At 37.9% G+C, this 1,153,433-nt stretch overlaps 4 protein-coding genes, 2 long non-coding RNA genes, 2 other non-coding genes and 1 pseudogene across 14 annotated transcripts; 4 read left to right on the top strand and 5 right to left on the bottom strand.

The window, feature by feature from the left end:
• Positions 1-55,618: 55,618 nt before the first annotated feature.
• Positions 55,619-458,152, bottom strand: LOC133090130 (uncharacterized). 2 transcript variants are annotated; one of them, XR_009700783.1, is made up of 5 exons: positions 458,090-458,152; positions 402,695-402,836; positions 290,457-290,593; positions 137,837-138,000; positions 55,619-55,635 (listed from the first exon to the last, which is right to left on the bottom strand). It is a non-coding gene; the product is annotated as an uncharacterized LOC133090130 (long non-coding RNA). The 2 variants fall into 2 exon arrangements; XR_009700782.1 differs by lacking the exon at positions 55,619-55,635 and adding an exon at positions 103,435-103,664.
• On the bottom strand, positions 139,117-190,519 carry LOC133090131 (uncharacterized). The gene is made up of 3 exons (XR_009700784.1): positions 190,463-190,519; positions 187,569-187,619; positions 139,117-139,154 (listed from the first exon to the last, which is right to left on the bottom strand). It is a non-coding gene; the product is annotated as an uncharacterized LOC133090131 (long non-coding RNA).
• A 249-nt stretch (positions 458,153-458,401) lies between the features above and the next one.
• CCNG1 (cyclin G1) lies at positions 458,402-465,608 on the top strand. 4 transcript variants are annotated; one of them, XM_061188429.1, is made up of 8 exons: positions 458,402-458,618; positions 459,701-459,964; positions 461,975-462,228; positions 462,811-462,889; positions 462,970-463,068; positions 463,295-463,419; positions 463,469-463,489; positions 464,334-465,608. In XM_061188429.1, exons 2-8 carry the CDS (start codon positions 459,701-459,703, stop codon positions 464,398-464,400), a joined length of 909 nt encoding a protein of 302 aa, XP_061044412.1. In that variant the 5' UTR covers positions 458,402-458,618; the 3' UTR covers positions 464,401-465,608. The 4 variants fall into 4 exon arrangements, with proteins under 4 accessions (XP_061044412.1, XP_061044410.1, XP_061044408.1 ...); XM_061188427.1 differs by having other exon boundaries at positions 458,402-458,654; positions 463,295-463,489; XM_061188425.1 differs by having other exon boundaries at positions 463,295-463,489.
• Positions 465,609-471,038: 5,430 nt separating this feature from the next.
• Positions 471,039-477,478, bottom strand: NUDCD2 (NudC domain containing 2). 2 transcript variants are annotated; one of them, XM_061188431.1, is made up of 4 exons: positions 477,023-477,478; positions 474,416-474,464; positions 473,729-473,805; positions 471,039-471,524 (listed from the first exon to the last, which is right to left on the bottom strand). In XM_061188431.1, exons 1-4 carry the CDS (start codon positions 477,209-477,211, stop codon positions 471,441-471,443), a joined length of 399 nt encoding a protein of 132 aa, XP_061044414.1. In that variant the 5' UTR covers positions 477,212-477,478; the 3' UTR covers positions 471,039-471,440. The 2 variants fall into 2 exon arrangements, with proteins under 2 accessions (XP_061044414.1, XP_061044413.1); XM_061188430.1 differs by having other exon boundaries at positions 471,050-471,524; positions 473,729-473,880; positions 477,023-477,472.
• Positions 477,479-477,869: 391 nt separating this feature from the next.
• HMMR (hyaluronan mediated motility receptor) lies at positions 477,870-507,035 on the top strand. Its single transcript, XM_061188432.1, has 18 exons — positions 477,870-477,946; positions 481,191-481,289; positions 481,745-481,824; positions 484,096-484,143; positions 487,160-487,348; positions 488,381-488,467; positions 488,558-488,658; positions 490,582-490,656; positions 490,791-490,969; positions 491,440-491,588; positions 493,067-493,281; positions 496,806-496,922; positions 501,587-501,733; positions 501,980-502,132; positions 502,219-502,318; positions 503,633-503,809; positions 506,266-506,428; positions 506,992-507,035. The coding sequence occupies exons 1-18, from the start codon at positions 477,901-477,903 to the stop codon at positions 507,009-507,011; spliced, it is 2,145 nt and encodes a 714-aa protein (XP_061044415.1). The 5' UTR covers positions 477,870-477,900; the 3' UTR covers positions 507,012-507,035.
• Positions 507,036-525,863: 18,828 nt separating this feature from the next.
• Positions 525,864-542,998, top strand: MAT2B (methionine adenosyltransferase 2 non-catalytic beta subunit). 2 transcript variants are annotated; one of them, XM_061188434.1, is made up of 7 exons: positions 525,864-525,968; positions 533,673-533,867; positions 535,202-535,316; positions 535,502-535,654; positions 538,341-538,534; positions 541,446-541,559; positions 542,077-542,998. In XM_061188434.1, the coding sequence occupies exons 1-7, from the start codon at positions 525,939-525,941 to the stop codon at positions 542,245-542,247; spliced, it is 972 nt and encodes a 323-aa protein (XP_061044417.1). In that variant the 5' UTR covers positions 525,864-525,938; the 3' UTR covers positions 542,248-542,998. The 2 variants fall into 2 exon arrangements, with proteins under 2 accessions (XP_061044417.1, XP_061044416.1); XM_061188433.1 differs by lacking the exon at positions 525,864-525,968 and adding an exon at positions 528,221-528,380.
• An 8,799-nt stretch (positions 542,999-551,797) lies between these two features.
• Positions 551,798-554,243, bottom strand: LOC133090136 (afadin- and alpha-actinin-binding protein-like; annotated as a pseudogene).
• A 247,406-nt stretch (positions 554,244-801,649) lies between these two features.
• Positions 801,650-801,752, bottom strand: LOC133091591 (U6 spliceosomal RNA). The gene has a single exon (XR_009700928.1). It is a non-coding gene; the product is annotated as a U6 spliceosomal RNA (small nuclear RNA).
• Positions 801,753-1,132,717: 330,965 nt separating this feature from the next.
• On the top strand, positions 1,132,718-1,132,834 carry LOC133091642 (U5 spliceosomal RNA). The gene has a single exon (XR_009700968.1). It is a non-coding gene; the product is annotated as a U5 spliceosomal RNA (small nuclear RNA).
• The last annotated feature ends 20,599 nt before the right edge of the window (positions 1,132,835-1,153,433 follow it).

Here is a 1,153,433-nt window from a genome sequence, read left to right on the forward strand (position 1 = left end):
TGACATTTGCCGGATGGTGCCATTCTGTGGGTGATCTTTATCAGAGAGCAACCCTGTCAGTGTGGACCTTAAAGAATGGCCTGAGTCAGGAGGTGGAAGTGGTTGCCCTTTGAATTCAGACCCATCTCCTGCCATCCCTTTGTCCAGGTGTGTTCCAGTGCTGAATAAAGTGCTCCCCTCTGAAGCTGAGAATCCTCCGAAGCCTTATAATGACATCCTGCATCCTGACGCAAAACCACCTTAGCCTTTCCGAGCCTTAGCCCCTGGAAAACCTACTCAGCTAGCACTACTTGTCAATCAATTATGATTTTTTTTTAAAGAAAAAAAGCTTTAAAAAAAATTCACAGAAAACCTAGCGGACCATCACTGGCCTCTGGAATCTGGATCAATAGAAAAGCAAAAGCTTGAGCTTCAAATGTACCAACAATCTGAGTTATGGAAGCCGCCGTCAGTAACCGGTTGTGGAGCTTTGAGCAAGTGATGTAATCATTCTGGGTCTTGGTGTTATTCTGTATAAAATTGGGCTAATATCCAATTTTGGGTTGCCGTGATGACTAATGAATATAAGGGCTTATTTATGCATTGTACTTGGAAGTTTAATGCATTTATAATCCATATTATTTTACACATTGATTTGTTTCTGCCTAATACTATAAAAAATAGTAGCTACCTTTTACTAAGTACATACTGTGTACCAGGCACTTTCTTAAATGCTTTCTGAATATCAGTTTATTTAATGTTAACAAAAATATGTGAGGTATTTACCATTAATAGCCTCAGGGTTTTTTTAGATGAGAACACTGAAGCAGAGCTGCTTACTCAAGGTCACACAGATTACGAATGAGGGCAGTGAGATTTGAACCTAAGCAGTCAGACTTCAGAAGCCACATTCACACCCATCATGCTAGGGTACCAAGGATAAAAGAATGCAGTGTGACTAAGAAGCAGATAGACCTATGTATTGCACACCTCTTTTTTTAGGGGCAATATTAATACTTGAAAACGTTTCTATAAAATTGCAAGTGCATCCTTCCTCAGCTGGGGATGGGGAGAAAGCCGTGTTACAGGGAAGATGGGAGATGTGAGGCAAGGGTTTGTGGGAGATTAGCAGCAGGATGAATATTTTGACTAGCTAAAGACAACCTGACGGCTTTAAGGTGTAGCTGGAAGCATACTGAACTAGAAGCCAGGAGATCTATGTCCTCGTTTCAGCTCTGCCACTAACAAGCATCTAGCATTTCACTTCACGTAACCTATCACACTACCTTGGTGTCCTCATCTAAAATGAAGAGTTGGGTCTAACACTAGACCAAATTAATTTAGACAGATAGTCTCTAAAGATCATCTCAGTTCTAATTTAATTGTATTATTGTATTAAAATCCAAAAACACTATCTTTAGCCACAAAGACCACCAGCAATATCTTTTAATCTTAGAAACAGGATTTTTAATTAAATTTGTCATTAAGTTTAATGAATGCATGTTATACTATTTGATTCAAGAAAACTGGATAGATATAATTTTGACTGAGGAATTGAATACCCATGTGTCAGTGTGTGATGTGCCACTAGCTGTAGAACTCTTGGGCCAGCCCATACTTGACCGTAAAGCTCAATATCTTGACCAAAAGGGGTAATTTCCACATTCTTTTCCTGATATAACATTATTCATGGTCCAGTTTCAACCAAGTTAATAATCTCTTGGAAACGCGTTTGTTATATTGATTTTACCATTTATGAAAAGCACCTTATGTGAAGAAAAGGGAACCCTCCTGTACTGTTGGTGGGAATGTAAGTTGGTGCAGCCACTTTGGAAAACAGCAAGGAGGTCCCTCAAAAAACTAAAAATAGAGTTGCCATATGATCCAGCAATCCTACTCCTGGGCATATGTCTGTACAAAACCATAATTCAAAAAGATATATGCACCCCTATGTTCATAGCAGCACTATTCACAAAAGCCAAGACATGGAAACAACCTAAATGTCCATCAACAGATGAATGCATAAAGAAGATGTGGTACATTTATACAATGGAATACATAAAAAAGGACAAAATAATGCTACTTGCAGCAACATGGATGCAACTAGAGAGTATCATACTAAGTGAAGTCAAAAAGAGAAAGACAGATACCATATGATATCACTTACATGTGGAATCTAAAATATGACACAAATGAACCAAGCTATGAAACAGAAACAGACTCACAGACATAGATATCAGACTTGTGGTTGCCAAGGGGGAGGAGGAAGAGGAATAGGGGAGGGATGGAGTGGGAGCTTGGGGTTAGCAGATGCAAACTATTACATACAGAATGGATAAACAACAAGGTCCTACTGTATAGCACAGGGAACTATATTCAATATCCTGTGATAAACCATAATGGAAAAGCATATAAAAAGAATGTATATATATGTATATCTGAATCACTTTGCTATACAGCAGAAATTAACACAACATTGTAAATCAACTATACTTCAATTAAAAAAGAAAAGAAAAGCACCTTAAAAAAACATCCATTGTTTTCTGAAGAAACAAAGCTCCGAGGATTCTCAGCTGGTGACATTATGCAGCACAAATCTGCCACTGACAGACAGAAAGCCTCTGGTGTTGCTTCTTTTCTGAAGGCACACAGCTAAGTGGTGGCTGAAAGTTCCAGGAGTTAGCCTCCTGACTTTCTGATTTGTCTGGGTAGGAAACTTTCCACTACTAGTAATTAGTACCCTCTAGACATCTGTTTCCCTGGGGGGAAAAAAAAAATACATAAGCCACAGAAAGATTAAATCTAATTATTATGATTTCCATTTCTGGGGCAAGGCCTTTTCATAAATAATTATGTCTGAGTGCAACACTGGCAAATTTTAAGCACTGGCCCTATCATTCATAATAATAAGTAGATTTATAACCCCCAAACTCATTAGCTACAGAAGGCTAATTAGGACTTTAACCAAAAACACCACTACGTGAACTGCCCACTGAGGTAACCACAGTATCTTGGCTTTGAAAACACCCACTTCTTACCAAATGAACGCCACATCCAGACCCCAGGGTAAAAGTGAAGTAGTGACTACAACTCCAGGAAAGAGAGGTTTACAGCTCCTGAAGAAGTAACCCTCAGACAGAGGCAGGCTTCTGAATTCCTGAGGATGTATATACTTAAAACATGTGTGAATGGAAATCATGACAGAATAAAATACTAGAAAGAGCACTGGATAGGCATGAGAAAGACCTCAGGCCTAATTCTGGCTGAAATACTGCCCATTCTCTCAGCTTCATTTCCTCACATTTAATATGAGAATATTGAACTAAATACACTCTAAAGCCATTTCTAACCACCTAATACGATGGAAAGGAATTAAGGCAGAGGCACATTTTACATCCTGTTTCATAAGGTGTGTTTATGAATTTAATTTTATTTATTTTATACACACACTCCACTTACATGTGCCAGGCACTGTTCTAAACTTTTTACAGACATCATCTCATTTAATCATCACAGAAATGCCTTAAAATAGGGAGTATGCCTCTACCTTAAAGACAAGGCAACTGGACCATAGAGAAAGGTTAAATAATTGGTCCAAGGTCATCCAGCTAGTGGTTCTCAATCCATGTGCTACAGAGCGCTGGTGGGCCACAGGTTCTTCACGACCAAATGCTGATCAAGGTGGTAATTTGATTTAATTACAATTGATATGTACTTTTACTAAAATGTCTGTCAGAAAAAGTAGTTACTTGAGTGTCTTGTGTGATACGGAGATTTTTCATTTTTGAAAGATAACTATCAATATTTGAAATTATATTTTTGACATATTTTTTTGCTTTTTAATTTTCCACCTCTTGTCAGTAAGTATAAACTCCATGAAGAAAGAATTTTCTCTGTCTTTTACAGTATCTCCAGAACCTAGAATGAATAAATAAATGAATGAATGAGAATCTCTTTCCTCAGTGATTTAATAGATTATATTTGAAGAAACACATTATGAGGAAAAAAATTTGGAAATAATTACATAAATAACACTGCCAAAATACCTATGTTATGAAGTCATAAAGTTCAAGCCACATCTCTTTCAACAAAGAAATCTACATATATAAATTCTTATCAACCCTACCATAAATCTTCATTAATCAGAATTCAAATACTTTAACAACTTTTTATTACTTTAATAACATATGTTGTTTGCTATATTGCTTACTGTGTTTGACTACCCCATGTCATCTCTACCCCTAATCATTCCTCTAAGCTAATAATGATAAGCTCATCCCTTTTCCAATAATTGGCTCAAGAACAGGCTGGTCATATAATGCTCTTCATACATGAGTAGGAATCTGTTGGATGGGACTCTGAAATACCTCCTCTTTTTTACTGACTGCATAGAAAGATATACTGTATCTTCTTAACCTGTCTAGATGTGGTAGAACTGCTGCCACCATTTTGAAATGGGATTGTAGAACACAGAGATGGAAAGAAAAGGATCCTGGATGATATCATCGAGCCACTGAACAAACATCCCCTGCAAACTACCTTACCTCAGGCTTTCTAGTTATGATGGCAAGGAATTTCTTTCTTGATTAAAGCAGTTGTAGTTGAGTTTTTTCAACATGCAGCCAAATTTATTCAGACACCCCTACAAAAGAATATTCCTTTAATTACCCCTGCTATCCAGCGCACTCTTTCCTATGATAACAGGTAAGTTCAAAATACTGAAACAACTGGTGGCAAGAGAACTACTTCCCTATCCTAAGCTGTCCTCTGTAGCTTTCACTATTAACTTTCACTTCATGGAGGCATGAGTCTCCATCTGATATTTTCCCATCAAACACCAAGGAGTCTTGCTTCCTCTATTTTCATCAATCCAATGTTTGTAGATGGTCATTAAATCCTGATACTCTGAATTCTCTTTGACCAACTGATACAGCTCTGATCTTTACCACATCAATACTCTTCCACTCACTAATGATAGTGTTGGCATTTGATGTTTGGCTGATAGGATCCCAAATCTTATTTGTATATTGATTAAATATACTACAGTTGTTTCTTTGATGTTCTCAATATGTCTTGGTAGCCCTAAATTGGCCAAAATGGGAAATTAGAGGTGAAAAAGCAAGATGATATTACATAATTAGTTTGGAAAAAGGGAAAAGAGGTAAAAAAATTCTCTTTTTATTAAATAAGGAGCTTCTGCACTCATTATATTCATCACAAACCAAGCAATTTAGTCAAACTTAGCAATATGGCAGGAGCCAAACACTTCACTCCAAACTTCAAGGCTTTCAACTAATAGTAATTTTTCTCCTTATTTCCTCTTCATAAGAAACTTACTTTTGATTACATGTCAAAGCTGCTTCTGACTCTGCCAAGCCCACGTCCGTGCTAACTCTTGTTACCTCCTAACTATATCATTTAACATGCTTTTCTTTCCATCTAAAAAACATTCTTATCTCTGCACAAGCCCAGCATATATTCCTCTCTCCCAATCCAACTGATGACTAATAAGATAAAATGAAGGAATGTGAACAATACTGGAAACAATGAATATGTCCAACAAATGAGATTAGCTAGCTATGGAATATGTGTATTGTGAACTAATATGCAACTAGCAAAGGCATTCTGTACAAGAGTATATATAATAAATCGATATGTGGAAAAGAGAAGTGCAAACATCATAAATTCACCCACTGATAACATTTAATAGGCTCCTTCTGTGTGTCACCTATTTGTCATATGATGATGAACAAATTGCACACACTGCCCACCTTTCACAGGCTGATGAAAGTGACAAATATTAGTCAAATAATTACATGATATAAAGGACAGCTTACATGGACCTATTACTAAGTATAATAAGGATACTTGACTCAAATAAAGGTCCAAAGACTAAGCAGAGATTTGAAGCATGGCTTGAGGTTAACTTGGTAAAGACGGGATGGAAGAACATTCCAAGAGGAAGTAAGAACAGGAGAACAACGCCTTATGATAAAAAAAAGAGAGGATACACTGCAGAACACAAAATAGGGCCAGTAGAGTTGGAGAGCAAAAGGAGTGGAGTGAGCGATGTTACCTCACATGGATGTATGGATCATGATACTGCAAAAGCTAGGGGCCTTCTTCACACAGACTAAAATGTGTCAAATGCTTCCTGGAGCTGTACAGTACGCAACATAACACAACTACACACAGCAGCCTTGAGGCACAGTGTGATTGATGCAAGATGTTGCTAAAAAAAGTAAGACGTCGCAGGGTCTTAAATATATGATAGATTTATCTTCATCTGAAGTGTAAAGGGAAGCCACTGCATGGTTTAAGGATCAAATGTGCAGTTCACAAAGATCACTAGAGTGATGGAAAATAGTTTGGAGGGCAAAGAGTGGATGGGATTAGAGCAGTTCGAAGGTCACTGTAGCAGTGCAAGTGAAACGTGATGGTAAGGTGACCACTGACAGCCACAGCTGTAGTATAGCTGAAAATAACTCTCTAGATCTGGGAGATATTTTAGTAATAAAATCACCAGGATTGGGGTGGACTGGATATGAGGACAGAGGAAAAAGATTTTTAAAATGACTCCATGTCCTGCTTATATAACTAGAATCTACTAGTTGAAGGTGTTGCATTCACAGAGATGGGAAAGAACTGAAGAGGAGCATGCATGGGGCTGAGAGATTGTAGAGTGTCATCATATACTGTAGGACCCTATTTCTACAAAAGAACCAAGAACACATGCTCAGAGAGGGACAAGATTTTGAGGGAAGTAAAGCCAAATATTAACATTTAAATGTGCACAGTGATAACAGAGAGGACTACCACATCATCGTGTGAGCAATATATTTAAAATACTTTATAGTTTTTTTAAATGCTTTTTAAAAAACATGTCCCTGGTGGCGCAGTGGTTGAGAATCCGCCTGCCGATGCAGGGGACACGGGTTCAAGCCCTGGTCTGGGAGGATCCCACATGCCGCGGAGCAACTGGGCCCGTGAGCCACAACTACTGAGCCTGCGCGTCTGGGGCCTGTGCTCCGCAACAAGAGAGGCCGCGACAGTGAGAGGCCCACGCACCGCGATGAAGAGTGGCCCCCGCTCGCTGCAACTAGAGAAAGCCCTCGCACAGAAACGAAGACCCAACACAGCCAAAAATAAATAAATTTTTTTTAAAAATTAAAAATATATTTAAAAAAAAAACATGTCATTCCAGTCTTTGTGTTATACTCAGGCTATCAATTACTACTCTGTGACTTCCCCTCTGATAGTCGTGTACTCTGCTTTAGAAGAATTTATAAATTCTATACTTTCTCACGCTTTGCTGCATCACTGATGTCCTAGTGGGCTGCAAGCCCCTACAGGGGAGAAACTAGTTTCTTCTGGCTTCTTGCACTCACCCCACAGAGCCTAGTTCAGAGCTTGACATTCAGAAGCACCCCATGCATATTACAAATTGACTTTTTATCTACTTCCACAGTTACACTGGAAACATCAGTGAGGGACTGTTCAAGCTCCATGAAGGGAACAGCCAGTGCAGTTTAATTTAGCATATCATAAAGTACTCTGCAAAAACAAAAGAGGAAGAAATGAAGATTTGGCTGCGGAGAGGACAAGTTTATAATTTGTGATGTGCTCCCAACCAGAATTTACTCCCAGGAGGTATGGAATGGCATACAAACCAATAAATCACTATTCACTCACGGAGTCCTGCCCAGCTCAGAGCAGTCTGATAATCTACTGCCTTTCATTCAACTCCCCAGTATAACTTGGTAAATTAGCAATAAGGTCTGGCCTAAGTGCAGTTCACATGTAGTCAACTATAATAATGCATGTTATGCTTCATTTACACAATCCGTTACACCTATTTCCACTGGTTGATTTTACCTTTTATTATTGTTTCAATGTTATTTCAGGAGCTAAGATGAATTGATGCCTTAGCAAATTTATCCACTGGCTCATATACTTCCTGTGAAGGCCTCCTTGAACTTTTTTGAATTGATGAAGGACCAAAGGAAATAATCCCTACCTCCCAATATGCCACCTTACAGTAATCATTTTCACTATACACAACCCTATTAAAAATCCTCCAGGTGTTTTCATGATTTTAAAGCAAGATGAAAAAATAAAAATAAAACCAGAGGAAGAATTAGAGATTCTGGGTGCTTCAAAAACGTGTTCCAAGGTCAGTGGCGTAATACTAGCATTTTCCCTTCTCCTCAAACCTAAAATACTGGCTTCTGGGAAGCTCCAGGACTCTGACAGAAGTTAAGGCATGGCTTTTCCAAAAGATGGTTCTTTCTCATATTTTGTCCTGAGAAACTGGTAAACTTTTATTGCAGAAAAGGCATCTCCAGAAAAAAAAAAAATGCAATCAGATGTGCTGCTATTCATTTTCAGGAGACCACATAGAAGACTTATTCTTACATTTTTTGGTCTCACAATCCCTCTACATCCTTAAAAATTATTGAAGACCACTAAAGGCCTTTGTTTATGTGGATTTTATCTATTTATATTTAGCAGATTTCAAAACAAAAAGTGAGAAATTTAAAAATATTTGCTTAATTCATATAGCATGTTCACATGAAGAGCATATTTTTATAAAAATAATAACAAGTAATTTTAAAATAACTTAGTGGGAACTGTATCATTATTTCCCATTTTTGCAAAACTTATCAATGTCTGGCTTGATAGAAGACACCAGAGTTCTATTTTCCTCTGATATCAATCTGTTGTGATTTGTTGTGATGGTTGAAGTATGTGTAGGAAACTCAGCCTCTCACAGATAAGAGAGTTGGAAAAATGGTACCTCATGTGAAAAACAGCTAGCTCTGCCTGCAACTCAAACAACCACCATACTTCAGTAAACAGCAGAAGTGCTTTATGTGCACATCTGATTTTGTCACACAGAATGTTAAAAAGATGTGTACTCAGAGGTTGAGATTTTATAAATTATCTTTTTTTTGGTTCCTTACGGATGTAAACTGAACTTTGTTTTTTTAAGATTTTACTTTTTTAAGCAGTTTTAGGTTCACAGCATAATTAAGAGGAAGGTGACTCCATGACACATGCACAGGGCTCCCTACGCACCGCCACCATTATCAGCATCTTCCACCAGAGTGGCACTTTTATTACCATTGATGAACTACATTGATACATCATAATCAGTCAAAGTCCACAGTTTACCCTAGGATTTACTCTTGGTGTTAATCCATTTTGTGAGTATGGACCAATGAATGTATAATGATATGTATCCATCCTTATAGTATCATACAGAGTACTTTCACTGCCCTAAATATCCTCTGTGTCCCACCAATCATCCCTCCTCCCACAGTCAGGCCCTGGAAATCACCGATCTTTTTTACTATTTCCATAGTTTTGCATTTACGTTCCTGAGAGATACTGGTAATTTTCTTTTCTTATAATGTCTTTGCCTGATTTTGGTATTAGGTTAAAACGGGTCTCACAGAATGAGTTAAGAAGTATACCACCTGCTTCCATTCTCTGAACAATACTGTAGAGAATTGGTATAATTTTTTCCTTGAATGTTTACTAGAATTCACCAGTAAACCCATCTGAGCCCAGTGTTATTTTGGAAGGTTATTAATTATTGATTTAATTTATTTAATAGAGAGAGGCTTATTAAGTTTGTCTACTTTGTCTTGTGTGAGTTTTGGCAAATTGTGTTTTTCTAAGAATTGGTTCATTTCAGCTAGTCTATCAAAATGTGAGCAAAGAGTTGTTCATAGTATTCCTTTAATTATCCTTTTAATGTTCATAAGTTCTATAATGATGTTCCTCCTTTCATTTCTGTTTTAGTAATTTGTATCTGCTCTCTTTTTTCTTAGTTAGCCTGGCTAGAGGTTTATCATGTTATGGGTCTTTTTGAAGAACAAGCTTTTGGTTTCATTTATTTTCTCTATTGGTTTTCTGTTTTCAATTTCATTCATTTCTGTTGAAACATTTCTTTCTTGCTGCTTATTTTAGATTTAATTTGTCTTTCTACTTCTAGTTTCCTAAAGAAGAAAATTAGGTTATTGATTCTAGATTTTTCTTCTTTTATAATATATGTGTTCAATGTCATAAATTTCTCTCTCAGCACTGTTTTTACTACATCCCACAAATTTTGATAAGGTTTGTTTTCATTTTCATTTAGTTCAAAAATCTTTTTTCTTTGAGATTTCTTCTTTGAGACCCATGTGTTATTCAGAACTGTGTTGTTTACTCTCCATATATTTTAGAAATTTCCAGTTATCTTTCAGTCATTGACTACAAATTTGTTCCATTATAGTTTGAGAGCAGATACCCTCTGATTTCTATTCTTTTAAATTTATTAACGTGCGCCTTATGGCCCAGAATGTCATCTACCTTAATGAATAGTCCATATGAGTTTGAGTAGAATGTGTACTCTGCTGTTGTTGGACAAAGTAGTCTACAGATGTCAATTATATCCAGTTCATTGCTGGTGTAGTTAAGTTCAACTATGTCCTTTTTTTTTCCCACATATTTATTGGAGTATAAATGCTTCACAATATTGTGTTAGTTTCTGCTGTACAACAAAGTGAATCAGCTATATGTATACATATATCCCCATATCCCTCCTTCTTGAGCCTCCCTCCCACCCTCCCTATCCCATCCCTCTATGTCGTCACAAAGCACCAAGCTGATCTCCCTGTGCTATGCAGCAGCTTACCACTAGCCATCCATTTTACATTTGGTAGTATACATCAATGTTACTCTCTCACTTCATACCAGCTTCCCCATCCCCCCTGTGCCCTCAAGTCTGTTCTCTACGTCTGCATCTTTATTCCTGCCCTGCCACTAGGTTCATCAGTACTCCTTTTTTAAATTGCATATATATGCATTGGTATATAGTATTTGTTTTTCTCCTTCTGACTTCCTTCACTCTGTATGACAGATTCTAGGTCCTTCCACCTCACTACAAAAAACTCAATGTCATTCCTTTTTATGGTCGAGTAATATTGCATTGTATGTATGTGCCACATCTTCTTTATCCAGTCATCTGTTGATGGACATTTAGGTTGCTTCTATGTCCTGGCTATTGTAAATACTGCCGCAGTGAACATTGTGGTACATGTCTCGTTTTGAATTATGGTTCTCTCAGGGTATATGCCCAGTAGTGGGATTGCTGGGTCATATGGTAGTTATATTTTTAGTTTTTTAAACAACCTCCATATTGTTCTCCATAGTGGCTGTATCAACTTACATTCCCACCAACAGTGCAGGAGGGTTCCCTTTCTCCACACCCTCTCCAGCATTTATTGTTTGTAGAATTTTTGATGATGGCCATTCTGACCTGTGTGAGGTGATACCTCACTGTGGTCTTGATTTGCATCTTGCTAATGATTAGTGATGTTGAGCATCTTTTCATGCCTTTGTTGGCCATCTGTATGTCTTCTTTGGAGAAATGTCTATTCAGGTCTTCTGCTCATTTCTGGACGGGGTTGTTTGTTTTTGTGATATTGAGCTGCATGAGCTGCTTGTATATTTTGGAGATTAATCCTTTGTCAGTTGCTTCATTTTCAAATGTTTTCTCCAATTCTGAGGGTTGTCTTTTCATCTTGTTTATGGTTTCCTTTGCTGTGCAAAAGCTTTTAAGTTTCATTAGGTCCCATTTGTTTATTTTTGTTTTTATTTCCCTTTTTGAAGGTGGGTCAGAAAAGATCTTGCAGTGATTTATGTTATAGAGTGTTCTACCTATGTTTTCCTCTAAGAGTTTTACAGTGTCTGGCCTTACATTTAGGTCTTTAATCCATTTTGAGTTTACTTTTGTGTATGGTGTTAGGGTGTGTTCTAATTTCATTCTTTTACATGTAGCTGTCCATTTTTCCCAGTGCCACTTATTGAAGAGGCTGTCTTTTCTCCATTCTATATTCTTGCCTCCTTTATCAAAGGTAAGGTGACCATATGTGGGTGGGTTTATCTCTGGGCTTTCTATATTGTTCCATTGATCTATATTTCTGTTTTTGTGCCAGTACCATACTGTCTTGATTACTGTAGCTTTCTAGTATAGTTTGAAGTCAGGAAGCCTGATTCCTCCAGTTCTGTTTTTCTTTCTCAAGATTGCTTTGGCTATTTGGACTCTTTTGTGTTTCCACACAAATTGTAAAACTTCTTCTTCTAGTTCTGTGAAAAATGCCATTGGTAATTTGATAGGGATTGCACTGAACCTGTAAATTGCTTTGGGTAGTATAGTCATTTTCACAGTATTGATTCTTCCAATCCAGAAGCATGGTACATCTCTCCATCTGTTTATGTTATCTTTGATTTCTTTCATCAGTGTTTTATAGTTTTCTGAGTACAGGTCTTTTGTCTCCTTAGGTAGGTTTATTCCTAGGTATTTTATTCTCTTTGTTGCGATGGTAAATGGGACTGTTTCCTTAATTTCTTTCTGATATTTCGTTGTTATTGTATAGGAATGCAAGAGACTTCTGTGCATTAATTTTGTATCCTGCAACCTTACCAAATTCACTGATTAGTTCTAGTAGTTTTCTGGTGGCATCTTTAGGATTTTCTATGCATGGTGTTATGTCATCGGCAAACAGTGACAGTTTTACTTCTTCTTTTCCAATTTGTATTCCTTTTATTTTTTTTTCTTCTCTGATTGCTGTGGCTAGGACTTCCAATACTATGTTGAATAATAGTGATGAGAGTGGACATCCTTGTCTTGTTCCTAATCTTAGTGGAAATGTTTTCAGTTTTTCACCATCGAGAACGATGTTTGCTGCAGGTTTGTGATTTATGGCTTTTATTATGTTGAGGTATGTTCCCTCTATGACCACTTTCCGGAGAGTTTTTATCATAAATGGGTGTTGAGTTTTGTCAAAAGGTTTTTCTGCATATATTGAGATGATCATATGGTTTTTATACTTTAATTTGTTAATATGGTGTATCACATTGATTGTTTTGTGTATACTGAAGAACCCTTGCATCCCTGGGATAAATCTCACTTGATCATAGTGTATGATACTTTTAACGTGTTGTTGGATTCTGTTTGCTAGTATTTTGTTGACGATTTTTGCATCTATGTTCATCATTGATACTGGTCTATAATTTTCTTTTTTTGTGTGATATCATTGTCTGGTTCTGGTATCAGGGTGATGGTGGCCTCATAGAATGAGTTTGGGAGTGTTCCTCCCTCTGCAATTTTTTGGAAGAGTTTGAGAAGGACAGGTGTTGACTCTTCTCTAAATGTTTGATAGAATTCGCCTGTGAAGCCATCTGGTCTTTGACTTTTGTTTGTTGGAAGATTTTTAATTACAGTTTCAATTTCATTACTTGTGATTGGTCTGTTTATATTTTCTAATTCTTCCTGGTTCAATCTTGGAAGGTTGTACTTTTCCAAGAATTTGTCAGTTTCTTTCAGATTGTCCATTTTATTGGCATAGAGTTGCTTGTAGTAGTCTCTTACGATCTTTTGTATTTCTGCGGTGTTCATCATAATCTCCCCTTTTTCATTTCTAATTTTATTGAGTTGCATCCTCTCCCTTTTTTTCTTGATGAGTCTCGCTAAAGGTTTATCAATTTTGTTTATCTTCTCAAAGAACCAGGTTTTAGTTTTATTGATCTTTTGCTATTGTTTTGTTTCTATTTCATTTATTTCTTCTCTGATCTTTATGATTTCTTTCCATCTACTAATTTTGGGTTTTCTTTGTTCTCTTGGGTTTGTTATTGTAGGTCTTTTCCTTTTCTTGTGTTTCCTGCCTAGAGAAGTTCCTTTAGCATTTGTTGTAAAGCTGGTTTGGTGGTGCTGAATTCTCTTAGCTTTTGCTTGTCTGTAAAGGTTTTAATTTCTCTGTCGAATCTAAATGAGATCCTTGCTGGGTAATCTTGGTTGTAGGTTTTTCCCTTTCATCACTTTAAATGTGTCCTGCCACTCCCTTCTGGCTTGCAGAGCTTCTGCTGAAAAATCAGCTGTTAACCTTATGGAGATTCCCTTATATGTTATTTGTTGTTTTTCCCTTGCTGCTTTTAATATTTTTTCTTTGTATTTAACTTTTGATAATTTGATTAATATGTCTTTGCATGTTTTTCCTTGGATTTATCCTGTATGGGACTCTCTGTGCTTCCTGGACTTGATTGACTATTTCCTTCCCCATGTTAGGGAAGTTTTCAACTATAATCTCTTCAAATATTTTCTCAGACCCTTTCTTTTTCTCTTCTTCTTCTGGGACCCCTATAATTCGAATGTTGGTGCGTTTAATGTTGTCCCAGAGGTCTCTGAGACTGTCCTCAATTCTTTTCATTCTTTTTTCTTTATTCTGTCCTCTGGCAGTTATTTTCACCATTTTATCTTCCAACTCACTTATCCATTTTTCTGCCTCAGTTATTCTGCTATTGATTCCATCTAGAGTATTTTTAATTTCAGTTATTGTGTTGTTCATCACTATCTGTTTGCTCTTTAGTTCTTCTAGATCCTTGTTGAATGTTTCTTGTATTTTCTCTATTCTGTTTCCAAGATTTTGGATCATCTTCACTATCATTACTATGAATTCTTTTTCAAGTAGGTTGCCTATTTCGTCTTCATTTATTTGGCCTTGTAGGTTTTTACCTTGCTCCTTCGTCTGTAACATATTTTTTTGTTGTTTCATATTTTTTTTGATGGGTGGGGCTGTATTCCTGTCTTACTGGTTGTTTGGCCTGAGGCATCCAGCACTGGAGTTTGCAGGCAGTTGGAAAGAGCCAGGTCTTGGTGCTGAGATGAGGACCTCAGGGGTGCCTCACTCCGATTAATATTCCCTGGGATCTGAGGTTCTCTGTTAGTCCAGAGGTTTGGACTCAGACCTCCCACCACAGGAGCTCAGGCCTGACCTCAGGCCTGGGAACCAAGATCCCACAGGCCAAGCGGCGTGGCAAAAAAAAAAAAAGAAGGACCAATATAATTACAAAGAATAAAAAACAAAATAAAATTAGAAAGATAAAAAATATATTAGGAAAAATAAAAATATAATTGAAACAACTGCAGCAAGATAAAACCACAACAGAAAAAAAAAAAAAAAACGCTTGGCTATGGGGGGTGGAGTTTAGGCGGGGGTGGAGTTTAGGCGGATGTGGAACTTAGGCAGGGGCGGGGTTTAGGGTGCGGCAGGACCTAGGCGGGTTGGGGGTGACCTCAGAGTGTGGGGTGGGGCCTAGGCTTAGGACCCACACAGCTGGAAAAGGCCTTCGGGGTGGGGCCTAGGCATGATGACATTCAAGTGTGGGGCGGGGCCTCTTCTTAGGACCTGTGTGCAGAAGGGGAGAGGCAGCACATCGAAAGGAGGGTCTCTGGAGTGTGTAGTTCTGGAGTTTGGAGGTAAGGCCCTGGGTGAGGGTGTGTGGGTGGGGTTTAGGCCCAGCACAGTTGGGGGGGTCTCAGAGGGGGCCTCTGAGTGTAGAGGTAGTGCCCTGGGTGGGGGTGTAGCGGCAAGGCTTGGGTTCTGAGCAGCAGGAGGGAAGCTTGGAGGGCAGAGGATTAGGCCCGGGAGCCCAACAGGTTTCCTGGTGCCTAAGTGGATAGGGAAAGTCCTGGCCACGTTCCCTTCCGTTCCATCGCACCCCTCCCCCCATGGTCTCCCACAGGGTCTCCCTTGTCCCCTCTGGACCCCTAACCATGGGTGGGTCCCGCTGGATGTAGGAACTCCACCCCTCGCCCAGCCACCCCTGAGAGGTGCCGGTCCTGTAGGTCTGGACTTTACTTTTGTTCCCCCTTCCTTCCCTCCCACTCCCTCAGGACCCAGGCAGCTGGAGGGTGCCTCGGTGGGTAGAGGATCAAGCCCAGGATCTCATCAGGCTCCCAGGAGCCCAAGTGGGCAGGGGAAACCTAGCCACGCTCCCTTTTGATCCTCTGCCCTCCCAATGGTCCCCCAATTTACCCCTTCGGGCATGGGATCCTTTCCCCTCCCCACCAGCCACCCCTCAGGGGCACCAGTCCCGTCCCGCCTCCACTCCTCCTCCCCCTTCACTCTCCCCATGCCCCACATCCTACCCAGTTGCTGGGGTTCCTCCCGTCCCCTTAGGTGTCCCTGGTCACCCACCGATGCCTGGTAGGGGCCCTAGTTGTGCGGAGATGCGAATTCTGTGTCCTCCTAGTCTGCCACCTTGACTCCACCCTCCCAACTATGTCCTTAACTGATTTTCTACCTGCTGCATCTGTCCATTTCTGATAGAAGGGTGTTGAAGTCTCCAACTATGAAAGTGGATTCATCTATATATCCTTACAGTTCGACTAGTTTTTGCATCATGTAGTTTGATGCTCTGTTGTTAGGTTTATCTGCATTAAGGATGTTTATGTCTTCTTGGAGAGTTAAGTAAGCCCTTTATAATTATACAATGCCCTTCTTTATCCCTGATAATTTTCCTTGCTTTGAAGTCTTTTCCATCTGGAATTAATACAGGCAGACCTTGGAGATATTGCGGGTTCAGTGCCAGTCTACCACAATAAAGTGAGTCACATGAATTTTTTTGGTTTCCCAGTGCATATAAAAGTTATGTTTATACTCTACTGTACTCTATTAAGTGTGCAATAGCGTTATGACTTTAAAAAGTACATATCTTACTTTAAAAATACTTTATTGCTAAAAAAAATTGCTAACCGTTATCTGACAATGCAGTGTCACCACAATACTTCAATTTGTAAAAAACGCAATATCCGTGAGGTGCAATAAGGCAAACGACAATAAAATAATGTATACCTGTATAGCTACTCCTACTATCTTTCAATTAGTGTTGGGATTTTATATTTTTCTCCATCTATTTACTTTTAATATTTATGTACCTTTATATTTATAGTCTTGTGGATTTCTTGTAGACAATATACAGTTGGGTCTTATTTTTTGACCAACTGGTAATCTATCTTTTAATTAGTGCATTTAGACCATTGATGTTCAAAGTGACTACTGATATAGTTGGATTAACATCTACCATATTTGTTACTATTGTCTATTTGCTGTCCTTGTTCTTTGTTCTTATTTTTGTCTTTCACTCTTTTCCTGCCTTTTGTGGTTTTAATTGAACATTTTATATGATTCCATTTTCTCTCTTTCCTTAGCATACCAGTTATACTTTTTTTTCTTTGTTTTCCTTAAAGTTTGCCATATACATTTACAACTAGTCTAAATCCACTTTCAAATAACACTATACCATTTCACAGGTATATAATAACAAAATCATCCTAATTTCTCCCTCCTGTCCCTTATATCATTGCTGTCATTGTTTCTTTGCTCTGGCTTCTTTAGGGCTTTATCTTCGATTTTCTGTAGCTTGAGAATGATATGTCTATGTGTCATTTGTTTGTTTGTTTGTTTTCAGGGGTAGCATTTACATGCTTGATGTTCTCTGAGCTCCTGGATCTGTGGTTTGGTGTCTGACACTAATTTGGGGAATTTCTCAGTCATTATTGTTTCAAATATTTCTTCTGTTTATCTCTTTTTCTTCTTCTGGTATTCTCTTTACATAAATGTTACACCTTTTGTAGTTGTCCCACAGTATTTGAATATCCTGTTCTGTTTTTTTCAGTATTTGTTCTCTTTGCTTTTCAGTTTTCAAGGTTTCTAATGACATATCCTCAAGCTCAGAGATTCTTTCCTCAGCTGTGTCCAGACTATGAATAAACCCATCAAAGGCATTCTTTATTCATGTTATGATGTTTATGATCTCTAGCATTTCTTTTTGGTTCTTTCTTAAGACTTCCACCTCTCTGCTTACATTGCACATCTGTTCTTGCATGTTGTCTACTTTATCCATTAGAGACCTGAGCATATTAAGCATGGTTGTTTTAAATTCCTGGTCTAATAATTCCAACATCCCTGCCGTATCTGCTTGCTATCTCATCAAATTGTGGATTTTGCCTTTTAGTATACCTTGTAATTTTTTCTTCCTAGCTGGACCTAATGTACCAGGTAAAAGGAACTGCTGTATATAGGCCTTTAGTAATGTGGCAGTAAGGTGCTAGGGCAGGAAAAGAAATTGGTAATCCGATGATTAGGTGTCTTTTAGTGAGCCAGTGCCTCTGGACTGTTAACATCACAAGTGTTTCTCAGGGTTTTTTTTTTTTTTTTTTTTTTTGATCCCCTCTTAGGTGGGAAAGGACGGCTAGAGTGGCCTGGAATTTGATATTTCCTTTCTTTCATTGTGGAAAGCTTGAGGGGCTGGAGTTGGGTTTTCCCTTCCCCAGGTCAGTTAGGCCTTGTTAAGAAGAAGAGTGCTCTACATATCTCAAAATTATTCCTTTTCCCCTCCCCCTGCCCGAAACACAACTAGATTTTTTTTTTCTGATATTTACTAAGAACCTCTTAGAGCTCCCTGTGGTAACTCTCACAATATTCCAGGGCCCCTTTATGCCTGGGTTCCCCTGGAGTTTTAACTCTCAGAGTTGTCCACACTGAGCCTCCAGCAATTCATCAATTACAGTTCAGGTTTCCCTGCCCCAGTTCTACTTTCTGCTCTTGAGTCTCTGCTCCACTAAGCCATGACTCTTTGTATTTGCCTGTCTGTCTCTCCATCCTTGGGGCCAGCAGTTCGTTCTGTGTCCTCCCCTCTCTTAGAGATCCAAGAAGAGTTGTAGATGTCTTGGTTTGAGTTTTTTACTTGTTGTTAAGATGAGTAGTGACTTCCAAGCTCCTTATATGTGGAATCAGAAGTCTTTTTTTTTTAAACCATGAGTGCTTAGTAAAGAATATAACAACTGCTAGTACAATTTGCTGCCACTGAACTGATTTGTACTAAGGCACCAGCAATTTTACCTGTTATTGCTTTTTGTATAATTATGGCAAATTTCAAACACTAAAATAGCAAATAATGTGTTAGTATTACTATAAACATAGTTTTGACCCTGTGGATCCCTGAAGAAATCTCAGTATTCCCTAGGGGTCCTTGGATTCCACTTTGAGATCCACTGTCTTAGAATTTAGCACATATAAAAACTCTTTTGTATGCTGTATCAAAATTACATACAAAAGTGGAATGGTTAACGGTCTATATTTCTTTGGCTCTAAAATATGTCTTTGCTCAACAGCTTTCTTTTTCTCTAAGAACATAAATGACCCTCCAGGGCACCTACCTCTACCAGCACTAGTTACCTTTTGTTGTCACAGAAATGAAGCTAGAAGTAACCAACAAAATTGCCTAATCTGGGCTTTTACCCATGAGGAAACTGAGGCCAAGACAGGAAAATTCACTAGTGTAAGGCTGTTATTTTAAGTCCCCTGATTTCCAGCCAAATCGTGTTTTATTTTTGTATATATGGCTTTATTCAACCATTAAATTCTTCTCTCTTTATTACGTTTATTTTCTTCTTTCCCTCTCTGTTTTCCTTCTTTTAATCAGATGCACTCCTAATCATACCCAGTAATGTTTCTCATTTATGTTTTGCTAGTTCAAGCTAAAAGATCTTTAAAATATCGTCTCTGGGTGGTTTGACTACATTTAAAAGCTGTGCTATAGCCCAAAGCGATTAAAAATGGTTTAGTATAAATCTCTGTATGATAAAGTTTACGGAGAAAACAGAATGCATATAACTCCTAATTATCTTTGCATGAATTTGAAATCTTTCTGGAGGACAAAATATTGTTTAAACGTAAATAATTGCAGTGGAGAGGAAATAAGTTCACCCTGGAATGCTGTCTCTGAAGATAGCAGTTTACTCCACCCTTCAGTGGCTGTAACCTTGCCTAAATTAAATATAATGAGTAAGAAACTATTAAAAAGGAAAGCAGAAAGTGCAAGAGGAGAAAAATGCAATTGATATTTTCAGTCCTAAATTACAGGTTTACTAATCTAGCTGCACCATATTGCAGATGTTTCTTGATCCATTATGAGTGAACCTCAGCAAATTTCCTCCTACAGAGAATAAAATTGTTAACTTAACCCCCCAAAAATATGATGTGAGATGATATGAGCATCAAGCACTGGATAACAGCTTTGAAAATGTTCCCATCCAAAATCTGTGATGCCTTTAGCAATTAAAATGTGGTTAATAATTCTCATGTCAGTCATTTATGGGCTATTTAGGTCTTGTTAATTGAATTTAAAAGAGGACTTTTCATAGAGAGAGGACAGACTGGTTTTGAATATCTTCCCGAAATAAATAAAGAACCTTTCTATGTCCAGTGTATGGAACAAGCTAGTGGCCTGTTTAAAAATGAGGTGCCATGTTGCTTTTAAGATCTCAATATAATAATCTGAGTGCCAAGGGGTCTATTAGAAGTCAATATTGTAAAGCTGAATTCCCTTATGCAGCTTAAAAGGTAGGTTTTGTATACTTGTTTTTGAGAATTATACCTTAGCTCTTTCCAGGTTTTGTGTAATACAGATCTAAAGATGGCTCCAGCTTAACCAGCTGAGCATATCACCCAACAAACAGCTCTGGCTTACATTATAACAAGCAAACAAGGTGAGCTGCACACTTCTTGTCAATCTTTCAGTCTTTAATGGCTCAAATTTAGTGAGAACAGTGCTGTAGATTTCTGTTTGTTCTGTTAGAATGGCATGTTAACTAGGCATCCATGGCTGTAAGTTTAATATATTATCCTGTATTCAGATTTTAGTCATAACAAATTGTTTAAAATTAGAATGCATTTTTATATCATGTGATAAATTATAAGGGAGTATCTAAAATTTCAGCGTATTTCTAAAACATTGGCTCAAATACTTTTGCGACAGCTTCCTTTGAGCCAACAACTTTACAGACATTACATATCTAAGCTTAACATTATAAAATCTACAAGGAAAAACTGAAACAGTGAGTGTCTGCCCTGTGTGGCTCTCAGTATGTTAGTGTCACTTCAAGGTCCTAAAATCAAACCTGAAATCTTTTCCTCCTATGGGTATGGGCTGAATAGCTTTGAGTCAAATGTCAGAGGGACTCCTGATGATTAGTTCTTCCAAGCTAGTTTTATTTCATTCCTTTCTTAACTGTGTATGCAACAGAACACTAGCAGGTAATTACCAATGAGCTATGGTAAGATCAAGCAATGCCAAGTCTGATGTTTCTGTATGCAAAAACGATCACTCCAAATCCAATCCAAATCTGGCTGACCAGAACAAATGTGAATGTTTGCATATTCAGGTTTGCTGAGTACACACTGAGAACATCACCCTAGAAACATTATTATACTCTCAGCTATAAATTTGGAGTGAAATTAAAAGTGGAAAAGAGAAAACATGACAATTTACCTTTATTTTACAAAGAGTAAATCGTCTTTGGTTCAACTGTCACGCAAAGTGACAGAAGCCAGAGTATTTTGAGGTGAAACTGGCTCAAAGAAACAGAATACTGAAAGGAAGAAGAGGAGTTTAAATCTATGTTCCATGTTCTAGGTACCTTCCAGAATATCAAGAGACAGGGAATAATAAGAGCAGCCATTTTTACTGAGCATTTGCTCTAAGCATGATTCTGTCCTTCATGTGCCTGTTCATTTTATAGGGAAGGAAAAGAATATATACAAGAGACATAAGAATCCAATAATAAAAATCACTAGTGGCAAAATGCATTGTTTAACTCTACAATACTTCAAACTCAGACTTCACTTCCTGGGTTACTTAACAAAACTGTCATTCCATGAAGGTATCAGAATTTTTATTTATCTCTCTCTATATATATATTATGTATGTTTGATGTTAAATAAGTTTATATATCTAGATATATAGATAGATAAGTATATATAAAGACATACATACATATAAATATATGCATATTTATATAGCAATAAATTAATAGATATGCATACATATATTAATGTACATATGTGCATATAGAGATAGACAGAGACAGAAAGAGAGACAGAGCAAGGCAAATAGAAAACATTTTGTAAATCTTTAAACTCATCCCATAATTCCATTGCCTGAGTCAGGGGAAAAGAAACTGGGCCACAGCTCCTTTTCATTAAAATTGCATTTGAACTATTATATTTGGCCTAAATGTGATTATCCTCTTCTCTCAAATGAATTTGGTCCTTGTGAAAAAAATATGGATTGTCAGCACTGGATCACAACCTTGAGCCCATGCTGAGCACACTTTATCAAAAAAAAGTGTTAACTATGTCTGCAGGAATTTTAGAGATATAATATGCTTCCACAAATATAAAAATAAAATTTAGATGTTGTGACAATAGAACGGCATTAAGGAGGAGAGTGTGGAGATGTCTCTCTAACATCTAACATTGAGGTTCTTAATCATTAATGAATGTACACACACAAAAAATGGGGCCATAGGGAACCAGACTGACCAGAAGCCTCCTGTTTAGGCAAACCAAACCAGGCCCTAGTTATAAAAAAATTCTGTAAGTAAGGTTGTATAATGACACTTAAAAACAATTTGAAGTGAAATAAATTAGACAGAGAAAGACATACTGTATGATCTCACTTATATGTGAAATCTAAAAAAAGCAAACTCATAGAAACAGAGAACAGATTGGTGGTTGCCAAAGGCAGGGGGCTGGGGTATGTAATGTACAGCATGGTGACTATAATTAACAATACTGTATTGTATGTTAGAAAGTTGATAAAACAGTAAATCTTAAAAGTTTCTACCACAAGAAAAATAATTGCAACTATGTGAGCAATTTGAACACATATCAGTTTGATGGGAAATGACTAGAAATAAACTGGAACTCATTTAACTCTTTGAGCCTTGTAAGATTTAGAAAGCCCTTGAAATAAGAAGGAAAGACTATCTCTGACAGGTGTTTAGAGTAGAAGGACCATGAAGGCCCACATACATCTCACATCCACTAAGTCTCTCACTACTAAGTTGCATTCACAACCTCAGTGAGTCTAATATAATCATTCTGATCTTCTTCGGTGGTAAAGTAGATATATCAATCCCTGGATTAACTGGAATAATTTTAAACTAAAAATAACTACAGGTATAAAAGTAATTATATGTGTGGTGGTCAACTGTTCCATTGTAAGTACTTGTGGGGAGATTTTTGTTTCATTTTAACATATATTCAAATTTATCAGAAAATTGTAATACTTATAATTACATTTTAAATTAAAGCTATTTATATCCAATAATTAATATTTGATTTGATTTCAAAAAAATGCATAAGGGAAAAAACACATATCAAGATATCAAAAATCTCAAATTACCAATAGCATTTTTTACAGAACTAGAACAAAAAATCTTAAAATTTGTATGGAGACACAAAAGACCCCGAATAGCCAAAGCAGTCTTGAGGGAAAAAAACAAAGCTGGAGGAATCAGACTCCCTGACTTCAGACTATACTACAAAGCTATAGTAATCAAGACAATATGGTACTGGCATAAGAAGAGAAATATAGATCAATGGAACAGGACAGAAAGCCCAGAGATAAACCCATGCACCTATGGTCAACTAATCTATGACAAAGGAGGCAAGGATATACAATGGAGAAAAGACAGTCTCTTCAATAAATGGTACTGAGAAAACTGGACAGCTACATGTAAAAGAATGAAATTAGAACACTCCCTAACACCTAACAGTTTATACACAAAAATAAACTCAAAATGGATTAAAGACCTAAATGTAAGACCAGACACTATAAAACTCCTAGAGGAAACACAGGAAGAACACTCTTTGACATAAATCACAGCAAGATGTTTTTTGACCCACCTCTTAGAGTAATGGAAATAAAAATAAACAAATGGGACCTAATGAAACTTAAAAGCTTTTGCACAGCAAAGGAAACTATAAACAAGACAAAAAGACAACCCTCAGAATGGGAGAAAATATTTGCAAACGAAGCAACGGACAAAGGATTAATCTCCAAAATATATAAACAGCTCATGCAGCTCAATATTAAAAAAAAAAAAAAAAAACCAATCAAAAATTGGGCAGAAGACCTAAATAGACATTTATCCAAAGAAGACATACAGATGGCCAAGAGGCACATGAAAACCTGCTCAACATCACTAATTATTAGAGAAATGCAAATCAAAACTACAATGAGGTATCGCCTCACACCAGTTAGAATGGGCATCATCAGAAAATCTACAAACAACAAATGCTGGAGAGGGTGTGGAGAAAAGGGAACCCTCTTGCACTGTTGGTGGGAATGTAAATTGACACAGCCACTATGGAGAACATTATGGAGGTTCCTTAAAAAACTAAAAATAGAATTACCATATGACCCAGCAATCCCACTACTGTGCATATACCCAGAGAAAACCATAATTCAAAAAGACACATGCACCCCGATGTTCATTGCAGCACTACTTACAATAGTCAGGTCATGGAAGCAACCTAAATGCCCAGTGACAGACGAATGGATAAAGAAAATGTGGTACATATATACAATGGAATATTACTCAGCCACAAAAAGGAACGAAATTGGGTCATTTGTAGAGACATGGATGGACCTAGAGACTGTCATACAGAGTGAAGTAAGTCAGAAAGAGAAAAACAAATATCATATATTAACGCATATACGTGGAATCTAGAAAAATGGTACAGATGAACCGGTTTGCAAGGCAGAAACAGAGACACAGATGCAGAGAACAAACGTATGGACACCAAGGGAGGAAAGCAGGGGTGTTGGTGGTGGGATGAATTGGAAGATTGGGACTGACATATATACACTAATATGTATAAAACAGATAACTAATAAGAACCTGCTGTATAAATAAATAAATAAAATAAAATTTTTAAAAAAGATATCAAAAATCTGAAAGGGACAACATCCCAAGAGATTTTTCATTTTCTTTTGAAATGAGGTAAAAGGAGTCTTTTTCCAAAGTCTTACCTCATCGTTTGACAGCAATATCCAGAGATACCAATATAGCTTGATCAAGCTGAGCAATAAAGAGTATTCCCAGGTTTATGGAAAGAGGCATATTTGATGGACTCCTACTATATGAGTGCTTTAGACAAATAACATTGCATATAAAAGCAATACTAATTGAAACTTTTTTTTAAATAGTAAAACATTGGAAATGTAAAGAAGTAAAGTTCAATACAAATAATGACCTTACCTCCCACTTGAGACAATACTGTTATAATGGACATTTTTTAACACTGATTATAAACCAAGACCGATTTTTTTTAACACCTTAAGCTTGCTGAATTCGGGAAGATAAAATAAATTATACTTCAAACAAAAATTATTTGTGAAAACAGAAGAAATACTGACCCAAAATATTGATTTTTGAAAAGTTTAGATAATCTTCTAGTGACAAACTGTGGGCTATGTTAGAGATGTTTTCTATAAATTAACTTCAGAGAATTTTTCTATAATTTTGCCCTTGTGCCTGTCCTTGGGTGAAACAACAGACTGAAGGAACCATATATGTAACCCATTAAACTAATTTGTATTCACTTATTTACACAACAAATATTAGAGTACCAGCTATGTGTCAGGCATTTGAGGCTTCCTGCTGGGATTAAATAATACATGATGCATGGTTAAATATGCAGGAGTTACTATATTGTTTTAAAAGTTGAAATAATAGTTAATATTACACATTAAGTAGAGCACATCCTTGTAAGGGTGAAGAGTACAATATACAGTGAAGATGTAACTGTGGTTTACCTATGGGCAAACTACTATAGTAACACAACACTTAGGGTCAAAACATCTGGGTATGCAGAGACAAACAGGTACAAGTAGCAAGGTGTTTTAACACAGTCCTCATTCTTTATGTGAATAAAATAATCAAAAGTGACAGAAGAGAGCTGAATAAAAGAAAATTAATAAGAATTGTACTCTGGAAAAAAAAAAGTGCATTTTCTTTTCAAATATCCATGAAATAGTAATCAAATTTTGATCATATATTTGGCCACAAGGAAAAAATTAATTTTTTCAAAATGAAAAGCATACAAATGACATTCAATGACTATAATCTAATTTTAAAAAGCAATAGATACTTATTTACAAAACAGACTCACAGACACTGAAAACAAATTTAGGGTTACCAAAGGGAAAGGGTAGGGGGAGGGATAAATTAAGAGTTTGGGATTAACAGATACTATATATAAAATACATAAACAATAAGGACCTACTGTATAGCACAGGGAACTATACTCAATATCTTGTAATAACCTATAGTGGAAAAGAATCTGAAAAAGAATATATATATATACATATATATATATATATAAAACTGAATCACTTTGCTATACACCTGAAACTAACACAACATTGTAAATCAACCACAATTTTAAAAAGCAATAGAAATCAAAAGTAAAAACTATATCCAGACCCTCAGATATTTAAAAACTCTCTCCTAAACTTCTTTTGAAGCAAGAAGTAAATAATCTCAATGGCTAAAAAAAAAAAGAGAGATCAGTGAGAATTACCCTTTGTTCCACAATTCATGGGGGGTGATCAAAGAACACTCATTTGAAAGGATAAAATAGAATGAGGGCAATCACTGTTTTGTTTTGTGGTTGTTATCATCATTACTAAGGAGAGGGGCAGATAGTAAAACAGAACCAGCCAGCCAAACTGACAAAGGGACACAGAGAAGTGGTCTGAGAAGATCCTGGTCATTATGTTGTCATCATTTTAACAGTGATGAGAAGGTGTCCTCTGGGCTCAGTGCCTGGAATCAGATTCTTTTTCTCCCATGTTCTAGCTGAGTGATCACGGGCAAATTTGCCCATCTTTAAATTGGTAATAATAAATACTTTCACGAGGTTTTCACAAAGGATAAATAAGTTATTCAAGGCTAGAATAGTGCCCAGGACAAAGTAAATTCTCAATAAACATGAGCAAAATTCCAGTGAGGAGAATCGAAAAAATAGGAGGACAAAGGGTATCAAATACTACAAAAAGTCAAACGGCATAAGAGTTAAGAGGATATCACTGGATTTGACTAGCTGATTGCCACTTGAAATTACAAGAATGCAATTAGAGAAGAACAAGGGAAGTTAAAGATGATAGACTGCAGGAGCTTATTGTGTTCCCATGTAATGTTTTGGGGAAAAAATTGTCCAGGATGTCTAATAGGCATTTCTTAAAGATTAGTATATATGAATCATTTTGCAAAGCTATTTCAAGATGGGAAAAAAACAGATCATTCCACTGGCTTTCTCTCCTGTACCCTCTGTTGGCAACCTAAAGGCCCATGGGCATGACTCACTCAATCACAATCACGCCATAGTCTTTATTTAGTATAATCACTCCTTAATGTGTTTAACTATCTACTGAGCACCTATAACATATAACAGTGCCAGCCTTTATGTTAAAATTTAGAAATCAACACATATCAGTCTCAGAAGGTAAAACAGATCTGATTTTGAAGACGAACCAAAAATCCAAATGTTTATGTAAGATATACTGATTTTTACGTGTTGGCTCAAAAATACTGAGACCATACAAACCAACAAAATAGAAGGTTAAGTAGAGTTAATACTTGATCACTGTGACGATTTAGCTCTTTATTTTTATTTTTTGACAATTTAGTTCTTGTTATCCAGTCTCTCACTTATTCTCATTTTTAATCTCTTTCAGTGTTTCCTGTAAAATTCATGTCTTTTTTTTGAAAAAAAAAAAAAAGCCTCTAAAGTACAAGAGATTTAGAAATAAAGGAAGTCGGAGAAGAGTACTACCTGTCCCTAGGGCATTTATTTCATGTCCTTAGGTCATCCCATTTTATTTTCTTCTAGTTCTGAAAATACCATGCTGACCAGATTTCTGATTAAAGGTGGATTTGGACTGAGCAGAAATTTAGAGAACTATATATCAACTGACCAAAATCCTTTTCAGGAATGAAACTGAAGAAAGTACACTTTCCTTTTAGGTACAATTCTCATAGGAGTGAAAGTATTTCTTCAGTATTTAGCAATCCCCCTATCTCTTAATTCCAGGAAATCCATACAAGACTCTTTTATAATTATGTATCATAATTGAATAATTATTATATGCCAGGCATTAGGCTAAAGTGAATAATAGCATAAAAAAAGAACTATTAGCCATCCTATTTTCAAAAGAGAAATCAGGAACTCAAAGAAAATAAACAATTTACAATAGGTCACATAGCTATAACCAGAGGAGCTGAGATTAAAACCCATAATTATGTGATAATTCTGTAAGGACTAAAGAAGATAGCTAGGTTGCAAACAACAAAAGACTATGGAGTAAAGGACAAAAGGAGGAGAAAAGAGTAAAAGTAGCACACAGAAAGGGAGGCAGTGGCAATAATAGATATAAAGTCCCACAACCAATAGTCGGCCTTTACAGAATTCTACTTGGTATTTCATCCTGCACAGGAAACAGGAGATGAGCTTTTGGAGGGTGCCTCTTAATAAGAATGATCTCTAACCCGCCAAGGACAGCTGACAATAGAATCCAAAGAGATAGCTGAAAAATGTCTGATTGTTCCTGTGGGTTTTTTTTTTTTTTCTCACTCACTGAGTAGGAAAAAAAAAGGCAGACGGAAGAAAAAATAGGAAGATGTGTGCCACCTTTTCATCTTTGCTCCAAATGGGAGAGGGGGAGGGCTCATTCATACATCCATTGGTAACATCCGCATACTTCCAAAACAGTTCTGGGATTCTCTTTTTTGATGGAATTATAGCATTGTTATTTCTTTAATGAGGTTCATATCAGAAATCTTTGTCAGAGAAAAATTTAGACAATAGCCCAAATGTGCCACAGTGAAGGCTGGATGATTAGATAAGGAAATAAGCTACACTATCATTTATGAAAAAGGGATGAAAGGAGATGCTGACCATTTTTGTAATTAGATTTCTTCATATTTGGATGTAAAGGTATAATCTTTGGATCTTAAAACATAAAAAAATCAATTAATCAGATTATTTCCTTGGAAATAAATGAGATGCTGTGTAAATCAATACCAAAGTTACATAGAAGTCAGGAAATAAAAAGAACAGAGTGCTTCTCTACGGTTTTAATAAGCCATAGTTGGGATATCAATCCATCACTTGCCAAGGTTGTCTAGAATTCATATGAAAATGTTCATAATGAATGGAATCAGTTGAGGAAAGAAGTGTCTGATGTCCACAGTACAGCCTGCCAGGTCATTCTGAGAAGGGCAAAATGATTTAGCCAAGGATTTCCTATATTGCTGGAAAAAACTACATCACCAATCGTCACAGGCTTAATTGCAATTCTAATCTTTGGGCTATAGAATTCATCTGCTGCTGAGAAACTACTTTGCCATGTGTTTCTAAATCTTGTGACATTTAGCAGTGTTACAAAGATTGCCAAATTTATAATAAATACTGAACTTCAAAAGAAGAGGTATTTTTTAGTCATTTCTTAGGTGTACAAATGCTATACAGAAAAGAATTATGTACCTGACAACAATAATATGAGTAATGGAAATGGCTAACTAATTTGTTATTTCTTATTTACTTCAACATTGGTAATTTAGGAAAGATCATGTAGTCTTATACTTTTAAATCTAAATTTTTAATATATACTGTAGCCACGTGGGTGTATTACAGTCTGTCTGAGCACTGTAAACACGAATGTCTTTCAGGGTCCATACAGGTAAAGTCAAGGAGTAAAGTGAACCCAGTTGGAGAAAAACCACATGGCCATCTTGGTCTACATTTTTGTCATCAATCTTTTGACAGAGATACGGTGAAGATAAAAATTTATATACTATACAAATATGATGATGAATGGTAAATAATGTTCAATACTAGTGTCAGAGACAAGAGGGAAGCATTTGGACTTTGGCAAAGTGAAGACCCCATATCTCACCAAAGGTGTCAGCTATTCCCCAGTCCCATCTTACCACTGCCTTTGAGAATTTAGGTTCAGAGCTGTCCAATCTTTTGATTTTTTATATTTTTGAAAATGTTTCTAAAATATCACGCTAAGACAAACAAAATGCATCTGTGAACTATGTTTAAGTCTAAGTCTGAGGAAGGATAGAGCACAGATAAGACAAAAATCATGCAGTTGTATGTGAATTGGTAAAGTCTGGGCAACACTCCCACTATGGTTCTATTTAGATGTCTAGTTCATTCTCAAGTTCTTCTAGGTTGTGTGCTCAAGGGGGAGGGAGGGCAGGAATGAAGAGGGACATGTAGTCCAGGCTTCAGGAAGATGGGCAGAATGAAATTACTGCAATCAACTGTGTATACTGGGATCAACTGGGATCAAATTTGCTGTTAACTGGCTTTATGACACTGTCTGACTCATTTAACATCTCTGTGCCAGTTTTCTCCTCTTCTGAATCAATGAGAATTACATTAGATAATGTCTAAAATCTCTTCTACCCTGAAAAATCTAGAAGTAGGCAAACTATATCATAGCCTCTCAGTGACACCTAAGGAAGTTGTTAGTCATATTGTATCAAGCCTATAATTTATCTTTAAATCTTCTTTCATAATCCTTTTCACTGAGATAGTTTTCATTTTTAACAATTACCTTTATTTTTATACTTTTATGAGTTTAAAAAAATTCTAGGTGTGTGCCTTAGGAATAGGCAAACAGATTTCATCTCGTGTATCAGGTCTAATATTAAAGTAGCTTCCTGGATGACTGCATTCAAAAGGACTGTGGGAGTTCTAGAGGCAGCGCATAGTGTCATGCTTGATTAGCAATGTCTGCATAGGCGAGGGAGAATGATTTACAGTTTATATCAGAACTAGGTTTAGAAGTATTGATTCTGAATCCTAAGATCTCAAAATTACCTGAACCTTAGATTAAACATCCAAGATTCATGGCTACTTTTCTCTATATATGTCTTCAAGAACTTTAGAAATAAAATTTTTTAGCCAAAATATCAACCTCCCTCATTTATTTTTTTGGGGGGGGGGGTGGGGAGGGCATAGGGTGGTACCTTTTTTCTCAAATTATAAAATACATTATCAAAAACATCATTACTGTAAGTTTTATTTCAAAATCCTGGAAATTCGTAGGCAAAATATATAAAGTATATGTTGAATTAAAATTAAGCAAAATTAATTCTCCATATCTCAGTTGTATTCTCAGTTAAGTATTTTCTAGCAAATCAGGAACACAGTTTATCTTACTCTTCACAACTTAGTTAAATATCAAGGAGAAGAGTGGTATGAAATATACTAGGCCTGTCAAAATTTAGCCACATTTAAGATTCTTATCAGGTCTTTTACACAGGTACATGAAACATAGAATCCAATGTGCATCATCACTGCAAAAGGATTGAATGTTCCAGAAATGTCAGAATTTAAAATGAAAGTAAGATCTTGAAATACTTAAAGGAGGAAAGAGTCGTATTGCCCAGAAGTTTCAGCAGGGAGTTACAGCTAAACATTTATTCAAGAAATAAACAAGAAGAGATAACTCTTCCAAATGCCATGATCTCCAGAGATACTTTTTTGAATAAAGTTCCTAAATTTGTTCCATTAAAAAAATATATTTCTATTAATAGTATGATGAGATTTTATTGTCTCAAGTAGATTTTTAAAGTTCTGATTTTAAAATGTCCATATGTAGAATTTTTAAAAATAGTTTTATTATTTGTAGTGCTTACTATTAAGTAGAATAGAAAAGGACTACCTAATAGATGTCTTATCACTTCCTTGGTGAAGAAACAATAATAATTTGGAATTTATTCTATTAATTTTCAGTAGATAACTGTGTGCCAATTTAGGGCTTTAAGATTCTGAACAAAATTGTTCTCTAAGATTAAGCCTTATCTCCACAAGTAACCTTCATGAAGATACGGTTTCCTAAATTGAGGTAAATTCAAATTACCACTGGCTCTGAATTTCTGAATTAGTAAAGAATAAATTATCATGTAGTCATCTTACCACTCAAGTTCTTACTTATTAATAAATATATTTAAAAGAAAAGCAACAACTTTGGGGAAAAGGATAGCCACACTTTGAAAGGTCAGGTTCTCAAAAACACTTTCCTCACAAAGGTTGCTCAGATGAACATTTTATATCTCAATTAAATTTCTACCTGATCTTCAAAACCTGTCTCCTGTGTTTGCTTTTCTCCCAAGAGCCAGAGTCATGGCTTTTCCAATTACAGCCATGCTTGGAAATCCCTAAATCTCGAAATAAAACCTTTTCTGGATCCCATGGGAAGAATTTCTGTGTGGTTTGCACAACAACTTTAACTCTGACACAACAGTTAGGCTAAGAGAGCTGTCAATCCAGAGTCAAAGAAATCCATGTATTTTTCATGCTGCTAAAGAAAATCAGTCCAGCTATTCCGGGGGGAAAAAATCTTGTTTCATTTCTCATTCTGGGCAATTCCCCATTGAAAGTAACATGTCTTCTATCTTTGAGAATCTTCTCACTAAAATTCCAAACATTTTTCCAATTTTCCAAATTTCTCTAAATTGTCATATGGCCTGAAAAAAATTCAACCGCTAAAACTTATCCATGCTCTGAAGTATCAGTATGCTAAATTTATGCAGGTCTTTTATCACCACGAGGTAATTATTACATTCATTATGGAAAAACACCAAGAACAATACCATAGGATGATAGGATTAGTCTTAGCATTAAAAGGAATTGCATGCCCTGAAGCATGTCCTTAATTATTCAGAAGACCAAGTAATCATCTACATGGAATTTATCAATAATTAATATGCCTCCCTTAACGCACTTTAACTGAACTCCCCTTTCCATAGTGAATCATCCACATTCAACACCATAAAAGCTTAAAGTTTTAATGAACTTTGATGTGATATCAACAGCGAGAGCTCAGGCATGGGTCATTTTCTTCATTTACACTCTCCCTTTGGGTCCTCTCATCCAGTCTTAAATCTCTGAATACCAATTATGTGCTACTGTTGTCTCTAAAGTTTATTTCTCTAGCTTGGTGCTCTCCACTGTACTCCATAACCATTCATTCAACTGCTAATTTGATCTTTCCACTTGAATAGGCATCTAATGAACATTTTAAACTTCATGCTTCCAAAATTCAACTATTACCTCCAAAAGTCAAATAAACTCCTCTAACAATTTGTTTCTTCCATTGGGGTAAAAAAGGGCTACCATCTACTCTATGGCACAGATTTAAAAATCTACAAATTGTCCCAGATTCTTTGCCTTCCTTCATTCTCTCCATGCAATCCTCCAGCAAGCCCTGTTCGTTCTACGTGTAAAATATAACTCCAAAGTGCCTACTTCTCTCCACCTCCACTGCTACCATGCTTGTCCAAACCACCACCATCTCTTGCCCAGCAAACTGCAGTAGTCTCTGAAATAGATCACTGTCTTTATTCTTGCCCCTTCTCCAAACCATTTTGCAAGTAGTAGCCAGAGTAATCTTCTGAAACAGAGTATCATTGCGTGTCACTAGGCTGAACAAAACCCTATACTGACTTCACACTGCATTGAGAATAAAGTCCAAACTCTTTACCTAACAAGGCACTTATCATCTATCCCCTGCCTTATTCTTTGAATCCTCTTTTTTTTTTTTTTTTTTTTGTCATTCTCTCCCTTGAATACAAACTTTAAAAGAGCAGAGACTTTTCTGTCCAGTTTACCTTCAGCCCAGCCCTTAGAATAATGTGTGGTATATAGTAGACTCTGAACATATGTTTCTAAAAAGAATGACTCAGGTTTCCGAAATATGAATACAAATGTATGCATGAAATATGGGGAAGGGAGCAGTGTTGGTCACTGTGGTATTAAAATAAGATCATATAATACACATTTCTGTACCTTTTTTTCCTCATGAAACAATAATTTGAGGGATTTTTTTTTTTCTATTCAGACAATAATGCTTTAGTTTCTTTTTGTCAATCATGTATGATATTGCATTAAACAACTCAAACATTTTTTCAGCCATAACCCTATTAATGGACATTTATTTTTTTCACTTTTTGCCACTTTGAATAATGTTGCTATATCCTTGTACATATGTCCTTACATAAAGATACATTTATATGTATCAATCAATGAGATTGACTTCCAAAATCAAGAGAGTTGGGTCAAAATTATATATTTTTGAATTTAAATAAATATTACCAAGAACAAAAGCTGTAGCTTTTTACATTTCAACAGCAAGATATGAGACTATCCTTTTCCCACATCTATTCCATTACTAAGATTTTAAGAAGTTGTTCTTGTATATTTTTTAATTTTTCAATTTTGAATTTTGTTATATAATTTATCTACAATGTATTTATATGTATTTATAATACCAAAAATATTTTTGTTTTATACATTTAATTTTTTTTTACCTTTTTTCCTGTTGTTTTTCTTTAGTTTTGCATTTTTACCCTTGATTCAGAAGGTTTTTCCACCGTGAGATTATAGATATAGTCTCCTATATATCTTGTAACATTTTTATTGTCCAACTGTTTAAATTTAAAGTTTTAATCCATATAGACTACACTTTTAAATGCAGTTGGAGATGGAGGGTCCAATATCATTTTATTCTAGAGCTGTTTTGACAATATCATCACTATCCTATTCCCATAGTGAGTTAAGCTATCATTTATATCATATGGTAGTTTATCGTATGTATATCATATGTCTCCTTTCTCAAATATTCTGGGATATATTCTTGTCCACTAATTTATTTGCCTTTTCCACATACTACTACCACACTGAATTGGTTGCAGTGACTTTATATTATCCTCTCATTGTTCTTTGGGTATTTGCCAGCATTTATGGTTCCATATAAATTTTAAGATTATCTTATACCAGTAAAAATCCATGTGGTCCTCTAATAGGAATTGGATTTAATTTATGTAAATCTGGGGACAATTCATCTTTTCATAAGAAGCCTTCCCAGTTAAGAATATGATTTTAATGAAATAATGCCATTTGCAGCAACATGGATGGACCTAGAGATTATCATACTAAGTGAAGTATGTATCAGATGATATCGCTTATATGGGGAATCTAAAAAGATGATACAAATGAACTTATTTACAAAACAGAAACAGATTCACAGACTTAGAAGACAAACTTATGGTTACTAAAGGGGAAAGGTGGGTGGGAGATAAATTAGGAGTTTGGGATTAACATATACACACTACTATAAGTAAAACAGATAATCAACAAGGACCTACTGTATAGTACAGGGAACTCTACTCAATATTCTGTAATAACCTATGTGGGAAAAGAATCTGAAAAAGAATGGACGTATGTATATGTATAATTGAATTACTTTGCTGTACAACTGAAACTAACACAACATTGCAAATCAACTATACCCCAATATAAAATAAATATTAAATTTAAAAAAAGAATGATTTTCTTATCCATTCACTAAGATTTTGTTTTATGACTTTCAGAAAGATTTTCTCACATAAATCTTATGTAATTTTTTTCCTGAATTTATTACTAAGTACTTTTCAGTGTACTTTTGCTGTAGTTGATTATTTCCGGTACAGATTTACCTGTATTATTCTAAGTATTGCTGCAGTAGGAAAAAATGGGTTTATTTATGATATTGCTTCTCCCCATTCATAGTACCCAATTTTTGTTGAATTCTGGAAGTCTTAATATTTTTTCTTGGTTTCTTGCATTTTACAGAAATACAACACATCAGAAAAAAGACAGAATTTTATTCTAGTTTTTCCAATGTTTATGCAAGAGCTACTAACTTTTACGAACTTTTAAGTCAATGAATAATAATGTTGATAATAAACATGCCTATCTTGTTCTTATTAAATTCAAATAGTTTTATTTTTAACAGTATTAATTTAATGTTAAATTAAAACTCTACAAATTTTACCTTTTTAGAATTTCAAATATTTGAGAAATGTGAAAAATTATTCAATTCATTAAAACACCTCAAACCCACTATATAGTTCTCAACAACTACCATGATCTAACTGCAAATGTCTACATACTTTTGTCTTTGGAAAAGAGGTCTAGATCATATTTTATTAGTATATTTTTTGGATAAATTACTTATATATAGGAGTTGCATGTGAAGAAATAACGTTGTTGAATTTTGTCAGATACATTTCATACGTATTGATATAAATTGTCTACCTTAATGTGTTAATACAATGTACAATAATTATTTCTAGATATTAAAATAAACTTGCATTCCTTAAATAAACTCTACTTTATAACAGTCTATTATTCTTTGACACATTTCTGAACCATTTGCTAATATTTTATCAAGAATTCTGCTCAATATTTAGAATGAAAGTGGTCTCTAGTTTCATCTTTATACTAGATGTTTATGTATTTATAGTTATTAAAGCAATTTTCATTTTCACAAAATAAATTGGGAAACAATCCATCTTTATCTATGTCTTGGACTACTTTAAATGCCATTAGAATATTCTGATCTTTAAATCGAACCTAAACTCAGTGGTGAATCCATCAGGTCTTAATTACTGATCAACAGTAAATATCACTACACACTTATTAAACTGGCTGAAATTAAAAAGACTGACAGCATCAAATGTTGGCAAGGATGCGGAGAAATTGGAACTCTCATACACAACTGGAGGGAATGTAAAATGGGTCAACCTAGTCAAAATAATTTGATAGTTTCTGGAAAAGTGAAACGTGTCCACCATATAATCCAGATATTCCAATCCAATCCAAGAGAATTGAAAACATATTCATGCAAAGATAAGTATGCAGATGATCACAGCAGATTTATTTGTAACAGCCAAAAGCTGGAAACAAGCCATTGTCCATCACAAGATGAAAGGATAAACAAACTGTGATACAGGCATACAATGGAATACTACCTAGCAAAATAAAGGAATTAATTCCTGATACATGGAAAAGGATAAAGAAACTCAAAATAATTATGCAAATTTTAAAAAAACAGATGAAATGATTACACACTGTATTATTTCATTTATATAAAATATAGATAATGCAAACTAATCTATAGTTAAGGAAAGCGGATTAGTGGTTACCTGAGACAAGAGGGTCAGGGAGTGGGGAAGGGAGAGAGTACAGAGATGCACAAATAAACTTTCATTATCATTGCTGCAGTGATATTTTCATATATATATAGAACATTCTCAAACTGTGCTCTTTAAATATGTATAGTTTATCATATGTCAATTGTACATCAATAAAGCTGTTTAAAAATTCCTAAAGTTCCTTCCTGGTCTGTAAAGTCATAAAGGATGAGTAACTTGTAGAGACTAAGAGTTAGAGTGAGGCTCTCTGAATCCAGCCTCTTGTTATCCCAGTCTCATCTTTACATCCATGGGACTGTCAAACAGATGTCTGCCACAGGTGTCAAACAAAATCTTTATTGCTAAATCTTAAAAATTTCAATGATACATTATGAAATTAAAGGGCAAAACAAGATAAATAAAAATATTAGAGCATACATAATAAAAATATGAATCAATTGGCACTTACTATGTATCACTTAGTATGACAGTAATTATATGCACCTGTGCATATATATCCTTAAATAAACTCAATTAATAAAGAGAATTCATCAACACTCACTCCAAACAACCATACTTAATGATATCCTTAAGAATTAAAAGCCTGACTCTTGTCATTAGTTTTTAAAGCAGTGTCTATGAATTTGATTAATAAACTCTAGGTACTGATTACGCTATCTACTCGTGCATGCATTCGTCTACCAAAACTCACTGTAATTCAGAAACATCATTAACTCTAATGGTCATTGCTGAAAATGAGGGTGTTGCTAATATCATGGCCATCAGCATTAGCACATTAAAGACACTTTCTCACACTCTTCCCAGCTTTAGTGACTTAATTTTGTTTTGACAAAATGGGAAAGTATTTAATATGATCTTATTATGATGTATAGCAGCAGCATTTGAAATAGCAAAGGCAAACCCTTTATTCTCTGACAGGAATATATGAATAAGTTCCATAATTGTAGGACATAATGCAGCTATGGAAAAAATTATGTATATAAATATGAAAAGTTTCCAAGTTACATTGTTAAGTGAAAAAGGAAATTAGAGAATAATCCTATTTTAAAAGATGAACAAAATCCCTCTATAATGTACGTATAGCCTTATTTTAATACTAGAAAAAGTATGAAAAAGTGTTTACAAAACTGTCAACATCAGTTACCTTAAACTAGATTGCAAAAGCATGCGTAATTTTCTTCCTTATTATTATTACAAAGTATATATTTTATGTTTTAATTTTTATAAAATCTGTAAAGAAATATTATCTCTCAAATACACTTAAAATTTTGAAAGTCCCAGAAGAAGACCTCCCCTGAAAGTAAAAATATCTATATGACATTATTCATTCAAATTAATAAAGTTAGTTCAAGGAATTATCATATATTGAGAAGACATAGATATGTACTCTATTTCTTACAACACTGCAAAATAAGCATCATTATCTTCATTTTACAGGTGAGGAAATTAAGGTTCAAAGAGGATAAGTGTTATTCCCAAACATAGTGCATAATTACCAAGTAGCATTAGTTAATTCGCACTCAAGTCTGGCTCTAATCTTGAGCTTCTGACTCTACAATATTACTTTCATATACTTATAGCCTATTTTAAAACACAGAGCATTCTAACACTGCAAATATTATAAAGGACTGAATATTACAGAGCAGACACTCTGCCTTTAAGAAACATTGTATCTTGAGAGAGAGAAGAAACAGTCACTATATGAATAACATAGTATGCTCAGTGACCAAGTCGAAATGAAAGAAGCCACATCTATTTCATTCATCTCTGCTTATCTCCATGCCTTTCATACAGTGGATATTTAACAAACATTTGTTGAATAAATGATGTCTTTCATTGTGGAATATAAACGTATTAAAAAGTCTCAAAATATTCAAATGTGTTCTGCCCAAAGGGTATGCAGAGGCTGTGTCAATCCAACGTGGACAAAGCACAAACCATGAGGCATTTCTCTTCACTTAGAGCACTGATACCACTCCAGCAACACAACCTTATACGCCCTCTTTTGCCAACAAGAGAAGACACGAACAGGCTGGTTGGAGGGATATGCGTTGTCCATGGTCCTGAAACTTGAGCTCTCTGGGTAAAGCTCACTGGCGTTTTTAACTGTTTCTCATTTCAGACTCCCAGAAGCCACATGCCAATTTAATAAAGCTAATTGGCATTTAAAAACAGTTCTAAATACAGGTTATTAGGCCTGAAAATAGACTCCAATGAAAAAAATAAATTTACATGCGTCTCCAGGGGTCTTTCATTCTCCTTAAGACAACTGTGCCTTTTTTTCCAAACAGTAAGAGTTGGTATTAGATTACTCTCACAGGTCAGGTCACTTTCCATATGGCCTTCTCAGACTTTTATGGCCTTCCATGGATGATAGTTTCATGCTCCTAAGAAAATTATTTTAAAACTTCTTGGATTCCCAAGCAAGAGGCTCTGCTGACATTGCATCTAATTGACTATCTCAAACAGGGACTCAGAAAGACAATATAAAATGAGTTACCAATGGCTTCTTCAGTAGGCATGATCCTACACCTTTCATTTGGTTATTTTATGTGTCAAAAATGTGTATATACATATATATGTATACGTATACATGTACATTTGCTGCTAAGAAGCAGCAAATTTGGATATACCATAGGTCAATTGCCTCTTTGATTATCTGCTATCAGAATAATCAATATTTATAGTTTTAAACCTATTATATTTGAATTTACTCCCTCAACCTATGAATTTTGAATAAGAATTATATATAATGTACATAACTTGTTAATGTAAAATTGGGAAAGACTACATTCATTCATTCACTCATTCATTCAAATAAGTATTAAAAACCTATTATTTATAAAGCAATGTGCCAGGCACTGAATTTTTAAAACATTCCAACATCTAGCGATTGTTTAAATACAATTATTTAAAATATCAACTGAAGTAACCATGAGCAGTATTTTGATTACTGCATAACAATCTGAAAAATCCACGTTTATAGAAGATTTCAGTGTCTTGTTCAATATCTATTAAATACTAGAGTTCCTATTTTACTGGTTGAACGTACAACCAAATGTTTTTACTTTTCAAAATCATAAATAAAATTTGACAAATGTAAAAGGTCATTAGCTGCACTGAAATCCTTAAGACCTGCTATGAAATGTGCTCTCGATGGGATATTAACTTCAGAGACATCCATTTCAGTTGATTACCCTTGAACAAGACATAAATGTTACAGGACCACTGCTGCTAAAGATATGTCTTGCTTTTAAAAGAGTAAGGAATTAAATGAACTGGCTTTTCTTTTTCTTTGCTTTTCTGCAAAAAAAAGGCTATAAAGATACTTTACTTCCAATTTTACTTAAAAATAAAAACAAGATTCTTAAATAATTAGACTCTCTTTGTCTTAGAAATTCTTTCATAAATTTTTCTTAAGCAATAATTAAGAACTTGCACAGAGAGTTACTTACAGAAGTGTGCTTGAAACACTGTTTATAATAGTAAAATAATTGGGAAAAAACTATTCATTAGGAAAATATATTTTTATATAGTGCATATATCTGAGTCTCTGTACATATTTTATTTAATATATACTATATATATAATTCATTAATTACAACTGGGATAATTATGATATACTTATATATTTTACATTTATATCATTTATAACTTTCTGCAGCATGTCTTTACTGCATCTACAATGAGAAAAACATTGTTTGAACCAAATTTTTTAAAAATTCAAAAATTTGATACTGAAGTTTTGTAAATTTTAAGCATCAAGTATGTATTTTATTAATTAGTCCTTCTCCATTTTATGAGCCTCATGAAATGCAAAGTTAATCTCACTCACTTCCACAAATTTGTTTACTGGCTCCTGCCTTTACGCTTTCCCACCCCTCCTCAACATGCATGCCAACGATATTTTATATATACCCTTGAAAAAGTTACTTCTTTTCTCTGAATCTCAGTTGTTCTTTGTTGTAAAATAAAGGCGTTAGAGTAGCTTCTTTTTATACTTTAATATTTAGTATTCTTATGATATTCTAGGAAGCATCCCTAATGTAACCCTCGCAGCCTTGATTAGTTCAATATATAACTTCATTCCCATATAGATGAACTTAATTTTCCATTAATCGAACAAAGCATACTCACTAGGCATACATTTTCTCTCCTAATACAGCCTAAACTTCTTAAAGCTCAGCACTTGTAGTGCATATATACTGTTTTATCTCAACATCCCTCCTTTAGTCCATGTGATTTTCATGAAACTGTGAAGTCAGAGTGTTCATGTGACACAAGTCTGTCAATCATTATGCTCAAAGTCATAGGTGTAACTCTAGGAGAGCGTGGAAGAAGAGTTCTTATGATCTATATTTTTATTGGTAGATACTAAGTTGTAGCTGGACTTATCTGTCCACCTTTAAGAGTAAACATTTTGTTTTATTAAGAAATAAAATAAATGTTATGTGAAATAAAAGCATTAAGGCCAAAGTGAAGCTAGAGCTGCTGGCCATCATTTTCCCTGGCTACATAAAGAAAGACCATTTGAAAAGCACAGCATGTGACCAACATAGAAGGTATCAAAATTGAGAGATGGAGGAAGGAAAAGAAAAATGCTAATAACATTAGTTAAGCAGTTGGACTAAAATGCGAGATCAGCCCTACATCCTGGATTTCCCAGATATATGACACAATATATTTCCCTTCCTTATTTAAACTAGTCTTTGCTGGGTTTCTGGGTCCTGCAATGAAAAGAATTCTCGTGTATAAAGAGCAGGAATTATCCATTTATGTGTGTTTTGGTTTGGTTTTTTTCTATTTTAAAGCTTTCCCCATCACCTACAATAAATTCTATACTATGGTATTCTCTATATTTCCTGGCTTAAATACATAAGAAAATGTTTTCAACCATTTAAGTTTTATCTCCCTCCATAATGTCTTTTTCATAGTATTCAAAAGCTTCGGGAATAAATTCTAGAAACAAAGCAATACAGTAAGTCCCCTACATACGAAACGTCAAGTTGCGAACTTTCAAAGATGCGAACATGCGTTCCATCAGTGTCAGGCATAAGTGAAATTGCAGCTTGCCCTCTGTCTCCTATTGCTGACGATCCTTCAGCTCTACCATCTCCCACCTCCTCTCCCTCCTCCAGTCAGTAACTCTTCTTGCCTGTTCACTTGATGCCAGACCCTGTATGCCAGCTGTTGTACTGTACTACTGTACTTTTCAAGGTACCATACTGTAAGATTTAAAACGTTTTATTTTTGTATTTGTTTTCTTAATGTATTATTTATGTGAAAAGTATTATAAACTTATTACAGTACAGTACTATGTAGCCGATTCCATTAGTTGGGTACCTAGGCTAACTTTGTTGGACTTAACGAACAAATTGGACTTAACGAACGCGCTCCTGGAATGGAACTCGTTCATATGTAGGGGACTTACTGTATATCAATTTGTAATACGAAACTTACATTTCTACTTTGGTGTCAAAGGTCAGCAGATACTCTGCTCATGGTAAACTGACAACAAGCCACAGAGGAAGGAAAACTGTTCTTTTCTATAAAATTACTGTAAGATCAGAACTGGACATGCTGGGCATTGTTTCAAATCCTCTCTGTCTCATCTCTTAATCCAGTCATCGATACAGTCATGGCCCTTCACCTCCAAACTGGACTGGGACCCTCTCACTTCCTGCTCCAGTTTCTCTAATGTCCTAGGCTAGGATGCCTGCAGAAACTTGTTCCTCATTGCAGAAACATAATCAGAAAGTTCAGAATTCACTCCTGAGACTGCTAAGTCAGTTAATTTGATAGTAATCTCAAAACTATTATACTCACCATGCCTAACCATGCTGAGTTGACAGAAGGCTACTGGTATGGCCTTCTAAATATCTACTGGACGTGAACAGTCATTTCAAAAAACCATCTTACCATTTCTATAAATTGTTGATGGATTTTTTTCTTTTCCTGAATTGGCTGATGTGATCCTCTAGAAACAAGCCATTACCCAATGGCTCAACTTAGCCCCTGATACTTCAATTTTACTTTACATTTCTCTTCCTTCAAAGGTTGACTTGTAAAGAAATCAGTAATTAAAATATCACACAAATAAATGAATGTAATGTTGTGATAAGTCTTAGGAAGGAAAAATACAGAGTGCTTTAGGGGCTTAAGATAGGAGACATAGTTTAACCTACATACCCGGAAAAGATTCCCAGAGGAAATGTCATTCAAACAGACCAAAAGGATGAGATTAAGTTAACTAAGAGGATTTAGGACCAGCGGAAGGAGAGGCATGTGGGAAAATATGGACAAAGCTCTGTGGTTGGACTGAGCATGGAAAGTAGACATAGCTAAAGGAAGATCAGTGTGAATGGAGTGAAGAAAGTGAAGAAAGCCTGCACCATATGAGGTCCTGTAGACCTTGTTAAGGTTTTCATCTTTATTCTGAGAACAGAGGAAAACAATGAAAGGTTTTTAAGCAAAGTTTGGTGTGAGAAGACATAGGATTGTAGTAGTTGTTAAGTTATTTCGTTGGTCAAAGTCTACCTTCATTTTACCAAGACTTCACTTTATCAAGACTCTTAACCCCATGCAACTGTGAAGATAAATCTTTTCTTATTTTACTGGATGAACCAAGGAACAATTTCTTCTTAAATATCAAGGCACTTACATGCACAAAGATATCTAAACTTACATGTACTCACACACAATATTTCACACACAGATAATCTTAACTCTCATCTTTTAGCTCATTGTTTTTAAAATATGACAATATGTAACCACCTCTATGATTATCAAAATTTTCAAAAGTTTGCATCAACATTACCTATTTCACAGTCTTATGACAGAAAGCATGCATGGTTTAAGGCCTAAAATTAAAGTCCAATGTTATGTGCTACCTTGACATCTGGGAGAAACCAGGAGGGCTTCATCTGGCCTAACTCCAAGTTTCCCTCCCCATTCTGATCCTGTGGGTAAGGTCCCCTAGCTAAACAACCTTCCTTACCAAGGGAACCAGGCACAGCCCCTGCTTATCCCTAAGTAGCATATTTCAGTTTCCTGCCGTCCCATGAAATTATTCAAACATGCCAACCGCATCCTCCTGCTGGAACAAGAGGTCACCTCACCCTCTTGATGCTACAAATCTTGCTGCCCACAGCCCCTGGTTGTTCATTCTGTTCCTAAATACAACCCCTGCGTGGCCCTGCATGGCACAGTATCGTCCTTCCTATATATGTGACTAATTAACTGCTGTCAATCTCATCTGTCCAGTGTTGGGTGTCATGTGTTCAGCCATTGCCATAGCCCAATGGTGGAATCTCTCTGTCATAAACAAGGTGAATAGGAGATGATTAAAGAAGCATGTGAATAAAAAACACCAACATGTGAAAGTGTTGTGAAAGATATTAAGTACTTTACAAATATAAAATCAGACCTTTAAACTAAGCTAAACTCTTCATTTTTGGCTGTCAAATTGCCCTATGTTTATTTTACAGATGAAGAAACTGAGGCCATAGAAACAAAGTTGTTTTCCTAAGTTCATGCAATTACTAAGTTTTATGGTTAGATTTAAAACTTTTGGTCATCTGAATCCAAAGCTCATACTCTTCCTATTATGTCATATCGCAATCATTTGTCCCCGTTCAAATGTGAAGTATATACAATGAAAATAATTAATATTTCTACTTTAAGAAAAACATAAATAACAACCATGTGATTTTCTTTAAAATGATCATATTATACCCAGCACGTCCACCCATAAGCATAGGCAAACACCTCATAAAAAAGCTCTCAGGTATCTCTGGTTAATCCATTACTAATGTCCTTTGACACACACACACAGACATACTGACCACCACTGCCACCTCCATCACATATTCTTGCATTTAGTGTTAGCACTTCTAAAAGGAAGGAGAAATTCATCTTTGGTCAAGCAACACAACCATGGAGAATGTTCCATCATAATATTTCAACTGCCAAACAATACATTATATCACTACTGTTACAGTATTTAAATTTTCACATGGCACCATTTATTTGGTAACTTCTAACATGGCCCACTATCACAGAAAGATATCTGAAGGAATGCAGTATAGCCTAGTTCCTTGAGAAAGGGTCGACAAACAAACATGATCAGTGTTTACACTTCCCTCAGCTCTGAAATGTGCACAATAAACACAGATGATAGTATCCAGAACCCAGTGCTGAAAAAAACATCTTAGAGGAATAAAGAAGTGGTATGTTTCAACCTGTTAAAAAGATGATGATTTCATAAAATCTCTTAATGTCTTAACACAGAGTTTAAGATGTAGAAATTACTCAACATACAGTGCATGTTAGATATTAGGATTCAAAGGAAAATCTGATGCTGCCTTATGTAGTCTTCAAAGCACACTAAGTATTTTGCATGTTTAACGCTACATAATACTCATGCAATGAAACACTTGCAGCTATCTTCATATTGAATTTATTCTTAAATCAGTAAATGGATTTTCCCATATAAAGTTATTTACTTATGATTAGTCAGAAGTAACAACAAAATTTTCAAAACCCCAATCAGCAAACTAGAGATTTTCATTCTCAAAAGTCAGCTTAGCCTTCTCTCTATAAGAGGAAACACACACACAAACACACACACACACCCACACACACCGTGCTTAATATGTAATCTAGCTATGCTCTGTACATTTTACCATCCTAAATTTAATTTACTTTGCTCAGGAAAATTTCAGCAAGGAAAAGGACAGCTGTGGGACAGGGAGTAGGTATTCGATTTAAGTTTACAAGCATTTATTGAGTGTCTATTCTCTGCCAGGAACCTGTTACACTTTGAAGATAAATGGTAAATTAAATGCACAGACACAGTCCCTCTTACAGAGTTTGTGTGTGGCAAAAAAACACAGACTCTCCTACAACACTATTATTTTATTCTGCTCGTTTGTTCATAGGACTTACTTTTTATTTGTATTTATCTATTTGTCTGCTTATTTGTTTGTAATTTGGGTTCTCCAACATCAGCTGATACACCCATGAAGAAAGGACTCATGTCTACTTCATTCATCACTGTAAATCTTGCCCCTAATAGATGTCTGGCATGTTGGACAAGTAATAGACTATGTTTGGGGTCCCCATACCACCCTCAGTTTCAATGATTCACTAGAAGTACTCACAGAATTCAGAAAAGCTGTTATGTTCATGGTATGGTTTATTACAGCAAAAGGATACAGATTGATATCTGCAAAGGAAAAAGGCTCATATAGCAGAATTCAGCAGAGATTAGGCACAAGCTTCTGGTTGTCTCTCCCAGTGGAGTCATAAAGACAGCACTTAATTCTCCTAGCAATGATGTGTGACAACAGGCATTAAATATTGCCAACCAAGGAGCTCACCTAAGCCTGCTGTCCAGGGTTTATTATTGGAGGTCAATCACATAGGTAGGAAACACTGACAATGGTTACTCAGTGACCTCTCCTGCCCCTTTAGAGGTCAAGCTGACACAATACTGCTCAAGGCCACCCTGTGAATCTCATTGTTAGCATAAACTATCTGCTGTGCCCCAAGGCCTCAGGTGTACAAAGATACTCTTATCAGGCAGGATATTCCAAGGGCTTAAATGTTATCTCTCAGGAGCCAGTCAAGGGCTTTTTAGAGTGCTTTAAGAGTATATAGCAAAGGATTTAGCCTAATTTAGGGATAGGGAATGTCTCCCTGAGTATATGCAAGTTTAAACTGTGATCTAGAAGATAAACGGAATGTACCAAATTAAAAGATGGGGAATGTGAAAAGGGAGTTAAAAAGGAAGTGACAGTGGCAGGGATAGCCCACCAGAGTGAATAAGCAGCACGGAGAAAATCTGGAGACACATTTATCATTTTTAAATTACTCCACCCGATCTCTGTAAAAAACATACATCGATGTTTATAGGGAAGAGAAAACTCTCTGCATAAATTTCTTTTAGATGCATCATTTAAATTTTATACCAAGAACAAACAACCCCTTCCTCTGGCCTGTATAGTTTAGGCTCCAATCTTTCCTTAGTCTTCCTTGGTAGTTCACACACTTAAAAAAATATTTAGTGACATTTACAACGTACCAAGCATCATGCAGGACTCTGTCAATATAGCAGCTAATCTCAGTTCTTGACCTTAGTGAGGAATTTTATCTAAAATGAATTGGCACGGTTTTACATTGTGAGAGTGTAAAATAAAGGAAAAACTATAAACAGGAATAACAGGTGGAATAAAATTTGTATGATTTAGATTTGGGTGGCAAGGACATCCTCTCCAAGAAATCACATTTGAACTGAGATCTAAAAGACAGAGGAGTGAGCCAGGTAAAGCTTGAGCAGGATGGGGAACAGGGAATGAGTAGCAGTACCGGAAAAAATCACAGGCCCGTCTGAAGATTCCGAGTGGGAAATACCTTGATGTGCCAGGGAACAGAAAGCAAGCCAATATTTCTGGGGTGTTAATATATAGAAGGGAAACTGGTCCAAGGAACAGGTAAAGTGAAAAATAAGGGCCAAATGATGGAAGTCCTTCTGGCCTATCATAAGAGTATGCCTTTAGTTTGAAATGCAGGTACAGAGCAGAGTTCTAGAACCATTAATAGCCTGTTTGGGAAGGACAGCTAATGGCTAGTGGTTACGGCCAGCTCTGAGTCCCACTCGTGCCTAGATACGGCTGTTTCAAGTCCTTTAACACAACACACTCACATACACACGCACACACACACACACCAGACTTTGTGCTTTCAGACAAAGAGCAGACTAAAGAATATTGTACACTCCCCATTAGCTTTGGGACAGGGGGAGTCCTGAGTTTACGCAAGGTCATTCTTTGAGTCCAGAGCACCTGAACCAAAAGGATCAGGTCTCCAACCCTGGTAAATGTATAGGCTTACCTATGACTCCCCTCTGCAAGGCAAATTTTTCACCTCCTAGCCCTGCATTCACTGGTGTGTTGAGTCACCCAAATTAGGCCCAGAAAACAAATTTAATGGCCCTCAATACATATGTATGTATTGGAGACATTTAAAAACTGTAAAAGAAGTATTCCCTGTTCTTAAGTAGCTTGGAACATAGTAGGGAAGATAAGACATAGACAGAAATTTTCTCAAGTTCAAGCCATAAATCACAGAAGGGGGAAAACAATAAGATACAGAGGAGGAAAAAAAAAATGAGATCAGACATTATTTCTTGGAAGGAATATTTTAGCTGCACTTCAACTATGTAATAGCTTCAACAAAAAGAAACAGGTAAATGTATTAGAAAAATTTGCAAAAGCTCTTTGAATATATACATGGGAAGCTACATGGATTGGTTGATCTTAGCTTCTACTGGTGAAGGCCAAACTTCTGTTTCCCTCCACATGTTCTCAGAACAATTTGAAAGTTCCCCTTTCTGTCCGGGGACATATGCACAATACAATATACTTTGTCACTAAAGCATCTGAGCTATGGGTTTAGAGCAAAGTCAGGTGGGGTACTGAAAAATTCAAATCAGATAATGCCAAAAGTGATGGAAATGTTTTACATCGGCTGAGCTTTCAGCTATGATTTCAAGAAGCCCAAAGAAAAAACGTTTCATGGACCTCATCACAAGACAGGAAAATTTTACTGAGAGTTCTCTGAATAAAAAATTAACCAAGGATGGTGCTCAGGAGGTTCAAATTGCCGGTAGGTTAAGTCTCTGTGGTACTGCTTGTATCTTGCTATTAAATTTACCATAAACAAAACAGACGGGACAAGGCTTGAGTTCCTTGTCCTCAAAAAGCAAAGCCTTTCAAAATGACACTGTGACAGGTTAAATTCCGCATGCTCTATTTGAAGGAAAAATAAGAGAGGTCCCTAACAGAGGTAGGTTTGGCAACACTAAAGAAGCATTAAAAATTCAGTTCCTCTCATTTTTATTTGCAGCAGGATGAGAATTTCTCTCCCTGTCCCAAACTTCCTTGTTTTGCATCCTCCTCCACTCTCACCCCTCATTCAGTACTGTAAACAGAGAAGAGGGGCAAAGACGTCTTAGAACTCTAACACATTTATTTATTCATACATTTAACAAGTAAGTCCTGAGCACTTACTAAGTACTGATAATCCCATAATGAGCTAATAAGGTCCTGTCCACATAGCACATGTATTTTTATGGATCTTACATTCTAGATCTTTCATCAAAATTATTTTGTGAAAAATTCTTCATTATCCAAAGAAAGATGTGTTTGTCTTTGTGTTTCACCCTAGAGACTATTAAGAACCTACTCCTGCGACACACGGGGGGAAGGCCTGGAAGTACCTCCCCAATATGGAACTAAGACCCTCAGGGAGGTGGAAGAAAACAAAAGGACTAACACACTGAAAAAAGGTAGACTATCAGACAAAGAAGTGAACTCCATGGTGCCTAGTCAAGATGGACTGACAAATTATTTAATGGAAAAATCAAGAATTAGTATGTACCATTTTCTTTTGGGTAATGGATTATATCTATACCCTCTCACACATTATAACAATAACCACAGAGTTTACATTTGAAGAACTCATTTTTCTCCTTCCCCCTGACCCTTTCCTTGGAGGAAGGTCTTCACTGGGGCAGAGTAAAGGGATGTTTAATATTAGCAAGAGAAATTTTGTTTTTATGTAGATGCTCCAATCCAAAAGAATCTAAATCCTCCTCAACTGATACTCAGGATCCTGACCCCTCGGGGTAGAAAGTGGTTTCAAAGAAAGAACAAAGGGTTGGGGGGAGAATGAGGAAGAAAACAGAACACTCTGCCATGTACCCTTCTGTTCACGCTATGAAGTGGGCATTGCTTTGAGCCCTCAAAGAGATGGAGCCTCAGTCCCTGTCATGAAAGGTCCACACCTTGAGGGGGTGTATTGTACCTCACAGTCTGGTCCACAGGAGACAGCCATAAGGAAGACACAAGTTGCAAAAGGAGAGTTTGCCTCTGTTCTGCCCAAGGGAGAGAGCAAGCTTCATATAAACAGAGATGCAGGAAAAAAGGCATGGTGGTGGTAATACCAGTTCACACAAATGTACAGATCTAGAGGATCCCAGAGTATGTTAAAGGTAGAGCCAGCCCTCCAGTCTCCCTGCATTATAGAGTATCTGTAGAATTTTCTGGGAGTGAGACCAGAAGATATAATTGGATTTCAGGGTTTGGAAAAGTGTGTGAGAAAAGGAAGCCCATCAGAGAAGTTGGAACTCAATTCAGCAGGAAATGTGAAATCAACCCAAAGCTTGCTGTTTGAACAATGATGTCAGGATTAATAATTTGCCTGGAAAGGAGAATTTGCTATTTCTAAACTCACTGAGGTTGGGACAGGAGGACTTTAATTAGAGCCTAAGAAAAACTTAATAACTTTATATGCGTTATATGAGAAAGAGGAACTTTACACTCATTGTTCAGTTACTTCCTTTAGAACTAAATTGGAATGTGGTGGGAAAACATCACTATGGTAAGAAGGACAAGCTTCGGGACTTCCCTGGTGGCGCAGTGGTTAAGAATCCGCCTGCCAATGCAGGGGACATGAGTTCGAGCCCTGGTCTGGGAAGATCCCACATGCCGCAGAGCACCTAAGCCCGTGTGCCACGACTACTGAGCCTGCACTCTAGAACCCGTGAGCCACAACTACTGAGCCCACCTGCCACAACTACTGAGCCCACCTGCCACAACTACTGAAGCCTGTGCGCCTAGAGCCTGTGCACCACAACGAAGAGTAGCCCCTGCGCACCGCAACAAAGACCCAACACAGCCAAAATAAATGAATGAATGAATTAAAAAAAAAAAAACAAGGACAAGCTTCAAAGTATGCCATTAGTGTTTAATAGGAGTCTGATGCTATTTATCTGAGAATAAAATTTTCCCAAATGAGCTAATACCAAGTGTAGCATATCTTGAGCTGTACCATCATTAGATAAATCTAAATGATATAAGGAATTCCTAATATCCAACCCAGCAGGCCAATGAACTAACTCTTCCTTGAAACTGTATCAAGCTCACTAAGAACACACTCTTTGGAGTGAGATAGGATGACACTAGCTTTATCACCTTGGGCAAGCCACTTAACCTCTGGCTGCCAATGACGCAAGAGGGAGAGATATAGGGATATATGTATATGTATAGCTGATTCACTTTGTTATAAAGCAGAAACTAACACACCATTGTAAAGCAATTATACTCCAATAAAGATGTTAAGAAAAAAAAAGAAGGCAGTTAAATATTTACTAATCATTGGCTGTGGATCAGGTGTCATGCAAACTACTGGAGTATAATAGAGAAACAGGCAGATGTAACGCCTGGCTTCCTAGAGTTTATATTCACGTGGAGATTGTTCAAAATGGGAGTGAACAAACAATGCCAGTTTTGTAAAATGAAGATATTTTTACAAAACCTTTGTTATGCTTATGTTATATGTTATTGTGAAAATTATATAAAATAATGTATATAAATCCCTTCACTGGCCTAGTAATAAATACTGAATAAGGCTTAGTTATCATTAATATTATTAGTGACACTGTGGGCTTCAGGAAGTTGCATCTGTAAAAGCAATTTGCAAATGCAACTTTTGTGGAAGTCTAAAAAAGTCGAGAAAAAAATGATTTCAAAGCAAGCAGATTCTCAGTTTCTAACAGGATACATAAGCACAGTGAAACTGACACTGTGCAAAAAGTATATATATACTTTGTTATTTTCAAATGACACCTACTGTGGCAGACATCATTCCTTTTATCTAAGTGCTTTGCCATCCAATCACAGAATCAAGATCTAATCTAATGGTAACTGGTTACTTTGGACAAAGAAAAGCAAGAGGCAGGTTAATTGCATTTCACCGGAAAATTAAAATAACCTAGGGAGTAATTTATTCTAAAGACAAAGAATCCGGGGCTAGGAACATTTTCACCAACTACGAAAGACATCCATGGAATGGGGCTGTGTTAAAGAAAAGCCTAGTAAAATTCACAGGGTCCCTTTTCTCAAAGTTTGCAATCTGAAAAAAATATTAAATAAGATAGAGTGGGTAATTTTTTTCAACTATAAGTTTTCTAAAAATGGGAAAAACAGGTTAAGATTTAAAATGCAAAGACTTTACCAAACTGTGGTCTTCTAGTAGTCAAATCCTAAAGCTCACTCAGGATTCCCTGGTTCAGTGTCTGCTCACAGCAAGCTTTCAGGAATTACTTGTTGGATAAAGCAAATTTTCTGGCCTTGTAAATTCCACTCTGTGTTTTAATAATTCAATAGCAAAGCTGAAAATATTGCTTAGTCATTCCTTATGCAAAGGCCTTGCATGTTATACCACAGTTTTATTAATAAGCCAAGTATTTCAGCTTTCATGCTGACATGAAATTAGAATAAATTTAACTGTGCTATTTCCTCATACTCTTTCCTGTTCCTTACTAATCATTTTCCGTTATCAGCTGTTAACACGTGAACCATCACAAAACCCAGCCTAAGCCTCTACTGCAGTTCCCTATGTTCCATCATCAAATGGTGTTGAAAATAACTTGTTTTGATTTTCCAATGCTCTTAGGATCATAGGTGATTCCATATTAAAGAGGAGGACTATTGAAAAAATAGTGAGTTTGCTGAGTGATGTCACAAAAGGAATTGTCACAAAAGGAACTGAACAAGTGATTAGCTGCTAGAAGTTTTATAGAACTTAAAATAACAGTTCTAAGTACACGTTCTGCCAAATTATTTTCACACTGAATGTCTACCATGGTCTGAAACATTATCCAAGCCACCATCAGTATTAAACTGGACCACTGCAATAGCCTCTTACATGGCTTTCCTGCTTCCATTCCTGTTCCTACAAGTTCATCACTGAGTGGCCAGAGTTATGTAAAATTTAAATCAGATCATGCCGCTCCCTTGTGTAAACTGTTCCATTGCTTTCACTGCACTGGAAATTAATCCATATTCCAAACTATGATCTTCAAGGCCTTATACAGGGTTCTGGCCCCTGCAGACCTCTTGAATGCCAACTCATGCTAGGAACCTGGATTTTCTATTCTTTGGGTGCACCGGGTACCTCTCTTCTTTAGAGCCTTCGTATCTGCCTTTTCCTTTGACAGCATGTACTGCCCCAAGGTTTTTCTAATGAGCGGCTTCTTACTCAACTCAGTTCTCTGTCCCATCTTTGAAGAGGCCTACTGTCAACATCCAGTCTAAAGGAGCAGCTACTCCCGAATTCACTCTCAACTCCCTCTTACTTCAGTCACACGTTTATCACTGTCTAAAATATTGTCTTCAAGTATTTGCTTACCTATTGATTAGCCGTCTGTTCAACAAGCCCACCCCTAAGATTTTCAATGCCCACTGACATATGTTTAAACATTTAAAAGTTATAAATCAAGCTAAAGAAACCTGCTAAATAAAATATATTCTATGTTCCTACCTTTGATAAAAAGGTTTAGTAATGAAAGGCCAAGTTCAAATTTACCATGCTCAGACTGCTTGATGTACTATGCCAGAATATGCAGCCTGGGAGAGGGGGGCAAACCCTGGCTCATGGCCCAACCCCTTTCCCTTTCCACCCCTTGACATTGGCCCACTCAGAAAAAAAGCCTCATATTAACATACAAAACACACCAACCCATTCAGCCATGTCTCACCTACAGTTCCTCCTCCCAGACAAGTAACAAGGCCCTGGCCACTCCACAGACACAGAAGGGAGCACAACAGTGTCATACCAGAAGGGATTCGTGAAACAGCCTTGTGCACTCTCTAGAAGTCGGCTCAGGGTGGTTTGGGCAGGGAACTCAAGGTGCCCGTTACCTGGTTTATGATCTCAAAAGAGAGGCAAGTCAGCAGCTTCCCTTGGCCATTCGGACACCATGGCCCATATGGAGGGATGTGCTGGATAGGGCCAAAGTGTGATCCTCTTACATGTAAGGCCCAGGACAGGGCCCTGCTTGTATGAATTTCAGAGAGGTACTGCAGTCTAAACCCCACCCCTACCCCATCTATAATCAGAATGCAAGTTCCACAAGAACAGCTCTGTTTAGTGTTTTCATCACTAAACATTTCCAAGCACTTAGTATGTGCTTAATAAATATTTGTTGAATAAATAAATAGTTGGTACTTGAATGTTTATGGAAATGCATATAATGTTTTAACCTCAAAATATCTTTATGAGTGTCTAGATGAACTTAGCCCAAAACTTGAGTACAAGTGTGGGGGTCCGGGGGGCGGGTGGAGATGAGTTCAAGTTCACATACTGTTAGAACTAAAAATGAGGATTAAAAGGAGCCAGGTATTCAAGAGTAGAGACTCAGTTATTGCCACCCATCAGATTGCAATTATGTGGAATACATTTTTTAAAATACTAGACTTTACTTTTTAGAGCAGTTTTAGGTTCACAGCTAAATTGAGAGAGTATAAAATGTTTTACCCTTCAAGTAACACAGGAGAAAATGAGAAATTTAAGATCCACACTTCTTCACCAAAAATGATAGGGAACCGGGACCTAAATCATATCAAGGTTAGGAAGGCCAACAGGCTGACCCAGGGTCCTCCCTGGCAGGGGGTCCACTGTTCTTTGGAAAACTTAGAATCCAGAGACGCTAGAAACAACCTGAGATCTGCTGTTGGACCTCTCAGAGCCTACCAGATGGGTTCAACGGACTGGGTGAAAACTTTCCCTTAAATGTGATGGTCATCAAAGAATAAACATCTAGAAAACAGGGCTTCCCACCATCATCAAGTTTTTCTAATCAAGGAAAAGCTATTGGCTCCAACTCAAAGGGAAGAATGTCAGTAGTCTGATCATATGGCAAAAGAGCCATAGCAATAACAACGACAATCATCATGGCGAATGTATACTGAGTTTAGCTTTGCAAAGTCATGAACTTCTTGCCCTCTCCACTCCCCTTTCTCTCTAATCCAAGGTGCCATCAGCCCTCACCTGGTGGACAGCAGTCCCCTCCTCACTTAGGTCTTTGAGCATCCACACCTACCCTCCCCTATCTTCATGCTGTGACCACAATTCAAAATGCAAACATACTCATGTCAACACCACCAACACCTTATCCTTCTTAAAACCCTTCAGCAGTTTCTCAAAAATCTCAATTAAAAAAAAATCAGAATCTATAACATGGTCTAAAAGGCCCTATATGTTCTGACGCCTGCTACCGTCTCCAGCCTCATCACACATCACTCAACCCTCTTGTTCCCTGGGCTCCAGCCACACTGGCCTATACTCCGTTCCTCAGAAGCCTCCTGCTCCCTGCTGATTCCAGGGCCTTTGCACGTCTTACTCTCCATGTGATGAAACCTCTCCTCTCTCTCCCCATCTTCCCTTAGCTAATTTCTACTCATCTTTGAGATCTAACTCTAATGTCACCTTCTCAAGGAAGTTTCCCTGCTCTTCCAGACTCAGAAGATACCTCAGAGCTGTAATACTGTATTGCTTTATTTCATAGCACTTGTCACAGTTAAAATGTTACACATATTTGTGTAGTTATTTAATTCATAGCTGTCTGCTCAACTAAGCTCACAAACTCCCCAACTTACAGGATCCATGAAGGCAGAATGAGTGTGCCTTGGCTCACCCCTTTATTCCCAGAACTTAAAACCGTTCCTGGGCAAGTGACATCAGCAACATGGCTGAATAAAACATCCCTCGTTGTATCCTCCCCCATCAACAACAACAATTTGGCATCCATCCACAGACAAAAGTGCCTTTGGGGGAGCTGTGGGATCTAGCACCATACACCAAAGAACCCAGGAAGAGTCTCACTCACCCATACATTAGATAATAGGCATACAGACCTTGGTCCTGACTGTGGACACTGCAGGGTGTGTGAACTGGCTCCAGCCACTCTCAGCCATGGTCCAGGAGGCCCTGGAGAACACTGTCTTGGACAATCATGCAGATAAGAGAGTCCCTGCAGAAGTCCAAGTTTCCAAAAAAGAAGTTCCAGCACACTGTTGGAGAAAAAAAAATGAGTTTAGATGCATTGAAGAAGATTGGAGGGAAAGTTTCCCTTTACCCATGTCATGCCTCCCCCAGGGTGGCACAGCTCAGTGTGCCAAATGAGACCTGCTAGGCCCATGATTGCTCCCACAAGGAAAACCAAGAGCATGCAGGTGAGTATCCAGCTTCCCCAGCTATATGAGATGTTGCCATAATCCCATTTCTCTCTCGCCCCATCCAGGGTACTAAGTCATGAGCTGTATGAGTAGGGAAGGGAAAAAGCTGAGAGAGCTGCAGATAGGACTCTCAGACAGCTTTAAAGAGACATAGATCCTACCAACTACATCACAAACTACACCAAGAAGCCTGTCCATGAGACATTGGGGATGCCTCACCTACAGATACCCCCAATTAACCCATGGGCATCCTCGGTGCTCTGGGTGCCTTGCCAACACATATCCCCACCCTGCAGCTAGCTCTCTGTGCATGCTCCAGATGGTGGCAGAGCCAGTTTTGGAAGATGGCTAATGAGCACATGCAGAAAGCTGACCTGAATCTGTGAGCTAGAGACAGACCATAAATCTGAGCTTGAGTTTGGCCCTTGGGAAAGCAACAGGAAGGTTGTCAGCATTTGGCCTGGTGCTTTTTGGGGTGGAGAGAAACCATACACTCTTACAAATTCTGCCACAAGAGGGAACAAGAAGCATGGAGCAGGTATATCCATAGAAGGTCTGAGAAAGCCTCATATTTCCTTAGTAGGGCTGATGGAAGATATTTATTTCCCAAGGGCAGTTTAGTAAAGACAGGAGGAGGACATGACTAAACTGTAAATAAGACAGCAACAGAAGACTACAAGGAACATGAAAGAAATCAAGAAAATATGACCACCGAAAGATCAAAATAATCATCCAGTAACCAACCTCAAAGACATGGAGATAAGATATTGAAAATAACTGTTTGAAGGAAGATCACTAAGTTACAAGAAAACACAGAAAGACAATTCAACAAAATCAGGAAAACAATATGTGAACAAAATAAAAAGTTTAACAAAGAGACAGAAATCATAAAAAAGAACCAAACAATAATTCTGGAGCTGAAGAATACAATGAATAAAATAAAAAATGCAACAGACAGAATCAACAGCAGACTAGATCAAGCAGAAAAAATGATCTGTGAATTACAAGATAGGACAAGAGTTCTTCTCTAAGACATGTTATAATAAAACTGTCAAATATCAAAGACAAGGAGAGTTTCTTAAAAGTAGTAAGAGAAAAGAAGTTGCAATTTACAAGGGAACCCCCATTAGGCTATCAGTGGATTTCTCAGCAAAAACCATTTAAGCCAAGAGAGAGTGGGATAATATATTCAAAGTGCTAAAAGAAAAAACTGCCAAACAAGAATACTTTACCCAGCAAAGTTGTCCTTCAGAAATGAAGAAGAGATAAAGACTTTCTCAGACAAATAAAAACTGAAGGGAGTTCATCACAACTAGACCTGCCTTATGAGAAATACTGAAAGGAATTCTTCAAGATGAAATGAAGGGATGCTAACTAGTAACATGAAAACATATGAAAATATAAAACACGTCAATAAAGGCAAGTATGTAGTCAAATTCAGAATACTATTATACTGTGATATTGTGGTGTGTTAACCGCTTAATTCTAGCATAAAGGTTAAAGGATGATGGTATTCAAAGTAACTACAGTTACAATAATTTGTTACTGAACACACAATATAAAAAGAGGTGAATTATGGCATCAAAGACATAAATGGAAAGGAGGAATAAAAAGGTAGAGCTTTGTATGCAAAAAAGTTAATTTGTTATCAACATAAAGTAGATATTTATAAGAAGTTTAATGTAAGCCTCATGATAATCACACAACAAAAACCTACAGTAGATTCACAAAAGAAAAATAGAAGGGAATTAAAGCATATCACTATTAAAAATTATCAATTCACAAAGGAAAGCATCTGGAGAGAGAAAGGAAGACTGGAACTACAAAAAAGCCAGAAAACAATTAATAAGATGGCATTAGTCAGTCTTTATCTATAAATAATTAATCTTAATGTAAATGGATTAAGTTCTGCAAACAAAACGCAGAGTGGCTGGTTGATTTAAAAAACAAGACCCAACTATATGCTGCCTACAAAAGGCTCACTTCAGCTTTAAGGACACACTTAGGCTCAAAGTGAGGGAATAGAAAAAGATATTCCATGAAAGTGGAAACCAAAAGAGAGTAGGGATGGCTATACATGTTTCAGACAAAGTAGATTTTAAACCAAAAATTATAACTAGAGACAAAGAAGGTCATTATATAATGATAAAGAAGTCAATTCATCAAGAAGCTATAACAATCATAAATAATATATGTACCCAACATCCAAACACCTAAATATATTAGGCAAATACTAACAGATCTGAAGGGAGACATAGACAACAATACAATAATAGAGGACTTCAATACCCCACTTTCAAAAATGAATAGGAACAAAAAATCAAAAGGAAACTTTGGACTTGAACTATACTTTAGACCAAACGGACCTAACAGGCATATACAGAACACTCCATCAAACAGCAGCAGAGTACACATTCTTCTCAAGCACACATGGAACATATTCTTCAGGATACGTTATATGATAGGTAACAAAACAAGTCTTGGCCGATTTAAGAAGACCGAAATCATACTAAGTATGTTTTCCAACCATAATAATATAAAACTAAAAATCAATAACAAGAGGAAAGTTGGAAAATTCACAAACATGTGGAAATTAAACAACACACTTAACAACCAATGAATCAAAGAATAAAATCAAAAGGGAAATAAAAAAAAATATTGAAACAAATGAAAATGAAAACAAAACATACCAAAATATATGGGATGCTGCAAAAGCAGTGCTGAGAGAGAAGTTTTAGTAATAAACACCTACAAAAGAAGCAAGACAGATTTCAAGTAAACAAAATAACTTTATACCTCAAAGAACTAGAAAAAGAACAAATGAAACCCAAAGTTAGTAGAAGAAAGAAATAACAAAGATCAGAGCAAAAAGAAATGAAGTAGAGACTAAAAAGACAACAGAAAAGATCAGTGAAAATAACAGCTGGTTTTTTGAAAAGATAAAATTGACAAACCTTTAGCTAGATTCACCAAGAAAAAAAATGAAAAGACCCAAATAAAATCAGAAATGAAAGAAGAGACATCACAACTGATACCACAGAAATATAAAGAATCATAAGAGACTATACTATAAACAATTATACACCAACATATTTGGCAACCTAGAAGAAATGAACAAATTCCTAGAATTGTACAAACTACCATAACTGAATCATGAAGAAACAGAAAATATGAACAGCAAATAATGAGTAAGGATTAAATCAGTAACCAAAAATCTCCCAACAAAGAAAATTCCAGGATTGTTTCCCCAATAAATTCTACCAAATATTTAAATAAGAATTAATGCCAATTCTTCTCAAACTCTTCCAAAAAATTAAAGAGACGGCAACATTTCCAATCTCATTTTATTAGGCTAGCATTACTCGATACCAAAGCCAGGTAAGGATGCTACAAGAAGGAAAAAAAAGAAACTACAGGTCAATATCTCTGATTAATATAGATGCAAAAATTCTCAGCAAAATATGAGCAAACTGAATTCAACATCACATTAAATAGATCATACACCATGATCAAGTGGGATTGATTCCAGGGATGCAAGGATGGTTCAACATATGCAGATCAATAAATGTGATATACCACATTAATAGAAACAAAAACAAAAATCATATGGTCATTTCAATAGATGCAGAAAAAGCACTTGACAAAATTCAACCACCTTTCATGATAAAAACTCAGCAAAGTGGGTATAAAAGAAATGTACCTCAACATAATAAAGGGCACATATGACAAACTTAGAGCTGACATGACACTCAGAACCTTTTAGTTGAAAATTTTTACTCTCAGATGAGGAAAAAGACAAGGATGCCCACTCTCACCACTCTTATTCAGTATAAGACTAAAGTCTTCACCAGAGTGATCAAGCAAGAGAAAGAAATAAAAGGAAGGAAGAAGTAAAATGTTTGGTTGCCAATGACATATCATATAGTATATAAAATCCTAAAGACTCCACCAAAACCTGTTAAATAAATAATTGAGTAGAGTTGGAAGACAGAAATTCAACATACAGAAATGAGTTGTGTTTCTATGCATTAACAAAATATCTGAAAAATAAAGGAAACAATCCTATTCACAATAGCATCAAAAATAATAAAATACTTACGAATAAATTTAATCAAGAGTGTTACATCTGTGAGAATGGCTATTATCAAAAAGACAAGTAATAACAAGTATTAGATGGGGAAAAAGGGAACATTCATGCACTACTGGTGGGAATGTAAATTGGCACAGCCACTAAGAAAACCAGTTTGAAGGTTCTTCAAAATTTAAAAGAGAACTACCACATGATCCAGGCATTTCACTTCTGGGTATATATCCAAAGAATATGAAATCACTCTCTTGAAGACATATCTGCACTCCTATGTTCATTGCAGCATTACTACACAGCCAAGATATGGAAACAACCTAAGCATCCATCTATGGATGAATGGATAAAGAAGGGGTAGCGTATATATATATCTATAGATATATATATATATATATATATATATATATAAATAGATATATATATATAAAATGGAATACAATTCTGTCATAAGAAAGAAGGAGATCATGGCTTTGGGACAACTTGGATGGACCTTGAGGGCATTATGCTAAGTGAAATAAGTCAGACAGAGAAAGACAAATACTGTATGATATCACTTGTATGTGGAATCTAAAAAAGATAAACTCACAAAAACAGAGAGTAGAATGATGGCTGCCAGGGACTAGGGGGTGGGAGAAATGAAAGATGTTAGTCAAAAGACACAAATTTCCAGTTCTAAGATGAATATATTTTGGAATTTAATATGCAGTATGGTGATTATAGTTAGTAATACTGTATTATATACTGGAAATGTGCTGAGCAAGTAGATCTAAATATTCTCAACACAAAAATGAAATGGTAATTACGTGAGGTGATGAAGATGCTAACTGACCCTACTGTAAGTTGGGTTTTGCAATATATACGTTTTGCAATATATGAGTATCAAATCGTTACACTGTAAACCTTAAACTTACACAATGTTGTATGTAAATTATATCTCAATAAAGTTGGGGAAAAAAACATTCCTAGCACACATTTGGTGCTCCATAAATAGTTCTTGAATTAAGGGAACAGGTAGAATAAAGGAATAGTTCCTTGTGTGCAAAGAATTGTGTTCTGCATTATTCATGTTATAAATGAGGAAACTAAAGCTTAAGAAGTTGAGTAATTTCTCCAACACCATATATTCAATAAACTGATGCTGCAGCCAGGAATCAAGCCCCCATTTTCTGACTGAGAGCTTCTATATGCTCAAAAATACTATGTAATAATATGTCTGCAAAAATTTACTTCACCTCCCTCCCCATATCTAACTTTTCTTCCATATCATAACTTCATTTGGAGATAATGTTTCAGCAGAAATGAAAATATTCCTAAGTTATTCTAGCACTTATTTTCAAATAGCAATGTGAGGCCAGTCTTTCAAAAACATTCCCACTTTTTATGAAATGGAAAAGACGTTCAAAATGTATTTATTTACCACAGATAAATTGAAAAATAATGTCAGGTACCCATGGTGTTACACTAAATCATTCCATTTTCTTTCCTAAAGCAAATGGTATTATCAACCTCATGCCACACAAGCCTTATACTACCCTGCTCCATGGTATTGAATTAACCTTTACCTGACATTTCTAGGTAATCATTTTGGGAGCCATCCAATAAATCATTTAATAAAATGAAAATGCAATAACTTTGCAGAAAGAATGTGTGCTCATTTTAAGTACTCCTAAATGGAGGCAACTGCACTCAACAACAAAAATAGCTGTTTGCATCACCAAACATAAACGAGTGGATTGGCTTTCCACAAAGGCAGCCAGGAAGTATCTGGCCATGAACTAGAATAGGCTTCTTAATGACATCCTCAAACAAGGACAACTATGCCTGTGGGGTTTTCTTTCCTGCCCTCTTCCCCGTTTGTGGCCACTGAATTTTGCAACTGATCAAAAAAGCAGATTGCTTTTTGCAAGGACATTGCATCACTGTGTGGTATAAAAACTGGTAACTAAAACTCCTTACCATTTAGCTTAAGAGACCACTTGTCTTTTGGAGAGAGAAGCTGACATCTATTTTAAAATATGGAAATGGATGGAAAAGTCACCAAGAGAATTTTGGTTCTGCAAAAGGTCATTTTAATGACTTAGTTATGCCAATATAAAGAAGTGGGAGTTAGTTGTTACATTCTTGAGTACCTTAGCAAATCTTCATTCCTTCATATTCCATGTTGGTTTCTCAGAACGAATAGACTAGTATGCCTAAGGAGGCTAGAACCTGAAGGAGGGAAAGGAGTCATACCTGAAATCCTTATCTTTGAGATCTGATGTTTGGAAATTAGAGGAGTGGCCCAGAATAGCTTCAACCAAGGCCCAGTGGTAAGACAAGGAAATAAAATTTCTTTGAAAAATGAGGCTACTACAAGCTGGCAACTCTGCCTCAACTCAAGAGTCTGAGATTGTAGGAGAGGGTAGATGTAATAGGAAAAAATAGCTTATATAGCTGCTACTTCCTCTGAAACACTTCCTTTATTGAGTTCTCAGATAAAAAGATCTGCCATTTCACCTCATATGGGATCTTTGAACACTTACACAGCAAAGACCTTTCTGAGGATTTTAAATGATAATAATTGGCTTGAGAGAATAATGCAATCAATGTATCTAACAGTAAGTAAAAAAAAAAAAAGCACAGAATAGTGATCAATTAGGAGTTCCCCTTAACAACAATGAAATCAGGATAATTACTTTAAAAAGCACTGGCATTTGTTTACATTCCATAAAATAAGGAAGTTTTGCATCTCTGCGAAGTGTATACCTACAGATCAGTGGTTATCAAATAGGGGCAATTTTTTTTTTTAATTTATTTATTTATTTTTGGCTGTGTTGGGTCTTCGTTTCTGTGCGAGGGCTTTCTCTAGTTGCGGCGAGTGGGGGCCACTCTTCATTGCGGTGCGCGGGCCTCTCACTATCACGGCCTCTCTTGTTGCGGAGCACAGGCTCCAGTCGCGCAGGCTCAGTAGTTGTGGCTCACGGGCCCGGCTGCTCCGCGGCATGTGGGATCTTCCCAGACCAGGGCTCGAACCAGTGTCCCCTGCATTGGCAGGCAGATTCTCAATCACTGCGCCACCAGGGAAGCCCAAATAGGGGCAATTCTGCCCTCTCTCACAGAACACTGGAAATGCCTAGAGACATTTATGTTTGTCACAACAGGGTGCTGATATTGACCTCTAATGGATAGAGGCCAGGGATGCTTTGAAACATCCTACAATGCAGAGGCCAGTCTCCCATAATAAAGAATTGTCTATCCAAAATGTCAGTAGTACTGAGGTTGAGAAACCCTGATATAAATCAAAAAGAATCATCTTAAAATCACAAAAAAACATACTCAGATCTCATTACAAACTCCACAAAAGTCAATGAATATGAAAACTGACAAAAACTTTGAAATCTTTCCATTTTTCAGACACCTGATTAAGTTCTTCATCCCAGGAATACATTCATAAAGGCTACTGAAGAAAAACTCTTCAGTCATTCTTTCCAGTATAATTCTAAATCCACACTGACATTCTGGAGGTGTATCTAAGACAGGCTTTGAGAATTTTATCTATACTTAAATGGACAAGCCAAGTTACTGTACAGTACATTATTGGGCATTTTGTGTACTTGGCAATTTAGCAAAAGAAACTGAACAACCAAAACAAAATTTTAATAAAAAGCCAGTGCTGTAAAGTAATATCTAGAAGCAGCCTGAGGCCACCTAAAATGAGTTGTTCTTTGATTTCTAATGTAGTACTAGGAGTGTGAAGTCTGGTCAAACAGAAGAAATTTTGAGTCCCAGCTCCATTTTAACAAACTGTTCTATTATAGAATCCAGGTTCACATACCTCACCTAAAAATAATGATTGTACTTATCTCAGGGGGTAATTATGAAAGTTAAACTATATGGTGCTTATCAAAATATTTAGGACATTAACAGCCTGACACTCTACAAATGTAGGTAATAGTGACATGTTCCAAGCTAACCTAGGTAAGTGTCACAGGATGAAACTTGATTGAAAGAAGAGAATTTGGGGAATTTTCTCTATTGAAAGTGTCTCTTCTTTTGGAAAGTTTGACTTTCACTAAGACATCAATTTAAACCACTAAGATACTGAAAGACAGAGGAAAGCCTATGCATTACTTCATGCTGATTCTAAATCAGGGTATTTTGTTAATGTTGATATACAGTAAAAACTTTGTCACAAAGAATAGAGTAATAATTACACAGGATTTCCACAGTTTTACTATTATAGAACTTCAATTGTTGGATGACCAATTTAAGTATCTCAAGATCTCACCTAAAGAAATAAGTATAAAAATAAAAGATAATAAAGACATGAAAAGTGACATAGTTCTGTTGGAAATTACAAATTTATGCATTTAAACAAAACATAATAAAACAAAACAAAAATTAGCATAATTGTCAATTTAACATTAGCCACATATGATTTAGAGGTGAGTAACTGAATAAATTCTCAACTTCTCAATGAGAATTTCTTAGGGGACATACCTACCTCGTCTAATAGAGAACATACTACCTACTCAGTAATCCCAAGATACCTACCCCAGGGTACCTATCCATGCTATACCATTAATATCATTTGATTCATAACTCTTCCAGCTTGAAACCAACTTCATACTTTGTCCAGTTATACACCAATGGCCCAGTACATACACATAATTTATTGTTCCAAGTGGGTAGCTAAATCTATAGCCTTCAAATGATTTACACTTTCCTATGCCCAATCTATTACACATGTCATAATCTTGATATTAGAGATCTGATTTTGGCCTAGAATTTTGAGCCTCCTGGACACTAATAAAAGAACTAGACAGAAGCTATACAAGAAGGAAAGCAGCTTTATGATAGAGTTTGCCCAATACACCTTTTATGTTGCAATACTCCATTGTCAATAAACAAAAACTCACATGCTTTAAAAAGCAGTGCCTTTGTGTTATCTCAGTAAGCATGAAATTCTCCATAGATTCCCATCAAAAATCAAGGAATAACAACAGGAGTAAGAAAGTTATGAGAGGTAACACAAACTAACAAAGTGCCTGGAATATAGTAGGAAATCAATAATGTTAACTATATTTAATATTACTAAATGAACTCAAAATATCAACATTTAAATCCAATCATTTTCTAGAACCAGAATACAGAGAGCATAAAATAATTTACCCCACAAACTTTCGACCTCTATGCAAATATCTCCAAGAGACTTTTAAATTATTTCATTATGTGGGAATTTACTGTAGCAAATTGCTTGATATACTTGTTTAAATATAGGTTTAAATAAAAACATTAGTTGACAGCTGGAAAATTACACTATATGCAGAATAATTTTATTCTAATTATATGACTAGAGAGAATATGTGTTATTTTATCCACTGTTCATCTCTTTCTTTTGGAAGATTTCTCTCCCCGAGCCCATGTAATTTGGGGAACTGAGATTGAGAACCATTAGAATGGCATAAATATGAGCTTCATGGGGACCTTTGCCCCCAGTATGGAGAAAGTATGCCTGAGAAATACAGGGGGTATAGAAGAAATGGGATTCCAAATATAAAGAGATATAGTCATTACAGTTCCTGATCATTCCTAGCAAGGATTTTAATCTTAAGATTTTAGTCTTAAGACTAACGGGAAGCCATGAAGAGAATCAATCAGGAGACAAGCATGGTCATGTTAACACATGGCAAAGATAACTCTGACTACAGTGTGGGACACAGTTTGGATGGGAAATAGAGTGAGTGTGTGAAATCCATTTTAGAGGTTATTTTTGACATTCAGGCAGGAAATCAAGGCATCTTTTCATGTGAGTCTTCCCTGACCAATATCAAACCTGACAAAGAGTTTATCCCCAGCTACTATGTACTTTAATGGTATCTTTTTTTCCATCATATTTATCTCAATTTAAGATGTATAATTTGTATGCTATAGTTTTTTTTGTAATGCCTGCTCTTCACTAGACTTGCCCATGAGTGGCAGGGATTGCATCAGTTTTATTTACTTCTTTTAACTCCAGTACATAGAAGAGGGTTTAGTTCAGAATTTAGGCCCAATAAATATTTGTTGAATGACTGAATGAATGGCCAGCTGAATAAGAATTGACACTAACCTTCATTGATCTCAGAAATATGGTTTCAATAGAAATGCTATCTCTGGACACATGATAAATAGAGATGAAAATAAATACATGGCTGAACACTCATTTATATCAATAATTACACAACTACAAGCAGATTTTTTTCCCATGGCTGTCGGTAAAGGAGACTGCTTTTATCTTTCTTATGCTCAGCATTATACATTCCAACAAACAGAAAATTAGCAGAAGTTGTTGGAAATTGGAAGAGTGGAAAAGAGTTGGACAACGTATAGGGCAAATCCTTTGACTATTAAGTAAAAAAGTTACCGACAAACTAAATCTACATCGAGATCCTAAAGCAACATTTTCACTCACCCTCCAGTAAATTAGTTTGATAATATAGAAAAAGAGTTCCTTTAAGGTTACTATAGCTCTAACTGAATTTTCAGTCCCTTCCCCCTCACCACTGTAGGAAAGTGTACTGTTCATGGTGCTGAAACTACAAAGATGGATGACTAAACTTTCTGAAGGTCTAAACACAATCTCAGCTCTTCTTTTTGATGCATGACCACAGGACCATAAGTTTGTTGCTGGATTCATAATGAACCTCTCCCACTGGCTTAGTGAGATAAAACACATTCTAACTATTTACTTTCAGGTTCTGAAATCACATTGAGCACAAACCAGCAGAGAATCAAATCATGTTTTGACTGACTAATCTCTCAAGCAATACAGAGTCATACTTCAGAGAAGGTGATATTTTGCATGCACTGTTTAGATTTTCCATAATATGACCTTAATAAGTAATTTTGATTGTTTTACAAAATTTGAATCTGTTTAGATTTAAATAAGAAAGTATTTCATCTCTGTATTAGGAAATATATGCTATACTCCTACTGTATGTGTGTTTTTTTTAATAAATTTGGTTCTACATTAATGTGATGATTTCTTTTCACTTGTCTCCCTTGGATAATATGGTTTATTCTATATAAAGTCTCAAACGAAACTTGCAACATTACCTAACAAATGGGATGTATAGATTATAAATGCATTATGGGAAGGTATAGGAAGCCAAATTTGCTAAGTATATTACTTCTGTGTGCCCTATCTAGGTTCTAAAATGAGTTGGTTTCTGAAGCTGGAATCATTTCCAATTATTTCCAGTGGTTAACATTACTATTATTCACCATAATAGAATAATAATCTTAGCTTATTTTTTTGTTCAGCTGTTACTTAGCTACTTTCTTATTATAGAGCTCTAAATTCAGTTAACAAATGTCCTTTTGAGCTCTGGATGGAAATTATTTTGGCTGAGTTCCTTATATCAGGAAGATAAATAAGTACTTAAATGGATATGACTTGTGCCTTTGAGTAAATGTCCTGGGAAGATTATTGTCTTTTAATTAATCTGCTTTCTCAGAACAAATAGCTAATTTTTTTAATTTGCATGAAACTTGGGACATTGTATATATTGTGTCATGCTCAGTTTAGACCACAGTATGTCAGATTAAAATCATATTCCTGTAAGAAGAGAAAGAAGTGAGAATTACCCAATATTTCAATAAAGTCTTCACAACAACCTAGACAGAGTTTGGGAACAGATGTTGGAATTCTCTGAAGATAATACCCCAAACTTAACCACATTCTGTTCTTCGTGTCCATGCTCTATGACCACCTGATAGGGGAAATTAATTGATTTAAATAATGTCTTAGTACTTTAGGAACTCAATGAATTCTTTAGAACACAGTCAATTCTTTCTAATTTTCATCAATCTTCTTCGTAAAATCCTGTGTTCCTTTAATAAATATCTAATCTCTTTTTCTATTTTCTGCACTGTATTGAGGCATTTGCAAAAGAAAAATAAACACAACTTACATCTCTATAGTTCTCTATGGCTTGCAAAGGGTTATTTCACTACATTTCATTTAACCTGCATAATAATACAGTGAAGTAGCTCTCTGGAAAACAGACCCAAGGGAGGTTGCTACTCACCCAAGTTCATATAGACAATGACAGAATTGGGACTTGACCTGGGATTTCTGACTATAGGTCCAGTGTGTTTATAATTGTTGTAGACCATGATGTCTGACCTAAAGAATATATGATTAATTGAAAACAAAATGCAAACAAATATGGAAAAATTTAAGTACCACATTAAAGAGGCAAATCTAAATAATTTCAGGAATTTTTCTAAAAAATCTAAGAAAAAAAATTCTCTCAGAATTTTTACTGGGTTTTCCAGATGCTTTCATAAAGGAAAATCAAAGAAGCTTCTCTATGACTAAACTAACTAAAAATAATGTAAACCAGATGAGGTAGAAATAGTATCTTCCAATAGCAGTACACATTTAAAATATCATTCCCTAACTTTCCATGTAGATGGCAATTCTATAGAAATACTCCATGTTTTATTGTTTTATTCTTGATGATGCTTTGGAGTAATATAGGGTGAATTATTATTTGCTGCCATAGACATTGAAATGGAAACTGGAAGTTAAATTTCCTAAACATTTCCAAATGTGCAGATATTCCATATTTTGAAAGCAGTTCAACCAGTATTGGTCTACACTCTTTAGTTTTCTTTCTGATGTTAACATTTAATGAAAAAAATAATTCTGTAAAAATATGGGTCAGAAAAAATTATGTTGCACTTAATAATCCAATTAATTTGATATAATGAGGAAATGAAATCACTAGCTCATTTACTGCAGAGCATATGGTAAGTACTTTCCTACTTTTGGCCCACAGTCCACTAAAACTATTAAGAATTATAAAAACTGGACTGATATTATAGAAAGTTGTACATTGAATAATGCTGGTCCTTGCTGAGAAAGAAAGGGTGGAAAAAAAAAAACCCAGACATTGTTGCTGAGAGAGAAAAATAAAGCCCTTAGCGTGAAGGAACCTACATGTTATGTGACTTTTTAGTGACTCACAAAGAAATCAGAGCTAATAAGAAATTTTCTACGAAATGAGTGGGTTGGATAAGAAATCCATTCTAAAATTCATTTCAGCTCTTAAAAATGATGCTACTTTTCAAAAGTCTGATTCTTTTATTATAAGAAATATTCTGATCGCAAGTAGCAAAACACACTTCCAACTAGCTTGAGCTACGTAAATAAATAAGTTGATAAGGGGTGAGCCTAACTCAAAACTCAAAAATAGTTCAGAGAAAATACTGAGATTATAAATACAAGGGATGATGGTAGCCTCGACAAGTATTATCAGCAGAGACGGTTAGAAATGGAAAGGCACAAGAGAAATTTCTGATGGCAGAAACAACAGAACCTTTTGAATGACTGGATATTGAAGATGAGGATTAAAGAAATACCAAGGAAAGCTTGTTTTTGTTTTGTTGTTGTTTCATTTGTATTAACAATTGGATAGAAGAATTCAGGGCAGTTTGGGACATGTTAACTCTAAATACTTTTGCATAGCCTGGGGGAAAAAGTAATATATAAAGTAGTGATATAGTTAAATCCATCATTTTTCCCTTTAGGATTTTTCCTTCGTGAATCAAAAAATATATTCCACCCAATGTCACAAAGGTCCCTTATGTTTTCTTCTGTTGGTTTTACAATTTTATTTTTTACATTTAAATTTTTAATCCACAGAGTGTATAAGCTGAAGGGAGAGTCAGGTTATACAATTTCTAAAATGATTTTCCCACAGATGAAGGATAACTATGTGCCATGAACTGATGATGATCTCAATTCTGGGGACTTAAAAACAAAACAGAACAAAACAATTTTTTCAATAGAGGCATTAATAAATAATTATTAAAAATGGTATATTTACATTAGTAGGCTTAAACCATATCCCAGATAATTACACAATGGTGTTGAAAAACGCCATGGAGATTATCTAGTAGTTCTACCTCTGGAATGAAGACTCAGAAGCTCAAAAAAATTAGTTAGTTAATATAATACAACAATATGTAAGCAGAGCTGAGACCAGGACCCTCTTTTCCCAGTACCCAAATGAGTTTTTCTTGCCCTCTTCCATTTATTGATTCATCAGCTATTTACTCAGCATCTATTATATGCAAGGCATGTGTTAGGTCCTATAGAGATGTCAAAAGGTCGGTCCCCATGGCCAAGATTCTTAAAATGTACTGGCAATACAACAGTATACACAAAATCTATAATACACGAAGTCACATAAGGACCAAACAAGTGGTTAGATATAGCTTTTGAGTTCAAAAGAGAAAATAAGTCAAAGTTAGTATTTCTTTCCAGGCACTTTGCTGAATGCTTTACAGGTCTTCTCTCATTTAATCCTTAAAATGCAACTCTATAAGATAGTTATTATTAAACCCACTTTACAGATGAAGACATGCTGAGAGTTTTGGGTGATGTGCACAAGATAACATAGCTGTTAAATGTTCAAACCCAGGCAGTGACTCCAACTATTGTACCCCACTGTTCACCTACAGTAGTGGGAAGGATGACAAAATTTTGGAAAGAATTTGCCCTAGATCATAAAGTATACATAGTATTTCCAGTCATGAGAAAGAGAAGGAATATCATGGACCGAGAGAACATATTGCAGGCATCAGGAAAAACATGATACTGCAGAGCTGGCAAAGTCCATGAGTTCATGTAAAGCGGTATTAGAAAATTAAGACGGAAAGTTAGGAAGGGACCAAATAGTCAAAGAGTATGAGTACCAAGCTAAAGTGTTGGGCTTTATATTGTAGGCAGTGGGAGATATTAAAACTTTCTGAGCACAGGAGCAGCAGACACAAAACAGACTTTTACTAACATTAACCTGGCAGGAGTACGGAATTTAAAAAGAGAAAAAGAGCAGAAAGACCCAAAGAGGAATTGAAATATTTTGAAATCCAGGACAGCAGCCTACACTAGAAATAATAACCAGCCAGATTTGTTTACGGAGTCCTCACCACCAATAACAACACACCAGATTTGTTTCTTACCAGCTCTGAAAAAAGATGTCCTCACTTTCAATGTTTGTTTTTACTCACTGGCACCATTTTCAATTATAATTATGTTCAATAATGTTTTGAAAAATTGAAATGTTGATTCTTAATTACTCAAGGTTTTTTGGTTTTGCTATAGGATGAAATTATTGAAGATTGACTCTGGTTACCAAAGAGTCCCTAAGTAAAATAGAATAATTGGGATATCTATATAAAATCTGACCTAGATTGCATATGTTCCAAATGTTTCCTATTGTAAAGGACACCTCTTTATGCATAAATTGTTGAGAATTCAGCACATTACTTGTGAAAAAGGATATTATAATCAAGTGCCTGGTAGCCCAATTAAAAAAAAAACAAAACATTATTCTTACATAAGAATTCTTAATGTCAAGAATCTAAGAATCTGTGTCTTCTTTTTAACAAGGCAGAAAAGAATATGCAGTAAAAAGAAATGTTCTAAAACTGAGAGGACTACAAAAGATAAACCTTTCTAAAGAGTCTCCCCCTCTGTTCAGAGAAATAGAAGGCCTATTCTGAGCATTTCTCCCCAACTCTATTTTCAGTGACACTATATTAGAGGCTAGAAACTGGCCATGCTGGGAAAATATACACCATGGAAATCAGAAAATACTACAAATGTGGGCATCTTTTTTCAGAGAATTTATTTGCCAACAAATTTGCCTATTTGTTATCCCTAATCATATATGTTCCAAATATTTCCTATAGTTAAAAACCCCTACTCTTATAAAAATGTTTGAGGACTTGGAACTTGAAATAGAAATTTTAGAGAGACTTTTGAAATGAAAAATTTCGCATACTTTTGTTTTTTAAAGAACAGAAGTTTTCTAATATTTATAATTTTCCCTTTGTTATAGCATGGCTCAATAATGTTTTGCCACTAAGTATTTTCCTTAAATATAATAGTCTAGTTCAGTTGTTCTCAAATATTAAAGTGCATCAGAATCATACAGAGAAATTAAAACACAAATTCCTGGTTTGAGAATTTCTGATTCTGTGGATTTGAATTGGGGCTCGAGAATTAGCATTTCTAACAATCTAACAACTTCTAACAAGTTCCAGAGTGATGCCCATTTCCTGGTCAGGTACCACACTTTGAAAATTATTAGTCTAGTGTAGTACATTTTATTACCAACTAGAAAATTTACCATAAACAATTTTAAACATTTTAACTTTGACAAAAAATCTTCTGAAAGGGAAAGGTCTACACTCTTATTTCATAATGCTTACCAGACATAATTTAATGTTTCTTTAATAAAGGATCTCTCTGGATCCCTCTGGGTCATTAAGTCATTATTTGGACATCAGTTCTCATTCTTCAGAATCTTAGATAGAATAGATGATCAACATATATGCTATTGTGACCCCAGGATACAGTGTCTCTGAGAGTTTTCCTTGGTAATCTGTAGTTAAAATTATCATCAGACTGTTTTCCTATGATTTTCCTCCTTTCATAGGGGTAAAAACATTCTGCTATAATTGAGAGTTAAGATTATATTGTCTATATTTTTTAAGGCAACAGTAGCATTTAAAAAGTATAAAAATCCCACACATGTGAAAACTGACACCAAAAATGGCAGTATTTCAAAATCTAGCCTTGGTTGATCATTCTCTCTCAATCTCTCTTTCTCCACACACATACACACACACACCATTTCCAAATCTATTTCCATATTTATTATTGTCCCCTTAAGTTTGAGTAGCTATCTACCTTTCCTATAATTTAACTTTTCTTCCCCAAAGTAGAAATATCAGTATTTCCTTCTTAAGGATGTTGTGTGAACCAAGTAACTAATGATGGTTAATGTTAAGCAATATTACTGACAATGTTCAAATATTCAAAGATACACTGTAACAGAGAATCTTATTTTTAGTTGGAAACTGAAATACTTTGAAAAACAAATAGGGAAGATAAAATAGCTAGTAAAATGTCAAGGGACTCTTTTAAATTATATACCAAGAGTTGTATATTAAAGGGAGCATTATGCATACACCAAAGACTGTCTATTAGTTCATTTACTGACATATGCATTTGCTTGTTCCTTCATTAAACTAATATTTATTGAGTACCTACTATGTGTTAAGGACTATGCATTGGGGATACAATACTGAACGAAAACAGACATGGAGCCTGCCCTCATGGATCTTAGGGTCCACCAGGGCATAGAGATATGAATGAAATAGGCATGTTAATGGATGTATCATTCTAAATTCAAATAATTTATCCAAAGTGAAGAAACAAAATGTTATGAGCGCATATAATGAAAAATGACTGACCTACATTTGGAAGGCAAGGAAATAGTCCACAAGGAAATGACAGTCTTGTTCTGAGAGCTGGAGGATTAACAGGAATTAACTAGGCAAAAAGAGAACAGCGTTCCAGAGGGAGGAAGCATCACACAGGCAGGTCCCTGGGCTAAGTGAGAGGATGCTGGAGTGTTGGAGGACAGGAACGAAGACAGCTTAGGCCTGGTCGTGGGAACAGAGCGGAGCAAGAGACTGAGAGCGAGTGAGCACATAGGCTGGATAAATCATGGCAAGAACTCTACCATGGTAAGAATTTTAATGAACCTGAGAACACTAGAAAGGCATAGCTGGGTTACAAGAAGTGAGGAGACATGGACAGCTTTGTTTAAAAGATTGCTACTCTGGTTCCTTTGGATATATTGCATCAAATAAAATATATTATAAAATTAATTTCACTTTATTTTACTCTTTTAATGTGTCTACTAGAAAATTCAAAATTTTATATGTGGCTTTCACATTTCTCGTGCACAGTGCTATTCTAGAACTTTATTTTTCTCTACTGCTTTGAGCTAAGCATTGGAGAAAACCCAATTGGTGAGAAATCAGAATGCTCTTTCCTCTCAGATAAGCTTTCTGAATACTACTAAACACTTAGATATTGCATACTAAAGATGATGACCAAAAATGAAGATGTTAAAATGCATAACCTCAAGGAACCTAACAAATCTGTGATAAAAAGCAAGGAACCCTATTTATTAGAACTTATAAGTTCTAGGCAATACATTTAACTTTTTCATTATGACATTTATGAACTCATTGAATACCCAGTAATGATGTTTATACTAACATAGGAATACTCATATCAAACCTGATTCTTAAATTGTGACTCACACAATATGAACTCAGACACATAATTCATACCCCATACTCAGATGCTTAGCCCAAATCAGTAGAAAAAGTAAAGTTCTAGGACAGCACTCTCCATGAGAAATAGAATGAGAGCCACATATAAAATGTTTAAGTTTTCTAGTGGCCATATTAAAAGAATTTTTAAAAAGTGAAATTACTTTAATATGTTTTATTTAACCCAATATATCCCAAGTCTCACCACTCCAATGTGCAGTCAATATAAAATTATTAATGAGCTATTTTACGTTCCTTCTCTAGTACTGTCTTTGAAATCCAGTGTTTATTTTATTCTCAAAGCACATCTCAATTCAGAGTTTTCACATGCCAAGTGCTCAACAGCCAAAATGGCAGGTGGTTGCTGTAATGTACATCACAGTTCTAGAGGGAAGTGATTTTAGAATCTTGTTCTGACTCCATCACTAAACAAGGTAACCTTGAAAATGTCACTTAAACTGTAAGTTTCACTTTGTCATCTGTGAGATGGGCATAGTATCCATTGTATCTGCCTTGAGAAGTTATAAGAATAAAATATTAAATTTTAAAGTAATTCAATATGTATTTCACATTATAAGGAATGACTTTGATTTTACTTTACTTTCATGATTTTTATCCCTCCTAAATTAATAATAAACACATAAAGCACTCAAAAGGATCACTGTTACTGTAACTACTACTACTACTATTATTACTATTATTTGTACTGTGGTTTTAAAAATATACACTATGTGATGTTTAGTTTTCTCTAAGTGAAATTAGAACTCACACAAATGTCCCTTATGAATGGAGTCATTAGCCAATATTTCAAAAAGAACATTCACAGGAATTTCAATAAATTGGAAATACTTAATGATGCTAATGTGCAAATACTGGGCAGATGACTTGTTGATGGGTACCATATGCATTTCCATTACCAGAAAATTGGAAATAGCATAGATTATGAAGGAAATAATGAATAATAACACAGAATTTTAATTAATATTGAAATACTCTAAGTTTAAATCACGATGACATATAACAATGCTATGGCAGCAACTCCAGATTTCTATCTTTATATAACTGCTGAAAGGTAAGTGAAGTTGAATAAAGTGTTTGGCACTTAATTTTTTTAAGTATTTTAATGTTATCCATTTGATACAGAAGACTTTGACTGCTTAGTTGATTATATGCAGCATAGCAAAGCATAATAAATGGGGTTTGACTCCTTTCCTACAGCTCGAGTTTGTCATTGTAACTAGTATTCTGTGTGGTAAGGAGACTGGGTGTCCTGTCACTGATATTCTTGAACTCAGTTCCAAAATTCAAGTCCCTGTTACATACAAAGTGCTCTGCTAAGACGGATATAACACCTCACCACAATTTTTTAAATCTGTTACAAATGTCAAAGTCATCTGAAGAAAATTAAATTTTGCAATGATTCACTGTGCTTTGAAAAAAAAATGTTAATGCCTTTAAAATCCCCTCTGCGGTAGACTGATTGGTTGAATGTCCCCAATTATTTGCTTTTCTGTGCATCCATGCCTATTTTGCTACACGTCTTTGCAGTAATAATTACTAATGAGATTGAATCTATTCTCTCTTTTTATGTATTTTTTTATTGTGGTAAAATATACATAGCATAAAATCTACCATCATAACCATTTTTAAGTGTACAGTTCAAAGACATTAAGTACATTCACATTGTGCAATTATCACCACCATCCACCTCCAGAACTTCTTCATCTTCGCAAACTGAAATTCTGTACCCATTAAACACTAATTCCCCATGCCTCTCTATCTCCAGCCCCTGGCAACTACCACTCTATTTTGTCTATACAAATTTGATGATTCTAGGAACCTCATATATGTGGAATCTTATAATATTTGTCCTTTTATGACTTATTTCACTTAGATTAATATCATAAAAGTTCATCCATTTTATAGCATAGTCAAAATTTCCTTCCTTTTAAGATAGAATAATATTCCATTATGTGTGTGTGTATACCACATTTTGTGTATCCACTCATTTATCAGTGGACACTTGGCTTGCTTCCACTTTTGAGCTACTGTGAATAGTGTTGTTATGAACATGGGTATGAAAATATCTGTTTGGGGTCCTTTCTTCAATTCTTTTGGATACAGACCCAGATGTGGAATTTTACATTTAATCTTTTGAGGAATGACCATACCATTTTCCCCAGTGGATACACCATTTTACATTCCTGCCAGCTATGCGTACTTCCTTGCCAACACTTGTTATTTTCTTCCTTTCTGATTACAACGAAACTAATGAGTGTGAAATGGTATCTCATCGTGGTTTTGATTTGAATTTATTCCCTTACTCCTGAATCTGACTTTGGTACTAACTTTGGTCAATGGAATATTACCACAGCAACTCAATAATAAGCTTTAAAAAATGCTTATGCCTTGCTCTCTGCCAATAACATGGGAAGAACAAGCTCAGGCTTGCCTGTTGGAAGAGGGAATATGAGGAACAAAGATGAGTTGCTCAAGTCATCCCAGACAAGGCCATCCTAGATTAGGTAATAGGCAGCTGATCCTCAAACATGTGAGTGAGCCCAGCCAAGATGAGCAGAGCTACCTAGCTGACCTGCTCTGAGTGCAGAGACACAGTGAGCCCAGCTGACATCACCCAAGCATAGCCAAATCACCCAAACCCAGTTCAAATCAGAGAAACTCCACAGACTTGAGGCTAAATAAACTATTATCTTTACTTTATTTTGCAGCCATATCTATATATACATAATCTTTTGGGATAAACCAAAGAATAAATTATTGCATGAAACTCTATTGTTATATAATGAGTCAAGGTAGAAGTATCAGTGGTAAGAATGTACCAAAACAAAAGATCAATTAATTAAATGTTGCCAGAGTACAGTGGAGCAGACCATTAGAATTGGGATGGAAATACTGAATTTTGCTTTTTTTGAGAAAGTACATTTTCCTTTCTCCACCCATTCTTTCAAACCATGGCCAGTGTGTTTGGCTCCCGAAACCTCTTCCCAAGAATCCATAACTGAAAAAGCAAAGAATCAAGGGCATTGGTTTGTACCTATGGAAGACCCAGAAATTTATGAATCTAGGCATGACCATCTTTCTCATAGTTAGACATGAAAATCTCACTGGCTACACAATTTTCTTTTCACTTAACCCCACTCCCTGTGACCTATGGTCATCTTATTAGCCCTTCCTCTATTTTGTACCTGGCCTGTTACAGGCTTGTATGTTTCCTGCCTGACCTCTGTCAACATGTGAGTCATAACCCTGATCTGGAATTATGATTTCCTTTGGTTTCTTCTCATTGTGTTCCCTGGAAATGTAAATTTTCAGAAAACAGAAACAAAACATGCCTTGGATATTAGGAATGTTAAACTTGGTTTGCTATTGAAGATAACTTTATTTAACTATGGAAACTCAAATTCCAAGAACTTTAAACACAGTATTAGAAACAAGTATGCTTTTTCCCCGTTTGGTTTCTTTCTCTCCTACATTTTGGATGGTATTCTCACAGTTGTCATTATTATCATTATTTTCATTACTCATGAAATGAGCCATGTAGCATGCTCAAGTGGAAGCCAAGGAGCTTGGTGCCAATTTTTGTCCTGTGATCAATTTGAAATGGCTTGCTGTTTTGGTCCTGACTGAGAGAGACTAATAACATCTTAAAGTAAAATGCTATTGATTAATCTACTCTTAAAAAAAATCCCTATTCCCATAGAAATTTGTTATTTTTGATTCATCAGATCCTTTTATTTAGTTCTTTAGTCTAACAACATTATTTTTATAAATAGACACCCTTCCCCAGCAATGTCAGAGTATACAAATACCACAGGGATTTTATTAAATGCATTTAATTGAGATGGGCATGCCAAAGGAACACTTTGCTTCATAATAATAAAAAAAGCAAAAAGAACAAAATCTAGTCCCAATTTCCCTACAGAAATATCATTTCAAGGATAATTTTTCAGTGTTATAACTTATGTCATGAGAAATGCATCGAAACTATTCTTTGACATATAAGAAGTCATCTGATATATCTTTTCTTAATCTATGTAACAAGAATGTCTAACCTGGAGAACAACAGGCCATCAAGGAGACCACAGATTAAAGTCAGGCGGTCCACGGGGAGGGGGAAGGGTAAGCTGGGATGAAGTGAGACAGTGGCAATGACATATATACACTGCCAAATGTAAAATAGATAGCTAATGGGAAGCAGCCATATAGCACAGGGAGATCAGCTGGGTGCTTTACGACCACCTAGAGGGGTGAGATGGGGGGGTGGGAGGGAGACGCAAGAGGGAGGAGATATGGGGTCATATGTATATGTATCGCTGATTCACTTTGTTATACAGCAGAAACTAATGCAACAATGTAAAGCAATTATACTCCAATAAAGATGTTAAAAAAAAATTATATCCTTTGTTTCCCACTAACCTGTACCTGATTTAGCTTTTCCTTCAATCATGAGTGAAGGCAACAAATTCCAGTACTGTTAGCAGAATCTATGGTTCTATCAGGAAAAATCAAGATATTTTTGTATTACATTGCAGTTGTTGCAAATAGTTCAATATATCATTAATGTTCACCACTACTTCAAAATTATGGTAATAATTAGGTAATAATAAATCCTATTATTGTGTTGAAGAAGTATATATGTTACTATGTCACAAGTTTGTTTTTATTCTGTTTTGAGAATTGTATTTAAACATAATAGGTTTCCTTTAATCGTAGGTGTTCTATTTTTTACCTTTAATAACATAATTCAAAAAAGAGGTCCATAGGTTTTACCATGTGCCATAAGAGGTCCATGGTAGAAAATTGCTTAAGGACTTCTGCTTATCAGAAATATATTCTCTGGCGGAAAAGGCTTGTTGAACCTCTTAAGATAGCGAAAATAGCATCCATTTAGGAGAATGAAATTTGATGAGTCACTGACTGAAAACTTTGTGTGGGCAGCCCCAAGAAAAACTAAAATAAGCAATATCTGAGGCAGTCCTCCTGTCTCTGAGCTCGATGCCCTAATTCTGCCTGTGCCTAAGTTTACCCAGGACCCCCCTGGACAGCATGCCGTTTTCCCTCCTTTCTTGGAAGTTCTCAAATGTTGAGACTTTTATCAATATTCCATTAAAACTAGGTCCCTACTACAAATATAAAGTACTGACAGGTGTTTTAATGTTCAGTGCCTTATTGGAAAAAGATTTGCACTTTTACAGAAGCTTTATGGAGCCAGTCGCAACTGATTACAGAAAATTCTCAAATGTGAGGAAAAGAAAGAAGACACTGTTGACAATCAGGAGTCCATAAGCTCAAGCTTCTCTACTCACCTGTATTTCCAAAAACTCTAGAAAAGGTCAAGCTCACAAATTGGGCTACACATTAGAGCCAAATTCCCAGGTTTGAGTTAAACTAGGGATATGAATTCTACTCTTTTGCTAAATTAGAAAATAATAAAAATCACAATGTAAGTTTTTTTCTTCACACCTATGAGAGACCCTCTGAAAGCAAACAGGTTTGGACCAATATTCCAAAATCCAGATGTTTTCCAAAGCTCAACATATCTGTAGGTGTCTTCAACCTAGCTTAGTTTGTCCCATGTCATGCCCTCTTCTTAGATTTGAATATCTGAATTAACATATATTCGTTTCTAGTAAGACTAGCAGCATACGACATGAAATATCACAAGATAGCAAATGATTCAGCCAAGTTTTTTCTTCCTCTCTCTCTCTCTCTCCATTCCTCTATAATCTAGGGCACCCACTGGATCAGCAGAGGAACATTTTAAGACTTTAAATTTTAAGTTGAAATTGGATAGTTTTAAACAAAAATTGTATTCACATTTCTCTGCCAACCTCAAGGGAAATGTACTAACTGAAGATCACATTGAAAGGGAGGTGTATTCAGACACTTCCTGGGTTTTTATATTTAACTTCCTTTAGACTCAAAGCAAGAGCACAGGGAGCCCACCTCCATTTCGTAGTCTGTTAGCATGTTTCATAAAGGAGGGAAGAGATGACTGAACAGTTAGAATGTGTAGCAATTCTAATTATGCGGGATGCTGAATAAGATTAGCAACAATTGAAATGCTGACAAGCAGACAACATCCTCAGAAACAGAGTTAAGAAAAGTCTCGGCATCAGAGATTTAAGAGTGTAGGTCTGTTCCCAACTAGCTTATTATAACAGGAAAATTTAAATTTAGTACATAGTACAGAGCAAACCTGAAGATGGCTGGCTCTCTTTGGTCAGGAAATAGATCTTTAACCTTTTTTGAACTGAAAAACTTCAAGAGTAAAACAAACACCCCTGATGTATGAGGTTCACATATATTTGAATGCACTCAGCAATTAATAACTGCAATGTCATCTGTAGGAGGAATACAGCATTATTCCACTTGGTCACATCCAGAGCCCCTCTGCTTACAGGCCACATCACTGTCATGTTTTGCTTACACCTAGGATCAACATACCATAAAGAAGATGTGTTAGATAAGTATAAACATATTGACAGGTAAATGCAAGTATGGACAGTAATACCTTTGAAAAGTACAAGTTAATATGACTTACTTCTATGAGAAATATTTATTCACTTAATTTGGCCCTTTCATACAGTTTCTGTTCTTACCTTCCCCAAATATCATTTATCTGCCAAGTTGTATTTATTTAAAAGCTTCTGGACTATTTAAATGAAATTACACTTAAACTACTTGCAAGGGCAGAGGACAAGGCCTCAGATTTTGGCAGGATCTCTGACATTTGTTCAATTAACTCACTGATGATCTGAAAGTAAATCTGGTATTACAGGGAGTTACATAATGCCCATCTATGTGACAATCAGCTGAACTGTATTAGCTCTCTCTGAGAAGGCAGAGAGCCAAAGTCATGATGAAACGCAAGCCCCCACTTGGACACGGGGTGGGGATGGGGATTCAACAATTCAGAAAAAGTGCTGGGTTAGCTGAATCTGTAGGTCAAGCTCAGGGTCATGGCCAAGGATGCCTCCCTAAATTTTGTACCTTGGGTTCCTTGCTTGCTGCACCCAACCCTGATTTAAATAGTATCATTTCAACCACATTTGACATTAGGACGCATAGCATACAGGAAAGCAATATTTTCCTTAGTGTGGCTTATAGTACTGAATCAGAAGTACTTGCAAAACCTGGTAAAATTGAGGTTTTTTTTATACCAAATCCTTAATCTACTGAGAGAGATGTTCAGAGAATGAGGCCTGATAATTTTCATTTATAATCACTTGAGGAGATTCTGATGCATTCTAAAATAGATCCTCAAATGCAAAAGAATGAAACTGGACCCCTATCGTTCACGATGCACAAAAATCAACTCAAAATGCATTAGAAACATGAACATAAGACCTGAAACCATAAACATCCTGGAAGAAAATACATGGGGTAAAAGCCTTGACATTGGTCTTAGCGATGACTTTTGGGATTTGACAACAAAACCAAAGGCAACAAAAGCAAAAATCAACAAGTGAGACTACATCAAACTAAAAAAGCTTCTGCACAACAAAGGAAACCATCAACAAAATGAAAAGGCAACCTATGGAATGGGAGAAAATATTTGCAAATCATATAACTGGTAAGAAATAAATAAATCCAAAGTATATAAAGAATTCATATAATTCTAAAACAACAACAACAAAAAATGATTAAAAATGGGCAGAAGATCTGAATAAACATATTTCCAAAGAAGACATACAAATGTCCAGCAGGTACAGGAAAAGGTGCTCAACATCAGTAATCATCAGAGAAATGCAAATTTAAACCACAATATGATAACAGCTCACATCCTTTAGAATGGCTATTATCAAAAAGACAAGAAATAGGGTTTCCCTGGCAGCGCAGTGATTATGAATCCGCCTGCCAATACAGGAGACACAGGTTTGAGACCTGCTCCGGGAAGATCCCATATGCTGTGGAGCAACTAAGCCCCTGCGCCACAACTACTGAGTCTGCGCTCTAGAGACCACGAGCCACAACTACTGAAGCCCGCGCACCAAGAGCCCGTGCTCCGCAACAAGAGAAGCCACCACAATGAGAAGCCTGCGCACCGCAACGAAGAGTAGCCCCTGCTCACCGCAACTAGAAAAAGCCCGCACACAACAAGACCCAACACAGCCAAAAAAATAAAATAAATATGCCAAATAAATTTTTTTAAAAAAGACAAGAAATAACAAGTATTGGCAAGGATGTGGAGAAAAGGGAACCCTTGTGCACTCTTGATGGGAATATAATTGGTGCAGCCACTATGGACAATAATATGGAGGTTCCTCAAAAAATTAAAAATGGAACTACCACATGATCCAGCAATTTCACTTCTGGGAATTTATCCAAAGAAAATGAAAACAGGATATAAAAGAGATATCTGCACTCCCATGTTCATTACAGCATAATTCACAATAGCCAAGATATGGAATTAACCTAAATGTCTGTCAATGGATGAACAGATAAAGAGGTACACAGTGAAATACTATTCTGCCATGAGAAAGCAGGAAACCCTGCTGTTTGCAACAACTTGGATGAACTTTGAGGACATTATGCTAAATGAAATGTCAGACAGAGAAAGACAAATACTGTATGACCTCACTTGTATATGGCACATAAAAAAGCCAAACTCACAGAAACAGCGTAAACTGGTTGCCAAAGACCGGAAAGTAGAGGAAATAGGGAGAGGTTAGTAAAAGGGTACAGATTTTCAGCTATAAAACGAAGTCTGAGGATCTCATGTAAAACATGGTGACTAGAGTTGATAACACTGTGGTATATAATTGATATTTGCTAAGAGAATAGAACTTAAATATTCAAGGAAATAAGGAAAGAATGGGGGGGGAGAAGGAGGGAGGTCCTTCAAATACTTGCTATATAACCGAATGATTGACTGACTGAATAAACAGAAGGCAAGTGAAGACTTAGGTGCGGGCGGTTTGGGAGTTATCTTGTACTCTGGGCATTTTCCTTGAACTAAAAGAAACACAAGGCAGAAAGGAGAAAAATATTTGCATGTGGATTTACCCATTCACATAATTTACCACGTTGTTTTTCCTAAGAGAACATATTCTAACATCTTTAAATAATTTCATGTAGAAATATTAAATTTAGTCTGAAATATTATTTTGTACTCGATAATAGCAAATACTGCTATTTTCTCAGGTAAGTAAATTGAAAACAAGTGGCAATTCAATTTCTTAACTTTTGTGAACTTACATTTTTTAAATTTCTGGTCCCCAGTATTTTACTAGCCTGCTCACCCAGAATGCTATTAAATTAACAAAATATATGTTCTTAAAAAGTCAGACAGAGTACCTTAACAGAAATCATATATGCACTTAAAATGGGAGCACAAAATAGGATACAAGTTTTACACTATTCTTCAGAAAGCATAGGATTGTGATATTTCCCTCTAGGAGAAAAGGTTACCTTTGGAATCAAACTTTAGGTTGTTTACAGAAGAAATACTTCCGTTTAGGAAGCCGGAATAATGATAGGGATTGGCATTAGACTTTTGATTGTGGAAAACACCTATGATTGTATTTTACAGGTTGGCATATTGCTGCTGGGAAAGGAAGTTTTATGTTTTACAGTCTCGAATTCATTTTTGTTTTTTATATAATATACAACTCCTGTGGGTCCACCGAAGCCTTACTCAATAGATACTCTCTGTTATCCCATTTATTACAGCAATGATTATGATATGAAAACATATTTTGGTGCTAACAAAGCCATACTGTAGGCTTAATAGCTAAAGTGGCAGAGCAGAATGGCCCACCAAGGTACAGTTTCTAAGAAAATACTGCCACAGAATGTTCATCTAGGGAAAAAGAGATCGTTTCTCTGTGTTAGTTGAACATAGATTATAGTACTTTGGGGGACTACTGGATGGTGTTTTGGAATTTGGGGCTTCTATGAATGTGGCAAAATCTTTTTCTGTTTTCTAGGAACAAACACCTAGGTTAAAGTGCAGTACCCAGGGTAACAGATTCTGAGAAAAGGTGAATCATCAGTCTTTTTCACCCAGTCACTAGCTCCAGCTCCCAGTCTCATCAGCTTTGGCCCTTTTCCCATAGGTAGAATGAGAAGATAAATAAGGTTATCAACACCGAGACCAATGTGATAAAGAAACCGGAGAGTCAGACAGAGAAAGACAAATACTGTATGATATCACTTACACGTGGAATCTAAAAAATAATACAAATAAATGTATATGCAAAACAGAAACAGACTCACAGACATAGAAAACAAACCTGTGGTTACCAAAGGGAAGAGGGAAGCATGGAGGAACAAATTAGAGGCATGAGATTAACAGATACAAACCACTAGGTATAAAATAGATAAGCAACACGGATAGACTGTATAGCACAGGGAATTATCTTGTAATAACTTATAATGGAGTACAATCTGCAAATATACTGAATCACTATGCTGTACACCTGAAATTAACAAGCATAATAAATCTCAAGCAATGGAAGTATGAGTTTAACATACACAAGAAATAAGCAAGTAACAGGGATGTTAGGAAAATAGGTCTCTGATTCGTTTAGGGTATTTCTCTAGGTAGCCTTTTTAGTAAGGCTGAAGCATAGAACAATGTTTTCCAAAGTGGAGCCTTGGACCACCTGCACAAAATCACTTGGAGAACTTATTTAAAGTGATGTAGTCAGAAATCTGTTCCTCTCTGTCTCTCAAGTCTGCTTTCCTGTGTTGGCATCATCTTCAGGCAGGCTCTCTCCTGAGATATCACAGGCTGCTCCAAGATTCCTTGTTCTGCATAGGTAGCAAAACAGAAGCTCCTCTGCCCCAGCCTTTACTAGATTACATTCTATTGGCCTGACTCATGTCACATTGACGATTCCTGCACCAGTCATCATGGAAGGGGATGAAATATGTCCACGCCCGGGTTGTCTGCCTAACCATGGTGCCAAGATAGGAGGTCAGTCTCATCCAAATCTTAGACTGTGGTAGGGGAAGTTACTCCTCAAAATCAGGCTGCAGCTACTAAAAGATAGGAAACTAGATACTGGCCTGGCAGAAACAAGAAATGCCTTTTACAAGACAGGTTATATATTTTCATTCAGGTACTTTTTAGATATTAATTTATACATTTATTGGTACCATTCCTGTTCTAAGAAGGATTTAAGATCAAACATCCGCTATTTAAAAACCCACACGTGACGGAAAGAGATGAGTTCTCCACACTAGAGTCAACACTATTTTTACCTAGATATGAAGAAGTGAAGCCTATCTGCTTTGTTTTTTTAACCATTTTATTAAGGTATGATTAACATGTAAAAATCTCTACATATTTAATGTATACAAATCTATGAGTTTGGAGATAAGCATACATCCATGGAACCATCACCACCATCAAGGCCACAGACATATCCATCACCTCCCAAACTTTCTTCTCACTCCCTTTGTTACTATTAATATTGCTATTTTTATTTTCTGTGTCTGGTGAGAACACTTAACATAAGATCTACATGGGTAGTCCTGGAGGACATTGTGCTAAGTGAAAGAAGTTAGACACGAAGACAAATACTACATGATATTACTTACACTTGGAATCTAAAATAGTCAAACTCATAGAAGCAGACAATATAATGCTGGTTGTCAGGGGCTGAGGGGAAGGGAAATGAGGAGGTGATGCTCAAAGGTTACAAAGTTTCAGCCATGCAAAATAAGTTCTGGAGATCTACTATATAGAGCATAGTACCTATAGCTAACGGTACTGTATTGTATATTTAACATGTGCTACCAGAGTTGCTCATATGGTTACTGTAATAATCAAAGTAGAAGCTCCCTGGGGGCACTTTTAAAATTCTTAATTGTTTTTATAATTTCTGCCCTTGCTCTGCATTTCTTTGCCTCGTTTACTTCTACACCACACTAACTCTCATTTTTGCTCTCCGTAGTTTGGTCTTCCCACAATCTTCCCATGAGCTTAAAATGGTTTAGTTTGGAAAGCAGACCAAGAACATAAAACTATTAAAAGCATCACATGAATTTGGAATTGCATTCAGCTGCTAAAACAGGCCTCAAATAACAGTTGTTTGAGCAAGATACAGTTTTATTTTCTCAATATGGAAGCCCAGAAGAAGTAGCACAACCAGGGCTGATATGAAAGATGGACAATATTCTCATTGTCCTAAGCCTCTTCCATCTTACTGTCACATCGTCTTTAGCATGTGCCTTTCATTCTCAAGGTTGTCTCAATGAAAACAGAGAATATGCCACTGCAACCATAGTGTTCCCATAGAAGGCTGGAAGAAGGGAAAAGGGGGAAGGACAGACAGCATGCATCTTGTCACCAAGTTGCTCCCTTTACAAATTTTTTCCTGGACTCTCTACCAAATGACTCCTGCTTACACGTCAGTCATTTTTATCTGCCGGAAAGACTGGGCATTGCAGGACTTTGATTTTGTTTTTGTTTTTTGTTTCTTGAGCAGGGCACATTGCTTCCCTTCCCTATCTCCACAATTCATGGAAATGTTACTAATGAAGAAAAAGAAGATAAATATTAAACAATTTACAATCTTCAGCACAAGTGAGTATCCATTGGTTCTTGAGACTCTGCAAATTTAAACCTCAAACTCAAGAGCAACTCATTGTTTCTTTAAGAAACTCTCCCAGAAAAATCTTGATAACGCCTCCCACAAATTAAAATGAAAATCAATTTGATTTTAATTTCATCCAGTTTGATTAGACAATAAACATTAAGGAGTAATTTAATGAACAGGAGTGCTCATATTTTAGAAGATAATGGTATCATAAAGTAGAGCCACTACACTATAAATGGGCAATATGCATTCCCAATTTCTCCAGGGGGAAAGGTTTATTAGCCCAAATCCCAGACAGAGGTAACACCTTCTTGTTATTGGAAACTCGGTCATATAGTTCTCTGCTACCAGATAAGAAATCTAAGGAAGCCTTTCGTTTATACAACAACATGGGTAACTCAGTTCCCTAACCTGCTATTAATGTCACCTCATTGGATCCCAGGGCATATTCTTTACCTGAGCCCACGAAATTATGTTTGTGTTTTCTGGCCAAACAAAGGCAAAGGAACTTTTTATTAATTTGAGAGAACAGTAGAGCGTAAGAAAATACAGTGAAACAACCATTCCCTTGGCATAAACACCCATTTACTGAAGAACAAACTGTAGACCTAGTCATTTAATTCTAAGAATCCCTCTGGTCCAGATTGCTATATTCACTAATGCTTTCCAGACTTATCATAATTCTTCTACTTTTGCCTCCTTTGCAGCCTATTTTAGTTGGAAAGTTACTAACATCACCCATTTTTAATACTGTAAATGGGTTGTCCACTGAAATGATGTATGTCATTTTAAATACAGGAGAGAAGCAAAAGAGCTCTGCTAGGCAATGTATCCCTACTATTAATGCTGTGGCAATATGTTTTCATAATTTGTTTTGTTTTGTTTGTAGTTTACTGCTATACCAGCATCAATTCCTCGTTTGTTTTTTTGTTTGTTTGTTTTTGTCACAGGACCCTGATTTTTCTTTGAATATAAATTTAGTGGGAAAATAGATCAAGGCCCCCTCAACTCCTGGCCAAGGGTGGGCAGGACGCCAGATGCTCTCTTCCTGGAACTTGAATTTTAAGCAGAAAAACCCACAGATTAAAAAGTTCAAGTTCATTCATCCAAGAGAAGTACCCTATAAGGACCATCCATTTCTGCTCCCTGAATTTTCAGAGCACCTGTAGTCATTTATAAAGTTTACAATCTTTACACAATTGTTCAACAATTCTCTGAACTACTCTATATCCTTTCAACAAATATCTACTTTGCTTAGGCTTACCAGAGTTTATTTTATTTGCTTTCGACTAAAGAACCATAATTGACATGAAGAGCGAAGACCAAATGTGATAATAGCACAAGCCCCCAAAGTCCCTCTACATCCCTGAGTGCTGTGCTTCTAAAGCAAATGGGGGGCAGATAATCCTCCCCAATTCTTGAAAGAAAAATACAGGTTAACTCTACAGAAAAAAGTGCTACATAGTTCCAAAAGCTTGATTTATAACTCAGAGCTTCTGCAGTTCATGTCCATGTCTTGGCATACAGGTATTTTTAATGATTTAATTCTAGCTGTCTGATGCACTTAAGGAAATTTAAAGATTTGAACCAATATACCACTGTTTTTAAAGTACAATTTTATTACATTTTTAAGTAGAGGATTTAGTATTGGAAAGAATCAGATACTCTGACCTGAGCTACAGTAAGAAATAAGAGGGAAAAAAGATACTCAGTAGAAGGAACTTTGCTCCTAGAGCCCAACTAGCTTCAATCTTTACCACTCTTTATATTACATGCGGCACCTTTCAGAGAGACAGAAAAATAAGCCTTTTCCCTAAATGGTCCTTATCTTTGGTCTTCTTCCTAAATCAACTATAAATTACAATTACTGGGAAATTAAAAGTGGCATTAGTTGAAGGTTACTACCTTTGAATAGGCAGATCAGAAGTTCTTTCTTACTTAATCGATCAAAATGCTTGGGCAGTATTATCAAAGAATAAGAAGCCAGCCATGAAGAACAGAGAACAATATTTAGGGAAAAAATAGAATACTATGCACATAAATTTCTATTGTCTTCCTTTACTACACATCTCTTCTTCCAGCCTTCAATTTCATGCACTTATAGTAAGAATTTTTTTCTAGTTCATCTCTATAGAAAAAAATAAATTAAAAGCTCAAAATGTTCTTTACAGATGGCTACTTATCAAAGTTCTGAAGGGCTTTCAAAGCATCTAATAAGAAAACAAGTTGTCTTTGGTACATAAAGAAGTGCATAACGGTATTTGACAATAACAATTTACATTTTCCTTACTCAACTGCACACTCGATTACCCATATCCCAACATGAGATTGGTATTTCTTTCACCAAAGTTTAAAGCCTGAAAACAGGGTATAAAATGATAAATGAGGAATAAACTGCTTTCCTGTGGAAGAATTTTAGGGATGCTTAAAGGAAGAAATAAAGAAATAGAATCAATTTGAATTGTACTAGTGTGGGAAAATGATTGCTTTCTGTTTGCATTGTGGAAGTATAGCATTATGGTATATTTATGTTTTATTTATTTTTCAATTGTGAACTATTTTGTGCATAGAAAATAGCACCTATAATGCTTAAAGTTTGTTAGATGTATGGTTTAAATAATGATAAAAACAACACCTAGCACCCAGAACCCAGCTTAAGGAAGAGGCCCTTATGGGTATTTTGAAGATCTCTGGATGCTCCTCCCTGAACAGAGCCCCTCCATACCCCCTGAGAGCTAACAGCTGTACTAAATCTCTTTTAATCATCATTTGGTTTTCCTTAGACTTGCCCTACAAACAGACGTCCCTAGTTGAAAAGCTTGCTCATGCATGTTTTTAAGGTTTAGGTAGATCTTTCCACCACTTTTATTTATTGATTGATAACCATTGTTTTTAAAATCCATCTATGTTTCATTACTAAATAGTAAACCACTGTATGCACAAACCAAATTTGGTTATCTACTGTTTCTAATGATGGAAGTTGGACTGCTTCCTCTATTAAGAAAATAAGCTGTGATAAATACACATATCTTATCACTTAGAAATGTGTAAGAGTTTATCCAAGGTGTGAGCGTACAATACCTTATACAATTGCTGGTTCTTAAGGTACATGCATCTGCTTTTCTACTAGATAATACTAACGTTTCCCACGTGATTATACAGTTGACCCTTGAACAACAGGGGTCCACTTATACAGGGATTTTTTTTTAAATAAACATACTGGAAAATTTTTGGAGATTTGCAACAATTTGAAAAAACTCGCAGATGAACCTAGTAGTCTAGAAATATCGAAAAAATTAAGAAAAAGTTAGGTACGTCATAAATTCATAAATTGTATGTAGATACTAGTCTATTTTATCATTTACCACAATAAAATATACAGAAATCTATCATAAAAAGTTAAAATTTACCAAAACTGCACACAAACTGTACATGGGGCCATTTGCAGTCAAGAGAAATGTAAACAAACGTAAAGATGAAGGATTAAGTCATAACTGCATAAAATTAATGATAGTACATACCGTAGTCCTGTGATAATTTCATAGCCACTTCCTGTTACTACTGCGGGGAGCGCGAGTGCTGTGAGCCTCGGCTTCAAACGCCAGAGACGCCAATCATCCCCACCTGAGTAGCTGTGTCTCGCCAGTAAAATCTCATCTCGCGGGAACATGATCTCTCGCGGTTCTCGCGCTTTTTCCATCGTGTTTAGTGAAATACCTTAAACCTTGAATAACACCATGAGACCCATACAAAATGCCATTAGTGATGCTGGAAGTGCTCCCAAGAAGCAGAGAAAAGTCATGACATTATAGGAAAAATCTGAATTGCTTGCTATGTACCGTAAATTGAGGTCTGCAGCTGTTGTTGCCGGCATTTCAAGATAAGTGAATCCTGTGTAAGGACCATTGTAAAAAAAGAAAAGCAAATTCATGAAGCCATCCCTGCAGCTACACCAGCATGCACGAAAACCTTGCACTTTTTGCAAAATACCTTTTTATTTCATATTGACAATGCAGCTTTTATGTGGGTGCAGGATTGTTATAAGAAAGGATACCTGTAGACTCTAATAGGATTGGAGAATAAGTGAAGTCAATATATGACATCTTAAAGCAAAAGGAAGGTAAAGTATATAAAGCTGGAGAATTTAATTCCAGCAAAGGATTGGCACCATATAAAAAACTTTAGAGAAATTAGAAAGTCAGACAGAAATTACAGTGTATTTCCATAAAGTTTGCCAAGTGTGCCTGCCCCTCTTTTCTCCCCTCTCACCTCCCCCACTTCTTCTGCCTCTGCCACTCCTGAGTCAGCAAAACCAACCCTTCCTTCTCCTCCTTAGCCTACTAAACTGAAGGCGACAAAGAAGACCTTTATGATGATCCATTTCTACTTAATGTAGTAAATAATCATCATGTTGTACACAATAAACGTATCTGTTGTGTATGTGTGTGTGTCTTTGTGTGAAAATCTAATAACTATATGGAAAGAACTATTTGAGATGTTTTTGTGTCATCATCATCATCACCTAAGTATTCATCATTAGAACATCGTGTACAAGACAGTCTGGATATTAATCCTATGAGAGTCATAAGTATTACAAATACATCATAGTTTTTAGTTTGCATTTTCATGATTTACAGTCTTGATAAATGTAAGGTCTTACCTTTAATGTAAAGTTATTAATTTTCTGTATAATTTGACGGTTTGTGTCATGTTTAAGAATACAATACAGAATATGTTTCTCTAAAAATATATAATCACATCTTTTATAATTAATGTCACCAAGAATTGATGTTTGTGTGTGGGTCTGTAGAAGTGAAGCAGATTCAATTTCATATCTTTCCACATAAACAAACGTGTGTCCATTAACTTTTTTATTGCTAAGCCCACCTTTTTTCAAATCATCTGTACAGCACTTCTGTAATATAATGTTTTCATATATAAACATGAAATATTTGGATATATGGGTATAGTTCTAGGATTTCTAACATTCCATTGATTGATTTATCTATTAGCAAGAGTTTTTTTGCACCTGCTGTTGCTTCTACCTGGAAAGCATCTCCGGCAGGTCTTTTCTTGGCTTACTCTTTTCTCCATTTAGGTCTTTTTTCAAAGGGTACTTTTCTGACAATTTTAACGTAAAATAGTCCCCAATCTCTCATTTTTACCCCATCTCATATTGTATTCACTACATCCTTTACCACTGCTTTATATTTATACTTACTTGTCTGTTTACTGCCTGCATCTTCCATTAAAATGTAGAATCATGAGAACTGAGACCTTGTCTGTCTGGCTCATTTATGCATCTTCAGTGCCTTTGGAATACTTGGAAGATAGTAGGCATTTAATGAGATGTTTTTCAAGGAATAAATGAAGAAATAGGTATAAAGTTTGCTCTGTCACTTATGAGATGAGGAATCTTGGGCAAGTTACTTAATCATTCTAAATGGCACTTCTAAAATGTCAATATTATTTCCTTATTTGCAGGCTCAGGCTTAGGGATAATGTTTATAATGTGCCTACGATGGTGCCTGGCACACAGAAAGTGCTTTGTAAGTGCTATATACTATTATATACCATCCACTGAGAAGAAGAAACAAGATGCAACTTGCCATCAAGAAAACCACAAATATAAAGATACAAAATATCAAATGAGAATTCTGGACTCTGATTATTAAAAAATGAAAGATTTTTAGAGAGAACCCCCTTGAACTACTTTAAATAGAAGAGGGACTCCACTAGGAGATTACAGTGATATCTCATGGAGCACAAGACTGGAAATAGGGAACGCAAGGAATCCTCCTTCTCCCTCTCTCATTGCTGCTTCCCTCTGCAATTAATTTAATGACTTCTTCATTTCAACTAGCTTTCTGTTTTTTAGTTAATAGAGCAGCCCCAGGCTACTGAATTTATATGTTACATATTCAGCCAATCAAAAAGAGGTCAATCTTATTTTTTCAGTCCCAATTCCAAATTTTCATGGAAAGGATTGATTTGACTGCTTTGATTTATATACCTACCATTCAACAAATTGGTTGTGGTTAGAGAGGAAGGGTCATATTGTACAAATATAGCAGCTCCCTCTGACCCATGTGGGTGGAGAGAGCAATTACCTGCTCCCCAAAAGGAAGCAGACCTCAATAAGTTAAGGGGGCTGAGAGGATCATGGATAGGCATCCACTCTCACCATATTCTTTTGAATGTTAATAGTGTCCTTTAAGCATCAACTCACAGAAGAACCACAATCAAAGGCATAGTACAATGAAAAGACCACTACCCTGAAAGTTAAAAGACTTGGTTTCCAGTATCTAGTTAACCAGCTGGAAAAATTCAGAGAAGTCACTGTACAGTAAAAGGGTTAAATTAAACAGTATTACTTTTTATTGCTTTAAACGTTTATAATTCAATCCTTTCAATGATGGGCTAAATTCCAGGATATGTTGATGGCTATAAATAATACTTATTTTTCTCCAAAGTTAAAGGCAGATAGATATTGGGACTGACTTTCCTATCATGAAACTCTTATTTTACCTGACATACTGAATGGCTCCAAAAGGGCAAGGCACTGAGAAGGATATATTTTTCTTCCCTCATTTGACCTAACATTCCTCTGGAGGGGTCACTCCCATGGTGACAGCTTCTGGGAAATTTGACAGTACCATCACCAATTAAAGTGCCTCTTTTTCTTGACAGTCAGTACCTATTTTATTCTAGATGTGCAATTTGGCCTCTTTCTGTCATAAACCTTCTCTCCTGGATGGCAGTTTGAGGAAACAGACACCGCTACTTGATTTCTCTCATACCATGGGAAGTTTCAGCCCACTGAAATCTCATCCACATGGCACTAATTCGTTTTCCCTTTACAGCCCTCAAATTCAAAAGGCACTATCCACAGGTCCACAAAGCAAAAGACCAAGTAGATAATAGTTTGCAAATGATATAGACAGCAAAGCCATTAAGGTAAAAAGAATAAAATACTGTGTCAACAACTGTATTACAGTAATGTAGGCCAGATTCATACATGAAAAAGAATGGTTAGAGAAGCTAAGGCTTCTTTTTTCTGAGTAACCACCAGAACCAGGTATTAAGCTAAGATGTTTAAATAGGTTATCTCATTTAATCCTGTCATAAAATCTCCATTCTTAAAATGAGGAAAAGAAGGCTTGAAGAAGAGTTTCCCAAATTACACAGAAAAAAAAAAGTATTTTTTAGTGCAAGTTTCACAAACTCAAATGTTCATAGGAGCCAAGCAGGTAAGACAAATGATTAGGTGTGGCACTTGCATATTAAACAAGAAAAATTTTCTTTGCCTCTACAATTAAGAGTACAGCAACTTTCAAGTATACAATACAGTATTATTGACTATAATTTTAAATGTTCTCATCACAAAAAAAGAAAGGGTAATTATGTGACACAATGGAGGTGTTAGCTAATGCTATGGTGTTAAGCCTTCTGTAGGATATGTGTATCAAATCAACACATACATCTTAAACTTAGACAGTGTTATATATCAATTATATCTCAATACATCTGAAGGGAAAAAAAGAAAACACTGTCTCCTTTTCCTTGAAAATCCCCACCCTCTAGATCCATCCTTCATTTTTTTTAAATGATTTCATTTTTTTTAAAATTAATTAATTTATTTATTTATGGCTGTGTTGGGTCTTCGTTTCTGTGCGAGGGCTTTCTCTAGTTGCGGCAAGTGGGGGCCACTCTTCATCGCGGTGCGCGGGCCTCTCACTATCGCGGCCTCTCTTGTTGCGGAGCACAGGCTCCAGACGCGCAGGCTCAGTAGTTGTGGCGCACGGGCTTAAATGCTCCGCGGCATGTGGGATCTTCCCAGACCAAGGCTCAAACCCGTGTCCCCTGCATTGGCAGGCAGATTCTCAACCACTGCGCCACCAGGGAAGCCCCCATCCTTCATTTTTGAAGGTACATTTTCTCTATTATAAGAAAGGCAACAATGGGAAAGAAATGGTCACTGCTTATTGTCCCAGCTTTGCAGTCAGGACAACAATATAGAAGGACAGAAACTATGGCAAACTGTAGAGGTCATGTCTTGACTAAATGGAGGAGACAGAGTAACTCTCTAGTTGATAGTTCCCCTAGGATATAGACACATTTTTCAAGGGAAGATGCAAGTCTGGATTTTTACATGAAGTCCTCCAATTTTTAAATGCTGGCTCAAACAATTTAAAAATATAATACATAAGCCAAATAAAATACACCTGTGGATAAGTAAAAAAAAAAAATGAAGATTCTCAATAGTGCACACCTGGGTTTCAAACCTAACTATGCCACATAACAACTATGGCCTTAGCTTCTCTAATCCTCAGTTTTCTCATTTGTAAAATGGAGATTAAAAACAGTACCTGTAGGGGCTTCCCTGGTGGCACAGTCGTTGAGAATCTGCCTGCCAATGCGGGGCACACGGGATCGAGCCCTGGTCTGGGAAGATCCCACGTGCCACGGAGCAACTGGGCCCGTGAGCCACAATTACTGAGCCTGCACGTCTGGAGCCTGTGCTCCGCAACAAGAGAGGCTGCGATAGTGAGAGGCCCGCGCATCGCGATGAAGAGTGGCCCCTGCTCGCCGCAACTAGAGAAAGCCCTCGCACAGAAACGAAGACCCAACACAGCCATAAATAAATAAATAAACCCAAAAGTTAAAAAAAAAAAAAAGTACCTGTAAAAGAATCATTGAGAGGATTACATGAGATAAAAAAAAGCACTCAGTACACAGTAAATGGTCAATAAATGTTAGCTAATGTTTATGCTAAGTAAATGAGTCAGGATTTAAACTAAAGTTTACCTTCCTCCAAAGCTCATGTTTTTCACATTATATCACCGTTCATTTAACCAGCTGAGGATCCTTCACAGTGATTTAAGCACCTCTCCTAATTTTGTTCCATCCTGTAGTTGCTTTCCCCCCATATACCTGTGATTAATCCCCTGAACTTACTTTAGCTAGCACACTTAGAAAGCTAAACATTGGCTTTGGTCACCAATAAAAGAAATACCTAAAACGTTTAGGCTCAACTGTATCACAAAAGTTGTGTGTGCATGTGAATGTGTGTATGTATGTGTGTGTGTGTCCCATATCTCACTCTGCATGGCAAGATGTTTACATATTCCTAAAACCAGCCTATTTTGTGATCTCAAGATGGCTGCTAATACATGGGATACATGCTTCCTTATCCACATGTAGCAGGAAAAGAGAACATCTTTACTCCTGAATTCTCAGCAAACCCTGAATTTCACTTCTATTAGAACTAAGGCGACATGAGAATGGGATGGCAACCCCAGAACCAAAGCATACAATCAATGAAATGAACTGATCTGACTGGCTTAGTCTACCTAGGTTTTTGGCTTCACCACTAGATGCCCACAAGAGAAATTGGCAACTGTTTTAAAAAGGGATTGAGGAGAGGGTTATCACAGAAGATATCAACAAATGTCCACTAAACTGGTTTTGAAATTTTGTTTGTTTGGAGAATTGAAGGGTAAGTTTTATTACCAGGGGGTGTTGAGATAGTCATGGACTGCACCAGTTATGCTCAGTGATAATTTTACATTAAATAATGCCACACTTTAACACAAAACAAAGTGATACTTAGTATCACAAACTCTCACAGCTTAAAAACTAGAAGAAATCTTAGAGATCAGCTAATGCAACATATATATTTGATAGATAAATAAAAATGTTTCCTGAATAGTATAAATGTCATGCTTAACATCAAACTTAAAAGTTAATCGTAACTAGAATCCATATTTCTCTACTCATATTTATGTTTTCTTTGAGCAGCTTAGAAAAAAGATACAAAACAAAGCTCAATCCTTACAGAGAAAATTTAGATTGATAAAACATAAAGCAATTTTTAAACCAGACTTACATTCTCTAAGTACTTCTAAGAGAAGACAACTGATGGATCCCTGTTTGAGGGAAGAAATAGATAATAGTCTCTACATCTGCCTGGACACATGCTATGGTCCCACATAGCCATTCATCTGGCTTGATATATTTTCAAGTTCTCCAGCCTATAGTATATGAAAAGAGAAAGGAGAAGAAAAAATGGAGAAAGGGGATGAGAAGGAAAGAGAAGGGATGGGAAAGAAATAGCTTAATTACTAGAACTTGTATTTTGTCAAAGGCAAATCTTTTTCTAGGTTTTCAGATTTTTTAAAAAAAAATTTTATATTGTTCTCGGATTTTGTCTCTGCCATCATCAATAGCAGAATATTGCCAGAAGTGGTAAGCAAAGCAGTACTAATATAATGCCAATACCATACAATACCATACCATACCATGCCATATCATACCATACCATACAATGCAATGCAATACTATATATATATATACACATACATATACAAATATATACATATATATGCTTCACTTGATAGGGAAACCAAATCCATTATAAAATCTACATCTTTACAAGTTTTTTGTTTGTTTAGGGATAACAACAGTAGTATGATAAACCTGTGTTCTATACTCCTAACTTGAAAGTTAAAACATTGTGTTTTTATGGCTTTCAAAGATATTCCATAATTGAACCCTCTAAAAGTTAAAGAATCTGTGCACATCCAAAGCAAGAAGAAAAATGAGCAAAGATGTCATAATGATTTTTCCCAAAACATACATTTCTCAATCTCACTATTCTTCCTGGTATTTTTCTCACATAAAAAGTATGATTTATAGCCTAGACTTTTAATGGAACAACGATTCTAATGTTAAGATTAACTATAGTCTGGATGGAATTGCTGTGTCAAACAACAGAACACAGGTTGAAAAAAGCCAATTTGGGGTTTAAATTAAAAATTAAAGATTGAAAAAAAATTTTTTTTTATTTCTCTGGAAACAATAGCCTTCTTGGACTACGTGATTATCATTGTGTCCCTAATTCACTGGTAAATAAAGATATACAGAGTATATATGTGGCTGCACAGCAAATAATCTTTGAACTACTTTTACCATTAGTTCGACCAGTTTGTTGGATGTTATTCATCAATGTTTCACTTCAGGGAAAAAATACTTCGAGTAGTGTGAAAATTATTTCTTTAACAGATAGCACCAGATTTCTTTCTGTGGAGGGAACCAACTTTGTGTAGGAAATGCAATGATACAAAAGTGAGTTCGGGAAAAGTGAAAGTGGTGATGGGTTGGCAAAAGCAAGCACAACAGAAGAAGTATTTAAAATTCCGCACTGGAGAAAAAGAGATAAAGTATCCTCTTTTGCTTGCCTTTAATTACCTATTGTATACACAGAGAATCAAAAGTGCGGAAGGTGTGAGAACAAAGAAGAGAGAAGGAGGCACAAAGAGGATGAGGAAACACAACCAGGGAGCCTGGAGCTCAACTTCTGGAAATAGCTACAGGACTTCTAAAAACAGGCATGTCTTACCGTGAATTTTAAGTTATATGTGTTTCTTCAGGGTAAAACTCTCCATCTACTCAAAAATTCAGGAAAACCTGGACACAAACTCCTTAAATAAATGGTTTGGTGAAAAGTGAGGGGAAAGGCTAAATTCTCTGCTTCTTGGTTCATGTGGTGTGAAACAGAGACAGAGGCAGAATGGACAGACCATCCCCAAACTGACCTTATTCATCAGAAGATGATGACTTTATTCATCACTCATCTCAAGGACCTTAAATAGTATCTGGCATGTAGTAGGTGCTTAATAAATATTTGTTGGTTGAAGGAATGAATGCATGAATTAATTAATTAATTAACGGAGAATTTGAAAGGCAGCAGTGATTTTTGGGAACCATGCAAATCCTGGAGAGGTGGTCATACTGTTATATATGAAATAAAGTTTCAAGTAATCTTATCAAAATCTTACAGGTCAATAAAAGCCTGGTTAATATCTAGTTTACATCTAGGTTAACATCTAAGACTTTTAAAAACCATTGTTTCAAGAATAAATATGACCAAAAGGTTTTTGTTTTTTCTTTTTAATCTTAAAGTATCTACTTTTGCTTGCCTTTAATTACCTATTGTACAGAGACTCAAAAGGTTTTTAAAGTCACTACTAAAAATAAATGTCCAGAGCATAATTTACAACTACTGGAAGAAAAGCATCCTGAAATACAGCTTTATAGACACTCTAGTTAAACCAAAAACTCCATCAGGCTGATTTCAAAGTATTGAAGTGTTAAGCCTAACAAATTACCTTAAAACTTAGTGGCTTAAAAGAGCAAAAAATAAGCATCACCTCCCAGTTTCTATGGATTGAAATGTAAGAACTACTTAGCCCAGTGATCCTGGCTTGGAGTGTCACAGGAGGTTGCAGCCATGATGTTGGCCACGGCTCAGTTTTCTGAAGGTTTGAATAGGGCTGGAGGATTTCCTCCCAAGGTGGTTCATTCAAGTAGCTGGCAAGTCAGTACTGTTTCTTGGCAGAAGGACTCAGTTCCTCATTACAAGGATCTCTCCTTAGGGCTGCTTGAGTGTCCTCACAAGACAGCCAACTTCCACCAAAGCAAGTGATTCAAAAGAAAGACAGAAGCTTCAGTATCTTTTACAACCACCCTTGAAAATGACACACCATGACTTCCACCACATTTGATTCATTAAGGAAAGTCACCAAGTACAGCCCATAGTCAAGAGGAGGGAAATTAGGCTCCACCTTTTATAGACAGGCGTGTCAAAGGTTTGGGGGACACATTTTAAAACCACCACAATTACTGTGAGTCAAAATTTTTAAGTATTCTGTTAAAAAGCTATATTTTACATATATGTTGTACTTCAGTAATACAATGCAATTTAACAATTTAATGACTTTTTTTTTTTTTTGGCTCCGTTGGGTCTTTGTTGCTGTGCGCGGGCTTTCTCTAGTTGCGGTGAGCGGGGGCTACTCTTCGTTGCAGTGTGAGGGCTTCTCATTGCAGGGGCTTCTCTTGTTGCGGGGCATGGGTTCTGGGTACACAGGCTTCAGTAGTTGTAGCACATGGGCTTCAGAGCTCAGGCTCAGTAGTTGTGGCGCACAGGCTTAGTTGCTCTGCGGCATGTGGGATCTTCCCGGACCAGGGCTCGAACCCGTGTCCCCTGCATTGGCAGGCGAATTCTTAACCACTGTGCCACCAGGGAAGTCCCTTCACTGACTATTATTTTAACAATTAGAAATGCATTATTTAACAAATTAGAAGTAAAGTAGTCCATGAAGAATATTCCTTTACTGTGTCACACTGTTGAAGAATGTTGTTAAAATTGGATCTTAAATACAACTTCTTTAATGCCAAATCAGCAAGGTCTGCCAGGTTGATGAATTTTTATCCCATTTTTCCATCTTTACTCATTATTCCTAAAATTTTATTTAATTAAAACTTGGCCATCTCCAAATGAAACTGAAAATAGTTTTTAAAGACAGACGTCAGTGCTTTGCATTCTAACAAAGAACAACGTGTGTATAGTTTCATGCATGCATTCCCAGAAAATATGTAGGTATTTATAGGCACTGTAGTGTATCAGAATGAAATTGATAATTCATTAAAATCACTTTAAAGAGCTGCCCTTGGCCATTGGGTTTGAAGATGAACTTCTAGCTCACGACATTTCCTTTTGAAGGAATCGCTTTAAGAACACAAGTTATATTAACCTTAATGTACACCACAACAAGAAATAAAAAATGTCATAGTAAAAACATTCAGTTGAAGAATTGCTACCCTTAGGCAACACAGAGAATGTTACCACCAGGCTTTGTAAAACAATAAGTATTTGATATCTTTCAGGGACCACTACTAAAGTGTTTTTATGAATGAGGATATTAGATCTTAAGATTCCTATATTTGTGCTTTTGATTAATCACTTATTAATTTAAATAACAAAAAATCATGGAGATTGTTGACATACAAGAAAGAAAATTAGCATTAAATATTAGAGATCTTTCCTAAATAATGCATTGTTTGAATAACCAGACTTGCTTTAATTAATATTTTCCATTGCATGTTTATTCATAACAGACAGGGGAATAATTCATGTACAGACTATTGAACCAATTTTCTGCAAATGTTAGAGAAACAGTGGACACCTAAGTTGACCAGAAATGGAAAAACATGACTGCTAGCTGACAATGATCATATTTAACTCTGAAATTATGGGTCAAAATTGTAATGTTTACCTCCCTACTTCACTTAAAAACTTGTTGTGCTATTTTCCCACGTGTAATCCCCTCAAGGAACTTCTAATGTCATTGAGGAAATTAGACCAGTATACATAGAAGGATCCCAAAATCCCGTTTAAGGCAGTATATGAAGAAGTACTGGGTTTTAATGATTATGGTATCAGAGGTCACACAATTCCAACATTGAATGCACCTCTAATATATATATTAGTGTCCCTTTAGCTGAGACCCTATGAATAACATGATTCCTGTTAGAAATGGAAGTTATCCACAGATTTTTCAAAGGTTCTAAGGGCAATATAATTAGTAACAATAAAAGATATATAACCCATCAATAGTATAACATTTAACTGTTCATATACAAATTTTAATATTAACTAGTATCTCTTCCTCAAAGCAAGTCATACATAAGACTTACATTCCAAAAGAAGGACTCCATACGTACCTAGACCAAGCCAGAAACAAAAAATGAAAGTTTAATCTAGTGTTGTATTTGCAAGTTTTAATAACTGGAATCTTGAAGAAAGTAAATAATTCTGGGTTAACGTAAGTTTTCAGCATATTTTCCATTCATCACTGGGTAGAGTATAGTCAAATTTGATCTTTTGCACTGTAATTGACAGGCATTTTTAACTATATATTTAAGGTAACCACAGAAAATAATATCATCCAACACTGATCCATCATAATAATTCATGATTAGTATTTTCTCAAAAAAAGACATTGAGTTATATGCTCTTATAACCATATTAAATGCTTATTCATACTAATACAAAAAGAAAAACATAGTCACCTACTCGCACAATGATTTCTAAGTTTATAATAGCTAATGATCTTCCTAATACTAAGAAACCTACAAAACTCTAGAGTGACTCAGATGCTCCACTGCAGACTAAACATTCTCTAATAAAAACCAGAGCTGGGCAGTAGTTAAAAAAGCAAAAACAACTTTTACTCAGGACTATCGCAATAAGGTAAAAGTGACTCAGTACCAAACCTGGATTAATTGCAAATACAGGGCAAGTGGGAATATACAGCCAAGGAGTGGAAGGGGAGGGAGGGTAGTGGATGTAAAATTACTACGGGGAACATCAGGGATAAGGAGAATTTCACCTAAACTGACCTAACAGGGTTCTTTGCTGAAGATAGGCCAGGGTAATCAGGCATCATCTGGGGGATGATGAAGGATGAAGAACCTGATCAGATATAGAGGGTGATCAGATATTGAGGATGGGGGACTCTTGCTAAACTGACTTGGCAGGGTTCTTGCTAAAACTGGATTTTACAAGGAAGTATACAGGTGAGTCCAGGAGAAGGTTCAGGAGCCTAACTAAAGTTTGGTCAATCAAGCAAAGAATCTGTCAACATAAACATAGATGATTTTAGGATACATACTGTAGTGATGTACAATCACTGCATGATGATTTTCATAGCTAACATCTAGTTTCAAAAAGTTCTAAGTGTGAACACACTTATCAGTAGAGTTTAAAAGAAAAAACTACAGTCATCCTTCAGTATCCATGGGGGATTGGTTCCAGGATCCCCCGCAGATACCAAAATTGGATGGTGCTCGAGTCCCGCATATAAAATGGCATAGCATTTTCATACATAACCTACGCACATCTCCCATATACTTTAAATCATCTCTAAATTACTTATAATACCTATTGCAATGTAAATGCTATGTAAATAGTTGTAAATAAAATGTAAATGCTATGTAAATAGCTGCAGGCAGGGTGCAAACTCAAGTTTCGCTTTTGGAACTTTCTGGAATTTTTTAAAAATACATTTTTAATCCACAGTTGGTTGAATCCACAGATACAGAACCTGCAGATACAGAGGGCCAACTGTATTTTTTTTAATAATTGTGAGCACATGGAAGGTCATTCTAAACATACTTTCAAAGTTCAAAACTGTAAAGAAAGAGGCTGATAGATTTGAAAACATAAACATTTCAGAAATTTGAATAATAAAATGCCATTATCAATGTTTACAAAAGACACACTGGCCTCAGCACTAGTCCACTGATCCAATAAGAAGCCTCCACCTTAGAATTTCTTATATTCACTGTTGCCCCTACTAGGAACTCTGTTGCTCAGGTCTCCAGATGTCCTTATTTCTCTCACTTCCTTCAAATTTCTACTCAACTGTCAGTTTCTCAGTGGGGCCTTTCATGACCACTTTATATAAAATAAATGACACACCTCCCCAAAAGAAGCAGGTATTCTTATTCCCCCTTACCCTACTTTATTTTGTTCAGAGCATTAGTCCGCATCTGACATACTTTGTATTTAGTTGTTTGTTTATTTTCTGTCTCCATTCCCAAGCCAAATAAAAGCATGATCCATGAGGTTAAGGACTTTATTTTGCCACTGCCATATCCCCAGTAACTAGAATGGTTGCTGCTCTATAGTCTGTGCTCAATAGGTTTTCATTAAATGAATTCATAAAAGAAAAAAAGGATTTTAAAATATTGCTACATGCTGCCAGATTACCTTCCCAAAATGTTGCAGCAATCACCACTATTCTGCAATATGTAAGAATGACTGTAACTGCTTCCCCATACTTTCACCAACACTAGACATTATCAATCTATTATGTATTTATTTATTATCAAAAGGATAGGTGTAGCTTTTATCAAATGAATAGTCAAATCTAATTTATAGCCAGGAGTATATATTTTTGTTGATATATTCCTATGTAACACACTATACAGAATGCAAACAGAAACAATGCAGATAAAGTTTCAGAGTTAATATCCTCAATAGTTCATGCTCGTGCCTTTTAGCTCTAAGAATTAAAATGCAAATAAAATACATCTTCAGGGGAACCTGTGTAAGGCAGTAATCCCTCCATTTCAAGAAAGCATCTTTCAGCCAGCACCATCCTTCTGTGAAATAAGCGGTTTCTCTGGCAGGTCTGAAAGAAAGAATGAGAAAAATGAGAGGATCACTCATTATAACTGCCCTCCTGGAATCCTTTCAAGATATGCTTCCATGACGTAAAGAGAATTCAGAGGCTAAGAGGCACTCTACTAAGATTTACGGGAGGCTTTGGAATAGATCCACATGAAAGATAAATACAAATGTGCAAAAGAAAGCCGGATGTGGCAGTGGTAAAGACATTCCTCATGTGACATGGAAGACCCCAAGGAACAGTGATTCTGGGGATGCAAACTCAGCCTGTTGAATAGCTCTTGAGAATGACAGTTGTAAAAGAACATCAAGCAATTGGAAGACCTATGGGGAAATTGGCTTAGAATCGGAAACTAGATGTTCTGCATGATAAAGTTTCTAAGGCACAGGTTATCTTTAAAATGTGTCAGTGTTCAAAGATCACTGCCATACCCAATGTAGACATTACAAAGATGGGCCATTCTTTGGATACTTCTGAGTTAATACAAATAATAGCGTAAACCAAAATTAAAACAACATTCTGCCATTCTTTTCTTTTTAAGTTATTCTTTCCTCTCATATTTAATAGGATTTTAAAAAGTAAAATAGCTGTCTTTCCAAATTGCAAACTATAGATGTTCTATATAAATGCCAAGTAGTCAGGCTTACTTCTAATATTAGCCAAATTCCCCATTTGAGAGACAGAACTTAAGCTGTCATTAAAGCAAAAAAAAAAAAAAATTTAATTAAATACTGCCAGATTACAGAAGACTTGGATCATTTCAATGATGTTGCCAACAGATGGCAAATTCAGGGCAATGGAAGATAATGCCAAAATAATTACTTCTCATGCCAGGATCCAAGCTAAGAGTGTGCTCGCTGAGAAACAATGATTCTGCTCACTGCTGAGGAAAAAGACATACACACACAAATATTAGGAGAAAAATAATCAAATCTATAGAAATTAAGGCTGAGAACTAAGGTTAAAAATATTCTAGTAGAAGGAAAGGAAAAGGGGAAGGAATATTTTAAGTATGCCAATTAAGAATAAAATTATATTAAAATTATTCAATGGTAATAATGCTGACCTTTTTAAAGCAGTATATGTATAGTCCATGTCCTTTTACAAGTATGTTCTCATTCAACCCACAGGAACGCTATGAGCTTGATTTTATTATTATCCACATTTTACAGATAAGGAAACTGAGAGATAAAGAAGTTAAATAACCTTCCCAAGGTCACAACTTGTAAGTGGTAGAGCCAAGATTCATTGCTAGACATTCTGATTCCAGAGACCCTACCCTTGGACATCACACCACTATGTATCAGGTTAAATGTTCAATGTAAACACCCAAAAGGCAGTTTAACTTTCTGTTTGAAGGCAACCCAACTCTGTAAGCCTGGTTCACTATGACAGCATTGCTCTGCTCGCATAAAACTCAAAGGTTCATTGATTCAAACATTTAATTAGCACTACGTATAACACAAACATCACATCAGGCACTAGAGAGATGACAATTTATTTCCAGCTCAGAAACAGCTTATAGCCCAGCAGGAAATAATACAGATATGTAAACAAAAATAATCATAATGTGATACAGGAAGTGCCATCCTATGAGGTACATTTAAAATATAAAAAGTTACAGACTTACCAAAATACTATTGCATTTTTATCTCAGGCAGGGAGGGGGAAATGAGAAGAAAGAAAAGGATAAGAAAGAAATAACGGCTGAAAACTTCCCAAACCTGGGGAGAGATTTGTATATTCAAGTTCATGGAGCATATAGGTCATGCTAAAACTTCAATTCAAAATAATCTTCTCCAAGACACAGTATAAGAAAACTGCCTAAAATCAAAGTCAAAAAGAGAGTTGAAAAATCAAATTTCTTTCATACAAGGAAACCTCCATAACGTTATTAGCAGATTTCTCAGCAGAGACATTACAGACCAAGAAAGAGTGGGAAGATATATTCAAAGTGGTGAGAGAAAAAAAAACTGCCATCCCAAGAATACCCAGCGAAGTTATCCTTCAGAAATGAAGATGAGATAAAGAATTTCCTAAGACCTATCTTACAAGAAACACTGAAAGCAATTCTTGAGGATGAAATGAAAGGATACCAACTAGTAACAAGAAAACTTATGAAAATAAATAACACACTAGTGAAGGCAATATATAGTCAAATTCAGAATATGCTAATACTGTAATATGGTGGTATATTAACCACTTAAAGCTAATATAAAGGTTTAAGAACAAAAGTAATAAAAATAGCTATAGTTACAATAACTTATTAATGGATACACAATATAAAAAGATGTAAAGTGTAACATCAAAAATATAAAATGTGGAGGGGGAAATGAAACAGTAGAGTTTTCATATGCAATTGAAGTTTAGCTGTTATCAGCTTAAAACAGACTATTATTACTATAAGATATTTGAGGTAAGCCTCAGGGTAACCACAAAGCAAAAACCTCTAGTAAATACATGCAAGATAGAGAAAGAAATCAAAATGTACTGCCATGGAAAATAATTAATTTACAAAGGAAGACAGCAAGAGAGGAACAAAGGAATAAAGGAATTACAAAACAGCAAGAAAACAATTAATGAGATGGCAACAGTAAGTACTTACCTATCAATAATTACTTTAAATGTAAATGGATTAAATACTTCAATCAGAAGGCACAGTGGCTGAATGGAGACAAAATAAGACCCAACCATATGCTGCCCACAAGAGACTTACTTCAGCTTCAAGGACACACATAAGCTCAAAGTGAAGGGATGGAAAATGTTATCCCACACAAATGGATACCAAAAGAGAGTAGGGGTAGCTATACTTATAGCAGACAAAACTAATAGACTTCAAGTAAAAAATGGTAACAAGAGACAATGAAGGTCATTATATAATGATAAGGGGTCAATTCATTAAGATAATATAACAATTATAAGTATATATGCATCCAACATCAGAGCACTTAAATATATTAAGCAAATATTAACAGATCTGAAGGAGTAATAGACAATAATATAATAATAATAGTAGGTTACTTCAATATCCCACTTCAAAAATGGATAGATTAATCCAGACAGAAAATCAATAAGGAAATATTAAATTTGAACTATACTTTAGACAAAACAGGCCCAACAAATATATACAGACATTCCATCCAACAGCAGCAGAATACAGTTTTCTCAAACACACATGGCATATTATCCAGGATAGGTCACATGTTGGGTAACAAAACAAATATCAAAAAATTTAAAAAGATTAAAATTATACCAAATATATTTTCTGACCACAATGGAATAAAACTAGAAATCAATAACAGGGGGAAAATGGGAAAATTTATTAAAATGTGGAAATTAAACAAGATGCCACTGAACAACCAATGGGTTCGACCAAAGGGAAATCAAAAAATACCTTGAAATGGACAAAAATGAAAAAATAGACTAAAACTTATGGGATGCAGCAAAAGCAGTGCTAAGAGGGACGTTTATAGCAATAAATGCCTACATTAAGAAAAAAGAAAGATCTCAAACAACCTAACTTTACACCTGAAGAAACCAGATAAAGAAGAATAAACTAAGCTCAAAGGTAGAAGAAGGGAGGACATAAAAAAAGATCAGAACAAAAATAAATGAAATAGAGAATGAAAAACACAGAAATGATCAATGAAACTAAGAGCTGATTCTTTGAAAAAATAAACAAATTTGACAAACCTTTAGCTAGTCTCACCAAGAAAAAAATGAGTACTCAAACAAATAAAATTATAAATGAAAAAGGTAACAGTACAACTGATAAAACACAAAGGATCATAAGAGACTACTATGAATGATTATATGCCAACAAATTGGACAACCTAGAAGGAATTAATTAAATTTTTAGTAACAAACAACCTACTAACCCTGAACCATGAAGAAATAGAAAATCTGACAGATCAGTAACCAGTAAAGAGATTGAAGCAGTAATCAAAAACCTCCCAACAAGGAATATCCCAGGACCAGATGGTTTCCCAGATAAGTTCTACCAAACATTTAAATAAGAATGAATGCCAATCCTTCTCAAACTCTTCCAAAAAATTGAAGAGGAGGCAACATTTCCAATCTCAGTTTCTTAGGCTAGCATTACTTTATACCAAAGACAGATATGGATACTACAAGAAAAGAAAACTACAGGCCAATATCCCTAATGAATATAGATGCAAAAATTCTCAAAAAAATACTAGGTAACCAAATTCAACATCACATTAAAAGAATTTTAGGACTTCCATGCTGGCACATTGGTTAAGAATCTGCCTGCCAATGCAGGGGACACAGGTTCGAGCCCTGGCCCGGAAAGATCCCACATGCTGCAGAGCAACTAAGCCCATGCACCACAACTACTGAGCCTGCGCTCTAGAGCCCACAAGCCACAACTACTGAGCCCACGTGCCACAACTACCGAAGCCCATGCACCTAGAGCCCATGTTCCACAACAAGAGAAGCCACCTCAAAGAGAAGCCCATACACTGCAACAAAGAGTAGCCCCCGCTCTCCGCAACTAGAGAAAAGCCCACGTGCAGCAACGAAGACCCAATGCAGCCAAAAATAAATAAATAAATAAATTTATTAAAATAAAATAAATAAAAGAATTTTACACCATGATCAAGTGGGATTTATTCCTGAGATGAAAGGGTGCCTCAACATACAAAAATCAATAAATGTGATACACCACATTAATAAAATGAAAGATTAACATCATATGACGATCTCAATAGATGCGGAGAAAGCATCTGACAAAATTCAACATCATTTCATGATAAAAATTCTCAGGTATAGAAGGAATGTACCTCAACATAATAAAGGTCATTATATGATAAGCCCACAGCTAACATCATACTCAACAGGGAAAGGTTGAAAGCTTTTCCTCTAATATCAGGAGCAAGACAAGGATGCCTACTTTCACTACTCCTATTCAACATAGTACAGAAAGTCCTAGCCAGAGCAATTAGGCAAGAAAAAGAGTAAAAGGCAAAAGGCATCCAAATTGGAGAGGAAGAAATAAATTGTCTTAGTTTGCTAACGACATGATCTTGTATACAGAAAATGCTAAAGAAACTACCAAAAAAAACTGTTAGACCTGATAAACAAATTCAGTAAAGTTTCAGGATAGAAAATCAACATACAAAAATCAATTGCATTTGTATACACTAGCAATCAACTATCTGAAAAAAGATAAAGAAAACAATCCCATTTACAACAAAATCAAAAACAATGAAAAATACTTAGAAATAAATTTAACCAAGGAAGTGAAAGATCTATACACTGAAAACTATAATACATTCATGAAGAAATTAAAGAAGCCACAAATAAATAGAGAGAGATCCTGTTTTCATAGGTCAGAACTAATGTTGTTAAAATGTCCATACTACCCAAAGCAATCTACAGATTCAGTGCAATCCTTAACAAGTTTCCAATAGTATTTTTCATAGATATGGCAAAAACTACTCTAAAATTGTATGTAACCACAAAAGACCCTGTACAGCCAAAGCAATCGTGAGAAAAAACAAAGCTAGAGGCACGATACTTCCTGATTTCAAACTATATTATAAAGCTATAGTAATCAAAACAGTATGATACTGGCATAAAAATAGACACATAGACCAATGGAATAGAATCAAGGGTGCAGATTTAAACCCTTGCACGTGTGCTCATATAATTTTTGACAAGGGAGGCAAGAATACTCGATGGGGAAAGAATAGTCTCTTCGATAAATGATGTTGGAAAAAAATGGATAGTCACATGCAAGAGAATGAAACTGGACCCCTATATTATACCATTCACAAAAATGCAATGCATTAAAGACTTAAATGTAAGGTCTGAACTGGTAAAATTCCTGGTAGAAAATATAGCGAAATGCTCCTTGCCATAGGTCTTGGCAATGATATTTTTGGATGTGAAACTAAGAGCACAAGCAACAAAAGCAAAATCACCAAGTGGGATTATATCAAATTAAACAGCTTCTGCACAGCAAAAGAAACAATGAACAAAATGAAAAGGTAACCTATGGAATGGAGCACATGTATGCCAACCATATATTTGATAAGGGGTTAATATCCAAAATATATAAGGAACTCATACAACTCAATAGCAAAAAAAAAAAATCTGATTTTAAAATGGGCAGAGGACTTGAATAGACATATTTGCAAAGAAGATATACAAATAGCCAACAGGTACATGAAATAGTTGCTCAACATCATTAATCAACAGGGAAGTGCGAAACAAAACCACAATGAGATACTACCTCACACCTGATAAAATGACCATTATCAAAAAAGGCAAGAAATAGCAACTGTTGGCAAGGATGTAGAGAAAAAGGAGCCCTTGTGCACTGTTGGTGGGAATGTAAATTGGTGCAGCCACTATGGAAGACAGTATGGGGGTTCTTGAAAAAATTAAAAATAGAACTACCATATGATCCAGAAATTCCACTCCTGGGTATTTAACTGAAGAAAACAAAAGCACTAATTCAAAAAAATATATGCACCCTCATGTTTAGTGCAGCATTTTTTACAATAGCCAAGATATGAAAATAACCTAAGTGTCTATCAATGAATGAATGGATAAAGATGACATGATTATTATATATATACATATGTATATACATATACATATATATGTATATATGTATATATATGTATGTATATGTATACATATATGTATATGTATATACATGTGTATGTATATGTGTATGTGTATATGTATATGTATATGTATACATATATGTATATGTATATACATGTATATGTATATATGTATATGTGTATATGTATACATATATGTATATGTATGTATATGTATATGAATATATATGTATGTATATGTGTGTATGTATGTGTATGTATGTATATGTATATGTATATATGTATGTATATATATGTATGTATGTATATATACACATACACACACACACATACACACACACACACACACAATGGAATGCTATTCAGCCAGGAAAAAAAAATGAAATCTACCATTTGCAACAACATGGATGGAACTTAAGGGCATTGCGCTAAGTTAAATAAGTCAGATAGAGAAAGACAAATACCATGTGATCTTATTTAATATGTGAAATTTTAAAAAACAACAGACGAACAAACAAAAACTAGTTCATAGATACTTGCCAGAAGTGGGGGGTAGGAGATAGGTAAATGGGCAAAGGGGGTCAAAAGATATAAATTACCAGTTATAAAATAAATGTCATGGAGATGTAATGTACAGCATGAGGATTATAGTTAATAATACTGCGTTGCATATTTGAAAGTTGCTGAGAGTAGATCTTAAAAGTCTTGATCAAAAGAAAAACAATTGTAACTATGTACGGTGATGGTGATGGATGTTAACTAGACTTACTGTGGTGATCATTCTGCCATATATACAAGTATCAAATCATTATGCTTTATATCTGCAACTAATATAATGTTATACGTCAATTATAATTATAATACCTCAATTTTTTAAAAAGTATTCAAATATAAAATGCAGGTTATGGCAAAAGAAGAGGCAAAAAATATTTTTTACATAAGCAGTATTCTAGTTGATAACGTTTTTTTCCATAGGGGCTTAGATTAACAGTTCTAAACAGCTATATATGTATATTGGAATTGAACAATGAAGTAAATGGATGGTGGATGGTGGGAGCAGGTTTTTCACTATTTGAGAGGAAATTATAGACAAGCAAGGGGACAAGACTAGAATGATCCTTGTGGTAATGGATTAGAATGGGAGACATCAGTATAAACTCATGTTTAGCTTAATATAAATATAGATGGAAATGTATAGAAATACAGATATGTGTATATGCACAGGTTTGTATACTTACATATACTTCCTTGTTCTGTCAGCTGTGAGGCCTAAGAGAAACAACATGCCAGTAGCAGCTAACACACCTAAAGCCCAAAATTTGATTTCTAATACCATGCTCAATAAAAGAAACCAAAGCTACCTGGAGAAATGTCTGATTCTAGGACTTAGGAAGTAATTATTCAAGATGAGCATGGAATATCTTGTACAGAATAATTTTAAAAATAAGCCAAAATTGGTAAGGGTATGTCAAAATGGTACAGAAACCAACCGCAAGAGCTCCCAAAGGCCAAAGCTGGAACAATTTGAGCAACAAATAATAAAATTGTATTAGATTATAACCCAAAGTATAAAATAAATACTCATAAATCCATACTAATCTAAATAACTGATTGAATAAATAAACAGATGAGGGAAAATACAGAAATCTCAATCTGACCTGGAGAATATTCTGCAAAATGCTGAACAGTACTCCTCAAACTATCAAGGTCATCAAATACAAGGGAAGCCTAAGAAGCTGTCACAAACAAGAGGAGCCTAAGGAAACACGACATGTAAATGTAATGTGGTATCCTGGATGGGATCCTGGAACAGAAAAAAGACATTAGATGACAAAAACTAAAGAAATCTGAGTAAAATCTGGACTTTAGTTGGTAAGAATGTATCAATGCTGGTCCATCAGTTGGGTTAAATGTATCATACTAATGTATATATTAATAATAGGGGAAACCAAGTATGAGGTATTATAGGAACTCTCTGTACTATCTTCACAACTTTTGTGTAAGTCTAAAACTACTATAAAATGTAAAAGTTTATTAAATATAAATATCTATCATAAGAAATAAAAAGAATTTAAAGAATGTAAAAATCAAATTGAATATTTTTACATTTATGAGTTTCTAAAAAGAAAAACAGCATCCTATGAATATGTACCTCCAAGTATTACGTGGTTAAGTACCTTAAAAACTTATACACGGGAAAGATGGACATTTTTCTCAATATGTAAGAATATTACAAGAATAGAGCAACTTTTTAGCAAATTCCAAGAAGTAGGACTCCTGAAAAAAATAAAGGACTCAAGTAAAGAGTTACAGGACAAACCTGAAGTGGATAGAATTGGTATTATTAAAGAATAAGACTGTCTCCCTGAATGACTCTCTCTCGATTCCTAGGAAGGCTTGTTCTTCTTTTTCTAACCAAAACTTTCAAAAAGATGGGCTTGAAGTGAACTGCCAAAGACTGAATGGACAGTGGTCAATTGTCAAATCAATTGAACAAAAGAGGATCATAGACTCTCAGAGCTGGCAAAATCACCAGGGTCAAACCTTTATTTCTTACATGAGGAGGCTGAGATGCAGAGAGATGAGGTGCCTTGTCCTACAAAATATGTGCAGCTGGTGATTCAGGATGCTACAGCCGAATTCCCTCTATCTCCAGGGCCATGCTTCTCCCAGTGTATAACACCAGTGACAGTGAATGACTGCTACCTGTTACTTCTTATAGCCACTGCTTCCTCAGTACACTCATTCTCTCCCCTCTCTTGGGATAGACAAAGGTTTTTCTATCACAATCCACTTACTCACTGAGCATATACAGAGATTCAAATAGTTCTCTATGCAGTACCCCATGCATCCTCTACCCAGGATAAGAATTGACACAATTGATAACAGTAAACTTCTAGTCCATTCCTAAAAGACAAGAAACAGTACTAATATAAAGCAGCTATGCCCTAAGGTGACAAGTTAATACTGGAACTGGAGTGAACAGCCTCCTACCATAATAAACCCAGAAACTTCATTAAAGTAATGTTTGCTTATTAAACTGGAACCAATTAAAAGTAATCAACAAAAAAAGTGATCTATTTCTTCTACTATATTGATTTAATTTGGATGAGAATAAGCTATACCTCGAATTAATCACTTCAGTGGGAGTTGGTTAAAACAGTAAGGTTTTCCAGCCTATCAATTTTTAAACTAAAATGGAGAAAAACACAAAAGCAGTTCAGTTTAAATAAAAGTACTTTGAAGCTCTGAACTTCAAAATAATCAGATATTGAGCAGACATAGCTATTTTTCCAACTTAGATCCTAATTAGTTTTCTTCGGTCTGAGGCTGATATGCATCCAATAAACTTGCAAATTTAGCAATTATCTGTAAAAATCTTTTCCTTTAAATAACTTGAGAGTTGTCTCCTGGGACTAAACATATAAGCAACAGATAGAGAAATGTTTAAAAATGACAAATTTGCCTGACTAAAATATATTTAGAAACGTGAAAAATCTGTGCTTAAATAAGTTACCTCAAAATCGCATCACGTGACCATGCATTTCAAACTTATTAAACTTTTAAAATCTCAAAGGTGTAAGGAAAATGTCAGCAGTTCCTGGCAAGCAAGAGTAAACTTTATACTATGATAATGCTTCACAGACTGCAAAGTCTGAATTTCAGAGCAGAAAGAAATCTCAGCAACCACCTAAACGAAATTCTGTGTTTCACATTTGTTCATTATACTTACAGTCTGAGTTAACTCCCAGAAGGGACAAGGGTAGCTGGGATTAAAACCCCAGGGTACTGCCTGCTCACTCAGGGCTTGCCACCTCTTCCCATCATAACGTGCAGCCCTCTCAGTTTCCTCTCTTCAGAGCTGGGTGGCTGCCAGGCTTATACAACAAAGAAACCTGCACTCCCTCATCCTCATCTGTTTTCGTGGTTCCTCTTCACCCTAAAAGTCAAGACTATTTACTTTGGGATCTTTATTTCCTCATAGAGCACAAGACCTGACTGTTTGCTTTCTAGCTTAAAGCAATAGGTCTAAAATATAATACAACCTTTATTTTTTTCCTTCTAAAATAGGGTGACAGTAAGTAAAATATATCTTTCGGATCCAGGATGAGCAAAAGAGAAGTTATTAAAGTATATGTTAATTAAAGAATAATCATACTAAGTGGAGCTCCGCTCAGCGACCCAACATAGTTGGTTTTGTGGCAAAGAAACAGGCTCTGGAGTCAGACTTCCAGAGACCTTAAATCCTGCTTCTCTCACTGATTAACTGTGTGACTTTAAGCTCGATGCTCTTCTTACCACATCCTCATCAGTTTTATAGCTCAAAAAAAAAAAGGAAAGAAAATATCAATATACATATATTTATATATCTGAAATTATAAAAATATGTAATTATATATAAAATTATATATATAAGTCCCTGGATTACTGCCTCAATGCCTCTTTTTAAAATATCAAATAACACATTATTTCATTACTTTTTATCTTTCAGGGGTTATCTCTGCTATAGTAAATATGTGTCAGTCAGCCTATTATGTAATCCAGGGGCTACTTACACAAGTTCCTTAAAATTTCCAAGTCTCAGGTTTCCTCATGTATAATCCTTAAAGAATTAAAGGAGACAACAACTATTCTGCTATGCGTTAAATGTAGAGATTTAGCAGACTTTTCACCCTCTTCTAGGCTTCTCCCTTTATAACAGAGGCTAGAATCTTAGGAACTATATTTCTCAGACTCCTTTGCCAATGTGATTCTAGATATAGTTTAGTTTCTACAATTCGGGTGAGTTTTGGAAGACAGAGACAGCTACAGTACACTCCTCTTCCTTTGGTAGTGGCAGGTAATCATGTGACCTCTGGCAGACATAATGCTTCACAGTGGCCTCTGGATATTTCCCACCCCCATCCCTGCCCACACCTCAGCATTACCTGTCTTCATGCTACAAGTTGTCTGTCTTTTCCTAACATGGCAAAAGCAGCAACCTCTTGATCCTGTAAAAATCTAGAGCCAACAGAAAGTCAGTGACTTTTCCTGACCTTCACTCTTCAAGCCCATCCAATAATTTTGTAATCAACCAATCACCTGTATTAAATTCCTCTCTTCACAAAATACTTAGAATAATGTCTGTTTTCCTGACTGACCTGACTGATAAACCTATAAAGTATTCATCACAGTGCAGTGCCTAGCACACAGTAGGCACTCAATAAAGATAACTTGTAATGGTAATAGTAGTAATAGCCACAGCAAGAGGAGGAGTAGAGGCAGTAAACTAAATACCCACATTTTCAAACAAAACAAGGATAAAGTACCACGCAAATGAGGGGAAGTTCTGGATTACGGAAATCATAAGAGAAATGCTACCTTAGTTTTCAGAATTAGATGCAATAATTCAATTCAGGTGTCATGCTATTTTGTTGAACAATACATGGATTTGCAAGTATTGTTTGTGTGTTTTATATCCATGTGATTTGGAGGAATGATCTCTAGACAAGAAACCAGGAAATCCGGATTCAAATCTCACTCAGCCAATTTTTAAACTGTGATCTTGTAGAAGTCAGCTTTTGGTGCTTCAGTTTTCAAATCTGCAAAACTAAGTAGTCGAACCAAATGCTCAGTGAGGGCCTATTCAGCTGTTTAATGTTCTGCTTTTATAACTAAGTATGTGAAGGGCTTTAAGGTCCTTGAAGACTATTACCCAAAGTCATTTAAATATTCCCCTGAAATCAAATGTATGTGGTTAATTTTCCGAAGAAAGAAAGCTTTGCATATCAAAAGGTATTTTTCATTTTAATATAGCCTAGCTCCTGTCCCAATTATCACCAAATTTTTATTAATAAAGTAATGCTGTCTCACTTCAACCAATTTACCATCGAGAGAAGGGAGACAGACCTGAAAATTATCCATTCATTCCAGCTCCATCTCAGAGAGCAATTATACACTCGTCTTTTCAATCATCAAATCCAAACAAACAAGTAGCTCCTAGTAAAAAAAAAAAAAAAAGGAAAAAGTAGAGGAGAGATGAGAGAGATGCAGAGAAAGAGAGAGAGAGAGACAAAGAGACAGAGAGTCAGAAACAGAGATGAAAAGACAAGAGAGAATATGGAAACATTTTGAAAAGTACAAAGCACTCAATAAATGTGAATATAGGCAGCTTCAACCACCCACTGGAGAATTAGTTAACCAATCAATGAATTGTACTTCTTTATGTTGCTTGAAAGTTTAAATTACCTAAGGCAGTCCAGCAGACAGTGGTGAGAGCACGAGCTTTGAGTCTAGGCAGACACAACTGAATGCCAGATTCAGTAATCACCAGCTGTTTAACTGTAAACAATTTGACCTCCATGTGCCTCCGTTTCTCATTAGTAACATGAGAATAACAGTAATATCATAGGATTGTTGTGTGGATTAACTGACAAAATACATGTCTACACATGCACTTATCAAGGTATTTAGTATAGGGTAAATGCTCCATACCTGCTAGTTATTGGTAGAAATTGCCCCTCCCGCCTGAGTTGTTTCACTTCATGAACTATCCTTAGCTAACCCATTGGTGCCTTTTGCAGCAACATCATTATTCTAAGCCCAGCTCTGTAGGGCTAAATTGATTTCAGCGTACCCCATTTGGGACATGTGAAGATATGCTGAAAGGAAAAACCAGAACAAATTAGAAAGTAAATTAAACTTACTAAGTTGAAGCTGAAGTTGAATTATAAAGGAAAAGTATGATCTTTTTAAGTGATTAGGAATACTCTATTCAGTCACAACTCAATCTTTTAATCTGCTTTTATTTTCAGCAGATGCTTACCCATTCAGTCCTAATTAAATTATAAAAATGACTGTGCACCTGAAAAGACCAACACGTGTGCTGGCACTTCCACATGAGCATGACTGATCAGATAACCTTCAGTGACAGAGGATTTTGCAAAATCTAAAGGAAAGAGGGAAAAGATACAAATCCAAGGGGCCTCAGAAAAATATTTCTCAGTATACTAATAAACTAGTATCTTATCAGGCAGTTATTCTCAAAGTGTGGTCCATGGCCCTTTATGGGCTGTCACACACTTTACAGTGGGCCACGGACTTCTCCAATTCAGTGGCAATACCATTAACAAATTTTCCTTAGATGTAATATGTGCTATTAACTATTCTAGATGCTGAGGATACAGCAGTAAATAATATAGAACAAGCCCTTGCTCTCCTGGGCTTACTTTCTAGTGTCCAGAGACAGACACATAAAAATTAATAAGTAATATATATTCTGTGTCAGATGATGATAAGTGCTTTGGAGAATAATAAACAGTGAAGGTGCATAGAATTGCCATGGTGGGGAGCAAGTTTCAATCTTAAATAGAATAGTCAGGGAAAGGCTCACCAAGATGATAACATTTGAGTAAAGATCTCAGTGAGGTGAGTTGTAAGCTATTTGCATATTTGGGGAAAGAGAATTCCAGGCAGAGGGAAGAACAAGGCAAAGACACTAGGGTGAGGAAGTGCAAGGAAGCCAGTGTGGCCAATCTTTTTTCTAACTCCCTTTTTCACTCAATGCAGTAAGTGCACCATGGAATATTTTGACCTTCCCAAAACAACCTCCCCCAAATCAGGAAAGTCCTCAGATGCACTGCTGCAAGTTGAGCCCTGTACAGCGGAGACCTGGGCAAATTACTCAGAACAACATGATACAATTAAAAAAGAAGCATGTCCAATGAAGATTCATTTTGTGCTGGTATATGCTTCAAGGCACTTCCCTAACTTTATCTCATAAGAACTCCAAGGACTGAGCCACCATCTCCCTCCAGAGCCACCCTGATTTCTATATTTGGGTTACTTTCCTACACAGTTTGCCATGGACTGAGATACAGTTTTAAGACTTCTCCCCTTCCTTTCCCTGCCCCTTCTTTAGACAGATTCTTTAAAGGTTTTTCCCTGTGATTTTACCAATAACAACTCTAGGAAAAGCAAGGGGAATTAATAGCATAATAAACACAGGGATCCTACCAAGTTATAAGACAGGACACGGGGAGGGGGAAGGGTAAACTGGGACGAAGTGAGAGAGTGGCATGGACATATATACACTACCAAACGTAAAACAGATAGCTAGTGGGAAGCAGCCGCATAGCACAGGGAGATCAGCTCGGTGCTTTGTTACCACCTAGCGGGGTGGGATAGGGAGGGTGGGAGGGAGACGCAAGAGGGAGGAGATATGGGGATATACGTATATGTACAGCTGATTCACTTTGTTATAAAGCAGAAACTAACACACCATTGTAAAGCAATTTTACTCCAATAAAGATTTTCAAAAAAAAAAAAGAAGCATGTCCAAATGAATATCATATCACAGTCTCTTAACTCTGGAAAATACAAGCCCTGTGAATAAAAACTAAAGAATAGCAATCATGTAATAATGACATTCATTCAATAGTCAGCAAATATTTGGTAAGCATGAATTATGTTTCAGATATTATTATTAGGAATACAAATAAGTAGACCATTTCCTCTCATCCTGGGCTTGGACAGATAAAAGGGACACATTCACAGAATCATGTGATAAAACAATTCATGCACATGGAATCAATTTTCCATCCCACCAAGTGCCATCAGGAACATTCTGAAGACAATTTCCTTTGGAGTCTCACATTATAGCCACAGTAATCTCCATTTACAGACAATCCTGGGATTACCAACTTAACATTATTCACAAGTACTGGATAGCATGGGTTCTAAAAATAGATGTAAACAGATTAGATTCTGTGTTCCTAGCAGAGATAAATTTCACATAAAGCAAAGCAAGAAATAAAAAGGTACTCTGGAGAAAAAACTTTCCACTTACCCTTGGGCTGGACAACCCTTTGGTATTTTATGGATGCAGAAAATAGCACAGACAATTCCCCCTTGTCTTCTATTCCCATAGTGAACATCTGCTGCATTTGTCTTTCCACAGTCCCTTCTTTCCTTCTCTTAAAGAATCATTTCCTTTCCCACTCTGAGTCTGTTACTTTGATTATGACTCACAACTCCAGTGGTAAGCAAGTGACTGAGATTGAAACAGAGTATTTCCCGTGCCCTTGCAGGGCCAGCTTTACGGGCATGTGAGCTGTGAAGGTGTACAGGGCCCTGCACTTATAAGGGCCTCACACTGGGTTTAATGCTCTTCAGTCTCTGTTTCAAAGTGCTAATAATTTTCTCTTTGAATTTGTGTTTTGTAAATAAAGTCCAATGAGACAAAAGAATATACATGTGCGCAGAGAAAATACATACAATATGCACCATTCCTGGTCACTCCATTCACATATAAAATGTATATCACATTCTGGAGGCCCCGTGAATACAGCATTCCAGTCTGTATAGTTATGAAGATTCAAAGCAAACACTAACTAAGAATTTTTACCTAAAACTGAGTAATTGAGGCCCCTGAAAACCACACTTCCCACTTGAATCAGGCTTGCTTCAATGGAGAAAAAAGCAATGGCATTCTAAGAAACACAAATGACCAGAAAACCCAATTGTATTCATTTTTTACTGTTACTTTCCTGTATTAGGCAACCACTTATGCTGAAAATAATGACACAGAAGAAAAGAGAACTATGGGGTAACTCATAGTTCCTTTTCCTTTTGGTCCTTCCTTACTCAACAGTAATCTGAAAGATGGAGAGTGTTGATAGAATGAGCACATAACAAGAAGTGAAGTTAGTTTGATGAACCATCTCCACTGCTTTGGTAAGAACAAAATTCATGTGCATGGGCAGGCTATGAAACTTATACAATGTTATAAACCAATGTTATCTCGATTTTTTTTTAAGTTGCATTATATACTCCTACTTATGTCGCTTAAGATGAAATGGAATTAAGGTGTTCCACATCCTACCTGATCAAAATCCTCCCTCATCTTTACTCACAGTTTCCATCAGACAATGCTTCAAAGAGACAAACTCTACCAACCTCTGGTCTGAGTCTCTCAAGTCACAGGTATTCATCTCTGTGGTACAACAGGAAATATACACTTGGTCTTTGTCCCAGATTCCTGGCACAAAGCTCCTAGAAGCCTTAGGATCTCCAGAGTGATGTGTCTTTTGTGTGCTAGTGACATGACTGGTGCTGAGGGCCCCTAGATACCTTCAGGATGGGGGCTGATCACCAGAAAGACCAATCATGATTAGAAGGTTGGAACTTCCCATACCTTCCCCATCTCTGGGATAGGGAGAAAGGCTAGAATTTGAGCTAATCACCAATGGCCAACGATTTAATCAATCAAGTCTGTGTCAAGAGACTTCTGTAAAGTCCTTAAACTACAGGTTTCAGAGAGCTTCTTGGTTGTGGAATGCATCCAGTGCCGGGACAGTGGTGGTGCACCCCAATTCTACAGGGAAGAAGCTCCTGTACTCAGGACCCTTCCAGACCTCACTCTGTACACCTGTTCATGTGGATTGTTTTGATATGATTTCAAATCCACTTGATTATGACAAAAATGAAGTTGTTTTTAAGAGTAAAGTTGTTTCTAAGAATGAAGTTTTTGTCTTGATATAAAAGTAAAATTGTGTGTCAGGATGTCATTATCCACATCTGTGGTTTCCAATAAGCACTCAGAAGCTCAGCTCCTGAGGGGCCCTGCTGGGGCCTTATTAGTAAGAACATAGGGAGAAGCAACTATGGGGAGGAACATTTAGACTATAAATACAAAAGTTTATGAGCACTAACCGAGATCGTTCATCTAGGCAAGGCTAACCTTTGATGGTCTAAATTAGCTCTCCAAAGACCGTGGGGCACCAGCTCCCGCTGGAGTAAAGGCGACTCTTTTACTGGCAGTGCAGTAGCTGCAAGAAGAGGATCATCTTGCCCACCAGCATCAAGGCCATTGTTCCCTAGCAACGTGCTCTAGCAACAGGGGACCTTTGTTTCACTGGCAGCTGGATGTCAGCTCATGGTTGGTTAAGCCCACTCTCCCAAGAAGCAATTTGTAGAAAGGGTTCACCTCAACTAAATCTGAACTTTATTTCTTTCATCTCCCCTTGTCTGGAACAATAGTGTGATTAATCTGTCATTGGTTTGGAGTATGTTACATCTTTACTGGCTTATTAAGAGACATTATCCTGTATGCTGTTGGCTTGTGAAATTATTGCAATTCCCACAGTGAACCTGTGTTAAATAAACTATTGGCAAAAACAATCTCAGTCTCTGAGTATAATTTTCCTTAAAACAAAACATGACTGATCCTTTTAATATATTATAGTAAACCAGTGATAACAAATGGAGTGTCTTCCTGAGTTCTGTGATCCATTCTAGCAAATTATTGGACATGAGGAGGGGTTCATGGGAACCCTCAACTCATAGTCAGTTGGCCAGAAGGATGGGAGGCCCAGAACTTGCAATGGACATGTGAAATAAGAGGTAGTCTTGTAGCACTGAGCCTTTAACCTCTGGGGTCTGTGTTAACACAAGGTAGTTAGTGTCAGAATTGAATTGAATTGTAAGACACTCAGTTGGTGTCTGGAAAGTTGGAGAATTGGTTGGTGTGGGGAAAAAACCCCGAAACGTTTGGTGTCACAAATGTTGTGATTAGGAACAGATCAAAATCTTTTAGGCAAAATCAGCACTTGGATATAGAAAGTCTCATATTGTATTCCAAACTGTTTCGTATTCAATAAACAATAAATTCAATGAAGTTAAAGACATACCATTTAATTTTCTTCCATCTTTCCCTCTCTTCTACTCCTAGAACACAGAAAGCATCCAATAAACACTAGTTGAAAGTTTTAAACTAAGATTTAGTTATTATCAAAGTCTATTCCTTAAATATTTCTTCCACAGTTGTTGTTTAGATACTCTAATGTAAATGGCACCCACGGAAGGACAGAATACAACATGAACATTGCCTCTGGAGTTTTGCAATGCACTGGCCCTGTCTTAGCTTGAGTGTCTCCATAAACAATGATATGGGTGCAAGTAGTTTATTTAGAAGGTGATACCAGGAAGCACTTTGAAGGAACAGAAAAACGAGAGAGGGAAGGGAGGAAAAGTTAATACAGGGTTCACAAATAAGCAAGTTACTACTGTAGACAATTGGATATCAATCCTGCTAAAGATCCTCTGAGAGTCTTTGTGGAACACACACTAAGATTCCCATTCCTCACTGGGTTGAAAGTCACTCCAGGAACATTAACTCTCTAGCACTTCTGGCCTTCCCCTTGGTTGCCATACTCCTGCAGCCAGAGAAAGTCCTTGGGCAAAGAAGCACAGAAGGCTCTGGGCATATAAGGGATCTATGTGCAGTTGTCCTAGGGTATGCTGAGGTGACACAACTGACAGAATCTACTACAGATTCCGATATGGGTCCATGACATGCTGTTAGATTGCCAATACTTATCTACTATTTGTCTGCTATGTGCTAGGCATTGTTCTAGATGTAAAAGATACAAAGTTGAAAATGACAGATTAAAATCTCTCCCATTTTGAAACCTGTAGACTAGTGTAGTTAAAGGATATTAACTAAAATATTATATTGGGTTGGCCAAAAAGTTTGTTTGGGTAATGAATACATTGTTCAATAAAGTTCTTGGTGAAAATGAAAAATGTATCTTTTATTTTTACTTAAAACTGAACGAACTTTTTGGCCAATCCAATACAAATATATGGAGCATGTTTCCAGAAAATATATATATAAATGATGATTTGGTCTTACCTGGGAGATTGGTAATAAGCTTCATAGAAAAAGTGAGGTTGAGATGAGGAATGAAAGATAAATAAGAATGTACTAAGAAATACTTTCAGTGAATGAAAAAAAGGAAATATAGATGAAGTGTAGAGATAAAATGGGAAAACTAGCAGGAGGTAAGTCTGAAAAGGCAAGCAGGGGCTGGGTCATTCTGGGCCTTAAAGGCCATATTATAACCTGTAGTCCTTAAAATAAGATTGATGTTGTTCAAGGGTACAAATTTGCAACCAGTAGTAAATAAGCCATGGAGACCTAATGCACAGTGTAATAAATATAGACAATTATTATACTATAATTATATAATGTTAGAAATATCACAATAGCAATCATATTACAATATATATACATGTATCAAAGTAGCACATTGTATGCCTTAAATTTACACAATGTTATATGTTGAATTTATTCAATAAATAAATAAGATCAATAAAAATCCACTGAAAGGTTTCAAGAAAGGAGTATATCTGTGGCAAGAAAACTTTGTGTGTTTTGAAAAGACTACTATGCCTATCTTGTAGAGATTAGTTTAGAAAAGTGCAGGGTAGGTATAAGAAGTACCCTTGAGGCCATGTATAGCACACTGGAGCAAAAATGGTAGCTTGCACTAGACACAGAGCTAAAAAATAGATGAACTGATTTAAATTGGCAGGATTTGATGATGACTACGGGAGAGGGAGTATCCATGAAGATACTGCCCCTTCCACTTCTGGACCATAGAACATGTTAAAAAACAAACAAACAAACAAACAAACAAAATATATATATAGAGAGAGAGGGAGTTTTATAGAGTTATATTTGGATATATTTTAGATAAATATTAGATAAGGAGCAAATATAGATAAGGGAAGATTATTTCACTTTGGACATGCATTTGAGACATTCAAGTGGAGCTGCTCAGTAAACATTTGGAAAAGGAAGCCAATAGCTCACAGAAGGGTCTGGTGTGGATATGCAAACTGGAATAGTCACATATATTTGTTACCTGAGGCCCTGGCCATACTCGGGATTGCCTGGGGAGAGAAGTTAGTGTTAGAAGAGACCCATGAGGAACTTGATTTTCCATATATTAAACCTAATGTGTAACTGCAAAACAATTTCTCCTTTGAAAGTTTATGTCAATATTCATGTTATTTTGATATAAATAAATTGTCAAGACAGTAGCTTTTGGTGTTGCTTTTTTGCTTTGTTTTGTATTGTACATTGCCTTGATTTCTCAATCTCTTAGAGATAATTTTGCTTTTCTCTCAGACATTAATTTCCATCCAGACACAAACACACAAGTGGGTCTCACATTTTAAAAGCCTGTGATAAAGCTTAACACAGCTTGAACTATTATAAATAAGAAAACTATTCAACAGTGTTCTGAAATAGCTCTCTTTACCCTCTAAATTTTCTAAAATGCAGAGTTAATTACTTAGTGGGACATAATGGCAAGTAAAATTGAATGGAAAGAAGGCACAGAGTTGTCAATAGAATCCCAGAAATAAGACAACTGCTTACTTGTAGGTTGATAAAGCAAAGAGAAAAAACACCTCTTTCTAATTTTTTCAACAGAAACAGAACATACACATCAAATGAATAGTTTTTATCTTACATCTAACAATGCCATAAATATACAAAAAAGCATTTGATCTCCGGGATCTTGTAACCATACACCAACCAGAAAAACAGTAGCTAAATGATATTTACAGCACTGGAAACAAAGCCATATAAACTGGAACTTCAGGAAATTCTACTTATTTTAAAACTTACTTCAGTTTAGATTTTTCTCAAATGTTTGTTTAAGCCCCACACGCTAAAGGAAGAAAATAAATATATCCCCAAATCATAAACAGTTAATAGCAGTTCTGGCATTTGGATCACGGTGTGTCTTAGACCAGGACTCTCTTCCTCAAACCACACTTTTCATTTTTACCTCCCGTGAGTTCCTCTATTAAAATGAGTCTCTTCTCTATCATGTAGATTAATCCAAGGGTCATTATTCTAAATAAGCAAGAGAAGTGAAAGATGAAGCTTACATTTTAATATTACTGAGTCATCACCACCTGCCCATCAATGGATTGAAAAAGGAAACTAAGAAAAAATGGGCTCCCAGAGTTACATCCAAGGCTCCCAGAGTTACATCCAAGGCTCCCAGAGTTACATCCAAGTTACATCCATGAATCTCTTCGATAGGCGATATCAGCCTTTAGTTATTCAGGGTGACTTGACTTCAATCAAGACTGGGTGGAGAAGTGCCCAGCTGTGACTACCATTAACTGGCTCTTCCCCCTGCTTCTGGGACTATACCCATGAAATGTCAAGAATCAGACTCACTAAATTTTAGATTTTGGAAATACTACTAGACATGAATGAGGAAAATATAGTTTTTTAAATCTGACATATAAGTAAAATTAGATGTATAAATGGACTTGCCTCTAGCAAACCAAAACTTCACAGGAAACAGTTCCTATATGTGATTAGATTCTGTTCATTAGTTTCTCAAACATTTAAACAAATATAGAGGTGCCCCAAATGATAAACTCTAGCTTCTACCTCTCCTCTGACTTCCAGATTCATACCCACTCCATGTTGACTCTTCCACTAGGCTATTCTGCAGAATGCTCTAAAATTTGATTATGGATTGCTACCTTCTCCCTCCAAAGCTGTCCACCCTTTAGGTTTCCCTACGACATTAAACTGTGTTCAAGCTACCCAGCTGCTTAAGTCAGAAACATAAGAGTCATCCTACTCCTTTACATCTCACATAGAATTTATCAGCAGATCCTATTGCTGTCATATCTAAAATATGAACGGAATCCATACAGTAGTCTCCAACTCTGCTACCACTAGCACTGTCAAAATCACCATCAATCCTCTTCTACATAACTACCTTAGCCTCCTGTCTAATCTCCCTGCGTCTAAATTCATCCCCTACCCAAATTAATAGTAGCCATAGCAATATTAGAAAAACATAAACATGATTGTGTCATTTACCTGATTAAAACCCTTCATTATCTTCCAGATGAACTTCAAATTAAACCCCAACCCCTTTTCATGGTCAAAGGTGAATCCCTGCAGGCTGGGCTCTGCCTACTTCTCCCACCTACCCCACATCATCACTCACCATGTACTCACTGTCATGTACTCACTGTCACCCAGTCACAGGGCCATGTCAGGAGCTGGTCAAATACGCTGAGGTCTTTCCCACTTTGGGATTTTTGCACGTGCTGTCCCTTTCACTTGGAATTTTATTCTTTCTGCTTATCCTTTTTTGTTCCTTTTCATATTCTGGATTCAGCATAAATGACATCTTCTCAAAGAGTCCTTCCAGAGTCACTCAACTGGAAGAGAAAAATCCTCTCCCCACACCCTTATTCTCTACTCAGCAGCCTGGTCTTTGCTTTCTTCACAGTACTTGGGGCAACAGGTACTTAGTTGTTGATTGCCTTGTTTACTAGCTTATTTCTCATTTTCCCCATAACACTGTGAGCTCTGTGAGGGCTGGGCTTTGTTTTACTCACTAATTTACACCTAGCACCTGGAACATTGTAGATATATATTTGCTGAAAGAATGAATGATGCAGTGAAGTGATAAATGCTCCTCCTTGGAGAATCATGCATGCATCTTCAAACATCAGCCTGGCTGATTTTTGAAGGAAATCATCAAGAGGATGTGACCTCCAGTTGACCCTTGATCTGGACCCAGGGAATTGGAGGCTCCTCACCCCCTCCTGTGTCCTTGGAATGTATGTTTTGCCCACTCTTCCCAAGTGGGAACTGTTTTCAAGGACACAGCCTTATGAGAGCAATGTGTTGTTGAGACCATCTGGACGATATACGTGAATGAATCCCGTTAGGGCTTCTACATGAACTTAAGATTCTGGTGGGTGGGTGCGGAGGTCTCACTTTGCAGCTGCCCAAGACAAGCTTTGTATGTAAGTTCCCTTGCTCACTGAAACTGCCACCTACCAATCTGGAGTGGTCTGCCTCTTTCTCTGGTCTCTCCTTGCCCTCCATGTATGGGGGCCAGTTTGCAAATCACCACTAATAATCTACTGAATTCAGAACCTACTATCAGTAAATAAAGCAAAAACTGAAACCACAATCTGGCAGTTTTTTTCTGCAAAAGGATACTATTTCCTCTCTCATTTGAAATATGCTAACCATAGAGTATTCCATTGATGTCTCCAATTTCACAAGTCTTCAAAGATCTTGGATTTTATTTTTAACCTTTTTCCCAGTTTCAACTGAGTGTTTCAGTCAGCATTAATGGGTATGCCATGCTGATTTCAGAGAAGTGGAATGAAAATTTAAGACTTTTATTTCCAAAAACTCAATTATTTTGGATGTTATGAGAAACTGAAGGCTCAAACATTTCTAATCTTTTTTTTAAATAAATTTATTTATTTTATTTATTTATTTTGGGCTGTATTGGGTCTGTTGCTGTGCGCAGGCTTTCTCTAGTTGCGGTGAGCGGGGGCTACTCTTCGTTGTGGTGTGCGGGCTTCTCATTGTGGTGGCTTCTCCTGTTGCGGAGCACGGGCTCTAGGTGTGCAGGTTTCAATAGTTGTGGCACCCAGGCTCAGTAGTTGTGGCTCGCGGGCTCCAGAGTGCAGGCTCAGTAGTTGTAGCGCACGGGCTTAGTTGCTCCACAGCACGTGGGATCTTCCCGGACCAGGGTTTGAACCCATGTCCCCTGCACTGGCAGGCGGATTCTTAACCACTGCACCACCAGGGAAGCCCTGAAACATTTCTAATCTTAATAAGAAGTTCCCAAAAGAACTTTTTAATAAAAACAGTTGTTCCAAGAAGTGATGGTGTGTATACAAAAACACATACTCACATACCTATATACATACATAAGACAGGCATTTATATATATACACACAAGGTATTTATATAGTCAAATAAATATAGGAAATACTGAGTTAGACAAGGCTAAATAGGTCTTATAATTGTCAATTTCTCAGAGCCTTTAACATGCAAATATGATTATGAATTTCCAAAGTGGAATAAAGTACTCAGCATTTCCAATTTTATTTGACCCTCAAGTCCTTGTCATCTGCTCTCATCTTGTAGAAGCATTGTTCTACAGAGCAAAGTATAGAAAATGCTTTCCTAGAGAGAGTAATTAAAATTCTAATTCAAGAATTTTAAAATTGTTGGGACTTCCCTGGTAGTGCAGTGGTTAAGAATCCGCCTGTCAATGCAGGGGACATGGGTTCGAGCCCTGGTCCAGGAAGATCCCACATGCCGCGGAGCAACTAAGCCCATGCGTCACAACTACTGAGCCTGCGCTCCAGAGCCTGCAAGCCCCAACTACTGAGCCCATGTGCCGCAACTACTGAAGCCCGCGCACCTAGAGCCCATGCTCCGCAACAAGAGAAGCCACCACAATGAGAAGCCCGCGCACCACAACGAAGAGTAGCCCCCGTTTGCCACAACTAGAGAGAAAGCCGGTGCACAGCAATGAAGACTCAACACAGCCAAAATTACTTACTTACTTACTTACTTAATTAATTAATTAATTTAAAAAAAAGAATTTTAAAACTGTAGAACCAGAAGAAATCTCAAGAGATATCTCACTTGGTCTCCTAACCAGATGTCACAAACTCAAATGCAGGACTAAAGCACACTGAAAAGAATATATCCAACATAGAGGAGAAAGTAATGACTTAGCTTCAGCTTTAATGCAGAATCAATGTCCCAGATTATTTAATTTTCCAAAAGAAGCCAGAAACTCAGAGTTTGTATTAAAACTTTCCATTTTTAGATATTTGTAACTATTTCAAAATGATGTTTTTCAAACACTACACAGACTAAATAAAAATACCTGTAGGCCATATTTAATACACAATCCACCAGTTTTCAATCTGATTTAAACTACCTAGTATAGATATTTGTCTATTCCGTTTCTCAAAATTTGTATTTAGTGACTCACCTAATGCTGCTGCATTTGTAACCATCTTTGATTTACTTTCCTTTATGGTCCCCTGTGAATCCTCCAGTTTGGCAAATCTTTCAACTGGAAGGTATAAATAACATCAAAATGGTCAAAATTTCCTTTGCATATAACATTAAGAAAGGGCCAGGTAATGTGCTAGAGTAGATGTCCTCCAAGATAAGCTCCATTCCATTGAAAGATCCATTTACTGCCATACATTCTATAATGTTCTATTCTACTCAAATAGAGATATCTAAACTAACTCAATAAAGACTATTTCACTTAGAAAAATAACAAAAATTTTCAAAGGGAAACTTGTCTATAACTCCTGTAAATAATAACTTTAATATCATTAGGACCTAGGCATTTATCAGTTACAAAGTAGGTGAAGAAAAATGAGCAGCATAGATAAGAGCATAGGCTCTGGAGTCAAATAAGCCTGTGTTAGAATCGCAGCCCATTTCTTACTGGCCAGCTGATTTTTAACACGGCATCCTCCCAGACTCTTGGCATCTTTGTGTCCTAGGTTAAAATGAAGAAAATAATAGTACCTGCTTTAACAGGTTGCTGACAGTTCTAATTATATAACATGCTTAAAGTAATAAAGTTATAGCAATTGAAAAGAGATCAGTGGTTATCAGATTGTTTGGTTGGGATGTGTGACTATTATGGGATAACTTGAAGAAATTTCTTTGCAATGATGGAACTCCGTATCTTGATTGTGATAATGGTTACATGAATAGATGCATATGGTAAAATTTCATAAAACTGTATACCAAAAAATGCATGTAAAACCGATGTAATCTGAATATGGTCTGGATTCAAGTTAATAGTTTACTAATGTCAGTTTCCTGGTTTTGACAATGTACTATGGTTATGTAAGCAATTATACTGAGGGAAACTGGGTGATGGATACAGAAGAACTCGCTATATTATTTTACAACGTCTAATGAGTCAAACTATTTCAAAATTAAAAGTCTAAAGAAAAACAAAGGAAAAAAAGCTTGCTACGAGGATTGTATGTGAGAGTGTGCAAAGAACTTGGCACAACATCTGGCACATTTTAAATGCTCTCTAGATGGTAGATATCATTTTTTAATTATTAAGTCTAGTAATTGAAACTTAAGAATAATGAAAATGGAATATATACCACTGAGAAATGAGATAAAATTTATCAGTTATCTAAGGAGGTAACTCAAATTGAATTTTGAATATTAAGACCAATAAAAGGGCAAAAGATGAAGTGATAATAACTCATCAGCTTCAAACTCATTTCTCATTGCCCACCTACCAACATTTCAGTCACTTGACATTATACCCAGGAATCACTAACACATCACTGAAATTATGCAGTCCGTTAAAGGACTGCATAATTTACTGTAATGACACAATAAACTTTTCTATCTCTATGCACTTTCATACTAATGATGCTTTAAATACTTACAGCTTACTAATAGCTATAACACATTATAAATAGTTTATAACATAATCACCTGTTTTAATTAATAGTAAGGCTTAAGCAGTAGGGAAAACTTAATTGTGATAAATCTTTATAGACAAGTTAAACTGACTTTCTGGTCAGTATAATGTTCCCTCCTCTTGAAGTAAACTCCGAAAATAATTAGAATATTAACGTACATGAATCTTTACTTTCTTCTTTCCAGATGTACAGCTGCTTAAGAAATACAGTTTGATGTTCCAGTTTTTATGAAGAATTATGAAAGAATTATGAAAAACATGTTCTAATCACTCTTTAATTGATACATGTCTAAAATGATCTATAACCATACAAATATTCTGATTAAGGTATAATAAAAATAGCATGTGATTTGAGGTCAGATAGCATGGGCTGTTATTGATACCTTTATTCAACAGATTTTATTGAGTTCATACTATGTGCCAGTCATTTTTCTAGGCACTAGGCATACAGCAGGAAGCAAGACAAAGTCTCTACCCTTATGGGGCTTACATTCTAGTAGGGAAGACAGACAAACAAATGGCAAACAAACAGAATAGAGTATTTCCTGTTATAAAGAAGAATTACATAGATCCATAATAAAAAGTGGGGGGTGATGGAGAGAGGGGTGACTATAATATGTAGTGATTAGGGAAGGCTTCTTCAAGGAGAAAGCATTTGAACGCCAGAAATGAATGAAGATGAGGAAGTAAGCCATTTCAAGACCTAACAGAAGAGTATTCCCAGAAGAGGGAGCAGCCAGCACAAATGTTCTCAAGAGGGTCAGGCTTGGTGGGTCTAAGGGACAAGAGATAACCATTGTAACTAGACTAAATTAGCCATGCAGAAGATGAGGTAGGCAAGATAACAAGAGATAGGTTCATGGGATATGGATGTTACTGAGTGTGATCGGAAGCCTCTAGGAAGTTTGAGTAAGTGTGTGTGTCATCCTCTGACTTAGATTTTTTAAGTTCAAACTCACTGCTGGATGGGGAACTAACAGTAGGTGGGACGGAATGAACAGGGAGGCTTAGCTTAGCAACACTCTTCCCGGTGAGACGTGATGATGTCCCTTCTCAGCTCTGTGAACATGTTGCTTGGCCTCTCTGCCTTCAGCTCCCTCACCCACAGACTGTGAGCTCTAAGTGAGCTGTTTTTACATGTAACTTAAATTCTGCATGCAAAGTGAAACAAGCTTGGATGGCTGACCACAGATTCTGCATCTGAAATAAACATCAGGTTCCAGTTCTACCCTAGGCAAAACTAAGGGCTATCTCTCACAGAATTTATTTCATAGGTACTGTATACATTTTGGAAACGATCCCCAAATATAAAGAACAACATAAAACATCTGCAGCAAGTCTACCATGCAAGAATGATGATCCTGATTATGTTGCGTTTTTCCCCCACCTTTCCCCCATAACCTTTTTGGAAAACTGCTTTTTTCCTCAGAAGCATTTACTATACTTCAAATCATTAAATATTCTTCAAAAATATGAACTTTTGATTTATTTGCATAAGTCCCTACCATGGTACATTTTACCTGTTTCCAGGCCTACATAACTATAAATGACGCTATGATCAACATGCTAATATGTAAATCTTTGCATGCAGAGCTGGTCATTTCCCTAGTGTAAACTCTTAAAAGTAGAGTTTCTCAACAGTCAAAAACTATATGAAAATTTAATGCATTTAACATATGCTGCCAAATTTCCTGCCAGAAACTTATTCCAATTACCCTTTAGACAAGTGCCCAGTAATATTTTTGAGTCTTCTAGGGCTTTTTTTGAAATCTCTACAGTCCTCTTTATCACTAATCTTACAGGGCTTCTTGTATCTACTGCAATTTCTATCTCTGTCTGTTCCTCTTGGGAGTCCTTGCTCCAGACTTCTGCTGTTCATCCAGATCTAACCCCACATAAGTCTACACACTCAAAGCCTCCCAAGGTGGGTCGTAGCACACACTGTTGACTCCCTACATAACTGCCTTTTCACTGTTCTCCCTGGCTAATAGTGACATGCTCTTGTCTGGGTATCAGATTACCAGCAATGTACTTGAGGAAAGTAGGCTTCTCTTCCAACCCTGAGGGTGGAGGGTGAATATTTATTTTTCTCATCCATTGCTAGGGGATAAATCTCTTTTTTTTTTTCTAATTCCATTGCCTTTGCCACTAATTAGCAGCATGTGAACTATGTCTAGTGAATAAAGCATAAGGGGAGATATGCTGGGGGCTTCTGGAACAACAATCTATCATTCCAAGATAAAAGGAAAGAAGTAGTTCTCAAGCTGCCCTAGTTCTCTCCTGCTTCCTACTTTTGAACAGAAATGTGATACATGGACGTTTGGCAGCCATTCCACAGCCATTAGTTGTTTCAGGATGAAAAAAAAAAACAGGTCAAGGATAGTAGAGCAAAAGGATAGAAAGTGGCTGGCTTCTGGACATTACTCAGGCACTGAACAAATGTTGAAGACCATCTGTATTTAATAATTGACATTTATTGAAGTAAGGCTCTGACTGTTCCACAGAGACTGCGAGATAGAGGCTCTATCTTTTTTGATGGTTACTATTCAAAGGAATGGCTCCTAGGTTCTTAAGGAAGAATTTTTGGGTTGTAAAACTGGCAGGAGACTGGGAAAAGATTTGTATCTCTAAGGGGCTGAGAGAGATTTTATAGTTGCAAGTTTTCTAAAGTAAATACTCTAAGGAAAGGAATCTCAGGGGCCTATAGTCAGAAAGAAAACTGTCTATGTTTAGTGATGGTGAGAAGAACACTGAAGCCATCTTTGTCAGTGAACACGCTGCTTCTCCCTCAGAGTTACCCTAATCACTCCCCACTCCGAAAACCTGTGCTAAGGAATTAAGTGAGCCTCTTATGACCTTGCAGAAAATTCCTAAATTGGCCAGAGTTAGTTTCTGTCCTTTGCAACTAAAGCCCCTCTGATGAATCAAGATTGCATTCCTTACGTTTCTCTTTTTTGGAAATTAGGAAATGAATTACATTTTCCACTGAGAGTAAATTATAATAGATCAGATATAGAGCGGGAATAAAGGTACTGAGCTTGGAGACCTGAGATATGGATTCTAGTTTCAGTTTGGTTACTGTATGTTTGAGGTCTGATGCTCGTTTTTCTCAACCTGACAAATGAGAAGGTTGGACCAGATGGTCTTTGAGGTCCCTTCCAAATCTGACTTTCCAAAACTCTGTGATAATTTTGACCAGTTAAACAAATGCACCTTTAGAAATGTAAAACCAAGAGATCATTTCTTTATTCTCAGATTTTCATTAGCTGGAAAGAATAAAGATAACTATGCCAAAACTGTCCACGGTTTAGCAGAAGCAAAATCACAGTCAGAATTTCAAACAGCAGGTTTTGATTAGAAGGAGTTCAAAGCAGTCATAATTTACTTGCTCTTCAAAGAAGCTCTTAGCATAGACCTGCACAAATTACCAATATAAAGTGGTTGGCAGGTCCAAGGTAAAAGACAAGAACCATATTGAGTAGATAAAGAATTATCTCAGACACTGGATGATACTTTAGAACAGTAACTTGGGAAAGGAGGAATACAACAAACTGAGCGTCATAGAATAAGTTCATTTTTCCAGCAATCTGAAAGCAGCAATCCAGAGCAATGAAATAAAATCAGCACGTCTCACCACATGGGGCAGCTCAAGTTGTAGTCTCCACAAAAGGAGGATAAATGGAATGTGTCACAGGGGATTAGGTGTTTAAGGGAGTAGAAAGTTCTTATAACAGCTGCTACTTGTGATAGATTTCAAGAATGTTTTTGAAATGAGTAGATAAGGTACTGAAGTTCTTGCATTCTGCCTGGGCTCGATCCTTTGGGAAAGGGAGCAGTGTAAGAAACAAGCGCTGAAATTTGTTGCTGGAAAATGCTGATCATAATTTTAAATATAACGTTTGTCTCATTGGAATCGTAATTCATGCTCATTTTAGGAAAACTGCAAAAGAAATATATACAAAAAAAAATTAAGAAAACATATTTCCGTTACTCATCTAGACACAACTCTACTTCTTCATTTTCCCTGGAACAAAATCTCAGCTATTCCAACAGGGGAATTATTGCTTTCATTACTAGCCACATACCTAGAAGGAGTGTGTTCAAATTGGAGGACTAAAGAGAGGTGGGCTGTTGCCTTTCTATCTCTCTCCCTCTAACTAAAGATATAATTACATAGATATTACTTAAAGAGCCTAGGAATGTTGAGGGCATAACTTGGTTTGCCCAAGCTACGAGGTTAGGCTACCGGGAAACTACCTACTTCTACTAGTAAAACTAGCTTTCCTATAAGCCTGGCATCCCTTCTTGGGCAAAGACAGCAAAGGATTCCCATATATAAGGTTTCCCTCCAAAGAGAATTATCAAGATATAATTCCCTGCATTTAATCCCTTAGGTTCTCCTCCTACATGCCAGCATTACTGGGTCATGGTTCATGGCGAGTAATGCATATTCAAGTACAGATACTGCCTCTGTCAGCACCTACTACCTCTAAGCCCCACCCATTCAGGGAAGCAAGTGTTTTAGCACGTAGCTCCATACTTATCCTCCTGTTAACTGCATACCACTTGAAGAGGATTTAGAAACCCTGTATGGCTCCCAAATGCAGGATAGGTCATCTTTCTAGTCTGGATAATAGGGGAACAGACCACACTGAATGGCATGAAAATCTCTGTCAAAGGCACTAGTAAGGATTTCCATGGGGTGCTATAGCCTTAGCCAAAAAAACCACTGGACTTTTCATTTAAAGTCAGGTGTTATTCCCTTGGATAGAGGTAGAGCCAATCACTTACACATATTTTAAAAGCACTAATGACCAACCCAATACTTTAAACATTTAATTTTTCTCTACTGGGTGGGCAGTTCAAGCTGTGCAGCCAACACCAACTAGTTTTTGCATTACTTCAAGCAAAGGCAACAAAAGAAACAAAACTCATTACCTTTGAGCATTCAAACACTGACAATACACCACATAAATCATCACTTCAAAAGAACATGTTAACGATGACTTGACTTCCCCATACTAAGCAGCTAAGGAAGCATTACAAAGTATGTTGATTGGTTGGTTTTGCCAGGGGCAACCTATCCTTTTAAAGGGGTATCCAAGATATTGGAATTTGTCATTTACTGATACTATTTGTGCACAAGCTGTATGCTGGGACTAGATGTTGGAAAACATGGCATTCAGAAAGAAAGAGGGCTTGAGGTGGCTTTCTGCAGACTTCTGAGAAAAGGTCTCAGGATTCCCTTTCTTATTTCTCAATCCATCTGAGAAAGTTAGAAAAGAACCCTGAGGTGAAGTATGGAAATGAAAATAATTCTGAGGAATTTTCTAGAAATTTCCACAGTCCAAAAATTTCTTTCTCAAAATTTTAATGGAGCAGAAAGTTCTCCCAAAGTTCCATGAGTTAGCCTTTATTTGCCGGTCTTAAGCAACTTTGGATAAATGGTTAAAAATCTGAAAGAGATAAATATTGCCAATCAATGTAAACAACTGATGGCTGTTGACTGACGATTAAGTTGTGTCATTGATACTATAATGGCATATTACTCTGTGATGTAATATAGGTTGTAACAAGATGCAGCCACGGTAGCTAGGACCAGTGATGTACCAAATATGTGGGTGTTCCTAATTCTCTCAGTTGAAAATACAACCTGACGCAACCTTTCTAGGAACAATATAGGCCCTTTGTTTTGTCATCTCTATTTTAAAGAAAGGAAAGGACTATCATGAAGTAGATAAATTATGCTAAGAATCAAGTATAATCTCCTTATCCTCTTTTGGAAGATTCTACATGAACTGAACTTGCCTATCTCTCGAGTCTCTTATACTATGACCATAGCCTCAAAACTTAAGTCTCTTCTGACTTTGCTCACCTTCCTCTACAAGAAATTTTCTTCCTTCACCCAGTCATCACAGAGGTAACTCCTTCTTACTTGGGTTTCAGCTCAAATGTTAGCTTTTGAAATGTTCTTAACTGACCAATCTAAGGTAACTTTATACCCCAGATAAAGCTTTATGTTTTTCATGGTTCTTACTCCTATCTGAAATTATCTAGATTACTTGCTTATTGTCTTTTTGTCACTATAACAATATAGATTGGATTGGGGGTAGGAAACTTGTATATCATGTTTATTGTTAGATTCCTATTTTCTACAAGAATGTCTAGAATATTTGTTAAGGAATTACTGAATGCAGAGTATAGTGGTTTTCCAAGGAAGAAAAATTAAAGAAAGATGTTGTTTCTTCAGTATTGGTATGTGCCTCGTACTTGGAACATATCATCAACATTTTCTTAGAAGAGGATGCAAAAGACAATTTAATCAAATGCTGATCACTATAATGAAAAAGATGTTAAAGTACCTCCACTGTCTTTAGTGCATTATTGTTATTCACGTGGCATGAATAAAACCAAAGGCATATGTAGTAAAGTTTTACATTTTTCAGTGGGGGTTGTATATCTTTTTTGACAACTGGCTCCCAGCACTTAATTGAATGCTATACTGAGGTATGTTTTAGCATTTTTGTACTCATCTATTTCTAATCAAATTAAACCAAGTCTATACCTTATCAGCCAAATGCTACACTGACCCAAAGTTTAAATTCCTGCTGGAATCTCTCTGGGAAGGTGGTCTATGTTTCAGCATGGTTTTCAACTTCTCTTCAACATTAACCTGTTGTTCTTATTCCGAGATGTAACCCTTGGCCATTCCTACAAAAGACATGACCCTTTTTTCATACTAGGTCCAGTAATAAATTTGGGAGCTCCATCAAGCCTAGGAATGAGTTGTGCAAATAAATACCAGACTTTATGATTATCTTTTCGAAAACAATATTATCCTCCAACCTCCTAAAGAGCTTTCCTGGAAAATAATTTAAACATTGATAAATGAAATGATTAACCTAGTCCCACTAGGTTACTGCTAGCTTGTTTGGAATCTGGATGCTTTATTATTGCTTTCAGCCGATTTAATACCAACTGTCTATTTGTTGTCAATGTCAATGTCTTTAAAACTCTTTGACTGGGTCCCTAATGGAAAGACATTAGATGATAAGGCAAGTGATTTCTCTACCTTCCTTTTGGTGTCTGACATCATTAATGTGATTAATGAGGTGACCAGGGAACCAAAGTCACTTGTCACCATTAGATTGCTAATACAATAGCCAAAGCTCAAAGGTGAGGAAGGAATGAGAAAAAAGTCTTCTCTTATCTCTCTTCTCTACTTTATCAAGGAGACAAACAACCTACCTTGTGTGAACCTCTTTGTAATAGTAAACATTTTGTAATAGAAAATGCTAAGAAAATGAAAAACGTGTTTATTTGGTTCCAAATTATTTGTGATGACTGAAAAATAATTATTTTACCTTTAAAGATTACGAATCCATTCTAGATGATTGAATAATGACTATACAATAGAAATCGCTGGATCAGTGCCTTTAAAAAGGAGTAAGACGAAAGGTAGACTCACCAATGGAAGTGATTGGCTCATGTTGATATAAAGTCCAGCAGAAGCTCTTGCTTCAGGCACAGCTAACTCTGTCTTGCTTCTCCTGTCCCCCTCTTCCTCTCTTCACCATTTCTCCCTTCTCCCTCCATTTCTCTGCTATAATTTTCTCTGTTGTTTTCAAAATCCTGGAGAATAAAAGAGAGAGAGAGAGAGATTAAGACAGAGAACTTCTTTTCTCTCATTGTAGTAAAATCCCAAAATTGATACAAACCTGGCTTGGACTACTTACTCAGTCTTAGAGGATGAGAATATGTATATTGATGTGTTCATACGAGCCCAGACCTGGAGCAGGGGGAAGTACTTCACCCAAATGTGAAACATACAAGAGTGGGAAATTGTGATGCTTTTTTACACATAAAAGGAAAAATCAATCCTGAGCAACCAAACAATAAAAATAAACTATCTATCTACCATAAAAGGAACAAATGGTTTTTAAAGAGAAAGTGGGTTTGCATTTGGTCATACAAACTTTTTTCTGTAGAGTTATATGGACTGATGGGCATTCTCGTGCATGGCTGGTGGGAATGTAAACTTTAGAATTTTCCTGAAGAACAAATTGGAAACATTTTAAATATGAATAAACATCTTAAATTTAAATATACACCATTCTAGAAATTTATACTAAAGGAACAATAATAAATCATCACAAAAATGTGACTAAAGTGATGTTTCTCTCATTGTATATATGACGACAAAAAATTGGCAGCAACCTAAATGTCAAAAAATAGGGGAGATTAAAAAAAAGCATGGAAAGTACTATTTTAAAATTTATATGTTTGTCTGTTATTTATTTATTTATATAATCTGAAAAGATATATACCAAAAGACTAGGAATATCAGAATGGTTGAAATATGGGTGATTTTTCCTGCCTTCTTTTTGCTAATCTCTATTTACTAATTTTCCTCCAATGAGTATAAACATGTATTAACTGTATAATGTTTGTGTTCTGAGAAGAGAGCAGCTTGAACACAGATTCCTGATTCACTCTAAATACCTTTCATAAATAACACCATATTGGGATGGGAGGCTGGTGAGCAGGACATATAACACTTCAAAGGTGTCTTTAGGGACCAAGAATCGGCTGTAAACTATTCTCTTTCGTGATCCAAGCCAAGGGATCAGACCCAAGGGAAAGGGCTTATCTATGTTCGGGGTCTCCAATGATGACTCAGGTTTCTTTGTTTCTTGAAGGAAATCAGTTAAGCAGAAGCCTGGGCTTCTCTTCCATAAAGACTGCACCTGCCCATTTGCTGCATGTGGTCCTACTGACCCAGAGGCCTGGAAGAAATTACACAGAGGAGAAAAATGCCCTGTCCCTGAAGTGGGCAAAGGACTGCCACTTGTACCCCAATTTCACATGATAGTTTAAAATTAATTCCAGATGAAATAAGTTTTTAAATGCAAAATACATAATGGTTAAAACATTACAAGAAATTTAAGAAGAGTATTTGTATAACCTTGCATTATACAAGATTATCCTAGGCAAGATAGGAGACCTAAAAGCCTTATGTAATATTTCATTATGTAAAAATTAAACACCTTTCATGGCAAATATACCATAAGCAGAATTAAAGAGAAATGAGAAACTGAGGAAAATATTTTCAATGCCTATGTCAGATAAAGGGTTAATATTCCTTGTATTAAAAGATCTCCAGAAATAATTAAGAAAAAGGGAAGTAACTGAAGGAAAAATGGATGAAAAGGCAAAGACAGAAGAAGAAATTCTAATGGCCAATAAATACACAAAAATTCTCTTAACTTCTCTAGGGTTTAAAGGAATGCAAGTGAAAGTGACAAGATGTCATTTTTTCATTAATCTCATATAGAAATAATAATATAGTGAGAATAAAGCACTGATGAAAAAACAGGGATACATAACCTCTGATAGGAAATAATTTGTGAATTGCAATGACCTCTTGGATTGACCTATTAATCTCGATTTGGAAAACTATCCATTAGAAATAAAAACCCTGTGTTCTATGAACAAAGATGTCTATTGCAACTCTATTTTATAGTACCAGAATAAAAGAAAAAGTAAAGGGACACCAACAAGGGAAATGGTTGGATAAATCACAGTACATCTGCTCCATGCAACAGTCCATAGCTATCAAAATGACTAGGCCAATGACTCTCCAAGTGTGGCCCTTGGACCAGCAGCCTCAGCATCACCCAGGAACTTGATAGAAAAGCATGTTCTCTGGCCCCATGCTAGGCCTACTGAATTGGAATCTGTGAGGATGGGGCCCAGTAATCTGTGTCTTAAGTTATCCATGTGTTTCTGATACATGGTTAGATCTACATCACTTGTCTTGAGAAGTCTATTCATATTGTTAAATGAGAAAATTAAATTTCAGAGTAATATATATATATATATTTTTTAAACTTTGGATTATTTATTGATTGATTGATTGATTGATTGCTGCGCCGGGTCTTCCCTTCTGCGCGAGGGCCCTCTCCAGCTGCGGCAAGCGGGGGCCACTCTTCATCGCGGTGTGCGGGCCCCTCACTATCGCGGCCTCTCTTGTTGCGGAGCACAGGCTCCAGACACGCAGGCTCAGTAATTGTGGCTCACGGGCCCAGTCGCTCCGCGGCATGCGGGATCCTCCCAGGCAGGGCTCGAACCCGCGTCCCCCGCACTGGCAGGCAGACCCTCAACCACTGCGCCACCAGGGAAGCCCCAGAGTAATATATTTAATGTGATGCATTTTTATAAAAACAAACATCTAGAAAGCATACACTTTTTTGATATGTACTCATACTTTTGTATGTGAAAGCATAAAGTTGTGCCAATAACATTTTTTAAGGTAGGAAAGGAGTAGGGAAAGAGAAATAACCTCTCTCTTCATGTATCTTTGCTTCCTTTTGCACTGGAAACAGTGAGCATATATTACTTTCCTAATTAAAAAAAAAAAAAAAGACATTTAAATAATAAGTTGAAGAAAAAATGGTCATTGAGCCTAGATTTTCACCTGACCTAGATCAAATAGACTCTAAGCTATGTGGACATCAATTGGTTAGATCTTCCTTTCACCAAGCCTTAATTGGCCTTAAGACCTAGCTAGGGATGGCTCTGGCATAATCCTTTACTAAGCAAACTATTAAATAGGTAGGTGGCTCAGAGCAAGGATTCTTGGATTTTGCATGAAGGGGCTCAAAAGCACAATTTCTCTGGATTATTTTCTCCAAACTGCCTTTACAGTTAAAGTTAAGACCTATCCATTGGACCCTCTGAAAAGGTTACAGTCACTGTAAGTAAACTATATAGATGTCAACAGCTATAACACAAGTCTATGCACAGTTTACTGAATTTAAAAATTTTGTCGACTGGTAGTTTATTCCAATCCTTCTTTCCATTGTGTTTTAAATGTTAAGTGTGGAGAAACAATGGTTTCTTCTTTAAAGCCTTAATCATTGATTGAAATACCATTTTTAAAGTCAAATTAAGTTAAATGTTGAATTATTACATTTTTTGGCTAAGATTTTCCCTTCAAGGACAAAATATTCCAATGCTATCATTTGAGATTGGTTTTATCTATATCTGAAGTTTGTTAGAAAATACATGTGTTTGCAAAGCTCTAGCAAGTCATAAGTACATGATTGTAGGATCCAAAAGTTACATCCCAGGAAATCACAAAAGTTAACAACATGGGCCAGAATAATCATGGAGATTAGGTAAATTTAACTTGTGATGTTGACTTTTTCCTTTTAATTACTTAGCTCTTGAGTATAGTCAATAGTCTGATGAGCTCTGATTATGGAGAACTCAGCTAAAAATATACTGAATGAATAATCACCTGCAATGTGACATTTAAAATTCTACGATTTTAGTTCTCCTATCCACCCATTCTTCTTCCATGGGACAACTTTAGGGTTATAACTGAAATGAATCTCTAATGACTAATGCCCCAGTGATTTGATTTTTGCACATTGCTGGAAAATTAAGAAGAATGTTTACTTGCCCTTTAAAAACCTATATTCCACTGAAAGGAACCTAGATTTAAAATTCTCACAAGCCTGAAACAAATAATTTCATAACCTAATATGTTATGGTGGTCTAAATGAGAATTTTCCAACTCAGTCTCATAAAAAGAAGCCTTTTGCCACTAGACTTAAAAAAGATTAGACATACAATTTAATTAAGTTAACAAAGTCCACTGTAATTCCTTAGAAGTGAATCTCTTTTAATCTTCCAAGTTTATTGGCTTCATTACTGTTGCAAAGAATTTCTAACCCACGATTACATCTGTGCCTTTCTGCAGAGCCATTCAGCCTCCTGAGAAAAACCCAACTAATTTGATTACATGCTTTGGTTCTCAACAGATCCCAAATAGAGAAAATCCTTTCTGCCTTTTATCTAAAATGTTTGCTCTACATTAACATATTTCACCAGTATAAGTAAATAAGCTTTTTTTCCTTCAACCAAGTATTCGAGAACCTACTATGTGCCAGTGCTTGCCAAGCACTTCAAGTGCATAAGGAAAATCAAGACAAGGATTTGACATAAGTAGCTTACATTACAGTGAAGGTCTCTCTCTAAAAGGATTCCTTAAATATTTTTTGCTAACTCAATATTTATTACTTAATCAGATGCTTGACTTAACACCCATGCTATTTGCTACCCTATTAGTAACTGATTAATGCATTTTACTATTTTGCTCTAAATGTTTTACTACCCTCCAAGGGAAATATTTGGACATTTCCCTTCACTGAGGCCAGATTATCACTGGCACCCAACCAAGGAACAGACCCTATGTTCCTTCCAAAATTATTTGACTTTATTTCCATAACATAACACCCTTTCTTTTATCAAAAAGTGTTTGAAATGCTGACTGAGGAGAATATTTTTATTTAAATATTAGAAATTTGTACCTGCATAACTTAAAGCACCATACCTTACCCTGAAAGGATTTATACGTCGTGCTGAGTGTATCAGTTTTATTTGTGGTGTTAACGGAAGTTCAAATTGTTAAATTATACGCAGATAACATATTCATGGTTTGCATTAACAAGACAATAAGCAGACAGTTGAACAGATTCAGAAACTGTGCATGTTTAAAGCAATGAGCATTTTAAGTGTGAAGAGAAAAATAATGTAGTTTTAGTAAATAGTCTTTCCACTTTAAAGTCTCAACCATGGCCTTGGGATTTCTGTTCTCATTAAATCTTAGTTTTTTCTTAGTCCTAAAAAGACTTTTCAGTAGAAGGAGGAAGAAATCCAGTTTTGAAGAATTCATGTTACTGAAATCGCCATGGTCAGACTCTACAGGTGAGAGAATGTAGTCCCTCCTACAAAGTTCGTCCTGTTAACCAGAGGAAGGACAGAACCTTGGGGCTGAAGGAGTTCAGATTCACCACCCACAACTGATACTAAATTTCCCACGTTTGTAGTAGGTGATTATCCAAAAGATACTTCTATGCATTTGCAACAACAAACTTTTAAAAGTTTGATGCTATTCAGTAGGACTTTTCCTGGAAATTTTCTTTAACTAAAAAGTACTTTAAACTTCACACTAGAATTCTTAGAAGGGTGATTTATAGAACCCACACTGGGGTTTTCCATTAGAACTGTAACTAAAAATAAATAAATAAGAACTGCCATCTCCAACCAATGGTTAGGAATGAAGGTGCTGGATTTGATATCCTGGGTTTGATTTCCAGCTGTGTAATCTTGCACACATTACTTTCTCTAATCTTGCTAAGACTCAGATTCTTCACAGGTAAAATGAGGATAAAAGTAGTACCCATCACAAAAGGGTCTTTGTGAAGATTAAATGTAATAAGGTGTTTATCAGTACAATGCCCTGCACATAGTTCCTATTCTATAAATTCATGATTCAACAAATAAATATGTGCTACTCTTTGGTCATTTTCAATATTTTTACTCTCTATTATTTTCCTTAATAGACTTTAAGGGGTACTGATGTTACTGTTATTTTCAAAGAATCAGATTAGTATTTATTTATCTTCTCTAGAATTTTTTAAATTTTTGCCTTCTTTTTCACAAATAACATATTTTATTTCTATTTGTCTCTTCTTGCTTTTTCTTTTAAGTTTTTTTTTAATTTTTATTTATTTTTAGCTGTGTTGGGTCTTCGTTGCTGCGTGCAGGCTTTCTCTTGTTGCGGGAGATACTCTTCGCTGTGGTGTGCAGGCTTCTCATTGCAGTGGCTTCTCTTGCTGTGGAGCACAGGCTCTAGGCGCACGGGCTTCAGTAGTTGCAGCACGTGGGCCCAGTAGTTGTGACAAGTGGGCTCTAGGGTGCGTGGGCTTCAGTAGTTGTGGTGCGCGGGCTCAGAAGTTGTGGCTCAAGGGCTCTAGAGCACGGACTCAGTAGTTGTGGCGCACGGGCTTAGTTGCTCCGCGGCATGTGGGATCTTCCTGGAGCAGAGATCGAACCCGTGTCCCCTGCATTGGCAGGCGGATTCTCAACCACTGCGCCACCAGGGAAGTCCCTCTTCTTGCTCTATTTTTCTTTTTTCTAACTTCTTAATTCTTTTATTTTTTGCTTTCTCTCCTAAGGTAAGCATTAGGACTCTGATTACAACTTGTACTATAGCCTGTAGGTTTGTATGTGATGTGTCTCATTAAATTGCTTTCTAAAGAATTTGCAATATTCACTGTCTTCTCTTGGATTCGAGAATAATCTGGGAGTGAATTTCTTAGTTTCCATGTAGTTGAGATTCTTTTTGATCATCTGTTAATTTTTGGATTACTCTATTTGACAATACCTTTTAATTTAGAGTCATCTTTACAAAAAAGAGATTTCTGTCCTAACAGTTAGTTAAAACTTCATTATCATCTAAGGGAATTTGTTTTTATTTAGTAATTCTGATAGCCCTTTAAGAATTCCCAAGAAAAACTTCACAGTTTCTGTAGCCTCAATACTGAGAAGCATGCAACAATGAGTAAAAGCAAAAGAAAGTCCATATTTAAATGTCTGGGCATTCAATCTATTCTGCTTTATTATAAATCTTAAATATCTAGTAGGAATCAAGATGGAGAGAATTTAAAGTATTCCCACTTGCTTATACACTTTACTCTTCTCAGTTTTAATAAAAAGCCTTTATAATAGAAGCCAGTCCAGGGAATTTTCTGGAAGTAAAACTAATAAGAAGTCAAGCATCAAAGCACAGTGTTAAACATAAAATGAAGCCAACAGACTGGGTGCAAGGAGTACGTAGATGATGAAAGTCAAGCCTATGTTTAAAAAAATAATAAGTACACCATCTGAGCCATATGTATGATCCACCAAGATAAGGAAACCCTATCACTGTTGTATCTCCACCTCAAGGAGAAAAGAAACCCCAAGAACAAGTGGTTTAAATTCCAAGACATAGCCAACAACTCTAAATGCAGAGACTTCCACATTAGTTCTAGAAGTTTATAATCTAATCCTCAGTCCCAGGAAAACAAAACATTTTACCCTGGATCTAGAGTTCTCTCCAGTTTTATGCAGGGTTATAGAAAGAAAAGACTATTTCCACAGCTTTAGGCAAGTGGTTCTCGCTGACCCTTAGTTTCCTCATCTGCCGAATAGCTACCAGGTGGCAAGAGCCCTGATTATATCATCTGTATGTTTATTTTTAGCTCTAGCATTTTAAAATTCTACAGGCAGGTTAACATGTGTCTATTCTAAGCATTAAAAATGTATGAAGACATTCCAATCACAAATAGCAGGGCTATAATAGAACTTACTAAAATAGTTTTGATCAAATATACAACACCCTGAAGTATTACTTGATAAGACTAGTTTTGAACTAATCCTATCATTGATAAATTAAGTGTTCAGGTATGAAGATTAATCAGGTCAAGTTATTTCATGATGCAGAAATTTTATTTACCCAAAAGAATAAGAAGAAAGTAAACTTTTGAGTACTTTAAATGGGCTGAGAAATACGTGCTAAGCGTTTTACATGTGCCAAATACCTGGAAATCATGAAAATAAAAATTGTGGACTATCAGTCTAGAGCAGATGTTGCTGGTTCCCTGCCCATATCCCTCTGGTCTTGTTACTTCAGTTTGCTCCTGTACAAATACCAACGGCCAGAATCTGCATCTCTTTGCCCACGAGCCTTTGAAGACTTGGAAGGCTGCCACACCTTGCACCCAGCAGACCTGCGGTGGAGGGAACTAACACCTCTACCCCAGGGAGCAGTCTAAACCAAGGGCTGAATGGAGTTGCTTGGTAGATGCCCAGCTTGCTCACCCCACAGGCAGGGTGTGTGTTTTACACCATTTTTTCAGAACTTCCCAGAGGTGTTAAGATCTAGTTACCAATAGCAGTGGCTGCATTGATAGTTCTTCGCGCACTGGCTACCCCACCTTCCTTGTGTCTCTTCCCCACTCCCCTACTCATGTTTCCTGCACCTGCCAAGCTAACTACTTGCACTCAAGTCTTTCTGTTGTCTCAAGATCTGCTCCTGGGGGGACCCAAACTAAGACTGACTACCAGAAACAGATTGATCTCATTGTGCAAGTAAATCTTCAAGTCAGTTACGATTTTGTCCTTCACCACCCCACTTAAATATACAGTCATGCTCTTTGCCCCACATTAGGAACAAACTGGGCAGGAGTCTTGTATATGCAATCAAGAAAGCAATACCCACTTCCAAAAGAAAAACAAATACAGAGGTGAAACTTGATACCCACCCTGGGAGCAAAGAACATGACAGAAACCTTTTGCTCAAATGAAGATATTATAGGATGGGGGGACGGAAGGAAGAGGATTAGCTCTTTGATTACCATTTTCCCTACTCTCAGGAGAATTTTGATGATAAAGATTTAGACAAGCATATTTTAGCAGGGTAGACATGAGTTAAGGGTTCATTCTGCTGAACACTAGTTCTGAGTCTGAAAGCAAAATTGTGGCAGGGACACATCATGGATGTAACCTGTACCTAACACAGTAGCTGGAACATAGTAGGAGTTCACTATGTATCTGTAAATGTATAGTGAGAACCAGGATGGATCAGGCAAGCCTTAAAGACTAAGAAAGAGGAAGTTAATCCACTATAACTAGCTCAAGACTAGTTAGAAGGAAAACTAAAATGCCAGACCGTTTCAGCTCATCAAGTTAGGAAGGAAGCCTGCTTGATCAAAAACTCCACATGTAAAAAGAGTCATGTACCAAAATGTTCATTGCAGCTCTATTTACAATAGCCAGGACATGGAAGCAACCTAAGTGTCCATCATCGGATGAATGGATAAAGAAGATGTGGCACATATATACAATGGAATATTACTCAGCCATAAAAAGAAACGAAATGGAGTTATTTGTAGTGAGGTGGATGGAGTTAGAGTCTGTCATACAGAGTGAAGTAAGTCAGAAAGAGAAAAACAAATACAGTATGCTAACACATATATATGGAATCTAAGGGAAAAAAAAAAAAGGTCATGAAGAACCTAGTGGCAAGACGGGAACAAAGACACAGACCTACTAGAGAATGGACTTGAGGATATGGGGAGGGGGAAGGGTAAGATGTGACAAAGTGAGAGAGTGGCATGGACATACATATACTACCAAACGTAAAATAGTTAGCTAGTGGGAAGCAGCCGCAAAGCACAGGGAGATCAGCTCTGTGCTTTGTGACCGCCTGGAGGGGTGGGATAGGGAGGGTGGGAGGGAGGGAGATGCAAGAGGGAAGAGATATGGGGACATAGGTATATGTATAACTGATTCACTTTGTTATAAAGCAGAAACTAACACACCATTGTAAAGCAATTATACTCCAATAAAGATGTTAAAAAAAAAAAAAACTCCACATGTACTGTCTTTCAGGAGCTTGGAGATAATGATAGAAAGGACATTCTCCAAAAGGAAGAAAGGGAAACGTCCATCCCAATTATGTTTTCATTATAAAGTCCAAACCAAAGGCAAACTTAAAATGTTATATTCAGAATGACTAAAGAATTAATTACTGTTGTAATATCTCAGTTCTCATGTGTTAAAGTCAAAATTATACCTTCCCAAATGTCTATTTTCGTATCTCTGAATCACTCATGAACACACTGTAGGTTACAGGCATGCTACTTTTACCTGACCACTGTGGAGCCCTTCATATTAATAGACCTGATCTTAGGTAAAAATATTCTGATGGAGACAAAAGAAATTTAACATTTGACTGATCCTAGCCTTCTTACATCACCTCCAGTTATAGAGAATTTGTTCATTCTCTTTCTCTTCCTTCTTCTCTGCTCTCTTGAAAACCCGGTCCCCAGGATATTATCATCCTGAATTTGGAGAACAGGTATAGTGATATCTGATTGGAGGAATGAGGATGCTTCCAAACACAATGGACACATGGTTTGGGGCTTGGTAAGACAGGAAATAAAGGGAGAGAATGAAACATTCAGGGATACTATGGTAAATTAAAAAATGAGAGAGGAAGGGGGATTTTATAAAGCGTTGTTGAATTACAGAGCTGTGATTCAAATATAAACCACTAAAATACTTGTCTGGAAGTATAAGTTTAAAGTATAGTATGGTATAGTATAGTAGAGTATAGTTAAGTATAGTATAGTATTGTCTGAAATACTATAGCTTAAGCTGCCTCTAGGCTAAGCTGCCTCTAGGCTAAGCTGCCTCTCCTACCCTCTTTCTATCCTGAAACTATATACAATAATGTTGCTGGGTCCCCAGAGCACTAGCAGGACAGTTTTGAAATAATTTATTAGAAAAGCAAATCACCACAGAGGCATTAAACTATCATCTTTCCATCAACCACAATATCCTTCTGTCTTTAAAAACAGATGTTCAAAGAGTGAAAATGTGCCTATTTTATCTGGGAAAAAGTGGGAATTTTATTTCAACTTTCTGTGTATCATTAGGTTGCTGGAAATCATGGAAACCTAAATTACATATGCAACCACTTCATGCACTGAGACCTCTTGTAAGAAGAAAGCAGCAATATAATCAGTCAGCTCAAATCATCCTCAACATTAACAAGGTGGCTGTAGAGCCATTTTAAGAAATGACTTTCTGCTCCTATTAGTAGACTGATTATACTCTAGCTTTTGTTCCAGAAGCATATCACCAAACTAGTCTCCCAAAATGTGTATTAACAATGATACATTTTCCTTGCCAGTGTTTATATTTAAGTCAAAGTTTCTTTAGAAGAGAACAGGAATACAAAAAAATTTGAAGCCATGGCAGTTTGCATCTCTCCAGCAAAAGCAATCATCAAGGCAAATATTTATTGTTTGAGTTGTTGAACATAGATGTGTGGACAGAAGTTTAATGTCCATGCAATCTGTTTCCAGTGCATTAGCTATCACATTACAAATGACAAGATTCTTTCTTGTTTAAAATGTGTCCCACATGCTCAGAATCAATCTTGATCAACAGACTGTGGTATAATTTGGCAGTTCAGAGATGAGAAGATTATGGACCCATTTCAGTTAAAAAATAAGTTCAAAGAAGACAACTTGTATGCATGATGTATCTAAAAATGCTTCTGAAAGACATTTAGGAATCGAAGTCAACTCTGAACAGAGAGTCTTGGTCTATTTTGTCAAACAATATAATGTAGAAGAATTACTTACGGAGAAGCTACAGACAGCCTTCCGCTTTTTATACAACAAATTCCTGAAGTATATTCAAAAGCTGAATGTGAAAAAATAAAATGATCTGTGTGGAACCTTAGCTCCACTAATTACTAGTTAAAAGAATTTAAATTATTTAATGTCTCTAATTCATACATTTATACATTCAACACATATTTATTGTGTTCCTGTTACGTGTCAGACACTGCTCTAGGGTTTGAAAATACAGAAGTTAACAAAAGAAGCTACAATCTCTGCCTTCACACTTTGAAATGAGAGAGGCAAAACAGACTGACGACAAATATATATTAGAACATGATAATGTTAGAAAGAAAAATAAAATAAAAGAATGGGATACGAACCATTGGAGGGGTATTACATAGGTATTTAATAGATATTTTAGAGAGGGACAGGTAAGATGTCACCAAGAAGATGACCTTGATGATAACCTGAGGAAAGTGAGGGAACAAGTGTGGATATCCATGGAAAGAAACAGCATTTCATGAGTGGCAAGTGCAAAGGCCCTGAGGCAAGACTATGCCTGACAAGAAAAGATAGCAAAAGACAGCAAAAGCAGAGAGATGAAGGGTAGAGTGTCAGAAGAGGAAGTCAAGAAGTAAAGGGGGCTTCCCTGGTGGCGCAGTGGTTGAGAATCTGCCTGCTAACGCAGGGGACGCGGGTTCAAGCCCTGGTCTGGGAAGATCCCACATGCTGCGGAGCAACTAGGCCCGTGAGCCACAACTACTGAGCCTGCGCGTCTGGAGCCTGTGCTCCGCAACAAGAGAGGCCACAATAGTGAGAGGTCCGCGCACTGCGATGAAGAGTGGCCCCCGCTTGCCGCAACTAGAGAAAGCCCTCGCACAGAAACGAAGACCCAACATAGCCAAAAATAAATAAATAAATAAATAAATAAATAAATAAATAATTTAAAAAAAAAAAAAGAAGTAAAGGGGGTCAGAGCTGGGGAACAGACCTGTTAGTTCATAGCAAGGACCCTAGAGAGAATAAAAAGCTATTAGAGGATTTTGAGAAAAGAAATTATATCACCTGCCTTACATTTGACAGGAATAATAACAATTCTTCCTCATAAGTTTACTGTAAAAATTAAGATAGGTACTTCCCTGGTGGCACAGTGGTTAAGAATCCGCCTGCCAATGCAGGGGACATGGGTTCAAGCCCTGGTCCGGGAAGAGCCCACATGCCGTGGAGCAACAAAGCCCGTGTGCCACAACTACTGAGCCTGCACTCTAGAGCCCGCGAGCCACAACTACTGAGCCCACGAGCCACAACTACTGAGCCTGCATGCCACAACTACTGAAGCCTGTGCACCTAGAGCCCGTGCGCGGCGATGAGAAGCCCGCACACCACAACGAAGAGTAGGCCCTGCTAGCCACAACTACAGAAAGCCCGCGCTCACCAATGAAGACCCAATGCAACCAAAAAAAAAAGTCTCCTTTTTAAAAATAAAAATTAAAAATTAAAAAAAAAAGCCCTCTTCTCGAAAAATTTTTTAAAAAAATTAACTAAGATAATTGACATAAAATGCTTCCCACAGTACATAGCAAAAGGTAAACATAAAATGTTAGCTGCTATAATTATTTTTGTTATTCAGACAGGGATTAGGAAAACATAATAAAAAATGAAAGTCATTGCATGGGTTAGGCTTCTTATTTTTCGTTTTGTCTTTATCCTTAAAAAACTCAGAATAGGGCTTCCCTGGTGGCGCAGTGGTTGAGAATCTGCCTGCTAATGCAGGGGACGTGGGTTCGAGCCCTGGTCTGGGAAGATCCCACATGCCGCGGAGCAACTAGGCCCGTGAGCCACAACTACTGAGCCTGCGCGTCTGGAGCCTGTGCTCCGCAACAAGAGAGGCCACGATAGTGAGAGGCCCGCGCACCGCGATGAAGAGTGGCCCCTGCTTGCCACAACTAGAGAAAGCCCTCGCACAGAAACGAAGACCCAAGACAGCCAAATAAATAAATAAATAAAATAAAAAATAGTAAAAAACAAAACAAAACAAAAAAACCCTCAGAATAACAATCCAAGGAGGGAAAGAAGAATAATGAAGAGATGCTTTGGTTCAAAGATCAAGTGAAGATAACTTCTGATACATTTAAGTGCCTTTTTTAAAAAATGGAAGAAAAAACTTAAAGTACAAAAGAGAAGGATATTAAATTTTCCAGGTAAATCTCTCAATGCTCTAAGCACAGAAATAATTGGAGATCTATTTGAAGCAATTTGAATTGATGTTTCTTCCAACTTAGGGCCAGGAAAGAAGCATCAAAACTGTTTGGATGACTTTTGGCAAAGAGCTATACACAGTAAATAGAAAGGATTTATTGTAAATAGATTCCAAGAAAGCTACTAATAGGCCTCCCTGCTGGCTGAGCAAGATTACTGAAACAAAATAAAGCAAAGCAAAAGGTATTATTGCCTACTTAAGCAGTCTGGCATAAAAATTATTACAGTAGCTTGACTGGAGAAAAAATAAACAGATCATGCTTAAAACATCATGAGAGGCAAAGTACATTTTCTCTCTCCCAGTATCATGACAGGTGTACAATAGGCATAAATGATATAAATATTGGAGAAGGATTTATGATTTGAACTCCCAGAGAACCTTCAAAGTGCAGAATCTCATTTCACACACAGCCCAAGGAACAGTATATTGTTATCTTTCATTTTTATATCATTTTATGTATTTCATTCCTTTAAAAACATTTATTGATTACCTATTACGTGCAAGGAGCTGTGGAAAATAGAAAATTGTGCAACACATGGTCCTTGTCACCCAAGAAATCCACGTTATAGCAAAGGGACACAAGGCATAGTGTCTATTTCACTGAACATAAGACACCATCAATTGGAGTTAAATCAAAATAATAATTTTATAGGAAAAAAGAAAATCAATAAATATACATAGAGTTTTTAAGATAAACCCAATATCAGAAACATTAAAATTTGAAAGAAATACATACCTTAATATATAAAATCAGGTATATAAATATCTACACTAAGAGGAAGCGTAAGTGTCAAAGATGGTTTTTGAAATAACAGGATGTTATAGGCGCACAAAGGAAAAAGTATTACCACTGGGTCAGAGAGGTTAGCAAAATCCAGATGATGTTAACATTTCAGCTGGGCTTTAAAAAAAGCAATAGAAAGTCTATAATGGAAATGACGGGTTAAAAAAAAAAATGCATTCCAGGCAAGTAGAAATGGTGGGTAAGAAATGCATTCCAGGCAGATGAAATAGCACGTACAGAGTAAAAATTACTTTGCACAGAGGAGCAGCCATACTTTCAGATTGACTGAAGGAGGTTCATATTGGACCCAGTTGTAAGGGGTTTTAAATGCTAAATAAATGATTGTAAACACTGCCCTGTCAGAAACTAGGAAGCTTCAAAAGTAGACAACACACATTGTTTAGGAAGAATAACAAAACAAAAATCCACAGTGAACTGAAGGGAGGCTAGACTGCAGAGTGGAAGAGCAGTACGGAATCTTCCATAACACTCCAGGCAAGATATGCCAAACCAGACGAGCGAGGTGAAAAGGTGAGTTGAAGAGAGATGGATGTGTCTCTCCCTTTAGCGTGCTTTTACTCACATGCTCGTAATTAATCCATAATAATGTGACATCAAAAGAATTGTTCAGATTTTAAAGAGGAAGAAGCCAAGAGAGAAAATTTATGACTTTTTTAAATTTTTACTATATATCGTGTTGAGATAAACTGAGTCATACTAAAAATTTTAAGTTTATTTGAGCAAAAATCAATTGGAACCAGGCAGTGCCAAACCTTCAGTGGTTAAGAGGGCTCTGCTGAGAAGAACGGGGGGAGACGTGTCTAGAGAAAGTGCAGAGGCAGAGAAAGGAAAGCATAACTTGGCTATAGCTTAAAGCCTAGTTGGCTGTTTGTGATTGGTTGTCCTTAGTGTATTGATTTTGGAACCCTAAAGCATTTGCAGGCTTAGATTTTGGTTTGCTCACGTAGGCCACAGCATTAGCGCCTCCTCAGTCTAAGGGCCTCGTTGTTTAATTAATTTAACAGTAGATAGTGATGGAGTCTGCCCCAGAAAACCATTTGACCACCCCAGAGGGCAGATCTGCCATTCTCTTCTCAGCACATCACCTAACTTTCATAGGTTTCTGATCAGAAATTACAGAATGAATGCTTTAGGATGAATTGGATGTTTCAACTTGAAAGATAAAAGCACTGTGAACATACAGGGTGCAGCGCTTTGCTAAACAAAGATGGCTATACTGACTCAGCTGTTCATCCTCACGCAGTTGTTGACAATTTTCGTGGCAGTGACAGTTTGTAAAGGCATTATCTCTGTGCCCAGCCTGTGGCTATGTAATCAGAAAACTAAGACAGATGGCTGAGTGACATGGGATGAGAGGTGAATCAGAATTTTGGCTACTTCGTTAGCAAAATCGTGTTTAGGGTGATTTGGAATTCCACATTCCTATTTCAAATGATAAAATATTTCTGAAGGAGATTAGGCATGCACACATCATCAAAAGAAATTTCATTTAATGATGTTGGACAAATTACCAATCAAAATAGACTAACTTCCCCAAGCATCACTTGCATGAAGAACACTGGTTCTCAATTTGTAAATGATTTCTTAGATACTTGGTAGAGTTAAAAAATAAGGGTCTTATTTTGTGAAGTCTCTGACAACTCTATCAGAGTCACCTTGGGTGACCCATAATTCAGATTATAAATCAGGCGGAATGGAGTCAGGTTTGGAAATCTGTAGCAACCAGATTTGGAAAACACTGCTCCAGGGGACACTGTGACCAATAGATAGCTCACATTGAATCCATGAGAAGAAACTAGTTTTTCTCTCCACGCCATGATAACTTACATCTTCAAATTCATTCCAAGCCACATTCTTTTGCAAGCAACCAATTTCTATCTTTTGCGATAATTACATTAATATTGATACTAAGCACATATGAAAACCATGCATTCTTTTCTATCTGGCATCTTTCAAGATAATCCACGTCATGGTGTGTATAAGTAGTGCATTCCGTTTTATTGCCAACTATAATAAGAAGGTTGGGAAGGAGAAGCAAACCTGACCACAAGTGGGATTTTTCAATCATGAAAACTATTCTTAATTAGTAAATACTTACACATATGTACACACATATACATACACTTTCATATATATGCATCCTACGAAGGTCATCTATGGTTTCAAGATTATTCTATTTGTAGTTATACAGTTTGTGATGACAGTTTATTGGTGTGGGGCAACCTCTGTTTATATAATGTCCCCCAAAAGGTGTTTTGTTCAACAAAGAGAGGAACACAAAAGTCTCATTTTTGCCAAGTTCTTTGTAGGATGGACCTGTATAAATTCTAAAACAGTCATCAGGGAATGCGCTGAAAAAAAATATTCTAAAGCAAGTCTCCACAAACTTTTTCCGTAGAAAGCCAGATAGTTAATAGTTTAGGCTTTGTGAGCCATATGGTGTCTGTCGCAACTACTGAACTCTGCCAATGTAGCATGAAAGCAGCCACAGACCACAGGTAAAGGAACAAGCACATCTATGTTCCAATACAATTTTATTAATGAAAACAGGTAACTACCAACACCTATTAGAATGGCCAAAATCCAGCACACTGGCAACACCAACTTCTGACAAGGATGTGAAGCAATAAGAACTCTCATTCATTGTTGGTGGGAATGCAAAATGGTAGCCACTTTGGAAGATAGTTTGGTGGTTTCTTACAAAAGTAAACATACTCTTGCCACACATTCTAGCAATGATGCTCCTTGGAATTTACTCAAAGGAGTTGAAAATTTATGTGTTTTGTTCATTAGAATACTCACAGGGGATTTTTAGGGCAGTGGAACTAACTCTTCTCTATGATAGGTAATGGTGGATACATGACATTATGCATTTGGCAAAACTCATAGAATGTACAATGTAAAGAGTAAACCCTAATGTAAACTATGGACTTTAGTTAATACAAACGTATCAATATTGGTTACTCAATTTTAACAAATGTACCACACTAATGCAAGATGTTAATAATAGGGGAAACTGTGGGTGGGGTGAGAGCACACTTTCTGTTGGGAACTCTCTACTTTCTGTTCAATTTTTCTGTGAACCTAAAACTGCTCTAATAAAACAAAACAAAACAAAATAAAAACAGGCAATGAGCCAGATCTGACCTGTGGGCTCTAGTTTGCTGCCCTCTGTTCTAGAGAATGAAGACATCATCAGAGAATACTTGGAGTTCATAAAGTTGTCTTTGTGAATGTCACTGACTTCAAAGAAATTCATTCAATATTGCTTTCAGAATTTTGTTTAGAAAAGCATGATAACACTCCTGCCAATTACATTCATATTTTCATATTTTTATTTCCATAGCAAAAAGTTATCCATTATAATCATGAAACTGAACCCATGCACTTTTCTTACAAGCCAACAGTTAAGCAGATCCTTCTTGCTCCAGCATTGGGGGGACCTCCCACAACCCACAGAGCCCCTGTGTGGGGAACCTAGCACATCTTAATGTAACACAAGCAGTGCTCCAAATACAGGTGTCTTCAGGCTATGGCTTCATCTAGGCTGCTCAAAAAGATTAGATACTTTATTTCCCTCTTAAATAGTCTCATATTTTATACTTTAGAAAGTTTTATCTTCTAGAGTTTCCACCTGTCATGTTGCCATCAGTAGCACGGAAAACAACCCTAGCATTTTTTTAAAGAGTGCTATAAACTCAGTCTTATCTCCATGGTCACTTTACAGTAGCAATGTGTATTCCATTTTTAAAATACTAATCAAATTTTAGTTAAAATAGTAACATGTATTCTCAGTAACAATACTATAAATAATCTGTTTTGCACTTAATGTAACAGTAAAAACATATATTCAATGGTGTTATTATTATTTTAAATATTTAATTGTTTTTGTTTATGTTTCAAAATGCAGCAATAAAATTTACTTCAACTGCAATCACCAATGCAACTACAACTTTCCTTATAATTTGCCATAAATAATAAACAATGCAGTGTCTATAAATGCACAACAACCTTTCTTGGGAAAAGTTGGCTTTTGATTGCTGTAATTTTTGTGAGATTTGTCAAGATAGAATTTTAACTAACTTGGGGTCCACCTGCTGCTAAGTGATCTAGGAACGTGTAGAAGACTTGTTTTCTTTAGGACAACCTATAACTGCGCTGGGAATCGTAAAATGTATATTTCTGCTCATTTTTTGTTATTTTCAACAGAGTATACTCGTTAACAATGGGAAAGTAGCTGAACTTCAACCATTTAGTATAAGGATTAGGTTGATTAGCTTCTGAGGGTAGGATGGCTGAGTTGGAATGAAAGACTTGACTTCTCAGTATCTGCACACATAAGCTATTGCCACTCATAAAAGACTAACAACTTTCTGGGCTTCCCTGGTGGCGCAGTGGTGAAGAATCCGCCTGCCAATGCAGGGGACACGGGTTCGAGCCCTGGTCCGGGAAGATCCCACGTGCCGCGGAGCAACTAAGCCCGTGTGCCACAACTACTGAGCCTGCATGCTACAGCTACTGAAGCCCGTGCTCCGCAGCAAGAGAAGCCACCGCAATGAGAAGCCAGCACACCACAATGAAGAGTAGCTCCCGTTCATCACAACTAGAGAAAAGCCCGCGCGCAGCAATGAAGACCCAACGCAGCCAAAAATAAATAAATAAATAATTTTAAAAAAGACTAACAACTTTCTTTCCTGACCATGTCTGTAACTAGGTCAACAGCCATTTTGAAAAGAGACAGATATGTATATTGTGGAGAAGGAAAAGAGAGAATCCAGAAAAATCTCTTTTAAATAGAAGCAGCAGCATCTGAGTTATGAATTGAGTTATTTGTCAAGTGATCTCGTCTTGAGAAAGTATAAATAACCTTTAGAGAAGTGATAGAGACATCTACTACCAGCTATTGACCACATACCATGCTAGAACAGAAGTCAGTACATAAACAAAACAAGGTTAAATACATTAACAAGGACCCAGTGCCATATAACTGCAGTTTGCCCCAATCCTTCTCTCTCTCTTTTTTGTCTCCAAGTTTTATGTGTAGGAGGAAGGCAGGAGGGAATCAAAGCTTGCAAGGAGAATTTTGCCTTGTTATTTTGCTAATTTAATGTTCAGCATCTGGTCCATCTGCTGCTGTGCATGGGCTATGGTGATCTGACACTGATCATGGAATGCTGATTGAAAAATAATGAAGAGTCGACTTCAGATTGAAATTCTTTGCGGGTGAACTAACAACATTCAAGCTTACTAAGACCAGTCAATAACTAACCAAATTTTTGCTTTTGAGTTATTTTAACAGATGGCTGCTTTATCTTCTTTCATAAGCTCACAAACAGTGCTCATCTGCATTTTCTTTACATCTTAGAAAACAGTTGCTGTGGTTCTTCACTTTTATTCCCTTATGCATTTAAGTTGAATTTTTTATGTTGAAATTTTGGTCTGGGCTTTTCCACTTTATAGTGGCAAGGTTAGAATAAGTTAGTAATAATTAAGTGTGGGTCAGAGGCATATGTAATTTTCGACATATGCCTTGGAAACTCAAGTTGCCTTAGGAAAACACCCCACCCACTTCTTCAGCTGCAAAATGAGACATTCTGTGTTTGCCAGAGTCAGCATCTGCCTATATAAGACAATTTTTCAAAGTTAGAGAAAGTTTAAGGCAATAAGGTGACTTTTTCTAATAGTGACGGTGACTTTTTGTAACTACAAACAGATATTTAAGCAATTATGACAAAGTCACATCTCTGAGTGCTTACAGGGCAAAGTTTTCCAATGGCTCAAAGCAATATACACATCATCCTAAATCTAGAACTACTTGGTGAGTATCATAGTGGCACATTACAGCAACATGGAATTTATCCCAATTAGTTGAAACTTTTTCTCCTTTTGTCTAGCCTAATTTAGTTCTAGAAATACTTGAAAGAATATTTTTTATCTCATGGGTAGAGCTTTCCTTTAATCAAGGATAATAAGTGCTATATGAGGGAAATAGGAGTCTTGATCTGTTGGGAAGTAACATAAAGGCTTATATTGCGGAGATGTGGTCAATTAATTGCAATATTCATAAAAGTTCTCAAAACAATAAAAAGAAAATTGGTAGCAGGTCTGAAAATATCATAATTACCATCCCAAGATACAAGCAAACCAGTTTACACATAAGCTAGTTTGATAATTCTGCAGCCAATTAGTAACAATAAAACCAAAGTTACCTGAAGTACTCAGAGAACAGAGATTGTTCTTGTTACACTCTCCAAACAAAACAAAACCAAGCCTAGTATGGTAGATTGGTTACATTAATGGTCCCAAATAATGCCTCCCTACACTGTGGCCCTTAACTGTGTGGTCCTCTCCCACTCTGTCTCCCGCTGTGGCCAACTAACTTAACTTATTTTAGCCAGTGGGATACTAGCCCACATGCTGCAAGCAGAGACTTGAGGACATGTACGTTTCTGCTGTTCTCTGGTGTGACTGGGCTGGCTTACTCTTGGACCCTTACACTACCAGATGAACATTCCTAGGCTAGTCTGATGAAGAGATATGAGAGACATATGGACTAAACCCAAACTGTCCAAGCTAAAGTCATCCTAGTTAAGACAGCCCTCTGCTTACCTGCGAGCTGACCAGAGATGCATGAGCCAGCCCACTCAGATCAACCCAGCCTCTATCAATAAAACCAGCAGCCAACCCACAGACTTATGAGAAATAATAAATGTGTGTTTTAAACATCTTTGTTTTGAGGTGATTTATTACACAGTGTTATTATGGAAATAGATTATTGATACACCTTGTTACAGTCTGAAAATCTTTCTGAAAACTTATAAATCCACCTTTTTGCCTGAATCTGTTGACTTGCTAAACACAGTAATTTTCTCCATTTGTCTCTTTCCTTCAATAAATTGAAATTAAATGCCTCATTACGTACTGAAATGTCTCTCTGTTATTACCATTACTTGCATTTCCAGTGCAGTATACCAGTTATCTAAAATTACTATTCAACTTCCAGGTCAAATTTTTGCAGTTTTCCAATATGCCTTCTACCTAAAAGAAGTCTTAAGACTTGAAGGGACACTTCTAAAAGAGATTAGGCTTAATTAGAGTAAAAAATATCCTAAAGGTCTTTGAGGAAATAAATCAAAAAAACAAAAAACAAAAAACTTGGAGTATATGCAATTCCTTGCTGCTACATTTTTTTCTCTTTTTGAGTTTTAAATAAAGGTCAGCTTAATGACAACTAGAACCAATCTATTTATTTCTTGTCGTTATCAGTCAAAGTTCAGGTCATTTTAAAGGGACCCTCCACTCCTTGACAAGTTTTCCATACCTTTCCTAAGGACAGTACTGTCTCAACATTAGTATGATATGCTTATCATACGTCTTTGCACTGAGGGATTGGAAATCATCGATTTTTCTTTACAGAAAGGAAATCTAGGCCATTGAAGAGGCAAGGTCATTTGCTTTTTGCTCAGCCTCTCAGAATCTTGGTTTTTTCTTTTATCACAAATCAAATGAAGTTGTTGGGCACAGAAAGTTTTGAGCAATTTGATTGTCTTCAAATAACTATTTTTCCTCCATATTTCTGTGGGAATAGAGAATACAGAATCAGAAAACAGAAATGATTTGTTTTTATTGTAAATCCATCAACCCAAATAAAGGCATAGGTGTGGAAATTTAATGTGAGAAAGTTACAGGTTTTAAAGTTTTAAAATAAAGGTAAGATACTTTATTTCTAGTGGGTTTATAGCATGTGATGAGAGTGTAGGATATAAACAAAGAGATGTAAGATTGCCAAGCTAATGGCAACTTATTTATAATGATAAAACACGTTACTGAGAATGATAAAAACTGCTATATCTTCTTACTGTAAGTCAGACTCTCTGCTAAGTGCTTTCCAAACATTTAATTTAATGCTACAACAACCATATGATTCAATGGCAAATACAAGTAGTTGGCAGAGCCATTTCTCTCTCCCTTCTCTCATACTACCTTCTACTACTGTGGCTAGAAAAGTGAAATATTCAGTTTTCCTTGTAGTAAGAGATGGCCATGAGATAATGTTCTGTCCAAGTATATATAAGCAGAAGTTGGTTCAGGAGATTTCTGGGAAAACTTTTGTTTTCTTAATCAAAAGAGACAGTCATGAATGACATGACTTTTCCCCCTTTCTTCCTGCCTTGAATGCAGATTTGATGCCTAGAGCTGTGGCAGCCATCTTGTCACCACATGGAAAAGGCCTAGAGGATTACAGAGATGCCAACCCTGTTAATACTGAACCACTAAACCAATCCCAGGAGCCTCTACCTCCAGATTTCTCATCATGAAAGAGAAAATAAACCTCTACTTATTCAAGTCACTGTTAGGCAAGAGTTTCACTACTTCAACTTGTAAACATTCCTAATAGAAATTTCAGATCCCATGTTTGTTTCTTTGCTTGTTTTTGTTTTATGTTTTTCTTTTTGCCAATTTGTAGATTAGTTTAATTCACCTCCAGTAATGTTAAAGTCCAAAATAAATCCACACATTCAATTAAAAATTTATATCATATCTAAATATGAAACATATCAGGTAGGTTTTAATTTTGCCTTGTTTAATATTCAACAAATTGAAATTGGGCTGAGCATAGATATCCTAGTAACTTCAAGCATTAAAGCAATCTCTTAATTTTGAATACCCATTCATTCTAAAATATACACAAAATATGCAAAGAGGTGTTCATACTTAGCTAGAAACAAATAGAAGCTATGATGTCATAATTGAAAAATAACCTTAAGTAAATATCCTATACTATTAAAAGTATAGATTTTAAAATGTAAACAATTGAATAAAAAATTAAATATCCATGCAAAATACCCAATGCAGAAGATACACTTTATATTCATTCATCTGTTTTTCACACATATACCTAAGTCCTTATGTCTGGGAAGGTGTTTTGTATTTCTGTTTGTTATCAAATCCCATGTTCTTAAGCAAGCTCTGTACTGCCTCTCTCTGTACTCAATATTGAAGTAAACATTCTATCAGCAATCTCTCCAAAACTTCCCAACACCAATCTTATCCTAGATTCCAAGTGCATGTAAGGTGCTCGTTATAAACTGAAATCAATTGATTGCTGATTTTAGTATAATGATCACCAAGAGAAGCAGAATTTGTAGATGGAATAAGCAAAAGGTTTACTTTTTATTTGGCCATACGGTGGATATAAAATAACAGAGACCAAAACAGACATTAAAGTATAAAATGAATGACTTTCAGAGAGTGTATTTCCTGGGAGCAGGCCTTGCATTCATCCCTTTATCTCTGAGGAGGCAATAATCCTCAAACTACTCCTAATTTAGAGAACTTTGGAACTATTAGAATGACTCAGTGAGGAGTCTGAATTCTGAGGACAATGAAGTATAACTGCACACTCAGACTTTGGTATCATAGAAAGAGCTCAGGCTTTAAAGCCAGATGAACATTTACTAGTAAATCACACCTGGGGTGATTTACTTAGCATCTTTGAGCATTAGGGTCTCATCTATAACTCACAGAGAAGTTGCAGACTAAATATTCCATTTTTTAAAGTGTTGGTACAGACGATGGCATATATTAAATGTTCAATAAATGATGGTTATTTTTATTAGCTTATCATTTTGATATATTATCTTATTTTTAAGTATCGTTAGACAAAGCTAGAAAAAAAAAATCACAGTATGTTCAGCCAGTTTCACACTTACTCAAAATGAATTTCTGGCCTCAAAATTAAATCTTCTTTTATAACCTACAATCTTCAAGTATGAGGCAAGAAAACTGTGGTGAGAGCAGCCATCGATCATGACGCGATCCCTGACTGAGCTGAGTAAACACTGGGTAAACTCCAAGTTCAATGAGGATTGAGCGAAAATGAAATAAAACCACAGCAAGTACTGTTTGCTCCATCTGCCAAAAATGTGGAGAAAGTGCAAATGGGGTGTCCTGTTAGCCTTCTCTGTATTTGTTTAGTAAATGCGAGAGTGGTCAAGGAGCCCATGTACGTTTGGCAGCGTGGGTCACAAAATGTTAGCTATAAATAAAAAACAAGATCCGATACCCTCTTTTTATCCGTTCTTCCCTCAAGACTGTTCATTTAACAAGTATTTCAGCTCCTTCTGCTTGTTTGGCACTGAGGATACAAAGGTTAATGAGATACAGCTCCTGCCCCCGTGAGATCTCCCACTGTGGTTAGAATGAGAAATCTTTAAAATCTGACTGCTGGAGCAACCGTGATGAGCAGCCAGGTGAGTGCAGAATGAGAACGTGGAAGATAAAAGCTCTGCGGCTCAAGTTATTAATCGAAGTTATAACGTGAAAGGTCTCCCCCTCCCCTGCCTCCCTGATCAAGCGTCTCTATGTGAGTGCCAAACCTGGGAGACTGGAGCGAGGCAGAGAGGATGATGACCCAGGCTTGGATTGAACTAAGATTATGAAACCAGCCTGAGGAAAGACAAAGAACTATGGATAATGTGTCCCATCTAGCCTGACTCAGAAATTCCAAATGTCCACTCTGCCCAGCAGTCCAGGTGGGCAGCCTGCGAACCCAGCTCACGTCCCCATGAGGTGACCTTCTCCCAAGGAGGAATAGTGGCAATTGTGTCCTGGTGACACATCAGAAGCCTCCCTGGTTACCAAACCCAACCAGGTACACTTTGTCTATGGTCACTGTGCTCCCTACCACAGCTGAGTGAACAGAGATGGCGGAGTAGTGGTGAGACTGACATGCAAACAAGTAATTATAATACAATGTAACGTGGAAGTTCAGATGGGTGAGCAATGAACTCACCTCAGTCCTGGGATCAGATGCTCACAGAAAGCTCAGAAGACTTGTCACCTGCTGATACTTGGAGGAGGATATAGAAATTTCATGAAGATGGTGTGTGGAAGCGGGGAGTCAAGGAGAGAGCACGCATGCCAATGGAAGAGCAGGAGGTAAGAAAACGATTGAAGTGCTCTGGGAAAGATAAACAATTTGACATAACTGGAGTGCAATGCTCCGTGTGCGGGAGAGGTGAGGGCAGTGGGTGGTAGGGGTAGGAGCGAGGAGAGAAATGAGACAGAAAGTTAAACCCAGGTTGGGTATGGCTTTTTATGCATAAGTAAAGGGTCAGACAAACTATGTGCCCAAGCAGCTCAAATTTGCTCCCCAAAAGGGCATTTTTAAATTTCCTATAGATTACATAATCATTTTTACATAAAATTCCATATTTTTGTTCTTTCTTGAAAACTCAGATGTGGTGATAATCTCAGAGGTGAGGTGATCACGTGGCCCTCTTAGAGCCACGTGTGATCCAGTGGGCCACGGACCCTGCCCAGTGCATGTCACTTGCTTTGTTTCCTGCCAGAGCCTGGAAGTCATGTGGGTTTTTCACTCCTGCACTCAGTGATGGAAAGATAACAGAAGTGTTTTATAGGAATACTGATAAGATCACATTCATTATCTGCTCAACACTGTGAGCAAAAAAAGAAGGGATATCACAGAAACTCTACTAATGCCAGCATTTTAATAGTTTAAAACTCTTTCACTGTTGCCTACGCAATTTTCAATAGTATGTAAAATGGACCTCTGAAATACAACTATCTTACTACCAAATCCTTCTTTTTCTCTCCTTTTGTACAATAATTTTCAAATCATGGAGCCCATCCCCAGAAAGCCACAGAAGATAAATTATTTTATTGTGCTGAGTGCCTTAAACAATTCAAATCAAAACAAACTCTGAACTTAATATCACTCACTGATGATGTTCTAATGCACATTAAATATCTAGCATTGCTCCAATTGGTTATATAAAAGTTTATCCTAATTTGTAGTGTTTGCAAAGCCCTTCAGCATATGTGTTGCTGTGGTATGTGGCCTCAGTATGTAGTGATTTAGTTTCACTCCCAAGTCAGAGGAAAGTTGAGTTTAACAGTATCAGCATACTTCATTGCAGTGCACTGAATTAAAAACAAATTAATATTTTATCCTCAGGTAACTCTTAAAATCTACAAAGTCTTATTGAAAGAGATTTATTAAAAGAACTAGGAGTTTGGCTGGTTTAGTTTAGCTTTTTATTTATTTACTAATCAGAGCAATTTCGACATTCTCCAGGATGCATAGCTAAGATGCATAAAATGTAAAGCTTCTCAAGAAACTGAAGTTACAAAATCCTCTAAAGTAAAATATTGACCAATGAAGAATATGAAGATGTAGCTCATGCCAACACAACAAATGAACTCGAGGTGGGAAAAAAATGATTGACAAAGAGATAGATCTCTATTATTTACTGAACACCTTCTAATGTCAGGTACTATATTGGGCTTTTTACACATTATACATTTAAACCTTACAACAAATCTATGAGAAGTTTAAGTCCCCACTTTATAGGTGCAGAAGCTAAGGCTCAGAGAGGTTAAGTAACATGTGTAACATGTCACAGCTTCAAGAGGCACTCAGTTTTGAACCCAAGATTCCAAAGCTATGCTTTTCTCTTATATATATATATATGTGTATATACATATATGTATGTATATAACTATATTTGACTTACAGTATTATATTAGTTTCAGGTATACAACATAGTGATTCAATATTTTTATACATTATGAAAGGCTCACCATGGTGAGTCTAGTTACCATCTGTCACCGTACAAAGTTATTACAATATTATTGACTCTATTCTCTATGCTGTACATTACATTCTCATGATTTATTTTTTAACCGAAAGTTTGTAATTCTTAATCCCCTTCTCCTATTTAGCCCATCCTTCCCACCTCCCTCCTCTCTGGCAACCACTAGTTTGCTTCCTGTATCTATGAATCTGTTTCTGTTATGTTATATTTGTTCATTTGTTTTATTTTTTTAGAGTCCACAAATAAGTAAAATCATATGGTTTTTGTCTTTCTCTGTCTGACTTATTTCATTCAGCATAATACCCTCTAGGCCCATCCATGTTGTCATAAATGGCAAGATTTCATTTTTTTTATGTCTGAGTAATATTCCATTATATATACATGCCACATTTCTTTATCCATTCATCTACAGACAGACACTCAGGTTGCTTCCATACCTTTACGATTGTAAATAATGCTGCAACGAAACTTGGGGTGCATATATCTTCTCAAATTAGTGTTTTCAGATAAATACCCAGAAGTGGAATTGCTAGATCATATGGTAGTTCTAGTTTTAATTTTCTGAGGAACCTCCATACTCTTTTCCACAGTGGCTGCACCAATTTATATTCCAACCAATGGTGTACAAGGGTTCCCTTTTATCTACATCCTCAACAACACTTATTACTTGTCTTTTAGACAACACCCCTTCTGACAGGTGTGAGGTGATATCTCATTGTAGTTTGGATTTTCATTTCCCTAACGATTAGTGATATTAATCTATGACAAAGGAGGCAAGAATATACAATAGGGAAAAGACAGCCTCTTCAGTAAATGGTGTTGGGAAAACTGGACAGCTACATGCAAAAGAATGAAACTAGACCACTTTCGTATACCACGTATAAAAATAAACTCAAAATAAATTAAAGACTTAAATGTAAGACCTGAAACTATAAAATTCCTGGAAAGAAACATAGGGAGTACTCTCTTTGACATCAGTATTAACAATTTTTTTTTTTTGATCTGTTTCAAAAGGCACAGGGAACAAAAGCAAAAATAAACAAATGGGACTACATCAAACTAAAAAGCTCTTGCACAGTGAAGGAAACCATTAACAAAATGAAAAGGCAACCTACAGGATGGAGAAAGATATTTGTAAATCATATGTCCAATAAGGGGTTAATATCCAAAATATATTTTAAAAATTCATACAACTCAATATCAAAAAAACAAACAATCTGATTTTAAAATGGGCAAAGGACCCAAATAGACATTTTTCCAAAGAAGACATACAGATGGCCAAAGCTATGCTTTGAAAGGAAACTCAAAATGATCAGGAGTTATACTGAGTATTACCCAGTCCTGCTGAAGAACCACTGCCAATCTCAGCTCTATGGAGGATCTGAAGCTAGATGCACATATTAGGGAAGGGAGGCTTACAGGTGTCTCATATTTTTTCCTCTGTTAAGGGGTACTCCTGCAAAGGTTACACAAATACACACACACACACACACACACACACACACCAGCAGCATTATTATCATCAAACTGACAGCAGTCCTATATATCTAGAAAGTTATGAGAGGATGGGCCATTCCTCCCCCCAAAATAGTTAGGCCATCTTAAAGGAGATCAAATATTGGGTATCTGGACAGACACCGCCCCTGAAAGTGCATAGATAAATGTGCACTATCCTGCTATAAGGAACAGCAATAAACACACTCACAAGCTATCCATCATGGCTAACACTCTGAACTGAACTGGGCACCAGAGGCCACTGAAAAGAAATCCTTAAACCAAAGACCCCCTTTTACCTGTTTCTTTAATATTTCACTAGGTTTGAGGAAAAGCTGGCCAAACAACTCCACCAAAGTAGCAATAGTTCCATCCAGATATTTTTGTATGCAAAGAGCCAAAAAACTCCAGGGTAAGAATAATGAAGCTGCCAAACAAGATGGATGTAATGGCAGCATGAAGCAACAGGATAAGTGACTGAATTGCAGAATGAGGGCTACGCTGCTGAGGCCAGTAAACCAAAGGTGGCTTGTTGGGACTAAGCTCTAAACATTAAGATCAGGTCACATCAGAAAAACTCCAAGAAAGGCTTTGAAAGAGCAGATCCCTTTCTGATGGCTTCATTTCATTTATGAATTCACACAGTTACACACTCACTTTCAAATTTTGCTATCTGCCTAGTATGAAAAAACAGAAAGAGCAGGAAATAATATCCTCAAAAAAAAAAAGACAGGTAATAGCAGTTATCAGAACTTAAATGAAATCATTATTCTACTTGATGTCAACAACTGTGCTGTAAATGGGCACATTTCCAGAATCTTGACACTTATTTTATGTCCAGATTTCACAATTTTTCCCAGTTACAATAGCATTCGCAGGGAGCTCTTATCTTCCTGCCTATATATTGTCTTAGATCTTAAACTCTTAGAGGCAATGATATGTTTTACACTTACTTTTATGTAATCGGCTGCACTTTCTTTTAAATAATAACTCATTGCCTTTATAAAGCAGATTATATATTTCAATAGAGTTTTTCCATTATATCATTTTGTTTGACTCTCATTGCCTTGTGGGAATGAGCAGGATGGCATTATCCCAATTTTGCGGTTAAATTTTAAAAGAATAGTTTCTCAAGAACACACAACTATTCAGCCAGAGAGTTGAGGCAAGAACCTGAATCTTCTGATCTAAGGGTAAATGAACCCAATTTTCAGATCTATTTTTTTTTCCCAAGAAGGAAAAAGCAGCAATGATTTTCATGTAATCCTCTTAAGTGTACTCAGCCTAAATCATGTGTCAAACTCTGGGAACCCATGAGCAAAATCTTCAGAACTTGTTGGTTAGCCCAGATATTGTTATAAAGGGCAGTATAACAAAGTGCTTAGGCAGTTGGCAGAGATGTGAGTAAGCTATTTTCTTTGAGGAAGAAATTAATTTTGATTAGGTGTGTGTTGAAGTTTTAATTAATATGATGGCCTATTGAATAGCTTAAATATAAAATAAAGCAAATGTCATTGCTATGGACTGAATGTCTGTGTGCCCCCAAAATTCATATGTTGAAACCATAACCCCAACATGATGGTATTTGGATATGGGGTCTTTGGTAATTAGGAATATGGTAATAAGGTAATTAGAGTTAGATTAGGTTGTGAAGGTGGGACCTTCATGATGGGATCAATGGCTTTGTATCAATACAAAGAGGATGAGACATGAGAGCTCTCTCTTAGGGCATATACCCAGGAAGGCCATGTGAAGACATAAACAGGAAGAGGACCCTCACCAAGAAACTGACCATGTTAGCACCCTGATCTTGGATTTCTAGGCTCCAGAACTGTGAGAAATAAACTGTTTCTCAAATTTATTTTTGAGAAACAATTATTGTTTCTCAAATCTAAAATTGTTGTTTTAGCCACCCAGTCTATGATATTCTGTTATAGCAGCCCAAGCAGACTGAGACAGTCACACTATAAGGCAGGTGTCATGCATGGCCATAATAGACAAGCAGCTTAGCACCAATTCCTTACACCAAGTGGCCTCTGTTGTCATTTGAGATTGTGACCCTGCAACCCAAATAATGATTTGTCCTTAATTCTCCTGAAAGGTGCTACACTGAAAATCCTGTTCTTAGTAAGTTATAGCTCCTAAAATGCCACCACGTAAAGAACTTTACAAAACAGGTTAAAATATCTATCAACTGAATCAATCAAAAATTGTATAAGTAATATTGACTTGTTAAGTCCATTAGATGATTACCTCAGTGTTCCATTCACTGTTCAATAGGATGTTACATATTATTCTCCAAAATAAAAGCAAACACCTCAAAAAAAAATAAACCATCTTGGAAACACTGAGTGAGATATAATACCTAAACACACTGCTTACATAGTGAGAGTATTAGTATATTTCCAAGGGAAAAATATAAGAAGTATCTAAACATAATAAGCACAAGATTCAAGAATCCAAAGGGATGGACGAGTCAAAACATTTTTCTGTGCATTCTTTGAACCTCAACATGTACATAAATTAGTAAATGTCTAAATGAAGTGCCAGTGCAGTCATTCAACCACGAATAAGGCAAGGTGAATATGAAGTCAGTACAAATCACTGGGCCCTGCTGGGTAGAAAGAGGATGGGGTAAATCCCATGTCTGCCCTTCCTAGGGAGACATTTTTTTCCCACTGGGCCAAAATCAGGTCATAATTAAAGTATTCAACATTTATTCAAAAAATATTAACTGAACACTTACAATGTTCCAGGCATTGTCCTTGACACAAAGAATAGAGAAATGAACAAGACAGAGAAGGTCCTTGATCTAATAGAACTTGCAATCCATTGGGGGTAAATAGGTGAGAAAAATGTAAACAAATGAACAGGAATGTTTCTAGGGATGATACCTTTTTATGACAAGTTAATTTGACAGAGAATAGTCTGGCAAGGTATATGTAGATAGCCTGGTATTTGCCTGTATCTCTAACCTAAATTCTTATCTTCTTCCACTCCCTGCAGCTGCCTCAGCCTAACCTTTTCTGATGGCTGGAAGGCACCATAATTCGCTGTCCCAGGGCTATAATATGAGAAAATTTTAATGTCATTTAACACTTTACAGATTACATTCACATACATTGTCCCATTAAATCCTCACACCTTAGGAGATAAGCAGAGTAGATATTTATTATTTGGGGGATACCCTGCCTCATTTCCACCTTCCTAACCATACCCTATTTCCTTTTGGGGAGTTATCTGTCTCCCATCGTTTGTAGTCTGGGTAAGATTATAAATCCAGGTGTCTGTCTGCCACTAGAACCCAAATTGACTGGATTATTCTGCACTGTCCTAGTACACCAAGCAGTTGAACATATAACCTGAACCCTGTCAAAGTTTTCTGACAGAAATTTTACTATTTAGGGCAAAAATGGAAGAAGAAAAGATCGTTGATGTTATTCGCCCTGATAGTGTAACCTTAACTAGACTGTCCCTATTACCAGAAATTTCTGTAGTTCTTCCTTTCTAGCCTTCAGAAGAGGCTTTGTTTCAAGTCATCCTTCAACCTTCCCTTTGATTGCTGAACGCTAGGTAGACTTTCATTTAATGCCTTTTCCTTGAGTTACTCAAAGTTTCTATTGCTTGCAACCAAAGTCTTCCAACTAATAAATTAGATCATTATGCCCATTTTACCAATGAAGACTGAGACTGAGACGAGTTACCTGTCTAAAGTCATACCCTTAAACAGTACTAGACCTAGAATTTGAACCTACTTGTTCTTATTCCAAATGCAGTACTCATTTTGTGACACTTTGACTAATAAAATGTATCAGAAAACTATAAAGACTATAAAGACCATAAATTGAAAACATGCATTTACCTCTTCTTTCCCCTCTTCCATTAAATAAAAAAGAAAGTAAAGAAAATTTCTAAAATATAAACACAGAAGGATTAAAAATAAAGGGATGGTAAAATTCTAGAAACTGGAGAGTAGAAGCATGAATAGTATACACAAGAAAACTGAGTCCTAAGCCAAGAGTAAGAAAGCTGTGATGCAACCTGATTTCAACTACAAAATCCCTCAAAAGACACATATGTTGTCTGTGCATATTACTTCTAGAAGTGAATGTAAAAATAAGGCTAAAAATTAGAGAATAGGTATAAAATCTTTTTAGAAAGCTATTAAACTTCAGATTCCTCCCCAACCTAACAAAGAAAATGGAAGTTCATTTTATGGAAGGGTAAAATTGAGCTTCTGGATAGGTCATAATGAAAGGCAGGAATAAGGAAAACCAAAAGTTTTCATGGAAACACTAAAATGTAGAGCCACCTCCCCAGCTCAGCTTTCAGAATACTGGAAGCAATTATATCATCAAGACAGGAAACAGGATTCTTCATTGGGTGACACAACCAGCTGAAGAAACAAGATCTAAACTCACCAATACAACATATTCCCCCAATTAAATGGCCCAGATATATTACCCTATAATGAAGCCCACATTTAGCCAAACATCTGAGGAAAATTTCAAATATAAAATATATACAGCAAAACACATAAACTGAAAAAGGGCTAGTTGAAGGAAACAAAACTTTGCAGAGAACTAAACACTTTAAAAATAATTAATATCCTCAGAGAGATAAAAAGATATTGCATTCATGAAAAAAGAATAGAATGCTATTTTTAAAAAGAGCAATCAAAGATCAAGAAAGAACTCTTAGAAATAAAAAATACAGTAACAGAAGTGATGAAAGGCCCAGTAAAAAGTTGGACAGTAATACTGATGAAATCTCCCAAAGGCAGAAATTTGAGGAAAAAACATTTTTTAAAATTAGAAAATAAATTCATGAGCTCCAATATTCAAGAAATGAAAATTGAGAAAGAAGAATAAAGAAATGGAACAGAGCAATATATGAACAAAATAATTCAAGAAAAATTTCCAGAACTGAAAAATTTGAACCTCAAATTGAAAGAGCCAATCAGTTGTTCAGAAAAAAAAACTAAAGGAAAAAAATCAAGGCACACTTCTTTGAAATTTCAGAATACTAGAGAAAAAGAAAAGATACTAAAAGCATCCAGAGAGGGGACAAAAACAGGTTACTTAATTAACTTCATGTTTAAGATGGACTTCAGATTTCTCAAAATCAGTACCATAAAGCAAAAAGACAACACCTTCAAAATTCTAAGAGAAAGTTATTTCCAACCTAGAATTTTATTCCCAACTGAATTATCATCCATAGGTAGACTGGAGACATTTTTAGACATTCAAGATCTCCAAAAATATCCTACATACCATTTCTCAAAAAAATTACTAGAGGAGATACTCCCCCAAAACAAGAAAGTCATAGGATCCAGGACACAAGTGAGAGATAAAGGGAATCCCCTTGTCAAAGATGATAATGAAGAGAAATCTCCGGCTGACAGCTGTATAGCTGAACAGATTGAAGCAGGTCAGAGAGGTTCTGAGGGATATATTGTCAAGATGAAAAAAATAGAATACCTGATGCATTTGAACTGATTGAAAGGAGATTTAGATAAATGTAGAAGAAATGGTTAAATATATATTTATTTATTTATACATATGTATATATATACATTATATATATTTATACATATGTATATATACATTTTACATATATGTGTGTATATATACATTTTAATTTTAAAAAGGACAATTACCAATTAAAGGGGAAAAAAGGAAGTTATGCAACAAAGGAATAATGTTTGGAATATACCACATGGCTCCACTGAGCCTACAACTTACGTGATCATAGTAAATACAAAAGGTGAATATTCATCTATCCCAAATAATTATTTAACTATGTTCACTGAATGGGCAGTTATGTTTTTATGCTTGCCTGTGCTAGGAGGGGTGATGAAAGAGAGGTAAATTTTCCTCTACCAAAGTGAGAAGTAAATAGATGCTGGCTAAAATGTAAAAATCAAAGAGAAGTACCATAAACCATTGTTCAGAAATGTGGAGGTACTTTTCACAAGAGGCTGTTGAAAATAGTTGCCTCTGGAATGCAAAAAGTGGGCAGAAGAACCTGGGGACAGATATTCTTCCAAATAGCCTTGGAGAGCTGTATGAGTCTTTAAATTAGATCTTGAAAAAATTAAAACAACATTAATAAAAATTAAAATTAAATTAAAAACACCCAACTGGCTATCCTTTTCCACACTAAAGAAGCCACACATCTAACCTTTCCTTCATAGGTCAAGCTTTAGCTTAGTTAACCATGAAACCATATACACTTATTCTGGTGACAAATCAAGGATGCATTTTGCATGTGTGTGTGGGGGTGTGTGTGTGTGTGTCTGTTACTCTCATGGAAAATATTATCCTCCTGCAAGATTGTAGCTGGCAGAGATGAATGCCTGAAAAGGTTAGGAGAACCACTGACTTGATTGGAAGAGAGGACAGTTTGTTAAGAAACTGTCCCAAATCCACCACAGAAGAATGAAGCTAATTTCCAAAGACCCTGATGCAATTCTTTGTCCTGGCCCTACCCATCTTCTCTACATTGGTAGGCAAAAACCATGGAAGCAAAAACCTTTTCCTAATTTAATAGATGCTGAGAAACAAAGTTGACTAATGAAGGTGATCAGAACACCTAGGCAAACTGGATACTTACCAAACACTTGAATTTTCCAGATTAAAGAAAGAAGGTTACAGTTCCCTTCGTTAATGTTCCATTTAGAATCTCTGCATCTTCTTTGGAAGAGAGACCTTCCATCCTTACAGGGATACAACATTTTCTAGGGTTTTAAAGCTTCCTTTGAGCGGCTTAAAGTAGGGATATTTCACTATTGTCTTCATTTTTGAAACTCTATGCCACTGAGCATGGTGTTTTCCTTGAAGCGTTTAGCTAGACCAAAATCACTCTGAGATGTACACACAGGAGACACACCTGTCTCATGCCCCAAACACACACATGGCCATACAGCACAAAACCTAATTAATCTGGGGTATGTAGCCACATTAACAGATGTTTTAGTTGTGCCATTTTGCTTCTTCACTAGTTTTCTATTCTCCTTGGCAGTGACTCTCAGAGTTTAGTTGGCTTAAGTATCACCTGGGATGCTTTTTCAAAAATGCAGGACCTCAAGCCCCCAGTGATTTGGAGTCTTTACCTCTAGTGTTGAGTTTGTGAATCTGCTTTTTAACAAATCCCCCTCCATCCTATGATGCCATCACAATATTTATAACACACTAGCCTGTGGGATAAAATCAATCCCTTATCACAGCATACACAGTCCTCCTAATCTGGCCCTTGCCTACTTCTATAATCTATACTTCTTACATCCCAGAGTGAATGTCACTGCTCTAGTGGAACTTGCAAATTTCCATGCTATTTCATATATGCATGCCATATTTCACATTATTCCCTGGGATACATGTCTCTAGCCAATATTTATTATTTTATGTTCCCATCATCCTGGGCATAATCTTATCTCCTGGGAATAATAGGCTCTTAGGAGGGGGGTGGGGTATGCTTTTCATACCCACTCATTCATTCTAAACATGTTTCATAGGATCTGCTAACCATAGTATCCACTCCCCCAGCCACAGGGAAATAGGAGTAGGTATGTGAGACCAACAAAATATTTTCCCTGGGATTTTTCAAACTGGAAATTTTAAAAAGAGGTAGACCTTTACTAGTGAAAAAACGAAAAAAATGTGAAGGACAGGAGCTATGTAAAGACTTGTTCCTTGAAAATGGAGGAAAGCCGTCAAACAGAGTAAAGCTAACATTCACAAAGGAGCAGAGATAGTTAATAAATGTGAATTGACCAAAATACAATTTTGATACAGATGATAACTACTATACATTTTTAAGTTAAATATTCTGAAAGAATTATTACATGACTGGTAGACTGAGGACTGCATGGGCAAATTTTATTTAGGAAAAATGTATTTAATTCTAAGATTCATTTAGGACTTTAGTGTTGTTCACAGTTTACTTAAAAATGCCAATAATACCTTAATATGATAGCATATATTAATATGTAGTGAAGATAAATAATTTCTTATAAAGTGCCCTAAAATGACAGAAAATTATAACATTTTCTAGGTCATAGATCTTTTTGAGAAACTGATGAAAGTTAAAGATTCCCTTGGGGCAAAAAAAAAAAAAAGCACATTCACACAAATTTTTACAATTTCTAGAGAATCACAGATTCCCCTGAAGCCCATTCATGGACCTCTTAGAAATCCCTGGGCTCAATGAGGCTTGTTTTAGTTCTATTTCACACGTCTGCTACATGAGCCTACCTGTGTGCATAAAAATGGATAAAGTAAAGTGACATTTGTGAGAATTGAAATTTATTTAGTTTCCAGGTTGGAGATGGTAGACAATAAAATAAATGAGAGAGTTCCAAGTGGCAATTAGGGATCAAGAAAAACCTTAACCTAACCAATTTTAAAAACATCTTCCTTCTCTCTAGTTTTTATTTGGTTTAGTTTTTGCTTTCTTTGTTGCTGTTGGTGGAAGTGTTTGCTTGCTTATTTTTCTTATGATTCCTTAGTATATTTATTTCATCTAATGTAAAATGCAAATGCTTTTCTCATGATTTTTCTTCAGATTTCCTTGTGATCTCTGATGCAAAATATAGGTGCTTACTTGCCACATTCCAAGTACTTTGTCTTCATATCTATTGACTGTGAAAATGCGGCAGCACTTTGAAATATTAAATAGATAATTCAAGATTGAATAGAGTACAGATTTTACATATTGAATAGAGATTCTAAACTGTCTTTACAACCAGCATCTCATGAGACAATTTTTAGACTATTTCATAGTCTGACATTTAACAATACATTTTATATTTTTTTCTAATAACTACATGCCTGTTAATCTTCTTTATCTTATTATAGCAAATTACTTATGAGCAGGTTTCAGATCTCCTATTTCCCAGGTAATTTTCACAAAATATTTTGGTCAATATTATGAGTTGCATGTGACAGTGACAACTCATACTGCCTTAGGGAAAAAAAAGGAAGGGGAGTGCTATTGTCTTCAAAAACTGAGGAGGTCGATGATGATTCCTCCTTCTGGGACAGCTGGATCCAGGGTTTCAAACAATGATGTCAAGGATCACTCCTGTAGTTTGTACAGTATTTCTCTGTGTTAGCTTCATCATTTAATGGGTTCTTTCCATGTGGTGGCTCTCAGCACTTCCAGGCTTACATTGCCCTTGCATTCTCCTTCCCAATTATACATTCTTGCACATTTCTGGAATTCAGTGCCATGTACCCAACTTGACTAATGTACTCATCTCTGAACCAGTCTGGATGTAGGGATTGATTCTATACAAATTAAATGAGTTAAGAACTGAGAAGAGAGGGAGAGATCAATATGGCAGAATAGAAGGACATGGAGCTCTCCTCCTCCCACAAATACATCAAAAATACATCTACATGTGGAACAAGTCTCACAGAACACCTACTGAACGCTGGCAGAAGACCTTAGACAACCAAAACTGCAAGATCACCATATAACCAGGTAGGACGAAAGGGAGAAAAAGGAATCATGATGGGACCTTTGCCCCCTGGGAGAGAGCTGTGAAAGAGGAAAGGTTCCCTTACCCTGGGAACCCCCTTCACCAGCTGGGAGATCAGATAGGACAGAAAGGGAGCTTCAGAGGCTCAGAGAAGAGTGCAGCAGCTGGATTGTGGCAGGCAGAACAGAGAGAGACCAGCACAGCCTGTCCTGGCCACCTCACTGCACTCCCAAGCCCAAGAAATGCATCTGCTAGAGCACGTGTGGGCTGGGTACTGAAAACTGGACTTCAGAGGACAGACCTGGGGAGAGGACTGTGGTTGGCTGAGTGGAGATAGCCTGAAGGGGAGGGAGTGTGGGTCAACCCACAACCAGGGGTATATGCAGGACAGAACCTGGGTCCACCATAGAAGCCCTGTTGTTAACTCACATGCGAAGGGAGGAGTGGGGCCCCACCATAGCAGCCTCATTCTTCACATGCTCACAGAGGGCACGGCTCTGCCTCTACGAGCTCTGGGAGTGTGCAAGCGCCAGGGGTTGCCTGTACATGAAGGTGGGGCTGAAATTTGAGCCAATCTCAGGGGCTGAGCGACTTAGGAAGCAGGGCTGAAATCTGAGCACAGCAGCTCTGAGATCCACGGATTTACACTGCTGCCACCTGTGGCTACGTAAGCTCTGCACCTGAGGGACATCCAAGCCAATTACTGTTGCTCCCATGTCTGGGGAGGGTCTGGCATCAGTAGCTGCAGGCTTTGTGGGCACAGGCTCGCAGAGGCAGAGCCAGGGTCTGGGCTGATATCATAACTCCCACTGCGGGTCCAGGTACGTGACTACACATGACTACAGCAGGTCCCAGTGCTTGACTTCAGGGCACCTGCACTGGTGGCTTTCTGAGCACAGTGCCTGAGGGACACCTGGGCTGATTGCCAGCATTCCCATGGTTGAGGCAGGTCCAAGGGCAGTGCCAACAACAGTGTACTTTGTGAGCCCACACAATGGGTGACAGGTGATACCACACAGCACACTTCCTGGTGGACACCTCCTATGTCCTGACAGATGAATGGATAAATGTGGACAGATGTGGTACAAAGGAATACTATTTAGTCATAAAAAAGAATGAAATAATGCCATTTGCAGCAACATGGATGGACCTAGAGATTATCACACTAAGTGAAGTAAGGCAGTTAGAGAAAGACATACATCATATGATATCACTTATTTGTGGAATCTAAAAAAAAAATACAAATGAACTCATTTACAAAACAGAAACAGACTCGCAGACATAGAAAACAAATTTATGGTTACCAAAGGGGAAAGAGGGGAGGGGGAGGGATAAATTAGGAATTTTGGATTAATAGATACAAACTACTACATATAAAATAAACAACAAGTTCTGTGTAGCACAGGGAACTATACTCAATATCTTGTAATAAACCATAACAGAAAAGAATATTTTATATATATATATCTGAATCACTTTGCTGTTCACCAGAAACTAACCTACAACACTGTAAGTCAACTATACTTCAATATATTTATAAAAAAGAAGAAGAAGAACTGAGAAGAGATACTTCCCTTTCTCTTGGTAATATGCAGTCAATTTGGTTGCCATTGTTGAGAAAGAATTCATTATGTAAAAAATAATCATGTAATAAATAAAGTAGGGCCATTCCTATATCTGAGCTTATATATTATACAGCTTTTATAATATATATGGTGATTATTTTTCCATATCTGTCCTACCCACCCTCACCGCACAGTGAGCCCCTTGAGGGCAGTGATTTTCTCTTATCTTTTCATCCTTAATTCAGACCTTGGTATATAGTAGGTCTTAAATAATTACTTGTAAATAGAATTGAACCTAAAAATTCCTACAAGTCCATTATTCCTTCTAGGATGTAGAACTATGAAGCTCTTTATTCTGTTTTATGTAGCTGAAGTGCGTAAGATATATTGCCCTCTGAAACCTTTAGTCAAATGCCAGAAAAAAAGAGGCATTTGTAAAACAGGCTATGCAGTGTTTTTTAACTGGTAGAAGAGCTTAAAATCTCAAGGCAAGTACTGAGTAAATGTCTAACAAAACCTAACTGATACTACATCTTAAGTTCTTAGCAAGTGGTATAGAAAAAAGAAGCTGCAACATTTTTTGAGATATTGCATCAGAATTTTTGGTTCTGGGCTCCAAACCTTGCTGCATCAATCTACATTCTTTTTCTTTTTTTTTAAATTAATTAATTTATTTGTTTTATTTTTGGCTGCATTGGGTCTTTGTTGCTGCGCGCGGGCTTTCTCTAGTTGCAGTGAGCAGGGGCTACTCTTCGTTGTGATACGCGGGCTTCTCATTGTGGTGGCTTCTCTTGTTGCAGAGCACGGGCTCTAGGTGGGTGAGCTTCAGTAGCTGTGCCTGGAGGGCTCTAGAGCGCAGGCTCAGTAGTTGTGGCTTGTGGGCTCTAGAGCACAGGCTCAACAGTTGTGGCGCACAGGCTTAGTTTCTCCGTGGCATGTGGGATCTTCCCAGACCAAGGATGGAACCCATGTCCCCTGCCTTGGCAGGCGGATTCTTAACCACTGCGCAACCAGGGAAGTCCATCAATTTACATTCTGAAGGTTATCTTCAGAGCCAGAAGGGTGAGGAACAGAAAGGTTTAAAATAAAAAATTTCTCAGGATTACTATATCTAAAAATCCCTGTATTTTAAATTCTGCTTTCACCTTGATAATAGGACTCTGATTGTGGTAAGAAACAGCCTTAATTCTGTTTCCCTTGAAAGTGTACTTTTCCAGTGTGGGAGAATGCACTGAACTACTTTTAAAGTTATGTTCATGGATATTTCATAGATTGCATTGACTTGCGGGTCCTGAAAGGGTTAGCATTTCTCTCCTTTGGGATCCTGACTCAACTCCAGGACCAAAAATCAGCAAATGAAACTGCATCCTAGTTAGGAGCTTTGAACACCTCCCACTTGTTTCTAAAGGTGCCTCAGGGACTTATCCGGCCCAGATAAAATTCAGCAAACACTGAAGATGTGTGCTAAATTGCAGAGCAGGGAGAGGTTGACTAAAGTCAGATAATCTAACACCTGCCTGGAGAGTAAGGAAGAAGTGTTTATCCTGATCTAGGGGCAGAAAAGTGGGTGATAAGATGAGGTTGCAATACTGAGGAAGAGAAGGAACCTCAAGGTGAAGGGCACAGAGAGAAGGGGGAAGGTCATCAGTGGTCACTTTGTGTAAGGGTTCTTCTAATCAAACATTGCCAATTATTCCAAGTTACAAATCCAGAAAAGCTCCTGCTTTGGACAGAGTGAGTGCACCTGTTTAAAACATGCTCCAGCATTCTTAAACTGACAATGTTGGGAGTCCCTTGGGTAGAGTCCTGGGTCCTCTTTTCTTTCCCTTTTATAGTTCTTCTGCCCTTAGAAAACTTGTCCAGTCACATGACTTCAATTAATTTATATACCCTGATGACTCCAAATTTTTATCTTCTAAGCTCCACCTGCCTACCTAACATTTCAATGTGAATATCTCAGCCACCTAACTGTATCCCCTCTAATGCAGAACCCTTGATCATCCTGCAAAATCATCTTCACTTCAATTTTCCTTGACTTAGTAGATGATGCTAGTATCTACTTCCTTCTATTTTCCCTGACAACATCCAAGTTGAAGTAACTGTCATACTTTGTCTGGACAACTGTATCTGTCACCTGAAATGGTCTTCCTTTTGTCAGTCATCTGTGTCCTCCTACCATCCATTTCCCATACTGCTGCCACAGTGATTTCTTTTTTCTTTCAAGGAATGGTGTTTGATAGTGTCACATTCCTGAATAAAGGCTTTACATGGTTTACCTTTGCTCTTAGAATCTAATCTCAAATTCTTAGGAATGGTGTTTGATAGTGTCACATTCCTGAATAAAGGCTTTACATGGTTTACCTTTGCTCTTAGAATCTAATCTCAAATTCTTAGTGCAGCCTAAAGGTCCAGCACAACCTGGTCCCTTTCAATTAACACTTTTCCTCTCCTTTCTTAAACTCCAGATATACCAGTGCCTTAAATATGCAAAGACCCACCTAAGTACAGGGCCTTTGCAAACACTCTTTTTCCACCTTAACCCTCAAGCACCTTTACAGAGTAACTTCTACTCATCTCTTAAGACCTAATTTAAATGCCACTGCCTCTGGGAAGCCCTCTCCATGTCCTGGACCAGGATAAGTATGAGCTTAGTTTCCTTCTCCTTTTCCCGTACTGTAAATATAAGATTCTTTATACAATTTTTGTGTACAGGCATACCTCGTTTTATGGTACCTTGCTTTATTGAGCTTTGCAGATATTGCATTTTTTACAAATTGAAGGTTTGTGGCAACTCTGTGTTAAGCAAGTCTATTAGCGCCATTTTTCCAACAGCATTTGCTCACTTCACGTCTGTGTCACATTTTGGTAATTCTCCCTCTGTTTCAAACTTTTTCGTTAATATTATATTATACCATATTATATTATATTGTTATTATTATATTTGTTATGGTGATCTGTGATCAGTGATCTTTGATGTTACTCTTGTAACATCGACATTGTTTTGGATTGCCACGAACCTCACCCATATAAGACCATGAACTTAATAGATAAACGTTGTGTGTGTTCTGACAGCTCCACCAACCAGCCGTTCCCCCATCTCTCCCTCTCCTCAGGCCCCCCTATTCCCTGACACACAACAATATTGAAATTAGGCTAATTAATAACCCTACAATGGCCTCTAAGTGTTCAAGTGAAAGGAAGAGCCATACATCGCTCACTTTAAATCAAAAGCTAGAAATGATTAAGCTTATTGAGGAAGGCATGTCAAAAGCTGAGATAGGCTGAAAGCTGGTCCTCTTGTGCCAAACAGTTAGCTAAGTTGTGAATGCAAAGGAAATGTTCTTGAAGGAAGTTAAAGGTGCTACTCCCGTGAACACACAAATGATTTTTAAAAAGTGAAACAGATTTGTTGCCAATATGGAGAAAGTTTTAGTGGTCTGGAGAGAAGATCAAACCAACCACAACATTCCCCAAAGCCAAAGTCTAATCCAAAGCAAGGCCCTAACTCTCTTCAATTCTATGAAGGCTGAGAGGAGGTAGGAAGCTGCAGAAGAGAAGTCTGAAGGTAGCAGAGGTTGGTTCATGAGCTTTAAGCAAAGGAACCATCTGCACAACATAAAAGTACAAGGTGAAACAGCAAGTGCTGATGGTAGAAACCACAGCAAGTTATGCAGAAGATCTAGCTAAGATCATTAATAAAGGTAGCTACATTAAACAACAGATTTTCAATGTAGACGAAACAGCCTTATAGTAGAAGAAGATGCCATCTGGGACTTTCATAGCTAGAGGGGACAAGTCAATGCCTGGCTCCAAAGGTTGAAAGGGCAGGCTGACTCTCTTGCTAGGGGCTAATGCAGCTGGTGACTTTAAGTTGAAACCGATGCTCACTTACCATTCCAAAAATCCTAGGGCCCTTAAGAATTATGCTAAATCTATCCTGCCTATAAATGGAACAACAAAGCCTGGATGACTGCACACCTGTATACAACATGGTTTACTGAATATTTTCAGCCACTGTTGAGACCTGTTACTCAGAAAAAAAGATTCCTTTCAAATTATTACTGCTCATTGACAATGCACCTGGTCACCCAAGAGCTCTGATGGAGATGGACAAGATTAATGTTTTCATGCCTGCTAACATAACATCCACTCTGCAGCCTGTGGATCAAGGAGTAATCTCAAAGTTCAAGAATTTCAATGTTAAGAAATGCATTTCATGGGACTTCCCTGGCAGTCCAGTGGTTGAGACTTCACCTTCCAATGCAGGGGGTGCGGGTTCGATCCCTGGTCAGGGAGCTAAGATCCCACATGCCTCACAACACATGCCAAAAAACCAAAACATAAAACAGAAGCAATACTGTAACAAATTCAGTAAAGACTTTTAAAATTGTCCACATCAAAAAAATCTTAAAAAAAAAAGAAATGCATTTCATAAGGCTATAGCTGTCATACATAGTGATTCCTCAGATGGATGTGGGCAAAGTAAATTGAAAACCTTCTAGAAAGGATTCACCATTCTAGATGCCATTAAGAACATTCATGATTCATGGGAAGAGGTCAAAGTATCAACATTAGCAGGAGTTTGGAAGAAGTTGATTTCAACCCCCATGGATGACTTTGAGGGGTTCAAGACAGTGGAGAAAGTAACTACAGGTGTGGTGGAAACAGCAAGAGAACTAGAATTAGAAGTGGAGCCTGAAGATGTGACTGAATTGCTGCAATCTCATGATAAAACTTTAACAGATGAAGAGTTGCTTCTTATGGATGAACAAAGACAGTGGTTTCTTTAGATGGAATCTACTCCTGGTGAAGATACTCTGAAGATTGTTGAAATGACAACAGAGGATTTAGAACATTACATAAACTTAGCTGATAAAACAGTGGCAGGGTTTGAGAGGGCTGACTCCAATTTTGAAAGACGTTCTACTTCATGAAAGGAAGAGTCGATCGATGTGGCAAACTTCATTGTTGTCTTATTTTAAGAAACTGCCACAGCCATCCCACCCTGATCAGTCAGCAGCTATCAACATCTAGGCACAGATGATGGTTAGCATTTTGAAGCAATAAAGTATTTTTTAAATTAAGGTATGTACATTGTTTTATTAGACAATGGTATTGCACACTTAATAGACTACAGTATAGTGTAAACATAGCTTTTATTTGCATTGGAAAACCAAAAAATTTGTGTGACTTGTTTTACTGCAAAACTCGCTTTACTACAGTGGTCTGCAACTGATCCCACAGTATCTCCAAGGTATGCCTCTGCTGTGAGCTTCCTAATTAGTCTGTGAGCGTCAACAGAGGCAGAGGCAATGTTTGTAGTGTCACCTACTGAATGTTCAGCAGCTAGCAAACTACTTGGAATGTACTTTGTAGAGAAACAGTAAATACAGCATTTTTAGAAAACTCACTAATGAAGGAAGCAAGTATATTAAAAGATCAAGTAATGATGGCAGCCCTACTAGTTAAGGTTCTCCAGAGAAACAGAACCGATAGGATAGAGACAAAGGGAGATTTATTTTGAGGAATTGGCTCATGTGATGATAGAGGCTGGCAAGTCCCAAGATCTGTAGGGTGAACTGCAAGCTGGAGACCCAGGAGAGCTGATAGTTTAGTTCCAATCCAAGTCTGAAGGTCCAAGAACCAGGGAAGCCAATGCCCAAGTTCAAAATTCTTCCTTCCAGGCAGGAAGAATTCTCTCTTGCACAGGGAAAAGTCAGCCTTTTTGTTCTATTCAGGCCTTCAACTGATTAGATGAGGCCCACCCACATTATGAAGTGCAATCTTCTTTACTCAGTCTACTGATTTAAATGTTAATCTCACCCCAAAACATCCTCACAGCAACATCCAGTATTATGTTTGACCAAATATCTGGGCACCCTATAGACCAGTCAGGTTGGTACATAAAGTTATTGTATCAGCCAAATAATCCCATGGGTTTGGCTTTTTATTGGCCATTAAATGCCCTTATGTCTCCAAAATATTAATGTCAAAGCCAAAATCCTAACACACAAAGGGTTTTAGGAAAGTCAGTTTGTCTGACATGTTGCTGCACAACTCTGTTTACGATTTTCTTTTCCGAACTGCTGAGCTGCATTTTACTTCAAAAACATAAAAGCCAGAAAATGATAGTAGAACTAATCATGTTAGATGGTCCATGGGCTCTCCCTACATCCCCACCACCACCACAGATACATTCCCAACAACTAACACAAGTCTGTGTGTTTTTTCTGAAGTTCCAGAGACAACTAAAGTAAGTCACTGTAAAGAAAAAGAAATTTAGACATGGATACTCAATACAATTTTTTGCAGAGTCTAAGGGAAAGAATTTTAAATAAAAAGTTAGCTATTGAATATTTACAGGGATCCTCTTAAAGGATGATCCATAATCTCTATCTTTGTTTCTCTGTAAGTCCTTCCTCATCTTTCCATCCTCAAAGATGCAAATCCGTACCCTTATTTTGAAGAAATGCTCAGTCTTGTCATAGGGTCCATTGCCTTCCCCTATCCATGGCTCACAGTAAAACACAATTACACATTCTAGTAGATTTTCTGAAGAGTATTCCTTCTATAAAAAGGGGGCAAAGAGCTCCAGCAAAACACTGCACAGTGGAAGAGTTTTGACACTCCAAATCTTGTTGATCTCAGTGGCTTTTAATACATTGGGTTCTTTCATTAGTCAGCTCTCCAAATGTTATGCACTGAATGTTTGTGTTGTGGTTGCCAAGGGGGAAGGCAGGGGGGAGAGGGACGGACTGGGAGTTTGGGGTTGGTAGATGCAAACTATTACATTTAGAATGGATAAATGACAAGGTCTTACTGTATAGCACAGGGAACTATATCAAATCTCCTGTGATAAACCATAATAGAAAAGAATATTTAAAAAGAATGTACATATGTGTATAACTGAGTCACTTTGTTGTACAGCAGAAATTAGCACAACATTGTAAATCAACTATATTTCAATTAAAAAAAAAAAAATCACATGTTGAAATCCTATCCCCCAATGTGATGGTACTAGGTTTGGCCTTTGGGAGGGAATTAAGTAATGAGGGTGGAGTCTTCACGAATGGGATTAGTGCCTGTATAAAAAGACACAAGGGAGCTTGTTTTCTCTCTCTCTACTCTCTGCCATTGTGAGGATGCCATGTACTATGGTGGCACGCTGATCTTAGACTTCCAGCCTCCAGAACCGTGAGGAATATATTTCTGATAAGCCACCCAAGCTATGGTATTTGTTATCTCAGCCCAAATCGACTAGGACACCAAACATACAATATTTACTGTGTCCCTACTACATGCCAGGCCCTATTCATTTTGAAGGGTCCACCACCAATATAAGGTAAAGATATGCCCCTTCACACTTTCAACTATCAGAACACAGTATATATACACACACACATGCAAATACACTTCATGGAAAAACAATACTTTCCCAAATGTAAATTTCTCTGCAAAAGTTTCCCCTGCCCACAGTGCAGATAGCCTTTTACATTTCATTACAGGGCAAGTGGACTGAGTTCCTCTATATGCACTGTCTTGTTCATACCAAGTCAGGCTATACTTCTGCCTAAGAAACTAGCAGATAATGGCATGTATATGCAACATAAACATCTGACTCACATAACCACTCCTAGGTACAAATGACTTGAAAAACAAAATTGAAGTTATCATTTTTTTGTTTCTCCTCTTACCATTGTCCAAACTCCCCCTGCCCCCACTTCTGCACAACTGGTTTCAGTAGGCAGAAGGGGAACAGAAGGGGGTAAAAAAGATGGGCATTCCTTCCACTTATACAAATATATACCATGTATATATATGTATATAAATACACACATATACATATACATGTATTTACATAGTCAAACTTGATGTGTCTTAAAATAAAATGTAACATGTTGTCAGAGGAAAGCTCTTTCCCAAATGAAACTTTGTAAGATGGATTTTTAAAGTAGGATCATACTGCAGTCACTGGGTTCTTGAAAGGTGACCTTCACCCACAACTACATTAGTCAGCAATTCAATTTTCTCAGTATCTTAAAGAGGTGATAATAGCTGCAAATTGTCCTGACACATGCTACCAGCTGCTTCTTTAAAACAACAGTTACACAACTTGCTTTCTCTCAATTTGAATTTTTTTTTTTTAATGTTCTTCTTTAACAGTTGTTTTACATTTTCAAACTCAAGTTTGGAATTGAAAGTTGGGAACTCATATGTACAGGAAGATCCAACAGCCAGTCTCAACTAAGCATATTAAAGCCACTTTTACGGATACATAATTGCACCTTTTCTCAATCTCATTATTTTTTAGATAACTTGAAATGCTATCCTATTTGATCATGTTTATATCATTTGTCATTGCAATTTCACACTACATCTGAAATAACACCACATTTTTTCATAGAATGTTCACATCTCTCATTTCTCAAAAGCCTCACAACAACTGTGAATATGGTAGGTGGGGTGGGTAATATTAACCACAGTTCAGAGTAGGCGCAATAGAAGCTTAAAGAAATTAGAGTGTGAATATTCTCAACAACTCTGTCTTGAGTCCCCATTCTTCCATTACCCAAAAGAACTCTTGTACTATATAATTATAGATTCAACACAACTTTATGTGATAGCCTCATAAAATTCTAACTTTAATTCCTCCTGTTTATCTGAGCGCCGAGCTTGTGATTCCAAATGTCTCTTGTCCATTTCTTGTTGTATATTTGACCATAATTCAAACTGAACTGAACATCTCCTATGACCTTTTTCTCCTTCACTAATTCCTACTGCTAGCACCTCCATATCCCGCTCTGACTTAGAAACCTTCAGATTTTTAGGGATTCTCCCATCCCTTCCCACAAATAAAATTAGTGTGAGGTCATCCAACTCCTCCCCTGAGAAATCTTCAGTAACTCCCCATTTTCTACCACAATTAGCTAAAACTTCTCCCAGGTCCTTAGCATCCTTGAATAACAGGTTGAAATCATCTTCTCTACCAACTTCATTTTCAGTTGCTACCCATCCCTTGTCATGGTTCTAATCAAATTTGCATACGTGACTGCCTTGTGAAGATACTAGAATCATTCTTGAATGTCTACCTTTTATGTTTTTCTTTTTACCCAAAATACTTTCCACCAATGACTCAGTCATCACTATTCTTTCCTTGTATGGCTACTAAAATTAATGTCTATACCAAAATTTCAGCTATTCAACATTTTGGTATGATTTATTACTTGTTTTCTGAAATTTTTCCCTCTTTGAAATTCTTAAAGAAAATATGAAAATAGATAAGTTGAATTTTATATACCTTCCCAAGTACCCTGGCCCAGAGATTACACACACTCAAGCAATGTGGGTGGCGAGGGTAGTTCTGAACTAGAAATCTGCAAGCTTAGCCTACTAGCTTGTAGTGTGATTTTGGATAACTCATTTAACCTCCTGGATTGCAAGATCTCTATCTACAAATATAGGAATAGTAAAATAGGGGGAAAAAATCCCTCAAAACTCATTTCCTGCCCATCTTCATGATTCACCCACTGAATTATTCCCATCAGCATATAAATAGTGATATCACCATCACCCAGACCCCTCACTGCCTTCCACCAACCACTCCATTTTTCTGATGCCCTTTATGGCAAGGCTGCTCAAAAATGTTATTCCATTCTTTTTTTTTTCACTTTCATTTTTTCCTCAACCCATTCTAATCAGATACTTTGCTTTTTGCACACTAGTAAACGATGTTTGTTAAGGTAACAAATTATCTCCATTTTGCCAATCCAGTGATCAATTCTTAGTTCTCATTTGACTGAATCTATTAGCAGCATTTAAAATTACAGATCACTCTATCCTTTTTTGTTTGTTTGGGGTTTTTTTCTTCCAGTTTTATTGAGCTATAACTGATATACAGCACTGTATAAGTTTAAGGTGTACAGCATAATGATTTGACTTACATACATCATGAAATGGGTACCGCAGTAAGCTTAGTGAACATCCACCATCTCCTACAGATACAAAACAAAAGAAGTAAAAAAGAAATTTCCTTGTGATGAGAACTCAGTATTTACTCTCAACAATTTTCATATATAACATACAGCAATGTTAATTTTATTTATCATGTTGCACATTACATCCCTAGTACTTATTTACCTTATAACTGAAAGTTTGTATCTTTTGACCACTTTTATAGAATTCCCCCTCCCTGGCCCCTCGCCTCTTGTAACCACAAATCTGATCTCTTTTTCTATTATGCATTTTGTTTGTGTACTTGTTTTTGAAGTATAATTGACCTACAACATTATGTTAGTTCCTATTACACAACATAGTGACTCGATATTTTTGTACATTTCAAAATGATCGTCATGATAAGTCTAGTTACCATGTCACCATGCAAAGACATCACATAATTATTGACTATATTCCCCACACTGTACATTTCACACCAGTGACTCATTTATTTTGCAGCTAGAAGATTGTACCTCAATCTCCCTCACCTATATCTCTCTTGAGAGAGAAAAGTCCTTCTTGAAAAACATGCTTAGCCTGCCTTCTAGAATACCACACTACTCTGAGTTTTTCTCTTACCTCACCTTCTCCTACCTCTTACCTACCAAGGCTCTATCCTCAGCCCATTTCTCTTTTCAACATACATTAATTCACTAGACACACATTTAACTTTAATATCATCTACACATATACGCTCAAACCTATATCCATTTGTAACCTTTCATTTACACTCCAGATTCATATACACTGCTTATTAAAACATCACCACTTGGATGTCTAATAGGCATGTCACTTTTAACATGTCCAAGATAAAACCCTTTAACAAAACTTGCTCTCTTTAAAATCTCCAAGTTTTCTCTTCCCTTACACTTCCCCATCTCAGTAAGTGGCAATACCTCTCCTTCCATCAACAAGGTCAAAAGCATTGGAGACTTTCTTGACTTCTCTCTTTTCCCCAACCCACACATCTTACCTATTAGCAAATCCTATTGATTAAACTTCTGACACTTATCCTGATTTCATTCTCTTCTCACCACCTCCATCATCACAACCCTAGTAGAAGCAAGGACGCTACTGGCCTAAAATTGTCATTGTACAAAATTTTTAAAGGTACCCACTTGGGGCAGGAATATCATTGGATGAGAAAATGGGGCATCTGTGAGATTTAGAAAAAATATGCCCCTCCTGTGATCACATGGCTTGGCAACAGATGAACTTGGCAATGATTGGAAAAGGCTCTCCTTCCTCTAGGTGAAAACAACCCTTGCTAGGGCGCAAGGCTTGGAGAGCAGAGCTCTAGCTGTATTTCAGCCCCTACTTGATCGTCATCCTGCAAAACTGTGCTTAGCACCCCTGAGTCCAAGCCACCACCACCTCTCACCTAGAAAACTGCAATCACTTCCTGTTCACCTCCTCGCTTCAGTAGGTGTCCCACCACATCCAGTTCTCCTTAAAACTTCCAAAGTGCCATTTCTGAATTATAAAGCTCACAAGGACTCTCTCCTTGACCAGACTTGAGTCAGCTCCTCCCACCCCTCTTCTCCACTAGGCCCCAAACTTAGGCTCTGTCCTTGGCCTGCTAAGTCCAGTTTTAGCAAGAAACCTGCTGGATCAGTTCAGTGAGACCCTCCCACCCTCAATATCTAATCAAATTCCTCACCCCCCACCTTTGGTTCTGATGACCCTTGATATCTTACCACTCTGGCCAGCCTTCAGCAAGAATCCTGTCAAAGCAGTTTGGCCAGAACACCCTTTACCCCTGATGTTTCCTCTTAGGAATTTTCTATCTACTGACCCCCACGCCCAGCTCCTTGGCTACACATCCATACTTGTCCATATTGTTTCGGGATTTGAGCCCCATCTCTCTCCCCCACTGCAAAATCCCCCTTACAGAAGTCTCCTCTCGAATAAAGCCTTTCTTATCATCTTTAACAATTGTCAGGAAGAACTTTTCTTGAACAAAGTAGATATCAGCACACCCTGACTCAAAGATCGCCAATGACTTCCCAATCACACTCAGAATAAAATGCAAACTGCTTACCATGGCCAACAAGGCCTTGCATGATATCACTCTTCCTCTTTCTTTGCTTCATCTCTCTACATTTTCTGCCATATTCACTCCTGTCTAGCCATGCGGCTTTCTTGCTGTCTCTCCAGCCCACCAAGCTTATTCTGCCCTAGGTCTTTATAGCTGTTGCTTCTTCTACCTATAATCACCTTCTCTAAGACCTTTGCAAATATTGCTATCTCAATTTATCCCAGTCCTCTTCAAAAAGTTCCTTCCCGAGTGTCTTTTATCTAAAATAGCACACACACACAAACTTTCACTCTCTATCCCTTAGCCCACTTACTTGTTTTCATAGAATTTATTACAATATGATATTTTTTATACTCATTCATTTTTTTATTATTTGTTTTTCCTTCTAAGTTGTATAGTTGCTAAAGGGGAAAGTATCTATCCTATCACTATATCCTCCAATGTCTAGAACACAGACTGGCACTAGTGGATACTCAATACTTGTTGAATGAATGAATGATAATTACCGTGCTTATAAACCACCTTTACAACTGTTTATTGACATTGTTTTATTTAAATTGAACGTCTTTGTTACTTACATGGCTATATTTTCAATGAAAATTTTTTTCATTTAAATTAGAAAATGAAAATAACTAATTAGCAGTAGCATTTGACACATAGAAGGTAATCTGAAAATGGATATATTGAAAACAAAATAGTATTTATGGCATTTCAGTTAGCTATTATTCTAGTCAAAGACTCTGCATGTGGACCTTCCTCTGTTAAAAAAGATGACAAGGTATTGGAGAAGTGATAAGAACTCACCAGGACCAAACTGAGAGTTTCTCCTCCTGAGTAAATCAAAACAATCAAGAGAAAACTAAAAAAAAGAGAAAACCGTGTTTACTTATGAGATTCAAAGTAATTAAATGCCATGCCATTATACTACTTAAAATCATCACACATGTCATCAGTAGGCAACTTTTCACTAACTGGGATGCCCTGCACTAGGTAGTTAAGCCCTTCACACCTCTCACTCTGTGAGGAATAAAAGCAGCTTGCCCAGGGTCACACAACTGTTCAGGGTGTACTAATACTTGGAACCAGATTTTCTGATCCTGTCTCATGGCTCTGTCCACTAAATTAATCATCTCCCCCATTTGACATCAAAACTATAGTTGCCATCTTTCTATACACCTGTAACCTGGCTTTGGCCTTCCCTAAAGTGATCAAATATTCCCAAGTCTCTGGCCATGAATTGCACTCAAAGCTTACCCACAGGTTAAATCAAGGTCTAGGAGAATAACAAATTTTACAATCCTTAATGCAAAGTCAATTACACTGCTCTTTTTTTAACAGCTTACATCATCTGCATATGTGAAATGAAGTTGATGTGCAGTCGAAATGACAGAAACAGATGCTTCTGCCATCACTTACTATGAAACATAATTTTCCATGCTGGTGAACAGAAGGCACTCAGCTGCAGAGGCTATAGGTACAAAGGGTCTTACATTTTAGAATCTACTGAGTATAAAATGTCTCCAAACTTTTCCCCAAACACATGTTGTTTTGTTCATTGAATGCTGTACATTCCTATATTGGCTTAGGTTATAAACCCCACTGCTTAATGGTTGTCCACTGGTTGACAGTCTCACTCCTGCTTCTAAGATATAAATATCCAGATGGAAAACCTGAGCTTCTGACCACCATAAGCTTGATAAACACTCGTTCATTACAAATGGTTGTCATAGCAATAAGCAGAGTATTACAAAACCAAGATAGAATAATACGTTCACATAAAATTTAGATAACAAAATATCCAATCAACGATCTTTAAGGTAAAATTCTACATCTGCTATAGTATAATGGTGATTTAAATGCCCATATTCAGCAGGTTTTCCAGCCTTAATTTATTCATTACTCAACAGTCATTTGTTGTTAGGAAGCAACATAATGTGGTGAATAGGATAAGAAATTTGGTAATATATACTGCTGGGTTCGTATCCTGCTTCTCCCACTTACTGGTTCTATGGCCTCGGATTAGACACCTGGCTCTCCTGAGACTCTGTTTCCTCTTCTACTTTAGAAATGATTATACCTTTCAAGACTGTTGTAGAATTAAATTAAGTAACATGTGAGTCCAGTGTTTGACAGCTACTAGGCAACTAACAATCAACCCCTCTTCCTTCCCTCGAGGCAGCCTCTCCTACTATGTGTTGTTATATGTATAAACACAAAGATAGAGGGTAGAGTTGTTGACTCAAGAGTTCACAGTATAAAAAAATTCAAATTCTTTTCTACCTTATGGCCACACATAGGACTTCTCAGTCTAGGAAGCTGGACACAATTCTACTCTCCTCTGATATCTTGTTCCCTTGTCATATTCAGATCTTAATCTAAATGTCATCTCTGAAGAAGAGTCTACCCTGACTACCCCCTAACACATACAATGAGTCTTAATTCCAACATCCCATTTCTTTCTTTCATGGTTTTTATTACTATTTATATAATCATTATATGTGTGTGCGTGTGTGTATTTTCCTCCACTGCTCGATGTAAGAGGGCTGGGAACACATTTTTCTTATTACTGATACCCCTAGTTCCTTGTCTGATGCCTGGCACTTAGTAAACACTCAAAAATATTTGCCCAATAAGTGAATAAAGTGTTGAACAATAAAAACACATCTCTTTCACTTATGAAAATATTCTAAAGTAAAAACAAATATTAAACAACAAATTAAAAAATAATTGTCCAGCTATAATTGAGATAAGAATATAAAATAGGAAAAAGATGCTAAGGATATTCATTTTTGAATGAAGACATATCTATAATATAATTTGATGAGCACTATAATCAAGGAATGTTCAAAGTGCTTCACAAACAAAGATGATGGAAAGATTTGTTCTAACTAAACAGAGAAGGTAAACCTGAGATTTCATGGAGTAGCTGACATTCTGACCTAAGCTTTGAAGAATAAATATAATATGGTGAAAAGTGGAAAGGGTAAGAGAGTATTCCATGATAGAGGTCTCACAGTAAACAAACAACTTATAACAATATTTGTCAAAAGGTAGAAAGGAATGTTAAACAGGGTAAAAAGAGGAGAATAGATCAAAAGTAACTTAATAGGGACACCTTCAGGTTCAGCTCTGACATGTAAAGAGTTTGGCAGTCATCATTCCCATCCTTATAAAAAAAAAAAAAGTGGACATATGGACAAACTGAAAATAAATGACTTTTCTTGGACTATTCAAAGAACTGAGTTTGCAGAGTAAACCACCAGCCTGAAATCTCAAGAGATAGACTAATCTGGAGAGACAAAGTCAACGATCGGCTCTGTGCTATAAATTTAAATCATGTATGATTTCCTAGGGCTGCTGTAACAAATTACCACAAACTTGGTAGTTTAAAACAGGAGAAATTCATTCTCTTACAGTTCTGGAGGCTAAATGTCTAAAATCAAGGTGTGGATAGGGCTATCCTCCCTTTGAGAGCTCCAGGGAAGGATCTTTTCTTGCTCCATCCTTCTTTCTGGTGGTTGACAGCAAATCCTGACATTCCTTTGCTTGCAGCTGCATCATTCCAATTTTATCCTCTGTCTTAACATGGCTGCTTTTTCTCTGCATGTCTCTGTGTATTCCCTCTATGTGTTGCCTCTCTATGCAATATAGATAAGCTGAGATTATTTTCCAAATCATCAAGTTCTGGTTCCTTTTACTTAGCAATTCCTGCCTCAATTTATCTCTATTCTCTCACATTTTACTATAATCAGAAATCTCCCTCTCCTTTCTCTTATAAGGACATCAGTTATTGGATTTAAGGCCCATCCTAATCCAGTAAAACCTCAGCTGAACTTGATTACATCTGCAAAGACCCTATTTCCAAATAAGATCACTTTCACAGGTACTGGGGTTAGGACTTAAACCTATCTTTTTGGAGGGAAACAATTCAACCCACCACAGATTACCCTCTGGACCCCAAAATTCATATCTTTCCCATGTGCAAAATACATTTAACCTATCCCAACATCCCTGGAAGTCTCAATCCATTTCAGCCTTACATCTAAGTCCAAAATCTCATCTAAATATCATCAACTCAAAAAATCTCAAATCTCACCTAAATCATCTAAATTAGGTAGGGTTGAGACTCTGCCTATAATCCCTCCTGGGGCAAAATTCCTCTCCATCTGTGGCCATGTGAAACTAAAAATAAGTTATCTGCTTCCAAAATACAATAGTGGGACAGGCATAAGGTAGGCATTCCTATTCCAAAATAGAGAAATTGGAAAGAATAAAAGGTCATTGGTCCCAAGTCTAAAACCCAGGAGGGCAAATTCCATCAAGTTCCAAGGCCTGAAAACAATCTTCTGTGGCTCTATGCTTTGTCCCCTCTGCTCACTGCCAATTGCAAGGCCCCCTCCTCTGCTGCCCTTGCACTGGTATCCCTTCCCTCTCAGCTGATAGCTTTGTCATTTGAGTCATTCTTTTCTTTTCTTGAAGGACAGCACATGTTTGCAACTGAATAGCTTGATTGGCTCACTCCCTGCCTGTAGAATCCCAGAAGCCTGATAGTCTTCCATCATTTTATCCCATCTTTGTCCCTTCAATCCAAACTGGCAGTGTTTTAGGTGGCATAACATTCTCAAAACCTTTGTGGGTCTTCTGAGTATTTCAAGAAGATCCACATCATAGACATGAGAATCCTCCACAGGTCCTGCCTAGATAACTAAACCTCTATTCCTGGCTTCTGCTGAGATGGTTGCAATCAACCATTATGTGATCCATGAATCACATGCCTAATCTCACCAGCACAAGGTTGCCCAGCTACACACCTGGCACTCCCTCTAGAACATGTTTTAGCATCTCTTGCAATATAAATAGGCTGAGATTTCTCTAAATCACCAAGTTATGGTTTCTTTTTGCTTAATAATTCCCTCCTCAACTTATCTTTTTCCTCTCACATATTACTATAATCAGCAAGGTGAACAGGCCATGCCTTCAATACTTTGTGTAGAAATATCCTCAGCTAAAATACCCTAGTTCATTGCTTACAAGTTCTATTTTCCACCCAACAGTAGAACACAATTCAGCCAAGTTTCCTGCTACTTAATAACAAATATTACTTTTCCTCCAGTTTCCGATAACATTTTCCTTATTTCCATCTGAGAACTCAGTAGAAACACCTTTAACATCCATATTTCCATTAATAGTCTCTTCAAGGCAAGCTAGGATTTTTCTACCAGGTGCTTCAAAATTCTTCCACCCTCTCGCATTACCCATCCAAAGCCACTTCCGTATTTTTAGATATTTGTTACAGAAGCATTCCACTTGCTAGTACTAGATTCCTAGGGTTGCTGTAAAAAAATTATCACAAACTGGTAGCATAAAACAAAAGAAACTTATTCTATCACATTTCTGGAGGCTAGAAATCTAAGGTGCCAATTCAATGTATCAGCTGCGACATATTTCCTCAGAAAATTCTGGGTAAGATTTTTTCTCTTTCTCTTCCAACCTTCTAGTGGTTTAGTGGTTGCTGACAATCCTTGGCTTTTTTTTTTTCTTTCTTTCTTTCTTTTTTTTTTGGCTTGTAGTGACATCACTAAATTCGATTCAGCTTTCCAGCTGTCTTCCTTCTGGGTGTATCTGTGTGTCAGATCCACCTCTCCTTTCTTCTAAAAAGACAGCAGCCGAAAATATTTGAAGACATTATAGTTGAAAACTTCCCCAATATGGGAAAGGAAATAGTTAATCAAGACCAGGAAGCACAGAGAGCACCATACAGGATAAATCCAAGGAGAAACACACCAAGACACATATTAATCAAGCTATCAAAAATGAAATACAAAGAAAAAATATTAAAAGCAGGAAGGGAAAAACAACAAATAACATACAAGGGAATCCCAATAAGGTTAACAGCTGATCTTTCAGCAGAAACCCTGCAAGCCAGAAGGGAGTGATATTTAAAGTGATGAAAGGGGAAAACCTACAACCAAGATTACTCTACCCAGCAAGGATCTCATTCAGGTTTGACAGAGAAATTAAAACCTTTACAGATGAGCAAAAGCTAAGAGGATTCAGCACCACCAAACCAGTTTTACAACAAATGCTAAAGGAACTTCTCTAGGCAGGAAACAAAAGAGAAGGAAAACATCTACATTAACGAACCCAAAACAATTAAGAAAACGGTAAGAGGAACATGCATATCGATAATTACCTTAAATGTAAATGGATTAAATGCTCCAACCAAAAGACACAGACTGGCTGAATGGATACAAAAACAACACCTGTATATATGCTGTCTACAAGAGACCCACTTCAGACCTAGGGACACATACAGACTGAAAGTGAGGGGATGGAAAAAGATACTCCATGCAAATGGAAATCAAAAGAAAGCTGGAGTAGCAATTCTCATATAAGACAAAATACACTTTAAAACAAAGACTATTATAAGAGGCAAAGAAGGACACTACATAATGATCAAGGGATCAATCCAAGAAGAAGATATAACAATTGTAAATATTTATGCACCCAATACAGGAGTGCCTCAATGCATAAGGCAAATGCTAACAGCCATAAAAGGGGAAATCGACAGTAACACAATCATAGTAGGGGACTTTAACACCCCACTTACACCAATGGACAGATCATCCAAAATGAAAATAAATAAGGAAACACAAGCTTTAAGTGATACAGTAAACAAGATGGACTTAATTGATATTTATAGGACATTCCATCCAAAAACAACAGAATACACTTTCTTCTAAAGTGATCATGGAATATTCTCCATGATAGATCATATCTTGGGTCACAAATCAAGCTTTGGTAAATATAAGAAAATTGAAATTGTATCAAGTATCTTTTCCGACCACAACACTATGATACTGGATATCAATTACTGGAAAAAATCTGTAAGAAATACAAACACATGGAGGCTAAACAATATGCTACTAAATAAGCAAGAGATCACTGAAGAAATCAAAGAGGAAATCAAAAACAACCTAGAAACAAATGACAATGAACACACGATGACCCAAAACGTATGGGATGCAGCAAAAGCAGTTCTAAGAGGGAAGTTTGTAGCGATATAATCCTACCTCAAGAAAAAAGAAAAATCTCAAATAAACAACCTAACCTTACACCTAAATCAATTAGAGAAAGAAGAAGAACAACAAAAAACCCCCCAAAGTTAGCAGAAGGAAAGAAATCATAAAGATCAGATCAGAAACAAATGAAAAAGAAATGAAGGAAACAGTAGCAAAGATCAATAAAACTAAAAGCTGGTTCTTTGAGAAGATTAAAAAAAAATGATAAACCATTAGCCAGACTCATCAAGAAAAAAAGAGAGAAGACTCAAATCAATAGAATTACAAATGAAAAAGGAAAAGTAACAACTGACACTGCAGAAATACAAAGGATCATGAGAGATTACTACAAGCAACTATATACCAATAAAATGGACAACCTGGAAGAAATGGACATATTCTTAGAAAAGCACAACCTTCTGAGACTGAACCAGGAAGAAATAGAAAATATAAACAGACCAATCACAAGCACTGAAGTTGAGACTGTGATTTAAAATCTTCCAACAAACAAAACCCCAGGACCAGATGGCTTCACAGGCGAATTCTATCACACATTTAGAGAAGAGCTAACACCTATCCTTCTCAAACTCTTCCAAAATATAGCAGAGGGAGGAACGCTCCCAAACTCATTCAACAAGGCCACCATCACCCTGATACCAAAACCAGACAAAGAGGTCACAAAGAAAGAAAACTAGAGGTCAATATCACTGATGAACAGAGATGCAAAAATCCTCAACAAAATACTAGCAAACAGAATCCAACAGCACATTAAAAGGATCATACACCATGATCAAGTGGGGTTTATCCCAGGAATGCAAGGATTCTTCAATATATGCAAATCAATCAATGTGATATACCATATTAACAAACTGAAGGATAAAAACCATATGATCATCTCAATAGATGCAGAGAAAGCTTTCAACAAAATTCAACACCCATTTATGATAAAAACCCTCCAGAAAGTAGGCATAGAGGGAACTTACCTCAACATAATAAAGGCCATATATGACAAACCCACAGCCAACATCTTTCTCAATGGTGAAATACTGAAAGCATTTCCACTAAGATCAGGAACAAGACAAGGTTGAACACTCTCACCATTATATTCAACATAGTTTTGGAAGTTTTAGCCACAGCAATCAGAGAAGTAAAAGGAATAAAAGGAATCCAAATCAGAAAAGAAGAAGTAAAGCTGTCACTCTTTGCAGATGACATGATACTATACATAGAGAATCCTAAAGATGCTACCAAAAAACTACTAGAGCTAATCAATGAATTTGGTAAAGTAGCAGGATATAAAATTAATGCACAGAAATCTCTTGCATTCCTATACACTAATGATGAAAAATAGGAAAGAGAAATTAAGGAAACACTCCCATTTACCACTGCAACAAAAAGAATAAAATACCTAGGAATAAACCTACCTAAGGAGACAAAAGACCTGCATGCAGAAAACTATAAGACACTGATGAAAGAAATTAAAGATGAAACTAACAGATGGAGAGATATACCATGTTCTTGGATTGGAAGAATCAACATTGTGAAAATGACTCTACTACCCAAAGCAATATACAGATTCAATGCAGTCCCTATGAAACTATCAATGGCATTTTTCACAGAACTAGAACAAAAAATTTCACAATTTGTATGGAAACACAAAAGACCCTGAATAGCCAAAGCAATCTTGAGAAAGAAAAACGGAGCTGGAGGAATCAGGCGCCCGGCCTTCAGACTATACTACAAAGCTACAGTTTTCAAGACAGTATGGTACTGACACAAAAACAGAAATATAGATCAATGGAAGAGGATAGAAAGCCCAGCGATAAACCCACGCACATATGGTCACCTTATTTTTGATAAAGGATGCAAGAATATACAGTGGAGAAAAGACAGCCTCTTCAATAAGTGGTGCTGGGAAAACTGGACAGCTACATGTAAAAGTATGAAATTAGAACACTCCCTAACACCATACACAAAAATAAACTCAAAATGGATTAAAGACCTAAGTGTAAGGCCAGACACTATCAAACTCTTAGAGGAAAACATAGGCAGAACACTCTATGACATAAATCACAGCAAGATCCTTTTTGACCCACCTCCTAGAGAAATGGAAATAAAAACAAAAGTAAACAAATGGGACCTATTGAAACTTAAAAGCTTCTGCACAGCAAAGGAAACCATAAACAAGATGAAAAGATAGCCCTTAGAATGGGAGAAAATATTATCAAATGAAGCAACTGACAAAGGATTAATCTCCAAAATTTACAAGCAGCTCATGCAGCTTGATATCAAAAAAACAAACAACCCAATCCAAATATGGGAAGAAGACCTGAATAGACATTTCTCCAAAGAAGATATACAGATTGCCAATAAACACATGAAAGAATACTCAACATCACTAATCAATAGAGAAGTGCAAATCAAAACTAAAATGAGATATCACCTCACACCAGTCAGAATGGCCATCATCAAAAAATCTACAAACAATAAATGTTGGAGAGCATGTTGAGAAAAGGGAACCCTCTTGCACAGTTGGTGGGAATGTAAATTGATACAGCCACTATGGAGAACAGTATGGAGGTTCCTTAAAAAACTAAAAATAGAACTACCACACAACCCAGCAATCCTACTACTGGACATATACCCTGAGAAAACCATAATTCAAAAAGAGTCATATACCACAATGTTCATCGCAGCTCTATTTACAATAGCCAGGACATGGAAGCAACCTAAGTGTCCATCGACAGATGAATGGATAAGGAAGATGTGGCACATATATACAATGGAATATTACTCAGCCATAAAAAGAAACAAAATTGAGTTATTTGTATTGAAGTGGATGGACCTAGAGTATGTCGTACAGAGTGAAGTAAGTCAGAAAGTGAAAAACAAATACCGTATGCTAACACATATATATGGAATCTTAAAAAAAAAAAAAGGTTCTGAAGAACCTAGGGGCAGGACAGGAATAAAGACGCAAATGTAGAGAATGGACTTGAGGACATGGGGAGGGGAAATGGTAAGCTGGGATGAAGTGAGAGAGTGGCGTGGACTTATATATACTACCAAATGTAAAATAGATAGCTAGTGGGAAGCAGCCGCATAGCACAGGGAGATCAGCTCAGTGCTTTGTGACCACCTAGGGGGGTGGGATAGGGAGGGTGGGAGGGAGATGCAAGAGGGAGGAGATATGGGCATATATGTATATGTATAGCTGATTCACTTTGTTATAAAGCAGAAACTAACACATCATTGTAAAGCAATTATACTCCACTAAAGATGTTAAAAAATAAATGAATTAATTAAAAAAAAAAGACAGCAGCCATTGGATTTATAGCCTACTCTAATCCAGTATGATCTCATCCTAACTTGATTATATCTGTGAAGACCCTAATTCCAAACGTGGTCTTATTCACAACTACAGATGTTAGCAAGAACTGAGGTGAGCTAGAGAGAGCTGAGTTGCCAAGTTTTGGAGTAGCCAAGTAAAACAACAAGCCAGATGAAAGTAACAGTCGAGTTTTTAATCACTTACTGCCCCATAGTATAAGCAAGAGCCTAAACTAGAGAAAGCAATGACTTCCCCTCTGTTCTGTTTTCCCCATGGAATGGTTCTTGTGGAGAACCAAATGGATAAGCACAGACATAGGGAGGTTTCTCACTGCTGAGAGAGCCCCCAACCAAAAGCCCCTGCAGTTTTTTGGACCTGTGGGCCAGAGGGCGAGTGAGGGGAAAGGCTAGTAATGGAAAAGTACTGAGTACTGTCAGAGCAGAGAAAAAGTGTCTTCAAGGTACCCTCCCATGAGTAAGGAGGTTTTGGCAAGTGTTCCTGAGGAAAGCCCCAATACAAAAGCTTTTGAATGCAGGCTCCTAGGCTAGGAATGCAGATATCTGTAAAAGGATGGTCCTTGACTGCAGCTTCCTAAAGAGACTTCAGTTCATTGACTGTGTACCCCCAAGTCTGGTGTGGGGAGGTCAGATTTTCCTTGTGAGGCATGGCAGCTAAAGCCTTTGTAATTGTCTATGTTTGGGCCTGAAAAATCACATGCAGGTTTTTGACCAGGAGCTGGATTCCTCAAGGACTTGAGCATATCTTTTTGGAGGGGGCATAATTCAATCCACTACTAATGGTAATTTGGACATTGCTGGAGAGTGAGTGATCTAGTATGAGAGTAAGAAACTCCTGAGGCCGCAGTCTTAAGGCTTCACCTCCAGCAATCCCACCAGATGTTCACAGCGGAGATCTAAGAAAGATCCTCTCTTGGCTCTTGCAGGAAAGAGGAATATTAATCAACATGAAATACACCCCAAGTCTTCTTTATAACAAAGGCCTTCTCTCCAAAGAAAATTACTTTTCCAGACTCTTATCCTAGTTGGGGAAAGGGCATTCCTCCCATTCCAGCTCCCTGTAACCTTACTGTTTCACCTAAGGGGAAAAAAATTATAGTCAACATGGCTCAAGGCTTCAAGGAGATAAACTGGGAATGCTGTAGCCAAGGAAAAAGATAAGGGACAGTGAGGGTAAAATGTATACTACTGGAAAAACAAGTGTGAAGGTCATGGGACCAAGACAGGGAGTCACCAGAGGCTGAAATTTAATTAGAAGATTACAGAATGCTCCCCCTCCCCATACCTTACCACACCACCAAAGAGACTCCAGAATAATTACCTTGGATTACAACTGAAAGAGCTATAAGACAGACTCTCTCTGTGAAGGGATACTCAGGAAAGTTCAAAGTCAAGAGAGAAGACAAAAGCAAAGACCCAGAGGAATATGAAGTCTTTTGCACCTATAACTATAGCAATCATTAAATATAGCCCAAGTCCTAGGCAGGTTACTATAAATCCTCCCACCAAAGGCCCATTTACCTTTGGTTCTATTGCCTGATACCATAGCTATCACAAAATATTACAAGCATGCCTAAAGCTAGAAAAAAGAGTGAAGAGACAAAGCAATCATCTAAGCCAGACTCAAGTATGACACAGCAGGTGGAATTATCAGACAGAGAATTTATAATAACTATGATTAATACATTAACAGCTTAATGGAAAAATAGAGTACATGTAAGAAAAGATGGGTAATGTAAGCAGAGAGATGAAAACTCTAAGGAAGAATCAAAAGGAAATGCTAGAAATCAAAAACACAAGAGTGGAAATGAAGAATGCTTTTAATGGGCACATCAAAAGACTCAGCATAAAAAAAAAAAAAAAAAAAAAAGACTCAGCATAGCCAAGAAAAGAATTAGTGACCTTGAATATAGGTTGATATATAGTGCAAAGAGAGAAAAAAGAAGAAAAAAACAATAGAACATACAAGAACTAAGGGACAATTACAAAAGGTGTAACATACACATAATTGGAATACCAGAAGGAGAACAAAGACAACAAAGAAGAAGATATTTTTGAAATAATAATAACCAAGAATTTTCTAAAATTTATGACAGATACCAAACCACATATCCAGGAGGCTCAGAGAATAGGAAGCAGGATCAATACCAAAATAAAAACAAAACAAAACAAAAAATCCAAAAAACAAAAACAAAAATGACCAAAACATATAAAATCCACAGTTAGGTATTTCATATTCAAGCTACAGAAAAGCAGAGACAGAGAGAAATATCTTAAAAGAAGCCACAGGAGAAAAAATATCTCACCTCTAGAGGTAACAAGAATAGGAATGACAGCAGACGTCTCAACAGAAATCATGCAAGCAAGAAGAGAGTGAAAAGAAATATTTAAAGTGTTGGGAAAAAAGACACATAAAGGACTTGTATCCAAAATATACAAGGAATTATTAAAATTACCAATAAGAAACAACCCAAATTTTTAAAAAGCAAATGATCTGAACATACATCTCACCAAAGAAGATATGTAAGTACATAAGCATATGAAAAAATGCTCAACATCATTTGTCATTAGGAAAACACAAATTAAAACAATGAGGTACCACTACACACCCATTGGAATGGCCAAAATGCAAAAATCTGACAAAACCAGTTACAGCCAATAGGAACTCTCATTCATTGCTGATGGGAATGCAAAATGGTTAGCCACTTTGTAAGACAGCTTACAAATTTCTCATAAGGTTATACATAGCCAAACAATACAATCCAGCAATCACATTTCTAGGTATTTAAGCTACTGATTTGAAAACTTATGTCCTCACACCAAAACCAGCACATAAATGTATATAGCAACTTCATTCATTAACTGCCAATCTGGAAGCAATCAAGATGTCCTTCACAGGTGAATGAATCAGCAAACTGTACTTGTTATCTCACCCATACAATTTGAGCAATAATAAGGAATGAACTACCAAGACATAAAAAGATATGGATGGATCTTAAATGCATATTTCTAAGTGAAAGAAGCCAGTATGCATAGGATATGATTCCAACTATATGACATTCTAGAAAAGTCAAAACTGTAGAGACAGTAGGAAAAGGTGTGAACCTTAATGTATGCAAACTTTAAAAAATCATTTAGGAGGTCAGGGATCACAGGATGGAATACAGTATGTAACAAAAGAATCCAACAATATTGCAAATATATGAAACAACTTCACTGAAGAGGATTGGGGAGAAGATGCTGACTTAAGTAACTTTAGAAATGAGTGGAACTTGTAATGCTAACAGCAAAGGGAACCGTACATAAGCACAGTACTCCAGTTGATAAAGTATCGAAAGATTCCTACATGGGTATGAGCTAACAATTCTGAAATTATACTGTAATTGAAAAATTAAGTAAATAGATCATGGATGGTAGGAACCAGGTTGCTCACTGTTGGAATGGGAAGCTAAAGATAATCAAGGGGAGAAGACTAGAATAATCCACATGGTAATGGCTCAGAGTCAGAAATATCATATGAACTCATGTTTAGCTTAATAGAGATACAGATGGTTACAACATATAAATATTTATAGATATGTGTATACACACACATATATTTCCTTGGTCTATCAGCTGAGAGGGCCTAGAGCCCAGGGTATCTAGCGCCCAGATCTTGGTTTCCAACACCATTCTCCAATGACAGGAACCAGGGCCCTTTGGAGAAACGGCTGATCCTAGGAATATGGCAGGATATACACAAGATGAGCCTGGAGCACTTTGTAGTGCCAGAAAGCAAGTGTTAAAACACTCATACATACACACACACATACACACAATGATGCGGGTATGTCAATAGGAACAGGACCAACTGAAAGAGCTCCCACTGGTCAAAGCTGGAACAATTTGAGCAACAAAATAAAGTAATATTGGAGTACAACGCAAAGTATAAAATGCATATTCATCAATCCATACTGATATCAATAAAGGATTGAGTATGTAAATAAGGGAAAACAGACAAACCCGTTCAGAAGAATTCCAAAGAGGTTTGTAGACACTGCCCCCTCAAGGACATGGAGCACAAATCCCCACTCCTTAAGTACAGTCTGCTCATAGTGGCTTTTTCCCAAAGAGTAGAGTACAAAAAGAGGGAAAAAGAATAACTTTACAGTGGAGAAATCTGGCAAACATTGACTGCCAGGAGATCAAGGTAAACATCAACAGTGATAACTCGTATTGATAGTGTGTTCCCTTGATAGGATGTGATGAGAATCAAACTTTACCTCTGTGGTCTTCCTCCCAAGAACACAATGCTCCAGGCTAATCACGAGGAAAACAGACAAATCTCAATGGAGGGATTTCTACAAAGTACCTGACCAGTACTCCTTGAAACGGTTAAGTACATTACAAACAAGGAAAATCTGAGAAACTTTAACAGCCTGAGGAGACATGAATGACAACTAACGTGGTATCCTGTTTGGAAACCTGGAACAACAACAACCACAAAACACAATGAGTTAAAAATGAAGGAAATCTCTATGAGACTGTTTCTGTCTTGTAGATAGGTTCATTTGTGGTTGCCAAGGGGGAGGAGGGCGGGAGAGAGATGGACTGCAAGTTTGGGGTTGGTAGATGCAAACTATTACATTTAGAATGGATGCAACAAGGTCCTACTGTATAGCACAGGGAACTAGATTCAATGTCCCGTGATAAACCATAATGGAAAAGAAAATTTAAAAAGAATATCTATGTGTGTATAACTGAGTCACTTCGCTGTACAGCAGAGATTGGTACAACATTGTAAATTAACTATACTTCAATTAAAAAAAAGAAAAGAAAAGACTCCGCACTTCCACTGCAGGGGGCACAGGTTCTATCCCTGCTCGGGGAAGTAAGATCCCATGTGCCCCACAGCACAGCCAAATTAAAAAAAAAAAAAAAAATGAAGGAAATCTAAATAAAGTCTGGACTTTATTTAATAATAATGTATCAATAGTGATTCATGAATTATGACAAGTGCATGATTCTTATATAAGATATTAATAACAGGGAAAACTGAATGTGGGGTATATGGCAACTCGCTAAACTACCTTCACAATTTTGCTGTAAATCTGAAATTATCCTAAAGTTAAAAGTTTATCTCAAAAATCATTAATATTTTCAGTGGTCACTCATGAACAATATCCTCCATATACCACCACAACCCTCCCTCGACAACACTTCCCAATAGGTACAGAAGAAAAAGACTAGTAAAACTCATACATAGTGATGCCAAAGCAACTATTCCTCAAAACCACATTCTTATCTTCATTCTTTTACTCACAAAAATGTTCCACCATCCTCCTGAGAGCCAGAGAAAAGCTTTCTCTTGGCAAGAAAGGTGAAAGGGAGAGCAATGTTCACCAATTTACTTTAAAAATGTGACTCCTTTACTTCTATAAAGTCACCATTTTTGTTCTGACACTTTGGGTTACCCATCCACCAGGTATTATGCCCGTTTTCTTATTTTCCGGCACAGTCTGCTTTGCATTATAAAAGCTGAAAGCATCAGATTCTCACCTTCTCAGATACTTTTAAAAGTTCAGAGTTGGACATTGTGATACAATCCTGGGGAATTCTGTTTAGAGGCTTTGGGAATAGTTTGACTTCCAAATCAAAAGATATGTGAGGAGAAACTCCCCATATTTCCTCTTATATACATTTCATGGATGTACTTGTATGAAGACATGATGTCTGAAGCTACAGCAGCCATGTAGCAACCATGAAGGGATAACACTAACAGTGAAAATCAAACCACCAAGAATGGTGGTTCTCTAAAGGGTAGAAAAGCATCATCTTTCGACGGCATCAATGAGCTTCTAAACTTGCTAATCCTAAAATCTGCCCCATGTCCAGAATCCTTGTTAAATGGTTAATAAATATCCTTATGGCTTCAAATTATTTTATCTATATGTTGTTACTTAGAGAGGAGAGCCCTGTAACTGTTACACATCTAATTATACTGTTCCATAAATTTGCTCTTCCCCACACCAACTTATGTTTGTCTACCTGAACATTACCTATGTTATTCAAAGTACAATGAAATTTTCAACACCTGACAATCTCATTCCAAGAGAAGATAGCCCTGCTCTAGTTCATTAACCTTTACTATCTACAGCAGTCATTCAAACTGCTTGTTGCTCAAAAGAATTATCTGAGGAACTCGTTAACATTCAGCTTCCCAGACTCTACTTCAGACTTACTAAATCAGTCTCTGAAAGAAAGAAATCTGGAAATTTGCATTTTTAACAAGCTACTCAAATAATTGTGGTAATCCTCTAAATTTAGGAAGCACTGGTCCATACTGCACTGATACTTAGTTGATATGTTCATTATCTAACACGATAACCAGGTTTGTAAGCTTCTAGACAGCAGAAACTAAGCCTTAAGTCACATGTTTTAGTTTTTCTGGCATATTTTCTGCACTCTTCTGGGGTAGTATTACTCAAAGACATAGCCCAAGTCCATATAAGGTCTAGAGATTATTCTAGGTGAAGCATTATACATTATACAAAGTGGATGAATGTGATATGCTTATCTTACAGATATGGCCTGAAATCTAATCTCAAAGCAGTCATTAAGAAGTAGCAGGGGTGGAATGTCCTATAAATATCAATTAAATCTATCTGGTCTACTGTGTTATTTAAAGCTTGCGTTTCCTTATTTATTTTCTGTTTGGATGATCTGTCCATTGGTGTAAGTGGGGTGTTAAAGTCCCCTACTATTATTGTGTTACTGTCGATTTCCCCTTTTATGGTTGTTAGCATTTGCCTTATGTATTGAGGTGCTCCTATGTTGGGTGCATAAATATTTATAATTGTTATATCTTCTTCTTGGATTGATCCCTTGATCATTAATGCAGTGTCCTTCCTTATCTCTTGTAACAGTCTTTAATTTAAAGTCTATTTTATCTGATATGAATATTGCTACTCTAGCTTTCTTGTGATTTCCATTTGCATGGAATATCTTTTTCCATCCCTTCACTTTCAGTCTGTATGTGTCACTGGATCTGAAGTGGGTCTCTTGTAGACAGCATATACAAGGGTCTTGTTTTTGTATCCATTCAGCCACTTTGTGTCTTTTGGTCGGAGCATTTAATCCATTTACATTCAAGGTTATTATCTATATGGATGTTCCTATTACCATTTTCTTAATTGTTTTGGGTTTGTTTTTGTGGGTCTTTTTCTTCTCTTGTGTTTCCCGCCTAGAGAAGTTCCTTTAGCATTTGTTGTAGAGCTGGTTTGGTGGTGCTGAATTCTCTTAGCTTTTGCTTGTCTGTAAAGCTTTTGATTTCTCCGTTGAAGCTGAATGAGATTCTTGCTGGGTAGAGTAATCTTGGTTGTAGGTTTTTCTCTTTCATCACTTTAAGTATATCTTGCCACTCCCTTCTGGACTGCAGAGTTTCTGCTGAAAAATCAGCTGATAACGTTATGGGGATTCCTTTGTATGGATTTTTGCTTTTCCCTAGCTGCTTTTAATATTTTTCTTTGAATTTAATTTTTGATAGTTTGATTAATATGTGTCTTGGTGTGTTTCTCCTAGGGTTTTTGGGACTCTCTACACATCCTGGACTTGGGTGGCTATTTCCTTTCCCAAATTAGGGAAGTTTTCCACTATAAGCTCCTCAAATATTTTCTCAAACCCTTTCTCTTTCTCTTCTTCTTCTGGGACCCTTATAATTCAAATGCTGGTGCATTTAGTGTTGTCCCAGAGGTCTCTGAGATTGTTTTCGATTCTTTTCATTCTTTTTTCTTCTGCTCCTTGGCAGTTATTTCCACCATTCTGTCTCCCAGCTCACTTATTCGTTCTTCTGCCACAGTTATTCTGTTATTGATTCCTTCTAGTGTATTTTTCATTTCAGTTATTGTGTTATTCATCTCTGTTCGTTTGTTCTTTAGTTCTTCTAGATCTTTGTTAAACATTTCTTGTATTTCCTCAATCCGTGCCTGCATTTTATTGAGATTCTGGATCAACATTACTATCATTACTCTGAATTCTTTTTCAGGTAGCTTGCCTATTTCCTCTTCATTTATTTGGTCTTGTAGGTTTTTACCTTGCTCCTTCATCTGTGACTTATTTTTTGGTCTTCTCATTTATTTTCTTTTGATGGGTGGGATTGTGTTCCTGCCTTACTGGTTGTTTGGCCGGAGGCTTCCAGCCCTGGAGTTTGTAGGCTGTTGGGTAGAACCAGGTCTTGATGCCGAGATGAGGACCTCTGGGAGGCCTCACTCCAAAGAATATTCCCTGGGGTCTGAGGTTCTCTGTTAGTCCAGTGGTTCAGACTCAGGGCTCCCACCACAGGAGCTCAGGCCCAATCCCTGGCTCGTGAACCAAGATCCCACAAGCCACGCAGGGTGGCAAAAAGAAAGAAAAGAATGAAAAGGAAAAACAGCAGCAGAACAATAACAAAGAATAAAACATAAAATAACATTAGTGGGATTTCCCTGGAAGTCCAGTGGTTAGGACTTTGCCTTCCAGTGCATGGGTTGTGGGGGGGTGGGGGGGGAGCGTTCAATCCCTGGTCATAGAGCTGGGATCCCACATATCTTGCAGCCAAAAAACCAAAACATAAAATAAACAGAAGCAATATTGTAACAAATTCAATAACGACTTTAAAAATGGTCCACATCAAAAAAAAAAAATCTTAAAAAAAAGTAAATAAAATAAAATAAGATTAGAAAACTAGGAGATATGTTAGAAAAAATAAAAATATAAGTGAAACAACAACTGAAAGATAAAACAAAACCACAATAGCAAAACAGAGGGGAAAAAAAAGCCAGAAAATGCCTTGGCTGTGGGGGGTGGGGCTTAGGCAGGGGCGAGGTTTAGACAGGGGACGGGGCCTATGCTTAGGACCCACAGGGCTGGAAAAGGTCCTGTGGAGGTGGGGGGTGAAGCTTAGGCTCAGCAAAGCAGGAGGGGGCAGGACTGCCTCTGGCCTTGGAGGGTGGAGGACCAGGTCTGGGACCCCAGCAGGCTCCCTGGGCCCGAGTGGCAGGGGAAATGTTGGCAGAATACACTTTCTTCACAAGTGCACATGGAACATTCTCCATGATAGATCACATCTTGGGTCACAAATCAAGCCTTGGAAAATTTAAGAAAATTGAAATTGTATCAAGCATCTTCTCCAACCACAACACTATGAGATTAGAAATCACTTACAGGAAAAAAAACCCACAAATATATGGAGGCTAAACATTGCACTACTAAATAACCATGATATCACTGAAGAAATCAAAGAGGAAATCAAAAAATACATGGAAACAAATGACAATGAAAACATGATGACCAAAAACCTATGGGACACAGCAAAAGCAGTTCTAAGAGGGAAGTTATAGAAATTCAATCTCACCTCAAGAAACAAGAAAAATCTCAAATAAACAATCTAAACTTACACCTAAGCAACTAGAGAAAGAAGAACAAACAAAACCTAAAGTCAGTAGAAGGAAAGAAATCATAAATAGCAGAGCAGAAATAAATGAAATAGAAACGAAGAAAACAATAGTAAAGATCAATAAAACTAAAAGATGGTTCTTTGAGAAGGTGAACAAAATTGATAAATCTTTAGCCAGACTCATCAAAACAAAAAGGGAGAGGACGCAAATCAATAAAATCAGAAATGAAAAAGGAGAAATCACAACTGACACCGCAGAAATACAAAGGATTATAAAAGACTACTACAAACAACTATATGCCAGTAAAATGGACAACCTCAAAGAAATGGACAAATTCTTGGAAAGGTACAATTTTCCAAGACTGAACCAGGAAGAATTAGAAAATATAAACAGACCTATCACAAGTAATGAAATTGAACCTGTAATTAAAAATCTTCCGGGATTGGTTCAAGATGGCGGAGTAGAAGGACGTGTGCTCACTCCCTCTTGTGAGAGCACCGGAATCACAACTAACTGCTGAACAATCATCGACAGGAAGACAAAAAAATATCCCACATCCAAAGACAAAGGAGAAGCCACAATGAGACGATATGAGGGGCACAATCACAATAAAATCAAATCCCATAACTGCTGGGTGGATGACTCACAAACTGAAGAACACTTAAACCACAGAAGTCCACCGACTGGAGTGAAGGTTCTGAGCCCCACGTCAGGCTTCCCAATCTGGGGGTCCGGCAACGGGAGGAGGAATTCTTAGAGAATCAGACTTTGAAGGCTAGCGGGATTTGATTGCAGGACTCCGACAGGACTGGGGGAAACAGAGACTCCACTCTTGGAGGGCACACACAAAGTAGTGTGTGCATCGGGACCCAGGGGAAGGAGCAGTGACCCCAGGGAAGACTGAACCAGACCTACCTGCTGGTGTTGGAGGGTCTCCTGCAGAGGCGGGGGGTGGCTGTGGCTCACGGTGAGGACAAGGACACTGGCAACAGAAGTTCTGGGAAGTACTCCTTGGTGTGAGCCCTCCCAAAGTCTGCCATTAGCCCCACCAAAGAGCCGGGTAGGCTCCAGTGTTGGGTCACCTCAGGCCAAACAACCAACAGGGAGGGAATGCAGTGCCACCAATCAGCAGACAAGCGGATTAAAGTTTTACTGAGCTCTGCCCACCAGAGCAACACCGAGCTCTACCCACCACCAGTCCCTTCCATCAGGAAGCTTGCACAAGCCTCTTAGATAGCCTCATTACCAGAGGGCAGACAGCAGAAGCAAGAAGAACTACAATTCTGCAGCCTGTGGAACAAAAACCACATTCACAGAAAGATAGACAAGATGAAAAGGCAGAGGGCTATGTACCAGATGAAGGAACAAAATAAAACCCCAGAAAAACAACTAAATGAAGTGGAGATAGGCAACCTTCCAGAAAAAGAATTCAGAATAATGATAGTGAAGATGATCCAGGACCTCGGAAAAAGAATGGAGGCAAAGATCGAGAAGATGCAAGAAATGTTTAACAAAGACCTAGAAGAATTAAAGAACAAACAAACAGAGATGAACAATACAATAACTGAAATGAAAAATACACTAGAAGGAATCAGTAGCAGAATAACTGAGGCAGAAGAATGGAAAAGTGACCTGGAAGACAGAATGGTGGAATTCACTGCCATGGAACAGAATAAAGAAAAAAGAATGAAAAGAAATGAAAACAGCCTAAGAGACCTCTGGGACAACATTAAACACAACAACATTCGCATTATAGGGGTCCCAGAAGGAGAAGAGAGAGAGAAAGGACCCGAGAAAATATTTGAAGAGATTATAGATGAAAAGTTCCCTAACATGGGAAAGGAAATAGCCACCCAAGTACAGGAAGTGCAGAGAGTCCCAGGCAGGATAAACCCAAGGAGAAACACACCGAGACACATAGTAATCAAACTGACAAAAATTAAAGACAAAGAAAAATTATTGAAAGCAACAAGGGAAAAATGGCAAATAACATACAAGGGAACTCCCATAAGGTTAATAGCTGATTTCTCAGCAGAAACTCTACAAGCCAGAAGAGAGTGACATGATATATTTAAAGTGATGAAAGGGAAGAACCTACAACCACAATTACTCTACCCGGCAAGGATCTCATTCTGATTCAAAGGAGAAATCAAAAGCTTTACAGACAAGCAAAACCTAAGAGAATTCAGCACCACCAAACCAGCTCTACAACAAATGCTAAAGGAACTTCTCTAAGTAGGAAACACAAAAGAAGAAAAAAACCTACAAAAACAAACCCATAACAATTAAGAAAATGGTAATAGGAACATACATATTGATAATTACCTTAAATGAAAATGGATTAAATGCTCCAACCAAAAGACACAGGCTTGCTGAATGGATAAAAAAAACAAGACCCATATATATGCTGTCTACAAGAGACCCACTTCAGACCTAGGGACACATACAGACTGAAAGTGAAGGGATGGAAAAAGATATTCCATGTAAATGGAAATCAAAAGAAAGCTGGAGTAGCAATACTCATATCAGATAAAATAGACTTTAAAATAAAGAATGTTACAAGAGACAAGGAAGGAAACTACATAATGATTAACAGATCAATCCAAGAAGAAGATATAACAATTATAAATATATATGTACCCAACATAGGAGCACCTCAATACATAAGGCAACTGCTAACAGCTATAAGAGAGGAAATCGACAGTAACACAATAATAGTGGGGGACTTTAACACCTCACTTACACCAATGGACAGATCATCCAAACAGAAAATTAATAAGGAAACACAAGCTTTAAATGACACAATAGACCAGATAGATTTAATTGATATTTACAGGATATTCCATCCGAAAACCACAGATCACACTTTCTTCTCAAGTGCACCCAGAATATTCTCCAGGATAGATCCCATATTGGGACACAACTCAAGCCTCCGTAAATTTAAGAAAATTGGAAACATATCAAGCATCTTTTCTGACCACAACACTACGAGATTAGAAATCATTTACAGGAAAAAAAAATGTAACAAACACAAACACATGGAGGCTAAACAATATGTTACTAAATAACCAAGAGATCACTGAAGAAATCAAAGAGGAAATCAAAAAATACATAGAGACAAATTACAATGAAAACACGACAATCCAAAACCTATGGAATGCAGCAAAAGCAGTTCTAAGAGGGAAGTTTATAGCAATACAAGCCTACCTCAAGAAACAACAAAAATCTCAAATAAACAATCTAACCTTACACCTAAAGGAACCAGACAAAGAAGAACAAACAAAACCCAAAGTTAGAAGGAGGAAAGTAATCATAAAGATCAGATCAGAAATAAATGAAATAGAAACAAAGAAAACAATAGCAAAGATCAATAAAACTAAAAGCTGCTTCTTTGAGAAGATAAACAAAATTGATAAACCATTAGCCAGACACATCAAGAAAAAGAGGGAGAGGACTCAAATCAATAAAATTAGAACCGCAGAAATACAAAGCATCCTAAGAGACTACTACAAGCAACTCTATGCCAATAAATTGGACAACCTGGAAGAAATGGGCAAATTCTTAGAAAGGTATATAACCTTCCAAGACTGAACCAGGAAGAAATAGAAAATATGAACAGACCAATCACAAGTAATGAAGTTGAAACTATAATTTAAAAACTTCCAACAAACAAAAGTCCAGGACCAGATGGCTTCACAGATGAATTCTATCAAACATTTTGAAAAGAGCTAACACCCATCCTTCTCAAACTCTTCCAAAAAATTGCAAAGCAGGGAACATTCCCAAACTCATTCTATGAGGCCACCATCACCCTGACACCAAAAACAGACAAAGTAACTACAAAAAAAGAAAATTACAAACCAATATCACTGATGAATATAGATGCAAAAATCCTCAACAAAATACTAGCAAACAGAATCCAACAGCACATTAAAAGGATCATACACCAGGATCAAGTGGGATTTATCCCAGGGATGCAAGGATTCTTCAATATATGCAAAACAATCAATGTGATACACAATATTAACAAATTGAAGAATAAAAACATTTGATCATCTCAATAGATGCAGAAATAGCTTTTGAAAAAATTCAATGCCCCTTATGATAAAAACTATCCAAAAAGTGGGCACAGAGGGAACCTACCTCAACATAATGAAGGCCATATATGACAAATCCACAGCAAACACCATTCTCAATGGTGAAACACTGAAAGCATTTCCTCTAAGATCACGAACAAGACAAGGATGTCCACTCTTGCCACTATTATTCAACATAGTTTTGGAAGGCCTATCTATGGCAATCACAGAAGAAAAAGGAATAAAAGGAATACAAATTGGAAAAGAAGAAGTAAAACTGTCACTGTTTGCAGATGACGTGATACTATACATAGAGAATCCTAAAGATGCCACCAGAAAACTACTAGAGCTAATGAATGAATTTGGTAAAGTTGCAGGATACAGAATTAATGCACAGAAATCACTCGCATTCCTACACACTAATGACGAAAAATCTGAAAGAGACATTAAGGAAACACTTCCATTTACCACTCCAGCAAAAAGAATAAAATACCTTGGAATAAACCTATCTAAGGAAGCAAAAGGCCTGCACTCAGAAAACTACAAAACACTGATGAAAGAAATCAAAGACAACAAAAACAGATGGAGAGATATACCATGTTCTTGCATTGGAAGAATCAACATTGTGAAAGTGACTATACTACCCAAAACAATCTACAGATTCAATGCAATCCCTATCAAATAACCAATGGCATTCTTCACAGAATTAGAATAAAAAATTTTACAATTTGCATGGAAACACAAAAGCCCCCAAATAGCCAAAGAAATCTGGAGAAAGAAAAACGGAGGTGGAAGAAAGAATCAGACTCCCTGACTTCAAACTATACTACAAAGCTACAGTAATCAAGACAATATGGTACTGGCACAAAAAGAGATATATAGATCAATGGTACAGGATAGAAAGCCCAGAGATAAACCCATGCACATATGGTCACCTAATTTATGACAAAGGAGGCAAGAACATACAATGGAGAAAAGAATTCAATAAGTGGTGCTGGGAAAACTGGACAGCTACATGGAAAAGAACGAAATTAGAACACTACTTAACACCATACACAAAAATAAATTCAAAATGGATTAAAGACCTAAATATAAGACCAGACACTATAAAACTCTTAGAGGAAAACATAGGAAAAACACTGTTTGACATAAACCACAGCAAGATCTTTTTTGATCCACCTCCTAGAGTAATGAAAATAAAAACAAAAATACACAAATGGGACCTAATGAAACTCAAAAGCTTTTCCACAGCAAAGGAAACCATAAACAAGAAGAAAAAACAACCCTCAGAATGGGAGAAAATATTTGCAAACGAAGCAACAGACAAAGGATTAATCTCCAAAATATACAAACAGCTCATGGAGTTCAATATCAAAAAAATAAGCAACCAAAGTTAAAAAGTGGGTGGAAGACCTAAATAGATATTTCACCAAAGAAGATATACAGATGGCAAAGAGGCACATGAAAAGATGCTCAACTTCACTAATTATTACAGAAATGCAAATCAAAACTACAATAAGGTATCACCTCACACCAGCCAGAATGGCCATGATCAAAAAATCTACAAACAATAAATGCTGGAGAGGGTGTGGAGAAAAGGGAACACTCTTGCACTGTTGGTGGGAATGTAAATTGATACAGCCACTATGGAGAACAGTATGGAGGTTCCTTAAAAAACTAAAAATAGAACTACCATATGACCCAGCAATTTCACTACTGGGCATATACCCTGAGAAAACCATAATTCAAGGGACACATGTACCCCAATGTTCATTGCAGTGCTATTTACAGTAGCCGGAACATGGAAGCAACCTAAGTGTCCAACAACAGATGAATGGATAAAGAAGATGTGGTGCATATATACAAGGGAATATTACTCAGCCATAAAAAGGAACGAAATTTGGTCATTTGTAGAGATGTGGATGGACCTAGAGTCTGTCATACAGAGTGAAGTAAGCCAGAAAGAGAAAAACAAATATTGTATATTAAGCATATATGTGGAATCTAGAAAAATGGTACAGATGAACCTATTTGCAGGGTGGGAAAAGAGACATAGACGTAGAGAATGTACATGTGGACACAGGGGGGAAGGGGTGGGTGGGACAAATTGGGAGATTAGAATTGACATATATACACTACCATGCATAAAATAGCTAGTGGGAACATGCTATAAAGCACAGCAAGCTCAGCTTGGTACTCTGTGACAAGCTAGATGGGTGGGATGGGGGCGGAGGTCCAAGATGGAGGGGATATAGGTATACATATAGCTGATTCACTTCATTGTACAGCAGAAACTAACACAACATTGTAAAGCAATTATACTCCAATTTAAAAAAAAAGTTGCAAGGGTAAAATTATCTCTAGAAAACTAAATAAATAGAGAGCTCTATGAGAATCACTTTGTTATATCAGACATCTCAGAACTTATTTTTATATTTACCTTCTCTTTATTATACATAATGTTAATTTAGACAAAAATAATATGTAAAAAGAGTGGAGGTAGAACTCAAGTGGTTGAATGTTGAGGTACATTGCCCTGTGGGATTGTGGTAAATAGTCTTCATTTTATTAGCCATGACAGTAATCCCTTTAATTAACTAGAAAAAAAAATGAAAGGCAATCTACCTTTCAATTTGGTTTGGCGCCTTGCACCAAGTGTTGCACATAGTAAGAAATGCATTAGGAAAAAGGGAAATAAAATCACACATTTCACCCCTGAATAGTGAATCTCTAAAGTCATTCACACATTCAGTCCTTCAGTCATTCAACAAATACTCATTGAGCATTTGCTATGCAGCAAGCTCTGTCCAACCAGCCATGTGTATGCTACAATGACTGTGTAAAAAAAGCTTGAAATTTTCATTTTTAACAGGTTATCTGGATGAGTGTGATGAGCCTTCAGGTTTAGGAAGCACTGGTCTGTGTTACATGGATGCTTAGTTGTATATTCATTAACACTGCCCTCATGAAACATGTATTTTCCATGTGGGAGAAGTAGGCAACAGACAACTTAGCAAATAAATACATAGTCTGACAAATAATAAGTACTATAGAAAAATAAATCATGGTAGTACCAATTTCAGGCAGGTGGTGTTATTTTATATCCAGTAACCAAGGAAGTCCCATTTATAAGGTGGCACTTGAACAAGATCTGAAGAAAGGAAGTGAATGAGTCATGGGCTGTCTCGGGGAAGAGTTCCATGAAGAGAGATCAGGGAAGGCCCTGAAGCAGGAGCTTAAATGGAATGCTTAAGGAACAACAAAGAGGCCAGACAGGGAAGTTGAGCCACAGGGAGAGATGTAGGAAATGAGGTTATTGAAGTAGCGGAGGAGCTGATCTTGAAAGCCTATTTGACCATAAAAAGACGTGGAATTTATTCTGAATGAAATGGAAGGCCAGTTGATGATTTTGAGGAGAAGGGCATAATCTAACTTATGTTTTAGAAAAATTATTTTGCCTGCAATGTTGAGTATAGACCATAGGAAGAGCAAGTATGGAAGCAGGGAGACAAGTTAGATGAATAAGGCTGTAATGTGTGCAGAGAATTTGGGAGGTGATCATAATAAAAGTGGTAAGAAATGGATCAATTCTGTATGTATTTTGACAGTAGAGCCAACAGGATATCCTGAAAGATTAGGAGTGGGGCTTGCGAAAAATAGAGGAATGAAGGATTACTCTATGGTTTTTGTTTTTGTTCTTGGTTTTCTCATTTTTTATTTGTTTTTGCTGGGGTTTTTGGTTTTATTTTGGGGTTTCTGTTTGTTTGTTTGTTTGTTATTTTTGTCTGACAAACTGGAAAGAAGGAGTTTCCATTTATTAAAATAGGGAAGACTCTTAGAAGAGTAATACTGGGGAGAAATCAAAGTGCAGTTTGAGACATACAATACTACGTTTAATAAGTTTACAGTACATTGAAGTGGAAACAACAAGTAGGCATTTGAATCTATGCGTCTGGTGTTCAGGGAGGGGGTCAAGGTTGGATACAGAAATTTTGGAGTTGTTAATATTTAGAAGGTATTAAAGCCATGAGATCTGATGAAATCACAAAGTGAGGGAGTGTGGATAAAGAAAAGGGACACTCTAAGGATGTAGCCCTGAGGTGTCCCAAATAAGTTAGGGAGATGAGAAGGAACTACAGACTGAGAAAAAGTACCCAGTAAGGTAGAAGAAGAATCAAGAAAGAATGGTGTCCCCAAAGCTAAATTGAAAATTAGGGAGCGAGCACCTGTGTCAAATGATCTGAAAGGTTAAATAAGATACAAACTAGGGATTGGTCATTAGAAGAGCAAAAGGAAAGTCATTGACGACTTTGACAAGCACAACTTTGATGGAATGAGGGGAGAAATGCACAGAGAGAATGGGAGGAGAGAAATCGGTCACAGGTGATAGAGACAGTTTTTCTAGAAGTTTTGTTATAGAGGGGCTACAGAATGGGATGGGAGCTAGAGGAGGAAGTATACCCAAAAGTTTTTTTAGTGGATAATCATACCACTAGGCTGATAAAAATTTTAGTGGGAAAATTGATTTACAGGAGAGAGGAGAATTGCTAGACTGATATTTTTGAAAAAGCAAAAGAAAATGGGACCCTGTAGACCAGGGGAAGTGTTGGCCTTAAGTAGGAAAACAGATAGTTTTTCCATAGTAACAGAAGGGAAGGCAGGATAAGTGGATATAAATGCATACAGGCTCATACATGTGGTAGCATCAAACAGTATACCAATACCAGACCTCAAAAATCCTAAAACATTATTCTATGTTTCACTTGACAAGAAGAAAAGATGAGCCATTATTCTGTTTTCCACTGATAGAGGATTTTAATTGGGTCCAAGTTTTGAATGAACATAGTTTTACAGAGATGTTCTAATCAGCTGGAAAGAAAAAGTAGAAAATAGCAATATTCGGATATGTAATCAATCAAAACTATGTTGACTTCAAATGCTCCCTAATAATGAATGAAGGAGGGAGCAAAGTTTGAAAGTTTCTTTCACTTATGTATATTACTCTTTTTATTTTTAATGTTATCCATAATGACTAATAATTACAAAACTCAATAATGTATCATTTCCTTTTGACTACAGTTGGTCCTAGCTATAGGATGAGGTGATTGATTGTGGCCTGACTTAGTCAATGATGATATGTCTCTTTCAACTCTCCAATCGAATTTGACTTAGGAATCCCTGGATCATGGTAAATTTGATATTGAAATGATAATTTAAAAGCCTGTAGAAATATGTAATACACTAAAATTGTGCACACCTGGATGGGATCCAAAACATGATTAGCTTTTCCTGCTACCCAACATCAGGCCAAAGTCCCTGGAATGCCGAAGCATCCAGGGTCAGCCTTGATCAACATCCAAAATAAATCAATGATGTAGGAAAAGTTGAACAAGATTGGCCATTAAGCCCTTGAGAACAACTGAGGCTTGCATTTCTCATTCTGATGAGCTAACAAAAAAAAACCAGAATAATGAAACTACACAATCTTAAACTTTAAGCTGATTTTTCCATAGACCATAAGTATATGCAGCATCCTCTCAATATTCAATAGCTTAAGAATAGCACCTCTAAATGCAAAAACATCTCTGCTATATTTGAGAATATCTGGTATTTACATATGGAACCAGTAACTTTTCACATTTGATACAAAAATGATGGCTGGGGCAAGGCCTACAATTACTTTATTTCCATTAGTTGTTGGGAATCAGTCATTTTTCTGTTTCTGATGTAAGTGTTAAATCACTTTTCTTTCCAAATTAGGGACCCAGAGTCACCCTAAAAGCAGACCAATTCTTCTTTTAGGCAGTAGAAAATTAAATTGTTTAACTTCCAAATGTGGAAGGCTCTTATAAATCAAATCTAAACTTTACTCATCATATAGTTACCAATCCTTCACCATGGTTAAATGAGAATATAAAATACTTAGCTCTGAAAAGATATGTCATGATGTAATATGTAATATTGTCACCTTTCCGTACCTCACGTTCTGAGTCATTAATAAATACACAAATCTGCACAAAGTATATGTCATTGGAAAACCAAGCACAGGAAATACCTGAATGAAATGCAAGCACCTGACAATCAGGAGAGATGGTGTCTGGAAGGACAAGTTGAGCTTTTCAGGTGCTCTAACCTGCATGAATCATTAATACTTCTTCAAGTATTTAGGACACAATTTTTATTTTTCACTGAAGGCATCGTGAGAAGATTTACAATAGTTTTTCAGAGGTTATATTACCACTTCTATTTACCTAAATAAGACTATATCTTGTTTTATGTATGTGCTCACAACCACATTCTAATGCTAAAGACCAAATGCACAGTGCAGCAGGTTTTGTGACATCAACCATTTCATTTTTATTAATCCCCAAAGATATCAGAAAAGAATATTTTAGCACTTTTAAATACCTGTGTCATAAGGAACTACAGCAGAAATAACTGGAAATAGAATTATGCACACTATAACTAGCTGATATATAATTCCACGTGTCAAATACAATAATATAAATACATAAATGTTTCTAATCATAGTTTTCTACCTACTGAACCAAATCTAGCTTTTCTTCACTTTTTTCCTAACTAGAAATTTCATGGGTGAGTCAGAGCTCAAACCTAAAAGAAAGTGAGGAGGGAAATGTGTCAGGAAGTCTTTGAAAAAAGCTATACAAAAAAAAAAAAAAACAAACTAATTTTCTTATCTATATGAACAGAAAACAGTTCTGTCTCCATAATGTCATCTAATACTATAAATGCAAAGTTAATAGCATAAGTCAAAAGCCTTTCACTAATTCTAGAAGCACTTCTGGGTTCAGACCCCCTTTCTTCACTCTTTATGTCCTGTTTATGGTTGGGGAGTACATGGAGAGTACAGGATTCTCAGAACTGATCACGCATCAGAACCAGGCCTGCTTATCTGGAATCTGCCTTTCCCATCAGGAAGAGCCCAGTCCCATCAGGAGGAGCTCAGTCCCTGAGGATTATATGGCTTCGATTTCATTATTTATGATTAGTCTTCCTATTAAAACAACATTCAGAAAGCAGGATAAATGGAAATGCTTTTGAGTTTCCGTTTGCAGTATGACTACTTACAGAAGCTTATAACATCCAGGGTAGTGAGCCCCGGTGATTGTCCACATATGGCATGAAAGGTAGGAACTAGGTACTGTTTAGCATCTACCAAAATGTGAACATAATTTCTTCTGCTCTTGCTTTCTACTCTATGCTCCAAGAAGGCTATGGCCTTTAGATATTCAGTAGATGACAAATTTAATAATTCTGTAGACCCAAGGACACCCAGGCAGTATTTTTTATGAAAAAATATGACCATATTGTCCCCTGCATTAATCAGTAATGCATTGAAAACTGGTTTTTATAAATTCTAATGGCAACATAGTTTAGCGGGGAAAAGATGACAGTTATGATGGAAGATCTACAGCTTACTCTAAGCCACCAAATATTTATGATTGCAATCCTGTCATTTTTCAGGTTCCTTTGCTGGTATATGGGGATGGAATCTGATTACAAAACAAATGCTCTGGGGTTCTGATTGAGAGAATGCTGGATACAAGTTCACAGCATATGGTCAAAGGCAACATGCACTTTCCAGTCTATCACTATGACACTCATGCCCACAAGGCCACAGGGTATAAAGGCAATGACATCTGTGAGATAATAAGTTCACTGAAGATTGTCTTTGGGATTGAGTCAGGTCTGAAAGCAGAATTTAAACAACTGTGTATCCCAGCAGTCCCAGTTTTTTATAGCTTTTACTTGCACTTGCTTCAGCAGAAGCAGGGACCCACCTATCACCTTTCCATCCCACTCATAGTGGCTTCTTTGGAAACCAGACGGCACATCGAATTGGCTTATTCACTCTGAAAACACACACACACAAACACACACACACACACACACACACAAAGCGAGGCTACTTTTAATGATACAAGGTTTTTTTGTTTGTTTGTTTTCCTTGCTCATTGAGGTAAAGCTCAGTAATCTTTAAAAAATAAAAGATCTGTCAAGTACAAGGTCCAGTACAGTTCCTTCTCTGACAGCATTTTACTGTAGAAAGTCTCTAATTAACCTTCATTTAAACAAATCACTAGATTAAAAGACCTGTTCCATTCCCTCTGATAGGCTCACAAAACTAATATCCGTGGCATGATAAACTTATAGGCATTTTTCTAGCACTCTATCCAATTATGGGCCCACCAGTTGGGTTGTACTTTTACCAAGAGTGAACTGTGTTTCTTTGTTCCTACCCTGTTGAGACCAGTTGAACTTGTCAAGGTAATTAAAGCACTTAATAAACCGTTGTGTAAACCACGGAAATATGAATTCAAAAGAATGAAAGGTGTTTTTCTATCACAGCCAAGGTAAATGTTTTGAAAAGATGTTCTAAATAGGACCACTATCAAAAATTGCTATTAAGTTGTGTGAATGAGATGTGGGTGGTGATAAAAAAAAATCTAGATGGAGTCTGGAAGTAGGCAGCTTCACAATATTTTTAAATTCTGACTCTTTTTAAAGAAATGGAACCTGAAACAGGATATAAGTGAACAGCAACCTCACGGGTATAGCTTAGTCAAGAAAAAAGATAGAGAACTCCAATCAGTGAAGCTCCCCTCAAACAAAGGCCTCAGATTATATCAGTGAGATTGGCAAATGAATATATATTTAAATGTTTTACATTAAAACAAAATATTTAACTGTGTATGTTTCATTTTTTTATGATTCCCTCATTAAATGACTTTTTCAATTAACCCACCACCCATTGTTCTACTTGCTTTGCGTAAGAGGTCTGCTTCTATTTTTCTAATCTAACCACATTTCACTTTCTCCTGTTACTCACTCTACTTCCCCAAGGCAAACCCCTCAGAATAGTATTTATTAAAAATTCTCTCTACAGCATGACTAAAAATGCTGGCAAATAAAAAAATACAAGTCTTTGCATTCTTTGTGAGTAGTGATAAGGAATCCTATCAACCTGCATAAAGTAAGATTTCATTCTGGCTTCAATTTCCTTCTAGCCCTGTTATCATTCCATGACATTTTGCACTACCGGGGGAAGAGGCTGGCTAAATCATTGGTGCAGATGTAATTTATGGCAATTTAAACTGAGTCAAGAAGTTAATAACTTTGAAATAATGCATGCACCTCATACTGAGTTTAATCAGGGTTTATTAAAAGATGGGTTACATATGCCTTTTTGCCCTTCACGTATCCTCATGTAGAAACAAGTTTACCAGTAATTAAGCAAAAGCCCTCATAGTGCTCTTAATCTGAATTGTGAGCTTTTTGTAAAAATGACTTGTCAGAACGTAAACGGTTAAAAAAAGATTCCGCAGCTCACCTCCAGGGTGAGAAGCTTAGGCTGGTCACCTGTAGCAGCCATATAACCACCAAATAGTCAGTATTATATGGGATAAGGTTATCGCTGACAAGCCTTACAGCACTATTCAAGTCCTGTGAGAGCAAGTATGTGTTAGGAATTCTCAATTATGATTGTTTGGTTACAAGTATCAGAAACCCAACTGAAGCTGATTTAAGCAACAGCAGGAATATATTGTTACACTTAACCTGGAAGTTACAGGGGAGCGGACTGGCCTCAGACACAGATGGCTGAGGGGTTCAAACTACGCTGTCATGTCTCTTGCTCCCTCCCTAATCTCTGTTCCCCCAGATATCCCTCACTGTATAAGAGCAGGGATAAGGTATGCTGTTCTCTGAGCCTGTAAATTCAGCAAAAAGAGCACCCCTGGGTGTCTGTGTCAGCCTCTTGATTGCGCCATCCCTGTTTGGGTTACATGCTCATGCTTTGGGCAGGGAACCCAGGGCCAAATAATTAACCCTTTCAGGAGAGCGGGGTATGGAAAAAAAAGACAGTTCCCCCCAAAAACAGATGCAGAACAGACCAAAATATAAATTAAATAAAATAGCCGGCTCTTTCCAAGATGGCGGAAGAGTAAGACGCGGAGATCACCTTCCTCCCCACAAATACATCAGAAATACATCTACACGTGGAACTGCTCCTACAGAACACCCACTGAACGCTGGCAGAAGACGTCAGACCTCCCAAAAGGCAAGAAAATCCCCACGTACTTGGGTAGGGCAAAAGAAAAAAGAAATAACAGAGACAAAAGAATAGGGACGGGACCTGCACCAGTGGGAGGGAGCTGTGAAGGAGGAAAGGTTTCCACACACTAGGAAGCCCCTTCGTGGGCAGAGACTGCGGGTAGCAGAGGGTGGAAGCTTCGGAGCCACGGAGGAGAGCGCAGCCACATTGGTGCGGAGGGCAAAGCGGAGATTCCCGCACAGAGGAGCGGTGCCGACCAGCACTCACCAGCCCGAGAGGCTTGTCTGCTCAGCCGCCGGGGCGGGCGGGGCCTGGGAGCTGGGGCTCGGGCTTCGGTGCTAGCCGGGAGGGAGTCCGGGAAAAAGACTGCAGCTGCCAAAGAGGCAAGAGAATTTTTCTTGCCTCTTTGTTTCGCGGCGCGCAAGGAGAGGGGATTCAGAGCGCCGCCTAAACGAGCTCCAGAGACGGGCGCGAGCCGCGGCTATCAGCGCGGATCCCACAGCAACAGGGACGCAGAGGGAAAAACGGAGAGATTCCCGCACAGAGGCTCGGCGCCGAGCAGCACTCACCAGCCCGAGAGGCTTGTCTGCTCACCCACCGGGGCGGGCGGGGGCTGGGAGCTGAGGCGCGGGCTTCGGTCGGATACCAGGGAGAGGACTGGGGTTGGCTGCGTGAACACAGCCTGAAGGGTCTAGCGCACCGCAACTAGCCGGGAGGGTGCACGAGAAAAAGTCTGCAGCTGCCGAAGAGGCAGGAGACTTTTTCTTGCCTCTTTGTTTCGCGGCGTGCAAGGAGAGGGGATTCAGAGCGCCACTTAAACGAACTCCAGAGACGGGCGCGAGCCGCGGCTATCAGCGCGGACCCCAGAGACGGGCATGAGACGCTAAGGCTGCTGCTGCCGCCACCAAACAGCCTGTGGGCGAGCACAGGTCATTCTCCACACCGCCCCTCCCGGGAGCCTGTGCAGCCCGCCACGGCCAAGCTCCCGTAATCCGGGGACAACTTCCCCGGGAGAGCGCACGGCGCGCCTCAGGCTGCTGCAACGTCACGCCGGCTTCTGCCGCCGCAGGCTCGCCCCGCCTCCTCCGTACCGCTCCCTCCCCCCGGCCTGACTGAGCCAGAGCCCCCGAATCAGCTGCTCCTTTAACCCCGTTCTGTCTGGGCGGGGAACAGACGCCCTCAGGGGACCTACATGCAGAGGCGGGTCCAAATCCGAAGCTGAACCCCGGGAGCTGTAGGAACAAAGAAGAGAAAGGGAAATCTCTCCCAGCAGCCTCAGAAGCAGCGGATTAAAGCTCCACAAACAACTTGATGTGCCTGCATCTGTTGAATACCTGAATAGACAACGAATCATCCCAAATTTAGGAGATGGACTTTGGGAGCAGGATATATTAACTTTTCCCCTTTTCCTTTTTTTTGTGAGTGTAGATGTGTATGCTTCTGGGTGAGATTTTGTCTGTATAGCTTTGCTCTCACCCTTAGTCCTAGGGTTAGGTCCGTCCTTTTTTTTTTTTTTTTTTTTTTCCTAATAAATGTTTTTTTTAATAATTTTTTCCTTATTTTCTATTTTTAAAAAAATTTTTAATGAGTTTTTTCATATTTTTTATTTTAAAAAATTAAAAGATTTTTTTTCTTAATAAATTTTTTCTAAATAATTATTTTCTTATTTTTAGTATAAAAAAGTAATAAATCTATTTTTAAAAATTAAAAAAATTTTTTTTCTTAATAAATTTACTCTTAATAATTTTTTTTTCTTTTTTTTCTTATTTTTTATTATAATTGCTTTATTTTATTTTATTTTATCCTCTTTTTTTCTTTCTTTCCATTTTTTCTCCCTTTTATTCTGAGCCGTGTGGATGAAAGGCTCTTGGTGCTCCAGCCAGGCATCAGGGCTGTGCCTCTGAGGTGGGAGAGCCAACTTCAGGACACTGGTCCACAAGAGACCTCCCAGCTCCACGTAATACCAAACGGCGAAAATCTCTCACAGATCTCCATCTCAACATCAAGACCCAGCTTCACTCAACGACCAGCAAGCTACAGTGCTGGACACCCTATGCCAAACAACTAGCAAGAGAGGAACACAGCCCCATCCATTAACAGAGAGGCTGCCTAAAATCATAATAAGGCCACAGACACCCCAAAACACACCACCAGACGTGGACGAACCCACCAGAAAGACAACATCCAGCCTCATCCACCAGAACACAGGCACTAGTTCCCTCCACCAGGAAACCTACACAACCCACTGAACCAACCTTAGCCACTGGGGACAGATACCAAAAACAATGGGAAGTACGAACTTGCAGCCTGTGAAAAGGAGACCCCAAACACAGTAAGATAAGCAAAATGAGAAGACAGAAAAACACACAGCAGATGAAGGAGCAGGGTCAAAACACACCAGACCTAACAAATGAAGAGGAAATAGGTAGTCTACCTGAAAAAGAATTCAGAATAATGATAGTAAGGATGATCCAAAGTCTTGGAAATAGAATAGACAAAATGCAAGAAACATTTAACAAGGACGTAGAAGAACTAAAGAGGAACCAAGAAACGATGACAAGCACAATAAATGAAATTAAAAATACTCTAGATGGGATCAATAGCAGAATAACTGAGGCAGAAGAACGGATAAGTGACCTGGAAGATAAAATGGTGGAAATAACTACTGCAGACCAGAATAAAGAAAAAAGAATGAAAAGAACTGAGGACAGTCTCAGAGACCTCTGGGACAACATTAAATGCACCAACATTCGAATTATAGGGGTCCCAGAAGAAGAAGAGAAAAAGAAAGGGACTGAGAAAATATTTGAAGAGATTATAGTTGAAAACTTCCCTAATATGGGAAAGGAAATAGTTAATCAAGTCCTGGAAGCACAGAGAGTCCCATACAGGATAAATCCAAGGAGAAACACACCAAGACACATATTAATCAAACTATCAAAAATTAAATATAAAGAAAACATATTAAAAGCAGCAAGGGAAAAACAACAGATAACACACAAGGGCATCCCCATAAGGTTAACAGCTGATCTTTCAGCAGAAATGCTGCAAGCCAGAAGGGAGTGGCAGGATATACTTAAAGTGATGAAGGAGAAAAACCTACAACCAAGATTACTCTACCCAGCAAGGATCTCATTCAGATTTGATGGAGAAATTAAAACCTTTACAGACAAGCAAAAGCTGAGAGAGTTCAGCACCACCAAACCAGCTTTACAACAAATGCTAAAGGAACTTCTCTAGGCAAGAAACACAAGAGAAGGAAAACACCTACAATAACAAACCCAAAACATTTAAGAAAATGGGAATAGGAACATACATATCGATAATTACCTTAAATGTAAATGGATTAAATGCTCCCACCAAAAGACACAGACTGGCTGAATGGATACAAAAACAAGACCCATATATATGCTGTCTACAAGAGACCCACTTCAGACCTAGAGACACATACAGACTGAAAGTGAGGGGATGGAAAAAGATATTCCATGCAAATGGAAATCAAAAGAAAGCTGGAGTAGCAATTCTCATATCAGACAAAATAGACTTTAAAATAAAGACAATTACAAGAGACAAAGACGGACACTATATAATGATCAAGGGATCGATCCAAGAGGAAGGTATAACAATTGTAAATATTTATGCACCCAACATAGGAGCACCTCAATACATAAGGCAAATACTAACAGCCATAAAAGGGGAAATCGACAGTAACACAATCATAGTAGGGGACTTTAACACCCCACTTTCACCAATGGACAGATCATCCAAAATGAAAATAAATAAGGAAACACAAGCTTTAAATGATACATTAAACAAGATGGACTTAATGGATATTTATAGGACATTCCACCCAAAAACAACAGAATACACATTTTTCTCAAGTGCTCATGGAACATTCTCCAGGATAGATCATATCTTGGGTCACAAATCAAGCCTTGGTAAATTTAAAAAAATTGAAATCGTATCAAGTATCTTTTCCGACCACAACGCTATGAGACTAGATATCAATTACAGGAAAAGATCTGTAAAAAATACAAACACATGGAGGCTACACAATACACTACTTAATAACGAAGTGATCACTGAAGAAATCAAAGGGGAAATCAAAAAATACCTAGAAACAAATGACAATGGAGACACGACGATCCAAAACCTATGGGATGCAGCAAAAGCAGTTCTAAGAGGGAAGTTTATAGCAATACAAGCCTACATCAAGAAACAGGAAACATCTCGAATAAACAACCTAACCTTGCACCTAAAGCAATTAGAGAAAGAAGAACAAAAAAACCCCAAAGCTAGCAGAAGGAAAGAAATCATAAAGATCAGATCAGAAATAAATGAAAAAGAAATGAAGGAAACAATAGCAAAAATCAATGAAACTAAAAGCTGGTTCTTTGAGAAGATAAACAAAATTGATAAACCATTAGCCAGACTCATCAAGAGAAAAAAGGAGAAGACTCAAATTAATAGAATTAGAAATGAAAAAGAAGTAACCACTGACACTGCAGAAATACAAACGATCATAAGAGATTACTACAAGCAACTCTATGCTAATAAAATGGACAACCTGGAAGAAATGGACAGATTCTTAGAAATGCACAACCTGCCGAGACTGAACCAGGAAGAAATAGAAAATATGAACAGACCAATCACAAGCACTGAAATTGAAACTGTGATTAAAAATCTTCCAACACACAAAAGCCCAGGACCAGATGGCTTCACAGGCAAATTCTATCAAACATTTAGAGAAGAGCTAACACCTATCCTTCTCAAACTCTTCCAAAATATTGCAGAGGGAGGAACACTCCCCAACTCATTCTACGAGGCCACCATCACCCTGATACCAAAACCAGGCAAAGATGTCACAAAGAAAGAAAACTACAGGCCAATATCACTGATGAACATAGATGCAAAAATCCTCAACAAAATACTAGCAAACAGAATCCAACAGCACATTAAAAGGATCATACACCATGATCAAGTGGGGTTTATTCCAGGAATGCAAGGATTCTTCAATATACGCAAATCAATCAACGTGATACATCATATTAACAAATTGAAGGAGAAAAACCATATGATCATCTCAATAGATGCAGAGAAAGCTTTCGACAAAATTCAACACCCATTTATGATAAAAGTCCTGCAGAAAGTAGGCATAGAGGGAACTTTCCTCAACATAATAAAGGCCGTATATGACAAACCCACAGCCAACATTGTCCTCAATGGTGAAAAACTGAAACCATTTCCACTAAGATCAGAAACAAGACAAGGTTGCCCACTCTCACCACTATTATTCAACATAGTTTTGGAAGTGTTAGCCACAGCAATCAGAGACGAAAAAGAAATAAAAGGAATCCAAATCGGAAAAGAAGAAGTAAAGCTGTCACTGTTTGCAGATGACATGATACTATACATAGAGAATCCAAAAGATGCTACCAGAAAACTACTAAAGCTAATCAATGAATTTGGTAAAGTAGCAGGATACAAAATTAATGCACAGAAATCTCTTGCATTCCTGTATACTAATGATGAAAAATCTGAAAGTGAAATTAAGAAAACACTCCCGTTTACCATTGCAACAAAAAGAATAAAATACCTAGGAATAAACCTACCTAAGGAGACAAAAGACCTGTATGCAGAAAATTATAGGACACTGATGAAAGAAATTAAAGATGATACAAACAGATGGAGAGATATACCATGTTCTTGGATTGGAAGAATAAACATTGTGAAAATGACTCTGCTACCCAAAGCAATCTACAGATTCAATGCAATCCCTATCAAACTACCACTGGCATTTTTCACAGAACTAGAACAAAAAATTTCACAATTTGTATGGAAACACAAAAGACCCCGAATAGCCAAAGCAATCTTGAGAACGAAAAATGGAGCTGGAGGAATCAGGCTCCCTGACTTCAGACTATATTACAAAGCTACAGTAATCAAGACAGTTTGGTACTGGCACAAAAACAGAAATATAGATCAATGGAACAGGATAGAAAGCCCAGAGATAAGCCCACGCACATATGGTCACCTTATCTTTGATAAAGGAGGCAAGCATATACAGTGGAGAAAAGACAGCCTCTTCAATAAGTGGTGCTGGGAAAATTGGACAGGTACATGTAAAAGTATGAAATTAGAACACTCCCTAACACCATACACAAAAATAAACTCAAAATGGATTAAAGACCTAAGTGTAAGGCCAGACACTATCAAACTCTTAGAGGAAAACATAGGCAGAACACTGTATGACATAAGTCACAGCAAGATCCTTTTTGACCCAGGTCCTAGAGAAATGGAAATAAAAACACAAATAAACAAATGGGACCTAATGAAACTTAAAAGCTTTTGCACAGCAAAGGAAACCATAAACAAGACCAAAAGACAACCCTCAGAATGGGAGAAAATATTTGCAAATGAAGCAACGGACAAAGGATTAATCTCCAAGATTTACAAGCAGCTCATGCAGCTCAATAACAAAAAAACAAACAACCCAATCCAAAAATGGGCAGAAGACCTAAATAGACATTTCTCCAAAGAAGAGATACAGATTGCCAACAGACACATGAAAGAATGCTCAACATCATTAATCATTAGAGAAATGCAAATCAAAACTACAATGAGGTATCATCTCACACCGGTCAGAATGGCCATCATCAAAAAATCTAGAAACAATAAATGCTGGAGAGGGTGTGGAGAAAAGGGAACACTCTTGCACTGTTGGTGGGAATGTAAATTGATACAGCCACTATGGAGAACAGTATGGAGGTTCCTTAAAAAACTAAAAATAGAACTACCATATGACCCAGCAATCCCACTACTGGGCATATACCCTGAGAAAACCATAATTCAGAAAGAGTCATGTACCAAAATATTCATTGCAGCTCTGTTTACAATAGCCAGGACATGGAAGCAACCTAGGTGTCCATCATCGGATGAATGGATAAAGAAGATGTGGCACATATATACAATGGAATATTACTCAGCCATAAAAAGAAATGAAATGGAGGTGTTTGTAATGAGGTGGATGGAGTTAGAGTCTGTCATACAGAGTGAAGTAAGTCAGAAAGAGAAAAAGAAATACAGTATGCTAACACATATATATGGAATCTAAGGGAAAAAAAAAAGGTCATGAAGAACCTAGTGGCAAGATGGGAATAAAGACACAGACCTACTAGAGAATGGACTTGAGGATATGGGGAGGGGGAGGGGTGAGATGTGACAGGGTGAGAGAGTGTCATGGACATATATACACTACCAAATGTAAAATAGATAGCTAGTGGGAAGCAGCCGCATAGCACAGGGAGATCAGCTCGGTGCTTTGTGACCACCTAGAGGGGTGGGATAGGGAGGGTGGGAGGGAGGGAGATGCAAGAGGGAAGAGATATGGGAACATATGTATATGTATAACTGATTCACTTTGTTATAAAGCAGAAGCTAACACACCATTGTAAAGCAATTATACTTCAATAAAGATGTTTAAAAAATAAATAAATAAATAAAATAAAATAAAATAAAATAAAATAGCCAACATCCACAAGTATCCCTTAAAAGAGTCAATAGACAGGGAGGTAGGCAGAGAGGATTTATATGGGTAAGAAAAAGGATTAAAGCTTTGGAGCCAGAGTTCTGTCTTTGAAAACTGTTTATACCACCTACAAGCAGTGAGCCCCTAAGTCACTCATCTCTCTAAGCCTGTTTTCCCCCCAGCAAAGCAAGTCCTAGGTTGCAGAATTATTCCAAGAATTAGATGTCCTCTTTGTAAAGCACCTAGTGTGGGACCTGCCAGATAGTAGACATCCAGTAAAGGGTAGTTCTTATTATTTGGGTGAGGCAAGGGAACCGAGATTAATTCTAAATCTCAATCAAAAAGAAGCAGACAGTTGGAGAGATATGAAAAAATATAAATTTACTCTCTCTAACAGGGAGTAAATAAAATGACTATATTTGCTTTGAAATATTTGAAATAAAATTTAGCATAAACTTAGAAAATAGCAATTATATTTAAGTATCAAAGTATTGTTATACAGTGAAGTATTACAGTGACATTTACAAACCAAGCATGTTGCTCAGTGTGTAGTTGCAATAAATAAGTGGCAAATGTTTTCAGCCTCCATATTCACATTGATATTTAATACACACTGAATAATTAGCACAACTCAAGATGTGTTTCTCAAAGCAGAACTAGGAGAAGGCAGCAGCAAAGGCTTGTGGATGAGCAAGGAACAGAAGGCTAGAGTTTGAAATCCCATTTCTGGTTCTCACACTACCCTCTTCTGTGACCTTGACCGTCAGTCCATTAACTTCTCAATGCTCACCTCATCTGTGAAAGAAAAAGCTAGCGGGCTCTAATCACCTCTAAACGACAGTTTGTGCTTGAGAACACGCCATGACAAAGAAAGAGGATTTATTTCAATCCTCAGTTTCACCTCACCTCCCAGGACAATTTTATTAAATGAACAGTTAATTAATACACACCTATCCTTCTGATTAGTTGCACATCTATGTTAACTGGGTCTTAATATGCAAGACCAAATCTATTAAATAGGCATATTTTGTAGTTAATATAGGAATTCAAATCCACAGAATCACAAACCTATAGAGACAGAGGTAATCCTAGAATTGAACTAGTCCAACTCCTTCATTTTATAGATGAGGAGAATCAGAACCAGGTCCATGTCTTCCAGGCCTGAACTGTATTCTACCATTCCACTTAAGCAAGAGCTTTTAAAGGTTTGAAAGTTATTTTTAAGGCAGTGTTAGGTCTCTCAGATACAAAGAGTAAAACCGAGTCCTCTGCCAAGTTTATGACTAACCTGTCTCTCCAAAACCTTATTCCCTTTCTTTGCCAACACCTGTTCCCCTCAAGACTGAGAAGTAGCAAAGAAAAGGTGGGACTGACACCTAGCAGGACCCTGTGGGACCCTCCCAGACATGAAAGCCTTTCCGTGTCCCCTATTTCTTGTTTGTAGGAAAAAGGTTTCAGTCTCCTAGACCTTTCCTGAATTCCAAAGGGCAGATTCAAACAGTCACTAATTAGGGAAGTGAGGGAATGCAGAAAGCAACAATAGTGCAGAGATGGGGCCTGGCCCTGGCTCCTCCCCAAGGGATATACATAACAATCTGATACACATCTCTGAGTTCTTTTACAGGAACTAGGGCCCCCACCCAGGTGGAGGACGGTAACTCCAGGGTGAAAACTAGCACTGCTGGTTGGAACCAGAGGCTGATGACTGAGATACCTGGAACACCATCCTTTTACCTCACCACCTACCAATCAGAGGAAGGTCACACACCCTGCAGACCTTACCCCAAATTTTGCCTATAAAAGCTGTTCCCTGAAAACCACTTGGAAGTTCGGGTCTTTTGAGCATGAGCCACTCTGTTCTCCTTGCTTGGTCCTGCAATAAACCTTCCTCCACTCCAAACTCCAACGTTTCAGTTTGTTTGGCCTCACTGTGCATTGAACACGCAAACTTGGGTTCGACAACAAGAGGAGAAGACTATAAATAAGAAAAAATAAAGATGCAAGAGGCAGTACTGAACACAGATGGTCCAGATTGGGGTCTGAAACTGGTTGAAAAGATGTCCTTGAGATGGGACACTGGAGAAAGCCATTAACCATGGATATGAATGAAAGAGCAGAAATGAGAGCGCCTCATAGAATTTTAACTTAATAATCTTCACATCCCACAAGGACAGTGCATGACTATCTACAAAGTAAAGAATCAATGAAAATGTTCACTAACCAATGTAATATAAGGTTACTAAATTAGCAGTTGATAAGGAAAATGTTCAATAAAATGTCATCACACCATACAACTGTTTTGGGTAACTACAAGCAAATTCTAAGCAGAGAAGTGATTATTAGTAGGCGGTATGTGCCAATGCCTAGAAAATCAACAAATCCATTGTGTTTAATAATGGAAAAAAATTTTTAGTCTTAAATATACAACCTCTGTAACCTTATCTTTATGGCTCAGAGCACTGCTAAAAAGTGACTTGAGCAGGACTCTTGGAATTCTGGAGTAAGAAGCTCAACAGATCCTCTCCTCAAAAAGCATTGATAAAACTGAACAAAATTATCCAAAACTCTAACATTTCAGAATTTTGAAATGGGCCAAAGGTACAATTTCATTGGAAATGGACTGAAGGCATACAACAAATTGAGATATGTTTATTCAAGAAAAAAAATCCTAAATCTTAGGTCATAACTGTGGGAGTCCATGGGGTTTTAGCCTGGAATTGCTTCCAACCCCTTACCCAGCACCATCAGCTTCAAAGATCTACTAGGGTGGCGGCAAGCTCTGAAAACCAGGGTTATTGATTTAGATACTGATTGAGAGGGATATTGATTTGGAGGGATATTGTTGCCTGAGAGGGATATTGATTTGGAGAAAAAAGTCAGAAAAAGCCCATGCTCCTGGGAATTATCAAAAAGAGTAGCCACCTAGATGTTAACAGAATGGGGAAGACCAAAGTCACAGCTGGCCTGAGGAGATGATCCTGCTTGGGTCTAGTAATAAACTGGCAGACTAGCTAGAAATTTAACAGGGAGGTCCAGAGAATGAGACATACCTATTTGGCTTCAATAAGCAACTACATATCCCTGGCAGTCTGAGAAGGAACACATAAGGACAAGGTCATGAAAACCAAGCAGGACCTTGTGGGGTTCCTGGGCACAGTAGCCTTTCTGTCCTCTGTTTATTGTAGGAAACAGACTCTAGCCTCCAAGACCTTCCCTAAGTTCCAAAGGGCAGATCTGGCAGTTGTTTACCTGGGAAGGGAAAGGATGACAAGACAAAGGAGGGGCAGCCAAGAAACAGTAGTGCAGCCTTGGGGCAGGGTCCTGGTTCCACCTCAAGGGACACACATAACAATGTCTTTAAGCTCTTTAAGATGTCAATATTCTTCATATCAAAGAAAGACCACCTGAGGCTACATTAAAGGAACCAGAGAAGCTCATCAAGAAGATTAGCTGAGACCAGGTTAGAGGAGCACAGGCCCTGCACACACCCTTATCTTATCAGCAACCCCACCCTTGAATAGTTGCTATAAAACTCCTCATCAATCTGCCTGCTAATGCAGGGGACACGGGTTCGAGCCCTGGTCTGGGAAGATCCCACATGCCGCAGAGCAACTAGGCCCGTGAGCCACAACTACTGAGCCTGCGCGTCTGGAGCCTGTGCTCCGCAACAAGAGAGGCCACGACAGTGAGAGGCCTGCACACCGCGATGAAGAGTGGCCCCCACTTGCCACAACTAGAGAAAGCCCTTGCACAGAAACGAAGACCCAACACAGCCAAAAATAAATAAATAAATTAATTAATTAATTTAAAAAAACAACAACAACAACTCCTCATCAAATCCTCCCGTATTGAGACACATAGTTTTTCAGAGCAGGAGCCTGCTGTGTCCCTCTTTGCCTGGAAAAGCAAAAAAGCTATTCTTTTCTACTTCACTCAAAACTCTGTCTCCAAGATTCGATTCGGTACTGGTGCACAGAGGCTGAGCTTTCGGCATCGAATTTCTTTTCTACTTCACTCAAAAGTCTGTCTCTGAGATTCGATTTGGCACTGGTACACAGAGGCTAAGCTTTTGGCATCAGTCAGACAGGAGAGCAATCACACTCCCCTAGCTGAACATGAGGCCATGCACATGTGCAGAGGTGAAAGAGGGCTGAGCAGTAAATAAAAGTCAGGGAAACTGTAAACTGATGGAACTTTGCATGCACTCCCTAAACCACACATACATCCATTGGCAAAGGGTGGAAACGTTACCAACTTGAGATGTTTGAACATGAAGGAAATCAGAATATGTAACCCCCAAATAAGCTACTTTGGCACAAGGATTATTTTGAGCTGAAGGCATTTGAGAAGCAGATACAAGAAAAGATCCCTGCCTTCTCCCTCTTTGCTAAAAGCAGGACACAAATTTTCAAAGGTGTCTTTCCTCGCCTCTCTACCAGGAAAGACAAAAGTTAATCATTGGAGACAACTTCAGACCCTATTAGCCCAGTAGCCTTTAACTATTATACCATTAGTTTCCCATATATTTACTTCCCCATAGTTTGTTGCTCTTGAAGCCTATAATTGTTTTCCTTTGTCCTATCATTTCTTTACAAACTTATTGTTTCTTTGTTGGAGGTACTATATAAGCCTGAATTCTAAGCCAGATCTCTGAGTTACTCTTCCTTGAGTTATATATATACATATAAATAAACTTCTGTTCTTATTTTCTCTTGTTAATCTTTTATTACAGAACCCCAGCCAAGAAGTGAAGATGAACAGAGTAAAATTTTTTCCACCCCTGCAAACATAACCTTTGACCAAACATTGGCTGAACATCAAGTCATGCTGATTCAAGGGTGACCCCAAGTTAGCCAGATTTTTAAATAAATACAAAAATTAAGGAAAAACAACAAAAACAAAAACACTAAACAGAGACATCCGTGGCTACACATGAAGGGGGAGAGAGATAGACTCCAGAGAATTAGTCCAGGCAACTTACTTACAAAACAAACAAAATAGCAACAACAAAAAAAACTCAGAAGGGTAAAAATCAGAATCCAGAATTATATTTAAAATGCCCAGTTTCAACAACAAAAAATGAGATATGAAAAGAAATAGGAAAACTTGATTCCTACTGGGGGAAGAGAAAAATAGGCAATTAGACATGTTTCTGAGGGTTCCCAGATGTTGGACTTGGCAAAGACTACAAAACAACTATCATAAATATGTCCAAGGTACTAAAAGAACTATATTTAAAGAATTAAAGGAAGTTATTATGATAATGACATATTAGACAATTTCAATAGAAAGCATTTTTAATGAAAATTCTGGAGTTGAAAAGTACAATAATCAATTACTAAATCTGACTCTAGAAAAAAGATAAACAATATTCTTTCATTTACTCTCCCATAAAATTCCATGAGGCCAGTATTAGACACAACAAGAAAATAAATTACAGAACAACATCTCTCATGAACATAGATGTAAAAATTCCTCAACAAAATATTAGCAAGCCCAATCCAGTAATATATAATAATGATTAAACACCATGACCAAGTGGGATTTATCCCAGAAATATAAAGTTGGTTTACTAGCTAAAATCAATCAATCTAATGTTTACTGGACTAAAGAACAAAAATCACATGACCATGTCAATAAATGCAGAAAAGGCATCTGCCTAAAATTCAACATACTCATGATTTAAACTCTCCACCAAGTAGGAAAAGAAGAGAACCTTCTTCAGCTTGATAAAGAGCATTTAAGAAAATCTATGGTTAACATCAAACTAGATTTTGCCTTCCCCCTAAGTCTGAGAGCAAGGCAAGACTGTCACTGTCTGACCTGCTGTCACCACTTCTATTCAGCATTGTACTGGAGGTTCTAGCCAGTGCAATAAACTAGAATAATAATAACAACAATAATAATAATAACTGTTATAATACAATAATAATAGAAAGGAAGAAAGAAGTAAAAGTGTAAAAATTTCTTCATCAACAGACAATAAAATCTTGTAGAAAATCCTATGAAATCCACAAAAACACAGTTAGAACAAATAAACATGTCAGCAAGTTCACAGAATACAAGATTAATATTTAATAACATTGCATTTTATACATTAACAATGAGCAATCAGAAAAGGAAATTAAGAAAGAAATTCTTTCCACAATAGCATCAAAAAAGAATAAAATACTTAGGAATATCTTTAACAAAAGAAGTACAAGACTAGTATACTGAAAAATACAAAGCTTTGCCAAGAAAAATTAAAGATCTAAATAAACGGAGATACATCCTATATTAATGGATTGAAAGACTCAATAGTGTAAGATGGGAATTTTCCCAAAATTGATCTTTAGATTCAATGCAATCTCTATCAACATTCCAGCAGGATTTTGTGCAGAAATTAACAAGTTGACCCTAAAATTTATATGGAAAAGCAAAGGATCTAGAAGAGCCAAAACAATTTGAAAAACAGAAAGAAAGTGGGAAGACTTACTCTAGGTTCAAAACATTCAATCAAACTACAGCAATCTGGACTGTATACCACTGGCATAAGGACAGACATACAGATCAGTGGCACAGAAAAGAGAGTCCAGAAATAAACTCTTACACTTATAGGCAATGATTTTCAATAAAGGTATCAAGAATTAAGAAAGGATAATGCTGGGACAGTTGAATCTCAATAAGCAAAATTATGAATTTAGATCCTTTCCTCATATCATACTCAAATATCAACTCAAAATGGATGATAAATCTAAATGTAAGAGCTACAATTATAAAACTTGTACAAGAAAGCACAGGAGAAAATCACTGTGAATCAGTTTCAACAAAGTGTTCTTACATACAACACCAAAAGCATGATCCATTAAGGAAAAAAATTGGTTGATTGGATTTCATCAAAAGACACCATTAAGAAAAAAAATTTTTAAATACCAATTGGGAGAAAATATTCATATATCTAGTGAAGCTCTTATATCAAGACTATTTTTAAAAGAGAAAAAAATAAAACACTCTTACAACTCAGAAATGGAAATGCAAACAACCAATTAAAAAATAGACAAAAGGTTTGAACAGATATTTTATTAAAGAACACATACAAATAGCTAAAAATCACATGAAAATGTGCTCAATATTTTTAGTCATTAGAGAAATGCAAAGTAAAACCGCAATGAGATACCACTGTATACCGACTATAATGACTGTACTTCCAAACCAGATGATCACAAGTGTTGGCAAATATGTGGAGAAACTGGAACTCTCATGCATTGCTGATTAGAATGTAAAATAGTACAGCCACTTTGGAAAAGAGTTTCACAGGTTTTTTAAAAAGTTAAACCTGTTAAGTAAACTTAACATATGACACAACAATTTTATTCCCACCTAAGAGAAACAAAAACATATCCACACAAAGATTTATACACAAATGCTCACAGCAGTTTTATTCAAAAACCGGAAACAATTCAAATGCCTACCAACTAGAGAATGAATGAAGAAACTGTAGTATATCCACTCAGTAGAATGCTATTCAGCATTAAAAAGGAACTAACTACTGATCCATGCTACAATTTGCCAAAAACATTATACAAAAGATTAAAAAATTATATATTGTGTAAGTTCATTTAAGTGAAGTGTTCCAAGCAGGGAAACTGAAATAAATAGCAGATCAGTGGTCATCTGATGCAGAGGTGGAGCAGAAATTGACCACAAATAGAAATGCTGGATTTTTTGAGTTGATAGAAATGTTCTAAAATGGAATTATAATGATAATTGCACAACTCTATAAATTTACTAAGATCATTAAATTTTACATTTAATACAGGTGAATTTTAGAGTATGTGAATTTCGCTTCAATAAAGCTACTAAAGTAAGTGATAGATAGATAGATTTAAAAATTAAATGACTATGGACACCAAGGGAGGAAAGCAGGGGTGGGCAGGTGGGATGAATTGGGAGATTGGGATTGACATATATACACCAATATGTATAAAATAGATAACTAATAAGAACCTGTTGTATAAAAAAAAAATTAAGCGACTAGAAGTATATAATTCACACCACTTGCAAATAATATGCATTGAAATTACACATAGGAATCTAAAACAACTTTGGAATCTATCTTTCCTTGATATCCCTTACAGTAGGGGATGGTTCAATCAGTCCTCTGTCAATTTCAAATCATGACTTGGAAGAGATTAGGGAACTGAACTGAATAAAGGAGACAAGTGAGGCAAAACGTTTTAAAGACTAACTGAAAACCTAAATCACAGTGTATGACATAATAAGACGATCAAGATCATACATAGGTCACTGAGTACTAAGATTCATGTCACTCCATTTTAATAACATGTAAAGCAGATGATACATGGGTGAAACCATGAATGTTGGTATCTCTGAGTCCTAATGTTATCATTAAAAAAATCTGAGTGGGGCTTCCCTGGTGGCGCAGTGGTTAAGAATCTGCCTGCCAATGCAGGGGACACGGGTTCGAGCCCTGGTCTGGGAAGATCCCACATGCCGCGGAGCAACTCGGCCCGTGAACCACAACTACTGAGCCTGCGCGTCTGGAGCCTGTGCTCCGCAACGGGAGAGGCTGCGACAGTGAGAGGCCCGCGCACCGCGATGAAGAGGGGCCCTCACTCGCCGCAACTGGAGAAAGCCCTCGCACAGAAACGAAGACCCAACACAGCCAAAAAAAATTTTTTTTTAATTAAAAAAAAAAAATCTGAGTGATGGTTCTAAAAGTCATAAAACTTAAATATTCATACTTTGCATCTTTCACTCTTTCCTCACAAAGAAACTGATAAAAGGTGAGATTTTTGAAATCATTGTTTTCCCAGATAAAGTACTTCAGAAATTCTTTTCCCACATTTGCAATAATTTCTTATCTGAAGAAGACCAATAAGACTTTTCTTCTTCTTTCTAAGGACTAAATTAGGCTGAAGAAAGCATGTTTCTCCTATACCCTACATACATTCAAAGAAAATATGGATGTTTTTATTTATTGATATTTATTTATACTGGAGTTACAACCACAATATTATTATATTAGGCACTGAGGAGTCTGGAATGCTTGGACACTAAAATTTAATTGGCAGTGTTGTAGGCAACAGACTGTCAACAAGAGCAAGCACAGGGAGATCAGCTCGGTGCTTTGTGACCACCTAGAGGGGTGGGATAGGGAGGGTGGGAGGGAGGGAGATGCAAGAGGGAAGAGATATGGGAACATATGTATATGTATAACTGATTCACTTTGTTATAAAGCAGAAACTAACACACCATTGTAAAGCAATTATACTCCAATAAAGATGTTAAAAAAATAAATAAAAAAACAAAAAACAAAAAAACAAACATAAGTTGCTTGTGGAATGTATGTTGTTATAGAAACTGGAGTAAGGATGAGGAAAATAAGGAGACTGGAAAGCACTGTCATAATGGACAGAAGCTCATCTACAAACTCTGTATAAGACTTTTCTTCTTGGAGTTATGCGTAAAACCAGCCTGATCTATTGTTACCATCAAGTTCAAAATAAGTGTCCCAAGGTTCCAGGAGTCAGGCTGATCTCTGTATTTACCTTGCTTACCCAGGATTCTCGTGGAGCCTGAGTTACAGGGTGTGGGGAGGAGTATCATGGTATTTGTAACAAATTGACCTTATTTAACAACACTGAGGGATTACAAAGATCTTTAACACTAGAGTTTGATTCCTATTTTTATAAAGATGGAATCATCCTGTTTTTCAAAATTGAACTGGAAAGCAGTGGAAATTTTAATAGAGAAATCCTAAGTCACATTCAGTTTAAGACAGGAACAGGGCTGTGAGCAGAGACTAAACTTTTAAAATAACGCTACATATGGAATAAAAAAAAGAAAAAAGCCCTCCTGATGTGCTGTTCTACGTGTTAAGGGTACAGGGCTCAAAGTTGCATCATCAATGCTATAAACTGCCAGGAGCATGGGGTGAGTGTCTGTGGGGCATCTCTCATAAAAACCTCCTGTCTACTCTTATCACAAGTAAAGAGGTGCAAACCTCTTCTGTTGACTGAGTGCTCTTCTAGATGATATCCAGTCCATATATTCATGAAATGATTTACTTATTTTTTTCACTATATCAGATTACAGCTGATATTTTCATTTATCTGCTTTTTAGATGTTAACGTTGATGTTATTATTGCTTCCTCAAGTCATGAAGTTAGCCATCATTGAGAAGACATTAAGGTATTTGCATTTATTTCAATCTTTCTGGACACCTAGGAAAAATAATGTTCTAGTGTAAACAGCTTTGAGGTCAATAGACTTTAGAAGTCTGGGCTTTGTCACTAACCAGCTGTGAACACTGGGGCAATTTCCTTAATCTCTCTGAGCCTCTCTAGAGGGCTAAGAGACAGTTTAAAGAAACTGCATATATAAAGTATTTATGATAGAGCCTGAGAGGGTACATTCAATAAGACAAATAAGGGGACATTTTCATAGTTAAATCTGGGTGTTTGATCTTAGGAATTGCCTGGATCCTGCAACTCAGTTTATGTGTTATGGAAAAATTAAAGCTGTAGAAAACTGCATTACACTGAGAATCATCCAGATCTTAATGCTTCTTCTACTGAGGCAGGAGTGAGCAAATTATTGCCCAGAGGACAACCAATATACTACCTGTTTCTGCAAATAAAGTCTTATAAGAACACAGTATATCCAGTCATTTACATACCACCTGTGACTACTTTTATGCTGCAAAGGCAGAGTTAAATAGTTGTGACAGAAACTGTATGGCCTGTAAAGCCAAAAATATTTACTATCCAGTTTTCTGAAAAAGTTTACCTACCCTTCCTGATACTAGAGTATGCTATATAAGCACATACGGCAAAATCAGTATCAGAACCTATATAGTCTTGAAGATAATTTCAAGCTTAATCATTCAAACTTAATCTACTAGGAAAAGAAATAAACAAACTGCGGCTGTTAACTCTCTGACAAAAATTCCAGAAGAATATGCCATGATTATGATCCAGTGGAATTTCTTAGAAATCCTACATTCTGACTGGGGGGTAGGGAGGTGTTTGAATGTAAAATATAGCTTTCTTAACATATTTTCTAACTTAAATTATCAACACTCAGGTAATTTGCAGAAGAACAAGTTTATTCCTAAATAGACTAATTTCTTGAGTGACAGCTAGGTATCAAACAGTCCACAGAAGTGTTATCTCATGGGCACTGAGTCATTTTTCCTGTGTGTCTGTTTTTAAAGTTTAAATAATGAACACTGGTCAAGGGACAGAGACTAATGGAAAACGATATTCTGTCAGTCTTTCTTAGCCAGTATTCCATGACAGCATTAAGTCCTGATGGCCCAAGACACTCATCATATATAGTGAAGTAACTTATTTCCTATGCACCTAAAATGGTACTAGCATACTATCCTTGGGAGAATTGAGCTCAATCATTTTCTACATGCCTTAGTTTTCTCACAGAACACTGGTAGACAAAAGCTGGTAGATATAGGGTTGGGTGACTATGATTTAGTCACATTTTCTTGACAAGAGCTATGCATGCCCTACTCTCTGTCCTGAGATTTGACCATCAGGAAATGTCTATGGGATGTGAAATTAGAAATAAATAGACTAGAATGAGAAATTATAAAGAAACCACAGAATCATCCTAGTTCTGCAATTAAATAACTACTAATGGCGAGACTTTGATAAACTAAATGTAATAATGCTTGCTAAGGGCTTGCAATTTAATAGGGACTCAATAAATGATCATGGTTATTAGTTATTCCTGCTATTATATCCAATTCTCAAAATCTTCTAGCAGAAAGAACCACCTTCCTTTAAATGCACCGTACTATAATTGCTAACCAAAGTCTCAGTAAGCAAATGTCTAGAAGATGAAAATGGAGAAAGTACTTGAGCATATCTTTTAGATTTTCAGTAAGTTACTGAGTCAAATAATTCAAAGATGTAGGTGACTAAACAATCACTATTCTTACCATCCCTTAGAAGAAAAATAATGCAATTTTATAATGCCTGAATTTTTAAACACTGATTCAAATCTTAATAGAAGGACCAATATTTTATAATAACTATAAGTAGAGTATAACCTTTAAAAATTGTGATTCACTATATTGTACACATGTAACTTATATAATATTGTACACCAACTATTGTACATCAACTTTTTTTCAATAAAAAAAAAATTAGGAGGACCAGAGCATAGAGGCTTGTTGCTATATGAAAGAAGACTCTTCATCTTCAAGAAAATTTTACTGGTAATTAGAAAAATACAAATAAAATAACAATGAGAGACCATTTTCACACATTAGTTTGTAAAAAGTAAAAATAAATAATAAATATCCACTGTTACCAATGGTGTGGAGATAAATACTCTCACACTGATAGAAGTATAAATTGGCTCAGCCTTTTTAGAGGGTAATTTGGTATCTATTTATGTGCACATCTTTTCACTCAGTAATTCTACTTCTATGAATCTATGCTGCAGAATTCTGACATGTTCAAAGATACATGTTCATCCCTAGCTTTTATCTCCAGCCTTAATATTTCACCTTTACTGTAGATTCTTACATACAACTGCCTATTGGACATTTCTATCTGGATGAATGATAGCACTCTCACAATTTAACATTTCCAAATCCAACTTTTGAAAATACTCTTCCCCAAAAAGAAAAAAAGAAAAAAGAAAAAAAAAAACCAATGATACATGTTCAAAAATATTATTGTGTACTTTTTTGCAATTAAAAACGAACAAAAATTTCATCAATAGGAAAATGAATACATTATTTATGATTACACTATGCCATGGATGCAATACAACCATTTAAATCATGAAACAATTTCTATATACTGATTTGGAAAGTCATCCCAGATATACTGTTAATTGAAAAGAGATTTTAAAAAAGCAAATTCCAGAACAAGTTTCACAGCGTGATATTATTTATGTAAATATTATTTATGTCATTAGGGTGCATTTGTGCACATGTGTGTACATACATGATTCCAAACGCAAAGAAAAATATGTGGGAAGATATATATCAAACAGATGATAGGATTTTCTCTGGGAAAAGAGATGAGATTAGGAAAATGTGAGTAGGGAAGAGTTAGTTTTTACACTCTACTTACTAATTATTTTAAAGTTATTTAAAATTGTCATCAAGCATACACTACTTCTGTGATTAAAAGTATTTTGAATCATTACTAATAGATATGATATCTATTATTCCTATTTGGTTCAGATACAGACCTAGAAGCTTCATCTAATAATAAAGACTTCTATCAATAAATATTAGTCAGAAAAATCAGTGCTAATTTTCCAAAATAAAGAACAATAAATATTTTAGGATAACTATAAGGACAAAGAAATGGATAGCCTAATTTTAAATTCAACAAACATTCATTTTGTACTACCAATATGTCAATCACTGTGAGTTGCTTGGCATTGAAAGATTGTTAAAACAGATACAGTCCCTGGCCTCAAGGAGTTCTCCGTTTAGTGGAAGCATTTGACATATAGGCAGATTGCTTCAGTATCCTAGGATAAATGCAGTGATTGAAGATCAAAAGGCTATAAGAACAGTGAAGAGGAGTCCCAGAAAGGAAGTCTGGATGTTTACCCTTAGACTCTAAGGAATTAATCTCTAGGAACTGAGAATCTTATCCATCTAACTGCAAATAAGCCCAATTGAAAAACAGAAAACACTGAATAGGCCATGCCCTACTAACTCTTCAATACATTTTTTTTACTTAAGGAGTAGAGAATTAAAGATCCATATCAACACCATGTTACACTTTAGCTTACTACGAACAAATTAAAAGATTCGGGTTTACATCATTTATTTGTTGCTGAGCTCCCAACGATATAGTCATAGGGAATTATTCAGTCATTTATAGTTTACAAAGCACCTACATATACATCACTTCATTTCATCCTTACAATTTCTGTGTTAGATGTAGGAATTTTTCCCATTGCAAAGATTAGAGAAGGGAGGTTTACAGAGGTTATAATAGACTGTCCCTAGCCAGATGACATTCTGCAAAAAATGGGGCATTTTTCTTCATCTGGAGGAAGATTCTGGATTTGCAAATACACTATTTAGTAATTAGAGAAAATATAATAAAGTGTTCCTGTTTTATCCCAAATTAACAGCAGGACCTTTTCATGCCATGCTTATATGATTACAGTAATTATGACAGTAACAAGAATAAAACATACTGTAAGAAAAGGGGAAAATACCAGCCTAAACTTCCCTCAGAACTCCTAGAAATGCCCAAAATGGCACCTTATTTTTTTCAAATCTTAATTCCTTCCATCCAGTTGTTCCCTCCATCCAAAGCTCTTTTAGTAATTTAATTTTCCATTTCCATGACTTACTTCACTAAGTTACTACATCAACCATGTGACTTTCAGGAAATTAAACACAAAAGAGTTTATTTTAAAAAGGAAAGGTATAAGAATCACATAATGTAAATTGCAAGAATATGTTTGTTTCAGGTATGTCTTGATCCAAGGGCTCAAATAATGACATGAGGACCCAGATCTTTTCTTTCTCCTGGTTCTGCTCTCCTCAATGTTGGCATCAATCTCAGGGGGCAAAATAATTGCCAACAGTTCCAGACCACAGGCTTCCAGGTTCAAATCCAATAGGAAAAGTGCCCATACCTTTTTCTAAGCAACTTAAGAAAGTTTTGTTTTGCCTCATTGGCTTTGCCTCATTGACATACTTATTCCTAAACTTTGGCCAGAAAAAAGTGATCCTTTGAATGGTTAGGCATTAATCTCAAGTCAATCCCTTAAGCTGGGGGTGAGTCAATGTCATACAAAGCACACAGAATGAGAAGGAAAACGAAGTGTATCCCCACAGGAAAATCAGTATACAGTTGCCAGAAGAAAGCTTAATGGATTCTGAATGGCAGAAACAATAGTCATTCGTGACAGTTCCATATAGGTCTTATATTAAACCCCAAGCTCAATTTTGTATTAATTGAAGGCTGAGTGCTAGTTTTATGGCATAAAGCTACATAAGGAAGGGAAAAAAAGATGCTGTAGATCAGGTTCCCTGGGAAGCAGACTCTGAAATGGAGATCACATGCATGAATTTCACTGGGACGTGCATTCATCGACACTTGTGAATGGGTGAAGGAAGCAGTATTGAGAGGTGGAAAAAGAACTCTGAACAAGTTGGTCTTAGCCAGTGCCACAGGGAGCTCTGAAACTAGTATAGTCTTCAGAGTTGTCCTGAATTGTGGCAAGTAATTGGCTCCCCACATTGTCCAGTAATTGGATACAGGCTGTGCCGGGGGAGGGGACATAACCTTGGGTGACACAGCAGCCTTCCACTGAAGTCAGTTCCTGGGAGACACTCAGCTGTGCCCTCTCAGCAGATAACACTACCAAAAGTGCCTTGATACTGATGTAGGTGATCTAGGCAGCATACCACAACATACACGGGTTTGCCTCTTTGCTACTCAGATCCATTGGTAGTAAATAAGTTTACCTCATTTGGAAACACCTCCTCTAGCATTCTGATTGCTCTCTTTTCCTGGGAAAACTTGCAAGTAGAAAGTTAGTGGGATAAACTACAGCTCCTCCACCACTGCAACTATTCTCAGGGCCTCAACTGATATTCATCATCTCCTTCCTACGCTACCAATTTGAGATTCCCCTCCCCCACCCCCAAGCTAGCACATCTGCCAGTATAAGCCCCTTTTCATCATGCCTTTCTCAGGTCACTGCACTTGTCCACTTACGGTCAAAATCAGGCAGGGGAATACCAAGAGATGCCCAGTGGGTGTTTGTGTGGATCTGGGTGTGTTCATTACATAAAAGCAATCCTACTTCCTCCTAATGATGACAGTCAATTATCTTTGCCAGGGTGGTCCCACCTTACCCTGCTTTCTAGTTTCTTGGCACAAGGATATCAAAGTGACTGGATCCTTAGCCATAGATTAGAACTTAATGGAATGATTGCTGTGTCCCCTGGTGGATGGATTTCTCTCTGAGACCATAATCTCTAGACCCACAGAACCCAGAGTTAAAAGAACAAGAAAAAAAATTCCTTGAAAGGATCATTGGGAGTGATAGGAAGCAAGTCAACTCCTACCACCACTCCTTGGTTTCCAGACCTATGCAGTCAGCTTACTGGGGCCATCATATAATGGCTACTGACTAAGAAGGATTGTATCTGGTGTTCTGCGCCCTTAAAAAGCTGTTCATTCATCACTTACTCTGACAGGCCAGCATTTTTGGATGTTTTGGTATAGGATAGAACAGTGAATACCACAGTCAAGTATTCACAGTCGCACCTCCTTAACTATAAAGTGGGTCCCTTGGTCTGAAGCAATTTTATGTGGAATCCTATGTCCATGGATCAAACACTACTAAACCCTTGGATAGTGGAGCTAGCTGAAGCCCTGTGGGCAGGAAAGTCAAAACCATACCTAAAATGTATTCCAATCCCAGTCAACATTAATCTCTTTTCATTCACGGTGGAAGGGGTCCAATATAATCAACTTATTGTAATGACTACCAAATGGCTAGTTAGTCTTTTCAAGGAATGGTGGCATATCAAGGGTTCAGCATTGTCTCTGTTGCTGGCAGTTTAGGCATTAATCAGCAACAGCACAGCTGGATTAGCCTAGATGAGTTAAAGCTGTGGGCTCATGGATAGCCTCCATCCTTGCTACCACGGTTATTCCCAGAACTTGGGTGCTGATGATAGGCTGGTAGACATCTCCTGGTATAATCATTGTTATCTATTTAGTTATTTGGTGAAATTTTGTACAAATGCTCTCTGATAAGTATTAACATATAATGCAGAAGCTTTCACAAATGATGAAGTTAGAGACTAAATTTATACTCCCACCTGAAATGATTTTTAAAAACCCATAAAATATATGAAAGCACAGTTTCAGCATACTAGACATCAGGCAACAAAAGACAGTAATTCCCTTCAGTTGAGGAGATACAGCTGAGAGCCCATCATTAAGGTATGGAAAGAAACTGTCAATCCAAAATTACATACTCAGTGACAATATCTTTCAAAACTAAAGATGAAATAAAGGCCTTTTCACACACATAAAACCCAAAAGAATTTATCAACAGCAGAGCTGCACTCTAAAAAGTGGTAAAGGAAGTCTTTGAGCCAGTAGGAAAATGATACCAGATGGAAACATGGATCTACACAAAAGAATTAAGAATAGCAGAAATGGTAAACACATGGGTAAATATTTGTTTTATCCTTATTATTTAAATATAATTAAACCACTTGACTGTTTGAACAAAAAGAATACCAAAATATTGTGGGATGTATAACATATATACATATGTAAGTATGTATAAAACAAGGGCATAAAGCTGGAAGGAGAAAAATGGAAGGATACTACCATAAGGTACTTACACAATTTACACTATATATGAAGTGGTATAATACCACTTGAACGTAGATTGTAATACGTTAAACATGTACTTTAAATCCCAAATCAACCACTAAAATAACAAAAAGTTATAGCCAACAAAAGAGATGAAGTGGAATCATAAAAACTACAATTATGCCAAATGAAGGCATAAAAAGAGGAAAAGAAAAAAAAGAACAGTTAAGTCATATAGAAAATGAACAGCAAGAGGATAAACTTAAACCTACCCATATCAATAATCACATTAAGTGTAAATGTCTAGATAGAAAAATATATTCCATAAAAATGGAAACAAAAGGAAAGCTGGGGTAGAAATAGTTATATCAGATAAAATAAACTTTAAAACAATCTATAATAAAAGACAAAGAATGACATAATATAAATAAAGGGGTCAATCCAAGAAGAGGATATAACATTGGTAAATATATATGCACCTAGTTTAGGAGCACCTAAATATGTAAAGCAAACACTAACAGACATAAAGTGAGAAATTGACAGTAATACAAAAATAGTAGGGGACTCTAACACTCCACTTATACTGATGGATAGATCATTCAGATAGAAGATCAATAAGGCAACGGTGGTCTTAAATGACATACTGGAACAGATGAACTTAATAGATATCTACAGGATATTCCATTTAAAAACATTCTTTCCAAACGCACATGGAATTTTCTCCAGGATAGATCACATGCTAGGCCACAAAACAAGTCTTGGTAAATTTAAGAAGACTGAAATTATATCAAGCATCTTTTCCAACCACAATGGTATGAAACTTGAAATCAATTACTGGAAGAAAAATGAAAGACAAACATGTGAGGACCAAACAACTTACTACTAAAAAAACCAATGGGTCAACAAAGAAATCAAAGAGGAAATCAGAAAATATCTTGAGACAAATAAATATAAACACAAAACTTTCCAAAATCTATGGGACAGAGCAAAAGCAGTTCTGGGAAGATTATAGCAATATAGTCCTACCTCTAGAAACAAGAAAAATCTCAAACAAACATTTTTCATCTAAAGAAATGAAAAAAAGAAAACACAAAGCTCAAAGTCAGCAGAAGGCAGGAAATAATAAAGATCAGAGCAGAAATAAATAAAATAGAGACCAAAAAAATCAATATAACTAAGACTTGGTTTTTTGAAAAATAAAAAAAAATGATAAACCTTCAGCAAGGTTCATCAAGAAAAAAGAGAGGGGGTCCAAATAAAGTTAGAAATGAAAGAGAAGAAGTTACAACCAAAATATAATCATAAGAAAATACTACAAACAGTTATACACAAACAAATTAGACAACCTAGAAGAAATGAATAAATTCCCAGTAACATACAATCTTCCAAGATTTAATTAGGAAGAAGTAATCTGAACAGACTGACTACTAGTACTGAAATTGAATCAGTACTCAAAAATTCACAGCAAACAAAGTCCAGGATCTGAAAGCTTCACAAGGGAACTCTACCAAACATTTAAAGAAGAATTAATACCTATGCTTCTCAAACTATTTTCCAAAAAAATTGAAGAGGACAGAAGACTCCCAAATTCACTCTACAAGGCCAGCTTTACCTCATTAATGAAACCAGACAAAGACACAAGAAAGAAGGAAAGAAAGAAAGAAAGAAAGAAAGAAAGAAAGAAAGAAAGAAAGGAAGGAAGGAAGGAAGGAAGGAAGGAAGGAAGGAAGGAAGGAAGGAAGGAAGGAAGGAAGGAAGGAAGGAAGGAAGGAAGAAGAAAATTACAGGCCAATCTCCTGATGAACATATATGCAAAAATCCTCAACAAAAATTTAGCAAACTAAATTCAACAATACATGAAAAGAATCACATACCATGATGAAGTGGAATTTATTCCAGGAATGTAATGATGGTTCAATATCTGCAAATCAATCAATGTGATATACCACATTAACAAAACAAAGAATAAAAGTTACATGATCATCTCAGTAGATGCAGAAAATGCATTTGACAAAATTCAACATCTATTCATGATAAAAACTCTTAACAAAGTTGGTATAAAGAAACATACCTCAGCATAATAAAGGCCATTTATGACAAACCCACAGCTAACACCATACTAAACAATGAAAAGCTGAAAGCTTTTCCTCTAAGATCAGGAACAAACAAGGATGCTCACTCTCACCATCTCCATTTAACATAGTATTCAAAGTCCCAGCCACAGCAATCAGACCAGAAAAAGAAATAAAAGGCATTCAAATTGGAAGGAAGAAGTAGAACTATTTGCAGATGACATACCAGATAGATAGATAGATAGACAGATAGATAGATAGATAGATAACCCTAAAGACTCCACCAAAAGCTATTAGAACTAATAAATGATTTTGGTAAAGTTGCAAGATACAAGATTAGTATACAGAAATATCTTGCTTTATTATACACTAATTATGAACTATCAGAAAGAGAAATCAAGAAAACAAGATACCTAGGAATAAACTTAACCAAGGAGGTGAAAGACTTATACTCTGAAAACTATATGACATTGATGAAGGAAACTGAAGACAATACAAATAAATGGAAAGATATCTCGTGTTCATGGATTGGAAGATTTGATATTGTTAAAATGTCCATACTACCCAAAGCAATCTACATATTTAATGCGATTCCTATCAAAACACCCATGACAGTTTTCACAGAACTAGAAAAAGTAATCCTAAAATGTGTAAGGAACCCCAAATAGTCAAAGCAATCTTGAGAAAAAAATAGAACAAAGCTGGAAGCATCACCTTCTCTGACTTCAGACTACACTACAAAGCTACAGTAATCAAAACTGCATGGTACTGGCACAAAACAGATGCATAGATCAATGGAACAAAATAGAAAACCCAGAAATAAACCCACGCACCTATGGCCAATTAATCTATGACAAAAGAGACAAGAGTATACAATGCAGAAAATAGTCTCTTCAATAACTGGTGTTGGGAAAACTGGAAAGTTACATGTAAAACAACAAAACTAGAGCATTTTCTCACACCATATACAAAAATAAACTCAAAATAGATTAAAGACCTAAATGTAAGACCTAAAACCATATGTGGAGTCTAAAAAATAAAACAAATGAACGAATATTTTAAAAAGAAACAGACTCACAGATACAGAGAACAATCTAATTGTTACCAGTGGGAAAAGGGGTCGTGGGAGGGGCAATAAAGGTGAAGAGGATTAAGAGGTACAAACTACCACGTATAAAATAAATAAGCTACAAGTATGTGCTATACAGCACAGGGAATACAGCCAATATTTTATAATAACTTTATGTGAAGTATAATCTATAAAAATATCAAACGACTATGTTGTACACCTAAAACTATTAGAATTGTTTTCCTCTTTATGACTTAAATGATGAATGGAAGATGAAATAATTTTAAAAATTAGGGCTTCCCTGGTGGCACAGTGGTTAAGAATCCTCCTGCCAATGCAGGGGACACAGGTTCGAGCCCTGGTCTGGGAAGATCCCACATGCCGCGGAGCAACTAAGCCTGTGCGCCGCAACTACTGAGCCTGCTCTCTAGAGCCCACGAGCCACAACTACTGAAGCCCGCATGCCACAACTACTGAAGCCCATGCGCCTAGAGCCCGTGCTCCACAACAACAGAAGCCACCACAATGAGAAGCCTGTGCACTGCAACGAAGAATAGCCCCTGCTCACCGCAACTAGAGAAAGCCTGCAAGCAGCAACAAAGACCCAACGCAGCCAAAATTAATTAATTAATTACTTAATTTAAAAAATAAAATTAAATAAAAATTAAAATTAAAGGACTTTATGATGTTTCCATTAAAGAAATGTGAATGATGTAACATGCCAATAAGGCAAAGACTGGAAAATAAAAAAACAAGACCCAATATTACATGCTGCTTACAAGAAATGAACTCTAAATATATAAACACAAATAGGCTAAAATTAAATGGATGGAAAAAATATACTTTCCACAACTTTTTGATTAGATAACACTAATCAAAAGAAAGCTGTGTTGAGTATATTAACTTCAGCATCATCTTCAAGCACAGAGATTGTACTAGCATTTAATAGGATGTAGTGAGCCACTTCTGCAGGTCCAGAGGATTCAGAAAGATCTGAAGTTTCTATTTTCTCAGGTAATTTAACTTAAATGTCCCCATCCCAAGACTCAGCATCCTGCTCCTTCCCAACCAGGATCTTTACCTTGCATAGCAGAATTCCTGGCCTTGAGAATATTGCAGTTCTCTTAGGAAGCCCATTTTGATCCTGATATTCAGTGCTCTCATTTCTCTGACTTTGAGAGACAAGAATTTCTTTGTATCTTACTACTGAGGTCTTTTGACTTTCACACTTAAGTCAGTGATCAATCACATGCAGTCTTTCACTCTCTTCAAAGTACTTATGGCACCGAGCAAGAGATAATCAATTCCACAGACCTTACGATTACTACTTTCCCTAAACCTTTCAAATGTTTGTGATATTGAATCTTGTAGTATATTTCCTTCTATCAGCACCTGATCTTGATTCACCACCAAAGGATATTTGAATACTTGCACTGATACCACAGACTATATACACTCTGCCTACCATCGGTGATGTAATCCTTATTGCCAGCCAACTGGTAATCAGCACCAAAATCTCATTTTAGAATCTGCTTGTCATTTAGATTCTGCTGATTCCAACTGTCTTAAGTCAGGCTCACCAGGTAACAGACTCTGAGATTGAATTTACATTCAAGTAGTTTATTAGGAAATGCTTTCAAGATAAAATCCTATAGGAATGAAAAGAAGTATATAGGACTGAGTAGGAGAACTTCAACTGTGATGTAGTTGAAACAGACACTTCAGCTGCTCCCATGGGGACCTCTGAAGCTGAGATTTGCCAAATAGAAGCAAGAGAACCAAGCCCTTATTCCCCACATTGGTCAGTCTTTGGATGTGGGTGGTTCCTGAGGTGGGGCATAATCTTGGGCAAGAAGATTCTCCTTTGATGAAGGTAATGCCTTGGTAGGCACTCAGCTGTGAGCTGTCAATAGGTAGATTATGACAAGTTAAACATGTGTACTATAAATCTTAATTCAACTTCTAAAATGAGGCTGAGCAACTGGGTGCCTAGATGCTAAAGGTAGAGGGTGCTGGGGAGAATGGGGAAGGCAGGCTGAGAATTTAGGTAGCACACCATAGATCTACCATAAAAGACAATACTGAGTGAAAAGGGGTAAAAAACAGTTAATCTCATTCCTGTTTTTAGTTCTGTGAACTACATTATAAAAAAAAAGTACCACTACTGCTTCACCTTCTTGGGGGAGGGGCCGATGATAACAAGCAAACCCTTCAGTAGGAATTTTTGGCATCTTCCTAAAATAACCAGAAAGAATAGATCCCCCTTACTTACAGATGTCAAATGGTTACACACTTATTATAGACACATAATTCTTTTACTTCAGGTTGATCGATGGATGCATCAGTCTGTCATAGATGAAAGGGAAAAGGCCAAAGGATCAAAGAATCCAGCTGTTGTTACAGTGGAGGATTACTGGACTGAATGTCAATATTATGACATAGTATGAGTGTGTTTCGTGTTTGGTAATTGCCATCATTGCTGCTTTTGTTGTGGTCATCCATTTACAATGCTTGGTGTCAGTCTATTTATCTCTTGTAAAAATAAAATACAGTGTGTGTGTGTGTGTGTGTGTGTGTGAAAAAAAATAAAAAATAAGAAAATAAAGATAACAGCCTTTTTGAGATATAATTCACATACCATCTGTATTAGTCAGGGTTCCCTGGAGAAACAGAACGAATAGGATCTATATCTATATCTATATAAATATATATTTCTAAGTAAAATATAAAAAAGAGATTATAAGGAATTGGCTCCCATGATTATGGAGGCTAAGAAGTTCCACAATCTGCCATTTGTAAGCTGGAGGCACAAAAAAGTCAGTGGTGTAGTTCTAGTTCGAGTCCAAAGGTCTGAGAACCAAGTACACTAATGGTTTAAGTCCCAGGGCAAGAGAAGTTGGGCAGAGAGAGTTGTTCTCTTCAGGCCCTCAGTGGGTTGGGCGATGCCCACCCACACTGGGGAGGGCAATCTGCTTCACTCAGTCCACCAATTCAAATGCTAATCTCTTCCAGCAATACCCTCACAGATATGCCCAGAATAATGGTTAACCAAGATCTGGGTACCTTGTGTCCTCCAGTCAAGTTGACACATAAAATTAACAATCACACCATCAATTCACCTTTTTAAAGTATCCAGGTCAGTGGTTTCAGTACATTTACCAAGTTTTGCAACCATACCATTATCTAATTTCAGAATATTTCGTCATCCCACAAAGAAACCCCACACCCATTAACAGCCACTCCCCATTGCCCCCTTCCCCCAGCCCCTGGAAACCACTAATCTACTTTCTGTCTATAGAGATCTGTCAAATCTAGACATTTCATATAAATGGAATAATATAATATGTGGCCTTTAGTGACTGATTTCTTTTACTTAGCATGAAGTCTTTAAAGTTCATCCATGTTGTTGTATGTATCAATACTTCATTCCTTTTTATGGCTGAATGATATTGAATTGTACGGAATAACACATCTTGTTTATCCAATTTTCAGTTGATGGCCTTTCGGCAGTTTCCACTTTTTGCCCATTATGAATAATGCTGCTATGAACATTCACGCACACATTTTTGGATAGACATATGTTTTCAATTCTCTTGAAATTAGGAGTAGAATTGTTGAGAGTGGAATTGCTGGGTCATATGGTAACTCCATGTTTAACTTTTTGAAAAACTGCTACGCTGTTTTCCAAAGTGGCTGCACCATTTTCCCTACCAGCGACATATGAAGGTTCCAACTTCTTCACGTCTTGAATGCTTGTTATTATCCATCTTTTTGATTATGGCCATCCTGGTGGATGTGAGGTGATGTCTCATTGTGGTTTTTGATTTGCATTTCCCTGGTGACTGGTGATGCTGAGCATCTTTTTATGTGCTCACTGGTTATTTGTATGTCTTCTTTTGAAGGTAGACACACTTGAGAAATGTATATTCAAATCTTTCAATATCTGATTAAAAATCCAATTAAAAAAGAATCCAGCTGATACTCATTTTCAAATCAAACAAAACCATTTCCTAAGTGCTAATTTCTCTCAATTGTTAACATGGGTTCAACTCTTCTGTTTGATCCTCATTGAACCCATATTGTAGAATTGGCCTACTCAACCCAATACTAATTCAGTTGAATCAATTTTTAATGTGTATACAGAAAACATGTGTCTGTTTTTCTCCAAATAATTATCATGTGGAATAAGCATTTTTGAATCATACAATTTCTTTCTATCTCCATTTAACTCAAATCCCCTCATAATGAAGTTTTTCTCTTTTAGAGTTAATGTGAGTCAGACCTATCCAAAAGCAAGGAGCTGCCCCCAAACCAAATGTATCAGACAGTTTCATTTCCCTGACTAAAGCTAGCTTTAGGAGACTTCCCTGGTGGCACACTGCTTAAGAATCCGCCTGCCAATGCAGGGGACACAGGTTCGATCCCTGGTCGAGGAAGATCCCACATGCCACAGAGCAGCTAGGCCCGTGTGCCACAACTACTAAGCCTGCGCTCTAGAGCCCGCAAGCCACAACTACTGAGCCCGCATGCTGCAACTACTGAAGCCCATGCACCTAGAAGCCCATGCTCCGCAGCAAGAGAAGCCACTGCAATGAGAAGCCCGCGCACCGCAACAAAGAGTAGCCCCCGCTCGCCGCAACTAGAGAAAGCCTGCATGCAGCAACAAAGACTCAACACAGCCAAAAATAAATAAATAAATAAATAAATAAATAAATAAATAAATAAATAAATAAAAACTGGAAAAAAAGTTGTTGATTATTCAAACCTGTAGCTATTTTTAAAAAATAAAATAAAATAAAAACAGTAAACTGATTTTTAAAAAATAATTTAAAAATTTTTTAAAATAAAAGTGTTCTCCCAAAGTAACACTCTAACAATATTCAATTAAAATAAAATCTAGCTTTACTCCAGATTCTATTTCAAATATAACTCACCAAGAACTTACCCCATACGTTCTCCACATGGTACCTAACAAAGTCACAAGAAGCCAACCACACCGAACCATCACAGGTTCCACCTACACTTCCAAAGTAAGCTTTGACAAAATACATGCCATGAAATCCATATCATTTTACATTTTCAAAGAGCTTCAGAACAGAAAAAACACCTGCCTTTACATTCCAAACAGTCATTGCAGAACTCTGATGCATGGGTTACTAACACCAGAGTGATGAGATAACTGCATTTGTCGGCTCAGGCTGCCATAACAAAATACCATATCCTGGGTGGCTTAAACAACACAAATTTATTTCTCACAGTTCTCAAAAGTACAAGACCAAGGTGCCAGGCTATTCAGTTCCTAGTGAGGGGCCTCTTCCAGGCTTGCAAATGGCCACCTTCTTTCTATGTCCTCACAAGGTAAAGAGAGAGAGAATTTTGGTCTCTCTTCCTCTTCTTATATGTACACTAATCTCATGATGGGGACCCCACCCTCATGAAGTCTTCTAAACCTAATTACCTTCCAAAGGACCATCCAAATACCATCAACTGGGGTCAGGGTTTCAGCATATGAATTCTGGAGTAACAAATATTCAATCTATACCACTAACACACTCAAAGATTCATGATTATGTACTTTCTTGGTCATAATTTCAAGTCTATTTTCTGTACATTAAACAAATGCCTATGTTAGCTGCCTTTTATATAAGAATTAAAATTGGTCACAGAAGTACATTTTAACAATGACTTTTAAACACAGATTTCATAATAAGTAACTGGTTAGATAAACGCTTTTGTGATATGGTCTTGAATTTCATTTTGTATTTTAATTGAATATTTTATCAGCTAATCTAAACATTTTACATTAAATAGAAAGCTCATGCATTGAAAAACTATGGTTAATTGAATTGTCTGGTTAGTTAAATATTGAGGCAGAAGATCCTTTAATTCAACAATTTCTGAATACAAACATACACACAAACACACACTGTCTCTCTATATCAACCTATCTATAGCTAGCTATCCATATATATGCTGCATAATTTAATCTTTCTCAGTGCCTGAATGTCTTTCAAGGCTTTAAGAAGACTTTGACCAGCAATAATTACACCATAAATGCAGATGGTCAACATCAGGCTGGTTTGTACATATCAGAAAGTAGATTTGTATATTTTTCATTTTCTGAAAAAGAGACAAAGAAATAATTTAGAGTCCTTCATTAAATGTATGTAATACATATTGATAAAGAACCTGTGTAAGTCCAGCCAATTAGATGCTCCAGATTACCAAAAGAAACGCTGATCTGTTACCTAGAATGACAAAAGCTTACCACAAATATTCATAATATAATAAAGTAGAGGTGAATTTACTTGTAATGGCATAGTCATGCTGGCTTTCGTCTTCCCAGCTACAGAATATTCAGTAGGCTTTAATAATAACTGCAAGTAGTCGTTCGGTCTTGAAAGATACAACAACCTCGAACTAAAAGGCCTAAATCATCTGTCTTTGACCAGCATCTACACTTCCCAAAAGTGAGGATTTTATTGATGCCATTCAGTATGAAAAATTTGTATTAAACCCCCTTCCTATCTACTCACCCCTTATTCAGAGCTACCTATGAAGTGACAGATTCCCTTCATATTCATCCCATTTATAGTAATTCCTAGTCCCTGGCCCAATCATCTGTTTTAATCCAACAACTGGCTCCATCACCCTAACACAGCATTCTGCAAAGATGCCTGGGGCTGAGGTAGAAAAGTAAACAGCTAGGGTGCAGAAATAAGAATAGATGGAATCCAATTGGTCAGGTTTGCAGGTAATGAAAGTTAATTCACAGGAATCTACTTGACTGGGTTTCCTATGTATGAAGCCCTCAAGAATATCTTCTTCCCAAATCCTTTTCCCCTAAGTACACCAAACAAAACAAATATAAAGTCTTTCTTTTTACCAGATCATGAGTCCATCTTTTATGCAGCACTTAAATTTCTCACTATACAGCTGACAACTCTTCCACCCCAATTTCATTTAATTATCTTAGTCCCAGGAATCAGCATAATTCTAATTACTCTTAATCCTTTTTGGAGGCATATATCTATTAATCTTCAGTAATAACTTCACTTAGAAAAGTCTTTTTATTTTTCATATACCCTTAAGCTAATTCTGAAAATCACTGACTACTCACATATATGATTCTTGAGCTGGGTGCTTAAACAGTGGTCTTTGAACTCATTGAACAAAATAGAGAAATCATCAGTCCATATTCATGTCTGATCCTTTTCCCTACTCTGGGATAAACAATGGGCTTGTAATTTTTTTTATTGAAACTGACAGATGAAGGTTTTATGTTTCTTATGTCCCCAAAAGAATCACCTCCCCCAAAAAATATTGGTTAAAAGTTATAGTTGGTTAAAATTTTTTGTCAGTTTGATTTAACTTTAAACCTATAATATAAAAAATATTCTCACCCAAAGCAAGATAAAGTAAAATAGACAATTAAAGCATAGTCTTAGCTTTTTATGTACTCAACTTCAAATTTTTCATGCTTTTTGTAAAATTGCCATGCTGAGAACCTTTTTTCTCTGTTTAACATTCAGGACAAAGCAAAGTATATGTCTACAGACCTATTTGTCTAGAAATAAAAGTAATAAATGAGAGTCACATTTGAATAACAACAGTGGACTAGACATGAGAGAATAGAACAGGCCTAGGCAGCTTCAATTGTCCATCTTAAAATTACTTACTATTGTCGGGAATAATAGAACATCAAAAGGATAAATTCAAAACTCAAATTAATTCCTGTCCTCCCAGGAGAGACTAACTGCCTGATTCTGATCTAGCTTTCATGCATCGTACTCACTCAAAGTTACAATTTCAAGGGCTAGAGTGTCATTCCAATATGCAAAAGAGAGTTGGCATTGATGAGAGTTATATTTAGAAATCCTTCTACTGTGAGATAGAATATAACATTAAACTTGTGAATTTTAAGGTCATGACAAAGACATATTGACAAGCTAAAGTTTCAAAACTATGTAAATTAGCTACTTGGATAATCACAGGCTCTACACATCTTCTGCTCAAATTAAGAGACAAGCTTATTCATTCTTTCCACAATTAAGGATCTGTCAGAATAGGGCTATGCTATTTTCTGCTAACAAACAATCCCCAAATCTCACTGACTGACTTATAAAAGCCAAGGTCTATTTCACATCACATTGCTGCCACTGCAGGTTGTCTCACTCTGGGTGGCAGCTGATAGAGGAGCAACCATCTCAAATGTTGCTGGTCACGTTGACAATGGGAAAACATAGCTCTAGGGTGTGTTGTACCAGTGATTAACTGTTTCTGCCTAGAAATGACTCTCACTTCACTCAGAAGTTATTGATTAAAACAAGCCATAGCCATACTGAAACAGGAGGGAAGGGGACAGGGCACAACATTTAAAAGAATGACACAGTCATAAGACATGACAAAAACTGATTAGAACTAACTAGATCCAAGATGGCAGAAGATTCGAATTCCAGTGGACCTTGAGCCTCATTGTACGCTCATTGTAATACATCAGCACACTAAATGACACACCCACAGGAACCATGGCAGTTCCAAGGCCAACCATAAAAGGTCACAAAGTGGGCCATGGCCCAATTCTGGAAATCCCCACCCCTTCCCCAAAGTAGCTGGAATATTCCTCCCACTCATTAGCCTATAAAATTACCCATCCCTATAAAAACTGATAACCCCTGTATCCTGGTGCCTCTTCCGAGATGGCCCACACTCTGTCTGTGGAGTGGGTTTCTCTCTAAATAAATCCACTTCTTACCTATCACTTTGTCTCTCACTGAATTCTTTCTGTGATGAGACATCAAGAACCTGAGTTTCATTAAGTCCTGAGACCACGTGTGTGATCTCAATTAAAAGACCTTGGGTTCAAGTCCCAATTCGGCTTTAGGCCAGGTTTGAGTCCCAGCACATGGGTTCAAGTTCCAATCTGAGCTACATGGTTTCAGTACCAACCAACCATAATGGGGGCAGGGAAGTACAATCTCTCCAGGTACCTAAAGGAAAAGAAGATGACAGCCAGAGCAGCGATCACAACAACAAAAGTCCCTGCTCTCAGAAACTTATTAGTGAAAGGAGTCATACAAATACAAAATATACAAATGAATAGGGGAGATATGTACCCCCAATGGAATAAGTGATATGGAGGAGATAACCAATGATGTGGTAGAGAGTAATGTGAGGGGAGAGAGATGAATCAGAAGGTCCATTTTAGACAAGGTGGTCAGTTATAAGATAAAGTTGACAGTAGATACATTTTTATATCTTCCCTTTGTCCTTTCAGGTTCACTCTCCTTCCTCTTCTACCCTGCTCTGTGCCTTGAGAAGACATGGGAAGGGTAGCAAAATATGGCACCCCAAAATATGGTTGAAGGGGTTCAGGACATGCTACCCCAAGACATGAAATATGCCGCTTTGGTGTATTGATTATTCTGAGCTTATAGGCACTTGAAAAATAGCAAATGCAGGGAGAGGCTTTCTCTGAATTCCCTTTATCTGGCTAAAGACAGATCCTCCAAAGGGAACTCAATTGTCATAAACCCTCTACCCAGGAGTTTTATCAACCAGGGAAAATTGAGGCTTTTTTTTTTTTTTTCCATTCTTTTCCAGTTTATTTTCTGTTGGTGTTGAAATACCGATTTTGGGAAGGAGGGCCTCAGACAAGTTGTGTCATTAGTGTCACAGGAATTTGAATTAATTTGAATGTGATTTGAGTTGAAAAGTCTTTGGGTATCTTTAGGATAAGATAATGAAGGTCATGGTTTAAATATAGATATTTTGGATGGGGACATAATTGGGTTATTAGATACCTGGTAGAGAATTAGTCCCTGAGTCCAGGCACACAGGGTCAGAAGTGAGGGATCAAGAAGTAATAGATGAGGGGTTGCTAAGGGGAAGGAAAGAGAGTGGTGAATCTGGATAAATGAGAGTAGAAGGATGCAAAGAAAGGGTCCTCCTTGAGGATAAGCTCTTTAGTCGATCTCTGCTAAGATAAGGCCTTGTCCTCATGAAGTATTCAGAGTCATGACCTCAGGTGAAGATCTTTCTGGTTTCAGTTCCCTAGAGAAGAGGCAGTTTCTCAGACAGGAAATCTCATGTAAGGAGACGAGCCTTAGGCAGATAGTAGAATGGTGGCATGGTCAATTTTATGTGTCAACTTGACTGGGCCACGAGGTGCCCAGACATTTGGTCAAACATTATTCTGGGTGTGTTGGTGAGGATGTTTCTGAGTGGGATTAGAATTTGAATCAGCAGACTGAGCAAAGCAGAATGCTCTCTCTAATCTGAATGAGCCCTATCCAATCAACTGAACGCCTGAATAGAACATGAGCCCTATCCAATCAACTGAACGCCTGAATAGAACATGAGCCCTATCCAATCAACTGAACGCCTGAATAGAACATGAGCCCTATCCAATCAACTGAACGCCTGAATAGAACAAAGAGCCTGGCCCTTTCACAAGTAAGAGGGAATTCTTCCTGCCTGACTGTCTTGAGCTGGGACGTAGGTTCTTTCCTGCCTTCAGACTCAGACTGAAAGAAGACTGACTCTTATCACAGGAGAGGAGAGTAGCAGTAAACACCACACCCAGACAAAATTACTCACAAACTATCATACCTCCCATCTATTCTTCTAAGGGCCCATTCATCTTTCCTAAATACCATTAACCATCCTTTAAGGGGCCTACAATACCCCCACCTCCCCTTCCCCTGTTAAGATGGTATTTGTCTGTGGAGAACAGACTTGTGGTTGCCAAGTGGGCGAGGGGTGGGGGAGGGATGGATTGGGAGTTTGGGATTAGCAGATGCAAACTACTATATACAGCATGGATAAACAACAAGGTCCTACTGTATAGCACAGGGAACTATATTCAGTATCCTGTGATAAACCATAATGGAAAAGAATATTAAAAAAAAGAATGTCTATATGTGTATAACTGAGTCACTTTGTTGTACAGCAGACATTGGCACATTATAAATCAATTATACTTCAATTTTAAAAATTAAAAATTAAAAAAAAATTTTTAAGGGCTTCCCTGGTGGCGCAGTGGTTAAGAATCTGCCTGCCAATGCAGGGGACACAGGTTCGAGCTCTGGTACGGGAAGAGCCCACATGCCGTGAAATAACTAAGCCCGTGCACCACAACTACTAAGCCTGTGCTCTAGAGCCCATGAGCCACAACTGACGCCCGCATGCCTAGAGCCCGTGCTCTTCAACAAGAGAAGCCACCGCAATGAGAAGCCTGCACACTGCAACAAAGAGTAGCCCCCGCTCGTCACAACTAGAGAAAGCCCGCGCACAGCAACAAAGACACAACTCAGCCAAAAATAAAATAAAATAAAATATTTAAAAAATAAAAAATAGAGAGGAGCTTCAAGATGGCGGAGGAGTACGACGTGGAGATCACCTTCCCCCCCCCAAAATACTTCAGAAATACATCTACATGTGGAACAACTCCTACAGAACACCTACTGAACGCTGGCAGAAGACCTCAGACCTCCCAAAAGGCAAGAAACTCCCCACGTAACTGGGTAGGGCAAAAGAAAAAAGAAAAAACAGAGACAAAAGAATAGGGCTGGCACCTGCACCAGTAGGAGGGAGCTGTGAAGGAGGAAAGGTTTCCACACACTAGGAAGCCCCTTCGCGGGCGGAGACTGCGGGTGGCGGAGGGGGGCGCTTCGGAGCCACAGAGGAGAGCGCAGCCACAGGGGTGCAGAGGGCAAAGCGGAGAGATTCCCGCACAGAGGATCGGTGCCAACCAGCACTCACCAGCCTGAGAGGCTTGTCTGCTCACCCGCCAGGGCGGGCGGGGGCTGGGAGCTGAGGCTTGGGCTTCGGAGGTCGGATCCCAGGGAGAGGACTGGGGTTGGCTACATGAACACACCCTGAAGGGGCTAGTGCACCACAGCTAGCCAGGAGGGAGTCCGGGAAGAAGTCTGGACCTGCTGAAGAGGCAAGAGACTTCTTCTTCCCTCTTTGTTTCCTGGTGCGCGAAGAGAGGGGATTCAGAGCGCCGCCTAAACGAGCTCCAGAGACAGGCGTGAGCCGCAGCTACCAGCATGGACCACAGAGACAGGCATGAGATGCTAAGGCTGTTGCTGCAGCCACCAAGAAGCCTGTGTGCAAGCACAGGTCACTATCCACACCGCCCCTCCCGGGAGCCTGTGCAGCCCGCCACTGCCAGGCTCCCATGATCCAGGGACAACTTCCCCGGGAGAACACAAGGCGCGCCTCAGGCTGGTGCAATGTCATGCCGGCCTCTGCCGCCGCAGGCTCGCCCCGCATTCGTACCCCTCCCTCCCCCCGCCTGAGTGAGCCAGAGCCCCTGAATCAGCTGCTCCTTTAACCCCGTCCTGTCTGAGCGAAGAACAGACGCCCTCAGGTGACCTACACGCAGAGGCGGGGCCAAATCCAAAGCTGAACCCCGGGAGCTGTACGAACAAAGAAGAAAAAGGGAAATTTCTCCCAGCAGCCACAGGAGCAACGGATTAAATCTCCACAATCAACGTGATGTACCCTGCATCTGTGGAATACCTGAATAGACAATGAATCATCCCAAATTGAGGAGGTGGAGTTTGGGAGCAATGATATATATTTTTTTTCCTTTTTCTCTTTTTCTGAGTGTGTATGTTTATGCTTCTGTGTGTGATTTTGTCTGTATAGCTTTGCTTTTACCATTTGTCCTAGGGTACTGTCTGTCCGTTTTTTGTTTTTGTTTTCGTTTTTTTAGTATAGTTTTTAGCACTTGTTATCATAGGTGGATTCGTTTTTTGGTTTGGTTGCTCTCTTCTTTCCTTCTTTTTTTAAATTAATTTAAAAATTTTTTTAATTTTCAATAATTATTTTTAGTTTTTATCTTAATAACTATATTTTATTTTATTTTATTTTATTTTTCTTTCTTTCCTTCTTTTTTTCTCCCTTTTATTCTGAGCCACGTGGATGACAGGGTCTAGGTGCTCCAGCCGGGTGTCAGGCCTGTGCCTCTGAGGTGGGAGAGCCAAATTCAGGACATTGGTCCCCCAGAGACCTCCCAGCTCCACTAATATCAAACGGCGAAAATCTCCCAGAGATTTCCATCACAATGCCAAGACCCAGCTCCACTCAACGACCAGCAAGATACAGTGCTGGACACCCCATGCCAAACAACTAGCAAGACAGTAACACAACCCCACCCATTAGCAGAGACGCTGCCTAAAATCATAACAAGGTCACAGACACCCCAAAACACACTACCAGACGCAGACCTACCCACCAGAAAGACAAGATCTAGCCTCATCCACCAGAACACAGGCACGTCCCCTCCACCAGGAAGCCTACACAACCCACTGAACCAACCTTACCCACTAGGGGCAGACACCAAAAACAACGGGAACTATGAACCTGCAGCCTGCGAAAAGGAGACCCCAAAAACAGTAAGTAAAGCAAAATGAGAAGACAGAGAAACACACAGCAGATGAAGGAGCAAGGTAAAAACCCACCAGACCAAACAAATGAAGAGGAACTAGGCAGTCTATCTGAAAAAGGATTCAGAGTAATGATAGTAAAGGTGATCCAAAATCTTGGAAATAGAACACAGAAAATACAAGAAACGTTTAAGAAGGACCTAGAAGAACTAAAGAGCAAACAAACAATGATGAACAACACAATAAATGAAATTAAAAATTCTCTAGAAGGGATCAGTAGCAGAATAACAGAGGCAGAAGAAGGGATAAGTGATCTGGAAGATAAAATAGTAGAAATAACTACTGCAGAGCAGAATAAAGAAAAAAGAATGAAAAGAATGGAGGTCAGTCACAGAGACCTCTGAGACAACATTAAATGCACCAACATTCGAATTATAGGGGTCCCACAAGACGAAGAGAAAAAGAAAGGGACTGAGAAAATATTTGAAGAGATTATAGTTGAAAACTTCCCTAATATGGTAAAGGAAATAGTCAATCAAGTCCAGGAAGCACAGAGAGTCCCATACAAGATAAATCCAAGGAGAAACACGCCAAGACACATATTAATCAAACTATCAAAAATTAAATACAAAGAAAACATATTAAAAGCAGCAAGGGAAAAACAACAAATAACACACAAGGGAATCCCCATAAGGTTAACAGCTGATCTTTCAGCAGAAACTCTGCAAGCCAGAAGGGAATGGCAGGACATATTTAAAGTGATGAAAGGGAAAAACCTACAACCAAGATTACTCTACCCAGCAAGGATCTCATTCAGATTCGATGGAGAAACTAAAATCTTTTCAGACAAGCAAAAGCTAAGAGAATTCAGCAACACCAAACCAGCTTTACAACAAATGCTAAAGGAACTTCTCTAGCCAGGAAGCACAAGAGAAGGAAAAGACCTATAATAACAAACCCCAAAAAATTAAGAAAATGGGAATAGGAACATACATATTGATACTTACCTTAAATGTAAATGGATTACCTGCTTCAACCAAAAGACACAAACTGGCTGAATGGATACAAAAACAAGACCCATACATATGCTGTCTACAAGACACCCACTTCAGACCTAGGGACACATACAGACTGAAAGTGAGGGGATGGAAAAAGATATTCCATGCAAATGGAAATCAAAAGAAAGCTGGAGTAGCAATTCTCATATCAGACAAAATAGACTTTAAAATCAAGACTATTACAAGAGACAAAAAAGGACACAATATAATGATCAAAGGATTGATCCAAGAAGAAGATATAATAATTGTAAATATTTATGCACTGAACATAGGAGCACCTCAATACATAAGGCAACTGCTAACAGCCATAAAAGGAGAAATCAACAGTAACACAATCATAGTAGGGGACGTTAACACCCCACTTTCACCAATGGACAGATCATCCAAAATGAAAATAAATAAGAAAAAACAAGCTTTAAATGATACATTAAACAAGATGGACTTAATTGATATTTATAGTACATTCCATCCAAAAACAACACAATAGACATTCTTCTCAAGTGCTCCTGGAACATTCTCCAGGATAGATCATACCTTGGGTCACAAATCAAGCCTTGGTAAATTTAACAAAATTGAAATTGTATCAAGTATCTTTTCTGACCACAACCCTATGAGCCTAGATATCAATTACAGGAAAAAATCTGTAAGAAATACAAACACTTGGAGGCTAAACAATACACTACTTAATAACCAAGAGATCACTGAAGAATTCAAAGAGGAAATCAAAAAATACCTAGAAACAAATGACAATGAAAACACAAAGACCCAAAACCTATGGGATGCAGCAAAAGCAGTTCTAAGAGGGAAGTTTATAGCAATACAATCCTACCTTAAGAAACAAGAAACATCTCAAATGAACAATCTAACCTTACACCTAAAGCAATTAGAGAAAGAAGAACAAAAAAAACCCCGAAGTTAGCAGAAGGAAAGAAATCATAAAGATCAGAAGTAAATGAAACAGAAATGATGGAAAAGATAACAAAGATCAATAAAACTAAAAGATGGTTCTTGAAGAAGCTAAAAAAAATTGATAAACCATTAGCCAGACTCATCAAGAAAAAAAGGGAGAAGACTCAAATCAATAGAATTAGAAATGAAAAAGGAGAAGTAACAACTGACACTGCAGAAATACAAAGGACCATGAGAGATTACTACAAGCAACTATATGCCAAGAAAATGGACAACCTGGAAGAAATGGACAAATTCTTAGAAAAGCACAACCTTCCAAGACTGAACCAGGAAGAAATAGAAAATATAAACAGACCAGTCACAAGCAATGAAATTGAAACTATGATTAAAAATCTTCCAAAAAACAAAGCCCAGGACCAGATGGCTTCACAGGCGAATTCTACCAAACATTTACAGAAGAGCTAACACCTATCCTTCTCAAACTCTTCCAAAATAGAGCAGAGGGAGGAACACTCCCAAACTCATCCTACGAGGCCACCATCACCCTGATACCAAAACCAGACAAAGATGTCACAAAGAAAGAAAACTACAGGCCAATATCACTGATGAACAGAGATGCAAAAATCCTGATCAAAATACTAGCGAACAGAATCCAACAGCACATTAAAAGGATCATACACAATGATCAAGTGGGGTTTATTCCAGAAATGCAAGGATTCTTCAGTATACACGAATCAATCAATGTGATACACCATATTAACAAACTGAAGAATAAAAACCATATGCTCATCTCAATAGATGCAGAAAAAGCCTCCAACAAAATTCAACACCATTTATGATAAAAACCCTCCACAAAGTAGGCATAGAGGGAACTTACCTCAATGTAATAAAGGCCATATATGACAAACCCACAGCCAACATCGTCCTCAATGGTGAAAAACTGAAACCATTTTCACTAAGATCAGAAACAAGACAAGGTTGCCCACTCTCACCACTATTATTCCACATTATTTTGGAAGTTTTAGCCACAGCAATCAGAGAAGAAAAAGGAATAAAAGGAGTCTAAATCAGAAAAGAAGAAGTAAAGCTGTCACTGTTTGCAGATGACATGATACTATACATAGAGAATCCTAAAGATGCTACCAGAAGATTATTAGAGCTAATCAATGAATTTGGTAAAGTAGCAGGAAACAAAATTAATCCACAGAAATCTCTTGCATTCCTATACACTAATGATGAAAAACCAGAAAGAGAAATTAAGGAAACACTCCCATTTACCATTGCAACAAAAAGAAAAAAATACCTAGGAATAAACCTACCTAAGGAGACAAAAGACCTGTATGCAGAAAACTATAAGACATTGATGAAAGAAATTAAAGATGATACAAATAGATGGATAGCTATACCATGTTCTTGGATTGGAAGAATCAACATTGTGAAAATGACTATACTACCCAAAGCAATCTACAGATTCAATGCAATCCCTATCAAACTACCAATGACAGTTTTCACAGAACTAGAACAAAAAATTTCACAATTTGAATGGAAACACAAAAGACCCCAAATAGCCAAAGCAATCATGAGAAAGCACATCGTAGCAGGAGGAATCAGGCTCCCTGACTTCAGACAATACTACAAAGTTACAGTCATCAAGACAGTATGGTACTGGCACAAAAACAGAAATACAGATCAATGGACTAGGATAGATAGCCCAGAGATAAACCCACGCTCATATGGTTACCTAAACTTTGATAAACGAGGCAAGAACACACAATGGAGAAAAGACAGCCTCTTCAATAAGTGGTGCTGGGAAAACTGGACAGCTCCATGTAAAAGAATGAAATTAGAACACTCCCTAACACCATACACAAAAATAAACTCAAAATTGATTAAAGGCCTAAATGTAAGGCCAGACACTATCAAACTCTTAGAGGAAAACATAGGCAGAACACTCTATGACATAAATCACAGCAAGATCCTTTTTGACCCACCTCCTAGAGAAATGGAAATAAAAACAAAAATAAACAAATGGGACCTAATGAAACTTAAAAGCTTTTGCACACCAAAGGAAACCATAAACAAGATGAAAAGACAACCCTCAGAATGGGAGAAAATATTTGCAAATGAATCAACGGACAAAGGATTAATCTCCAAAATTTACAAGCAGCTCATGCAGCTCAATATCAAAAAAACAAACAACCCAATCCAAAAATGGGCAGAAGACCTAAATAGACATTTCTCCAAAGAACATATACAGATTGCCAACAGACACATGAAAGAATGTTCAACATCATTAATCATTAGAGAAATGAAAATCAAAACTACAATGAGATATCATCTCACACCGGTCAGAATGGCCATCCTCAAAAAAATCTACAAACAGTAAATGCTGGAGAAGGTGTGGAGAAAAGGGAACCCTCTTGCACTGTTGGTGGGAATGTACATTGATATAGCCACTATGGAGAACAGTATGGAGGTTCCTTAAAAAACTAAAAATAGAACTACCATATGACCCAGCGATCCCACTAGTGGGCATATACCCTGAGAAAACATAATTCAAAAAGACTCATGTACCATAATGTTCATTGCAGCTCTATTTACAATAGCCAGGACATGGAAGCAACCTAAGTGTCCATCGACAGATGAATGGATAAAGGAGATGTGGCATATATATACAATGGAATATTACTCAGCCATAAAAAGATACGAAATTGAGTTTTTTGTAGCGAGGTGGATGGACCTCAAGTCTGTCATACAGAGTGAAGTAAGTCAGAAAGAGAAAAACAAATACCGTATGCTAACACATATATATGAAATCTAAAAAAATTAAAAAAAATAAACTGGTCATGAAGAACCTAGGGGCAGGACGGGAATAAAGACACAGACCTACTAGAGAATGGACTTGAGGACACGGGGAGGGGGAAAGGTAAGCTGGGACAAATTGAGAGAGTGGCATGGACATATATACACTACCAAATGTAAAATAGATAGCTAGTGGGAAGCAACCGCATAGCACAGGGAGATCAGCTCGGTGCTTTGTGACCACCTAGAGGGGTGGGACAGGGAGGGTGGGAGGGAGGCTGACACAAGAGGGAAGAGATATGGGGATATATGTGTATGTATAGCTGATTCACTTTGTTATAAAGCAGAAACACACACATCATTTTAAAGCAATTATACTCCAATAAAGATGTTTAAAAAAAATAAAATAAAATAAAAAATAAATAAATAAATTTTTTAATTAAAAAAAATTTAAAAAGATGGTATTTGTCTGAATTCTAAGCCACCTCAGAGAGTTATTCATTTTTCCCTAGGTATCTCTCATGTATACATGAGGTATATGTGTTAATAAACTTCTGTTTGTTTTTCTCTTGTTAATCTGTCTTTTATTACAGAGGTCTAACTCAGAAGGGTAGAGAAAAAATCATCTTTTTTCCCCTACACATGTATGGACTTCATCAATGAAAATTCTTTTCCCTCTGGCTTCCAGTTAGGTTCCTCCGCTGAGAAGCACAAGGGTAAAATCAGAGGCAGGCAGAAGAGTGAAGCCCTCACATCTTTCCTGACGGGTTGCTGCTGGCTGGCTGCATTCCCCAACTATGGTTACAGCTCCTGCCAGGTAGCCGTCACCACATGCATTCTCTCTCTGCCCATAGTAGTGGCCAAACCCTCTTCAGTTACTTCAGGCCCAAGAGTGGTAACTCCCTAATGTTTCTAGCCACAGGGCACTGTAGTATCCAATGTGGCTTCCCTAACTGCTATAGACTGAATTGTGTCCCCACGAAAGTCATGAGAGGACACGATGAGAAGGCAGCCCTCTGCAAGCCAGAAAGAAAGCACTCATCACAACCCAACCATGCTGGCAACCTGACCTTGTTGCAGGAAGGAGGACCCCTTCCAGGGACTGAGAGTGGGCTCTTGTCTAACAATTGGAAATGAATTGTCCGAAGAGACACACGTGCTGACAAAGCAAGAGCCTTTATTGGGAAGGGGCACCCAGGTGGACAGCAGGAGGTAAGGGAACCCAGGAGAACTGCTCTGCCACGTGGCTCGCAGTCTCGGGTTTTATGGTGATGGGATTACTTTCCGGGTTGTCTCTCGCCAATCATTCTAACTCAGGGTCCTTCCTGGTGGTGCACGCATCACTCAGCCAAGATGGATTCCAGCGAGAAGGGTTCTGGGATGTTGGTAGGACATATGGACTGGTGTCTCCTCTCTCCTCTGCACCTTTCCCAAATTCTTCAGGTTGGTGGTGGCTTTTTAGTTCCGCATTACTTACCAGGACCTCGTATCACAATGTAACTCATGAAAATGGTTACTGTGGTGCCTGGCCAGGGTGGGAGGTTTCAGTCAGTGGTTCCCCTAACAACCTCAGACTTCCAGCCTGCAGAACTGTGAGAAAATAAATTTCTGTTGTGTAAACCATCCAGTCTATAGTATTTTGCTATGGCAGCCTGAGCAGTATTAGACACTAACCTATACTCTTACAATAATCCCTTTATTAAACTTTTCTCAAATTATCCCACACAAGTGTCTCTTTTCCTGCTGAGATCCTTACTAATGCAAAATATGTATTTTGAATTCTCATTTGTTTGCACCTATAATTTCTCTTCAACTTGTAATTTCCTATATACATGACAGCTTAACTACGACTTAGAAAATTAGAACAAACTTTTGTTTTAAAAGGTAAAATATTTAAGTAAGTATACCATTTATCTTTTATTTAAGTCACGATAGAGCAGAATCATTCAGAGAACAGGCCTAGAGGTTTAGGCAGACTTGGCATTCAATCCCATTTCTGTACCTGGTAGCAGAGTTACTTGGCCAAATTACTTCTCTAATGTTCACGTTCCTCATCTGTCGAATAAGAATCACAATCTGCTTTATAACCAATGTGGTTATCATAGGGTTGCAGTAATAGCCCAAAGTGAAACAGAGAAAGCTATTACTATTACTATTAATCATTATTATTATTATTCTCTTACCAAAAATCCTTTTGTGATATTACTATTTGGGGAAGCTTCTTGAAACTTGAGCATATCCATGGATACTAGTTCTCACAACCCTCGAAGACTTTGGGATTTTTACATCAAGGAGAATAGATTAGTACCCATATACAGGCTCCAAAGGCAACATGAACTAAGGCCAGGAGGCATCCTGCATTTTGCCTACAGAACATTCCCTTCAGAGGGGAAGTTAATCAATGCCTTATTACCTTTAATGAAGTTCTCATATTAAATGCAGGACACTTGATATAATTTAATTAATTACTTTTCTATGCTTAGAGGAAGCTGCTTGACAAATTATTTGTTCTGCCTGTATATTCTCTTTTTATCCTTTTTCTTGCCTGCTGCCACATCAGACATGGATATGACCTGTACAGAGAGCTGAAAAATACTCACAAGCATTAACCCCTACCTCAGCAACTGACATAAGACTTATTCACACATCACTTAATTTTTCTTTAATTACACAGAATTTTCTATGGCTCAGTCAATAAGCATCTTATAGGAAAGTCAAGCTAGGCTCTGAAGTCTGCACATATTATGAGCGTTTGCAATAGGAAAAAAGATTTCTCAGCAGGCAGATTAAATCATGAAAAGTCTGAAAACCAACCATTTATGCAACAAGGTTATGCAACAAGGAATGTTTAGCTTTCTAAATTCAAAGTTCAAAAATAATTTCTAATAAATTGCTACTTATACATGACCTTGAAAAATACCTAATCAACCCATACTTCCAAGATGAGAATATTAAGCAAATGAGATACATGACCTTGATCAAATCAAGTTCCTTAGCCTCTCTGATTTTTAGATTCCTCATTAAAATGGGGAAATAATAGAACATAGGGCAAGAGCTGCTGAGAGAATGACATGAAATAAGGCATGCAAACTGTAGTTCCTGTTACATAGGAAAGCACTCAGTAATTGTTAGATAGTCTATTATTAAGATATCTGATATCCATTCTAGCTCTAGTATATTATGACCCATTGCCATTTAGAAAATTTGACTCATCCTACAATAGAAAAGGGTTATTCCTATTACTATATGACTACCCTTTTAGTTTAAAGCTTTCTTATAAATATTTGTATCCCAAGAAAGATTTGACAGTTTTCAGTTTTCAAGGTTATCCCATGTGGGTGTGCCCATGAAGATCACTGGCTTATTAAATAACTTTGTACTGATAAGCAAAAAAGCTTTTTCTGATTTCTGGCTCATCACAGTCTAGAATATAATAAAACTAGGGTAAATTTTACCCTAAATAGCTTGAAGAAATAGGGAGACCAGGTTTTAAACATTAAATCTTAAGTAACTACTAACTTGCTCCAAGGATTCATTTACATAAACTGTAAAGTTTATAACTGTAAAAAAAGATAAAGTAAAAATGAACAAATAAACTAATAGAGAAGTTCTTATTCATGTTTGGAGGTTTTTGAGTTTTATGATAGGTATTTTTTTAATAACTCCAAAGTATATTTGTAAAAACATTTTTTAAATGGGGAGGGGGTATAATCCCAGAGAGCCTACCACATGAAGAAATGTTTCTGAAGTGCATTCATTCATGCCACACAGTTGGTTGCCCTTACTGGCCAAACTAGTCGAAAAGAAGGCATGTTCATGCAGTCAGACATTTCACAATCCAGTTTTTATTTCCCCAGTCAGGACCCAAAATGTAAGGAAATAAGCAAATGAAACTCTTGTCCTTTTAAATATTTTTCTATTTGGTTAATTTTCTTTGGAAAGAAGAGAGAAGTCTTAAGACAAAAATAACTATTTTTGCTCCAGAAATTAATTGTAGTTACATTAGCTTAAGGAATAAAGCCTATCATATAAAAATACAATTCAAGCAAAGTTGGCATGCTAGTCAAGAGAGTCCATTTCTACAGTGAAGTCTAAAGCTGGATGAAATGTGAGCTTTCCTACAGGATCAGAACAAAAAGGATTGAATATTGATTTCCTAGGATAAATGTTCACAAGACAAATTCTCAGTATCATGCCACGGGCAAATGCCTCATACCTTAAATCCATTCTCAACTGGAGTTAACAACCAGAGAATTAACAAACTGACTTCCTACCAAAGGCTGTGAAATAAAAGGGCTCAATATAGTGTCCTTTAAAACACTTTCAAAACCTCCTGAATGTGGACAGTTCCACAAGATGTCGTTCATAGACTCTTCAAAAGTCAATGTCATGGAAAACACAAACAAACAAACACACGCATCAAAAAAAGTTTAAGGACTTCCCTGGTGGTGCAGTGGTTAAGAATCTGCCTGTCAATGCAGGGGACACGGGTTCGATCCCTGGTCCGGAAGATCCCACATGCCGCAGAGCAACTAATCCTGTGCACCACAACTACTGAACCTGCGCTCTAGAGCCCATGAGCCACAGCTGCTGAGCCTGCGTGCCTTGAGCCTGTGCTCCACAAGAAGTCACTGCAATGAGAAACCTGTGCACCGCAACTAATAGTAGCCCCACTTGCTACAACTAGAGAAAGCCCAAGCCCGCACGCAGCAACGAAGACCCAGTGCAGCCAAAAATAAATAAATAAAATTTTTTAAAAGTTTAAATAAATAAAATGGGAGCGCACCTATTAAACGGCTAAAATTTATAAAAAGTTATTTTACAAAGTGTTGGCAAGGAGGAACTAGAATTTTCATACACTGCAGCTGAAAACATAAAATGGTACAACCACTATGAAAAACAGTTTTGCAATTTCTTCAAAGGTTAAACATAGAGGGACCTTCAAGATGGTGGAGGAGTAAGACGTGGAGATCACCTTCCTCCCCAAGCACACATCAAAAATACATCTACATGTGGAACAACTCCTACAGAACACCTACTGAACGCTGGCAGAAGACCTCAGACTTCCCAAAAGGCAAGAAACTCCCCCACGTACCTGGGTAGGGCAAAAGAAAAAAGAAAAAACAGAGACAAAGAATAGGGACGGGACCTGCACCTCTGGGAGGGAGCTGTGAAGGAGGAAAAGTTTCTACACACTAGGAAGCCCATTCACTGGTGGAGATGGGGCATGGGGTGGGGAAACTTCGGAGCCACTGAGGAGAGCACAGCAAGAGGGGTGCAGACGGCAAAGCAGAGAGATTCCCGCACAGAGGATCGGTGCTGACCAGCACTCACCAGCCCAAGAGGCTTGTCTGCTCACCCACTGGGGCCGGTGGGGGCTGGGAGCTGACGCTCTGGTTTCGGAGGTCAGATCCCAGGGAGAGGACTGGGGTTGGCTGTGTGAACACAGCCTGAAGGGACTAGTGCACCACAGCTAGCCAGGAGGGAGTCTGGGAAAAGGTCTGGATCTGCCTAAGAGGCAAGAGACCATTGTTTCAGGGTGCACGAGGAGGGAGGATTCCTTCCCTGTCTGCCCACAGAAGGCAGAGCGCCACCTAAATGAGCTCCAGAGACAGGTGCAAGCCGCGGCTATCAGCTCAGACCACAGAGATGGGCATGAAACACTAATGCTGCTGCTGTAGCCACCAAGATTCGTGTGTGCAAGCACAGGTCACTATCCACACCCCTGCCCTGGGAGCCTGTGCAGCCTGCCAATGCCAGGGTCCCATGATCCAGGGACAACTTACCCAGGAGAACACACGGCACGCCTCAGGCTGTTGCAACATCATGCCAGCCTCTGCCACTACAGACTCGCCCTGCATTCCAATTATAACTACCATATTCCTCCCTCCCCCAGGCATGAGTAAGCCAAAGCCCCCTAATCAGCCACTGCTTTAACACCCTCCTGTCTGAGTGGGGAACAGATGCCTGAGGGCGAGCTACATGCAGTGGTGGGGCCAAATCCAAAGCTGACCCCTGGGAGCTGTGGGAACAAAGAAGAGAAAGGGAAATTTCTCCCAGCAGCCTCAGGAGCAGCGGATTAAATCTCCACAATCAACTTGATGTACCCTGTATCTCTGGAATACCTGAATAGACAATGAATCATCCCAAAATTGAAGTGGTGGACTTTGGGAGCAACTGTAGACTTGGGGTTTACTGTCTGCGACTGACTTGTTTCTGATTTTTATGTTTATCTTAGTATAGATTTTCTGCTTGTTATCATTGGTGGATTTGTTTATTGGTTTGGTTGCTCTCTTTTTTTATCATTATTATTAATTTTTACTTTTTATTTTAATAATTTTACTTATTTATTTTCTTTCTTTTATTTCACCCTTTTCATCTGAGCCTTGTGGCTGACAGAGTCTTGGTGCCCTGGCCTGGTGTCAGGCCTGAGCCTCTGAGGTGGGAGAGCCGAGTTCAGGACATTGGACCACCAGAGACCTCCCGGCCCCACATAATATCAATCAATGAGAGCTCTCTCAGAGATCTCCATCTCAATGCTAAGACCCAGCTCCACCTAACTGCCAGCAAGCTCCAGTGCTGGATGCCCCATGCCAAACAACTACCAACACAGGTACACAACCCCACCCATTAGCAGACAGGCTGCCTAAAATCATACTAAGTTCACAGACGCACCAAAACACTCCACCAGACGTGGCCCTGCCCAAAGAAAGACAAGATCCAGCCACACCCAATTGCACACGGGCACCAGTTCCCTCCACCAGGAAGCCTACACAAGTCACTGAACCAACCTTACCCACGGGGGACAGACATCAAAAACAATAGGAAATACGAACCTACAGCCTGCAAAAAAGAGACCCCAAACACAGTAAGTTAAACAAAATGAGAAGACAGAGAAATATGTAGCAGATGAAGGAGCAAGGTAAAAACCCACCAGACCAAACAAATGAAGAGGAAACAGGCAGTCTACCTGAAAAAGAATTCAGAGTAATGATAGTAAAGATTATCCAAAATCTTGTAAATACAATGGGGAAAACACAAGAAACGTTTAACAAGGACCTAGAAGAACTAAAGAGCAAACAAACAGAGATGAACAACACAATAAATAAAATTAAAAATACTCTAGAATGAATCAATAGCAGAATAACTGAGGCAGAAGAACGGATAAGTGGCCTGGAAGATAAAATAGTGGAAATAGCTACTGCAGAGCAGAATTTAAAAAAAGACTGAAAAGAACTGAGGACAGTCTCAGAGACCTCTGGGACACCATTAAACGCACCAAAGTTTGAATTATAGGGGTCCCGGAAGAAGAAGAGAAAAACAAAGGGTCTGAGAAAATATTTGAAGAGATTATAGTTGAAAACTTCCCTAACATGGTAAAGGAAATAGTCAATCAAGTCCAGGAAGCACAGAGAGTCACATACAGGATAAATCAAAGGAGAAACACACCAAGACACATATTAATCAAACTATCACAAACTAAATATAAAGAAAAAAAATAAAAAGCAACAAGGGAAAAGTAACACATAACATACAAAGGAATCCCCACAAGCTTAACAGTGGATCTTTCAGCAGAAACTCTGCAAGCCAGAAGGGAGTGGCAGGATATACTTAAAGTGATGAAAGAGGAAAACCTACAACCAAGATTACTCTACCCAGTAAGGATCTCATTCAGATTCAATGGTGAAATTAAAACATTTGCAGACAAGCAAAAGCTAAGAGAATTCAGCACCACCAAACCAGCTTTACAACAAATGCTAAAGAAACTTCTCTAGGCAGGAAACACAAGAGAAGGAAAAGACCTACAATAACAAACCCAAAACTATTAAGAAAACGGTAATAGGAACATACATATCAATAATTACCTTAAATGAAAATGGATTAAATGCTCCAACCAAAAGACACAGTTGGCTGAATGGATACAAAACAAGACATGTACATATGCTGTCTACAAGAGACCCACTTCAGACCTAGGGACACATACAGACTGAAAGTGAGGGGATGGAAAAGGATATTCCATACAAGTGGAAATCAAAAGAAAGCTGCAGTAGCAATTCTCATATCAGACAAAACAGACTTTAAAATAAAGACTATTACAAGAGACAAAGAAGGACACTACATAATGATCAAGGGATCAATCCAAGAAGAAGATATAACAATTTTAAGTATTTATGCACCCAACATAGGAGCACCTCAATGCATAAGGCAAATGCTAACAGCCATAAAAGGGGAAATCGACAGTAACACAATCATACTGGGGGACTTTAACATCCCACTTTCACCAATGGACAGATCATCCAAAATGAAAATGAGTAAGGAAACACAAGCTTTAAATGATACATTAAATGAGATGGACTTAATTGATATTTATAGGACATTCCACCCCAAAACAACAGAATACACTTTCTTCTCAAGTGCTCATGGAACATTCTCCAGGATAGATCATATCTTGGGTCACAAATCAAGCCTTGGTAAATTTAAGAAAATTGAAATCATATCAAGTATCTTTTCCGACCACAACCCTATGAGACTAGATATCAATTACAGGAAAAAAATTGTAAAAAATAAAAACACATGGAGGCTAAACAATACACTACTAAATAACCAAGAGATCACTGAAGAAATCAAAGAAGAAATAAAAAAATACCTAGAAACAAATGACAATGAAAACACGATGGCCCAAAACCTACGGGATGAAGCAAAAGCAGTTCTAAGAGGGAAGTTTATAGTAATACAATCGTATTCAAGAAACAAGAATATCTCAAACAAACAAACCTTACACATAAAGCAATTAGAGAAAGAAGCACAAAAACCCCACAAAATTTAGCAAAAGAAAGAAATCATAAAGATCAGATCAGGAATAAATGAAAAAGAAATGAAGGAAACAATAGCAAAAATCAATAAAACTAAAAGCTGGTTCTTTGAGAAGATAAACAAATTTGATAAACCACTAGCCAGACTTATCAAGAAAAAAAGGGAGAAGACTCAAATCAATAGAATTAGAAATGAAAAAGGAGAAGTAACAACTGACACTGCAGAAATACAAAGGATCATGAGAGATTACTACAAGCAACTATATACCAACAAAAGGGACAACCTGGAAAAAATGGACATATTCTTAGAAAAGCACAACCTTCCAAGACTGAACCAGGAAGAAATAGAAAATATAAACAGACCAATCACAAGTAATGAAATTGAAACTGTGATTAAAAATCTTCCAAAAAACAAAAGCCCAAGACCAGATGGCTTCACAGGCGAATTCTATCAAACATTTAGAGAAGAGCTAACACCTATCCTTCTCAAACTCTTCCAAAATATAGCAGAGGGAGGAATACGCCCAAACTCATTCTATGAGGCCACCATCACCCTGACACCAAAACCAGACAAAGATGTCAAAAAAAAGAGAAAAGTACAGGCCAATACCTCTGACGAACATAGATGCAAAAATCCTCAACAAAATACTAGCAATCAGAATCCAACAGCACATTAAAAGGATCATACACCATGATCAAGTGGGGTTTATCCCAGGAATGCAAGGATTCTTCAATATACGCAAAACAAGCAATGTGATACACCATATTAACAAATTGAAGGATAAAAACCATATGATCATCTCAATAGATGCAGAAAAAGCTTTCAACAAAATTCAACACCCATTTATGATAAAAACTCTCCAGAAAGTAGGCATAGAGGGAGCTTACCTCAACACAATAAAGGCTACATATGACAAACCCACAGCCAACATCGTTCTCAATGGTGAAAAACTGAAACCATTTCCTCTAAGATCAGGAACAAGACAAGGTTACCCACTCTCACCACTACTACTCAAGATAGTTTTGGAAGATTTAGCCACAGCAATCAGAGAAGAAAAAGAAATAAAAGGAATCCAAAGCAGAAAAGAAGAAGTAAAGCTGTCACTGTTTGCTGATGACATACTATACATAGAGAATCTTAAAGATGCTACCAGAAAACTACTAGAGCTAATCAATGAATTTGGTAAAGTAGCAGGATACAAAATTAATGCACAGAAATCTCTTGCATTCCTATACACTAATGATGAAAAATCAGAAAGAGAAATTAAGGAAACAGTCCCTTTTACCATTGCAACAAAAAGAAAAAAATACCTAGGAATAAACCTACCTAGGAAGACAAAAGACCTGTATGTGGAAAACTATAAGACACTGCTGAAAGAAATTAAAGATGATACAAACAGATGGAGAGATATACCATGTTCTTGGATTGGAAGAATCAACATTGTGAAAATGACTATACTACCCAGAGCAATCTACAGATTCAATGCAATCCCTATCAAACTACCAATGGCACTTTTCACAGAAGTAGAACAAAAATTTCACAATTTGTATGGAAACACAAAAGACCCCAAGTGGCCAAAGCAATCTTGAGAAAAATAAACAGAGCTGGAGGAATCAGGCTCCCTGACTTCAGACTATACTACAAAGCTACAGTATTCAAGACAGTATGGTACTGGCACAAAAACAGAAATATAGATCAATGGAACAGGATAGAAAGCCCAGAGATAAACCCACGCATATATGGTCACCTAATTTATGACAAAGGAGGCAAGAACATACAGTGGAGAAAAGAGAGCCTCTTCAATAAGTGGTGCTGGGAAAACTGGACAGCCACATGTAAAAGAATGAAATTAGAACACTCCCTAGCACTATACACAAAAATAAACTCAAAATGGATTAAAGACCTAAATGTAAGGTCAGACACTATCAAACTCTTAGAGGAAAACATAGGCAGAACACTCTATGACATAAATCACAGCAATATCCTTTTTGACACACCTCCTAGAGAAATGGAAATAAAAACAAAAATAAACAAATGGGACCTAATGAAACTTAAAAGCTTTTCAAAGCAAAGGAAACCATAAACAAGACGAAAAGACAACCCTCAGAGTGGGAGAAAATATGTGCAAATGAAGCAACTGACAAAGGATTAATCTCCAAAATATCCAAGCAGCCCATGCAGCTCAATATCAAAAAACCCAATAACCCAATCCAAAAATGCACAGCAGACCTAAATAGACATTTCTCCAAAGAAGATATACAGATTTGCCAACAAACACATGAAAAGATGCTCAGCATCACTAATCATTAGAGAAATGCAAATCAAAACTACAATGAGGTATCACCTCACACAGGTCAGAATGGCCATCATCAAACAATCAACAAACAATAAATGCTGGAGAGGGTGAGGAGAAAAGGGAACCCTCTTGCACTGTTGGTGGGAATGTAAATTGATACAGCCACTATGGAGAACAGTATGGAGGTTCCTTAAAAAACTAAAGATAGAACTGCCATATGACCCAGCAATCCCACTACTGGGCATATACCCTGAGAAAACATAATTCAAAAAGAGTCATGTACCCCAGTGTTCATTGCAGCTCTACTTACAATAGCCAGGACATGGAAGCAACCTAAGTGTCCATCGACAGATGAATGGATAAAGAAGATGTGGCACATATATACAATGGAATATCACTCAGCCATAAAAAGAAACAAAATTGAGTTATTTGTAGTGAGGTGGATGGACCTAGAGTCTGTCATACAGAGTGAAGTAAGTCAGAAAGAGAAAAACAAATACCATATGCTAACACATATATATGGAATTTAAAAAAAAAAATGGTTCTGATGAACCTAGGGGCAGGACAGGAATAAAGACGCTACATAGATAATGGACTTGAGGACATGGGGAGGGGGAAGGGTCAAGCTGGGATGAAGTGAGAGAGTAGCATTTACATATATACACTACCAAATGTAAAACAGGTAGCTAGTGGGAAGCAGTTGCAGAGCACAGGGAGATCAGCTCGATGCTTTGTGACCACCTAGAGGGGAGGGATAGAAAGAGTGGGAGGGAGGGAGATGCAAGAGGGAGGGGATATGGGGTTATATGTATACATATTAGTGATTCACTTTGTTATACAGCAGAAACTAACACAACATTGTAAAGCAATTATACTCCAATAAAGATGTTAAATTAAAAAATTAAAAAAATAAAATGTTAAACATACACCTACTATATGATTCAGCCATTCCAATCCTAGAAATATACCCAAGACCAAAAAAGCATATGTCCTTACAAAGACTGGCACACAAATATTCCCAGCAGCTTCATTTGAAATAGCCAAAACATAGAAACAATCCAGGTGGCCATGAACAAGTAAATGGATAAACAACTTGCGATAGATAGACCCTTAAAACTGAATGCTATGCAGCAATGAAAGAATGAACTATTGATATATGTAAAAACATGGAGGAATTTCAAAATAATGATGCTGAAGGAAGGTAGTCAGACACAAAATGGTACATACTGGATGACTCCATTTATACGAAATGCTAGAAAACACACACCTATCTCTAGGGACAGAAAGATGAGTAGTTGCCTGGGGATGGGAAAGGGGGACAAAGAGGGGGATGGGAAAGATTAAAGAGGGGAATGAAGAAGTTTGAAGCGTGATGTATATGTTCCCTGTCTTGATTGTGGTGACAGTTTCACAGTGTAAATCTGTCTAAACTTATCAAACTGTACAGTTAATGTGTGTACTTTTAGGTCAATTATACCTCAATTTTTAAAAACTGGATTCCTTTAGAATAAAAAAGACTAAAAAGCCATTTCAATGTGTGACCATTCATTGGCCCCTTCTTTTAAAAATCATATAAGATAATTGTAGGACAACTGAGGAAATTTATCTATGGATTACATAGATATATGAAATTAGGGATTTTTTTCTTAGGTATAACAACAGTACTGTAGGGAAATTTTTTTTCTCTTAGAAGATTCACCCAAAAGAATTTAGGATGAAGAGTTGATTTCTACAGATTAAATAAAAGAAAAAATACTGAGAGAGAGAGAGAAAGAGAAGAAGTAAATGTGATATAATGTTAATTGTTGAATCTAGGTTGAGGTTATATAAATGCTCATTTGACTATTTTTTTTTAAATTTTTGTATTTTTGGAATTTTTCATAATAAAAGGATTAGTACACATTATTCTCTTTCATTTCACTCTTGTCTTCAGTCAGTAAGCAATAATACTAAGTAGGAGTATTTTTTAAATATCCTCCTATGTAGCAGAAAACTATAGTCATAAAATATTCAATCATTTAACTGGTAAAAATTTATTCTCTCCTTGAGCGGCTGAGATCACTCCACAGTGACATAAGCACAGGCTGTTAATGAAGCAACTAACAATAATAATGATCATAGCAGCGAACTACCATTGGCACTAACCATGTTCTACAATATTTACATGTATTTTAACTCTCTTACCGCTCTTAATATAATTCTCTTAACAATCTGATACTGTAGATATTATTATCATCATCCCTATTTTGCAGATGAGAAAACAATGCAAAGAAGATTAACCAGCTCACCTCGAGTTACACAGGGCAACTGGAGGAGTGGGTACTCAAGACCAGCAGTCTAAGCCTACAGCTTGTGCTGTCAAGTCTGAGGTCACAAATTCCAATGCCGCTGAAGTCCAAGCCAAGTGGGAATCACCAGGTAGGGGCTGTAACAAATTGGTGTGTGTGCTCCCTGCTTCTTGGCCGATATTGCCACATGGACTTTTGTAGCCTCATGTATTTTGTTTGGATTTTTCAAGAAAAGCCAGAAATACGGATTTTTAGGTGAAATGTCCTGGTTGCTTTTGTTTATTTGTTTACACTGGTGGCCTATTTCTTTTTTTAAAAACAGTGCTGCTAAGAAAGCAAAAATTTGAAAAGAATTAATGTGGCCCATAGCTGCCAGTTTGCAATCTATGGCAAATCAATTAAAGCCCCTTGGCGCTGCTGCATTAAGAAATAATTAAGAATTTCCAAAAAATTCCTTTCGAGGATCCACGATCCAAGCTGTTAGTTCACAAACCGTCCCTCATGCACGGAGGGCACAGAGAGACCAAAGAAAGAGGCAGATCACTCTGGATTGGTAGGTGGCTGTTAGAATAAGCAAGGGAACTTTCAGAGGAGGTTTGTCTTGAGGGTCTGCAAGGTGAGTAGATCTCCGCACCTGCCTGCCCAGATCTTAAAAGCTTTATATAGAAGCCTTAGTGGGATTCAGTCACGTACACTGTCCAGATGGTCTCAACAACACATTGCTCTCTCAAGGTTGCATCCTTGAAATGGCTCTGGCTGTGGGAACAGTGGGCAGAATGGACATTTCAAGGACGGGGCGGGAATGAGGATCCTGCAAATGCCTGGGTCCAGCTCACAGGTCAAGGAGTAGTCACATCCTCTCAATGACCTCCTCCAACACAAGCCAAGAGTTAAACTATCTACTTCCATCCACTGATCCTGTTCAATGATAATTCTGAAACTAGAAATCCTGTCATGCCAAAACACTGGATGGGTAACAGGTTTTGTGGAACGCACAGCAGTACACACAGAACCTAGGGTGTGCCTTAACTCTCCACAATTTCACCAAGTCCCTCCGTCTACAGTACACAGAGGGGACACAGAAGGGACAGCATTAACAAGAAAAGCCTTTTCTAATCTCTGCCCTTACACGACCCCACCTTATCCACTTTCCAGAAGGAAAGGCAGAAATGAAACAGATCAAAGTCTCTACTTTCTCTGCTCAGTGCCCTCAACAGACAACATAAATGTGCAGAACCATACCTTTATCCTGCCTTGTGCCTTTCCTATTCAGCACCCTGTGCAAGATCAGAGGTTTCTGGGAGCCTCACTGCCTACACGCTCTTTGCTCTGCTGTCAGTCTCATAGCACTCCTCTTTCTCCACCCACGACGGGGCTCAGCAACTCACCGATGAGCCTTCATTCAGAGCCAAAAAGAAAGGGAAAGGTGGGAGTAAAAGAACAGAACTCCTAGCATGAGTACCCCTGATATAAACCTCCATAAGCTAACCCTTTGGCATTGGCAACCCCACAGCAGTCAGTGCCAAGTAGAAATCAAGGTCATAATAACACAAATGTTTAAGCACTTACTGTGTACTAGATATTAAGTAAGGCACTCTCTGAACATCACCATCTGAGGGCCATTTCACAGATGGAGAAACTGAGTCAGAATGAATTTACCAGCCTCTGGTCAAGAGTTCACCTTTAGTAAATTCTACACCTAGGATTCAAATCCAGACCTCATGCCAGTGCCTGAGTTTCTTCCATAACCCTGTATCTCAAAGACCAAGGGTTTGTGGTGAAGAGGAGAGAAATGAGAATTAGAAAAAACTAAACTTTGAGAGCAAAGATTGATACCTCCCTATCCTCTGCCACAGCTCCCGGCCTGCTAAAAAGACTTGAGCTGTTTCTCACAGGCGTACCTAGTACCTCTGCATCAGAATCACCTAGGGAGATAATTTAAAATGCAGATTCCTGGGCCCTCCTCCAGCCCTAATAAATCTACATCTCTAAGGTAGGGACCAGCAATGTGCATTCTTAATTGCTCTTCCAAGGTGAATTTTAACCAGTTCTCCAGGTGAACCACTGGATTTGATGATTCAGAAAAGGAGCAAGGCAGAGTTTAAAAATCTTGAACAGAAATTTAAAGGCAAAAAAAAGACATTTTAAAGTCACAACACAGGAAGGAATTTTGCTGTCAGACTTATACAATTTTTAATTTTTTAAGAGAACAATTATTATCGGCAAACATCTGAAGGAAATCTGGTCCATTTATTTTACTTGTTTTGACGCCTGCAGATAATGACAAGCTGGAGGGAAAAACAGGTTTAAGGTTTGCAGCAATTAGCTAATTTGTGACTGATTATTTAAAATATAATACATGCAGCTCTGTGCTTCTCCAGAGGGGAGAGTTACAAATTACTATGGTTGTTGCTGCTGCTGCCACTGCTGGTATTATTGTTGTTTTTAAAAGATTGCAGCCTTCAGAGATGTTTGTGAATATTAATATTGTTTGAGGTTTGTCAGGTTGCCATAGCCACCTCGGTTCCCTTCTGCCAGCAGGACATAAAGCATTGGGAGTCAGAACTGCAAAGGAATCCACAGTGTAAATGCAACCTGGGAAGCCGCCTCTTTTCCTTCCCACATTTCCACACCTTGTTTGTTTTGATACATTGACCAAAACACACCTGCTTCCAGCCCGCTAGCCCTCTCATGCTTGTGTTCTCTCCAGCTCATTTACCCTCCCCCTCTCCCCTCCATTCCCCTAGTACCCCTTCACTGTGCTCTTTTAAACCCTTGGACACACATTCTCACTCAAACCCTTCTAGTAACACTTCCTCTACCTTCTCTCCTAAACTGAAACCTGGCTTTGCCCAGATAATGATACTACTGAACTCTCAAGTGTACACAGATCCTGGTGATGTCATCTTTCCTCCCCCACCCACCACTAATCCACCCCTAGTCCCATCATCCCAAAATCTCAGCGACTAGAAGTAGGTCATTATCAATCTCAGTATTTCTGCTTCCTCTGCTGATTCACCATTGCCATTCAAGGACTCCTCTCTCCTTTGAACCTCCTCTGTCTGACCATGCCACCCTTTTCTGATCTCCCTCTTTGTCTTCTAGCCTCTGGGGGACCTCCAAGCTTTCCTGTTGGCGCTGCCCCTCCCCCGCTGAGAGGCCACACATGGATTAGACCCCCAGCCACAGCCACTTGACCCCTTCTACTCCAAATCTGCGGCTTCAGCTCCATCTCGTGCTGATTTAAGTCCCACCTACAGGCCCAAAGCCAGCGCTTCCAGCACTGGGATAATTTTCCTACAACTTGACTGACATTCTCTTTGCAACTCCAAAGCATGGCAAGCAATAGGACGTGGTGCTTAGGAATACGGTGTCCGGATTAAACTCCACAGGTAAAGTCCTGGCTTTACCACTTACTACTTCCGTGGTTCAGCACAAGCTATTGAACTTTGCAGGCCTCAGCTTCCTCATCCATAAAATGATGACAATACTATCATCTATTTCATAGGGTTGTTATGAAGACTGAAAAGAAACCTCCTTAGTATAATTTAGTCTGTTTGAAGGTAAGAGAAAGCCCAACTCAGACTAGCATAAAAAACAAAAGTGTTTTATTGGCTCACTTTTCTCAAAGTCCAGAGGAAAGGTAGGCTTCAGGCTTGGATTGATTCAGTGGTTCAGCCATGGATCAAGGATCTAATTTCTTTCCCTCTGTTCTGTCTTCTAAGGTGTCAGATTCAGTTTAAGGCTGGTTCTCCCTCATGCTTATGAGAGGCTATCATTGGATTATAGGCTTCCTCATCCAAAACAAAGGAGTGAAGAAAATGATCACTTCGAAAAGCTCTCCCAGAATAGTAATGGAGAATTTTTCCAGACATTCTTAGAAAACCTCTCAGGTCCCATTGTCCAGTGTGAATAACAAGCCCATTCTGGAACCATTGCCTGGATCAGAGGAATTACTAATTGGCTCAGACCTGCTCAAATGGACCAATCACTGTAGCATAGGAGAGGGGATTACAAACCCTGGAAAATATTTATCTGCCTATAAACTGCACAGTAAGTATGAGATGGAGACGGAGAGGGGAATGGATGCTGGGGAAATGACTTAAGACCCACTGTGCACAGTCAACTCCTTAGTTAATGATGGGCAATTAGTAAACACTATGCTAATATTAGCACTTATTATTATGTCATTTTTACCTTTGATGACTACTTCTCATTCTTCTTTGTATTATCATTTATTATTTACATGATAGTCTCTCTATACTCTCCCATCCTCAAGCTTGTCAATACTTAAGGCAGTGTGCTTTCCTGAGTTTTTTTTACCCCTAACGTGGTTCACCCCAAACTCTGTACCTAGCAGAGTGAATAAAAAGAAGAGAGCTTCATGGGCTTCCCTGGTGGTGCAGTGGTTGACAGTCTGCCTGCCAATGCAGGGGACACGGGTTCGAGCCCTGGTCTGGGAAGATCCCACATGCCGCGGAGTGACTAGGCCCGTGAACCACAATTGCTGAGCCTGCGCGTCTGGAGCCTGTGCTCCGCAACAAGAGAGGCCGCGACAGTGAGATGCCCGCGCACTGCGATGAAGAGTGGCCCCCACTTGCCGCAACTAGAGAAAGCCCTAACACAGAAACGAAGACCCAACACAGCCATAAATAAATAAATAAATAATTTAAAAAAAAAAAAAGAAGAGAGCTTCAATAAATGCTGGTTGAATCATTAATCATTAGAGAAATGCAAATCAAAACTACAATGAGGTATCATCTCACACCGGTCAGAATGGCCATCATCAAAAAATCTAGAAACAATAAATGCTGGAGAGGGTGTGGAGAAAAGGGAACACTCTTGCACTGTTGGTGGGAATGTAAATTGATACAGCCACTATGGAGAACAGTATGGAGGTTCCTTAAAAAACTACAAATAGAACTACCATACGACCCAGCAATCCCACTACTGGGCATATACCCTGAGAAAACCATAATTCAGAAAGAGTCATGTACCAAAATATTCATTGCAGCTCTGTTTACAATAGCCAGGACATGGAAGCAACCTAGGTGTCCATCATCGGATGAATGGATAAAGAAGATGTGGCACATATATACAATGGAATATTACTCAGCCATAAAAAGAAATGAAATGGAGGTATTTGTAATGAGGTGGATGGAGTTAGAGTCTGTCATACAGAGTGAAGTAAGTCAGAAAGAGAAAAACAAATACAGTATGCTAACACATATATATGGAATCTAAGGGAAAAAAAAGGTCATGAAGAACCTAGTGGCAAGACGAGAATAAAGACACAGACCTACTAGAGAATGGACTTGAGGATATGGGGAGGGGGAGGGGTGAGATGTGACAGGGTGAGAGAGTGTCATGGACATATATACACTACCAAATGTAAAATAGATAGCTAGTGGGAAGCAGCCGCACAGCACAGGGAGATCAGCTCGGTGCTTTGTGACCACCTAGAGGGGTGGGATAGGGAGGGTGGGAGGGACGGAGATGCAAGAGGGAAGAGATATGGGAACATATGTATATGTATAACTGATTCACTTTGTTATAAAGCAGAAACTAACATACCATTGTAAAGCAATTATACTTCAATAAAGATGTTTAAAAAAAATAAAAAAAATAAAAAAAAAATGCTGGTTGAATACATGAATAGACTATAAAAATGGTTCTACCCAGTGACAAAGCCTCTCTGGCAGGAGTTAAAGATTATGCAATGTTCTCATGCCCTTCAGTAAAGAACAACTTAACACATTTTAAAAATATTCTTTCTTGTACAAAATAATATTACTAATCCCCCACTGATTACCCAGGCACAGACAGCGAATATGTCTTTGTTATTTTCTAACTGATCAGTGAAAGCTTATTCTTTAACACAATTACACACAATTTATTCTTTTTCAGTTTTCTTTCACAATAACTTTTGAAGTAGATGATTCCATTTGACCAGACTACATGCAGTACAAAGAATACTATGAGACACGTGATTTTTTTTTGGTCACTGTACCCTCATAATGAAAGCTAAGAAACCTTCAAATCGGTACATTTTAACTAAGAGCTATACTTCTCAAAACCACAAAATAACAGGAAAAACTCCCATATTACACAGTACGAAGTTATAAGATATTTATGTAGGAAAAGACTTCCCTGTTCAGATTATTCTTTAAAATGTCCCATTTTACATAAAATATACTTCAATTTTAAACCAACTTAGATATATGCCTTATTCTGCCTTGTTTTTTTTAGTAAATAACATCACTTCCAAAGAAGTTTATTTTAATGTTTTTAAAAACTAGGTAATATTAGCAATTCTATAATAAGGCAACTTACTAATGGGTAGCTGTAATTTTTAGATAGACATGGTAAATGGCTCAGTATGTGAGGTTTTTTTAAAAATTCTTTGTATTTCTTTTAAAGTCTGCAGGATTCCAGAATTTTATTACCTGAAAATTATCTGACTTTTAAAAAATACATTATTAAACTTGAAAACGTCTTTGAGAGAAGAAAAGTGTGTGGGAGACTATAAAACATACTGGCAGCCTGAGAGTAAAATGAGGGAAAATGTGGATTCCCTGTCTTTTAACTGAGAGGCTGTAGCAATGCAAAACCTTCACTTCTTGTCTGTGGAGACCATGCAGTGAATTTTAAGAGTGGAAATCTGATGAAAGGGTAAAACAAGAAATGTTTAGAGAATATAAACTAGTCAGACTATCTGAATTTCACAAAAAAGATAGTAATAAATTTAAAACTAATTATAGCACATGAGTCCAATCCGGGTAACACTACATATATAAAGCTATATTATACATTTGACATCTAATAATCCACGTGCACGACCTCTCACGTTTTTATTTCATGTGCCTCTTAAAATCGCCACCTTGGTTATCTCTAGCCTCAAGCTTTTCACCATCCAATACAAAGTACAGCCTCAGAAAATAATGAAACAACATGAAGGATAGTTAATGCAGTGGACAGTAGTACATCCCCGTAGAATTTGATGCCTGACGCAACTCCATGAAGTAGATATTGTTACCTGAGGCCAAGATGTTAAATAATTTTTCTCTATGCTTCTGAGTATTGGGAATCAGGTCCCAAAGCCCCTGACTGCATTGCAATGTGACATCTAACCAATAAGTCTCTTTCCCAAAGCAAAAATCCAGCAGAGAAAGTGTGCACCATTGATCTCATACATCCAACTACAAAGCCAAAATGCTGTGCAATGTAAGTTAGTCTATTACCTCTGTTGGATTTGGGGGATGAGTCACTTGGCTGAGGCTTCTGATGTTTCCTCAGTGATCAGCATGCTTGATGGAGCAGCCAAAGTTCATTCAAACCCGTACTCCCTGCAGTCTCCACTCTCGCTTTTCTGGCGACCCTAAGTATAGAAACAGTTTAGGATGCAACAAACATACTATAGAAAGAGCCCTAACCTCAGTCATGCTTACAAATGACCTCTTTGAGATGCACAATATCACTCAATATTTGAAAGAAAAAATTAAGAGAAAAATTAAATGCCTTTTTTGCCCATAAAATTTAAACAATATGAATTTTTTAAAATGTCTCACTTGTGGGTAGATAAATTGATGTACTCATGATGGATTTAAATTTTAAACATGCATACCTTTCGAGCCAGTAATTCCATTTCTATAAATGTATCCCTAGAAAAGTATTCAAAGATATATGCAAAAAATATTACAGTGTTGGGGCTTCCCTGGTGGCGCAGTGGTTAAGAATCCGCCTGCCAATGCAGGGGACACAGGTTCGAGCCCTGGTCGGGGAGGATCCTACATACCGCGGAGCAACCAAGCCCGTGCACCACAGCTGCTGAGCCTGCGCTCTAGAGCCCGTGAGCCACAACTACTGAGCCCGTGTGCCACAACTGCTGAAGCCTGCATGCCTGGAGCCCATGCTCTGCAGCAGGAGAGGCCCACCGCAATAAGAAGCCACACACCGTAGCGGAGCAACTAGATAAAGCCCGTGTGCAGCAGCGAGGACCCAACGCAGCCAAAGAAAAATATTAGTGTTGAATAAGAAAGTAGCTAAATTTATTATAGTAAATCCATGCAATGGAATACCATGAAGCCTCTAGAAAGAATGAGGTAAATCTATATATACTGATATGGAAAATATCTCAATTTTATTGCAGAGTGAGGAAAAGCAGTTTGATAACAAATCTTTAATATGATTTCTATTTGCACATTATGATCTTATTTGTGAAAAGGCTGTATATGTATTTTTTACCTTCCAGGTCAATGGTCTCCAAAATAGATGTTGATCTCACACCCCAGCAGTAAAGAAACTTTGAACAAGCATCCTCAACATATTTTTATATACTTATAAATCATATACATCACACCATTGTACTAATATATTAAAATATTAGCAAATATAAAAGTAGAAAATAAAATGGATGAAATTTAAAATACATAGAAAATCAAGCATCTAGTACTTTCTTCCCACACTCACCCAATGGGATACTGTTCCAAGTAACTCAAATAGCAGCTACCATGGTGTCTCATACACAATTATGAAATTTAATTTGTAATATCACATGAGTTATTATACCAATGAAAAAGTTTCAGGACAATGCTTTCTGTTGAAATGTCTCCTCAGATGGCCTAGAAGTATATAATTAAATTGAGAAAATAAATAATTCTTCTTCCAACTTGTTGGGGGGAGAGTGGATAATATTTAATGAGTCCTTTCTCAGTGCCAAGATTTAAAACATCTCATATTTAATGTTCCCAACAACTCTGTATGGTGGACCCTTTACAGATACAGAAAGAGGATTAAAGTGGTCCAAGATCAACTAGTTAGAAACTGGTAAGGGATAGTATCAGAATCTGGTTGGACTGATTTCAATATCTAAACACATACTCCTCTTTATTGCCTAGAAAAGAAAAACATTAGGGGTCAAAAATGTGTAAACATGGTTATAGAATCTGAGATCACAAAATACTGTAGAGTCAAAAAGATGAGAAGCAGTTTGAGAGTTGGGCCTTCTCTCCTATATCCCTGATTTCTATCGCTCTCTTTTTTTGTGTGTGTGTGTGGGATCTCAGTTCCCTGACCAGGGATTGAACCTGGGCCCTCGTCAGTGAGAGCATGGAGCCCTAAGCACTAGACTGCCAGGGAATTCCCTCTGTCACTCTCTTGCTACACAGAGTGACTCTTCTGTAGCTAAAGTGGAATAGGACCCTGCTGTATTAATCCCTGGGCACAGTAAACTCTAAGAATTTTGGTAGGAGAGGTTTAGGAAAAATTTTTTTCACAAATTTTTAAGTTATCTCTCTATATCCTATTACTTTCTTCAAATTGAAAATAAAACCCACATAGATTTTTTTTTTAACTTTAAATTGTGCATATCATTTATGTGAAAATTCTTCTTCAAAGAACTTACTCTGAGTCAGTGGTTTTCAATGGCGGAGAAATTCTGGCTCCTAGGGGACATTTGGCAATGTCTGCAGACTGTTTTGGCTGTCACAACGAGGAGTGGAGGTGCTACTGGCATCTAGTGGATAGAGGCCAGGGATGCTGCCCAGCATCCTAAAGTGCACAGGACAGTCCCCTACAACAACAACAAAAAGTTTCCTTCCCAAAATGTCAATAGTGCCAAGTTTGAGAAACTTTGCTCTAAGGAAATAATCAGTAATATGTCAAAGATGACTATCCAGATGTGTTCATTAGCACTGTTCGTGACAGTTTCATAATCTGAGACTCATTAAATTACAGTGCCTCCATTCACTGGAATGCTGTAGACATTAAAATGATGTGAAAGTTTTTAATAATATGAAGAAATGCTCATGATATTTGTCTTAAAATAATATATTTAGTATGATTAGAGCATTGTAAAAGTATACATATACTTGTGTATAGGCCTGGAAACTACTTTGAAAGAGTATCAACCAAAATATTTATACCATTTATTTTACCATTTATTTCTAAAGAGTGGTAGGGAATTCATACAAAAGATACCTCACAATTAATGTCATTAAAAATACCCATACCATTTATCATCCTGAGGAGAAGGACATTTGATATAAGCCATTATCTCAAAAGCTATACAAACTTCCTAAGTATATAAGGCTTTGTACCCTTTCTTTTCTGAATGTGTCATTGGAAGAGTTTCACTTCCTGACATCAAGTTCTTTAATGGTAGAAAAGAGGAGCGGCAGGTGTTTCTCACCAGGTGCCTCGTGATGGCAGCAGGCAGAGTTCACTGGGCATTTTTGTTCAGAGCCAAAATAGCACCTACTATTCTCATTCCTTCTCTTTAAAAGCCTTCATTGTTATTCTATGATTCAAAAGTAGAATTACTCGCTTCCACCCACACCAAAAACAGTACGGTCATGACACTCTGCAAATTCAATAAATGTTTCAAACATCATGAACACTCATCCCCAGTTGAGAATGTTTTATGAGTAAAAGGCATTATGATATTGTCTGCTATGCAGCCTTATAACTTCCATACTGGGGTTTAAACTGTTGATGTTGCTGATAAATTATCGTTATTTTAGTGACCAGTAGCCTCATGTGAAGAAGGAAGCAAAATGGCAACAAGTTCTCATAAATACCACAATGTTTATATCAATCAACAAAACTGATTAGTTTTGCTCACCAGTATAATTGAACTTCTAATCTAATTATGGATTGGAGAGAAAGGGAAGGTGGGGGTGGGGGTGGGGTGAAGTGGGGACAATTTGGCCATGCTACTTGACGTCAATATAATACAATTAGAAAATAAAAATTTTTATGGTATAGTAAAGGAAAAAAAAAAAAAAAAAAACTCCCATAAAAGAGATAGATCTCCTCTACAGAAGAATTCCAAATAATTTGAGTAGATATTGCCCCTCAAGGAGGTGGGACTTAACTCTCCATCCCTGAGTGTGAGCTATGCTTAGTGACTTGTTTCCAAAGAGTAAGAGTATGGAAGGATGAAAAAAGTAGCTTTACAGTGGTGATCCGGATAAGCACCACCTCCACCACGTGATCAAGATTAACATCACTAGTGATAAGTTATGCTGACGGTATACTCTCTTGATATGATATAATGAGAATGGCATTTCACTTCTGTGATCTTCCACAACCATATACTAATCATGAGGAAAAACTTCAAACAAACCCAAAATGAGAGACATTCTATAAAAAAGCTTGATTTCAAAACTGTTAAGGTCATCAAAAGACAAAAACAAACAAACAAACAAAACACAAGAACAGAAAGTCTGAGGAACTAGCATAGACCAAAGAAGGTTAAGGAGACATGTAATGTCTCCTGGATGATTCTGGAACAGAAAAAGGACAGTATGAAAAAACCATTAGAATTTGAATAAAGTATGGAGATTAGTTAATAGTAATGAACTAATGTTGGTTTCATTTGGTGGTAACAAATGTACCATAGTAATATAAGATGTAAATAATAGGAAAAACTCGGTGAAGGGTATTTGGGAACTCTCTGTAATATCTTTGCAACTTTTCTGTAAATCTAAAACTATTCTAAAATTAAAAGTTTATTTAAACAAAAAATAAATTTAAAAGTACCACAAAAATATCTGTCCTGTTAGAATTTTTTTTAAGTTATGGGTAAAAATGAACATTAAAACTGGAATTAATTAGATAATAAAAGAATAGTATGAACAATTTTATGCTAACAAATTTAATAACTGAGATGAAAGGAACAAATTTTCTGAAAATGACAACTTACCATGACTGAAACAAAAGAGAAAATATGAATACCCCTATTAAGTAATCAAATTCATTATTAAACACCATCCCAAACTCTAGGCCCAGATAGATGGGCCTAGATCAGTCTGTCACTGATGCAGTCTGTTGCACATTTAGGGGAAGAATAACACAAATCTCATGCTAACTCTATCATAAAATTAAAAAGGGGAAAACAATTCTTATTTTATGAAGCTGACATAATCTTAATAGCAAACCTGATAAAGATATGACAAAAAAGAAAAGCACAAATCAACATCTCTCAAAAATATGTACACAAGCATCATTTTTTTTGAAGTCAAATGTTTTAAGCAATACATAAAAAGAATAACACACCATTAGCAAGCAGGGTTATCTAAGGTATGCAAGGTTGGTTTAACATTTGAAAATCAATATACATAACTTACCATGTTCAGACTAAAAACAAAAATCCATATGATAATCTCAATAGATGAAGAATAAACATTTGACACAATGTAACACCCATTCATGATTAAAACCCTCAGTCAACTAGGAACAGAAAAGAACTCACTTCATCTGATACAGGGAATCTATGAAAAACCAATAACTGACATTACACTGTATGGTGAAATATTGGGCACTTTCTCACTAAACAAGAATAAGACAAAAATGCCAATCCTCACTACACCTATTGAATGGGGCTCCATCTATTGCAATAAGGCAAGTATTGGGTGGGCCAAAATGTTCGTTCTGTTTTTTCCATAAGATGGCTCTAGCAGCACTTAGTTGTTTTTAACTTCATTTGAAACAATTTTGTTAGATTGTATTGTGACAGCAGTCATATCAGCGTGCATTTAAAAAAAGACATCAAAATTGGTGAATTTTTGTGTAGCCATTTTAATATTGAAGATGGAAGAAAAAAAGGAACATTTTCAGTACCTTACGCCTTATTATTTCAAGAAAGGTCAAAACCAACTAAAACACACAAAAAGATTTGTGCAGTTTATGGAGAAGGTGCTGTGACTGATCGAACGTGTCAAAAGTGGTTTGCGAAGATTCGTGCTGGAGATTTGTCACTGGACGATGCTCCATGGTCAGGTAGGCCAGCTGAAGTTGATAGCCATCAAATCAAAACAATAATTGAGAACAATGAATGTTATGCCACGCTGGAGATAGCTGACATACTCAAAATATACAAATCAAGCATTGAAAATAAAGCACCAGCTTGGTTATGTGAATCGCTTTGATGTTTGGGTTCCATATAAGTTAAGCGAAAAAAACCTTCTTGACATATTTCCGCATAAGATTCTCTACTGAAATGTAATGAAAATGTTCCATTTTTAAAACAAATTGTAACGGGCGATGAAAAGTGGATACTGTACAACAACGTGGAACAGAAGAGATCCTGAGGCAAGCAAAATGAACCACCACCAACCACACTAAAGGCTGGTCTTCATCCAAAGAAGGTGATGTTGTGTATATGATGGGATTGTAAGGGAGTCTTCCATTATGATCTCCTGCCGTAAAACCAAACGATTAATTCCAACAAGTACTGCTCCCAATTAGACCAACTGAAAGCGGCACTCAACGAAAAGCATCCAGAATTAGTCGACAGAAAACACATAATCTTCCATCAGGATAACGCAAGACCGCATGTTTCCTTGATGACCTGGCAAAAACTGTTATAGCTTGGCTGGGAAGTTCTGATTCATCTGCCGTATTCACCACACATGGCACCTTCGGATTTCCAATTATTTCGGTCTTTACAAAATTCATTTAGTGGAAAAAATTTCAGTTCCCTGGAAGACTATAAAAGGCACCTGGAACAGTTCTTTGCTCAAAAAGATAAAAAGTTTTGGTAAGATGGAATTATGAAGTTGCCTGAAAAATGGCAGAAGGTAGTGGAACAAAAGGATGAATACGTTGTTCAATAAAGTTCTTGGTGGAAATGAAAAATGTGTCTTTTATTTTTACTTAAAAAAACCAAAGGCACCTTTTGGCCCACCCAATAAAAGAATTAAAAGGCATACTGATTAGAAAGGAAGAAGCAAAACTGTCTCTATTTGCAGCTGACATAATTGCTTACTTGGAAAATTTTAAGGAATCTATAAAATAGCTACTAAAGAGTAAATTTGAAAATTTTGCAGGGTATAAGAAAAATATACAAAAAAAACTTGCATTTTTACATATATGGCATTCAACAATTTAAAAAATGATTTTTAAAATTACATTTACAATAGCATCAAAAATAAATTTGGAATTAGAAAATTAGAAAATAATTAAGAGAGGGAGAGCTTAAAGATGGCGGAAGAGTAAGACGTGGACATCACCTTCCTCCCCACAAATACATCAGAAATACATCTACATGTGGAACTGCTCGTATAGAACACCTACTGAACGCTGGCAGAAGACCTCAGACCTCCCAAAAGGCAAGAAACTCCCCACGTACCTGGGTAAGGCAAAAGAAAAAAGAAAAAATAGAGACAAAAGAATAGGACGGGACCTGCACCAGTGGGAGGGAGCTGTGAAGGAGGAAAGGTTTCCACACACTAGGAAGCCCCTTCGCGGGCGGAGATTGCAGGTGGCAGAGGGGGGAAGCTTCGGAGCCACGGAGGAGAGTGCAGCCACAGGGGTGCGGAGGGCAAAGTGGAGAGATTCCCGCACAGAGGAGCGGTGCCGACCAGCACTCACCAGCCCGAGAGGCTTGTCTGCTCACCCACCGGGGCGGGTGGGGGCTGGGAGCTGAGGCTCCAGCTTCGGAGTTCGGATCCCAGGGAGAGGTCTGGGGTTGGCAGCGTGAACGCAGCCTGAAGGGGGCTAGTGCACCACAGCTAGCCAGGAGGGAGTCCGGGAAAAGTCTGGAGCTGCCGAACAAGCAAGAGACTTTTTCTTGCCTCTTTGTTACCTGTTGCACGAGGAGAGGGGATTCAGAGCGCCGCTTAAAGGAGCTCCAGAGACGGGCGCGAGCCGCAACTATTTGCGCGGACCCCAGAGACAGGCATGAGACGCTAAGGCTGCTGCTGCAGCCACCAAGAAGCCTGTGTGCAAGTACAGGTCACTATCCACACCGCCCCTCCCGGAGCCTGTGCAGCCCGCCATTGCCGGGGTCCCGTGATCCAGGGACAACTTCCGCTGGAGAACGCACGGCGCGCCTCAGGCTGCTGCAACGTTATGCCGGCCTCTGACGCCGCAGGCTCGCCCCGCATCCGTACCCCTCCCTCCCCCTGGCCTGAGTGAGCCAGAGCCCCCGAAGCAGCTGCTCCTTTAACCCCGTCCTGTCTGAGCGAAGAACAGAAGGCCTCAGGCGACCTACACGCACAGACGGGTCCAAATCCAAAGCTGAACCCCAGGAGTTGTGGGAACAAAGAAGAGAAGGGAAATCTCTCCCAGCAGCCTCAGAAGCAGCGGATAAAAGCTCCACCATCAACTTGATGTACCTGCATCTGTGGAATACGTGAATAGACAACGAATCATCCCAAATTGAGGAGGTGGACTTTGGGAGCAAAGATAAATTTTTTTACCCCCTTTTTCTCTTTTTGTGAGTGTGTATGTGTATGCTTCTGTGTGTGATTTTGCCTGTATAGCTTTGCTTTTACCATTTGTCCTAGGGTTCTGTCCATCCGTTCTTTGTTTTTTTTTGTTGTTGTTCCTTTTTAAAATTTTTTTCTTAATAATTATTTATTATTTTTATTTTAATAACTTTATCTTATTTTATTTTACTTAATTTTATTTTATTTTATTTTATCCTCTTTCTTTTTTTCTTTCTATTTTTTCTCCCTTTTATTCTGAGCCGTGTGGATGAAAGGCTCTTGGTGCTCCAGCCAGGCGTCAGGGCTGTGCCTCTGAGGTGGGAGAGCCAACTTCAGGACACTGGTCCACAAGAGACCTCCCAGCTCCACATAATACCAAATGGTGAAAATCTCCCAGAGATCTCCATCTCAATGCCAAGACCCAGCTTCACTCAACGACCAGCAAGTTACAGTGCTGGACACCCTAGGCCAAACAACTAGCAAGATGGGAACACAACCCCATCCATTAGCAGAGAGGCTGCCTAAAATCATAATAAGGCCACAGACACCCCAAAACACACCACCAGATGTGGACCTGCCCACCAGAAAGACAAGATCCAGCCTCATCCACCAGAACACAGGCACTAGTCCCCTCCACCAGGAAGCCTACACAATCCACTGAACCAACCTAAGCCACTGGGGACAGACAACAAAAACAATGGGAAGTACGAACTTGCAGCCTGTGAAAAGGAGACCCCAAATACAGTAAGTTAAGCAAAATGAGAAGACAGAAAAACACACAGCAGATGAAGGAGCAAGGTAAAAACCCACCAGACCTTACAAATGAAGAGGAAATAGGCAGTCTACCTGAAAAAGAATTCAGAATAATGAAAGTAAAGATGATCCAAAATCTGGAAATAGAATAGAGAAAATACAAGAAACGTTTAACAAGGACCTAGAAGAACTAAACAGCAAACAAACAATGATGAACAAAACAATAAATGAAATTAAAAATTCTCTAGAAGGGATCAATAGCAGAATAACTGAGGCAGAACGGACAAGTGACCTGGAAGATAAAGTAGTGGAAATAACTACTGCAGAGCAGAATAAAGAATGAAAAGAACTGAGGATGGTCTCAGAGACCTCTGGGACAACATTAAAAGCACCAACATTCGAATTATAGGGGTCCCAGAAGAAGAAGAGAAGAAGAAAGGGACTGAAAATATTTGAAGAGATTATAGTTGAAAACTTCCCTAATATGGGAAAGGAAATAGTTAATCAAGTCCAGGAAGCACAGAGATTCCCATACAGGATAAATCCAAGGAGAAACACACCAAGACACATATTAATCAAACTATCAAAAATTAAATACAAAGAAAACATATTAGAAGCAGCAAGGGAAAAACAACAAATAACACACAAGGGAATCCCCATAAGGTTAACAGCTGATCTTTCAGCAGAAACTCTGCAAGCCAGACGGGAGTGGCGGGACATATTTAAAGTGATGAAGGAGAAAAACCTACAACCAAGGTTACTCTATCCAGCAAGGATCTCATTCAGATTTGATGGAGAAATTAAAACCTTTACAGACAAGCAAGAGGTAAGAGAATTCAGCACCACGAAACCAGCTTTACAAAAAATGCTAAAGGAACTTCTCTAGGCAGGAAACACAAGAGAAGGAAAACATCTACATTAACAAACCCAAAACAATTAAGAAAATGGGAATAGGAACATACATATTGATAATTTCCTTAAATGTAAATGGACTAAATGCTCCAACCAAAAGACACAGACTGGCTGAATGGATGCAAAAACAAGACCCATATATATGCTGTCTACAAGAGACCCACTTCAGACCTAGGGACACATACAGACTGAAAGTGAGGGGATGGAAAAAGATATTCCATGCAAATGGATATCAAAAGAAAGCTGGAATAACAATTCTCATACCAGACAAAATAGACTTTAAAATAAAGACTATTACATGAGACAAAGAAGGACACTACATAATGATCAAGGGATTGATCCAAGAAGAAGATATAACAATTGTATATATTTATGCAACCAACATAGGAGCACCTCAATGCATAAGGCAAATACTGACAGCCATAAAAGGGGAAATCGACAGTAACACAATCATAGTAGGGGACTTTAACACCCCACTTTCACCAATGGACAGATCATCCAAAATGAAAATAAATAAGGAAACACAAGCTTTAAATGATACCTTAAACAAGATTGACTTAATTGATATTTATAGGACATTCCATCCAAAAACAACAGAATATACTTTCTTCTCAAGTGCTCATGGAACATTCTCCAGGAAAGATCATATCTTGGGTCACAAATCAAGCATTGGTAAATTTAAGAAAATTGAAATTGTATCAATTATCTTTTCCGACCACAACGCTATGAGACTAGATATCAATTACAGGAAAAAAACTGTAAAAAATACAAACACATGGAGGCTAAACAATACACTACTTAATAACAAGGAGATCACTGAGGAAATCAAAGAGGAAATCAAAAAATACCTAGAAACAAATGACAATGAAAACACGACGACCCAAAACCTATGGGATGCAGCAAAAGCAGTTCTAAGAGGGAAGTTTATAGCAATACAATCCTACCTTAAGAAACAAGAAACATCTCAAATGAACAACCTAACCTTACACCTAAAGCAATTAGAGAAAGAAGAACAAAAAAACCCCAAACTTAGCAGAAGGAAAGAAATCATAAAGATCAGATCAGAAACAAATGAAAAAGAAATGAAGGAAACGATAGCAAAGATCAAGAAAACTAAAATCTGGTTCTTTGAGAAGATAAACAAAATTGATAAACCATTAGCCAGACTCATCAAGAAAAAAAGGGAGAAGACTCAAATCAATAGAATTAGAAATGAAAAAGGGGAAGTAACAACTGACACTGCAGAAATACAAAGGATCATGAGAGATTACTACAAGCAACTCTATGCCAATAAAATGGACAACCTGGAAGAAATGGACAAAGTCTTAGAAATGCACAACCTTCCGAGACTGACCAGGAAGAAACAGAAAATATGAACAGACCAATCACAAGCACTGAAATTGAAACTGTGATTAAAAATCTTCCAACAAACAAAAGCCCAGGACCAGATGGCTTCACAGAAGAATTCTATCAAACATTTAGAGAAGAGCTAACACCTATCCTTCTCAAACTCTTCCAAAATAGAGCAGAGGGAGGAACACTCCCAAACTCTTTCTATGAGGCCACCATCACCCTGATACCAAAACCAGACAAAGAGGTCACAAAGAAAGAAAACTACAGGCCAATGTCACTGATGAACATAGATGCAAAAATCCTCAGCAAAATACTAGCAAACAGAATCCAACAGCACATTAAAAGGATCATACACCATGATCAAGTGGGGTTTATCCCAGGAATGCAAGGATTCTTCAATATATGCAAATCAATCAATGTGATACACCATATTAACAAATTGAAGGAGAAAAACCATATGATCATCTCAATAGATGCAGAAAAAGCTTTTGACAAAATTCAACACCAATTTATGATAAAAACCCTCCAGAAAGTAGGCATAGAGGGAACTTACCTCAACATAATAAAGACCATATATGACAAACCCACAGCCAACATCGTCCTCAATGGTGAAAAACTGAAATCATTTCCACTAAGATCAGGAACAAGACACGGATGCCCACTCTCACCACTACTATTCAAGATAGTTTTGGAAGATTTAGCCACAGCAATCAGAGAAGAAAAAGAAATAAAAGGAATCCAAATCGGAAAACAAGAAGTAAAGCTGTCACTGTTTGCAGATGACATGATACTATACATAGAGAATCCTAAAGATGCTACCAGAAAACTACTAGAGCTAATCAATGAATTTGGTAAAGTAGCAGGATACAAAATTAATGCACAGAAATCACTTGCATTCCTTTACACTAATGATGAAAAATCTGAAAGTGAAATTAAGAAAACACTCCCATTTACCATTGCAACAAAAAGAATAAAATATCTAGGAATAAACCTACCTAAGGAGACAAAAAGACCTGTATGCAGAAAATTATAAGACACTGATGAAAGAAATTAAAGATGATACAAATAGATGGAGAGATATACCATGTTCTTGGATTGGAAGAATCAACATTGTGAAAACGACTCTACTACCCAAAGCAATCTACAGATTCAATGCAATCCCTATCAAACTACCAATGGCATTTTTCACACAACTAGAACAAAAAATTTCACAATTTGTATGGAAACACAAAAGTCCCCGAATAGCCAAAGCAATCTTGAGAACGAAAAATGGAGCTGGAGGAATCAGGCTCCCTGACTGCAGACCATACTACAAAGCTACAGTAATCAAGACAGTATAGTACTGGCACAAAAACAGAAATAGAGATCAATGGAACAGGATAGAAAGCCCAGAGATAAACCCACGCACATATGGTCACCTTATCTTTGATAAAGGAGGCAAGCATATACAGTGGAGAAAAGACAGCCTCTTCAATAAGTGGTGCTGGGAAAACTGGACAGTTACATGTAAAAGTATGAAACTAGAACACTCCCTAACACCATACACAAAAATAAACTCAAAATGGATTAAAGACCTAAATGTAAGGCCAGACACTATCAAACTCTTAGAGGAAAACATAGGCAGAACACTCTATGACATAAATCACAGCAAGATCCTTTTTGAGCCACCTCCTAGAGAAATGGAAATAAAAACAAAAATAAACACATGGGACCTAATGAAACTTAAAAGCTTTTGCACAGCAAAGGAAACCATAAACAAGACCAAAAGGCAACCCTCAGAATGGGAGAAAATATTTGCAAATGAAGCAGCTGACAATGGATTAATCTCCAAAATTTACAAGCAGCTCATGCAGCTTGATATCAAAAAAACAAACAACCCAATCCAAATATGGGAAGAAGACCTAAATAGACATTTCTCCAAAGAAGATATACAGATTGCCAACAAACACATGAAAGGATGCTCAACATCATTAATCATTAGAGAAATGCAAATCAAAACTACAATGAGATATCATCTCACACTGGTCAGAACGGCCATCATCAAAAAATCTACAAACAATAAATGCTGGAGAGGGTGTGGAGAAAAGGGAACACTCTTGCACTGTTGGTGGGAATGTAAATTGATACAGCCACTATGGAGAACAGTATGGAGGTTCCTTAAAAAACTAAAAATAGAACTACCATACGACCCAGTAATCCACTACTGGGCGTACACACTGAGAAAACCATAATTCAAAAAGAGTGATGTACCAAAATGTTCATTGCAGCTCTATTTACAATAGCCAGGACACGGAAGCAACCTAAGTGTCCATCAACAGATGAATGAATAAAGAAGATGTGGCACATATATACAATGGAATATTACTCAGCCATAAAAGGAACAAAACTGAGTTATTTGTAGTGAGGTGGATGGACCTAGAGACTGTCATACAGAGTGAAGTAAGTCAGAAAGAGAAAAACAAATACTGTATGCTAACACATATATATGGAATCTAAAAAAAAAGAAAAGAAAAAAAAAAGAAAATGGTCAGAAGAACCTAGGGGCAAGATGGGAATAAAGATGCAGACCTACTAGAGAATGGACTTGAGGATATGGGGAGGGGGAAGGGTAAGCTGGGACAAAGTGAGAGAGTGGCATGGACATATATACACTACCAAACGTAAAATAGATAGCTAGTGGGAAGCAGCCGCATAGCACAGGGAGATCAGCTCGGTGATTTGTGACCACCTAGAGGGGTGGGATAGGGAGGGTTGGAGGGAGGGAGACGCAAGAGGGAAGAGATATGGAAACATATGTATATGTATAACTGATTCACTTTGTTATAAACAGAAACTAACACACCATTGTAAAGGAATTATAATCCAATAAAGATGTTCAAAAAAATAAAAATAAATTTTTTTTAAAAAGAAAATAATTAAAAATAATTTTAGCAGAGTAACATCAAAATGTGCAGACTAAAAAAATACAAAATATTGCTGAAGGAATTTTTTAAATGAAAATTACATATATATGTGTGTATATATATATGTATGTAATATATATGTTATATATATACACTGGCATAACTTACACAGTTATTTGATACTTAACAGAGGCACCAAAGCAAACTAATGGAGAACTGAAAATCTTTTCAATAAATGGTAATGGAACAACTGACTATCCATATGGGAAAAAATAAACCATGACCCCTACCTAATACCACACACAAAAATTAATTCAAGGTGTATCACAGACCCAAAGTAAAAGCTAAAACAATAAAACCTTTAGGGAACACATAGGAGAATATGTTCATGACTTTGGGTAGGCAAATGTTTCTTGGGCAAGTCATAGAAAGTAATAAGCATTAAAGTTTGATAAATTATAATTCATCAAAATTTTAAACTTAAGTTCATCAAAAGATGGCATTTAAAAAGTGAGCAAACAAGGCAGAATTATGTGCAAAACATATCTGATAAAGGGTGTTATCCAGATTATACAAAGAGCACCTCCAACTCAAGAATAAAGAGATAAATAACCTAAAAACTGAGCAGAAGTTTTAATCAGAAACTTCACAAAAGAAGATATACAAATGGCCAATTAATACATGAGAAGTTAATAGTAAAAACTGGAAATAGGCTGTGTCCATCAACAGGAGACTGGATAAACTGTGGCACATTCATTCAATAGAATACTATTCAGCAATAAAAAATGAATAAATTACTGAAACATGCAAAAACATGGATGAAGCTCAAAAACTTTATGCAGTGTGAAAGAAATCTTACACATAGGAACACCTATTTGATTTGATTCATATGAAATTCTAGAAAACGCAAAACAAATCTACGATGAAAAAAATCAGGACAGCAATTGCCTCTGGAGATGTGGGGCAGAGACTGAGTGGGACAGGACATGAGGGAAATTTCTGGGACCTTGGTAACATTCTGCATCCTAATAGGGGTTTGGACTACACAGCAATATGCATTTGTCAAAATTCAGCAAGTGTGTAGTTTACATTTCGTTGCGTATACTTTTTTTTATTAAAAATTTTTTTCTTCCATTTTTATTGAGATGCAATTGGCACACAGCACTGTGTAAGTTTAAGGTGTACAGCATGGTAATCTGACCTAAATACATCATGAAATGATGACCATAATAAGTTTAGTGGACATCCATCACCTCATATAGAATAGAAAAAATATTTTTTCCTTGTGATGAGAACTCCTAGAATTTACTCTAACAGCTTTCATATATAACGTCCAGCAGTGTTAATGATATTTATCACATTGTCCGTTACATCCCCAGTACTTATTTACCCTATAACTGGAAGTTTGTACCTTTTGATTGCCTTTATCCAATTGCCCCTTCCCTCACTCCCCCCCCTAGGAGCCATAAAACTGATCTCTTTTCCTATGAGTTTGTTTGTTTGTTTTTGAAATATAATTGACCTACAACACTACGTTAGTTCCTGGTACACAACATAGTGATTCAATTTATTTATATATAATTTTTAAATCCAACAAAATAATCTATAAATGAATACTGAACTCTAGTTAAAGATACATACGCATGAGGAAGCATGTAGGGGGAAATATACTGAACACTGCAATTTACTTTGAAATGTATCCAAAAGAATATAATGGCTTAATGCATAGATAGAGCAATGGGTACATGAACAGATACATGGTAAACAGTAGAATAAAAGGGTAATGGTAGAATCCAGGTGGTGGGTATATTGGTCTTTGCTCTAAAATTATTTCAAAATCGCTGAATGTTCATAATAAAATATTAGAAAAACCGAAATTAAGGACAATTTAGAAGTAAACTATGCTAAGTATAAAAAACTATAGAATAAGGTTAAATTTATGGTGATAATAGTTTGAAGTGATGATGCAGTCAACGAACTGTTACACTAGGAGAAAGTACTTGAGAAACTGGAGAAAGTACTTGAGAAACAGTTGTCCTTGAGAAAGTACATTGAAGTACACTGAGATAGAGGGTTGTATTCAAGGTCGTATGATGACATTGAGGTTACAGATGAGGTGTCACTTTTTAAGTGGTTCTGAGTGTGTCTATGGAACTAAAAGGCTGGTATAGTAAAGAAAAGGATCATTCATACTAAGTTCCAGGAATGAAGAAGCCAGATATTGAAGGGTGGCAACTGGATTTGCCAAGAATGACGATAGGCATTGAAGTTACAGGGAAGACCATGTGATGTGATAGGGACACTATGAGGAAAGGGATTATGTATCTCCAGAAGGAGCAGGTTTTGTTCAAGAAGGAGAGAGTCCTGGTCTAGAAGTACCAATAAAGCACAAGGAGGATGCCTACTCTAACATCTGCTCTTGAGGTACATGGAGCATGAGGGAAGAAAAAAATACAGCCTTTTTAAGAGAGTTGAACCCAGAGAAGACACCTATGTTTCAGTTACAATAAGAAGAGAACATGCAAGGAGAAGATGAAAAGCAGGACAGCTTACTGATCAGCACTGCAGGTCCCAGAAGACACAGGGGAGGCTCTGGGAGCCAGGAATGAGAGGCTGATCACACACAGGACAGTACACAGATGGAAAAAAAATGGGATTGATAATAAATGCTCAGGAAGATTATATTTTCTAGAAGTGACTGAGGTAAACAGCGATGTGTGGCATGATGAGTTTAATCCTCACAGGCTTTTGGGGGAAAGAATAATCAAGTCCAGTGCTGTGGACAGAAATGCTTCCAGGGGCTTCCCTGGTGGCGCAGTGGTTGAGAATCTGCCTGCTAATGCAGGGGACACGGGTTCGAGCCCTGGTCTGGGAAGATCCCACATGCCGCGGAGCAACTAGGCCCGTGAGCCACAACTACTGAGCCTGTGCGTCTGGAGCCTGTGCTCCGCAACAAGACAGACCACGATAGTGAGACCCCCGCGCACCGCGATGAAGAGTGGCCCCCGCTTGCCGCAGCTAGAGAAAGCCCTCGCACAGAAACGAAGACCCAACACAGCCAAAAATAAATAAATAAATTAATTAATTAAAAAAAAAAAAAAAGAAATGCTTCCAGAAAACAAGTCAAACCTCACTTCTCTCTTGAGCAGCATCTAGATGTACGGTTAGAATAAAGCCGAAGAAAGGAAAAGAATAGGATTCATCAGAAAAAAATATCAGAAATTATTAGAAAGTAAAACAAATTTTAAAGATGTAGACTGATTAAACAACAAAAAACAACAGTCTACATCTGTTTTTCAGATGTAGACTGAAGAACAACAACTGGTTCTTTGGAAAGATTAATAAAACAGACAAACTTCTGCAAAGCCTTATCAGGAAAAAATGAAGAAAAACTAAATAACCAATATTAGTCATGAAAAGGGGAACATAACTAGAAATACAAAGATATCTGGGGGTTTTGGAAAATTTCAAATGTGTACAGAAGTAGAAAAAATACACTAATGAATCTGGTATCCATTAGCCAGCTTCAGTAATTGCTAATTCCTGGCTAATTTTGTTTCATCTCTATCCCCTATCACTCCCCACAGCCTAGATGATTTCAAAGCAAATCTCAGACATCAGATGATTTCATCTGTAAATATTCAGTATGTATCACTAAAAGGTAGTAGCTTTTTAAAAAGACAGCCACTATATCATCATCGTGCTTTCAGTATTTATATTTCTGTTTTTACATTTCCCAGTCATCTTATAATATTTTAGTTTGTTTGAACCAGAATCCAAACAGTCTCTACATTGTTATTGGTTGATAGGTCTTTTCCGTTTCTTTTAATGCATGTTTCCCTTATCTTTTCCTTGTAATTTTTTTGTTGAGGAAACTGCCTTTTGTCCTATGGTTTACCCACAGCCTGGATTTTGTTGATTACATCCTGCAGTGTCATTTAGTATGTTTCTCTGTTCTCTTCATTGGCTGAAAACTGGCAGTCAGATCCAGAAACTCCATAAGATTCAGGTTCTATTATTTGATAAAACAACTTATTTTATAGGTGACATTGGGTACTTCCATCGGGATCCGATTCTCTGCTTTTGTGATATAACAGCCATTGATAATCATTGGCCACATCAATTAATTCACTGGGGATGAAAACTGGTGATATTCTATCATCAAAATAATGGTCAGAGAGTATTCTATATAGTTTCATACTGATAAATCAACAACTCAATAAAATAGACTGTTCTCTTGGAACACCTATTATGAAAATCGAGTCTTGAATCAGTAAGAAACTTTAACAGACTAATTACCATACAAGAAATTTAAAAGGTAATTAATGAAACATCCATGTTTTAGGGACTCATTTTCCCAAACCTTCAAGGATTCAGACCACAGAAAAAGATGAAAAACTTCACAGTTCATTTTATGAAGCAATAACCATTTTGATATGAAACCCAATAAGAGTATAATGAAAAGATAATTATAAACCAGTTTCATTGTGAAGATTAAAAAAAAATTATTAGGAAAATCAACCCAGCAATATAGTAAAATAATTTAAAATAATAACCAATTGGGATGGATCCAGAAACACAAGAGGTGGTTAAACATTAGAAAATTATTTACTTAAAAAAACGGATGTTCCTTCTCACTTCAATTATTGAACATCGTTCTGGCTATTTTAGTAGTGCAAACAAAACGTACAATTGTTTAAAGTTTGAAGATGATATGACTACATACCAGAAAAATCAAAGATTTCAACCTAAAAACTGTTACCAAAAAAGAAAATACAAATAAGTAGGCTGGAATAAAATTAATATACAAAAATTGATGGCTTTCACATTTGCAAACAATAACCACCTAGAAAGAATAATGGAATAAATGCTGTAAAATCAATAGCAATTAAAATAAAAAATATCTAAGAATAAACATACAAGAAATTCACAAGATTTAAATAAAGAAAAGTTTTAAATGCTCTTGACGGACTCTAAAAGGTGAACAAATAAAAGCATACCATATTCCTAGATAGGAAGATTACACATCATAGAAATGTTATTTCTCCTTAAATTAATCTATGAATGTAGGGTAATCTTAACTCCAAAATTTATATGGAACAATAAACAAGCAAGACTATCCAGGAAAAAAAAAATCTGAGGAAAAAAATCAGAGTATTGAAAGGGACTGGCCCGAAGAGGCATGAAAACATTATGAAGCCACAATAACTAAGCACTGTGGTAGCAGCACATGAAGAGATAATCAGTGGATTAGAACAGAAGTGCAAAAATGAACCCAAATGCATACAAAGATTTAGTATTATTAAAGAGCATCTTAAATCAGTAAGGAAAAGATAGCTTAGGCAATAAGGACAACTATTTAGCTGTTTGGAAAACTGGATCCCCCTTATACTTAGATAAACTCCCCAAAAGATGAAGGAATTTACAAAACATAAAAGTGTTAGAAGAAACCATTTGCAAATTCTTTTAGAATCTCAAATTGGGGAAGATATGTAAAACTATGACACAACATCTAAAGAAAAACTTGATAAAAAGACAAACTAGGCAAAGACAATTACAACTAATAATATAAAAAGCAAAAGGTTTTTCAAGTATGTGAAATATAGGAAAAGTCTGGTCAGAGCATTCAAGTGTCTCTTCTGTAACACCTTTGTCGAAACAATGTGCTAATTACTTTTGCCTTACTGATAGGTGAAAAATAATATTTCCATGTAACTTAAGTTCATGCTACATATTTTTAATTTAAATTATCTGTATTCATTTCAAGGAAAAAAGGCTACTTTCCACAGTTTCTGTTGCAGGCGTAAACAAAGTTTTGATTTCAGTGGAAATACCCCCAAAATTGAAGTTTAACTGAGCTGGGTCCAAATCTCACTCTGCACTTCATCAATATGTGTCTTTGCATAAATTACTTACTGTTACTGAGCTTGAGCATCTCTATCCATAAAGGAGTGCTAGTAATATCTACTGTGAACCCTGTGAGGGTTGTCGTTAAAAAGAAAATGAGACAACATTTGTGAAGTTCTGGGCACAGAGTAGGGATTTGACAGGTATTATCTTTTTTCGCTCCTTTCCTTGCCCTCACACCTAAAGAAGTTACATTTCTTCAAGCTGATCTGGATGGAGAACACTTTAAAAACACCTCAGAGTCACAGAATGTTCTAAGGGGAAAGGAGTGGAAGAAACAGCTAATAGGTCCCTTTCGTTTTACAAACGGTAAAACTGAGGCCCTTCAGGGATGTTTCCAGGAGAACATCCACGAAGATGTGAATGAATAATGACAGTTTCCTCCCATCCTCCAGAAATTATCAAAACCACAAGTCACTCCAAAAACCCCTAATTCCAAACCTCAATAGGGCTTTTGGCTGGTTTTACCATGTCCCATGAAATCCTATAAATCAGCCTCCTCCACAAACTATCCAAGGTGGCAATCCAAAAGTTAAAAAACAGTCACAATTTCTTTGCTAGCCTGTGTCTTTTCTAGAACTGCATAAACAAGTTTAGAAGAGTTAATGCTAAGAATGTCTCTTGGACACAGCACAAGGGCTCCACCTTCAGCTCTCAGACTGAAGAGGAATTCTTCAAAAATGCTGCTGAGTCCTCGAAAAGTAGATCTGAAATATAATGTTTTCTCATGAAATTTAAACCACACAACCTTTCACTTTTAAATATTTCAGTCCAGAATATTTATCTACTGTCCATAGGTGAAATGAAAGGTAAGAGTCTTACGATGTGCTATATTGATATTAAACAGACAAGATTTAAAATATATTACACTTTCCTTAAATTCTTCAGGATGCTTGTCTTGGTGTCATTTTCTTTACCGCTGCAGCAGAGTCTGATAAGATCTTTCATTCTAATTCTTCTACGTTTTCACTCCACTGGACTTATGGTCTTATAATAAAGTAAAAGGTTAATTCTTGCCCAGCAGTACTATCCATAAATCACCAACAGTTTTTGAATATCCCACTAAATATATGCCAGTTTTTGAAGGGAAATTTTATCTGGACAAAGGAAAGCAAAATTCAATTCTATGAAAGGGCATTACTTGGGCCTTGAAGATTGATATCTACCAATGGGTAATGGTAAGGAATATGTTTATTAAAAAAAAGCAAACTACCAAAAGATATCCCCATCATTCCACAGAATGAAACTCCCAAATCTAAATTGAATTCTAAAGTAGTTTATATAATTACATAACAGAGTGGACTAATCTTCCACCACATACTTTATGGTAATCTATTAAAGAAAGGTGACAAAGTGCCCGCTTCTTTACAAACTGTGGCATGTAGAAGGGATATTAGTCATTTTTCTACATTAAAAGGTATCACTAGATGCGGATTATACAAATACATACACAGACACTGAATCTTTCAAAATCCGATCATAAGAGTAAATTTGTTGCTAATTTCTCTCCATTTCTTTCTTCTTGCCTCAACTAAACACAGATTTCTGAGTGTCAGTGAAAGGAAGTCATAGACATTCAGGGTTATAGAACTGTGTCTAGGTAAGGAAAACTGGAAAATTAAACTTACGTGTTATACCCTGGAAAGTTTCTACATGCCTCCTAATGATGCCCAGAATTCTCATCTTTTTTGCCCTTAGGCTGTTTACAAGTCTGGAATCAGATGTTGCCACAGAGAAATGTGAGTTTTGTGTGTCCCAGAGACCCTGAAATGGGGTTACAGCACCACCAGGGCAAGGATTGAAACTAAGTTCAAACTTTTGTTTTTCAACACCAAAAAAGTTTCCAAATCTTAGGCGGTTCCAGGATGTAATGGTAAGAACTCTGGACTCTGAATCCAAAGTTTCCAAGTCCTTGGCCATACAAAATCTCCTTCGTAAGAGTGAACAGTTAAAATTTGTAGAGCAATTGATATGTGCCTAGATTCTTGGTAAATATTTTACATGTTTTTAATTTTCATAATGATCCAATGACTTAGTTTTCTTTTTTTTTCTTTTTCTTTAATTGAAGTGTAGTTGATGTACAATATTATACATTACAGGTGTACAATATAGTGATTCATAATTTTTAAAGGTTATGCTCCATTAGAGTTATTATAAAATATTGGCTATATTCCCTGTGTTGTACAATCTATCTTCATAGCTTATTTTATAGATAACACTTTGTACATTTCTTTTATCCTTTGTTCTATCATTAAGAAAACCAAGTTTGAAAGAAATTAAGCCCAGTCATGTAGATGGACTAAGCAAGCCCAAACTCTTACTCCCCATGCTCTATATACAAATCACCCACAATAACCCTGGATGTAGATGAGTATCCAATTATATTCATTAAATACATTTTAATAAATTTCTATTTGACAGACATTATGCCTGATGAAAATGAAGCACAGAAATGTTAAGGGGCTTGCCTAAGATCTCAGAGTAACTTCACAAATGCTAGGACTAGCGCTTGTGCACTGAATCTCAGTCCTGAAGAGTAAACACGATGATATGATGAAAGACTCCAGGCTCTGGAAGCAGACATGTCCACATTCAAATTGCAGATCCACCATACACTAGCTGTATAACCTAGTTGAAGTTACCCACTATTTCTTTTCAGTGATTTGGGAATAATAATAGTTTGCCAAACTGTTATAAGTATTGAAGCTACTATATAAAATGGGTCTAGTACAAAGTATATATGCAAGTACTATTACTTTTCATTCCATGGAAACTAAGATCTCTTAGGTCTTTTGCCCACAGTGAACAACTGTCCCAGGTCACCTCAAATGTTAGTGACCTTGGTTTTTCCACTTGCCCCAAACATGAGAAATTTAACATCCTAGATGAATGAGCCTGGAGCATGGTTGTCCACAAGGTCCCTTGCTGTAGCCTCTCCTCTTCTTCCTCATCTTCTTCTTCTCCCTCCTCCTTTCTCTCTCTCTCTCTCTCTCTCTCTCTCACACACACACACACACACACACACACACAGTGTCCCAAATGCAAGAAAAAACAGTAAGATTACATTGTTTCACTCAATGGAAGCAACAGAATAAATACAAACTCTACAGAAAGATGCCTGATTCAAGCGTTGCTATCTTTTTGAAGATAAAAAAATGCCTCCGAGACCTTCAAGATGGCGGAGGAGTAAGACGTGGAGATCACCTTCCTCCCCACAAATACTTCAGGAATACATCTACATGTGGAACAACTCCTACAGAACACCTACTGAATGCTGGCAGAAGACCTCAGACCTCCCGAAAGGCAAGAAAATCCCCACGAACCTGGGTAGGGTAAAAGAAAAAAGAAATAACACAGACAAAAGAATAGGGACGGGACCTGCACCAGTGGGAGGGAGCTGTGAAGGAGGAAAGGTTTCCACACATTAGGAAGCCCCTTCGCGGGCGGAGACGGAGGGTGGCAGGGTGGAAGCTTCGGAGCCACAGAGGAGAGCACAGCAACAGGGGTGCGGAGGGCAAAGCGGAGAGATTCCCGCACAGAGGAGCGGTGCCGAGCAGCACTCACCAGCCCGAGAGGCTTGTCTGCTCAGCCGCCGGGGCGGGCGGGGGCTGGGAGCTGAGGCTCGGGCTTCGGAGGTCAGACCCCAGGGAGAGGACTGGGGTCGGCGGCGTGAACACAGCCTGAAGGGGGCTAGTGCGCCACAGCTAGCCGGGAGGGAGGCCGGGAAAAGGTCTGGAACTGCCTAAGAGGCAAGAGACTTTTTCTTCCCTCTTTGTTTCCTGGTGCGCAAGGAGAGGGGATTCAGAGCGCCGCCTAAACGAGCTCCAGAGACAGGTGCGAGCCACGGCTATCAGCGTGGACCCCAGAGATGGGCATGAAACGCTAAGGCTGTTGCTGCAGCCACCAAGAAGCCTGTGTGCAAGCACAGGTCACTCTCCACACCTTCCCTCCCAGAAGCCTGTGCAGCCTGCCACTGCCAGGGTCCCGTGATCCAGGGACAGCTTCCCCGGGAGAACGCATGGCGCGCCTCAGGCTGGTGCAACGTCACGCTGGCCTCTGCTGCCGCAGGCTCGCCCCGCACTCTGTACCCCTCCCTCCCGCCGGCCTGAATGAGCCAGAGCCCCCGAATCAGCTGCTCCTTTAACCCCGTCCTGTCTGAGCAAAGAACAGACGCCCAACAGGCGACCTACACGGAGAGGTGGGGCCAAATCCAAAGCTGAACCCCAGAAGCTCTGCGAACAAAGAAGTGAAAAGGAAATCTCTCCCAGCAGCCTCAGGAGCAGCGGATTAAATCTCCACAATCAACTTGATGTACCCTGCATCTGTGGAATACCTGAATAGACAACAAATATCCCAAAATTTAGGTGGTGGGCTTTAGGAGCAACTGTAGATTTGGAGTTTGCTCCCTGCATCTAATTTGTTTCTGGTTTTATGTTTTTGTAGTTTACTATTTAGAGTTTATTATCATTGGTAGATTTGTTTATTGATTTGGTTGCTCTCTTCCTTTTTTTTTTTAATATAGATATATTTTTTTCCTTTTTCTATTCTTGTGAGAGTGTATGTGTATGCCTCTTTGCATGCTTCTTTGTATGATTTTGCCTGTATAGCTTTGCTTTTACCATTTCTCCCAGGGTTCTGTCTGTCCTTTTTTTTTTCTTTTATTACATCTTTTTTATTTTTAATAATTGTTTTATTTTTTATTTTAATAACTTTATTTTATTTATTTACTTTTCTTTCTTTCTTTCTTTTTTTCTCCCTTTTCATGTGACCCATGTGGCTGATGGGCTCTTGTGCTCCGGCCAAGTGTCAGGTCTCTGCCTCTGAGGTGGGAGAGCTGATGTCTGGACAATGTTCCACCAGACACCTCCCGGCTCCATGTAACATCAAACAGCGAAAACTCTCCCAGATATCACCATCTCAACACTAAGACCCAGCTCCACTCAACGACCAGCAAGCTACAGTGCTGGATACCCTATGCCAAACAACTGGCAAGACAGGAACACAACCCCACCCATTAGCACAGAGGCTGCCTAAAATCATAATAAGGTCACAGACACCCCAAAACAAACCAGCAGATGCGGTCCTGCCCACCAGAAAGACAAGATCCAGCCTCATCCACCAGAACACAGGTACTAGTCCCCTCCACCAGGAAGCCTACACAACCCACTGAACCAACCTTAGCCACTGGGGACAGACACCAAAAACAATGGGAACTACGAACCTGCAGACTGTGAAAAGGAGATACCAAACACAGTAAGTTAGGCATATGACAAGACAGAGAAACACACAGCAGATGAAGGAGCAAGTTAAAACCTACTAGACAAAACAAATGAAGAGGACATAGGCAGTCCACTAGAAAAAGAAATCAGAATAATGATAGTAAAGACGATCCAAAATCTTGGAAATACAATGGAGAAAATAAAATAAAATAAACGTTTAACAAGGAGCTAGAAGAACTAAAGAGCAAACAAACAGAGATGAACAACACAATAAATGAAATTTAAAATTCTCTAGAAGGGATCAATAGCAGAATAACTGAGGCAGAAGAACGGATAAGTGACCTGGAAGATAAAATAGTGGAAATAACTACTGCAGACCAGAATAAAGAAAAAAGAATGAAAAGAATTGACGACAGTCTCAGAGACCTCTGGGGCAACATTAAAGGCACCAACATTCGAATTATAGGGGGTTCCAGAAGAAGAAGAGAAAAGGAAAGGGACTGAGAAAATATTTGAAGAGATTATAGTTGAAAACTTCCCTAATATGGGAAAGGAAATGGTTAATCAAGTCCTGGAAGCACAGAGACTCCCATACAGGATAAATCAGGGAGAAACACGCCAAGACACATATTAATCAAACTATCAAAAATTAAATACAAAGAAAACATATTAAAAGCAGCAAGGGAAAAACAACAAATAACACACAAGGGAATCCCCATAAGGTTAACAGCTGATCTTTCAGCAGAAACTCTGCAAGCCAGAAGGGAATGGCAGGACATATTTAAAGTGATGAAGGAGAAAAACCTACAACCAAGATTACTCTACCCAGCAAGGATCTCATTCAGATTTGATGGAGAAATTAAAACCTTTACAGACAAGCAAAAGCTAAGAGAATTCAGCACCACCAAACCAGCTTTACAACAAATGCTAAAGGAACTTCTCTAGGCAGGAAACAAAAGAGAAGGAAAACACCTACAATAACAAACCCAAAACAATTAAGAAAATGGGAGCAGGAACATACATATGGATAATTACCTTAAATGTAAATGGATTAAACGCTCCACCAAAAGACATAGACGGGGTGAATGGATACAAAAACAAGACCCGTATATATGCTGTCTACAAGAGACCCACTTCAGACCTAGGGACACATACAGACTGAAAGTGAGGGGATGGAAAAAGATATTCCATGCAAATGGAAATCAAAAGAAAGCTGGAGTAGCAATTCTCATATCAGACAAAATAGACTTTAAAATCAAGACTATTACAAGAGACAAAGAAGGACACTACATAATGATCAAGGGATCAATCCAAGAGGAAGATATAACAATTGTAAATATTCATGCACCCAACATAGGAGCACGTCAATACATAAGGCAAATACTAACAGCCATAAAAGGGGAAATCAACAGTAACACAATCATAGTAGGGGACTTTAACACCTCACTTTCACCAATGGACAGATCATCCAAAATGAAAATAAGTAAGCAAACACAAGCTTTAAATGATACATTAAACAAGATGGACTTAATTGATATTTATAGGACATTCCATCCAAAAACAACAGAATACACTTTCTTCTCAAGTGCTCATGGAACATTCTCCAGGATAGATCACATCTTGGGTCACAAATCAAGCCTTGGTAAATTTAAGAAAATTGAAATCGTATCAAGTATCTTTTCAGACCAAAACGCTATGAAAATAGATATCAATTACAGGAAAATATCTGTAAAAAATACAAACACATGGAGGCTAAACAATATGCTACTTAATAACCAAGAGATCACTGAAGAAATCAAAGAGGATCAAAGAGGATATCAAAAAGTACCTAGAAACAAATGACAATGAAAACACAAAGACCCAAAACCTATGGGATGCAGCAAAAGCAGTTCTAAGAGGGAAGTTTATACCATTACAATCCTACTTTAAGAAACAAGAAACATCTCAAATAGACAACCTAACCTTACACCTAAAGCAATTAGAGAAGGAAGAACAAAAAAACCCCAAAGTTAGCAGAAGGAAAGAAATCATAAAGATCAGATCAGAAATAAATGAAAAGGAAATGAAGGAAACGATAGCAAAGATCAATAAAACTAAAAGCTGGTTCTTTGAGAAGATAAACAAAATTGATAAACCATTAGCCAGACTCATCAAGAAAAAAAGGGAGAAGACTCAAATCAATAGAATTAGAAATGAAAAAGGAGAAGTAACAACTGACACTGCAGAAACACAAAGGATCATGAGAGATTACTACAAGCAACTCTATGCCAATAAAATGGACAACCTGGAAGAAATGGACAAATTCTGAGAAATGCAGAACCTTCTGAGAACTGAACCAGGAAGAAATAGAAAATATGAACAGACCAATCACAAGCACTGAAATTGAAACTGTGATTAAAAATCTTCCAACAAACAAAAGCCCAGGACCAGATGGCTTCACAGGAGAATTCTATCAAACATTTAGAGAAGAGCTAACACCTATCCTTCTCAAACTCTTCCAAAATATAGCAGAGGGAGGAACACTCCCAAACTCATCCTACAAGGCCACCATCACCCTGATACCAAAACCAGACAAAGAGGTCACAAAGAAAGAAAACTAGAGGTCAATATCACTGATGAACAGAGATGCAAAAATCCTCAACAAAATACCAGCAAACAGAATCCAACAGCACATTAAAAGGATCATACACCATGATCAAGTGGGGTTTATCTCAGGAATTCAAGGATTCTTCAATATATGCAAATCAATCAATGTGATACACCATATTAACAAACTGAAGAACAAAACCCATATGATCATCTCAAAGATGCAGAAAAAGCTTTCGACCAAATTCAACACCCATTTATGATGAAAACCCTCCAGAAAGTAGGCATAGAGGGAACTTACCTCAACATAATAAAGGCCATATATGACAAACCCACAGCCACATCATCCTCAAAGGTGAAATACTGAAACAGTTTCCTCTAAGATCAAGAACAAGACAAGGTTGCCCACTCTCACCACTATTATTCAAGATAGTTTTGGAAGATTTAGCCACAGCAATCAGAGAAGAAAAAGAAATAAAAGGAATCCAAATTGGAAAAGAAGAAGTAAAGCTGTCACCATTTGCAGATGACATGACACCGTGCATAGAGAATCCTAAGGATGCTACCAGAAAACTACTAGAGCTAATCAATGAATTTGGTAAAGTACCAGGATACAAAATTAATGGACAGAAATCTCTTGCATTCCTATACACTAATGATGAAAAATCTGAAAGAGAAATTGGGGAAACACTCCCATTTACCACTGCAACAAAAAGAATAAAATATCTAGGAATAAACCTACCTAAGGAGACAAAAGACCTGTATACAGAAAATTATAAGACACTGATGAAAGACATTAAAGATGATACAAACAGATGGAGAGATATACCATGTCCTTGGATTGGAAGAATCAACATTGTGAAAATGACTCTACTACCCAAAGCGATCTACAGATTCAATGCAATCCCTATCAAGCTGCCACTGGCATTTTTCACAGAACTAGAACAAAAAATTTCACAATTTGTATGGAAACACAAAAGACCCCGAGTGGCCAAAGCAATCCTGAGAAAGTAAAACAGAGCTGGAGGAATCAGGCTCCTGGACATCTGACTATACTACAAAGCTACAGTAATGAAGACAGTACGGTACTGGCACAAAAACAGAAATATAGATCAATGGAACAGGATAGAAAGCCCGGAGATAAACCCACGCACCTATGGTCACATTATTTTTGATAAAGGAGGCAAGAATATACAATGGAGAAAGGACAGCCTCTTCAATGGGTGGTGCTGAGAAAACTGGACAGCTACATGTAAAAGAATGAATTAGAATACTCCCTAATACAATACACAAAAATAAACTCAAAATGGATTAAAGACCTAAATGTAAGGCCAGACACTATCAAACTCTTAGAGGAAAACATAGGCAGAACACTCTATGACATAAATCACAGCAAGATCCTTTTTGACCCACCTCCTAGAGAAATGGAAATAAAAACAAAAAAACACATGGGACCTAGTGAAACTTAAAAGCTTTTGCACAGCAGAGGAAAACATAAACAAGACGAAAAGACAACCCTCAGAATGGGAGAAAATATGTACAAATGAAGCAACTGACAAAGGATTAATCTCCGAAGTTTACAGGCAGCTCATGCAGCTCAATATCAAAAAAACAAACAACCCAATCCAAAAATGCGCAGAGGACCTAAATAGACATTTCACCAAAGAAGATATACAGATTGCCAACAAGCACATGAGGGGATGCTCAGCATCGCTAGTCATTGGAGAAGTGCAGGTCAGGGCTACAATGAGGTATCACCTCACGCCAGTCAGAATGGCCATCATCAAAAAATCTACAAACGATAAATGCTGGAGAGGGTGTGGAGAAAAGTGAACCCTCTTGCACTGTTGGTGGGAATGTAAATTGATACAGCCACTATGGAGAACGGTGTGGAGGTTCCTTAAAAAACGAGAATTGGAACTACCATACGACCCAGCAATCCCACTACTGGGCATATACCCTGAGAAAACCATAAATCAAAAAGAGTCATGTACCACGATGTTCATTGCAGCACTATTTACAATAGCCAGGACATGGAAGCAACCTAGGTGTCCATCGACAGATGAATGGATAAAGAAGATGTGGCACATATATATAATGGAATATTACTGAGCCATAAAAAGAAGCGAAACTGAGTTATTTGTAGTGAGGTGGATGGACCTAGAGTCTGTCATACAGAGTGAAGTGGGTCAGAAAGAGAAAAACAAAAACCATATGCTAACACATATATATGGAATCTAAAAAAATAAAAATAAAAATGGTTCTGAAGAACCTAAGGGCAGAACAGGAATAAAGACCCAGCCGTAGAGAATGGACTTGAGGACACGGGGAAGGGGAATGGTAAGCTGGGACGAAGTGAGAGAGTGGCATGGACATATATACACTACCAAATGTACAACAGATAGCTAGTGGGAAGCAGCTGCATAGCACAGGGAGATCAGCTCAGTGCTTTGTGACCACCTAGAGGGGTGGGATAGGGAGGGTGGGAGGGAGATACAAGAGGGAGGGGATATGGGGATATATGTATACGTATAGCTTATTCACTTTGTTATACAGCAGAAACTAACACACCATTGTAAAGTAATTATACTCCAATAAAGATGTTAAAAAAAAAAAAAAACCTCACAACAACAAATAATTACCCTTAGGCTAATTATTTCAATTTAAAAAAATGGAAAGTTATGATATTAATGCATTTTAAAGTTCTCTCCTCACTAGCTTCATGCCAGATTTGGGAAACAGCCATATCTATATAGGTCCTTTTATAAAATAAGAAAAAGATCCAGGAGTCAGTAGTAAGATTTTCATTACTGAGACAGTATAAAGGAAGGTCTATTTACCACCCTGAAATCCATCACCAAGACCATTCTTTAGCAGAAAAGCTCTGGATTACATTAAAAATTCATTTTCTTTCCACATCATGGCTCATCAAATTTTAGAGCAGGAAGAGACCATAGAGATTACCTAGCTATGCTAGAACCTGCCTAACTTTTGTCCTTTTGTCCCTCTTCTCTGAGAATTAACTCCCTCCAAATACTGGAGTGGACCTCTCAGTCGTGTTTGTAATAAATGATTCTTCCCTACCTGTTCACAGGCATAGATTTCCCTGAACCGACGTGGGAGAATCAGATTAGACTTGAACCTCAAACATGCTAATTAGCCTCTGGAATTAAACTAGAAGCTAGAGAAGCCATTTTTGATCATGTACATACCAACTCAGGGAAAGGAGTCCATAGTATTGGAAGAAAAAAAAAAGAAAAAGCAATTTAAGAAGAGAACATATGTGGAATGAAAGAGATATGGGAAAAGAGGAAAAAAAAAAGAAGAAAGTAACCTCCTCAGATCTTGACCATTTTCCAGTTCCAGGTATTAATATTTCATGAAAACAAACTCTACTTTCTGCCCTTGATTTCCATGCTAACTCATGATTCATTACGGTCACTTCTTTCACCCTTATAGTTTCTGTTTCTATCCACCAAATAATCCCTCACTAAAATAGTAGACCAATGCTATCTTCCAATGACATTTTACAGATCAGAGAGAGGCCCAGAAGGGCAATGTTCCTGCACATTGTCACACACATAATTGGCAGAACCAAATTCAGTTTTTCTGTTTACAACTCAAGTCCTCTTTCTACAACACTAATTTCCATTTAATTCCCTAAAATACTAATATAAAAAGTATGATTAAACCCAAATACCATATTTCATAAAACCTCAGATCCATCAACTGTATGAGACATCAAACATTACAAATTAAAATATGACATATTGCTAAGATGCCAATGATAGTAAGAGACATTCATATTTCATATATATTAACATGGAAATAAAATGCTCACTTGAGAAGTTGTGAAAATAGTAATATAAGGGATTAGGTGCAAGTATAAATGTATTAGTTGTGGCCCCTGTTTGGGAAGAACTGGCTTTAAGGTTTCAAGTAGGAAAATGAAAATTATGGAATTAATTCCTATTTTGAAACCCACTCATGTTGCCAACAGTGGAGAATCTTCAGGTCCAGAATGTTTCAAAGACGGATAGAAAAGGCACTTTCAAATCCTGTCTTGATTTCCAAATCCCCCATTTTGTTGATGTCAAAGTCCTAACACTGTGCTATGCACTGAAATAGGAGAAATTGAGATGGGAAGAGAATATGAGGAAAGAGAGAGAAAAAGTAGAAACCCCATGTCTAGCCCTCATGCGTTATTCTTTAATCAGTAATATTTATTACGTCCCCACTCTGGCTCAGGCACCACTTCAATAGTGGGCCTATAGCACAGAACAAGAGATGAAAAGTCAGTCTTAGAGCCAATATTGTAGTAGAGGAAACAGATGATAAATAACAAAATAAAATTAAAATGTCATAGAAAAATATTAAGTAGTATATGTGCTCAAGTAAAATAAAGCATAGTAAGGAGTCACTCCCTCCAGAAACATATAGTTTACAAATGAGTTTCACATGCATGAAATAATTTTGCAGATCCTTTGAGAAGCAGGTGATGAATAGGAGTTGTTTGGACCCTTAGTATACCAGAATTCAGAGATACTCTCCCAAAAGTTCCCTTTACCCTTAAACTTTGATCTACCAACCCCATCATTTCATGACTCTGCAAAAGTCTTGATTCAAAAATCTGGTACTTGGTAAGAAACAGCTGCTGAGGTTATCAACCTAGCAAGTAGGAATCAGTTGCACATAAACTCTACTCCTAATTTCTATGGGTACCCATGACCAGTCACTCTAGCATTTCTTGCTCTATAACTGAACCTTCAAACATTCGATAAGGCAAGCTTTTGCATATGCACCTATGCATTCACTGTCTCAAAATCAGTGTCGTTCTGGTCTACTTCATGTCACATGGTGCTTTCCTTACTGGTAATACCATCTCTTCCTAACTGGTTGTCCAGAAGGTTCTCTTCATTACCACTCAGAGCAACTTATGCAACTCTCAGGGCAGCAGCCTGAAGCTAAGTCACACCTCTGTCATCACACCACCTGCCCCAGGTTTAGCAAAGATTACTTAATTATCAATTATGGAGAAAACAAAAATTTAAACTTCTCAAAGAGACTGAAATCTCTTTCCAGAAGCATTTTAAAATTTTTTTTTCGATTTAAAAATATCACATTAACATTAATTAATTTCCAAAACCTCAAGCAACAGAGACAATGAAATAGCATTCATGTTCCCCTAATTTTCCAGTCTCCAAAGAAAATTACTCTTACCAGTTTGATGTGTATTCCTGTACAGTGATTCTGTGCATTGTTTACTAACACATATATAAACATAAATGGGATTTTTTTATATGTATAATCTTCTGTAACCCACTTGTTCACTCAAACATTAATTGGAGATACCTTTTTCAGTAAGTAAATACAGACGTTTTAATAGCTACATAGAAGTTAATTGTATGGGGATACTGTAATCCGTTAAACTATTGCCATATTGATGAGAGTTTAAATTCTTTCCAATTTTCACATATATAATGACGCTAGAAAGAACATTTACTGTATTTGCTTGCTTGATGTATTCCTGAAATTTTAACTTCTAGATAAAAGGAAATGTACATTTTACATTTATCAAGATAGCCATATGACTATGAAAATGACTGTACTAATGTGTACACCGCTGTCATTATAACAGATTGCCTATTGTCCCATACCTACACCCACACTGGTTATTATCAATCATTTTCATATTTAATTATCTGATCATTGAAAAACAATTATATCATTACAATGCTTCCCAAAAAATCATGGTATTCCTCACAAAAATTATTCCTTTTAAATTATAAAAAAATGTACCCTTACAAATAGCATATGTTCATGGTAGAAGATTTAGAAAATAAAGATTTACAGGAAAATAAAATATCAAGCGACTTCTGGTGCTGCTAAGATGGAGAAGCTGATAAAGGTTCTCTCTCCTACTGATTTACAACTAAAGATTCTGAATAGAATGCAAAATGCACCACCTGAGGACTCTGAAAAGAAAAAATAAATAGCTGGTAGATTGAGGACTAAAATCAGAATTTAAATAATTGTCTGCAAAGTGGGAGGCACCAGTCACGAGGAACTTCCTAACAGTAGAGAAAGCTAAAAGTCTGAAGAAAATATTTAAATCTTTCTGATCAGAGGTGCAGGGAAAAGAGAACCCTGGGATCCAGGGAGTATGGGGGAAATCTCAGAGGAGACAGCTGAAGGAGATTCCTCTAATTCTGTGTATGAAGTCACATACGTTCTGGACTTGTCTTCAAGGCGTGCACACACAGAACAGACCCAAAGAAAAGAGCAAGGGCTTCAAGAAGTGAACTACCATATAAACCTTTGCCCAAGTCCAAGACTAACCCCAAGAGGCACATGTGCCAGGCTGATCCAAAAAGCACAGCAAAGGTTTAAACTCCAATCTGACCTTGGAAACAACACCATCAGGAGTTCAGAACTTGTGATCTGAATGTAATGAGGTTTAACTGCCTGCTTAAACAAAAAAATAACACTCTGAGGAAGATTTAATAGGATCCAGAGTCTATCAACACAATATTCAAAACATCAAGGATACCATCCAAAATTATTCGACATACAAAGAACCAAAATTATCTGACCAATACTCAAGAGAATAGACAGCCAACAGATAACAAGACTGAGGTGACCAGATGTTGGAATTATCAAAGGCTTTTAAAGTAGCTATTATAACAATATTTCATGAGGCAAAGGTAAACACTATTGAAATTAAGAGAAAGATAAAAGTTCTCAGAAGCAAAATTAAAACTATAAAAAAAAAACCCAAATGATAATTTTAGAACTTAAAAATACAATAACTTAAGTTTTAAAAATTCATTGCAGGGGCTCAATAGCAGAATGGATGTGAAAGAGGAAAGAGCCAGGGAAATTAAAGATAGAGCAATAAAAAGTATGCAATCTAAAGAACAGAAAGAAAAAGATTGAAAAAAATAGAGACTCCAAACTGTAAGACAATATCAAAAGATCTCACATGTTATTAGAGTCCCAGAAAAAAGGAAAAAGAAATGGGTGTAGAAAAGTATCATTAAGAATCCTGTCATCCATAGTCAATATTTGATATAGACTCTTCTAGGCTTTTTTCCATTTCCATAAACACACACACATACACACAAACACAAATACACACACACACACTCTACATGGGATACTAGAGTACTTGCTGCTGATGAAATGTTTTTTTCCTTTAATAATACATTGTGAATGTTTGTATATTTCAATAAATGTACATCTGCATAATAATTTTTAATAGCTGGCTAATAGTTCATTAAATAATGGAGCCATAATTGTGTTATTCAGTAACTTGCCACTGCTTATTTAGTTTTTTCCCTCTTTTTTAACTATTATAAAAATTCTACACTTATCCTTATTGCTAAATCATTGTCACCTCCTCATTATTTTCTTCATTTATATTCCTAAAAATAAAATTCCTGCTTAAGAGGTATTCATTCAACCAATATTCAGTCAACAAATATTTATTGAGCGTTTAGTATAAAGTAGGCACTGCCAATATGTGGAAGTACTACTTTCTCTGAACCCTTGCCAATTCTAAACATAATCAACAACAGTTAGTCAATCCTGCATGACAAAGTTCAAAAATATGCATATCTTTAGCTTCAATGGCACAAGAAAATTTGGTCTCAAGGGGACACTGTTGGTGCAAGATCAAATCTACAAAAAGTTCTTTAAAAGTCAAGAATCAAACCCCTAAATATTAAAAATACAGGAAACACGTTGATACACTTTTTTGCATATTCTTTTTCTTAAATAATATGAAGCAGCTTCAAAATTGGCTCATGTCAGAGCTACCCATTTTGTCTCAATCAGCACACTGGTGATCCGTATACTTTAAGACAGCCTCAGCGTTGGATCAGTGTTACAATTATCTAACTGGCTGCAATTATTTCATCATTTCTGCCAAACAACCAAATTCTACAAATTTTAAGATTGCTTTCTAAAGGTTCTATAAAAGGGCATTGAAAATATCTTGTTGTTATTATTACTACCTAAAAGTTGATTCCCAAGAAGGTAATCCATTCTTCTGTATTTTTTAAGAACTAAACTGTATGAAGATAAAATGGTAGTGGGAGAAGAGCATGAAACATATTATTAATGTGTGATGTTACTATCCCTTAGTTGGGACAATAATGCTCAACTATTTTGGTGTCACTCCTTCCTTTGTGACCTCACTTTATCTTGAACATACCACTAGTACAGCACGTATTAAACAATTATCAGATGATATTCTTTGAAGTCTGTCTCTCCTAGTGTACACTGAACCCTATGAGGGCAGGAAATGAATCTTATTCATTTTTATATCCCCACCAGTTAACTCAGAAAATGCTCAGTATATGTATGCTAATTTTTTTTAACATATTTTGGTCTCCTCCCTCCCTGTAAATCCAGAAGATATTCCACTTAAAAATAAAATGAATTAAAACAATGTATGGTTGCCAGATAAAATACAGAACACCCAGTTAAATTTGGATTCAGAAAACATTTTTTTAGGAACAAGTATGTCCCAAATACTGCATGTTTATCTGAAATTCAAATTTAACTGGACGTCTCATATTTTTGTTCACTAAATCTGCCAGTTGAAATAACTGGAGATTTCCTAGAATATCACTCAGAGCACAGCAAAAGTTTCTCCCTGATCTAGGAAGTAATGGTTCCAAAAATCTCCACAATTGGAATGCAGGACTTTTCATCTCACATGGGGCTAGATAAGCCACCTTATCAGGAATGCTGTGTTCCTTAACAGTCTGGACAATGTCACTTCTAAGTCTCTACCTTTTTGCACATTATCACTGTGTCCCTGTGCTTTAGTTTCTGAGTCCTTTTTGCTAGCAAAATTAGAAAAGTTTTGTATTTGATTGATTCATCTCCACCAGTGAATCTCGTGGCTTTGAACCATCCATCTCTCCATGGCAGGTTCCCTACCTTGCTCTGGAACAAGACCCTGGTGGGTCCTCCCAGGGGAGATCCTTTGGGAAAGAGCTGTGTGAAGATCACAGAAGCTGCATTAGTGCACAGCCAGGCTTCATCTCAGAAGCTATTTTGTAAGCATGGATTTACTCCCCGCAGATAATTCTTGCTCAGTTACCTTCCCCAAATCCCCATCTGCTGCCAAGGTGAATGCAGCCTCTGACTCTGGCTGTTGATTCTTATTAATTCAGCCAATCAATGATCTTGTATCATAAAGTGTCTGTTTTTAATGTAACCTATTTGATGAGGCTGTATTAATTTAGGAGAAATATGTACTGGTATTCTGGCACGCACTTTTCCTAATTATCTTACAGCTCTCATTCAGCAGTGAAATTAGTCTCTGTTTATCACAGTTAATAGAAGCCCATAGCTCTTAGTTAAGTGATCTCCACCAGTCACCTGACCTTTTCTTGCTCTGAGCTGCATAAACATGATTGCACTATCTATGCAGTCCCTGGTGAATGCATAATTTGAGTGTGGCTGTGAATGTTTTAGCAAAATCTCCTGCTTCAGAGCAACAAGATGGCACTCTATTCTGGTACGTTTCTTTAAGTGGATGGTAACAAAATTGGAAAGACAAGGCTGTGAAAGGAAAAGTTACACAACAACAGGAGCGAGGTTAAGGAGACAGCTTCTGAGGATACACAGATTCTCCATCAAAAGCAGAAAAGGGCATAAAATTCTCCATGTCTTCACCCTAGTGCTCTTGAGCTCTACAATGCCTCTCCTACATTTTCAACCTTTCTCTTAAAAACTGTGTGGAGTGCCTAGTCAAGTTATTAATTTCTCCTCTACATTCCCATTCACTATATTCATTCATTCATTAAATAAGTACCTACTAGACACCAAACACTATGAAAGGTACTGGAGGTAAACCTGCAAATCAAACAGAAATAGTCCCTTCTCTCATGGAACTTCAGTCCAGTCAATGACACAGGCAAACAAGTTAATTAAAACCAATAATTATAAATTGTTAAAATGCTAGGAATAAAAAAATTTAAATTAAAAAAAATTTTTTTAAACAGGGTGCTCTGATAGAAAATGACCAGGAGGAACCAACTTTTGTAAAAGTATTCAGGGAATGGCTCTCTGAGGAGGTGATATAGGAGCTAAGACCTGAATGACCACAAGGAATCAGCCTTTCTTAGTACTAAGACAGAACAATCCAGCACAGGAACAGCAAATACAAAGGTCCTGGGGCAGGAATAAGCTTGGTATGTATCCCAGCTAGGCTAGAGTATCAGAAGAAGAGGAGAGAGGCTAAGAATATGACCCTTTACTAAGCCCTTCTGCCTTTGGAATCTGGGTTGTAAATGGCTGTCTGTCTGTCTCTTTCCACTTCTCTCAGTGGATAATAAACAACTTAAGGGCAGAAGTGATACAGTATTCATTTTTCATTACCCACAACTTCAAGTGTGACACCTTGTGTAAAATAGATGGCCAAGAAATGTTAGTTGAATTTACTTGTATTTATTTAAATGCACTATGAATTCCAATTCTATCTGTAAATAGAGAAAGCTACTTAGTTGCTGAAAAACTTGCTAATTATAACAGTTAATATTTATTGAACGGTTATTTACCAGACACTGTTCTAAGGTGCCTATACATATTCATTTCTTTAAGGCTTACAAAAACACGATGAGTAGATATTATGTTTGTTTCCATTTTAAAGATGAGAACCCGAACAGCAGATAGGTCAATAAATTAAAATTGAGAATATAGTAAGTGTCCAAGCCAGGATATGAATCTAGGCAGTCAGGCTCCACAGTATGTCCTTAATCATGATGTTAATGCTCCTAGTAGGCTAAATGTGTCTTGGAAAACTAATTAAGCCATTGAGATACATCAGTATTTAACACTCTGGGATTTAAGTCAGATGTATGACATGACACAGATGGAACATACTTATCCTGAATATGTATTTGAATATATTTGAATTATACCTTTTAATAAATTTCCATCTCTGCTTCCTTGGTTATAAGAAAGGATTATCTAGTCTTCCTTCAAATGGTTTGAGTGTTGCCATAGAAACTGCTTTTCCTTAGGTTTGCAAGGTGGCTCTCTAAGTAAGACACTCAGCTGTAGAAACAGTAGATCACTACAGTTCTATCCACAGTGGCAACACCAAGGATTGGCTTGGGGAAATCTTCAATTTTTCCCAATATTGTCTATCTTTTTCTCTCCCTCTTCCTCCAAACCAATTCAAATACAGAATCTAAATAAAATTAGTGTGCTTGCTATGGCAACATTATTTTATGACAACTCTCTAACTACCTCTTCTTCCAACAACCTGCTTGCTCTCCCTAAAATAATCTTAAATAAAGCTCTGGCATATCCACTGCCCGTTGGTGATAAGGAAGCACTATCTCTCAGAAGACTCCTATTCCTTGGTTATCAGCTTCTCTTAGGACTTTTTCCTAAGACATAGGAAAGTAGTGTCAGGGCCTTAGTTAGGGACTGTGTCAGTGCCTAAGAGTAGTGTCACGGCCTTAGTTAGGCACAGTGTCAGTGCCTGAGTTAGGAGTAGTGTGAGGGCCTTAGTTAGGGACAGTGTCAGGGCCTGACTTAGCAGTAGCATCGGTGCCTTCGTTAGGTATTGTATCAGCGCCTGAGTTAGGAGTAGTGTCAGGGCCTTAGTTAGGGACACTGACAGTGCCTGAGTTTGGAGTAGTGTCAGGGCCTTAGGGACAGTGTCACTGCCTGAGTTGGGAGTAGTAATAGGCCAAGGCAAATGGAAAACATACTAATGGTGTTCAGAAAAGCAGGAATGTAAAGTTTTCTGGAAAGAAATGAGAAGGAAGTACTGAAGTTTTGGCAAAGCAACTCACCTGTCCTTAGAAACCCACATCTTACTCATCTTCTTATCCACAGCATCTAGTATAGTTCCTAGTACCAGTTAAGTGCCCAATAAATGTTGCATTAATGTATGATGTCTCTGGTCCTTTGGGAGACAAATATATGAGGTACAGATGATAGGAAAGATACAGGCAATTCCTAAGGCTATTTCCCTGATGACTCTAGTCACAGCCATCTCTAAGTCCTTGTGCACAGATTGCCAGACTTGCCCAATCGACATCCAAGATTAGCTTTGCAATTACTTAGAAACGTTTTTATTTTGTAATCAAGCATGTTAGCCATGCACTGACATATTTTATTTATTTTTATTTAGGTTTATGTACTATCTCTCCAAGTGGATGTTAAGACACATGTGGAGCCATTTCCCTTCTCATTGTTCTTTTAACTTATCCTTTTTAATAACACAGTGCTGGCCACATTTTAGAGGCTCCATAATATTCAGTTAGTAGCTGATAAATACAGAGAGATGGAGAGCTTCCCGAGGGATCTTGTTCTTGCAGTAAATACCATTTTGTCATGCAAGCTGGGAAATTTCCACAGAAATCTTTCATTCACTCTTCACTCAAGAAACCTTGGAAAGGAAGGGGAGAGAGGGAAAAAGGATAGAAGAAAGAAAGAGAGAAAGAAATTGGAAGCAGTTTTCATATAGGAAGGAGGAAGTTGAATGGGACTGAAAGAACATGAGTTTGGAGTAAGACAATCTGAGATATAATAACACAAGACCTTGGGCAATAATTGAACTAGGTCTCTCTTTCCCTGAAACATGAATATTAATACCTTTCCCAGAAAATACAAATAATAATACGAATTTCAAAGAGGCAGAACTCTTTGACTTGCATGTGGGAGGAACACATCTAGCAGTAGCTAAAGCCTAGGAAGTAATACTGGGGGTGCTCATAGAATACAAGGAGCTAAGGAAGGGGGAAGGCATAGAGACCTCAGAGTCTTCTAAAGCTTGACAAATGTTGTAATCTAAAAACTATAGACTAAACATTTTAAGTTTAGATGGTTTCTATTATGATTTTCCACGCAGGGAGATGAGAGAGAGAAAGAAAAAAAAAACAAAACAAAAACATAGACCACATGTAGACAGCACATCTCTCTCAGCTCCATTGTAATCTGAAGTTACAAATGTTCTTATATACACGTTTATGTAAATCTAGGCTAGTTACCTCAGGAAGCCATTATATGTATGTCTCTTTCCAAGCCACCTTATCCTATGTTTAGAATTTTCTTATGATATAGGGTAGCCATGGGCAAGGCAACCTTGAGACACAAGGAATACTGAGTGGGCCTGAGTGAATCTTCCCTGATTTCTTGCTGACTTGGCCTGGGGCTGCTCTAGGGCCTCCTAGATGCTATCCTCAGACCCTGCTATGTGGCCCTCTCCACAATGTGGCAGTTTGCTTTTCCAAGGCCAGTAGGAGACTCTCTCTCATTCTTTGAATCTCTCTTCTCAGAAATATCAAGACCACTTCTCCTCCTCTATTTTGGCCTCTGCTCCCATACTAACTGCTTAAATAAGTTAAAAACGAGCCTTAAATCCAAACTGTGCAACAAAAGATCTGATTGGTTCAGTTATTTGTCTGTGGCCACATGAGGCAAAACTTTTCCATTCCACTCCTCACCACAGAAGACTATCACACAGAACATGGGTCCCCAACCCCCAGGCCGTGGATAGGAACCGGGCTGCACAGCAGGAGGTGAGCGATGGGCCCATGAAGCTTCATCTGCCGCTCCCCATCACTGGCATTACCACCTGAACCATCCCCAACGCCCCCGACGCCCCCCCACCCCGCAGTCCGTGAGAAAATTGTCTTCCACAAAACTGGTACCTGGGGCCAAAAAGGTTGGGGACTGCTGACATAGAACACAGGCCAGCTTTTGAATTGGTGACCTAGGATCAGGTGTTCATCTCGAGCCCAATTTCTAGTGCTCAGGTGGTAGGGTAATGGAGATTTAATGTTAAAGAAACCACCTTGGAAATGGATTGTGGCAGGCTTGGATTAATGTCTCCAACCAAAGGATAATTTCAGGTATGGCACTCAGTGTCTTTCTTAGTAGAGGGTTTTTTCATTCATTATTTCTTTTTAGCTTGATAGTCACAAAATTCTATCATGTGTATGGAGAAGGTATTCTATCCCTCATTTTAAAATAAGAAAACTTAACTCCAACAAAACAAAGTCATCCATCCAAAGTAACCCAAAAGATAGTGTGAAAGCCTGGACCATATTCTGTGACTCTGAATTATTCTTTTGCTCTTTTTACTACATTACATAATCATTGTGGTCCTCCATTGCCTTATATTTTTATTATTCTTTAAAACAAAAACAAATAAACCTAAACTCTTTTGTTCTCACCATCTCAAAGACAACAATGACCAGAGGAGATAAAGATATCAATAAAGGGGGAGAGACAGTTGCTGCCTGAAGGCTGGTAGAAGGTAAGACAATCTTATAATCAGATCATGCTCCAACTAGGATCAGTTGGTAGTGGATGCCTGTAGCTCCATGTCAAGAACTTTAAAAGCATGTCTGGTTTCTCCTGCATGAAGGGAAAGTCTCCTGATAGATTAGTAACGTCTGGGGAGGAGGAGAATATTTTGTGTTTGCTTAGTGATGTCTGCTATGTGCTCTGGAAATAACAGGGGAGAAAGAAAGAGATTATTTACCGTGCCAGGTCCTTATGTCAACATCAGCCATTTGAGATTATGGCACAAAATTTATTATTCTGGTGTTTCTAGTAAAATGAGGGGAAATAATCTTTGAGAGCTGATCTCTGTGGGGGCCTAAATTTATTGGAGGCTTCCTATAAATTCAAACGAAGTTAAAAAATGGAACTTTTCTTCTGAAGAGAAATTAAATTTAAAATTTAGGGATTGTAATCTTTGACAAACTATGGCTGGCTTTGGTTACAAGTACAAAACGAATAATGATAATGATGATGATGATGGTAATAAAGATGATAACAATAGGTCATAATGCCTAAATATAAACATTCTCTACAGAGAAGAAAGCTGATAAAGGAAAACTTACCTGAAAGATTTATACACAGACCTTCCAAAATATAAAGCATCTTTCAAACTTGTGAAAAAATAATATTCTGCAGCTGTTTTTCATCTCTAAAAGAGTACTGAAGAGCTATAGGAAAATTAGAACATCATTCAATTTCCATTTTTAATTGAAAAAAATTTTAACTAAGACATATAACTGTCCTTGCACAAAAATAACACTGCAGATGCAAAATTTTCTAGATTCTAAATTTATTTTCTGATTTCTAATTTGAGATGGTATTTGTTGTTATTGTTGTTTTTTCTTACTTTAAGGTTGTTTTTCACTATAGAGCATCATCCTAGAATATCTCTGCTTGGGGGGGAAAGTTAAGAGTCCATTTCAGATGATCAGTTTGAGAGTCATAGAAAACACAGGGAAGTGTAACCAGGGATTTAGAAGCCTTCACTGTACCCAGATCAGAGGGACGCTAGGAACAAGATAAGGTAGGAAAATTTGGGAAACCAGGCAGCAATGTTCTGAACATTCCATGGCAGAAAGCAAACCTGAAGGGCAACCAAATTACCCAAGGGCAACCAAATTACCTATGAGAGAACAAAACAAAACAAAAACAAATCAAATAGCACTGATTTTTATTTTCAGATAAAGTGCAATCTCATTGGAAAGCTATTTATCTCAAATAACAAAAATATAGAAAAATAAATTGACAATAAATCAAACTTGTTCATCTGGAAGAACTGCATGAGGACCAATTAAGAAAACTAACAGCCTATGTAAAAGACAATTTATACATAAAAATAAAAATATATAATATATATTTATATATTTTGGTTTTTATATAGGATGCTAGTAGGTTATATATAGAGAATACATACTTCTTAGTGTATATGTATATATATTACTTCTTAGTGTATGTGTATATATACATATATACACTAAGAAAAATTCTAAAATGTGTGTATGTATATATATTTGTAAGTATTCTAAGAAGACCTTCTGTAAAATAGAAGCAAAACTAAGCACAGTATTCATATGTCTTATTAAAAATGTGGGACATTTAAAATTGGGCTTGCCATTTCTGTGGCAAGAAAAGATATTTAGTCAATTTAAGATTGAAAAGAAAAATGGGCACTACATATATATATCAAATGGAAAGTAAAAGAGAAATGAAGTAAATGAATCCAGGAATTTCCAATGGAGCTCACTGGAAAAAAAAAAAAAGAGAGAGAAGCCAGATGAACAACAGACTCTAAGCACACACGTGATAACAAACATGCAATGATGTACAGACTCATAGCCTCTCTCCCAAAGTTAGGTCTGACTCTGCGTTGGGGTCGGGAAGGGTGGTCTGCAAGGCAAAATGTATGTCAGACAGGCCCAAGGCACACATTCTTGTGGATGCCTCTGCCTCGGGTCCCTTGCCTAGATCACGAGCCAGAGAGTCCCACCCTGCCTGGATCTCTCTGAACAGAACCTCTACTCAGACCCCTAATCCACTGGTTCTCATTCACCCAAGCACCCTAGGCTCCATGTTTAATCTCTGTAGATTCAGAGCACAGTATGTTTCTCTTTGCCTCAGCGGATTGTTCTGGTCTCTAGACATTATCCTTAGTTATTTAGAGTTACTATGCCAGCCTGATCCCCCCAGCCACTGGTTACCCTCTATAACTCACTTCCAGTCCCTTTGGCTCACAATCAATGAAATGCTACATGATACAGTAGAAGGAAGTTTCCAAGTCAGACAGACCTTGGTCCATGCCTGTTCCTTCACAAACTGCTGTGTGAGTCTCAGCAAGTTGCTTCACCTCTCTGAGTTTCAGTTTCACACTTGTAGAATTATTGTCTAGATTTACGATAACTTCTAAAACACAATTCACTGGCACATCACATACACTCAAAGTTATAGTAATTATTATTATCTGAATTCCAGGATTGACATTTCATTCCATTCTACTATTTTGTCATTTCTGATCCTCTGTGGAACTAAGCAAAAAAAACAAAACAAAACAAAACTCTTACTCTTCATTAATACATTCAGTCAAAAATTATTTTACTGGATGCCTACTAGGATATCAGCCTTTGTGGTAGACACTGGAGATGCAGCAAGGAGCAACAAAGAGATACAGATACAATGCCTGCCCTCATCAATCTTTTAGTGAAGTAAAAATATACATATATATCTCAAATTAATAATTACATATGCTCTTAACTGCTATGGTAATAAGTGCATGAAGAAAAAGTACTGTGGGCCTAACCTACTCTAGGAAAGGGGTAGGTCAGAGAAAATCCTAAGAAAAGATGTTTCAAACTGAGACCTAAACTATGAGTAAGATGAGTTATTCAAGCAAAGACAGCAGGAAGCATCTCAAGAGGACAGAACAATATGTGAGAAAGGCCAGGAAGTGGGAAAGGTTTGGCACATTCGAGGACCAGGAGACAGTGTGGCTGCAGAAGGAGCATGCTCAGGGGAAAAAGGATCACTGTTGAACATATAAAGAGCAAATGGGTTCAATTTGAACCATAGAAGGAGTGCAACAAGAAACTATTCCCAAGTCTTTGAATTACTCAGTGAGCCAATGAACAAGGGGGCACTGAATCTCTGAGACAGCATAGTAGCTAACAGGTTTCTTGCACAGGACTGAGCTGTAGGTGGTGATTGTCACAGCAATGTTGGGAAAACACTTGTGTCCCAGAGAACTCCTGCCTTGTAAATATGTCTCAACCTATTTTAGGGACACTTTAAGGTAGCAACTGACAACTAAATGATTGTTAAGGTAGCAACTGACAACTAAATGATTCTTAGCCAACACATGTCAGTCAACCTCATAATATTCCAGCCACAAAATCTTTTCCTCCTCTGTGCTGCCATAGAAACATGTCCCTAAACCTCTTTTTTAACAGTTCATTGACTGAAAGGTATGTTTCCATATAAACTGGAATGGTTTTATCTCCAGTGCCTAGAACAGTGGGACGCAAAGGCTCAATAAAAACTGTATTCAGACATTTTCTTCCATGCTTGGAATATCTTTCCCCTCCCACTTGCTTTTTTTGTGAATAACTTCTCCCTCAAATAAATAGATGGACTTTCCGTGTATTTCCTCTAAACTTCACTCATCACTATCACCTATCGACCTGCATTATAGTGGTCTCTTTCCTTCTCCCTATCCCATCAGATAGAAACCTCCAGGAAATGGTCCCATTTATTTTATTCACTATGCCCCAAAGACCAATAAAAGATGCTTAGTAAATACAGGTTGAATTAATTAATGTGTTGCATTCATGAAAAATGAACTTGCTCATGAGGCCAATTAGCCTCATGTTCATTTTATAAACAATGAGGTCTGTCCAGTCAGCAAATTCAGGGCAGCACCAGAATCACAACTCACCAAGCCTGAGTTATAACTGTGGAACTCGTCGCACTGAATTCGGCTAATTTCCTGTGGCAGACATTAAGGAAGAACTATTGGCATTTAGATTTTGTTTCTTTGTTTTATTTTGTTTTGTTCTATAGGGGGAAATGCTTTGGCATTAGTATCAGCCATTAAAAAAAAACAACAGAGAAGACATAAAAACAGAGTATCCTGAGTACCTAGGAAAAGGTAATCAAGCAAGAAAGTGAAGAAAACCAATTCATCACAAAAGAACAGAAAACAACAAGTTAATTCTAAGGCTCTCTGGGGGCTAAAAACAACACATGAATAAACGCTAGCTATGCCACAAAATATTCAACAACCATGGGCCTGAATTGTTCTTTTAACAGAAAGAATCAGGCCATTGATCGCAGCAGTGTTTGCCTCAACATACCACAAGCAAAATTCTCTGTGAGGGTCCGGGGTTGAGTAGGTTTGGGCTGAATGCCTCATCTTCCTCTACGATTAACACGTATGACAGTGAAGAAACTGGTTCCACCTGTTTAATCCAGTGCTTCCCAAATTTATTTAGCTTCAAAAAACTTTGTCCTACTCCCTTTAACACCAGTGAATACTTAGAGAAAGTAATGTTCCCCAAAACACCCTTTGGAAAATACTTGTGTATGCAGCAGGAGAGAGTGGATGAAAGGGAAAATCTGGAGGTGGGGGGGAGCTTAAAGATGGCAGAAGAGTAAGACGCGGAGATCACCTTCCTCCCCACAGATACATCAGAAATACATCTACATGTGGAACAACTCCTACAGAACACCTACTGAACGCTGGCAGAAGACCTCAGACCTCCCAAAAGGCAAGAAACTCCCCACGTACTTGGGTAGGGCAAAAGAAAAAAGAAATAACAGAGACAAAAGAATAGGGACGGGACCTGCACCAGTGGGAGGGAGCCGTGAAGGAGGAAAGGTCTCCACACACTAGGAAGCCCCTTCGCGGGCGGAGACTGCGGGTGGCAGAGGAGGGAAGCTTCAGAGCCACGGAGGAGAGCGCAGCCACAGGGGTGCAGAGGGCAAAGCGGAGATTCCCGCACAGAGGAGCGGTGCCGACCAGCACTCACCAGCCCGAGAGGCTTGTCTGCTCACCCACCGGGGCGGGCGGGGGCTGGGAGCTGAGGCTCGGGCTTCGGAGGTCGGATCGCAGGGAGAGGACTGGGGTTGGCAGCGTGAACACAGCCTGAAGGGGCAAGTGCACCACGGCTAGCCGGGAGGGAGTCTGGGAAAAGGTCTGGAGCTGCCGAAGAGGCAAGAGACTTTTTCTTGCCTCTTTGTTTCCTGGTGCGCGAGGAGAGGGGATTCAGAGCACAGCTTAAAGGAGCTCCAGAGACGGGCGCGAGCTGCGGCTATCAGCGCGGACCCCAGAGGCGGGCATGAGACGCTAAGGCTGCTGTTGCCACCGAGAAGCCTGTGTGTGAGCACAGGTCACTATCCACACCGCCCGTCCCGGGAGCCTGTGCAGCCTGCCACGGCCAGGGTCCCGTGATCCAGGGACAACTTCCCCGGGAGAACGCACGGCGCGCCTCAGGCTGGTGCAACGTCACGCTGGCCTCTGCTGCCGCAGGCTCGCCCCGCCTCCTCCGTACCCCTCCCTCCCCCCGGCCTGAGTGAGCCAGAGCCCCCGAAGCAGCTGCTCCTTTAACCCCGTCCTGTGTGAGCGAAGAACAGACACCCTCAGGCGACCTACATGCAGAGGCGGAGCCAAATCCAAAGCTGAACCCTGGGAGCTGTGCGAACAAAGAAGAGAAAGGGAAATCTCTCCCAGCAGCCTCGGAAGCAGCGGATTAAAGCTCCACAATCAACGTGATGTACCCTGCACCTGTGGAATACCTGAATAGACAACGAATCATCCCAAATTGAGGAGGTGGACTTTTGGAGCAACTATATATATATTATTTCCCTTTTTCTCTTTTTGTGAGTGTGTATGTGTATGCTTCTGTGTGTAATTTTGTCTCTATAGCTTTGCTTTTCTCATTTGTCCTGGGGTTCTGTCTGTTTCTTTTTCTTTTATTACTTAAAAAAATTTTTTTCTTAATAATTATTTTTTATTTTAATAACTTTATTTTATTTTACTTTATTTTATCTTCTTCTTTCTTTCTTTCTTTTTTTCTCCCTTTTATTCTGAGCTGTGTGGAGGACAGGCTCTTGGTGCTCCAACCAGGCATCAGGGCTGTGCCTCTGAGGCGGGAGAGCCAAGTTCAGGACACTGGTCCACAAGAGACCTCCCAGCTCCACGTAATAACAAACGGTGAAAATCTCCCAGAGATCTCCATCTCAACACCAAGACCCAGCTCCACTCAACGACCAGCAAGCTACAGTGCAGGACACCCTATGCCAAACAATTAGGAAGACGGGAACACGGCCCCATCCATTAGCACAGAGGCTGCCTAAAATCATAATAAGGCCACAGACACCCCAAAACACACCACCAGACGTGGACCTGCCCACCAGAATGACAAGATCCAGCCTCATCCACCAGAACACAGGCACTGGTCCCCTCCACCAGGAAGCCTACACAACCCACTAAACCAACCTTAGCCACTGGGGACAGACACCAAAAACAACTGAAACTACGAACCTGCAGCCTATAAAAAGAAGACCCTAAACACAGTAAGTCAGGCAAAATGAGAAGACAGAGAAACACACAGAAGATGAAGGAGCAAGGCAAAAACCCACCAGACCTAACAAATGAGGAGGAAATAGGCAGTCTACCTGTAAAAGAATTCACAATAATGATAGTAAACATGATCCCAATCTTGGAAGTAGAATGGAGAAAATACAAGAAACGTATAACAAGGATCTAGAAGAACTAAAGAGCAAAAAAACAGAGATGAACAACACAATAAATGAAATTTAAAATTCTCTAGAAGGGATCAACAGCAGAATAACTGAGGCAGAAGAACGGATAAGTGACCTGGAAAATGAAATAGTGGAAATAAATACTGCAGAGCAGAATAAAGAAAAAAAGAATGAAAAGAACTGACGACAGTCTCAGAGACCTCTGGAACAACATTAAATGCACCAACATTAGAATTATAGGGGGCCTAGAAGAAGAAGAGAAAAAGAAAGGGACTGAGAAAATATTTGAAGAGATTATAGTTGAAAACTTCCCTAATATGGGAAAGGAAGTAGTTAATCAAGTCCAGGAAGCACAGAGAGTCCCATACAGGATAAATCCAAGGAGAAACACGCCAAGACACATATTAATCAAACTATCAAAAATTAAATATTAAAAGCAGCAAGGGAAAAACAACAAGTAACACATAAGGGAATCCCCATAAGGTTAACAGCTGATCTTTCAGCAGAAACTCTGCAAGCCACAAGGGACTGGCAGGACATAGTTAAAGTGATGAAAGAGAAAAACCTACAACCAAGTGATGAAAGAGAAAAACCTACCCAGCAAGGATCTCATTCAGATTTGACGGAGAAATTAAAAGCTTTACAGACAAGCAAAAGCTAACAGAATTCAGCACCACCAAACCAGCTTTACAACAAATGCTAAAGGAACTTCTCTAGGCAGGAAATACAAGAGAAGGAAAAGACCTACAATAACAAACCCAAAACAATTAAGAAAATGGTAATAGGAACATACATATCGATAATTACCTTAAGCATAAATGGATTAAATGCTCCAACCAAAAGACATAGACTGGCTGAACAGATACAAAAACAAGACCCATATATATGCTGTCTACAGGAGACCCACTTCAGACCTAGGGAAACATACAGACTGAACGTAAGGGGAAGGAAAAAGATATTCCATGCAAATGGAAATCAAAAGAAAGCTGGAGTAGCAATTCTCATATCAGATGAAATAGACTTTAAAACAAAGACTATTACAAGAGACAAAGAAGGACACTACATAATGACCAAGGGATCAATCCAAGAGAAAGATATAACAATTGTAAATATTTATGCACCCAACATAGGATCACCTTAATACATAAGGCAAATACTAACAGCCATAAAAGGGGGAATCGACAGTAACACCATCATAGTAGGGGACTTTAACACCCCACTTTCACCAATAGACAGATCATCCAAAATGAAAATAAATAAGGAAACACAAGCTTTAAATGATACATTAAACAAGATGGACTTAATTGATATTTATAGGACATTCCATCCAAAAACAACAGAATACACTTTCTTCTCAAGTGCTCATGGAACATTCTCCAGTATAGATCACATCTTGAGTCACAAATCAAGCCTTGGTAAACTTAAGAAAATTGAAATTGTATCAAGTATCTTTTCCGACCACAGTGCTATGAGACTAGATATCAATTACAGGAAAAAATCTGTAAGAAATACAAATACATGGAGGCTAAACAACACACTACTTAATAACCAAGAGATCACTGAAGAAATCAAAGAGGAAATCAAAAAATACCTAGAAACAAATGACAATGAAAACACAATGACCCAAAACCTATGGGATGCAGCAAAAGCAGTTCTAAGAGGGAAGTTTATAGCTATACAAGCCTACCTTAAGAAACAAGAAACATCTCAAGTAAACAACCTAACCTTACACCTAAAGCAACTAGAGAAAGAAGAACAAAAAAACCCCAAAGTTAGCATAAGGAAAGAAATCATAAAGATCAGATCAAAAATAAATTTTAAAAAAATGAAGGAAATGATAGCAAAGATCAATAAAACTAAAAGCTGGTTCCTTGAGAAGATAAACAAAATTGATAAACCATTAGCCAGACTTATCAAGAAAAAAAACGGAGAGGACTCAAATCAATAGAATTAGAAATGAAAAAGGAGAAGTTACAAAAGACTGCAGAAATAAAAAGCATCCTAAGAGACTACTACAAGCAACTCTATGCCAATAAAATGGACAACCTGGAAGAAATGGACAAATTCTTAGAAAAGCACAAACTTCCGAGACTGAACCAGGAAGAAATAGAAAATATAAACAGACCAATCACAAGCACTGAAATTGAAACTGTGATTAAAAATCTTTCAACAAACAAAAGCCCAGGACCAGATGGCTTCACAGGAGAATTCTATCAAACGTTTAGAGAAGAGCTAACACCAATCCTTCTCAAACCTTTCCAAAATATAGCAGAGGGAGGAACACTCCCAACCTCATTATACGAGGCCACCATCACCCTGATACCAAACCAGACAAAGATGTCACAAAGAAGGTAAACTATAGGCCAATATCACTGATGAACAGAGATGCAAAAATCCTCAACAAAATACTAGCAAACAGAATCCAGCAGCACATTAAAAGTATCATACACCATGATCAAGTGGGGTTTATCCCAGGAATGCAAGGATTCTTCAATATATGCAAATCAATCAACGTGATACACCATATTAACAAATTGAGGGAGAAAAACCATATGATCATCTCAATAGATGCAGAGAAAGCTTTTGACAAAATTCAACACCCATTTATGATAAAAACCCTCCAGAAAGTAGGCATAGAGGGAACTTTCCTCAACATAGTAAAGGCCATATATGACAAACCCACAGCCAACATCATCCTCAATGGTGAAAAACTGAAACCATTTCCAGTAAGATCAGGAACAAGACAAGGTTATCCACTCTCACCACTATTATTCAACATAGTTTTGGAAGTTTTAGCCACAGCAATCAGAGAAGAAAAAGAAATAAATGAATCCAAATCTGAAAAGAAGAAGTAAAGCTGTCACTGTGTGCAGATGACATGATACTATACATAAAGAATCCTAAAGATGCTAGCAGAAAACTACTAGAGCTAATCAATGAATTTGGTAAAGTAGCAGGATACAAAATTAATGCACAGAAATCTCTTGCATTCCTATACACTAATGATGAAAAATCTGAAACAGAAATTAAGGAAACACTCCCATTTTCCACTGCAACAAAAATGATAAAATACCTCGGAATAAACCTACCTAAGGAGACAAAGAACCTATATACAGAAAATTATAAGACACTGATGAAAGAAATTAAAGATGATACAAACAGATGGATAGATATACCATGTTCTTGGATTGGAAGAATCAACATTGTGAAAATGAGTAAACCAACCAGAGCAATCTACAGATTCAATGCAATCCCTATCAAACTGCCACTGGCATTTGTCACAGAACTAGAACAAAAAATTTCACAACTTGTATGGAAACACAAAAGACCCTGAATAGCCAAAGCAATCTTGAGAAAGAAAAACGGAGCTGGAGGAATCAGGCGCCCTGATTTCAGACTATACTACAAAGCTACAGTAATCAAGACAGTATGGTACTGGCACAAAAACAGAAATATAGATCAATGGAACAGGATAGAAAGCCCAGAGATAAACCCACGCACATATGGTCACCTTATCTTTGATAAAGGAGGCAAGAATATACAGTGGAGAAAAGACAGCCTCTTCAATAAGTGGTGCTGGGAAAACTGGACAGATACATGTAAAAGAATGAAATTAGAACACTCCCTAACACCATACACAAAAATAAACTCAAAATGGATTAAAGACCTAAATGTAAGGCCAGACACCATCAAACTCTTAGAGGAAAACATAGGCAGAACACTCTATGACATTAATCACAGCAAGATCCTTTTTGACCCAGCTCCTAGAGAAATGGAAATAAAACAAAAATAAACACATGGGACCTAATGAAACTTAAAAGCTTTTTCACAGCAAAGGAAACCATAAACAAGATGAAAAGACAACACTCAGAATGGGAGAAAATATTTGCAAATGAAGCAACTGACAAAGGATTAATCTCCAAAACATACAAGCAGCTCGTGCAGCTCAATATCAAAAAAACCAACAACCCAATCCAAAAATGGGCAGAAGACCTAAATAGACATTTCTCCAAAGAACATATACGGACTGCCAACAAACACATGAAAGGATGCTCAACATCACTAATCACTGGAGAAATGCAAATCAAAACTACAATGAGATATCATCTCACACTGGTCAGAATGGCTGTCCTCAAAAAATCTACAAACAATAAATGCTGGAGAGGGTGTGGAGAAAAGGGAACACTCTTGCACTGTTGGTGGGAATGTAAATTGATACAGCCACTGTGGAGAACAGTATGGAGGTTCCTTAAAAAACTAAAAATAGAACTACCATACGACCCAGCAATCCCACTACTGGGCATATACCCTGAGAAAACCATAATTCAAAAACTGTCATGTACCAAAATGTTCATTGCAGCTCTATTTACAATAGCTGGGATATGGAAGCAACCTAAGTGCCCATCGACAGATGAATGGATAAAGAAGATGTGGCACATATATACAATGGAATATTACTCAGCCATAAAAAGGAATGAAACTGAGTTATTTGTAGTGAGGTGGATGGACCTAGAGACTGTCATACAGAGTGAAGTATGTCAGAAAGAGAAAAACAAATACCGTATGCTAACACATATATATGGAATCTAAAAAAAAAGAAAAGAAAATGGTCAGAAGAACCTAGGGGCAAGATGGGAAGTAGATGCAGACCTACTAGAGAATGGACCTGAGGATACAGGGAGGGGGAAAGGTAAGCTGGGACAAAGTGAGAGAGTGGCATGGACATATATACACTACCAAACGTAAAATAGATAGCTAGTGGGAAGCAGCTGCATAGCCCAGAGAGATCAGCTCGGTGCTTTGTGACCACTTAGAGAGGTGGGATAGGGAGTGTGGGAGGGAGGGAGATGCAAGAGGGAAGAGATATGGGGACATACGTATATGTATAACTGATTCACTTTGTTGTAAAGCAGAAACTGACACACCATTGTAAAGCAATTATACTCTAATAAAGATTTAAAAAAAAAATAAAGAGAGGGAAAATCTGTCCCAAGAGCGGATACATACTCATACGTCTCTAACCACATGTAAATGTAAAGCTTTTCTAAAGAGCACTCTCTCATTACTGCTTTCAGTTCTGCTACTCGAGATATCTCTGTGTATCCTAAAATCAAGACAAGTTAGACCATAAGGAGGACTGTGGGAGATGACTGTCCTCCCCACAAATGAAATAAAACTAGTTTGATATGAAATGAGAAATCCCAGTAGCTTTATAATACAGTTTCCATTGTCAATCACATCTCTTAATGGATGCATAGCCCCCAGCAACCTCCTAGTCCGTTTTTTGGATGCTTAGTACAAAATATGCTGAGAATTTCTTTTTCTCCCTTGCTGCTCTAACTCGGTATGGCATTGTCTATTTCAAACACATGTCTAAGGACATTTCTAGGAATTTAGAGGTAGGAGATACAGAAAGGCCCACAGGAAAAGTGACAGTCATCAAGTCCTCAAGACACGAGCTGTGCAGGTAGCAGGCAGTTTCTCATAATTGAGCTGCAACTTTAAAAAACTTTGTGTCATGGACTGAATATGTGTTCCCCCCAAAACTCATATGTTGAGCCCTAGCCCCCAGTGTGGTGGTATTAGGAAGTGGGGCCTTTGGGAGGTGGTTAGGATTAGATGAAATCATGAAAGGAACCCTCAGGAATTCACGAATGGGATTAGTGTGCTAATAAGAGTCACGAGAGAGCTTACTTCCACTCTGCTCTCTGTCACGTGAGGATACAAGGAGAAAAGGGCAGTCTGCAACCCAGAGGCAGGTCCTCACCAGAACCCAACCTAGCTTCCACCCTCATCTGGGACTTCCAGCCTCCAAAACTGTGAGAAATAATTTTCTGTTGTTCATAAACCATCTAGTCTATTGTATTTTTGTTATAGCAGCCTGAATAGACTTAGTAGCATGATCCAAAAATGTATTAATGTGAAAAAAATGATTTAAAAAGCATATCATTGTGAAATGAGTTTAGCATTTTCCGAGAAGTTTTAAATTTACAGAGAATCTGTAACAGAGGTGCTTTAAGTGGTAAGCTTTCTTGGGAATTTTGTCAAGGTGTGCTCAATATTTATTAAGCATTTTCAATATGACAAAATATATTAGAGATGCAAACATGCAGGGGGCTGCCCTATGGAAGTTCACAGAAATGGTGGAAATGAACCTGTATGTTAAATAATTGAAATACTGTGTAATACATCTTCTAATCAGATAAGATCACACAGATTAGCATGATGAGACGAAGTGATTAGCCAGGCTTAGAAGAGTAAGGGAAGGCTACATAACAGAGAAGATGCTGGAGTGAGGTGTTGGAGGATTAATAGAAGTGTGCTAGATGGACATGTCAGAGAGAGGCATTCTTAGGAAGTGAAATCACATAAGATACTTGAAACAGTCTGGTCAATTCAAGACACTGTGAGGCAATGAGTGTTGGAGGTTATCAAGAGGCTGGCAGGGGAGAGGCCGAAGCAAGGAAGTGACATGGGTCTGCCCACTCTCCCCTAGGATGTAATAACAACTTTAACCATTTTTAAGTTATTTCACATCTGTCAACCAAGACTATATTTTCTTCCTCATTTAAAAGATAAATTAAATGCCATAAGAAGAATTTAACTTCATAGAGTTTTTATAACAGTAAGCTATGACCAGAACTCAACTCTTTACCCTACAGTCCTTTCTACTGGACAACAGGAGCTTCTGAGTGAAACCAGAATTGATTTCTACCAAAAAAAAAAAAAAAATTAACTTTTCTGGCACAAAATGGCAAATGGCTGTTTGCAAGGAAGAACAAACTCCTTATCAACTCAGAGCAAGAAAGCAACAGGCCCAAAACTCCACACACCTTTCCTTCAAGCCGTGAACCCCTGTCCTGGTGTTCCAATCTGAGCTGATGGAGGCCCTCCTGCAATACCACTATGTCAGTCTCACAAAAGAGAGACAGTTGTCAGTGGATCCATTAAGCTTCTTTGGCTGCAAGCAAAATAAATAGAATTTGGTTATCTTAAGGCAGAAAGGAACTTATTTGAGAGACCTGGGACGGCTCACAGAAGTGAAGGAAAGCGAACATGACATAATTCTAAGAGGGCCCAGCTAGAGCACCTTCAGGAATCATAATGTACTACAAGAACTCTGGTCAGTCTCCTCCTGACACCCTCATCAAGATGGAAGAACTGCAACTATCTTTGGTCTTTCTCATTCCCCTTAAGATTCAAAATCCAGGGACAGAGGATCTGATCCCACTAGCTTGCATCCCTAGTCTACCCTTTAGCCAAGGGAAGGCAGGGCACCCAAATAAATACTGTATGATGAGGGAGAGAGAGTTTTCCTAAGCAAAATCAGGATGCTGATACCAACATAAGAGAGAGGAGACACTGAACCAACAAAATCAATCAAGGCCACCATAATCCTTTATCATTTTTCTGCAAATGCTATCACACATCTGGCAATTTATAAGTAGTCATCCCACTTAGTCACTGAAATCTACACCCTGTACCCACATAAATAGGATGAGGTGGAAGAGGTATTACAAGGGAGGGAGGCATGAGAGTAGAGAAGTTAAGAGCAAGATCCAGGGAGGCAAAACTATGGGATCAAGTCTCAGTTACACCATTTACTAGTGGTGAGAATTCAGCCACGTTTCTTAAATTCTCTGTGCCTCAGTTTTCTCAGCTATAAAAATGGGATGATAATATTAGAGCTATTGGCAGAAAATACGAGCTAAAGCATGTGACGCATTTAGTGCTATGCTGGCATCCTATAAGCACTCAGTAAACATTAGTTATTATCATTTCACTGTCTGGCACTGTGACATCTATAGATATTTTCCTCCCCCTTTTAAAAGTTCTTGTTTTGATTCTTGTTTTCTCTAGATCCTCTTATATACCATCACAATGTCACAATGTCGTAAGAAATTCAGGGTGAGAAGCATCTTTGTTTTTCTTTACCACCTTGTTTCTCTCCTACCTGAAAAGAATAGTCAAGACACCATTTACATTTCAAACTAACATTCTGTGGCAATTGTTCAGCATGGGCAGCATTCAAAATATACCTCCAGTGATTTTTTTTTCTGAGAGGTATACAACTAAGGTTAATAGAGGTGCCATTTTCAAAATACATCTGCCCTGAGCCACATAAAAGGATTATTTTAAGAGGGCACAGGGCATAGGACACACCCTGATATTAAAAGCCCTAGCAACTAAAATTAATTTTACAAGCTCCCACTCATAACAATTTTCATTGACTCTGATTTTTCTATCCAAATTACTTTTTTCCCCTTGTTCAGGGAGGTCTAAAAAAAAAATGAGTAGGAAGAAGAAAAATCCTTTCATTTGCAAACCATTGCAGACACCACCTGCACATTTTGAGCATTTAAAAGTAAATGACTTTGTCCTTTTGTTGTTCCTTTTTTCTCTGTTTTTCTCTGCCGAGTTGAGTGACAGCAGTATCAGTACAAAAATAAAATACATATTTCCCCTCATCAAGTCTCACTGCTTTTTAAATTACCTTGGATAGTCTTCATTTGTAAATACCCTATCTATGAGAACAGATGCCTTGAAATTTGCTAAAGAAAAGGGTAGCTTTCTCTGCTTTTTAATCAAAAAAACATATCTTCAACATAAGTAAAACAGAGGAAGATTTCTGATTTTTGAAAAACTTTATGGCCCTAAAATGCTTATTTTTTAACTTGTTCAAACTTTAAGATAGAGGATAAAGTTCAAAATTAGACTAGACAGTTTTTTGGTTTTGTTTCAATTACATTCCTGGGATAGACATTTGAAATAAACTTCAAGCTAACAAACTGTTGGTCAAAATATTCTCAGAACTATTTCAAAGTCCAAGATTATGTCTTTATTCTCTTAACAATTGTTTAAGAGTTTACCTCCATTAAATCATTCGAATTATTATTCAAAAGCAGCTACATATAGATCAATGGAACAGGATAGAAAGCCCAGAGATAAACCCACGCACATATGGTCACCTTATCTTTGATAAAGGAGGCAAGCATATCAGTGGAGAAAAGGCAGCCTCTTCAATAAGTGGTGCTGGGAAAATTGGACAGATACATGTAAAAGTATGAAATTAGAACACTCCCTGACACCATACACAAAAATAAACTCAAAATGGATTAAAGACCTAAGTGTAAGGCCAGACACTATCAAACTCTTAGAGGAAAACATAGGCAGAACACTCTATGACATAAATCACAGCAAGATCCTTTTTGACCCAGCTCCTAGAGAAATGGAAGTAAAAACACAAATAAACAAATGGGACCTAATGAAACTTAAAAGCTTTTGCACAGCAAAGGAAACCATAAACTAGATGAAAAGACAACCCTCAGAATGGGAGAAAATATTTGCAAATGAAGCAACTGACAAAGGATTAATCTCCAAGATTTACAAGCAGCCCATGCAGCTCAATATCAAAAAAACAAACAACCCAATCCAAAAATGGGCAGAAGACCTAAATAGACATTTCTCCAAAGAAGATATACAGATGGCCAACAGACACATGAAAGAATGCTCAACATCATTAATCATTAGAGAAATGCAAATCAAAACTACAATGAGATATCATCTCACACCGGTCAGATTGGCCATCATCAAAAAATCTAGAAACAATAAATGCTGGAGAGGGTGTGGAGAAAAGGGAACACTCGTGCACTGTTGGTGGGAATGTAAATTGATACAGCCACTATGGAGAACAGTATGGAGGTTCCTTAAAAAACTAAAAATAGAACTACCATACGACCCAGCAATCCCACTACTGGGCATATACCCTGAGAAAACCATAGTTCAAAAAGAGTCATGTACCAAAATGTTCATTGCAGCTCTATTTACAATAGCCGGGACATGGAAGCAACCTAAGTGTCCATCATCGGATGAATGGATAAAGAAGATGTGGCACATATATACAATGGAATATTACTCAGCCATAAAAAGAAATGAAATGGAGGTATTTGTAATGAGGTGGATGGAGTTAGAGTCTGTCATACAGAGTGAAGTAAGTCAGAAAGAGAAAAACAAATACAGTATGCTAACACATATATATGGAATCTAAGGGAAAAAAAGGCCATGAAGAACCTAGTGGCAAGACGGGAATAAAGACACAGACCTACTAGAGAATGGACTTGAGGATATGGGGAGGGGGAAGGGTGAGATGTGACAGGGTGAGAGAGTGTCATGGACATATATACACTACCAGATGTACAATAGATAGCTAGTGGGAAGCAGCCGCATAGCACAGGGAGATCAGCTCAGTGCTTTGTGACCACCTAGAGGGGTGGGATGGGGAGGGTGGGAGGGAGGGAGATGCAAGAGGGAAGAGATATGGGAACATATGTATATGTATAACTGATTCACTTTGTTATAAAGCAGAAACTAACACACTATTGTAAAGCAATTATACTTCAATAAAGATGTTTTTAAAAAAAAAAAAAAAGAAAGAAAAAAAAAAAAAAAGCAGCTACATGCTTTTGACTCTTAACCGGCTCTGGTGGCTTAGTATTTTAATGCATAATTTTGCTTTTAAAGTTCTTTAAATTGGCTTAATGCTATTTACATATTACATAATTCAAAGACTAACAAACCAAGATATTAGAGAAGGAATTTTTCAGTTCTATCATTTCTTAATTAAGACTGCAGTACTCACATAAGAGAGCTCTAGATAATCTAGATATCTCTAGAAATAGGCTAGTTGCCCCATCTTATAGGAAAAAGGAAACAAAAAGCTGACAAAATTTTAGATATCATAAGATGACATGAGGTCTTGCTTGGTTCCAATTTTGCCCCTATTCCCTAACCTTCTTCAATTAAGCTTATAATTTAAGAGATAGAGTAATGGAGAAGTTTAACAGGGTGTCTCTGATTGTAGATCCTCTTGATGTCTCACAAAAAAAAAATTCTCATAAATATTCACACATAATAACAATTTTTTAAAAAAGCTTAAAGTAAAGATGAACAAATATGTTATTTCCAAAATCTGGGAGGATTCCCACAATGCTATGGCTTATGAAACTGGACAAAGAAAAAAAATGCTTTAGTTCATCAGACAGAGCAACCCAGATAACAGAGAGGAAGAGATTTTATTCCTTTTCCACTCTGGTCTGATGCCTGAAAGACCCAGGATCTGGACAATAGGAAAAGAGGGTGGGCATTCAGCTACTAAAAGAGATGGACAGGACACTGCCTGTTTCTACCCTCTCCTTACTGGACCACTGGATTTCTGCTATTGGCCAGCATCCACCTGCCCCCTTTACAATTTCAGGAGAATTCCCCCTATTGTGGGTTGTATTCATTTCCTAGGACTCCAATAACAAATTAAAACAAACCACGTGGCTTAGAACAACAGAAATTTATTTTCTTACAGTTCTGGAGTCTGGAAGTCTGAAAACAAGGCATAGGCATAGGAAGAGGCTTACCTCTTCCTAGCTTCTAGTGGTTGCCCGCAACCCTTGATGTGACTTAGCTTGCAGCTACATCACTCCAATCTCTGCCTCTATTGTCACATGGTGTTTTCCCTGTGTAGCTGTGTCCAAATTTCCCTCGTCTCATAAGGACACCAGTCCTTGGATTAGGGGCCCACCCTAATCCATTACGGCCTCATGTTAACTGGATTACACCAGACCCTATTTCCAAATAAGGTCACCTTCACAAATTCTAAGGGTTAGGACTTGAACGTATCTTTTGAGGGGACACAATTCAACCTACAATGTGTGTATTTTGGTGTGAGGCAGTGCCCTGTGGCCCTGTACTGCAGAAGGAGTCAGACTGTCCCACTTTCCACCCAGGCACATGACCTGATGGATCTCAGCCCACTGGATGCTCCCAGCCCCTATATTAAAGTTTGACCAAGTGACACAAAGGTGAAAGACATTTAAATTTCATGCCCAAATGCAGCAGTGATGCCCATCTAGTAACCCAATAATTGTACAATTCTCTAATTTTTTCCAAAATATCAAATCCCTCTGGCTTATGCGACCCAGAATCAGTTTGTCATTTGGGAAGAACAACTCTCAAAAATATAAATAGGAGACATAGAAAGAAGAAAGGCACAGATATATCTCCCGTAGAAGGTGTAGTCTCTGCAAGAAAAGAATGTGGTCAAAGAAAAGCTAAGAAAGGAAGATCTTGAAAGAAGTACCTATTGAAGTATGTATATGGAATCAGTTCGAAATGTTCAGGTTCTAGGCAGTAGGGTTTAAGAATCCCTGTATTTTGGATTTTGGAATGAACACACACACACTACTATATATAGGATAGATAACCAATAAGGACCTACTGTATAGTACAGGGAACTCTACCCAATATTCTGTGATAACTTATATGAGAAAAGAATCTAAAAAAGAATGAATATATGTATATGTATAACTGAATTACTTTGCTGTACACCTGAAACTAACACAACATTGTAAATCAACTATACTCCAGTAAAATTAAAATATTAAAAACAAAATCCCTGTATTTAAATCTATAAAGCATTGGAAAGAGAGCTACTTTCTTATGGTTGATTTGACACAAGAATTTAACAAGCAGGGAAGAACCATGAGAAATGTACACAACCCTCTGCTGGTAAACATTGAATCTGGATAAGTATCTCCTGACTGGGGGATAGAGAGATAGACAGAGATGTGTCCTCAAAGAATGATGATATATGCAGAACATTAAGAAGAAAAATCACACTGAAGAATCATAAGACCATGACTCTGAAAGGGATCTACTAGTAGAAACAAAGGAAAAACATTATAAATGCTACAGCACTCCTCAATAGGATGCCAGAATATATAACCTGTGTAAAATAAGAGCAGAAAATCAAATGTAAAGTAGACTGAGAAGAAAAAAACAGCATAATGCTATGAAAACATAATGGAATGAAATAAATCAATAAAATTTAAATTTAAGATTTTAATAATTCATGGATTAAAGACTATGTATTAAAGAATAGAGTTGACAATATTGTGAAAATTGGGCATGGAGGTATGTTAGGTTTAGTTTGGTTTGGTTTGATTTTCCATCAAGACAAAGGTAAACACCTACCAGACTAAAAGGCAAAAGCAAAATACCAAGTAGAGTTGGCTCCTACTCCTAAATTCCACATTTATCATGCATCTCTTAACAGAGGTGTCTTCTACAATTAAAGTAAGAATCAAGTGAGGAAAAAAATTCCTTTGTTTCTTGAAACACTACAAACTGTATTATAAACTGACAATTGGTTTGCCATATTTATCTGATACTTTGAAAGAATAGCGTAGGGTTTTAGATCTAAATCTTTGAACAAGTCAGTTTGGAAAGATGAGCCTAACTGAACACGTATTTGAATGGAAATGGATAAACTAAACCTCAACATGCTGTGAAAAGATAGTATACAGTAAAGCCTCATAGAAACATCTTCTTAAACCGTTTCCTCCTAGTCTCAACCTGTTCTATAAAATAGAAGCTTTCGTCAAAATTTCAGCTTTCTCTAGGAAGAGCTGGATAAAAAAAGCTTCCACACTTCTCTTCACCCCTTATTGGATTCTCTCCACAGGAACAAAGGCTATAAATGGTTGGGGAGTTTGGTGACAGTCTGACATGCATACATTTACTTTCTTATACTGAAATTCTCAACTAAGGGTGATTTTGGCTGCCAGGGAAGATTTGGCAACATTTTGGCTGCCAAGGGAGATTTGGGAACATCTGGAGACATTTTTCATTTCCACGACATTGGATGGGGGTTGGGGGGGAGATACCACTTGCATCTGGTGGATCAAGGCCAGGGATGCTGCTAAGCACCCTACAACACACAGGACAGCCTCCTACAACAAAGAATCATCCAGCTCAAAATGTCCATGGTGCAGGGTTGCTGCACCAGATGGAGATCGCTGCTTCTTCGCGGTCCTGTCTCATGTTCTTCCTTCTTCTTGCCTATTTCTACTTCCCATCTCATGAAATGAGAAAATCAAGGAGGATCTACTTAAAATTTCCACCTTCACCTGGGTTGGTAAGCTGTATCTGCATGAGAACCAGGTGGCCCTGTTTGTTCATGAGGTACCAATATGGCTTTGTAAGTGGCAGTTTGAATCTCACAGAAGATGAGCAGGCAGATTGGCCACTATATTTGCTGTGATAGGATCACTCTAACAGAATATTTGATCAGCCAGTACCTCTTCTTCTAATCATGGGAAAGACTCAGAGAAAGATGGGTTTGGAGGGTGGGATCAAGATTTCTGTCAAGTGTGAGATACTTGTTAGATATCTAAATGCAAATGCCAAGGAGGCAATTGGACATATGAGTTTGGGACTCTGGGAGAGATGGAATTGGAGATGTAAATTTGGAAATTATCAGTGATAGTTATTTGAAACCATGTAACTGGGTGGATTCTTTAGGAAATCAGGATAGATTAAAAACAGAGGACTGAGAACTTAACATTCCAGTATATCAATATTCGGAGGTCAGAAAAAGGGAGAAGAATCAGCAAGAAAACTGAGAACCAGAGGCTGCACAAGTTAAGGAAGCTGTCTTCTGAGAGAAGAATGAGACAGACATTCAGAGAAAGGAAAGGACTGAAGGAACCCTTGAGAGATGGAGAAAAAGATCTCAGTTCTTGTCTAGATGGACATTAATTATTTTCCCTGTCCAACATCCAGCCCTAAATCTTAGTTTAGGTTCCCCAGAAGCAGAGCCCGAGAAGGAGTTATTTATTAAGGCTGTACTCTCAGGAAAAAGGGAGTGAGGGAAGAGTGATGGGAAGGGGGGAAAGCTAATCAAGGTTGTGTTCTCCCCTAGAACTTTGAAACATGACACGCATTATGAACTTATTCCCTCCTTGAGAAAAGAGGCAGCCCTTTGTGCCCTTGAATCAAACAGTCACAAGATGCAAGCTGCTGAAGAAAGGGGTGATTTACTTTCCGGATGAGCTGCTTCCTTTGGTGAAGGCAATTAACTGGAGAAGAGGGAAGCTCTGAGCTGTTAGCAGCCAACAGTCATAGCAGCTCAGGGATGGATGCCCCGACTTGGTAAATGGATCTGGGAGGAGCACCAACAAGCACCAACAGCACCTACTGCATTTCTTCTGTTAATAAACCTCATTGTTCCCTCAGGGAAGCACTCTTCCTTTACTCTCAGCTTGTTCTGGTGGGGTTGACTCTACTCTTCTCACCCCAACTCCAGTGATCAATAGACATGAGCGAGGCTTCCAACTAACAGGGTGGTAATTATGGGTTTAGCCACCAGCTCATGACCCAGTTTGAAATGGTGAGGGCCAGACCCAGAATTTTTGTAAGAACTCTTAGGAGAGGGAATATCTCTTCACTAGGGTTGCTAAGATCTGAGGATGTAAGGCGAAGTTGCAACTTTATCACCAGAAGGAAGGAGCCTACCTAAGAATGAAGCCAAATGAGACGAAAGCTCTGTTTAGGGACAGAGACAAACTCCTGACCTTGTCTGTGCACCTGGATACAAACATACTGATTCATCCATGCTTTTTAGGTTTGCGACACAATCCCTCTTTTGCTTTGGCCAGCCTGGGTTGAGTGTCTGTCTCTTCTACTCACCTGGAGGTCTAGCTATACTGCCTAAAACTGACTTCTCTGTGATTCCCCTCTATTATTTACAGTAAGTCCTCAAGCAAATTTGAATAGCTCTCTTTTCTTTGCAACCAAACATGCACTGACACATATAATATACACAGATTAACAGTTCAAAGATTATAATACAATTAAGTGAACAACCTCAAAATAGCACCAAACATACTTCGATCTTTCCTAGATGACTTAGAAGGCCCTTCAGAATAATCCAGTGCCTTTGGGTTATGTTTTCTAAGGTACCCTGAGGATTCTTTTAAACTCTAAACTCTAAACTTTAACCTGACTACTTAATTTAAGTGCTTTCCAGTCATTTCATTGTTTTTTGAATCTTCTTATGTTGTTTCTTACATTACAAATATCATTATATTTTCCATTTGGAATAAATATTAAAGGGAGAAAAACAGATTTTTACTGGCATTTTTCCAAACTAAAACAAAAAAACTATCCCTTGATCCACTGCTGTGTGAAAAGCCAATATTAGGACTAGAGATTGTGTTCTACTTTGGTTTTCTATGTTCTTTTGTCCGATTTAACTTATATAAAATGCTCTAAGAAATCAGTTATTTCTACTATAACTGTTATAAAATGCTAGTTAGAAGTCACTTATTTCCTCTCCTTAACCCATTGTTCACAAAACATTTATCCAAATTTTGCTAATATACACTGATCCAGCACAAATCTAGGGAGAAAATATATCACAACTGACCTTGTGGAAATCTGACAGTTTCATTTAAGCCCTTATTCATATCTGGGCATGTGTCCTTCTACATTATGGTTTCAACATACTGAGGTTGTTCTTTGACCACGAAATGGCCTTGTTCATTCATGCTGATTTCAACCCCGTGCAGTTATAGCAAAGGCTGAATACTGAGTCCCCTGCCCAAGCGTCCTCTCTCATACACGTTCATAGCTGTCTGACTAGGCATTAAGCTATTGCTGGAACCACACAAGTTTAACTTTTTAAAGAGAGATCAATGAGAGCAAATAGGTCATAAAGAATCTTAACAGATATTTAGTGCAAAATAATAATTAATAATAATAATATCATGCATCCAAATAAATGCTATGAATGCAATTAGAAAGACTATGCATGATGAGATAAAAAGGCTACTGGGAAAAATGTGATGATGGATAGATTTTTGTGCCTGTTTGTTTTTTATTAATATGACATCACTCAGTTACAAGTCCTTTTCTCTCTGCATTTTGTAGCCAGAGGACAACCTTCAGAAGAGATGAATTTTCTTTGATTCCACCTCCCCACAATCCTCTGAGCTCCTCTGGGAGCAATGTCAATTATACCATCGTCAATGCAAATGGCATTTTAAAGAGTTAGTACAGCAGGCAGAGAATGCTAATGCTGCTCAGAAGTGCCAATGTGCACTGCAGACTTTCCCCTAAAGTCTGCAGCCCATCACATACCTTTATTCATTCAGATCTAATCCTATCAACTGAGAGGACAAGCCACTGGCTTGCTCTCTGCCTTTGTCACTCAAACTTACCCATTAAAAACAATCCATTTTCTAAAGTCGGACAGTGTGGAAATCAGGTTTGCCAGCCAAAAGATAAACTCCTATATACAAAGAATGATAATGAGGAGCCTGCTGGCTTTCTTGCTTGATGGGTTATTCTTATTAAGATAAAATGCGTTTCAGAAGCGACTCAGAAACATGGAAATAAGCTAGTTCATAAAAAGTTATGGGAGCTTAGGCTTTCAAATTAAGGAAACAAATATGATGAACATGAACTCAAACTCAGTAGAAAAGTGTCATCACTAGAAAGTCCTTCTTCAATTGTGTTTTCTAATGTTACAGTATTATAAAGAAAAATCTTCCATTATCACAAGAATTTAGATGGCTTGATAATTGAATCATCTCTACTAAGCTTTTATGTAATGACTGCTTCATTTGTGGTAACAAATAAAGCCTATAAATAAATAATTACCTTACTTTGATGGAGCATCTATCATGTACAAGGCACTGTGCTAGGCATGGTAAAGGGCATAAGAAAGTGTAAGATGAACGACACAGGTCTTACCCAAAGAAATAATGTTGTATTAGAGAAAACAATAACCAGAATGCAAGAAAAGATATAAAGCTGCGGAATGTCATACAAAGCAAATGTGTGTATATAGCAATCCTATAGAAACTCAAAAAGCAATAAAGACATGGGAGTAGCCCATACCGGGTCTGATTAAGATCAGGTGATGGACCTTAAGTCTTAGGATATTTATTTTATTCTCTAGGCAGTGAAGATCTAAAGAATCTTTGAGCAGAGAGGTGACATGGTGAAGCATCAAAGGAAGATAATACTGTTAGTAGTATACGTATTAGACTAGAAAGAGAGTTTACCCACTGATGGTATATGAAATGATTTTAGGTGGTACCTGAACATGGAATTAAGTAATATTGAATTACACAGCGAAAAATATATTCTACTTTAATTTTCATTTTCAGAAGACTTGAAGGAGTTTTTGGTTTGGTACTAATATGACTTTAACAGCTCTATAACACTTTGTTAATATCCCTTTTAACAAAGAGAGAAAGCAACCACATCCACTTCAAATTCAATAAAATTGTTTCCATTCAATCTGCATTTACTTTTATATTTACCATCTATTTATGGCAAATGGCACTCTTTTCCTATTTATATAAATAAATAGAAATAATACTATAAAGCTTCCATTGCAAATAAAATAAAAATTAGTTAATTTAAGGGGAAATTAAGTATATAATAGTACATGTGTTATGCATATATAGCAAAAATCAAGAAATGGAATGCAACTGAGTTAAGTTTGGAAAACACAGACCTAGGCTTGGAGCCACTAAACATTTTCTTAAAGAAATACTTGTACATGTGCAAAAAAAGTTTGTTCCAATATGTTCACTACAGCCTTGTTATAATACAGAAAAACTGAAAAAAAACTAAATATTCCTAAATAGAGAAGAAGTTAAATAAAATATGGTACCACTATTTTAGATTACTTTGCAGCTGTTCAAAGAACAGGGAAGAACTATAATACATGTATTTATGTGGAAAGATCACCAAGTCTAAAAAAAAAAAGCAAACAAAACAACATAAAATCACGTGTTTGATACAATCCCAATTATTTTTTGAAATATGTAAGTAAGTGCATGTAAATGCACAGAAGAAGAACTGGAAAAATAATCGTGATAGTTAATATTGTTTAGCTCGGGGGAAGTGAATGTGGAATCCAAAGGTGGGGGTGGGGGGAAGATAGCCACATCTTCTTTAATTTATTGCTGGATTGTTTGAATTTAAATTCATGTATTTTTGAATTATTGTTGTAATTTTTAAAATACTTAAGAGAACAAGGGAGACCTTCAGGTAAATTTCCATTTATTTAACTCCCTCTCAAAACTACACTAAAACATCAGAAAAAAACTTTTTAAAGGGCACAAACCACAAGGACAAAGAAAAAAGGAACAACTGCAGCACAGTTTTGAAAGCTGGATGAGTGGGAAAGAATCTAAAGAAAGCTCAGTCCTAAACCATCAGTGGAAGAAGCCCGGAAGAAACCCAATATGCTTTGCAGAATCTACAAAGGCTCCAGAATTGGCAACATTAGGTCCTCTGGGAACGGATGTGGAAGTGAAATTAAAAACAAGAGGACAGTTGGAAAGACGGTTAAAGAAGTACTTGGAGAATTCCGAAATTCAGTTACATCCCTATCCCTTCCCTGTCCCATACACTCAGTCTGTGCATCATCTCTGCCCCAACAGGATAAAAGGGGCTTATCCTCTACAGGAAATAAGATAGGTTTACTCTCTAGATGGAGAGCAAAAGGCATAGATAATTAAGGGTGAAGATAATAGATGGAAAAGGAGGGATTCTCCATCAGGAGTTGCCTCAATGAAAGGGCCCACTGAGATCAAACTACAATGGAGCCCACAGTCCAGAAGCCCCACACATGCGCTCAGGAGCTTCCTGTCAGCTGTGTATTGCCCCAGTCTTAAAGGATCACCAACATCAGAAAAAAAGACTGAAACATGTAAGGTAGGGTTTGAAAGAAATAAAAGCAACTTGGAGGACGCAGTCTTTGCAAGGAGAATAAAACTTTAAACAAACTATCCTTGCTTTACTCAAAAGATAAGGCAAGCTATAATATATATGAAATAAGAACATGATACTATTAAAAGAAGAAGGAGGAGGAAAAGAAGTGGCAGGGGAGGAGGAGAGGGAGAAAGAAAAGAAAGAACAAAAAAAGAGCTACTGGGAAAAAAGAGTTCTGGGAAAAACAGAACATAGTACATATACATACATGTGTGTTTATATACAGGGGTGTGTGTGTGCATGTAACTCAACAGAATAGATAAAAGAAGAAGGTGAGGAAATCTCCCAGAAATTGAACAAGACTTCAGAGAATAGTGCCTGTATTTATTATATTCATGTGCTTTTTTTCCAGAGTGGTTTGCTCGTAGCTTAACACAGTATACCTCATTGGCCCATTTGCTTATCTTGATCTTTCAATTTCCCAGTTTCCTCTAACACTTACCGTTCCATTATCACCTCAAGGGCTAAGTTTTCTATAGAAAGTTCCAATTTGTATTTCCCATTTTGACTTCCAATCCAATTTCCCAATCTAAAAAAAAAAAAATGTTAGAATGTAAATCTCTCATTTCTCTGCTTTTGGCCCCAGGAGAGGGTGAAGTCAACTCTTGTAAAAAGAAGGGAAGAAAGAATTTAGTTTTTATTTGTTTATGTCAATTTCTCCCACTTGAATGTAAATTACATCTCATAATCATGGACTCTGTTTTGTTTTCTCACTGCTGGAATAGTGCCCAATGAAATATAAGAGGATGGAAAATACTTCTTGAATGAATGACTGAACAAATGAACAAACATATGTCAGGTGGATGTGTCTTTTAGAAGCACCATTGCAACTTGGGGAAAGAATGGATATAGTAACAAAGAAGCAGTGAGAAATAACTCTGACAACCACAGACTTTATCTCTTATGACACTTGTTTTGAAAAATCTCCAGCAAGTTATCTCTGCAATTAACCCCATTTCCCCAGCATAACTCTAATCAGACCATACTTGGAGGTACAATAGTCAATCTCTGTAATGACTCTCTTTATATACATATTGGTGACCTAGGGATTCCCATCTGTTATAGGATACCCTTAGGAAAATTCCCTATATGGGCCTATGAGCCCTCACTCTTGCCTCATGACAAGCATTTTTTTCTTCTTCTTGTTAGAAGCAGATGGTTTAACAGGCTGTGAGTTATTCTTTTTCACTTAATGTTTTCTTAATTTTAGCAAAGTAATGCATCCACGTGGCTTTCAAGCCACAATCAGATGGTGGGGTAGAGAGTGGGCCATTTGGTTGAGGAACACCCAACTGTCAGCATTTGTGGGTTCCTCCTGTTGGGGGTATAAGCCTGGCTATCAGTATTCTGAAAGCATTTCAGGAGAATAGGGACAGGGGAGCTCACCATTCAAGCTGCAGACATTCAACATCTCACTGTGATCCCCAGCTGTACAAACCTCTCCAGTGTGAACTTCCCATCTTCTACCAGGAGGGACAAGGAGCAGCTTCTAGGCTAAGAGGGCTAAGAGAGGTCATCTAGGGGTGTAAATGCTCGTGACACAAAAGTTTAAATGAATCCCCATTTTTCACTTCTTGCCATGCTCCCTTTTTAAAACCACCTGGTATCTCTAATTCCTACACCTTTCTAGATGCCGGGACATAATTTTCCTCTTCTCTCATTGGCTTCATCCACTGCAGGCTTTAGTTTCAGCTTTCCCAGGTTGGCTAATTCAGTGTCTACTATTCCATCTGCATTCCCTTCCCAAAATTTCCTGTGTTGTCCTCTTCTGTTTCACTCTTTTAAATAAGCACATATTTTTTATTCATTTTGGGGGACTTAGGAGGGTGTGAAAATAAATGCATGTGTTCAATCCTCTGTATTTAACTGGAAGCCCTTAGTCAATGTCCACAAGTCAATGCCTACGTGCACTTCTAAGAGATAAGCTGTATATCTGCATTGAAAAAAGAGAATGTATAATGTCTTTAAGTCTCCTGCTCAAGGACTCTTTCTTTAGAAATTGTGTCTTTGCTTTTTTCAAGATTTTATAAAACAATAGTGGGGGGGGGTTGGAGTCAAGATGGCGGACTAGGAGGACGTGGAATTCATGTCTCCTCACAACTAGGGCACCTACCAGGCACCGGTGGGGGACAGAGACACCTAAGGGGGTGGGAGGAACCCCCAGCAGCCAGGTAGGGTGTGGAGCATGGGGGGAGGAGAAGTGGAGGCAGGACAGGACAGGCAACCCTCAGGGGCGGCCAGGGGAAGGGAAGGGATCCCACTCTGGAAGGGGGAAATTGGGAAACCACCGGGAGGGCAGAGGATGAAAAGGGAGTGTGGCCAGGTTTCCCCTGCCCACTTGGACCCCCAGGAACCTGTTGAGATCCCAGGCCTGATGCTCTGCCCATGGAGGCCCCCTCCAGCTGCGCGGGTCCTGAGGGAGTGGGAGGGAGGGAAGGGGGAGCAAAAGTAAAGTCCGGACCTCCAGGACCAGCACCCCTGAGGGGTGGCTGGGGGAGGGAAGGTGTTCCTACACCCAGTGGGACCCACCCATGGTTATGAGTCAGGCGGCGACGGGGGAGACCCTGGGGGAGATGGTTGGGGAGGGGCATGAAGGAATGGAAGGGAACGGGGTCAGTGCTTTCCCTGTTCCACTTAGGCACCGGGGAGCCTGCTGGGCTCCTGGGCCTAATCCTCTGCCCTCGGAGCCTCCCTCCTGCCATACAAAGCCCAAGCCCCGCCCCTACACCCCCACCCAGGGCCCCACCTCTACACTCGGAGCCCCCACCCAATGCGCTGGGCCTAAACCCCACCCACACACCCTCACCCAGGGCCCTACCTCTAAACTCCAGAACTCCACACTCCAGAGGCCCTCCTTTCCACGTGCTGCCTCTCCACTTCCCTGAAGGTCCAAAGCAGAGGCCCCGCCCCAAGCTTGAACATCATCCCACCTAGGGCCCACCCCCAGGGCCTTTTCGGTCCTGAGCCTAGGCCCTGCCACACACTCAAAACTCATCTCCCCCCATGCCTAGGTCCCATCCACCCTAAACCCCTTCCCTGCCTAAGTCCCACCTCTCCATCCCCACCCTGCCCCACCTAAACCCGGCTCCCATAGCCAAGGCTTTTTTTTTCTTCTCTTTTCTTTTTTCCTCTTTTAGATGGGGGTTCTGTTTTACCTTGTTGATTCATTGTTGTTGATACTGTTATATTTTTATTTTTTCTAATAAATCTTTTATTTTTCTAATTTTATTTTATTCTTCATACTTTGTTAGTGATCTCTCCCTTTGACTTGTCCCCCCCCCTTCTTTTTTTTTTTTTTTTTCTGTTGCGGTTTTATTTTACCTTGTTGCAGTTGTTTCAATTATAGTTTTATTTTTCCTAATATGTTTTTTATCTTTCTAATTTTTTTTTTTATTCTTTGATATTGTACTGCTCCTTTTTTTCTTTCTTTCTCCTTTTCCTTTTTTTTTTTTTTTACCGCACCACAAAGCTTGCAGGACCTTGGTTCCTAGGCCAAAGGTCGGGCCCGAGCTCCTGTGGTGGGAGCTCTGAGTCCAAACTGCTGGATTAACAGAGAACCTCAGACCCCAGGGAATATCAATTGGAGTGAGGCCTCCTGGAGGTCCTCATCTCAGCACCAAGACACAGCTCTATCCAACTGCCTGAAAACTCCAGTGCTCGACGTCTCAGGCCAAACAACCAGTAAGACAGGAACACAGAACCATCCATCAAAAAACAAAAAAAATTAAACGACAAAAATATTTGTTACATATGAAGGAGCAAGGTAAAAAGCTATAAGACCAAATAAATGAAGATGAAATAGGCAACCTACCAGAAAAAGAATTCAGAGTAATGATAGTAAAGATGATCCAAAATCTCAGAAACAGACTGGAGAAAATACAACAAAACGTTTAACAAGGACCTAAAAGAACTAAAGAGCAAACAAACAATGATGAACAACACAATAAATGAAACTAAAAATTCTCTTGAAGGAATCAATAGCAGAATAACTGAGGCAGAAGAACGGATAAGTGACCTGGAAGATAAAATAGTGGAAATAACTGCTGCAGAGCAGAATAAAGAAAAAAGAATAAAAAGAATTGAGGACAGTCTCAGAGACCTCTGGGACAACATTAAATGCACCAACATTCGAATTACAGGGGTCCCAGAAGAAGAAGACAAAAAGAAAGAGACTGAGAAAATATTTGAAGGGATTATAGATGAAAACTTCCCTAACATGGGAGAGGAAATAGTTAAACAACTCCAGGAAGCACACAGAGTCCCATACAGGATAAATCCAAGGAGAAACATGGCAACACACATATTAATCAAACTATCAAAAATTAAATATGAAGAAAAAATATTAAAAGCAGCAGGGAAAAACAACAATAACATACAAGGGAATCCCCATAAGGTTAACAGCTGATCTTTCAGCGGAAACTCTGCAAGCCAGAAGGGAGTGGCAAGACATATTTAAAGCGATGAAAAGGAAAAAACTACTCCCAAGATTACTCTACCCAGCAAGGATCTCATTCAGATTCGACAGAGAAATTAAAACCTTTACAGAGAAGCAAAAGCTAAGAGAATTCAGCACCAACAAACCAGCTTTTCAACAAATGCTAAAGGAACTTCTCTAGGCAGGAAACACAAGAGAAGGAAAAGACCTACAATAACAAACCCAAAACAATTAAGAAAACGGTAATAGGAACATACATATTGATAATTACCTTAAATGTAAATGGATTAAATGCTCCAACCAAAAGCCATAGACTAGCTGAATGGATACAAAAACAAGACCCATATATATGCTGTCTACAAGAAGCCCACTTCAGACCTAGGGACACACACAGACTGAAAGTGACAGGATGCAAAAAGATATTCCATGCAAATGGAAATCAAAAGAAAGCTGGAGTAGCAATTCTCATATCAGACAAAATAGACTTTAAAATAAAGACTATTACAAGAGACAAAGAAGGACCCTACATAATGATCAAAGGATCGATCCAAGAAGAGGATATAACAATTGTAAATATTTATGCACTCAACATCGAGCACCTCAATACATAAGGCAAATGCTAACAGCCATGAAAGGGGAAATCGACAGTAACACAATCATAGTAGGGGACGTTAACACCCCACTTTCACCAATGGACAGATCATCCAAAATAAAAATAAATAAGGAAACACAAGCTTTAAATTACACATTAAACAAGACAGACTTAATTGATATTTATAGGACATTCCATCCAAAAACAACAGAATACACTTTCTTCTCAAGTGCTCATGAAACATTCTCCAGGATAGACCATATCTTGGGTCACATATCAAGCCTTGGTAAATGTAAGAAAATTGAAATCGTATCAAGTATCTTTTGCAACCACAATGATATGAGACTAGATATCAATTACAGGAAAATACCTGTAAAAAATACAAACACATGGAGGGTAAACAATACACTACTTAATAGCTAAGAGATCACTGAACAAATCAAAGAGGAAGTTTAAAAATATCTAGAAAAAATGACAATGAAAACACAACTACCCAAAGCCTATGTGAGGCAGCAAAAGCAGTTCTAAAAGGGAAGTTTATAGCAATGCAACCCTACCTGAAGTAACAAGAAACATCTCAAATAAACAAACATAACCTTACACCTAAAGCAATTAGAGAAAGAAGAACAAAAAAACCCCAAAGTTAGCAGAAGGAAAGAAATCATAAAGATCAGAGCAGAAATAAATGAAATAGAAACAAAGAAAACAATAGCAAAGATCAATAAAACTAAAAGCTGGTTCTTTGAGAAGATAAAAAAATTTATAAACCATTACCCAGACTCATCAAGAAATAAAGGGAGAACTCTCAACTCAATAGAATTAGAAATGCAAAAGGAGAAGTAACAACTGACACTGCAGAAATACAAAGGGTCATGAGAGATTATTACAAGCAACTCTATGCCAATAAAATGGACAACCTGGAAGAAATGGACAAATTCTTAGAAAAGCATGACCTTCCAAGACTGAACCAGGAAGAAATAGAAAATATAACAGACCAATCACAAGCACTGAAATTGAGACTGTGATTAAAAATCTTCCAACAAACAAAAGCCCAGGACCAGAGGGCGTCACAGGGGAATTCAATCAAACTTTTAAAGAAAAGCTAACACCTAGCCCTCTCAAACTCTTCCAAAATATAGCAGAGGGAGGAACACTCCCAAACTCATTCTACGAGGCCACCATCACCCTGATACCAAAACCAGACAAAGATGTCACAAAGAAAGAAAACTACAGGCCAATATCACTGACGAACATAGGTTAAAAAATCCTCAACAAAATACTAGCAAACAGAATCCAGCAACACATTAAAAGGACCATACACCATGATCAAGTGGGATTTATCCCAGGGATACAAGGATTCTTCAATATATGCAAATCAATCAATGTGATGCACCATATTAACAAATTGAAGAATAAAAACCATATGATCATCTCAATAGATGCATAAAAAGCTTTTGACAAAATTCAACACCCATTTATGATAAAAACTTTCCAGAAAGTGGGCATAGAGGGAACCTACATCAACATAATAAAGGCCATATATTACAAACCCACAGCAAACATCATTCTCAATGGTGAAAAACTGAAAGCATTTCCTCTAACATCAGGAACAAGACAAGGATGTCCACTCTCGCCACTATTATTCAACATAGTTTTGGAAGTCCTAGCCATGGCAATCAGAGAAGAATAAGAAATAAAAGGAATCCAAATTGGAAAACAAGAAGTAAAACTGTCACTGTTTACAGATGACATGATACTATACGTAGAGAATCCTAAAGATGCCCCCAGAAAACTACTAGAGCTAATCAATGAATTTGGTAAAGTTGCAGGATACAAAATTAATGCACAGAAATCTCTTGCATTCCTATACACTAATGATGAAAAATCTGAAAGAGAAATTAAGGAAACACTCCCATTTACCATTGCAACATAAAGAATAAAATACCTAGGAATAAACCTACCTAGTGAGACAAAAGACCTGTATGCAGAAAACTATAAGACATTGATGAAAGAAATTAAAAATGATACCAACAGATGGAGAGATATACCATGTTCTTGGATTGGAAGAATCAATATTGTGACAATGACTATACTACCAAAGCAATCTACAGATTCAATGCAATCCCTATCAAATTACCAATGGCATTTTTTACGGAACTAGAACAAATCATCTTAAAATTTGTATGGAGACACAAAAGACCCCGAATAGCCAAAGCAGTCTTGAGGGAAAAAAGCGGAGCTGGAGGAATCAGACTCCCTGACTTCAGACTACACTACAAAGCTACAGTAATCAAGACAATATGGTACTGGCACAAAAACAGAAACATAGATCAATGGAACAAGATAGAAAGCCCAGAGATAAACCCACCCACCTATGGTCAACTAATCTATGAAAAAGGAGGCAAGGATATACAATGGAGAAAAGACAGTCTCTTCAATAAGTGGTGCTGGGAAAACTGGACAGCTACATGTAAAAGAATGAAATTAGAACACTTCCTAACACCATACACAAAAATAAACTCAAAATGGATTAGAGACCTAAATGTAAGACCGGACACTATTAAACTCTTAGAGGAAAACATAGGAAGAACACTCTTTGATGTAAATCACAGCAAGATCTTTTTTGATCCACCTCCTAGAGTAATATGGAAATAAAAACAAAAATAAACAAATGGGACCTAATGAAACATAAAAGCTTTTGCACAGCAAAGGAAACCATAAATAAGACGAAAAGACAACCCTGAAAATGGGAGAAAATATTTGCAAACGAATCAACTGACAAAGGATTAATCTCCAAAATATATAAACAGCTCGTGCAGCTCAATATTAAAGAAACAAACAACCCAATCCAAAAATGGGCAGAAGACCTAAATAGACATTTCTCCAAAGAAGACATACAGATGGCCAAGAAGCACATGAAAAGCTGCTCAACATCACTAATTATTAGAGAAATGCCAATCAAAACTACAATGAGGTATCACCGCACACCAGTTAGAATGGGCATCATCAGAAAATCTACAAACAACAAATGCTGGAGAGGGTGTGGAGAAAAGGGAACCCTCTTGCACTGTTGTGGGAATGTAAATTGATACAGCCACTATGGAGAACAGTATGGAGGTTCCTTAAAAAAATAAAAATAGAATTACCATATGACCCAGCAATCCCACTACTGGGCATATACCCAGAGAAAACCATAATTCAAAAAGACACATGCACCCCAATGTTCATTGCAGCACTATTTCCAATAGCCAGGTCATGCAAGCAATCTAAATGCCCATCGACAGATGAATGGATAAAGAAGATGTGGTACATATATACAATGGACTATTAATCAGCCATAAAATGGAACAAAAATTGGGTCATTTGTTGAGACGTGGATGGATCTAGAGACTGTCATACCGAGTGAAGTAAGTCAGAAAGAGAGAAACAAATATCGTATATTAACACATATATGTGGAACCTAGAAAAATGGTACAGATGAACTGGTTTGCAGGGCAGAAATTGAGACTCAGATGTAGAGAACAAACGTATGGACACCAAGAGGGTAAAGTGGCAGGGTGGTGGGCGTGGTGGTGTGATGAATTGGGCGACTGGGATTGACATGTATACAGTGATGTGTATAAAATTGATGACTAATAAGAACCTGCTGTATAAAAAAATTAAAAAAAAAAGGGCAGTACACCTAAATAGACATTTCTCCAAAGAAGGTATACAGATTGCCAACAAACACATGAAAGGATGCTCAACATCACTAATCATTAGAGAAATGCAAATGAAAACTTCAATGAGGTATCACCTCACACCGGTCAGAATAGCCATCATCAAAAAATCTACAAACAACAAATGCTGGAGAGGGTGTGGAGAAAAGGGAACACTCTTGCACTGTTGGTGGGAATGTAAATTGGTACAGCCACTATGGAAGTCAGTATGGAGGTTCCTCAAAAAACTAAAAATAGAACTACCATATGACCCAGCAACCCCACTACTGGGCATATACCCTGAGAAAACCATAATTCAAAAAGAGTCATGTACTACAATGTTCATTGCAGCACTATTTACAATAGCCAGGACATGGAAGCAACCTAAGTGCCCATCGACAGATGAATGGATAAAGAAGATGTGGCACATAAATACAATGGAATATTAATTACTCAGCCATAAAAAGAAATGAAATTGAGTTATTTGTAGTGAGGTGGATGGACCTAGAGTCTGTCATACAGAGTAAAGTAAGTAGCATTGACATATATACACTACCAAATGTAAAATAGATAGCTAGTGGGAAGCAGCTGCAATGCACAGGGAGATCAGCTCGGTGCTTTGCCATCACCTAGAGGGGTGGGACAAGGAGGGCGGGAGGGAGACGCAAGAGGGAGGGGATATGGGGATATAAACATATATATATATATATATATAGCTGATTTACTTTGTTATACAGCAGAAACTAACACAACACTGTAAAGCAATTATACTCCAATAAAGATGTTAAAAACAAACAAACAAACAAACAAACAATAGTGATCCAAATAAGGAAAAAGAATGTCATGAGTGGTTGTCATCAAGGTCCATAATTTCTGCCATAAGGGAAATAACAAAGGAGAAATTCGCAGTCTTCCCTGGTGCCACAGTGCTTAAGAATCCGCCTGCCAATGTCGGGGACACAGGTTCAAGCCTTGGTCCGGGAAGATCCCGCATGCCACGGAGCAACTAAACCCAAGCGCCACAACTACAGAGCCTGTGCTCTAGAGCCCGCGAGCCACAACTACTGAAGCCCGCCAGCCTAGAGCCGTACTCCGCAACAAGAGAAGCCACCTCAGTGAGAAGCCCACGCACCACAGTGAAGAGTAGCCCCCACTCACCACAACTAGAGAAAGCCCGTGCGCAGCAATGAAGACCCAATGCAGCCAAAAATAAATAAATAAATTTATAAAAAAAAAAAGGAGAAATTCACTCCTCCACCTCTGTCTCTCTTTCCAAGAAGATGCCTTTGTCAAAATTTCACGAAATTGGTAGCAGTGCTAGAAATCCATCTCCATTTATTTGTCCATGTCCATTTTCTTTAAGCTACATCAGTTCTTCAGAAAGTTGAAGAATCCCAACTTCAGACAGGAATTAAATAGAGAATGAAATCCTCTGACCAGTGTCTGTCTCTTAGTATCCTGCAATTTGCGTTTCCTTTGGGATCAAAAAGGATCCAAGTAAGACCTTCTCCAGTGAAGCAGCAGTGCTGGCCCAAAATAAGGGGCAGGTTGGAGGGGCTTCCTGAATATTACTCCTGGTGCATTGATCTTGATCCTATCAGACGTCTTGGAGTCAGTTCATTGCTATGGTATACTATTGACAATACTGACCATCAAGTTTTGGTCCCTTCTTTCCACTTTATTTAGCAACCTTGTTCCTGGGTCTTCATCCTGATCCCTAATATCCCAGTTTTCCCATTTGTACCTCGATTTCCTGACTCACAGACCTTAAACTGCTTCTGAACGCTGATAAATCTGAGGCCTCCCACTGCCCCTACTACCAACACCATCAGCTCTATAGTACTAGGCTTATTCCCTCTCTTTTTTCTGATTCACACTTAAGAAGTGTTAACTGGCTGACAGCCACGTCTGTGACCACATCACACCTGGCTCAAAAGTCTCCCTAGATAAAACCCACTGTGTGGATTTCAGCCTATAAACAAAGCCATGCACGAAATATCTTAACCTAAAAATTACCCAGATGGGTGAAACCACTTCTTAACCAGCTATCTTTCCCATCATATTTACCTAAATATCACTCTGAGGTATTCCCTTTAGGCCGGTTCAATCCTATACACCCTTAAAGGGCTAGATCACATGTTACCCTTTCTAACAGTCTCACCTAACATTTTGGGTTTACTTTCATGTCTCTTTTTCCACTCCTCTCAGTTTTACATTTAACTCTATACTGCCTTGCATTGTTATTAACGGCTCCTGATTAAGTAAAGGACAAAAAGATGAGTCTGATGAGAGAGAAAATGATAGAGAGAAGAGAGAATGGTGAGTCAAGCTAAGAATTATACATACTCCGAAGCAACAAAACAGAGCAATTGCGACAAAAGTAATTATTAATATATATTACTACAGTGCTATAAGCTTGTTATAAAAGGGAAAAGCTTATATCATGCAGTTAAGTCATGACTCTATGATGATTCTTCCAGCTTAATTACCAACGCCTCCACCCACACACCTATAGTCTTCTCTCTATCTATAATGCTCTCTCTTGCCTCTCTAACAAAGGTGTTAGCTGTCTAATGATGTTCACAGAGAGAAGAAGAGGGGTATGGACAGGAGACTGAGTGTCACCTGAAATCTCTGAACAGAAGAAAGGAATCCAAGCACCTCCTTCCACTGCTCACAGGGACCCAGGATCATATCGGAAGGGCCACCAAGGAGAGGCTGGGTCTGTTCCAAGGGACAAACTAATTTAGTAATGAAGAGTATTCAGAGAAAGTCATGCTCAAAAGCCATGACTGAGAACCCTAAACACATTTTCATCACAAACTTATTGGAAAAATCACATAATATGGCAGAGAGAGTTTAAACTTTAGAATCAGAAAGACCTAAATTCAAATCCTAACAATCCACCCACTGGCGTATAATTTGAACAAGTTATTGAAAATCTCCGACCCTCTGTTTGCTCCTTGGCAAAATGAGGATAACAATACCTGTCTCATGGAGCGCTTATGAAGGATTGAGTTAATATATGCAAACTGTATGTTTACTCTATAAATATTAATAATGATGTCTCCAGATCAACTTAGAGAAAAGAAGAAATCAGGGGACTTTGTACCTGAAGTAAAAAATAATAATATCAACCAGTAAAATTTATTGTAAACTTACTATGTATCCTTCAAAGTTTGCAGTGCTGTGGAGTATTTTAAAATTATGGTTTTGCCATATTAATCAAATAATAAACTCCTGAGGGTCATGGACAAAACTATGAGCACTAGAAAAAGTAAAAAGGAGACATATATGTAGAAAGAGGACCAAGAAGAAGGGAATGAGAGCTGAGCCTTACAGAATGAGCAAATGAGAGACAGAGAAGGGAGGAGACAGCCATCCACAGAGGAAATTCAGAGTGTGTGTGTGTGTGTGTGTGTGTGTGTGTGTGGAGAGAAAGAGAGAGAAGGAGGAGGAGGAGAAGAAGGAGGAGAAGGAGGAGGGGGAGGGGGAAGGGGAGGAGAGAAGAGAGATAGAAGCATGCGTTGGATACCCAATGAGGGCCAGTACTGCACTCACTGCATTACATAGTAATCACAGTTAATCATCGGAACACATCTGCAAGTATTATCTCATTTTCTTTTTTTTTTAAATTTAATTTTATTTATTTTTTATACAGCAGGTTCTTATTAGTCATCCATTTTATACACATCAGTGTATACATGTCAATCCCAATCGCCCAATTCATCCCACCACCACCCCAACCCCCCGCCGCTTTCCCCCCTTGGTGACCATACGTTTGTTCTCTGCATCTGTGTCTCAATTTCTGCCCTGCAAACTGGTTCATCTGTACCATTTTTCTAGGTTCCACATATATGTGTTAATATACGATATTTGTTTTTCTCTTTTTGACTTACTTCACTCTGTATGACAGTCTCTAGATCCATCCACGTCTCAACAAATGACTCAATTTCGTTCCTTTTTATGGCTGAGAAATATACCACTGTATATATGTACCACATCTTCTTTATCCATTCATCTGTCGATGGGCATTTAGGTTGCTTCCATGACCTGGCTATTGTAAATAGTGCTGCAATGAACATTGGGGTGCATGTGTCTTTTTGAATTATGGTTTTCTCTGGGTATATGCCCAGTAGTGGGATTGCTGGGTCATATGATAATTCTATTTTTATTTTTTTAAGGAACCTCCATACTGTTCTCCATAGTGGCTATATCAATCTACATTCCCACCAACAGTGCAAGAGGGTTCCCTTTTCTCCACACCCTCTCCAGCATTTGTTGTTTGTAGATTTTCTGATGATGCCCATTCTAACTGGTGTGCAGTGATACCTCATTGTAGTTTTGATTGGCATTTCTCTAATAATTAGTGATGTTGAGCAGCTTTTCATGTGCTTCTTGGCCATCTGTATGTCTTCTTTGGCGAAATGACTATTTAGGTCTTCTGCCCATTTTTGGATTGGGTTGTTTGTTTCTTTAATATTGAGCAGCATGACCTGTTTATATATTTTGGAGATTAATCCTTTGTCAGTTGATTCATTTGCAAATATTTTCTCCCATTTTCAGGGTTGTCTTTTCGTCTTGTTTATGGTTTCCTTTGCTGTGCAAAAGCTTTTATGTTTCATTAGGTCCCATTTGTTTATTTTTGTTTTTATTTCCATTACTCTAGGAGGTGGATCAAAAAATATCTTGCTGTGATTTACGTCAAAGAGTGTTCTTCCTATGTTTTCCTCTAAGAGTTTAATAGTGTCCGGTCTTACATTTAGGTCTCTAATCCATTTTGAGTTTATTTTTGTGTATGGTGTTAGGAAGTGTTCTAATTTCATTCTTTTACATGTAGCTGTCCAGTTTTCCCAGCACCACTTATTGAAGAGACTGTCTTTTCTCCATTGTATATCCTTGCCTCCTTTGTCATAGATTAGTTGACCATAGGTGCGTGGGTTTATCTCTGGGCTTTCTATCTTGTTCCATTGATCTATGTTTCTGTTTTTGTGCCAGTACCATATTGTCTTGATTACTGTAGCTTTGTAGTATAATCTGAAGTCAGGGAGTCTGATTCCTCCAGCTCCGCTTTTTTCCCTCAAGCCTGCTTTGGCTATTCGGGGTCTTTTGTGTCTCCATACAAATTTTAAGATTTTTTGTTCTAAGTCTGTAAAAAATGCCCTTGGTAATTTGATAGGGATTGCATTGAATCTGTAGATTGCTTTGGGTAGTATAGTCATTTTCACAATATTGATTCTTCGAATCCAAGAACATGGTATATCTCTCCATCTGTTGGTATCAATTTTAATTTCTTTCCTCAGTGTCTTATAGTTTTCATTTTTAATTTTTTTCATCAGTGTCTTATAGTTTTCTGCATACAGGGCTTTTGTCTCCCTAGGTAGGTTTATTCCTAGGTATTTTATTCTTTTGGCTGTAATGGTAAATGGGAGTATTTCCTTAATTTCTCTTTCAGATTTTTCATCATTAGTGTATAGAAATGCAAGAGATTTCTGTGCATTAATTTTGTATCCTGCAACTTTACCAAATTCATTGATTAGCTCTAGTAGTTTTCTGGGTGCATCTTTAGGATTCTCTACGTATAGTATCATGTCATCTGCAAACAGTGACAGTTTTACTTCTTGTTTTCCAATTTGGGTTCCTTTTATTTCTTATTCTTCTCTGATTGCCGTGGCTAGGACTTCCAAAACTATGTTGAATAATAGTGGCGAGAGTGGACATCCTTGTCTTGTTCCTGATCTTAGAGGAAATGCTTTCAGTGTTTCACCATTGAGAATGATGTTTGCTGTGGGTTTGTCATATATGGCCTTTATTATGTGGAGGTAGGTTCCCTCTATGCCCGCTTTGTGGAGAGTTTTTATCATAAATGGGTGTTGGATTTTGTCAAAAGCTTTTTCTGCATCTATTGAGATGATCATATGGTTTTTATTCTTCAATTTGTTAATATGGTGCATCACATTGATTGATTTGTGTATATTGAAGAATCCTTGCATCCCTGGGATAAATCCCACTTGATCATGGTGTATGGTCCTTTTAATGTGTTGTTGTATTCTGTTTGCTAGTATTTTGTTGAGGATTTTTGCATCTATATTCATCAGTGATATTGGTCTGTAATTTTCTTTTTTTGTAGTATCTGTGTCTGGTTTTGGTATCAGGGTGATGATGGCCTCACAGAATGAGTTTGGGAGTGTTCCTTCCTCTGCAATTTTTTGGAAGAGTTTGAGAAGGATGGGTGTTAGCTCTTCTCTAAATGTTTGATAGAATTCACCTGTGAAGCCATCTGGTCCTGGACTTTTGTTTGTTGGAAGATTTTTAAGCACAGTTTCAATTTCATTACTTGTGATTGGTCTGTTCATATTTTCTATTTCTTCCGGGTTCAGTCTTGGGAGGATATACCTTTCTAAGAATTTGTCCATTTCTTCCAGGTTGTCCATTTTATTGGCATAGAGTTGCTTGTAGTAGTCTCTTAGGATGCTTTGTATTTCTGCAGTTTGTGTTGTAACTTCTCCTTTTTCATTTCCAATTTTATTGATTTGAGTCCTCTCCCTCTTTTTCTTGATGACTCTGGCTAATGGTTTATCAATTTTGTTTATCTTCTCAAAGAACCAGCTTTTAGTTTTACTGATCTTTGCTATTGTTTTCTTTGTTTCTATTTCATTTACTTCTGATCTGATCGTTATGATTTCTTTCCTTCTGCTAACTTTGGGTTTTGTTTGTTCTTCTTTCTCTAGTTCCTTTAGGTGTAAGGTTAGATTGTTTATTTGAGATTTTTCTTGTTTCTTGAGGTCAGCTTGTATAGCTATAAACTTCCCTCTTAGAACTGCTTTTGCTGCATCCCATACGTTTTGGATCGTCGTGTTTTCATTGTCATTTGGCTCTTGGTATTTTTTGATTTCCTCTTTGATTTCTTCAGTGATCTCTTGGTTATTTAGTAACGTATTGTTTAGCCTCCATGTGTTTGTGTTCTTTACGTTTTTTTCCCTGTAATTCATTTCTAATCTCATAGCGTTCTGGTCAGAAAAGATGATTGATATGATTTGAATTTTCTTAAATTTACTGAGGCTTGATTTGTGACCCAAGATGTGATGTATCCTGGAGAATGTTCCGTGTGCACTTGAGAAGAAAGTGTAATCTGCTGTTTTTGGATGGAATGTCCTATAAATATCAATTAAATCTATCTGGTCTATTGTGTCATTTAAAGCTTGTGTTTCCTTATTTATTTTCTGTTTGGATGATCTGTCCATTCGTGTAAGTGAGGTGTTAAAGTCCCCCACTATTATTGTGTCACTGTCGATTTCCTCTTTTATAGCTGTTAGCAGTTGCCTTATGTATTGAGGTGCTCCTATGTTGGGTGCATAAATATTTACAATTGTTATATCTTCTTCTTGGATTGATCCCTTGATCATTATGTAGTGTCCTTCCTTGTCTCTTGTAACATTCTTTATTTTAAAGTCTATTTTATCTGATATGAGTATAGCTACTCCAGCTTTCTTTTGATTTCCATTTGCATGGAATATCTTTTTCCATCCCCTCACTTTCAGTCTGTATGTGTCCCTAGGTCAGAAGTGGGTCTCTTGTAGACAGCATATATATTGGTCTTGTTTTTGTATCCATTCAGCAAGCCTGTGTCTTTTGGTTGGAACATTTAATCCATTCACGTGTAAGGTAATTTTCGATATGTATGTTCCTGTGACCATTTTCTTAATTGTTTTGGGTTTGTTTTTGTAGGTCCTTTTCTTCTCTTGTGTTTTCCACTTAGAGAAGTTCCTTTAGCATTTGTTGTAGAGCTGGTTTGGTGGTGCTGAATTCTCTCAGCTTTTGCTGCTCTGTAAAGTTTTTGATTTCTCCCTCAAATCTGAATGAGATCCTTGCTGGGTAGAGTAATCTTGGTTGTAGGTTTTTCCCTTTCATCACTTTAAATATATCATGCCACTCCCTTCTGGCTTGTAGAGTTTCTGCTGAGAAATCAGCTGTTAACCTTATGGGAGTTCCCTTGTATGTTATTTGTCACTTTTCCCTTGCTGCTTTCAATAATTTTTGTCTTTAATTTTGCCAGTTTGATTACCATGTGTCTCGGCCTGTTTCTCCTTGGGTTTATCCTTTATGGGACTTTCTGTGCTTCCTGGACTTGGGTGGCTATTTCCTTTCCCATGTTAGGGAAGTTTTCGACTATAATCTCTTCAAATATTTTCTCGGGTCCTTTCTCTCTCTCTTCTCCTTCTGGGACCCCTATAATGCAAATGTTGTTGCGTTTAATGTTGTTCCAGAGGTCTCTTTGGCTGTCTTCATTTCTCTACATTCTTTTTTCTTTATTCTGTTCTGCAGCCGTGAATTCCGCCATTCTGTCTTTCGGGTCACTTATCTGTTCTTCTGCCTCAGTTATTCTGCTATTCATTCCTTCTAGTGTATTTTTCATTTCAATTATTGTATTGTTCATCTCTGTTTGTTTGTTCTTTAATTCTTCTAGGTCTTTGTTAAACATTTCTTGCATCTTCTCGACTTTAGCCTCCATTCTTTTTCCGAGGTCCTGGATCATCTTCACTATCATTATTCTGAATTGTTTTTCTGGAAGGTTGCCTATCTCCATTTCATTTAGTTGTTTTTCTGGGGTTTTATCTTGTTCCTTCATCTGGTACATAGCCTTCTGCCTTTTCATCTTGTATATCTTTCTATGAATGTGGTTTTTGTTCCACAGGCTGCAGGACTGTAGTTCTTCTTGCTTCTGCTCTCTGCCCTCTGGTGGATGAGGCTATCTAAGAGGCTTGTGCAAGTTTCCCGATGGGAGGGACTGGTGGTGGGTAGAGCTGGCTGTTGCTCTGGTGGGCAGAGCTCAGTAAAACTTTAATCTGCTTGTCTGCTGATGGGTGGGGCTGGGTCCCCTCCCTGTTGGTTTTTTGGCCTGAGGTGACCCAACACTGGAGCCTACCCAGCTCTTTGGTGGGGCTAATGGCAGACTCTGGGAGGGCTCATGCCAAGGAGTACTTCCCAGAACTTCTGTTGCCAGTGTCCTTGTCCTCACAGTGAGATAGAGCCATCCCCCACCTCTCAGGAGACCCCCCAACACCAGCAGGTAGGTCTGGTTCAGTCTTCCCTGAGGTCACTGCTCCTTCCCTTGGGTCCCGATGCACACACTACTTTGTGTGTGCCCTCCAAGAGTGGAGTCTCTGTTTCCCCCAGTCCTGTCGGAGTCCTGCAATCAAATCCCGCTAGCCTTCAAAGTCTGATTCTCTAAGAATTCCTCCTCCCGTTGCCGGACCCCCAGATTGGGAAGCCTGACGTGGGGCTCAGACCCATCACTTCAGTGGGTGGACTCCTGGGGTATAAGTGTTCTCTAGTTTGTGAGTCACCCACCCAGCAGTTATGGGATTTGATTTTATTGTGATTGTGCCCCTCATATCGTCTCATTGTGGCTTCTCCTTTGTCTTTGGATGTGGATTTTTTTTTTGTCTTCTGTCGATGATTGTTCAGCAGTTAGTTGTGATTCTGGTGCTCTTGCAAGAGGGAGTGAGCACATGACCTTCTACTCCACCATCTTGAGGAGCTCTCTTATCTCCATTTTATAGATAAAGAAAGTGAGGTTATAGAGGTTAGAACACAGAGCTAACAGCGACAGAGGCAGGATTTGAACCCAGGTCTGCCCAACCCAGTACTTAGGCTTTTCCTAAGCATCATGATTGTCAAAGTCATGATAAACATGATCAGACTGGAGTGTGTTCTGCCTGTTGAGGAAGGAGTACATTTATGTTCAAAGGTCTCTGAATGTCCATTTTTGTGACAGAAGTCTAATTTTCTTGAATTCCAAGATTGAAGTAAACGTCCCACTTTCCTTAAAGCTCTTTTCCCCTTAGAGAAAACTTGCTTAGCAGATCCAGAAACCCCTGGAAAAACTACTATTCCCTTCATGTACTAAATTCCCTTCTCACCTACCTCTTAACCCCAGTAAATTCTGTTTATCACTCAGGGAGGAATTGATTTTCATTGGTATTCATTTGAAGTAGGGAAGGTCACAGCTTAGAACATTGGAAATGTATTGTCTAAAGAGCACAGTTTGTATCTTGCTTCCGAGAGATCTTTAAAGATGGCTTGGCTTAGCTGACTTTTCTTCCCCTCCTGCATCCAAGAAACATCCTCCAGGGAGAAAGTCGATTTCAAATCTTTACACTGCAGAGGCTCTGGGGCAGTCAGTTGCTGAATGCAGATCAGCCTGTTTCTTCTTTTTTGAGATAAATGGAATCTGGGAAGAGTTTTGAAAGAAAAGTTTTTAAGCAATCCTTAGGGCCTGGACTATGCTCTGATCAGACCAAGAAATAAGGTTCCAATCTAAAAGGCAGCATGTTCCAATCTGAAAGCCAAATGGACTCCAGCCTTGATCCCCACTGAATTTATTTTTATTTTCCAAATCCTCCCCAAACTTTGCATTTGATATGTAAACATTCTCAATTAGTCTAGCCATTAAGTAGTTCTCCTTTGCAAAAGCGCATCCATGACGGGAGGTTTGTCCTTAAAGTGGTGAGTAATAGGAATTAATTATTCTGCAGTTTCCTGAGAAAGAGCTCAGTAGAATCTGGAAGCATTTGAGGGTATTCTTAATTACTCAGATGCAGAATTATCAAAGCACACAGTGGCTCCATCTATCCCTTCCTAGTATCTCACTCTAATTTTCTTTTTCATAATGTAGATATTTTACATAAAATTGTCTGGAGAAAAACAGACTACACTTGAGGGAGCAAATGTTAGGCCAGCCTTTCTCTGCTGCGACTGGTGCTGGTGAAGGTCTTGAATATTCATGCAGAATACTTTGTAAAAATCACATGGAGTGAATATCACTTCTTTTTCCTTTCCCTCAACACTTTCCCACACTGACTCGAATAATTCAAAACTTTAGGCTGGGCACAAACCAGATTACATAATTTATAAGTTTCAGTTGCAACAAGTAGCCAAGTTTGAAGCTCACAGGAGGTCCTTTCTGAGTGAAGATTACTGGGGATGCAGGAAGCTCTCCTTGACCTGCAGCTCCACTTAGGTAGAGATGGAATGAAGACAATCCAGGAAGTTGACTACCAAGAGTTATAAACCAAAGACTCCAAAAGAAGACTAACCTTGGAAAAACAATGCTGTGTATTGACTCATATGCCAGGCCTACAGTAAAAGTTTTGCATTCATTCCCACATTTAACCCTTAGGACTCTATGAGAGGTGTCATTTTCAGCCACTTTTCATACATGAGGAAACTGAGGCATAGAGTGGTCACACGGTAAGTAAGTGGTGAAGCCAGGGTTTGCACCAGGCAGTCTGACCCTGAAACAGGAGGCAAGGGGGCAGGGCACAATCCCTAAAGAATGACAGAGCCCTGGAGGAAACGACAAAAACTGGTTAGAACCGATTAGGCCCAAGATGGCAGAAGATTCGCCTTCCAGTAGATCTTGAGCCTCATTATATGCTCATGGTAATTCATTAGCTAAATGACCCACCCACAGGCACTGTGACAGTTCTGAGGCCTACCGTAAAAGGTCAATTCTGGGCCCAATTCCTGGAAATCCAAGCCCCTTCTCCAAGACAGTCGGAATAATCCTCCAACTCATTAGCCTATGAAATTACATAGCCCATAAAAACTAACCACCCTAAATATGGGGATATATGTATATGTATAGCTGATTCACTTTGTTATAAAGCAGAAACTAACACACCATTGTAAAGCAAATATACTCCAATAAAGATGTTTTAAAAAAAAAAATTAACCGCCCCATATTTTGGGGCCTCTCACAGAGGAGGGTGTTTCTCCCAGGGCTGCTCTCACCTTCTGAGACGGACCGCATTCTGTCTATGGAATGTGTATCTCTCTAAATAAATCCACTTCTTACCTATCGCTTTGTGTCTCATTAAATTCTTTCTGCGCTGAGACATAAAGAACCTGAACTTCAGTAGGTCCGGAGACCAGGTGTGTCATCTTAATTAAAAGACAGTGGGTTCAAGTCCCAATCTGAGTTGTGCGGTTTCAACCCCAGAGACTGCATTTTTAGCCACTGTGCAATCCCATCTCTTTCAATTACTCCCCAGACTGTGAGCCCCATGAGGTCAAGGACTTGATCTATCTTGCTCACTTGTATACCTCCAAAATCCTAGAACAATGTCTGGCACACATACGTGGCTAATGAATGTCTAATTATTTAATTATATAATTAAATGATGAAAATATGAATAAAGTTCTCAATCTAGCTTGTTCCTTTGATCTTCAGATTTCTTGGGGACAGAAAACAGGACACTCCAGGCACATGAAAGATACAACCAGGTGTGTATATGTCAATCCCAATCTCCCAGTTATACACACTACTATATATAAAATAGACAACTGGTACTTCCCTGGTGGCGCAGTGGTTAAGAATCTGCCTGCCAAGGCAGGGGACATGGGTTTGATCCCTGGTCCGGGAAGATCCCACATGCCGCGGAGCAACTAAGCCCATGTGCCACAACTACTGAGCCTGTGCTCTAGAGCCCGTGAGCCACAACTACTGAAGCCCACGGTCCTAGAGCCCATGCTCCACAACAAGAGAAGCCACCGCAATGAGAAGCCCACACACCCCAACTAAGAGTAGTCTCTGCTCGCCGCAACTAAAGAAAGCCCGCGCGCAGCAACAAAGACCCAATGCAGCCAAAAGTAAATAAATAAAAAATAAATTATATTTTTTAAAAAAAAGTCGTACCTAACTTTTTTAGATCTTTCTAAACCAGGACCACCATCCTAGCAAGGTGTTCAGGCTTCAAAAATTGCAAATAACCCTGTTCTTTTTAATTGGATATTTCTTAGAGATTCCATGTTCATATTTGCTTTCTGCATATATTCAAGGGTATGAAATATCAATAGAACGTTTTTCAATTTATCTCAATATTTTTACACCTTGAACAAATTCAGATATTTTAAAAGAATCTGACAAATTCAAGGAATATGACATAAAAATGGTATTCCTATTTTAAACTCAAGCTGCTCAAGAGTTCAGCAGATACATTTCTTATGTCCAGCTGATGCAGTTTCTCATTGTGTTGCTGTTGAATTCTGGAGAGACCAAGATGTACCATGTGAGCCCATAAAAGGCATATCTGATACTGATACTTCCAGGATCCAGCACTTCTTGTCAGTATAGTTGAAGCAAGAACAATGAGTGTCTCTCATGCTGATGCTTAGCTTTTTAAATTCTCCTCAATTGCTTATTGCTGTCTAAATGGTGGTTCTTTGAATTTTCCTTTAGAAATGCACCATTTTCACTGTGCAATGAACCTAGGGTCTCCTGTCCTCTGCAAAGAATTAGGCGTGTTCCATCCACCATTTCATTCACTTACAAAAGGTAGGAACCAAGTGTAGGGCCAGTTAGAGTGGAGAAATTTGTTAATTGGGTATGGATGCTTTGTTCTTGGGTCACTTCCGCCTCTCCTGAACATTGCCTCCCCTTATATATGCAAGAAAAAAGGGTACTGGCCTTGATTCTGTAGACCTAGTTTCAAGCCCTGGCTTCTGTTACTCAGTACTGACTTGCTTTGAAACTTTGAGTAAGTAACTGATTATCTATTTCCTTATCAATAAAAATGGAGATAAAAGACCTATCCCACTGACTTGATAGAAGTCTTGGAAATGAAAATGAAAAGTCCTACAAAATTATCATGTTTTACGTGGTGAAACAAGCTGGTTTCATGCTGCTTAAAAGATATTTGCTGCCTCCTTCAGTGCCCTACGCCCCTCTCCTCTGTATCTTCTCCCCCACACAGACTGTCTTTGCCTTTTCCACCTTCCAAACAGCCTAGCCCAGACTGGCTTCCATCTCCACTGTTCCACTGAAACTGGTCAGACAAAGATCACCAATCACTTCCATGCTATAAAGATCTAGTGGACATTTTCAGTCAGCACCTTCCTAGACATCTCTCCATAACTGATCACTTCCTGGAAACACTCTTTTCTAAATTTAGGCTCTGTTCTTCCACTCTCCTAGTATTTCACCAGCCTATCTGACTCCTCAACCTCCTTTGCTAGCTCTTTCTGTCTGTTATATTAAAAGGTTTGGTTTTTTTTTTTTAATTTCTGAAATATTTTGTTTAAATAAGAAATTAGCAGAGATTTAGGTTTCTTTTGTTGGTGGTGGTGTACCTTCATACATGTAGAGGAAGAATGCTCCCCTTCTGGTTTAACAAAGAAAACTCACAAGTATTTAAAATTCTTTGAAAACAAAGATGTCAACTGAAATATTATTTTTTGGGCCACACATTCTTAAGCAAAACTAATGAGATTTACAGACATTTTAGAGGTTAAAGGTTATTTTCATAAAACCTATCAATATGTGAAGTCCCAGTGTCTTACAAGATGCTATTATTAAAAATGTCCATTGCAAAGAGAATTCTATGGTGCAAACAAAACAGAATCTGCAGCTACAAGAGAAGGTGGAAAATTTTCTCCTTGGGGCACCAAGATTTCTTGCACCAGCAATTACAGGTGGCTAGAGTTTGAAGGCTAATACTGGAATTCTGTTAGTTAGCTCAGTGAGCAAAAGAAGCATGACTGATAATATGGAACTTAAATTTGACGGGTAGAGGAGAGGGTAGAATAGGATTTTTAACAAATGTGAACATACACTGTTCACATTTGTTCACTGATGTTTTGCATTTCTTCGGGCCAGATTTGAAATATTTAAGTCCTTCTGTGCTCAGCCCCAGGCTCCAACTACTGTTCTTTCTCTACACCTCTTCTCACATGATTACATCTATTCTTGTGGTCTTAATTAACACCTCTTTGTAGGTGACTCCCAGATTATGTCTCTAACCTGACTTCCCTTTAGGCTCCTGACAGGTATTCTACAATTGCTTGCTTGGAATCTCCAATTAGAAGACTCACAAGCACCTCAGTATGATTAGATCCAAAACAGAACTCCTGGATTCTGCTCCCTATAACCTCTCCCTCCCCTCTGTCATTGACATTTAACTAAATGGCACCATTCTGCACCTACCCAGCCTTTCAAACCAGAAACCTACATCATCCTTGACTCTTCTCTTTTCTTCACACTCCTCTAAAGTTATCCCCTTTATCATCAATTCTTATCTATTCTACTTTTAACCTGTGTCTGGGTTCAATCAGCTTTTCTTCAGCTCCATTGCCACTACCCATGTCCAGGCCATGATCATCTCTTGTCTGGGCTATTCCAATCAACTTCAGTTGATCTCCTGCTTTTATCCTTGCCCCAATACAATCCATTTTCCCTACAACATCAGTGGGATCCTTTTAAAACCATAAATAAGAACATTTAAGTCTCTTGCCTAAATCCTTTCATTGGCTTTCCCTTATATTTACAAAATCATCCAAGCTCCTTAACGAGTCTCCAAGAGCTCACATGCTCTGGTGACTGCCTGTGTCTTTATTCGTTCTAACCTCATTTCACCCCCTCTCCCTCTCACTAACAACATTCCAGTCATACTAGCTTTTTTCGGGTCCTCTAACACGCCAAGTTCTTTCCCACCTCAAAACCAGTAAACACATTCATCCCACTACCTGGAACATCCTTCTATTCATCCTTTAAAAGACTAGCACCATTTTACTCTTCAAGGCTCAGCTCAACTGTCACCTCTTCAGAGAGGCTTCCCTGTTGTTTTCCCTTATGACAATGTATTTTAAATTTTATTAAGCATTTCTTTGTTTACTTGTCACTGTCTGACTCATCCACAAGACCGACACTGTGTGAAGACGTAGACCATAACTACTTGGTTCTTCATTGCACGCCAGCACTCAGCACTGGGCCTAGAACGGAGGAGGACTTCCCTAATCTGTTCATAAAAATCCTGTTTCCAAATGAATTTACAAATTTTAGGACGATATAAAGTAGAGAATACTCGTAAATATTTTTCCGAATTCTTCAATGGTAAAAAGAGAAAAATCTTCAACTAATTTCATGATTATGGTAATTCTTTAATACGGCAGGAGGAGGGCAGGGTGGGGCCTGTCCTGTCCATTGTAGGATGTTGTGCATAAGTTATAGCCTTTATCCATCAGATGCCAATAGCATGGCCCTACCTCACGTAGGACAACCCAAAGTGTCCCCAGATATTGCCAAATGTCCACTGGGGGGCGAAATCATACCTGATTGGGAACGACTGACCTGCATAATCAACATTTAATATGTCATTTTATCCCCCACAAAGATAAAAATAAAAAATAAAAATATTAAGTGAGGAAATTAATGCACGAAGAGCATAAGTGACCTGCTTAAGGCTGCATATAATTAGGAGTAGAAAGGGGAGCAAAATCCAGCAAACAAACCTCCCAATTAATGCTAAAGTAGGTTCCTGTTCATAAACACATGGTTGATCTGCTTTTCTGTATATGAATATATTCGTTTTGAAAGAAAACAGTAATCATATTCCCATCAGAGTTAATATTAATTAACATCAATTCACTGGAAAGACAGTCACACTGAACTTATAAAAATTCTTTGAGGCATGGAATTGTCTTTCCCAGTCTTCAAGAAGCCTTACATCAAATGCCTGGTTTCTAACTCTACAGACACATCAGTACAGCTTTTAAACAAAATTATTTTAAATAATAAATTTATATCTCATGGTTAGCTTTTCCCAGTAAAATCTCAGAATCACATAAGCATTCTAGATTTTAGCTGCTTTTTAACAATTCATACAATGTGCATCCTTATCTGACTTCAACGAAGGCTTAAAACATTCTGAATGTGAATTATTTTCTCATATTTCATGCATTAGCTTCTCTTATTTCTTAATCAGATTCATTTGTGTTCTGGACCAAGTACAGCTTTGGGTTGTCCTAGAGGTAAACCCAAAGTTGTGTTTATAAAATATTACATCATTATTAAATCTACATAAGCAGACTACAGAAGGCCCTCACCATAGAATAATATCTATTATTAATTGATTGACTGCTATGAGGCTGGTGCTGTAGTAAGTGCTTTACATACTTTATATCACTTAGGTTTTATAACAGCCCTTTGATATAGAGACTAATATACCATTTCACAGATGGGGCAAACAAAGAAATTAAGTAACTCACCTAAGCTACTATATAAAGTCAGTGGTGGAAATCCAGGTCCCTCTGATTCCAAACACCAACTTATTAACAACCAAATGATATGTCCTACTTGGTGGGGCTGAGAATCAACCAATATTGTTCATCTCTAATGGCCATTCTAGTCATGATACCTGGCCAATGGTTTTTCTTTAAAAACCTGAGGCTGAAGAGAAACCTCGGGAGAGACCTTCAAGATGGCGGAGGAATAAGACGCAGAGATCACCTTCCTCCCCACAAATACATCAGAAATACATCTACACGTGGAACTGCTCCTACAGAACACCCACTGAACGCTGGCAGAAAACGTCAGACCTCCCAAAAGGCAAGAAACTCCCCACATACCTGGGTAGGGCAAAAGAAAAAAGAAAAAAAAGAAAAAAAGAATAGAGACAGCACCTGCACCAGTGGGAGGGAGCTGTGAAGGAGGAAAGGTTTCCACACACTAGGAAGCCCCTTCGCGGGCGGAGACTGCGGGTGGCAGAGGGGGGAAGCTTCGGAGCCACGGAGGAGAGCGCAGCCACAGGGGTGCGGAGGGCAAAGTGGAGAGATTCCCGCACAGAGGAGCGGTGCCGACCAGCACTCACCAGCCCGAGAGGCTTGTCTGCTCAGCCGCCAGGGCGGGCGGGGGCTGTGGAGCTGAGGCTCGGGCTTCGGTCGGATCGCAGAGAGAGGACTGGGGTTGGCGGCGTGAACACAGCCTGAAGGGGCTAGCGCACCACAGCTAGCCGGGAGGGAGTCCGGGAAAAACTCTGCAGCTGCCGAAGAGGCAAGAGACTTTTTCTTGCCTCTTTGTTTCCTGGTGCGCGAGGAGAGGGGATTAAGAGCGCCGCCTAAATGAGCTCCAGAGACGGGCGCGAGCCGCGGCTATCAGCACAGACCCCAGAGACGGGCATGAGACGCTAAGGCTGCTGCTGCCGCCACCAAGAAGCCTGTGTGCGAGCACAGGTCACTCTCCACACCTCCCCTCCCGGGAGCCTGTGCAGCCCGCCACTGCCAAGGTCCCGTGATCCAGGGACAACTTCCCTGGGAGAATGCACGGTGCGCCTCAGGCTGGTGCAACGTCACGCCGGCCTCTGCCGCCGCAGGCTCGCCCCGCCTCCTCCGTACCCCTCCCTCCCCCCAGCCTGAGTGAGCCAGAGCTCCCGAAGCAGCTGCTCCTTTAACCCCGTCCTGTGTGAGCGAAGAACAGACACCCTCAGGCGACCTACATGCAGAGGCGGAGCCAAATCCAAAGCTGAACCCCGGGAGCTGTGCTAACAAAGAAGAGAAAGGGAAATTTCTCCCAGCAGCCTCAGAAGCAGCGGATTAAAGCTCCACAAAAAACTTGATGTACCTGCATCTGTAGAATACCTGAATAGACAACGAATCATCCCAAATTGAGGAGGTGGACTTTGGGAGCAACGATATATATTTTTCCCCTTTTTCTCTTTTTCTGAGTGTGTATGTTTATGCTTCTGTGTGTGATTTTGTCTGTATAGCTTTACTTTTACCATTTGTCCTACTGTTCTGTCTCTCCGTTTTATTTTGTTTCATTTTTAATTACATAAAGAAATTTTTTTTCTTAATAATTATTTTTATTTTTTATTTTAATAACTTTATTTTGTTTTATTTTACTTTATTTTATTTTATGTTCTTCTTTCTGCCTTTCTTTTTTTTCTCCCTTTTATTCTGAGCCATGTGGAGGACAAGCTCTTGGTGTTCCAGCCAGGTGTCAGGGCTGTGCCTCTGAGGTGGGAGAGCCAAGTACAGGACACTAGTCCACAAGAGACCTCCAAGCGCCACGTAATATCAAATGGTGAAAATCTCCCAGAGATCTCCATCTCAACAGCAAGACCCAGCTCCACTCAATGACCAGCAAGCTACAGTGCAGGACACCCTATGCCAAAAAAATAGCAAGACAGGAACACAACCCCATCCATTAGCACAGAGGCTGCCTAAAATCATAATAAGGCCACAGACACCCCAAAACACACCACCAGACGTGGACCTGCCCACCAGAAAGACAAGATCCAGCCTCATCCACCAAAACACAGGCACTAGTCCCCTCCACCATGAGGCCTACACAACCCACTGAACCAACCTTAGCCACTGGGGACAGACACCAAAAACAACTGAAACTATGAACCTGCAGCCTGCGAAAAGGAGACCCCAAACAAAGTAAGTTAAGCAAAATGAGAAGACAGAGAAAAACACAGCACATGAAGGAGCAAGGCAAAAACCCAACAGACCTAAAAAATGAAGAGGAAATAGGCAGTCTACCTTAAAAAGAATTCAGAATAATGATAGTAAAGATGATCCAAAATCTTGGAAATAGAATGGAGAAAATAAAAGAAACGTTTAACAAGGACCTAGAAGAACTAAAGAGAAAACAAACACAGATAGAACACCACAATAAATGAAATTAAAAATTCTCTAGAAGGGATCAATAGCAGAATAACTGAGGCAGAAGAACAGATAAGTGACCTGGAAGATAAAATAGTGGAAATAACTAGTGCAGAGCAGAATAAGGAAAAAAAAATGAAAAAAATTGAGGACAGCCTCAGAGACCTCTGGGACAACATTAAACGCACCAACATTCGAATTATAGGGGTCCCACAAGAAGAAGAGAAAAAGAAAGGGACTGACAAAATATTTGAAGAGATTATAGTTGAAAACTTCCCTAATATGGGAAAGGAAATAGTTAATCAAGTCCAGGAAGCAAAGAGATTCCCATACAGGATAAATCCAAGCAGAAACACGCCAAGACACATATTAATCAAACTATCAAAAATTAAATACAGAGAACAAATATTAAAAGCAGCAAGGGAAAAACAACAAGTAACACATAAGGGAATCCTCATAAGGTTAACAGCTGATCTTTCAGCAGAAACTCTGCAAGCCAGAAGGGAGGGGCAGGACATATTTACAGTGATGAAAGAGAAAAAGCTACAACCAAGATTACTCTACCCAGCAAGGATCTCATTCAGATTTGACGGAGAAATTAAAACCTTTACAGACAAGCAAAAGCTAAGAGAATTCAGCACCACCAAACCAGCTTTACAACAAATGGTAAAGGAACTTCTCTAGGCAGGAAACACAAGAGAAGGAAAAGACCTACAATAACAAACCCAAAACAATTAAGAAAATGGTAATAGGAACATACGTATCAATAATTGTCTTAAGTGTAAATGGATTAAATGCTCCAACCAAAAGACATAGACTGGCTGAATGGATACAAAAATGAGACCCGTATATATGCTGTCTACAAGACACCCACTTCAGACCTAGGGACACATACAGACTGAAAGTGAGGGGATGGAAAAAGATATTCTATCAAATGGAAATCAAAAGAAAGCTGGAGTAGCAATTATCATATCAGACAAAATAGACTTTAAAATAAAGACTATTACAAGAGACAAAGACAGACCCTACATAATGATGAAGGGATAGATCCAAGAAGAATATATAACAATTGTAAGTATTTATGCACCTAACATAGGAGCACCTCAATATATAAGGCAAATACTAACAGCCATAAAAGGGGAAATGGACAGTAACACAATCATAGTAGGACACTTTAGCACGCCACTTTCACCAATGGAGAGAACATCCAAAATGAAAATAAATAAGGAAACACAAGCTTTAAATGATACATTAAACAAGATGGACTTAATTGATATTTATTGGACATTCCATCCAAAAACAACAGAATATACATCCTTCTAAAGTGCTCATGGAATGTTCTCCAGGATAGATCATATCTTGGATCACAAATCAAGCCTTGGTAAATTTAAGAAAATTGAAATCGTATCAAGTATCTTTTCTGACCACAATGCTATGAGACTAGATATCAATTACAGGAAAAAATCTGTAAGACATACAAACACATGGAGGCTAAACAACACACTACCTAATTACCAAGAGATCACTGAAGAAATCAAAGAGGAAATCAAAAAATACCTAGAAACATATGACAATGAAAACACAACGACCCAAACCTATGGGATGCAGCAAAAGCAGTTCTAAGAGGGAAGTTTATAGCTATACAAGCGTACTTTAAGAAATAAGAAACATCTCAAATAAACAACCTAACCTTACAGCTAAAGCAATTAGAGAAATAATAACAAAAAACCCCAAAGTTAGCAGAAGGAAAGAAATCATAAAGATCAGATCAGAAATAAATGAAAAAGAAATGAAGGAAATGATAGCAAAGATCAATAAAACTAAAACCTCGTTCTTTGAGAAGATAAACAAAATTGATAAACCATTACTCAGTCTTATCAAGAAAAAAAGGGAGAAGACTCAAATCAATAGAAATGAAAAAAGAAAAGTAACAACTGACACTGCAGAAATACAAAGGATCATGAGAGATTACTACAAGCAACTCTATGCCAATAAAATGGACAACCTGGAAGAAATGGACAAATTCTTAGAAATGCAGAACCTTCCGAGACTGAACCAGGAAGGAATAGAAAATATGAACAGACCAATCACAAGCACTGAAATTGAAACTGTGATTAAAAACCTTCCAACAAACAAAACCCCAGGGCCAGATGGCTTCACAGGCGAATTCTATCAAACATTTAGAGAAGAGCTAACACCTATCCTTCTCAAACTCTTCCAAAATATAGCAGAGGGAGGAACACTCCCAAACTCATTCTACAAGGCCACCATCACTCTGATACCAAAACCACACAAAGATGTCACAAAGAAAGAAAACTACAGGCCAATATCACTGATGAACAGAGATGCAAAAATCCTCAACAAAATACTAGCAAACAGAATCCAGCAGCACATTAAAAGGATCATACACTATGATCAAGTGGGGTTTATCCCAGGAATGCAAGGATTCTTCAGTATACGCAAATCAATCAACGTGATAACTCCATATTAACAAATTGAAGGAGAAAAACCATATGATCATCTCAATAGATGCAGAGAAAGCTTTTGACAAAATTCAACACCCATTTATGATAAAAACCCTCCAGAAAGTAGGCATAGAGGGAACTTTCATCAACATAATAAAGGCCATATATGACAAACCCACAGCCAACATCATCCTCAATGGTGAAAAACTGAAACCATTTCCACTAAGATCAGGAACAAGACAAGGTTGCCCACTCCACTATTATTCAACATAGTTTTGGAAGTTTTAGCCACAGCAATCAGAGAAGAAAAAGAAAGAAAAGGAATCCAAATTGGAAAAGGAGAAGTAAAGCTGTCACTGTTTGCAGATGACATGATACTATACATAGAGAATCCTAAAGGTGCTACCAAAAAACTACTAGAGCTAATCAATGAATTTGGTAGAGTAGCAGGATACAAAATTAATGCACAGAAATCTCTTGCATTCCTATACACTAATGATGAAAAATCTGAAAGTGAAATTAAGAAAATACTCCCATTTACCATTGCAACAAAAAGAATAAAATATCTAGGAATAAACCTACCTAAGGAGACAAAAGACCTTTATGCAGAAAATTATAAGACACTGATGAAAGACATCAAAGATGATACAAACAGATGGAGAGATATACCCTGTTCTTGGATTGGAAGAATCAACATTGTGAAAACGACTCTACTACCCAAAGCAATCTACAGATTCAATGCAATCCCTATCAAACTACCAATGGCATTTTTCACAGAACTAGAACAAAAAATTTCACAGTTTGTATGGTAACACAAAAGACCCCGAGTGGCCAAAGCAATCTTGAGAAAGTAAAATGGAGCTGGAGGAATCAGGCTCCCTGACTTCAGACTATACTACAAAGCTACAGTAAACAATACAGTATGGTACTGGCACAGAAACAGAAATATAGATCAATGGAACAGGATAGAAAGCCCAGAGATAAACCCACGCACATGTGGTCACCTTATTTTTGATAAAGGAGGCAAGAATATACAGTGGAGAAAAGACAGCCTCTTCAATAAGTGGTGCTGGGAAATCTGGACAGCTACACGTAAAAGAATGAACTTAGAACACTCCCTAACACCATACACAAAAATAAACTCAAAATGGATTAAAGACCTAAATGTAAGGCCAGACACTATAAAACTCTTAGAGGAAAACATAGGCAGAACACTCTATGACATAAATCACAGCAAGATCCTTTTTGACCCACCTCCTAGAGAAATGGAAATAAAAACAAAAATAAACACATGGGACCTAATGAAACTCAAAAGCTTTTGCACAGCAAAGGAAACCATAAACAAGACGAGAAGACAACCCTCAGAATGGGAGAAAATATTTGCAAATGAAGCAACTGACAAAGGATTAATCTCCAAAATTTACAAGCAGCTCATGCAGCTCAATATCAAAAAAACAAACAACCCAATCCAAAAATGGGCAGAAGACCTAAATAGACATTTCTCCAAAGAAGATATACAGATTGCCAACAAACACATGAAAGAATGCTCAACATCATTAATCATTAGAGAAATGCAAATCAAAACTACAATGAGGTATCACCTCACACAGGTCAGAATGGCCATCATCAAAAAATCTACAAACAATAAATGCTGGAGAGGGTGTGGAGAAAAGGGAACCCTCTTGCACTTTTGGTGGGAATGTAAATTGATACAGCCACTATGGAGAACAGTATGGAAGTTCCTTAAAAAGCTAAAAATAGAACTACCATACGACCCAGCAATCCACTACTGGGTGTATACCCTGAGAAAACCGTAATTCAAAAAGAGTCATGTACCCCAATGTTCACTGCAGCTCTATTTACAATAGCCAGGACATGGAAGCAACCTAAGTGTCCATGACAGTTGAATGGGTGAAGAAGATGTGGCACATATATACAACGGAATATTACTCAGCCATAAAAAGAAACGAAATTGAGTTATTTGTAGTGAGGTGGATGGACCTAGAGTCTGTCATACAGAGTGAAGTAAGTCAGAAAGAGAAAAACAAATACCGTATGGTAACACATATATATGGAATCTAAAAAAAAAAAAAAAATGGTTTTGAAGAACCTAGGGGCAGGATGGGAATAAAGACGCAGACGTAGAGAATGGACTTGAGGACACAGGGAGGGGGAAGGGCAAGCTGGGACGAAGTGAGAGAGTGGCGTGGACATATATACACTACCAAATGTAAAATAGCTAGTGGGAAGCAGCCACATAGCACAGGGAGATCAGCTCGGTGCTTTGTGATCACCTAGAGGGGTGGGATAGGGAGGGTGGGAGGGAGATGCAAGAGGGAGGTGATATGGGGATATATGTATATGTATAGCTGACTCACTTTGTTATAAAGCTGAAACTAACACACCATTGTAAAGCAATTATACTCCAATAAAGATGTTAAGAAAAAAAAAGAGAGAAACCTCATCTCTCATCCTAGAGGAGCCACAAACTAGAGGTGCTCTGAGTCAAGAGGTGAGCTTGTATTGAGCCAGATATGACACCTAGGAAGTTGAGAAGGGATGCCTTCCACTCCTACTAGTCTTCCCAGAATTCAACCTTTAGTTTTTGGCCATGTGGGTTAGGGTGACCAATCATCCTAGGACCATCCAGGACCATGTGTGTTCCCAGGACCATCCCAGTTCTAGCCCTGAAAATCCTGCATCTGGGAAACCCTATCTATGGATGCGTTCCCTCTTTACCCTCTACCAAATCTCCCTGATGCCAGCTGCCTTTCTACATCTCTAAATGTTCATTTTTTTAAGAAACATCAAGACTTTACTATGTGGCAAGACTTTACTACAGTAAGACTATACCAGCTGTAAAGGATATCAAGGCAAAAAAAATCCAAATCTCCGAACAGGTACCACCTGCCTGCTGTATCATCCTTTCAAACTGATAGCCATCCTTTCAAACACCAGCCAGGACTAAGACCTACTACCTGCCATCATGCTCTGTAAATACCAGGTCCCATCTGCCCAGCTCTTCTTCCTCTAGCTGGTTGCTCTAATAACTGCCTTGTGTCCACCTGCTGTTCCCACATGGTCTGGTCTATTCACCCAGTGATTGAACTCCTAATCCCACCCTGACAAGTGGCTAAAAAGAAGCCACTTGTCTCACTAGCCTACCTAGCTGAGTGGGGAACTAGAAGTGGCTAAAAGCCTTATGCCTCAGGAGAGCTGTTGAGTCAATGATATGTTTTCTCAAGTTCTAGACCATAGATCCTCAAGTAGAACAACAGAAAAATGGTTATCAGGGGATCTCTGTTTTAAAATATAATTGGGAATTCTGGAAGTCTTGTTTTCTCATCCTCAGTACTTTCATTTCTCTGTCCCCTTAGGTCTATGCTTGTGCAATTTTTTCCTTGACTTGATGTAGCACTTGGACTGAATAGTAGGCCCTTGTAACTACTTCACATAACTGCTTTTCATAAAGAATATATTTCTGAATATATTGGTATCAGCTCAGCTACTTATTACCTCTGCTACTTTATGGATGTCACTTCATCTTTCAGGACCCCAGCTTATACAACATGAATGGGATGATAATATCCTAACAAAATAACTAACATATATTAAGATGAATATCATGGATACCTGTTGCTTTTGCCTATCCTATACACATCCCTTTACCTTCTGTGTAGTAACAGGACCTGTCTTACAAGTGAGAAAGTCATTACGAGTAGTCTGGAGTGAGTTTGTGTCACCATGATACACTTCTTCCCAGCATTTAACTCCCTTTTCTCACCAACACTACCTTGATATTCTTTATGGAATATGCATCTCCCCATTCTTAGTCATGTCCTAGCTGAATAAGTAAGCTACTTTTGGCTTAATGCAATTGACACATTCCATCCTCCAGGCCATAGGAGGAGGCATGTGACCCAATGCCAGCCATTAAGAGAGGGGATGGGGTTTCCCTGGTGGCACAGTGGTTAAGAATCTGCCTTTCAGGGCTTCCCTGGTGGTGCAGTGGTTGAGAATCTGCCTGCTAATGCAGGGGACACGGGTTCGAGGCCTGGTCTGGGAAGATCCCACATGCCGCGGAGCAGCTAGGCCCGTGAGCCACAACTACTGAGCCTGCGCGTCTGGAGCCTGTGCTCCGCAACAATAGAGGCCGCGATAGTGAAGAGGCCCGCGCACCGCGATGAAGAGCGGCCCCCGCTTGCCGCAACTAGAGAAAGCCGTCGCACAGAAACGAAGACCCAACACAACCAAAAATAAATATAAAAATAAATTAATTAATTAATTAAAAAAGATTACTTTAAAAAAAAAAAAGAATCTGCCTTTCAATGCAGGGGACACGGGTTCGATCCCTGGTCCGGGAAAATCCCACATGCCACGAAGCAACTAAGCCCGTGCGCCACAACTACTGAGCCTGCGCTCTAGAGCCCACAAGCCATAACTACTGAAGCCCGTGTGCCTAGAGCCGGTGCTCTGCAGCAAGAGAAGCCACTGCAATGAGAAGCCCACACACCGCAACGAAGAGTAGCCCCCGCTCGCCGCAACTAGAGAAAGCCCGCGCGCAGCAACGAAGACCCAATGCAGCCAAAAATAATAAATAAATAAAATAAATTTAAAAAAAAAAAGAGAGGGGATGAATGTCAGAAATTGTGTGGGAGCACTGAAAGAGTACTCTCAACCTGAATCACACGGTGTGAGAAATAAAATCATTTTGATTCCGTGAAGAGAGAACCTCCAGTTGCCAGGGCCATGTATGGAGCCCGATAATGAAATGAACAACACAGGATACAGTGAAGAGATGGGGAGAAATCTGATCCCTGACGACATTGTTTGTAGATTGAACCCCATCTGAAATCAAATCTGTATGAGCCATTAGATTTCCTTTATTGTTTCTAATAGTTTGAAATGAACTCTCTGTCTCTTGCAAACAAAAGACATTTGAACCAGCATGAGACCCAGGCCTGGCCAATTAGAGCACATCCATCCCACAGATTACAGTAATTAGGGTTCAAGGGTGCACAGAGAAGCCAAGGCAGGAGCTCCCCAGGAACGTTCAGCCAGTGCTCTTAGAGAGAGAGGAAATGTTTCTAGTAAAGAACCTATCTCACAAATGAGTCTCTCTTTATAATCACATTCTTTGAATTATGGAATCTAGCAGCGCCAAATCCAGGTCTAGCCTTGATTTTTAGTCATGTAAAACATATTTCTTTTGCTTAACAAACCTGAATTTCGTTTCTGCTACTTATAACCGAAAAGGTCTTGACTAGCCCCTTTATGCTAGATTCTTTGGTAACATTTTTATGTACATGAGAAACCATAATTATCCCCATTTCATAGATGAAGGAAGTGTGACTCAGAGAAGTTAAGTGAATTGTTCAAGGTCACACACCAGGTAACAGAGTTCCTGAAGTCAAAACTTTGTTGTTAATAATTGTGTTAAATGGTTTCCAGATGCTTTCATGAGGTTTTTCACAATTCTTGGATTCTGATTTAGCAGCTAAGCTCTATGTAACAAAATGGAATGGGGCAGTCTTGATGGATGACCTCACTGGCATGTCCTCAGAAAAGATTTCATCAAAGGTTTACTCTGCTAACTTCTCAACAAAACTCCTAGTACCTGTGGATTCTGCTTGTCACAGGCAAATTCAAGGAGTTCAGTATGACTCATTTCCCTACAAAACCAAGGGTGCCTCCCAGGTGGACGTTTATCGCCTGGTTTAAAGGAATGCATGATATTGGTACCTAAAAGCAGAGTCAGCAACATTTACATTCCACTGCTTATAAACAAAATAAAAAGCAGGCGGTTTAAGGTTGTCAAACGGCAGCATCTTCTAGTGTTTAATTGTTGTTGGTAGTGGTTCTATTGGTGCAGTAGTGCTAGTATCTTGAAAACAGACACTTAAATCCAAGCAGGAAGAATTCTATTAAGAAAACAATAAACAAACAAAAGCCAACCTCAATAAAACCACCTAAACATTAAGTCCCCACCCCATCCCATTCCATGGTACCTTATGAAATCATGCTCCATCAGTCTTTCCCTCCTTTTCAGATTAAAGAAAAACCCTAGTGGAGTGTGAGTTTGGTTGCACATTTTTCTTGTACTCTCCAGTTACTACTGCTCAGACACTAGACAGCATTTAGGGCTGCCCCTTATCAATTCAAAACTTTCAGATGGATTCATCTCTTCTGGCTCAAAGGAGAGAGTAAGGGTTTAGTATGAGCAATTAGACTCAGTCTTGACTCTCAGCCTCTGTAAATGGGTATATCTATAGAACTCTGTATTAGTGTATTCGTCCCCTATGGCTATCAGAACAAATTACCACACACTTAAAACAACAAAAATGTATTCTCTTACAGTTTGGAGGTCAGAAGTCAAAATGAGTTTTAAGAGACAAATATCAAGGTGTTGGGAAACCTGTTTCTTCTAGAGGCTCCAGGGGAGAATCTGCTCCTTGTCTCTTCCAGATTCTAAAGGCTGCAACATTCCTTGGCTCCTGGTGTCATCGCTCCAATATCTGCTCCATCGTCACATAGCCTTCTTCCACCTCTGATCTTCTTGCCTCCCTCTTATAAAGACCATGGTGATTACCTTTAGGATCCACAGGATAATCCAAGATAATCTTCCCATCTCAAGACCCTTAAATGAATCACATGTCCAAAATTTCTTTGCAACATTGGTGACATTCATGGGTTCTGGGGGCTAGGAGGTAAACATCTTTGGGGGACCATAATTCAGCCCACCATAATTTGGAAATGTGAATTACCACTGGACACTGGGATAGAGAGGCAAAATCTTATACAGGAATTTTTAAATAATCAGATGAACGAACCCCTAGGCAGCTTTCTAGACAGAGTGGAACAGGTGGATTAAAAACAACCAGGCACCATCCTTTGTAGAAATAGTCTAATTTACAACACGGTACAAGTAGCCTAGATCTAGGAAAGCCACATCCAAATTTTTTTTTAAAAAAGGTTGCCGATCTACCACTTACCAGCTCTGTGAGACCTTATATGAATTACTCAATCTCTCTAAACCTGTTGTACTCTCTGTGAAGTGGGGAATACTTACCCACCTCATAGTGCTGTTGTAAGTATAAAATTTTCATGTAAAACATCAGGTCAATGCAAGGAATGTAGCAAGTAACCTACAAATGTTAACTATTTGTATAATGTTAATGATAATGATAACAATAATCATTTCTGATTTTTAAACTTGTGAAATACTTGACTATATTGGCCAGGAAGGTTTGCAATTTCATAGGGTTTTTTTAAAGCAAGACTAGAAAACAATTTTTCTCAGAGAACGTCGTAATTTTTAGAAGCAAAGGGGATCATTTTTGCCTAAGGTCTGTCTCTAGCAAACAAGAAGAAAGTATTGATCCCCAACTTGTTATGCAACCCTGCCCGCGCACTTTATAGCAAAAGATTAAAAAGACTAAGATGTGTTCTTCATCCTCAGGAGCCTTACACTGTAGTTAATGTTGACAAGACTAACTTATCTAAAACACAGAGCAAAATAAGAGACAATATCAAGTTGAGTCTGAATTACACAGAATGGATTATAAATACAATAAAATCCCAGAAGAAAATCAGATTAGTATGGGAGAGAGTGGTCAGGCAAGAGAGCAGGCGTAAACTAGAACTTGAAGGGTGAGTAATATTTGGATAGCCAGGAAGAGGGCCTTGTGAGACATGGAAAATGGAAAGAACAGAGAAGCAAAGGCTAGGGGCCAAAGAGAGGTCAATCATTGTAGCCTGGCACCACGCCTATGAATGTTAAAGACTAATAATGTAAGGACGCAAGTGCTGGAAGTTAAAAAAGAAAGAAAGAAAGAAAGATATACGTGGCAGTCGTTAAGAGTAGGGACTTGGGAGTCAAAATATTTGGATTTTGATTCATGTCTTCACCACTTGCTAGCTTTGGGACCTTGGACAATTCCTGTAACTTCTCTGGTCCTCAACTTTCGCACCTATTTAACAAACTTGATAATATCTACCTCATAGTATTGCTTCAAAATTAAAGATAATGAATGTGAAATGTTAACACAATGCCCGGTATATATTAATCATTCAATCAGTGACATCTATAATAGCTGTAATAGTGACAGTAGTAGTAGAATAATCCTGCTTGACTGTAGAATCATAGATGTTCAAACATAGAACAAACTCCAGAGATTATTTTATCCGGGCCCCTCATTTAAGAGGGAAGATAACTGAAGTGTAGAGACATGAGATGACACTCAGCCTCTCATTGGCAAACTCAGAATCCACTATTCTTCCTTCCACACCTGTCAGATTCAGCATCCCTGTTCCGAAATAACTAGTGGTTGGTGCTCTTGAATATGCAAAATTAGTGCTGATTTAGGAACCCTTTTTGAAGGACTGCTGGGTGTTAGCTGCCTCCAGTCAGAGGGAGAATATGAGAATGCCAAATTCTACAAAGAGAAGTTTTCAACCCTCCAATAACCACTCCACCTAGAAGCTGAACAAGGACACTCTGGGCTTAAATTCATTTGCCTGGTCTTCCTCCAGTCAACCTTTTAACCGACCTTTGCTAGAAAACTTCCACTTCGGTCTCCTGGAGTTTAAACCAAGGCCATTAAACATCTCTCATATATGTTGGAGGGTTTTTTTTTTTAATGCTCTGGAATTTCTCAGCCCTGGAAATATATGTAAAAATAATTTCACAAAGCACTTGGTGTGATTTCTAACAAAATACATTCTCAAATGCAGATTCTTCAAAGAGTTGGTGCAGTTAGCCTTGAGCAAACCATGTTCTTATACTGTCCCCTTCTGGTTGATGGCCAAAAGGGACAGACTGTATGGTTTAAGAAACTAGCTCAATTTCATTTTAAATAAAATCCCTCTCTTTTGTAATCACCTTGCCCTAGCCTTGTTGATAGGCAGCTGTAGGTAATTTACTTGCTAGAAATAGTTATATCAGCTGAATAACTCATTCATGTTAAAGTGAAGACAGCTTTTGTGCTTTGGAAGAGCAGTAAGTAGGGAAAAAATTACTCAGCCGTCTTAGCATCAGGCAGGAGCACTGAAGCAGAGAAGAAACAGAACTTGCTTCTTGGTTGCTGAGAATGGGTGATATGAAATTTCTTCAGATGCCAAGTTTAGCCAAATCGCAGGAGGATTCCATTAAACATAAGGTAAGCAGCAGGAATATCCACCTGAGCTTTCTTTTTTGATGAGACAGAGGCAAGGAAAGGCCAATTTCTACCATAATGTGGCAAAATAGAGATTAATTTGAGGAATGAATCCTGGCCTCTGAATATCTTCCTGAAACATGAAAAAAAAGGCTTGAGAGAGGATTTAGGCAGGTATAATTCCTCTTATGCAGATACAGTCTGTTAGTTATAAGATAAGCTATGCCATAGTGACAAACAACCATAAAATCTCAGTGGCTTAATCCAAAAGAAAGTTTATTTCTCACTCACATAAAATCCACATGGCCAAGGCTCATTCTTATCACATTGTATAGTAATTGCCCATTTATTTACTTACCATAGCAGACTGCATGGACAGGCCACTCAAGATAGCTATTCCTCTTGCTCTCTGTACATTCCCTGCTCGACCTACACCTACTCACATGACTATCCAATCCTCTTTATTATAGGGCTTAATCAGTAACTCCCTACATGCTTGCCCCTTGCCCCAGCTTCTGGTTTCCCTGGTAACTGATAAGCCAAACTGACGTCAATTCCGCCTATAACTAGTAGCCTCCTTCTCACCCCACTTCCCCCGTCCCCAGTAGCGAAGACCGTTGCCATGTCCTGTCGACCAGCTGCTGTATACAGTGGGTTGTCACTCCAGGACTTTGCTTCAGACTTGTAAGATTCCCTATACAATAAACCACTGATGTCTCTGTCACTGTCTCTGGGCTCTTTCTTTAGTCTCTCGGCTGAGCAATTACAAGGCTTGCAGGCCCGCGGGATGCAGCCCAACAAGACCATGAACTATCTTCAGGGAGGAACTATGTCTATTCAGGTCTATGCTGTATCCCCAATACTTAGCACAATACCTGACATGTAGGTACTCAAGGAATATTTGTTGAATAATGAAAGAATGAAGGAAGAGATGAATGAATGAATCAAACTAAATACCTCTGGGCATCATTTCCAGGAGCTCTGACTTCTCTTTTCTCCCTCTCCATACTTTAGGTACAGACCTAAAGCAAATGCCCATTTTACATTGGGGTAGCATTACTGTGTTCCCCTAGGCCTCTGTCATGGTATCATGCCCATGTAATTGTGCGATCTCTTTTAAAGGTCTTCTTGGTGGGCCCTTGACACAATGGGGATGTGAGTCAACAAGGGTGGGAAGTAAATATTCTTAGCAACCAAGCTTTGTAACGCTTGTATTAAGGAGAGGGTGATGGGTAGAGCACACAGCCCACTGGAGCCCTTACAGATGGGCTGCTTGGGGAGCCATTTCACAAAATGGTGCCAGCACAAAGCACTAAAAATTAAAAAGGCAATGCAAGACCCAATGAGATCACAGGGAGAAAGAAAAGGGGGGAAATATCCTAGATAGGAGGAAGATAGGAGGAGAAAATGGCACCTTAAGACGTGATTCTCATCAAAACAAAACATATCCATACGTCTTACCAGCAGTGTAGAAGACCCCAGGAGATTCTTTCCTTTTGCTTTTCTCTTTTCTTTCTATAGAGTTTCACCATTTTTCACTGACCAAATACTAACTGAAGTAATACTGTGACCAACTATCTTGAATCCCCGTCCCTAAAGATCTTACCATTTCTACCTGTTTTTTAGCAAAGACCCTTTTAACCATTACACATTGATGGATACCAAGCTGGCAGCTTTGGCTCTCTAAGTTCCTCAATTCTTTATTTATTTATTGGAGAATTTATAGATTATTATTTTGCACCTAAGGCAAGATAGGGAGTGTGTTTGAAATCACAAAAGGTGCTGGGACATAAAATCTCTGAACCATAAATCTTGCAGTTTAACAAGAATTGCACCCAGGGGTACTGGGTCTGTCTGTATATGAGGTTTTGGAAAAAGATCCAGATCTATCGATCATAGCCCCATTCTTTGTACTTAGAGACTGAGGATCAACTTACAATTTGTGCTGAAACACAGAGCTATTAGCCCAAATTCCTTCCTCCTTCCTGGCCCCCCATGCGCCTGATAGTGTGTCTCCCAGAGAAGGTGCAGTTCCCCACCACCACCCTGTGGTTAGAGGGAGAACTGCACTGTCACCGGGGCTTATATTTGCCTGACCTTTTGCATACTCACATTAGGCAATGATGACTATTTCTGGACTGCAAAATACTAACTGAAGAACAGATAGATTATATAGTGTGCCTTCTAAGTGGCATGTTGCTATGGTTTCCCACTGAAAGAACAGAATTCTCACCATTAGGTTATCTGAAATCTGCAGGATTGCTCCAAAATGTTTCCGCAGAGCAATGGAATGTGCTTTGAACACAACTCCATCTGTATGATCAAATGCAGTCTCAGACTAGCAGGGAACACGATGTGTTTTTTGAAGAATGTCTTCATTGAATGCAGTAGGATTTGCAGGACACTTGTAAGGCTAAAACAGGCACTGACCTCTGTTGATAAGGCACCTTTCCTGTATTTATTAACTCTATCCCTTATGCCAAAAAGTTATTGAATATGAACCACCTAGGCATGCAAATGGGATGCTTTAAACTCTCCAAAAGCTTCCCACTGCTCTTAAGATAAAGTCCAAATCCTTTCTCATGGCCTGTGTTCCTTGTATGGTCAAACTCCGGACTACTTCTCTATCCTCACCTTACCCCACTCTTTCCCCCCAATTCACAATCTGCTACACTCACCTTTTTTTACATCCTTCAAAGCATCCTCTAAAACGCCAAGCTTTTCCCTGCAGTAGGGTCTATACACATGCTATTTCTCTTGCTTGGAATGCTTTTCCCCCATTCCTGGCCTGCCTTAATTCTTACAAATCCTCCAGTTCTCAAATTAATACCACATCCTGAGATACCCATCACCCCAATTTAAATTAAGTTCCCATTTATACTCTCTGACAGGACTCCGCACTATTTCACAGCACACATCAAAATTTGAAATTAATTGTATATTCCTGTGATTGTTTAATATATATCCCCTCCACTAAAATAAAGCCTTGAAGTCATGGATTATGTCTTTTTGGTCTGCTATATCCCCAGCACTTATTACAGAACTTGGCATATGGTAGGCATTCATATGCCTACTGAATCAGCCCACTGATTTCAATCCCCATTTACTGAGTAATTAGGAGGGAATTCAATGATCCATTGCATGAGTATTAAAACTGAGGAAAATGCAAAGAAGTCTTGCCCTCAAGTAGCCTATGAATACAGTAAGGGGAAATACAACAGGGGAGACAAATAGGCATAATAAATGAAACAGCAATTTATGTGGGATGTTTCTTGTCTCCTGGAACCCTAATGACAATCACAGACAATTAATGCCCATACATTGCACACCTCTGAAGGAATTGCTATCCAGTCCAGTAGGAGTCCTTAGGTCATCACATAACCCCACCCAGGATAAAAGAAGCCCAGAGATTCAATAAGGAAGAGAGAGCATACTTTGAAGGGTATTTGTGGAAACACAGCGCTCTGACACATACCCCCTCTCTCTCCTCAAGCTCCGTGAAGGGTCAGCAGGAGAATCCTTCAGGGAGATTGGGGGGAAATAAATCCAGAGTGTTGGGGTTGGAAGGGCAGGTGGGCACACAGAATGGTAGGTGAGCCAGAGCCATCTTGAGAGAACTCCTGCTTCACGACAAAGGGAACACCAGGAGCGCACTGCCAGTGGGCAGAAGTTAAGGGGATGTCAGTACCCTAAGAGGGCGGCACTTGTTCCTCATGGGGTATCCAAAGAGTCCTTACAAGCGGCCCATGGTAGGAAGAGCCAGCAGGTTACCCTTGTCATGAAAGAAAGCACCAGCAATCAAATTGACCAGCATCAGAGAAGTAACACTTCGCCCTTTCTCTGTAAGTTCAGCGCGTGCGTGCACGTGTGCACACACACACACACATCCACATACACTCGTGCACGCTCTGTGCTCAACTCTAGAAGAGCCATAAGCAGCAGAGTGGATGGAAGGACCAGGTGGAGCAAGCAGAACCAAAGAATGAACCATGTTGCCCTTTCCCAGTGGTAGACTAGGGATTCAGCGGTCAGGCCTGCAGGGAAGAGGTTGGTTAGACAGAAACCCTGACTTAGATGAGTGATTAACGTTTTGATTTGGGTTGCACACAAATTCATAATATCTGATAATGAGACTGTTCAAATACCTGAAAGTGTCTGAGATTTGGCAAACAAATCCTCTGAATTGGGGAAGGTGATCCAAAGAGTCTAGTTGAAGGCAGTGCTTGGAAAATAATGAAGCTGGTTCCTGATTGTACTTTCTCAAGTCCAGTCTGTCCAACAAACCATCTACATAAAACAAAAAACATTAAGTTCAATGAGAAGAGTAAAAATAAAGCACAATAAGATATCTGAGTTGTTGTAATTAGCTCAAACACTTCTCTGCTTAGAAAATAACTTACAACCAGTGTTCTAGGAATATTAGGAATAAAAGAATCATATTTGTACTATTACATATGCAAAATATACTCAAATTTTCCCTTCAGCAAAAATTATTCATGAAAAAGATAAATTTCTCATCAACTCCCAGGAAAATTGTGCATCCTGCAACTGTGGATAATTCAATAATTTCTGTGAATATAAAATGACACTATATCACATCTGAACACGTTGCCCTATGCAAAGAACTTCAATGACAAATGCCTCCCACTCATCACCACCCTAGGTGGTTGGTAGAGAAAATATCCTCCCATTTTACCAGCAAAGAATGTCATACCAAAACAGGGGTCTGCAAATTATGACCTGCCAGGTAAATTCATCCCACCACCTGTTTTGGTATGGCCCACGAGCTAAGAATGGTTTTTACATTTTTAATTCATTGAAAAAAATCAAAGAAGAATAATATATATTTCATAACACATGAAAATAATATGAAATTCATATTTCACTATTCATAAATAAAGTTTTATAGAAACATAGTCGATGCTCATTCATTTACATATTGCTTATAGCTGCTTCCACGCTACAGTAACAGAAATGAATAGTTGTGGCAGAGATTGTATGGCTGGCAACGCTTAAAATATTTACTATTTTCCCATTCAGATAAAAGTGTGCTGATCCCTGCTCTAAAAGGTTAAATGGCATCTAATTCCACATGCTTAGTTAGCTGCAAAAAAGTCATAAGACCGCTGATTCAGAACATAAATCATTTTGTCATATTTCCTATATAATAACAATAAATATTGGTAGTCTTTGTATATTTTTATTTTCCCCTTCTATTGGGCCGCAACATTTTTTTGGGAAATAAAATCTCATAAAACTCATAAAACTTGGAATGCCTTTCCCCCATTCTTGGCCTGCCTTACTTAACTCTTACAAATCCTCCAGGTCTCAGATTAAATATTGCCTCCTGAGATACCCATCAGCCCCTGACAGGACCCTCCACTTCCAGCTCATAGCATTCATCAATGGAGTGCTGTGAACTGGGCAGGACCTTAGCAATCATATAATCCAGGAGTCAGCAAACTTTCTGTAAAGGGACAAATACAGTTGTCCCTTGGTATCCATGGGGGATTGATTCCAGGAACCCCTGCAGTACCAAAATCTGCTTATGCTCAAGTCCCTTATATAAAATGGTGTAGTATTTGTATATAACCTACACACATCCTCCCAAATACTTTAAATCATCTCTAGATTATTTATAATACCTAATACAAGGTAAATGCTATGTAAATGGTTGCCAGTGTGCAGCAAATTCAAGTTTTGCTTTTTGGAACTTTCTGGAATTTTTTTAAAAAATATTTTCAATCTGTGGTTGGTTGAATTCATGAATGCAGAACCCATGGATATGAAGGGCTGACTACAGTAAACATTTTAGGCTTTTCAGGCCATACAGTCTCTATAGCAACTACTCAGTTCTGCCACTGTAGCAAAAAAGCAGCTATTACAGATAATACCTAAATGAATGGGTATGGCTGTATTCCAATAAAACTTTACTTACAAAAAAAAAGGAGCTGGCTGGATTTTGGCCAGTGAACTGTAGTTTGCCAACACCTGATATAGTCCGTACCCTCATCTTAGTGTCATTGGATTTCCCTCCACCCTGGAACTTATTACAGAACCTGACTTACAGCAGACATCTGATAAATTTTGATGAATAAATGAATAACAGCAAGCAAGGAGGAAAGAAGGGAAGAATGCAAGGAACACAAGCAAATGTACTCACAGTCCTTGTCTTGAAAGTATTCAAAATATAATTAAGGAGACAAGCTACATACAGGTGAAAATGCCTTGTATTACAAAGCAGGATGGTGAGTGACTTAAATACCAAGGACCATCTAAACTCAGAAGAAGACTTCATAGGTAAGGTCAGATTTGAGCTGCCTATTGACATTTGTTGCTTATTTGGATTTTTATTGTTGTTTTGGGGAGGGGAGGTTGGCATTAATCAAATTTGTACAAAGAAAATCATCACATGTGCAAAAACTCACTATTATAAAAACAAAACATAAATCTTTTTATAGAGTAAGAAATCCTTGAGAGATGCATATAATCATTACCTAATCATTTTTATGTTATTTTATTTTATTTATTTATTTTTGACCACACCGCACCACTTGTGGGATCTTAGTTCCCCAACCAGGGAAGGAACCTGGACCCTCGGCAGTGAAAGTGAGGAGTCCTAACCACTGGACCGCCAGGTCCTACCTAGTCATTTTAATTCTAAGATTTGAGTATGTTAGGTTTTCTTAAGACATGGAATATTTTTGTTTGAAGCAACAGAATCCCAAAGCAGTACTTCCCTTGGGCCAGTGGTTTTCAAATTTTAGGTGCCCAAGAATCATCTAGAGAGATTTTAGGTATGCAGATTGCTGAGCCCTACCTTAGATCTTCTGAACCAAAACCTCTAGGGTAGAACCAAAGGAATTTGAATCTTAAAACTTTCGCCCTCATGTAATTGCTCTGCAATTAGTCTGTGGAGGCTTTTGATGTCATGGAAATTGAACTTCTATAACTAACGGTAAAGATGTTATGACCTCACGGGAAAGACGGTTCAGTAGAGAGTAAATAAATGTCAGTATGTCAAACACTATTGTTTTCTTGCTAAATTTTTCCAAGTGTATATTTTTTCCAGTATCTTCCAGATGCTGATCACCTTACAAGATTTCAAGTTTTTAACTCAGAGAAAGATTGTGTTGTTTTATTTTGAAGCCATTTTTATAATCTTGAAAAATCAAACAGTTCCTTAAATATGCAGAATACCATGAATTCAGAGAGTCTCTTTATATTTGGTACCCCAAGTTGCTGACAAGGTCCACTAATGATCATTACCAATGAATTACCAATGAATGCCAGATACCAACAGGGGGCACAGTATTTAAGAACTTAAAATTTTCATTCTCCGTACTGTCTAGCAAAATGTTCCCTATCGAAAGACATTTTCAACCATCATGTTGGCAAGCCTTGATCACTGAACTGAACTATACTATTAATACGTATGCCTGGCCAGAAGCTCATGAACAAAAAACTCTTCCGTCTTCCTTCCTAAAAAGAACCAATTCTTCATGCTTTAATGTGAAAAGACTTGGAGCCATAATGATAAAAGCTAACTAACTGAGCATTTACTATGGACCAGACACCATAATAAGCACTTTAAATATCAGTACCCATTTGTTGTCATGACAGCCTGTGATGGAGGTTCCATTATCATCTTCATTTTACAGACGAGAAGACAGGGTTAACGTTCCCAGGTCACATTAAATAACAGAGATGAGATCTGGACTTGAGATCATCTGACTCCAAATCCTGTGCTACATGTTTTCACCAAAGTTATGAGATCCTGGTGAACTGGAATGAGCACCGGGCTGAGATCCAAGAGATAAACGTTCTTGCCTCAGCTGTGACATGAAGTAACTGGGGAGTTCTAACCGTGATATTTCCCCTCTTTGGGTTTCCAATTCCTCTTCTACAAAGAGTTGTAATTGGACTACTAGATGAATAATAAAATTGCTTCCAAGACTAATATACCATGATTTAAGAGCAGCCACTTTGCACAAAAAGAGGACCAGAAGGACAATGGGAGCCATCTGGATGTGAAAATGATGAATGGCAAAAGCTGTTGGAGGGGATAGTCTCAGATTAGCATTCGCTGCCACTGGGTCCACACACCACATTGCCAGTCTCCTGCAAATTGCCCGCAGCTGTGCTGATCTAGAGGCCATTTAGAGTGCAGAACCCTTAACAAATTGTTCAAGGTATTTAGTCTTGGGTTTCCCAGGAGCCCATCTAGCCCCATAAAATTAAATGTCTTGTGATTTGCCAACTTTGCTGTTAGAAGTGCAACAAAGTTTTCTACTGTTGTTGTTTGAACTCAATTATCACTTCGTTCTGGGTAGAAAGGATGCCTTTGCAAATTCTTTCTTGAGTAGCTGACTGTGGAGGATTTTCACATAAGTCAAAAAAGAATGAAAACCATCTAAAGAAACAACCTTTGTCGATGATGGGAGAAAAGCTACGGTATTCTCGTAATCTACGTGTCTGCTTCCAATTTATAGGGTCATGCTTCCATTACTCCTGCCCCCAATCCATAAATGCTCTTCCCAATGCTTCTACAGATTTTAGGAAATTATATTCTCATTATTACTACTTATTCTTATTTTGAGATCCTACAGAAGCCTTATTCTTACTCATTCTAGCTTCCTATAGCTATCTTTTTCTCTGTCCAATGTTAACTGAATATCTCCCTAAGTATGTCTCCCACAGGGTGGTGTTGGACATAACAACGGAGAGTTCCATCATGGCAGAGCAAACAGTTATAAATCTAACATTACACATCACCGTTCTTAAATTTCTCCAAGCCATCTTCACCACTGGAAATTCTGCAATGGCCATATTTTACCTTGCAGTCCTGGCCCCTTCATCATGTTGCTTGACCCTCTCCCCACCTCCCTGGTTCCTTAATCCCTTAAGATACTCTCTCAAAAATCACATTCCCATGATGTTTTTATGCAGAAAAAGTAGTTTTTGATACTGCCCTCTCCTTCCAGACGATGCCCAGAGCCTATTTATTCATACTAGCAAAGAACTCTGCCACTAGCATGATTTATCAAAAAAATAACTTGGAGTTCCATCTGCTGTTTCCCAATCTTAGTACAAATCTACTACTACTCGAATATAAGTGAGGGTCTATATGACCCAGTCTCACAACATTCAAAGAAAAAAAAAAGTAATTCTGATTCTGATTCTTCAAGTTATTTTTTAAAATAAACCTACTGCACCACATCTTAAAATTCTTCTCACATTTCTCTCCACCCCCAACTTTCATGGTAAGTGCCCAAAATTGTTCTCCCCATTCTTCATTCTTCATTTTCTAGGAAAAAAAATGTTTTAATTACCCAACATTCCTATGAATGTTGGGTAATTAAAACATTTACCCAAAAACAGAAACACTTCTGTTTTCTTGTTCCTCTCCTGAACTCTCTTTTGTACTAGCATTTGGGGCGGGCATTTTTGCACTTCGCAATACCTCTTAGCTCTTTTTGAAACAACTCCCTCCCCATCCCTGGTTCACTGACTGGTCTGATCAATAGGTAAAAGGAGAGGAGGTAGCGTGGGCAGGCACAAAACCTTCAGGTTCAGGTAAGGGGAAAGGAAAAAATGTGATACTCATACATCATGAATTTTTGCCCCTTTTACAAATAAATTAAAAATTTTGAACAAGACAACAAATGAATTGCAGCTGAATCGTGCAGTGACAATGGTCATGCCTGGAGTTCTTAGGACTTAAAAGAGATAACATGCCAGAAACAAATTAAAGTTCTTTTTGACATAGTAAAAGACTTGACTGAAAAGAGGTTTAACCTGAGAACTGTACCTGAAAAATGACAGCTGTGAATGGATTTGAATTCAACAACAGCTATTAAAGGGAACCAAAAACAACTATATGCTACAAATACAAAAGAATCTTTTGGACAGTGTATTTGTAGCTTTAGGCAATATTCAGGCAACAGAATAAAACAGGACTCAGTGTAATGAAATCCAGTCCAACTGAGTGTTGACAGCAGAATGCAAATCGAGAGAGCTGCAGAATCATTTAAGCTTCATCGATTGCAAACAACAGAAAAGATCCTAACTTAATCAAAATAGAATGTCATTATAAAAAAATGAAGGAATGCACAGAATGGAGTAAAAGGTGTAATTCTGGCCATCTCACTTCCCTGCCGGAAATGCTTAAGTGGATTTCTTTTAACTGTAATTAAGATCAAGACCAAACCATTAATAGTGCCTATACACCGCGCATGGCCCAGCCCTTCCTGCCTCTCCAGCAGTTTATTTCATCTCTCTCTCCCTTAATCTCTAAATGCTACTCACCCTGACCACCTCATGGTTTCTCTTTTACCATTGTTCTATAGCCACAGGGCCTCTGCACATATTCTTCCCTCTTAATAGATGCTTTTCCTCTTTCCACCCCTCCATCAACTAATTTTCTTGTACTCATCTTGCAGGCAAAAGCTCAAACTGCACTTCTCAGGTAAGAGATTTGGGGTTGGATACATATATGAAAATCCAAATAAAACAACAAACAAGATTGTTAACTCCAGCAGAAAAGCCTTTGTAAGAAAAGAAGAACAATTACTGTATACTTCATGACTAAGGCATGAATAATATTTACAGACAACAATCATATTGCCGAACACTGAACTCTCTAACCAAAATTATGATATAACTGTTTTAGGTGGGAGAGGGGTCAGGAGAGTGATTACATTTGTAAGGGGGGAGAACGATGGGGGGAGGGGGGAGAGGGAGCTAAATCTTTATCTTCCATAGCACAAAAGTTGCCATAAAAGTGCCTAAAACTGGAAAGTCAAGATAGAAAACAAAAGTCTGTTATTTAGAATTGTGAAGAGGTAACTGGAAGAGTTCGAAGTAGTTGTCTCTGGAGGATTGGGGCGAGGGCGAATCAGGAAATAGGGTTAAAAGATATAACTGCTGTCTTTAAAATAATTCTAGAGTAATTTTTTATTCTTAAAACCAGGTATATGTATAACTTTAATATTTAAATGACAGCATTTTTAAAAAGTAGTAAATGTGCTAATGGGAAACTAAAATATGCAAGATACAATGAAGACTGGAGTGAAGCTAATGCATGCTGTAAAAACTTGTGCATCTCCTAGAAATGGGCCAACAATTTGATTTTCACTAATAATGTATTTTTTGAAAGAACTTTTAGCCAAAAATCTTGTTCTCAGAAAAATATGTCTCTATGATTGCAGTTGGCACCTTGTGTCTAAAAAAAAGTCCTCCTTTAAAATTACTCATTGGTGCGTTTCGTGTTCGGTAATTGCAATCATTGTTGCTTTTGTTGTGGTCATCCATTTACAGTGCTTGGTGCCAGTTTATTTATCTCTTGTAAAAATAAAATACAGTGTGTGTGTGTGAAAAAAAAATTACTCATTGGTAAGCTACTGGTAGAGCTTCTAGAAGTGGTAGGTCTCTGGGAAAGGTTTATCTAGAATTCTCTAAAATGCATCATGACCACAAGTGACATTTTCTTCAAGATAAAAAATAATGTTTGATGGCCCATGTATGTTGTAAGGCAATTATTTCTGATATGAATAATAATAAGAAGGTCATGTTTTGTACCAGAGAATGCATAAGCTTGAGAATTAAGAGAACTAGCTTTGGATGTCCTGTCCAATATAGTGGTCATCAGCCACATGGGGTACTGAATGTCTGCAATGTTGCTAGTCTGAATTGAGACGTTCTGTATATGTGAATATCCGAGTGGCTACTAGGAAACTTAACATCATGTCTGTGGTTTGCACTGTATTTCTGTTGGACAATGCTGCTCTAGGCTTAGTGCTTTCATTTCATAGTGCTAGGGATGTTACTGCAAGTCACTTAAATTCATTGGGCTTCAGTTTTCTTACGTATAACATGGGGGGTTAGACAGAAGTCCTGTAAAGTCCCTTCTCAGAAATTTTATAAAGCTAGCATCCTAAAATATGATGGAGACTAATGGATTCTGGACTTGAAAAGTCAGCAGGTGGTTCCTTCCCATGGTCCACCCCCACCATGCTGTACTGTCCTCCCTGCCACCATCAACCTCATCCAGACATCTTTACCAAATGCTGCTTTCACCAGTCACCAATGCATGTCCTACGTGGAATGCTTTACAATTACTTCATCACATCTTAATTCCTACATGATGAAATCAGCATTATTACCCTGTTTCACATATGAAGAAAAAAATCTTGAAAAGGTTAGGTGACTTTGACAGGCATCAGAGCCAGGATCTGGAGGAGTCACAATACACATCCCTCTGATTCCAATACCTGATCTCTTCGTCAGTGTGCTCCGCTCCCCTTTACAGAAACCAAACGGGGGTTTTTTTGGAACCTAAATGATAAACCCAACTTTTTGAGTCAGTACGCCTCTCCTGCATTATTCTCCATCCCTGGATTCTCAGCACTTGAAAAAGATAGTTAATGAACAATATGTCATATAATATTCTGAACTTCCATGTCACTTGGTTTAAAATGAAGATCACTCTTTAAGGTATGCCTGTAAAACAATGTGAAGTGGTTGGGTTTTTAAGAATAAATATCACCAAAAAATTTCATATGACTATTGTCCCCTTCAGAAGAATTACTTTGAATACTTATTCCAACATCGTTGTCAACTCAAAAAAAATTAACCTCTCTTTTTAATCCTCAGAACTAATATATTCCTTTAAATGTCTGTGGCAGAAATTTTGTCTCTTCCTTTAGGTATTGTTTATGTTGTGCCAGAGAACAAGATATCAAAAGGCCAACCTGACTCAAGAGCCAATCTTGAAGAGATTCTTAGCAGCCTAAGATGGGACAATTTGAGTATCAAAAAGGAATAATAATAGTATCTGAAGAAAATATAGCAAATATTTGAAAAACAATACTGGAAAAGAAACCTCATTTTCATTACAGGAATTGGCTATATCACCAACCCATTACTTTAAAAACTGACAAATAAAGGGAATAAATTGAGTACTTAGCCCAACTTTCCTGTATGAGCTATATTTCAGCAAAGCCAATAGTTGCTGAGGAAAGTCTTTTACAGAACATTTCTAGCCAATAAGTGCAGAAAGTATAGTAAAATTAGAAAGTCACCATTCTGCAACCTCTAATAAAATAATGGATCAGGGCAATAATCATCATAGGTGCTAAGACCACTAGGTGAAATTTGATAAGGAACTTTATAAGGAAGAAATCAGGCTGACACCATCTGAAAATGGAACATCCAAAATTATGCCTCCTCATGTGATGCAACAAAAAGTACAAAGCACTTGCTTCAAAAAAAAAAAAAGAAAAGAAGAATAAAACAAAGAAACCCGGCTCTAATCAAGCCTCCAGTTCTAATTTCCCATGTACAAAAATAAGGAGGCTAGCAAAAAAGTTAAACACCAGAAGAAACCAATCAGCCACATTCAGAATCCAGCACATTCTTCAGGAAAATTAACTTGGTTTACTCAATAAACAATAGCATTTTTTAACAAGAAAAGGAGAGATCATTATAAATTAAAAGAGTTAAAAATATAAAAACCAAATGTGATGTGCACATTTTGTTTGGACCCTGATTCAAATAAACTAACTCTAAAAAACACTTTTGAAATAATCAAGGAAACTTGGACTGGGTATTAGATAATGTTAAGAAATTGTTAATTTTGCTAGGTATGGTAATGGCATTGATTTGTGTTTTTAAAAAAATGCCTTTATATGTCAGACATATATTATGCATATAATGTGCATAATAAACTAGTAACTCTAGTTAGATGACAGGATAGTTGGGATTTTCTTTAAAGGCTGAAATATACCAGCAAAAACACTATCACCATCACCAGTAGTAGTAGTAGTAGTAATAGTAGTAGTAGTAGTAGCAGTAGGGATGGGAAATAATATAAGACTGGGCTTCCCTGGTGGCACAGTGGTTAAGAATCCATCTGCCAGTGCAGGGGACACGGGTTTGAGCCCTGGTCCGGGAAGATCCCACATGCTGTAGAGCAACTAAGCCTGTGCACCACAACTACTGAGCCTGCGCTCTAGAGCCCATGAGCCACAACCACTGAGCCCACGTGCCACAACTACTGGAGCCCGTGCACGCAGAGCCTGTGCTCCACAACAAGAGAAGCCACCGCAATGAGAAGCCCGTGCACTGCAACGAAGAGTAGCCCCCGCTCGCCGCAACTAGAGAAAGCCCACACGCAGCAACGAAGACCCAACGCAGGCAAACATAAAAAATAAATAAATAAAATAAATCTAAAAAAAATAATAAGACTAACAAAATGTTTTATAATATGGAAACTGAATAATAGGTACACTAGGGTTCATTATATTTTTCTCTGTACTTCTGTATATGTTTGAAATTTTCCGTAACAAAAATAATTTAAGTCTCAAATAATTTGGAAGCAAGTTTCATAAGTGAGGTGTTGATTCAAATGTATTATTCCATTTTGGTTGAAAACTATGTTTGTCTCTACCACAATGAGTGGTTTTCTTGTGTGTTTCTGAAGGCAATTTCATAAGAGGATAACTGGGTTTTAATTATCATTCTGGGTGAACTTGAGCAACTTAGCCTCCACATAGCTTGCTTTCCTTATCAGTCAACTAAGAATGACTTGATCACCAAGGTCTTTTCCAGCACTATTCTAGAGCTGTTTCACTCTCTAATAGAATAATTGGATAAGAGAATGGCCTTTTTTTTTTTCTCATTTTTAATAATTTAATATTTATTTTCAAGGTAATTACTGTCACATAGGAATCATATTAAAAGTATAGTCCATTTTAGAAGATACATCGATCAACAAATATTTCTTGAACACTTACTACATGTTAGTCATTATTCTAGGTGCTGTTGATACAGTAGTAAGCAGAGTCCACGTCTGGAGGAGCTTATATTCTGGTAGCAGAATATGAATAATAAAAACAAAAACAAATAAATGACTTCAGGTACTGAGAAGTGCAGTGAGAAAGGATATAATAGTAGTATTTAGTAGAGAATGGCAAAGGCATCTTATCTTTTTTTTTTTTTAAACATCTTTATTGAAGTATAATTGCTTTACAATGGTGTGTTAGTTTCTGCTTTATAACAAAGTGAATCAGTTATACATATACATATGTTCCCATATCTCTTCCCTCTTGCATCTCCCTCCCTCCCACCCTCCCCATCCCACCCCTCTAGGTGGTCACAAAGCACCGAGCTGATCTCTCTGTGCTATGCGGCTGCTTCCCACTAGCTATCTATTTTACATTTGGTAGTGTATATATGTCCATGACACTCTCTCACCCTGTCACATCTCACCCCTCCCCCTCCCCATATCCTCAAGTCCATTCTCTAGTAGGTCTGTGTCTTTATTCCTGTCTTACCACTAGGTTCTTCATGACCTTTTTTTTTTTTTCCTTAGATTCCATATATATGTGTTAGCATACTGTATTTGTTTTTCTCTTTCTGACTTACTTCACCCTGTATGACAGACTCTAACTCCATCCACCTCATTACAAATACCTCCATTTCATTTCTTTTTATGGCTGAGTAATATTCCATTGTATATATGTGCCACATCTTCTTTATCCATTCATCTGATGATGGACACTTAGGTTGCTTCCATGTCCTGGCTATTGTAAATAGAGCTGCAATGAACATTTTGGTACATGACTCTTTTTGAACTATGGTTTTCTCAGGGTATATGCCCAGTAGTGGGATTGCTGGGTCGTATGGTAGTTCTATTTGTAGTTTTTTAAGGAACCTCCATACTGTTCTCCATAGTGGCTGTATCAATTTACATTCCCACCAACAGTGCAAGAGTGTTCCCTTTCCTCCACACCCTCTCCAGCATTTATTGTTTCTAGATTTTTTGATGATGGCTATTCTGACCGGTGTGAGATGATATCTCATTGTAGTTTTGATTTGCATTTCTCTAATGATTAATGATGTTGAGAAGAGAACGGCCTTTAATGCAATAATAATCATTTGATTTTATAAGTATTCATTTTTTAAAATGTTTTTTAAAACAGCTTCATTACCTGTAATGACTATATTTAATATTCGACCACAGTGATTATACAAGGTCAGAAATGTCCAAAGGCAACCAATTCTATGAACAATATCTTATGAGGAAACTGCTTTAATTTGTACTTTTCCACTAAGAGTGAACCCATAACCCCTAGAAATTCTTACCTGCTAATATTAATCCAATCATGATTGTCTACATGGCTCAGATCACCAGATAAGAGCTTAATTTACTACAATGAATGGACTGATTGCCCCATCACATAGCAAAGATTCTTCAAAATAGTAATCTGATTCTGCATAGATTAAAAGAAACATTTGGAGGTCTCATACTCTTCAGACGGTTTGTACTGATGATGCGTAGATGACCTTGTGGATCAAATATTACCAACTGAACCAGCCATTACACCCACACCTTCCAGAGACACAGAAGTGAAATGAGGCCAGCAGGATCATCCAGTGTGGGGTTTGGTTTTTTGTTTTTGATTCTGTTTTTGTTTTTTCGTTCTCAGTCCATTATTTTTTACAAAACTCCATTCTATACTCTTACTTCCTAGGAACATTTCCAGTTCAGGATCAAACAGATCACTCATTAAGAGTAATGCTTCCATACCTTTCTTTTGATAATTTTAATTTAATTCAATTGCTAAATTGCCACTGCATAATTTGATTCTTAAACTATTTTTATAAGGCAGAGAAGGGAGATTTTTCATATCCAATATTGTCCCTCTTAAGTTGATTTTTAAAACTCCAAGTTACAGCTTTTCAACAAGAGAGAAAACATAACTTACAATCAGTAAAATAATTCAATATTTATATCGGAACATGGTAGGTATAATTAGCTAATTAGGTTTAAACCTGAAATATTTGAGTGACGGCTACTTACCTTAAAAAATAAAATTGTTGGGGCTTCCCCGGTGGCGCAGTGGTTGAGAATCTGCCTGCCAATGCAGCGGACACGGGTTCGAGCCCTGGTCTGGGAAGATCCCACATGCCACAGAGCAACTAGGCCCGTGAGCCACAATTACTGAGCCTGCGCGTCTGGAGCCTGTGCTCCGCAACAAGAGAGGCCGCGATAGTGAGAGGCCCGCGCACCGCGATGAAGAGTGGCCCCCACTCGCCACAACTAGAGAAAGCCCTTGCACAGAAATGAAGACCCAACACAGCCAAAAATAAATAAATTAATTAATTAATTTAAAAAAATAGTTACCACGCTTTAAATAAATAAATAAAATTGTTTATTACTCAATATGAGTAATTGTTTTCTTTTTTTTTAAACATCTTTATTGAAGTATAATTGCTTTACAATGGTGTGTTAGTTTCTGCTTTATAACAAAGTGAATCAGTTATACATATACATATGTTCCCATATCTCTTCCCTCTTGCATCTCCCTCCCTCCCACCCTCCCTATCCCACCCCTCTAGGTGGTCACAAAGCACCGAGCTGATTTCTTAATTGCAAATAAAGAACCAACCTGTCAACAACTTTACTGTTAAAAGATGTCAGACTTGGAAGAAAGCAGAATTTAATGCTTCAGTTTGAAGATTTTAGAAATATCTTGCAGTGCCTTAGGAAGAAAGTAATCACACTCTTGGTTAGATTTAGAATTTTGAGAGAGTTTATACCATCACCTTTTGTTTCATTCTTCTAAGCCCTTTCAGGGTAAATTTCTCTATTGCTTCAGGAAAGGAGAGATCTGATGAATTTGAAACAAAGTATTGCCTTTGAATTCTTTCATTAATTCATAGTAGGCTACCAGATAATTCTGGGTTGAAATGTTTGAATTTCCCTTGAAATAAACTTCCAAGTACAAATTATCACTGTTTGCAAAAGCCCTGTGGGGCATCATTTGAATTATTTTGTACTTTCATTGCTAAACCAGAAAATATATATTTCAGCCTCCGCACTGCATACCTTCGAGCAGTACCATGGCATCCCAGTCCATATGAATGATGCCCCTTGGCTGTACAGCATGGTTGTGTACAGTTGCCTCTGGCAACTGCATGCTCAATTTCATAAAAATGCTCTACCAAGAGTAAAGTCTCAATAAATATTTGCTAATTAATTGGCAGTTTCTGTAGCAGCAGATTCAGGTGAATATTGGTGGGATATTAGAAGACTCCGATTCCAAAATTTCTTAATGATCAAGTAGTGTCTGTGAAAGTTTTTATTATATTAACCTCTCTTACTTGGGCTATATCTGTTGCAGGAAAGGAGGACCCCCTTCCAGGGCCCGAGAGTGGGCTCCTAACACTCGGAAACGAATTGTCCGAAGAGACACACGTGCTGACAAAGCAAGAGACTTTATTGGGAAGGGGCACCTGGGAGGAGAGCAGCAGGGCCCAGGAGAACTGCTCTGGCAAGTGGCTTGCAGTCTCGGGTTTTATGGTGATGGGGTTAGTTTCCGGCTTGTCTCTGGCCAATCACTCTGACTCAGGGTCCTTCCTGGTGGCGCACGCATCGCTCAGCCAAGATGGATTCCAGCAAGAAGGATTCTGGGAGGTTGGCAGGACATATGGACTGGCAGCTCCTCCATCCTTTTGACCTTTCCTAAATTCTTCCAGTTGGTGGTAGCTTGTTAGTTCTGCATTCCTTACCAGGACCTCCTGTTGTAAGATAACTCATGCAAGTGGTTACTATCGGGCCTGGGCGATATCGGCGGGCGGTTTCCGTCAGTGGTTCCCCTAATATATCCACACAGTGCAAAGTGAGTAAATATTTGGCAATCTTTGCATTCATTTGTTAGGGAGAAATAGAAAACTAGATTTGTAATTCAAACCAGCAGTGTGATAGTAGGCATTAACCAAGCAAATATAATGAATACCAAAATTCTGTTTTGCTCTTGGAGAAAGACCTAATCATTACGTCAACGTCCAACACAATATAATGTTTTCTATCCATAAGTGCCTTGTTCTTAACAAAATGCTGTCACAGGCATCTTATCTTTTCCTTCCCTTTTCAACAACTGTATGAAGTGGTATTATTATCCATATTATTATTATACATGGGATGAAACTGAGACTTGGAGAATTTAAATAGCTTAACCATGGCCACCGCAAGGGGTAGCACCAAAACTGAAATCCATGCCTTCTAACTCCAAAACTTGAGCACGTTCCACCACCAAGGTCAAGGTCAAGTTCTATTTCAATCATTCTTTAATTCTTCCAATTAGCTCTCTTATCGCTTGAATGTAAAACCATGATGAAAAGAGAATCAGGTTATTTGAAATAATTATGATGAAGAAAACTGCCAAAAACAAAGATAGGTAAGTCATTGATTTGCAGACTTTTGATTGTAGAGTTTATAAAATAAGTGGCATGGAACATGGAGCCCACAAGTTGCCCTTTCTCATTAAGAATCTTTTCCCTTTCAGAAATTGGCAACAGTGGGGGGCAGGGAGAGGTGGAATAGAACAGTAGAGCTGGAAGCATCCCTTGAAGCCCAGACTTACTCCAAAAATCTGGCTTCCAATCCAATTATGTGTCCTTGAATGTCTCTGAGCCTCAGTTTCTTCATCTATAAAATATATAGACTAATATACCCGTCCTCACAGTAGGTATCATAAGATTAAATGAGGTAGCATATGTAGGACATTAGTACATGACAATTGTTCAATATAATCGCATCAACCTGGATATTTCCCAAATGGTTAGGGATGTTATTTTAGGTATTTTTTTTACTACCTCTACACATACCACACCACGCAACATATTGAGGTAGATGCAATTGTATGCAACAATTATTATTTCAGGTAGTTTACACATAATGCAGCACAGTATCTCAAGACACAACCTGCTCAGTTTGATATGGCTGTTATTCATCCCCTCCTGTTTCGCTATTCTAAAACCTCCAGCTTCTCTGGTCCCTCCTAACCTCATCCATCCTTCTGCACCCACCTCTGAATCCCCCTCCAACCTTCCCTCCAGGGTCCCAACTCCCACGCTGCACTTTCCCTCGGCTCTGCCTTCCCTAAGGAGGGGCTGTAGGGGACAGGTTAGACACCAGTGAGCCTGAAGGAAGCATAGGGTGGTGGCCTGAGGTGCCAGCAGGGTGGGGTTGGTGAAAGAGGCTGAAGGAGGAAGCCCAGTGTGCTTTAATGTGGAGCAGACAGCTCTGCGGCCCCAAGAGTCCTCTTTCCTAAGCCCCTACTGGCAACCTTTTAATTTAGAACCCTCTTTAGTCTTAGATCCTCCTACTCTCTCCATCACTGGGCCCAAACTTCTTTTCCTAAAGAACTTCCAGAAAGCCCAGCTCTGTCTGCCCTCACCTGTTCTGGCAAACTCTTTCCAGCCTCCAACCCACTTCCCTCTGCCCTGGCCTTTCTAGGCTGTAGCTTATTCTCTCCTGGCCATTGTCTTCACTATCTTTCACACCTGCCTTTCATTCCTCATCTACAATATTTACCTCAGTTAAAAGGGAAAAAAAGAGCCTTATTTTAATGTTAGCTCAGTAAGAGTATAGATGTGAGGAGGCATCAACAACAACAACAAAAAAACCATGAAGAAGGATATACAGATAACGAAGTTTGAGGAACACTGAACATTACCTTTGGAAATGAGAAAACTGAAATGCAGTGATGTTACGTGAATTGCTCAAAATCACACAGCTGACTAGTGCCAGAGCCTGAGCTATCCTTAGCCTTTTTTGCAGTACGTCTCCCAAGGCAGAGTTGTATTCAGATTAGCTGTGGTTATTCAACACAAAGACATAGTATGCCTATTATGTAGAGGCCCAATTTTCCCACTTATTGGGATGTAGTTTAATGTCCCTTTGTTTAAAGATTCCCTGGCCTCTTCTATTCCCCTGTTTTCAATTACAATCTCAAATTGCAGAATAAATGTCTGTTAAGATTTGGGGAAAGAGATGTGGCTAGCAAAATATTATTACACAGGCCTATTAGTGTCTTTTGAGGGAAGATACACAGAAACACGCACACACACACACGCACACACATGACTCAAGAGAAGAACCTTGGTGACCGAGTCAAGAAAAATGGAAACTGCACCTTTTTCTTTTAATGAGGAAGAACTGAAATGAGAAGGATGTCATACTGGGGATCTTGAAAAATGTTTAGTGACAACATCCGAAGTTTTTATAAGGACCTCCAAATGCTACAATCACTCCACTATTAGAACTTAGCCAATTCTTTTTCTAGGAAAGAAAGTAAAGGTAATAAAGACCTATTACCTAATTCTGGACTAAGGCTGAGTCACTGTGTAAACAAACTTCAGTTACTGGCCTGCTTTCTCAAGGGTTAATCAGTTGCCTTGAGCAATGAATATGACGAGTCTTCCAGGCTTAGTCCAGCAGAATAGAACCACTCAGCATCATTTTGTGGAAGACTGAAGTACAAGTCAATGTCTTCGGGGTTTGCAGGCTCTCTTCTATTTTGGAATTCGATTTTTGCCCAACAAACCTGCAAAGATGAGCAACTAAGAGGGAAGGAGAATTGGTACAGTGCCTTGAAGACAAGAGATAAGGGACTGAGAGACCTGGATCCTTTTCATGGCCAAAACAAAACTCCAAAGTCCCTGGAAAAAGAAAACTTCCCAATACATTCACAGTGAGATGCAAAGGACTAATTTCACAGACTTTCCTTCCTTCTTTTTCAACAAAACTGCTCTTGGGAAAAAGCTGGGCCACTACTGATCCACTGCCTCCTCTCTCACTTATTAACTAATCTTAGACAAGTCAGGTAAGCTTTATGAGCCTCTCCTCACCTGTAAAATCAGATATAATATCACCTACTATTAGTGTGAGAATTAAATAACACACCTAAAGTATTTAGCAATATGCCTGGCATACAGCCCAATAAATGACAGTTATTATTTTTATTATGATGTATGGCAATGACAGTGTTGCTGCAAAATAGCTTAAAGATTACTCAAGCCACCTGACATGTGATGAGGGAGAAAGATAAAGGTAAAAAGTTAAAAAAAAAACAGACAACATTTCCCTTTCTTTAAGATTTTGCTAAAGAATGATTCCAGGTTTACAAACAGCTGGCAGTCAAGCACCAAGGATGTTTTCTTAATTTTTCTTTCAAAATCCAACCAGTCCTCATAAGAATAGACCCTATGTTGGCCTAAGTAAACTAGGGTTGTCAGATTTAGCAAATAAAAATGCTGGATGCCTATTTAAATTGGAATATCAGGTAAATAATGAAATTTTTTAGTATGAGTATTCCATGAGATATTTGAAATACCTTTACTCAAAAAGTATTTGTTGTATAGCTGAAATTCAAATTTAACCGGCCATCTTGTATTTTATCTGGGAACCCTAATAAACACCTGGGTTCCAGAAATCAGGAGAATCCAAATGGTGTACCTAGAGCAACCTTCAAACACAAGTGTAAGCCTGGGGGCTGATAGGATATTTAAAGGAAATGGAAAAGTGATATTTACCTTCACTAGCTTCAATGTGTTTCTATTCTTGAATACCAAAACACTTACCTTGTCCATTTTAGTTTTCCTATCTTAAAAGATAGAGGAATAAGAACCATAAGGCTCTTTGAAAGACAAAATAGAAACTGAATGTGAAAGTACTTTGTAAACTAGGTTTCGGGGACTTCCAGGTAAAAATGCTAGACTGAACACATCCTCCCTCCAGCAACCCTTCTAAAATAAGAGGCAAGGGATTTTTTTCAAGCATGAACCCAAAAGAAAAAGGAAAACAGGACCCGAAAGGACATAGAGGAGACAACAGCAGTGGCAACCCCTCCAAGGTGCAAGACTGGTGAGTGAAGCTGTCTTGGATCTTCTAGACCAGACCAGCTAAATACTATCAAGTGACCTCAGTCAACAACAGATGGAGAACAATCCCCCAGCTAAGTCCTATCCAAATCCTTGACCAAGAAAATGATGAGTTATAATAAAAGAGCCGTTAATTTGGGATGATTCATAACACAGCACTGGAATCCATAACAGAAGGCAGAATGGGATTGGTGTCATTAAGACATAGGGTGATATGAGACACAGGTAAGATCCACTTCTAAGCAAGCAAATTGGAGAAGAGTTCACCAGGGAGGTAGCATTTCAGCTGGTCTTAAAGGCTAAGTAGAAAACAAGAAGCATTTCATATAGTGTATAGCATAAACTTAAAGACCTTCCTCTCTTTCAGAGGGCTTTGAGAGCCCTAGATACAGTTTTAAGGTCCTCTCAAATTACGGGAAATGCAAACATGAAGTGAGAAGTAAAATCCCAGGTGATAATGGAAGAGTAACTCCATTAAAAATATCAGCTTCAATTCTAAAAAATAAGATTATGAAAAACATATTATTCCTAAAACCTTTCAAATACTGCTACCTGCAGAAAGTTTTCTTTGCCACTGAAAAGAGAGACCTGAATTTTTTTTAATTTTTTTATTTTATTTATTTTTATTTTTGGCTGTACTGGGTCTTTGTTGCTGCGCAGGCTTTCTCTAGTTGTGGCGAGCGGGGGCTACTCTTCGTTGCGGTACGCGGGCTTCTCATTGCGGTGGCTTCTCTTGTTGCAGAGCACAGGCTCTAGGTGCACAGGCTTCAGTAGTTGTGGTGCGTGGGCTTCAGTAGTTGTGGCATGCAAGCTCAGTAGTTGTGGCTCGTGGGCTCTAGAGCACAGGCTCAGTAGTTGTGGCGCACGGGCTTAGGTGCTCCGCGGCATGTGGGATCTTCCCAGAGCAGGGCTCGAATCCATGTCCCCTGCATTGGCAGGCGAATTCTTAACCACTACGCCACCAGGGAAGCCCCGAGACCTGAACTTTTAATACAAGTTTTATTGCTTTTTCTTTTTATGGACTGTCTTAGAAAAAGACTATTTCTGTTGCAACTGACAGAATGCCAATTGAAACCAACTTAAGCAATGGGACAACTTTATCGACTCAAGAAACTTAAAAGTTCACACATGAAACTGACCTTCTCTAAGAATTCAAATGATAATGTCATTCTCTCTTTCTCTCTGTGTCTATGTGTTGTCTAATTCTTTCCTATCATATGGAGGCTTCGGTCATAAGATGTTGAGCAGGCTATGATTTCAGATAAGACTAAGTCATCCCAGCTTGGTAAGCTCACAAAAAAATGAAAACTTTTTTTCCCAACCTTGCCTTAGTATTTAAAATCACAGGGAAGGTCTCTGATTGGCTGACTTGTTCACATGTCTTTGTCCAATCATTGTCCAATCATTGTCACCAGTTGATAGGGTAATATGACTGGCCAGTGACAAAAGTTCCTACAGAAGAAGGGGTAATAGTGCCATAAATCAGAAGAAGCAGGGTAGAAGTGTTGCTGGGCTGATAAAAATATATATATATATATGGCTAGTACATGGACGTAAGGACCGACTTTGTTTGAAGAATTACAATTTGAACAATGAACCCTCGTACTTTTCAGGGCAGCATAACTATTCATTCCTAATTCACTCTTTCCTCATCCCACCTCAGTCTAATCTGATTGACTGTAGACTTAAGAAATCATAATTAATTCCTTGAGGAATTAAACAACTTGCACATCACAAAGAAGTCAATGAATAAACCTAGAAACATAATTCACCTTTTCTGAATTCCTAAGATGTGCAGGAAAGAAACACACAAGCAGGGATACATACCTCTTGAGAATGCAAAATAAGAATATAGACAACAAAAATAATGTGAGGAGTGGATAAATTTTACACTCCTGCACAGCAGATTTTATTTCCAAACATCTCATTCCCTCTCAAAAACTGCAGTGCAGATTTTGCAAACATGATGGGTTACATAAGTAGGATTATGTACTCTTCATGCAAACTCTGAAGCCAGCTGTCCATCTGGTTCTATTTCCCAGATAGCAAAAAGGATTACTACACAGCTCCAACACAATGCTGAACAGATATTGATAAATTCTGACTCTCTCATTTCAAGTTAGGAAGAGGAAATATATACATTTGAAAAGCTTATCCAACCAGACTCGCTTAATGAAGGCAATGGCATGTTGATTATATAATTATGGTTTTATAATTATATATTCAGTGTGTTTATAAGGGATCCACACAATATATTAGAGCATTATGGGTTTAATTGTGTCCTCCAAAAATTCATATGTTGAAGTCATAGCCCACCCCATACTTCAGAATGTGACCGTATTCAGCGACAGGGTCTTTACAGAGATAATCAATTTAAAATGAGGTCATTAGCATATGACTGGTATCTTTATAAAAAGGGGAAATTTGAAGACAAACACTCACAGGGAAAATGCTATGTGAGGATAAAGGCAGCAAGCATGGTGATGCTTTTACAAGCCAAGGAACATCAAAGATTGCCAGAAAACTACCAGAAACAGGGGAAGACGCATGGAACAGATTCTCCTTCACAGCTGCAGAAGCAACCAACCTTGCTGTGAGATCTGTGAGACAATACATTTCTATTGCTGAAGCCACAGTTTGGGGTACTTTGTTACAGCAGCTGTAGGAAACTAATATTGGGTTGGCCAAAAAGTTCCTTCGGTTTTTAAGTAGAAATAAAAGACACATTTTTCATTTTGACCAAGAACTTTATTGAACAACGTATTCACCGTTTTGTTCCACTACCTTCTGCCATTTCTCAGGCAACTTCATAATTCCAACTTGCCAAAACTTTTTGTCTTTTTGAGCAAAGAACTGTTCCAGGTGCCTTTTACAGTCTTCCAGGGAATTGAATTTTTTTCCATTAAGAGAATTTTGTAAAGACCTAAATAAATGGAAATCCAAACGTGCAATGTCTGGTGAATACGGCAGATGAATCAGAACTTCCCAGTCAAGCTGTAACAGTTTTTGCCTGGTCATCAAAGAAACATGCGGTCTTGCGTTATCCTGATGGAAGATTATGCATTATCTGTTGACTAATTCCAGATGCTTTTCATCGAGTGCTGCTCTCAGTTGGTCTAATTGGGAGCAGTACTTGTTGGAATTAATCGTATGGTTTTCCAGAAGGAGCTCATAATAGGACTCCTTTCCAATCCCACCATATACACAACATCACCTTCTTTGGATGAAGACCGGCATTTGGTGTGATTGGTGGTGGTTCATTTTGCTTGCCCCACGATCTCTTCCATTCCACATTATTGTACAGCATCCACTTTTCATCACCCATCACAATTTGTTTTAAAAACGGAACGTTTTGGGGACTTCCCGCATGGTGCAGTGGATAAGACTCCATGCTCCCAATGCAGGGGGCCCGGGTTCGATCCCTGGTCGGGGAACTAGATCCCACATGCATGCCACAACTAAGAGTTCAAATGCCACAACCAAGGAACCCGTGTGCTGCAATACAGAGCCTGAGAGCCGAAACTAAGGAGCCAGTGAGCCGCAACTAAGGAGCCCTGGAGCTGCAACTAAGGAGCCCACCTGCCACAACTAAGACCAGCTGCAACCAAATAAATAAATAAACATTTTTTTAAAAAGAAAAGAAATAAATAAAAACGGAACGTTTTCATTATGTTTAAGTAGAGAATTGCATGTGGAAATACAGTCAAGAAGGTTTTTTCACTTATGTGGAACCCAAACGTCAAAGCAATTAACATAACCAAACTGGTGCAAATGATTTTCAACTCTTGATTTGGATATTTTGAGTTTGTCGGCTATCTCCCACATGATATAACATTGACTGTTCTCCATGAATGTCTCAATTTGATCACTATCAACTTCAGCTGGTCTACCCGACCACTGAGCAGTCTCCAGCATGAAATTTCACAAATGACTTTTGACACATTCGATTAGTCACAGTACCTTCTTCATACACTGCACAAATGTTTTTTTGTGTTTCAGTTGTGTTTTTTACTTTCTTGAAATAATAAAGCACAATATGCAGAAAATGTTGCTTTTTTTCTTCCATCTTCAATATTAAAATGGCTACACAAAAATTCACCAATTTTGATGTTTTTTTTTAAATGCACGCTGATATGACAGCTGTCACAATACAATCTAACAAAATTGTTTCGAATGAAGTTAAAGGCAACTAAGCGCTCACTACTGGAGCCACCTTATGGAGAAAAACCAAACCAACATTTTGGGCAACCGATCCATAAAGCAAGAAACATCATCACAAGAGTGGAAATGAAAGAAGGAATACATTACCTCTGAGAACTTTAAACTTTCATTGTTGCATTCACTCGAATGAAGAAAGGGTTTAGTCTATTCTTCTCAGACCAAACTACCTTCATAACCCAGGCCAAAATTTCTACTGTTTTATTCAGTAAAATCAGATTAATTGAAGCAAAATTAGGTTTCTTCCTACCGACTAAATAATCCAGGTAATGGTCTCAGCCCTCAACTTTGGTTGGTCATTATGTAGTAAACCTGATTTCAGGTAAAGGAGTTTAGATTACCTTTGACCAAAAAGACATAACACCTTAATCAGTCTCTATTCATTGGCCCACAGAGAAGAGACCATTAAAAGGCAGAGCTTTCCCTTTCTAACCTGCTAAGCAATTTAGTCCTAGTTTCAGTGTCTAATCTAGCTCTTCCTTTCAGTTCCATGTGGGTTCATGTTACTTCCTGTGCAAGTGGTGGGAGAGGGGCTGGAGGGAGGGATGAAGATAATACTGAAAATGCAAAACTAGCAATCCCAACCATCTGTGTCTATGTGTCAAGTGAAGGTCAAGACCCAGAACTGGCTGGGAAGATATCTAGGCTTCTCAACTTCCATTTCAGAAGCATTAGCCTCACACCCAGCCAAGAAAAGGAATCAGAGCTTTACTGAAGAGACTATAAATCTGATACCCCTGATCCCATGACTCCAACAAGTTTCTTTTATAGGCCTGTGTACAGTTTTGGCAGAACTATATGGCCCTTAGCATCCTATTCATTGGTCAATCTGAGCATGAAATTCAGTTGTTTCTCCAATAGGTAGCGAGAAAGCAGGATGCAGTGAAGGTAGTTATTAACTGGCCCTAAAGTAGCCTGGAAAGCCTGGGACTTGTTGTCATTTCAACCTCAGTTGAAAAGCACAGAAAGTAAAATGGGGTTAGGGTTACTGCATTGTTCAAGAAACAAGGGTTCTAGGAGAAGCATGTTGTCCTGTTCTTGCCTCCATTGTCTTTTGGTTAGAAAACGTGGCTATTTACCCAATTTCAGAAGCCCACTTAGGAATGCAAAGAGCATGGCAGGTGTGCCAACCTATACATTCAAAATGGCAAATGCCAAGTTGTTTTATGTAGGCAGATGGTGTGCATTTGGAAAAGGCTTTGAGGTACAGATGCTTTGAGCAGAAGTAAAACTGCAAAGCCTCAAGAAATCTCTACCATTTCTGCCCCTTTTACCCTCCCAAACCTGCCCAATCCCCCAAGATGACACTCCTTTCACTTTATTCTTGGTTGTTGCCTCTCTGCATGCCCCACCCCCTTATAACTTGACCTTTCACACTGCCTTTTGGTTTTGAAACTTGCTTCACTTAAATTGCTCTATTAATACCACACTCCCACCTCTACCTGGACTTCACCCCTATAACCAAAGATCATCTCTGTCTCATTCCTACATCCCAGCACCAGCTCACCAGCCTGATGATTCAAAGCCTTGGTTTGCTGTTGTTGTTATTTTTAACCTCCTCTATATCAAGAAAGATATGTGATTTTATCCCAAATGCCACTTCCTATTAATGGATAGAGCCTATTTCAGGTGCTGTGTTAAAAAGGATTCTGAGTCCTTATCCTAATTTAGTTGAAAGGATGCCTCAGCAATTAGCAATATCTGCCATAGTCACTAAGAGAGAAATGGAAAAATGCCTGCTATATGTTTGCCAACTGTCCTGTGTATCACTAAATCCTGTGCTTTGGTTTACTTATTTCTTCAAATACACACACACACACACACAATCATTTTAAAAGAACTATTTTAGTTACATCTTCTTGCATCTAGTAGTACAAGCCACGTGATCAAGGCAATTTTAACCACACGGTAGCAACCTGGTGTTGCAAGCCCGTTTAAAAATGGGATTGCAAATTTAACTCGTAAAAAGGTAATAGTGGAATTTCCCAGCAGCCCGTTGGTTAAGACCCCCACGCTTTCATTGCTGTGGGCATGGGTTCGATCCCTGGTCAGAGAACTAAGATCCCACAAGCCATGCAGTGCAGCCAAAAAAATAAATTAATTAAAATAAAATCATTCTTAATTTAAAAAACAAATAAATAATAAGAAATTTTTTAAAAGATGATAGTAACATTACAAATTATAAAACATGAGCCGTTACATGTTTTACATGTTACATTCACTTACATTTGTTAACCATATTGCCTCAAAAAGTCCTGAATAAAGAGAGCACAGAATGAGTCATTTTGACGGACTAGCAGGAAATAGAAGAAAGGTCTAAAGCATGGGGTAGGGTCTAAAATGTCAAGCCTACAGGAATGCTGAAAAAAAGGAAGGGACTTCTGAAAGAAAAAGGCACCAGAACCAAGTTGCCTTATTTCAGGGCTTTTGAGGGTAGATGCTAACTATAGAGAACGTCTCATGAATGAGATGGTATTAGACTCTGTTCCAAAATGAATAACCTTGAAACTGAAATCCACAGAAAGAAAAATCACATGAGTTAAAGCTTCCATAGTCTATCTTTAAACACAGTTTTTTTTGTGGGGGGGGTGGGGAGAAATCTATTTTAAACAAGCATTTAGAAAAGCATTATTTCCCTGGCATGATTATTATGTGCTTCATGTTGGCAGGAAGACTTCATTTCCAGTGATATTTTCCAATTGTTAAAATTAAAAAAAAAAAAAAAAAAACCCGCTGCTTTCTTTGCAATCCATAATTTTGTATTTTTAATTTCGATAACTCAAGTGTCTCTAAGCAGAAATAAGCTGCATATTCATGAGTCCTGATTTGCTGTAATCATTATTTCTGTCGCTCTCGTATCTATGAAGACTCCAAGTACTTGGTTCCTTGTTCTCAGGCAATTATATCAGATTGGCTTGGAGCTGACGGAGCTCGGAGACCCCGCTTTTTCCTTTTTCTCTTTGAAAGGCTCTGTTGCTCCAGCTGAGGTCAACTTTCCTTGCTCCCAAACGGGGCTGTTAATTAGTTGCCTCAACATTGGCAGGAGGGATAAAAGTCTATTTAATATGCTAACTAGAGAATTGTTAACTTTTCATCAATCCGCCTTTGGTCATAGACAGCAAAGGGGAAAAAAAGATATATTAAAATGAGCTGAGCTGAAAGTAAAGGAGGGCAAATAGACATCAACAATGTTTTGTGTACGTGAAAGATACGGATGCAGAAGTAAAAAAATGAAATAAAATGAGGATGGCCAAAGGGTAAAAAAAAAAAAAATACTAGGAACTAGAAAAACATCTAGAAATCATCTATATTCCTGTCTAAAACTTGGCTTCTCTTAGTGGAAATAGCCCAGGTTTGATGTTCAAAGAAATAGGAGTTTGAACGTCATAGCTGCTGCTTACCAGCTATCTGGTAATAGGGAAAGTTCCCTAATCTCTTGGCCTTACTTTCTTGGTCAGGAATGATACCTTCATCTACAGTGGGGTGATCATACTTCCTGCTAAAGGTTTGTTGGGAGACTTAAATGAGATGTATTGAAAGCATATAGTATCAAGTCTAGTACAAAGTATACACTCACAATAAATGTTACTGTCTTGCTTTGCCTGATTTCTCTTCTAGCTAAATAGCTATTCTGTTTTTAAAAGCCTAACAGCTCCCTTTAGCAACCATTCCAGGCTACAGCAAACATCTCATTTAGGAAGTTCTTCCTAAAAGATGATACCAGAAAAGATGTCCCTGGTCATCTACCCATTTGCCTACAATTGGGCTTTCTTTAGATACAGTGGAAAGAGCACAGATAAGAGTTCCAAATCTGGCTCCACCATTTTCTAGATATATGACCTTGGGTTCTCTAAACTTGTTTCCTCACCTGTACTTTTTAGATTTAAAAGAGATACACTGAATAAAGGGGCTTACCATGGTAGGTGGACAAAGTAGTAGATTACCAAATAGTATTTGTTGTTATGTCTCTTCTAGTTCTCCTACTTCCCCCAAGAAAATGCCAGCAGGAAGAAAGAGCACATTTGGGAAATGTGTCCTTCCTTTCTGCAATTATTGGGCAACAGTTACATGGTCACATCATTCAGTTCCAGAATCAGCTTGAATCAACAGCTAGATTCCACCCAAAACCTCCATTTTTCAGATGTTGTGTGTGAAGCCCAGAAAGTTAAAAGTCCCCATTGGAGGTCACGCAGCAGAGGAAGTCTGAGATTTTAAAGCCATGAGATCAAAATAATAGTATGTCTTAACCACTCAGCTTCTTGGAGTGACTCAAGTCTACATCTTAAAAAAAAATCTGACCCCACAGACCATTTTTTCTGCCTGTCAGCTGGTTTGTTTGTTTAGCATAAGCGAAATTTGAGATCTATATTACCAGCATACACAAAGCTATAGTATATTTATTTATTCATTGACTTAGAGAATGAATCTCTACCAGGGAAATAATAACATTTTCTATATAAATTCCTTGGGGGCAAGGACTCTGTCCCTAAAAGTACTTAGTAAAATGCCTCCTAATCAGTATTTGTTAAATAAATCATAAAGAACTATCTAATTGGGAGGGGGGCTCCCCTACTTTTCACTGGCTCCTTCCTTACCATGCCATTCGTGAAGGACAGAGGTGCACTTTCCACCACTGAACCTTTGCACCTGCTGTTCCTCTCCCTGTGATGCTCTTCCCCATCTCTTCAACTAGCTGGCTCATTCTCATCCTTCAGTTCTTGGCTTACATGCCACTTCTTCCCAGAAGACACCCCAGACCATCCTTTGTAAATTCCAGTGACTTACTATCTTACACTCCTGGTAGCTTCTTTAATTGTGTCCACCATTAACAGAATGACCTGATGGTGTGTTTCACATAAGCCAAATGGGAACACACTGCTTATCTGACTTGTTCTTTGCTATAAGCCTACAGCCTAGCATTGTGCCTGGCCAATAGAAAAGGCTCAACAAATAATCACTGGAAAAGTGAGCAAAAGAATGCAAAGCAGGAACCCAGAGTGAATTTCTGATCCAGTGTTAGGAATACATGAACCTGTTCCTACTTGTCTTTTGTTAGAGATAGAAAATGTGGACTTGGTGCTCTTGGTTTTCTTTCTTCATTATTTAAAACATTAATCAATTAATTAAATTCATTCCAGGGTGCAAGAGCACGTGTGGTGAGTTCTGAAGGCTTCACTCCCCAACCCAAGACTTCATCTTGATCCCAGGCGAGGCCCCTAAAATCAAGATTAGCAATTGCATTGGGGAGTTTCGTGTTTCTTTTGAAAATTAAGTCCTGCCTGCTGTTCAAGAGATCAGCACTTACACCTCAGTTTTTTCTTGTTTGGTTACAGAGAAAGAGCAGGTCAATTCCCCGCAGGATGATTAAAAGGGCATTTTTCCCCCTCTCTTAATCTTCCTATGTAAGTGAATCAGAGCTGACAGGCCATTACAGCAGTACAGTACCCAGCTGACAATACTGACTGAAAAGCAACTACCTTGCTTATTTTCTGTTGACTTAATGATGGGACAGGCACAAATGGAGCTTGCTGTCTTAGCTTTTAGTCCTTAATCCTGTAAGAGTGTTTAACCACGACCATATTGGTCATGTAGAAAGAGACAGCAAGCTAAAACTAAAAGCCTGCCCAGAATATTTTGAGACAATCACAAGGTCATTTCACTCTCACACTTACAGATTTCTCCTTCACATCATGTTAATGAATTATATGAGAATATAACTACAAATGCCTCATTAAAATAATTTTTGCTATATAAACATTCTTAAACATTTTACAAATTTTGCTTGTTAAATTATTTGGCTCTGTATAACACATTTAATTTTTATCAGCAATCATCACACATACTTAGGAATTCCTACCAGGTGAGCAAATTAATTTTTAAAGAGTTTTCAAATTGAATGAATTTTTATGACATACATTTAAGATTATTAAAATTGACAATATATTATATTTTGTGAACATCTGATTTAACATTTATTACATTATGACTTTTTAACTTTTTATGGCATTTTTGAGCCAATTCAAAGAATTTTTTTTTTCAGGTCTCAAACACAGCCCTTTAGAAGCCCACAGGCCCTAATCTCTTAGGGGATAAATTAGCCATACCTATGCCTCATCCATGCAAAATTCAGATTTAGAACTGATCAACTTTCAATAGATAATCATACCTCTAGAGTAAAATCACTGGTAGATTAACCTGAAATTGTGCACAAAAATAAAATAAATAAATAACATTTGATCTACAGGGTGGAAAAATGAATAAGTTCTTGACCCCCTTCAGAGAAAGACTTAATGGAAATGAGATGTTTTGGACAGACCTAAATACAGAACCTACCAAATAGTAGTTGCTAATAATATTTTTACTCATGTGAGTTTATATTATATAGAGTAGCCAGAAATAGCTCTAGTTATTCTGCCTAAACCAAATACCCATGCATTTTCATTTGGTGGTGGAAGAGACTACATTAAAATATCTTACCCTGGGGGCTTCCCTGGTGGCGCAGTGGTTGAGAATCTGCCTGCCAATGCAGGGGACACGGGTTCGAGCCCTGGTCTGGGAGGATCCCACATGCCGCGGAGCAACGGGGCCCGTGAGCCACAACTACTGAGCCTGCGCGTCTGGAGCCTGTGCTCCGCAACAAGAGAGGCCGTGACAGTGAGAGGCCCGCGCACCGCGATGAAGAGTGGCCCCCGCTCGCCACAACTAGAGGAAGCCCTTGCACAGAAACCAAGACCCAACACAGCCAAAAATTAATTAATTAATTACTTTTTTATAAAAAGACAGATGCTTGCTTTTAAAATATATATATATATATATTTTACCCTAAATTTATGTTTCTTTTATGTCCAACTATTTGGAAATTTCTGGTACCCTAGAAATGTTTGCAAGTTATTATAACCAGTTTCAAAGAGAATTCCCTGGTGGTCCAGTGGTTAGGATTCCACGCTTCTATTGCAGGGGGCACGGGTTCAATCCCTGGTTGGGGAACTAAGATCCCTCAAGCCACAGGCCACGGGCAAAAAATTAAAAAAACAACAACAACAACAAAGAAATAGTTTATACACTATACATTCTCTTATATACACAATGAAAGAGCTTCTAATCACCAATATTTTCTGAGAAAGTGTCTGTGGGGTGCAGTTGAGAACAAGAAATAATACAGGGCATGATCCATATTCTCATTCCCTAACAGTTCAGTGTTAACATTCAGTGTAATTTGAAACAACCTTTTTACATCACATTGGTGATTAGGTAATTTTCCTCTCCAGCTATCCAATTTTCCTGAAGCTCATCCCTTGAATTGAGTGCATTAATATTAAAGTTTGCAAAATAGCAACCTTGAAAAAAAGGTATGCTCTGACTTTCCCCCTTTCGGAAGTGACTTCACCAGTGGCTGCAGCCATCGGATGCTCAATCAGCTGAATAACAATGATGATAATTAATATTTATGGAGCACTTGTCATACGCCAACACTGTGCTGAGCACTTTACATACGTTACTTCATTTAATTTCTGCAGCAACTATGAGACAGATATTATTCTCTCCATTCTAGAGATGAGGGAACAGACACTCGAAAGGTTTAAGTAAACTACAAAAGTCCCATAGTTGACAAACAGTATAATCGGGATTCAAAGCCAAGCAGTCTGACCCAAGAGCTCACACTCTTACCTTCTTGGCTAGTTCTTTTCTTAAGTGGATAGTTTAATTCAACTATTTAACAGGCACAGGCAAAATTCTAGAAGATAATGGATTTTTTTTTTAACTAGACCAACCATCCTGACATTATGACGATAAAAACACTACAGCCTGAGCTCCCAAGAACTAAACTAATTGTTCAATATGATTTAATTCTTAGTGAATGCAGATGAAACCTTTCTGGATATGAGGTGGGAGTCCAGATAGCCTCATAACAATGGCACCAGCTTAAAAGATGTACTCTAAAAAAGCTACAGCTTTTAATCTTCAAAGTAAATATTGATTGACTTGGTGTTTTTTCTCTAACTTTTGAAAAAGCTTTAAAAAGAGAATAAAAGGGTGAGCTAAACTGAGAACATGATCAAAGAGGAGAGGATCAAGAAGAAAAGGAAAAAAAGATATCACCACTATTCTGTGTTTCTCAGCTCTAAATTTTTCCAGTAAACTAATCTACTCTGATATCTACTTGAATAACTCCACTTGACTTGGGTGATTTCTCAGGGAAACTGATAGGCATAGAACTGGGAATATCCTTTTTTCCACGCAAAAATCTGCATTGTCTTCTTGAAGACTTCTTTTGTGGTCGTTATTAAACACTAGCAAGGGATGCACGTAAAAGGTTCACTGGAATTCAGTGCAGCTCCTCATTTATACTCCGTCATAGTCCATTCGGGCTGCTATAACAAATCCCACAGACTGGCGCCTTATCAAAAACATAAATGTATTTCTCACAGTCCTGGAGGCTGGAAGTCCCAGATGAGGGCACCAGCATTGTTGGGTTCTGGCGAAGGCCCTCTTCCAGATTACAAACTGACATCTTCTCCTTGTGTCCTCACATGGTGGAAGGGGCAAGCTAGCTCTCTGGAGCCTCTTTTATAAGGGCATTAATTTCATTCATGAGAGCAGAACCACCATGTCCTAACCCCAAACACCCCACATCCTAATGTCATTATATTTCAACATGTAAATTTTGGGGGGACACAAACATTCAGACCATAGTACTTTCCTAGGTAGGTATAATCTCTCTCTCTCACTCTCTCTCTCTCTCTCTCTCTCATACACACACACACCCAAAATGACCTTTATTTACTTCACAACTACATACACACCTCAGAACATAAGAGCTTTATGATTCCAATATTTAGTCATTTCTAAATGCTCTCATCAAAGATTTATTGGGTATCTGCTGTGTCCCAGACACTCTGAATAACACCAAGTATACAAGATGAATAATCTATAGTTCCTACTGGATTTTAAAGGATCTTTAGTTGAGAAGACAAACATAAAAAAAAGAGCTACCTTTTTTGAGCATTTAGATGCCAAGCTAAGTGATTTCCATTTATTCTCTCGCTTGGTCATCACAAGAGCCTCATGATAAAAGTACTATTATTTTTTCCATATGCCAGTCAGGTAACTGAAGCTTAGATAAGCTCATAATTTACATAGGATCATAGTGACAGAACTACTGCTACTATAATTAGTAGGAATATACATATACGGTATTTACAATGTACCAAGAATTGTTCTAAGCATCTTACATAGATTAGCTTATTTACTCATCACCTTCCTTTAATCAATGAGGCAACAGCAGCAAAGAGATGTTAAATTCTCCAAAGTTACCCAACTACAAAGTGGTAGAGCCAGGAGTCAAACCCCAGCATTATAATACGAGTTGTTCTTAATAACTCACAGACTCAATCTGACCATCCCAAACCCACACTCATAATCACTATGACACTGGAAAACAACGTATGGTGTCCCCGATTATGACAGTATGTCAATCTTCCTGGTCAGAAAACTAATGAAAGAAGAGGAGTTAAGGATAATGGTTTATTTCAACAGGTTAAACTTCTTTCAGAATATTTTCTGGTCTCAATCTGAAAACTGTAGTCAGAAGCTATAAAATTAATCAGTGAAACAGGGCTCCATTAAAGTGCCACTACATGGCTCAGTTTGCCACCTGTTTTTCCTGTTTATAACAAAGAAGTGAGTAACTAATAGTCATTTACTGCATAAGAGTGCTTTCCAACTTTACATAGGAAAAACAAAGCTCCATGAGAGAAAAATTAGGTCCATCTTTACTCATCATTTTGTTTAAAAAACTGAGCACAGTGATTGGCATGTAGTAGTCACTCAATAAATTTTTATTGGATAAATGTTGAGGAAACCCATCTGAATAATCACTTAGGAGTATTTCCAGGGCTGGGACTAGGGAAAGGCAAGTGAGACACCCATTTGAGTGCAAAATTTAAGGGGGCATCGAAAAACCTTTTGGAACCTTTTGCCTCAGGCTCCGAGATTGATCAGCATGGCACTGATACTGGTCCTATCTTTATATAAATATTTGATATTTTCTTCATATGGATTATTTTGCATTTAGTTTCTGCCCTGATTACACACGTTCTGACTATACACAAACTCAATAAAGGCAATATAAGGCAAGAATATGAAGAAATGGCTCAGGCATGGATCCTATCTTCCTGAACTCACAGGGAAATAGATGATTTTATCTGTGTACTACTTTATAGTACAAAGCAGAAAGTGATACGTCATAAGAAAATCATGCTTATATTTCTATAAGCTTTGAAGCAAAAGAGTTAGAGTTCTAACGTCCAGTTGGAATAGGAGATTTTTTTATATCTAAATCCTGATTAAACCGATTTCTTTTCTATAATAAATCTAGAAAAGGCTAAATGCCATCCCTACAGATAAAACCAATGAAACTACTGATGTTGGAATATGGGGAACAGTTAATTTAAAGCCTTGTGCATGAGTCCCATCTTATAAAACTTGGGGTTGAATCTAGCTGTAATTTACTGAGATTTTTAAAAAATCTAACTGCAATCAACATTTTCTCAAGAATTAAGCAAGGGTGTTTTATTGGCAAGTTAAGCTAACCTGGGTTCCAAACTCAGTTCTACCTTTTGGCTGCATTGTCATGGGCTCATCACTAAACCTCTCGACCCTTAGTTTTCTCCAATGTAAAATGAGAGGTAATAATACTTATTTCATGGGGATGTTATGAGAATTAAATGAAACAATTCATGTAAAGTGCCTGGCGCATGGTAGTTATTGAGGCAGCGCCCCCAAGGGTTTAATTAAAGCTTTGGCTCTCTGCCTCTCAGTGAACAAAAAACTTTGAGTGTCATAATTAATGGAGGAAGTCCAAAAAAATAGAATGTCAAAACCATGCGCAGGATACAGATGAATGAGCTGGCATCCTTTCCAAACTCCTAAGCTGGAGTTTTTTCCTCCTAAATTTAGACTTTGCTGACTATTCGAAAAGTGACACGAGGCTGCCATCTCGTGGTTGAATGAATGAAAGCCAAACTCTTTGTATTTCAGAACCAGCTATGAATCCTTCCAAAAGTTACCCCTATTTTTAAAAACACTCCCTCGCCACACGACTTGATTGGCAGTAAAGTGCCAACTTCCTTAAGCACAGCAACAAAGCTACTGACACAAACCCCTTCTTTGAGTTCTCTCCAACTTGGTGCCCCACCTTCCGGCCAAGGTCTTGCTAGTCTTAGCCCTGTCCAGCCCGTCAAAACCTGCTGTCAGCCACCTACCACACTGGAAAGAATCTGACTCATTTACAGTGCTATTTTATTTTTAAAAATTCCTAATGCTGGGTCACTCCATGGGAGATTTGCATTTCAATTTTGATTTAGTTTGGATTTCGTTTTATTTTGCGTTTCATCTTATTCTGTTCAGTTAAGGACACAATTGCTTAGGCAGTGTCTCTGACACCTTGGTGTACATCAGAATCACCCTGAGGGCTCTATACATCACAGAATATTGGCCCCTACACTTTCTGGAAACATGGATTTCTAACGATTTCCCAGATGTTGTGATGTTGCTGGTCTGGGGACCACACTCTGGTCTCCAATTTCTACGACAGAATTTCATAACAGGATACAGCTGATGAAGGAGAGAATTTTTAAAGGAGCACCTCTGCAGACTGTTCCTGTGCTATCTCCTTTATTTCTGAAATCCATCCATCCTCTCCATCCCTGCTGCCATCTCTGTACTTGAGGTGACCACCGCCTCTCTCTTCCGTTCCTACAACAGCCTCTTTCAGTTTTGTCCGTCTCCAACAGATTCTCCGTACATAGACTGAAGCAGTCAAAAGTATGTCACCATCAAGCCCCATCAAAAGCTTCCAATGGACCTTAGGACCCAATTCAAACATCTTTTAAGACCCTTTATAATCTAGCCCCTGCTTCATGTCCAGCCCACTTCTGGCCAATTCTGCACCTCACTCACTGTGCTCTTTCTAGCCCAGTGGTTCTCAAAGTGTGGTCCCCAGACCAGCAGCATCAGCATTACCTGGGAGCTTGTTAGAAATGCAGATTTTCCAGCCTTCCCAGACCTACTGAATTAGAAACTCTTGGGAGTAAGGCCCAGCTACCTGTGCTTAACAAGCTTCCAGGTGATTCTGATGCAGCCGAAGTTTAAGAACCACTGCCTGGCCATCCTCAGCCATTTCTCAAGCATGCTACACCTTCCCTCTCACTGCCACCATTGTCACATGCCTGTCCCAGAACGCTCCAGCCCTACGCCTTCGCCATCATAACTCCTCGGTGTTCCTCAGGTCTCAGCATTCAGGTCGCTTCTTCCCAAATAATTTCCCTGCCCACCCGTCTAAGTTCTGGCTCATGTTAGGAACTTCACAGCATCCTGCACTTCATTCCGCACTCAAGCCATTACCAGAATACAAGTTGAGTGTTCACATGTTCCAGTCCCAGTCTGGGTACCAACTGCTTTATTATATGTACACTGTATCTCAAATGCCGAGGGCAGGGCCTGGCTCAGAACAGCTATTCAGTGTTTGTTGAATGAATGTATGAGTAAGCATCACATGAACAGTTGCCCTCTCCACTTGGCTCCATATCTAAGACATAAAACAGGTGAGTATGGCTTCCCTGGTGGCGCAGTGGTTAAGAATCCGCCTGCTAATGCAGGGGACACGGGTTCGAGCCCTGGTCCGGGAAGATCCCACATGCCACGGAGCAACTAAGCCTGTGCGCCACAAATACTGAGCCTACGCTCTAGAGCCAGCGAGCCACAACTACTGAAGCCCATGTGACTAGACCCCATGCTCTGCAACAAGAGAAGCCACCGCAATAAGCCCGCGCACCACAACGAAGAGTAGCCCCTGCTCGCCGCAACTAGAGAAAAGCCCGCGCGCAGCAACGAAGACCCAACGCAGCCAAAAATAAATTAAATAAATAAATAAATTTTTTTTAAAAACAGGTGAGTAAAATGTTTTCTAGTTCAGAGAAGGTATCGGGCCTTGGCAGGAGCTCACTGATTTCACAATGGATTGTGAGCAGCTCTGGTCTGAATAACATAATTGTGTTGTAAGTCAGCCTTAGAATGACAAAGTGACATGAGCAATGCTTTGTTTAAGTTCAACAAGCACACTGAGGTCTTACAATATGTCAGGCACTGTGCTAGGAACACCAAGTCTAAGGAGCTCCTAATCTCCCACGTGAAACAGGCACACAAACAATTAGAATAGTGCCACAGAATCACAGAGGAGGGGGAAACGGTGTGGACTGATTAGGAAAGACTTCAGTGAGAAAAGTGAGTTAGGCTGCTGTAGTGAGTTCAGCAACAGTCCCCAAAAGATATGTCCAAGTCCTAGTCCCCAGTATCTGTGACTGTGATAGAATTTGGAAAAAGGGTCTTTGCAGATGTAATTAAGTTACAGAGCTTGCAATCTTCCTGGATTTAGATTCAATGACTGGTGTCCATATAAAAGAGAGAAAAGGGAGATTTGAGAAGAGGAAAAATAAGGAGAAGGCCATGTGAAGATGGAGGCGGTGACCGGAGTGATAAGGCCAGGAAGGCCAAAGATTGCCAGCCACCCCCAGAGCCGGGAGAGAGGCATGGAACTGAATCCCCCTCAGAGCCTCCAGAAGGAACCAATCCTGCCAACACCTTGATTTTGGACTTCTGGCCTCCAGAACTGTGAAAGAAAAAATTTCTGTTGTTTTAAGACACCAAGTTTGCGATTTGTTATGGCAGCCTTAGGAAACCAATACAGCCTTGAAGGATGGGTTAAAAGTAAGCTGTTAGATAAAGAAAACAGAACAAAGGAAAGAAAAGAACAACATATAAGCTCATGAGGGTATCATGTGTTCCAAGGACAGGAAGAGATCTGATGAGGGAACACCAAGCGAAATACGTCAACTCGAAAGGTAGACGGCCGCCAGGTTGAGAGGGGCTGAGAACCTCATGCTGTGTTAGAAACTGGAGTCATACTGAGAGCTATTTGGATGTTGTTATGGCCATCAAACTCAGGAATAAGGGAATTATCTTAGCTATTATCCTTGCTCTTACCCAGATATAGAAAAGGAAAGGAACACTTTAGTACCAGCCAGAGCCTTGGACCCAATCTCCAGACAGAAATCTAATAATCAATTTGTACCATATGGAAGCTTTCCTTCTCCTAAGCCTCACACCAAAACAGACTCTGAGGCCAGCTCTCCCTCTGTCCCCTGCCCCCACCTCCAATGCTCTTTACCACCATGTTGCAGTAAAAGCAAACTGTTAAAAGGTAAACTGAGGCACATTAAATTTCTTTTTTTTCAAGAATTTACTTGAGCACACGTCCATTCAAATCAGGCAGCACCAAACCAGAAGTCGTTAGGAGCGCCCTGTTGACAGGAGCAGGGGGAGAGGTTTTTATAGAGAAGACATAGAAGCAAAACAAGGAAATCATTACCTTGGCTGTAACTGAAGTGATTGCCTTATTTGGGAAAGCCTAGTTGCTGTTTGTGATTGGTTGTTCATAAGTTCCATCTTCTTGGATTCAAGTGCATTGACTTTGACTTAGGGTTTGGTTTGCTTGCTTCCTTAAGCTGCCAAGGCATTGAAGCCACCCCAGTCTAATGGCCTTCTAATGTTTAATTACTTCAACAAAACCAAGACTGCACTCTGCAGCATCACTGGAAATGAAGCCAGTGAGTCCCAGAAAGATCATGTTTACCCCTCAGTGCCTGGCACTGAGGCCCCCTGAGCCATTGTTCTGGGACCAGCTTCAAAGTAGAAGAGAGAGGACATGTGAGAATGACCACACCCACTCCCCCACATGTCACTGCCCTTCTCAAACTCCACACAGGTTGCCTGTTGTAAATTTTACATTTATAAAAATACATATATACAGGGACTTCCCTGGCGGTCCAATGGTTAAGACTCCACGCTTCCAATGCAGGGGGCACAGGTCTGATCCTTGGTCAGGGAACTAAGATCCCACATGCCACAGTGCAGGGAAAAAAAAAAAAAAAAAATATATATATATATATATATATATATATATATATATATATATATATACATACATATATGTGTGTGTGTGTATATACATGCACATATACATATACATACATACATACACATATATACATATTTATAAAGCAAATGCAATTTGCATTAATAAAATTCTTTATTATTTCCTATTCATTGAAAGAACTTTTTTTCTTTTTACCTAACATCACAGTCACTTCATAACTAGCATGTACTGTGGTATCTATACAGTTGAATTCTAGGGTTTTGAACATGTTCAGCTGTTAGTAAGATACTCTCTGTCTCCTTTGACAGATCCTATAAACTAGTTAATTGTGAAATGTTGTTTGCTCATAGCATCTCTTCATAGGTAACTGTGCAAAATAAGCTGTTTCAAATGAAAACAAGATAGACAACTATATTTTTCAGCCACATAAGACCTCTTCAGTCTACTTACTTTGAAACGCATGATTTGCCTCAGCCGAGGTTAATTTCACTTTGGCAATGTTCTTAGCCTCCAGGCCAAATGCCCCCATCATCCTACCCTCAGAAATTCCACTCACACTACACCCAAGGTCCCAGAGCTTACCAGTCTGGGTTTGATCCATTTCCCAGACCAAGCTGTGGGGTATTCAGACATCCCTGATCCTCCTTCATCTGTGAGACCAGCCAGCAGAACACAGAAGCACTTGATCAGCACAAGACCTCAGAAGCAAGAGAAGTGGGTCCTCTCTGGGCCAGTTCCTAAAATTATAATGTAGAACCAAACTAAAATGGAGTCACTTATGTCAGGGACAAAATGGAGACGGTCAATGCAGGCACAGAAAGGGAAAAAAAAACACCTCACCTAACGGAAACTTACAACTCTTCTCAGAGATCAGCAGAGGATGCCACCTAATCCCCAAATGTCAAGTCTGTTCACACTATTTCTGGACTTCCTTGTTCCCGTGACCCAGCTACCCTGATCCAAATAAGGAAGAAGGCCACTAGGCAACCAGTCAGCTGGAAAAGCCAAATAACTAGTGCCACATTTACCCCCTAAAAATCCCTTAGTCTGTGAGCAACTCAGAACTCATTGCTCACGTAAGCCTTGAGTTTCCCAGCTTCAGGTTGAAACCCTTACAATAAATTCATCTTCCTGCTTTGTTCTATCCAGTACTCTGAGTTTGTTTTTTTGACAATAGCCTGGTCGCTGGTCCAATACAGGGAGAGCGCATGTGGTTGCTCCATACTGGTCTGTATCATCTAGATTCATCTTGCACTTACTCCTCTTCCAATTGCGCTGTTTACATTTCTTTCATTTCTACTTCCTCATCACTATAATGTCCCCCTGAAGTTCGGAACGTCTAGGGGCCAACATACTGAAATTTTCATAGCAATAAATAGTCTCCATAGTCATTGCAGTAAAAAAAAGATCAACTCTGTTTTTGGCCCCCAACAAGCCTTTGAAAACATCCTAGTTTCATATTAATTTATGTCAGGCCATAGTGAGTCAGTGGGACAATATTTCAAACATATATAGTATATGTGACACCTAATTCACCAACTCGAGTGTGTAAGAAATCTCACATTTATTTTTCTTTAGCCCAATTCCATCATTATTTCCTTCTTTAGAGTTACATGGAAATCTGGGGAGCTTACAAGTATTGTACTGAAGAAATCAACAAAATTCATCTCCTCTTCGGTCCACTGTGATTCCTGCCATTATCCTCATGTCTGATTTTGCAGGGCCCCTTGAAGTGGGCAGTTCCACTGCCACCATGTCGATAGAGCACAAGGGACTTCCCTCAGCCAGTAGTCCCAGAATTCAGCTTCCTGGGCCCACCAAGGGCAGTTCCTTCTGAGGTTTTGCCACTCTCTAGATGGGGGCTAGAGCTGCAGCCAAGGTTCCATCACATCATACTGCTGTTGTATCCTGGCCTCTTACCCTCTGGAAGTGGGGCAAGTTATTCCTTAATCATGCAGCTAAAATCCCTCTCATGCAATCTGATGTCTGACTTTACTGGATCTCTGTGCTGCCCTAGAAGGAATGGGCAAAAGTACCCACCTGCTTGCTACTTCTGTCTCTGTGAATTTTCTCCAGTGGATATTGCAGTCTCAGGTCTGATGTGTGTGCTCTCTGGTTATTTGCCTTTGTTTGGCCATCACACACCCTATGCCAGAAAACGAGACGATGAATCTCTAGAGTGAAAACCACTTCATTCTTTCATGTCGGTTTTTTATTATGATACGTCAAAGCCATGCAAAAGGATTGACAGCATTTTGGACTTCGTTTAAAGTGACGGTGTTGGATACATGTGTTTACTGCCACTCCTTTCTGACACCCACTGAAAAAACAGTAAAAGAAATGAAAACAGTGTAATTCCAAAATACAAAGAGAATGGGAGTGGAGACAATGAAGAAGTTAACATGTTTTTGAAAGATGAAAAGTAGTTAGCACAATGGTAACTGATTTACCAGAGCTGAGAAAGCATAAACCAGGACTGCAGGAAAGAGCTTCCCCCTCCCACCGTTCCTGCCGCCAAAAAAAGAAAACCTACTCAGTCAAAAAAAGAAAGAGAAGAAGGGAAAGTGGAGGGGAGGGGAGGGGAGAGGGAGAGAAGCACCACAGGAATTAAAGGCTCCAGGTATCTCAGAAGACAGAGTGAAATATTGGTGATCATTTGAAACTCTGTAAAAGGAGCAGTAAACCACCCATTTCCCCATCCCCATGTCACAGCCAGGTAATTGCTTCTCCCAGACCACCATGGACACTGCTGGGCTTATTCTCTAAAGACACTGAGGCAGAGAGATCTTGGGCTCTGGAACACGAGGCACTGAGGAAAGGGGGTGGGGCACCTTGCTGAAAACAAGTGGACTTCCCTACCTCACTCCCCAAACACTGTCAGCTGAACTTATTTTCTTTTAATTCTGCAGACAAACTATTAGAGGATCCCTTGGTGGAGAAAATGAATGCTCCCCAAGAAGCTCCATAGATAATAATTTTTGAAATAGTTTTGTGAAGATATCTCCCAGTTGTCTAATCACTAATATAGCAGAGGTCATTATACCCAATCACCTAGACAGAATTGACATTTTGGACCCTATAATTCTTTGTTGTGGGATCTGTCCTTTACTTTACAGGATGTTTTAGCAGCATCCCTGGACTCTAGCCAGTAAAAAGGCATAGATCTTCCCCAGTGGTAACAATCACAAACATCTCCAGATGTAGGCAAATGTCCCCTAGAGGGCAAAATCACGCCCAGATGAGAACCCCTGCCCTCCATTTTAAAAGTATGGTTGTAAATGCAAGAAAAAGTAGTTAAAATGTTAAGGGCTTTTATCTCTAATGAACAGAAGTGAGGGGTGGGAAGAAGTGGGGCAGGGATTTGAGTCACATCCATAGATACGAAAATAGCTGTTACTATTAGTGCTAAGAAGACATAAGGTGATAATTGCCAAATGCAGAAGACAAATGATGTCAAAAACTTAAAAGAGAAAAAGCTATTTTTCTTTTGAGAATTAGGAATATCTTCATTGAAGAAGCTGTGTTTGAAAACTATCTTAAAGGGCCATAACAATTGAGAAGGGAGGAGCTAAGAAGGTGGGAGACATTTCAGGCAGAGGAATTTATGTTTAGGTGAGATAGAATACAAAAGCCAGGGAGAACAGAATCAATGTTACTGGAGTAGTTATAGGGAAACAAGGGAAAGAGTTCAGTTTCTTCAGCTAGAGGCAGAGGGCTGCACTGTTAGATGCAGTGCATGTTATGTCATGTCAAACTCTAATATTCTAGCAATTGCTGTAACGCTCAAATATTTTAAGAGGGGGATGTCAACCCAGTGTTTGGGATTAGGAGGTGTCTGTGGGGTGCTAGTCTTGTAGGGAGAATGAATGTATTAATATCCAGGTTTTTAGGAAACTACCAAGAGGAAGAGCATTGATTTAGGATGTCCTCATTATCTGAGGATAAATAATAACAAGAAAATTACATTTACTTAAAAAGAGAATATCATTTCATAGCAAATAATGAGAAATTTTTTATAAGGATATTCATAATGAGAAGAAAAACCAAAGATTATGAAATAATTTTATCACACATTTAAAAATTAGTTTATAATTACAATTAAGTTCTAACACAACAAACAAAAAATGTATTAAGGGTAGACTTTGTTTTATTTTTGGCATGATTCTTTTGATAAAGTTGTCTGAGAGTAATAAGTCAGTCTTTCATATTCAATTTTCAGATTTTTTGCAAAATGTTCCAGAGCTTCATCAGTTTTCCCAAGGGCCTCTCCTTATCCTTTGATATTCAAATCATTCCCTTCTGAATCATCTATCCTGTCATCATCCTTTTTACAAGGTTTGCAATTTCATTTTGTAATCCATTTGTGTCCTGTTTACATTATATTCTGCTTGACAAAGACATTGACCTGATGGGTGGGCTAGACACAAGTGCTAATGAGTGAAAGAATCTTTGAGATGAGACTAATTTCATAAGTGTTTAGTTCATTAGTGAGTATGTTCATATTATAATCCACTACTGCAACTGTGGGATAACTTTCATAAGCACTTGTTTAACAAGAACTCCCTGTACCTACCACAATAGTCTTGAGCTTACATATGAAATAAAGGCTCTGTTGTCCAGGGAATGATAAAGGAGAGTTACTCAAATATTCTGGTTAACTGATAGCATTCGGGTTTACTTAACCTTTAAACCACAATTCAAGGGACTAAATAGGGAGGGACAACACCACCAGTAACAGCATGTGACCAAGAGAATGCAGCAACGGTGTCTTTCTTCTCAAATCAGAATAATACTAACTGTAGCAATTCAATATTCACTTAATGCTTAATTCCTGTGAGTGTCAAAATTTGGTACCAGTAAGTAGACTGAAGTTCACATAAAAATATCAAATATAGCTATTTGCAGAACTGTCTGTTTAGCAAGGTGACGAACAATAAAATTTGGAGTAGTTCTCCCCCACCCCAGTCATGAGTAACTTTCTCAACAGGCACACACTGACCATGGAAATAATCAAACCGGGTTACACAAATGTAAATCACTTAGACTTTAACTTCAAAATCAGCATGAATAAAGGCACTGACCATATTCTAGCAACACAGTGACTCTTTCTCCATAGAATTCTAAATGGCCTTCAAATCCAATATATTTTTTTGACCTTCCTTGACATATTACTTTGTTCAACATTCATCTTTCATACTGTCTAAACTTTACTAATTTTATAATTAGGTGGTTTCGGAGTTTTAAAAAAGGACCCACACTGATAACATCCTGACCATTTCGGATGGCAATATTTCTGTACAAGTTTAAGTAGAATGATAAAAAAACTTATTAGAACATTGCCTTCAACTCCTGAGATTAGTGAGTTTGCAAAAATAAATGCTACTTTGCAAGACTTTGCATGGAAAGCTTGGCTCATTTAAGCCTTAGAAAAGTTCATGGTTCCCTTTCAGAACTGAAGAATATGTGATTGCCTACCTAATGTTACTGAAAGAGCTGCCTAAATATCTCTGCCAGAGGTGTGCTTTATTGCCTGAAATTCCCACTTTGACAATCATTTCTTTAGATTTTGATCTTGCCTTTTTAAAATTTGTGTATTACCATTGAGAGGTGCAGAGATTATATTTTTCAAAAAGAGCCACAGCCACATTTCCAGTTTCACATGGTCTTCCAGAACCTGGCAGCTCTCCATCAAGAAGTGGAACCTATTTTCCCTGTCCTTGAATTGGGCTAGGCTACCTGACCAATATAGAAGAGCAGAGGGAAAGAAGCACGACTTCTAAAACTAGCTCAGACAAGACAATATGGCTTCTGCCTGCTCTCGTCTCTCTCTGTCTCTGTCTCTGTCTCTAAGTGATCACCCTTGGAACCCTGTCTCCGTGCTGTGAGGAAGCCCAGTGGCCACATGAAAAGGTCACATGTAAGCATTCTGACCACAGTCAAAGCTGAAGTCTCAGACAGCATTAAGGACACACATCTGAGTGAGTGAGTGAGTGACCCTTCAGAGAATTCCAGCCACCAGCCTCCAACCCACTCTAGCCAACACTAGCTGAGTGTAGATTTGTTAGTAAGTAAATGACATCATTATTTTACGTCACTTAGCTTTGGGAGTTTTTTATGTACCCATAGATAACCAACAGGAGTAACACATTAATATTGGTACAGGTTAACTTTTCAGAGTAGCTAGCCATTTTGTAGTAGATATAAAAACCGTGAGGGGGACTTCCCTGGTGGTACGGTGGTTGGGAGTCCGCCTGCCAATGCAGGGGACACGGGTTCGATCCCTGGTCTGGGAGGATCCCACATGCTGTGGAGTAACTGGGCCCGTGCGCCACAACTACTGAGCCTGCACTCTAGAGCCTGCGAGCCACAACTACTGAGCCCACATGCCACAACTACTGAAGCCCACACGCCTAGAGCCCGTGCTCTGTGGCAAGAGAGGCCACCGCAGTGAGGGGCCCACGCACCGCAGGGAAAAGTGGCTCCTGCCTGCCACAGCTGGAGAGAGCCCACGTGCAGCAGCGAGGACCCAACGCAGCCATAAATAAATAAATAAATAAATTTATAAAAACCATGTGGGATTGCAACATGAAGAGAAAAAGGAAGAAGAGAGATACTGCATCTAAGGCAAGATTTTTTTTTCTGCTTATGTCAAGTAGGCTAAAACTATAAAACTCTTAGAAGAAAATACAAGGGGAAAGTTTCATGACATTATATTTAGCAATAATTTCTTGGATATGAAACCAAAAGCGTGGGCAACAAAATTAAAAATTGGACTGCATCAAAATGAGAAACTATTGTGCATCAAAGCTCACTACCATCAGAGTGAAAAGGCAACCCACAGAAAAGGAGAAAATATTTGCAAATCATATATATGATAAGTGGTTAATATCCATAATATATAAAAAACACCTACAACTCAACGACAACAAAAAAAAACCTGATTAAAAAATGGACAGACTTGACATTTCTCCAAAGAAGATATATAAATGGTCAATAACAACATGAAAAGGCACAACATCCCTGTGAAATGGGTGTTATTGCTTTTACACAGAGGATGGAATGGATTTTCAGACAAGTTAATAATGTTCCCAACTGATTCACTTTGTTATAAAGCAGAAACTAACACACCATTGTAAAGCAATTATACTCCAATAAAGATGTTAAAAAAATAAAAAAATAATGTTCCCAAGGTCACACAGCTAGAGCTATCCTAAATCCAAAGAGGTCTTAAGCACTAGATTATACTCTACTAAGAAGAGCTTCTTGAGGTCCAGGATTATGGATGTACTTTGTTTCTGTATGCCCAGACCTAGGTCTTGGAAGACACCTAATAAACAACAGTTGAATTAAAAAAAAGAATAAAAAGAACATGAAAAGATGCTTAACATCACTAATCATTAGGGAAATGCAAGTCAAGACTACAGAAATACCACTTCTTACCCATTAGAATGGCTCTTATAAAAAAAAAAAAGACAAAAGAAAAGAAAATAGCAAGTATTGGCAAGGATGTGGAGAAATTAGAACTATTGTGTGCTATTGGTAAGAACGTAAAATAGTGCAACCATTATTCAAAACAGTATGGCAATTCTTCAAAAAATTATAAGTTGAATTACCAACAATCCCACTTCAATATACACAAAAAGACTTGAAAGCAGAGTCTCAAAGAAATATTTATACACCAATGTTCATAGCAGCACTATTCACAAAAGCCAAAAGATGGAAACAACCCAAATATCTACTGACGTATAAATGGATAAACAAATATGGTATATACATACAAAGGACTACTACTTACTCTTATAAAGGAAAGAAATTCTGACACATGCTACAACATGAATGATCCTTGAGGACATTATGCTAAGCAAAAGAAGCCAGTCACAAAAAGACAAATACTGTATGGTTCCATTTACATGAAACACTTAGAATAGTCAAATTCATAGCCAAAAAGTAGTATGGCAGTTGCCAGGAGCTGGGGAAGAGGGTACGGGGAGTTATTGCTGGGTACAGAGTTTCAGTTTGGGAAGATGAAAAAGTTCTGGAGCTGGATGGTGGTGATGGTTGCACAACAATGTAAATGTACTTAATGCCACTGAACTGTACACTTAAAAATGGTTAAAATGTGGGCTTCCCGGGTGGCGCAGTGGTTAAGAATCGGCCTGCCAATGTAGTGGACACGGGTTCGAGCCCGGGTTCGGGAAAATCCCACATGCCGCAGAGCAACTAAGCCTGTGCGCCACAACTACTGAGCCTGCGCTCTAGAGCCCGTGTGCCACAACTAGTGAGCCCAGAGCCCGTGCTCCGCAACAAGAGAAGCCACTGCAATGAAAAGCCCGTGCACCGCAACGAAGAGTAGCCCCCTCTCGCGGCAACTAAAGAAAGCCCACGTGGCAACGAAGACCCAACGCAGCCCCCCCCAAAAAAACTTCCTCCTTCTAGAACTTGCAATCTCTTTAAAAAAAAAAAAAAAAAGGTTAAAATGTAAGTTTTATCTTATGTATATATTACCACAATAAAAAAAATTGGGCAAAGGCTTTGAACATTTTTCCAAAGAAGACATTAAAATGACCAATAAGCAAATGAAAAGATGCTCAACATCGTTAGTTAATAGGTAAAAGCAAACCAAAACTATGAAATACCTACTAGGATGGCAATCATCAAAACAACAGATAATAACAAGTGTTGACAAGGATGTGGAGAAATTGGAACCCTTACCTATTGCTGGTGGGAATGTACAGTGGTGCAGCTACTTTAGAAAATAGTTTGGCAGTTACTCAGAATGTTAAATATAGAGCTACCACGTGACCATCAATTCCACTGCTAGGTAAATACCCAACAGAAATGAAAGTATATGTCCATACAAAAACATGTGCATGAATGCAGCATTATTCATAATTGCCAAAAAATAGAAACAACCCTGTTATGTGTCCCCTTATAATTCGTATGCTGAAGCCCTAACGCTCAATGTGAGAGGATTTGGAGGTGGGAGTCTCTGGGGGATAATCAGGTTTGCATGATGCCATGAGAGTGGGGCCCACTTAATGGGATTAGAGAGTTCTCTCTCTCCTTCCCCCGCCACCCCACCATTGAGGATACAGCCAGAAGGTAGCTATATGCACACCAGGAAGAGGGTCCTCACCAGGAACCAAGTCTGCCAGCACCTTAATCTCGTATTTCTCAGTCTCCAGAACTATGAGAAATAAATATCCGTTGTTTAAGCCATCCAGTCAATGGTATTTTGTTATAGCAGCCTGAGCTGACTAAGACAAATCCAAATGCCCAGAAACTGTAGAAAAGATATACAAAATTTGGTATATTCATACAATGGAATATTATTTAAAAGGAATGAAATGCTGATACATGCCACAACATGGAAGAACCTAGAAAACATTATGCTAAGTGAAAGAAGCCAATTGCAAAGGACCGCATATCCTAAGATTCCATTTATATGAAATGTCCAGAATAGGCAAATATATAGAGACAGAAAGTAACTTATTGATGGCCTAGAGCTGGGGAATTGAGAGAAGAGAATGAAGAATGACTGCTAATGAATATGGTGTTTCTTTGGGGGTGAAATGGTCTAAACTTAGATTGTGGTGATGGTTGCACAACTCTATGAATATAATAAAATCCATTGAATTGTACACTTTGGGTGTATGTGAATTAAAATCTTGATAAAAATATTCAAAAAGTTTTAAAAATCACTCTAATTGAGAGAAGAAATGATATATATGGTCACTTATGGAAGGCACATACATGTGAGAAGGAATTATATATTCAAAAACAAACACTTATGTCCATAGATTCATTAAATTCCTTTTAGTAATGATCTCACATTGGAGGTAGGAAAAGGGTAGCAGGTGTGCCTTTTGTGTGGATATCTTTCTGTAGAGTATTGGTATGATGACCTCTCCTTGGAAGAAAGGGGATTATAGTCATACTGGCTATGAAAACACCTTTTGCTTGAAATGTACAATGAATCAGAGATAAGTCTGTATGAAACATCTTTTTTTTTCAATACACAATGAATCAAGAGTAAATGTGTAAGTGTAATAAAATGTCGGATTAGAAAGATGTCCTCAAATATTACCAAATTCTGTTACTCAACATTATATAAATTTTTTGAGCCTTGTGGGATGATGGACTGTGGGTGGGAGAGGCCAGAAAAACTGAGACTCTGTGTTCCACAGAGGACATTTCATTTGCATCAGTACTGACAAGATGTCCCTATTCATTCCCCTGTTTTAAAAAAATGAAAACTTGGAACCACAATAATAATTAATTCACAGCCCAAGAGAGGTTCTTAACATCACATTCCTCACAAGCAATTTCATAATAGGCTCTTTCCTTTTTCAGGTTCTTATTGTTAAGGGGTTTGTGCGTTAGGGAGTATTTGAATAAGCTAGCCCTTAATTTCTCAAGATAGTCCAAAAGTTATTGTGAAATGACCATCTAAAAATTAACAATAGTGAAGTCTAAGACAGAGTTTAGTTGAATAGAGGAAAGTACAATCAAGCAATGAAATTGTGAAATTCAGGATAAAATAGCATTCTTTAGTCCATGAACTTAAAATCATTTTCATAAACACGTGCCATCAAAAAAAAGTATTTCTGGAGAAGTAATTCCAGAAGGGAATGTGGGATGTTCAATGGGGAAAAATAGGAGGATGAAAAGTCCTGCCAAGTGACCTTGAATAAAATCATTTAACCTCTCTGGCCGTACCATTCTCCCCAAGAAAATATGGATCACAATCTGTTATGGACTGAATTGTGTCCCCCCCAAATTCATATCTCACTATATTTGTAAATAGGGCCTGTAAAGGGATAATTAAAGTTAAATGAAGCCATAAAGGTGGGTCCCTAAGCCGATATGACTATTGTCCTTACAAGAAGAGGAAGAGACACCAGGAAGATGCGGATACAGAGAAAAGTCCACGTGAGGACACAGCGAGGAGGTGGCCACATGCAAGCCAAGGCAAGGTCTTAGAAGAACCCTAACCTATCGTCTCACCGATCTTGGACTTCAGACTCCAGACTGTGAGAAAACAAATTTCTGTTGTTTAAGGCAGCCAGTCTGTGGTATTTTGTGACGGCAGCCCTAGCAAACTAACACACAAATCTATGCCCTGAAAATCTGGCAAGGATTTTAGGGAGTTTGAGAAAATATATGTGAAAATCCTTGGTAAACTATGAAGTTTACTAAAAATAGAAGATTTTTATCTTGATGGGAATCATCATACACTTTCATACATAAAGAAGAGTCCGCTTAAGGAAAATGCTTCACAGAAGAAAGACTAAGGAAAAACCTAAAACATTGGTTTATGTTTGTTAGTTGATTTGTACTAGCAACTCCTCCCAGTTTATGAGGTCTTATATCTGGCATAGTAGGAGATGAATTCCCACTTTAAAGTGAAAACAACTGGAAGACTAACTTATTATTGTAAGTAAAAAAGAGCAAAGACCTTGATAACATTGCTTCATTTAAATACACTTAGTAATTGATGTCAGCAGTATCGTGGGTTGCAATTTATTTATCTCACAGAAGGTTACTTATTTCTGCAGATAATAATATCTAACATTTATTAAGTCCTTACATATGCTACTTCTGAGTATTAGTTCAATTAATTAAACCTCTGATGTAGTACTGTTATTATTTTCCCAATTAAAATATGAAAATATTGAGGGTGGGAGATAGTAACTGGGGAAAATGAGACCCAGACTGTAGTCTGTCCCTTCATGCACTGCTTTTAGTTATTAAAAATTCTTCTACAAGGCCAGGATTGACAGGAAATGTGTTGTAGAAAAATCTATATCAATGCTATTTGGCAGTATTACTCATCACATCTACATATTTCCATGCTCACACACATTTATGGTTGTATGATGTAAATATATGTATATTTCCATTAAAAATAGAAACCTCCATAATGTGCCTAAAGTTTTTATTCTATTTGAGCTCAATCTATGTATGGCTGACTTCCAACAAAAGCTAGATATTTAAAGCTTGAGCAAATGGATGCCTTGTTCTACCATATTTTAACTACATAGGGGTACATAAAATGCATGTTTTTATTTATTACTCTTACTTCAACACTGATATAAAGCTCCTAAACCTAGCAAGCCAGAATATTTTAAATCAAGAGGAGTGCTTTGGATAATCTGAAACTGGAAATGCTGAATATAAAATAGCTATAGAAAACATAAACATTTATAAAGCATGTAGTGATATTTCTTAACATCTATTTAGAGAATTTTAGGCATGCTAAACACATATAATTTCTGCCCCTTTGTGTTGTTCACTTCCATTGTAGTCTGTGAGTATTTGACTATATAGAAGCTTCTATAACAATACAGCTGACAGAATGCAAATTGACTAGTGTCATCTGAGAACTTAGATTGTTCTAGCCGTCAGATCCTTCTTTTTCTCTGCTGGTTCTTTCTGGGCATTACTTAAACATGCACAAGTCTAGCTCATCTTTGAAAAGCAAAATCTCTCTCTCAACACCATGTCCACTCTCTGTCCAGGGTCTCTATCCCTCTTGCAGTCCAGCCCCTTGCAAGAGTGGGTCACACATTCATTGATTTCATTTTCTTTCTTTGTTGTTCATACTTCATTTTATCCTCTTTGCAGCATCAGACACTGGTGCTCACTCTCTCCTTGAAACACTTTCTCTTGACTCCTGTAACATGCCTTCTCCTTCTAGATCCCTTCAGAGACTCCTGTTCCCTAGACTCTCTCCTCAGGCTTCTCTTACCACCTTCAATTGTCCCTGACTTATCTCCTTCCATGATTCAATCACCTCCCATATTCTGATGAGTCCCAAACTTAGCAGTAGCACCAAATGTTTCTCTGGATGCCTTCGGACATCTCCACCTGGAGTTCCCTCAGGCATCTCTAGGTCAACGTCTTCCCCTACAAACTTGGTCTTTTTCCTGTATTCCCTGAACTTAGCACATAAATAGACTCTCCATTCAACTTTTTGCCTGAACCAGAAATTTGAACAGTATTCTTGACTCTGCCTTCATCCTGATCCCCTAACCAATCAAATCTAATCAGTCACCACAATCCATCAGCTCAACCTCCTAAGGTCCCTTGAATCCATCTCCTTCCCATTCCCACTCTCACTCCCTCAGTTCAATCTTCTCATTTTTTCCTAGGTTAAGGCAGTGGCCTCTAAAACTGCTCTTCCGACTCCACTCTTGGCCCCCTCTTCCCACTCTTCACACTGATGCCAAATGGTCATTCTAAATCACAAATCCAGTTGTGACATTCCCTTTAAATTCCATGGTTGGTTCCCCAAAGCCTATAAAGTCCAAAATTCCAATAATGGTATATATGGTATACCTGGTCCTTCAGGATAAGCAATTGCTTCTTTCCCCACCTCACTGCTAGACTCTCCCACCTCCAACACCCTCCATGCTTTAGCCAGAGTCATCTATATTTCATTTACAGAAATCAACTTAGTCTCTCTTTCCTCCGTGCCTTTGCACATACTGTTGCTTTTGTCTGGAATGCCCTTTGCACCAACCTCTTCACTTGGCTGCATCAAAACTCAGATCATGAGTTAAAGAGTTAAAAGGCTAAAGAAATGAGGACAGTGGTGACCTCAAGCAAGGAAGGCTGACCTAGAGAACAAAAGTTCAGACCTATGAGATCCCTAAGGGACAAAAAAGCTAGATTAGAAAGTACTTCATTTCCCAAAACTCAACTCTGTCAAAATCTTTTGTAAAGGGGTGTGTGTGGGGGGGGGGTGCGGGTGGGTGTGTCTGCATGCACTTTTGTGAGGAAGGTTAGCAGTACAGGCAGAGACCTAAATAAGGAAGGGAACTATTATCCCTCCCCATTCCCTCCTTCTCCTACCAAAGCAGCAGACCCCAGAGACACCTTCAGTGTGGGCTTCAGAGTAGAAAGAGATGCACCTGGAGAATGACCCAGCTGATCCTTCCAACCTCTATCTTCACAAAAAACAATAGCCAACACACCCTATGGCCCAAAATCGTAACATTTTCAATCTGGGACTACAAAACACAATGGTTTGGCACCTAGAAAGTCCTCAATAAATATTTGTTGAATGATGGGACAAACAGAAAGTAAATAGGCAACATGGGCAAAATGTTGATGATTATTGAAGTTGGGTAATGAGTTTAAAAGGTTCCAAAATCAAAACTTGTTTTTAAACGCTGTAAAATCCAAATTCAAGTTATGTGTTAAGAATATTTAGTAAACAGTAAAAAGTAGTTGCTAAACAGGAGATATACAAGATATTCCTCATTTCTGAAGATAATAATAATATCAGAGTGGTTAGAGGACTAAATAAGATCATGTGTGTTTAAGTTCAGCACACAGCCTGGCACTTGGGAAATATATAACAAATGCAAACTCTTTTCACTATTGGCTGATCTTGGCTTTGAGCCCTGTACTCAACAGAGTCTATGGCCATTAGACTAAATGCTAGCAAGTGGGAGATCTCCCTCTAATGTCTCCCAGTGCCTTTATATAGCAGTGGTTACTTGACAAAGTTTATTTTTCCACTGAATATAGTAACACCTCAATTAATTGGAAAGGGTTACTTTATCAGAGCTAGCTAGAATCTCTGAAGGGCAAGATATACCTGACATTACTAATCTGTTTTCTATGTATCCTTTTCCCTGCCTCCCCATCACCGCCCAAACTGTACACAATTTCTCTGCTATCCCAGGGGCTAATGAAGACTCCAAAAAGCCACAGCCAAGCAAGTTCTCTTCTAAGACAGAGCAGATGCACTAGAGAACAGTTGGAGAGGTGGAGGGGGCCATAATTAGTTCCAGGAAGGATCAGGAAGTAGAGGGGAAGAGACTGAGCTGAGATCTTCTGGATCCTCACTTTTTCAGCCCTCATCACAGTTCGACAAGCCCACATCCAAAAGTTCTGGACATTTGTCAGGGAGCCTCAACAGAGGGTGAGGTTCAAAGACTCCTCCAGTCTCTAGGATGGAAACAGAACCAATGAGGAATTTCCCTAGTCAGGGCAGCATTTGACAAGCCACCACTGTTATACCTGCTTGTTATAATTTTTGCTGCTCAAGGCACTTCTATAATCCGCAATGTAGAGAATATGATTAAATCTTCCTGTTACTGCCTTGGATTCTTGCCCAGCCTCGAGGCCATTATTCTGAGCTTCAGTTCTTGCTGCACTTAACTGCTGATTGAGAAGAAAGTGTGAAGATGGCAGCTGAATATATCACTGAGCCTAGAAAATACCCTGGAAGTCAGTCCTTTGAAAGATTCCTGATAGACTCATTACTAAATCTGTAAGTCTTTAAAAATAAATCACAATTAACAAAAGGCTCATTTTTTTTTCTTTTACAATAGTATATAATTGAGTCTTACATTTGCACACTTTGCTAATTAGGACTTTAAAATTATTTAAATGATAGTCTGTATTCTAATATTATGGAATAAAAATGCCACTGGAGGTGAGGGGAAGGAGAAAAGGTAAAAAATGTCCATTTGATTTGATTTGTATTGAATCAATGTTTCTTCAGTGCTATAGAAACAATTTTTTTCATGCAGGTAATTTCAGATTTTAATAAAAAGTAATAAGATCCTAACGTAAGAGAAAACATTTATATTACATAAACAATGATATATTACCTAAAGCTGCTTGTGAAAATTTTAGGTATAAAAAAGGCACATAAATTAATAAATTAATACACATGGGACTTCCCTGGTGGTCCAGTGGTAAAGAATCCACCTTACAATGCAGGTGACCTGGGTTCAACCCCTGGTCAGGGAACTAAGATCCCACATGCCATGGGGCAACTAAGCCTGCGTGCCACAACTACTGAGCTCGCATGCCTCAACTAGAGAGAAGCCCGGGCACCACAACGAAGAGCCCATGCACCGCAACAAAAAATCCCGCATGCCACAACTAAGACCCAACGCAGCCAAAAATAAATTAAATAAATAAATAAATAAATAAATCTTTAAAAAAAAGAAATTAATACACACAATTTAGATACTTTCATTAGTGTTAAGTAAACAACTCCAATACTCCGATTCTAGAAGACTAATTCTGACAATAGATAAAACAGAATTAAATGTATGTTAAGCAAGACATTTCAAAAGAAATGTTAGTAATTTAATAATAAAGGCTACCATTTATCAAGTACTTAGTGTGTTCTGGGCACAATGCCTACCTCTTTAGGTACTTTGCATTATTTAATCCTCTCAATAACCCTGTGAATAAGGTACTTTTACTTCCTATTTTTTAATAAAAGAAAATGGAAACTCAATGCAATTAAAAACTTGCTAAAAGTCGTGTACCTAGTTAGTAGCCTGTGACTTGAAAATAAATCAGTTTATATTGTCCACAAAACTACACGATCCACAAGGACGGGAACCAGTATATTCTGTCCTCCACTGGCACATATTACGTGTTCAACAAATAGTGAAAGAGTGCATGTGCACATACCTATATTCCTAATTTTGTTACTAATTTTGTTCCTTTGTTACTAAAGGAGAAACGTACATATGTAAACTCACACATTATTGTAAAAAGAACTTTTTAAATGGTTTTAATTGCCCATTTATATTCATTACGTGAGTTCTTTTTCAAGGGTGACCAAGGCCTCTTCCCCATTTGAAACGCAGAGGTTTGACAAACTGACCTAGTGATGTGGCTAAGATAATATTTTGGGGCATTAACTTTTTCTCTCAGGTTTTCCCTTCCCCTTTCTCTCCACAACTCTGCCCCCATTTCAGGGCTTGGTTCTGTGTCACTGCCTCAGGGAAGCACCCGGCAGGGCAAACAGCAAACATGCCAACAAATCTTTCAGATTTTCATTTTTTCAAAGCCCAGGTAGCCACTAACCAGGAAGAGACCATGAGAACAGAGACGTCAAAGTACAGTCCACCAGAACTGATAACCAAGTCCTTGTTCACCACCAGAACTGATAACCAATTCCTTGTTCACCAATCCTCAGGCCCTTTTAATGTAGACCCTTCCCATTTGTGACAATAGGGAAAGAAAGAGGGAAGGAGTGAGTCCAGGAAGTCTTCAAGCTAATTATTTTTCCACTTACCAGGCAAAGGCTCACAATCAGAGATTAAGTTCATGGACAGCAAGTAAAAAGACTACTATTGCTTCACACACGGATCTGTGAACTCAGATTCATAAGCACTACAATTATTTTTGTCTACTTATTCCTCCTGAGTCAACCACACACCTTTCATTTTAAGCCGATGAAGAACTACCAACTTTTCTATTTCTAATTTGTTCAAAAATCAAATTCAGGAAATTGGTAGGAGACCAAGAATTTACGTAGCCCAACTCCACCCTTTGATAAATCATACAAAAAAGCAAAACAAGGCAAGGAACAAGTGATTTCCAAAGCTCACAGGGAGAAACGTATGGAAATTTAATAAACCACATCACAGAAAATCCACCACCTCTCCAACTGCAATGAAAAATCAGGCCTTTACTTTTTTTTTTTTTTTTGGAATCAGACACTGTATTTTTAGAGAGAGCAGAAGCACTCTACTAAACCGAACGGAACGAAAACTCCCAGTACATTCTGGAACGATATTCTGGCCAATCCGCCTGCCAGCAGAGGCCTTACCGGGCCTGGGTTGGTGCGCGCAGCGTTTAGCTCTCCCTCCTCTTCATTGAAGACACTTGGAGAAATCCTCCAATGAGAGACGCTTAGAGGTAGGGGGCGTGGTCTCAAGGGGCGGAGAATTTGACTCCGGGATAGTGAAAATCGTGTGCTGATTGGCCGGACTTCTTCCCTCTACGGACCAACCCTCTTTGGACCGCAGGAGCCATCCATCGTAAGACTTACACCAATCAGCGGCGAAAATGCCTCCCATGTGCCCCTCCCACCGCAGCGAGAAAACCCCGCCCTCCAATATATTACTCAGGAGGCCAGGCGCTGCCCCTTCGACTCCGAGCTGACCCCGAGGAGGGCAGTGTCGTCTCGGCGGCGCTGTAGAGCCCTCCACCCAAGACAGCTCCCCCTCCCCGGGCCTTTCCCGTCTTGCCCGTGAGCCCTCTCGCCTCGTAGACCTCTCGGTTCTAATATCTTGGGGTGAGGTGAGAGCAGGCCCGGGGAGGGTGGTTGCCGCTGAGGAGCTGCACTCGCGATCAAGGTGAGCTCGGATTTCGAGGTTGACCTCGGAGTGCGGGTAAGGAGCAGGGTTGGGGGGCGCGGGGTGAGGGGTAGGTCTCGAGCCCTTTTCCTCGGTTAACTCTCCCCGAGCAACAAGTTCAGGCTAGTACGAGCATGGAGGGGCGGGGCCAGATCCTACCTCCTGAGACGTCTTAGTGTCTTATGGGCCAGGTCCCAGGCACCAGCCCAGGGGCCAAAGAGTTGGACCCCTGAAGTTTGCGGTTCTCTATCTGCCCACCCTTTCCGTCGCGCAACCCCAAGGATTCTTTCTGCCTTCCTGTCTTTCGGTTGTTGGGGGGAGGGACCGTCCGTGTGTCCAGGGCTTAGCCTGTGCCCGCCACAGGCACATAGTAGATGTTCAGTATTGTCTTAAATTAATGAAACTCCCAGATTCCTCTTGCAGGCTGGATTACCTCCCGCCCCCACTGCGTGCGCCCATAACTGCCTTTAAGCTTCCTTTCCTAACATCAATAAAAGTTAACAGTTACTGAGCAGTGAGTGCCAAGCACTATGCTAAACTCTTTAGTTGAATCACGTTGGTTAATCTTCACAGCCATTCAAAGAGGCAGATTATTGCCTCATTTTACAGACTAGAAATAAGCTCATTAATATTGCCCAGTGTTTATTAGGCACCTACTGTATGTGCTAAGTACCTGTGTACCTATATGATCTCATTCATTCCACACAAGTGTCTATGAAATAGGTAATAACCTTATACCCACTTTACAGATTAGGAATTGAGGACTAAGAAAAATTTACTAACTTGAACAGTTCACATTGTTAATAAATGGCAGAATACGTGCTACCATCTAATTTCAAAGTTTGGGCGTGAAGATTTGCATTTTTTTTCTTTAAAAAGGCATGGCTACTGCCCTCTAGGGACTCACAATTTAGGATGTGACCAACTGGTTGGGGAGGGGGAGAAAAACAGATGGCATTTTGCAGTGACTTAGATTCACTAATAGCATTGAGGGAGGGGAGACGTGTTATAATGCACCTGGCACAACACAAGGCAGGAAGGGCTGTTCTTTCACTCCTTTCTGGGCTTTGTTCTATATATAGATGATAGAGGTAGTGACAACAACTGACTCTCAGAAACTGCTACACCAGCTGAATGCCCTGTTGGAACAGGAGTTGAGATGTCAGCCAAAGGTCTGCGGCTTGAGACTAATTGAATCTGCACACGATAATGGCCTTAGAATGACTGCAAGACTGAGGGACTTTGAAGTAAAAGATCTCCTTAGTCTAACTCAGTTCTTTGGCTTTGACACGGAGACATTTTCTCTAGCTGTGAATTTACTGGACAGATTCCTGTCTAAAATGAAGGTACGTCTAAAGCTACATTACCCTATTTCGTGGTTTTGTTCAATGTGTTTTGGAGGTGGTATTGCTAGCTTTGGGCTGGTATTCATAACTTGACCTTTTTTGTTTTCAGCCAGTAGCCAAAACATTATGGTAATTCTGTGTACTACAGCACTGATGAAATCCTTCCTTTTAATTAAGAGTGATGCATCATTTATTCAACTTACCTTCTGACATTGAAAAATAGTCTAATATCAAATAATTAATTGCAGAGTCTCCCAGTAGGAGAGCTGGCTGTTGTTTTTAAAAGTCTTTTTTGATAGGTTGGGTGTTTTCATTTATTTACTGTTGTTTCTAAATTTTAAGAAATGTGTTAGAGGCAGAATGCTAGATTGTGGGTTAAGAATTAGACTATATTTCTTTTTTTTTTTTCCTTTTTGTTGATACTGTCAACCACCTGGTCAATAGAGTATATTTCTTGATCTCTATTCATATAGAATAAAGTTCTAATTGTTTTAGCCTTAAATTTACCCAAGTCGTGCTTATGCTTGTCATTTCCAGCCTAAGTTTGCATGCGTTAGAGAGAGAGTATCTTCTGAAGGAGCATTTATACATAGTTATTTCCCTGTATTGGATAAGCAGGACATCTGTGTAGCTTTCAGAGCTTAATTGTTAAAAATACATCTGACTTCTCTGTGTGCCAGTGGTCATTGGTAGATAATGAAATAACGTGACAGTTAAAATGCAACTCATCTTTTAGTCCTCAGTACCTAACAGAATGCATCATATATGGGAGGAACTCAATGTGTATTGAATGGATCAAGAAACTTTTTCAATAGCCTAATTAAACAACTCTTTAGACACCATGTGCAGGCACTCCCTTTGACTATAAATGTTACATAGATGAATGACATACATCTATCCCTTAAGTGTATTATAATCTTAGTGGCAGTAATGTTTGCACTAATAACTATTATATAGTACAAGGAATAATAAGAAAAATGATTACATTATACCTCAAAAGAGGCATAAATGTATTGCTGAAGGGGTTCTAAGAAGAGGAGAGCACAAATACTGGTAAAGGCTTCTTAAAGTTTCCGTTGAGCGGAACTTAAAGTGGACAGAATTTTGACTGTGACAAATTTTGTAGACATTCAGAAAATGATGAATAAATTTAAAATATTGGTAGTGAATAGAGCTTTACAGGCAGAGTAAACAGTATGTGCTATAGTATTTGAAAACATTTTACATGTGTTGCTACAAAGAAAACAGCCTGGAAAAACACAACATTCTGGAAAGAAATTTTGTGCGTAAGCTGTAAGGTATTTCAGTCCTCATATAAGCCTTTGACCTAGTAGCTTATTGCTTATCGTTCTGCAGTGATTTAAACAAACCAAAAGAAGTAAGAATTGTTCCGTGCTGAAGCCACACATTACACTGAAACTTAGTCTGTTTACTCAAAAATTGGTTCCAAGTGGGTACATATGGTTAAGAGGCTACAGTTGAGGTATCAGTGGATCTTGTTAAGTCCTTCACAGCTGAGAAATATACCTCAAAGATACATTTTCTTTTTTAAAATTTTTATTTATTTATTTATTTATGGCTGTGTTGGGTCTTCGTTTCTGTGCAAGGGCTTTCTCTAGTTGCGGCAAGTGGGGGCCACTCTTCATCGCGGTGCATGGGCCTCTCACTATCGCGGCCTCTCTTGTTGCGGAGCACAGGCTCCAGACGCACAGGCTCAGCAGTTGTGGCTCACGGGCCTAGTCGCTACGCGGCATGTGGGATCCTCCCAGACCAGGGCTCGAACCCGTGTCCCCTGCATTGGCAGGCAGACTCTCAACCACTGCACCACCAGGGAAGCCCCAAAGATACGTTTTCGAAGTGATGGGTTGAGTTCTAGATTATCCTTTATGTTTTTTTAACTGAAATAAGGCAAAGACATGGACTTACTGTCTTTTTTAGGTACAGCCCAAGCACCTTGGGTGTGTTGGACTGAGCTACTTCTATTTGGCTGTAAAATTACTGTCTTTTTAGGTACAGCCCAAGCACCTTGGGTGTGTTGGACTGAGCTGCTTCTATTTGGCTGTAAAATCAATAGAAGAGGAAAGGAATGTCCCATTGGCAACTGACTTGATCCGAATAAGCCAGTATAGGTTCACGGTTTCAGACTTGATGAGAATGGAAAAGATTGTGTTGGAGAAGGTGTGTTGGAAAGTCAAAGCTACTACTGCCTTTCAGTTTCTACAACTCTATTATTCACTCCTTCAAGAGAACTTGCCCTATGAAAGGTATGTGGTCTTTGCTTTTAACAAAGCAGATTTGGAAATCAGAATGATATTGTCCGGATGTTACATAAAATCAATATCCTGGGAGAATTCCAATCAAAATAAGTAAAATGACAGCTAAGCTCCTTGAGTTTCACTTCACTCTCCAGCAGAAGTGAGAAGACTTTCAGTCAAAAGTAGCTTCTTGAAGTCTGTGAATTCTTAAGATGGACATTTCAACTTTTTTTTTAATTACGTTTTCCATTTATAGACTAGTTAACTTATAGAACCTAGTAGGTAAGCATCTAACACAGATTTATGGAAAAAGGAACTTCAGATTCAAAACTAGATTTATTAAAATGAAAAGAAACCTTGGAAGTTGTAGCATGATACTTTTTTTTTTGGCCCAAATCAGTTAAAATTCATATGTGGTATCCTTAAGAAGTTAATGTTTCTGAAGGAAGGGAAATTCTTTACTTCAAATAATTCACTTTCTATGATAAGTGTGCATAAACTTCACTTTAAAATTGACTTATTTTTCTAAAAATTTCTTTTGACTTGATGTAAAATTATCTATATAAAATTAATTTCATTTTCTTTTTAAAGGAGGAATAGCCTTAATTTTGAAAGACTAGAAGCTCAACTTAAGGCATGCTACTGCAGGATCATATTTTCTAAAGCAAAGGTAAATATTTTATAAAGATTAAACCTATTTATATACCTACTTTTATATTCAACATTTACTTTAAAATTGATCTCTTTTAGCCATCTGTGTTGGCATTGTCTATCATTGCCTTGGAGATCCAGGCACAGAAGTGTGTAGAGTTAACAGAAGGAGTAGAATGTCTTCAGAAACATTCCAAGGTATGTACAGGTCATAGCCTAAATCCTGTTCACAGCTGTAAAAGAAACTAAACCACTTGTTCCTAAAGTAAAATGAGATGTCCCATGTTTATTTGAAACTTAAGTAGCTTATCCTCAAATTTTTTTGACGAGGAAACACACATGTTAATAAGATTGCAATTATTACTATAATTAAATACTGTAGGACTTTTATTTTAAGGAATATATTTTTTTAATTTATGCACAGATCAATGGCAGAGATTTGACTTTCTGGCAAGAGCTCGTATCCAAGTGTTTAACTGAATATTCATCAAACAAGTGTTCCAAACCAAATGTTCAGAAGTTGAAATGGATTGTTTCTGGGCGTACTGCACGGCAACTGAAGCATAGTTACTACAGAATAACCCACCTTCCAACAATTCCTGAAATGGTCCCTTAATTGGTAAATTTGGTTCATAGTTTTTCTCCATGTAGAGAAACTTTTCTAATGCTATAATTTTCTTCTGCAATTCAAGAATTTAAATCTGCATTATTTTCAAAATAAACAAAATGGAATTGGACTAGCAGAGGGGAAAATGACTTCACTGATCTAGTCAGCTAGTATTTGAGGGCATTTACTGCATTCAAGGTACAACACCCTAAGAGTAAGGAATCCTCTTAACCTTTGATATGTATGTTAGCCATTTCATTAAATTTTCAGCTTAAAAAGCAGCATCCTTAATAACCTGAACTTTAAAAGTAGCACTAAAACAGCATTTTTTTTTCCAATTTCACATCATTTTGCTATATGTAGACTTAGGCTTTGGCTCATTTAAAGTTACACAAGCCTGAGTAAGGGAATAGGACCAAAAGTTTGAACCATACATTGAACTAATTTGAGACTGTTAGCTTATTAGCAAAATCAGTATGAACTCGGGTATTGTACTTAAAAAGTAAGTTGTGACAGGTGGTCTCTACATTGAGTGTCTAGAAACTGCCAGGATGTCTCAACTGGATAGTGTATCATTCATTATACGTCTCAACTGTATGTGTATCATTGCTATAGTAGTTGAACACTGAAAAGTATTTACATGCATAAAAAAATGTAAGCCTCCTCACAAATATGATATACACTCTTGCCATCTAAGTTTAATTCATGTTTTCTTTCTTTCTTCCTACTCAAAACTAAATATTAACATAGAACACATCTACATAAGACGTGATTATGGATCTTAGATATTTTAACAGGTAGTAATATTTGTGTTTGGCAGACTTCTGATAACTTGATTTTTTTGTTTATTAAATAGGATTCTTACAGCAACAAAAAACTCTTCTGAAGCCTTTCTCCACAATCCTGAGCTGTGGATTCCATAATGTTATAACGGATTTAAGCTGTGAAGCCTCAAAACATCACAAGTAGATTAACATTGGTGTTCTCAGATTTGGGAAAACTGCCTAATTAACGTTACCCTATAGTGGAATTACTCACATTTGAATTCACCTGTGAAGCATACAAATCAAAGCTAACAGCATAAATGTGAAATGCTAATGACAAGCCTGGGAAGGTAAACTGTGAATCTTCATTTCTAACATTGATCCAACTTTCTGTATTGGGTCAATATATTGTATTTAGGTGGTGTTAAAAATGGTAACCTACTTAATTTAAATTTAAACTTCAAATTTAAATATGAGGTTTACATCAAAACCACCACTTCACAAATGCACTTTTAAGGCATAATAAGGGTCAGTATTCTAGGCAGTGAAAATGGTTTCTTAGCACCCATAATGCAAGTAATATATAATCCAGAGATGTGGACTTTATTGCTACATGGGAATCACATTTAAATTTGAGGGCATTTTATATAAAGCAAAACTACAGACCTATTAATTTCAGCATATTAAGTTATCTTTAATATTTTCCTATTAAACAGGTGATGTTTATATCCATGATTTTAAGTTTTATACAAAATTTACTGCCTCAGTCTAGTCCCATCAAGAAAATTAGAAAATTAGTTTTTATTGTAGTAATAACTCAAAACAAATTAACGTCACTCTGAAAACTTTCTGATTTAACACTCCAGAAGTTTTTACTAAGCACTGTTTTTATGAAACTGTCATTGCTTCTAATTTAGAATTTTGCTTAAAAGGGAGAGAATATACTTTCATTAATTGCCCCTACTGTGCCAAAAGAAAGTATTAAGAAAGGTAAGTAGGCATCTTCATAATTATAAGGTTGCTGAGGTAGTGTTCAGGATTTCAGTGAACCTAAGGAGATCTGTGTTAAAGTGTTATAAACAGTTAGTGGAATGTGTAGCCTGAATCCATCCAGGATGGCTGTACCCAAATTTGACATCATGTTATGGAGAGATATGCATTGGAAAATAAACCAAAGAACCACAGTGTATCTTATACTTTTGTAAACCATGTTTTATGGATAACTTTCCAGTTTTCCCAAAAGACTGATAAATTTCAATATTTTGAATACATCAGTGTTAATTTTGAGTTGGCAGAGGTAACCTAACCAACTACCATTATGTTTTGGTACTAAGGGATATACCTTTCAATAAAGTTACTGAAATGCATTCCTTTGCTGGGTGGTTTTCTATTTGTTTCTCTTCTAATTTAATTAACTGTTTTGGCACTGTGATAATAGAACCACAATAAAAAGCTGTCTTCACTCACTATATTTAAATTTAGCACTAAAGATGCATGGTAGGAGAAACAAAATTTCTTATAAGAGTATGGCTATTACCTGACACTTTCCTTTCTAATGGTTTTTTAAAGATAGACACAAGATGATGACAATTAAATATGCTTAATATGCATTAAAAAGTCGGTGTTTATATACTATTGGTCGCTTTTATTATTTAGATTCATCACTACTATGGCTATCCATAATACAAATTCACCCTCAGATTCAGCCCACCTGAAGTTCTGTGCAACCCTATTATCTAATTAAACAGTATTCCAGCAGGTGGTTGTTAATCTGCTTAGATCACTGGTTAATTATTATTGGAACTCAAACAATATATGACTTTGAACTGTTCATGTTTAAACTAACAAGATATAGAGTAGACACTACAGAATTACTGATGAAAGAAAAGCTTCTATAAAAGAAGGTTCCTTTGGTATTTGACTCAGGTTAGATATATTTAATAATCCCTCTTTTCACAAGTGCTGTTTTTAAAAAGGGACCTGAACCTTCTATGTATTTCTAATTATGTGACATACTTTCTAAAAACTAGACATTTCTGATCTAACATTTGTGGTCAACCATGATAGTTTTTACTGTCAGGTACTATTGTCAGATGTTTTAGATGAATCATCTCATGTAATCCTTAATCCTACAAATTGAATGAGATTATCCCAATTTACAAATGAACCAGAGCCAAGGAACAGGTAAGTGATGAGCCCAAGGTCATACACCTGTACTTGGATGTGTGATTCAAATCCAGGCAATTCTGACTCGGAGGCTATGCTCTTAACCTCTCTGCACATTACTTCCCAATATAGATTAAATGGACTCATGTGAAATTGTATCAAAATTACCAGGAATAAAGAGGGATATTAAAAATGATAAAAGAATCAATTCACCAAGACATGACCATCTTAAATATGTATGCACCTAACATCAGAGCTTAAAAATACAAGAAGTAAAAACACCAGTGAAAGGAGAAATGAACAAACCTTCAATTACAGTTGGAGACTTAAACACTCCACTCAGTAATGTATAGAACTACTAGAAAATCAGCAAGGCCATAGAAGGACTGAAAAATATCAACAACCAAATAAAAAATCATTTACAACAGCTCCAGAAAATGAACACTTAGGAATAAATCTAACAACAGATGTACAGGTTCTATAAGCTGAAAACCATAAATGCTGATGATCTAAATCAAAGAGGTGCTAAATGAAGATGCCCCATGTTCATGGATCAGAAGACATGCTATTCCAGTGGAAACTCCAACAGGACTTTTTGTGATACAGACTAGCTGAGTCTAAACTTTACACGGAAAGGCAAAGAAAATTAACACAGCCAAAACAATTCTGAAGAATTAAAGGAATCACTCTACCCAATTTTAAGACTTGCTTTAAAGCTACAATTGTCAAGGCAGTGTGGTATTGGTGAAGGGAAAGACACATAGATCAATGGAACAGAATACTGAGACCAAAAACCCATATAAATAGCAATTGATTTTTGAGAAAAGTGCAAAAACAATTTAATGGAGAATGAATAACCTTTCAACAAATGATTTTGAAACAACTGGACATCCATATACAAAAAAATAAACCACCTATATTTCACAGCTCCTACAAAAAATAAAATAGGTCACAGATCTAAATGTAAAAGATAAAATTATAAAACTTGTAGAAGAAAACATTGGAAAAAAGTCCTCATAACCTGGGATTACAAAATTCTTAGACACGACACCAAAAGCATGATGAATTAAACTACATCAAAATTAACATTCATGCTTCAAAAGTCACCATCAAGAAGGTGAAAAAACATACATAAAAGGAGAAAATATATGCAAATCACATATCTGATAAAGGACTTTTGTGCAGAATATATAAAGAACTCTCACGTCCCAATAATAAAAAGGCAGATAACCCATTAAAAATGGGCAAAGGATATGAATAGACATTTCTCCAAGGAAGATACACAAATGGTCAATAAGTACAAGAAAAGATGCTCAACATTAACTAGCGATCAGAGAAATGTAATTCAAAACCACAATGTGATACAAGTCCATATTCACTAGGATGGCTAGGATCAAAAAGTCACATAACACGTTAGCAAAGATGTGGAGAAACTGGAACTCTCATATACTGCTGGTGGGAATGTAAAATGGTGTAGCTACTTTGCAAAACAATCTAGCAGTTCCTCAAATGATTAAACAGTTTCCATAAAACTTGAAATTCCACTCCGAGGTAAGAAATGAAAATACAGATGCACACAAAAATTTGTACTTGAATGTTTATAGCAGAATTATTCACAGTAGCCAAAAGGTGGAAACTTCCCAGATGTCCATCAACTGGCAAATGGATAAATATGTGGTAATCATAAATGGAGTATTATTTAGCCAGCCAAAAAGAATGAAGCACTGTACTAGAACATGGATGAACTTCTAAAACATTATGCTAAGTCAAAGAAACCAGAAACAAAAGACCACACTATGATTCCAGGTACATGAAATATCCAGAACAGAGAAATCTATGCAATGGAAAGTAAATTATTGGTTGCTTCAGGGGGTTGGGTGTCTGTGGGTGGTTGGGTGGGGTGACAGTTAAAAAGTATGGATTTGGTGGGGTTTTTTTCCTGAGGTGATGAAAATTAAAGTTGACAATGGTGATGGTTGAACTTAATGTGACTATACTAAAAAGCACTGAATTATACACTTTAAATGAGTAAAATGTATGGTATGTGAATTATCTCAAAGCTATGTTTTTAAAAAGATTATATATGATTCTATTTAAATGAAGATCTTGAAAAAAAATATATTGAGGCAGAGACTAAATCCGTGGACTCCAGGGTCTGAGGCTAGAAGCAGGGTGTGACTATAAAGAGAAAGCATGAAGGAGTTTTTGGGCTGACTGAACCAGTCAATTTCCTGATTTTGGAGGTGTTTACACATATCTTTACATAACTTAAAATTCACAAAACTACAAACAAAAAAAGTTGATTTTACTGTGTTTATTCAAAATATTAAAAAATTTTAATGTCACATAGATAAGCCAATTAAAAGAAAAAAGCCTCTTCCCCAACAATTCATTCCTAAAGTTATTGGGTAAAATGAACATCATAGGTATCTTGCCAAAGGGTGTGGTTGGGCTGCAGTGGCCCAGAGTGGGGCATTAGGATCCAAGTAGGTGAGGCGGGTTATCTCTGCTTGGCATAGGGTTTTGCAGCCTGAGCAGAGTGAGAAAGGTATTCGCATGGGAAGATGACCTAGAATAGTGAACCAAATATATTAAGGATAATAGGGATCAGGCATCTCACTGTTGAAAGGAGTTGTATACAAAGGGAGAGAGCAAAAATGAACCCCATGGGATCAGAAATGAAAGTTTAAGTGTGAACTCATGGTTTTCAATATATACATAAATATAAAAATACAGATGTAAATATATGCATAATAAACACACACCAACAGCACCTACTCACTAACACACAGAACCTGGCTTCTAAACACCATTCTTCACTAGAGAACCAGGGCTCCTGGGAAAAATGGCTGATTCTTGGGCTAGGGTAGGGAAAGCAATAGTAAGTCTGGTATATATTATGCCAGAGAATAAGAAATTGCTCAAATAATGATGGGGACATGTCAAAAGGGCACAGAAGCCACCTACAATGACCTTCCACTGGCCGAATCCAGAAAAAATTTTGAGGATCAAAGTAATGGGAATAATAGATTTTAACCCAATGAATAAAGTGGAAATCATGAGTATATATAGATAAATTTAAAGTTTGATGAGAAACAAGGTGGTACTTTGAAACTACATCACACAAAATACTTAACCATAAACATGAAAAGAATAGCTTTATAGTGGAGAAGACTGACAGACACCACTTAATCAGTGATCTAAGTACAGTCGTCCCTCAGTATCCACAGGGTATTGGTTCCAGCATCCCCCTCGGACACCAAAATCCACAGATGCTCGATAATATGACATAGTATTTGCATATAACCTACCCACATCCTATCCCACAATACTTTAAATCATTAATACAATGTAAATGCTATGTAAATAGTTGTAAACAACATAAATGCCATGTAACTAGTTGCCTGTTGCAAGGCAAATTCAAGTTTTGCTTTTTGGAAGTTTCTGGATTTTTTTTTTTTTTTTTTTTACTATTTTCTATCCTTGGTTGAATCTGAGAATTTGAAACCCACAGATATGGCAGGCCAACAGTAAACACTATCAGAAAAAGGATAAATTGAAACTAATAACTTAGGATACAGAAAGAACACAGCATCACTCCTGCAACAGTCCTGTCACAGATTCATAACCTGATTCTAATCATGAAGAAACATCGAACAAAATTCACAATGACAGAGGTGTACAAAACTAGCCTGTAATCTTCAAAAGAGCCAAGGCTGTAAAAGTCACGGTTAAAATGAAGACTTGTTCCAGTCTGAAGCAGACTAAAGACCCTGATATTAAAGGCAAGGCATGGGGAATTCCCTAGCGGGCCAGTGGTTAGGACCTAGCACATTTTCACTGACGGCGGCCCAAGTTCAATCCCTGGTCAGGGAACTAAGATCCCCCAAGCCATGTGGCATGGCAAAAAAAATAAAATAAAGGCACGGCATGATTCTGACTGGACCCTTTTGCTATAAAGAACATTATTGGGACAATAAGTAAACTTGAATGGAATGACGGTCCAAGGATTAGGTGGTCATAATGTGTCAATGCTACTTTCCTGATTTTAATGATTGTATTGTAGCTATGTAGCAGCATGTCCTTCGAAGGAAATACACACTAAGGTACTCAGAGGTGATGGGGCATCAAGTTATCAACTTACACACAAACCTGAAGAGTCAGGAAGAAAACAATTCTGTGTACCTTACTTGTAACTTTTCAATACATTTAAGACTCTTTAAAATATTTAAAATTAGAAAGGACATAAAAAAGATGAAGTAAAACTTCAAGACAATTCTTACCTATATGTCTGGATCACTGCAGATCAAAATGTCGTCACTGACTTTTAACCATTGACTATAATTTGTTTTTGTCACTAACAAAGGATTCCCCCAATAACCATATTCACCTCACCAATTCTCTTTTGTACTAATCTATTCTTATTGATAGGTTTTTAACTATTTTTCAATTTCTTGACTTAAAGGCATCTCTCAAGGAATAATATACTAATACAGAAAATTTCAGTAACTCTTAAAATTAACTTAGAATATATCTGTGGATTTTTTCCTTTCTGAAAATTTTTTTCAGTAATACAATTTCCTTGTATGAACTGGTACACTTAGACAAAGAGGTACACAATTCCTATTTAGAAAAGTTTATTGAACATTATTCCTGCATCACACTTATTGAAAGAAAAACTTAATTTTCCCTGATGGCACCCTGTCATTTCACATGATCTATACCCTAAAGATTTTTGTATTAAAAATAAAGGTTAAATATGAAATTAGTAAAATGCAGCATATAAAACTTCATGCTGAGCAAAAACAAGTCCAAAAAAAAAGTTACCGTATATCAACAGAATAGTTCCTACAGTATTTAAGATGTTTCCTATGTAACTCATATTTGAATGCAATTTTTAGAACCATATTTAAATATATTTTGCAATTTGTTAACTGCAGACATTCACATTTTTCTTCCACCACATAATCTGTTCCTTTGATTAAGCTGGCAACATCTGCTAGGATCCACAAAATGCAGCAAGAAGATGGCAGTTATTTCTCAAGATTTGAGAAATCTGGTCCACCTTTAGTGTAGTTTCCTGAGATTTCTGCTCCACTGAAGTCAAAACCAGGATTCTAAAAAATATGAAAAAAAAAGCATTATAAAACTTATAAGGAAAAATATAAGTAACCCAAAAGGAAAATGGTAAAAAGATATAAACCAGCAATTGACAAAAAAGGAAATCTAAATGGACAATAAACATGTGAAAAGATATCAAACCTCACTGTAATCACCAAAGTGGAACCTAAAACTATGAGGTACTTTTTCAACTTTCATATTTACAAATATTTAGAAGATCAATATGCATACTACAATGTTGACAAGTGTATGGGCAAACATATACTTTACCATCAGTGTATAAACAGATTTTTAATAGCTAGCATTTTTTGAGAGCTTATTACATGCCAGGCAGGGTTCTAAGAGCTATATATATTTTAAAATACTCAATCCTCACGACAATCTTTTGGAGTAAGTACTACCTCAGGCTTCAGTATTTTTAGAGGCATTTCATTTATTCAACAAACATCTATTGAGTTCCTACTGTTCAGAAGACACCATGAGAGGCATGTGGAATTTAAGAATGAACAAAATAGACAAAGATCCATGTTCTGGTGGAGATTACATTCTAACAGGAGGAGACAAATAATAAACCCTAAATTACCTACAGCAGGGGTCAGCAAGCTTTTCTGTAAAGAGCCAGGTAGTAAATACTTTAGGCTTTGAAGGTCATATAGTCTCTGTCATAACTACTTAATTCTGCTGTGGCTATATGAAAGACAATACACAAACAAATGAGCATAGCTGTGTTCCAGTAAAACTTTCCTTCAAAAACAGGCAGTGGGCTGGATTTGACCAGTGGCCATAGTTTGCCAACCCCATGATCTAGTGTGTTAAAAGTTCCTAAGTGCTATAGTACAGGAAAAAAAAAAAAGAAGAAAAGTAGGGCAAGTAAGGAAAATGAGGAGATTAGAGTATTTAAATAGAATGATCAAAGTATGCTTCATTGAGAAATGACTTGAAAACAGTAAAGAAATTAGCTAAGCTTTGGGAGAAGACCATTGCAGTCAAAAGGCCAGGCATGTTTAATGAACAGCAAAAAGGCCAGTATGGCTAGAGCAGAATGAATGAGGGGGGCAGTAGTAGGAGAGGAGGTCAGAGACACCATGGAGGACCAGATCAATTAGGGCCTTGTAAAAGACTTTGTCTTCTACTTGAGTGAAAGAGTTCTGAGAAGTGATATAATCTGACATGCATTTTAAAAGGACTGCTCTAACTGCTATTTTCAGAAGACGGTAGCTTGGCAAGGGTACAGGTAAAGAGAACAATTAAAAGGTCATTAGAGTAACCCAGGCAAGACGTTAGAGGTGTTCCAGGTGAGAGTGGTAGTAGAGTTGGTGGTGATGAGTGATCAAATCCTGAATATATCTAGAAGGCCATGCCAGTAAGGTTTCCTGACAATTGGATAGGGTGTGAGAGAGAGAGGAATGGAGGATGATTCCCCAGATTTTTTTAATCTGAACAACCAGTTTCCATCACGTGAGATGAGAAGGCCATAGGTAGGACAAATGTGGGCGGGAAATTAGGGAGTTCACATTGGACATGTTGAGTTTGACATGTCTATTAGACAGAAAAGTGAAGATGTTAAATAGGCAGCTGGATATGCAAGTCCAACATTCAGGAGAAAAGTCCAGGCCAGAGACATACGTTTGGGAATCACCATCATATAGATGGAAATTATCCATCAAAACTTTAACAGTGGTTTGATCCAGTAATAATTCTCCCATATATCTATCTTAAAGGAAAATTTGAATATTTTCAGAGATGAAAGTACAAACTGTTTGAAATAGACACAGAGAAATCTAAATCTCATGAAAGAGGAACAGCTAAATAATAACGATACACTCAAACTAGGGAACACTCTAAAGCAGTTAAAAGTAATGAATTTTATCTGTATGTACTAGTAGGGAAAGAGACCGAAGACATTTTTTTTTTTTTTTTTGGCTGCACTGGGTCTTAGTTGCAGCACTCGGCATCTTTGTTGCGGCATGTTTAGTTGCAGCATGAAGGCTCTTAGTTGTGGCATGAGGACTTCTTAGTTGAGGCATGCAAATCCATATATGGAAAGGCCAGTCATTTTTCTAACCATTTAACTTAAAGAATTTCTTTGAAGAATTTTAGTAATTTTTTAAAACCACATTTGAGTTTTAATTTCAAATAATAATTATTCTATGAGCTTAAAATGTTTAACTATACATATTCATACATTCATCTGACTTACTTCTTTCTGGAATCTCTCTAATGTAAGTTTTCTCTGCATTTGGTCTTGCACCCAAGGATCAGCTGCATATCCAGATTCTAGAAGAGAAGTCCAACAATTTGCCGCATCTCTCTTTGTCTTTGTAAGAACAATACGGACCATTTTTCTATCCTCTAAACAAACAAACAAAAATCACAAAGAAATCAGAGTTAATCATTAATTTGTATTTTCAAAAATCATTAGGGAGGGCTTCCCTGGTGGTGCAGTGGTTAGGAATCCGCCTGCCAATGCAGGGGACACGGGTTCGTGCCCCGGTCCGGGAAGATCCCACATGCCGCGGAGCAGCTAGGCCCGTGAGCCACAACTAGTGAGCCTGCGCGTCTGGAGCCTGTGCTCCGCAACGGGAGAGGCCGCGACAGTGAGAGGCCCGCGCACCACGATGAAGAGTGGCCCCCGCTCGCCGCAACTGGAGAAAGCCCTTGCACAGAAACGAAGACCCAACACAGCCAAAAGTAAATAAATAAATAAATAAATTTATTTAAAAAAAAAAAAAAATCATTAGGGAAGCTTGACATACAATTGTTTTCAATACATTTCTTTTACTATATCTTCCAAAGCTGCAAATCTACAGCAGGGGGAAACATACTAATTTCTAAGACAAAATTAATTTTTAAAAAGATTCTAAGAAATATAATAGATTACCCTTACCCAAAGTCCACGTTCCCTCATCAGCTATTGTAGAATCAAAGAGTTTGCCCTGAAAAATACACATATGAGTACTAAAAATAAAGAAATTCCATTAATTTTCATAAAGTTTTCATGATTTAAGACTTACCTTACTTCCCATCTAATCCACATATAATTACTTAATTTGTTTAGAGTAGGGAGATCACATTTTATACCATTTCAACACACCGATAGGTGCTCAACCCTAAGTTCCCTCCTAGTGAGTGAAACAGAACCTAGTTTACACTACGGAATATATACTACGACAAAGAACACAGGGCTCTCTACAGAAAGATAAGGGCTCCTTAATTTTTAGAAAATGAAGAAATACTAATGATCACTGATTGGCCAAATGTGAAGTTAGTATCTGAAATGCTTTAACTTTACCAACTATAATAAACTACAAGAAGAGCTCTCCTGTGGATACTAAGAAGAAATAATGTCTTTTAAAATAAACTTTTAAAAACCTAAAAACAGAACTACGATACAACCCAGCAGTCCCACTACTGGGCATATACCCTGAGAAAACTGTAATTCAAAAAGAGCCATGTACCACAATGTTCACTGCAGCTCCATTTACAATAGCCAGGACATGGAAGTAACCTAAGTGTCCATCGACAGATGAATGGATAAAGAAGATGTGGCACATATATACAATGGAATATTACTCAGCCATAAAAAGAAACGAAATTGAGTTATTTGTAGTGAAGTGGATGGACCTAGAGTCTGTCATACAGAGTGAAGTAAGGCAGAAAGAGAAAAACAAATACTGTATGCTAACACATATATATGGAATCTTAAAAAAAAAAAAAAAAAGGTTCTGAGGAACCTAGGGGCAGGACAGGAATAAAGGTACAGACGTAGAGAATAGACTTGAGGAAACGGGGAGGGGGAAGGGTAAGCTGGGACGAAGTGAGACAGAGTAGCATGGACATATATACACTACCAAATGTAAAATAGACAGCTAGTGGGAAGCAGCCGCATAGCACAGGGAGATCAGCTCAGTGCTTTCTGACGACCTAGAGGGGTGGGATAGGGAAGGGTGGGAGGGAGACACAAGAGGGAGGAGATATGGGGATATATGTATATGTATAGCTGATTCACTTTGTTATAAAGCAGAAACTAACACACCATTGTAAAGCAATTATACTGCAATAAAGATGTTAAGAAAAATACAATAAAATAAATAAATAAATAAAACTGGTTCAATCTCTTTGTAGGGCAATTTAGCATTAAAAAAAATTTAAAGCACATACTGTACATCTGAGGTCAGATGAGTTGTCACTGATTTTTCAGAAACTCGTTTTAAGAAAGAACTAAGCAAAATATAAGTTTAAAAGAGAATGCATTTGCTAAAATCCATTTTGATTTGTTGTAGGAAATGAAATTAAAATGTCACATTAAAAAAAGAAAACACATTCTTTTCATGTCAATACCAGTGGAAAAAAATCCTACTTGTCTAAAATCCTGGAGTTAGAGTTATTGCTAAATTCCCTAAGCTATTGCAAATTAACTGAATTTACTAAAGTAAATTTGACATGTAATATTAAATCACCGTTCAGTAAACCGCACAAAATTGCGCAACTATTCAGAAAGGTCATCAAGATCCAAGCTGACATAAATCAATGTCTTTCACATGAATCTTCCTTTTCTCTGAGGCACTCAAAACCCTTTCATATAAAATAATAATAACTAACACGTAGTGTGAGCTTATTACATACCAGTCACTACTTACTCCAAGCTCTTCACTCACCATGCTATGCTCAAAACAATCCTGAGAAAGGTACTATAATTACCCCACTTTGTGGATGAAGGCTTAAACAATGAATAATCTCTTGCCCAAGGTTACAAAACTGGAAAAATGACAAAGCCAGGTATCTTACCAAGTAATATCCCTTGACCATTACACAACACTGCCATCAAATATCTTGGGCATCTAATCTGAGAAAGAAATCTAACTTCAACTTAACTGAATTTAACTATAAATTTTAACAAGGAAAAAATGGGTACCAGATCCAAAGGGTACTGATGAGAATAAAAGGGATATTATTTTCTTTACGACCTCTTGACACTGCTTAACCACTCCACACACGAGCAGAATTTTTCTAATTTCAGATGAGAAAATAAATCACCTGACATCACCTTCGAATCCTCATTGACATCTTTATCCTTTATTTTCATCTTTATTTTCTTATAACTGCCTAAATATTTATTAGTTTAATTACGACTCTTACAAGAGCATAACCTCTCTTGAGTGCGGGAACATTATCTGGCTCGTTCACCGCTGTCCTACTAGCACCGAGATCAGTGCCTGGAAGAAAGTATAGGTACCATAAGTATTTGTTCCTTCAACGATCTAGTTAAGCACTTCTCAGCTGAAGACCCGCAGAGGAACAAAACAAACAGCTTCATTTGGCTTAGAAACAAAGCCAGGAAAAGTGGCGTACTCAAAATTCCCACCTCAACTCAGGACTGGCCCTGAGGGTGGGGTCTCCGCAGACCAGTCTTTCCAAGGAACTATGAACTCTAGCACTCAGAGATCTGAGGGGGCCGGGAAGAAACTGAGCACAAGCCCCAACCTGCCGCTACCTTGAGGATCTCGCGGCCCCCCACGGCCAGCGCCACATGCCGGCTCTGCAGGCCGCACTGAATATCCTGGGCGCGAGTGCCTGGCGGCACCTGAACTTCAATGAACACCTCCTCCAAGGTCTGGTACCACTGGCCCCACGGTGTTGCGCACGGAACCACCCCACTGCGCTCCTCAAACGGGGCTGACATACTCCAGTCGCCTCCCGGCCGCGGTGGCACCGAGCGAGCCGAGCGCACGCACAGAATCTCCGCGTTCGAGCCACGCCCCGGCTTCTCCGCTCGGGTCACTGCACATGCGCAGGAAGGTAACCTGAAGTCTCCGCTCGTGTTCGTTTTTCCCTTTCAGGGGCCATTTAGGACACTGGCAGGACCCAGGTTTAACGAACTGAAATCCGGAAAAGTTTACATCCAAGGAACGATGCGAGAGGACTGGAACCAGTAAAGTCAGAATTCATTACACTGCCACCAATATGACGTCAAAAGCGACTGAAAATTCTTTGATGTGAACTGCGCTTGCGCAAATGCTGCTGGTGCGTAGTTAAAATTGAGTAACGCCAGTAGGGGTTGGGCCCGTGTGGAGGGGGGAGGGGCCCGTGTGGAGGGGGGAGGGGCGAGAGGAGGCAGTAATAGTCTCCTATTGGATGGTAGCCTAAACAGATCACCTAATTGGACGCTGCAAGAACCGAGTACGCATGCTCTGTGGATGTTCCCGTCCTGGATTGATGTGCCCAAGACTTTGGCTTTCCGATTGGTTAAAGTTGGGTGGGCGGGGAATAAGCGGGGAGATTTGAATTTGAAGCGATTGGGGCCTAACAAGCCGCAGGAAGTTGCCGAGGAGCACCTTAGAAACCTTCGGTTTTGTGCAGCTGGTCGTCAGCATGTCCTTTTCTAAGGCGCCCCTGAAACGATTCAATGACCCTTCTGGTGCGTACGGGGAAGGGATCTGGGGGACAAAAGATGCTCTCACGCCCCTTGCCCCTCTTGGTTCCCTTCATCAGAGGCAAATAGAAGGCGATTTTTAGGGCTGGGATGGGGCTCACTTAATTGATTCATTTTCCTGAAACACATGCTAAGGTTTTACTACATGCCAAGCACTATTCAGAATGATAAGTTTACAACAGCGAGCGAAGCAAAATCCCTGCTCCATGAAGCTTACCTTCAATTGGAGAATGCAGCCAATAAACAGTGCTGTGGAGAAACTAAAGCAGAGGGAAGGGAATAGGAATTAGGAAGCATTGATAGCTATTTGTTGGTCAAGTCCGAAGGCCTCACTGTCAAAAAATATATATATATATTTTTTTACTATTGCTTTTGATTTGAACTTGTGGATTTCTTTTGGATATCCCATTCAGGCGTAAAAGAAGGAAGACTGGTAAAGGCAGTTTATGGGTGTAAAATTATGGCAGTAGCACTTACTGAAAACACTATAGATGAAGTAATGGGAGCTAATTTTGACAGTACCCCAGGCACCACACTAAGTCTTTACATAGATTATTAGTTCTATTTTATTTCCCCCAAATCCCTATTATTCATTATTTTATTGATAAAGAGATGGAGACTATTTGCTAAATGTTACACAATCCGAACTGTCAGAACTGGGGCTTGAAACCAGGCCTCCACGAACCCATCCTGTGCTCCTAACCACTGCGGTGCAAAAGCACAATAACGATGAAGCCTTCCATGTGGTTGGTAAGGCATTCATCATTTAGTGGCTACTCACTGTATGCAGGGACTATGCTAAGGTCTTCCCTACTAGATCTGGTTTATTCTTGCCAACAGCCAGGTGAGGCAGGTACTGATATTGTCCTCATTTTACAGCTGAGGACACTAAGGGGTTTTGTAACTGTACTGAGCAGCCTGTAAGTGACAGAGCTTAATATCAAAGCTCATGATTTATCCTTTATAATGTACACTTTTAACAGTCACTCATTACACCTTAATTTCTATTAGCTAAAATGCAAATGGAAAAGACCTCTGCTCACAAAGGAAGGCCAAGGGAGCAAATGCATCAGCACAAGCATATTTTTTAATTAGAAGACTCAAGAACCATATAATTTTCCAGACATTCAAAGAACCTACTCTAAGTTCTGTCAGCAGTGTGTCTTTTAAGGAGATTTGTTTGTTTGCTTGCTTTATAATAGATTAAACTGCTTTTTCCAATTACACAAAATTTCAGGCTCATAGTTTCAAGAGTAATAAGTTACCATTTATTTGATGCTTTGTGTGTGTGTGTGTGTGTGTGTGTGTGTGTGTGTGTGGCACTGTAGTGATTTCTCGTATTACTCCAGAAATCCTAACAACCGAAGTGTGAGGTAGATACTATTTTTTATTCCTGTTTCGTAAATAAAGAATCAGTCTCAAATAGAAATAACTTTCCAGGGGTCTTAAAGCTAGACTGGAAAAGGAGAGAGTATAATGTTCTTATTCATCATCTTCTCCCTATGACTGCAAAGTACCTGGCATATAGTATTATCTATTGATTGGCAGGCAAAGCTGGATTTGAACATCCATCTAGCTGATTACTATACAAAACTCTATTCCCAATCCCACATCCCAAGTAACTTTCTGTTTTCTTTGCCACACTGCCAAACTCAACCCTGAGCTAAATACTGAGGAAAGGGAAATGATTGAGACTGTCCCTAACTTCAAGCAGTTTTGTCTAAGGTGGGAGATGGATAAGTACATTATTATAACCCATTACAAAACTGCAAGAAGTTCTGTGATAGTAACAATATGCGTAGGCTGCTGTGGAATGGAGGTTTCTAGCTTGATTTGGGGATTTGGAGAAAACTGGAAGAGGCGACCTCCAGGCTGAGATCTAAAGTAAGTAAGAGCCGGATCTCAAGTCAGCTTTGCATAAGCACTCGGAAATGCCTTCGATTTGGGACTGGATCCAGTTACATGAGGTTATACAGTATAAATTGCTGGAACATAGAAATATAGTCTAGCGTAGTTTGTACTTTGCATAACATGGCTTTATAAATTTTCTGGTGTATTGATATTAGACAGAGATGGATCGTCACTAAATTTTTATTCCAAGCTAAATCTTGAGGGCTAGACATTTTTAGTAGCTTCATTTCTAAAATCTGGTGATAGTTACCTCAGTGAATCTCTCTGAGTAGAGTTGATTCCAAATATTTTATTTCTTATATTCAATCCTTAATAACAAAGCTGTATTGCTTGTTCTGACACAATGTTCATCCCAAAACTGTCTTTGTTGTTTTGCTCAGTTGTCTGTGTTCCTTTGACCCAATTGAAATAAAGGTCATTTGGGAAGATAATGATATTGTTCTTCACAGAGAAGCCTAATATCAAATGGGTGCTATTTTTACATTTGAAAACAAAGGAAGCAATTTTTTTTTTAATTTTATTGGAGTATAGTTGATTTACAGTGTTGTGTTAGTTTCAGGTGTACAGCATAGTGATTCAGTTATACATACACATATATTCATTCTTTTTTAGATTCTTTTGCCATATAGGTTATTACAGAATATTGAGCAGAGTTTCATGTGCTATACAGTAGGTCTTGTTGGTTATCTATTTTATATAGATATGTATGTGTGTATATGTTAATCCCAAGCTCCTAATTTATCCCTCCTCCCCATGTTTCCCTTTCGGTAACCATAACTTTGTTTTCGAAATCTGTGAGTCTTTTTCTGTTTTGTAGATAAGTTCATTTATATCATTTTTTTAAATTAGAAAAAGAAGCAATTTATTAATAGTATTTTTACATTTATATTACTCACTTTACTATGACTTTTTTTTAACTGAAGTATAGTTGATTTACAATATTGTGTTAGTTTCAGGTGTACAGCAAGGTGATTCAATTATATTTTTTTCAGATTATTTTCTATTATAGGTTATTATAAGATATTGAATATAATTCCCTGTGCTACACAGGAGATCCTTGTTGCTTATCTGTTTTATGTGTAGTAGTTTGTATGTGTTAATCCCATACACTTAATTTGTCCCTCCCCCCTTGCTCCCCTTTGGTATCCATAAGTTTGTTTCCCATGTCTGTGAGTCTGTGTCTGCTTTGCATATATATTCATTTGTATTAATTTTTAGATTCCACATATAAATATCATATAATATTTGTAAGACATGTTTTTAACTTAAGATCATAAGTCACATTAGATGAGATTTTAATATTTTATGTTTCCTCTAGGATGTGCACCATCTCCAGGTGCTTATGATGTTAAAACTTCAGAAGTATTAAAAGGACCAGTATCCTTTCGGAAGTCACAAAGGTTTAAAAAACAAAAAGGTAATTGATCCCAAAATAAAATAACGGTTATATGATCTTGTGAATTTTGAAGTTAAGAAAACAGTATTTAAATTTAAAGATGCTGTAGTATTTCTAAAAATGTGAAGCTACACCTATATTTAATTTTTCTTAATTGATAGATTTACAAAAGGGTCAACTTCAGAATAACACTTTCATCATTACACTGTCGTATAACCAGGAAAATTAAGCAAGATGCCATAGATATGTAGTTTTCCTTTTCGGTTACTTTAACTCTCTGTTGGAGAATATTAGAAAGAATATTAGGAAAATCAGGAAAGAGATGTGTAAAAAATATTTTGCAACTAATTATTTGAAAATGTACAATCAAGAAAAGAATAACTTTATATTGCTATAAGAAATTTGAGAATTGTGTTTTGTCTGTGGTTCAAATATGTAAGCACAAACCATGATCTGTACAATTTGTTTTATAGCAGAATCTCAACAAAATCTTAATGTTGACAAAGATACTACCTTGCCTGCTTCATCAAGAAAAGTTAAGACTTCGGGATTAAAGGTAAGGAGCTCTTATATTCTAGCTGGTTTATAAACTGTAATATGAAAATATTTCTGAAAGGTACTGTATTTGACTAGAATGGGTTAAGTGTATAAATTAAGGTTATTGGTAAGTCTGTAAATTAGTAGAACATTATCATTGGAACTCTAGCAGGCTTTATGTACCTGCCTGGGTCATTACTAAATATATTGTGTTTAAATGTGCCCTTAGTTCAGAATTACAAAATGGTCTCCACTTCTCAGTCATTTCTATAGCTGGGTAAATTTTGTAATATTTAGTAAGCCTTTAAAAATTATGCAATGCTTTGATTTGTTAGTTACCATAATTTGAGTTGTTCTGGTTTTGTTTGTTTTGGCGGAAGAGTAAATATTGGCGAAGAAAAAGGAAAAAACTTCTAATGCCTAAAACAGGTTTGCTACTCAGAAACTGCCAAGGAGTGGTAGGAGATTAAATTCTTAATAACTTCATGTTATAGCTTTTGCAAGAGCCTACTATTACGGTTTCCATTAGTTCATAAAGCAAGTTGTACTTCCTTAAGGAGTTGTACAACTTGGTATTTTAATGTGAAAAGATTCAGAGTTGGGAAATCAAAGCTATAAGTTAAGCTTATTCTCGTTCATTAATTTGGCGATTACCTAAGTCTCTTGTTCTATAAAAAAAGAGCTGTTGTCCAATATGGAAGTGATCAGCCACATGTGCTACTGAGCACTTGAAAGTGAAGAATTGAATTTTTAGTATTATTTAATTTTAATTAATGGGTAGTTAAAAACTGATACTCGATTCTGTTGTTATAAAACTTAAATGTTTTTGGAATAACTTGGGTATGTGAATCTACTTTTTCATCTGTATATTTTGTGAAATCTAAATATAGATAGATATTTCTAATGAAAACTTAGCATCTGAATTGAGACGTGCTGTAAGTGTAAAATATACAGCAAATTTTGAAGACCTAGTACCAAAAATATAAAATATCTTGTTAATAATTTTATACTAATGACATGTTGAAATAATATTTTTGATATCTTGGGTAAAGTAAAATGTATTATTAAAAATTTTACCTTTTAAATATGGCTACTAGAAAATTTGAAAATATGTACCTAGTTTGCATTATATTTTTATGGGCAGCACTGACACAGATACCCTTTTCTTGGAAATTGATGTAAATTTCTTGACTTGAATTTCTTGGAGAAACAGTTCTGAAATTTAAAACTAAATTACAAACAAGTTTGTGTAAAACTCCTACGTAATAGGCCTTCCTTGGTAGAAAATGCTATCAGGCGTGAAATTAATAAACATGAGACTGGTGGCCCTCCCCCAACTTAGAAATATATGAAACACATTTTGTTCAAGGTGTTTATGACTTTTCTTCCATCTTTAGATGGAAAAGATAGATATTCTGTTTTGGGCCATTATCTCAGAAAGGCTGTTGGATATAAAAAGATACGTAAAAATACATCTTATTGAGAATAAAGGCAATGAGTAGATTAGAATCAGTTTGTATTATTTCAGTTTTTCTTTATGTTTTTGCACTTGTAGTTTTTTTTCATATTTGGGATCTAAGTTTAAGCTGATTTCTCTTTTTTTTTTTTAAATAAATTTATTTTATTTATTTTTGGCTGCATTGGGTCCTCGCCGCTGCGCACGGGCCTTCTCCAGCCGCGGCGATCAGGGGGCCACTCTTCGTTGCGGTGCACGGGCCTCCCACTGCGGTGGCCTCTCCCTGCGGAGCACAGGCTCTAGGCGCGCGGGCCCCAGCAGCCGCGGCAGGTGGGCTTCAGCAGCTGTGGCTCGCGCGCTCTAGAGTGCAGGCTCAGTAGTTGCGGCGCACGGGCTCAGTTGCTCCGCGTCACGCGGGATCCCCCCGGACCAGGACCCGAACCCGCGCTCCCCGCATTGGCAGGCGGATTCCCAACCACTGCGCCACCAGGAAAGCCCTGATTTCTCTTTTTAAGAGTCTTTTTTTTTTCTGAGATAGCATACTTAAGTATTTAAAATGTATTGCTGTTTAACGTTAGAAAAGAGGACCTGTTCTTTTCAGTGGACTTGTTAGCAAAAGCCTCATCTATTGGGGTAAAAATGTTCAAGCCTGAAATATTTTAAGATTTGAAGAACCTTTTCCTTCATTTGCTAGGTAAGTCACTTACAAAATATTTTATAGAGTCAGTGAAATGTTTGGAACCCTTAATCTTTTCTGATAACTAAAAATCAAATTTGGCTATGGTATTTGTGGCACTTAAATTTGATTGTCTCTGTTCTTTGATTTTCAAATAGAAAGAATCTCAAAAGAATGAAAAAGATTTGAAGATGTTGGAAAAAGAGGTAAGCAATACTTTCAACTTACTGAAAAGTAAGTGCAATATAATGGGAAAAGAGTTACACATAGTTAAGAGGCAAGGATTCTGTTGCTATTTGAGGAGTCGTATAGTGAGGCATATGTACCATCCAGGCCAGTACCTACAGGGTAACCAATCCTTGGCTTGGATACCATATTTTACAGCTTGGTTGTCAATGTGGTATGCAGTTTGTTAGCATACTAAGGGATGGATTCAAGGTGATCTACTTCATGAAAAACTGATAACTAAAACTCAATATGTTAGTTTATTACAACTATACGTGGATCAAATATTAACCTTTACTCATAGCATACACTCTTCCTATATAGTAATCTATGTGTTAAGACAGGAACTAGCTAGAAAACTTGGTGAGCATGAAATCCTAGCAGGTTATTTGAATTGTGATGGAGTTGTGCTAACTTACTGCATCTCTGCACTATAGGTATATGCCTTCCTCAAGGATAAAATGACCTACTGCCTGTACTATCCAATATAGTAGCCATTCACCGCGTGTCTCTATTTAAATAAAATTAAGAATTCAGTTCTTCAGTTCCACTAGTCACATTTCAGCTGCTCAATAGGCACTTGTGGTAAGTGGCTACCATACTGCACAGTGCATTTCCATCGTAGCAGAAATCTGTATTGAGCAAAGCTGACCTAAAAAAACCTGCCTACTTCCCTAAGCAGGGCGAGGCTGGTCACTGCCAGCTTTGCTTTTCTGGCAGTCTTTTTTCTGTGTTTCCATTACTGAGCAACTCTTTCTAGTAGACATATTCTTTTTTTTTTTTTTTAAGAATTTTCTATTTATTTATTTATTTATATTTTTTGGCCACACCACATGGCATGTGGGATCTTAGTTCCCCAACCAGGGATCAAACCTGTGCCCCCTGCATTGGAAACGTGGAGTCTTAACCACTGGACCGCCAGGGAAGTCCCCTAGACATATTCTTTTGACGTATTAAAACTTACTATTGATTACAGTTAAATGTGGCTTAAGATCAAGAATATGTCAAAATAACTTTGCAAATCTCTGCCCTTGTTGCTCTGATCCTTTTTGTATTTATTTTAGTAATATTGGCTATCATTTCATTGAGGATACATGCCTATGATGTAGGAGTTAATACTTAGATATATAGTAACTGAGTGTCTCTGAGTCTCTATGAGATAGCTGGTGAGTGAGTGGCAGTGCCAGGATTAGAACTGGTAATTTGTATCAGTTACATAATCTTTTAAAATAGAAATTTTTGACAAATACAGCTCTACTTTATTTAAGCCCTACAGTATTTGTTGTTTGTTTGATTAATTTGAATTAATTATCAATATTTAAAAGTAAAATATCATGCAAAACAAATTCAGATTTCTGACTTCTCTTGCAAAATTAGAAGATCTGATAGCACAGTTTCCGCATCCGTTGCCTTCTTTAGACCCCACATTTGCTCAGTCAGTCCTCGCCTGGCTCTCTTATTTATATTATTTGCTTGGTCATGTAGGCGCTTGAATTTACAGTCCTTTTTTGGAGCTTAAGTTTCCTTAGCTGAAAAAAGTGTGATGTAGATAATCTCAGCCTCCTTTTTTCTGCTTTATGCTGTGCTATCAGCATTGGTTTTAAACCAATAATGTAGGCATAAGGAATCTTATGGTAGGGAATCTTAAAGCTCGTTCAGTCCCTAGCATCTAGTTTACAGCTATATATATAAGTGGTGCTTGATATATTTTTAGTTAAAGCAATTGGCTTAGAATACTGAGATTAGTATGAATACAAAGCCAATAAGGCTAGAAAATACTTTTCATGTGATTTAATGCAGCTGTGCTTTCTTGATACTTTTATACCCAGCTAATAGTCTATTTTGGTAAATGTTTCATGTGCACTAGAAAAGAATGTATATGCACTTGTTGGTTATAGTGGTCTATATATGACAATTAGTTCAAGCTGTTTAACAGTTTTCTTCAGGTCTTTATCTGTACTGATATTTTTGTCTGCTTATTCTATCAGTTACTGAGAAAGGTATTTTTAAATTTGTAGCTCTGGGGATTAGTCTATTTATCTTTTTAATTCTGTCAGTTTTTGCTTTGTATATTTTGAAGTTATGATATTACTTTGTTGTGCACAACAAATTTAAGATTATGTCTTCCTCTTGAAATAATCTTTTACCCGTAAAATTCTTTATTCCTAGTAATATTTTTTGCCTTAAAGTCTACTTTGTATGATATTAACATAGCCATACCAGCTTTCTTTTGTTTAATGCTTACATGGTAAATCTTTTCCGATCCCTTTATTGTCAATCTATCTATGTCCTTAAAGTGCATATCTTACAAACACCTGGGATCACTTTCCTTCAGCCTGAAAAACTTCCTTTAGAATTCCTTATGCAGTTCTACTGTTGACAAATACTCTCAGCCTTTTTTTTTTCCCCCTCTGAAAACATCTGTATGTCACCATATTTTTAAAGGATATTTTCATTGGGAATAGAATTTTTGATTGGCAGATTTTCTGCATACATTTTAAACGTTTCATTGTCTTCTGGCTTCCACATTTTCTGTTGACAAGTATGTGTTTTTTATTTAGGTTTTGGTTTTTACCTAGTAATTGCAATAGGAATGATGGCTTGCTGATGCCTACCATGTCCTACTCAGAAGCCCAGTTCTGCTTTCCCAGAAATGAAAAAGATATTTAGCATTTCAAGCTATAATTTGACTTCCTATAATTAGAACTAGAGTAAAGAAGAACTTTTATAGGTAGAAATACCTTAAAAGTGAATAAACAGTTTAATTACACCTAGAAGTTTATGACAGTTCAAATCCTCTGTTCTTAAAATGCTTACAGTTTTTCAAGATGTGTCATAAAATAAATATGATTGCTGAAACAGCTAAGAATATCTAAGAGCATCATGTCACAATCAGAAGTTTGTCTAGAACTTTAATATTTTGATTATCAGTAGCATTTAGTGATTATGTTGGCAGTAATCAGTGAATTATTCATTCATCACCTTGTTTCTGTCCAGATTCGTGTTCTTGTGCAGGAACGTGGTGCTCAGGACAAGCGGATCCAGGATCTGGAAGCTGAGTTGGAGAAGATGGAAGCAAAGCTAAATGCTGCCGTCAGGGAAAAAACATCTCTCTCTGCAAGTAATGCTTCACTTGAAAAACAGCTTATTGAATTAACCAGGACTAATGAGCTACTAAAATCTAAGGTATTTGAACCTCATGATAATATTTACAATTGAATAAATAATACACATGTTTTTTTTCTCATATAGCTGTTTGGGAATTTTAGGCCTAGTTCAGTCATTTTCCTTCACTAAATGTACTTTAAATATTAAGCTGCTTCCAGTAGGAATTATTATTGCATCTTTTTTATTTTGGTGCCTGGCACATAAGAGGTTATAAACAAAAAAGTTTACTTTTTGTTTTAATGTCTGACATTTTCTCACCTTCTTCAAAGTCACCCCCAATAAATAAGGCCACTAATAAATGTTGCAGAATTTACATCTAGCAGTATCTTTAAAGATCTTTCTCTGAAATAAATAATAGCATAATAGCAAGCTTCCATCTCAAATCCTTTTGGAAATATAGTGGGAAATGAATAATTGTGTGGACTAAATGTGTTCAGTAGGTAAATTGTATTTATCAATATTAATATACTAATGATCTTAAAGGACTTAACATGGTCGTCTTGCTTTTTTACAGAAGTAGAAGGAAGCTGTAAATCACTGTTCAGCTTAATAAGAGTCATTTATTCAGGGCCTGTAATGTGCTGAGCTCTTTGCTTACAGAGGGAGTAAGGATGCGTAAGAATTAAGCACGGGGAAGAGGGCAGATTCCTGCTCCCCACTCAGGGCGATTCTGATTTATTAGGCCTGCGATGGACCCTATAGTCTGCATATTTCAAAGTAGACCAAACAATGCAGATGCATTTTGTTAAGCAAACGCACTTTACGAAATTCTCTCCAAGAAGCTTGTTTTAGAGCCACACAGTGGACTTTCTAGCATATACAGATAAATGACCACTGAAGCTGATTTCAAAAGTAGACCAGAAAGTCACATGAAGGAAAAGGAGAGACAAGAACAGTAGTAGTGTAAAACCAGTAATCCTGGCTCTTTTCTCTACCAGAGTATGTTGTAGGCAAATAATAGTCCCAATAATAGATAATCAATATTTAAGTGATTTTTTTACAGGACTTAATAGAAAATATTTCTCGATTTTTTATGTTTGTTGTACTTAGTTTTCTGATGATAGTAACCAGAAGAATTTGAGAATTCTAAGCCTTGAGTTGATGAAACTTAGAAACAAAAGAGAAATAAAGATGAAGGTGAGTGATACCTTTGGTAAGTTTGCTGTGTCTGGAATGGGGGATCTGAACAAGTTCTCATTTCCTAAAACAGATATTTCTGTTGTGTAGAGCATGATGGCTAAACAAGAAGGCATGGAGGTGAAGCTGCAGGTCACCCAGAAGAATCTCGAAGAGTCTCAGGAGAAAATAGCACAACTTGAGGGGAAACTGTGAGTGACTAAAAGGAAAGAGATTCCTTTGTATAACCAATTTGTGTGTGTGTGTGTAACCAATTTTTGATTTACCTTTCTCGGCTAGTTATTGTTTACTGCGACTTTAACCTTCCCTTCATACTTACCTCATTGCCTGCCTCTACTTGCCCTATTTCTCTTCCTAAGTGACAGCTGAGCCCTAATCATTCCCAAACATTTTATGCTGAAAGATGTATGAATGTATTACTTTTGTACATCTTCTATATCAATGATGAGGAAAGACTCATAGTCTTTCTAACAACATAATCTTATGGAGGTTGTAGTGAGACCAAAACTGAGAAGTATTGGTATAGGAAGCTGTGATTAATGCACAATCCTAGCCTCCTTTTTATTACTCAGCTGTAATTCGTATACAGTAAAATGCACAGATCATAAGTATTCAGTTTAGTGACTTTTGACAATTGTATACACCTGTATAACCACCACCCAAATAAGGTAGAGAGTGTGGCCATCCCCTCAGAAAGTTCCTTCGTGCTCCTTCCTGCTCCCCTGTTCCTCCCCCATGGCTGCCCCCATGCCCGTGCAACCACTTTCTGACTTCTATCATCATAAATTAGTTTGGCCTTTTTGGGGACATTTATTACCACATGCATGCATATGTGTGTATATGTGGCTTCTTTTGTTTAAGATAAGTTTTTGAGATGCAGCCATACTGTCATGTGTATTGTAATTTGCTCCTTTCATTTCTGAGTAGTATTCCATTATATGAATACACCTCCATTTGTTTATTATTCTCCTATTGATCAATACTTGGGTTTCCAGTTTTTGACTATTATCAATAAGTCTACTATATATGCTGTTTTATAGACACAAGCTTTTATTTCTCTGAGTAAATATCTAGGAGTGGAATTTCTCTGTCATAGGGTTGTATACATATAAGGTTTTTTAAAACACTCAAAGTGGTCTTGCTGTTTTACACTCCCACCTAACAATGTGTGATAGTTTCATCTGTTCCATATCTTCATCAACATTTGATGTTGTCATCTATTTGATTTCGGCCTTTCTAGTGGATGTGAAGTAGTATCTCATTTGTGATTTTATTTATTTATTTTAATTTATTTATTTTATTTATTCTTAGCTGCATTGGGTCTTCATTGCTGCGCGTAGGCTTTTCTCTAGTTGCGGTGAGCGGGGGCTACTCTTCATAGCGGTGCATGGGCTTCTCATTACGGTGGCTTCTCTTGTTGCAGAGCACAGGCTTTAGGCGCACAGGCTTCAGTAGTTGTGGCGCGTGGGCTCAGTAGTTGTGGCGCACGGGCTTAGTTGCTCCGTGGCATGTGGGATCTTCCCGGACCAGGGCTCGAACCCATGTCCCCTGCATTGGCAGGCGGATTCTTAACCGCTGCACCACCAGGGAAGTCCCTCATTTGTGATTTTAATTTGTTGTTATTAATGTCGAGCATCTTTTTATGTGCTTATTGACCATTTGTGTATATCCTTTTGTAAGGTGTCTGTTTAAGTCGCTTGTCTGTTTCTCAAATTGTGGTGTTTGGAGGAGGTAAATACATAAGTAATTGAATATAAGGCAGCCTGGAACAAAGGCTTTGTGGCACACAAAATGCTGTTTTGTATGTGTGGGAGGTGGGGAAGCTAGGAAAGCTACAGAAAAGATGATTTCTGCTACACTTGGAGTGTTGCAGATGATGACTCTCATCATCATAACCCTTTTGTCAGAATATATTTGGAAAGCTTTCTTACTTAAAAAAAAAAAAACTTGAGCCTCCTATTTGCATATATTAAGTTGTCAACTTGAGAGGTCACATAAGTGAATGGTTAGGAGTTTGGACTCTGGAGTCAGCCTACCTGAGATAACAGTATCTGGTACAGAGTAAGCATTATGCGTGATTATTGTGTATATTAATATGTGCAATTTTTTTTTAGTATTTCAATAGAGAAAGAAAAGATTGATGAAAAATCTGAAACAGAAAAACTTTTAGAATACATCGAAGAAATAAGGTAATATGAAGAGTAGTTTTAAATTGGACTTTATTTTGTTGAACTGTGATGAATACATCATTTTCATCTCTTTTCATTTAATGTTCCCTATGCTTAAATAGATGTGCTCTTCAACATAATTTGTTTTAATGCAGTTGTGCATCAGATCAAGTGGAAAAATACAAGCTAGATATTGCCCAGTTAGAAGAAAATCTGAAAGAGAAGAATCATGAAGTTTTAAGCCTTAAGCAGTCTCTGGAGGAAAATGTTGCTATATTGTCTAAACAAGTAGAAGACATGAATGCTAAATGCCAGCTGCTTGAAAAAGAAAAAGGTATTACACTGTTTATAGTACTTCTTTCTTTAGATAAGTACTACCGATGATATTTTTTAAAAGTACTGCTATGTTATAACAACTTTCTAAAATAATTATATAAACAACAAAAATTTTGTTCTATGTTTGGGAATTTTTGTCTTTTATGATATTTGTTATCTGTTTATTTCAATATATTTCTTGTCTTGATTGAAATATATGTAGTTGTGCAGTTCTTGACTTCCCCATTGGGTGGCCATTTAAAATTGGTAGATACGTAAAACTAGGTTTGAGGGTTTTATTATATAATATACATACTATTTTATATATAGTAATCATACCAACTTCAGAGTTATTTTTCCCCCCTTTGGAAATACTTGATCTCTGTAACATGCTATAAAGCAGTATAGTGGGATATTATGGGAATCTGGGTTTCTCAAAGTTAATATTAGTATCTAATTACAGCATTGTTAATGTTCTCCCTTTTCTAGAAGACCTCATCAATAGGGACAGAGAACAGGATGAAAATCTAAACTCTGAGATGCAAAACTTAAAAGAGAGGTCTGTTCTTGAGCAACAAGAACATGAAGAGCTACAACAAAAAGTATTGCAAATTGATTCACTTCTGCAACAAGAGAAGGTAGTTTACTACAATATTTTAAAACGCTAGTGCTTCTTTTAGGTAATACATTTCCCTGTGTATCAGAAAACCTTTAAATTGTATATGTCCTTTGATCCATCAATTTTACTTCTAGAATCTTATCCTGAGGAAATAATCGTGCCTATGCCACATATTTAACTGCTGTTCACCACAGGGTTATTCATAATGTGAAAAAATTCAAGCAACAGTTGAAGCAAAATAAGGAAATTGTTTTAAAAAATTTTTCAGCACATTCTTGTGTTAGGTTACTACATAGGCATTTACAGTTCTATGGTAAAAGAGTGTCTAATTAGACAAGAAAGGAAACTGACAGTTTTTTTAAATGCAGATTACATAAAGAACACTGTACATATCAATGAGGAAAAAAAGACAGTTCACTAAAAAAAAAAAAATAGGCGTAGGATGGAAATAGATAACTCTTAGAAGTAGAAATTCAGATAGCTTCGGGAATTCCCTGGCGGTCCAGTGATTAGGACTCCATGCTTCCACTGCAGGGGGCCCAGGTTCGATCCCTGGTCGGGGAACTAGGATCCCACAAGCTGCATGGTGCAGCCAAAAAATAAAATAATTAAAAAAATAAATAAATTCAGGTAGCCTGTAAACACGAGAAGATGCTCTACCTTAGTAGTAATCCAAGAAATAAAAATAATTTGTTTTTGTCACTTACAAGATTGGCACATATTAAAACATTTACTACTATGACACATTGGTGAGAGTTGGGCAAGCAGGCATTCACATGCACATGAAATATTATATCGTTGGGCAATCTGCAACAGCAAAGGAATTAAGTAGATCTGTATATATTGACTCGAAAAGATCTCAACTACTATTTTTATGATATTTTAAATGACCTTTACATACACAGTATATATCATTTACACTTTAAGTATATAAATATATAGAAAAAGACCATAAGGCATAGAATACCAAACTAGTGGTTATCTCTGGAATGGGAAAACTAAGGTTAGAATACGAGTAGGCAATTTTCATTTTATTTGTAATGTTAGACTTTTTTCACAAGTGATTTACTTGTATTTATTTATTCATATTTCCTCATCTTATATAACATTAAAATATTTTATATAACATTGAAATCATAGTACTCCTTTTATGTAAATCATATGAGAAAAATGGTAAAAGTCAGTTGTAGAGTATGATTTTAGTTTTCTAAGTGTGTGTGTGTGTGTGTGTGTGTATGTGTTGCGTAGGAAAAAAGACTGAAATAACGTTTACCATAATGTTAACAAGGTGTAGGGTATAATCCATGATAAAATGAATATGATATCTCTCTATTTTTCAAGTTTCCTGGAGGCTCTTGAATTTAGTGTCCATACTTCATCATCTGTACTTCTTTTTTGCCCTTAGTAAAACCTCACAAATCATTAAATTTAATTTAATTATTTATTAAATTTTAAAAGGCTTTCAAATTATTTTGATGGTTTTCTATTTGGATGCAGGAATTATCTTCTAGTCTTCAACAGAAGCTATGTTCTTTTCAAGAGGAAATGGTTAAAGAGAGGAATCTCTTTGAGGGAGAATTAAAGCAAGCGCTGGATGAGCTAGATAAATTACAGCAAAAGGAGGAACAAGTTGAAAGCCTGGTCAAGCAATTGGAAGAGGAATCAGAATCTAGAGGTGAAGAACTAAAACTCCTAGAAGAAAGGCTGAAAGGGTTTGTATTAATAAGACTTCATTTTTATATATGACTTCAGATGTTAACAAGTGTTTTCTAGTACATTCTCTCAGGATTCTCACACCAATCATGTGAGTGGTGAGGTTGGAATTATTTTACAAATAAGGGATAAACACAGACAGGTAAAGTACATGCACAGGATGTGCATATAAACAAGTATGACAGCCAAAGTCAGAAGCCATGCCCTTTCTTTATTTAAGGCCCAAGGTTTAACTAAAGGGAGTTTTAATAACCAAAATTGTGGATTCCTATACTGCTCTTATATTTTCTAAAAATTATTGGACATTTACATTACAATGATAACAGATTTAGAAAAATACCCAAAATAATAAGATTCCCACCCTTTAATAAGAAACATTTCCATTTTTTGTCCATATGTGCATCATAGTGTAAGTTATACTTTTAATTACCTCTTTTGAGGGAGCACAAACACTTCAGAAGTAACAATCAAAAAGCACAATGGGAGAAAAACAACCAGAGCTGGGAAACATTCAAAAATTAAAAATTTGTCATTAAAAGTAGAAAGCCTGGGGCTTCCCTGGTGGCGCAGTGGTTGGGAATCTGCCTGCTAATGCAGGGGACACGGGTTCGAGCCCTGGTCTGGGAAGATCCCACATGCCACAGAGCGACTGGGCCCGTGAGCCACAACTACTGAGCCTGTGCGTCTGGAGCCTGTGCTCCGCAACAAAACAGGCCACGATAGTGAGAGGCCCGCGCACTGCGATGAAGAGTGGCCCCAGCTTGCCGCAACTAGAGAAAGCCCTCGCACAGAAACGAAGACCCAACACAGTCAAAAATAAATAAATAAATAAATAAATAAATAAATAAAAGTAGAAAGCCTGGGGCTTCCCTGGTGGCGCAGTGGTTAGGAATCCGCCTGCCATTGCAGGGGACATGGGTTCGAGCCCTGGTCCGGGAAGATCCCACATGCCACAGAGCAACTAAACCCTTGCACCACAACTACTGAGCCTGCGCTCTAGAGCCCGTGAGCCACAACTACTGAGCCCACATGCCAAAAATACTGAAACCCGGGCACCTAGAGCCTGTGCTCTGCAACAAGAGAAGCCACCACAGTGAGAAGCCTGCGCACCTCAGCAAAGAGCAGCCCCCGCTCGCCACAACCAGAGAAAGCCCGCACGCAGTAACAAAGACCCAGTGCAGCCAAAAATAAAATAAATAAATTTATAAAAAAATAAGTAAATAAATAACCTCAGTCTCCAAAGCCAGAAAGAGGAGGAGGACAATTTCAGGTAGGCAAAGCTAGTGGGTTTTAAAAAAGAAAAAGTAGAAAGCCTAAGATCTCATGCTTTTTTTTTTTTTTAAACTCTTATTCCACATTATTTTCATCACATTTTAGGTCCTTCTCCACTACCTGTATTTAAATGGGTTTAGGGACTTCCCTGGTGGCACAGTGGTTAAGAACCCACCTTCCAATGCAGGGGACAGGGGTTCGATCCCTGGTCAGGGTATTAGATCCCACATGCGTGCTGCAACTAAGAATTCACATGCCACAATAAGGATGTGCACGCCACAACTAACAACCTGCAACAAAAGAGCCCACCTGCCGCAACTAAGACCGGGCACAACCAAAATAAATAAATAAAATAAAATAAAAATAAAAAGTTTAAGTTGTTAAAAAAAAAAAAGAGAGTCAGCTAATAAATACAGAAGGTATAAAAACAAAACAAAAATATCTGGGTTGATTCTTTTTTTCTTTTTTTTTTTTTTTTTATAAATTTATTTATTTATTTATTTATTTTTGGCTGTGTTGGGTCTTCGTTTCTGTGCGAGGGCTTTCTCTAGTTGTGGCGAGCGGGGGCCACTCTTCATCGCGGTGCGCGGGCCTCTCACTATCTCGGCCTCTCTTGTTGCGGAGCACAGGCTCCAGACGCGCAGGCACAGCAGTTGTGGCTCACGGGCCTAGTTGCTCCGCGGCATGTGGGATCCTCCCAGACCAGGGCTCGAACCTGTGTCCCCTGCATTGGCAGGCAGATTCTCAACCACTGTGCCACCAGGGAAGCCCTGGGTTGATTCTTGAGTTCAATTTGTGAATAAATATTTGAATCCTTGGGATTTCAGCAGTAAAACGTTTTCTAGCAGGGAACCATGGACTAGACATAAAGCTACAGAATTGCCGCTTATTTCACAAGTGTGTATCTATCTCTTATTAGGTACTTTTGTTATTAATCCCTTTTCTGTTTTCTTTTAGTTGTTACTGATTAAAAAAACACCAAAGTTTTATCTATGCTTGCATTTTGGGGAACACTACCAAAGTGTACTTAGGGGGATTGTTCTATACTGCAACCAGCCTCAGGGAACAGGTACTTTAAGAAACTTGAGTGGATGATGTCAGTTTAGGAAAGAAAGATGAGATAATCATTTATTCCAATTCAAAGAACTCAGTCCAGAGGTAAGGAGATAAGGATTTTATTCCTAGATCTGTTAACTAGTTGTGTGATTCTGAGCAAGACAATCTTAATTTCTTTTATTTTCTGTTTCATTAGCTATAAAATAAAGGAGTTTTACGAGATCATTTCTAAGGTTCTTTCCAGCCTGGAAATTTCAAGCTTAAGAGAAAAACTTAGAAGTTGACAATGATTCCTCTAGGGGGCAGGAAAGAGAATATTTTTATTATAAACCCTTTAGTACTAGTTGATTGCTTTTAGCTGTGGTATATATTTTTTAAACACTATACTCATTACAGAATGAATTTGACCAACTATCTTGTCTCAGTGTCCAACTTAGTCTGTAAGTGAATAATGCTTCTTACTTACAGTTTTTATTAGTTCTTTAAAAGATCTCTTACAAGCTCATATGCCTATCAAAAAAGATGTATCACCATTGTGGTAATATGTAATATTAATATTTTTAAAAATCTCTATAGATTTGTAGTATATATTTATAAAGATGTCTTAAAAGCCATTCTGTCTATGCAAAATAGTCCACTAAATAAGTTGTTGAATCTTTGGATAATTAACAGTGTATTATGTGGGTAATTGGTATAATCAAAATAAATCTACATAGTTCTGTAACTCTTTTTTCAAAAGAACTCTTAAAATGAAGTTAACTGTACCTAGTGTTCCTTAAATGTCTAAATGCAGAGAATTAAATTTTATTCAACCCTAGTGCTTTTTAAGTGGTAATCTTTCACATTCTTTAGTTTTGGCTGCTATCAACATTCTGTTTCAGAGTCTTTTTAATCTACTTTCTTCCAAAAAAGTGTTTAAACTACCTACCTAAGTACGTATGATATGAAACGATAAGTAAGTAAATTAGGATGAAAACAGAAGTAAAATAAAAGCAGGAAAGATAAAATGAAGCTGTATGTAAATGAACAGGCTATTAGATGTAGGTCATAAATTTAGGTCTAAGCTGCCAGTATCTGATATAAACATGAAGATATGGGATATATGATTCACAGTGTCAAAGGTACATCCTAGTCTCTTTCTGAGACTAATGATTTGCAGTTAGCATTTTATCTTTTAACTGTTCCTTTTTCTTAGGAAAGAAGCTGAACTGGAGAAAAGTAACGCTGCTCACGCTCAGGCCACACTGCTTTTGCAGGAAAGGTATAACAGTACAGTGCAGAGCCTGGGAGATGTTACTGCTCAATTTGAAAGGTATTTGTATGGGGAGACTGCACTCTCGAACATACATGAGCAAGGAGGGGTGTTTACGTAGGAACATCTGTCAACAAAACAATCACAAGAATAAAACAATTGGTATTACTTTAAATTCCATAGTGTCCAATCATAAATGGGCATTTAATGTTACCTCGTATCTTAGAATATATAGTAATTTCCCTTTCCCACTACCCACTTCAAATATCATGCATTCTCAGACCTTTGGCACTTCTGTCTGACTCTCCTGATGTCATCGTTTTCCTCATGAAGAATCCTAAAGCTTTTATTTCCTCTTCATCAAACCTGTAAACGCACCTGCATCTATGCTCATCCCGTCTTCCTCCCACTTATTACAGATGAAGTATCTAATTCCTTTAACCTTCAGTGACCTCATGCTATCATTTATCCCTTGTCATAATTTTCAGCCTTTCTTCTAGAATTTTTCCAGTCAATATTAAAACATGTTAATATGCCTTCATCTTTAAAATACATTTTTTAAAAAGTCTCTGTTTACCCCCCACTTCCTTCTGCAGTTATCCAATAACACCTGTCACTCCCAGCACCCTTCTTACCCCAAAATTCTGCTCCTCTTCATAGCCTTTTTTTTTTTTTTTGGCCACGCAGTTTGTGAGATCTTAGTTCCCCCGACCAGGGATCGAACCCGTGCTCCCTGCAGTGGAAGCATGGAGTCCTAACCAACCACTGGACCACCAGCGAATTCCCCCCATCTTCTTTTTTTTTTTTAATTTATTTTATTGAAATATAGTTGATTTACAGCGTTGTGTTAATTTCTGCTGTATTGCAAAGTGATTTAGTTATACATATATATACATTCCTTTTCATATTCTTTTCCATTATGGCTTGTTTGTCACAGGATATTGAATATAGTTCCCTGTGCTATACAGTAGGACCTTGTTGTTGATCCATCCTGTATATAATAGTTTGCATCTCATAGCCCATCTTCTTGATAGAAGATTATATACTGTATCCACTTCTTCACTTCCTATTTTTCTCACTTGTTATTTTCCCTTTTTTTAAAGTGTATTTTGGAGGGGACTACAAATTGCAAAGGATAATACAGCAAATATCAATACATCACACAGTCTCACACCAAGAGTATATTAACGTTAACATTTTTACTTATTGTATATACTTTATATAATTTGGGGGGACGGGCTCTTCTTTATTTTAGTATGTTCAATAAATAGAAAAGATATACAATGTATACATAAATTATAAAGCATAAAGGTAAAATTAACGTGCGTGAGCTCATAGAAGACAACCTACAGGCTAAAAGATTTTCAACTGCTTGGTATATATATGAGTTCTTCCACTATCCCATCTTCATGCCTTCATGCTTACCCCTGACAGATAACACCATCTCAGAGTCTACACTGATTATTTCCTTGCTTTTTTTCCTGTGTATAATTTTATAACATGTATATCCATATGAATAATATATTATCTAATTTTGTTTTTTCCTGAACTTCACCAAAAATGTCATGTAGTGTATGCCATATCCTGGGACTTGCCTTTTCACTCTGCGTTATGTATGTTTCTAGGATTGAATCACAGTGTTGCCTGAGGCTATATTTCATTCATGGTCACTGTTATAGAATATTTGATTTTATCAATCTACCACTATTTATCCATTCTCAGTTTGGGCTTTTGGGTTGTTTCCCATTTCTTTCATTTTATTAATAGTACTCTATGAATATTCTTGTGGTCTCCTAGTATACACGTGTAAGAATTTATCTAAAGTAATATTTAAGTGAATGTTCAACTTTAAAATTTAATGCCCAATCACTTTACAAAGTGGGTGTGAAAATCTACACTCCCACTAGTGATGTGTGAGTTCTCAATGATCTATCTCCCCTCCAAAACTTGTCAGACTTCATAAATTTTGCCAGTGTAATAAGTGTAAAAGAGCTTTTTCTTATGGATAATTTATCTTTCCTTTTCTGTTAAAGGCTTGTATATGACTTTTTTTCATTTCTCTCTCATTTCATTTCTTTTCTTCGTTGATTTGTAGTTTTTATCAGCGATATGGGTTGCAAATGTCTTCTCGCAAAGTGTGGCTTGTCTTTTCATTTTCTTTATGGTTTCTTCTTTTTTTTCTTTAAAGCTTGTGTCTCACTACCTCTTTTTTTTATTAATTTTTATTTTTTGGGGGTAACATTTATATACAATATTGTGTATGTTGTAGGTGTACAGTATCTTTTTCTGTTATACATATACATATATCTATTCATCTTCGGATTCTCTTCCCACGTAGGTTATTACAGAGTGTTGATAGACCTCCTTGGTATACATAGGTCCTTGCTGATTATCTATTTTTTTTCTTTAATTTTTTGGCTGCATTGGGTCTTAGGTGCAGCACACAGGATCTTCATTGCGGCATGCGGTCTCTTTGTTGCAGCGCTCGGGCTTCTCTCTAGTTTGGTGCCTGGTCTGCAGGGTGGGTGGGCTCTATAGTTGTGGCGCGTGGGCTCCAGAGTGCGTGGGCTCTGTAGTTTGCGGCACACGGGCTCTCTTGTTGAGGCATGCGAGCTCAATAGTTGTGGCACTCGGGCTTAGTTGCCCCGCGGCATATGAGATCTTAGTTCCCTGACCAGGGATCGAACCCAAGGCCCCTGCATTGGAAGGCGGATTCTTTACCACTGGACCATCAGGGAAGTGCCTATGGTTTCTTCTGATGAGTAGAAATTCTTGATTTTAATGTGCTTAAGTTTACAAATTTTTATGTGAACACTTTCACATCCAAAACTTCTTTCTATCCCAAGAACATAAAGATATTCACCTATTTTTTTTCTAAAAGTTCCAAAGTTTCACTTTTCATTTTTCCACCTAGAACTGATTTCTGTATGTGTAGTGATAAAGGGATAAAATTTACTTTTGTTTTCCCATATGGATAATCAATTGCCTAGTACCCATTCATTGACTAGTACCTTCTTTTCCCAGTGATCTGTTCCTACATTTGATATATTATGACATACATATATATATACACACACACATAATGTATGTGAGTATATATATTTTAATTATAATTTACACATGTCAGCATGAATGTAAATTATATAAATTAAATATATATAAAATTTTTAGTGCTGTTCTCAACCCTGAAAAGCAATTTCCCTTCTTGCTATTTTAAAAAATACTGCCTTAAGAAGTTTTCAACCATTCTATGATGTCACTCACCATCAGTATGCTAATAACATTAAAATTTATTTCTTCAAACCAGACCTGTCCTTTCAGCTTCCTACCCATATATCCAGCTGCCTACTTGACTTCTCCAAGTAGATATCTCACTGTCGTCTAACATTAACCTGACCAAAACAGCTCTTGATTTCCTTTCTACCTCTTTCTCCCCCTAGTTTCTCATTCTTGTTGATCTCAGTCAGTGATATCTCCATCTTCCGAGCTTCTCGTTCCATAAATCTTAGAGTCATCTTTATCATTTTCTCTCCCCTTCTCCCAACATCCAATCTATTTCTTGAATTTTTCAATTCTGCCTCCAAAAGAGAGCTCATATCTTTCCATTGCCAACTCCTTGGTTCAAGATTCTTTTACCACTCACCTGGGCTGAAAAATAATTGTCTTCTAGTTAATCCTCCAGTTTAGCATTCCTGCCCCTTCCCCAGTCAGTTCTCCACGTATCTCTAGAATAATCTACACACTTACTTAGAGACCTTTGAAGTCTCTCCTTTATCCCTCAGGTAAACCCACTCACTGTGCCCCACCAGTGATGACTGGCCTCATGCCTCTTGCTTCTGCCCCTGCCTCTCTTGTTCATTAGACTCCAGTCCCAGCTCTTTATGGACTGTGTTCTGCCTGTCTCTGAGCACATACGCATCTTTTCCCTCTGAAATACTTGTCCCCAACTGGCTAGCTAAATCCTTCCTATCCATCATGTCTCAGCTTAACGGTAAATTCCTCAGAAAGGCCTTTTCCATTTCTATCAGCTAATCAGCTAAGGTGTTCTGTAGTTTTCCTTCAAAACAGTTACTACAAATTTAATTATATATATTTATTTTTCCTTTTTTTTTGCAAAGACCTGTGGAGGCATTTTTTTCCCTCTCTTACCCACAGGATGATAAAGTCTGTGACAATAGGTGGAAGGATGTGTGGGCTTTTTGTTTTGGGATAATTTCGATGTTTGGTAGTTGATTTCTTTTCATCTCTAGGCCTAGTTTCCGCACATAGTAGGCACTTGACTCTTTAAATGAACAGCATATGTCATATAAAAGCACTGACTTCAAAACATTGAATTCTTACCTATGCAAATGCAAAAATAGATAAGATTTTTTATTTGTTTTACCTAAAAGCAGCAGTCCCCAACCTTTTTGGCACCAGGGACCGGTTTCATGGGAGACAGTTTTTCCATGGGGTTGGGGCTGGGAGGGGCGGGGGTGTGGTTCAGGCAGTAATGCCAGTGATGGGGAGGGGCAGATGAAGCTTCCCTGGCTCGCCCCGCCGCTCACCTCCTGCTGTGCAGCCCAGTTCCTAACAGGCTGCAGACCGCTAGCTACCGGTCCACGGGCCAGGGGTTGGGAACCCCTGCCTAAAAGTGCATAAAATATAAGCTAATCAGCTATAGATTTGTCATGCATACAGCAGTTAGAAAAACCCTTTAACCTTTTTTTTTTCTTTTTTATAAGCTATAAAGCATCAGCAGCAAGTGAGATAGAAGATCTTAAGGTGGAGAACATGTCACTTCATGAAAAAGTGGCCAAGGCTGAGAAAAGTGCAGAGGATTTTCAGCATGAGATATTGGCAACTGAGAATGCAAATCAAGAATACGCAAGGTATTGGGGAAAAATAAAACCTGCCGACACCTGTGACCTGAGAACCATTAAGAGAATTTAATGTTGTTGAAAGCCAGCTACTAAGTGATGCAGGAAACTGTAGTCCCATGGCTTGCTTTGGGTGATCTTCAATTGCAAATTAAGAATTTAGACAGTTAAAAAAGTACAATTCTTGATAGTTGCTTGAGTCAAAAAAACTAAAATGGCTGTAAATTGTTTAGTGGACTCTTCTTTCTCAAACCCAAGGATGCTTCTAGATCTGCAGACCAAATCAGCACTTAAAGAAGCAGAAGTTAAAGAAATCACAGTTTCTTCTCTTAAAAAAATAACTGATTTGCAGCACCAACTCAAGCAACAAGGCGAAGACTTTAAGAAACAACTGGAAAAGGGAGAAGCAAGGTAATTCAGGTTTAGAACCGAAATGCCATGTGTCTCAGTTATTTTTTCTAGTATACTATGGTTTAAAATTTAATTTTCCCTTACAGAAAAGCTGGAAAAGAAAACTCAACGGCAGAATTAACTGAGGAAATGAATAAGTGGCGTCTCCTCTATGAAGAATTATATAATAAAACAAAACCTTTTCAGGTCTGTCAATTAGGACTTAACTTACTTGTATTTAAGAATTCATGTTGTTCCCTGTCACAGTCATGACAGTGACATGGTTCTTCTGAAAGATCACTTTGCTGTGCATTTACAGTACCAATTTAACTTCCTATTTTAAAAAGCCTATAAATTTTATTGCATTATTATGCATACTTTTTTTTTTTTTTGGCTGCCTTGGCTCTTCGTAGCTGCGTGTGGGCTTTCTCTAGTTGTGGTGAGCGGGGGCTACTCTTCATTGCAGTATGCATGCTTCTCATTGTGGTGGCTTCTCTTGTTGCGGACCACGGGCTCTAGGTGAGTGGGCTTCAGTAGTTGCAGCATGCGAGCTCAGTAGTTGCGGCATGCAGGCCCTAGAGCGTGCAGACTTCAGTAGTTGCAGCGTGTGGGCTCAGTAGTTGTGGCGCACGGGCTTAGCTGCTCCGCAGCATGTGGGATCTTCCCGGACCAGGGCTCGAACCCGTGTCCCCTGCGTTGACAGGCGGATTCTTAACCACTGCGCCACCAGGGAAGTCCCTATGCATACATTTTTTAATGTAACCTTTATAGGCTTAAAAATTACCTTTTACGGACTTCCCTGGTAGCACAGTGGTTAAGAATCCGCCTGTCAACGCAGGGGACACGGGTTCGAGCCCTGGTCCGGGAAGATCCCACATGCCGCGGAGCAGCTAAGCCCGTGCGCCACAACTACTGAGCCCACGCGCCTAGAGCCCGTGCTCCTCAACAAGAGAAACCACCGCAATGAAGAGTAGCCCCCGCTCGCCGCAACTAGAGAAAGCCCGCGTGTAGCAACGAAGACCCAAGGCAGCCAAAACTAAAAATAAAAATTAAAAATTACCTTTTAATAAGCTTCTTAAAGTTCATAGCTTAGAAGGCTCTCCTGATGTGAACTTTTGATAATTAAGCTATGTAAATTTGTGACACTTACTTTGTTATGATTTTTCTCAGTGTTTCTCTAATACACTGATCGTAAAAGGATAAATGCTAATCTTGGTAGTTAAATAGAGTCAGAAGACAGTATTAGTTATAATGGGGTGATGTGGCTGATACAGATTAGGCTGGCTAGCAGGGCTTCTTTCCTCATTTCTTTCCCTCTGTTTTAATAATGATCTTTGAAATGAAAAACAACTTTTTTTAAAGAGTCAATTTATGGAGAACCCTAAGAGTAAGTCAGCATAATCTTTTTTTTGTCTTTTGCCTTTTTATTTTCTTTCACTTTAGTTGTACTTATAGTTTATATGAGTCAAGTAAGATTTAACAGTTTTAAATCTTAACTTTATAAAAAAATATATTTTTCAGCTACAACTGGATGCATTTGAAGCAGAGAAACAGGCCTTGTTGAATGAACATGGTGCAGCTCAGGAACAGCTAAATAAACTAAGAGATTCGTATGCTAAATTATTGGGTCATCAGAATCTAAAGCAAAAAATCAAGCATGTTGTGAAGTTGAAAGATGAAAATTGCCAACTCAAATCGGTTTGTAAAATCACATTTAGTTCTATCGATACTGATATTGGGGTGGGGTGGTTTTTATTTTGTTAGGGTAGTGCTGACCCCATAAAATGAGTTGGGAAGTGTTTCATCCTTTCTGTTTATTTTTGGAATAGTTTGTGAATAACTGGTATTCTTTATTGAATGTGTAGTAGAATTCAGTGGTAAAGTCATCTGGACCTGGGCTTTTCTTTGTGGGTGGTTTTTGATTGCTAGTTTAATCTATTTGCTTATTATAGGTCTATCAGATTCACTATTTCTTTTTCAGACAGTTTCAGGAGTTTGTGGATTTCTTGGAATTTGTTCATTTCATTTTAGTTATTTGATTTGTTGGTATACAATTGTTCATAATATTCCCTTACAATCCTTTTTATTTTAGTAATATCAGTAGTAATGTCCCCTCTTTCATTTCTGATTCTAGTAATTTGAGTATACTCCTTTTTTTTAGTTCCTTTACTTCTGCGAACATGTTTATAATGGCTTTAAAATCTTTTTTGGATAAATTCAATATCTGATTACTCTCTTGGACAGTTTTTGTTGCCTGCTTTTTCCCAGTATATAGGTCATGCTTTCCTGTTTGCATACTTTGTAATTTTTTGTTGGAAAATGGATGTTTTAGATAATATGTTGTAGCACCTCTGGGTACTGCTATCCCTTTCCAGGTATGTTGTTATTTCTTGTTTAGTGAAGTCTATTCCTCCTCCCCACCCCCAGTAGTTTGTGCCTCTGATGTTGCTACTGAGGAAGGTTCAGTTTGGGGTGTGCCCACAGTCACCCTGAGATGACTTTGGTTTTGGTAAGGCTGTCTTCCTTTCTCCCCAAACACTCATAGCTGCTGGCTTATCCCTCTGTTATTTTCAACAATGCCCTGGGGCATAATAAGTTGCTCTACAGACTAATCCAATCGAATTCTGGCTCCTTTGTTGGAATTGTGTCTTAGGTCAGTACTCCAGGAGGGCTCCTCCCACTCGTCTCATTCAGCAGTTCTCCTCTAGGAAGCAGACAGCCTACAGTTTAGCCTACATTTTGAATCACTTTCCAATTCCCTTGCCCCACAAACTCTACTATTATTTTTTTTTGGCTGCATTGGGTCTTCATTGCTGCACACGGGCTTTCTCTAGTTGCGGCGAGCAGGGGCTACTCTTCGTTGCAACTCATGGGCTTCTTATTGTGGTGGCTTCTATTGTTGCAGAGCACGGGCTCTAGACGCATGGGCTTCAGTAGTTGTGGCACACGGGCTCAGTAGTTGTGGCTCACGGGCTCTAGAGCGCAGGCTCAGTAGCTGTGGCGCACGGGCTTAGTTGCTCCACGGCACGTGGGATCTTCCCGGACCAAGGCTCGAAGCCGTGTCCCTGCATTGGCAGGTGGATTCTTAACCACTGCGCCCCCAGGGAAGTCCCTCTACTGTTCTTGAGAGCACCCTTCAGCTTGAACTTCTCTAAGCTCTGTTGCAAGTCAAGTCAGTTCCTTTGGGAATAAATTAGGAGCTCTGTGTTTTATAGCCTGCTTCTCCTACCAGGCAAACTTTCTGAGCCCAGGCTTCAGAGTGGATTTGCAGACGATGGCAAGCTTTTGTCGGAACGACACCTCTGTCCCAGTGGCTAGATGCTCAGTAGACTTGGGGGAGAGAGAGATGGGGAGCACCCTGAGGTTCTCTCACCTTGCCTCTCTTGGTTTGAAACCATTGTCTCATGAGCCAGGGAAAGGGTGATCAGGGTCTCAGTATTTTCAGCACCCTGCACCTGAGATAAGGCCTCCGTTCCTTGGAAGAAAAGACCCCCCACCTCTCAACAACATTTGCTGTGGTTCAGAGCAACAGGTAGCTGGGGGGCAAGATGAGAGATGCTGATGTCCTGCTCCCCCTGGCAGGAAAAGCCTCTGACTGGGAGCTGGGGAAAGAGGGAGCCCTGTGCACTTGGCTGCAAGGGTCTGATGTCAAGTCTTTGCTTCGCTAAGCAGGGATTGGAGAGAAAGGGAACAGGACTGGTTCAAACACAATAGGCCGCTGCCTTTTTTAACCACCTTTTTGTGGATCTGCTTGAATAAATATTTCTTCACTTGCTGTTTTACCTTAAGACCATTTTCAGAGGCTTTAAGTGGTTGCCTTTTTATAATTTTTTATATCACTGGGGAACAGGTCAGCAGAGCTTCTCATGCTATCATGCTTGTAGTGGATCTCAGCATTTAATTTGGTGTTGAACTTTTATCAGAAACATAGCTTTGTACCTGTAGAGGGACAAGAAGATTTAAATGACTTGTCTTCTTTGTCACAGCTGTTCAAAGTCATTTTGTAATTTATAGTCTGAAAGCCTATATCTAGTAGGCTTTTGCCATTAAGGTTCGAAAAATGAACAACTTTGGGATTGTCAGTAGCATTGGTAATGCATTTCACCAACATGATCTTCAATAATTATTTATTGACTGTATTTTTTCTTATATAGGAGGTGTCAAAACTCCGCGCTCAACTTGCTAAAAGAAAACAACGTGAAACAAGACTTCAGGAGGAATTGAATAAAGTTCTGGGTATCAAACACTTTGATCCTTCAAAGGCTTTTCTTCATGAAAGTAAAGAAAATTTTGTTCTCAAAACCCCATTAAAAGAAGGTAAGAAATGAATATATGTCCATAAGTCTCATCTTCCTTTGGATTTCCTTTCACAGCATTGAGCAAGTTATCCATCTTTGTGAAAATTTGTTAACAGTTTCTGATATAAAAGAAATTCTTACTGAGATTTTTTGTATAAAATGCCTTTTCTTTCCTGCTTCCATACTCTATATTTTCCATTTGTTCAGATCCCATCTGTCCTTCAAGCCCAGCTCAAGTTATATCTTCCTCGAAACCTTGTCTGACTTTTTTGCTCCTACCCACCCCCTACCAGAGTTAATCCCTCTATCATACCCTTGGCATTTTTAACCTAAATGTCCAATATGTAATTTTGAAGAAGTAGATTTTCCCTCTTTCTTGACTACAAATCTCTGTATCTTTGACAATAAACTGAAATTGGCTGAAATAGTGAATGAAGAAATACAAATAAAATTATGCTAAAGAGCGCACGCATTGCTTCATCTGCCTTAGAGAAGATAGAAGGTGCCTGTTTTTAGTTCATAATGACTGACGAATTCATTTTAATTTAGAAAACTAACACTGCTGTTTAATACTCCTTTCAGGCAATACAAACTGCTCCTGAGCTCTTAATGGAGTTTCAAGAATCATGCAAGTAAACATCTGAAAAACCTGTTGAAGATTATTTCATTCTTACTATTTTTATTGTTATTGTTGCTACTTTTGTTATTATTGTTTGTAATGAATATTTTTAAATCTCGTATTTAATATTAACTTCCTGTCCTTACATATGTGAAAGGAAGTTCAGAATTTTTACATTTACTAAATGTCTCTGACATTTTAGTTTCTATTGTCAGCACTTCCTCCTTGATGCTCGCCCTTATTACCTCATTCTAAACCTTCTGACAGGCTTTCCAGCTTTGCAGCTCATCCCATCAAGTCAATATTCTTTTAAAAATGTTGACTCTCATACTATTATTTCCGTATTCTGAAACCTTAGGTGATTTCAAGACTCTAATCCCCAGGTTTTTTAGTTTGATATTGGAGGCCTTTTCTAATCTGAACCTTAAGGGCTAAAATACCTTGGCTTGGTCTTGCCTCTATTTTGATTCTTCTAATAATGTTCATTCTGTCCTACCCATCATCCATTTTTCCAGTTCAAGTAAGAAATAAAGGTATGCTTAATTCTGTAGCAACCTCTTTATCTCTTACCAAAGTCACTGAGTTGGTTAATAATTTATGGATTCCTAGACCCCATCCCAGTCCTCCTAAATTAAAATCTGGGATTTGGTCTGAAAATCTGCATTTTTAACAAACTGCAGTTAATTCTTAGAAACTCTGCTCATAACCTCTTTAGAGAATTTGTCTTATGCTGCTTGGCATCTGCCTGATTCCTGGGTGTTTGATTTATATTTATGTAATATGAACTAAAATCACACATTAACTCATTGACCCAATTATACAACTTGTATTATATGAAGTTACATTAATCCTTCTATTTCAGGTGTGTTTATTGTCTCCGCCCTCCCCTCCCCAACTTGTCTCCAGAATCACTAATGGTAATATAGTACTTAGAAAGTGGTCATTCTCCATCTAAAATATCTGATTAACACAGTTGGTATGATATTATAGGTCATCTTTTTTGTAATGTTTCCCCATTGATGGACCAACAGAGACTATTACAATAAGAATAACTTTTCATAATAAATTATTTTATTAGATATTAATACATACATACATTAAGTTCAGAGGAAATGTAGAAATTAGAAAAATTGTCTAATAAAATGAAATATTTCAAGACTTCTGCTTTTAGCCAAGATGGAGTAACAGTGATCAGATTTATTGCTCCTCCTCCTACCCTCCACACACACAAAAACACACGCACACCCCTAAAACTATCCAAAATGACAAAATATACAAAAGAATGATTTTCCAAATGCTAGACATGAGATAAAAAACACAACAATCCCTTAGAGTTTAGGAAAATCAAGGTGAACCCTACAACTGCTCGCTGTTTACAGCCTTGAGAGAGTTTCCAAACTATGATGCAGGGAAGGGGAACCCAGGCAGAGCCCACCGAACTAACTGAGTTGAAAATACAGAACTGAGACCTGGGGAGATGGAAGAGGCTAGAGATTGCAGGACACAGTACCAGAAAGGAGAAAATTGCAGGGAGAGAGAATTCTGGAGATACACAAAGGGTCCCTCCAGTCATCACCTGAATACTGACTAGTCATATATATAAGGAAACTACCTGAAGCCTAGGGAAGAACCACCCTCCAAAATTAAAAGTAACAGTGCTCAAAGTTCACACAGGCTAGAAAATACTGCCTGTTCCCACAAGCCAAACTGGAAAACCTCATGATTAATAGGGCATTGAATAGGGGATACAGAAGTGTTCAGTACTGGGGAATAAGTAGTACTAAAATGAGCACTGCTCTAGTCCCACCTAATAAATCTTAAAAGGAAGACACCAAAGGATCAAACTCTTTCTAAGAAGCTTAATTATTACATCCCAGAACAAAGCTCAAGAAAATGTATAGGCTTATAAAAATATCAAGCACTCAGAAAAGTAAATTTTAAAGCAACATCCAATCAAAGCAAGATTCCAAAAATGAACAGAACACCAAGGTGCTCTGGAACAACTTCAAGCAGCCTAATATATATGTAATCGGAGTTCCCAGAAGATAGAAGGAGGGGACAGAAAAATCATTTGAAGAAATACTGGTGGAAACATTTCCAAATATGATGAAAACTAGAACTCTAGGAACAGTAAATATGAAACATCACAAATTGCTGAAAAGCAATGATAAAGAAAAACTGTCAAAACTATCTCAACAAAAATAGTTCTCAGAAGCAAAAATGAAAACTTACTTTCAGACATAAAAAAATTTTTTCTTATTAGTGTCTTTAAAATATAATTGACTGTTTAAACAAAAAGAATAGCAATGTGGTCTGTAGTTTATACATACTTAAAATTAGAGTATGACAGCAATAGCTCAAAGCCCAGGAGGGGAGAAATGCAAGTATATGATTGTAAGTTCCTTATACTATATGTAAAGTGGTATAAGGTTACTTGAAGACAGACTGGTAAGTTAACAATGTGTACTGTAAACCCTAACACAATCACTAAAATAAAACACTTGTAGCCAATAAACCAACAAAGAAGATAAAACGGAATCATAAAAAAATATTCAATTAATTCAAAAAAAGGCAGAAAAAGAGGAAGAGGGAAACAGAACAGAGGGGTCAAAACGAAATCAAATAGCAGTATGATGAATTTAAACTTAACCATGTCAATAGTCACATTAAATGTAAATGGTCTGTATACCTCAATTAAAATGCAGAAATGATCAAATTAGATTAAAAAGCAAGACTTTACTCTATGCTGCCAACAAAAATACACTTCAAATATAATGACAAAAACAGGTGAAAAGTACAAGGGTGTTAAAAGATACACCATGCTGAAGAGATAGGAAGACCTGGTGCCTCCTTCCTCTCACAAACACACTGATTCAACAGCAATACAGAGACAAATTCCCTTTGGAAATGGGGAAAGAATAGTCTCTCCAACAAATAGTGTTGGGAAAATTGGATATCCAAATGCAAAAGAAGGAAATTGGAACCTTGTCTTACACTACACAAAAGTCAACTCAAAAAGGATTAAAGGCTTAAACGTAAGACTTTAAACTAAAACTACTGTAACAAAACATGGAAAAGACTTAATGACACTGGTCTTGGCAACAATTTCTTGGTTATGATACCAAAAGTTCAGTCAAGCAAAGCAAAAATGGGCAAGTGGGACTAGATGCAACTAAAAACTTTCTGCATGACAAGAGAAGCAAAGTAAGTGTTGGCAAGGATGTAGAAAAATTAGAACTCTTATACACTGTTGGTGGAAATTTAACATGGTGTGACGCTGTGGAAAATAGGATGGAGCTTCCTCAAAAAATTAAAAATAGAACTACCATATGATCCAGCAGTCCCACTTATGGGTATTTATCCTAAATAACTGAAATCGGGATCTCAAAGAGATATTTACACTTCCACGTTCATTGCATTGTTATTCACAATAGCCAAGATGTGGGAATGGATGAGGAAAATGTGATACATACCTGCAATGGAATATTATTCATCCTTTAAAAAGAAGGAAATCGTGCCATATGCAAGAAATGGATGAATCTTGAGGACATTATGCCAAGTAAACTAAATTAATCACCAAAGGACAAAAACTGCATGATTCCACTTATATGAGGTATCTAAAATAGAATCATAGAAGCAGAGAGTACAATGGTGGTTGCCAGGGCCTGGGTGGCGGGGGAAATGGGGAGTTGCTAATCAACAGGCATAAAATCTCAGTTGTGCAAGGTAAGTTCTAGAGATCTGCTCTACAACATCATGCCTATAATTAAAATACTGTATTTTACACTTAAAATTTTCTTAGAGGGTAGATCTGTTAAATATTCTTACCACCAAAAAAAAAAAAAAAAAAAGGATATGCCATGATAATGTTAACCAATTGAAAACGAAAACTAGAGTAGCTATATTAATATCAGACAAAATAGATTTCAGAGCAAAGAATATTACCGGGAATATAAAGAAGTTCATTTCATAATGATAAATGAGTCAGTTCATCAGGAGGCCAAAATCTAAACATTTATGTACCCAGTGGTAGTCTCAAAATACATGAATCAAAAATTGATAGATTTGGGCTTCCCCGGTGGCACAGTGGTTAAGAATCTGCCTGCCAATGCAGGGGACACGGGTTCGAGCCCTGGTCTGCAAAGATCCCACATGCCGCGGAGCAACTAAGCCCGTGAGCCACAGCTACTGAGCCCGCGTGCCTAGAGCCCACGCTCCGCAACAAGAGAAGCCACCGCAATGAGCAGCCCGCTCACTGCAGCGAAGAGTAGCCCCCGCTCATCGCAACTAGAGAAAGCCCTCACGCAGCAACAAAGACCCAACACAGCCAAAAATTAAAAAAAAAATTTTTTTTTTAAATTGATAGATTTACAAGGAGAAATAGAAAAATCTGTAATTATAGTCAGAGATATCAATAGCCTCCCTCATTAAATTGTAGAACAAATAAATAGAAAATGAGAAAGAACATAGATTTAAAAAATACTCTGAACCAACTTGATCAAATTGACATTTATAGACATCACCTAACACCAGCAGAATACTTTTTAAGTGAGCACACAAAATTTGCCAAGATTGGTTATACACTGGGCCATGAAAACCATCTCAATAAATTTAAATGGATTCCAGTCAAACCAAGTATGTTCTCTGTCCACAATAGAATTGAATTAGAAATCAATAACAGAAGTCTCTGGAAAACACATAAATGGTTGGAAATCAATTATCACACTTTTAAGTGAGCCACTGGTCAAAGAATAAATCAAAAGAGAAATTAGAAACTATTTTGAACAGAATGAAAGTGAAGACACAACATATCAAAACATGTGGAATGCTGCTAAAGCAGATTTAGCACAAAATTACTTCAATGATGGCCTATATTTCAAAAAAAGAAAGGTTTCAAATCAATGACCTCAGCTTTTACCTTAGAAATGAGAAAGAAAAGAGCAATTTAAATCCAAAGTAAGTAGAGGAAAAGGAATAATAAAGGTCAGAGCAGAAATCAGTAAACTAGAAAATGGAAAAACAATAGAGAAAAATCAATGAAAATAATTCATTGAGAAAAGCCAATAAAATTGATAAACCTCTAGCTAGACTGATAGAGAATATAAAAATACATAAACTAGCAATATCAAGAATAAGAAAGGTGACATTATTACTTTTGTGTGTGATGGATATATTCACTATCTTGATTATGGTGACAACTTTATGGGTATGTATTATGTATATCAAACATACCAAATTGTTCAAATTGTACACTTTAAATACATACAGTTTATTATGTCAGTTATACTTCAGTAGAGCTCTTAAAAAGTAGTTCATTCTGAAACTAAAGTTTTAATATTGCGATTATCCTTGTCTCTTGGGCTACTGGTTTTAAATGGCTTTATTTCTGAAGAACTTTTTAGGGTCTTTGGGGATTTTTTTTTTTTAGATTTATTTTTTATTGACCTTAGACCTGTTCATTTGTGTGTGTGTGTGTGTGTGTGTGTGTGTGTGTGTTTAATTCTTTTTTTTTTAACATCTTTATTGGAGTATAATTGCTTTACAATGTTGTGTTAATTTCTGCTGTATAACAAAGTGAATCAGCACAGTGTATACATATATCCCCATATCCCCTTCCTCTTGCGTCTCCCTCCCACCCTCCCTATCCCACCACTCTAGGTGGTCACAAAGCACCGAGCTGATCTCCCTGTGCTATGCAGCTGCTTCCCACTAGCTATCTATTTACATTTGGTAGTGTATATATGTCAGTGCTACTCTCTCACTTTGTCCCAGCCCTCAAGTCCATTCTCTACATCTGCATCTTTATTCCTGTCCTGCCCCTAGGTTCATCAGAACCTTTTTTTTTTTAGATTCCATATATATGTGTTAGCATAAGGTATTTGTTTTTCTCTTTCTGACTTACTTCACTCTGTGTGACAGACTCTAGTAAGACCTGTTCATTTTTACATGCATTATTTTTAGTTAAGATTTGTTCAAAGGAAATTAGTTTTCATTCTTAGAAAATTTTGAGCTTTGTTTTGGGGGGAGGGTTTCAGAATGTGTTTGTTTTTTAATTATTAACAGAAGAAAATCCCTTAAGGGAAAAAAATATGCCCTTTTTGTAATGATGTCTAATGATTTCTTCCCTTTTGAGATTATGAGGAAAATGGGACAGTTGTTAGGAGGAATCTTTGGTACCACATGTATGATGGTTTCAGATTGAGAATGTCAAGTCCCAAACCTTTTTTTCTTGTCCCCACCTAACCCCTCTCATCCCCAGCATTATACAATCCTTCGAGTATGAAATGGTAAACAACCCCTTTATCTCATTATATAAAGTACTAAATTCCATTTATTAGCAGTTTTAATAGATATTTGGAACAGCTTCAAAATATATTCCCATATTTTTGCTAACACCACTCCAGAGTGCCTATAATTTCTGAGAAGCACCCAATCTTGAAAAGCCACATGTTGGAAAATGTTCACGGTTAAGCCCTAATAAAGATTTACAGGTACTCAGCTCCTGAAGACTGGGCTTCTGAACATATAGGTCTTAACTAATCAAGTTGATCCCAATTTTCCTTCTACTGCAGATAATATTTTCCGGAGATGGCCACAATAATATCTCCTAACCAACGTGCTCTTCTTTGAAGTGACATTCTCTTCCACTGGGAGACAGTGGTCTGTTTCCTCCCCACCCCGTGAATTGGGAAGGCCCATTAACTATAGTGGAAGTGGCACTATGTAACTTCAGTAGCTAAGTCATCTATATTAGTTTCATATTGCTGCTGTAACAAATTGACCCCAAAATTAGTGGCTTAAAACATCACAAATTTATTATCTAAAAATTCTGGAGGTGAGAAGTCTAAGATGCATCTTATGGGGCTGAAATCAAGGTGTTGGCAGGGCTGCATTCTTTCTGGAGGCTCCCGGGACAAATCAGTTTCCTTGTCTTTCCCAGATTCTGGTGGTCACCTGCATTCCTTGGTCCATAGCCCCTTCCTCCCTCTTCAAAGCATATCACTCAAATCTCTGCTTCCACTGTCACATCTTTTCTGATTCTGACCCTCCTGCTTCCTTCTTACAGGGACTCTTTTGATTACACTGGACCCACATAGATAATCAAGTATAATCCCCCAATCTCAAAGTCTTTAATTTAGTTAATGTCTGCAAAGTCCCTTTTGCTATGTAAAGTAACCTATTAACAGGTTCCAGAGATTAGGATGTGGACATATGTGGTGGAGTCGTTAGCTTGTCTACCATATTCATCAAAGATGATACAGTGTCTCCCTGGTGTTCTTGGGTACTCATTCTTGGAAGCCATTCACTTTCAGTTGATTCCCATCCTTGGAGTTAGCTGCCCCAGGTGTGGAGCAGCAATGAATGGCCTGCGCTGAACCCTACCCAAATTACAGATTTGTGGACAAAATAGATGTTGCCATTTAAGCCACAAGGTTTTAGAGTGAGTTGTTACCAGACTACCTTCTATTTAATTCCCTTTACTACTTATCTTAGACTCAATGTTCCATCACTCTGCCCTCTATCTTTCCATTCTTTTTCCTCTCACCTTCCTATTAAAATTCAACACTTCACAAATTCAAATGTCTGTATCTTATGCTTTTGTACCCAGGCCGTCAAGCACTACTAAAGAAAATCTTCTAATTTCAGAGTTGGTGGCCATGGCAAGGTCCTGCTTTCCACCTTAACTAGGCTCTTAATGTCATCTAACATTATTGTTCCTTTTTCTTTCCCATTTTAAATTTTTCTCAAACCTCAGACTTTACCACCTCCCCTCAGCAGATGATAGCAACTTCTACTTCACAAAGAAAATTAAAATAACAATGGTGGAATTTCCTAAAAATGTAGGTTATTCAACAAATGATTTTGAGATAACTGGCTTTCCACATGTTGGAAAGAAGTTGCATCTTTTACCTCACTCTCGAACTAAAAATAAACTCCAGATTTAAATTAAAAAAAAACAAACTATATACCTATATCCACTCTCTTTTAGATTCTTTTCCCATATAGGTTATCACAGTGTATTGAGAAGAGTTCCCTGTGCTATATAGTAGGTCCTTGTTAGTTATCTATTTGATATATAGTAGTGTGTATTTGTCAATCCCAGTCTCCCAATTTATCCCTCCTCACCCTGCTGCGATTCCCCACCCCCCCGCGAACCATAAGTTTGTTTTCTACATCTGTGACTCTATTTCTGTTTTGCTGTACAGCAGAAACTAACAAAACATTGTAAGTCAACTATACTCTAATAAAAAATTTTTTAATTAAAAAAACTAGAAAATATTACAAGATAATGTGGGAGAATGTCTTTATAATTTCAAAATGGAGAGGCTTTCTAAAGAAGATTATGAAGCCAGAAAAGATAGCTGTGATTTCTTAAAAAGTAAAAGAATCTGGATGTAGAAAAATTCCATAATAAAATGACAAACACAAAGTCATACAACACAAATTTCCTCTGATTAGAGGCTTTTTTAAATCAATAAGTAAACCAGATCCATACAGATATAACTTAAAGGAAGAAATGCAAATGTTCTTTATTTTTGAGAAGATAATCTCAAAATTATGCAAAGTAAGATGAAATGTTAATCCAAGTTATGCAAAGTAAGATGAAATGTTAATCTGTCCATATCAGACTAACAATGATCAAAACTTTGATGATACACTAAGGTGAAGGTAGGAGGAAATGGCATATCATACAACTTAATCATAAAAATCATCTTTTTTTAAAATTAATTTATTCGTTTATTTTCGGCTGTGTTGGGTCTTTGTTGCTTCGCGTGGGCTTTCTCTAGTTGTGGTGAGTGGGGGCTACTCTTCGTTGCGGTGCGCGAGCTTCTCATTGCAGTGGCTTCTCTTGTTGTGGAGCATGGGCTCTAGGCTCAAGGGCTTCAGTAGTTGTGGCACACGGGCTCAGTAGTTGTGGCTCACAGGCTTTAGAGCGCAGGCTCAGTAGTTGTGGTGCACAGGCTTAGTTGCTTCATGGCATGTGGGATCTTCCCGGACCAGGGCTCGAACCCATGTCCCCTGCATTGGCAGGTGGATTCTTAACCACTGTGCCACCAAGGAAGTCCCCATAAAAATCGTCTTGACAGTATCTGTTAAAGTCAAAAATCATGTGCTCTTTGATCCAGAAATTCCTCTTCTAGGACTTAATCTTTCAGATATCCATACAAATATGGATAGAATTCAGTATAAGAATATTCTCTACAAAACTGTTTGGTAGCAAAAGACAATGTAGTCCTTGATTAACTAAGTGCCTTAGTGATCTAGCCAGGAGTCTCTAACCTCGTCCAGGTCAGGTCAGGAGGTGAGTGCTAAGGTAGAACCTCAAGAATTAGTAGGAGTGAGTCAGATGAAGGGGCGTGGGGGTATGAGGACTCAGTGCAAATGTAAATAACATGAAATGGGAAGGTAGGAGAGTTTGGCATATTTGAGAAACTGAACATTCAGTATCACCAGCAGAAGAGTGGTGAGGAGTTAAACTGCAAGGGTAAGTAGATCTGATTGTGTGAATCATAAAGAGCAAAACATGCAATAAGAGTTTGATCTAAACCTGTGGACAATGGTGAGCCATTAAAGGGTATTAGAGCAGCAACAGGTACATGTTTCAGAACATCACTCTGACTGCTGAGTAGGAAATTAATTGAATGGGAATAAACCTGAAGTCAGACTATTCATCCAGTACTATTTATGAATACCTCGTATATAGTTAGACACTGTCTAGTTGCTTTAAAAAAAAAAAAGACAATACTCCATGTAAGGGTAAAATATGGCCCCTGGCCTGAGGAAGAATTCAAGGCTTTCTGGCTTGGGCAGTTGGAGGAAAGACCATACTATTCCTTGAGATAAAGAACTTGGGTGAAAAAAAGCACATTTGCAGAGACAAGTTGACACTTTCGGTTTGATACACACTGAATTTGAGGAAGTGGAGACGTCAGGTAGAATCTTGCATACATACGTCCTCAGGAGAAGGCTCTGAGCTAGACACACACATCTGGAAATGATGAGTGTGCAGATGGTAATTGATTTTTAGGATCAGTGAGATCTGCCAGAATGTTAGAGTCATTTAGCAGCTATCAAGATTTTTTAAATAACCACTGTGCTAGAGGCTATAGAAAGAACCAAGACAATTCCTATCTTCAGAGTTTACAGTATAGCGAGAAAGTCATCCTTATAAATGTAACATTACAAACTCATTTAACTACTCTGAAGAAAAAGGAGCGCAGCTTTAATAGTGTTATGGGGATGAAGGTACAGATGATAATAAGTGACCAGCAAGGGTTTACACCAACTACGTGAGTGAGTGGCCAATGAGGTTAGCTTTCCATAAAGTTGCTAATAATAATAGTAGTAGTAGTAGTAGTAGCAGCAGCAGCAGTAGTAGTAGTAGTAATAGTAGTAGTAATAGTCCTGGCTTTCTGCAAAAGAAGAGGATATCTAGGGGGAGATTTTAAATCTTTCAGAATTCAGCTCTGGTATGAGTGGACTGCATTCCTGAGGGAGTGCCAGGCTAGAGTGTATTGAAGGTGTGGATGAGGTCTCTTTGGGAGGAAGGAGCTAAACTTCGGTCTGTTTATTAAGCCTCCAAGCTTTTGCCTCAAGGTTTTTGCCATGCTGCCTGCCAAGGAACATGCAGGACCTGGCCTGTGTGTGTTGGGCTGACAGTTAAAAATCCAAGTGATGAGAAGCTTGGGACATGTCTAGTTCCACTCGGGCCCTATGTCGCCATAATAGCCCTTAACCGTGAATACCCGTCCATGCTCCACACTACTGACAAGAGGGGATTGTCTGCAGTTTGGGCTGCCCTGCCACCTTCCCCACTATCCCTGGAACCCTTCTACCACATCCTCTCTTCTTGCTGCTATTCATGACTTCTACATGAACACCACATTATACAGGGTGGGGCCCAGGAGGGTGGAGGCAGTGTGAAAGATAAGGCCCCAGAGTCTAAAGACATTGAGACATCTACTCTCATTACAAAGGTTTTAGCTAGGACTCCAAGTCTAGCTCATTCAATAGTCCTTTAACATAGAAGTCATCTGAACCTCAATCACAAATCAAATTTTGTCGACTAGATTTTCTGGAGACTGTTACAACAGAGAGGGTGGCTTCAATACCTTCTATCTCCATCTCAGTCACAGTAACGTTTATCCATTCTCCCTGAGCCGGAATTGATTGATCCTCTCCCTCCCCCATTCACCTCACAATCCCTGTTAGCTCTAGATTCAAGAGAATAACAACAGCAGAAAAAATATTTGCTGTTTCTGTGTACTTTCACTTGAATCATCCTAATTCTCCTCCTGGCTCTACGGATGCTTGCCATCTGGGTAGGAAAAATTAAGGAAGTGCAGTAAGAAATGTAAAAACCATGAAGGTTAGTATTTCAAGATCTTATCCCACCACGCTATACTTCAAAGCTCACGTTGAGGGACTTCCCTGGTGGCGCAGTTGTTAAGAATCCGCCTGCCAATGCAGGGGACATGGGTTCAGGCCCTGGTCCGGGAAGATGCCACATGCTGTGGAGCAACTGGGCCCGTGCGCCACAGCTGCTGAGACTGCGCTCTGGAGCCCGCAAGCCGCAACTGCTGGGGTCCGCGCGCCTGGAGCCCGTGCTCTCTAACAGGGGAGGCCCCTGCAATGAGACGCCCACACACCGCAACGAAGAGTAGCCCCCGCTCGCAGCAACTGGAGAAAGCCTGCGTGCAGCAATGGGGACCCAACGTAGCCAAGAATAATAAAATAAATTAATTAAATAAATTAAAAAAAAATAATCCACTGACATTAGGACATTAAAAAAAAAAAAAAAGCTCACGTTGAGAGAAATGGCCAAAGGAAGAGAAATAAACGTAAAATTTGTGAAAGCCAATAAATGTTTATTGACATGCCTAAGCTAGAGATACTTAAAGCCACCTCTGAAAAAGGTACATAGTATGGCTCTTTCTCCTTTGTTCTCATTTACTCTAACCCACTGTAGTTTGGTTTCTGTCCCCAGTCCTCTGTGAAGTCTCCTGCTAATTTCTCCAGTGAATTCTATCTTGCCAAATCCTATGGACACTTCTCTAGTTCCATCTTACTCTAATTCACAACTTCCTCTTTCTCGAAAGCTCTCATTTCTAGACCGCTGAGGCCATTTCCTTGGTTTTCCTTTCACCTGTTTCTTTCCTCACTCCTTTGCTGGACCATCCTGCACTAGACTTGTAACTGTTGGGGTGAGTAAGGGATTAACCTTTTCTTCTTTATCCACACTCTCTTCCTACGTGAGCTCACTGAATTTCATGAATTCAAACACCATCTTTACCACTTTGCCGCATCCAATGTAATAATTGATTTAGATGAGGAACATCAATGGAGGCAAGTAGGTGAAAGTTGTGAGGTTTCAGGATATTTACAGATTCCAAAGTAGGACCCCAAAGATTACTTACTATTGCAAAGGGTAAAAAAATGTACCACTCTAACAAATTGGAAAACATATAATCACTAATATTGAGATGACCTTTTGTCATCTAATGTGATACAATATGGAATACACAGCATCGTCAATCTAATCAAGTCTCAAAAAAAATTCACTTTACAGAAAACACAAAGTTTAGTGGAATATTAAATGACTCCCTGAAGAAAATAATCAGATAATTAGTATCATCATTGGTATCTTCAAAAAGCCAAAGCGATGGAAAAAAATGTAGGAATGTCTGCACAAAAACCTGCACACATATGTTTATAGCAGCTTTATTCATAATTGTCCAAACATGGAAGCAACCAAGATATCCTTCTGTAGGTGAATGGATAAATAAACTGTGGTACATCCAGACCTCCAGACAATGGAAGCTCATTCAGCACTAAAAATTACTAGCTGTCAAACCATGAGGAGACATAGAGCAGGAACCTTTTTTTTTTTAATTAATTAATTTATTTATTTTTGGCTGACTTGGGTCTTTGTTGCTGCACACAGGCTTTCTCGAGTTGCGGCGAGCGGGGGCTACTCTTGGTTGTGGTGCATGGGCTTCTCATTGCAGTGGCTTCTCTTTGTTGCGGAGCACGGGCTCTAGGCGCGTGGGCTTCAGTAGTTGTGGCATGCGGGCTCAGTAGTTGTGGCGCACGGGCTTAGTTGCTCCGCGGCATGCGGGATCTTCCCAGACCAGGGCTCAAACCCGTGACCCCTGCATTGGCAGGCGGATTCTTAACCACTGTGCCACCAGCGAAGTCCTAGAGGAGGAATCTTAGATGCATATTTCTAAGTGAAAGAAGCCAATCTGCAAAGACTATGCACTGTATGATTCCAAATATATAACATTCTGGAAAGGGCAAAACTATGGAGGCAGTAAAAAGATCAGTGGTTGCCAGGGGGTGAAGGGTGGGGTAGAATAAATAGGCAGAGCACAGGATTTTTAGGGCAGTGAAAATACTCTGTATGATACCACAGTGATAGATACATGTCGTTATACATTTGTCTAAACCCATAGACTGTACAACAGCACAAGTGATCCATAATGTAAACTATGGGCTTTGGGTGATTATGATTTGTCAGCGTAGATTCATCTGTTGTGACAAATGTACCACTCTGATGGGGGATGTTGATAATGGGGATGCCGTGCATGTGTGAGGGCAATATCCATTCTGTGCCAGGTGCTGAGTCTGGAGCTGATACACAGAGGTGAAAAACTTAAGTTTATAGTTGAGTGGAAGGAGACAGACATGAAGTAAATGATGGTAATCACACATAAAAAACACTAAAAAAATAAAGGTATAAAATGCTGTGAGAAAGGAAAACATGGAGGCCTAATTAAGATTGTGTGTGTGTGTCTGTGTGTCTACGTATGTCTGTCTATGTCTATTTGAGGAGAGAGGCTGATAATGTGAGTGGAGTCAAAGGTGGGACAAAGATCATGTATGCTCATGTAGACCAGAAGTTATCGACAGGTTGTAAGAAAGTAGGAAAACAATCTGATCTATGTCTTAAAAAGGTTATTCAGTGGGTGGTGGTGTAGTGCAATGTGCAGAGACACCAAGAATAAAAACCAAAGTTATCACAGTGGCCTAAATGGCCCTAACAGATCTCCATCCCCACATGCCCACCCCTCCCCTCTCTGGCTTCACCTCCTACCTCCCACTTCCCTATTTTATTCTTTTCAGCCGCACTAGACTTCTTGCAGATGCTTGAGCCCATCAGGCTGCCTAGGCACGTGTTCTGTGCACTTGGTGTTTCCTCTGCCTGCAATGTTCTTTTATTAGATATTCTTGGAGTTACAGAATGGAGGAACCTCCTTTACCTGGCTTTCTGGGGTAACTGTAAAGCAGAGTCCTGGCTGGTTGACCTGTAGGAGTGGGAAGTAAAACTTCTTAAAGTGAAGCCACTGAGATCTTGGATTTAATGTGTTAACTTAGTGTAAACTAGCCTATCTTGACTAGTAAATACAACAGTTAACATAATGGACAAAAATTATTAATTAAAAAAATCTTTAAAGATTTTTCAACCTGTTAGAGAACTTAAAATAGTGTCAATTTCATTTTGTTGACTAATGGTGAGGTTGAGTACTTTGTCACGTGTTTTGGCCATTCAAATTTTGTCATCTTGAATTGCTTTTTTAAAAAACATATATTCAAGTATAATTGATTTACAATGTTCTGTTAATTTCTGCTCTACAGCAAAGTGATTCAGTTAAACATATATACATTCTTTCTCATATTCTTTTCTATTATGGTTTATCACAGGATAGTGAATATAGTTCCCTGTGCTATACAGCAGGACCTTGTTGTTTACCTATCCTATATACAATAGTTTGCATCTACTAACGCCAAACTCCCAACTGAATTGCTTTTTAATATCAATATTCAGTTTCTTGTTTATTTATTTATGGCTGCATTGGGTTTTCATTGCTGCGCGCAGGCTTTCTCTAGTTATGGCGAGCGGGGGCTACTCTTCGTTGCAGTGCGCGGGCTTCTCATTGCGGTGGCTTCTCTTGTTGCGGAGCTGGGGCTCTAGGCACGCGGGCTTCAAGTAGTTCTGGCTCATGGGCTCTAGAGCGCAGGCTCAGTAGTTGTGGCACACGGGCTTAGCTGTTCTGCGGCATGTGGGATCTTCCCAGACCAGGGCTCAAACTCGTGTCCCCTGCATTGGCAGGCGGTTTCTTAACCACTGTGCCACCAGGGAAGTCCAATATTCAATTTCTGTTTATTGGCTTTTTCCCTATTGATTTCCTTATGTAGCATGGCAATTAGCTCTTTGTCTCTCATGCATCACGTATATTTTCTCCCAGTTTGTCTTTTGATTATGTTAATTATCATTATTGTTGTTGTTATGCAGATATTTACAAAAATCTATGTAGTCTATTTTCTTGATATTTTCACTTTTGGTTTCTGAATTGCATGATATGCTTATAAAAGACTTCCTCACTCTAAGATTATTCTACACATTTTCCTCTAGTACTTTTGTTCCATATTTTGGTTAAACTTTTTAAATCTGTCAAGAACTTATTTTAGTATAAGTGAAGTAGGAATCCAGCCTTATTTTTTTAAAATTAATATTTATTTATTTATTTATTTGGTTGCATTGGGTCTTAGTTGCACCATGCAAACTCTTAGTTGCGGCATGCATGTAGGCTCTAGCTCCTGGACCAGGGATCGAACCTGGGCCCCCTAAGTTGGGAGCTCAAGAGTCCTATCCACTGCGCCACCTGGGAAGTCCCCCGGCCTTATTGTTTTTAATGATTCATTTTTAATTTATTATCTTTATCCCCTAATAAATTCCCATATGCATATTTGAGTCTAGCTGAATTAATTAGTGTAATAGTATCTTTCACATAAACCTGGGAGGTTAAGAGGAAGAGCAGGTTTGGGGGCAAGATGAGGAATTAATATTAAATTTACTTTCAGTTTCTTGTATCTGTGAGTTTGATATGTCAGTGGAATATCAGGTATAAATGCCTTTTAGGCATCTAGAATGTGGAAACTGTGGTTTGGGAGAGAGTACTGGTCAAAGCCATTCGTGTGGGCGTCAGAGTCACAGAAATGGGAACAGCTGAGATGGGGGAAGCAGAGGGTAATTTACACAGGGACACAGGAGGTTGTAAAAAGGAAGAAACAGAACTCTTTGTTCTTGTCCTTTGGTATCACGGTAACTTAGAGATGGATTTCCCAAACTTGAAATATGTATGCGTACTATGTCAAGGAAAAAATTTTTGATTTTTAAAATCCTAATGAGTTTAGAAATTTAAAAACTGTCCATTTATTTCATCACTTGGTACCAATGCAATGGTTAACACTACCTCAAACTAGTATCCTGGAAGTTGTTGCCTGTGTCTAAGGTTGTGACCCAAATGATCCAAAATATGACTGTATTATTGTTTTTAAATTGAGGTATAAATTACAAACAGCAGTACAGACAGTGAGATAAACAGATCTTAATTGATATAGTTCGATGAATTCTGATAAACGTATATAGTCATGTTACCCACACCCCTATCAGGATATAAAACATCTCCATAACCTCAGAAAGTTCATTTATGGCTGCAACAGTCAATCCCTACCTTTCCCTAAGGCAAGATAATTTCTTTCACCATAGATTAGTTTCACCTGTTTTAGGATTTCACATAAATCAAATTATACTGTTTTGTGTCTGGTTTCCCACATAGTATAATGATTTTGAGATTCCTTTGTCAACAAAAATTCATTTAACAATCAACTTAAGGAATAAAAGGGAATTTTATTTGAGCCAAACTGAGGATTATAACCTGGGAGACAGATTCTCATAAAGCTCTGAGAACTGTTCCTCCAGTTAGAAGTTGAAAGCACAGTCATATACATTTTTGAGACAAAGGCTCGTACATCAAATGACATACTAATGTTTACATAAAGTTCACCAAAGGTACGTAGTCCAGGTAAGCACATACAAAGCAAGCAGTAAGTCACTAGACCCCTTACAGAGCTGGGAGGGAACTTTATTCTTTTAAGAAGTCACATTGCTAGCATCAAAAGAAAGGAAAAAAATATTGATCTTTACAGTTGAGCAGGCACTCCCATCTTTGATGAGCTCTGGTTAATGTGTAATGCAGATGCATAGTGCATATTAGGGAGGGAGGGAGGAGGCCGAAGTGGACACACAGAGAGAATTTTATGTTTAATTTTTCTCGTCTTGCCTTAAAATATAAAATTTTATTTCATTACATTCATACAGTTCATTACTTCGCATAGCTGAGTAATATTCCATGGTATGGTTCTACCACAATTTGTCTATCCATTCATCTATTGATGGATGTTTGGGTTGTTTCCAGTTTTAGGTTATTTGGGGTTTTTTGTTTTGTTTTATTTTGGCCATGTGCAGTATCTTAGTTCCCCAACCAGGGACTGAACCTGTGCCCCCTGCAGGGGAAGGGCGTAGTCCTAACCACTGGACGGCCAGGGAATTCCCTAAGTTATTTTGAATTAATCTGCTGTGAATATTCTTGTGCAAGACTTTGTGAATATATGCTTTCATTTCTCTTGGGTAAGCACCTAGAAGTGGAATTTTGGGTCATGGGGTAGGTGTATATTTGACTTTATAATAAACTGCCCAACAGCTTTCTAAAGTGAAACTAACAATGAATGGCATTCTAATTGCTTAAAATGCTTCTTAGCATATAATGTTATCAGTCTTTTTATTTTAGCCATTCTGTTAGGTATGTAACTCAGTGTGATTTTAATGTTCATTTCCCTCATTTTGAGCATCTTTTTATGCGATTATTGGCCATGATGTCTTTACTTTGTAGAGTGTCTGTTCAAAACTTATGTCCATTTTAGAAATGATTTTTAAAAAACTATTGAGTTGTAGGAGTTTTTTAAGTATTCTGAATATGTCCTTTTCAGGTATATGTATCAAGATTATTTTTCCCAGTCTGTTTTATTTTTCTTAATATTGTCTTTTGATGAACAGAAGTTTTAAATTTTGATGAATTTTAATTTATCAATTTTAAAAAATTGTATATTCTTCATTACTTACAGACCCTCTACATGCCTCGTACAGTTTACCACATGCTGTCTACTCTGCGTAGAATATAAAGAGTTAAGTGACTTTTTTTTAAAGCTCTATCTGAATGGCAATTTTTTGTTGGTTGTTCTTGAATTGTTACAGAGCATTAATCCAGAACAGTGGTTCAAAATTTAACTAAGCACATTCATCACCCTTGAAATTGTTAAAAATAGGATTGCTGGGCTCCACTTGATCGTGTTTCAAAGGTTCTCCGGTGTTGGCAGGTCTGGGAATTACTGATCTAGTAGTCCTTAAAGCCCGGCCAAACTTAAGGCTACTCCACCTACCATTTCCTCAAGCAGAGGCCAGGACACTGTTCATGGAAATAACCTGTTGCGTTTTAATTTCTGCGTATTGTTACCACCAGTGCCTTTTACCGTCCTTTGAAATAGTTAATTAGAAAGCACTGGTTGGGAAAGCACTGGCGAACTTTACCAAACGGATTCTGTTGTAACAAGGCATAACTCAATAAAATATTTCAGAACAGGAATCAATTGCATAGTCTGTGTGCTTTCCAACTGCTGGCTCTTGCTTTTCTTTTACAAGAGAAAACTGCAACAAGTTTTCACAGGAAGTTTTTGTTGTTACATCTTTATTTCTTAAAAAAAAAAAAAAAGTTGGTTTTCCTAATGGTTTTGATAATGGACCTTCATTTGGCTGGCAATAAAACATGAAACTTCTCATTGGGTATTTTCAAGATTGCCACGGGGAATCAGCTGCCAGTTTACTGCAATGTGGAAAACTGCACGAGATTCTGGGATTGGACTCAAAATGCTAATTTCAAAGGTCAAGTGAAGCTGTGGCTCACGTTTTCGCGTGCCTGCGCTCTCTGCAGGCAGAACAAAGACCCAGCCCGAGGAGGCAGAGGCAGAGACCCATCTTAAATCTTTTTCCTGAGGTAATTTTGGAATCATGCCTGAAATGCCGGAGAACATGGAACAGGTAAGAGTTAGCTATTCAAGAAAAGAAGCATTCTGGAGTTAAGAGTTTCTTTAAAAGAATCCCAATGAAGGTCTGGTAAAAGCCGAAAGGGTGTGTAAAAAAACAAATAAGTGTCATTCATTTCTTTAAAACGTGTAACTTTGGGACTTGGAATAATAAAGCAACTTTAATTATTGACGCTGTATGGAGAGCTCCGCTAAGTCTCAATTGACAAAAATAAAATCCAAAACAGAACAGCAGTTTCATTTACCAGATTAAATGCAGTGATGTAGGTGAAGGTTCTATATAAATAACGATTTTTATCTATAGTCTTGTGCTCCAGCCTTTCTTTGTCTTGGCATGAAATGAATCTGCTAACCTAACTTTTATCTCCAGATTGCTGTCTTTAAATTTATAGACTTAGCCACCACAGGAACTTGGATATTGTCTGTATAACAGTGGCGTTTTTATTCACAAAGAAACTTCCGTTTTTAAAAAGAATGATTAAAACCCATACACGAACATGTGCCCCTGGAACCATACCCACGTTTTATCTGGCAAACATGAAAACAGATCCTCAAATGCAGGCAAGTAAACTCTATTTGTTCCTCGCTCTAGATAAGGCTGCTCTGAGACTCAAAATGCTAATTGCATATGCATGACCTTAAACCGTCTTCGCGTTGAACACAATTTTTTTTTTTTTCCTGGAAAGATCACACTGCATCACACGTTGCAACTAGAAACTTCACAAAAATTCCCGCTCCTTAAAGAGAGGATCCAGAGGATCTTGAATCCGCTCCCCCAAAACCCACCCACACCTTTTCTTTGTTTGCAGATTATGCATGGTTTAAGTGTTTGGGGCATTCCTCTCAAGGACTCTAAATAATGCTAAATTGATTAACAGCCTGGATTAAAACAAATTGAAAAGTGGGGGGCCTCAGGCTCTCTTCTGTTACTATTCCAAAGAAACTTTATGCTTATGCAAATAAGGAAATGAGTTCTTGTTGGGGGTTGGGTAGGAAGGAAAGTCACGGGACTCAGATGTGGAAAAAAAATTTTCAAGGCTGCTTAGCGTTGAGCTCTAAGATTAAACCAAAAAAAGGTTTATGAAAATAATGTTTTAGAAAGATCCAAACAGTAATCACGTTTGCGGGCGACTTTTAAGGTCTTGGTATCCTGTATGTCTGGACAAGAACACTCAAGACTGTTCGGTGGAAAGTTGGCGAAATCTATGCGGTCCATGCTCTGGTTCCCCCCCCCCCGCCCCCCGAGTAAATTTCATAAGCATCTCGGCTGGCGGGGTCTTTTCGGGTTTGAACTGGAAGAGAAATCAGTTGCAATTAAGTGCTAGGTCGGCCTCAACGCTTAGAGCTGTCTTTGTCACTTTAAAAAAGCGCGATCCAGGTGGTAGAAGGTTCAGTATTACTCTATTCCCCTGGTTCCTTTAATTTTCCTTGGTAGCGGAGGTTCGGCTCGTGTAGCCCGACGCTGCAGCCTGTAAGGCGGTGCTTCTCAAAGGCTGATCTGGACTCCCGTTAAATCCACCAGAAGTCCCAGGCTCTACTACCACAGCTAATTCTGCAATTACTGGTGAAGTCCGAGAATATGCGTTTTGAAGAGGCACCCAAATAATTCATCCCCCAGCCTCCCACATCTTTTTATTTTTAACTAGTCAAAATTAGTTTCACATCTTTGGAATTTCACACGTACTACTTTTTAGCATCCCGGAAAGACGAATGGGTTCTTGAGGTGTTAATGACTCAGATACCAACACTTTTATTTTTGTTCCAGTGTCTTTCTAAATCTCTCAAAAAACACTCTTAATGCTCTAGAGACACAGGTCCACTGTGCTTCCTCCCCTCCCCCTCCCCCCCGCCTCCCCCCCGCCTCCCCCCTCCCCCCTCCCCCCTCCCCCCATGACTTTAAACTATTTTATCCCACTTTATGTATTACGTGCCCAGTAGATTCTTATGCAGTAGATTCTTATGCACTGCGCAAGTCTAGGCGATCCAATTCAATCCTTACCTAGTCGGGAAGGAAAAACACACAAAATAAACAACTCCTCCTTCCCCCCCGCCCCCGGCCCCAAAACAAAACTCGCATTCCTTGCTTAAGACCAAGGCCTTTGTTTCCCTTTAAGAGTTGGCGCGTGGGCTGAGAGCGTCCCGAGCGCGCCAGTCCCCTTTCTGGGGCGTCGGCGGAGCGTGGCCAATCAAGGGGCGCGGTCTTGGCGGCGGAAGCCGGAAGCGGTGAGCGGGGGCTGGCCCGGACCTAGGGGAGGCGGGCCGAGGGCGTTAGAGCTGCGGACCGCGGCGATCCTGGGCTGGGGGAAGTGGCGGTCGCTGCGGCGGCGGCGCCAAGACGGCGGGCATGGTGGGGCGGGAGAAGGAGCTCTCTATCCACTTTGTTCCCGGGAACTGCCGTTTGGTGGAGGTGAGGGAGTCGGCCCGGGTCTTGGGGCGGGGAGGGGAGGTGCGTCTCGTAGGAACTGAGTGCGCGGAGGGGGACGAGTCTTGCAGCGGGAGCTCGAGTGGTTTTCCAGACGCCTCCTGCCGGAGTCGGAGGCCCCGGGCGGCGAGGGCGGCGCCGCCGAGTTTGTTTACCTCGGTGCACACCCTTCTGTGTTTTCTTTTTCAGCCGCTGTGACGGGAAAAGAGTAGGTCGGGTTTCCCTTTCGAGCCTCCCGTCTCCCCTCCCGGGAACGAAGAGGGGTTTTCAGAGCTGTTTCAGTTTTGATTATTTCTAAATTTCTTTTTCATCCTTTGTTCGTATCCTTCGGTCTTAACAGTTCGTATCCCTAAGAAAGATAGGGGCCAGGCGGCTTTTCAGAAATAATAACAGGATTGGAGTTGAAAAGTTACTGAACTCGTCACTGTGTTATGCACTTCACATGCATTATTTACTTTAGTCCTCATATTTATGAGATACTGGTTTTGTTCCATTTTACAGATAAGAAAATTGAGGCTTAGAGGGCAAGTCCTTGGCCCAAGTTCATTCAGTAAGGTTGCAGCCGGGATTCAAATACAGATCTATTTGAACCACTACGGAGGTTGCATAAACGAAAGCTACTACTGTGTTTGGAGAGCCCCCATTCTCTCCTGTTTCATTCCAGGCCCCCCAGCATTCATCAGTCCACAGAATATATCTAGCACTGGGGATAGGAAGAATGTTAATGCCCAGGCCAACATATCTTAAGGATATAAGAGAGGGTATAGGTGATGGCTATTTTTGATTATGCAGAATTTTTACACCTTCAAAATACAGCATATTTAGTGTTTTCAAATCGTTTTGGTATTTGGAGGGTAAGGTTAGAATAATGGGCTATTTAAACCTCTCTTTTGTTCCTGTGTACCCCAAACAATGCTGAGTACTGTAGTGTTACATACTGTTTGTTTATGTCAGTGTATATGCGCACATGTATGTATATACAGCTTAATCAGTTTTCACAGTAGGAGTTCAGTAGACTAATGAAAATTGATTTTCCTTCAGTAAAATTGCACAACCAAAAGCTTGGCACATATTTGCTGCTCTCAAAACCAGAATTAAAACTTGCTCGTGTCTTATAGTTTCTGTTTGAGAAATAGACTGTAGTGGTTCCTGTTAATAGTACTGTCTGTGGGGTACAATAGGATGCCAGTAGGAGTTAGACAAGTGTCACCTAGGTATCTAAAGTTTTTTAAAGTCCAGGAGTATCTCCTCAAAGATTGCCTCAAGGGGAATGTTGTTAGAATCATATAAATCAGTGTGAAGCTTTGCCAAATTGAAGAGGTTTTAAAAATAGCAAAGTATAATTACATTTACCACTAACATTTAAGAAGATCCCTCTTTAGATATTTGTTTTGTTTCACTCTTGACTTTTTCTAGGACATTTTTTAGTAGAAGTTAATCCAAGTGTGCTGAAGTAGAAACCTCTGTTCCAGAGTACTGTTTAGACCATTTTGAAAGAGCCATTTATCTTCCATTACTGTACAATTTGGTATTATTTTATTTGATGGCATAATAAGAGCTACAGCTCTTCGTTTATTTATATGCATTTACTTTTTCAAGTGTTTTTTGTTTGTTTGTTTGTTTTTGGTGTCTGTAAATCTGGTCACCTGAAGTTACTGAATTCTGTACATCTAAGAGTTTATAGGATAAGAGGCACATATGTTCAGGGCAACTTAAAGTGGTGTTTAATATTCCTGACCCATAAGAATAAAAATTGAGAAATAGACTCTTCAGGCAGACAGAGTATCTTCAACTCTTAATTATTCTTTGTGTTAACTAGACAGCTTTTTGTTCCTCTATTCAGAGTTCCTTGAAGTGTTTGGATATTCCTGTGTTTTGCAGAACTAAAGTAATTTACAGAGTAATGGTCCAAAATAATTTGTAGAGGACTATTTCTCCTCTTTTAAAAAGAAAAAAATCAAAATAGTGTGCTTTAAGAAGCTTCAGGTAGAGTTCTGTTTATACAAAGTCAAATATAGAAGAGATACTTTTGTTTGGCCTCTTTTAATTTCAGAGTGATGCATATTTTATTTGCTAACCACCAATAAACTTGCAATCCAAATGAAAACATCTTGTTGGGCTGCTATACTGGTGACAGAAGGTGCTCATTGAGTCTCTACAGAGAACTATATGAAAAGAGGATAAGTTACTTTAAGTAAATGAACCTTCTTTCACTCTATTCAGATCCCTCTGTGGTAAGGATAATATGGAATTGTAGGACTGTAAAGCTGGAAGAGCCTTAGTCATCTTGTCCAAATGCCTCATTTCACCAGTGAGGAGTTAGATCAGTAGAGATGGAGTAACTTCTCAATGCCACAGAGTGTGGTTAATCATCATGAAACCGCGTATAAGTTCAAAGGATTGAGACAAAACTTGGCTGGATGATAGAAGCAAAAGGGCCCAAGTTCTGCTTCCAACCTTTTCCCTTTTACTGTGGGCAAAACCTTTAACATCTGTAGACAAGGTTCCTCACTTCGGAAGTGACATCTGCCCTGCCTGTCTAATAGGACTTCTCCTGTGGTCAAAAGGTATGATGCAGGTTTATATAACACGTGATAGTTTTCAAATATAAGATTGTGCAGAATCTTTTGTTTCAGAAAATGCTTGTACTTTAGATCTCTGCTCTTTTAACATAGAAAATTCTTGAGCATTGACATCTGACCACTGGGTAACACAGACTGTTTCGTATTTTCTTCCAGGGACCTTACATATTATCCCAGGGTATAAGGATGTAAGGTTGTATTTTTTCCATGCAACCCCCGTCCTTTTTTAAAGTTAAGTGGTATTATATTCCCTAAAGAGCCTTGCTGTGCTTGTAACTTAATACTGTATTTCATCAAATCTAAGATGCTCTCAATTATAAGATTATCTGGGCTCTTATTTTAAGATGCACTAAAAAGCAAAAAACACTGCCAAACCATCTTTATTTCATTCATTTAACAGAGATGATAAATGAGGAAAAAATGTGCTTCACAGAATCAGTGAAGTACCTAGAGATCTTATTCTACTGTTTAAGAATTTTGTGGTTACTGCAAGCATGATGCTTGTTCTTTAACTACTTCTAGTTTTCCTTTTTAAGGGGGAAAATGGGAAAGAAGATGTCGCTGCTAGAAAGGTAGATGGCAGTTTTTTGACTTCTTTGATTAAGAGCTGTCTTTAGGAAGGTCTTGGACTTCCCTGGAGTTCTCAAAGTTCAGTTTCCAAATCACCAGCATCAGCACCACCTGGAAACTTGTTAGAAAGGCAAATTATCAGGCCTCATTCCAAATCTACTTGATCTGAAAGCCTTCCAGTCGATTCCTATCCTCAGCGAATAAAGCCTGTGAACCACTGATCTAAGAACTCTTGTCTGTTCCTTTCCTTTTTGAGAGTGAAGTGAGAAACTCAGAAGAAACCACATCATAGCTCTGTTATAGTCTTTTCCCAGGGATCTTTATGGTATTTATCCTGTGTAAATTGTTTTCTGATTGTATCTCTACTAGACTTGGCATGTTTTAACCTCTTTACAATTAGAATCTTTGTAGAGTTGTTTTCTTGCCAGAAATTCAAAGAAAATATTTTGCTGGCTGAAATCCTTGTTTTTATAGATCATTTGGCTTAGAGCCAAGTTTTGCAACACAGAGCATAGATGAATTTTTCTCTAACTTCTAAAATGTCTTGAAATTGGTTGAACTAAGGAAAAAATATCTTTAAGAACTTACCTTTGTACTGTCTCTGTCAGCCCTTTCATTTCAGGTTTTTCGTATGATAGAAATACTTGATTTGGGTGGCCTTTTTAAAAAAATGTATAGTCTTCTAAGTTAGCTGAATTGAGGGCCAGGAAAAAAAAAGTCTTTGTGTGTGCACAAAAAAGGTTATTGTGTGCATATTTAAGATTTTTGACAGCTCAGAATTAGGTGACTATAACAACATTTGAAATTTAAAAGGCCTCAAGTTGATAAAATTTAATAAAACTTTTTGTTGTTTTTTAATAGTAAATGTTGACTTAATTCAGGAGTCTGAGGAAATTCGGTGTTACCTATCTTGGGAAGAAGGGAAAGTTCTGTGTAAACATAGAACTTAAATTGTTTCTTAAATAGTAGTTCCTTTTTAATTTCAGTGTGTGAGGAATTTTTCCTTTTGCACAATAGCATTACAGACCAGTTTAAAATATTTATTTTTTTCTTATCCTCTATCTTTATTAGTTTTAACTGGTCTAAATAGGTAAATTAAGAGTTAATGCAGGAATATGGATGGTGGTGGTGGTATGAATTGGGAGATTGGGGTTGACATATATACACTAACATGTATAAAATAGGTAACTAATAAGAACCTGCTGTATAAAAAATAAATAAAATTTTAAAAAAAGAATGTTATATGATGTGGTATCTAAAAAAATGATACAAATGAAACTATTTACAAAAAAAACAGTTAATGCAGGAATATTTACCAGTTTGGTTAAACTTAGAAAGAATGTTAGTGCTAATAAGGACCAAATTTATTTTTCTTCTACATAAATTCTGTGAAATGTGAATTCTCTAATTTGGACCTATCACAGTATGATAAAGTCAGTGAGATTTGAAAAAAAACTTGAGATTAAAAACTGAAGACCAAAAATGTCAATTTGGAGACATCGGCAGAACATAGCCCCAGTATTTAATCAGGCCATAAAGTAAGTAAGCTTAGAACTAACTGCATTTTTATAAACAGAAGAACGTAATTGCTGTTTTTTTGCTAATTTGGACATCATTGATTGTAAAAATAAGCTTTTCCATTATTACCACAGGAAATCTAAATCTATTTGACTAGGTGATTCCTTGCAGTATCATCTTAGGTTCTTTTTCTTGGATAAGATTATTAAAACTTTTTTTTTTAATAAATTTATTTTATTTTTAATTTTTGGCTGTGTTGGGTCTTCGTTGCTGCGCGCAGGCTTCTCATTGCAGTGGCTTCTCTTGTTGCGGAGCACGGGCTCTAGGTGCACAGGCTTCAGTAGTTGTGGCTTTCGGGTTCTAGAGCGCAGGCTCAGTAGTGGTGGCGCACGAGCTTAGTTGCTCCGTGGCAAAACTTTTTCTTAAGTGACACACTTACCCATGCATTTTGATTAATCTTTGTTCTAACTTAAGAATTGGCTTATAGGTATAGGAAAGGAAGCATACAATTAAGACTTGAAGTATTTAGTGAATGAAGATGGTGGCTGATTTCGTTGAGAGACTATTTTCAAATTAAACAATCCTTTTCCGCCCCCTTCACATTTAGGAGGAAGTTAACATCCCCAGCAGGCGGGTTCTGATTACTGGTGCCACTGGGCTTCTTGGCAGAGCTGTTTACAAAGAATTTCAGCAGAATAATTGGCATGCCGTTGGCTGTGGTTTTAGAAGAGCAAGACCAAAATTTGAGCAGGTTAATCTCTTGGATTCTAATGCAGTTCATCACATCATTTATGATTTTCAGGTATGGTTTATTTTAACACATAAGTTAACTATTAGTAATTGTCTGGATGACTTGAAAAGTGCTCTTGTTCTCAAGGAAGTGACTGAAAGCTCTAACATATTAAGCAACAATAATATATAGTACACTTTTTTTTTTTGGCATGGATAAGAATATGTCATCCTTAAAAAGATTAGGTTGAGACATAGGTTGACAAAAGGCAGAAAATGAAGCATTTTGTAAAATGCTTATGTTTGTGAAGTATTCTTCTAAGTACTACTTTCTATGCAAATCCTTTCTTAATATTATCTGTAAACCTTACAAAACTGCAAAATATTCTCATTTGCATTTTAGAGATCACAAAGGCAAGAGTGGTTAAACCACTTGTTGGCGATGGTCACAGAAGACTTACAGAAAAATTTAGATTCTGTTACACCTCTGATCAAATCAGAAGTTCAGGTTCTTTCTAAAAATATGATCCAAGGAAAACCTGCATCAGAATCACTTGGGAAACTTGTTCTTAGGGCTCACTCCCAGAGATTTTCATTCAGTAAGTGTGTGGTGGGCCCTGGGACTCTACATTTTAAGAACCATCCCAGCTTATGCACATTTAAGTTTGAAAACAGCTCTCAGATCATGCTTCTTCGAGCAATTGCTGAGAAGGAGGAAGTTGGGTGAGTGGGTACACGAGCCCTGTATGTCACTGAACTTCCCAAATCTTAGCTCTTACTCAGCTCCTCTGGGAAGTAGGTGCCCCTTCTCTACAAAGGACCCTCTGCATTCCTCTGTCCTGATGTAGGTCATATGATATTGAAACAGTGTCTTTACATATCTGTCTTTTGCATTAGATTGTGAAATCCTTGCTCCTCGCACGGTGCTTAGCATATAGGTGGCATACTTAAATGCTCAACTGGGAATACAATTTTATGGATGGTTAATCTTCTTTAAATGGTTGGTTTAAGAGATTGGAATTTATGAATTTAATTTGCAATTGATATTCTTCTCCCTTTACCGTAGACTTATTAAGTATTTAGGTCATGTTAATTACATAAATGATCGCTCTTTTCTCCCACCCAGATTAGGGGGATGAAGCTTCTTTTGATTTAAAAGCATGGTTGTCAACAAGAGTTGTGTCTGATTTTGCCTAGGAATTGCTAAATTGCTCTTTCCCTTTCAGGAAGTTTGAAAGTTGAAAAAGGGAAGTGTGACAAAACTACATTAAAAATTACAATGATTCTTTAGTTGAAGGAATGTCGATGTAATAAACATTTTCTATGAATTAATTTACTGTTGGAAGGCTACAGTTCTTCTGTTTTATTCCTTTTTGGGTTAAAAACACATCAATGCTGAACTCCCAGCCCCATGTCATAGTACATTGTGCAGCAGAGAGAAGGCCAGATGTTGTCGAAAATCAGCCCGATGCTGCTTCTCAACTTAATGTGGCTGCTTCTGGGAACTTAGCAAAGGAAGCAGGTAATGATGTCTTCATAAAATCTTCATAAGATATTGAGTGATTGCTGAGTTTGTAAAGATTAAACTTTTGTAGACGGTTTATAAAAGATTTGTTATATATATGATGAATAGGCTGTTAGAAACTCCAGTAGAGAGTAATGTCTTGTAGTAATTTAATAGATTCTTTTGTCTTTTTTTTTTTGTAGCTGCGGTTGGAGCATTTCTAATCTACATTAGCTCCGATTATGTTTTTGATGGAACAAACCCACCTTATAGAGAGGAAGACATACCAAGTCCCCTAAATCTATATGGCAAAACAAAATTAGAAGGAGAAAGGGCTGTCCTGGAGAACAATTTAGGTAAGACACATCTCTTTAGCCCCGTACGTGACTGCTTTTGAGGATTCCTTTTTGTTTATGATGTATATATATGTTTCTAATTAAAAAAAGATTAGTCAAGGAACATAAATCATTGGAGAAAAACTAGGGAATGCAGTTAATAGAAAAACAAGAATTTTCAAAATCCTGAAGAATTTATGAATCCTTCCAGACTTTTTCCAGAATCAGTGGGTACAGGAATATCGTTAAAGAAAACAAATCATACAGTACAAATTTTTGTAATACAGGTCAATATCATTTTTCTTGGATTGCGGTATTCTGTTTTTTGTATGGTTTTTCTTTTTTCCTGTGTGTGTTTGTGTATCTATACGCACACATAAATGTGCTGATTTATAAAAAGTATACCCTCCTTGAAAAAATTTTTAAAAACATTTAAAATTGTAAAGAGTTCTCTCAGTACTCCCTCAGAGAGAGAAGCACCAACTGTGCTTATGTATGGAAGTATTTTTTTTGAATTTTTAAACCGGTGTGCATGTTGTTTTGTAACCTGGTTTTTCTCCCCCCACATACATGCATTTCAGTTCTTACGGAGCCATCTCTGGAATATCTTTTTCATATCAGTAGCTGCATAATATTTGACTTAATGATCCCCTGCACTAAAACTCCTGCCTCAGACTGTACTACATCCCTGAGAAGCATCCCCTAGTATATATACCATACTAACACATTTAGGGGTGTTTTTTTTTGTATTATAAATTATCCTTCGGAAATCATCCTTGAATATATTATCAATATATAGCTGACCCTTGGACAGTGCAGGGATTAGGGTTGCCGACCCTTGGACAGTGCAGGGATTAGGGTTGCCAATCCCTGCACAGTGGGAAATCCATGTGTACTCCCCGAAGACTCACTCACAGCCTACTGTTGACTGAAGCCTTACTAAAACATAAAGAGTCGATTTACACATATTTTGTGTGTTACCTGTATTTTTTTTTTAATATAATTCCCAGGACAGTCACGTCTTTAACCTTTCCTTCTCTTTCTCTCTCTCTCTCTCTCTTTCTCTCTGTCTCTCTCTCTCTCTCTCTCTCTCTCTCTCTCTCTCTCTCTTTCTTGGCTGTGTTGGGTCTTCGTTGCTGCACGCGGGCTGTCACTAGTTGCGGTGAGCGGGGGCTACTCTTCGTTGCAGTGCGCAGGCTTGTTGCGGTGGCTTCTCTTGTTGCGGAGCACGGGCTCTAGGCGCGTGGGCTTCAGTAGTTGTAGCACGTGGGCTCAGTAGTTGTGGCTCGCGGGCTCTGGAGTGCAGGCTCAGTAGTTGTGGTGCGTGGGTTTAGTTGCTCCGTGGCATGTGGGATCTTCCTGGACCAGGGATCCAACCTGTGTCCCCTGCACTAGCAGGCGGATTCTTAACCACTGCACCACCAGGGAACTCCCATTGTTGTCTTATATGATACAAAACACTATAGATGTTATACATATTACTAACACTACACGTCAAAAATGAAAAGACAGTGTGAGAAGAAATTTGTATTTATTTACAGGTATGATTCAGGCGTTGATACGGAAGAAGCAGTAATATGATTGCTTTATGGTAGCCTAGTGTAATCGATATGATTGTTTCATGGTAGCCTAGCCTATACACTAATGAGTGAATCTTTGTAAAATTTAAATGGCATACAGTATTATAGTCATATTCATAATACAGTGTTAGAAATACTGGTATTTTTTTTCAAAAACCACTTATCTGTGTGGTAGACTGATACGGAGTTTCTCCAATTATGAGAGAAGAGAGGCATGCTGTATGGTAATGTAACTCTTTGAAAACAAAGTTATAAAACAATAAGGAAACTAACACGTTATTAATTTTATATTAAAGGTCACTCACCTTATGCCTGTGTAAGGATAGGCTGACCACTTCAAGTCTTGTACATGATGTGCTACATGAAAAACATCCACATATAAATGGATGCACACAGTTCAAACCTGTGTTGTTCAAAGGTCGTCTGTGCAGCTGTGCAATAAGTTAATTTAATTTTAAAGTTTTTTTTGAATTTCAGTTAAAGCGTTAATTATTTAATCTGTTGTAACCCCTCAGTATTGACCAACATAAACTAGAAATACCTCATAATTCCTTAGTCAGTGTTTTCAAGGACTATGTGGTGAACACTCATATACCCTTTATATAGATTCACCAGTTGTTAATGTTTTGCCACGTGTTTCATATGTACAGTCTTTTCTTCCTGAACTCATAGAGAATTAGTTGAATTTCACCCTGAAATACTTCACTGTGTATCTTCAACAAGGATGTTCTTCACATAATTACAATGCAGTTATCACACTTAGAAAATTTAACATTAATACAATACAGTCTCTATAGGAATTTTGTCCCAGTAATGTCCTTTATTGCATTTATATTTTAGGTACAATCAAGGATCACTTGTTGCATTTAGTTGTCATGATCAGTTTTATTTTTAATGGCCACAATAATGAAGAAATTATTTAATTAATATAATTATAAAAAATACCCCACATGACAGAGACACTTAAAAATATTCAGGATCACATTTGTTAAATAGGTGAGCTGTGTCATTTTGGTATATTGCAAGTTTTCTGCGATGATGTCGTTTAAATCCGCACACTTTGATCTTATAGCAAGACTTAAGAACCAGTCAGCTTTGAGGTATTATCTGCTTTTATTACTCTCTAGGAGCTGCTGTTTTGAGAATTCCTGTTCTGTATGGAGAAGTTGAAAAGCTTGAGGAAAGCGCCGTGACTGTTATGTTTGATAAAGTGCAGTTCAGCAACAAGTCTGCGAACATGGACCACTGGCAGCAGCGGTTCCCCACACACGTCAAAGATGTGGCCACTGTGTGTCGTCAGTTAGCAGAGAAGAGGATGCTGGTGAGAATCTTAAGTGCTTTTTTTTTTAATAGATTTATTTATTTTTGGCTGCGTTGGGTCTTCGTTGCTGCACGTGGGCTTTCTCCAGTTGCAGCGAGCGGGGACTACTCTTCGTTGCGGTGCACGGGCTTCTCATTGCAGAGCACAGGCTCTAGGTGCGCGGGCGTCAGTAGTTGTGGCTCGCGGGCTCTAGAGTGCAGGCTCAGTAGTTGTGGCTCGCGGGCTCTAGAGTGCAGGCTCAGTAGTTGTGGCTCGCGGGCTCTAGAGCGCAGGCTCAGTAGTGGTGGCGCACGGGCTTAGTTGCTCCGCGGCATGTGGGATCTTCCCGGACCAGGGCTCGAACCCGTGTCCCCTTCATTGGCAGGCGGATTCCTAACCACTGCGCCACCAGGGAAGCCCTCTAAGTGCTTTTTAAAAACTTAAAAAGGACACCAACCAAAAGTAGTTCAGATAGTAGGCTGTATTTATGAATAATAAAAGTATTATGCTCTTACGTTTGATTTTATTTCTCAAATACTGTACACCCCATCTGTCATTCTCTTATTGCAAGATAACTGAAAACTGGTATTTTTCTTCAGGTAACAAAATGATCTCCTAATGTCTTTTAAGAAGACTGTCTTAAATAATGTCTATTTAAGATTTAGGTAGTGGCAAAGAAGAACCTACATAGGGATTTATCATTTGTAAGAATAATTTGTAATTGTTTCTGGATATTTGAATAGTAGTTCATTTTAAGCATTTGAAAAAATAGAATATCCACAGAAAGAAAGATTAGAGACTGATTTATTTTAGAATATTAATAGTAGCGTGACTTTTTTTGTTTTTAATTAATTTATTTATTTATTTTTGGCTGTGTTGGGTCTTTGTTGCTGCGCATGGGCTTTCTCTAGTTGCGGCTAGTGGGGGCTACTCTTTGTTGTGGTACGCGGGCTTCTCATTGCGGTGGTTTCTCTTGTTGTGGAGCATGGGCTCTAGGTGCACCGGCTTCAGTAGTTGTAGCATGTGGACTCAATAGTTGTGGCTTGCGGGCTCTAGAGCACAGGCTCAGTAGTTGTGGCACACGGGCTTAGTTGCTCCGCGGCATGTGGGATCTTCCCGGACCAGGGCACGAACCTGTGTCCCCTGCATTGGCAGGCGGATTCTTTTTTTTTTTTTTTTTTCAAATAAGTTTCTTTTAAACTTTGGGTTTATTTATTTATTTATTTATGGCTGTGTTGGGTCTTCGTTTCTGTGAGAGGGCTTTCTCTAGTTGTGGCGAGTGGGGGCCACTCTTCATCGTGGTGCGCGGGCCTCTCATTATCGCGGCCTCTCTTGTTGTGGAGCACAGGCTCCAGACGCGCAGGCTCAGTAGCTGTGGCTCACGGGCCTAGTTGCTCCACGGCATGTGGGATCTTCCCAGACCAGGGCTCGAACCCGTGTCCCCTGCACTGGCAGGCAGATTCTCAACCACTGCGCCACCAGGGGAGCCCAATAAGTTTCTTTTTAATTTATCTGTATTTGTTACAACTTTTAAAACAGAATGTGACTTGAACACTACGTCTCCATTCACAAAACTTGCTCTGAGTCACTTTTCAAACAGCTTTACAACATGCCTAGATAGGCTTATGATTTTGCTACTCTCAACAACACTTTTCTTTGGAAAACAAGCCCTATGTATGGACAGTGACTCCCATCCAGTTGGTTCAGTTGAACACACTAATTTCTAGGGGCCTGGCACATGCAGTCAGTACAGGCGATGGAAGGTTTAAAAAGTAAATCCCAGAAGATGAAAGTTGCTTTAAGAAGTATTTTCTTTTAAACATCAAGGTATATACTTCAGAACACTTCAGTGACAGAAGATTTGGTCTACTAAAGAATCCGCTTGATAGCTAAACACTTCAGACCATGAAGTTAACGTAGGTTACATACACCTGACGACAAACGCTACCTCCGTCTGTTAAAATAAGGCAACATGAAACTAGAAAAAAACGAGCTCTGCTTTTAGTGTCTAAAGTATCACAGTATCACACGTAGTAGAAAGAAATCTTATCTTCCCCTTAAGTAGTTGTCATGCCATACAGGTTTTCAAATGTTAACAAAAATAAAGAAATACGTGAAAACATATTATCAGAAGAAATGGAAGACAAGAGTGTTGAACACGCGGCCACGTAATCCTCAGGCAGAGCTCAGTCTACTTCTTCCATGCGGGACGTGTCATCGTCTCCTTCGAGGGGCAGCATCTCCTCAGTTACAGCAGCACTGCTGTCATCAGCAGTGGGGTCATCTTCATCAATACCAAGACCAAGTTTGATCATCCTATAGATCCTGTTAGCATGTGTCTGGGGATCCTCCAGACTGAAGCCAGAAGACAGGAGAGCCGTTTCGTACAGCAGGATGACCAGATCGTTCACAGACCTGTCATTCTTGTCAGCCTCTGGCAGGCGGATTCTTAACGACTGCGCCACCAGGGAAGTCCCGCGTGACTTTTTTTAATACATCAAAATTTATATATTTTTTTAAAAAAATACGTACCATGACAGTACTTAAGGATGTTATGACTAATTAGCTCATCTTGAAAAATGGTTCTGTTAAGTTTTGGTTTTAGCGTCTTAGGATAATTGGAAATACTTGTTAAATTGGCCTGTGTTTCATAAAAATCTGTAATCATTTTAGGATTCCCACTAAATAAAATTGGAGCTACTTACATTTTTATTTAAAAAAATTCTTAAGGCTAAATTCTAGAAATTGCTTTTCTTGTTTAGCTGGGGGTATTTATAGGAATTTGATTTTAGATATCTTGTGTATAGCATTCCAGAAAGGAGCGATGCATTTTATTTCCTGAACCTGTTTAAGTTAGCTTTCTTGTCAAACTTGCCATTCCACTCAACTCAAAAAGTTTGAAACCATTTTGAATTTTTTGTGTCCTTGTCAGGATCCATCAATTAAGGGAACCTTTCACTGGTCTGGCAATGAACAGATGACTAAGTATGAAATGGCGTGTGCAATTGCAGACACCTTCAACCTCCCCAGCAGCCACTTAAGACCGGTAAGTACATGGCATTTAAAACCTTCTTACTGGGAATTCCCTGGCAGTCCAGTGGTTAGGACTTGGCGCTTCCACTGCAGGGAGCACAGGTTCAGTCCCTGGTAGGGGAACTAAGATCCTGCAAGCCTTGAGGCGTGGGCAAGAAAAAAAAAACAAGCTAGCCTTACTGTTTGGAAGTCCCGGTCTATCACTACAGTGTGTACTATGGATAACATTTTTCTTGTTGTTTGGAAGTTTTGGATAACTTTATTTTCTGGTACTAATCAAAGTGAACTTTGCTTGTATTTTGGCAGTTTCTATTGTTAATTTTCTCTAAATTACCACGTATAAAGAAGCCCAGGAGTATTGGTGAAGTTTATAGAAAAAGTATTGTCTTGATTGTGGCGGACATTTTTATTATTTTTCCAGGGATCAAATCTGATTTCTTGCACCGAGGGCAAGAGGGCAGAGGGAAGTAGAGAATATAAAGCCTCAGCCGGGGGCTTCTTATTTTTGATTTTTTGTTTTTGTTTTAAAGATAACTGACAGTCCTGTCTTAGGAGCACAACGTCCGAGAAACGCTCAGCTTGACTGCTCCAAATTGGAGACCTTAGGCATTGGCCAGCGAACACCGTTTCGAATTGGAATCAAAGAATCACTCTGGCCTTTCCTCATTGACAAGAGATGGAGACAGACAGTCTTTCATTAGTGTATGTGTGTTGTTGTTGTTTTTTTTAAATGAGAAGTCAAGTATGTGGCACTTTTTAAAGAAAAAAGGAAATAGTTTTGTACGAGTGCTCTTTGTGACTCATGGTCTTTCAGGTAGATGATGCTCTTGCACTAGTGAAACTGTCTAAGGAAACCAAGGGCAGTAATGCCTTGTTTGAAGTAATGAGTTTTCTGTTTATCATTTTGTTCTGGCTTAACTTGCTGTTTGAATATAGTAAATTATGATTCTCAAACATTTGAGAGCCAGGATGAAACACATCTGCTGTAGACATTTTTTTGGATGAAATGCATTGTTCATTCCTATAAATAACCTCTACATTTTCAGGACTTTTGCATCTGTTGATCCTTTTATGTTTTAAAGTGTGTTAAATAGTATAAAAATCATTGGTGTCCATTATTTGCTTTGCTCGAGCTCAGATCAAAATGTTTGAAGAAAGAAACTTTATTTTTGCAACTTAAGTGTAGTTTTTATGCTTGAGATGTTTCAACTTGTTATGTATATTGGAACTCCTGCAGCTTGATGCCTCCTGCTTTTGTAGCAGTGAATGGTGAGCCTTTGAGAGAGAGAATGTGTGTATGTGTATGTATTTTTTTAATATATATGAAACTGTCCTTTTCACTCCATGTCACTAAGTGATATTTCATATGTGTGGTTATACCAATAGTAATGGGCCTTGTAAGTCTTTTGACCATTCATGAATAATAATAAATATGTACTGCTGGCATGGTAATGCTTAGTTTTCTTGTATTTACTTCTCTTTTTTTAAATGTAAGGACCAGATATCTGAACTGTTGTTTTGTTGCTTTAATTTTTTACAATTACCTTCTTATCATGTAACATCTGATGCATACAAGAGAATATAGTTAATATACATTAAGATATAAAACACAATAATAAAATGAACCCTGGTGAACATACCACTTGAAATCTAGAATGTTACAGATATCGTGTTTACTTGTTGTGCCCACTGATTTTTTTTAATGGAAAGTAAATAACTATATACTCTTGTAATAGATTAGCATAGAATGTTCCTTTTGAAGATTGCAGAGTATTTGAATGTGTTTTCTATACCAAGTGATATTCAGGTTACCTTAGCCTCAACAATATTTTTGGTCCTTAATAAGGGAGCAGAAAGGTAGAGTAACTAGTGAGACTTGGCTTCTATTTGGAGTTTGAGTTCAGTGCAAATCCTGGTTTCCGATTTTCCAATTTCACTTGTGGAGTATTCTTTCCCTAGATATTATGATCTTATTTTCTCATTAGACAAAAAGTATTTGTTTCTAATTTCCTAATTTACTCAGAATTTGGGGTTTAGAGAGCATGAAGTCTGGGTGATTTGATTAAAGCAGCAGTTCCCAAACCATGCTATGTTTTATTATTAACTAGGAAAATTTTACCGCTACCTGAGCCCTATCTTGGACCCACTGAAATAGAATTTCTGGAATTGATGCCTGCTAATGTAGTTTTAAATGTTCCCCAGGTTCTTCTAAGGTAGCCAGCCTGGCATCTGTATTTGGCAACCACTGAAGCATTCTGGCTTGTCTTTTTAAGTTACTTCATTTCACATAGTACAGAATTCAAATTTTCAGAGTGAAAAAACTTCTTTCTCATTCTTCTCTGCCCACTTATCTTTCATCTGTGTAAGAAACCAGTGTAGATAAGATTCTGGCATGTTTTCAGAGGCATTCTACCTATATAAGAATAGTCTCACGACATACGTATTCGTGTTCATACTCTCACCATACTTTATTTACATAGTGTAACATAATACACATTTTTCTGCACTTAAGTGTTTTTTTTGTTGTTTTTCATTTACTATGCCTTAGAATTTATATAGTTACAAAGACTGTCTTTTTTTTCCTATTCATTTTGAAATTTCAGTCTCTCAGAAAAGTTGCCATAATACCATACAGAATGCCTGTAATCCCTTTTTCCAGATTCCCCAGTTGTCAACATTTAGCCGTATTTTTCCTATCATTTTCTCTTTCTCTTTTTTACATATATGCACAGGATACATGTATTTTCCCCTGAACCATTTATTTTATTTTATTTTATTTAAAAAAATATTCATTTATTCGGTTGTGCTGAGTCTTAGTTGCAGCAGGTGGGCTCCTTAGTTGCAGCTCGCTGGGTCCTTAGTTGCGGCATGTGAACTCTTAGTTGCAGTGTGCATGTGGGATCTAGTTCCCTGACCAGGGATCAAACCCGGGCCTCCTGCACTGGGAGCACAGAGTCTTATCCACTGCGCCACCAGGGAAGTCCCTCCCTGAACCATTTAAGAGTAAGTTGGAGTCATGATGCCTAATCACCTACTTAGTGTATAAACTTAAGGTATGTTTTTTAACAGTAAGAATACATGTCCACATATCCCGTAATGTAACCATCAAAGTCAAGAAGTTAACATTGATACAATATTATTCTCTAATTCATAGACCCTATTCACATTTCATCAGTTGTCCTAGTGATGTCCTTTGTAAGTCTGTCCAGTCCAGGGTTACTCATGGCATTTTTTTACCATCTTGCTTCAGCTTCAGTCTAGAATAGTTCCTTAGTCTTTTTTTCTCTTTCATGACTTGACTTTTTGACATCATGGATTCACATCGATGCCTCCAATTCTAATGTTGCTCCACAGGGTTTATTTTAGCTTCCCTCTTCTCGTATTTGTAGTTCCTTTCTGTGACAATGAGAAACCTGTCTCCCATTATTTTCAACATTCAAGTCATCTATAAGAGCCATTCTTCCGATCACACCAAGTCCCCCCTGCTCCCCCCCCCCTTACCACACAGGCTTCTGTGAGCCAGTTGAGCATTCCTGACCCCTGGGCCATGGCCCTCATGCCAGTGACCGTGTGGGCCACTGCACCTGGTTGAGGACCTTCTCCCAGCCCAGGAGGCATTGCATCAGCAGCCCTGCAGTCCACCATGTAGCAGGAGAGCACCAAAGAGAAGCAGCTAGGTATTCTTTAATGGCTGCATTTATTCCCTTGTATCAAGTGAATGAATCAGTTTCTTACTGATGTGCTTTTTTTTTTTTTTTTTTTAATTTATTTTATTTATTTATTTTTGGCTGTGTTGGGTCTTCGTTGCCACACGCGGGCTTTTCTCTAGTTGCGGCGAGCAGGTAGGGTACTCTTCGTTGTGGTGCACGGGCTTCCCATTGCAGTGGCTTCTCTTGTTGCGGAGCACGGGCTCTAGGCACGCGGGCTTCAGTAGTTGTGGCTCGTGGGCTCTAAAGCGCAGGCTCAGTAGTTGTGGCGCACGGGCTTAGCTGCTCCACGGCATGTGGGTTCTTCCCGGACCAGGGCTTGAACCCGTGTCTCCTCCATTGGCAGGTGGATTCTTAACCACTGCGCCACCAAGGAAGCCCCCTTACTGATGTGCTTTTGATTGTATGGAATCTTCAGTCTTGTGCCTTTTTTTTTTTTAATTGAAGTATAGTTGATTTGCAGTGTTGTGCCAGTTTTTGCTGTACAGAGAAGTGAGTCAGTTATTTGTGTGGAATCTTTAGAGCATGCTTTTCGTGAGCTCATTGTCTAAAACTTTCAAGTTTGTGGGATTTTCTCTTCTATTGTGTGTCCACAGATTATACCTATAAGCTGACAAGTATATGCTACAGGTCCTGAATGTGTATCAGTCTGTGAAGTAGGAATGAACTCAGAAAAAATTCATTACCAAAATAGGAATACTGCTTGAGATATGGACCTGAATGTGTGAGGAAAAGAATGCATCCTAATCAGACTATTTTTATGTTACTTGCTTAAACTAACACTGTCCTACCTCAACGTATTTGCTTATTTCATATGGGTTTTAATACGAAATAATCATTTTAGCTACTTTCAGAAGGAAGGAAGGAAACATCCAACTTGCCAGTATCGCAAAACCTTTGGAATAAATTACTGTTGGAGTCTAAATTAAATCCTATCTCTTTGAAAACCGTATCATTAGTAGTACTTTGCTACAATGAGCATACTTTTATATTTAGAAATAAAATTTTGAAAAATTGAAAATAATGTAAATTATTTTTATAACCTGTTTAGCCTAACAACTTCTGAAATTTCTTTTCTATATTTTGCCACACACATGACAAGATACATGAATTTATATGCATGTACTTGTATATCTGGAAATTGGATAAATTAAAATTTATTTATTTATTTATTTATCATATATTTATTTGCAGATGATTTATATCAAAAGATGGCCGCGAAATTGCTCAGCTCACACTCATGATTGTTTGCTTTCCCTGGTCCCCATCTCCACTCTAATTTTTGAAAAACATAGTACATGTTACTGGGCAATTCCAGTTTTTCCATACTTTGTTATAGAACTCAAAAAATGTTACCTTTGAGGCCGTTCTCGCCTTCTGAGATGGCCTACACTCTGTCTGTGGAATGTGTTTCTCTAAATAAATCCACTTCTTACCTAAAAAAAAAAAAAGTTACCTTTAAAATGTAAACTTGACTTAGAGGCTTCAAAACATCTTAATATGAGATGCTAAACTTATTCAGGAGAGGACAAACACTTGGGTATGTTGAAGGGTGGGGAATAATTTCTTTTTCTCCTTATACTGTCTCACCCCAGACTTTATGTGCTTGGTACATAATAAGTCATTGGATAGTTGAAAGAGTGTTGAGGGTTCTTGCATTCAGAACCAATATTCTTCTGTAGTTGGAATTCACACTGAAACTAAAGGACGAGGATGGATGATGGAAAAAAATATGTGCTATATGAGCTAAGACCATATGAGATGGCACCAGTTTCTATCTGGTTTGATAACATGTCTCTCAGCAGCCTGAGGGATAGTCATCTTTCATAATGTCAACCTCTAAACATTCTTAAGTTTTTAATGACTCATTTCAGATCCGTCATTCATGATCCACTTAACTCTGCCAAACCAATTTAATCATCTTCAGCTACAGAGAGGTTTATCAGGCCCAGGTTATTTATTTAAAATCTTGAAGGGTTAAGAAATCTAGATGTGAACTTTGGTGAATAGATTGGGTTTCATCCCAATCTTAGATTTTTTTTAAAAAAGTATTTTTAATGGTGAAAAAAAACTTACATGCAAAGGGTGCATAAAATGTTATGTACAGTTTAAAGAATAGTGATAAATACTTATGTACTACCACCCAGGTTAAGAAATTGAACATTGCAGGTATCTTAAAAGCTCTCTGTATGCCTTTCCCCTATTGTGCCTGTATTAATTAGGGCTCTCCAGGGACACAGAACCAATATGATGTATATATATGTAGAGAGAGATTTTTATAAGGAATTGGCTTATGTGATGGTGAAGGCTGGCAAATTGAAAATCTGCATGGTGGACCTGCAGGTCGGAGACCCAGGAGAAGCGGTGTTGCAGTTTGAGTCCGTAGGCGGTCTGTGGTAGAACCAGGCAGAGCTGATGTTGCACATGAAGTGTGAAGGCAGTCTGCTGGAGCATCCTCTCTTGCTCAGGGGAGGCTGGTCTTTTTGTTCTAGTCAGGCCTTCAACTGGTTAAATAAGGCCCACCCACATTATGGAGGGCTTTACTCAGTGTCCACTGATTTAAATGTTAATCTCATCCAAACGGCCTCAACAGAAATACCTGGAATGATGTTTGCCCAAATATCTGGGTACCCTGTGGCCTAGCCAGATTGACACACAAAATTACAAAATTACACACAGTGCCAATTCTCCCTCCAGAGGTAACCATTATCTTCAGTTAAAAAATTTTTTTTTATATTGTGATAAAATACACATAAAAGTTACCATCTTAACCATTCTAAAGTGTACAGTTCAATAGTATTGTATTAAGTACATTCATCAAGAAATTTCCAAAACTTTTCATCTTGCACAACAAACTATACACATTAAACAACAACTCATTCCCTCCTCCCCCCAGCCCTGGGCAGCCACCATTCTACTTTCTCTATGAATTGGACTCTTCTAGGTACCTAATACAAATGTAACCGTACAGGATTTGTCTTTTTGTGACTGGCTTATTTTACTTAGTGTGATATTCTCAAGATTCATCCATGCTGAAACACGTGTCAGAGTTTCTTTCATTTTTAAGGCTGAATAATATTCCATGTTTGTATGTACACATTTTGTTTATCTGTTCATCCATTCATGGATACTTGGGTTGCTTCCATTTCCTGGCTATTGTGAGTAATGCTGCAGTGAATATGGGTGTCAAATAGCGCTTGGAGACCCTGCTTTCAATTCTTTGAGGTGCATACTCAGAAGTAGAATTGCTGAATCATACGGTAGTTCAATTTTTCAATTTTTTGAGGAGTCACCATATTGTTTTCCATAGTGGCTGCACCATTTTACATTCCCACCAACAGGGCAAGGGTCCCAGTTTCTCCACATCCTTGCCAACACTTGATGTTTACTGTTTTTCTGATAGTAGTGATCCTAATGGGTGTGCGGTAGTATTGTGACTCTTGTGTTAGTCACTGTCTTGATTGTCTTTATTTACAATTTATGTACGCATCTCCAACTATATATTATTTACTTCTGAAAAACGGATAGTAAGCACACAGCCAGGGAAGAAAAGGATGATATTGCTACTGCAAAGCGACAGCTCCCAGGAGATGATTTACTGAATGTCTCTGGCTTCAGCTTTCCTGCAAGTTTACAGTGTGCAAGGGTGTGAACGAGTCTTGGGAAAATTGGACCGACTACTGTTGTGTAGGTCTGGAAGGCCAGTAAGAATGTGGTAACAGGGACTGGCTCTGTGTTTTCTGCTTCTAAGCTTGTTGTGGCCTACCATCTAGCTGTCACAGGTAGGTAGCTCTTATTCTTTGGGGTTAAGATGAAGATGCCCACCAATTCCAGGCTTCACAGCATGAAGGGCAGAGCAGAAACAGAACAAACTGGGCCAGACTCATCTGACATTCTCAGGTTTAAAACAAAGATGATAGGATTGCAAACACCCTCTTGGAGATAGCTCTCAGCTTACTCTCTTTAGTCATGTTGCTCCAGTCTGGACTTGCTGCCCTGTATTTTCTGATCTCCCTTCTCTATTGTCCTGGAATTTCCTTTGTCTCTCCTGTGTTGAGTCTTCTGTTTCCTGCATTTCATTTCTGTCACTTAATTGTGCTTTCTAGTTGTGGTCGCACATCCTTCAGTGGCTTCCTGAGAAAGGGTTGATAAGGGATGAAAATGTTGAAACTTGACCGCCTGGCTATAAAATGTTAACAGGGGAAACAATTCCCCCCAGAATTTTGGAGACATTGTTCCATTGTTTGTGCTTCCAATGTTGGTATTTTAAAGTCCAGAGCCAGTGATTTTTTGTCCTTCGTATGTTTCTTTTCCCCCTCGCTAGAAGCTTATTGAATCTTCTTTTTATCTTTGCTATTCTGAAATTTTACAGTGGTGCCCCTTGTTGTAGGTCTATTTTCATTCATTTTGCTTAGCCCTTAGCCCATTCAGTCTTTAAACTTAAAGCCTTCAGTATTTCATTACTATCTCCTCCTCTCCATCTTCTTTTTCATTGTACTTTATGGATATCACGCCTCGTAATCTGATTGTGGTAGGCCAAAAAATGCCCCCTGCCCAACTTGCCTATGTTCTAATCCCCAGAATCTGTGAATGTTACTTTATGTGGCAAAAGGAACTTTGCAAATGTGATTAAGAATAATGAGATAAGGAGATTATCCTGAATTATCCTGGTGGGTTCAATGTAATCACAGGGTCCTTTTAAGAAGGAAGCAGGAAATTAAGTAGTAGATGTGATAATGGAAGCAAGAGATGGGAGTGATGCAAGGAAGAGGTCACAGGCCAAGGAATGTAGGGAGCTTTTTCCAGAAGCCAGAAAAAGCAGTATGGAAACAGATTTGCCTCTAGCACCTCAGGAAGAAGCATGACCCTGCCAACACCTTGGTTTTGGACTAGTGAAACTCATTTCAGACTACTGACCCCCAGAACTGAAAGATAATAAATTTGTGTTGTTTAAGCCACCAAGTTTGTGGTAATACGTTACAGCAGCAGTAGGAAACCAATAATTGATCCTCTGATTTTCATCTCTATTTTTTAATTCTTTGTCTTTTTAGTATTCTCATTCTGGGAGATTGCGTTAACTTTAAAAAAATTTTCCCCACTTCTATTAAATTATTCTTTTTGTTATCATCTTAGTTTCCAAGAACCTGTGTTCTCTCAATGTTTCCTTTTTAAAAAAGAGCATCATTGTTATGTTTCATGGATGTATGGACTGTGTTATCTCTTTTTTTATTAATGATAGTTTTAGTTTTTTTTTTTTTTGGCTGCAAGGTATGTTTCCTCCAAACTGCTTTTATTTGTTTGATTGTGCTTAGTCTGTTTTCTTCTCTGTTAGAGGCGTTGCTAAGCTGTCTGGTAACCCTTGGCTGTCTGATCATGATTGAGAGCGAGACACTGAAAGGGTAATTGGAACTGCTGAGTATCTGTGTAGGAAGATTGTCCTGTGTATTGTAGGATGATTAACAGCACCCTTGGTCTCTCCTTACTAGACACCAGCCACACCCCTCCAGTCTTGACAATCAAAAATGTTTCCAGACATCGCCAGATATTCCCTGGGAGCAAAGTCATCCCAAAGGAGAACAACTATTGTAGGACAATGTGAGTGCTTCCCGTTAGTTGGGGGAGCTCCCAATGTCATTATTTTCAGGTTTTTCCTTTTGGGCAGGTCAGATTCCTCAGAAAAGGGTCTTCCAGTCCTCTGCTTGGAGGGCAAAGGTTTGACTGCCAGCGGTCTGGTGGCTGGTTGGAGAAGAAGCCTGAGATCTGTACTATTAAGCCGTTTCAGGGAGAGTGAATCAGAGAGAAAGTTTTATCGCAAAAGAAGTATTGCCAGAGGGAGCGGAGCATTGAGTACATCAGCACATCACTGCCTTTAAGCTCCCTTGAGATGCTGGAGATGGAAGGGCCAGAAGGGTGACCTTCCATCTCATAGCCTCCAGGGGCTCTCTCATACCATCCTTTTCCTACTGAGGTTAATACGGTTTAGAGATTCCATAATTAGTAATGTAGAGGGCCATTGTTAGAGAGCCAAGTTTATCTTTTACATAATAGGCTTTTTTTTTTTTACATAAATTTCACTTTATTTAAAACATGAACGAGGGTATTTCAAATCACACTAAACATAATAAATATATAACTTGCTTTGTTAAAAATCTGCAGTATACAGTCAAGGAAAGGCTAAACTTCCAATGCCAACTATATATGAGACAAAATTAAATATTTACAATAATCAGTTTCCTAAAAGTGCTATTTTTAATACCTATAAGAGGAAACTCATTCTAGTGCTTTGTTTCCATCGAAACGTCTGTACATTCCTTTATTCACAGAACCGGGTGCTTCTGTTACTAAAAATACATATCCAAAGCTTTTATATCCTTTTAAATAGATTTAACATTTCAGCTCTTTGGGGGAGGAACAGGGAAGTCCAAACAACACAGACCATCTTAAATTATTAGAGATGATTGACTTTATAACACACCCTGTTTCAACTCAGATGTGAAATTTGATGAACATGTTAATGAAAAAAAAAAAATCCCAGTTCACGTGTCTAAGGTAAATCATCCTTCTCTACGTGACAATTTGTGTAGGTCGAGGAGCATCCACTATAGCAACCTTCCTGTGATCCAGACCTTGATACCACGCTCCACTTCTGATTTCTACATTCTCTTCCAACCTGATTTGGCTTAGATTCTTCAGGGGTTGTATTTAGTACATTGATTGAACTATGTTCAGATACACGGGAATGTGTCTGGCAAAAGTCGGAAGTAGAGGGAGAAGCAGGAAGAGATTTAATAAGTTTAGACTTGCAAACTGGAGACCCACTAGGCACACCGTGAGGCTTCTTTTGCCGTGGACTCGAGTGTACTGTAGGGTTGTCCCGATCAGAACTTCCTGAGAACGCACTGAAAAGTTTCACATTTTCTGAGTTCTGGTGGTCATAGGTAGTCATATTTAAAACCTGTTGGTTTAACCAACTGGCTCTTTCTTCTTCAAATGCCTTTCTCTCCAATCCTAGGCGAATAGCTGCTTCTGTAAAGCTTAGTCTTTCTCGAAATTCTTCTTTTGCTCTTTAAATAGGGACCATTCTTCTTTGAGGCGCTCCTTTTCTTCCAACAAGTAACAGTCTTGAAGCAGTGAAGTGGTGTCATCATCACATGCAGTAGCGAGCTGGTGCTGTAAAAGTTGCTGCCAAGTTTTAATAATTTCTTTACACTGTTGAATTTCTTTTTTTAAAAAATTAATTAATGTATTTATTTTTGGCTGTGTTGGTTCTTCTTTTCTGTGCGAGGGCTTTCTCCAGTTGTGGCGAGCGGGGGCCACTCTTCATCGCGGTGCGCGGGCCTCTCACCGTCGTGGCCTCTCTTGTTGCGGAGCACAGGCTCCAGACGCACAGGCTCAGTAGTTGTGGCGCACGGGCCTAGCTGCTCCGCGGCATGTGGGATCTTCCCAGACCAGGGCTCGAACCCGTGTCCCCTGCGTCAGCAGGCAGACTCTCAACCACTGCGCCACCAGGGAAGCCCTACACTGTTGAATTTCTAACTCGAGTTTTTCAGTTTCTTGTTCATGGTCTTGTCGTGAGATTACATCTTCATCATTAAAACCTTCTAGGTGTACCTTTGAAACTTGGTTATCAAGTTTTTCTACGTGACTTTTCAAAATTCTCCACTGTTTTCTGATGCTGTTGGTAAGCTGCTCTCTCACAGTTCCACAGGAAAGGTGAAACGTACTGTCTCTATTCAGTTCCCCAGCATCTTCTTCAATATCAGGGATAACAGTTCCTGTACTATCATCTTCTGCTCTTTCTCTAGGTTTCTGCTTTTGGGGAGAAAGAAGAGAAATTATTTCCTTTTTCATTGGCTGAAAAACCTTCTTAAGTTCAGCATTTTCCATTAGGATTTGTTTCTGACAATATTCAGGAGAATTTTTTACATTTCATCTTCATTCCTGGCTTCATTTTTACCCGTCCTCCAGGAGCCTCTTCTTCCATCAGCTCTCCCCACGTAATTTTAAACTTCCATAGCTATTTTTTTTTTAATTAATTAATTAATTTATTTATGGCTGTGTTGGGTCTTCGCTTCTCTGCGAGGGCTCTCTTCCAGTTGTGGCAAGCGGGGGCCACTCCTCATCGTGGTGCGCGGGCCTCTCACTATCGCGGCCCCTCCCGTCACGGAGCACAGGCTCCAGACGCGCAGGCTCAGTAATTGTGGCTCACGGGCCCAGCTGCTCCGCGGCATGTGGGATCTTCCCGGACCAGGGCTCGAACCCGTGGTCCCCTGCACTGGCAGGCAGATTCCCAACCACCGCGCCACCAGGGAAGCCCCCATAGCTATTTCTTTATCCTTCTTGTTCATAACAAGTTGATGTAGACGTTCCTTTAGTTTATTATATTCACGCTCTTTTCATATCATGATTATATTGAGTAGCTTGACTTGCAATGATATTTTGTAATTTCTGCACCTCATCTTTCTCATTTTTCAGTAGCTGATGCAAATTCCTGTCCTTGCATTGTAACTCTCTGTCTCTCTCCTGAAGACCAATCATTTCTGTCCTGGAGGTTTCCAGTTGTTCCTTAAGTTTTGCATAGCAGTTCTGCAGATGGTCCATATCGCTTCCCAGTTCCACATTCTGTGTTTCCACATTTTCCTGAGCTAGAAGGTTCTTCCGCTGAGTACACGTAGCTCATTCATACAATTTAAAACAGCAAGTATATTTAATTCTCTCTTTGTCTCTTTACCTTTGGATTCTTCATATAATGAAGGAAAACCGAAAGTAGTCAATTCCTGATCAAGATATGAAATACTTTGTTCAATATTCTCTTCTGTGCAGAAGGCACTAAAAAAACCGTGCACATTTTTTGATAAAGGTATTGAAGAACATAGCACTTGCTGTGAGTATAAACTTGATGGAGACATCTTTGTTTCGGAGGTATACTGAGAGATATTTTTGCTTTCTGAAGACAGACCTCGATCTGTAACAGTCATCCAATCTCCCATAGCAATCACCAGAGCCAGGATACCTGAGGAAGCAGTTCAGCGGTGAAACATTTAGCCCAGCTGCTGTCACTCTACTACGTAGGCATCACGGCCCCTGGGTGCGGCGGAGACGCACCGCTCGGTGTCCTAGACCTGCTCGCGCAGCCCCTAGGGCCCGCACAGGCAGCCTACATAATAGGCTTTCTTAAGGTGTGCAATTCATCCAGTAGAGACCTTGACCCAAGGTATTGAACTCCTTGCTAGATTATGTTAGCGCTCCCACACAGTTCAAAGTCCTGAAGTTAGCATTCAGCTTTCATACATTCACTTATTCCTCCTGTCTTCAGTGTAGTACCTCCATCCTCAATGTGCCCATCTCACCTCCTGTACTCCACTCCAGACATCATCTGTGTTAAAAGACTATCCAGAGGATAGATGTTCAGAAATCTGGAGGTGTTGGGAAGAGGATCTGGGAATCTAATTTCACTCATTTCTCTTTACTCTCTTCCTTCCCTTTCACCCAAGATTTGGAGGTATCTGGTCCTGAGTCTTTTAAGGATTTTCAGAGTAAATTACTTTGGTTCTCAGCTCTCACAACCACTGGCTACAACTCAGCTTTTGGGGGTTGGTTAAATCCTTTACCATAGTTCCCTTTGCTTTCCAGCTTCCAAAATTTTGTTACTGTTGTCTCCTTTCCTGTTCTTCCGTCGTTGTTACTTTATGTCTTTTTTTAAAAAAAGTATTTTTCACTGGGGTTTTGGGAGGAAACAAAATTTGATACATGTATTCCATCCACCATCTTAAAATGGGACACCATACTTTTATTGATTCATAGACTTAGATCATGGATCTCCTCCTGACCTGCTTTATGAGCTGAATGCTCCCAGTTTTCTTTAGTTTGATGCCTTCCATAGCAGTTTCTGTGATCTCCTGCCTCACTTGAATTGCTATGCTTTGCTGTTGTGTCTTTGGGAAAGTTAATTAACTACAGCTGGAACATGATACCTAGGATAAGGTCATCCATCGTTTAATACAAGTGAAGCAACAAACTAACCATTTTATTTTTGGCTATTAATATTGCCTGCATTACCTGGAAAAAGTGATTCTGTTATTAGTTATGATTCCTATCATTTTGGAGTATCTTTTAGTTGAAAAGATCTAAATATTCCTTGAACTCCTGTGGACTTATTACAGACTGCCAAGGCTAAGCTTTAAAATTGAAAACAATCAGTTTTCCAATTCCTGCCAAGAGCAATTCTTGGGAGATGATTAAGGGTCAGCATGGCATATTAACATTGTTGATCTAAAACAAAGCTAATAATTTTCTTCCTTTACCCAATGTCCCAGTCAGTGTTCTTAAGTTAATAATGTCAGCTTCCTAAAAGGACACTAGAGTCTTTCTATTTTCCATTTGTGAGATATAATTTAATTTGATTTTAGCAAGCAGTATTTGAATTTCCATTGCACTGGGTGGTACTAACTAAATGCTAAATGATAATACAAGTCCTATTAAATCTCTTGTATTTGGGCATTACGAAGATGATCTGGGTACCAAAATAGGATATTATACTTTAGACAGCATATTGGTTTTCTGGGCACCTTTAACAAATAACCACCAACATAGTGGCTTAAACAACTCAAATGTATTATCTCACAGTCCTGTAGGTCAGAAATCTGACACAGGTCTCAATGGGCTAAAATCAAAGTGTCTCCAGGCTGCATGCCTTTGCAGAGGCTTTAGAGAAGAATAATTTCCTGCTCTTTAGGGTTGTTGATAGAATTCAGTTTCTTGCATCTGAGGGAATGAAGTCCCCATTTTGTTGCTAGTTATAAACTGAAGGCTGTTCCCAACTTCTAGAGGCCACCACATTCCTTGGCTTGTGGCCCCCTCCTTCCATTTTCAAAGCCAGCAGCAGTGGGTCGAGTCCTCACGTTGAATCTCTCCAACGCTTCCGTCTCATCGCTCTCTGACCACAGTCGGGAAAGGGTCTCCAATTTTAAGGACGCACCTGAGTAGATTGGGTATCTCCCAATGATCCAGGATAATCTCCCCATCTCAAGGTCAATAGTCTTAATCATATCTACAAAGTCGATTTTGCCATGTAAGGTTCTGGGTGTCAAGGTATGGACATCTGTGGGCAACCATAATCCTGCCTACCATGTACATTAGATAACAGTTCTGTAACTAAAAAATGGAATTATTTAGAATTGGCAGCTTGAAAACTCAAGGTAAAAAGGTTCTAAAAAAGTGTTCCATCATTTGCTTAAATTGTTAAATGGTGGGTTGCAGAAACACAACCAGCTTTTGACAGCATTTCTTCTCCCCAAATTTGGTTATTTTATTTTTGCTTTAATCTTTATTTAATCTTTGGGTAGGATTCTTCAGAATAACAAAGACTGTACTTTTGTCCATTTGTAAATAATGACTGCATCTACACCCCCCCCCAAAGTGACAACCATTGCAATGGGGCAGATAAAAATGGGAGATTTTCTTCTTGCTATTCTTAGACACTGCCATTTAAATGGAAACCAAATTAAAATAGAGATACTAGATAGTTTAAGAGGCAAATGTTGCCTTTCTTTGCTGTCTCTTACCCATAAACTTCAGCCGTGTGATCTGTAGACAGACTGGCAATATTGTCTACTGTCTTTTATCATCCTCCCAAAAGCAGTTGATTATCTTGGAAGGGCTTCAAAAGCAATTAAGAAAATCCCTTATGTCAAGTTACATTTCAGACAGGATAAATTAGATGTATGGGGAAATGTCCTGATAAAGTACTCGAGAAATAATGAATCTGTGTACAATTTGTAATTGCTCCTATAAAAAATTTACAGCATAAAAGAGGCTGTTAACCTGAGACTGGAAGCTCAGAGATGGGTTTTTTTTTTTCTCATTACAAATGCAAATGCCTTATGAAATTGAGCCCAGAGCATTTTTAAATGTCCAAAATGTAATTCAAAACATTGTTTATTACATTTCTGTCCTGGCTCTTTACCGCATCACAAGCTTCTTTGTAAACGCTGATTTTTAAGCCAGCGGGTCTGCAATGAAAAAATGGCCGATTTGACTCACTAATGTGGAACAGGTCCTAAAGGGCAGCTCTGCTCCAGAATGAAGGGTGAGGGTTAGCACCAGTGCCACAAAAGGATGGTGATGGATGGTGATTGGAAAGACATTGATTTAAGTGTCCATGAGATTATTGCGTTTGGTTTCTACCTTATGCATTAAAGATAGACAGATGATCTTCAATCTGCATAACCCCATCCCTGTGACTCCAGAACAATACAGTCTCCATGGATGGCCCATAATAAGTTGGTGGGGACAGGGATTGGTGGGTTAGGTGCTGGAGCCTGGGGATACTCTGTCAAAAATAGGTATCTAGATAGAATACTTTTATTATCACAATGCTAGGAAATTCAAATGCAATTTCCTTCCCTTATGAACTGCTATTCCCTTCTGAGTAAAGTGATTTCAACTCTTCCAAACTACTTGGATTTTATCTCCCATTTCCTAACTTTTGAAGTATGGGTGTACCCGTTGCTAATTTTCCTCCCGTGATAAACATTAGCAAGTGGGAAGTTATTAGAGGGTTATTATACAATATTCATAGACCGCTTTTATTTGTGAAAGTGTTTGAAGGTCTCTTAAATATGAACTGTTTCCAGATAACCTTGGGCTCATTTTTCATCTTGATCCAAATCCCATGGAAGCAAACCAATCATGAAGCTCTCTGAAAAGTCACTGGAAGCCCCAGGCTCAGAACCCAGCTGTGGAGCATGAACTTTTAGGTTCTGTGCTGCTGGAAGCTTTGAGCAACTGAACCACAGGGACTGATGCTCATTTAGGAATCAAAGTTGGTGCTTTGTTCCCAGAAGCCTTTGCCTGAGCTGAGGAAGGTAGACTAAACCTCTCATAGGAGTTCAGATTGTATAGACTTTACTTTTTACACAATTGCTTTTGAGATGGTTCAACAAAGTGATGTCTTTTCTGTTTAAAGAATAGGGAACAATAACAACAGCAAAGCCAGTGAAAAACAAACTGCAGGGTATTCCCATCCACAGAACAACTCTGATTTCTAAGTTTGTCTTCGTTAATGTTCTGTCCATTGGCATTCGTCCATGTTCTCTCTTGGTGGGCTGTTTCCTGCTCCCATCCTCAGATAACCATCGCAGGTCGAAACTGAGACCTCTGCATTATTTCTCTTGCCTTGATCTACCTTCCTCTGATTTACAGCTTTATCATACTCCTTTCTACTTCTCATCAAAGTATGTTTGTCCTGATTCTCTCCGGAGTCAGCAGCCAACATAATAATAGTATTGCTTACTAAGTACATTTCTAAGTGCTTTATTTGTAATAATCTTCTTATCCTCAAAATAACCCTCTTGGGTAGTTACTATTCTTGTGCTCATTTTACAAATGGAGGTAAGGGAGACAGTGATGAAAAATGATAAGCATGTTGTTTAAGTCTCACAGCTGGCAAGTGATGGAGTCAGGATTCATGCCCAGGTGATCTGGCCCCAGAGCGCCTGCTGTTCACCTCTGCTTTTCACTGGCTGTCAGAACTGGGAGAACTAATTGTTGCTTTAGGTCAGATCCTAAATGTAGATTCTGACATTTCAATGGCTGTTTGATCTAGGGCAAGTTAACTAACTTCTCTGAGCTTTAGTTTCCTCAGCAGTAAAATAGGGATATTTGTGTGAAGAAAACGGAGATAACCCCATAAACATTCATGGCTATAGTAGGTCCTTGAGAAAATTTAAAGTGTTAGCTAACCCTTTCCTTTCCTTAATGTTCTCTCCTTAATGATATAATTTGCAAATGAAATCAGCTGATTTCTGATGTTGATGGGGAAAGTGGTTTACCATGTTGCCTCTCTCTTGTGGTAACATCAAGCATTGTGACTTTTCAGATTGGCAGACTTTTCAACACTTCAATCCATTTAGGCAAGGACTGCATCTTCTCTGAAGTTGTACCAAGTCACTAGTCTTAGATGTACTTGTTCTCGATCTGGAAATTTTATATTTCACTTACCATGTGCTCATTGCTATGTCTTCAGGAAATGTTTTGAAGGAGGAAATGAAGTGGAGTGGCAACCACCTGCTTGTGGGTTTGTATCATATCATGAAGAGCTGGTGGGCTGGTCTGGTGCTCCAAGAATGGCAATGACCCATGGAAAATGCTTTGGCCGAAGTCAGCATATTCCCTGGCCATGGGACCAGCTGTTTCTAACTACACGCTATGTAGTTACACTACACACTACGTGGTGGGAAGTTCCCTTTCCAAGTTCTGGGAACCACACGGGCTATTAATTTTATGATGGTAAATATAACTGCAGGTGTCTGTGTGCAAGACTGGGTTGCAGGATAAACATGATGAATTATCCACTTTCTGGGGACGAAATGGAAAGTTATCTTTTTTGTTACACTTATCACAATAGCCAGTAGACTGCACAGGCTTTTGCCAAGTTTTAGTCACACTTATTTATATGAGATAAGAAGACTATGAAAAGTTCATTGTATTGTATTTGAATATCTCCTCAAATAAGCCCTCACGTTACTTTCATCTTCATTTTGATGAATCTTTGTCTCTACGCCCCATCTTTACTTAGCTTTACCATATGTAACTCTGAGCATGTTAATCCACAGCCTTTTATTGAGTATCTACTAAGTGTAATTTCCTGTGCACGTGGGAATATAAAGAGGAACAAAGCATGATCCCTCTCCTGAGGGATCTTGAAATCTAATAAGAGCTAAGAATCAAACATGTAAAAATGCTACATAAACATGTTAATATTTTTGGAACAACAGCTACTTGCAAACTACCAATTATTTAGATATCCTCCCAGAGATAGCCTGTGTGTAGATTGAGCATATATCTATACACATACTTCTTTTAAAAAGTAACAGTTAAAAGCATGCCATATGTACTGTTATGGTCCTTGTTTTTTTCCACTGGATAATATGTCTTATAAGTCATTTCATAGCTGTGCATGTATATCTGCTCCATTATTTTTAATAGCTTCATAGGATCCCATTATATGGAAACCAGTTATTTTCTATTATTACCTTATTGTTTCAATGCCAAACAGATTCATTAAACTTGATCACTCTCTTTAGTCTTGGATTTAAATAAATTTTAATTGATTTTTGAATATCTGGTCTTGGGAAAAATTTTAGACACAGAAGTTTGGAACATCACTGAAACAAGTATATATCTTTTCTCTGAAACTATTTTGAAGGGGATGACATTTATTTGGATTTATATTCCGTCTTGTACATTAAAAGAGCTGCCTCGTTAAATCACCGTCATATCAACATTAACAAACAAATGCCAGGAAGGTATTAAAGGGGTTTTGAGTATGGAGAGACTGTTGGAGCCACGTTTAACAAAGTGGAACCCTCATGTGTCATAGCCCTCAATAACACCGATGTAACCCCTGCCCCATTGCTCTACCCACATTTTTTTTTTAATATTTATTTATTTATTTATTTGGCTGCATTGGGTCTTAGCTGCGGCATGTGGGATTTTCGTCACCGCGCATGTGGGATCTAGTTCCCTGACCAGGGATCAAACCCGGGCCTCCGCCGTTGGGAGTGTGGAGTCTTAACCACTGGACCACCAGGGAAGTCCCTCTACCTACATTTGGAACTGTGGCTTTGGCTTCTTCACTCTTAGGTTTTGTTTGTTTGTTTGTTTGTTTTGTTTTTGGTAAGAACACTTAGCATGGGATTTACCCTCTTAATAAATATTTAATTGTACAATAGAATATTGTTAATCATGGGGACAGTGTTGTGCAGCAGATCTCTAGAACTTATTTTGCATAACTGAGACTTTATGCCCATTGATTAACAATCCCCCATTTCCCCCTCCGCTTAGCCCCTGGCAAGCACCATTCTACCCTCTGCTTCTGTGAGCTCGACTATTTTAGGTACCTCATTTAAGTGGAATCATGCAGTATTTGTCCTTCTGTGACTGGCTTATTTGATTTAGCATAATATCCTTAAGATTCTTCTACGTCATATTGCAGGATTTCCTTCTTTTTAAAGACCGAATAATATTCCATTGTATGATATACCACATTTTCTTTATCCATTATCTGTTGATGAATATTTAGGTTGTTTCTACATCTTGGCTATTGTGAATAATGCTGCAGTGAACATGAGAGTACAGATATCTCTTTGAGATCCTCATTTCAATTACTTTGGATAAATACTTGGAAGTGGAATTGCTGGATTGCATGGTAGTTTTATTTTTAATTTTTTGAGGAATCTCCACACAGTTTTCCATAGTGGCTGCACCATTACTACATTCCCACCAAGAGTGTTTTAATTTCTCCACGTCCTTGCCAACACTTATCTTTTGTTTTTCTGATAATGGCCATCCTAACAGGTGTGAGATGATCTCATGTGGTTTTGATTTACATTTCCCTGATGATTAATGACATTGAGCATTTTTTCATATACCTGTTAGCCATTTGTATGTCTTCTTTGGAGAAATGTCTATTCAAGTCTTTAGCCAATATTAACATTGGGTTATTAGTTTTTTGATAGTAAGTTCTATGAACTCCTTATATATTTTGGAAATTAACTCCTTATCTGTTATGTGGTTTACAAATATTTTCTACCATTCTGTAGGTTGCCTTCTCACTCTGTTGTTTACTTTTCCTCACTCTAGGTTTTGCTGTTGTTATTGTTTGCTTGTTTGTTTTCAGGCAACATAAAAAGAGAAATACGCACTGCAGATTTTGTTAACTGGTAACATTCATATTTTTAATTCAACAATAGCTGATGCTTATAATGATGCTTTGGACATTCTGAGGTGCCTGTATTATTGTTGAAGAAAAATGACATCCATTTTAGTTTATTTTTTCTATGTATCTCCTTTATTTTTACCTGTATTTTATTTGAAATTTTTCTCGTGCACTTACTCTTGTGCTAGGTGCTCTACATGCATTATGTCATTGATTCCTCACATCATGTGAGGTACGAATTATTCTATTTTACAGATGAAACAAGCTCAGGGAGACTAAGTAACTCACCCAAGGCACAGCAAGGGGCAGAACTGGAACTGAGATCTACTTGTATCTAAAGCCCTATTATTTCTGTTCTGCCACACTACCTCTAAATCTTTGAAAACTGTGAATCTGAATGTTATACACACACATGCAAGCATATACGTGCACACCATCCACAATGTTAACCAGAATAGTAGTCCTCAAGCCATTCCAGGTAGCCTTTTGTTGTAGATAGGAGGTTGAGACCTCCTATATTGTAACATTATACTCATCTTTTTACTTAAAAAAACCTTTGACCAGCAGTGCCAACAAGTAACCAACTTGATTCATGTGAATTTTATCTCATCTCAAATTTACCTGCTTTCAGATGGAAGTGATGAAGTGAGGCAGAAGAGTGAGTTGATGGAAGAGTCACTGTGTAATATTCACTATGTGCTTCACTAAGCAAAGAGCCTTGGAGATGTTGTGCATGGTGGGAGCCCATCCACATCTTATTGAAGCCCACTTTTCTTGAGGAAAAGCCATTCCATGTGGTCTCATGGGACTGAACTCCCCTCCTCCCTGCCTGTGGCCATATGATACATACCTGGGCAGAGTACCCCATTTCCCTGGCCAAAGAGATAGGATCAGAGATGGGCATATCACCCAAGCTGTGCTAATATGACCTCTCCATGGGACTTTCGCTGTGACTATCAGGAGTTTTCTCTTTTTTCTTAGGAAAATAAGCATCAGCAGCTATCTTAGCCGCCATGTGTAAGCATTTGCCTAAGAATGAAACTGAGAAAAGCAGAACCAAAAGTTTGAGAGAAAGGTTTGAATTCCTAGTGACATCCGTTGAACCCTTTGATTCAGCTGTGCTTGAAGCCAGTTTCATTGCCTTGAACTTCCCAACGATGTAAGTTTTCTTGCAGAAATGGCTCATTCCATGGCTGGAATTATGAGATGTGCATAGGTGCCAGGAAGTGAGGAAGGGCCCAAAGAATAACAGAGGCAAGTTAAAAAGACACAGGAACCCAACTTGAAGGATCGCCCAATGACCAAATCTAAGGCAATTTTAGCAATAAAATAAAAATAAAATAAAGGTAGTAATGGATTATATCCTATAGAATAAAATATTTGTGAGTCCATACATCAGTAAATAAATAATTGAATAAATAAGTCAGGGAGATGGGACAACTCTTCCTTACAGTAAAATCTAATTAATAAATGCAGAATGCATGGTGGAAATAGAAACCATTTGCCAAACACCGTGCTAATAATTGTTGCAGGCAATAGTCGTTGATGGATGCTATGAGTGGACACAACTATGATGAGAAAAAGCATATTTGTACAGTCACAAGGTATCATCTCACAAAATAGTTATTTACAAAGGAAAACTTAGTAACCCTACAGTGAAGAAACCTTGCAGACACCACCTGGACCAGGTGATCAAAGTTAACATCATAGCAATGGGACATATTGACATCTGGCTCTTGATGCACTGAGAAGAGTACAACATTACTTCTGTGGTATTCTTACTAAAGATGAATAACCTCAGTCCAAATCATGAGACAATATCAGACAAACTCAAATTGAGAGACTTCTATAAAAAAACTGGCTAATATTCTTCAAACTTGTCAAGGTCAAGAGAATAAAGAAAGTTGAGGAATTTTCCCAGGCAGTGGAGACCAAGGAGATACGAAGCCTAAATACAATGTGGGATCCTGAACCAGAAAAGAGATGATTGCCAAAATTTGAATCAGGTTTGTGGATTAAGGTATTTTTGTCAATGTTAGTTTTCTGGTTTTAATAATTTTATGTCAGTGAACTTGTTTATATTTGGGGAAGCTGGCTCAAGGGAAACGAATATTTTTGTAATTCTTTTGGAAATATAAAATTATTCTAAATAAACGTTATTTCCCTCTTATTATTTTAAGTTATTTTATGTCAGGTTTCTCTCATCTGAAACCAAAAATGTCCTAATTTAATAAAATATACTTATTTTATCTAATTTTCACTTCAACCCTATAATGCCAGGCTTATTATCTTCATTTACAGATCATGAAACTAAGCCTTAGGTAGTTTAAATAATTTTCTAAAGATCTCATAGCAAGTGACAGAGCCAGGATTTGAACCTATGTCTGTTTGACTTCAAATTTTTATGCATATTAGAAAAATAATCAACCAACTGGATAACTGATCCATCTTTTTTTTTTTTTTAAATTTTTAATTTTTGGCTGCGTTGGGTCTTCGTTGCTGCGCACGGGCTTTCTCTAGTTGCGGTGAGCGGGGGATACTCTTTGTTGGGGCGCTCGGGCTTCTCATTGCGGTGGCTTCTCTTGTTGCAGAGCACAGGCTCTAGGTGTGCAGGCTTCAGTAGCAGCAGCATGCAGACTCTGTAGTTGTGGCTCGCAGGCTTTAGAGCGCAAGCTCAGTAGTTGTGGCTCACAGGCTTAGTTGCTTCATGGCATGTGGGATCTTCCTGGACCAGGGCTCGATCCCGTGTCCCCTGCATTGACAGGCAGATTCTTAACCACTGCACCACCAGGGAAACCCCCATCTTATTTTAAAACATACTGTATTTTCAAAACTCTACCTTGTTCCAGAGAAGACTTGAGACAGAATACTTGCAACTTGGGTGCAGGTTAGAAGAAATATTGGAAAAATATTAGAAAATGTTTTGGTGTTTGTGCTTTATAAGCATACAGTAGAACTCTATACACATGGTGCAGGAGGGCATGCAAATTACTCTCAGTATGGACTTCCTCTGAAAACAGTGAACATTTGGCAGACAGTATGATCAAATAAATCAGATAACTTGAGGCATTTTTCCAATGGGATAGATAGTTGGTTCAAACCTTTGATGAACTTGTTTTTTTTTTTTTTTTAATATATGGGAGTAGTTTAAATTTAAGGAAAAGCAAACAGTGGGGCATGTTAAAATATCCATTAACTAAACACTCTGAAAGGGTGTAAAGTACCTCCAGCTGCCAAAAAACAATTAGGCTGCAAATATGCCTTTGGTTATCTAACCAGACATTCCCTAAACACTTAGTTCTAATTAATTTTCTTCATTACACAACAATGCCTCTCCTAATTACACTAGAGAAATTCTATAAACCTACTAGCTATTCAAAGTCTTTATTGCACAAATTATTCTGGTAGGTCTCTATTAGAAGCAAATCCTCACACTCTAATTTATACATACCTCATCTCAGCAGACATGGGCTACTTAGTAAACCCTTGACAGCCAGGCAAACTAGTCTTCTATGTGACAATTTCCAAATTAGGAATTTTAGTGTGATGGAACATCAAGGCTGAATCATTGACAACATACCAAGGTAAAGGTGAAAAGTACAAGCGCAAGAAGCACATAGGGTCTGAGATCATACGCATGTTGCAGAAGTTTGTGATCCCTGGACCAGCAATAGAGGCTGACTCAGAGGAACAAAACTGTGCTTTCGCTGAACTCAAGTGCAAAGGGTAGGCAGTGGCAATCTTCAGCTCCAGAGGCAATATAGCAAGTATAACAGTTGGACTGAACGGGTCATAGAACTACAGACTTTTAAGGGTAGGCAAAGGCCCCAAACGTATCACTCAATATGTGAGGAAATCAAGGCCCAGTGAAGTGACATGAGTCAGAACTAGGAGTCCCCAAGTCCCTGACCAGAGCTGTCTATACAACAGAGTCCGGTCTAGAGAGAGTTAGTATAATTTATCAGAGCCTATTAGCTGACTGGTGACAGTGTTTGTAAATTGGGTCAGAGTTTGATCCTTGCGAAGCCATTTTTGGCTTCCTTTCCTACCCACGTAAAAATCTGTGATCTTAGGGGAGTTCCCCGGTGGTCTAGTGGTTAGGATTTGGTGCTTTCACTGCAGAGGCCTGCATTCGATCCCTGGTCGGGGAACCATCCTGCATGCTGCACAGCGTAGCCAAAAATACAAAAAAAAAAAAAAAAAAAATTGTGATCTTAGTTATCACGGTTTTGGAGGATGGCCTGTGGGCCAGTCAGTACAAATGCACCCCTCGTATTCAGAGCTCAAATCCAACTGATGGTATTTTAGCAGCTTCACTTTCTGTGCTTGGAGTGTGCTGATTACGTAACCATTTCAGCCTAGGCCTGGGAACCCGCTTTTTTTTTTTTTTTTTTAAGCATATGAATTTTATCTCATACCATTAGATAAAAAATAACCTAGAGTTTTGTTCCTCAAAGTGTGGTCTATGAACCAGTAGCATCAACGTCACTTGGGAGATTTTTAGCTCCCATACCTACTGAAACAATTTGCATTTTTAACAAGATCTCCAGGGAATTCATATGTGCACTGAAAGTTGAGCAGAACGGGTCTAGAGCAGTGGTCCTCAAATTTCAGCATGCCTCAGGCTCATCCTGAGGGTACCCCATCCCCAGAGTTTCTGATTCACCACTTCTGGGCTGAGGTGGAGAATTTCTAACAAGTGTCTCAGGAGGCTTCTCAGACAAAACCTACTTGGATTCTGGCAATAGATTCTTTGCTTTCTCAAGGACTTTTGGGGTTTTGGAGATTCAGTTGCTGGAGGTTTTGGTAGCCAAGGGCTCTACCAGAGTTACTGTTCCCAAAGTGTGGGTTGTGCAGCCTTTTTTAGGTGATTCTAGAAATTCTACATATTTGAGGATAGCAATAGTTCACAATTTTAGAGGGAGATGGTTAACAATACAGATTCCTGGTCCCCACCATCAACCCCTGCCCCCTAAATTAGTGGGTCTTGGATGAGGTCCAGAAATCTGCATTTTTAATAAACATCCAGGTGATTCTGAGACAGGTGGTCAATAGACACACTCTGAGAAACATTGATTTAAATGCTGAACATCTTAGGGAGACAGCAGAATTTGTGCTCTCTCAGCAGCAGAATTGCAACGTTCCCCCGATGCGGCAGCAAGCGCTTCTCATAATTTAGCAATTGAAGCAGTTCCAGGAAATCAGTCCACTGAGCCTTTCCCTCACTGAAGCCCCAGGAGAACTTGCTCACTCCTCCTTTCTTAATTATGTCCGGCCAGCAGTGAGCATTCCAGCTGCTGTGCTCTTTAATCCATTTATCCATCTTACAACTCCAATTAACCAGGTGCAGCCATCCATCTGGTTAATATGAGGACAAGCTGTTAATTTGTGAATGAAGGAAAGGTCTGCAGACAACAAACAAACTAGCTAGGAGCTCTGGAAGATAACATTTACCCCAATCCTTGTGAAACAGGGTGAAGGAACAGGGGAATTCATTTGTTATAATAAAAGAAGGAAATGCTTTTTGGTGGAGGGAAGTGAATACAGAATTTGGGCAGCTTGGGTACCAATGTGACTTGCCCCAGGTCATCTCTGAACTTCGTGTTGTTACCTGTAAAATAGAAAAGTAATAGGACTTAATTTTCATCTCAGGGAAGTTAGGAGACTCCACTGAGATCAAATGAGACAAGGCACTTTGTAAAATGCAACAGAAATATTTTCATTTGTTTCTGTGCATTTATTTTATACATGTATGTGGGGGGATCTCTTTTCATGCCCATTTATTTTATGAATAGTGTTTTCTAGCAAGCAGATTGTACACTTTGATTACATGCTAGCTTTACTATTTTATTGCCTTCAAGTGTTTTTTGTTTGTTTGTTTTTAATATGCATAATAAGACAGATTTCCTCCATCCCTTCCACCCCCAGTCTTAGATTTAAGTGTGCATTTGCACGTGTTACGGAGGGAATGTGTCCTCAAATTCACATGTTGAAACCTTAACCTCCAGTGTGATGGTGTTTGGAGGTAAGGTCTTTGGGAGGTAATTAGATTTAAACTATGTCTTGAGGGTGGGGCCTTCCATAACAGGATTTTTTTTTTTTTTTTTTGCCGAACCTCGCGGCATGTGGAAATTCCCCGACCAGGGATCAAACCCGTGCCCCCTGCAGTGGAAGCACGGAGTCTTAACCACTGGACCGCCAAGGAAGTCCCACAATGGGATTTAATGACCCTATAACAGAGAGAGAGAGAGCATCTAGGAAAGGCCACGTGAGTATACATCAAGAAGGCGGCCATTTACAAACCAGGAAGAAAGCCCTCACCAAGGACCGAATCTGCCGGCACCTTGATCTTGGACTTCCCAGCCCCCAGAACTGTGAGCAATAAATGTTTCTTGTTTAATTCCCCCGCTCCCACCCCCACCAGTCTGTGGTATTTTGTTATAGCAGCCTTAGCTGACTAAGACAGAAGCAATCCCTGGAGAACTTGTTAAAACTCATATGTCTGGGTGCACTGCCAGAGTTTCTGATTCAGTGGGTCTGGGAGGAGCCTGAGAACATGCATTTTCCATAAGGTGACTTTAATTTGGCTGGTTGTAGACCGCATTTTGAGGACCATTGCATTAAAGCGAAACTTGCCCTGATTATGAAGTAAAAGCTTTTTTATTTAAAACGATAATATTCTCCACCTGATATTCCTACTCCTGGTCTCCAATTTAAAAGGAATCACACTCCAGATTTAGAGCTGAATGAGGAAGCATAAAATATACACCTAGTGACCTTGGATGCACTTTTGTCAACAGCGCTGAACTAAGCACATTTTCTCTCTTTCCATGTCATTAAAAAAAATTTTTTTAAAGCCTTCCAACTATGCCAGGAGTTTATAGTCAAGCTGGGGAGACCAAATACACCCTGTAAAACATTTTGTAAATAATTACCGAGCAAAATAAACTATAAATGCAAAACAGCATTGCCTAAAGTTCCCAGGTGAGAACGCTGTCACATTCCTAAAAGGAGAAATTGAGATTTAAATGTCAGATGCTCAGAAAGTCTACTTTATTACTTCAGCTTTTTTTTTGTTTGTTTTACAGCTAGCTAGAGGCAAACCTTTTTTTTTTTTAATTTTATTTATTTATTTATTTATTTTTGGCTGTGTTGGGTCTTCGTTTCTGTGCGAGGGCTTTCTCTAGTTGCGGCGAGCGGGGGCCACTCTTCATCGCGGTGCGCGGGCCTCTCACTGTCGCGGCCTCTGTTCTTGCGGAGCACAAGCTCCAGACGCGCAGGCTCAGTAGTTGTGGCTCACAGGCTTAGTTGCTTGACGGCATGTGGGATCTTCCCAGACCAGGGCTCGAACCCGTGTCCCCTGCGTTGGCAGGCAGATTCTCAACCACTGCGCCACCAGGGAAGCCCCGAGGCAAACCTTTTGAATTCAGTTCAACCAGAGTTGGGATAAAATGTTGAGGCACTTCCGTTGGCCTCACTGTCTACCCTGTGTCATTAGATAAAGTTTGGAAGCACTGTTTCTGAGTGTCATCTGTGGACTGTCTGCAGCGGAATTGCCTTAGAAACCTATTCAGTGTACACATTAAAAATGACCTACTGAAAAGGAATCTTGGGAGCAAGGTCATGGAAACTTCTCATTTAACCAGCTCCTCAGGTGAATCTGGTGTTTGTTTACTTTGAGAGGACACCCTCCAGGAACTTCTCCCCCGCCCCACCCCACGCGTCTTAACTTTGGGATTACCACTTGTCCTTGTGACAACTCTATGTGTCAGGTATTAGTAAACCTGAAGCTGTAAGGAGTTTCAGTTTGAGACAGTTTCCGCGTGGATATAAGGTCCTAGCAGGCTCTTGGTCCTCCCTGTGATAGGAGTCTTCCCTTTGCACCTGCAAGAAGCACAGAGATCTGCGATGGACAAATGGGAGGCAAGACTCTAAACCATACATAGCAAAAGGTATCCAAAGGGAGAGAAAAGGATCAGGGGCTGAGGATAGTCAGAAGAGCCATGTTGCTGTTGGTTGGGTCCGGGGAACTTGACAGACTAGGTTAAGAGGTAGATTTATTTTTGTTTGTTTTCTTAAAGAGTCCTATTTCTAAAAAGAGAATTGCTTTCATTCACCCATACTGTCTCCAAAGGGTAGATGATACGACTATGAGGGCAGTGAATGTAGTCCTGTGATCCAATCGTGAGCTTCAGGCTGAAGGAAAGTCTTTCTTCTTGAACTCCATGGAGCAGTTTCTAATTATGAATGAATACATATCCAATACAGACACCTCCTAAAAGCAGCAATAAGTGCAAAGAAATCTAATCACACTGAATTAATCTAATGATGATTACTGAGTATTTAGTGGTGTGGGATTTCAGATTATTAAATAAAAGGAGCTGCGTTATGCATTTGCTACCTGCCATTTCCACCTAATATACATGCAGTCACTGTTTTTCCCCCTTGAAATATATTCTGTGATCTGATTTTTTAAATGGCTGTATACCTTCCCATTGTATTGATATTATGGTTTATATATGTAGTCATTGATGATAGTCATTGATGATATTATGGTTTATATATGTAGTCATTGATGATAGTAGTATCCTTTGATCATTCCCAACAAGATTTCTCTATTTCATATCAAATGACTTTTCCTAGCTTTTGCCTAACAATCGAGGGATAATGTTCTGAATATAGTAGTTCCATTTCCCTTCCTCCAGATCACTTGAGCTCTCATTTCATCTTCAGGGGCTTGCTGCAAGCAAATGCAACAATCTCAACCCCTATGTTTCATTCATTAATTCCTTTATTCATCAAATATTGAGGAAATGGAGGTGACTTTATGGGTTTGATTCTGGTGGTGCTCAAGGGCAATATACAAGGGAAAATAAATGTATAATTTAATACCAGGTAGTGAGAAGAATCACTTAAATAGGTCTGGATTTATTACTCTTAACTGGAAGGTCATCTGTTATATTACAAACACTATTATCAGCAAAGTCAGGGTAGCAGGATGAGGTTATGGTAGGTCAAGGGGGGGTATCATGGACCCCTTCCCCCAGCATAACCACGATTCTTGCTCAGTCGCTGATGGTCTTCCTGGTTCCCCCTTTTATCTACCATAAAAAGAGACTATCTGATTTTTAGCTCAATGCATTATAATTTTTAAATTAGATGGAGAACACTGGGCCTCTTTTCTAAAGCAGATCATTTTATTTATAATGGTCTTGCCTTTGGCTTGCTGCCTATTGTTTTTGTGGTTTTTCATTTGTTGTTGCCTTTCCTTTTTTTTTTTCTTTTTAATCAATGAAGGGTTTAGATTGGTATGGACAGTGTTGGGAGTCTAGTTTCTCTTTTCAAGTTGAACAGAATGCTATTTACTGCGTATTTCTGGGGTCAAGAAAATCAATAAAAGAGGCCAACAAAAGCCTGCCCTCCAGAAGGCACCAGCTCACTGAACATATGTTTTGGCAAAAACTGGACTTTTAAGAAAAGGGGACAGATCCCAATACTGACTGCTCTGTGAGAACAGATGAAGAGAAACCTGTCCAAAAAGTTGTTAATGGTTCTTCATTGAACTTTCAGATGTCTGTTCACAGATGAGCTTCTAATTAACCAAAATCTGGCTCCCATGAGGTCAATACAAATCTGATACCTTTTCAGAAGTAAATTTTAGAGTGACTTTCTGGTCATTTTTGAGAGCATTGAAGCATAAAAGCAGTTTGCTTTCCTATAGAAGTTCTTTTCTGTTAGTGTCAAAGATAAAATCTCCATGATCCCTTCTGTATTTCTCAGCATCATAGCTGAAAAACTCAAAGAATTTTCCCATCAGTTTTCTACAATTCAAACCAAAGCAGGCTTAAAGGGAACAATCATGATATCTAGGATTGGCTTGTGTGGCACCAGATGGCTTTTGCATATTTTCATTACACATTTATTTGGTAATCAGAGGAAGTTATTTTGATTCTTATATATCCAGTTCTTCAGACAGTCAAGTCAGAATAAAGTGAACCATCACGCATTATGAGTAGATCCATATTAGAGGAAAATACCCCTTTAGCCTGATCTTTATGAAAAGGGAATTAGGAAGTGGAAGTTCAAACCTCGGTCAGTCTGACCATTGTAAAATGTTTCCTTAGATTCTTCAATGTGGCATGGTTAAATTTTTGCGTTAAAAAGACAGGGTGGTGAGTTAGTTGACTTAAGGCCACCATAATAAGTTATCACAAATTGGGTGGCTTAAACAGGCATTGATTTTCTCACAGTTCTGGAGGTTGGGCTTTCCACATGAAGGTGCTGTCAGGGTGGGTTTCTGGTGAGATCTCTTCCTGGCTGGCAGACAGTGGGTGCCTTCTTGCTGTGTGCTTACATGACCTTTTCTCTGTGTGTGCACAGAGATTGTGCTCTGGTATCTCTTCCTCTTCTTTGAAGGACACCAGTTCTATTAGATTAGGGCCCTACCCCTATGACCTCATTTAACCTTAATTATCTTCTTAAATAGTCATATCATGGGTCAGGGCTTCAACATATGAATTTGGGGGGACACAATTCAGTTCATAACAGATGGATCAATTCTGAGGAACTTTGTGTGGGATCTTTCTGGAAGAGGTCTTCTCAAGTGTGAAAACCCTTGTAAGTTCTATTGTTGCAGTGGGTAGGGAGGGGAATGAGACCTTTCAGAATTGGTGACAGAGCCTCAGACCTGACTATCCATGGGGTCCCTGTTAGGAGTTTGTTGATACTTTTCAGTCTAGATACATGAGGGTGCCCACACTCAAGCTTGGAGAATGTCCACAGGGTAGTGTGATGCTTTAGCCTCCCAAAGCGTCCTTCAACAGGTTAAGTAAGAAATATGTTTATTAATAACCAAGCCTCCTTTTCCTTTACCTTTAGTGTTAATCCACAATGAAGCTAAACACATACTTAGGAACTCTGGATTTAATGCATATCTAATGATCACTTTTGTCAAGGATTTATTCAGTGTTCCTTATGCTTTCTGAGAAACTTGGGCAAGTGCACACAGCTTTTTTTTAACCTGTCTCACTCTACTGTATATAATAGTATACAGCATAGCATACAGTATAGTATAGTATTGTATACTGTATACAGTATAGTATACAGTAGAGCTTATATATGTCAAGCTCTCAGCCTTCATAAGGGAACAATTGTGCCTTCTTTGGACATAAATGCTCTTGCTGTCAGTGAACCCAGGTCTGTTTTCTCAATTGCAGGACTCTCTCTGGATGCCTACAATTGAACATTATGTCTGGTCAGTTTTGGGTCCTTTAACTTCCAGGTGAAAGTAGTGTGGCCAGGAGAAGACAATTTATATTTTTCCTGATTAAAAAAAAAAAGATCGTGGATGTTCATTATCAAAAACAGGGAAAAAAAAAAGCAAACCACACCTATAAGAAAGATGGCTCACAATCTTACCACACAGAAGTCATCATTGCTAACATTTTGGCTTGTTTTCATCTGGTTTTTGTTTTAACAGTATTTATGGAGTATTTGCCATATGCAAATACTTTGCATTCATTAAGAGATAGATCTTATTATGCTAGGTTCTTAGAAACTACTATGCCACATACAATACAAGAGGGCTACTCCCACATCTACACACCTCTTTGCATGGATTCCTCTGTATGGGTTTCTCTGTACCTTATTTTGCTCAATGTCCTGTCATAGACATTTAACCATGACAATAAGCAATCTGTTAATATATCTATGTCATACAATTTCAGGTTGCAAATGTAACACCATATATTTAATCACTTCCCTGCTGTTGGCTTTTTAGGCTATTGCTCCCCCTTTTTTGATGTTACTTTCTGCACACTTGGATGTTCTACCAAATTAGAACCAAAATGTCTACTTTCTGAGACTTGGGTATTTACAATGGGTATTGGGCAATTTTTTTTTTTTTTTTTTTTTGCTATCTGAAAATTGTCTCTTATGTGGGGTTATAAATGAGCAGACTTTGGATATGATTATTTCCAGAAAGAGGGAAGAGGCATTAAAACAACTCTAAAAAGTTGAAAGCACATCTCAGAATTCTCAGTCCTTTTATTCCACAACACCTTCTATCTCCTGACCCCTTCCATCAATTTCATATACATCTTTTTTTGGGGGTGGGGGCATGAGGTGGGTAACTTTTTATTTTGATGAAATTATAAGTTTTCAAAATACTTATAAGAATAATATAAAGAGCTCCTTTAAAATTTTTTCTGAGAAGTTTTAGGTTCACAGCAAAATTGAAGGGAAATTTCAGGGAGTTCCCATATACCCCCTGAACCCACACATTTACAGCTTCTTCTGTTATCAACGTCTCCCTCCAGAGAGGTGCACTCGTTACAATTGATGAACATACATAATCACCCAAAGACCATAGTTTATTTAGGGTTCACTCTTGGTGATTTATATCCTATGGGTTTGGACAAATGTATAATGACATGTATTCATCATTACAGTACCACACAGAGTAGTTTCACTGCTCTAAAAATCCTCTGTGCTCTGCCTTTCATTCCTTCCTCCCTCCAACCCTGGGCAACCACTGATTTTTTTCACTCTCTCCATGGTTTTTGCCTTTTCCAGAATGTCATATAGTTGGAATCATACAAGTCTGATCTTTTTTAAAAATTTTTTATTTATTTATTTTTTTGGCTGCGTTGGGTCTTCGTTGCTGCATGTGGGCTTTCTCTAGTTGCGGCGAGCGGGGGCTACTCTTCGTTGCAGTGCACGGGCTTCTCATTGCAGTGGCTTCTCTTGTTGCGGGGCACGGGCTCTAGGCACGTGGGCTTCAGTAGTTGCAGTACGTGGGCTCAGTAGTTGCGGCACGCGGGCTCTAGGGCGCGTGGGCTTCAGTAGTTGTGGTGCGTGGGCTCAGTAGTTGTGGCTCTCAGGCTCTAGAGCACAGGCTCAGTAGTTGTGGTGCACAGGCTTAGTTGCTCCGCAGCATGTGGGATCTTCCAGGACCAGGGATCGAACCCGTGTCCCCTGCATTGGCAGGTGGATTCTTAACCACTGCGCCACCAGGGAAGTCCTGATCATTTTTAAGAATAGGGCACAAAAAGCTGAAGTGAGAATAGGGGTGGTCAACTGTGAGCTTCACTGTAAGGTGACTTCACTGGCTATTTCATTAGGGTACCCCAAATACCAGGATTGTTAGGTATTTCCTCTCTGGCTGGTAAGATTCCATAGTGAGGTCTTTTGTCACATCCTGCCCAGAGGGTATAATTTAAGGTATGAACATTCTGGGCTCAGGTGGGGGAAGAAGGCTGGGAGTCTCAAGTTTTGGTATGTAACTTTTCTCGTATTCCTCCTGTTTTTGGTGGATGATTCCTACCATAGCCTCTGTAGTACCCTCACTGCCTCTCTGTGCAGAATGAGGAAAGGACTCTGCACATCTAACTGCTTATGAAACAGGCTCCATCAATTTTCAGGTTTTTAGTTTCGTCCTTACTCCACAATCCCAGAAGTATCTATTGTGACAAACTCCTGTGCCTTTTGGGTTCTGATGTCAAATGGGTTGCTTCTTGGATCTCCCTCTGCCAGCTTAGGATTCTGCTTTCCCAGGTCTGCTAAATCAATGACCACTTAGTCTATTTTCCAGATCTTAAAATTTTATTTTCATTTTTTCTTCTATTCTTTGTTCTTATGAGTTTATACCTTTTTCTTTTAAAATCCCTTTAGTATTGATATAGTGAGGTCTTGGGAGGGAGAGGAGATAATGTGTGTTCCATTTCCTAAATTTTATTGAAAGTCTCCCATGTAGGTGAAGCAAACTATTGATTAAGAAGCCCACCTAGTTGATCTTACTGCACCGTTCTTACAACTACAAGTGCTGGAGGGAGACAGATTTCTGTTCAAGCAATGGCTCTGTCGGTTATTACCTCTGGGACCCTGGGAAAGTCACTTCATCTCTCCACACCTCAATTTCCAGATTTGTAAAATGAAGATTAAAATGGTACTTGCCTCATATGAATGTTTTAGGGATTAACTGAGACAATAGCTTTAATGTGTCATCACGGTGCCTGCCACATAGTAGGTGCTCAGGAAACGGTGGCCCTTAGCTTCTTGTTCATCCTTAAATCAGTTTATGATATGGGCAGAAAATGGTCGAAAGAGGTATGAAATTTTCAGGAATTGAGCCTATTTCTGAAATGCTGATTTTTGTGAGACATAATCTTTAAGTCTTACCTGAATGGGCAACACTTGACATTCAAAGCAGAGTGACCTAATCCACAGGCGAAAGCCATGGCCACCCTCATCCTCATCCATCCATCCATCCATCCATCCATTCACTCATTTAACGAAGAGTACCCACTGTGTGCAGCATTTTAAAGTAAATATTACATATCCTGTCAGTGAATCCCTAAATGCTGCAAAATGCCTCTCAGAAAATGTCTGTTTCGTAAAAAGCCAATAGAATTAGGAAAATATTCTTAATATTATCTAATATCCAGTGCATATTAACATTGCTTTATTATAAACTTATATTCTAACTATTGCTCTGTTTATTGATTTGGTTTCCAAATGTGGTCTGTTTGGTTTTTTTTTTTCATTCTTACACCTGAATTTTCTCTTAGCTCTACTTTTTCCCATCTAGAACACTTCCCTTTCTTTCATTCCCCATGTCTTTGCTTGTTGAAGAAACAAGGTAGTTGTCCCACAGTCTGGGTTTGGCCTATGTTTCCTTGTGGTGCAGGTTAACGTGTTCCTCTATCTCCAGTATTCTGTGGGAGGGAAGGCAGAACTAAAGTCAAACTCGTTTCAAAATCAGTTCACTTTTTATTTGTTTTATAAGAATATGCTGTAGGGGTGCCAAGTGGTTTACAGTTTATCATGTCGTGTCATATGTAATGTTTTGTTGTTTAGCCTTTAGTGACACTAATATTGATCAGTGGGTTCAGGTGGTGACATCCTCATCTTTTCAGTGTAACGTTTTGCATCCACATTTTGTTTAATCTTTTTATGATCTGTTGTTGACTATTATGCATTGAATTGTGTCCCCCCCCCCCCAAAAGATATGTTGAAGTCCAAACCCCTGGTTCCTGTGAATGGAATCTTGTCTGGGAGTAGGGTCTTTGCATAAAGACATAAATTAGCATGAGGTCATTGGTGTGGGCTTAAATCTAATATGACTGGTGTCTTATAAGAAGAGGAAACTGTCATGTGAAGTCAGAGACACACAGGGAGAATGCCACGCGGTGACAGAGAAAGAGACTGGAATTATACAGCTGCAAGCTAAGGAATGCCAACGATTGATGGGGCCACCACCAGAAGTGAGAAAGAGGCAAGGGGAGATTCTATCCAGAGTCTCAGAGGGAGCATAGAGCCCTGCTGACATCTTTGTTTCAGACTACCAGCCTCCAGAATTGTGAGAAAATAAATTTCTGTTCTTTTAAGCCACCCAGTCTGTGGTACTTTGTTACAGCAGTCCTAGGAAACTAATACATGATCATTGCCTAGATTTGGTATTTTGTTAAAGATTGTGAAATGGTGATTTGTGAATTCTATCATTTCTTTTGTATTTATTAGCTGGAATTCTTTTAGATAGAAAACTTTCTTTCCTTCACTAAAGGTGTTTTCATTGCCTTAAGATATATTTACCCTAGAAAGGTGCAGTATATTCTGACCTTTTTTTTTTTCCCTTTTAATTATCAAATTTCAGAGTCATGAATTGGTTTTCTAGCAACCCTTAGTGATGTTAAATAAGTTTATTTCATTCCTCTTTTTCCTTTTGAATATACTATGGACTTATGAAGGGAACTTATTTAAAGCAAATGTCATAAATTATTCTGAGCCTCTGGGCCTCTCCCAGTTGTCAATGAAATGTAGGATTGGTATCTTGCCCTTATGTACACCAAGAGAAATGACCTTGTTAGGATGTCTAAGAAAATACCTTTTGGTGACCCAGTGGGAGACTATTTAAGTTCCCATAGGGTCAAAATTGAGTTTGGTTCAGATAATTCTCTGAATACCAGTGTAATATTAGGTATAATTATATTACTATTTTTTCCAGTTTGATAAATTTTATATCTCCTTGGAACTACTACCTTTTTATCTGAAAAAAATTAAACTTAGGTGCACTCTCAGAATTTTTGTCTCAAAACCATTACAAGGTATGAATAGAACCCCTCTTTTTATGCAGCAGATGAACATCAGGATAAAGAGTTGCAAAGTAGCGACTGAATGGAGATTTGTGTTTGACTGAAAATAAAAATTTGGGTATGAGAATTAGTATATTGAAGGAAAAGGACAGATTACTTAAAACTGGAAATGTCTTGAAAAATTCAATTTTATAGTCTCAGCTATATCTCATATCTCCTTCAGTGCAAGACCATGTCTAATTTATCCTTATATTCTCAAACACTCAGTATAATGTTTTCACAGAATAGGTGCTTCATAAATAAGTGAATATAATTAGAATTCAGTGCAATCAAAGTTTCTCAAAAGAACAATATACTTTAGACACATTTAGAGCAATGAACATCATGGGAGAAGATGAAATGGATCCAAGTACCATAAAAAGGATACATTAACTGTATACAAAATGATGTGGAAGTACATTGATGAAACAATGTAAAACAACTTACGGCATAATATAGTATCCCATTATATAAAGAACAATGGTAGGTAATATTTCAATATGAATTAAAAGCAACTTAGAGGAATATATAGGTATATAATGGGCTTTGTCAGTCAAGATGCAATTAAGCAGACAGAAACCATACAGAATATTTCAACAAAAGGGATTTGGTATAAAGAAATATATACAAGGTTGGAGTGCTGAAAAAGTAAGAAGGGAATATTGAGATATCACAAAGACAGTAACTGTGGGAAGCAGCTACCACATCTAAGAATGAGAAATAGGATGAGGCTGAATGTTATTAGAACCTCAGAGGAGGGCTCAGACTTGCGAGAAGGGAGCGCTTCCTGGCTTTTGCTGGTACCCTTCCAAAGGGGGCCACAGGGATGGTGCTAGGAGGGCTGAAAGAAGCTGGAGGCTGGAACTGGAACAAACTGCGCTCCTGGGGTCAAGGGACGTTGCTGCCTGACAATGCCCCTCTTGTGAGAAATGTGACATGCTGAGTCCCAGTCAAAGCATCACAAAGCAGATTATGGAAAAGTAGGCTTGGAGCCCAGAGACAGGAGCTTAATGACAGTCATGTGGGGAAAAGGGAATGCAGACACTTACTCTCATGTTATATGTTCTTCTGCTTTGTTTGAATTGGCTTATGGTGACCAAGCCTTACCTATTTTTTTATTGAGATATATTTCATGTGCCCCTTTAAAGTATACAATTCAGTATTTTTTAGTATATTCATAAAGTTGTACAATTATCACCACTATCTAATTCCAGACTATGTTCATCAGCCCAGAAGAAATCTTGTACCCTGTAGCTATCACCTCCCATCCCCTACACCCCCGTCCCTCCCCTCAGCCCTAGACAACCATTAATCTACTTTCTGTCTCTGTGGATTTGCCTATTCTGAACATTTCATATAAACAGAATCATATAATTTGTGGCCTTCTTTATTTTACTTTTTTCACTTAGCAAACTGTTTTCAAGGTTCATCCATGTTGTAGTGTGTTATCAGTACTTCACTGCTTCTTACAGCTGAATAATACTCCATTACATGGATATACCACATATTGTTTATCCTTCATCAGTGGATGGATATTTGTATTGTTGCTACTTTTTGGCCATTATGAATGTCGCTGCTATGAACATTTGTATACAAGTTTTTGTGTGGCCATATGTTTTCAATTCTATTTGGTATATACTAAATAGTAGAATTGCTGAGTCGTATGGTAACTCTATATTTAACATTTTGAGGAACTATTTAACTGTGTTCCATAGCACCTGCACCATTTTACATTCCTACCAGCAATGTATGAAGGTTCCAGTTCTGTACATCCTCATCAAGACTTGTTATTGTCTGTCTTTTTGATCAAAGCCATCCTAATGGATGTGAAATGATATCTCATGTGATTTTTTCTGTAAAATGAAATTATAGTTTATTAATAACCCAAGCATCTTTTCATGTGCTTGTTAACAATTTATATAAATTCTTTAGAGAATGTCTATTCAAGTCCTTTACCCATTTTTTTTTTGAAGTGTAAATGATTTTTTAAAAAATTAATTAATTAATTAAGTTCTGGCTGCGTTGGGTCTTTGTTGCTGCCCACGGGCTTTCTCTAGTTGCAGTGAGTGGGGGCTACTCTTCGTTGCGGTGTGCAGGCTTCTCGTTGCAGTGGCTTTTCTTGTTGCGGAGCACAGGCTCTAGATGCACAGGCTTCAGTAGTTGTGGCATGTGGGCTGTGGAGCGCAGGCTCAGTAGTTGTGGTGCCTGGGCTTAATTGCTCCGTGGCATGTGAGATCTTCCCGGACCAGGGCTCGAACCTGTGTCCCCTGCATTGGCAGGTGGATTCTTAACCACTGCACCACCAGGGAAGTCCTACCCATTTTTAATTGGATTGTTTTTTTGTTGTTGAGTTGTAAGAGTTCTTTATATATTTTGGATATTAACCCCTTATCAGATATATGATTTGCAAATATTTTCTCCCATTCTATAGGTTGTCTTTTTATTTTCTTAATAATGTGCTTTGCTGTGCAAAAGTTTTCAATTTTGATGAAGTCTAATCTGTTTTTTATTGTTGCTCATATTTTTGTTGTCATATCTCAGAATTCATTGCCTAATTCAAGGTCACAAAGATTTACATATGTTTTCTTTTAAGATTTTTATAGTTTTAACTCTTAGATTTAGGTTTTTAATCTATTTTGAGTTAATTTTTACATGTGGATACTCAGTTGTCCCAGCATCGTTTGCTGAAAAGACTATTCTTTTCCCTAATGAATTATCTTAGCACCCTTGCCAAAAATCAATAGACCATAAATGTCTATGTTTTTTTCTGGACTCTCAATTCTATTCTGTTGATCGATATGCCTATCCGTACGCTAGTACCACACTGTCTTTTTTTTTTTTAATAAATTTATTTATTTATTTATTTATTCATTTTTGGCTGCATTGGGTCTTCGCTGCGGTACGCGGGCTTCTCATTGCAGTGGCCTCTCCCATTGCGGGGCACGGGCTCTAGGCACGCGGGCTTCAGTAGCCGTGGCACGTGAGCTCAGCATTTGTGGCTCGCGGGCTCCAAAGCACAGGCCCAGCAGCGGTGGCGCACGGGCCCAGCTGCTCCGCGGCACGTGGGATCCTCCCGGACCAGGGCTCGAACCCATGTGCCCCGCATTGGCAGGCAGACTCCCAACCACTGCACCACCGGGGAAGTCCCACACTGTCTTAATTGCTGTAGCTTTGTAGTAAGTTTTGAAATTAGGAAAAACATTGGTCTTATTTTTCAAGATTGTTTTGGCTATTTGCGGTGCTTTGCATTTCCACATGAATTCCAGGATCAGTTTGTCAGTCTCTGCAGAAAAGGCAACTGGGATTTTGATAGGGATTGCATAGAATACCATGTGCTACTTTTAGCAAAAACAAAAACATTTCCACTTTGACCGGAAAGTCTATGGTTTTCAAGATGCTTGGTAGTAGGCAATTCTTACAAACTGCATTAAGTTAGCTCAGAATAAAATCAAGATTTTTGTCTCTCTGTTGCAGAACACATCACACTGATAACTTTAAATTTGGGTGAAATAAATACTTGTGTAACTTTGTAAGGACAAGGACTATGTCTAGTTTTGCTGACCACTGTATCCTGAGGCTAAGCCCAGAGCCTAATATATAGAGGAGGCTCAGAGGTGTTGAGAAAGGCAGGCATCTTCACTAAGAGGATAGAGAACAAAAGAATAAGGATATACGGGCTTTTGGGGGCTGTCCAAGGTGATGGCCAAGGCACTAGGATATGTAAAAAGAGCTCAGCTTGACCAGATACAAAAGTGCATGCTTTGTATTATTTCATTTACATGAAATGGTCAAAAGTCTGGGGGGTGGGACTGTGGAGTGCCTGTAAATGGGCACAAGGTTTCTTTTTAGGTGGATGGGAATATTCTAAAATTAGATTGTGGTGATGATTGTACAGCTGTAATGTTACTATCATTCATTCAGTTGTACACTTGAAAGTGGTAAATTTTAAGATATGTAATTTCTATCACAAGAAAACTGAAAAAAAAAACCCTCCAGCTTGAGACTGGGAAGTCAATTTCAGTTTTTTTATCAGGGAAGATGCTGCAGAGGAGGCAGGTCAAATGGGCTTTATTTCACTGGCAAAAAAGAAAAAGTGGAGGGGTAGTGATTGAAAGGAAGAGTGGATCCGCACAAAGCAGTTGGGACCAAAGCTCTCTGAAAAGGTAATGACGGATCAAGGGCCAAGATTCCCATTGGGGATTGGCCTAAAAATGGGTCCGGACTACAAAGTAGAGAACGGACTCCAGGTTGAAGGGAGACCGGGGACTGGAAACTTAATCCATCTGCCCAGCACTCGACAGCAAAGAAACAAAGAAGGTCGTGGCTTGCTTTTCAGCAGCATTAGGAGCACCACATTAGAAACGCTCCAGGGCAGGGCTGGTCACCCTGGTGTGAAAAGACTACAGCAGCGGCCAGAGAAATGCGGCATCATGAAAACCTCCTAGTTAGGAGCCAGCACTTTGCCGTTCACCCTTGTCAGCCCAGCTGCAGGGATGGCTCAGAAGGGAAGGAAGATGATCGATAGTGGCCCCTGACAGGTTACAAGGGAAGGAGTAAATGTTCAACAAATGGCTGTGAGTCATGTTGGCCGGGCTGTCGGACTCCCAACCCTGCCCTTGATCTTGATGCTGGAGAGTTTGCATCCCTCATAGTCACTAAGTCTAAATCGCATCCAGAGGCTTTTCCGGCTTCGATACTTTTGCTCACCCCAAGCTCAAATTCACCCGGCCTTCAAAACCTGCTTCAATTATTTACAGTGCCAGCTCTGTTGTCATTATTTAACAACATGTGTCGTGTGCCAAACAGGCATGCATTCTCACACCAACCCAGTGAGTCAGGGACCGTTATCCCTGTTTTATAGATGAGGATGGAAACTCGAGACACAGATTAACTCGCTGAGATCACACAGCTGGTAAGGGGCAGAGGTGGGGTGTATTGAGCTTGGGTGTATCTGATGCCAAAACTCATTTTCTCGGACACTGAGTGGGCACTCGCACAGAGCGGCAGACATGCCTGATATGAATAAAACAAAGACTAGCTATGTTGCCCCCCTGCTTACTAGCTGGGGAGTAAGGGTCCCACTCACTTTTGCAGCAGGATCTGGGGCAGTGGTGGGAGTTGGGATGGGGCACAGCAGCCTGCAGCCCTCAGAGGTGCTTGGGGTCCAGCTGGTTAGGACCTGTCATGGCCAGCCACTCAGCCAGCAATCCCAACACTGACTGCAGCAGCCTGGACCTTGCAGCTACGTTGGGCTCCCTTGGGGAGGAGCTTGGGGGCTTTCCACTTTTGCAACCAATTGGCCTGGTTTCAACCATTGCAGGGAGCAACAAGCCATTCTGAGTCACAAAGCTCAAGAAATCCACTCAGCTTTCAGATTATCAACCAAACATCCCATTCACTTGCACCTCAATTCAAACTAGAACGTTATGATGAAAGCCTACAGGCTTTGCTCAATCTTGGAGAGACTTTGATGCCCATCACTCCATAGGGTGATGGTAAGGATTAAATAGAAGGCATTATTCCCATTTTACAGGGACGAAAGCTGGCTGAGAGGGGTTTCTACTCTGAGTGTGCCTGCCACCTTGTTTTGTGTTCATAGATATTCCACTAAAAAAATTTTGTTCGTTGAATAACCGAGTCACCCTCAAGTCAGTGGAAGAGAGAAGAAAATAGAAGTATTATTTATTTAGTTTGTTATAATGTTGTCTCCATCCTGTCTAGTTCACCATGCTGGGGAAGTTTTCCTTTCTATTCCCTGTCTGGGCACCGAATTCCTGCCACCCCCTCGGATGATGCCTACTCAGGGGTAGCCTCTGGGATATTCAAGCCCATGGACTTGAATGGTGTAGCCAGAGGTGGTGGTCCAAACTAATGTTGTGGAGCCAGTAAATGTGAGTGGGAAGTAAAAGGTCTTTCCCCCACCTTTGCAGAACCATACAGGAAAGCAGTGAGGTGGGAAGCCAGGTACCGGCACTGTGGCAGAGAAGTGACTGATGTCATCATTAGGTCTGAGAGTTCTGCGTCCCTGCTATCCAGCTATTTCCTAATGACACTTGTTTCCCTTGATTTCTTCTCCCTTTCATAAGAAAGCTCAGCGTGGAATGAAACTCAGAGTCCAGAGTCTGATTTGAACGGAGGTTTTTATTATAAGTGATATTTGTGTTTTTTAAAATGAAAGTTTTTCCATGTATTGTCCCATTTTATAACTGACATATTTATAAGTACATTTTGCAGTCAGAACCTTTCAAGCCTTCTCGGAAAACAGTTGCATTATATCTTTAGACCGCACGAGGGCAGCGGTGTCACATGTAAAAGATGCCTGCCTTTGCTTTCTGAACAGATGGCACATTTGTTAGATTTCATTGGATGTATTTTTCTTTTATTGAAGCACAGGGGAATTTCACATTTGCAGGTAGAATGGGGGAAGATAGTTAAAATTTTATACCGTATTTTTATCTTTGTTTATGCTGATAAACGTAGCAAAGGCAGTTGATTTATCCTCCTTTTTGCTGTTTTGAGGGATTGCTGTGCTAACAAGCTGGGGTGAGTGCTCATTACCACTGTGACCCTGGCAGAAGATGTTCTGTTGATTTTGCATTTAATTGGAAATGTCACAAAGATAATACATAAGCCCATCCTTCCTCCAAACCCTCAATACCCTTAGATAGGACTTAAATCCTGCTGTTGCTATCAGAAAATTTTTGCATTTAATCTTTCTCCACACCTATTCAGTAGGCAGAATCTAGCCAGCTTTCTCTGAAGATGGAACTCTGTGACCTTCCTTAACCTCATGATCATAGAAACTCTGAAGCACCTCTTTCACAGATAGGTCTAGTCCTGCTGGGTTCCTAATGTCCCCTGGCCCCTTTGGATGCAGGAGGTTTTAACTCAGAGCTAATCAGCTGACTCTTTCTCAGGTAGGACAATGCAGAGGTTACAATGGCAGACAGTTCTAACACCTATCCTATGAGCATATTTGGTTTGTCAGGTTGTATGGGCCCATACGGTGTTTAACATTTTTTTTTAAAAATTAATTGCCAACACTTAAATGCAAAGAGGTCTTACTAAAAATCCAGGTTTCTTGCTGAAACCTGGATTTTTCTTGAAACATTGGACAATTTGGTATGACTAGCCTGGTGACAAAGGGCAGCCTTCTCTGTAGCTGTATGTAGTCACTACACACCCAGGTGTCCCCTTTTGCTTCTCTGACACTGAAGGAGGTGCCAATTGAAATCACTTTGCACTGTTTTTGTCACAATAAAAAGGAAAATGAGCATTTAATACCCATGCCTGTCTCAAAGTAGAAAAATGAAAGATATAGTGAAGGTGCCACATGTCTCAAGAAAAATCAGCCTGAATGTGGAGCTCCCTGCTTGGGCAGCACTTAGAGAGATTGCCAACACCTTGAATTTCATTCCTGGAAGAGCTCTGTTTTTGAAGGTGGGCAGACCCGAGGTGGACCTTGGGTAGAGTCTCACTGTGATTTTGGTGAAGTGGGGATAATCTCATTTAACCCTCACAGCAGCCCTGGCGAGGCAGGCACTACCTTAACAGGGTACGCTGCTTGGCACGGTGCCCGGGAGGCCACCTCCTGGCTCTTTCTTGGTTTCCTCTTGGGAGCGCTGGGTTTGCAGGCTGGTGATTCAGGGAGCCTCCTAACTAGCACTCTAGCAAGCTGCAGATTCCCTGCCTGACGGTGCTTGGGGAAGAAAGGGTTAAGCGAGCCGCGGAGCAAGAGAGGAAAGCCTTTGGCTTGGGGCTCCGACCCGGACGCGAGTGCACGCCTGTTCTGGAGCCTCGCGGTGGTAGCTGAGCTCCGTGCGGCTCCAAGAAGCTAGAGGAACAGACAGGAAATCCATGCTCGCTCTGCAGAGACAGCGGCAAAACGCCCAAAGCAAACAGCAGAGGAAGTTTGCTTTGGTGGAGACAAAGTCACAACTTTGCTCTTTCAAAGCCTCTGTTTACAAGTCAAAGCCGAGGCTCAGGCGGGCTTTCTCCGCACTCTCACCTCCAAGAGATGCCGCCCGCGGGCCTATCGCTGCCTCTGGGGCTGGGATGACCCTGCGGGGGCGGCTCAGACGGAGAACCCGCGCTCTACGCCACGGGGAGCCGGGGCTGCTCACCCCAGACCTATCAGGGTCTAACTTGAGAAACGAAAAAAAAAAAAAAAGCCTTTAGAACTGGTGACTTCTAGAGTTGAGCATCACCTATAGAGTGAGGTGACGCAAAAGGAAATGGACAGGTGCTGTTCTTAAGTAATTGCAGCCGGAACAAAGGTGCTGAACCGTGCTGCTCAAAGAATAGAAACCACTAGAGATATCCCTAAGGGGTGGCGTTGGCTCTGTCACCTGAACGGTGGCCAACGATATAACTGCACTGGGTGTATCTGTTAGCTTGAAATAAAATAACTATCCTAATAGTCAGTGTCTGGAATAAAAATAGTTGGCTAAAGGTGGCGTTGGGTGAAGTTTTAAAAACAATAGCACAGATCTTATGTAACTTTGTATTCCAATAACACCTTTCTTGTGGGGCACACGTGATGCTCTCAGCAGAAAGGGAAGTGGAGAGGCAGAGGTACCAGGGAGAACCATGGAGACTGGGTGAGTGGCTGGCTTTCTTGCCCTTGAAGGGCTGAAGGGAAAAGATCTCAGAGATGGTATAATACCATGGTCCAGCCCAATGGTTCTGGAGGCAGCCAAATGTGGTTTTTGAATCCTGGCTGAGATGCTTTTTGCAGTGGAATACTGGGCAAGTCACATTCCTTCTTTAAGCCTTTGTTTCCCAGCTGCTGGAAAGGGGATGGAGCCCCAAACTCCAAGGTTACACGGGGGTAAGTGACAGCATTGACATTCAAATGGAAATGTCTGATTTCAAAGCTCTGGCGCTTTCCACAGCGTACACTGCCTTTGAGTTAAAAACAGATCCCACCTCCTCACCCCACCACCCTCACCAACATTCTCTCCCGATTTAGATTTTGAGCTCTTAGACCCAGCACATTCGATCTCTGCTGTTAATGTTATGATTCCTCAGTTCAGGACCCTCCCACTTTCTGTCCATTCTTTGACTCTTTCCAACCATAATTCCTGGTTAATCTTGGCTCCTCTTCATGCCTTTTTCTCTGGCCATCTCCACTTTGTGTAATACCCTTCCTTCTCTCGAGAAGGCTGGTTTTGTTCTCTGCCCCTGCATTTCTCTACACTATTCATTCCTAGGCTGTGTTCTGTGGGGCTCAGTGGGCAAACAAATTTGGAAAATGTTTGCTTTTTTAAATGGAGTTTTATGCTAATGTGCATTATAAATCTCTCAAAGGATGCTCTTGCATGCAGGGTTTCTCAAGCTATTTGGACCTAGGAATTTAAAACTCTTCTTCCCTCCCTCCCTCCCTTCCTCTCCCTCTCCCTCCCCTCCTTCCTTCACCCTTTCCTTCCTTTCTTCCTTCCTCCCTCCCTCCCTTCTTTCCTTGCTTCCTTCCTTTTCTCTTTTTTTTTCCTTTTCTTTTATTCTCTTTTCTTTTCACATTTCATGGGGCCAGAATTTCATAGTCCATGTTTTTAGAAGCTACAGTTCTGCCCATTGTGGTTGAGGTTATCATGTTCCTCAATAGGGGGAGCCTAAGGCCAGAGTCTGGGACCAATTATATTCCCAGGAAGCATATAATGAGGGTATCAATCAGCTCTGCTATTGCTTTTCTGGCAACTCATATTTTGCATCTAGAATTGTACTCTTACCATCTTACCTGGTAACCAAGTCCCTGTCTTATGAGGCATTCCAGTAAGGGCATCCCTGCTTTGGTCTCTTATCTGTTATCCCAATTCTTTTGGACCTATTTGTCATTCCAAGGTCTAGCATCAAACTTGACTCTATATGGCTAGACTCTCCTCATGACACCTGCTTACATCTCTACCTGTTGTCTTTCAATATGCCTTTCCCCGTGGGCCTAGCAGGTTTCCTGGTCTTCCTTTTTGGTCCTGTGCCTCGCTGATCCATCCTCACTCTTTGCCAAGTGTTTGGTATGATTTAGTTGTTGAAGACTTCAGGTTCTGGGGGTCAGACAACCTGAGTTCAAATTTCAGTTCCACCACCTAAGAATTGCACAACCTTGGGTAAGTTATTCAACCTCGGGCTGCAATTTTCTCATCTGCAAAGCAGAGGTAATTCCCTCATACAGTCCCATGAGGGGTCAATGAGACAGTGCGTGTGAAGTGCTTCTCATACCACCTGTTACAGAGTGAGGGAGCAGTAACTCTCAGCTAGTCTATCATCCAAGTCCCAAGAAGCCCTTGGGACTTGGATGATAGAATTTAGCCCAATTTAGCCCACACCGAGCTCTCTCTGGCTCTATATACTTTATGGTTGGTATCTCAGACTCGGCACTTGATTTTGCTGGTGGCTTAGTTATCGCTCCCCAAACTAAATTTGGACTTAATTAAGAAAAAATATCGATAATTTCAAACATACCATAAGTAGAGAGAAGAATAACATGGATCCTCCTAGACTTGTCACTGGACTGGGTCTTTCATGGTAGTTCTTTTTACTTTGTTCTGAGGTCACATCTAACCTGGTTGCATACACCCAATTCACGACCTTGGCCCTGACTGGGCAAGAGGGACCACTATGTATGAGGCTATGTATAAGGATGTCTCACTTAGCCTCTCTTGGAGGGTGGGCCCACCAAAAAGCTCTCTTTTCTCTATTTTTCTAAGGGCTGGGGAGGTGGAAAAATAGCCACCTACTGTATGGCTTCCTGCAAAATACACTTCATTGTCCAGAGCTAACATCTCCTGCCTTCCCCTGTTAGTTCTTCAAGGGCTTGAACTGTGTTTAATTCATTCTTATATCCCCAGCCTCTACCTAAACTAAGCCTGGTACAAAATAGCATTGTTTGAATGAATGACTTGCTATTTTTTTCTAAAGTTTTATTAGAATTGCTTTTTAGTATCAAATTTGAATCCCAGTGGTCCACTTTTGAGGCGTAAAGCTGCAGGCTGTAGAGGACAGATCGCAGAGCTAAATCTCTCTTTTTTCTTTTCTTTCTTTTTTTTTGTACTGGGTGATTGACATCTGGGGACAGAACATGTTGACATCTCTGAAGCTGTTGAACAAAATAAAAACTTTGTGCAGGAGGGAACATGATCCGACATTTATTAATGTGGCACCAGACAACGTCTCTGGAAACAGATGTCTTATGCCGCAATTCCTCTTGATGGCACTGGAGCCTTAAATATCGTACCAAGTCCTGTCTTTCACATTCTAAATCCTATTATCTAGGTTAGCTCATCTGTATTCAAAAGATCAATGTTGCATTATTACAAAGATCCTTTCAAGTGTAAAAAGGATGGCACTTCATTACAGAAAGTAAAAGAAACTAATCAAACTTTCTTGGTGAAATCATTGACTTTTTTAAGTAAAGGGCAAATTTAAGAATTGAAAGTCCGAGATGGGAGAGAAGTCAGTGGTTTGGGCTCACTCCAGCATGCGTCTGGTTGTAGTGTGTGGGTCTTGGATAACCTAAAGAAGAAAGAGGCTTTCCTGAAAGAGTCTCAGTGCTTGCAGCTGTTCTCCTTTCTTCTGTCATTACTTGGTTGTGTGTCTTGGAAGAAATGAGCTGCTGGTGGAAAGACTCAAAGAGACGCTACACGATGCATGGCATACAGGTGGCACATGTATTGACCTGGTTAATAGAAATTGTTAGAAAGCCACTGGTAAATATTGTTTATTCACCATCTTAACTCTTCTTTCGACAGACAGTTCTGGTTTCTTATCATCCATCACCAGTTGGGTTCTGTGAGTTGTGTGTTAACAGGCAGGGTGTTTATTAGGGAGAGCCTTTAGGATCGACATCTGCGGAAGGAGGGGGAAGGCAGCAGCATAGGGTAGAGGGAGAAGTCGATACACAATGCATGCTCAAGGTTACATACACAGGGATGAGGGTCTCTGGAGCTGGTATGGCCTTTTGGAGCTGTCTTCCCTGCAGAGGAGAGAGCCTGCCTGATAGTTGTATTGTAAGTAAACAAACCTGGAAGAGGTGCTTGACTTTAAGCAAGCCATTGGTCTTCCGTTGAGGCAATCCCAATAGGGAGAGGATAGCTGAGGGCTGCCTGCTGGCAGCATGCCCAACAGCCCGAGTTAAATTCCTTTTCGTTCTGAAAGCAGGATCTGGGCAACCCGTCACCACATCTTACCACTCTTAACAGCTTAAAAGAAAATGTTCATTGACCAGGTACCAGGTCTATGCTAGGTACTGGGACTTAACAGTGATGAATAAGGAACAGTCCTTGCCTTCAAGGTATTTCTGATCAGCCTCTTCTTGCCAGGATTTGTTGATTGTTATGATATGCCAGGAATGGTTCCAAGCACTCTACTTGTGTTCACTAATTTAACCGCTAAGCCATATGAGATAGCTTGAGCTCTTATCCTCACGATACAGATGAGGAAACTGAGGCAGGTGGAGGTAAAGCTTGGGCAGGGTTTTTCTCAGATTCCCTGTGACCTGCTACTATACGGCCTCCCAAATGTTGCCATTTCATCAAAGCCATTATTCATCTTCCTGTAACTTGTGTCTGAGCTGATGGTAACGTTTGTTTTCTGAAAGATATTTAGGGTGGCTAATTACCGTAGAGCTGCACTGTCCGTCGTTGGTAGTTACTAGTCACATAAGTCTTTCAAGCATTTGAAATGCAGAAAGTTGGAATTGAGATGCTGTGCAGTGTAAAATACATACCACATTTCAAAGACTTACATGGAAAAAGAATGTAAAAAATCTCATTAAACATTTTATATTGAGTGCATGTTGAAATGATAATATTTTAGATCTATTGTGTTAAATAAAAATATTTAAAAAATTAAGTTCACCTGTTCTTGTGTTTTAATGTGGCTACTAGAAAATTTTAAAATTACCTAGTGGCTTGTATTTGTGGCTTGCCTTTTATTTTATTTTTAAATTTATTTTATTGAAGTATAGTTGATTTACAATGTTGTGTTAATTTCTGCGTACTACAGCAAAGTGATTCAGTTATGCATATGTATAGATTCTTTTCATAATCTTTTCCATTGTGATTTATCACAGGATATTGAATACAGTTGCCTGTGCTATACAGTAGGGCCTTGTTTATCCATTGCCTTTTATTTCTATCTATTGAGCAGAGCTGCCTTACAGTATCTAAGATGCTTCTGATGGGGATGTACTTTGCTCTTAAATTCAGAGAAAATCCTATTTAGTTTGGTACTGGGATCGGGTTCTTTTGATAGGCTTCATTTAATTTGTATTTATTAATAGGGATTCTATCCACCGAATAGCCACCACTTGCTGGTTGTTTAGTGATTGTTGAAAACTAGTTAGAGGCAGCCTGAGTGAGATGAATTAAAGTTCTATTGTTGTAGGGGAACAAGGTCATCAACCTGAAATTAATCAACGGATTTCAAATCACCTGGAAGGGATATTTTACCCTCAGCTTTGCAGTTTCAGCATTGTAAATTGCTGTTCAGAGGAGACTCTGTAAAATCAATCCAGCCTTTCTCCCTTCAGAAATTAAAAGCAATTTATTTTTATTTTTGGCAACTCCTGGAAAGCACTTGTACATCCAGCTCCTTTGCCCTGACACCACCTGCGTTGCATGTTTTCTGGACTTTTGAGTATAGAGGTGGGCAATTCAGTTGTCTTAGTGTCCCACAAGATTTGGAGGAGACCCCTGTGATCCCTGTTGGGGGGCCCATCTGTTCCCACCTGATACACTTCATTTCAAATGAGTCAGAAACCCCAAAGCTAAACTTGGCCAGAGTAGCACATATGGTGTGGACTCCAACCGAAGCCATGTAAATCATCCCCGGATCTCACCAAACTTGGCCCCCAAACCGGGCACAGATTTTCCAATCTGGTCCTGGAGTTTGCCAGAAGGCAGGAGGACCACAGGGACGTGTGGGATGCATCTGGCTTTTATCCCAGCTTCTGTGGTTAGTGAAGCTTGTCTGAGCTGGGATTGGGTATAAACACAGCTTGTGGACTTGAAAGATACCAAATCACCTTGAAGGGTCATTTGGTCCAAGCCCCTGCAGAAAACACCACTACAAATAACTGTGTATCCCACTGCGTAACCTTCCTCATACACCCTGTGACCCCTGGAATGAAGAAAGATCCAGAGATGGGTTTTAAATATATACATTTGGCATTCCAACTGATTGTTTTCTCAGGACTTTTTAATATCAATACTTCGATGATAAGCCTAAGTTGGGCTCCCAAGTGGACTCTTTCTGAATGAGAGGCTGCCTTATTTGGTGGACTGATTCTTGAATATAGCAACAGCATGTTTGGTTTATCTGATTTCTAGGGAAAATTCTTTTTAAAGTTTTGTTTGTTTGTTTGTTTTGTTGTTGTTTTAAATGGAGAGACCCAATAATGATTAGCTTCGTTTATCATAGTTTGCTCTCCTTGGATCAACACAATTTATTTTCTAGTTTTCACTGAGGTGGTGATATGCTATATGGCATTTGTCTGATTTGTGAAGTAACCTATATTTTGGGGAAGAGACCTAGAATGGTTGCTACAGCAATTTTGTCTTCAACTCTACCTAGAAGCCCGCACATAATTGCACTTCTATGTAAAGAGAGGTACTTCATTCTCCATCTATTTCTCCTTGCTGCTTTTTCTAACACAAGAATCTAGTCACCCATTTGATAATCAAATAAGGGCATTACTGGAAACCAAGAAACAGGTATGGATGGGGCTTCCAAGGAACTGAGTTAAAGCAAAGTCACTGCTTTCTGTGAGAAGGATTCTTCAGTCTGCCCAGGTAATTGGCCAGCTGGGTAAGAGTTTAGGATTTATTGGCTGCACATTTGGGCAGTTTACTTAACCTTTCTGTGCCTCAGTTTCTTAATCTGTGAAATAGGGATAAGACCTTATCTTGAGTTTTGTGTGGCACAAATAGGAGAATACTCTAAAATGACTAGCACAGTTTCTGGATTATAGTGAGTGATCAGATGTAGGGAAGTAGTTATCCAGTGTAGGTGAAAGAGGTGTAGTGAAGGATCATCTCTTCCAGTCTTAAAGTGTTTCCATAAAGTTGTTTGTTTAAATACTAGAAGAGGTTCCTGATAGCATTTGTGTCACTAGCTTTTGTGAACATCTTACAGATAGAATACATGTATAATTCCTAAGATATTTGTCTTGTTTAAGCTTAGGTTGAGTTGGAGTCAAGGCCATGGAATGTGATTGCCTCATGAATCAGTATTTTCAAAGAGAAGGAATCAAGAAGAGCTCGGTTACTTTCAGTTCACACAGATGTCGGCAAGTTTAGTTGCCACCTCTCTGAAACACACAGTAGGAACACAGAAACCTGGTCATTCTTCTAGTCTGTCTTTTATTGAAGTATAGTTGCTGTACAATATTATATAAGTTACAGGTGTACAATATAGTGATTCACAATTTTTAAAGGTGAATTTTTTTTTTAATTTATTTAATTTTTGGCTGCATTGGGTCTTTGCTGCTGCACGAGGGTTCTCTCTAGTTACTGAGAGCGGAGGCTACTCCTTGTTGCGGTGCGCGGGCCTCTCATTGCGGTGGCTTCTCCCGTTACAGAGCACGGGCTCTAGGCGCGCGGGCCTCAGCAGCTGTGGCACATGGGCTTCAGCAGTTGTGGCCTGTGGGCTCTAGAGCGCAGGATCAGCAGTTGTGGCGCACGGGCCTAGCTGCTCTGCGGCATGTGGGATCCTCCCGGACCAGGGCTCGAACCCGTGTTCCCTGCATTGGCAGGTGGATTCCTAACCACTGCGCCACCAGGGAAGCCCCTAAAGGTGAATTTTTATACTCCACTTATAGTTATAAAATATTAGCTATATTCCCCGTGTTGTACAATATATCCTTGTAGCTTATTTTGTAACTAATACTTTGTCCTTCTTAATTCCCTACCCCTAGATTTCCCCTGCCCTTTTCCCTCTCCCCACTGGTAACCACTAGTTTGTTCTCTATATCTGTGAGTCTGCTTCTTTTTTGTTATATTCACTAGTCCGTTATATTTTTTAGATTCCACATATAAGTGATATCATATAGTATTTGTCTTTCTCTGTCTGACTTATTTCACTTAGCATAATGCCCTCCAAGTCCATATATGTTGCTGCAAATGGCAAAATTTCATTCTTTTTTATGGCTGAGTAGTATTCTATTGTATATGTGTATACACCACATCTTCTTGATCCATTCATCTCTTGATGGACACTTAGGTTGCTTCCATATCTTGGCAATCTTAAATAATGCTGCTATGAACATTGGGGTGCATGTATCTTTTTGAATTAGTGGGTTTTTTTTTTTTCGGTTATATACCTAAGTGTGGAATTGATGGGTAACATGGTAGTATTCTTTTTAGATTTTTGAGAAACTGCCATACTGTTTTCCATAGTGGCTGTATCAATTTACATTTCCACCATCAGTGTAGGAAGGTTCTCTTTTCTGCATATCCTTGCCAACATTTGTTATTTGTGTTCTTTTTGATGATAGCCATTCTGACAAGTGTGAGGTGATACCTCGTGGTTTTGGTTTGCATTTCCCTGATAATTAGCAATGTTGAGCATTTTTCATGAGCCTCTTGGCCATTTGCACTTCCTCTTTGGAAAAATGTCTATTTAGTTGAACATGTCCAGAGAAAGTTGTTTCTGACATCACTATAATGCTGTTTTCATTCTTGTACCACACTGATTATTGGAATATTCTTTCTAGGAACCTGATGTTTGCTCCTTCCCTATATCATCTGATCTTGGTCCTAGATCTGTCCTTTGGAGAATAAAGCTCTTCTTTAGTTCACATGCTAGAGTTTCAAATACTTGAAGATGGTTATTATCCTTTTCTAAAGTGTTCCCTTTTCTAGGCTAAATATCCACTGTTCTTTTAATCATTCCTCATGTGGCAGGAAACAGTCTGTGAGACAGGAACCTCATGTTTTAGTTCTCTATTGTGTAACAAACTTAATGGCTAAAACCACTTTTTATTGTATTAATACTTACACATGATATAATATATAAAATTGTGATCATGTTATTATTATATCTCATGAATCTGTAGGTTGACTGAACCCACTTGGCTGATTCGTGCTTGGATCGCTCATGTAGTTGCAGTCAAATTCTCAGTGGGGCTGGTTTGACTTGGGCTGGCTTTCCAAAATGTCATCAGTGTCTGGCTCTGGTCTGGGCCAGGAATTGATTTGCTAGGTCCTGGAATATCTTGAGGCTGGCTGGGCTTCTATCTCTCCACAAGGCCATTCCCCTTCCTCCCAGCATGATGGCCTCTGGGTACATGGCCATTTTACATGGTGGCTCCATGCTCCAAGATGGAATAAGTAAAGGCTACTAAGTACCTTAAAGTCTGGGCCTAGAAACTGTTAGAGTCAGCTACATTCTGTTGATCATAGAAGTCACAGAACCCACTCAGATTAGGAGAAAGGGACATAGGTTTTACCTCTCCGTGGGAGGAGCATCAAAAAATTTATGGCCATCTGCCCCTCCATTTTCATGTCTAATGTCACTTCTTAAAATGTAGCTACAGTGTTCAAAATAGGACATAATAGCCTAGTATGCTATTGGAGAGGCCATGAGATTTTCTTTTTCATCTTTTATCTTTTCTCTTTAATTTATAATTTCCTAATAGCTTTCCCAATAGCTATCACCCACTGTGAGCTCCTAATAAACTTGTCCTTTACTGGATCCTTCAAATCTTGATTTCACAAACTGTTATCAGGCCTCATATTTGCATGAACTCCTTTTTGCATTGAAAGGCAGTATTTGGTTTCTGTTAACGAAAGGTTCATCCTGTTGCATTGAGCTGGTTATTGTTTCAGTAGTAGTTATCTTTAGGATGTCTGAAGAGTGTATACACAGTTCAGATGGAGTTTGTGGCCTTGCTTGCTCTTGCCAATCCTGCAGCTCGAGGGAACCTCCTACATCACAAATCTGGCTGTTGCTGCCCCTGCCTACGACTCTTCAGAGTCCCAAGGTCTTGCCCTCAGGAAAAAGTCTGACTTTTGTGTATGAGCTACAAGGTTTTCCATACCTGTATCCTGACTGCACCCTCATTCTCACTTTGTGTGTGTTGGGGGCAGGGTGGGCAACAGCATATTTCTGTTGGAGAAGGTCATCAAGAGGGTGTGACCACCAGTTGACCCACAAGCTGGACGCGGGCAATTGGAGGCTCTTCACTGCCCCCCCTAACCCCCCCGCCCCGTCCTTGGAGTGTATGTTCTGCCCATCACTCCCATGCTAGGAGCTGTTTCAAGGATATAGCCTTGAGAAAGTAAGGTGTTGTTGAGATCATCTGGATGGTATATGTGACCGAACCCAATCAGGGCCTCTATATAAACTTTTAAGGTTCTGGGGGGCTGGTGTGGAGATCTGCTCAGTCTTGCAGCCGCCCGAGACAAGCCTCATAAGTAAGTTCCCTTGGTTACTAAACCTGCCACCTGCCAACCTGAAGTGGTCCATCTCTTTCTTCGGTCTCTCCTTGCCTTCCGTGTATGGGGGTCAGTTTCATATTTCACCTGGGAAGCTACTGAGTTTGTGAACCAACAATTTCCTTTAAAATTTTTCTCATTGTTTATTGGTATATTGGAAAACAACTTTAAAAGAAATTGATCTTATATCTAGCAAGTTTCTGATTCTTTTTATTTGTTCTAATAGTTTTTCCATAGAATAATCTGGATTTTCTATGTTCACAATGTCATTGCCTATGAATAACAGTTACTTTTTCCTTTCCAGTGTTACACACTTTATTTCTTACTGAGTTGTCTGCCCTATGGTTCAATGTTGAATAGATGTAGTGGTTGGACAGCCTTGGCTGGTTTCTGACTTGAAAGGAAACACTTCTGACTTTTCATCATTAACTATTCTGTTTGCTGTAGGTTTTTGTTTGAAGATACTATTTATCAGATTAAGGCAGTGTCTTTCTCTTTCTTAGTTTGCTACTTTATTTTTAATGCCTGAATGGATGTTGAATTTTAGAAGGTCCCTTTTCCACATAAACTGATGATCACAATCTTCTTCTTTCCTTTAATTGTTTGAATTAATGGGTGACTTGCAATGATAGGTACCTATAGTTAAATCCACCTTTCATTCCTTTTTATTGCTCACCGGCATTCCCTTTATAGATGCATCACAGTTTGTTTATCCACTTACTTGTTGATGGACAGTTGGGCTGTTTTCAGTGTTTGGCTATTAAAAATAAGTTGTTATGAAGATTCATATACAAATCTTTGTACAGACATACATTTTCATCTTTCTTGGATGAACACCTAGGAGTAGAATGGCTGGATTATATGGTAGGTGAATGTTTAATTTTAAAAAAAAAACTTGCCAAGCTGTTTTATAAAGAAGATATACTATTTTATACTTTTATCAGCAATCCATGAGAGTTCCAGTTGCTCTACATCCTTGCCTTTACAACTTGATATGATTATTTTTGAAACGTAGCTATTCTAATGTATGTGTAGTGATAGCTCATTATGATTTTAATTTGCATTTCCCTGATGACTAATGATGTTTTCCATCTTTTCATGTGCTTCTCAGCTATTTGAACATATTTTTTATGATGTTTATGTTCAAAGTTTTGTCCTATTTTTTAAATTGGGTTGTTTTCTTATTAATGAGTTACACTGTTTTTTATGTATATTCTGGCTACAAGAACTTTATCTGGTATATGTTTTTGGAATATTTTCCCCTAGTCTGTGACTTGCTTTTTCATTTTCTAAAAATGATGTCTTTTAAAAATCAAAATCATCTAATTTGGAAGCCCAGTTTATCATTTTTTAAAATAACTTGCGTCTTATATGTTCTATCTAAAAACTTTTATCTACCTCAAGGCTGTAAAGATTTTCTCTTGTTTTCTTCTAGAAGCTTTATAATTTTAAGTTTTATATGTAGGCCTGTGATCCATTTTGAATTAATATTTTTGTGTGGTGTGATGTAGAGGGTTAATGCTATTGAATTTGGTTTGCCAATTCTTTTTTTTTTTTAATTATTTTTGTACTTATGCTCCAATGAGTTGGCTGTATTTTTTTCTTTGTCATTTATTCTTCATCTGTTTTGAGATAAGGTTGTTCTAGTCTCATAAGATGAATTGGAGAGCTTGCTGCTTTTTTCTATTCTCTGCAATAGTTTGTATGAGATTAAGATTATTTACTTCTTAAAATGGGGGAAAATTGACTGCTTCAATAGTCTTGGCTTGCTGGTTCTGTGTGTGTATATAAATGTTGATTTAATTTTTAAAATGCTATTCTATTTATATTTTGTCTGTCTTTAGTTATGTTTAAGTTATATTTTTATGGGAAATTATTTTTATGTTTTAAAAATTATTAACACAAAGGCATTATGTTTTAGAATTTTTAAAAACAAGTCTGACTCATTGCTATCAAATGAGAGCTCATCGAGGGCTGTGACCAAATCTTATCACTGTAGACTCTGGCACAAGCACCAAAACATGGGGGTTGAATAAACTGGTAAAACTGGAGTTCAGTTCAGTAGCAAGTCTGGTCAGCTCTACCTACAAGATATATCCAACCACTTCTCACCATCTCTTCTGCTATCCGCCTATCCCTTCTAGGCATCATCATCTCTTGTCTGGACTTCTGCTGCAGACTACAGATTTCTCTGCTCCACTCTTGCCCCCTTACTTTGGTCTAGTTCCCAGAAAACTCCCAGAAAAATCATTTTAAAACTTTCACCAGATCATGCCAGCCCCACTGCTCAAAACTCTCCAGTGGGGACTTCCCTGGTGGCGCAGTGGTTAAGAATCCACCTGTCAATGCAGGGGACACAGGTTCGAGCCCTGGTCCGGGAAGATCCCACATGCTGAGGAGCAACTAAGCCCGTGCACCACAACTACTGAGCCTGTGCTGTAGAGCCCGCGAGCCACAACTACTGAGCCCGTGTGCCACAACTACTGAAGTCCGCGCGCCTAGAGCCTGTGCTCCACAACAAGAGAAGCCACCGCAATGAGAAGCCCGCGCACTGCAACGAAAACCCAATGCAGCCAAAAATAAATAAATAAAATAAATTTATTAAAAAAAAAAACCTCCAGTGGCTTCTCATCACGCTTAGAATGGAGGAGAAATGTAGAATTGACAAAGGGTGTCTTCAGAATCCCAAAGCTTTCTGTTTAGTAAAACCAACCATAACTCCTATAACTTCCCCACAGGTACCAAATATCTCTATAGTCCACCTTTGTACTCCAGCTCCACCCCCAACCTCAGTCCCACCAGTTTATTGGCTGATTGGAATATTCAGAATTTGGGGGAAGGTTTCTCTGCAGTTTGATGGAAATGTTTGCCTTCAAATGAACTGGTGACACTTGCCTAGTGTCTTACAGGGCTACAATGCAGGAGGCTCTCTTAATGCATCTCCTTCATTAATTCAAGGCTGTTCCATAATGCTCACATATTTCTAAATTCACCCAAGTGGCTAGATAGATTATGTTTTTATTTGGTAATCTTTTTCTTTTCCAGTTGTTTGGAAGATAGTATTGGTTATTTAATAGGAGTTTTTACAATGCAAGTTCTCCATGTAGTTATATCTATTGTAAGCATTTATTTTTATTTTGTCTTATTTCATACAAAATTTGAAGTAATTTAACTTGCAGTGATTATTATGCCTCAGATAAACCTCACTGGCTATGACACTGCCACTGTGCAAAGCTTTGAGGCAGCTTATCAGAATGTTTACTATAAGATGAAATATGCAAAAAAGATATCAAGACCAGAGAAGATAGAAATTATGACTGAAGGTAATCACACCATTAACTCCTATATAATTACTACAGTTGGAAGAACTTTCGGTTTCTGAACTTCCTAGCAGGCAAATTAAAAGAGGAAGTAATGTCAGTTAAATTATCTGTGAAAATCATATACAAACATAACAGTTCCTTGGAAGAGCGAAGTCTTTTCTTGGTACCTAAGTTATCATTCAACACTTATAACAGGGAAGGGGAATTATATAATTTAAAAAATATATATACTTAACATCTTAAAACAAATGAGTGGCATTTCCTGATAGTGGCATTCCCCAACGGTGACATTCCTTGGTGACAGCAACTCAGTAAAATGATTTCACATGTAACCCAGGCAAATGCTGATTTCTGATGACCTAGCTTAATTCTAGTATATAATTTAGAACATCTAGCCTAAACATTCATCCTCAGAAGAATTACTAGGTTCTTTACATAAAATTGTGAGCTCCTAAACCCTATTATACATCTACTACCTCTGAATCTCTGGAGATGGGGCCCAGGGGCTGAGGTTAAAATTTTGTTTTGACTTTTAACATATTTATTGAGGTGTAGTTTATATACCATTCAATTCAACCATTGAAAGTATACATTTCAGTGATTTTTAAAGTCATTTATGTAGTTGTCTTATTATCACCACAGTCCAGAAAAAGCTGCATTTTTAACAAGGGATTTCCCGTGAAATGGTCTGGGCTCTCAAGCTGAAAAACCCTGTTTGATGTGATCCCATGGATTGCAGGAGCTTTACCCAATTTGCTTTGAGCTTTAGTATTGTTGCATAGGTCTTTGGGCAGGAGGGAGTCACGATTGTTCCATAGAACCTTGGCAGTGATAGGTTTAACATTTTTTGCTTTCAGTATCCTCAGGTGATTGTGTGAATCCATGATGCACTAACATTTACTTTGGCTGAAGTACAGCTTTGAACTCTCCTTGCTGTGTCACTGGCTATAAGACTAGTTTCTCAGCTAGTGCATGACTCTAGTTAACTCTCCAGCATTCATGATCTCAGAACAGCTTTCTTCTATTTTACTTGTAAGCACAGTGGTTAGTTTTCTCAGAACTGAAAGGTTATGCTCCACACAAAGCTCTGATTGTTATTACTGAAACTGGAAGGCCTTAGATGTCCTTCATTCCTAGGCAAAAAATAGAAATTTTGGATGCACTTGAAAAGTGTGCGTGTGTCGAGAGGGGCGGGTGGGTAATGAAAAGTGAAGGCATCTGCATTTGCTATACAGGGATTCAGGAAGTCTGAGGCATTAGAAAGGACAAGGTACCCTTACAGAGAGTCTTCTCCAACAATTCTCAAAATGGGTAAATCAGCATGTTCCTTGATATAATGTAAAGAATGCATTTTGTGGTTAAATAACTCACAAACCTTTGAAAAATCAATCCAGCTTACTTCTGTAGGGTGTTTCAGGGCCATTGTACACTGTGAATCTCTACTGCAATCATGTGTTTTATAGTGGAATTTAAATTCTTCTGTAGAGTATCTCTGCAGGATACTTTTTCAGTCTCAGTATCCAATTTATCTTATTTTGATTGCACGATATTGAGGAAAATTATAATTCATAAAGATAAGTAGTTGCAAATGGTAGCAGCTTTTGGAAACAGATTGCTTTGATGTGTCAAGATCCTTGTCAATTAAACTGAGAGAAAAAGTGTAAACAAGGAGCCGTAGGACATTTTTGTTTAAACTGTCTATGTTTTATTGTCTATGTTTAAATTGTTTATGTCATTTGCTTAAATATGTCTATTTTTTGATCAGTGTCTGATTTAAAGATATTTAAAGACTGAGATAGAATCTGTATGCTTCTTACCAGCACTGCTTAAATTGTGGTATGTGGAACAGCATTTTTACTGCTCTAGGTCAACAAAAGAATAGAAATGGAGAATTAGTATTTAGAAAATTTTATAACAATTTGTCACTGCTGTGACATTCAAGCAAGTGATCAGTGAACTCTTTTTTTTTTTTTCAGTCAGTGTCTGGTCCAGTTGGGTGATGTCAAACCCATATGGTGAATCACATCTACTATAAGCTACTTGTTGTCATCAACCTCCTATGGAAAGGAAGTTAATAAACAAAGGAGTGAAAACAGACTTGTCCTTCACCACAGATAGTTTGGGAGGCTCTGCATTGAAGGAAAATTAAGCTCTTGGTCATGTGTAATTAGATACAATATGTATACTTTTAAAAGGAACGGATCAGGTTGTTGCTGTGTCCATGGCATTATAACTATTACATTGCTGAAGATGCTTCTATAAAACTTCTTGAAATCTTGTTGAGTTTCTAGAATCTTCTACCAGAAAAAATCCAATTTTCTTACCCAGAACCAGAGACAGTGTCTTCTCCACTGGGGATTTTCTCATCCCAGGACATCAGAAACATCGAGGGGGGTCCGTCTATCATCATTTGACTAGTTATTCACTCTCTCCCCATTATTCAATATGATCCGTTGGCATTTTCTTGTTTCAAATTCTATACAAATAGAGCTCAAGTCCAAACCCCTTTCAGATTGCTGGCTCTAGGTCCTGCTTTATAGAAATTCTGGAGCAGCTATGACCTACAGAGTTTGCATTTTAGTGCTCTTTTCCCTTCTTTTTCTGGCTAACACTTTCAGAGCTAACACTGTGATTGGTTCCTTGTAAGAGTTTAATAACATGTAGACATTACTAAAATTATTCTCTGATAACTGTATGTGGAGAAGGACAACTCAAACATTTTTACAAGGAGAGCTGTAGAATTGTCTCCTTATCTGGTAGTTTTAGAGGACAATCGGAGATGATTATCAGTTAGGCACTATTTGGTGGCTTAGATATACTTGTTAAAGGTATTATACCTGAATGCTTTCACATTTTTCCTTATGCACTGATGCATTTTTGAATTTTTTAAAAAATGAGAGCCTCTTACCTTCTTGATTTTTCTTTTCTTTCTCAAAATTGACTTCTTTCTAAGTGTTTATATGAATGGGATCAAACCTTATACCTTGTTTTCTAACTAAACTTTTCTCACTTAATGATGTAACTTGAGTTTTCCATGTTGGTACGTTCAACATAAGTCCACCTTATTTTTTGAATGGCAGTTGAGTTTTCTGTTGATTGCATATACAGTTATGTGTTCTCCCACCCTACTACTGATGGATACTGGCTGACCTGATTGCCTTCATGACTACACACACTTGTCAAATTCTAGAATATTAATGCAGATAAAATGTTTTCACATTCATGCAAATTACCATGTGCTAAAGGGACTAAAGGAAATCAGCTTGGCCCTAAAGGGAAAAAGGCAGCAATTTCAAAGCCATTTGGACAACAACGCTAAAATAAAATTAATTAACTTCCCTTTAAACAAATTCTTTTAAGTTTTCATGGCAATTTGTGCTTGTGAAAAAATTCTTGGCATGTCTTCTATAGGGAAGACACTTATTCTCTGTAAACCCTAAAGATAGGAGGAAAAGGGGATAATGCCAAGTGGAAAGGGAAGACTCTATTAACATTGGACAGAGCAGAAAACTATTTTAGTTGCATGATTGTTTGCTAAAAGGCCCTTTGAAGCAATCTGAAACTGCAGTGTTAAGGCCATAGTAAAATTTCCCCATAGAATATTAAAATATAGGCTGGATATGAGACAGTCTCTAGTTTGTTTTCAGGCACATTGTAGGTGCTCAGATGTTTGTGGAATGGATGTGGTTGTAGGATGAATGATCAAATGCAAACCCAGAAACAGAGATGTGGCTGAAGTCTTATGGTGAGCCCAGTACTGCTTGGACCATGGTTAGCAGCTCATTGAGTCTTCCTGAAGGGCTGAAAAGTGATCCCCCAAATCAGGAAGAGCCCATGATTTAGAGTATGGAGAATAGGAAGAGTCATTCAACCAGGCTCTAACCCTTCAGCAGCCAGGCAGAATTTAGAAGAGTCTTCTCATTTTCTTATTTTATTTTATTATTTATATTTTTGGCTGCGTTGGGTCTTCATTGCTGTGCGCAGGCTTTCTGTAGTTGCGGCGAGCAGGGGCTACTATTCATTGCGGTGCATGGGCTTCTCATTGCGGTGGCTTCTCTTGCTGTGGAGCATGGGCTCTAGGTGCGCGGGCTTCGGTAGCTGTGGCACGCGAGCCCTAGAGTGTGCGGGCTTCAGTAGTTGCAGCACGCGGGCTCAGGAGTTGTGGCTCGCGGGCTCTAGAGCGCAGGCTCAGTAGTTATGGCTCACGGGCTTAGTTGCTCCATGACATGTGGGATCTTCCCAGACCAGGGATCAAACCCGTGTCCCCTGCATTGGCAGACGGATTCTTAACCAGTGCACCGCCAGGGAAGTCTGAGGCTTCTCGTTTTTGCTCCTTAAACACTTTTATATCTTTGGGCAAGAAACTTAGGCTGACAAGGCTTTATCGTCAGAGAGTTGGGAATAAAAATACCAGTTCTGCTTATTTTGCAAGGTTGTTGCAAGGATGAAATGAAATAAATGAATCTGAAAACATTTTATAAACTACTGTTACACAACTCTAAAGTCTCATTACTCGCTCAGATTATAATGTCCTCAAACTTGTGTGGATCAGAGTCATTTGCGGTGCTTGCTAAGAACGCAGTTTTGAGAACTTCTATTTCCAGCAGTACACAAGGCAAGAGAGCCCAAAAAACCCTCTTGCTACACAACTCCTAGAAATGTTGGATAAAGTATAGCCAACATGATTATAAATGCGTAACTGAGCTTTTGACCAAGAAAGGAAAATTCCTACAGCCAGAAGCTGGCAGGAGGAGCTATGACTTGAAGAGGTAATTGGGTGCTCACGCCACAGCCGCCTCGAGGGGCAATAATCTAGAGTAATGTATTTTAGGCTAGAGGTGGACAGAAGACAAGGTCTGAGGCTGCCCCAAGGCGTGGAGTAAGAATTGAGACCTCTATCTCCATCTCTTCGAAAGGGCATTTTCCTAATGAAAAAGTGGCAGACTGAAAGACAAATCTACCATTGGCAAAGGGAAGTGATAAGGAGTCTAGCCCTCCTGGTCTGAGTTCCAGGAGGGGGTGAAGGTGGGCTTTCCCCTGTGGGTTATACCATAGGCTTGCCCTTTGGTGACTTCACACTACTTGCATGGTCCACGAAGACCCCAGCCCTGAAACTAACTCCTAGTTCCTGGGTTGATGGAATGGAGGCATGGAGGACAGAATCCAGAGTATTTTCCTTGCAGGGTTGCCCCTCTGACCAGGTGGATTCTAGAAATAAAGCCCAGTCTAACATTAACTCCAGTTTCCAAATCCATTTGTAACCAGACCCAGGAGAAATATAGACTCTCAAGGACTTTTAGACATTGGATATGAGGTACAGAATATAAGTATCTTTAAGATGTTTGAAAAGTGCAGATTCCTGGGTCCCAGTGAATCAATAGGTAGTCTGGGTCCAGAAATTTGCATTTTAAATAAGCATCCCAAAGGAGTACGATGCAGATTGCTCTCAGAAGACCCACTGGGAAATGAAGCTTTGCTGCTTTCCTAAAATGTATTCCATTGGCCACTTTAAATACTAAAGGTATCCACGCTTGGGTTCACCTCCACATTAGTGGGTTAAAAGAATACCCTTTAATGACAAATTTACTTTTCTCCTTTGTGTATATCCGGCTTTATCAGTTTTCTGACTTCAGTGGATAATTAGGTAGCCAGGATTTTTCTCCCCTGGCCTGAAAGACAAGCAAATGACAATAAATAATAATAATAATAATGATACTGAACCAACGTAGAGAGTAAATGGAATTGACATTCAATTTCCCTCTTCTGCATCTGCTTCGCTGGCCTCCCAAGTCCGTTGCTGCTGAGTCCGTCCAGGCTGGAGATGCCCCTTCACCTTGTTATGACTTATGGAGGTTAAAATGGTGCATGGCGAGCCTTTGAGGCAGATGGCAGCCTTCTTTACTGCTTATGTTCTTTCCACATTGAAGACTTGTAGCTGCTCTGGATGATTTTGCCCTTCAGAGGAGGGCTGGGGCAGGGATGGAGGAAGGATTAGGGGAAAGCCACCAGGAAACTTTTCGTCCTGGCTCTGCATCTTTTCATTCTTTATCGCTTTTTTTATCTATTGAACTCAACATGAGAGGGGTTTACTTTTGAAAGCCCTATGCAGGGAAGAGTTGTTTTTCCTGTCTTTGAGCTGTTCAGCCATCTGTCCCAATTTCTTCCTGGTTTCCTGTTATTTTCATTTTGCCTTTTATGAAGATTAACATGCAGCACAACCACATATTCTGTTAAGCTTGTCTCCTGACTACTTTATCTCATTAACTGCTTGATCACTGTGAATAAAAATAATCTTCCATTAAGTCACAACTTCAGACGTCTCTGAGACTTTAGATCAAGCAAACCTTCAACAGTTTAAAAAAAATCTCTTTAAATCCAAGAGGTTCACTTCAAAGGAAAACCTATGGGTGTTCTCAGCCCAACTGGCAGGTAAATAGTCATTTGTAACTAAAGATATGCGAGTGAGAAGACACAGCTTACTCTTGCGTTTGTAGCTGCTCTGAACTTTTTCTCTGGGTAAGGCAACTTAGAGCTGGCCCTGGGATGGACTTGGCTTGAAAAACACAACATCCTACACGTGGAAATGGGGTATATCAGTAAGCAACCATGCAGATTTTCATACTATTTCATACCTTATTTTTCTATTTACAAAATTAATACAAAAAGAAATAAAAGAGAAGGCAGGAAAAAAAGAAATAAAAGAGAAGGCAGGAAAAAAAGGAAGGGGTGGTAGGGACAAATATACCCAACCAGGTATAACCACTCTTAATATTTTGATAGTCCTAATTTTTAAGTGTGTGTGTGTGTGTGTGTAAAAGTAGTATAATGTGCATACGCTTTTGTAGCCATTCTTTTTTCCACATCCATATATTTTCTTCATGCAAAGGATAACAACTTTGTGTGAGCTGTTTCCTTTGACTGGACTGTCCTTCTTTCTCTTGGGAACCATTCTTGATCTCCCTGACCTATCTATTCCCCATTAGATATTCTCATGGCTTAGCGGTTTTCTTCTGGGCACCGATCACTGTTATAAATTTTTAATTCCTCTGTGATTTTTGATTGTTCTGTCTCTCCCACTAGACTGTGAGACTCATAAGGGTAGGGGTTGTGTATTCTCAAGGCTCAGCATAGTACCTGACACACAGTGGAAGCTTCAAGAACTTTGGTTTGGATGAATGAACAAGTTTTCACACCTACAGGATACTCCAGGCGTGGATAAAACCATTGTTTGTCTAGCTATAGTTTAAGTTTGAAGTTGCTTATTGGCTATTATAAATGAGAATATGGGCATCTTTGTATGAAACAGTGGTGCCCACATTCTTAGTTATTTCTTTAGAGAAATTGCTAGTAGTAGAGTCACTGATTAGAGGGTATGGGACATTGTATGCCTTAGATACATACTTTTAAATTGTTTTCCAGAAAGATACCAATTATTACACAGTCTCTAGTAGTAGAGGAGACAGTTTCCCCACACCCTTGCCAACATTGTCATGCTTCACATTTTTTTTTTTTTTTTTTTGCTAATATGTTTTTTTCCCCTGCAAACTGACTATTCCTAATCTTTATCTTTCTACTTGGACATCTTATCTTTCTGTATTTATAACTATTCTGCAAATTAAGATTTTTGGCCTTATATCACAGAGTCTATATTGGCTTAAATCTTTTTTAATCCGTCAATTGATATAGCATGTTTGTTTGCACAGATGCAAACCTCTCTGTCTTTTTTCCTTTTTTGTTCTTGTCTTTTATACTTATAAAGCTTTTCACACACTAGTATTATAGAAGTAATAGCTCAGAAAAAAAAAAAATCTAAGGGTGTATATATGAGTATATAGAGGGAAAGGCTGGATTAATTTATAAATGATACTGGTGAATTGATCAGTTATATGGAGGGGAAAAAGTTATTTTCCATCTAACATTTTACATCAAAATATGTTCCAGATGGATTCAAATCAAAAATTAAAAAGTATAAAAGAACAGGAAAAAATATTGGCGAGTATATGTTCCACTCATCTGTCTTATCTGTCTGAATACTCAAACTTGTGAGAGTCTAAGAATTACGCTGGATGAAAAAAATTCCTTATTGTTAAAAGTTTTGTTTAGAAATTTTGATCAGAAATTTCCCAAGTAGTTCAATGTTGAAAGGGAGATTGTAATGCTTAGTCTCTGAATCCCAAGTATCTTTTCCTGAGCAGCAGAGCACCACTTTTCCTAGTTAAGCCAGGTTAAGTAAATAGTATGATAGAGAAAGGACCCTGGCCTTGAAGTTGGAAGACACTGTGTCTAGTCTTATCTTTATCTCATTAGTCTTCACATAGTGAGGTGATTTTAGGAGAACTTTCTCTCAGACATTCTCTTAATCTGTAAAACGGAATAACAAAAATCCCTGTGCTGTCTACTTCACAGAGTCGTTGAGAAGTTCAGATCAGATACTGTAAACGAACCGTATTTACTACTGAAGAGTGCTAGATCCCATAATAATAGCACAATATGCTTTATATTATTGCTATTTATATTCCTATCTGTCTCTCCTACAGCACTATTTCTTTAAGAGCAATTTTGTCCTCCCCTGCATTCTGAAAATGCCTAGCAGGATGGCTTTGCTTAATAGATTATATTTTACAATGATTAAGAGCGCTGACTCTGGAGTCCTACTGAGTTTGGTGTAAATCCAGTTTCTGTCTTTTGTATTGGTGTGACCTTGGGCAAGTTATTGAATCTCTCTAAGTTTCAGCTTTCCCATCTTTGTAAAGAGGATAATAATAGTACCTGTTTTGATAAATCAAGGCTGTTTGGTCATGTCAGCATCCAAATTATGGTTGCTGAAGCCAAAAAGGGAATGTGCTAGCTAATCTGTCTCTGTCTCTGTCTCTGTCTGTCTCATCACCATACTCTCCAGGAGTGGTTAAGTTAAGGTATGACCTTGTTGCCCTCCTTTGATTTGCTGCCTCTTTTAGCCTCAATCGTATTTTTGCCTACAGGATTTGTCCACATAGCAGAGAAGAAGGTGTTGCCATTCCTCATTTACATTATCTAGTTCTTTAACTTGAAGTTTAAACAGTTTACTGATTTTTTAAAAAGTGGTAAAATAGTCTAAGTTAGTTCTATTTTGGTCATATCCCCACCCTGGACCAATCACGTGGTCTGGTGAGGGGACTTAGATTGTTTAGACCGTTCTACTTGCCCTCTTAGGGCTATGGTTATGGGGTATGGGACTGCCAGCCCCACCACTGTCATAGGATTGGAGAATAGGAGAAGCAGGTCCGCAAAGGAATGGGATAGTGTAGGGTGTGTTAGCAGACAAAAAATAAGCAACGCCTACTATTTTCCTCATAGGACTATTGTAAGAATTAAATGATAGAAATTGTTTGTACCATTGATATACAGTAAGTGCTCAAGAATAAAAAGAAAAGAAAAAAGGTCTTCCTAGTATTGTTATTCATTGGAATATCCATTGGAATTGGAATATTTCTTTCTAGGCATCTTGCAGATATCATTTGCCTTCTGAACTGTTGCAGTTAAACAACCTCTGAGTAAGCTTATTTTAAACATCTAGGAAAGAGTTCTAGGTAGTCATGGGATAAGAGATGAAAGGGAGCCATCGTTACTCTTCACAGGAGTTAGGCAAGAGAAGGGCATTGGGGGCTGGAGTAGAGGAAAGAGGCCTATCTCTTCCGATTAAGGATTCTTCACAATAAATGCTCATTTCAGTGAAAGTTGTAGGAGTATACTAGCCTTGAATCTCTGCTGCCATTCCCAACCTCTCTTCAGAGTCCAATGGTCAGTCTTAAACATAGAGTGACATAAGACTGTGGTTCCTCTCTGTTTTCTTTCTTCCCTACTGGTTAGTCTGCTACCCCTGGATTTTTGTCCTTTTGTCTCCTCAGGCTTGGATTTATCTTAGTGTAGACTTTTCTTTTAGTCTGACTCTGGTCATGCAGAGATAAAGCCTAATATTAATACATAATGAGAAAAATGGAATTTAGTTTAGCTAAATTGGTATGTGTTGTATTGTTGAGACTAAAAAAAAAAGGCTGAACTTTTTGACTTGGAACCATGGAAACACTCTTCTTATTTAAGCACCATCGACTTAAATTTGAGGCTTCCAACTGGCATAGATCATCACAGCAAGCAGGTGAATCTATTGAAATGAACCCAATTTTTTCTTAAGGACAGACATCAGGAGCACATAAAAAAATCATGTGCACAGGTTGTATTTTAGGGGGTAATTTTCCTTGACTATCAGCAACATTTTGATGTACTGATATATGGAACATCTATGAGAAAGAGTTCAAGTGAATAAATAGTTTCTGCATTTCATGATATCTCCCACCTTGGCTGCTTAGGGATGACAGCTTAATCTGATATCACTGGAAATAAGAAATAGCTATATTTCCATGATCACTGAAAGTTCAAATTGGATTGTAAACTCGGATAGAGCTGACCTGAGGCTTATCAGAGCTGAAGCAATGGAACTCGCACGAGAACAGAGAAGATTTCATCAGAAAGAAAATTCTGCTTAAGAAAGTCTTTGCCCCACCAAAAAAACACTTGAGTTTAGGAGAAAGGAGGACAGGAGACGAGAAACAGAAAAAAGGAACATTTCAAACATTTTTTAAAAATAGCACTTTTTCCTCCTGGTAACTTCCCCACTTAGGTTTGATAGAAAGTAACCCTGCATGTTCCTCAGGACATCTCCTGGAGATGTTCTTAAAGCAGGTGGAGGAATGGAGATTTTGTTTTCCTGCCACACTGGAAAACGGCACCGACTGATAATATTGTACGTTTTTGTTTGCCGTGCCTTTTTGCAGCTGACTTGCCTTCCCCTCTCGTGGTAGCTTGGCTGCTTTATTTATAGACGTGATTTTTATCTTCTCCTATCCTCATGGGGATGTTTGGAGAACCAAGGGAACTGTTATGAAAGCAACTCGAGGGCAAATAACCTGTAGTACTGCAGTGATATCCTGAACTCACAGCCCGTTTGGAGGTTGGTGTGTTACTGAGGCCGAAGTGCATGTACATCACCCAGTTCCGAGTCTATTCACGGCAGACAGATGTGGGCATCGAAGCTGTTGCTATTGGATGATTTTTCTGCTTAGGCAGAATGACGTACTGTAGCTAAAGCTTTAAATTTAGCAAGTAAGATGATTGTTACTTCTCTGATGCCTCTGATTAAGGTCAGCAGCAGATGTTACTTTGGATCAACTAAGCTTGCTGTCATGAGCAGATGACATGGGAAAAACATCATTTTTTTTTTCTGTCTTGAAAATGGGGGAGTATCAGAAGGAAACGAGTTAGGTACAGATTGCATCAATTATCTAATACACTGTGACATGTCACCCCAAAACACAGTGACTTAAAACAACACCTGTTGATTCATGCTTTTGCCATTTGGGCAGGGCTCAGCTGGGCTGGCTCATCTCTACTATGGGTGGTTATGGCTGGCCTCACTCATGCGTTTGCAGTCAGCTGACTGGTTCCCAGGGCCTCTTTGACATGCCTAGCAATTGGCTGTGTGGCTTGGTTCTCCTTTGCATGGCTCCTCAGCGGGATAGCCTAGGCTTCTTACATTGCACTGGCAGCCTCCCAACTGTATAACATAAAACTCAACCCCCTTAAGAAATATTTCATCCTGGACCATTTCCTATACTTCCTGAGAATGTGTCACAAATATGCTCAGAAGATACCCTTCCACTGAAGCCGTGCTGCTCTGCCAGCTGCTGCAGTGTTTGCCCACCCTTCCATTAGTTCAGCACGGCAGAGGTACCATTGCAGGTCTCTCTTACCGTATACCTTCCTCCATGCATTCGACCCTCATGTCCCCAGAGCAGTGTGGCTCTCTGGGGCAAGGCGGGAAAATTGCTCCTTCCCTCTTTCGACTACTGTTTTGGAGGGGCTCTCAGGCAGGACTGCTGTGTTCTCAATTTTGCTCATCTTTCTCCATTCTCTGTTGTATTTCATCCATTTCAGACATGCGTCCAGCACGGGCTTGGCTGGGAATGGTTGGATTTGCTCAAGGGTATCACACTGAATGAATCGAATGACATTTTATTTGACTAAGCCTATCATGCCCCATTCCTTCTATCTTTAGGGTGAATTCTCCCGAGGTCCTGATTTTCTAGACAGCCTCTGATCTTTACATAACTGTCCAGCTAGGACCTCTACTTCACCCATCATCCCTCTCTTGAGCTAGCACCATTATCGAGTGAGGTTTGTCTCATTTTAGAGGTAAAGGAATTAAGTAAAGGAAATGGGAAATTCAACTGCCTTGACTCAGGCAGTCACTGCAGGTTAGGGTAAAAAAAGAGTGAGATTCTAGGGCTCTATTTAGTCCATATCTCACTTGGCAAAGCCTCCTTATCCTAAGAAATCAAAGACATCCTGTGGGGGTAGCAGCGAGATGCTCCATATGGTACTATGCTCTTTCTCACCCTTTTAATTTGGCTCATTGTTCAATCTTAATTTGCAATTGTCACAGCTGTGATCACATTCCCAAGTTCCACCAACTCCCAAAACCCTTGAATCTGAAACCTTGGTGGTTTTAATTTTATTTTTGTTGAGAAAGGTTATGTTGTCGCAATGGGTAAAGCTAGCTCTTCAGAGAGGGAAAACATTTTTTGGGGGGGAAGAAGCTAATTCTAATTTCGAATTAAACCTCAGAATGGGCTGCAACTGTGGAACCTCAAGTTCAGGAGAGTTGACAACTCAGCTATAATCAAGCTAACTGAATTGGACAGAGCAATGTGAGACATAATTAGCAATTCCATTCAGCGAGCTGTCTCCTGAAAAACTTAAAATACCTTCTAGGCCTCATGCATATTCAGTGCCTCATTTGCTATTGTTTTTATCCAACAGGTTGAAATTCAAAAGGAAAGAATTCTGAGTTGTCTGTCTCACTTTCATCCTCTGCGTTCTCCTCTCTTTTCAGCAGCTCCCCCTCCCCAAGCCTGTCCCATTTCCATACAGCAGGTCACCCCAATGCCAACTGCACATTGACAAATACAAAATACTCTGAGCACATTTTTTCTCTTGCTTGTACGTTTGTCAACCTTTTCTCTCAGTTAGATAGACCGAGCAGGTACATTTGCCCTGGGGAATTAGGACCATTTTGTTGTTGTGGTCAGGCTTCTGTCGGGAATTCTTTCTGTTCCCTGGTTACTGGGTTATGAGTGGGTCTGTGCTGAACTGGAGATTGATGATCCCACACTTTCCCTCCTGATCTCCATCTACCTTGATGGGTTATGCTTTCACTTTCCTTGATGTTCCAGGTGGCTGGGCTTTTGCCTGGAGGATGTGAAGGGAGATCGTAAGAGACAATGAGAGGAGAGGGGGAAAAAATCATATATATTTCCATGTGTTCACTGTTTCCCCTGGTTAGCTGAGCCTGGGAGTTCCCCAGTAGAAGGCTGTCTCCTTGGCACCCAAAATGTGTAAGGTGTGACTATTCTGGAAGGACCCCTGAGGAATGATTGGTTGTTTGGAGAGGCAATATAGTACCACGAAGACAAGAGTCTGAGTTAGATCTAGAATCAAATCCTAGTTCTGCACTGTGTGGTCTAAGCTGTGTGGTCTTGACCAAGTTTCTTTACCTCCCTAATCTTCAAATGCTTCATCTGTAAAACGAGGTTCCTAATGACCCTGTGTGTGGCTGTTAGGAGGATTACATGAGATAAAGTATATGGAGGACCTAGCCAAGTGTCTGGCACGTTATTGGTACTCAAGAATTGTGTTCCTCTTTTTCAAGTTCCTTTTTTCCTTGTCTTAGTCTTCATTTTCCTTTTCTTTCTGTTTTATTGTATTTTACAGTGTGATATCGGGAAATGTGAAATATGCTGCATTTTCAAAGAAATTACTCAGTACTTTCAATCTCTTTCCCTATAAACTTTCTAGCAATTAGTAAATGCTGATCGAAGTTTCACCATCTTTCCCCTCCCCTCTTAATATCTGGTAAAGGTGACTGGCCAAAGGCATACATTGAGTTTAATGAGAAATTAAATATTTTTCTAATCTTAAATTCCTGGAAGCATCACCATATTTCCTCACTTCAGAATAGCCTCTTTCAGATTTTATTTTTTCCATCTGGGGAGCATTAGAATAAGAAAAGTTTATTGGTAAAACTTCATGTTAAAAATTTCAATTTGCTGACCTAACTTGGATGCTGAAGCTTTGATTTTCATGTCTTTTTTTTTTTTAAACTGTGAAGTAGAAAGTTAAGGCATACTCAGCCTTGTAAATATTTTAGAGGAGGCTGAGATACACTCTAAATGGATTCCTGTATCATATTTGATGGCAATTTTGGTAGTTTGGAGTTTCAAGGGGAAGTAAAAGAAGGAGAAATGTCACCAGGGTTGTAAATCAGAGGAGGAGAGTTGAGAACTTGTTCCTTTGCAAAGTCACATTTGCCATAGCAGGTTGACATCTGAATGAGTTCATAGGATGAAAAATGAATGCAAGGACTGGATTAAGTAGAAGCATTTCTTTCCCTCTGCCCCTTCCAGTAGATCTTATACGTATCATACCATTTGGCAGGTGACTTAGCCTTCATTAATTACCATCACACGCTGTCCTCTAATTGTTTTCCAAGTAGAAGTCTTGTTTTGTTCAAATTATTGCAAAATACTTGAGGGGATGGGTCATCTCACATACTTACTTGGTGTGGCCTCCTACAGCTCCTAACCCCATTCTGTGCATGCATTATTGCAAGTTGGGAACAGGATGAGAGAAAATGAAGCCCTGAGCCTATCTCCCATCTGTGGTGTCCCTCAGTTAATGAATATGTTAAGGCCAAGGCTGTGACTCACCATGCTCACCAGTAGAAGTGGATGTACAGGGAGGGTGAAGAGAGGCCAGAAGAGAAGCCTTTGAAAAGAATACGTTAAACTCCAACAATGGAAAGAGATGAAGAATGCCGTGAAGATGGGGAGAATGTGAAAGATGAAAGAGAATTGGTGATTGCTCAGCTGCCATGGAGAGAATTTGGCTGTGAACAAGTTCCAAAACAATTTCCATGTCATAAAGGTGGGGAACAGGGTAGAGGATAATCACTGGAAATCACGGCCCTTTTGACTGAATAACCTCAGTTAGTTCTTCAAGATACCCTCTTGTGTCTCTCCAGCAGGAGCTTGATAATCAGTACTTAATGAAGAATTGAGGGAGCCAATATCCCAAAGAATGGGGATGAAATAGTTTCTGGACATTTGGAGCTTAGGGAGAGGTTTACACACTGTTAACAGTGAAAAATACCATCCTTTGCCTCCTTGAGCAAAAGTTCCCAGAGTTTTGAAAGGAATTAACCTGGTGTTTCTACTTTAACCCCAATAGAAGCCTAAATCCTGAAAAGTCTCTGCACAAAGTATATTTTGTTGACAGGTTATTGCATAGGGTATAACCTCCTACAAAAATCTTGTCTAAATCCACCAGAATGGTGAAAATGAATGATACTATATCAAAGTCATTGCTGTATTTGCTACATGGCCTTCGATTTTTTGCTTCTTTTTTCCCTCACACTTTTTTTTTAAAAGCAGTGAGTCTATTGAGAAATCTTATTAAAAATCACAAACTGAACAGCAGACCTTTTTTTTTTTTGAGAACTAGAAACAGATTTTAAATGACAAAAAAAAAAAACTCCTTTAATCTTTTTGTAACATCTTGACAGTTGTGCCAGAAGATGTCTGGTTCTACCTTCAAAATATAATTGCTTTTGATCTGAAACAATTCATTTCCCACTCTTTTTCCGCTACTAGAAATCCTTGCCCTTTAAGCTGGATATTTTCCCTTAATTTTGTGGCTACTTTTTTGGTAAGGTAATGGAAAGGGGTAGGCAGCCAGGAGGCTAAGGAGACCAGAATGAATGTTGTAACACAACACTATGCCTTGTGAATGTATAATGTGAGATAAAGAGAGCATCTGTGAACCAAGGAAAAACACTGAAATATTTTGTCATAAAAATGAGGTTGACTGTCACAGAGTTGAATATCTAGTGTCACCAAAGATATTTGACCTTTCTAAATCCATCAAAGCATCTTTCTATTGCTTTGTTTTCAATAACTCAAGTGAAGTCATATCATAGTTGAAAACCTTAGCAGTTAATGTCTTAAAGATCCCAAATCTTACTTGTATTTTCTTCAAAGAAGCATTTTATAAATATTGGAATAAGAGTGTCATCAGATTTCCATAAAATCCGCATCTATGGACTTTTTAGCACAAACATTTCTGATCTATAGAATAAACCTAATGAGAATTAGAAATAGGTGATCTCAGCAAGAAGGGAAGCTTTAATGGAGGGGGATGGGGAATTTAGGCGTCAGTGAGAATCCATAACTGCAAAGCGACATGGTGTGTCCTAATCCCTAAACTCAGGCCTTGAATCATGAACGACAGAATAGGAAAAAAAATAATAAAGGGAAAAGAGGGACGTGAAATACAGTCAGAGGTGTTGACCATGCAGTCAACCTAATAGTTTGGGCTTCTTGCAATGTAGTGTACATTTTTTTCCAATATAGTTCTGTCATTTTTTTCCCAAACTAGCTCTGTGAGAGTAAGTGTAATTCATCAACTCTTTTATGACTCAGTTTTTTAAAAAATATTTATTTATTTGGATGCGCCGGGTCTTCGTTGTGGCACGCAGGATCTTCCTTGCGGTGTGTGGGATCTTTAGTTGCAGCATGTGGGATCTAGTTCCCTGACCAGGGATCGAACCTGGGCCCCCTGCATTGGGAGTGCGAAGTCTTAGCCGCTGGACCACCAGGGAAGTCCCTGACTCAGTTTTATGAATATGTTTGGCTTCTTTGCATCTACTCCTCTCTATCGCCACTAGAGCCTGGAAGAGGACTGTGCCTTGCAGTTGGGGGACTTGTGGGATTAAGCAACTCAGTGCTGTCCACTTCTGTCCAGATTTGATCTGCTGGATGCATTGAGATTTGTCTTGTAGAGCATCTTCTCTGCTTTCCTCATTTCTTGAGAAATAGGAAATACAGGAATAAAAAGAGGGAAAAAAAGACAACCCCAATCCTCTGTTGCAGGACCCTTTGAAAACTGTATCAGGCACACTGTTGCTTCCACTTACCTGGAGGCTACTTAGTTATAAGGGCCAGGGCAGAAATGGTGCATTTCTATGTAGGCAGGAACCAAGGTGCACTTGGAGAAGCAAGTCCAAGCCCAGGTTTTCTTCTTTCTTAAGGGATACAAGGATGAAAATCAATATGCATTAATCATGAGCACTTCCTGTGAGCTGGGCATTGTGCTTGATTGCCCCCCTTCCCCCCCCATGATATATGGTTGGGTCTCTATCTGATTCCCCAGAAAGACAGGGTCACCAGTAGTCTGGGGGAGGATCAGTTATCTTAAAATTAACTCATAGTTTACGCTATATATTACTATGCTCTCTTAGGAGTTTCTCAACTGACGAGAACAAAGATTCAGTCTTGCTAGCTGGGTCCAAGACCTAGAAGTAAGAAACTGATTATTTTTTCCTTATATTTTCTTCCTCTGAGTCACATGCCCTGATATAATAAAGGTATCCCACCCCACCATCCATTCCCCAGGGGTGGTCTTTTTGTTTTTCTAACTCAATTCAGGACCTCATATGTCTTTTTCAAGTCTCTTAACTTTCCTTCACAGTCCCATTTCCAGGATTCTCACTATACTCCATTATTTTTAATTCCATTCTTCCTTCTTAGGAGCATAGCTCTTATCTATTTTGGTCTTTGGGGATGCTAGTAGTTTTATGCAAACCTAATAATCTTTCGTTATTATTAAGAGGCCTAGTATTTCTGGAGGGTCAGTTACCTCAACTCAGAATCCATCTCATTTGATCGTAAAAACTGCTTTGTGAGGTAGGTTGTACCATCCTTCTCTTACAGCTGAGGAAACTAAGACCCAGAGTTAGATAAGTTGCTTAAAGCATGTGAGTAATACACGGTAGAGCCACAAGTTAAACCCTGGTCACTTTGGGTCTAATGAAGGTGCCTGTGTTCCTTCTATACAATGATCTCTTAAAATCTAACATTTATTGAATTGCCTACTAATAGGTCAAGTACTGTGCCAAGGCGACTGTGCTGAGGAATTCTAAACTGAAGTTGGCATAAGAATTGAAGACTGTTGGCTTCCTGAAATACTGTGATGAGAGAGATTCTACGGTCCTGTCTACACTCAATGGGAAAGGATGCTGGGATTCATTGTTAATGTCTATCATGGGAGCATAGTCGAGTGACTTTGCCAATTATTCCTCTCCTCTCACAGAGTTGCCCAATAATAGCAGGGGCAGGATGATAGGGTATTTAAGAGCTAGGGTTTGGACTGATACAGATCAGATTCAAGTCCTGATTCCACAATGTACTTAGCTGTGACGCCTTGAGGAAATGACTCAAACTGACTCTCCATTATCTCATTCTTTAAATGAGGATGATTGTAGTACCTGCTTTGGGGTTATTGTGAGGCTTGATGAGACGATGCACTTAAGCACCTAATATGATGCTTAGCACATTAGGTCTTCTGTTAGAAAGAAATGTAATGGGGCGTCCCTGGTGGCGCAGTGGTTAAGAATCCGCCTGCCAGTGCAGGGGACACGGATTCGATCCCTGGCCCGGGAAGATCCCACATGCCACAGAGCAGCTAAGCCCATGCACTACAACTACTGAGCCTGCGCTCTGGAGCCCGCGCGCCACAACTACTGAAGCCCGTGGGCCTAGAGCCTGTGCTCTGTAACAAGAGAAGCCACCCAATGAGAAGCCCGCGAACCGCAACGAAGAGTAGCCCCCGCTCGCCGCAACTAGAGAAAGACCGCACACAGCAACGAAGACCCAACGCAGCCAAAAAAATAAAAACAAACAAATAAATTAATTAAAAAAAAAAAAGAAAGAAATGTAATGAGGATGGAAGGTTAACTGACAGACCGCTTACTATCTTTCATTTTCCTTTCTCTAATCTTAGAGAGGTTACCTCTTTAAGGATACCTAGTTGACATAGTTTTTCACAGTGACATAAAAGAGTAATTATTTCCCCATTTATTTCCCTGACAAGTTTCTCTTCACTTCCTTGAGATTAGAAGTCCTAATTTGGCTAATTGATTTAGTCAGTAATGAGCACCAAATGCTGAATATGACACTTGGGTAAGAAATCTGTAAAACCACAGAGGAAGGCGTGATGCATTTCGAAAAATCAGGACGAGTGTAATAATTTTAAGGGACTGTAGGCGGGTACAGGGGAGAGAAAACCCTGTAGTCTGTATTTTGGGTGAAGATGACACGGCTTTTTCAGACCACAGTTTCTCTGTCTGTGCTGCCATCTTGCGAGAAAGAGAAATATGGAAGGATTTGAGGAGGGGGTTAAAACTGAGAAATGTAGGTCCAAACACTGTTTCCTGTCCGAATTCCATTAGCACCGTACTGTCAAGTGCTCCAGCATCGTGAGTGTACTTCCATAGCTTATAATTGCCCTGTGCTTCAGTCAAGAGATGGGTAATTGCTCCTATGGGCCGTAGATTTCCCGCTAGCAGCAGCTGATTGAAACCAGCCATATATTGCAGTTAAAAACCCCAGACCTGCTGCAGTGTTTACAGATAAACCTTCTGTGCGACAGTCATTTACTGTACCCAGCCATCCATATGTTAAAGATATTATCCACGACCCCCTCATTTTCTCTTGAAGACAGATCAACTGTTCTTTTCAGTTTGATTAAATTTCACTATGTGGTGTTGATAGGCCAACTCTTTTATTTTGTAGCTGATGCTTTAAATAAAGTTGCATTTCTCTGGATCTAAGTTCTACTTTGGGGGCATTTGTTAATAGCCACACTACTGTAGTATTAGTTACTTCTGCAAAGTTTCTTATTCCTCTTTTTCTATTCCTCTGATAAGCCAAATACAGGTATTAGCCTGTGTGTCTGTTGACATCCTCAAGAACTGGAATCTAGTAAAGGTAAGCCATCCACTCATTAGCAATCATGACGTTTTGGGGTTTTGGAGAAGCTGAAGGGGGATTGTGTGTTTTCTAATTTTAATGACACTTGCATCTGCAATGGACACAATGGATGATGCTACATAATATTAAAAGGTAGATGACGTTCTGTGTCCATACTCACCTTATGGGGGTTCCCATTTCTCCACCCTTGCAGTTTTATTAAATTTAGGCTTTAGAGGCTAAATGAACAGTTTGATATCTACGTATGATTCAAGTCTGTCCAGTGGATCTCAAGATTTTGGTGGTTTTAATCCAGTTTCTCTGTTTATCAATAGTAACATCAATATCATCTTCTTGCTCCCTTTATTCTTTTTTTTAAAAATTTATGTTTTATTTATTTTTTTATTTTTGGCTGCATTGGATCTTCATTCCTGCGCACGGGCTTTCTCTAGTTGCGGCGAGCAGGGGCTACTCTTCGTTGTGGCGCGTGGGCTTCTCATTGCGGTGGCATCTCTTGTTGCGGAGCATGGGCTCTAGGTGTGCAGGCTTCAGTAGTTGTGGCACGTGGGCCCAGTAGTTGTGCTTGCAGGCTCTAGAGCACAGGCTCAGTAGTTGTGGCACACGGGCTTAGTTGCTCTGTGGCATGTGGGGTCTTCCAGGACCAGGGCTCGAACCCGTGTCCCCTGCATTGGCAGGTGGATTCTTAACCACTGGGCCACCAGAGAAGCCCGCTCCCTTTATTCTTGAAGCAAGAATGAAAGATAAGAATGGTTACAGATAAACTGGGAATGCCTTGAACTTGTGAAATCAGAAACTCTCTCATTCCTACCATACCCTCCTTTTTAAAAAACTTCCCTGACAAACCTGTACACTTGTTTGAAATTCATGAGTAAGTTATCTTACGGTAGGAAAAAAATGTTTGTTTTTTTTTTTAAATAAATTTATTTATTTATTTTTGGGTGCATTGGGTCTTCGTTGCTGCACACGGGCTTTCTCTAGTTACGGCGAGCGAGGGCTGCTCTTCTTTGCGGTACGCGGGCTTCTCATTGCAGTGGCTTCTCTTGTTGTGGAGCATGGGCTCTAGGCACGCGGGCTTCAGTAATTGTAGCACACGGGCTCAGTAGTTGCGGCTCACGGGCTCCAGAGCGCAGGCTCAGCAGTTGTGGTGCATGGGCCCAGCTGCTCCACAGCATGTGGAATCTTCCCGGACCAGGGCTCGAACCCACGTCCCCTGCATTGGCAGGTGGGCTCTCAACCACTGCACCACCAGGGAAGCCTGGAAAAAAAATGTTTGATCCATTTTTTTAAAAAACTGAGCGACTGAAGAATTTGTATCATCATGGTCAGACCTAGTCAAATTAACAAAAGAGATGGGATTTGTCATGTGTTTCCTTTAGTTCTGTCTTCTCTTTTTGCAGCCCTATCTTCCTTAGGTATATGGAGCTGATCAAGTTATGGGTAATGCAGTGGTAAAGAATATATTAGCATTTGCAGGGTTAGGTCTAAGTATGGGTTCCTGGAACCTCAGATAATGATTACTTACTTACCTTCCAAATTCTGAGGTTGAAATTAGTGGTTTGAGCAGAGGGAAAATATAGCAGTTGAAATAAAGCAAAGAACACTTGTCCATAGTATACAAATCCATGAATTTGGTCGCAGATGGGGTGTGTATGTCCAGGTGTTAAAGAATATGGGTACAGGACAAGAAAACAAAACTTGACTCCTATGATGGTACAGTTGTATGAAGCATTTTAGCAGATCCAAATTTAACCCAAAGATGAATGAAGTAATAATGAAATATACAAACATAGTTCTTCATTAAAGGCCAAGGGAAATGATAAATGAATGAACGCTTGCTTGTAGGCCCAGGTACTTTGCTTGTATCTTCTTATTTATTGTTTAACTTATGAGGTAGATGTTATCTTCTTACCTAAAAATGAAGCAGAGTCTCCCAGAGGTTAAATAACTTGGCCCATGTCATAAAACTTGTAAGAGAACAACTAGGATTCTAATTCAGGTAGGCCTGACTCCTAAATCTATGTGCTTTCCATTATTTCACCCAGTCCTTGAATTTTTCTTATGATTTCTCTGAATATCAAATTTCCTTAGAATAGTTAAACATGATTTGATTGATCAGTATTTGGTTTTCACTTGGTTTCTTAGGAACTCATTCAATTATTTATTCATTCAGCTAATACTTATTTTTGTATCTCCCATGTGTCAGGCACCGCTAGGCACTGAGAATGCAAGATTAATGAGACATGGTTCCTGTTGTTGAGAAGCTTTCAGGTAGGGAACAGATATGTAAAAGAAATACTTGTGATTCCATATGAGAACTGCATTAGAAGTATGTCCAAGTTTCAGGGGTAGAACAAAAGAGTAAGTAATCAATATGTTTGGGAGAAGAGGTTGTATTTGGCCAAGAGTTGTTTTTCTTTTTTTAAAGGAGTTTTTTTTTTTTTTAACATCTTTATTGAAGTCTAATTGCTTTACATTGTTGTGCTAGTTTCTGCTGTATAACAAAGTGAATCAGCTATACGTATACATATATCCCCATATCCCCTCAATCTTGTGTCTCCCTCCCACCCTCCCTATCCCACCCTTCTAGGTGGTCACAAAGCACCAAGCTGATCTCCCTGTGCTATGCGGCTGCTTCCCACTAGCTATCTATTTTACATTTGGTAGTGTATATATGTCCATGCCACTCTCTCACTTCGTCCCAGCTTACCCTTCCCCCTCCCCGTGTCCTCAAGTCCATTCTCTATGTCTGCGTCTTTATTCCTGTCCTGCCCTTAGGTTCTTCAGAACCATTTTTTTTTTTTTAGATTCCATATATATGTGTTAGCATACAGTATTTGTTTTTCCCTTTCTGACTTACTTCACTCTGTATGATAGACTCTAGGTCCATCCACCTCACTACAAGTAACTCAATTTCATTTCTTTTTATGGGTGAGTAATATTCCATTGTATATATGTGCCACGTCTTCTTTATCCATTCATCTGTTGATGGACACTTAGGTTGCTTCCATGTCCTGGCTATTGCAAATAGTGCTGCAATGAACATTGTGGTACATGACTCTTTTTGAATTATGGTTTTCTCAGGGTATATGCCCAGTAGTGGGATTGCTGGGTCATATGGGAGGTCTATTTTTAGTTTTTTGAGGAACCTCCATACTGTTCTCCATAGTGGCTGTATCAATTTACATTCCCACCAACAGTGCAAGAGGGTTCCCTTTTCTCCACACCCTCTCCAGCATTTATTGTTTGTATATTTTTTGATGATGGCCATTCTGACTGGTGTGAGGTGATACCTCATTGTAGTTTTGATTTGCATTTCTCTAATGACTAGTGATGTTGAGCATCCTTTCATGTGTTTGTTGGCAATCTGTATATCTTCCTTGGAGAAATATCTATTTAGGTCTTCTGCCCATTTTTGGATTGGGTTGTTTGTTTTTTTGATATTGAGCTTCATGAGCTGCTTATACATTTTGGAGTTTAATCCTTTGTCAGTTGCTTCATTTGCAAATATTTTCTCCCTTTCTGAGGATTGTCTTTTCGTCTTGTTTATGGTTTCCTTTGCTGTGCAAAAGATTTTAAAGGAGCTTTAACTGGTGTCTTTTTAAAGAAAAAAAATTATTTATTTATTTATTATTAGTTAATTTATTTATTTTTGGTTGTGCTGGGTCTTCATTGCGGCACGTGAGAACTTTGTTGCAGCATGCGGGATCTTAGTTGTAGCATGCGGACTTCTTAGTTGTGGCATGTGGACTCTTAGTTGCGGCATGCATGTGGGATCTAATTCCCTGACCAGGGATTGAACCCAGGCTCCCTGCATTGGGAGTTTGGAGTCTTACCCCCTGGACCACCGGGAAGTCCCTAACTGGGGTCTTAAGAGAGAGTCATGATGATGAGGATGCTAGTGACAATAGCTAATAGTTTTTGAATACTTAGTGTGTTCTCAAAAGCTACCTATAAAGTCTTACCTCCTTTAAACCTCTCAACATCTCTAGGTATGATTCATCTTCACATCTCGGTGATGAGGAAACAAAGACACAGAGTAGTTAAGTAAACTACTGGATGGTAGAAGCAGGATGCAAATCCAAGTTATCAGCTCCAAAGTCAGCCCCATTTTGTGGCTCTGTTTGAGTAAAGTAGTGGTGAGTAAGGGTTTGCCTGGAAGAGTTGGAGGTCGAGTTGGGATAAAGGGAGGGTTGGGGAATTTGGAAGGGTTTGCCTGGCCAGGTGAGCAGCACATGCAAGACAGAGAGATGTGAAACAGTGTGGCACAAATTGGGGGTTTGTAAGTAGCAGCATACAGCTGAATGTGCCTTGTACACTGAGGATTGTTGAGGAGGGGAACCCTGAGGCTGTGCCCAGATCAGGAGGGACTTATTTGGACATAATAAGGCATTTGTATTTGGTGTAATTGAAGGATTTTAAGTAAGGGGATGAAATGACCCCGTCAGTTTTCATCACTAAGGTATACACAGGTAATTAGGAGAAAGTCAAAGTTTCAGCAGTATGAGTTAAAGCACTCAAAATACATTAGTAGCAGAAATTTTGATAACCCGAACTTGAAAAACATGTTACTAGTATTCATTAGTTATCTCAGTATTTAAAGATGTGATGACTTCAACTTTTAATTGCCTCGCTTTCTTTCTAGTCAAAGCACTTCTAGCAATGAAGTTAGACCAATCTCTGAAACTGAAATCTGGAAATATCATAATCATTTATCTGGGTTTTAGACAGACCAGCATAACCTTAGTCACTCTTTATGTTGCCTGAGATAGAGATTCATTCTGGATCTGAGCTTCAGATCACATTACTTTCTCCCAAAGGAGAGCCTCATGAAGAATTTGTAAATCACAGTTTTAGCTTTTGTGTCTTTTCAGGAGCCCATTCTAATGTTTCATAGACCATAACCCAAACTCCAGGCTTCTGAGCCCATGAATAGGTGTTGACAACCCATTATGGGAGGGAGAGCCATGGTTGAAAGGGCCACTGGGTTACTGGTTTTGATTGCTGCCTTTCTGGGCACTGCAGCTTCAGAGGGAATGCACCACCTACAGATTTAAAGCAATAAGCAGTCTTAGTCTCTCTTGATATTTTCTGCCTTAGATTGGATCAAGCATTGCCTGACACTGGCAGCTGTTTTCCCTGACTTGTTTTGCTGTTATATGATGACCTTTTCTTTGTTTATTGTTTTATTTGAACTTGCTGGGAGTTTATATAATTGATGGGCTTGTATGCCACAGTATGTCTGGGAATCTGCTGGTGATATACTACAGTGTCTGAATGGGTAGTTTTTTCTTTCTTTCCTCCCCTACTCTCACCCCTAATGTCAGAAAGTCAACATCCCAACTGGTGAACTGACATGGTAATAGAGACTCTTATCTTGTGAGCAAAGGGTTTGGGTCAATCAGAGTCACCCAGGGTCAGCCTATATTAATAATTTCAACATTTTGACAGTCTCTTGAGCTCTGCTATAATACCTGAGTTTTAGGTTTCAATATATTTCTGAACAGAGATCCATCTTTGTTCACATCGCCTCAGCTTGACTGGGGTGTTGAAATGTACAAATCATGAAATTGTTCATTACTTATCAAAAATAAGCAGTACATGGTTGTCAATATAGGTTTGACAGCTAATCATTTAACATTTTTATCTGATTTTAAAAACTATAGGCATTAAAGACAGACAAAGAAAATGAAAAAAGCAAGTTACAAAACAATGTATAGGATCCCTTTTTTTAAAGCTAAATGTTATGTGATCTTAAATGAAAAAAACATGGAAGAAAAAGCATCAGAGAGTTAGCAGTGATACTGGATCACAAGGACTTTCTATGTCATCCCTCCCTGTATTACCGAGTATGCAATTTCTTGTATTTAGAAAAGTTTAAAAGCACAAGCAATATTTATGCTCCTTGTATAACTCAAAAGCCTCTAATGTGTAACAGAGTAGAATGATTAGTAAATGTAATTCAAATATATTGTATGTTTCAAATAAAGAAGTTAATTGTTCAGTTGACGTGGTTAAGCCTTAAGTTTCTGAGTTGTCATTTTAAATTAAACTGTGCTTAGGTTTTGCAGGAACAATTGAGTTTCTTACATTTTGGCACTAAGGAATCAGGCTTGGTAAGTTACTACTTTCATATTCTTAGAGCCTTGTTCAAGGCAAGCATCAAAAACACTTCCTCTAGTTTTGGAAATTGATATGCAAATAGATGTACTTATAATGACTCTTGTTCACCTGTGATGTTAGCCTTGGTCTTTAACTTGTATATGTCTCAGTACCTTCTCTGCCATTCAGTCAGCCTGCCCAACATCTACTGGAAGCATACAGTGTACCAAACATTGTGATGGGTGTTCAGGATAAAAACAATATATGGTTTCTGTCCTCAGAGAGCTCATGGTTTCTTTGAAAAAGAATTCAGTGTAAATATTGAATTTCATTGCTTATATATGTCTTCCTTTAGAGAAGTAGATGGTTTCTAAAATTGGTTATGCTTTGCCATCCCTTTTGAGAGGTGTTCTAAAGCAAGCCATGGCTGCCAGGCAATGTTGAGATTGAATATTTTATCAAGGGCATATAGTTAATCATTAAGCATCTAGTTTGGTACTGATTTAGTACCAATTCTTCATGAATGTTCATAGTTGAGATTTTCCTTGAGTTCCGTAGAAGGGATTTGGAAACCTGCAGGCAAGAGCTGAAGTGCTGGATTTGGTTCAAGGGCCTGACATGGAGGTACTTTTTAGAGTTTCTGCAGGATCGTATAAAGTAGGTTCTGTGTCCCCTCTTCATGGAATAATACAGTAAATAAGAAGCCTGGAAGGGAAGAAAACCAACTAGTAAGTAGTGAAGTGGGCAAAAGAAATGTCAAACTCAGAGGGTGTCTGTCAAAGCTGATCAGTGTCTTAGTCTATTTGGGCTGCTAGAATAGAATACCACAGATTGGGTAGCTTATAAACAACAGAAGTTTATTTCTCACAGCCTGGAAGCTGGAAAGTCCAAGATCAAGGTACCAGCATGGTCGGATTCTGCTGAAAGCCTTTTTCCTGGTTCACAGCCAGGTTCTTGCTGTGTCCTCAAATGGTGGAAGGGGTCAGGGATCTCTCTGGAGCCTATTTTATAAAGCACTAATCCTATTCATGAGGGCTCTATCTTCATGGCTTAAGTACCTCCAAAAGACCCCACCTCCTAATACCATTATCATTGAGGTTAGGAATTTGGGGGGGGGGGACACAAACATTTAGACCATAGCCATTAGGCACTCACATGTCCAGATTGGTCCCAAGTCATCCTGAAGGGATGGATCTTTGTGATCAAGGAAAGCAGCAGGGGTTGGGAGTGCATGTAGTGGTGATACTCAAGGGTATTCCTTGTGTCTTTTTTAATTAATTAATTGATTGATTGATTAATTAATTAATTAATTTATGGCTGCGTTGGGTCTTCGTTTCTGTGCGAGGGCTTTCTCCAGTTGCGGCAAGCGGGCGCCGTTCTTCATCGCGGTGCGCGGGCCTCTCACTGTCGCGGCCTCTCTTGTTGCGGAGCACAGGCTCCAGACGCGCAGGCTCAGCAATTGTGGCTCACGGGCCTAGTTGCTCCGCGGCACGTGGGATCCTCCCAGAGCAGGGCTCGAACCCGTGTCCCCTGCATTGCCAGGGAGACTCTCAACCACTGCGCCACCAGGGAAGCCCTGTGTGTGTGTCTTGATATGTAAGATATCATGACACAAAACTTAAAAAAAAACTAATGAGAAAATTCTATGCCAGGAACTTTTCAAAGGTACAGAAAAATGCTTTCCCATTAATAATACCACTATTTTGAGAGAAAGTATTCAGATTTTTGAAAGGACTTAATATTTCTCATAGTATCTGCATTCATATATGGATTTGATCTATCTATCATCTATCTATCTATCTATCTAAATTTGATCTACATACATACATGAATTTCATCCAGTTGTTTTGGCTTTGAAATAGTTATCTGCTACACTTTCATGTGTTGAATAGTAAAAGGTAAGGCATGATTTTAACTTAGCATTTTAGTTCACAGGATACAATTAATAAGTGTTAAACAATTTAGAAGGGGAATGAGTCTTTCTGGGTCAGACATTTCTTCTGAGACATAACTATATTCTAGATTTTACCTGCATTTTCTCAGGGTCAGAACTGTGTCGTCACTCATTGTGGTTTGTTTACAATGTATGGTTTACTTATGGGAATTTATTGGGAGATGACATATTTCACCTACTCTTTCTCTCTCATTCTTCCTTGCCTTCTCTGAGTCCAAGTTCCAGGAGAGCTTCTGCATGGGACTCATATTTTTTTTTTTTCATTTTTTTTTTTTTACATTAAATTCTCCATGTAAGAGTAGTTTCTTTTCTCCCTTCCTTCCTTCCTTCCTTCCTTCCTTCCTTCCTTCCTTCCTTCCTTCCTTCCTTCCTCCCTCCCTCCCTCCCTTCCTTCCTTCCTTCCTTCCTTCCTGTGCGAGGGCTTTCTCCAGTTGCGGCAAGCGGGGGCCATTCTTCATCGCGGTGCGCGGGCCTCTCACTATCGCGGCCTCTCTTGTTGTGGAGCACAGGCTCCAGACGCGCAGGCTCAGTAGTTGTGGCTCACGGGCCCAGCTGCTGCGCGGCATGTGGGATCTTCCCAGACCAGGGCTCAAACCCGTGTCCCCTGCATTGGCAGGCAGACTCTCAACCACTGTGCCACCAGGGAAGCCCCTGGACTCATATTTTATATTTCCTGAAATCATGTTGCAAAATACCATTAAAAAGAAAAAAGGCCTTCACCATTTCCGTCTTAATTTTCTGAACCTGATTTCTTCTTTCATAAGATGAAGACCTTGATACTTTCCTCTCCTGGTTTGGGGAAGTGGTCTGGCATGTGGTGGGCACTCAGATCAGTTTGTGGACCTAAGTTTAGAATGCTTGGCAAAAGTCAGATGTTCAACAAATGTTACACCCCTTCCCCATCTTTCTGCCAGGGATACAAAGATGAGTGAGACATAGTTTCTGCTTTCAAGGACCTTGAAGCCTAGAGGAAAAGAAAAACAGGTAACTAAATAGAGCCAGTGAAACCTTTTAATCAAGGTGCTTTGGGAGTAAAGGAGACAATGACTAAGGACCTCTGTGTTCTCAGCCAACCTGAATGATCCATGTCAGCCATGGTATTTGCACAGGGTATAATTGAATGTTCACTCAAAAGACCTAAAGTTATTGGCAACCTATAAAAAATGTTGTAATGGTGAAAGCTATTAATGTGTACACTGAGTAGAAAATGCCTTTAGCAGTGGGACTGTATTAGTCTGCTGGGGCTGCCATAACCAAGTACCACAAATGGGTGGCTTAAACACTCATAGTTTATTGTCTCACAGTTCTGGAGGCTAGAAGCCTGAGATCAAAGTGTCAGCAGGGGTGGCTCCTTCTCAGGGCTAGAGGAAGCATTCCATGCCTCTCTCCTAGCTTCTGGTGGTTTGCTGACAATGAGGCATTCCTTGGCTTCTGCTGCATCACTGGGATCTCTGCCTTCATCTTCACATGGCATTCTATTTGGGGGCCTGTCTGTCTCTTCACATGGTGTTCTTTTAATAAGGATACCAGACATATTGGATTAGGGACCCACCCTATTCTAGGATGACCTTGTATTAACTTAACTAATTACATCTGCCACAACTCTAGCTCAAATAAGGTCACCTTGTGAGGTACTGTGGGTGAGGACTTTAACATGCAAACTTTGGTGGGACACAATTCAAACTGTAACAGGGCCCTTTCAGACATAAAAAAGTGTTACTGTATTTTTCAGTGTACAAACAGGAGCAACTGATTAGCATTTCTCCCAATTGCTGCAGCCATTGGAAAGGTACACATATTATCCTGACAAGAAAAATGGAAGAACATGTATTGGGAGGGAAGGGAAGGAGCGAGGCTTCATTGGATGCTTTCTATAGCCTAGACAGTATTAGGTTCTTTGTCCAAGTTACTTCCTTTAAAGTAATTTGATTCTCATTAAAACATGTTTATTAGGTCATCTCCATTTTGCAGATGTAGAAACTGAGGCTCAGAAACATGGAATCACCACCCACAGTTTGGAGCCAGAAAAGGGTAGAGCTGGGATTTGACACCTAATAGGTTGGGTGCCAGAAAACATGCTCTTTCCCTTCTAGTCTGATATCCTCCCAAGAAAACTGTGATGATGAATGTAAGATTGTGGAAGCCAAAGATCCTAGAACACCTTTCCTATAAAAACTGTCTATCCCCAGGTGGAATAACCTTATCAGTTACTTTCTTAGTCATTTTTTAAAACTTTATAATGGAAGCAGATAACCCAATGTTCTCTCACTCTTGCAAAGGTTATTTTATAGGCTAATATTAGAAACTCATTAATCTACATTTCCATTAAAAAAATTTATAACTGTCTACATTTTCTTACCCCACTCATCAGCTTGTAGACCACTATGGGAAAGAGCTGTGTCCACAATGGAATCATCAGGAGAGACTCTCATGGTGGTTCACATGGAAACTTGGAGCGCTGCAAATTTGACTTTCTTCTGTCTGGCATTCAACATACTCAATTTCTCCCCCATTCCCCTTTCTTCTTCTCTATTCTTGTCCCACCACATCCGTGTCATGAAAATGGCTACTGAAATAAAGTAGTTTAATTTGTGGAATCACAGTATGGTTCTCTCTGCTCATCCCAGTTTGCCCAGATTAGCCCAGGCAGATGGCTGTGGAGTTTCATGGCTGATGAGAAAAGGGGCCCTTTCCAGAGCTGAAGAACAAGTGTGGGAGAAATGTTATGGATGCCAAAAAGCTGTGTGCTTGAGTTTTTGGGCAAGCGAAAGCAGGGTTGTGCATCAGGACGACTCTGCCTTCTGAACAGAGGGCTTTCTGAGAGCTAGAAGCAGCTGGTTCTGGAGAAAAGATGGCTTGCAAAGAATCAGAGGCATTATGAGTCTTAAATTATTTAAGTTCCTCCTGTGGCAGCAGACTGTAATTGCTTCCTATTTCTGTAAATATTAGCAGCTGTGAGCCTTTAGTAAGGAGCTAAAACAGTGCTCAGTGTATCATACTTAAACTCTGGAATATTGTTATTAAATACCTGACCTTGGGCTGTCAAAGCACACTCATTACCCACACTAGCCCTTATGCTGGGAGCTGTCGACACTCTGAACTGGTACATTATTTTCAGCCTAGTCTGTAATAGCCTCGATAGATGGAGAATTGGCAAAGGGAATTGCAAGTCACCAAGTAGCAATGTCATGGTCTATTTCCTTGGGGGAGGTCACCTCTGTGCCTGCTGCCTTTTAGTTGTTTTCACACCTGTGACTCCACCTACAGCTGTCATGGCGAATCCTTTATCAAACTGGCAAAAACTTGAAATAGGACTAATTGGCATACCAGCTCTTACCTCTTTAGTCTCACTTGATCTCTCTGCCTTATGTTCAGTGATTTAGTCCTACTGAATTTTTTTTTTTTTTGAGCCTTCAGACTCATTGTATTCTCGTTTGTCTTTTGCATTTGGCCTATCCTGAGTCTTCTATCTGGAACTCTGCTTGTTCCATAGCATCTCTATGCTAACTTCTACTTATTCTGTTGATGACACCTGCTCTTTGGAAGTCTTCCCTGACGGTCTGTATGTGGGCCAGTTAGGTCTTCTTTATTATCTCATGGGTGTGTAGGCACATTCCCTTAAGAACACACGTCATGTTGGGATTGTAGTAACCTATTTAGTGGTCTTCATCTGCCACTGTATAGTGAACTCTTTGAGGTTAAGAAAAGTGTCAGTCTTATTTGTAGTTTTAGTTGCAGGGTCCGTGTGGAACCTGGAGAATAGAAAGGGATTGACAAGTGTTTGTTGAGTTGAATTCATACTTCTACATCTAGCGTTGTTGGGATATAATACCTGTGGGCTTAGTCTTCAGTAGAGCTGCCAAGGCAATCTGTGTATGTGGCAGAATCTCATCGATGTCTTCAGATAGCCACTTCCCTTCTTCCTTGTTAACACATTTCTTTGGGATGGTATGAGCCCAGGTCCAATAAGGAAATCATCATTGGCCTAACCCAGTTATCACAATTAATTCCTTTATGCCAGTGATTGGTCAAAGGGTGGGCACGTGATCCACTTCTGGCTAATGAGGCATAAGGGGAAGTATGTTGAAGGTTTGGGGAATGATTTTGCTTTTTATTAATAGAGTGGTGTGAGAAGGAAGCCATTTGTATCCTTCTCCCTTCTTTTCTACTTGGATGCTTTCATAGAAGATAAGAAGAAATGCTACAACTATTTGTCAACCATGAGGAAATAGGCCTCCAAATGAAAGCAACACATGAGCATGGGCAAGTGGAAGGTTCTTAGGTCCTTGGTGATGTTGTTGAGTCATCAAAATCAACCCTGGGATAATTTACCTCTGAATTTTTGTAAGGTAAACAATAAAACATTCTTCTGATTTAAACAGTGTTTTGCTAGATGTTGTGTTACCTTTGGCTAAAATTGTTCTAACTGTAATAGACACAGGAAAAGGAAGGTGTGTGCATAGATTTTTTGTGCTCATTTCAAAAACTAAAGTGCCTATGCCACATAATGAGAGAAGACAACATAGAAAATATATTGGGCTTGGGGTTAAGACATCTTAGTTCACCTGAATCTTTCTTGTATAATTTTGAACAAGTCACTTATCTCCCTTATTTTCTAGTCAGGCAATCATTTATTCAACAACAACAAAAATAAATATTTGTTTGACAACTGTGTGTTATATACTATCTTAAGTATTTTTTTAGGGAAACTGAGTTGAACTAGATGACTTTTTTATTTGTAAAAATCTGATTCACCTTTTATTTTTATGTCTTTGAAAAGAGTTTAAGGAACTACGAGTCTATAAAAATCCTGTACAACTTCCTTCCAAAATCTGCCTTGATTCCAATCATGTTTACCTTTGGCATTTCTTCTCATCCAAATTTCTTGCAGATCCTTATCTGATAGAATTTTTTTTTTTTTTTAAACACAACAAAACCCACAAAGCATCTGTCTCTGGCAAGCATGCTCATGAGTCACATCTCCTCCTCTGCAAAGTGAAATCTCATGAAACCAGCTGATTAAAAGGAGCATGTAAAGAGGAGGCAGTCTGTTAAATTTATTTTCAGTCCAGCCTCCTAATTTCCATTCCACGTGCACTTATTTATTCAGGCACCAGGTCTTGGCAGGTACAATCTATTTAGGTAACCCTGCCCTGACTCACCTCTCAAATTTCCTGGCTGGAGAAAAAAGCTATTGAGCTGTCATCAGGGATAATATAGCCACTGCTGACCAGGTTCAGTGGATGATTTCAAACTGGTTCATCATGGTCCCACCTTGATTAGGATAGGGCTCTTGATTCAAACTACCATGATTCTGCAAGTTGTCTATCTGTAGTAACCCCCAGTCTGGGTAGTGGTGGTGGGGGGCAGTCCATTGTGCCAGGATGTTAGATGGGGAATCATCCATGCTTGATGGGAAGCAGTGGGCAATGTTGAGATGAGGGAGAAGCATAACTCCAAATGGAACAGAGGATGGTGAAGAACCAATTGGTGGTTGCATGTTTTAGTATATTGGTTTGGCTGCTGAGTGTAAGCAGTCAGGTTTATATGGTAGGTCCGTGGCGTGGGGACTCAGCACCTTCTGTGTTGCTGCTCTTCCATGCTTAGCCTGTGCTTTCTTACTCTTGGTTCATGATAGGTGCTTTAGTTCCTACCACTATGTCTGAATTCCAGCAAGTAAGAAGAAAGAAAGAACAACAGAATTGCACGTGCCTTATTTCTTAAGGGTGTGACCAGAAAGTTGCATGAGTAACTTCTGCTTGCATCTCCTATTGGCTAGTACCTGGTCACATGCCACATCCAGCTTTAAGGAAGGCTGAGAAATGTAGTCTTTTACGTGGTAGCCATACACATGATAAAACTTCTATTATTACAGAAAAATAAATATGGGATAGAGACTAGAAATCTCAGGGTCCTTGAGGGATGGCAACATGAGTAGCATCTTTGTGGGCCTCAGCATCTATGCAGCTCTGAATTTTTTATGGAATGGTTCTGGCTGTAGCCAAGGCTCTAGTTTCCCTCTTAGACTGTCTTCTTTATGTTCTTGTCCCTTCTCCCAACTTGCTTCTACCTTCTGGGAGTGGAAAAGCCTGTTTTATCACAGGATTTTCCTATACTGGGCTTAGGTCAATGGCATTTTTTATGAGTTAAATAGTATTTGCACAATTGCTCTGTTTTTACAGACTGGAGAAGAAGATTGACACCTAAACGTATACCTTCAAAATATACTTCTTGGGCTTCCCTGCTGGCGCAGTGGTTAAGAATCCACCTGCCAGGGCTTCCCTGGTGGTGCAGTGGTTGAGAATCTGCCTGCCAATGCAGGGGACGCGGGTTCGAGCCCTGGTCTGGGAAGATCCCACATGCCGCGGAGCAACTCGGCCCGTGAGCCACAACTACTGAGCCTGCGCGTCTGGAGCCTGTGCTCCGCAACAAGAGAGGCCGCGATAGTGGGAGGCCCGCGCACCGCGATGAAGAGTGGCACCCGCACCGCGATGAAGAGTGGCCCCCGCTTGCCACAACTAGAGAAAGCCCTCGCACAGAAACGAAGACCCAACACAGCCATACATACATACATACATAAAAAGAATGTAAGCAGACAAGAATATCATTAAAAAAAAAAAAAAGAATCCACCTGCCAGCCGCATAGCACAGGGAGATCAGCTCGGTGCTACCTAGAGGGGTGGGATAGGGAGGGTGGGAGGGAGACGCAAGAGGGAGGAGATATGGGGATATATGTATATGTATAGCTGATTCACTTTGTTATAAAGCAGAAACTAACACACCATTGTAAAGCAATTATACTCCAATAAAGATGTTAAAAAAAAAAAAAAGAATCCACCAGCCAATGCAGGGGACACAGGTTCAATCCCTGGTCCGGGAAGATCCCACATGCTGCGGAGCAACTAAGCCCGTGCGTCACAACTATTGAGCCTGTGCTCTAGAGCCCGCGAGCCACAACTACTTAGCCCGCGTGCCTAGAGGCCGTGCTCCGCAACAAGAGAAGCCACTGCGATGAGAAGCCCGTGCACCACAACGAAGAGTAGCCCCTGCTCGCCGCAACTAGAGAAAGCCCACGTGCAGCAATGAAGACCCAACACAGCCATAAATAAATAAATAAATAAATAAATAAGAGAGGAAGGAAAGAAGGAAGAAAGAAAGGAAGGAAGGGAGGGAGGGAGGGAGGGAGGGAGGGAGGGAGGGAGGGAGGGAGGGAGGGAGGGAGGAAGGAAGGAAGGAAGGAAGGAAGGAAAGGAAAGAAAGGAAAGAAACCAAAACCAGAATATAATTCTTCCCCATCTTTTCCCCAGATGCACAGCAGAGCCCTTTGCTTCTAAAGGAGAGAGCAGATCCCCAGTCCCAGCTGGGAGTGCATGAAACAGAGACATTTAGAGGCAGCTTTTTTGCCTCATGAGAATGTGTTCTCTAGAGATGCTTGCACCTTGTTAAGGAAATCCAACCAAACTGATTTTGGTCTCTGTTTAAGATTTATAAAAGACAGCAGCAGGTAACTTGCTCATCTCATATTCTCCAGGCACTTTTACTCTACCTGAAGTCTAAGGAGAAATGACATGTTTCCTGACAACATGATCTAGGGATATTCCTCTAAAGAACAATTCTTGACTTGTACTTTATTTTGTCCTTTTAAAAGATACACTACTGGGGAGTTTAAAAGTTGTCATATTTCGTGCTTGAGGGATTTAGGTTCTTTCTGTCGATTATCTTGGCCATGCATTGGTGACATGTGCTCATTCCCCAGTGAAACTCCAACATGTCCTTATAAAATTCTATGAGAAGAGAGATCTACGCTTTGGTTTCTACAGTGAGTGAAGGGAAATTCTGAGTAGTCCTCCTATAGTGTTGTATATATAACTAATAGTTTAAAAAGTGAACAGTTTATTTTGGTGGCTTGTGGTTATTTAGGGGAAGTAAGCCATTGATGGGATTTCATTTTCTTATCATATGGTGAAATCACAAGACTTTTTCTTGTAGAAACATGAGGAGAACCAGGAATAAGTTGGTGTTAGGTGGGAAATGAACAGTGGGAGAACACCTGGGTCCCATCCCCTAACAGTGTTGTCTGGTTTTTAGTTCTGGGCAGGTGAGGAAATGCCATCTTGGTACCCAACGTAAGCATCCTGTCTTCTAAAGATGCACCAGGCTCCTGATCTCTACCATCCTCTCCCACATGGACAAAACTTGTGTCCTATGTCTCACATCTTCAGAGGTCAGTTCTCTGCTAGGTGAAGGGCTGATTGATCTAAGATGCTCTAATTGTGGGAACATCAGGCACTTAGGTAGCTAGGCCAAAGAGATATTTTAGGGCAGATTTTTTTGCATTCCTCATAAGTCCATGCCTGTCTGATTTCAGAACCATGGATAAAATAACTCAAAAGTTAAATATTTCCATGTGAATGAAAAATTGAAAGAAACTTGAAGGGCACGTTCATGAGTGTGTGAAAGTTCTTTACCTCTCCTTTTTGTCTGGCGTTATAAGAATATGTCTATCTATGAATCTGCATATCCACCTATCATCTACCTATCTATCTATCTATCTATCTATCTATCTATCTATCTATCAGGAGGATTCTCTATGTAAGTGTGCTGCCTAAAAACTTGCTTTTTACTATTTAAATAAAGGGTGTAGAAAGGGTGAGGGGGTAGAGGAAGACATCTGACTGCTAAAATGAGGTTGGTGTCAGAATAGATTTATTGATTCATTTTGTCCTTGTGAGACTAGTGATCTTTCGTAGAGTCAGAGCATTTTTGCAATAGAAATCTGAAGACCATCTTGTCCAACTGCTTATTTTACACATGATGGAACTTTTGAGGTCCAGGGATAAGTGACTTGCCTAAGGCCACACAAATAAATTGCTCTGTTGCTTTACTTTTTGGAAAGTGAAATTTTATTGAAAAATAACACACGTTCAGAAGTACAGAAATTTTCCCAAAGGGACTAGATTTGTGTAACCAGCTTGTAGACTGAGCATGAATATTACCAAGCACTTCAAAAATCTCCTTTGTGTCCCCTGCCCAGTCACTATCTTTTCTCCCACTCCCAAAGGTAAATACTATTCTATTTAAAACATAGCTTAATGTTGCCTGTTTTTGAATTTTATGTAAATTCAGTCACACAGAAGCTGTTCTTTTTTTGGTCTGGCTCTTTCATTCAACATGATGTTTATGAAATTAATCCATTTTTCATGTTGCAATAGTCTGTCCATTTGCATTGCAATACTTTATTCCAGTGTGTGAATATAACACAATTTATTTATTTTCCCGTTGCTTTGTTTTTAATGACTAGAGATTCCTAGTGTTGGTTTTCATGTCCATCTTAATTATTTTGCTTCTGGACAGGAGTATTTTCTCAAAAATCAACCTACAAGGCAGTTGTCTGAGGTTGAATCTTTAAATACAGCAACCAGAAAGCAAAAATTTATACTACTACTGATTATTTGCTATAGTAATTCCTGTTTTTCTTTTGCCTGATTTTCTATGACTATTGAGACACTAGTTGAACAAGAGTCAGATGACATTCCTGCCCTTCTTCTATATTCTGCATTATGGCCTTTTGCTATTAAGAATTGATTTACAATTTGGGTTTTGAATGATTCATGTTAAAATGGTTTGTCTAGAGGAGGGACTTTCCTTGTTCATTTTCCCCAGATCCTCTGGGAGAATCCAGATGGTTCTTGCATTTTAAGTGAATGCACAGTTGCCATCTTGCATAATCTAATTGTCTAAAACTGCCCACATGCTTACTTACCATCTTAAGGCATGCTGTCTGCCAAAGGTGTCAGGTTAACTTTCATATGGCTTTAAGAAAGAAGTTATTTTAGCCTGAAAGTACAGCATCAAAAAGCATCACTCCTGAGTGGCTGAAACTGACAGATCTTCAACTCCTTTATTAAAAATGCAATTCACCAGGCTGAGGAAGAAAATCTAATTATTTAACCGCCAGCACTTTTCCCCCTGGTAAAAATAAACCTTAAGTGTTTACAGTCAAGTTAGCTATATTTTAACCAATTTACTTATTTAACCAAGTATTAAAAAAATCCATACCATATCTTGTAAGTTCTTCTAAACTCTTTTTGTTTCCATTGATTTTCATTAACGAGGTAATTGGCAGTTGATCAGTAGGTATGATTCTGACGAGCTGGTCTGGCTGAGTCTTGTGTGTGACAGAGCTCCGGGAAGAGGGAACACAGAGATTTGCTGACACTCCAATCTATCTGCAATGAATGCAAGCTGGCTAATAAATATTTAATGGGCAGTTGTTTTCAGTTTAATAGAATTAGATAATTCTATTAGAATCCTGTTTGGAGACCTATAGGTATCATATATCACAGTTGAAGACATGGTTAATAATTTAAGCTAAGTGACTAGTAATTAGAGAGACAGCCAGATTAAGCCGGAACTTTTGGTTTTAAGCCATTTGGGAATGTGTGTGTGTGTGTGTGTGTGTGTGTGTGTGTGCGTGTATCTGTGTGTGTGAGAAAGAGAAAGAGAGATTGGAATTGGTAGGATTTTAGACTGTAAACTGTTATAAGGATTAGCTAATGCAGCAAGTCTGGGCCAACCCTTAAATGTGATAACAAAGCATGAGGCCCCTGGGGTTTATTTAATATCTCATCCTCTCAGTTAATGAGATGGAAAATAGTTCACTGTTTATCTACAGTAGATTGAGCAGCTGTTGCCAATTCCGTTTTATGGAATGTAATCTTGGTGAGATTGTCTTCTGTCCGTTACCTTTTCATGGCCTTGATGTCTCCTGTACTCTTCTTGATTGGGGGTGGGGTGCAGAAACCCTCTAGGCCATGGACTAGATGGAAAAACTTCCATGTTAGGAGTTAGTGGCCTTTTTACATTCTGAACATTCAGTCACCTCTTACAGGGCAAAGCTGTTTTGCTGACACAGAAAGGTTTGCAGACACCACAGGGCTTCTCAGATGTGAAGACTCTTGACTCTAAGGACTTCTTCCCCAAGAACTGTTTCGGAAATTGTCAAGTTTGTGATCTTATTTGATTTATTTCATTTACTTCTTTGATTTTTCCCTATTCCATAAATGCATAATATATGAATTGGAGCATTGGGTCTAAAAAGCCTAATATGATTTTTTTTTTTGGTAAACAATTTCAATTTTCCAGAACCATCAGGTAATTAGTATTCTCCTAAATTGTGTTATCAGAAGAAAGTGGCTAATTTAGGAACATAAGGTGGTAAAGATTTAGTTAAAGGCAAAAAGCCACTTTAGGCCTGCGGATTTGTTAGGATTTGCCTTTGTCTATAGCAGGAGCTGGACTTGTAATAGGCATAAATATATAAAGGCTTCTTTTTTTCTCATGCAAAAATGTCTGGAGGTATGTGACATTTGGTAGTAGATCAGTGGGTCCAAGACGTGAGGCCCAAAGTCTCTGTGGTTCTCTTGACTTTTTTCCTTATGTCCCAACGTGGCTGCTGCCACTCTAACTATTACGCTTGCATTCCAGGCAGGAACTGGCAAACAGGGATAGTGTTTCCCAGCAATTCCCAGGAGACATCTGCATAGCTGTCATTGGTTGTAAATGTGTCACATGGCTATCCTTAGTTGTGGGGGGTCTCTGGAAAGGTGGGTTTACATCTATCTAGGTGGGTTTGCAGGAGAGGAAGAAAAGGGAAAGGGAAAAGTATTGCATGAGCCAACCTACAGTATTTGCCATATTCTCTTGGGAAATTTCCTTATTTTGTGGTAAATACTGACTTAAATCTCTTCTACAAAGTATAAGCCCTTTGAGATTTCTTTAGGCCCAACGTTCTAAATGCTAATGACAAAGGCTTGCACATGGCATATTGGAAGTTCTTGATGAACTATGCTATATTCTTGGGAGAAGGAAGTAGAAAAGGGAAGAATTAGGGAGAGAAGAGGAAGGCAGGGACCAAAGATGGTGTGAATATATATGTATGACTAAAATATATATCATACTGCACCATTAGAATGTGCACCATTATCCTCAGTTATTCTCGTTCATTAAAGTTTTAAGTAGGGAAATTCCCTGGTGGTCCAGTGGTTAGGACTCCACGCTTTCACTGCCAAGGGCCTGCGTTCAGTCCCTGGTTAGGGAGCTAAGATCCCGCAAGCTATGAGGCATGTGGCCAAAAATAAATAAATAAAAATTTAAAAAGAAAAAAAAGTTTTAAGTTCAACTTTATTTATATTTACTAAGAGGCTGCTATTACTGAGGTGTAATCAAGTAATATTTCCACTTGTTTTTCTTAGCCTTTTTTTCTTAACGTTTTAAAAATACATTCTTTCCTCTTAAAGTAATACGCTGTCATTGCAAACATTTTACAAAATACAGATGAAAAAAAAGAAGACGCATTCAAAACCTCACTAACTAGAAATAACTTATGTTGATAATTTTGTTATATGGTAAGATCTTATTTTGTGCAAATTTAAGCAAATGGTGAAGTGATATAATGCAAATATTAATATTTCATTTAATGGAAAGATTTGAAATAGCATGAATTTATCAGATTAAAAATTATGCCCTATAAGGGTATAATTTCAAGGCTGTGTAGTCGTGGGAATTATAAGGGTGTTGAGGGGTGTGTATTGGAATCGCTAGGTTGGCGATCTAAAAACCCCAGCAGGTTTTGTCAGAATGAGTCTTCTTCAGTAGTTTCTCCTTTGCGCTGAAGTGATCACCCTAGATATATCTATTTTGAGCTGTGTTGTGAGTTGTGTTTATGTAGATAAATATAAGATTGTGCTCTACGTTCTTTTTTATAAGTATCTTATTTTAATTGTTTGCTTGGTTTGTTATCCTATCTTGTGCTCAGCAGATCTGTAGGGGCCAGTGAGGGAAATTTTCAGAAATGCTTGCTGTCATGAATAATCAAGCCAGGAACAACATAGGGTCTGCTATATGATTCGTTCTCGGTTGTTTTGTTTTTTTTTTGAGTAATATAAACAAGGTTCAGAGTCAACTAATGTTTACTGAGCTCCGGTTATGTTCCAGGCATCATGCTAGGCACAGTTACCAGCATTAATTCAGTTAGCACTCAGAATAATCCTGTGTGAAAATGGTCCTCTTATCTACTTGGCTCAACTTATTTTTTCTTGTCTCCCATATCTAGTTAGCAAATCATATTGGTTCTGCTGTCAAAATCTGTCTGAGTCTGATCACTTACTATCTCTACCTCTAGTACCATGGTCTAAATCGCTGTCGTCCTTTGCACACACTGCTTCGAGAGCCTCCGCGAGCTGCTCTGTCTGCTTCCACTCTGCGTTTCCCCTCCCCTCAGTCCATAATCATTTTCCTACAGAGAAGACAGAGCGGGAAAGTGTGATCTGATTAAAATACGAACATATTGTATAGCTCCTGGGATCAGATGTATGTGGAAAGTGGAGGAGAAGGAAGATTTGGGAGAATGTTGTACACATAAATAACCAGAAATCTAAAATTATAAGAAGAGGACTCGGTCCTCATTGATGTCTATCAAAATGGAAATAGGGAGGAATATATTTGGTTATGCAGTGTAGGCAATTTAAATAAACCGTATATTTTTTTCTTTTGTTGAGAATCATGCAAAATATAACGTGTTAGAGTTCCTGTCTTCATAGAGCAAGGACAGGCATCAGCACTGCAAACAGTGAGCACGCCCTATGTGTAACGTTGCATGTTTTCTGCATCCCAACTTCGGTAAGGAATTTTGATCCACTGTGCCAGAAGAAAGACTGAACTATCTTTTTACTCTCTTAGGGAAAATTACAGTACAAAGTTATTGTCATGTGGAGAGGTGATCAAAGAGTAAGCAGATAAAAGGAACAGGACAAAGTTATTACAAGAGTTTTATCAGCCAGTTAATTAACAAAAACATTAGGATATTTTTCTAGATTTTGTGGTATTTGTAACATTTGTCAACATTTAAAAATTCGCAATTTGCTGTGGTTTCTTTTCTCATTCTTAATAAATACTCACTTTCAAACCTAATTTTGTATTTGAAATTACAGAGATTCCCACCCCCCTTGCTCCCTGCAATCATTGTTTAAACTTTGAGCCCTACAAAATCTGGATCCCTCTCTGCTTTTGCTTTATTTTCATAAGCTCACTCACTTACATAATCTCCAGAAGGTCCTTCTCCCTAGTTTGAAGGGTATTTCTGCTTTATACAACACAGAGAGCTTTGACTAACACAAATACCTTTAGAGAAATTAGTGGCAGACTAACAGGCAGAGGGAAGAAGAGGACAGGTGTAGTGGGTGGGCAGAGAAAGGTCCTAATTGCGGTGCAGCTCTCAGGGAGGGCATGGCCATATGGGGGGTGGGCGGAGGGGCATCCTTAGGGTGTTCCTAAAGATCCCAGAGGAACCTAGTAATCATAGCACAAAGAAAACCCCGCAGCCCGCAGCCCCGCAAAGAAAAAAAGCGCAGAGGGAGACGGAAAGGGGCTGGAGAATTTAGCCAGCAGCCAGTCTGCTCCTTTGCAAGTTGTACACACCCCTCCATACAATGTGTTGACTTTGTACGGGGAGGCTGAGGTGCTGCTATCCATTCAGATGACGCTGGTGTGCAATGAAAGCAGAACAGCAGGAGCTGTGCAGTGGAGAGGGCTCTTTTGATTTGCAGCTTCTTTTGTCGGCTTTCCTTTTCAGTTTCCTTGGTTCTGTGGTTTGGACCTCCACAGACCTAGAAAAGTTCAGAAACTTGAAAGGGAAGAAGCCCTTCTTCCCCAGGGCTGGTTCCTCCACTTTCATCCTGTGTCAGGTGTTCACGCCTCACAAAGATGGTGCTAAATGGAAGTCTCTGCAAACTCTGGGTAGCTGGGAGTCCTTCTGAGATGTTATGTTTTGGCAATAATGGAGTCTTGTTACTACAGGCTGTTAACACGCACCCTTCCATTGTTGGAGAAAGACATCCAGGTAGCCACAAAGCACATGGCTTCCAGGAGCCTCTCAGGCTGGCGGATCTCTCAGAGAGTTTGGTTTTGTGAAAGGAACACAGAAACCTCGGGGCCTTACTTCTAAGAGCCCTTTTTCTCTTTTTCCCTGAGTAAGCCGTTTAATTTTATCTCTGTTTCACAACATAAGGAGTTTAAAGTAGATGGTTGTAGGAAACAACCAACAAGTACAAGCAATTTCAAGGAATGTGCTTTGAGACGAGGTTGCGTTATCTTCTTTGAAGGATTGGGATTCTAAATATCTGTATCTATGTCTATATCTATATACAATAGGCTAGATATATTGCTTTCTGGAATTTTCTATGTATCATTGTATCTTGACTCCTAGAGAGGACAAATACATGGAATATATTTTAATATGCCACCATTCCCTGTCTGTGTAAACATTGCTATTCGATCATGGCATTCTTTCCTGCTAAGCTCTGATGTGGCTTCCAAACCATTTTCAAAGAGGGTTCTAGAGAGTCCCTCTCAATTGACTGAAATTTGTGCCTCACTGAAAAAGATTGTTGAGCGGAGAAAAGTTCCCTTTACATGATTCAAAGATTCTTTAACCAAAGGACTTCTTAAAGGCCAGACACTTATTTGCTTACTGCCAAGATAAAAAAGGAGAATATGAAGTTTCAGAGAAAGTTTAAAGTAAACAAGGGATAGTGGGGCTGGTGAAATGTGGGCGAGAGAGAGAAAAGGATGTGTTTAATTTATATTAGGTATTTTTGTCTGCTAGGCTGATGATTAAAAAAAAAAGCTACCTTAGCAAATCAATTATAGTTAGAATGACAGGCTACAATAGTAAGAGTTGAGACAAGCTTCATTAGGCATTTGTGAGTGTGGCTCTTTTTCATCTCAGAGGTCTGCCTGGGTCACTGGAATAACTGTGAATTTGGGTCAAGGACCCGAGTAAGGAGGGGAAGGCTCATTTATCATCAGAGAAGGGTGACACAACTGTCCTCACTCTATTTGACTCCAGCTGTCAAGTGAACAGTTTATTTTGTTTTAGTGATTTGAGAGAATCATCAATAAAATCACCAATACTGTTTGCAGCGCAGCGATCTATCTGTGTGTCAGTGTGTGTGTGTGTTTGTGTGTGTGTGTGTGCTTGTACACATGCACATATTCTTGATGCAAGCAGAAAGAGAAAAAGCAGGGAAAAACTTTACCTTTACACCTGTATTTACATATGATTTGCTCCTTTCTGCTCACTGATGTTAGGGACTCATCTCAGAGTCTCCAGCTGGTCCATCTTTGTCCCTGATGGTTAGCATATTGAGCTGGTTTTGCAGCTTTATTCCTCAAATGTGCTTCCGTTGCCTACTCTGCAACTCATATGACCAAGCACAGAGGATTCTTTGGAGGAAGGAGTGATTAACTGGAAGAAATGGCTGAGCAGACTGTCATCAATCACTTTCCTTTAACTTCAAGAGCTCATCTCTTGAAACTTAATCATTTTGAAGACTCTAAGGTCCTTGTAATAATTTCCTGGGTACTTACTAAGCTAACACACACTCAGCACGTGTGATGTGTGAGGCACTGTGCTAAGCATCTTCTTTTCGTGATTTCATTTAATCCTTACAACCACACTGCGGGGTAGTAAGTTATCCTACCATCCATACAGTTATTCAGGGACCTGGGCTGATGGAGAATTTTTCCTCTTCAACAAATAGTTTTTAAGGTCACCCTGGAGGATCACCTCCATTCTAGCTAGCTGAAAGATAAAAAGAATACAATGGAGTGCTGTGTGGGTGGTCTTTATGTGTCATGTCTGGAAGTTAAGGCCCTCAATTCTGTTCATATTCTGTTGGCTAGAACTTAGTCACATGACTGCCTCTAATGGTAAAGGGAACTGGGAAATGTAGTCCCTGGCTAAGCAGCTACTTCTCTGAGACATCTCAGCTCTTTGGGGGAAGGGTAACACAGTTAGCCATCTTTGTGCTAGTCCGTCCCTGTGGCTACCAAGTATGTAAGAAGAGCACCCTTCTTCTCAGACTGTTGCCTTGGAGAGACAATCCTGAGTCCCATTCATTTACTGCATCCATTCATTTACTGCATATAGGCTTTCTGGGTAATGCACTGTCCTACATGAAGTGTGGGTGAATGTTGATTCCTCGTGACCTGCAACACATGAACTGAAAGCTGAGTTATCTTCTCTCCCCTACCATACATCCATAAATAATGACAGTATAAACACAAACACATAAACCCCAACCTGGAAGATGAAAGCATGGGAAGCTCACAGCCATGATTGAGCTGCGGCAATGATGAAATTATCCCTGGCCTAGTAGATGATGGACTTTTTTTTTTTAATCACTTTTGTTATTTATTTATTTATTTATTTATTTATTTATTTATTTATTTATTTAATTTATTTATTTATTTATGGCTGTGTTGGGTCTTCGTTTCTGTGCGAGGGCTTTCTCTAGTTGCGGCAAGCGGGGGCCCCTCTTCATCGCGGTGCATGGGCCTCTCACTGTCGCAGCCTCTCTTGTTGCGGAGCACAGGCTCCAGATGCGCAGGCTCAGTAGTTGTGGCTTACGGGCCCAGTTGCTCCGCGGCATGTGTGATCTTCCCAGACCAGGGCTCGAACCCGTGTCCCCTGCATTGGCAGGCAGATTCTCAACCACTGCGCCACCAGGGAAGCCTGATGGACTTTTAAAAAAAGGTTTTATGAGCATTTGAATAGAATGCATCTTCTCTGTTTGGTACATACACACACACACACATATATATATAATATATGTTACATTTAAATTTGTATGTGTCTATAATATTATATCTCTATGGGTATAATATTCATACCTATATAGGAAGAGATAACACATGTATAATGGTGAATGAATTTTGTTATTCAAATTCTCTATATCTCTACTTCATTTTAAACCTTTTTGTTATGCAAAATAAAGTATACATTGAGAAAAGTGCTTAAAACATATGTACATTTTAACGTAGTAATAATGCGAACATCAGTACAATCATCATGTAGGTCAAGAAATAACATTACTAGCATGCCAAAAGTTCCCCTCCCCCATCATTTTGTTATCACAGCCCCTTCTATTATTGCCCAAGGTAATTACTCTCCTAATGTAATGAGATTCACTACCATGTTTTCCTATGTAGTTTTACCACATAAGCATGCATTCCTAATATATATACTTTAAATCTGTTTTTGAATTTTGTGTGAATGGACTCATACTGTGTTTGTTTCTCACGTCTTATTCTTTTTACTAAACATTGTAATATTTATTGAATATCGCTGCAGTTGATTTATTTCTATTCGTGATTTAGAAGAGCTTATCTCTTATTCTAGCCTCTGACATTTTTCAGTCTTACATTTTCAGGTAATGTGTTCAATTCTATGGCCTGCTGTTTTGCCAAAAATTAATCAACAATTATTCTGTGTTAACTACAAGATATATATTTTTTTGTTTATCTCAGCTTTTTTTCTTTCAGTTTTTATTCAGTTATAATATGTATACAGTAAAGTACAAAAACTTTAAGTGCATAGCCTGATGAATTTTTACAAACATAGGTATCTGTGTAACCACCAGCCGGATCAAGTTATAGAATTTTTAGCACCCCAAAGGGCTTCCTCATGCCCTTATCAGTGAATACACATCCTACACCTATATTAACCATTCTGATTTCCATCATCATAAATTAATTTTTCTTTTTGAACTTCATATAAGTGAAATCATACAGTAAGTTGTATTTTGTGTCTGTCTTCCACTCATTAGTATGTTTTGGGGTTCCATTCATGTCTTTGGGCATACCAGTAGTTTGTCCCTTTTTATTGCTGTGTAGTTTTCCATTGTATGAATATATCAAAATATGTTTATCCACTCGATTATAATGAATAAAACTGTTCTGAGCAGTCTTTTTTTAATTTTTATTTTTAAAAATTTTTATTGAAGTATAGTTGATTTACAATATTGTGTTAGTTTCAGGTATACAGCGAAGTGTTTCCGTTTTGTATATATATGTTTTTGCAGATTATTTTCCATTATAGTTTATTACAAGATATTGAATATAGTTCACTGTGCTATACAGTAAATACTTGTTGCTTATCTATTTTATATATAGTAGTTTGTATCTGTTAATCCCATACACCTAATTTTTCCCTCCCTCCCTCACCCCTTTGGTAACCATAAGTTTGTTTTCTATGTGATATTAATGGACTGTGAGTCTATTAATGTTTTGTATATAGATTCATTTGTATTATTTTTTAGATTCCACATATCATATAATATTTGTCTTTCTCTGCCTGACTTACTTCACTTAGTATGATAATCTCTATGTCCATCCATTATGCCGCAAATGGCAATATTTCAATCTTTTTTATGGTTAATATTCCATTGTATATATATACCACATCTTCTTAAACCATTTGTCTGTTGATGGGCACTTGGGTTGTTTTCATGTCTTGGCTATTGTAAATGGTGCTGCAATGAACTTTGGGGTGCATATATCTTTTCGAACTAGAGTTTTCATCTTTTCTGGATATATGTTCAGGAGTGGGATTGCTAGATTGTATGGTAGCTCTATTTTTAGTTTCTTTAAGGAACCTCCATACTGCTCTCCATAGTGGCTGTACCAGTTTACATTCCCACCACTGGTGTAGGAGGGTCCCCTTTTTTCCTCACTTTCTCCAGCATTTACTATTTGTAGACTTTTTGATGATGGCCATTCTGACTGGTATGAGGTGATACCTCATTGTGGCTTTGATTCGCATTTCTCTAATAATTAGTGATGTTAAGCAGCTCTGAGCAGTCTTGAACATGGCTTTTGTGGATATATACACACATGCACACATAACACATACTTATTTATCTTGGGAATATATATAGATGTGAAATTGCTGGGTAACAGGGCAGCTGTATATTTTACTTTATTCAAACTGTTTTTCAAACAGTTTTAGGAAATGCTTGTAACACTTTACACTCCAACTGGCGTTGCCTGAGTATTCCAGGTGCTTCATATCATCACCAACACATATGCTTTCAGTCTTTAAAATTCTAACCTGGGGATGGCAAACTTTTTTTATAACTGGACAGACAGTGAATATTTTAGACTTTATGAACCATAAGGCCTCTATTGCAGCTATTTACCTCTACCATTGTAGTGCAAAAGCAGCCATTGAAAATAAGTAAATACAAAGGCATGGCTGTTTTTGCGGATCTTTGATTTAAAACTTCTATTCCATTACATCTGTATTCCAGCCAATGGGTAGAGGAAAGAGAAAGTGGAAGGCATTTTTCTTTTCTTTAAGACAATGGCGCACAGTTGCACATATCGCTTCATCCCATATCTTATTGGGTAGAATTTTGTCACATGACCAATAAGCAAGAGGGGATGAGAAAGTATTTAACTTGGTCGTCTGTGATCAGCTAAAATTCTCAGGGGGTTTCTTAAGAGAAGAAAGGGAGAATGGATACAGTGAGACAACTAGCTATCTTTTCTACAGTGGGCCATGTGCTGTGGAAAATTTCTTTAAGTCAAGGAAAATTGATTTTTATTTCTTTCATTATATTCCCTCTCCATGTTTTTCATTCTTTTCTTCTAGAACTCATGGTAGAGAGATACTGGCTTTCTAAGATCTGTCTTGAAAGATTTAAGATTTATCATGACTTTTGCCACTTCTCTTATAATTTCTATCTCTTGGTCCATTTGATGGATTTTCACCTTGCTAATGCAGTTTTAGTTGATGTCCATTTTGCTATTTTGTTGATTAATTTCATTTTAAAAAAATCTTAGCAATCATGTTTTTAATTTGCTGACTGATGATCATTTTTCACAGCGCTCTTTTATAGCTGTAAGTCCTATCAAATCTCTTGAAGATAATTGTTATGTATTTAAATTTATATTCACTATTGTTCATAAGCTCATTTACAGGGATTGGTTATTTTGCTTTTCAGCCTTTTATCTCTCTCATTTGTTAGTTTTCCTCATAAGTTTTGTTATTTTGGCATTCTTATATTTATAATTTGGGGTCTAGATTGATCAGTACTAGTAGTTGGAATGGATTTCTTCAGCATAAATGAAAATAGCTGTTCTTCTGGTAGATAATTCAGTTATGATTACAGGATCTGTGGCTCTACAGCTGTGTAGGGTAGAAGGGGAGAGAAACATTGGGCTGTGTAGCCTTTTCTTTAGGTGCACGAATAGCTTAACTTTGGATGCTAGGAGTTTCATGCAACATAGTGTTCCAGTGCTTGCTTGAGTTGTCTTTTGGGGGCATATCTTCCACTTTATTTAGAGGGTTGTATTTGAGGCTTTCATTCAAAATGTACTGAAGACGATTTGAAAGCAGGGACCATTGCAGCTGCTCTCTAGCACTTTAATTTTCTCATGGACAATCACAAGATTTGTTGTCTCTGCTGAAGCTTGCTCCTGTACCTGATTCTCTTATTTGGGGATTATTCTGTAGTTCTGTTGGTCTTCTCTTTTGCCTGAGGTTGGAGGTTTCTCAGTTCTTCGGGAGTTCACTGTCAATCATATGATGTGTTTTTTCTATCTTCCTGAAGTTCCTTAATGATCAGGTTGGCTGATGCACCTTCCGTGCTCAGTCAGCCATCATGAAGCAGGACTGCCTCTATCAGTTGAGTTTTGTGTCAGGGCTGTTGGAGAATGAGCCAAAAATCTCAACAGGGTTCTTGGAATAGGCTAAAACTTTGAAAGCAAATGTCCTTTCTGTGTTTCAATAACTTGTTTAAAAACATTCCAGCAGAATGTTTCATTTTGCTGGAATCTTTTGGAAGGACAGTTTTGTGGTAGTCCTGGGAGGTATATATCTGGATAACAGCACAGAGTCTGGTACAGGAGGCATCACAGGACTGTCAAGGGAGCCAGTTACCATGCTAGCGAAGGCCTGGAGGAATGGAATCGAGGGACCAATGGGGAGATGGGACGGTTTTGTAATTTTATTTGTTACACTGTGCTGTGGTTTTGTTTCCCTTTATTTAGAATGAAGCCCATCAACTGATTTTCAAATTGACTTTTGGCACTTTGACAGTATTTAGAGGAACACAGTTGGGATCTAACTATTGCTTGGATTTATCACGAATTACTCTATTAAAACCATTATTTCATTAAGTTCCAGTTTCCTTAGTTAAGTTTATTATTATATGACATGTTTGTTTTTCTTTTTATAAGAATAATATATGCTCAATTGTAAAATTTTTTAGCAAATGCAGATAAATTAAATAAAATAATTTAATGCTTTGTCCCTCTATCCAGAGGTAACTGTTGTTATAAAGATATATAGATATATATTTAAAAATATATATCTTCAGCTCTTTCTTCTCCCATGTTTGAATTAGGCTTAATAGAAATTAGGTAACTTACTGACAGTTATTCAGTAAGTGGTGAAGCCATGATATAAAATAAGAAAGACTTACTCCAAAGGCTTTGTTCTTAAACACTACAATTTATACTTTGCCTTATGGATCAAATCCTAGCCTTCGAAAGTCCTGGAAGATGTAGGATTATAGCAGTTGGTAGTCATCAGCCAGGAGCCAAGTGCAGGAGGTTGACTTCTGTAAAACATTCTGTTGGGTTCCAAGAGAAGTGTTGTTCTTTAGAGGGTCTATTTCTCTTAGTTTCCCAAAGGTCCTGCTCTTGTTGATGACACGTATCTTGTTGAATCTGAAATTCTACTCCTTGGTTCACTGTGTTTAGTTTTAGTTTTTTTTTTTTAATAGAAAGTCTGTACTGTTGAACTCTATAGAAAAACAAGCAAGCAAACAAACAAAAAACGCTTACATGGATTCTAATATTGTAATTATCAACTTGGGTGCAGTTTTCTCCTTGAGGTTCAGCAAAGATAGATGAGGCACTGTGCATGCTACAGCCTTCTTCATTATCCTCCGATTTGCTCATCTTCTTGGCAGTCTCATGGAAGTTTTCAGGGACCCAGAGAACAGGGTTGCCATAACATCTCTCTAAGATCTGCTTCAGGCAGTGCATTTCAGCAAAGAGGAAGCCTTGTAACATCACATGTATCTGAAATTGCAGGTGATGGTCCAAATTCTTGGCTCCAACTATAAAAGACTGATTTCCCCAACTCCTCTTCTTTGGGCTTTCTTGCTCTGAGGCCAGGCTGGCACTGTTTGCATAAAGTACTGTTCCATTTGAAACAGCTGTGCCTAGAAGCAGATGAGAGTCGGCAGAGTAGGGATCATAAGTCAGCAGAACTGTGCTGCAGAAGCATTTTCTGTGGCTGCTTTTGGTGGATGCTGACTAGAAAATCAGACTCTCTATAATCAACAGAACTTGATGCATTCTTAACTTCTAAAATACATCATGCATTTTAGAAGTTAAGAATCTAAGCTCAGAGATCCTTGATGGCTTACTACCCTGGACATAAGCTGCAGCTCATAGATTCTGTTCTTTACGTGCGTATTTTGATCTCATCAAAATGAGTGTTATCAGAATTCCTTTTAAATAGGTTTCTTAAAGTTGGCTAGCTTATGATTACAAGATCTGCCTTTTCCTCCTCTGCTGAAAGTCACATGGTCCCATCTTCCCTACTTGAGTGACGTAAGCTACTTCTACCTGCTGTCCATAAGACATATCTTGGTGGGGATCTTAGCTATACTCAGGAACAAAAGGAACACTGTCATTTCAGCATGTTAAGAAACTGGGAAGTGGTGGTTCCTATCACCTGGCTGGTGAGCAGTCTCCTGCTTCCTTCAGGGAAGTTCTTTTTTTTTTTTTTTTTTTAATAACATATTTTACCAGTTTCTTTTTAAAAAATTATTTATTTATTTATTTATTTATTTATTTATTTATTTATTTATTTATGGCTGTGTTGGGTCTTCGTTTCTGTGCGAGGGCTTTCTCTAGTTGCGGCAAGCGGGGCCACTCTTCATCGCGGTGCGCGGGCCTCTCACTATCGTGGCCTCTCTTGTTGCGGAGCACAGGCTCCAGACGCGCAGGCTCAGCAGTTGTGGCTCACGGGCCTAGTTGCTCCGCGGCATGTGGGATCTTCCCAGACCAGGGCTCGAACCCATGTCCCCTGCATTGGCAGGCAGATTCTCAACCACTGCGCCACCAGGGAAGCCCAGGGCAGTTCTTATAAATGACAAGTTTTTGAGTTTTTGTTCTGTTTTTACATTTATGACTTGGTGTTCTTTTTTCTATAACAAAGTTCAGCCATCCCAGGATGCTCTATCAGTCCTAAAAGTGGTATCAAAGATAGAATTCAATTAAGAAGGCAAGCAGGATTTTGAGACTTTAACTGATACACTGAATAAGACATTCTTAATATGTCTTTCCTTCTCCCTTATGCCATCTGGCAATCATCTTTGACCACAGCCTCTATCATCTATACTCCCTTCCCATAGTTCACAGAGCCATGAGCTGTGACCCCGATTTTGGCCTGAGCAAGAATCTACTATTGATGTTGGTGGCAAAGCTGGTGTTGGGCTCACATCATGATCCAGGTTCCTGAGGCAGAGTTAGACACTGTGACCAGCCTGTCACCCTACTGGGTGTAAAGCTTGAAAGCAGACTGACCAAAAAAGTAAAGACAAATCAATAGTTTCTCTTTCCTCATAAGGAAGGCAATCGTATGCTCATCTTTCTCCTAATAGTACACTTCTGAGGCATCTTTATTGTCTGGTTGGGTATCCTCCAATACCTTGAAAAAACATTCGGCATGATAGCCATATGAAGTTACTGACTAGGAAAAAGCAGGAATTTAGGATGTAACATATCCAATCAATGATAAAGTACAATTGAAATGATTGGGAAATAAAAACCAGCTCCTAAGGAGACACATTTCTATATAAGAGAGTATGTGATTGTAGAAGAGACTAGCCGTCCACCAAAATTGAGCGCTGTGCCTTCCATGGTATAGGATCAACCTTGGGAAGAAGTTGCCCACCTAGGGACTACATTTCCTGGTCCTCCTGGCATCCAGATATGCCATGTGACCGCTCTTGCAAAGGAGCAGAGGTATTATTTCCTGGGCCAGAGTTTTAAGAAACCAGTATCTCTTTGACCATGTCTTTCCCCTGTCTGTCATCTGGTTACAGGAGACTCCAGGGGCCTAGGAATTGACAGAGCCACCAGACAGTAGGATTCTGGTTCTCTAAATCTCCATGTGGAGGAGAGTAGCCTGCTCACCTAGAACACTTTCACTAGATGCTAACAGTTTTATTTTTAAGAGCAGCTGGTGTTGCCCTAACTAATACAGGCAGGGAGGCAAGTTGGGATGATGTATTAGTCACGGCAATGACCTTGTCTGTATTTGTGCTTTACGTTTCAATAGCCCAAATGATGTTGTATCCAGTTGCTAATTGTCCAGATGCCCCGGCAATTGATGTACTTATTTAAGTCAAGCTACATGATCCTATTCCTTTGCCACTTGATTTGCTAGCAGGTGTTTAAAATGGAATGCTCTCCTTTGTCTGAACATGTGCTATCAAAAGTTGTCTATCAATAGCAATAGAAAATGCAACTAACAAAACCCATTTCTTTTAGATCTATTTCTGCATGACTCATATTCTCAATGTCATTGGTACGACCCTCCCACACCCAAGTGGTCATCTGGCCTTCCCTAACACAGTTCTTTAATTTCATTGAGAACAGACATTTGTAAGATTTAGGTGGCATATATGCTAATCATAATTTAATTGGTCTCTCCTGGTCTGTGGTGGTACAGGTGTGATGCAAATAAAACATATATCTGCAATGGAGGTGATTGGAATTACGGTCAACTGACAGGAGGCATCAACCTCTCAGTGCCTGAATAGCCAGTTTATTGGATAAGACCGGACAGTTACCACAAATGGCCCATCAGAATGGTTAGAGCTCCCTACAGGCTTTGAGGCAGGTGTTTGTGCCTTCCGTTTAATCTCTTCCTTTCTAGTTCCAGGCCACATGCAGCCCTTGGCACCAGCAGAAGCATTTATACAGAAATGTGGGTCACCTGGATGCCCAGCGCAGTGGATCAGGACATTCATTGCCAAACAAGGCATGAGCTCCCTATAACGCAAGCTCGATTTCTCCAGGGGAAAGGTAACCTGACTTGCAATCTTTTTTGGATCATCTGTGTATTTTGTTTAGTAGTATCATGGAAATTTGGAATGTTTTTCATTAGCTCTAGTGGACCTTCTAGAACCTTTTCCGTTCAAATCTCTCATTTTATAATTGAGAATTTGGGGTCGCAGAGAGGTTAAGCGAGGGCCCCAGGTACAGCCTATTAGGGACGAAGCCCAGGCGAGATTTTAGGGCTTCTCAGCCAGTGCTGATTGCACGACTTCCAGTTGCTCTTCTGAGCATCCTTTACCGTCACCGGTCAGCTCCTGTTCATAGAAGAAGCTGAAGCCTCAACAGCTTTTAGAGATTGGAGAAGTAAAACAGATACCTCCAGAAGGAGAAGTTGTGAATAACTGTTTTCTTCTTAACACCCCTCTTTTCTCCTGTAGGGATTTTTTTTTATCTCATCACAATCAAAGTACCTATTATTCCACAGTGGTGCTTTTCTTTCTGCTGGTGTTGAAGTCTTTTGAGATCTGTGACAATTCTGCTATATAGCAAAGTTCTAGTTCATATATTATGGTTGATCATCAGAGTTTCACGGAGGACATGTATTGTATTATTAGTATCCCTCTCTTAGGGAAGCAGAACCTGGGCGTACAGAATCTCTTATAACTTTCCTAAGGCCACCTGGGCCGTGCTGGCAGAGCTGGGATTTGAACCTGAGACTGGCCTCTGCCAAACCTGTGCTGTTGACCTCATGATACATGGTCCTGCAGAACACTTAGTGCTTCTGTAGTAATTTAACTTACTCCCAGGGAGTAGATTCAGCTTTGGGAGAGGCTGTTTCACAAGGTTGATGCATTTTCTCAAATCTCCTCTTTCAGGATCAAGATTCAGATGGAAATTTTCTTATTAGATCTTCTGAAACCATAAGTGGTCTGAACATTGTTTCAGTGATCAAACTAGGATCAAACTTGGACTCAGAGAACTGGACCAGGGCAGTGGAAAGATCCAGAGGTCTGGGTAATGGTACAGCCTTCCTGAGAAATCTGTCAGCGAAATCACTGTTGAGTTGTGTTAGATGTTAGTTCATTCTTGTCTTTAAGTAACTTAGTTTCTTTGATTTTTTTGGCAAAAATTGGTCCTGGCTACATTTTACGTATTTACCACTTTCCTCATAGAAATATAGTCCTTGCTACTTGGGTCATTGCTATCAAAACTAAACAATTTCTAGGCTAGTAAAAAAATTTGAGCATTACTGTTTTATGGACCAATTTATAAAACTATCAACTTTCTAGATGTTATTTTTTTATTTGTGGATTTTTCTCAGAAAATTCCATGATTCAAAAGCCTTTTTTTTTTACAGTTCATTACACAGTTTTACCCCCATGATATCCCTGCTGATTGCATGCAATTCATCCAGTTTTTCTTATTTTCATTACAAAGAACAAAAGGGATAAAGGCAGTGGCATGGCTTGTTAAGAAAAGCCAAGTTCTGGGAGAAATTGGCAGGCACCACTCAATTATTGGTTTAGGAAAAGTGCTTCTGAATCCTCATTTGGATGGCAGGATTGAATATGAAATTTGGGGGGGCATTCTGATCCAGATGCTTTTCTTGTTCCCTAGCAAGTCTACATTTTCTTCTTTTTTGGAGGATGAAGACAGAAAAATGAAAGATAGCAAAACTCAGTTTTTACATTTTCTTCTTTTTTGGAGGATGAAGACAGAAAAATGAAAGATAGCAAAACTCAGTTTTTATTGAGCGATTACTCTAGTCCTCCCATGTTTTGCATGTACTGCTTTTCATAATTACTAGTTAGCATATTTGAATATACAAATGAGCATCATCACCTAGATAAAAGCATGACCAGTTTCAAAGCCTGGGGTACATGTGCAAAGAACTATTGCCCTGGATAGAGGTGCTCAAGGCTGAAGATGACCTTGACAATCTTGCCTTTACTGCCAAGAACGTGTTCAAATGCCTAGGTGCATACTTCCCATATATCTTTAAAGTCTAGGTCATTTTTTTTTTGTCTTTTTTTTCCTCTCTGTTTTCTTCTGCAGTATTTATCCAACTTGTGTTCCATTTTCTTTAATATAGTTCTCTGCTCCTTGGTTGGGAGATAGTCTTATAAACAAAAAGGGTTTGTAATAGACTATTACCAGGATGAATGGAGCCTTTGGACACTTGCCCAGAATCTGTCTGTATCCTTTGATACAAGAACATTGGACTGTTAGTTTGAATTGGAGGGAGGAGTTTGGCTGCAATAAAGGTTACAAGGAGGAGGAGAGACAGAAACGATGAGGGTGTTGTTTTGTCTTTCTTGCCTATACAATGGAATGGGTTTGAGTTCATTGCTTAATGGGGCAATGATCAGGAGTTGCTGTAATTTTTTTTCTTATGAGAGTCTTTAGGGATTCCGGTGCCCAATCAGTTGTGTTGCAGAACCTCGGTGTCAGAGTATGGCACAGAATGGAAAAGATGGAAGTCCCTAAGCACTGTTTTGGCACCTTTGGGATTGACATCATGGAGGATTCTCTGGAGACCATGCTCTTGCATGGGCACTGGCATTCACAGGGTGGATGTGGTGAGCAGTTGCTGGGGGAAGCTCAAAACACCTATGGAGGCAGTTGGTGCAGGAGAGGGAGAACATGGCAGTTCTGTGTGGTGGCTATTGCTGACATATGGGTTCATGGGCATGTGTGAAGCATTCTTTTGGGAGTGACAGTGTCTGGGGAATATTTTAAACAGCCCTTAGAACCACTGCAATTCAGGAGTCAAGCAATCTGTTATTCCTGTGAGGAAAGAGTTGGTTGTTCTCAAGTTACATATAATTTGTTAAGTGTGGTGAGTGTCCAGAGCTGTGATTGTCTGAAATTTTAACCTACTTGCAAACTAACAGGTCAGCCTGCGACAATTTCATGCATGCTGGTTGAAAACATAAGACTCCTGGGTAGAGACAACAGACCTCCTTATTCATGGCTCCCCAGGCAGCATGAACATCATGACCTCCTTGGTTCCCCTTGTCCCCAAGTCCAAAGGATGATGCAGAAGAGGTCCAATGGGATTGCTGTGCATATAATGGGTTTGTGTCATGGTTGAGGAACCCCAAGCTTAGGAAACTCCAGTTTTTTAAAGGGGCTGCTGATAAACCTGACCAACTTTTGCCTCAGAGGGAGACATTATCTTTCTTACATTGGTCAGGAAACAAATCTGTCTTCTGTCCCAGAGGAAGATACTATCTCTAGCTTCCAAGGCTGTTTGCTATTCAAACATTCTTGACAAGATAGTCTAGGAAAAAACTGTCAATGCCTCTGCTCAGAAAACTTGCAGGAACATGAGAAACCTATGAAGAGTTGACCCCAATGATATGTTCAAAAGACTCATATTTTTATAGTTATTGCATTTAAGTAATGCCTGAAATCAAAGGAGTGATACTAATTACGGTAAAACAGGAGGAGTGTTTTGGGGGCATATCAGTTTTTTATGTCTCCCACTGAGGCTTTCCCTCCTGTGACCTGTAACTTGGATAGATTTTCCAGGGTGGTGCCTTTTTTCTCTTGTTATTAAGGCTCATCTGCCACAGACACTTAGGATCTGTCCACAATGCTAACTGGGATGCAAAGAAAAGGCTTCAGACTAAATGTTCCGGTGTCCATTAAAGAATAGTGACAGGGACCAGAATATCATATCCTGTCACTATGTAATATGCTGGATCACTTCCCCAGATTAACTAGGGAATAATGAAAAGTCTATGAGTGAGTGAGTGAGTGTGTGTGTGATATGTGATGTGTGTGTGTGTGTGTGTGTGAGAAGAAGAGAAAAGGGGGAAAGGGAAGAAGGGAGAGGGAGGAGGGGGAGAGGGGTGCTGATCACAGCCTGCATTCAGAAAGAGCATGCACATATGTGTGCTTTGATGCCATTGGGCTAGTGAGGCTCACTTAAACGGCATTTTAAAGCTCTTAAATGTATCCTCTCACACCTTCAAGACCTGCAAATGATAATCCAACCTTTTGGATGGTGAGTCTTTTGGGTAAACATGAAATTAGCCTCAGAAACACCTTCTCTTAATTCAGATATTGCTTAAATCATGGGCTTACAGTATTACAAAGTCCTAAAGGTTTTGCAGATAGGCGGAAAAAGGAAGTCAGTAGTTTAATTAAGTATTTGCAAACAAAGTGAAACAAGGAAAATAATATATACTTTACAGGAAGAGCCTCTTAAGCCTGTTTGTGGCTAATCTGTTAGCTATTCTTTGGCTAAGGTGGAATGAATGTATTATAAGAGCGGCTCTATCGAGCACAGTGTGATGATAGCTTAATCTGACTGTGGCCGTGGCTCACAGATCACTGTACCCAGTCAATACTCTATTATTGCAAGTTAAGTGGTTTGCTACAGTATTCCACACACAGGGTATTAGGAGCTGTGTTTCCTAATTTCCTAAGCAATAATGGTATAAGCAATATGCATTTTTTATGATAAAAACTAACAATTGCCTCCACAGAGTTAATGGTTTTTTATGTACCATTGGTACAGGAGATTCAGTCATAAATCAGAGCAAAATTAAATGTAAAATGTACTAAATTTTGGCAGAATTAGATTTTCTTTGCAGAGACTGAAGTCTTCAGTTTTGCTTGGAATCAAACTTTGGTTTTCTTCCCAGTGCTTTTATTTTCATTTTATTTAAATGGGTATGTTGCTTCTTGATTAAAATTGATTCCGAATAATTATAACAATAGTAAATCACAGCATGAGCCTGGGTGTTCTTTGTAGCTCTTGGAGGCTGTCTCCATCCAGCCTTTCTGTGCTCGCCAGTTTTTAAGTGTTAACTGTATCTGCGGCGCAGACGGGGTTATGAACCACACAACAAAGACTGTGGAGTGAAAGATCATTCCTCCGTTCAAATGGCAGCTGTTTGCACAGGTTGGGGACTCTGAGGACAGAACTTCCTTGGCGAATTGCTTATCTGCTCGTTTTACAGTAAATAGAAAGTAAGAAAGGACAATGGTTTTTCCTGATTAGGAGACTTGGTGAGGATTGTAAGTTTCCACGTATCAGGAGCCCTAGCCCAGGAAGGTGGGAGAGCAAGGGGTGGTTAGTGAGAAGGGACATGGGTGTTTCATTCAGACTGAAGGTAGAATTGGAGCTGCCCGTGGGTGATATGAACAGGAAGTTCAAAGTCACCATAGTCAAGCTTATACTCTTCTCTCTCCTGGAGATCTCCTTTTTGCTCCTCTTGCACATCTACTTCATTTTTCTTTCTGCAGTTGGGCTTTTTCTGCATCTTTCTGCATGTGTAGAATATGGTGGCCTCAAAGGGTCTCAATTTCAGTGACCAGTCCCACCCGCTGGGTCAGAGTCAGGCCCAAAGGCTGTCAGGAGCTGGGCCACATCTTAATTACCAGGTAGTGATGGGACAGTGGCAATATGCAGAGTGCATTCCTTCCTTAAAAGCATTCAACGTAAACAATATTAGTGGTAAAACTAAACACAACCAGAGGGACTTCCCTGGCAGTCCAGTGGTTAAGACTTCGCCCTCTAATGCAGAGGGTGTGGATTTGATCCCTGGTCGGGGAGCTAAGATCCCACATGCCTCACGGCCAAAAAACCAAAACATAAAACAGAAGCAATATTGTAACAAGTTCATTAAAGACTTTAAAAATGGTCCACATCAAAAAAATCTAAAAACAAACAAACAAAACCACACACACAACTAGAGTCTACAGGCCAGATGGAGTCTTGAGGCTGCCAGTTTAAGATCCCTTGACCGGGCTTTCTTAGACCATTTCTCAAATTCAGGGGATACCTAACTTTGTCAGCAGGGATGGGTCTAGGGTTAGGTGAGTGGAACCTCAGCAAAATTAAGGCAATGACTAAAAATATCAATAATCTGGATAAATAATACTTCAATGTAATATTTTATGAAACAAAAATTAATGCAAAAAATTCCGTGGTGGACAAAATACAAAATTTTGAATAAATACAGGATCACTATTACTGATTTTTTTCTTTTTGCCTCAGGCTCCAGTATGGCTCAGAGCAGCATGGTTTGCCAGGTGTCTACCCCTAGGCCAGTTAGTTATGGGCAGGAGAGTGAGTACCATTAATACCCTGTGGGTGAAGGGGGTATCTGTTCTCAGCAGTAGGGATGTGGGCTAGGCAGGCACATCCCAAAAGATGTCTGCTAAAGGATATTAGAGCATGATACTTTCTTCTGGGATATGGTCCTTGTATTAGCCAGCTCAGGCTGCCAGAACAAAATACCATACACTTGATGGCTTAAACAAGAGAAATTTGTTTTCTCACAGTTCCGGAAGCTGGAAGTCCAAGATCAGGGTGCCAACACTGTCAGATTCTGGTGCGGCCTCTCTCCCTGGCTTCCAGATGACTGCCTTCTCCCTGTGTCCTCACATGACCTTTCTTCTTTGTGTGTGTATGTGTGTGTGGAGAGAAACTCTCTGGTGTCTCTCCTTGTAAAAACACTAATCCTATCATGAGGGCCCCATCCTCATGGCCTTATCTAACCCCAATTACCTCCCAAAGACCCCCTCTCCAAATACCATTACGTTGGAGGTTGGGGCTTCAACATGTGAATTTTGAGGGGACATAAACATTCAGTCTCTAATAGCCTCCCCATATTAGGAATATACTCCAAACATTGTTAACTCCCCTTTAGTCATCTTTCCTGAATGTGTCATGTATAAATTAATCTTTTCTTAAAAGAATCTAGTTATCTTTTGACAGTTGTGTCAACATATAAGCTCAATTAAGTTAAGGTTTTGTCATTGACTTCTTATTCCAAATAAGTTGCCACAAGAGTATATTTTTGCAAAGCTGAATTAATCATCAGAAGAATGACTCAAAGATTTAACTAGAAAATGAAGTTTGCATACTTAACCATTTCTGAAACCCCTGGGACCTGACCAATAATTACTCTTCCCACCCATAAGAAGACAGAAACATTTAGCATATGGTTTTTCTTTCCCACCTAAAATCAATCAGAATTATGTCACTTTGTAGCTTACTGTAGTCAATCAAAATATGCCTGGTTCTTCTAGTTGTAAATCTGCTAAAGACATTTTTCAGAAAGGCCTGTCAAATTATTAAGTGATAGGAATATTGGTAGAGAAAATAATTCCTTTAGACATTTAAAAGGGACTAAAAAATTAGGGAATGTGTTTTTGTTTTTGTTTTTATCTCCTCAAGGGCTGTTTTGGTTTTGATGTTCAAACACCATATTGGAGAACATTTCAACTGTGAATATAATTCTGAAAACACTTTGAGCCCTGACAATATCTGTCCTGGGTAGCCTTGTATCAAGCTGGCAAACAAATCCTGGAAAAATTGGGAAGTATTTTTGTTTTCAGAATGCTTTATATGCAGTTCCCCAGAAACAGCTCAAAAAGACAGATACTCTTTTCTAAAAGGTTGCTGGTTTAGCACTTCCCAACTTACAAAGGTTGGAATTTCCCTCTGGCTCCATAGAGAGATTTGTATCACTTATTTTAGATTCACTTAATAGCACATTTGTGTTTGAGATAAAGCATGAGTCCCACCAGACAAGTAAGATTGTTCTTAAAAATTGGCCTCCTGGGACTTACCTGGTAACTCAGTGGTTAAGAATCCGCCTGCCAATGCAGGGGACACGGGTTTGAGCCCTGGTCCGGGAAGATCCCACATGCCGCGGAGCAACTAAGCCCGTGCACCACAACTATTGAGCCTGAGCTCTAGAGCCCGTGAGCCACAACTACTGGGCCTGCATGCCACAACTACTGAAGCCCGCACCTCTAGAGCCCGTGCTCCGCAACAAGAGAAGATGCCGCAACGAGAAGCCCGCAAACCGCAATGAAGAGTAGCCCCCGCTCACCACAACTAGAGAAAGCCCACACGCAGCAACGAAGACCCAGTGCAGCCAAAAATAAATAAATAAATAAATTTATTAAAAAAAAAAATTGACCTCCTTCTCTTTCCCCACCATATATACTCAGATCTAAAGTAGAGTCTTCTAAATATTATTTCACAGCTAGATATGACATCCTATTTTAAACCAGCAGCAGTAGCTTCTGTTTCTCTTTGTAGAGAACAGGGTTGGATGTACAGCAAGCAGATCTGTGAAGACTGGTGAGTTTTCAGTTCCTTAAGTGAAGTCCTAACTGTAGTTACCCCATCCCCCCCCTTTGTATTGGTATAGATGGGAATGAGGGTGAGGTAGGTGGTAACACATGGAAAAGTACCATAAAGGTTTATAAAAAAACACGGCTGAATAACACTTGCCTAATCACATGTGACCTCAATATATTCATTGCATTTTGTTTTCACTTTTGCCCTGGCATTTATCATACTCTATCCTTCTTTTCCCCTACTACTTGCCACCTTTATTATACTTTTTTAATTAAGACTTTTTTTAGAGAGAAATTCATTTCATAGCAAAGTTGAGGGGAAGGTACAGAGGTTTCCCGAATACCCTCTGCTCCCACACATGCATATTCTCCCCATTATCACCATCTCCCACATAAGTGTACATTTGCTAAAACTGACAAACCTACATTGACACATCATAATCACCCAAAGTCCATCCTTTACCTTGGGGTTCACTCTTAATGTTGTACATTCTATGGTTTTGGACAAATATATGGTAACATGTACCCATCATTACAGTATTATACAGAGTATTTTCACTGCCCTAAAAATGTCCTGTGCTCCATGTATTCATCCCTCCCTACCTACCAAAAACTTGGTAACTGCTGATCTTTTTACTGTGTCTATAGTTTTGCCTTTTCCAGAATATCATATTCTTAGAATCATACAGTACATAGCCTTTTTGGGCTGGCCTCTTCCACTTAGTAATATGCATTTAAGATTCCTCCATGCCTTTTTATGGCTTGATATCTCATTTCTTTTTGCCACTGAATAATATTCCATTGTTTGGATGTACCACAGTTTATTTATACATTTACCTTCTGAAGGACATCTTGGTTGCTTCCAAGTTTTGGCAATTATGAATAAAGCTATTATAATCTCTCATGTGGAGGTTTTTGTATGAACATAAGTTTTCAGTTCATTTGGATAAATACCAAGGAGTGCAATTGCTAGATTGTATGGTAAGAGTATGTTTAGTTTTGTAAGAAACCACTAACTTGTCTTCCATAGTGGCTGTGCCATTTTACGTTCCCAATAGCAGTGAATGGGAGTTCCTGTTGCTCCATATCCTCGTCAGCATTTTAGTGTTGTCAATGTTCTGGATTTTTTTTTTTAATATCTTTATTGGAGTATAATTGCTTTACAATGGTGTGTTAGTTTCCGCTTTATAACAAAGTGAATCAGTTATACATATACATATGTCCCCATATTTCTTCCCTCTTGCATCTCCCTCCCTCCCACCCTCCCTATCCCACCCCTCTAAGTGGTCACAAAGCACCGAGCTGATCTCCCTGTGCTATGCGGCTGCTTCCCACTAGCTATCTATTTTACATTTGGTAGTGTACATATGTCCATGCCACTCTCTCACTTTGTCACATCTTACCCTTCCCCCTCCCGTATCCTCAAGTCCATTCTCTAGTAGGTCTGCATCTTTATTCCCATCTTGCCCCTAGGTTATTCATGACCTTTTTTTTTTTTGATTCCATATATATGTGTTAGCATACTGTATTTGTTTTTCTCTTTCTGACTTACTTCACTCCGTATGACAGTCTCTAGGTCCATCCACCTCACTACAAATACCTCAGTTCCGTTCCTTTTTATGGCTGAGTAATATTCCATTGTATATATGTGCCACATCTTCTTCATCCATTCATCTGTTGATGGACACTTAGGTTGCTTCCATGTCCTGGCTATTGTAAATAGAGCTGCAATGAGTATTCTGGATTTTGACCATTCTTTTTTTTTTTTTTATAAATTTATTTATTTATTTTTGGTTGCCTTGGGTCTTCATTGCTGCCCGCGGGCTTTCTCTAGTTGCAGTGAGCGGGAGCTACTCTTCCTTGCGGTGTGTGGGCTTCTCATTGTGGTGGCTACTCTTGTTGTGGAGCATGGGCTCTAGGTGCGTGGGCTTCAGTAGTTGCGGTGTGTGGGCTCAGTAGTTGTGGCTAGCAGGCTTTAGAGCGCAGGCTCAGTAGTTGTGGCGCATGGGCCCAGCTCCTCCACAGCATGTGGAATCTTCCCGGACCAGGGCTCGAACCTGTGTCCCCTGCATTGGCAGGCGGATTCTTAACCACTGCACCACCAGGGAAGTCCCGACCATTCTTAGTAGGTGTATGGTGACATCATGTTCTACCTTGTTCTGCTCTTAGTTTTTATCTCCTGTACTAGTTTATATGCTTCTTAAAGGCAGGGGTTACACATATCTTTTTATCCTCAACCACCTGTTGTATAATCACTTACATGTGAAGGTCACTCAGAAGTGTGCTGAATGATTCAAGATGTTGAATGTGTTAGGGTTGGTGAAAAGTTCAGTTAGGGGAAGGGAAGAACTATCATTTATTGAATATATATGCCAAGCATTTGACATACATGCACTTTTCTTGTGAATCCTCATAATGGTCCTATAAAAAAGACAAAATTATTCCCATTTTGCCAAAAATGGAGAAACTGAGGCTTAAAAGAGTAAATAAATTACCCAGCATCAGGAAAGTCTGGTGAACCCAGGGTTCTAAACCGTGTCTGTCTGGCTTGATGCTGATTTTGCTAGGCTGGTCTGTACTTGCAATTAGAGCCAAGATCCTAGTCTTCAATGCCCATGGGGCCAGGCAGACAGGGGAGGAGGCTGGGGGTCGGAGTGAAGAAGACCTCCTGCCTGCAGACCTTGTTCAAAGTGGGCACCCCAACTTAGCTCTAGCCAACTGTTACAACATTTTTAAAAATAGAGAATACATAAATCTGGATTTTGGGGGGGAGGTTTGCAAAGTCTTCCAAGTTTTATATTTTGGCAACTAATTTAATAATAACACTTGTGAAAGTTAAAACAGGTTTTAGGCCAGATTTAAGTCACAGACTCAAAGCTTCTAGCTGTTATATTAAAGAATAGTTTTAAAGAATTGTAACTCTTTTCCCCAAAATTTGTAATCCTGAATGACATAAAGTGCTGCCTGTTAAGAAAAACTTAGGGACCTCCCTGGTGGTGCAGTAGTTAAGAATCCACCTGCCAGTGCAGGGGACACGGGTTTGAGCCCTGGTCTGGGAAGATCCCACCTGCCGCGGAGCAACGAAGCCTGTGTGCCACACTACTGAGGCTGCACTCTAGAGCCCGAGAGTCACAGCTACTGAGCCTGCGTGCCACAACTACTGAAGCCCGTTCACCTAAAGGCTGTGCTCCGCAACAAGAGAAGCCACTGCAGTGAGAAGCCTGCGCACCACAACAAAGATTAGCTCCCGCTTGCCGCAACTAGAGAAAGCCCACGCACAGCAATGAAGACCCAACGTAGCTAGAAATAAATTAACTAATTAATTAAGAAAAAAAAAAAGAAAAACTTAGAGAGCTAACTGCAATTAATAGTTTGTTCTTTTATTGGTATGTAAAATGTTTATGCATAATACTCAAAGAAAAAGTATCTTATAATATCTGACCTATCTATGCAATGTGGAACCTGGGTAGTGAATGAAGATGCTTACTATTTCACTTACCCTACTTGCTATGATGTTCTGACCTAACTTCCTGAAAACAGCAGAAGTATTTATTCAGCAGTGAACTGAACTATATACAATTTTCTAAGTGTTTTATGCAAATACATACACTCACACAGGAAATTACAAATGACATGCACATGTAACCACATGTAGTTTTGCATTAATTACTAGTTGTTCGTAAGTATGTAGATAATGTCCTTTGTCAAAAACAACAAGGATAATCTCTTGTTTTTTAAAAAAATTATTTAATTAATTAATATTGAGATATAGTTAATTTACAATGTGCTAGTTGCAAGTGTACAGCAAAGTGATTCAGTTATATATATAACTCTATATGTGTATATATATATATATATATATATATATATATATATATATATATATACTTTTTCAGATTCTTTTGGTAATCTCTTGTTCTTCCTCTTGGCCCTTTCTGTCTATTGTTATCCTGATCCAGGTCATCAGTCTGTGTTGTCTTTTTCACTGTCCCTGAGTATTCTGTCTTTTGACATAAGTATTGGTAGGATAATCACAACAAACTCTATTTTTATGCTGCATCTCTTAAAGTTTGCTTCTGCACAGAGTTCAGTTGAATTTTTCTGGCTTTAGCAAGTTCTGTTCCTAATAGTTATTTCAGGAAGTGATGTAGTGAGGTGAAGCCCTCTCACTGTCAATGTTTGAATGCCTGTAGATGTCCTCATTTGGTGCTCCCTTGGAAAGATAGGTTTGATGAGCTTCCATGATTTCTATGAAGAAAGAAAGAATGTCTTCCAGGATGTTGCTAAGGCTCAAAAGTCTGTTCTTCAATGATCATGCCCTCCATTTCACTGTAAATATGTCTACTTTCCTACTGCAAGGATATTTCTTGTCCCTGGATTTTTCAAATTTCCCTGCCCTTTTAAAGTGGTGTCTTGTTTTTTGTTTTACTTTTGTCCTCCTCCCTTTCCTCTTCCCTCCCTATTTTGCTCTTGAGAAACTGTTACCAAGTCCAAGCTTACTCTGCTCACCACATGACAGGCCAATAAGTCAGGAGACAAGGTACTGAGGCAAGGAATAGCGACTTTATTTGGAAAGCAAGGCATCCAAGAAGATGGCAGACTAATGTCCTAGAGTACCATCCTATTGGGGTCTGGATGCCAGTATCTTTTATAGAACAGAGAGGCGGAAGAGTTGGGGCAATAAAGTAAAAAGGCCATTAGTCTTGCAAAATATCTTCTGGTTTTGGCCATCCTCGGGGAGGGGATGTGTTAATTTCTTCTTTTCTGCAGCTATTCACAGGTGGGCAGGGTCAGGGTGTTTCCCCGTGGGCCGAATAAAGGCACTTTAGTTTAACATTTAGGCAGAGGGGCAGGGTTCCCCGAGGGAGGCCATTATGTATGCCAATAGCTATAGACAACATTCTTTTAGTGATTATAGTAATAAAAAGCAACGGAGAGCAAAGGTTAATGTAAAAGAAACAGATCCAACATGGAGTCATATTTTGTCCTTCCCAGTTACAAAACCACTTTATTTTAACTTATTATTTTGGAATTGAGCATCATGCTTCTAAATAACATGCTTTTATTGCTGTTTCTTGATTTTTCAATTTTAAGTGTTATCTATTCAGTTTCAAATATGGAAGGTTTTAGCTGTATTTCATCCTTGATCCCTACCACAAAACAAAGTCTTCCCATTTCCCTATTTATTCAACAGAACTGTTACCGAACTCAAGTTCATGTGCTGGACGCGCAGTGAGGCCAAACAAATTGAAACGTCAGAGTTTGGAGCAGAGAAAGGTTTATTGCAGGGCCAAGAAAGGAGAAAGGGCAGCTCATGCTCAAAAAACTGGAACTCTCCAATGATTTTCTGGGAGAACTTTTTATAGGCAAAGTTTGGGGTGAGGGCTGCAGGGTGTGTAACTTTCTTTTGATTGGTTGGTGAGGTAACAGGGCGTTGTTCCAGGAATCTTGTGCTCAGCCTGAAATTGCCATCCTCCACCTGGATGGGGGCCTCAGTTCCTGCAGAAGAACTCAAAGATATTGTTATGTGTATCCCTTGAGGAGGAAGGATCCTGCTTTAATAGCTGCACTACAGTTTCTTGATGGTTCCTCCTTTGTTTCTGCATTCCCTCACTTCCCTGGTTAGCAACTGTTTGAATCTGCTCTTTGGTATTCAGGAAGGTCTTAGGAGTCTGAAGCATTTTTCCTGCAAATAAGAAACAGAGACACAAAAGGCTTTGGTGCCCAGGAGGACCCCACATGGTCCTGCTCTGTTTCAGAATTAGTTGAAATTTGTTAGATTTGTATTTCTGTATTGAATGTCTATATTATTATGGCTTCGTAAGAACTATTCACAGTCAAGCCAAGAAGTGTACTATATATATTAATCTTCTGAAATTTCCCATATGTTTTGGTGTACATTTATTTCATCCATTTTGCTGGTAATGTGCCTTTTAAATTTGGAAACTTTTATATTTCAGTGAATAATAATAATGGTTGTTTTTTGAATGGTTCATTAATCTCCATTTCCTCCATTCTCTGATTCGTCTTATTCAGATGTTAGACCTCCTGTACTATTCCTCTAATTTTCTTATCTTTTCTTTCCTATTTTCAATTTCTGCATTTTTGTGTTCTGACTTTCTGGGAGGTCTCCTCTCTTCCCTCCTCTCCTGTGTCCTCCCTTTGTCTCCACTTAAACTTGCTTTGGGTTTAGTTTGCTCTTTTTTTCATAGTTCCTTAAAGTGGAAAGTTAGGTTGCTGACTTAAGATCTTTCTTCTGTCTTAATATAGGCTTTTACAGCTATAAATTTCCCTCAAAGGACTACTTTAGCCACATCTCATAAATTTTAGCATGCTGTGTTTTTGTTTTCATTAATCTGCATGTATTTTCTAATTTTCCTTGTGGTTTCTTCTTTGACCCATTGGTAATTTAGGACTCTGTTATTTAATTTCCACATATTTGTGAATTTCCCTAATGTCCTTCTGTTATTGATTTCTAATTTCATTTCATGGTGGCCAGAGAACACATTTTGTATGATAGAAATTCTTATACATATGTTGAAACTTGTTTTATGGAGTAGTGTATGGTCTATCCTGGAGAATGTTCTATGTGCACTTAATAAGGATGTATACTCTTCTATTGTTGGTTGAATGTTCCATGTGCACTTAATAAGGATGTATATTCTTCTATTGTTGGTCTATAGATTTCTGCTAGGTCTAGTTTGTTTACACTGTTTTTCAATTCTTTCTGTTCCCTTGTTTTTTTGTCTAGTTGTTCTATCTGTTCTTGAAGGTGGGCATCTGAAGTCTCCAGCTATTTTTGTTGAATTGTATATTTCTCCCTTTAATTATTTCAGTTTTGACTACATTTATTTTGGGGCTGTGTTAGTTGAATATATGTTTATAATTGTTATGTCTTCTTGATGGATTGACCTTTTCATCATTATAAAATACCTTTTTCTCTAATAACAGTTTTGTCTTAAAGTTTAATTTGCCTGATAAAAGTATATCCACTCCAACTTCTTTTGGTTATTCTTTGCATGGTATGTCTTTTATTGTCCTTTTAGTTTTCACCTACTTGTGTCTTTGAGTCTAAAGTGTATCTCTGGTAGACAACATATAGTTGGAATATATATATTTTAAAAAATCCATCTGTCAATATCTGTCTTTTTTTTTTTTGTGGGATCTTCCCGGACCAGGGCTCGAACCCGTGTTGCCTGCATTGGCAGGCAGATTCTTAACCACTGCGCCACCAGGGAAGTCCAGGAATCAGGTTTTTTAAAGTATTTGTTTATTTATTTATTTATGACTGTGTTGGGTCTTCGTTTCTGTGCGGGGGCTTTCTCTAGTTGTGGCAAGCGGGGACCACTCTTCATCGCGGTGCGTGGGCCTCTCACTATCGTGGCCTCTCTTGTTGCGGAGCACAGGCTCCAGACGCGCAGGCTCAGTAATTGCGGCTCACGGGCCCAGCTGCTCCGCGGCACGTGGGATCTTCCCAGACCGGGGCTCGAACCCATGTCCCCTGCAATGGCAGGCAGATTCTCAACCACTGCGCCACCAGGGAAGCCCAATATCTGTCTTTTGATTGGAGTGTTTAATCTGTTTACATTTAATGCAAATACTGCCAAGGTAGGATTTATGTCCGCAGGTTTGCTATTTATATCTCTACGTCTTTTGTCCTTTTTGTTTCTCTGTTCCTCCATACTGTTTTGCTTCGTTTTAATTAGATATTTCCTAGTATAATACCTGAATTCCCTAAGGCTGCTAGTTTCCACAGCTACTCTCTTTGTTAGACTGTTGGTTTTCAAGGCTATTGCAGAGCTGGGTAGAGGGTGATGGAATAGGTTAGGAATAGGTTACATTAAAACACCACAAATCTCATTGTCCTTATGGGACTCAGATGTTTTCCTTGAATAAACACTCCTTGGATTGTTTTATGTCATTCTTTAATTTCCAGTGGTCTGAATAAGTTGATTTTGACAATTTTTGCTAGTGTTCCACTGTTTTTATAGAGTGGTTTTTCAGATATCCTTTTCCCACCATTCCAAATTTCTAGAGGTTTCTTGAAACCATTTTTGTTCTTTCTTTTGACTGTATTTATTCTCTGAGTATATTTTTTTTTGAAAAATAAATGTATGTTCTTTTTTCCTGAGCACAATAGCCAAGATATTTTATCTCTCTGAGGATATTATTAATTTAAAATATTTTTTTTCACCCTATATGATCTCCATTTTCTCTAATTGGCTTCAGCGTCTTCATTTTGTCCTCTCTTCAGACAACAATGGCAACTGTAGTAGCAACCATTTATTAAACACTAACTCTGCACTAGTCACTCTTCTAGTACATTATACATATTAACTTATTTAATACATACTAACATTTAATCTTCACTTTAACTATTGGAGATATTATCATTTTCTTAATTTTACAGGTGACAAAGCTGAGACATAAAGAAGGTAAATACTTGTACATAGTACAAAGTTGCAGGGTTGGAATTCAGGTATAGTCTGACTTTCACATCTTCTTTCTCAAATATTAGCCCATACTGGGGTCATCTGCTCATATGTACCAGTAGGGTTATAAATATTTTGAGCATATGTGTGAGGCTTGTTGACTATGGGGGTGTTATCTGTAGGGTAAATTGGGTACTTCTTGGCTTTTCTGATTACTGCTTTAGAATGTAGCCTTTTCCTGTGTACTAGTAAATTATCACTTGTCCATCAGCTTTCCATCCTTCAAAATTTTTTTGTTTGGTTCTTACTTTTTTTCTTTTTACATTTGTGTGTTTATGCCTTAGGGAGGAAAAAGGTTTACTATATTTTAGAAAGGTTTTGGGAAGGACCAGAATTAACTGCATGTTTTTAATACACTGTCCTTTTAATCATTTTAAGCATACTTAAAAAAAAAAAAATCTCTGAGTGTTTTGTTATCTGAAGTTTTGGGGTGGGGCATCTAGTTCTTCTTTTTATCTGCTGATTTATCATGAACATTAGATTTTTCCTCTTGAGCTCTATAATTTTGTTTTGCATGCGCGTTCTCAGTAGAGCTTTATCCATGGGATTTTTATGCGGTTTGGGCTGAGTCTTTCTCTACTGAGGTAAGTTTCTCCTTTTCTCCTGCCAGGTGTTCCAGGAGAAATTTTTATGTTAATTTCTTGCCTTAGGAATACAGGACCCTGCCAAGACAGTATAAAATAAACCCAAACTCATGGGAAGAAAGGCTTCAGGTTAAGAATTTTCAGGGAAGGCTTCCCCCACTCCTCCTGCCTGGAATGTAGAACTGCATCTGCCTCTTTATTACCTTCCTGTGCCAGTGAGCATATAAAACACCATTTAATTGAAAGTGCAGTCCTCTGAAGGTTCTGGATTAAGGGTGAAGGTCTCATTTTCAACTGTCTGTTTCACATAGGTCCCAGGTCTTATGTCCTATGTGTGCAGCTATTAAAATAGAAGACCCTGGGCTGAGACCAGACCAATCCCTTCCCCAATCACCAAACCAGGACAACATGGTACTGTCTCACTGAGTTTCCTTCCATCTTCATTTTTGATTCCTGGGGATTTTCCTTAGTTTTAAGCTCAGACATATATTTAAAAGGATACTTGTGATTTTTTAACCAGAATATCTATATATTTTATAACAGGAGGTATTCAGGTTATCTGATCTGGTATTTTTGCTTGAAGCCCTAAAATTAACTTTTCTTGCTGAATTATTTCATGTATACTCCATAGATGTTATCCTTACATTGAAAGGATGTGTAATTTTTTTCCATGACATTGCTGCTAAATCAAAGAATATATATTTTACTCAGCTTTATTGAGATATAATTGACATATAACATTGTATAAGTTTAAGGTGTATAATGTGTTGATTTGATACAGTTATATACTTAAGAAAACTTAAGGGGGTGTGATGGATTGTGTTGTGGAAAACCTATCAATATATATATATATATATATATATCCCCTGTATCTTCAGAAAGCTTCACAACTGACAGAAGTTATAGAAGGAGGTAAACTTGGGCTTGATATGAGGAAAACCTCTTGCTGACTAGAGGCATCTTCACATGAAAAGGTAGTCCACCTTACAAATGGTTGATAACTTTGTCCTTTTCTCATCATTGGGAGTGATCAAACACAGGCAGACATTATCTTATCTGTAATAGTTAAGTTCTCAGACTCTAAATGTAGGTTTCAATACTTGTGATTACATTTAGGACCCACCCAGATAATTCAGGGTAACCTTATCATTCCAAGATCCTTAACTTAATCATATCTGCAAAATTCTTCTTTGCCATCTAAGGTAACATTCACAGATTCCAGTGTTTAGGACAGGGATATCTTTTGGGATCCATTATTCAGCCTACCACAGCAAGCTTTGTGGACATCAAACAAATATCTTCATTGCCCTAATACCACTCTTTACAGTATCTTGGGCAAGTGTCCTCCAGCCTCCACTTGAGTAATGTCAGTGTTAGGGAACTAATATCACTGGCCATTAGTTTGTACTACAATAACCTTTAGCCCTTTTCTATTCTCAAGAATCTATGGTTTTGGAATTACTGTTTTAAAGTTACTTTTTCAGGAACTGATTTATATTTACTAACTTACATTTGTACCATCTATTACAAAAAAGAATATGCTAATATGCTAAGCTCAGGTGAATTTATCCCAATCCATGCCTGAAAGGTTATTGAGGTTTTACAGTGACCTATCACATTTAAAATAAGGAAATATATTCATCAAAATTCTTATGTTTGCAAGTGTTAAAAAATAACCAAGTGACTTAAGCAATGACAAGAATGTATTGGCTCACATACCAGAAAAGGCTTGGAATAGGTATAGCGTCGGCAGGATCCGGGGCTCAAATGGTGACTTGTTTGCTTAGGACTTGGTCTCTTCATCTCTGAGTTCTGGTTCTTTTTGATTGATTGTATTCAGCCAGCTAATACTAAGATGGTTAGATGATCACCAGGATGACCCAGGCAACCTTGATATCTTCTTAGACCTCAGTGGAAAAAGTTCCATTTTTTCAACTGTTTTTAGAATTTGCATTTATTGGGCTGGCCAAGGTCGTAAGCCCAACCTTGGATCATGTCAGACCCATTGAAACTGCAGGGACATAGGGTAAGGAGTGATGGGTCTCCTTTAAAATATTAAAAAGCCACTATCAGAAAAAGGGACATATTTGTTGGTCAGGCCACAATAACAGATGCAATACGCAAAACATTACATGTAATACGCAAAACATTACATATGCTATATGTAATCATAGTTTCAGCTCTAAGTTTAGCCGGAGGCTTATGGAGTCAATCCTATTGCTTTAAAGCCGTGCATCAGGCTCTGGGTACATTTATGTTTGTTTACATATTTAGATAAAATTTGCCAGATGGGACAAACCCATAGGTGCTGCCTAGCCAGTAAGCTGGCTTGGTGGAAGTGATCAGAGAATGTGGGTAAATTCATCTCTGAACAAATGAATTAAATATGCACAGTAAATGGTTTGATGCACAGCAGGAAAGTGCTGCCTAATCGTTGGGGAAGAAAGCAAAGCCAGCAGAGCAGCAAGCCTCACGCAGTCACTCCTGTGGTAGGGTCTGAGAGGTGGCCATAGCCAGGAGGCTAGCAGAGTGCTTTGTAGCACAGCGCTCGTCTGAGTGTGCAATATGTTACCTACAGCTGGATCTGGCATAATCATCCCTGACTAATGGGAGGCGAGAGGAGGGGGTTCAAGTGCTGAATAAATAAATTACTTAATTACATATTATCAGAGAGAAGAACAGATGGTCAACTTAGCTCATCTCCTGATGCCTTTGGCTTTGGAATGAAGAATATATCCTCAGAGACTGTAGCAGGTTGGGCTCTTGATTCTGTATATCCGTTGGTCCTACCAGAGGCTCATGGTCTTCAGGAATAAACAGGCTCATTTCTCCAAGGCTGAAAGGCACTGGGTGCTCTGGTGCCCACTCTAAGCTGAAGCTGGACAGGCTAAGTGGGTTGGCATTTTCCACTTTGTTATTTTTGGCACCAGATGGAGGTGGAAATGGATTTCATTTCCAGCAAAATGGTTGAAAAGTGATTTTCAACTGAGGATCTAATCAAATGTGAAAGGGGTAGTTGAGCATTTACTTAATGTCCTCCGGAGCATCTCCTATCACTGCAGACCATATGCTCGTTTTCCTCAGCTTTGGATGTCCCCATAGAGAATCCACTTCTTTTTCTGAGTACTGGTTGCTCTGGTGTTAGAGGGAAGTGTAGCTGGGGTTGTATTTTGGAAGCACCATGTTTGTTTTCAGATGATTCTCTTTGGTATGATAGGATCTGCAGAGCACTTGTTCCCAAATGCTGGTCTGGGGATGGTTGCCAGGTTGGTTGCATCAGAATCACCTGGGTTGTTTATTAAAGTTACATGTTCTTTAGCGCCAGGCATAGAGATTCTGTTTCACTAGGTCTTGGGTAGGATCTGGGAATCTATGTTTCTAAAAAGCTCAACAAATGATTATGAAGCAAGAGTGGAGATCACTGTGTATCAGCTGAGGGGCAGGAAACAGACAGTAAACTCAAAAGGGTTATTAAAGAGATTTTAATAATGAGTTATTTACAAAAGTGTGGGCAAGTTTAAAGGAAACTATTAAGGGATGGTGGGCCCCCACAGCTAGCAATACCAGGAAACAGGTGCAAGGGGTAGGAGTGGTTATCAGAACTTGGTCAGACTTAGAGGACTCCTGGACAAGAACTGTGGACCAACCCATGGTCCAGCAGAGAGAAAAATCTTTCTCCTTTTGCTCTTTGATCTCAATCTGGTGCTTTCCATTGGCTAAATCCAAAGGGCCAGGGAGTCCAGATGACATAGCCAATAAAAATCAGACTCCTGAGATGCAAAGCAGGATGAAGAAGGCTGGAGAGTGGACCCAGAGGGGCAAACAGAGAGTATCTAGCACGCGTTGGTATAGATAACATTTTCTAGTCACACATTTGTGTGCTAAGTTGTGGATGGCAAATGTATGGATATGTTTTGTTCTGCAGACATGCATCTTTTCTCAGTGTAAAATTGCCTCTACAATTTCATCATAGAGACTAGAAACTCTGAAAGAGCATGGGTGACATCTTTAGAATTATCTTCCTGTGTCCTGCCCGTGGTTCAGTCCGTTCACATTCTGTCTCTGGAAAAAGCTACAAGAAGAATATTTTGGAAGATCATAGTTGTCTGCCTGGTTGTCAACTTTAAATTTGGCAATGTATCTATAGTATACTTTATCCTCTCTTATTCAGTAATTGTGGGCCTATCATTCTGATTTTTATTATTTATTTATTTTTGACTGGGCGGCATGTGGGATCTTAGTTCCCCGCGCCCCCTGTATTGGAAGCGCGGAGTCTCAACCACTGGACGACCAGGGAAGTCCCAGGCCTATCATTCTATATTCTATGAATTTACTTATATTTTCCATGAAGCTATTTTTATTTGTAACGAATGTGCTGACTATTCAGGCTGACTATTCTAAACATAGCTCCTTAAAGAAGCCACATTGCTATACCTCCTAAAAGACTGCATTCAGCCATGTTGCTTTGTTTTGGTTTTATGTTCTATATTTCGTTCACTGTATTTAAAGCATACTTTGAATGGTCACTTGTAATTATAACTCCACATCCGAGGGATTGGATTAATTTTGATTTTAGTATGTTGCCTGTGGAAATTTGAGCACATCTTAAAATATAGCACGAAAAGAAAATTTATAGAAATTGTCCATGAAATCCCTGGAGATTTATTTGTGGCTTCCGTTTTAAGACTCCAGCTCTCTCCCCCAGTGAAGAAGTTTTTGGCATTTAGAGTCCCTCTTGATGATAAAAACTAACAGCTCAAAGACAGAGGCTTTCATTACAGCTATTCATTAGGACACCTGTGCTTGGTTAAGAGGACAGTCACTAGTCTCACCCCAAGGAAGTAATATGCATACTGATTGCTGGCATCTCTTAGCACCTACTGCATCCTGGCACTTTACCTGCAACTCGCTTATTCCAGTTGCTCAGGCAGGAGCCTTGGAGTAAACTTTGATTCTTTATTTTTCTTTATGCTCCACCTAAATCTATCAGCATGTCCTGTCGTCTTTATTTTAAAAATATATTCAGAATCTGACCAGTTCTCACCACCTGCACTGCAGTGCTGTGGTTCAAGTCACCATCCTCTCTCCCTCAGATTATTGTGGTCATCTCCTAATTTCTCTGCCTGCTTCTTTTCCTTCCCCCTGCCATCTTTTCTCTACAGAGCAAACAGAGAAAGCCTTATGAAAGGTCATGTCATGTAGCTCCTCTGTTCAAAACCCTCTGATGGCTCCCATCTCACTCAGTAAAAGCCAAAGCCGTCACCAAAGCTTATAAGGCTTCGCATTATCTTTTCCTCTGCTCTCTCTCTGACCTCATCTCCTTTCACTCTCCCCTTCTCTCATTGTAATCCAGCCACAGGACGCTCCTGCTGCCGAGCCTTTGTATATGCCGCTCCTTCTGTCTAAAATGCTCTTCCTCCTGTTATCTTCCTGGTTTACTCTCTCATTTCATTCAAGTCTCTTAAAATATGACCCTGTAAGAGAGGCCTTTGCTGATCACCATGTATAGAGTGCCCACCATCACTCTGTTTTCACTGCAACTTGTTATTTTTCTTTATGGGACATATCACCATCTGACATATTTATCTGTTTGTCTCTTCCCCACAAGAATGAAAGCTTCTCAAGAGCTGAGACTGTTGAGTTTAGGGCTGTATCTCTGGCATCTATTTTAGTACATGGCACATAGTTGGTGCTCATCAAATATTGGTTAAATGAATGAGCAGATAAATGAATAAATAAGTTGTTCTCAAGAAGTACATTGTCTAGCATTTAGCAAAAATAACTCGGCAATTTTCCATTTTAAGTAATATTTTATTGAGTACTTATCTGATACTTCACTAAGCATTTTATCAGTCATATTGCCAATGACGGATGTTTTGGTTTATAGACAAGGAGGGGGAGATACATATCCTATATACACACTTACATAAAATAAATATATGCGTGCATATGTTACATGTGAATGTGTCTGTGAATATATGTGTGTTCGTGTATAAAATTATTTTGGCCCAGGAAGGAGATGCCTGCCTATTCAATGTCGCACTGGAAAAGTCTTCATCTTCTGCCCTAGGAGGCAGTGCCAGAGGCAGGACATGGAAGGAGGTGACAGTGGGGACCTGTGCAGTATTGGGGAGACCTGACTGTGGAGTGGGGGGGATAAATTTATGAAAGGACTAAACAGTATTCCTCCTGGGCTTTGTGAACCTGGGGTTACTAACTGCCAGTGGAATAGGGTATAACAAAGATAATGGCCCTTAGTAGGAGTTCAGCCCTCTATTCCTACCTTGGGAGCAGTAGCCTAATTAACCTGAGTGGTCAATATTTATGGTGCTCTTCACTCTCTTCCAGGACCCTTTGAAACATATATTTTTTGAGTTTAGTTTTTGCCTGAAAAATCTGCATCCCATTTGAATGAAATTGAATAAGTTTCAGGGCTCAAGCAGCATGTCTTCCATCTGAAGCAAAATGGAGATGAATTTCAATTAGATGTTCCCATTATAATCTGTTTCTACCTGTAGTTTTCATCAAAAATTGCTAGGAAGTACCACATAATGTATGATCAAGATTTGCCCACTGGCAGCAGTGTCCCATTATCTTAGTAAAAAAGCACAAAATAATTAGTCTGATGCATAGAGATAGCAGCTTCTTACAGCGAGTGACTTTAATTGTGGTGAGTAATATATATGGAGTTTGAAGCATTATATATTTCCCTCCCAAGAAGACACCAGTTACTAATTCAGTTGACAAACTAACAATGTTTCAGAAGATTTAACGCAAACTGAACATCGTAGTCAATAGCCACTGTAAAATGTCCACTTTATGGCCTTTTTTTTGCCTGAGCTTAATTTATGATAATTTGGTGGTTGCATATAGCCTGAAAGTGTGCTCTTGGCTTGAGAATTAGTACTTGGGTATTGCATAAATCATGGCTGAATGTGTCGGCTTCCTCTAATGCTCTTCTCTCTCCTGCAATTGGAATCCTTCTCGTCTTGTAATTTCCCTTGCCTCATTCATACCTGCGAATTCACGGGGCTCTGAGAGCTCAGTATTTAGAGGATCACTTCCTCATAGAGTAGCATCTTCCAAATGCCAGGTAGAGTGCTTCCAGGCTTCAGAGGGGGAAAATTCAACAACTCTTTTTATGAGATGGAATATTTGTACCAACCCACCTTAAGTGCTTTAAAAGAAAATGTAATTCCTCCACCCCACCCTCCCATTTGCCCCTAAACTCTGTGCTAATATAAAAGGTAAGATTTAAAAGTATATTATCTGAACGGTTTCTTTTCAGGACAGGTTTATATTGGTTGTTTTTTTATAATTAATTTGAAAAATAGGACAAGTAAGCTAGCATGTTCTAGGCCCACAGGTAATCTACTTGTGGACCTAAATATGTAATATGAATCCACTAACTATACTGTAGGATTTAGTTTAGGTGACTGGTCTTCAAAGAAATACATGGGATATTTCAGAATTAATGAGATAATTGCCTACCTTCTACTGTTCTTTATACTCGTCTACAAAGATTTAAAATTTTTAGTTGTGATTAGTCATTTTCAGAAGGGATTAAAAATTTTAAATAAACAAATGTCATATATTTAATTGTGGACAACCATACTCTAAATGTTGTGGGAAACCATGTTTTAAAATTTAGGTTATTCCCAGGTGGTCCAGCAGTTAAGACTATGTGCTTCCACTGCAGGGGGCGAGGGTTCGATCCCTGGTGGGGGAACTAAGATCCTGCATGCCGTGCGGTGTGGCAAAAAAAAAAAAAAAATTTAGGTTATTCTCTTGAATGCCCCCAAATCATAATTCAAATATTACCATCTATTCTTCAGTTGTATAACAATGTTCTTCTAAATCAGTTATGCAACTGTCTTCCTTTACTTATGTATGTTATAATCATAATAGCTAACATGAATATAGACTGCACAGAACTTTTATGTGCATTATTGCTTTTAGTCCACATATCAACTCCATGTTTTTGGCATTCTTATTCATAATTTAAATGTAGAAGCAAGCAAATTTAAAATGTATTTAAAATTATAATATTTTTCTAATTATAAAATAACAAATATTTATTGTAAGAAATCTGAAGTGTCAAAAGTAGATGTTAATAAGACTGACCAAAGAATAGAAAAGATAAAAATTACAGATAAAAATATCTGTACAAATATCAGAAATAAAGTAAGTGGATATCACTACAGACTGTGCAGAATTAAGAGGATAATAAAGAAATCCTACAAAACACTCGATGCATGTGAATTTGACATTCAGCAATAGATAAAAAGTACTAATTCCTTAAAAAATTTAAATTATCAAACTCACTGAAGATAAAATAGGTAACAGGGTTAGTCTTATTACTATTAAAAAACTAAGTACATAGTTAAAAATCTTTTGTAAAAGAAATCTACAGGCCCAGGTGGTTTCACTGGTGAATTCTAACAAACACTTAAAGAATTAACACAAATTCTATATAATTTCTTCCAGAGAATAGAAGAGGAGGGGATACTTCCCAACTCATTTTATGAAGCCAGCATTGTCCTGATATAAAAACAAGACAAAGACATCACAAGAGAAGAAAACTACAAAACAATAAAACAATCTATCTCATGTGTATCACTGTAAAAATTTTCTATAAAATATTAGCAAATTCAATCCAACAATGCATGAAAGGAATACTATAACATGACCAAGCAGGTTTTATTCTGGGAATGTAAAGCTGGCTTAGTATCTAAAAATCAATCAAAGTAATCTACTGAGTTAACACTTTTAAAGAAGGAAAACCATATGATCATATCAACCAATGCAAAAAAAAATTGCCAAAATTCAACATCTATTTCTTATAGTGACTCTCAAAAAACTAGAAATAGAAGGGCATTTCCTTAACCTAATAAAGAGTATTTGTAAAAAAGCCATTGCCAAAATCATTTAATGGTGAGAGACTGAATGCTTTTCCTAGGAAGATGAGTAACAAGGAAAGGATACCTTATCTCACCACTCCCATTCAATACTCTACTAAAAGGCCTAGCCAATGTAATAAACAACAAAAAGAAAGAAACGACATAAACTGAAAAGGAAGAAATAAAATTGTCCCTATTTGCAGACATGATTTTCTACATAGAAAAGCCAAGGAATTTACAAATAGCAGCAGCAACAGCAGCAACAACAACAACAACAACAAAAACAAACCAAACTAAATCAAACCGAATAAAAAACTCCTAGAACTAATAGGTGAATTTTGCAAGGTTGCAGTATACTAGTTGTAATTTTTTATTCCTTCTCTTCTTCTCCTTATATTGGATATAATTTGCTCTTCTTTTTCTAGATTTGTAAAGTAGAAACTAAGATGATTAATTTTTGATCTTTCTTCTTTTTTAATATACACATTCATTGCTATAATTTTCCCTCTAAGTTTTGCTTTCACTACATTCCACAAATTTTGAAAGTTGTATTTTCTTTCTCATTCTGTTCAAAAAATTTTTATATTCATCTTGAGATTTTTTTTAGTTGACTTGTGTTATTTAGAAGCATGTTATTTAATCTCTAAGTATTTTGGGGTTTTACAGCTATCCTTCTGTTATTGATTTCTAGTTTCATTCCATCATGATCTGTGAGGAGGCATTGTATGTTTTCTGTGCTTTAAATTTTCAAAGTGTGTTTCATGGCCCAGAATGTGGTCTTTCTTAGTGAATGTGCCATGTGAGCTTGAGAAGGATATGGATGAAATAGTCTGTAGATATCAATTATATCCAGGTGATTGATGGGGTTGAGTTCCACTATGTCTTTCCTTATTTGTACCTACTGGATCTGTCAGTTTCTGGTAGAGGGGTATTGAAGCCTCCAACTCTAATAGTGAATTCACCTATTTCTTACAGTTTTATTAGTTTTTGCCTTCTGTATTTTGACTCTCTGTTAGGCACATATGCACTTATGTCTTCTTGAAGCAATGACCCCTTTACTCCTGCTTTCTTTTGATTAGTGTTACCATGGTATATCTTTTCTAATTCTTTTATATGTGCCTTTATATTTAGTGTGAGTTTCTCATAGACAACATATAGTTGTCTTGTTTTTTGACCCATTCTGACAGTCTCTGCCTTTTAACTGGTTTATTTAGGCCACTGACATTTAAAGAGGTTATTGGAGTACTTGGATTAATATTTACCATATTTGTTACTGTTTTTTGTTTATCCCCTGTATTGTTTATCCCTATTTTTATCTTCCACTATTTTTTTTTGATTTTATGCTTTTGTTGTTTGTTTGTTTTGTTTTAATTAATTAATTAATTAATTTTTCTTATTAGTCATCCATTTTATACACATCAGTGTATACATGTCAATCCCAATCTCCCAATTCATCACACCACCACCACCACAGCTTGCCGCTTTCCCCCCTTCGTGTCCATACATTTTTTCTCTACTTCTGCGTCTCAATTTCTGCTCTGCAAACCAGTTCATCTGTACCATTTTCTAGGTTCCACATATATGCATTAATATACGATATTTGTTTTTCTCTTTCTGACTTACTTCACTCTGTATGACAGTCTCTAGATGCATCCACATCTCTACAAATGACCCAATTCTGTTCCTTTTTATTAATATTCCATTGTATATAGGTACCACATCTTCTTTATCCATTCATCTGTCAATGGACACTTAGGTTGCACCATGTCCTGTCTACTGCAAATAGAGCTGCAGTGAACATTGTGGTACATGACTCTTTTTCAATTATGGTTTCCTCAGGGTATATGCCCAGTAGTGGGAATGCTGGGTAGTATGGTAGTTCTATTTTTAGCTTTTTAAGCAACCTCCATACTGTTCTCCATAATGGCTGTAATTTACATTCCCACCAACAGTGCAAGAGGGTTCCCTTTTCTCCACACCCTCTCCAGCATTTGTTGTTGTAGATTTTCTGATGATGCCCATTCTAACTGATGTGAGGTGATACCTCATTGTAGTTTTGATTTGCATTTCTCTAATAATTAGTGATGTTGAGCAGTTTTTCATGTGCTTCTTGGCCATCTGTATGTCCTCTTTGGAGAAATGTCTATTTAGGTCTTCTGCCCATTTTTGGATTGGGTTATTTGTTTAATATTGATCTGCATGAGCTGTTTATATATTTTGGAGATTAATCCTTTGTCCGATGATTCATTTGCAAATATTTTCTCCCATTCTGAGGGTTGTCTTTTCATCTTGTTTATGGTTTCCTTTGCTGTGCAAAAGCTTTTAAGTTTCATTAGGTCCCATTTGTTTATTTTTGTTTTTATTTCCATTACTCTAGGAGGTGGATCAAAAAAGATCTTGCTGTGATTTATGTCAAAGAGTGTTCTTCCTATGTTTTCCTCTAAGAGTTTTATAGTGTCCAGTCTTACATTTAAGTCTCTAAGCCATTTTGAGTTTATTTTTATGTATGGTGTTAGGGAGTGTTCTAATTTCATTCTTTTACATGTAGCTGTCCAGTTTTCCCAGCACCACTTATTGAAGAGACTGTCTTTTCTCCATTGTATATCCTTGCCTCCTTTGTCATAGATTAGTTGACCGTATGTATGTGGGTTTATGTCTGGGCTTTCTATCCTGTTCCATTGATCTCTATTTCTGTTTTTGTGCCAGTACCATATAGTCTTGATTACTGTAGCTTTGTGGTATAGTCTGAAGTCAGGGAGTCTGATTCCTCCAGCTCCGTTTTTTCCCCTCAAGACTGCTTTGGCTATTCGAGGTCTTTTGTGTCTCCATACAAATTTTAAGATTTTTTTGTTCTAGTTCTGTAAAATATGCCATTGGTAATTTGATAGGCATTGCATTGAATCTGTAGATTGCTTTGGGTAGTATAGTCATTTTCACAGTATTGATTCTTCCAATCCAAGAACATGGTATATCTCTCCATCTGTTGGTATCATCTTTAATTTCTTTCATCAGTGTCTTATAGTTTTCTGCATACAGGTCTTTTGTCTCCTTAGGTAGGCTTATTCCTAGGTATTTTATTCTTTTTGTTGCAATGGTAAATGGGAGTGTTTCCTTAATTTCTCTTTCATATTTTTCATCATTAGTGTATAGGAATGCAAGAGATTTCTGTGAATTAATTTTGTATCCTGCAACTTTACCAGATTCAATGATTAGCTCTAGTAGTTTTCTGGAGGCATCTTTAGGATTCTCTATGTATAGTATCATGTCATCTGCAAACAGTGACAGTTTTACTTCTTCTTTTCCAATTTGTATTCCTTTTATTTCTTTTTCTTCTCTGATTGCCATGGCTAGGACTTCCAAAACAATGTTGAATAATAGTGGTGAGAGTGGACATCTTTGTCTTGTTCCTGATCTTAGAGGAGATGCTTTCAGTTTTTCACCATTGAGAATGATGTTTGCTGTGGGTTTGTCGTATATGGCCTTTATTATGTTGAGGTAGGTTCCCTCTATGTCCACTTTCTGGAGAGTTTTTATCATAAATGGGTGTTGAATTTTGTCAAAAGCTTTTTCTGCATCTATTGAGATGATCATATGGTTTTTATTCTTCAGTTTGTTAATATGGTGTATCACATTGATTGATTTGCGTATATTGAAGAATCCTTGCATCTCTGGGATAAATCCCACTTGATCATGGTGTATGATCCTTTTAATGTGTTGTTGGATTCTGTTTGCTAGTATTTTGCTGAGGAATTTTGCATCTATATTCATCAGTGATATTGGTCTGTAATTTTCTTTTTTTGTAGTATTTTTGTCTGGTTTTGGTATCAGGGTGATGGTGGCCTCATAGAATGAGTTTGGGAGTTTTCCCTCCTCTGCAATTTTTTGGAAGAGTTTGAGAAGGATAGGTGTTAGCTCTTCTCTAAATGTTTGATAGAATTCACCTGTGAAGCCATCTGGTCCTGGACTTCTGTTTGTTGGATGATTTTTAATCACAGTTTCAATTTCATTACTTGTGATTGGTCTGTTCATATTTTCTGTTTCTTCCTGGTTCAGTCTTGGAAGGTGATACCTTTCTAAGAATTTGTCCATTTCTTCCAGGTTGTCCATTTTATAGGCATAGAGTTGCCTGTAGTAGTCTCTTAGGATGCTTTGTATTTCTGAGGTGTCTGTTGTAACTTCTCCTTTTTCATTTCTAATTTTATTGATTTGAGTCCTCTCCCTCTTTTTCTTGATGAGCCTGGCTAATGGTTTATCAATTTTGTTTATCTTCTCAGAGAACCAGCTTTCAGATTTATTGATATTTGATATTGTTTTCTTTGTTTCTCTTTCATTTATTTCTGCTGTGATCTTTATGCTTTCTTTCCTTCTGCTAACATTGGGTTTTGTTTCTTCTTCTTTCTCTAGTTCCTTTAGGTGTAAGGTTAGATGATTTATTTGAGATTTTTCTTGTTTCTTGAGGTAGGCTTGTATAGCTATAAACTTCCCACTTAGAACTGCTTTTGCTGCACCCCATAGGTTTTGGATCGTCGTGTTTTCATTGTCATTTGTCTCTAGGTATTTTTTGATTTCCTCTTTGATTTCTCCAGTGATCTCTTGGTTATTTAGTAACGTATTGTTTAGCCTCCATGTGTTTGTGTTTTTTACGTTTTTTTCCCTGTAATTCATTTCTAATCTCATAGCGTTGTGGTCAGAAAAGATGCTTGATATCATTTCAATTTTCTTAAATTTACTGAGGCTTGATTTGTGACCCAAGATATGATCTATCCTGGAGAATGTTCCGTACACACTTGAGAAGAAAGTGTAATCTGCTGTTTTTGGATGGAAAGTCCTATAAATATCAATTAAATCTATCTTGTCTATTGTGTCATTTAAAGCTTGTGTTTCCTTATTAACTTTCTGTTTGGATGATCTGTCCATTGGTGTAAGTGAGGTGTTAAAGTCCCCCACTATTATTGTGTTACTGTCGATTTCCTCTTTTATAGCTGTTAGCATTTGCCTTATGTATTGAGGTGCTCCTATGTTGGGTGCATATATATTTATAATTGTTATATCTTCTTCTTGGATTGATCCCTTGATCATTATGTAGTGTCCTTCCTTGTCTCTTGTAACATTCTTTATTTTAAAGTCTATTTTATATGATATGGGTATTGCTACTCCAGTTTTCTTTTGATTTCCATTTACATGGAATATCTTTTTCCATCCCCTCACTTTCAGTCTGTATGTGTCCCTAGGTCTGAAGTGGGGCTCTTGTAGACAGCATATATATGGGTCTTGTTTTTGTATCCATTCAGCAAGCCTGTGTCTTTTGGTTGGAGCATTTAATCCATTCATGTTTAAGGTAATTATCGATATGTATGCTCCTATGACCATTTTCTTAATTGTTTTGGGTTTGTTTTTGTAGGTCCTTTTCTTCTCTTGTGTTTCCCACTTAGAGAAGTTCCTTTAGCATTTGTTGTAGAGCTGGTTTGGTGGTGCTGAATTCTCTTAGCTTTTGCTTGTCTGCAAATCTTTTGATTTCTCTGTCGAATCTGAATGAGATCCTTGCCACATAGAGTAATCTTGGTTGTAGGTTCTTCCCTTTCATCACTTGAAGTATATCATGCCACTCCCTTCTGGCTTGTAGAGTTTCTGCTGAGAATTCAGCTGTTAGCCTTATGGGAATTCCCTTGTATATTATTTGTCGTTTTTCCCTTGCTGCTTTCAATAATTTTTCTTTGTCTTTAATTTTTGCCAATTTGATTACTGTGTGTCTTGGCGTGTTTCTCCTTGGGTTTATCCTGTATGGGACTCGCTGTGCTTCCTGGACTTGGGTGGCTATTTCCCTTCCCATGTTAGGGAAGTTTTCGACTATAATCTCTGCAAATATTTTCTCGGGTCCTTTCTCTGTCTCTTCTCCTTCTGGGACCCCTATAATGCAAATGTTTTTGAGTTTAACGTTGTCCCAGAGGTCTCTTAGGCTGTCTTCATTTCTTTTCATTGTTTTTTCTTTTTTCTCTTCTGCAGCAGTGAATTCCACCATTCTGTCTTCCAGGTCACTTATCCATTCTTCTGCCTCAGTTATTCTGCTACTGATTCCTTCTACTGTAGTTTTCATTTCAGTTATTGTATTGTTCATCTCTGTTTGTTTGTTCTTTAATTCTTCTAGGTCTTTTTTAAACATTTCTTGCATCTTCTCGATCTTTGCCTCCATTCTTTTTCCAAGGTCCTGGATCATCTTCACTATCATTATTCTGAATTCTTTTTCTGGAAGATTGCATATCTCCATTTCATTTAGTTGTTTTTCTGGGGTTTTATCTTGTTCCTTCATCTGGTACATAGCCCTCTGCCTTTTCATCTTGTCTGTCTTTCTGTGAATGTGGTTTTTGTTCCACAGGCTGTAGGATTGTAGTTCTTCTTGCTTCTGCTGTCTGCCCTCTGGTGGATGAAGCTATCTAAGAGGCTTGTGGAAGTTTCCTGATGGAAGGGCCTGGTGGTGGGTAGAGCTGGCTGTTGCCCTGGTGGGCAGAGCTCAGTAAAACTTTAATCTGCTTGTCTGCTGATGGGTGGGGCTGGGTTCCCTCCCTCTTGGTTGTTTGGCCTGAGGCAACCCAACACTGGAGCCTACCTGGGCTCTTTCGTGGGGCTAATGGCAGACTCTGGGAGGGCTCTCGCCAAGGAACACTTCACAGAACTTCTGCTGCCAGCGTCCTTGTCCCTTGGTGAGCCACAGTTGCCCCTGCCTCTGCAGGAGACCCTCCAACCCTAGCAGGTAGGTCTGTTTCAGTCTCCTATGAGGTCACTTCTCCTTCCCCTGCATCCCGATGTGCACACTACTTTGTGTATGCCCTCCAAGAGTGGAGTCTCTGTTTCCCCCAGTCCTGCCAAAGTCCTGCAATCAAATCCCTGTAGCCTTCAAAGTCTGATTCTCTAGGAATTCCTCCTCCCGTTGCCAGACCCCCAGGTTGGGAAGCCTGACATGTGGCTCAGAACCTTCACTCCAGTGCATGGACTTCTGTGGTATAAGTGTTCTCCAATTTGTGAGTCACCCACCTAGCAGTTATGGGATTTGATTTTATTTTGATAGTGCCCCTCCTACCGTCTCATTGCGGCTTCTCCTTTGTCTTTGGATATGGGGTATCTTTTTTGGTGAGTTCCAGTGTCTTCCTGTTGATGATTATTCAACCTGTGTTCTCAAAAGAGGGAGTGAGAGTATGTCCTTCTACTCCGCCATCTTGAACCAATCTCCGCATTTTATGGTTTTAATTGAGCATTTTATATGATTCCATTTTTCTCTCTTAGCATATCAGTTATACTTCTTTCTACTTTTTTTAGTGGTTGTTCTAGAGTTTGCAGTGTACTTTTACAAGTAATCCAAGTCCACTTTTAAATAATACTTCATGGGTAGTGTGCATACCTTATAATAAAAAAATAATCCTAATTCCTCCCTTCTGTCTCTTTTATCACTACTGTCATTTATTTAACGTATACATAAGTACACATAAGCATATATATTAAATAAATATATAATAATACATAATAATAATGTATAATCAACATATATAAATACATAAAGTTGAATAAAATTATACATACTTGAATTCTTTGTTGCTATTATCATTTTAAACAAACTGTTTTCTGTTAGATAAATTAAGAAAAATGAAAGATTTTATTTTCACTTGTTCCTTCTCTAATTTGCCTCCCTTTTTTATGTAGATCTGAGTTTCTGATCTATAACTTTTTCTTCTCTCTAAAGAGCTGCTTTTATACTTCTTGCAAGGCAAGCCTACTGGCAACAAACTTGCTTACTTTTTGTTTGTCTGAGAAAAATCTTTATTTCTCCTTCACTTTTGAAGGATGATTTCACAGTGTACAGAATTCTAGATTGGCTCCCAAAGTGAAATTGTTAGGAAAAATCTAACAAGATAGGTTGTATGCTGTCTGCTGAAAGTACTAATGCTGCTGAAAGAAATCTAAGAATAGGTATATAAATGGAGAGACAAACCATATCCATAGACAGGAAGACTAAGCAGAGGAAAGATTTAAATTCCCCCCAAATTTATCTATAGACTTAACAGAATTCTAATAAAAATCTCAGCAGGATTTTTGTAGATACAGACAAGCAGATTCTAAAATATATATGGAAAGGCAAAGAAATTAAAATAGCTGAAACAATTTTGAGAAAGAAGAATAAAGTTACAGAAATCAAACTACCCAATTTAAAAACTTACTATAAACCTACAGTTATCAAGATGGTGTGGTATTGCCAACAGGATGGACACACGGATCAATGAAGTGGAAGAGATTCCAGAAATAGACTAACACAAATATGACCCTTTGATTATACTTGTACTTGAGGAATTTTATTTATTTAAAAAATAAACTATTTTAGAACAATTTTAGATTTACGAAAAAACTGAGTAGATAATACAGAGTTCCCATATATCCTGTCTCTACAGTTTCACTTATTATTAACATCTTACATTAGTGTGGTACATTTGTTACAATTAATGAACCAATATTAATACATTATTATTAACTGAAGCCCATACTTTTTTTCAGATTTCTTTAGCTTTTACCTGAAGTTCACTTTCTGTTCCAGGATTCCATGTAGGATACACATTACATTTAGTTGTCATCTGTTCTTAGGCTTCTCTTGACTCTGACAGTTTCTCAGACTTTCCTTATTTTTGTTGACCTTGACAGTTTTGAAGAGTACTTGTCAGGTCTTTTACAGATTGCACCTCAATTGGGATTTTTCTGACATTTTAATCATAATTAAACTGGGGCTATAGTTTTTTGGGAAGAAGACTGTAGAGGTACATTGCCTTTTTCATCACATCATATCAAGAACACATACCACCAATATGACATCACGGTTGGTGTTGACCTTGAGCATCTGGCTGAAATAGTGTTTGTCAGGTTTCTCAAATGAAAAGTCGCTCATTTCTCCTCCTTTTTGAACTTTACTATTTGGAGACAAGTCTCTATGCATAGCCCACAATTAGGGAGTGAGCAGTTATGCTTCCCCATGGAAGGACTATGCAAGTAAATTATTTGGAATTTTTCTGCATAAAATATTTAGTTCTTCTTCCCGTTCATTTTTTTGTTGAGTCATTTATTTCTATCAGTATGGGCTCATGGATAGTCCATCCTGGGATCCCATGTCATTCTAAGTAATTTTTTAAAATTTGCATACATTAAGTTCCATTGTAAAGTGCTATAAAATTGAATAGGTTTTGACAGATGCATAGTGCCCTGTGTCAGCAATTATATATCATGCAGAATAGTTTCACCACCCTGAAAATTCTCCTGTGCCTCAACTAGCCAACCCCTCCTCCCTGCTGAATCCCTGGCAACCACTAATCTTTTATTGTTGCTATAGTTTTGCCTTTTCCAGAATGTCACATAATTGTAACTAGTATGTAGCCTTTTCAGATTGACTTCTTTAACTTAAATGTGTGCCTTTATGACTCATCCATGTATTTTCATGACTTGATAGCTCATTTCTTTTTGTTTCTAAGTAATATTTCAGTGTATGGTTGCCATTTGATTTTGTTTTTAACATCTTTATTGGAGTATAATTGCTTTACAATGGTGTGTTACTTTCTGCTGCATAACAAAGTGAATCAGCTATATATATACATATATCCCCATATCTCTTCCCTCTTGCATCTCCCTCCCACCCTCCCTATCCCACCCCCTCTAGGTGATCACAAAGCCCCGACCTGATCTCCCTGTGCTATGCGGCTGCTTCCCACTAGCTATCTATTTTACATTTGGTAGTGTATATATGTCCATGCCACCATTTGATTTTTACAAAGGTGCATAAGCAATTCAATGGAGAACAAATAGACATTTCAACAAACAGTGTTGGAACTAATTGAATCTGTATGCAAAACATGAGCCTCAATTTCATCCTTACACCTTATATAAAAATCAACTCAAAATGAATTACAGGGACTTACCTGGTGGCGCAGTGGTTAAGAATCCATCTGCCAATGCAGGGGACATGGGTTCGATCCCTGGTCCAGGAAGATCCTACATGCCACGGAGCAACTAAGCTCGTGCACCACAACTACTGAGCCTGCGAGCCACAACTACTGAGCCCGTGTGCCACAACTACTGAAACCCGTGCACCTGGAGCCTGTGCTCCACAACAAGAGAAGCCACCTCAATGAGAAGCCCATGCACTGCAACGAAGAGTAGCTCCCACTCACTGCAACTAGAGAAAGCCCACGCACAGCAACGAAGACCTAACACAGCCAAAAAAAAAGACACCAAAATGAATTACAAATGTAATTTTAAAATTATTAAACTTTTAGGAGGATATCTTCATGACCTGGGGTTAAGCAAAGTATTCTCAGATGGAACTGCAAAAGTAGGATCCATAAAAGAAGTTGACAAATAGGAAGTCATCAAAATTAAATATCTTTGTTCTGCAAAAGACATTATTTAGAGAATGAAAAGACAAACTATAGACTGATAGAAAATATTTGCAAAACACATGCCCAACAAAGGACTTTTATCCAAAATATATAAAGAACTCTCAAAACTCAATAGTAAAGAAACCAGCAAACCAATTTCAAAATTAGCAGAGACTTAGACAGATACTTCACCAGAGAGTATGCACGAATGGCACATGAAAAGATGTTCAACACCATTAACCAACAGGGGAGTAAAAATACATCACCTGGCTTCTTAGCCCTTCTCTGAATTCCTTTCCTAAATCTCCTGCCTCACTTGCTCCACATCAGCCATTTGCTGTTCCTAGAATATCCCAGATACAGTCTTGACCTCCACCTGAAATGCACTTCCTCCAAATATTCAAGTAGCTAGCTAGCTCTCTCACCTTCCTCAAAATTTGCTTAAATGTTACAGCCCTAATGAGGCCTCCTATCTCCACCTTGTTTAAATTGCAATTCCACATCCCTCTACTCTCAACTCTTCTCTGATTTTGTTTTTCTCCATAGCATTTGTCATCTTCCAACAAATTATATAACGTACTGATTATACTTATTACTTATTGATTATATTTACCTAGTAATAGCTAAATTTTATGGAGACAAATCTTGGATTTTCTTTACTCATGGATCCCATTGCCTGGCATATAGTAGATAATGAATAAATATTTGTTGCTTCTATTAAAGAAATAAGGTTTTTGCCCATGAGTGGATAGAATTTTGATATTATGATGTCTGAACATCAAATACAACTTTATGTGCTTTAAATAGTTATAATTTAGTGGTTAGTTTAAGGGGGTAGTTTTATATAAATACTATCACATTTTTCTGTATCTGTATTAGAATAACATGATGATTTCATACAGAATCCCTAGTTCTGAGACTTATGACTATTCTGCTTTCTAAATATTGCTTTATCTATTTATATTTTTGTCTTTCCTCCTCTTCTTTCTTGTTATTTTTTTCTGGGAATTTATAATTGAGCTGTATTGGTGATATTCTTCTATTCTTTTTCCACAGTGTAAAATAATACCTTTTGAAAAACTCAGAAGTTTAAGGTAGTGTTATTAAACACATTTATGAAATAGTTTTTAATTTTCAAAGGAAGGGATGATGTCATAATAGAGCAAGGCTTTGCCTTTTTAGTTCACTTAACATATGGAATTGGTACCAAGAATCCAAGCAGGACTTATCAGAATTAAGCAAGTAGATATTCATTTTCACTAAATAAATTAGCTAAACTCACAGAAGCAGAAGATTAGGTCAGTTCCATTTTTACCTTGTTGCTTATGTCCACAGCTGAGTTTTTTGGATAAAACTTCAATGAGAAGAAAAGAGTGGATAAAAGTGTTTAGTTTTGCAAATGTTACTCACAACAAATATTATGGGCATCTCAGCTCTTAGTTCAGTTCTTAGCTCAAGCTCATGTTTGAAAATACTTATGTTGCAATTTCTCCCATATAAAATGCATCAAATGGCATAGGCTTGAAAAACTTATACAGGCAGTGTTTATATTGAGAGCCATTTAGGTTTAAATGGTTATTTGTTCTTTGACAAGTCTGTTCAAAAAGCAGTGTGATGAGCATAAGCTTCAGAATCAGAAAATGCTGGGATTCAAGAGGTGAGAAAAGCAAAGTCCCCGGCTTCTTGGTGAATATATCCTAGTGGAGGGAGATGGGCATTCAATAAAATAATCACAGTGACATGTAATTACAAACTATATAAGCTTCAGAAGTAGGGTAGAGGGAACTATAGAAAGGAAGGCAGGTGATGGAGCTGTCTGGGAGTGCAGGGCAGGTATCTCTGAGGAAGTGGTGTTAGAATTGGAATATGAAAGGTGATGGTTTAGTAGGTGAAGTGCGATGAGGTTGGGAGGGATTTCCAGTCTGAGGCAACAGTATTAAAATATCCCTAGGGCAGAAAGGATCATAGCATGTTGGCAGAACAGAAAAAAAGGCTGATAGGACTAAGGTATGGGGAACAAGGAGGGTGATGTTTTTAGATAAGAGCTAGGCAAAGGCTAGATCATGCATCACCTTCAGGGTGCTAATAGGAATCATGATTTATCACTAATAAATAATCTCTAACAGCTTTGGGAAGCCATAGAAAGGTTTTAATCAAAACTCAAATGTTCAGAACTTTGTTTCAAAAATGTCACTTAAGGGACTTCCCTGGCACTACAGTGGTTAATGTGGTTTCCAATGCAGGGGGCGCGGGTTCGATCCCTGGTCGGGGAACTAAGATCCCATATGCCATGTAGCGTGGCCAAAAAAAAAAAATCTCTTCACATGGCTAAATGTGGGAAAATCAACTGGGGTAAGGAGCGCTAGAGTGGAAACATGCTAGCTAAGAGGATACTTAGCATTAGTAATGATCAGGCAAGTGACGGTTTGGACTAAGGTGGTTTGGACCAGATCAGTTAGGTGGCTATTGTAATAATCTAGGCAGCAGATGATGGTGGTTTGGACTTAGAGCAGTGGTAGAGGAGATGGAGAGAGATGAATGCATTCTCCATAGCTGTCTCATTTCTTCAATGTCACATGGACCACTCTCGGCCATCCATGTTATTGATGCAAATGAATTAACTGCCCAGTGCCAGTTGATATAAAACTTGCAGGCATAACTATAGCTTATTGGATCCCATTTTGGAGGTTTTTTTTTTTAAAGACAGATTTCCATCAGGATATTCCTGCAGTTTTAAGAAAGATGGCATGATGCTGTTGGGAATGACTGCAGATAATCTGTCAAAGCTCCAAGAAAACACTGGATGAGGAGGGCCCTTGACGCAGGAGCTGCTATGATGGCTGGCAGCTAACACAGCAGCAGGAGGCAGGGAGGTGACAGACACGCAAGGCAGTTGTTCCACTGGGCTCCTCCATCTGGATGGGGCCTTTTGGTCGTACTGCTCTTTCCCAGCCATGCAGGAAACAAGTGCCAATGACGCATCTTCATTAGGATGAACAGGACCTTGGACAGAGGAAAAGCAATTGCCACTTACTGAAAGGGTCAATGAGAACCCAAATACTCTGCTGATAGCACTGTGGGAAAGCGATGGGGCCATAATCTGTTCAGCAAGTGTTTTTCTGGAAAGAGGACCTTGTTGACAGTATTAAGGAAGGCTATCTAATCCTAACTTGCATCAACAACACAGGGATGAAATATTTTAAACATAGCTACCTTTTGAACACTTGCTCTGTGCCAGGTTCTCCGTGATCTGCCTCTACTCCCTTCCCCTTATTTTTCAGACCTCACTTCCCCCTACTCTGCCCACTGGCCACTGAACGTCAGCCACAGTGACCTCCTCATTGTTCCTTGAAGACCCCAAGCATGTTGCCATCTCATGGAATTTGCACTTGCTCTTTGCTCTTGTCTAGAAGTCTCTTCCTCCACATATGTGCGTGGCTTGCAATGTCACTTTAATAGATCTTCACTCAAATTCATTGCCAGAGAGAGGCCTTGCTTGACCACCTTTATCCCCAATAGCACTTTTTGTTACTCTCTAGCCTTTCACATTGCTTTTGTTTCTCTACATAGTTCTTGGCACAGCTTAACTATAAAGTACACAAGTTTGTTTATCTCTTTGGTTAGAATGCAAGCTCCATCATGTGGAGATTTTGACAGTCCTTTCCACCGTGCTAACCTAAGTGTCTAAACAGCATCTGCACAGAGTAGGTACTTAAGAAGTACTGGGAGAAATGACCAAATGGGTCTCACTTAATATTCACAACACAGTCTGGGAGGTAGGTATTACTGTTACCCAATTTGACAGAGGAGGAAACAAGATTAAGCATTTTATACAAAATCAAACAGATATTGATTTCAGAGTCTGATCTTTTTACTCAAGCTATTCTGTCCCATTTTAATCTTTGATTTTCTCTGAATCATATAAGCGGAAGAGAAAGATCAGAAAATACTACTTACCTTTGTTATCAAAGCTGTCCTTTTGCCAGGCCAGAGGGTATAATACAAAGAGAGAGTGAGGGTGTGGCTCTTGTCTAGGTATTAGAGAATCCACATAGGAAAATTGTTATGGAGTGAATGTTTGTATCCCTGGTATCAAAATTCATATGTTGAAATCCTAAACCCAATATGACAGTATTAGGAGGTAGGGCCTTTGGGAGGTAATCAGGTTTAGATGAGGTCATGAGGGTGGAGGCTTCATATAAGATTAAATGCTCTTATGAGAACAGACAGTGATCTCTCAAACTCTCTTTCTCACTCACCCGTCCCTTCCCTCCCCTCTCCTTCTCCCTTTTCCTTCCCTTTCTTCCTCTCTCCCTCTCTTTCTCTCTTCCATGTGAGAACACAGCAAGGAGGCAGCAGTCTACAAGAGGGCCTTCACCAGAAACTGAATCTCCTAGCACCTTGATCTTTGACTCTCCATCCTCCAGAACTGTGAGAAATAAATGTTTGCTGTTGAAGCCCCCCAGTCTCTGGTATTCTGTTGTAGTAGCCCAACCTGCCTAAGACAGTAATAGTCCCTGCACATTTATGCTCGAGGTTGCCTCTAGTTTGAGGGGTATAAGAAAGAATTGAGAGGTACACATCTCACAGAAGAGGCTTGGCGTGATGCTTCTTCTGAGGAGCAGACAATGACCTTTCTGGACAAAGGACAAATGAGAGAAACTGCAGACAAATATTGAGGAGATTCTCAGTCTCTAGACACAGGTCTCCAGGAAGGAAAACTGTAACCTCTCAGTCTCCTGAAGATGAAGCTCTGAAATCCCATTTCCTTCTTTAGCATTCTGTGCGGTCAGAGGCAGAGAGTGACAGCACTGATGAGGATTTAATGATGTGAGGCTCTATTTGCGTAAATAACTGTGGGAAATCCCAAAGTTTACAAGTGGTAATGAGCATAGACTCCAGGTCCCTGAAGCCCCGTGTGCAGTATAATCTGTTCACTCATATCCTGGTCTACCTCATATAGAATGCTTTTGGTGGGTGACTATTATGTTACATTTCTTTTCCTATTTCTCAATTCTGGGTTAGCGTGTATGGAAAACCAGAAGCTTTCCCCACAAAAGCATCTAAGCTGCTGACTTTGTGAACTTCTATTACGAGTTTGTCCTCTAGTGGTTATTTTTCGTGTTACCAGTTGCAGAAATATTTATTCTTTGTTAGCAAGCACGTTACCAAATTATGTGCATTTCAAATAATTTTGCCAGCATAAAAATCAGAACTATAAATGTGGTAAGTAATATGCCCAAAGTGAAATCAAGACTTAGTAATATAACTTGGATAAACTTCAAAGCTGGAAGAATGGGGTATTCCAGATAATTTAAAAATTTTTATATTTTAGTTAGCTAAAGGTTAGGCATCCTTTCTTTTTCCAGCTCTGAAAATCTTTAATGTTTGAGTGCACTCACTCTCCTGTCTTTAAAAACAGTAAATTAAGCATAATAAGGTCTACTTTTAATTAAAAATCTTACAGTGCATAATGTAAATCATTCCAATTTATCAATTTCATTGATTATAGTAAATAGATTGGCCTAAATATTGGTTGATTATAAGCCATACCTATTTTTTAATTTTAATTTTTTTGGCCTTGCCATGCGGCTTGTGGGATCTTAGCTCCCCGACCAGGGATGGTACCTGCACCCTCAGCAGTGAAAGTGCAGAGTCCTAACCACTGGACCGCTAGGGAATTCCCTAAGCCATATCTAGAATTTTTTAAATTTAACTTTATAAATACTCTTAAGTTTCAATCAAATGGGAAACCCTAGCTAGTTGAAAGTTAGGGTAGTTTGAATTTCAAAGCTCCACTCTTTTTATCTTTTCCCTATGAAAGACTGATAGTTATGTTTCCTTCTTTTCTTTTTAAATATCAATTTAATATCTCCACAATCTTAAAATTCCTTTATTTTAGTGCTATTTCCAAACTTCTAGTACTGTACTAGAACCTCAGTTTTATTTGTAGCTGTTTCATTGGCTTACTTGATTTAAGCCACTTCCAAATAATAATTGCAATTGGGGGTTCCCCCCTTTTCTGAATGTGATAAAGAAAATAAAAATGACTGGTTTAGAACAAAAATAAATGAAATATCCCAAGAAAACAAAAATACACAATTTACACATTTTATCATCATGGTCTTAATGTGTTACCATATTAGTTTAATTTAACAAATCTTTATGTAGAGCTCACCATGTGCCAGGCACTATTCTAAGAGCTGGATAGATAATAAATCCCTTCATTAATCTGTATAACACCCCTACGAGGTTGTTACCATTATCCCCATTTTACACGTTAGGAAATGAGACATAGAGAAGTTATATAACTTTCCCAAGGTCACACTCCTAATAAAAGAAAGAGCTGTGATTTGGAACATCTAGAATATGTACTTTTAACTATTATACTATGCTGTTGGTCTTGACTGCTTAATAGACAGAAGTGTTTAAAATGTCAATGTCTAGAACCCTATTAATAGTGTTTGGGGCTATTAATATCTGGAAGTAGATGAATTTTATGACCATTTCTCTTACCTCAGGAATAAACAATGAATATTTTATAAGTATGCACATTTATGTATGTCACACACACACTCACATTTTACAATAAAAATAGTTATAACTACATTATGGTTCTAACATTTCCTTACAATTTGTCCTCTCCAAGGATTCAGACATTTCTAGATAATCCCAGAAGAGGCTAATGGAAATGTCCCAGTCTTGGTCAATTTGTGACTCTTACTCCTTTTGCCCTGCTTCATCTTTGACTGCTGATTATCTATGTGTTCCATGCTTTTCCACATTCTATGTGGATCCATGATATACTCATGCTTAACTTATATTGTGGTTGATTTATTACAGCCAAGAAATCAGTTAGCTTTCAGTTACAAAAATTTTTCCCTGTGAAATAGAATCAGAAAAACTAAAATTTTCATTATGACTTAGATGTGAATAAACATGTAGCTTTCTTTGTTTTCTAAAACTAATTTCATATTGCTCTCATGTTTTTCTTTTACTTATTCCCTCTCATGGAAAGAAAAAACCCATAAACTTTCCAATCACGTTAACTGGGACTCCTCTAGTTTGAAACCATCTCTTGTAGATAAAATACAGTCAATTCAGAGATGACAGTAACCTCTCAGGACTGTTTTGTCCTGGGCTGATTCCCATCGTATGTGAATTGCTGGTATGGTCCCTAGGCATGCTGGTATCTGCTGTGGATCACCACAAACCCTTTTTGTCTCTGGTTGTGAGGTCTCCACTCTCTGAGATTTCCTTGTCCTGAGCACTGGTCTTCTCCTGTCCCCTTCCCCTTAAGAGCATCTTTAATAGAAAGTTTCAGTAGGATCTTTCAAAGGTAAAATGTTACAGATGCTCCTTAACTAAATAAGGTGCCAGATTAAAATGCAGCCTATTTAAAGAAGAAGGATCTTTCAGTCAAATCAAAGTTGTAGCAAGGGGTCAGAATGTTGAGAAGAGGGGATTTGATGAGGAGACCTTCTTTAGAGAATGTTATGTTAAACCCTGTATTAGGGTTCTCCAGAGAAACAGAACCAATAGAATGTGTATATTTATAGGAAGAGATTTATTTTAGGGAATTGGCTTATGCAGTTGTGGAGCTTGGTGGGTCCAAAATCTAGTAAAGAGGCCAACAGGCTGGAGATTCAGGAAGGAGTTGTGGTTCAAGTCCACAGGCAGTCTGCTAGAAAACCAGGAAGAGTCGATGTTACAGAAGGCCATCTGCTGAAGAATTCCCTTTGCTCTGGGCAGACCAGTCTTTTGTTCTCTTCAGGCCTTCGACTCATGGGGTGAGGCCCACCCACATTATGGAGAGCAATCTGCTTTACTCAAAGGTCACTGATTTAAATGTTAATCTCATCCTAAACACCCTCACAGAATTACTCAGAATAATGTTTGACTAAATATCTGGGCACGGGCCAGCCAAGTTTATACATGAAATTAACCATCACAAGTTCTCCTCTTGTCAACTTGGCGCCTGTATGCATCACCTTAGACCATTCTTAATCTCCAAAGACAATGACAAGGTCATACTTCCACCTAACATGACACAACTATTCTGTGTACAACCAGAACCGCAGGAATCCTTCCCCTAGAAGAGGATGTAAAGTCCTTGGATGATGTTTACTCTTCTCCTTGATTTTATGGAACTTAAATACTATGCTGTAAAGTTAACAAAACTTAAATACTATGATATAAAGTCAATACATGTATGTTACATGATAAGGAAATAAGAAAGGGGAGAAAACAAAGTTGTTTTTTTTTTTTTTTACGAACACACACATACACAAACATTCATAACAAAATAAGGAAGAAGGACTCATGACATCATTACAACTACAGTCCTCATTTCTATAACTAGTCATGTGGTCACAGCTGATTTTTTTTTTTTTTTTAAAGTACACCCCAAGGCTATAGTCCCGGGTGGCTTCTTTTTTTAAATTTATTTATTTATTTATTTATGGCTGTGTTGGGTCTTCGTTTCTGTGCGAGGGCTTTCTCTAGTTGCGGCGAGCGGGGGCCACTCTTCATCGCGGTGCGCGGGCCTCTCACTATCGCGGCCTCTCTTCTTGCGGAGCACAGGCTCCAGACGCGCAGGCTCAGTAATTGTGGCTCACGGGCCCAGCTGCTCTGCGGCATGTGGGATCTTCCCAGACCAGGGCTCGAACCCGTGTCCCCTGCATTGGCAGGCAGATTCTCAACCACTGCGCCACCAGGGAAGCCCTCTTTCTTTCTTTTATTTCTTCCTTTAATGCCAGCACTGGAAAGGTTTTCCACTTCATCCCCTTTCTGGCAGGAATTTTTGCCTTATGTTATGACTTGTTCTTTTTTTACTCCTTATTAGTGACATAATCTTAATGCCAGAAAGGTGTGTAGGAAACTAAATGTATTTTAGCAAAACCAAAGACCAAAAAATATTTTGGGAGATAATCTTACGGCTGTTTCTTCAGAAAAACTTCTCTCCTTTGCTCTGCTGATATCGGTGGAATTTTAAGGGTTTGCTTTGCTTGTGGGTGTTTAAGAACCCTCACTGAAGTAGGAACCCTAACTCACGGTTACCTCCTGCATTCCACAACCAATTTCTCCCCCTTTATTTAGCTACAGATCCCTTTTATTCTTCTTTTTCCTTCTTTTTTTTGTACTTAATAATCATAAGGTTACTTTTCCAGCCTGAATTAGAGAAGAATTATAATAACCTTATTTCAGTGTTTTACTCTCTTTCTTATAAGTTGTTTGTACAAGCTAGGGTCAGTCATTGGATTCAAAGGAATGGGTCAGTTGGGCAATAATTATATTAAACTCCATTTAAAGTTACACACAGAAAACAAAACCCTGGCTTTTATTTAGACAAAAAAGATAAATGAATATTCAATCAGAGTAATTTCTAATAACTTCAGGATTTTGTCTCAATAGATCAGGGAGTGATTTTCCTTTTTCTAGTCCTGGGGTAGAGGCATATTTTCAGTAAAGATTTTAATTGTGTAATTTGACTTCTTAAAAATAGGATGCTAGATGTAATATCTGTATATGCATTTTCATTAAACATTCTTTTCAATGAGCTATATTTAAAGATTCTTGTTTGGGTTAAGTCAGATTTGTCAGCTCTTCAATCAGTTTGTAGTACATTGTAAAAGAATATACTCAAAACAGAGCTAAGCTGTCAAGCTGTGACAACTTTGAATGAGGAAGATTTTCAAAAATTATGAGTGAGATATTTTAAATGTCTCCTTGACATCTATAGCACTATTCAAAATACTTCATCAGAGGCATGTGCTTTAAAAATGCACTTGAAAATTAATGTGAGGAGTGCAATTTGTCAGTCTTTGTCTTAGTAGACACACCACTGACAGTCACAGAGCATTCGCAATAAGACAGCACTGAATCTCTCTACCTAGATGCTGCCAGGATGCAGGAGAGATGGAGTGACCTGTTCAAGGGGTAGTTAGATGGGCCTCGAGCAAAGCAGAAACCTAAGAGGCTTGATTCCAAGTCCTGTTGATACCTGTTTGAGCCGGTGGCGAATGGCAAACTCCATTTGTCCTTTGCCAGGAGGATTGTGTGATTTAGTGATTCCTCGAAGGAGTCATCTCATCCTTAGCTGTGAGTCAGGGACATGAACTATCTGTCCTGACCTCATCTCATAATAGGGAAGGCCATGGCAAAGAGGCAAAGCCTTGGCTATTTATTTGAAATAAGTCTCTTAAGGGGTGAAGAAATATCACAGGCTTGCGGCTGTCCTAAGTTAGCTTCCTCTAAATTCAAGGAAATCTTTCCACCTCCTGACCTGGAAAAACCCTCCAGGGACACCACTTAATTGGTGAAGGGGCTTTAGGAATGACTCACATTGAGCCATGGACTTTCATGTTTCTTTTCACCCCTTCCCAGTGCCTGTCAATTGCATATGTTATGTGCTTGTCTGTTGCCAAAGCTTAAGAAATCAAGGTGGGGGGGAGGGGACACAACACAGGCTATTGAAGAGAAAAACTTAAAATTGACTTAACGGTGGTCCTGTCCATCTGTATAGTGTCTCTGGTGTTTTAAGGTACCCCAAAGGGACATTCGCAGTAAAGATTCATGACAGGGTCACAGAACCCAAAGTCAGGAAGGCTGGAACCCTAGTTCCAAGAGCCAAAAGAAACTCAGGTAACTGCTGTCCTTTGCACCACAGCGGCTTCTCTTTTGTGCATCTTTCTGCAGAGAGAAGGAGCTGTTTCACGAAGGCAGAAGTGGCCAACATTGTTCGATGCTGCTGACGCACTGTGGTAGCACAGTGGGGGCTGGGAAAGTGGCCATTGGCTTGGGACAAAGGTGACTTAGTGACAAAGGTGACTTTAAGGACAGCTGTTTCAGTGGAGTGGGGAGGCAACAAGCCATACAGGAGTGGGTTGAGAAGTACATGAGAGGCAAGAATGTGGCGGTAAGATAGCCTTTTGATACTTTACATATGCTTATCATTCCACCGCTAACCAATTAGGAAAAGGGGCTTTAGAAAGGTTCAGTACTTTAACTGGGATTGTACATCTAATGAGTCGCAGATGCAGGATTCCAACATACATCTACCCCGTGACGCTGAGCTCTTAACTGTGGTTAATTTTTCCACCACTTTCATCAAGGCCGTGGGTCTGTGGTCACCTAACGGAATAGAGAGCCTTCTTGGTCCCAGGGCATGCTGCGGACATTTGTGGCCATGGACACTGCACAGAAGAGATGGCTTCCATGTTTTGCTTAGCCTCATAAAAATATCACACAGCACAGGGAAGGAGTTTTTCTTCCTAATCCTGTTATTTAGCTGGATTTACCATAGACATAATCGTCTCATTTGCCCTAGCCCTCCAATATCACTTGAAGTAAATATAGCATTTTGGTGGCCTATTGTCCCTTATCAGGGTACCTATAATGATACAGCATTTTGTTATTTGACTTCTACATTCTATCTGTAGCTTTTAGAATAAAAGAATAATAGAGACAATTAGTTCTGCTAAATGCATCTTGGAGCCATGTGTTAGCTTATCTATGGATTTTCTCCTTAGATGTTTAAATATTCCCCCTGCAATTTAAGTTTCATCAAACAAAGGAGATCTGATTTAAGATAATTCTCTTGGTGAGAAAGCAATTGCTGCTGCAATCTGCCATTCACCCAGAACCACTGATCCTAGGATAAACATTCATTTATCAAAGAATTCAAAATAAAACACAACATATGCTGTCGTTTATAACAAATTGATGGGTAGAATTCTGCATTCTTCCTAGGTTCTCCTATTGAAGCATTGTTTCATTTACTTTGGTGAAAATTCTTGTAAAATATTAGTTTCATCTCCTTTTACACTAATTCTTACTTCAAACTACAAGTTGATTAACTTTTTATAGAGTCAGTCCATTATCTTAACCTCTGTGTACAGTTATAGTTATTTAAAATTGTCTTTTAAAAGCATTTGAAATTGTCTTTTCAAAACATTTTAAAATTAAAATGACATTTTGAAAGTCTCTTTCATAAGCCACTCCATCGTTTGGAGCCATTCATTTTGCAATGTGCTGGTAAAGTGCTTGGGAGGAATTCAGGCATCTGGATTGTGACTCTGGCCTTGTGTGGTGACCTTTGTGCAGCAGCCATATAATCATCTCCTGAAAGCCAGAGTCCAGGTGTAAAGAGGTTGTGGCCATGAAGAAATGCTTTTCATTAGAGTTGTTATTGGGTTTTGCAATCCGCACGTAGCAGGCAGAATGACCATGAGATGATAATTAAGTGGTCTCTTTATTATTTCAGAGGGGAAAAATCTTCACAATTCTGATAATTGCAAAGCCTCTGAATTGGAGATTAAAAAAAAAAATACAACATAAAACACTTGTGTAAGCACAGATTCCCTCCTTTCATTTTTTAAATGTAGATGATATTTTTTTTCTTGAATAATGAGTGTCTTGTAGGACAAGAGGCTCTTGACTGAAGGTTGGTATTAAAATACTTGCTATCTAACAGCAGTATAGCAGATTGTACAAAGGAGACCACTGTTTAATCACTGAAGTTCAAAACCAAGGTTTCTCTCTACAAAGGATGTTTGGAGCCTCTAAAAAATGCAACAGATGGGTACCTCAAATTTAAATTCTTTTGATAATGATTAAGGATTTGCTACTTAAAAATGATTAAGGATTTGCTACTTTCACTGACAGTCTTTGAAGATGACAGGAGATCTATCAGGAAATTATAAATTTTTTGTGGGATGCATTTTAAAGTAGATGGTTTTTGCTTCTCTGCACCATATGATCTGACTTTTCTGCATTTTAATAAAAGTTTTCACTTGAGCTCACATAAAATTCAGAAAGAAGATATAGTTATAAATAAGAGTATGTGCATTATTTCTTGTACTTTTACTAAATTGAAAAACTTAAAGGGACTTCCCTTTAAGTGGTCCAGTGGTAAAGAATCAGCCTTCCAATGCAGGGGACGTAGGTTCGATCCCTGGCTGGGGAACTAAGATCCCACATGCCGCAGGGCAACTAAGCCCGCGTGCCACAACTACTGAGCCCGCGCACCTCAACTAGAGAGAGAAAACCTGCATGCCACAACCAAGAGCCCATGCACTGCAACGAAAAAGATCCCGCATGCCTCAACGAAGATCCCACACGCTGCAACTAAGACCCAGTGCAGCCAAAAAAATAAAGAAAATTTAAAAAAAAAACAAAAAGAAAAACTTAAAAATATTTTTTAAATTTCTGGTGTAAAAAAAAAAAGTCTCATCTGAACTGTTAAATTATTTATCTTCCCTCTCTTAATTGTTGTATAGAATATCACCAACCCAGGCGAACAAAACTCACCAATGACCTACAGGACACAATGATGCTGTTCAAATATTTGTCTGCTAGTTTTCTCATCTGGAATCTGGATGGGATTATGTAAAATTCCATAAACATCAACTATGAATATATTTTTTGTTAATTCCTAATAATTTCTTAGATCATTTTCCCCATGTCATTAAGAAGTTGTTTTGAAAATTTTCCACTGTAGTAGGTCCTTCAAGCATTTCCAGGCAATTGCCACTCCTGGTTTCATGCCCAGAGGAAATCTGTCCCAAACATACTCACCTTTGATTATGCTCAGTGTGCAGGCTAACGTGATGTTTATTATGTCTCCTTATAAAATTGACCATTTTGGTAGTATGCCAATGCTTTGCTAATTCAATAGCCGCACATAATTCTATACCTTTATAGAATCTCAAAAAACACATTGAATAATATACTTGCTTAGTATCTGGAGAAAACCTTTTTATTTTATAAACTATCAGCAATTATTGATTGGACTACAGAAGGCTGAGGAATTCTGGAGTGGCAAATTTGTACTAAGTATAAATGAAACATCATACAGAATCATAGAAGATTTGTTAAGCTCCAGAAGGGACTTTTGCTATCATCAGTATATTTTGTGGTTTGGATGGCATACTGAATATGGATGAAAAAAATCAATATTAAATGTATTTTATTTAAATTAAAAAATATACATCATATTCAAGTGCAACAGCTCAATGGTTGCACTAGAACAATCTAAAAGTTGTTAATTCCACAGCATGAGGCCCTATATATGCAAAATGAGATGAAATCTACTATGTGCCAGAGCTCCAGATTGCTGGCTGCTTTTGCCTTCTGATATATGCAAAAGCTCAGTAAAATATGCTGTGTGAGAAAAGAAATCAGTGGGTTTATATTATTATTTCTAGTAGATAAGCTACATTTCTTTGTTGATGAAAAACTTTAGTGGTCCATTGTTTGCTTTTCTCTTATTTTTATTTTACATTATAAATTCCCCTTAGACATTAGTGTAATTTTTTAGAAGACTTTTTTTTTAGATCATTACTTATAAAGAACTAGTCATAAATCTACATATATCAGGCTTCTTAAAGCTGTATTTGCATAACTGATTTAAAAGTAACATTTGTTATAAGCTTAAGTCTTGATGCTATTATCCCATGGCAATTAATTCAAACCTCTGTGAAATGTCAAGGATGATCTGTTTATAGTGTGACCCTTATTCTTTCCCTTGCCAAAGCAGAAGGCATTGGATAAACACTTAGATTCTAGGAAGCTGAGGAACAGGCACTAATATCCCTGATGATTAGTTATCCCTCTCCACCCTCCCTATGGAATAAAAGTCATCCCCATTTGTTGGGTACCTCCACTCTTTTCTCCCTTTGGTACTTCCTTTTGGCTGCTATTAGGGTTAAATCCTAAAATGCACCTTTGATCATGGGCCTTCATTGCTTTCAAGTTTATATATTTAGCGAGGCCTTCCTTGACCACCCTGCCGCTCTCATAATATAGTTCTCAAGTGGTATACTTTGCTTCGTAACATTTTTCCCTACCTGACTTTAGATTCATTTGTTTATTGTTTTTACACAGCACAATTATAATGTCCAAGGGACTTGTCTGCTGTCCTAAAGATTGTACCTGGCATATAGTAGATACTCAATAGACATTTTTTGAACAAGTGAATGCACTTTCTTTAAAGGCAAATTATATCTTAACATTCCCTCCTACAGTCTTGTGGTTCCACTGTTTGACCATAGCAGTATGTGTTATTCCTCATTTATTATCCCAAAGAAAAGTATTTTCCTGTTTGGAGATGACCTGTGATCTGTTTATTCTATGTTGAAGATAGCCTGGTTAAAGATGTATTCATGAGAAATAATCAATACAAATCACACTGTTTATGTTAAGCTTTTTGTTCTATGAAATGATTTCTTTAGAAATTTTGCTTCCTCTAATCTTTCCAATCTGCCATACTATTATCTGTGAAATTGCTACAAGATTTGCTTGTGGTCTTGGGGGTGTAGGGGCTGCAGCATGAAAATTACACTAGGGTATTCTAGAAAAGTACATCAGGATTAATTTGTTGTTGTTTTTGTTCTGATCTATAAGCAGTTTAAATTCATACTGGCCTCTGCTGTGTGTGGGAGAGATCCTTAGATAATTTGTTCTTTTAATGATAGAGGTTCTCATAATTCCTTACATGAATACCCTGACAGGAAAGGCAAAATTGCCTTTTTGCCACTTAGAAACAAAGGACAAAGCAGCTGACAAATGTCATCTGGAATTTTATATCATACAAATATACTCCCTGTGTCAGCCAGCCTATATGATTCTACCAGTTTCCTTCCAGTTTCTCTAGAAATAATGGGTCAGTTCACATAAGACAGTCTTGAGATTATTGATACAATCGCAAATTGAAATGGGACCGTGAGCTCTTTGCTCCCAGAAAAGCGTGCCTGGCTCTCTCTGTATTTGAAGTGATTAACGATGCTGCAGCATTATGGGAAAATGGTATGTCTATAATTATATGGAACCACAGGAGGGAGAAACCCTTTCTGATAGTGGTCTTTGAAGCCACCCAAGTTATCTGAGTCTGAGCCATTAGAGGGGAAAAACAGGAAGAAACAAAGTAAGACAAATATGAAAAAAGAAGAGAAAATCAAAATATGGAGTAGTGATATTTCTAGGGGGAAACCGTGTGTGTGAGACAAAAAAAATTGGTTGGGGCCATGAAAAGCTAACGGACAGGAGGAGAATTGGTTCAGCAGTTAAACAAGGGACTATCAAACTCATAGAACACTTACCTGTTCTCTGACTAATACTCTCCCTATTGTTCTTATCACTTCACCCCTTCTTTTTTACCTGTAATATGGAGACAATATTTCTCATTATCTTTGTGGGGCACAGTGACACAGACAGACTTCAGTAAAAATAGAAAATACTATGTGACTGTTATAAACAGTGATATGGAAGAGGCGGTCCTCATTGCTATCCACCCCTAACCCCGCCCCTGTTTTGGTGATCTTTAAAATGTTAAGTCTCCTTAAAATTAGGAGAGCTTAGGATTTATGTGAGTTTCAGAATCACCTCTAAGGTATCAGGGGTATGTGGGCCTCTGTTTTCCTCTCTGGTCCTGGTCACCATTCTGAGGAGACGGGCTGAGACCTCCGGCAGCCCTGGGAGCAACATTGTGTTGACAGGCATGCAGCCTGGCCAGAGGCTGCGAATACAAACTGGCAGCCTGATTCCCGTCCTGACCACTTGGTGCCACTGTAGCTTTAAGAACTGCTCCGCTGCAGCCGAATCCTGGGGAAAAACGGCTTCCTCCTAGGTTGGCTTCGGTGGTTTCAGAGACAGTCATTGTTTTGCAGAAGGTCATTTGGAGAGTTAGGTGGCTGATGTGATTAGAATGTGTATGGCGAGCTGCATTCCAGGTGCTTTGTGTGCTAACATTTAGGTGTTATTACCAGCATTAATTATCCAAGGGACATGCAACAAACACAGGTGGGCCCTTGTTGGTTCATTTAAAAGGCAAGGCTCTACAGAACGCAAATTTCCAGGTAGCCACCCAGGCCTTTAAATTGGAGTTTAATTTGGTGATAGGCTATAGCCCAACAGACTTCATCTATTCGTAGATTGGATGTTATATAAGAAAATTTGTTCACTATTAGTTCCTCCCAATGTATGTTACACACACACACACACACACACACACACACACATACTACAGTAAAAACAGAAAGAACTTGAAAATGCTGTTGTTGAGTGTGCTTCCTGGTATAGAATAGTTGAGGGTTTTTTTTCCCAGCCCCACCCTCTTTACTTGCATAATTTTTATTCATCAACAAAAAAGACATTTTCCTTCACAGGAAGAATCATCTTTTAAATCAGTTAACTACCTCTAGTGTTATCCAAAATATTACCCAAATGACATGTTAACCAAGATGACACATCTTCATTTCTTTCCTGCTTCTCTTTTTTTTCTGGGACCAAAGGGATTCAAGGAAGGGATCTGTGCACAGGCTTTTACAGCTTTGAGATGACTTTCTAGATTGGAGGACATTGCAGCATTTAGCCCAAGGTCCTGTGTTCTGTTTTAATGGGAGCCCAGGAGGGGGGCTTGCCCATTTCTAAAGATGCTATTGAGAGGAGTGCTTTTCTGACTCATTAATTTGGAAAGGCAGGAGGAGGCTGCCATTAAGAAATGTCTTTGCAATTAATTGCATGTAAAACCTCAAGTTTTTTTCTGACACATTTATAGAGACTGCTTTGCCTTGTTTATACCGGTACACTTCTGCTGGCCTTAGCATGAGTGGAACTGGCCCTAGCCAAAGCTGAGTGGCTGGCGAAGTCTGTTTCTGAGCCCCTTCTGATTTCATTGCTTACCTTTCCTCTCCCTGAACCTAAGCCTTCCTTCCATTTCCCCTTAAACTTTGTTAGTTTTCAGTTTAATTACCTCTAGCATCAGGCTTGCCTTCTTGGGGTTGTCCTTGGGTTTGGGGGTCTGGAAACTCTGTTAGGATCCTGAGTCTGCCATTTCCTTGCTGTGTAAATTTAGGTGAATTATTTTTCTTTCACTTTATGTCCCCCTCTGTAAATAGGGCTATTTTGAGCAGTAAGTGCAACACCACATTTCAAGCTCAGTGTCTGGATCGAACACTTAAGGTGCTTGTTAAAAATGGAGTTTTCTGAATCTTATTCTAGACAACTGACTTGAAATCTTGAGGGAAAGGTCCAGGAATCTGCATTTTTAAAAGAGCTTCAAGAAATACTTATGCTCACCGAAGTCTGAGGATTCCTGGCTTAAGGCATAAATCTTCTGAGGGGTAACTGTCTTTATAAAAGGATCAGGGAAAATAGCATAACCAAAAGGAGGGGGTGAGTAATGGAAGGACAGTTGTTTTGTCGGGGAGAGATTTGGGGGCAACTGCAGGGTACGATTTTATCAGGGCTCTCCTGAATCCTATGTAGAAAGGAAAACGTGGAGAATTGATTCATTTTGTTGCTGGATAAAGTATGCAGTGCCTCCTTTGTGAAGTGAAGATGCTAAACCCATCTACTTTACTACTTCGTCACTTTTTTCCAACTTGATTTTACTTGTTTTGGGTCCCCTCTTTGTGTAAACGAGGCAAGGGTTGTTCCCCTCTACTTCTGCTGATTAGCGGACTCTTACTCACTAGGCTGCAGGCTCCACAAGGGAAGACCGCATGATTTAGTGCTCCTTTGAGATTTCAGGGTCTAGCATAGAGCAAGCGTATAGGGTAGGCATTTGATCAATGAGTACATGAGTTGGGTAGGAAAACAGTTTCTTAACCTCTAATGCATACTAATTAATCTCCCCCTTTCCTCTTTTTGTTCACATTCACACACATACTTAAGGCTTGATCAGATTCTGGTTCCTTGAATAATAGACCATTTTGTGGGAACTGATGCTCTGGATGAAGCTCAGTTACATTAACTGAGAATTGGAGATGACCAGGTATGGAATGCAGATTTTAAGGGAAATGAATTCAGTCTTGGCTTGCTGCTGGACCATCTTTCCTGTTCAGATCATCCAGGAGATTAAAGATCCACTGACCCAATACGAGTCCGATTTGCAGAGCTCACTGACCATGTGGAAAATTGAGGGAGGGAGGGTGAGTAGCTACCTGCTGGGCTTTGTTGTTGACCCCAGTACTTAACACCTAATCAGCACATTGTAAGAAGTAACAGCGGAGAGGATTGCTTTGGCTATGGTTAATATTTCCCTGAGGCATGAACAACCATTTAATTTTTCTCAAAATTCTGTGTGATTGGAGAAATGCAGGTTTCTGGGCCCTACTCAAATCAAACCTACATACTGCACACCATAGGTGTGGGCCGGGGCCTAAGAGAAATTCAAGAGATTCAGTTGAACTTGGTCTGCAGGAGGCTGTTTGCAGGGCCCAGGCCACCCCAAGTCCCCCTACTCTGCCATCCTGGGCACTAAGGGGAGTGATACCTGATACCTGTAATGTACTTATTGCTCTCCATGTGTAAAACTCTAGCGTCAGAGTAAGAAAACTCTTTGGCTTATATATCACATAGCCTTTGATTCCAAGCCTCAGCCTTGTCACTTATAGAAAACCAAGGACTGCCTAACATTTTTAAAAAATTAAGATTATCCTTTGTTAGAGCAGTTTTAGGTTCACGGCCGAATTGAGTGGAAGGTGCAGAGATGTCTTTGCACTTCCTGCCTCAACACATACACAGCCTTGTCCATTACAAACGTCCCCCTCAAGAGTGGTACATTCGTTCCAGTTGAGAAGCTACATTTACACCTCATTGGCATCCCCAGTCCCTAGTTTATATTAAGGTCCACACAACTTTTTTGAACCTCGTTTGCTTCACCTGTAAACGTTTTAAGGGTGCAAACTTCTCTCATGTGCTCTGCTCATTCCTGTTCCCATGTCTTAGGCAGGTAACAAGAAGAGCTTTGTAGATTTTGTTGTTAACTTTGAACTCTTTATGTTAGATGGGCTAGAAGCCACAGTCATTCTTTTAGCGTAGTGATTCTCAAAACATTGTTCCTAAGCTAGCAGTTTCGGCATCCCTGGCAGGCGCGTCAGTTCTTGGGCCCTACCCCAGACCTACTAAATCAAATGCTAGGTTGGGGCCCAGCAAGCTGAGTTTTAATCAGCCATTCAAACAATTGTAGTATTGCTGTAATTTGAGAACCACTGGACCTTAGGGAGATGTTATTCATCAGCTTAAAATTTTAATGAGCACCCATTTGGCTGAGTGGATGATCCCTCATATAGAGGCCTTTAAGGAGACTAGAAAAAGGCTCTTTGTGGCAAGGTGAAGGCAAGACAGTACCATGGATCAGCTCTATCACAGTCACATTTATTTTTTTTTGCCTAGGGATGACCCTACCAGTATATGAGACAAATGATTTAACCTCTGGGCTTCGTGGTCCTTGTTTGTAAATTTGGGGAATAATCAGAGTCCAACTTGATCCAGGTGTTGTGGGCTAAAATGAGGTGGCAGGCTAAGTGCCTTGTACAGTCTGCCCTCACCAGAGGCAGTGAGCAGGGTCTGATTCCACCAGACCGTAAGGCCAGGGACGGGCAGGGCCTGCATCTCCTTTGGTCAGCGTTATAACCCTAGCAACTAGCACAGTTGCTGACCCAGAACTTGCTCAGTAAATGTTGGTTATGTGAACAAATATGATGGAATAAATGCAAAACATTGAATGAACGAAGACAGTTTTATTGGCTATGTTTGTTGGCTGATACAGTGTAAATATGAGGGAGAGTTTTTGAGGCAAAGCTGAGACCCATCATAAAAAGTTTAAGGGCTGATGCCGAGGTCCGGGTGAGAAACACGCACACCTGAAGTCAGATAGGTCAGGTGGAAGGAGGAAGGGCAGTGATTTAGGATCCCCGCCCCCGGCTCAGCCAGGCCCGAACAGGCCCAACCCCGCGCAGCCAACTTCCTCCTCCCAGCACGCGGCCTCGCCCTCGCCCCGCCCCGCCCCAAAGCCATTCTGCTGGCTCCGCCCCAAGCAGGGTGAGTGGGATTGCTGGCTCTTCCCCGCCAGGGTCTGCGCTCGGTAAGTGTGAGGTCCCGGAGCCCCTCACAGTGACGCAATATGTGGACAGCAAGCTGACGGCCAGTGGAGGCCGAGGAGAAGATGGAGTGCCTTCGGGAGTTCCCTGAACATCCTGAAATGATCCTGGACTGACCTGCTCTCGCTAGAGCAGGACCGGGTCGCTACATCACGCTGATTGTCGAGGGAAACCATTTTAAGGCCCAACAGGCTGTTTTCGACTGCTTGCAGTAAGTTCTCTTACAAATTCTTTCAGGAGTTTACTCAGAACTTTGATTGGAGATAGAAGGTGTTAGTAAAACGGACCTTTTGGCGTTTAATGCAGGTCACGTAAACAGCAAAATTAATGATACTAGGGGAAGAAGCCAATGATGTATGGAAAGCAGCTGAGGTTATACAAATGCTAGAAGCTATCAAAGCCTTTGAAGTCAGATACAGAGGTGAATAAGGTGCTCTTCTCACATTTGTAGTATGCAAATATTTTGGGAATACAGTGTAACCTTTTTGAATGAGAGTGAAAAAAATACTAGGACCTGATTTTGCTTTGGTGGAGTTGCATCATTGTTCATTTAAAACTGTGTGTGGGAAGGTTCCTCTTATTTGTTAGGAAGCAGCAGTTGCTTTAGAGATTTTTCCTCCCCAACCTATTGAGGTATAACTTACATATAATACGATTCACCCCTCTTAGTGTAGAGTTTGAATTAGGGTAACTGTATACCGTGGTGCAAGCAACCACCATAAGCAAGACATAAGAACATTTCCATCACCCTAAATTTTCTCATGACTCTGCAGTAGGCCCTGATCCCCAGCCCCAGGCAACCACTGAGATGATTTTTATCATTGTAGTTTTATCTTATTTAGAATATCGTATAAAAGGGTCCCTACAGTATGTAGTGTTTTGTGTTTCACTTTTCTAACTTAGTACTGTGTTTTAGAGGTTTGTCCCTGTTATTGTGGGTATTACTATTTTGTTCCTTTTAATTGCTGAGTAGTATTCCATTGTATGGATGCAACATCTGTTGATGGACGTTTGGGTTGTTGCCAGTTTTTGGCTATCACAGATGAAGTGGCTGTAAACATTCGTGTACAGAAAAAAATTTGAGGGCTATATAATTTAGTGTAAGGAGAATAGGGTTCTCTCGCTAAAATATAATGGCAATTAAATTAGTATGGTTGTTAACAGGTTCTGAATAAGTCATTAGAGGACATTTTTAAAATTTCAAGTTGTGAAACAAAATGTGGAGCTCTATTGCTGAAATAGTTAGACAGACTAGAATACAGGATAAATCAACTTTGAAACACATTTTTTCTCCTTTGGTTTCCCAATGATTCCTTTGTTTTTGACTCTCTTCAAAACAAGGGTTGCCAAAAAAAAAGGCTGCAATGAAGTTCTGTCTTTATATTCACTTATTCTCCTCCTCCTTTTCTTCTGTGCCTTCATTTTCATAACCATCCCATCTCTTATTTGAGTTCTAACTGTATATCAGCTATATTAAGCACCTTATCAACTTTATTAAATTAATATTCTTAACAACTGTGGTGTTACCACCCCATTTTACAGATGGAAAGACTGAGGCCCTGAAATGTCGGTTATATAGGCAAAACCAGGACTGGAACTTAAGGCTGATTTATTAGCCTATGCTTTTTGTATTATAGCACCTGGTACAGAGAAGAATCTTCATATTTCTTTCTGCCTAGCCATGATTACCTATTACTCCTACACTTAGCAAGGGTAGGTGAGCTTACTGATTCTTAAAGGACTTGCAGGTGGAAAAGAAACAGAGAGAAAATTGCCAGAGCTTGGGCCATAGGAAAAGGAAGAATAGCTTTTCACCTGAGAAGTGGAAATGCGAATGTCAGGATGGAAAAAACTTAAAAAGGAAAGGCTTTTGTAACCTGGGAATTGATGAAGGAACACCCTCAGTGCTCTTTGCTCTTTCCTTTTTACCCCCTGGTTGCTTCTATTCCAAGGTCCTGATTTGAGCTTAATTTTTCCATGGCCTCTGACATGGGCTGCCTGTGTTCTCTCCTGCTTCATCTTCATTCATGGAAACTTGAAGTTTTCATGTCTGTCAAGTCATTTCTGATCGCTCTAGGCAAAAGTGATCTCTCCTTTGAGTTCTTGACTCTGTTTGACATTCACTAGGTACTTAATTACGTATTTTCTTGTGGTAGCAATAAATTAGCTAAATAAAAGCTGTTTAATATCAGATAAGTATCATATCGTTCCACAACCACAATTGGATTGTAGCAGTCCTGTTAAAAATAGCAAGCATTTAAAATAACAATAAAGGGACTTCCCTGGTGGCACAGTGGTTAGGAATCACCCTGCCAATGCAGGGGACATGGGTTCGAGCCCTGGTCCAGGAAGATCCCACATGCCACGGAGCAACTAAGCCTGTGCGCCACAACTACTGAGCCTGTGCTCTAGAGCCTGTGTGCCACAGCTACTGAGCCTGCATGCCACAGCTACTGAAGCTTGTGCATCTAGAGCCCGTGCTCTGCAACAAGAGAAGCCACCGCAATGAAGATTAGCCCCCTCTTGCCACAACTAGAGAAAGCCTGTGCGCAGCAATGAAGACCCAACGCAGCCAAAAATAAATAAAATTAAATCTTAAAAAACCCAATAAAAATGAAATAATAGCTAATATTTATTGAAAAACATTTACTATGTATCATTATTTCATCTATTTCTCACATGAACTTTATGAGATGGATATACTATTATTCCTGCCTTATGTATGAAGAAATGGAGGCTTAGTGAGATTAATTTCCCCAGGTTGATATAGATAGAAAATATAGTCCAAAAGGGAAAATAAAAATCAACATAATCCTACCATCCAATAATAATTACTCTTAAATTTTAAGTAGATTTGAGGACAGAGACCCTTTTTTAGAAACTTAAAATGCTTAACAAAGTGCTAGTCAAATAATGAATACTCAAGGTATATTTATTGAATAATCCAGTGCATTCCACAGAAACACCATTGAATAAATCACAAGGAAGCTGAATCGTATTTTTCTGACTCGCCTACTTAATTTAGTAGTCCTTTCCTTCCCACACAGCTGATTGTCCAGTATGAGGTTTTCTACCCACTGATGTCAAAGACAGTTGTTATGGAGAAATTTTAGTCATAGGAAAAAACATAGCTTCCCCAGCCCTACCCTTTACTTTGTAAAAGGAAACCAGAAAGGATAAATTCTAATGTTTTCTTAAGTAAACGTCCCAGGCTCTAAAAGTTGCATTTTTAGAAAAATTTTATTCAATTTAAATCCCTTGTGGTTCTGTAATGTCCTCTGTAGAAAAATATCTTGAAATAGCTATGCCTCTTTTTTCCTGAAAAGTTGTTCTTCCTTTGGTCCGTGAAGATTTAATTATATTCGTTTTTAAAAAACACAGCTTTGGCCATATTTTCCTCTCCTGTTTGAATTCTTCGTCTTTTTTTAGTGAAAAGACTCATGCTTTTGTCTGGATCCTTCTCTTTCATACTTCTTAGCCTTTCTTCAAAAACAGATGTTATGCCAATAGTCTTGACTGGGAGCACCATAGAAAGTAATGGCTGAGAGCATAGATTTTGGAGTTTCAAATACTCATTCCATCACTTTTTAGTCTTGTGATCTTGGGCAAGTTACTTAACTGCCTCAGTTTTCTCATCTGGAAAATGGCAACAATAATATTTTCCACTTCACAGGGTTATTTTGAAAATTTCCTGTAGAACACATTACATATAAGATGCTTAGCATACTGCCTGATTGATGTTTAAACATAAGAAAGGCTTTCTTTTCTCTAAAATATTATCCGCCGGAAGACTGAGTGGCATTTAATAAAAAGTTCTTCGGAAGCCTCTCATAAGGGATGCACTGTAAAATAGTGTTAAGATTTGTGGAAAACACAGAAGCCCTAAAGACCTCATTGAATGTTAGTTTTGCATACTTAAAGAGCTCGTCTGCCATCATAGGTTTTAAAAAGAAGTAACTATTTAACACAGCTTGTAATTGTTCCTGGGGGTTTGACCTCACAACTTTAAGCATTGTATGCCAGTATAAACCAAAATTTTAGTCCTTAAGGAAGGAAAATTCTGTGTGTTTGGGTTTGTGGAAATTAGGAGTATATTCCTACAGGATGATGAGAAGAGTAAGTGCCCTAATGTCATGCTGATGAGACTTCAGGTGTGGGTAATACTGCTACCGATCGCATTTGCACAAATTCATACAGTTTAGACGGAAGAGAACTCGATGAGCTCTGGAAAGCTGTTAGACATCTCAAAATGAGGATCCAGAGTTGATACAGACATAATGATAAAGATACATGTGAAGAATTCAAGTAAAATTATTTCTAGTAAGGGACTTCCCCGGTGGTGCAGTGGTTAAGAATCAGCCTGCCAGTGCGGGGGACAGGGGTTCGAGCCCTGGTCCGGGAAGATCCCACATGCCGCGGAGCAACTAGACCCGTGTGCCACAACTACTGAGCGTGTGCGCCACAACTACTGAAGCCCACGCGCCTAGAGCCCGTGCTCCGCAACAAGAGAAGCCACTGCAATGAGAAGCCCGTGCACTGCAACGAAGAGTAGTCCCCGCTCGCCACAACTAGAGAAAGCCTGCGAGCAGCAATGAAGACCCAACCCAGCCAAAACTAAATAAATTAAAAAAAAAATTACTTCAAGTAATATGAGAATAGTAAAGAGGAGTAATTCTAAATTAATATATTTCATATAATATGTGGTTTTAAACATGAGTGTAAGGAATAAAAAAGTCAGTCATTAGAGGTAAATATTTAACTCTTCTATCTTAATGTAAAAGTTTATGTGCTCAAGTTGGCTAGAAATATTTTAGGAATCTTCTTACTAGGAAAATGGGGGAATCATATTCAGGGTCACCATCTATTTTGGTATATATGGTAATGAGTTCTAAAAAATAAGCCAAAATAATATTGGTAACAATATATTTTTAAAAGACCAGATCTTCTTAAAAGTAATCAACCTGATAATTTGAAGTAGCTCATTCAGGTCTTTTGTCCCTACATGGACTGTTTTTCTCTTAATTTACCATTGTCTCTTTCTATTGATCTTTTTGTTTGTTTGTTTATCTTCTGGTTTTTGTTGTTTGTAAGAGACCCATTTTTTTTTTTAACATCTTTATTGAAGTATAATTGCTTTAAAATGGTGTGTTAGTTTCTGCTGTATAACAAAGTGAATCAGCTATACGCATACATATATCCCCATATACCCTCCCTCTTACGTCTCCCTCCCACCCTCCCTATCCCACCCCTCTAGGTGGTCACAAAGCACAGAGCTGATCTCCCTGTGCTATGTGGCTGCTTCCCACTAGCTATCTATTTTACATTTGGTAGTGTATATAAGTCCATGCCACTCTCTCACTTCGTCCCAGCTTACCCTTCCCCCTCCCCGTGTCCTCAAGTCCATTCTCTATGTCTGCGTCTTTATTCCTGTCCTGCCCCTAGGTTCTTCAAAACCATTTTTTTAAAAATATTCCATATATATGTGTTAGCATATGGTATTTGTTTTTCCCTTTCTGACTTACTTCACTCTGTATGACAGACCCTGGGTCCATCCACCTCACTACAAAAAACTCAATTTCGTTTCTTTTTATGGCTAAGTAATATTCCATTGTGTATATGTGCCACATCTTCTTTATTCATTCATCTGTTGATGGACACTTAGGTTGCTTCCATGTCCTGGCTATTGTAAATAGTGCTGCAGTGAACATTGTGGTACATGACTCTTTTTGAATTATGGTTTTCTCAGGATATATGCCCAATAGTGGGGTTGCTGGGTCATATGGGAGTTCTATTTTTAGTTTTTAAAGGAACCTCCATACTGTTCTCCATAGTGGCTGTGTCAATTTACATTCCCACTAGCAGTGCGAGAAAGTTCGCTTTTCTCCACATCCTCTCCAGCATTTATTGTTTATAGATTTTTTGGTGATGGCCATTCTGACTGGTGTGAGGTGGTACCTCCTTGTAGTTTTGATTTGCATTTCTCTAATGATTAGTGATGTTGAGCATCCTTTCATGTGTTTGTTGGCAATCTGTATATCTTCTTTGGAGAAATGTCTGTTTAGGTCTTCTGCCCATTTTTGGATTGGGTTGTTTGTTTTTTTGATATTGAACTGCATGAGCTGCTGGTATATTTTGGAGATTAGTCCTTTGTCAGTTGCTTCGTTTGCTAATGTTTTCTCCCATTCTGAGGGTTGTCTTTTCATCTTGTTTATGGTTTCCTTTGCTGTGCAAAAGCTTTTAAGTTTCATTAGGTCCCATTTGTTTATTTTTGTTTTTATTTCTATTTCTCTAGGAGGTGGGTCAAAAAGGATCTTGCTGTGATTTATGTCATAGAGTTTTCTGCCTATGTTTCCCTCTAAGAGTTTTACAGTGTCTGGCCTTACATTTAGGTCTTTAATCAATTTTGAGTTTATTTTTGTGTATGGTGTTAAGGAGTGTTCTAAAAAATTTCATTCTTTTACATGTAGCTGTCCAGTTTTCCCAGCACCACTTATTGACGAGGCTGTCTTTTCTCCATTGTATATTCTTGCCTCCTTTATGAAAAATAAGGTGACTATATGTGCGTGGGTTTATGTCTGGGCTTTCTATCCTGTTCCATTGATCTGTATTTCTGTTTTTGTGGCAGTACCATACTGTCTTGATTACTGTAGCTTTGTAGTATAGTCTGAAGTCTGGGAGCCTGATTCATCCAGCTCCATTTTTCTTTCTCAAGATTGCTTTGGCTATTCGGGGTCTTTTGTGTTTCCATACAAATTGTGAAATTTTTTCTCTGGTTCTGTGAAAAATGCCATTGGTAGTTTGATAGGGATTGCATTGAATCTGTAGGTTGCTTTGGGTGGTAGAGTCATTTTCACAGTATTGATTCTTCCAATCCAAGAACATGGTATATTTCTTCATCTGTTTGTATCATCTTTAATTTCTTTCATCAGTGTCTTATAGTTTTCTGCATACAGGTCTTTTGTCTCCTTAGGTAGGCTTATTCCTAGGTATTTTATTCTTTTTGTTGTAATGGTAAATGGGAGTGTTTCCTTAATTTCTCTTTCATATTTTTCATCATTAGTTTATAGGAATGCAAGAGATTTCTGTGAATTAATTTTGTATCCTGCTAGTTTACCAAATTCATTGATTAGTTCTAGTAGTTTTCTGGTAGCATCTTTAGGATTCTCTATGTATAGTATCATGTCATCTGCAAACAGTGACAGTTTTACTTCTTTTCCGATTTGGATTCATTTTATTTCTTTTTCTTCTCTGATTGCTGTGGCTAAAACTTCCAAAACTATGTTGAATAGTAGTGGTGAGAGTGGGCAACCTTGTCTTGTTCCTGATCTTAGTGGAAATGGTTTCAGTTTTTCACCATTGAGAACAATGTTGGCTGTGGGTTTGTCATATATATGTTGAGATAAGTTCCCTCCATGCCTACTTTTGGAGAGTTTTTATCATAAATGGGTGTTGAATTTTGTCAAAAGCTTTTTCTACATTTGTTGAGAGTATCATTTTTTTTTATCCTTCAGTTTGTTAATATGGTGTATCACATTGATTGATTTGCATATATTGAAGAATCCTTACAATCCTGGGATAAACCCCACTTGATCATGGTGTATGATCCTTTTAATGTGCTGTTGGATTCTGTTTACTAGTTTTTTGTTGAGGATTTTTGCATCTATGTTCATCAGTGATATTGGCCTGTAGTTTTCTTTCTTTGTGACATCTTTGTCTGGTTTTGGTATCAGGGTGATGGTGGCCTCATAGAATGAGTTTGGGAGTGTTCCTGCCTCTGCTATATTTTGGAAGAGGTTGAGAAGGATAGGTGTTAGCTCTTAGCTCTTCTCTAAATGTTTGATGGAATTCACCCGTGAAGCCATCTGGTCCTGGGCTTTTGTTTGTTGGAAGATTTTTAATCACAGTTTCGATTTCATTACTTGTGATTGGTCTGTTTATATTTTCTGTTTCCTCCTGGTTCAGTCTTGGAAGGTTGTGCTTTTCTAAGAATTTGTCCATTTCTTCCAGGTTGTCCATTTTATAGGCATATAGTTGCTTGTAGTAATCTCTCATGATCGTTTGTATTTCTGCAGTGTCAGTTGTTACTTCTCCTTTTTCATTTCTAATTCTTTTGATTTGAGTCTTTTTCCTTTGTTTCTTGGTGAGTCTGGCCAGCGGTTTATCAATTTTGTTTATTTTCTCAAAGAACCAGCTTTTAGTTTTATTGATCTTTGCTATTGTTTCCTTCATTTCTTTTTCATTTATTTCTGATCTGATTTTTATGAGTTCTTTCTTCTGCTAACTTTGGGGGGTTTTTTGTTCTTCTTTCTCTAATTGCTTTAGGTGTAAGGTTAGGTTGTTTATTTGAGATGTTTCTTGTTTCTTGTGGTAGGATTGTATTGCTATAAACTCCCTCTTAGAACTGCTTTTGCTGCATCCCATAGGTTTTGGGTCGTCGTGTTTTCATTGGCATTTGTTTCTAGGTATTTTTTGATTTCCTCTTTGATTTCTTCAGTGATCTCTTGGTTATTTATTAGTGTATTGTTTAGCCTCCATGTGTTTGTATTTTTTACAGATTTTTTTCCTGTAATTGATATCTAGTCTCATAGTGTTGTGGTTGGAAAAGATACTTGATATGATTTCAATTTTCTTAAATTTACCAAGGCTTGATATGTGGCCCATGATATGGACTGTCCTGGAGAATGTTCCATGAGCACTTGAGAAGAAAGTGTATTCTGTTGTTTTTGGACAGAATGTCCTATAAATATCAATTAAGTCCATCTTGTTTAATGTGTCATTTAAAGCTTGTGTTTCCTTATTTATGTTCATTTTGGATGATCTCTCCATTGGTGAGAGTGGGGTGTTAAAGTCCCCTACTATGATTGTGTTACTGTTGATTTCCCCTTTTATGGCTGTTAGCATTTGCCTTATGTATTTGAGGTGCTCCGATGTTGGGTGCATAAATATTTACAATTGTTATGTCTTCTTCTTGGATCGATCCCTTGATCATTATGTAGGATCCTTCTTTTTCTCTTGTAATAGTCTTTATTTTAAAGTCTATTTTGTCTGATAAGAGAATTGCTGCTCCAGCTTTCTTTTGATTTCCATTTGCATGGAATATCTTTTTCCATCCCCTCACTTTCAGTCTGTATGTGTCCCTAGGTCTGAAGTGGGCCTCTTGTAGAGAGCATATGTATGGGTCTTGTTTTTGTATCCCTTCAGCTAGTCTATGTCTTTTGGTTGGAGCATTTAATCCATTTACATTTAAGTTAGTTATTGATATGTATGTTCCTATTACCATTTTCTTAATTGTTTTGGGTTTGTTATTGTAGGTCTTTTCCTTCCCTTGTGTTTCCTGTCTAGAGAAGTTCCTTTAGCATTTGTTGTAAAGCTGGTTTGTTGGTGCTGAATTCTTTTAGCTTTTGCTTGTCTGTGAAGGTTTTAATTTCTCTGTCGAATCTGAATGAGATCCTTGCTGGGTAGAGTTATCTTGGTTGTAGATTTTTCCCTTTCATCACTTTAAATATGTCCTGCCACTCCCTTCTGGCTTGCAGAGTTTCTGCCGAAAGATCAGCCGTTAACCTTATGGAGAGTCCCTTGTATGTTATTGGTTGTTTTTCCCTTGCTGCTTTTAATACTTTTTCCTTGTATTTAATTTTTGATAGTTTGATTACTATGTGTCTCGTCATGTTTCTCCTTGGATTTATCCCGTATGGGACTCTCTGTGCTTCCTGGACTTGATTGACTATTTCCTTTCCCATATTAGGGAAGTTTTCAACTATAATGTTTTCAAATATTTTCTCAGTCCCTTTCTTTTTCTCTTCTTCTTCTGGGACCCCTATAATTTGAATATTGATCTTTTAGGTTGTTAAACTGTAATAAGTACAATTTTTCCGTGAGTGCCAGTCTAAATGATGTCTTCCTCCTCAAAACACAGACTATGACTAAAATTCAAGTCCTCATTAGTGTTCATTTTCTTCTGGTGTAAACCCACCCACTTTAAATATACACATACACAATTACATACACATATACTTCTTTGTACTTTAAAAAAAAAAAGTAAACTCTATGCAATTTATGATGATTTATCTCATGGTAGAGTTTTATTCGTTATTCACTTCAGTTTAGCATGTTCTCTGTTCCAGGTACTGTTTTAAGAACTGTGCAATCATTACCTCATTTAATCCTCACAACCCCTTTTTTAAATAGATACTATTTTTATCCATTTTTTAACAGTGACAATCTGAGGCACAGAGAGGTTGAGCAATTTTCTCTTGGTCACGTAGCTAATAAGCTACAGAGCCAGCCTTTGAATTCAGAGTCTGACTTCAGAGTCCAAGCCTTTAACAGTTTTGCTATAGACTGACACTGGCTGGATGCTCTTGTTTATGTTTACTTAAAGAAAATAAATTTTTTTGTAAATATAAAATATAATACATGCTAATTATTAATGGACAGTAGTAAGATATGTAAGTTGTTAAAATCTCAGTCTATGGTAAAATTGATAAAATTGATGATAGTCACTCCTAACCTACCAGTTTCCATAGAGATAGCTACTATAAAGGTTGTTGTATATTATTTGTCATATTTCTGTTGCTTGTGACTAACTTTATTATGTGTTGTGGATGTTTTTCCATGAAAGGTTGTGTGGTTCTGTCTTAATTTATCTTACTGGTTCTATCTTATGGGTATACCATAATTTATTTAGTTATTATACTGTTCATTGCTATTTAGATTATTTGTAGTTACCGGAAAATAGGAAACTATATGGAAATAAGTATCCTAGTCTGTAACATCTCTGTAAATGCAAATTTCATTTTTCCAGTTTAGGCCCAAAACCTTGGCATTATTCTTGATATCTCTCTTTCTCTAACACAGAGATTATTGTATCCAATTCAACAGCAAATCCTATTGATTTTAATTTTTACATATATTCAGATTCTGTTTTTTAAATATATTGGCCATTTCTCAGCACCTCTTATCACCAACATCTGGTCCAAACCATCATTGCCTCTTATCTAGATTATTGTCATCATCTTCTAGCAGTGTCTCTTCTTCCCAACAGCAGCCAAGAGCCATTTTTTAAAACTCAGTCAGATAAAAATCACTCTGGTCAAAGCTCTTCAGTGTCTCCCCATTTAACTCACTGAAATCCAGAGTGTTTGCTATGGTCTTTTAAGGCTCCCCATAAACCAGCATCCTACTACTTTTCTGACCTGGACCTCTACCATTCTTCCCCCATATTCACTGCACACCAGCCACGCTGAAATATTTGCTATTTCTTGACTGTAATAAGCACAGTTTTTCCTTAGGGTCTTTGTGTTTGTGGTTTCCACTGCCTACAAATCTTCAAGCCTCTCCCTTCCCCCCTTACTTTCCTGACTCACTCCCTTATTTCTCCTTCAGGTCTCTGTTCAAATGTTGCTTTACATATTTGTTGAATGAGTGTTGAATGAACATATATTTGTCCATTTGAATAAATGCTTGTATAGAATAAATTTCTAGGAGCGAAATTGCTTCCTTGCGTGCTCATTGCAATTGTTTGTCTTTTTCAAATCCTCTGTTATTACACTCCTCCTTCCCACACCGTTGCCTATCTTATTTAGTGTTCTCCTGCCCCTCTTCAAAATGGTTCTGTGAGTCTGTCTGCTGTTTCTGCCGTGGAAGGCTGGCTTGGTTTCTTTCCCTCCTGGGATCTCTGGAGGAGAAGCAGGCACTAGGCAGCTGGTCTGATCCCCATGGGCCTCTTCACAAGGTTGTGATTTCAAGAGTGACCTTGGGGTATGACAGAGTTGTCATTCAACAGTTTAATAGATGAAAGAATCTCCTCTTCATCCTTCAGTCGCATTTATTTCTCCTCAAATGTCTGGCACTAAATTGTAAATACTCAATACCACAAAGAAAAGGTATAGAAAAGATTGGATTTATCATATTGGTTTAAAATTTCCAGAACATATATTGAAATTGGAATAGATCAAAGACATCCTGGGATTTTAGTCATGAAAAAATACCTGTCTGCACGTACCTTTAAAAAAAAAAAATTACAGCACTTTTGCTTATATTTACCACCATCCTTTTAAGAAATAATATGAATATTGGTAAATTTTAGGTAATTTGTGATGTGCACTGTCCCCTGGATCTCTAAGATAACAATGATAACAAGGAGTAATTGGAATCATAAAATTATGGAATTTTTGTAGAAGAGCTCATTTATTTAATTCCTTAATCTTACAAAAAGGGAAACAAATCTACAGAGGTTGGGTGACTTATTCAAGGTCACACAGTTAGTTAATGGTACAGGCAGGTCTTCTGACTCCCCAAACAGTGCTCCGCAGTATCCATTGAGCAATGTCTATGAACCAAACTCTGTGCTAACTGAAATTCTATCTGCTAGATAATTCCCGTTCCTTCCAATTGTCCTGACACCCTGCAGTTTATTTAGATTACGTGATTTGGCCTCTTATTTTTTCTGGAGGTGGCGGGATAAGGATCACCCTATTAGGGTGTTTAATTTTGTGCTAATGATCCTTCTTTCTGTCTGAAGTCTTCAGGTTACAGTTTTTTCGAAGGAACTCTGTGCCGCTTGTCCTCTTCCACTTGCCGCATGATGTGCACATCGGTGCCTCCTGCAGCCTTCCATTTTTAATTGCCTCTCCTTCCTAATGAAGCCTGTATCAGCTCCAGTGCTAATTGAACTTCGTCCTTCATCCACACTGTGTTATTAAACAAATAGTCACAGTGTTTGGTCGCACTTTAATAGGATGTTTGCTTAACATCAAAAACTTATTAGTAATCCATTGAAAAGGCAATTAAGGGAGGACATGTGGGTAAGGAAATTGAGCTAGTCTGCAGCACGGGACAAAAGAATGGCAAGGATGCGTTGGTGTGCTAAGGTTTAACTGTGTCCTGGAAGTTGCAAACTGATGGTTAGATTCAGGATTCTTAACCCAAGTCAATAAAGTTATCCTTTATATGAAGTAGCATGTACATGTCTGATATTGAACTGAAGGACAGCCTGGTTGTCTGTCTTGGTTGATCCTAACTCACCTCTCTCTTTCACTTTCTCTGTCTCTCATACTTTTTCCCCAAGCTTTTTATCATATAGACTTAAATTTATCATGATATAAAATATTGATAGGTTAGAAGAAGCAAGCACCTCATCTGTAATCTTATCAGAGATAACCATTGATAAGATTTTGGTGTATACTCTTCCATGCTCCATTTTAACGCACATATACAGTCTTAAAATTGGATCATCTACCACCTTGACCTATTGTTTGCTAATTTTTAATTGGTAATATGTCCTGGACAATAAATAGGGACCTATATATCATATTCAATGGCTTTGACATATTTTCTTGGATGGATAGGCTGTAATTTATTTCATCATATTGTTGAAGGCTTAGAAACAAGTCTCTTACTTGTTTGTTTGTATAGCCCTAAGTGAGCATCGTTATTTGGGTGAGTAATATTAACATTAGGAAATCAAATCGACAGACTGCTCTGTTATAGAACAATTATCGTCTGTGGTGTGAATACATGCAGTATTTGGTGTCATTAGAATACAGATTTACATCCTATGTAGCAACTTTTATGAGTATCAAATTTCCTTTGCTTGTAATTATGCCAATAAAATAATTATGAGACAACAGGTGGCTGATCAAGATATAGTCTTAGGGACTTGAGGATATGGGGAGGGGGAGGGGTGAGATGTGACAGGGTGAGAGAGTGTCATGGACATATATACACTACCAAATGTAAAATAGATAACTAGTGGGAAGCAGCCGCATAGCACAGGGAGATCAGCTCGGTGCTTTGTGACCACCTAGAGGGGTGGGATAGGGAAGGTGGGAGGGAGGGAGATGCAAGAGGGAAGAGATATGGCAACATATGTATATGTGTAACTGATTCACTTTGTTGTAAAGCAGAAGCTAGCACACCATTGTAAAGCAATTATACTTCAATAAAGATGTTTAAAAAAAAAAAAAAAAAAAAAAAAAAAAAGATATAGTCTTAGGATAATGGCTTAAGGTATAGATTTCCCCCTACCTGTGAACTCGTGAGGATAAAAGATACCTAGGTTCAAAGGGAAAACAAAGTCTAAAAATATGAACCTAATGGTATCTGGCAATTGAGTAAGGCATAGCAGACCAAATTCTTTTTATGATCCACGTTAAATAGATATGAGAGAAGAAGAACCAATAATGCGTTACTCCGTTTAGTCCACAGACCTCGGATATGACTTGTGAAACTCCCATCTGCCTTAATGTGAGTCATGCATGGCTGGGTCCCCAAGCAATATTTAGTAAATGAATGGTGTTACTGCCTGGCAGGGACCCTTTTAGAAAGTGCTGTTGTTGGGAGAACCTAAATAGATATATATACTCTCATTTAGCTAGGATTATGATGCATAAAATGTTGGTAATAGGTTTAAAAAATTAGCATAGACCAGCTTTCCATGAGATCGTTCCTTATATATAAAAAATTGAATGTTATTTCTAATGTCATCGTAAAAGTAAGGCTGGAGGATTATCGATTATAATTATAATAATTATTATTATAGCTTGATAATTGACTCTCTCAAGTTTTTAGCATTCGGCCCTGGGTTTTCTGTTTGCCTTGCTCAAGTAATTTGATGTAATTAATTTTAATGGCTGTATTTACTTTTAGGGTTTATACTTGGGTGGAAAGATATCTCTAGTCAAAATCTCATAGAATTATCTTCTGTCTTTGAATTAAAACCATACATAGTTTAAAATAAGAATCTCTCTAAAATTAAATGAAGAGAGCAAAATGCAAGATCTTTTAACGTGTTTACAACTCCATGAAATAGAAATGTCTGTGGATGAGGATTAGAAAGAAAAACATAGATGAAAATAATATGGTAGATGGTAACTTGATATATATTTTTAGTAAAATATTAGTACAAATTGGGGAAAGACGGCTTTGGATAAGATTTTTTGTTTGTTTGTTTGGGGATACCTCCAAAAAGTTGTGAGTTGCTCATCTGTCAAAAGATTTGGCTGGAAAAACAGTCATTGATCATGTTGACTCATAAATGTAATCAATCAGAAATCCCATGTTGCTCCATAGGCTTCTAAGAGAAAAGGAAAGAAACAATGGGTGAAATTTATGAAAGATACGTTCTCTAGCATTGGAAAAGCCTCCTCCTTTTTCTCCTCCTCTTCTTTATTTTTATATCCACAAACTTGTTGGTAGTTGGCTTTTAGGAGATGTGTTTTCACCATATGATACTGGATCTCTCAATATTATCTTAGGCTGAGACTCTGTTCCTTTTAATCTGGCAGTTAAGGCAGATACAAATATTAAAAAAAGACAGTTATGATCAGAGGACTCTTCTACTTTTTACTGTTAAAAGGATTTTTATTAAACATTAAAACTATGAATTTTTAATGGAACGTGTAGTTGAAAAAAACAAACACAAAGTAAAAAGAAAACAAGAATAATTGATAATTCCTTTATTTAGGGATGTATCATAGTATTAAACGGTTTTATTTCATTACAGTCTTTTTTTCTGTCCAATATGGGTGCACATATGTATATTTTTGATACTATAATACGATAATATTGTGATAAACCCTTTTATAGATACATTTGGTATACTGTTCTGAGTGTTTCCTTAGGATTAGTTAAAATTACTTAAAATTTCTCTGAAGGTTTTAAGTCACCGAGGGGCTTGGGGCCGGAGAAAGGGGTTGGTGACGTTGAAGCTGTTGATTAGAGGAGGAAGGAGTGATAACTTTTGAAATATTTTCCTCTGTTCCAGTCATCTCTCTCAGCATTGTGGGAGATAGTGTGGAATGGTCTCTGGCTTGTTGATAATTCTGAGGACCGTAGTTGATAGTGAGGGTATATGGGAAGCAAAACTTAGAAAAGATTCTTATGCATGTAAGTCAGTCCTTAAAAGTTGTGTAGAAAGTGAAAGTTTATTTGAGATTATTATATGCTATAAATATTCTGATCTATAAATTTGACTTTTTTCATTCGGGAAAATATGAATCACAGAGTGTTCTGAGTATGCTTTCTTTGAAAGAGAACATGGGTTTAGTAATAGAGACTCACAAATGCAGAAATAAGAGAAATACGAAGTTTTGCTTTTGCAAACATACTGAAGTGGAAAATAGAAAAGCCAAAATCAACAACAGTAACCACAACAACAAAAAGCCACATCCATTTGGACTAAAATACATGTATATATAACACAACTTTCCAAGCATAAAATGAAAATTCTAGCCAAGGGAATGAAAGAAATACCTTTTGAAAAATCACTGAAAAAGGCCTGTTGTTGACATAGTTTTATTTCCCCTTTAGAAGATCTATTTATTACAATTCTGGGAATGAGAGGGATGATTTTGAATAAAGAATAGAGCCATTTAAGATGTTGTGCACAGTACCAGAATTTATGAAGACTGGTTCGAATTAAAACTAAATGTCACCAGCAAATAGAAGCCAACAGAAATGTACATTTCATTTATGGTATTAGGAATTGGGGAGGGGAACAGGAATGGGCTTACTCTTACAGGACTTTCTTTTCTACAGCACTAATTTGTATAGGTAGAACTTAGACGTTACAGAAGCATGCATTTCTCTAGAATCTTCTTAGCTGTTCAGGTGAACTTATTAATCGGCAAGAGTTAGAATCATACTTCCTACTTGGACAGAGCGCAAGAGGGAAAAATTCAAATGTTTAATAGAATCATTCATGCAGCAAATCTGTACTGAGCACCTACTCTTTGCCAGGTGTCATTTTGGCCATTGTAAGTACATTGGTGGACCAGACAGACAGGTCCTTGTCTTTGGGAGTGTCTAGAGTTCGGGGACTGGTATTACACAGCAAGAGAAGGATGATTGCTCTGTCAACAATTAAAATTGGATGATTGGGAGATGCTGGAGGGGACACTTAGGTTGGATGGTCAGGGAAGGCCACTGTGTCACATTTGAGAGGGTCTTCCAAAGTTAAGTCTGCTCCTTTCCCCCTGCAGTTTAGAGAAGGCTTCCTTTTGTGGCCTTTACCTTCTTGTCGAGGGATTACTATTATGATTTGCTTCGACTGAAGAGCTGTAAAGCTGAAATAAAGATGCAGTTAAAAAAAAAAGAGAGTTGGAGATGCATTTTTTATAAGTCAGAGGCTCAGGTGCACCATCATTGTCTCAGCTCCAAGAAAATCATAAATTATTTTTTATTAGAGGGAATTTCTGCAGCTCTAGATCTTAATGATTGCTGAACAGGAGGTCTTTTTTTTTTTTTTTTTTTGCTAAACATCAAGTAGCTGCCAGTTTTAATTTTCTTTTAGAATTTACACTTTAAAAACATTGTTTTAGCTGTTGAACAAAACTGTCTCTTATATCCAAGGGACGGTGCCAGAGTATGAAATGCACATCTTGGTTTGATTTCTTCCCCTCCAGCCTGATTCACGAGAAAAGCCAGCCTTGCGTTTTATGATTAGAGGGCTAGTGTTCAATATTAATAACTATGGAAAAATCAAATTCCAACTTTACCCTTTAATATCTTCATGCCCAGAAGTCATATAATTTGAAAATTTGAGAGCAAGCCAACCGCATTCCTGGTATTTTTCTTGATGATGCCATGTGATTCTTTAGCACAGATTATTAGTGCAATAATTTTGGCACTTGGGATTTCAAGGACCAGTAAAATGGCAAAAAAGTAAATTAAAAAATATTCATCCAGTGTTTGTTATATCTCAGACATTTTTCTGGGGATGGAGAGACAACAGTGAACAAAAAAAGAAAAGAAATAGACAAAAGTTACTGTCCTCATGTAGAGTACATTCAAACGAGGGGAAGTATTCAGCAATAAATACTCAACAGGTAATGCCAAATAGTGATAGATAATAATAAGAAAAATTATAGATAAGGGTTAAAGGGACAGTCAGGTCGGGGTGAGGCTTGCAGTTTTAGAAAGGAGAAGGATTGGCTTGGAAAATTCTTACTGAGTTATTACTTTTGAGTATAGAAGGGAAAGGGGTGAGGGAGCAAGCCAATGTGGATATCTGGATAGATGGGAGCAGCAAGTGCAAAGGCCCTGAGGCACATGCATTCGTGGTACCATCCAGGAGCTGTTAAGGAAGCCAGTTTGGCTAGAGTAGATGGGAAGGAAGAAAGAGTTGTAGGAGATCAGCTCAGAGATGATGGAGATAGATCATATAGGTTCTTATAAGCCATTATAAAGACACTTTGGTTTTTAGTTGGAGTCAAGTGGAGAGTCATTTTAGGATTGTGAGCAGAGGAATGCCGTGATTTGACTTTCTAAGAATACACTAAAGGAAAGCAAGGGAGGGGCTTCCCTGGTGGCGCAGTAGTTCAGAATCTGCCTGCCAATGCAGGGGACACGGGTTCAATCCCTGGTCTGGGAAGATCCCACATGCCGCAGAGCAACTAAGCCCATGCGCCACAACTAATGAGCCCGCGTGCCACAACTACTGAAGCCTGCATGCCTAGAGCCCGTGCTCCGCAACAAGAGAAGCCACCGCAATGAGAAGCCCGTGCACCACAATGAAGAGTAGCCCCTGGTCACCGCAACTAGAGAAAGCCCGCGTGCAGCAATGAAGACCCAATGCAGCCAAAAATAAAAGATAAATAAATAAATAAATATATTGGGGGGGGAAAAAAAAGGAAAGCAAGGGAGGTAACAGAGAGACAAATTAGGAGACTGTTTCAATAATCCAGGCCAGAGGAGATGGTGGTTTGGACCAGAGCAGTATCAGTAAAGGTGGTAAGAAGTTGATTTCTGGGTATAGTTTGAAATTAGAGCCACCAGATTTTACTGTCGGATTGAACGAGGGTTGTAAGATAGAAGAGTTGAGTCCAAGGTTTTTGGCTGGAGCAACTGGAAGGTAGAGTTGCTGTTTGCAGAGAATGGCTGGACTGTGGCTGGTGAGGGTACAGGTTTTTAGGGGAGAATCAAGAGATTGGTTTTGGACATGTTGGGTTTGAGATGTCTGTTTGGTATGCAGTGGAGATGATAACAGGATACTGAGAATGAGTTGGAGGTATACCTTTGAGAGCAGTCAGTACCAGTCAACAAAGAGCCAGTATGCTCTTTGCTATTGTGCACACTGCCTTCTATGTTATGCTGTTTGTGACTTGCATAAAAATTGTTTGTGACACCCTAGTAACCTAGTTTAAAGCCAGGACTCTTTTAAGTTTTTTCTCTGCTTTAATTCTGGATAGGTAATGATTTCATGTTTATTTTTGCTTTTTATCAATATTCTTTTTTCCCCCTACTCATCATAGCCATGTAGCTTCTTCTTATCCTTATTTCCTCAAGGGCGTGGATGAGGGGTGAAGGTCTGGTATTGATTTATCGGCCACAGAAAAGCAATTCCTTTTTGATAATTCTCTGGAAGGAGGCTCTTTTTGGAAGAGTTTTTGTTACCTTTCCAATTAACCCATCTTAGAGTTGATTATGATTTTAAGCTTCATGGTGCAATAATCTGTCACATTTATATCATGCCATTATCTCTTTGCAAGTACTTTGTGAACGTTTGTTAATTGCTTGCCATTCATCCCACAACAAATAAAGCTGAATTTACATTCATTGTAGGAGTTTCCCAACAGTGGAGGTTTGAGCAGTGAAGTGACTGTCCATCAAACACCTGGCTGGTCAGGGAAAAGGGATTCATAATGCAAGTAATGTTGATGACCTCATCTCCATTAATTATTATTATTTTAGTACCAGCAGCATTCTCCTCATAAAAGTCAGAACCCCAAATGAAAGAGGTGTCTTCTTTCCCTAGAGATCATAACTGATATGACCAACTTGATGAACCGATGGGCAGTATTAAGCACCAAGAGGTTAAATGAGGAGGTGGACCGCAGTTGCCTTAAACACTTCTAATCATGAAAACAGGGAACTGTTACCCCAGAGGTCTTTAGAGCAGGGCTCAATAATCTGGTAGAATGAGAGTAGAAGCAGTTGGCCGACTAGCTAATTACAAAGGCAACTTCACTTTTACTTGTATTGTCAGAGGACTCAGGTAAACATGTTTTATTTACTTTTTTTAAAATTCACTCATTGGAAAATTTATTGACATGTCCTATATGATATATACTTCATAGGTTCAAGGGGATACAGTAATGTATAAAACAGACTAACATCCCTGCCCTTATGGAACTTTCTAGGGGGTGGAGATAATGTAATTAATATTTACTGATGCTTACCATTGTTAAACCCTCTTCTATTACTTCATTTAAGAAATCATTTAATAACAACAACTGTCCTGTTGTTATCCACATTTTGAAGAAAAGAAAACTAAGGTATAGAGAGAATAAGTTATTTGTTCAAATGCATAGTTATTACATGGTGGGGCTTTAGTCACACAAAGAGAACCACTCTGCTTTGCTTAATTTTCTTTCCCACTTGAAGTATTGGAGATGAAGGGGGTAGTTGGTTCGAATAATTCACATTAGCTATTTACAATGATAAAATTCAACATATTGATCTTAAATTCTTGGGAGTCAGAATGCATGCCTCCAGAATTATGTCACAGGTCAGAGAAAAAAATGGTCTCACATTGGTTTTCTCCAAGTTTTTGCCTTGGACAAGTAGGATGTGGGTTATTCCATTCTCACATATTGTCTTTTCTGTTCATTTATATTTAATGAAGACAGCTGCTTCTTTGAGATAAGTCTTATTTCTAGGATTTTTGGAGATGATAATTCAGGGCTGGCCTTAGGCAAAATTGTAAAGTATGTTGAGTTAGGGGTCTTTGATGATCTTAGTTTCTCACTCTCTTCCCACCCTCTTTTTACTTACTTTCTTGTACAACCCCTTCTCCGTTCCTTTCTACAAACAAAATGAATAACAACAGCTTAAATTTAACTTTCTCCCCCCATAATAACTTTTATGTGTTTCAGGAGGGATTCTACTTTTCATGATGGCATTTCATGCAAACAGTAGATCATGGTTGAGGCCTTGTAGGACCTTTCAAAACATCTTTTAATATCTTCAAAGAATTATTAATTATGATGCAGCAGAAAGAGTAGACACTTTCATGTTGAATGGAACTGGGTTTTAATTCTGACCCAATCATTTATAAATTAATGGGAGGCTGGGCAAAATATTTTAATCATGGGAGCCTCATTTTTCTCATCTAATTAGGATGAAATAATTTCCTCTATATGTGTAGTGACTTTTTCTGTGTCTGGTACTCAGTAAGTGCTTAGTGGTTTCTGTTTGTTAATATTCATTCAACAGATGTTTAAGTACCTATTGTTTATGGGCTAGGTTCTGGGAAGAGAAATTATGGTGCAGTTCAAATATTGTGAATACTGACAAAAAGAGATGAAAATGGTATTCACTGTGAGCCTCAATCACTGGAGTAGATGCTGTCCTTTCCATGTCTTCACTCACCGCCCCCCCCACCTTTCATTGGTGAGTACTCTGGTAACTAAGACACTTTGGCACCCATCAGATTTCCTATCCTGGTAAGAATTGTCTTTACTTATCATCTTGCCTTTGTCTGTCCTAAGCTTCAAGAGATTGGCCATGAATGTTGCTAGTTCTATTCTTGTGGGTTCCTCATTGCTGCTTTCCCCTGCTGTGTTCCTCTGTAAGATGAGGAATTGGGCATCCTGATTGTAGTGTCTATACTTCTAATTTCTTTGCTGTGCTGCATCCTTGAAATAGTGATGACCCAGTCAGGCTCTAGTGGGAATAAGGTGGAGGGGATGGATTCCAAAACTAAGTATAAGTAGGAAGCAAAGGAGAGGAAGTTGTTTTTCACAGTTGAAACCTACAAGAATGGCAGTGCCATTAACCAAAATTATGAGCACAGAAGAAGAAGATGTTTTCAAATGGTGATGGGAAAGATGGGTAATGGGAAGATGATTTCATCTTTAGATGTATCAATAGGACATGTTCAGTATTTATCAAAGATATTCTGTAGTTATGTTTACAGAGATCTTTGAAAGAAGAAATATTATTGTATGAATTGCTCAGTCCCAGAGAACACAGAGACTAAATGTTTGAAAGTTGAATTGATCAGGAAGGAGACTAGAATTTGCAAGAGGTGTCCGGGCTGGGAAGAGAGAGATGAGATATGGATCAGAGAGTCTTCTGAATAGTGGTGATATTTAAAGCCATGAGACTGGATTAATATACCAAGAATAGCAAGGGGGTAGGGGGAGAAGTAGAAAGAGTAGAGGGGAGGACCAGGGTACTTCTGCAGGGTAGCTCACATTTAGTGAAGGAGCAGCAAGAGGACCTGCATTGGATCAGACACATAGGAAAATAATGGTCCCATGAGGTAAGAGAGTTTCAGAAGATACGTTGTCAAGACTATAATCAGCTATATAGGGATCAAGAAAATGGAAGATTGAGAAATAGATTTAGGATTTTATGATGAAGTGGCCATTAGAAACCTTCTAAGGGGCAGTTGGGCATGGTAGTTGGCATAGATTGCTATGGATTAAGAGTAGAGACAAGCATGAGCTACTCTTTCAAGATCTTGTATGGTGAAGAAAGGGAGGGAGGTAGACAGGCTGAAAGCAAAAGAAGACGAGTGATGGGGACCAAGGGTAGGTAGAGTAGGAGACAGCTTTTGGTGGAGGGGAAGGCTCAAGTGGAAAGGGAGAGAAAAAAAAAAGCAACTTTAAGGCTCTTCTTAAGAAGAGTGATAGTTCTTAGTTGTAAGACTAGTAGGAAGAAGATGGATTAGATACAGGTAAATGCTGAGGAGGATGAAGTAATATTAAGGATTTAAGGAGAAAGTAAAGGCATGATATAGACATTTTGGGGGATGTTAGTTTTATTTTTGAGCAGTAATTGTTCCAGATGGGAAGGATAGCAGACATTTATATTGGAACACATCAACTCCATTTCACAGGTTTCTCCAATAATGCTTCTGGGCGTGTATGTGCTCTACCATTAGTTTTACCAGTTTAATTGCTAACAGGGCCATCAATATAGAAATTTGTGACTTGACTTCTCAGTGTATCATCATTATCACCTTGGTATATGATTGTTTTACTGTTTTCTATTTCTAGTCACACATTCACTTTAATCATATTTTATGATAAAAAGCTACATTTTTAAGAACTGCAGATATCTATGGGATCATACTATCTAACCCATTAGGTTGATTCCAACTTATTAGCTGCCAACAAATTGGGTTTTATGGAGGACATGACATTTCTTAGAATGATGAAATATTGCCATTTCTACAACTCTGTCTCTAGAAAGACAAGCAGGGAGCTGAGGTTTAGGAGAGCCTAATTATTATTTGTGTAGCTCCGGTATCTTCTTATATCACAGGGCATGATATCTGTCTCATGCATCTCTCAAAGCAAATATGAGAAATCATAACTTTAAAAAATCGTTGAATACTAAAAATACATAATGGTGTGTTTTTAATATGTTAATCAGAGGCCCTGGAAAAACCCATTGGTTTATTTGGAAGATCAATATGCTACACGTTTTATTAGACTATGTTATTTCTAAGATTCCATATTTTAATTTAAAAAGAAAGATTTTAAAAGAAAGCTATTAATTTAGTATCCAATGTTTTTATTTAAGTACTAAACATAAGTTTAGCCTTCTGTCTTTACCATACTACCCATGGTTTGGATAGATGATAAAGGGTGATAGTTTCAAAGACAGTATATACTAAGAACCTACTGTATGTCAAGCATTTCATGCAGTATTTAGAAATAAGATTGGAAAATAAAATTAAATATGAAATGATCAAAATGCTAACATGGAGAGTCCAGATATATACTGGATGGTTTAAGAGTAGGGAAAGTCATTATAAGTTGTCATAGTTTGACAACCCCATTAAAAAGGAGGCTCAAGATAGATCCTGAAGGATGAGAAGAATTTGAGGTAAGTGGAAAGGTAAATATGAAGTTTCAACCAGAAATGCCCCATGGTATTTTAACTTGACATTATAGATTGTTTAAATCGAGTTCTGTCTGTGTGGTTAGACATGAGTATAAACATCTCAAACTCGAATCATTAGGTGCTGTGCTCATAACAGCATTCAGACATACTTTTACATGTACACATAGCTCTGCATACTGAAAAGTTCAGTGGAAGACAACTTTAATTAGACTTGTATGATGGGGGGCCAGCTTCTGTAGTATTGAGGAAATGACCCAGGCAAGTTCCTTTTATTTCTCCACATAATAAAAAAACATTTATTTGTGAGGGACTAAGATGATTATTAACTTACAGTAGAAACAACCAACTAACCAGCTGAATTGGGCAATTAAAAAGCTCTGTTTGAATGGTTAATTTACCCACAGTAGTGAGGGCTGGGGCACTGATCCAATGGGAGAGGAGCAAGACCCCCCAAAGCATGTTGTTTCCAGAAGAAGGCAGAGGTACAAGGAAGGCACAACAGTAAATATCCACTACTCTGTAGTTGAAGACTTTGTTCATTGTGTCATCTGATATTCCCTATGCAGTGTTTCTGTCACATTCCATAAATACTATGTGCTGTAAGTACTTGTCAAAATGTTTTGTGCTGCAAGTCATAGATACTCAGATCTAACAGCATTGCCTCTTGGATTAACACAAGAACAGAGAGAGATTGCTTTGACAGCTCATTGATATCTATAGAACCTACAAGCTTTTTTTTTTTTTTTTTCTGGCCACACCACGCAGCTTGTGGGGTCTTACTTCCCCGAACAGGGATGGAACCCGGGCCCCTGGCAGTGGAAGCACGGAGTCCTAACCACTGGACCGCCAGGGAACTCCCCGTACTTTATGTCTTTTCCCTCCTCTATTCTCTCTATAATTCCCCTGTTTGCTTCTGAGATGTATTACCTCCTGGTCACAAAATGGCTATCAAATGCCCAGAAATTGTCTTGACATGACTCTGTTCAAGGTAGGAAGTAGAGGATCTGCCAGGGTGACAAGAGAGACAGATCTCCTCATGTTCTTCTATCTTTTTGTCAGGCACAAAAAAGTAATCTCAGGAGAACTCCAGCAGATTTGTTTATTTTCTTTTTAAAAATTAACTTCATTGAAGGATAATTTATTTAAAGTAAAATTCACCAAATTTAAGGATGCACATTAATTTTTCACAGTGTATACAGTCATGTAATCAACACCACAATCATGATAAAGAATCTTCAGAAAGTTGAGATGTTCCTTTTTAATTGGATCCAGGTAGAGTACAGTGTTAAAATCTTTCTGTCCATGATGATATTTTCATAGTCCTGGTAATCAGATCTTTTTTTTTCCTTTTAAACAAAGTTCCAAGGGTTTTATTGGCTATTGGAATTTTTTATTGGTATTTCTTTAATTGATTATCTTTTTAAAAAAAAATTTTATTGGAGTATAGTTGACTTACAATGTTGTGTTACAGTTCATTTGGAGTAATGTAATTTTGTAACACATTTGAAACACAAGCTTGCAACATACTCCGTTGCATGATTCTTTCTCCAAGATCTACTAGAAATGTCAGTCTGTTTAAAGGGAGGTGTTAAACTTTAACATAATGTTTATGAAGCTCTTCCAGGGAAGAATACTGTGTAAATCATAACATCAATCCAAATGGTCAGTCACTGTTTTTAAAACTTTTTATTGGAGTATAGTTGATTTACAATGTTGTGTTAGTTGGTCTGTCACTATTAATTCAGTCTAATTGTAGGAGAAACCAGTCTGAACTGGTGATGAATCTAAACAGTAGAATATGTGAAAAGGAGTGATGGGTAGTTTGTGATGAGTAGGAATCATGCTGGGCCTGCTTTAATGAAAGATAAGATTCATTTTTAATTGTAATCACTGTAATAATAGGATGGTATTAAAGTATTTGAAAGCACAAAAAAACCAAAAAAACAAAAAACAATGTTGTGCTAGTTTCGGGTGTACAGCAAAGTGAATCAGTTATGCGTATACATATATCCACTCTTTTTAGATTCTTTTCCCATGATCATCAGATCTTGATGAAAGCTGCCATTACAATTATAGCTAACATTTATTAAGTGCTTACTATATTATAGCCACTACACTATTTGACGTACATTACCTCCTTTAACCTTTATGCATGTTTGACATATTGATTCATTACCTCCTTTAATTAATTCTTAGAACAACAGGATGGGATAGGCTCGTAACAGGGCTGCTGTTAGTCTGTATGGTTCCTGAAGTAGAGAAAGGAAGCCCCTCTGGTTGGAGGGGGGTGACAAGTCTGACTAAGTAGAACAGGAATGGATCTGGGCTCCTTCTTTCCCCCTAAACCAAACTGCTTTGTGGAGTACGTGCATATTGCCCCCGGATGAGGCAGCCTTGTCAGTTCCCATTTTTACAATACGAAAGCTTCAGGTTTAGAGGAGTGAATCAGCCTACTAAATGGCTATAAATTACGGGGCGTTTCTTGGCTTTTGACAATAGGGTGCTAGCATCTTTGGTGGGTCTCTGAAGAAATGTTCTTGACTAAACAATTACTGATTATCCTCTTCAAGTTTTCCCTTCTTCCTATTATCTATTTACCCATGCCCATGTACTTACTCAGGTGTATCTCTCACCTCATTGATTTATTCACATGAAATAATTTTCTCAGTTATTACACTATTAACAGCTATTGTAGTTAGTATTTGTTCATGGAACCTTATATAATTCTATTTATGTTTTTAGTGGAAATTGGTTTTAGATGATTATTGTATTAACTTTTAATTGACTAGTTACTGGCATCCTGTATGAATGAGTTTATTTGTGTTCAGATACATGAAAAGCTCATGTATAGGCGGTTTCCTGTTTTTGATAAAATCACTCTTCTTAAAAAAAAACAACCCTCAAAGCTCTTTGAATAACCATGTATCTTCTTTTATTAGTCATAGAAGGTTATCGGCTTCTATTAAATTGCTTGATGATGCCATAACATAAAATGACAAATCTGGTCCAACATTATATGCCTTCTACAAGTTTCACATAATTTTACGATTTTAAACCTGTCATGGAAAATCTCAGGGGAAATATCTTTGGGAATTGCAAAACAGTGGTTTTTGAAATAAATTGTTTAGAGGTTGTCAGTCTGTATTAGATTTTGTGAATGTAACCTGTAATTGGAATTTTCTACTTTTTCCTGATGTTGAGAGCAAGTAAATTAAAATCAGATGTTCATTTCTTGCTATTTAAGTCCATGGTTTACTCATCTTGTCTTCTGAAAAATAGGTATAATTAGATCTCTTGCATAATTTACTAAATACTCCATAAAAAGCAGTATACAGATTAGTAAGAAACTAGAAATGTTGGCAGAAAATTCTCTCAATTAGAAAATGATTGATTAGTTTGTTGAAACTGATAAAGTACTAGTGTCATTTTTCAGGTTGTAGGTGTACAAAGCAAGTAACTAAACCTAGACTATCTACTATGTGTTAAAATCAGAGGCTGTCAATCCCTTTGAGACACACTCCTTTTTTGGAGTAAACTTGTTTCACTATTACTTCCCTTTTGTTTTTTGTTTCTCAGGGATAATGCTTCTTGAAATGACAGAGGAGATGTCTCAAGCAAAAGAAGAATTTCTTTCCTATACGCCTGTGTCAAGGTGTAAATCTGGGACAGCACATTATTCTAGAGCAGTGCTTCTCCAAGTGTGGTTCTCAGACCAGTAGCTTCAGGATCACCTGAGATCTTGCTACAAATGCGAATTCTAGGGCCACATCCCACCTACTGAATCAGAAACTCAGGGATGGGCCCAGGGATTTATCCTTGCTTTAAGAAGCCTCCCAGGGGATTCTGATGCATGCTAAGATTTTAGACCTACTGCCCTAAAGGAAATTTAGTATACCCAATTTACCTAGGTTGCTATTAATTACTTAAAATATTTTACTCCTTGGAGTAGAACTGCTAAGTCGCAAGGTATGGACTTATTCAGCTTTCGCAGGTAATGCTAAATACTTTTATAAACCCTTGTGCCAATTTAAATTACCACCAGTCTTACTGAAAGCCTTATTGTCTTTGTACCTAACTTCGTCAGACACTTTAATTTCTACAACTCTGGCGGGTGTGAAATGGTATCAAGTTGTAGTTTTAATTTGACAATCCCTAACGAGGTTTAGTATCTTTTCATCTATTTATTGGACAATCATGTTTGCATTTAAGTGAATTGCTTATTTTTATTTTATGCCTGTTGCTCGATTGGGTTGTCTTTTTTGAGTCATAGGAATTTAGAAATATTCTGGATGCTAATCCTTTGTCATTTTATATTTCAGATATCTTTTTGCTGGTTATAATTTTTTTTATCACTCTAATGTATCTGAGAAGAAAAGGAGTTCATAACTTTAATGTAGTCAAAACCATTTCTCTTTTCCATTTATGATTTTTTTTCTGTGATTTATTTAGAAAATTCTTTTCTACCCAGAAAACATAGAGCTGGTATATTTTCTGGTATTTTTTCTCCAGAAGGTGTTTAATGTTATATCTTTAACATTTAAGTTTTTAATCCATATTAAAATTATACATATATGTGCATTTTATTGAGGCCTAATTCACATAAAATACACCCATTTAAAGTGTACAGTTTGGGTTTTGACAAATGTGTACACTCATGTAACCACCACCACAATCAAGATGTAGAACATTTTCGTCACCTCAAAAAGCTCTCTTGTGTCTCTTTGTAGTCAGTCCCTCTAACCTTCCTGGCCCCAACCAAGCACTCATCTGTGTTGTAACCAGACGTTCGTTTTATCTTTTCTAGAACTTCCTATAAACGGAACCGAACAGTATGTATTATTTTGCATCTGGCTTCTTTCAGTAAGCAAAATGTATTTGAGATTTGCCCGTGTTTTTCTATGTAGCACTAGTTGGTTCCTTTTTATTCTCTTTTTTGCTGAGTGCTATCCCATTCCACTGTGTGGATATTCCACAGTTTGTGTGTCCATTTACCTCTTTCCGGTTTTTTGACTACTGTGAGTCAAGCTAGGAGTGGTAAGTTTATGTTTAACTTTATAAAAACTGCCAAACTTGTTTTCCAAAGTAGTTGTACCTTTTTGCATTCCCACCTGCCATGTATGAAGGTTCCAATTTCTTCACATTCTGGCCAACACTTGCTACTGTCAGTCTTACTAATTTCAGGCATTTGAATGTGTCTATGGTAGTATCTCAGTGTGGTTTTAGTTTGAATTTTTTGATGCATGAGAGAGATTCAACTGGATTCTTTTTTTCCATATGACCAGCCCATGGTCTCAACACCATATATTGAATAAGGCAAAATTTCCACATTAATATGCAATGATAGTCCTCTCATATCCTCAGATGGTACTAAAACTATTTAAAAACTGGTATGAAAATGGGCACTATACTTTTTTTAGAGCTTACGGTAAAATGTTAAAGTTGAACATGCATATTTAATTTTAGACTTTTATCAATATTAATAAGCTTCCCTTAGAACTTGGAATGTTTGTTTCTTGTCCAGCATCTTACTCCTTTTCCTCTCATTTAAAAAAAATTCTTAGCCATGAATTTTAAAAAGTGTTCTTTTTTAAAAATATATTTTATCTAGAGATTTAGGTGGTTTGTGTTTACGCTGTACTCTAGATATCTGGTTAGCCATATTGCTGGCAGGGGCTGTCTTGTTTTACTTTTAAGGTTTATGCTACCTCTGAGTAAAAAAGAAATATATTCTTGTGGAAGAGAATTGGAAAAATATATAAAAGTATGAAGGAGAAAATTAAGTATGTCTTGTAATCTTACCTCTCAGACATAACCATTATCTGCATTTTTGTTTCTTTGTTTATCAAAATTATACATGCAAAGATTAAAGAAATAATTCAGAATAATTTAGTATTGAAAGTAAATCTTTCTTTCTCCTACTCTATCCCATTCTTTGTATATCCTTTACTATTAAGAACACAGTCTGTTCTAGAACTGTTAAGATTTCTGTGTTTGACTACTGTTAAACTGTAAAATTAAAACCTAGTAAAGACTATTTACATTGTTGTGACTATATATTTGAAAATATTTTTATATAAATACTATTATTTTAAGTCATAAGCATAACAACAATAAATATGTATAACTATAATCATAAGAAAATATGTTCTAAAATCTATCAAGGTTATAATATTATTTTACCTGAGACCCATGTTAGGTCATATTCTGAGTCAAGAATATTAAATTTTGCTAATGTTCAGTTTTATCTTACAATTTTTATAGAAAGGCTGTAGTGAGGTAAATAGTACGCACTGAATTCATCTGTTTTTATGTTTTTCCTCCCTGAAGCAGAAGCTTCAAATTTATTTTCTAATATTTAAATTCCCTAGTTAAGGGCAGAGACAAGAAGATTTAAAATGTCTAATCTCTTAGGGTTTAAAACTACAAGCAATTACGGTATGTTGGATTTATTAGTTTTGTAGATTAAAATCAATGGGATTTTAGCAATTAATGGCAAAATTGCATATAATGGTCTTATGGTATTAATAGTTATAGTAAGCCATCTGTAGCAGTTTTCAATTCTCAACATAATTGCATAGAGTAGTTTATGTTTTCTAAAGAAAAATCTCTAGACAAACTGTGCCTTGTTTTACTTCTGTTTTAAGTTTATCCCCTGACTGAATCTGAGATCTATGAGAGTTATTCTTCTTTGGAGATTTGGGAATTTTCAGAAGTATAGAGATATTAAAATTGTGATTTGAAAAACTGCATACTATTTAGAGGTGGCAGCTTCTTCCTATGCCAATATCAGTGTTTGATTGTCTTTTTTGCAAGTGGGGGACAGGGTAGAAGAGAGAAATACTATACTCCCCTTTCATTCGGGTGTTCAAGTTTATCATTTGGACATAAGAATGTTTCACCCACCTGGAAATCAGTTTGGGAGAATAGAGTCTGTCAATTGGCATTTAGTTACATGACACAGATGGTCATTTCTCTTCTAACACATGGATGTGTGCCATTGACCGTTTGTTTTTCTTAGTGTGAACTTTAGGTGCAAGAGTTGAGTTAATCTTAATTTACGGCAATCTCATCATTCCTTAATATCTTTTATCTTCTTTTTTTTTTTAAATTAATTTATTTATTTACTTTTGGCAGTGTTGGGTCTTCGTTTCTGTGCGAGGGCTCTCTCTAGTTGTGGCAAGCGGGGGCCACTCTTCATCGCGGTGCGCGGGCCTCTCACTGTCACGGCCTCTCTTGTTGCGGAGCACAGGCTCCAGACGCGCAGGCTCAGTAGTTGTGGCTCACGGGCCCAGTTGCTCCGTGGCACGTGGGATCTTCCCAGACCAGGGCTCGAACCCGTGTCCCCTGCATTGGCAGGCAGATTCTCAACCACTGCGCCACCAGGGAAGCCCCTATCTTCTTTAATGATGTTTTCTCTCTTTATCTTCAGTCCTTACCATCATTCCACTCTGTCTATAAGCACTCACTTTGTTGAATTTAACATATTTCTTTCTAATCTTATGTTCCTATGTTTATTCAGGTATATATCCTTAACAAACATGCTGCTATTTTTGTGTGTGTGAGGTTTTAGTTTACATACATGGTACTAGGCTGTAAAACACACTCCTGGTTTATCTCCTCGACATTCAAAATATATTTTATTATTATAAAGTATATTATTTATTATTTATTTTTTCCATCATGTACATTTATTACATTTTACTTACCTATTCTTTTAGTGATGGACAGCTTGGAGGACCCCAGCATTTTAGTATGAGAACAGTGCTTCAACAATTATCTTCCTAGGTGTCTCCGTAAGGATGATTGTTGGGTGCCAGGATATATATACTCTGACTTAATGTTCTCCCACCAATAGTTCATGAGGCTTTTAGTAATTGATGTTATCTGATCTTTTAAATTTTGCCATTCTAGTGTATGTAAAGTGGCATCCTGTTCTTTTAATTTGCATTTTTCTGATTACTAATGAGGTCAAACATTACATGCTTATTAGGCATTAAAGGTTTTTCTTTTTGGAAATTGCCTGTTCCTAACCTTGCCCATTTTACTTACAGATTTCCAGTTTTTTTCTGGATGATTTATAAGGATGCCCTGTATATTGTAATCAATCCTTTGACTGTCTTAATTATCGTGACTGTTTTCCCTCAGTCTGTCACTCATATTTTGTTTATGAAATTCTTTATTGAACATGAACTTTTTACTCAGTTTAAAACATTTTCAATAATTATTTTTTTTCCTGCAAATGTCCTTTTAGTTTAGGGTAATTCCTAGATTTTTGCTAGCTGCTTTGTCATGGCTGTCCCTAGTATCTTGTTTTCTATTATATCATTTAGCTAGTTGCTATTGTTAAAGACAAATGTGTAGATTTTCATGCTAATATTTTACAAGGTTTTCTCAACTCATTAATAGACGTATTTTGTTAATTTTCTGGGGTTGGCTATGCAAGAGATAATATTTACTAAATAATAGTAATTTTACCTTCTTCAAAATCCTCATACTTCTAATTTCTTTTCTTTGGCTTATGGTATTGGGCTATGGCTTTCTTATGGCTTATGGCTTCTAGTACAGTGTTGAGGAGTGGCAGTGTTTCTGATGTTAAAGGGAAAATGTCTCCACTTGTGCCGTTGATTACGTGGAAATTTGGGCAGATATTTATCAAATTAAGCAAGTTCCCTTCTACTTCAGGTTTTACAAGTTTGTTTTTTATTTTTAATAATAATCCTATAAACTATTGAGATTTGTGTAATGCCTTCTCTGCCTCTGTTGAAATGATCATGTCTTTTTTTCTGCTTTAGTCCATTAATATGGTGCATGATGGTGGTTAGATTGTCTGATGTTACAGTTTCTACGTTCCTGGGATAAATTGTCAAATTATGATGTACACATTTTAATATAGAATTAGAGCAGTTAGCTTCCATTTTATTGAAGATTTTGGGATCTATGTTCATATATTGAAATGACCCTATAATGTCATTTTCTTGTATCCAGATTTGGTTTTAGGTTAATCCTTAGCTTTGCAGTATAATCAGGGAGCTCACATTCTCTTCATACTTGCTAGAATTTCTTGAATAAGACAGAGATCATCACTGCCTTCAAAGCATTTGATAATGGGCCCAGAATTACAGTTGATCAGCAGGAAACCTATTGACAGCTTTGTATCTGTCATAGTAATTTGTTGAAAATATTTAATAACAGGCTCTCTGTGGGGGGTCGTGAGGGGAGGGGGTGGCTTCCTGATTTAAGTCTTTGCCAATATCTGTGGTGTAAATATTGCCGCTGTGTCCGATTTCAAGCTAACAATATGGTCTCTGAAGGATAAGTTGTGAAGAAATAAGCATAATGAACTTCTGTGATCTGGCACAGGCTGGCCCCAGCATAGCACTGGTCTGTCACCACATCTGACTATGACAACCTTCAGAGAGTAATGACAGTACTTCACTACCACCTTCCAAATCTTTTACACATTTCTCTTTTGGCAAGAGCTAACTCAGAATCATTCATGGAAGGGGATTCTGGGAATCTTGTCGTTTAACATATCATTTTTAGCTTAACAGAAAACAAACTGCCAAAATTACCACTTACAATTTATTTGATGGCTCTTGGCCCATTCAACTTTCCTGTTTTGATATTTCACATATTTCCAAAAATGTATGCTTTTTGTCTAGGTTTCACATTTGTTACCATAGTTTTCCATAGCATTTTTATATTTTTAATACTTGTTATATTGTAATAATTACCCACTTTAATTCTGATATATACATTTTAAATTATTTTTCTTGATTTGTCTTGCCAGGGATTTGCTAATATTAACTTTTGGTTTTGTCATTTATTTCCATTTCATTGATTTCTGTCCTTATCTTTATTATTTCCTTCCTTCCTCCCTCCCTCCCTCCTTCCCTTCCTTCCTCCTTCCCTCTCTCCCTCCCTCCCTCTCTCTCCCTTTCCCTCTCTCTCCCTGTCCCTTTCTATCACTTTTTCTTGTTTTGATTTTTTACTCCTTTAACCTGTTTATAATATCCTTTTTTTTGTTCCTTATGATGTTTTTCTCCCTCAGGTGTATGTTATCTGAAATAAATCTGTTTCCCTGACTTTATTTGGCTTGATAGTTACTTGGTGTATCCAACTTTATTCCTCTCTTTTCTTTTTGTAAGAGTTCATTTGCTTTTATTATGAGTATCATAATATTAATATTCAATATTATAGTCTTGGATTTGTTTCTACAGTTTCATTTAACAAATTAAAATACCTATTTTTCAAACATCACAAAGATTTAATGATACTTCAACATATACAGCCCACTACCATCAAATATATTATCAAATATTTTATTTATGTGCTGTTTTTCTAACCACACAAATTAGATGATATTTTCATCATGCTCACTAGAGTAATTTTTATTTTATAGTAAATTTGATCTTAGAGTAAATTTTTATCCTCATTTATCATTTTTTTGTTCAAGATTTCTTCTTGCATTTTAAGCCTTTTTTCAGCAATCATTTCCCAACTTGCTTTTTTAAAAAAAAATAAATTTATTTATTTATTTTTGGCTGCGTTGGGTCTCCATTGCTGCATGCGAGCTTTCTCTAGTTGCGGTGAGTGGGGGCTACTCTTCGTTGTGGTGCGCAGGCTTCTCATGGCGGTGGCTTCTCTTGTTGTGGAGCTCGGGCTCTAGGCACATGGGCTTCAGTAGTTGTGGCACGTGGGCACAGTAGTTGTGGCTTGCAGGCTCTAGAGCGCAGGTTCAGTAGTTGTGGCACACAGGCTTAGTTGCTCTGCGGCATGTGGGATCTTCCTGGACCAGGGCTCGAACCCGTGTCCCCTGCTTTGGCAGGCAGATTCTTAACCACTGCGCCACCAGGGAAGTCCCCATTTCCCAACTTTCTAATGTACGTTCTTTCAAATAACTTTAGTGAGTGTATGTTGGTTGTAAAGTTTTTGTCTGAAAGAAATGTATTTGTCCTTTGTTCTTGAAATTGTAAATTTTGCTAAATTTACAGTTTTGGATTAACATTTATTTTCTCTCAGAACTTTATGGAGATTTTATTACTGTGTCTTCTGGCTTTTGTAACCAGTCAAGTGAAGTCAACCATAGGTTTGTCTTTGATCTTTGGCTGCTTGTAAGATTTTCTTTTTGTCTTTGGTATAATTCAGTTTTCGTTACTATGTCTTTTTTTTTAATCTGTTTTTTTATTGGCGTATAGTTGCTTTACAATGTTGTGTTAGTTTCTGCTGTACAGCAAAGTGAATCAGTTATACATATACATATATCCATTCTTTTTTAGATTTCCTTCCCATTCAGGTCACCGCAGAGGATTTAGTAGAGTTCCCTGCTCTATGCAGTAGGTTCTCATTAGTTATCCTACTGTATATATAGGATAACTAATATCCTATATAGGATATAAGTTATATATAGTAGTGTATATATGTCAATCCCAATCCCCCAATTCATCTCACCCCCACTTCTGCCTTGGTAACCGTAAGTTTGTTTTCTAATCTGTGACTATTTCTGCTTTGCAAATAAGTTGATCTGAACTATTACTGCATGTCTTTTTTGGTGATTCTTTTCATTCAAACTTCAGCTTTTTGTTTCCCAAACCAGAGTATTACTGTCCTGAAGCCATCTTAAGTGTTCTCACTTAAATGTTTTTTCTCCTTAATTTTTTTCCCATTATTTCTGGAACTCCAAATTTAAGTGGTGGAATTTATACTTTTTCTCTTTTAATTTCTTTTCATATTTGATTTTCTTTAACTCTATGTACTTACTACTTCTGAGTTGTTTCTTCATTTATATTTTTCAGTTCATTAATCGTCTTGCCAGAGGTGTCTAATTTTCTGTTTAATTGATGCAATATATTTTAAATTTTACCTATTATTTTCCATTTCTAAAACTTCTCTTTGGTTCTTTTTCAAATTCCTGATCATTTTTAATAATCTCTTTTCCCCCTCTTTGTGCTTTCAATTCCTTTTTTTCTAGTTCCTTAAATGCTTTAAATATTCTTAATTTGTGTTCTAGATCTTCTAGTCTTTACAGTCTTCAAGTATGTGTTTTCATTTAATCCTCACCATAATTATGTCAGCTTGTAACTCTCATTATCCCTAATTCCAGGTAAGGAAAACTGAGGCTAGGAATACTAAATAATTCACCCAAGTCACAAATTTAATGAGTATCTGGGCTGAGATTTTAATGCTGGTCTTTTGACCTTAAAAATGTTGATGTGATTACACCTGATTCTTCCATTCACTGTTTATTGAGCAACTGGTATATGTACCATTAGAACTCATACTAGACAGAGTGCATTGAGGGTGGGAATAATGTCACAATCAATACTGTATCCCAAACATCTATTATAAAACATGAAGGACTGGAGACAATATTTGTAGAGTTACATAGTCAGTTATTGTCATTGGATCTCATTTATGCATCTCCTATTACTGTAGAGGCAGTGAGTTTATAGGATCAGTTAATATTTAGCTCATTAATTGCAGACTCCCTCTGCAGTAGGGCATGAGGGCTAATTATAGAATATCTTTGGTGTCTTCATTATGTTCATCTTTCTTTTTCCCAGTCCATTATGGACACCACTGCCGCATTATTCTTTCTGTAATATAACTCTCATCATAAAATTCCTTGAGTCAAAAACTTCCAGTGTTATTCCTCTCTTGCCCACGATACACTGTCCAAACTCTTCTCCGTGGCATTCACACCAGTCTTCAGTACGGTCCCAACCTTCTATTTCAAGCTGATCTCCCACGACCTCCATACAGTAACAACCGCTAACACTCACTTTCCAGGTATGTGGTATCCTCTTAAGAGCTTGATATGTATCATGTCATTTAACCTTTGAAACAAATCTTGGGATATGTACCATTATCCTTATTTTACAGATGAGGATGCTGAGGTTTAGAGGGCTTAAATAATTTGCACAAGTTCACACAGCTAACAAGTGGTCAAGCTGGAATTGGAATACAGACAGCCTCATTCCAAAGCTGATGTTGTAAATCACCCACTGCATATTGCTTACCTGTACCCTATTTTGAAGCCAAAATCAATCATTCATTGTGTCCCAAACCTACATTGTACTTTTTTGTTTCTGTGCCTTTGTTTATATTTTGTCTTTCTTCTGGAATGCTTTGTGAGTCACATGCCAAAATCTACCACAGGTCTAGCTTATATTTCATTTCTTTCAATTCTTCCCTCATTTCTCAACTCCTAAGGCACTAGACATATCCTTCCTTATAGCATCATCACAGAAACATTTATTAGAGTGATCTTTATCTTTGCCCTTTCTCCCTGGCTCAGGGATCCATTTCTGGAGGGTAGGTGATGTCTTTGTTTTTCCTGCAGAAACTTGCATGGGGATTTGAGTCAGCAGAAGAAAGTTTAGATGCTGCTTCTGCCATTTGGTGGGTGTGATCTCGAGCAGACTGCTCAGTGCTCGATGCATCTGTTTCCTCACCTGTAAAATGAAGATGACAACCTTTTAGGGGCTGTGATGAGAGAGAAACAAGGAAACCCAGGGAAAGCTGCTGGCACATAAGTGGTGGTCATCCAATGCTACATTGTCTCCTCCCACTTAGTGCAAGTACAGAACCTTGTATATATTGCATATTTGGTAAAAAAAAAAATTGCTGACGGGATGGACTCTGCCAATGTGTCCTTCATTGAATTCTTTGCATGGGATTGTCCTGATGTTGCCCCTCCTATTTTCCAATAAAAGCTGCTGGCCTCCTGGTGCATTTTTCAGGCCACCTTACTTTTTCTAGGTGATAGTGACTCTAATTGTTTCAAGAGATATACTAATTCTTTCTATTGAATTAGTTGTCTAATGTTTCTTTCTTTGAGGACAAGTAAGTCTTCATCCATTTCAATGCGGAGACTCCTATAAATAATGAATCCTTGTGGGAATTGCCTGTCAGGTTGAAAGGGAGTTTCTTGGGTAGATGGGCTTTTTTTTGAGCCTATCGCTCAAGAGTGTTTTTCTCCTTATTCAGAGGACTAACGTTCTTTCCATTTCCTCTTGTCCCTGTGAGCGAATGGTATAGGGTTTGTCCTGTGGATAACTGGGGAGTTGGAAATAGGATTCTTCATTGCTGAGATCACCTTCAGCTTAATAGATGAGAAGAGAAAACCTTTCATTTGTGGGTGCTGTATGGAATCACTAAGATCAGCAGGTCACAGTGGGTCCGGTCGCAACTGGATATGGAATTCTCTCTTCCTACGCAGTGTCACTGTCTGTCTGCCCTCTGAGCAGGTTGCAGGGAAATTTTCCTGGAGCTGTCAGCCTCTGAAGCAAATCCAGGGTCCTACATGATATTCTTCTCAGGCATTCTTCTATAACAATTTTCATTTAGGAGATGGAAAACATTTTTGGGGGGGGCTCTAAAATAAGGTGTTTTTAAAAGGTTATTGTGATATATAGTCTTTAAAGAACTTAGTTTTATTTGCATATTAGTTTTCTGGTACTCTTTATATCACAGTTTAAATAATAAGAACAGCTCTTATGAATGCCTTGGGAAAAGAACACAAAAGCATCCTTTTGGACACTTTATAATAGCTACACTATGCAGACTCTCTCTGCAAATGTAATCAAATGAAGCAATCTTTTATACACAGCAAAATAGAGCTGTTGTTGTAATTAGTGTGAACATACCAAACAAAACAAGGCTAATTACTGGAGGGGAAAAAAAACAGAATGAATTTTGTGAGAAATAGGCCATCTTCCTCACTAGGCAGGATTTTTTTTTTTTTTTTTTCCTGTTCCACCAACTCTGGAGAATAGGAATTTTGATGACATTAACACAGCTTATTAATGATCATTGTAACTCACTCCATCCACCTAATTAAATCATCAGCTACAATTGGTAACAGGGGAGCATAATTTAAATGGAACTGTTCTGACAAACTAGACGCCACCACACTCCTAAATATTTAATACTCCCTGTGGCTGGATTAACGGGAATGTTTGAGTCATTTAACCATGTCTTTCAAAGGTGACTGACAGACGTTTTCTATGCCTTTTAAAATAAAAGACAAATTAATTATAAATACATTTCTGATTAAAATCTTTTGTCTTTGGGTATAATGTAGATTGAGAAATTATAATTAAAACCAGTTTTTTTTTACTCAATTAATAAGATAGCTGAGCCCCTGAAGGCAAATTGATTTTAAGTACTTTATTAAGACCAGGAAGTAGAGATAAAAAAAATACACACTTAGTTGCGTTAAAACAGTTAAAAAACTAGATAAGAGGCATAAGGAGGTTTGTTTACTGAGCATTTACTATGTAACAGCACTAAGGTAGGTCGTGAGGATTTAACAGAATGGAATGATCCCTGCAATATGACAACAGGGAACACAGATATTAATAATTACAAGTGGAATGAGTGCCACCAAGAAGACAGGGAACGGACAAAATCTTCGACCTGACACTTACTGTAGGTCTTAAAAGGGGGAGAAGCCATGTAAAATTATGACTGCCTGCCTCCCACCCCGCCCCTCGCCTTGGCTTTTGTAAACAGTCCCCGTTTAAATTTCATTTATTTATTTTAATTTTATTTTTTTCTGTTTTTATCCCTTTGGAGAAGTTTGGATTATGTTTCCTCTATGGATTTGTGGAAATCAAAAGTATTGTGTGCCTTCCTGGCACTTAAACAAGAAAAGAGTGGACAGATCTGCCGTGCTTGCTACTAACAGCAATCCTTACTTGTAGTTGATGGGATCAGTTTCAGAGTTTCTGCAGACCAGAAGCTTCCACCTCAGATGGCTCCTGGCCTCTTAGTTAGTGGCTGTTTCCATTGCTTTTCTGGTTGCAAGGCTGGCACAAAGGAGCTGGGCAACTTTGGGCTCCAGGTAGCAGGGAAAGCCTGATGGGCATCAAAAGTGAAAATGAGACGGGAATAGAAAGTTAACATTTCCTAACACTAGAGGCTCTTCTGTATCTCTTGTTGAATTTCCCACAATCTATTTGCCTTATGAATCAGGGCTATTTTTTCTGCTGGTTCCTACCAGGGTCAAAGAAAGATTGGATATGCCACTTTGCTCTTTCAGGATGGCTTTTGTATATGTGTGGCTAAGCATTTGCAATAGGTCTTTTGGATTATTTCAGACAGAAAAGAAAGTGTCAGAAAAGAAAGGGAAAAGCAGGGAGAGTTTTTCTGGCAGTGGAACAGCACGTGCAGAATCTTACAAAATGTCATCCTTGAAGATCGGAGAGAGGTGTACCATGCTAGAGAGGAGAAAGTTGTTTGAGGTGAGCCTGGGGAAGTAAGCAAGATAAGCTTTATTTTCCTTCCCTTTGGACAGATGTAGAGATTATAGGTTCGTGATTGCCAAAAAATGTCAGGCCTACTAGGTTTTTAAAAATAAACTTTTAAATCTTAGAATAGTTTCAGATTTACAGGAAAGTTGCAAAGAGAGCACGGAGTGTTCTACCTCATACCCAGATTCCGCTGTTATTAACATGTTACACAGGTATGGTGAATTTGCCACAACTAATGAACCAATATTGATGTATTACTATTAACTAAGTCCATACTTTATTCAGATTTTTTTACTTTTTACCTAATGCCTTTTGTTTTTCTATTCCACTATCCCATCTAGGATACCACATGACATTTAGTTGTCATGTCTCTTTAGGTCCTTTTTTTGGGAGGGGGAGTGGGGAGAAGGTAACTATTTTTCTAAGATTGTTGCATTCTATATGAAGTAATGATTTTGTCATGTACTTAACCCATTTACATTTCAGGAGTGTTTTTGCTTTAGCATTTTGAAATTTAGATGAACCTATTACCTTATACATGCCATTTAAAAAAATTTGGTAATGTCCTTTCACAGCCTTCCAAAGCAAGTCAAGTTTTGCAGCCTGTGCTCCCATGGCAGTCTCTTCATCTGTCTAGATGGTCAGTAGGTCTCCATATTGGAGAAGTAAGATGAGGGTCAGATTGTTTACTGCTGGTGGCACCTGTAGAATTTGGCTTGTTGCTCATATAAACACTAGAAATTGTTATTAGGCAAAGACTTGTCTTTTTTTTTTTTTTACAGCAGTATACATATATATGTTTATATATATGTATGTACATGCAAGTAGATATGTATGCATATATACATGCATATGTGTGTGTATGTGTATATTTCATTCCGTTATTTTTAAGTCAATTGCTGAAAAATAATCTCTCTTGTGTAGGCACTATAGCCTGGGCAAAGATAGTCCATGACTGGTTCAAGGAACCTTTCTTTGTAGATGAATGTGAAAATGTAATGGATCAGGTATAATGACTACCCTACTCTTTTATTGCCTTCATTAAGGATCTGGGAGCTTGATAGTGATTAGAAACTTCAAACAGATCTTATGAGTGTTGGGTCTGTAGAGAAGTTCCAAGCCAAACACCATGAACATTGACAAATTTCTGTGTTTCAGTTGCATTTACATGATGGATTGTCAAATAAAAGGGCATGGATATGACAGTTTAGTTTCGCATTAATCAGATCCTGCTTTATTGCCGTCACAAAAACTTCTAGGGTCAGGATCCAGAGGGTCTGTGAGTCTGAGACGCATAAATATGGTTTTATAATGTCCGTGTGAGGTTATTAATGTTAATTGCTTGTGGTTTTCCCTTGGTGTTAAATTCTCCATTGCTATTTGTGGTTTATTCTGAATTCTGTGGTTGGAATTCACGGTGTTCCTGAGACGGTGTGCTAATATGCATTTTTGACTTGCCATTTACTATCTTGAGAGGCATAGTGGCCTTTTGGCCTCTGAACAGTTGTCCAGAAACAGAAATGCTTAGTGTTCTCGTTAAGTAATTTTTCTTTTCTTGTGCCCATAAATTTTCCTGTGTGGGGATTTGTTGGATCATTTTAAAAAAATCTTTGTAAGGCTCAGTTTCCTTCTGTAAAGCAAAGATAATAGCAGTACCTTCTTCACAGTGTTGTTGTGAAGGTTAAATATGCTAACGTGTGTAAGGGGATGAACCTGATGTGTGGCATTTATTAAGTGCTAAATAAATGTCATCCACAAAAGCCATTTGTACTCTCAGGATTAGATAACAGGCTCTTGCAAAACTTGAGCATCTGTGGTGTGTTCCCACCTTTTTTTTTTTTTCCTCCTCAACGATGCCTAGCCCTAGACCTCAGTATCAGGTAATAAGTAGCAACCCCTGAAAGGCCCATTAATTTTTAGAGGCTACTTATGCACCATTGGGTAAACTGGCTCGCTTGGGTCTCTAAATGGCATCCTGGAAGAGTTAACACTTCTTTCCAAAAGGGAAAAGTAGTTGATTCCTTTCTCACTACTATTTTCAGAGCCATTAAGTTCTAAATAATGGTGAGGCTTCCATGACTGCTTTGAGGAATACACTATTTTTTATTCTCTCTCCAAAAGACCTATTACAGCTCTATTGAGTTGTTTGTTCTTTGATTTCCATCAAAGAGAGTAATTCCAGCAAAGGTTAACAAAGGCCTCTCTCTGTCTCTCATATTGCCTTTCTGTTATCTGACTTAACATTTACTGATTATGAAAAACTTAAATCACCAAATAGTTTAATAAAATAGTTAAATAAAAGAATTGAGTAAAATGAGAAGCATAGCATCTGTCAAAGGCTTAAAGGACATCGTGGGCCTTTTTTTCTTTTCTTTTTTTTCCTCAGTGTACACAGCTAAAATAAATACTAATTAACAGGATAACTCCTGGATTGTGATTAGGAAGGATGAGGCGAGAAAGGGAATAGAATTGTCCTTCAGGTGCAATGAACTTTCAAGATATCTGGTCCACCATGTTGTTGGAAATGAAATTTACGAAACCAAAAAGACAAGTTGCTTATGAATTTTAGTAACTTTAAAAGTTTAAATACTGAACATGGGCTGCAATCTATCTGCCTGTTTATTTGAATAGGTTGTGTTTCTTTCTTACTTCATCTCTCACACTTGGCCTCGGAAATAGTGGGAGAATCTTTTCACAGATTCACAGCCCTTTAGAAAGAGGGCTCAGTTGACCACAGCTAGCGAAGGCCTAGCATTTAGTAGTTCACCTTGTCTCCATTTGTGTTGGTCACTGATTTTCACCAAAGTGGACAGTAGGCTGGTAGATAATTAACTCACACTCAGATTTCTAGGTACAATTTTACCAGTAACCTTCATTACAGAGCTCTTTTTTATAAAACCTTCAGGATTAATACGATGCTTCCAGTTGAACCCTGGGTAGAAGAGGGACTTACTTTGGGGTCTACTAGATTAATACTCCAGGACTTGTGAATGATATCAAGGGAGGTCATTCTTCAATGCTGATTATGATTTTAGGCAAAAAACTTCGATTTACAGTGAAACATGCTAAATCTTGGAGAACCCAACCCCTTGAGGATTGCTGCAAGCAGAGGATATTGTGACATGTCTGCAGAAGGTTTTGCCCAAGGTCCTCCATTACTCTGGGAAATGCTTATTTTATTTTATTTTGGTCTTTTCTAGTTACACCTGATCTCGGTGAGGTTTCTTTTCCTCTGCTCCTGGCCAGGCTGCCCTGCTGTACATCATTAACCCTACACTCTGGGGAACTGATCCCCTGACAGCCTCTTTGATATTAGATTAGATCCCTTCCAGGCTGCATTTAATTGACTGAGTTCCTAGGGGGAATAGCTGGTTCCCATTCCCTCTCTCTATTTTACTTGGCCACTCTTTTTTAGTAGCTGGCTTGCAAATTCATTGTGCCTCCGTGAAGAAGGAAATGTGACAGATAAAACAAATGCTTATGATTCCAAATTCTCCTTTTTTTTCTCCCCCTTCTTATGTCTGTGGTTAGACCTGTCAATGAGCTGCTTTGTTCTTTTTGAATCCTCTTCCTCCAAGTAATAAAGTAGCTTCTTTCCTCTTATGTCCTTCTCACTGTACCTTATCTATTTTTCTGAAAATGAAAGACGAGAGGACTGGTAATTAAAACACCAGTTCTTTTTCCTTGGCTTGAATGTCTTCCCTTCTGTTTTTAAACTTTCAAAATCTTTTACTTTTCTTTAATGCCTCTTGCACTGTAAATGTTTTTTCGTGATCTTTCATTTTCTCGCAGTGATTAAAAAATTCAAACCACCTTGTTTTCCCCAAATATAGAAGTAATATATGCTCAGTGTCAAGAAGTCAAACATTAGAAAGATACATAATGTGGAAAATAAAAGATGCCTGTAATAATAACTCCCCATTTCCCCCCACAAACCTAATCTTTATTTTTTGATGTGTAATCCTCCTCATTTTTCTATATAGTGTTAATTTTTAATAGTAATAATAATATCACTTTCCAACAATTAAAAAAAAGTTTGGGGGGTGGTAGTTAAGATTCATTCCTGTCCCTTCTCTAAGACACATCTGAAGGCTCTTGAGCAAACACCCTAGAGTCCAGTCTGAATTGAAGATTTAGAAGTGGTTGAAACACTTAAAATCTGGTTGAATCATTGAAACCCCTCTTTCTTAATCCTTCCATCCCCCAGGAGAGCTCTGAGTTGTTAACCATGGTCTGTAATGTCACAGGCCAGTTATGTCCACCTCCTTGATCCCTGCCCTTGACCTTTTTTCTCTCATGTATCTCCTCTTGACATGAAAGCTCAGGGAGAAGACCACAGAGATGTACTGGCTTTGAGCTTTGCTATTTACCACCTCTGTGGTCCTGGGAACATGTCTTTGTGTTCAAAATGGAAAGCGTGCCAATTATTGTGGTTGCTATTACTTGAATTTCTCTTTGTGTCTGAATAATTGCAATTAAGAGATTATGAGAGACCCATCTACAAAGCACTAGTTCCCCTTCTTCTTTAGGGAGAAACAGGACTCTGAGATGGAGATAAGCCGGGCAGTGACTGGGTATACCTTCCAACTCCCCGCAAACTTGCTTCACCCTGAAGCCAAATTGTTTAAGCCCACATTGCCCACCCACCTCCCACACCCCCGTGCCCAGTTTTATGAGAACTTTCTTTTATAGTTTTTTTTTCTCCTGGTATAAGAACACGAATTAGTTATACTTCAAATCCAGGGCTCTTGACGGTGACTTTGCAGATAGTCCAATGAATTTGAAAATAATTTTGTGCCAATCAACAGTATGCTATCAGAGAAATGCTGTCATCTATTAAGCTTTTATTCCTAAATCTCTGTATAAGATAAAGTATAAGAAAGCCTCTGTCTTTTCTTCTGGGTCTTAGGATGAAATAACCCCAGAGGAATTTTCCCTACCCTTCTTTCTGGTATATTATCTTTGGAGGAGAGGCACCAGGCAGAAGCTGGTTCTTCTCAGGTTGAAGAAGTTGTGAGAGGCCCTTTAAACTCTCTGAACTCTAGATACAGACTAGAGTTTTTGACATTTTTATTATATCAAATACATTAAAAAAGAAAGCCCCAAGACTCTACTCAAGTTCTTTAGCTCCTCTAGGGATGGGAAAGATGTTTTTAGAAGAATCATAACATGAGGCTCACTGTAAGCTACATTCATCCCAAAACATGACATGCCCAATTCTTGAAACCAAGGATGGAAGAGTTGGTGAAGGGGGCTTGGAGATTAGTGATATTACTCTTTTTTTTTCTCCTTTGTTCTAACACACCGATGAGTTTTTTTTTTTTTTTTTTTTCCTTTTTGTGTCCTTTTAAAAAAACTGCTTAATATCTGAAACCAATTAGGTGACTTAAGGAAAGTTAGAAAATGGTGGGAAATGAATGGAGTTAGCCCACCCAAGTCATTCTCTGACAACTTAACTGGTACCTGTAACCACTTAGGAAATTATTGCTCTCAGGATGGTCCTGGCACCTTTTAGGGGCACCTTGTTGCCTGTTTATATTCTTTCCCTGATCCTCAAATGATCCTTGTCATTCCACGGTAATAAAAGTTATCACTTTGTGGTCATCTCTCTTGTCTTTATCTGTGATGACTTGGTTATTCCCAAAGCCAGTGGTATTGAGTCCCTTGGTGGGGATGAGAAGAAAACTTGATACACAGGTATTAACACTTTTTAATTTGGCTCCTCAATAGGTACTCCTTACGTTGCAACTCTAGATTTGCTTTTTCAATTTCTAATTGTCTCTAACCTTGAAAAAATTGAGAATAAATTCTAGGGGCTTTGTTGGAGGGTAACTCAAATAGCATCACCCAGTTTCATATTTAAAATTCTTTCTCTGTTTATGCTAATCAGAACCTCAGGATTGGGTTAAACATTTTAGCTCTTTGTCTACTTTTAGATGACTCTGTCAGTTATTCACATACATTTATGTCATGTCTGTTATATGTCAGGCATTCTTTTAACATTGAGAAAAGACAGTTTCCCTGCCCTAATGAAGTTCTTGTATCCATGGGGGGAAATAGAAAATAAACAAGAAAACAAATACATGCATAATTATTTTAGGAAGGATAAGCACCAGGTGTGGAGTGTCATGTAGAAAGGTAAAGCTGACTATAACATAAGAACTGTTATAGGAGAGAGGGATATTTAGATGGGATGATCAAAGGATGTGATAATTGATCCCAAACCTGAATGAGATGAAGCATACCTCTTTGTGAAGCCCTGGGTAAAGAGAGTTTTAGGTGGAGGGAACAAAGTACAACAGAAGCCCAGAATGAGCCATGAAGACCTCATTCTTCCAGGGAGGCTGGAGCAGAATAGGTGAAGGGTAGGGTGGCCCAGAAGAGCCAGAGTAGAAACTGCAAACCAGACTGTACTGTAGGTCATGACAAGGAGTGTGGATCCTAAAACTAGTGAAAATCATTTCTACTTATTTAAGACTTTCTGTTGTGAAGTTGTCTGAAGAACTTGCCTCATTATTTCTCCCTGGAGATCTATCAGGGCTTCTCATGATACGATGTTTTATTGATTATAAGCTGAGATTTTTTTCATATTTTTTACATCTCTGAATTTGGGATGTGAGAATGTCTTGGCTTAGTGTCATCATTTATTTGATACCATTTGTGTTTCCTGGTGGTAAATAAAATAGTGGAGCATCTTATAATTGATGTCTTAGATTTGGTAAAATATGGTATGTCCAGTTTTCCAAACTGGTTCATAATTGACATCTCTCCCATCTCCCTAGCTTGATGGAACAGAGCAACAGTCAGAAGCTCTTAAGTACTGAGATATTTTCTTAGAGAATGAGTGCCTTTCAACCATATACCCTTGGCAGTCAGTCCTAATCGTGCATTTTCAAGATGATGACTGACTGGAAACAGAAATGTAGCTTATGGCTTTCGGGCGTAGTTCGTCATGTGCAGAGCTAACTATCACTATCCTGACTTTATTGCTAGTCTGCACTAACTGACTGAGCTAAGCAGATAATAATAAACCATTTGTGTATTTAGCATGTAGCAAATTTAGCATTTGTGTATTTAGCATTTAGCAGATAATGATAAACCATTTGTGTATTTAGCACAAAGTTTCCTAGTTTGTGAACAAATTTGATGATGCTTTCATTCTCTCCTGAAGTTTTAAAACCACGTACGGGATCTTCTTTTGGTGTGAATGGACCAGTGGAGCTCCCCTATTAAAATAATTGTTTGCTTTCTTTCTATATTATAGACTCTGAGCTTCTTGAGGGAAGGGACTGTGCCCTTCATTTCTATATTTTGAGTGCCTACTAGAATGCCTTGCTCATGGTAGATATTCATTGAAAGTTGATTAAATAGATGAAAGGAATCACAGTTCATCAGCTCAAGTAGCTTATGGTCTAAGGAAGAACTAACGTCTTTTTTTTCTTTTTAAAAGAAACTTTATGTATTAATTTGTTTGGCTGCATTGGGTCTTCGTTGCCGCACGCGGGCTTTTCTCTAGTTGGGGTGAGTGGGGGCTACTCTTCATTGTGGTGCGCGGGCTTCTCACTGCAGTGGCTTTTCTTGTTGCGGAGCATGGGCTCTAGGCATGCGGGCTTCAGTAGTTGTGGCACATGGGCTCTGGAGCACAGGCTCAGTAGTTGTGGCGCACGGACTTAGTTGCTCCACGGCATGTGGGATCTTCCCGGACCAGGGATCGAACCCATGTCCTCTGCATTGGCAGGTGGATTCTTAACCACTGCGCCAACAGGGAAGTCCCGAGCTAACTTCTTAACATATTGAAAACTTAAACAAATTCCTAGTTTAGGAGGAATGTCTGTATTTCAACCCAGATATCAAAATAAAAGTGGCTTTCTTTATGATTTTTATAACTGATCTCATCTTGTTCTTGGACTCCCGTTTCTGCTGACAACAGAAAATATTTAAACTTCATGTTTAAAATGAACTCAAACTCTTTGGATATAAAACAATCTTCTTTGGGTAAATATTCAGTCAGTTCAAAGTTCAGGAACTTATCAAGTCTATTTTTCTTCTTAAGCAGCCTTTCTTCTTCCTTCCCAAGATGACATCATGTGGGGAGTGACCTTGGTTCAAGTGATATACTCTGTTTCTTGGCTGGTCTCCAAGGAGATGTTAGTCCATCAGTTTACTGGGTGTCTGGGCAAGTGATACAAAGGCATAGCATGTTTTGGTCTTTTGGGAGACATCATACTGGTTTCATACTGCCATTATGTGAGGAAGCCCAGGCCAAGCAGAAAGACCATGGGTATGTATTCCAACTGACACTAGCCACATCTAGGTTCTCCAGTTGATAGCCACCATTGACTGCCAGACCGCTGAGTCAGTGAGCCTTCAGATGCTTCCAGACGTCAGCTTTCAAGTCTTCAAGAAGAGGCTTCAGCTGACTGGGAGCAGAGACAAGCAATCCCTGTTGTGTCCCATCTGAATTTTCAAAAAATTTATTTTATTGAAGTATAGTTGGTTTACAATATTGTGTTAATTTCCACTGTACAGCAGAGTGATTCAGTTATACATATATATACATTCCTTTTCATATTCTTTTCCATTATGGTTTATTACAGGATATTGAATGTAGTTCCCTGTGCTGTACAGTAGGATCTTGTTGTTTATCCATTCTATATATAATAGTTTGCATCTGCTAGTTCCAAACCCTATCTGAATTTTTGACCCACAGAATCCATGAGCATAACAAATGGTTATGCCTCTAAGTTTTGGAGTAATTTGTTATATATTCCTTGATGATATGCAACCCTTTCTCCCTCCTTCTTTTCTCTATCTCCTTCCCTTCCTTCAAAAAAAAAAAAAATTTAAAGATTCACAGTATTTGGTGGACAGTCTTAAAAGGAAGGACTATTTCTTCAAGTCTATAAATAATGAGTATTTTAACCATGAGGTGCTTTGAAAATGTGTTACAGAAAAGGATTCACTTTTTTTTTAAAGGACTTTTGTTACAGCCAAATTATATGAAGAAAAAAAATTAAACTCAGGACAATTCCACCAGCCTCACCCCAGGCCAAAAGCTATTTTCATTAGAGGAAAAAATGTTTTTCATTTCCTCAAATGTGGTAATATGTGCACCCAAGTAAGTACAAAGTTGAAAGTCAAAAGTTGTGATACAGCTGGCTGCATTACTTGATCTCTATCTGAATGTTAGTCGCATGATTATTGGAGTTCGTTGTCACAGCAGGGTGGGGAGAGGATGTGGCTGCATCAAAAGGAAATTACATTTGCTAAAAAAATATGGGTGAAAATGTCTTCAGCAATTACCACAGGTCATCTCTGCTGCATACAGCAAATGGCAGAGAAAAAAGGCTGTGCGAAGGAGCAGAAAGGAGGTTTAGAACTGGGCTGTTGTGCTGTGCAGAATCAAAAGGGACCCCCCCCATAATGCAGGCTTGGAGTAAACAGCAATAATATTAGTATAATGGGCTGTAATAAATTACTAGCAGTTTTTAAGATGTCTGTTTTGTTCTTTCAGGTCAGCAAAAATGCCATCATCTTGCCTTGCTTTGTGTCGTCTGCACTACCCTTTTAGACCCAGATGATTCCCATTCTATTCCAGCTGGCTGCCTTTAGATTTTTGAATTAGCACTCAATATATTTTAATTCAATTTGGAAACTAATGGATGCCTGAACTTATTTAGCCCATCCATTCAAGCATCTTGAAGTGCAATTCTAATTGAAGCAATTTTTCTAATTACCATTTAATTCTTCATTTTTCTCTGTCTCTCAAAAAAATTAAACTCTGCTCCATTGATGGCTGGAAAATTCTAGGTAAGCAGTAGAGAAAAGCAAAATCCCAGTGCTTCTTCCAAATTTTTTCCTGGTAAAGTGGAAAAGATAAGCATTAAGTAATGTTAGATTTATGTTGATTGTTACAGTCTTGTGTATAACTTGGCTTATTTTTTTGTCCAAATTTTATGGGTAGTCTGGAGGTCAAATTGTGTTTCTACCAGAAAAAAAACATGTGAAATAAAGACATAACTTGACATGGTTAAGCTATCAGACAGGTGTTTCTCTTGTTACCTAGCTTCCAGGGGTTTCAAAGGGTTCAGATATTTGCATTTTAAGGTCAAGCTCAGCATATTTCCGCTTCAGTAAGCTAAGTATATATTCTCTATGTCCCTTTGCTTTGCTTTTTGAAACTTTCTTCCTTCACAGTGGGAGAGAGATGCTTGAAGCCAAAACACAAAGTGAGGCACTGCTCTTCCCACGACAACAATAAAATGTTATTTTCCTGTGTCACCAAGAGTAAAGTGTCCGGACAGTCTTTTAGTTGGGCCATGTTTAATCAACTAGAGGGAATGGTAGTAGCTCTTTGCTGGTCTGCTCCTCAAGCCTTTCTGTCTCCTTTTTTTTGGGTAATGCACCTAGGCTTCTGCACACTGGAATGGATGGAACTGTGGTCAGCCTTGGTTCTATTATCCATCTCCCTGGCAGCAGAAATTGATCCTAAGCATGGGCTCATGAGCCATGCAAAGACCACTAGAATCCTTACGTGACATTGGTATATAGACACTGGGAGAAGGAGGCTCACGCTTTCCAATAAGGGTATTTGTTTGGCTACTGTTCCCAGGGCTCCTGCCATTCTGACTAACCTATTTTAGTTGGAGGATACATAAATACAAAGAGAAACAGTGTTGGAATGAGTGGAAGATGGACACAGAGAGAATATGTGTCCCAACAGGTTGGAGTTGCTCATTCTTTTCCCTAGGTCCTAGATTTTTGTGGGCTTTTCATCAATTCTGTAACCTACTTCAATATTCAGGGGCATGGCCAACACATTTCTCTTTTGTAAAGGTTAGTTTGAGTTGGGTTTAACTTGCAACTAAGTCATATTATGTTGGTCTGCGTGGGTATATGGGTATACGTAAGTGTGTATTTCCTTCTATCATGAGAGATCCATGGGGCTGGCCATCCCTATTACCTTTTTTCCCCCAGCACCCTTATCATCTTTCTATAAAGTAATTCCAGAGATAGTCATTAACTACTGTGTCCTGGTCGTTGAAGTTGCAAAGACCAATACGAAATGGGTTCTACTCTTAATGATGTCAATCTAAAAATATTAAGAGGCAATAATCAAGCAAAAGCATTTATTTGGGATTAGAGAATTGCAATTCAGAGTACACAGATTTGGGAACAAAAGTCAGGGCTTTTTAAAGACAAAAACGGGACTGTTCACATACTTGGCTTACAAAGAATTTTGATTGGTATTGGTGGCAGAAAGCTAGTCTTGGCTAAACATGATTGGTTGCTAAGGCTATCACTAAGCAGAAGTCTGTACCTGGAGCAAGTTGCAGGTATTCTTGTGGCGTTCTTGGAATATTTGGAATATTTGTGGTTTAGCCCAGTTCAAAAGTTCATGTTTCACCTTGTGAGGACGTGAAAGGCCCACTTCTAAATGGCCTCCTAGGTCTATTTTAAAACCCCTTGACATAAGTGACTTAATTTTATTTCATCTTTCACGTCTAGCTTTTTTGATCCGGATCTTTCTCTGAAGGCATTGCTGATCAAGCATAGATTTGTTTAGTCCTGTGTTGCTGGGATGAACATGTTCCTGAAAGTCATGTCCTACGTGGGGGTAATTTTTAAATCTCTAATGGTTATTTCAAGGAGTCAGTGTCATAAGGGTTAGGCCACATTTGAGCAATAAGAAAGCAGTCAGGAAGTGGTTGTTAGGTAGTTTCCTTGCCTGGGAACTTCATTAAGCCACCAGGAAGTTTAGATGAATACGCCTTATTTATCATTTCAACCTGTTGAGTGACTGTAATCTTGGTGGTTGTAGAGGTTTTGGAGAAGAACTGAGTAAGTAGTAGTATAAGAAGTTTAAACAGAGGTACATATAGAAAAAATTCCCCCAAATTATCACCGATCATACTTTAGATCCTGATCTTAACCTATTGCCTATACCTGAAGGAAGCCAGCTAAAAACATCAATAGGGAACCAGAGGGTGCCATTAAAAGACATTGGAATGGAGAGATCTTGTGGTATTTTTCTAATTTTCTCAAGTTCTAATTCAGTTTCACCAGAAGTATTGATCCAGGTACAGCAGGAGGTGTTGGTTATGGCATAGATGTTGTCTTATTCTGCAAGGAGATAATAGAGTGTTATTCCTTGCTAGGGAACCCAAGGATTGTTGCTGCGGAGCCAAGGCTCCAGCAGTGGGGTTTGCTAATTCAGCTACAGTTAGGGGTAAATTTTTTATCAATAGGTCATTATGGATCACACCAATCCAAGGAACAAATTCTTTGGCACTGGTAATCAATGCAGAGTAGATGGGGTTTGAAAAGAGGGTTGTCAAGTTTTATTTACTTGGGTTTTGTCTTTAACACTTGAAATGGAATACTATGGTAGCCCAAAAGACATTGCCCTGCCATACGCCAACTGTCTAGACATTCATAAGCCCATGGTTCTCCTCTGTAATCACATACAAAGGTGTAACCAGAAGGGGTACATAGTACATCACCAAGAGTATAGTTATGTATGATTTCTTTGATAGATATGGATTTAGGAATATGTTCCAGCCAAGAAGGGCAGCTGGATAATATCCATTTGCCATACTTTAGAAGGTCCTTTAGGTAAGTCAGAATGTCCAGGAGCTGTGTGGATAGTCTTCCCTGGATTGTATTTAAGACATACAGTACAAACCAATCGTGCCTCTTGAGCAGCCCTAGAAATATATCCCCATCTATTGTTTCGTGAAACTTACAAGTATATCAACTGCCCAGTGGGTCATCTGATGATCCATTTCCATGAGGGTCATTTTTTGGACTCTGGCAAGGCAAGTTTCTTATTTGGGCCAGACCATAAATTGTTCAGTGGATTGAAACTGTAACCATTGTCAGCCCGATAAAGATTTTCCTTGTGAGGTGCCCTAGATTGGTCATCCTTAATAATGAATTTTAGATCTTCCATCAGGAGGTAATTAATGTTGGCTATAAGAGCCTTGGTTTTGATAGATTTTAAGGCAGCCTTCACTGGTTAATCAGCCAAATTGTTGCCTTCAGCTTCTTCTGAGTCTAATTTTGAATGTCCAGGAACTTTGACAATGGTCAAGGCAGATGGAAGTTAGATTGAATCTAGTAATTCATTAATGAAGCATCCATTCTTAATTTGAGATTTTCCAGAGGTTAGAAATTTTCCCGGTTTCCAGAACATGCTAAAATCATGAAGGACCCCAAAGGCATAATGATTGTCTGTATAAATGTTTGCAGTTTTACCTTTTGCTGAAGTCCAAGCTTTAGTCAAAGCCTATAGTTCAGCTTGTTGAGCTGAAGTGGCTGTCAGCAGCAGAGATGCTTTAGCCACCTCAAAAGGAGTTATAATAACATACCCAGTGCAATATTTCCCTTCATCATTTCTTAAATAGGAACCATCGGTAAACCATGAAAGTTTGGCATTCATAATAGGAGTTTCCTGCAAGTCATCTTTCAGTGTCAGTAGTTGGTCAGTCAAAGTTAAACAGTCATGAGGTGTCTTGTCAGAAGGCAGAGGAAGGAGAGGTGGAGGGTTAAAACTGCTACAGCTAGAGTGTAATGTGGGGAGAAGTTAGCAAAAGGATTTCATAAGAGATAGGTGAGTTGGCTTGTAGAAAGATGTTGAATGTGATGGGAATTTTAATAAAGCTTCTAGTGCATGAACAACATAAATGGCGAGGAGAAACCCATCTCTTCTGTTGATTTGGCAAGGGCTGCTGTGGCTGAACTGGCTCTCATGCAAGGAGGAAGTTCTTTGACTACGGGGTCTAGTTGTTGGCTGTAATAGCCAAAGAGTCAGTGCTGATCTCGATATTTCTAGGTAAGGACCCCAAGGCATTTCCTTCCTTTTCACATATGAAAAGGAAGAAGGAAGTTGATAATTAGGGTGTCCGAATAATGTAGATAGGCTGAGGAACCTTTCTTTTAATTGGCAGGAGGTGCATGAACATTGTTTTCCCATTCTATAGGGTTAGATTTATCAGATTTTAGCAAGACGTAGAGGGGTTGAACTATTAAGGAAAAATTAGGTATCCAATTTCTATGATATCCTACCAGCCCTAAAAATCCTCTCAGTTGTCTTTTAGTTTGTGGTTGCAGGAAGTTTAAAATGCTTTGGAATCTCTCAGGGTCCAGAAGGAGTCCCTGATCTGAAATTAAATGTCCCACATATTTAACTTGAGTTCGGACAAATTGAAGTGTCTCCTTGGAGACATTATGGCCTTTGGCTGCTAGTAGCTCGAGGAGGTGAATACTGTCCCATTCACATGCTTCCTTGCTTGGAAGGAGAGCAGAGGAGGAGGTCATCAACATACTGCCAAGGGTTGATTCATATGGGAAAGTAACATCTGCCGAGTCTGACTTTTAAAATCTGTGAAAAGTAGGATGGACTCTGTATAGCTGTGTGACTTGACAGTCCAAGTAAATTGTTGTCCTTTCCAAGTAAAGGAAAACAAAAATTGACTTTCAGGATCTACAGGAAGACTGAAGAAGGTGCTGCAAAGATCAATTACAGTAAAGAATTTGCTTTCCATACGAAAGGAAGTTAGGAGAGTGTGGGGGTTAGGGCCAACTGGATGTTGAGAAATGACAATGTTATTAATGGCTCTGAAGTCCTGGATAAATCTCCATTCTCATCCACGGTTTTTTTGTTTTTTGTTTTTTTTAAACAAGGAAGATGGATGTGTTACAAGGGCTAGTGCAAGGGATTATAAGACCTTGGGCCTTATATTCTTTTATAATTAGTTTAATTCCTGCAAGGGTCAGATGGTCAGAAGCATCTGATGTTGGGGAGAGGCTTACTTGGATTTATTTGAATTTTTATCAGGAGTGCTGAGTGAATTCACCACATATCTGTGGTGGCTTTTTGACCAAAGCTTTTCAGGAACTTGCTCTAAGAGGGTTAAGCTCTCATTATTTTCCTTAGTTGGTTTAAGGTTCAAAACTGTTAAGGACATTGAAAGGTCTTCAGTAGTGCCAGGTGAAATGGAGGCTAAGTTGAGTTCCAGAATTATTTCTCCCTTTTGAGAAAAAAAGATGGCAGCATGGTATTTTTCTAAAAAGTCTCATCCTAGTAAGTTGACAGGAATAAAATTGATCAATAGGAAGGAATGGTTGTCCTGAAGGGGGCCCATTTGGAAGGGTAAAGGAAGGGATTTGTAAGCTGTAAGGGTTTTATCAGATACTTCCACTATTTGAATGTTTTCAGTACTCTGAGGAAGGGGTTGTTTGAGTTTGGTGAGGTTGAGCATGGAAAGGGTGGCTCTATATTGATTAAGACACTAATGACCTTGTTTCTGATCATAAGGGAAGTTTCACTCAGCTGAGTAAGGGAAAGATCAGAAAAACTCCTTAATTGTCTTTGAAGGAGCTTTAATCCATGGAGGAGCTAAAGGCTTAACATTGGAGGATTGTTTAAAAGTGTTTTAGGTTAAGACAATCCTTTTTCCAATGACCAGGTTTTTTGTAAATAATGGCAAACATTTTTAGAGTTTGGAGGCTTTGATTTAGTTTGCCAAGGACTTTGGGAGGAGGCTGATGGCTGTTGAAGCTGGAAATTCATGATTTTAGTGGCATTTCATTTATTTGATTTTTGTATGGTTTGCACCAATTGTTTGGCCGGTTTAACCAAATCAGGAGTTGCCATAGTTTCCCAATTAAGTTGAGCTCACTTTACTAGAAGTGCAAGATCTTCATCTAGGCCATTTATGAACATAGAGTTAAAAGACCTCTAGTACAGGGGTCTCCAATCCCCGGGCTGCGGACTGCCTATCCATGGCCTGTTAGGAACTGGACCGCACAGCAGGAGGTGGGCAGCGGGTGACCGAGCGAAGCTTCGTCTGCCACTCCCCATCTCTCCCATGGCTCGCATTACCGCCTGAACCATCTTCCCTCCCCACCACCCCCCATGGAAAAACTGTCTTCCACAAAACCGTTCCTGGTGCCAAAAAGGGTGGGGACCGCTGCCTTAGTAGATTCTGTGTCTAAAGGGCATCCAAAGTTTTCCTTAAAAGCAATTTCAAGTCTGTTAAAATAGTCATGCATACGTTCATTAGTCCTTTGAGTGCATGCTTGGATTTTATTCCCATCAACAGGTTTTGGGAGGGACAGAGGGATGGCTTCATATAAGGCTTTTGCTCTTCTTGGTGCTTTAGATTTATCATTTGACATGGTTTATTGAAGATTTCCATACGATGGTGGCCTGACCTTATCCCATGAGCATGTAAATTAGTTGACAGAAATAGGAAAACCCAGGTTCATAGGTTTGAATGACAATGTTAAATTCCTCTGCTAAAGAGTGAGTAATCTTGGGAAATTCCTTGGCTATAATTTGTAATTCTGCCTTAGTCCAAGGTGTATAAGCTACATTTAAAGGGGTGCCTTTATTATTCAATATTAGGGTCTTAATTTAAAGGGATGAATTTAAACCAGTTGAGTGGAAAAGGTTGGGGCTGGAGGATTGAGGGGGCCTTCAGGGTCTTGAGGATACAAAGGAAATTCAGCAAAAGAAGGGTAAAGAGAAGGAAGAGAGGTGGAGGGTAGAGTATAGCCTTGAATAGCAGAAGGAGGTGACAGAGAAGTGTTATGAGTCTTATGTAATTGAGAAATCTTTTCGGAGAGTTTAGAATTTATGTATTGGAGGGAAGTGATTTTGGATTCATAGACTCGTTTAGAGGCTTCTAAATACCCAATTAAAGCAAGCATTCCATTCAGTTTGTTTAGTTCTACGATTTTTAAGTTTATTGTGCAGGAAAACAAGTTTGGGGACTTCAAAAAAACTCCATTATGGCCATTGTAATTTTAAGTAATCCTTGGTGTTATTGGTCCATTGAGATATAAATTTACAAGATAAAGGACCATGGTTTATAACATAAAACCAGCTGACCTCCCTAAGGGAGGATAATCCTCTTGGGAGAACTTAGGAAAAAACAATCTCATAATTAAAGGAGCATCCAAAAAAAAAAAAAATTGAGAATGCACCATAGGGATGTAGCCATGAGGCAGCACCACAAGATGATCATCTCCCAGGACAATTGCCCACCTGATCCCAAAGAACCTCAACCAAAGGAGGGAGGTCAGAGCCTAAGAGGACTCTCAGTTGAAGGAGATGGTGGTTTGTGGAAGTGGTGTGCACAAAAGGCTCAGGTGGGTACTGCATCTGGTTCCAGGTGATGCTGGTCCTATGGCAGTGAGGTGGCTTGAGATCCCACTTACGACACCAGTTATGTCAAACTAAAAATGTTAAGAGGCAACAGTCAAGCAAAATCATTTATTTGTCATCAATGAATTGCAATGTGGGGTACACAGATTTGGGTAGCAACCCAAATAGTGTCCTGCTAGGGAGCAAAAGTCAGGGATTTTTAAAGACAAAAAAGGGAATGTCTGCATAATTCTCTTAACAGAGAATTTTGATGGGTGTTGGTGACAGAAAGCTAGTCTTAACCAAACATTATTGGTTGCTAAGGCTATCACTAAACAAAAGTCCCTTCCTGGAACAAGTTGTAGGTATTCTTATGGAGTTCTTAGAATATTTGGAATACTTGTGGTTTGGCCCTTTTCAAAAGTTCATGTTTTACCCTGTGAGGATGTGAAAGACCTACTTCCTTAATGGCCTCTTGGCTCCATTTTAAAACCTCTTGCATAAGCGACTCCATTTTATTTCACTGTTCACAACGAGCATACAGACTCTTTGTGGGGACTGACATGTAGATAACGGCAAAATAAGCCACATTTCCTCAAATATTTTGGAAACACTAGCCCTACAAATTATTTTGTAAAGAAAGGGATTCCTGTCTTCAAGAATTTCATGGCTACATAAATTTGAAAAATACATTAAACCATAATATCTTTTTAAGTTTTACAGTGCATAAAGAACTCAGAAATGCTACAGAAATCGTACATCTTTAGCCCAATATTTCATAATTACTGAAAATGGAAACCCTTGGTTCCTGTATGACCTATTGACAGTCTATGAAATTAACGGTCCTCAGAAAGTATTTGAATAGAGATAAATAGACAGCTATGGCAGAATGGAAATAGTAGAATTAATTCACCTTGGCAGGGGATGGAAATGACTTCACAGAGGAGGTAAGAATTTGAATTGGGAATTGATGAGTGAGTTCACCAGCTCAGGAAAGGGAAAGAGTATTTTGGAAAAAGTTACAAGGTGTGGAAAGTCAGAAATATAAAAATAAAACTATGGTTTATCTGGGAATATATAATATTCCCATGGGATATTGGAAAGGGTACAGAAAGGAATAATAACAAGAAAAACAAGAAAAGAAGATGGGAAAATGTAAAATGTCAGGTTAAGACAGTGGGAGCTCATGCTGTAGTGATGAGCCACTGAACATTGTTGCTTTCCTGGAGCATCCATTTTTTTCAGTCACTTAATATAGCACTTAATATTTTGGGAATGAATATTTTTTATTATCTAGGGCATTTTTTTCCCAAGTACAGTGTTTAAAATTTTGCTGTTTGTCAGAGTGAACAGACTAAAATGGAGGAATCTGGTTTAGAAAGAATGAGTTTTGTTTTCTTCCTGTTAAAAAAAAAACAACATAGGAGTCTTTTACCCCCAGCAACAACAAACCAAGACTTTATTGTAGTTTCAGCCTCTCCCAGAAAAGTGACCCTAGAAACAGTCAATCTGAAATTTCCTGATCAACACTGGTGAGGTAATCTGCATGATAAAGACCCGGAGGACAATGGCCTGGCCTGACGCAATCCTTTCTTTTCTTCTTGCCCCATCCTCCTTCTGCTTAAAAAAACCTTCCATTTTATACAGCCCCTCAAGTGCCCTTCTATTTACTAAATGAGATGCTGCCTAATTCGTGAACCCTTAAATAAAGCCAATTAGAGCTTCAAATTTACTTGGTTGAATTTTGTTTTTTAACATTCCAGTGTCCAAAAGTTTATCTCCTCCAATATTCTGTCTTATGTATATAGAGCCTAGCTTTAAATTGGAACACGTTTGGTGATAAACAATTAATACCTTTTGGTGCCAACCATTAAGGATATTTGCATGTTATTAAGCTTTATTGAAGATAAAAATTATTGGAAAGTCCTCTTCATTCCATTGTACATGTTTAAAGTCCTCTGAATCTGATTTAGAAATATCTTCCCCAGCAACTCTATCCACTCATTTATTTAATAAGTATTTTCTTAGTGCCTAATGTCTGTTAGAATCTCTGTAAGGCACTATGATGGGAGAGCTCCCAGACTCAGTGATCTTTGAGTCTAATGGAGAGATAGAGAAGTAAACAGAAATTCCAATTTAATATTGTTGTTGCAGGAAGAGGAACCCCTTCCAGGGCCCGAGAGTGGGCTCTTATCTAGCACTTGGAAATGAAGTGTCCCAGGAGACACATGTGCTGACAAAGCAAGAGACTTTATTGGGAAGGAGCACCTGGGCGGAGAGCAGCTGGGTAAGGGAACCCAGGAGGACTGCTCTGCCACGTGGCTCGTGGTCTTCGGTTTTATTGTAATGGGGTTAGTTTCTGAGTTGCCTCTGGCCAATCATTCTGACTCAGGATCCTTCCTGGTGGTACACACATCACTCAGCCAAGATGGATTCCAGCGAGAAGGATTCTAGGAGGTTGGTAGGACTTATGGACTGGTGTCTCCTCTCTCCTTTTGACCTTTCCCGAATTCTTCTGATTGGTGGTAGCTTGTTCGACCTCCTGCTGTAAGATAACTCATGCAAGTGATTACTATTGTGCCTGGCCAGGGTGGGTGGTTTCGGTCAGTGGTTCCCTTAACATTATGATTAGGGAAAATACAGTATTCTGGGGAGTCTCTCTGGTGGGATACCAACTCTCTTCCTGTCTGTCTGTGTGAAGGGTCAGAGAGGGCTTCATGGAGGAGACCATGACATTCAAAGTTGAATCCAAAAGGATGAACCAGATATAAGAATAAGGAATAATCCAGAAATAAGAAAATGAATGACAGTGAGGTTGTTCTGGGCAGAGAGAAGAGAATGTGTCAAAGATCAGACAGGAGACCTCAGCATTCAGTTTGGCCTTGAATTTGCAAAGGAAAGGTTTTCAGGAGATAAGACTGAAGAGGTAGGCAGAGTACAAAGGACTCTGATATCATTTAAAGTTATTTTGATTTTATTCTGAAGCCTATTCAGCATTATCGAAGTGGTTTCAACACTGATTCAGTTTGCATTAAAAAAACCTAATTCGTGTTAAGTATGGAGAGGGGCAAGCCTGGAGGCTGTCAGGCTGCAGAAATGTCTAGTCAAGGCTAGAGATGGTGGTGCCCTGACTCATAGGAGGGGCAGTGGTGATGGAAAGAATGTGTTGGAGAGAGGTGGAGAAGGGGGAGAAAATTGGTTTTGGTGTTTGATTGGATGTGGATATGAAGGGAAGGGAGGAGTGGAGATCTGATTGAATTTTCTACCCTATAAACTTTGGTAGCCTTTGAATGCATCAGCTGTCTGATAACTAAAAATATTTATCTCATATATTTGTTTATTTTCCCTTCTTGTTTATCTTTTTTCTAAGCATAAGACTCATAAGGGGGAGGGATGAGTTTTTACTTTATATAGTACCACAGAAAGCACATAGAGGATGCTAAAAAGAAAGATAGTTAATTTTTTTTTCTGAATAAAGAATCACATTGGCTTTTTCCTTTCTTTCTCCCTTTCTTCCTCCCTTTCTTCCTCCCTTTCTTCCTCCCTTTCTTCCTCCCTTTCTTCCTCCCTCCCTCCCTCTCTCTCACTCTTTCTTTCCTTTTTTCTTTCTCTCCCTTCCTCTCTTTCTTTATTTCTTTCCCTCTTTCTCTTTTCTTCCTTCCTTCCTTTCTTTCTCTTTCTCTCTTTCTCTCTCTTTCTCTCTCTTTCTTTCTCTCTTTCTTTCTCTTTCTTTCTCTCTTTCTTTCTCACTTTCTTTCTCTTTCTTTCTTTCTTTCTTTCTTTCTTTCTTTCTTTCTTTCTTTCTTTCTTTCTTTCTTTCTTTCTTTCTTTCTTTCTTTCTTTCTTTCTTTCTTTCTTTCTTTCTTTCTTCCCTCCCTCCCTTCTCTCTTTCCTTCCTTCCTTCCTTCTTTCCTTCCTTCCTTCCTTCTTTCTTTCCCTCCCTCCATCCCCCCCATTCTTTCTTTTTTTATTCTTTCATTTTTTTTTTTTTCAAGAAGCAATAATTGCTATTTGCCACACTGGGGTATTTCTTTCTACTTAAATACTTAAATACAAACTAATAGCATTTAACTACATTCTTGAACTTCTCTATTACTTTATCCGGATGTTTAAAAAGTATTTTTGGTTATTCAATTTTCTTTTCCAGTTGCCCTCTATGGTCAGCTAAGTGCTTTTTATCTTCTCTCACTAATCATTGCTATCATCTCTGGCAAAGTTATCACTGATATTCTCACTTTACAGGTCAATTCTGTCCTGTGGGAGCAAACTGAATGTAGAGTGTCTGGTCTGGCTCTTCTAAAATATAAATGAGGAAAGGGAGGAATGCCACTGGTGTATCAAAACACCCTAGCTATAGCTCCACTGAGCTTTGCATGCTCGTCATTAATCAAAAACAGGGAGTCATGGGACACTATTGCTGGATGCTCCAAAAGTATGGGCCTTGTTCAGAAAGTCTAGCTAAGCAGAGATCCTGAGGTGTCGGCAGAAGTGGGAGAGGAAGATCCGTCATTTGTTTGCTACTTGCTGTGTACTAATCACTGTGCCAGCAACCGGTGGATTAGATATCTATTCCCGCTTGACAGATGAGCAGACTGATGCTTAGAAATTTAACCAACTTGCTCAAAGCCACACAAATAGCAAAAGAAACAGCTGGGATCAGCAAAGCCCTTGGTCTGTCCATGACCACTTGCTTCCTGTATTCTTTGCAGCTGGCTGGGGTAAAAACATGTTGCAGATATTTATAGCACTGAGAGTGTGTGAGCAATACTGGAATGAGGAGAAGGACCCAGGAGAAGGTTGAATTGTCCCTTATTCTGCCATGGACATTTGGAGACCTTGGTTGTGGTTCTGTCTTTGTTCCTTTCCAGGTTTCTAATGTTGAGCAATTCATTTAACTAACTTGGACTTGACTCAGGGCTGCTGGGTCTCATTCTGAGCTGGTGCACTGCACACAAGCACTAGGCTGAGAGGGTGATTGTGATGATCAGCCCTGAAATGAGGCTGCATTTATCCAGAGGTTCATATAGGCTAGCAGGGGCCCTGACTTTAGTTTTCTTATTTTCAGACTAGGTAAAATCCTCATTGAGGAAGATTATTATCTTTCAGGTAAGTAGAACAAGCACTTGTGTTCTGTTCGACATTTTACAGGAAATCTTACCATTTTCTTGAACCAATGTTCTCTGTGAGGAAATATCTCCCAAGATATTACAACGGCAGGAATGAGGAATATATCTTTGAATTTTATAAAATAAAGATTGGATTCCTAGCTCTACCACTTCCTAATTTTAGGACTTTGGGCAAGTTACCTCTGTAAACTTTAAGTTCTTTGTTAAATGGGGGTCTTGATAATACCTACTGCACAGGCTTGTGAAATTAAAATAAGTTAATAGATGTAAAATTTTGGGGGCAGCACCTGGCAGAAATCACATTTATTGAGTACTTACTGCTGTGACTGTTACTTATCATTTTGTGTCTTCCTCCTAAAAGGAGCGTTCCTCACAAACTGTAAATAAGTTGTCAGTTTTGACTTTTTTCCCATTGGGTATGGTATCTGATTTCTTTGCAATACTTTTTTCTGTTAGCAGGACTTTTTTTTTATCAGTCAGCTCAAATTGACTTAAGCCAAAAAAAAAGAAAAAAAAAGGGTTGGTGTTATATACAGCTGGAGTCAGAGGTTCAAATGATGTTGGAGGATGGAGGCCTTTCTGTCGGGTACCTGTTTTCCTGTCTTAGCTTCATGATTAAGCAGGATTTTTCTACTCTCTAGGCCCATAGTTCCTGGCTTTATACCCTCTTTTTAATCTTAAAATTCAGCAGAAATCGTGTTTTTCTTTTCCCAAGCAGTCTAACAAACGTCCCTGAACTGTGAATCTTGACTTTCTTGGAACATGTGTTTATTTCTGGATTGGTAGGAATACTCTGATTGGTCAGGTCGGGTGCACCTGCCTATTCCAGGAGCTGAGGGAGAAGATGGGGTCAAACAACATTCAAAAACTGGGGAGAGGTGGTTCCTCAACAGAAAAGCAGGGTGCTATTGCCAGAAGAAGAGAGAAAGGGTATTGGGAAGGCAAAAAAATGAAAAATGACAAATGTCCACCACATTCCCTCTGCCCTTTTATTTTACTATTGGCTTTCGAAATCTATAAAAAAATGGACCATCTTACAATAATATTACTTTAAACTATGTGGAAAAGTGATTTACATTGTAGCTTGGACAGTGTGGAGAAAACATAAAGTAAGGGAGAAAACAGTGGTTTGGGATTTTTCTAATGGTCCGTCTGCCTCGCATGAGGCAGATATACACTTGTCTTTCAGTTGAGGAGGCTGGGATCAATTTATCAGGTGAGCTTCCAGCTCTAATTCTATGATATTCATGAAATAATGCCCATTACTGGCAATCACTATTAACTTTATCTCTTCTTCCACCTGACAGTGGAGAATGGTGTATGTATACCTTGACAAACTTTCAAATACCATGAAATCTTTGATCTGTTGGCTTTTCAAAATCAGAAAGAACCCTGGTATAAGACACCAGCTTTTCTCCAGATTCGCCTAGACTAAAAACCCCCCATACCCTTAATAGAAAATGTCCTATCAGGAGAAAGTCAGGTTTTATCTTCTACTCCCATCTTCCCTCTCTGTCCCCCTTTGCCTCTGTGCAAAGGAACGGGAGAGAGGAGCTAATATTTGACTTGGATGGGGTAACTCCCAGGGTGCCCTTGGAATTTATATACTAAAGATGGCAGAGTCACTTAACCTGGTTTCCTAAATGACTGTACGGAGTAGGGCCTCACTCGCCTATCCCACATCCTCCATTTCCACTGGCCCCAACAGATTTGGACCTACTGTGGACTGTTATGTGAGCATGAAATAATCTTTTGTTGTGTTGAGAGCCACTAGGTATTTGGTTGAATTTCTTACTGCAACCTAATCAGCCTAATTCAAAGTACCATGGATTTTGGAAGGGGAAATACTGGTTAAGACATCACAACTGCAGCTGCACATGTTGGCCCATGCTGTATTTGTTTTATTTTTTTTATTGAATTTGTTGCCAATTAATTTTATGTAAAACTTAGATTTCCAGCTTTTTTTTGAAAAATTAGAAGAACTTGGCAATTCTTTGGCAAAATTAGAAGAACTGGCAATACTGAGACTTCATTTCCCCAGGAAGGCAGTCTTTTGGGAGCTCGGTGATAGTTGCCTCAGTGAATGGAGCCCCTGTGCTAAGTTTTCCACAGTCCATACCATTGCCTTGTACTCCCTGACCTAGCTGGCTTCACTCATTTATTTATTTTTCCTGACCTGTGTAGGGATTTGAGCTTACGTCCCTAATCTAAAGGGTAAGCCACCAAGTGCTCAGAGGCTGGCACTAAAACTATGGCAACCATGAGTACAAAAGGTTGGGAACCTGCCTCACTTAGGAATAAATTCTCCTGTGCTATTTTAAAAGTTGTATGTGTAACACATGGTGGTTGATGGGAAAAAAGCAACAGTCTTAATGCTCAGAAGCAGATACATGAAAGAATTTGGTATGGTCTTTTCCCAGAACTTTCTACGTCAGAGAATTGGAAAATGGGAAATGATGGATTAGGAGTTTGTAGTCCCAACCAAGCTAAACCCGAGCAGTCTGCCTCACGGTGCAGGTAGGACGGAAGTCAGGATGTTTGTGACGGCCCTTCACTGTGAGGGAATTTCCGTGGCGTGATTCCATAGCAGGGCCACGTGCCAGGCAGCATGTGTTCACTTCTGTACTTTTCCCGTGTGAAGGAAAATAACGCTCTGTCCTGCTGCCCCTGGCACACTGAGCTTCAGTTCTTCTTGATTTAAATCCTCTTAAATGTCTGGAGGAAAGACTGTGGAAATTCTCAGTCATTTGCCATCAAGGATATCAAGATGATAGGGGAGCACTAAGTGAAGGATCCCTTGGGCGAATCACCTTCCTACCCTGCTGCCTGCAAGAAGCATTTACTTTTTCTCAACCTGGGGAACCTCTAAATGGTAGTGCAGGGGGCAGCGGAGAGAGATTATTCAGAAGAGGCAGCAGGAAGAAAATAACCTCATATATGTTTTAGTTGTGTTTGCTGGTCAGGATGCTTTCTGGAACCAGAAGCACACAGAATTCCACCTTCCCTGTCCCCTTGTCTCCCAGGTCACTCATCAGCACATCTCCAAGTCTTGGTCTCTGGCTTGGCTGTGGGTCTGCTCCCCTGTGCTGTCCCATCGAATCTCCTGCCAAGCCCGTGGTGTTGGCATTCTCACTGCAGGTCGTGTTTGTGTTTGCTTCTCACTTATTACTCTCAAATTCAATTAGTACCCTCTTGCCGTGGGAGGCCAGTGTGCTCTCTGAGAGCAAGAAAGAAGGAGCCCTAGAGCTAGTCTGTGGCCCTGTCTTGGCATTTTCTTGGAGTCCTTACCTCCTCTCCAATTTAAATTCAGTCCACAGCGAGGGTCACAAATCAGTGGTTGTTAGAATGTATTATGAAGAAATAAACATTTATCAAATTGCTTTTCGAGAAGGTGAATAATTTAGCAAAAAAAAATGACTACTACCAGCATCACAACAAAATTGTGCTACTGACTGACAATTTATTCCTCTGAGATGCTAGGAGCTGAAGCATGCTGAGTGAATGTTGATCAGCTGGATGCAGATAAATACAGTTCTTTATAATTCTTGGGTTACTAACTTGTTGCCGATTAAGAGCTAAAAAAACATTTAAATGCCCCCCACAGTATTAGTATGGACCCTGGGGACCCTGGGATGCTAGCTTGTATCGCCAACTTATTTTTTAATCACCACAGAAGCACAAGTTACTGTGGGAGTACTCGGGAGGAGCCTTACTCTTTGGTCTATCCGTATAAAGCTGTGTTCCCCCAGGGAATGTTTTTCTGAACATTTATCATTATTATCTTTTCTAATATTTATTGAGCACTGAAAGTGTGTTAGGTACCATAGTATTTCTTTTATGTAACTGACCTAACAGTCCACCTAACAACCCTGTATGGTAGGTGTTGTTATTTTCATTTGACTCATGGGAAAACTGATACTCAGGGAAATTCACTTGTCCAGGGCTACACAGCTTGTGAATAGCAAAGCAGAGATTTGTGTCCAGCTCGGTCTAATTTCAAAACCCTTGCTCGTTAAACACAGCTGTATCCCATATTATTTAAGATGTGAACCACGTATGACTGGCTCTAAAACCATCTTCCATGGAAGTTTATGATTTGGAGGAGTCCATTATGGCATCTCTCTTTTCCACAAATGGGAAATGAGTAGAATTTCTCTAAGCCTAAACAGAATCAGCAACCTCTGGAAACTCACATAGGGAGGCCTTCACATGTGAACAGAGCCAGGCTGCTTGTTTGGCGTGACCTCTAATTCATTGGTCGCCCATTAAGCACCCACTGTGAGCTCATGTGTGAGGGTGAAGGCAGGACAGTGAGAGATTTTGGGCTTTGGATTGATTAGGGGGCAATGTAAGATTACGGGCACTGGAATCAATTGCACAGTGTTGAAGTTGGAATGTAGAGTCCATCGCTTATCAGTTATCTAACTTTGGGTAGGTATCTTCACTTTCAGCCTAAGGCTCCTGAACTGGTAAGTAGAGTTGATGGTAATTATTGTGCTACCTATTTGTTCTCAGAGCCATTCTTCACTCTTCTGTTCTACTCCAAATCCAGGCGGGGACTGATCCCGCAAACTCCCTTGTCAGCTGACTTGTGCTGGATTTGGCCAATGGGATCCGCTGGTGGGAGAGTGGAGGGCTGGAGGAACATAGAAGTTAGGGTATTTCTCCCTCTGTCTGCTTCCTGCAGCCTCTCTGGCAGCAGCTGCATCTCTCCCAGGGCTCCGGCTCCCAGCAGACAAGTTGGTTATGGCTTCAGCTTTCATCACTGAGGTTGACCCGTCGGCTCTGGTGACGTGCCCTCTCCCTTATCTCTCCAGCCCTGAGGTGGCAGCTTCCTGTTTTGGCTGAATTCTGAGCAGCCTTACTATCCCTGTTAGGCTTCTCAACTCTCCTATCACCTTCGTGACTGATTTCCTACTTTAAATGCTCTTGGTTTGGAACACCTAAAGTGTTTTCTGTTTTCCTAACTAGACTGTGACTTAATCTTTCAGGATTAAGTAAAGAATGCATTTAAAGCCCCTACTATGTAAGAGATGTTCAAGAAGCCTCAAAATGATTAGGGATCAGGGATAGAAGGAAAGTACAAATTAAAAGATGATAAAGTGGGTTGTAAGTGAGATAGTAGAAAGTGCCTCCAGTCAGACACTGGACACTTGGGTTTAACTTCTGCCTCTGGGTTAAGCCATCTATGAGAAATTAGGTTAATACCTTAAGTGCTAAGGACCTCACCTTACCTACCTGTTCAGTAAGACATGGAAAAAATAATGTATTTCTCAGATACAAGAAGGTAGATATTAATTTGGTTGGGGATAAATGGGGGGGATCCGGGAGAACTTCATGAAGGAGGGAAAATTGGCCTGAGTCCTGAAGGATGACTAACCCAGAGACTATTGATGTTACAGGCAGACTGGAAAGCTGGTGAGGGTATAAACATTCTAGATAAGGGCATTAGAAAAGACCACATTAGATAGCCAGACAGCTCTTGTTAGGAACCAAACAGGAGCAAGTCCATTGCAGATGTTTTGGAATCTTCAGTTACGAGAGAAGGAATAGGTTGGATGACATTCCCAAATTCCTCCCATCTCTTTTCTTTATCCTTCACTTGTCACAAGCCCTAGTCTTAGGAGTCGTACCAAGAAATAACCAAGAGGACTTCTGGCAAGTTGAGAGCTTTGATTTCTTTGTAAAGATATTTGTTCTCTAGTTCTGCTACTCAGTGGATAATTTGGGGTTTCAAATAGACTCTCAAGAGAGATCATTCCATGGACCTAGAGATTATCATACTAAGTGAAGTAAGTCAGAAAGAGAAAGACAGGTACCACATGATATCACTTATATATGGAATCTGTGACACCAATGAACTTATCTATGAAACAGAAACAGACTCGCAGACATAGAGAACAGACTTGTGGTTGCCAAAGGGGAGGGGGAATGGGAACGGGATGGATTGGGAGTTTGGGATTTGCAGATGTAAACTATCATATGTAGGATGGATAAACAACAAGGTCCTACTGTATAGCACAGGGAACTATATTCAATATTCTGTAATAAACCATAATGGAAAAGAACATGAAAAAGAATGTGTATAACTCAGTCACTTTGCTGTACAGCAGAAATTAACACAACATTGTAAATCAACTATACTTCAATTTGTGGCTTCCCTCCTGGTCCAGTGGTTAAGACTCTGCCTTCCAATGCAGGGGGCTCGGGTTCGATCCCTGGTTGGGGAACTAAGATCCCACATGTCGTGCAGTGTGGCAAAAAGCAAACTAACAAAAAACAAAAAAAACCTATACTTCAATTAAAAAAAAGATTATTCTTTATATACTGAATCAAATAAGAGGTTGGTGGGACATTGGATATTCAAACTTTTAGGTCACGTTTGTAAACTGAGGGAGACCTGTAATAACAGCCTCTGCAGACACCCTTAGAACCTTTCCTATTTAAGTAAGAAACTATAAGCAGACATGTCAGTATTCCTGGGATGCAGACTCTTCTTCAGTGCTGTGACTTATTTTAATGTCCTGAGATATATTTGAGTAAAAAAACTCCAAACAACTCATGAGTTGGAGATTGGCCTGGGACAGCTGTTTGGGAAACTCTTCCTTTAGTATTTTGGATGCATTATAATTTTTGGCATTTGCAGTGGCTGTAGGCTGAGAAAATATTTATTGGGTGCAGAACATCTTTGCATCCGTGAGTGAAACCTGTCTATGGTCTGAGGCTGGTGTTTTCCCCTGGGGGCTTTCTCACATGGTGTTTAGGAGGAAGGAGTCAAGTTGGGATGAGTGGGACTAAAGGAACGAGCATTTCCAAAAAGCTGTTGCACTTTGCAATTTGAGCTTCCACTGCCAGATAACTTGGCAGGCGCCAGAAACAGCTACTGCAGGACTAGAAAGTTACATGAATACCAGAGGGAGAAAACTGATTTGCTCACTAGGAGGCTCTATTAAGTGAACATCTGTTAACTGTAAAAATCCCATGCACCAAATGGGAAAATATAATGAAATTCAGAGCTTTTGAGCAAATTAAAATCATAAAATGCCGGTGGGCAGGAATCACTGTGTGTTTCACTATTCTGAAATTTACATGGAAACTTGGAGCAAGGTGAAACAACGGGGAAACACTTAAGATTTTTTACTATGGGTGTGGAATAGAGCTATCCTTTTGCTTTGGGAGAAAGCTGGCAGTTGGGGGAAAATGCACTCAGTGAGGAAGTTCATATGAAAAGCTCCCCAGCTGATAACTGTTGACATAATAAAAAACTGTGGCTCTGCAGTAGGAAGGCTTGAGTCAGAACAAGGAAAGTCTGGGATGTGGCTCTGTCCTTTGCAGAGTTGGGGACCATTACAGATTTGTGCTGTCCAGATGCTACTGAAATCCTAAAGGAGGGAAGGGAAAGAGCAGGGGATGCGTGGTTTTTCCATATGGTGTGCGCCCAAGAAAAATGCCTTAGCAAAGTAGTATGTGGAGGGAATTGTGTTTAAAATGCTCATCTCATTTGGTGCAATGAATACAAAGGACAATGCCTGGGCAACCTTTAGATTGGGATTTGGTGCATGCTCACAGTTGTGGAAATTCCATTAGCTGTTTCCTTGGTTGTTTTGAATTGTAACCATCCTAGACTAGGCAACAAGAGAAGAACACAGGTTAACTAGGAAGAACAGATCTATGTGGAAGATAGGGTGAGGTCAGTTTAATTTCAGTACTGCATAAATCCCTGTGGCCACTTGGGCGTTTGTCATATTAATGGCTTTGAATGTTTTAGCACTAGTGGCATTGGAGTTATTTAATCTTGTGATTATCTTCGCTGATTTCCTATGGGAGCAAAGGAGGGGTAGGGAGTTAACAAGGGGATGTGAAGCATAACAAAGGGGTCAAAGGTACCTAGCACGCGAGAAAAATTTTGATTATTGTCAGGTGCATATAAATGGAATGGGCTTCTGGAAGGATGTGCTTTGCCTCACGTTTTGCTGAGCTCTAATTGGAGACCTAGCTTCCCTAATTGTGTGGTGAGGTCTAGTTACTCTAGTTAAGAGGGAAATTGTGTATCAGAGGGCAGAGGGTAAAGCTTTTAAATAAGGCTTCTTTCCCAAATGCCTAAGCAAGAAATTGGAACAGAAATACACTGTAGAGCTAAAAAGTCTTAAAGTGCCTCTTAAATCTTTACTACAATTACCATAATACAGAATAATAGAGCTGATGCTATTTTTAAAAGCTTTTGAAGGTTGCAAGTAGCAGCCATAAATTGTGGGTTGCAGAAAATCTGTAACTGTAGTTTTTCAGGGGCTTTTTATTTTAATGAAAGAGAAAAGGTTTTAATAAAACCAGAGAGAACTAACAGGGGACATTGTGAGATAATGGGACTTGTCTCCTTAGCGCTAGAAGTGCAAAGGAGTCTAAATGATTGGCGAGTATGTGCTTATTTAAAAAAAAAAAAAAAAAATCAGATTCTCTTTCCTGGCCACATTTGGGGACATTTGGGTAAGTTTGATTTATTAGGTCAACACCATGGAGGTAGCCAAGCATGAGAACAAGAAAGAATCTGACATTAGCTGAGATGTGAATAGTTTAGAGAAAATGAGGCAGAAATTCTGGCTCCCTTTGTGAAGGAAAGAACAAAATGCCATTAGCATACCTTGCTGTAAAGAGAAGCTCAGTAACAATGACCTGATTCACCTGGAGAAAATTGTTCCCATGTCTGCTGAGATTTGTTGTGGGTGAGAGTTCTGAAAGAAAAACTTCAGTGTGATGGGATACTTTCAGATGCCTCCCCTCCCCCACCCATTTCTACACATAGAAAGAAAGGAGGAAATAAAGACACCTCACACAATATTATGTTTTTCTGCCTCTGCATTCTTTGCCCAGTCTTCACCACAGCAAGCTGAGCTGAAAAGTGTTTTGTAGTTTAAACCATCTGGGGCTCCATCTACCAAACTTCCTTAACAAACCCACCTGCCATTAATAACAATGTTCTCTTGACTGTCAAATTATTATTGACTTTTAGTTGATGTACCGTGGATACAAACATCAGTCACTGATATCCAATGGTATCGATGTTCTTGGTTGGTCTCTAATTGTGATATATATAGTGACAGTGGCAGGGGGAAGCACCCACCCAGAGCATCTGAGGCGGCGGGGTGTATTAATTTACCTGAAAAAGTGACTTCGAAGGGGAGTTTTATTGGGTGAGTTGCATAGGGATGAAAGGGAGGAGGAGAAAGTGGAAGAGGGAAGGAGGAGGAAAAGTGGAGGGTTAAGACATTGCATGTGTGGTGGGGAAAAGAAACATTTGAAGTGGACGGGCGAGTAGAGGTCAGACCAGAAAGGGTGGTGGACATGGTGCCTGATACCCAGGATCTTTCAATAAATATTTACTGGAAGAATTAATGAATATCTGGCTAGTTGTTGGCTTTTAATTGTTCAATTAAAGGTCCATCTAGTCACTTTCTGCCTTTTTCAGTTTTACTGATGGTGTCAAAGAATGCATATGTGTACATCTTTAACTCATGCCATTCTTTACCACATATTTTTTCCAAGCATCTTTCAAGCCAATGCCAGTACTTTCTTCTCCACAGAGATTTCCCTTCTATTCTCTTTAGGATGTAAATATTCTGTACTATTCCATGATATGGACTCTTGGTACCATCCATGCCTCTTTCCTCCTGTGATCTTGTTAGTGCAGTTATTTATAATTCTCTCTTTTCCCTTGTATGATTCTAATCTCCTTGAGTGAAGATAATCTGATTTTTTTTTTTATTCAAACAAAGTCACAAAAATTATAATCATCCTCATCAATTCACTCAGTCCCATGTAATTAATTTTTTTTTCCATCTTGATCTTTTGTTAGCACTTTTATGAGTTCATCAGTTTTCCATTAGAGTTCTGAAAATGCTTACTCATTCAGTTCAGCAGTACAGTCAGTTACCAGAAACCTGTACTTGTCAGAGTCTTTTCCATGAATTCCTTGAAGATGAAACCCTTTTATAGGAACATATTTGCAGAAGCATCGGAGTACACCCAAAACTGTCTGTAAATGACAAAAGACTTAAAAATGACCACGGTTAAAGATTTGATGAAAGTTCATAATAATGCAATTGACAAGGTAATTTAGTTATTTCTGAGATATACATTTTAAAGTAATAACTAGAATTATGACTTATAACATTATACTAGAACATATAAGATTTCTAGAAATTTCATGTAATGTCTGAAACATTTATATTAACATATTTCCATACAAATAACCCAAAGAAAGTTTAATATTAGTTGTTTTTTTGTTTGTTTTTTTATATTGCAGGTTCTTATTAGTCATCAGTTTTATACACATCAGTGTACACATGTCAATCCCAATCTCCCAATTCAGCACACCACCACCCCCACCCCACCGTGGTTTTCCCTCCTTGGTGTCCATATGTCTGTTCTGTACGTCTGTGTCTCAACTTCTGCCCTGCAAACCGGCTTATCCGTACCATTCTTCTAGGTTCCACATACATGCGTTAATATACGATGCTTGTTTTTCTCTTTCTGACTTACTTCACTCTGTATGACAGTCTCTCGATCCATCCACGTCTCAACAAATGACTCAATTTCGTTCCTTTTTATGGCTGAGTAACATTCCATTGTATACATGTACCACATCTTCTTTATCCATTCGCCTGTCGATGGGCATTTAGGTTGCTTCCATGTCCTGGCTATTGTAAATAGTGCTGCAATGAACACTGGGGTGCATGTGTCTTTTTGAATTATGGTTTTCTCTGGGTATATGCCCAGTAGTGGGATTGCTGGATCATATGGTAATTCTATTTTTAGTTTTTTAAGGAACTTCCATACTGTTCTCCATAGTGGCTGTATCAATTTACATTCCCACCAACAGTGCAAGAGGGTTCCCTTTTCTCCACACCCTCTCCAGCATTTGTTGTTTGTAGATTTTCTGATGATGCCCATTCTAACTGGTGTGAGGTGATACCTCACTGTAGTTTTGATTTGCATTTCTCTAATAATTAGTGATGTTGAGCATCTTTTCATGTGCTTCTTGGCCATCTGTATGTCTTCTTTGGAGAAACGTCTATTTAGGTATTCTGCCCATTTTTGGATTGGGTTGTTTGTTTCTTTAATATTGAGCTGCATGAGCTGTTTATATATTTTGGAGATTAATCCTTTGTCCGTTGATTCGTTTGCAAATATTTTCTCCCATTTCTGAGGGTTGTCTTTTCATCTTGTATATGGTTTCCTTTGCTGTGCAAAAGCTTTGAAGTTTCATTAGGTCCCATTTGTTTATTTTTGTTTTTATTTCCATTACTCTAGGAGGTGGATCAAAAAAGATCTTGCTGTGATTTATGTCAAAGAGTGTTCTTCCTATGTTTTCCTCTAAGAGTTTTATAGTGTCCAGTCTTACATTTAGGTCTCGAATCCATTTTGAGTTTATTTTTGTGTATGGTGTTAGGGAGTGTTCTAATTTCATTCTTTTACATGTAGCTGTCCAGTTTTCCCAGCACCACTTATTGAAGAGACTGTCTTTTCTCCAATGTATATCTTTGCCTTCTTTGTCATAGATTAGTTGACCATAGGTGTGTGGGTTTATCTCTGGGCTTTCTATCTTGTTCCATTGATCTATGTTTCTGTTTTTGCGCCAGTACCATATTGTCTTGATTACTGTAGCTTTGTAGTATAGTCTGAAGTCAGGGAGTCTGATTCCTCCAGCTCCATTTTTTCCCCTCAAGACTGCTTTGGCTATTCGGGGTCTTCTGTGTCTCCATACCAATTTTAAGATGATTTGTTCTAGTTCCGTAAAAAATGCCCTTGGTAATTTGATAGGGGTTGCATTGAAACTGTAGATTGCTTTGGGTAGTATAGTCATTTTCACAATATTGATTCTTCCAATCCAAGAACATGGTATATCTCTCCATCTGTTGGTATCATCTTTAATTTCTTTCATCAGTGTCTTATAGTTTTCTGCATACAGGTCTTTTGTCTCCCTAGGTAGGTTTATTCCTAGGTATTTTATTCTTTTTGTTGCAATGGTAAATGGGAGTGTTTCCTTAATTTCTCTTTCAGATTTTTCATCATTAGTGTATAGGCATGCAAGAGATTTCTGTGCATTAATTTTGTATCCTGCAACTTTACCAAATTCATTGATTATCTCTAGTAGTTTTCTGGTGGCATTTTTAGGATTCTCTATGTACAGTATCATGTCATCTGCAAACAGTGACTGTTTTACTTCTTCTTTTCCAATTTGTATTCCTTTTATTTCTTTTTCTTCTCTGATTGCCGTGGCTAGGACTTCCAAAACTATGTTGAATAATAGTGGTGAGAGTGGACATCCTTGTCTTGTTCCTGATCTTAGAGGAGAGGCTTTCAGTTTTTCACCATTGAGAATGATGTTTGCTGTGGGTTTGTCATATATGGCCTTTATTATGTTGAGGTAGGTTCCCTCTATGTCCACTTTCTGGAGAGTTTTTATCATAAATGGGTGTTGAATTTTGTCAAAAGCTTTTTCTGCATCTATTGACGTGATCATATGGTTTTTCTTCTTCAATTTGTTAATATGGTGTATCACATTGATTGATTTGTGTATATTGAAGAATCCTTGCATCCCTGGGATAAATCCCACTTGATTGTGGTGTATAATCCTTTTAATGTGTTGTTGTATTCTGTTTGCTAGTATTTTGCTGAGGATTTTTGCATCTATATTCATCAGTGATATTGGTCTGTAATTTTCTTTTTTTGTAGTATCTGTGTCTGGTTTTGGTATCAGGGTGATGGTGGCCTCATAGAATGCGTTTGGGAGTGTTCCTTCCTCTGCAATTTTTTTGGAAGAGTTTGAGAAGGATGGGTGTTAGCTCTTCTCTAAATGTTTGATAGAATTCACCTGTGAAGCCATCTGGTCCTGGACTTTTGTTTGTTGGAAGATTTTTAATCACAGTTTCAATTTCATTACTTGTGATTGGTCTGTTCATATTTTCTGTTTCTTCCTGGTTCAGTCTTGGAAGGTTATACCTTTCTAAGAATTTGTCCTTTTCTTCCAGGTTGTCCATTTTATTGGCATAGAGTTGCTTGTAGTACTCTCTTAGGATGCTTTGTATTTCTGCGGTGTCTGTTGTAACTTCTCCTTTTTCATTTCTAATTTTATGGATTTGAGTCCTCTCCCTCTTTTTCTTGATGAGTCTGGCTAATGGTTTATCAATTTTGTTTATCTTCTCAAAGAACCAGCTTTTAGTTTTATTGATCTTTGCTATTGTTTTCTTTGTTTCTATTTCATTTATGTCTGCTCTGATCTTTATGATTTCTTTCCTTCTGCTAACTTTGGGTTTTGTTTGTTCTTCTATCTCTAGTTCCTGTAGGTGTAAGGTTAGATTGTTTATTTGAGATTTTTCTTGTTTCTTGAGGTAGGCTTGTATAGCTATAAACTTCCCTCTTAGAACTGCTTTTGCTGCATCCCATAGGTTTTGGATCGTCATGTTTTCATTGTCATTTGTCTCTAGGTATTTTTTGATTTCCTCTTTGATTTCTTCAGTGATCTCTTGGTTATTTAGTAACGTGTTGTTTAGCCTCCATGTGTTTCTGTTTTTTACGTTTTTTTCCCTGTAATTGATTTCTAATCTCATAGCATTGTGGTCAGAAAAGATGCTTGATATAATTTCAGTTTTCTTAAATTTACTGAGGCTTGATTTGTGACCCAAGATGTGATATATCCTGGAGAATGTTCCATGCGCACTTGAGAAGAAAGTGTAATCTGCTGTTTTTGGATGGAATGTCCTATAAATATCAATTAAATCTATCTGGTCTATTGTGTCATTTAAAGCTTATGTTTCCTTATTTATTTTCATTTTGGATGATCTCTCCATTGGTGTAAGTGAGGTGTTAAAGTCCCCCAGTATTATTGTGTTACTGTCGATTTCCTCTTTTATAGCTGTTAGCAGTTGCCTTATGTATTGAGGTGCTCCTATGTTGGGTGCATATATATTTATAATTGTTATATCTTCTTCTTGGATTGATCCCTTGATCATTATGTAGTGTTCTTCCTTGTCTCTTGTAACATTCTTTATTTTAAAGTCTATTTTATCTGATATGAGTATAGCTACTCCAGCTTTCTTTTGATTTCCATTTACATGGAATATCTTTTTCCATCCCCTCACTTTCAGTCTGTATGTGTCCCTAGGTCTGAAGTTAGTCTCTTGTAGACAGCATATATATGGGTCTTGTTTTTGTATCCATTCAGCAAGCCTGTGTCTTTTCGTTGGAGCATTTAATCCATTCATGTTTAAGGTAATTATCGATATGTATGTTCCTATGACCATTTTCTTAATTGTTTTGGGTTTGTTTTTGTAGGTCCTTTTCTTCTCTTGTGTTTCCCACTTAGAGTAGTTCCTTTAGCATTTGTTGTAGAGCTGGTTTGGTGGTGCTGAATTCTCTTAGCTTTTGCTTGTTTGTAAAGCTTTTGATTTCTCCATCGAATCTGAATGAGATCCTTGCCAGGTAGAGTAATCTTGGTTGTAGGTTCTTCCCTTTCATCACTTTAAGTATATCATGCCACTCCCTTCTGGCTTGTAGTGTTTCTGCTGAGAAATCAGCTCTTAACCTTATGGGAGTTCCCTTGTATGTTATTTGTCGTTTTTCCCTTGCTGCTTTCAATAATTTTTCTTTGTCTTTAATTTTTGCCAGTTTGATTACTGTGTGTCTCGACATATTTCTCCTTGGGTTTATCCTGTATGGGACTCTCTGCGCTTCCTGGACTTGGGTGGCTATTTCCTTTCCCATGTTAGGGAAGTTTTCGACTGTAATCTCTTCAAATATTTCCTCTGGTCCTTTCTCTCGCTCTTCTCTTTCTGGGACTTCTATAATGCAAATGTTGTTGCGTTTAATGTTGTCCCAGAGGTCTCTTAGGCTGTCTTCATTTCTTTTCATTCTTTTTTCTGTAGTCTGTTCTGCAGCAGTGAATTCCACCATTCTGTCTTCCAGGTCACTTATCCATTCTTCTGCCTCAGTTATTCTGCTATTGATTCCTTCTAGTGTAGTTTTCATTTCAGTTATTGTATTGTTCATCTCTGTTTGTTTGTTCTTTAATTCTTCTAGGTCTTTGTTAAACATTTCTTGCATCTTTTTGATCTTTGCCTTCATTCTTTTTCCGAGGTCCTGGATCATCTTCACTATCATTATTCTGAATTCTTTTTCTGGAAGGTTGCCTATCTCCACTTCATTTAGTTGTTTTTCTGGGGTTTTATCTTGTTCCTTCATCTGGTATATAGCCCTCTGCCTTTTCATCTTGTCTATCTTTATGTGAATGTGGTTTTTGTTCCACAGACTGCAGGATTGTAGTTTTTCTTGCTTCTGCTGTCTGCCCTCTGGTGGTTGAGGCTATGTAAGAGGCTTGATGGGAGGCTCTGGTGGTGGGTAGAGCTGACTGTTGCTGTGGTGGTCAGAGCTCAGTAAAACTTTAATCCACTTGTCTGCTGATGGGTGGGGCTGGGTTCCCTCCCTCTTGGTTGTTTTGCCTGAGGCAACCCAACACTGGAGCCTACCTGGGCTCTTTGGTGGGGCTAATGGCAGACTCTGGGAGGGCTCACGACAAGGAGTACTTCCCAGAACTTCTGCTGCCAGTGTCCTTGTCCCCATGGTGAAACAGAACAACCCCCCGCCTCTGCAGGAGACCCTCCAACACTAGCAGGTAGGTCTGGTTCAGTCTCCCCTGGGGTCACTGCTCCTTCCCCTGGGTCCTGATGCGCACACTACTTTGTGTGTGCCCTCCAAGAGTGGAGTCTCTGTTTCCCCCAGTCCTGTCGGAGTCCTGCAATCAATTCCCACTAGGCTTCAAAGTCTGATTCTCTAAGAATTCCTCCTCCCGTTGCCGGACCCCCAGGTTGGGAAGCCTGACGTGGGGCTCAGAACTTTCACTCCAGTGGGTGGAGTTCTGTGGTATAAGTGTTCATCAGTCTGTGAGTCACCCACCCACCAGTTATGGGATTTGATTTTACTGTGGTTGCCCCCCTCCTACCGTCTCATTGTGGCTTCTCCTTTGTCTTTGGATGTGGGGTATCTTTTTTGGTGAGTTCCAGTGTTTTCCTGTCGATGATTGTCCAGCAGCTAGTTGTGATTCTGGTGTTCTCGCAAGAGGGAGTAAGAGCACGTCCTTCTACTCCGCCATCTTGGTTCCTCCTCTTCATTCCTGAGCTCAGATAATCTGATTTTTAAAAAATTTCTCCATCTACCTAGCACAAGATTGAAGCTTAATGAGTATTTATTTAAAAGCCTGAACAATTGATTCATAGATCTCATCAAAAGATCTTGTGGTATAAGGAGAGTCCCTGTTTTGTTCCTGTTTTCTCTAGTTTCTGTTAATTTCATGCTGTTATTTTTTTTTAAAAGAACATTAGTAACTCATTCATTTCTCTAACATATATGTAGGGAACTTCTATGTGTCAGTGCTGTGATACAAAGGTCTTGCTTGCATTTAAGCAAAAGAAGAAAGAGAGGCACTTTAAAATGATAATATAATGTGATAAGGAAGCAATAAAAAAAGAGACACGTACAATGTGCTTTCAGAAAACAGTGAAAGAAAGCGTTACACATGCCTGGAGAAGACATCATAGTAGATGCACTGGTATCATGACAATATTTCTGGATTATCCCTTTATTCATCAACTCCAAAGTAAAGGGTAGACTTAATTTTCTCAAACTCTTACTATGAATTTGATTTTGGATATGCTTGTTTTGGTCTTTATTTCAAATACTTTATACTTTTTAAATTATAGTAATAAGTCACATGGAAAGTTTGGAAAAAAGTTTTTAATGAAATAAATCTTTCATAATTCTGCTTGGAAATAATTACAGCTAATATTTTGGCATTCTTTTTTACTTTTTTTCTCTTCTCTTGTCCAGGCATATGTAAATAGTCCTATAAATTTAAAAATTGAGATCATATTATATACATTTTTATATCCTTACTCACCTCATTTCCATTCTATAACACTACAGATAACATGTCTATACATATAGAGAATATGGCTTTTTTTTTGCTGGGGGCTTACCTGAAACATTCTTTTTTTTTTTTTAATTAATTTTTATTGGAGTATAGTTGCTTTACAATGTTGTGAGACTATAACTTTTATTCCTTAAACTTAGATGTATGAAAAACATTGCATTTCTTTCGCTTCATGTTCTTAAAATTTTTTTATTACGTAAAATTTATAAATAAAAGCAGAGAGCAATGAACCCCTATGTTCCCTTCGCCCAGCTACAGTAAATATCAACTAATGGCCACTGTGGTTTGATTTACACCAGTATGTATTCTTCACCTCCTCCCAAACAAATTTGCAAGTACCATAAGTATTTTAGTATGGATATCTGATTCCTTAATATCCTTAAATACCCAGTTAGTGCAAAATTTTTTAGTAGTTAATCTGTTAAAATCAGAATGTAACTAAAATCTACACATTGAATTTGGTTGATATGTCTCTTAAGTCTCTTTATTTTCTTGAGATTTATTTGGCTAAGGAAATGTGTTGCTTATTCTGTAGTATTTCCCTCATTCTGGATTTTGCTGATTGCAACCATTAAACTTTATTTAATACGTTCCCATGTACCGTGTATTTTGCATTTAGAAGTTTGAACTGATTCAGGTTCTTATTTTTTTGGCAAAAATACAAACATATGTGGTTTGTGTACTTCCAACAAGAGATAAGTTGTTTGTCTTTTTGGGATGTTCGTAGCCTAGGTAATCATTGGCTAGATTTATTATTAGGGATTTGCCAAATGCTGATATTCTTTATTTTCTTTAAAGATGTCATTCTGTTGTCTTTATGTTTACATATTCTCTGATGAGAAGTCATTTATGCTTCTTTCTTTTTTTCTTCTCTGTACATAATCTGTATTTTTCATTGATTGCTTTAAAGATTTTCTCTTTATCGCTTTTTTTTTAAAGCAATTTGATTATTATGTGTATCGATATGGTGTTCTTTGTATTTATCCTGCTTGACTTTTGTTGATCTTTTTGAATCTGTGTGTTGAAAATTTTCATCAAATTTGGAAAAATTATGTCCATTATTTCTTCAAATGATTTTTCTGTTCTTGCTGCCATTCTGCTTGATATTTTCCTGCAGTTTACTATGGTTCTGTTTTTCTTTGTGGGTTTTTTTTTTGTTTTTGCTCTTTTTTACCTCTGTGCTTTATTTTGATACACTTTATTGCTATGTATTCAGGTTCCCTGATTTTTTCATTTGCAGAGTACAATTTGCTATTGAGACTTTCCAGTGAAGTTTTCATTTCAGATAATGTATTTTTCATGTCTCAAAGTTCCATTGAGATCTTATATCATCTGTTTCTCTCCTCATTATATTCCAGTTTCCTTTAAATACTGAACGTAGTTATATTAGTTGACTTAATGTATGTGTCAACTAGTTCCATCATCAGTGTCACTACTGAGGGGTTTTTTTAAACTGATTTTTTTCCAGGTTTTGGGTAACATCATTGCCAGGGCAGAATGAGTTATTTATTTTATTTTGTCTTTTAAGAGGAGGTAAGTTCCATAAAGATAGGGTTTGTCTGTCTTGTTCACTGATATAACCTCAGAATGTGGAACAGGGTTTAAATAGGGTTACCCACCCTGTCAGTGGCAGAGCTGGAGTTGAAAATCTGAGTTCCTTGGGTGGGTAAAAACTGAGATGTGTATATATGAATAAATACTCACAGTACTCACTCCTTACTCTGGTCTGAGGAAACTTCTCTTATTTCTTTGGCTTTTAATTTTGTTCCCTCCCTCCCTTCCCACACCTAGCATTATTTCTTCTATGAATCTCCACCTATAGTAAGAACTCTAGACTTGGGCTTCTGTTGCTTTTTGCCCTGAAAAATACCTGAGTTGAGGAAGCAAAAATAGCCTGGCCATTGCTTGAAACTGGAGGAGGGTGAAGGAAATATAGAAAGACAAAACTGAATGAACATTTGTAGAAATTATTCTCATACACACACACACACACACACACACACCCCCACACACATACACACACACACTCCTACACCTGATTAGTTCTTCAGTATAGAGTACTAGAAGTATGATTACAGGGTCAGAGAGTATATACGTTTACATGCTCTTGTAGCATCTTGCCAACTACTAGCATATGGAGAATTTTTGAGTTGAACACCACCCAGATTTTCTAGCCAAGAAGTAAAATGGAGAGCTCTACAACACAGTGACTGTTCACTTTAGTGCTCTCCTTAAGTCTGTGTTCATTCAACAGCAAGTGTTCTGTCAGCATCTAAAAACCCTGTGTGTTGCCCCATTATCTAATCCAGAGTTGCACTTGCTTGTTGGCTTCCAATAGCATCCAGTTTTCACTGGTCTTCTAACCAGGCAGTTCAGTGAGTAGCTCAGAGGACATGACACGAAAAACAGAAAAGAGACATCTGTTGTACATTTACTAGACTAATCCATTTCAACCCCTTTAATAATTTCTTGTTTCTATTCCAAAGCAATATCAAGTTATTAGTGCATTAAATTTAGGTACTGAAGCACCTTGTTATTTATAGGAATACAACACATTAAAGGCAGGAGAAAAAAGGAGTCAAAGATAAAAACAATGATTAGTATTAGTGCAAGTATTGCACCCTTTTTCCTGATACTGAGATTATGTTTGGGATAGGTTTCCATATAGGATAGCATTTGATCACTGGTCAAGCAGATACCTGCTTTCTTTTGCATTGTCTCCAAAATTTTAACAATTAAATATTTTATTGTAAAAGTTTAATGTGACATTGGTTATTAAAAATTATACTGAAGTGGTGAACCGTTTATTATAACTGATTAATATTTTTTAAGAGCATAATATAAAACTAGAACTATAGATGGTTTTACAATATTATTTTTAACATACTCCCCACCTCTGTTTTGGCTCCTTTCTTCTTTGATTCTGTAATTGTTAACCTTACCCTTGGAGTCTTCAGAGCTTTAAACATCCAAGTCATCTTTAACTTCTTAGTCTTTCCTCCAGCTACTATGCATCACGTTTCTTTCATAATACCTATATTAGTTTTCCAATTTTCTGTAACAAATTGCCCTGGACTTGCTGGTTTAAAACAACACAAATTTATTATTTTATAGTTTTGGAGGTCAGTAGTCCAAAATTGGTCTCACTGGAGTAAAATCAAGATGTTGGCTATGCTGTGTTCTTTCTTGAGGCTCTAAGGGAGATTCATTTTCATGCCCTTTTCCATCTCCTGGAGTCTGCTTGCATTCTTTGACTGTTGGCCCCTTCGATCTTCAAAGCCAGAGACATATATGATTGAGTCTTTCTCATGCTGCATCACTCTGCCAAAGACTTTTCTGCCTCCCTTTTCCACATTTAAGGACCCTTGTGACTACACTGGGCCCACCAAGATAGTCCATGTTAAGCTTTTTATTTTAAGGTTTTCTGATTAGCAACCTTAATTCCATCTGCAATGCTAATTCTCTCTTTCCATTTAAAATAATATATTCACAGGTTCTAGGAATCAGGATATTGATATATTTGAGGAGCCATTATTCTGCCTGTCACAATAACTATCATATCCATTCCTTCTTTCATGATTACCAAGTGAATCTTTTATTTCAGGCCCATTTATTAGGATCGTTGCAATAGCCTTTGACTTTCTTCTCTGCCATTAGTTTCTCATCTCTCCAGACATCCTAATCTCCATTGGCAGACTCATCTCCATAAAGTCTAGTGTAGAGTATTTTATCTGTCCTCAAAAAGCTTCATTGGCAGCATTTTCAGTAAGGCAGTATTCCCCAAGCTCTTTTGATTATGCAGCCTATCTATACAAATTTATGTACACATTAATGTTTTTATTTAATTATAATTTTGTTCATATGCTATTGTACTAGTGTTTTATAAACTTATACACATATGTAAAATTTTCAAAAATATGTGCAAAAGATGAAATAAGCTTTTAAGATAGTTAAAAATTTTGTGTATAGTACAAAATTCCCATTTCTTAGTAAAATTATTAATATTATCAGTAAGAGAAATGTGATGAAGTTATGCACCATAATTTTATGGAACTATTGGCTTAACACTTTAACATATTGCATATCTTGGACTACATCCAGATTATTTTGATACTTGTTATAGATGTTATTAATTAAAAAAGTTGCCTCATAATATACATACGAGAGAATATATTGTTTACTACACTGTCATGATACTCATTTTCAATCTGCTTTGCCAGTTATGTGAAAGTTATTTTTTTCACTGAAATTTGACATGTAAATTTCTACCTTCTTTAACATTAGTCAGTTTTGCTTGCAGATTAATTAATCTTGCAAAGTAATCAGTCAAACATTTTTATATTAACAGATGGCTCTAAACAGTCTGAAACTCATTTAGAAGATTTGTGTTCAAGCTAGAAAATTCCATTCCCAAATTTAAATGTATTGATTTGTATTTAACTATGTGACATACTTAAGTTACTTAGGTAACAAAAATTTTTAAATGGGAAAATTCCCAAACATTAATATTCTAAATGTTTTTTCCATAGCTTTTTTTCTCTCCCCAAATAAGTTACTTTCTTAGTCATTAAAATATTAACATTTACCTTCAAGGGACAGTTAAGGCATGTATGATATTTTAAATCTATTGTCGTAGAAGAGGCCTGAAAAATTGGAATTTATTTCTCTAAAAAATGTGTAATTCATCTTTAATTTGACAACTCTACAACTCTTTTAAATACTCTTCATTAAGGTAACCAACAAACATCTGAGTGATATATAAGATGTTCTTGATGAGTCCTTATCTTATTATAAAATCTTATTATAAAGTATTATAAGAACTCTACTAGTTAAACATATTCACATTATCTAACATCTCAGGGCAGTTATACAAGCACTGCAGATGAGGGCAAGATTGAAGGAAATGACCTGCTCTGTCAAGATTGCTTTCAAAATTTCATGTCTATCCAACATATGGGTCAAGTAAGGAAGCTATAGTGATCTTTGTCTTACAATTTTTAGATAAGAAATGTAAATAGATATTCTCATTTGTTCTTCCTCCCCTCAATGGTTTAATTATTTTGTAAACCCCAATTTATAGGCCTCTGTACTAGAGAATAAAATTTATACTCCCTTGTATGGAGTTCAAAGCCTTCTAAGATCTCACTTCTATTTGAAGACTCACTTGTAATTTTCTATCTTATATATTTCCTCATGTTTTTCAATCTACATAGACTACCATACTAACCTTCTTTCCTCAATTTTTCCTTATCTCGTTCTCAAAATTCCATCCACCCTTCAAGCCACAGGACCTGACTTACTGCCCTTGTACAGCAAATGGTGGTTGAATGAAAGGCCTTCTGTTCATTTCTTTTGGTGTACTTTTCTTAACTTGTAGTTACATATCCATTTATTTGTTGACCTGTTTGTTTGTTGCTATGATGAGACCAAGCTGCACAAAGACATATGGGGACTGTGGCCATCAAATAAATATTTGCACCTAGGTCTGCAACTAGCACAAAGTAGGTGCTTTATAACAGTATACTGGGGAATGAATAAAGGTTATATCACCTGAAGCCTTCACTGATTCCTCATCCCACCTAGCCATAACTAATATTTTCCTTTTATGTTCTCAAAATCTGTACTTTGTACAGAGTAGGTACTCAATAACTATTCAAGTAGAATAAGATTCAGTAAGAGGCTCAGGCTTTTTGGTTGGTTGTTTTTGTGATTTTCTTTGCTTTGTAGTTGCATCTGACCCAGTGGTAAAAGCACAAGTGGAATTTTGATTGCTAGAGTGTCGTATAGTTGAGATGGAAAGTTGTTTGGAAGGGTGCCTGATGCTGAACATCAAACCTGTAGTTGTTCACTTACCAAAGTCATGTTTGTGTATGTTACTTCACAGCACTGTGCAAATTGCTTATGGCTGTACCCAGTAGAATGGTGCTCTATCTGAGCTCATTTGCAGCAGTTTAAAAACAAACTCCAGAGCCCAATATCACAACTGTTTTCTTCCTTTTTGATCTTACCTCATTAGGAGGACAGGGTAAGGGTTGTATAATGTGCTGAAATCTGTCAATACTTTGTGTGTCTTATTCATTAAAACCTTCAGATGCTGTTTTCCTAGCGGCTTCATTTACCAGGGAGGGCGAGGAGAAAAACACTAAACAGGTGTTCTTGACTTGAAAAACAGCAATTTCAAGCAACTCACAAGGGGAGAAGTTGGAAATTTTCAGATTCTGAAGTTGTCACTGGGAGATAAATTTGGGTTACACATTCGCTTCTCGTAAACAGACCTTTTTTTAACATAAATTTCTGCTGTGCACGAGGCACCTGATTTCTCTGGGGGCAGACATGCTTCACAGAGCAATCGTGCTGCAAAGAGATAGTGTATATTTTCCCAGACTTCTTCCAAGTACACAAATATGAGCTGGAGGAGTAGTATGCTGAGCTGCTAAAATAGAATTCTAGCTTTCCTGGCAGGGAGAAAAATACCTATGGTAAATATTTGGCTTGATTGATGGGAAAGTGTCTGAATTTTGACTAATCTAAACTCAAATGTTTCTATAATACCATAAGAAGATTATTGGTCAAATAAACAGTGAGGTACCTTAAGTATCTTATATAAAAGGACTGCATAGTACTGTGTTTGTTTCTGAAGCAGCAGCAGCTTTCTGAAGCAAGGGGAAATTTAAAAGAGATATTTCCTACGGCAGTGCTGCTCAAAATGTGGTCCCCAGGGCAGTAGCATTAGCATTACGTAGTAGTTTGTTAGAAATGCACACTCTTGGGCCACACTCCAGAAGTACTGAATTAAAAACTCTGGGAGTAAGGTCCAGCAATCTGTGTTTTAGCAAATGTTTCAGGTGATTCTGATGTATGCATACATTGGAGAACCATTGTTTTACTGGAATTTGATTCATTAATTCATTCGACGAATATTTATTGGGTATCTAACAAATTCTAGGCACTCTTTTTAGGCACTATTGTGAACAAATAGTCAAACTCTTGCTGTCTTGTATTTTGTATTCTAGTGAGCAATCTGGGAAAGTCAAAGGAAATGGGAATTCATTAGTTTGCTTTATGCCATGTTGGGCACTGCAAGATGCCCTTTTCCGTGACCATGGTGTTTGAAGTAGGCTTGGCATAAGTTGCAGTGTAAACATTTGGGAACTGAACCGCACTTACTTCATTTTACAGTGTTACTTTCCCTTTCATGGACAGCTCTCTTGGGACTGGTTCCAAGATCTCTGTCTAGATGCTCAAGATCCATGACTTACCTAAATGGGCAGTTGATCTGCATATATTTTTGTTCCTTCAGTAATTTATAAATCATCATTCTGTGTTTGACACTCTAGTATGGGCATTGGAAGTGAATTGATTGGCATGATTCCTGACATCTGGGCTCTTATTCTATAAGGATTGTCATTGAACCAAGTGGTATAAAGGACATACAACTTGTTAAAAGTCAAGAGACCGATGGCTTAGACTATTAAATAAGTGTAAATAAACATTCTTATCATGAAAAATTGAAACAGTAGTGCATCCTGAGTACTTGATGTTAGGTAGGCTAGAATCAATAGGAACTTGCTATCTTTTATCTAGCTAGTCATTTATTCAAATGCTGTTTTTCCCAACTTTGAAAATTTTCATAAGAAATAAGTCAAAAGACAAGTACAATAAAGACCTATATAATATCCTTTAAGATTTACTATCTACGTTTCCTCATTCTCTCTCTCTCTGTCTACACACACACACACACACACACACACACACTGAGTTTCAACGTTGCATTTGAAAGTTTAAGTTGCAGATATTTAAAAATTTCAGCCATTAATAATTCAGCATGGATCTCTTAAGAATAAGGACATTTGGCTAAATTATCACGATGTCATTGTCATTTCTAAGAAAATAACAATTCCATAAATCATTGAACATCTAAATCTTCCTCAGATAATCCCTCCACTTTGTTTTCACCATGACACTGATGTATTGAAGAGTTCAAGTCAGTTACTATGTATAATCTCCCACATTTTGATATGCTTGATTGTTTCCTTTTGGTGTCATTTAATGTGTGTATCTCTAGCCCTTGAATTCACTGTGCACTAGAGTTTGGGTCTGGAGACTCAATTGGATTTTAAGTAGATATATGACTGCCCAGAATATGGCAGTCACAGTGTGGTAAGCAAAACAGATGCATTCTTGCTTTTATGAAGCTCAAATTATAACCAGGGAAGACATACACTAAACAAACATATTATGGACCTATATAAAGATAACTTCCCCTAATGGTAAGTGCTGTGATGAAAATTAAGTATGATGTTGTGACAGTGAGTTAGTGATAGTTTGTTGCAGAGGGGATGGCCAAGCAAGACCTCATTGTGGAGATGATATTTGAGGTGTGATCTGAGTGGAAGTGACAGGAAGCGGGGGATAGGGGTGAAAAAAATTATTTGGTAAACCTGCTGTCTGAAACAAAGACTTCTTAGGGGATCATGAGTCTCTTGAATGAAGGAAGGGAGACCTGGGAAGTACTTAAGAATGTGAGGAGGATAATCATGTGAGTTATTGGACAGGGGTTGGTGAGAACAGTCTTGATCAATCAGATAATAATTCCGGTGAATCATGGAGACTGTTCCCTTTTGTTAGTAGCTGCCCATATTGTTTACCTGGGTGGGTACAGTGATGTGAACACAATGGGCAAAGAGAAGAAAGTCTAAAAAAATCATCAAGAATTATAATTCAAATTTGTCGAGTACTATTGTCTATCTTTATCCTCACAAGTTCCTAAAATGCCAAAGAGAACTTGATTGGGAGTCATAGGCCAGAAAAATCCAGTCTTCCACTGTGGAAAGTTGGGAAAGTGGAGTTATTCGTAGTTGGTTTTTTTTTTCCATGTTCATCATCCTTCCCATCCCTTCAAAATATATGTCCTTTTATTATTCCGGTCTATTTTTATGATTTGCTGGAGCACACTCTGGATGCATTTATGAATGTAACTTTATTAAACACATGCAGGGACTTCCCTGGTGGTGTAGTGGTTAAGAATCCGCCTCTCAATGCAGGGGACATGGGTTTGAGCCCTGGTCCAGGAAGATCCCACATGCTGCGGAGCAACTAAGCCCGTGAGCCACAACTACTGAGCCTGTGCACCACAACTACTGAAGCCTGCACGCCTAGAGCCCATGCTCCGCAACAAGAGAAGACACTGCAATGAGAAGCCCCCGCACCACAACGAAGAGTAGCCCCCGCTCACCGCAACTAGAGAAAGCCCGTGCGCAGCAACGAAGACCCAGCGCAGCCAAAAATAAATAAATAAATTTATTAAAAAAATAAAAAAATAAACACATGTAAATAAATATGAGTAATGGCATTTGTAGTGAATAGAAAGGAGAAACTGAAGAAGACGCTTTTTTTGAAGAGTTTTTGTTTGGCTCCTTGGCAGAAAAGCAATATAAACCTGGACATTCAAGTGCATTTGTATGCCATAATAGTGCGGTGGATGATTGTGTCAGATGAAATATCCACCTGCATACAGAGTACACAGCTACTAGGAAGTATCTATCGTTGATTTCTCATCTAGTATCTGACATAGCCTGTGCGTGAGGTTTTTGACAACTGTCGGAGAGCAAAGGAAATGCTACCTCTAGAAGTACATGGGGTGGGAGCAGTCTGAGCTCTGGCTGCTGAGAAGAGAATCCTCAGAGAGAGAAACACACTGGAGCAACTGACATTCCTCATAACTGTTCCTGATACGTGTTCCTCACATTAGGCCTCAGTCTGCCCATCTGTGAAACCCATCTGTGAAGTGTGTTTATTGAAAATGCTTGATATATTGATGTGTCAGGAAAAAGAGCTGAAAAAGAAAACATTCACCAGCTATGTAGTACTTCTAGGGATTTGTAATCAAGCTTATGGTTCTGTGCGAGTTGGATTCTGTTTATAATTTATGTCTTTCATAGTAAAATGCTGTATGTGTGTGTGCATGCACGAGCTCGTGCTTACTTTGGAGAAGAAGAACCAAAGAGGATGAATACATTATTCCATTATAATACTAAAACATTTCAGGGACGTTCATAGTTAATTTACATGCTTTCAAAAGACCATGGTCTTTCTAATAGGAATTTCTGAGATTTGGAGAACATTCTAAATATGTGTTGTCCAATATGGTAGCCACTCGCTATGTGTCACTGTGGAGCACTTGAAATGTAGCTGGTGTGAATGAGGAACTTAATTTTTAACTTAATTAATTTAAATTTAAATAGCCACATGTAGTTGGTGGCTACCATTTTGGACAGAGCAGGTCTAAAGAGATGTGGAAGAAATACTTTTAAAAAGGTCACCATCTGGTTATGCAGTCTGCCAATTAAATTATTTTATTTTTGGATTCTGATTATTAGTATATTCTCTTGTGTTTAAAATGTGCACCAGTTCCCACTCTCCTGACACCTCCTTCCCCTTCCTGGTCTTACACATATACACACAATTCCCTATTTTACTCTGCTGTTATTGCTAAGCACTAAAATTTTCTTTTATATCCACACTTCCTGAGGCAGTACTATGTACATAATTATGCTTCATCAAATTCTTCACCATTTGTTCTCCTTTAAAATTAAGAACTGGATGTTCACTCCTGATTTACGTTCTCAAAGGTAGCTGATGTCTTCCATGGTGGTCACAGCCTTCTCCTTAATCTTCTCATAGTATTTCCACTATTATCAGCCCCTGCCTTAGGACTACTCTTTAGTCTCCTTAGTGCTGCAACATTCTGAGTGTCTTCCTTCTTCTCCCGTTAGTCATTTTCTTTTCTTTCCAGTTTCCTTCAATATTATGGTTGTTTACTACAACTCAGATTTGCTATTCTAGATTCAGCCAAAAGCCCTGATTTATGTCTTCGGTGAGAAAAATCTATCTAATTCTGATCTCTTCAGTGGTCTGTTTTAAAATCTTACACTTTCTCCTTGAAATTTCTTGTTTGATGTGCAAAAATCTAAGTTTAATATTAAAACATAACTCATATTTTTCCTATCAAAATGAATCCCCCGTCCTATGTTGAAAAGGCACCACTCTATTTCTTGTTACCCAGAGTTGAAGGGCTTGGTCATTCTTGACTTATTATGGATTTTTATGGTCCCTCTCAATTCAGTCAACACATGCTGCTTTTATGAAATATGGAATGCTTCCTGAATTTGCATGCCATCCTTGCTGAGAGGCCATGCTAATTTTCTTTGTACTACTCTAATTTGAGTATGTACTGCTGAAGCCAGCAGAGTTCCTCCTTTCTAGTGGATGTTGGGTTATAACGAGTTTCCTTTTCCACTGTCCGTATCCTGGCTTAAGTTTTCCTTGGCTCATACGTGCATTATTTTCAGCCCCCTAATTGGTGTTATTACCTTCAATCTCAGTTGGGGTTGTACTAACCACTCCAGTTCTATCTCTTCTGACTGTTGTGCATGCATCTTGCCCTCCGGGTACATTGGCATGCCCAGTCTCATTGAATCACTCTTGCTTTTCCAACCATGTGCTTTTGCTTAATGCTGTTGGCTCTGCCAAAAATTAAATTGTCTTATTAGTGTATTCAAATCTTATATGCCTAAAACTTTCAAGGTTTATTTATACATTATTCACCAACTGTTTATTGAGTGTATGCTGTGTACTGGCATTGAACTAGGCACCTGTGTCTTTAGTGCTCAGCTTGTAAGAAGACAGAATCTCTGCTTTCACAGAGTTTACATTATAACAGGGAATCTGACAAGTAAGTATTCAGTTATGGTACCATGTGATAAACTTCCGTATCATCATCACATGGAAACCATCCCAAACCACTTTGGCTTCTCTGAACTTATGGAGATTACTCATTGGCCACTTAATTACATTACTTACTTTTATCTGTTCACCTACCGATTTTTTTATTATGTGTTAATTTCATTTCCTCTATTGGATTGCAAACTATTTGAGGGCAGAAAATACTTTGTATACCACTGAATATACCCTATGGCCTCTAGCCCACAATGTTTCATATAAAAAACACAAATACCTGGCAGTTTGTAAGAGGGCTATATTTTACCTTTGGGAATCTTTCCCATGCACTACATAATTATTTCTCGGTCAACATAAAATGCAGAAATCTGATAACAGAGAAGGTGAGATTTGTTTATACTCATTCTACATTGAATGATGGATTTAAACATGCAAATTGAATTACTTATGCCATTTAAAGTATATTATGTATTACAAAATGTTAAGTTCTTATATTTCAGAATTCCCTGATACAAAATACTCATAAATCTTAAAAATGAAGAACATCAATTAGAATTGAATTTCCAAACTACTGTGAATTTATGCTAAAAATCAGAAGCCAAGAGTAAAATATTATAGTTGTTAGATTGTAAAATCAGATGTTGATTTTTTAAAAATAAGTCTTTTGTTAATATAGTTGGACTTATGAAGCCCTAATTGGATAAAGCAGATTTTTCTGATAGAGTGATCTTTAAACGTAAATGTAAATGACCAAAACTTTTCAGTATTCTCATCAATTAAATAATTTATTATTGCATTTTAATCTAATCCTGGCTTATTCCCAGATGTTGATTATATTTCCTGTTAAATTAAATTTTCATAGGAACTTTTTTCTCTTTGCTTTGTTTAATTTTTAAAAACCTCTTTATTAAGTTGTAATTGACATAGACTACACATATTTAAAGTGTAAAATTTGAGACATTTGGACATATTTATATACCAGTGAAGCCATCAGCACAATCAGGTTAATGAAAATATTCATCACTCTCAAAAGTTTCCTCATTCCCCTTTGTAATTCCTCTGGACTTTCTCCATCTCCCCTACCAAAGGCACCCATTAATCTGTTTTCTGTCCATGTAGTTTTGCATTTTTAAAGAATTTGATGTAAATGAAATCATACAGCATTTGCTCTTTCCTGTCTGGTTTCTTTTCTCATAGTATAATTGTTTTAAGATTCATCCATGTTATAGTTTAACAGGAATTCACTACTTTGTATTTGCTGAGTAGAAACACAACTGATTTTTGTGTATTGATTGTGTATCCTACAGCTTTACTGAATTTGTTTACTAGTTCTAACAGGTTATTTTTGTCTGGAATCTTTAGGATTTTCTATATGTAATATCATGTCCACTGCAAGTAGAGAAAATTTTATTCCTTTCTTTTGGATTTAGTTTCCTTTTTTTCCCTTTTCCTACCTAATTGCTCTGGCTAGGACTTCCAGTGCTATGTTGAATTGTTTAGTGTTTCATGTATAGATCTTTTACATCTTTGGTCAGATTTATCCTTAAATATAATATTTCATACTTTTTATGCCATTGTAAATGGTATTTTAAAAAAATTTGAAATTCTGATTATTTGTTGATAGAATAGAGAAATACAATTGGTTTTTATGTACTGATCTTTCATCCTGCACCTTAGTAAACTCATATATTAGTTCTAGTAGCTTTTTGTAGCGTTCATTGGATTTCCTATATAGACAATCATGTTTTGCTGTGCATAAAGATTTTTACATGTTCCTTTCTAATCTTTATGCTTTGCTTTTCCTTCCCTGATTGCACTGCCTAGAACCTCTAGTACAATGTTGAATAGAAATAGTGAGCGTGGACATCCTGTCTTAATCCTTATCTGAGGAGCACCATTTGGTTTTTCAACATTAAGTAACATAGGCTAAGTGTAAGTTCCTTGTCAGATACATGATTTTTTCAAATGTTTTCTCCCATTCTGTGGGTTGTCTTCATTCTTTGCATGGTATTATCTGTTGTAAAAATGTTTAAATTTGAGGTAATCCAATTAAATATTTTCCTTTGGTGACTTTATTATTCTTTTAATTCTATAGTGTCTATAGTAGTATCTCCCATCATTCATGATACTGTTTTTTTCCCAATACCCAACCTATTATTTATTCCATCATTCCTGATATTGTTAATTTGTGTCTTCTTTCTTTTTTATATCATCTGCTTGATAAAATATTTATCAATATCTTATATCAATACCTTGATAGATGTATTTATCAAGATCTCAAAAAGCCAAGTTTTAATTTTATTGGATTTTAAAAATTGTTTTTGTTTTCTACTTTTTTGGTATCTGCACTAATTTTTATTATTTCCTTTATGATTCTTACTTTGGGTTTTATATGCTTGTCTTTTTCATATGTTTTAAGGTGAAATCTGAGGTCTTTGATTTGGGATATTTCTTCTTTAGTGCTTTAGATTTTCCGAAAGTACTGCTTTAGAGATAGCCTGGAAATTTTTATATGCTGTGTTATTCACTGCAAAATACTTGCAAATTTCAATTTAGATTTGTTCTTTGACTCATGGGATATTTAGAAGTATGTTATTTGGTTTCTGAGTATTTGGGGATTTTCTAGAGATCTTTATTTTATTGATATCTATTAATATCATTATGGTCATGGAACATATTTTGTATGACTTGAATAATTAAAAATTTATAACATTTTATGACGCAGAATGTGGTAAGTCTTTTGTGTGCACTTGAAAAGAATGTGTATTCTTCTGTAGTTGGGTGGAGTGTTCTATTAATGTCAGTGAAGTCAAGTTGATTGTGGTATTTTTTATATCCTAACTGATTTTCTGTGTATTTGTTCTATCAATTGTTTAAAGAGTATTAAAATCTCCAACTATAATTGTGGATTTACCTATTTCTCCTTGCAACTTACGTTTTAAAAAAATGGGTTATAACACTTTCTTCTTAAGTGCAAAATTATTTAGCACATCAGGTCTTCCTGATGAATCCATCTCTTTATTTTTTGAAGTAAACTTCTTTATCCTAGGTAGTAGTCTTTGTTCCGATCTCAGTTTTGTCCAATATTCCAGTCCTATTTGTTTATTTTTGATTTTGTTTCCCTTGCCTGAGGAGACATATTCAGAAAGCTTTCTTTTTTTTTTTAAATTGTGGTAACATTGGTTTATAACACTATATAAGTTTCATGTGACCAACATTATATTTTGACTTCTGTATATACTACAGTGCGTTCACCACCAAAAGTTTAGTTTTCATTCATCTCTATACAGTTGATCCCCCCTTTACCCATTTCACCTGAACCCCCTTTTGCCTTTGGTAACCACTACTCTGTTGTCTGTATCTATGTGTTTGTTTTTCTTTGGTTTGGTGTGTTCATTTATTTTGTGTTGTTGAATATTCCACTCATGAGTGAAATTATATGGTATTTGTCATTTCTGACTTATTTCACTTAGCGTAATACCATCATGGTCCATCCATGTTGTCACAAATGACAAGATTTCATCTATTTTTATGGCTGAGTAGTATTCCATTGTATGTATATGCCACATCTTCTTTCTCCATTCATCCACTGATGAACACCTAAGTGGTTTCCATGTCTTGGTTACTGTAAATAGTGCTGCGATGAATATAGGGGTGTGGATATCTTTTCACCTTAGTGTTTTCCTATTATTTGAATAGGTAGCCTGAAATGGAATAACTGGATCATATGGTAGCTGTATTCTTAATTTTTTGAGTAATCTCCATACTTTTTTTTTCCATAGTGGCTGCACTAATTTACATTCCCACTAACAATGTAGGAGGGTTCCCTTTCCTCCACACCCTCTCTTAACATGTGTCATTTCTTGCTTTTTTGATAATAGCCATTCTAACAGACATGAGGTGATAGTTCATCGTGGTTGTGATTTGCATTTCCCTAATAATTAGTGATGTCGAATGTCTTTTCATATGCCTGTTGGGCGTTTGTATGTCTTCTTTGGATAAATGTCTGTTAAGATTTTCTGCTCATTTTTAATCAGGTTATTTTGTTGTTGTTGAGTTGTATGAGTTATTTATATATTTTGGATTTTAATTCCTTACTGAATATATGATTTGCAAATATAATCTTTTATTTGGTAGGTTGTCTTTTCATTGTGTTGATTGTTTGCTGTGCAGAAGCTTTTTAGTTCAATGTAGTCCTATTTGTTTATTTTTGATTTTGTTTCCCTTGCCTGAGGAGACATATTCAGAAAGCCTGCTAAGACCAATGTCAAAGAGCATACTGCCTCTGTTTTCCTCTAGAAGTTATATGGTTTCTGGTCTTACATTCAAGTCTTTAATACATCTTGAGTTGATTTTTGTGTATGGTATAAGGTAGTGGTCTAGTTTTATTCTTTTGCATGAGGCGGTTCAGATTTCCCAGCACCATTTATTGAAGTCTGTCGTTTTCCCATTTATATTCTCTGCTCCTTTGCTATAAATTAATTGTTTGTATATGTGTGTATTTATTTCTGGGTTCTCAATTCTGTTCCATTGATCTGTGTCTATTTTTCTGACTATACCATGCCGTTTGATTATTTTGTAGTCTATTTTTTTAGTGTAGTTTTGATAGCTTTGTAGTACAGTTTGAAATCAGGGATTGTGGTAACTCCAGCTTTGTACATTTTTTTCAGGATTGCTTTGGCTACCGGGTCTTTTTTATTTCTATATAAATTTTAGGATTTTTAATTCTATTTCCATGAAAAATGTCATTGGAATTTTGATAGGGATTGAATGTGTAGATTACTTTAGGTAATATGGACATTTTAATAATGTTAATTCTTCCAATCCATGAGCGTGGACTCTCTTACCTTTTCTTTGTGTCTTCTTCAGTTTATTTCAACAATGTCTTATAGTTTTCAGTATATAGTTCTTTTGCCTCCTTGCTTAAATTTATTCCTAGGTATTTTATTCTTTTTGTTGCAATTGTAAATAGGATTGTTTTCTTAATTTCTCTTTCTGCTAGCTCATTGTTAGCATATAAAAATGCAACAGATTTTTGTGTATCAATTTTATACCTTGCAACTATATTGTATTCATTTATTATTTCTAATAGTATTTTGATAGTGTCTTTAGGGTTTTTAATATATATATAAAAAATCATGTCACCCACAAATTTCAATAGTAAAAGTTTTATTTCTTTCCTCCTTCCTTTTGCTCTGACTGGAACTTCCAATACTGTATTGAATAAGAGTGGTGAGAGTGGCATCCTTGTCTTGTTCCTGATCTTTTTAGGGATAGCTTTCAGTTTTTTACTCTTGAGTGTGATGTTAGGTGTGGGTTTGTCATATACAGCCTTTATTATGTTGAGGTATTTTATATGCACTTTATTGAGAGTTTTTATCATAAATTGGTGTTGAATCTTATCAAATGCTTTTTCTGCATCTATTGAGATATTCATATGATTTTTATCCTTTACTTTGTTAATGTGGTATATCATGTTGATTGATTTGTGAATGTTGAACCATCCGTGCATCCCTGTAATAAATCTTACTTGATCATGTATGTTTCTTCTAATGTATTGTTGTATTTGGTTTGTTAGTATTTTGTTGAGGATTTTTCCATCTACATTATCAGAGATATTGGCCTGTAATTTTCATTTTTTGTGTTGTCTTCATGTGGTTTTAGTATCAGGGTAATGTTGGCCTTGTAAAATGAGTTAGAAACTTCTTTTCAATTTTTTGGAAGCATTTGAAGGTAGGTATTATATCTTCTTTGAATGTTTGGTAGAATTCACCTATGAAGCTGTCTGGTCCTGACTTTTTTTTTTCAGAGGTTTTTGATTACTTTTTCAATCTTCTTATTAGTGATCAGTGTATTCACTTTTTCTCTTTCTTCATTATTCAGTCTTGGAAAGTTGTATGATTCTAAAAATTTATCCATTTCTTCTACGTTGTCCAATTTGTTGATGTATAGGTATTCTTAGTATTCTCATATAATCGTTTGTATTTCTGTGATATCTGTTTTAATTTCATCTCTTTCATTTTTGATTTTATTTATCTGAGCTTTCTCTGTATTTTTCTTAGTGAGTCTAGCTAATGGTGTGTCAATTTTATCTTTTCAAAGAACCTGCTCTTATTTTTATTGATCTTTTCTTTTATCTTTATAGTCTCTATTTTATTTATTTCTGCTCTGATTTTATTATTTCCTTTCTTCTAACTTTGGGCTTCATTTGTTCTTCCTTTTCTAGTTCCTTTAGATGTAAGGATAGACTGTTTATTTGAGCTTTTTTTGTCTTGAGATAGACCTATATTGCCATAAACTTCCCTCTTAGTACCCTTTTTACTTTATCCCGTATATTTTGTATTTTCCATTTTCATTTTCATTTGTCTTCAGGTATTTTTTTTTCTCTTTCTCCTTTAATTTCTTTGGTGACCCAATAGTTGTTCAGTAGAATGTTGTTCAGTCTCCACATATTTGTGATTTTTCTATCTTTCTTCTTGTAGTAGATTTCCAGTTTCATACAATTGTGGTTGGAAAAGACACTTGATATGATTTAAATCTACTTAAATTTAATGAGACTTGAATCCCAGCATATGGTCTATCCTTGACAGAGTTCCATGTGCACTTGAGAAAGTGTATTCTGCAGCATTTGGATGGAATGTTCTGTACATTCTATGAAACCTATGTGGTCTAATGTTTCATTTAAGGCTGCTGTTTCCTTGTTGACTTTCTTTCTAGATGAGCCATGCATTTATGTAAGTGTGGTGTTAAAGTGCCCTATTATTATTTTGTTGCTGTCAATTTTTCTCTTTATGTCTGTTAATAATTGTTTTATATATGTTAGGTGCATATTTTTATCACTGTTATGTCTTCTTGATGAATTATCTCTTTTATTATTGTACACTGTCCATCTTTGTCTCTTGTTACCTGTTTTGGCTTGAAGTGTATTTTCTTTGATATGAATATGGCTATACCTGCTTTCTTTTGGCTGCTATTAGCTTAGAGTATTGTCTTCTATCTCTTCACTTTGAGCCTATGTTTGTCTTAAGAACCGAGATGAGTCTTCTGAGGCAGTGTATAGTTGGTTGTTATTTATTAATCAATCCAGCTACTCTGTCTTTTGATTGGAGAATTCTATTCATTTACTAAATGTAAATGATTATTGATAAATGAAGACTTAGTATTGCCATTTTATTTTTTGTTTTCGGTTTGCTCTATATCTCCATGTTTCTTTTTCCTTGTTTCTGTCTGCCATTTTGGTTTGGTGGTTTTCTATGATGTTTTCCTCTGTTTCCCTTTTTTTTTTTTTTTAATGTCTCTGCTCTAGATTTATGTTTTGTAGTTACCATCGGGTTTGTATAAAATATCTCATAGATAAAATATTCCTTTTCCTGCCTGTAGCATCTGATCTTCAGTTGCCTCTATGAATTCCATCCTTTTCCCTTCTCATTTTATGTTTTTGTTTTTTCAAATTATACCTTTTTATGTTGTTTGTTACCAAATTGAAGTAGTTATAGTTATTTTTATTCCTTTAAAAAACCTAGTCTGATTTAGAGTTTCAATTTTCTGATTCTGTCTGTCTATTTATCATCTTACTCAACATTTTGTGTACTTTTGCCTTTTTGTTTCAGGTAGAAGAGCTGTAAGGCAAGTCTAGTATTGATGAACTCCCTCAGCTCTTGTTTGCTTGGGAAAGCCTTTATTTCTCCTTCATATCTGAATGATAACTATGCTGGAAAGAGTATGTTTTTTGTGGACAGTTTTATCTTTCAATATTTTGAGAATGTTATTCTACTCCCTTGTGGCTTATAGAATTTCTATTGAGAAATCTGCTGATAGCGTAATGGGGGTTACTTTGTAGGTTACCATCCTTTTTTTCTGTGGCTGCCTTTAAAATTTTTTCTTTGTTGTTGACTTTTGGCAGTTTTCATATAATGTGTCTTGGAAAAGGTCTTTTTGCATTGAGGTTTCTTAATAGGTTTTCTCTTAACTTCATTGACTTGTAGATGCCGTTCATTCACCAGGTTTGGGAGGTTCTCAGCTATTATTTCTTTAAATAAACTCTCTATGCCCTTCTCCCTCTCTCCTCCTTCTAGGATACCCATTAGCCTTATGTTGCCCTTCCTAAATGTGCTAGATAGATCTCTTAGGATTTCCTCATTTCTTTTAGATCTTAATTCTCTCTCCTTTTCTACGAGGATCATTTCTAGATTTGTATCTTTAGGCTTGCTAATTCTCTCATCCATATGGTCTGCTCTATTTCCAATGCTCTCTAATGTGTTCTTTATCTCATTTATTGCATCTTCAGCTTCAGAATTTCTGTTGGTTCTCTTTTAGATTTAAATCTCTTTGGTAAAGTTTTCCTTCTGTTTACTAATTTCATTCCTGAGCTCCTCGAACTGCCTTTCTGAGTTTTTTGTAGCTTGTGCATTTGTTCGTGACAGCTATTTTGAATTCTCTATCTGTTAGATCACTCTATCCATGACTTTGGTTTTTGGAGAATTGTCATTTTCTTTTTGTGATTTAGCGTTACTGTGGATTTTCGTGGCACTTTATGAGTTGTTCCTCTGCTGTTGCATTTGAAGTAGCAAACACTTTGCTTCTTTAGGTAAAGCTTTCTTTACTTGATTGTAAAAATTCAACAGATTCGTATTTAGAGACCCTGCTTTTGTTTTTCAGTAGGTGGCGCTATAGCACAAGTTTTTGGTTTCTCCTACCTGAGCTGCCTCTGGTTGTATTGCTCTTCGATGATCTGTTCTTTCCACCCTCCACTGCCTCTGCCAGAGGTCTTGCCCTGTGCTCTTACTGTTGCTTCTTGTGCCTTCGGGCTGGCTTCTGCCTTGCTGTAGCCAGTGTTGCTGCTGTTGCTGGTGTAGCTTCCTGGGGTGCCCAGATGGTGGGCGCCTGCACTGCCTCAGGGGTAGCCTGGGTCACAGACTCTGCCTCTACCATATCCAGGTTTGTTAGGTTCATGGGCACCGCCTCTTGGGTGTGGGGGCTGGAGTCGCAGGTGCCTTTGCAGCTAGAGGGATGGAGTGAGAGGCCAGACTGCCTCTCTTGCCCTGTTCTCAGCAGTGGAGTGTACTGGCTGCAGTCAGGGGACTAGAGGTGTATGCATGGCCTCCCCTGCTACTCCTGGGTTCTCAGGGGCCACAGGGTCACCCCTTGTGCTGGGGGACATGGGATCCCCAGCATCGCCTCTGTTGTTCCCGCCTTCTGCTTCCTCTGTGTGTTCCATTCCACCCATCATTAGATGTGCACATGTGTGGACCTCTCCAGTGTATGTTGGGCAGAAGAACCCTTATGATGTTATGGACGTTTTACTGGGTATATATTGAAGGGGACAGAGAAAGGGAGCAAAGTGTCTTGTGCAGTGATGCTCATGTCACCCCCTCCACCTTTTTTTTGATTAGTGTTACCATGGTATGTGTCTATTTTATCACTGCTTTTAACCCATTAGTGCTTTAGATTTGAAGTGCATTTCCAAAAGAAGCACATAATTGGATTTTGCTTTGTATCCAATCTGACAGTATTTGTCTTTTAAGTGTTTAGAACATTGATATTTTCTGTGATGATCAATAAAATTTAAATCTACCATATTGCTCTTTTCCCACATGTGCTTTCTTGCCTTTTCTTTTTTTTTTCCCCTGCCTTCTTTGGTAATAATTGGGTAGTGTTTATGATTCCCTCTTGTCTCCTTTGTTGACTTACTAGCTATGATTCTTTACTTTGCTATTTTAATGGTTGCTTTAGAATTTGTGGCATCCATATTTGACTCATCACAGTCTACCTTCAAGTAATGTTATGCCACTTCACATGTCATGTAGGAACCTTACAATAGTATACTTTCATTTTTGACTCCCTACCTTTGTGATATTTTTGTCATACTTTTAAGTATATTATAAACATCATACCACATTTTTAATTATTATTTTTGTGTAGGCAGTCAATTATTGTTTATAGAGATTTAAATAACAGAAATTGCATATTTATCCAGATAGCCACCATTTCTTGTATCTTTCATTTATTTGTGTAGATTCATATTTCCAACTGGTCTTGTTTACTGATATTTCTGCTTGATGGATTTTCTTTAACATTTTTTGTAATGCAGATATGCTGGTGATGAATTCTTTCAACTGTTGTATGAAAAAGTCTTCATTTTGCTTTCATTTCTTGTTGAATCGACTTTATTTTTAAAAACTGTTTAGGTTCACAGCAAAATTAAGAGGAAAGCAAAGAGATGGCCCATGTATCCCCTGCCCCCATATATGTATAACCTCCTCCCCCCATTATTAGCATCCCCCACCAGAGTGGTACATGTTTTAAATATGATGAACCTACATTGACACATCATTATCACCCAGAATCCACAGTTTATATTAGACTTCACTCTTGGTGTTGCAAATTCTATAGGTTTAAATGTATAATGGCATATATCCACCATTGCAGTATTATAAAAGTTTCAGGGTTTTTTTTTTTTTTTTTTTTTCAACTCACCGCCTTTGCTTTATTGCTAAGCACTTCAGACAGACTTAGAGATGTCTTCTTTGAGGAAAGAGTCCAGCAAGATCAAGAATCCAGAAGAGACCAAGACTGTGAGACAAATGTGTTGGGCTGGAAAATCCCCTTGACCACAAGAATGAGGAAATTGTGGTCGCTTTGTCTTCTACCCAGTCAGGGCCCAAAGCTCCTGCTATACCTTATCTTGAAGTGCCAGCAGGAGAATGGTTGTAGCTGCTCAGCCTGGGGCCCACCTATCTCTTACCTCAAATCTCCCCTGAGTGACGTGCACCCCAAGAACTCTTTATTGGGAGGATGAGGGGCGGAGGTCTGTCTTCTGTAGCTTCTTCAGTCTGGCACTGGGCTCGTGGACCCTACCTAATTGGGGCCACGGAACTCTCACCCTGTTTTGTCCAGGGGCCCCAGGGTGACTTCTGCTGTTTTTCCGGTAGGATCTATGTCAGGGAGTGGCTGGAATCCCTGCATCACCATCATCTTGATGTGGAATTGTTGCAACCGGGAAGAAACAAAATTAACAAGCAGATTAAAAAGGCAGGGGCCAAAGTTCAGTAAAAGGATTATGGCAACTAGAGGCCCAAGCAGGGGGTAAGAACCAGGTCACATTTTGGTAACATCTCCTGAATTGCAGTCTAGATAGTCAGCACTTGGGTTACCCTGCCCGAAGGAATGAAGCCGTTTGGCGTCGTCACATGTTCTTGACGTCCTTTTCTACTAGCCCAGTGTTATTGATGTAGGTGCAACGTGTCATATTGATAACTGCACATACTCCTTGTTTGGCTAGGAGGAAGTCCAAGACCAGTCTATTAGCCATCACTTTATTAGTCAAGGAACTTAGAGACAGTGAGAGTCTGGTGAGTGCGCTCCCTGTGGATTCACTCAGGACAGACAGGGCATCTGAAAGATTGTGGAACAATGCTTCGTGATAAACAAAGCCTCCCCAAGGGGCCACCAAACCAACGGCAGCTCCATTTCCTGCCGAAAGGAGGCCAATTGCCCTTTTGCCCCAGGGATGGGTGATGTTATAGATGGTAATACCTGGGTTTGTTTGGTTACTCAGTTGGCCTAGCGTTACATTGTCCTGTAAACAGAGCATTGTCTGTACAAGGAAAGGCCACAGCTAATCCCAGGAAAGGGAAAGAGGGATTGGATTTTTTTGAAGAGGACGGTCAGTTTATATCTGGACCACAAAGGAATAGATGTCCGGGAGGGGCACATGCCTGACATACTGTTGTGGAATTAAACCACTTCAGTAGAGAGTCTGCCCAAGGGGCTTCCAGTGCAGTTGGAGGAGAGGATCCCACCATTGAATAAGGGTGTATGAGTCTTTTCGAAGGCTTTCGGAGAGGCAAAAAACATGTATCACACGTGGGGAAGATGTGTGTCAGACGCTTGGCTCCAGGCCTGTCCAGGAGAGACACATCCCACCGGCCGGCTGATCTTGGGGGCACCAATGGGTGGCATTGCCTGTTTGGTCTTCGCAGTTAAAATTAGGGGTAATGGCGGTGATGCCAACCGCCGGTGCATTGCAGATCTTAGTTCCAGGCTTCTGGCAGGGGCAGCAAGATGAGTTACTTATCAATGCGGTTGTCATTTGGCTTGGGGATCACCTTCTTGAAGAGGTATTTGAGGTCTTGGGCAGGTTCACGGGAATAGCTGGGATGTGTGTCTTCAGGTTCCTTGAATCCAGGGATCCGAGTCAGGGCACCAAGGCCCCTAGACTGATGCTGGTTTACCTCAAGGTCTCCAGCTGGATCACCGACAGCCCTGTACAGCGAAGCAGATCTGGAGATTCTGACTTCCCGATGGAACTGGGGGGAGGGGGAAGCAGAAACGTGTCGAAGGCTGAGGACCAAGATGGGGCTCAGGTGGAGGCTGGACCCGGGGGCTAGGTTGGCTGGCGGGTTTGGGCCACCTCCCCAGCCCTTCCGGGCCCGGTTCCTCCCTCGACCGTGGCACACGGAACCACGGAGGACAATCTCTCCAACCTTGTACTTGATCCGAAAGGCAAAAGTTTCAGTTTTTTTTAGGAAAAGCCTTCTGTGTCTCTTGCCTATTCATCCTTCCCTCCCCCAACCCCTGGCAACCACCAAAACCAGTTTTTTTTACAGTCTCCATAGCTTTGCCTTTTCCAGAATGTCATATATTGGAATCGTACAGTATGTAGCTTTTATAGACTGCTTCTTTCACCTAGTAATATGCATTTAAGGTCCTCCATGTCTTTCCATTGCTTGATGGCTCACTTCTTTTTAGCAGAATAATATTCTGTTGTCTGGATGTGCCACAGTTTATCTGTTCATCTACTGAAAGACATACTGGTTGCTTCCAAGTTTTGAATAAAGCTGCTATAAATATTTGTATGCAGTTTTTTGTGTGGACATAAGTTCTTGACTCCTTTGAGTATGATGTTCTTCATGTTCAGAGACTGTACCCATTACAGGAGACACCCCATCTTTCACCTTTGATCCACCTTTTCCAGTCCTAGCCTGCTATCTTGCTGCTGGGGCCCTTGATTATTCTACTATATCTTATCCAATGTTGATATTTATTAAATACTATTTAATACCATTTTACGGTTGATTCATCTTCTGTTTGACTTACGGACTGGGAGTCTTGAACTGTAAGAGATATAATTTTCTAAAAGCCTATAACTTCTTAACTACAATTACCAAGTTTTTTTTTAGTCACTTGTTTTCCTTTAATTTCACCCTTTGGCATTTTCACAGCTCATCAGCACACTGGAAATGAGGAATAATTTTGGTTAAATATATCTTTCTCTTTTTCTTCTTTGAGAAACGCTACTATGACAATGCATTTATTGTTTTAATGTCTTTAAAATCTCATAAAATATATTTGATTATATTCGCCTGTATTTGCCTAATAAGGGTCTCTTGTTCTAAAAAACTAAGTAAGTGTTTTGAGTATCAAATGTTAAGTTGGAGCAAATTCACATTATTGAACTGGATTTTTTAAACATGAGGAGTTTTAAATCTGAGTTATATGGATTTAGTTATTGCATGTAATAAAATGTGGTCACTGTGTAGGCTAATTTTATTAACCATTCTAAATAAATGAGGAATTACATGAAAACAAGATTCAGGAAGTTTTGAGAGTATATTCATTTCACCAGTGTAGGAGAAATTCTTAAGGCTGACCTGTTGGCAGAGTGTCCAGTTGGATAGAATGATTGTTGAAAATGCTGCCTTGAATAGAACTGTACTCATGCCGTATGAGGTTGATAACCATCTTATTTTCCATCATTGTAAGTCTTTGGTTGTCTGAAAGGTACTATGCAAAATCCAAAATTTTATCACCTCTTAAATCTCTGATGGTCAAGATTGATTATGAGTGATTTTTTAAATTCTTTTTTTCTGCTGTTTGCTGAATTTATATACAATGTATGTGTAGTTTATGTGTAGGTTTCTAAAAAAATTAAAAACCCTTTTGCATACAGAAAATATTTTCTTAATTTATGATCGATAGATTAATATACTCCAACCTAACTTCAAAGACTTGTGCTTTAAAAGCTTTTAAATGCAACCATTTCCTTAAGCAGAGAATTATTTGGGTAAGTTTAGCATTGGGTTAGAGTAGAGGAATTGAAAAGAAATGTAAATGTGACATACTTTGGAAATTACCGGCAATGGCATTCTTGTCTCTCCCATTACCAATAGTTAATGTTTTGGGCACTTCAGATTGCCATATCTTTAATGAGAATTAGCTCCTACAGGGCCTAAATATCAAGGGCTTGGTGACAGTAGTTTATTTTACCATCAGCAAGATAAGTAAATCTCAGCATTCCAGATGCCATAGAATTCCTATAGCCACTGCAGAGAGCTGACTATATTGACATCTGGTCACTTGGCAATTATAGCCTTTGCATGAGAAGTTGCTGTTCAAGGTGATTTCTTTCTCATGCATTCTAAATACCAGCAATACCAGGGCTGATGCAAAGTCCCTGTCAAATTTTCCAGACTCCTGATATATGACCATTGGTCAGTAGTTTCAAGCTAGCATTTTCAGTGTACTTCCAAACATCAAGCTTTTCTATAGGGCTTCTGGAGCTGGAAAGGTGGCCTGGAGGGGAGGGGTTGGGGGAAGCTTACCACAGCCAATTGGTAAATTTGAAGGTTAAGTTTGCTTTAAATATTATTTTTGTAAGAAGGAAAATTACCCATTAATCTTATTCTATGATCCTTGGGCCCAAGAAAATTAGAAGAAGGAGAGCCTTTGTTAAATACACACAAGGGTATATTTCTTTCCTTTTGCGTATAAACATTGGGAGTGATTAATTGGGGTTTTCCCATCATATCTTACAAAGTCAAAAAACTAAAGGAGGGCTGATTATTTATTAGCTTGAAGTATAATCATCTCGTGGCGTGAAAATTTCCTTGGGCAATTTTTGACAGCAGTGAGATGAATGGTTCAATGGTGTATACTAATTGTAATTTACAGTTATGCCTTTGAATGCTGTCATAGAAATGATCTCATGTATTGGGGAGTCACACTAGATGTGTTCATGTAGATGAAAGACAGTTGATTAGATTTATTTAATATTGTTTTAGGAGTGAAAACTAAGGTCAGTAAATAAAACTTACAGAAATAATAGATGGAAGAATTTACCAGAAAATTGAGTTATTTTAAAAAATGGAATTAGCTGTCTCTTTAGGTAGTGAATTCCCTGTTGCTAAATTGGATGGTCAGTATTGGGACAGGTAGCCTCTGATATCAATCTCACTTATTGAATATCTGCTATGTGTCTACATTGTAGTTATAAACTCAAAGGCTTCCTAGGACAGGTAAACTCAGGTTAAGGCCGTGGAGTGTGGTGTCTGGGGCAAATTGGAGAATGCCTTCTCTGCTTAAAGTCACTTAAATTCAAATAAAAAATAAAGTCCACTGTGCTGGCCAAACAAAAGATCTAACTAACCTACTGCATTTACTGTGGTAGGCTTATTCATATACAGGAGTTTTATTTTATCATTAAATTCAACACTACATTATTCTGGTTTTACAAATACAGGACCTGAGACTGGGTAATTTGGCTGTGCTCAAATAGCTATTCAGTGGAAGAACTAGAATCATGGTATCGTGGTTAATTCATTTTATCTTCCTGATAACACAGACCTTAAGAGGTTAAACTGCTTCTCTAATATTCCCAGGTATTTTCCGAAAAAGCCCAAACTGGTACATGGTCCATTTTATTCCAAGTCAGTTTGGATTCTTTCATTGACATCTGTTGATGGCAGTGCCGTTTTTTAGATGATGACACAGTAGGTACTTGGGAAGGGTTATCTGTATATAATTTCAGGCTTGGCACCATAAGGAAAATGAGAGAGGGTGACACAGACAGAAGCATTTATTTAACTATTTAAATAAAATAGTTGACCATAGGTAAGGTATGGTGAGTGTAATGGGTTGAATAGTGTCCTCGCAAAGTTGATGTCCACTCAGGACCTCAGAACGGGTTTGGAAATAGGGTCTTTGCAGCCATAATTAGTTAAGGATCTAGAGGTGAAATCATCTTGCAATTAGAGTGCACCGAAACCCAGTGACTGTTGCCCTTATAAGAGCAGAGGACACAGAGAGAGACACTCAGGCACAGCGGAGGAGGCAGAGACATAGAGAAGAAAGCCATGTAAAGGTGGAGGCAGATACTGGGGTTAAACGATGCTACAAACCAAGGAGTACCGAGGAATGCCAGCAACCACCAGAATCTGGGATAGCGGCCTGGGGCAGACTGTTCCTTAGAGCGCCCGGCAGGAACCAACCCTGCTGTCATCTTGATTTCAGACTTCTATACTCCATAACTGCAAATAACAAATTTCTGTTGTTTTAAGCCACAAAATTTGTGGCAGTTGGTTATAGCAGCCTCAGGAAACGAAAATGGTAAGATACTACAAAAAGTCTTTCTGTCCCTCAATGCCCACTCCCACGCACACATAAACATATGTGCTTTCCAGCTCTGGGTCCCTGGAAATAACATCACTAGAATTCTTTTAAAGTATATTATTAATAAATTCCTATCAAAATAAAAATATCTTACCTGGGAAGAGTAACATATCAAACCTTAACTGAATAGCAGAATTCTTTTAAAAAATGATGATTGTTTCTATTATCTTACTGTAGACCCTCTTATGCTGGTTCAGACAGTATTTTAACTGGATTTGAGTGAGGATATTTGAAGGTAAAAGTCAAATGCTTCTGGCTTTTAGTTTCTGAGAGTTGCAATTATTATAAATCATGACTATATCTTTAAAGCATACTTTATATCATATTAATGTACTAAAATTCATGGTGATACAGAATACTTGATTATAGTTTGCAGCCCAAAGGAAGGTATTTTTAAAGCAGTAGATTTAAATTTGGTATTGAATGTGTTCTTTATTTTTCAAGTGTAGTAGGACTACAAATTCATGTGCTAGCTGAAAATCTGAGAAGATACTTAGGCCTATATTTCTTACCGCTTTAGGTTACTTGGAAGGGTAAATATTTTAATGGTTACACTTTCTGTCTACTTTCTGTTCAGGTACTCACATGCAGGCTTTATTAAGCATAAAGAAATAAACCAAGTCTAAATTTATGATGTCTTTTTATTCATAATAGAATAAAGCATAATTTTTACTTCCTCTACATAAAATGCACATACATCTCCCCTACAAATTTGAATTATTTTTCTCATTTTCTTAGAGATGATGATTTCTTTTTTTTTTTTAGCATCTTTATTGGAGTATAATTGCTTTACAATGTTGTGTTAGTTTCTGCTGTATAACAAAGTGAATCAGCTATACGTATGTATATATCCCCATATCCCCTCCCTCTTGCGTCTCCCTCACACCCTCCCTATGCCACCCCTCTAGGTGGTCACAAAGCACAGAGCTGATCCCCTGTGCTATGTAGCTGCTTCCCATTAGCTATCTATTTAACATTTGGTAGTGTATATATGTCAGTGCTACTCTCTCACTTCATCCCAGCTTACCCTTCCTCCTCCCCATGTCCTCAAGTCCATTCTCTACATCTGCGTCTTTATTCCTCTCCTGCCCCTAGGTTCATCAGAACCATTTTTTCCTTTGGAGTCCATATGTATGTGTTAGCATATGGTATTTGTTTTAGAGATGATGATTTCTTAAGAAAAATTCTAGCAGAACTTCTGAAGTGATATTGAGAGTGGGGAAGCAAGGGTGAATGATGAATTTAGGTGTTATTTCATGTTTTTAAGCCTAAGACTTACACAAACTCTTTTGTCCTATCACTGCAGTGCTTTGAAATTTCTGGTATTTCCTTGGCTCACCTTCATTGGCTCTGTAAATACTATTTCTGTATTACTGTGATTGGGGTTTCATACATTGCACTATTGATGATTTGCACCAGGTAATTCTTTGTTTAGGGGTGCTGTCTTGTGTATTATAGGATATTTAGCAGCATTTATGGTTTTACCTGCTAGATGCGAGTAGTACTCCCTAAGTAGTGACAACCCAAAACATCTCCAGACGTTGCCAAACGTCCCTGGGGAGCAAAATCATCCCTAGTTGAGAAGCACTGAAGTTTACATGCATTTTCTCCTTGACGTTAAACCTGTCAAAGAACTTCCTGAGGTTTCGGGAATGGTTAGTTGCATTCTTTGATTTTTCCCCATATCATTCATATTACAGACTACCAGAATTTTAGAATTAATTCTGAAGCTTCATTATACAAATTCAAAATTCAAGATTCAAAAAGCTATGACTTGCCTCACCCAGCCACAGAATGGTAGAAATTGTCTTAGATCCTATAACTCTTTACATCTTCTAATCCTTATTTACCTTCCCCTGTTTTATGATTACTAATGCTAGTATACATTTTAATTTTTCCTTACTCTTAGGTCTAAAAATCTTTCCATCTTTATCCACCATTTTCTCAGTAATTCTTTGTCATTGTCTAGCATTCCAGTCTCTCCACTCTGCTCCATGTTTCTAGTTTCTAGTTTAATGCAGTAGACAAATTAATATACTTTTTTTTTCTTGCACTTGAATGATGCCTTAGGTTCATTAGGTCTTTTTTTTTTTCTATTTAATCATTTCATTCATTCATTTGCCAAGTATTTATTGAGTGTTTTCTAGAGTCAGGCCCTGTGTAAGATTCTGGGCATCTAGTAATGAATGAGACTGCTTGTCACTGTTGAACCAAAGATAACTTTTGGTACAAACAGATTTAAAATATCTTAATAGGGCATTAATCAAACTTCTCTTGGCTTACTCTTTCCTATACTTCTCATTAGCTGAAATCTGGTTTTGTAGCCATTGGTAGGTCTGACATTTCTCTTCTTTCATGTTCTCTACTTTCAGTGGCCAAGCACTTTAAATAATAATGTTAGTTACCAAATGATCTGTGGGGACCTCCCCCTTCCCACCCATGAACTCCTGGCTATTGTCTTCTCCGCACTTCTTCAGAAAACCCATGTATTGTTCTCTCCTCAAAGTGGAGTCTCATTTTGTCATTTCCTTACTTAACTATCTGATCCTCTGAGGATTTGCTAGTTCATCGTTGACCTATAGTGCTACAATTTTTCAGTCAGTTACTTTGTGGAAGAGTGTTGTAAGATAGAAATAGTATGTGACTCATATGTACTTTTACATTTTTCTGTTGCCCATAAAAAAGATAAACAGTTGAATTAATAATGTATTTTATTTAACCTAATATAACCAAATATTTACCATTTCAACATATCAGTATAAAAATGATTAATGAGATATTTTATGTTTTTTGTTTTGTACTAAGTCCTTGAAATCTAATGTTTGTTTTCTACTTAAAGCACATCTCACCTTGGACTAGCCATATCATAAGAACTCAAAACCCCCATGTGCCTAGTGGATAATCTGTTGGATGTCAGAGGTTTGGAATATTAACTTTTCCGGTCTACCACTGCAAAAGTGCCGAAAGTCCCAGCCAAGGTGTTATGGTGTCCCCAAGATTGACATACCCTCCCACTCCAGAGATGTGTTTTCTTTTAATCGTCTTTTAAGTTTTTTCATATTGTCATTAGAAGATCCATTTAAGTGTGTGTTCCATGGAAAGAAAAGAGTTAGGTCTGTTGGATTCCTCACTGTAGTGAGTGTAATAGTCTGGGGCTTACACTATTATGTCCCTATAAAGCATGCTGTACATCTCGTAACAAGACTGCCATTCATCTTTTCAATAAATCCTGCACAGGGGTATTAGGGTCTGTGAACTGACAATTGACTTACTGCCTGGAAAATTATTCTTTATTGATTTATATTGCATGGAGCAGATTGCAGATCTATAGTGTCTCTAATCAGAGAGAAAATGCTAAAGTTAGTGTCATTCTTATTTAGACAGGCAATTCTAAGGAAGAGAATTGGTTTAGCACCTCTAGGTGACATCTACATATTATTCAGTTTTTAATTCCTGTAATCCGTGAATTATAATACATAAAGAAAGTGAGACCAGGATAATTAATTTAAAAAAAGCCAAAGATTCGTTTCTGCAAATAAGTATTTTAAATGTCCACCTGACATTCTCTTTCTATGTGGAATGGGACACCTCGGCTTGATTTTTCTCTGTATCATATCTGGCTTGTTATCCACATATTGAAAATGCAAGTGTTTTAAATGAGAAAGACCTTTCAAATAGAAAGTGCTCTAAGTTGATAAATCAAGTTAGGGGAGGTTTCTAAAAAATATATTACAATGATTTACTTAATTTCTACAAGCTACTACTTCAGGAAGCTCTCTAAGATTGGGAAGGGGCTGAAATCACCTGCCATCTTGCCCTGCCTTTTTGAGCCTCCTTCTGTAATCTGTTCTAATCAAGAGGCTTCCGTCCAGTACATAACCTGAATTTAATTTAAATGCAAAAAGACAAAATACAGCAGCATGTCAGATCATTGGTTGGGCAGAGGGCAGTGGAATCAGTAGGTTGCTATACCTGTATATACTCTGGGTATGTGAATTGGCTTTGGTTGTTCTACAACTTCCTTGAAATTGTATGTAAAACACGTACATGTGTGGTTTTGTTTCTTCTGTTTTTTTCCCCTAGGGAGAGGGTCTGTATATCAGATTCTTAAATTGATTTAGGACCTTCAAAAAAATCTCAGATGCACATTGTGTGTTCACTGTTGAATCCACAGCACTTAGCACGGTACTTAGCAAAAAGCAGGTCTCTAAATATTTGTTGGATAAATGAATGCTTTCAAGTTGTGTCAACATGTCAAGTGCGTTTCCTGCAATACTCTAGTTTCTTCAAAGGAAACGTTTTTTACTTTGCCTGGTTTCTTGTAGTGCCTACCAAATGTAGTCACCCACAGTATTTATATTTAAAGGTAAGCTAAGATTGCCATTTGGGATGTGGAGCTCAAGCTTTTGATCCGATCATGCCAAGTGACATCTTTCCATTTCCTATAGCTTTTCTTTCTACTATTCCTATTTTATTTTTCTGCCCTGGCTCCCAGATCTCTTTCCTTTCCTTTGATGCACCCTAAAATGGTAGATTCAAGTGGGAGCTTGGGAAGATTTCCCCCCTGAAAGGTTAATGGTGAAAGACATTGTTTTGACATCCATTCAAAGACACTTTTTATTTGATTCAATGGGAAATTAAAGTTTGTTTATTTATTCAAAAGGTGTATATTAATTGCGAATCACATTCTGTGCTTGGCCCTGGGGACACAGCTGCACACACATACAGACCTTGTCCTTAGGGTGCTTACAATTTAATATGGAAATGACTATATACAGATTTTTAGCCAAAGGCTCTGTGGTTTGGTTTTATGTCAAGTAATTTCACCAATAGGAAACTTGGATGCAGTTCATTACCTTGATCTCTTTTGAACCGAGTATATTTTAAAAGCTTTTTATTGGTGCTTATGGGCTCATCATGGTGCCTTGGGTGACATACAGAGTCCTGTGGAGCAGAATCTGAGCAGTTGAATTTGATTTTTGACTGCTGGACCCTCCTTTGGAGAGTGGGTTAAGGCACAAAGCCAGACTACTCCTTTGTCACTTTATTTTTCTGTCTTCCAACCTAAGACAACAAACACAAAAGCACTGTCTTCCCTAGAAATAATCTCTAATTCTAAACTTTTCTACCATGAAGGACATGTCTAGATCTTTTATTTACCATACAGCACACCATGAGGTTTAGTATTTTTCCTTATTCTATTACTTAAAAAAAAAATCCAAATGACAGAGGTACTGGGTCTTTAAAAACTGAAAACTAGATATTTTTTGGTTGTTGTAGACAAGCAATTTAATGAAAATGCTACTGAAATGCTTTTTCCTCTGTGAAAACTAGTAAATCAATTACAAAAGCAATTTCCTTACACAGTATGATTTTATTGTGTTTGACCAGGGCATTTGATGAGTATTAGTTCTTGCTGAGAGCAAAGAGTAAATTTTATTTCAAGCTTTTCTTTCATGCAAACAGCGAGAGAAGTATCAGAAGGGCAGTTGGACAGTAGCCTTGCCTGGTTGGTGTGCACAGAGGATGGGGGAACCCATGGGCTGGCCTGAATGCCTCATTGTCTACACTGAGAAAGGCAAGAGAGAGACTCTTTTTTTCTAATAAAAATGGGGGGAATGATAGCAAATTCTCACATCTGGGTTTATTTCCTACAGGAGCAAGTACTGTAGTATTTCTTCCTTCTTCCTGAGAGACTTTCCTCTATTAAATAAACACATGCCTACCCCCAATTCAAACAAAACAAATAAATGTACAACAAGAGAGAAAAAAAATCTAGGTCTGATGTGTGAACATACTGGAGTGGGCGATTAGAAGCTGTGGATTTCATTTCTACCCCTGAGCTTGATTATCCTTGGTCCAAATATATAAGAGCAAAAAAAAAAAAAAAAAAAAAAAAGGGCCTGCAAGCAAGAGCACCACCTAAAAGAGCTCCAGAGATGGGTGCGAGCAGCGGCTGTCAGTGCGGACCCCAGAGACAGGCATGAAACGTTAATGCTGCTGCTGCCACCACCAAGAAGCCTGTGTGCAAGCACAGATCAGTATCCACATGCTGCCCCCTCCCACCCCACGCTGGGAGCCTGTGCAGCCTGCCACTGCCAGGGTCCCGTGATCCAGGGACAACTTTCCTGGGAGAACACACAGCACGCCTCAGGCTGTTGCAACATCACACTGGCCTCTGCCACCACAGGCTTGCCCCACATTCCAATTATGACTACTGTAACTTTCCCTCCCCCCGGCCTGAGTGAGCCAGAGCCCCCTAATGAGCCACTGCTTTAACCCTCTCCTGTCTGGGTGGGAACAGAAGCCTGAGGGCAACCTACCAGCAGAGGTGCGCCCAAACCAAAGCTGAACCCCAGGAGCTGTGCGAACAAAGAAGACAAAGGGAAATTTCTCCGTGCAGCCTCAGGAGCAGCGGATTAAGTCCCCACAATCAACTTGAGGTACCTGCATCTGTGGAATATCTCAATAGATAACGAATCAACCCAAAATTGAGGTGGTGGACTTTGGGAGCAACTGTAGACTTGGGGTTGGATGTCTGCGACTGACTTATTTCTGATTTTTATGTTTATCTTAGTATATTTTTAGTGCTTGTTATCATTGGTGGATTTGTTTATTGGTTTGGCTGCTCTCTGCTTTCTTTTAAATTACTTAATTTTTTTATTTTAATAATTTTATTTTATTTATTTTTATTATTATTATTTTTTCCTTCTATTTTTTCTTTTTTTCTCCCTTTTCTTCTGAGCCGTGTGGCTGACAGGGTCTTGGTGCTCTGGCCTGGTGTTAGGCCTGAGTCTCTGAGGTGGGAGAGCCAAGTTCAGGACATTGGACCACCAGAGACCTCCCGGCCCCACGTAATATCAGTCGGCGAGAGCTCTCCCAGAGATCTCCGTCTCAACGCTAAGACCCAGCTCCACCCAACGGCCAGCAAGCTCCAGTGCTGGATGCCCCATGCCAAACAACTAGCAAGATAGGAACACAACCCCACCCATTAGAAGAGAGGCTACCTAAAATCATACTAAGTTCACAGACACCCTAAAACACACCACTGGACATGGTCCTGCACACCAGAAAGACAAGATCCAGTCCCACCCACCAGAACACCGGCACCAGTCCCCTCCACCAGGAAGCCTACACAACCCACTGAACCAACCTTACCCACTGGGAGCAGACACCAAAAACAATAGCAACTATGAACCTGCAGCCTGCAAAAAGGGGACCCCAAACACAGTAAGTTAAGCAAAATGAGAAGACAGAGAAGTATGCAGCAGATGAAGTAGCAAGGTAAAAACCCACCAGACCAAAGAAGTGAAGAGGAAATAAGCAGTCTACCTGAAAAAGAATTCAGAGTAATGATAGTAAAGATGATCCAAAATCTTGTAAATACAATGGAGAAAACACAAGAAACATTTAACAAGGACCTAGAAGAACTAAAGAGCAAACAAACAATGATGAACAAAACAATAAATGAAATTAAAAATTCTCTGGAAGGAATCAATAGCAGAATAACTGAGGCAGAAGAACGGATAAATGACCTGGAAGATAAAATAGTGGAAATAACTACCACAGAGCAAAATAAAGAAAAAAGAATGAAAAGAACTGAGGACAGTCTCAGAGACCTCTGGGACAACATTAAATGCACCAATATTTGAATTATAGGGGTCCCAGAAGAGGAGGAGAAAAAGAAAGGGACTGAGAAAATATTTGAAGAGATTATAGTTGAAGACTTCCCTGACATTTGGGAAAGGAAATAATCAAGTCCAGGAAGTGCAGAGAGTCCCACACAGGATAAATCCAAGGAGAAACACACCAAGAAACATATTAATCAAAATCAAACTATCAAAAATTAAAGAAAAAATATTAAAAGCATCAAGGGAAAAACAACAAATAACATACAAGGGAATCCCCATAAGGTTAACAGCTGATCTTTCAGCAGAAACTCTGCAAGCCAGAAGGGAGTGGCAGGACATATTTAAAGTGATGAAAGGGAAAAACTTAAAACCAAGATTACTGTACCTAGCAAAGATCTCATTCAGATTTGATAGAGAAATTAAAACCTCTTCAGACAAGCAAAAGTTAAGAGAATTCAGCACCACCAAACCAGCTTTACAACAAATGCTAAAGGAACTTCTCTAGGCAGGAGACACAAGAGTAGGAAAAGACCTACAAAAACAAACCCAAAACAATTAAGAAAATGGTAATAGGAACATATGTATCGATAATTACCTAAATGTAAATGGATTAAATGCTCCAACCAAAAGACATAGACTGGCTGAATGGATACAAAAGCAAGACCTGTACATATGCTGTCTACAAGAGACCCACTTCAGACCTAGGGACACATACAGACTGAAAGTGAGGGTTGGAAGAAGATATTCCATGCAAGTGGAAATCAAAAGGAAGCTGGAGTAGCAATTCTCATATCACACAAAATAGACTTTAAAGGAAAGAATATTACAAGAGAGGAAGAAGAACACTACATAATGATCAAGGGATCAATCTAAGAAGAAGATATAACAATTGTAAATATTTACACACCCAACATAGGAGCACCTCAATACATAAGGCAAATGCTAACAGCCATAAAAGGGGAAATTGACAGTAACACGATGATCATAGGGGACTTTAACACCCCACTTTCACCAATGGAGATATCATCCAAAATGAAAATAAGGAAACACAAGCTTTAAATGACACATTAAACCAGATGGACTTAATTGATATTTATAGGACATTCCATCCAAAAACAACAGAATACACTTTCTTCTCAAGTGCTCATGGAACATTCTCCAGGATAGATCATATCTTGGGTCACAAATCAAGCCTTGGTAAATTGAAGAAAATTGAAATCGTATCAAGTATCTTTTCCAACCACAACACCAAGAGATTGGATATCAAATACAGGAAAAAAACTAAAAAATACAAACACATGGAGGCTAAACAATACACTACTAAATAACAAAGAGATCACTGAAGAAATCAAAGAGGAAATCAAAAAATACCCAGAACCAAATGACAATGAAAACATGACGACCCAAAACCTATGGGATGCAGCGAAAGCAGTTCTAAGAGGGAAGTTTATAGAAATACAGTGCTACCTCATGAAACAAGAAACATCTCAAATAAATAACCTAACCTTACACCTAAAACAATTAGAGAAAGAAGAACAAAAAAACCCCAAAGTTAGCAGAAAGAAAGAAATCATAAAAATCAGATCAGAAATAAATGAAAAAGAAATGAAGGAAACAATAGCAAAGATCAATAAAACTAAAAGATGGTTCTTTGAGAAGATAAACAAAATTGATAAACCATTAGCCAGACTCATCAAGAAAAAAAGGGAAAAGACTCAAATCAACAGAATTAGAAATGAAAAAGGAGAAGTAACAACTGACACTGCAGAAATACAAAGAATCATGGGGGATTACTACAAGCAACTATATGCCAATAAAATGGACAACGTGGAAGAAATGGACAGGTCCTTAGAAGAGCACAACCTTCCGAGACTGAACCAGGAAGAAATACAAAATATGAACAGACCAATCACAAGCACCGAAATTGAAACTGTGATTAAAAATCTTCCAACAAACAAAAGCCCAAGGACCAGATGGCTTCACAGGCGAATTCTATCAAACATTTAGAGAAGAGCTAACACCTAACATTCTCAAATTCTTCCAAAATACAACAGAGGGAGGAACACTCCCAAACTCATTCTACAAGGCCACCATCACCCTGATATCAAAACCAGACAAAGATGTCACAAAAAAAGAAAACTACAGACCAATATCACTGATCAACATAGATGCAAAAATCCTCAACAAAATACTAGCAAACAGAATCCAGTAGCACTTTATAAGGATCAGATACCATGATCGAGTGGGGTTTATCCCAGGAATGCAAGGATTCTTCCATATATGCAAATCAATCAATGTGATACACCATATTAACAAACTGAAGGCTAGAAACCATATGATAATCTCAATAGATGTGGAAATAGCTTTTGACAAAATTCAACACCCATTTATATAAAAAGTCTCTAGAGAGTAGGCATAGAGGGAACTTAGCTCAACATATATATGACAAACCCACGGCCAACATTGTTCTCAGTGATGAAAAACTGAAACCATTTCCTCTAAAATCAGGAACAAGACAAGGATATTGGGTCACCACTATTATTCAACACAGTTTTGGAAGTGTTAACTACAGCAATCAGAGAAGAAAAAGAAATAAAAGGAATCCAAATTGGAAAAGAAGTAAATCTGTCACTTTTTGCAGATGACATGTTACTATACATAGAGAATCCTAAATATGCTACCAGAAAACTACTAGAGCTAATCAATGAATTTGGTAAAGTAGCAGGATACACAGTTAATGCACAGAAATCTCTTGCATTCCTATACACTAATGATGAAAAATCTGAAAGAGAAATTAAGGAAACACTCCCATTTACCATTGCAACAAAAAGGATAAAATACCTAGGATTAACCTACCTAAGGAGACAAAAGACCTGTATACAGAAAACTATAAGATACTGATGAAAGAAATTAAAGATGATACAAACAGATGGAGAGAAATACTATGTTCTTGGAGTGGAGGAATCAACATTGTGAAAATGACTATACTACCCAAAGCAATCTACAGATTCATTGCAATCCCTATCAAACTACCAATGACTTTTCACCGAACTAGAACAAAAAATTTCACAATTTGTATGGAAACACAAAAGACCCCGAATAGCCAAAGCACTCTTGAGAAAGAAAAATGGAGCTGATAGAATCAGGCTCCATGACTTCAGACTATACTACAAAGCTACAGTAATCAAGCCCGTATGGTACTGACACAAAAACAGAAATATAGATCAATGGAACAGGATAGAAAGCCCAGAGATAAACCCACGCACATATGGTCACCTTACCTTTGATAAAGGAGGCAAGAATATACAATGGAGGAAAGACAGCCTCTTCAATAAATGGTGCTGGGAAAACTGGACAACTACACGTAAAAGAGTGAAATTAGAACACTTCCTAACACCATACACAAAAATAAACTCAAAATGGATTAAAGATCTAAATGTAAGGCCAGACGCTATAAAACTCTCAGAGGAAAACATAGGAAGAACCCTCTGACTGAAATCACAGCAAGATCTTTTCTGACCCAACTCCTGGGTGGAAATGGAAATAAAAACAAAATTAAACAGATGGGACTTAATGAAAGAAAAGCTTTTGCACAGCAAAGGAAACCATAAGCAAGACGAAAAGACAACCCTCAGAATGGGAGAAAATATTTGCAAATGAGGCAACTGACAAAGGATTCATCTCCAAAATTTACAAGCAGCTCATGCAGCTCAATATCAAAAAAACAAACAACTCAATCCAAACGTGGGCCGAAGACCTAAATAGACATTTCTCCAAAGAAGATATACAGATTGCCAACAAACACATGTAAGGATGCTCAACATCACTAATCATTAGAGAAATGCAAATCAAAACTACAATGAGATACCACCTCACACCAGTCAGAATGGCCATCATCAAAAAATCTACAAACAAATGCTGGAGAGGGTGTGGAGGAAAGGGAACCCTCTTGCACTGTTGGTGGGAATGTAAATTGATACAGCCACTATGGAGAACAGTATGGAGGTTCCTTAAAAAACTGAAACTAGAACTCCATGTGACCCAGCAATCCCACTACTGGGCATATACCCTGAGAAAACCATAATTCAAAAAGAGTCATGTGCCACAATGTTTATTGCAGCACTATTTACAATAACCAGGACATGGAAGCAACCTAAGTGTCCATCGACAGATGAATGGATAAAGAAGATGTGGCACATATGTACAATGGAATATTCATCAGCCATAAAAAGAAATGAAATTGAGTTATTTGTAGTGAGATGGTTGGACCTAGAGTGTGTCATACAGAGTGATGTAAGTCAGAAAGAGAAAAACAAATACCGTATGGTAACACATATATATGGAATCTAAAAAAAAAATAGATTCTGATGAACCTAAGGGCCAGACAGGAATAAAGACACAGACGTAGATAATGGACCTGAGGACACGGGGAGGAGGAAGGGTAAGCTGGGACGAAGTGAGAGAATAGCATTGACATATATACACTGCCAAATGTAAAATAGATAGCTGGTGGGAAGCAGCCACATAGCACAGGGAGATCAGCTCGGTGCTTTATGTCCACCTAGAGGGGTCGGATAGGGAGGGTGGGAGGGAGACGCCAGAAGGAGGGGATATGGGGATATATGTATACATATAGCTGATTCACTTTGTTATACAGCAGAAACTAACACAACATTGTAAAGCAATTATACTTGAATAAAGCTGTTAAAAAATAAAAATAAAAAAAGGCCTGCAAACAATTTACTCTGTGCCTAGTTACTGTCCTAGGATTCATGTGACACATGTACCCCCTTCCCTTGTCCCCAGTATATTTTGTATCAGCCACAGATGATTGGAATTTTGCCGCATAGTAGTTAAGAGCCTGGATATTGACCCAGTGTTTCTTAGTCTGTTTTCTCACCCTAAAATGCTGACCATAGTAGCATCTATGTCATTCTAACTCATAGCGTTGTAATGAGAATTAAGTGAGATAATGGGTATGCTCAACAGATGTTAGGCACAGAAAGTGCTAGAATGACTGTGACATGGTATTTTATTATAGGAATCCAGAGAAAGGAGGTAGAACAATTTTCTTAATGACTTCTCCCATTCCTCTACATCCCATGCTCAGAAGGTCTTCCCTTCTCGATGCTGCCTCAGCACCTTCTGTAGTATCTTATAACGTTATATTAAAACTATGTATTTAATTACTATCCACCCCCCTTCTTCAACATGCAGGCTCCTACGTGGTATATAGTCTATTACTTAATATTGTTTTCTCAGCACCTGCTTCTATTCTTGGAGCAGAGAGAGAGCTGAAAAATATTCTTAAAACAAGGAATGGAAAGCAGGAAAAAGTCAAGAGCTGGAGTGGTCTTTTTGAAGATAGTATGAGAAATTAGTTGTGAGAGATGAAGACATTCAGGGTAGTGGCAGTAGAGTAAGGGCAGGATAGAGGTGGGGGAAGAGGAGGAAAGAAGAGAAGGAGGTGAACTAGGGGTTCATCCAAGGAGGGAAAAGAGTTGAACTAGGAGGGAAAATATTTGGAATATTTGAAAATAGGCTTAAAACAACACATTCTGTGTTTTAGAGAGTTCAAAACATACTACCTATTCTCTTGATAAGGTCTTCTATGTCAGCTTGAAGAAGTTGGTAGGAATTTGTGTTTTGGAAATAAAAGGAATCCATGTAATTGATCAGGTATTTAGTAAATTATGATTAGTGTTGTATGCAGCCTATGTGGGTTTTTAAATCAATTTAAAGCAGAACCCTAAACCCACCAAGGAACCTCAGTACCATTAGAGACGAGAAGCTTGACTTCTGATGTTTATGAGACAAGGAGAAGGGTTAGCTGTACCCGACAACAACCTTTCAGCCTTTAGTATTAATAAGACTCATTCAGTAAATACTCAGTGATGCACTCCTGCTTTGCAGGCACGTTGCTAGGGGCTAGTGTTTCAACAGAAAACAATAAAAATGGGCCCTGACCTAAAGGAGCATTCAGTCTGTCAGGGGAGGCAGAAAATTACGTGGCCAATATTATGGTGGGCTCTGAGCTATGGGATTATATAGGTGGGACGTTTAATCCAGTGTAAGGAGTCAAGGAAGACTTCCTCAAGGGTACAGCCTGTAAGCTGGTTTGTGAAAGCTGAATAGCGAATAGCTAGAGAAAAGGAGGAGAAAGAACTGTTTTGTGTAGAGAAAGTGAAAAAATTTCCGTGAACTTGGAGGGTAAAATTCAGTGAACATGGAGGGTAAATGTCAAGGAAATATGTAGTAGATGTAATCAGGACCCAATCATGTAGGTACTTGTAAGCTATATAACAAGGTCAGAATTGCGTATATAAAATAAAACCCCTCTGTATGTAGTCTGCGGGATGATTCAAGGAGCCAAATGCTGAGAGGTCATAGGATTTTGGGATAATCCATGTGGGAGTTAGTTGTGGTCTGAGCTAGAGCAGAGAGAGTAGGGACAGAGGCAGATCAACATAAGAGATATTTAGGAGCAGAATTGACTGGTGTTGATTGATTAGACATATGGAGTTAGGGAGAGGGGGTAGATATAAGTTTTATGTTGAATTTTAGCTTGTGCATCTGAGTGGGTGGAAGTATTATTTTCTGAACTGGGGAATCAGGAGGCAGAATAGTTCGGGTATCATTAGATATTGAGTACAGTTTTAGATGTACTGAGTTTGGAATGTCTTTGTAATATCCAAGTGCAGATTAATGAAAGTGGCAGAAAGGAAAGAGAGAAATATATATATATACATATATATATATATATTGGGTGGTCCAAAAAGTGCCTTCGGTTTTTTTTTTTTTTAACATCTTTATTGGAGTATAATTGCTTTACAATGGTGTGTTAGTTTCTGCTTTATAACAAAGTGAATCAGTTATACATATACATATATCCCCATATCTCTTCCCTCTTGTGTCTCTCTCCCTCCCACCCTCCCTATCCCACCCCTCTAGATGGTCACAAAGCACCGAGCTGATCTCCCTGTGCTATGTGGCTGCTTCCCACTCCTTCGGTTTTTTAAGTAAAAATAAAAGACACATTTTTCATTTTCACCAAGACTTTATTGAACAACGTATTCACCCTTTTGTTCTGCTACCTTCTGCCATTTTTCAGGCAACTTCATAATTCCATCTTCCCAAAACTTGTATCTTTTTGAGCAAAGAACTGTTCCAGGTGCCTTTTACAGTCTTCCAGGGAATTTGAAATTTTTTCCATTAAGAGAATTTTGTGAAGACTGAAATAAATGGAAATCTGAAGGTGCAATGTCTGGTGAATACGGCAGATGAATCAGAACTTCCCAGCCAAGCTATAACAGTTTTTGCCAGGTTGTCAAAGAAACACGCAGTCTTGAGTTATCCTGATGGAAGATTATGCGTTTTCTGTTGACGAATTCTGGACATTTTTTTTGTCCAGTGCCGATTTCAGTTGGTCTAATTGGGAGCAGTACTTGCTGGAATTAATCGTTTGGTTTTCTGAAAGGAGCTCATAATAGAGGACTCCCTTCCAATCCCACCATATACACAACATCGCCTTCTTTGGATGAAGACCGGCATTTGGTGTGGTTGGTGGTGTTTCATTTCGCTTGCCCCACGATCTCTTCCATTCCACATTGTTGTGCAGTATCCACTTTTCATCGCCCGTTACAATTTGTTTTAAAAATGGAACATTTTCATTACATTTCAGTAGAGAATCACATGAGGGAATATGGTCAAGCAGGTTTTTTTCGCTTAACTTAGTGTGGAACCTAAACATCAAAGCGATTCTCATAACCGAGCTGGTGCAGATGATTTTCAGTGCTTGATTTGGATATTTTGAGTATGTCGGCTATCTCCCGCGTGGTATAACGTTGATTGTTCTCAATTATTGTTTCGATTTGATCGTTATCAGCTTCAACTGGTCTGTCCGACCATGGAGCATCATCCAACGAGAAATCTCCAGCATGAAACTTCGCAAACCACTTTTGACACGTTCGAGCGGTCACAGCATCTTCTCCATACACTGCACAAATCTTCTTGTGCGTTTCAGTTGCGTTTTCACCTTTCTTGAAATAGTAAAGCGTAATATGCCAAAAATGTTGCTTTTTTTCTTCCATCTTCAATATTAGAATGGCTACACAAAATTTCACCAATTTTGATAAGTCTTTTTTTAAATGCATGCTGCTATGACAGCAGTCACATACAATCTAACAAGATTGTTTTGAATGAAATTAAAGACAACTAAGTGCTACTAGAACCATCTTACGGAAAAAACCGAACAAACCTTTTGGACCACCCCATATATATATATATATATATATATATATATATATATATATATATATATACACACACACACACACACACACACACACACACACACACACACAGAGTCAGGAGCTATCAAGATACGGATATTAATTGATAATAGGAGGAGATAAACTGGCTTACGGAGTACAAGTGGAATAAAAAGGAAGCCTAACAGAACTCTTAGGGATACCGATTATTTTATGTCATTTCTGTTAAAGTATAATTTATATACAACAAAGTGCACCCATTTTAAGTAAACATTTCAATGATTCTGACAAATGTATACATTCCCATAACCAATACACTAATCACGATACAGAAAATATCCAGTGCTGGATCTGGCTTGCGAGTTCTGATTATTTAATTTTTAGGAATTTTGGATGGTGTTTATTAAATACAGCCATTAGTTTAAAATTATATGATCTTACAATTAAATAAATTATATTAAAAAACATACTCAAAACTTCCTAATTATTTACTATGTTTAATTCTATTATGATCTTGGAGTTATATATGTTTTATTTGAATGGAGGAAATCCTGTATCTTGGTATTTGTTCAGTGATTTCACGTGTTCATTGATTTCATGGTAACTGGGAAATGGGCCATGGTGAGAGTATTAATGTCATGGAATTTGGCAAACACTACAAATCAGGGCTTGACATTTTTTAGCTGATTGTCTAGACATAAGTGAAGGGTAAAATGTTAATAATGTAGATTAAATTTGAAAGTGCCATGTCTATAACTGTTACTTTATGAATAGCATTAAAAATTGAGGATATTTGAGGATATATTCCTCCTATATTTGAAAACTATTATCTGGTTCAGGAAAGAAACTACTCATGTCTTTATTGAACAAGATAGGTTCCAACATACATGGTATTGAAGCTAATAAATGTAATTTGCCAGAGAATAAGAAGGAATTTACCAGTATGTGACCTATTGGATGTAATGAAAATAAATTTATTGAGAAAAGGATTAGAGAATTGGGATGCAACATCATTTGTGGAAACTTGGTTGAATTGGAATCATAGGTAGCTTAGGCATGTAAGAGTTTGGCAAAAATCAATGAAAGCATGCTGTGAGAATTAATTGGCTGTATGGAATTTATAATAAAGTGTGTTGTGTATTTTATTATTTGTAAATTGTGTATGGTACATTTTTTATATCAGTAAAACTTATAAAAACTTTATATATATAAACTTTATCATATATATATATATATAATATATGTTGGGGTTTTTATTCTCAGAGAGCTGGTTTTTAAGCATTTACTAGCACAGAACTAATCGCATTGTCCCACAAAGTTTCCTCATGTGCTTCGCTGCATACCCCCATCTTTGGCCCCAAGCCACCGTTCATTTGCTTTCTGTCACTGTCGATTAGTTTTGCCTGTTCTAGAATTTCCTATAAATGGAGTAATACTCTTTAGTGTATTTCTTCTTTGTTCAACATAATATTTCTGAGATTCACCCACATTGGTGTATATATCAAATATCAGTGATTTATTTCTTTTGATTGCTGGGTAGTATTCCATTGTATGGATGTACCATGATTGATTATTCATTCATGTATTGATTTTCTTTCTTCTCCAGTTTTTGGCTCTTATGAATAAAACTGCCGTGAAATTTTGTTTACAAGTCATCCAATATCTTAATTTCTTTTTGGGTAAATACCCATGAGTAGAATTGCTAAGTCACATATATGTTTTAATTCTAAGAAGCTGCTGCTGAACTTTTCCAACTGGCTGTACTGTTTTATGTTCCACCCAGTAGTGTCTGAGAGTTCTAGCTGCTCCACATCCTCACCAGCACTGCACTGTATTCATCTTTTTAATTTTAGCCATTCTAATGTGTGTGTGTATTGATACTTCACAGTAGTTTTAATTGGCACACTATTTTCTTTTATTTTTTAACAGCTATATTGGAGTATAATTGCTTTACAATGGTGTGTTAGTTTCTGCTTTATAACAAAGTGAATCAGTTATGCATATACATATGTCCCCATATCTCTTCCCTCTTGCATCTCCCTCCCTCCTACCCTCCCTGTCCCACCCCTCTAGGTGGTCACAAAGCACCAAGCTGATCTCCCTGTGCTATGTGGCTGCTTCCCACTAGCTAGCTATTTTACATTTGGTAGTGTATATATGTCCATGCCACTCTCTCACTTTGTCCCAGCTTACCCTTCCCCCTCCCCGTATCCTCAAGTCCATTCTCTAGTAGGTCTGCATCTTTATTCCCGTCTTGTCCCTAGGTTCTTCATGACCATTTTTTTTTTTTTTAGATTCCATATATATGTGTTAGCATACGGTATTTGTTTTTCTCTTTCTGACTTACTTCACTCTGTATGACAGTCTCTAGGTCCATCCACCTCACTACAAATACCTCAGTTTCGTTCCTTTTTATGGCTGAGTAATATTCCATTGTATATATGTGCCACATCTTCTTTATCCATTCATCTGTTGATGGACACTTAGGTTGCTTCCATGTCCTGGCTATTGTAAATAGAGCTGCAATGAACATTGTGGTACATGACTCTTTTTGAATTATGGTTTTCTCAGGGTATATGCCCAGTAGTGGGATTGCTGGGTCGTGTGGTACTTCTATTTTTAGTTTTTTAAGGAACCTCCATACTGTTCTCCATAGTGGCTGTATCAATTTACACTTCCACCAACAGTGCAAGAGGGTTCCCTTTTCTCCACACCCTCTCCAGCATTTACTGTTTGAAGATTTTTTGATGATGGCCATTCTGACCGGTGTGAGATTATATCTCATTGTACTTTTGATTTGCATTTCTCTGATGATTAATGATGTTGAGCATTCTTTCATGTGTCTGTTGGCAATCTGTATGTCTTCTTTGGAGAAATGTCTATTTAGGTCTTCTGCCCATTTTTGGATTGGGTTGTTTGTTTTTTTGATATTGAGCTGCATGAGCTGCTTGTAAATTTTGGAGATTAATCCTTTGTCAGTTGCTTCATTTGCAAATACTTTCTCCCATTCTAAGGGTTGTCTTTTGGTCTTGTTTATGTTTTCCTTTGCTGTGAAAAAGCTTTTAAGTTTCATTAGGTCCCATTTGTTTATTTTTATTTCCATTTCTCTAGGAGGTGGGTCAAAAAGGATCTTGCTGTGATTTATGTCATAGAGTGTTCTGCCTATGTTTTCCTCTAAGAGTTTGATGATGTCTGGCCTTACATTTAGGTCTTTAATCCATTTTGAGTTTATTTTTGTGTATGGTGTTAAGGAGTGTTCTAATTTCATTCTTTTACATGTAGCTGTCCATTTTTCCCAGGACCACTTATTGAAGAGGCTGTCTTTCCTCCACTGTATATTCTTGCCTCCTTTATCAAAGATAAGGTGACCATATGTGCATGGGTTTATCTCTGGGCTTTCTATCCTGTTCCATTGAACTATATTTCTGTTTCTGTGCCAGTACCATTCCCTCTTGATTACTGTGGCTTTGTAGTATAGTCTGAAGTCTGGGAGCCTGATTCCTCCAGCTCCGTTTTTCTTTCTCAAGATTGCTTTGGCTATTCGGGGTCTTTTGTATTTCCATACAAATTGTGAAATTTTTTGTTCTAGTTCTGTGAAAAATGCCATTGGTAATTTGATAGGGATTGCATTGAATCTGTAGATTGCTTTGGGTAGTAGAGTCATTTTCACAATGTTGATTCTTCCAATCCAAGAACATGGTATATCTCTCCATCTATTTGTATCATCTTTAATTTCTTTCATCAGTGCCTTATAATTTTCTGCATACAGGTCTTTCATCTCCTTAGGTAGGTTTATTCCTAGATATTTTATTCTTTTTGTTGCAGTGGTAAATGGGAGTGTTTTCTTAATTTCACTTTCAGATTTTTCATCATTAGTGTATAGGAATGCTAGAGATTTCTGTGCATTAATTTTGTATCCTGCTACTTTACCAAATTCATTGATTAGCTCTTGTAGTTTTCTGGTAGCATCTTTAGGATTCTCTATGTATAATATCATGTCATCTGCAAATAGTGACAGCTTTACTTCTTCTTTTCCAATTTGGATTCCTTTTATTTCTTTTTCTTCTCTGATTGCTGTGGCTAAAACTTCCAAAACTATGTTGAATAATAGTGGTGGGAGTGGGCAACCTTGCCTTGTTCCTGATCTTAGTGGAAATGGTTTCAGTTTTTCACCATTGAGGACGATGTTGGCTCTGGGTTTATCATATATGGCCTTTATTATGTTGAGGAAAGTTCCCTCTATGCCTACTTTTGGAGGGTTTTTATCATAAATTGGTGTTGAATTTTGTCGAAAGCTTTCTTTGCATCTGTTGAGATTATCATATGGTTTTTCTCCTTCAATTTGTTAATATGGTGTATCATGTGGATTGATTTGCGTATATCGAAGAATCCTTGCATTCCTGGGATAAACCCCACTTGATCATCGTGTACGATCCTTTTAATGTGCTGTTGGATTCTGTTTGCTAGTATTTTGTTGAGGATTTTTGCATCTGTGTTCATCAGTGATGTTGGCCTATAGTTTTCTTTCTTTGTGACATTTTTGTCTGGTTTTGGTATCAGAGTGATGGTGGCCTCGTAGAATGAGTTTGGGAGTGTTCCTACCTCTGCTATATTTTGGAAGAGTTTGAGAAGGATAGGTGTTAGCTCTTCTCTAAATGTTTGATAGAATTCGCCTGTGAAGCCATCTGGTCCTGGGCTTTTGTTTGTTGGAAGGTTTTTAATCACAGTTTCAATTTCAGTGCTTGTGATTGGTCTGTTCAAATTTTGTATTTCTTCCTGGTTCAGTCTTGGAAGGCTGTGCATTTCTAAGAATTTGTCCATTTCTTCCAGGTTGTCCATTTTATTGGCATATAGTTGCTTGCAGTAATCTCTCATGATCGTTTGTATTTCTGCAGTGTCAGTTGTTACTTCTTTTTCATTTCTAATTCTATTGATTTGAGTCTTCTTTTTTTTCTTGATGAGTCTGGCTAATGGTTTATCAGTTTTGTTTATCTTCTCAAAAAATCAGCTTTGAGTTTTATTGATCTTTGCTATCGTTTCCTTCATTTCTTTTTCATTTATTTCTGATCTGATCTTTATGATTTCTTTCCTTCTGCTAGATTTGGGGTTTTTTTTTCTTCTTTCTCTAATTGCTTTAGGTGTAAGGTTAGGTTGTTTATTTGAGATGTTTCTTGTTTCTTAAGGTAGGCTTGTATAGCTATAAACTTCCCTCTTAGAACTGCTTTTGCTGCATCCCATAGGTTTTGGGTCATTTTGTTTTCATTGTCATTTGTTTCTAGGTATTTTTTGATTTCCTCTTTGATTTCTTCAGTGATTTCTTGGTTATTAAGTAATGTATTGTTTAGCCTCCATGTGTTTGTATTTCTTACAGATTTTTTCCTGTAATTGATATCTAGTCTCATAACATTGTGGTCGGAAAAGATACTTGATATGATTTCAATTTTCTTAAATTTACCAAGGCTTGATTTGTGACCCAAGATATGATCTGTCCTGGAGAATGTTCCATGAGCACTTGAGAAGAATGTGTATTCTGTTGTTTTTGGATGGAATGTCCTATAAATATCAATTAAGTCCATATGGTTTAATGTATCATTTACAGCTTGTGTTTCCTTATTTATTTTCATTTTGGATGATCTGTCCATTGGTGAAAGTGGGGTGTTAAAGTCCCCTACTATGATTGTGTTACTGTCGATTTCCCCTTTTATGGCTGTTAGTATTTACCTTATGTATTGACGTGCTCCTATGTTGGGTGCATAAATATTTACAATTGTTATATCTTCTTGGTTTGATCCCTTGATCATTATGTAGTGTCCTTCTTGGTTTCTTGTAAAGTGTTTGTTTTGAAGTCTATTTTGTCTCATATGAGAATTGCTACTCCAGCTTTCTTTTGATTTCCATTTGCATGCAATATCTTTTTCCATCCCCTCACTTTCAGTCTGTACGTGTCCCTAGGTCTGAAGTGGGTTCCTGTAGACAACGTATATACGGGTCTTGTTTTGGTATCCATTCAGCCAATCTCCGTCTTTTGGTTGGAGCATTTAGTCCATTTACATTTAAGGTAATTATCGATATGTATGTTCCTATTACCATTTTCTTAATTGTTTTGGGTTTATTACTGTAGGTCTTTTCCTTCTCTTGTGTTTTTCCTGCCTAGAGAAGTTCCTTTAGCATTTGTTGTAAAGCTGGTTTGGTGTTGCTGAATTCTCTTAGCTTTTGCTTGTCTGTAAAGGTTTTAATTTCTCCATCAAATCTGCATGAGATCCTTGCTGGGTAGAGTAATCTTGGTTGTAGGTTTTTCTCCTTCATCATTTAAAATATGTCCTGCCTCTCCCTCTGGCTTGCAGAGTTTCTGCTGAAAGATCAGCTGTTAACCTTATGGGAATTTCCTTATGTGTTATTTGTTGTTTTTCCCTTGCTGCTTTTAATATTTGTTCTTTGTGTTTAATTTTTGATAGTTTGATTTATATGTGTCTTGGTGTGTTTCTCCTTGGATTTATCCTGTATGGGACTCTCTGTGTTTGCTGGACTTGATTAACTATTTCCTTTCCCATATTAGGGAAGTTTTCAACTATAATCTCTTCAAATATTTTCTCAGTCCCTTACTTTTTCTCTTCTTCTTCTGGGACCCCTATAATTCGAATGTTGGTGCATTTAATGTTGTCGCAGAGGTCTCTGAGACTGTCCTCAATTCTTTTCATTCTTTTTTCTTTATTCTGCTCTGCAGTAGTTATTTCCACTATTTTATCTTCCAGGGCACTTATCTGTTATTCTGTCTCAGTTATTCTGCTATTGATCCCTTCTAGAGAATTTTTAATGTCATTTATTGTGTTGTTCATCATTGTTTGTTTGCTCTTTAGTTCTTCTAGGTCCTTGTTAAACGTTTCTTGTGTTTTCTCCATTGTATTTACAAGATTTTGGATCATCTTTACTATCATTACTCTGAATTCTTTTTCAGGTAGACTGCCTATTTCCTCTTCATTTGTTAGGTCTGGTGGGTTTTTATCTTGCTCCTTCATCTGTTGTGTGTTTCTCTGTCTTCTCATTTTGCTTAACTTACTGTGTTTGGGGTCTCCTTTTCGCAGGCTGCAGGTTCATAGTTTCCGTTGTTTTGGTGTCTGTCTCCAGTGGCTAAGGTTGGTTCAGTGGGTTGTGTAGGCTTCCTGGTGGAGGGGACTAGTGCCTGTGTTCTGGTGGATGAGGCTGGATCTTGTCTTTCTGGTGGGCAGGTCCACGTCTGGTGGTGTGTTTTGGGGTGTCTGTGGCCTTATTATGATTTTTGGCAGCCTCTCTGCTAATGGATGGGGCTGTGTTCCTGTCTTGCTAGTTGTTTGGCATAGGGTGTCCAGCACTGTAGCTTGCTGGTCGTTGAGTGAAGTTGGGTCTTGGTGTTGAGATGGAGATCTCTGGGAGAGTTTTGCCATTTGATATTATGTGGAGCTGGGAGGTCTCTTGTGGACCAGTGTCCTGAAGTTGGCTCTCCCACGTCAGAGGCACAGCCCTGATGCCTGGCTGGAGCACCAAGAGCCTTTCATCCACTTGGCTCAGAATAAAAGGGAGAAAAAATAGAAGGAAAGAAAGAAAGAAAGAGAATAAAATAAAATAAAATAAAGTAAAATGAAATAAAATAGTTATTAAAATAAAAAATAATTATTAAGAAAAAAATTTTGAAAAGTATAAAAAAGAAAAAAAACGGACGGACAGACCCCTAGGACAAATGGTGAAAGCAAAGCTATACAGACAAAATCACACACACAAGCATACACATACACACTCACAAAAAGAGAAAAAGGGGAAAAAATAATATATCTTTGCTTCCAAAGTCCACCTCCTCAATTTGGGATGATTCGTTGTCTATTCAGGTATTGCACAGATGCTGGGTACATCACGTTGATTGTGGAGCTTTAATCCACTGCTTCTGAGGCTGCTGGGAGAAATTTCCCTTTCTCTTCTTTGTTCGCACAGCTCCCGGGGTTCAGCTTAGGATTTGGACCCGCCTGTGCGTGTAGGTCGCCTGAGGGCGTCTGTTCTTCGCTCAGACAGGACGGGGTTAAAGGAGCAGCTGATTCGGGGCCTCTGGCTCACTCAGGCCGTGGAGAGGGAGGGGTATGGAGGCGGGGCCAGCCTGTGGCGGCAGAGACCGGCGTGAAGTTGCACCAGCCTGAGGTGCGCTGTGTGTTCTTCCGAGGAAGTTGTCCCTGGATCATGGGACCCCGGCAGTGGCGGGCTGCACAGGCTCCCAGGAGGGCTGTGGCACACTAGTTTTTGAAGAACTGAAAAAGTACAGCAAAATATCTAGCAGAGTAAAATGTTAGGGAAGCCAGGAGAGTAGAGCATTATGAGAAACAGGGAGCATGTAGAGCTAAGAGGTTAAAGAAGACTGGAACAACAAAGCATTTATTGGATTTAAGAGCAGGAAGGTCATATTTGTTACTTTAGTATGAGCGATTACAGGGAGAAAATTGAAATCATCCAGTGGAAATTCTCACTACTTGCTACCCTAAAGCCTGCAATCCTATGCTGCCCATGTTGTGAAGGTTCCAAAATATCATTCTTTCTGTGGCTCAAACCCTAACATCGGACAAGGGAAAACTCTCTCACTGAGTAGAACCTTAGGCTGGTACCCAACCCTGCCTTGCAAGGACACTTTATTTCCAGGCTCACCTTGAATAAGGTATTCTCATTTGGTGCTTGAAGTCTAGAACTTGCTTCTCCTTCTGTCATGAATTGCTAGAGGATAGGTGAAACTTTATCCTACCCCCAATGTCTTTTTACTTGGAGATATTTTTCCAGAGAGGGCATGATAAGTCATCTGTAGTGTCCCCTGATTTATTCTCATTAGGCACTAGGCAGAACCTTGTTCAGTGCCTACCGTATAGATTTTATTTTATCAGTGTTTATATTGAATAAATGAGTGAAAGAATAAATGAATAAAGGAGTGCATGAGTTACCATATAAAGTAGGATTTTGGTTAAAGCCCTTTGTTTTCAATTTCCATTCTGATTTGTTAAATAGAAGTAACATTGGTTTCATGTGCAACATTAATATTTCTACTTCTGTATACACTGCAGCATGATCACCACCAAAAATTTAGTTTCCATCTGTTGCTATACAGTTGTCTGCTTTTACCTATTTCTTCCTTCCCCCAGTCCCTTCCCCTCTGGTAACTACTACTCTGTTCTCTGTATCTACATGTTTGTTTTGGTTTGTAAATTTATTTATTTATTTTTGTTTGTTTTTATCTCATATAGGAATAAAAATATGGTATTTGTCTTCCCCGTATGACTTATATCCCTTAGCATAATACTCTCAAGACCCATTCATGTTGTTGCAGATGGCAAGATTTCATCTTTTTTTGTGGCTGAGTAGTAGTATATTTTATAGATGTATATACCACAATTTTTAAAATCCATTCATCCATTAATGGACACTTAGATTGTTTCCATATCTTGGATATTGTAAATAATGCTGTGATGACCATAGAGGTGCAGAATCTTTTCAACTTAGTGTTTCATATTCTTTGAATAAATACCCAGGTGTGAGATAGCTAGATCATATGGTAGTTGTATTCTTAATTTTTTGAGGAATGTCCATACTGTTTTCCATAATGGCTGTACCCAATTTACATTCCCACCAACAGTGTAAGAGGGTTCCCTTTTTCCACATCCTTACTAACAGTTGTTTTTTCCTTTTTTTTTTTTGATAATAGTCATTCTAATAGGCTTGAGGAGGTATCTCATTGTGGTTTTTTTTTAAAACATCTTTATTGGAGTATAATTGCTTTACAATGGTGTGTTAGTTTCTGCTTTATAACAAAGTGAATCAGTTATACATATACATATGTTCCCATATCTCTTCCCTCTTGCATCTCCCTCCCTCCCACCCTCCCTATCCCACCCCTCTAGGTGGTCACAAAGCACAGAGCTGATCTCCCTGTGCTATGCGGTTGCTTCCCACTGGCTATCTATTTTACATTTGGTAGTGTATATATGTCCATGACACTCTCTCACCCTGTTGCATCTTACCCCTCCCCCTCCCCATATCCTCAAGTCCATTCTCTAGTAGGTCTGTGTCTTTATTCCCGTCTTGCCCCTAGGTTCTTCATGACCTTTTTTTTTTTTTTCCTTAGATTCCATATATATGTGTTAGCATACTGTATTTGTTTTTCTCTTTCTGACTTACTTCACTCTGTATGACAGACTCTACGTCCATCCACCTCACTACAAATAACTCAATTTCGTTTCTTTTTATGGCTGAGTAATATTCCATTGTATATATGTGCCACATCTTCTTTATCCATTCATCCGATGATGGACACTAAGGTTGCTTCCATGTCCTGGCTATTGTAAATAGAGCTGCAATGAACATTTTGGTACATGTCATTGTGGTTTTGATTTGCATTTCCCTAATAGTTGGTAATGTTAGCCATCTTTACATGTGCCTATTGGCCATCCGTTTATTTTCTTTGGAAAAATGTCTATTCACATCTTATTACCATTTTTTTAATTGGGTTTTTGTTGTTGTTGTTGTTGAGTTGTATGAGTTGTTCATATATTTTGGATATTAACCCCTTATTAGGTATATGATTTGCAAATATCTTACTGCATTCAGTAGGTTGTCTTTTCATTTTGTTTCCTTTCCTGTGCAGAAGCTTTTTAGTTTGATATAGTCCCACTTGTTTATTTTTGCTTTTGTTTCCCTTGCCTGAGGAGACCTGTCCAGAAAGATATTGCTAAGACTTGTGTCAAAGAGTGTACTATGTTTTCTTCTAGAAATGTCATGATATCAGGTCTTGCATTCAAGTCTTTAATCCATTTTGAGCAGTTTTTGTGTATGGTGTGAGATACTGGTCTAGTTTCATTTTTGTTTTGGCATGTGGCTGTTTGGTTTTCCCAGCACCATTTATTGAAGAGACTATCCTTTCTCCAAGTATGTTCTTTGCCCCTTTGTCGTAATTTAATTGCCCATATATATGTGAGTTTATTTATGCACTCTCAGTTTTGTTCTTCTGATCTATATATCTGTTTTTCTGCCATTACCATGCTGTTTTGATTACATAGCTTTGTAACATAGCTTGAAATCAAGGAGTGTGATACCTCCAGCTTTGTTCTGCTTTCTCAGGATTGCTTTAGGTATCCTGGGTCTTTTATGGTTCCATATAAATTTTAGGATTTTTTATTCTATTTCTGTGAAAAACATTTTTGCAATTTTGATAGGGGTGCATTGAATCTGTAGATTGCTGTAAGCAATAGGGACATTTTAACACTGTTAATTCTTCCAATCCATAAGCACAGAATATCTTTCCATTTCTTTGTGTCTTGTTCAATTTCTTTCAAAAATGTCTTATAGTTTTCATTATATAGGTCTTTGACCTCCCTGGTTAAATTTTTTTTTTTTTAATTTTTATTTATTTATTTATGGCTATGTTGGGTCTTTGTTTCTGTGCGAGGGCTTTCTCTAGTTGCAGAAAGCGGGGGCCACTCTTCATCGCGGTGCGTGGGCCTCTCACTATCGCGGCCTCTCTTGTTGCAGAGCACAGGCTCCAGACGCGCAGGCTCAGCAATTGTGGCTCACGGGCCTAGTTGCTCTGCGGCATGTGGGATCTTCCCAGACCAGGGCTCGAACCCGTGTCCCCTGCATTGGCAGGCAGATTCTCAACCACTGCGCCACCAGGGAAGCCCCTCCCTGGTTAAATTTATTTCTAGGTATTTTATTCTTTTTGTTGTGATTGTAAATGGGATTGTTTTCTTAATTTCTCTTTTGGCTAGCTCATTGTTAGCATATAAAAATGCAACAAATTTTTAATGTTGATTTGTACCCTATAACTTTACTGTATTCATTGATTATTTCTAATAGTTTTTTGGTAGAGTCTTTAGGATTTTTCTGTATCTAAAATAATGTCATCCACAAGTAGTGACAGTTTTACTTCTTCCTTTCCAATTTGGATGCCTTTTATTTCTTTTTCTTGACTAATTGCTCTGGTGAAGACTTTCAGTACTGCATTGAATAAGAGTGGTGAAGGTGGGCATCCTTGTCTTGTTCCTAATCTTAAAGAGATAGCTTTTAGTTTTTCACCATTGAGTATGATGTTAACTGTGGTTTTGTCCTATATGGCCTTTATTATGATGTGGTATGTTCTTTCTATATCCATTTTATTGAGTTTTTTTTATCATAAATGATTGTCGAATCTTGTCATATACTTTTTCTGCATCTATTGAGATGATCATGTGATTTTTATCCTTCATTTTGTTAATGTGGTATATCATATTGATTGATTTGCAGATGCTGAACCATCCTCACATCCCTGGAATAAATCCCACTTCATCATGGTATATGATCCTTTTAATGTATTGTTGTATTTGGTTTGCTACTACTTTGTTGAGGATTTTCGATCTATGTTTATCAGATATATTGGCCTGTAGTTTTTTTGTGTTGGTTTTGGCCTCATAAAATGAGGTAGGAAGCATTCCCTTCTTTTCAGGTTTTTGAAGAGTTTGAGAATGATAAGTATTAAATCTTTGATGTTTGGGAGAACTCACCAGTGAAGCTGTCTGATCCTGGACTTTTGTTTTTTCAGAGGTTTTTGATTACTGTTCAATCTCCTTACTAGTAATTGGTGTTTTCAGCTTTTCTCTCTCTTCCTAATTCAGTCTTGATAAATTGTATGATTCTAAGAATTTATCCACTTCTTCTAGGCTGTCCAATTTTTTGACAGTATTCTTTTCTAACCTTTTGTGTTTCTTTGGTGTCCATTGTTATTTCTCCTCTTTTGTTTCTGATTTTATTTGTCAGAGCCTTCTGTCTTTTTTTCTTAGTGAGTCTAGCTAATGGTGTGTCAATTTTGTTTATCTTTTCAAAGAACCAGCTCCTATTTTCATTGATCTTTTCTATTGTCTTTTTAATATGTATTTCATTTATTTCCACTCTGATCTGTATTATTTCCTTCCTTCTACTGACTTTGGGCTTCATTTGTTCTTCTTTTTCCAGTTCCTTTAGGTGTAAGGTTAAATTGTTTATTTGAGCTTTTCTTGTGTTTTGAGGTAGGCCTGTATTACTATGAACTTCCTTCTTAGTATTGATTTTGCTGCATCTCATAGATTTTGATATATTGTATTTTAAATTTCATTTGTCTTCAGGTATTTTTTAAAATCTTTGATTTCCTTTTTCAACTCAATAATTATCAATAGCATGTTGTTTAGTCTCCATCTATTTGTGATTTTTCTAGCTTTCTTCTTGTAGTTGATTTCTAGTTTCATACCATTGTGATTGGAAAAGATGCTTGATATGATTTCAGTCTTCTCAAATTTATTACTTCTTTTGTATCACAGTATATGATCCATCTTTGAGATTGTTCCATTGTGCACTTGAGAAGAATGGGTATCCTGCTGCATTTGGGTGGAATGTTCTATATAAATCTATTAAGTCCATCTGGTCTAATATTTCATTTAAAGGCACCATTTTCTTCTTTACTCTCTGTTTGGATGATCTGTCCATTGATAAAAATGAGGTGTTATAGTCCCTTAATATTACTGTCTTGCTGTCAGTTTCTCCCTTTAGGTCTGTTAATAATTGTTTTATATATTTTGGTGCCCGTGTGTTAGGTGCATATATAAATAATAACAGTTACATATTCTTGATGAATTGTCCCCTTTATCATTAGATGCTGTCCATCTTTGTCTTCTGTTACTTTTTTAGCTGAATTCTCTTTTACCTGGTATAAGTATGGCTATACCCACTTCCTTTTGGCTGTCATTAGCTTGGAGTATCAAATTCTATCCCTTTACCTTGAGCCTATGTTTGTCTTTAGAGCTGAGGTAAGTCTCCTGGATACAGCATATAGTTGTGTTGTTTTTTAATGTACCTAGCTACTCTATGTCTTTTGATTGGTGAGTTCTATCTATTTACATTTATGGTGCTTATTGATAAATGAGGACTCAGTAGTGCCATTTTATGTTTTGTTTTCTGGTGCTCTGTCTCCAGTGTTTCTTTTTTCTTGTGATTCTGTCTGCCATTTTGGTTTGGTGGTTTTCTGTCATCTTTCTCTCACTTTTCTCTTTTTTATGTTTAGTATCTCTGCTCTCGATTTATGTTTTGTGGTTACTGCGAGGTTTGTATAAATGTCTCATAGATAAAACAGTCCTTTTTCTGCTGAAAGCATCTTATCTTCAATTACCTGTATGGATTCTATCATTTTCCTTTCCCCCTTTTATGTTTTTGTTGTCTCAAATTATTGATTTTTATGTTCAATTTGTTACCAAATTGAAGTAGCCATAGTTATTTTTACTGCTTTTTTAACCTTTAACCTTTGTGCTTTAATTAAGTGTTCAACACCTATTATGATATAGAGTTGCATTTTTCTGATTCTGTTTATCACCTTGCCCGAAATTTTATGTACTCTTGCCTTTTTGTTTCAGGTAGAAGAGCTCCTTTAAAAACTTCTTGTAAGGCAGGTCTAGTGTTGATGAACTCTCTCAGCTTTTGTTTGTCTAGGAAAGCCTTTATTTCTTTTTCACATCTGAATGATAGCTGTGCTGGATAGAATATTCTTGACTGACAGTTTTTATCTTTGAATATTTTGAGAATGTCATTCTACTCCTTCTTGGCTTGTAGAGTTCCTACTGAGAAATTTGCTGGTTGCCTAATGGGGGTTCCTTTGTAAGTTACCGTACTTTCTCCCTGGCTGCCCTTAAAATTCTTTCTTTGTCATTGACTTTGACAGTTTTAGTATAATGTGCTTGGAGAAGGTCTTTTTGTGTTGAGATTATTAGTTGTTTCCTTAGCTTCATGAGCTTGTAAATCCAGTTCCTTCCCCAGGTTTGGGAAGTGCTCAGCTATTATTTAAATAAACTCTCTACTGTCTTCTCCCTATCGTCTCCTTCTGGGATACCCCTTATTCTAATGTTATCCTTCCTAAAAGGGTTGGAGTGTTCTTTGAATATTTCCTTGCTATTTTTAGATATTATCTCCTCTTCTACCTGTATCATTTCTAGATTTGAATCTTTGAGCTTGCACATTTTCTCTTCCACATGGTCTTCTCTATTTCCAGTGCTTTCTAATGTTCTTCATCTCATTTACTGAGTTCTTTAGCTCCAGAATTTCCATTTGATTCTTTTTTAGAGTTAAAAAATCTCTTTGGTTGAATATTACTTTTGTTCATTAATTTTATTCCTGAGCTCATTAAACTGCCTTTCTGAGTTTTCTTTCAGCTTGTTGAGTTTCTTCATGACAGCTATTTTGAGTTCTTTATTAGTTAGACCACAATATTCTGTGACTTAAATTTGGTTTCTGGGGGAATTTTCTTTTTCTTTTGTGATACAGTATTACTGTGATTTTTTTTTTTTTTTTTTTTTTTTTTTTTTAATGCTTGACAGGTTATTTCTCTGCCAGCCCATTTGAAGTTGCAAACTCTTTTCTTTTTTAGGTAGGTCTTCTCCCCCCCTCCCCCCACTGGATTCTAAGGATTCAACTAGTTAGAAATTAGGTGCCTTTATTTTCCCCCAGTAGGTGTGTTGTAGCACAAGTTTTTGGTTTCTCTTACCTGTAATTATATTCGAGAATTGGCACTTTCTATACTCCACTACTTCCATAAGAGGTGTCACCCAATGCCCTGGTTGTTGCTGCTGTGTCTGCCTGTGGGGTCATTGGTTTTTTGCCGCTGTTGGTGTCATTGGTATTGCTCCTTGGGGCACTGGGATGGTGGGTGTTTCTGCCACAGCCAGGGTCTCCTGAGTCACATGCTCCACTGCTGCTAGGGGAGGGGAGAGTAGGACAGGAGCTAGGGTTGTGGGTGCCTCTGCCGTGTATGGGGTTTTCATGTTCCAGGGTGCCACAATTGTGGATGGGGTGGGGGGTTGGAGTTGTGAGTGCCTCCGTGAATGAAGGGATGAGGTTGCAGTTTCCTCTGTTGCTTCTGCCTGGTTCCTGTGTCTGTGGGCTCCACTGTGGCCGAGGCATGGGCGTTGTGTCCATTGCCTCCCCTGATGCCACTGGCTTCTCTGGGGTTGCAGGCTTGGCTACCGTGGCTGAAGGTCAGGGATCGTAGTCACCTTCCATCTTTCACCTGATTCTGCCTCCTCTGTGTGTCCCAGTTTTCACACCTTTAGGTGTACAGACATCTGGAATTCTCTGGCATCCTGGTATGTTGGGTAGAGGCACCTTTGATGAGTTGTGAAGGTTTTACTGGTTGTAGACTGAGGGGGAGAGACCAAGAGAGTGTCTCAAGCTGCCATGATGCTGAAGTCACTCCTTCATTCTGTTTCTTTCTATAAGTACTCAAACCTATATGAAGGGGTTATGTGGCTGGTAATTGCTGACAAGTAGTTGTGGTTGCAAAGTTGGGGGAGTTAGAGCTCTGGATTGTTGCTATAAATATAAGAAAGACTTTGAATACAAGAAAGAGGAAAGTCATCTCTTCTAAATTGACTTAGACAGTGGTCAATAAGTTTTAAAAAAGGCAATAAAAACTCTGATTATCAATTCTAAAGTCAGTGTTGGAACCCGGAAACAAAACTGTGTTTTGAACATCCCTCTGTTAGTGCCACATTCTACAGAGTTTTACATTACTCATTTGCATGTTTGCTCTCACCCAAGCCTCTGAGCTCCTCCAGGGCAGAAATAGCATCTGCCTCTTTGTATCTTCTGTTGCACATAACACATAATAGGCGCTTGGTAACTGTCTTTTTGAAGAATGAAACAAGTTAGGAGATGATAAATTGGGGACAGTGTTTAAGAGACAGAAGTAAAATGGAAAGTTTGGTTGAGAATTGATTGAATACTGATTAAAGGAAAGGCAGAATACTTGAAATTACAGCTTCAGATTTTAGCTGAACTCTTCAGCTCTCCTCAGTATAAAATAAGGGTTTATAAGATGTAACTTGTTTGATAAGGCGTATTTGAGGGCTCTGAACAAAAGTGGTAAGTAATTCAGGCCTCTGTTGAGGATATATAATACGTGATTCCCCAGAAGAACCAGTTTTCTTATGCAAGGGGTTTCTTAAAGCAGGGGGTGGTTGCCAAGGACTATGGGAAACTCTTAACAAAGCATAGAATCACTTTTTCCAGGGATAATGCAGTGAAAGCTAAAAGAGAAGAGCTGAAAGGCATCGTAGTGGAGCTCCAGAGTCAAGAGTTCTACTTCTCTTTTCCTCCATGCGAATGGTCTCTCCTCTGCAATCTGACTTGAGTCCACCAGGAATAATCCCATATGCCCTTCATTTCTATATGCTTCAGCCTCTTCAAGAAGCCTAAGATTTCCCAGGTCGTCTTTCAAGACCTGGAGTTGCATTCTTATTCGGCTCTGCATATCCACTAATCTGACTTCATCTTCATCCTCTTTGGCCTCTTTCCACTCTTTCTAAAGGTGTAGTGTCTTTATCATTGTCAGTTAGAGTTCATTGTCTCTCTCTCTTCTCCCCCAAAGTTTCCAGTCTTGAAATCCAAAGGGTCAGACTGCACTTCCTGCTACCCTCCTTTGTTGTAGTCTTCATGGACACATAACTTCTCATTTTGTGAAGATTTTAGCTCCTAGCTCCCTGTCATTTTCTCTCATACTTTCCCATCGTCATTGTGACTGATTTTAATTTTCCTGTTAATAATTTTTCTACCACCCTGATTTCCAAATTCCTTGACTTCTTCTCTTCCAGGGAACCTGTCCTCTACCTTCTACAGTCATATCCTTCCTTAGCTGAACCCTAGACTGTCAGATTCTCTAAAATTACGACTCTTCCATAATTTTAATTACAAGCATCTTACTCTCCAGCCATCATCTTTCTTGCTCACTCCCTCTAAAACACGTGGCAACCATTCTTTTACTCTGTTGGCTTTACACTAACATCACATTTTCATTGCTCTTCTCTCCTTCATTCCTTACTTAGCTTGAGTTCTCTGGCCTAACTATGAAATATCTCTGCTCAAACCTTGTACTGCAATTCAGGGTTTGACCATTGCTTGACCCTATGTCTGATCCAGTCTTGTACCTGCTCATTAGGACTGGATCACTCCTAACCTTCAGCTAGTTTGACACTAAGTTACTTTATGCCATCTTGTTGAGAATCAGGCCCTGTTTTACTCTTCTTGCACAAATGACCAGTCATGCTGAGATAATGACCAATCCTGAGAAAGGCTTTCATTGCTTTCTTCTGTAATCAAAAAGTGCTTTTCAGAATCCTATCTTCCTGGGGTAGAAATTCCTCCTCCTTGTCCTTTATCTAGCCGAAGACTTCACACTCAGAGAAACTTACTGTCCACTCCAGAGTGACTTTCCCTTGCATGGCAGACTAATACATTCAGCTTTGATATTTCTGGTCTTTGGTTATTCTTTAACACGTCTGCCATTTTAATCACTTCCCTAATACACTCTCAACTATGTTGTCCTTTCTTCCTCTACCCCTTCATTGTATTTACATAGAAACACGTATGGTTGAATCCAACTCTCTACGTACTATGCTTCTGGACCTAGATGGTTGAACATGACTGGAGAACAAAGCTATGTTGAATAGTCTTACTTGAAATCCATGACCGCTTTATTCAAGTGGGCTTATCTACTGTTCAGCCATCCTACCTCATTTTCCTAGTCCGTTCATTCTTTTACTCTCCTAGACGACTATTTCCTTTTCATCTCATTTTCATTAAACTTTCAACACATACTGTCTCATCTTCATTCTCATTTGATAACCTTGCTTCCTAGTTCACTGAGAAAGTAAAAGCACTTAAAAGAAAATTTCTACATGGTCCCATTCTGGCATCTGCCAGTCAACTTGGAACTATATCCATGTAGTCTGCCTTTCCTTTATTTTTAGGAATGAAGCCTCAGTGTTTCTCTCTAAGGCCGAACTCAACACTTGTGCTTCAGCAGTTTCCCCCCTCACTTCCTTTTTACTGATTTATTCTAATAGCATGCAAATATGCTATAATTTCTCACATCTGAAAAAACATTTCCTGGCTTCACATTTCCCTCTAGCTTCTGCCCTATTTTCTGACCCCCTTTCCTATAAAACTCCTTGAAAGAGGTGTCTGTTTGCTTGCTCCCAAATTCCTTGAACATACTCAAAACAGTTTTTATCCCCATCACTCCACTGAAAGCACTTGGCAGAAAAATCCAGTGACCTCCACATGGCTAAAAACCAATGGCCACATCTTAGTCTTCATCTTTCTTGACCTCAGATATAACACTTGGATTCTGGGTTACTGTTTTCCTCTTAGAAATTAGATACTTCTCTATCTCCTTTGCTAATGTTTCCTCATCTCATCTTAGTCCTTGGATCTCTTCCCTTCTCTATTTACTCTCACTCCAGAGTGATCTTATCCAGACCCTTGCTTTTAAAACTATTTAAAAACTGGTGATTTCTAAATCTGTATCTGCAGCCTGGACCGATATGAACTCAGCTATCTGGCTGCTATCCCAACAGTTCCATTTGGATGACAAATTGGCATCTCATACTTTATATGTCTGCAATTTAACTGCCAATTCCTCTCTCCTTCCCAACCTGTTTCTTCTTGTCTTCTCCATCTCAGTAAAGAATAACTTCATCCTTCCAACTGCTTATACCAAAATCTTGGATTTGCCCATGACCCTTGCCTTTTTCTCCAGTCCTACTTCCAATGAGAAAATCTAGTTGGCTCTACCTTTAATTTATATACAGAATTCTGATATTTTCTAATTATATCTACTGGTATCTTCCTGATTTAACAACCATAATTTCTCACTTGAATGATTGCAATAGTCTCCTAACTGTTCTCTTTCCTATGCTGACATCCATTTGCAATCCAGTAGTCAAAATGATTCTTTTGAAACATGTCAGATCACAGCATCTTCCAGTGGTGTCCAATAACATGGACATACCACTCAGAGCAAAAGAAAATTTTATTACAATGGCTTACAACACGTTTTGATATCTGGTCCTTTGTGATCTCCCAGATACCATGTCCTACAATTTTCCCCTATGCTTCCTAAACTTTAGCCATACTGACCTCCTTCCCCTTCCTCAAACCTGCCAAGCACACCTCCACATCATGGCCCAACCTCACATACTCTTCCTTCTGCCTGACACTTTCGTTCTCCAGTAATCACATGGCTTTCTCTCTCCTAATTGTGGTCAAATATTGCTTATTTCATAAGCCTTCTTTTTTTATCTTATTGCTTATCGGATAAAAGCCTTCTTTTATCACCATAAATAAAAATTCCCCCTTCCCCTATTCCTTTTCTTCCTTATCTTGCCTTATTTTTCTCTTCGTTTATCATTTATATTTTATATTTACTCTTGTTTATTTGTTTACCATCTGCCTCCTAAGCAGTAAACTTGGAGTTGTGAACCCCAGGCCATCATGAGGGGCCCTGCTGTGTTCTAGTGGCCAGCACAAAGCAAGTGCTTATTATGTATTTGTTAAATTAATTGATATGAGATCGTTCTCTCTCTTGGTTTCCTGACTTTGGCTTGCAAAATGCTAGTGTTTTATTAAAATGCTGCACACAGTGCTCACCAAGAAACCCCAGATTATCTTTTCCCTTCACATTCAGCTACTTCTAGTTTGTCGTTGTGTTTAGTGATTTACCCTGCATGTCATTTCCCAAATGCTTTTCCACTTGACTTTTTTTTTTTTTTTGTAAAGCAAGAAAACAAGCACATAAGCAAATAGAAAATGCTCATAATGAATTTTATTAGAGTGAGATAAAAATTGAGAAATATTTGTGGAGTAACAATGGCTTTTGGTGATGTTTAAAATGGCCGGAGGTTTGACCAAGTTGGGGAGATCTGGAGGGGATGCTACACACGTACTGCAATAGAGTAGAAGCCTTGAGCAGGAGACCACATTTGCAGGAATAAGTTGGAATCCATCCAGAGTGGGTTGTCAGAAATCTTTGCAGGCATTCCAATTGATTTAAAATGTTGCAATTAGCACTAAAACCCATTGTTTATCTATTTTGGCCTTCTCATCGGAATGCCATCTACTCATTAAAAGGCACACTTTGTATAAAGCTCATGATCATTCTGCCCCTGGCCTGAGGATTTGGTCCTATTACCCCTTTGCTGGGAAGGGGTCCTTTCCTCTTGTGGCAGTTCGGGAGATGGCAACCTCAGCCCAGATCACAGATGGTGATTGAAAACGATGCGATTCAACCTTCTTAGGTGACCTTGACTAGGCTGCTCACAGGTCTCTCCGTGCTCCATAAATTACAGGTAATTACGCAGAAATAGGAGATCAGCTCATTCCCTTGAGTTATATGTGAAGTGCAACTGATTTCACTTAAGGCTGAGCAGCAGTAAAGTATATTAATATCGGCTTAATTTGTGGTAATTGAGGTAGCAATAAAGAATTATCCCTGGAATATTTTATTCCCATGATCATCTGAGTGTTTAAACTATGAAAGTGGTTTTTTTTGGTCATAGTATAAAATGTCCCATTCTCTCCCATCAGGAACTTAGTGTAATTAGTGTCTGGCAGACAACACTGTGTTCAGTCATTTCCCCTGTCCCTTGGATGCATTTTTATTAACCAAACCGTCAAGTAACCTTATTTATTATTCTAGATAGAAGCATTTTGATCTCATTAACATGGATAATTTTCTCCAAACTTATGTAGTCATACTGCAGCCAAAGCTCCCTTTATGACAATTAAAATATACTATTTTTTTCTTCTGGTGCCCTACTATACAATTAAGGTACCATTCAAATCAGTAAATTTATTAGTGTATTAACACACTAATTGGATTACAAACACATCCTCTTATTTATGAAATGTTTATGATTTAATTGACTTGTTTAAACTAATTTTCATCTCCCTTTGCAATTATAACTCGTTGTTAATTGAACTTATTTACACATGGAATACTGATACTGCATTCCCTTGTACCAAGGAAATACATCTAAAGGTCTCATCAAAGGGTTAGGTTTTGGCTTTATTCATTGGGCACCTGAAACTGCTACTAGAGATAATAATCATCATGTAATATTCATTTGCTGAAATATGTAAGAATTAATTGCAGTAACTTGTAGGACAAATAAGTGTGATTCCATTAGTCTATAATTATTCATTTATTCATGCACACTATATGTGGAAGAGCTATTGCTTGAAAAACAGTCATTTCCTCCCTCCCTATTTAGGTAAGGGTCTATAACTGCAGTGGCCAGGACCAATGTCACAGAGATAATGGACACAGTGACATGTTTTAGAATGCTGTTATTTTGTGCTGCTGTTTCCAAGTCTGGAATGCTCTCTGAATTAAAGATTTTTAAAGGAGACAAAGAGACATGCACATTTATGGGAAGTAATTTCAAATGCATTATAATGCGCAATGGTAGTGATTTACATCCTTGGGATAAAAATCATGACTTGAGTTTAAAACCATATTGTCTTGGAAAAAGGTAGCTAAGACATAAAACAGAATGGTCTGTGGTGATTTTGAGGACCTTTGGTACTATGGTTTTCCAACTCGCAACTTTGAATTTCCTCTTTGTCATTACTCTTGTTGTAAGATATAAGCCACATGCAGAAAAGTACATAAAACAAAGATGAATACCTGTGTGACCACTTCCCAGGTTAAGGAATTGATTGTCACCAGCATGCCAGAACCCCTCTTCCCATCCCTTCCAATGTTTCTCAAAGGTCCTGACTTGTAGGGGAATTACTGCTCTGCTTTTCCTTTTAAGTTTATACCTAAGTATCTATTCCTGAATATAAATTTTCCAACTTTATATGGACAGTCACACACCACATATTCTTTTGTGTCTGGATTCTTTGGCTCAATAATATGTTTGTGAGTATATGTTCAATATCCAAGTTGTTATGTGTAGCTGTAGTTAGCTTATTTTTATTGCTGTATACTATTGCATTATATGAACATAACACAAATGATATATCTGTTCCACTGTCGATCAACATTCTGGTTGTTTCCAGGTGAGAGCTATGACATAGATATAATGCTGAATTTGGGTATGTACTTTGGAGTGAAATTGGTAGGTCAGAGTCGTGCAACTTACTTCCTAAACGTAGCTTATGAGAATTTCCATTGTTCCACACTCTTATTAACCCTTATATTGTCAATCTTTTTAGCTGGTGCAATAGTATTTAGTTCTGATTTTAATTTACATTTTCCTGATGACTAATGAGGTGCAACACCTTTTCATATTTATATTAGCTGTTTAGATGTAAGTTTCCAATTATTCAGTATTTTTATTTATTGAAGTCTCTTTTGGGCTTTCTGCCCAAGGCTTCTCAGATCTTCCCTCTATTCCCATGCAGTGCCTGCCCCACCTTGCTGGACCATGTCCTGAGGTTTCTATACCCTTAACATATTTTCACCCATAACTATATGAGTACTTCTCCTCTCTCAAGTATTTTTCCCAACCTGCACTTCTAAACCCATCTGGATTTGGAGCCTGGGGAAGCCTTCTCTTTAAGAGCATTTGGAATTCTATAATGCAACATATCTGCTTTAAAATAAATAATGCCTGTGGTTACTTACCCTGTGAAGATTTTTACCTTTGTTTCCTGAGTTTTCATCAAAATTCCTATTGGCCTCTCAATAATTCTTAGAAAGAATTAACAAAGTTATATATAAAGTATATATAATTGTTATCTCCCATGTTTGGCAGGCATATAGTGATGTAATACTCACACCTTCATTGTGAACAGTCTGTTCATGATAATTTAGGTATTCTCTGAGACATAATACATGTTTTTCTCTACCATCCTTTTATTTTCTTCTGCTTTCTTACAAACAGATTTGTTATCATCCATGTTTTTACTGTGTTCCAGACAATCTAGGCTTTTTCTATCATGATCCCCAAATTTCTTCCATCCTCTTTCCATTTCCTAATTACAAAACCATTTTCACATTTTTACATGTTTGTTATAGCATCATCCCACTTCCAGGTACCAGTATCTGTATTGTGTTCTTTTGCTGTTCTAACAGATTACCACAAATGTAGTGGCTTAAATTAGTACCTTATGGTTCTGAAGATCAGAAATCTTAAAAGGATCTCACTGGTAAAATCAAGGTGTTGGCAGGGCTGCATTGTTTTCTGGAGACTTTAGGGGAGAATCTGTTTTCTTGCCTTTTCCATGGAGATTCTGTAGACCACCTACTTTCCTCAGCTCATGGCCCCTTCCTTTCTCACATCCCTCTGACACTCAATTTCCTGGCTTTCTTTTTCTCTTACAAGGACCCTTGTGATTACATTCAGATAATCCAAGATAATCTCTCCATCTCAAGGTCATGGTAATTGACAACCTTAATTCCATCTGCAACCTTAATACCCTTGACATGTAACATAAAATATTCCCAGGTTCTAGGGACTAGGACGTGGATATCTTTATTCTATCACAGTTTTCATATGGAGAAAGGGTTAGAAAACATCGTGAATCTCAAATGCCTTTTACTATATGAAATCTTTGTCTTGCCTAAACTGATGTCCTTGAATTTGTTTATAACTTTGTTTTCCAAGCAGAGAATTGACCTGAATATCATAAAACATTGTAGATAAAAACTTTCACAGAGTAAAAAAATTCATGGGAGAAAAAGTGAGTATGATAATGGTCAAAATAGATAATTTCAAATCTGAAGTTGGCATAGTTTGTTTGGGAAGTCCCTTTTACCTTCAGGCAGATCTCACAGCTTGAAACAAATCTGTTACACTGCAGACATATTTATCATTTTCACCACTTCATTCGATTTGCGTTATAAGAAATTCATTTGGAGATGCTGGAGAATACTACTCAAATGCATGCTGTTGATTAAACAGGGCAGAGTAGCTGTGGACCAGAATTGGTAAAGAGTTATATAGGGAGAGAGCAGTGGGAGTTGATGTGAGTAATGGTGTCTATCCATGCCTTGAAAAATCCTCTTTAAATTACACTTGTGAGTGGACGGGAGAGCGCCTTCTCTTGAAGCCACCATCAATCCTCTGCCCAGGTTGCAGTTCTCTTTAATACATCAGCCTCTTCCCTTCTAGCACACTTGCTCTTCAGCTGTCTGGAGGTAAGATGCTGTAGTCTTCACAGTGACAGAAGGACGTGAGGGCCATTGATTCAAGAGTGAAATCAAAGGACAGAATATTTAGCCTCAAATCCTCTAGAAAATTAAGTCAACCTCCTAGGGTGAAGGTTTTCTCAATAGAAGGTGTATGAAATTGAGTTGAATTGAAATTTTGGCTGATTCTTTTTTAAAGGAAGGGAGAGTCCACTGATTAGTCATCTTCCTTTGCTACTTCTTAGGGCATATTCTCACGTTTCTAGCTATTGTTCAGGAGTCGTTTTTAATGGCAACATTTACAATGTAGTCCTGTAGTAGAAGCAATACAACTAGTAGTTAGGAGCACAGTTTGAGTGATATAGACTTATTCAAATCCCAGCTCTACCACTAGAGAGCTGTGTGGCCTTAGGCAAATTAATTTTCTTATCTGTAAAATGGGAATAATCATATCTAACACGTTGGGTGGTTATTATGATTAAATGTGGGACGATACACGTAAAGCATTTACTGAAGAGCTTCTGTATAGTATCTTGATAGTATCATTATCATCATCTTCCTCCTTCAGGCTTCTTCAGTTCTTTCAGGAGCCACAAAATTAATGTAACTTGTGTTGGAAGCTGAGTGTAAGAGCTGGTGTGTGTGGAAACTGTAACAAATTGGTGACAAAGGAACTTAAGTTAAAAATTACTTACAACACTTGGTGCACCAAATAAAATACGACTGGAAACAACCTTGACATTCAGGCAGACAGTTAACTGCCTTTGTCAGACATCTTTCATCACCAATGACCACACTGTAGGGGAGACTTAGGCTGTGGACATACCAGGAATTCAGAGACTGATTCTACTGCTATGGGAACCACCTTTTCATTAGGGTCATTTCAGCTGACCCTAAACTATGAAATAAAAATATCTGTATCTACCTTATAAGAATGCTGTGAGGATTAGTGGTAATGTCTGTAAAATATCTAGCAAGGGCTTGGAAACTATAGGTACATAATAGATGATAGGACTGTATTCTTTCAAAAACAAACTTTCAACAGATTCTCAACTTCTACGGTACCTGTTAGAGTTATTTTAGTCTTTCTAGAATGCCCTATCTCTGTCCCCTCCATGGTGAAAGTGATTCTTATTTCTTTATTCTATCACAAAACCCCACATAATCAGCTGTATCCAGGTTTAATAGGGCACAGGGGAAAGGGGAAAGATTCCATTGTCCAGTTACATAAATACAAAAATCTATTCATGCTATGTCAAGAATAAAAATCTTAGCATGTATTGTCTCACAGAACCAACTTTATACATTACGGTCAGATTTTGTAAAATAGTATTCATACTTCTATGTGGGTACACTATGCTTTTGTGGGTACTCATAGGGCTGTAAACACTGTTTCTAGGGGAAATCACTCCAACCAAGCAGATTATACTTGAGGTGCAACCTAATAGAGTGGTAAAAAGTGTAGGTTCCAGAGTCAGAGAGCCCTTCATCGAAATCCTGGGTTTACCACTTAGCAGCTAAGTGACAGAGTGAGTCTTAATCTCTCTGTCCTTCAGTTTCTCCATCTGTAAATGGGGATGGCATAAATACATCCCTCATGCAGTATTTGGAGGAATAAATGAAATAATATATGTCATACTTAATAAGCACATAGTAAGATATCAAGTATTAGCTGTTTAATATTACTGTTGTTATTGTAGGTTATGTTTAAACACGCTTTTTAGAGTTTGCCAATGTTTATATTCTTGGAAATGAGAGGGCAATTGAGAGAGGCCATTTGAGATACAAAACACAATTTCCTAAATGAGTATGTTATTTTATGCATTTACCCAGCAGTTGAGAACCTTATGATGAAAGTATCTGATGGTCTTATATTTAATTATTGTTGTTCCCAACCTTAACCGTGAATAATGCCAAAAGCAGACATGTAAGAGAGACATCAGAAATGAAAACCTAATAGTGATCTTAGAACAGTGATAAATATTTTGTTATCTTGTTATAGTGGAGTTTATTTTAAAATATATATATTTTGGAGTCTAATATAGTGTGGCCTTTTCCTAATACTTTAAACAAAATGTATGTAAGAAAATATAATGCTTTCTATTATACTGTAATTGATTCTCCTATACTTTACATGTACAGACACACTATTGTGTTTTCTCAGCCCTTGTATCTTTCATTAAATGAAATAACATGGACGTAATATTAAATAAAAGAACAAGGGTGAAAATAACTCAGCAGTTTGTGTCTGTGGCATTTTCTTTTTTTTTTTCTTTTTTTTTTTAAACATCTTTATTGAAGTATAATTGCTTTACAATGGTGTGCTAGCTTCTGCTTTACAACAAAGTGAATCAGTTACACATATACATATGTTGCCATATCTCTTCCCTCTTGCATCTCCCTCCCTCCCACCCTCCCTATCCCACCCCTCTAGGTGGTCACAAAGCACCGAGCTGATCTCCCTGTGCTATGCGGCTGCTTCCCACTAGTTATCTATTTTACATTTGGTAGTGTATATATGTCCATGACACTCTCTCACCCTGTCACATCTCACCCCTCCCCCTCCCCATATCCTCAAGTCCATTCTCTAGTAGGTCTGTGTCTTTATTCCCATCTTGCCACTAGGTTCTTCATGACCTCTTTTTTTTTTTCCCTTAGATTCCATATATATGTGTTAGCATACTGTATTTGTTTTTCTCTTTCTGACTTACTTCACTCTGTATGACAGACTCTAACTCCATCCACCTCATTACAAACACCTCCATTTCATTTCTTTTTATGGCTGAGTAATATTCCATTGTATATATGTGCCACATCTTCTTTATCCATTCATCCGATGATGGACACCTAGGTTGCTTCCATGTCCTGGCTATTGTAAACAGAGCTGCAATGAATATTTTGGTACATGACTCTTTCTGAATTATGGTTTTCTCAGGGTATATGCCCAGTAGTGGGATTGCTGGGTCATATGGTAGTTCTATTTTTAGTTTTTTAAGGAACCTCCATACTGTTCTCCATAGTGGCTGTATCAATTTACATTCCCACCAACAGTGCAAGAGTGTTCCCTTTTCTCCACACCCTCTCCAGCATTTATTGTTTCTAGATTTTTTGATGATGGCCATTCTGACCGGTGTGAGATGATACCTCATTGTAGTTTTGATTTGCATTTCTCTAATGATTAATGATGTTGAGCATTCTTTCATGTGTCTGTTGGCAATCTGTATCTCTTCTTTGGAGAAATGTCTATTTAGGTCTTCTGCCCATTTTTGGATTGGGTTGTTTGTTTTTTTGTTATTGAGCTGCATGAGCTGCTTGTAAATCTTGGAGATTAATCCTTTGTCCGTTGCTTCATTTGCAAATATTTTCTCCCATTCTGAGGGTTGTCTTTTGGTCTTGTTTATGGTTTCCTTTGCTGTGCAAAAGCTTTTAAGTTTCATTAGGTCCCATTTGTTTATTTGTGTTTTTATTTCCATTTCTCTAGGACCTGGGTCAAAAAGGATCTTGCTGTGACTTATGTCATACAGTGTTCTGCCTATGTTTTCCTCTAAGAGTTTGATAGTGTCTGGCCTTACACTTAGGTCTTTAATCCATTTTGAGTTTATTTTTGTGTATGGTGTTAGGGAGTGTTCTAATTTCATACTTTTACATGTACCTGTCCAATTTTCCCAGCACCACTTATTGAAGAGGCTGTCTTTTCTCCACTGTATATGCTTGCCTCCTTTATCAAAGATAAGGTGACCATATGTGCGTGGGCTTATCTCTGGGCTTTCTATCCTGTTCCATTGATCTCTATTTCTGTTTTTGTGCCAGTACCAAACTGTCTTGATTACTGTAGCTTTGTAATATAGTCTGAAGTCAGGGAGCCTGATTCCTCCAGCTCCATTTTTCGTTCTCAAGATTGCTTTGGCTATTCGGGGTCTTTTGTGTTTCCATACAAATTGTGAAATTTTTTGTTCTAGTTCTGTGAAAAATGCCAGTGGTAGTTTGATAGGGATTGCATTGAATCTGTAGATTGCTTTGGGTAGCAGAGTCATTTTCACAATGTTGATTCTTCCAATCCAAGAACATGGTATATCTCTCCATCTATTTGTATCATCTTTAATTTCTTTCATCAGTGTCCTATAATTTTCTGCATACAGGTCTTTTGTCTCCTTAGGTAGGTTTATTCCTAGGTATTTTATTCTTTTTGTTGCAATGGTAAACGGGAGTGTTTTCTTAATTTCACTTTCAGATTTTTCATCATTAGTATACAGGAATGCAAGAGATTTCTGTGCATTAATTTTGTATCCTGCTACTTTACCAAATTCATTGATTAGCTCTAGTAGTTTTCTGGTAGCATCTTTTGGATTCTCTATGTATAGTATCATGTCATCTGCAAACAGTGACAGCTTTACTTCTTCTTTTCCGATTTGGATTCCTTTTATTTCTTTTTCGTCTCTGATTGCTGTGGCTAACACTTCCAAAACTATGTTGAATAATAGTGGTGAGAGTGGGCAACCTTGTCTTGTTCCTGATCTTAGTGGAAATGGTTTCAGTTTTTCACCATTGAGGACAATGTTGGCTGTGGGTTTGTCATATACGGCCTTTATTATGTTGAGGAAAGTTCCCTCTATGCCTACTTTCTGCAGGACTTTTATCATAAATGGGTGTTGAATTTTGTCGAAAGCTTTCTCTGCATCTATTGAGATGATCATATGGTTTTTCTCCTTCAATTTGTTAATATGATGTATCACGTTGATTGATTTGCGTATATTGAAGAATCCTTGCATTCCTGGAATAAACCCCACTTGATCATGGTGTATGATCCTTTTAATGTGCTGTTGGATTCTGTTTGCTAGTATTTTGTTGAGGATTTTTGCATCTATGTTCATCAGTGATATTGGCCTGTAGTTTTCTTTCTTTGTGACATCTTTGCCTGGTTTTGGTATCAGGGTGATGGTGGCCTCGTAGAATGAGTTGGGGAGTGTTCCTCCCTCTGCAATATTTTGGAAGAGTTTGAGAAGGATAGGTGTTAGCTCTTCTCTAAATGTTTGATAGAATTCGCCTGTGAAGCCATCTGGTCCTGGGCTTTTGTGTGTTGGAAGATTTTTAATCACAGTCTCAATTTCAGTGCTTGTGATTGGTCTGTTCATATTTTCTATTTCTTCCTGGTTCAGTCTCGGCAGGTTGTGCATTTCTAAGAATCTGTCCATTTCTTCCAGGTTGTCCGTTTTATTAGCATAGAGTTGCTTGTAGTAATCTCTTATGATCGTTTGTATTTCTGCAGTGTCAGTGGTTACTTCTCCTTTTTCATTTCTAATTCTATTAATTTGAGTCTTCTCCTTTTTTCTCTTGATGAGTCTGGCTAATGGTTTATCAATTTTGTTTATCTTCTCAAAGAACCAGCTTTTAGTTTCATTGATTTTTGCTATTGTTTCCTTCATTTCTTTTTCATTTATTTCTGATCTGATCTTTATGATTTCTTTCCTTCTGCTAGCTTTGGGGTTTTTTTGTTCTTCTTTCTCTAATTGCTTTAGGTGCAAGGTTAGGTTGTTTATTCGAGATGTTTCCTGTTTCTTGATGTAGGCTTGTATTGCTATAAACTTCCCTCTTAGAACTGCTTTTGCTGCATCCCATAGGTTTTGGATCGTCGTGTCTCCATTGTCATTTGTTTCTAGGTATTTTTTGATTTCCCCTTTGATTTCTTCAGTGATCACTTCATTATTAAGTAGTGTATTGTGTAGCCTCCATGTGTTTGTATTTTTTACAGATCTTTTCCTGTAATTGATATCTAGTCTCATAGCGTTGTGGTCGGAAAAGATACTTGATACGATTTCAATTTTTTTAAATTTACCAAGGCTTGATTTGTGACCCAAGATATGATCTATCCTGGAGAATGTTCCATGAGCACTTGAGAAAAATGTGTATTCTGTTGTTTTTGGGTGGAATGTCCTATAAATATCCATTAAGTCCATCTTGTTTAATGTATCATTTAAAGCTTGTGTTTCCTTATTTATTTTCATTTTGGATGATCTGTCCATTGGTGAAAGTGGGGTGTTAAAGTCCCCTACTATGATTGTGTTACTGTCGATTTCCCCTTTTATGGCTGTTAGTATTTGCCTTATGTATTGAGGTGCTCCTATGTTGGGTGCATAAATATTTACAATTGTTATACCTTCCTCTTGGATCGATCCCTTGATCATTATATAGTGTCCGTCTTTGTCTCTTGTAATTGTCTTTATTTTAAAGTCTATTTTGTCTGATATGAGAATTGCTACTCCAGCTTTCTTTTGATTTCCATTTGCATGGAATATCTTTTTCCATCCCCTCACTTTCAGTCTGTATGTGTCTCTAGGTCTGAAGTGGGTCTCTTGTAGACAGCATATATATGGGTCTTGTTTTTGTATCCATTCAGCCAGTCTGTGTCTTTTGGTGGGAGCATTTAATCCATTTACATTTAAGGTAATTATCGATATGTATGTTCCTATTCCCATTTTCTTAAATGTTTTGGGTTTGTTATTGTAGGTGTTTTCCTTCTCTTGTGTTTCTTGCCTAGAGAAGTTCCTTTAGCATTTGTTGTAAAGCTGGTTTGGTGGTGCTGAACTCTCTCAGCTTTTGCTTGTCTGTAAAGGTTTTAATTTCTCCATCAAATCTGAATGAGATCCTTGCTGGGTAGAGTAATCTTGGTTGTAGGTTTTTCTCCTTCATCACTTTAAGTATATCCTGCCACTCCCTTCTGGCTTGCAGCGTTTCTGCTGAAAGATCAGCTGTTAACCTTATGGGGATGCCCTTGTGTGTTATCTATTGTTTTTCCCTTGCTGCTTTTAATATGTTTTCTTTATATTTAATTTTTGATAGTTTGATTAATATGTGTCTTGGTGTGTTTCTCCTTGGATTTATCCTGTATGGGACTCTCTGTGCTTCCAGGACTTGATTAACTATTTCCTTTCCCATATTAGGGAAGTTTTCAACTATAATCTCTTCAAATATTTTCTCAGTCCCTTTCTTTTTCTCTTCTTCTTCTGGGACCCCTATAATTCGAATGTTGGTGCGTTTAATGTTGTCCCAGAGGTCTCTGAGACTGTCCTCAGTTCTTTTCATTCTTTTTTCTTTATTCTGGTCTGCAGTAGTTATTTCCACCATTTTATCTTCCAGGTCACTTATCCGTTCTTCTGCCTCAGTTATTCTGCTATTTTTAATTTCATTTATTGTGCTTGTCATCGTTTCTTGGTTCCTCTTTAGTTCTTCTACGTCCTTGTTAAATGTTTCTTGCATTTTGTCTATTCTATTTCCAAGACTTTGGATCATCCTTACTATCATTATTCTGAATTCTTTTTCAGGTAGACTACCTATTTCCTCTTCATTTGTTAGGTCTGGTGTGTTTTGACCCTGCTCCTTCATCTGCTGTGTGTTTTTCTGTCTTCTCATTTTGCTTATCTTACTGTGTTTGGGGTCTCCTTTTCACAGGCTGCAGGTTCGTAGTTCCCGTTGTTTTTGGTATCTGTCCCCAGTGGCTAAGGTTGGTTCAGTGGGTTGTGTAGGTTTCCTGGTGGAGGGAACTAGTGCCTGTGTTCTGGTGGATGAGGCTGGATGTTGTCTTTCTGGTGGGTTCGTCCACGTCTGGTGGTGTGTTTTGGGGTGTCTGTGGCCTTATTATGATTTTAGGCAGCCTCTCTGTTAATGGATGGGGCTGTGTTCCTCTCTTGCTAGTTGTTTGGCATAGGGTGTCCAGCACTGTAGCTTGCTGGTCGTTGAGTGAAGCTGGGTCTTGATGTTGAGATGGAGATCTGTGAGAGATTTTCGCCGTTTGGTATTACGTGGAGCTGGGAGGTCTCTTGTGGACCAGTGTCCTGAAGTTGGCTCTCCCACCTCAGAGGCACAGCCCTGATGCCTGGCTGGAGCACCAAGAGCCTTTCATCCACACGGCTCAGAATAAAAGGGAGAAAAAATGGAAAGAAAGAAAAAAAGAGGATAAAATAAAATAAAATAAAGCAATTATAATAAAAAATAAGAAAAAAATTATTAAGAGTAAATTTATTAAGAAAAAAAAATTTTTTTTAATTTTTAAAAATAGATTTATTAATTTTTTATACTAAAAATAAGAAAATTATTTAGAAAAAATTTATTAAGAAAAAAAATTTTTTAATTTTTTAAAATAAAAAATATGAAAAAACTTATTAAAAAATTTTTTTTTTAAAAATAGAAAATAAGGAAAAAATTATTAAGAAAACATTTATTAGGGAAAAAAAAAATTTTTAAGCCAAAAAAAAAAAAAAAAAAAAACGGACGGACCTAACCCTAGGACTAACGGTGAGAGCAAAGCTATACAGACAAAATCTCACCCAGAAGCATACACATCTACACTCACAAAAAAAAGGAAAAGGGGAAAAGTTAATATATCCTGCTCCCAAAGTCCATCTCCTAAATTTGGGATGATTCGTTGTCTATTCAGGTATTCAACAGATGCAGGCACATCAAGTTGTTTGTGGAGCTTTAATCCGCTGCTTCTGAGGCTGCTGGGAGAGATTTCCCTTTCTCTTCTTTGTTCGTACAGCTCCCGGGGTTCAGCTTTGGATTTGGACCCGCCTCTGCATGTAGGTCCCCTGAGGGCGTCTGTTCCCCGCCCAGACAGAACGGGGTTAAAGGAGCAGCTGATTCGGGGGCTCTGGCTCAGTCAGGCCGGGGGGAGGGAGCGGTACGGAGGAGGCGGGACGAGCCTGCGGCGGCAGAAGCCGGCGTGACGTTGCAGCAGCCTGAGGCGCGCCGTGCGCTCTCCCGGGGAAGTTGTCCCCGGATTACGGGAGCCTGGCCGTGGCGGGCTGCACAGGCTCCCGGGAGGGGCGGTGTGGAGAATGACCTGTGCTCGCCCACAGGCTGTTTGGTGGCGGCAGCAGCAGCCTTAGCGTCTCATGCCCGTCTCTGGGGTCCGCGCTGATAGCCGCGGCTCGCGCCCGTCTCTGGAGTTCGTTTAAGTGGCGCTCTGAATCCCCTCTCCTTGCACGCCGCGAAACAAAGAGGCAAGAAAAAGTCTCCTGCCTCTTCGGCAGCTGCAGACTTTTTCTCGTGCACCCTCCCGGCTAGTTGTGGTGCGCTAGACCCTTCAGGCTGTGTTCACGCAGCCAACCCCAGTCCTCTCCCTGGGATCCGACCGAAGCCCGCGCCTCAGCTCCCAGCCCCCGCCCGCCCCGGCGGGTGAGCAGACAAGCCTCTCGGGCTGGTGAGTGCTGCTCGGCGCCGAGCCTCTGTGCGGGAATCTCTCCGTTTTTCCCTCTGCGTCCCTGTTGCTGTGGGATCCGCGCTGATAGCCGCGGCTCGCGCCCGTCTCTGGAGCTCGTTTAGGCGGCGCTCTGAATCCCCTCTCCTTGCGCGCCGCGAAACAAAGAGGCAAGAAAAATTCTCTTGCCTCTTTGGCAGCTGCAGTCTTTTTCCCGGACTCCCTCCCGGCTAGCACCGAAGCCCGAGCCCCAGCTCCCAGGCCCCGCCCGCCCCGGCGGCTGAGCAGACAAGCCTCTCGGGCTGGTGAGTGCTGGTCGGCACCGCTCCTCTGTGCGGGAATCTCCGCTTTGCCCTCCGCACCACTGTGGCTGCGCTCTCCTCCGTGGCTCCGAAGCTTCCCCCCTCTGCTACCCGCAGTCTCTGCCCACGAAGGGGCTTCCTAGTGTGTGGAAACCTTTCCTCCTTCACAGCTCCCTCCCACTGGTGCAGGTCCCGTCCCTATTCTTTTGTCTCTGTTATTTCTTTTTTCTTTTGCGCTACCCAAGTACGTGGGGATTTTCTTGCCTTTTGGGAGGTCTGACGTCTTCTGCCAGCGTTCAGTGGGTGTTCTGTAGGAGCAGTTCCACGTGTAGATGTATTTCTCATGTATCTGTGGGGAGGAAGGTGATCTCCGCGTCTTACTCTTCCGCCATCTTGCCCCTCCCTTGTGGCATTTTCTATTACTTATCCTGGGAGGCACTAAAGTGTGGCTTTTGTTGATTCACAGTAGGAAATAAAAGTTAAAGCAGTTGACTATGTAATCCATCTTTCCATACACAAATTAAATATCTCTCTCAGTGTTTACATGGTGCTTATTGCAGAATATAGAGAAATATGCCTTAGCACATCATCTAAGCAATTTTTCACTTGATATTTAGCAAGATGTTAGATGCATTTTATAGACTGAAAATAGTGATAATGCTTAGAATAAAACTGGATGTGCAATGCTGGTTATCTAAAGGTTATGGGATAAACTATAATGTATATAGGAAGGATCCTATATAAACTGTATTAACTATATTTTCTTATTTTCTGTATTCTTCTCTTATGGCAAACGGGGCCTCACTGATAGGGGTGGAGGATGAGGGAGCAGGAAGGGGAAAGAGACTGCCCCATTCCTAGAGATAAGGAATACTTGCCTGGCAGTGTCCCTTTGATATGCAAAGCAACCAATCCTGAGTACTACCCCCTTCTGCATCCTTTTGTCAGGCTCCTGCAGTCTGGGACACAATCCTCTTGCCCTGAATCACCCCAATTCTAGGTACTAGAAGACTGGAGACAACCTTATAGCCCGCAGTCCACTGAAGTTATTCAGACCATCCAGTCCTAAGCCTACTCAGCTGCTTACATTTTCTTGCTCATACCCTCATGAAAACCACAATAAAGGTTTTGACCCACCTTTTCCTCCTTTCTCCTCACTCCTTTTACCTCCTGATGGACCCTGGTGTTTCTCTTTGTGGCCCTGCGTGGTATGCCCCCCTGCTCTTAGGAACTGTGGATAACAAACTATCTTTTCAATGACAATCATCTCCTGATCTGTTGACCTGAATAAAAACAAAATCCAAGGTTCATTTTAAAACATAAATCCAGGACATTTTTATAATTAAGATTAGCTTTGGTGTCTACAGAATGACAGAAGAAAACATTTTTTCCCCCAAAGCATGGTTGGGAGAGAAAACAGTAATGAAAGAGAGTGTCTTTTTCCCTTCCTTCCTTCATTCATTCTTTCTTTCTCTCAACAACTTTTGATTATCTTTATGTGTTAGATATGACTTTAAGCATGGGGATACAGCTTTGGGGGAAATCTCTCAGGGAGCCCAATCCAGTGGGAGAACGACAGAAACAACGTTGAGTTTAATCTAGGGTACTAAGCACAAGGATAGAGGCACGTCCAAGAGAGTGGCCAAGTAACCACTGAAGTGAGACAACAGGCTGAAAATAATGAAGGCAAGAAATATTTCCAAGAGAAAATGATATTCAATTGAGATTTCCTTTTCCTTATTCTTCTTTAAAAGTAATGTTTGTTGAGCTAAAATGTACATATGATAAAATACAACTTTTAAAAGTGTTCAGTTCCGTGACTTGACAAATGTATACAGTTATATAACCACCAGCACAATCAAGGTATAACATTTCCATCACCACAAAATTGTTCTCTTTTGTCTCTTTGCAGTCAGGGTTCTGCTCTTAACCCCTAGTCGCTGGAAATCACTGATCTGTTTTCTGACCCAGTAGTTTTGCCTTTCTCAGAATGTCACATGAATGAATTTATACAAATGCGTGTGTGTGTATTTTTCCCCCTTTATTCTGTTTCTTGATTTATGTGTCTGGCTAGTACCATACTGTTTTGATTACTGTTGCTTTCTGGGATGTCTGGAAATGTAGTCTCATAAATTCTACAACTCTGTTCTTCATTTTCAAAATTGTTTGGGGTTTTTTAATTTCCTTTGTCTTTCCCTATTAATTTTAGAATCAGCTCCTCAATTTCTACAAAGATTCTCCTGATATTTTGAATGAGTTTGCAATAGGCCAACTTTAGAAGAATTGACATCTTCCTAATAATGAATTTTCTAAACCACAGTCATGATTCCTTATGTATTTATTTAGGTCTTTAAAATTTGTTCTCAGCAGTGCTTTGTAGATTTTGGTCTACAGCTCTTGCACATATCCTGTTTAATTTATCCCTAAGTGTTTTATGTTTTGATGCTGTTATATATGGTATTATTTCTTTAATTCCAATTTCCAACTGTTTGTTGGAAAAGTACACCTGGTTTTATAGATCTCCACTCTGACCTTCCAGCTTCTGCCATGCAGTAGAGGTTTTGTTTTATTACATGGTTAAATATGGGAAACAAAGCAAAATAAGATGAAATACTCAGCTATGATCTGTTCATATATTTTTATCCTTTTCATTTACCTGGGAACAATTACCTCCCAAGAATAGTTAGGGACTACTAACTCATTTCTTGGTACCAATGGAAGAAATGTTCATTGCTCTCCCTACTTGGTGTGCCGGATGGTTGTGCTGTGGCCGGTGAGGTGCGTGAAGTTTCCAGATCACTAGTTGGAGGAATCAGTGGGTAACATGGACAACTATTGGTTAAGTATATGTGAAATATATTCAGGAAAGAGAGACCAAGAATATTGAGAGTGTTCTGAACATTATTGTTACAGTGATATTGATGTTTATTATATGGACATATATACAACTATGTTTTTATATATATTTATTACTTAATTTTTGAATAAATCCTTTTGGGTGCAATGAGCTCAAAAACTGGAAGTGCATACTTAAAAAAATTAAGTACTAAATTTGTTTTTCAAAAAAGTTGATAAAGAACATTTAGCTTATGCTAAATATTTGTTGACAATTACTACCCACCATGGGGACCACAGTGATATTCGTGACTAAATAGGAAACAGAAGACAAATATGCTAAGGAAGGATCAGAATTTACTTCAAAAGTTAATAATTATATTAAAAAGAATGTGCCTGAAGACTGTGATTTAATATGCAGCTGCAGATGTTATGTTTACATCACTCTGTGAAATATCATTTATCATTTAAATAAAATGGCTGTTTAAAATAGCTTTTATTCAATTTTTATTCCAGATTATCTTGTACAAGTATGAAAACTTAAGCAGTAGCTGTGAATGTGTTAGCTGTATTAGCAGAAGAATATCTCCAATCATTAAATGATGTCAGGTTTATACCAGAGTGTTCAGATCCTTCAAACAGAAGACTAGTTAATTCCAATAGTGCATCAAATTTTTTTTTTTTCCCATTCAATTTATGGAATCAAAGTTAAGCCTTTGGACATTCATTCTGTCAAATGTGAAATGTCTGATATTATGGTGGATGCTTTTGTGAAATTCCGTTAAAAGGTTCACCATTCAAAATAAAATTATTTGGTTTGCTGTATTACTAAAAAGCGTGGAGCATAGCATCATAGGAAAACAATATTGTTAGTAAATTAAGAAAATTTGGAGCCGTGTGCTTGGTATTCATCATGGTGAGCACGTAATTTATCATTGTTCCTAGTCTATAAATGGTAGCAGAAGCAAGAGTTGTCACATTGATACAGTTTAAATACATACACAATTTAGAGTAACTGAACTACAAAATTTTTATGTGGGAAGCTCTTCTGAATAAGAGCAAAAAAGTAATTTTAGCTGACAGATGCGATTTCCATCTTTGCTGCCCACCATCAATCAGATATTAGAAATGTTTTAGGCTCTGAAATATTTGGAAATAAACATAAATGTTCTTCCATGATATTGAACTTTTTTTGACAATGAGTCATCTAAAATTTTTACATTTTATTCAAAATTAGTTGGAAATATTTAATCAATGTACTATGAATGGAGCACCAAGAAACATCAGTTCTTAATTCTTTTTATCAAATTGTGATTGTTCAAAACAAAATTTATGAACAGGAAACTATTGCAATGCACCTCTATTAAAACAAGGGAAGATCAGAACAAATTAAATATTATTCCCCCAATGGTGTACAAAATTTCAATTTGAAATTCTGTAATTGTACTTTGGAATATTTCAAATGGTGGGAAACAGTTTTTGATGGAGCTCCTAATTTTAACTTAATAGGAATAAACATTTATATTCCATACTGGAACGGATTGAGTTTGAGTAGTTCTATGAGTTTTCAGCCTTTATATTTGGTGAAAGATGTTAAGAATATCTAAAAATAGAGAAGACTTATTTGAAGATTTTTATTTTGTAAAAATGGTTGTGAAGAAAGATTCTCTTAATGGAGGCAAAAAGTCAGCACCTATAAATATATTGGGTTGAAATATTTACAATATTCAAATGTTGGAAATGAGAATATTCTCCATTTAGCAGAGTTTGTTCTGCTTACCTTGGAACCTAAATAGAGAATGATAGAGAGGAACAATTTAAAATCTATTAACTGTAAAATGCAAATTTGAAGATTGCAAACAGTTTGTTAATAAAGTAATAAAAAGATTATATTGGAAAATATATACTTAGAACAATACCTGTGACATGGTATGAGGGACATATAAGATAGGAATGATTATTCTTCTTATGCTACTTTTAAATGTACAGATAATTAATAGAAACCAATTTGCTTAAATTAACGTGTGTATGTTTTTATTTTTAGAAATAATTTTATTCATTTTTGGAAATAAGTTTTGAATAGAGCTATTTTATAGTCTAACAATATAATGAAGCAAAATTGTTGGTCAATAAATGCATATTCCAAAAAGTATATATTTTAATGATCTTAGTTCTGCTTTCATTCCCCATATTTTCTCAATTATGTGGCCACTTATCAGTTTAACATTCAGAGATAATTGGCATTATCACATTGGTATATATCTTTCTGAAGATGTATATTTCTTAAAAAAGTCTTAAAATATAATTCATCTTCTTACTACAAGATTCTTCTTTGAGTTACGTATTTTTAACTAGTTGCTAGAGGTTGCATATTAATATAAGAAAATAACACATTGCTAACATTTTAGCAAAATATTTCACAACTACAAAATGAGTATTCAGCATATAAAATCTATTTAATTTATTAATCCTTGTCTTACCTTGTGCTTGCCATTTCTATTATATTCATTCCATATTTTCATTACTCTTTGTATCATTACTATGATTATTTATATTATATAGGGCAGGGGTCAGCAAACTGTGTTCTCTATGCCAAATTGGATAGAGACCAGTAGCTTCCAAAGCCCGAAATATTTACTATCTTGATTTTTACAGAAAAAGTTTGCTTTCCCTGGTATAGGGGGAAAGTGATTTAAAGAGTATTCTAAGGAGAGTTCAGTCAATGGAAATGGTACCTTCTACCTGCTAGACCTACCAACAGAAAAATATGGGCTGGCTTTACATCAGATTTAGGAGAAATAAAAGCATCTGATGAAAAGTTATGATTCATTTTAATGAATAGGTTACATAAAAAGCATATAATTAAGCATATTTTATAATTTGATTTATAGACTGAATTTTTATTAGTTTATGGTTTGTTTTTGCTATATTAGCAGTTAACATCTGTTAAAAACAAAACAAGATTCAGCAATGTTATTGAAGAAGGAAGCTCCAGAACATTATTCCAGCATGACTTTCTTATCCCCACTTCTCAGCCTCTCTACAAGTGCACACATATATGCATGTGCTTGAGACACTAGCACATGACACACAAGGGAACACATATATACAAATATTTACATAAATATTGTTGTAAGTATAAGTTTATGTGGGCATTTACCCATTGTCTATAACATATTATACTATATACTATACTGTAAGTTGGCTTGTTCAATTAAAACATTGTGACCAGTTTTCCATAAAACTGCATCTTAGTTTTAATTTTTGATATTTTCCCATTGCATGTATGAACTACAATTAATTTAATCTCTTTCCTAATTGGGGGAACTTCAATTGATTCAGTTATTTACTATTATAAACATTATGTAATGACTATCTTGTAGTTAAATTTTGCACATCTTCCTAATTCATTTTCTCTAATTTCTAGAAGTAGAATTTATGAAACAAAGAATATCAGTATATCAATACTTTATTTTTTATTGCTGAGTCGTATTCCATTGTGTGGCTAAGCCACAATTGGTTTATCCATTGTCTTCTTCATGGACATTTGGGTTGTTGTAGTATTTGGCTATTATGAATAAGGTTGCTGTAAACATTCTTGTACAAGTTTTTGGATTTATTTCTCTTGAGTAGATACCCAGGACTAGACATGCTGGATCATAAGCTAGATCTATGTTTTATTTATCAAAAAATGTCAACAGTCCTCCGAAGTGGTTGCATCTTTCACATTCTTACCAACCAAGAGAGACCATGGTTCCACATCCTCACCAGCATTCTGTTTATAGCCATCTATCATGTTTGAAGTAGTATCTCAATGTGTTTTTTAACTTTGTTTTTCCTTGGTGACTAATAATGTTGAGTACATTTTCTTGTTTTCCTTAGACAATTAAATTTGTTTTGTTGTCAACTATCTACGTCTTGTATTCATTTTATAAATTAGGAATTTTAGGGTATTTTTGTTGGTAATTTATAGTTCTTTCTTTCTTCTGCATACAAGTTCTTTGTCAGGTATATGTGCTGCAAATCTTTTTTCCATGGGTGTGGCTTGTTTATTCATTTCTTACTTGGGGTCTTTTGATGGGCAAACATTTTATTGAAGTTCACTTTATCACTTTTTGGGTGTTACTTGTGCTTTTGTGTCCTGTCCAAGCCTATCCCACGATTCCCACAATCACAGAAATATTCTTTTATGTTCTTTTCTAAAGGCTTTTTGTTTTTAATGATTACATTTTGGTTCTACGATCCATCAGATTTTCCATATGAATGGATAAAGGAGTTGAACTCGAAAATTTCTGCTCAGATTTTCAGTTTCTTAGCCTCTCGATTGAGGTGATTGGCAAATGCTGATAGAGATGACTGGATAAATGACCCTGAATGTTGGACTCTGGATAAAAAATTTTATCCACATTCCTAGTTGTTCTCAGGAGGAGGCTTTTTCCAAAGCAAGAGAGTCCAGTAGGGTCAGAGAGGAGGTTATTCCCCTTGTTTTCAATTTCTCAGTTTTCCCATATACCCAGAGGTTGTTCTCTGTTTGTTTACATTGATGTTTGTCAGGAATATAGATTTAAATTCAATTCTGTTAGTTTTTTTGAGTGTATATATATATATGTACGTATTTCAGAGAAAAGACAAAAAAAAAAAAAAAATGAGGGAGGGAGAGAAGAATTCTCTGTAATTTAGTTTTCCCAGCTGGAAGCTTGGTGAAGAATAGGGAAGCTCCTGTGGCTGGCTGGATGTATCTGTGGGGGAGTGATCCTTTAAAGAGAAAGGGATTTTTTTTTAAAAACTTTAAATTTTATATTGGAGTAGGGTTGATTAACAATGTTGTGATAGTTTCAGGTGTACAGCAAAGGGATTCAGTTATACATGTACATGTATATGTGTATGTATATCCATATACATGTGTCTAATTGTTTTCAGATCCTGAGAAAGGGATTTTATTGTGTGGTTTGCTGAAATCAGCTGGGACCAACTCCTTCTTTTGCCAGCAGCAGCCCCCATGTTACTCAGTTTATTATTTGTAACAGGTGCCAGTTATCCTCACAGTGGGACTTCTGATACATGTCCTGGAGTGCATGGTAAACACTCTAGAAGCTTCAGGAAGTGTTCCACTTATCTGTGGCTACCTAACAAATGACCCCGAAATTCGTTAGTTTAAAACAACAAACACTTTATTACATCTTATGATTTTCTGAGTTGAGGATTTAGGCAGGGTTTGGCTGGGTGATTCTTCCATGTGGTATGGATGGCAGTCACCTCACAGTATTCAGCTGGTGGAGGGCTGCTCTTGCCCCTCCAGGATGGCTTCACTGTCATTCAGGTGCCTTGGTGGGGATGGTTGGAAGGCTGGACTCAGCTGGAAGCGTCAACCAGATTGCTCATAGAGGTCTCTCCATGATGGCAGCCTTGCAGTGGTCAGACTTCCAATGAATAAGGCAGAAGATGCATAGCCTTTTATGAGCTACCTTTTACAAGTCATTCAGCATCACTTCTGGTATATCTTATTAGTTGAAGCATCTACTGATTTACCTCACTTCAAGGGGGGGGTATGTAAGCCCCACTTTTTGATGAAAGAAGTATCAAAGATTTTGCATCCACTTTCAAAACTACCACAATCTGCCTCCAAACTGGCTTGAGATCCGGGATCTCATTTTAAATCATGTCCGGGAGCAGATGAAGCTCTTTGAGTTCAGTTACTTGGGCACAATTCTTGTTCTGAAGAATTGTGAACTTAAGGAATAATGCCTTGTCTCCCTCCCACCCTCAAGACACATATAGGCAAGATACCGTGATGGGAACTAGCCACATTAGACTCTCCTGTTCAATAAAGGAGGGGTATGGGAGGTATATGGCAGTCACTAGTAGAGCACTTCTGAAATTCAGCTGTGTACATATGGTCAGTGTCATGAATGGGGCTCAGTCTTGCTCTCTGTGAATGATTCCATGCAACTCTTGGTTCTGCCTTCTGAGTAGTACTTTCCCTAAAACATAGCCAATATTGCAGCTAAGTAACTTTCTTCATCTGTTCTCTGCCTATAGATTTTTGCATTTTTATGAGTCTTAGAAGCACTGTTGTCTTGTTGACAATGTAAGCCATGCCATTAGTGTTCCTTAGAAGCTTCTCTGTATAAGTGAAAGGGTGTTTGAGGTACTGACTTAAATCTTTCTCACATCTTAAGGAAGGATTTTACAGCCAAAACCTTGGATTCTTTGAGGCTGTGTTTTATTTGCAATGCTCTGAATTTGATCTTTTCCCTAAGGCTAAATCTTTTAGACCATTGGGTTGCTTATAAAGACTCTCCTGGACCCTTTACATTTCCTTCCAATTCTGTTCAAAAACTGGAGTTCATTCTTTGATCAGTTGCTTCCCCCTTTCATTGTATGATAGGCATTGAGGATAGGTCAGATGGTATCTCCAACACTGTCCAGAAATCTCCTTAGTAAGTCATTGAATTCATTAAGTATATGTCCTATTTTCCATGTTAGCCCAGGGGACAGTGTTGCCAAACTTTTTGCTATTGCATAACAAGAATTTCTTTTCCTCCAGCCTCCAAAATATTTTTTCTCACTTCAAGCCCTTTGACAGCCAGCTTGAGTCCTATCATGCTTTTATTCATTGCCTGTTTCCCAGATTCACACCACATGTTGTACCTTTAGTGTTACCATTTCTGTTATCAAATTCTGTACCTGCATACCAAACTGCGCCAAAACATAGGGACTTAAGCCACCAGCCTTTTTATTATTTCTCTTAAATTTCTGGGTCAGGCATTCAGGCAAGGCATGACTTGATTTTTCTTTTGATCAAGGGGATATTGATGGAGGTCATTCCACAACATTCTGCTAGTTAAAGAGCTGGTTGGGCATACTGGCTTCAATTACACGTCTGGCACCTTGGCATGGATGCCTGGAGGCAAGACTTAGCTGAGAGTGTTGACCAGAGTGCCTACACATGGCTCCCCCAACATGGGCTGTTCAGAGCAGTAAGGCATTTTACATGGAGGCCCAGGGCTCCCTTAGAGAGTGTTCCATTGAACAGAGCACAGGCTGCATGATGTTAGCCATTGAAAAAAATTTTGGAAGTCGCAGTTACATTTGCTGTGCTCTGTTAGTCAAAGCACAAAATGAGATTTCATAGATTCCCACATTTTAATGCTGCCATGTAAAAAACCTGCTCTAATTTCGATAGGATTAATTCTCCCCCCCCCAACCCCGGTCTCATTTGCTTCTCTGAGTATGAGGTCTGAGAATAGTTCTGCTGGGGGCTCCTTCACTTACTCCCCATCTTGGCATTTCCTTTGTGTAATGGAAATTCCAGTCTCTAGTCCGTCCTTCCAGTATTCATAGAATTGCCTGAAAATATCTAGCACTTGTATGGAACAGTTTAAAAAAATTTTTTTTCTAGTTGTAATAGAGATTTGTTCTACCATATTTCTTAACTGATTTTAAGGAAATTTGAAGGTAAGGAGTGCGGACATCTATCCATAGGCTCATGTTTTCATCTGGAACATGAAGAATAAACAAAGTTTTAAACCATGTTTAGAATTAAAGAGGTAAATTAATTTTTAAAGACATTAAATTCAAGGTACCTAAGGGATACTCACAGGAAGGTCTCTAATTGCTATTTAGAATCATAAACAGAATTATTTATTGAAACCCAAGCTTTAACATAATACTAAGCTCAGCTAGTTTTTGTAAATGAAAAGATGCTCGTTTCCTTTCTTCTAATCTCTTCCTTAGTTTCAAAAACATAAATGAGCTTCAAGGAGAGGATACAAGTCTTCAACTTCAACTAGTTCACACTCTAGTTGAATATAATTAAACCAGTATCTTAGGAATCATTATTATACGTTATATAAGAACCTTAAGAGTTTTTAGGAGACTGGAACGTTCATTTATTTTAAAAATTAATTGTTATTAAGGAATGGTTTGGGAGGCAAATTCATGGGAGGAGAGAGAGAAATAATAGTAATCACCATGGAAATTGAGCCTAGACTTCCTTTAATTGTTTGTTTTACTCATTCATTTGCTGATTTAATTATTTGTGCATCATTCTATCCATATGACCATCCAGTTATTGAAATTTTGAATTCTTTCCTTCTTTAGGGGTCTTGATGATAAACAACAGAAATCATGAGTGACTAATTTAAGCAGAAAATTGATTTATTTGTAGAAAACTGTGCAGTTCGTAGAGTCAAAGACCTGGACTGAGAATGCAAAGCAAACGACAACACAGACCTTGGTAAGGTAGGTGCCAGAGCTTGTCTATGGTCTTTTTATGATATAATTGTCAATACTGGACTCCTGATAGCACAGATGCCACTGTGAATAATCTCTGTCTCATATGCTTTTGTTTTCATTCCCGTGGCTTCAGAGTCCTGGGCAAGGGTGTCCAGTTGGCCAGTCCTAGGTCTCATGCTCCAGGCCTAATTTCTAGGCATCAGAAAATGAGAATTTCTGGTACCATATGGCTTCTGTCAGCCCTGATTACTACCAATACTCATGCACTGGAGTTTTCACCAGAAGTCAGAGGGTTTTTGGATGCTGGATTACTACACAACAAATGGCACATGTTAACTCTGGCCACTCATTTGTCAGATTCTGTATGGATTGCTAGAGATGCAGTAGTGATCAAGAAATGTTCCCTGCTCTAAAGAATCTCCCAGTATGATAATAAAGAGGTGACAAATTAGTGATTTGTATTAGAGCACAGGGCATAGCTTCTGGACCAATTAGAGGGAGTGCTGGCCTGGCCTAGTTTCTGGGAGGCAGTCCAGCAAGTAAGATAAAGCTTCTTGGAGCACCTAAGCTCAGAATGAGAGGATAAATAGAAGTTAGCCAGTCTTGGGGGTGTGGAAGAGAGGTGTTCCATGCGGTATTTAAGCTGCTTATTGCGCGAGTGCCCTTTATTCTGGCACTCTGCACTTTGGGGAAGAAATGACAGGGACAGACAGTCCAGAAGGCCTTGACCAGATTAGGGAATGAGAGATACTCTTCTGCATTCTTCTTTGAATTACATTTGATCGCATACATTTCTCACCACTGAGCCCATACACACGCTTGGTAAAGACGGTCACTGTGTCATAAGCTTTATGTGCATTATCTCCTTTACTTCACCAAGCCTACCAAGTAGATATTACCTCCATTTTACAAGAGTTGAAACAGACACACGTGAAGGTTCAGCTGTTTTCCCAGGGTTACTTGGCTAACAGTAGTTCCGTCAGAAATTGAATCCAAGGTCTTTTCACTCTAAAGCTAATTCTCTCACCTCAAACTGGATTCCTATTGTCTTATTCCCATTATAGTGCTTTAGATCCATAAATGCTCTTATTTCTTTGCTTGTGGAGTGTATTTAGTGCTTGGAGGCTCTGCTCTATGGATGATAGGAACAGGTCACCTTTCCTTTATGCCCGCCATCTGCAGGATATGCATACATGAAAGGCCCATCTTATGTCACTCATTCCTTGTTTCAAGTGACTCTTGACTGGGTCCCACAGTGCTCACTGACTTAGTCAATTCTATTGGACTTTTGACAGAGATTTTCCTATTAGTTGGTAAAACACAGTCCAGACCTTCCAGTTTTGCTTTTTCAAAATGAAGGAGTGAAAGTAAGGAGTTAGTTCAGTATGAAAAGACTCTCCTTCCATTCAGTGGAAGGGAGAACCAGGAGGAGTGTGGGGAAAGGGGCAGACATGAGGCAGGTGGCAGGCATGCTTGCCCCTAGAAAGAGGGGTAGACAGAGGGTTTAGTTTCTGGTTCTAATTCCTAATTCTGGGTTCTTACGAGGAAAGATGAACTTTATGTCTTTAGTTTTGTGACCTACTCTTTTAACTTTTATACACACACATACACCCACATTGTTGGGAGGTGGAGTGGGCTTTTGTTTGCTGAAAAACCCAGTGAATTCTAAACACCTGATTAAAAAATGAAACCTGCATTTGGCATCACAAAGAACCATAAAATGGTTTCATTGAATTTTTCTTTAAAAACTTCAGTACACAGGTGAGTGTATAGACTGGCAGTTCTATACTTAGTTTCTATTGGCAGTGATTCTACAAGAGGAATTGATTCCATGGCTCCTAAAACCTTAGTTAATATTCACTCGAAGAGAAAATCCAGCAGAATCACACTTTTTTTTTTTTTTTTTTTTTTTTGATGGTTGAGGCATACTAGATGAACATTCTTTCGTCAAATACTCATGTTTAAAAAGTGGATCTGGCACATAAGTTAAATATGTATGGAGAGAAAAAAAGAGAAAGGGGGACAAAAAAATTACAACATTTTAAAATTGTAATTGAAGAATAAGTCAATTTATATTATGATCAGAGCTTAGTTTAAAAAATGAACTCAAAAGTAGTTCACCCTTAACTAATTACAGCATTTCAAAGAGAAAGAACATCCAGTTCTGGTAAATTACCTTGGGCTCAAGATCCATATTCTTTATTTCTACCTGATCTTCAGTGTCTGAAACAATCATGTTCCCATGTGACTCAATTTTTTCAACAGACATCTCAATATATAACTGGAGATTTCCTTTTCCATTTCATAATATCTCATTATGTTTTCTATAGGAGTTTTCTTAGTACTCTGATTTATTGATAAAGTAGTTTTGCTGATTACCAAAATTGCCAGTAGTATTTTTTGCTCCCATTTCAAGTAAATAAACCCTTAAAAAATTATTCTGAATCTGGACTGAGAAAGCTGAGGAAAAATCTGCAGTTACTATTTTATGTTTGTTTTGTATCACACATTGTAGAGTGCTAAGAGAAGAGCAAATGCTTTAATTAAAAGGAACAATTTTCTTAGGAAAAACAATTGCTGTGTTTGCTAACCAAAGTGAATGTGTTGCATAGCCAAACTGGGGCTTTAATATATGCCAGCTTTTTAAACACCAACGGAACCAGTGGTACTTGTGACTGTATATTTATTCAGTGTAATTGATAAAAATGTTTAATTAAATATTATGAAGGGTAATTCTCTAACTTTTCTTATCAGATAAATTGAAACCACGAGCTTCTGAGATTATTCTTGTATAATTAAACAAAAACACCCAAAGAACAGAAAAACCATGCTGCCGAAGTTCAAGAGGTTTTAAACCACTTTTTTAAAAATATTAATGAATATTTATTTAACAAATACTTTTTTTATACATCTTTATTGGAGTCTAATTGCTTTACAATGGTGTGTTAGTTTCTGCTTTATAACAAAGTGAATCAGCTATACATATACTAAACCACTTTTTTATTTTAATAGATCTTTTTTTTTTTTAAAGGGCAAGAGGGTTTTTTGTTTTTGTTTGTTTGTTTTTTTATAAATTTTATTTATTTATTTTGGCTGCGTTGGATCTTCGCTGCTGCCCAGGGGCTCTCTATAGTTGCGGGAGCAGGGGCTACTCTTCATTGCGGTGCGTGGGCCTCTCACCGCGGTGGCCTCTCCTGCCGCGGAGCACAGGCTCCAGGCACAAGGGCTCAGTAGTTGTGGCCCGCGGGCTCTAGAGCGCAGGCTCAGTAGCCGTGGCTCACGGGCTTAGTTGCTCTGCAGCATGTGGGATCCTCCTGGACCAGGGCTCGAACCCATGTACCCTGCATTGGCAGGCGGACTCCCAACCACCGCTCCACCAGGGAAGCCCTTTAATAGATCTTTATTGGAGTATAATTGCTTCACAATACTGTGTTAGTTTCTGTTGTACACCAAAGTGAATCAGCCATATGCATACATATGTCCTCATATCCCCTCCTTCTTGAGCTTCTTCCCATCCTCCCTATCCCACCCCTCTAGGTCAAAGCAAAGCACCAAGCTGATCTTCCTGTGCTATGCTGCTGCTTCCCACTAGCCAACTATTTTACATTCTGTAGTGTATATATGTTGATGCTACTCTCACTTCGCCCCAGTTTCCCCCTCCCACCCCATGTCCTCAAGTCCATTCTCTATGTCTACATCTTTATTCCTTCCCTGCAACTAAGTTCGTCAGTATCAGTTTTTTTTTTTTTAGATTCCACATATATGTGTTAGCATACGGTATTTGTTTTTCTCTTTCTGACTTCACTCTATATGACAGACTCTAGGTCCATCCACCTCACTACAAATAACTCAATTTCGTTTCTTTTTATGGCTGAGTAATATTCCATTGTATATATGTGCCACATCTTCTTTATCCATTCATCTGTCAGTAGCCATGTCCTGGCTACTGTAAATAGAGCTGCAATGAACATTGTGGTACATGACTCATTTTGAATTATGGTTTTCTCAGGGTATATGCCCAGTAGTGGGATTGCTGGGTCGTATGGTAGTTCTATTTTTAGTTTTTTAAGGAACCTCCATACTGTTCTCCATAGTGGCTGTATCAATTTACATTCCCACCAGCAGTGCAAGAGGGTTCCCTTTTCTCCACACCCTCTCCAGCATTTATTGTTTATAGATTTTTTGATGATGGCCATTCTGACCGGTGTGAGGTGATACCTCATTGTAGTTTTGATTTGCATTTCTCTAATGATTAGTGATGTTGAGCACCCTTTCATGTGTTTGTTGACAATCTGTATATCTTCTTTGGAGAAATGTCTATTTAGGTCTTCTACCCATTTTTAGATTGGGTTTTTTGTTTTTTTAATATTGAGCTGCATGAGCTGCTTGTAAATTTTGGAGATTAATCCTTTGTCAATTGCTTCGTTTGCAAATATTTTCTCCCATTCTGAGGGTTGCTTTTTCGTCTTGTTTATGTTTTCCTTTGCAGTGCAAAAGCTTTTAAGTTTCATTAGGTCCCATTTGTTTATTTTTGTTTTTATTTCCATTTCTCTAGGAGGTGGGTCAAAAAGGATCTTGCTGTGTGATTTATGTCATAGAGTGTTCTGCCTATGCTTTCCTCTAAGAGTTTTATAGTGTCTGGCCTTACGTTTAGGGCTTTAGTCCATTTTGACTTTATTTTTGTGTATGGTGTTAGGGAGTGTTCTAATTTCATCCTTTGACATGTAGCTGTCCAGTTTTCCCAGCACCACTTATTGAAGAGGCTGTCTTTTCTCCATCGTATATTCTTGTCTCCTTTATCAAAGATAAGGTGACCATATGTGCGTGGGTTTACCTCTGGACTTTCTATCCCGTTCCATTGATCTATATTTCTGTTTTTGTGCCAGTACCATACTGTCTTGATTACTGTAGCTTTGTAGTATAGTCTGAAGTCGGGAAGCCTGATTCCTCCAGCTCCATTTTTCTTTCTCAAGATTGCTTTGGCTATGCGGGGTCTTTTGTGTTTCCATACAAATTGTGAAATTTTTTGTTCTAGTTCTGTGAAAAATGCCATTGGTAGTTTGATAGGGGTTGCATTGAATCTGTAGATTGCTCTGGGTAGTATAGTCATTTTCACAATGTTGATTCTTCCAATCCAAGAACATGGTATATCTCTCCATCTATTTGTATCATCTTTAATTTCTTTCATCAGTGCCTTATAATTTTCTGCATACAGGTCTTTCGTCTCCTTAGGTAGGTTTATTCCTAGATATTTTATTCTTTTTGTTGCAGTGGTAAATGGGAGTGTTTCCTTAATTTCTCTTTCATATTTTTCATCATTAGTGTAAAGGAATGCAAGTGATTTCTGTGCATTAATTTTGTATCCTGCTACTTTACCAAATTCATTGATTAGCTCTGGTATTTTTCTGGTGGCATCTTTAGGATTCTCTATGCATAGTATCATGTCATCTGCAAACAGTGACAGTTTTACTTCTTCTTTTCCGATTTGAATTCCTTTTATTTCTTTTTATTCTCTGATTGCTGTGGCTAAAAATTCCAAAACTATGTTGAATAAGAGTAGTGAGAGTTGGCAACCTTGTCTGGTTCCTGATCTTAGTGGAAATGGCTTCAGTTTTTCACCATTGAGAATGATGTTGGCTGTGGGTTTGTCATATATGACCTCTATTATGTTGAGGTAGGTTCCCTCTATGCCCATTTTCTGGAGAGTTTTTTATCATAAATGGGTGTTGAATTTTGTCAAAAGCTTTTCCTGCATCTATTGAGATGAACATGTGGTTTTTATTCCTTAATTTTTTAATGTGGTGTATCATATTGATTGATTTTGCGTATACTGAACAATCCTTGCATCCCTGGGATAAATACACTTGATCATGGTGTATCATCCTTTTAATGTGTTGTTGGATTCTGTTTGCTAGTATTTTGTTCAGGATTTTTGCATCTATATTCATCAGTGATATTGGTCTGTAGGCGCATGGGCTTCAGTAGTTGTGGCAAGCAACAAACTTCTTTGTTAAAGAAGTTTCTTCTGTGGGCTAGAGAGCCACCCAGGAGTGACAATTTACCTGACTCACTTGTTAGCTGTGCACCTTATGCAGTTATGTAACTTCTTTGTGTTATAGTTTCCTCATCTGTAAAAGGAGAATGATCACATGCCTTCCTCATTGGAATGTTAGGAAGATTCAATAACTCTGGCCTCTTAGTAGGGGTTCATTGTATAAAAGCTACTATTATTATTACTTGTTCTCTATTCCCCAGGGGAAATAATACTGATAATATTAGTAGTTGTCATTTGGTGATCTGTTAGGTAAATTTTGCTACTAACTTCCACTATCTATTCAATCCTCCCACCATGGGCAAGTAAATATTATCATCTCCATTTTGCAGATAAAGAAGCAGAAGTTTAGCTAGGTTAAGAAACCTCTCTAAGCTCACAAAGGTAAGTGAATCAGGATTTGAATCTAGAGAGTTTAATTCTGAGATGTCTGATTCTTAATCAGGCTGCTCTTCTCTGACTTGGATCCTCCCATTGCTGGGCTGGGAATGAGTTTCAGGTGTGCTGAAGGGCTTCCTTCAGTCCTGGGAGGAACTTTTACTTCAGTGTGCCCCTCGAGTAGTTTTATATGTGTATGTATGTGTATACTGTGAACATAAAACAGTGGGAAAGGAGAATGGTAGGCGCTCAGAAGATGCTGGTGAATTGAAGAAAGAGATAAACTTGTTTTAAAGATTTTTGATTGGAAAGACTTCCATTCTCATCTCCTACCATCACCCACCATTTACTCCATCCTTCAGCCCCATGAAGCAGTCTGTGCACTTGACAAATATTCCCTCCATCACATATGCCCCTCTCCATTTGATTCTTTTCTACCTGCCCAGGATCTACTTTTGCTCATGGGACAGAGTGGGATTTGTGAAGTAGGTATTTCATTAAGTAGTGACTCTTCCCCTAGACAAAGAGAGCCGCTCTAAAGTTCAGCCATGCTCCCACACAGTTTTTGCATACCTGGGTTGTGATTCTCATCACTTTGGCAGAAACTGGCCCTGTAATGGTCAGGCCTGCTGGACTGCAGGCTCCTTCAGGATGCAGTAGTTTAGCTTTTTGTCTCTATTCCCTTACATGTGGTTTGAGACCCATATTATCCTCATCAGTGTCTGCTACTTTAATGGAAGCAAAATCTTTAAGATAGTCAAATTACTGTTTTTAGTTTGAAACCTTTTCTTTGGATTAGGAAGATGGAACATGAGTTTTGGACTCCATTTACAGTATTTATGGTTTGCAACTTCTGTTTTGATGGCAGTATTGTATTTTTGACAAGTAGAAAACTGTAACAAACTTTTTAAAGGCTGTGAGATGTGAATTAAACAGTCTAGGGTATCCATCAAAATCTAGATGTAAATTTTGCTTGAGACTGATTATTTTTTAATTGATAACTTGGTCTTGTGAGTGTTGTTGAAGCTCATATATACAAAGAAAGAAGAATACAAAAGCAAGTGATCTGTGAATGATTTGACAACTTTCCAGCATTATAGAGATTGAAGTATTTAAATCCTTCCTTCACATTCCAGTGGTTTCTTAATCACCCATGGTATGAAAGACTTTCTTAGACTTCTACTGAAGCAGGTCTGATTAGGGAAGGAGGATTTTTACATATTCTGAGACATCTTAAAATATACAAGGTTAGTTATCCAGGAAATTATTGTCTGGCAGTAGGATTCTATTTGATGGTTTTGATTTATAATCACTGGACCTTATATAGAAAAGAAGGATATTCCAAGAATACCAAGATGTGATGAACATGATTTGAAGATTTTTGAGTGGAAAAAGGTTTTCATTCTAATAAAAGAAAAAAGAAGAGAATTGTAATCTTGAAATGTCCTGTGGCCTGCTGATATATTTTTTCCCTGTCTTTGTTATCATCAGCCTTTCTTAATATGTTTTCTTTTTAAATTGCAATAACTCCTGGAATTTTAATATTCTAATCAATGTTAGTGGTGTCCTACTGAAAGGAGACAAATGAACAGCTAAAGTTGCAACATCACCATTCAGAAACCTCATTGTATTTATAAGGAGCTTTAAAAAAAACAGGCTCTGAGATCTGACAGATTCAAGAGTTGTTTCTTTCCTCTTTATTTCTTCCTTTATTAAGCTAACTTGCTCATGAATTATAGCTATTTTAGTAAATTTCCTATTGATGGTGTATTAGTCATTTTTAATGAAATTTTCTTTCTATGTGAGGCAGTTTGACCATAGTTCCATCACCATGGCAACCAGTTGTTGGTATTAATAGTGCCAGAGTCATGGATTTTATTCCCAAAATTGACCCCTTAATATTACACTATTTTAGGCTTTCAGGTACATCCAGGCCAGTGTTTTCCAAGTGCATGTTTCAACAGAAACCCTGAAAGGTATTGTAAATGAGTTCATCACATACCCCTGGTATTTGGGGTAGAAGGGGCATACCACCCACAGACTTTTCAAAGTGTGGACTATAGACCTATATTCCTATTGATAGGCCTATAAATACTTGAAGTGCTGTTAAAAGTGCAGATTTGGGGACCATTAAGCTGACCTACTGAATTAGAATCTTTGGGAGTTCTAGAAACTACATGTCAAGCAAGTAAACCAAGTGTAGTCTGCTTACTGTGGGACACCAGAAATAATAGCATTTTCACTTATGGAGGGCAGCAGGTCATCATTAAATCTGTTAGTTATAAATAGCTGATTTTCAAATGCTTTCTTCAAACCCCAGTGGTTTCTTAATCATCTGTGGAATAAAGACTTTTCTAGACTTTTAATTTTTTGTCATATTAAAAAACACATAACATGAGATCTACCCTCTTAACAAAATTTGAAATGTACACTATAGCCTTGTGAACTCTGAACACAATGTTGTATAGCCGATCACTAGAACTTTTTCATCTTCAATGACTGAGACTTTATACCTATTGAACAGCCACTCCCGACTCCCACTGGATTATCTTAGGCTTTTGATAGAGCAGTTCTTTTTTTTTTAAATTTTTATTGGAGTATAGTTGATGTCCAGTGTTGTGTTAGTTTCTGCTATACAGCAAAGTGAATCAGGTATACATATACATATATCCACTCTTTTTTAGATTCTTTTCCCATATAGGTCATTACAGAATATTGAGCAGAGTTCCCTGTGCTATTCAGTAGGTCTTTATCAGTTACCTATTTTATATATAGTAGTGTGTATATGTCAGTCCCAATCTCCCAATGTATCCCTCCCCACCCCCCTTGCTCCCTGGTAACCATAAGTTTGTTTTCTACATCTGTGACTCTATTTCTGTTTTGTAAATAAGCACTTCTGGTCAGAGAAGAGGGGTTCTCTTCATTCCATTCAAATACGCAAAATGTCAAAAATTCAAAAGTACATTTAATTCAGTGGTCCAGTCAAATAGGCACAGACACATTTGTACTTTACTTTCGTACTATTTTTTTCACCAGTATTACCTTCTTGAAAGTTGTGTAGCACGTGGAAAGAATCAGAATGAATGATAGAATCTACAATTTAGAGTCAGTTTAAGAATCAGAAGAAAAGCATGTGAGTTGTGAGTTATTGTTTCTTTTGTATAGCACAGTAGACAAGTGATAGAGAAATCTAGACAAGTAATAACACCTGATATTTAATATGGATTCATCCTTCTCTGAGGACACATTTTCATTGTTTCCTTAACCTGGGTAGATGCATGGTTATGATCTGTTTGGGGGGCAGCCAGCAGCTCTGGTCCCTAGTAAACATACATAATTTGCTTCATTTCTGTTCAGGCTTTTACAAATGTACCCGATGATATGGCAACAAACAAATATCAAATGACTATCAATTAAACATATACAAGACACTGCTGGTAACTGAGTAGGTTACAAATATAATCTTTATACTCCAGAGACAAACAATGTATGTTTTCTCTGGGTTATTCCACTTGTAAAGGTTGTGTTAGGATCAAAGCTCAGATTTTTCTGAAACCAAATGCAAGTCTACATCATGGGGTTGTATCTTTTGGAAAGAGATACAGGGAGGGAGGGAGAAAGGGAGAAAGGAAAAGAGACCATCCATTAAACAATGCTTTTTGGAATTGAAGTTTAGACACCTTAGAAGGAACATGTTGACCTTTCCCTCCTTTTTTTTTTTCATGCAAATCAAAGCAATGGGCAATGAACACATTATAAATCCAGCAAGTACACAATAAGAGCATAGATTTCACAACCCTTTTGAAATTGAAGACTTGAGGGGTCATTGCTTTGTCACTTTTCAGTCACAGAGAATAATCTCTTCATTTCCACCCCTTTGAACCTTTAGTTTTAGACACATGTGCAGAGAATTCTGCTAAATTATAAGGGCAAGTCATTTTAAAGGTTAAAGGATGAGATACAGTTAGCCTCTAAATTCAGACCTGATTATTGAAGTCAGATTATCCTTTGGTTTAGAACAATGTAACCAGACATTTTAATGTATAAGTATGTTCACTGGTGGACGATTAGAGTTGTCAGTTAAGTCGTCAATTGAAGAGGCAGGTTAAACTGAAATTGGTAGTGTCTTTATGACCTTGTGCTTAGAAACATCTCTCTGGAAATACAGTCGTGAGTTTTGAATTGGTGAGGGAAGTAGCAGAATCTAATTATGGCTAAAGTACCACTGCCTGCATTCTTTTCGTATACATCACAAACAACTGACCCATGAAATGATGGATACTGGATAGATATTCTAGAAAGGCATCAGTAATTGGCACTCAGGTAACCAAGAGGATCAACAAATTTTTGTAGCCTATAATATGTTTTTGAAATAGAGTCCTGGTTGGGAAGAAAGAAGGATAAAAGAAAACATTGTTTTGTTTACCTTTATCCCTCTCCCATTTTATATGCATGTTTCTGAAATCTGCAAGGAGAATTCTGGTTCTCACCTGAGCATGAAAATAGCAGCTTCCTATCTCATGGCTAATTAGTCATTTTTAATGATCTCTACTCACTCTGAGACTCTTTGTCCAAAGCGCCTGCCACCATGGCAACCAGTTACTTAAAAACTGCATTAGGCTAAAAACAAACATTTGTGTGGGAAGAAAACTGTTTTTTTCTTTCAAATTTGTATTTAATTGAATGAGTGGTAATGGAAGGTGAGATGAGAGATAATTAACCCATACTATCAAGAGTTTCTGGGACTAAAGACCCGGGTGAAGCATTCCTGGTCCAACCTCAACCTGCAAATAGCAACTAGGGATGTATGAATTCCAAGACAAGCAAGAGAACAAAGGCAGGGTCTTTACATGGGTGTGGTCAGCTAATTTGGGGATGAAAAACAGTCAACATTTTGATCCAAGTCATTACTGAAGATTAGTAGTAATAAGTTCTCTTGTTCAGAAGACAGTTATTCTTAGTAATTAGATGTCCTGATAGCATTTAATTTTGCACTTTGGCTTATCTATAAGGAATGTTTCATATTCTTAAGAATGGCAAATGTGAAAATGGATATGAGGGAAAAATTATTAAAGATGGGTAGATTCATTAATGATACTATCAATAGTTCCCACTCTAAAACCTTATTAATTTTTCCTCTTTCCCCTTTTTCTAAAATATTGTATTTTGCTCCTTTACAACCTCGCAATTAATTGGGGCGGGGGGATAGTTCTCTCTACTACATGTAAAGTTACGTCCAAAAACATGTTAGTGAAGTTAAACTAGATGAAGACAATTATAACCTAATAACTAAGACTTTGCCTTAATTCAAATTCACAATATATTATGTAATTTCATTGCTAAATTTGTGAATATGAATTGAATGATATTTTCAGTTCTTTATCTCTACTTTCCCTCCCACATGAAAACCTAGTAAATGTTTAGTATATTGGAAGAAGTATTTACTTCTGTTTTTGTTTGAAATTAATATATAAACTAACAATTAGATGAAATTGATGTTGTTTTTCCATAAATAGTGTACTTAATTATAAGGAGATCGGACATCTATGAGGAGAAAATTGACCACCCTTAGCCATTTCCCAAGAGCCTTAGTCTATATATTAAGTGACATTTTGTCGAAAGATTGAGTTGCACAAATTAAAAAATATATAGACGAAGCAATGGACTGCCAGTTTGCATCCTGAGGTACTTCAATGAAATGTATTGTTATAAAATCTTAACCAGCTAGATTGCCAAAGAAAGAGGAATTATGATAGGTTGAATTTTCTACTTAACTGAAAATGAATCAGAAGGACATTTTTTTTGTTTCAGTTTTGTTGCTAAAGAGTTCCAAATTCAAATTTCCTGCATCTTTCTCTTCAAATGTTCTGATGTAATTTTTAATTGCATTCTTTGGTAAGTGAGACTCTTGCTGGGGCAGTGTGTCATAATTCTGAACAATAATTTTCAGTGTATAATGCTAGAGATATAAATGATAAAGTGGATAGGGATAAATGTACCCTGACCCCTGGACCAGAGATTCCCAAACTCTATAACAGCCACATATTCCTGAGGCACGACTGACTTGATAAACCCTGTCTTCTTCCAGTACATCCTACGGTTTAAGCATATGCAGTTCTCTAATGAATAATGAATTATTAATTCATTTGTAAGTGCTACTGAATTCATTGTAACATGGTCATTACAGTTTCCCTTAGAAAAACTGGCTAGAAGTATAACTTCTATTATGTGGAGAGAATAGTCAATAATATTTTTACATGATGATGAGCTGATATTTATTGACTGTTAACCGTAGATCAGATACTTTTCTAAACACTTTACATGTATTATCTCATTTAAGTTCTCATTAACTATGACATCGGTAGTTGGTAGTTTAATTTCCATTTTACAAGTAGAGAAACCAAGGCACAGAGCGATGAATTATCTGGTCCAAGTGCATATAGCTATATATTGGTCATTAATGAGATGTTTAAAAAAAAAAAGTAGGTCTTCCTAATTGAAAAACTGGGGATCTACTCCTCTAGATGACAGCATACATTAAAAAAAATCCTTGGAAGACTTTGTTTTGGTCATTTGTCAGTTGCTAAAGTTCAAGGTGAGATAAGAAGTCTGGTTGGTAATATGTAGTAATTGGGCTCAGTTTAGCCATGGTTTATTCCGAGTGGGTATGAGAGAGGTCTATTTATTGGTCTCCAAGGCAATCAGGAGATGTATGTTGATGGGAGACATAACTGTGTCAGCTGGAGTGCATCTGCTTAGTATTCCTTAAGGATACCTGCTTTAGCCTTGTTTGAGGTATTCAGCACTGCAGCAGTCATAGTCTCTGTGGCCTCAGCAGAATCCAGGCGCTTGTTTGCCAGGCAGACCTGAAATAACTGTTATTTATTTATAGCCTCTGGCATTGTCTGAAACATGCTGCAACACAACTAGGTTAACAACTTCAAGTTAATGTAAACAATCTGAAAATGAAAGCACCAGGTGCTGAATTGCAATTATGGCCAGGCAAAGAAGAAGGATGGGAAGAAATAAAGGCACAGGCCATACACAGACTGCAGGGTCCATGAGCCATTCCTTAGGGGAAGTTGACAATGACTGGTTGTCGTTGGGTGCTTGATGCTATGAAGGGTGTCTTTTGTAAGCTTGTGCTTCTCACCATTTGGACATGACATTTATAAGGGAAGAGAGTCAGACTAAGAGACAGAATTTTATGACAGAATATTCCACTCAGAATTTGAGCCACTGTTGGAAACTCTGTAATGCACTCACAGCAAGTGCCAGTCCTTGAAATGGCCTTCGTGATCTGCTGTCCTGCTTCCTCTCTGAGTGCATCTCCTACCACTCTATTCTTTACTTACTCCATTCCAGTCACAGGGCCACTTCCTTGATGTTCCTTGAACATGCCTTGCATGCTTTCACCTCAGTCCTTTCCTCGCTCTTCCCTTGGCCTGAAACTGGCATGTCTTACTCCCTATTTCCTTCAGATGTTTGCTCAGAGATCACCTTACCAAAGAGCTATTCCTGACCATGTATTCCAGTTATCTGTTGCTGCATATCAAACTACCCCAAAACATAGTGACTTGAAGCGGCATTTTTACTATAGCTCACAATTTTGTGGGTGAGGAATTTGGGCAGGGCTTGCCTGGAAGAATCTATTGAAATTGATATTGACAGAGGTCATTCAGGGCTATTTAGTGGGTGAATGGGCTTGGAGGGAGGCTTCATTCACATGCCTGGCACTTTGGCAGGGATGATGGAAGGCTGGTCTCAACTAGGATGGTTTTCCAGTGTATTAGTTATCTCTTGCTGTGTAACAAAGTACCCCAAGACATAGTGGCTTAAAATAACACACATTATTATCTCGAAGTTTCTGTGGGTCAGAAGTCTAGGTGGAACTTAGCTGAGTCCTCTGGCTCAGGGTTTCTCACATGGAAGGCAATCAAGGTGTTTTCTGGGGTTGCAGTTACCTTGTCTCGCCTGGGGAAGAAGCAGAATCCAAACTCATGCAGCTGTTAGCAGGTCTCAAGTCCTTGCTGGTTGTTGGTCAGAGATATTAGTTCCCTGCTATGTGGGCCTCTCTGTAGGTTGGCCACAACATCACAACATGGCAACTTGCATTCCCCGGAGTGAGAGATCTGGTGCAAGGCAAGGGTTGCAGTGGGCAGGAGGTTGATCAAGCAAGACAGAAGACATTGGTTTTTGGAACCTAATGGGTGGATATGACATTTCAACATGTTCGTGGTATTTATTCTCTTTGTTAGAAGTGAGTCACTAGGTCCAGCCCTTACTCAAGGGGAGGGGAATACACAAGGATATGAATGTTAGGATGTTGGGATCATTGGGAGCCAGTTTAGATGCTGTCTACCACAACCAGAGTGTCTATGCATGACCTCTCCCATGTGGTGCTCTCAGCAGCTCCCAGAAAGACTGGTCCAAGAGACCTGGGTAGGAACCACAAGGATTGTTATGTTCTAGCTGCACAAGTCTCAGAAAATCACTTTCACTGGATCCTATTATTGAAGAAAGTCATCAAGGCTAGCACAGGTTCGAGGGTAAGGGAATCAGACTCAACATCTTAATGTAAGGAGTGGCAAAGAATTTGCAGTCATCCTTCACTTACCATAATACTCTGTATAATATAGCATGCCTCTCCCCACCACATAGCAATTATATTCCTTAGCCCTTTTATTTTTTCTCCATAGCATTGTATTTTTAAAATTTTGTTTACTGTCTGTCTCTAATAACTAGACAGTGAGCTCCCTGAGGTCAGGGAATTTGCCCTTTTGTTCACTGATACAACTCTGGAATTTACAGTAGTACCTGGTACATACCAGGTTTTCAGTAAATATTTAGTACAATTATATGAGCCTACCAGGCCTTACGTGATCTAGTCTGACTATTTCTCCAGTCCTTTCCTCTAGGTTAATATTCTCTAGCCAGACTGACTTTTTTTTGGTTGTTGTTATTGTTCCTAAAGCATGCAAAGTTTATTCCTGTCTCACAGGCTTTGTACCAGATATCTCAGCTTTTACTTGATTTCCAAATGACTGGGTACTTTTTGGCATTTGGGTCTAAGTTTAAGTGTGATGCTTCAGGGAGAACTTCTGTATTATTAAATCCCTGGTCATCATTTTCTGTTATATCATCTAGTTTTATTTTCTTCATTGCACTTACAACTAATACATTCTGGTACATTGTCTGTTTTCTCCAAAGCTCTATTTTTAGCACCTAGAACAGTGTCTGGCTAACTGTAAGCCCTCAATATAGTTTTGTTGAATAAAACAAATCTATTGGTAATTAGTGTATGATAATGCTGATTTTTTTCTTATAAAATTTAGCTCACATTCAGTGCCTGTAAGTCTTCCTTGCTGGCATCGCTTGCCCCCGTCTTTTATAGCTATTATCATGAAATCACTGAATGTCATTACACCACTTTTCTTAGTGACAGTAAAATATCTACTCAAGATGGGCCTAATGACCTGGAAGTAATTGCAAGAGTGTGCAAACAAAGAGAGTTGCCAGTTGGCCAACAGGGCTGTTATTTTATGCACAGAGCCTTGTCCCCATGGCAACAAATCTGTTCCTGTACTTGATTTTAGACCTATCATGTGAATTGATAATTAAAACTTGGGAGAGCTTGGAAAAAAAACACCTGGAGACGAAGATCCTTTTAGAAAGCGTATGTCCAACATTGTGGAGGTAGAATAGAGAGCAACACTGAGTGCATTTGTGGGCTACATTTTGAACCTAGCAAATTTTCAGAACGTAGGGATATCTTCTTGCTTTAAAATCTGTACTCTTCTCTGTCCCCTTTTTCCCCCCAGCTTCAAAGCCATTTATTTTTTATAGACAATAAAATAACAGTCCCTCTGTCACTCTGAAATTTAGGAGAAAGGGATGAGCTCAGCATCAGTGGGAAGTTTTTGCTTCATTGCGTGGGCTCATCCAAATGACTGTGGAGGTAGTGGTGAGGTGAAAGAACAGAGGTCACTGGAATTCAGGAGTCTCATGCCTATTCATCTTTGACAATGTAGAAGCATGATGATTTCAACCTAGTCTGTTTTAGTCCATTATATGTCCCTCGACTGACCCAAATGCCTCCTTTTTAAATTTATTTTTTATTTTTAAAATTTTATTTATTTATTTATTTATTTTTGGCTGTGTGGCTGTGTTGGGTCTTCGTAGCTGTGCGCGGGCTTTCTCCAGTTGCAGCGAGTGGGGGCTACTCTTCGTCGTGGTGTGCGGGCTTCTCGTTGTGGTGGCTTCTCTTGTTGAGGAGCATAGGCTCTAGGTGCATGGGCTTCAGTAGTTGTGGCACAGGGGCTCAGTAGTTGTGGCTCGCGGGCTCTAGAGTGCAGGCTCAGTAGTTGCGGCACACGGGCTTAGTTGCTCCGCAGCACGTGGGATCTTCCCGGACCAGGACTCAAACCCGTGTCCCCTGCATTGGCAGGTGGATTCTTAACCACTGCGCCACCAGGGAAGCCCCCCAAATGCCTCCTTAAGCATACATTTCTAGTACCAATATCGACCAGCAAATCATACATGTTGAAAAATAACTATTTAAATCACAACTAATTTTCCCAAAATGAGAAGATTAAATGACAGGAAGAATTGGATGGATCAAAGATAATAGTTCACGAATTCCAGGCTCAGGTCACTGGATTCTGTTCAGTTGTGTCCTTTCTCCAGTGAGAATCACAATATTTTAAGGGTAGGTTATTTGGTGAGAGAGCTCTCTGAATTAGGAGCTTGTCTAGTGCTTTTTCTATACAATGACAGAGCCTCGGACACAGACACAGACACACACACACACACACACACACACACACACAATACATGTATGCATACACACGTAGGGAAACCGATCATGTCTTTTATGAACACGGTAACCAATATCATAAGGTTTTTTAATGGGAGATGAACATAGTCCTGAACCCTTGTGCTTCAGGTTCAAAGTCAAAAAGGTTAGTAGCTCCCACAGGTGGAAAGGTTTTGACTTTAGTTATATACTAATAGGTGAATAGTGCCAGAAGTTATTTAGAATTGCCTTTCAAATTTATCTTGTCATTTGCTAACAATAGCTTTTCATCTTTTTCAAGAAGGTAATAAATCTTTTATTCTGATCTTTCTCATTTCTAACTTCCAATCTCCTGCTGAAATGTTTCTTTAAAGCCTGTCTGAAAATCAACAAATCGTAGGATGGCTCTTAGAAGGCAATGAGCTTCTCATGTAAAAGTCACTGAAACAGGAGTTGGAAGTCTTTTGTTTTAGATTCCCCAGCTCTAACTTTTGGTGACTTTTGGCAACTCATTAAAGCAGACTTATTTTCTTTCACATTAATGTATTGTAGAAGTTATTGTGAGGTTAAAAGAAGAGGTATGTGAGAAAGTGTTTTGAAAATATAAAATGCCAAAGGAATATAGGTATTATTATTTGTGTTTAGGTATATTTATTTATGTGTAATGTCTGATGATAGATATAGCTTACTAGTACTGTTGGATACACAGAAATGAGACCCTATATAAAAAAAGACGCCATCTTTTCCAAAATGGAATTTACCGTGTATACTACTAACTGTTCTGTATAACCCAGTGTTTTAAGTGCTATATTCAAAGTTAAAAAAAAAATGTAACAAGAGAAGAAGGCAGACAGATCTAGACTGTTTGGATGTATTGGAAAATGTTTCCTGAGTGGAAGTTGGTAGTAGAGAATTATGTTTAGATTAGAGAAATGTCAGTAATGGTTTTTTTACTACATTGTAAATTCCCTGAGGACAGGGTCCAAGTTGTTTCACTGTTGTATTTCAGTGCCCTGAAAGATAGCAGGTGCTTAACTAATGTTTGAGAATGAAAGAATTAAGTGTAATTAAGGAGTGTCCACTGAAATAAAAACGCACAGTGTAAAATTGTGAGTTAAGTTTTGTTCAGGGGACTTACCGAGCATGATAACCCAGGAGACAGCCTCTCAGATACCTTTGAAGAACTGCTCCAAAGAGGGAAGGGAGGAGCCCAATTATATATGAACTTTTTTTTTTGCTGGGAAAATACATGGTCAAGCATAAAAATATTGCTGCTAATCACAAAGAACAGACGTTTTAAGTTAATGATTTTAGTGCTCTTAGGTGCAAGAATCTGGGGGTCATTGAAAATTTTCCTTAGATATGTACCTCACTATCTAAGGACAGCACAGAATACTTCCTGTTTTTCTCCATCCTGAATTCCCCTCAGGGTGCACTGTGGGTGGGCGAGTGCAGTGGCTAATGGCTTGATCCCTGCAGAACTGGAACGGTAGGCAGCATTTTTCTCTTCATAGAAGCAACTAATATTTTGAGGTATCTGAAATGTAGGAAGAGTTGAGGGCTGTTTTATAGATGAAGTTAGAAAGGAAGATGGATACTATGTCATGGCTTCTGAATAACCTTGGTTTCCTTTTATTCCATCCTTTTTAATTAAGACACTTTGATAATGCTTATAATGGTGAAATGATAATAATAACACCCACACAACGTATGAGGTAGCTTCTACTTTTTCCATTTCACAAGTGAGTGTAATGAGACTTAGAGAGGTTAAGTATTTTGCGTGAGGCTACAAAGCTGGTAATAGCAAATCTTTAATAGAAGGGAGACAGAAACAGAGGCTATGGTAATTCATCCGTATGCATTACTTTCACGCTGAGGGGCCTTTAGATCTTCTCTGTGTCTTCTGGATGATCTTGCACGGTGGTCTGCTAAGTGAGTGAAACATTGTTGTATTAAACTTTGAACACAGACTCCCTCTGAATCACAAAGATGACCACGATTGGGATGTCAGATTCCAACTTAATTTAATATCCATCTCTCCGATTTTAGTTTAAATACAAAGGAAAAAAAGTGATCCTTGAGGTCATTTCTGGATTACATCACATTGCCTTTAATTATCTTAGTCTAAAATTCTCAGAAAATGAGGAGAAGCAAGATTCTGATTAAAATCCCTATTTTTTCATGCCAGGAGCTTTCGAGGAGTAAAGGAGGCACCTCCCTTCCTCCTGTCTTATTGATCATCCACCAAAATAGAATGCTGACATCATATGTGCGTCTGTTCATTTCATAATCAAGGTCATCACCTTCATGCAGTCCTAACTCGTGTTTATTTAGGGCTTTACTCTATAACAGGCATCCTGCTAAGCACTTTGAATATGTTACGTGCTTATGTGCCCACAGCAGCCTAGGAGGTTACAGATCCCGGGAAGAGACTGGCGCTTATACAGAGATCCTCTGTAGGTTAGATTGTGAGCCTGAGTTAATTAGTCAGGGATGCAAAGTCTTTGTGTAAGTGAGGTGGATGCTGAGAGAAAGCAGGTCCAGTTTCAGCATATCTTAGCATAATTCCTATGTGTTCCAGAGTCCTTAACAGGAGATCACCCAGAACTACTGATAAGCTTTTGGCAGACCTGAGATCATCATTTTTGCCATGCCACAGTCATTTATTGTGCCACCGTTCAGAAAGTTGCACAAACTATGTTCCCTTTTAAAGGAATCTTTCCAAGAATGAGACACTCATGATTCTGAAACCAAACTTAGTAATATCAAATCTATATCCTTAACTGGAAGCAGAAAGTAGATTTATAGCTTCCTCTAGTTTTCTTGAACTACGTAAATCCATTTCCCTGAAGTCTACTTCAACTCTGGTTTAATAATCTTTTATCTGAGGGGTTCTGATACTAAGTTCATATGAAGACTATGAAAACAAATCCATTTTCTTACAGCTAAATATTATTATTATTCTCACTTTAAGATGAGGAAATTGAGACTCAGAGATTAGGGAACATGCACATGGTCTTACAGATAGTAATGACAGAGTTTTGGTTTTGAAACCAGCCTGAGCTCTTAACAATTACACTATTCTATCTAGTGTTTTTTTTTTTTTTTTTTTTTTTTTAATTTATTTTTGGCTGCGTTGGGTCTTCGTTTCTGTGTGAGGGCTTTCTCTAGTTGTGGCAAGCGGGGGCCACTCTTCATCGCGGTGCGTGGGCCTCTCACTATTGCGGCCTCTCTTGTTGTGGAGCACAGGCTCCAGACGCGCAGGCTCAGTAGTTGTGGCTCACGGGCCTAGTTGCTCTGTGGCATGTGGGATCTTCCCAGACCAGGGCTCGAACCCGTGTCCCCTGCATTAGCAGGCAGATTCTCAACCACTGCACCACCAGGGAAGCCCCTCTGTCTAGTTTTTAAAGGAAATGATGCCTGGGCTTATCCTATATTGTTTTGTGGGATTAGTTGTGTAGCTCTTGATGTAACATTCGAGGAGGATGAAAGAAATTATGTAAAATGTAAAATCCCTGTATGAATTTGGATTTCCTATAAATATAATCACTGCTCATGTATGAATAAAACAATAGACTATCAGAGAATCATTGTAATTTCCTCATCTTTTATTTAAAAATGCTCTGTTTTTATCCATTTTATCTTGAATGGTGTGAGGTATTTGTATGGGTAATATGTGCTTTATAAAAGGAAAAGACAGGGACCTCATTTTTTATTTGGATGATTATATGCAGCAGATGTGTGTGTCCAAGATTGTTAAAAGCAAGGGCATAGAAATAGAAGCAAAAGGGAATGAAAGTATACGGCATCTGCAGAAATTCTGTAAAAAGTGCCTGAAAAGTTCTTTTTTGCTTTTCCCCCCAATCTGTGCCTTGCCCAGTCTTCAAAGACTTCTTTGAGCACAAATCTTGACAAAGGCTTCTCTGACCATTTCAAATCTCAGTAGTATGGGACTTCTTGCATGAATTCACAATGAGATTAGACCTGTATAATACGAATTATTTTCCATTACATTCCTCAACATTTATTTGATTCTAAGTTATTGAAGAAGAATAACTCATAGTTCTTATGAGGGATGGTAACCTGAATTAAATTATACCTTGATTTTAAGGTATACCCTATTTTATTTTTTATAAATTTATTTATTTATGGCTGTGTTGGGTCTTCGTTGCTGCGCGCGGGCTTTCTCTAGTTGCGGCGAGCGGGGGCTATTCTTTGTTGCGGTGCGCAGGCTTCTCATTGTGGTGGCTTCTCTTGTTGCAGAGCACGGGCTCTAGGCGCGCAGGCTTCAGTAGTTGTGGCTCGCAGGCTCAGTAGTTGTGGCGCACGGGCTTAGTTGCTCCGCGGCATGTGTGATCTTCCCAGACCAGGGCTCGAACCCATGTCCCCTGCATTGGCAGACGGATTCTTAACCACTGCGCCACCAGGGAAGTCCCAAGATATACCCTACTTTTAGACATGTGAAGATTTTTAAAACCATTGAAAGTTAGAATCTAAAAAACGAGGCAAATAGGTATTTATCAGTGTGCTTTAAAAAAAAGTTTTTTAAAAAAACTTTAAAAAAACTATATCTTTTTTCTATAGATTTTATTATATTTATCAAAATCAGGGATTAATATATTTTAAGCCTTGTAGTACCTAGTACCAGTGCTGAATACATGTACCCCTTTTTTTGGGTGGGGATAGTAACTTTATCAAGATATAATTTACATACCATACAATTTGCCCATTTAAACTATACAATTCAATGGTATTTACTATATTCACAGAGTTGTGCAAGCATCACAACCACAATTTTAGAACATTTTTATCACCCCCCAAAAGAAACCCTATTCCCTTTAGCTGTTATTCTCCAATCCCCGCACCTCTCATCCCAAGGCAATCATTAACTTTCTGTCTCTATAGATTTGCCTATTCTGAACATTTCATAAAATAATATATGTGGTCTTTTGTAACTGTATTATTTCACTTAGCATATGTTTTTTTTTTTTGGAAAATTTGACATTTGATTATTAGCATATCACCTTATTCTCCTTAATACAAAAGCAAAATTACAAGAAAATGAAATTAAAAGATACATAAAAAGCAGTGTTTACAAATATATGAATTATTAGTGCATTACTAATTAACAAGATTTTTGAATTGCTTGTGTACATGTAACAATCTTCCTAAAAGAAAGGCCATATTATGTTCACTGGAAAAGATATAACTTACTACTCCTCCCCTGTAAGATCAAGTAACTACTAATACAAAGAAAGAAGTGTAATCTCTACAATACTGATACTGACACTTTATACTATGCCTTTTAAATTACTGTGTGGCTAATAATTGTTTTTTTAATTTTTATTTATTTATATTTATTTTTGGCTGTGTTGGGTCATCATTTCTGTGCGAGGGCTTTCTCTAGTTGCGGCAAGCGGGGGCCACTCTTCATCGCGGTGCGCGGGCCTCTCACTGTTGCGGCCTCTCTTGTTGCAGAGCACAAGCTCCAGACGCACAGGCTCAGTAGTTGTGGCTCACGGGCCTAGTAGCATAATGTTTTCAAGGTTAATCCATGTTGAAGAATGTATCAGGATTTCATTTCTTTTTGTTGCTGAATAATATTGCATCTCATGGTTGTACTACATTTTGTTTATCCATATATACCACATATTAATGAACATTTAGGTTGTTTCTGCATTTTGCCTATTATTAATAATGCTGTATTTGTTTTTGTTTGGATATATGTGTTCATTTCCCTTCAGTATAAACCTAGGAGTGAAATTGCTTGGTAAAACAGTAATTCTGTGTTTAAATTTTTGATGATTTGATAAATTGATTTCCAAAGCAGCTGCACCGTTTTACATTCCCACAAGCAATGTGTAGTGGTTCCAAGTTTTCTGCATCTTTATGAACTCCTGTTGTTTTCTGACTTTTTGTTTCGAGCCATACTAATGGAGGTGAAGTGGTATCTCATTGTGGTTTTGATTTGCATTTCCCTAATAACTAGTGAAATTGAGCGTCTTTTCACATGCTTGTTGGTCATTTGTATATCTTCTTTGGAGAAATGTCTAGTCAATCCTTTGCTCATTTTGTAATTGGGTTATTATTCTTTTTATTATTGAGTTGTAAGAACTCTTTATATATTTTAGATACAAGTGCCTTGTCAGATATATGGTTTGCAAATAGTTTCTCCCATTCGGTAGGTCATGATTTCACTTTCCTAATACTGTTTTTTTTCAAGCACAAATGTTTTTTATTTGATGAAATTCAATTTATCTTTTTAAAATTTTGTTGCTTATGCTTGGTGTCATGCTTAAGAAACTGCTACCAAATCCAAAGCTGATTTCTGGATACTCAGTTCTATTCCTTTGATCAATATGTCTGTCCTCTGCTGGTACCATGCTGTCTTGATTACAGCTGCTTTGTACTAACTTTTAAAATCAGGAAGTATGAGTTCTCCAGCTTTGTTCTTCCTTCTCAAGATGGTTTTGGCTATTCTGAGTCCCTTGAATTTCCATATGAATTTTAGGATTAGCTTGTCTATTTCTACAAAGAAACTAGTTGGAATTCTATAGAAATTGCAGTGAATCTGTGTATCAGTTTGGAAAGTTTTGCCATCTTAACCATATTAAATCTTCTGAACCGTGATTATGGGATGTCTTTCCATTCATGTAAAGCTTCTTTAATTTCTTTCAACAATGTTTTGTAGTTTTCAGAGTAGGAATCTAACACTTCTTTTGTTAAATTTATTTCTAAGCAGCACTTTATTCTTTTTGATGTTATTGTTAAGTGGAACTATTTTCTTAATTTCATTTTTAGATTGTTCATTGCTATAGTATAGGAATTTTATTGGGTTTTTATATTGCTCTTGTATCCTCTAACCTCGTTGAACTCATTTGGTAGTTTTAATAGTAGATTCCTTAGAATTTTCTATGTGTAAGTTCATATCATCTGTAAATATCATTTTATTTCTTCTTTTCCAGTTTAAATGCCCTTTATTTCATTTTCTTGTCCTAATGTCCTGACTACAATCCTCAGTAAAATGTTTAGTAGAAGTAAAGAGAGCAAACATTCTTATCTTGTTTCTGATCTTTAGAGAAAAGCATCCAGCCTTTCATAATTAAGTTGATGTTAGCTGTGGGTTTTTCATAGATGCCCTTTATCATGTTGAGTGAGTTTTCTTCTATTCCTAGGTTGTTGAGTGTTTTTATTATGGAAGGGTGTTGGGTTTTCTGCAAATGCTTTTTCTGCAATTTAGTGATGATTATGTGGTTTTGGTTTTTAATTTTATCGGTTGATATGTTCTATTACATTAATTGATTTTATGCATATTTATCCTTGCCTTCCTGGGATAAAGCCCAGTTGGTCATGGTGTATAATCTTTTTTCATGTTGTTGGGTTTGGTTTGCTAGTATTCTGTTGAAGATTTGTTTGTCAGTATTCACAAGAGATATTGGTCTATAGTTTCCTTATGATGTCTTTTCAATTCTTTAAATATTTTGTAGAGTTCACCAGTGAAATCATCTATACCTGGGCTTTTCTTTGTAGGTATATTTTTGATTACTGATTCAATCTCTTTATTGTCATAGTCTGCTCATATTTTCTATTTCCTTTTATAAAGATCATATTTTAGTTAGGTATGTTTTGAGTAAATAAAAACCCACTGACAAATACCTTCTCAGAACCCATAAAATGCTTGCTTTTACGTGTGGAGCAGATTAGTTTACGTCAACTTAAGTTCTTCAAAATATGACCCTTTTTAATATAAATATTTCTGAAGTTTTCTTTATTTCTTTGGTATCACAATTGGTTTTATCTCATATTTTCATATTGTATTTCAATTTACAAATAATTTTCACATTAAAATGTCATTTAATCTCACTAATTATTATTCCTCTTTACAGATGAAAACCAACCCTCAGAAGGTTTATGTGATCAACCATGGTCCTAGAGCTAGTGAATCTCATTACTGGGGTTTAAAAATAGGTCCTTTTATTCCATATCCTGTAGTTTCTCCCTTCCCCCCATATTCATAATGGATAGGTTGATTACCAATTTGGACTTAACAATTTCCCAACTTACATTTCAATCTATAATACCACATTTTTAAAGAAAATTATGAGGACTGACCAAAGATACACTGATTTTTCTTCCAGTTTCTCTTACAGCTTCAAACTTTGAAGTTTTGAAAACTCTGAGCTAGGATATTTCTCCCTTTGGCTATGATAGAAGAGCTTGTATCTTACTAACCCACAATGTAGAACAATCATAAAGGATAAGTAAAAATACGAAAGGCATAGTAAAGCAACAAAAGCATCCAGGACTAAGGTGTTAAAGATTCTGAAGAAAAGGGTGAGGTAAACCTAACCTTCTCCTCCACTTTTCCTTAAAATTGTTCTCTGGTTCATAAGTAGTATGGGCAGAGAATAGTGGCTCAGAGCTTTTGGATGTCCCCTCAGGTTGAGTAGATGGAAGATGGAAATCAGGGTTATGAAGGAAGTCAGGACTGCAGAGGCTGAGGTTCTAGAGAGAAGGAAACAGCAAAAACCAAATGGATCTGACATTCTGTGGTTCTTGCCTAATTGAGGCATTTATTGATCCATATTCTGGGCAGGACAGAGGACTAAAAAGCCAAGCAGAAAGGAATGGAGGCTAAAAATCTCAGTGAAGTTTCTACTGGAGTCTTGATCTTAGCAATTCAAAAACTGGAGTTCAAGACTTTAGAATTGCTCATTATTATGTTCAAGAAAATAGATAAGAATATGAGAATTAAACATTAGGATAAATAATAATCAAATGGAAATTCTAGAACTGAAAAATTAAGTAGCAATTATAAACCCAACAGTTTGGTTTAGTAGCAAAAGAGAAAACTAATGTACTACATGAAAGAACATTTGAGATGTATGGGCTAGTACAAAAAGGTCTATCATATGTGTAATGTTCTAAAAGGAGAAGAGAGAATTGAATAAGACAGAAGCAATCTTTAAAGATACAATGGCCAGGAATTTTCCAAGTCTGATGAATTACATCAATGTACAGATCTAGGAAGTTTTTCTCTCAACTGCCAGCAGTATAAATTAAAACACACACACACACACACACACACACACACACACACACATTCACACATCTCGATTCATGATAGTCTAACCAAAGATAAAGGGAATATCTTAAAAAATAGCTAGGAAAAAAAGTACACATTAGTTTCAAAGGTATAACAACAAGAGTGATAGATATTTAGCACAAATAATGGAAACCAGAGACATTAAAATGATGTCTTTAAAGTACTGAAAGGAATAACTTCCAACCTGAAAAATCAAAAGTAGAGAAAATAATATTACCAGAAAAAATGGAATTTATCATTAGCAGAAACATGCTAAAAGAACAATTTAGGGGGATTATTCAAGCAGAAGGAAAATGACCCCTGATAAAAGTATGACGATGCAATAAATAATGAAGAGCAATGAAAGCAAATATGTTGATAAATCTAAATGTATACTGACTTACAAAACAATAAATATAATTGGAATCAAAATAGATGACAATTACATAAAAGTTTGGAGAGCAGCAAATGGATTTGAAGAGTTCTAACATCCTTGCTTTGCCTTGGTAGTGGCAAAAGTACTACCTTAATAGTAGAATTTAATAGGTCAAACATGGTAGTATAATCTTTAGGGTATTCTTTAAAAAATAATAAAATAAGTATAACTAAAAAGCTAATTGTGGGTGAAAATGGAGTAAAATATGGTTGTTACTTCAAAAGACCATAGGAAGGGAAAAAAGAAAAAGAACAAACATCATGCTCAATATTATGTAACAACCTAAATGGGAAAAGAATTTGATACAGAATAGATAAAGGTATATGTATAACTGAATCACTTTGCTGTACACCTGAAACTAATACAACATTGTTAATCAACTATACTCCAATATAAAATAAAAAGTTTTAAAAAAAAGAATAGATTGGGTCATTAGAAAGGAAAGAATAAGGTAGTAGATAAACTCAAATGTATTAATAATCACATTAAATGTACGTGGACTAAATCACCCAAGTGAAAAATAATGTCAGTCTGGATAAAAAACAAGCCCTGTCTGTATACTACTTATAAGAGGTACACCATAAATATAAGGACAGATAAATGTTGAAATAAAAGGATTTTAAAACAAGATAGAAGAGGCAAACACTGTATAAAAGAATGCTGACATAGTTATACTAACATTAGAAAAAGTAGACTATAAGAAAAAACGTTGCTGGATATACAGAGAAGTTTCATGATTATAAAAGGATTGATCTACTAGGAAAATATAACAGTTGTATTTTGTGTATACAATAACAAAGAAAAACAGTAAAAATCAGTCAGCTTCACACAGGATAGTCATCCCTGTCTATGCAAGATATAATAGAAAATTATTAGAAATATAGAAATATTTATCAATGCATGACATGATCTAATTGATATGTGTAAAACACTATACCAACAATTACAGGGTTCATTCATTTCAAATGCGCATAAAATAGACCATGTGTTTGTTCCTAAAGCAAACCTTTACAAGTTCCTAAGATGACATTTATACAGAGTGTGTTCTTCAACCAGATTGAAATTGGCAGAAGATCAAAAAACAAAGAGTATCTTTGAAAACGTAACTTACGTTTCTAAATAACCCATGGGTCAAAGAAGAAATCAAAATAAAATATAGAAAACATTTCAAACTAAGTGGTAAAAAGTACTTCTTATTAAAACACGTGAGATGTAGCTCCAGGGAAATAGCTAGCCTTAAATGTGTATATTACAAAAGAAGAAAAATCTTGAAAAGGCAATAATTTTATCAAATGAAAAAATGTTAGAAAAAACAGGAAGTAAACTAAAAGAAAAGGAAACAATAGATAAGACAAACTAATAAAATAGTAAATTTGTATAGAAAAATCAGTAAAGCCAAAATTTTATTTTCTGAAAAAACTCATATAATTGAAATACTCTTAACGAAGAAAGTGCAAATTGTCAACATCAGCAATGAGGAAAATTAAATCACCTCAGAGCCTACGGACATTTGAAAATATTTAAAAAGATATCATAAAATAACCTTAATAGTACTTTGTAATTTAGGTGAAATGGGTAAAGCCCCATAAAAACACAGTTATAAAAAGTGACACAAGAAGAAATAGAAATTCTGAACTGCTCTGTATCAAAGCAAAAAATGGAACCCACAAAAAATAAATCCGCAAACAATAACATATTATAAGAGAGAACATTAGACACATAGAGCTTTACCACTAAGTTCTTCCAGCAAATTTAAGGAAGAACTATCACCAACCTTACACAAACTTTTCCGTAGGATGGAAAATGAGAGAATCCTTCTCAGTTCATTTTATAAAACTAGCATCATGATACCAAAACTTGTCAAGGGCATTACAGGATAGCCCAATTATAGACCAAACCCTTTTATGTTACATGAATGAAAAATGCTATAAATATTAGGAAAACAAAACAAACAGTATATAAAGTATTATACAGCACAGCAAAGTTATGTAGAAATCAAGAATGAAAGGTGTGTGTAATATTTCAAAATCAATCACTGAACTTCACATTAATAGAATTAAAAAGAAAACAAATGCATGATTATCACAGTAAATGCAAAAAAATAGCATTTGATAAAAGTGAATACCTACTCGTGATAAAAACTCATCATAAATAAGGAATAAAAAAGAACTTCCACAATTTTTTAGAATATAAAAAAGCCTATAGTAAACATCTTAATTTAGGATGAATTACTGAAATCTTCCCCCCTCAGATCCAGAGTAAAACAAAGATTCCCCCTATGACTACTTTTTATTGAAAGTTTATTGGGAGTTCTAGCCAGGGCAGTAATGAAAGTAAAAGAAATAAAAGGTATATGAAAAAAAGGAAAAAAAGTCATTATTTACAAATATGATTGTATGCTTAGAATATCCATAAGAGTGCAGGCGAACCATTAGAATTAATAAGTAGGCTTAGCAAATCTCAGAAATCACATTCAACACACATGCACACACACACATTTCTTAATATTAGCAATATAAAGTCAGAAAATAAAATTTGAAGCTATACCAAACACAATAGCAAAGCAAAGCAGAAACAACGAATAGGCCTGTTAAATGATGTATAGTTACCATACACAGACAAAAACAAAAGATTATTGAGAGAAATTAAAGACTTTGGTAAGGAGAGGGAACTACCATATTAACAGAATGAAAGATGCAGTTTTGCAGAGATGTCAGTTCTCACCAAAATAACCTATTTGCAGTGCAATTTCAGTCAAAATCCCTTCAAGTTTTGTTTTCTTGTGGAAATTCACAAATGATTCTTAAATGTATTGGAATATGTGGAATATATGGAGACACAAAAGACCAAAATAGCCAATGAATTACTGCATGAGAACAAAATTGGAGGACTTACTCCACCAGCTTTGAGATTTATAAAGCTGTACAATTAAATGGTGTGCTGTTGACACAGGGATAGACAAATAGAATAGGTCAGAAATAGACCCACAGGGGCTTCCCTGGTGACGCAGTGGTTAAGAATCCGCCTGCCAATGTAGGGGACATGGGTTCGATTCCTGGCCCGGGAAGATCCCACATGCTGCGGAGCAGCTAAGCCCGTGCGCCACAACTACTGAGCCTGCGCTCTAGAGCCTGTGAGCCCCAACAAGAGAAGCCACCGCAATGAGAAGCCTGCGCACCGAAACGAAGAGTAGCCACCGCTCACCAGCGCACAGCAACGAAGACCCAACACAGCCAAAAATAAAAACAAATAAATAAATAAATTTTTTAAAAAAGAAGTAGACCCACATATATAGGAATGATTGAGTTATGAAAAAGATGTCACTGCAGTAAATTGAGGATAAGGAGTAACAGTGGTATTTCCAATAAAAGGTGCTAGATCAATCGTATATCTAATGGAAAATAATGACTTTAATCCCTATTGATACCATATACAAAAATACATTTGGATTGTTGACCCAGTTTGATAGGAAAAAAGATAGAGATTCTAGAAGATAGCATAGTTCAGTCTATGAACTTAAGAGAGGAAAAGATTTCTTGAATAAAACATAAAAAGCACTAGGCATATAGAAAAAAAATTATTGGTGAATTGAATTTCTTTAAAATTAAGAACCACTTAAGTACCCAAGAGAGTGAAAAAGCAAGCCACAGAATAGAAATTATTTGCAGTATATGTATCTCATAAGAGATTTGCATCTAGCATAAATTTTTAAAAAAGATGAATCAATCGAGTAATGGCCAAATGACTTCAACAGACATTTCACAAATGACCAATAAATATGGAAGTGTGCTCAATTTTATTAGTCATCAGGGAAGCACAAATTAAAATTACAATACAAAGCCACTACGTACCCACCAGATTGCTAAAGTGAAAAAGACTGACAGTGTCCAGTGCTATCAAGGATGGAGAACGACTGAAACCCTCATACGCTGCTGGTGGATATGGTTGTTTTGGAAAACTGTGACCAGTTGCACAAATACATCTAATCCTATCAGAGATGCATATATATGTTCACCAAAAAATGTATAAAAATGGTCATAGAAGCACTACAGCAGTACCCCCTTATCTGCAGGGGATGCGTTTTAAGACCCCCAGTGGATTCTTGAAACCATGGATAGTACCAAACCCTATATATACTGTTTTGTCCTTACATACATACTTATGATGATGTTTAATTTATAAATTAGGTGCACTAAGAGATTAATAATGATAATAAAATAGAACAGTTTTAACAATATACTATAATAAAAGTTATGTGAATATGGTCTTTCTCTCTCAAAACATCTTGGACAAATTTAATACCTTCTCCATCTTAACTAAGCACTTACCTCATACTGGGGCCATGACTTTTGCAGTTGAGGTTCAACAGCAAAACTAACATGAATTTCTTTTTCCTTCTTCACAATTTCATGGATAGAAGATTCGTTTCTACGGTAGATCTTGTCAACCTCAGCATATTATTTTTTTCTTTCCTTATTAAGTTGAGAACTTTCACCTGCTTACTTAAAGGAAGCACCTTAGGGCTTCTGTTTGGTAGATCCAAATTGCCAGCATCACTGCTCTTGCACTTTGGAGCCATTATTAAATAAAATAAGGGTAGCTTGAACACAAGTACTGCAGTACGGCGACAGTTGATCTGATAACCAAGAAGAGACCCCCTAAGTGACTTATGGGTGGGATACGCTGGACAAAGCGGTGATTCATGTCTTGGGCAGGATGGCACAGGCCGGTGCGAGATTTTATCATGTTATTCAGAATGGCACACCATTTAAAACTTATGAATTGTTTATTTCTGGAATTTTCCATTTACTATTTTCAGGCTGAGGTTGACCCTGGGTAACTGAACCCGCAGAAAGCGAAACTGCGGATAAAGGGGTGTACTGTATTTGTGATCACACCCCAAACTAGAAAAATCCTCAAAGTTCATCAGTGGTAAAATGGATAAATTGTTGTATATTTATAAAATATGCTTATGTACAGCAATGGCAATGAACAAAATACTCCTCTGTGCAGCAGAATGGATGAATCTCAAGCAGAATGTTGTGTGAATAAAGCCAGATACAAAATAGTAAACACTATATGAGACTATTTGTATATATTTCGGTAAGATGTAAACTAGTCTTTGGTGCTAGAATTAAAATAGTGGTTATATTGGGGGAGGAAATAACTTGGGAAGGAACACAAGAGAGGCTTCTGGGGTATGGTATTGGTATGAGTAAGTTTTTATTTCTTGAGCTGGGAGGTGTTTACTTGGGTACACTTACTTTAAAAAATTCCTTAAGCTGTACATTTATGATTTGTGCACTTTTCTGTATCTATTATGTGTCAATCAACATTTAAAAACTATAAAGACTTTTTTTTTTTTAAAGCTCTTGGGTGAAGCTAAAGGAAAAATCTTTATTAAGAATCAGACTGCCTAAATGGCCTAAGATGTGATGAGGCTTCCACTTAACAGATGCATTGGTTCATTGGCCTGTCCATTCCATTTTCATGTGGCCTTTCTGAACCTACCTTAGTTACCTTTGCTCAGGTGACTTAATCTTCTTAAGGAGTAGTTTCTTTAAGTATAGATTTTACTTCCATATTTAAAGCAACTGTGCTGAACAAAATAGATGGATTAATTGATGCTTTAAAATCCTATAAAAATGCTAAATCCCAGCAAATGAAATTTACATCTTAAACAATCAGTTTTCACAAGCGAGTGTATAAGCTCAGGAAGAAACAGCCTGGCAAATTCATCTGGTGTTCTGTATAAATACAATTTTAAACTACCTCCAGTTTTTTCATGCTATGCCATCTGCCAAATGGCTCTTGGAATGGAATTTTAATCTCTAATTGCAAATACAGGGATTAAAAAGGTTACATTCAAAATGTGCTGAGAGACCAACTAACAATTCAGAAAGAAAAAAAAAGTCTCTATCTGCAGGTTTTTCTGGCATAGATGTTTTCTGGAAATGATAACCTGACACCAGGTCTTTCACAGTCAGAAGTGGAAAAGGAAAATAAAGCTGCTGCAATTGGGTCTGAACTGTCTGGACCTTGTGTAAACTCCAGCTGCTTTTGACTGTGGAATCAGAGCAGGCATGGGTAACTTTACTCTTTGATTTTCTTAGAAGTGAAAGCATTATTTTAGCTGTCATTTAAACAATTAAAACAAAGAAAAGAGAATATACCACACTCTTTGCTTTGGGGATACCTGGCGTAGACTCACTGAAACAAAGACAGAGAAAAAAAGTCACAATTGGAAATGGTAGATTCTGGACACAAAAAGCAGAAAATTCTACAAACAAATGACAAACTGATACCCATGCTTGTAAATTGGGTAGAAATTTATGAAACGATTTCCAATTATTTTTAGTTTTAATGTGTTTAATATATAGATATCAATTCTCTTCCCTTCTAAACTTTCTCTTATTATTTCTTTACCAGGCCTCTGCTCCTGTGTATAATAATACATTAAAATATGCATGCTGTACTTCTACCCTCCTCTGTGACCTTGTGTGTTTGGTATGTCTTTCTTGGATTGCCCTTTGGACAACCAAGTCAAATCCTTTTCTATAATGACTTGACAAAGTGGAGGGTCATTATGGAATAAGATTTTGTACACTTTTGAACTCTATCATAGAAACTTGCACTTGATTTTATTGTCCTTCAGTTGTTCTATATGTGTATATTTTGTCTACTTAACTCCAGATGAAGGACCATGACTTCTTGTTTTATGTTCCCTAATGAAAGAGAGATTATAGGGGACTTATAAAAGTCTTTAAAAAAATCAGAAAAAGGGCTACTTACCTGTTATAGTACATAAAATTTTTGAAATATGAGAGATTATTTTTATAAATACATTGTAATTCCTCAGGTTTCTTGACTTTTTTGTTTTGACACACACACATATACATACATACATACATATCTATGTATGTATGCAAATTGTCACCCTATAATGAACTATTCGTAATGTATGGGCATATTTCCTAACATCTATTTTCCTCCCTTCCTTCCTTCCTTCCTTCCTTCCTTCCTTCCTTCCTTCCTAAAATGACCTAGAAAACTCAATGAAATTAACATTAGATAGTTTAAAACAGCTGAAATGGGAAAATATTGGAAGAAGCGCAGGCTAGAACAGCTGTGGTGAATCAACAGTAATCTTGCCTCTGAATATTAGCTGTGGTATAGACCAATTAATGAAACTTAATCAAAGCTTCTTCTTGTTAAAGGGGAAATGAGGGAAAATAGACTTCCAAAACATGTACAGCATAAATATTCTTTCAATGTGTCCCTAGCAGTTCAGAACAGCGATAGACAGTAGGAAAGGCAAGGACAGAATGCTGTGTCCTCCATGATGTGAGCTTTAGTCTCTCCCATCCACAAGAGTTGACTGCAGCTGAGGAATATGATTTCCCTTTTGAAATCCAAATATTATTTAAAATTAAATGAAGAATCCCTCCAAAAGTCTAATTTGAAGCAAGGAGTACAATGTGAAAAAGTAGCTGTGAACTCAATAGGGGTGTGGTACGCTACTTTATGTGACTTTGTTTAAAGAAAAAACAAACCTCCAAAATCCTTAATTCTCACTCCCCCAAACCTATAAATCTCTCCCCCTCCCAGTCTTTCATGGTTTATTTGTGAAAGAGAATGAAAAAGTTAAAATAGCCTTTCAAACTCTGCCGTCTCTAAGCAAACAAGACGGTGATAAAGATGTCAGTGAACCTTGGTAACAGCTCTTGCTTTCCAGTGCAGAATCATTTTCACATAATACCACAAATCCTAATGATCATCCCGAGTATCTTCTTGGGCAAGAGAGACTTCTTTATCCTTGGGATCATGAACTTTCATCTTCTGTCTCTGACTAGGTTCAGTGATCCGCCATTCATTCTTCTAGCATTTCCTCAGTAGACGCATTGCAGTGGTATGTGGCTCTCCTTTTCCAGTCCTGTTTTTCTTGGTAGGACCACATCTTCTCCTCCTTGGACAACAAAAATGCACCCAGGGAGATTAGCTTTTTTTTTTTTTCACAGGTGAATTAACTCCCCAGTTGGATGTAGCATTCAGTTAACAAAATAATCATTGCTTCCTAAAAAATCTTTTGAGTGTCTTATGTAAAGAAGTAATTATTCATGGTGCTTGTTAAAGAACACTAAGGCAGACTTTATTAAGGACTATCGTGAAAGGTGTAGGGACTATTGCAGTGGGCTGTTCTAGGAGCGGGGAGAGATTGAACTCACTGCAATGGGGTTTGCAGTAGGGGGAGAAACTGGGCTGCATTCTGAATACAACAAGGAAAAATGGGAATTTATAGCCAAGAAGCAGGGTGGAAAATGACTAAGAGGAAACATCAGGGGTAAGGAGGAATTCTGCCCAAACCGACCTAATAGGATTCTTACTAAAGGCAAGCCAGGGTGATCAGACATCACCTGGGGGGACAGTAGGGATGAGAAAAGTGATTGGATATCAAGGATGGAGGATTCTGGCTAATATGACTTGACAGGAAGCTTGCTAAAATCGGCTCTTAAGGACATGCCTGAGGCCAGGACCTAGACAAAAAGAGCTGAAAGAAACCTGACTGGAATTTGGTCAAGGAGAGAGTCTTTATCACTTACCACCTTAACCCAGGAGCAGATACACTTGAATTTGGGCAGGAGTGGAGAGTGACTGGTAAGGGGTAGACATGCAGATTCCCAACTTCTGCACCTCCTTTTGTCCATGGCAGTCACTTCTGTGCATGACCAGACATTTTCTGTCTTCTTCAACCAGTCTGCATGAAACCATAAAAGGTTTCATGCCTAAATCTATAAAAATTCCTGACTCTCACAACCCTGTACTCTATATAAGACGTGTTGCAACTAAGATCGTTTCTTATTCTGTGATGATTTTAAAGTTCTAACAATAATCACTGACTTAACCCCTAAATATCTAATATGTGTAGGTGCAATGTCATTTGCAGGGTGTGTATCAACTTTATTATTTATTTATTTTTTTAACCAAAAACTGCTATTCATCTTGGGAGTTCTCAAGACAGCCAAACGACATATTTTGCAAGGGAAACTTTAAAAATAATCTGCGGAGCAATTCTGGTGGTAATGCTCATCTCCTTCAAGGAAATCACAAAACACTTATAATTAGCACTTATTATTGAGTGCTAAGGCCAAAATCAAAAGAAAATGAAAACAACCCCCCTTCCCCAAAGCAAAAAAAAACAAAGCAAACACAAAGCTCAATGGTGGAGGCACTATTAAAATAATTGTTTGTCTTTAAAAATAAATGGGTCCATCATCTTAGGCTGTTATCAAGTAAATACACCCAGAACTTTATTACCAATATGTTTCCTCTTCATCCAGATTGAATCACTCTTGTTAAAGATCTGACCTATCGTATGCCTGGGGTGACATTGGAATGGAACATACTGTTAAAGCCAGCTGTCAGCACAGAGAGATGGGGTGTGAAATGGGAGAAATAACAGAAATATTCTCAGTGCCTATTGAATTCTTTGGAAGAATTTGATTGGGTTGCATCATCCTACACCACCTAAGTAAAGAGACTTTGTAAAAGCCATGTGCTTCTGTCCTTCATCAGTCTGTTTGCCAAAGCAAGAGGAGCTAGGATGTTGAAGGAAAGCCTTCAAAGTGATGGAGCATACATGGGAAGGAGAGGAAAGGCCTTGAACTTGCTGTTTCAGGCAGAGGTGATGGGAAAATATGAGTGGTGGAACCCGGAGCAACAGACTATTGAAAGACCATGTTGAAAGGTTATGGCTCAAAGGATGTTTTCCAAGGGCTTTCATCATTATTAATGGGTGACTGAAATGTGTAAAGGATTTTGTGTGGTTAGTACAAGAGTGAATGTTAGGGTTTGTGGAGAAGAGTCATTTACATATGGAGTTTTCAAATCAGCTACACCAGTGTGAACTGCCAGCTACCAAATCACTTGTTCTTTGTACAGGAATGGGATCTGTATCTTCTTCAAAGTCCTACTATATTTTCTTCCCAGATCTAAGCACACCTGTCCAGATACGTGTACACACACACACACACACACACACACACACACTCTCCTGGACAGTTGGAAGTCTTCATAATTGCAATTGATATGGGGTGGTAATAGTGGATTTACTGATTTCTGAATTTTTATTTGTTGTTTCTGTGATATGTGTTTAAAATAAGAGTCAGAATTTCTTCTTAAGCCTCTTCATTGAAAAGTCTCTGGAAAGCCTTAGAGTGTTTTTGCTTCAGTGTCCTAGCTTGGTATTCGGTTCTATAGTTTTCTCCTTCATAGGAGGAAACTTTTTCACTGTGAGAATGGCTGTCAAATGCCTGCCAGCTATTACTAGGAATCAGGAGAAATGTATCTAAACTTAATCTGACTGTCCTGGTGTCCTTACTGATAGACATCCAAAAGCCTAGGATGAATGCCCTGATCTTTGATTGTGTACATAGATGCACTTATTGATTTTCCTAAAGCAAACTTCACAACAGGTGACAGATCTCTTCTCTGGCACTTCAGCAGTTCTTCTGACAGAGAGATTCGAGAGCTACTATTTTATGAAGATCATTTAGAGGAGCAACGCTAGATTGCCAATGAAACATAATATATCTGAAACATAAGATTGGCAGAGTCCATTTGTTGGTAGTTGGGAGTGAGGAGAAGTAGCTCTGAGCATATTCACAGAAGGAAATGACTTCTTTCTTGCATATGGAAAACAATATTTTAAAGTCCTCCAACTTCTTTCATCCCCCAAACTTCATTGAAGACCTCTCACAGTGTCAGACACTAGGGTAGACATTGGGGATGGAAAGTTGAATACAATGCTGTATTTGCCCTCAAGTCACTCTTGGATTTGGCTGTTTAATGTTTCTTGTTCTGAAAAATATGTGAAGGGTATTAGCGGAATAGGAGCAAGAGTGCAATTGAAAAAGAAAGAACTCTGAAGGGTTTTTGTTTGTTTTTATTGCTTCACTTTCCATATAGGCATCTGGGAAATATAAGCATTCAAGCACAGAGTGATTGGTGGGGTTACCAACTGTTCTAGTTTGCCCAGAACTAAGGGGTTCCTGTGCTGCAAGATTTTTAGTGCTAAAATTGGAAAAGTCTTCGGCAAACCTTAGCATTATGCCAAGGTTTTCAGAGAAAGGGACATCTTGAACTGCTTAAGTCTTTAAATGCCTTATTTTTAAAGGGACTCTCCAATACAAAGTTGATAGGTAGCCATTTCCATTGGCAGAATGTCTATAAGACTGGGAGCATATATACAGTATAACATTTATTTTTAATAATATAGCTAAGTATAAGTCTAGTGATCAGCGGGGAGTCCTTATGGGCAATTCTGGATGGGAAAGTGATTGCAGTAGAGTAAAAAGCAAGACAGAAAAGAGGAAAGAGCTTTCCAAGGATTACCATCTCTTTTAGAGGTTTCCACATTGGTCCTTGTCATAATCATTTATAAACATAGATTCCTGCACCCCCTCCCCCCCAAATTAATCAGTCAGATTCTTTGGGAGCAGAGTTCAAGGATCTTTAGTTTTCATAAGTAATACTGGCTAAAGTTGAGGGATGGCTGCTGTATCCTCGTTTTGTTGTGTTTAAATAAATCATGCAATTCAACTCTAGCCCTATAGTTCTTAACCCTCTCTGTGTCCTTAGGTTCTTAGGGCATTTTTTAATAATACTAGCTTTTTAGGATGAGGCAAGCCTCAAAGATGCAAAACACTAAATTGTAACTGTGGAAGATAAATTAATCACTTCTTTTTGTCTTGCTTTTAAACATCCTTAGGAATCATTCTCTTTTCTTGGTTGTTTTTTTAGGACATCTTGTTTTAGAGGAGAACTGTTACTTTCCCTACCACTGGCTCATGCATAGTAATAATGATATAGAGCCCTTCTGTGTTCCAGAAACATGAGCTCTTTTCTTGTTGTTGTTGTTGTTTTTGTTGTTCTAATTTCAAGTCAGGGCCAAAAGATAAAAACATTTTGTCTCTTATCTATTCTTTGGAGAAAAATGTACTCCGGTCTCTACTGTCACAAGAACACACATAGATGTCTAACAATATGAATAATCAAGTTATAGAAAATATAAAATTTATATATCAAGATTTGACAAAGCAAACATAAAATTTACACACTACTTAAATTTGGCACAGAGATAAAAACATACCACCTAGCCATTAGTAGGAAAGCCCCAGTAAATTCTTGCCCCCTAAAAATGAATGAAACAGTTATAAAGTTGTTAAACTAATTAAAAGTGTAGACCACTTGACTGGGGTGACTATAATGCCTTAGTAACCTACATAAGCAAACCAAAACCTAAGCCAGAGTCAATACATTCAAATCTGACAAAATGAAACTTAAGAACAACCAATCACAGATATCCAAATGGGCTTTCCCAAATAAGGGAACTGTTTAAGCTATAGCCAATCAAATAATTTCCTTGCTTTGCTTCCACATTTTATGATCCAAAACAAAAACAAAAACAAAAACCAAAAGCAACTCCTCCCTGTCTCCTGTCAGGAGAATGCTCTTAACCACCTGTGGTTTGGTGCTGCCCAATTTGAATCCATGTGTGCTCAAATAAACTCTTGAAAATGTTAATGTGCCTCAGTTTACCTTTTAATAGTGTCTTAGGCCACAAAACTTAGGTGTGCAGGAAAACATAATTTATTTTTCCATAATTGAACATAGTTTGTATCTTAAAGTACCTGTTGGCAGAAAATAGAATCTTGAATTTGTATTTTAATCTTAAAATATCATGTCCGCTGAACTGATTTTGTCATAGATATTATATGGGTTTTGCTCTGCTTTATTGAACATTTTTATAGCTCTGCTTTATTGAGCATTTTTATTTTTATAGTGTTTTTATTTTTTAAATTTTTGGCTGCATTAGGTCTTCCTTGCTGCGCGCAGGCTTTCTCTAGTTGCGGCGAGCTGGGGCTACTCTTTGTTGCAGTGCGCGGGGCTTCTCATTGTGGTGGCTTCTCTTGTTTGAAGAGCACGGGCTCTAGGCATATGAGCTCTGGAGCGCAGGCTCAGTAGTTGTGGTGCACGGGCTTAGTTGCTCCGCGGCATGTGGGATCTTCCCGGACCAGGGCTGGAACCCGTGTCCCCTGCGTTGGCAGGCGGATTCTTAACCACTGCGCCACCAGGGAAATCCCATTCAAGTGTTTTTAGAAATCCCTTAACCTGCAACGAAGTAGTACTTTACAATCCTGATGCTGATGACTAATGAATTTATTTTTCTATGGCTTAAGCCAGTGATTGCCATAGTAGGATCCCTAGACCAGGAGCATTAACATCATCTGGGAAATTGTTAGAAAAGTAAATTCTTGGGCCCCACCCCAGACCTATGGAATCAGAAATTCTGGTGGAGCTAAAGTTTCTGGCTTAGGTATCCTGTGCTATGGTAATATGAGAGTCTCAGCAGCTCATCACCAGTGTTTTTTCTTTCGAGAGATTCAGCATAAAAGAAATTGGGAAAAGGTGACCAGAAACATGTTGTTATCCACATAGGAATAACATAATAATTCGCCTCTTGTCTTGAATGCTGTGAATATTGTCATTGGAGTAGGCAGAGTGGGCTCATCTAAGAGAAAATATATCTACTATAAATGTATCTACTATTCATTAACTTTGAATGACAAGATCTAAGAAAGTTTTAACTTTTATCAAAAGCATTGCAACTTACAAATTTTTTTCCAATGAGACTTTTGGGGTTCAAATTAGCTTAGGGCACAAGAGAAGATAAATTGGTGTTTTAAAAATATGCTCGTGAAGTGTTCTTTTAGACAGCGATAAGGTGTGATACCATCAGCATGCAGTGAGCAAACCCAGATAAATGATTTACCATTTCCAAAAAGGTGAGGGTAGAGGGAATACCAGCTTGTGGGAGACTGACCTTGAATTCTATCTCTTATTTTCACAGGGATTTCTGTTTTCCATTCCATTCGACAACTGTGAGCTGCACCTCAGTGAACTCTTTTAAAAGAATATCAATAAAGATGCTTTGCTTTGCTTTGCATTTGTAAGCTGTATAGAAGCTACTCTTCTGTTATCTCTCACCTTCCAAATCTTCTAACTATGCTTTGCATCGGCAACAAAGCTAAGGCAGCTGATATAAATCAAAGAAGCAATTAAATGGAAAAGTTTCTTTTCCCTCTCATTCTTACTGGATAAGATATTTTAGACATAGTGAAAATAACCTCTTGGGTGCTGGGTTAAAGTAAGATATTTCCTGGAAATTCTATGCTCCAAATCCTTAACTAATACTCAGAAACTCAGAGATATGAGGAATTTTTTGAAAGCATAGTAAGAATAAAATTATGGTCTTTTTTTTCTCTTCTGGAAATAGAGGGATAGATGGTAAATTACCACATACATACGTCAAATACACCTTAAAATCTAAAGATATACAATATTTAATATGCTAGTTTATTGCACTGTTTGTGGTATACCAGTAAGAGTAATGATATAGTTATCCACACAAAATAATACACATGCAGTTATATTTTTTCCACCTAATTTTAGGTTCATGAAAAAATCTCTCCGAAGTTTTTAGATTGAGTCTTCACTTTTAAACAAACCTTTGAAGTTGGAGTGATTACCCATTTATGGATGATCATAGTCAGGCTCAGAGAAGTTTAGCAAATTGACCAGCGTCTACAGTCTGCAATTGGTGGGTGTCAAGATGCATATTCAGGTCTACTTAACTCCAAATGGCACACTCTTCTCACTTTACTACAACATACTGGGATTCTGGTTTCTTGGAGAAGACTTCTCTGAAGAGCTAACGCTACCTTTCTCCTTTTCCTTTTTCCTGTTTGGTCAACCTAATGTCTCATCAGTGAGACTTACCCACAAAATCATTCTGAGATCTTAGTGGAGATTACAGTGTATCATGAACTCAAACTTTACCACATTTGGAAATTGCACCAGACATGTATTAGGAGCTCAGTAAATACTTGTAAGATGCACATAGTTCATTGATTTATAGAGGATGCAGTGTGATTTTTTCCTTTTTTTTTTCAATGGGATGGCAAGAAACAGAAACAATACTTGACATCTCAGCATATCTCCGTCTTCTCCTCCTATGGCCCTGGGACCTGAGAGCTAAAGTACTTTTACTGAGCTCCGAATATTTTGTTAATTCAAAACTACACTTCTGTGAGAGTTAGGTCTGTGAGGCCTTTGGGATTCAGCCTGCCAGCATTTCAATATTGTGGAAACTGAGTGTTGAATATTTATTTAACATTAATGACCCCTGCTCAGGGCTTTCTTTTTCAGATGTGGTTTCTATTGTACTCCATCATTTCTGCAACTTACAGCCATGTCAGTGATACTGAATATAAGAAGTCTATTAATTTAGATTATTGTTCCTCACTCTTTTATCATAATTCTAATTGATTACTGGAAACTATATTTAGTCTTTGCCTGTGCATACCGCCTATTATACAGTTGTTATTTCTTGTAGACTACATGTCCTGTCAAATTTACTGATTTTATCAATCCTGTAATTTGTCTTATACAAACAATAGTATACATATAGAGCAACTTCATATTTCTTATTTTGCATTCAAAATAATAAAAGTGCAAATGAAATCATAGCAATTCAACATTTATGAATTATCATTAACTATCATAGCTCCAAGTGTGTACCCTAGGGGGAAATTGAAGACAAGTGTGTATGTGTTTTTAAAAACAACAGTACCAGTAAATCACAAATCATATTTACATGGAGTCATTACATGGAGTTGGGGGACATTTTCATGAAACCAGTGCCTTTATTCTCCCTTTGTGGTTCCCGTTATTTATTTTTCACCTGTAGTTATAATCTTCAGTTCATGGAATCAAAATCTCCTCCAAAGTAACTTAATTATGATATCATGAGTAGAACATTTTTATTAGAGGTGGGAAATTATAATCCAAAATTAATGAAGTACTGAATAAATACCAAAATTCTGATACTATAATCACGTAAATATAATCTGGAGAAAAAGAGAAAAAATTTAAATTATCATAAAGTAGTAAAATTTAATTTTGAGTTGTTCATCCAGGACCTGCTAATGTGAATAACCACAAATTAGCTCTAGTTTTCCACGGTAGACAACATATGTTGATTTGGCCACCCAGTATCTATTCATCCACCTTTCACTAACTGAATCCCGATTCTCCTTTGAGCTACCCACCATCCCTAGCTCTTTCCAAGTTTCCGGCATAGTTGACTTCATTCCCTGTTTATGAGTGGATTATATAGCCTAGGCCATAGCTAACCAGCATCTTGCATTTCTTGGGCAACAGTGATTGGATCAGATGTGTGCCCACAGCCTATTTAGAACTATTCAGAACCAATGATGCAATGAAGCCTTTCTGGAAATCCTGGAAGAGGGCTTCTCATTCTTTCCCCCTGGACATGAAGTTGAGAAGAGAAAATCTAGATTTGAGGTATTTATCATAGAAACATAAAAGAAGAGCTGTGTAAGAAGAAAGCTAGTGCACAGAAGAGAGCCGGGCTGGGTCAGAAGAGTGTCCTTGCAACATCAAGCTGTATCTGAAGTGAGCTCTACTCCTGTGAGCTTTCCATTCACAAGAGCCAATAAATTCCCTTTTGGCACAAGATCATTTGAATTGGGCTTTCTGTCATCTGCAGCTGAGATCAAATATATTCTGCTAACATGAAGAGGGCATATAAGAGGATGACAATTCTTATAGTTCTTCACTGTACGTAAGAGACTAGATTCTCATCAGGGATTGGTACCAACTTTCCAGCATGCCAGCAAATACTGGACCTGCATCAATGCAGACATTATGGTGGAAGAAATGAGAAATTTCTGTTGTGTGCAAAGGCATATAAGGCATATCTGCTATAAAGGAAGTAGCAGGCCACAAACTGCCTCAGGATATATATTAGAAATGAGGAAATGGTAAACTAGAGAAAAGAGTGAGGACTTGCAGTTTCCAATCCAGCATGGAAGGAGCTTTGAAGTCGCTACTCTGCCCTAACAAGTAAAAAGCTGAACAAACTGAAAAATCAACAACTCCTTTTAGATTCTTCAGAGAAGTGAGGTCACATGACAAACTGCTGCCCCCCAACTTGAAGAGACAGACAAAGAATCACAATTTACTGGAGAGAAACCCAGAGCAGAAATTACAGGAACCAGTGGTGGGGTTAGAACATCTGATTGATGAATTGCTAGAGGCTCAGTGTGAGAGTCAAAAATTTTGGGCGTGGGGTGGGGTGGAGTGGCAATCATGAGGGGTATGTGAGTTTTACCTCCAGAAGCTGGACCAGGTTTTCTCAGTGAGTATTGGAGAAAAAGCCTTTCATAGGGACTTCCCTAGTGGTCCAGTGGTTAAGACTCTGTGCTCCAAATGCAGGGGGTCTGGGTTCTATGCCTGGGCAGGGAACTAGATCCCACATGCATGCTGCAACTAAGAGCCCACATGCCCCAACTAAGACCTGGTGCAGCCAAATAAATAAATAAATATTAAAAAATAAGCCTTTTATGTGTCCAGTAGAAGAGGGGAAAAGTAATGACTTTGAAATACACCAGACCATTCTGTTCTTCTGTTAACAAGACTTACCTACAAAAGAAACTGTTTTACCAGAGCCTAAACTATTGGGTTTTCTTCAGAGCCTAACCAACCTAGGGAAAGGGAAATACTCAACTCTAGCCCGCTCTAGTCTTCCACATGGGAGAAGGGAAATACCCAGCTCCAGCCTAGCTATCCTGTCCACCTAAGGAGAGGGAAAAAACTGAGAAACATTTGAGAAGTTCAGAGTCCAGAGGCACAGGCTAAATAAAAGACTGACACCTAATTATAGGAATATAGAAGCCTTCTCCTCCTCCTCCTTCATGCCTTACCATGACCTTACTAAAGGCCTATATACTGCAGTTACATGGATATCAAAAAAAAATTACAAGATATACTAAAAGGCAAAAGCAAGTGTGCGCATGCATGCACACGCACACCAGTTTACAAAGACAGAGCAAGCATCAGAACCAGACTCAGATGTGACAGGGATGTTGGAGTTATCAGACTGGAAATTTAAAACAGCTACGATTAATATGCCAAAGGCTCTAACGGACTAAGTAGACACCACACAAGAACAGATGGGCAATGTAAGCAGAGAGATGGAAATTCTAAGAAAGCATTAAAAAGAAATGCCAGAGATCAAAAACACTGTAACAGAAATGAAGAATGCCTTTTATGAGCTCATTAGTAGGCTAGACATGACTGAGGAAAGCATCTCTAAGCTTGAGGGTATAACAATAGAAATTTCCAAAACTGAAAGCAAATAGAGAAAAAGGACTGAAAGAAAGAACAGAATATCTAAGAATTGTGACAACTACAGAAGGTGTAGCATACATGTTATTGGAATACCAGAAGGAGAAGAGAGAAAGGAACAGAAGAAATCTTTGAAGCAATAATGACTGAGAAATTCCCCCAAGTTAATGTAAAATACCCAACCACATATCCAGGAAACTTAGAGACACCAGCAGGACAAATGTCAAAACCTATACCTAGGCATATTATATTCAAACTGCAGAAAATCAAAGATAAAGAAAAAACATCTTGAAAGAAGCCAGAGGTAAAAAAACGCCTTACCTATACAGAAGCAAACATTAGAATTATATCCAACTTTTCCTCAGAAACTATGCAAGCAAGAAGAGAATGGTATGAAATATTTAAAGCGTTGAGATAAAAAAACCCGCAAATCTAGAATTCTGTGTCCTGCACAATTATCCTTTAAAAGTGCAAGTGAAATAAAGACTCTTAGACACACTAAAGTGGAGGGAGTTTGTTGTCAGCAGACTTGCCTTGCAAGCAAGGTTAAAAGAAGTTCCATAGAGAGAAGGGAAATAATATAGGTCAGAAACTCAGATTTACATAAAGAAAGGAAGAGTATCAGAGAAAGAATGAATGAAGGTAAAATAAAATTTTTATTTTTCTTCTTTTTAATTGACCTACCAGATAATTTGTCCAAAATAATAGCAGTGTATTTGATTATGTACTTATGTGTGCTTATATATAAGTAAAATGAATGACAGCAATGATACAAGAGATGATGGGAGGGAGGAATTAGGATCATTTGTTGTTATAAAGTAGTGGCACTAACCTGTGAAGAGGTATAGTGCTATTTGAAAGTGGACTTGGATTAGTTGTAAATGTATATTGCAAACTCCACAGCAACCACTAAAAATAAAAATAAAGAAGTATAACTGATATGCTAAAAAGGAGAGAAAATGGAATCATATAAAATGCTAAATTAAAACCACAAAAGGCAGAAAAAGAGTGGAAGACAAAAATAGGTTCAAAGAACTAGGGCAATGAATAGAAAATAGTAAGAACTGTGATATCTATTAATTGAACTGTATCATGAATCACTTTGAACGTCAGTAGTCTAAATGCATGAATTAAAAGACAGAGATTGTCAGAGTGGATTAAAAAATAAGACCAAATATATGTTTTATACAAGAAACCCACTTTAAATATAAAGCCACATATCTGTTAAAAGCAAATGGATGGAGAAAGATATACCATGCTAACTCTAATTAAAAGAAAGAGGGACTAGCTGTATTAATTTTAGACAGATCAGACTTCAGAGCAAGGAAGGTTATCAGGGGTAAAGAGAAGCATTACATAATGATAAAGGGGTTAATTTTCCATGAAGACATAACAATTCTCAATGTTTGTACACCTAACAATAGAGTGTCAAAATAAGTGAGGCAAAAACTGATAGAAGTGCAAGGAGAAATAGATGAAACTGCTATTATGGTTGGAGACTTTAACATCCCTCTATCAGAAATGGACAGATCCAGCAGGCAGAAAATCAGTAACGACATAGTTGAACTCAAGAGCACCATCAATCAACTGGATATAATCGACATCTATCGACCACTTTATCCAACAGCAGCAGAATACACATTCTTCTCAAGCTCATATGGTTCATTCACCAAGAAAGACCATGTTCTGGGCCATGAAACACACTTTTAAAAATTTAAAAGAGTAGAAAATATATGTCTTCTCTCAGACCACAATGGAATTAAAGTAGAAATCAATAATAGAAAGAGTTGGAGAATCCCCAAATACTTGGAGATTAAAAAACAAACAAACAAACAAACAAAACTTTTAAATAACATGTGGGTCAAAGAAGAAATCTCAAGCAAAAATTTAAAAAAAATATTTTGAACAAAATGAAAATACAGCTTATCAAAATTTGTGGAATGCAATGAAAGCAATGCTTGGGAGGAAATTCAGAGCATTGTGTGTGTGTGTGTATATATATATACATGTATACATATATACGTGTATATATATATGAAGAATGATTGAAAATCAGTAGTCTAAGCTTCCACATTTGGAAACTAGAAAAAGAAGAGCAAATTAAATCCAAAGAAAGTAAAAGAAAAGAAATAATAAAAATTAAATAAGAAATCAATGAAACTTAAAGGAGGAAGTCATTAAGAAAATTAAAAAAAAACCCAAAAGCTGCTTCTTTGAAAAGATCAGTAAAATTTATAAGCCTCTGGCCAGGCTAATTAAGGAAAAAAAGAGATGGCACAGATTACTAATAGAAATAAAAGAGGGGACTTTATATAGATGTCATGATTGTTGAAAGGACAGTAAAGGAATACAGTGACCAACTTTGTGCCCACAGAGTTGATAACCTTGATGAAATGGACCAATTCCCTGAAAGACACAATCTGCCAAACTCACACAAAAAGAAATAGACAATATGAATAGTCATATATATATAGTAAAGGAATTGAAGCAGTATTGAATAACCTTCCAAAATAGAAAGCACTAGGCCCAGATTGATTCACCGTTCTACCAACATTTAATGCAGAAATTGTACCAGTTCTCTACACTCTCTTACAGAAGATAGAAGCAGAGGGCATGCTTCCTATTTATTCAGTGAGGCCAGCATTACCCTAATATCAAAACCAGATAAAGACATAACAAGAGAAGGAAACAACATACCAACAACTCTCATGAGCATAGGTGCAAGAATTCTCAACAAAACATCAGCAAATTCAACAATGTATAAAAAGAAATTCAACAATGTATAAAAATAATTATACACCATGACCAAGCAGGATTTATCCCAAGCCCATGATACTGGTTCAACATTTGAAAGTAAATTATTGTAATCCATCCCCCATCAACATGCTGAAGAGGAAAAAAACCACACGATCATATGAATAACTGTAGAAAAAGCATCTGACAAAATCCAACATCCATTCATGATAAAAACTCTCAGTAAACTAGGAATAGAGGGTGACTTCCTCAGTCTGATGAAGAACATCTATAAAAACCTACAGCTAACATAGTATTTAATGGTGAGAAATTAGATGCTTTCCCTCTAATATCAGGAACAAGGGAAGGATGTTTCCTCTCATCCTGTCTTTTCAATACCCTACTGAAAGTCTTAGCTAGTGCAATAACACAAGAAAAGAAATAAAAGGAATACAGTTTGGGAAGAAAGATAAAAGGATATTAGTTAGATAATATCTAAATGTAATTCATGATCCTGACTGGGTCCTTGATTTCTCCAAAGAAGACATACAGACGGCCACGAAGCACATGAAAAGATGCTCAACATCACTAATTATTAGAGAAATGCAAATCAAAACTACAATGAGGTATCACCTCACACCAGTTAGAATGGGCATCATCAGAAAATCTACAAACAACAAATGCTGGAGAGGGTGTGGAGAAAAGGGAACCCTCTTGCACTGTTGGTGGGAATGTAAATTGATACAGCCACTATGGAGAACAATATGGAGGTTCCTTAAAAAACTAAAAATAGAATTACCATATGACCCAGCAATCCCACTACTGGGCATATACCCAGAGAAAACCATAATTCAAAAAGACACGTGCACCCAAATGTTCATTGCAGCACTATTTACAATAGCCAGGTCATGGAAGCAACCTAAATGCCCATCAACAGACGAATGGATAAAGAAGTTGTGGTACATATATACAATGGAATATTACTCAGCCATAAAAAGGAACGAAATTGAGTCATTTGTTGAGACGTGGATGGATCTAGAGACTGTCATACAGAGTGAAGTAAGTCAGAAAGAGAAAAACAAATATCGTATATTAACGCATGTATGTGGAACCTAGAAAAATGGTACAGATGAACCGGTTTGCAGGGCAGAAGTTGAGACACAGATGTAGAGAACAGACATATGGACACCAAGGGGGGAAAACTGCAGTGGGGTGGGGATGGTGGTGTGCTGAATTGGGCGATTGGGATTGACATGTATACACTGATGTGTATAAAATTGATGACTAATAAGAACCTACAGTATAAACAAACAAACAAAAGAACTAATACTAAACTTTCATTGGGTTATTTGTATGGAAATATGTTAATATAAATGTTTCAGACATAAAAAAAAAAGCTATAAAGGACATTGGGGGTCAATTGGAAAAATTTGAATGTGGAATGTTTATTAAATAATAGCAATATTAAATTTCTGCTTATGATTATGGTATTGTGATTATGTAAGAGAAATTTCTGAAGTATGTAGAGGTAAAGTATCTTAATATCTATAAATGACTTTCAAAGTTTCAAGAAAATAATATGTATGCTTAATGATATATAAACATGAATTTATTTAGTCTTCCAGTATGGGGAATATTAGCAAAATTGATAATATACAAATATGATAAGACCATGTGAAGGCAAATTCATATACTACTCACTGAAATAGAAATTTATACTACTTTCCTGGGAGGCAATTTTGTACATTTATTTTTAAGTTTCAAAATATATGTGTATACTCTGATATAGCAGTACCACTTCTAAAATTTATTCTATTAATGTAATCAGAAAATAATACATACACATCCATAAGGAAATTCCTTAAAGAGATATTTATAATGAAAGTAAAAGGGAACAACCTAAATTTCCACCAATGATGGGTTGACTTTACTGAAGTCTCCAAAGCTGGGCACATATATTAGCTCTGCCCAATCAGCGCATTGTATCTTTCCACCTGCAGTGATTGATTCAGGGTTGGGCACATGATCCTACCAAAATAAACCTGAGACTTTTGCTGGAGTGTTGGAGAGAAAAATATTTACTCTTCTCCTAGATTTGAATCTGAAAGAATGTGACCCAAGACTTTTAGAAATACATCACGGAGAGAGCCTTTTTTGAGAATGAAGCCATTACACAGGAAAGTAGATTTAGGACTTCCCTGGTGGTGCAGTCGTTAAGAATCTGCCTGCCAATGCAGGGGACACGGGTTCGATCCCTGGTCCGGGAAGATCCCAAATGCCGCGGAGCAACTAAGCCCATGCACCACAACTACTGAGCTTGCACTCCAGAGCTCATATGCCTAGAGCCTGTGCTCTGCAACAAGAGAAGCCACCACAATGAGAAGCCCCGCGCACTGCAAAGAAGAGTAGCCCCAACTCGCCGCAACTAGAGAAAGCCTGCACGCAGCAACAAAGACCCAACCCAGCCAAAAATAAATAAATAAATTAAATTAAATAAAAAAGAAAGTAGATATACAATATGGAGCGAGACTCGTTTAGGGACCTGGCTCCACCAATAATTGAGGCTTTGGACTCATTCATTAAGTGAGTTACTAAGTCTGGACTGTTTCATTAAGTTATTTACTAAGTTCTTTGTTTTTGTTTCCACTTTTTTTTCTAAATCCAACTTGAGTTGCCCTGTCTGTCAGTTAGAACAGAAATCATTCTGACCAACAATATTCTTAGACATGAGAATTAGAAATGTGCGAACATAAAGGATATGAACATTTCTTATGTTAAGAGCATGTATCCATTAGTGCATTTGTAGTCAGAAATGAAAATTGCTATTACAGTTTTAAATTGGCATAATTATATAATACTGCTTTTAGTGTTATTTTTGACTTCTGTTTCACTACAATTGTTTTTGATTTAGCTGTTCAGGTGGATGCATTATAAAAAAAGTCAGTAAACATTCACTGGATGTTGTTTTGGTTTGACATATATCACCAAGCTTGTCTGTATTACAATGATTCCCTTTTCTGTTCTCTACTGAGTCACCTTCAGGCGTGTAGGGCAGCAATATAAATTGTAATTCACATTGTAAATGGAGTAAGGATGGTTCCAGTGAAAGCAAGATGAAAATAAAAATTTCTTAGGAATGGAGATGGAGGTTGGCATCTGAAGTATTGGGATTCTCAAAATGATTTTTTCAACAGCTTCAAATGTTTAAGTTGGCTGGGTGCAATACATAAAGTATAAGCCGGGCTGGGTGCAATACATAAAGTATAAGCTGGTTTATTCCATTTATTGGTCCCTCTTCACCTCAGTTCATCATCATCCTGTGAAATTATAAAATTAAAAAAAAAATGAAGTAACACATGCCTTTGAAATTAAAGCCATAATTTTCAAACTTGGTTCCTTGTAATGGTGCTTCAGGCATTCCACGATGTTTTTTTTTTTTTTTTTCCTTTGACTTAAAAATGTATCTTAGTGGGTTGAATGGTGTCCATCCCCAAAAAAGTCCAAGTTTCAACCCCTGATACCTATAAATGTGATCTTATTTGGAGAAAAGGTCTTTGTAGATGTAATTAAGTTGAGGATTTCGAGATGAGATCATCCTTGATTAACTGGTTGAATCTTAAATCCAATGACAAGTGTCTTCATATGGGACAGAGAACGGTGGAAGACCATTTGACAGTGGAGGCCAAGATTAGAGTAATGCAGCCACAAGGAGCACCTAGAGCCACCAGAAGGTGGAAGAGGCAAGGAAGGATTCTCCCCTAGAAACTTTGGAGAGAGCACTGCCCTGCTAATACCTTGATTTTGGACTTCTGACCACCAGAACTGTAAGAGAATTTATTGAGTTGGCCAAAGAGTTCATTTGAGTTTTTCCATAAGATATTATGATATTAAGATATTATGGAAAAACCGGAATGAATTCTTTGGCCAACCCAATATTTTTATTATTTCTATTGTGGTCATTTGTTATGGTAGCCACAGGAAACTAATACAGGTATATCTTAAAACTAATTAACATAAACTCAGAAAGTATCTACATATGTCATCTGCCAAATTTGAACACACTGGAGATCACTAGTATGTTCTTCCTTTCAGGGGAATCCCATTTTTGTGTAGAACTTCGATATCTAGATAAAGTTTATCTTACCTTTTATAGTCAATGGAATTCTATCCTAAGGTTTCAGTGTAAGGTGTTCAAATGCTGTTACTTTTCAACTCAATCTTCTCAGTGAATCAGATTGTTTAGTTTGGGCCCTTTCACATGCAAATACAACAAGTTTAGAAAGGAGAGGAAAATCATTTGTTGGCTCATAAAACTTAAAAGTTCTAGAGTAGCATGCTTGACTCAGGAACTCTAACACAGGCTTAGAATAAAATTCAGATTCCTTTCTTTGGACTGAAAGGTCTTACAATATCTGATTTCTTTCAGTTTCTTCCTTTTAACTTACCCCATCTCTTTCTACTCCTCATCTTATCCACACCACTCCAGCTTCAGATAACTTGTGGTTTCTACAATAGATTAAGTCAATAAAGCTTTATAGTATGTCTGTTTGCCTGCAGTGTTCAATCATGGTTTCCTCATGCATATCATTTTGGTCTCAGTTCAGAGGCCATCTCTTCAGACAGCTTCTTTGGCTACTCTAAGGTAGACTATGTGTCTTTTCTGTATTGCTTCATAACAAGTCATCATAAAGCTTAGTGGCTTAAAATAACCATTTATCGCTCATGATTCTATGTGTCAGAATCAAGCAAGACTCAGTATGTGGTTTGTCTCTGCTCTATGTGGTGTTGGCTGGGTGGACCAATGGGGGCTGGAGAACCAAGTTCACTAACGTCTCTGAGGTTTTGATACTGGCTGTCAGATGGGGCACCTCGGTTCTCTTCTACCCAGCTTCTCTCCTCAACCGATCACTCATCTTTTGGACCTTCTTGTTCTCTGTGGCATCTCTCTCCAGTAGGATAGTCAGGACTTTGCTAGTATATAGTAGCTGTCTTCCAAGAGTGAAAGCCGAAGCTATCAGGCTTTTACAGGCCTGTATTTTGGAGACCCTGAATGTCATTTTCACCTCATTCTATTGGTCAAAACAAGTCATAAGACCACCATAGATTCAAGTGGTGGGGAATGTCCTCCCTACTTGATGGGAGTTGTGTCGTGTGCGTACAGGGATTGGATAATTGTTGGAGACCATTTTTGCAGATAATCTACCACAGTCCACCTTCTGGCCACACCCTTTCTCACTTGTTCCACATGAAAAATATACTCACTCTCTCAAACCCCCAAACTGTATTCAAAAATAGCATCAGGCCCCAGATTAGGTGTCTGGCAATCTTTGCCTGTTCTGGAGAGGATAAGTCCTTGAAGATAGTTCTTCTTGATCAAGAGATTTGTGAACTGAAAGTCAAGTTTTCCTCTCTACTCACCAACAGGTTGACAGGGCAGGCTAACTGCAATAGACAATCCATTTAACAATGGGAGACAGGAACTGGTCCATAGCAATTATAAACTACATCTAGGCACATGGCACCTATTTTCCAATTCAGAAGAATGGTTCTATGTATGTATGTATGTATGTATGTATTTATTTATTTATGGCTGTGTTGGGTCTTCATTGCTGCACGTGGGCTTTCTCTAGTTGTGGTGAGCTGGGGCTACTCTTCGTTGTGGTGCACAGGCTTCTCATTGCGGTGGCTTCTCGTTGCGGAGCATGGGCTCTAGGCGTGCGGGCTTCAATAGTTGTGGCGCACGGGCTTAGTTGCTCAGTGGCATGTGGGGTCTTCCCGGACCAGGGCTCGAACCCGTGTCCCCTGCATCGGCAGGAGGATTCTTAACCACTGAGCCACCAGGGAAGTCCCAAGAATGGTTCTTTATTGGGGCCTGGTTCTTCCGCTCCCCAATGGTGGTTCTCAAGTGTGTTGTTTTCCTCAACTCATGGCTATGTGTACTGAGAATCCCTATGTTGGCAGTTTAGCTCCTGCCTCCCTCTGCTTTCTGCCTTTACAAAGTTGGGGGCCCTGAGGCCTCTCTTCATTTTTTTCCTCTCTCAATCCTCTTTAATCCAATGTGCTTCTATCAATGTAGTGCTTTGAAATATTGTGGACTTCTCACATATCAAAGTTCGCTCCATGTCCTCAAGTCACATTGATAACTTTTTTGTTGGTGGTGTTCTACTTTGGGCATATCAGGTTGATTTGGGACAGTATCTTAAGAATCTTACTTTGCCAAAGGGTATAATAGACATCACTTTACTTGGGGACTGTTTCTCACTTTGAGAACATTTTTTAAACTGGAAATACTGTCCTGGGTCCTTAGATTTTCTCTAAATTCTGCTTGTAAATGGAACATTTCTTTAGTTTCTCTCTCTCTCTTATACTTTATGATATACAGTTACAAGAAAATAATTGGCACTTTCATACTTCTGTCTAAAAATCTTAGCTAGGTTCACAAGTGTTTCCAAATGTTCCACCTCTATGTAACATAGGCCATTCTTTCTCTAGTCTTTAATAGCATTTTTTTCCCCATTGCTCTTCAGACCTCCATTGTTGGTTCCTCACTTCCCTTCAAGCCTCTGCCTGTCACCCAGTTCCAAAGGCCTGTGGATGTGTTTTAGGGTTTTGTCAAAGCAGCACCCTGATTCTGGTACCAATTTCGTTTTCATTTATCTGTCACTGTAAAACAAAGCACCCCTGAAGTTAATGGCTTAAAACAATCACTTTATTGTCCACAATTCTGAGTCAGGAATTCCAGGAGGTTTAACAGAGATGATTTATCTCTGTTCCACATGGTAGCTGTTGGCTGGAGTGCCTTGACTGTCGTTGGAGGACCAGATACAGCTCCACAAATGTGAAGAGAGCCTTAGTATTGCCCAGGATGCTTCAGCTCTCCTGCATGTGGCTTTTCTATCCATGAGGTTTCTCATCCTCTAGGGCCTCTCTCTTTCTATAGCCTCTCACTCTGGTAGGTGAGCCTAGACCTCTTTATAGGGGGTCTAGGAAAAGCGAAAGCAAAAGCTACAAGGCGTCTTAAGAAGTAGGCTTGGAAGTGTCAGAATACTGCTTCTACAGCACTTTATTCACCAACAGTATTTACAAGCACAGCCAAGATACAAAGGGTGGGAAAATAGATTCCTTTTCTTGGTAACCACCTTGGTAGACAAGCAACTTTTTCTATAAAGGTCCAGATAGTAAATATTGTTGGCTTTTATAGCCATGTAAATTCTTATTTCTGTTGCATATTCTCTCTCTCTCTCTAACAGTCTTTTAAAAATATGAAAACCAGATTTGACCTATGACATGTAATTTGCCAGCCCATGCTTAGACCGATAGCATACCCACTTTATCATTCATTCTTAGCACAATTTTTCATTACAAGACCCCATATCACACAGAAATTATTTTCCATTGTTTTTTTAAAACTACAGTTGACCCTTGAACAACACGGGTTTGAACCATGCATGTGTACTTGTGTGTGAATTTTTTTCACTAAATACATGCTACAGTACTACACGATTTGAGGTTGGTTGAATCTCTGGATGTGGTACTGTGGATATGGAGGGTCAAGTGTTAACTTGTATGCAAATTTTCAACTGTGTGGAGGTTGGGCACTCCTGTCCCCTGTGTTGTTCAAGGGACGACTGTGCTTTTATCCCCACTACAAAGTAAGCATCATGAGGGCAAGAGCATTTGTTATTTTATTTGCTACCTTATCTATAACTGTTCTGGTCCATAGTAAGTGTACAATAAATATTTGTTGAATTAATAAATTAGTAAATAAATGAATGCATCAGAATTTATTTTCACTTTATTTTGTGGAGCTATATTCTGTTTTGATGGAATCATTCTCAGGCTCTATTTAATGTGAGATGGCTGCAAACAGCTCCAGGCCAAATGCTTCCAGGTTAAAATCCAGTGACTCTTTCAATAATTGCAGAAAAATTTCAGGGTTAGACCCTTTCATGGATCTTAGCTGTGTCAGATAGTCTGTTTTGAAGCAGTTACTATCAACCGGAAAAATAAGGTCTGATTGGCCAGACCTGAGTCACTTGCCTGGGTGGAGTCATGAATATCCCCAAATGCATGAACTGAAAGTTGGGTAGATGGCTTCCAGAGGAAAATCACCTGACTAGGTGAAAGATAAATAGATGCCTTTGTTAAAATATGTCCAAATCATAGACTTTTTTGATCTAACATTCTTCAACTTGAGTAGAATAAAATGTTGAAATAGATCAAATCAAAGGCTGTTATATGACTAAACTTCTGTCTGCATCCCTACTTTCCAATTGTTGATATCGTGAAAGTAGCTTTATTTTTGTAACTCATTAACTTTAGATTAGTGAGTTTATACTTTTACAAATATATGTACTATAAAATAATAGCATTATCTGTCTTTTTTCCGTGAGTTCTCTCTTTAGTTTAATTTGGGGAAGAAGTGATGGCAGTGCTGTTAAAATAAAACTGAAAGACAGTGATTTAAAATTAATGAATCAATCATGCGTGCTATACTTGTTTACTTAGATTGCCTATATCTTGTTAGTTACTCTAAGTTAGTAAAGGATAGTGCCTTAGTGGAGAAGAAATGTTTTTTCTCAAGGAAGTGTTTTCAGTCACAAATCTATTTTCTCAGAGAAAATCCATTCTTCTACGTACTGTTTAAAATCAGTATATTTTATCTGAGTGGTGTCTTGAAAAGAAGTTACTAATACTTGTTTTTAAAACTTGGCCTATTGAAAATCAATTTTTTAAAAGGCGCTGCATGTTTGAGCATACATTTCCTGCTCTTTCCCTAACATTTGAGGTAAAATTAGTGTGGAAAGCATCAGCATCTTGTCCCTTCCTGTAATAGCTCTTACATTCCTATAGTTTCTGTTATGACCCATTTTCAGCCTAAATTTTTCAGGCCAGATACATATGGAATAGATTTCCATATTCTGTATTAGCAGTGTTTGCCTGTAGTCCTTGCTAGGTTAGCACTTTATTTGTATATCTGAGTTTGGAGCTTCCTCACTCAATATTAGCTATTAGTTATGCACCTTCTCGAAGATTAGATGGCTAATGATAGAAGAGCAAAGATGTAGTTCCCAGGATCATTTAGAAAACTTTGATTTCAAGTTTTCATCAACGCTTTTGTAGGTTTTTCTAACAGCCACTTTGGAAGTGTAGGTGGGGTTGACTAGATGGTATTATTAGCAAACAACCAAGACTGATGAAACGACCATTTCACAACACCTCTTTCAACCAGTTTAGAATCAAAGCTATGTTTCTGAGAAATTGCCTAAGTGCCAGTTATTCCATGTTGTTTTCAAGTCAGTCTGCAATATCCTTATATGCTTGAACTCCCTCTGTAATTTTATACACAACGAAACGAGAGGATTTGTTGTTCTTCTTCTTTTTTTTCTGGGTAACGTTAACATTGATAAACAGACAACAGTTCCTTTCCTACACTCCCCATCTTTTACTCTCCCTTGCCCCTGCATTTAAGTAAGCATATTAGGAATTGGGATTATAAACAACCCATCAGAAAAGACTCACTTCGCCCTTTCTCATTCAGCGAACAGCACAGCAGGAGTGTATTTCAAAGTGACACGTACAGAAGAGACTGCCTTACGGTTTTACTCTAAAACAATACAATCTATGGATATCTCACGATAACCTTATTTTATGTTGAGTTCTTATGCTCTCTTTGTTTTCCTATCCCTCTCTCATTTTACAATCAATCCTAAGTCCTCTCAGCAGCCACCCCAGTTATGTAAAGACACAAGAAGATAGGGCTTCCTTGGTGGCACAGTGGTTGAGAGTCTGCCTGCCAATGCAGGGGACACGGGTTCGAGCCCTGGTCTGGGAAGATCCCACATGCCGCGCAGCAGCTGGGCCCGTGAGCCACAACTACTGAGCCTGCGCGTCTGGAGCCTGTGCTCCGCAACGAGAGAGGCCGCGATAGTGGGAGGCCCGCGCACCGCGATGAAGAGTGGCCCCCACTTGCCACAACTAGAGAAAGCCCTAGCACAGAAACGAAGACCCAACATAGCAATCAATCAATCAATCAATAAATAAATCTAAAAAAAAAAAAAAAAAAGATAGGCAGTTTTAGTTATCCCAAGCATAGAAATGAATTAACACTGCATATTGATTATCCTAACTTCTCAGTCTTGAAAACCTGAAAGATATTTGATGGTTTCTTCGGGTAGACCCCAATGTGCCATCACTTTTCCGCCAAGCACTGGTGCAGCTTTTTTTTTTTGTTTGAGCCATCTGATCTAATCCATTCTGTCTTCTTATATTGAAATTAACAAGGCATATACCCTGAGGCATAGGCCGTATCTACAACAGTGAGACACAAATGAACTTGAACATGAGGTCAATCAAGTGCACAAAATACATCACACAGTTATTCCAAGTCTCACGCTGCGTCTGTAATTGCCCCTTGTTCTGTCATTAGGGCTCCCTTACAAGTCATTATTTTGAGTCAGCAGAACTACAGGGAATATTCCGCCTGATGGTTAGTATAAAGTTGAATTGATAACATAAATAACTCCCAGCACAAAATACAAGGAACAGGTATTTAGGTTAGATCTAATAAAGTGTGCAGCTGTTCAGTCTCTTTATGAATTCTGGCTAAAACAATAATCACAACGTTCAATATGGGTTCTCCTTCAGTAGTTCTGTGAAAGAGAAACTATGTTTTTCTAAGCGAATGGACACATGCCGTATTAGAATTCGCCTGTCTGCTCTTACCCTAGATTGTTCCTTGGCCAAGACCGATGTAATTCAGATTTCATGGGAATTTTGCTTTAGTTAGCATTGTGTAAAAATTATACCATTTTAAAGTAGAAACATCATCTATTCATTTGTTTCGTGGAAAGAGGTAGTGTGAGTTTAATGCTGAAAGAATATACTAAGTTTGTGGCCTCAAGCACATTTTTAGAAGTATTACCTTTCCTGGGAAAAAGAAAATTCAAATCCCCTTCTCAAAAGATGGTAGCTGACAGGGCTCAGATGAGGCTTGTAGAGATGAATACAATGTAGATCCTTTATGTGGATCTAGCCTCTGGACAAAAACAAAGTGGCAGGAAGGATGGGGAGAGAAGAACTGAATGATTTTGGAAATATCCATGCACTCAAAAGAGGACACTTGGTTACTTTTAAAAAGCTAACTGCATTAGGTGAAGTTAAACATCTGAGGTCCAATTACTTACTGTTGGAAAAGATATTTTATCTCTTTAATGTCTTTTCTTAAAAATAAAATGAAGGGATTAGACTATAACAGAGAATGCAAAATAGTGGCCTGTGGTCTGGATCAGATCCACAGAAATATTGTGATTTAACTGTGTGTTTTTTTGTTTTTTTTTGTTTTTGGCAGTGGGGTCTTAGTTGCGGCATGCGAGGTCTTTTGTTGTGGCATGCGGGCTCCTCTCTAGCTGTGGCACATGGGCTCCATGGTGCTTGGGCTCAGTAGTTGTGGCACATGGGCTCTCTAGTTGTGATGCATGGGCTCTAGAGCGTGCAGGCTCAGTAGTTGCGGTGCGGGCTTAGTTGCCCCGCAGCGTGTGGGATCTTAGTTTTCTGACCAGGGATCGAACCCGCGTCCCCTGTTTTGGAAGGTGGATTCTTAACCACTGGACCACCAGGGAAGTCCCTAACTGTGTGTTGTTTAAAAAACTTGAATTGGTTGCTAACTTAGAAAAAAACTTGCATTGTAGATAAATATCTATATCTTACATGGATAAAGGATGGGTTGTTAGAAAAGGGGAATCTAATCCAGACCAGTAGACTCAATAAACAGATGGAAAACAGTTGTTTCCTCACATCACTCTGCGTGATACTTCTCCAAGAACTTCTTTCAGGTGTGAATTTTAAAAATCAAAAGATTTTACCTAAGAGCCTGGTTTTGTATATCAGTTATCTACTACCATGATAATACTGCATAACAAACAACCACAGAGCTTCAGTGGCATGCAAAAGTAAGTTTATTGCTCATGTGTCTGGGGTGAGTTGGGGGTTAGGTATGTGGCTTCACTGATCTTGGTGACTCACTCATCTGGCTGTCAGCTAGGGCAATTTATGGCTTCTCCACATCCTTGTCTCTCATACACATCAGGCTACCTTCTCATGCTAATGGTAAAAGTAAAAGAGAGCATACAGGAACATGCAAGCCCTTCTAAGCTCTAGTTTTAGAAGTTCTGGCATTACTGTCACTTGTGCCTTATTCTGTTGGTGAAAGCAAGTGACATAGGTGATCCTGTAGTCAGAGTATGAAGGCACTGCATAGTTACATGACAAAGGGCATAGATGCATTTTGCTTAAAAATTCAGAGCATCTGACATTGTTGGAATCACATTTCAGGCATGGCACTAATAGGTAAGTGTGGGTGGCAGCTGCCAGCTTTAGAGGGTCATGCATTTGCCAGTTTATGACAGTGCCTACCCGCTCCTTATTATCTATCTGAGACTAAGACCAGTGTGGGTTGTCATTATTACTGCACTTTTGTGGTAACTTTTCTTAGGGAGATTCTGTTTTGCATCTAGAGCACTATGAAGAGTAGGCAAATGAGAGGCAGACAGAGACAGCCATATAGTTTCTTTCCACACATCGACTGCTTCATTCACGTACACTATTTGCTTAGATTCTGGGTCATCTGAGTTTGGGGCATCTGATCCAGATGACTTCTAATTTTGAAACATTCTTCATGACTTTAGAATAAAGGTAAAACAAAGACATTGGAACTCTTGACAAAGCCCGACCAAATTGAAAGTTCATGATAAAGTTATAAGATTTCTAAAAGTATTCTGGTGAGAGCTGTTAAGAGCTGTTAGAATTTATATAAACATGGTGCAACCATATATAATTGATTTACTCCATACTCTTTCATCTAACCTCCATCATAGACAAATATCTATACCCTACATGGATGGAGGACAGGTTGTTAGAGAAGGGGAAGCTAGTCCAGACCAATCGACTCAATAAAAGATGGAAAACATTGTTTTTCTCAGATCACTCTGCATGACACTTATATAAGAACTGCTTTAAGACATGAATTTCCGCAAAATTCCTGATACCTACTGCAAAACATTTCTATTTTTACTGTTATGCAGACTTAGAAAAAAATATGTTCTTCAAGACTGTTCTTCATCTCTCCTTCCTATCCCCTTCAGTGCCTCAATCCATTTATTATTTATTCCTTCTATTATGCATTCTTTTCATGCAGCCTTTTGAACATGTGTTTGTATGTGTGTATACGTACAAACCTATATACAGTTTCCTTGCATCACTGTTATGAAGGAAATGGTGTATCCTTGTATCATGTATCATGTTTGCATTGTATCATGTTTGATACAATTGTATCATGTTTGCATTTTTTGTGTGTAGAGAGGAAGACAGGGCAAGAGCACTAGCTGAGGGGAAGTTAAATTGGCTAAAGAGGCAGGCTTCTTGGACAGTTAACCTACCTTCTGCTTCAGTTTTCTCATCTGTATAACGGGGATAATGATTTGTAATGTAAATAAAATAGAACCCAAATCATTTCATTAGTGTTTACTGTTACTATTACGAATACTTATTGTTGTTGTTTCTGGACTTGTCATTGTAGAAAGTGTGGAGGAACACAAAGATAGAGTTAACATGATTTGGGTATGTGCTTTTTAGCACCTTTTTATTCCTTCTTTCCACTCGGACCCTCCTCTTCTCCCTGTTTTCCCAAGGGATATTCCTTCCTTGTGTCCTGTATTGGGGACATTTTACTTTTCTTAAGTGAATATACTTAAAGAGATATTTTTTCTTCAAAGGTATATACACAACACCATATTACTACTAGGCTTTGGGAGGGGGCTTGTGAGGGGTACTTCCCCTACCCTCCACACCCTTCCAGAGTGAGGGAGATTGTTCTGTTCACGAGAGCTTATTGTTCTCCTGGCAGGTCCTGAGTGTGGTTAGCTCAAGGTTCCATTCTATAGTCCTTTAAAAATATGATGCCCTGGGGCTTCCCTGGTGGCACAGTGGTTGGGAGTCCGCCTGCCAATGCAGGGGACACGGGTTCGTGCCCCGGTCCGGGAAGATCCCACATGCCGCGGAGCGGCTAGGCCCGTGAGCCACAACTGCTGAGCCTGCGCGTCTGGAGCCTGTGCTCCACAACGGGAGAGGCCACGACAGTGAGAGGCCTGCACACCGCGATGAAGAGTGGCCCCCGCTTGCCGCAACTGGAGAAGGCCCTTGCACAGAAACGAGGACCCAGCACAGCCAAAAATTAATTAATTAATTAAAAAAAAAAATGATGCCCTGGTAAATCCTGTACTTTGCTAAGGACATTTCTCCTTAGACTAAGAGTCATCTGACCCTTAGACTAAGAGTCATCAGACTAAGGTCCTCTGACCTTCAAGGGTCTTAGTGCCAGTACAATATCTTTGTGTGGTTGTTTCACCATCATTAGCAAGGCCACTTTAATGCTCTCTCTGGCAAGAACAGGCAGGGAGGGAGGTATTATTGCTCCTTGCTTGGTGATTTCTGATGAGTAAATATAAGCGTCCAGTACAGTTTATGTTCCCTTAATATGTTCCAAAAGCCCTCCATTATTATCTAGAGCAGTGTGTGTTCTGAAGATAACCCATGTAGTGTATTATTTTGCCAAAGAAAAAGAAAAAAATCCATAGTCAACTGTACTTGTGACATGTTGCACACTGCTCCCTCAGAGCAATTTGGTTATAAACAAAGGAACTCTGGCTACTGAGCCTGAGAGGAATTCATTAGAGGGATGTGGGGCTGCTCAGAACATTTAAGGGAACATGAACTACCAGGCCTTGGGAGGGAGGGGAAGCCGTTAGCAGGGACAAAGCAGTGATGCTTCATGACTCCAATTTTTATTCTTGTGTCCATCTGCTAAAGTGGCACATTCTTAGGAAGAAGGGAGAACCTGATTGGCCTGACTTGGTCACGTGCCTGCTACTTTGGACGGGGCCTGTAACCTGAGGGCTCTGATGGAAAATCCCAATGCAAGTAGCCATCTTGCTCCCCAAAGGAAAAGTGGCGGTGATGATGTACCGACAAAGAACAGTTCTTCACCACACTTCTACTTTTTGGAGTGTCCCAGTACACATTAGCTCTGAATAGTCTTTGCAGGAAAGAAATCTGTATAACCACATGTAACCTGGCCGTTTTTTATACTTATTGTTTTTATGCAATATTTATTACCCTTAGGAAAGACTAGTATTCCTTTGAATACCCTCTGGAAGTGCTGACTCACATCTCTTGGGCATCACACTTTAATCTTTGATTGGATTCCTCCTATGCTCTATATTACAGTTTCCTAATCCTTTGATACGATTATCCTGACATTTTCTCATATTTTAAAATGTCAGCTCCTGTAGGTGACACAGGTGTTTGCTTCTTAATCACTTGGAATAAAACAAATATTTCTACAGATGCTGCTTTGGAGCCATTCATCTTCCTTTTCTCCTCTATACCATTATCTTGGTCCATGATCCTTCTCCCTTTTCTGCAGTTTGTCTCCTTTGGAATGTCTTTTGTATTCTCCGGCTCACCTTTGAGTACACCACTCTCAGCTTTTAGGCCTTATCCATATATGGCCCCTGACAAAGTCTTCTTTCTTATGGCTTTCTGTTTTTCTAGTTGTTTTTGACCTTGAGCCCTTCCTTGCGTTTCAACTGGACATACTCAGTAAATACTGCCACTCATAAGGTGGCCCACACCTGCCCTGCATCTCACTGCTGTCTCATTCTTTTGTGCATGTGTCACTTTACTTATTGATTATTTAATCTTTCTTCTATCCAGGGTCCCTCAGTTATACTTCTTCAGCTTGTTTCAGGATTTGACTGGTAATAGCAAATTCTGAATTGGCAGCAACTCTGGAAGGAGAGAGATATGATTCACACAGATTTCAACAATAATAACTATTTACCAAATATGAGGCCATCTAGTAGTCTGGGGGATAAATTGAAACATCAAAATACAGGCGAATATGTGTTCTTGACTAAGTCTTGTTTAATGGTTGCTTACTTATCCTATAGTTACCATTATGTAATCATCTAGCTGGTTAGTAAGTGATGATCATCTTTTTTGGGGGGTTTAGTTTGCATATATCCATCAAACTGTTTTCAAACGCTTTCCTTTTAAATTTCTTTTCTGTCACTTTTCCATGACCCATCTCCCACTCTGCTCTTGTCTTTCATTTATTTTCCATTAAAATCAGAAGATACATAAATTGGCTCCAGGAAATGGACGTGCTTTTTTTCCCTCGCCTCAAGGCCAAGGTAGTTTACTACCACACCCATTACCTTTCTTTTTAAACAAAACTCCCAGTACCAAAAAAAAAAAAAAAAAAGGAAATAAAGAAAAGCCCTTCACACTCTGATTTCTGACTGTTGCCCAGTGACATTCTCTATTTATTTTACAGTGACAGTCCTGTCCCCTGGCTTTCTGCCATAAGCTCCATCTAATCTTTTCTAACAGACATCCAGGCTTTGTTGCATCACGTCAGTGGACACAGTATTTCAACGTCACTCTTTATATTCTCTCTATGGATCTTCTTCCCGAGTGGTTCCTAACTTTAGTGTGGTACAGGGGAATGGTTGCTGGAAGATAACAGACAAACCAGAAGTAGGTATGGAGAATTTGATACTTCTGACTATTCTTTGTGACCCTTTAAATAAATGTCATATATTTCTGATTCTGAATATAAATGACAGAAATGTTTATTGGGTCCTTTCTGGGTTTCAGCTCTTGGGCTGAGACTGTTAGGTTGATTTCACATTTAATCTTCATACCCAGCTGAAGAGGTAGAGGTGGCAGAGACCTAACTAGTTGTCTGCCAATACAGATACCCTAGATTCCCCTCTTCTTCCTTTAGTGATAGGAACCTGGTTGTAGCTGGACACACAACTACTCAGTGAAGACTGCATTTCCCAGCTTCCTTTGTAGCTACTGTGGTCATATGACTAAATTCTTACCAGTGCCACAAGAGTGGCAGGTATATGTGCAGATCCTGGGTCACAGCATTAAAAGGAAAGTGATGCTTTTTTTCCTTTTATCACTTGTTGCCTAACGAGCCACCCTAAAATGTTGTGGGTTAAAGAGCAGTAATTTATTTTTACTCATAATTTTACAGGTTGGCACTCTGGGCTGGGATCAGCTCATAGATTCTTCTGGCATTATCTGTGATTAGCTATCAGGTTGGCTGGGGGCTGCCCATCAGCTGAGGCAATGAGGGTGCTTGAGCTACATGTCTTTCTTCATCCAGAGGGCTAGCCTGGGCTTGTTTACACAGTTGCTATGAGAGTACTAAGAGAGCAAGTTGAAGAGTTCAAGACATATGGAGATCTAGATTCAGAATTCATATATGTCATTTTTGGTGCATTCTCTTGGTAAAGGAAGTTATAAGGCATTCATGGAATCAAGGGGTGGAGACATAAACTGCTTTATGGGAGTTACTGCAAAGTCACTCTGTGAAGAGGCATGGATAGAGGGAAGAGTGGAGAATGATGATTATTTCTGTAGTGTACCTCACCTCCTCTTCCTTTATTCACTGACTGGTACATGTACATAATAACAAGAGCTTTGACCAAAATATGGAAGCTGTATGTTGAGGAAGGCAGAGCATCATGATAGAATGAGGCCTGTCCTAGCACCATAAAGCTGCTGTATTAGAATATTATGCTCAGCATGCTATTTGAGAGAGAAATAAACTTCTATCTTGTTTGAGTCAATATGATTTTACAGTGTGTGTGACAGCAACTGAACCAGAAACCAAATTACTACTATACCCATTTTGCAGATGACAAAATTGAGCTCTGTAGGGACAAAGAAATTTGTCCAAAGTCACTCAGCAGATAACTAGCAGTGGCACCATTTGAACATAGGTTTGTCAGGTTCCAGAGCCCACGTGTTTAAGCACTCTACTGCGTTTGAATACTGCAACAGTATTTACTTTTACTTATCTACAGGGAGTAAAACTTGGGAGATCTGGTTTTCATCTTCAGGAGGAATTTATGGCTTCTGTCAGATGAGTACACTAAATTTAAGTTCTCAGTCAATCATTTGTAGTTCAAAATATATTTGTCCTGTGAAATTGAGTAAAATTTTTGGAGAGTATATCTCTCTATATCTATCTGTATGCATATATATATATATACAAACACAAAACATGTAAATATTAGTGCTTTGACCAATAAGCTTTTATACTCATTCCTTAGGAGTTTATGTTGCATAATCAAAGTTAAACTTGAATGATTAGCCAATCAAAGAGAAAATATACAAAAAGTCAAATAATATTGGATGCTGTTGCAATCAACATCTTAAGCTGAGTGTGACAAGATACAGAAAGTCTTTGCATTTATCTATTCTTGGGACAAAAATTGCAAAATAGATACAAAATGGTATAAGCATAGCAGTCAAACTCAGGCATTACGGATATCTATAGTTAGGGACAATTTAAATATATGGAAATTAAATCATCCCTGATTTCTGTTTGTAATAGCACAATCCACTACTCTAATCACGTTTGAGAATTAAAATTTGGGGGGCTTATTTAGGGGGATATCTTGAAATAGGGAATGGAAGCTGACTTGTTGAGGTTTGATTTTTGTCTGGGTAACAGGTAAAGGAAATTAGTGATCTAGCGCAACTGTTCACCAGTGCTTTGCTTCCTTATGCCTTGGGCCATTGTATTGTTCGTTTGGTTTGCTTTCAAGACTTAAAACTAGATATTTCTATGTTCAAGTGAAGGTTTTTCTATGTCAAGTTATTAGAGGGGAAAAGGACTCAATGCTGCCCATGTAGAGAACTGAGAATCTTCTGCAGTTTCTTTCAATCCTTTGTGTACATGATGAGCTACAGTAACCTCACTGAACTGAATTATCCTTCCATGGTATGGTTCAGTGAATACCATTATATTTCAGCACAGCTTGAGTGATTTTTAATGCTAAAAACATCAGCAAGAAATACAAATGTTACAAAAATATTGAAACAATACCATAAAAAAGCCCAGGATCATAAATACTTTACTTTGCAAGGTCTCAGAGGTCAAGATAGCAATACCATGGAAAATTAAAATGCTCTCTGTGTGAGTGCCATTCAGGGAAAGACACACACACACACACACGCACACACACGACAGAAGTTTACGATCAAAATGCTCAAAACCATTTTCCGACTCTATATTAGGCTGATTATGAAAGAAACAAATAGCTATTTTCCAGGAGGAAAAACAAAACTTATGAAGTTATTCCTCTGCACGTTTTTTATTTGTTTTTAATTATAATCTAATTAAAGGAGAATTACAGCCTGTGAAAGACATGGCTTTTATGTGAATGACTTCCTTAACCACACAAAGGAATATGGTGTACAGATAGAAGTTGGCTGAGGATTTGGATTTAGACAGTTAAGTATCAAAACCTGTTGCCTCAGAGGGTTTGAATCTGAGAAATCCCCTTTCAGTGGAGTGCTCTTTGAGAGACCATGCTACAGGTGTATGTAAAGGGAGTCCGGAGAAAGGAAAAAACAAATGAACAAACAAACAAAACAAACAACACCTTGCAAGATCTGTGCACAGAGCTATGAAAAGCTGTTCTTTATTCATCCCATGGCACTCAGGTGCGTGCTGCCTCCTATGGGTCTGCCCACCATGGGTCAAATCTGCTGCTTTCCTGAGTGATGGGTCATCTTCAGTTTAAGTCAGTGAGTTTATGGAGAAAGAATCCAACCTGATATGTCTAATAAAGAGAGGTGGCCCAGATGCTTGGAAATAGCAGTTTAACAAAGGAGGATGGCTCTGTGTTACTGCCTACAGCATCTCATGTTTCTAGATCCATCTGTGTTCTGTCAAGCCTCTCTCCATCTCTTACCTGTTTGTGCTTCTCATTTTCCCATATATTTTAGGGCACTTGCTTAGTAGAACTACAGTGAGTTTCATCATCTTACTAGTTACATTTTTAAAAGTACATCAAAGAGTCCAAAACCAGTTCTACCTACACAACCAATCGATTTTAGACAAAGGTGCACAAGGAAATTCGGCGGAGAAAGAAGTCTTTTCAAAACATGGTGCTGGAACAATAGGATATCTATGTGCAAAAAAATGAAACTAGACCCATACACATCTTACATGTGAATTAACTTAAAATGTTTCTTAGACCTAAAGGTAAAACCTAAAATTATGAAACTTTTAGAAGAAAATCTTTGTGTGATCTTGGATTAGGTAAATATTTCTTAGATATGACATTAAAACATAGTCATAAAAGAAAAAATTGATAAATTCGACTTCATCAAAATTAAAAACTTCTGCTCTGTGAAAGATACTATTAAGAGATTGAAAATCTGGGGGCTGAGAGAAATCTTTGCAAAACTCATACCTGACAAAGGACACATATTCACAATATGTGAAGAATTTTCAAAACGTGATAATAGGAAAACAGCCCATTTGAAAACATGGGCAGAGGTTTTATGCAGACACTTCACCAGGGAAGATAAATGGATGGCAAAAAGTACGTGGAAGAATGTTCATTATCATTAGTTATTAGGGAAATGCAAATTAAAACTACATTGTGATACTACATACTATTAAAATGGCTTAAAAAATTAAATATGACAAAACTCAGTGCTGGGGAGGATGCAGAACAATTGGGCCTTTCATACATAGTTGGTGAAAATGCACAATGGTACAGCCTCTTTGGAAAACAGTTTTGTCAGTTACTTATATAGTTAAAAACATGCTTACTCCATGGCCCAGCAATCCCACTCCAAAACACTTACCTAGAAAAATTAAAACTTATGTTCACCCACAAATTTTTTGTTTGCCTCCACCGCTGCTGCCAGGTCCAAAGTCCCGAACCCCCAGGGCACCCAATGCTGACCGCACCCGCCAAACAGACATGCGGCGGCCTCTGCCCCCCAACCACAAAACTTTGTCATCTTTATAGTGGTTTTATTAATATTTGACAAAGTATGGAAATAACTCAATATCTTTAAACTGATGAATGGATAAACTGTGTGGTGCACCCGTACAATGGAAAACTACTCAGCAATAAAAGTGAATGAACTCTTGATACGTGTATGTATGAATGTACATCATATGTTAATGAATCTCACAGGCATTAAGCTAAATGAAAGAAGCCAGACTCAAAAGACTGCAAACTGAGTGATTCCATGTATACTACATTCTGGAAAAGGCAAGACTATAGGGGCAGGAAGCATCAATTGTTGCCGTTGGCCGGGGACTGGGGAAGCGTGGAGAAGGGAGTGATTAAAAGGGACACAAGGAAATTGTTCGGGATGGTAGAACTGTATTTTGATTGTCATGATACTTACACAACAGTGTTTTTTCAAGCTCATATGAACCTTACGCTAAAAGTATCTAATTTTACAATGTGTAATTTCTAACTCAATAAGCAGAGTATATCAGATAATTTGTTGAATCAACTTAGTGTTAATCATCATGATAAGAAAGACTTGAGTCTGTTATACTTTGGTTTTACCAGGTCATTAGTAGATATGGATTCTGTTCATTGAATACCTTATTTCTGGGCTAACAATATGTGCATTAGGGGTGGGTCCCTTGAGGCATTGAGGGTGGGAGGAGAACATAATGGCAGTCACTTACTCTCGTTTCCTATTTTATGGCTGTTAGCATTTGCCTTATATATTGAGGTGCTCCTATGTTGGGTGCATAAATGTTTACAATTGTTATATCTTCTTCTTGGATTGATCCCTTGATCATTATGTAGTGTCCTTCTTTGTCTCTTGTAATAGTCTTTATTTTAAAGTCTATTTTGTCTGATATGAGAATTGCTACTCCAGCTTTCTTTTGATTTCCATTTGCATGGAATATCTTTTTCCATCCCCTCACTTTCAGTCTGTATGCGTCCCTAGGTCTGAAGCGGGTCTCTTGTAGACAGCATATATACGGGTCTTGTTTTTGGATCCATTCAGCCAGGGTATGTCTTTTGGTGGGAGCATTTAATCCTATATGGCTACATTTTAAATGTACACAGTTTAGGTAGCCATTTTAACTCTCAGAAACTAAAATCCATACGTGTGTATGTGTGTGCAGAATCCTGATTTCCTCTCCAACATAATCTCCTATTTCTCCCACTTGTCTTCTAGCAATTCTGAAAACTCAAAAAGCCCTTAATGGGCCTTGCATTCCACGCGTTGATATCGTTTTCCTTACTTGAGATCTGCCTGGAATGCCTTTGCCCCGCTTCTCTGCTCTGGTGAGCTCTCCTTATGTTTCAAGCTTTAAGTCAGGCTTTTGGTCCTCAATGAAACTTCCTGCCCCCTCAAGGCAGAGCTTCACCCCCTTGTTTCAGTCTATTGCCCTTGCTCCATTCTTTTACTTACAGTGCTTTCACGTGACGGAGTCCATGTTTATCTTCTCGAGTAAACAGTATATTAGTGGACAAAACCCCTTGTTTTATAAAATTTTATATGTGTGCTCCTAGCACAGTACATAATATAGAACCAGTTCTCAGTGTATTTTCCCCGAGGGAACTAATGAACAGAAGTGTACTTTCTTGGAAAAATATAAAATATTTGCCAATTGTATTATACATTTGTAACTTTTTAATGTTTGCTTCCAAATTGAATTATAAGTATATAAACTCAGACTCATATTCTCTCACATGCATTCAAGGAGTGCAGGGTGTAATTTCTTTAAAATGTATTCTTTAATTTTAGATAGTATCTAATCTTCACATAAAACAAAAAAGCAAAACAGAAAAATGAAATAGCCACTTCTCAATAGGCTTGGACTATGGATGTCTTTCCATTGTTGGAACATTAACTTTGCTTTAGTTTTGGATAATAAGGATAGGAGAGTGCTGCTCAGAAGTGGTTCTATTTTTGTAATGTTAGAACTTGATCATCATACTTTTAGACTGTGTAAGCAATCGACTGACATCTTTATTCATTTGTGTGTAATAAAGCCTGGAGAAAGCAAGAGATATGGTTATTTACCACCCCATGCGAAACATAGAGTTTATTAATCATGGCCATATCATTATATTATACTTAGGAACAAAAAGGAGTTCAACACCTATTTTTGATTTGTGGCCAAGGCTCATGAGTGTACAAAGAGGTTGACAGCCCTTAACTGGTGGTCATTACTAATTTAATAAGCAGTCTTCAAAGCTCTTGCAGATACAAAGGAATCTGAAGTTACATGTGTAATATGCAACGTGCGCAAAATACTTAACTGCATTCACTTTGAAACCTAGAGGACAGTTATTAAAATTGTATGGTGCAAATTAAAATTTAAGATTAAAATACAAGATCAAAAGAATCATTTTTTTTCCCTCAGCGCTATTAAGGATCAGCTTTCTGAGCAGAGAGACTCAATGTTCAATGTCATGTCCTTTCCCTCTGGAGAGCTAGATTAAAGCTAATCATAAGTGACTAGAGAAACACATCTTTCTGTATTTTTTTCAAGTGGGAACACTTTATTACTTTTTAATATATAATGTAATTGTAGTCACAGGGTGAAAAATACAAGTCAAATAAGAGTACGGACAATTTTAGAGAAAGAAGTGTGATGTGAGAAAATATAAAATTTGCCTCAATGGCATTCTTAGAACTCTGAAAAGTGCATCATTTCATTACATAACAAACACCTACAACATGAATAAATGCAGACTCACATGCAAATTCACCTCCACTCTCACCTACTTATGATTTTAAAAATACACTAATAGTTATTTTCTGTGAGCCTTTATTAACGGTCAAATACATTAAGGATGAGTTATGAGGAGCGATTGGAGCAATCAACAGCAAATCCCTTAGTTTGTGGTTGTGAGATTACATCCCTAGACTTGACAGCATCTCACATTATAATGGGGTGTTAGACCTGGCCCAGGACATAATGCCTCTCGTAAGTGAAAAAACTTCCGTCTCTACGGAGTTGTCTCTTTGGCCCCTATAGGAAGGAGACATGTACATTTTTAAATCCCTTTTTTCACATGGGAAAATTCCAGGAACAGCATAAATAATCTCAAAGGGCATGAAGCCCCTAAAATTAGCCATGTTTAAAATTTAGTGCTCGTCAATAACATTTATTTCATTGACAAAAACAGGCAGTCATAAAAACTAAAGAAACTCTTCTCCTTTAATTGTAAATTCTTTTCTGAATATTCGAATATTTGGAAATGCCTTACACTAAAGTTTTGAGAACAAACAGTACATGATAAACACACTGCTCTGGGTGACTTTCCTGAAACATAAACTAGGCCAGACCATAACTTAGGCAGGACCTAAGTTCTTACTTTCACCAGCATTCCTTTATTTGTTTTTAATTTTTTTTCACTTAATTTGGTAAACAACTTTTTTTAAAATTAATAAATTAATAATTAATTTGTTTTGGGCTGCATTGGGTCCTCTTTGCTGTGTGCCGGCTTTCACCAGTTGTGGCGAGCAGGGGCTACTCTTCATTGCGTTGTGCGGACTTCTCATTGCGGTGGCTTCTCTTGTTGCAGAGCACGGGATCTAGGCACGCAGGCTTCAGTAGTTGTGGCTCGCGGTTCTAGAGCACAGGCTCAGTAGTTGTCGCACACATGCTTAGTTGCTCCGTGGCATGTGAATCTTTCCTGGACCAGGGCTCGAACCTGTGTCCTCTGCATTGGCAGGTGGATTCTTAACCACTGCGCCACGGAAGTCCCCCTTTATTTGTTAAACAACAAATTTTGAGTGCCTAGTGTTTATTGGCACTGTACTGGGCTATAACCTTATAAAACTAGGTGACTATATAATTTATTGTCTCATCCAGGAGACTGTTGAGGGTGGAGACTGGTCTATTAATATATTTGCTGAGAAAATCGGCATAAACCAGGTGTATCACAGGTAAACAAGGATGTATGATCTCCATACGAATATGGGTATTGTTATTCAGAGTTGAGCCTGAAGTACTGCATGACCCTGAAGCACTTTATATCATTAAAAACATTATATTTAGTGTGGAATATAGTTTATCCCATGGAAAGGGAGTTGACAGAGAGGTAGATAGTTTGGCTCTGGAATCTTGTTTCAGATGCAGCGTGTACAGATGATTAGTTCTGGAAACGTGAAGTTTTCAATCTCATCAAGCCTCAGGATCAACATTTGTATTCTGGAGGTAGTAAGGGTGTATGTACAGTAGTATGCTGTTATAAGAGGAAACTGAGAAATCCATGAAGGGTGCCTGGCACAAAGTCTGCCACACAGGCAGATGTTCAGTAGATGGTAGCTGTTAATGTAGTATAAATCACGTCAACAAATTGAACTGAAAATTAACAAGCTATTCTTACTGTAATTACCTAATCAGGCCTAGTGTGTGGAAAGTAGTAGATGCTTAATAAATTCTTGTTGAGTGAAAGAATGAATAAAATTAAAAAATAAAAGTTAAACAGAAGTATTCCATAATATGAAGTATTCTAGATAAATAGAAGTTTACTGGATTTTTTTTTTCTCATTTTAAAGTCTCAGAGCTGGTTTAAATACATGAACCCCAGAAAAAGAAGATGATATGATGTTAAACTGCTCTAATTCAGTGCGCCTGGGCCCTGGTTTCACACTGAAATCACCTGGGGTGTTTTAAATACTGACACCTGGGCCCCAGTCTCAGTGACTCTGATTTAATAATTGTTTTAGGGTAGGACCCAAGCATTGGACTTGTTCCCCAAAGTATCTCTAGGTTATTTTAATATACAGCTAGGGTTAAGGGCCGCTGATCTAAGGTCTGTGCTAAGTAGGTAAAGCATTTCATTGTGTATTGGGTGCCATATTTTAGGAGAGAATGGCGCTGGTACAAAGGAAAGGGATTGAGATTGCAGAAGGCTGAGAAAGTATGTCCATAGTTTCTTTCATAGTTTGTTAAAAGAATTCAATAGGAAGTTTAGGGCAATAAGAAACCTTGGTCACATACTCAAAGTAATGTAAGATTGAGGTAGGCAGGTAAGTGGTAGATTATTTCATTGTGGGAATTTTGTCATGTGGGCCCAGTGTTGCCAGATCTGCAGATTTTATAAGAGAAGAAGAAAGCAAGGTTTTTATGTGAACTCCCCTGACTTTTAAACGGGAGATTTTTTCTTTTAACCACCTGGTGTTCCAAAGTATACCTGTAGATCTCATCTGGCTATTGTGTTGTCTGTTGCTTTATGCCAAGAGTCAGTACACTATGGCCTACCAGGGCAAATCCAGCCTACCACCAGATTTTTGTATGGCCTGATAGATAGGTTTATTAATGGTTGAAAATATCAAAAGAAGATTAATATTTCATGATGTGAAAATAATATGAAATTTAAATTTTAGTGTGGGGTACAGCCAAGCTTACTCATTTACATATTGTCTATGACTGCTTTCATGCTATAAGAGCAGAGTTGATTAGTTACAACATTTTCTCATAATGTTCAGTGTATACAAATTGCAATGATGCTGTTATAACTTGACAGCATTTCAAAATGCATATTATTATGGACTGTCTCATTTTTTTACTTTTTATTGTGGGTGCATTCTCATTATATCAAAATGAGAAAAGTAGACTTTGTGCAGTAGGCTGAATATTTCAAAAGTGTCCATATTCTAATTTCCAGAACCTGTATGTTACCTGGGATCAAACCTGTTCAACCTGTTTGAACCTGTGATCAAATTGAAGATTTTGAGATGAACAGATTATCCTGGATTATCTGGGTGTGTCCAGTGTAATCACAGGGGTCCTTACAGGAGGGATATAGGAAAGTCAGATAGGGAGGGTGATGTGATGACAGAAGAAGAGATTGGAGTGATGCAAGCCACAAGCCAAGAAATTCCAGCAGTCTCTGGAAGCTGGAAGAAGCAAGGAATGGATTCTCCCCAAAGCTTCCAACTGGTCCTGCTGATATTTTGATTTCAGTCCCATAAGACTTATTTCAGACTTCTGATTCCCAGAACTATAAGAGAATAAATTTGTGTTGTTTTAAACCACTAAGTTTGTGGTGATTTGTTACAGCAGCTACAGAGGAAACTAATGTGGAATATCATACTTTTAAAGCACAATGGAGTGTGAATTACTGAATTAGATGCCCCAAATTGAGTTTACTATGCAGTGACAATATAGAGGTGCTAAAAGACTACAATATATGATGGTATTACCAGGTTAAGCATGCATCACAATGTTCTTAATGCACAGGGAAGCAATGATCAAGAAAATTAGAAAATTTTACAAGACAGTATCTTATTTCAGTGGAAGTTCTTCACAACAATGAAAACTAAACATGAAGCTGCAAACAAAGTAAACTTTCAAATGGCTCATTTGTTAACTAAGCAGGAAAAGTCACTTACTGATAGTGAGTTAATTAAATCATGTTTGACTGAAACAACCAATAAAATGCATTTAGAGAAAATAAACTTGTTTAAGACTATTAGCTTTTTGATGAGAACAGTTGCTTAAAGAGTTGAGGACATTTGGAACAACATCAGTAGTCAATTATAAAACAAGGCAAACAATTTTGAATGGATTTCTTTGGTTATTGGTGAATTGATTACCAATTGATTACCATACTGCTCAGTTGTTTGAGAAATCATTACCAAGTTTGAAGAGACTGAAGAATTAGTCTCATTTACAGGTGAGAATTTTTTCAAGGACTTTAAGAAAACACTAATTCAATACTACCTGAAGTGGAATCTGCTAAGATGTGTTATACATGATGGTGGTAAAAATATGTGTGGAACAGGAATAGGTTTAGCTGGATGAATTTACAAAGCTTGTGAAAATATGAAGTGTTTAAATGCCCATGGTTATTTGGCATGTTATTCACTGGCAGGTACTTTGCGGAAAATATTTAAATTTATCATGTGTTATTGAATTGGTAGTGTCAATGTAAACTTCACTCACTCTCCTGGACTTAGTCATCATCAGTTTTATGATTTTTTGTCAAAAATAGAAACTAAATATCATGACTTGCCCTACCACTCAGCATTCTGATGCTTTAACAGGGATAAAGTTTCATTGCAGTTGTTTGAGCTAAGGACTGAGATGGAAAGTTTTCTGAACAAGAAGACTGTCTGTTATGGAACACTGCACATTAGGAAATTAATTTGCTTTTGCTGAAGACTTGATAATGTTGTATAATAAATTAACTAAAATTTTAAAGCAAAACAGCACTTATATATGAAATTTATACTGCTGTAAAAATATTTTCACAACAGCTAACATTGCTTGAATCACAAGCTTCTTTGCATACTTACTGTACTATTAAGAGTTAAAACAAGAAGTAAGATCTTTAATCCCACCCACATTTACAGCAAATATATTTTCTAAGCTCAAACTACAAATCTAGCAGTATTTTTCAGATCTCAATGCAAGTGGAAAGGGAATTTCCATATTTCAAAATCCATTTAATTGCACAACTGAGGAGCTTCCACTTAACCTTCCATTGGAAGTGATTAATCTACATTGTAATGACATACTGAAAGACAAATACCAAGAGAAGAATCTAATAGAATTTATAAATGTCTTCCAAGTGATGAATATCCACAATTAAAATTATATGCTCATGAATTAGTATCAGTACTTGACAGTACCTATCTGTGTGAAACAGCATTTTTAAAGATGAAATTGGTAAAATCTCATTACAGATCAGCATTAACAGATGAACATTTGCAACTGATTTTTATTGTAGGGAATACTAACTCTGAACATCACTTAAGTGAAATGTTATCCCTCCTTCAAAAGAAGAGAATTCCATTTGCAGACCTCTATTACAAAAAATACACTCGATTGTTTTTGGATTTTGTTAAAAAAAAATGTGGAAATTTGTTTTTTTCTTTTGTTATATTACTGCCTACACAGTGTTCTTAATTTTGCCTCTTATTCACAAGGCCTAAAATATTTACTGTTTGGTTTTTACAGAAAATTTTGCCAACACTTGCTCTAATTGATATTTTTAACACCTGAATCAAACTGCATATGTATTTCCTGATTCATGTGGACTGGAGATTATGTGCGTGGATAGGGGGCTGGAGGGGAGGGAGGGAAGGGAGGTAACTTCCCAAATAAATTTAGGATGATTTTGGAAGCAGAAAATCTGTGCAGGCAAATAAAAATGTATACTAACCCAACCATATTTGAGGTTCATCTGTTCTCTAGCTGGCCTCAGAGTAGTTATTCCCCTTCCAGACAAGCCCTGACTGAAGTCCTAACCAGCCTCCAATAATCAGGAATGGGTGAATCAGGGCAGTAGAGAGAAGATGCATTTGAAACTTCAGACCAGGAGAAGTTAGTATACCACTAGTCTAAAAAAATGTCAGGGTATATGAAGCAGACATAAAGCTTTCTACTCATACCCCTTGCTCATTACAACCACTGAGCATAACAGCAATGGCTTCCAATTCCCTGAGGATTCTCTCTAGCAAGCATAGCCTGCTCTACCCAGGGCCCTGGCAGGCTGGAAAGGCAAGAGAATTAATGATCCCTGGGCAACTCTCAGCCAGTGATCCTATCAGTGGGATGACTCAGAGACGTATGTGCCACACGGACTCCCATTTTCATCCCCATGGGGACAAAGATCAGTGAATTGGCAGAACAGTGCATACGTTGTAGGTTGCCTTATATCCTCTGTCTCATGTCCTTGTTCCACTACCAGTGCCTACTAGGATCACCTCCCAAATAAGACATTTGTCCTTGAACCCTTGTCTCAGGGTCTGTGACTGTTTACATGATCACATGGAATCCAGACTTTTATTTTTGCAAAATATCTCTATTCTAAAGGAAATTAAGAAAATCTCATTTACAAAGGCATCAAAAATAATAAAATGCTTAGGAAGAAACTTAAACAAGGAGGTGAAAGATGTGTACACTTAAAATTATAAAACATTGCTGAAAGCAATTAAAGGCGGCACAGATAAATGAAAAGACATCTTATGTTCATGGATTGGAAGACTTAATATAGCTGAAAATGTCCTTACTACCTAGCACTATTTACAAATTCAACACAGTTCCTATTAAAATCCCAATACCATTCTTTGAAGAAGTGGGAAAAAGTGTCCTAAAATTCTTATAGAATCTCAGTGGACCTTGAATAACCACAACAATCTTGGGAAAGAAGAACGAAGATGGAAGCATCACACTTCCTGATTTGAAAATATATTACAAAGCCACAATAATCAAAACAATCTGATACTGGCATAAAGACAGACATAAAGACCAATGGAACAAAATAGAGAGTGCAGAAATAAACCCTCATGTATATGGCCAAATGATCTTCAACAAAGGTTCCAAGACCAAACAATGGGGAGAGGACAGTCTCTTCAACAAATGGTGTTGTGAAAACTGGATATCCACAAATGTAAGAATGAAATTGCTCCCTTAGCTTTTACCAGATACAAAAATTAACTCAAAATCGATTAAAGCCTAAATATAAGATCTAAAACTATTAAACTACTAGAAGAAAAGCTTTCTGAACTTGAATTTGACAGTGATTTATTGGACATAACACCAAAAGCACAGGCACAAATAGACAAATGAGACTACATCAAACTTAAAAACTTTTGCACATCAAAGGAAACAACAGAGTGAAAAGCAACCTATAGAATGGGAGAAAGTATTTGTAAATCATATGTCTTATAAAGGGGTAATATCCAGAATTTACCAAGAACTTCTAACTCAACAACAACAACAAAAAACTTGATTTTCAAATGGGCGAAGATCTCGAATATCCATTTCTCCATAGAAGATATACAAATGACCAAAAAGCATATGAAAAGATGCTCAATATTACTAATCATTAGAGAAATGCAGATCAAAACCGCAATGAGATATCACCTCATACCCATTTGGATGGCTATTATAAACAATCATAACAACAGCACTAGGCAGTGCAGGTGAGGATGTAGAGAAGTTGGAGCCTTTGTGCATTGTTGATGAGAATGTAAACTTGTGCAGCTGCTATGAAAAACAGAATGAAGGTTCCTAAAACATTAAAAATATAATTACCATATGATCTAAGAATCCCACTTCTGGGTATATATCCAAAAGAACTGAAAGCAGGATCTTGAAGAGATATTTGCTCACCCATGTTCATTGCGGTGTTATTCACATTAGCTAAGAAGTGGAAGCCACCAAAATGTCCAACAACAGATGAAAGGATAAAACATGTGACATATATGTACAATGGAATATTTTTCAGCCTTAAATAAGAAGGAAATCGTGTCACATGGTACAACACGGATGAACCTTAAAGACATTGTGCTAAGTGAAATAATCCAGTCACAACAAGATAAATACTACATGATTCCACTTATACGAGGTATCTAAAGTAGTCAAATTCACAGCAACAGAAAGCAGAATTGTGGTTGCCAGGGCCTGGGGAGAGGGGAAATGGAAAGTTGTTGTTTGATGGGTATAGAGTTTTATTTTTGCAAGATGAAAAAGTTCTGCAGTCTGTTGCACAACATGGCGAATATACTTAACCCTGCTGAATTGTACACTTAAAAATGGCTAGGGTGGTAAATTTTATGTTATGTGTTGTTTATCACAATTAAAAATGTGGGTACACTGAGTGGGAAATAAGGAAACAGAATGAGAAGGAGAAAGAATTAATCAGCTGATTGGAAGGAATGGAATGTCCCCGTTCTCCCTATTACAGACTCCTGCCTTGTGACCTACCTGAATTTGGTGGAGACATGACAGGTGTCTTTTAGGGACATGTACCACTGGTGGTTCCTGCACCTTTCCCAGAGGGTATAGTACTTCCGGGGCTCATCTTGGACCCTTACTCAGGGTCCAAAGTGGCCAAAGGCACCAAATGTTTTCTCACCTTCATTCACCTACACGGGGACAAAGGCATTGAATGGCTGAGTGTAGAGGCTGCTGGCAAAGATATTTGCAAAGGGATGGAAACCACAAATAAAAGAGGCAAAGGTTTTGTGGGAGGCCCCCCGGAATTGTGTGGTGAAAGCCCTTGGAGCCTGCTGATTTACTGCTGGTGATCTTCATGCATAGAAGAGTGGACAAGGTAGGGTTGATGTGGTTCATCCCAGCTCCACCCCAGTGCCTTCGCCCTGCTTTACCTGCTGAATCAGGAGCCTAGAAAGAAATCGTTAGTTCTCACAGCTGAAGTTTTTCGTATTTCTCGTCTCTTATACCGCCCCCTCTCCCTCCACACCATGGTCTAGTTTAAGTAACTGAGAGGCTTGTCTCCTGTGTCTGAGACCCTGCCTTGGTCCGTTGTCTTGCTCTCTGTCACAGCCATATGTGGAGCCTGAGGGTATAAACAGAGCAGGATTTAGGGGAGTATTCAACCCCCTTCTCATTCAAACCCATTCTGTGGGGAAGACCAGCCACAGGAAGAGACCCCTGAAGGCAGAGTGGTCAGGAATGGCTGTGTGTCAGGCTGCAGCTGGATCATGGATAAATTCACTGGTGGTGGAGAGGCAGTCTGGGCAAAGGGCACCTCAGAGGAAAAGCACTGAGACAGGAATTAAGGCAGCACTTTCTGGAGCAACCAGGAGGTAAGCAATGCTGAACTGGGTTAGGACTAGAAAGAGATGAAACTAGGACTTGAAATCAGACCAGTTTGATTCTAAAGTCTATACTTCTAACTTTAAGAATGTTAACATTTTGCCATACTTATCTCTCTGCACATTTATCTATCTATGCTAAATAATTTGCAAGTAAATTGCCAAATATCAAACCACTTCTGCCTAAATATTGTAGTGTACATATTGCAAAAATAAATAATTCTCGTACACCTTAGAAAACTAGCAACAAGTTTTTAATATCATCTAAATACAGTCCACATTCACACTTCCTTTTTAGTTTCATTTAATCTGGAACAGTCCCTAACCTTTCTTTTTCTGTTTCTTTTCAGTGATATCAATTTGTGAAAAGGCCTGCCCAGTGGTCATGCAGAAAGTCTCTATTCTGTACTGGTCTCTCTGTTTTCCCATGGCATGAAATTGTCTATGCGCTGGCTTTCTTATAAACTGGAAGGTAAGTCTCTGATATGATGTGATTCGATTCTGGATGCAATTTTTGGCAGGAATACTTCATAGGTGATGTTACGTACTCTTGCTGCACTCATCGGGGGGACTTAGGGTATCTCATTGTCAGTGATGCTAGCCTTGATCATTTAGTTAAAGTGGTGAACATCATATTTCACCTTTGTTAAGGCTCACTTTAGTTTTATTTTTTTTTAATTAACAGATAATCTGTAGGATGATGCTTTGGCAAGATGCGAATATTCTACTTGCCAGCAACATCTTACTTTATGGGCTTGATGATCCTTGTCTGAATCAATTATTGTATTGGAGCTGCAAAATTCTGATTTTATATTTCTATCATTACTTTTATACTTGCTAGCTTATATTCTTCTATGCTTCATGCCTCTTGAAGTCACAAAACCAAAGCTTAAGTTCTCTTGGTTCAGCAAAGGCCTTCAAGGTAAAAGTGAGCTTCAGTGTTCTGCTTAACTTTCTGGACTCCCGCCTTTGTTTACTTTTGGGCCTGAATATTCTATACTTTCTTGTAAAATCATCAGTAGACTTAGATATTTTTATATTTCACCTAGAATGTTTAGGGTGAATATAAATGTATTATTTTTAATCTATGATTCTTTTTGTCTTTATTAGATTGAGCAAATTTTCTTTTTACTTTTACTTTTTCCTCCTCTATTTGGAATTTCTACATTCTATATCTATGTTTTAAAAAGTTAACATGCATATTTGACATAAAATCTAAAACTATTTACATTTCTTTTTACTTCTGAAGAAATTAAAGACATACTTTTACATGTTGCTTTCTGATATTTTAATTTTACCTTATTTTCCCTTCCCATTGGAGATTACCTCTATTATTATCTTTTGTAGTGTTATGGACTGAGTTGTGTGCCCCCAGATTAATATGTTGAAACCCTAACTCCCAATGTAAATGTATTTGGAGATATGGCCTTTAAGGAGATAATTAAGGTTAAATGAGATCATAATGGTGGGGCCCCAATCTAATAGGACTAGTGTCCTTATAAGAAGAGAAGGAGACACCAGGAGTGTGCATGCACTGAGAAAAGACCATGTGAGGACACAGAGGGAAGATGGCCTTCTGGAAACCATGGAGAGATCTCACAAGAAACCAACCCTGCTGGTACCTTTATCTTGGACTTCCAGCCTCCTGAACTGTGAGAGAATACATTTCTGTTGTCTAAGCCACCCAGTCTGTGGTATTTTGTTATGGTAGCCAGAGCTGACTAATACAGATAGTCAAGGCTTCTTTAGATTCAGCAATCCACATACCACTTTCTCTTCTCACCACTCCTTCCTGCTACTCCTTCTGAATTTAACTTCCTCTGCCATGAAGTATATCATTTAGTAGTTCTTATAGCAGACCCTTTCTCTCTCTGTCTCTCTGTCTCTCTCTCTCATTCTTTACTGAAAATTTTTCCTTTTTTCCTTATTCTAGAATAAGAGTTTAGCTGAGTAGTAATTATCGATAATTTCTTTTAATACTTTAATTTCATCCCAAATATTCTGGACTCTATCCATTGTTGCTACTGAAAAAAATTATTAAAGATGTAATTGTTTTTTTATTTAAGTTATTCTGTTTCTTTTTTTTGGCCACTTTCAAGACTTGTTCTTTGTCTTTATATTCAGTATGTCCAGGTATAGATTTTATTTTACTTTTCTTCTATTTCATTCTGTTTGTTCCTTGAGGCTAAGGATTCTTGCATTTAGTCAGTTACAGGAAATGCTCAGTTGTAATAGTCAATATATCATCTTTCTCCATTCTTTGTATTCTCTTTGTATACTCCTACTAAGAATATATTAGACCTTCTCATTCTGTTGTTGGTGTCTGTTAACTTTTCTTCCAGGTGTTCTATTTATGTGTGCTCACTGCCTAGTTAATTTCTTTACATACACAGTTTACTAAATCTCTTTTCAGTGATTTTGTTTATTTCTAGAAATCTAAATGGTTTCTTTTTCATTTTTGCCAGGTTTTTAAAAATTATTTCTTTTTTATTATAACTTGTGCCTTCAGTTTTCTTTTTACATGAATATTATATTTCAAAATACTTAACTCTGATAGCTTTATTATTGTAAGTTCTGTGTGTTTGTTGGGTCTACTGACTTTCTTCATGGTCTGTTACATGTTCCTTGCATATTCTGCATCTTTCTGCTTTGTGGGCTTATTGTTAGAAGACCTTGATCTCTGAAAATTAATCTTTTAAGAAGGTTTTCATTTGCTTCTGCCAAATACCTTTAGTGATTATTATTGCCCCTTTGATGTTAATTTTTCAGCTTGGTAGGGTCCAGATCAAGCAAGTAGTTTAAATCTGAACCTCTGGCCTATGACTTCCCAAGGAAGACTCTTTTACCAATCAGAATCCAAGGTTAATTTTCCTTTTCATTTCTTTGAACCACTTCCTTGAACCATAGTTGCTCATTTAATAGCATTTTACTGCTTTAAAAATCACTCAACTGTCCTGCCTTCATCTGAGAATCTATGTAATAACATCTTTTCCTCTTCTGTATTCTCAGGACATTTAAATCCTAAGTTCCTTGATTATGAGAGCAATAACCCTCCATACAGCTTCTATGGAGTCAGCTCACATGCCCATCCCTCTGCTTTCCAGTTTTCTTTTAGTTTTTGTCCCTTGGGGAGATCCAAATACATGCACGAAACACATGCACATAGGTAGCTTTTATAACTGCTTGTTATATTCCATCCAGAATTTCTTTGTATTTGGCAACAGAAGGTTTTCAGTCAGTAATACTGTAGAAATGGGAGTCTGTGGTGGTTGTTACACAAATCCCAAATTGAATGGGCTCCCTTGCCAAAAGAAAGTTCTCAGTCAAAAGAACTATATGCAAAAGGCTAAGGATCACTTTGTTAGAAATATATGCAGGGTTGAGCAAGATAATTTCAACACTGAGATTCTTTGACAGAAATCTTACTTCACAATTCATGTGAAGAAGACATTCAGTCACTGGTGTGCTCTAACGCAGACAAAATAAAAATAAACAAACAACCCCCCCACCACAAAGCTCTATTTATAGTGCTTGCTAATTTCCATGGTGTAAATATTCTCACAAATGGCTGATTTCAAACTAGCAATGGTTTGCCAGTTAACTCACAAAATTCCTGAAAATTTAATAACTGGTCCATGGAAACCAATATGAACCAGTTCAAGCACGTGACTGCATTTAATTCATATTCCTGGATAAATTTTGTGGTAGATGTGGCATTTTCACTTCTTCTTGATTCTAGTTCTCTGTGTCCTAGTTTGTTGCTTTCCTGGTAAAGGAAGAAGAAATATTAAATTTAAATTTCAGACTATGCATCAGAACAGGGATCAGCAAATTTTTTCTGTACAGTGCCTGGTATAAAGACTTCAGGATTTGCTGGCTACATACAGTTGTCTTTTGCATATTCCTCTTCTTTTACTTTCTTCTTTTTTTTTTTTTTTTTTTTTTAAACTCTTTAAAAATGTGAAGACCATTGCACAGCAGGCCCTTAGCTGGACTATAGTTTGCTGACGTTTTTCTCTGCTCTAGAAGCTTGGGATTATTGCTGCCTTAAAACAAACTTGTGCTGAAATTTCTGATAGATGATAGGAGAATCATACTCTCTGTTTCTTAGCTTCTTGAACCATTTCTACAATGATCAAAACCAAGACGTTTTCTCTGGTATCTTTGAGCTGGGATGGTCTATTTTGATTCTGATTCTTTGAAACTGTATTTACTGTAAATGACAGCATATGTTACTAGGGGGAAAAGATTTAATTTCTAGAATTTTCAATTAAAGTTATCTTTAAGATATTTGTTTTTTCCATTTTGACACTTTTTGAAGGCTTACCAAGTAAACCAAAACATTAGAGTTTATGGATTATTTTGTCCTTATCCAAATGCTTGAGGCTATTAATTTTTCTTTGTATAAAAATATTTTTACATCCTTCCAAACAGGACTTAAGCTTACTTCCAGTGGTCAGTAAGGCTTGAAACTCCATGGCTTAACTGCTTTATATTATTTTAAGGACTGTAGAAATTGATGGATTATCATCAGGAAAATGAAAACAGTTTTCAGAACTACTTTGCTTAGAGAATTGAGCTTTTCAAGGCATACCCCCTCCTCAAACACCAAGTATTATGCGGTTTAAGCTCCTGTTATTTCAGCAAAGAGCTTAAAAGACTGACTGACCAGCATGAAAAAGCAATAGAGCATTAATTGAACAGATTTGAAATAATTGAGTTCCACATTTGTTAAGAACATAATAAAGGATGTTATCAAAGCTTCACATGTGGATATACCATTCTGAAAACTGCTTATGAAAATAATAGACTTTGATGCTAAGAATGAAAAAATATATGCTTTAAAAATTCATTAGGAAACTTCCCTTAAAAATGAATTATAGAAACTTCTGCCTTATTATAGAAATACCTTCTGACAGGCTACAGTTATCAGTTTCCATATTTGTGTACAGTTGAAGCATAATTGATGAAGATACAGGGCATACAGTAGATTGAATGCAGAAAATTCCATTTCTTAATAGAAGTCAAAACCAGAAATGAGATCAAATGAGATGAAATGAGAGAAAGAGATGGCAACTGGGAGAAGGAAAATGAAAAAGAAAAATGTTTTCCTTTTATCTGTAAAGTGAGTCTAGGCAGTAGAATGGAGATGGTTGTCAGGATAGACAACAAGAAATCAGAGTTGAAGGCACATTATATATACTCTTTGTTAATTGATCACTGTGCTAGCTTATTTTAACTCAGAAATGTAGTCATCACAACTTTTCAGTTGAGAACTGTTTGGCGTAAAATGTTATTTAAGTAGTTGAGAAATTTACCTTTTTTTTAAAAGTTAGCAAAAGCTTTAAAATACAAATCAATATTCACAGTTCTGACAATTATGCTGAACTTGGTAATCTCTTAATAGCTCATCAAAGGTTTTACTGCTCTCCTGGTGAATACTGAGAAATAAACATCTATTTTTAAAGAGTGATGATGATAATCCACATGATGTGTATTTTCTGAAACAAAAAAGCAGTTTCCACGTTTCACCAATGATTGCCTTATAGAAGGTTGTCTCTAGGTTATCACATATGAATGACTAAATTCTATGGTATATTACTCCTCTTTGTGATAAAAGAACAAGCTAGTTTATGTTTTAAATAATATGGCAGGTAAGGAAGATATTCATCCACTCACTGAGCAGATGTTTAATGATTACCTCTTTGTTCTAAGCACTAGAAATAAAGCAGTGAATAAAACAAAGTCCATGCTTTTATGGAGCTTATAATCAAATGTATTGGGTAGAAGGTAGGAAGGAAGAGACAGTAAACAAGGAACACTTATACAATACATCAGTTGGTAATATGTTCTAGAAAGGAAAATAAAGAAGAGTAAAGGAACCAGAGACAGAATATGGTTGTGATTTTATATAGATGGTTAGAGACATCCTATCTGATATAATATTTCAGCAAAACTGTGAAAGGCTGTGTAATGGTTAATTTTATGTGTCAACTTGACTGGGCCACAGGGTGCCTAGACATTTGGTCAAACATTATTCCGGGTATTTCTGTGAGGGTGTTTTGGATGAGATTAACAGTTGAATTGGTAAGCTGAGTAAAGCAGATTGCCCTCCCTAAAGTGGGTGGGCCACTTTTAATCAGTTGAAGGCCTGAGTAGAACAAAAGGACTGACTCTCCCAGGAATAAGAAGGAATTCCTCCTGCTTGATGGCCTTTGAGCTGGGACATGGGTTTTTCCTGCCTTTGGACTCACACTGAAACAGTGGCTCTTCCTGGGTCTTGAATTGGAAATTATATACACATCTTATTTGGTTCTGTTTCTCTGAAGAACTCTGACTAACATAGACTGTGAGCAAATGAGACATTGGGATGTGGACAGGAAGAGAGCGTCAGGCAGGGGGAAAAGAGGGTGCTAAGGCCCTGAGTGAGTGGGAAGGCAGAAAAGAGATGTGAGGTTGTGGAAGTAGCTGAGGCAAAGCTACATAGAGCCCATAGGTCATGGAAAGGGACTTTGCTTTAATTTTTATAAAGGTAGGTCTTTTGAGTGTTTCAAGTAGAGAGATAATTCAAGTGGATCCCTCTGGCTCTTATTTTCTGAAATAGGGAAGACTAGGGACAGTAGATACGAGCTATTATGAATGAAGTTAAATGTTTGGTTCTGCAAATGTTAATTCTGAGATTTCTTTTGGACACCTAGTCACCATTATATATCCAACTGATGGAAATATTTCTGAGTGTAGGGGAGGTTGAGGCTGGAGAGGTATAAAGATGCTATTTAAAAATGTGGAACTTGATGATGATGATATATAGAGTTTACTATGGGACAGGAACAGTTTCTATTCTCAGAACAACCTTGTAAGGTAGGCATTATTAATATTTCCATTCTATGGAGGAGGACACTGAGGCATAGGAGGTTATGTATCTTCCCTATAACATACTTACACTTAGTAAGTTATGGAGTTGGGATGCAAACACAGGCAGACTGACTTCTAGAATCATGCTATGATACCTCCCATGTGAGGTTCTTTAGGAACTGTGTATACTTAGAGAAGAGCTCCAAGGATTGTTCTAGGATAATACAGTAAACAAAGGTCAGGAAAATGAGGAAGAACCTACAGGGGAAACCAAGAAGGGGCACCAGTGAGGTCTAATGAGAACTCAGAAAATGTCACCTAGGAAGCCAAGGAAGGAGCATATTTCAAGTGAGTGAATCATCAAGTCAGATGCCCCTGCTGGGGCACGTATGGTGAAGACTGAGAAAGGGTCACTTGGTTTTCCAACGTGGATTCTCTTGTTCAGCCTGATTGGAGATGTTTCAAGAGAAAATGGGCCCTGTCTTGGTTTCCAAATACCATTCTCCACTAAAACGAATGAACCAGGGTTCCTTGGAGAAATATCTGATTCTGGGGCTGGGGCAAGGAAAGTACAAGATGAACCCGGAATACGATGTGGCAGAAAGTGAGGATGTAGTCGATGACTGATGTTTCCAAAAGACATAGGAACAAGTTTGAAGAGACATCCAATAGCCAAATACGAGACAATTTGAGCACCAAAATAATGATAGCAAAGGATTTTAACCTATTGAATATGAACCCATGAATTCAAATTGGTGTAATTAGTTAACTAAACAAATTAAAGAGAAATCTCTTTCTCACAGTTTGTCTTCTCCAAACAACTAATAAATGTAGAAAGACTAATAGAATTAGAATTATCATTTGGCAATTGTAATAATAATAATTGATTCAAGCAAAAATTATTAATGGATATAAAAACCAGTGGGTGAAAGTTTAAGGAGTAACAGAATATTTACATAGTCTCAATTTATCTTCTTATAAGACTTATCAGTTACAAAGGGTAAAATACTAACTTTGCGGTAGAGAATCCTGGCTGACACCACTTTATCCAATTAGCCCCAATCATAGAACTAATCAATAGGGTGTACTTCCTGCTTCAATGCTCTAAGAAGAACTTTACATCACCTTATCACCTCTGAGGTGCTCCTGCCAAAAGTCCATTATATGAATCTAATAATGAGGAACCATCACACAAATCCAAATTAAAGATATTCTCTGTATAACTGGACTATACTTTTTTAAAGATGTCAAGTCTTGAAACATAGACTCAACAAATGTTTAGATTGAAGGAGACTAAAGTGATAAGACAACTGAATGCAATGCATAGTCTTGGATATTCTTTTGCTATAAAAATTATTACTAGGACCATCGGCAAAATCTGAGTAAGGTCTGTAGATTAGAGAATAGCCTTGTGTTTTTGGTTTTGTATTTTAATAATTTGATATGCCTTAAAACATATTTGGTATGCTTTAAAATAACATGCTTGACACTGGTAAAGTGTCTAGGCAGATATTCTTCATGCTTGCTAAGTGTTAAATATTAATTATTGTAAACTTATTGTAATATCTGTTGATAATATATCTGTTCATATCATCATCAAGCTTATTGAATATCTGCTTTTTAGATTGAACACTGCCCTTAGCCTCAAGGATACAAAAGATATATGATGGGGTCATTACTTTCAAGGGTTTTAACACTTTATTTAGGAAGAAAGGATGAACATATGGATATTTAAATATCAATGCAAAATAGCATATAGTAAGTGCTGAATGAATGTTGCATGCATACCATACCATAAGAATTTAGATAAAGTAGTTAGACCAAGTAATGAGAGAATGAATTGGACAAGGAAATCAAACTCTGCTTAGTGTATGGAATTAGCTAAATTGCTTTTCTTTTCTAAGCCTGCATTGTCCATCTGTAGCATCGAATAATAATAATACATGCTTCATAGTTTAGCTGTTATCCTTCCTCACCCACCATGGTGCCCTCCATTAGGGCAAGGCCCATGTCAGCTTTGGTCAGTATTATATTGCTACGTTATCCAATTGAAAAATTATATGTGGACTGCATGAATGAGATTTATGAGAATTAGAAATGATTTTTAAAATTTGATGTCTTAATACTGAGGAAGAGAATTGTTATATAATGAGGATATTCCAAGTGTAGCATCTGGTAGATAATAAGAATAATAATTCTATTTATTAAGAAGCTGCTGTCATTACCATCACCAAACTCTGACACTATCTCTGAGAGTCTTGAAGTAAAGGTGATGCTTCTAAATGTAGAAGAGAGGAGCCAACAGGCAGAAAGAATCTTGTAAACAAAGTTCCTCAGGGAGTGGAGACTGTATTTATTTATTTATTATTGGAGTATAGTTGATTTACAATGTTGTGTTAGTTTCAGGTATACAGCAACGTGATTCAGTTATGCATATATATCTATTCTTTTTAAGATTCTTTTCCCTTATAGGTTATTACAAAATATTGAATATAGCCTCCTGTGCTATACAGTAGATCCTTGCTCGTTTTCTGTTTTATACATAGCAGTGTGTATATGTTAATCCCAACCTCCCAATTTATCCCACCTCCCCTTACCCCACAGGTAACCACAAATATGTTTTCTATGTCTGTGGGTCTATTTCTGTTTTGTATATAAATTCATTTATATCATTCTTTTTTTTTTTAAGGTTACACATGTAAGCAATCTCACGTGATATTTGTCTTTCTCTTTCTGACCACTTCACTTAGTGTGATCATTTCTAGGTCCATCTGTGTTGCTGCAAATGGCATTATTTCATTCTTTTTTTTGGCCGAGTAATATTCCATTTTGTGTGTGTGTGTGTGTGTGTGTGTGTGTGTGTACACACCACATCTTCTTTATCCATTCTTCTGTCAGTGGACATTTAGGTTGTTTCCATGTCTTGGCTATTGTAAATAGTGCTGCTCTGAACATCGGGGTGCATGTATTTCTTTGGATTATGGCTTTGTCAGGATATATGCCCAGGGGTGGGATTGCAGGATCATACGGTAGCTCTATTTTTAGTTTTTAAGGAACCTCCATACTGTTCTCTATAGTGGATGTATCAATTTACATTCCTACCAAAGTGTAGGAAGATTCCTTTTTCTCTACACCCTCTCCAGCATTTATTATTTGTAGACTTTTTGATGATGGCCATTCTAACCAAAATGAGTTGATACCTCATTGTAGTTTTGATTTGCATTTCCCTAATAATTAGTGATGTTGAGCATCTTTTCAGTGGAAGAAGTAGAATGATGCAATTTATCCAGTGTAGCAGTGGGAGTTAAATTTAGAGAGGGAGGTAGGGTAGACCTGTCACATCTTGAATTTTAATTGAGGAGATTGGACTTTATCCAGTGTCTAGTGAGGAAGCATTAGATTCTGAGTAGGAGGTGATATATCATAAGCATCGGGAAGATCAATTTGATAATAAAATCATGAAATTATCAGAGGTACATTTTATTATTTTAATGTAGCTATAGCTACCTACTATTAAATATATTTGAAATTTTGATATTTTGCCAATAACAGTTGCTTTTTAAACATTGTCTTTATGATAGATAATTATCTGGCCAAAGACTGAGATACACCAGGCAAATCTTGAAAGTGGTTTACCCTAGAGGCTAAAGTGGGTTATGTGTAATCCCTGGCATACTTTTATTTATTTTAATTGTGACTGAGATATTCAGGACATTTATACTGACCACTGTATTAATGACTATCATAGTTAAGTTTACCTGGAAGCAACAGATATGCCCAAGGAAACTTATTGCTTTATAAAAAGTTCATCTCTGAGTGTCTTCTGGACACAGTGAAATATTTAGGGTCTTGGTTATGTCTCAAGTGTATAGCAGAGTGTAGTAAATGTACTTAGAAATTGCAAAATTGCTACATTTAAGATGGTTGTCATAAGTCATTTGTTACATGCTGACTGCACCCATAAAATACTTCAATTTTGTATATTTCCTTAGGGAATGCCTCTCTTCCACATACAAATAAGAAAGAGATTGGTTTGGGAAAGTCGTAACAGATGATCAAGCAAGGTGGAAAATGTGAGAAGGATGCAGAAACTGGGAACTTTCTATCATACAAATGTTTTCCTAGTTTTGCCTATTTAGAGGGAGAGGCCAACAGAATTCCTGTCAGAAACTCCTATCTGTTATGTTTCTAAGGACCTTATTGGCTTTCTTGGTGAATGCCTATTTGCAAGTAAAATATTCAGTTGGTTCATCTTTCTAAACCCACAAAATTGCACAGGGTATCTGTGTTATGTAGCCAATGGAATATGTGGACTGATTGCATATTTTGATGTGAAATTATTTAGGCTTCTTTCAAATTACTGCCTCTGCCCTGAGTCCTGGAGCGTGTGAAATTTTGTGTGCACCGTATAAGAATGGAGTCTCTATTTCTACAGTCCTCTGAGTCTTCTGAAAGTAACCCCGCTGGACTTCAAAGCCAAATGTTCTGGTGTCTCGTCTTCTGATTGCAGGACCCCCAGGCTGGGGGAGCCTAATGTAGGGTTGCTCCCCAAAAAGCAACAAGTCAGACCTGTTGCTTTTGGGGGAGAACCTCTACAGTTGTAATTATCCTCCTGTTTGTGGGTCACCCACCTGGGGGTATGGGTCTTGTCTATACTGCATCTCCACCCCTCTTACCTGTCTTGTGGTTCCTTGTTTATATCTTTCATTGTAGAAGATCTTTTCTGCTAGATTCTGATCTTTCCCATCAATAGTTACTCCGTAAATAGTTGTAATTTTGGTATACCTGTGAGAGGAGATGAGCTCAGGGTCTTCCTACTCTGCCATCTTGGCCCACTCCCAATTTTAATTAATTTTAATTCATTTCCTACAAAGGAAAATAATTAGCATATAGTAATGTCATATTTTAATATGCATCTTCCTGCTATGAGAAAAAGCCCATGAATATAGTTTAAAGACTACCTTATACTGAATTCTTTGGTGAGACAGGGAAGCATAGTTACTTTCTATTTTAAAGACCTCCTTCAAGGAGCCCCCCTGTTGCATGGGGGGGCTCATGTTTGGAGGAGGAGGTGAGAATTCTCAGGAAGCAAATTTTTCGCTTGGTAGAGAATGATTCTCTTGTATAGGACTTAAATCTCAAGTCTGCAGTAGGTGATATGTGACTTAAGAGCCTTAAGGGAGGTGATTTGTCACTGAATGTCAAGTGCAACTCTTCAAAGGGACTAGCAAGTGAAGTGGAAAGATATCATACTATGTGCCATCTTTGTTCAGAAGGATTCTAAATGAGCAGCTGTTCTGAAGTGGAGCTGTGGGTTTAAGAATTGTTTTGCCACTTATCCGGAATCTTGAAACATGCCACAGTGGCCATGTTTTCATTCCTTGACAAGAAAGTAATGAGAAATGTTTTAGATTTTTACCTCTTTTGCAAGGACGGTTTTCTAGGAAGCTTGATTTTTCCAGTCCTGTTATTTTTGCTTCTGTCTTTATAGAAGTTACCATGGTGGCAGATGTCTGGTGAAAGTCCAGTAATTTGGCTCCTATTGTATATTATACTTATCTCTAAGGTAGCTTATCACTTTTTATATCTTAGGGGAAAATCAAGGTTAAAGGCACAATGGACTCCATTTTCTTCTATTAATTCACATGGGTAGTTGCCCATGGGTGTTGATGCATCAGTAGCCATATAACAGTGTTTGTTTCACCTGTCTCATTAACAGTGTACAAGAAAAGATCCTATCATTGTATAGAGTGCATAAAATGTGTAAGTACATTTTGGTAATTTTATTCAGCCTTATGTTTGCTGCTGGTGTAAATGGATGTTAACATGATATACTCCTAGTTGAGAAGGTATGGCATTCTTACTGATTAAAACTGTATCTTTTCTACTATCATCTTTCAAATACCAGGAGTTCTACCAGTAGAGGTACTTTCATTTGCAGTATTCATTGTGTTTTCAAGTGGTTTTTTAAGATGCAGTTAGAGCAGTAATAAACAACAAAATACTTCCTTTAAGGTGGGAGTGGTAGAGCCCATGAAAAAGCACTGAACATGATTTTTGTGGTAGGTGAAAGGTGTCAGTGATATTTCATAATTTTGCCATTTTTCATCATTGCACTTGGAGTGCAGGTGTCTATTTATCTATCTAAAGAATGTTTGTGTTCCCCAAAATTCATATGTTGAAACCCTAATGCCAATGTAATGGTATTAAGAGGTAGGGCCTTTGGGAGGTAATTAGGTCCTGAGGGTGGGACCCTCGTGAATGGGATTAGTACCCTTATAAGAGGAGGCCAGAGAGCTAGTTAGCTCTATTTTTGCCATGTGATGACATAGCAAGAACACCACCATCTGTAAACCAGCCAGAGGGCCCTCCCCAAGAACCCAACCATATTGGCACCCTGATCTTAAACTTCCAGCCTCCAGAACTTTGAGAAACATATGTTTGCTGTTTAAGCCACCCATTCTGTTATAATTTGTTATAGCAGTCCAAATAAGACAACATATATATTAGCAATCCCTCAACTTTAAACCTATCCTCTTTATGTATACATTTTGGGAGTTTTTCCTCTAATTCTTAATGGTTTGGCAATGAGCCCCAGTACTTTTAAAAGAGAACAGATTATTTGAGAAATGCACATGGGATGTTAGGAGCACTATGATTCCCTATAAAAAGACACATAGTGTTCACTAAGGGGGCTTGTATTATGAAGATCAGTAATCAGCCTGTAGTTAAAAGAACATGCAACATGAATAAGTGAAATTTCGTTTTGCCTACCTTGGGACTCAGGCAAGATGAGTATGGTACAAAGAACTGAGATGGGAATAAAATTATTCTCTTATTTTTTATTTTTGCACTACCTATTTGTTTACACAAAAATGAAAAGGGGAAACATAGAATTATTAAGATTCTCTCTTTAAAATACACGCTCAGCCAAATGAAAGAACAAATGTAGACCCTGAGCATAGATTTCCTATAATCCTGGCCCAAGTGTTGAGGCTATAAATTATGTAAGTAGCCACATAACAAAGCAGCATGAAGCCCAGGTATGCTTACAAAGGAACATTCACACCAGGCCCTGGCAACTTGAACCTAATTTCTACTGAGACCCAAATGACTGATGAAAGGTGATTGCTGGCGGGTATTATTTCTTTATCTTTAAAGAGTGACATATTGTGCAGCAATGCAAAATATCCGAAAGCCACTGTGCAAAAGCAAGCCAGATCTTATTTTGCTATCCAAACTACCTGAAGCTTTGTGTGCAGACCTGGTTTATCAGCTCCCCAAGCAGATTGGGCCCCTTAGGGCACTCATCTGATTATGGGTAATGTAATCATTGCTTCCAAGGGGTTGTGAAATTTGACAAGCCCTGTGGTACAATGGTCATTACTGAAAGGGAGGGTTTGACCGCAGTCTAACTTCATGGTTTCCATAACTTTTTTCTTGCTCCTAAAGCAACCTGAAACCTACCTGGTTCCTTTTCTTTCAATCTATGGCCGAGCTCTTCTTCCCAGCCCTCTCACTTTTTCCTTTCCTTTCCCTTCTCTCCCTCCTCTTTTTCTCTCAGTCTCTTTCCCTTCCCTCCTTTCCTTTCCTTTCCTTTCCTTCCCCTTCCCTTCCCTTCCCTGCCCTTCCCTTCCTTTCCTTTCCTCTCCCTTCCCCTCCCTCCCTCTATCCCTCCCTCCCTCTGTCCCTCCCTCCCTGCCTCCTCCCCTTTCTTTCTTTCCCTTTCTTTCTTTCTTTCTTTCTTTCTTTCTTTCTTTCTTTCTTTCTTTCTTTCCTTTCTTTCTTCCTTCCTTCCTTCCTTCCTTCCTTTCTTTCTCTTTCTTTCTTTCTTTCTTTCTTTCTTTCTTTCTTTCTTTTTCTTTCTTTCTTTCTGCCTGCCTTCCTTCCTTCCTTTCTCTTTCTTTCTTTCTTTCTTTCTTTCTCTCTTTCCCTCTCTCTCTCTCTCTCCCTTTCTATCTTTCTTTTCCTTTCTTCTTCTGAGAGAGGAGAAGAAACAGACACTAAGGATCCTTTTTCAGAGGTAAAGATGATTAATTAATGTTGCACTTGACAAGTTTAACACAAGAGCACTCACCAAACAAAATTGATTAGCTTTAATACTATAACAGTGCATCAGGAAAGCAGAATGTTTTGTTTCCCTTTGCCTGAAAATCCCTTGCTTAATTTTCTGTTATTTCAGTTTAATAATAAATCTCCATCTTGAGCAACATTTTGCTGTCCCCACCCTCTTTTTGTTCTTAGACTGCATGTTGAAGAAGATAGTCATATATTAAAACCAATTTTATGAATGTTTTAGACTAGAATAATCACACATAACCATGAAATAAGCTTATTTTGTTATTCTTACAGAGGAGAATAAGTTCTGGTAGATTCTTAATATTTAAGTTGAGCAGAACTATAGGGCATTTATTTTTAGGGATAAGTAGATGCTAAAAATGGAAATCAGTCATGTATTCATAAACATTAACAGTGTTTATAATATTGGCTAGTAAGACCTGTATAAAAGTCTTGATTATGTTCATAAAGATATCAGAGGAGAAAGAAAACAGCCTTGTGTTTGAGTCTTATGCTTATGCTGATCAGGATTCTCAATCATCATGTAAGTTGCAGAATAATTTTACATTTCCTCTTTTGTATGGGCTCTTATTTATATTTATAAGTAGAGACTTCCTTTTCCTGTTTCCCTGTCAAAGTAACTTACAGTCTCATTGTAATGTAGCAAGCGGAACTAACTTGGAGGCAAGACAGTTTTCCTAATAAGGTATTAAGCAACAACACAATGTAACGCATTTTACAAACTCTTCCAACTGTCAAGATTCTTGTAATGAATCAAAATGAGAAACACACAATTGTGTTATTAATTAAGAAGAATAAAATTGCATTTGCTGAAACAAAATTATTTTACATATTTAGGAAAACTGTCTCAGGAAATAATGATAGTAAATTTCAATTAGAAAATAAATGCCACACTATAAACTTAGTTGTTGTAAAATGACATATACATAACTTGACTGCTATTTTATTGAATGCAGCCATGTGTTTGAATGTTTGCCTCATTGTCAAGGGGGTAACTGGTTTCAGGAGGGTGCTGCTGTGAATAAGTCAAGGGATGTTGTATAAGTGTAGATTTTCTATCCCAGAGCAAAGTTTGGAAAACGATTTCTTGATCATGTATCAAATTCAATGTAATAGTCTTGATAAGCATTGTGTGGAAGATCACTATGACTTTGACGTGTGTCGTGGGGAGGTTAGTGCTGCTTTCTCAAGCTCTTCTCTGTCTCTGTGTTGATCGCTCTTTGGAAAGCTCATATCCAAATATCTTGGACTGTTTTAACAAAATACCACAGACTGGGTAGATTAAACAACAGAAATTTGTTTTCTCACAACACGGGAGGATGGAAAGCCCAAGAAAAAGGATCAAGGTTTTTCTCTTCCTGGCTTGGCTTGTCACTGTGTCCTCACATGAGGGTGCAGGAGGGAATTGAAATATAGGATTAATGACAAAATAGATTTAATTAGGGACACTGGGATTGAATAAACAAAATAGGAGGCTGGTGCAATAACTCCCATACCCTCTAGTGGCTACTCATGTCACATAAAATAAAATCCACTCTGTGTAAGAATGAAGATTTTTATGATCTAGCCTCTGTTGATAGCTCTTTTTTTACCCTGTTCACCCTTTGCTCACTCCAGCCGCTAGCTCTTCTGTCTGCTCCTTGAAGAACCCAAACTTTTTCCTGCCTTAAGGCCTTTGCACAATCTATTCTTTCTTTTTAGACTGTTCTTTACCTGATTTTTGTACAGCTTCTTCCTTATCATTCAGATTTTAGCTCACATGTCCCCTCCTCTGAAAAAGACTTTTTGACCACCTTATCTAGGTAGGATATTCCCACTCACCCCACTTACTGTCTCATCCATTGCTAGATACCATCACCGCTCCTCACAGCATTAACACTATTTGAAATTATGCTGTTTATTTGTTGATATTTTTCTATCTTTCCCCTCCCCATCCATTTGTACTTCTCTTGAATATAAGCTGTATGAGGGCAGGAGTCTTGTCTGTCTTGCTCACACTGTCCTCCCCAAGACCTAGAATATACCTGCCACAGAATGGGCACTTCATCCACATTTCTTGACAGGGAAATAGTCGAATAAAGAAATTTTTAGAATTGCTTTTAAGGTCTGGTATTACTGAATATTATATATATTCAGATATATTTTTGGATGCCTCCCTGCTCTTTGAATGTGACCCCAGGCCTCCCTGAGAAGATGAGGGCACAGTACCCCCTTGAAAATAAAGTGTTGGAAATATATTTGTATTCCTTTATCTCAAACCACTTATTGAAACCCAAGAGAGAAGCTTAAAACACAAATCCTATTCTTTTTCAAAAAACACATACTCTCATATCTTTGTGAATGTGTCACCTGAGATTTCAGACTTAAATGAATAATTGTTTCCTATTCTTATTTTCTAGATATGAAAATATTTTAAGAGAAAGAATATCCACATCCCTCAGCTTGAAAGTGCATTACTGATTCCAAAAATATTTGCAAAGCAGAGTAATAGATAAAAACTCCACAGAACTAGATTTTATTTGGCAGTCTGAGACTTTTTTCAATGACTGCACAAAAGCATTAAATAGAAATGGCCTAGGGATAGGCATTGAATCAATATGCACCAGTAAGTTTGTGAAATCAATTTTTTGCTTCTCGGATACAGGAAAATTGATGTAACCGATGCTGTGTAACTTCTATTAATTGCCCACAGTGACAGAAAATTTATCAATTACTTATTGACTTCTTCGAGACTATGGGAAAATGGCAATAGCTCCGAAGTTAAGCGTATAATATAGAAACCTTCCCTAGCTGAATGAAGGTGTAACTAGAAACAGATCAGATTTTTAAATGTGTGTCTTTGTATTTGGTTTCACATATACACATCTCTCTCCCAGTCATGTCCTGCCTCAGAAGTTCGATATCTTAGAGATGTCTATCCGTTAAGGTTTATGATAGAATTCCTGCTAATAACATTAGTAGTAAACATTTTCTGGTACTTACCATGTGCTAAGCATAGTGCTAATCAACAGTCACAGGGATTGGTACAATTATTACCTTCAGATAGTATCAGAAAAAGAATGTATTCTGCTACAAGCAATGAAAAACCTAGGAAACAGAAGCTTAAGCAAATGAGATTTAGTTTCTATGTATAGTGTCCAGGGCTGGTGCATTTGCTACGTGATATTGTAAGAAACCCCTCTATCTCCCTACTTCGCCGTCCCACCCATGGTGTGTGATGTGCTACCTCATCCATAGTATGGCTGCTATTCCTCCAGGTGTGGTGTCCACATTCTAGATAAGCTGTAGCGGGGAAGCATGAAGAACAAAGGACCAAAATGGAATGCCAGCTGACCTTGCCCCTATTTGAAAGTGTTCATGGAAGCCCCTCTCAGGAACTTCCTTTTACTCCTCAATGCCTAAAGCTAACACAGGGAAAGCTGAGTATTAACTGGGAACATTGATGTCCAAAACTAATTTGCCTTTATATCTAAAGACAAGGGGAGAATAGAAAATGAGTAGGCAACTTATAACATCTGCCTTTGAAACTTAGACTAAGGTAAAGTGACTGGCAGAGTCACAAGACAAACGAAAGGAAGGCAGACCTGGGCTTCGGGCCCACTACTCTCTGAAAATTAAGGAATAATGATTCTGTTGGTGTGTTTGCTTTTTGAGTTGAAAATGAAGTTGCTTGACAAAAAAACATGATAATTGTTGATTTTAAACACTCTTTGGGATGGACAAATTTGACTTATTTGTTATTGATCATGATAGAAGTAAAATACCTTACTTAAAACACTGGTAATAGGCCCCAAATTAGAAATGCAACTTATGAATTTGACACTATATCTTGTTCCACTCTAGGCATTCATTTTTTTCCACTGTAAGGTGCACGGGTATGGCAAATATGGTTATGCAGTCTTTCTTTTTCTGTCTTTAAAAATACATGCAGTTTAATGAAATAGGCTAAATTTAATTTCTAAAAGTTTTTTCCTATTGTTTTATTTTTTTAATTTAAAAGCAGTAATTGCCAAAAACATTAAAAATGATCTAAATGTTCTAGAATAGAAGACGGATTAGTACAGTCAGACTGCTTTTGCTGTGCAGATGAGGATTAGCTGGGCTGAGGGAGATTAAATGTCTAGTTTAAGGTTACTCTGGTATTAACTCATAGAGCCAAGGTTTGACTCATATTTCTTTTCTCTTCTCTAGATTTGCTTGACTTTTATTTACCTCATTCTTTTTAAAAGCTTATTGTTTCCTTACTGTTTCTGTCGTTTAAAAAAATGTTTAATATATTTCTTCTTTTCTAGGTGCTCAGTTAATGTTAGTTGAATAAATATAAATATTCAGTCTGGTTATTGTTGGTATATAGGATATATATATATGTATATATGCATGTATGTATCTCATGCTACATTACACTTTTTTAAAACTATAACCACTTAATTGAGATAGAATTCATTTATCATACAATTCACTCGTTTTAAATTATACAATCCAAAGTATATTCACAGACTTGTACAGCCTTCAATAGAATTAATTTTAGAACACTTTCATCGCTTCAGAAAGTAACTTCGTTTCCATTAACGGTCACTCTTCATTCTTCCATTCCCCTCTCTCCTTCCTAGTCAACCACTAATCTTTCTACTTCTGTAAATTTGCCTATTTTGGACATTTCATGTAAATGGAATCATACTATATGTGATGTTTTGTGACAGGCTTCTTTTACTTAGTGTATATTTACAAGTTCATCCCAGTTGTAGCATGTATCAGCACTTCATTCATTTTTATGGCCTAATAATACTCCATTGTATGGGTATACCACATTTTATTTATCCATCCTCAGTTGATAGACATTTGGGTTGTTTCTACTTTTGGGGGGTAGTATGAATAATACACTCATGTACAAGTTCTTTTGTGGATGCATGTTTTTATTTCTCTTGGGTTTATACCTAGGAGTGGAATTGCTGGATCATATGGTAACTCTACATTTAACTTTTTGAGAAACTGCCAGATTGTTTTCCGAAGTGACTGCACTGTTTTGTATTTCCATAAACACTTTGTGAGGGTTCAATTTCCCATTGTTTTAATGTTTATTTTTAAATATGTGCTTTCCTGCAAACACTGTATAAATTTTAGGGAAAGAAAAGGCATTCTCCTTGGAAAAAAATCCAGGTTGGTCAGGAGAAGATTCTGACTAATAAGATCAATGAACATCAGGAATGACTGGAATCTTCCAAAGAGGGTATGAGAGGGAGGGCTATGAAATGCCCAAAGACATGCTTGAATAACTGAGGACAAGGGTGCATACCTGAAGACTGTCTATGGTGTTTTCATGTTTTCAAGAGAGGTAGAGTTTGGTTTAGTTACCTTATGTCAGAAAATTCCCTATGAAAAAAACACCTTGAAATTTTGTAGTGTATTTTTAATCGCCTTGAACGAGTCTAGAAATATTATTGATTGAAGTTAAGCAGAGATGAGGCCTACAAATTTATATTTAGTGAAAGACTCCAAATGTGTCCTATAAAATCTCAGCATTTTGATCAGGGTTTTATGAAAATTTCCTGGAGAGAATACCTTTAGAGGCAGGTTAAAATTCATTTTCAAGACCCACTGTTGGAAGCTTGACCAGTTGGATTAACTTAAAAGAGCGTTGGACAAAATGACATTTAATGAAATTCAAAATGCAGAACATAGTCGCATTGCATATTTAGTAAAAGCCTACCAGGAAAGAAAAACTTTATCTCTAGATGCATTGAGATCTGTCAGTGACCAAATTGTATGTTTGGATTCTTTGAAGTTTGAGATGCTACAAGGTTAATGTTTTGCCGCGAGAAAGAAAAGAGCAGCAGCAATAACAAATAATAGAGAATTAATAATGATCTCAAAATAATTTTGTAATAAGTATATAAACAGATAATGTGGGATAGTGTTTATTTTTATCTATAAATATTATATTATGTCATAGTATGCTAAAGGTAAACTCCTCCATTAGAACATATATCTTTTCAGGAGAAAAATCTCCCTAACAAACAGAGATCAGGAGTTTCCTTTGTTGTTATTTTTGCAGATCTTGTCACCCATTTTCCTATTGGATTTTTACGAATTCATGGAGTGGCTTTTGTAATAATGTGTTACTTAAATTAGAAAAGTACCTTTTCCTCTCCATCGTTGGTTTAAAACACATTTCCCAGTTCTTTTTTCTTTCATCAGAAGACAATTAGGAAGATATCATTCACAGTGTTATGTCTAGCTAGCCTTCCTCCTTTTATCTATGGCCTCTTTTAAACACCCCTTTGAGGCACTAAATCCATTTAATACCTTTGCTATGAATGCACACTAACACCTTGTTAAGTAAGACCATCAAGCTTTTACCATTTGCCAATTTTTCAGGCCTTCTAGTGTATATAGGCTAAATTTCACAAACTGATTGAAAAGTAATCCTTAGTAACATGATTTTAATGGTAACAAATTATATCCATGAGACTCCAGTATAACAGTAGAAATCATCAACACTTAAGCTTGGGGTCCAGGATATATAATATATTCAGAAGAAATTAAAAACAGGTATTACAATGCACATTTCATTGGTGATGAATGAAATACATAATATATATAGAAATAATTGATTAAATTAGTGCTTAGAGGAGAGATGGAGGTGGAGTTAAATGTGAGTTACTTAGGGGAAAAATCCTTTTCTTTAAAAGTCTTGGGAATACCAAATAAATAGCACAATCAATAATTTAAAACAGCATCAATAATAAATGCACTGAATAAAAAGAAAACGGCCAAGTCCAGTTATGAGATGTTTCAAAGTAAATAGAGCCATACATAAGAGGGGGAAAAAAAGTAAACATGTAGATGTTACTGATGATTTCAGTGAAATGTCATGTTGTGGGTCCTGTTCTCTTGTGTTTGGGGTGTATATATGTGAAATGAAAGCCAGAGAGAAAATTAAATATGTCACTCTCCCACAGAACTCCTCAAAAAATGTTTTTGGATAAGAAATTGTTCTGTAGCTCTTGATGTGATTTCTATTTATATTCTATTATTCATATACTATCTTAAGAAGAAGTTAATTTTAATAATCTATGTAATGAAATTCTAAAGTTATTCTCAAATAAATTACTGCCCAGTATGCATGATAATAAGAAATCACTTAAGATCACCGTACAGTATATGGAATTCTTGGAAATTCTTCTAATTCACTTTTATTTTATAGATCCAGTTAACTATAGATCTAATTCACTTTTATTTTATAGATCCAGTGATAGTAAGCGATGGCTATTCTTCGTCTTTCATTTCAGAAAATAATATGTATTTAACTGTATCATCTTATTTTTTATATAGGATTATCATGTAATTTATCATACAAACCACATCACTTTCTGAGAGTAAAATGGGGGGGGGCACTATTAATAATTATGCCAGAAAAATATGTCAAGAGCAGGACTTAGGCAAACTGGATTATATGGCCACTATCTGTATAAAGACTTTAGTCCTAACAGAACTTCAAATTTAACTTGATTTGTTCAAACTAAAAACCACCAAAATGTTCACCAACTGTAAAATGGATAAATAAGTGCTTATATAATAGACTACTTATATTTATGTAATGCTGTATTTATACAATGGAATACTGTAAAACAAAGTAAAGAATGAGGTACTGCTATGTGCAACAGCATGGATGAAACTCAGACATAGGTTGAGTTGAAGAAGCAAGATACTCAAAACGGACGAAACTAACATATAGTAACAAAAGTGAGCATATTACTCTTTTTATGGAGTGTTAATAGACAGAACAGAGGACCACCTAAGATCCTAGAAATATTGATCTGGTTGGTAAACACTTATTTTTACATGTGTAAAAATTCATTATCTTATGACTTGGGCACTATACTGCATTAAATAAATGAACAAATATAAAACAGAAACAGACTTACAGATACAGAAAACAAACAGATGGTTGCCAGAGAGGTGGGCGGTAAGGGGATTAGTGAAATAGGTGAGGGAAATTAAGAGGTACAAACTTCCAGTTACAAAATAAATGAATCACAGGATGAAATGTACAGTGTGGAGAATATAGTCAATAATAGTGTAATATCTTTGTATGGTGACAGCGGGTAACTAGACTTATCCTGGTGATCCTTTTGTAATATACAGAAATATCGAATTACTATGTTGTACCCCAGGAACTAACATAATGTTGTAGGTTACCAGAGTTGGGAGGAGGGGGAATTGGCTGAAGGTGGTCAAAAGGTACAAACTTTCAGTTATGAGATAATTAAGTACTAGGGATGTAATGTACAACATGATTAATGTAATTAACACTGCTGTATGTTGTATAGGAAAGTTGTTAAGAGAGTAAATCCTAAGAGTTCTCATCACAAGGAAAAGCTTATTTTTTTCTTTTCTTTTATACCTATATGAGATGATGGATGTTCATTAAACTTACTATTCATGATGTATGTAAGCAATACATACAGCACCTTAAACTTATACAGGGCTGTATGTCAATTATGTCTCAAGAGAACTGGAAGAAAAAACAAAATGTAATGTTAAACAAATATAGAGAAGAGATGGTATTCCTAGGCATACAGAACGCTGTCATCAGGCTAAGGTAAACAGATGCTGGTCACACAAAAAGAAAAAGAAAAATGAAGAAAATGCTTACTGCCTGGCCCTCTGTCAGGTGAAATCTCCACGTGATACCTCCCAGAGATACCTTTCCAGCTAATCTTAAACTTCTGGAGTCAAAGATGCTCCCTGCTATTCTTTGAATCTAGCTTTGTTCTTTCCCATATTTATGAATTTGCTCATGCTGAATTCTGTTTCTTAAATACCCTTTCCCTTAATAACTGCCTGTCAAAATCTTCCTCGTTCTTCAAAACCCCAGCTCAAATACTTACTGTATGATTTCTCCCTCAGTCACACTTAGAGGCCTTGCCTCTGTTTTTCATTTTATACCCAACTTTGGTCCATGTATCTTTTTTCCAGTTTTTAAATTCTTCATTCAGTGGACACATTGGGCCTTAGGCTTGGAGAAGAGAATATGTTGGTGCATGGGACCAAGGCTTTGTTCTGGAGAAACCCATAATTAGATAATGGTCCTTTCCATAGTATGCCTTCTAATGTAGGTATTTTGTGTCCCTATCAAAAGTCCCTCTACTAGATTAAAACTCCTTAAAATTGTGGAAAAGGGAAGAGGGGGAGGGCAAATCTTATTCATCTGTACATTCCCCATAATGCCTCAGCAGCAGTAAAAATAGATAATAAATGCAGTGAATTGAAATAACTTCATTTGGTTGAATTGCTTGCAAATTTTATGTGGGAAAATATTATAATGGATTTCACAATTTGGCTAACAATAGGTGGCTGATAAGATTTGTTAGTGCTTTTAATAACTCAGGTTAATTGTAGAGGAAATACACCACCTATAATTTAAGCTTTTCCCCAATAAAATGACTTCCCAAGGTTTCAGCAGAGCCTGTGCGAATTAAGTTAATGTGGTGCAAATGATTTCTGCTTCCGTCAGTTTTAAACATGACTCCTTTCACCATCCGGGCATCAGATAGATAGGATCTGTCAGGAAGACCTCTAGGAGGTGAACTTTTGTACTCCATACTACTTGGTTTCCAATGTGCCCATGTATTATCCTGGGCATGTGAGTATCTTGGGCCAAATTCACTTTGAATTAGATTCAAGTCACTGAACACTTTTGGGGAACTAATTTATAAATTTCAAATTAGAAGGTTTTCTCTTAGGACTTCCCTTGTATTATTATTTATCTTCAACTATTATTGAGATTTTTATTAGTTTACATCAAAGATGATCTGTCAGATACAATGATATTCTATTCTACTCTATTATGTTATGCTTCAGACTTTCTCAATTCCTTATACTCAGTGTTATATTTAGATGGAATCCCAAGTTCTATGTATGTAAAAACTCACATACAGATGTGTAACATTAAAAATAAGAACAGGTATACCTACACATTTGATTCAATATACAAATCATTTAACGAGCAAACTAAAATTCATTGTTCCTGTTATTTTTCGTTTTGTAGATACAACTATTCAATATGTTTTATGACAAAATATGGTCATGAAAATGATCTTTATCTGGAAATTTGGTGTCTTGCCCTTATAAAAAATATTCTACTTTTTAAAAAAGTAGGTGGATGGAAATTTCACAAAGAATACTTACTAAAAACTGTGAAGTCCCTGTCAATGGACATATTACAGCAGAGGGTGTGTAATCATCTGTCAGAGAAGCTATACAGATAGTTGCTACATTGAATAAGAGGTTGGTCTTGATGATCTCTTAGAATACTTACAACTCCACATGTCTGAGAAGAAAACAGATAGGTGTCCCAGAATTGAGATCTTTAAACAAGAATGGCATATATCGACTAGGACAATACTACTAATAAAGGCCCCAATTTATTGAGCACATACTATTTTCAAGGCACTTGCTAAACAGATTTAAATTGCTCTATGATGATCTTCATAAAATAAATACCAAGTTTACATTTTTTCATAAATTACATTAAATCTAAGTTGATGGCCTTGCTTCCAAAATTGGCCTGAATTCCAACATCAGCCATTTTCCATTGGTAATCTTTTTTCTTCCTTGCGCAGTGCATGAAAATGAGAAGGGTCTTGGTTTTTAAATCCACACTTGACACTTTGGATTTTTCTATTCCCTGGGCCCGTGTGGTCATATAAGGGTGGGCATTTCCACTGGTGCACCTCTACCTGTAGGACAAATCTGTCAGAGGGCCTTCACTGAGATGCCAAGACTACATAGTCTGGTTTTCATTTTCACCCCAAACTTAAACTCTTGCTGTGTCTGCTACCTTAAGAACGTGGCTTTTGGTCTGGTTCAGGGATCCTCTATTTACAGTGTCAAATTCCAGGATATCAACACATCTGGAACCTCTATTCTTTGACCTTTGATTCCCCAAGTGAACATTCCAAAACCATAGGCTTAAAGGCCTGTTAGGGTTTGACTTCTTGGCCTTTTAAAAACAACTTTAGAAAATATTCTTGAAGGATAAGGAAAACCTAGAACTTGGGGATAGAAGCCTGAATACCCTCCTGGACATTGGAGGGAAGAGGGGAAAAACAAAAAAAAAACGAAGTTTACAACACATTCTATTTTGTTCCTTTCTACTAAATCTATAGTAACAAGAAATAATTTGTCAACAGATTATCCCACTGAATGAACTTCTAAAGAAAATTTCTGTTATACTCCACAGATATTGAATTAAATACTTACAACAACATTACAACATAGGAAGTTTTGCCCCATTTCATAGATGTGGATGCTGAGGCTTAATAAAGGGAAGCAACAATTCAAAGTTCACACAGCTAATAGGTAGGGGAACCATGATTTAGGATGTAGTCTATCTAATTGGAAAGCTTGTATGCATAGTCACTAGGGCATACCACCTCTACAGTATCAGTATCCTAGTCATGAACAATTCACCCAGAATATTCTGAACAACTATGTAGGAGGTTTGTAAATCTTTTTCCTTATGTGAACATAATGAACACATTTGAAATAATATAGCATGGTTTATATTAGAGTCAACTCCAAGTTCAGTTAATTCATAAAAATTAGTAAATGGAGCAACTTGTCAGAAGCTGTGAAGTGTCTAAGATTTTAGTCTATTTACAGGGTAACAAGTTAGCCTATAAAAGTTTCATGGATGTTTGCAGAAGACAGGAGGGGGCAACCTAAGTGGTCCCAGTTTGATGTGTGCACACACAGTGGGTTTCTTTACAAGACAGAAACTCTGAGCTGAGAGAACCCACATCTTTTATAATGGGCAGTAAGACTTACTGTCCTTTGCTCTGGATAAGGATGGTCTCTCTATCTCCCAAAGCTGTTCAGTATACAAATGCCTTTGACATGATTACTCAGAATGAAAGGGCAGTCAATGCCTTGCTTATAAGATGTACAGAGATGTAAGAGATCCATGGAGAATGTTCTCCCGACTTTACCGCCTAGAATGAATAGATTGAAAAGTTTGTATAAGTAAGTGTTCAATTTGGTGTGAACTCTTATTTTTCTGTATCGAACTAGTTGCTTTGGAGTTGTGTGGACACTGCCTAATTATTTTCTGTTTAGTAAAGCATACACTTGTTTGAGCAAAAATTCACAATTGTAGATCCCTACAAATGTCCCATAAGTAAATAAGTGATGAGGTTTGGGTATAAGGCAACTATTAAATGGGCTCAGTGTTGGAGACACAAGCATGAAAGCTGAGGACTGTGGTAAAGGACACGTGCATTCCATTTAAAGGGAGCGGTGACTTAGGTTGGTTAGTTGTTTCCAGATTTTCCAGTTATTTAAGACAAGTCAGAATCCAGTGTGTATGTAAAACTTCCCAATTTTTCAAAGTAGGCAACTTAATAGTTTCAACAACAACCTCAGCAAAAATAATAACATAAAAATAAAATAAATATAATTTTATATATAAAATAAATATATATAATACATTATATATATATATTTTTGTATGATGCATATTTCATACAGAAATGTGTACAGATTAGATTTGGCCTGTAGATTCCTTGTTTTCATCCTCTGATTTAGCATTTAACTAAGAGGAAAAATAGGAGAAGAAATGAAATACAGTTCCTGGGTCCCCTAGGTCTGAGAACATTCATCTGATTTAATGGTATTACAAATGATTCATATAAATTGAATATTCCCAGAGATAATCATTTTAATTTCTACTATTCATTAACTTTCATTCTTTTCTAGTAACACTATAAAAAGGACCCGTGTGTACATTTTTTCCTGTAGTGTTTGAATAACTGTGCCTTAAAAATTACTGAATACAGCAACACTTTTTAAAAGAAAAAATAAAGATCATCTCGTGTTGCCATGCTATTTTTTTCTTCCATTTTTTGAAATGCGTCAGCTACGTATGTTTCGCATAGTCGTCTGTATTTGAGAAGTCAAATTCAAACCACTGGTTAAAAATGACAAGGCATCTAAAAGAATGGATCAATTTTGACTTATCCAAGTGATTTTACTGAGCTGTCAGGATTAGCCTTCTTCCACTGTTATTTAAATAGTACCCGAGAGAGAGAAACCATGTATTTCAGGCAAAAAAACTTAGGAAGAGGAAGGATGTTGTTTATAATGGAGAATGTGATGGAGGTAAGGTCCTATGTGTATACAGAACTGAAGATTTTTTGAGGAGCACTCACATTGTTAAAAGCCTCATATTGTTTATATATTGTTATATATATTTCATATATATATATAAGTAAAGTGCATGTATCATAAACCCCATATTTTATTATATTTTGTGTATAGTTTAATATTACATATTAAATTTTATATAAATGAATAAGACAAATAATGTACAGAGTGATCCTAGGAAAGGTAGTTCCATAAATGAGAAAATTATGTTTGTAATTTGAAAGCATGGAATTTTTCTATCAAACATATTAGAAAAATGAGGAAGGCTAAAAGGTACAGAAATTTTACTGAGAAGGGTGAGTCTTGAATTCTTGTTACAATTTTGTTACCAATTTGCCATCAGACCTTGGGAAAGGTATTTCAATTGTTTAGATATAAATTTTCTTACATGTACAATGAGTGGGTTGAAGTAACTGCCAATTTGCTAGACCGTTGGGTAGTTGCAATCTTCTGCTGTGTTTATCTTGATGCCTCTCAGAATGCAGAGTGAAAACAGTTGGTCCTTGGGCATCTACTGAAATGCACTAGAAACTCTAAAGTAGAGATTTCAAGTACTCGTCTGCTCCATGGGCTATAATTGTTTCAAAGATAAATTTTATTTGATCCATGTAGGGTGTTCAGTTTTTTAGAATTATTTGATAAGATTTTAAAATTAGTAGATTTCATATAAAAAACAAGATTTTGGGGTTCTTTTTAAAAATGGGCAAAATTGTGTCCATATTTCTGTCTGCTAACCATTGGTCCAGGCCAGGTATCAGCTGGCCCCCTTAAAGGGGTGAGTGCTCACCCATTCTGAAATCATGAATTTTAAGAACCACTGGTATAGGCATGGTAAAAACGGTACTTTGGGAAGCAAATATAGGGACATCAGACAAAATGGTGAGCATAAGAAGGGATGGAAAATGTAGACTAGTTGGAAACATATTAATCAATATTATTTGAAAAAGGCTTACATTAGAATCATAGGTGGCATAAAAGTCACTAAAAGGAAGTATGGTTCAGTTTCAAAGTTGAGGGATCATCTTCAGCATTCATTAATTTAACAAATGAGGAAACTGAGGCCAAGATAGGTTAAGTGATATGATATGTCCAAGATCATACAGTTCAAGACAAAGACAGGAGTGGAATCCATTTTTACTGATTTCTGGTCCAATTCCTTTTGTACCACTTCTTTTTTTCCCTCTTTCAAGTCTCCTTCTAAAAGAAGCTCACCTCCACTGAGACTTCACACCACACTGACTGCTGGGCCAAAGTGTGTCAAAAGTGTCAAAAACTGTCTATAAGCCCTTTCAGGGTTGAGCTCTAGAACAGAGAAGCATTCAGAATTAAGTGCCTGGCATAGAAATGGCACCCTAGAGACTTTTTTTTGGAAGATGGAAAGATTATTTATTCCAGACAAGTTCCAACATTTTAGTTTAAACTGGATGGCCCTCCTCTGACATGTGAGAAATGCAGACAAACCTCATTATATCCCATTTGAAAGATGTATATAATGGTTGGTGATGGATGGAGGAAGGGGATTTCTCTGTTACCATAAGGAAAGCCACAATTAATCACATGAAATAATTTCCTTTAATAGGAAGACATCTTAAATTATGGGTCAAATATTGGCTAAAGTTTAGGTGACACATTTCTCATTAGTTTCCCAAACTGTCAACATTGGCTTTCTTTCTTCTTTGTCCATTCTCTATTTTGGAGTTCAATCAGGATGGTAGGCTATATGTAATGTTCTACAGAGTTTAATAGTATTAAAGACTGCTTAATCACGCAGAGTACCGGTTCTGTTGGAAGAAAATAACCTATGCTACTGAAACTGGAACTTTTATCTATATTGTTAAAAGTGGCTTGAAATGATAATGCCCTAAAACCACCTGCTGTTGTATCAAGTTATTACATTTAGGGATCACATGGTTGACATCAATTTTATCGAAAATAGAGAACAGCCATTTTTAAACAAATGTAATGGCAGGAGGTAAGAAATTTTAAGGGATTTAGAATTTAGGTATTTGTTTAAATAAACCCAAATTGTAGGGTAAGAATTAAACATACTTAATTTTACCTTGAAAAAGCCAAAATTTAAGGATGGCTCCATCTGTTATCAGAGATGAGCTCATTTCTCTCTGTATCAGGGCGTGAGAGGACTTCTCTCTGACTTAAACATAAGAAATAGTATTGCAGATATGGGAAGAGAAAGTATATATATTGCTTTTAGTATATACTTCACAGAAACAATAACCAGAATTTAATTTGCATGGTTGGAATGACCTTTCTCTTATTATGCGCCAAAGAAATGGCTGCTACCTTGCACATTGTCTGGAAATGTTGTACATATGGAAGAGAACATATTTCATTTATAATTTCAGAGAACATCTTGCACAATATTCTTTCTTATAATTTTATTTTCAGCCTAGGTTAATCATCATCATCATCATGAAAAGTTATTCAGATTCATTATTGTTATTGCAGGCTGTTATCAGTCTCATTGCCATTTCCAAGGGAAAGAGTTGAAATATCTATTAGTGCAAGAGTTCTCTCATTCATTGGCTGTTGGCTTTGCCAATCTAATCCCCAAAATAAAAAATCAATCAATATCTGAATATTTGTTTTCTCTTAGAGTTGCTGTCTTCATTATGGATGTTTTTATTGGGACTCTTTATGGAGCCAGAAGATAGAGAGATATTTTTTTAATTTCATTTAATGAAAATTAGACTGTAAAACATACAGGTTTAGAATCAACTTTATTTTATAATAATTGGATATTCACAGAGTTAAAGGCCCTGAAAATATTGGTCAAATGGTATTAGTATATTCCTAGAGTAGATATGATGGCTAACTTATATTTTATCAGCTTTGTCAAATATCGGATCCAAAGTCTCTTGGTATATTTCTGATGAAACTGTATGCTGACATATTGATGGATGATTTATTATATGAAATTGATCCTAAAATGGTACCTATTTTTACAAACAGAAATTGACTTGAAGTTTGTTGTGCTTTGATCTTTGTACTTTAGTTAAAAGATCATATTGCACCTACTCTTTGCTCTTTAAGAATACCAAAAAATTAAATTCTGCTATGATCCAGAATGTTTCTATATACCTTATTAAAATATAAAATAAAGGTCTGGGATGAGTTCAAGATGATTTGATTAAATTTGATTGAATGTTATTTTTCAAGGTGTTTTGTTTTGTTTTGTTTTATCTGAGTTGTTTCACCAAATCTTACTTTATATTAATTTATTCTGGTTTTCTGTCATGAGCGTGTTTTTCTCCCCCATCTTTTGACCTTTGAAATTTGAACCTATTTTATTGCAACCACATTTATTTTATATTAAGTTTTCATTACCCAACTCCCCTTCTACTGGAGATTTTATGGCTTCTGTTCATTGTTGCAATTATTTTTCTTCACAATGTTTTTCAATTTTCTTTTTTCAAATTGATAGATGACTTGCCTTTGAAATTTTATTTTGGTATTTCACAGAGTTCCTACTCTTGCTTTATCTTTTAAAAATACTACATACGAAATACAATTTTCTTTCAAAGACATAATAGATATAAAAGCTAATTGTGATTTCAAATACTAGCTATTTATACTATGGCTTCATTTCTGTAAAGATATTCAGTGAATATATCTTTCTTACTTTCTGCTGAAATATAAATTATAAAATATACTCACTTACCGTCTTTGTTAGATCCATCTATTTTCCTGTGCTTATTCTCATAATAAGAAAAGTAAAACAACGAAGAAAGTTAAAGGGGAGGAATAAGAGAGCAATTAATGATAAGAGAGAATTAGAAATATTGACTATTGAAAAGCCAAGCATGTTTCACATATAAAAAGAAGATAGGAAATGATGAGAAATGGAATGTGGAGGAGACTAATAAAAATTTCTACAATCTTGATGAAAACACAGAGAGGAATAAAACAGATGCATTACTCCTCATAGATCGTTTGTGACTATGCACGGGCTTCTGCATCGAGATGTGGCCACTGATTATAATTAGTTGAAGACTTTATTCCCAACTTCCCATCTTTCAAATGCAAATTAATGATTTCTGTGACAAAAATAAAAGTCCTTGACACTCTTGAAGAAGGACTCAAGTAAAATGAATAAATTAGTAGAGATGAAGAGCCTAAAGTAAGTTATCAAGGAAGGATTCATAGATCCTGCTTTTCCAATAAAGCAGAAGGAACTGTTGGAAGATAACACTTATTTCAAAGGACCATTTTATTATGGGCAGGTAAAATCATAATTTACAGTCAAAATCTTGTAAAAAGGAATGCCTGTGTGAGGATGGACTGCTTCCAGAATATTTGATTATGCATGGCTCTACCTTCACACCAAACATTTCATATTTTCACATTTATAGTTATTTCAGAAAAAATAACTCCTAAAATATTATATTACTACAATTAATACTTCCATTATTTCTTTCTAACAGCAGCATGTGCTGTTTTTTAAAAAAGGCAAAACCCCAATTTAATTGCTTTTCTAGGCAGGTAATTATCTTTCTAGTCTTGTCTAACTTATGCTTGATGTTAATTTGATTGAAATATTTGCAAGTTTCTTCTACCCCTCCCACACAGTTTTTCTCGTTTCATTGCGTCTGTGGCAGATTAAATTTCTATGATTTATCTTTGTTTACTTTCTCTTCCTATATGTGAAGTTTTTTCAAATATTTCAAGTGAAGATTAGGTAACTTCAAAACGTTGAGAAGTTTCCTCCTGGTAGAACAAGCAGACATACTTGGGAATGACTGACAAGATTTCTCAAGCTTATTCCAAATGGTCTAAAAACAGATGCAAAAAAACAAATACGTCCACAGACCTTACTCTTTTAAATGCAAAATTACTTCTCCTGTGTCAGAAATAGTTCCTTTAGGTATTTTTGCACATCTGGCTCTTGTGAAGAATAGTAATGAAAATGAAAACATATTCTATCATTCCAAAGAGCCACCATTTGGTAAGTACCTACGATGTGTCAGGAACTGTGAAAGGCATTGTATGCATATTATTTTATTGAATTCCCATGGAGTCCCATTAAATGGCTATTATTCCATTTTTAAAATAAGTTAAATAAAACATAGAGAGGAGTTAATGTTACTTACCCAAGATCACATAGGCAAAAAACTTTATTTTTAAAAATGTATATATATATTTTAAACTAAGCCATTATGATAGCAAAAGCTATGCTAATTCAGCTGAAATAAGATTATTTTTAGAGACATAACCTTATATAGTAAATACCAATGGAGGAACTTTACCCATCCACAAAAATGTATATAATATCTTAAAAGGCTGAAAGAGTTTGAATGTGATGGTTGTATAGTTGTTCTGGTTATCTATGGCTGTGTAACAACCATCCTGAAAAGTAGTATAAGCAACAACCATTGACTATGCCCACAAGTTGGTAGATCAGTAGATTAGGCAGGGCACAGTGGGAATGACTTGTCTTTGCTTCATGATGACTTCAGCTTACACTGGGGTGCCTCCATTGTGACCATATGCCTAGTGCTTCAGTACTAGCATTGACTTGATTCCTTAGTTCTTTTCCATATCATGTCTCATGGATCTGGAACGTCCACTGTGGCTTCTCCATTTAAATGTCTTATGGAAGTGGAATGATTAAAACTCATCAGGCATCTTTCTTTTCTCTATAGTGCCTTTCTAGATAGCAAGCTTGGACTTCCTCACAGCATGACTTTCTCAGAGTAATTGAACTTACATGCCAGCTGTCTTATCCCAGAGCAAGTATTCTAAGAGGTGCAGGCAGAAGTATTCTAAGAGGTCCAGTGGATTGGAAGGTCTCTAATGAACCAGTCTTGAAAGTCCAAGAATATAATTTCCAGGAGCATGCTGTTGATCAGGGTGTGTGAGCTTCCTGTGGCTTGAGTAGCCGTGGATAATGGTTGAACTCAAGCTATTTTGATAGAACTGCACTAAAGTTATCCTCCTGTGAGGGGAAATGGCCCCAGCAGTCAGAGTCTGAGTTGGGATGCCTAGGTGGGGGACTTAGAAAGGCAGAAGAGATGAAACAGGAGCTCCCAGGTCAGAGATTTGTGTGGGCTACAGCATCCTTCAAGGATTGCCAGCAAGTTAGCCAGAGAAGCAGTGATAACCAGCCTAACATCAGATCATACTTTTGTCTAGTTAGGAAATGAGATGTTGCTTGTGTCCCCTTATCTACCTCAATATTCCCTACAGGTGCGCGAGCACCTAGGTGGAGAGGTGCAGACTGCACCTCGCCCCTCCCCTCCAGCGTTAATACCTTATGTCAGAAATTGGTGCATGACTTACATATAGCCATTTTAATTTAAAAGGTTATACTGATTGAGTATATGTTATATGTATTTATAATACATATATGTATTTATAATACATATTTATATGTATTTATTATATATTTCCTACTATGCATTACAGTACTATATAATGTTATATACCATATATAGTAATTAGTATAGTATATATCATTATATATTACAATATATATATGCCATATATACTATATTACTATAGTATACATGTACTATATATGTATTATATATGAATATAATTTATATTTTAAAGTCTAAATATATTTTAAAAGTCACCACTCTGATTTTTCAGTTCATATAACTGAATAAGGTCAGATAAGAGGATTTAGCTTCTACTGTAGTTATGGGTTTGGATTTAGGAAATGGCATAACCTCTGGAATTGCTGCTGACGTTTTGGGCCGGTTTTATTTTGCAGGGTGTTGGGAGGAGTTGTGTATAGAGAAAGAGCTATTTCATAGAAAAATTAGGTAGTATGAGCAGACACAGGCTATATGAGGGGAAGAGGGAAGATTCCAGTTGATGACTATTTTCTGGTTTCTGGTTCAAAGCCTTCATGAGGATTCAGCCTTATTTCCTGATCTTGACCTCCGTTTAGTGGTCGTATATCTTTAAATGCAGTCCATCTTTTTCCTCAGCTACACGACAGTAATGTCAATTAGAAACACCTTGAATAAGACCTCAGGATGTCTATTAGAAATTTCTGATAGACATCTCTCTAAAGATGTATTTAGTTTGAGGCCAACCTACTGCCTGAAAACAACTTCTCTGAAAGGGATATGACATGGCCAAACTACTGCTACATCTAAGATCATGTAATATCTATAGAAATGGAAAAATGTCATTTTTCATTCCTAGAAATGATACCTATCATAAAGTGTTCTTTTCTTCCTTTTTAAGGCTCCGTCTATGATTCAAATGTACCAAAATCTATTGAAAAGAAATTCTTTTATTTAATTGTAATCGTGTTAACCAATCAAGGAGGTGGAAAAAAAAAGAAATATATCATTGAGATAAAAAAATCAGTCTCCCAACTCTCTAAACTGTTTTCCTTGTTTCTTTCCATTTGTTCCTATTTACCATTACCTGTTGACCTCCAAGCGTAGTGCCGGTATTTATCTTTTGATGAGGTTACTTTATTTTAAACCCAGAGACTGGAACAAACCATTATTCACTAATAAGTATCATTTATTTTCATTTGGGCTCTTGGATTCTTAACTAGGTGAATGCTTATTAAATTGAAATAATAAATACACTTGAGGACTGGCATATTGCAGAGCATTTTTTTTTTTTTTTTTTTTTTTTTTTTTTGGTGTTCTTGAGATGAAAACATTTTATAAGAGCATGCAACCCCTGGATTTGATTTTCCCTACTGCTGTTCATGAGTGCCCTTGGGCAATTATCTCTCAGCTTGCCATGACTGTGTGTCAGTTGAACTCCAGAAGCAGCTAGAAGCTTCTGAGCCTTGGAGTTCTTTAGAGATCCTTAGATTGAAACTGTTAACTTTAAGTAAAAAAATTTGAATTGTGCCTCCATTTAGTGACAGTTAGGATATTGGTACTGTTGACCATTTGGGATATTAAAAAGGCATATTCCTTTATATTAGACTGGCTTGAATTATCTTTCAAGATAGAAGCTCAGTTCCAAATGAATGTTGCATGCTCTTTAAAATATTAAATATAGGCAAATTCATGTCACATAAGATATGGAAATAAGAGAGATTTTTTTAAAGAGCCAATTAAATAAGTGAATAATAAACGAATTCATTTGATTGGCAGGTATTAGATGGGCAAATCACTGATTAAAGTTTTGGCATCTCAGAGGTTTGACATTATCTACATGTTTTACCTTCAATTTGCCATCTGAAAAATGGGCCTGCAAATTGTAAAGATTACAAATGTTTTGAAGTCTTACAGATTTTTATTCAAAATAATACAATTAGTGAAAATTAATAGAAAAATGGATTCATTTTTGAGGCCTATATCTATCTACCTACTTGTCTGTCTTCCTCATGCTCAGTTAGCACTCCATTCATGTTGAATGGGCGGGGGTAATAGAAGTAGACAGTATAAAATAGGAAGTCGCTAATATCCTAAATTTATGAAAATTACGGAAAATTACAGTTCTAAACCTGGTGATCATATCATGCTAGCACAAAAGATATAGTTTCTTCTTTCAAGTGTATGGTTAAGTGAGAGAAAAGTCCCCTCCCCCCCAAATCATTTGTCTTTCTCTCTCTGTCTCTCCTATTGGTTTTTAATTTCATCTATAATTTGCATCCTGAGGATTCCTGAATTTTAGTTCCTTGTAGAAAGAATGAAAGAAAGCAGTCCTTGGGAAATCCAGATATTTATCATAGTTTCCAAGATGCACAAGAACAGGAGTTAGCCCATCCAATAACGACTGATCTGTTATGACTCAGATAGGAAGATTGTGACATTTATAGAAAGACTAAAAAGGGGAGATACATGTTCAGCTATTTGCATTCCACTTGAGTATCTTTCAGGAAAAAAGTCAATTAAATACCCTCCAAATGTTTGGCATCTTAAAATTGATTTGAAAAATATGCTTTTGCAAGTAACTTGATTACTGTTCAATATATTAGCATATATTTAATTTACTTGTGCCTTTTAAAATCGTGATTTTGAGAAAAAGTGAGAAATCATAATTACTCTTATTATTTAATAAACAATGATAGTTTTATATAAGGCCTCATTATAAGTGGGCATTCAGTTACATATGATGGGTTTTGTCATGTGACTTTTAAAAATTCTGCATTTAATTTTTTATTAGCAACTCAATCTCTTAATTCAAACCTGTGATATTCAAATTTATTGAAACTTGAAACTCTGAGGTTTTATTTGAAAACTTGGCTTTCTTCCTTTTGTGCCTCTAATTACTATTTCTTCACTTGGAATTCTGTTTACACCGTAGACGGTAAGAGACTGTGGATTAACAAAATTTTGAAACCTGGCACAAAAATGTTTTAAGAAGATTTGAAGCAAGAAAAGGGTTTGTTTCTCTGATTTGCAAGGCAAGTAAAAGGGCAAGAACTGTAAACTATACGTAGGCTAAGATGCTGAATCAGTTTTATGATTCAGTTGGTGAAAAAAAAGTGTTAGATGCTAGTAATATTTCTCAAAGTATGATCTTTGGAATACCAGTCTTGTAAAATACTTTGAGAAAAAAGATTCTGTGCTCATGTAAATTTAGAAAATGCTGATAATATATCCCTTTCCTGGAGATTCACAAATCCTTAATCATTTTAAGTGTTCTGAAAAGTTTACCAAAAAATCAAAAACTATTCATACAAAATTTATTTCCCAAACCTTTTTGAAATAGAACTTAAAAAGATACTGTTAACATCTCAGAGAATAATTCCCAAGAATCACTGTCCTAGAATACGGTAGGAGGGGACAGCATCAGAGCACTGTCTAATTTACTGACCAACTTTAAAATTACACAGAGACAGAGTAACAGAGAGAGAGAATATCTCTATCTCTATATCCATCTCTGTAGAGATATAGGTATACAGATATCTATATATCCATTATATATACAGAGAGAGAAGGATATAGGTAATACTGAGGTATTTTAAACTTAGTGATTTTTTAAAGGACTTTGAGATCTTTTAAAAATGAGATTATTGGGTTAATATTGATAATAATACCAATAACAATAGCATTAGCATTTGTGCGGGACATTGTTGCTGGATGTTTTGAAGTCATTAGGTCGCATCTCCATTTTAAAGGTAAGAAGCAAATCAGAGAGATTAAGTACCTTGCCCAAAGCACTCACTATGAATGGCAAGGACATTAATAGTGAACTATTAATCTGAACTAAGACTGGCTTTAGTCCACAGCCTGTGGGTCTTCATTACACCACAGTCCCTACACCTACTGAGCTTTGGTGCCTCTTGAGTAGACTGGGAGATAGGAGAGATTACATATACAATTGAAGTAAAGTATGGTCAAAGAGCACTGAGGAAAAAAAATGGAAATTTAAATAGATAAAGAATATATTAACTAGGACTATCTACAAAGAAATATTTTAGAGAAGGAAGAACTTAAGTTTGTTGGCGGGGTCCCTATGATTACAAGTAGTTGGTTATGTGATTTTTCTCCATGGCATTACAAGCAGTTTGACAGAACACCGTGGCTGTGGACATGGCGTCATTATTCCCAACCCAAGATAGAAAAGCATCTGTAAAAACTCCTTTGGCACCTTCTCCAGCTTGAAGATGGGAAAGGGGGAAAGGAGCAGAGTATGTTAGCATTTTCTCACAATTGTTTGTAGTCCAAATGAATATATTTAACTGATGTACTAGAAAACTTTGGAACTATGTTATAGTAAGTATTATCTAGAATTATTGCTCTTATCATTCAAAACTCATACGTTATATTACAGAATTCAATTAAAGCCTGCGTGTCTTGGCCTGGTAGAATTCAGTGAATGTACTTTCCTCCAACAATTTTATATGTTTAGTGTTTTAGTGAAAATGCAAGGGCATCTAATTTTTTGATGTGTCAAGTCACTGGACTGGATAGATTATTGGATACACATCTAGGCACTGGTTTCATTTTCTCTCAGTTATCCATATTTGTTGGACCATTTAATTTCTCCAAACAGTTCTCAGATTGTATTCTGGAATTTTGAGATTTTGATTTCTCTTAAATGGCTCTCCACGATGAGCACAGTTGAAAAGGGATGCGGATAGAGACTAGGTATGTTGCATTTACTATGGTGTGTTGATTTTCAAAGAAGGAAATTATCAGAGGAAGAGCCACTGGTGACTTTACCACTGCCCTGTTGAGTGAGAAGCCACTGGCACAGTGTGGCTGGACTGAATTGAGACACACTTTCAGAGTACAATACATACTGGATTTCAGATAGTCCCCAAAACAGTAAAATAGCACATTAGTAAATTTGATATTGATTATATGTTGAAACTATAATATTTTGAACATACTGAGCTATGTAAAATATATGATTAAAATTAATTTCACCTGTTTCTTTTGATTTATAGTCTAGTTTCTAAAAACTTTTGTCCATATGGCTTATATTATATTTCTACTGGAGAGTGCTGCTTAGAAATTATTATATTTACTCAATGAGTTCAAAAAAAAAGTGATACTTGGAGTTAACTTTGAGGCTTGAACCATTTGAGACTTAGACAAAATAAATCTAATGTATGATTAAAGAGGAAATTCTAAAGTATGATTAAAAAGAATCCCAGTTGTGTATAAACTTACCTCCAAACTCATCAAATTGTATACATTAAATTTGTACAACTTTTTGTATGTCAGTCATACCTCAGTTAAGTGGTTCAAAGAATGAAAAGAATCCCAGTTCTATCTGTCATTGGCTATTCAGGAAATAATGCCTCTGTGTGTGTGTGTGTCTGCATGAAATGTCTGAATATTTGACAAGCCTAGTTTGCTTAATTCAAGATCTTCCTTTAAAACAACCTAGTTCTTTAAATAGAATCATTTTTATAAAGCACTTAAACGAAAGTTAACTAAAACTCACCAGTTTGAGTCTCTTATTCTCACAAGACGTCAAATTAATTTAGCAGGGGTAACTATATCTTACTATTCCTGTATCATTTTGCTTGTACTCATATTTCTTTTTTAAAGTGGTATGGCCAAACCTAAAAATGTACGTGTGGTGTTTCCATTTGAATGTCTTGCTATGCTTCTAAAGTTGAGTTTATAAAAGTGTAAGTGACAAGAATTATTATGTTGTATTTAATTAATGTCTAGTGTTTGAAATCCCTGAAACATTTTTGTTGGCATTAAACATAAAGTTTTAAATTTTCCTAGTTTACATACATATAAAAACACCCATATCTATTTTAATTTAAGAAATCACAAAACAAAGTACTGTTAATAGCCAGACTACAATAATTTTGACTTTTCCTCCAAATACAAATGCTAGGTCTTAGTTGTAAACCATATAAGTGAATTTTCTTTCTTTTATCCTAGTTCCCCTATACTGATTCTGTGATGAGACTGACCTTGTTTACTAAAAATAAACACCTAAGAATGTGATTTAAATTCTATAGCACTTCAAAAATATCTTTAAATATAACATTTTAATACAGGCCCATTATTTAAATTGCTGGTCATCAAATTATGCACCAGAAGGAAATAATTAGAATAATTTGTGTCATTATTAATTTCTCTCTACAACAGAGAGGTATGAAAAATAGGCCACAGAACTACAACAGAAAGTCCCAAATTACTTCCATTGGTGTTATTCTCGTCATGCTTTATACAATGCAGTTCAGTTTAGCCTGATTGTGCCAGAACAGGTTTTACTGAAAGACTCACTCTGGCCCAAGTGACCTATTTTGTTTTCCTTTGTATGTCTAAGGCTTTTTGTTTGAAAACTGTACCTTGGAATGTGAAAGTGATTGACACGAATGGGCATGACCTAACCCACTTCTCCTCCCTGTTCTTAGCCTTGTCACTTCAGACTCAAGCTGGTTTCTCGAGGCCTGAAAAAAGACAGGAGCTGCTGCTGGGGAGCAAGGTTATCGCACTCAACTGGCCCCTTCCTCTGGAGCACTTCTGTTTGGCATCCACAGAAGGGTTTCTGAACTCTCAGTGCAGCTTATTATTCTTCAGCAAATTCTTTCCTAGTCAGCAATCAATAAATTGTGCTGGGCCTCATGCTGAATCTTTCACATATATTATTTTATGAAAACTCCTCACGAAAAATCTTAGAAGGTAGACAAGTTGTTTAAGGACATGCCAATGATAATTAGCTGTATTAGTCAGTACTCTTGGTTGCAAGCAATAGAAACCAGGCTTCAACTTACTTAAGGAAAAAATACAGAGGTGACTTACTGACTTATATAATCAGAAACTCAGGAGTCACTGCTCGGTTTAGACATGGCTTGATTCAAGGAACCCAAGTGATGTTCAGTAGGACTTTGTTTCTCTGTATTGCCCAGCCTTCTCATCTGTTGGCCCCTATTCTCAGGCAGACTGTCCCACCTGTGGTAGAATGATGGCTGCAAAAGACAGATGAGGACAGCATCCCTAGTGAAAGTGAAAAGCCTTCATTTCTAGCAGTTTCCAAAAAGTCTTGGGGCTGGTTTGGATTGGACCAATTACAGTCACATAGCCATCTTTGATGTTCACAGGATAGATACACTGAGAGGGTTAAGCTTGGGTCACTGGAGCTGGGTTCAGCTAAGTCCCTCCCTCTAAACACAGGACTTAGAAAAATGGTGGGCTGGTTTCCTAAGAAAAATGCAGAAGCTGCTACCAGATGAATGGAGAGTTGACCCAGGGGGAACCAATAATCACAGGTGTGTCCTATGGGGGCCAACCAGGATCTGAACCCAGGTTGTTTATCATTATTAACATTGTTGTTGTTATTATATCCAAGCTTATGGTGGCAGTACTGTACTGTACTGTACTGTATAACCCTTCCAAACTAAAATGCTACCTTCTGAAAGTTTTTACCCTTTGGCTAACATTGCTCTCTCCTCATTAAAACATAACTTGTACATAGTCTGAATCATTTTATCAGCAAGTTAGTTTGCATGTTGGTCTCTGTTTCTTAAATTCACACTAACATAATGAGCATCTCAGGAGCAAGGACCATTCTTCTGTTGTATAGTGTACAGCACATGTTTTGACTAATGTGACTTGTAGCACAAAGATCCTTCATGTACACTATGGTGTACACTCTTACGCTTCTGAATTTGGTAAGTACATCTTGACTTCAAAAGAATGAGAATGGTTTCTTTTCTAATAACTCAATAAGCAAGCATCCTTAGGCTTGATAGGATACCACACTCTGAAAAACTGTTCATGCTTAATATCACAGACAGATGTTCTCAGAATTTAGCTGTTATTCTCAGGAAAATCATGAGGGTTTGTGACACTTACGAGCAAGTCTCAGATCTTATACATACTTCTATTTAATATTTGTGGCTTTTTAAACAAAGAATACATTAAGTATTTGAGAAATAGAATAAGCATGGTTTCTCTGTTTGCAGTGGGAAGAATACAAGTTTGGATCCAGATAGGCTTAGATTCCATTCTTGATAGTTACGTGGATTTGGGTAATCTAAATGTCACTGAGTCTTAGTTTTCAAAATTTGAAGGGATGTGGTAGGATTGATAAAATAATGTACTGAGGTGCCTTGCTCAGAGCACAATGCTTATAGCTGCTCAATGATAAATGGTACTTTCCTTTCCTTTTTCTCCCCTCTCTCTTCCTTGTCATGTGCTGTTATGGTCAAATAAGGCAACACACATATTTTGGTATTGTTGTTTTTACCTTCAAGCCTCTGTGGGTGACAGCAAAAGATGACTTGCAATGTCAAGACTGCCCATTTGTAGACCAGCCTTATCCACCTGCGACACAATGATTTCTTTCTGCTGTTGAAGGATGTATCGAAAGTGAACTTATTATCTATCTATTCCACACAGCTTATTCTGTAGTATGTACTCTCGAACTGTGTTATTTTTGCAAATACCTGTTATTTATCCCCAACAAGATGGTTGGTTCCTTGTTATCAGGAACTGGTAGACACTTGGGCACTTGTTGGATTGAGTTAATAAAAATCATATTTTAAAAAGCTAGACATTAAGATAGACAGTGTTAATTTACGGGATCTATAAGACCAAATTCTTTGCAAGGAGACCCTTATGCATCTGCATGGCTACAGATTTTTGTTGTTCTGAGCTGAACTATTGAAAGAATAAGCAGCGGTTGTTTCTGAAGGAATAGCAGCAAAGATATTGTTGAATTGGCAGATAGAATTAATTTTTAGGACGTTGCTAAGAAAATGCTCTGACATCATTTTCATGCAGACAAAACAGCATAAGCTTGAATTGGGGAGTCACAAGTTCATATTCTGAGTCCACCCATTTCTTACCCATGGAAACTTTGATGAGGTACTTAACTTTTCAGAGCTTCCAAACCTTGTTCTATAGAGCGGAGATATCACAACTGCTTCATTTGTTATGAGAAGTAAATTTCACTGTGTACACAGAAGATTTAGTCAGTGTCTAGCCTGTAGCAAGTGAACAGTAAAGGGAAGTGGTAATAATAATAGTCATTTATTTGCTTGGGGCAACGATGTTCATATAATGTCTATCAATTTAGAAATAATTTTCTCTATAGGTTGATTAGACCCCTTTTGGTCCTGAGAACAAAGAATATTTTTCCACAAAGGGTAGTTTTCCCTAATGTATTTCTAACCGACTGAAAATTACAAAATGACCAAAAGACTCTTAGGGGATCGTTCCATCTGTTCAATTTTTGGATCAAATAAGGAATAAGCCCAGTTTAGGAGAAGAATGTAGGGAGGACAGGGGACCCAGAAATGTCTCCTCTGATGTCTTATTGCCTGTCTTCTTTTTTAGCATTAGGCATTAAATTTTGAATTTTTAGAAATTGTTCTTCCCCAGTGCTTTGACTATTACTAAAAACCTTTTAAAAGAGAGTAATCAGAAGTCAAGAATAAGGAATCTGGAGTCATATTTCAAGTGTGACCTTGGGCCAGTCATTTAAATTCACTGTGCTTCAGTTTCCTTGTCTAGAAAATAAAGACAATAACTGTTCTATTTTTAGAGTTGTAAGCACTAAATAAATTAATGGACACAAAGCCCCCAAAATAGCACTTAGCAAGTGCCATATACATTTTAACTATTATTGGTGCTTTCTCTTCCTAAATGTAATGTTTTCTACCCCTGTGTCCACCCCTAATATTTTTGTACTGCCTTCACAATTTTTTCTATACCTACAATATTTCCTTAAATTAAGTTCAATTTTTACTTATCTTTATATTGAGCATTTATATATATATATATATATATATATATATATATATATATAATGATGAATTTATGTGCTTTGTATATTTTATCATTATACGTGATGTAAATATATAAGCTTATAAAAACAGTTGTCTATGTTACTACCCTAAATGCCCTCACATACTGCCAGTATTATGTATACCACATTTATTTACAGTTTTGTGCCATTTACTTGGAGCTTCAAGTACACTCAAAACTATTTTCAATATTATGAAAACTAGGACTATATATATTGAGAGACAGAAACAGACAGAGAGAGAGAGGCAATATATGCAACCATACTAATTATAACCATTTATTATTAACATCAACCTATGTTCATATGGTTTATTCAGAAATAATTTTCACTGCAGATTGATTTGACAGTTTTAGTCCTGAGAATATAGAATGTTTGTCCATGAAAGACAGTTCATATACAGAATACATACATACATATGCATATATATGCATATGTATATATAGGTTATCCCAAGGGTTATAGGTTATCTCCCTATATATTTAAAGAGAGATATAAAAAGAGAGAGAGGGAGAAGGAGGAAGCTCTAGTGAGGCCTTAAAGAAGTGCAAATAGTGAAGAGATTATGGTGTACTTTTCTTTGTAACATTGCATTACTCATATATGAACAAGTTTAATATTTGCATCTATATGATGAGCTTTAGCAATTGCTCTGAAAGCACTCTCTAATGGTGATAAGGTACAGTTTTATCATCTTAAATAGTTAGCGCTATGGTATCCCATCTGACCTTAAGAAAATGCCAAGTAATTCTCTAGAAATAGAACTATAAAATGGTAATCTCTTAGAACAACAGCTCGCTCTGTAAAGGATCTGCTAGTCATTTACATTTCTCAGTAGAAATCAATAGCTTACTATTGTTTAATTGGTGAATGCAATGTGACCTAATCATCTCAATGAAGTCCTCCTTCCAGGAGGTTCATCCCCTGGGATAACGGAATGAGCCTGAGGAGTGAGGAACTAATTGCAGGAAGATAATGAGCTTGGTTTCAGTCAGGCTGACGGGGAGAGACGATGGGATAGGGAGCTTAAATTTCAAGGTTATAATTTATCTACTTTATTATTTATTAGAAGAAAACATTAATCAAGCATGACGCCAAACTAGATACTGTACAAAAGATGCAGACTAAATTTATTAGCAGAGTCAGAAAGAGACAAACTTAAAAATGAAATCTGGTCTCAGGGCTTTCATTTAGAAGCTGAGTAGGAAAAGCTCTACACAGTGTGTATAAAGATTGGAGATGCTTTCAAATTTCTTCCTTTCCATAGACACTGCCTTCCCCCCATCCTTAGTGTGAGTGAAGGTTCACCCCTTTATGTCAGAAAACAGAAGGCATTGTCTCCCCAAAGTACTTTAACTTGCTCATGTTAAAAAACAAAACAAAACAAATTAATAGACAAACAACAGTCTTTTGATGTTACCATTTCCTTTTTAGCCAAGTAGGTAAATGCAGACAGTTCATGCTGCCACTTAATGGCTGTGAAATCTTAGGCAAAGTATTTAATCTCTCTAATCCTTAGGTTCCTGATAAGAAAATGACCATATAAATGCCTACCTTATATATATATATATATATATATATATTTTTTTTTTTTTAAATTGTGGTAAGAACACTTACCATGAGATCTACCCTCTTAACAAATTTTAAGTGCACAATACAGTATTGTTAACTACAGGCACAGTGTTGTATAGCAGATCTCCAGAACTTACTCATCTTTCATAATTGAAACTTTATGCCCATTTATTAGCAACACCCCAGTTCCCCCTTTCCTCCCTTAGTATCTACCTTCTACTCTCTGTTTCTATTAGTTTGACTATTTTAGATACTTCACGTAAGTGGAATCATGCAGTATTTGTCTTTCCATGATTGGCTATTTCACGTAGCATGATGTCTTCAAAGTTTATCCACATGTTGCATATTGCAGGACTCCCATTGTGTTTGGAAGAGATGTTTGGAATGATTTCAGTCTTCTTAAATTTGAGATTTGTTTTGTGGCTTAACTTGTGATCTATCCTGGAGAAGGTTCTGTGCTCACTTAAGAAGAATGTATGTTTTGCTGCTATAGGGTGGAATGTTCTGTACATATGCTGATGCCAAGATATACAGGAAAACCACTCCTCTGTTCTCTGTCTATTCACAGACTACTCTCTACTCCAAATGTGTGTGTGTGTGTGTGTGTGTGTGTGTGTGTGTGTGTGTGTTTGGGGGGAGGTTTTCATACCAAGCAATTCTATAATATCAGCTGGGTATCCTATAATTTAACGCATTTCTGACACTGTCTACCTAGAGTTAGCATCAGATCTCACAGATTAAGGATGCAGTCCCACAAGCCTGCTCCCTTCCCACTTCAGATGCCAATCACAAGTCCAAGTTGTTATCTGTGCATTGGACCAGTCAGCTAAATTGGAGAGTCTCACAACCCTATCCTCAGGTTTTATTAATTTTCTAGAGTGGCTCACAGAACCTAGGAAACTGTTTACTTAGTACATTACCTGTTTATTATAAAAAGATATAACTCAGGAATAGCAAGATGGAAGAGATACATAGGGCAGGATATGGGGGAAGGAGCTTCCATGATCTCTCCAGGTGTGCCACCATCCCAGCATCTCCATGTGTTCACTAATCCAAAGCTATCTGAATCCCATCTTTTGGGGGTTTTTATGGAAGCTTCGTTAAGTCGGCATGATTGATTAAATCATTGATCATAGGTGATTAATTCAACCTCCAGCCTCATTCTCCTCCCTGAAGGTTGGGGGGTGGGGCTGAAAGTTCCAATCCTTTAATCATATGGTTGATGCCCTTGGCAACAAGCCCCTGTCCTTAGAGGATTTTCAAAAGCCACCTCATTAACATAAACTCAGATGTTACTAAAAGGGACTTGTTATGAATAGCAAAAGATACCCATTTCACCTTTATTACTTTGGAGCTATTTTAGGAACTGGAAACAAAACTCATGTCCCTATAAGCTCTTATATAGGAAATTACAAGGGTTTAGTAGCTATATGCTAGGAACTTTGGACAAAGACCAAAATATATATTTCCTATATCACAGTATCACACATGTAATCTATCCTGTGTTTTCTTGAGAAGAATGAATTTTGTTGCTGTGGATAGGAATGTTCTGTACATGTCTGTTAGATTCATTTGGTCTATAGTGTTGTTCAAGTCTGCTGTTTCTTTGTTGACTTTCTGCCTAGCTGTTCTATCCATTATTGCAAGTAAAGTATTGAAGTCTCTTACTGTTATTGTATTGCTGTCTCTCCCTTCTGTTGTGTCACTGTTTGCTTTTTTATGTTTAGATGCTCTGATGTTAGTTGCATATATATTTAAAATTGTTATGCTTTCCTGTTGAATTGGCCCTTTTATCATTGTATAATACCATTCTTTGTCTCTTCTAATAGTTTTTGACTTAAAGTCTATTTTGTATGATGTAAGTATAGCCAACCCTACTCTCTTTTGGTTGCCATTTGCATGGATTATCTTTCCCCATCCCTTCACATTCAGCCCATGTGTGTCTTTAAATCTAAAGTGAGTTTATTGTAGACAGCATGTAATTGAATTTTTAAAGTCTATCCAACCATTCTTTGTCTTTTGATTGGGGAGTTTAGTCTATTTACTTTTAAAGTAGTTATTGATAGGGAAGGATTTACTATCACCAGTTTCTTCCTTGTTTTCTGTTTTGTTTTGGTTTTTTGTATTTCTTTTGTCCCTCCTTTCCTCTTTTGCTATCTTCCTTTGTGTTTCATTGATTTTTAAATTTGTATTGATATGCTTTTATTCTTGTCCCTTTTTCTTTTGTGTAATTTCTATTAGTATTTTCTTTGTGGTTACCATAGGGCTTACATAAAAATGCCATATAGTTATAAGTCTATTTTAAGCTGATAACTTCAATTGCTTGCAAAAACTCAACACCTTTACTCCCCTGCCCCACACACCTTAAGTTATTGATGTTAGTATTTACATCTATTTGTACTGTGTATCCATTAACAGATTTTTTAGTTATAGTTATTTTTTAATACTTTTGTCTTTTAATTTTTATACTAGAATTAAAAGTGATTTACCCACCACCATTACGGTAATACAGTATTCTGTATTTATATGTATATTTACCTTTATCAGTGAGTTTTATACTTTCTTATGCTGGTGGCTTATTTAGCATTCTTTCATTTCTACTTGAAGAATTTCTTTAGCATTTTTTGTCAGGCAGGTCTAGTGGTGATGAATTACCTCAGCTTTTGTTTTCTGAGAAAGTCTTTATCTTCATTCTTGAAGGACTGTTTTTCCAGGTGTAGTATTCTTGGTTGGCACTGTTTTTATTTCAGCACTTTAAATATATCATTCTACTCCCTTCTCTGCTGAGAAATCCACTGATAGTCTTATGTGGGTTCCTTTGTACATCACAAGTCACTTTTTATTGCTTTCAAAATTCTATCTTTGTCTTTGACTTTTGACAATTTATGTTTCTCAATGGGCATTTGACTTAGTTAGTCTTATTTAGGATCTTTTGGGTTTCCTGGATTTGGATGTCCATTTCCTTCTCCAGATTTGGGAAGTTTTCAGCCACTATTTCCTTGAATACACTTTCTGCCTCTTTATCTCTCTTCTTTTTCTTCTGGGACTCCCACAATGTGTATATTGGTCCATTTGATTGTATCTCAGATGTCCCTGAGGCTTTCTTTATTCTTTTTTAATATTTTTCAATTTATTCCTCTGACTGAATAATTTCCAGTGTTTATTGATCCTCTCTCCTTCTTGATCTAGTCTGCTGTTTAGCTCCTATGGTGAATTTTTCAGTGCATTTATTATATTCTTCAGGTAGGTGATTTCTGTAAGTTTTCTGTCTCTTTGTTGAAATTCTCATATTGTTCTTGCATTTTTCTCCTGATCTCAGTGAGGATCTTTATGACAGTTATTTTGAATTCTCTGTCAAGTTTCTGCTTCTTTAGGGTCAGTTCTGGAGATTTATCTTGTTCCTCTGTTTGAACTGATTTCCCTATTATTTCATTTTTCTTCACTCTCTGTATTGGTATCTGCACATTAGACAAATAGCAACTTCTCCTAATCTTCATGGACTTGCTTCACACAGAAAAGACCCCCACTCATCAGCCTGGCCAGAGATTCTGGGTCTCTCAAACCTTTGTGCTTGTCCAGTCTGTTTTATTCTTAGTGGCCTCAGGCATCTAGATTTTGTTGGGTCACATCAGTATTTTTAGATAAGCAAGACTGAGGCCAATTCCTCAGGCAGCCTTCAGGTAAGTTGGGTCATTGGATGCTCTGTCCAACTCTTCCCCTCCTCGGGGACAAGCTAGGAGCTTGGGTTTTTCATCAGCTCAACCTGTGCTGAGCCAGGGGGAGTGGCTATGATGACTGCCAGCCCAAACCACTATCACTGTTCTCACTGGCCCCAGGGGGCTATAGTATGCCATGTTCATCAGTGCTCCGAGAGATGCTACACGGAAGCCAGTCGTCTGGGTAGTCCCATAAAAGTTGGGGCATTGAACACACAGTGAACCCTTTCCCCTCCCCTGGGAGAAACTGGCAAATGGAGTTTTTGGTCCCAATCATATGGTGCTATGCTAGGGGTAGGGATTTTGGAAAGAAGGTGTCTCAGATTTTCCTACCAGCTTCAGTGTGGCTGGTTTCTTGCTCATTTGAGGTATGGGAGCTTCTTAACTCATTTCTGGATTTCTTACAAATGGAATCTGTCTGTGAAGGCATTCCTATTCCACCACCTTGCTGGTGTCACTCCCTCTTCTTGGCTTGTTTTGAGGAGGAAAGGAGGTAAAGGATGAAAAGTGCTTAGCACAGGGCACTGCAAATATCAAACAGTCAATAAATAAATGTTGATAGTGATATTGTTAAAATGTTATGATTTCCATTTCCGGTCCAGGTTTCAATGGTAGGCTGTAGATAGTGAAAACATGCCCATGATAAGTTCTGATCAGCTAAGGACAGTTGACAATACTATAGGGATGGAATGAGTGACCAAAGTCATCTATATTATAAATTTGCCTGTGTACATATATCTGGGTTCAATAGCAGAACAGTAATATTAGACTAACATGATAATTTGCTAAATATTTATTACAGACTGAATTACCAGAGATTGAAAGGGGAGTAAGACAAGTTCTCTTTCTTAGATGAGTTTACATTTTGGAGGAGAGAGACATATTAACAAATAACTGTCATGCAGGCTAATTGGGTACCTTGGTAACACACAGGATTAATTCTTCAGGGTGGGACAGAGAGAGTCAGAGAGAACCAAAGAACAGGAGTTTGCCAAGTGGAGAAGTTGAGGAAGGATATGCTTTGCAGAGCAGTGTCATTGTGGCATGAGCTCTGAATGGCTAAAGCAATGTGTGGGTGTGTGTCTTAGAGGTGTATGTGTGTGTGTGTGTGTGTGTGTGCATGCACACATAAGGAGTGTCCAGAGTTGAGGTAAAATTTAGCTGAGGATGGTCTTGAGTTTTCCAAGTGATATAATCCAACTTTTGCTTAGAAAGTTAACTCTGCTAGAAATAAAGACAGTGCATCAGCAAGAGGAGAGATTGGGAGCAGGAACTGAGAGAGATATTCCAGGTATAAATTAGACGAGGACTGAAGAGGACAGAGGGGGAAGTTTTGAGTTGGGCAAACAGGGAGTCATTGACAAGGTTTTCTAGATAAACATCAGGGAGTTCTGACAATAGTCCAGAGGATTAAGGAAGTAAGAATGAGTAGTCTGTGAGAATACTCTATTCGTTTAAGAAGTTTGATAATCAAAGAGGCAAAGGGATGGGGTTAGTAGGCTTGAAAATTAGGCTGAATGGAAGGAAGCTTTTCCTTTTAGGAGAGACTTGTAATATTTAAAGACAGAAGGGAAGAGATGAGAGGAATTTAGGATGCAAGAGCAAGTAGCTAATTGATGAATAAGGTTCCAGAAGTAGAATAAAACCAATAGCACAGGTGTCAGGCATGGTCTTGGAAGAGATTAGGATCTGATTTTTCTCTAATATATAAAGGAAGATGAATTAAGATGCTAGTAAGAGTACTCATACTGACCTCTCCTATTTTTTTTTCTTTTATGATAAATTGATGTGATGAAGTGATGAACTTTGAATGTATAATAAGGTAATTGGGCTACAAAGTCATACAGATGTGGATAAGAAAGATAAATATGTTTTAGAAGTGAGGGAAAGGAACCATGTGGATCATGGCTTGTGTTCCTTTTGTACTGTCAGCAAGAAGCATCAAGTCATGTGTTAAGTCCAGTTTTGATTATACATGCTCCAGGAGGTAGCATATTTACATGTTCTACCTCTCCATGGACCTGAATTTCTTTTATATTTTATTAAAGTCATGAGACTTATCTCCCTTATTATAAGGACACCTCAGATCCCTTTTATAAAGTAGTGGATAAAACATAAATAAGTACTGAGGATGTCTCAAAAACAGTCTACACATAGGAGAGATGGGGCCATATTACTGATTACTTAAAAATGATAAAAAATTGGAAGAGATAGGCCTATGCCTTTGTGTTCAATCCGGACATCTTGAAATTAAGAAAAGGACTTTAGACCATGACAGGCATCTGCCACACAACAGTGGCAGGCTGAGAGAGCACAGAGGGTCTCACAGATTTGAAGGCTATTGTGTGTCATGGTTTGCTTCAGTGATTCAATAAGTCAAGATCAGAGTCTCTTAAGACTGTTAAACTCTCTGCCCGAATTTGTTCCTCTCTATGGTGAAATTACCCAGAGTGCTAAAAGATACAATCCCCTCTTGATACGGTCACGAATTGACTAAATCCAAAAGCCAACATAACCGACATGAAGTTTAGCACTGTCCTTTCTAAGAGACTGAGCACCAGTATAAATCTCTAGACATGGAAAGACACAAGAAAATTATTTTTCAGAGTCTCTGATTAAACACAATAAATTAGTTAAGTACCACCACTGAGATTTGTGCTGTAGAAGTAGAGTACAGAACTCCAATGAGAGCTTGCTGGAGACCTTAAGAAAGGAATAAGTTGCATCTCAGAGAACCTTACACTTCAGCAAAGAAATAAAACAGACTGCAAGTATTTGTAGAGTTATGAGAAGCTATAAATGGGATTTTGTTTGCTCTGAAAATATAAGGGGAGGGCCTTTATTTTGCAGGGAGGCTCAAGATGGCACTCCAACTAGCTGGAGAGAAAGTTTGACCGTTAAGCAGACAATAGTATTCTCCAGGTAGGAGCCCTCCAGGCAAGAGTCTAGCCTATTTAAAATAGAGGAAACACAACCTTTTGAATACAGTCATATCATATGATTTATTTTGCTTTCAAAGATACCTTCACTGACTTCTGCCCTGCCGTCACTAAATGAGAATAAACACCCTTTCTTTACCTTTTCCTCCCCTTTATCAGTAACATCGAGGTGGTTCTTTGTAGTTCCCTTTAGTCAGGACTTGAATGCGCACCCTCCCGACCCCCACTGTCAAACCCAAGTCTTCTATTCTCATAATAATGAAATGGGAAGACACCTCTTTGTTAACTTTCTATAGGAGCTGAAGTTCCCATTGGGCCATAATTGGTAACCAGAGCTGAAGGCTTAGCAGTTAAATTCTCCATGAAAATATATGAATAAAAGTAGAAATGTTACGGGCTGATTTTTTCACTAAACTTCTGCCAGCTCTTGCAGTGTTTTATGAAGAGATGCCAGCATATTCAATAAATCTCGGCTGGCTGTTGTCCAGGAGAAATTATCACCAGCCCGTTGAAGGATCTCTGGCTGCTCCTTAGGAAAGGGAGGGGAGGAAGAATCATTCTGGTTCATTCTGAGTTGTGCATTATACATTAAATTAAAATATATGTTTCACCCATTTAGCAGTCTGAATAATAAAAGCTGTATACAGCTGCAACAACTCTGCTCTATGCATTTTAATGACTGATTTGTGAATATACTAGAATTATAACTGCTATTCAAATATTTTCCTTTTTTAAAAAGTCACAAATCCCTCCCTTTAAAAATGCACAGACAAACACTTTATAATCTTTTAATAATTTGTACTAAAGAGTTTTAAAGCTTAGAATATGTGGAAATTATTTGTTTTAGGACGAGTAAATATAATGGGCTTGTCAATATGGTATTCAGATAACTGTAAAAATATTTGGAGTGTCTCCAACGAAAAGAACCTAACTCGATCTCTGCATTCAAATGAATTCTAAATAGAAAAAGTGATATACAGTTCAAAAGGAAGCATTAGACTCTAAAGCACCTTTCCGTTTCTCTAAGGAATTGTGATCTACTGCTCAAATAGACTTTTAAATGGCTGCTGAGTTTTCAGGCTTCTCAGATGTTCATACTTAAATCAGTTTGAACTACTTAAGTAGAGTCACAATTAGAATTGTAATTTCTTTTCTTTCCATTTTTAACCAGTTGTGAAGAAAGCTAATAAAATTGGAAAATGAGCATATGCAACCTTTAATATGAAAACTAGGTCTTAGAAGGGTGAGACAGTGCTTTATCAGCCTCCAGAGTGTATTTTTCTAAGCATAATGCCAGTTTAAACATAGGATCTGCGTACTTTTTGTATGATGAACCGTAAACCAGAAGCTTTCTCTAATGGGTTCTAAAAATCAGGAGATTTAGATTCAACTTATGAGAAAAAAAATGGCATGTTGTGACAAAGGTAATAATATATCAATAATATCCTCAATTTCTCATAGAAACTTAGAAAAATATCTATTAGCTAAGCAGCCAAAAGTTTATTTTAGGACACTTAAGATCGATGTAAGGAAATTCTCAGTAATTTACCATTAATTCAGATGTCCATTCTTAAGTTGGAAACATGTCAGTGAAACATGAAGTTCTATGGCATCTTTAGCAGAGCAAACGAACAGAAGTAATCCCCTTTATTGTTTCCTTATTTCAGCCTCAAATAACCCTCAGTCTACTAACTGCCCCCAGGATCCCATTTTACAAAGCATGGTTTCCAAAAAACAATTTGAAGAATTTTAGAAGCTGAAAAATAATGTTTTATTCCTGAATGTATTAGTGGTTTGTAACACTGATGATTCAAGCTTCTTCCTAAGCAATTTTTTTGCATCTGTAAACTGATCTAAATGTCTGTTATGAGGATAAATTTAGAAAAGCTCATTTGGAATTGTTACTCTAGAGCAGGGGTCAGTAAACTTTTTCTGTAAAGGAAAAAATCGTGGGTAATTTAGACTTTGGGGACCCTCCCTGTCACATTCAGTGAACCCTGCCATTTTAGTGCAAAGGGAATCATAGACAGTGTGCAAACGTATGCATGTGGCTGGTGGACTTGGCCCTTGAGCTGTTCTAGAGCAGTGATTCTCATTTGGTGTTGGGTGTGATGGGGAGGGAACTTTGGAAAGTTCATTGGAGGATTAAATTCAAGAGAGCCTCTGCTGGAAATTTTCATCTTTTCCCTATCAAGAGTTAACAGGAAGGGACTTCCCTGGTGGTCCAGTGGTTAAGACTCCACCCTTCCAGCGAAGGGGGTACAGGTTCGACCCCTGGTCGGGGAACTAAGATCCCACATGCCGCGCTGCGTGGCCAAAAAAAATTACAAAAAGAGTTAACAGGAAATATTTTTTGGTTTTGGCTAAAATAATAATTTGATGGGGTTTCTAGGTCATTAAAATTGCACAAATAATACAAATGAGGATCAGAAAGGATCAGAAATCACTTTTAATATTACTACATCATTAACATATATAATATAGAATAGTGATATCCAATAGAAATATCATATGAGACATATATATGATTTCCAATATTTGAGCAGCCATGTTAAAAAAGTAAAAAAAAAAAAAAGAAAACCAAAACAGGTAAAATTAATTTTAATAATGTACTTTATCAAATATATATAAAAATATTATCATTATGCTATGTAATCAATATTAAACATTATTAATGGGGTATTTTACATTATTTTTTGTACAAAGCCTTTGACATCTGGTGTGTATTTTATGCTTACAGCATATTTCAACTTGGATTAGTCACATTTCCAGTGTTCAGTGGCCATATGTGGCTAGTGAGTACCATACTGGATAGAACAGGAAAAGATCATATAATATTTTACTTTTACTCACTGGATTATATTTTGAGAATAAGTGATGTAAAACATAGGCCAGATTAATGTTCTCCTTCTCCTTGCCTATAACACTGAGCCTGACAGCAGCCTAAAAGGTCTTTATAATGCTGCATTTTGGAAAGCCACTGCTAATCAAGAGAGCTGGCATGAACCTCTCTACAATCTATATAGAGACCGTAAGATGAATTCAACCATGTAATTGATCATTTGAAATCTCAGGACTCATTTCAAATAGTCATTTTCTTTTATTTGCCAACCAGGGGTCAACAATTCCAATGCCAGGAGAGACCAGAGAGATAGAAGTGAGAGAATCCAGCTGGGTGAAGACAGTGGAGAGTGATGGGACCATCTGTGGCAAGTGGCAGGTATGTACCCTTCCTGAAGTATCCACATTCCAAAAGCTAAATACTGTGTCAGCAAAACAAACACATCTGCAAGACCACCACTGGATGTCCAGACCTGTTGGTTTACAGTCCCTGGCTACATACGTTAAGTCTAAAGATGTGGCACTCTTCCAAGAGAATTAACGTTATTATTGTACCAGTACTTGTCTGATCTCTGACAATTGTAGGGGGTGGGATCAGGTGATTTGACCCCAGCCTCACCTCTCCCTCTGCCCCTTACGTCTTACAGGGGGTCTTCCGCTCACTTCGACCTGAGAGTCTGTCACAAATTCCCTTTGCTTGCAATTCCTCTACTCTTCTTTAGCAACCGGGAAAAAATGCCCCTCTCTGAAGCCTTCCCAATCTCTACTGTTCATAGCTGTACAGATCCACAAAGCCAAAATTCAAAAAGCTCTGGAAGCTAAAAGCTTTTAAAAACTCATCTGGTGATAAAAATCTTACCTGATCTGAACTCATTTATCAGCAAAATCTGACTTTGCTGGACATGAGTCTCTTTATAGGTCTTTATTTAGCTAACAGTTGTGAAAATTCATACTGCAGAAATATTAATATTCTGAATATAGGGGCTGTCCTATATTCACTGGAATGATTGTGTAATATATGGTGTTCGTACCATGCTATCATTCTAACATCAGAAAAGTTCTGAAACACATCTGGCTCCAAATATGCCTTTATTAGTGAACCTTTATTCCTAGTAGTGGAAGTAGGAGTATTAGTAAATAGTTATTTAACACAAAATATGCTTCAGGTCCCTTATGTATTTTAACTCTTTTATTCTGCACAAGTCAATTAGGTAAGTATTATTGTTCCCTTCTTTCATAGATGTCAACAGTAAATTAATACAGTTAGGTAACTTGCCTAAGGTCACACAGCTCCTAAGTGGCACCACTTGGCAATGCCAGTAATCAAACCCAGATGGTCTGGCTGAGAGTCTTTCCTGCTGTGCAAAAGCATCTGTCTAAGTGTTGGTTATGGGTTCCCCTCACTTGACATTTACTGTGTGAAGGTTCTGTCTCCTGAACTAGAATTCCTACTCCTTAAAAGCAGAGCTTGTCTCCCCCATACTACCTACCTGGTAAGGGTATGAACCTAACAGCATTTATAGCGAAGAATGGCTAGGTTAAAAAGAGCATTATGAATTTCAGTAATTTACTATGGATTCCGCAGGTCATGGTCCCACTTGTTCTGTCTTCCACAAAGCTGATTTAACTTTGCGTGATGTGACAGTTATTAAGCTCTGCCTCTCTCAGTGAAAATAAGCACAGGTACAAGCATATATGCTATCACCTTAACCACAGTGAAGAGAAATTCTGCTTCTTGTTCCTGCTTAGTTAATGCTTATTCTGATCTATGCAGTATGTAAGAGCTATTTATGTCTTTCCTCAGTGTATCCTGTATAGTTTATGCGGCGGTACTATTACTGTTCCCATGTTACAGATGAGAAAACCAAGATTTGGAGATGTGTGATTATGATGCTGGGAAATGGTGAAATTGTGTTTAAATGTAGGTGGTTTGACCCAGGAGCCCGCAATCTTCCTCATCTTCCTTCTTTGCCTCTGGCTTTCTTCTGAGACTACTTTCTAGGATACAAGTCACTTTCTAACTTGAGTCTTCCTTTCTTCTCATATCTCTTGCCACTCCAGTTACATTGGAGGGCTGGAGAGTTTCTTACTATTCTATTCTTTCGCCATAGACAATACTCATTTATCCTCATAACAATATTATGGGTTTGTGCTTTTGGTGTTTCCATTTAACAGATTTGGAAATTGAGGCTCATAGGCTTTAAGTAATTGACTCAAATTCACGTAATTTGTGGCTGAACTGGGATTAAAGTATAAGTTAACTGATCTAAAATCTCACACACTGACGGCTCACATTTTCCTGCTTCTCGTTGAACTAGTTTCATACAGTTTCAGCAGTCTAAGAACAAATTATGATTATTTAAAAAAAATACCAAAGTAACCCATGGAACTTCTTCTAATTGAACTTCCTACCTGCTGACACAATGAAGAAACATGAACCTAACTGAATATTCTTCTCAGATTCACCAGGGGCATATTTTTAGTCTTAGCATAAAATATTTCCTCTGTGCCTCTGTTCAGCCTATACATTTCATTTTCAAATCTAGAGTCTTTTTCCAGTTAATCATATTTATTGGCAAAATACAGCCTAAGTCACTGAAACAAAAACTAAATGAAATAAGAGAACAAAGGTTGAATAAAGAAGTTCTGGACAAAAAGCCTTTGACCACAAATGGATGCCAGATTGGGAATTTTATTTTTCTTCAAAAGTGATTAATCATAGCAATCACTAGTAAACAGTAATACATATTTGTGTGTCACCTCTTTATGCATTAAAAAAGATCAGAACAACCCAGGACCCACTCATTCTGTTTGACTGTTGGAATATTTTTTTAAAAAACATCAATGTAGTTAAAAAAAAAAAAAAAGACTTTATGAGCACTCTGATTGATTGGAAGTTAAAAAGAAGAGCAGACTTTTTCCTTTCCTTGGGCTCTCCAGTCCTGTGGGGATGTCTCTAGATCTTCAAATAAGTCCCTCCAAGGGAGAAAAACGCCACCACTTACAATATGTAATCTCAGTGCCTGGAGACTGCCTGTCACCTCACTTTGGAAGTGTTTGGTGAGCTATGCAGATCACGAAGACTGGGTAATAAAAACCCACCACCATCCAACCAGGGAAATCTATTACTCACCTCTTCTATTAATAGAGTTAGAGCTTCGATTTCACAGTGCAAAAAGCTCAGATTTATTTTGCTTACTTGAATCTCAAAGCTTGAGTGCTCTCCGATGGGGAAATATAAATTCTGCTTGCGTTTAAACTAAATAATAGTTCTATTTATAACACTTGTCATAGCTTTTATACTCCTTTTTTGCATATAAAATGCTGCAATTCATATACCTACTCTAACGTTTCTTGTAGGGTGAATTTAGCACACTGATTGCTGAGAAAATAGGGAAAAAAGAGCCATGCTCACCTGGAGCGGGGGCATGGAGGTGTTGGGCAACTGTTGTCCATTCCACCCACTTATAAATGAGAGGTGAAAATCCATCCTGTTCATTTATAAATTCATATGGAGCCTTTCTTTGTGTTGAGCTGTTTGATTTGATAGCGGAAACGTGATGGGGGTTCTGTTTTAAGACAATTCCGTTTCTCAGGATGCCTCCTACCTTCTGTGTATGTATCAGTTCGAAAAATGGTGAATAGCAGCTTAAGCAGCTAATAGCCAATTCCAGTTCCCATTTTTATCTGTGGGAGACAGTTTCTCTGTTAAAATGGTAACAGTTAAATGCAAAACTAACCTAACAAGCCATTGGGTGGCACTGTTGCTCCACTGAGTTCTTGGTTAAAGACCATTTCTCTTATACTGAAAAAGGAAAAGAAATGAAACATGGGTATGCCTTAAAGAAAGTAGCATTGTTTAAATGGGACAATTGGATTTCCTCTGTTTCTTTGATTCTTTCTATCCACTAAACACCCTTTGACCCAGGAATGACAAGTAGGTTTAAACTCAGATGGCAATATCAACCGTTTGGTCGATGCCACCTGGAGCCTAGTGTTGAGAAGGATTCTGATGCCATATCCAAGCCAATGGGTTGTATGGAGAATGTTATGGATTGATTAACAGTGTCTGCTGTGGGTACAGAATATTGGAATGGTGACTAAACTTGTCATTCTTCCTGTTGAATTCTATATAATGAGTGCCTATGATAGAAATAAATTCTATACTACCATTGGGGCTAGGTAGAGAAAATAGGAGTGGAGTTTTTTTTTTTTTTTTAATGTAAGAGTAATGTTAGGTGATATGTTGAAAGTCAGATTATTATAGCACATCGTGCATCTTGGATAATATGAGTATGACCTGAACTATATGTGTCCTCTTTTCTTGCCTCACCTAATCCACTCAGAGTTTTAAAGATTATGAGGAAGTGGTGTCATTACCACAAGGAGGTTAATAGTTTTTGGCTGGTTATTGCCAAAAAAGATGGTAGAGGCCAGAAAAAGATGTCTTCATAATCCAAGAAACCTCAAAGCCCCAGGAATATACTCATTTTAGAGTTTAAAATCCTGTTTATTTAATTTTAGATCTATCATGGTCTTAAGATTTACCATAAAAGAACTATGACTATCACATATGTGTGAGTCTATGAGTACATTAAACTTTCCCTACCTCCTCTGAAGATCTTACAGTATTCCTTGACATGGGGTATTTACTGAATGCGCTCTGCAGTAGTGTTTTCTGTGATGTCGGAAATGATCTATGTTTATGTTGTCCACCACACCAGCCACATGTGGCTACTGAGCACTTAAAATGTGGCTCCTGTGACTGAGGACTTGGATTCTAAGTTTCTGTGTAATTGCAATTAATTTGAATGTGAATATAAATAGTCTAATGTGGCTACTAGCTATTGTATGGGACAGTGAGTTGTAGTTACTGCAGAAACGATTAACACTCGGGTTTGAAGAATACACAGCCTATCAAACCAGATGGCCCTCATATAAGCAGAGTAATGCCCAGTAAGGATAGTTAAGGTTTATTAAGCATTCACTATGTATATGGCACTATTTTAAACATTTTATATATTTGGTCTTCCCAACAACATATGAAGAAAACCTTTTATCCCCATTTTACAGATGAAGAAAATTATAACAAAGGGATAAGCACTGAAATATTAGATAGGTCCCCAAATGGGATATGTTGGCCCTCTGTACCCACTAATAGTTTGGTTTCTTTTCCAACAAATACTGTTTCAATGTGTGTTCATTGTTTACCTAGAAAGGGGGTTGAGTCGGTGGTTGGAAGGGGCAGAGAAGGATGAGGCCCACTTGCAAACTAGAGTCCTTTAGAAAGCATTGTGGTTTGGCTCCTTGGGAGCCCCATCTTCCTCCCTGCCCTCTAAGTAGCTTATCGAAGTGCTCCTTCTAAGCAAACAGATTTCCTTCCTGGGAGGTTTTCTAGGAAATACAATTCCCTCCACCACCTCATTACATTTACAGCATTGTTCTAATTTACATTATAGATAAGAATCTTGGGCAACTGCCTATACCTGACTCTGCAGGGAGCACACAGCTAAGGTTCTCTTGTAGCCAAAGGATGGCAAAGCTTTACTCTAGAACACGAAATCAGTGTAGGCTTCTGTGATGGACAGAACAATGCCCTCCACTCCAAAGATATCCATGTCCTTATCTGCCAAACCCATGAATATGTTACTGTACATGTGAAGAAGGAACTTTGCATGTGTGATTAAGTTAAAGATTTTACAATAGGAAGACCATCCTGGGTTACAACAGGTTGGTCTGATGTAATCACAAAGAACCTTGTAGGAGAGAGGCATGAGGTCAGAGAGGAAAAGGTGATGTGATGATGGGAAAGAGAGAGACAGAGAGGATAAGATGCTGCCCGGAAGGCTTTTAAGGTGCAGAAAGGGCCCAAGAGACAAGGAATTTAGGTGGTGCCAAGAATCTGGAAAAGGCAATGAAACAGATGCTCCCCAAGAGCCAGCTGGTCTTTTTTGAACTTCTCTGCTCCAACACTGTGAGGTAGTAAATTTGTGTTGTCTTAAGTAATTTGTTGCCACAGCAGTAGGAGACTAATACAGCTTCTTAGACAGGGAGACTTTTGAGAATTGTCAGGTAGAGAAAGGAAGGGTGTTCCAGCCAGAGGAACCAGCAAGTTCAAAAGTATGATGCTCCAAAACAGCATTCAGTGCATGGGAACAGTGTGTATCTCAGGGTAAGCAGCAACTGAGGTATGTTTCAGGGAAATAAGATGCGGTACAGGAAAGGGACCATTCTGGTTTCGCTGCTAATCCCTAGCATTCTGAGACCAATCCCAGGGCCATGCTTTCCTCTTCTGGACCACATGTGACCTCACGAGTCTCCTGTGGTTTTACTCTATGTATTTCTCTTCCCACAGAGATGAAAAGAAAAACCCATAAATATTTGCTACAGGGAAAGATGAAGGATCCCAAGCCACTAAAAATAAGAAAGTAACTTGGAAGAGAGAAAGCTATTTCTGTTACGTTAGATAAAATTTTTTGCTGGCATTAGAAATTGAATGAGAAGAAAGAAAATGATCAATTTCAGATTGGATAAAGGCTCCTAAAGGAAATCTTTTTGAACCGTATAATATATCTTATGCTTTCATCACATTATGTGTGTGTGTATATATATATATCTTATAGCAGGATGGTGAAGAGTAAAATTAGTTAAGAGGGGGTGGTGGAGTCAAGATGGCGGTGTGGGAAGACACAGAGTACGCATCTCCCCTCAACTAGGGTGCCTGCCGGATGCTGGGGGGGACCTCAACGCCCAAGGAGATGGGAGGAACCCCCAAGTGAACCAGTAGGATGTGGGGGGGGGCTGAGGGGGGAGGAGAAGTGGAGGCCGGACAGGACCGGTGCTGCTGAGGGGTGGCTGAGAGGGGGGAGGTGTTCCCACACCTGGAGTGACCCTCGGGGGCTCGGATCAGGGGGGAGCATGCCCAGAATTTCCCCTGCCCAATCGGCCGGGGAAGTCTGCCCTGCTCTCGGCCAGGTCCTGTACCCTCAGAGGACCCCTCCAGGCTGCATAGGTCCTGGGGACATAGGAGGAAGGCTGGGGCAGAACAGGAGAGGCAGGTGGGAGGGGCAGGAGAAGGAGCAGAGGGCATTTGACCCACCCAATCTGGCCCGGGAAGCCTGCTGGGCTCCCAGGTGGGGTCCCCCGCCCCCTCAGACCAGAGGCGGGAGGTGTGCCAGTGGCCCCTTCTGTTTCGTTGAGCGTAAGCCCCAGCCCCCCACATCTCCCAGGGCCTTTTCCAGCCCTGTGGGTCCTAAGCATAGGCCCCGCCCACTGCCCAAACCCCACCCCTGCTTAGGCCCCGCCCTCCACAGCCAAGGCCTTTACCACCTTTTTTTTTTTTCTTCCCCCTCTTTTTTACTATTGTGGTTCTGTTTTATCTTCTGGTGTTGTTTCATCTATATTTTAGTTTTTATATTCTTTCTAACATATCTGTGAGTTTCCTAGTCTAATTTTATTTTTTACTTTGTTATTGTTCACCTTTTTTTTTTTTGCCTCCCCGCGTGGCTTGTGGGATCTTGGTTCATGAGCCGGGGGTTGGGCTAAAGCTCCTGAGGTGGGAGCTCCAAGTCTGAACCACTGGATTAACACAGAACTTCAGACCCCAGGGAATATTCTTCAGAGTGAGGTCTCCCGGAGGTCCTCATCCCAGCACCAAGATCCAGCTCTACCCAACAGCCTACAAACTCCAGTGTTGGAAGCCTCAGGCCAAACAACCAGTAAGACAGGAACACAATCCCACTCATCAAAAAAAAAAAAACAATGAGACAGCAAAAATATATGTCACAGATGAAGGACCAAGGTAAAATCCTATAAGACCAAATAAATGAAGAGGAAATAGGCAATCTACCTGAAAAAGAATTCATAGTAATGATAGTAAAGATGATCCAGAATCTCAGAAGTAGAATGGAGGCACGGATTGAGAAAATACAAGAAATGTTTAACAAAGATCTAGAAGAACTAAAGAACAAACAGAAATGAGCAACACAATAACTGAAATGAAAAATACACTAGAAGGAATCAATAACAGAATAACTGAGGCAGAAGAACAAATAAATGAGCTGGAAGACAAAATGGTGGAAATAACTGCCAAGGAGCAGAATAAAGAAAAAAGAATGAAAGAATTGAAGACAGTCTCAGAGACCTCTGGGACAACACTAAATGCACCAACATTCGAGTTATAGAGGTCCCAGAAGAAGAAGAGAAAAAGAAAGGGTGTGAGAAAATATTTGAAGAGATTATAGTGGAAAACTTCCCTAACATGGGAAAGGAAATAGTCACCTGAGTCTAGGAAGCACAGAGAGTCCCATACAGGATAAACCCTAGGAGAAACACACCAAGACACATATTAATCAAAGTAACAAAAATTAAATTCAAAGAAAAAAATATTAAAAGCAGCAAGGGAAAAACAAAAATAACATACAAAGGAATCCCCATGAGGTTATCAGCTTATTTTTCAGCAGAAACTCTGCAGACCAGAAGGGAGTGGCAGTATATACTTAAAGTGATGAAAGAGAAAAACCTACACCCAAGATTACTCTACCCAACAAGGATCTCATTCAGATTCAACAGAGAAATCAAAAGCTCTTCAGACAAGCAAAAGCTAAGAGAATTCAGCACCACCAAACCAGCTTTACAACAAATGCTAAAGAAACTTCTCTAGGTGAGAAACACAAAAGAAGAAAAAGACCCACAAAAACAATCCCAAAACAATTAAGAAATGGTAATTGGGACATACATATCGATAATAACCTTGAATGTAAATCGATTAAATGCCCCAACCAAAAGACACAGACTGGCTGAATCGATACAAAAACAAGACCCATATATATGTTGTCTACAAGAGACCCACTTCAAACCTAGGGACACATACAGACTGAAAGTGAGGGGATGGAAAAGGATATTCCATGCAAATGGAAATCAAAAGAAAGCTGGAGTAGCTATACTTGTATCAGATAAAATAGACCTTAAAATAAAGACTGTTACAAGAGATAAGGAAAGACACTACATAATGATCAAGGTATCAATCCAAGAAGAACATATAACAATTATAAATGTTTATGCACCCAACATAAGAGCACCTCAATACATAAGGCAAATGCTAACAACCATGAAAGGGGAAATCGACAGTAACACAATAATAGTAGGGGACTTTAACACCCCACTTACACCAATGGACAGATCATCCAAACAGAAAATAAATGAGGAAACACAAGCTTTAAATGACACAATAGACCTGATAGATTTAATTGATATTTATTGAACATTCCACCCAAATGTGGCAGAATACACTTTCTTCTCAAGTGCACATGAAACATTTTACAGGATAGATCACATCTTGGGTCACAAATCAAGCCTCGGAAAATTTAAGAAAATTGAAATTGTATCAAGCATGTTTTCTGACCATAATGCTATGAGATTGGAAATCAATTACAGGAAAAAAACTGAAAAAAAACACAAATACATGGAGGCTAAACAGTGAGCTACTAAATAACCAAGAGATCACTGAAGAAGTCAAAGAAGAAATTGAAAAATACATAGAAACAAATGACAATGAAAACACGGTGACCCAAAACCTATGGAATGCAGCAAAAGCAGTTCTAAGAGGGAAGTTTATAACAATTCAATCTCACCTCAAGAAACAAGAAAAATCTCAAATAAACAATCTAACCCTACACCTAAAGCAACTAGAGAAAGAAGAACAAAGAAAACCCAAAGTCAGTAGAAGGAAAGAAATCATAAAGATCAGAGCAGAAATAAATGAAATAGAAAAGAAGAAAACAGTAGCAAAGAGCAATAAAACTAAAAGCTGGTTCTTTGAGAAGATAAACAAAAATGATAAACCCTTAGCCAGACTTATCAAGAAAAAAAGGGAGAGGACGCAAACCAATAAAATTAGAAATAAAAAAGGAGAAGTCACAACTGACACTGCAGAAATACAAAGGATTATAAGAGACCACTACAAACAACTATATGCCAGTAAAATGTACAACCACAAAGAAATGGACAAATTTCTTGGAAAGGTACAATTTTCCAAGACCGAACCAGGAAGAATTAGAAAATATAAACAGACCTATCACAAGAAATGAAATTGAAACCGTAATTAAAAATCTTCCAACAAACAAAAGTCCAGGACCAGATGGCTTCACAGGCGAATACTACCAAACATTTAGAGAAGAGCTCACACCTATCCTTCTCAAACTCTTCCAAAAAATTGCAGAGGGAGGAACACTCCCAAATTCATTCTACGAAGCCACCATCACCCTGATACCAAAACCTGAAAAAGATATCCCCAAAAATAAAATTATAGACCAATATCACTGATGAACATAGATGCAAAAATCCTGAACAAAATACTAGCAAACAGAATCCAACAACACATCAAAAGGATCATACACCATGGTCAAGTGGGATTTATCCCAGGGATGCAAGGATTCTTCAGTATATGCAAATCAATCCATGTGATACACCATATTAACAAATTAAAGAATAAAAACCATATGATCATCTCAATAGATGCAGAAAAAGCTTTTGACAAAATTCAACACCCATTTATGATAAAAACTTTCCAGAAAATGGGCATAGAGGGAACCTACCTCAACATAATAAAGATCATATATGACAAATCCACAGCAAACATCATACTCAATGGTGAAAAGCTGAAAGCATTTCCACTAAGATCAGGAACAAGACAAGGATGTCCACTCTTGCCACCCTTATTCAACATAGTTTTGGGAGTCCTAGCCACGGCAATCAGAGAAGGAAAAGAAATAAAAGGAAAACAAATTGGAAAAGAAGAAGTAAAACTGTCACTGTTTGCAGATGACATGATACTATACATAGAAAATCCTAAAGATGCCTCCAGAAAACTACTAGAACTAATCAATGAATTTGGTAAGGTTGCAGGATACAAAATTAATGCACAGAAATTTCTGGCATTCCTATACACTAACAACAAAAAAATCAGAAAGAGAAATTAAGGAAACAATCCCATTTACCATCGCAAGAAAAAGAATAAAATACTTAGGAATAAACCTACCTAAAGAGGCAAAAGACTTGTACTCAAAACTATAAAACACTGATGAAGGAAATCAAAGATGACACAAACAGATGGAGAGATATACCATGTTCTTGGATTGGAAGAATCAATATTGTGAAAATGACTATACTACCCAAAGCAATCTAGAGATTCAATGCAATCCCTATCAAACTACCAATGACATTTTTTTACGGAACTAGAACAAATCATCTTAAAATTTGTATGGAGACACAAAAGACCCCGAATAGCCAAGGCAATCCTGAGAAATAAAAACGGAGCTGGAGGAATCAGGCTCTGGACTTCAAGCTATACTACAAAGCTACAGTAATCAGGACAGTATGGTACTGGCACAAAAACAGAAATATAGATCAATGGTACAGGACAGAAAGCCCAGAGATAGACCCACGCACATATGGTCACCTAATTTATGACAAAGGAGCCAAGAACATACAATGGAGAAAAGACAGCTTTTTCAATAAGTGTGCTGGGAAAACTGGACAGCTACATGTAAAAGTATAAAATTAGAACACTCCCTAACACCATACACAAAAACTCCAAATGGATTAAAGACTGAAATGTAAGGCCACACACTATAAAACTCTTAGAGGAAAACATAGGAAAAACACTCTTTGACATAAACCACAGCAAGATCTTTTTTGACCCACCTCCTAGAGTAATGAAAATAAAAACAAATTAAAAACAAATGGGACCTAATTAAACTTAAAAGCTTTTGCACAGCAAAGGAAACCATAAACAAGATGAAAAGACAACCCTCCGAATGGGAGAAAATATTTGCAAATGAAACAATGGACATAGGATTAATCTCCAAAATATACAAACAGCTCATGGAGCTCAATATGAAAAAAACAAACAATCCAATTAAAAAACGGGCAGAAGACCTAAATAGACATTTCACCAAAGAAGACATACAGATGGCCAAGAGACACATGAAAAGCTGCTCAACATCACAAATTATTAGAGAAATGCAGATCAAAACTACAATGAGGTATCACCTCACACCAGTTAGAATGGGCATCATCCGAAAATCTACAAACAACAAATGCTGGAGAGGGTGTGGAGAAAAGGGAACCCTCCTACACAGTTGGTGGGAATGTAAATTGATAAAACCACTATGGAGAACAGTATGGAGGTTCCTTAAAAAACTAAAAATAGAACTCCCATATGACCCAGCAGTCCCACTACGGGACATATACCCTGAGAAAACCATAATTCAAAAAGAGTCATGTACCACAATGTTCATTGCAGCTCTATTTACAATAGCCAGGACATAGAAGCAACCTAAGTGTCCATCGACAGATGAATGGATAAAGCAGATGTGGCACATATATACAATGGAATATTACTCAGCCATAAAAAGAAACGAAATTGAGTTATTTGTAGTGAGGTGGATGGACGTAGAGTCTGTCATACAGAGTGAAGTAAGTTAGAAAGAGAAAAACAAATACCATATGCTAACACATATATATGGAACCTAAAAAAAAAAATGATTCTGATGGACCTAGGGGCAGGACAGGAATAAAGACACAGACATAGAGAATGGACTTGAGGACATGGGGATTGGGAAGGGTAAGCTGGGACGAAGTGAGAGAGTAACATTGACATATATACACTACTAAATGTAAAACAGATAGCTAGTGGGAGGCAGCTACATAACACAGGGAGATCAGCTCTGTGCTTTGTGACCACGTAGAGGGATGGGATAAGGAGGGTGGGAGGGAGACGTAAGAGGGAGGAGATATGGGGATATATGTATATGTATAGCTGATTCACTTTGTTATAAAGCAGAAACTAACACACCATTGTAAAACAATTATACTCCAATAAAGATGTTTAAAAAAAAAGAGACATGTACCACAATGTTCATTGCAGCACTATTTACAATAGCCAGGACATGGAAGCAACCTAAATGTCCATTGACAGTGAATGGATAAAGAAGATGTGGCACATATACACAGTGGAATATTACTCAGCCATAAAAAGAAACAAAATTGAGTTATTTGTGGTGAGGTGGATGGACCTAGAGTCTGTCATACAGAGTGAAGTAAGTCAGAAAGAGAAAAACAAATACTGTATGCTAACACATATATATGGAATCTTAAAAAAAAAAAAAAAGGTTCTAGTGAACCTAGTGGCAGGGCAGGAATAATGACGTTGACATAGAGAATGGACTTGAGGACACGGGGAGGGAGAAGGGTAAGCTGGGGCCAAGTGAGAGTGACAGTGGCATATATACACTACCAAATGTAAAATAGATAGCTAGTGTGAAGCAGCAGCATAGCACACGGAGATCAGCTCCTTGCTTTGCGATGACGTAGAGGGGTGGGATAGGGAGGATGGGAGGGAGGCTCAAGAGGGAGGAGATATGGCGATATATGTATGCATATGGCTGATTCACTTTGTTGTACAGCAGAAACTAACACAGTATTGTGAAGCAACTGTACTCCCATAAAGATCTATAAAAAATTTAAAAAAATAAAATTAGTTAAGAGATTCTTCTTGGGGAAAACCTTTCTTCCCTTTGGGGAAAAGTTTTGATAAACCAGTTGTCTTGGAGGAAAAGCTAGTTCTGCAAACCTGGTAGGTGAGCCCCAAGTTTTCACAAGTATTTGAAGGGACTCAAGATTTAGGGAGGAGAGGAAAAGAGGTGAGGCCAAGAGGAAATCTTACACTTCATGGGGTGGACTTGGTGTCGACCCTGGACATCATCAGGGAAGACTCCAAATGTTCTGGAATATTTGGTGGGTTTCTTGTAGCACCTGGTGAACATGGTGAGCTTTACTCTGGGATTCTTCAGAGGAGAAACAGAGGGCAGGTATAGACAGAAGCAGACAGGCCCCACGGACAGTTAGGGTTCCACAACATTTGCTGTTTTACACTTGATCTGGTGACTTGTCTCTGCTATTTTTAATCTGCATTTGTAATACCGAGTCTGGTTTGTTCAGAGTTCCTAGGGAATTGGTTGGTAAACAGGGGAGGGGCTAGGGTGAGGTGAGTGAGGCAGTTGACTAGCACACATTTAATGGACACTAAAAAATTCACTAGTCAGGATAAATGCTATTTAAATATACTATTTAAAAATCAAAATTAATGCAAAAAAAATTCACAGTGCCATGGAGCCTGAGGCACAATTTGAAAAAGATCAGTAACACCGATCCTGTCTTTATTTAAATCTTTGTTATGTTGATATTTTTGTCACCATGGATTTTGTATTAACCTTGATTTTTAAAAAATATTTTGCAATAAAATATTATTTATCTTGATTATTGAGTTTTTTGGCACCTCTTGTAATGGATACTCTATGGCCAATAACAAGCTGGGAGATAAGGAGGCCAAGGAGGTTGAGAGTAAGGATTCACCACCTAAATCTGGCAGGTTTTCCAAACTTTATTAGGTATCAATTAAGTACAGTAAGTAAGAACTGATTCTATTCCCCTCACGTGAACAAGGCACAGTGTGGAAAACTGTGTTAGGTGACAAGCCAGAGCTAGAACAAAGCCTTCTAATTCCCAGGTCCATATTCTTACCACAGTTTTGGTAATTTCTTAGCTGAGATTTGTGATTTCCTTCTCTTTTTCTTTCCCCATTTTATCTTGTCTGTTTGTGTTAGTCCAGTTTGTATAAGAGATTGAGAATATCTAAGTATGTGAATTTAATTGTCTCATTTTTTTCTTATTTGTTTATGTTACTCTCACTCATATGTAAAAGTAGAAAAACAGTTACGCTATTGATTTGCTATTTGCATCATTGTTGCTTTTTTTTAGGAAAAAATTCTGGCCTACGTATAGTCACAACATCTAAACACCAGAGCTGATAGATTCTGGCAGAAGTCATCATTTAGATTTTTGGTTGTAATTACAGTTAAATTAGGATGTCTTCCACTGGCATTTTTCTGTTGTTATTTTGTCTTTCTGGGTAAATGATTTAGCAATGAATTATAGTTAGATAGGCAGATAAATATAGAGATATAGATCGATGGGTGGATAGATAGATAATAAACAGTGATATCTGTTAGATATCTCAATTTAAATGAGGGTTAAATTTTGTTTTCTCCACGTTATTACCTATTTATAAAATATCAACCATTAGCTAACAAATGCTGTTTTTTAAAAAAATGAATTTGGGACAATTCTTATTATTCATCCTTTATATAATGTTTCAATGATCTAATTTTTACTGTATATGTCAGTCCTGATAAATACAGTAGAAAAGTAAAAATAATTTTTTATTACCTTAGTGAAATTGCTTTAATAGAGTAGCATATAAATGTCAAACTGTTTATTTTTGTTTTCCCATAATGAGATTGCTCCATGTGGGTGTGTAATGATGAGGAGCCTGTGGATTGAGCTCATAAAGACACAAACAGCATTCCCAGAGACCAACGAGGGGAGACCCCGTCCCTCATGCAACACGGCTGTGCTCAGAGGAGCCCGTGTGATCACAGGTCAAGGAGGTGGAGGATAGATATGCCACTGAGGACAGCTGGGAGATAGGACACATCCCAAGGCAATGAATGGGAGAATCCCCCTCTAACATCTGGCTTTGTGTGCTGGACCGTGGGCCCAGCTGAGGGTGGGATAACAGACCCCCTTTACACAGAATCTGTTCACCTACGACAGTGGGGTACTGATTGCCTTGGATCTGGAAGAAACTTTAAAGAATTGTATTATGTTTGTACCTCACTTGAAATGGCAGAGCACAGTGGTTAAGGACACTGAGTGTCGGCTCTTGCACTAACTAGCTGTGCCTTTGGCTTCTCTGCCTACCCTCTCTAAAATGGGAGTGGTGATAGTAGTAACCTAATAGTGTGGTGGTGGACAGTATATGAGAACAGAGACTTAAAGTACTTCCCCACAGCGTAGCCAGGGTGATATTTTACAACATAAACCATATTATATATACACAAGACGCAAAGGATTTGACGACTGCCCAGCTGACCTCATCTCTGAGCATTCTCTCCTCCACACCATGCTCCAGTCACTCCAGCTTTTTTTTTTTTCTTTTGTTTCTTACACACACAAACTGATTCCTATTTTTCCAGCAAAAATCTTAATGCTGACTGTTTCCTCTGCCTGAATGTTCTTCTCCCAGCTGTTTATAGAGAACTGCCCTGACTGCTCAACGAAAATGTAGTTTCTCTCCATCCCATGGTGACCTTCTGTTCCTTTTCCCTATGTTATTTTCTCCACAGCACCTGCAATTGTCTATTTGTTTCTTTCTTATTTTCTGTCCCCATTCCCCTTGCCTCAGTTATGGTGTAAGCGACCTTGTCTGTCTCATTCCCCAAGGTATGGCCAGGGTTTAGAACTGTGCCTGGCATTAGGGACTCAATTAAAAACGCATTGAATGACGGAATGAATGAGCACGCAGCCTGTTACTCAAACAAGACGATCTCTAATTTGTATCTGTGTTTGCGACACTATTTACACAAATGAGGTGGTGAAGTTGGGCCTCATGAGGGTGGTTGTCCCGTGGCTTTGCTAGTATGATTCCTCTCTGAGGTCTGGGGATGGAGGTCTTTTGTCTCAGGATTAGAGAGGACTGTTTGCTTTTACAGCCTGGAATAAGCATTGTCACAGCGAATCATTTGAACTTTCATGGTATTCAAGTGCCAATGCAGGTATTTGAGATCTTAATAGCAAAAGTAAAAAGGATATTTACATAGTTCATAAAAGGATACACTACGCTTCCTTTCTGCGTTTTACGGCACCTCATCACAGTGGAGAGTGGATTCAGTGATGCACTCAGTTTTATATTATCTCCGACTGGCACCACAGTCAGATGACCACCCTGGCTCTAAAACTTCTTGAAGCAAATCACCCATTGCCACTGATACTAAAATGAAACTTCTTCTTTAAATCCCAATAAACCCCCCAAATGTTATGCAAATTGAAAAATACCCTGTCAAAGGACTGTCAGATAACACCTCTCATTCCCAAGGACTATTTGTAAGCCTACGGAAACATCCAGAAAGAAATAATGAATTGTTCTGGTACACTGTTCTGGCAGCCCTTAATAAATCAATATGAAGGGGAGTTCTGAAGGGCAAAATGTTGCTGTCGGTGGGTGTCCGATTTAATTTTGCTCTAAATTAATATTTCGAATATGATAAGTGAGCTGGCAGGAACAGATTTCATGATTAATTCTATGGAGTCAAAAATGCTTTGATGGCACTTTAATAGCTGCTCCACTGATCTAAAAGTGCCTGAAACGGGCTCACGTGGGCCAGCTTACCAATTGCATGATAATGTGGATCCCACCCAAGGAGGAGATTTACTTTTTATTTTCAAATCTCTGCCGTACCTTGGAGTAGCCGTGTTTCATCACGCAGGCAGAGACACTTTTATAGCCTTGTGAGCCACAGCTGAATGAGACATGTGGGATGAGTGAGTAGAAAGTGCCATTAGGATCCCCCCTCTAAGTCGTGCCTACTTGAAGCCACATAAATCAGCTTCCGATGGAGTCATTGCTCCCCTGAAAACAAGGGTCCCTAGAATGAAAAAGTTCTACTGCAAAAGGACCAGTAAGATACGTAGAACCTGAGCTCACAAATGAGAGACAAGAAGGGAACCTGAGTGTTTACTCTGGGGTGAGTATGGACCTATAAATGTCACCAGCATGACAGGCTTATGATTACGAGAACTGGGAGGCTACTGCTGACATTTTGTATTTGTTAAAAGTTTATTGAGTGCGCCAAAATTTTGCTACATGATTTGACATTAAGGATATAGGTAACAGAGTACCTACACTCACGGCGCTTATATTCCAGCTTGTGAGGCAGACATATTAATACTACGTACAGAAGTGCTGAGTGGAAGATTGAACAAAGTGCTTTGGTACCACATGGGAAGATGGAATTAGCTCTGTCTGAGGGCTTATGTGTTTCTTCTCAGTCTTAGGGAATGAATGAGGCTTGACGGGAGTACACAGGTATTTTAAGAAGAGAAAATACAGGGGAAAAGCATAAAGATGTGAAAACTCTTGGCATGTTTGAAGAATGGTAGGCAGTTCAGTCTGACTTAACAAGCACAGGGGCTTAGGGGAGGAAAGAGGCAAGACTGGAAACTTAGTTTGATGTCAGTAAAGGGTTTTGAATGTAATGTTAAAGTGAGCCTTATTCGTGGGCAGTGGAGAATCAGAAATAGATTTTTAAGGAGATAGAATCATGATATACACTTTAGAAAGAATACCGAGGAAGCTAGGATTATGTGGGGTATTATATGGAGAAACCTGAGTCTCATCACTAACTCAGATTTCTGCTTAGGACAACTGATTAGAATTCCCATTACCTAACATATCTAGAAGAGTAAGTTTGTGGGGAAGCGGATAAGTTTCAGCTTTGGCTGAATTGCATTTCACAAGCTTAAAGAACATTAAAGAGGCCTCAGACTTTGTTAGGCATGTGGATGTATGCCTAAGAGATCTTGATTGTAGACATAGGCTGGAGATCTCTAGCTTGGATGAGATCATGCAGGTAGAATGGGTAGAGTGAAGAGAGAAGAGGTTTTGGTCCAAGCCTTAAAGAACATCAACACTGGGGCTTCCCTGGTGGCCCAGTGGTTGGGAGTCCGCCTGCCAATGCAGGGGACACGGGTTCGAGCCCTGGTCCAGGAGGATCCCACATGCCGCAGAGCGGCTAAGCCTGTGCGCCACAACTACTGAGCCTGCACTCTAGAGGCCGCGAGCCACAACTACTGAGGCCCTCGTGCCTAGAGCCCATGCTCCGCAACGGGAGAGGCCACCGCAGTGAGAGGCCCGCGCACTGCAACGAGGAGAAGCCCCCGCTCCCTGTGTATCTAGACAAAGCCCGTGTGCAGCAGCGAAGACCCAATGCAGCCAAAAATAAATAAATAAAATAAATAAATTTATAAAAGAAAAAAAAAAAAAAGGAACATCAACGTTTAGAGATGAGCTGGAGAAGAAAAGATCCAAAACAGAAGGAAAATAAAAGTGAGAGAGTATTTCAAAAAATAAGGGATCAGGAAAGTCAAATATTACCTAGGAGTCTAGTGTGAAAAGGACTAAGATGTCTATTGGATTAGGCACAAAGGGAGTGAAGTGGCAGACCCGTAAATGTTTGGTAGAATTGGAATCCAGATGATAATAAGTAAAAGAAAGTGCGGGAGCTAAATAAGTTGTGGATATAGACAGCTTTTTTAGGATTGTATTTATCTTTGATCAAGAACATTAAGAGTTCCCACCGGAAGAAAACCCAAACTTGTTAGTCTCATCTTCAGCTTTTAAAAAGTCTTCAGCATAAGCGTAGTGTTTGGGGAATAAATTAAACCTGAACTGTCTGTGGTCACCACATACATCTCTTCCTTTCTCTCTTGTTAGGGGTGGTCTCTCATGCATGAGTTATAGTTCTTCCTGCCTTGTCAAACTATGAATGCTATAGACAGTTATTAAAGTGGAAAGGAATTTCTCTCCCTTATCAATCATTTTTACATCTACTAAGGGCCCATTGACTTCAAAGAAAGTTCCTCATTGTCATAATCAGTCAGTGTTTATTAAAGTCTTCATGGAATTATTTATAAGACCCAGTAGGAGAAAATGAAGAGTTGGGACTTGAGTTTGACTTCATGTATTTAGCTTAAATAGAAATTTCTTATCTTTATATAATCCAAGCTGTCAAGTCAGAGTATGTAAAAGAGATTTGATTGACAATTATTTTTTATTTTCTTGAGAATTTTGTTTTGTATGCTTTAGTTTAATTTTGTTTTGTCTTGAGCTGAACATTAAAGATTTGGAGATTTTTTATTTATATTTGAGAAGTTTTGTTCTCCAAAACCTTTTATAATATAAATAAATATTCTATAATAATATATTATAAATATTATATAATACTTATATAATAGTTATTATTTATTGTATAATAAATATTATACAATAAATAAATATTATTATATTATTGTTTATTATAATGAATATTATTATAATATAAATATTATAAAAACCTTTTATAATATAAAATGTCACCAGCACATTGACCATTATTAATTCAAGCTTACAGTTTTACATTAAAAAGAATATTTGTTCTAGAGAATTCTACAAGGAACATCTCCTAGTAAGCTTAGATCCTCCCCATAGGTATCCAAGGACTTATATCACACTTTTCTTCCATTAGCTTTCAGACAAATCACAACCACCACCAAATAAATGTTCTAATATTCCAGTGCACATCTTGAGGCTCCCAATGTAGAGACATGGGCCTAAAACTAATCTTTATGGAAATGTGCTAAGTCTCTTCTGTGTGGATGAATAAAAATAAAAATAAAAATAAAAATAAAAGGGGGAAAATGATAAATCAATTCCTTTGCTTAGATTGTTTTGAATATAGGCTAAACTTTTAAAGTTGGAGGTACACGCATTGGTCTTCATATCTCATTAATGCCACAGCAAATGTGAAAGAAAAGCATTCTCATGTCTGCTGATCTTTTTAGAAATCTATATAATATTGAATTTATATGATGGTTGGGTAAAATGTGGATGAATACAATCCTGTTATGTCTTTTTTACAGAAAGGAAAGAAGAAAAACTCACAGCTTTGATTAGGTCACCCATACTAAATTTTCTTCTGATTTACTTGTTACCGTTTTCTTTTTTGCCTTTGCTCTTTCAAAGTAGACATCAATGATGTTTAAGATTATTTATTATGCATTGGCATTAAACTTTTGCTATTAATATTTGTTGGGATCCTTGAAAAATTATTAGTTAATTAAGTTCAAAAGACTTGTCTGAGAAGTTCATTCACTCTTCTTTTGTTTAATATTCTTCATACACATAGACTCATTCACTCGTTTTTTTCACTCATCTCCCAAGGAGCCTCCCCAAAATTATTACCTACCAAGTTCATGTATGTTTGGTTTCACCGGCATTTCTAAGCTGTTTGGATACAAATCTAATATCAAAGTTTGTAAATTAATGGGTAAGGGAAATATCCAGACTCATACGAATGAATCTCTTTTTGTTTGTTTTAGATCTAACAAAACTGAAATTTAAAGATGAAAACTATTTTGAGGGTCAGATACTCATTCAACCTGGTTTTGCTCATTGATAATTACTGTCTGGGATGCAGGTAATGTGGGGTGCATTCCTACTTTCTAAAGTCACTTGATCACTGAAATTCCTCCATACAAGACACTAAACCCAGCCACCTCTATCTAGCCATTGGCCGTACAGAATGCTGTTTTCCTCAGTTTTCCAAAGTTGTTCAGACTTAAAGACACCAACTTTTCCTGAAAAGGTCCACAGGAGACTGAAATGTCAAACCAGGATGCTAATTTATTAATTTACCTTGAGAAATAGAACTGTCAGGAGGTCCAGATATTGTTCTGACTTAGCACATTCTCCCCTTTAGGCCTTGGAGTATCAGGATGGTCTCCACAATCATCTCCCAAAATTGCATGAAAAATTGCGTGAAAAATTGCATGTATATTTGCAAACCATTTTTTTCCCTTGTGGAGAGGGCCATAACTTTCTTTGAATCTTGAAGTCAAGAATCCATGCAGTAGGCAAACTGCAAATGGAAGCAGATTCTTAAAAGACTTCTTGACAAGCATAGAATCAGAAAAAAAGAAAGTAGTCAGAAAAGGTGAATGTTTGATGGCATGGCCACCATATGGTATACTTTCCAGGGCAGGCAGGATCACTGTGCCGGCAGGATATCCTCATCCCCAGACAGGTTTTCACGTGTACTCTGAATGTTGTTGGTTTTCAGATAAATCTTCTCTAAGGCTTCCATAACTGATTGAGCTCTCTTCTGCTCCAAAGTCTTTCTTAAAGTATATTACCATCTTCAATCTAGTTAAATTCAACCTTTCCAAGCCTTGAGAACTCTTTAATACTTTAAAAATGATATTATTAGCTGACCTATTTGATATTCGTTTATATTTTCAATTTCATAGGACAATCTTTATTGTCTTATTTCTACAATTTGGCAGAGTTAGGAGAAGGCAAATCATCATGATTTTAAGGTACCGGTAGCATGAATATCAAGAGTTTTATTCTTTTGGATTATGAGGCAGTTACTGTTGAAATTAATTTATCCATAAAGAAAAAAAAAGAATTTGATCAACTCCTCATTTTGAATTTATCTATTCAGTCCTTGAACAGTTTTGCCACATGATTGTCAGTTTGGGCTTTATAGATTCCCTCCACTTTATGTTTTGTATTCCACTTCATTAACTTCTGATGTTTTAAAATTTTCCTTCCTTCTTCTTTCATTGGATTTATTATGCCATTCTTTTCTTTCTTTCTGAGATAATGTTTGATTACTTAGTTTTCAGCCTTTCTTTTTTTCTATTATATGTATTTAAGGCTATACATTTTCTCAAAGTACAGTTTTAGCTACATCCCATATGTATTGGTATGTAGTATTTTTATTATCCTCAAATCCATAATATTTTCTACGTCTCCGTTATATTTTTTCTTTGATTTGTAGATTATGTAGTTCACGTCTTAATTTCAAACATATGAGAAATTTCTAGTTATCTTTGAATTAATTTCTAACAGTTTCACTGTGTTAGGAAATTATTGTGGTTAGATTATGCTTGTAGAATTTCAATGCTTTGCAAATTTTTGAGATTTGTTCTTTTATTTCAACATAATAGGTTTACAAAAATATCGCATGTGTGCTTAAAAATTACAGCTGTTGGGAGCAGTATATTTATCTGTAAATCAAGAGTGTGAATAGTAATCAAATCTTCTCTATCTCTGCTCATAGCTTTTGCTGCTGCTTTTATCAGTTACTGAGAGAGGAATATTAACATCTCTTAATGTGACTGTAAATTTGTTTATTTGTAGGTCTGCCAATTTTTGCTTTATAAATTCTCCAGATTATGCTGTAAGGTGCATGTCAATCTAAATTTTAAATCTTCCTGGTGAATTGAAACTTTTATCATTATGTGGTAAAACTCTGTCTCCGATGATATTTTTTTTAAATACATATTTGTTCATTATTAGTATAGTCACCCCAGGTTTCTTTTGATTATTATTTAAAAGATCTACCTTTTTTCTATCATTTTACTTATTAGGTTTTAATAAAAAGATATAATTTGGATTTTTAAAATTTTGTAGTTATCTTTTAACTGAGCATTTATCCATTCAAATTTAATATAATTGCTAATATTTGATTGTTTCTTTAAATGTGGTAGGCTGGGTGTTCAAATCTATATCTGATAATTTCATTGTCTAAATTGTGTCTTTTATGCTATCTGTTGTTTCTGCTGATTTTCGTTCATGTTGCCTTGTTTCTTCAGATCTAATTATCTTACACTGCTTGATGGTCATTGCCCTTGAAAATTATTTGTGGTATTTCCTCAAAGCTAATGCTGTATCTACATATCTCCAGAATGGCTTTGCACTGCTCTGGCCACAACCAGAGCAGTGGTGGTGGTTCCTTGGCTGTCTCAAGCTATGTATAATCTTGGCTACAATGTCCCATGAGGTCCTGTCTGTGCCCACAGTTTTAAGAGACTTCTCCCCTAACCCCCCTTCTTTCTCTTTTCTACTGCTTTGCTCAATACCAAAGTAAACATTTTTAGCTCTTGTTTCTAGAGGACTGGTTGATCCAAAGTTGGAAGCCAGCAAATTCTTCTTAATGTTTCAAATATATGTGAACAGTTAACTGAAAGAATAAAATGCCTAGCAGATGTATTTTGGTGGAAGAGAGTGCAGAGATAAAGATCCAGAACCGAAGCAGAATCTCAAGAGCTGTGGTGAATGAGAGTGGGATAGTCCAGACCTTTTCATTTAAATAATTTAAGAAAATAGCTGAGTCAGTGTGCCAAAACATTAATACTGTACTTCTGTTCCCACAGCTCACAGCCAGCCCTAATATATTACTTATTCTGCAGTGATTATGCTCCCAGTACCTACTGGGAGCATAAATAGCTCTCCAGACGACAAAAATGAGCACCTCCAAAGATTTGGGAAGTGTATCTCCTTTTGTGTCTTCCCCTCCTCAGCCATCCCCCTCCCCTCCTCCCCCTCTCCCTTCTTCCCTCTTTCTCCCCACCTTCTTCCTTCTCCCCTTCCTCCTCTGTACAACGGGTGTTGGTTGGGACTTTAGGTGTTGGCAGTAAGCAAACACAGCCAGATAGTTTGTGATAGAGAGGAAGGAATGCGAGGAGTCACACGGTACAGGGAAAAGCAAAACATACAAGGTAGATTTTAGAGTATGTGTTTTCCTTCAGAAATCCTCGGAGAGACTGAAGAGAATGAAAGAGAGTTGGGAGTCATAGTCAAGACAAACAGTGAACAGTCTTAGTAGTTTTCATCCGTTCAAGTTCTCTGAGTTCTAGAATAACACTGTAGAGGAATTGACTTCTTTATTTCCCTTTTTTTCTTCTTGTTAGTCACTTAAAGCCGGGGCCAGGGATGGAGAAGAGGAGGGTGTTGCTTAACTTCACAAGTCAGTTATTATTTTCGTCTTTTATATTAATAAAAATCAGAGTTTCATCAAAATTAAAAATCACACATAAGTAGTTGATGATTTGTCGACCTCAGCACTGCGGACAGTGTGGGCTGGATAATTCTTTGTTGAGGGGCTGCCCTGTGTTAACAGAATGTTTAGCAGCATCGCTGTCCTCTGCCCCCTAGACGCCAGCAGCACTTTCACCCCAGACCAAGTTGTGACAACCAAAAATGTCCCCAGAGATTGCCAAATGGTCCTCTGGTTGGGGAGAGGCAAAACAGCCACTAGTTGAGAACCGATTTATCCTGATATCAAATAACTGAGATTTGGTACAGAAGTGAAGGTTGGTTGTTGTCCTGTATTTGTAAAAAGAACTCTTGCTTTAATGTGAAATTTACCATTTTAAAAATTTGCATCCCAAATCATGAAAATTATAGGATTCTCACTGGTGATGATTTTTATCCAAGGAGCATGTACCTGGTCTCTTCTTTATTGTTGGGAGTATTATTGGATAAATTGGGAGGAGACCTTAGGTTGTCTTTCCTGTAAAGTGTGATCCTTCCTCAAACTCCAGGCCTTGTGCTTGGTTTATTGACTTAATAGGCGTCAGTTCATGGGTTACTAAGTGCAGAGCACGGTGCTGAGTGCTGAGCATGCCCAGCAGAGCTGAACACTTGTCCAGGTGCGTACGCGTTCTACAGTATTCTGCTGGTTCATTGACTAAGTTTTAGACAAGAGATTAAGAGAATGAACTGGAAGTCATTCTTCGAGAGTTTGAATCCTGGCTCTGCTACTTATTATCTCTGCGATTGTGACCAAGTAATATAATCTGTATGAGTCTCAGTTTCTTCTTTATAAAGTGGAAATAAAAATGATACGTATCTCAGAAGTGTGTGATGAGGAATAAATCGGGTAATTATTACAGGCTTAAAACTAGTTATTGTTATATGACTGGTAGCTATAATATTAGGTCTACTTTTTGGTCTCTCATGTCAGCTGAAATAACTTGTTTTCTGTGTATTTTTAGAAGCTTATGATTAAAATAGAAGTCATATAAAAAATTGCAATTGTTTAAATAATAAATATAGAATTATTATATAAATTTATTTTTATATTTTAAAATTATAATTTATATTTCAAAATATTATGTTATAAAAATGTCACTGGATGCTTTATTAACAAATAGTTAAATATAAGCCTATTTTGAATTATTTCTAATCATTTTGTTGAAAGATTAAAATTACATCTTGAAGTGAAATATTTGGGAATATTTGCAAAAGTGAAATTTATGTTAGCATTATATGAAAGTTTTTGGAAAATTTTATTTCGATGGGCTAATTGTTTACTTTAAATTAATATAGCAAAGTTACATAAAAGGCCAGGACAAACTTTATAAATACTTTGTTTCTAAGAAAAAGCATTTTGTGATCTTTTTCTCATATGCTGTTGAGATACTTAACTATCTTGGATCCTAAAATCAGATAGAGAAAAGGCAAATGTTTCTGAGAGGTTTCCTCACATTTATAAACTGTGCTCTAATCTGAATAGTACCACTGATAGGGCAAAAGATGAGATAAACACATATTCCATGAGTCTCATGCTAATTCTCCTTGCTAATCTCCTCAAGAGAAAGGTATTTTTCTCTTCCTAGGACTTAAAACAGAAATATTTTCACTCTCATTTCTAGTTGTAATTTATTGAAATAAAGATGTACAGTTCCCAACTTCTTATACAAAAAATAGCCAAAGCCATGCTCAGATGAAAAGTCACAGCACTAAGCACATACTAACACAAGAAATAATTAAGATAAATTAAAAATCTAACTTAAGAAGTTAGGAAATAAATGAGAAAGAGAAAGCAAAAGAAAGGGAGCAATAAGCATAAATTCCAAAATTAATTAGTCAACAAAATATAATATAGAGAAACCATTAACTTAACCGAAGATAATAGTTAAAACAAGTGATAAAATAGCTAATAAAATGAAACAGATCAAAAGAAAGTCACATTTTTCTGTCTCAGAGCTTTTCTCTGCTTCAAGACGGAAATAATATGTCATAGCCTTTATAATATTTTCATTTGTCTTGCTAGATAGTAAACTGCAAAGTTAAATTTTTAATATTTTCTTTTTGAGGTCTTACTAGTTTTATGATTATGAATAAACTGAAAAAATTATATATATATAATTTATATAATTATATATATATATTTTAGAAAAATGTGTTCTTTAATGCCACCGTTCTATATCCATGCTCTGCAAACTCTTGTATTATGTCATTTCTAAGGCCGTTAGCTTTCTCATATCCTACAAATAGCTCCTCAGCATCAATTTAAGAATAATCCTAAACTATAACTTTAGCACCAAACTGATCCATTTTCTCTTCAGTATTATAGATTATACTTAGGGTGGCCGTAAATAAATATGCTGGAGCAACAGATAGAAATGGAGACTGTCCTGGTTTTCCCAGAATAGTCCTCATTCCTGCCTGTTGCCCCAGCATAATTATTAATAGCCACCCCTCCTGCCTCATTTTTACTTTCAAAAATATCTCCACTTGTTTGATAAATTATATGATCATTCCATGTGTAAAACTGCTGATCAAGATAAAACCACATGATGAAAACCGGAGAAACCCCTTAGGCCTTACTGTCACCCTATTAACCAAGGTTGGAAAGTGCTTCATCTATATGCTGCCATTCTCCACTCTTCTACTCATGGCAGACATAATTAAATCATCATAGGACTCTTTTCCACTGATCCTACATCCAGTTTCAAAATCCTGTTTGACACATCATTCTGAACAACTGTCTTTGATCAAAGACGACGTAAGTTTAGAAATTATTTTGTCATCCTTGTGTGGTATATGATGCTCTAATGCAGTATCTTCAGTTAAATGATGCTTTGTCCAGGCTATTTAAATCAAAGTATTTATTGAAGTCATACCACATTTCAGGCTTTAGGAAACTAATTTTATTATTGATTTTTAGATATTAAAATTTTAGATATTAAAAATTAGTTTCTGTTTTTATCAAGGGATATGCATATACTTAGGATATTTAAATATACATATAACGTTATCAAGTATATGCATATAATTGTTCCACAAGCTACTTTATGACAGCTGTCCTTTCACTCCACCCCCTCAATTATTTCCTACTCTTCAGGTAACTATTTTCAACCCATTTAGTTCAGTCTTTTGGTTATTCCATATTTCTAAGTAATTTATGTATACTGCTATGTTTTCATTTTTTAGTTTTAAACATTATCTGTCCATTTTCCCCTAATGAAGATCAGCATTTCACCTTCTGTTTTTCCCTGTTCTCTAGCCTACTCTGCCTACAGGTCTACACGCATGCGCGTGCACACACACACACACACACACACACACACACACACACACACCCCCGATTCCCAGTCCTTTTGGCTTCCCATATACAGTTATGTCATGATTTTCTTCAGATCATTATTAAGCATTTACATTATTTGACTGTGCAAATACTATTCTCAGCTGAGTTAGGTCTTATGATTAATTTTCCTTTCTGGTATATTTTTGTTTCCCTGTAATTAATTGTTTGCTGTTATTTGCTCAGCTCTGTGTGAACATATCACAAATTCAACTGCATATTCTTTCCTCGGTTGTTTATGTTTTCTCCTAGTAAGGAAGAAGGCATCAGATAATCTACCTGTCTCCCTGTAAAAGCAACTTCCCCTAGAGGCTTCACGTGTACCCATCTGGACTGGTTGTTCTCTAGGCATCTACTCAGCTGTGGGTGTTTTCATTCATGATTTCCTGGGGACTGATTCCCTTTTTCTCTTTTCGAGTTGGACCTTCTGTTTCCTAGATTCCTTGCTTTCCTCTTTCTTGAATTATTCCTTCTTGGAGACACCCATTTTCTAGTAGGTTTCAGAGAATGATCTCATGGGGAGTACTTTTACTTCTTCTTTTTTCTTCTTTTTTCAGGTATAGCATACTTGTAGAAATCATTCTTCTGCCTCTACACTTAATTTTAGTTGAGCCAGGTCCAGAATTGTGGTTAGGAAATATTTTTCTTTTAGAATTTTGAAGGCATTCTGGTTTTGTCATCTAAATGGCTGTTGAAAACTCAGATGACATTCTGATTCTTCCTTTTATCAGGAATCTGTTTATTCTCTCCATAAGGAGGTTTGGAGCATTTTCTCTCTGTTCCTGGTGTTTTAAAATTTCGTTACGATATTTTAGCGTGTCTATTGTTGGTGCCAGGATGTTATTATTTATTATGCTGGTTATTCAGTGGACCTTTACAATCTCAAAACTCAAGTCTTTTCGTTCTGGGAAATTTTCTTATTTTTATTTTCCTCCCCTCCTTTCTCTGTTCTCTCTTTGCAGAAGTCCAAGTATAGAGAAATTGGGCCTCTTGCCCTAGTTTTCTAACTTTCTTCTCTTTTCTATACTATTTTTCCATTTCTTTATCTCTTTGTTCTGCTATTTATACTTCCACTGAGTCTGATATTTCTGCTATCTTAGTAATTTCTAAGAGCTCTTCCTTATTTTATGAGCATCCCTCTGATATTGTTACATTTAACAAATATATTTACTTACCTTTGTGAAAACACTGACTGTTTCTAATTTTAAAAATTTCTTGGCATGTTTCCATTTCCTTCATATTGTGTACTTGCTTGTTTTGTTCTCTGTATTTCACCACAGAAATTTCCTCATATCTGCTGATCCTTGACTGTGCTGATTTTAATAGTGGGAAACAGAGAAGCTGATTTGAGACTCTGAACATTTGAATATGATTTGTCAAATGAGGTCTTCTTAAGGTCATATGGTTGGGCAGTTATAGTGGTGAACACAAAATGTCAGTATTGTCATATTTTCCCTTTATTCGTTAAATTGTCCAGGGCGGTCTCTTCTAACTCCTCCCTAGAACGGAAGTATTCTGGAAGTTGTGTGTGAGAAAAAAGCTAGGAGATCTAACATTCTGTGTGTAAACATTTACTTCACGTCTCCTCCTGCCCCTTTTCTCAGTATGATACTCCACCCCTCCAGTATTTAGTGTCCCCTAGAAAGACTTTTTTTGTTTTAACCCTCTGAAGAGAGTAACCCTCTAGTCTCCTACTGGAGTAGGAGAGATCTGGCAGTTAACTGCTTCATAAGCAGCTTTCTGATTTTGGAATCACTTTCATCCCCACCTCCAGGAGTTTGTAGTACAATCAATTCCTGAACCTTTACAGTTGTGAAGGATAAGTTGCTTCTTTGGTTTCTTCCATGATAGCTTAATAATCTGTTAATTTTATGTTATTTACCACTCATCTACCTGTCTTCTAGTGCCCAAATTGTTGGGACTGTTTTCTCCTTTCCCATTATCTTTATGGTATTAGGCATTAAAATTCATTTGTTGTCATTGTACTGAGTTTTGGGGAGGGAACAGAGATGATGGTGTGTCTTCAATCTACTATTTTATCCTTAACTTAACCTTAATTTAAAAACTTTTGTAAAGGTGAGAAATCCTTTTAAAAGTAAACGTTATACAGCAGATTGAGATGTAAAATAGATGTAAGCCACATTCTTCCTTCCTATCTCTAAAAAGATTCATTGGGTTGCATGCAATTTGTATATTTTAAATCATTTATTTTCAAAAATAAGTTAGCAAATTACACATAATCTTAAATTATAGTTCAGTAGGACTAGTAAAATTAGCACACACATAGTTAGGATAGAGTAACATTGTCTCATTAAAGAATGAAAAATAAATGATACATAGATTCAATGCAATCCCAGTCAAAATCCCAGCAAGTTATTTTGTGGATATGGACAAACTGATTCTAAAGTTTAATGGAGAAGCAAATGACCCTGAATAGCCATCATAATATTGAAGGAGAGAACAAAGTTGGAAGACTGACACTACTTGACTTCAGGACTAATATAAAACTATAGTAAGCAAATCAGTGTGGTACTGGTGAAAGAATAGACAAATAGATCAATGGAACAGAATGTAGAACCCAGAAATAAAACCATACAGATATAGTCAACTGATCTTTGACACAGGAGCAAAGGCAATACAATAGAGCAAAGATAGTCTTTTCAACAAATGGTGCTGGAACAACTGGACATCCGTGTGGAATAAAATGAATCTAGACACAGATATTACACATTACACCTTCCACAAAAATTAACTCAAAATGAGTCACTGACATAAATGCAAAACTATAAAACCCATAGAACATAACAGAGGAGAAAACCTAGATGACCTTGAGTTTGGTAATGCCTTTTCAGAAAAAACACAAAGACATGACCCATGAAAGAAATAAGTGATGAGCTAGACTTCATTAAAATTAAAAGCTTCTTCTCTGTGAAAGACACTGTCAAGATAAGAAGAAGACAAGCCACAGACTGTGAGAAAATATTTTCAAAAGACACATTTGATAAAGGTTTGTTACCTAAGATATATGAATAACTCTTGAACCTCAACAGTAAGAAAACAAACAACCTGATTTAAAATAGGCCAAAGACCTTAACAGACACCTCATCAAAGAGGATGTGCTGATGGAAAATAAGCATATGAAAAGATGTTCCACATCATCTGTCACCAGGGCATGTGAATTAAAACAACAAGGAGATACTACTACAGATCTCTTAGAATGACCAAAATCCAGAAGACTGACAACGCCAAATGCTGGCTAGGATGTGGAGCAACAGAAACTCTCATAAGTTGCTGGTGGAAGTGCAAAATGGTACAGCCACTTTGGAAGACAGTTTGGTAGCTCTTTACAAAATTTAGACAAACTCTTTGCCACACAATCCAGCAATCGTGCCTCTTGGTATTTATCCCAGAGAGCTGAAAACTTATGTCCACACAAAAGCCGGCACACAGATGTTGATACCAGGTTTATTCATAGTTTCCAAAACTTGGAAGTAAGCAAGATGTCTTTCAATACGTGAATGAGTAAATAAACTGTAGTACATCCAGACAATGGAATGTTATTCAGCGCTAAAAAGAAATGAGCTATCAAGCCTTAAAAGGTATGGGGGAACTTTAAGTGCATGTTAAAAAGTAAAAGAAGCTAATCTGAAAAATCTACATACTGTATGATTCCAATCATATAACATTCTGAAAAAGGCAAAAGTATGGAAACAGTGAAAAGATCAGTAGTTGCCAGTGGTTGGAAGGTGAGGACAGATGAATATGTGGAGCACAGATGACTTTTAGGGCAGTGAAAATACTCTGTATGATACCATAATGATGGATACATGTCATTGTTGTCCAAACCCATAGAATACAGGACACTAAGAGTGAGCCATAATGTGAACTGTGGTCTTTGGATGATTATGATGTGTCAGTGTAAGTTCATAAATTGTAACATGTATAACTTTGGTGGGGATGTTGATAAGAGGGGAGGCTGTGCATGTGTGGGGCAGGGGGTATATGGAAAATCTCTGTACCCTCTCAACAGTTTTGCTGTGAACCTAAAACTCCTCTAAAAACTAAAGTCTTACTTTAAAAAATTGTAGTTAACAGTCTGAAAGGGAAAAAAAAAATGACATGATAGTTTAACTCCTGTGACTACATGATTAGTTACAAATTATGAGCGTATCATAGGGACATTTTTAATAATAACAACGAGGAAACAGATGTCTATATAAATATTCTTTATTCTTTGGTATTATGTTAGTATCTATCTATACATATATATCACATTATATTGTAGACTATAATATATATTACATTATATTACACATATATGCAATGTATACTTTATGTATATTACCTATATGATGTTGTATATATATACAAATATATATGTGTGTGTGAGAATATATATATATATATATATATATACACACACACACACACTAGCATACTACCAAGGAATAAAAAGGCATTAAGACATTAACCTTAGGTTAATTAAACAAGACTGGAGTTAAGAAACACAACTCTTGGTTCTTTAATAGTTATCTGGATGTACACTTTCCCAAAATAATACCAGCTCAAGCAGAAAAAGCATCTTAGCCATTCAATATGCTATCTTCAGTTTCCACAAATATCCTTAAGTAATAATCTACTGCATACTCTTTTTCTACGCTTTTTGTCTAGTAAATAGTATATCAAAGTTCTTAGAACATAGTAGCTGTAACATCACATGTAGTGAAAAGCATTGTTCAATTTCATAGAATAATCTCATAATTCGTATCTAGTTATTTATACCACAGATGGACAGATGGCTTGGTAGTGTAATATATGAGAAATAAGCTGCCTGTAGATACTAAAATGGCTTGCTTCTCATAGAGATTCATTCCACTTAACCACAAAAGAAAGCCTATTAATTAGACTTTTGAATCCCATTAGGAAAAACAAATACCAATACTTAACTGCTCAAATATGACATGAAGGAAAATTGCTAACATAATTAGATTTTTAATAGTGTTAATGACTCTTGTATCTTATTAATAAGAATTAAAACTAATGTACTATTATATGAAGAAAAATTACGACTGTATGCTCTTCTACAGGGAAATGTAGCACGATTATGTCTATTTCCACATGAAGGGGTTTTAATTTTTATTCCCTTGCAGTTGTAATATAACTCACATGTTCCTTGGCTCAATATATTAACCCTGACATAATGTGACAGAAGGTCCTACAAGTACACCATTTAGGTCTGCAATCTCATTAGATATCCCAAGTCAAGCATGATGTTGACTCTGGATGTAAAACTATCCATATTAAACGTTGAAATGTCTTTTCTGTGCCCTCGTTCTCTACCTTTCTACAGATTATTGCTCCTTCAGTGCCTTGTTTCAGCCCCGTTCAATTTCCCCATTTATTAGTCAAATTATATTCACTGTTCATGCCATGAAGTTCATCATTTTTGGCATAGTGTCTCCCTCTTTAGTTGTTCTATGGACATAAAAAGCATGTTTTATAGTCCAGTGAGTGTGTCTCATCAATTAGTTAATAAGCCAATATTCATTTAGCATCTTCTTTATGTCCATCATGTTGAAGATAAGTGTCTCAAGAGACATTATTAGAGAAGGGCATGATCCTTGTACTGAGAGAGGGTGTTTATTTGTTCAAATTATATAACTGTTTTAGCAACTCTTCTTTCTTAGAAACTTGAAAGTACAATACTCATATTTCTATGAATCCCTTCTGCTAGCTAAGTTCACCATCCTAGCTTCCACAAAGACAAATGGATGTTGGTTTCCAAACCAGGCACCAAGCAGAACATCTGAGGAAATAGCCAATATTTGAGATAGATGGCTTGCCAACCAATTTACAAACTCACCAGATACATACAGATTATAAAAGATTCAATGGAATGACTAATGATGTGACCAAGACAGTATTTGCTCATGCGCTCTCTCTCTCTCTCTCAGTACTGGCATATCACTTTAACGTGATTTTATCAGCAGGTGGACCTCTACTACTTAAAGTATGGTTCATGAACCGGCAATATCAGCGTTACCTAGGGTCTTGCTGGACGTGCAAATCTTGAGTTCCATCCAGTTATTCTGAATCATGATCTACAATTTAACAAAATCCCCAAGTTATTCTTATGTATAGTAACGTTTGAGAAGCACTGAACTATGTTGGCTTGAATAAGGCAGACCATTTTCTTGCATTAAAGGAAAGGGGAGGTGATGGTGATTCTGCTCAGGTTACAACAAGAGTACAATGTTTATCTGAGCGCAATAACTTAGGCAGTTCTTTAGGAATAAAGTAATCAACATAATGAAAAAAAATTGAAAATATTTACCTACAGTGGTTCTCAACCCTGGCTGTGCATTCAGAATTCCCCGGGGAGCTTCTAAAAATACCAATTCCTGGGCCCAACCCCCAGAGATTCCGATTGAACTTTTCTGGTGAGTTTCCTCTGCATCAGAATTTTTTAAAAAGTTCTCAGATGACTTCTATATGCAGCCAGGGTTGGGAACCACTGATAAAATATGAGAAATGGTTGAGGGAATTTGGGTTAATTAGTTTGAGGAGGAAACTTATGTGGATGATCATAGAACAGATTGATTTTGTGTAGCTCCAGGAAACAGGGTTGGACTGGGGAGAGACACTTAATAGTTGAAGAACAGTATAAGAATTTTGCTACTTTGAGCTATATGAAGCAAGATCATCTTTGAACGCACATGGTGAGTTTAGGTAGAGACTTACAGCCAAAAAGCTCTCAAACACTATGGAACACACATACATTTGGCACTGGGCATTGGGTCAGTGGGGTACAGGATTGTCAGACTGCATTATAATAGAGTATAATATGAGCACTTCTGTGCTGGACACTTTACATGAATTACTAGATTTCATTCTGATCACAGCTATGAGGACAGATTCTTGGACACCAAGGCTTAGAGAGTTGCAATAATTACTTGAGATTACAAGTTCTTGAGTAGCTGGACAGGCTTCCAGCTGAGGTTTGTCAGTCCCCACATCCTGTGATCTTAACCGAATTCAGATCTACCATGAATGCTCCGTGATACTCAGTTCTTTGACTCTTAGAGTGCCATGCAGCAATCACTGTGCTGTTTACTTGAAAATCAAGTTTAATGGCCAGGGTGGCTTATCTAAGCAAACTTCCATAAACATTAAAGAATATTTTTTAAAATCACTGTTTCAAAACTTAGAGAATAGAATGTCATTGAAAGAATAAGCCTGGATTAAAGGACCTAGAATCTTAATTTAAATAAATAAATAAATAAATAAGAGAACAAGTAATAAAACCAGGTAATTTACAATACCAACACATTTTGTTACAATTCCTTTTTTTCCCCTCTGCTGTGATTGAAAGCATGTTTGTTTTCACTCTTTCTTTTTTCAAATTGTAATCTATGTTAGTATTGCAGAACTAATTATGAGTCACCCAAGTGTAACCAAGGAGTGCTGAGGGCTCCTGAAATAGGACAAAGGAAATTCATTAAGAAATAATGTTGAGCTTATGGTTTCAAAAGGTCATTAGAAATGCTAAACCAGGGAACACTGTTGTCTGAACTGATACCAAATCTAATCATTTATCATTCCCAGGGCTCTGAACAAGTGGTCATCATTCGGCTCCTTAACCTCCAAGCAGAAAGTCAGCTGAGTTCTACAACTTGAGTCTAGGGTTAGTATGCTATCTTTTATCTAGGACACACCAGCCTTTTCCTCTATCTTGAGATACCATACTCAGTATGCACTATAGGAGCTTGGCAGCCTGGGGACCTGCACTTTTCAGCTCAACTATACATACCTTAGATTTGAATGCAATTCATTACCTCCACTCTATTTTCTCTGTGAAAGGAGACTGGACTGGTTTTTGGCAGCCTTTTACACGAGAACTTTTTAATAACAGGTAGAGTGTAAAGATCTGTGATCAAAAGGTGAATATTTCAATGTTGTATTCCAATCACTCCAGGTACTATTATTCGGAGACACAGCATAGCGTTGACAACCATTATTGTAGGGCATTTGCTGGGTGTATGGTGGGGGGGAGGTCAGAGGACATTTGTTTCAGCATCATTTTCATAAAAATAGTTTCTTCTCAACAGTCTAGTACCACCAACACTAGGATGCAGAGGGAAGGATAGCAGTCAACTTTTTCTGTAAAGAGCCAGATAGTAAATGTTTTAGACTTTGTGGGCCACACAGCTTCTGTCTCAGATCCAACTCTGTCATTGTAGCACAAAGCAGCCACAGACACTATGTAGACTAACAGACATGGCTGTCTTCCAATAAGTTTATTTATGGATAATGAATTTTGAATTTTTTATAATTTTTACATGGCACAAGATAGTCTTCTTTTACTTTTTTTCTCCCAACCATTTAAAATGTAAAGACCATTCTCAGCTCACAGGCTATATAAAACTAGTTGGCTGGCTGCATTTGTCCGGAGGTCCATAGTTTAACCTACGCTTACTCCACTCTCCTAATTGCTCTTTGATTTCTAGAAGAGAAGTGGAATTCTGAATCTAACTCTTTAGATTGACTGATTGGTTTGCTTATTTATTTATTTGCTTATATCAAGCTGGTACCCATATTTCCTTCCAAAAGACTTTAGAGGTAAGGATTTGTGGTAAAATTCTCACCTTCCAAGATAGTGACCTAGTTTAGATTCCTAGCCAAAGCAATAAGGACATATAATGTAGTAAATGACTTTGGGTATGAGGACTTGAGTTTGAGGCACTGCCTACCCATGTGACTTTGAAAAATTACTTTATGTTTCTGACTCTTAGATTCCTCATCAGCAGAATAGGAGTAATGATTTTAGTAATGTGAGAAGCAAAGACGATTTTCTGAGTAGATTCTTTGTCATTTCTGGAGTGCTGTACAAAATATGTTATTTTTAAATGTGGAAATGGTATCAGCTTACATTTACAATAATAATAGTAATAGCAGTTTCTCCTATGGGTTAGGCATTGTTTTAAGGACTTTCCATGTATTGATCTATTTAATCCTTACAACAACAATATGAAATTGGTACTTTTATTATCATAAATGCATACCAGGACACAAAGATGTTAAGTGATTTGACCATGGTCTCACAGCTAGTAAGTGGCAGGGGTAGGTGTGAACCCTACACTCTTCATTGCTACCTACTGTGTTTCATACCATGGTCTAGTCGTGTGACACACACTGTACTAACATATGCTATGTAACTGAAAGCCTGCAAATAACTGATAATGTGGACGTGGCAGCTTAGCTGTTATGTGTATGGCCTCTGGAATTGGCCTTTTTCTGTGACCTTGAGCAAGTTACTTATTTCTAAGTCTGCTTTTACTGGGAATGATAATAATAATAGGTACCTTATTGAGTTTTGTGAAGATCAAATGAAATAATGCATGAGACATAGTTAACACAATCCTGGCTTACAGTCTTTTATCTCCTCAATCACTCACTTGCTCACTCACTCATTCATGCATTTGTTTCTCCCTCACCATCCTAAAGATAAATTTTTGAGCATATTGCCAAATAGTGGAGTTAAAAATTCAAATAATGCAAGCATATATTTTCTTCCCCAAAGTGTGTGTTACATGAAATAACTGTATGTGGGTTCATTCAGTGTCACTCAATTAATAATATATGAATATGGAGACTGAAACAGATTTTCTTTTAAATAGCTAATTTCATGGTGTGATACATGCCTGAAAACACAGTGGCAGCATTCATGATAGCTAAAACAGTTTCCTGATTTTGACCTTGACAGAACACTTGGAAGATGTCTACCTTCAAATTGAACACTGAATGTATTGGTAGAAACTTTCATTGTTTGGCTTATACTTGATGATGTTATTTGAAAAAAAAATCTGTTACGTAATAAGAGTTTTAGCATCTTGCATTTTGACAAGGTTTCTATGAAAAGACAAGTAATGCAATATATAGGAAGGCTTAAATGTGTTTCTCAGCATCTTTCCATAGACTATTATTTAAAATGATTAGAATTTGATACATCTTGGAAAAACATTTGGGGTAAAATATTTGAAAGACAGATCTTGTTAGGTAATTAGAGAAGCATTAGCTATACGATCTAGCTAACACTATAGTAATATTTTGCATAATTTCATTTGAGTCACAGAATGCGAAGTACACTTAGAAGGATATGACTTATATCTCTCATTTTACAAATGAAGAAATAAATATGGGAAATAAATAGAAATAAATATAGCCTGTGTAAGGTCAAACAGGCAGAAAAAGAGTAGGGCTAGAATCTAAGAATAGAATCTCCTAATCCCAGTTGTTTTCTGCTACCACGTGCTGTCTTCTGCTGATGATTCCACTTCCTTGCAAGCCCTCAGTATTTCAAATAAAAGATCAAACTAAATGTACAGTCATCCCTGGGTATCAGGGGTGGTTGGTTCCAGGAGCCCCACAGATACCAAAATCGGCAGATGCTCAAATCCCTTATGTAAAATGGTGTAGTTAAGTCAGTCCTTGGTATTCGTGGGTTCTGCATCTGTGGTTATGGAAGTCTGACCATATACATCATTAAAATATTATAGGGTCCCTGATAAAAACAGACCCATGACATTTATCTTTTTATAATATTTTTAAAAGCCTTTATGAACTTTAAAGCAGGTGTCAGCCCTTTTTTATGAGCTCCAGTTTATCAAAGGAATTAAATCCTATGTTTTACTTATGTGATCTGCTAATTGATAAGAAAGATCGACTATTTCAACTACTAGATTTGGCCTCATAAAACTGATGCTTGTAAAGAATACTAATCAAATATTGTCCCATATTGGCATTCTGCACTTGGCAACTGGCTCTATATCAGACAGTTTTAATTCTATTTATAGGAAACAAATTTTTAAAAACCTAAATACCAATTTGACCATCTGACCTCTTTGAGATCAGCTTCTACCAATTGCAGATGTCCTATCCAATAGTAGTGCTAATGCCAAATTGGATAAGGGAGTAACAAGGGAGGTCTCTGAAGTGTGAGAAAGAAAAGTATTTTGCCAAGACAATGGATAGTGAGAGAGAAAGGAGGACTTTAGACAGAAAATTGCAGACATTTACAGGTTATTCCTCAAGGGAGTGGTGGAAGTTATTGTCAAGGAAAGACTGCAGACTTTGGACAAGATACAAATATTGATCCTTTAACTGAAATAGTGACTGAACCTGTAGCCTTGCTCACTACAGCAGTCACTCTGAGCGTTCAAAATTTCGATGCTGTCCCTGGTGTTGTAATTTCAGATTCTGAAACTGCAAGTGGAAGTATCATCAAGAAATATAAAAGTGAGACAGAGTAAAGGAAACTAAATTGGGAGGCTGAAGTTAAAACCAGAAGGCATAATGCTTCTTTGGTGATATTACCCCCAATTTTTTTTTTCTTTTTATAAATGTGGTTTTGGTGTCCAGGTTTTAAAAGTCAATTGGTTTGATTTGTTCATCTCTGTGCCTCTTTATGCACAACATAAACTGAAGTAGAGTTATGGCCATATTACCAATTAATTTGGTCAAATTGTGTAGCTGAGTTGGATCATCGTTTAGGCTGGAATAAACAAAGCCCTAGCTAGCTTGTTTACTGATGACACAAGTAACAGTGCAAATGTGTTAATATCTTATAGAGGAGACATACTCATTTTGTTGTTGTTATGTTAGCCGATTGGAAAGACATGGGTGCATTTCTGATCAGTACATGTCCATTCCTTCTTTCACACAGTACTTGTTAGAAGGATATTATGTCCATAGCTCTGAGTTACATTCTGTGGAAGGTGCAGGGTTGAACATAAGGATGAATGGGGTGATAGATAAAATCCTGCACTCTGATTTAAGTGAAATATGATAAAGACAAATATGCTATTGTTGTCATAAGTACAGTAAATGTTATGTAGGAGGAAGTCCAGGTTGCTATGAGATGAGTTTGTGGCTCACCAGGGGCTTATAGGAGGAAATTAATTTCTACTCTGCTGCTCTTTTTAGTGAAGACACCTTGATTTTTCACATTCTGCATATCTTGGAGCTGGTAGGCGATGTTGACCTTCTTTAATTCCCCATTTCCACGGCCAAACTAGTATTTATTCACCCTTTTGAGAAAGCCATTCTCAGATGAGGCACGTGCCACCTGGCTGGTCTCTTATTTCCCTCTGCTCCCCAAACCTTATGTATTTTGTGAATTGGCTCCTGCCTCAGTCTCCCCTTCTATTCCAACTGCTGTCAGCCACCTCAGGTACTTCAAACATTTATACGGCCACCTACCCAAATTTCTCACCATTTCTTTTCCAGTGACCTTCATTTCCATTCGCTCTAGGCCAAATGCCTAGATAGTATAATTGCTTAGAAATGTCTCATCTCTGGAATCTTAAAGGTTAGTGGCACCTTTTTTTCACCATAACCTGTCAGTCTTACAGTTTCCTCAGAACCTTGATGATAATACTTCAACTCTTTAAATTCATCACAACCTCCAGTTCTTAGGCCCCGCCTAGCTTTCTTTGTTGTTTTAAATTTTTTTTTTCTTTTTTAAATTAAATTTCTTCCCTAGCCCACCTGGACCTCATGGTGTATCACTTCATCCCTTCTATTTTCTAAGCACTCAAATATCTTTCTCCTCTAACTGTACTCTAACTTCTCCACACAACTCAACCAAATTTTCTCCTTCTAGGGCCACATTTGGTAGATACATCTAACTTACACTCTCTGCAGTGTCTCTGATAATATTGCCTATACTCCAGAAGTACCTCTTCCATATTTTTTTCTGCTTCTGTCTCTCTTCACTGGTGTTTCTTCGCAGCCTCTCTCATGGGATCCTATTTTTCCTGATGTCTAGGCCACTTTATGTTCCATTTCTACCTACTCCCTTGATTGATCTTGCCAATTGCCACAACTTCCATAGCCTGTGAATTTGTTACACACGCATGCATATTTGGCTCCAGCCTCTCTCTGCATCTAAGATCCTTCTAGTCAATTGGCATGATATTCTCTATAGGTAAACCACCCACATTATTCCCCAAAGAGGATCCATCATTTTCCTCATGTTATCCCTAAATGTGTCTTCTTTCTATATTTTCTATCAGCAGAAGTCAGTACGATCCAAATTTTATTACTCAAGCTAGAAATGTGAGAGTCACCGCAGATTTCGCCTTTTTCTCCCCTTCTCCACACATCTAATCCATCAAAAAAAGCCCTGCGGCTTCTTTCTTTTCAGTGTCTCCTGAATTTGTCCACTTTTCTTCAACTCCCTCTCACTCAGTTCAAGTTATCATCTCCTGCTTGAAATGTTGCCATAGTTTCTTACTTCCTAACTTTAATCATTACTTCCCCTATCGTCCGTACTGAATACTATAAAACTAATAACTAGCTATCATAAAAGTAATACGTAATTCTATCCTTTCCGTAAATCCTGCAATTGTACCAATAGTCAATAGGATAAAGTCCAAACATGTATTTTCACATAAAAGACCATCTCTTTCACACTTCCGTTTCTGATTTTGTGGTATCTCTTGTAGCTCCCTCCACTATCAGATACCAGATTCTAGTATGTTCCTAGAAGTCCCATGCTGTCTTGGCAGCTGTACCATATGAGCTCTGGAATCAGACTGTCTGATATAAAATCCAGTGTGGTTGACTTTGGACAAATTGTTTACTTTTTTTATATAAAGATGATAATAGTAAATGTCTCACAGTTGGTTGGGAGAATTAAAGGAAGTGTCCTCCTTAAAGCACATAGCATAAAGGCTTCACTTGTAGATGCTCAATTAGGGCAAAAATAATAAACAAGGAAATATCCTCATGTCTTAATCCAAAATGCTCTTTCATCCTGGAGTGTCCTAACCAAATTCTGGGAAACTCAACTCAAATTAGCTTTTTCTCTAGGAAGTCTTCCATTACCACTCCCTGATGCCTAGATTCTCTTCCTTTTTATTCCCAAATTCATAATCAATCTCCCTCTGTTTCTCTCTCTCACACACACAAACACAAACACACACACATCTATTATTGTACTTGTCGCACTATATTATAAATATTTGCTTTGTCTTCACACACATTCAACTAGACATTTGCCTTAGAGTGGAGATCCGTATCCCAGTTGTCCAGCACTTTACCAAGCATTTTGTAGGAGGTTGAATACATGAATATGAGCACAAAAAATAGAGCAGTTCTTTTAGATAATCAAAATCCATCTGTACATATGGCCTACAACTTGAATATAATATAATAAACATAATATTTGTTCTTACCTTCATGCTGTCATGTATGTGATCCTAAGTTCTTACACATTCTTTATTAAAAAAAGATGAACCTCAATTAAATACACTCTGTTTCCATCTGGGATATTTTAGGTTTAATGAAAGCTTGAGAAATCATACTCAATTGACAGTAATAAAACTGCCTGAATTATTAGAAAATGAAAGAATAACAAGGGGTTCTGTTGTAATATGGAATTACATTAACAAAATATTTGTGTTATTTTGTGGTTGACTAGTAGTTTTCTTGGGTATTTCTTTCTTGGCCAAACGATAATACTTGCTGAATCCTTCTCTTTTATGCCTTGGTGATGCTGAGACTTTATGGGAAGCACAAGAACCAAGGTCACTGAAAATGAAATGAGGTAGGGGGAATGAAATATTTTTAATACCTTTGTGTTCTTGCCTTTATACTGGTTCTTCCATTATATAACTTTTTATAAATTGTCTTTAGAAGAGCAGATGCCAACTAAAAGGCAGGCTTAGATTTAATGTCCTCTTGTCATTCCATTTTCTTTTGTTTAATTGAGAAGGAAGATGAGAAAACAGGACAGGTTCTCTATTATTTCATATGGTTTATCTGGCAGCTGGGGAATAGTGGTGGTTGACAAAATGTTCAGTTAATTGAAGCCATGTAGTGGATATTGATGATCTTTCTACATTTAATGGACAAATAAATCTGCTGCTAGAGAAAAAAATACAGTGGCACTTTGGCTGATGTATGTCCGCACTATCCTCTTCAAGCAAATCAAAAAATAATAATTACTTTTCCAGATGCAATATGTTAATGCTTAATTGCGCTCTACAGAGCATCTCAAGTTTAAGAAAAATAACAGTATAGCTTATTCCTTGATTTTTAACTGTTAGATAAAATGAAAACATACTGAGATGAAAACATTTAATTCACACAGAAACCTGTTGGTGACAGCAAAGTTACACAAATTCTAGCTTGGAAACATACATTCAAATGAGACCATTCAAGCTTTCAAGATATTTGTAAAATAATGGACAATACAAGAGATAATTTATTAAATGGGGCTATTATAAATACATTTAAAGCTCTCTGGTTACTCCTGTTTGTAAACTTCTTTGGACCTATTGAGGTTTCAAACGTATGTTTTGGATACATAAAAATTGCCCTGTTCCCATAAAATGTTCTGTTCCTCTCAAAAATTGGAAGCATTTAGTAGCTCATAGGTAATACCATTTGTCAAAGAAAAAGACTTTCTAATGGCAATAAAATAAGTGGGGCTGAAAGGCCTTAGAATTAACTGTATTAAACTCATTACAGTGACATTTTAAAAACTCAAAAATTCTCAAAATTGTCTTTAATTTCTTAAATTTAGCCTATTTGGAAATAGTGCCTTAAATTTAACTACTTTGAAAGTATTTATTTGCCTCCTCTTTCCCATTCAATAAAGACCAGTTAGGAAAATTTCTGCCATTTTACAATATCAAAACCAAGCTCTAAGCCCTCAGTTACAGGGCTCAATACAGTTTGTGAATATAAATTAATATTGTATTTAAAAGTTAGAGTATCTAAAACTCTCTCCATTCTGGTCTCCAGTCCATTCTATTTTGCCCTGTTAAAATTCCCCTTTACCTGGTTTCCCCTCAACTGTCGCCTCCAACACTTTTCCCTACATTTAGAGAATCTTTCCTCCATACCATTTCTTTTCTTCTTTCCTTTCTCAAGGGTATCTTAAAGTTCGTATCTTCATGCCCACCCCTCTCTCCTCCATTGCGCAGGCCTATGTCCTAAACAATTTCCTCTGCACTGAGAAGTAGTATGAATCCTGTAGGAAATTACAGTAAGAATCACAGAAATATTTCAACTCAAGGTATAACTGTGACTGATTGCCAAAACTTCTTGTATCTCTCTATTGAGATGGATTCTGAGACCATGGCCTGGTCTCACAGGGGAAGGCTTCTATAATCAAATACCAAATTATGCTCTGCATGCATAATGTAGGGTGAGGAATACATCCTTATCATAAGATTAACCTAAGGCAATGGTCCTCAAATATTAGTTTGTATCAAAAACACCTAAATGGCTTGGGAAAATGCAAATTGCTGGGCCCCACTACCCAGTAGTTTCTGATTCAGTATATCTTGGGTGTGGTCCAAGAATTGGTGCTTTTATCAAGTGTCCAAGTGATGCGGATGCTTCTGGTTCAGGGATCACACTATGAAAATCACTGATCAAGTACACTTTTCTTGTGTGAGTGTGTGTGTGCGTGCACACGCGCAGTGCTTCTTAACCAGGAATGAATATCAAAATATGTTGAGAATTTTTAAAAACCTATGACTGGTTTCTGCCTCAGAAATTCTGATTTTATATATCTGGGGTTAGGCATTCATATAGGCACCTATACTTTTAAAATTGTCACAGGTAAATCTGCACACCACTGGTTAAGACCTATTTCCCTGAAGGCAGATATTCTATTTACAGTGATATGCACAATGGCTGGCATATACAAGGGTTTTGTATGAGTATGATTTGATAATGTTAGTATAAGAAAAATTGTAAATGTGAATGGCATGCCATGGAGAGCACTGAGGAAGGGAAAAAACACAAATACAGTGAGTGGGTGAGTAATGGATTGCTTCCTAGAAGAAGTGAGCAGCTAGATCAAGAAGGAGGGTGGGTGTTTCATGAAGAAAAAGTAGTGAGTCTACGTGAGAAATAGCGTTGTGACTTACAGAAATTTAAAGTATGACTGGATTATATTGTCCAAGTTAATAGGGAAACTGTGGAGGGAGTGTTAGTGACATAGGTCCAGAAATACGAGCTGGGACCAAATCATTCTGGGTGTTGTAGGTTAGATTAAGGAGCCTAGAATTTTTCTTAGGAGCATTAGGGAGCAACTGAAAGGTTTAGTATGAGGAGTATCATAGCTGAAATTTCATGTTAGGAAAACAATGATCTGGCCTCAGCATTTAAAAAAAAAGATTTGAACGCTGACATGTCTGGAGAAAAAGAGACAAATTACGAGGCTACTGCAATAATTCAGAAAAGGTGACAGAGTCTCTATGAAGGCTCAAATAATGTTTGGTTTGATCAGCAATGTTTCCCTAATGTTTACAGCACAATGCTTGGCATGGAGTGAGCCTTTCAAGAGTTTTGTTGAATGAGTGACTGACTGAATTGGAGAAGTATAAGTGGGTCTGGAGAAAACTGGACAGATTTGGATCCAATAATATTTATTGAGTAAAATTAAGTCAACCTGGTGATTGGTTTGAGAAATGAGGGAGAGGGAAGAGCTGCGGGAAAGTGAGGACATATATATTAGATGACTAGAGAGTAGTATTGAACACTGACAGGGAGTATAGGTGAGCGAGTCCATTTCAGGGCAGTGGGATTGGTTGGGGGTGGGGGAGTCAAGAACATTTGTGACACAGAAGGTAGGAAAAAAACACAGAAGAGGAGGGTATTACAGAAGCAAATAGATGAGTGTTTAGTGAAGGAGCAAGTGGCCAACATTTTGCAGTGGTACTAAGATGTACTAAGATAAATAGTGAAAGTGTCTAATGGGTTTTGGAACCAAGATATTGATGACTTTGGCAGAGATTCACTTTGCATAGCCGTGAGGTCATTCTGCAGAGATAAAGCCATAGTTGTAGTGTCATATAGTCAAGAGAACTTTCTTTTTTAAACTCAAGATGAATTTAACTTAATTGTGTTTAAATACTTTTTCCAGTTTTATTGAGATATAATTGACATATAATATTGTATAAGTTTACGGTATGCAACATGATGATTGGACACATGTATATATTGAGAAATGATTATCACAAAAAGCTTAGATAACAGATCATTACCGTACATAATTACAATTTGTGTGTGGGTGGTGAGAACATTTGAGTTCTACTCTCTTAGCAACTTTCAAGTAAAAAATGCAGTACCGTTAACTATACTGTACATTAGATTCCTAGAACTTATTCATTTTATAACTGGAAGTTTGTATCCTTTCAACATCTCCGTATCTTCCAAGCCCTAGCAATCATCATTCTATTCTCTGTATCTGTAAGTGTGGCTTTTTTTTTTAAGATTCCACCTATAAGTGAGATCATACGTGTCTTTCTCTAACTTATTTCATTTAACATTATAGGTCCATCCAAATCCAAAAGGCAAAATTTCTTCTTTTTTTTTTATGGCTGACTGATATTCCATTTTATATATACAACACTTTTTTTATCCATTCATCCAACTTAAATTTTTTGCATGTCTTGACTATTGTGAATAATGCTGCAATGAATGTGGGGACAGTACAGATATTTACTTGAGATAGTGATTTTATTTCCTTCATATATGTACCCAGAAGTAGGATTTCTAGATCATATGATAGTTTATTTTTAATTTCTTTCCCATAGTGGCTGCACCAATTTACCTTCCCATCAGCAGGGCACTAGGGTTCCCTTTTCTCCACATCTTTGCCAACAGTTGTTATATCTTGTTTTTTTGATAATAGCCATACTAACAGGTGTGAGGTGATACCTTATTGTGGCCTTGATTTGCATTTCCTTGATAATTAGTGATGTTAAGCATCTTTTTATGTACCTGTTGGCAATTTGGATGTCTTCTTTGGAAAAATGTCTATTCAGGTCCTTGCTCATTTTAAAGTCAGATTATTTCATTTTTTTGCTGTGAAATTGTCTGAGTTTCTTATACATTTGGATAATAACCTCTTGTTTGATATATGGTTTGCAAATATTTTCTCCCATTCCATAGGTTGTCACTTTATTCTGTTGATTCTTTCTTTTGCTGTGCAGAAGCTTTTTAGTTTAATGTAATCCCACTTGTTTATTTTTGCTTTTGTTGACTGTGCTTTTTGTGTTATAGCCAAAAAAATTACTGCCAAGACCTAGACTTCTAGGAGTTTTATGGTTTCATGTCTTACCTTTAAATCTTTAATCCTTTTCTAGTTAATTTTTGTGGGTGGTTTAAGATGGGGTCCAATTTCATTGTTTTGCTTGTTAATATTCAGTTTTCTGAGCAGGATTTATTGAAAAATTATCTTTTGCCAGCTGAGTATTCTTGGTTTGCTTGTCAAATATGACTTGACTGTATATACGTATGTTTATTTCTGGGCTGTCTCTTCTGTTGATATGTGTGTCTGTGTGTATGGCAGTGCCCTACTGTTTTGATTACTGTAGCTTTGTAGTATACTTTGAAGCCAGCTTTTTTCTTCTTTCTTCTTTCTCAAGATTGCTTTAGCTATTCAGGATCTTTTGTGGTGTCATATGAATTTTAGGATCATATTTTCTGTTTCTGTGAAAAATGCCATTAGGCTTTTAATAGAGATTACATTGAAAATGTAAATGGCTTTGGGTAGTATGGACATTTTAACAATATTAATATTTCCAGTCTATAAACATGGGATTCTTTTCATTTATTTGTGTCGTTTTCAATTTCTTTCCCCAATGTCAAAAAGTTTTCAGTGTACAGATCTTTCACCTCCATGGTTAAATCTATCCCTATGCATTTTATTGTTTTTGATGCCATTGTAATTGGGATTGTTTTCTTTCTCTTTCAGATATTTTGTTGTTAGTGTATAGACATGCAACTAATTTTTGAATGCTGATTTTGTATCCTGCAACTTTATTGAATCCACTTATTATTTCTAACAGTTTTTGGTGGAGGCTTTGGGGTCTTCTATATATAAGATTATGTCATCTGCAAACAGAGACAATTTTAATTCTTTCCAATCTGGATGCCTTTTATTTGTTTTTCGTTCCTGATTGCTCTGGCTTGGACTTCCATACTATGCTGAATAGGAGTGGTAAGAGTAGGCACCCTTGTCTTGTTTCTGATCTTGGAGGGAAAGCTTTCAGCTTTTCATTGTTGAATATGATGTTAGATTTGGATTTATCATATATGACCTTTATTATGTTGAGTTATGTTCCTTCTATGCCCAATTTGTCGAGAGCTTTTATCATGAAAGTATGTTGAATTTTGGTAAATGCTTTTTCTGAATCTATTAAAAGGATCATGTGATTTTTATCCTTCATTCTATTAATGTGGTGTATCACATTAATTGATTTATGTATGTTGAACCATCCTTTCATCCCAGGAGTAAATCCCACTTGATCATGGTGTATAATCCCTTTAATGTGCTGTTGAATTTAGTTTGCTAGAATTTTTTTTAGAATTCTTATGCCTGTATTCATCAGGAATATGGGCCTATAGTTTTGTTTTCTGATAGTGTCCTTATCTGGCTTAGAATCAGGGTAATGTTGGACTCATAAAATGGGCTTGGGAGTGTTCCCTCCTCTTCAGTTTTTGGAAGAGTTTGAGTAGGATTGGAACTAATTCTTTAAATGTTTGGTGGCATTCACCAGTGAAACCATTTGGTCCTGGGCTTTTCTTTGTTTGGAGGTTTTTGATTACTGCTTCAATCTCTTTACTGGTTATTGGTCTCTCAGATTTTCTATTTCTTCATGATTCAGTCTTGGTAGGTTGTATGTTTCCAGGAATTTATCCATTTCTTATAGGTTATCAAGTTTATTGGCATGTAATTGTTCAGCTATCTCTTATGATCCTTCAAATTTCTGTGGCATCAGTGAGAATGTTTTCTTTTTTATTTACAATGTTGTTTATTTGAGTCTTCTCTCTTTTTTTCCTTGGTTAGTCTAGCTAAAGATTTGTCAATGTTGTGTATCTTTTCAAAAAACTAACTTTTAGTTATATTGATACTTTCTATTGTCTGTCTAGTCTCTATTTAATTTATTTCTGCTCTAATCTTTATTATTTTCTTCCTTCTGCTAACTTTGCGCTTAGTTTATTCTTTCTTTTCTAGTCCCTTCAGATGTAAAGTTAGGTTTATTTGTTGTAGATCTTCCTTTTTTCTTAACATAGGCATTTTTCACTATAAAATTCTCTCTTAGAAAGGCTTTTGCATGTAGCCTTGCTTTGGTGCCTGTGCATTCAAATGAGTAAACACATTTTCCAATCTTCATAGATGGTTTCAGCAGGTAAAGACCACCTGTCTTTTTCCTGGCCTGATGTGATCACCTCCAGAATCACAATCATGCTGGGCTGGATGCAGTTATCAGGCTGTTGCTGGGTCTGTAGTAGGGTCTGCAGTTGGCAGGCTCTTTACCTGAGTTTTGGGCAGGCATGGATTCTGTTGGGTCCCTGGGTAGATGGGACTGCCTCCAGTACCTTGTTCAGTGGGGCAGTGCTGGGACAAGAATCCACTTCAGGGTCCACAGTTCGCTCTTCAGACAGCAGGTCTTCTACCCAGTGTGGTGGATGTGGCTCCCACCAAGTCCCCGGGGGGGCTGCTGCCTTGTCACTGGATGGGTACCTGGGTGAGCATCACTTGCTCTGGACCGTGGTTGAGAGGGGCTGGAACTGAGCCCCAGGGCTGTTTCACATTCCACAGCCAAGTTTGAGGTCTGCACACCTGGCTCTTGAGGCATGGCTCAGTGTGTCTCCCACCAGAGCACTGGGCAGATAGACTGATCCCTGATCATAACCGTGGAGCGGCTGGAGCTGAGGTTAGCTAGTCTCAGTGCTGTCAGGATGCTTGTGAACTCTGGCTGTGAGGGCTTGGAACTCAGCATAGGGCACTTGAGGATCTCTGGGGATGCAGACGAGAGTTCTCTTGAAGCATTCCTGTGCCAGCAAAACTATTTGCAGACTGGTTAGACAGGCTGGAGCCCAGTCACAGGGCACTTTCAGAATCTACAGTCTGACCAAATCTGGTGGCCTTACCTTGAGAAACTCCTGAACAGTGGTCCAGAGAGGCTGGAGCCAGTTCACAAGTCAATTCAGGGTCTACAGCCAGGACCAAGTTCTGTCTATTACCTGATGCATGGGTGGGTGTGACTCCTCTCAGGTCCCTTGGCATATGGTACTGGTAACAGACCCAAGGTCATATGGGGCTGTAGCCAAGTTCTCAAGAGTATGGAGCTGTTTCTATTTTTGTATCTGGAACCATAGTCAGAAAGTCAGACACCTGGATGTGGGCCCACCTTCTAAAAATGGCTTTCCTGGGTCTTGGACTACACTGGGGTCTCACAATCTCCTATCTGGATTCTAAAGCTCACAGGTAGGCACTTTTGTCTGGATACCAAATTATTGTTATTAGGGGCGGGGGGTGGGGGACACCCTAGTGATGTGGCCATTTTGGTGACATCATTCTTATGTGGCCATTTTGGTGACATCACTCAATCATGTTTAAAAATTAATGGGAACAGCCAGTAAAGAAGCAATGTTTGGCAGTTCAAAAGAGACAGTTATATGTGTAGAATTACAGCAAACATTGACATAATTCTCCTCTAAAGTGGTCTATTTCTATTGTGGTAGTAGAGAAAGATCAGAGTGTATAGAATAGATTTGAAATGAACAAGAAAGTTGGTAATTATTACTTTGGGGAATGGATGAGAGAGCTAAGGAAACATAGAAAGATAGGGGTGGGGGCAGTGCTGAAGATTCAGCTGGGATCGAAGACGAGGATTCCAATATGTTCCAGTTTCCTCCATTGACCCAGGCCATCTTCTCTGAGTCTGAAGACAATTTGACGTAAACACTGTGAATACCACAGTTAAAATGAGTTGAGAATATTTTAAGGGGGAGTCCAAATGGTTAATGTGAAGTCTAAGTTGGATAGGGAAGGAAGAGGAAGGTCTTAGATAGAGCTGACAGAGAAGGAGAAGTATAGGGATTAAAGGTACGGGCAATCTCAGTGGGGTCAGAACAGGTGTTTTATGCGTGATCGCCACAGTTGGAAGGAGAAAACACAAAGGCTAGGAGAATATGGAGAGCGAGGACTCTAAATTTATAAATTTGGAGGATATTTTAGTGAAAGATAAATTTTTAACTTTTATACACGTAAATCAGCTAAACTCTAAACTCCATGAAGGCAAGGGATAGTATTATAGTCAATATTCATTGTATATCTTGAGTCATTTCTCTTGTTCATCTCTACTAAAGCACTTAACTAGTTCAACTAGTTTTTTCTCTTTCACGATCCTGAGTTACTCAGCATCAAGAGAATCCAAAAAATTTGTGAGATATTCTTTGCTCTTTGGGAGATCATAACTGAACTATGAGTAGTTACCAGATGGAGCTTGAGTAGCCCTGATGATTTTGTCTGCCTGAGTAATTTCTCTATAGGATATAGCACACTGCTCTGTGTGCACGAAAGGGTCTGTGTGATAACAAATATTTGTGCATTGCATAATACTTTCTTAGGCATTTTCTCGTGTATTATCAGACTTGATTTTCCTTGAAAACTCTGTAGAGGTGTGTAAAATATCATCGCTATTCGACGGATAAAGAAAATGAAATACGCACTCTTCAAGGGTCTTATCCACAGTCTCAGAGTTAGATAATGGCCTATTGCAAGGCAAACAAACCAGATCTCACAGATTATAATCCAAAGCTCTACCCACAAATATGCCTTTTAACATTGTAAAATAAGCATCTGCTTTTGCTAGTTCCATAGGAAATTTTTGTTTAGTTATTCACGTTCCTGCTTTTGAACTAATTGAAAATTAATTAAAATTAACATACTTTCCTAAAGCTGACTATACAAGATGCTTTTGGGGAAAAAAAGTGTGATTAAATCTTGGTGCCTGGATTTCTTCCTATCTGCAGCAATAATAGAAGAATTTATGAATACTATAATTCCTTGGTCACAAATGCCATGTGAAAGTAATGTAAAGGGGATCTAGAATTTACTATTGTTCTCCACTCATGATGTGAATGCAGAAAACAAAAAGATAAACGCACAGAAAAGCCTGTGACAAAATGCCAGACGTGAGCTGGACTGATTCACTAGCTCTTGCTTTACTAGCAAATCTAACCCATCATCTCGCATACAATTATGTTGAACCTCCTCTCGTTCTTCTGTGATGAGAGCGGGTACCTTACAATAGATACCACACAATATAATCATACCTGTTGAATTGGGAAGTGTTGACATAAACATTTCCTGTCATTTTGGATTGCAAGACGTTTAACAGCTGTAAAGCATTTGCAGGCAGGTTGCAGGGTAAGTGTCCATGGTTTATCAGTTCAATATGCCTCTGATGATAACACAAACTAGGTTACCTATGTGAAACAGATATAGACTTCTGGCAGACACTCAGATATTAAGGAACTAGAGACTAGATGACGTCCTTGAATAAACATCAAGAAAATTCAGATTGCTTAAATATACAAGTATTTTTGTGATTCTCATCTATAATCTGAACTGTAATAGGCTCATAAATGTAATATATAATTGTAATATTTACGATATTACATATCGTAAATATATATATGTATGTGTGTGTGTATATATATATATATGTTCTAATCTCCTCATTAGAAGGTTAAAGTGGAAATTACCAGAGAAAAAGAAAAAGCTCACGGTTGGGGTCACTGATCTACAGATACTCTTCTTGGCTCTGAAGGGACCGCAAGGGTAATAAGTTGTCAGAACATGATTTCATATTTATTCAACAACAAAAATATCTACTGAACATTTACCGTATCTCAGACATTGCAGTATACAGTATGCAGTATACAAAACAAATAAGATCCTTCTATTAATAGAAGTTAATGCCAATCTGTAGCCCTTGGACCTTTTAAAATTAACCAAATGCTACATCTTTGAAAACAGATTACAAGCACCCTATTATGGTAAATTTCACTTTCTGGAAAACACCTTTTATTTCATTGTAAGAGCTAAATTGATAATTTTTTCCAAGCATTTCAGTAGTGATACAGAAGATGAGTCCAAAACCAGAAAATACAAATTTGGGGTAGTAACCATATTATCAGATAGTTTACAAATGTTTTGGAATTTCACAGAGAATATGCTTTCACTGGTTAGGAAAAGCACACAAAACCTACCTTTTGTTTTAATGACATGACATTAAATTTAATAGTTCTAGTAGTTTTGTACATGCTTATTCCTCTGCCTGGTGAAATTCTTTATTGAGACTTTGGTCAGAAATCACCTCTAAGAAGTCTTTTCTGAGACCTTGGAGAGAATTAGTTATTAACCTGCTCTGTTTCCCAGATCTTAAGTTCTATGAGGACAGTTGTCATTGCAGTGCTTAGTTTGGTCCCAGGCTCATAGCTACCAGTTGAATAAATAGAGTATTTGTACATACTTTCTGATGTAACAGTGTTCATACTATTATTATTATGATTGTTGCTTTCTAGCCTCTTTCCCTTAAAGCTTAGGCCGAAGAATATTCATTTAAAAATTCATATTTATTGAGGCATAATTTCCATGTAATACTGATAACACTGATGGATTTTGACAAATGAATGCAATCATGTAGCCACACCACAAATACGAGATTCAAAGTTTCCATTATCCCAAAAAGTACATTTGTCCTCCTTTTCAGTAAAATCCCCTACTTTCATTGTCATCCTGGCAACCACTTACCTTTATTTTGTTGTTATACTTTCTGAGAATTTCATGCAAGTTCTATTATATGAAAAGATAATATGTAATTATTTATAATAAAATATAATAAATTATATTAATATATATTAAATTTCATAAAAATGAATCATACAGCATATATTCTTTTGTGCCTGGCTTCTTTCACTTAATATTATGCATGAAGATTTGTTCGTATTGTTGCATGTATCAGTAGTTTGTTCCCTTTTATTGCTCGGTACTTTTCCCTGGTATGGATATGTAACAGTTTGTTTATTCATTCATCAATTGATGGACCTTTTCTTTTCTTTTTTTTTTTAAATTCATTTATTTATTTATTTTTTGGTTGCGTTGGGTCTTCGTTGCTGCACACAGTCTTTCTCTAGTTGCAGTGAACGGGGCTACTCTTCATTGCAGTGTGCAGGCTTCTCATTGCAGTGGCTACTCTTGTTGCGGAGCATGGGTTCTAGGCGCGCGGGCTTCAGTAGTTGTGGCGCACGGGCTCAGTAGTTGTGGCTCACAGGCTCTAGAGCACAGCCTCAGTAGTTGTGGCGCGTGGGCTTAGTTGCTCCGCAGCATGTGGGATCTTCCCAGACCAGGGATCGAACCCGTGTCCCCTGCATTGGCAGGCAGATTCTTTTTTTTTTTTTTTTAACGTCTTTATTGGAGTATAATTGCTTTACAATGGTGTGTTAGTTTCTGCTGTATAACAAAGTGAATCAGCTATACATAAACATATATCCCCATATCTCCTCCCTCTCGCGTCTCCCTCCCACCCTCCCTATCCCACCCCTCTAGGTGGACACAAAGCACCAAGCTGATCTCCCTGTGCTATGCGGCTGCTTCCCACTAGCTAGCTATTTTACATTTGGTAGTGTATATATGTCCATGCCACTCTCTCAATTCGTCCCAGCTTACCCTTCCCCCCCCCACATCCTCAAGTCCATTCTCTACGTCTGCGTCTTTATTCCACAGGTGGATTCTTAACCACTGCACCACCAGGGAAGTCTGACGGACATTTTCTTGCTTTAATTTTGGCTGTAATGAATAGAGCTGCTATAAACATCCACATACAAATCTTTAGGCACACATATGTTATCATATGGTAAGTGTATAATTAACTTTATGAGAAACTACTTGTTTACAAAGTGGCTTACCGTTTTTCATCAATATCAACAGTGTATCAGAGATCCAACTACTTTCCATGCTCTTCAACCCTTGGGTGGTTATTTCTTTGTACACATTTTTCTAGCCCCTCCCCTTTTCCGGTAATTTATTTATATATATGTTAGATAGTTTGATTTTTTTTAGTCCTTTTTCTCTCTCACCTTTATTTTGAAAAGTGTTAATTGCTATATCTTCAAGTTCACAGAATTTTTTCCTTGGCAGTGTCTAATTTGTATTATTTTTTAAGTTTTATATACTATATTTTTCATCTCTATGAGGCCCATTTGGGTTTCTTTGAGATCTTTTTCCTTTTTATATTCATGATAAAGAACATCATGAACATATTAAGTATATTTATAATATATTTATAGAATATAATATATAATGTATATTAAATATAAGTAGTATACACATATGTATTTCCTAGTTCTATCTGCTGAGAGGACACCCTCTCAGCACACCCAGTTCCCAGACCTTAGTTTCTAATACCATTCTCTATTAAAAGGAACCAGGGCTCTTTGGAAAAATGGCTGATCTTAGGACCAGGGGAGTGGATATACAAGATGAGCGTGGAGCATTCTGTGGTTCCAGAGGAAGTAGGAAGTGCTCAAAAAACAAAATGATGGAGGTATGTCAAAGGGATATAGGAGCCAACTAAAAGATCTCCCAGTGATCAAAGCTGGAACAATTTGAGCAAAATCTGAATAACATAGTATCAGATTATAACCCAAAATATAAAATAAATGTCCCTGAGTTCATACTGACATAACTAAATGATTGAATAAATAAATAAATGAAGACTAATAGACAAATCTCTCACACAGAAGGATACCAAGTAATTTATGTGGATACTCTGCCCTTAAGGAGGGGGAATATAATTTCCCATCCTTTAAGTGTACAATGAACACAGTGATTTCTTTCAAAGATATACAGTATGGAAAGGTGAGGGAGGGGAGAGAAACTTGATAGTGGAGAAACCTGGCAGACACTACCTCAGTTAAATGATCAAGTCATGTTGATAGTATATATCCTTGATATGATGCAATGAGAATGGCACTGTACTTCTGTAGTCTATCTCCCAAAACCCATATTCCTGTCTAACAGGAGAAAAATATCAGACAAAACCAAATTGAAGGAATGTTCCACAAAATACCTGAACAGTAGTTATTAAAATGTTAATGTCAATAAAAACAAGGAAAGTCTGACAAACTGTCGGTTCAAAGAATTCTAAGGAGACATGATGACTAAATGTAATGTTGTATCCTAGATGGGATTCTGGGTCTGAAAAAACCCATTAGGTAAAAACTAAGGAAATCTGAATAAAGTATGACTTCAGGTGTTAATCATATACCGAAATTGGTTCATTAGTTGTGACAAATGTGCCATCATAATGTAAGGTGCTAACAATAGGGGAAAAAGGGTGAGGAAACATGGAACTCTGTAATATCTTCGCAGTTTTCCTGTAAAATGAAACTATTCTAAAATAAACATTTATTAGATGCTAAAAATAAAAACATTTCAAACTAATCAACCAAACAAAATTTGTAGAGTTTATTTGGATTCAGATTCATAAAACAGTGTATATATAAATGCATGAGTATATATATGTGTTTATATATATGTATAAATATAAAACACAAAATGTATAAATACATAACAAGTATATATATGCACACAAGTGCTTATTAGACAAAAAGACACGTAATAAGTAATATTCCTCAAATAAGTATTCAAAAGTTTTATTGTACATGCATATACACATATACACATATATACGTTAGAAATATAAACATAAAATGTATATATGTATATATATTAACAATATATACACAGACGTATATATACATACATATAAACTATATTTCTACATAAAATGTATATTGGCAAAATATATATTATGTGTAATATAAATATACACACATAAAAAGTGCATACACATACACATACATCTACCTCTGCCTGTTATATAATCAGAGAAATTTGAACACTGACTTGAGGAATTATTATCAATTATTGTCCTTACTTCTATACTGATAATCAAGATACTGGTTATCTATAGGTGGGAGGAAAAGCATTACAATCAGAGGGCATGTAGAAGATTCTGGGCTATAGGGATTAATCCGTACATTTATATTTTGTACACTTTCATATGTGAGTCTTATTTTGCGGTCATAAAGTGGAAAAAAATGAGAATGGCAAAAGACAAATTAGAGACAGACAGTTTAAGGAGGTTTTCTGTAAAGGATAGTAGAGAAATGGGATGGTACCTGAAGGAGTAAATGGTATCCAGAGAGATTATTTTTTTAGGATGGGAGAAATTATATCACTATTATACATACTCTATTAGGCTACAGAATATGGAAATCATATGGCATTCTGAAGCTGGTATTGACATAGTCTTCTAAACTAACTTTTTAGATGAATAGTATTTTAGTATAAATTGTCACTAATAATTTTTCTTTTTATATTTCCTTTCCACAATATGGGGAACCCAGAAATATAAGTAATTGATGATTATCAATCGTACATATACATATAAAACTATATATAGTTCTATAGCTTTAGCATGTTGTATCACTTAACAGCTGAGTAGATCAAGTGAGGTGGTATTGGGTTGGTCAAAAAGTACCTTCGGTTTTTAAGTAAAAATAAGACTCATTTTTCATTTTCACCTAGAACTTTATTGAACAACGTATTCACCTTTTTGTTCCACTACCTTCTGCCATTTTTCAGGCAACTTCATAATTCCACCTTCCCAAAACTTTTTATCGTTTTGAGCAAAGAACTGTTCCAGGTGCGTTTTATAGTCTTCCAGGGAATTGAAATTTTTTCCACTAAGAGAATTTTGTAGAGACCAAAATAAATGGAAATCTGAAGGTGCAACGTCTGGTGAATACGGGGGATGAATCAGAACTTCCCAGCCAAGCTGTAACAGTTTTTGCCTGGTCATCAAAGAAACACGCGTTCTTGTGTTATCCTGATGGAAGATTATGCGTTTTCTGTTGACTAATTCTGGACGCTTTTCGTCGAGTGTCGCTTTCAGTTGGTCTAATTGGGAGCAGTACTTGTTGGAATTAATTCATTTGGTTTTCCAGAAGGAGCTCATCATAGAGGACTCCCTTCCAGTCCCACCATATACACAACATCACCATCTTTGGATAAAGACCGGCTTTTGGTGTGGTTCATGGTGGTTCATTTCGCTTGCCCCACGATCTCTTCTGTTCCACATTATTGTACAGTAACTGCTTTTCATTGCCCGTCACAATTTGTCTTAAAAATGGAACATTTGCATTACATTTAAGTAGAGAATCTCATGCAGAAATATGATCAAGAAGGTTTTTTTCAGTTAACTTATGTGGAACCAAACATCAAAGCTAGTAACATAACCAAGCTGGTGCAAATGTTTCACCGCTTGGTTTGGATATTTTGAGTATGTTGGCTACCTCCTGTGTGGTATAATATTGATTGTTCTCAATTAATGTCTTGATTTGATCGCTATCAACTTCAACTGGTCTACGCAACCATGGAGCATCGTCCAGCGAGAAATCTCCAGCACGAAACTTCGCAAACCACTTTTGACACGTTCGATCAGTCACAGCACCTTCTCCATACACTGCACACATCTTTTTTTTGTGTTTCAGTTGCGTTTTTACCTTTCTTGAAATAATAAAGCATAATATGCCAAAAATGTTGCTTTTTTCTTCTATCTTCAATATTAAAATGGCTACACAAAAATTCACCAATTTTGATGTCTTTTTTAAATGCACACTGATATGACAGCTGTCACATACAATCTAACAAAATTGTTTCGAACAAAGTTAAAGACAACTAAGCACTACTAGAGCCATCTTACGGAAAAAAACGAAGGAACCTTTTGGCCAACCCAATAGTAGAGCACATGAAATTAATTTCCCGTGGCAGGAAATGCAACCCCTTTGCCCATTAATGTGTCTCCATTCCATCCCCTCCCTCAAAAAAAAAAAAAAAAAAAGAATTGGGAGTTCCACATGACCTCTTTTCATGTCTATTAGCAAGATAAGCTTGTAAAACCTTTCCAAATGAGGAGAAAAAAAATGATTCACATAAAAAAGCAAAATTTTTTAAAAAATGGAAATGTGAAGCTTTCTCATTTATGCTGAAATACTTGGTGATGGACAGAGTATTTGCTGTATTCTTCTGCTGTTGTTCTTTTATTCTGCTGTAGCAGCTCACCCCACACAATTTTTATGGGCTTGTAATTCTCTGCCTACCTCATTGTAACCTCCTCCTTATTGTCTTCTCTTTCTTGAGCATTCTTCCTTTAAATAGTCAAAAATACATCCTTTACTGGTGGCTGAACATCCACTTTTCCTTTACTACCTTGATTCCACATGTATTCAGTGCCTCGACAGTTCTTAATATTTATTAGGTATTATTTAAACATTGCAAAATTTCTAACATCTCCCAATTTTTATAATCCAAAAATAAAGATGGGTCTGTATTTGGAATTGTCTCTTACTAGGGCCTCCTGCCATCAACATCTTTGACTCTATTTTAACCTGTGTCTTATAATATTTTTTCCCATATACTATATCCCTCTCGATGTAATATTTGGAGAAATAATACCACATTGCATCTTTCTCCTCCAATATACCCACAGCACTGTTTCCTTTTATTGCAATAGAAGGGCTGAATATTTTGATTTGGTTACAATGACCACATGGAACAGCAAATCTTTATTAGGGTTGCAAGTGTATTTTAATCTTACTCGCATGGACAGTTGTGAATTCATGAAATAGTGGGGAGATAAAATTTCTTTAAAGAAGGAAAAATATAAACTTCTTGAGAATGAAAGGATTACTCACAAAGGCATTGAGACTATGAATTGACTTTTACAAAGAACCAAAGAGCATTTCTAGTACACTGACTGTCATATACATTTGTTTATACTTGGGCAGCTGCGTGTTTTTAGTCAGGGTATAAACAGAGCAAAACTTGATATGATAAAGAGAATTTTGCAACCTAGTCATGTTGAGTCATTTAAGAAATCAATAGGTCTTTCCTGAAAATAGCACAGGGACTGGAAATGGGTGAAAACATTACCCAAAGATAACCACAGCAAAGGAACACATTAGTTCCCTCTTTCACGTTAATATTATCTTTTTACATAAGATCTTCAAGCAAACATAAGTGAAACAGAAGTAGATTTTAAAAGAATTTCCTCGTTTTAGCCTCTTCTTGGCTCTATAATGAGCTGACTAGTAAAATCTAAGCATTGGAAAAAATTCCAATGGGGATGAATTGATCCACTCCTGACTGAGACTAAAGTCACTTTCACCATTTCAGCAGATTAAATGACTGTTTATTGAATTTGGGGTCACTTTACAGAAGCTGTTTGACCTCAGGTCTTCTCCGTCAGCCTCTCTAGCTGGCTGACAGAAACATGGAGAACGTCAGGGTGGGATCTGTGCAATTGGGTGATACTTTTGGGGAGGTAGGTCTTATTTTACCTGATGGCACATGCTGGGTAAACCAAGGCTGTAACTTTTAAAAAGCATAGGTTTTAGAATTAGACAGCTGGTTTTATATCCAGGTTAATCATTTCCAACAAGGCTGACCTGGAGCAGAGACATAATCTGCCTAAAATCTGTTTACTTATCCATCAAATTTGAGCCATCCTCAGCCTGAGTGGTTAGCAGGATCACATGAAATGCTATATGTAAAGCTTCTAATCCAGTGCCTGGCCCAATACTAACACTGGATTCCATTTTCTTGAGGGTTTTTTGCCCCATTTCCTTAATACAAAATGCATATCCCTTGTGTTTCTGTGCTAAGCAGTGTCCCTTTCAGTAATAAACATGGCTCTTTCTTTCTGTAATTAATGCTCTGACACACTTTCAACATTCAATCTAAACTTCTAGCTTCTCACCTTATCCAAAAAGACTAGAATTAAGTCTAACTACTTCTTCCATCTGCCACTGGTTCTCTATGTTAGCACGTGTATTGCTATCTGTTGTGTGAGAGCCAGGCTAACAAATCCAAATACTGCCCTACTATAGTCTCGGCTGGCTCTGCCTCTAATTACATCTATGCTCAAAAGGAAGAAGTTGTTTTTTTCCTTAAGGCTTCCTGTATGATTTTATGGGCAATTATTCCCCATTATGCAGTGGGCTTGATCAGCTTCCTGTGACCCAATCCAATAATTATTGTCATAGATCAATACATTAGAAAATTTCCTTACAAGGAACAATCAGATAGCTGCTTACAATGGCATTATCTCCAGCCTCAATTTAGTGTGGGTGGGATACTTTCCCATATACATTGTAGCATGAAAATATGTATCACTGATGTGGCCAAAACCAAAACACTGCTAAACACATTTATTGCATTCTACTAATGTCAGTACATCATCATATGCAAAATGAAACTACAAATTCCCAAGTGATTAGCATGTACTTCCCTTCTTCCCATTTCTATTTAGCTGGAAATGGAAACCATTCCAATAATAATCAGTTGCATAAAAGCACAGAGTACATTCCACAGCTACAAATCAAAGTTACCACCCTCTTATTCCTATATCATTTGACCCAGGCACATGTAAGTAGGGGGTGCTTTGCCAATTCTTCTTCATTTTAATTTCCCTTCTTTGGGATGGACTCTATCGTCCACTCTTCTTCCCATTTAAACTCTCTTGGGATGCGTTGCTTGTGAAGAAAATTACTCCGTGACTGCTAGAAATAAATAGTTTTAATTTTACCTTTTAATCTTCACTTTAACTTTCATCTTGAATTTCCCATTTTCAAGTATCTGACTAAATTGATTTGATGCTTAATGCTTGCCAAATAAATAATGAGGCTCTGAACAAGTCCATATGTAATAAGGCGAGGATTTCATTACTCCTAACATCACTATAATCAGGCAATGATTAAATTATTTCTAACATTCTTAACACCAATGTGAAATTATACTAAAGACCCAGAACAATTTAAGCCTTCCCACCATGTTTTGTATCAAGCATTTCTATTTCCAGCAGTTTATCACAATGTTGCAGGAATTGGCCTGTAAGGGTTTATGCTAATGCTAATGGAAAGAACTCATCCACAGGTGTCCCCCTTTATCTCAGCTACATCTTTGAAATCATTTACAAGTTCCATGGTAACAACCCTAAGGCCCACCAGCAGGAATGCTGATTAACACTTACGAGGGGAAAAAAGACTTAAATAATCAAACACTTTACAAATTGTAGAAACCTAGACAGATGTTCAACTCATGGTTATTTTGTGGAGGGGCAGTGGGGCAGCTCTGAACTGATGAGTGTCTGCCTGCTCTTCTTCATTCCGGGTAGAGAGAGAGACTCAGGCATGTCCTCCAATCAAGGGCATTCAAATCTCTCTCTGGCATAACTGGCATTCCTTCCAGTTTGTAGAAATCAGATTATACCCATTGCATCCAAGGGAGATGCTTAACTCAGATCTTTGAGTTATGTTTATAGTACATTTGGAGGCTGACAGCAGCACCACCCAAGCAATGATTTGCAGCTATAATGAGTGCCTGCAGGATGGTGATATTGATAAGAAATCTGTATTAGAGCACTGTGAATCATCATTAAAAGGCATTTAAAATTGGCTTGTAAAATATGGCTTTCGCTGCCCTCTATGTACTCTCCTGGAAAGATGAAGTAGTGTATTAAAATGATGATATGGATGTTAGTGTGAAGTCATGGCTACGCTATTAGATCTGAATGTGGCAACAAGAGCCCCTGCAATTTACTCTCAAAGTTAGAGGTTCTGTTTTTATTATTGAATCTATAGGAGGCATCTTACGATGGTCTGGAGCCCAAACGTAACTTTCCTGGCCACTAAGCTAGCCACTGGTCCAGAACTTTAGTTTAAAAGGACAAAATGTCCTAGTATTGTTGACGTTGTTTGTAAATTCCACTGTGGATTTATTATAGGCTGGGGGATTGTTGAATCTGGACATCAAGTAATTTCAAGCTGTCTGAATTCATAATGTGAGGACTTTTTGAACTGCAAACAATCCTGGGTTTTTCAGTGCAAAAACAGGTTGGAGGTGTGAGGGTGGGGTTGAGTTGAGGGGAGTGGTACAAGCCTGGTGTTATTCTGGGGGATAGATCCAGTGCATCGAGGTGTACCTAATTCTCATTGCAGTCATTGTACATCAAGATAATTTATATTTAATGATCAACCTAGCATTTAGTATGTAGCATTTATCTTATTAGAGTTATCAATTTAATTATATATGAAAACATTCAAATTAGCAAACGCACGAAGGAAAACTGCTTGTGCATGGAAGAAGATAAGCCTATATTATGGTTAATGTATTTATCCATTAATATAATCATTATGTAATTTAAGACATTTAGGTTCTACCAAAGTATCTTGCTAATGTGGGTTATAATGCCTGTGGTTTTCATAACAGTTTCTGAACTTAATCCTGGTCTCTTTCCATGGTTTACAGTATCCAGTTCTTCTCATTCACAGTTGTTTAAACATTTTCGACTTCCTCTAGAGTATCTATTTTGAAATTATATTCAGCTAGAATATGTTTCTGATTGTCATTAAAATATTTATTTACTTTTCTAGAATAAAGGGTATTTTTAACATGTATAATAGTCTTAAAGGATGCTGGGTGTCAACTTTCTAACTATAATCTGGCTTCAACATGCAGCTGAGTAAATACTTCAGATAACATTTCATATTGCGCTCCCTTCAAATCGTTGTTTAGAGAATTTTTTCTCGTCCTTACAGAGTATATCCATTCATTTTGTCTGTCACCCTAGCTTTTCCTCATCGTGTCACTAAAGAAGCACTTTGACAATGAACGTCACCAAGACTAAAACCTTAAAGTCCTGCCAGAGATATTCATATATATCCTCTTTATCTGCATCTATTAATTTTTTAACTCTAGTGTCCTGGGTGTTTACAGGGGTATTCTATTCTTTGTAGCTTCGCACTGCAAGTATCTAGAACAAGAACTGGATTTCCTTGACTCTGTCCAGGAGAACTCTCCCATGTAATTGAAGCTATCTTCAGCATTTGATATTGTGGCAACTCCTTTTCCTGTTTCTCTTAGTTTGGACAACACCCTGTTCTCTTGGCTCTCTTCCTGCCTCAGTGGGTGCACCTTTGGGCTTCCCTTCTGCTCCTGTATAGCATGACGTTCCCAGAATTCCCTCCTTCTGTCCGTCCCCTTTTCACTCTGCACACACTTCTCACTCATGGGGATAATTGGCAATACTCTACTGGGTCTCTCTTTTTCTTACTTCTGATCTGAAGATCATCTTTCTTTACTTAGTATACTACTTGGAAATGTCAATAGTTCCTCAAATTCAACAATAATAATTATTGCTAATAATCCCATTACTATTGAACCAGTCCAGATCTCATCATCTCTTGCTTGGACGAGTGTATCAATTTGCTAACTGATTTTCTAAACTTTATTCTTAATATTTTCTTGACTTTTATTCATATGTATCTACGATTATATGTCTAAAATGATTTTTTTAGTCCTTATTTTAACTATCTGTAACTCATGATAATATTGACTTTTCTCTTTGCGTTACCCTTTTCTTAGTTAATGTAATAATACTCTCACCTGGTTTTCTTCCTACCTTTTTGCCTATCCCTGCCAGGTCTTTTTTGTACATTCTTCTATATTTTCCAGTTCCATAGATGGTGGTTTCTCACAGGCTCCATCTGTATCCCATTTTCCTTTCATTTTATTTCCTCTACCTTGGGCAATCTCAAATATTCCCAAGGCTTCTGTGACCATCTCTTTGCTGGTAAATCCCAAATTTGTATTTCTATTCCATACTGAATATCAACTCCCTCCTAGTTATCGATCTCTATTAAATATTCCATAGGAATATTCCTTTCAGTTTAACATGTTCAAAATTGAACTCATAATTTTCTCCCAAAGCATAACTCCTCCTTCTGAGATCCCCATCAGAATGAAAATATAGTCAGCCACTAGGCTGCCATACCAGAAATCTTGATATTATTCTAAATTCCTCCTTATACTTCTTCACTTCTCACATCAGCACGTCCAGCCACTTCTAGCTCCTAAATGTCTCTCCAAACTATACCCACTACCACTATCCTATTTAAGATACTCTTATCTTTTACCAGGATTATTTTACCAGCCTCTGGTCTCCTTATTTTTTTACCCCTTAAGCACTTCTCTATAATAGCCAGAGTGATTTTTCTAAGGTACAAATATGATTTGCTATTTTGTAAATTATATAAATATTTACTTTTTTTTAAAAAAAATTTATTGGAGTATAGTTGATTTACAATGCTGTGTTAGTTTCAGGTGTGTAGCAAAGTGAATCAGTTATACATATACAGATATCCACTCTTTTTTAGATTCTTCTCCCATCTAGGCCATTACAGAGTATTGAGTAGAGTTCCCTGTGCTATACAGTGGGTTCTTACATACACATTGCTATATATAAAACAAATAACTAATGATTTGCTATTTTTATGCACAGACCTTTTTAAGACATCCATTGCCCTCAGAATAATGTCCAAACTACCTAATATGGCTTGGAGAGCCCTTCCCAGAATGACTCCATCTCTCTCTCTGCAGCCCAGTTTCTTCCCACCTCCAGTTCTTACCTTCCAGTGTAAGCCCTAGTCAGACAGAATTACTCTTGGTCCCCTGAATTCCATGTGCTCTCTCTTGCCTTGGTACAATAGATGTGTATGCGCAACTTCCTCTCCTACAGCATTCTTCCACCTCCTCTTTGTTAACATTCTACTCTGCTGATCTTTCAAGGCTTAGTTTAGAGAATACTTCTTCCAGAGCTGTTTCCTTGACCTTGCCAAGACTTGGTTAGGTGCCCTTTTGCTGTTCTCACAAAGCACCTTCTACTTACTCTGTAACTTAGTGTACCATGGTGTGACTGCCTGCTACCCACCACCCTATATTCAACTGTGAATTCTTTGAGAGCCAGGGCTCTGCCATTCATCACACAAAGCCCCTGACACAAAATGGGTACTCTATAGGTGTCTGTGGAAAGAAAGAGGTAAGATAGGTAGGAAGTATGATGCAGGTTTCTAATTATTAAAAAAATTACGGTTGTTCCCCATTACCTTTGAGAAAGAAGCCAAAGACCTTAGATCTAGGTTGGCTTTTGTCACTCAGCTCTGGCCACACTCCCAGGGGTATCTGGCTCTCACACATAAACCAAACATACAAGTCCCTAACCATGCTATGCCCTCTCTTGTACCTTGAACCTTATCTTTCATTTCTTCCTACTTGCCTATATATATAATTTCAGACTCCTCTGAAATGTCACTTCCTCTGCCTTTGCAAGGTGGAGTTAAGTGCCAATTTCTTTCCCTAGTGCTCTGCACACAACTCCTAATATAACCTTTATTCTATCATTTAATAATTTGTTCATATATGTTCATATATACCACTACCACAAACTTCTGGGACATAGCACAGAACCTAGCACCCTGAAGATGGTGAGTGTTTAGTAAATGCTCATAGGATCAATGGATGAGGAGGGCACAATTTTGCTGAGGGAACTAACTGTTCAACCTGGGTCTAATCTCAAACCAGAGATCTAATCTTTAGATTAAAATAAAAAAGGAAATCTAAGAAGATGCTCTTAAAAATAATGAAACATGTTGTATATAGAGAGGAAACCTCCTGAAACTGAAGACTATCTAATATTTATAATGGATCTCTAGCTTTGTAACCTGATTCTTGGGGTATCATTTCTTAAACACTCATGTTCAAGACACTGTGCTGACAGTGTTATATAATTTATCTCATTTAATTCTAACAACCATAAGAAGTAGATTCAAGTATTATCCTTTATTAAGAATGAGGAAAATTAGACCTAGAGTGATGAAGTATCTTCCCTAAGATCCCTCTGCTATTAGTAGCAAAACTAGGACCCAAGCCCAGATATGACTCTCTACATCCACTACACCATACATGGAGTTCTTGGCTCAAAAAGAGCATCATGTTTTCTAAAGGACAGAAAAATTTTCTGGGAAATATTGTGAAATATGTTTCCCTATGACCTAAGCTTCAACCATTATGTATAATTATCTTTAAAACAACCATGAAAATAACTTTCTATGGTTTTCACATGCTCCAAAGTCAGGTAGACAGCAGTTACGATGATAAGTAAAAGTACAGACCAAGTAAATTACTAATACTTGTCTCCTTTATAGTGCCTTGAATAGTATATCATTCCTTCTAATTGAAATTTGAAGAGTTTATGAATAAGTAGAGCCACAGAACAAATACTATATAATATCTCCCTAGAAAACTATATCCCAAAATGGAAAAGAAAATTGTAAGTGGAGTAATGGATAAAATACAGGCAATTTTTATAATATTGAGAGGGAAGTAAACTAGAAATCCTGCTCACTGACAATATAGCAGAGAGTCTGTGGATAATAGATAAGACTTCTGGAGACTACAATTGCCCAGCAAGCATACTAAGGAGAAGAGAAGGGTTAAATCCATTGATAAAACAAGGATATATCAAGAAATAAAAATTTGAGTTGGATAGGAAGTCACCTCTTCTTGTGTAATTGCCTTCAGAGATTTGTGAACTTTCTTTGACTGCATAGTTGCAAGGTCCAAATCAGCTCATTGGTACGTCATCTAGCACACAAATGGGGAATTGGCAGATATTTTTAGGCCACCATCTGGCAATTACTTTTGCCAAAATCACCTCAATCTAGTAACAAAAGAAGTACATCACAGCTCCAAATATTTTACTTGGGCAGAAGTAATACAAATAGAGTAGTAGGTAAAAAAAGTTCCATATTACAGAAAGTAGATTAGAGGGTATCAGGGGTTGAGAGGTGGGGGAAATGGGGAATTATTGCTTAATGGGTACAGAGTTTCTGTTTGGTGTAATGAAAAGTTTGGGGAAAGATAGTAGTGATAGATGCAAACACTGCGAATGTAATTAGTGCCCCTGGACTTATATACTTAAATATGGTTAAAATGTTACATATATTTTATTACAATATAAAAAAAAGGTAATATAATATACCCCATTGAACTACACACTTTAAATGGAATTGTAGAATATGTAAATTATATTTTAATAAAGGTGTTAAGAATAGCTATGTATTGGGTTGGCCAAAAAGTTCGTTCGGGTTTTTCTGTGACAGCATACGGGAAAACCTGAATGAACTTTTTGGCCAACCCAATATTAGTTTCCTGGGGCTGCTGTAATCAGTTAGGACATACTGGGTGACTTCAAAGAACAGAAATTTATTATCTCACAGTTCTGGAGTCCAGAAGTCTGAAATTAAGATGTCAACAGGACCATGTTCCCTCTGACATGATTTAGGGGTCCTAGTTTCTGGTGGCACCTGACATTCTTTGGCTTGTAGTTGTATCACTCCAATCTCTGCCTCCATCTTTATGTTGTCTTCTCTTCTATCTTTTATAATGACAATTTATTTGATTTAGGGACTAAATTACATCTGCAAAGACTCTTTTTGCAAATATTGTCACATTCACAGGATCTAGAGCATGGATATGTTTTTTGGGGGCCTACCATTCAATCTCCTACAAGCTCCTACCCTCAACAGGCACTAACTGTGTGACAGGCACACACTTACTTGCTAGGCATTTCTACCTCAACTATTTAATTTTCAAAACAACCCTAAATAAAATAAATACGATTATTATATACACTTAACAGATGGTGTAACTGACACTCAGAGAGGCTTAATAATTTGTTCATGGTCGCACTGATAAGAACTAGAGTTGAGGAGGGAGGGGCAAGATGGCGGAAGAGTAAGACGCGGAGATCACCTTCCTCCCCACAGATACATGAGAAATACATCTACACGTGGAACAGCTCCTACAGAACACCCACTGAACGCTGGCAGAAGACGTCAGACCTCCCAAAAGGCAAGAAAATCCCCACGTACTTGGGTAGGGCAAAAGAAATAACAGAGACAAAAGAATAGGGACGGGACCTGCACCAGTGGGAGGGAGCTGTGAAGGAGGAAAGGTTTCCACACACTAGGAAGCCCCTTCGTGGGCAGAGACTGCGGGTAGCAGAGGGGGGAAGCTTCAGAGCCACGGAGGAGAGCGCAGCCACATTGGTGCGGAGGGCAAAGCAGAGAGATTCCCGCACAGAGGAGCGGTGCCGACCAGCACTCACCAGCCCGAGAGGCTTGTCTGCTCAGCCGCCGGGGCGGGCGGGGGCTGGGAGCTGGGGCTCGGGCTTCGGTGCTAGCCGGGAGGGAGTCCGGGAAAAAGACTGCAGCTGCCAAAGAGGCAAGAGAATTTTTCTTGCCTCTTTGTTTCGCGGCGCGCAAGGAGAGGGGATTCAGAGCACCGCCTAAACGAGCTCCAGAGACGGGCGCGAGCCGCGGCTATCAGCGCGGATCCCACAGCAACAGGGACGCAGAGGGAAAAACGGAGAGATTCCCGCACAGAGGCTCGGCGCCGAGCAGCACTCACCAGCCCGAGGGGCTTGTCTGCTCACCCGCCGGGGCGGGTGGGGGCTGGGGGCTGAGGCGCGGGCTTCGGTCGGATCGCAGGGGGAGGACTGGGGTTGGCTGCGTGAACACAGCCTGAAGGGGCTAGCGCACCACAACTAGCCGGGAGGGTGCCCGAGAAAGAGTCTGCAGCTGCCGAAGAGGCAGGAGACTTTTTCTTGCCTCTTTGTTTCGCGGCGTGCAAGGAGAGGGGATTCAGAGCGCCGCTTGGACGAACTCCAGAGACGGGCGCGAGCCGCGGCTATCAGCGCGGACCCCAGACACGGGCATGAGACGCTAAGGCTGCTGCTGCCGCCACCAAAAAGCCTGTGGGCGGGCACAGGTCATTCTCCACACCGCCCCTCCCGGGAGCCAGTGCAGCCCGCCGCGGCCAGGCTCCCGTAATCTGGGGACAACTTCCCCGGGAGAGCGCACGGCGCGCCTCAGGCTGCTGCAACGTCACGCCGGCTTCTGCCGCCACAGGCTCGCCCCGCCTCCTCCGTACCGCTCCCTCCCCCCGGCCTGACTGAGCCAGAGCCCCCGAATCAGCTGCTCCTTTAACCCCGTTCTGTCTGGGCGGGGAACAGACGCCCTCAGGAGACCTACACGCAGAGGCGGGTCCAAATCCAAAGCTGAACCCCGGGAGCTGTACGAACAAAGAAGAGAAAGGGAACTCTCTCCCAGCAGCCTCAGAAGCAGCGGATTAAAGCTCCACAAACAACTTGATGTTGAATACCTGAATAGACAACAAATCATCCCAAATTCAGGAGGTGGACTTTGGGAGCAGGATATATTAACTTTTCCCCTTTTCCTTTTTTTGTGAGTGTATATGTGTATGCTTCTGGGTGAGATTTTGTCTGTATAGCTTTGCTCTCACCGTTAGTCCTAGGGTTAGGTCCGTCCGTGTTTTTTTTTTTTTTTTTTTACTTAAAAAAATTTTTTTCCCTAATAAATGTTTCCTTAATAATTTTTTCCTTATTTTCTATTTTTAAAAAATTTTAAAAGAGTTTTTTAATAAGTTTTTTCATATTTTTTATTTTAAAAAATTAAAAAAACTTTTTTCTTAATAATTTTTTTTCTTATTTTTTATTATAATTGCTTTATTTTATTTTATTTTATCCTCTTTCTTTCTTTCTTTCCATTTTTTCTCCCTTTTATTCTGAGCCGTGTGGATGAAAGGCTCTTGGTGCTCCAGCCAGGCATCAGGGCTGTGCCTCTGAGGTGGGAGAGCCAACTTCAGGACACTGGTCCACAAGAGACCTCCCAGCTCCACGTAATACCAAACGGCGAAAATCTCTCAGAGATCTCCATCTCAACATCAAGACCCAGCTTCACTCAACGACCAGCAAGCTACAATGCTGGACACCCTATGCCAAACAACTAGCAAGACAGGAACACAGCCCCATCCATTAACAGAGAGGCTGCCTAAAATCATAATAAGGCCACAGACACCCCAAAACACACCACCAGACGTGGACGAGCCCACCAGAAAGACAACATCCAGCCTCATCCACCAGAACACAGGCACTAGTTCCCTCCACCAGGAAACCTACACAACCCACTGAACCAACCTTAGCCACTGGGGACAGATACCAAAAACAACGGGAACTACGAACCTGCAGCCTGTGAAAAGGAGACCCCAAACACAGTAAGATAAGCAAAATGAGAAGACAGAAAAACACACAGCAGATGAAGGAGCAGGGTCAAAACACACCAGACCTAACAAATGAAGAGGAAATAGGTAGTCTACCTGAAAAAGAATTCAGAATAATGATAGTAAGGATGATCCAAAATCTTGGAAATAGAATAGACAAAATGCAAGAAACATTTAACAAGGACGTAGAAGAACTAAAGAGGAACCAAGCAATGATGAAAAGCACAATAAATGAAATTATAAATACTCTAGATGGGATCAATAGCAGAATAACTGAGGCAGAAGAACGGATAAGTGACCTGGAAGATAAAATGGTGGAAATAACTACTGCAGAGCAGAATAAAGAAAAAAGAATGAAAAGAACTGAGGACAGTCTCAGAGACCTCTGGGACAACATTAAACGCACCAACATTCGAATTATAGGGGTCCCAGAAGAAGAAGAGAAAAAGAAAGGGACTGAGAAAATATTTGAAGAGATTATAGTTGAAAACTTCCCTAATATGGGAAAGGAAATAGTTAATCAAGTCCTGGAAGCACAGAGAGTCCCATACAGGATAAATCCAAGGAGAAACACACCAAGACACATATTAATCAAACTATCAAAAATTAAATATAAAGAAAACATATTAAAAGCAGCAAGGGAAAAACAACAAATAACACACAAGGGCATCCCCATAAGGTTAACAGCTGATCTTTCAGCAGAAACTCTGCAAGCCAGAAGGGAGTGGCAGGATATACTTAAAGTGATGAAGGAGAAAAACCTACAGCCAAGATTACTCTACCCAGCAAGGATCTCATTCAGATTTGATGGAGAAATTAAAACCTTTACAGACAAGCAAAAGCTGAGAGAGTTCAGCACCACCAAACCAGCTTTACAACAAATGCTAAAGGAACTTCTCTAGGCAAGAAACATAAGAGAAGGAAAACACCTACAATAACAAACCCAAAATATTTAAGAAAATGGGAATAGGAACATACGTATCGATAATTACCTTAAATGTAAATGGATTAAATGCTCCCACCAAAAGACACAGACTGGCTGAATGGATACAAAAACAAGACCCATATATATGCTGTCTACAAGAGACCCACTTCAGACCTAGAGACACATACAGACTGAAAGTGAGGGGATGGAAAAAGATATTCCATGCAAATGGAAATCAAAAGAAAGCTGGAGTAGCAATTCTCATATCAGACAAAATAGACTTTAAAATAAAGACTATTACAAGAGACAAAGAAGGACACTATATAATGATCAAGGGATCGATCCAAGAGGAAGGTATAACAATTGTAAATATTTATGCACCCAACATAGGAGCACCTCAATACATAAGGCAAATACTAACAGCCATAAAAGGGGAAATCGACAGTAACACAATCATAGTAGGGGACTTTAACACCCCACTTTCACCAATGGACAGATCATCCAAAATGAAAATAAATAAGGAAACACAAGCTTTAAATGATACATTAAACAAGATGGACTTAATTGATATTTATAGGACATTCCACCCAAAAACAACAGAATACACATTTTTCTCAAGTGCTCATGGAACATTCTCCAGGATAGATCATATCTTGGGTCACAAATCAAGCCTTGGTAAATTTAAAAAAATTGAAATTGTATCAAGTATCTTTTCCGACCACAATGCTATGAGACTAGATATCAATTACAGGAAAAGATCTGTAAAAAATACAAACACATGGAGGCTACACAATACACTACTTAATAACGAAGTGATCACTGAAGAAATCAAAGGGGAAATCAAAAAATACCTAGAAACAAATGACAATGGAGACACGACGATCCAAAACCTATGGGATGCAGCAAAAGCAGTGCTAAGAGGGAAGTTTATAGCAATACAAGCCTACATCAAGAAACAGGAAACATCTCGAATAAACAACCTAACCTTGCACCTAAAGCAATTAGAGAAAGAAGAACAAAAAAACCCCAAAGCTAGCAGAAGGAAAGAAATCATAAAGATCAGATCAGAAATAAATGAAAAAGAAATGAAGGAAACAATAGCAAAAATCAATGAAACTAAAAGCTGGTTCTTTGAGAAGATAAACAAAATTGATAAACCATTAGCCAGACTCATCAAGAGAAAAAGGGAGAAGACTCAAATTAATAGAATTAGAAATGAAAAAGGAGAAGTAACCACTGACACTACAGAAATACAAACGATCATGAGAGATTACTACAAGCAACTCTATGCCAATAAAATGGACAACCTGGAAGAAATGGACAGATTCTTAGAAATGCACAACCTGCCGAGACTGAACCAGGAAGAAATAGAAAATATGAACAGACCAATCACAAGCACTGAAATTGAAACTGTGATTAAAAATCTTCCAACACACAAAAGCCCAGGACCAGATGGCTTCACAGGAGAATTCTATCAAACATTTAGAGAAGAGCTAACACCTATCCTTCTCAAACTCTTCCAAAATATTGCAGAGGGAGGAACACTCCCCAACTCATTCTACGAGGCCACCATCACCCTGATACCAAAACCAGACAAAGATGTCACAAAGAAAGAAAACTACAGGCCAATATCACTGATGAACATAGATGCAAAAATCCTCAACAAAGTACTAGCAAACAGAATCCAACAGCACATTAAAAGGATTATACACCATGATCAAGTGGGGTTTATTCCAGGAATGCAAGGATTCTTCAATATACGCAAATCAATCAACGTGATACATCATATTAACAAATTGAAGGAGAAAAACCATATGATCATCTCAATAGATGCAGAGAAAGCTTTCGACAAAATTCAACACCCATTTATGATAAAAGTCCTGCAGAAAGTAGGCATAGAGGGAACTTTCCTCAACATAATAAAGGCCGTATATGACAAACCCACAGCCAACATTGTCCTCAATGGTGAAAAACTGAAACCATTTCCACTAAGATCAGGAACAAGACAAGGTTGCCCACTCTCACCACTATTATTCAACATAGTTTTGGAAGTGTTAGCCACAGCAATCAGAGAAGAAAAAGAAATAAAAGGAATCCAAATCGGAAAAGAAGAAGTAAAGCTGTCACTGTTTGCAGATGACATGATACTATACATACAGAATCCAAAAGATGCTACCAGAAAACTACTAGAGCTAATCAATGAATTTGGTAAACTAGCAGGATACAAAATTAATGCACAGAAATCTCTTGCATTCCTGTATACTAATGATGAAAAATCTGAAAGTGAAATTAAGAAAACACTCCCGTTTACCATTGCAACAAAAAGAATAAAATATCTAGGAATAAACCTGCCTAAGGAGACAAAAGACCTGTATGCAGAAAATTATAGGACACTGATGAAAGAAATTAAAGATGATACAAATAGATGGAGAGATATACCATGTTCTTGGATTGGAAGAATCAACATTGTGAAAATGACTCTGCTACCCAAAGCAATCTACAGATTCAATGCAATCCCTATCAAACTACCACTGGCATTTTTCACAGAATTAGAACAAAAAATTTCACAATTTGTATGGAAACACAAAAGACCCCGAATAGCCAAAGCAATCTTGAGAATGAAAAATGGAGCTGGAGGAATCAGGCTCCCTGACTTCAGACTATATTACAAAGCTACAGTAATCAAGACAGTTTGGTACTAGCACAAAAACAGAAATATAGATCAATGGAACAGGATAGAAAGCCCAGAGATAAGCCCACGTACATATGGTCACCTTATCTTTGATAAAGGAGGCAAGCATATACAGTGGAGAAAAGACAGCCTCTTCAATAAGTGGTGCTGGGAAAATTGGACAGGTACATGTAAAAGTATGAAACTAGAACACTCCCTGACACCATACACAAAAATAAACTCAAAATGGATTAAAGACCTAAGTGTAAGGCCAGACACTATCAAACTCTTAGAGGAAAACATAGGCAGAACACTCTATGACATAAATCACAGCAAGATCCTTTTTGACCCAGGTCCTAGAGAAATGGAAATAAAAATGCAAATAAACAAATGGGACCTAATGAAACTTAAAAGCTTTTGCACAGCAAAGGAAACCATAAACAAGACCAAAAGACAACCCTCAGAATGGGAGAAAATATTTGCAAATGAAGCAACTGACAAAGGATTAATCTCCAAGATTTACAAGCAGCTCATGAAGCTCAATAACAAAAAAACAAACAACCCAATCCAAAAATGGGCAGAAGACCTAAATAGACATTTCTCCAAAGAAGATATACAGATTGCCAACAGACACATGAAAGAATGCTCAACATCATTAATCATTAGAGAAATGCAAATCAAAACTACAATGAGGTATCATCTCACACCGGTCAGAATGGCCATCATCAAAAAATCTAGAAACAATAAATGCTGGAGAGGGTGTGGAGAAAAGGGAACCCTCTTGCACTGTTGGTGGGAATGTAAATTGATACAGCCACTATGGAGAACAGTATGGAGGTTCCTTAAAAAACTAAAAATAGAACTACCATACGACCCAGCAATCCCACTACTGGGCATATACCCTGAGAAAACCATAATTCAGAAAGAGTCATGTACCAAAATATTCATTGCAGCTCTGTTTACAATAGCCAGGACATGGAAGCAACCTAGGTGTCCATCATCGGATGAATGGATAAAGAAGATGTGGCACATATATACAATGAAATATTACTCAGCCATAAAAAGAAATGAAATGGAGGTGTTTGTAATGAGGTGGATGGGGTTAGAGTCTGTCATACAGAGTGAAGTAAGTCAGAAAGAGAAAAAGAAATACAGTATGCTAACCCATATATATGGAATCTAAGGAAAAAAAAAAAAAGGTCATGAAGAACCTAGTGGCAAGATGGGAATAAAGACACAGACCTACTAGAGAATGGACTTGAGGATATGGGGAGGGGGAGGGGTGAGATGTGACAGGGTGAGAGAGTGTCATGGACATACATACACTACCAAATGTAAAATAGATAGCCAGTGGGAAGCAGCCGCATAGCACAGGGAGATCAGCTCGGTGCTTTGTGACCACCTAGAGGGGTGGGATAGGGAGGGTGGGAAGGAGGGAGATGCAAGAGGGGAGAGATATGGGAACATATGTATATGTATAACTGATTCACTTTGTTATAAAGCAGAAGCTAACACACCATTGTAAAGCAATTATACTTCAATAAAGATGTTTAAAAAAAAAAAAAGAACTAGAGTTGAGATGAAACACAGAGGGTGATTCCAGACTTTGCCCTCCTAGCCCAGCTATTCGAGTCTCCTTTGACAAAAGAGAGTACACTGTGACAGGGGGTGAGAAGCTGATTTCTGTATGGTTTTTTTTCTCCCACTTGTCTTCTTTCTGTAAGGTTCTGTAATTATCGTAGCAAACAGGAAGGCCCTCTTTCTATTTCGTCTGCTAAGACAAGCTTTCTCATATGCTATAAATTGTGGTTTTTCTCCAAGAGATAATAGATTAGATTTGGATTTGTCCAACTTTGATCTGAACCTCTCCCTGAACGTCTGTCTTGTGAAGATCATAAATGTCATAAACTGATATCCATAGAAGATGTGTAAATAGCACTAATTATACAATTCAAGGCGGGGGGGTTGTATTAGAACCCTCAACCAACTACAAACCTCCCACTTGTTAGTTCACCTTTAAATGACATAGCAGCTCTGTGCCTCTAAAAAGTTCAAAATCAAATATATCTAAGTGAACACTGTGAAAAAAAAATAACTGGAGTTGGGTACTATTTTTTTTTTTTTCTAAATCACTTTTTATTAAGACAGCTTTTGAAAGCCATTTCCGCTAAAATTTACTGCAGTGGAGAAACACGATACAATAATTACTGTATATAGAAGTCATCTTCAACCCTGAAGATAATACAGGATATTCAGGGCTTGGGACCATCACAATTTGGTTACTCCAAAGTGTCTTGTCACAAAAGATTAATGATAGCTCTGCTTATCGATAAAGCACTTAGGCGCTCAGTTTCTACCATGCTAATATCCAAAGGAGCAGTCCTTCATACTGTGGTTTTGTATTTCCTCTGTAAGTTTCATTTCCTTGCCTTTTCAATTTTACTTTCTGGACTGTCTAAGTTAATTTTCATTGCTTCTTTGGTCTTTTCCAGTTTAAATCTCAATTTAATGATCTATCTCATGTCACAGTCTACTGGAGCATTATTTAGTAACCAGCTTTTTCTCCCGTAGTTCATGGGCACAGAACTAGTGACAAAATAACCTTATTCCCTTACAGAATATAAAATGTTTGCTAGAGAGCATTCTTCACTTACCTAGTTTTAAAATCTTTTCCTGAATATTTCATATGTAAAACTACGAATTTCTTTCTCAAATTTAGAAGACGATTACTTATGAAGAAAACAAACAAAGAAAAACAAAAAAAAGGGAGAGAAACAAATTTATTTCAGAGTAAGGATAAGGGACTAGTTTAATGATTCAGGCATTAGAGATTTTGCTGTGGCAGACCTACATGTGTAATCTAGAGGATATGAAACTTTCCTTGATGATCCATATGTTACTGATAAGATAATTCCAGCTTCTTAGATTTTGAAAGGCTGTTGGAAAATAAAGCATCTTTTTTCATGTTTTACAGGGAAAACTATTTGCAGGAAAATTTCTGATTTTAGGCTTCCTAACATTGGTTGAATACATTTATCTGAATTAATAAGAAGGCCAACTAATAGTAACCATACCTTATATTTATTGATAGAATGTGCCAGAAATTCTGTTGAGTGTTTTATGTACATTATTTCATTTTTATCCTCCAAGTAAGCACTATTAATATTCTTTCTTTTATGGGTGAAAAAACTGAGGTGCAAAGAAGTTAAGTAAGTAACTTGCCTTAAGTGACATAGCTGGTAGGTCACAGAGCAGTAATTAGAGCCTTGTTCTGACTCCCCAGCTTAGCTATTTAACCGTTTACAGTAGCCCCTCCCTGGTAGCCTGCAGTTTTCCAGATTGTGAACACATTATTTGGATGGCTACAATTAATAGGTTGCTGGCTGCAGGTTACATCCCTCTGTGGACCAAGATTTGCTCTGTCTCTTGGTCCCTGAATATCTCCTCCTTTATCTCTTTCAAAATGGACACCCTTAAACATTTTTCTACGACAATTCTGTGACACTGTCACATTTGCTAACAGGATAACACAGATTAGTGTTTACAGTTCCATGGCTGGCGATCCCACTGCCATGAGACAAAACCAGTGTTTCTGCAAACCCTCTTCTCCCTCCGGCCTCGGTGCAACAGTCCTTTCTCGGGCTAATCTCCAGTCACACACCCTCAGCTGCTAAGGACAAAGAGAATTTTTGCCTGGGTAAGAGTGGTGACATTGGGTCTGCCAACAGTGAAAAATGAATCCTTCATGATTAAAGAATCCTGGATCTCAGTAAGATCCTTCACGTACACCTCAAAAGAGAATTTTGCCTCAAATAAACTCTTTCCTCTCCAAGTCTCTAAGTTCCAAGACCTTGGGCTCTAGTTTATGAAACTCTCCCCCAAGTTTTATTATTTGATAGGCTGAGAAAATCAGAAAGATTTTGCTCTGTTCTAATGCTTATGTTTGTCTGACCTACAAAGCGAGCAAGTGTCTCCTAACAATGAGATCTGATCTGAATTGGAACCAAAGGATGACAAACCTGTGGAATGAAAAAACAACTCGAGAATCCAATCCAGTTATAGACAAAGAAAACAGTTTACTGCAAGGTTATAGCTGAAATGTTCATACTATAGGTAGTATAACTTAGTGGCTAAGAGATATCTGTCCTTTTTGCTTTTGATTGATCTCAAGTGTCTCAAATAACTGCCTAGCACATGGTAAATACTTAATATTTCTGTTGAATGAATTTTGAGTCTGAGTTTCAGAGATTTGTGAACAGGGTTTGAATCCCTCCTCTTTCATTAAGTATCAGTGTGACCTTGGACAGCCTAAATCCTTTCCTTTGGCTTCCATAACCTCATCCGTAAGATGGGAATTACAATACTTTCCTAATAAAATGGATTAAAAAAATGTAAAGTAAGGCACATTTGTAGCACGTTGTCCAGCTTGTAAGACAGTGATCCTTGAGCAGTAGATAGCTATCATCATCATCATCACCCCCACTATTACTGTTGACATTATTATGTAGCACCACCACGCTTGCTTCTTCTGCCTTCTAGGCAAAAATAAAAGCAAAGAAAATGTAATATTAATGCCCCAAAACATTTGGACTGAATTTTTGCTTTCTTCAATGGTGAGGAAGGATAGTTTACTGAGGTCTTAATACTTGATATGCTCTCAGTGTTGCAAGCTTCTGAAGACTGGGATGCAGATATTCCCATCTCTGCTCACATACCATCCCTTCTGGAAGGTCTGCCAGGTTTCAGTTTTGGGCTCATTTGCTTCACCAGGAATGAACAGGTCTGTGTATTTCATGAGCTGTTCTGAAAGCAACCCCCATGTAGATTTTTATTTGAGAGGGAAAGGAGAGCTTGGGATAGGATGGAGAGAATATTCTGAAAGGAAATAGAGAAGTGGCCTGTCCTGAAGAAGACTTGGAGGATAGGGTTTCACCAGTTTCCAGGGCCTGCCCCACCCCCACCCCCCCACCCCCACCCCCGTAATATCTTTTTTTCCTTTTGTGAAAGGATTCTCTCTATCTGGTTAATTAACACATCCATCACCTCACATATTTATCGGGCGGGGTTGGGGGGGGCGGAATGAGAACATTTAAGTTCTACTCTCCTAGCAAATTTCAACTATACAATACACTGTTATCGACTATAGTCACCATCTTGTACATTATATCTTTTACAGGTATATCTTTAGTACAGGATTTCTCAACATCAGCACCATTGACACTTGGGATTGGATATTTCTTTGTTGGAAAGAAGGCTGCTATACTATACATAGTGGGTTGTTTAGCAGCATACCTGCTCTCTACTCACCAGATAGATGCTAGTAACATCCCTGCATCCAATTAGGACAACCAAAATGTATCCAGACATTGTCAGATATTGCCTGGGCAACAAAGTCACCATAGCAGTAAAGTGGCAGGATTTGGATAAGGGATGCTTTCAAGTGTGTGTATCTATGGAGGTTGGAATTTCTGGATTGCAGGCAAATGTCAGTTAGCTTTCACAGCTGGTCAAGTTCTTTTTGTACGTATTGGTCACTTCCAACAGTTAGAGGTAAGTAAGAACTAACTTAGTCCAGCAACCCTATCAGGTATGATGTTCCACAGAGATCAGGTCTCAAGTCAAATCTGGCACACAAGCAAACATTATTAATAACTAGGTGCATAAACAATCATGCAGTTTGTTCCTTATGTTCAGTAAACACTTTCCATCCTTTTAGACCCTCTTAAAAAATCCCATTGTATGAAAGATTCATTTCTATGAACATGTGTCAGGTTTAGCAAGATTACTGGTTGGATCAGGCCACACATTCCTCCATTTTGGGGGGAAACAGACTCTCAAGGACTTATAGATGTGTAGTAAAAATAGAAAGGCATTAAAGCATTGAGCTCATCAACAATGCTTTTCACCAAAGTGTTGTACACAAAGCCACTTTTGTGGCTTTTCAACAACAAAAACTCATTTTTAATATCCTTTGTGCTAACTCATAAACACTGTGGCAAACTTATATTGTGGTGCTTGAAGCACTAATGCCGCCACCTCTGGAGTATACACAACTTAATGAAACACCTGGAGTATGGATTCCTGATTAAGGTACTTCAAATGTATTCAACTGCTCTTACGGTGTGGACAAGAGTTATTTTAAATAAATGCTCATCACACAGTTGGTACTGATGCACTGGAAAGAAAATTAAATCCTTGGACTCAAGCTTGAATAAAAAGAGTAGACTGGGCATGTTGAGCCAGGGAGATCTGAAGACCAGAGGCCATTCCTTGAATTTTTTTAGAATGAATAAATCCTGGGATTCAAACATGTCCAGATTTCTTTTCAAGCCTGGAAGGTAGGATCTAAGCTATATTTGAAATAATTAAGAAAAAGAAGTGTCTTTACGTAAGGGAGACATATGACATTTCTCATCTCTCCAGGGTTGTACAAGAAATCTGCACTGTTTGTTACATGGGTCTTCTCTGAGTTCTGTGTTATTAAGTCTAGGTTCTTTTTGGACCTTGATAACCTCTAACTTCATGCTCTCTTTCTTCTCTTTATGATATTTATATTCTCTTGACTAATTTTGCAATGGAAATTTTAGTCTCAGCTGTAAAATTCTATTTTCTTTGCAATGAGTAACTTAGAATGACAGAGACTAGAAAAATTACCCCCAAAAGGCACAATGCAACAATGGATATATTTTTGTTTTGTCTCTAATTTTAGCATCCAAGGCTGCATCTACATATGCCTTAGAAAGCCCTATATATTGTGGTTCCGGAACAGAGTATGAAAGATTCATACTTTTTCGGTAGCAAATGTTTTATATGTCACCTCTGCAGATATCAAGAGTTCATAAAGATCATATGATTATTGGTCCAATCTATTACAAGATATTGTGAGAATAAGCCTCAAATTTTTTCTTTAACATCTTTATTGGAGTATAATTGCTTTACAATGGTGTGTTAGTTTCTGCTGTGTAACAAAGTGAATCAGCTATATGTGCACATATATCCCCATATCCCCTCCCTCTTGCGTCTCCCTCCCACCCTCCCTATCCCACCCCTCTAGGTGGTCACAAAGCACTGAGCTGATCTCCCTGTGCTATGCGGCTGCTTCCACCACACTGAGTGATTTTCTGTTACCTTAACATACCTTTGCTTCTAAATTTTTTGTCTGTTTGCAATGGCTTTTTCTGCAATGAGCTTCCTTTTATCTTTTTTTTTTTTTCCCCCTTGGGTTATCTTGTCTTCTCCATACAGATCTTATTATCCTGCTGTGCCTTTTTCACCTTCTTCAGAAGTGGGGGCTCCACCCATTGTTGTTTCATTGCCCCTCATAACCTCTCCTGTTCATTGATGAAGGTGGCTTGAAACCATTTGTTTCCCTGGCTCTTTCTGCACCTGGCTGCCAGCCCTCTGGAAGCAGGAAATATGCTTTAGTCATTGTTGCATTCTTAGAAACCAGCATAGTCTACGGCCTAGAATGAGCATCAATAAATATATCCTGAATTGACTTGGCATTAAAATTCCAATTTTCTTATAATTTGCATATCCTGGGACTTTGAAATTACTTGGTGCTTTTTAGTTTACAAAGGAAGACATCTGGGTGGAAGGGGGAGGGGGAGAGTACCATTAGAAAAGCAGTCACAGTAAAGGCATTAGACTACCTTCCCCAGCCAGCTCTGTGTGACAGGGGGGCTGGCATATGGTCGGACAGGCTTTGGGAATGCTGACACGGGGGAGTGTGGCAGAACAGAAGCTAGGGGAGCACAACAATAAGAGTAGATTTTACGATCTTCTGTAAAGTTACTAAATGTATGCGTGCTCAACATGATGGCACCTCTTAGGAGAATAGAATAAGGACAGAGCCTTGTGTCCAGATTTGATGTGGGAGTGTCAGCAGATGCCCATGAAAACTCAGGCCTGGAGATAAGGGGACAGTGAGAAAGTAAGATGGGAAATTTGCAGAAACTCTTAGGAGTGTGAGAGTGTGTGTGTGTGTGTGTGTTTCTGTCTCTGTCTGTGTGTTAGTAAACACTGGGAACACAAAAATTTTAAAATTTAAGACTATTTAAGCCAATTTTACTTAAATCTCCAAGGGACAGAGAGGCTCCCAAGTGACATGAGGTTACAGATACTTCACCTCCATTATCTGTTTTGATTCTCACATGAACATAATGAAGTAGGCACAAAGTACTTATTGTTATTTTACAGTTGAGGAAATGCAACTTGAGAGGTTAAATTAAACTAATAATAATAATAACCGAGACAGAATTGTGTGTCAGGCATAGTATGCTTCACTGCATTATTTCATTTAATTCTCTCAAATAAAACAAGAGGTTGCTACTATTACTATACTCACTTCACAGCTAAGGAAACTGAGAGGTTATTTCCTCAATGTCACATAGGAAGTAGTGGGCTGAGACCCAGATCTGTCCAGTTCTAAAGCCTCTATAATTAGTCACTATGCTATTCCACAGTTCTTGCTTATGTGTCTTGAAAGCCAGTCGTCTTCAACAATACTTTTTTCCTAACACATTTTAAACAAACAAGTAAACCAAAAAAAGAAAAGAAAAATCCAGGAAATGGTTTTACCCCCAAGATTAACATTTTCTCATTCATTTTCATCTAATTGAGCTCTATTACAACATGGGAGTATGGGGTTTCCAAGTACAGCCCATACCTTCCTCCATATTCAGAACGGGCCCTTGCATTCCATCAACTAGCCACCTGCTCTGTTCATTCTGTGTGATCACAGAAGCAGCCAGAAACCCGGCTGTTCCTTCACCTCCTCCTCTTCACATTTCAGGAGTTTCAGGGTGCCAGCAGACAGGAATTCATTCCTCCCACCGTGTGCTGAGAAGGTCACCATCCCATCCCTCCCAAATGGTGAAAGCAAGGCACAGGGAGGAGGAACAGTTTTCTAAAGGTCAGACTGAGGTGGGAGAGGAAACCTGGGGAATGGATACCCCTCCCACCAGCCCACCTGCCTCTACCTCAGCTCACCTTTTGATTTTCTAGATCTGAGAGCCAATCATAGAGCACAGGGAAGATGGGTTGTAGCATTTGATGATAATGGTTAGCACTAGGGGAAACTTAGAAAATGTTTATCAGCTAGTCAGTTCAGGACTAAAAATATTTCAGAATGATCAGATTTTCTGAGTTCAGTTAGAAAGAATTCTGCTTTCCTTCCCCCTGGAAATTCCTCAATTTAGAAATTTTTAAATAAATAAAAACCTAAGTTGAACATGGCTAGATTTCCATTTCAGAAACTGATTTTCTGACAGCCGTAGAATTAAAATGCTTTTTTATTTAGGGAGGTTAAGATAAAATCTATATCGTACTAATCCATGATTTTCTAAACTTCAGTTATTTTCTTTTCCTTCCTTTTGTCATATACTGAGTATGGCTTCTCCTGTTAATTTTTTTAGTTACTTGATATTTTCCTTTAAATTTACAATTTTAAAAGTTTATAATACTTTCTTTAGTGTGTTTCCAATATATTTATAATAAAACTTTCTAATAGACATTGAATAAAACACAGTTATTAAAATAAAACCTGTTTCTTTAAGTAACATCTAAAACCATCTCATACCACCAGCAGTGTGCTTCCAGCTTTTTAGACACTCTTTTAATTGCTAGGCTGGGAAAATAGGGATAATGTTCTACACATCCTAAGGAAATATATTAAGGATTATGGAACAACTATGGTCTCTGAAAGATTTATGAATAATATATGGATGTGTATGCATCTTCTTTGATCTCTTTACTTCAGTTCTGATTCTTTTTACAATAAGGCATCTTTCACCAAAGCAGAGAGGTGGATTTAGGAAGGAAATCAGGCTGCACCCAAAGGTTCGGTACTCTCTTTCCTATTGGCAGTCCTGAAACTGAGAAAGAAAGTCATTTGTCAGCTCAGAATTCTTTTCCGTATGTATTCATTCTCCTAAATATATAGTGTAGCTGATCCTTAAATATAATTTCATGTAATCATGTTACTTAAGGCATATCTTCCCTTCCAGAAGGAGGTGTCTGTATTCTTATTCATACCCCTGCTTCTCTCCTGCTCATGGAGCTGACACATGATGTAGTAAAGAATTAACGTTTTCCAAAGAGAGGTCTGCCTTTGCCCTGGGATCCTGGGAGGTGATATCTAGGCCATTGGAATGTCCTGCCTGATAAGAGTATCTTTGTTTACCTTGGGACCTTGCGCCCCCCTGGACAGTCTCATATTGTGATTAATGATAAAGGTTTTGGGCTATGTGGTATCTGCTCTACTTCTGGAGGGGCAGGAGACCAAAGGTCAGGCACACAGGCTGTCAGCCATGTCTACATGATGGAGTTCCAATAAAAACTCTGGACATGAGGGCTGGTGAGCTTCCCTGGTTGACAATACTCTGTGCATATTGTCACACATCATTGCTGGGAGAGGTCAATTTGTCCATGACTCCACTGGGAGAGAATAATTAGAAGTTCCACATTTGGAAACTTCCAGGACTCTACCCCATGCATCGCTCCCCTCGGCTGACTCTAATCTGTATCCTTTCATTGTCATAAAATATGACCATGAGTCTAACAGCTTTTAATGAGAACTGCGAGCCCTTCTAATGGACTGTCCACCTCAAGTTGGGCACCGTAGCCCCTAACATCACACACATTAAAAGCACTCAGTAAATACCGATAGGCACTGCAACAGCATAGTTGAAGAGCTGTGAAGTCAGATACACTGGCTCTACCATTAACCAACTGTGTGGTCTTGGACAAGTTACTTAACTTCTCTGTGGTTCTTTTCACAAAATGAGAATAATACTATTTTGTACCTTGTAGGGTTGTAGCGAGAAATCAGTACGAATGCTATGCTGAGCCATTTTAGAACCTGAGGGATAAGGAAAAATCAGTAATGCTGATCTAGTCTTTATTTAAAATTTTAATATTTTGTTTATCATGAATCTTTCATTAGTATTCATTTTCAAGAAATGTTACATTAAAATATTATTAATCTTGATTACTAAGTCTTTGATGGCCCTTCAGATTTTGCACCCAAGGTGAGACCTTCACTCACCTCACCTTAAGTCTTGGCCCTGGTGAGGATTAACAGTAATAATTAAAGTAAATTACATAGCACAGGGCCAGTACCATAGGGAACACTCAATAAAGAATATGTAACATATAACTTGGAGAAAACTTTGGAAATTTATGTTAGTGGGGATAAAAATATCATAACTATGACAAGGGATTGGGGAATGTTTTCAGCTTAAAAGGAAACAACAGGAGTTTATTCTCATATGCAGACAGTGAAGATTGGACAGAGTATGAGAGTGTGAGGGCTTATGCATTGGTTTTCTAATTTATTATATGAGAAATGGCAAATGAATAAGTTGGAGGTTCTTTATGAATGTTAGCATTTATAAACAGATGTTGAATTTGTAAAGATTATCTTTAAACAAAGAGCACATTCAACATTCAATAAATTGAAACGCTCACAAAGTATGATATTCTTGTTAAATGGATTCATCCTGAGAATTTCTTTTAGTTTCAGCTTTGGCTTTTGAAAGGTCTCTGTAATATGTATTTGCTGACTTGCTTACCACAGTGCCTAGAGTAGATGGGGCCTAATAACCCTGTGACATTTCTGTGGCATTCATGCTCTTTGGTTCAAACCATGTTTATGGGTGTTAAAGACACAGCTGTGACTTTTGAAACTGAATATCTGACAAAAGATAGCCTTTTCTCTCATGACTTATATCTTAGCTTTTGGGGGAGATAAATTTAAAACAATTTTCTGCCATAGTATAAAAAATAAATATATGGTCTTTGTTACAGGTTCCTGACACAGCTCCTAAAATGCTTTGAATTTACTCTTTTGTATGCTAATGACATGATTCATGACTGGGCTGGGTGTGCTCTGGATAGCTTTGGGATGTAGGTGCTGGTCACCAGAAAAACCAAACAAGTGCTTAGAAAGTTAGAACTTTCAGCATCTTGTTCCCCAAACCAGGAAAAGGGCTGGTGATTAAGTTCAATCACAAATGGCCGATGATTCAATCAGGCATGTCTACACAATGAAACTTTGATAAAACTCTCTGGATGACAGTGTTTGGGGAGCTTCTGGGTTGATGAATATTTCAAGGTGCTGGGAGGGTAGCATAACTGGAGAGGACATGAAGGCTCTGCATGGCCCCCCAGCCTATAACTTGTTTTATCCATCTCTTCTACTTGGCTGCTCCTGATTTATATCCTTTATAAACCAGTAAATGTGAGTGCAATATTTTCCTGGGTCTGTGGGTCATTCTAGCAATTTCAGAACCTAAGGAAAGGGTCATGGGAACCCCCAGATGGTTGGTCAGAAGTGTAGGTTGCCCCTGGGACTTCTGACTGGCAGCTGAAGAGGGGATAGTCTTGTGGGACTGAGCCCTTACCTGTTCTGGTGTGCACTAGCTCTGGACAGTCGGTGTCAAAATTTAATTCTGAGACACCCAGTTGGTGTTGGAGAATCATCAACCTGCCAATATAATTTAGTTGAGGTTTCCCTTACAAATCCTTGCTGACCTTCTTCAAATAGTTTGTGATTATACTAGTTTTACAGCAGCATATTCACATTGGCTATGGCCAAGGCTTATCTCTGTTTTCCTATTATTTCTATGAATTCCCAAAAGTAATTAGCATTCTAGTAAGTCTTTACAACGGGAATAATTTATGAAATTCATATAAATAAAATCATCACATCTTTTAATGATGTATAAATACCCAGTTTATTAGATAAGTTTTCCATCAGTTATATTGGCATCATTTCTGCCAAGATGAGGTATTTCTCCTTCTGAAAGACCCATACAATCTGTTCATGCATAAGTACTCTTGAAAAGTAAACTCAAGGACATAGGAAGGAAAATTGGGAAATGAAAGGGGTATATGTAGTTTGAACCAGTGTTACTCAAAATATGGCACTTGAACCAGCAGCCCTATCAGTTGTGAGCTTGGTAGAAATGCAAATTCATTGGCACCACTTCAGTTTACCAAATCAGAATCTGAGGGATGGGGCCCAGGACGCTGTGCATTAACCGATTTCCAGGTGATCCTTATGCAGAGTAAATCTGAGAATCACTGCTCTCTATATCTTTAAATCAAAACTAAGTTCAGGTGAGTAAGTCAGCTGTCATGAGAAGCTCAGATTAAAAGGGAGGGTGATGAACTTTCCCAGTTTGCTTGGGACTTCGAGGTTTTCTAGGATGCAGGACTCTCAGAGCTAACACCAGGTAAGTCCCTGGCAAACCAGGGTAAGTTGGTCGTTATGGTCAAATGATTCTGTGCTTATTTCACAAGCAAGACTACCTTGCATTTCATTTTATCTCTGTCAGATATCCTTTATTCCCTGACTGATTTCCCTCAGGCTCTGGGCATGACCAAATTAATATGACTATCTTGTGGGTCATAGATTTGGGGAATTCAATAAGGTAGTTAGTTAGAGTTGACATTTTGTTCTTGCCGTAGCTGCTGGAGTTTGATTACACTAGAGTGTATGATCCATAACTTGCCTCTGTGCTTAATTTTTTCTCACTTCAATGTTACGTGTGCAATAGGACTCAGAAAAGGTGGAAGCATGGAATCATTTTAAAGTTCTTGAAAGTCACTTAAATTTGTTTACTTTATTTTTCTTTGTTGTCTGTTCCCGTTGGTTCTCATCCAGGTTAATATGCATCTCTTCTTTTGTTCCCTGACTTGTTTCCAGACATCTTCATTAACAGTATAAATTTGCACTTATGTCCATGACTTTCAACTTTTCAGAGTGTTTGTTGGTCATTGCTTTTGATTGTAGAGGGTCGTGACAGTACTGTAAATGCCACTGAGAGTTGATTAATAGAAATAACAGCTACTAGTAATTATGAGTGCCATGTGTACTTTAAGTGCGGCTTTATTTTAACGCATACTTTGAAAGCTTACTTCTAAGGAAATAGAGTAGGAAATGCTCCAAAGAAATGAGTTTCATCTTTTGTGAAGTTCAAAGCAGAAACAAAATGAAACTAAACACTTAACAGTCTGTGTCTGTCTCTAATGAAATCTAATGGGTTGGTGGGTGTGTGTTTCTTCAAACATAATAACTCTACACAAATTATTTGTTTTTAATGTCATAAAAACTCATGTTCTATTCCTTGCTTTTCTTAAAGCTCCACAATGAAGGCTCAATTATGTTGTTACATTCACAAACAATTAGGTTTGACTATTTGAATGCAATCTATTGTTGCCAACATTTTGCAGCATTTTTTAACCAGTTAAAACATTCTGCTTTGTCTATTAAAATGCTCATTTCGTAAATTGTTTTTCATGTGGTTTAGGCTGTAGCACAAATGTTTTCTCTCCTCTCTGTGCAGCTAATTTTTTCCCTGTTTATCCACACAATTTGCTAGGTAAGTACTATGAGTTATCTCTGAAATATGGGCTTTCTCTACTGAATCAATGACTCAATTTCAAGTATCAGAGAACTTTAGAGCTCGGTTAAATAGAAGAGTCATTTCCCAAGGCTCTCATATACCCATTTAGGAGTCCCTAAGTAACTTTAATCCTCACGTGTGGCAGTTTGTATGCTCTGATCCATGAACGTCAGTGGCGCACTCTATTTAGTATTTGGTCTGGCCTAGAAAGCAGGGTTCTGTGTTATTCTGGGTAACGTTTTAAAGTCATGACCTATAATGAAAATTAGGTGTAATCAATTAACTACCAAAAACCTCTTAGGAAGGTGTTATGCTTGAGACCAACATACTATTGTTTCAAGTAAAACACAGTCAGTTTTTCTCCTAAAGAGGGAACAGATCACTTGCTTTTGATTGGGCACCAGATAAAATACTTGGATCAAGTTCGCTGGTCATCATGAACAATACATATCCTCAAATATTAGGATCAAACTCAGCATGGTGAGCTGGGCCAACAGCATAAGAGGCATGTATATTTGGACCACCAAAGGAAGTAAGAGATTCCAGTCTCCCACAGCCCATCTCCCTCCCACTCTTTGCCTACCTGCATTGAGAGCAAAGGCAGACAGACCTGCGTCCTACTTAAATTGTCATTCATTCTCTCCCCTTCCTTTTTGTCTCCATCCCTTTCTCCCTCATTTGATTCTCACTATAAGCCTTTAAGAATTAGGTCTTTTTTAAATTCCCATTTGACAAATAAGGTTTAATGACTGTCCCATGGTCACTCAGAATATAAGTAGCCGATATTTGAACCTCGGCTTCCTAACACTGAAACTTTTCCTTGGCCTCTGTGCTGTGATATAAAACATGCCTGAGAGTAGTCTGCCTTGGCAATGTGTGATGGGGGGAAAAGGCTAAATACCTTAGGTAGGCTTGCACCCTGAAAGGTACACCCAGTGGGAATTACATCACAAACAGTCTTGTCACTCCTTTTGCTGCAATGGACTTAAATATATCTGCTTATGCATATACCTTGACTGCTTTTTATTCTATTTCCTAAACCCCTGGCACTGGGTTTCCAATGTCACACCTTTCCAGTAGAGAGCAAGTTTTGATGCTCCTATGGCTTTGATATTGACTGAAATTGTTTGACAGCTCTTCCCAAGTTCAAACCAATGACTGAATGAAGGTCTTATCTGCAGTGTGATAGGCTATTGATACATTCCATTGGTAGTTTGGGAATTGGAGGGATTAACTCACTTGTAGTTTATGTGAATTGGAACAAATTGGACTTGACCAAGGTCTTTCAGATGTGTCTATTTTAGCTACAGTCATCTTTAGGTGTTCTATTAATTCTGTAAACCCACTGTGAAGTTTTCCACGCCACAGTTCAGCATGTGTGTCTTTCGTTCCTTATCTAAGGTGTGCTTTCTAAGTTAGAATCCAAATACAAATGTACTGGGCTGTATATTACATGTGGGGGCTCATAATGTAAGGGGTATGAATGCAGTGTCTATAAACTGCAATATAAGCTTCTAAGCCATCAATGAGGTTTGAGGGTATTGCAGTAGGCACTCAAACAAAATCTTAGGGCTTCATGATATACCAGCTTCTTGCTGCATTTCAAAATCATTTTTTTAAAGAAATGAAAATTTACTAACCGTTCACTCAACGCCAATAATGATGGGATCCTAGTTCATTTATATTCAGCTGGGGTAACATATTTATTCAGGTGCCAGATGTAGAGTGTTAATGGATTAAAGTAGATGGACAAAGTGGGCAATTGTACTGTAAATGTTACTTAAGTGAATTTGGCCTGCAAGGGTATTATTGATTTATTTTATCTAATTTGGTTTGTATTGCAATTCAAGCTCAAGATTGAGGGTTGAAGCCATCTGTCTTCTACAGGTGCAATGGCTTCAGGTCACAAGGGAACTAAACTAAGTGAATAGGAAGTCTCTTCCTTTGAGGAAGCAAAGAGAGTAGAAATATTTTCGAGTGGGGTGGGGGTGTGGAGAGGGAAGTGTTGCTCTCCTCCCAAGGACACTAAGAAATCCTATTCCAGCAGGAAGAAAACATGCAGCCACCACTCAGTGAAACATTTTGATTTCCCTGTCAATATTAAAACAATATCCTCTTAATGGCTGAGGAGTGGTACTTTGCAGAGCTAGGCATGGAGCTCAGTGGTGTTACCCATCATCGATCATTTCGTAAATCAGCGGAACAGGAAGAAAGGTGCCTTTTTAGCTGATACACAAAGCACCCTATTGAGTGATTCATGTTCACTCCCTCAGTTCTCCATGTGTCCAGGCTTATGAAGAAAAGAGAGCGGCCGGTGAGAGCAGGAGAGCACGAGTTCTCAATTATGTTTTGAAACTGTTATGAAATTGCTTAATACTAAATTTGTTGTTGAATGATTGAACATAAATGATAAAAATATAAACTGTTTAGTGCCATTAAACTAATATGAGAATATCATATTATGTAGCTCTCATCCCCCAAATTATTATAGCCTAAATTTATGATGATTATAAAGAAAAAGAAGGCAGTAAAGATTTTAAAAAATAGGGTTGTCAGAAGCAAACAACTTTTGTACAATTCATTAGGTCCTCTGACACAGCCTTGTGAAACAAGGAAGGATTCATATCCTCTTCAATTAAGGATAGGGAATTGAGACCTCGGGAGGCCTGGTGACCAGTCCAAGGCCACCTGGGGCAACCGTTAAGAGATTTTCAGGTGGAAAAGCAATACTGCACAGCTATATTTGTCCCCTGGCTCCTCTGCTTCTAGAGTTGCAAAGAGATCTATTAATTAAACAAAACAGTTAGCTCCCCAGGAGCCTTTGGATATGAAGTCTCTAATGACTCCATGCAAAATGTCCCAGACCCGAAACATCTGTTCTAGAGATACAGTCAAGTTCCACTCCAGAGTCCCAAGTTAACAACTTATCTCCTTTCCTTTTATTTTTTTAAGTGCATAGCAGCTGTCCGCGTATTTCAGAGGACAGACCTTGGTTTTAAACTTCAGCCAGAGACTGTTCCATAGAAAACTCTCCACACTTCACTGTATGTGCTAATTAGAAGCTTCTTACAACAAGCACATAAATTCATTTACACACTGATGAATTTTCAGTTGCCAAATAGCTCCAGTGAAAAGGCCAGAAAAGTAAAAATAGTCAGTCTAATGAATTTAACATTTATTTTTGTGCAAGCTTGGGTAATTTTTAGAATTGTTTTGTTTTTGGAGGAATGATTTGCATGTGCAATGCATTTGTTTTTTGAGACTCTTGAAATACTGTTTCCTGGAAAAGGAAGGCAAATTCTCTTGATGGAGAGGCATGCAGCCAGATACCCGGAGTTAAACCCAAAGCCCAGAAGTGAAAGGAAGAGAGATAATCTCTAGGTCACACATTTACAAGGCCTGAGGGAAAGAATGAAGAGCATCAAGGAAAAAATAAAGGTGACTTATGATTTCACTGCAGCATGGGGTAAATATGTCTCTGATGTGAGCCCTAGAGCTAACAAAGAACAGTCACCACTTCCCTTCCTGTTGCATCCCTCCAAAGAGGGACAGCAGGTAAATGTCAGTCTCATTTCTAACATGAAAATACAATTTCATATGCTGTTTGTTTAAAATCTTTTAATTTTTTTACTTTCCCCTTATGAGACACACAGAAACACGCATACATATTTATCCATTCATCCATCAATCAGATACATAGTGAGGGCCTACTATTCTTCTGGCCCAGAATAAGATAGAAGATCAATGTCTAATGCAGCTCACAATTTTGTGGGGGGGAACCACATAATTAAAAAGTAAATGAATCTATAGTAAAGATAATTATGAGTCGAAAAACTTATTAGATTTTAAGTATGATAACATGATAAACAATTAGGAGGAACAAAGGTCTTTGGAATAAGAGGTTGATCATGAAAAGGCCTCCCCAAGGAGATGAGTTAAATTATCTGAGTGATGGGAAGGAAGTAATTGTGCAATGCTTTGAAGAAAGGATCTTCCAGGAAGAGAGAGAACAAATACAACAGTCTTGAGGCCAGGACAATTTCCAAAAAAATGGAAAGAAGGCCATAGAGTTTAGAGAATAGTGATTGTAAGTAGACTTAGTGTTGTTATGGTACAAGATGAAGCCAGGGAGGTGAACAGGGGTAAATCATGATCTCATAAACCATAAAACAAGCACTTGCATTTCATTCTTTTTAAAACTTTGATGCAATTTTCTACATAACATCTACACGGTGAGTATTGCCCGAGCTCTTCATAGAAGCTATTTCATGAAATACCTATGAAAGCTATTTCAACAACCCTATGAGGAATGCAACAATATTTCCACTTTGTGGATAAGAAAATGAAGACTCAAAGAAGTTGAATAAATTTTCCAAGGTTATTTAGACAGTAAGAGGTGAAGCCAAGTTCCCAAGCAAGATCTAACTCCACAGTCTGAGCCCTTGCCTATTCTCCCCCTTTGTTCCACATCTTTGTAATCTTATTTTCCAGAACTAGCTGGCATGTTGTGCACATAATGCAGGTGAAACATACACAAAAGCAAATACCATCTGAAATAGGAGGGCTAAGACCCTGTTGGCCAGAAGAAACTGCATAGGAGGAAAAGCAGTCATTAAGAATGGCAGTTAAGGGTAGCTGGATTCTGAATGGCCTCTGCTAAATTACCTTCCTCATTAGATTCTGCATTCCCCATCATAGCTAGATTAAAGATTTTCATGATGTCAGGAAGTCATCATTACACACACACACGTCTATATATTCACATATATATTCATATATATGAATTATATGAGTATGTAACTCATATTAATATATATTCTTATATATGAGTTACATATTGAGGAAGGTTGCATTAAAAATGGCCAAACAAATATTTCTGGGCCCCCATGCTCTTCCAGAACCTTGCCATTCTCCATCAAGAGAGGGAGTCTATTTTTCCTCCTCCTGAATCAATCTGGCAAGGCCTTTGAGAGTCTCTCAGCGAACAGAATGGGGCAGAAGAGCTTCTGTAAGACTTCTGAAGCTAGGCTATAAAATATGATGCATCTGTCTCTGTCTCTCTTGGGATGTTTGCCCCTAGAACTCAGCAGTCATGTTGTAGAAACCCCAGGCCACATGGAGAAGCCAGGTATAGTTGTTTCTGCTAACAGCCATACTTAAGGACTCAGTCCACACATCACTGCCAGAAATGTGAGTGAATGAGTCTTGAGATGATTCCAGCTTCCTGCCTTCAAGCCACCCTAGGTGATGTTGAGTGCAGTAAAGACAAACTATCCCCACTAGGTTTTGCCCAAATTGCAGATTCATGAGCAAAATAAACGTGACTATTGTTTTAAGCCACTAATTTTTAGGGTAACTTGATATACAACCAAAGCAACTGAAACACAATACACAGATTATTTGAATATGCCATATATATATATACACACCCACACAGTTTATATTTTACACACAAATGTCTGTACATACATACATATACATAATGTAAACATACCAAAAACTAAAAGTGGCTTTTAGGAGACTATTCACTTAACATGTGGAGATGATATAGTTCTTTGATTAAAAGGAATAATGTTGAAGTTAGACCTTGATTTGAACTAAGATCCATTTCTTAGTTTTTCTTTCTAGGTGTGGCCTTCAGCAGGCTAGTTAACCTTTCTAATATTCACTTTCTTTGTCTATTAGGTAGAGATATAATGGCTCCTATTACATAGGACTGTTGTGTAAGATAAATAGGATCATATTTTATATCTCTTAGCATAATGGCTGGTACATAATAGGTACTCAGTAATTGGCACTACAAAATAAAATTTTAAATTATTATTGTTATTACTCTAGCATTGGGCATGGTCCCAGTTTACAATTTACATCTTTTCCCCCAGGAGTTCACTTAAAAAGATTTCAAATCTAAGTGCCACCCAGGCAGTACCATTATCTAAATAGTTTCTGAAGCATGTGAAAAACTCAGAGCTGTGGATAATTAGAGGTCAGCTGACAAGACCCAAGAAAAGATCTTTTAAAACATCTTAAGGGGGAAAGAGAGAAAAAGGCATAGAAACTAGAAAATGTTCAAGGGAGAGTGAATATGTATTTTTCCTTGAACTTCATCCAGTTGTGGAATTCAATATGAAACCTTAGAAATATGAGTGTCAATGACATTTCCCACCAATTAAATTTCATCCTAGCACAAATCAGATGGGATATATCAAAGACTTTAAGAAAAAGAAGGTCATTTTGTCCATGAAAATGTCTTCCTCTCTGTACAAACACCACCTTTCAGGGTTGTAGCTTTATTTCGTAACAATGGGGCTCATTGTTGTGAAGTATCAGAGCTTAGCCTTTTTTATAAAAGAGCTGTTGCTGATGATTCAGTATTATTCTTTCCCAGTTATACTGCTTTGACTTAACGCGTCATTTCTTACAAAAATGAAGGTAACTCCAGATGGTTCTGGAAACTCTGATTGGTTTAGTGGTATCCTGTTGGATTGGGTAGACCCCTGACTGTGTTGTGTGTGACAGCTTGCTCTCACCTGTCACTTGCTGAAAGCAGAAAATTCTTGGACTATGTTCTACCAACCTCTGTGAATCAAAGGTGCTACCATGTTTTGGCCTTAACACTGCATCATTCCTCTATGGTAAGTACAAGAAAAATCCTGAGTCTTTTGTTGAATCACTGGTGCCAGTTGATGCAACATATGGTGCAGACACTTGATTAGTAAGTTCTGTCATAAAAAGTTTGGGAGGAGGGAACCGGGGGAGCCTAAGCCATCGTCTTTAACTTAGCTTTGGAACTGTGGCACAGAGCCCACCACTCTGTTACCACCCTGTGCAACTGACCACTGTTGTCCACTGAGATGCCATTGGTATCCTGAGCAGCTAACCCACCACCTAAAGCTTCGTTGAGTAGAAGTCCAGTTCTTCACCAGTGGATCCAGGAAGAGCCTGAAATCCAATCAGATTTTCCAGCTTTGGGGAAACTTCTCACCTCTAGTTAGCTAGCTGACGCTTGATAGATACTTCATCTTTGTTTTTTTCTATTGTTGTTGTTGTTTTTTATTTTGGCCACGCCACGTGGCATGAGGGGATCTTAATACCGTGCCCCCTGCCATGGAAGCACGGAGCCCTAACCACTGGACTGCCAGGGAAGTCCCCTACTTCATCTTTCTTATGAATACTCTTGTTGACTCCTACTCATTCTCCAAGAAACATTCCCCCCCCTTATACATCCTCCTCCCCCCCCCCCTTTTTTTTTTTTTCCTAGGTGTGAAATCCTGGGACCTTTGAAAGGAAATTTGAGATCCTATGATTATTTCTGTCATTTTTAAGCTCCCTGTTGTCTCAGGTCTTATTTCCTTTCTGTGCGAGTTAAATTAGAAGTGATTTCTTTTTCCCTATTGAAGATCCTGCAGGTGAATTTAAGATCTAATTAATTTTTTTTTTTTTAATTTATTTATTTATGGCTGCGTTGGGTCCTCGTTTCTGCGCGAGGGCCCTCTCCAGTTGCGGCAAGCGGGGGCTACCCCTCATCGCGGTGCACGGGCCTCTCACCACCGCGGCCTCTCGCGTTGCGGAGCACAGGCTCCAGACGCGCAGGCTCAGTAATTGTGGCTCACGGGCCCAGCCGCTCCGCGGCATGTGGGATCCTCCCAGACCAGGGCTCGAACCCACATCCCCTGCATTGGCAGGCAGATTCTCAACCACTGCGCCACCAGGGAAGCCCCCTCCTCCCCTTTTTAAACCTGATCTTCCACCAAGTTAGATGACTGTGTTGTGAGGGACCATAGCACCTTCTATTTCTCTATATTTATCACAAATATCCCAATTTTATTGTTGTTCTTATCTGTCTTCCTCACTACATTCTACACTCCACAGTGAGAAAGACCATATCTGTTACAGTACCCACAGTATCCCCTAACACACAGCTCTGCTCCTCTTATGAAATGTCAATATCAGGAGGAAAAAATAGCAATATGAGGAGGCAGTACAGAGAGTAATGCATTCTATTCTCTAGTCTTACTATTTGGTGCTAAGAATGGAAAATTTTATAGAAGACAGGGAACAGAGGAGAAGGAAGATACCAGCATCATAAGGATAAGCTCGGTTGTCCAGAATTGTGGACGCAGGAAATAAAAAAGAAATGTATGTTTCTGTTAAATAGCATTAACTCAAATGTATAATTCACACATCCAGATGCAGCTGCTGCTTCGTGGCTGGAAAAATAGAAGTCAGAATGCATGAAATGGGACAGCTTAAGAGTTCAGGAATTTAAAGCCACACACAAAAAAATTCCTTCCATATTCCACTTGTACACTCAGAAACAGATGTTCACCTCTCTGCAGTTCATGTTTTAAAACACAAATAAGAAAGCTGCCAGACAAGGACACAAACCCAAACTAAAAAGTCATTTCCTAGCAAGTGACGCAGCAATCTCTACTTTGACTTTGACTTTAGCTCCACAGCTGTGGTGAAACTCAAATTATGGCTGCAGGAAGGAAATTGTTCCCAGGTGAGAAGTAAATTATCTGGCTTGGCACAAAAATGTTCAAAAGGCAAATTCTACCTGCTTTTCTCTAGGCAAGATATTTTTGCTCAAATATCTCCCTGCCACATAGTCAAGCAATTGCCCCCTTGTCCAATTTACATCCTGATTCTGGAAGTGATTCCAATTTTGCATTCTGCATATACATAGCATTTTTGTGTGAAAATACATAGGTAACCTAAGGCTGAATCACACACTTTCTAATCCACTAAAGAGGGAGTTTTAAGAAACCTCAAATATGGATGTCTTGATTTACTGATTGGTCCATTCATTGATTCATTCACTCATTTCTTTTTTCATTTAAAAAAATGTTTCCTGTTTTGTATCAAGCACCGTTTCAAGCTCTGGGACTATATCAGTGACAGACAAGGTGAATGCTCTTGTTCTCACACAAGAAGACAATGAAAAAGTAAACCAATCAATTAGACATGCATTCTTTATATTTTCTTTGAATTTTTAAATTTTATTTTATTTATTTTTTTATACAGCTGGCTCTTATTAGTCATCCATTTTATATACATCAGTGTATACATGTCAATCCAAATCTCCCAATTCATCACACCACCACCCCTCCCCCCACCACTTTCCCCCCTTGGTGTCCATATGTTTGTTCTCTACATCTGTGTCTTTATTTCTGCCCTGCAAACCAGTTCATCTGTACCATTTTTCTAGGCTTCACATATATGTGTTAATATATGATATTTGTTTTTCTCTTTCTGGCTTACTTCACTCTGTATGACAGTCTCTAGATCCATCCACGTCTCTACAAATGACCCAATTTCATTCCTTTTTATGGCTGAGTAATATTCCATTGTATATATGTGCCACATCTTCTTTATCCATTCGTCTGTCGATGGGCATTTAGGTTGCTTCCATGACCTGGCTATTGTAAATAGAGCTGCAATGAACATTTTGGTACATGACTCTTTTTGAACTATGGTTTTCTCTGGGTATATGCCCAGTAGTGGGATTGCTGGGTCATATGGTAATTCTATTTTTAGTTTTTTAAGGAACCTCCATACTGTTCTCCATAGTGGCTGTATCAATTTACATTCCCACCAACAGTGCAAGAGGGTTCCTGCATTCTTACTTATTTCACACTTAGCTGATATACAGTATATGAGAAAACATCGTTCTAAGGCCCTGTGATAAAAGAGATGAGGAAGAGAGCATTATGACTTCTGTCCTAAAACACTGAATTTTATGGGCAAGGCAAAGTATTCAAGTCATATACTATTACATTAAACATAACTTTTTAAGTTCTATAATAAAGATACACAGAGAAATGTTGGTAGAAGACTAAGGAAAGGACAGATAATCTGACAAATAACAGGGGAAAGCATTTATGGAGAAATATTAAAAAGAGGTGGTGATGATAATGATTATGATAGCAACGAATATTCCATGCGGTGCTCACATCCTGTCATGCACTGTTATAGGTACTTTACATATGTGATTTCCTTTAATCCTTGTCACCCTAGGAGATTAGTGTTTTTCTATTCCCATCATATATACTCACACTGAGGGATGAAAATGTTAAAAAAAAAAAAAAAAAAAAAGTCATTCAAGGTCACAGACCTAGCATGTAAGGGTGCTAGGATTTGAACCCAGGTAGACTGGATCCAGAGTCCATGTTCATAAGCTCAATTAGGGGTAGACAGAGGAATGCGCACTTTTTCTTATGCCAAAGTCGTGCAAAGAGTCAGTAAAATTCTTCAGTGCTGAATCACCTCCAATTTCCAAAGGCAGTGGAGACAGTGGCAGAACACATAGGGCACATTGGGAGGAAGCTGCCTCGGGCACTCATGGTTACATTTTGCCAGTTCTGGGAACTCAAATATGACAGAGAGGAAAGAGAAGAACGATATTTTCAAAACTTTGCCTTGTAAGTAGATAAAGAAGACCTACAAAGTGTGATTAGATACGTAGCCGTTTCCTAAATTCTCTTGTCTAATTTTTAACATGGTATATTCAGTATACAATTAGAAATGTACTTCTCTGTATGTTCAAGACAGTTCAGTCTTGGGAGTCTCCTTTTTTTTTTAAAGCAGGAGTGGGGGTGGGGTGGGTGGGGAACGCTCAGTGAGGGCAGATGCTGCGCTTTTTTTTTTTTTTAATTTTATTTTATTTATTTATTTATTTTTGGCTGCGTTGGGTCTTCGCTTCTGCGGGAGGGCTTTTCTGCAGCTGCAGTAAGCAGGGGCCTCTCACTATCGCGGCCTCTCTTGTTGCAGAGCACAGGCTCCAGACGCGCAGGCTCAGCAGTTGTGGCTCACGGGCCCAGCCGCCCCGCGGCATGTGGGATCCTCCCAGACCAGGGCTCGAACCCCTGTCCCCTGCACTAGCAGGCAGATTCTCAACCACTGCGCCACCAGGGAAGCCCCGGGAGTCTCCTTTTAATAAGAGGATATACTCACATGTGTATCACCAAATGATAACACCTATTAACTACTTCATAGAAATGAGTTGGCCTAAGGACAGAATGTAGCAAGGGACCATCAGATAGGTTATCTGCAGTTGCAGAAGCTCCAAGAACAAAGAGACAGGTTGTAAAAGCCTCCAAAAAATTTTCACATGACCAAAGGAAAAAACAGGAGCTTTGAAGACAGAGATCCATGCTTAGAATCTAGGAGTACCTTTACCACCCTAGCTTGAGGTTACTCAAGCGTGAAAGTAAGTGATAAAAAGATAACCTATTGCACAATAATATTTGAGTTCCTTCTGTCCTTACCCGACTCTTTAGAAGGAAAGGTAAGTGGGAGCAGTTCAGAAATCACTTTAATCAACGGAAACTGGGTAGTGAGCATAGCACAAAGAAAACAACTTCAATCATAATCAAAACAAGGTTTGTCAGTGCTTCCTTTTGTTAGTAAAGTTTTATTGAAACACAACCACACCCATTCATTTAAGTATGGCCTGTGTTGCTTTTCTGTTACAGTGGAAGAGTTGAACAAGTGTGACAGATACGGCTCATAAGTCTAAAATATTTACTGTCTGGCTCTTTAGAAAAATTTGCATCCCCTGCTCTAAAAAAATGTAGAATAGCTATGTTGCCTCACACAATACATTAAGCATTGGAATCAGCAAATGGGAGACCATAAGCCCCTAGGAATTGTTTTATGACCATAGGACATATGAAAAAAGCGAAATGCATTTTTGAAATTCGTCACTGACAACAAATCTGAAGCTGTATACAAATTCTAGTTTCTTTTTCATTTTTTTTTTAACATCTTTATTGGAGTATAATTGCTTTACAATGGTGTGTTAGTTTCTGCTTTATAAGAAAGTGAATCAGCTATACATATACATATATCCCCATATCTCCTCCCTCCTGCGTCTCCCTCTCTCCCACCCTCCCTATCCCACCCCTCTAGGTGGTCACAAAGCACCAAGCTGATCTCCCTGTGCTATGCGGCTGCTTCCCACGAGCTATCTATTTTACATTTGTTACTGTATATATGTCCGTGCCACTCTCTCACTATGTCCCAGCTTACCCTTCCCCCTCCCCGTGTCCTCAAGTCCATTCTCTAGTAGGTCTGCATCTTTATTCCCGTCCTGCCCCTAGGTTCTTCATGACCATTTTTTTTTTTGATTCCATATATATGTGTTAGCATACGGTATTTGTTTTTCTTTTTCTGACTTACTTCACTCTGTATGACAGACTCTAAGTCCATCCACCTCACTACAAATAACTCAATTTCGTTTCCTTTTATGGCTGAGTAATATTCCATTGTATATATGTGCCACATCTGCTTTATCCATTCATCTGTCCATGGACACTTAGGTTGCTTCCATGTCCTGGCTATTGTAAATAGAGCTGCAAAGAACATTGTGGTACATGACTCTTTTTGAATTATGGTTTTCTCAGGGTATATGCCCAGTAGTGGGATTGCTGGGTCGTATGGTAGTTCTATGTTTAGTTTTTTAAGGAACATCCAAACTGTTCTCCATAGTGGCTGTATCAATTTACATTCCCACCAACAGTGCAAGAGGGTTCCCTTTTCTCCACACCCTCTCCAGCATTTATTGTTTGTAGATTTTTTGATGATGGCCATTCTGACCGGTGTGAGGTGATACCTCATTGTGGTTTTGATTTGCATTTGTTGTAAAGCTGGTTTGCTGGTGTTGAATTCTCTTAGCTTTTGCTTGTCTGTAAAGATTTTAATTTCTCCATCGAATCTGAATGAGTTCCTTGCTGGGTAGAGTAATCTTGGTTGTAGGTTTTCCCCTTTCATCACTTTAAATATGTCCTACCACTCCCTCTGGATTGCAGAGTTTCTGCTGAAAGATCAGCTGTTAACCTTATGGGGATTCCCTTATATGTTATTTTTTGTTTTTCCCTTGCTGCTTTTAATATTTTTTCTTTGTATTTAATTTTTGATAGTTTGATTAATATGTGTCTTGGCGTGTTTCTCCTTGGATTTATCCTGTATGGGACTCTCTGCGCTTCCTGGACTTGATTGACTATTTCCTTTCCCATATTAGGGAAGTTTTCAACTATAATCTCTTCAAATATTTTCTCAGTCCCTTTCTTTTTCTCTTCTTTTTCTGGGACCCCTATAATTCGAATGTTGGTGTGTTTAATGTTGTCCCAGAGGTCTCTGATACTGTCCTAAGTTCTTTTCATTCTTTTTTCTTTATTCTGCTCTGTGGTAGTTATTTCCACTATCTTATCTTCCAGGTCACTTATCCGTTCTTCTGCCTCAGTTATTCTGCTACTGATTCCTTCTAGAGAATTTTTAATTTCATTTTGTGTTGTTCGTCATTGTTTGTTTGCTCCTTAGTTCTTCTAGGTCCTTGTTAAACGTTTCTTGTATTTTCTCCATTCTATTTACAAGATTTTGGATTATGTTTACTATCTTTACTCTGAATTCTTTTTCAGGTAGACTGCCTATTTCCTCTTCATTTGTTTGGTCTGGTAGGTTTTTGTGTTTCTCCTTCATCTGCTGTGTGCTTCTCTGTCTTCTCATTTTGCTTCACTTACTGTGTTTAGGGTCTCCTTTTCACAGGCTGCAGGTTCATAGTTCCCATTGTTTTTGGTTTCAGCCCCCAGTGTCTAAGGTTGGTTCAGTGGGTTGTGTAGGCTTCCTGGTGGAGGGGACTGGTGCCTGTTTTCTGGTGGATGAGGCTGGATCTTGTCTTCTGGTGGGCAGGACCACGTCCAGTGGTGCGTTTGGGGGTGTCTGTTAACTTATTATGATTTTAGGCAGCCTCTCTGCTAATGGGTGGGGTTGTGTTCCTGTCTTGCTAGTTGATTGGCATAGGGTGTCCAGCACTGTAGCTTGCTGGTCGTTGAGTGGAGTTGGGTATTAGCATTGAGGTGGAGATCTCTGGGAGAGCCTTTACCATTTGATATTGCCTGGAGCCGGGAGGTCTCTGGTGGACCAATGTCCTGAACTTGGCTCTCCCACCTCAGAGGCACAGGCCTGACACCCGGCCAGAGCACCAAGACCCTGTCAGCCACACGGCTCAGAAGAAAAGTGAGAAAAAAGGAAAGCAAGAAAGAAAGAAAAGAAAAGAAAGTTATTTTAAAAAAATTATTAAAAATTAAAAAAATTAAAAAGTAATTAAAAAAAAGAAAGAAGAGAGCAACCAAACCAAAAAACAAATCCACCAATGATAACAAGTGCTAAAAACTATACTAAGAAACAAAAACAAAAACAAACAAATAAAAAAATGGACAGACAGAACCCTAGGACAAATGGTAAAAGCAAAGCTATACAGACAAAATCAAACAAAGAAGCACACACATATACACTCACAAAAAGAGAAAAAGGAAAAAATATATATATCTATATATATAAAAAAAAAAAAAGGAAAAGAGCAACCAAATCAATAAACAAATCTACCAATGATAATAAACTCTAAATACTAAACTAAGATCAACATAAAACCAGAAACAAATTAGATGCAGAAAGCAAACACCAAGTCTACAGTTGCTCCCAAAGTCCACCGCCTCAATTTTGGGATGATTCATTGTCTATTCAGGTATTCCACAGGTGCAGGGTACATCAAGTTGATTGTGGAGATTTAATCCGCTGCTCCTGAGGCTGCTGGGAGAAATTTCCCTTTCTCTTCTTTGTTGGCACAGCTCCTGGGGTTCAGCTTTGGATTTGGCCCTGCGTCTGCGTGTAGGTCGCCTGAGGGCATCTGTTCTTCGAGCAGACAGGACAGGATTAAAGTAGCAGCTGCTTCGGGGGCTCTGGCTCACTCAGGCCGGGGGGAGGGAGGGGTATGGATGCAGGGTGAGCCCGCGGTGGCAGAGGCCAGCATGACATTGCAGCAGCCTGAGGCGCGCCGTGTGTTCTCCCGGGGAAGTTGTCCCTGGATCACAGGACCCTGTCAGAGGTGGGCTGCACAGGCTTCTGGGAGGGGAGGTGTGGATAGTGACCTGTGCTTGCACACAGGCTTCTTGCTGGCTGCAGCAGCAGCCTTAGCGTTTCACGCCCATCTCTGGTGTCTGCACTGATAGCCGCAGCTCGCGCCCGTCTCTGGATCTCGTTTAGGCGGTGCTCTGAATCCCCTCTCCTTGCGCACCCCGAAACAATGGTCTCTTGCCTCTTAGGTAGTTCTAGACTTTTTCCTGGATTCCCTCCCGGCTAGCTGTGGCGCAGTAGCCCCCTGAAGGGGCTGTGGCTGTGTTCACGCAGCCAACCCCAGTCCTCTCCCTGGGATCTGACCTCCGAAGCCGGAGCCTCAGCTCCCAGCCCCCGCCCGCCCCGGCGGGTGAGCAGACAAGCCTCTCGGGCTGATGAGTGCTGGTCGGCACCGCTCCTCTGTGCGGGAATCTCTCCGCTTTGCCCTCTGCACCCCTGTTGCTGCGCTCTCCTCCGTGGCTCCAAAGCTTCCCCCCTCCGCCCCGCGTCTCCGCCAGTGGAGGGCCTTCCTAGTGTGTGGAAACTTTTCCTCCTTCACAGCTCGCTCCCAGAGGTGCAGGTACCGTCCTTATTCTTTTGTCTCTGTTTTTTTTTCTTTTGCCCCAGGTACATGGGGAGTTTCTTGCCTTTTGGAAAGTTTGAGGTCTTCTGCCAGCATTCAGTAGGTGTTCTGTAGGAGTTGTTCCACATGTAGATGTATTTCTGATGTATTTGTGGGGAGGATCCACGTAAGGTGATCTCCACGTCTTACTCCTCCATCTTGAAGGTCTCCCCGTAGTTTCTTTTTCTTACTGTAATCACCAAATTAAATATCAGTCAACTCTCCCAGACTCAATTAATACTAATTGAGATCTTTTCTTATATTTCACTTCTATCAATCTCTTTCTGATGATATTTAGCCATATGTTCTTCCACCATTTTCTTAAACTCTTTGAGCTGCTGCAAACATCTCATTTCAAAATGTATGGGAGTATAGTTGACTTACAACGTTCTGTTAGTTTCAGGTGTAAATCAACGATACTCCAATATGAAATAAAAATTGAATTAAAAAAATTTTTTAAATAAATAAAATTGACTCAAAAAAAAAGTACAATGAGATATTCTCTCTTTTATATGTGCAGAGGGGCCAACTATCATATATATACCTTTTGGTATTGACACATGAGTCAGCTTCACCAGGATGTAAAATAAATGGCTCTCATTGGCTGAAGGCAGATGACGTGCTGAGATCATGAAAATGATACACTTTGATAAGGTGTGTGTGCGTGACTGAAGAGAGACTATTTATATATTTAAGAGTAGTCATGTGATAATCAATGATACATAGGATACTCAATGCACTGGGGTTTTGAAGGAAAGCAGACTTTGAAAAGTTTTGCTGTAATATGTCAGTGGGATTCTTTCTTTAGTACTTCACAGTTTGAAATGGTTTTTAAATTATTTTGGTGATTGGGCTGCAATCATTTGAATACGTTCCATACACCAACAAGGCAACAAGTTAGCTCAGCTTTCTGTGGATTGCCTGTGTCAAATGTGGATAAGGTCTATATATACAAGGTTGTTAGGAGAACCACCTCAGATAATATATGTGAAAGCAGTAAAAAAACTCTGATTTTTCTTAAGTGTCTGTTCTTACCATTTCTACATTTACTGTGTTGTCATGGCTAACAGTCAGAAACTTTCCAATATAACCTTGAATTAACCTGATGTGACTGAGTCTTATTTCAATCATCTCCTCATACAAAAGACCATTGAGAGTGTTCTGAGCAGAAGTTTTGTCACTCATAGAGCCAGGACTTGAAAATCACACACTTTTAGGCACATAAAGAGAAAAGGGCAGCATTTCCCATTTCTGACATGACTTCATATTGTCTTTTGAAAATTTAAGCCTCAGGATCTTTGCACCTGGTCATACACCTTTTTAACAGTAAATGCTTGCTGTTAAAATGATAAATGGATGCTATTAAAACACTTTAATCCATAGTGCACCAAATGTGCCTACTTAAAGACTAGTTTCCCTTTAGAATTTCAAAGAAGATGCCTTTTCAGCTTTTCTTTCTTGGCACAATTCTTAAGAGAATGGGAATATCTATATGCCCGTGTTCCTCTAAGTGTACACCAGAGATAATTTTATATTCCTGTAAAAGCTTCAAGTGACTTTAATTAGCTATTCTTAGATAGTAAATTGCTCACCTCTTCCTCTTCTTCCATTCTTCCCAGGGGGTTGTGAGTTTTGCAGAAGGTGAAATGGCATGGATTGTTTGTATCTCAAGCTCCCTACTTTGCCTTTTCCTGCCCAGTGTTCTCAGAGATGAGATTTTGCAGTACATGTGATTTCTGGGTGAAAAAAATGTGTTACTTCACACATTTTTAAAATTTTTAAAACTTTGTTAGAAACAAAACAAATTTTTGGAAAAGTCAATAAACAAAGCAAAAACAAAACAAAAGAATGATTAACTCACATTTTCCTTGTTTTAAAATACACGCAAGTCCAGCTCTCTGCAATGATATGAGGATAAAGGTGTTGTAAAGATCCACAGATCTACTTGTGTGTTCTCCTTGAATTCCCTTGCCTCTTGATACTGTAGGTGCTTAAATGTATTCATCATATCAAGTTATAAGGTAATGAATCAAATATTGGAATTTTATAAATTTTTAAATTTTACTAAATTTGCTTTGAAGGCATAGCCATTTCCCTTAAATAGCAAAATAATTTTATCGATGTTAATGAAATACAGTTTTGGAAGCCCCAGATGAAGAGACCATAATTTTAGGCTAAGTTACTATGTGAAACATATAAAGCAAATGCTCATTAGAGACACACTAGTTAATAGTCTTAATTAGTCATTTAAAAGCTGTTGGGTATTTGGATCTAACATTTGCTCTGGAATGCTATTCCAGAATCTATGTATAATTCTCAGACTACAATGATATAATACTAAGATAAACTGAGTCCAACGTGGTGATTCATGTATAAAGTATAGCCACTTTATTTCACTTTTTTCACTCTGCTGAGGCAAATATATACGAAGCATCCCTAAAAAAAAATGGCAACAATTAATTTTCCTCACCAAAGGCCTGAACTTCATACTGGTTTTGCTTTCTCTTCAAATTTATACTTCTCAACTTCAGTTTTAATTTGCTAGAACAACAAAGGAGCTAAATCCTCTACTTTTAACAAGTTCTTCCTATGTGCCTGAATAGCAGTGAGCTAGCAATAACTTCTGACTTTTTTGACAACTCCCATTGCCAAATGCAGGCTATTTAGAAGTGGCTACAAAGTGAAAATAAATACCTGGTTTCCCACAGACAGTCCTCTGAAATGCCGTCTATCATTTGTAATTTCTGTGACGGTATTTGCTGGTTATGATTTATCACCTTGTGACTGCATGAGTCAGCCGTAAAATGTCCATGACTCAATGGCACGTAACAAAAGCAATCAGGAAACTGACATTTGAGTGAAGGGTTGGTGGATGGGTTTGAACAAGATTTCACTAACTTAAAGAACAAAGGCAAAGTAACTCCCCCAACTTTTTGAAATCTTAGGAAGTCAGCATTTCAGTTCTTTCTCTTCATTAGTTAATACCTCTAAACTTGGGGAAAAATAACTATCAATTGGAAATAAACAACAAATATGGATTTATAGAGGGTCACAGTATGGATTTATTTTTATTCTGCACTTAATCTTAATTTTTTCCATGTGTTCAGAATAGCCTTTTCCTAATCTTGCAAATAAATTTCCTAGTGCTTTTAAATTTCCTTTCTACCTACCTGTTCTTTCCTAGGTGGTAAATTGGTAGCAAAATGAATTTATTCTTTCATTGCATATTTATTGAATCACCTACGTTAGGCATGTATAAGACAGTGAGGTTGAAGCAATGAGCAAAACATGCCCTCTTTCTTAAGGAGATTTCAGTCTGATGAAATGAGTAAAATGGGTCATATTTACTTTTCTAGGTTAAGTGCTATTAACCTTGAATGAGAAAATGTCCATTTTCAAGTCTCACAGAATATTTCATATACAAGCAACTTGACTTTCCAACACTTGAATATTTATTTCAAACCACAACTATCCTCATATGGAAAAGTGGGACAAAGATCGGCCTGGTGACAGGAATATGACTGGCCATCTGGGCATCTGCTCCTCTTAGCCCTGTGGACTCTCTAGTTTGACAGTTTATGTTAGATTCTTATTAGTTCCTTGTTTTGCAAATGATATTTAACCTCCTTTGAGCTAAGAAGAGAAATAATGGATGAAGTTTTCGAAAGTTTTACCACAGGAGCTCAGTTCATTGGTTATAAGTATTATCCAACAGCATTAGCCAGAAATAGTGATATGCTGCTCATGGCATCCAAGGGAAATTGGGGAAGAAAAGATAGAGTTCTCAAGGAAAAGTTACTGTCATTAATGGAGGCATAATTTAAGCAAAACTTCAAAATGAAGATGAACTCTGCAAATAATAACTATGGTTATTCACTTTGGTGTTGGCAACACTCAGGATAGTGTCTGGAACAGAATGGTCATAATGATACTGTCTGTCCTTTATTGAACGCTTCCTGGGTGTCAGCCATTGTGCTAAGTATTGAGTGAGAAGTATTAATGGCCTCAGTCTATCTTACAGAAAGATTAGAGAGGCGTAAAGATGAGCTGATAGAACCTGCAGAAGTTGATATTATAATTTTGGAAGAACTTGTGCCAGCCTTCCAGTCCTCAGGAGGGAAGGATGCTGAACAAGAAGAGAATAGAGACAGTACTTTGGAATGGTGTGCATCATTTCAACTGTAAGAGTAAGTGTAGCCAAGAATGCAACAACAAGAATTTGATTAAGAAGAATGATTAACTCCCGGCACAGCTAGGCCAAGCATACTTCATTCTTGATTGGCCTGAGAATAGGACACCACCTCATGACAGCAACAATATAATGAAAACACAAGCAGATTAAATAATCAGTTTAGATATAGATACATCTTCATCTATCTTTAGGAAAGGTCTGGAAAAGAATTTAGAACACAGGTTAAGAATGAGGTCATGAAGAGAAAATATGACCTATGTATACAAGTATTAACCTGAGCCTAAACACTAGAGGAATATTTTTAGTACTGATCAATTACTGCTTTTATCACTGGCTTGGCTGAAGTCCATATGGGGCATTAAATCATGTAACTACTTTTTCAAGTAGACTAACCCAACCTACTCTTGGATTGGAGCTTAGGAAGAAACCTTAGGAAACAGAAACTCAAGATCGGGAAAAGTTTGATGTACTTGCTTTCTCTGTTGGAACAGGTTTCAAGTAATCTAAGTCTCTTGAAACATTCTCTCTGGCATCACATCTAAGGGCTGGGCCTACCTGTAGGAGGCACAATGTTTAGGAAACCAACACCAAAGGCTTCACATAGAAGATTCTGTGTAGTGCTCAAATCAACTGTACCCTGTATAAGTTATAATTCCCATTTTATTGATGGGTTAACCAAGGTTTAGAGAAGTTAGGTGACTTGTTCAGGGTCACAATAACAAGATTAGTAGCACCAACTTCATATACTTCAGACCTGATTTTAAAGTGGGGAGGGAGGGATAAAGTAGGAGACTGGGATTGACATATGTACACTACTATATATTAAATACATAACTAATAAGGACCTACTGTATAGCACAGGGAACTTGTCTCAATACTCTGTAATGACCTATATGGGAAAAGAATCTAAAAAAGAGTGTAGGTATATATATGTATAACTGACACACTTTGCTGTACAGCAGAAACTAACACAGCATTGTAAATCAACTGTACTCGGATACAAAATTTTTTAAAAAGTGAACCATGAACAAATGGCCATAAATAAGCAATGTCTTAAGAGACTCTGACTGGTTTTCAAAGGAGTCAAATTAATTTTTATCAAAGGTAGGGAAGGGGTAAGAGAAGATCAAGGCAGGTTATCAGATGATTTTGGTTAGATAGACGTTCTGGCATTAAAGATAAAGTGATTGAAGACTGACACAAATTCTAGGGAGAAATTCTTGACCACACTAGAGGAACAGAGCTGTCAGGGTAAATAAGGATCTATGGCTTCCAGGCAACCGGCTAGAGAATACAAAGAGATCACACCCATAAAATCTAACATGTTAGCTGTGATCTCATCCAACATCACAGCCCCCTCACTGTTAAAGATGTCCTGCTAATGTAAACGTAAATGAGACTGAAGAACTGGTTCCACAAATCGAGCTCCTGATGAATCAACCCCTCTTACCTTCCACAGTACATTGTGCTCAAGCCCAAGGGTCCATTCACTGAACACATAAATGGAGCTTCACAACCCTCACAGTCTTCTCTATATGCTGCGCCCAGATGCTCACAGTGTTCTTCCCCTGTGACCACGTGGAAAATCCTCCTGGCATTTAAGATCATCATCTTCCTCAAGCCTTCCTGTCAGAAAGAGAACAGCCCTAAGTGAAATGCTGCAGATCAATGAGTTGGTAAACCAGCTATGGAAACAGTGTGTTACAGCCCATCAGACCGCTGAAAGTCTCCCACTTTGAAGATGTAAGAATGAAAGAGACACATCTAAATTAAAACCCAGAGAAGCATTTGCTATGCAGGCAAGTTCAGATGACCTTTTTAAATGACAATGATAATCTTTCACTTCTGATTCTGACCTCAGAAACAGATTTCAAGCTGAGTTCCAGTAAAGAGGCTATAAATTATAGTAATAAAATACAATAGAGCCAACAATTATTGAGAACTTGGGTGCCTGGCACTGAGCTAAGTGTATAACATGCATGGTATCATTTAATCCCTTAAACCTTCCTAATAGGTTGGTATTATTTTTAATGTCATTTTACAGAAGTGGAAGGAGGCATTCCTCTGCTTCTGTAGTGAAGTGAAGTGACACATTCTCCCCAAGATAACAGAATTAGTTTTACAGCCAGATTCAAACGCAGATCCATATGGGTCCAAAGTCTTTGTTCTTCAAACACTAGACCACTCTGCTTCAAAACGAAGACCAGAAACCAACACAGAGGCTGTGGGTCACTTCTCAGTACCTACTGTATGTTGGGTACTCTATCAAGAAAAATATTCATAATAGTAAGGATACTCTAGTGTCAGCAAGGCCTGTCTAGGACATGTTGGAACTCAACTCATGAGAGAGTCTGATTAACTTCTCTGAGGTAAGAGTTGTTCTAGGAGGCAGGATCCAATTCTGATTGTTTAATAAGGACTAAATTTATCCAGAGACAAAGCATAAATCAGAAAGGTGAAATGGGAAATGTTCTGTACAAGAAATGACAGCTGCTGCTTGAAGGGAGAAAACAGAGGAATTATGTATAATCGCCTGTGGGTTTTCAAATAAACCACTGGGCTAAAAGTATGCTTGGAATAGATCAGATGGAGAAAAGCATCTTGGATCTTGGAAACCACTAAACAATCGTGGGGCTGGAGGAGTGTGGGCTGGTAGGCTTGCTTGCAGCACCAATACATTGAAATATTTATGTTATTTAATAGGAGACTGTTATTCTTTCACTTTTTATAAGAGAAATACAATTGACCTTTGGGAAGTCTGATGACAGGAAAACAAGTATAAACTGATGGTTGGCCTTATCAAGTTTAAATATTTGAAAAGGTATAATTCATGTAAATGTTTAGCCTTTTTTTAATTGTGCAAGGGCAAAACCTGCCTAGGTTGGTATTTACTTTTCTAATTAGAAAAGCTTGAGTGATGTGAACAATTAAGATAATACAATACCTTTACAAGATAATTAATCTTTTCTTTGGGATTCATCCTACCACATCCCAAGCTGATGTTATTTACCTCCCAGTTAAGGATATGTTAGAATGTAATTGGAGCCATTTGCTTTGACTATCAGAGAAGAAAAGATCATGCAATTTGCATCTCATATATCTAGAAATTAAAACTGAAGGACTGACCACTTGACACCACAGAAGTTCCTGAAATGAAGCCTGCTGAGCTCAATTCGTTGTGGTGGCTAAATGAATCCTCTATTCAATTTGAATGCATGATGAAACTCCTATTAGAACATTGCACTGTAATAATCGACAACATAATGAAACTGCCAAAGACAAAATGCAAATACCTCTCTACTGACCCTTCAGAACTATACTCTGTACTTAGAAAGAAGCAAATACCATTGCCAGACAAGTAGCATTCCCCTTTATTCTACCTCCCCTCTACCCATCAGGGAATGCTGAGACATTCTTTTGGATACCCATTCCTTTAGAATCAAACACTTGAAATTCAGCAGCAATGGTAGGTTGCAGAATTTGGAATGATATATAGATTCAACTAGCAAGAGTATTTGAAAATAACTACTACTATCTCCTATCACTCTCACTTTATAACAGAAATGTATTTTTAGTATTAAAAATTTGGAAGGATATTATCCTGGGGTAACAATTTCATAGAGTAATTTAGCTTCATCAAACAAAACTGATGCTTTTAGTTTTGGGGGTTTGCTTCTGATCTGTGAAAACTTGATTAGGCATCAGCACTGATCTTTGGAAATTACTAATCTACATACACTGGCTTTTTAAAATAATTAACCTCTCAATCCATTATAATTTGGCCTCTAATCCTTTTAGGATGTATGACTAGTAATGTCTTCAGTTGCTGACTCAGTGGTCTCTCGTCTCCTTAATCTAACTGGAGCTCTCATCAGCGTTTGTTATAGGTTCACTTCTTCCATCTTGAAAAACCTCTCTTTTTAATTTCAAGTACCCCACACACAAGAGTATGTTTCCTCTCTGGTGTCATTTTTTCTAATTCCCCTCTGTAGCGTTCTCTTCCTTTATTGTGGAAAGGCTTTTGTTTTTTCGGGGTTTTGTCTCAATTCCCCCTTCCTTTCTTACTGTGCACACTCATCCTGGATAATCTTTCATATTCCCATGGCTTCAACTGATCACAAATCTTGACACCTAGGCCACACCTCACTTTTGAGTATCATATCTGTATCTCCAACCATTAGATATGTCTACTTGAATGCCACAAAAGCACTTCAAACTTATCAAGTCCCCAGATGAACTCATCATTTCTCCCTATCCTTTTGAGATCCCCGACTCTGTAAGTAGAATTACTGTCTCCCATTGTCCAAGTCACAAACCTAGATATTGTTTGACTCAATTACCAAGGCCCATTATTTCTGCCTCTTAAGTCAGGCCACCATCACCTTGAACTTGGATTCCTTCTATAGCTAGCTAAATAGTGTTCCCCGCCACCAACTTCATCCAGCCGTTCTCTGCACCGTAACCAGAGCATGTTTTTAAAGCACACGTGATTATTCCACTTACTGCCGATGCAGAGGCTCCCCCATTATCCTCCGGACAAGGTCCAGACTCCTTAACCGGGCTTATAAAACCCTGTGCCACTCAGGAGCTGTTCCTTGCTTATAGCTCCAGCTGACTCATTGTTCTACAGTCTCTTTTATCCCTCCTTCTACCTGCATTCAACATTAGAGAAGGTTCAACTCGTTTCATAATACATATGTGATTCTAATCAATGCAATGTTTTTTATTTCTCTTTACTGAAATACTTGCAGAGACCAAGGATATGTATTTTACAAAATTATAATGATGCAATGAAATATAGCAGTCAGGAGCATGGGCTTTAAAAATCACAAACCTGGGTTTTAATCCTGACTTTTCTAAATTATATCCATGTTATCAATCATATTAGTCGACTACTTCAAGCCTTCATTTCCTCATATGTAAAATGGGGATAATATTACTACTACCTGTGTTTCTAGAGTTGCTATTTGGATAACATGAGGTAATGCTAGTTAAATGTTTAATAAAATTGGTCCCCTAGTGTTGTTGTAGTTTTTGTTTTTGTGTGTAAAGCATTTAAACTACTTATTCTAATATTCTCCATAATTTTTATTTAACCTCATCTCTCCTCACATATTAAAGTAAACCTTTTCTACTATTACCTATCCTGGACAATCTCAGGCCCCAAATAGACAATATTAGTTCCTTCCTGTTTGGGCTATTTTCCCATCTGGAACTCATTCTTCTCTTCCTCCAACTTGCTGATTGAAATTCCACTTTTCTCATTTAGGTTAGTTTAGGTTCCTCCTTCTCCATGAAGCCTTCTCAGATGTCTATTATTCATCTGGATCTTTCCTTTCTCAGAGCTCCTCTGATAATTGATGCTATAGTACACACGTTGTCTTAGTTCTTCAATCACTTCACATGCACAAAAAATCAACCTCCTTCACCTCTCTCAGCAGCATCTTGTGCCTGGATGAATACATATTTGAACTGAATTTCTGAGTGGCCTCTACAATGCATCATCCTTTTCCTATCCCCCACCCCCTTTGGCAGGTACTTTCAACTACTATTTCTAGATCCTTATATTAAATGTTACTTGTTAATGATGATACTGAAATTTCTTCTTCTTTTTTTTAAGCACACACACAAAAAAGAAATGGCACTTTTAAGTTTGCTTGTTTTCTTTTACTTACAATTGAAACTCTAGCTTCTGCAGTTTACCCCAAAACAAAAATTTCACACTGATTTCTGAATCTTACCCTCTTTGGATGTCTTCTAGGTTTATGATTACTTTGCATTTTCAAAATTTTTAACCTGCCTGGAACAGTTTTACAGGTGTCATTCTTTCTCAGGAAAGGTAGATTTTTATTACCTTACAAGGATGACAAATGCAAGTCCGCAGCATAATATAATTTTATTAAACACATTAAATGTTCAGCATCTCTCCTTTGCACCATTTGCTATGGTGGATAGATACCCTTACTAAGGAAGGGAGGGCTATTGAGGTGATGGAATGTGAATTTTTTTCCTGTACTATTTTCTCTTATAATTCTAGCTTTAGATAGCAGATCACATCTCCACAGAGGAATGCAGGCCTCCTTTTACATTCTTTCTATACAAGTCAGACACTATAAATTTCTTATTTCTCTAAACTTCCTCATCCTCTTATTCACCATTAAAAGTTTCTTTCCAGAAAACTGTCTTTTAGGTAGCATTTTGCTTTGCATCAAAACCAGAAATCTAATCATGGTGGGTCTTGAAAACCATGCAAATATTCACTTGAATATAGACATTTCTCTCTTGCCTTTTGCCAGGATTGTTTATGGTTGGTTTCAAAAAAGATTTGGAACTTCTCAGGCTATGGACTAAAAAGCATTATTCATTTTCCGGCTCCTTCCTTTATGTGGAAAGAATTGATATCTTTGAAAATAAAAAAGGAGATGTGCCATTTTGGTATAGGTTTTATATTATACAGTTCTAGATTTTGCACTATGTCCAAAATGACAAGGAGTTGTTTTAAAAGTCAGCTTCCATGAAGTACCTTGGAGAAGTGTGTGTGTGTGTGTGTGTGTGTCTGCTTCTCATGGAAGCAGAGAACAGGTAGGGCTTTACTTTCTACCCAACAATAAATAAAGCAACGCTAAATCTGTTAAATTTTACTCTTTTACTGATTCCCTCTTTAAGATGGTCAAAAAGAAGAATTCTGTAGCAAACGGTTTTAAAAAGCTCAAAACAGTAAGAATAATTTCAGTTGATCAAAACAGCATGTGACATCTTATATGTGACCGAGCATGCTTTTGATACCAGTTCCCTAAAAGGAATTTGCATTTTGAATTTTTGAGACTGAACTACTTAAAATGTGAACTGAGTCTGTTATTCCTGTGGGCATCTCCTCTGTCGTTGGTTTTAGTGATTATTCTGTCACTTCTTCTTTAATTTCTATACTTTAATGAGGACATGCAAGTGTGCCTATGGAATTTTCCTGTTAATGTCAGAGTGATTTAAGAATTGACCATAGTGTAAGAGAAAAAAACCTCTCTTCCAGGTTCAGTCTTCTATTTAATTCTGTAGCTGGTGACAGAGCTGAGAGCCACTTGATAGCAAGATTCAGCTTCTGCTCCAGGCGTTTCCTCTGGGACCTTTGGGATAGAACTAAGTACAGCTATCTATAAATCAGCTTGTCCATTTCTGGGCCACCCAGCATAATTGGAAGCACTGACTCTAGGCCATTTCACCCTTGGGTAGGAATGATGAAGTCAGGGTTTCTAATAATTTCATCTGATTACTGTCTTCAGTTTGAAGATAGAGAATGAAGCAAAAATGAATGAGCATGTCCATCCCATGGACATCGGGGGCAGTTATCATGGAGGAAGGAATCTTTGGCTTGGCTTGAGATTCCTCTTTAATTTCTTTTAAAAAAAAATAGGTGAAACGTTTAATTTTCAGAGTAGGAAATCATACTTAGCATCTTTGTTATAGGATTCCCCTGTACAAACAGTGCAACGGACAGAAACCGTATAGGTGATGGTCTTCAGGCCATCAACATGCTCTTACACTTGTCACGAGAAGGGTTAGCCAATCTTATATTGATAAAAATATCAGGAAGAAGATCTCAGTTGAATGACAGAATTCAATACAGATGACTACAATGTTCAAGTATATGTGTTCCATTTGTGTTAAAATAATCTTTAATATTCCAAGTGAAAACAACAAAACAACAATAAAGTTGGGCTTGGGTTTAAACCATTTTTTGTTTTTTTTTATTCATTTATTTTTGGCTGTGTTGGGTCTTCGTTTCTGTGCGAGGGCTTTCTCTAGTTGCAGCAAGCGGGGGCCACTCTTCATCGCGGTGCACGGGCCTCTCACTATCGCGGCCTCTCTTGTTGCGGAGCACAAGCTCCAGACGCGCAGGCTCAGCAGTTGTGGCTCACGGGCCCAGTTGCTCCGCGGCATGTGGGATCTTCCCAGACCAGGGCTCGAACCCGTGTCCCCTGTATTGGCACGCAGATTCTCAACCACTGCGCCACCAGGGAAGCCCCTAAACCATTTTAATGTAAGTCTGATCCTTGTATGCAATAATGATAATAGTATCCTATTGGGAAAGAGTGAATTGTATTTAAACAATAATTGCAGACAAATGACTTGTAAATCAGTATGTGAAAAGGCATCAAGCTGCATAGATTATTCATTTTCTGCCATGTTCTTCTCTGGGTTAATGCTCTGAAAATATGATTTATAGTGTGGTTTTAATGAGTAACGTTCTTTTGGATATGATTGTTTCATAGAAGTTAAAAAGGTTTAATTCTAGTAGTACCGAACACTTTAAAAATGTGACTATGAAATTACCACAAAACTGAATTTGTTTTAGAGAAATGATGAAGATGCACATGTAAGAAGTTTATAAATATTATGTTACTTTGGAAACAGTTATTAATTTGTTGTACAAAGTGATGCATTTTTTATATGAAAAAAGCAACGATTTTATTTTTAAAGATGACTTTAAATCCATACTTGTGCTTGTCTTCATAATTGAATGAATCTTTTGCCTTTTACTAAAGATTCATGTGGGGAGGGAAAAGCATGACTGTTGCTTCAATTTTTTGAAGCCTTGTGGGAATAAACAAGCCTGGAAAAAAAAAAGATGACTTTAAAATATACAAAAAGGACAGGTGCTGAGACACAGAAGGAACTTGGTCTAGATGCTGTAACGCTGCACGAGGGACAGAAAATAATAGAGGAACAGTTGTTTGTTCTGCACGTCAGTGGAAATCAGTGTGGAATTTGATGCAATCTGAACCCATAAACCAATTTATAAAATTCTTGGTGTAATGAATTCTCTTGTCCAATCAGGCATAAAGGCTGAGCTTTATACTAACTTTGACATGGTGGTAGAATATAATATCTGTACTTAATAGTACAGATGAAGGAACTGAACTATGCTTTAACACCAGAGATTAGCAGAAATCTTGTGAAGTTCTCAGCCATTAAATGTGTGTATTTGAATAATTCCTACCACAATCTTAATGTCAGGAAGACCCTAGCTGACATCTGGGTTAAGTTGAGTTTAATTAAAATATGTTAATAATTCACCCTATTAAGAATTACAGACAGAAATATGTTTTTCTTTGAAACGTAAGAATGAAATTTTACCTATTTAAGGTATACAAATGAACACTCTAAATAAAGCTTAGTCTATATATAGTCTATATATATAAGAGTACAAGAAGATGATTAATATGGATTTACCATCATTTCAGTTACTAACACCTGGTCTACTTGATAACTCTGGTAATGCATGTAAAAATACTAAGTCTGATCAGTGGCCTCAAGGAAAAAACAGACTACAGTTAAAATCCACTTAAATTTCTTGATAATTCTGTAAATCAGTAAACTGATTTTATAATATCATGCCTTTAGGGAATCTTTATTACATTAACTATGACATAATATCTTTTTCCTTAAACCAATTTTTAATGTTTCTAGATGTGTACAGTTATAATTTCATATATTAACACTAACAGGAAGAAGAGAAAGCTATAATTATTAAAATATAAATGAATAATGAAAGATTTTAATTACAGAATAATAAAAAAATGAGTGTCCTTTTAAATCAGGCATAAGATAGAGATGTCTTCAAATTAACTACTGGGTATCCTAGAAAATGAAATAAGATAAGAAAAAATATATATATAAGAAGTAAGAAATTGAAAAAGGAGAGACAAAGCAGTTGTTACTTGCGGATTATATGATAATCCACATATTGACTCTAAAAGAATTTTCAGATAAAATATTAGCATTAGAGAGTTCAAGGTTACAAGATCTGAGATATGAATACAAAAATCACCAACGTTCCTATATATCAGCAATAACCAATTAGAAAATAAGAGATCCTACTGGTAAAAATGTAAAATGTATGAAGAAATATATCTAACAAAATATGTATAAGAACCTTACGTAGCAAATTATAAAGCACTTGCAGAACATAGAAGTAAAACTCAAATCAATGACTAAATTCAAAGTGATTTCAGTCAAAATCACAACTGGGTTTTTCACAACACATAACAAACCAATTGCAAAGTTCATATGAAATAACAGAAGATGGAGTAGATGCAGGTCTCCCTATTTGTTCCTTTAAATACAGCTTGCAAATTACATATTTAAACACACACACACACACACACACACACACGAAAACTCTGAAAGAGAGAGAAGGTAGACAAGCTAGGGACATTGGGACCTGATGAGCCATATTGTAGCATGTTCCTAGAGTTTTCTTTTTGCCTCATATATCTTGGACTGAGTGAAGAAACTTTCAACCTAGAAATGCCAGTGGGTAAAGACAAATTTTAAAAAGAGCCCCACAAAAAGTTTACTCTTTCTTGCCAAAGGATTAGGAAAGGGGCACCCTAGTAAAGCAGAAAACTTTTAGACAATATTTGCCCTACTGCAGTGAAACACCCCAGAGAAAACTGTTGCCCTATTCCTACTCCCATAAGTCATCAGAAAAGTAAAAACTAAAGAGACTGTCAAGACTGGCATGTTTGTGGAACAACCAGATAGAACTTTCATCTGTTGCTGATGACAGTCTCATTTAATTTAACCACTTCAGATAGCAATTTGGGAATATTTAGTAAAGCTGAAGATGGGCATACACTTTCACATAGCAATTTTACATTTAAGTGTATCCCTAGTTAATAACTAATACATATACATAAGAAGACAAGTACAAGAATTTTTATTTTAGCACTATTGGTGTGATGGTTAATTTTCATGTGTCAATTTAACTAGACCATATTTGGCTAAACATTATTTCAGAGTGTGTCTATGAGGGTGTTTCTGGATGAGATTAGCATTTGAATCAGTAGACTGAGTAAAGCAGATAACTTCCCACAATGTGGGAGGACATCATCCAATGGGTTGAGTGCTTGAATAGAACAAAAAGGTGATAAAAGGGAGAATTCAGGCTCTTTCTCTGCCTGACCACTTGAACTAGGACATTGGTCTTCTCCTGCCCTCATAATGGGACTTATACTCTATGTGTGTGTATACTATACATCTATATCTATATCTCTGTATCTATCTATGAACCTATGTATCTGTCTCCTATTGATTCTGTTTCTCTGGAGGACCCTAACAAAATTGGCTTTTTTTTTTAAAAGGTGGCTATAACTATATCAATAGCCTATCAACAAGAAATAAATTTATAAAATATATTAAATAATCCTTTGTCTAAATACCAGTTACAGTAAACTAGAACTGCACAGATATATGTCTCATGAAAATATTCAGTGAAAAAAAGATGAATGTATGTACAGGACAATATTATTTATGTAACGGTTTATGTTGTACAGTACGACACCACACTTTTAAGATGTCTATGGTTTACATGAACTGATACAAAATTAACTGTAGATAACATGAAAAATTTAAAAATATATTATAATCCCTGTGGCAACTACTTAAAATGAAAATAAGCATAAGTAAAGGCCAATGTAAAAATTAAAATGGAAATTAAACTGATGTCACTGAAACACAACTCTGTTTTTTCAGTGTGGATTGGGAGTCCTTCCCCAATTTTCCAAATTCTCCCCAGAATGTGGAGTGTAAGGTGCTGATGTGTGTGTATTAAACTAGAAAGCCTGGGGAAAAAATGGAATTTAAAAAATTAAAGTTTTAAAAAACAGGCAAGGAGAAACCAAAGAACAAAGCAACAGCAGCAACAACAAAGGAAAGGAGACAGTAGAAAACAAAGTGGTAGAAGCAAACCAAGCTTATCAATAAGCACTTTAAAGGTTAATGGACTAACTAATTAAAAGGCAGAGATTGTCAAAATGATTTTAAAAAACAGGATCTAACTACACCCTGTCACAATGTGCTCTATTTAATTATCTTGCAATCATCATTTTATAGAGTGATTGTGAATTATCTCCAACTCCCAAATACTACAAAGGCTATAATATAAATCAGTGCAATTGTACCGTAAATCTAAAAGTAACAACCACCTTCATGCTTTCTTTTATTTTTTATTTTTCTTTTTGTTTTCAGTCATCTCTAAGATGTGTCCCCAGGGTAGAGCATCTCCACCTATATTCTGCTCTTTTATTCCAATTGCCAGAAGAGAGCTCTGAGTAGCCCACCTCCTGGCCAGCGTATCTTTTTTTTTTCCCCAATTTTTTTATTGTGGTAAAATACACATAATATAAAATTTACCATTTCAGTGTTAAATAGATTCATAATGTTGTGCTGCCACCATGACCATCATCCCCAGAAGTCTTTTCATTTTGTAAAACTGAAACTCTATACCCATTAAATAATAACTGTCCATTCCCATTTACCCCCAGCCCCTGGAAACCACCATTCTACTTTTAGTTTCAACGAGTGACTACTCTAGGTACCTCATGTAAGTGGAATCATACAGTATTTGTCTTTTTGTGACTGGCTTACTTCACTTAGCATAATGTCCTCAAGGTTCACCCATGTTGTGCATATGTCAGAATTCCCTTCCTTTTTAAGGTTGAATAATATTCCCTTGTATGTCTAGTCATCCCTCAGTATCCTTGGAGGATTGGTTTCAGGAGTCTCTGCAAATACCAAAATCCATGGATGTTCAAGTTCCTTACATAAAATGGCATAGTACAATGAATATAGTTGGCCCTATGTATCTGCGGATTTTGCACCCATGGATTCAATCAACAGTGCATTGAAATTTCAATTTTGGTTGGTTGAATCTGCAGAGGCAAAGCCTGCAGATACAGAGGACCAAATGTATACACCACATTTTGTTTATCCAGTCATCTGTCAATGCTACTATGAACATGAGTGTACAAATAACTCTTCCAGGCATTCTTTCAGTTCTATACCTGGAATTAGAACTGCTGGACATATGATAATTCTACTTTTAATTATTTGAAGAACCACCATACTGCCTTTCACAGTAGCTTTACCATTTTACATTCCTACCAATAGTGTACTGGATTCCATTTTCTCCACATCCTTACCAACACTTGTTATTTTCTCTGTGTCAGTTCATTTGTTAGACAGTATTCATCCTAATGGATTTGAAGAAGTATCTCATTGTAGTTTTGATTTTCATTTTGGTAATGAACAGTGATGTTAAACATCTTTTCACATATGTGTTGGCCATTTGTATGTCTTCTTTGAGAAATATCTATTCAAGTCCTTTGCCCATTTTTGAATAACATTCTTTGTTTTTTTGTTGTTGAGTATTAGGAGATCTCTATATATTCTAGACATTAATCCCTTATCAGATAAATGATTTGCAAATATTTTATCCCATTCTGTGTGTTACCTTTTTACTTGGTTGATAGTCTTTTTATACACAAAACTTTTTAATTTTCAGCGCCATTTGTCTAATTTTTCTTTTGTTGCCTGTGCCTTTGGTATCGTATTCAAGGAATCACTGCCAAATCCAATATTGTGAAATGTTTGCCCTATGTTTTCTTGAAGAGTTTGATAGTTTTAGGTTTTACATTTAGATCTTTGATCCATTTTAAATTAATTTTATATATGGTGTTAGGTAAAGGTCCAACTTCATTCTTTTGCATGTGGATGTTCAGTTTTCCTAGCAACATTTGTTGAAAATACTGTCCTTTCTTCACTGAAAGGTCTTGGCACTTTTGTCAAAAATCATTTGATCTTATATGTGAAAGTTTATTTTTCTGGGCTCTCTATTATATTCCTTTGGTCTATATGTCTGCCTTTATGCCAGTAGTGATTACTGTAGCTTTGTAGTGAGTTTTGAAATCAGGAAATGTGACTCCTCCAACTTTATTCCAAGATTGTTTTGGCTAGTCGGGGTGCTTGAGTTTCCACATGAATTTTAGAATGGGTTTTTCTATTTCTGCAAAACAAGTCATTGGGATTTTGATAGGGATTGCATTCAATCTGTATATCACTTTGGGTAGTATTTACATCTTTTTTTTTTTTTTTTTTTTTTAAACATCTTTATTGAAGTATAATTGCTTTACAATGGTGTGCTAGCTTCTGCTTTACAACAAAGTGAATCAGTTACACATATACATATGTTGCCATATCTCTTCCCTCTTGCATCTCCCTCCCTCCCACCCTCCCTATCCCACCCCTCTAGGTGGTCACAAAGCACCGAGCTGATCTCCCTGTGCTATGCGGCTGCTTCCCACTAGTTATCTATTTTACATTTGGTAGTGTATATATGTCCATGACACTCTCTCGCCCTGTCACATCTCACCCCTCCCCCTCCCCATATCCTCAAGTCCATTCTCTAGTAGGTCTGTGTCTTTATTCCCATCTTGCCACTAGGTTCTTCATGACCTCTTTTTTTTTTTTTTTCCCTTAGATGCCATATATATGTGTTAGCATACTGTATTTGTTTTTCTCTTTCTGACTTACTTCACTCTGTATGACAGACTCTAACTCCATCCACCTCATTACAAACACCTCCATTTCATTTCTTTTTATGGCTGAGTAATATTCCATTGTATATATGTGCCACATCTTCTTTATCCATTCATCCGATGATGGACACCTAGGTTGCTTCCATGTCCTGGCTATTGTAAACAGAGCTGCAATGAATATTTTGGTACATGACTCTTTCTGAATTATGGTTTTCTCAGGGTATATGCCCAGTAGTGGGATTGCTGGGTCATATGGTAGTTCCATTTTTAGTTTTTTAAGGAACCTCCATACTGTTCTCCATAGTGGCTGTATCAATTTACATTCCCACCAACAGTGCAAGAGTGTTCCCTTTTCTCCACACCCTCTCCAGCATTTATTGTTTCTAGATTTTTTGATGATGGCCATTCTGACCGGTGTGAGATGATACCTCATTGTAGTTTTGATTTGCATTTCTCTAATGATTAATGATGTTGAGCATTCTTTCATGTGTCTGTTGGCAATCTGTATCTCTTCTTTGGAGAAATGTCTATTTAGGTCTTCTGCCCATTTTTGGATTGGGTTGTTTGTTTTTTTGTTATTGAGCTGCATGAGCTGCTTGTAAATCTTGGAGATTAATCCTTTGTCCGTTGCTTCATTTGCAAATATTTTCTCCCATTCTGAGGGTTGTCTTTTGGTCTTGTTTATGGTTTCCTTTGCTGTGCAAAAGCTTTTAAGTTTCATTAGGTCCCATTTGTTTATTTGTGTTTTTATTTCCATTTCTCTAGGACCTGGGTCAAAAAGGATCTTGCTGTGACTTATGTCATACAGTGTTCTGCCTATGTTTTCCTCTAAGAGTTTGATAGTGTCTGGCCTTACACTTAGGTCTTTAATCCATTTTGAGTTTATTTTTGTGTATGGTGTTAGGGAGTGTTCTAATTTCATACTTTTACATGTACCTGTCCAATTTTCCCAGCACCACTTATTGAAGAGGCTGTCTTTTCTCCACTGTATATGCTTGCCTCCTTTATCAAAGATAAGGTGACCATATGTGCGTGGGCTTATCTCTGGGCTTTCTATCCTGTTCCATTGATCTATATTTCTGTTTTTGTGCCAGTACCAAACTGTCTTGATTACTGTAGCTTTGTAATATAGTCTGAAGTCAGGGAGCCTGATTCCTCCAGCTCCATTTTTCATTCTCAAGATTGCTTTGGCTATTCGGGGTCTTTTGTGTTTCCATACAAATTGTGAAATTTTTTGTTCTAGTTCTGTGAAAAATGCCAGTGGTAGTTTGATAGGGATTGCATTGAATCTGTAGATTGCTTTGGGTAGCAGAGTCATTTTCACAATGTTTATTCTTCCAAACCAAGAACATGGTATATCTCTCCATCTATTTGTATCATCTTTAATTTCTTTCATCAGTGTCCTATAATTTTCTGCATACAGGTCTTTTGTCTCCTTAGGTAGGTTTATTCCTAGGTATTTTATTCTTTTTGTTGCAATGGTAAACGGGAGTGTTTTCTTAATTTCACTTTCAGATTTTTCATCATTAGTATACAGGAATGCAAGAGATTTCTGTGCATTAATTTTGTATCCTGCTACTTTACCAAATTCATTGATTAGCTCTAGTAGTTTTCTGGTAGCATCTTTTGGATTCTCTATGTATAGTATCATGTCATCTGCAAACAGTGACAGCTTTACTTCTTCTTTTCCGATTTGGATTCCTTTTATTTCTTTTTCTTCTCTGATTGCTGTGGCTAACACTTCCAAAACTATGTTGAATAATAGTGGTGAGAGTGGGCAACCTTGTCTTGTTCCTGATCTTAGTGGAAATGCTTTCAGTTTTTCACCATTGAGGACAATGTTGGCTGTGGGTTTGTCATATACAGCCTTTATTATGTTGAGGAAAGTTCCCTCTATGCCTACTTTCTGCAGGACTTTTATCATAAATGGGTGTTGAATTTTGTCGAAAGCTTTCTCTGCATCTATTGAGATGATCATATGGTTTTTCTCCTTCAATTTGTTAATATGATGTATCACGTTGATTGATTTGCGTATATTGAAGAATCCTTGCATTCCTGGAATAAACCCCACTTGATCATGGTGTATGATCCTTTTAATGTGCTGTTGGATTCTGTTTGCTAGTATTTTGTTGAGGATTTTTGCATCTATGTTCATCAGTGATATTGGCCTGTAGTTTTCTTTCTTTGTGACATCTTTGCCTGGTTTTGGTATCAGGGTGATGGTGGCCTCGTAGAATGAGTTGGGGAGTGTTCCTCCCTCTGCAATATTTTGGAAGAGTTTGAGAAGGATAGGTGTTAGCTCTTCTCTAAATGTTTGATAGAATTCGCCTGTGAAGCCATCTGGTCCTGGGCTTTTGTGTGTTGGAAGATTTTTAATCACAGTTTCAATTTCAGTGCTTGTGATTGGTCTGTTCATATTTTCTATTTCTTCCTGGTTCAGTCTCGGCAGGTTGTGCATTTCTAAGAATCTGTCCATTTCTTCCAGGTTGTCCATTTTATTAGCATAGAGTTGCTTGTAGTAATCTCTTATGATCGTTTGTATTTCTGCAGTGTCAGTGGTTACTTCTCCTTTTTCATTTCTAATTCTATTAATTTGAGTCTTCTCCTTTTTTCTCTTGATGAGTCTGGCTAATGGTTTATCAATTTTGTTTATCTTCTCAAAGAACCAGCTTTTAGTTTCATTGATTTTTGCTATTGTTTCCTTCATTTCTTTTTCATTTATTTCTGATCTGATCTTTATGATTTCTTTCCTTCTGCTAGCTTTGGGGTTTTTTTGTTCTTCTTTCTCTAATTGCTTTAGGTGCAAGGTTAGGTTGTTTATTCGAGATGTTTCCTGTTTCTTGATGTAGGCTTGTATTGCTATAAACTTCCCTCTTAGAACTGCTTTTGCTGCATCCCATAGGTTTTGGATCGTCGTGTCTCCATTGTCATTTGTTTCTAGGTATTTTTTGATTTCCCCTTTGATTTCTTCAGTGATCACTTCGTTATTAAGTAGTGTATTGTGTAGCCTCCATGTGTTTGTATTTTTTACAGATCTTTTCCTGTAATTGATATCTAGTCTCATAGCGTTGTGGTCGGAAAAGATACTTGATACGATTTCAATTTTTTTAAATTTACCAAGGCTTGATTTGTGACCCAAGATATGATCTATCCTGGAGAATGTTCCATGAGCACTTGAGAAAAATGTGTATTCTGTTGTTTTTGGGTGGAATGTCCTATAAATATCAATTAAGTCCATCTTGTTTAATGTATCATTTAAAGCTTGTGTTTCCTTATTTATTTTCATTTTGGATGATCTGTCCATTGGTGAAAGTGGGGTGTTAAAGTCCCCTACTATGATTGTGTTACTGTCGATTTCCCCTTTTATGGCCGTTAGTATTTGCCTTATGTATTGAGGTGCTCCTATGTTGGGTGCATAAATATTTACAATTGTTATACCTTCCTCTTGGATCGATCCCTTGATCATTATATAGTGTCCTTCTTTGTCTCTTGTAATTGTCTTTATTTTAAAGTCTATTTTGTCTGATATGAGAATTGCTACTCCAGCTTTCTTTTGATTTCCATTTGCATGGAATATCTTTTTCCATCCCCTCACTTTCAGTCTGTATGTGTCTCTAGGTCTGAAGTGGGTCTCTTGTAGACAGCATATATATGGGTCTTGTTTTTGTATCCATTCAGCCAGTCTGTGTCTTTTGGTGGGAGCATTTAATCCATTTACATTTAAGGTAATTATCGATATGTATGTTTCTATTCCCATTTTCTTAAATGTTTTGGGTTTGTTATTGTAGGTGTTTTCCTTCTCTTGTGTTTCTTGCCTAGAGAAGTTCCTTTAGCATTTGTTGTAAAGCTGGTTTGGTGGTGCTGAACTCTCTCAGCTTTTGCTTGTCTGTAAAGGTTTTAATTTCTCCATCAAATCTGAATGAGATCCTTGCTGGGTAGAGTAATCTTGGTTGTAGGTTTTTCTCCTTCATCACTTTAAGTATATCCTGCCACTCCCTTCTGGCTTGCAGCGTTTCTGCTGAAAGATCAGCTGTTAACCTTATGGGGATGCCCTTGTGTGTTATCTGTTGTTTTTCCCTTGCTGCTTTTAATATGTTTTCTTTATATTTAATTTTTGATAGTTTGATTAATATGTGTCTTGGTGTGTTTCTCCTTGGATTTATCCTGTATGGGACTCTCTGTGCTTCCAGGACTTGATTAACTATTTCCTTTCCCATATTAGGGAAGTTTTCAACTATAATCTCTTCAAATATTTTCTCAGTCCCTTTCTTTTTCTCTTCTTCTTCTGGGACCCCTATGATTCGAATGTTGGTGCGTTTAATGTTGTCCCAGAGGTCTCTGAGACTGTCCTCAGTTCTTTTCATTCTTTTTTCTTTATTCTGGTCTGCAGTAGTTATTTCCACCATTTTATCTTCCAGGTCACTTATCCGTTCTTCTGCCTCAGTTATTCTGCTATTGATCCCATCTAGAGTATTTTTAATTTCATTTATTGTGCTTGTCATCGTTTCTTGATTCCTCTTTAGTTCTTCTACGTCCTTGTTAAATGTTTCTTGCATTTTGTCTATTCTATTTCCAAGACTTTGGATCATCCTTACTATCATTATTCTGAATTCTTTTTCAGGTAGACTACCTATTTCCTCTTCATTTGTTAGGTCTGGTGTGTTTTGACCCTGCTCCTTCATCTGCTGTGTGTTTTTCTGTCTTCTCATTTTGCTTATCTTACTGTGTTTGGGGTCTCCTTTTCACAGGCTGCAGGTTCGCAGTTCCCGTTGTTTTTGGTATCTGTCCCCAGTGGCTAAGGTTGGTTCAGTGGGTTGTGTAGGTTTCCTGGTGGAGGGAACTAGTGCCTGTGTTCTGGTGGATGAGGCTGGATGTTGTCTTTCTGGTGGGTTCGTCCACGTCTGGTGGTGTGTTTTGGGGTGTCTGTGGCCTTATTATGATTTTAGGCAGCCTCTCTGTTAATGGATGGGGCTGTGTTCCTCTCTTGCTAGTTGTTTGGCATAGGGTGTCCAGCACTGTAGCTTGCTGGTCGTTGAGTGAAGCTGGGTCTTGATGTTGAGATGGAGATCTGTGAGAGATTTTCGCCGTTTGGTATTACGTGGAGCTGGGAGGTCTCTTGTGGACCAGTGTCCTGAAGTTGGCTCTCCCACCTCAGAGGCACAGCCCTGATGCCTGGCTGGAGCACCAAGAGCCTTTCATCCACACGGCTCAGAATAAAAGGGAGAAAAAATGGAAAGAAAGAAAAAAAGAGGATAAAATAAAATAAAATAAAGCAATTATAATAAAAAATAAGAAAAAAAATTATTAAGAGTAAATTTATTAAGAAAAAAATTTTTTTTTAATTTTTAAAAATAGATTTATTAATTTTTTATACTAAAAATAAGAAAAAAATTATTTAGAAAATATTTATTAAGAAAAAAAATTTTTTAATTTTTTAAAATAAAAAATATGAAAAAACTTATTAAAAATTTTTTTAAAAATAGAAAATAAGGAAAAAATTATTAAGAAAACATTTATTAGGGGAAAAAAAAAAATTTTTAAGCCAAAAAAAAAAAAAAAAAAAAAAAAAACGGACGGACCTAACCCTAGGACTAACGGTGAGAGCAAAGCTATACAGACAAAATCTCACCCAGAAGCATACACATCTACACTCACAAAAAAAAGGAAAAGGGGAAAAGTTAATATATCCTGCTCCCAAAGTCCATCTCCTAAATTTGGGATGATTCGTTGTCTATTCAGGTATTCAACAGATGCAGGCACATCAAGTTGTTTGTGGAGCTTTAATCTGCTGCTTCTGAGGCTGCTGGGAGAGATTTCCCTTTCTCTTCTTTGTTCGTACAGCTCCCGGGGTTCAGCTTTGGATTTGGACCCGCCTCTGCATGTAGGTCCCCTGAGGGCGTCTGTTCCCCGCCCAGACAGAACGGGGTTAAAGGAGCAGCTGATTCGGGGGCTCTGGCTCAGTCAGGCCGGGGGGAGGGAGCGGTATGGAGGAGGCGGGGCGAGCCTGCGGCGGCAGAAGCCGGCGTGACGTTGCAGCAGCCTGAGGCGCGCCGTGCGCTCTCCCGGGGAAGTTGTCCCCGGATTACGGGAGCCTGGCCGTGGCGGGCTGCACAGGCTCCCGGGAGGGGCGGTGTGGAGAATGACCTGTGCTCGCCCACAGGCTGTTTGGTGGCGGCAGCAGCAGCCTTAGCGTCTCATGCCCGTCTCTGGGGTCCGCGCTGATAGCCGCGGCTCGCGCCCGTCTCTGGAGTTCGTTTAAGTGGCGCTCTGAATCCCCTCTCCTTGCACGCCGCGAAACAAAGAGGCAAGAAAAAGTCTCCTGCCTCTTCGGCAGCTGCAGACTTTTTCTCGTGCACCCTCCCGGCTAGTTGTGGTGCGCTAGACCCTTCAGGCTGTGTTCACGCAGCCAACCCCAGTCCTCTCCCTGGGATCCGACCGAAGCCCGCGCCTCAGCTCCCAGCCCCCGCCCGCCCCGGCGGGTGAGCAGACAAGCCTCTCGGGCTGGTGAGTGCTGCTCGGCGCCGAGCCTCTGTGCGGGAATCTCTCCGTTTTTCCCTCTGCGTCCCTGTTGCTGTGGGATCCGCGCTGATAGCCGCGGCTCGTGCCCGTCTCTGGAGCTCGTTTAGGCGGCGCTCTGAATCCCCTCTCCTTGCGCGCCGCGAAACAAAGAGGCAAGAAAAATTCTCTTGCCTCTTTGGCAGCTGCAGTCTTTTTCCCGGACTCCCTCCCGGCTAGCACCGAAGCCCGAGCCCCAGCTCCCAGGCCCCGCCCGCCCCGGCGGCTGAGCAGACAAGCCTCTCGGGCTGGTGAGTGCTGGTCGGCACCGCTCCTCTGTGCGGGAATCTCCGCTTTGCCCTCCGCACCAATGTGGCTGCGCTCTCCTCCGTGGCTCCGAAGCTTCCCCCCTCTGCTACCCGCAGTCTCTGCCCACGAAGGGGCTTCCTAGTGTGTGGAAACCTTTCCTCCTTCACAGCTCCCTCCCACTGATGCAGGTCCCGTCCCTATTCTTTTGTCTCTGTTATTTCTTTTTTCTTTTGCCCTACCCAAGTACGTGGGGATTTTCTTGCCTTTTGGGAGGTCTGACGTCTTCTGCCCGCGTTCAGTGGGTGTTCTGTAGGAGCAGTTCCACGTGTAGATGTATTTCTCATGTATCTGTGGGGAGGAAGGTGATCTCCGCGTCTTACTCTTCCGCCATCTTGCCCCTCCCTCCGTATTTACATCTTAACAATACTGTCTTCTAACCCATGAATATGGGATGTGTTCCATTTATTTATATCTTATCTTTAATTTCTTGATTTATAGGTTTTTGTTTTTTTAAGCACTTTGAATATATTGGCCCACTGATTTCTGGCCTCCAAAGTTTCTGATGAGAAATATACCACTAATCTTATTAAAGATCCTCCTTGTATGTGACAAGTCACTTTTCTGTTGCTGCTTTGAAGAGTCCATCTTTGTCTGTCTTTCAAAAATTTGATTATAACATGTCTTGATGCGTGTGTCTTTTAGTTTTTAGTTCAAATTCTTACTTGGAGTTTGTTGAACTCCTTGGAAGTTTATGTTCATGCCTTTCATCGAATTTTGGATACTTCAGCCATTATTTCTTTAAATATTCTCTCTGCCCCTTCCTCTCTCTCTTCTTATATAACTCCCACAATGCATATATTGATCCAGTTGATGCTTTCCCACAGGTCTGTTAGGCTCTGCTAACATTTCTTTAATATTTTTTCTTTCTGTTCCTCAGTCATGATGATTTCCATTGTCCTATCTTCAAGTTCACTGATTCTTTTTTCTGCCTGGTCTAATCTGTCTTTTAATCCCTCTAGTGAGTTTTTCATTTCAATTATTGTATTTTCCAGCTCCAGAATTTCTTTTTGGTTTCTTTTTATGTTTTCTATCTCTTTATCAATCATTCCATTTTGTTCACACATTGCTCTTTGACCTCCTCCACATGTTCCTTTCATTTTTTTGAGCATCCTTAAAGCAGTTGCCTTAAAGTCTCTGTTCAGTAGGTCTGCCATTGGTCTTTTTCAGGGACAGTTTCTGTTGATTTTTTTTCCTTTGAATGTGCCATACTTTCCTGTTTCTTTGTATGCCTTGTGATTCTTTTATTGAAAACTGGACAGTTAAATCTAATGGATTTAATCCTGGAGGTCACATTATCCTACTTCCCTAGGGTATGCTGTGCTTTACTTTGGGGGGGGGCAGTTGTTTGTGTGTTTATTGTTTTGTTTTGTTTTTGATTGATGTACACTGCCTCTGTGACACAGATAAGTCTGAGGTATAAATTTTAGATCTTCTTAGGTCTTTTCTGAGCCTATGCATTTCCCTGGGCAGGTGTGGTGACTTTCAAAATTTTTCAGTATGTGCAGTTGCTTTTAAGTGTCCTTTTCAGCCATGAGGACTCAGATAAAATCTCACCACATCATAGAGATTTTCTGATTACCATAACTAAAGTAAGTTTCCTGTATTCTCTGTTAGACTGTTGCTTGTTTCCTTTATAGCTCTTATAGCATTTTATAACTGTTTTGTTTGTTGAATTATATTTATTTATTTATTCATGTTTGGCCCTCTGCACAAGAATGTCAGATACATCAGGTTAGGGATCACGTCTATCCAGTTTATTATTTTCATCCCCAACAACTTGTCCAGTTTCATGCATATAGAAAACTTTAAATGAATCTTTACTTAATGAGTTAGTGAGTAAAGGTGGACTAAGAAATGCAATCAACTCATTATCTAAAGAACAATTAAAGAGTAGTAGGTAAGAGACTCAGGTGCTATTTTTTTTTTTTTTTGGTTCAGATAAATTTACGTATTTATGTCAGTCAGGATTTGTTAGGTTATGCTATAATAACAACCAATATCCATGGCTTAAATCTCAGTGGCTTAAAGTCCAAAGTTTATTCCTCTCTCATGCAAATTTATTTTGAATCTGGGAAACTCTCCATACACTTGTCCTCTATAAACACGTGTAGCATTAAACATTCACATCTACACATGCTCCCATGATTGCAATGGCAGAGGAAAAGAAAGGCATAGAGAACTGGCAAATTAATGCTTCTAGCTGAAAGTTATAGTGCAAGTTATGTTCACATTTTATTGGTCCAAGCATGTGATAATGGCCATACTTAACTTCAGCAGAGTGAGACAGTACAGTCCTACCATATGTCTAGAAGGAGCCAGGAACCAGGTAGCAGTAGGACAGTAGTAATGTCTGCCACAATGAACAAATTGAATAACGTGCTTTGTAGAGCTCATCCTTCCATTTTATTCTTGGAGAAAATGCTAGTATGAGCCCTGAGAGATGTGTGGGGAAAACAGACTTTTCATCTAACCTCATATTTTCTGTGGTCATTAGAGAGAATCATTGAGGTACTGCCAAAATAATGCTAACTTAAATTCTGCAATACATAACAATTAAGTGAAATAGAGTGGTGACAAATAAAGTAATATAAGGAATAATATCACAAGTAAGAGCTATGTGAAATTAAACATACAGATGGCAACTCATATAGATTGGAGTTTTCATGGAAAAAGTGATCTCTACCTTCTACTTAATTTTGCTGTGAACCTAAAACAGCTCTAAAAAATATAATCTACTAAATTAAAAAAATTGCAAATGAAAAAAGCTAACAAGAAAAATAATGAGAGGATTTACCAAAAAACCCACATGCACGTAAGGAAAACTGCATGAACAATAGTTTATGTAGAATAGGCTTAAACAAGGGAAGAGAGTACAATATTTAGTTTGGTACAGATGTCAGATTACATAGCAAGGGGTAGGTTACATGGTAGTGGAACTGACAGACTACAAGAACAATTGGGATTGCATTTTATAACCAGTGAGAAGTCATTGAAGGGAAGATGGGGCAAACATTATGCAAAACTAGCTTAGAAAAGTAGAGTAATTTTCTCCAACTCATTTACCTAGAAAGTGGAAGAGTTGAGATTTGAATTAGTGGGCTCAAATGCAAACATCTGTGCCCTTAATACTACTTTATACTGTGTCTCAGATTGAAGGAGAAGGAAAGTAAAATTAGAAGAATATTCTAGGAGTGTTGTGATAAAGGATCTGAAGGCTAGCCATAGGAATATAAAGAAAAAGATATCTCAAAGCAGTGTGCAACTTGATATTATGTTAAATCATTTCTAAGAAAGCAAAAGTTAACCAAACTCTGTAGTAAATAAAAATTTAAAGCAGTTCCCTGAAATTAGTCTGCCATTAACTGTAGGTAATGAATAACTTTAAACAACACTAATTCACTTCTGGATATACCTACAGGCATTAAGAACTATTTAAAATATCATTGCCTCAAAACATTCTATACAGAATCAATTAAAAACTATCAGTACAGTTTCTTCTAGCACCTGGAGCAGGTTTCCGTGGAAGTAGCCCCTAGGCAACATTTTGTTTCTAGAGACCAAAAATGTCTTATTACTCAAATAACCAGGTCTTTGTTTTGACTTTACTTTTTTTGAGTTCTGTTTTGAATGTATGTATGGGTTTGTATATAAACATAAACGTATCTATCTATCTAGAGAGATGGATAGATAGATGGATTATAAGGATGGATATAGATATACAGTATACATGTGTATGGATTTTGCCCTTATGTGAACATTACAATTAAAGTACCTATACAGATTTTATTAGAAGAACAAAATGAGCCTAGTAGAAATACAATTGTTGCTTTTAAAAATATCATAACTCTAAAATTGCACCCTGAATGCTGCTTCCTAAAATAATGTGATGAGAGTTTGGAGGCCTGGGTGTGCTGCTAACATTTAACTGTGTAACAGGGTAAGCCAGTTTGGGGCTTTAGATAACATATAGGAAAACCAGTTGCTGGCAACTGTGAGGATAAAGTACAGTTGAACTGGGTAGTCTGTAAGAACTCTTGATAATCTAAGCTTTTATAATGTTTATGACTCTAGATGCCAAATAAAAATAATGGTTAAAAAATATGGTGATCTTAACATGTGCCAGGCATGATTCTAAGCATTTTATATTAACTGACTTATTTTACATATGTTATGTATATAGTGACAGTCCCATTAGCTTAGCTATGTTGCCATAACAAAGTACCATAGCCGCGGTGGCTTTCACAACAGAAATTTATTTTCTTATAGTTCTGGAGACTGGGAGTCTGAGATCAGGGTGCCAGTATGGTCAGGTTCTGGTGTGAGCTTTCTTCCTGGTCTGTAGATGGCTGCTATCCTACTGTGTGCTCACATGACCTTTGCTCAGTGTGTGCACTCTCGGAGAGAGCAAGCAAGCTCTCCGGTGTCCCTTTTTATAAGGTCACTAACACTATCATGAGGGCCCGCCCTAATTACCTCTCAAAGGTTCTGTCTCCAAATACTATCACATTGGGGGTTAGAGCTTCCACATGTGAATTTTGGAGAAACACAATTCAGTGCATAGCACCTATGAACTAGATACTATTGTTATACACATTTAAAAATTAGGAAACTGACCCACGCAGAGCTTAATAACTGGATCATAGGTCATACACATTTAAATGATAAAACTGAGCATCATCAGTGCCCTTTAAAAAAATGTGGTACATCTCTGAAACTTTCTAGTTTCCAAAAGGTGTTCCTGACAGGGATATACTGGCAGCTTTTCACTCGTATACTTTTTATTACATCATTAGGAAAAAGTAAATAACGATAAACATTGCAAGTTTACAAATCTGAACTGACATAAGAACATTTCAAATTGAATTGGTACAATCCATGATTTGAGGCTTATGAAGTTTTTGAAAAACATGAATTTGAGTTTTTAGAAGACATAGAAATTTCTAAAGGAAGTAAATATTAAGGACTATAAATAGCAATAGCACCTTTTGCTAAAATTCTGTTGCTTGTTTAGAGTAAGCTGGACTATACAAAGAACCTCAGATTTCGCAACTGGAGAGGTTTTGCTTGAGAATGGCTGAATTATCAGAAGTCTAACAAGAAGAGCTGGGTTGAAAGCTGAGGAACATGATGAGGAAGTTTTCTTAGTATGATTAAAGATATTCTATAGTTTGCTATTTTGCTGAAGTTTCAATGGAACTGAAGATGTATAGTGGTGAAAAAATTTCTCTAGGGATCACCCTTCAGGATAGTTCTTTCATTAGGAAAGACTATTAAAAATTAAAATCTGAAGGGTTTGTCAGGCTTTATTTAATCTGATGTAAGAAAGAGGAGAGCAAGCATCTGAGAATGTTTAACTAAACTAATTATATCAATAAAAGAGCCATATTATCCAGTTTAAGGAAAATGTTATATGATATGAAGTACCAAGGATGCCTTCCTATTTGGGCTTTAAAAAATGTATCTATGTATAGGAAAAATATTCTTTTTGTGACAAAAAAAGGGAGCATCTGCTAATAACTTTGAGTGAATACATTTCTCTATTAATAATAACCTACTGGGAAGTGGAAATTTCACGCTGGCTAACTGATTTTATTCATCTCTGGAAAGTCTTTGTCTTCAATCTCTGTTCATGCTCCCTGATCCTCCAATAGCACAATAATAAACAAACAATTTCAATGTCACCTAGTCAGAGCCGAAATGATAACCAGCGTTAGGAATACGTGTTTACTATGGTCTCAGAAATATTCTTCTGAAAACATTCTTTTGCCTATGGTAGTGGACAGAAAATAGAAACTAAAATGTCTATTTTTAAAGTTTTTAAAATAAATTATACTCCTAAACAAAATGTCCAAGGATGGTAGTTTTTTTCTGAGTATAATAACTTTATAATTCAAAAAATACACTTTCACTTTATGATAGAAGCATGGTATTTTAAAAGGTCACCTAACACACCAAAATTTTCTTTCTGGTCAGTGACATGATAGACTTCTGGACTGCCTGTTTAGAATTCTGTTACACTTGTTTGTTGTAGAAAAAAAATCATAGGTTATAGGGCTTAGTTGTTTTGTGATATAAATAGGGTAGGTAAGTTTAGATTTCAGCCTCAATTCTTTGGAAGACTTATGGAGATACTTGGTTTGGCTATAAGCTGATTCTTTGTTTCCAGTTAAACATGTAAGTCAAATTTGATGAGAAATTGAGGGCCTTTATGACTAGGGAATCAATTCACTCAGATTCTACTAAATAAGAGCTTCTCTCAGCTAGATTTTATGTTCATGATAATTCCTTTTGGAAATTCAGTTTGCTAAAACAGAAGCTGTTTTTAAAGGTATAGCTGATAACCTACATAGAGAACGCAAAATGGCTGTTTCCTTTTTTTTTTTTTTTAATTTAATTTATTTATTTATTTATTTTTGGCTGTGTTGGGTCTTCATTTCTGTGCGAGGGCTTTCTCTAGTTGCAGCAAGTGGGGGCCACTCTTCATCGCGGTGCGTGGGCCTCTCACTGTCGCGGTCTCTCCCGTTGCGGAGCACAGGCTCCAGACGCGCAGGCTCAGTAGTTGTGTCTCACGGGCCTAGTTGCTCCGCGGCATGTGGGATCTTCCCAGACCAGGGCTCGAACCCGTGTCCCCTGTATTGGCAGGCAGATTCTCAACCACTGCGCCACCAGGGAAGCCCCGGGTGTTTCCTTTAAGCATTAAAGATTAAGGGATTAAATTCAAGGCTTTTAGTGTTATTATATATACTAAAGACAGAGGGCATTCTCTTAATCATGTATTTGAAGAAAAAAGTCAAGTTTTAATAAAATATTTCAGAGGGAGGCTGACTGACATTGTATATTTGTGCGTTGATTTTTTCCCTTCAGAAGAAATTGGCTTATCTGGAGAATATTAATCATGGGTACCAAGAAAAAAATACATTAAACATGAAATATTTGTTCTGGAGAGCTCTTACTAAAAAATATGCATGCATGCATACATGTAATATATACATGTCTATATACTTATTCATATAAATATACATGTATATATATAGTCATAAACTTAATTTGGAACTTCATGTAGAGTTTATTGTTTAGTCTTCTCTAAAGCAATAAAGAATATAAAACTTGCAGATTATAGTTCCAAAATAGTTCAAAGGAAGAGAGCATATTTAGGAGGGACTGATTCAACTGAATCATTCTTTTTGCAAATAATAATTGATACCTTTCCTAACTGAGTATCCCTAAAATGGATTAGCTCCTTCTACTGCACCTGCTAATTATCTCCTGGAAAAATGTAAGAAAGCACTTATTCCCACCAGCACAATTTTCTTTGTACAAATCGTTTAATCAGAATATAGTTAGGAAAATAAAAAGTTCAAAATATCAAAGCATCAAAGTTCTCCCCTAAGTATTGATTATTGGGACCATAGGCTACATAAAATATGCTGGAACCTAAGCTTGTAACATTAATCCCTTTTCATGATTTCCAGAAGGTGGAACTTGTTTTCAGGGCCAACGAACAGTTTAGAGGATGTGTGTTTGCAGATTCTGGGTCTGCTGATCTAGTGATGCCCTCCTAGGGATCTCAGTGAGTTGTGGAGCCCTGGGGAACTGTCTCAACCTTGGATGTACCATTAAACCAGATGGCCATGCACAAATAGTACTTAGAGTAAGTACTTATTACTTAGTAATGCAAATGCAATTCTAGTAATAAGCTTCACTAAAACCATTCTTGGAATACATTTTAAGTAACAAACGTATTTACAAACACACCATTCTCCTTTGAAAAAGAGCTTCAGGGAGGGATTCAAAAGAAGAGGATGGGAGTTCATGATCCAGACAGCAAACAGGGCAAAAAGAGAATACCATATTTAAACAGATTTGCATTTATTAATATGACTAAGCACTCTTATTTTTCTTCAAAATAGTTTGGCACTTAAATAAAAACAAATATTTAATTTGTTAAAAAACCTTAGACATCTTGCA

Source organism: Eubalaena glacialis, chromosome 4 (genome assembly GCF_028564815.1).
Source record: "Eubalaena glacialis isolate mEubGla1 chromosome 4, mEubGla1.1.hap2.+ XY, whole genome shotgun sequence".
Lineage (NCBI taxonomy): Eukaryota > Metazoa > Chordata > Mammalia > Artiodactyla > Balaenidae > Eubalaena > Eubalaena glacialis.

Coding starts and splice junctions, on each gene's coding strand:
- CCNG1 (XM_061188429.1), top strand. CDS start 459,701: ATGATAGAGGTAGTGACAACAACTGACTCTCAGAAACTGCTACACCAG. Junction 462,890..462,969: donor TCATATTTTCTAAAGCAAAG/GTAAATATTTTA, acceptor GATCTCTTTTAG/CCATCTGTGTTGGCATTGTC. Junction 463,069..463,294: donor GTCTTCAGAAACATTCCAAG/GTATGTACAGGT, acceptor ATTTATGCACAG/ATCAATGGCAGAGATTTGAC.
- NUDCD2 (XM_061188430.1), bottom strand. CDS start 477,211: ATGTCAGCCCCGTTTGAGGAGCGCAGTGGGGTGGTTCCGTGCGCAACA. Junction 474,465..477,022: donor GGGGCCGCGAGATCCTCAAG/GTAGCGGCAGGT, acceptor TGTATTTTTCAG/GGCAAACTCTTTGATTCTAC. Junction 471,525..473,728: donor TAGAGAGATTCCAGAAAGAA/GTAAGTCAGATG, acceptor CATATTTTTTAG/AATCCTGGTTTTGACTTCAG.
- HMMR (XM_061188432.1), top strand. CDS start 477,901: ATGTCCTTTTCTAAGGCGCCCCTGAAACGATTCAATGACCCTTCTG. Junction 490,657..490,790: donor GAATACATCGAAGAAATAAG/GTAATATGAAGA, acceptor GTTTTAATGCAG/TTGTGCATCAGATCAAGTGG. Junction 502,133..502,218: donor CTGGAAAAGGGAGAAGCAAG/GTAATTCAGGTT, acceptor TTTCCCTTACAG/AAAAGCTGGAAAAGAAAACT.
- MAT2B (XM_061188433.1), top strand. CDS start 528,318: ATGGTGGGGCGGGAGAAGGAGCTCTCTATCCACTTTGTTCCCGGGAAC. Junction 538,535..541,445: donor TAGCAGAGAAGAGGATGCTG/GTGAGAATCTTA, acceptor TGTCCTTGTCAG/GATCCATCAATTAAGGGAAC. Junction 541,560..542,076: donor CCAGCAGCCACTTAAGACCG/GTAAGTACATGG, acceptor TTTGTTTTAAAG/ATAACTGACAGTCCTGTCTT.